Source organism: Jaculus jaculus, chromosome 13 (assembly GCF_020740685.1).
Source record: "Jaculus jaculus isolate mJacJac1 chromosome 13, mJacJac1.mat.Y.cur, whole genome shotgun sequence".
NCBI classification, from domain to species: Eukaryota; Metazoa; Chordata; class Mammalia; order Rodentia; family Dipodidae; genus Jaculus; species Jaculus jaculus.
This window is the reverse complement of record NC_059114.1, coordinates 53,522,510-54,675,942: the sequence shown is the minus strand read 5'-3', so window position 1 is coordinate 54,675,942 and position 1,153,433 is coordinate 53,522,510. Positions and strand designations below refer to the sequence as shown.

Here is a 1,153,433-nt window from a genome sequence, read left to right as displayed (position 1 = left end):
TTCCCCAGAACCCATGGAAGCCAGATGCCCAAGGTAACACATGCATTTGGAGTTCGTTTGCAGTGACTGGAGGTCTGGGCATGCTCATTCTCTCTGTCTTCCTCTCTCTTCCAAATAAATAAAAATAAATAACTTAATGTGCATCATGTATCCTTTCAGATACTTGCCAGAATAGAACCCATCTAAATTTTTGTTCATTGCTCCTTATCTATTTTGGATTCATTGCTTCTTAGAACACCCTTTTGTCTGCAGGTACTAGCTGATTTTTTATTTTGCTGTATGTTCTTCTACTATGTTGCAAACATTTCCTAGATATATCCTTAAAGGACTGGAGAGATGGTTTAGCAGTTAAGCTGCTTACCTGAAAAGCCTAAGGACCTAGAGTCAATTCCACAGTACCCAGATAAGCCAGATGCACAAGGTGCATGCGTCTAGAGTTTCTTTGCACTGGCTATAGGGTCTGGTGTGCCCATTCTCTCTTCCCATCACCACTGTCTTAAGTAAATTAATTAATTAAATAAACCTTGACTTTAAAAAAATACCTTTAAAAATATGTGTTATTATGGGGAGATAGCTCAATGAGTTAAATGCTTGCCTGTAAACAAGAGAACCTGAGTTTGGATCCCCAGCACCCCCTAAAAGCCATACACAGCTCACATCTACTTCTTTCCTCCACATGACACATCCACCCATACACATATACACAAATATATATGTAAAATTAACATAAGCAAAGAAAAATAAACACTGCATGTTTCTTTTTCTTATATGAGATTTCTAACTTGGAACAGCCTGAGTTGCATGTGAGAGGCAGGTGGTCTCAGGAGTATTGACATAGTACTAGATTGAACCTAGGAGAAAATGGAAATAGGGAGAGAGGAGAGCAAAGGATACTTGGCAGGCAAACTAAAGGACAGATAATAGGACATGGAAGAGTCTTAGAAGAAGGAGGAAAGGATGGAGGGGAAGATTTACCCAAATCTGACAACATAAATTAGTACCATGAAATCCTTCTCCTGGATAGCAAACTAAAAAATACAACCCTTAGTAGAAGGAAGGGCAAATGATATTTGCAGAAGAGTCCTGAAGAGGGTGGAGCAAGCCTAATCCTAAAACCACGGGCTCTGGCTTGTAATTCCCAGTGTCAGAACTGGGTAATACCCCATAGTGAGGTCCTATGAGGTCCCCCAAACAATGCAGGCTTCTGCCAAAGTGTAATTACTTGGTTATCCACCAGAAATTAATGGTATAACCCTGCTGCTGAAGGAACTACAAGCTGCGGACACAGGATATTGAAAGATTACACTGGAGCTTAGAAGGAAGCTATATCCCTGATGGCTAGCCCTCATGATGCTGGAAAGTTCTAGTTGAGTTGCTGAAAGATGATGGTCTCCAATAGCGTGAACAAACAGGGGATCATGCTAGGTACAAAGTCAACCAGATAGACAAGATATACATACCTGTGCAATAGTGGCACATAACCTATGTGGGTAATCAATGGCTCTTCAGATAAGGGGCTTGCTCAGGGGAAAAGAACTCATACCTGCTACTGGAAACTAGGTTATTGTCCTATGGATATGTTGATCATAGATTCCAGAAAGAAGCTTCCACTAGTCTCTGGCCATACAGGGTTGCACACCCTTCAAAATTTCTCTCAGTTAACTATGCATATCTCCTTTAAGCCATACTATTCTCATTCTCCAGTGGAAAATCTTCTTTGTTTTGTTTTCTTTTGCTTTGTTTTGTTTTGTTTTGTTTTAGACAGCAGCGAAAACTGAGAAGAACAAAAACTGGTCAATATTACAGGAAAAGATAGTGGACTGTCTACCAATGATGTGAGCCACCTCCAGCACATCTTCCAGGGCCCAGGTTATACCACAGACGAAGCGATTAGTTAAACATGAGTGCTGCTCTCAATGCTCTCCTGACAGCCTGCTCCAGAGAGATGGCAATAGACCCTGAAATCTAGAGGTTGAAGAGACCTCAACTCTAAAGTAAACTTAATAGGCTCAGTGAATATTGATGAGGAGGAGGCAGAAAGAGTGTGAGAGCTACAGAGTGGGAAGGAGTATCCAGAAGCACTAAGTGCCCTGCCTCCCCCAAACACAAACTGCTGCCTTCATAACTCTACGGTAAATATGAGTAGTCCACTTGAGGAGGGCCCTCAATGGAATGGGGTGTGGAGGAGGGATATAAGAGGATATCATGAGGGAAATGGGACCGACACATGATTTGTCCATTTGTCCTAATTGATAAAATTTAAAAACAAATAAATATACAATAAAAATTTGTTGTGTTATATAATACTCTACCAATAGGAAATGATGTTTCTGGAACGCATGCTTGATACTGAAAACCTACTCAAAAGCCTATGGCTTGGGTGATCACACGCCCTAGGGGAGTAACAATTACTGTTGTCTGGCTAAGTGGGCACATTATGCCTACCAAACTGCCCTCTACACACTTAGGTTTATGCCCATATATTATTGCTACACTCACTTTTGGTTAAAGAAGTGTCATTTTTCAGATGGCAGTGATCACTAGGGTGACTCAAAACTCACCACAGTACCATGAAGAAGTGACAGTGGAGTGTTTAGCACTAAGTGAGACATCTCTATCACACCCTCCAAGGCTCAGAGTCCATTGCCGAAGACATGGGGGGAAAATGTAAGAGTGAAAGGAAGGTTAGTACTGCTAACAATGCTGTCTTCCGGATCCAAAATGGCCTTGATATCCAGGGTTTTACAGTGCCTGACACTAGCTACACAGCAATTTCATCATAGGATGAAAACAAAGTGATGGCATCAAAATAGAAGAGAAACCGACTAGAAAGAAGAAGGCATTCAATGGACAGTGGACTCGAGAGGGGAAAAACGGAGGTAGTGAGGGAATTAACATGATTTATGGTCTATACTTATGGAAGTTGTCAATAAAGGAGTTTAAAAAGAAGAAAATTATGTTTATGGTTGAATTACATTGAGTGATGTTTCTTTTTAAACACAAAAGATAAGAGATGGTGGTTTTCTAGAACCAATCACACCCTGGTGGGTTGCTAGATAATTCTGAATTTCAATAATCTAAGTGTCAGGCTGGAGAGATGGCTTAGAGGTTAAGCGCTTGCCTGTGAAGCCTAAGGACCCCGGTTCAAGGCTCGGTTCCCCAGGTCCCACGTTAGCCAGATGCACAAGGGGGCGCACGCGTCTGGAGTTCGTTTGCAGTGGCTGGAAGCCCTGGCGGGCCCATTCTCTCTCTCTCCCTCTATCTTTCTTTCTCTCTGTGTCTTTCGCTCTCAAATAAATAAATAAATAAAACATTAATAATCTAAGTGTCTTTGGTTTAAATATCTCACATTTCAAAAATGACATAAAACCAACACTTTTTGTGATCAGCTTACTTGATCTTGTGGCTGTCACTACTAGGATTTCCTTAAAGCTAGCACTGTTGAAACATAAGTCTTGACTTCTCTTCCCTTCTGCCACCAGTGATTCTTGTCCAATCGCAGAACTTACCATCAACATTTGATTTATTAATAAAATCAAAGCTCTATTTGATTCATCATTTCCCTACTCTAGAAACAATCTATCACTAAGATCTGTCGCATATCCTGAAACTGCCCATCGCTATGCATCATCACTGCCATCATGCTTGACAAGCCCTGTGCTTTCTGTACTCTGTAACTTCCTCATATCTTCCTACCTCCATCTTGGCCCCTTTCAGGATGTATAACCATCAAAGAACAAAACACATTACATTCCACTTATTTCCCAATGCTTCCTATTGGTCATAAATGAAATGAAGTGTTCTTATCATAGCCTGCAAGCCACTCTTCCCTATCTCCTCCTGAACTCATGTTACATCACGTCACATCTTCTTCACTGTCTAACTTCAGACTCTGTAATTTTTGCTCAAATATGCTAATTTCCTTAAAATATCTGTTCTGTTTCTTCAGTCTAGAAGGTTCTACCCAGTGTTTCCTGTCATTCATACATGTAATCATCAGGTCTCTGCTCAGCTCTCACCTTCTGAGAGGTTTTCCTGATCAGCTTCAAAATAGACAACTGCACATTTCTTTTTTTTTTTTAATTTTTTTTTTGTTCATTTTTTATTTATTTATTTGAGGGCGACAGACATAGGGAGAAAGACAGATAGAGGGAGAGAGAGAGAATGGGCATGCCAGGGCCTCCAGCCACTGCAAACGAACTCTAGACGCGTGCGCCCCCTTGTGCATCTGGCTAACGTGGGACCTGGGGAACCGAGCCTCTAACCGGGGTCCTTAGGCTTCACAGGCAAGCGCTTAACCGCTAAGCCATCTCTCCAGCCCCAACTGCACATTTCTTCCCAGGCACTCATTAAGATTAACCCATTTAATTTCATTTTCTTGATGAAGGTGGCAACAGAGAAAAAGAAGTTAGGAAAACAGAGAGGCATTTAAAAATTTTTTATTTATTTTTATTTACTTTTTAGAGACAGAGAGAGGGGTGGGAAAGAGAAAGAATGAGAATGCAGGCCCCACCATGTGCATCTGGCTTACGTGGGACCTGGAGAATCAAACTTGGGTCCTTAGGCTTTTCAGGCATGCATCTTAACCTCTAAGCCATCTCTGCAGGTTAGAGAGGCTTTTTTTTTCTGAGGTAGGGTCTCACTCTAGCTCAGGCTGACCTGGAATTCACTATGTGGTCTCAGGGTAGCCTCGAACTCATGGTGATCCTCCTACCCCTGCATCCCAAGTGCTGGGATTAAAGGCGTGCACCAGTGTACCACCATACCTGGCTAGAGAGGCATTGAAATTTTTATGGACCATGTACTATTACTCATTAGAATTTTATATTCATTGTTTTATCTTGACTTGTTTTTACCAGACTCACTCCATATTTTATGCTCAATAGATATGTATTGAATATACAAATGATATAAATAAAAGTAATATGAATATATAGGATATTAATATACAGTAAATATATAAATATATTTACATGGTTTATTATGTAACATTGAAAAATGCATCAATGTGTAAATATATACATATTGTATAATATATGAAGATTTTATATATATATATATATATATATATATATATATATATATATATATGATTTTACTACTTAGGGCAAGCACAGTAATACCACTCATTGAAGAAATTTTTAATACAAAGAAAGTGTGGATTAAAGGTAAAACAAAGTTCTCACCAATTATCAGGCAAATGTACATCAAAACTACAATGAGAAAGTCACTTCACACCTGCTAGAATGGCTATTAAAAATGAAGAGCTAATAACTGTTGGTGAGGATGGAGGACCCCTTTCATACTCTTGGTGAGAACGTGAACTTTTGAAGTTATTATGGGAAATAGTATGGTAAAAATATTAAAAGTAAAACTACTATAGCATTCAGCAATCCCATTTCTTGGTTTATATACAATGAAAATGAAATTGGCATCCCAAGGTGATACCTGCTGTTCAGTGTTTTCTGTAGTATTATTCACCATAGCTAAGATGGTAAATCAAAGAGTCTATTGATAGAACAATAAAGAAAATGCAAAATACATGCAAAGCACATGCACATGCACAAAGTAGAATATATTTTTGGCCTTTTATTTATTCTCCTCCTTCTCCTTTTTAAAATGTATTAATTTAATTGGGAGAGAGAGAGATTATGGGCATGTCTGTGCCTCCTGCCATTGAAAACATACTCCAGACAGGTGTGCCACTTTGTACATCTGGTACTATGTGGGTACTGGGGAACTGAACACACTCCATCAGGTTTTGCAACCAAGTGCCTTTAACTGCTGACCCATCTTTCCAGCCCTTCTTCTTTTGAGGCTAGAGTCTCACTCTAGCCCAACCTGACCTAGAACATACTTTGTAATTCAGGCTAGTGATCCTCCTACCCCTGCTTCACTAGTGCTGTGATTAAAGAAAGGCATGGGCCACCATGCCTAGCTTATTTCCTCTTTTCAGTGAAGAAAATTCTATCATTGGCAACAACGCAGATGAACCTGTACATTTATACTGTGTGAAATGAGTCAGACATGACAGGACTGAATAATCTCAAGAACTCACATCTGGAAAAGAGAAATCACACAGAAACGGAAAGTAGAATAGTGGCTGCCAGATTTGCTAAAAGGGGGGCTAAAAAGATGTTGGCCAAATGGTACAAAAATTTAGGTATACAGGATGAAAACTTCTGGAGATCATGAGTGGTTTGGTAACTCTAATTGATAATATTGTCTTAGAGCTGGAGAGATTGCTTAGTGGTGAAGCACTTGCCTGCAAAGCTTAAGGACCTGGGTTTGACTCCCCCAAACCTATGTACTCCAGACGCTCAAGGTGACTCATGCACACAGCTGCCTCTTGCACATAAGGGGGTGCATGCATCTAGCATTTGTTTGTAGTAGCCAAGGACCCAGCATGCCAATTACCTCTCTCTCTCTCATTAAAAAATTTAAAAATCATATTGAATTATAATTAAAATCTGAGAATAAGATCTAAGTAATCTTCTCATCCCATGGGAAATGATAAATATGGTGGAGAGTGATGGACATGCTAATTAGTTTGGTTAGTCATTCAATCACACATACACACACACAGGGGCGCGCGCGTGCACGCTTCACATGGCACACTTTATTGTTTATTTATTTATTTGAGAGCAGCAGACAGAGAGAGAAAGAGGCAAACAGACAGAGAGAGAGAGAGAGAGAATGGGAGCGCCAGGGCCTCCAGCCACTGCAAACGAACTCCAGACACGTGCGCCCCCTTGTGCATCTGGCTAACGTGGGTCCTGGGGAGTTGAGCCTCGAACCAGGGTCCTTAGGCTTCACAGGCAAGCGTTTAACTGCTAAGCCATGTCTCCAGCCCCACATGGCACACTTTAAATGTTTACAGTTTCTGCTTGTCAATTATGTCTCAACATAGATTTGAAAATGTGTTTCCTTGAATAGTACAAGGTATCATTTTCTTTGCTGTTTCCTTTAATATAGGGACAAACTATTTTTAACAAATCTATTTTCTCATGTATTGAGCATCTATGCATGTTATAACCTACAAAAGTATTTAATTCAATAAGGCTTCTTTTATTCCTAACATTAGGGTGAATATGAAATGTTTTTTGAATTCAGTGAAGACAGCTGAATATGACTATGAATAAATGAGGAGAATGGAGACAGATTTGGGGGTTATGGAAAAGCTGTTCTGTGTGGATCTATCTGACTCTGGCAGGAAGAAAAGGAATGGAACCCCTGACTATGATCTCATTAACACTGAGCTCCAACAACCAATTTAAATGCTATCTGGGTCAGAAAGAGAAAAATAAATGTAAGCGCAAATTCAGCATTGTAAATTTAAAACTCACTAAATCATAAATTAGGATTTTTCACATAATTACAGCACTCTGTTGTGAGTATTTTTAATAAGCTGATCAGCATCTCTGAAGTTTCTCATCTATACACCCTTTACTTCATTCTATTTTACTTTCTTTAGTGAGAGAAACCACCAGTACTTAATTTTCATATCCAGGCAATGTTCACACCTCAGAAGTGTAGAGTGAATTCAAGTTCACACCTCTTCTGTTGCTATTAGGTGAAGAACATTTAATTAAAGCAGTGAGCTTTAATAATTTCCCATACTCCTCTTATCTGTGATCTGAACACACCTCAGGCCTAAAGATAAATATAAGTCTTGTGCTACCAGAAGAAATTAGAAAAAACATTCCTTCTTTCCCTCACTTTAGTACTTCTAAGTGGGCAACAGGAAGCAGGGACATATCAGTCTCCAGAGGTACACAGAAAAGAAAGACACGCCACACAATTGTCCTACAACCAATACAATCCTAAGATTTAGGGTAGTAATTCATTTTTCCTTGCATGCCTACTCATTTGGTGTCGCCATCCTGTAACCCTCATTTGAGAAGGGTTTACAAAGCCTGACTAGCCTTCAAAAGAAAGGACATTATCATCAGATAAGGAATTGTAACAACTTTCTTACACAATTTAACCTAATGAAATCAAGGTTCATTGTATGCTAACAATAAGCCAGATATGGCTGTAGTTAATAAAGATTGATCAATTAAAAAAAAATCAGCTAGAGAGATGACTTAACTTAGCAGTTAAGGCACTTGCTTGCAAAGTCTATGGACCCATGTTCAACTTTCCAGGTCCTACGTAATGCAGACACACAAAGGGACACAAACATGTAAGGTTGTACATGTGCACAAGATGATACATGTGCCTGGAGTTTGATTTCAATGGCTGAAGGCCCTCGCACATCAATTTTCTCTCTAACTTTCTTTCTCTTTCTCTCTCATTCTCTTATAAAAAAAACGGGGGGGGGCAATCTGCTGGGCTTGCCTCAAAACAAAAGAAAAAACAAAAATCTTGCCCTCCTGAATATTATATTCTAATTTTCAAAATAAAAAATCTTAATCATTAAATGACTGTCTTTATGTGCCACACTGTTCTAGATGAACTTTACATGTTTAAGTTCATTTAGTACTTACAGGAACCCCTAGAGCATGGATGTTATTGGTTTCTTAGGTCAGGCTAAGTTCGCCAGTTGTTCAGCTCTAGAAGCTGCATATTAGCCACTACTCTCCCTCTTCTACATTGTGATACTTCCGAGTGCTGGATTACAATGGAGCCAGGAGATATTGTTGCTCTCCATTAATCCACATGCTGGAGTAGTAAGACAGACAAAAGAACAATGATGCAATAATTTCAAATTTTAACTAGATCTACAGATAACAATGCAGTGCCATGGCCAGAGAGATGATTCAGTGAGTCCATCCCTTGTTGCACAAGCATGAAGACCTGAGTTTGATCCTGAGCATCCACGTAAAAAGCTAGGCATGGTCGCACATGCTTGTAATCCTAGCTCTGAGATGAGTGGACACAGAAGAACGGCCCTACTCTGCCAATCTATCAGAAAAATGTGGAAATCTAGGTTCATTGAGGGACTCTGTCCAAGGAAAATAAAACAGAAGAGCCCCAGTGGCCACTCACTGTTTTCCTCTTGTCTCTGCACACACATGTGTACACACCAAACTCACACCACACTTATTAAGCTCAATATACACAACCAAGAAAAAGGAGATCATCTGCAAGAAGGTGGACATAATGTTGGACCACCAAGAGCAGCTCATAGGAGTTAAGAAATGAACCATAGAAGAGGGATATTGGAACAGTGGGAACAGCAGGTGCAAAAGCTCATGAAACAAGGGACCTGTTCAGCACACCTAAGGGAAGTCAGTGTTGCCAGATGCATAGTGAGAACAGGTAAAAGCCACATGAGGTCAGACCAGAGATGACAGTGCCCTGTTTTCTGACCTGCTCTGTGGCCATATGTAGGTCATTACAACAGGTGAGGATTTTATTTCCAGAGCAATGGGAAGTCACTAAAGGGTTTTAAAAATCAATGAAGACATAATTTAAGCTTGTAACAGATTCCTGGTGAACAAAATCCAGAGAAAATGGAAATCCCTAACTCAGGATACTTGGCACTTGCCTTAATTTGCTCATTAATTAATTTTCATTTTCTCATGTTTGTATCTTCTAAAATAAGCTCAGAAGTGGGTGGGTGGTTATCATTATACCCACACATTTCCGGCATATGCTCATTAGCAGAAATGCTCCACCATGGAACTTTAGAGAAATTGCCATAAACCTTACAAAGAATTATAAACACAATCAATTCCAACAGTGGAGGAGGGAAGATGAGGAAGGACAGACTACATTACATTCAATAATGAAACTGTCCTTAAGGATGCATAGGATCTGAAGGTCATTGCTTTCACACTGAGGGCTTTCTCCTTTCTATTTCAATTCCTATTATTTTCCTCAAGTCTTGGGTCAACAGATGAAATTTTACTAGCTTTATGTCAAGGCAATATTCTATAAATTTAGAACGTAGGCACAAGGCACTGCCAACTAGAATAGATACCACAGTGCTGAAGCAAGGACCAGGCAGGCATCCTCTGCTCTCCTGGGAACCCCTGAGGTGCTGTATCAGGAAGAGCTTCAGGGATCCAAGGAAGGGTCCACAGTGGCCAAAAAATGTTGGTTCAGAAGACCACTCAGGATGTAGGAAATTTATCAACTGTTATAGAATTAATCTGGTATTTAAACAACTCTTCTCACCATAGTCATATTTTATTGTCTGCATTGGTTTCTCTACCAAACCCTCCATTATTTAGCAAATGGCATTCTGAATTAACTGGGCATGTCCAACAGAAGCAGGCAAGAGCTGACTTCACATAAAGTTATATCAGTTCTCCTGTTCTAATACTTGGATTGTTGACATAAGAACAATCAAATGTCTTGGCTGGAGCATTCCTCCCACTGTGAAAGAACAAGCTGATTCTCATAATATATTTTGGGCAGGCCAGCTCTGTTAGGAAACACCACCCACCTCAGTCTGATCAACCATGAACCAGACTGTTGTCCTCATGCAGACACAAAATTATAGTACAATAGAAGAGAGATTGCCAGTAGATGTCAGTTGGTTGGCCAACAATGTAGTAATAGGGGCATTGTATTCCATATACTCGTGGTTATTACTCTTGAACAGAGAGCAGCACAGCATCTATCTTGGAAATCATATAAGAACCACATGTCTTATTTGCTCAAGGAGAAATGATAAATACCATACACCATCTGAGATAATTAGTAACAAAATTTCTAATAAACTCAATAAAATCTCTAGATTTTTGGAATCCTTAAGCAATATTAATTTTCAAGTGGCCTTAAGTAATTACTTTATAACTGTTACAAATAAATATGTCAGAATACAATGAAACATTTAAATCTATGAAATGAAAAATAAAATATATCATTTAAATATTCTTATGATTATTTAAACACATTTTTGCTAGAAATACCCCATACATCATTGTAATATCTAGCTTCATGATTTCTTGGTCTCTTTTGGCTCCCCCAGGAATAGTAGTATTATTTTACTTACAGGAAATAACTGATAAAAATATTTAGATTAGGTTAATTTTAAAAAGCATTTTAAATTTCTTAGCTATATAACACTTATATTAAAACTATTTTTCTCCTTTCTATATATCTGCCTCTATCTCTAATACATAAATAAAAATTAAAAACCTTTAAAATGGGCTGGACAGATTTAAGGTGCTTGTCTGCAAAGCCAAAGGCCCCAAGTTCAATTGTCCAGGACTCACATATGCCAGATACACAGGGTAACACTTGCATCTGGAGTTTGTTCACAGTGGATGAAGTCCCTGACATGCCCATTCTCAATATCTCTCTCTCTCCCTCTTTCACTCTCTTCCAAATAAATAAGTAAAAACAAAGACTATTTTTTCTCTTTCAAGACATAATACAATAAAAAATTGTTTGTACTAGAGCCCTTCTGGTTAGCCCTCATGGAGCTCAAAAGCACTATGGAAGCTGCTAGAAGAAAATGGTCACCAACAGCATGAATAAGTAGAGGACTGCAGATTATGAAATCAACCAGCCAGATAAGAAGCACACATTCATGAAGTACACATTTATGGCACACAGCCTCTGTGGGTAACCAACTGTTCTCTGATTGGACATGAGGCCCATTGAATGAAAGATAACTCATATCTGGTGCGACAAACCAAGTCAGATTTCCATAGTCAGGAAACTCATATTTCAGAGAGAAGCTCTCACTGCTGTCTGCAGAAGAAGAGAGGGCTTGCACACCAAAACATCTCTCATACTTTGCATATCCCCTTTAACCTAAGCGGTTCTCACTCTTGGTTAAAGAATTGGGTTCATTTTACAGATGACAAAGAAAACAGAGGAGCATCAAGATCCATTGATAAGATAAGAAGAGAACTGGCTTCCTACCACAAGATTACCACATCTACCAGGTCCCAGAAGAACTTGCAGTGGAAGCCATACCATGAACACTGCTCTTACTACTAGTCTGACAACCAGCTATAGGATGATGGTGGCAAACCTGGAGAGGAAGTACAACCTACGAAAGCAGAAAACTAGAGGATACAAAAAACTCAACACTAAATCAGACTGTCAAAAGGCTTGCCATGGTCAAGGAACATTGTGGAAGAGGGGCTGGAATAATTTTAAGAGCCACAGGGTGGGTAGGAATACATTGAGGCATGCACCCCCCCCCCGCTATCCCACTGGGGCTGACCAAGGCCTTCATGAACCCGCAGTGAATTGCATACCCCACTGAAACAGGGATGGGGAGAGAGTATAAAAGTGTATATTCTGTCAAAAAATGAATGATGAATAATTTCTTTTAGAAGTGTATAAACAACTTGGCACTATATACACTACTTGGGGTTATATTACATCTTATACAATCATAGTTACTATTAAAATTTAGAAATTAAGAAGCCTGTAGTCACTAAAGGATATATACATGTATGTATGTGTGTGTGTGTGTATAAAATTTTGCTTTATTTCAATCATAAGTATTCCTTTTTAGATGTTGTGGTGGTTTGATTCAGGTGTCCCCCATAAATATAAGTATTCTGAATCTAGTCTCCCCAACTGATGGCACTGGACATTTTCCTGGAGGTAGAGTACTGTTGGGGGTGGGATTATGGGTGTTATAGCCAGTTTCCCCATGCCAGTGTTTGAAACACTCTTCTGTTCCTGTTGTCCAATTTATGTTGGCTAGGGTGTCATGTCCACCCTCTGCTCATGTCATCATTTTCTCTGCCATCTTGGAGCATTCCCTCAAGTCCGTAAGCCAAAATAAACCCTTTTATCCCAAAAGCTTCACTTGGCCAGGTGATTTCTGCTAGCAATGCAAACCTGACTGCGACAGTAATATTGATATTGAGGAATGGGATTGCTGGTAGACACCTGAGTGTGTGGCTTTGGCTATTTGGAGCTGATTTTCAAGAGGAAGGGGGAAGGATTTGAAACCTTGGCCTAAGAGACACCTCACAGTGCTGTAAGTACAGCTTGATGGACTATTTTGATCAGAATTGAAAGACCTGAATGCAGTAAGAACTATGGTCTGTTAGGTTTGGCTTATGAGGGTGAGAAAGAGCTTTGCCTGGACTGGGTTAGAAGCACTTTGTGTGAGAGGCTTGCTGTTATGCCTGTGTCCTGAGAATTTGTTCAAGGTTGTAGTGCATAGGAACAGACTGGTATGTGCAGAGGGATATGGCACAGAAAGAAATCTTTGGGCCAAACTGCTGCCTGTTCATCTGTAATTGTATGAGAGATTTTACCCTTTGAGATTGGGGCAATAGGAAGAATGTAGACTCTTTTGAAGTGGCCTAAGTGCTCAAGGAGTGTTTTGCTCTTCAAAGTCTGCTTACTTCCCCTTAGATTAACAAACTGGCACCCTAGCTGGTATTATGGAGTATAAGAAATCCAGGAAAGAGAGGGTCATTGAGTTTGCAACACAGTCTTGGGTTTTGGAAACAGCCATGAGCAGTGTGTAGCAGGTTTGCTGTAGGGAGATCAAATAGAGTCGTGATAATGAATTGTGGGTTGCAGTAGAGACCCAGTGGAGATGGCTGGGACCATGAGATGGCTGCTAAGGAAAGCTCCCGGCCCTGGATGAAGATTTCCTGGGCTTTGAGTAGTCTAGCTGGAGGGGTAGAATTAAAATTCTAAAGACTTGTTGCTAGTTAGAATTACTAGATTTTGAGTTTTGTCACCAAATAGTTATTGGACTTGGAGCTACATAGTTTGATGTTTACTGTGTTTAAAGTTTGCATTGGTTGAATATTTCTTTTCCCAATGCTATCTTTTGTAGTGTGCGTCTTTATTCTGTGCCATTATGTGGTTTTTGGAGATTTTTTTTTTTTTTTTTGTATTATGGCTCAGTTAAAAGTCTTTGGATAATGGGGATGTTTGAACATCATTAGAATTGATAAAATCTATGGGGACTCTTAAAGTCATACTGAATGTATTGCATTTTATATCATGTATGGATATCAGTTTACAGGTGCCAGGGGCATAATGTGGTGGTTTCATTCAGGTGTCCCCCATAAACTTAGGTATTCTGAATTCTAGTCTCCCCAGCTGATGGCAATTGGAAATTAAAGCCTCCTGGAGGCAACATATTGTTGTGGAGTATTTATGAGTGTTATAGCCAGTGTCCCCATGCCAGTGTTTGGCACACTCTCCTGTTCCTGTTGTCCTTCTTATGTTGGCCAGAGGTGATATCCACCCTCTGCTCCTGCCATCATTTTCCTGGCCATCATGGAGTGTCCCCTTGAGTCTGTAAGCCAAAAGAAACCTTTTTTTCCCCCAAAAGCTACTCTTAGTTGGGTGATTTCTGCCAGCAATGCGAACCTCACTGCCACAGATGTCAAGCCAGGTCTGAAGTTAATTTAAATGTTTGTCTCTTATTGTTTTAACACTATAACAAAAAATTTAACTAAAAACACGTTAAAGAATCAAAGCTAGTTTTTATGTCTAAGCCACTTAAATTGATTTTGAACATTTTAATCCATCATATTGAAATGAAAGAACAATTAACAAACTTCAGTTGCATTTTAGATAAGAAGCATTCATAGAGGCTCATATAAATTAGCTTTTTAATTCTTTGGCTAGCTTGAATACAGACTTGAAATGAAAAATAACAAAGGAGGCCAGACCCTCAGTCACAGTCTCATCCATACAAACAGAAAGTAATCTCTCACTTAGACACCTGAAAGTTTCCAGAATATATCTGGCGTAGCTCAAGGTACCTCGTCTCCTATTACTCTCTCTAAGTGAAATACTCTGCTTCCATTCTAAACAGCATTTTTCTTATAATTAGCTCAACACAGAATCATGCCAAAAGTATTTTAGGCAACTTTCCAAGATACATTGGCCCTCCATAGATTTTTAGTATTTGTCTTGCCAATAGCCAGCTTCCTGTTTTCAAGCAGCAGCCCCCCAGACTCTACTTGGTCTTCCACCCCTCCTTCAGTTTTAACCTCCAAACTGACTTTAACCAATCAGCCTAAAAATTAAATCACCATTAGTGGTGATGGAGATAGGTTCCAGGATAGCGTATGAGCAAAACTGCTGAACAGGTGAAATGTAGGTTGGTTGTGGGAACTCTCTGGTAGAGTGGACTTCTTCATTCATCCAGAGATGATGAAGAGACAGGAGTCTGTGTAGTGTTTTTGCTTCTACTAGGATAGAGAAAGGAGGCAGAAGGGAAGAGGCAGCCAGGGGCAATGTAAAGAAACCATTGATCTTCCTAAGCTCTAGATCCCATCATTTCTCCTTGTTTACACTGGCTTGAGTTGGTTCTATCCCTCCCATTACAGAAAGATGTCCTACTGATACACATCTCTTACAGCCATTTCAACTTCTGACTCAAGCATAGTGATACATCCATGAAGTCACAGCATTCAGGAGTCGGAGGAAAGAGGATAGCAAGTTTGAGTCCAGCCTGGACTACATAGATAATAAATGTATATACATAAATACATTCATTGTAATTTCTGAGTACTGAAATGGTTAGCTCTTAAATTCAACAACATTCACAAATTATGTGAATTTTAAGTGGCTTTTAAAATCTAAAGCAGAAGGCCTTAGGATCACAGTCACCATGTCACATCTGGGTATTTTTTATCCCATTATGCCCTTCCAGTTAACACAATTGTCATTTCCCAACTGTAAAGTGTCAAGAGTAGTACTGAATGCAGCTAGTGGGCTTCCACACAAAGATGTCTGCTTCATAAGCTGAAGGCTTTTCCTCTTACCTAGGCTCACTATATTTTTGTGATTTTTTTTTTAAACAAACCTTATTTTTCCTCTAACCATTTTTTTTAAAATTTTTTTAAATTATTTATTTATTTGAGAGCAACAGACACAGAGAGAAAGACAGATAGAGGGAGAGAGAGAGAATGGGCGTGCCAGGGCTTCCAGCCTCTGCAAACGAACTCCAGATGCGTGCGCCCCCTTGTGCATCTGGCTAACGTGGGACCTGGGGAACCGAGCCTCAAACCGGGGTCCTTAGGCTTCACAGGCAAGCGCTTAACCGCTAAGCCATCTCTCCAGCCCTCCTCTAACTTTTTGACTAAAAATGACAGTGACCGTTTTAAATATTCTTTAGCTCTCTTCAGGCCCACACTAAGATTACAACCTTTATCATCATTCAATTCTATGTGAACTTTGTCAGTTTCCTTCCTCTATTTCCCATCAGCTATAAACCCTCAAACTTTTGATAGCCACACATATCTCTGTATAGAGTGTATCTGTGTCTCTCTGTGTTTGTGTGACTAGAGTTATGTTGCATATATAAATTTATATCTGTATGTCTGGAACCAATTTTATTTTCTTCAAAATATTGTATATTCTAGCTGGGCATGGTGGCACACACCATTAATCCCAGCACTTGGGAGGCAGAGGTAGGAGGATCGCTGTGAGTTTGAGGCCACCCTGAGACTACATGGTGAAATCCAAGTCAGCCTGAGCTAGTGAGACCTTACCTTGAAAAAGTGATATATATATATTGGGGTGTGTGTGTGTGTGTGTGTAGTATATTCTGCACCCTCATTGGGGTGACCTGGATGCCAGATTTTATGGTAATCATAATAATAACAATGTTGATTTTTATTCATTGAGTGTTTAGTATGTGCCAGGCACTATCCTAATTGTTTCATGTTTATTAACTAATTTAATCCTTTTAACAGCCTAGGAAGTAAATACTATTATCCTCACTTTAGGGATAAGGAAACAGAGGCACAAAGTGTGAAAGTCATCCTGAGTAGGTGGTAGAGCTGAATTTCAAGCCAAATCAGACTGAGTCAGAACCTCAGAACCTCTGCTCATAACAATGCCACAAACATCTGTTAAGCTAAGGCTTCATGAAGACATTGTCCAGAAATACAACATTACAGTGTACAAGTGGCTTTTATATTAAAATGCCCTATTAAACTAATGGTTAGCTTACTATTATTTCTATTTTACAAAGGCAGAAAAATTCAAAGATTAATGGGCTTATTTACCCAAGGTCATTAAACTAATGAATGGTGAATCCACATCTCCATCCATGCAAAGGAAATTTAGATCAGAAAATTGCTTTCCCGTGGGCTTTTTCTATAGAGACAAATGTTTGAAATTTTGATAAAAAAAAAATAGCTGGTCAAACTCATTCTCTGTAACTTTATAGCATTAAATGTCAGCCTCTGGGCTATGTAGGGGACAGCAGCATTAATGAACAATTGCTTTTATAGTTTGTTTTATTTTCATTCTTCAAATTAATGCCATAGTTTTACTGAAATTGTTTTCTTCCTTCTTAAATGTTCTTTGACTTTCAATATCATTGTTTTGAGTGTGCCTCCACCCTCACCTGAGTGAGACTAACAGGAGATTATAACTCAACTAAATGTCAGGATAGACAGTGGAAGAAACCTGTGTGGCATGCCATTTATATTTCTTTCAAGTAACAGGTAACAGAGATGTAAAGCAAGTCTTGGCTGCTTTGTATCCAGAAAGCAAAAGATTGGCTTTACATGACTTGGTTACATGAAGATATAGCCACAAACAAACAGAATTTCATACTTCTGTGTTGGGGGTTGTCTTACATCAATCTAAAAGATCCCTAGAAGTCCTGACCACCAGCGTCTCAGAATATGACTTTACCTAGAAATAAGGGGGGTGTAGATGAAGCTAGTTAGGTTTAGATAGCTAGTGAGAATGAGTCATACTGAGAAGTGGGGGCCTTATACTAATATAACTGATGTGTCCCCAAGAAGGAGAGACACAAGAAGAAAGTCGACCATGTGGAAACAGAAGCAGAGGTTGGAGTTAGGTTGCCATGAACCAAGGAATGTCCAGGGCAATGAAAATCTACTGTAAGAAGGACCTTCTCCTGGCAGCTCTGAGGAGAGTAGCTCAACTGATACCTTTACCTCAGACTTCAAGGCTCCAGAAGCGCAAAAGATGACATCACTATAGTGTAAAGTCATTGCGGTACTTCATGACAGAAACCCTAGGAAACTAATACACTCCTCTTTTCTTCTCTCTCCTTGTCTACTTTCAACAGCCAAAGCAAGATCCTTCAATCTAGATGCATATGTAGTAAACATGTACATTATATATAAATACAGCATTTATGATATAACAAAATATCAATGAGAAGCTTTAGGATTAGTCAGGGAAAATGAAATTTAATTGATGTGGTTATCATTCAACTTTTGGAAAAATTAATAGAAGTATCAATCTCCATTTGAATTCACACAACTATCTTCACATTTATATAACTGATAGACTCCCAAGGTGGGATCCCACAACAGTGATCAAGAAAAGGTACTTGATAACTCACTATTTTAGCAGACTCCATTCTTACCCCACTCCAAAATTATCTCCAATCTGGTTGTAGTGTTTAGTGATTTCCATGTCAAGTTGAAGATCAAATTCCTTTAGTAATAGCCAAATGGACACTCCTTGTTTTCTGGGATTACATTCTCTGATCCCTTAGACATGCCTGTTAAACTCAAAGCAGCAAGCTGATTTTTAGCACTATATTATCTCTGTCTCCCTTTGATGATACCACCAACAGCCTAATTTTCTCCTCTTGGTCCTCTTTTTGCTCCTTGTGTCTCTCCACCTAGTGAGGACATTACTTACATTAGACTAAGATCTACCCTACTCCATCTTACCCTTCCAGATGGTATGTGCAAACACCCTACATGCTGCTCTGCCCATTTTCCTTCAGTTTATAAAACAAACACTCCAAACCTAATATGATCACTACACTGTGAATGTAGGAGTGGAGATGATGGACACTGGCAAGCACTTGTCAAATTTAAACTAGTCTCCACAAGTGTTGCATCCTAACGCCACTTTAAAAAATCCCTCAGCCATACACTATGGTAGAGCTATTCAATTAACAAACTATACTCTTGCCTGTTATGCAAACAGAATCCCAAACATCCTTCTTACATTGACTAAACAGTTGAATTTTCTCTGACAATAAAGCTAATAAATGTCTTAAGCATTGGACTCATCAGTTCATAAATTCAAAAGCACTCACTTGATCTCATTTCCACCAAAATTGATACCATCTGGGAACATCCTCTAACATTTAAATGGACATTTAAAAATAATACTATTCAATAGATTTAGGAATGTTGTACTTATTTTCCAGCTAACTCTTCTTGGCAGACATATCAATGCGCAGTTCTACTTCCATAGGTACCATGGACAGTTTTCTAGCTAGTTCAAAGCCCGTATGTTCTGTAGCTGTGACAGCTACTCAAGTAGGATAGTTTGATGCATACCCGCAATCCTATCTTCACCACTGTAGCTTCCCCTTGATTATGGGAATGAGGTAGTTTCCTGCTGCATGAGAATGTAGTGAAGGCTCACATTTAGAACAATCTCCCCTCACTCTTCTCTGTGTGGTTTGGGTTCAGAACTGCCTGCTGAAATTGACAGAGACCCAGCGCTAACAGCCTGCTTAAAGCATCTGGAATTTGAGAGAGACTGTTCAGGGAATGAAAAGCACTTCCTCCTGGATTATTTCCAACTCTATCCCCATATTAAGTGAGATCTTCAGCAAGTGGAATACTTACACTCTTATTATTTGTACCCCTTTGCTGACTTATGGTTTAATATTAGGTTCTCAGCCTTCAAAAAAAAAAAAAAAATAATGCAGGAGGGTCAGGCTGAACAGTCTTTTTATGCAGCAAAGGTAAACTAAAGATTCTGATTATCAAAAGTCCTTGGGGCAAGAATTCCCATTAAAAAAATTATCTTCAAATTTACATTCTAAAATTAGTGTTTTTCTCCACATACTAATGCTTGTGCTTACTTTTGGGTTAGACAATGAAGGTTATGTAATGAATGTATTTCCTTTTGCTTTAGAAGCCAGAATTCTCAAGTCCACTTATTTTAGCAACCAAGTACAGAATTTATTTATCTCCCATACCCAGTGATGTAATCCTGATCCTTTTGATATTTGTTTCATGTGGCTGTTTATATTTGTCTCCTCATAGGCTATGACTTGATTTTATAAGAGACTTCAAACATTCTGGACATAAGATGGTAATTACTCCTAAAAGCTAAAATGCTTCACTATCTTTTTTTTTTTTAAGGGAGTATAAAATATCCTTCAAGAGACACAAGTAATCGTCTTCCTTTGAAGTACAATGACAGTAGAGAAATAAAAAAATATCACACTGTGGTATTATATAAGCAAACATAACAATGATTACATACAGAATTAAATCTTTATTTTTTAAACTTAGTTTTTTTGTTTTGGAAATTCTCAGTTATATACAAAATTCAAAAAGAAACTGAAGATAAATGCATGTGTTTTACTCCCATCCATAGTATTAATAGCTTATAGAATTGAAATTGTTTTATTAACTTGATTAGATTGAAAGAAAAATCCAAGAACCTTATGAATAATTCTGATTTCTGTCAGATCTTAGAAAGCCTTATGGAAAGTGCTGTTATACCTCAAAAATGCCCTCACAGTAGACCATACATTTAATTTTCAATAACACTGATTTATGGTTTTATAAAGAAAAATAATAAATATAATGAATTACCTCCATATTTCCTGATCTCAGTCACTATAAAATAACTGCTGTAGTTTTACATTTCTAGTGTGAAATATTAAATGCATAAATCAAAACAAAATTATTTTTCATCTAAAGAGAGAGAATGGTTCCTGAGACTGACAAATTCGTTTTATTTGAAAATTAATGTTTTAAGGAGGGTAAAAAAAAAAAAATTACTCCATTGAATCCCTACCAGTTTAGAAAGACAAAACTGGCTTGTATCTGACCATTTTGCCTGTGATGTTTCTAAACAGGTATCACATGTACACAGTTATTAAGATCTGTACAACTCTAACCATATCAGGAGCCAAATTGTACTTGCTTACATGAATCATTTTCCTTTCCCACTTCCTCTCTCATGGTGTTTCATTTTTCCAGAATTGTTCTACTTTAAGTCACCACCCCAAAGTAAGCTCTGCCTACAGTCTGTGCCATCAGTGCCTGCAGACAGGCGTGCTTGTCATTCCAGTATTCTTTTGCTGCTACAAGTCAGCAACTATGTAATGAGAAGACTGCTGTCAAATAATAACAACTCACAAGAGTCACATGTTGGGTCATGATTTCCAGAGACATTTAGCATACCAATAACTGGGGACTAACCACACAGTGCACAACCCATTTACATCAACAAGGAGGTTCTAATGGGAGGGGGTAGATCATTGATGAGCCTAAACAATGGTACCAAACTGCCTGTATTTGACGAAAAGAAAACTAATAAATCAAATTAAAAAAAAAAAGAAATACGCATTTTTAAAGGGCTAGGAGCAGATTCATATAATCTTATATCTCTTCATTTTCCTTGTTGAAATTTCATTGAGAATTACAAATGATATCTCTAGAATAATTTCTAGAACAGATATTTTGCATCTCTATTTTTTGAGTAAATTTGAGTAATTAGAAGAATACATTTTTACATCTAAACACCTCTCAACTTTTGTGGCCATTTGACATTGAACCACAGGAAACTTTCTAAGGTGTGAAAAAGTCTTACTACTAAGCAGTGTTAGACCCCCCCCCAACACATGGGAAGAGGAAACTCATCTCATGACCCCTTGATTACAGGCTGGAAACAGCCATGACTCAGTGCTATATCCAAGGCTTAGTTACATGCTTAAAAAGATAATTTTAAATCAGTTCTCTTTTATCTTAGGACTCACATGATTCTTAAAATATTTTATATTTTTTGATTAATTATGAATACATTTACTCTTTGATTTCAAAACTAAATAGCTTATATGTAAATGTGATTTAAAAAGTAGTCACATATTTAATATATGCTAACTTGCTCTAGAAAATAACAGACAAGGAATCTTCTGTTGCAGTCAGGTTCATAGATCAGCTTTTGGGAAAAGGGGGTTATTTTGGTTTACAGACTCAAAGGGACACTCCATGATGGCAGGGGAAAATGGTGGCATGAGCAGAGGGTGAACATCACCCCCTGGCCAACATAAGGTGGGCAATAGCAACAGGAGTGTGTGCCAAACAATGGCAAGGGGACACTGGCTATAATACCCAAAAGCCCACCCACAACAATACACAGCCTCCAGGAGGCATTGATTCCCAAATCTCTATCAGCTGAGAACCTAAGAATACCTAAGTATATGGGGGTGACATGAATTAAACCACTACACCTTCATTTTAATCTTGACAATAATCCAGCATAGTTGTGAGGTGTTGTGCCTTCAGGAGGAATTACATAAAATAGAGAGAACCTCTGGAGTCCTGAAGTACCCGTCTGGCGAAGATCTGAACAGGCCTCCCTAAAAATAACAATAGGCTGTAGACTTCATAAACATTTTTAGAAATTAAATATAGCGGCTAACTTGTTCCATATTGAAGCAAATTCACAGAATCCAGAATGTTGTTTCCTGAAATCATCACAACATATCTACAGAGGAAGAGGCCAATCCATTCAATCATTCACGAGATGCCAGAAAAAACAGAGGATCCCAAAACCTACCCCCCCCTCTCTCTCTCTCTCTGTCACACACACACACACACACGCACGCACGCACGCACGCACGCACGCACGCATGCACACACACATACACCAATGACAGTTTAGCTCTAAAATTCCAGGGCAGGAAGTATGTGGTTAGTCACTAAAGGACCTCAAATAGTAATACTCATTAAATAGTTTGATTAACAAAATTACTAAAATTTTAGGCAATATTTATAGATGCAAAACTATGGATGCATTTGAATTTTTTATTTGGTCTCAAAGAATAATATCTCTTCAATCTACTTTCATAATACAAGTAACACATGCAGAACAATAGGGCTTGTTAAATGGCCAGAAAAGCAAAATGATTGGTTTTATGCCTACATAGCTTTGCTCAGCTATTCAAAATGGCACATTTGTCCTATTACTCAGAATTCCAAGCAGTCCCAGGTATCCCTCCGAAGCTCACTTAGGTTTTCGTATTCTCCTTATATAATAAATGAGAAAAGCAAACCTGCAGTCTCCCATCTGTTTGTTTAGCAATCGTTCGGCCTCAGCTCATCCATACTGAGGTTTATTCATCCCAACATTATGTTAATAAAGTTGGAGAAATTGGTTTCCTTTGGTAGAAAAAAAAAAGCACACTTAAACTTCAAAGTATGTTCCCTGTATCCGTACCCTTGATTTTCCCTTTTATGATCTTTACATCTGCTGTTGCATGGATTAAAAACCCCAAGATCTCTATCTGCCCGCCAACAATTCCAAACACATGGTTAGTATTTAACAACCAGAAACTTCATCTTCATTGTTTAATGCTGATCATTTTGAATGAAACTGTCACAGTAAATAAAATTTAAAGAAGAGATAATATCAAATACATCCTCAAGACCAAATTTATTCTGGGTTTTATAATTTAAATCAAATTGATTTTTCTGAATAAAAGCAAGGTTAAATTTCTGGGGGCTGTTGCCATAGTGAAAAGTAATAGGAAAATCTATAGGCGAGAAGTGTAGGAAGTCTGCTACAGCCGATTGCATTCACACTGGGGAGACGCAGCGGGGCCGTTATATTATTACCTATGTGATCGCTACAGCATGTTTGTTCTCAGATACCAGCAGAAACATAGCAAATGCAGGTTAGGAGAAGGGATAGGATAATATGGATATCTTTGTTTAAAAGATTCAAATTTGCCAGACTTGAAAATTGCCATGAGTTAATTCTCAAGTCGTTATTTCAATAACTTAAGAATTTTAAATTAGTCCATTTTAATCTGATGACATGAAAATCAAATGGTTAGTATTTGTCTAGAGAATGTAGAGTTCAAACAATTTTTCACTGTTTATTTCTCAATTTCAAGACCATTTTGTAAATTGCTGGGATAGGTGGTGGTCATTTGTAAGCATGGACATTTGTAGACTGGTAGTTGAAATAAATGGTCATTTGCAGAAGACACATTTCAGTCTAAGAGTTTTATTTAACCATCAGCTACTGATACCTTAAATTTCATCATTAAAGATTGGTTTTGCATAAGAGACCATTGAAAAAAGACACTCATTGAAATTGAAGGACGTGATACAGAATATATACAAATTCTCCTCGGTGTTTTTTTTTTTTTTTTTCATTTAGTGTCATGTAAATGTATAAGCACATATCAACAGAATGCCTTGATTTGCTTCCCACCTCAAAAAAAGAGCATGCATTGGAATGAAACAAGCTTGCCTCTCTATGCATCTGGCTTACATGGGATCTGAAGAGTCAAGCATGAGTCCTTAGGCTTCACAGGCAAGTGCCTTAACCGCTAATCCATCTCTCTAGCCTTTTCTTGCTGTTTTGTTTTCACTGTAAGTGAAGCAAGAAGAAAGTTCTCCTCGGAAGCCAATCAGATACTGATGCTGTGTCTTTGGACTTCTCACCCTCTAGAAATATTCACCAAATCATTCCTGTCTTTTATAAGTTAGTCAGCCTTTGGCATTCTCACACGGCAATTTAATAACTGAGCTAGGCATGATGCTGCTTCCCTGACCCCCATAGTCCTGGTGCTCAGTAAACCATGGCAGAAGGATCATAAGTTTGATGTCAGCTTGGGCTTCATAGTGAATATGACTTTATCTCCAATTTTTAATTGAATTAAGATGTATTTTCTTAAAAATTTTATATGGCCTGCAGAAGTTCTAGTTGAAATGTAAATGAAATATAAGTACTTCTAAGAAAAAAGAAGAATATTTTTGCACGAATTAGCTGATAGCCAGCTGTGAATGTGAGGGACCCTTGACCCAAAATGATCTTTATCTGTGAATTCTGCCCTCCTTGCAAAGCTTGCCTGTCCAATCTAATTCATCACATTAACTTTGACCATCCTTACTAGCTCAGCTGTCAAATGTAGCTCAAGTTCGAATGTTAAACAAGAAGGGATTGGTAATGGCAAAAGGGAAGAAGAAGAGGTCATTGTAAGGAGAACTAGAAAGAAACCACCTGATTTACTACACTATGCAAGGCAAGCACAACCTCTGTCTGCCTCGTACATGTAGATATTTTGTACACACACACGCATGCACATACACACACACTCCACCACATATACAATACAATAGAGTCCAATTGAGAACCAAGAATCACTACTCCTAGGCAGAACTATATGGTCAATGAGTTTTCATGAGTGATACTAGCTATCACAGCAATCCAACCCTAAATCCCACAATGGTTTAACAAATCAAGGTTTATGTAGTGTTCTCATTGTAATCATGCAAGGTTTGATGTCTTCCTTGAATAGCTCTCCTCCAAGTAATGACTCAGGAGTAAAAGTTGCTTCCATCTTTGGCATACCATCTTCCACAAATGGCTTCCACTTTCATCAAAGAAAGGACAGAGAAGGCATAGGCTAAGGTAACGAGAGCGATGAGCTGCAGGCATAATTTTTCATACATATTGCATGGCCTTTTGATGACTGTAAAGTGTGCTACAAATGCATTTTTTTCTACAACTGGATGGATGAACACATCATAAGTTTTGTGCACAATTCTCCCTCCTTGGTCATCAAATACCAACTTGTGCCTTCTTTGTATTGTCTTTCTTGGACACTTCATCATACAGCTAAAGAATAGTAACAGGGAAACTGGGCAGAAGAAGAAGCCAAGTCACACAATAGGCAGTGGTCTGTCGAAGTTCTACAGTCCTGCTAGAAAGATAGGGACAGTTCCCATATTTGCACTGTTTCCCTTGTGCCATATTTTGCTCTCTGGAAGACTCTCCGTATCCATGGTCCCTGACCCCACCACCTGAGTGGCTTTCTTGTCCATTATCATCTTTAGTCACATCTGATGGCAGCACCTTAGAGTGTGAGCTGCTAGGAGACTTTAAGCCATTTTAAGCTTTTGGAAAGTGGACACCTGTCTTAATATGCACATCCTGAAAAATCAAATGCCTAGACAAGGATTAAAGAAAGCTCTTTGTCATGGAGGTAATACCAAGCTAAACTGTGTAAGGACTGTATCTTTTGTAAGGTCCAGTGGTTATTTAACACTCCAATAGGCAAAGATGTCTTCAGTCTGGACTCATTGTTTCTTTGGCAATAAAATTCCCTCTGTGACTTAACAGGCTTCCAATAGATTTGCCATGATCTTGCAAGTGCTTCCAACTTTATTTCTGAGATATGCTCTTAAGTGAACTTTGTTTTTACACTTTCTTATCCTCATGCCTCTCTTGCCAATTTAACTTTGAGGATGAGGTAATCTTCCTTATCAGTAAATAGCCAGCGAGAATAAGTTGATAACCATCTAAGTGAATGTTATACCTTTAATCTAATCTCCCTGAGTTACTTCATTCAACTAACAGTTTTTAACTCACTCAACGTTTCTTGTTTCCCACTTTAAAACAGCTTGCTAACCAAACACTTGTAGACACCATCTATTTCTTTTCATTTCTGCTTGTGAATCGAGTCAGCCACTTCTTGCCTTTAGCAATGCCTGAAAAATACAGCCTGTACCAACAAGCTCACATGAGCTCTCAGATTCATTTCAACCATCTCAGGCTGAGTAGGGACTTGTCTTGAGCTCCAGCTTATTGCAAGGTCATTTTCAGTATTTTGTCATTTGATTGCATAAGATAGCCATCTTTTTGGTCTACAAAATCAGTTTTCTGACTACTTGCCATGAGCCTTAAGTTTTATTTTTTTTATATTTGACATTTTCATACATACACATAATGTATTTTGATATTTCCCTCCCCCTAATTGTCCTCTGTTATCTCCCTCTTCCCCTTGCTAAAACTCTTCTTCCCAATTCGTCCTCATCTTACTTTCTTGCCTTGTAGTTTTCTTCTCTTCCCTGCTGAAGTAAATTAGGGTTTCTTACACACTCATGAGTGGGTGGAAGAACGTCAACTCTAATATAAATGTCTCAGTAGCCACTACAACAAACAACATCAAAAAGCATGTTTCTGATTCAGACCCATTCTGATAGAAGCAGGCAGCTCTTTTAGGTGGATGCACTCCCTCCCGAGATGCAAAGGCTCAGGTTACTTCTGTTGTGTTGCAGTTCCATCGTCAGGATAATTCTCCCAGTCACTGTGTTTGTCCTGTTGGTTTCTATGATACAGTAACTGAGAAAATCAACTTAGGAAAAAGGTTTACAGTTCACACAGCTCTAAATCTATCAATGTACTCGTCCATTGAAGAACTAGAGTGTCTGGTCGTTTGAATCAGATGTCCCCCATACACTCATGTTTCAAATACTAGGTCCTCACCTGGTGGCAGTTTGGGAGATGGAGCCAGCTCCATATTGCCAGAGTTTGACTCACTCTCATGCTACTGTTTACTATATGCTGTGGCAGAGGTGACATCCACCCTCTTCTTTGCCATATTTTTCCTACCATCATAATGCTTCCCCTCTGGATTATAAACCAAAATAAATCCTTTTCTTCCATAAGATGCTTATGGTCAAGCATTTTGTCCCAGCAACATGAAGGTAAATGCAACACAGAGCCTCATGGTCACCTCTGAGCACTGCTGCAGAACCAAGCCTCCACCTGAGTCTTCAGGGGACATTTCACACCCAAGTCACAAGAGTACCCAAAGCAAGAAAACAGTTCAGACGCTCAAGCAGGTGTTTTGAAGTCCAAGCCTGGAAATGATAGGCAGCCTTTCCACTGACATTTCTTTAATCTCACCTGAACTGCAAAGGAAGTTGAAAATGTCATTTTACATGTACACAGAAAGAAGAAATGAGTTCACCTAACCTGACTGTAACACCATGACTGACAATCCTAATGTGTTAGAACTCTGGAGGAAAACTAACCTTGAAACAAAGAAATTAATCTCTAGAAATAACAGCCTGTATTTATTTTAAATCAGATCTAAAGAGCCAGAGGTTCCCTGATCTCCTGTAAATCATACACCAGTCACTTGACTTCTCATTCAAAATGTAAGTGTTCCTCTATTAACTATTTATATTCCTATTAGAGAGTAAGCAAGCAAAAAATGCGATAGCATTACATTTTATTTATTTATTATTTTTCTATTCTACTTATTTTTTCTTGAAAACATGATTCCAAATGTTATATAGACAAAACTATTTCTATTATACATTATAAGTGACAAAAGATCATTTTGATGATACACTTAAAGTGCTTGCTTTTGATTCTAAGACCCAGGTAAGAGTCACAGAAATCTCATGTCTGTACATGACCTATCATTCAGTTCAGCCTCCCCACATTCTGACATTATTTCTTCCTTGGTGGTTAATCTTTTTGTCATGATCTCTGATTTGTTTACAAACATCATTTTGTCAAAAACCCATATTATTCGATAGCCTGAATTCGACTTTCTGAAATTAAAAATATGTACACGCCAGCAAAGATTTGAACTTCCTGATATGGTTTCCAAGACAGTCGTTTCCTTTGGAATCATAAGAGCTCATCTGAAGCACATATCTTGATGTGTACATCAGACACAAGCTGACAGATACTCATTGAGACTAGCTTGGGACATGACTTGTAGCAAGAGAAGAGAAGCAGCTTCTTTGTGTCTGGATAGTTTTCCCCAGACACTTAGCTCCCATGTGTTTTGCTTTCTGCCATACCTTCGTATGTACTTTATTACAAGCCTTCCTTTGGTAGAAGCAGCCCTTGTTTCTAAAAGAATGCACCTCTGCAAAGAGTCTCAGCTCTAATTCCAGCTTCACCTAGAAGAAGGAAGAGCATGCTCCATTTTTTGGTCAAGAAATATAATAAGGAAAACAACAAAAGATACCTTTATTTTATTTATTTATTTATTTATTTTTTGAGAGCTTACTAAGTACCAGCTACATGCTGAGCTCTTTGTAAATTTACTCATTATCAAAATAATGCTATGAGGTAAATTCTATTATTTCCTCCATTTTATGAATGAAAACGTGAAAATAAAGCTAATACTTCTGCCAAGGGCATGCCACGTGTACTAATGAAGATGTGACTTTTACTCACGCATTTCTATCTCCACAGCCTTCTTCCCTTTACAAACTAGTTGTTTTATGTCAGGAGACAATGGCTTATTTTACCCTTCCTTTCAAGATTCATACTTTGAGGACTTTTAGAACTGAGTAATTCCTGGAATACTATCACATTGATTAACTGAAGATGATCACTTAGTCCAGCATTATTATCTCAAAAATTACTTACAGCTATTTACTCTGGCAGAAAATCAGTAGGAGTTGTCATTATTTAAATCTGGTTGCTAGAGCACTACACTCATGGAGCTATTCCCTGAGTGGGTGCTCAATGAGAAAAGACAGATATTCAATCACCCAGACCCCAGAAAACAGAAGTGAAAAATGCAAAGCTGTATAAGAAGGGATCAGGATGGATTTGCAATTAGCTTTGAACATCTATACTTTGAAGTGGGTTCTGTCTATTTAGTGCCAGAAAAAAATCCATTAATTTGCCTGTTCAAATAAGTTAAAATTTATGCAAGGTATAAAATTATAAATGAGTGATTTACCTAATAGTGCATAGCTACTATATGCATACAGGTGTTTCTGAAAATATGATGGGGTTAACTTCCAAGAATCCCATTTTAAGTTGAAAATATGATGTCAGAAAATGTATTTAGGAGCTCAAAAATGTCTTGGCAGTTAAGGCACTTGCCTGCAAAGCTAAATGACCTAGGTTTGATTCCCCAGGGCTGATATAAACCATATGCACAAGGTGGTGCATGTGTCTGGAGTTCGTTTGCAGAGACTGAAGACCCTGGCACACCCATTCTCTCTCTCTCTTTCTCTCTATCTCAAATAAACACTTTAAAAACTGTACTTAGTGGACCTCATTTATCAAAAATCGCAGTTTAGCCAACATAACATGCTATAAAATAACAGTTGTTTCCCCTGGTGATGATGTGGTTGAGTGGAAGGAATGGCTGCCTTCCACTGTACAGAATTACAGGAAAGGATGGTACTGAATGTTGTCGCTAGGTTAGGAAAAGATCACAATTCAAAATTTGACCATTCAGTCGGGTGTGGTGGCACACGCCTTTAATCCCAGCACTTGAGAGGCAGAGACAGGACGATTGCTGTGAGTTTGAGGACAACTTGACACTACAGAATGAATTCCAGGTCAGCCTGGGCTAGAGCAAGACCCAACCTTGGAAAACCAAAAATAAAAAAAATGGAAACAAAATTTAACCTCTCATTTCTACTGAATGTCCATTACGTTCATATTATCATAAGGTTGAACAATTATAAGTCAAACCAAGATAAGCAGGGGCTGTTTATCTGTATCTGCAATCAACAAAATTTGTTTGAGTGTGTGAGAAAGTAGAGAAACCTAGAATGTCATTGCAACAGAGGACCTCACACATCATTGCTACATTCTTATGTTCTTTCATTCACATTATTTGATGACAGAAGAAATCACCTAACAGAAGAATATTGTGTTTTTCAATGTCCAGTTACAGAGAATGTAAAAAGGCACACATGTACAGAGACTGTGATCTGCATTAAATTCCTACTTAAATTGCCTATTAGTCTATCTAGGAGGTATTTATGAGAACATACTATATTTAGGTTTCTGGGTGTTTGTGCTTATATCCTGCTCTTGGAACAGAACTCCCAACAATGGGGTTGAGAAACAGGAAGTAGTAAGCAGTTGGCTATGCAATATGACAAGCATATTTGCCGCAACTTCATGCTGTTTTTTTTTTTCAAGCTATACCTGAAAACGGAGCTCTATGAAAGACAAATAAATGTATTGAATTGAGATGTACTTGTAAGGTAGTGCATCTTAACTCAGTAATGGTCATTTATATAGTGACCCATTATTTGCCTGCCAGAGCAGACAACTCATTATAGGAGAGTTCATGGATCTGGGGAATATACGCGTCGTGTCCATTGTGAGAGAGACAGTGAGGAGAAAAGAGCAAGTGACTAGACCTATCTAAATATGCAATGCTGAACATGGAAACTTCTAAGACATTAGAAATCCAGAAGACAGTTTCAAAATTAGCCAGTAGAAGGGTGCTAGGTAACTCAGTTAATGTGCAGAGACAGCTATGGCTCCAATTTGCCAGGTAATTAAGAAGGGGGAAAAACATGAGGGGGTACACAATTTATGAAAATTGGCAACTTCTAATGGTGAATACATTGGAAGATAATGATTGAGAATTCCTTCCTTATATTCAAATTATCCACATCTTCACATATTAGTTTTCTAAGACTGTGATAACAATTTACCACAAATTGGATGGCATAAAACAAGAGATTTATTCTCTCACTCTTCTGGTGGCTAAGAACCCCAAGTCAAGCTGTCAGAGGGTAATTCTGTCTCAGAGGCTCTAGAGGAGAATTTGGTCCATGCTTTTACTTATTTTTTTTTTTTTTTTCTGATGGTGCTATTAGTGGACCTGGTTTTTCTTGATTTATAGAACAATTGACCCAATCTCCCCTCTGCTCTCATGTGAGATTCTCCATGTCTCTGTGTCTTTCTTCTTATGAAGACTTGAATTAGGGATTAATATAATCAAGTCTGACATCATCTTATCTTGACATAATTTCATAGATCCAATTTACATAAAGGTCACATCTATAGGTGCTAAGGACATGGAAGTCAACACGTCATTTTGGAAGTCAAAACTTGACCATAGTGGTGTTTTTCCAAACAGCAATATTACTTCAGTATTAGTGATAATTATTGCCAGGGCCATCCCACAATTCAGGCAGGACCACTGATTAGAGAAGCTGGCTATCCAGCTGAAGCATGGCTGTGATCATGAGTTCTTCGATATTTAAGGCCATATTCTCATTATGCTCTTCCACATGGAGTTTGACCAGCATCAACATTTCCATAAAGTTTTCAGAGTTTCACCCTTGGCAATAATCCAGCCTATGAGCACAGCAGCACAGCATTGCAGAGACACAAAGGACCACTGTTAGGATGAGGAGGAGCCGCACAGAAGCAAGGAAGAGAGAAGAGTTCATCTCAGACAGGAGAGAAATTGCACAGCAATTTGAAAGGGGCCTTAAAAGACAGGTTCACAGATTTCTTTTTTGAAGAGTTCTGAACATAATCACAACCTAGAATGGCAACTAGATGTATTAAATATGCAAATATGGTTTTGATTTCATAACTTTTCTGGGTTGTTTTAACTACCTACATGCTCAAATTCCCAGTAATACAAAGAAACTAATTAACAGATCAGTCACTGAATAAATGAAACTCAAGTTATCTATGGCAGCCTCTGAAAATGAGCCAATGTTAATATACCTACACATCTATGCCAGACACAGTGAGCTAGGGTAAATCACTCTACTGTCCATCAACATTTAGGCTGTTAGCTATTAGAGAGAATTTTTCAGAATGATCCTAAAGTAAAATGGAGACACTGTTAAAATGAGAATTGATCATTAACAATGCAATTCCATAACACACAAATTAGAAAGCTGAAAAATCTTTAGAGCTAGAAAGAGGTAAAGTTATCTCAAATTTTTTTAATCAGATTTTTAAAATGACTTAGGAGCTATCATATATGAAATCACATGTTAAATGATAATGCTGTGCTAACACAGGTTAACCAACATTCAACAAGACTGACCCTTACGTTGCTTATTAACAGACGTGTCTAAGGGTAAGGCCAATGGGAATTCAGCCTTGAGCTGCTTTGTCTATATTCGTCATCAAAACAGATAGCAGAAGATGCTGAGCACCTACTACATGCCACATGCTGTTCTGAAAGCTGATGATTCATCAAAAATGAGGATAAATCCACTGTCCACGGAAACACCATGCTAGAGGCTTACCTCAGTTTAGAAACAGGTATTCTACTGGGTAGAAGAGTTAGGGAGGTGGCTTCTTTCCTACAATATAAGTGTTTTAATATATATTAACAAGTAACTAGAAGTTCCTTCTAGAATTTAATTGCATTTTATAGACACCAGAGAAATAAATGCAATGTTGTTACCATGTTTTTAGTAAATAATGTTGGAAAGTCTGAAAAAGTCAATTGGTACAAGATCAAAACTTTGAGACACATTTTCATTACTGACTACTTAAAACTATGTAGGCATTAAGCCATAAGGTAAGGGATAGAGTGAGGGAAGGAATAAAACAGAACTTGAGTTAGTCCTAGACTCTCCTAGATCCTCCTAAGTTCCCTCAGTGGGGCTTTTCTCTCACACTCTATGATATTGAAGGGTGTGCCAATCATTTTAAAACGCTTGCTTAAGTACTATTCAAATCTTTCAGAGATTATCTGGGTTTCTGAAACATTAAGTTACAAATTCATTTCCAAACAATTTAAGAAATTTAAAACAGAATAAGGTGGGGCTGGACAGATTGGTCAGTAGTAAATAGCACTTGCCGGTGCAAATATTAATGCAAGTACTACGAAGTGAGGAGGACTGAGTGATTACTTGAGTTTGATCCCCAGGACCCACATGAACAGCTGGACATGGCCACACACACACACACATCTGTAATCCCAGTAGTTCCATAGGGGTACACAGGCTATGAGGCTCATGAACAAAAGAAAAAAAAAAAAAGGAACAAATGCCATGATCAGTAAGCAACTCCAGTTCAGAGCAATGGAGCAGGACATGCACCCTTCTCTTCCAGCCATCCAGATGAACACATGTGTCAGGTGAACGCACAGACACATGCATGCACCATACACCCCTCCTTACATTCACCATGGTACACTCATACATGTAAAAAAAAAAAAAGATAAAGTAAGAACACAATCAAATAGTGTCTTGTATAAAAATTGGAAACAAAAGCCAGGCATGGTGATGCATGCCTTTAATCTCAGCACTCAGGAGGCAGAGACTACACAGTTTTCAATATTTTTTCTTTGGTGTGTGTGTTTGGAAGTTTGATTATAATATGGAGAGGAGAGGTTCTTTCCAGGTTTTGTGTGGCTGGGGTTCTAAAGGCTTCCTGTATCTGCATTGGCACCTCTTTCCCAATTTGGGGGAAATTTTCTTCTATGATTTTGCTGAAGATGCCTACTATGCCTTTGGAGTGGATTTCTTCTCCTTCTACTATGCCCTGAATTCTTATATTGGATCTTTTCATAGTGTCCCGAATATCTTGAAATTCCCACTCATACTTTTCTATAAGCTTGTCTTTCTCTTTGTTGGACTGTATTAGATCTGCCACCTGGTCTTCTAGCTTAGATATTCTGTCCTCTCCCTCATCCATCCTACTGGTGAGATTTTCTACCGAGTTTTTTATTTCATTAACTGTGTTCTTCATTGCTAGTAATTCTGACTTGTTTTTCTTTATTATTTCTATTTCCTTATTTATGTCTTGTATTGCCTTCTTTATTTCATTAAATTGGTGTCCTGCATCTTCTTTGATTCCTTTGATTTCCTCTTTGATTTCTTCTTTGTTTCTTTTGATTTGTTCTTTGACCTCTTTGAACATATTTATAATCATTCTTTTGAACTCTTTCTCAGGCATTTCCTCTAACTCGTTCTCACTGGAGGACATTTCTGATGCATTAATACTTTTAGGTGGATTTATATCGTCTTGCTTGTTTCTTGTGTTATAATGTATATATTTTTGCATCTTGGATTAAGTTAATGCTTGGATTTTCTAGCCAGCTGTGTATTCTTAGCTGTATCAATTGATTTGATGTAATATATTTTCAGGGTAGGAGCTTAAGGTGTTAGATGTGGCTCTTAAGACTCTCAGAGTATCTACAAATATGTTCTTAGGGGTTGAGTTTCCCTGCTATAGGAGTATTCAAGCAGGCTGAGTGGCATAAAAAACAGGTAGATTCTAAAGTTTAAGTAAACATTGTACACATTCAATCAAAAACAGCCCCAAGTATGTATGCAAGAGTAGTTATTATACCGGCCAGATCCTCTATCAACAAAGAGGTTAAGATTTCTGGTCTGTTAAGGGATCCAAGTCAGCTTGTGACCAAATGAGACCCTTCCCTGGTGCAATCCCAGTTACCTTGGATGATTTTGGTCTCAGTCAAGTTGCTGCCTGGGTCGTCAGGCTGCTGTTCTGATTTCTGGAGCTGGGCACTGGCTTTTCCTGTGGGGCAAACCGAGCCTGGCAAGTGTGGCCCTGCAGATCAGCACCCCCGCTGCTGGAACTGCTGCTCAAGCTGCCGCTGCTGGGTCTGTAGCCGCTGCTGCTGTAGCTGCCACTGCTGGACCCACCGCTGCTGCTGCCTCTGCTGCTACTGTAGCTGCCACTGCTGGAGCCACACTGCTGCTGAAGCTGCTGCTGCTGTGTCCACTGCCGCTGCTCCCACAGAAGCTGCTGCTGCTGGGTCTGCTGCTGCTGGGTCTGCCACAGCTGCTGCGACTGGAGCTGCTACTGCTGGGGCTGCTGTTACCAGTGCCGGAGCCACTGATGTTGCTGCCAAACTCTGCTCCTGCTTGGGTCCCGCTGTCAGCCCAAGTTGGCGTGGCCGGGTCCCGGGACCGCTGCTCTGTTCGCTGGAGCTGGGCTCAGGTGGTGGGGGAGGGGAGGGAGCCGCAGCTGCTCTGGTTCTCTCGCTGCTCCACGTGCTCTTCTACCTCGCAGTCTGCTCCTCCGCTGTTCACTGCCGCTGTCCCTTCATGTTTCCCGAGTTGCGGAGAGCGCGGTGTGAGCGGAAGCTCCCACACCTGGCTTTTCCTGCGGCTGGAGCCGAGTCTGGCGGCTTTCTGGTGCGCCGCTGCCGCCGCGGTTGGCCGAGCTGACGGAGCCGCTTTTGCCAGCCTGTGCGGGCTCTGGATGCTCTGGATCTCTTCTACTTCTCCGCTGCCGCTTCAATTTCCTGTACACCTCACTTTTTAGTAAAAGTGTATATTTTGCTGATATTTTTGGTCTTTTTTCCCTCCTAGGCTGCTTTGGCGTAGTACCTACGCCACCATCTTAACCGGAAGACCAGAGACTACACAGTTAATTTCAGGTCAGCCTGAGCCAGAGTGAAACCCTACTTTGAAAAGCCAAAAAAAAAAAAAAAAAAAAAAAAAACAAAAAGGAAACAATCCATCCATTTAATGTAGGCATATAATTTCCATCTTCCTCTTGATCTTTAAGCATATATTTGAGCATCTTAAAATTGGATTATAGATAAGAAAGGTTATAAACTAGGACCTAGTCTTTCAATAAAATGGTTCCTAGCAGGGCAGAGTGGTACAAATCTGAAATACCAGCACTCAAGAGGCAGAAACAGGAAAGTTGTTGCAAGTTCAAAGCCAAGCATGGTCTACATTGTAAGTTCTAGGCTAGCAAGAATCATATAGCAAAACCTTGTCTCAATAAAAGATAATGATAACAATCCTAAAATAAAATAAAGTTGTTCCTAAATACATAAACATTATGAGCAATGATTTGAAGAAGGATACACTGTAGCTCAAGCATTCTCTGCTCTGTAAAAGGCAACTAAGATTCAGCCAACACACTTGGTATAGATCCTACCCAGCATACCAGTCAGCTATAACAAGTAACAAGTAAGCCTAGCACATATCACATGAAGAGCATCAATATAAAATGTAATAATAAAGATATAAATTTTCAAGGAAAAGTTAACTGCTGCTCCATTTTGAAGTTTGTAGGTCACTTTATTTAAAGAAAATCTTGAGATTTCCTGATCTATTGAAATCATACACCACTTGCACATATTTATTGGTATAAAACAGGATTTTATTTCATTATCATGCAAATAATGTATAGCAGTTACTTCCTTGTTGCTGGGACAAAACACTCAACTTGAAGCAGCATATAGAAGGAAAGGGTTTATTTCAGCTGACAATTTTGAAGGGAAGCTGCATCATGGCGGGAATAGACAGCCAGACAACACATTTTCACCTCAGCAGGAAGGAGCAAGGCTGAGCTTAGGGAGCAGAAGAGATGGCTCAGCAGTTAAAAGCACTTGCCTGCAAAGCCTAACAATTGGGGTTCTATTTCCTAGTACCCACATAATGCCAGATGCACAAAGTGGCTCATGCATCTGGAGCTCATTTTCAGTGGCAGGAAGCCCTTGTGTGACCATTCTTTCTCTCTCTCTCTCTCTCTCTCTCTCTCTCTCTCTCTCTCTCTCTCTCTGTCTCTCTGTCTCTCTCTCCCTCTCTCAAATAAATAATATTTTTAAAAAATAAGTGAGCTCAGTGTGCCCTCTCAGGCTGGGCTATAACTCTCCAAGGCCCACTCCCAGTGGTATACTTCTTCCAATAAGACTTTACCTCCCAAAGGCTCCACAACATACCTAAACAGCATCACCAACTAAAGATGAAGTATTCATACACATGAGTCTGTGGGGACATTTTACATTTAATCCACCTCACAATGCAAAAATAAAATTGAATATTGAGTCTGCATCTATAATCTAAAGCCCAGAGGTTATAGTTTTGTGTTCATTGAAACTGCATTTCCCCATTAATTTGTGTTTATATAGTAAGCAAGCATTATAACTCTTCAAAGTAACATTTCAATAACACTATCCTTAGAGGGCGTGATGGTGCATACCTTTAATCCCAGCACTTGGGAGGCAGAGGTAGGAGGATCATCATAAGTTCGAGGCCACCCTGAGACTAAGTAGTGAATTCCAGGTCAGCCTAAGCCAGAGTGAGACCCTACATTGAAAAACCAAAATAAATAAATATAAATAAAAAACAATAACAGGGGCTGGAGAGATGGCTTAGCGGTTAAGCGCTTGCCTGTGAAGCCTAAGGACCCCGGTTTGAGGCTCGGTTCCTCAGGTCCCACGTTAGCCAGATGCACAAGGGGGCGCACGCGTCTGGAGTTCGTTTGCAGAGGCTGGAAGCCCTGGCGCGCCCATTCTCTCTCTCTCCCTCTATCTGTCTTTCTCTCTGTGTCTGTCACTCTCAAATAAATAAATAAAAATTAAAAAAAAAAACAATAACAGTACCCTTACCTCTTTTATATAAACATTTTATATGATATTGATTTTAAAAGAAACTGCTTTTTTTAAAAAAAAATATTAATTTGGGCTGGAGAGATGGCTTAGCGGTTAAGCGCTTGCCTGTGAAGCCTAAGGACCCCGGTTCAAGGCTCGGTTCCCCAGGTCCCATGTTAGCCAGATGCAAAAGGGGGCACACGCATCTGGAGTTCGTTTGCAGAGGCTGGAAGCCCTGGCATGCCCATTCTCTCTCTTTCCCTCTATCTGTCTTTCTCTCTGTGTCTGTCACTCCCAAATAAATAATTTAAAAAAGTATTCATTCTAGTCAAGACTCATTTCATGATACAGAAAGTCACTGTGAATAATCACAGTTTTTAAACTGTTGATACTGACTACAAGCAATTCCAAGTTATTTGCACAAAAAGTCACTTGCATGGCCTTCAAGGCCTTACACTATCTCTTGCCCACACCTGTCTCTGATCTCAAATCCTACCACACTTCCTGGCTTATGGCATAGCAGTCTCACACCTTGCTTATCTCCTATATAAGCCTGCTTCCTTCCTTGGCATCTTCCTCTGTATCTATTTGGAACTCTTCCTCCAACTGTCACAGTAAGTCTACTTCACCTCTACCATCAATTGTCTGAAATCACCTTAGCAATGCAAACCTTGTTCAATCAGTCAAAGCACCTTCACTCTTATGAACATTTTCCTCAAGTCACCTCTGGTTCTCTCTTTCACCTACTCTCTCTATACACACACACACACACACACACACACACACACACACACACAACACATGTGTAGAAAAAACATTTTTTATATAGTCCTCTATATTCTTTCATTTGTACTGTTCTTCCTCACTCTCTCCCTTCTTTCCATTTTATTTTACTTTTTATTTTTGGAGACAGAGTCTCACTATGTAATCTAAGTTCCAGATCATATTGCCTCCCACATGCTGGGACAGGTTGTACCAACCACCACACTTGGCTCATGGCTCCTGTTTTTTGTTTTGTTTTTTTAAATAACAATTTCTTCTTCTAAATTACAAGTTTCATGGCAAAAATAGGAACTTTTTCTTGTTTACCATTTTATCAGCAGCACCTTTAATACAACACAGTGTAATAGTAGGATTATTTTTGAATGAATCAACAAGTGATTGAATGACTGAATAAGTAAGCAGTACACTCCAAGTGACTGAAGGAGTAAAAATGGGAATGAGGAAACTTGGATTCTCCACTATTAGTCTCTGTCTCTCACCCTCCATTTTGCATTATCAATTTAATTCTTCTGTTCCATTCTCTAGATGTGTGTTCTTATGCTTGCTAGTCAATGGGCACACACCTGAAAACTACCACCAAATTGAGCATGAACTGCTGTTCTGTTGATCGTCAGCCTCTGCTAAGTCTGTCTTTTGGTGCAAATCGTGGAGGGTAACTTATCATCTGTTAGGTCACCAAAAGAGGTGGCACGGGCTCCCTATCACACACAACCACATGGGCTTCTAAGCCCACCGCTTCACTGAGTACTGTCAGAGATACTGTCTGAATGTTTGGGGGGCTTCTGCTAGACACCAGTGGGGTGTGCTGATGTAAAAATGCCCGAGCAAATTGTTTCCCATAGTCTCATCCAGCACCTTGATAACATGATAGGGAAGTTAAGTATGTTTGGGTTTCTTGTTTGCGTCTTTTTATACATTGCCTTTAATATTCTTTTAATTGCAAGTTACTACAATTTCAAATTTGCTTTAAAGTTATTGAATTCTACTGACTCACATGACTGAAGAGGTCAGGGGTGTTCTGGATTCAAGTGAGGATTGATCCACAATCTGTGTTTGTTTTTGTTTTCATCATTTCTTGATTTGGATTATGGTTTCATGGCTGCTAAGTGACTGTTGGAAGCTACTATGTCTACATTCATATGAATCAAAGTCATATACAAAAAATGCTAATGAATGGTTTTATCTCACATTTGAGTCAATCACGTCTACTAAAGGAATGGGGCATGTTTACTGGCTTAGGCTTTAGCCACGTCTTCTGAACTTACAACTGTCCCGGGTCCCTGTGAGCTGAGACAGTGTGAGAAGAGGTTTTCCTGATGTGAAATCTGAATACTAAGTATCAAAACAACAAATTTTTCATTATCTCTTACATCATACTCAAGCAGTGATGACTTGAATTGATTCCATACATGGCTGTGATCCATCCCGATCTTTTAATTTTGCTCTGCTGACCTTACATGACTAGATATTGACTCGCAAAACAAACCACTTTTTAAATTATCTGTAGATAAAGTATTATACACTTCATAGCTATGCTATACCCTTTACTTTGGGCTGAATTAACTAATCTGACAATCAATCCTCAGTAAAGTATCACAAAATCCTACTCAGACATGTACATTAGCAAGAGCAGTGAACCCTAATCAATTAATATTTGCCAGCTAATGCTGTGACATTTACAAAGCCTGGGACACATCTGCATGGCACTCTAAAATAAAATTCAGAAAGTCATCAAGAAGACTTGATGAAAAGAAACCAATGAGATCCAAGAAACAGATGTATTTTGTAAATACTGTATGACTGTTGCTGTCATTCCCTGTCGCTACATTTTGTGAAAACTCTCAGATAATTCCATCTACCACTAATGGAACAAAGAGCTCCATTCCAGGGATTCAAGAATACATGATTGTGGAAATATTTCAGTGCTCAACACATAGCCTGGACATTTTGTGGAAGCATGCTGAAACAGATTGAGATTCAAACTCTATCTAATTTTTGTGTTATGACTATTTTGTTAAATTAAAATCTCTTTTCAAAGAGCAGTTAGCCATTACTGTATGTAGGAAAATATGACACAGATGCATAGAACCTCTGGTTGCTCTGGTGTTAGTGATACTACCTAGATTCAAATTCTGAATTTGTACTTATTCCTTGGTACCTCAATTTTATCTCATAAAGATACCAATGGAAGCTATCTTGTAGGGTTGCTGGAAAGATTAAATGAGCTACTCTATATGACGCTTTTAAAGGGTTGGAAAATAGAGCCCCAAAAGTGTTAGCTCTAAATGGTATTCCTCATGTTGACTTCCCCCACCCCCTCTCGCTTTCTCTCTCTCTCTCTCTTGTCTTACAGTTTTTCCTTCACATGAAGAAATGCTATTAAATTTTTTTATGGGCAACCCTATTTCTCTGTAATGCACATTACAAACTGGCCCAGCCATGGCTGAGATATAATCACCAAAGAGGTGCTTTGACAGAGATGGAGTAGCGGAGAAGTTGCTAAATACAATATTAAATTGTTTGTTATTGTTGAGAAGTGGGAAGCTTCTCTTTTAAAACACTCCCAAGTTTAAAGCCAACATGATTAATATTCAGAGCAGACAGGCTAGTTTATATAGCCAGAAACACTGAGGTCAGCCTGGATAATGGAAGACCATGCTCATTTCTGAGCATGTGGTGACGTACTCTTCTATCCCCAGAGTCTGGGCACCTCAGGCTTGTCAGAAAGAGGTGTGTCCAAAAGCTGTAAAGATCTGAACCTGTCAAATGAGCATCATGTAGTCATACGCATCCCAATGAGTCACAGCCTATTTTATGGGTATAGCTCATCTTCAAAGAAAGATTGAACTGACCATAAACATCAGATCATGGAACATAAGCTTTTCCAAAGACTCCTCATAAAAAAAAATCACTGTAAAAATAGATACAGCTATTGCTGAAAATTCGACATTTCACAGGGATTTATTGTGAATGAGATGCATCACTTTGCATCTTCAGGTTTTGGACAATATGTAATCCAGAGAACTAAATATGTTTCTAAAATGCTGGTAAGCTACGTGTGTGAACATATGTGTACAAGATAACCTCAATATAGCAAGGAACATAAGAGGATTTTAAAACATCTATTTTTGTTTTGTTTTGTTTTGTTATTTTCATGTGACTGCCAGAGTCTTATTGATTCCTAGTAAGGTGTACTTGATGTACATTTTGACATGGCATTCTAATGATTCATGTTTGGAAAGGTCAAAAGGTCAAATGATTTCAAGAACAAAACAAAAATATCCACAATTCAACATACATACTGCTGCATTCCAGACTCATTTTAAATAGTGTGCGTGTTTGTATGTTTGTTTGGTACTAGGGATTAAACCTAGGGCCTCATGCATGCTACCACTGAGGTCTATCTGCAGCCCATATTTGTTACTTTATTTTTGCATGTAATGTATATGTGTTCACATGTATGTGGGCACATTTAGGCATAAGTATATATATATGTGTGTATGTGCTTACATGTGGAGGCCAGACATAAACATCAGATGTTTTCCTCCATCACTCTCCACTTTATTTACTGAGAAGAGGCCTCTCTCACTTGAACCAGGAGGTCATGTATTTGTCCACTCTAGCTACTCACCTTGCCCAGGGATCTCCTGTCTCTGTCAGCCACTTGCTAGGATTATAATCAAGTGGCAATGCCCAACTGGTACACATGGATACTGAGGATACAAACTGTGGTCCTCACAGTTTTGTGGCAAACACTTAATCCACTCAGCAATCTCCTTAGCACCCCCTTTGAATTTTAAAACATTGCCCCACAAAGTTGCCCATGCTGGCCTTGAACTCACTTTGTAGTCCAGGCAAGTCTTTTAATTTACAATTCAAAGGTTAGGGTCTCCTAACTGGCTAGGATCACAAGTCTGCAGTACCAGGCTAGGTCTATTCTAGACATTTTTTAAACTTTTTATTGACAACTTCCATAAACATAGACATTATACCATAATCATAATCCTTTCCCATCATCCCCATTTCCTCCTCCCAAATCCCTCCTTCACTGAATCTCTTCTTCTTTCCAATTAGTTTGTTTTCTATTATGATATTATCATCTTTCCTCCTATTATGCAGGTCTTTTTGTTTGTTTGTCTGTTTGTTGTTTTGTTTTTTGAGATAGGGTCTTGCTCTAGTCCAGGCTGACCTGGAATTCACTATGTAGTCTCAAGGTGGCCTCGCACTCTTGATTGACAATCCTCCTACCTCTGCCTCCCAAGTGTTGTACCCTCCCTTCCCCTTCCTTCCTCTCTTTTCATCTAGTTTTCTTTCTTTTCTTTTCTGTCAGGATTACACTTTCTTACACAGGCTGGTCTCAAACTCTTGATCCTCATGCATAAACATCCTGAGAGCTGGGATTACAAGTATGTACCAATGTATTCAACATGAAAATAATTTTCATGAAAAATGTGAATGATGCCCTTGCTAGATCTCAGTAAAATATGAAATTAATTAAGATACAACTATAAATTGTCTCATTTCTCTCCCTAGTACCATAGGTTCTATTGGAAATTAAGAATAAACTCAAGGTTGGGCTGGAGAGATGGCGTAGCGATTAAGCACTTGCCTGTGAAGCCTAAGGACCCCGGTTCAAGGCTCGGTTCCCCAGGTCCCACGTTAGCCAGATGCACAAGGGGGCGCACGCGTCTGGAGTTCGTTTGCAGAGGCTGGAAGCCCTGGCGCGCCCATTCTCTCTCTCTCCCTCTACCTGTCTTTCTCTCTGTGTCTGTCGCTCTCAAATAAAATAAAAATAAAAATAAAAATAAATTAAAAAAAAAAGAATAAACTCAAGGTAATCTCTCTACCCTAAGAGCTTACATTTCAAAGAGATTACAGTGTCCAAACAACATCAAACATCACAAATCAGCTAATAATTTGGTTGACTTTTTGTTCTAAATCACCTATTTATCCAGGTTCACAGAAGGAAAAGAGCAATGGCAATGCTTTAAAAACATTTTTTCACCAAAATTATATGAAAAAGTTTTGAACTGAACTCTAGTAGACTCAAATAATTCAGAAAAAAGTGAAAAATGAATGAATTCTCTGGGTGTGGGATGCCAGTGGGTTATGTGACACTGTGATAAACGACAACAATAATAATAATAATTACATCATCAAAAGATGAATAAAGAACAAGTGAAGCCTTAGAAAAATACCCAGGTTTTCTTGATAAAAGTAAAAGTCAGAGGTAATGCTGTCATTTCAAACTTAGGCAACCTGGAGAAGATCCTTATCAAAGACAGAGAAAATAGAAAACAAAGCTCAAATTAAGAAAAAAAAATTGCTTCACTGGGCATGTCCGGACTCAGGAGGTTGACACAGACTTTATAGTGAGTAAGAGGCTTGCCAAGGCTACATAATGAAACTTTTTCTTAAGGGAAAGAAAATTTTACATAAACGATACTACAAGTTTGTGTGTGTGTGTGTGTGTGTGTGTGTAAGAGAGAAAGAGAGAGAGAGAGAGGGAAAGGTCATTAGTGTCTAGTACACAAGGGAAGATATATAATATTGAAGTGCCAGAAACATGGGAGTAAGATTTGGAAGTCATAACATGACAGCTGCAATATCACTTAATTTCTCCTTCAGAAGCTTGCTCCATCATGCTCAATATCTTCTCTCCATTACTCCTGATGACCAAAAGCAGTGTGCCATTTTTCAGGAGCTGTACCCTACTCCTCTAAGCCCACTATTCATTTTCCTATATCAACAAGTTTTCAATATTCATCAGGTAATGATAAATTGAGTTATCTATATACCAGATATGCTGGATCTTACTTTTTCTGTAATATCAGGCATATCACAATAGATCAACGTAGCATGAGTTTGAAACATTAATATTTCACATATTTCCATGTGGATGTTTTGAAGCATAAGAGAATTACAATGTTGTAGTTTTTTTTTTTTTTTAATTCCCATTCTCTGAGTTTTAGCAGCTGTCCTGGAGCCATTTTTAATGCCTCTACTATTTAAAGCTGGAATGTAAACAAAAACAAAAGCAGAGATTCATTCAAAACTGTATTTTTCAATTTTGACCAAATTATTTGAACCTGTATTAGCTATCCATAATAATAAAAGGTGGACTCCCAAGTGAATAAAAGCAAGGGTAAAAGACTGAATAGATGAGTTGCAGGGAGAGGAAGTATATCATACAGATAATATGATAAAGCATTTCACAGGCTTTATCAGTGACTCAGACCTCTGGATTGAAGGATAACAGTGATCATTTTCATCCTTCCTTTCACTCTTCTTTTTTTTCTTCTTCTTCTTTTTCCCCATTTTATGGAACAGGGTCTCATTTATCCTTGTCTGGCCTAAAACTCACTATGTTTCTGAGAGTGACCTTGAACTTCTGATCCTCCTGCCTCAGCCTCCTGAGGGCTAGGACTATATAGACTACTGACATGTAGCACCATGCCTCACTTATGAAATGCTGGAGATCAAACCCAGGGCTTTTCACATGCTAATCAAGAAATCTACCAACTGAGCTCCATCTCTAGCCTTTTAGAGATAATTTCTTAGGAAGGATTGCAGCTAGGGAAGGTACAGAGCACTTGGTGCAATGACATTCTTGCCTTATTCTGCTCCTACTTGAGGTAGATATTCAAACCTTACAATTGAGAAATTTTAAAGACAACCTTCAACAATTAACAGAGCTTTGTTATGAAGAGTGTCCATTCTTTTCCCTAAAAAATTTATAAAGGTTATTAAAATTAAAAGGCTACAGAGGTGTCAATTGAATCCTAAAATCTCTTTTACTTTTTAAAACTGATTTGCCAGTGTGGACAGAGAAGGAGGGAGACAAAGACAGAGAGAGAGAGAGAGAATGCCATGCCAGGGCCTCCAGCCACTGCAAACGAACTCCAGACACTTGACCCCCCACCGTGTGTCTGGCTAACATGGGTCCTGGGGAATCGAACCTGGGTCCTTTAGCATTGCAGGCGAATGCCTTTATCACTAAGCCATCCCTCCAGCCCTGATTAAATATTAAACAAGCACTTTGTAAGGCAGCTGTTCTAAGCATATGAAATTACCAACCCAGGGCTGGAGGGATGGCTTAGCCGTTAAACGCTTGCCTGTGAAGCCTAAGGACCCCGGTTCGAGGCTTGGTTCCCCAGGTCCCACGTTAGCCAGATGCACAAGGGGGCGCACGCATCTGGAGTTCGTTTGCAGAGGCTGGAAGCCCTGGCACGCCCATTCTCTCTCTCTCCCTCTATCTGTCTTTCTCTCTGTGTCTGTCGCTCTCAAATAAATTAAAAAGAAAAAAAAGAAAAAAAAGAAAGAAATTACCAACCCATAAATAATATTTAACATCCCATAAAATTGCCAAACAGTAATCTTGGCTAGAAACAGAATTAGGCATCTCCCATTGTGAACTTTTTTGATAGGCTTCATGGAATACTTTGAGAGAGAATTGTGTAGAATTATAGAACACTGGGGTTGGACATGAATTTAAGGGCACAGATATCAACAGAAGGGAAGACAAGGCTAGCCCTGGTACGCAGGCTGGTCATTAACACCTTTACCCATTCGTAATGATAAATTTCAAGTATATTAAATTTCATCTTAGTTTAGTCAATTTGCTTTAATACCCATGATCAGATTACTAGTTAGATTTCCAAGCTATTTACATTTAGGAAAATAATAAATGGGGAATATATATATATATATAATATTCAATTTCTAAAAAATAATTTAAGTGCTACAAACATTTTATTTGTAATATTTATATGTGTATATAATGTAATTTGATCACCATCATCTCACATTGTCATCTATTGAACCTTCTCTTAGTCTCCCTTTTGCTGAACTCCAACTTCATCCCATCTACTCCCTCTTCTACTTTCATATCTCTCCTTTTCTTTCTTGTGTCCATGGGTGTGACCCTCTGAGTTTAATTAGGATTGTCTGCATGGGCATGACTGGGGGATTATTTACCACAGTTCATGGGTCCTAATAGTGGCAATATCACTGCATCAAATGTCTCCCACTTTTGCCTCCTGCCTATTTATATAATGATGGGAAACTACATAAATTGTGATTGGTAATAATTCCTAGATGTATTTGGGTGTTGTTTTTTGTTTTTTGGGTTTTTTTTTTTTTTTTTTTTTTTTTTGGTCTTACTACCTGGAAAGCTATATGGCAAACTAAACTATTGAAATCTATCTTTTTTGCATTATATCCAATAAGCAATAAGCACTTGAACATGGCCTGTATTTCCGGGTATCGTCCCTGACGGCAAAGGCCCCCATCCTGAGCTTTGATCATTTTCTCCTGTCTGCAGAACCTGCTGGGTGGCAGCTCAGCCTGTGAATGTGGCAGTGAGTAAGAGGAGTTAAGGGAAGCAGCCGCTGAAGCCCTGTCTCCACTGGTAACCAGACAAACAGGGCTGGAAAGGCATTCTGCGGCACCCTGAGGGGTGCTGCTGCTGTCAGGAGCGGTCAGTTTCACATGCTTGTGCTCTGAACCTCAGTACATGCTGCACCCAGGTTAGAGTTTCTCCCTTGTTCCTCCAGATGTCTCCAGTATGTCTTCACCACGACAGATAGAAAGGCTATGAACACACTTTGCACATGTTTTCTTTTTTTTGTTTTACAACTAGCTTCTTCTCACATAAAGGAGTCTTTCCAATACTAAGACCTTCTCATCTATCCACATTCAAGTTAGGGTGGAGTGGCTTTAAATGATGAGCTCTGCTCCAACAACATTTCATACTGAGTAAGAACCAGGAAAGCAGAAAGCACACTGGGGCTGGAGACCCATATCTGACAAGGACAAGCTTGCTTCAGCTGAGCCTGTGTGATGATAAACTTGGGCTTCAACATTTCAGTTTCTTGAATCTGGAAAACAACTCAGCAAAAATTTATATACACAGTGTAATGCAAGGCTTGGCTGAAAGCAAAGCTGCCCTTGGAAAAAGATAGACGGTTTTAAACAAGGCTAATTTAAAAACCTGAATCACAGATAAATCAACTCTCTGAACTTAGAGGTGCAGTCTCCAAAGCAGAGGTCCACGCAGCCCACCCAGGGGAGGAGTCTCCCTTCCTTCCGGCCAGGAACAGAGGCCTGGGCAGCTGGGAAGACTCCTCCATGAGATTTCTCTGGATGGGGAAAAGGCATGAGCCCTTGAAAAAAGGCATTAATCACATTTGGTTCCTTGTACCTGAGAAAAAATAGCTATCTATGAGATCTGACTTTTTTGTGTGTGTTTCAAACTGGAGAAAGCTTTTATGATGTCTCTTGATGAAATATAACCACCCTCTCATTCTAAGCCGCCTCTAAATTCTCAAATGTGTGTAAATGGAAAACATGCTGTGGGTCTTTATTCCACTGAGCAGCAAGGAATAAATCAGAACTCCCCCTTCCTCGCCACCCCTACTCTGTCTCTCCCCTGATACCTCACAGATGTGCAGCGTTAGAGGGAAGAGCAAAAATGCTTTACGAAATTAATATGTGGAAACTGCTTATTTACCATAAATGCCTAGCCCCGGGCATTCTCTTCAGTGGCCTGTCGAGATACTAAGCTGAGTTCTTGCCTTCTGTCTACCAAAAAGTCCTCCTTCATTTCTGTCAGTCAGGAGGGTCTTCATTCCTCACATAGGCGAGGCAGCTGGCGGAGTGGCCCGATATTTGCATCAGTAGTAAGGGGGCTACAACTTAGTGGTAAACAAAACATTTCATCCATGATGTACAAAATGTGTAAATCACTTTGGGATCCTGCTGGGTTCAAAGTCCTAAATAAATACCGTTCATTAGTATAATTGATATTAAACTGGATGCTGGAGACCCCATAGATAAATACAAACGTTAGAACTTGCCTTGGAGTTCATTCATATCTAAAAATATGTAGAAGATATACCACAGAGCTCATGAAAGGCTTTTAACTGATTGTAATAGCAGTCATTACATTAGAGAATGAGACTTCCCCTTGTAACAGAGAGGAACTGGAAGAAACAAAGGAGGAGAGGTAACCAGTGCAGCGCCCCAGCGCCCTGCCGGAATGACTGCGCATCCTTCTTGCTTTCAGCAGCTAGCCGGCTGCGTTTGTCAAAGACTACCACCATCTAATGAAACAATTAGGGCTTGACAGTTTAAATATGCTATTTTGTTCTTTCCAAGCATAAGTGCCAGCCACGAAGACAAACTATACCCAACACCTTCCTACCAGCACAGCCATTGTTATCCCAGATAGAATGCCCTAAAAATAAAATTCATTTTGTATGTGAAACTTCATCAAGTCAGGTCATGCCTGCTCCTCAGGGCAGACTGCAGTGTACTAATTTCATTATGCTATTTTTAAATGTGGCCTCCTTGGATCTTTAAGTGTGTCCTAGATAGCTCAACAGGGCCCCAAGTTAATGATCGGGGCTTTCTTGCTAATCACCTCGGCCCACCCTGCCCTCATGCTGAACCTCAGTCACCTCTCCAGGCTTGGGTGGTTAGAAGAAATAGGTGAACTAATGATAGATGTGTTCAGTTAAGTGAACATCACCTACTGGGCAATGCCAAACACATGAGCTGTCAGAACATCAAATTAGTATCCTTGACTTCATAATAAAGTGATTCCAGATTTTAAAACAAAAATCCCCAAAAGATTTACTTCCTAAGATATTATCTTAAGCTATGTTTGTTCTGTGTCCATTTCTGTTTTATCTCTTGTATAAGGCATATTTTCTCCATTGTAAAGTGAACAAAGTCCCAAAGATGCATGAAAAGTCAGGAGTAACATATCATTACAAATTATTCTTCTAGTCATGACTAGCAGAAACCCGACTCAAACTTGCTACAGAATGTGGATGTGCAGTCCTTCTCCCTTTCTCTGAATGTTCACTTTCCATACAGTTTCAGTTACTATAAAATGTCTAATGACAAATTACTGATCTTTGAGGAATTATGTCTCCCTTCTTCTCAGTCCATGTGGTTTTTAGGGCTGATGTAAGCATTGAAAGAAATAGACACAGGGTAAGGGAAAAAAGACAGATACTCTTGACAAATACCTATGTCTTTACAAAGTGAGACAATGGTCTTTATAACTTATTTAGAAACTGAGCCATGCATAGCCCTAGACGAGATGTAAAGACTAAGACTTTTATTTGAAACATTTGATAAATTTGTACCAATTGGAACAGTTAAATATTTTCTCCTCTAAGACTTAGAACCTGTCAAGAAACACCAGTCTGAGAGGAATGATGAGGAAATCATAGCAAATCAGGAGAAGAAAACAAACATATGGCATCAGGTCACTGGGGGAAAGTGCCCATAAATTCCAATCCCTGCTGCATATTCACATTTTGAATGTGCCATCCTGCCACCTTCTTACCTTTGTTGCATGTTGTTTTAATTTTCTTTTTTTTTTTTTTTCGAGGTAGGGTCTCACCCTGGTCCAGGCTGACCTGGAATTAACTATGTAGTCTCAGGGTGGCCTCGAACTCATGGTGATCCTCCTACCTCTGCCTCCCGAGTGCTGGGATTAAAGACGTGTGCCACCACGCCCGGCTCTTCAACATTTTGGTTATGATGTGTCAGTGTGCCAATTTCTTTGCATTTATCCTCCTTAGAATTGGTTGAATTGTTTGGGTACGTAGATGAATAATCAAACAAAAAATTATAGCCATTATTCCTTCATTTCTCTCACATTCTCTCTCTTCTTCTTTGGGTGCTACTATTAATCCTATTTTACAGGGTCAATGGTGTCTACATTTCTCTGAGACACTTTTGTTTGAGTTTTCATTCACTTTTCTTTTTCAGGTAGCACTCTTTATTGACTTAATTTCATTTATTGATTCGTTCTTTTCCCAGGATGTTTGAGCCTCTCTTATGAATTTTTCATTTTGGTATCGTACTCATTTTTTAGACAAAGAGAAAGAATTGGCACACCAGGGCCTCAGCCACTGAAATTGAACTCCAGATGCTTATGGCACCTAGTGGGCATGTGCAACCTTGTGCTTACCTCACCTTTGTGCATCTGGCTTACATGGGATCTGGAGAGTCAAACATGGGTCGTTAGGCTTAGTAGGCAAGTGCCTTAACCACTAAGCCATCTGTCCAACCCACTTATAGTACTTTTTAACTTCAAGATTTCCATTTAGTTACTTTTGTTTAGAATTTCTACTTCTTTTTTAATTTTTCATTTATTTATTTGAGAGTGACAGACACAGAGAGAAAGACAGATAGAGGGAGAGAGAGAGAATGGGCGCGCCAGGGCTTCCAGCCTCTGCAAACGAACTCCAGATGCGTGCGCCCCCTTTGCATCTGGCTAACATGGGACCTGGGGAACCGAGCCTCGAATCGGGGTCCTTAGGCTTCACAGGCAAGCGCTTAACCGCTAAGCCATCTCTCCAGCCCTAGAATTTCTACTTCTTTATTAATATTCCCTATTTGAGAAAATATTGTCATCATGCTTTCCTTTAATTCATTAGGTACTGTAAAGCCAGTGCACATCCATCTCAACATTGTAGTTCCTCAAGGGAGTTTCTCTTTGTTCTAATTTTAATTTTTTAACAAAAAGCTTTTACTCTTAGACACCCCCCCCCTTAACCCTGCTCCAATACTACTGAGGGTCTTCTTTGGTGGGGTTATTTGTATTCATTCAGGGGACCAAGAGGCCTCAGAAAGTCTTAAGATTTATAGTGCCTCAGGATATTTCCACCAACTCTGAGACTCTTACCATCGGTCCACCACCTTCTGAGCCTTGTCAGATCACATAGGGATCTGATTTAGTGTTGCTTTCTCTGTAGGTTCTGTATCTCTGTTTTGATGAGTTTTCAGTGACCACAGTATCTGCTGCCATCTCCTTGGAACTGGTTCTCAGCTTCACTGTGAGAGCAGTATTTGTGTCAGCACTTCCTCTGTAGTGACCTCTGGGTCCAGGCAGATGAGGCAGAGGTGACTTGTCTCATGGCAGGCAGCTGGCTCTCTCTTCTTGATGTACTGATGTATATTGGTTCTCTCCAATATTCTCCTCCATCCATAAGATAGAACAGATTCTCCAACCAAAGTTGAGAGCAGTTTGAATTTAAGTGGATAAGACTAGTTATTAGACAGACTTACTGATGTGTGTATCCACTCTTCTTAGCTTAAGAGCAGTGGAGGATCTCTGTGGAGCCCATTGGTTTCCTGTCCTGGGAGATCTGGCTTAGTTCCCAGAGCCAGATATGAGTTCTCCCCACTGAGCAGGTCTCGTGTCCAATTCATGAGCAGTTGGTTACCTGCATCTGCTATGTGCCACCATTGCACAGGTGTGTACTTTGTGCTTGGCTGATTTTGTAAATGGCAGGATCTCTTGCTTATTCATTTTGTTGGCAACCATTATTCTCCAGCTGCTATCATAGCACTTTCCAGTACCATGAGGGCTACTAGCCAGGGGGACACTGAATTCTGTCTCAGTTTCAGCATGGTCATATGTTGTCTAGTGGCTGCAGGCTGTGGTGTCTTCAGCAATAGGGACTTGCCTTTTAGCTCTTGCAGGTAAGCAAGTGTTTTGGCAATGGCCTGTCTCATTTTAGGGACCTTGTGTCTCCCTGACTAGCAGGTTACTACGGAGGGGAACCAAATTTTGGCTCTGGGAATGACTAGCCAGAGCCATAGTTTTAGGGTTATGTTTTCTCCATGCTTTATGGGGCTCTTCTTTTTCTCAAATATTTAATTTTATTTATTTATTTGAGAGAGGAAAAGAGGCAGAGAGAAAGAGAGAGAGAAGAATGGGCCTTCCAGGACTTCCAGCCACTGCAAACAAACTCCAGACGCATATGCCACCTTATGTATCTGGCTTATGTGGGTCTTGGGGAATTGAACCCAGGTCCTTTAGCTTTGCAGGCAAGCACCGTAACCACTAAACCATCTCTCTCCAGCCCTATGGGGCTCTTCTGTTCTGGTTTGCCATCCCTTATTGAGGGTAATGACTTGTAGAATGGCATCCAGGGATAAGGTTTATATGGAATTGATTCATATTGCCATTAGTTTTGTGTATTCCCCCATCTCCTCTTCCTCTACCCCCAAGGCATTTTCATTTCTTTTCTCTCTTTCTTTCTTTCTTTTTGCTGACCATCAACCTGTTGTCGAGTGGCCCTTCCTAGCTCCATTCTAGTACCATGCCAATACTGTTGATACTTATAATGGCTTACAATCTACTGATGATGATCCAGGTTAGGAACTGCATATGAAAGTTGCTGTGGTTGTCTTTCTGAACCTATGCAACCTCCCTTAGCATGACTTTTTTTCCAAGTCCCTCCATTTTCCTGAGTTTTTGGTTATTTCATTTTTCCTTATTGCTGAGTAGAATTCCATTGTGTATATGTACCACATCTTCATTAACCATTCATTTGTTGATGGGCATCTGGGCTAAATTTCAGTTCCTGGCTACTGTGAATAGAACAGCAACAAAAATGGTTGAGCACAGATCTCTGTGGTACATAGTAGAGACGTTAGGGTATATGCCCCAAGGAGGTATAGCTGCGTCTAATGGTAGTTCTATTTTTAGCATTTGAGGAGTACTGATTTCCATAGTGGCTGTACAAGTTTCAACTCCCACCAGCAGTGGATGAGGGTTCTTCTTTCCCCACATTCCCACCAGCATATGCTGTCATTTTATTTACTTATTTATTTATTTGGTTTTGGTTTTTTGAGGCAGGGTCTCACTCTAGCCCAGGCTGACCTGGAATTCACTATGTAGTCTTAGGGTGGCCTCGAATTCATGGCGATCCTCCTACCTCTGCCTCCCGAGTGCTGGAATTAAAGGCATGCGCCATCACGCCCGGCTTTCATTTGATTTTTTGATGGTTGCCATTCTGACTGGGGTGAGATGGAATCTCAAAGTCATTTTAATTTGCATTTCCATGATAAGTTAAGATGCTGACCATATCTTTAACTGTTTACTGGCCATTTGTGTTTCTTCTTTGGAGAACTGTCTGTTCAATTCCTGTGCCTCATTTTTTGAGTGAGGTGCTTGTTTCTTCTTTTTTTTTTTTATAATGATATTGTGTATTCTTTTTTTAATATCATTTATTTATTTATTTGAGAGCGACAGACACAGAGAGAAAGACAGATAGAGGGAGAGAGAGAGAGTGGGCGGGCCAGGGCTTCCAGCCTCTGCAAATGAACTCCAGACGCATGTGCCCCCTTGTGCATCTGGCTAATGTGGGACCTGGGGAACTGAGCCTCGAACCGGGGTCCTTAGGCTTCACAGGCAAGCACTTAACCGCTAAGCCATCTCTCCAGCCCATGTTTGTTTTTCTTTTAATTGCTTGGATTTTTGAGTTCTTTGTAGATTCTAGACATTAAACCTCAGTTTCTATTGTTTGATTCTGTGCATGTCTTATGATATATTTTTAATTGAAAATTCGACAATTTAGATCATACATTCAAGCAGCTTTGAATATTCCCATGTCTCAGGGAGTTAATTAGGCTACTGCTTACTATATCATTTTCCTTATTTATTTAGTGCCTTTGGGTGAACTCTTTGAGGCCTATTTCACCTGTAGGATGCAGCTTCTAGAGCTCCTTCTCAAATTAAGTCCTTCTATTTTTACTTTTGAGTCTAGAAAGTTAGTGTTCAGCTTCTGCATGTGTTCTGTTAAGTTTTCTGTCCTTTAACTCTTTAGGACAAGAGGCCGGAGAACTGCTATTACAATTCCAGCAGGAAGTTAATGTTTTTACCGCAATCAGGCAGGACTGAGTAGCTGTTAAGTTCCTTCTCTGAGTGGTCCTGAGAAGGCATCATCTGGGGCCTCGCAAGGTTCTCCGAACTGAAACAAGCACCGGGCCGGCATTCCTGAGTGCAGAACCCCAAGCGGCTTACCTTTCAGCCAATGTCCAGTGCTTGTGCCAATGAAGCTTGTGCCAAGCATGGACAGACCTATGCGCTGTTTGAATGACTGCGGGTGTTCCCCAGTCTCCTTCTTACTGCCTCTGTGTGGGTGCCCAGCACAGGGGCACACAGCCTTTCTCATCCATAGAGTTGACTATGAGCCCAAGAGGGCTATTCTTGGCTCACCCTTTCCATAGTTCTTTCCGTTGAACTTTTGGCTGTTCTGCGATCTTACTTGTTGCTACTAGTATCATGGCACTACCAGCCTGTTCTTAATTGATCTCCACCAAGATCTCCGTCGTTTTCAAAACCCTTAGACCTGGAATTCCCTAAGCTATGTTCCAAATAAAGGAAGTCCCCTCGTGCAGAGTTGTTTCTTTAGTCTGCCTTTGCCTCTCAGCACAACTTGGATGCCACTGCCCAGGAGCTGGATCAAGGACAGTGTGTGACAGCCTCTCTTGAAGGGACATGCAGGCTCCACAGAGTGAGCTGATCCCTGAAGTAGAAAGTGTCGGCCCCTCTACGACGTGTCCCTCCCAGCACGAAACCGCCACACCACACCATTGAGACAGGCCCGACTAGGGTCCAAATATTCTCAGACTGCCATACCTGGAAGGGATTTCTGTCCAAAGGGCAAGTCAAGAGTGAGGGCCTTCGTCCTCCCAGCCACACCCACCCTGAATGGAACTTTTGCTTTGTGGCTGGGAAATGAAAAGAACTGTAGCCAGTCTCAGGGTAAAATCCTGGGAGCTTGACGGGAAGGGAAGCTCTCTCCTCTTTACTCTTATTCCTTTATTCCTCCCCACCTTCTTCTTCTTGGAACCACTTTCCCAGAGTTGACTACCCAGAGAACAGCTTCCAAACACAGAGCTAAGGGAGGGGGCGGTGATGGTCATGACTCAAATGCCCCATCTATTCGATTGATCAACAGATTTGTTTGGATGGCTATTTGCTTCTTCCCTCTATAACCTTATGACAATTTCCAGAGGTTTTAAATGGCTTTTGAAAAATAATTGTCATCAGTAAATGGATGCTTTACTGAGCGTTTTGCTTACTCCCCATTCTGGAAGCCCCTTCACACTCACGTTTAACCTTCATTGCTGTTAGTTACAAATCTGTGAGTCACAAGCCATTCAAGAGCTTAAGGAGTTATCTAGTCTATTCCTTCTGCCTTTAGGCAGGATAATACCTTAGCCAGCCCAGATAGATGAAAATCTATACCGGTTTTGAAAACCTCCAGAGCAGAGAGGGCGGGGGAACGAACCTTTTTACAGCGTTCCTTAGTAACCTAAATCAGTGCTTAACAGCTCTCGGTGCCAGGACTTTTTCCCTTGCACATAACCCAAAGCCCATGTGCTACAGTTTAAAGGCCCTTTCTCATCATCTCCTGGAGGAGACAGAGAACAGCTGGCCACCATTCAGCACACTTCCTTTCTAGGAGGAACCAGCTCTCTAAATTCTTTTCAAAGAGAGAGAGAGAGGGAGAGAGAGAGAAAGACTTCTCCTCTGCTCCTTTGGTATTATCATTGGATTAATGAATCTTAATCTTTCCTCATACTGATTTTCAATCTTTGAAACCTTTCTGCTGTCTTCTGAAAGTTTTACACTCTTGCCTGTTTCCTCTTGGATCTCCAATTGAGATCCCAGCACTGAGCACACCTGATTTTCTTGAAGCATGACTTAAATCTTGTGCTCTGGTTATAGACTTAGAAATTCATGATCATGGTTGTAGAACAGGATGTCATGGTGCTTAAAAAATTCCTCTCGTGATTCTGACGCCACACTATTTGAGATACTCAAGGCTAGACCTTAGCCTCTTCTCTGTGGATCATAGATTGTAACTCCTTGCTTGCTTTTTAAGGATTCTGATGCCAAGGCTGCACCCCAGTATAGAGTTGCCAGAGTGATTCTAGCAAGAGACATCATTTTAAAAATTTCTCCAGTTGGATTTCAAGTGTAGCCAAGAAAATCAGTCAGCTTTCCAAGCAAGGTTGCTATTAGCATTTGATTGAATAAGATAACTGATTAACAGCACAAAGACTAACAGGGAATGTTAGCTCTCATTGTTAAGTGCTAAGTGAGATTTAGTTCTTATTTCAGATCCATGTCCAGCTGAGGTCCATATTCCTTTATCCATGTCATAGGAAATGCAATTATAAAGATGAAATGACTTTCCCCACGGTGAAGATAAATCTTTCTGTTACTGTTTGTTTTAGAAGGTAGTTGACTTTGAGAAGGGAGAGGCAAATGTATGATAGCTTCCTTATGAAGATTTCTGATAGGCATTATTAGGGCTGAAAAAATTATGTGAAGAGTGTTAAAATTTTTACATAGAATGACATCAAGGACTGCTTCATGACTACTTCAAACATTTCACCTATTATCATTTTTGCCCCATCCTCCCATTTCAGGACAACTTGAGAGTTCTGCTGGCACCACCCAACAGATAACCTTACGCCCACTAAATGCATCACTCTGTCCCTGTGAGGCTTGTCTGGTCACAACCATGAAGAACAAGCAGACCGGCACAGTGCTCACAGAAGGCAACCCCAAAGCATGGGGAAGTTAGTACTTTAGGGAGCAAGTCCACAGCCCATAACAGATAAGATCAGTAGATAAACTTGTCATTATTATTATTGCCACAGCTTTCTGACCCCTACCACATAATGTCTGGGAACCCAGACTACTCTCTTCTAGGAGCATGAGTCCGAGTCAGCAGTCAGTTGGTCAACTCTGTACTGCTTCCTTGCTGCCTTGCTCTCTCCCTCACTTGCTCACTCACCTTCCTACCTCATTGCCACATCTCTCAGTCATAATCCCACAAATCACACACCCATGTGGCCTATAAGGCTGCCAAGCACTTTGCCTCAGACTGTGATGTCTGGACCAACCCAAGCTAAGAAGATACACAATATATGTCACTCGTTTCCCTATTTTTGTGATCACAGTGCTTGGCAGCAATGACCTACCAAAAATAGAGATGGACTTTTACTGAGGGAGAACACCAGGCAGAGGAAGGGCTGCACCAAAACTGTCCATGAGGAAGAGACTGTTTCATGAGAGAAGAGCCAAAAGATGAAGACTTAGTGTTCTTATTTATTAACTGCCAGAACAGGTAGTTTATTCTCTTTGGGTTTTAAGGTATTTCCACATGTTAGTAATTAGTACATTATAGAAAAAAAAATGGACTAAGCATGAGAGAACAAGATAACTGTAACCAGAACTGTGGTTACCTAAGATGAATATCTATATCTATCTGATATCTATATGTTTTAGTAAGATAAAAAATAAATGTGCGACAAAATATACTAGGACATACAAGATTTTTTTCTTCTTCTTTTGTTGAGTTGTCATCTTAAAATGTTAGGTATCGAGTAAGTCCTCTAGTAAAACAGGAACCTGAATTACTAGTAGTGGATCTACAGTCACACAAACAGAGAGCTGCTTCCAATAGGCACTGACTACATGTCTGGTGGGCAAGTAAATAAAATATGTTTAGTAGCTGGGCGTGGTGGTGCACGCCTTTAATCCCAGCACTTGGGAGGCAGAGGTAGGAGGATCACTGTGAGTTCGAGGCCACCCTGAGACTACATAGTGAATTCCAGGTCAGCCTGAACTAGAGTGAGACCCTACCTTGAAAAACTAAAAAACCAAACAACAACAAAAAAATTATTTAAATATGTTTAGTAATTTCACTATGATTTTTGTTCACTCTTCCAAATATAATTCACAATCAGGACATTCCATTAAGTACCCACGGCTAGGGATGGAAGCAGTGCAGGGAAAAAGTGGGCAGAGGGCAGAAAGTGATGCTAGAAACATCTACTCACTGCTTTCAAATGATTACAGATGACTCTCAAGAGTAGATACACTTGAAAGTGAACCATTTTGAATTATACAAAGATGTCTACTTCAATCTCAAACTCAAACATGGTTAAAATGTCTTTCCTAAGCACATGCATTTTTCTCTCTCTTCTTTTCTTTTTTGTCTTTCTTCCTCTCTTGTCTGTCTCCCTCATTCCCCTTTTTTCATCTCTTTCCTCAAAGAGCAAGATTAGAGTTCAGAACATTATAATTTACTAAAATTTGCTTTTTTTCACTATATTTACTTTTATAGTTATTTCAAGGCAAATACAGACACTGATCCTCTTATATTAAGGATACAATTTTTCTTTGAAAAATTATGGTTAGTCTATTTTTATGGGAACTTAAGGAAAAACATAAGTAAATATTATAGATAGTAGATCGGTCTTAAAATTAAAAATGTGGAATTCTAGGACTGAAACTTGAGACTCATTATTTGGGCATCTGCTGAGCACATGACATTTGTCATTCTACACCCTGAAATAAATTTAATAATAAATGCACCCTTTCTTGTTTTGCATGGTTTCTGAAATTTTTGATATAATAATAGTGAAATAAAATCTTAGATCTTTGGTATTTACTAAAAGTGTGGTATTTTCTCCTCAATTGGTTATACAAGGCTTTCAACTCTCTTCATATTAAGAAAAAGCTCCTGAGCTATAAACAGACAGAAATATCCAAAACAGAGCTTAGCTGACACTTTAGGCTTAAGAAGGCCCTAAGTCATATGGTTTTACTTGTAACACAGAAATCATAATATATACATAGAAGTTCACATTATCTTTATTTTCTCTGCAGTGTATGTGTTAGTTGAACTATGACAGTTGTAGAGGTGCAGAGAGACTAATACAAACACATCATCAAGAGGTTTTTGTTGGGCTGGTAAGATGGCTCAGCATTTAAGGCACTTGCCTGCAAAACCAAAGGACCCAAGTTTGATCCCCCAGTGTCCACATAAAGAGGCATGTGCATCAGAAGTTCATTTGTAGTGGCTGGAGTCCCTGTTTCACCCATTCTCTTTGTCTCTCTTCTCTCTCTCTCCCTCTCTCTACTTGAAAATAAGGAAATAAACCTTTAAAAAAAAGTCTTTTTCTTGCTGCAAAACTGGTGGCAGAATCTGTATCAGAGACACAAGGTTATATATATTCCAATCAATAATGAGAGACTTATGTGCAGGACACACATATAAAACAATTTGTTTATAAACTAAACCATTTATGCATTTTTGTCATTTTTATTTTATACAATTTTGTTCCTCTTATGACTTGCAATATATATTAATCACTTCTCTATCATTTATTCTTTGTGTGCTCAGATGCCAGATGTCTTTAAATAAGCCATAATGCATAGGCTATAAAGCTATTTTAGGTATCAAATAATTGCACAGATTTGAGCAGGCTATGGTGGCTCACACCTATAATTTCCAGCACTCTGTAGGCTTAGATAGGAGGCTCACAACCAGTTCAAGGCCAGCCTGGAGCTACAGACTGAGTTCCAGGTCAGTCTGGGTTAGAGTAAGACCTTTCTTTAAAAAGACAAAAAAAAAAAAAAAGCACAGATTCTTTTAAAGTACAGAAATTCTCCAAACCAAATTATGGCTATGGTGGTTTGAATCAGATGTCCCCCATAAAGTCATGTGTATTGAAGACTTGGTTCCCAGATGATGCCATTTTGGGAGGAAGAGCCTTGCTGGAAGAGGTGTGTTACTGGGAGAGAACTTTGAGGGTTTTTAGATCCTGGCTTGCCAGTGTTACTAGGCTCACCCTGCAGCTGCTGTTGTCCACCTGATATGAGCAAAATTATGTCCAGACTCTGCACTATCATCTTTTCTATACCTTCATGATGAAACTTCCTCCTCAAGACTGTAAGCCAAAATAAAAAGTAAATTAAAAAAATTCCCCTCATCAGCTGCTCTTTGTGGGGTGCTTTATCCCAGCAATAAGAAGGTGACTGCAACATTTGCTTAATCAATAAATCATCCAGACAATTCTTAGAATTAAGTGAGTTTGTCAATGGTACTAAGCTCACCTCAAAGATGGCAAAATTGAAACATAGGCTGATTATGTGGAAAATGAAAATGCACAATGGAAGCATTTATCTACCATTGTAATTATTTTTGCCTGATTACTGATCAATTGTTCCCATTGATCAAATTTGTGGAGTAAGTGTTGATATCACTTCTCAGACGTAGATATAATCATAGGTTCTCAATGAAATATAAGCAGATATAAATGCACATCGAACCAGGATTGGCTTGGGTGTTATTACCAGTAATTTTTCACAGCTATTGCAGGATTACCATTTTGAGTTAAAATATTCCAGTTTAGGGCTGGAGAGATGGCTTAGCGGTTAAGCGCTTGCCTGTGAAGCCTAAGGACCCCGGTTCGAGGCTCATTTCCCCAGGTCCCACGTTAGCCCTGGAGTTCATTTGCAGAGGCTGGAAGCCCTGGCACGCCCATTCTCTCTCTCTCCCTCTATCTGTCTTTCTCTCTGTGTCTGTCACTCTCAAATAAATAAATAAATAAAATTTTTTAAAAAAATATTCCAGTTTATATCCCACAAGGCATGTATCTGATTTTATGGGATTGTGCTAAGGAGAGACTCTATAAGTAGTTCTTTCATCAGGCCAAACCACACTTCCACTAGCCTAGAGCATTAGACAGGTGCCCTGGTGCAACCTGGAAACAGCATTTAGCACTTTTGGTTCATGCAGCTCCAGCGAGGCAGGCAGGGTGTAGACTAGACCTCTGTCCCCATTTAGTACCTCCCATAGCCAGACACGTATGTGTATGGAACAGAATCAAGGATTTCAGAGGCATGGTGAATGAGGTGATTTTTGCACTATTTGAATGTTCTACAACTAATATTGTCAGGACTGTTTTTAATGGCTAACTAAATATTTTGACAAATTGGGTCACTTGTATCTATATACTAATAATTCTTATTATTTTTTTCAGAAAAAAAGTAATAAGTGTGTGTGTGCGTGTGTATGTATGTGTGTGTGGAAAGAGATGAACTATGATAACAATGATCATTGAAATTTTCCTCAAGGAAAACATTGATTTAGGACTCTCAATGATTTCATCAATGACCCACTAGGCCTGGGAATACAATGCCAGCAATAAAATTTAAGCTTATATGGCAATTCAATTTCTGTCAGGTAGAATTATGCTATAAATTAGAAAGATGATAATGGTTATATCCATAGAATTAACATCTTGACAATAAGTAAAATAAATAAAACCACCTTATAATACAATTTATTCTGCTAACTCAGGATTCAGATGTGATGGCTTGTAAACCTACAGTATGATTTAAATATTTTTTGGAATCAAATTATTTTTTCAAGGTAGGGTTTTGCTCTAGACCAGGTTGACCTGGAATTCACTATGTAGTCTCAGGGTTGCCTTGAACTCACAGTGATCCTCCTATCTTTGCCTCCCAAATGTTAGGATTAAAGGTGTATATGCCTCCATGCCCAGCTAGAATTAAATTCTTAATTACCTGAATACAGAAATGGAAAATGCATTCAAAATATTTTAAGTTGTTTTAGATGACATAAGGTATATGAGGTATATCTCTCTTTGCTCCAGATCATTAGGAAATCTCACAAACTTCTTTTCTTACTTACTCAATGGGAAAAAAAAAAAAAAAAAACAGTGTAGGAAGTGACCTTTAGTTTAATAAGGCTAGAATTACCACATCATGTGGTGTATTAAGCTTACAAAATGGCTCTCCTACAAAATCTGGCTTCCTTTTAGGAATTGAGTAAATTATAAATTTGACATTATTTGTATAAATATATTAAAACAAAAATGTAAGCTGAATTGTTATTAAATTTCTACAAAGGCAGTCACTAAATTATAATAGTAAAGCATTACTATGCAAATTGGAGTTAATTTTACAATATTCCTATCTAATTGTTTACAGTGCAGTGGAATTATGGCACTGTTAAATAGGACAGGATGTTGTGTGAAACAGTGTGTTTTTAATTTGAGCCATTTTTACTTCCTGCAATTTTTTTTAGATATAGTAAGCACGGAGAAGGGATTTAGCCTGGAGAAAACAAGGGCAGATGTCGCCTTCATTGTGTACTCAAGGCCTTAGCTAATTAATATTTTCCATGTGCTTCAAACACAGAGATGGAGATGCGCTCTCTTCAGAGGTGCACAAAGCTTCCTTGTCTTTAGTCTTTATGAGATGTCAGGCAGAATAGTCTACAAAGATTCACTCCAAGGAATATTTTTAAGAGATTTGTTTTGAGATGAAGGGCTACTTGAGTGTGAGGCATCCTAAGTGGTCCTAAGCCTCCAGCTGTGAGTATCTGCAGAAGGGTTAGAAAAGGCTGCTTGCCATGTGACAGAACGGAATTACCTTTGAAACAGTACTTAAGGAATGGTTTGGAGAAGAAGACAAGACCACTTTCCATCCAGTGGAAAAATCACACTGAACAAACAGGTTTAGCAAGAGGTCACTGAATGCTGCTTCAAAGGAGAGACCTTCATTTTCTTAGATGAGGAGAAAATCGGAGCACTGCCTGGGGTTCATTTACGGAGGGCATTCTGCTTCCGATCACACCTACGATCCTTATTTCATCCTTCCTGTTACTCAACAATTTCATATAAGCTAAACTGTCAGCATATGAGCTGATTTTTTTTTCTCCAAAAAGCCTTGCCAAGTTTATGAGCCAAGAAATAGCTGAATTATAATGACTGGAACTTCAAAGAGAAAGAAGAGTGAAAAGTATTCAAATATTTTTGTAAAATATCTCTGACTTAAAATCAGCAGGGGCTGATCGATATGAGAATAACATAGTAAAATTCAGGGTGTGACAGGGAAGGCCTAAATATATGGTGATAATAAGATGCTCCCAGGAGGAACCTTCTTGACTAGCTTTTCTTTATCCCTTGGTAGTGAAATGTGACTATAAAATTTAAGGGAGAAATGTCAGATGAATGGGACCTCATTGTTCTTCTCTTAATTTAACACAGATTGCTCTTGCTGCAATCTACTTTGTTTGGGGGGTAGGGAATATCTTCTGAAATTCTCATTGCAAAGTCCATTTTTCACAAGTTATATTAAAATGAGTCAAATTTTCATTTCCTTTAAACTGTTTATTGGGCATACCCCAATAGTCCCTATAACTACCCTTTTTTTTTGTACTCTGAAGCTGTCTGTTATTACTTTTGCTTTCTCTTGCAAAACGTGTACAGAAATGACCGTAAACCCAGTAATATGTTACATTTTCTCTCAGCAGGTTTTGCATTTCAGTGGAAGTCAAAGATTTAGAAAGATATAGAGAGCAGTATGGTATGGCTCATACTATTAGCATTTGTATGCATTAGTAACAGAGCCAAGAAATAGCAATGGGTTGAAACTATGGGTTCCTTTCATGTTGGTTGTGTTCATATTAAAATAGTCTGGTGATGGGCAGTCCGGAGTTTGCGGAGCTCCAACCTGGCCATGGCGACTCTGCCTCTTCTTTAAAGCACAGTTTCCAACTAAATTTTGCCTCTAGGTTTAAGAGGGCTGTCATTATGCGATGACTGGTAAGAAAAGGATACAATCCTTCCTGCTTTATAATATTTCTCTAGAACTTCTTCAGACAACTTTTATTTACATTTGACCATGTTACTTTTTGTGTATGGGAATTATCTCCTCATTAATAAAATTTAGGGTACTTGGTATGAAGAAAAAAAGATAGAGGGCTCGGAATGTAGCCCAATGAGAAAGCACTTTTCTAACATGTTCAGATCTCTCTAGTCAATTCTCAGAACCACACAACAGAAGTGGGGGACATAGAGGTCAATAATTACCAGGTAATTAAATAGGCATTTCTTCTGTATGTTTTAAAATGCAAAATTACTGACAGTTATTTCATATTTCATTTCCACATCCCCTAGTCTTCTTCGTTAGTCGTACTCTATCACTTCAAACATAAATGTATTGTCATTCGAAGGGCCTCAGTTTAGATAGTATATGGAATGGAACTTGCAATGTCATAATTAAGATTGCTATTCTTTATTCTCTTTTGCTTATATTGAAAATGGCTAACTAGTCATATATATTATTGCTTATTCATTGTTCATTATTAAACAATCATTACTTTTTGTGGTATGAATGGGATGCTAGACTGCAATGGAAAACAACATACAGATAAAGCTGGTAGAAACCCACATTAGACAGAAGGTTTTAGAGAGTAGAAAGTAAAAAATTCCTGTTTAAATTATTAGTTGAATTTCACACATGGCAGAAATAAATGAAGAAACCAAGTACTTTTCTAAATAATTTAAAATTCTTTGATTGTAGACAAACCCACACACAGGAGAAAATTATAGTTCGTTAAGTGAAAAAGACAGATGGAATTCTTTTGTCACCTAAAGGAAGTTGTCAAGAAAAGTGTCTTAATATTTTAGTGTGTTGGTGTGAATTATACAGCTTTTAGAGATAAACAACCATGGTGATATCATTTATATTTCTGTCTTTCGCATTCCCCTGTGAGCCCTAATGAAAAGCAAAATGGTAAAGTCAAGTAAAGCCAAAGTTTAGGTTCCCCAAAAGCATGGAACAAGGGATGAAATATCTGAATTAACTAAGTATGTCTGCAGCAATTAGGGCTGAGACATAGCTTTGTGGTAGGCATAGCATGTGCCAGACACTGGATTCAATCACCAGCTCTGAAAAAAGAAAAAAATCATGAAATTGTAATACCATGGCCTCTTCCTATAGTTCAGTTAAAACCTGATCTTTGAAAAGATCAGTCATGGCTTTTGCTTAACCAAGGTTGTACCACCAGGGCCTCTTTAGTAATGACCAGCATTTTACTCATAGCTGACTCTATGTCACTGCCTTGGAGTTGAGAAAGGAAGAGGTGTTGGCAACTTGAACTAGAATTCTAGGTGCTTAGTTTTTTCACCTCTAGGATATGTTACAAAGATTTAGCAGATGCCATTAGGGACAGACTCGTATGCAGTAGTGGCTTAAATATAGGTTTAAACATAAGTACTAGGAACAAAAGAAATTTTTAGACAATGTTCTTGATTTGGAAGGGTAGCCAATTATGCATGTGCAATGCTAGATATGGGCTTGTATGCTTTATATATTATAAATGTATCATCAACATAAATTATTAGTTTTAAAATAAAAAATGTAAAGTGTGTTCACTACAACAACTATAATGTACATCATTTTTTTTTTATTTCCTTCAGTGGTCCATAGAACACTGCACTATCATGTAATCAAGATTATAGAATTTCAGTGAATTGTTAAAGAAAATATTGGTTAACAAAATGTTCTGGTTAATAAGATACCCAGGAAAAGAGGTTATCTGTTATTCAACATCATCAACCTACACATCCCTTGCAAGTGTCACTGTTTTTGAGATCAAGAGCATAAAGATCAAGATCATTATGCTGCAAGGTCTTTTCTTCGTGTAACAGAAAATGTTATTTCAAGCTGACACAATCTTCAAAAAATCTGATCTATTCAATAACAAACATTTCTAATTGTCATATCTTCACACATTTTGGTTAGCTAGGATATTAAATATGTGAGAAATGTCACCATTTTTGGATTTATCTGGAAAGACACAAAGTGATGACTGATTGTGTGTGTGTATGTGTGTGTATTTTAAATAAACAAAAAGAGACCTAAACATCCAAAATAACCATCATTATAAGAAGTAACTTTAGAAAGCAAATTACTTACAAAATATTGTATTTTCTCAAAATACTTCAGGGATTTTCCTGGAAAATGTATGCAATCAAAAAGTAATAGTATTTATGTTTTGCCAATTATATCTCACCTTTGATTACAAGCAGTGCTACCCAGAAAGATCAGCCACTCTTCTGATCAGTTTTGCATTTAAGAATTTTGCTCTATCAAAATAAAATAAACCTTCATAACATGAAAATGCACTTTAATGAGGGTGTGGAAAAGATTCTAAAAGAAGCCATTCCCACGATATAACGGATAGCACTGTGGACTTTGAGAAGGTCCTGTATAGCAATTACAAAGGGGAGTACTTTTCAAAAAGATCTTTAAATAAATGTGCAATGTTGTATGATGACTATGGTCTCTCTTAGAGGACTGTTCTGAGTCAAGAGACTCACTTCAAGTATGATGCCGTTCCCTCCTTGTTGCTGGGGTAAAGCAGCTGATGGAAGGAAAGGGTTTATTTTGGCTTGTAGACCATAGGAGAAGCTCCATGAGGGCGGGGGAAAGATGGCATGAGCAGGGGCTGGTCAGCACCTCTTAGCCAACATCAAGTGGAAAACAGCAGCAGGAAAGTGTGCCAAACACTGGCAAGAGGAAGCTGGCTGTAACACCCATAAGTCCACCCCCAACAACACACCTCTAGCAAGGCTCCAACTCCCAAATTGTCATCAGCTGGGGACCTAGCATTCAGAACATGTGAATTTATGGGGGACAGGTAATTCAAACCACCACAAGTATAAACTCTGATGTGCTTCTTTCTTACTTTTTTTTTTGCATGTATGTGTGCTATTCATGCACATATGTGTGTGCATATATGTGGGGCCATGTGTGTGAGTGAGTGTATGTGGAGGCCAAAAGACAACCTTGGGTGTTATTCTTAGGTCTGTTGTCTACCTCTTTCTGAGAGAGGGTTGTCATTGGCCTTGAGCTCACCAAATAGGCAAGGCTGGGGATGTTCCTGTCTCTGCCTCCCCAGGAGTGAGGCTGCAGACACATGGCTCCATATCTGGCCTTTACAGGTGCTTGGGGCTCAGGTCTCGTGTCCTCAGGCTCAGGCTCCACTCACTGGCCTGTCTTCCCAGGCCTTTGATCAGGCCGTCCTCATAGGTATACCATCTGCGGAACCTTCCTGATCCTATCGACAAGGACCATTTTCATTATGTCCTCCATTTCAAGGAAATATGTGAAACCACACAGACCAGGATGGAAGTTTGGGTAGTATGGAGAAGCTAACTACTTGTATAACAGATTAAAGACAAAGAAAAAGAGAGAAGCCAAAACAGAAGATAAGATAAAAGGCAAAATAGGATGAAGCAGTTATATATTTATAATTAATTCAAAAGTTCTCATTATTGACAGTTATTAAACATTTGCCATCACGATGCTTGTTATTGAAGTATGATGCCTTACGTAACCTTTACTAATAAGTGCATTTAAGGGAGATATCTTTTCTGGTTCCTTACAGAAGGACAGGTGAGGAATTTTTTTTCCTGTCAGTAAATGGCCTGGAAAAAGTTCAAGTTCTTGTTTCTGTGAGTCCAAAGCCAATAATCTTCCAGCCCATGCCAAGAAGCTGATAGAAACCAGCACTTCACTTGAGATTTCCAGGAAGTCAGAAAGTTACAACACAACTAGGGCACTTTCTCAGAGGATTTGGACAATCTGTCCCTACCATCTGATTTCTGTTGATTCTATCCAATAATATTATCATCTCAGACTAACTCTTGAGATCTTAAAATACACACCTGGGAGCAAGGGATACACTAACTCAATTAGGCTGGAAGAGAGCCAATATGGACCCAAGGTGCTGTTTATTTGATTAACTTCCCTTTTAATACCATACAAAGTATAAGTTTTTGGATCATGACTATATTTTCTAGGATCTTATAACTTCCTGTGTCATGATACATGTCTCCACTAGGAATTAATTGCATACTTAGCTAATGGGACTAGTTGACAGAGACTTGCACTGTTATTTCTCTGCAATCATGCTTTTTAAATTAAACTTTTAGGTTATCATACAAAGTAATGGGTTTCATTAGGCATTTTCCTACATACAACAGACCATGACTGTCTTAGATTTTCTGTTCTTTCTTTTCTCCTCTCATTCACATGCCTCTTTTCATTCTCCCTTTGTAATGAAATGAAAAGAACAAGAAACCTGCAGTCTTTTTTCCACCTGATTTCTGACCGCACATAACTACTTGAATGCCTACTTTAATTAGCTTCCTCCAGTCTCTGTCACAAATAACTGTAGTTTAGATACCAAATCCTTAGAAATAGAATTCATGCCTAGCTAACCATGACACACAGGTCTTGACACAATGCAAGAACTTCCAACTGGCCAAGCATAACCATGAGCTACTAGTCAAAATCAAAATTCAGACCCTTGTTCCTGCTTCTTATCAGAATATATGCTGTTTTTCTTTCCATTCTGTTAACTAACACTCTGTATATATAACACATTTATTATCGGGACTCCTAAAAATAGTGAGGTTAGAATTTATCTGTATGGATCTCACCTGTTGGGCTGATTAAACCGTTTTGTATGATAAACACTAGAAGACTACTTATGTCCTGTAAAAGACTATTTTTAGGTTGTAGAGGTTATTTTTTCTTCTTTGTGGGTGGTGTGGGCAAGGACTTTCCTTCCAAAGCTTCTTTTTAGTCCCCTTTCCAGCATGAATTCCTCTTCCTTCCTCTCTTTGGCTTCCATCCCTTCTAGCTTTCCACCATCCTGCTGTGTTTCAAATTCCCAGGGAAGGTAATCCAGGGTCTATCCTATGGTAACCCAGTTTCCAATTACTCATTTTGCTCCATGAGAAAAACCATTACTGGTTCCTCAGATTTTAAGACCTAGTCAGACGTAAGTGCTCCATTAGTGGAGAAATGCCGCAGGATGTGGTGTGCTGCGTGCCAAGACTAATCTACTCCGTAGATGCCGGTACCCAGTCTTGGTTGAATGGACAATTCCCATGTAGCTTTTGCTTAATGTCTGAGTAATTGGAAGGAGGAGGACTTTGTTCTGTCTTCCTGTTTTTGTGACTTCCTCTTTTTGCACTTATTTGAGATTATGACTGAGTGTGATTTCAGATGAGAAACACTTAGCAGTGAGCCGGGCAGATGAAATTTCACTGTGCCGCAGAACACAGGAAGAGAAAATGTGTGAAGAATCACGTTGATGGGGTTGTCTTGGTAGCTAGTAAAGCAGAGAAAGGGAATTCCCGCACAGCAGGCTTTAATAAAGTTGGCAGGCAGGGACAGGGGCTGTGAGAGAATACTGGCAAGGAATACAGAGATTGAGATTGAGAAGAGGAATCATAGGCCATTCTTATCTCAGACATTATTTCCCTACACCTAATTTATTTTCCAAATGAGTTTCCAGATGAGAATTGTTTTCTTGTGAATCCGAAACAATAAATTGGCATGGTGGCAACATTTCCTAACACAAGAAGTAAACCAAATATTCACACATTATAATGGTTTGGTAATAAAGATTTCTAATGCCAAACAATGTTTATAAAGAAGAGGGCCAAGGCTGAAGAGATGGCTTAGCAGTTAGGCACTTGCCTGTGAAGCCTAAGGACCCGGGTTCAAGGCTCAGTTCTCCAGGACCCACGTTAGCCAGATGCACAAGGGGGCACATGCATCTGGAGTTCGTTTGCAGTGGCTGGAGGCCCTGGTGCACCCATTCTCTCTCTCTCCCTCTCTCTGTGCCTCTTTCTCTGTCTGTCACTTTCAAATAAATAAATAAACACAAAACAATTTTTTTTTTTTTAAAAGAAGAGGGCCAAGCCAGGTGTGGTGGTACATGCCTTTAATCCCAGCACTTGGGAGGCAGAGGTAGGAGGATCGCTGTGAGTTCGAGACTATATAATTAATTCCAGGTCAGCCTGGATGGGAGTGAGACCCTACCTCGAAAAACCAAAAAAAAAAAAAAAAAAAAGAAGAAGAAGAAGAAAAGAAGAGAGCCAGAGAAATGGCTTAGTGGTTAAAGCACGTGCCTGCAAAGCCTAAGGACTCAGATTCAATTCCCCAGAACCCACATAAGCCATATGCACAAGGTAATGCATAATGCATGCATGGAGTTCATTTTCAGTGGCTAGAGGTGCTGGCAAGCCCATGCTTGCTCTCTCTCTCTCAATAAATAATGAATAAAATATGTTTTTGAAAAGAAGAGGCATTTATATGTGTAGGTACTAAACAATGTATGGGAATTGGGATTTCCAGAAGAGATGAAGTACGACACATCATCATCTCATGAAGGGTTTCATCATCACTCCTCACTTAGATATACTTTAAGAGCTTTGTAAATATTGTTAAATTTCCATGCAATTTCTCTGATTTTTTTTTTTTTGCCATGCCCAGCCTCTGATTATTTTCTTTTTAATTTGCCAGATAAAGTAATCCCCATGGGGGCTGGAGAGATGGCTAGCGGTTAAGGCATTTGCCTACAAAACCAAAGGATTTTGGTTCGATTCTCCTGGACCCACGCAAGCCAGATGCATATGGGGTGCATGCGTCTGGAATTTGTTTGCAATGGCTGGAATCCCTGGCGTGCCCATTCTCTCTCTCTCTCTCCATTCTCTCTCTCTCCCTTTTTCTCTCTCAAATAAATAAATAAAATATATTTTTAAAAAAGTAATCCCCATGGAATTCCTATTTCTGGGTTCCTCACTTTACCAATGATCTACTGTTTCCTTGTTGGCTTGGTTGTTTATATATTGTCTCTGTCAATCAGCTTGCAAGATTCTTGAGAATGACACTGTAGATTCAGTGGTCAAGCACCTGCCTGATATTACCATGGCCTTGAGTTTGATCTCCAGCACCACAAAAAAACAGGAAACCAAAAGCATGTGGAGGTGGGGAGAAACAGTGTATTATGACTGCTCGCAATCCTCTGTGACACATAGTGAGGACTTAGTAAATATTTACCAAGCAAATGAACAACCTTGAAAGGCTGGCAAAAGTTTGTCACTCATGAGTAAACACCCCATGTTAAAGATGGCAGCATGCCAAGAATTCCCTCGCTTACAACCACCTTGACAGTGACTCTTCTTTCAGGAACTCTCAGGGTTTGGGTGCAAGAAGGTAGCACGCTTCCAGGGCAGTCTGCTGAAGACCAGAGACATCACTGCTAAGTGCCAGCAAGTGGCAGGATCATGTTGGAAATCACATTAAACATTGGTGGGGATAGCAGCTGTCATCTTTACCTCTTAGAAACTGGTGATAAAGTCCCGCCTCAAACAGAGGTTGGTGGCCTGGGAAAGAGTCAGCAGCTTCCAGAGACAGGGCCCCCAGTTAGGGTTGTTTTGAGTGGCTGGCTCAGAGGGGCACAGCAGTGAGTCCTGCCAGAGGCCCAGGCTATAAATGCAGTTGGTTGTTAGGAGAAGGCCTCTTTACAGCAGTGTATTGTCTGTCACACAAGGGAGACCATGAGCTGAGGCACAAAGTATGGATAATATGCCTATTTTATCTCAAGATATCTATTAAGACAGGGACAGAAAATAGCCCAAACCCTGTGCCCTGACTTGCACTTGGTTGTGGAGAAGGAGGGGAGGCTCCTGCTGTTCTCAGTGGGGTCCCTCCTGGAGCAGTTCTTGTATTAACCACTTCACTGTTTTGTCCCCATCTCGTTATCTGTTCTTGTTAAAAATCTTTATTATTCATGGATGCGGTGGGGGGGGGGATCTCATCATTAACCCATCATAAATATTCATAACACTTTGCAATTGTATGCATTTCATTTAGCCACTTGGCAAAAACTTCTCTGAAGTACTAGAGTTTTAAGGAAATCTGGCTAATGAGACCAGAGCTCAGGAAATGCAGGGTGGCTTTTCTAGTTTACAGTTATTTTAACCTGAAAACAAATGCAAAATATAAATAATAATTAAAAGAGATAATCGGGGGAGGTGAACACTTGAGGTGAAGAGCCACACATTTCTTGGCTTTGTCTTGATTGTGCTTTTGTGTCTTGCAGAAGATAAGGGGAAACACTGTACTACAAGAGAGGGACTTGTGAGGCCGCATTACCAATGCATTTATCCAGGAGCCTACAAAGGCCAGATAAACCCCCTGCTTTGGATAACAGGAACCTCTCTTAGGCTCTGCATAATTACTGATGTCAGGTTGAAGTTCAGATAAGCCTGGCCCTTCTCATAGACTTATTAAAGCAGGCAGCCATCTCAGTTTTGGTGTCTAAGAAAGTATTATATCCATCTCTCTCTTCTTCTTCTAATCCAGTTTATCTAAACTGCACACTCTTCTGTCAGTAGAAGAGCTTTTCACAGGAGTGAAAGGAAACCCAGCAAACTTCCAGTGCAGCCAAGTGCAGTTGGAATAATGTATTTCCCCACTGCCACCCTTCATCCACAGTGCATAGACTTAAACCATTGGGGGCATCTTTTGTACCATGAATTCATATTTTGAAATGTTTCTTTACTGCCTTTCAGCTCAAGGATTCTCAGCACTGAAAAGAAATTTTTCAATAGTATGAGCTTGTAGAAAAAAATATGCATATGAGTAGACATTGTTGCCTCTGCCTGCACGTACTCTTCCATGTCACTATAGACAGCATTTATGCTCCATAATGAGTTTGTTTTTCCAGCATAACAGCTAACAGGTGCTGGGAAATACTGGTAACATTCAAAACTGCTCGGCAAGTTTTGCTTTCCCTTAGGGTTTATGCCAAGCAGAAACAAGTTACCAGCAATCTAAGTATTAGATTGCCTGGTAGTGTAAATCACTTTGTTAGGAAATGTCACATGTTAATAGGGAGCACACCAGGTTCCCAAGCAGAGGACCAATTAAGAAAAGTTCTCTGTGGTCCAGTCTTGTGGAATTAGACTGAGTTCTTTTTTTTTTCCCACTATTGATTCTTGAGCTCATTTGTGGTAGTGTTTGGCATTTGTTTCATTGTTTGTTGGGCCATCTCAAAGACTCTAATTAGAGTCTTACTTTTGTAACTCGCCCGTCTGCCAACTGATACAGAATATTGGTAAGGATAAGGGGAACTTGCCACTATTTATTTTATACCAAATCCCATGAAAAAATATCTGTATCTTCAAGAAAATTAAGTGTGTCATTTTATATAATTCATTGTGTCAATTTAGATGTGACCTTTGAAATATGGCAAATTTCTTCAGTATGAAATATAGTAAAATTCAAAATCAGATTCTTAAATTCTAGTAGTATTAATTACTCCCACTGTGCCTCCATGGCACTTTCTTCACAACCTTCTTAGCCCATCATATTTGTTTAATAGACCACTTTGCTTGCAAGGAACTATGATTCACTCAGTGTCACTCAGATAATGAGGGCTTATTTTAAGGATGCCTATGCTGCTAATAGAGTCAGAATTTCATAAAATTCTCAAAGCAGAAGTCAGACAGTAAACAGGAAATACTGTGGCTAGAACTAGACAGCAGTTCTGGGGTTAAGGAATCAACTGTATGGAACTGAGTAATTGAAGTTGAGCTTTGATAGAAGAAATGTACTGAAGGGATGGAGATGGCTTAGCAGTTAAGGTGTTTGCCTGAGAAGACTAAGGACCCAGGTTGGGCTCCCCAGAACCCATGTAAACCAGATGTACAAGGTGACGTATGTGCACAAGGTCATGCATGTGCACAAGGTGTCCCAAATGTCTGGAGTTTAGTTGCAGTGGGTAGAAGCCCTGGCATGCCAATTCTCTCTTTCCCTCCCTCCCTTCCTCCCTCTCCCCTCTCTCTTTCTCTCTCTCATAAATGATACAAATAAATAAAGATAAGATAAATTTACACATCAGCTCTGCTTTCACACACAAACACACATATATATTTTTTCTTTCTATTTATTCTATTTACATTTACATCTCAAGAGGGACACACCAGTTCTTCTGGGTAGTAACTAAATAATAAGTAAAGAGAGAAATATGTCTCTCCTTGCCAGAGCACAATCTAGGATGCTGACTAGCTTGTATATTGGCTGTCTCTAGGTCAGGAGCCCATGCCCTGCCTAATGAGCTATGCCTATAAATGAGATTACTGGTATATTATATGGCTTCCAACATCCTGATTAGAAGCTTTTCTTGGGCAGAGTCAGTCTACTATTAAAATATCCACAGTGAATTCCAGGTATGCCTGGGTGAAAGGGAAACCCTACCTCAAAAAACAAATTACATAGTGTAGGTTCTTTCTCCATAAATTATGGCTAAAATACATAAGCTAATACTCATGCTCTTCTGTAACCAATTATTGGTAAAGTTAATTAAAGTTTATATATTATTGGATACCACTTACTTGTCAATAGTGGGAAGTTACTGAGGATCCCAGGATCTAAGACATGGTAGGGTTCACCTCACTTCTGCCCTTTTCAGATTTTTTTTCCAGTAAGGAGCAAAACAAAACACGAAGCTACTATTGTGATAATCAGCAATTCAATATGATATGATAGAAAGTCCAAGCCTATTTTAAGATGACCTCATGCGGCTAATGTCAGTAATGTTTTGGAGTTACTCTTCGTGAGTAGGTGGAATACCCCATCCCAACACACATAATAGCCTCCATAGGAAAAAGGTGTTTGGAAGAGGATGAAGCTGGTTTCAAGAGGGGTTGTTTCATAGGGAAAGCTGGAGACCCTCCTTCAAGCTCCCTCCACTAAACTGTGCACTTCTCAAGGCCCTGAACAGACATCATAGATGTTGGGGGATGGGCATGGACAGCATCTCTTGCCCCCCCCCCCCCAGGAATTACAGGTATATATGGTATATATGGCTGTGCTTTAGTGCTTCAGGTAGGACTGGCAATGGCATTGTCTCCAAATGACAATTCACTCTGATTCTGTGACCACAAACATTCTGGGAACACAAAATGTTGCATCAAGTTCAAGTTTGTACTGAACAAAGAGCGGATCTGCCCCATCCTGTGCCGCCCCTCCTCACAGGAGTGTCACCTTCACTGGGTCCTGTCTTTCCATGTATTCAGTTAGGGTGCAAAGTAATCTTAGAAGCAGAGGCAATACTCCAGTGATAAAAAAAACAAAAAACAAAAAACACCTAATCTTTGCTTTCATAAGTCTCTCATCAAAAACAATGCTTGGGCTGAAGAGATGGCTTAGCAGTGAAGGCGCTTTGCCTGTGAAACCTAAGGACCCAGGCTCAATTCCCCAGAAACCACTTAAGCCAGATGTGCTTAGTAGCACATGCATCTGGAGTTCGTTTGCAGTGGCTAGAGGCTCTGCCATGCCCATTCTCTCTCTCTCATAAATAAGTAAATAAAATATTGAAAAGAAAAAATGCTTGTCAATTCTTTTGATGCGAGTTCTTGTTTTCCTTTTTTTTTTTTTTTCTTTTTCTTGTTTTTCCTTATTTTGTTGTAAGACAAAGCGATTGTGCTAGGTCTGCTGCATCTGGACGGATGCCGATGCCAGATGTCTTGATGCCAGTCGCTTTTACTTTCTTTTATCTTCCCTCTTCTCCCTTCTGTTTCTTCACAGCATTCTGGGACATGTTAGTCAATAACTTGGGAATCTATGTTTCTCCTTCCTGTCTACAGAGCTGTCGGCATGGGCCCAGAGAAGTATGGTGTGTGTGTGCAAGAACAGCTTAGCAAAGGTGGCAGTTGTCCTCAGTAGACAGAATAAATAATAAGTCTTGTGGGCAGGATCGATGATAAAAGGAAGGGGGGAAAACTGAACTAAGATGAGGACAGCCAAACAGGTTCCTGCTACAACTGATTCAGCTTGCTAATGAATCCACTTGCTAGTACCGAATTCTTGATACTCTCTTCGCCTCTTGAATCAAGTTAAAAAATTGATTCCATGCCAGTTACAAGGGGCAGCATTGTCACTTCCCAGGGAGATTAACTTGCTTTGTTGAATGCTGACAGGAATCAGGGATGGACAATGCTCACACAATATGCAGGACACCCTAATTCATGGTCACTTCAAAACCTGAACCAGGAGTAAATCAATGGTCTGTAATTTATGCCAGCTTCTAGGCACTGATATAAGCCTAGAGAGGAAATTTACAGAATTTCCAAACCAATGTGAATTGTGAACATCGCTATGGATCCTTGTATCCAAATTAGTTGGCTTTCTTTGAAGGTATCTTCAACTCAGAGCCTACACAGGCTCACATGAAGCCAGCTTTCCCAGTCAGAAAAAAAAAAAGAGTGGTTAGAGTAATGTCTGTGCCTAGCCTTGGAATATTGGGTTACTCTCTGGGTCGGGAAGTAAGCAGAATCAAGGAAAAGACACCAAAGATCCCAAATGCCAAATGATATTCCTGCCAGCACGGATGGTTTCCTCATGCAGCTGGGGCTCGGGGAAATCTCCACAGCGTGGTCTGATATGTGAACACTGCAGTGCTTGGCTGGCCATCCCCCGGCATGGCTTCTTTTAACCACCACATTTCTGCCCCATGGCTTTAGATGTTATCAGACTGATGTTCAAATGTGTCTAACATGATCCTCTGTGTCCTTTCAAATACCACATTGCTTAGGACAGACAATGCCTAGGAAAAAATAAAAAAGCTTCTATGAATACATAAACTTAGAGGATGCAAAATACTCTGACTGCACTTATGTGAGGCTGGGTGAGACTCCTGAAAGAAGTAACAATACAAATTACAATTTCCTCAGGTATTCAGTCATCCACTGTTTGCAAATATTCGGAAGAAAATGTGCCTGAGCTGAACATGCAGACTTTCCTTGTCATTATTCCCTGAGTAGCACAACACCTAGTTACACAGCATTAACCTTTGTGCTAGGCACTGCATGCAATCTGGAGATGATTTAAAGCATACGGGATGTGTGTAGGTTACCTGAAAATGGCACATCATTTTCGATAATGGACTTGAGCACCCACAGATTTTTGAAATATGTAGGGGTCTTGAGACCAATTTGGTTTGAATACCTAGGATGAATACATTCTTTAAAAAAATTTCAGATCAGTTTAAAGATGTATAGAAAACAAGAAGAAAAATTGAGAAATTAGACTTACGTTGAAAAGGCTACTTTTGTGATAAAACCATTGACTCACAAATAAGAAAAAAATTGGAAAGTTTCCCAGTGTCTTTCTCCCAATTACACTGCTTTAGAAACTTCCTATAAAGGGGGATCAACACAGCTCTTGTTTTTCCTTGTGCCAGGGCTCTTACTTTCTTAGGAATGAAGAGTTGCATCCTACAGCTCCTGTCTGAATCCTGGGTCAACTTGACTCATTCCCTCCCTGGGCTGCCTGGGGCGCGCAGCTTCCTCATCCAGGGAGGAATGACAACACTCCCACTTTCCAGTTACTTCTTCCCAGGCATGTTGGAAAGAGCCATCAGTTTATGTTTTATTCTCCATGCCTGTGAGATCTTGGGATGATATACTCTATAAACCAGAATGCCTATTACTATTTTAAGTACCTGCATCTTCCAGGAGAAGGAACACGCTGGCTCCCTGCAGGAGAAATAAATGGAGTCAGCTTTCAGGCTGGCACAGTGTCTCTAGTGAAATATAAAGAAAGACACGGACTGTCCTGTTCTACTGTAGAAAACAAGTCCAGACCTAGTAAAGCAGAGCACATATTTCAGAGGAGTTACTTATCACACTATGTTACACAAATTATGTGGTTCCTTTAGTTCTTTTTTTCTTTTCCTTCTTTCTTTTTTTTTCTTTTGGAGCAGGGAGGAAAGAACAGGTCCAAAAATATAAAGTGTATTTTCTAGGCTGTGTGTGACAAGAAACTTATTCTTTCTCTTGTTTTAGGGTCTTGTTTCAAGGCTCTGATGGAAAGAAAATAATTTGGCTAACCACATTTTAAATCACATGTGCCATTTGAGGGAGCACCTGGCACTTGGGAACAAAACAGCAGGCAAAAATATTTTGTTCTATTTTCCCATTGTCATCTCTCTTTGAGATTTTTTTTCCTCATCCCTCCCTTTGTGTTCTTGTCAAGATTGACAAGCATCCATGTGTTACCAAGTGACATGAAGTTCTTGCTTGAATAATCACGAGGAAAATCCAGGATATTTCAAAGCACATTATTGACTCAGAGAGCCACCCACTAGATTGAATTCCTCTGAATTAACGTTGACTGACAGCAGCCGCGAGGTAGTGCTTTTAACTCAAATGACCAGGTCCATCCATGTCCCTGCGTTAGCTCTGGTGCAGGCGTGTTCATCCCACAACCGTGATGATATGGGTTGTACCGCTGGAAAGGTTGTTCTCAGTCATGGTACAGGAAACTCAAAGTTTAGGAAATGTATTGTGAATCAGAAGAGCAAATGACACGAAGGGGAGTTGAAAAGAATTCCTCTTTCCTTTCCTGCTCCACCGTACTTCCACATGGACATCAACAATACCATCAGTAGCAAAAGTGTGGCAGAATTTGAGGCACTTAGAATGGAACAGGGAATTATTTTTCCTAATAAGCAGTAAATTCTAGCTTCATTCTCTATGCTTTCTTGAGAAGAGCCTGGGGGTTTTGGAGAGAAATTATGGAAGGTCATGGTGTTGGAATAGGTAGAACATGATGCCTCTAGTCCTTTTTCTTCTCCTCAGTCCTAAGGGATGAATCCAGAAATCTTACACAAAGAGGCTCAGCAACTATTCTGTACAGAATACAGGAGAGACACCAAAAAACTTACATCATTTGCACAGCAAGCCTAATGCTTAAAATTAGGTTTTACTGCCGAGCGTGGTGGCACACACCTATAATCCCAGCACTTGGGAGGCAGCAGTAGGAGGATCACCATGAGTTCGAGGCCATGCTGAGAATACAGAATGAATTCCAGATCAGCCTATACTAGAGTGAGACTCTCCCTTGAAAAACCAAAAAAAAAAAAAAAAAAAAAGTGTTACATTTTTAAAGTCAGGCTTGGCAAATCATCTCTTTCCAAAACCAAATAAACCCTTGGTGATGCCCTTGACTGGTTTCCTAGGCAATGCAATTCCCTGTTCCACTTAAATTCGTGCATGTACTTATCACCTATACCTTAAAAAGGCATCAGAATCAATGCACCTTTACCACTCACAGGTTCCAGGAGTAACAATCCATCTTAAGAACAAACACACATGTGTATTTACCCACTGAACCACTAATAATATGGAATGTGCCATACTAAAAGTTGACAGAGAATTTTGGCCTATAGAGTTACTTATAATGATTTTCAGGAGTATTTGTTTTCTAAGGGGAAAAATCACAGTTCTTTCTACAGCATATTTGCCAGTGTTGACCTGAAGTATGGTGATATTATGAGCAGAATATGAAACTAAGCTTTACAAAAAAATTCTTTAGAAAACAAGTCCTGAGAAATTATTAGTGGTTTGTCTTTCATTCCTCATTTTCATGGCCACCTTTGTAGCTTGTGTGAAAATGTACTCCATGCATTTCATCACTCTCTCAAAGTCTATAATGGCTTTTAACTTGCCAAATTTTCCATCTTGTGACCTCATTTTTAAGTATTGTTACAGATGATTTCCTTTAATTCAAGTTTCCTAATCTTAAGATCCCAAACTTTCCTTCCTCCTTTGTGTTAAAATAGATCTACCCTATTATTAATGCATCGTATAAAGGCATGAATTTTATACCACTCTCAATAAATCATTACTGTTATACTCACACGTAATGTCTCCCTCATGTTATAAACAGTGAAAGTATGAGTTGTAAAGAACCTTATGTACAGCACTGACTGAGCACAGTGCCATGACCACTTAAATGCTTTTTGATGATGATGATGAAGATGGTAATGATAATGTAATGCTGTTCTGGTTAGAAAATGTCACATATGTAGTCCAGTACATCTTTTTAAAAAATGTGATTTGTTTCTACTGTAAAGATGTCATTGTTCAGCAAAAAAAGAAAAAGGTATGGTAAGATATAATTAGTGTTTAGTATTCTGTCAAATAATTAATTACAATAAAAAACTTTGGGTGATTAAAGTCAAGGCTTGAAATGTATTAGGTGTCTAAGTTACATATTTGCTATTTTTCACTCTATAGATGAAATTCTGTGACTGTGCTTACAGCAATGTCATCATCATCAAAGACAAAGACACACATCACGTGGATGCAAAATGGGTTTTGCAATGCCCAACAAGGGCAGAAAGTCAAAAAAACAGCAGCAAAATGTGTCACTTCAACACCTCTGTCATTGACTCTGAGTAGAGTCTGAGAGTCCTCAAGACAGTTTGCGACTTGCCCAGTCACACCACCATGTAAATTCATTCTTCTTGATAGTGGGGAGCAAGTTTTGGGGTTATACTGAAGTCATTATCATTACTAGTACTTTTTCTGAAGTATAAGATGTTTGCTAGGAAAATACTTATTTGGCCTTTTTTTCCCATAGGATAAAAATATATAGATATATGTAAAGTAAAACTATAGTCTGTGTATAGCTCCCATTGTGTTAAAGTACCTTAGGGTGCAAGGCTCGTCAAGTGGCCTATTTTAAGGCTTAAATAAAAGGATAAGGCTGAAATCTCACCATTTTCTCATTAGAATAATGGGATGGACCTATATACTTGGCTATTTTTTTTTTAGCATGATTTCTTTGAGCTACCCAGACCTTCTCTTGGGTATGCTGTATTAATTATCATTTTCTGCCACAAAGATTTCTTTAAAAAAAATATATATATATATATATGGATCAGCAGAGTATAAGTAGTCCCTGTAATAAAAAGCATCATTTAAGGAACAAAGTAGAAGGAGGGATCCAATTAAAATGATGAAAATCTTTAATTTTTATTTAAGTATACTTGTACGGACATGTGTATATACAAATACAGATCGTATGGGTTGGTTTGTGTGTGTTTAAATTTTTTTTTTTTTTACATTTTCTTTTACGTTTATATAATGTCAGCATTTCAAAACAGCACTCGATGAGGAAGTGCAAAGGAGCTGCGAAGCAGGGCAGTACAAGCACAGGGCCACACAGAGCTGGACGTCACACCCAGACGCACACACAATGGGAGCTTCAATGGAGTGTCAGGAGAAAGCATGGAAAGCAGATTTTGACTCATGGGTAACCTCCAGCATGCCAGCATCTATTAATCCATATAGACAATGGGAGCAAGCCCATTGTAGGGAGATTTGTCTCACATCCGAGCAGCTCTGGGCAAATGCATGGGAAAAACTCAGTGATGCCAGACCAGAGACAGACCTGCCCATTCACGGCTCTGAGGGAAAATAGAATGTTGAAGGCAAAAAAAGGGGAGGTAGGCAAATGGGGGGGGGGATGTTGGTGGAGGTGGTTTTCAAAAGAAAAGCTAATGGCCACAATTCAGAGCAATGAATGACAGGGCAGAATTTTAAACTTTGTATAATTTTTTTTTTTGGAAACTAATAAAAATGGCTGGAGCCGTTGCTAAGGCACCGGAGAAAAGCAGAGTCCCCAAAAACTCACAGGTACTGTGTGACTCTTCCTTTCACAACAACACGGAGGGAAACAGCCCTTCTAGGACATCCTAAAACGATTGGTCTGCTACCCTTCCTGAATGGGCGCCCCATTTGATACTGACAAGACTTCCTTGGGGACAATGACAGTCCTGGAAACAATCACAAACAGAAACCAAACCAAAGGACAGAACCGTTTCTAAGTTCTCTAAAACTTTTCAAACCACATGCTTGGGGTGGGCTTGGGAGAGGGAGGACCACAGGGCTCCAACATCAGACCTTGAAAACACTGAGGACAAAATATTGCTCAAAGGCATCCTGTTGCTTAAGGTTCCAAGATGATGGAGTTGTAAGACTGGGTGGACAATGACCACATGAGCCCAGTATGAGGCATTGACTCAACCATTTGTGACTTTTCTCAGCCATGTACACATTGGATGTTTCAAAGCCTTGATGCATGTTTTATATCCTGAAAGTCTATTGGTCTCACTTACAAAAGACATAAGAATCAAATTAATACTTTATTATCAAACACTATATACAACAGAGGTTGCTAATAATACAGAATTAAAGAACGCGTATTTTTTTTTAATGTTTTAACTTTTCTTTCCTCTGCCACCCAAGAAAGTACAGTACAAAACAATAGTCTAAACTAACACAAACTGTTACCTGGCCTATGAAAGGATACACAGTATCCACTAAACAGACAGATGCTCATTCCCTGCTTCATGTTGCAAGCCCTTGGCAACCAGGGGCAAAGGTCGCTGGGGTTTGACTAACTGGGGCTGGAGGGCACCATGGCTACCCTTCAGGCTTTTGAGTTGTTTGTTAAATTAAATCTACTAAAAGTTGCATCGACATTCGCCAAAGCCCCCAGAGGTTTGTACCACCACCACCACAAAAGGCCACCAGCGCCTTTTGGACACGATAAAAACTGTCTGACACCAATCATCTTGAAAACTCCATGGCAAGTGCATTAGCTACGATTATATCACTTCTAGGTAGAGAAGCATATCATCTACTGGTGTGGATAGTCTTGCTATTTTTTTTTTTAACTCAATTTGTGGTGGCAAGACAGTGAAGTAAAAGGGTCTAATCTCACGGTGATAAATGAAAGACAATGGCAGAGATGCTCATGAGTAATTATTTCATCATTTGTTAGAGACAAATGCTAGAAAAACCACAGAAGTCACCATTTCTAAAATGAAATTAGCACTGCTAATGTCGTTATGACTAACTGGAATCATTATAGGATCACTTGATTTCCTTGACTGTAGTACATGCAGTATTATTTTGGTTCTGACTACTGACCATTTTAGAAGGTATCTTTCCCCCCACTATTCATATCCCTCTGACCCACAAGCTTGTAACTAGTAATAAAAAAGAATAGTATATCTGAATATCACTGAGAGTAGTGAGCATATAGATAGTTAACGGAGAAAGGAATCAAATGTCGTGAACTTGTCTTTCAGTGAAATGGTGGGTGCCTTCTGTGACAAGACTTTGCCACCCCAGAGAGGTTTCTGATGCTGGGGAAGAGGATTGATTTTATCTGTGAGGCCGCTAGCCCCAGTCACATGCTTCCAAGTGAGAGTGCACTCAGCAATCATATCCACTCTAAAGGGACCAGGTAGACCCAGCTTACACTTCAACACGTGTATAGCTCGCTAGGGTGCAGTATGTGTACAGCTGCCTTTCATTCACATATTTTTCTAATATGAAGCTACTCACCATTCTAAGCAAATTTCCATTCATGAAGTCTGTCCATAATATGAACCCCTCTTTTTTTTTTTACATATACATCTTAAAAATGAATATATAAAAATCCTTATTTTGCTGGAATGCTTTCAGTTTTTCATGTTACATAATCATCGCATTTATTGACTTACTTTTTATTGAAAGGCATGGTTTTTATCAACGTCGTGCAATAGCAAAAAGGCTAGATCACTTCCATTGGTCTGACACTTTTCCCTGTTGAGGCTTTGGGGTTTAAAGTTCATGACACCCCACCAGTAGGAACCCCAAGGCTTGCATTTCCTAGTAGTGAGCTGGGAACGTCCCCGTTGGCCATGCTACGATTCTTTAACAGGGTCATCCTGTGTTTATTCTCCTACTGCCCCACCCCCTACAATGAAACAAGATAGCCCCCATATTTCTAAATGTATCAAGGGATACCACTTTTTCTCACAAGTTTAAATAGGACAAGCATATATACTCACTCTCAGCATAAAGTATATCTAAATAATGTATTTTCTATTCTAGTGGATTTTTAAAAAAATATTTTGTTAAAGTCTTTGGGACTCCATCTTGTTTATCCCCACAGATAAACACATGTTCCCCCTACGTTTCAGGCTGTGTCAGAAAGGGAAAGAATATAAAATCAACACTTGAATTTTTATTCCAAACTTTGGATTTTTTTTTCCAATTTCCCTTTAGCCCTCCCAAGTAGTGCTGATATTGACCCTCCTAGTGACAGGGGTTTATGTGAGAGACCCCTGTGGTAATGGAGTGTGGAGAAAACGTGGGGGATGGGGTGGGAGTCGGGGAAAGGCCACAGCACACTGGAGCTCCAGCAAGGCCAAGTCACATCTCCTCTGGCCACGGACTTCCTTTCCTTGTACACATCGTCCCCCAGAGGAGCAGCCACAGCTACTGCACTCTGTACTAATCAACCCTGGCTTGTCAGCCTTGGGGAAGGTCACTTTATTCATAAAAATGCCTCTTTGAGTTCCTAAAAAAAAGTTGTAGCACCATGGTGATCTGTATTCAAAGGAAAAAAAAATCTGGTGTACATTGTCCAGTTACTAAAAAAATTCGAGGCACTCACACCCCCACCCAACATACAGCTTTCTGTATTTTTTCACACCTGTTCTGTCTTAGCATTCTTGTGTCCATCCTGCCTCCTGGGGAGAAAAAAAAAAGGCTTCTTTTACAGAGCACAAATTTTGCTGTCAAGGATGCTTTAAGACAGTCATATTAAAAAAAAAAGTGTCTCAACCTTTTAGAAGCCTGTTCATTTATATACTCCTAGAGGAAATAGCGTAATGTTATATCTATTCTTAATACCTCCCCTCTGGACCTGACATGGTGACATGATGCCCTGTATGATCGTCTTACAGTCCTGAATGAGAAGGCATAAATATTGTATAGGAGAGGGAAACCCTCCTGGGCCTGGCCGTCATTGAACGCATCTGCCACTTTCTTCCTTGTCCATGTACCGACGACACCGTGTGCTCACGGAGGTGCTGAGAGGAGAATGCACAGGAGCTGAAGAACCACTGGTGTCACTACCTCAATTTGGCATTTTCATCTGGAGTCCACTTAATTTGGAAGGGGTGAGAGAAGTTGAGGGCAAGGACTGGGGATGGAACGCAGGGAGGCGGTAACTAGTTTAGCCCCCACTCCCATCCCCCAGTTGTTACTTAGAATTCAGGCTGAAGGAAAGAAAACAAAAATCTGACATCTGCCAAAACCCAATAACAAGTCCCTTCTTAGGATGAGCAGTTAGGTGGATCTCTGGTGTTCCAAGACCCTGATGTTTTCTTTGACAGGTGACGGGAGGAGACTGTGCTATAATGTCAAAAGCATCGCCAGGAGGAACAGTAGGATTGCCAAAAGGCGGCTGGGTATCCTTGGTGTCTGTGCCGCGTTCTCGCCGCGGGATGGCTCGGCTGACTCATGTACGGTGTCATCTGTTCAAATAGAAAGCACACATTCCAATGAGATTTCACATCCTTAATAACACTCTTGCAGCAGCCTGCTGTTAACAGACCTCGCCACCCTCTGCAAAGTAGGGTAATGAACCTTGTGCCACCATTGACTTTCATGTCTGCATAATCACTCATTATTTACAGCAAACAAAGGAGAGGCAGAGAAAATTGGACTTCTTCCAGAGTATTAATACTTTCTCTTAAAATTGAGGAGGAAAACTGTGCACACACTAGAAACTTTGCCATCTAAGCTACTTGGATTTGCAAACAGTCAAACATATCTTATACCAAGTTAAATATCAAATGTACATTTTAAACCCAAGATGCCACTGGGTATAAAGTAATACACTGGATAGGACAGGGGAAAGAGGAAGCTACGTTTGCATATTAGTGGTTAACCAGAATGGGAAGCTCATTTTAGCCATTTCACAGGATTAGTGTTAAAGGTTTGATTGTTGGATGCCTACGTGAATTTTCAAATGTGAACAAATAAATGGCAAAAGAAGATCATTGTAAATAAACTATAAACAACACCCTATAAACTTCATAAAGCCTATACCCACTAGGCTGCCTACAATTAGCAATCAATTACAATTAGCTATTTCCATTACAGGCCCTGCATCTCCAGGATTAAATTACTTGAACTTGACTAGTCTTATTTTTATCAGTCTGAAGCTTGGCACATAAATTATCAATGTGGATGCAAATTTTCCTCTAAATAAAATGGATTAAGTGAGTTAAGCTTCTTTTATTTAGCTATAAAGTGTTCTACGAGGCTGCCTCTGACTTTGGATCGCCTCCCTGATCTGCATGATTAACAGGCTTAACTTCGAAATGGGAACTTTGCAGTAATTAGTGCCCAAAGATAGATTGGAGGCTTGCCCATGAGACATGCTACCCTCTAATGTGGCCTATCTCCTTCCTTCCACCTGCCCTAACTTATGCTTTTAGCACAGATGACCCCCGGACAACACATTCCTGGGCCCAACAGCAGGCCTCTGCAAATTTCATTTCAGCATGGGAACCCAGCAACTGCCATCCAGGATCCACTGATACATCAGAGAGTCCAGGAGCAAGCCAGACTCTAATGGCTGTTCTCAATTATGCAGACCTCACAGGATAATCCCTAAGCATCTGTATCAATGGCCCACCTTGAGCCTCTTAATGGATTGATTGTCCATTATTTTACATTCATTTATATTTTCCTACCATATGCCATAGTAAGTATGCCTTTACTTACTAGGTAAAATTCACATTAACTAAAGGAAACTCCTTTCAGGGGACAGGCGAGCACTTGCTTCTGGTCCATTGTCTGGGATATTACTGTCCACTCCAACCATCCCCCTTGTGAACTAAGAGATGCTTCTTCTCAATGCTAAGACTTCTTCCCCACAGCTCTCAGCATCTTCGTAGGTGCTCGAGCAGGAGCTGCTGCATTCCTTTGTCTAAGCAGTGCCCCTTTCCTGGACTTCGGTAAACCTGGACGGGATGGTCTTAGCTTAGGAGACTAGGAAAGTTAGGAAGCAAGCGTAGTAAGGCAAAATGATGCAGAGGAAAATAGGTAAAGTCCTGCACAGGGCATCCAGGTACTTGTGGGCTCTCATCTTTTCTTTGCTCCATTTCAGCCCTGCTAATGTATTAATTAAGTCTGTAGTTAACAGGGCGTAGATTTAAAGGCCTTTAATAGCCCTGAAATTAAAATCCAAATCACATTCTTAAGAGCACCAATATGGTGTCAATCATAACGATCGAGCACTTCAGGCTTAATTATGAAAGAACTAAAAACCCCGAGGATTCCAGAATTCATTTTGAAACATCACTTATACTTATACCCCTGAAATGACATCACCTACTGGGTTATTCTCTACCTTTTGCTCAATGATATATTAACCAAGCTTTCTCCTTCTGTAGTGTCAAAGTATACTGCTAAGGTGTAACAAAGCATCACGCAGGTACTCAGGGAGAATGTGAGTGGGACTGCTTCTTCAAAGGATCCTGTCCCTTCCAATACTCCAGGGTCAGCTCACTCAGCACAAAAGCCAGTGAAAGAAACTTGCAGAATAACTGAAAGGAAGGCTTTGGTTTGTCATCTACCTGAAGTACAAGGCTAAATGTACCTGTCATAATCTTTGCCAATGCATCCTTTCTGTAAATACTTGTCTTGACCCCAAATGGGAAAACCCATCACATGTTCTTGCAACATGATGTTCTCAAGTCAGGATGCTGTAAGGCACACTTTGTTTACAACAGGGCCTCCATAATGGGAAAGTCTCCCACCCTCAACCTGAAATGAGACACTGGGTATCCCGTGTGTAAATCTAAGTAATTTCAGAGTTCTACATTAAAACTCATAAGCAAAAATCTATTCCAGTGGAATTTACACCTAAACATGAGAGTTCACTAAGAATTATAAAATAAATGTGGCTTGGAAGAAGCAAATGTTCCTCTGTGGAAGCCAAGTCTTTTATCCCGGCCACAGGATTCTACCACACGGGGGTTGCAATGGTTAACTGAGAATACTAGCAATATTTTGGAACATGTAACATGGCATATGTCTGCCCTGAGATCATCTGCATCCCTGATGGTAGGAAACTGGCAGGCAGAGTGTGCAAGGAAACAACAAACAAACAAAAAAAGACAAATGCATTCCACAGACAAGTGAATTAGTACATATTGCTGAGAACATGCAGTGGAATCCTTTCAGGCTCACTGGATTCCTAAAGCCTATGTGGACAACCAGTGCCAGCTTAAGAACACACGTATTAATTCAAGCAGTCAATGCAGTGCTAAGGAGCTTCAAATCTGAATTTTCTAGAAAATGAGATGATGCACTAGATCTGATAACACACACTGCCAGGTAGGGGGGCTCAACCTTATATCCTTGTTTTAGTTACAAGGCTCACCAGAAAGCCCATCCACTGAGACATGACTCAGGAGTCTTTTCTGCCTGTAGTCTTAGACATCACACCGTAGACAATTACATTTTTTTATTATTTTAAATTTTTTATCTTCTGAGGTAGGGTTTCACTCTAGCTCAGGATGACCTGGAATTCACTATGTAGTCTCAGGGTGGCTTTGAACTCGTGGTGATCTGTCTACCTCTGCCTCCCGAGTGCTGGGATTAAAGGTGTGTGCCACCATTCCCAGCACAAAATTCTTTTTAATGTTTGCAAACTCCATGAAGCATAGCTTGTTTTGGGCTGGAGAGATGGCTTAGTGGTTAAGGCACTTGTCTGCAAAGCCCTAGGACCCATGTTCGACTCTTCAGAACCCATGTAAGCCAGATGCACCAGGTAACACGAGTGTGCAAGGTTGTACATGTGTACAACACGGTACACACATCCATTACAGTGGTGGGAGACCCTGGCATGCCAATTCTCTCCTCTCCCTCTCTCTCTCTCTCATAAAAAAAGAGTCCAGTCTGCTAGGTTTGCCTCTGGGGGGGTGGGGAGAATAGTATATTCCTTAGAAGACACAGAAATTTGCTTATGTATGAAGCACCTAAACATCTGGCAGTTTATCATCAGGTGACTTCAAAGGTAATTTTCTTAATAACAGAATAGTAATCAGTGTGCCTCTGCATTAACAGAGGAAAGCATGCAATGTTTCTAGACAGGCGCCTGCTCTATAAGTAGGCAATAGACTTTACCTGGATAAAAAAGAGATTGTAGGACATGCATATCAAAAACCATGTACCCGAGTGACTTTTGTTTGTAACATTTCCAACTTGGTTGGTCATTCTACTCATAACTTGTTAGCAAAGCCAAGAATGTGAAGTCTTTTTCTGTACATTTTATATCCAAAAGTAGAAAGAAAATGTTACTTTTATTCTAGCATTGAAATAGGAGCCAGAATATCTGAAAATTAAGACTGGCTATAGCCCGACCAGTGGCTCAAGCAAGTCTCAAGTCAAGGAAGTGTAGATTCTGTGGTTTTTAAAAGAGATCCTATTTAAATGGCTGCCTATGATGGCTATATCCTGTAGCCTGGGAAGCCTGGTATGTTGAAAAGTCACAGTAGTGCTTCCAGCTTTCTAGGACACAATTAAAATGTCTCTGTGTCAGCACTCATTCCTTGCAACTTTCCAAAGTGGCTAACTGATCCCAAGGGAGCCACTAAGGCCTCCTAAAGCTCATTGTACACACCTCTCATTTGTGCACTGGGTTGAGATGTCTGTCTCAAAAAAAAAAAAAAAAAAAAAAAAAAAAAAAAGCTTGGGAAAAACCCTAACTCTTCCTGTCAGCCTCAATGTGAAAGCTATTGTATGTCCTGAGGCACTGCACACACTCAGGGTAAGTTTCCCTAAGGCTCTTTGACTGTTATCCCTTTAACAATACTCAGAGGCTAAAGCAGACTTCAATACACTTTAATTTCTAGGACCATAAGAAAGAGAAGTCCTATCACAAAAGACAACCCCCCCCCAAAAAAAAACATATCTCCATTTATATAAGGATGTTCAAATCTTTCTGTGAAGAGGAAATAATTTTATTTCCCTTTAGCTCTTATAAGTCCATGGGAGATGGGTTCAAAAAAAATAAAAAGGTATAAAATTTCCAGCAAGTGGATGGATGAGAAAGATACCACTCAGAAAGGGAAGAGGCACAAGGGGCTTCCACACAGTAACTAGTTACGACCCACCATAATCAATCTAGCGACATTCAAATGGCAGTATGCTGCACTCCAAATGCTTAAATGAATATTTATGTGGGCTTTATTTTCCTTCACAGTGTAGGGATAGTTTGGGTATGTGAAAGTCAGTAGTAGAAAAAAATTATTTATCCTTAAAACTTATTTTGGCTGGGCATGGAGGCACATGCCTTTAATCTTAGCACTCAGGAGGCAGAGATAGGAGGATTGCTGTGAGTTTGAGGCCACCCTGAGACTCCATAGTGAATTCCAGGTCAGCCCAGGCCACAGTGAGACTCTACCTCAAACAAACAAACAAACAAACAAAACTATTTTGCCTCAGTACCCAGGGATCACATTTGGCTCTATGAGCTGGCAAGTACATTTGTGGGAGTAATGGGTATGTGAATCTGTAGTGGCCACATGATTATATGTCTCCCGATCAACTGCTGTTAACAAATGATATTGAAATGTACTGTAGCTTTTCAAATTATTTCCATTATGTATATGAATTTCTACAGAAGTTCTGAAGAGATTTCTTAGCAGTTAAGACCTTTGCCTGCAAAGCCAAAGGATCCTGGTTCAATTTTCTAGGACCCACGTAAGCCAGATGCACAAGGGGGCACATGCATCTGGAGTTTGTTTGCAGTGCCTGGAGGCCCTGGCATGCCCATTCATTCTCTCCCCCTCTCTCTCCCTCTCTCTCTCCCTTTCTCTCTCAAATAAATAAATAAATAAAATATATTAAAAAGAGAATTTCTGCAGAGAACTAAATATGTTGACTAAATATATTTGCTGTTTTGTGGAAAAGTCTTACTAAGTTTGTCCATGGATTTGGATAGAATAAAAAAAGTAGGCTTTACAAACATACACAATAGGAATATTTTCTGTCTTATATGAATGCTGCTCCTTTATAGTCATAGCTGTCCACCAGCATGCTCTGCAGATATGGTAAAGGCAGTAAGATTTTAGCATTAAGATGGGGCTTCTATATTAGAATACTGCATTAAATGAAACCCATGTCAAAAACAAAAACAAAAACAAAAGTTGAGTTCTATCTAACATGCAGTACACAAAGATACAGGAGGAATGAGGTAGGCTATAAGTAATATTAGCAAACTGCTAGCAATGAGCGAAAGCAGAGACAACTATTACATGCAAACATGCAGAGAGGAAGAAAGGAAAAAAGTACGGAAGCACCAGAGAGATAGATGCATTTGTTAAAAGAGATTCTCTAAGCATACTAACCTGCTGGTTCTAATGAATTTTCTACTTTGTCGTTAACATCGAAAACACGATCATGAACACCTATAGTTTTCATACAGCTATCTATAACAAAAATAGAGATAACAGCCAAATATGTTAGTGAAGACACCCTTCAACTCCCATTTCTTTTTTTCTTTCTCTCTATTTTTTTCAATGTGGAGATTGTTTGACAATCAATGGCATGTATCCAAATGCCAATATTGTTCCCATCTGCTGTGCACGTACAACAGTCTAAGAAACAACAAGTTAGCAACTGCTGTGTACTTATAAATAAAATCAAAGCATCATGAAGAATGATGAGAAAAATATGATAAAATGAAAATATGGATGTTGATATACAAAAGATAACACACAAGATTTAACAATTAAAAAAAAAAACACAAATTTTACTGCTGTGAATCAGACCACAGGATCAAGCATGCTCAATGAAGGGATACTCTAAAAGTCTAATGAACTTACTTGTTGGTCTCACAAAGACTTTGAGCTTTAGGCAGGATCTTCTTCCATTGTCTGGGATAGCAGAGGCTGTAGATAAGACAGAAAGAGCAAGAGAGAGGAGGAACAACACATTATTTAATATTTTTCACATGCAAATGGTTCACAACACCCTCAAGAATATACTCTAATTCTTGTCAGATTTAGAAATAAATAACACTTTTTGTATAGCCTTTACTATAGCAAAGGCTGCTTTCATATCTCTATCTACACATTTCAATACAATAATCATGCAAGAATGTGGGTAACCTATGGAAAAATACTCAAGACTTCAATTTCAAAGGTCATTCTATTTAACTTGATCTGTTATCAATTTTCTCTTAATCAAATGGATAATGCTTGAACCCTCTTGCTTTATGAACCACTTCTCAATTGCAGGAAAAATGGCCCAGCAGAGATCCATAGTGAGAGTGCTGGCAAAAGCCAGTAACAGTTACAAGGCAGACTTCAACATGACCTACTTCTGTTGGGGAAAGCAAAGCTTTGTCTGTCCTGAAAGCTTGTCTGTCAGTGCTCTGCAGGTAATTCAATTAGAGGTTTTACTCAGAATTTGGCTGCACTTTCTATATGACTAACCAAGCCCAGCAATTCCCATCATGCCACTGTAAGCACAATATGCTATTGAGAAAGTGCTATGTTGCAAAGGCACGTTTATTTCCTTTTCATTTGCCACAGAGACGGATGGAATTAATAAAGTGGGTTTACCAAAATATGACAATATGCTTCAAGTAAGAACTCATTTGAGGAAGAAACTTTCTTCTCTTCTTCAAGATGACACTGATCACAAACTTTTCCTAATTTAAAGATTATCTCCCCTCAGGACTCACAACATAATGTCAAAAGGAGTTTGAAGGGTGGCAAGACCATCAACAACCACATGTGTTTACTAATGCATTCTAGAAATGACAAAAATCACAGACATGAGAACGCATACTTTCCTCCCAGTGTATTCACTTCAAGTGGTTTCTTTGTTCCCCAAAGCAGATGATATCAATCAAAATGCACATGGCTTAAAATGAGTTTGGTAATACCCAAACTGACAAGGAGGCAGCCAACAGTTCACATGCCTTCTTTCTCTTTCATCTCTATATTGTTCTTCATGGGGAACTCCGAAAACAAAAATGCTTACTTTGCAACAAGAAAACTCAAAATGCAAACTTGAGTTACTTTTGTACACCCTTCCTCATGGAGCTACATATCCACACACATTTCCTGGAGCAGAACGTGAGAAATTTGCCAGCCGCAAAACGTCAGGCAGTAAAGGACCGCCAGTGTCAGCCATACAACACCTGTTGAAACTCTTTTAATTTTAAGACAAAAATATAGAGAAAAGATGTTTTTGGCTCTCGGCATCTCTCCTGGCCCCTCTGACAAGCGGTTAAGAAGTGCAAACAGCTGGCTTTGCTGTAGGCTTTCATTAAATCAAAGTCACAAAATCTCCCTCTACTGACATTTACAGTAACTAGTGTGTTATTTAGGGCACAATGTTTGCACTCCGTGGTTTGATCCAGGAAATGGTGTCCTTCCTGTGGACCCCAAATACAAATGTGCTTGTTTCAAATGTAGTACACATAGGTGACTCCAGTTCATTAGAAAAACCACGGGTTCTTGAAAGAGTGTGACTTAATTCATGAGAGGTGGTGTGAAAAAATAGAAAAAGTGAGACGTGCACTCCTGTCCAGTAGATTTCTGAGCCGAGATGAACTCATTTCAAGCCTTGTGAACTTGAATTGCCACATGCAAATAATTGATTTTACACATGATCCTGCAAGATAAACAGGCTAGAAGCAGGATCAAATGTTTAATTGTTTCTATAGGGAGCTTCTTGGATTTAATAAAGGCCTATCAGATTTCTATTAAGGAAAAATAAATCCCGGGCATTAAATTATTGTAGGGTATATTGGAATAATTGACCAGCAGCAAATGATGACCTAAAGTCTAGAGAGTTCTCTCCCTCACTTACAAGAAGGGACATGAACTTTAATTACTGTATAAACAATGGTCCTCTAAGAATCAAAGATATCAGATATATTTATATAAAACATAATGTAAAAAGATTTCTTCCCAATCAATCTTCCTCATCAGTCATGTATCACTAACTAGAGAAGCTGAAACAATGATTATATGATTTATGCCTTGTAATACTGTAAGCAATTACACTGTAATCCTTGGAAGTTTGTGAACAAAGAATATTGACATAAAACATGATATGCGAGTCTATGAATAAACTACAGTTTGTGTTTGATTAAATTAATCCTGGTCTGAGCCCATGCAATTGAACCTTATTCCTAAAAGACAACCTGAAAAGTGGTCTTTGCTAGGTCTTAGCTACTTATGTACTGTATGGAAAACTAAACCAACAAAAAATTGTAAAGAGTATATATGTTAGCAAGATTCCATGTCTTACAGAAGGTTTTACAAAGTGAGAAAACAGTGTTACCCCCATGTTAAGGTCAAGGTTTCTTCACCTGAGACCCCTTTGCTGACAGATGTAGGACTCCTTTATTCCACTTTACATATAGATTAATCATCATTAATATTGGAAGATATAAGGTAATAAAAACTGTTTTCCTAGTTACAAGCAACCAGAGGCAGAATATTGAAAATACAAAGCACAAAATAACAGAGCAATTGAAATATATAACATTCTCAAAAGTAAATTTAGAAAGAAAATCCACTCAGGATTATGTTGAAGCAAAAGTTAGAGCTAAGGATGGAAGAAAGGGAAAGCTGTTGAGAGGCAATGTTAGTGCATTTGACTCTAAGCAACATCATTTTCTTTGCTTTCTGAAGCAGATTCTCACTGTAGCTGGCCTCCAGCTTATGTCAATCCTTTACCTCAGTATTCTGAGTTCTGAGATTAGAAACATCATTTTAAAATGACTACCATTAACTGTACTGTACCTGAATTAAAATAAAATGTATCATTATATCATGATAAATAATTACTGTAGATATATGTGCACCTCTAATGTGCTGTGCTACCTTCCTTAGAAAACAGTCAACATTGAAAGCTGAGCGTGAATAATTATCGAAGTGCATTTTATAACACTTCGGGTTCACATGCCATTTCAAATACTTCTAAAATTTCTGCTTCACACCAGCTTCTGTGGGTGCTAAGAAATGGAACACACAGTTGGCTCCTTGTGTTGCACATGTGGTAGCTGGGACATACCTATGAACGATAGCACAGGGCACTGGAATGAGTGGGTGATAACTGAGGCACACACGTAGACCCAGCCCTGTTCTGCTTTGTCTGGGAGTGTGAGGCTCTCCCTGACATGCCTATTAGTAGGTTATTTGTCAGAGGTTTCACAGGTCCTCCAGAAGACAACCACTAGCAAGGAGAATGAAAGAATTAAAATGTTGATCCCTAAATTTCTAAATCAGAGCTTTAGCAACCAATAAGTGCTATTAACCTGCAACAGGCAAGAAAAAAAAAAAAAAACTCGAATTCTTCCTACAGCTACAAAAATTTTCTAAAAGGAGCTTTCAAAAGCAAAATGGAAAATGTCTTTAAACAGTTGCCATATAGTACAAATTCACATTCCTTTACCCACTACGCTGCTGAAAATGTGTATTTGGAGAGGGATATGGGAACCATTAAAACCAGCAAAACCTCCAATTCTATGATTTTAATACCAACTCACCTTATGACACACTAATGAAACAGAAACTGGGAACACCCTTGTTCTCTGAGTTGAGAGAACCACACTAATAAGGCCATGAGAACCACCTCCTCCCCACAATTTTTCTGCTGTTCTGTGATCTCAGAGGCCCTAGTTTCAACTATTCCTAAAATACCATTACCTTGGTCTCCTGGGCCTCAGGCAATCTTGGCTTAGCACATACTCAAGGTGGCGCCTAACAGGGGCCAAATTCATGGGCACTAAATTAGTACTTATAAAATCTACACTTAGCATGGCATGTATACATGATATTCACACCCATATTACTATAAGTCTGTTGTTCAGACATAGCAAGAATATATTAGCAGCATGCTTGATACAGGCAATTTCTGCCACAGCTTCCAGTGATATCCCACTATCCTTCTACACATTCCTCCATCCCCTCTCTCCAATCCCCTCCCCTTGAGGCAGGGCAGAATTGATTACCTTGCTTCTAATGAACAGAACACAACAAAAGTCATAGGTGTCATCCTCTGATCATGCTGCAAAAGTCTGTGACTTCCAATGCTAATACTCTTTAGTGTGAGAAGCAATGTTCCTTATTATGAGCTTTTCAATGGAGAGGCCCTGGCAGCATGGACCTAAGGGAGACTTTCAGCTCAGAGCATGCAAGGAATTGATGGCGCCTTAGAAAACAACGCACAATGAACTGAATCTTGCTAACAACCGCAACTCTTCCTCAGCTGAGCCTAGTGGTGTCAGTTGTCTTGTGAGGGATCAGAAAAACCCAGCTAAGCTGAACCTGTATATATGACTCTGAACTAATTAGGTTGTTTTGGTTTGGACCAATCTGTTAATCAAGCCCTAACTGATATAATGTGTTGTACAAACAATCCCGTGTGAACCCCAGTTTCTCAAGGCTGGCTTGAGTAAAACATCTGTGATATCACCTCACGTGGACAACCAGGCATTTGTCTCACAGGACTGTTCGTTCCTCATTCACCCAGTTATGCCCGAAGAACTGGATCACTTACTAGTTAACACTTCAAGCTACCGTTACAAGTCCACTTAAAATATGCCTTGAAGAGAGGTAATTATAAACTGCTGTTGAAGAAATGCTACAAGTCACATCTATTTGCTCTCACTAGCATTTAAAAACTGTTTTTCATTTTCCTTCTCATGCAACTTAGTTTGTTTTTCCTAATGTAGTCAACCTGTGCTGTTCCTTGCAATTACCATGATGTCTCACTTTAACTGCAAATTGCTGGGTAAACCTAAATGAGTTTCCAGACAAAATGTGAACTTAATCATAACAGAGAATGCCTTTCATCAAACTTGGAAAAAAGAATCTAAAGGTGAGCTTTAAAAACACCTCAAGTAAAAGGATTTTATAAATAAGTTAAAAGTTTCCCATCTAAAGCTCCCATTAATTATCTTTTAAACGGATCATCAAGTTTAATATAAACATTATGAAAGTTCAAGCAACCCCAAGGTTCCTTGGTAATCAACTTACCAAACAGTCTTCACAAAGAACCAGAATTTTGGCAGGATAGGGGTAAGACTCTTGGATCATGTTCCTTTCTTGTTTTCAGGCCCAATATTATACTCGTCAATCAGCTTTAGCATTCTGTCTAACCTTATTCACTCTCAAATCTAAATTCCAAAGGCCACAGCTTTTCTTCTTCCCTATGTCCCATGTCGATATGGACACTTCAGGAAATTTTGCTTGTAAGAATAGTCAGCAACCTTTTTTCTATTTTTTTTTTTAAACAATGAGCATGTGTGTGGGCATTAAAAATGCAGTTTTCCATTATGTTTGCCACAGGCAATATTTCTCAATTTGAGCAAGTCAAAAGGAAAGATAGGTTATTAGTTGTTAGCAGGGTAGTTTTCCCCTGCAGGTTTCTCATTCAGTCTAGCAATACAACACAAATATATGCAAATGAGGCAGGTAAAAGTGGAATTAAGCATTAATATTCCTTCCACAATAAATGCTGGAATAGTAAAGCCCATTAAGTACAGAGCAGTACTGGAAATATCTTCCAGAATTTAATGAATCAATAAAATCCATTTTGTACATGTGGGTGAAGGGCGGGGAATAAAAGTTGTAGGAATGGGACAGAGACTAACCAAAGCCACATGGACTTCTCAGAAAATGGTTACCAGGAGGATGGAAAATTCTAAAAGCCAAAGTTAGGCCTACTCTGAGGGAGGAATACAACCGAAACAATTTTCAACTAGCTATCTACCTTTAAAAAAAGATCCACATTTCATTTGCATATTAACAAAATCAACAGTTGATTTTAGTTAACAGATTACATCTTTACCATTGTAGCGACTGAGACTTAAACTTCATATATGTATAAAGACATATGTATGTATATGTATTTGTATGCATGGTCTGGGGATTTAACCCAAGACCCTGTGTGTACTAGGCAAGTGCTCTGCCACTGAGCTATACCCCCTAACTTAAAAGCCATCATTATAGTCACTGGATTATGCCTTTGTCTGTAAAGCTCTTAACCTAAGAGCAACTGTAGGAGCTGCCTAGTTTGCCAACACATGTCACTTCTGGAAGCCACAGTGTCTCAAGACATAAATCACTGGCAAGTTAAGGTCAAGGTCTCAGATGTAAAAATTGAAGAGGTTGTTACTGAGTACAGAAGCCTTGAAGAAATTAAAAATGACATGTACATATTAGATTCTTTAATACAGCTCTGGAAATATTTCTTTTATAAAAACTAGAAAGTAGAAAGGGATATATTTCTGAAACATAACAAGAAAAGTGGAAAAACACTCTCCCAAGTTAAAACTTGGTTTCAACACCAGGAAAAATAGACAAAATCAAGTGAAGTACAATAAATTCCAGCTGGACTATTGCAGACAAAACAGAAATGGAAGGTACCACCTTTCTCATCCACTGTTCTACCTCCTTAAGCAAAGTTCTCACTGCAAATGCTAACTTAATAATATAATTCTACCAGCTAAGTCTCAGGAGATCAACACTTTTTCTTCACAAAAATAATGATGAGGTCAAGTTTTTACTAATTTCAGAGAATTAATACATAGGACAAAATCATGCTTATATGCATATTTATTTGAAATACAAGTAAACTTTGACTGACTGTTCAAAAGTACAGTAACAAAAAAACCTGCTTCTTCCAAAGAAGGGTGAGGAGTTGACAAGATGGCTCAGCAGTTAAAGGCACTTGCATGCAAAGTCTGATCACCAGGGTTCAATAACCCAGCACCCACCACATCAGGTACACAAAGTGCTGCACGTGTCTGGAATTTGTTCACAATGGCAACAGGCCCTGGTGTGCCTATCTCACAACGCACCCCCCCCCACTGCATCTCTCTCATGTAAATATCTAATTAGAAAAAAAAAGAAAGGTGTAAATTGTGTATTCCCTACATTTCCATATCTATTGAATTTTGAGCACTAAATAACCTGAATTTTGGAGAATTATTTCTAAATGTTCCCTACACAAAGCACTTCCAATTCTAAGAAAAAATTTAATCTACAACTGTTTAAATGAATCTCAGCACGTGAATCTCCACATTACCTGAAGGAGGTAATCTAGTGTGCTTGTATAGATAGCTACAGGGTACGTGAGTAGGAGGGCAGATAACATTTGGATAATTATTAAAAAACTAAAAGCCTAAACATGATAAAAGTGTGAATTTTATTGTAAGGTATTTTACCTTTTTTTAAACCCATTGAACCTCTTTGAACTTTTAGATTCCTCTTATCACCTAATGCCCCAACCCAACTCAGAAACTGCCCTTGCCTGAGGCTAGGCTATTTACATGACTCTGGAAGACATTAAAGGTCAAAAGGTAAGGTTTTCTCCCTCTTGTTTGTGGTGATTTGGAGAACCTGCAATCCCAGGTAGATATTATCTAACAAAAACAAATAAGCAAAAAAAAAAAAAAGAAAAAGCCAGCAGATCCATCCATCTAGGAGAATTGTTCTGCTACAAGCACATATTAAAGATAATAAAAAGAAAAAAAAATCAAAACATGAATAAAAGGCACAATAACTAGGATCTCACAAGGGGTGATGTATAATCTCCATGGGGTCCTCATGCTACCGTCTAGCTATCTGTAATTAGGGTGATGATTCTCAGGAGATTATCAATGAGAGCACACATCTCTCTTTAACTCATTTTCATTTGTACAGAAACCATGTTGTCAACACATGCCATTAATGCAGCATGACCATAAATTACTAATAACTCATTAAGTCAGTGAAACTCAAAGAAGTTCTCAAAAAAAAAAAAAAAGCCAATGTTTCTTTGAGCCTTTTATAATCACTTTTATCCTATCCCCTTAGTGAAGGTCCTTGGAAGAAACATGGCCTAATGGTTTGATTGGGAGCATAATGAAGCCCTGAACTTTGCCCTAGTTCATCCACTCTGACCTTTTCTGTGGCTTTGTGCCAGTGGCTGTTTCCTTCTGAACCCTTCCTTATCCAAATAAATTTTATGTATGACTCACTTCAGAGGAGCTGTAGAATTTTATAGCGTATTTGGAACGTCAGACGGTAGATGCCTACAGATTTCACTATCTATTGATATCACCAACCTTACTTATTCCTTTCCTCGGCATGAGTTATGAGTTTCCAAAGAACACAATGGGGCTTCCAAGGTCTTGAGTTCTGAATACAAGTATTTAACAGAGGGAGGGAAGAGGAAAGGATGGTGAGGATACTTTTTTTTTTTTTTTTTTTTTAGTTTTTCAAGGTAGGATTTCACTCTTGTCCAGCCTTACCTAGAATTTACTATGTAGTCTCTGGGTGGTCTTGAACTCATTGTGATCCTGCAACCTTTGTCTCCCAAGTGCTGGGACTAAAGGCATGTGCCATCGTTCTTGGCCTTAAAATGTTATTTTTAAATTAAGAAAATGATGAGGACAAGTGGGACTCTTTATAGCCTAAATTATCTGCTTTCTTATTTGTTTGAGACAGGGTCTCACTATGTTGCCCAGTGGGGCCACAACTTTTGGATTTAGCTGATCTTTGTAGTTGGGATACTGGTGTCTGCTACTATATCCATCTCTGTAGCCCGAATTTCAAAACTGGATTCTACCACAGTTCTATATATTAATTTCTGACTGTGTGTGCTAGCGTTGACGGGGTGCATGTCCTGCCATTCCCTAAAGCTAGCATGTTTAGAGAATTAGAAATGGTATTGGAACACCCTCGTGCTTTTGACAGTCATGTAACGATGGAGGATGATTTTTCCCCCCACAAAATCCACTTTTAGATTTTGACCCTGGATAAAATATACATCCTACAGAGAAGCAAGCAGGCCAAGTGTTCAGGCTGTTTTAATACCTGCAAAGATGGAACAACAACAACAAAAATAAACAATCAAACAGAAAAAAACCAAACAGCTAAGGGTGGATGTAGGCCCCACAGCATGCCAGAACCAGTCTTAAGTGCTGTGCTGCTTCTAGAAATGTTTTTTTTTTTTTTTTTATCAGACTCTTATATTTGATTTGGCAAAACATTTGGGTAACTATCTATTTGTGCAGATGAGTGATTTCTTTGCTTATTTTTCTTAACCCATAGGCATGTACTCCTCCATGTCTACTGTTTCTTATAGGACAAAATCCACTGGTTAGAACTATATGTTGCTGAAGAGACTCTGCTACGTACTTGAGCCAATCAGTGTTCTTTCTCCCAGTCAGTGTTCTTTCTCTGGAAGGCTAAATTTTTACCGAGGAGAAAGTTGTTTAGATATCAAGATTGCACACTTTATTGCACAACAAAACAGGCTTCCTGGATGAGGATTTAATGTTGACAGACTGGGAAAAATAAAAGCCAATCTAACAGACTAAATTCTGGTTTACTCTGATTGTCTCAGGGTGAGACAATTTCCAGTAAAGTTGATGGTGGTCTGTTCTCAACAATTCCCCTTGAGCACACCAGACAAGGTCTTTCATAATCTGGCCTCAACCTTGATCTTCTTTATCTCTCCCACTCTTTTTCCTTTCCTTCAATACACGCTAATGGCTTGTCCCAACAATATTAGCTCCTAGGAAGCCTGCTTTTTCAATTCACACAACCTTTCCCTTGCCTCTCAAAGATATGTTCCCTTTCTCCAATGCAATAACCCCTTCTGGGTTCTTACGGCACCTGCTTCTGTCTCCTTCAAGGTAAGGACCCCATTCTGTGTTACAACAGATCAGGATGTTACATTTTCTCTCTCACTGCAGTTGAGCTGCACTCCTACAGAAGCAGGGGCCATGGCAGGGGTTTGGATGTGGGAGTATTATGAACTGCTTGCTTTGTTCATAACAGGTATTCAAGAAAGATCTGAAGGAGGATAGAGGTAAAAAAAAAAAAAAAAGAAGAAGAAGAAAAGAAAAAAAGAAAGGAAAAAAAGAGAAAAAAATCTGTCCAAAGAAAAGTGATTTGTTGACTGTGAACTGAAACACAGGATTAAAACCAAACAAAAAAAAAAAAAAAAAGGAAAGAAAAATGAAGAAATGGGTTATGGTAATTGCTAAATAGATTAGGAAAGAACACATTCTTTTCTTCTGGAGATCCCCTCTCCTTTTGCAACAGGTTCTTTGTTATGGGAGATTCTTGAAAAGAATATGATATAATAGCAAAAACTACAGAAATATGCCGAACTCAAGTAAATAGTATTTAAATCTCTGTAAGCATGTGGTCCCAAGAAATAGAAGTAAAGACTACTAAAACTATATGGAAGGATATAACTATCCTTCAACGGAAATAGCAGAATTTAAAAACCAAGCATAGAAGTTGGGGAGACAGCTCAGTCATTATAGGTGCTTGCTTACAAAACCTGCCAGCCTGGGTTCAACCCCAGTACCCATGTAAATCCAGATGCAGAGTGGCACATGTGCCAGGGGTTCATTTGCAGTGGCAAAAGGTCCTGGTATACCCATTCTCTCTCTCTTCTTCTTCTTCTTCTTCTTCTTCTTCTTCTTTTTTTTTTTTTTTTTTTTTTTTTTTTTTTTTTTTTTAAGGTAGGGCCTCATTCTAGTCCAGGCTGACCAGGAATAAACTACAGAGTCTCAGAGTGGCCTCGAACCCATGGCGATCCTGCCTCCTGAGTATTGGGATTAAAGGTGTACACCATCATGCCCGGCTATTCTCTCTTTTTATCCTCTCCCCTGCCTAGTTACCTCCTGGTCTCTGCTTGCAAATATATACATACTTTTTTTTTTTTTTAACTAAGCATAGGTATTTTTAAGACAACCAAAATCCCAGAACTAGTATTTCTTATATAAGAGAAATATTAGTGAATGTGAAACACTGAAAAGTGTGGGACAACTTTGGCTAATTTAAGTAACGAGTCACACAGGCAATTCCAATTTAATACACATAATGGGATGACTGAGTGGGATGGCTCATGCTTATAATCTCAGCATTTAGTAGGTCAAGGCAGGAGGATCAAGTGTTCAAGGTCACTCTCAAGTATATAGTGAGTCTGAGGTCAGGCTGGGCTACATAAGACTTCGTCTCAAAAAAAATACAAAAATTGATTTAAACTTGTCAAAAAATAAAACTTTTACTTTATATACAGGTAAAGAACAATAAAGCCGGACAACTGAAGTATTTTTAAAGGATAGAGAATATATTTTCAAAAGAGAGAAATAGCATAGACTTATTTAAGTACACTGTAAAATTTTTAAAAATATTTTACTTGGAACTAAATGATTGCTTGCACTAATTTTTGTGTATAGAGTAAGATATATAAAGTAATTTGAATATACTGGATTTGAACTTTTTAGCAAGAATTATTTTTTCAAAATTTGTTAACTTTAATAAGTCAAACATTGAAATCTAAATCCTAAGTAATAATCTAAATACTTTTCTACAGAGAGAAGCACACTCCATGTGAAGGCATAGGGCTATAATCCCAGCCCTTGGGAGGCTGAAGCAGGAGGCTGAAGCAGGAGTTCAGACAGCCAGTTGTTCATCGTGAGCTCCTTGTCTACATAGCAAGACCCTGTGACACAAAACAAAAGGCGAGAGGGAGATGTCACAGTAAAAGCACTCACTGTAGAAGTATGAAGACCTGAGTTCACATCCTTAGCACCCACATAAATGTCAGGCGTGATTGTGCATGCCAGCACTCAAGGGGATTGCAGGGGGCAAGCTGGCTTGCTACATGAGTTGAGCTAGTGAGTTCTGGGTTCAGGGAAGAACTCCGTCTCAGTAAGTAAGGTGCCAAGTGATAGAGAGACATTGACCTCTGGCTTCCACATGCATATGGGCATGGACATGCCACATGCATGCAAACACACGACCTACACGTGGACCACATGCACACACACATGAAAGAAAGAAAGAAAGAAAGAAAGAAAGAAAGAAAGAAAGAAAGGAAGGAAGGAAGGAAGGAAGGAAGGAAGGAAGGAAGGAAGGAAGGAAGGAAGGAAGGGAAATGCCAAGCACCATTTCTATGCACCTAAAGTTCATATTGATTCTTCCTTTTAGAAGGTGCCAATGCTACCTTTCAAGAAGCCTTTCATGATTAGCCAATTGAAAACTGTCTCAATTTTCTTTTTTTTGTCAACACATCCACCTCTCTTTAGATAATTTTAAATATTTTTTGAAGATATAAAAAAAGAAGTATTCCATCTATTAGTCATGAGGTGCTATTAAGCTTTAGGCCAACGGTTCAATACCAATACGTTATTTACCTTTTCTATTTTTTGAGGTAGGGTCTCACTCTAGGCCAGGCTGATCTAGAATTCACTTCATAGTGTCAGTCTGTCCTCAAACTCACAGGGATCCTCCTACCTCAGCCTCCCAAGTGCTGGGATTGAAAGCATGTGCCACGCCCAGCTCCTAATGTGCTATTTATATTTTCACTTTCAATGTTAATTTTACATGTTATGTAAATAAGATTTATTGCATGCCTTTGCATTTTGGGGGGAAACTCATTCTACTTTTCTTCTGTTTTGTAGAAGAAAACTCTTGGGTCACTTATCTTTTAACCTAAGAGGTCTTAGATGAAATTGGCTTTGAAGTTTGCTAATTACAAAACTCAACAGGGGTTTTCTCCTTATTTGGTATAATTCATATTTCTATTCATTAACCCTACTTTTAGAAGAGATTAAAAAGTCTGAGTAGAAGCAACTGAAAAGTCTAAAGAACAGCCTCTCTCTCCCTAGTGACACCTTTAGACATTTCAGGTGCCCATTCTCCCCACACTATCTAATTACACATGTGTGGCTGTGGGGAGGGGAGGTCAAATGTGTGTATTCTGAACTTCCCAAGTACACAGATGCAGCAGGGAGGTGAGAAATCCGTAAGTTTTTCCACTCTATGATTTGGGAAAATTTATGTCAACCTGAGTTACAAGGAAATCGGGATTCTGAAGGGCAACCCTGCTAGGTGCTTTTTGCAGGGCCACGCCACCGGGTTCAGATGCTTTCATTCTGGTGAAAAGATCATTACCAGGCGGCTCCAGGGAAGTTGGCCCTCCTGTAAGTGTGTTCCTTTGTTATGAATATGGAACAGATGGAGCCAAATCTATCTGCTCCATAGGAACAAAAACACTTACAAGCCAGCTCTCTCTATTAAAGACTCTACTTAGCTCCTTTATACCATCGGCTTTCTGTGCACTGCTGTGAGGTTTTGACTTTATAGAAAAAGGCACTTCATAAAAGCAACAGTTCTTACTCTTAAACCAAAGTGGCCTAAGAACTAAGGAAGATGAATACACGGTTTCACCCACAGGACTCCTTAGAGATATGCAGATATTCAATTAGATGTGCATGCGTGCACACACAAGACAGCACGTGTCTGTGTGTGTGCGTGTATTTGTGTATCCAATTCTGGTAAATGCCTGCATTGAAACAACTTGAAAATATAGAAGAGAGTGATGAAGATGTCATGTTTCTCATTATGAGGATGGCATCTAATTGCTCTAGCATAATAAAATGTCAGTATTTAATTTTGTATGTATGTCTGTAAGGCTAGCAAGGGCTGTCTTGAGCAGAAAATATGACTATGCACCACAGAAATCATGCGGGTAAACATAATTAGTAATTAGGACCATACCACAAGACAGAGGCAATATGACACATCTTCACTGTGAAAAATAGTCACAATTACTTTCAGCATCATGCCAATTTGCCTTAGTAGCCTGAAAGATATAAGCACTGCAGGTAGAAACAGCACAGGTACTTTTTTATCATGCTGATGAGCCAAAGGACATCCAAAGACCTCCCTACAGCATACTGCTGCCCATACACGGGTCACAGGCTTCTGGGTACAGACTCACAACTGTATGTGCACCTCCCATTGACAGCAACAGGAGAAGAGGAGTGTCTGTCTCATTTCATTACATTTATTATACTGATACATTAAAAGTCTGGCTGTCTCTTCGGAGATAATTGAAAAAAGAAATTCTGTGGCAGGATGCTTTGATTCTGACTAAATCAAGTCTTCGGGCAAATTTCCTCCTGCCAGTGGAAGCACAGCTTGCCTAAAGTCGTAACCTTTGTGGGAGGAAAAGAGCTGGCCTTGAAGCAGATCATGAAGCAGATGTTTTATGCCAAATCAGAGTCAGGGGATACGTAGGCTACTGCAAATAAAACTCTTCTTCTGTCTGTTCAATCATTTCAATTCCCTGCAGTGTGAAATATGAACTTGCCAACAAATGGCCAGCGTGCTGTGCCTCACAGTGGGGGGGGGGGGTGCCACAGCTGTGCCAGAGACTGGAGAACTCCAGGCGTGCATGACATGTTCATTAGTCCCCTGGATGGTCAGGACCTGAACCAGGCCAGTCTCCAGAGCCATCCACCCAGAAGCAGAAGTAGTTACCACCTACAAAAGAATTAAACATGATTTCCACTTGTAGTCATCTCTTTGATGACCCTTGGAAGCTAGTCTTTAAAACAAGAAACCAAGGGTATGTGTTTGTGGAAAACTGCCTGGTTCACCTGTTGCCAGCAAATGAATCTTTAGTTCCTTCTAGTATACTGGCCTTCTAGTTCATTCTGAGTCAGAGTTTCATGATGACGAGGCAGTGAATGTTATCTAAATCAAAGTAAAATTATACCAACAAGTTTCGATTTGAGGTCCTTTATAGCCTAGAGAACATACATATTCACAAATATTCTTAGAGCTACAATCATAGATTATAAATATCCCACATTTATTTCCATTGTGAGATTTCTCAAAGGTTATTTGCATGCCTTCTAGTGCCACATTCTTTCAAGTTTTAATCACCAGCTCCCTAAATGAAGTCATTTGCATCTGTAAACATTTCTCGATGTAGTATTTAGCAGTATATTCTCTTTGTGCAGCTATTTTAAACAAGAAAAAAAACAAACCCTAATACAAAACAATAATCAAGCATGATCATAGAAAGGTAAATTAGGGGAACTATGTAACCTCTTTATGGAATTTCTGACAAATATTTGAAGTTTCTTAATTTTAAAATATCTCAGAATTATAGTTTATTTTGGATGATGGATTACAGGAATGCTACTCATTATCTAAATCATGAGGACATTTTCAAAAAATGAAATGAATTTGAAATAATTTATTAGTCTTTAATGAGTCCAAATAACTACACATGGCTCAAGCTTGAAATGACAGGTCATTATCACAACTAATTGTGACTTCTCATGATTTCAGCCTTTTTGAATGACTGTTGTATTCACTAAATCTGCTGCCTAGTGGTTACAAATGATTGTTTTAAGGAATTTATAACAAGACATATTTTTCTTTTAGTATAGTATTCTTTTGGCACCAATTACTCCAGAATATTACCTTTTCATAGTATTTGCTTTCTTTCTATTTAACTGGATCACATACAAATTAGAAACATGAAGTTATTTCTCAATTGACATGGAACTTGGTGGGAGGGAACCACACTGCGGAACACACAATGCCAATAATATTTGTACAATAGCTATCATATCTACTAGTTCCATGCACCAGGCACTGTGCCAAGTTTATTAAATTTAATCCTCAGTACAGTTCTTTCAAGCAGGTATTAGTCTTATTGTAGAGACAAGGAAATCAAGGCTTAGAATAAGTAGCTAGTCAGTGTCATATATAGCTAGTGAATGGTAGGATAGATATTCAATCCCAATTCTCTTTCATGCCAAAAGCTATACAACCTCAGTTTTCAGTGTAAATCATACTTTTCTTCAGGATTGCCCTACTTCAAATATTTGTTTCATAATTTCCCAGAAGATCCTAGAAGTCCTTCCAAAAAAAACTAGGGTAAGGTTGAAGCTTGGTAGAACTTGTCTGTTACCTTAAGTATTTGTAGTAAGTTACAGTTGGAAAATCAAATGGAGGTTTACCTGCAGAGACATGCCCCGTGAATATTTCCTAATCAGGTAGGTATCAGGAAAGAACCTTAAAGCACTGCAGTTCCCTCGCTGATCCACTTCCAAGTATCCACATGCACCATGGCATGAGCAACCAGGAGCTAGTGAACAGGAATCCAATGGTCCCAAAAGGAAACAGGGCAAAATGGCAGTGCTATTATTGTATTACTTTTCTCCCCATAGAAAGAGAGATTCCCTAGGCTGGCTTTGCTGTCTCTGACCACAGGGCACAGTCCCATCCCTGAGCCTTAGCCCTGGCCAGGAGGAGAAACAAACTTGCTAACAGCATTGTGGCCTAAGAACCAAAATAGCACGTTGAGCAGAAATTCCACTTACCCTAACTCAATTCTGTGGGTTCTATATAGGTGAAGGATCTGTTGAACACAAACCCAGCTGCCTAAGTACATACAGACAGAATCATGAGTCTCTTCTGATGTCTCAGAAAAATAGCAAAAGTAGACTTACTAACTTTAAATTAATTCATTTACATTCAATTAATCTGTGCTTTTTGATTAGTTGGATGAGAACTTTGTATCTTTGCAGTTTGATTTCCTGCAATGAAAATATTTAATCAATGACTGTCCTACTTGGTGAAATATATAACTCTTTTGTACACCAACTATGTCCTCAAAGAAAAGAACAGAAAGAAAGGTAGAAAGGGAGGGAGGGAGAGAGGGAGGGAGGGAGGGAGGGAGGGAGGGAGGGAGGGAAGAAAGGAAGGAAGGAGGAAGGATCTAGCCTACTCTGGATAAGTAGACAAAAACTTCAGTGATCCCACCAGAATGAAAGTCCAGTTATGGCACTGCTCTGTTCTCACTTCCATGGGCTCTTGTCTGAGTAGGGTAAAGTTCTAGGTCCTGGCTGTGGTTGAGAGTGAGCCACTGCACTGCACACGAGTACACACTGATGCTCTACAGAGTCACAGCCATCTCCCCTGTGTAATCTGGCTCCCGGCGTGGAAGCTTCTGCCCTATTCCTAGAGCACTCTCTGTAGGCATGCATCTGTCTCCTCAGGCCCTTGTGCTCTTCTATGGACATTTCCTAGAACACTCTGTTGTCAGACAGACACAAGAACTGCTGCCTCAGTTCTTCTAGGCTCCACTCTTGAATATACTGTCCTTTCTGAGCCATCTTTTTTGTATTAGATATTTTGTTTATTAATTTATTTGCCTAAGAGAAAGAGGCAGATAGAGAGAGACTGGGAATGCCAGGGCCTCTAGCAACTGCAAATGAACTCCAGACACATGTGTCACTTGTGCATCTAGCTTTACATGGGTACTGGGGAATCAAACCTGAGTCCTTTGGTTTTGTTGGTCAGAGCCTCAACCACTAAGCCATCTCTCCAGCCCCTGTGAGCCATCGTATACAAAGTATTATACATATGAAGTATCAATTTCTTAGGCCGGAGAGATGACTCAGAGGTGAAAGGCACTTGCTGTCAAGGCCTGCTGGCTTCAATTCTCCAACACCCACATGAAGCTGGGCCGATGACAACGGGCGGTGGCAGCAGGAGAATCCAAAGGTTGCAGGCCATTTACTCAACAACTGTTTGTAGCTTGGAAGTTCATCTGCAGTGGCAAGACACACTGTCTCAAAGCAGGTGGGGCACAGACACTTCAAAGTTGTCCTTAAACCTACACACACACACACGTGTGCGCACGTGCACACGCACACACACACACATTCACGATTAAATAAAGACACTAGTTTCTCCATCAAATTCCTTACTCCTCTTGTGCTGGTTTGTTTCTTCATCATAGTACTTGTCACCTACATGACCTATTTCATATTTGCTTGTTGGCTTTTTATGCCTTTCTTACTTACTATCTTGGGGGTCAGGAAGGGATGTCCTCCTAGGTTCCACTAAAACAGGGGTTTTGCCTATGTTTTACTCTGTTATACTCATAAAGTCTGAAATGTTACCTGGCCAGCAGTATGCACTCAATGAGTGCTTGTTGAAAGAAAAAATAATAATAAATGAGTGAAAGGCATGATCACCACAAGGAAAAAAAAAATGATTGTTTGGTTACTGTTCTACTACAAATGTCTATAAATTAATGTTGGAGTAGAGAAAGTAAAACTAAAAACATCTAATCACTGAGTAGGCATATGAGTTTCATGCAATGTAATTAAGTTCTTCAGTCTGCGATAAATATGAATAAGTGGCTTATTTGTCAAGACAGAGTGGGGGGTTCCCCCACATTCAATTAAGATGTACTAAAACATATTTGTATAAAGTACCTTTGAAGAAACTACTAACAACCTGGCAATTACTTAAGGTATTCCCGTGAAGGGAGAAAGCAGATGATGGCAAAGAACAGCCAGGCCTAAGGAAGGGCTTAAGTTCCTCTCAGCGGCCTTTGTCTGGGGCAATGCTGAGCATCTGCAGCTGCTGTAATTAGTCTGAAAATGCATCACAGAACGAAGTGGACCTGGAGGAAATTTTCATCATCACCATCATCATTTAAACACTGAGCACTTTTGAATCCTTGGACAAACAGAGCTTAGGTCACTGCATAATAAAAATCATAGTCTGTAAACCCACCCAGCCCAGCTTCCTCATTTTATTTGATTAAGAAACAGAATGCCGGTCTCTTGAAGAGGTCAGGTAGTGCACCAAAGCTCACCCTCCTCAGAAGAAAGATTCAGAACAGCAGAAACACTCATCAAAAGACAAAAGAGTTAATGCCAACACCCTGGGATAGAAATGGAGCCAAGTGACCATCCCCAAAGCTCCTCTTCAATATTAACAACCAAATTATTAGGGAATAAATGTTTAATGAATTTATGTTATAGCCAATTCTGCTGAAATTTATGAAATAGTTTAGCTGAACTCTTTATTTGCTGAACATATTCCTCAGAGCATGTAAAATCAATGTGTATAATACATTTATGTCCCCACTTATAGAAAGGAATATAATTTTACTATTTTAAATAACTGTAGGAAGTTATGGATGCTGCATCTATGCCTCTGACATGGGGTTGGTTGTGGTAATGATTTATTTTTCTCAAATATATGGTCAGAGACACAGCCTCAATTAAGATATTAGTCCCGAAGGAAAATGGGAGGCACGTTACAACTCTCTGCTTTATGAGTCTATTTCTAGAAAGTACAGGGGTGAAAAGTGGGAGCTGTCTACAATACTAATTTGAAAAACTAATGACGTTATAGAACTTTTATTTCTCATAAGTAACTATCAGCCCCTACTGTCTACACAGTATAATACTGTATCTATACAGGCATGATTTCAGCCAAGGCCTGAGCGGCCATCAGAAAATAACATATGCATATTATTACAGTATCACACCACTCTGTCATAAAACACACACACACCACACCACCACAAAACAACATACACATTACCACCAGACCACGACCACACACATACATTACTACCAGCACAAAACAACATAGACATTGCTACATTACCACAAAATAACACATACACACAGATAGTCACCACCATGCCACATCACCACAAAACAACACACACATTACCACCAGCACCAATAACATATGACTTACCAAAACACAAAATAACACACAAATTGCCACCAAAGTCATCAAACAATATACACCTTATTGCCACTACACTACCACAAGACAAATAATGCCAGTACCATCATCACAACCTCACAAACCAAACCAAATAACAAACACACATACTACTTCAAAACAATGTACACATCATCACCACCACTAGCAAAAGACATACCACTGAACAACTACACAACCACCGCCACAAAAGAACACATGTACAAAATAACACAGATACAAAATTACCCACCAACAACTTATTAAGGAAGAAGTTTATATTATTTTTTATCTTAGTTCTTGGATATCAGCTTACTGAAAGAAATGTTCTTTCCACTTACCTGCAACTATTTTTTTTGAATCCTACTTCCTTGGTTCTTTATAACCAATCTGATCCTGAAGTTTATATAAATTAGAATTTTAGAAATCTGATCATTTTTTGAAATGCTCTAGGGCTACTGAAAAATTCCATTTTTGTAAATGGACTTATCATTTTGAATTTTCCCTTTTGGGAAAGTCTAAGTTTCCTATGCCATACTTGTTTCAGACAATAAAGGCTTGCACATATTTCCTCAAGGGGATAAAACCAACATTAAACTTTTCCACTACAATTCAGTCGCAACCTTCCTCCAACATAAAAAACAGAATTTTTTAAAACAATTAGCAAACACCTGAGTCTTTCTGTTCTCTTTGTGTCCACACAGATCAACATTTCTGAAAGGGAAGAAACCTCTTGCCAACTTCAGTGGGCTCTAATCCATGCAGAAATGCTAAGTGAGAGAAGAGAGCCTTGAACCCTCTAGATTCTCACAGGGTCAAATGATCTCACCTTTTCTCCTTTCTTTCCTTACGCCACTGCATTCACAGTGAAAGAAGAGATGCACAGACCTTGCCCAGAGGACCTTACATGTTAAAGAGTAAGGTACTGAATTGTTTGAAACTGTCACCAATACTCTTTAAACCAAAGGACCCAGTGAAAAGTGCTAGCTCCCTGCGGGATGCTGCCGTGGGGTGTGTATAGTTAGGGTCTTATGGTAATTAGGATGCACTTGCTAAAGTCAGGAGAATACCAGCCACAAAAGACAGACCAAAGAAGATTTACTAAATACACCACATCCAGTCTCAGAACTAAATTCATAAGATGAGCTCATGTTCCATTGTTCTTTTCTGAATTCCCAGTACTTAGAGGAGCTTCAGAAAAATGTCAACGTGGGGCTGGAGAGATGGTTTAGTGGTTAAGCACTTGCCTGTGGAGGCTAAGGACCCTGGTTCGAGGTCCTGATTCCCCAGGACCCACATTAGTCAGATGCACCAGGGGGCGCATGCGTCTGGAGTTTGTTTGCAGTGGCTGGAGGCCCTGGTGCGCCCATTCTCTCTCTCTTTCTCTCTTTGTCTGTCATTCTCAAATAAATAAATAAACAAAAAATGTCAAGGTGGGCCAGGCATGGTGGTACATGCCTTTAATCCCAGCACTTGGGAGGCAGAGGTAGGAGGATCACCGTGAGTTCGAGGCCACCCTGAGACTACATAGTGAATTCCAGGTCAGCCTGGGCTAGAGTGAAATACTACCTCGAAAAACAAAACAAAAACAAACAAACACAACAAGACAAAAAAGTCAAGGTTTGGGGTGAAACTTTTAGACCTAGCAGTCAGGCCTTAAGCACTTAACTACTGCATTTCCTATATTTCACTGGCACCAATGAAATAAAGTTGGAAATTAAGAAGTAGGTTTAAAAAAAAAAAAAGAGGGGCTGGAAAAATGACTTAGTTCTTGGATATCACCTTACTGTGGTTAAGGTACTTGTCTGCAAAGGTAAGGGATCCAAGTTCAATTCTCTAGAACCCATGTACTCCAGATGCACAAAATGGTATATTCACCTGGAGCTTGTTTGCAGTGGTGGCTGGAAACTCTGGCATACCCATTCTCTATCTATCTGCCTCTCTCCTCTCCCCGTCTATCAAATAAATAAAAATAAAATAAAAAAGAAATAGTATGTTTTCCACATTATCACTATCAAAGAAAAGAAAAGCAATCAAGCTGGAAAAAAATCTTAACTGAAAACATGAGCTATCTTCCTTATATTTGTTGACCATAATTAAGCATGCAAAAGTATTGAACAAATACAAAAGTCCTTAGCAGAGAATGTGCCAGTCTAGCCTAACTGGTGAACTCCAGGCTAATGAGAAACCCTGTCTCAAACAGAGATGGACAGGGCTGGAGTGATGGCTTAGTGGTTCAGGTACTTGCCTGAAAAGCCAAGGATCCAGATTTGATTCCCCAGGGCCCTCGTAAGCCAGATACACAAGGTGGCATATGTATTTGGAGTTTGTCACACATTCAGCAATTACTTCAGAACATGCTCACTAAGTAAAAATTAATATTAAAATAATTTAGGTGTGATGAACAAAAATAAGAAAATGGAGGTGTAAGTTATCAAAGTATATTATAGACTCATGAAAATGTCTGTCACAGTGAAACTCATTTGTATAGTCAATATACACGAATAAAAACACCATGAGAAACCAACTGGACTGTGGAACAACACACATACATATACACACGCACACACACACACACATATCCTTAAATAATGATTTTATATATAGGCATTTACTCACTTTACCAACAAAAGAAAGCTTGCCAAAGTTTAAACAATAGGGGTTGGATGATACCAACCTTTGGGAGGCTTATTGATTAGCCAATTCCTGATGACAGTAAAAAAGAATTATTCTATCATGTGTCTCCACTGTATAACTTTATCTGTGAAGTGACAAACTGTGCTTTTCAGTGATACCATGAACTGAAGTGGAATGTACAGTAATATATGGATTTCCTCAAATGAGTTGCCAAAACCATTAATCTTTATCTAAGGATCCATAATAACAGTTTGTTCTCAGTAGCAGGTGGGGGAGGAAGAGAAAATGTCTTCCAGAAAGCACTTTGGCAGTCAGTCTAGTTGATAATAAAACCTGACGAAACATCTGTGATTAATATTAATTCTAATTCTCTCTTTAATGGATAATTGTGAAAAAGATAATTTATCCCATTTCATTTAGACTACAGCTGAGTTTTTCAATTTAGGAAAAGAATATTTTTCCATGTTGCTCAGGTATGAGGCTGTATGGGGGAAAATAGGTGCACAAAACTTGCCAACAGTGAAGCAATTTTCTAGTTAGCCCTTGAAAATATTTTGTTCGCATTCATCTGACCACTCCAGTTTTGGATGTGACCCAAAGAAAGGTTCACTAAGTGACTAGAATGGTATTTGTACATCTTTACCACTGTAGAAAAATAAATGAACCCAGTGAACTGAATTAATGCCTTTTGAACTGAATGAATACATTTTGGTCACATTTGATTCTATAAAAATTGTGAGAAAAATGCTCTTGTGAGTAAATGACAGTGAGCTATTTCTGACCACCACTGTATTTCAAACTGGTTGATGATAGGAACTATTTTTGACACATGCAAATGTATAATTTAAAATACTCATAAAATTTGTCATGGAAGTGACCATTAATTTTGATAGAACTAAGAAAGTAACTAATTGCCTTTCCGATATCAATATTAAGAATACCATTTGTTACACTAGCACGTCCACTCATTTCCAACATGGCCCACTTGAGGGCTAGGTTAAAGTATCATGCCAAACTGAGCAGCTAACGAGGCGGTGGAGGAGGTCAAGATCCACATCTCTTTACCCTCAGCAACTCTTCTTCTAAACATCAAGTACGTTTTTAAAAGAAATCTATGAGATAATGGACTTAGTTTCTAGGAACCCGGGGCATATTGTATAGTTCTAAAAATGACTGCTGTCTAACCCAAGTATGAGAGGCACACAGTGATTAACTACACATCACTGTTGACCTTTAATCATAACCACATCATTGCTCCATTTAGATGCACTCCTTTTTCATCAGGCTCTAACTGACATCAGGGAGAGGAAAACAAACTGTCAAGCACAAAAGGTCACAGACAATAGGCACTGACTTCTTCAATGCGCTTCCCCAAACCTTGGCTTGTATGTATAAAAGGGTATCACAGGATTAGTCTCTCCTTTCTTTTCTCTCAGGTACATGCTTACTTCCAAACTGTTAGCCATAAATGACTACTTCTCCTCACTTGGTATCGTAAACCTGCTTTTCATTTTTGATGTGGCTTTCTGGTTTTTACCCTTACTTATGACTTTATAAAAAAAATTTATTTTTATAATAAAACATTTAAAAATTGCACAAGAAATATAAAAACCCCACAGACGACGTGGGTCTTGTTTGAATCAGCCAAGCCAAACTAGACCTCACTTATTGATGAAGTAATTGAGGCCATTTGCATGGTAGGGCAGAAGGAAAGATTTGTTACCAGCCTTGTGAACCGGATGGCTCATAGAAGCTCAGTTTACCACTGTATTTATCTTAGATAGTCTTTGTTTCTGTGTGACCACAGCATCCTGGATTATGGCAACATTCACATAAGAGTTTCTGACTTTTCTGAAGGTTGACATCTAGTTGACACAAACTTCTCATTTGCTCAAATCTTCTAAGCACCCATTTCTTCCATGTCTTGAATTCTTCAGACTCATCCACTTTCACCTGAAGTTAATGCTCCCCAAATGTGCTCTAATCACGTCCGGAGAAACAGCTGGGGAGCTAGGGGAAGATGGAGTCTTACACTTCTACCCCATAAAACTGAATGAATTACAACTGCCTGGGAGTGAGTTCCCAGAGTACAATTTTATACCCCTAAGCCCCACAGATAGGATAAGCTCTCCAGCCAAGTCTGACCTGAAATTCACTCTGTAGTACAGGCTGGCCTTGAACTCATGTTAATCTTTTTTCCTTTAGCTTCCTGAGTACTGAGATTATAGGTATGAGCCACTACACCTGGCTCCAATCTCCTCTCTTTTATGAATAGTTGCTAATCTTATAACACATTGTGTTTCCAATCCTGCAATTCTTTTCATGGATATATTTCTCACATTGGATTGTGAAGTCCTGGAGAAAAAGGGTGACATCAAGTAATGTCACTATATGCTGTATGCTACACAGGACCACAGAGTAAACACAGCTCAGTAGGCACCAATGAACTGCTTGACTGAAAGGACAGTAATATGTTATAGTGACGTGTATACTATTTACAAATATGATGAACAGTAACAGATAGGCCTGAATTTAATAAATGGATTTATAGCATTTTGAATATAAATATTTCTGCAATAAGTCTTCTAAGATGGACTTTAATAATAAAAACATCATACCGAAAGGTCTGAAATTCTGTGATTTGATTAAACTAATAATCCAGCAAATGTTATTGATTTAGCAATTCCATTTAATATAAACATCATAAAAGCCTACACACAAAAAAATAAAACTGTACAGCTATGGCAATACAGCTAAAGGCAATATTGAAACAATATAAATTCAAGAAATGGGTATTATTAACATCTCTGATATTAGAATAATTTGTTCCTCAGTACCAGTACTGTTTATGGAGCAAGTTTTTAAACCTTACTTGCCATTCATGCATAAGTGCTTAAAGAATGAACTTTGGAGTCAAAATGCCTTTTGCTCAAATCTAGATGCCCCCACACATGAATTGCACAATTTTGGACAACAGTTTGGCCTGTGCGTACTCACTTTCCTCATCTGTAAATTGGAACAATCGTTGTGGTAAAATATGGATGAGATTTGATATGTAAATGCATGGACAAGTAATCAAATGGTAGCAATTACTGCATTGACAGCAATCACCCACCCCTACCAGCAAATTTTAATGTATTTACATGATAAAGAAGTTTCTTCTCCAGAAACATATTTCTCTCTTGTCAGAAAAATAACAAACTTTGAGACCAGAATTTTGTTCAGAATAACCTGGCCCAATCTATTTGACTTCATTTCCCAAATGCTTTTCAATGCAGTAGACCTATCTTCCATTTATTTCTGCATTTGCTGCTCTAATTTCCTTATCAGGAGAGGGAGGCAGGTGAGAGGAAAGCCAGTGTGTGAAGCTTTCCTTCTGTGGAGTGTTGGGAGGTCTTCCCAACTGTGAGTGCCGGTTTTCATGAACCAGTGCCAGGGTTGTGTCAAATCAGAGAGAAGCACATGGTTACCACAACTCCCAGACTTCATTTCAAAGGATTTCATCTTATGAGCCTCTAATGTGGGCCTGTTACAGCATCTCTACTCTTCTTTCTTGAGCAAAGCAATGTGACTCTGAGTGTATGAGTAAGTGGTGGTCTTAGCGTGAGCAACAGCAATTACAACAGGAATGACTGCAACAATAACCTGCCGGTCCTGTACTGCTCAGGGGCTAGGTAAAACCGTCCCTGGCAGGTCCTAATAGCAGGCTGCAATGTTGAGAAAACTGGTCACAAGGCTTTGAAATATATCCACCCATGTCCACACTGGGGTATTGATTCTGTTAATGAAATTTAACCTCTGAAAAATGACTCAGGGCATTGAGGAGACAGACATTTTCAATAATGTTGCTAATCATTAAATGTCTTCATCACAATTGAAGGAGGATAGTTGAATGACACATCTAATTATGCCATCATATTCTGGCCCCACAAATCATTTAATAGTGCTCTCATATGTTTTATGAAGTCACGTGCCTTCCAGTGTGTGTCTCTCAGAAATAAGGTAACATGAAAATTTCCTAAATATTTCACTTCAGCTATTTTTTAGAAGGGAAACTGCCTTAAATTCCAGAGTAGAAAAAGGGTGTATATAATAGCTTGCTAGTGTTGTTTGAAATCTGTTTGACTTTGATTTCCTCAAAACTATTTATCATCAGGTATGGAGGATACACATCAATGTTAGAGTGCATATGTGAAGCCTGGGGTTCAATACCCAGCAGCAAACAGTATTGTTCCTTATTATTCCATCAATGAATGAGGGGTTTAGAGTTGGAGGCAAAGCGCAAGCATTTGCATCTTGACACCATTGCTAATTATGTGATCTAAAGCAAGTTATCTAATGACTCTGAGCCCCAGCCTCCTGATCTATACAGTAGGGATAATAATAGCATCTAACTTACTGATGAAGGTTTAGCACACTGAAACCTATACAGGGCTTGGTACCCAGCACATGCTATAAATGCTAAATCACCACAATTGTAATTAGGGGAACAATTATTAGTCATGGCATGAGTAAGCCTTGAGTAAAAGGCTGAGTGAAGCTGCACTTAAATCACTGCCGGATCCACCCCACTGTCTCACAACTGCTGCACTGAATCACCATGTGCATACAGCAAGACCATACAGCAATCTACTGAAAACATTTTTTTGGTGCCCAGTTTACCCTTCTTTATAGTTAGTCTTTAAAATTCTACTTGAAACAGCAAGAATTTCCAAATGGAAGGATTAGGGCCCACCAAAACTGTCAAAGCAAGGCACAGCATTCTGAAATTCATTAATACACATTTTAGTTATGGAGCCTGTAACTATTTACTTTAGGGGGAAAAAAATGAACTTTTAGCAATGTCTGAAGAATAAAAAAATAGGTGAAGCCAAGTCTTAGCTCTGGAAGTAATAAAAGTAGGAGAAGTTTTAAAACATTTAAAAGTGTGTTTATTTTTAATGATTCAGAGCATGTTATTTGATTTTAAGGATTTGCATACGAAGAGTACTAGCTAAAAAGTAAAGCAGCTTACAGTAATGTAGACAAAGTTAGCTGGAGATATTGTACATCTTTGAAAAGAATAAAATGAAAAGATACCGTCAGGGTAACTTCTAACAACAATAAACTGTCAGGCTGTTCACCAATTCATGCTATTTTACTTTTGTGGCTTAAAATAAATTAATATTTTGCAAAGGTTTAAAATTTAAAACTAAACATAGGTGCAGCATATATATTAAAGTTTTGTTTCTAATATGAATTTTAGACAATCTGCCTAAAAATATTTGATGGAAAAACAGCCTGATGCCAAAGTCCACATATTTCCCCTATTAAATAGAGGCAAGCTATATCCCCAGAAACCATATTTTAAGCCCACAGGATACTCATGAACTAAAATAATGAATGATAATGCCTTGTTCTCTGCATTAATATTAAAGCAAAGAGAAAATAGTAAACTTTATAGCCACTATCAGCTCTCTGAACCATAAATCTCAAGTTTTGAGAATTGCTTCCCACAAGGGTGGGGGGTGGGGGTGAGTTGAGAAGGAGCTTCAGAGCCCTAGAGATATTTTTCAGCGAGCCAGCAAAGCAGTGACACAGATTTCTACATATCTCTGGCTGTGAAAAGTCTCATTTGTGGTGATTTATATTTCCTCATAAAGAACTCTGTAGATAATATAAGCCTGCTGTGAGGCTGTATGACAACTATCAAACCAAGACTTACAGGATCGTTCTGTTAAAATAGAGCAAGAACAGATGAGTGGGAAAATCTGTGGAAATACTATCTTTTTCTTATGAAAGACCACAACACTGTTCTTCCTTGCTTGTACCATTTTCACCACCACCTTTTGCTTTGTGTGTCTGTCTCATGGAAAAGATTTGGGTTTTCTGTATTAGGAAATGTTGTTGTTATTATTATTATTATTTTCCTGAAGATTGACTGTGTGTTGGGTATGTGCATGCTTGTGTAATTTACAACAAGTGACACTGAGACATCATCACGCTGAAGTTCAGTTGCCTTAATAAGTTACTAAGGGAAACCCGGAGAATAGCATGCTGACAACCCAAAGTCAATGAAGTATAAACACTGTTATTCCAAGTGTCACTGGCATGTTATTTCCATTTCTCCTGGCATCTGCTCTATCCAACACCACATACACACAAAATACAGCAGCTCATCAAACTGTTTTCAGTTAACTCTGAACCGAAATTAGTATATTACATGTTTGTAAGGCTGAGTGTTACTGATTTTCTGTGAAATGACACAATTAAACAGGTATGTTATTTCGTGAGGACATACGGCCACTTTTTTGACATTTAAGGATTGGAAAGAACAATTCTTTAATTTATTTCCCTTTCAGCATTTATTCTCAGTGTGGTGAAAGGAAGTAAAAAGGGACATAATTCCTTCTTATCCCCCAGGAGGTCAAAATTCTACATGCTTCCTCAGTCTCATGGTCGCATTTTGAATTCTCAAAAGGAGTACAAATCAAAATGATTTTGTTTTTGAACTTCTTATCTGAATGTCACAGCCTTTGAAAGTATTCAGACAATGGGAAGGCTGCTTGGGAGACTTGTTCCTTGTGGCGGGTGCCATGCATTCCCACCAAGTCCCAGTTATGCAATAGCTGTGTAGGCTTCCTCTGAAAACTTCCAGAATGCTCCCAATGTCAACATCTATTGAACAGTCATGTTCACTCCAGTCTCCTCTTTTTACAAAGCTGGCATTAATTTCTCTAATTCTTTTAATAGTAGTTAAGCTATCTTCATTCTTTCATCCAGCCAGTGGACAAGACATGCAATCTCTTTTTAAAATTCTCAATGCTTGACCAACTAAATTACCCAAAGGTTAAGAATGAATGAAGTACTTAAACATATCCTGGGGTCTTATCAGTTGTGTGCCCGTCTTTGCCTTCAGCCAGATCACCTGCATGGTGCCCAGGGAAGCAGCTCCCTGTGACTCTGCTTCAGCAGCACCTGTGCCAGGCAGGGCTGGGCAATCTCACTCACAAGGGTGACAGAGTACCTGGTGATAAACAATTGTTTTCCTAAGATAAAACTACAATTAAGACAATATCCTGAGGTCCCTAAACACCCTCTTTCAGGTTCTTTATTTAACCTTTATCTAAGGGCCCTTGAAATTCATTCAAGCTTCCCTAAAAGATGGCTAGGGACAACTTGAAACAGATACAGTTCTCTAAACTCATTCTTTAAATGAAAAGGTATAATCTTATAGGTTTCTGAAACGACTTGTGGAAATATACAAAGGGAATAAAATAACTATTTTCAGATAGTTTCAGATAGAGGGTTAATACAATCCTCAAAACATGTCTAGTGTCAAGGCAGGGGGGAAAAAGGTTACATTCCAGTTTCACAACAAAGCAAAACCTTAAAAAATGTAAATAGTTTTTATTATTTTTACTTTAAAAAAAAAGCTGTCCATTTCCTAATAGCGCCTCTCCATTTCTTTCTGTCTTCACATAAATATGGCTTGAAATACCTATCTCTGAGACACCTACTAAAAAAGAAATAGAGTTATTAAGTATGATTTGATTACAGCCCTACTGGAAATTTTAGCCATAAACCCCTTGTATTGCCGAAGCAAATAATGATAAACAATGGCTTCAGTAATAAAAATAAATATTTGTCAATAACAAAGCTACAATGGCACACAGTGGAACACATGCTGAGTTGGTCACTTTAAGTAAATAGGAATTACAAGTTACGATTCCTGTAAGAGTGAAATATTATGAATTGTAAAAGCTATATACTTTGGTAATTGTGTCATTTTCAAACTCTCTTCTATTTCAGTAAGAAAAAAGTATATATCGGTATAAACTATCAAGGACAAAATAAAGATATTTTTTTGTGATGGGACTGTGTGTATGTGTTCATATATGTGGGTGTAGGTGCATGTTGGCCACCATGCATGTCTGGAGGTCAGAGGCCAATCTTGGCTATTGTTTCCCACCTTCTACCACCTTTGAGGCAGAATCTCTTCCTTGTTTGCCTCTGTTTTCACCAGGCTAGTTGGCCTGCAAGTTTTCAGAGGGTTCTCTTATCTCAGCCTCCTTCCTATAGGCAGGGTGGGATTACAAATGTTGGCCACAGCATTTGGTTTTATGTGGGTTCTGGGGATGCAAACTCAGGCATTCACATATGCATGGCAAGTGTTTCGTCCACTGAGCTATTTGCCCAGTTCACAAGATAGTTCTGAATGTAGATTACCAATGGAAGTCTCGGAAAAACTAGACACCAAGAGGAATGAACATATCCTTTGGAGTATATAATCTTTTTTCTCTTTTTCCTTTTAGTGTATGCGTGTGTGCCCTGTACATCTATGCAAATACACACACCTGTACACCTGAAAGCAGATGGAGGAGGACACTGGATATCTCCTGTTCCCTTGAGGTTAGCTCTCTCACTGAACTTGGTGCTTGCTGTATTTTTGGATAGACTGGCTGATAACGGAGCCCCAGCACTCTTCTTGTCTCTGACCCCCTCAACACTGGGATTATAGATATATACATCTATTTAATGCTCCTTAAGAATATAAGAACTGGTTTCAAATTTAGTGTTTACACAGTTATGAAGTTTTTATTTGAGATTGAGTACATTCAGAGTGGTATGGCTGTAGACATCCTTAACTTTTCAAAAGGACACAAAGTATTTTAGGATGTCGATCTTTGAAAATACCTGGCTTTTTAAAAAAATCATTGTCTTGAAAACTAGGAAGATTGTTATAAAGACCAGTTATTATTAGTCAACCCATTTTACAGATGAAGACAGTGAAATTTGTGAGGTCAAGTAATTTTCCAGGCCATTGAAGCATTCAGTACAGTGTTAAGCTCCAAAATGCAACATTTCTGGCTTTTGAAATTATTGTAGATATCAATGTGAGTGTTGTTTCTGAATTTTTTTGGTTTTTATTTTCTTAATAAAAAATACAGTGCTGAAAGGTACTATGCAGGATGCTAGGGAATAAAAGTAATCAGTGGCCTTACCCAGCAATGGATGTTGCGGGCTATAATACTGACTTGCTAGGAAAGATGTGTCCACTGGTATCATTGTCACATGACTGCTGTTTGGTTGGATTTGAAGCCCACTGTACAAGAGGGAATTCATACATGATATTATAACCAGCTCAAAATCCCATGGCTTGGGAGATCACCAATATTGTCTTGCTAAACAAATGTGTGTTAACCTGACTTCAAAATACTTATGTTTATATCCTAAGATTACTGCTGGTCTCAATCCTATGTAGGACAGCGTGCTGTTTGCAGTGGGCTATGGTTAATGCAGAGTCTCATAAGTGGTCAAAGTGAAGGAATAAGCTCAGCACTCAATGAGGCATCCTTTCACCCTCCCCCAAAGACTTAGGGAACATCATGGAGGTAGGTATGGAAAGAAGGTGAGAGCTAGAGGGCAAGGAGCAAGGCTTTAGAACTCTGTCATCTGAACACAATGCGGCCATTACATTAATGGACTCACAGCAGCTATGGTTACCTTCACCAGACCTTCATACAGTAGGGCCAGTCAACATTCCATCATGAATGGAAGAGGGGCTAGGGAGGCGCCATGCCTCCACGAGGAGCTAATGGCAGTTAATGGTTGCTGAATGTTGCATCTTCAAAGTGGGGGAATAAGAGAGGGTTCAGTGGGTGGGATTGAGAGAGGTCAATGGAGGGTCTACATTTTCAAAATAAAATGTGTGTATATGTTTGTATAAACCTTTTAAACTACAATTTAACAAAATGAAAAAAAAATACAGTGTGGTTTTTGAAGGGTATGAAACTGAGAACTTTCTACTTCTTTTAAAAAATATTTTATTTGAGAGAGAAGAGAAACATAGAAAAAGAGAGAATGAGCACACCAGGGCCTCTAGCCACTGAGAATGAACTCCAGCTGCATGCACCACCTTGTATATCTAGTGTTACGTGGGTAATGGGGAGGTGAACTTGGGTCCTTGGGCTTTGCAGGCAAGTGCTTTAACTACTAAGCAATCTTTCCAGCCTGACTTTCTACTTCAAGCCAATTACATTCGTAATTTCTTCTCTTATCAGTCACTTCATATCTCGGTAAACTTAAATGACTTAACCTCATAAGTGGGAGAAAAAGAAAACTATTTCCAGGTGCTATTTTGAGGATGGCAAGATGCTTAGGATGGCCCTGGAACACAGTGCAATGTCAGTAATAGTTATGCTACTTAGTGAACAAGCACTATACACTAAGCAGCATAACCCATGCTGCAGGGCAGATGCAGCCACGAACAAGTAACCACTAACATTTGCTGTCAGGAGTGACAGGTGAGTAAGGGAGCACACAGGACGGTGAGAGTACAGAAAATGACAAGGTGCTATTTTGATACAGGGAGTTCAGAACAGCCTCTCTGACGAAGAGCCATCTGAGCAAGGGACACGAATGCCAGGCAGAGAGCATGGCAGTGCCAAGGTCACTGTAAAGAACTTGCCAGACGGTTTGAAGAAGAGGAAAGAATGGGTGGAGCAAAGAAAATATGACAGAATGGTAGGGAAAGAAATCAAAGAGACTGGGGGTGGGGAAGAGCAGACAGCCCCGGGGAGTCTTGCTGACCTGGCCAGAAGCTACACTTTTGCCAGGGTAAGGCAGAAAGTGAGTGTGGGGCTGCTCCAGTGCATGTCCAGAGCAGGGGATCACCCAGGAGCCTGTGGCCCCAAGGGAGACATGATGGGTGGTAGGGGGAGCACAATTCCAACATACCTCTCCACTGCATTTTCCCAAACATTGCGCTTTTGTCAGTATTTATGGACACCTAATAACTAAGGCACTAGGCTGGGCCATTGCACAGATGTTATCTTTTACCCTGAAGCTGCAGAGCTCAGATAAAAATTAATAACATGAGTTTATTGGAGCTACAGTCACTCATTACAGCCACATTATTTTATAGATTTGGCGCTCAGAGACACTGAATGCTTTACCCCCAGATTGTGCAGCGAGTTAGGGCAACAAACTTCTGGGGCTCAAGCCAAGCGTGGTGGCACACGCCTTTAATCCCACATTCAGGAGAGAGAGGTAGGAGGATGGTCGTGAGTTCGAGGCCACCCTGAGAATACAGAGTTAATTCCAGGTGAGCCAGAGCTAGAGTAAAACCCTACCTTGAAATTCCCCCCCCCCCCAAGGAAAGGAAGTCTGGGACTCAGTTGTTGTTGCTTAATGAAAGGGTGCTTTCGAAATCAGTGTTTCTATGGACTTATAAAGATAATGTAGTGTCCTTATTTTAATGATTTGTCTTTTTCCCTTTTTACGTAGAAATAAGAGCTGAAAAAGTTCTTCTAAACACATTAATATTTAGGAAAACCACTCTAAAATGAATAGTTTTGAAGTTTCTAAAATTCCTCTTTTCTTGAGCAAGTATAATAAATGACTATTACCTAAATAGATTGACACCCACTACTGATAGAAATGGCACTGACATTTTTGTGTAACTAACATGTCTCTTCCCAAACTAATGCCTATAGATTAAAAATAGTATTAGCCAGATTTGGGAATAGCCCCAGTTAGCCTCAACAATGACCAGTGATTATATTCCTTAACATGCTGTCTGATTCCAAGGGAAGGAGAACATAGCATAGGGAGAGCCTTCTGGATTAACAAACAACCTAGGGCAGTGAAAGATGCTTTTCTTTTAAGACAAAATGGAAGTTCGTGAGATGTTTCAACCGCTGCATATTATTCATTTTACTTAACTCAAAGAATTAAAAAGGAAATAAGCCTTTGAAAATAAAGCATAGCTTGATTTTATCAGTATTTCTGTACCTTTTTCTGAGTTTAGGTGTTCCTTCCCTACCTGCCAAATCTGTTTTCTCCCTGAATTCTTCCAACCAAGCCTAAGGTAGCACCAAGCACGCTTAAGCAGCACTGACCATAGGGAATGGTTGAATCCTCTTCCTTGCTTTAGAGAAATCAGCAGAGACATTAAGGCAGTGAGGAGCTAAACTGTACCCCTGTTTTAGCAAGAACATACTGTAAAATTGTCCACTGGGTGGTTAAGCTTGTTCCTAAGGTGGGCAAGAGCTTCTTGAATGTAGTAAGTAGGAAAAGATAAAGCCTTTCCCCAATCACCCTGATCATCTCACACATATTAGGAGAGAGGAAATTCAACTGAGGGCCAATTCTCCCATAAGAATCTTTTAGTTTAATTATGAGCACAGCACATTAAACGTACTAAGACATCCATGGTAGCTCTGCCACTTCTGCTCTCAGCAGAGGTAGGTAAGAGAGCCTTTCACCCTTGAGCAGACAGTATGCTTTTGTGGGTTGAAAACATGGTTGAAAATTCAATTTAACTGAACACCAGGCCACTGTGCTTCTTGTAAATGAACATCACTGTGCTGCTAATTCTGTGCTATTTTACCTTTCATTTAAAAAAGTAATTTAAGTTAAACTCAGCTGAACAGCAAAAAGCTCTTGATATTTTGAAGCATTTTGGAACAATTACTTTGACGGGAGCCCTTGACAGTTAAATGACTCTGTTAAATGAATGTTATAGAAGACACATAATGATTTTTAGTGAAATATTGAATTTAACCACAAATGAGGAAAACCTAGTCATAAGCACTACAGTATATTTGAATAACATCTTGCTTATGAACCTCAATGGATTCTATAATTTCTATTAATCATGCCATCAACTTGTTAACTGGTGGGTGTGTCTCTCATCTTGGTACTTTCTTTTCATTTTTGGGTGTGTGTGTGTGTGTTTAACTTGAGAAACCAACAAGGAAACTTCAGTACTAGAAATAATTTCCTTTATATTAATATTGTGTGGTACAATTAGGCAATTAATGAGATGTCATCCTATGGTTCAGACTTCTTTCACTTTCTTCAGTTATGGAGCAGGGTGCTTTCACAAAGTAAAAACTCAGAGAAAGGCTTACAAAAGCATGCTGCCTGTGAATGCGAGAATTCACCAAATGCCAGTGTTTCCTGCATCTGGGGTACTCAATCTTCCTTTCCTTACTTTAGAGAATGAATGCGAGATAGTATCAAGACTTTTACATGTTTTCTCATGACTAACAACTGAAATATGTACTGAAATAATAAAACTGGTGCTGTTCAATTTCCTTTTTAAATTCAATTCCAATATAAGTGAGAGAGCCCGTGTGCTGATGAAATCTGACTTACTAGAGAATTCTGTTTTGGGAAGATGAAGAGAAGCTAGAAACCTCAGTAGACATAAACCATGCGGGTGAAGAAATCTGGGCTAAAGAAATGAGTCAGAAGAAACAGGAATGTGCTTTATCTTGTTTGTCTGGCAAGCTGGGGTGCAAAGTGAACGCTAGTTATATGTGGACTTCCACACACTGGGAACATTTACACCCCAACGCCTCCAAGCAGGCGAGCCTCTACTTTCCCCAAATTCCCAATGTTCCCTGAATTTGTCTGCAGTCAGATAGTGTCTACTATACTCTAACTTCCAACTTACAAGTCTGCCCCCTAAAAATCAGAAATGACTTTCTATCTTGCACACCCCAGCATTTCTGAGACAATAAAAGCTGTTCAATAAATGTACTACAAACAAATTTGCATATGTGTGTGTGTGTGTGTGTGTGTGTGTGTGTGTGTGTGTGTGTGTCAATAGTGACCTATACAGGAAGGGCTGGAAAGCTTAAGTATCTAATACTAGAGGAAAGTCCAGACACATACCATGAGAACTAAAGTGAGCATTTCGTAGAACTACTCGGTGTAAGAACCACAGGCCCGTCACAGCAGCAGCAGCATCACCTGGGAACTTTGTGTGTACAGAATCGTGGGTCCCACCCCAGGCCCCAAATCAGACTCTGCATAACAACCCGACCCCCAGATGTCTCTTACGCACAGTGAAGTTTAAGAAGCATTTCCAAGGAGCCTGCAACAGTACAATGCCCGAAGAAGTAATGTTGCATGTAATGGGAAAGAAACCAGGTCGTGGCATTGAGATTAAAGCAAAGGTCTGTTGAGAACATTTTAGAGTTCTCTCAGGACAGTCACTCACTGCTCAAAGGTGAGTAACGTTTCCTATCAGTTCCCTGGGAGCTCTTTCTTGATACTTCTTCACACTTTCCTGTCTAAAGACACAGCTGCTCCTAATAATTGTCTTTTCTCCTTGGTGCAAAGCAAGAATTTATCGTCAGCATGCTGACATTTGCAGGAGGTTTGGCTTTCTACACTAAAAAATGTGGATGATTGAAAGGATATTGCTGACACCTGAATAAGAAATCCAATGACTCCAACTTATGTAAATTTAATTATTTCCTTTATTTTTTTTCAGCAATCTTTTTTTCCCCACTTTTCCACAGCTTTAGAAAAGTCCTGGCAATTTTCATTTAAAAGATATACAAGTCAGCAGTGGTTCACTGAGTAGGCTGACATGCAATTTCATAGGGGGAGAGGAGCTGTGTCTTTAATCTAATTTGTGCTCTCAATTCCCAGCTAATGTATCTAGGGATGGTGATGTATGCATTTATAAGAAGACATCTGTAATGCAGAGTCCAGCTCTGCATTTCTTTGAAACATGGGTAAAAATGAATCTGGATTCTTGCAGCTGCCCTACAACATAATAAACCTCTATGTACTCACAGATGTAGAAATATTCTCGGCCTGGCCTGAATTCAAATCCTAGAGAAAAGGGAGTGAAGAGCTGGAATTTTTCAGAGAACTTCAGTGGTCCATTTGGAGAGTGAGGCCGGTTACATTCCCATCTCTTGAACCCTTTGGAAGTGTGGTCGCAGGCACTGTAGCCATCAAAGTTCACCATGTAGAGGACATAGCGCTCAGTCTTATCTTCTGGGACAGAGTCCTCATAGTGAGGGCAGAAAACATCCAGGTAGTCATTGATACAGACGTCAATATGGTAGTCGCCCCTCTGGAATCTATTGAAAGAAGAAAATGATTAAGTCATTTATAGAGGAAAGGATTTGTGCTTGGAATCACTGGTTAAACCTTTCAATAATTCTGGAGATAAAACATTATGATCAGTTCTTACTATTATTACTTGAATCATTGTTTGAATGTGATATATGCATGTAACAATAAATCATTTGACATAGGAATTCTATTAATTAAAAAAAAAGGCAGGTGTGATGGGACTAGGGATGCTGAGGTAGGAACATCTCTTTGAGGTCAGCCTGAACTACAGAGTGGGTTCTATATTAGTCTGAGCTACAGTAAGACACTACTTCAAAAAAGGAAAATAGCAAACAAAACAAAATGAAACAATGCCCTAAGGATGAAGTCTATCACCTTCATATGACATTAGATGTCACTCTCAAGGTGAAAATCTTCATGATTTGCTGTATAATTTTCATCCTTAAAATGACAGTTTCTGGGCTGGAGAGATGGCTTAGTGGTTAAGCACTTGACTGTGAAGCCTAAGGATCCTGGTTCGAGGCTCAATTCCCCAGGACCCACATTAGCCTGATGCACAGGGGGGCGCATGCGTCTGGAGTTTGCAGTGGCTGGAAGCCCTGGCGCACCGATTCTCTCTATCTCTCTGCCTCTTTCTCTCTGCCTGTTGCTCTCAAATAAATAAATAAAATAAACAATTTTTTTTATTAAAATGGCAGTTTCCATATTTCCCAGACTGCCTCTGTTAACAAATATTGTTCAATAAATGGCTAAGCCAATTAAAGAATGATAAGTTACTGAATGCCTTTTCTGTTATAATTAAGTCCAATTTCCTGTGTGAACATCAAGAAATAGAGCTGTAATATTGGGAGAACTAGACCCATAATACTTAAAAAAAGAGAATCTTTAGAACATCTTCATTTTGGATGAAAATAAAAATGAAAGGCATAAAGAAGCAGAGAACACTTCAACAAGCTCAGGAATAGAATCTAGATCCTTGCTCTGCGTTCTCCTCAGCACTCAGTTGACAACTTGTCCTCTTCCATGTTAAAAATTGAAACCAAGCCAGGCGTGGTGGAGCACGCCTTTAATCCCGGCCCTCGGGAGGCAGAGGTAGGAGGATCACCTTGAGTTCGAGGCCAGCCTGAGACTCCATAGTGAATTCCAGGCCAGCCTGGGCTAGAGTGAGACCCTACCTAGAAAAACCAAAAAAAAACAAAAAACAAAACAAAAAAAAAAAACTTTGAAACCACTAGGCTGGAGAGATGGCATAGCAGTTAAGGCACTAAAACCCTAAGGACCCAGGTTCAATTCCCCAGAACCCATGTAAGCCATATGCATATGGTGGCACATGTGTCTGCAGTTCATTTGCAGTGGCTAGAGGCCCTAGAGAGCCCATTTTTACTTTCTCTCTCTGTAATACATAAAACAAAATATTTAAAGGAAATTGAAACTATCTAAACTCAATGATGGTTACCCTATTTCTTTTAATTTCATAGGTTAAGTTCTAATGCTGGAATGGTGAGCAGTGAAAGAAGCCAGATGGCATGAATAAAATTGACGCAAACTCGGAAACACTTAAAATACACACGTGAGTACATGCACATGCCTGTGCTCACACTGATGGCAAATACCATAAGCTTTGCTTCAATCTCAATTTTACAAAAGTTTTGCTTATCAGTTTTAACAAATTTTTCCATATCAGTTGAAAAGTACTCCACAGGACCCAGTGATATGGAAAACAAGAATTGTTATGGATACAACTTTCTCAGCCTTAAAATCATTGCGGGGAAGCCTATAAAATCCCCTTTGTTTTTAGCTAGCGAAAAAATTCTTCCCTGAGCTCTCAGAAAGGTCCATCATAAAACTGTGTTACTGCTGAAATACAATGTTCATAATCTTCAAGTCTGACAGTCTCACATGAATACTTCCCAGTGAAGAGAAGCTGGTCAATTCCATTTTTGGACATCTCTAACTGTTTGAAGCTTTCTTCCTCTATGGAGCATAAATCTCTTCTCTGTAATTTCTGCACATGGACCCTACGCCTACGACCTGGAGCTACAGAGAGCAAACCTAATTCCTCTTCCACAAGGTAGTTCATAAAACATTTGGAGACGTCAGCTGTGTCTTCCTGTGTCCTCTGTCTACACACACACATCTTGGTTCTTCTGTTTATCTCTGGGATGGTTCCCAGGCTCCTGAACATTCAGTGACCTTCCTCATGCCCTCTAGTTTCCCAGTAAATTATCTTTGAAATATTGGACCAAAGTAAAACTCTGGAAGCTTGGGACCAATATAGAAGTATACCACCTCTGCTCTTGGTCCTAAATATTCATTTGCAAATTTGAGATACACTTCTGAAAAACACTGTAATAAATGAGTGGTGGCACCAGTCATTTTTGTGTGGGTAGACCTGGATTTAAGGATTGGATCTGCTAATGGGAAGAGCCCTACATCACCTGCAGCCTCAGTTTCCTTTCAAATGAGAACCTGTCCTGTGGGCCTTGCCATAACTCAAGTCTTAGATGAGGCAGCAATAGAGGTATCCTAGAGACATACGTATGTGCCAACTTACACAAGAGAAACGAGAAAAGATCACCAGAATGTTCCTGTTTCAATTAGAAGACCTCAAACTAAAGAAACGTTTCCTAAAAATGAAAGGCACAAGTATTTATTCCTTCATGTTGATAATGATCTCAGATTTACCTTTCCTTCATTACTGGGAGAAAATGATTTGTCAAGATGCAAGGAAAGACTGTTGCCTTAAAAAGATTTCTGAACATCAAGGTAATATCACTGCCAAAGTACAAAGAAAAGATACCGCACTGCTCAGATAAAAGGGTGCGGGGCTATGAGTCATAGGCACTCAGGGTAGCATGACAGCTTTGGCTGAGAGCCAGACAGGAGCTGCAGCAGAAGGCAGTGCCCAGATGCACTTTATACTATTATATTATTATTATAGATTTTAAAGACATTCAAGGGGGAAGTTTTTCTTTCCCTAAGTGTCACTCATGCTAGTTTCTACTAGCATTTGGCACTGTTCAAAACTGGAAATTAAAATTAAAATTGCCATTACCTGGACCCATTCTGTTATTCCTTTATTCTATAATTCTTTTATTCTACAATTAAAAGACATTGTCACAGGTTCTTTTTTTTTTGACACCTCAAAATTAGTTCTTTTTTTCCCCATCTCTCTTTTATTTTTGAGGCAAGCCCAACATACTGGCCAGTTTAAGAAAGAGAAAATGAGAGAGAGAACTGGTGGACCAAGGCCTCCAGCCACTGCAATCAAACACCAGATGCATGCACCCCCTTGTACCTATGTGTGGCCTTGTGCACTTGCATCAGTTTGTGCATCTGGCTTATGTGGGACCTGGAGAGTCAACTATGAGCCCTTAGGCTTCACAGACAACTGCCTTAACTGCTAAGCCATCTTTCCAGCCTTTTCCCATCTTTTATACCCATTAATATTCCTAAAATTTTATTCAGGTACACTGTGGGATTCAAGACGCATTCTATGCTGGGTTGGCCAGCAAATCATTTGGTTAGTATTGAAGTTTGTGTAGTAACTGGAATGCTGTGGTGCCTATTGTAAACACGTGATTTCTTCAGTTGATCAACTGCTGAAGAAAAGATGATAATTTGTCATCCTGTTGCAGATATGTTTTTGTTAACTGTCTATGTTTTGAAAAGACATCTCAATAATTTATATTCCACATTGGATCACTAAAAAAGAAAGAAAGAAAAAAAGAACACTTAATCCTGGAGTATTTAAAGTCTTTTATTAGAGGAAGCTCTTACTCGTTTCCTGCCCTTTGGGAGCTCTTCACCTACTAAACCTCCTACCTGTACCTCCTGAGTGGTGAAATTAGAGGCAGTTGCTCTGTTTTGGGTTCTTTCTATAAACTTTCTTGAGAACTTCATTTTGTAAACATATTACATACTGGTCATATTCCCATCTAGTTATTCTCTTGTGTTCCTTTTCCCTTGCCCTCATTCCACTGACAGCCTTCCTTAGTGGGATTATTGGTATCCACCAATCATTCTCTGTTGGCGGTGGGGATAATGCCTCAGAATAAACCTTCCCCAGCAGCTCTTGCATTCTTTCTGCCCCCTCTTCTGCAAATATTCCTTAAGCTTTGGAGGGTGTTGTCATTAAGTCTCCTTTAGTGTTGAGCCCTCAGCAGCTTCTGATTTTCTGCTTTGATGAGCCTACACAGATTTGTTTACTAATGTACATGTCAAAGGACAGACAATAAGCATATAAACAATGACATGAGCATAAGATAATAAATCAAAATCATGCATGGTTTTTATATGACATAATCAAGAATCATCCAAAGAAAAGTTTACAATTAGATATTCTAATTCTATACCGAATCATGTTCATTGCACACAAAGTGACAGTGAACAGTTCCTTTCTGGTTTTACCGTGAAGAAAGGAACAAACACTACTACTGAGTGCCTACCTACATCTGTTACATCCACTATTTCAAGTTAATCTTTATCACAGTCCCATAGGCTACACAATACTAATGTATCCACCTAAGAACAAGAAATCTGAGGTAAAGAAATTGAGAATGTGCCCCTTATTACGCAACCAGTGAACACAGAGGCAAGGCAGGCTGACCCCAGAACTAGACCTCCTTGTATTCCACTCTGAACGAGATTCAATTGCTACTATGAAGTCCACAGGTCTGTCCTCTCTTCCCTCAGAGGGACAATTTCCACTCTCAGTGGGGTTTAGTTCTCACGTCCACTTACTATAACAAGCATCTGCTGCACTTGTGAACTATAGCTGTTTTACACAGACAAAATATATAGATATGAAATGTTCAAAGCAATGGCACTGGGTAGTTATAATTTGTGCCATTTTACAAACCAGGAAACAGCATTCACAGAGGATGTCATCCTCTTAATTCAGTTATTCACAGGAAGTAGGTAGCAGAGTTAAAATCAGAACCCAAGTCTTCAGTGGCTCTGAAGCATAGTCTGTCATTCTAACCGTGGTGGCTGCAAAGCTTTGCCATCTACATAGCAAGGCCCCTCATATGATGGCACCCTCTTAAGTATATGGGTGCCATTTGGTTATTGTAAGGTTAGACCAGTGTTCTAGCAGAGCCTTACAGCAAGTTATCAATCAGCATGTAAAGCAGCTTCAGATGGCAGGGTGAGCTCCTGACTCATACACGTTATTTTAGTCTTTCACAGAATAAAGTGGTGTTAGGCTCAGCAACCATTCACATAAAGGGATCTTTTTTTTTTTTTTTTTTCAATCAGGAAACAGCTTTCATGAGCTTCAGCTCATCTGAAAGATGAAATTCACATCCAGAAAGAATGATTTCTGCATGCCAATATTTACAAATGCCACGGGTAATAAAATGACTGCTTTAACCGATTTGTAAATTTCTTAGAAATTTTCTTCCAAATGTCTTCCCTTTCTTGCTGTTTCTTAATTTGACATATTGTAGCTGTGGATTTCACCTTCCTGAGATCACTGCATCTTTTTAACTAAAATAGCTGGTGGTACCCCAGTAAGGCAACAATAATTACAACACAATCTTTACTAAATTATCCCAGTAGTTCACAATGTAAAAGCATGCACAGTCACCACACTTAGTAAAGTGATTGTATTTGCATAAAACAATTACCTCCCTGACTGATCTCACAATATAAAAATGTCTTTGGAGCCAGAAATACTTCACACGCTTAGAAAGGTGGTTCTGTCCCTCACTGGGCAGCATGGCTACTATGGTCAACGCACTACATAGCATACAACTCTCTATATATCTCATAACAAGAACACATTTTGTATTTATTTGAGAGAGAGACAGAATGGGTGTGCCAAGGCCTCTTGCCACTGCAAATAACCCCCAGATATATACGCCTGGCTTTACGTGGGTAGTGGGGAATTGAACCTAGGCCTCCAGGCCTTGCAAGCAAGTACCTTTAACCACTGAGCCATCTCTCCAGCGCAATTTATCAAGATTTGGCAATGGTTGAGAATAAGTCATCTACAATACAGAAGTGTCATTTTAACTAGTCAAGAATAAAATTATAAATACCAAAAGTGAATTATGAACTGTATGGGTAGTATTAGATGATACAAAGACCATCTAAAATTATATGGAAAGTACATACTAGGGATACTAATAATGGCCCAAGTAATCAAGAAAGCACAGATTAGAACTAGGAAGTATGCAGGAAAGTTGGCCTATCTCCATGTGTTTGCCTGATGACTTTTGATCATATGGCTAAATATAATTCTGATTTAATTTCAATTTAAAGCCGCTGTTAATATTTCTCCCCTCAGTTAACCTGTAAGGTGGAAATAAATCATGACTCAAATCTCAAAATTAAAATGAAATAAAACAGCTGAGATGTCAATGAGCCTTTCACGTAGATATAAACAGTGTGCCCCCAACTTCTCACTGAGAACAAAGCAAAGCATCACCAGATCCTAGTTAGCCTGCACCTTAAAATCTGTCTTCCTAACTCAGTAATTTATTTTCCACATTGGATCACTAAAAAAATAGAACATTTAACCCTGGAGTATTCAAGGTCTTTTATTAGAGGAAGCTCTTACTCATTTCCTGTCCTTTGGGAGCTCTTGGTTAAGGCAAGTTAGACACCACCTCACTATCTTTCTCAATGAATGGTTCGTCGTGGCTCTGACCTTACCTCTCCCTCTGCCATATGCTCCTGTGTTGTGAACATTAGCAGCTGGGGAGGCCAAATGGAAAGGACACACAGCAGTGTCCTGGTTTCTGTCTGCAGAAAAGCAGGAACATAATTCTCCTCTGAGTTTTTCCTCACCCCTCTGTCTTGTAGCAATCCCCCCCTACACCATCCTCATTTGCTGAAGCCAAAATGCATTTCATTTTTGTAACTGGAAAAGGAAGGGTATGGTGCATATCTGAAACATTCTAAATTGGCCTTTAGCATATGTTGCTGGCACAGCACAGCCTGCTTCCAGGGAAATATGCAGTGAGGTATTTTATCAAGCAGCTCCGGAGAGAAGTTGCTCCACTCCGTAAGTAGAGAAGAGTATCACTACAAAGGAGACAGGGCTATTAGAAGTTAGGAAGCTGTGACACATTTTTATCCTTCTTCTTGTAATGTCTTAAAAGATTCAATAATGAAAATGTTACTCTCCACCAACTGGATAGTTGCTTATTACATTTTAAATGTATTTTAATCTGTCAAGAGGTGATTGTTTTAACATTCCTGTTTGAATAGAATTCCACTGTCACTTTTTTAATTACAAGGCAACCTAATGCATTACAATCTAAAACTGAGATGCAAAAGGATATGATTTCTGATCAAAGATTAAGTGAATTTATCACCTCAAGTTTCTTCCCAAATTTTCAACTAAATCTAGTGTGAATCTATCATAGCAGCACTGTCTTTTAATTCTACTATTATTGATTTAAAGGCTAATTACAGAATAAGATGTCTTTTTAACTAGAGAAATTTCTTGTTTGTCCCCAAAAGGCCTAATGGACCATGTAGGAAACATAGGACTTGGTTTCTAAATATGTTTTTCTGAGATGGGCAGGACAGCAGTCTCTGTTGCATAACATGCTTCTTCTCATCTCCTTCTGCTCTCCTTTTAGCACAGAATGCAAGCCTTATGGCTCTCCTATACTAAGTCTGAAGATACACTTTTGTGTTTTCTTACAGAGGTTCGAGCATGCAATGTAAACAGCAAGTGAGTAGCACCAGTGAGGTTGAATGCATATTTGTTCTTCCAGTTTTAAACTTTTCTTCTTCGAGATGTGTGGGTAACTGGCTTTTCAATTTCATCTCTGACAGAGTTAGAGGGATGGTTGGTTTCGAGGTGACCAGACCAGGTGTGGCTGAAACCAGTGATGACCACACCACCAGGCAATCCAATCCAACTCTCCCAGGGCCCTGAGCAGATCACTCACACCTAATTATCCAAGAAAAGTGAAGAGCACCTACAACATTAAAGAACTTGAGAAGAACTTCAGAGATGTGTCCAATTTATTCTCCTGCAGATAAAATGTAATATAATAATGTACTATTTACTGTTTTTCATCCAAAGAAGGGTAAGATACTGATAAAACATTTCCTACACAGATCTGGGTGCTTTGTTGATCCCTTAATAAATTTCCAATAAAGGTAACACATGTGTGTTTTGTGAATTATAAATTCTATAGCAGAATTCATTAACTATTGGCAATAGTCATAAGACACACTTTTCCTGGCCAGATTAGAATTCATTAGTAGCCTAGTATACTAACCCATCACTTTTTTTGGGGGGGGGGATGGTCTCTATGTGTTAAGTATGTGCACTTTACAAATTTGCTTTTGAGCCAGGTGTGATGACACATGCCTTTAATTCCAGCACTTGGGAGGCTGAGGTAGGAGGATTACCATGAGCTCAAGGCCACCCTGAGTTTTATGTAGTGAATTACAGATCAGCCAGGACTACAGTGAAACCCTGCCTCAAAAATGAAAAATAAATAAAATAAAATAAAACTTGCTTTTGGAGGATATAGAAACCCCACAATTAATACTAATTACCCATATCAAATGGATGGACAAGCATCTCAAGTAGCTTTTGTGTGCTGCTTTTAAGTACCAGCCACATCAGTATGAACGAATTTAAATTTTTTTTATCTCTTGTGAGTAGCACCTGTTTCAAACACAAGACACACAAAATGTTCTCCTCTCTACTGCTTTAACTCATCTGGTGTCTGTTTTATTAGCTTGACAGAAGAGTTCCAGAGGAAACAGCATTAAATTGGCAGAGCCTAAACAAGGCTTTTCTTCAGGATGGGACCAGGAGGATTGGGTGACAGTCTAATTGCCTCTAAGCTCCCAACGAGGCCTGGGGCATGGAGTAAGAGTGTGTTAATGTCAACAGGCCAAAGAATTACCCAGGCCGAGATCTAACAGGTCCAGCACTTCACAGATCATGTCAAATAGCTTTCAAAAGGGGATTTGAAACAAAAATAAAGAATTAACATCTGGCAATCAGCATAGTCCTACCAGGGGTCACTTCTACAATGCAAAACAGGCACTTTTTCTAGTTCTACTGGCCAAGAGCTATTGATAAAGCTGGAGAGTGTAGCCTAAGTTATCTAGAGGTTTGGCGTCTCAAGTACATAGAACAGAGCACCAGTCATATAGCCACAGACCCACCAAAAGTAGATACAGAAAATAAAGTAGTTTAAGCAGCCACTGTCCTAAGAAATAGGAGTAAAATGATTGTGTTTGCTGTGTGTGGGAGAAAAAAAAAATCAAACAAATAAGTCACCTGTCACCATTCCTTTTTTATTTCAGTAAGATGGGGTTATCCAGCAAATTCCAGGTTATTCCTAGTTTTAGTAGTAGTAATAATATAAACAACCACAGTAAAAGAATGTTTCCACTTTATTCACTTACTCAAGAAGGGGATTTTGAAAAATAAATATTTAATACTTCTTAAATCCCTGACATGTAAACAGTGAAATAATTGTTTATATGAAGAGGATGATAATTTGTTGAAATCATTATCTTCTAAGTCTCAGATTTGGCCCTGACTTTTCAATAATTGAGTTGTCCAAGACCTACATGGAATTAATCTCTATTAATTTATTGTTATACAAATAAAACATAACATGCTGGAATAGTTTTCTTTCTTTCCTTTTATTTATTTATTGACTTATTTATCTATTTTCAAGCAGAGAGAGACAGAGAGTAGGTGTGCCAGGGCCTCTAGCCACTGCAAAGACACTCCAGATGGATACAACACTTTGTGCATCTGGCTTTACATGGGTACTGGGGAATTGAGCCTGAGTTGTTAGGCTTTGCAGACAAGTGTCTTAACTGCTAAACCATCTCTCCAGCCCTATCTTTTCTTTGACCTTTATTGGACAAGGGAAAGCACTTATTTTTTTATTCCAAAAGATAATAATCATGTTTTCCATGAAGTTTTAGGATATAAACAGAAATTGTTATTGTTTCTATTTAAGTTGGCATATAAAATTTAGCTACCTCAATGGGTCCATTAGGACATATCTGAGCAGCTGGATTAAAAAAAAATTCTAGGACTGAGAATGAAATTATGAAGTAAAGGAAGAAGATATATGAGTAGCATGAAAATTTGATGATGGTTATTTAAAGAAAAGTACTGAAGCCAGGCATGGTGGCACACACCTTTAATCCCAGCACTTGGGAGGCAGAGGTAGGAAGATGGCATGAATTCAAAGGCCACCCTGATAAATAGTGAATTTCAGGTCAGCCTGGGCTAGAATCAGAAGAAAAAAAAGTGCTGAATTCAAGCATAGAATATGTGTAGATTTAGAGAAAACTGGGAGTGGCATGTAGGTCTGCTGTACATATAGTTCTCCTTTAAGATCATACTGGAATCTTCTTGTCTTAGTACATTCAATATTTAGCACAATATCTTCACACAGCAGCAACAAGACACAATTCAAAGAAGGGAAACTACACCAGAAGGATATTCTAAATACAACAACTGGGTAAAATGTCCAACGGCCTTCTGTACCACTAGCCCCAGCATCACATTTTGAGAAGAGTTAAATGATATGATAAACAAAGGTCAAGACCAAGAAATGAAGTAATAGCAGGCTGCAGAAAGAAAAATGATAATCACAGCTGTTAGTCAAGCAATGCTAGAAAATTATGCCTAGCCAAGTAGACAACTTAAGCACCTAAGGCAGAATGAAAGTTTCTCTCTTGTCATTAAGTCCTCTATTCAATTACCATTTATCGGGGTAATTAAACACTGGAAAGTGATGCCAGGCTAATTGTTAGATTATGATAATTACATGTCTTTGCTATGCTACAGCTGATCAAAATAAGATGTGGTCCCGTGCACTTAGCTAAAGCTGCTCTGTAATAGTCAGACTTTCCGTAGCACGCTAGGCTATTTATTACTAATTCATTACAAATCAGGCGGAGAAGCTTATTATTTGTAATGCTGTTTTTTTTTTCTTTTTCTTTTTTTTTTTCTTTTTTTTTCACCACACACACAGTCTCCTGCAACAAGACTCCCAAAAGGTTAAGCACAAAACTGCTTCCTCTCATTGGCCCATTTCCATCCCAATTACACAGCTGAGCAGCATTTGGTGCCTCTGTTTAAGAGGGTTCATCAGACTGCTGCACAAAATCCTACAGCCGCCTATCATATTGGCAAAACACCCAAGACTCCCTTTCAGCCTCTGCCAGCCACTGTTCTGCTCTGAGTTGTGTCCCGGCAACCAGGAGTTAGAAATCCAGAGGATCTTTGGGTTTGGAGGTTCCCTTCTGCTCAGGTCAGGCCTAGAGCAGGCTGGGGTATGTCCGGGGGTTTGCTGCATTTAAAAGATGATGTGAAGAATACAAAAATGGGTTCCTCCTATCAGACTTCCAGTCCCCGTTCCTCAGACCAGGATGAGGAGAGGAAATCAAGTTTCTCAGGAATCAGTCACCATCACATAGTGACTCAAGTCTTCGTGGACAAAGACCAGAATTAATCAATCGCCCTTAACTTCTTCTAGTCCATTACAATCTTTTCCTTCCATCTCTCTACCAGCCATGCAGGCCTGTGTTAGAAGGTAAGCGGAATCTGGGACTGTTCTTTGGCCTTATCTTGGGACTTCTTAAGCACCATTATTAACAAGCATAGAGCATCAGGTTAAAAGTTTACTAACTTATTACAAAGTTTATACTATGGTATGTCCCCTAAGGATTTTATTTTTCTATTACACAGTGCTCTGGACAATGTTTTATTCCTCCCCCCACCTTCTCTGCCCTTAATTCATATGCTTAAGTCCTAATCCCCTATACGAGACCATTTAGAGACCATATCTTTATGGAGGAAATCAGGGTTAAAAGGGGCATAAGGGCAGAACTCTGACCCAACAGGATTAGTGTCCTTATAAGAAGCAAGGCCCGAGCGTCCTTCTCTGTCTGCAATACAGACACAGCGAGAAGGCAGCCGGGCAGAGACCCCTCACCAGCCTCTGCTTGATCGTCCTGAGCTTGTATTCTAGCCTCAAGAACTGTGAGAAAATACATTTCTATTTCTTAAGCCTCCTAGTCTACAGCAGCCTGAGCAGACAAATACTAGGTTTATTAAAAATTAAATTAAAGGTAGAGTAGAAAGTAGGGTGTTTTCTGAAATTACATTACTTCCAGTGACTGTGGAGATATAAGAACAATCAATGAAAAATAGAGAAGTACCAATGGCCAGGAAGGAGGCTAGTGAGGGGGAGAGGAAGAGAGCAGTGACAGGCGCTGCTGGCGCTCCCCACAGGCCCCTGCACATGGGGCTCCTCAATATCCACTACTGTTCTGAGCAAGTGGCTGGTTTGAAAGGAGAGAACACATTATTTCCCTAAGTAGACACAGTTTCACCTCTGAAATTAACTCATGGCACTACAAAAATGACTGTATTATCACTCGGCAACTGTGTTATCTCAAGGTTTCAGCAAGGCTCTTGTGCAGAGATAGAATGAAGGGTGTTACAGAAAGTCACAAACTCCATTTTACCCTTCTTTGACCCTGAAAATTAAAACAGACTATGCCAGCACCCTTCAAAACCCATAGTATGTCTTAGGAACAAAACAAACCACAAGGTATTTCTATTAGCACGAGAACATATAAAACTGCCATTTTATGAACACACTTGCTGGTGGCCTGTGGCTGAGGACCAGGGAGCTGAGCACTGCAGGTCATCACATAAAAATGGTTTTGCACCACTTAGTATTATTATTTCCTCCCCACAATCATTAAAAGGATATTCATTTATACAGCTGGATCCTCTATTTACTTTTATAGCCTGGACCACAGAAAGATATATGCAAGAATAATGCAAACATAAAAAATAAGAAGCTAATTGCTCTATCCCAAGCAAATATAAGGGGGAGAAACATATAAACAATCCATCATTTACTTCTTAGAAAGAAACCTAAGCACTTCAGGGGATTCACAAGGACAACAACATCTCTACCTCCTTGAATGCTTGTCTATCTTAATGGCACAGAATATAGCTGATGATTTCTCCTTTCCTCTTTCATTTTAATAAACTCTACTTTCAAAATATCCACCTTGGAAAGGAGCCATAGCAAAGCAATGTACATGACCTTCCTCTTGAACTTCCAGTGTTTGGTACAGCTACAAGGACTAAGTGAGCCACATGTGTGGACTGAGTTTCAGGGGAATGGATAATGCCAAGATACAAGGATGACGAAACAAGAGGGTGATAATGGGCACTCCATGCTGGGTGACAAGTCAGCACAGTGAGCTTGAGAAGACAAGGTCACAGCTGGCTTTCTTCAACACTCAGCAGTACAATCCTAGATCCCAAAGTTTCACCATGAGCACATTAACATTTTATTGCTATTTAAACTGTCCTTTCTCTTCAGAGGAAAATCATAGCATGCATTATTGCTGGTCACAAACTCAGTATTGATGAGCTAGATCAAAAACAACAAAGGGGTTTATGAAACCGATGGGAGATTTTAAATCAGCCTGCAACTTAGAATCTCTGTCCAACTTGAGGATAGATACGACTAGATTTCATTGCTCAATTTATTTACAGAAAAGGGGAATTTCATTTGTTGAAGTTTTAATTCAACATCTGGGTACCTACCTTGTGCATGCCAAATATTTAATTAAAATCATAACCCATTTTGTACAATAAAAAAACTTGTATTTTTTCCCATCTTACAAATCAAATATACAATACACCTTGCAACCTACCTCTGGAAAGTAAGGTGTAAGCAAACAGGGAGTGCATGTTGATACACTCAGATTTCAGGCTCAGATTATCCTGTATCTGAGAAAAAGACAACAGCCAAAACCCAGGAACCACCAATGAAAGGCATAAGTCATGGTCCCTAAAAGTACTGGTTATTGTGGTTTTATAAACACTCTACAGAAGATAACATGTGATATGCACTGGCTACATAAGCAGCTCTAAGACTAATAAATAACAACATCAAATGTTGGTGCTATCAAACCTGGCCAGCAACATGCATGCACTGATACACAAGACTGGAGGAAAGGAAAATGGTCCTAGCTGCAAAAATACCTTTTCCTATGGCCTGTGAAGGCAGGAGAGCTGTGCTAGAGTAGTTTATCATCATATAATCAGGATGTGATCTGAAGTTTTCATTATACCTCACCTTAGGGCTCTGAATTCTAGAATATTATAAGCTATTCCAACATACTAGATGAACTGAAAACAAACAAATAAACAATAACATACAAGGCAATTCAAAGAGTTTTTATGTGTTTTGTTTTAGTATAAATACGAATTTTTGGCATAAAACCTGAAATCATACACACACACACACACACACACACACACGCACGCATATATATATAACTTCCTGGTGGATTTTTTTTATTTAGGATGGTGGCTTCTGGATATAATTAATATCTATAAAGATTCCAGAGAGTTTGGGAAATTAATGGAAATAAGAAATATTGCAATTGGGTTATTTAAAAATTCATACCACACATGAGAAAACTGTTGATTATAAGGTACAGAAAATTTATAGGACAACTCAAAGTTAGAAGCAGCGCTTCAGTTTTTCTTAATGGCGAATTGCAATACAGTATCTCCAAACAGAGACTGAATGAAAATAGAATTTCAGTACTATATTTATAGATAAGTATTTATGGTATTTACATATGCTTGGAAATCTATGAACTCCTATTACATACAACTTCTGATTCTCAGTTTTGATTTAAAAATAGTCACAATCAAGTTACTCCAGTTAAAAGCAACAAAATTCTAACTAAACACAAAATGCCAGGTTATTTGCCTTCGTATCCATAGATACTAGACATGTTAACTAGCCTTAGCCTAATGTAATTATAAATACACACAACATACATGGGGTAAGCTTGTGGAGAGGTGGCCTGCTCATTTTCCCTTCATACATGATGCTTAACAATAATTACATTAGTGCCTTACTTGTGCATCAGAACTACTGAGAAATATACCAGAAGAAGATACTTCAAGGCACCATGTCATCCAGCTGTTTGCTCTGGGACTCTTGATTTTCTAGTATCTTTTTCGAAACTCTCCAGGGAGAATTTCAGTTTTAAATAGTCGCTCTTCCCAGGATTTTAGATAGCACTGAGAGCCAATTCATAAAGAACTTTCACTTTCAAGGGCAGGCCAGCTTCCAGGGTACTTCAGAGCGTTCCCCTCACCCCTACCCTCAGAAGATTTGAGAGCAAAGTAGAGGAAATTTAGCTCATGTTTTCCTGGGAAAGTCAACCTGATTGTATTATCGACTGCCTACTGCATTAGCAATTTCCAACTGAATTACAAACTGTTTCCCTGCATTTTAGTGCTATTGTTCAATACCATTTTCATTGCCCTAAGGAAACAAAGCTACACAATATGACCAAAAGTACTGATTACAGGTAACCTGTAATGGATGACAGCTAATGAAAGACCTATCTTTAAAATATGCAAAGTAAAAAGATGAGAAATACTGCTTGGCAAATAGGATTTTTTTTTTTCAAAATTCTTTTTGATTTTTGGAATAGGACCAAAGCAAAGCTGGCAAATTAATTCTTTTTCTTACAACAATACAGATGGTATTTCCCCTAAGATAGAATTTCTAAATTTCCCAGAATGAAAGTTTGGGAATAAATGAACAACAAACAAAAACAAAACAAACAAAGAGCCTTGAATTTAACTCATGTCTTTAAAAGTCTACAAGTCAGAGTATCTAGCTAGTATCATGAAAAAGGATGTCTAAAAGCTCCCTGAGATACGTTTTTCTCTCTATCTACAGGAAAAGTTTTTGAAGAAGTGTCATCATGGGACTCTCTGTGCACTGCCCATTGCTCTATATTCTATCAGCCAGCAACACAACCAAACCAGGTTGGTATACTGGGCTGGAAGCTGCCAAGTGAGATGGCAAACCCAAAGATGACTTCTGACTTTTCTCAAAGTCAATGAAGACAAGTTGGAACCCAGCTCCTCTCTCGAAGGTAGGCACAGCAAACGCAGCATTTGAAGAATGCGCACAAGTGGCAGAGAACATCACTGATGTCCCTCCCTAGTTATATAATGGCTAAAAACTGTAGTGTCGGCCCTTGAAACATCATTGGTAGGGCCACTGTAACCCTAAAGAACAGAGCAGCACTGGAATAGGAAGACCAGAGCACATTGCTACCACTCCCTAAGGATTTCTCGAGTTGAGCTGGTGTTAGTGCAGTGCAAGATGATCTATGATGGCCCTGGTTCTAAAAACACTGACCTTCAACATCTGAAAAACCTCTCTTTTATTTCCTCAGTGGGTGTGCTGTATGTGAAGAGCACACTGGAAATGCCTAAATGTCAAAATGGGAGTCTCGTTTCTTCAAGACAAACGCTGGTCATGGAACAAGCCCTCTGGAGGTCTTGTGAGTCCTCCTATTTCTTTAAGGAGCACTGACAACAGCATCTTCCATGTGGACACAACATGCAAAGTGCTGCACACTGCATCTAATACATTGATCTCATGCCAGCACTCAGAGCACTCTCTTCAATGCTTAATTAACTGCAGTTTTCCCATTTCTGTACCCATTGACAAAATCTAAAAATAAATCATGGTGCTAACTGTTAGACTTTTTTTCAATAATGTACATGACTTGAAAGATGAAAGAGAACATGCATTTGTCATTTCTTATTGGAGTGATAATTTATGCAAGTTCACTTGACTTTTGTGTCTATTGATTTGATTCTTGTTGTCTCATCTTCTGTACTCCATTAGAATCCTCTCTGACTTAACAATAATGCAAAGCCAGACAAAATTTGGACAGATTTTTATGCACTTTTGAGTTCAAAGCCTATTTAAAAGTTTGCATAAGCAAGAGACAGTGTATGCAGAAGTTATGAGAGACTTAAAAATATATTTCATTTCATCACATTGGAAAGAAAATCTGAGAAGATGAAAATACTTAGTGGCTGGAGTTCTCTTTTCAATTTTATAATCTCTTGATTATATGTAATTATTGAGACCATTTAAGAGAGAGAGAGAGAAAGAGAAAGCAAATATATCGTGTAGACACATCTGGACCTCTTGCCATTGCAAAATGAACTCCAGACACATCTGGTTTTATGTGAGTACTAGGGAATAAAACCCGGGCCATCAGGCTTTGCAGGCAAGCACTTTTAATGCTGAGCCCTCTTTCCAATCTTAAATAGCCATGTCTGAACACTGTGTTTTAGGCTAACATTAAAATAGGAGCACATTTGGATATTGCATATTACGAAAGTAAGCACAGCTGCTATATGCAATACAGGAATGACCCTCCTTCTTCAAATTCATATAAGATGTTGAAAATTTGATGTAAAATTTCCTTTACTGTGAAAAAAGGGGTGGAATGAGAGCTTAATCCCTACCTAATGATTGTCAGCCATAATTTGTTATCTTCTTTGCTTCTAGTCTCCAATAATTCTTGATTTATTGCTTCATGGGGAGATACAAGTATGCACCCTGATATATTTTTCAATATTAATTAGCTTAAGTTTTCGGATTATAGGTTCAAGAAAATAAAGCTAACTTTAGCCTTAGAAATAATGATAACATAACTTTCTTAAATATAAAGTCGTCTAAAAGCACAGGAACTAAGATCACGTAAGTTGTCATCATGAGAAGTGAAAAAAAACCACATAAACCTATTAAACCACATAGCCTATTTTAATGTATTTTGTAGTAAGCACACATGTAGTCTATTTTGTGTTTTCCTTTCACCAATTTATCCACATCCACAAAGGGGAAAAGATCAGTACGTGCCCACTGTTTCTTCTCTGAGTGTCGTGGAAGCAGGCATTCCACAACGGAGAAATCACAGTGTGCTCCTGAGTCCATGGAAGGGAGTCTTCTCAGCTTATTGAGCATTCTAGAACTGCCTGGCCAGACATGTCTGACATGGGCAGAGGGACACCTGGCAGGTGTGGAGGTCAGCCGCCCAGACTTCTCTAAGGATGGCTGGGAAAAGCACAAGATGTCCAGGAACACTAACAGGTGTCTTCCAAACCACTTGGGAGGTGTCAAATAATAAAAAGTGGAAAGCGGTGTGGAAGGGAAATTTCATCTTTAATCTTTCACATGGCACCTGGATTTTTCAGCACATATGGTATGGAAAGTTTACTAATGTCTGGAGGTTATAAAGCAAACCAGACTTGATTAAAGATATTTCAACTTTATAGGTATCGACCTGATACCTGTGAAGAAACAACTACCTTATTGGTTATGGCAGACAGCATTGGGAAAAAGGTCAAGAAAGAGACTGACAGCCATCTGCCCACCTTCAAATCAGTACAACCTTGACACAGAACACTGTCTTTCCATGCCTTAGCATCCTCTTCTGTAACACTGGAATAATAATGATGCCTCACCCATAGAACATTTGTTATAGATAAACAAACAAGCAGATGAAAACTAAAAGTACTGAGTGCAGGACTTAACAGAGAGTAAGTGCTCAATAAATGTTAACATAAGGTGAACAAAAGAGGCGTCATTGGATTATATAACTCAGAAACTATCTTTGAAAACAAAACATAACTTTTAGGTTTTTAAAAAAATCTCGATGGCACACAGTCCAAACTTTGGAGGCTGAGGCAGAAGGTTCTTGAATTTGGGCTATATAGCAGGGCAGGAAAGGGAAATGGTAGCATAGACTCCGACAGGACAAAAAAAAGAAAAAGAAAAAAAAAAGAAAAGAAAAGAATAGGATAGGACATGGAAAAGAGAAAACAGAAGTGAAGAGGAAAAGAAAGCATCTTAGAATTTCAAAGATGCTTATAAATAAATGTTCAATGGTAACTGCCATGTATCTTGAGATTAAAATACAATCTGAATGAAATTTTTCTTATGAAAACTGACTTTCTTTTCTTTTTCTTCTTCTTTCTTAGATAGGTTCTCTCTGAATAGCTCAGATTGATTCCAAACTTGCTGTGGAGCTCATGTTGACTTCCAACTTGCAAAACTTCTGGCATTGGTTTCCCTAGTGCTGGGATTAGAAGTATGCATCCATACACACCCAGTCAAAAAGATGACTTTTTGTTTGGTTTTAGAATGAAGAAATTCAGATACTTTTGTGAGGTCATTTATGCATTCACAAAGACAAGTCCATCATCTGTGGAAGTGTGTTGAAGGAAGAGAGAACCACTACCTATGAGAGTTCCAGGACTCAAAGGCCATCTTTAAACAAAAACACTTCCCCAGAGAAACATCCGTTCTTAAACATGTGTTTTGTGCTTGGAAGGGAAATCAGGCTTTCTAGCTAACGTATTTTCATTTCTCTCACCCACTAATACCTGTCATAGAGTGGAATTAAAAGCCCCAAGAGAATATTGAAAACAGCAAGTGAACTGTAATGAGAAGAGGGCTCAAGGAAAGAGGCTCCAGACAGAATGATGGAAATGCAGGGTGTGATAATGAAGGAACACTCACTCCGTTCTACTAGGTGGGCTCCACAGCATCTTCTCATTACACTAGAATGCAAGCTGTCTCTCTACACAAAGACCTGCTTGAAGTTAAACTTGAAATTACTCTTCACTAGAACAATGTATTTGATTGAACACCCATCTTTTTTTTTCCAATTTGATTGACTTTTCACATATTTGTCTTATCTCTTTGTTCATTAATTCATTCATGCTAGACAAGTGTATCTATTGCCTTCTGTGACTCAGGCATTGTATCTGAAGGTGAAAAAAATAAAAATGAAACAGGTATAGGAGTGAACAATCTTTGGCGTGGAGACAGCCATACAAATGAAGCACCAGAACACCAAATAATAATAATAATAGAAATTTGTATCATGTGGGAAATAAACAATAGTAACAGACTTTGACACAGAAGAAAGCACAAGAAAAACTTACTTTTAGAGTAAGGATACAATGACTGCAAAAGAAGATGGGCTTCCTAGGCAAGGTGACATATACAAAGCCAAACAGGTTTGAAGTAATGTGGTTGTTAATATTAAATGGGGGTACTAAGGAAAGTTAAAACTTTATCTTGAGAAAAAGAGTTTTCTAGACAATGAAGAGTCAGTGAGATTTTTTTTTAAAGTGCAGAATTAGACAGATAATAATAGATGATAGATAGATAGATAGATAGATAGATAGATAGATAGATAGATAGACAGATAGAATTAATGTGTTAAAGTGATCATTCTTTTAGTCCTAGAGGAAGTAGCCTAGGCTGCAAAGAAAGCCTTGCAGAAGGAGATCCCTCAGGAGTCTGTTGTACTAGGTTACACCTCACAGGCTCAAACTAGGATTCTTTATTCTTGAGCACCTGACTATGAACTATTCACATATGCATCTACTGGTGGCTATTTATAGAGACCCTGGGCACTGTTGAAAGCTACAAATTAGGTAACACAGGAACTCTTCAGCTTCTAGTGATTGCCTAGACATGAAGATGCTTAAGTAGGGCATTTGTCAGATTAAAGAAAAAGAAGTGAACAAGAGAAAGGTTACTCAGAGGCAGAAACATCAGAGGAAGGTTAGAGATAATCCCCAACATTTGTTCATTATTTTAGAGCTCTTACATATCAGCAAGTGTTAAAGAGTAACATAATGAAAGACTAGTGAATGTGAAATTTAAAGACCTGGGTTTAAATACTGTCTGCCTCTTATAAATTGCAAATTTGGGCAAATCACTTAATCTCTGCATTTCTCACTTTTTAAATAAATAAATGAACAGTAGGAGTACCGTTCGTTCTATGATACCATTTCAGCTTACACAGGAAACATACATAAGTCAGTCAGTGTATAATTATTGACTAAATTATTTCAACAACTCAATGATAATATCGATTTGGAAACTGAGATGTTCAAATGAGTCCTCAGTTCCATTCCTGCACTGAATTTCCTCCACCCCTCTCCGCTGAGTGAGGGAGAGATATAACCACACTCAACGGTGGCACAGAGGGGACACCAGCCACGGTTTCCTAGTGGCTTGTATGGAATGGTTGAAGGCAAAAAGCATACAAAGTATTACACTCATTCTGTACAGAAACTACCAGGACTAGGGACAATTTAGATGAAGACAACTGACAAAGATGTCACCGCTTAAAAGAAGCTACAGGAGAATCTATAGTAATAGTTTATCACACTATCATCCGTCCCATACACACACACAACACAACCGAGAGCCAAGGCCAGCCCAACAGGAAGCACATATGGTGAAGATAAAAAGAAGTGAAGTTGCCACTTATTAAATTCCCTCAAGTATCTTCTCACTTGTTTCATAGACTCTCATGATATCCAAGGTCCCTGAAATGCTTTCCAGGTTCGAATATCCCTGAGAAATGGGTATAAACACATAACATGAACTTAATAAAAAATGATTTTACATCTGTTCCCTCTTAGCAAATGTGACAAGAGGAACACCATCTGTATCACTCTGTCTGGACAAGTAAAACATCTTTTCCGAGATCTTTCCAAAGGTAATTAGATGCCTTAAGTGGAAGAGAAACTTAAGGTTTTGTCCATCTTCAAACCTGTTGGGAGTGTTAAGCAGATGCGCAGTACAAACTTTTATTTCTCCAACTTTGCCTTTGGCTCTAAAGGCCATGCTGACACAAGTGTTTTGTAGGTAGGTGTGGTAGGAAGACCTGCAGGTCCCAAAGGTGAGGCGAGTCTTGTCTTTCAAGGAACCTGTGATTACTGCCAATAAATGAGGACTGACAGTGGTGAAAAGCCTTGAATAGATCATATAGGCCTCAACTTCCACATTAGGAGGAAGGTGAAGAGGTATGAAAGAAGGCATGACGAATGCCAGACAATATTTTTGGTCAATATGTTCAATGAAACAATATGCTATTTGAGCTTCATGGGATCTCCGTATGTGAGCTTAGGATACCTGATGAGAAGTTATTCACTTGGCTAGATGGCAACAAACCGTCAAGTCTTAAAGCGTCAAATCAGCCCAACAGTAACTTGATTTAAATAAAGTCCTACCACTGGATTGGGAAATGCCTTCTACACCTCTCCATGTTTTGTCTTTCTAAACCAGTTGGGATGAGTGAATATAGTCTCCTCTTGATGTTTTTAAGTATGCTTCAATCTACATAAAACATTTGTGGGGGGTGGAGAGATGGCTCAGCAGTTAAGGCACTTGCCTGCAAAGCCTAATGACCTGGGTTCAATTCCCAAGTACCCATCCCAAGTAAAGCCAGATGCACAAGGAGTTCATTTGCAGTGGCTAGAGACACTGACACACCCATTATCTCTATATATGCTGTCTCTCCCTCTCTCTCTCTCTCTCTCTCTCTCCATCTGTCTCTATCTGAATGCAAATAAATCCATATATATATATATATATATATATATATATATATATGTATTGATTTCTTAAGGTAGGGTCTCACTCTAGTCCAGGCTGACCTGGAATTCACTCTGTAGTCTCAGGGTGGCCTCAAACTCACGGTGATCCTCCTACCTCTGCCTCCTGAGTGCTGGGATTAAAGGCATTTGCCACCACAGCTGGTTCATAATTTTTTTTTTAATTTAAAAAACTGTGAAAGCCTAATGCCTAAAAGTGTTACTCAGTAAATCAAATATTCTTTTCTACTTTTACTCTCAAAATTGTGCTTGTAATTAATCAACTTGTGAAATACTGAGCAATAAGAGCATGAAGGATGCAATTAAGGCACCTGATATACGTGGTTCATCTACTAACTGCTTTAACAAGATACTCCTTATTTCCTACCAACTGAACTCTGTGAGAGGCATGGAGTGTTTGAAATTCCATATATATATACATAAACTGTTGAGGTCAAAGCCCACTCAAACCAGTAAGGACACAAGATTTATGCTTATATGTAGTAATTCAGAAGTCATTTTAAAAATCATAATGTTTTATCAGTTTGTCCCATTTATTAAAAGGGGAAATGATTATGGAAGCTTTTCACTTTCTTTTCTTTTTAGGTAACTGCCCAAAACAGAGCTACTTGGCTTTGGCACGTGATCCCTGAAAGTTAATCCCTTGGGAGGTCAGAGTGCTTTCTTCACCATGCATAGAAGGCCACACTCTTTGACAGCATAAATATGGCTTACTAGACTACTAAAAGTCTATGACATCATTTTGTTATTCATTGGTATTCATCAATAAATACCCATTGATAATTATAGGAATCTTAATGTAGCCTCTTGTATAGTACTACCTACGTGATAAAGCTTCAAAGATCCATTTACTTCACAGGCATAATTTTCCCACTTACTCCTGCTGAGATAATACTCCCAGTTTAAATGCCCACAGAGCAACAGGATAAATCAGATATGTTGGTTTGCATTCGCTGCCTTTGCCAAGGTGTAAAGTGAGAACACAAACAAGATTAAGATCGTCCAAGTTATAAACTACAAAGATTAGCTATGTTTTCTAGGAACCACAAGGTAACCCAACAGGTAGATCTAGGGTCTGCAAAAAGGAAAGATAAATTTTAAAGGCACTCATGTGGAGATCTCTGCTACCTCACTATGTTCAAGATGGAGATTAAGTTATCTTAATCTACATTGATAAAGGCATATTTATTCGTATAAAAATAACGAGCTGAATAGTGGTGAATGAATGAATGGAAATTTATATTAAAAAAAAAACATAAAGTACTCTAACCTGCACACATGAAATTTTAGACTTATAGTTGACATTCACATGTAGAAAGTCAGGCCTGTGTCTACTTGATGACAGGCATTATGATGAAAGTAAAATCTCTACATATAAATTATTATTTCTATTTGTTTATTTTTATTTATTTATTTGAGAGTGACAGAGAAAGAGATAGAGAGAGAATGGGTGTGCCAGGGCCTCCAGCCACTGCAAACAAACTCCAGATACATATGCCACCTTGTGTTTCTGGCTTACTTGGATCCTGGGGAATTGAGCCTCGAACCAGGGTCCTTAGGCTTCACAGGCAAGCACCTAACTGCTAAGCCATCTCTCCAGCCCTAAATTATTATTCCTTATGTGTTAGATCTTTAAAGATTCATTTTCTAATTGAACTTCCTGTGAGTAGCCAAATAAGAATTATATTACATACACCTGAGAAATCTAATGAATACAAAGGCAGACATACACAAGGGCCTAACTCAATTTGCTATACAATAGAGGGTGACCTGAAGCTTCTGATCCTCCTGCCTCCACACCCCTACTACTGATTATGTAGTGTGGGGAATGAAATCAGAGCTGTGTGCATGCTTTACAAGTACTCTACTACCAACTGAGCTACACCTCCAACCCCAAGATACTTTACTTCCAATTAATAATATATCATTAAATTGGATGTTGAAATATATGACATATATTTACATATAATCTTGGAGATTGGCCACATCCTAGACTGAGTTCTAAATGTGGCAGTATGCTCACAAAGAAGTTGTAAAGACTGCTTGGGCAAATTAGATCTGGAAAGGCTTGGTAAAAGTCATTTTTTCTTTGTTCCAACACTTCCAATATCTCGCAAAATTAGACAACAACCTGACCTGACAAATATGAACACATCATGACCAACTGGATCTTAAGTTATTCTGATTTAAATATAGCTTAAAACATGTTGAGCCTATTATACATGGGACTCTTTCTTCCTTACCATGTGCATGTCATTTTTCATGGAAACTGAAGTCTAGAAAGTGAGTTCCTTAAGATTTTAAGTACAAAAACAAATAAAAACCTACTTATAGGTAATTGATTTCATGACGTTCAGAGTTATTGACTAGGTGATTTTAAAATGTCACTAGCAACATGGTCTGCCAAGTTTCTCCTTTTGAAAATTTCAATACTTTGTGGTCTCAATTTAAAATAAGCCAGAACTCACAAACTCCAGCAATTCCAGAGATGAAAGACAGATCCTATTGGCATGAGCCAGAGCAGAGTAGGTATTATTGACATACTTGTTGATATTATTCAAGAGTGCTCAAGGCCACCGGACACTCAGAGCCACATGTGAGATCAGCAGAGGGCGAACCTAACTAATTGTCTCCCCTGATTGTGACGGGTTTGATTAGAAGAATAATCAGCTCTCAGCAGCCTGCAGGCAAAGATGATGAGAGGGAATAAGAATGACTGCTGCCAGGTAACCATTAGCCCATTCTTAATGCATTAAGATAGTTCCATTATGAACAAAAATACATTATTACCCTTATAATTAGCGTGGATATTTTTCTTCTGTCACTTTTCAATTGCATTCAAATAAAGTAAAGCATATGCTGATAGTCAGGCTTTCTAAAAGTCAAAATATAGTCATAATTTGTCACTGAAAACTAAAGTCATAAAACTACAACACACTTCTGATCACTTAAAGTACTTTGTACTAAGAACTAAGCATAAGAAAGTATTTTAAGCCAGGCGTGGTGGCGCACGCCTTTAATCCCAGCACTTGGGAGGCAGAAGTGGGAGGATCATCCAGAGTTCAAGGCCACCCTGAGACTAATAGTTAATTCCAGGTCAGCCTGGACCAGAGTGAGACCCTACCTCAAAAACAACAACAACAACAAAAAAAGTACTTTAAGATAAATAAAACATTTCCTTAAGTGTTCTTATTTTCATCAAAATAATACAGAAAGTATTTAAAACTATACCTTTAATTTTAAATAAGTTTAATAATAAACATTTAATCATCAGAAGTGTTAAATTAAAATAAGTTCAGCTCAACATCTCAGGCACAATTTGTAATTTTTTAAACCTTCAAATTAAAATGACTTAGTGTCTCAGGGATTTTGTGCAGTATTTTACTTTTAAAAATGGAGGTTTACTTTAACAACTAGTGAGAATGTTTAACCCTCAATATAGCTATTACATTTCAGAAATTAAGTTCTTAAAGGTGAAAATTTGGGAACAATTTCCAATATGCAATTATTAACATCTTTAGTCCTCATAACAACATTAGTCATTTTGTTAGTGTGAGAAGGTAAAAAGTATTAGGTATACTTTATTTGCTTACATATTTGTCAGGCTTAGTTTATTTCGATATGGGCAGGTTAGAATAAGAAATAATCTTGGGTAGGGAATAATTTTATAAATGTTTAACACATTTTATTTTTGCTTCTCAAACTTTCTCCTAACTGTGGCTATAAAAATTAGAGCGAATAGAACAAAACAGCAATGGAGTGTAAGTAGAATATCAGTATTAAAAAGCTAATGCTGGGTTATTTTAAACTCAGGTCCATGAATGGAAGTGGTTTTTATCTGCAGCAAGTGTTTAAAGCATTCGATAACATTAAATGTAGATTTTCATCCACCTGGCAGACTGAACAAAATCTCCAACCCTCCACTGGTGCCTCCAAATGTAACTGTCACAGCTGATGTCAAAACCTAATGTCTTTTCCATGGCCTCACACATCTGGTCCCTGTCAGTGTCAACAGGGCTTGTTGGATGTGGTGTCATGGCCAGCAAGATGATTTATATGCACAGACCAGAGATCTCCAGGCTCATTCAGAGGACGTGTTTCATCTGGTGTAGCTGACATCTACAAATGATTGACTGAAATTAAACAACACTATACATCCTGAAATCTGAGCATCCTCTGCATGTCCCCTCCCTCCGATCAGGAATATGCTTAGTTAGTCAGGGAGTTCACAAAAGACCAATGTCAGCAGTCTATTAGTGAGACAGAAAAGGAGGGGGGCACATGAAACACCTCCATGCTTTGGCCTCTGACCTCCTTAAACTGGCACATATTTAACATTCTTTGTGGAGTAAGGAATTTCTTGCCCCACCATGAACTCAAATATGCTTAACATTTTCTTTGAAAATCTTTAATTGAGGGGAGATCCTATATACTATATGTTTACAAATGGACACTGCTTTTAGCAAATAAATTATCTAAATATTGCATTGAATTAGAATAGAAAATTCTTCAATCTGTCTTTAACCTCTCTGACTCCATCACCCTAAGAAAACTTAAAGACATGTCATATAAAGGACCTGAATGCTTCTTTCTTAGGTGTTAAAGCTCCTTTTTTCATTCTCTCCTCTTTAATCAGTGTGAATTATTCTTTTTTCACAAGCTTAATAATGATCTGTACAACTAACACTGGTCCAGTTAGCATTAGCATTATGTTTAGAACAATTTTAGTGCTCAGATGTCCTGACTGGGTACAGCTACACCTTGGATCTTGAAGCTTCCTGTAGGATAATGTCATCCTCGGCCTGAAATGCTTCATATTCATGTATGATCATTGTCCTTGTTCCCTCAACTGACATAATAGCGTTAAAGATATTAACTAGTGCTGGAGTGATGGCTTAGCGGTTAAGGCACTTGTTTACATAGCCTAAGAACACAGGCTCGATTCCCTAGTACCTATATAAGCCAGATGCACAAGATGATACATGCATCTAGAGTTCACTTGCAGTGGCTAAAAGCCCTGGTACACCCATTCTTTCTCTCTCTCATAAATAAAAATAAAATACATAAGATATATATTAACTACCCCTTTGACTTAGAACCTTTACAGAAAATGAGTTAAGAACTTAGTAGGTAGTTAAAGGTCAATTTCTATAGACGGCTAATGAAGAGCTCAGGGGTGGTAGGATGATGGCTTAGCTCCAAAAAAGAAGATGCCCATATATATCAAGCCAAGCTAATTTAACCTAAACTATACAATGATGTGCTATATATTTTTATTCCAGAGCTTGAAGCTAGTTCCCACATCTATGTCTTCTAACATGCTAAAACTTGCTTATGCAGTAAAAGGAAACAAAAAATAAAAAGCAAGTAAGAACTGATTGTTTGGGCTATGCCAGGGCAGTGCAAATCAGCTCCTGAAAAAGCCAGCTGTCCATGGACTGTCATCTCTCCAAGCAGGCTTGCTCTAACATGCAAAACGGTGGGATATAATGCTTTCATTCTAGGTAAAGGTGGAAAGAGTGGCATGTGTAGCAGTCAGCACACAGAAACAAAATCTTTTCAGGTCTTCTTGCTAAGCCTCTAGAGAACTGAAAATATTCCATTTTTAAGAAAAGAGATTTTGAAGAAACCTAAAAAAAAAAAAAAATCATTTGTCAAGTTGTTTGAGGTTTGTAAATCCATTTTCCTATAAGGATAAATGATGCTCACGTACTCGGAAGGCCTCCGAGAACCCGCCCAGTTCTGAATGTTCATTTTGACTCCGTGCAGTGGCCCAGCTCTGGTATGCAGCAGGCATCATGCCTCCAGGCAGGAAGTCCCCCACGGCGCCAACTCTATGCGCTTCTTTCTTCTTTTACACACGGTCATCTGGGCCGCCACGGTAAGTCTATCAGCATTGGTGGCCTACTCGACTTTTGAAAACCCCCTTCTGGCATTTTCAACAGGCTGAAAATATGAGGACTTGATATGACATATGCTGCTTAAAAGAACATAACTTTCATGTTCTTTTTCCTGTTTAAACTCTCATCACTGACCTGTGAGTCTTCTTTAATAGAACAATCATTTGTCAATTAATATTGTACTCCATAGAGAAGGTAAGAAATGGCGACATAGTCCCACAAATTGTTATTGGATTCTAATAGCTATGTACTTATTATGTAATTTTTTTAAAAGTTATGTAGCTAACTTTAGTGACCGTCTGAATGACCTCAGTCCCAAGCAGCAACTCACGAGTGCCTGGTTCTGCACAGGTACTGACCCCTGGTTCTGCACAGGTCCTGACCCATTTACCACACAAGACGAACTTATGCCACGAGTGCTGCTCCCACTTTGCAGATGAAGGAACAGAAGAAGAGATTTTGAAATTTGGTCAAGTCCAGAATTCAAACCTTTTATCTTTCTCCCTATGTCACATGCTACTCTAGAAAACCACACTGATTTGGTTACATTTATTATTGGAAATGGTTGCCAGGAAGCTCAGAGTTGAACTTCCTTATCAATGAGAATAAAATTTCTTTTAAATATATTTGTTTCCCCCGGTCTTTTTCATCCTTATAATAAAAATATTGTTTCAATGATCCCCTGTGATTTGCCTCCAATTAGTTATTCCAGAAGCCTTCAGTGAGGTCCATGTGAAGGCATGATGTTGAAGAACAGGATATTGTGATACGTAAGATATGATACCTGCACTCACAGAGTTCAGCCCAGCCACGGGACAGACCCATCAACTTTTAATTACATTCTAAGATTTAAAAAGGGGAACATCAACTATAGCCCTAAAGATAAGACAAGGCTAACAAGAGTCAAATTTTTCCCAAGAGCAACTAAAATTGGCAGAGGCATTCCAGATGGCATAGATAGCAGGAGGAAACAAAAAGGCACGGGTAAGAAGCAAGATGCTAATGACATGGACTACCACTGACGTGGTATCAACAATAAATCACAGTTCTAAGGAAACACGCTGTGTAGAAATTTGGGGGTTCAGAAAGAAGTACTGGGAAATCTTAATGCAAATCAGTATTAAGAACTATTTGCTGAAATCATAAGAGACACAAAGTCTTGAGTTCTCTTCTGCTTCAGGAACCAACTTAAAATACTGCTTGAAGTGATCAAGTCTCTCTATGGAAGAGTGAACATCTTAGGAAGTATCTTTTATATCGCATGTGATTAAAATTTTAATCACACTATGATGATATATTTTGGGGAGAGATCCCAGAATAATTTAGTCTTTCATTGAAAACTTTGGAATATTGCTGATATTTTAATAAATGCATTTACTATCTTTCTCTTTTTATATTTGTTTCTCTACAAATGCTAAGTATAATTTTTGAATTTTTTATGTTGACAACAAAATATGCTTTTTATAAATGTATATCTGACAATTCTTAGTTGTTTGAAGTAAGAAACACTTTTTCACATTTACTTTGAATTTAACTTTGAAAATAACAAATTTATTTTAGGATGTCAGTTGGAGCATAACTTTTTACTGTTTAGGACTCAGAAAAATGAAGTGCTCCAGGAAAGTAGAAGCAATGGGAACAATGAATGTTGAGACCTACAGATAAATCAAAGGCTAAAGTGAAGGGGGTATGAAGATCACTCATCCCACAAACTTATTGGACAGTTGAATAACTGTCACCCAACAGAGCTGGAGTCACTTGCCTAAGTTCACCCAGTTTAATCATGTACTCCTGACAGTGTTGCAAAATTTATTCCTGGGATTCTGTAGGTATGGGAAATATAAAGATAAAACATGATTAAATTCACAAAATTTAAAATAAAGAGAGTTGAAGTCCCTGGGCAACTGTTTTCTTCCTCTGTAAAATCCCCAATGCAGAAGACTGGAGGGAGAGTGGTCAGAATGGGGCTTTTAAACAATGGCACCAACTGACACCTGGCAGAGGAAGCTCTGGGCTCCAAGTGTTAAGGGTCACTAGACACTGTCTCCTCAGTAAGGCCAGCCACCTGCAGGCCCACCTGATAAGGCATCAGCTGAAAGCAGAGGCCTTCCTGGAGCAGGCTTAGTGGCCATAACGAGCTGCCCAAAAAACACCAGAGTCTGCTTGCCGGGGCTGGTAACTGTTGACCATTGCCATTTCATATTCTTTCTTCTACTCCATTTGCTCAATCAACTCAAACACGCTCAGGGACTGAAGAACTGCTGGAAAGGTAAGGAACATAGGAACACCATCCTTTGAGTCAAAAAGCCTGCTGCACTACTGTTCTACATGGGGGCTGGAGAGATGGCTTAGCAGTTAAACACTTGCCTGTGAAGCCTAAGGACCCCATTTCAAGACTAATTCCCCAATACCCACGTTAGCCAGATGCCAAAGGTGGCGCATGCATCTGTCGTTCACTTGTAGTGGCTGGAGGCCCCAGTGCACCCATTCTTTCTCCCTCTCTCTCTTTCTCTCTCTGTCACTCTCAAATAAATATAAAAACTAAAAGAAAAAAATGCAAAAATAATATAAATAGTAAAAATAGTAAAAAAAAATATAAAAATTTTAAAAAGAATTCTACATGGGACCAGCCCACCCTACAAATTGCAAGGAACTTTTTGACACTTTAATTTCATTTAAGAGTCTGTATGAGAATAAACACTGTATAAAGGATTATGTTTGTGCTCATGCCATCCTCATATTGATGAGATTGGAATTAAAAGAAAAAAAGACTACACTAAAAATGAATTTAAAAAATGGATCAAGTACCATGAAGCAAAGGATTATGGGCCCCATCCATTTCTGCTCCATGTCTTCTATTATTGCCTGCTGACTATTTTTGCTCATAAGGGACCGTGAACTATCCATGAGTGCAAAATGGATACAGCACAAATTGATTCAGTAACATCACACAGACATGTATGAATAATGAGGTTCAGTTGCAGTCTGTCACACAGCGAGCATATCAGTGTAACTGATTTATTGAAAACTTGACTGAGTGGAGCCTCATTCTTAAGAGAAGATATCAGCTGTTTACTTTTTTTGTAAAATGACAAACTTGAACAAACTAAGACCTTTTATAATTTGAAATGTGACTAAAAAACCTGAAATTGGCACACAGTTGACCTACTTCTGATATCTCAGCCAAAAAAAGGAGGAGGAGGAGGGAGAGGATAAACATACCAACATTATCATAAAGCTTTAAGGCTCATCAAAGATGCTAATCAATTTCAAATCCCCTAAGGAAAGCTGTATCTTCATGTGGGTGTCTATGACAGTTAGAGGAATACACTTGTTAAAATGATGGAAAAATGAGCCTGCTACCCTTTCCCTCTTTAGAACAGTATCCTAGGGTATGCAGTGAGAAAAACAAAAGGATATTTCACATTCATTCCATATCTGTCATGCAAATATGGCAAGAGCAGCTGTTAAAACCAATGGGAACTGTAACACTTTCAGGCATAATAGTCCAGTATCTCTGGAATTGCTCCCTATGTCTTTGTGTTTGTACAAGAAAAAAAAAAGAAAAAAAAAATCAAAGTTTGACCATCTGCACATTTAAATAAAAAGAGGTAGAAATTATTGTAGTTGATGACCACCTAGTTCTTTTCCAGGACTCAGGATTCAGGAGACCTTATAGTTTAAAAGTGTGTGTGTGTGTGTGTGTGTGTGTGTGTGTGTGTGTGTGTATGAGGGGGCGGGGAGGAAGAAGGACTGCAATAAAAGAAAAACGCCTGGGTTAAAACGTCCATAATTATATGCTATTATAATAGGCGGGATTCAGATGAAGCAATGACTAAGGGGACATGTGTGAGCTCAAACTTGCCTGAGAACAGAGAATGATGCTATTTTGCAGGGTTCTTTCAGAATTTCAAGGTACCACTTAGTAAGTCACTGAGTTCAATACCCAAATAGCATCTTTGGGAATACAGTCAATACACCCCTGAGGAGATGCTTCTCTTTTCTGATATTAAACACATAGCAAAAGACTCTACAGGTTGTAATCTAGGCAAGAGAGAACAGAGAGGAACCATCATTCGGCTAACTAGAGCAGAAAGTGCTTATAGGGGCAGTATTGCTTCTGTATGTCAAAAGGTGTTTCACTTCATGCAGGATAACAAAGTATCCTGTTATTACCCCTTTAAATAAAGCATTATTTTTAAAGTGTAGAATATTAAGCAAATGTAGCAATAACTTGATTAACCTATATAGTCTCTGGTTCATAAAGAATTAATTGTTTAATATAAGCATTAAATAATATGTTTTTTAAAAGGGGCTGTAATTTATTCACTGGCCCTAGGGATATCTTTGGAATCAAAGACAGCTTAACAGAGTTCTGAAGATCTCGCCAAACACTTGTGCATATTTTCAAAGGGCCTTTAAAGCAGTTGGGCACTTTCTGCTTCAGGCAACACATTAACTAAATTCCAATGTGCCCTGCACAGAGCAACCTCTTGATCAATTATTTCCTTCAACTCTTCAGAATGTTCTTTCTGAGGGTGTGTGATTAGACCCTGAGATCACTGCAGAAATCCTGAAAATGCCAGAACAGGACAGGGAGACACACACACACACACAAACACTGCCTGGCCATAAAGCTATATAATAAAGTTATTGTCCTTCGAGCAAGGAGAGATTTCAGAAGAGGTATGGGGTCTATGGAAAAGGAAGTTTGCAAAAATAATCAGCATTAGAGAGACAGAAAGGGGGAAGAGATATGCAAAGGGAGGTGCCATTTGTTTATGTGAAGTTTCTTGATTGAAACTTTTATTTTATGTGGAGAAATCAGGTGAATGCATGGGACCAACGCTGCCTTGCAGCTGAACTGATACAGCCGACCTAGATAGAACTGGTCTCCCATAAGGAGCATCCTCAAAGCAGAAAGCATCCAGTCTGGTCCTTGAGCTAGAAGCATTGTACACAACATGGCCTTCGAGAAGCTACTGTGTTGAGTTAGTTGAATAGAAATGCATAACCACCCATTTCCCAGAGACTGCAATGATGAAAGCATGAGTCAAAAACTCCTGGCAAAGTGCACTGCTATGTGCTCCCATGAGGGACAGGATTACTTGAAATTCCTGTTTGCCAGGACTGAGAGGTAACACACATCTCTAATAAGCAACTCATTGGTCACCCCTAAACTAAGATCCATCTTGCCGATACTTGCAGGCCCATTATGTAGATATATGTGGCAAATAGAAGAGTTGAACTTTGTGTGTGTGTGTGTGTGTGTGTTAAGATTCAAAAGGCTCATGAGCCTCAAGTTCATGCATGGGAATAGAATAATAACTGCATAGAGATCTGAACTAGAGAGAAAACCCAGACCAAAGTTCTATTTCCTTCCTGTCACCAACTTGCAGTGTGACGCAAATCTGCCATACACTCTCTTTATAATCTACACTTCTACAGAAGTCTGGTCTGTCATCATGGAGTCATGGGTAGCTGTCACTGTCAGTATATACTCGTGAACTTTAAAGCAATTTTTAAAAACATTGCTTCAAAACCATCCTCAAAATTTTTTTTGAGATAATTCAAACTAAGATAATTGGTCATATCTCCAGTGAAATAAATGTCATACATATATAACTAAATAGAAAGCATGTTATAAAAATATATAATTTATTATATTCATGCACATCTCAAACCACACATGCTTTATATTCATATACACATACTTTCAAAATACCAGCATTATATTATTTTTATTAGTGAATTTTAAAATATATATTTAATTTACTTCATATACAATGTATTTTACATTTCTACATTGAAATTATATTACAATTCAAAAGTAATTAGTTTTAGAAATTTCTTCTAATATTTTCCTAACAAAAAATTTATGATACTATGCGTGAGTATGTGTAATTCACAGAATACTCTGACTTGGTGAGAGGAATTGGGTACTTAGTAAAACCAACTGACTTAAACATCTTGGAAAGCAAGTAAAAATTAAAACTTTTAGGGGCATTATTAGAAGAATTCTGATAATGGAGTGATAAACTTGGGAGTTAAAAAATAAAATAATTGATTAGATTAATTTAAGGAAACGACACATATAAGAATTTTTTAGCCAGGCATGGTGGTGCACGCCTTTAATCCCAGCACTTGAGAGGCAGGGGTAGGAGGATCATGGTGAGTTCAAGGCCTCCCTGAGACTACATAGTAAATTTTAGGTCAGCCTGAGCTACAGTGAGACCTTACTTCATCCTCCCCCAAAAAATGGGGAAAAAAAAAGAATTTTCTTAAAATCAATTTAAAATTCTTCTAGTGGAGTGTTTTGTTTTGGTTTTTTTTTTTTGTTTTTTTTTTTGTTTTTTGAGAGAGAGAATTGGAACACCAGGGCCTGAGCCAGTAACAGAACTCCAGATGCTTGGGCCACCTAGTGTGCATGTGCAATCTTGCACTTGAGTCACCTTACATGGGATCCAGAAAGAGATTGAACCTGGGTCCTTAAGCTTTGTAGGCAAGCGCCTTAACCCCTAAGCCATCTCTCCAGCCGGGGTTTTTAATATTCTTTCCCCTACTTCAATATCCTCTCTTTTTAGCCAATGCTAAGTGTAGTGGTTTCTTGTGAGGATAATTTGAAGTCACTAACACTGACATTAAAGGTATAAAATTACATGGAGCAAGTTGTATCTGGGTATCTAATTGTGAAAATGTCCATGTACTATCAAATACCTCATATCTGATCCGGGTATATTTTGAGAACAGCATGAGAAGTGGGTAAAAAGCATTAAGAAAACAATTTCAGAGCTCAGAAGCACTTTTAGGAATTTTAATATTAATCTTTAAACCAGAAGCAATGACAACAGAGAGGGGATCATGGGAACACTATATAGGATTTAAAAGGCAGCAAGAATAAAATTTAAACTACACTCATCCCTTAAGCTGGTCTCTGGGGCCCTTGCTGGCCTGAAGTCAGCCCCGCGATCAGCACATACCAATTTGCAAGCTATGAAGCAGGTTTGGTCATTTGCACCGTCCTGCAGGGTGTGTGCCTCAGAATATGCTCTTCATCACCTATACCAACTGGGGGTCTTGGGACACGGTGCTAAGGAGACACTGCTGCCCTAACTCAGGATAAACTGGAAAGAACAGGAACATATTTTTGCACAGGCAGGACAAGCCCTGGCAGGGTACTGCTTCAAAACTATTGCCTGTTCTTCCTCGGGGGACAAATTCCGCTGTTAATTTTCCAGAGAAACTAAGCATCACAGAGGTTTCTGAGTCCAGTCATTCAGCTTCCCTGCTGTAATCCTTTTCAGAGGTGGTGAACAGTTTCATTTCCTGCCCCAGCTTTCTACACTGAACTCCAATAACTCAGCTCTCGGCTGTCCTGACAGTTTAGTTAAACCCACAGAGCAAACTGTTACAAATAGAATCCCAGGCAAGAGGGGAGTTGCCCATAGGCTCAAATTAACTACCAGTCCCAAAGTAGCTAACCCTCACTTATCAACACAGAAAGAACTCTGAAGGAAAACCAAATCCACGAGCCAAATCCATCATGCCAAGAAAGAGGAGAGGGAAAATAAACACCGTGGCTCCACAGCTACCGTTTCTGCTCTCCCCACTGACTCCGGAGCCTGATAGAGACTCTGTTCATAGACTTGCCTCTGCCTGGAGAGGGATATCTGTTTTCAATGCAAAGCTTTTCACTTTTTCTCTCTTTGTCCTTGAAGCCAGTACTGAGATCACTGAGGAAGTGCAGCCTATGGGTTTACACCTGTGACCCATTCTGTGTGAGAATTTCTTTTCTTTCTTTCTTTTCCCTGAAGAAAAACAATCCAGGGGAAGTTTCTGAACCACTGCTTTTCCTTAGGCCAATGGCTACCAACAGTGACGGCAAAGCCTTGCAGTTTCAAGTGTGACCTAAATTATGACTTATGTTCTCCTAGATTTCACCTTCACTTCTTTCTGAGACTCTCTCCCGACTATTTTGCCTTGCATATCAGTGAGAAAGTGAGTATCAACATTTAAGCTTCTGAAGACAACAATGGAAAGTTACCTAAGCCAATGTCATTTCCTCTGGCTTCTCACATCTTAGTCTGTCACAACTTACGTAGAACACTAGCAAAATTGATACGGACAAGGTAACTGTGGGCAGTTCCTAACACGGCAGACCACTGAGGTTCTCTTGCATTGCTCTGAAGATGCTATATAGCTATCTGGGTGCCAGGATGATAATCATGACATTCTGGCAATTTGCTTATAAGAACTTAAATCCAAAATAATTAAATGTCAAATAAATAGGTAGCTAAACCATTGCAAAGATTTTGCTCCCAAGCAGAACTATTATAGCAAGAAGAGAATGTGCTGAGCAGTAATTGGGATGCTATACTTCAGCTCTGGCTATCCCAGGTTGCTTACAGAAATTTTATTTTTTAGATTTTTAAAATTTGTTTATTGACAACTTTCATAATTGTAACAATATCCCCTGGTTATTCCCTCCCCTTACCTTCCCCTTCATCTTATCCCCTCCCCCTCTCAATCAGTCCCTCTTTTATTTTGATGTCATGATCTTTTCTTCCTATTATGATGGTCTTGTATAGGTAGTGTCAGACACTGTGAGGTCATTTTGTGTCTGGAGGAGTATGTTGTAAGGAGTCCTGCCCTTCCTTTGGCTCTTACATTCTTTCTGCCACCTCTTCCACAATGAACTGTGAGCTTTAGAAGGTGTGATAGAGATATTTCAGGGCTGAGCACTCCTCTGTCACTTCTTTCATTTTAAATGTATTGTTGTGGTGTATATGACAGAAAAGGGTCCAGAATGGGGTACATGTCTGTAATCCCAGCTCTTGGCAGGCAGAACCAAGAGGATTTTCAGTTGGAAGCCAGCCTGGGTTACATCATGAGACTCTATCAAAATGAGTAGAATGAGGCACTAACAAAGATCTACACAATCCAAACAAGAAAAGCATGAGGGCTGGAGAGATGGCTTAGCGGTTAAGCGCTTGCCTGTGAAGCCTAAAGACCCCGGTTCGAGGCTCGGTTCCCCAGGTCCCACGTTGGCCAGATGCACAGGGGGGCGCACGCGTCTGGAGTTCGTTTGCAGAGGTTGGAAGCCCTGGCGCGCCCATTCTCTCTCTCTCCCTCTATCTGTCTTTCTCTCTGTGTCTGTCGCTCTCAAATAAATAAATAAAAAATTTAAAAAAAAAAGAAAAGAAAAGCATGAGCAGAACACACTTAAAGCTTCATGAGTGCTGGTGTCACACAACATCCTGGGTACTCTGCAACTACTCACCCTTTCCTAGGACACCCACCATCCCAGTAGAGAAGGAATCCTACCTTCCCTTCATCGTCTTTAATTCACACAAGCAATTATAAAGCACTGGGAGACAGAGGAACTCGGATCAACTAGCCCCAAAGCTCAGAACTAAGATTCAACACCCTGGATTTTTCATGGCACCCTGATTCCAGAGATGGCGCTTCAGTCATTTAGCAGTGTGTCCTTTTGCCACAATCATGTGTCCTCTGCTGCTGAAGCTTCTGCCGTGGGACACGCGGAAACATGGTGCACTTGGAAAGAACGGACAGCTCATGAACTGTGTTAAGCTATAAGCTGTGTCAAAGGTGCAGTTATTAAGCGCTGAGTCACTGCCATGCTTTACAGAGATAATATCCCTGTCCACACAGTCCAGCCAGGCATCCAAGCTTGGAGAAAGACAGCTAATGAGAGCTGGGGATCAGAGCTAAAAATGATAGAGAAGGTTTCTCTCCTTCAAATTTCATTTTCTGCCTGTGTCTATGGTTCACATGTACTGGAACTAAGCAGGTATCACTGAGCCAAACTGGGTGCATGAAATGCTACCTTCCCAGCTGGGTTGCATAGGGGATATGTTCATGTGAAATGGGCTTACAGAAACTTACTTGTGGCCCTTGTGTTTCCCTTTTCCTGTCACAGCCTATGAAATTTGGTCTCTTGTTCATACAGCATTCACCTGGACTTCCTGAGAAAGACAAGTTAAGTTTTACATAGAGCCACTGTGTAAGTTAATATAGTGAGTTTAGTAAGCAAGGTGTAGAAAGGCTTCAACATGTGGGATGAGCCTAGAAGTGTTGGCATTTGTGACCCCACTGTTGTAGAAATCTGGATAGAGAGAGAGGAAGGGACAGAAGAGAAGCTATCTTAGGCTAAAAGAAATCCCTGGGTAGTGACTAGATCTCTAAGTTAATTGGGAAGAGTGTTGTATTTGACTTGAGCATTTCTTTGAATCCTCCTACAGCCTGGATCTCTAGTCTGTGTCCTCTGGTAAAACCTTAGTCTCAATAACAAGGAAAGCCAATCTTTAGAAGACTACTAAAAGGTTACGAAGCAATTTACATTTAAATAGGTAATTACTGAGCAAAATCGAAATATAAATCTAAAGGAATGATTATCAGGGTGGAATTTGAGACAGTATAACAAGTGGAGAGGCCTTCTCAGCACCTGTCAAACCTCATCCCTAAAGGCAATAGGTGCAGGGAACTGCCTGGCCTATGCCTTCAGCAGTGTGAGAACTTCAGGCTGGGATGTAGCCACGACATTGACGATCACATAATGAGTCTATGGTCTTATGGGTCCTCTTTCAAGTCTTCTCAGCATGGTGCTAACAGGTCTCCAACACCTCACTAACACCAGCTAGACTCTCTTTTTAACACGCTCACAGAAAACAGACATCAAGATCAGAGCCTTACAGGTTTGCTTTTGACAAGAATTATTTCATCATGGCCAAAGAACATTTAGGGGGAGACTAAAATGTCTTCATGAAAGGAAGAATAGGTGAAAAAGATAGGGTCTATGTGAAACATACTAAGTAAAGTTTGGCATGTGTTATGTTCACGTAGGGAAAATTCTGAAGGTAACACATGGACACCTGCAGTTGGAGAAACACTCTCTCAGAGCCTTAGCATTTACAGCTTTATGTGTGTTATCAGTGACCCAGGAGTCAAATGTAAGACTCAGATATAAGGTTGAAGATGGCAGCAGAGCCAGAGGCAGGGCCCGAAAATGCTACACACAGTCTTTCTCTGGAGTGATGTACTATCCAAAGTCATGGTAGATCAAAAATAACCAGAAAAGGTAATACAAACATGCATTCGTCCAGTTAGGCTTTGCATTTTCACAGTGGGTTCATCATCCCAATATAGACATAGGAATAAAGTACTACAGCCCCAACGTTCAAGATGCACAGCATTCTTCTTTCACAATCTATTTATGCTTCATCTAACACTCAACACACTGACATCTTTATGGAACCGACAGTACACAAAACCCACGTAACATTCTTTTTCTTTTCATTAAAAAAAAAACAGCAATGTGATATAAAATGTGCTTTAAAGTGCAAAATCACAATTAAAGAAATCATGATAGTCCTTTGTTTTGTCACAAAGAAAGTCTATCACCCAATAAAAATGAAATTGTACTTGAAGCTTTAAATAGGCAAGACACACATTGTCAAAATGCACATATTTTCTTGAAAATAGTCACCCTTAGGCAGGAAAAAGAAAATTGCTTTTAATGACAGAACTTTTCAGATTATACTTGGAAGGGAAGGGTGTTTATGAGAAATAAAGCTAATGAGTCACAAAGCAAAATAAAATGAATGGTGTAGTTTCTTCTTGTCAGTGCATAACTTGATAAGAAACCAAGCCTGGCTATAAGCACCCACTAAAGGTCCAACCAGAGCTGCAATGGTGCCAGGTGATCTTCCAGAAAAGCAGGCTACTCCCTATCCTGGAAGTGTTTTTGAAATCTCCCAGGTCTAAATAATCACACCCTAAGAAATTAAGAAACACATCTCAGGCTGGACAAGAGTACAAACCTTAGGCACGTTGGGTGGTCTACCAGCATGGTCAGCTCGTTTGTTTGGAACCATATATTAAAACTTAGGAAACTAAACTCATGGATCCATCCTTCCATAGTTTAAACAAGGATCTCTAGTCTATATTTGATATAGAAACCAGTTGAATGCTAATAAAAAAAAAAGTAGGTCAAACAGGTAAGTTATTTGGCATTCTTAGCATCGAGGGAATGCATCTGCTTAGGTAAATGACCTTTTAAACAAGGAACAAGCCTGAAATGTTGTCAAAGGAGTCTGTGTTGATAAGAGTATAGAATTTAATTACATATGGGTGGTTGAGGAGAACCTGGCTGTGAGCATGCTTGCTGAAATTTAAACCACATTCTTTTACAGCCATCAGGCATGTTCAGCAAGACTTAACCGGAACACTAAGGAAGAGATTAGCTTAGAATGTGAAGAACCAGTGAAAAATGAGAGGAGGCACCCCCTTGTTAAAAAGCTGTAAGGAATTTCAATACAACAGCAACCCGGCATATACAAGCACTAGACTCCTGAGCACTCAGCCGTTGTAACAGCACTGGTTAAGCATGAGCACGGCAGGGTACCGTGCTCCCAGTGGCAGTTATCCATTCTGCCCTTGAGGAAGTTCCTGCCAAACTAGTGTCATAAAGATGGGCCCCCTGTTAAAATTAAAAGTCTTCAGGTGCCCCAAATAATATTGCCCTTAACAGATTGAAAGAGTGGTGTAATTCTGATATTTCCTTTCTCCCATTATTATTAATAGTTATTAATACTATTATTCTTGCAAGCCTGAATTACAAGTATAGAATTTGTTTCCTGTTGCAGAGTAAGGCCAGGGCACAGTTTTCTGTGTGCTGCAAAGGAAGATGGTAACACCGTCTGAAAGTCGAGGCCTCCATGTATGTAGCCCACCACAGCTTGGCTGACCTTTCCAGCAGTGTCTTTCTTTTCCCATTAACCTATCTTTCAACACTTAAAAATGATGTCAGCTATGAGGGAAAGTCACTGCCCTTTTCCTACCATGAGCCCCAGAGCCCCATACCACACCACAGGAATCCCCTTTACTTTCTAGTCAAGGACCACGTGTTGTGGCTTAACCTCAAAATGAAATGCTTGTACAATAACTTAAGAAAATACACACACAGAGACTGAAGAGCTATCCCATAAGTTCTTCCTCTGAAACCTAGCGTTATTTCTCATTTCTTTATTTGTAAGCCTTGAATTATTCTGAGTTTAACAATCTGGCAATGAAATATTAAGAGGTGATGATTTCATCCAAATTAGGAGGACACTAACAATTAAGTGTTAATAGGAACACCATTAACAGTAATGCAATTATAACTGTATTCCACAAAGGGCAATAGGAAATAATTACTCTGATCCTCAAGTGAGAGTTACAAGCGAATGAGATTCTCCGTTTACGATTCATTAGGAGGGTTCTGAACTTCAGACACACACCTTCAGCTCCAGGAACTGCTCTTTCTGTTATGAGGAGTGCCCTGTCAGTGTTTCAAAGCAGGTAGCTGGCACACAGTCTGTTGTGATTCCTAAAAATGGCTGTGTAGTGAGGGTCCTGGCATCACTAACTCATTGTTCCTGGGCTTGATGTACAGTACACCTGAAAGAGCTTATCTGAACAGCCAGAGATCCCATTTTGAGTCTCCAAGCTGGACCAAAAGCAGCTGACACCCAACCATCATTGCACAGCTTTGGAGGATGATGAAGTGTATCCAAGGAAATGACTAATCTCCAATTACCATATGCATGTCAGCATTGAGACTTGACCAGAAATAGTGATATAATAGTAAATGAGCCATTAATGCCTATCTCGGTTTATTTGATTAAAATTGGAGGACCAAACAGTGAAGTTGATAGAATCTGTCAATTGCTAATGTTTTCTCCTAATGGTGCATAAATGGAAGTTGAAAATGTGCCTTAAATTCTGTATTGAACCTCAATTTCAGCCGTCTTTCAACAACACATGAATTCTTTTCCCTTTCACTTGTCAAGTATTTAACACTGCTAATAATGAATAAAATATACTTTAAAAATAATTTCAATTTCTATACTCTTTGGTGAACCTGATTACAAGAAAAAACCAAAATGAAATTAGAAGAAAATGTCTTTTTTTTTTCCTTTCTTGCAACAAAGCCAATGTGTGAGGAAATTCTGATGTTTCTTTCTTGGATATCCTTGTCACATCTGAAACTGTTCTGTAACCATGGGACAGATTGTCACCTATGTGTGTTAGCTTCCTCTCCCCAAAGCTGGTCTCCCATGTTCTCTGTTTTTCCTCCTAATCCATCAAGCTTTCAAAGCTATGAATTCAAGTGTTTCCCTACTCTGTGAGGCCAATTCTGATTTCTGTTTAGCTCTTTGTGTCCTCAAGATTTGGGAAACAGAATGCAGGACTCTCTACCCCGGTCTTCTCATGTGCGGTGTGCCCTTTCCACGGTGGAATTCCAATGATTTCTGTTTTGCTTCCTACTCCCCTGATTTGTTCCCTGAACCCTTTTTAATGGTTAAGTTCCTTTGGAAAGCTTTTTTTTTTTAATGTTTTTTGTTCATTTTTATTTATTTGAGAGTAGCACACAGAGAGAGAAAGAGGCAGAGAGAGATAGAAAGAGAGAGACAGGGAGAGAATGGGCACGCCAGGACCTCCAGCCACTGCAAACGAACTCCAGACGCGTGCGCCCCCTTGTGCATCTGGCTAATGTGGGTCCTGGGGGATCGAGCCTCAAACCTGGGTCCTTAGGCTTCACAGGCAAGCACTTAACCATTAAGCCATCTCTCCAGCCCATCTGGAAAGCTTTTAACATCTTCCAAGGCTACCAAGAATTCTACAACCTGAGATCACCTAAGTAGGACCTAGGGTATTCTTGCACTCACAGTACGCAATTATAAACACAATCTTTTCAAAATATGGGGTACAGGGTGCAATAACATTATATATTCTTCAGAGTTACTAAGGACCGTATTTTCATCTTTTCTTTATACTTCATTTTTGGGGAGCATATTCTACAAATTCATGACAATTAATTGAGGAAAGACATATTTCTTTGACTGGGAAACACACACTGGACAGCTTGTAATAAACTACTTCTACTAACTGTTTAGCACCCTTGCAAGTGGTGGGTAAGGTAAGGCCATATTGCTCAGTGATGCTTTGCCATGGGCACTGCTGATTCGCAACAGTACACCTTCTAAGGGAAAGCACTTTAAGGATGTGTTTGCTCATCATTTCATATGCAAATGGTAACCAATAAGTTTTCCCATATCTAGGCAACATGGTGGCACATGCCTTTCATCCCAGTACTTTGGAGGCAGAGTAAGGAGGATCACTGCGAGTATGAGACCAGCCTGGAGCTCGAGAGTGAGTGTCAGGTCAGCCTAGGCTAGAGTGTGACCCTGCCTCGGGAAAACCAAAAATTAAAAAAAAAATTCCTTTATCTAGATTTTCATAGATATTAGAACAGTATCAAAGGAAGAAAATATCACAGTTTGCTAACAAATGGGCTTATGTCGAAAGAATGAGACAAAAAGCCATCTTTCGCATGATTTCATTTTATCATTCTTCTTGTGAACAGACATGTCTGCCAGATAACATAAAAATTAATTTCAAAAATTAAAGAAGTCAGTACTTGCTCTCACTGCTTGATTTTATATCTGCAGGGAACAATGCAGCCGTTGGTGTTGTCGTACAATAGTTCCTGTATGTAACTGCAGATTTCAGGATTGTTTCTTTCTACATTTAGTGAGTGACAGCTAGAGTAGCACATTTCAGAAGTATCCACTACAAGACATCGTTTCAGTGAAAAAAACAGATAGCCTCAAATCTGGATAAATATGCAAAGTTCTGTCAATTACAGAGAAAGGTACAGGAAATTCACACGTGTGCAAAACCATATACACATGATTAAAATATTAGTTTTTCTTCCACAAAAATGAAAATACATGTGGAATTTTTTTATTTTGTTTTTGGTTGGGAGTCTCTTGTAGCCTTGGCTGGCCTTGCATTCCTGATCCTCCTGCCCCAACCTCCTGAGTGCAACTGGGATTGCAGGTGTGGACTACCTCAACTGCCTTAAATGTGGATTTTGAGGGAAACAAAATCTCAGCCTTTGCAGTATTTGTGGACTAGTTTCATACATAGTAATTGGATTGCTTACAGATCTGACAACCAATCAATCAAGCACTTCCAAACACACATTTTATTATGTTTCATCAACACACAGAACATTCGTTAAATATTATTGTTATTTTAAGAGTCTATGTTTGCAATGGGTTAAGAACATTGGTTGTTCAGCCAAGATGGTAATAGTAATTATGCTATAATATTGCAACATTTTAGATGTCAAGAAACACTAGAAGTTACTAGTGAAGTTTTCTTGAAATTCTCAGAATTTCAAGGTGAACTTGAGATAATTCTTACCTTCCTGACTGTCTACTAGCAACCATCACTCCACAGCTTTTATATTAAAAGGGTGAGCACTTGAAGACTTTAGTCTTTAATAAACTTTGCCCAGGGCAAGTAGCATGCATCAGGTGACAAGACACTGCTGCTCTGGACAGTGGGACTTGTCAGAGTATGCAACAAGATCCCATGGACCTGTCTCAATCAAGTTAATTAGAGACATCTGCAGCACAAGGATCAAGCCAAGCTAGCTAGGGCAGCTTATTTGCACCAAAAAGGTACAACTCATGTGGGAGGTAAGAGAGCTAGAATGACAAACAGATAGTCATCAGTAACATGAGCTGGCTCAGTCATCTGAGCACACTGAAGGCTGAAATAAAGCTGGCTGGGCCCAGGGACACAAATGTCGAGCTGATGAAAAGGCTGAAGGATACTTGAACAAACCTTTGATATTCTTAGCCCCTGCAGGAATCTCAACACTGTAAATGGAGCCCCTGTCCCCTCCCCAAGCACCTGCGTGAACTCTTCAGTCACCTACATGCTGTCTCCTGGGGATGCTCCTACTTATTCCAAGGACCCCAATCAATGTTTTTCTGCAAACAACTCTGCCCTCTTCCAAGAGGTTGTTATTGATGGAGATCTAGTGTTGGGCTTCTATGTCCCCTTTGCACAGCTGACACTGTTTGAAAGGTTGCCTCGGGAACTTATACTCCATACACCTCAAATCTTGGCTCTTGAAAGCCAGAACATTCTCAGTCACTGATGTTTTTTTAAGTCTGGCTTGACTGATGTTAGTAGAGTTTGGCTCTTTATATTTTCATTCATCTTCCATGTTTCCTCATTGATATCATTGTGAGGTTTTCTAAAAATGAAAGCAACCAGCTTATGAAGTCCACTGGTTACACACACACACACACACACACACACACACACACACACACACGAAGACCTAGGTGACTTCACTGATGATACAACCAGGATGTTTTCTTTTTTAAAAAAATTTATTTGAAAGTAACAGACAGAGGGAGAAAGAGGTAGAGAGATGGGGAGAATGGGTATGCCAGGGTCTCCAGCCACTGCAAACAAACTCCAGATGCGTGCGCCCCCTTGTGCATCTGGCTAATGTGGGTCCTGGGGAATCAAGCCTCAAACTGGAGTCCTTAGGCTTCACAAGCAAGTACTTAACTGCTAAGCCATCTCTCCAGCCCAGGATGTTTTCTCTAGACTGTAACTAGGGGTCCTGATTTATCTTAAAATTTACTATAGTTCACTGGGAGGACTCAGAGAATCATATCCAAATTTATAAGTTGTGGCTATGATAGACCCAATTCTCATAGAGAAATTAATCTGAAAATATGGTAGCTCTAACACTCCACAATTAGAAGTGAAATGAATACATCAAACTAAGACATATTCTTCCAAGTTCCAGATCATGTTCTGAATCAATGTTCCCATTCATTAACAATTAGATTTCAGGCTGGAGATATGGCTTAGTGGTTAAGGCACTTGTCTGAAAAGCCAAAGGACCAGGTTCGATCCCCCAGGACCCATGTAGGCCAGATGCACAGGGAGGTGAATGCATCGGCAGTTTGTTTGCACTGGCTGGAAGCCCTGTCACACCCATTCTTTCTCCTCTCCCCCTTCCTCTTAAATAAGTAAATAAAAATAAAATATTAAAAAAGACGAAAAACAATTCGATTTTCATCTTTTAGCATCTCCATGGTTAACAGACCAGTATGGTCTAGATACAGAGTAGATACTGTCAGCTGAGGGCTTAGGAGCCAACTTTGGGTCTCTTACATTTTTCTCACCACAATGTTTCAGAGTCATCTGAACAAATATTTTGACATCCCACACATTTCATATAAAGTAGAAATTTCCATCTTGTCTTGAAAATTCATTAGAAGATGGGGCAACACTGGTGCCACCTTCCTTGCAGATGGAAGCATTCTGCCAGGATGGATGAGTGCGATCCCTTTCCAGCAGTCTCCACTCACCCAGCCTGTACACCAGGCTTGATCCTCGCACTTAAATATTTGTCTGGCTGCATTAGCTATGTGAGTTTGCATGCTTTGACAAAGAACTTCTGTCTTTGCCACTTCTCAGAGCCTGCCATGAAATCAATAATATTTTAATAGATTGTCTTTTGCTTAAAAAAAAAAAAAAAACACCCATCAACACAGAACAGCCAGAATAGAATTTTCAAGTCTGAATTCCAATTTTATATGTAAAAATTTCCCAATGAATTGGAAATCTTTGCTCAGCTTTCCTCCAAGCATGACTAATACAATGCAGGGAGGTGCTGCCATGTAGCCATGCATCTCTGCGCTGGCAATGAGACATGATTCAATCACATTTCTCCCATCTGCAGCATCCTAGATGGTTTTAGCTTGGGGAAGAGCAGCTCTCTAGGCCACCAACTTTGTTAAAAGATGTCATTCCTGTCCCAGTACAGTATTGACTAATGTAGGGAACCCCACCTTAATATAAATCTGCATTGGAATGAAAAATACTGATATCAGGCCACCATGCTCTTCAATGATATTGGCTGACCTTCTACAAAGAGCAGCCATGAGGACCAAAAGCATGACCAGTCAAAGTTATTTTTAATGAAAATACAAACTGTAGTGTCTTGTAACTGTCAACCATTCAAGTGCTATTAAACTTACCTAAAAACCAGTACCTAAAAGCTCAGTTTGTGTCTCAGTACTAAGACAGTACTGGTAAAATCCAAGATTACTTCCTCATTCAATACATTATAGGACTGTAACTTACTAAATAAACCCCTGGACTAAGATATTGACTTGACTTGGAAATGACTACCCAAGCTGTTAAATGATACAGCCTCAAGTTACTACCTGTGGCATTTGTAACACTCTCCCTGTTGAACCAAGGTGTCACGGTAGCACAGTGAATAAACAATTCCATTGTCCCCTTGTAAGTTATACAGCACTGAACGTTAATAATTAATTTGTCTTTGTGGATTAGCACTCATGAGCTTTTCAAACTGGTACTGGCGCAACCTCACCCCACCCTTATGAGGTGGCTAATCATTTCACAGTCTTCACACTTCCCTGCTATCAGTCTCCCTGACTTCAGCGCTAAGCGCGAAACAGCAGATGGTTCATGGTAGTCAGTAATGCCCTGTGATAATTCACCATAAATGAAAACATATTAGGGCTTGGGGGAGGAATGGAGAACCATGCCAACTTTCCAAGAAACTCAAGAGCAACAAAGTCCTCTGCTGTCCACATCCAAAGATTCGGTGAGGAACCTGCAAAGAAAATGCCAAAGGAATTCTAGACTTCCAATAAGCACAATATTTCCAAAGTGCTTCAGAGGGTATTTTAATCTGGTACATTTCTAAAAGGGAAGCAGAGCCTGGAAAGCCAATACAATTGTAAGGGCTACTCAAGGAGTATGTTAGCAACTCTATAACCTTGCATAAGACTTATTTACCTTAAGACAGATTTGTATAGGGTATCCATATACTGAGTTAATATTTCTCTGGACAGCAGCCTCTTTCATACCACCCCAAAGTGAGAAACTACTAAATTGTTCTTGAGATTACACTAGTGAAGGGTCACAATCTACATGGCAAAATGTTTGGTAGAGCAATGAGATACTGATAATCGATATCAATGATTCCCAGATCCTTAAGAATGTATAATGTCAAAATATTTTACAAAACTGAGTTTCAAACTAGTTCATGTTTTTCACAGCACAGCACCTGTTTGAAATGGTAGTTTGAAAATCAATAAAACATGAGATGGAAGATACCAGGTTAGCTTAAGAGTTTTTAAAGAATGACACTTGAGAGTAAAACAGAGTACATAATACTTAGGATGAAAATATGTAAACCTTTACAAGTCTGTATTTCTGGAACTCCCTCAAGAAGTAGGGACTCAGTACTGTTTCGCTGATAAAACCATTAACTGGCTTCTTAACAGTCTCAAAACAGACCATTCTATTCCTGCTGTTTCTCCCCTCTGGTTTAATTAACTATAAGGTAAATGAAAATGACCAGTCCAACCAGCACAGCAAAGTCAGATTTGAGAGAAAGCTCTTCATTACCTTTCTAACAGGTCCAATTTCCAGAATTTTAGGGACCAGGGATCCCAGCTTCTAACTCCCTCTAGAAATGCTCTATGTTTAGTCTACTTACCTGCCTCTAAGATGTTTATTTTTAGACACACACACATGAACATTCAAACTATACTGTCTTATTGTATAACAGAAAGAGATTCTTTGCACGTTTATTATATCCCGACTCACAGCTGGCTTGAGGATTCTGGAGGGATCTCTGAATGGGCGAAGTACTTGTAGCGCAAAGTATAAGAGCCAGTGTTTACGTCCCCATCTCACATGTAAAATGCTCAGGGATGAGGGCACACCTGTAACCCCAGCGCTGCCCTGGGGAGGTGGAGACTGAATCACTTGAGCTCATTGGCTAGCTACTCTAGCTGAATCTGTGAGCTCTGTGTTGAGTGAGAGACTCTGTTTGAAAGAATAAGGCGGGCAGAGACACAGGCAGACACTTGGCATCATCCTCTGGCCACGACACACAGGGGCACACATATGAAAATAGTAAAAGCAAAATGACTTGATACAGTTTGCAAATATGATTCAGACAATGAAATTACAAAAACTTCCACGGCCTAGGGACACAGGTATGGTGGCACATACCTTTAATGCCAGCACTCAGGAGGCAGCGTTAGGAGGGTCGCTGTCAAGGTCGGCCTGAGACGACATAGGGAATTCCAGGTCTGCCTGGGCTAGAGAGAAACACTACCTCAAAAGAAAAAAAAAAAAAACAAAACCCACAAATATAAAAACATTAGAAAATTGATTATAATGAAAAACTACTTCTTCTTATATTTAAATACTGTCTATTCATTGTGGGAGTATTACTATGTTCTAAGTGCTGCTTGGCCTGTAGCAATGAGACCAGAGGGTACTCTGTATAGCAACTGAGCTTGCTATCTAGAGGAGTAGCCTAGTGTCTAACACAAAAAGGAAACACAATGTATCACAGAGTTGCAAAGGAGAAGCTTACCAAGAGAAAGTTGTTCTTGGTTAAGAAATCTAGGAACAAATTTAGTGAATAGGCCATGGTGCGCAGATGAACATAGCAGACTGTGAGGATATTTTAAGGCTTCCTTTTGTCCTAACATAAATGACTTCCTTTGTCTGTCTGGACTGTTTACGGGTACAAATATCTAGACCTAAGGTATCATGTGGAACTATGAAAGGGCAAAAAGCACACAATGGTTAAGGGCTTTCCCTCTGTCAGGAACTACAGCTCTGCAGGGTGACTTCATAGTGCGCTGTAATTGTAAAAGAATCTTCGATAATTATATTAATTCCATTTCAGTTATTCTCTTGGTTTCCAACTACCTTTTTGTGATGTAATTTACAAATCTTACATTTCTTTTTGTCATCCCAGTTTCTTAGAGACCTGATAACAATAGCCCAGCCATTGGTGAAAGGTGACTACAGACAGGCAGTCATATTCTCTTGACTAATTCCTACTTGTACCAATTCTTACGCATGCAGTGGTTCTTATGTGACTGAGCTAGCCTATAATATATAAAGGATAGTTTTTAAATTAGGCAAAAGTATGTCTATACTTTTTCCTATATAATCATTTATTTGTGAAATTATGTAAATCAGCACACCCTAAATCAAACACATACCTCCTCTAAAGAGACCCCCTCGTTTGAAAATTTGCTTCAATAAGCTATTAATCAGAGGCTGATATTTAGAGGTAGCATGACTGATTAGTGGCAGTGGGATTAGTGGAGCCATTTTTAGTGATAACCACTGAAATGCAGAGCTGGTTCTCAAGCCCTAGGAAAGAAAAATTCTGACAAAACCCCCTGACAGATACATAATGCTGGGATAGAAATACCACTCACTCTGTCACACCTAATCATCCACATGTGCCTCGTTACACAGCTGTTCATGTTACACCCTACTTCTCCTCCTGATCCAGCAATTAATATGCACATTCAGAACAGTGGGCAGACATCTATGGAGAAGAGGCAGGCAAGAGATACACAGGCAGAAAGACCCAGGCAAGAGCAGCTCTCAGCATTATTCAGAAATGTTTAGTAGCTTGCTCAAATTCATCACTAACAAAGGGCCTATTTCCCAAAGGTTCACACTGTGTAATTAGCAGCAACAAACACTGCCCCTGCTCAGGTCAACCTGTGGGATTAGTTACAAAGGTTTTGTAAATTTCAGAAGATATCTACACAGATGTCAGGAAAACACAAGCACACAAACACACAGTACAGCATAATGGATGCAGCCACAGACATTAAGTAGTTTAGGATTTGTGAGAGCCAGACAACCAATACATTTTATGAGGGAAGGCATAAAAGTCAGATAGGAAAGAATATATAGCATGAAAGTTGCAAACTCTTAGACAGCATGTAAAAAATGCAGAGAAGTGGCAGGGACAACGTCAGAAACGTACCAAGTGGAGCTTATCATTCTTGACAAATAAGACAGGGTCACCTGAGTTTGCCTCTGGGACCAACAGAAGTCCCTTAGTATCTAATTATTTTGTAAAAGGATTGGATTTCTTCATACTCGCACTTACTGTTGTCATTAGATTGGTTCATACTTCATTAGTTTGCATTCTAACATGAAACTTTCATTTTATTTGTCGAAGTTTTTGTACTTCTCTTAGGCTGCTCCAAAAACATATAATTAAGTGATGCTAACCTTTCCATCAGAAAGTATACTAGACCCAAAGAGATGCAAATGCGTGCTGATAATTCAAATTGATTGAGAGGCCCAAAGTCAAGAAAGTAATTTTAATTTGAATTAAAAAAATCACAAGCTAATGACTTGTTCTTAACAATGAATTACTCTAGTTTGCTGCCAATTTGCTCATACTTGGTAAATATCATTGTTCATTTCTTATGATGGTTATTAGTATTGAAGCAGGTTGGCAATATTCAATATAGAAGTCAAAATAGTGCGTTAGTTGTCAACCTAAAATAATTAACAAAACCCTTCTAACCTGATGGTAAATATGTAAGCAAGTGAATGCTAACAGAAAATAAAAGTGGTCCTTCCTTCTACGTCTGCTGCTAATTAAAATATGATCAAAGTAATAATTGAGCAGTGTCCAGGCTACCCATAATTTTTCTGGTGAGGTCTCAATTGTTTGACACAAAAGCACTGACCTCAATAAATGAAAACACATTAAAAAACCTAAATTGCACCTATCTTTATCCAGGTCAACAAGTGATTCACTGTCACTGTGGGTTTAGGAGAGTCACAAAGTTTTTTAGCAAGTTACTGCTAATTCTGTAATAAAGAAATCAAAGAGACTTATATTGAGTACAAATACAAAATTAAATACTGCACACATCCCAAATAAAATAAAAGATTAACATATTACCTACTTGAGTTTTAGATGACTGTATGCCAGCCATTCTACTAAGAACATTACAGGTAATTATTAATAGTCCCATTTTACAGAATGAGTTTGGGTCTCACACTTTGACTCCTGAGCTCTTAGTCTTAATTTACCAGAATAAAGTAATGAAAAGTAGCTAATATACTTTATTTTTAAAAGGTAATAGAATTTCCAAGTTAAAATGTTTGTACTCTTTGAAGTGACTTTCACAAAAACAAATAAGAATCCAAGCAAAAGGCCAAGGTTCAGTTGGAAGAGTACAGTCTTAAGCCTATGCTGTGGCAGCTCAATACTAACATCTATGTCCTGTGTGTTCTGTAGATAGTCTTCTTATACATGAAGTTCTATCCAAGATTGGAGGCTCAACACATTACTACTTTGACATAACTACTTATTACACTACTGCTTGAGGAACTGTTTTCTATTAATTAATCAATGCATTATTAGAACAATCCATATTTTATATTCACTCAACTATTGAAAATCAGGTTTAATGCCATTTTGTGTCACTACTTTTATCCCATGAAGTGATACCAATATGTATGAGAGATACCTTTTTAGAGATGCTTTTTTAAATTCATTTTATTTTTTATTAATTAGTTTTGTACTCAGCGAATACAGTCAATTTGATACCATTGTTAGGCTCATCCATGTCCTACCCCCTCCCTCTGGCCCCTCCTTGTTGAGGTATATGGGTCATGCATTCTGGAGTTAGCCCACAGTTATTGACTCTAAGAAATTTATGATAGAGACACTATCACCTACAACACACTAATTATAATAATACTATGAACTGTAGCATATATTAGAATAATACATAGTTCCACTCTGTTAAGTTGTAACTTTAAGCTTTTGTCAAATGTTCTCTGAGGCACTATAGAAACCATGACTTAAAAAGGATTCTAGTGGGGAAGGAAGATCTCCAGATACCAGTCATGACACCACCTGATTACCTTTGAAAAGCACAGTGCAGGCAAATGAGGCATTAAAGATGAGCTTCAGAGAAGCTTTTGAGGAAGGAATCACTATCTAAGCAAAACATGAGCTGAGAAAACGGAAAGATTGGACTTGGTGTGCGGGGGTGCAAGACACTGGCCCTCAAGAACCATCTTGACTTTGTAATCATAATAATCAGCACATGGTTTCCAATACATTTGGAGCTGTGACAAGAAAATTTTAGTAGCAGAACAAGGCCGGCAGAAGTCAATTACAACTCTTGGCATAAATCACTCAGAAAGACTACAGAGAGCTTGTTCGAAGGCATGGGAGTGAAAGTTCGACAGAGGGAGCGTGGAGGTGTGGACCACAGGACAGATGACTGCTCAAAGATGAGCAGGCAAGCTGCAGAAATAGATGGCTCAATGCTTAAGGTGCTTTGCCTACAAAGCCTAGCAACTGGGGTTTGATTCCCCAATACCCGCGTAAGGTCAGTACACCAGGTGGTACATGCAATTGAAGTTCTACAGGCTCTGGCACGCCCATACTCGCTCACTCTCTCCCTCTCTCTCTCTCTCTTCCTGTATCTCTCTGCTTGCAAATAAATAAAATATTTTAAAAAGTGAACAGGAAGAAGTTGGAAGTGCTAGAAATCTGAACAAAAGTAAGAAGGAACGGCCTTAAAAGACAGAACCAATTAGGAGAGGTGGGTTTAGAGCACAAGAGAAATAGGTGTGGTAACCGACTTGTGGGGTTTGAGAAACTTTCAGGAGATAAGCTGTGCATTATTCACTCCACACCTACTTACTGAGCTTCTCTATGGCAGGCACTGTTCTGGGATTGGGTCATTCAAAAATGATCAAATCAGACATGAAAGGCAAGCAGCAGACAACAGAAATTTAAGATCTCCCAAGAGGAAAATGCCAGAGTTATGGACTGAGAAATGTGCAACTGCAAGTGAGGAAACTCCATGCTCTGTCTTCAGAGGGTTCGGAAAGGGACGACTGGTTACGGACAGATGCTGGGGTGGGCTATGCAGTGACTGGATGGGAACTGAGATCAAGGGATTTAAGAATGTACATGTTTTCTGGTGCTGCATAGACAGGCTTCTGCATGGACTGGACCAGGATCCAGCAAGTGAGAGAATATAGCAAGTGTGCCCTTAAGAAGTTAGATGGTTAAATAAAAAGAAAGAGAATGGTAATTGATACACTGTTTTCTGAGAATAAAAGAATGAAGGAAAGCTGGATGCAGTGGCACATGCCTTTAATCTCAGTATTCCACTTGGAGGTAGGGTAGGAGGATTACCATGCGTTCAAGGCCACTCTGAGATTACATAGTGAATTCCAGGTCAGCCTGGGCTCAAGGAAGACTTTACCTCAAAAACAAAAACAAAAACAAAAAAACAAACAAACAAAAAAAAAAAACAAGGAAAGGAGAGAAGAAAAAAGAATTACTCTAAACTGGAAAATCTGGGAATACTTATGGTAGAGGTGAGGGTGTCCCCTGCTCCTGCTTCTGCAAAATATGCATAAGGAAGGAAATAAACAAAAAAAGAGACTACACTATCCAGATTACAGTATGGTGTCATTCTTTGAATCTGACGGTTTTCCACAGGCTCACATTTTAGATATTTGTTCCCCACTGTGGGTGCTGCTTGATGATTCTTGAAAGTTTGGGAATTAGGAGCCTAGCTGGAGGAAATAGTTCACTAGGGCTGAGTCCTTCAGAGTCTGTTATCCCTGACCCTCTCTCGTCTCTCTTTGCTTGCTGGTCTGCCACCCCATCAGCTCTGCTTTTACTTCCATGATGTTCTGCTCAAGTTCAGGGGGCCAATCCACTATGGAAAATCTTCTGAAACTGAGTCAAATTAATAAAATAAATAAAAAAAAAAAAAAGATCCTTCCTTGAGTTGTGTTTGCCACATATTTGGGCACAACTATGCAAAATTAACCAATACATATGATCACATTATGACAGAGGTCTAAGCCCTACAGAAATCAATTGCATGTAATTAATAGATATAGATCAGTTAAAGATAATATGTACTTCCACCAAAAATTCTTACTATTCTAGTGTGAAGTAGGCAAATATACTTATAGCTGTCTGTTATTTGTGAAATGGAAATTTACACTTGACTGATGTCTTTCCTAGAAAAAAAAAAATCAATTTTTGAACAAGAATGGGAAATAACTCTCTTGTTGAACTAGGGATAAAAGGTCAAGCATGGTATGTTCACATAGGTCCACCCTCACTCCTAGACTACTTTGAGAAAAAACCTAGACCCTGGGAAAATCCAGCTATATCTATTGAATGGAGCCTAGCTGAGTTGGTAGTTGCCAATGGTCTGAGCAGCAGTAGGAAGTCCCCTGGACCTTGTCATGACATCACTTGCCCAATGTAGTGTGTGCTAGCAAAGAAAAGAAGCTGATATTTACACAGTGTATTAGAGGAGAACCCTCCATACCATATGTAAGAAGACACAATGTCAGTAACAATCATCTGAAGGACTTTGGTTACCCTCTGTAACTACCTTCTTCTTGCCCCCCCCCTATATATATATACATATATATATATTATACACACACACACACACGCACACACACACCCAACACTAACAGAAAAATAAATTGAAAAGAGCACTGAGGCAGAGTGTATTTCACGCACTAGTGCCAATGTTTCATATCTCATGAACCCCGGGAAAACAATTCGGAGAACTAATTAGTTTACAGTGTTTAAGCAGCTTGTTCTCGTCTTTAATCTTCTTTATGTAATACTGTGAACAAAGCCATATTATCTTCTGATTTTTTTATACAGTTTAACAAATATAATCTCTCTTTTCTTTCTGGAGATTACTTCATTTAGACATCAAACTAAGTTACTGTTGTCCCTTTCGTCCCCCAAGAGAAAGGGTATAAATAAATTGACATCTATTCCTATAGGACCTAGTGGCTACCATATCTACCCAGGCCCTAATCCTCTCTGTTGTCATGGAATCCACCTGGCTTAATTATATTTACAGGGTTTCAACTATCCCATATAGTCAGCAGGTTTTCGCTCAAGTCTTCATCTCTTCCTGAATCCCAGCTATAAGTCACACCCTCACTTCTGTCTCTTTCTTCGATTCTGGATGACAACGGGGCACTCCTACCTAACACATAGCCCTAGGTTCTTAAAGGATATGGCTCTGGTAAATCTCCCCCAGGTACAAAAACAGGATTTAAGGGAAATCACAACCAAATCCAAGTGGACAGAAATATATATATACACACACACCAATTTGTTAGCGGAAAAGGTAAGGAAAAACAGAAAATAAATTAGGAAAGTTTTATCTTACAATATGACTCTCACATGGGACTTTTAAGACATAAAGAACCTTTATTTTGCTTCCTATTCTAGGTAGGTGATAATTGCCAAGCTCCTATAATGCTATCATACACACTTTGGTATAGTAAAAATTCCAGCAACTGCAATCCAAGAATCGTTAAGACTAGTGTTGGAATAATTATCTTCACCTGGTGGGTGATATACACACACATAACTACTCACACTACCAAGAATTTTAAGCAGTTAGTCCCAAGAGAGACCTTTGTCAGGTGGCAAGAAGCCTACCTCAGACTTTTATTTATACATCTGAATCCACACTATTAAAGAAATTTTATAGTCTTGGTAAAACATAGTACTTGATGCAAATTTTCATTTTGCTTGCTTGAAAACTGTTGGCAGTCCCAAGGTAGCGATCTACCTTAAAGTTCACACTGTCCTTAATTGTCAAACAGATTCATGGTAACTCCTAATTAGTGCAAAACAGGTAACACAGCTGTGACTCTGCAACTGCTGAACACCTTCAGCATCTATATCAAACTGTGGAGCCCTCTCTGCTCTCTCCCAAGGTTAATGGTTGCTAGTCTTCTGAGAATTATGGAGTGGGTGCCCACAGTGAGGGAGGACGCCTGGCTCTCCAAACCACTGCTCCAGCTATTAATGGGAGCCCGCATAAGAAGTTGCCAGGCTCCATCCATGATTGCACGAGAGAAATTTCTCATTGCCTAGCCTCCAAATCATGTTGAGCATTTGATACAGAATTCATGCCGAAGATTTAAATGGATCTATTGCAATAAATAAACATTGCACATATAGTTACTGGAGTTAGAGGAAAGGCAGGGAGCATTAGACAGTCTCTAGAGAATTCTTCTGAGTTTAAGATGTATGAGTCAGTGACAACTGACTAGATAATTGCCCCATCTGAGAGCACTGGGAGCAACTACTCAGAAACCCAGCTCTGCCACTTTTCAGCTGTATGAAGTGGGCAAATTAATTACTCAGGGTAACAGGGAAGAGTTAAAAGAGATGCTGTAACTGAGGCCCAGGGCAACCTACTGGGGCACAAGGGAGATGCATGATTATTGTTCATTTATGTGACAATTCTTTAATATCTTATTTTTTATTTTCACCGAGGAAGGGGAGAGAAAGAGGCAGAAAGAGAATGGTTGTGCATCAGGGCCATCAGGCGCTGCAAACGAACTCCAGATGCATGAGCCACCTTGTGCATCTGGCTTACGAAGGTGTTCAGCCTGGGTCCTTTGGCTTTGCAGACAAATGCCTTAACCATTAAGCCATCTCTCCAGCCCTTATATGACAATTCTAAAAGGTGAGAGTTGTTTGTAATCAACTGCAGTAATGCCCAAATGGAAAGGTGTACACAAAAGGAAATATATTTGTAAAATAAAATTGTCAAGGAGATTCATGAAGTAGAAGCATGTAAAGTCAGAATGGGAAGAAAATTAGAGATTTTTCAAGAAAAAAGAATACTAAGACTTAAAAAAAAAAAGGTAAAGTGCAGAAAATATATATCTAAGAGGAAGGTTTGGGTTTCTAATACTTTTTTTTTCCCCTGAGTCAAATCCTTTTCTGGATCTCAACCACGCCTGCACTATATGACCCAATTTTAGCCCAGCTTCCACTTGGAGCAATCCCAAGGTAGAAATAACTAACAAATGGAGAAAGTTCTTTCTTAGCTATCAAGAATGAAAAAACATTACAATGCAAATTCATTGTAAAATAAGAAAGGAAGATTATATACACACTTCACAGTAGTGAATTCTCAGGCAAAAGAGGAAATCAGCAAGGAACCCCCTGAGGTGTACTAGCATAATATAAGTGTTTCAAGTTTTGCTGGATGACAGATAAACAGTGAGCCCTGTTATGAATGAATCTTTCTTTTCTTTTTTTTTCAGGGCAGAAAATGTTTGTGGTAAAATTGGTCCTGGAGAAAGAGTGGATTGATCTGTTAGCTTTTTGTGTTAGGCCAGAAATAATTATTGCCATACCTACTTCCCATGGATTATGTTCAAAAGCTACAGATGCTCACTTGTTCTCTCTTTGTACTATGGGGAACTAATCGGAACCAGGGTTTGCTTCACTGATTCACACTTATTTTTAAAAAAGTCACGCTTAGTAGGGAAGAAAAAGTCAAAGAGAACTACCAAAAAAAAGATGAAATGTTCAGTCTGGGTAAGCAAACACAGTTTTAGATAAAGTGCTCTGTGGGTCTTGACCTCACCTTCTACTGAATATGAATTCACTCTGTAGTATTTCTTTTTAAAACTACACCTTCCTGTGCTTATTGTCAACAGGGGATGGCAACTGATTTGTTTTCTGCTGAATCTCACCAACTGGATACAGAAGCAAGGATGGCATACTTGGATACCCTTAAACTTTCAGATTCACCTTTAAAAAGTGCCAAGGCAATGTCACATTCAGAATAAATGTTGTGCAATTTTTAGCAGACCACTACAAGAATGGGGTCTCACAAGCAAAAACAACAATAAAGGCTTTACAATAAAATATACTTCAACCCCTATCGGTTCATTTTAGCTCATGTCAGAATCCAATCATCTGATGGATGTGAAACCACAAGGAAGAGAAAAATAAGTCACACAGCTCCTCAGTATTCATGTAAAAGAGCACCAAGGCCACCTCCCCCATGTGTGTTTCACAACCACTTTTCATTCTTATTTGGTGTACCAGCTTCTTCTTGAGTACTGGGTCTGGTGGGAACTGTTACAACATGTAGAAGACACAACCATATCCACATCCTTGAGATACAGTCACACTATGGTGTCTCAAAGAACAAGACCCACACATAAGAAAGAGACAAAAACTCCGAGGAAATGCACAGTGAGGTGTTGTTTGGCTACTATACAGAAATCCTGAAAACACATAAGGAAATGGGATATTCGATTACTAATTGGTAGGGACTTCTAGAACTGATGCATATTCATGTTCTTTAGGCATATGAGGGAATTATGTCTCCCCACTATCTTGTAATGTGGCAGAGTTGTGGCACAATGGATATGTATTACTCCTGGAATTGCGTGGAGGTGACAAAACCATAAGACGAAAAATACCTGCCATCACTGAGTCATTTGTAAACAGTAATTGTCTGTGACAATGAACATTTCCAAGGCCCTGCGATCCTTGGGTTCAGGATAAAACCTATCTGGTCCTGACTAAAATACATATGTATCTAAGAAAGGGGAACGTAGATGAAATATCCCTGAACACGGTCCCATGTTCGGGATCTCCTCAATATTTTAAATTTAGTCTCTTTCCCCATTTGCTGGGAATATTCCAACTTTCCACCCTGTCTGAGCTGTCCACACTCCATCACATGGCTCTTTGAGTGTTGCATTGGTCACAACTCTACTTAAAGTGGCAGACAGATGCCACAAGAGGTAAAGAGCAAACTCCTTAGCACAGGACTCAAGACATATGGTTATCTCTTTGCTGTACTATTTTTGCCCACTAGCTCCCATTTCTGTGACCATACTTTCTTCCCTCATCTCCTCATTGAATGCTACCCCAGTGCTTCTGTCTGTAATGTTCCCCACTCCCTTTCTCCCAGGTGAGCACCCAATCAAGTTCTGGCAAGATTCTCTCCATCTGTGAGCCTTCTCTCTTGATGCTTTTCCACACTGTTACAATATACCCTTCTGGAAAAATCCGTGTTTCTTGTGTATTTCTGTTTACTGGTTGGGAGTTGTTCAAGGCAGGGAGCCACTTTTTTATCCCCGTAAGTATCTTTTTTTGCCCCATAAGTATCAAAGTATCTGTTGTTAGTTGCATTGACAATGAATAAGGAAAAGAAAGGATATGTGAATGGATATGTTCCTAATAGCATCAAGCAAAGGACAGGGGTAGAGGTTGATTGGATAGTGTAAAATATCAATTTTAATAGGTACAGTGGCATCACATTATAAACATAGGGCGTTCTTTGTTGAATATTCTTTTTTATGTATTTGAGAAGAGTATGCACATGCACACATGGGCTTGTCAGGCCTCATGCCAACTGCACATGAACTCTGGATGCATTTAATCCAAAAGGTGACAGGAAGTCATTACAACTTCTTGAACAGGGAAATGATAGGAATTTTGTTCAACCTCAGAGCATTTTGTGCCCTGAATGACAGCTATATTTGTGCCAATCTTATTCCCCCTTTGACTGTAAACTGCTTGAAAACAGGAGTTGTGTCTTAATCATATTTGTTGCTCCTACAGCAAGAAGCACAGGGTTTGTGTAACAGGTGCAGACAAATATTTGATGAATTCCGTTTTATAAAGACAGCTCCCTGTGCTGCAAAGCTAGGCAGACAGGCTAAGCAGGCTTGCTTTACACACAATACGGGAAGGGAAATGGATTTAAAAGGGGTAGTGCCTGTGGAAATTCAGAACTAGAAAGCAAAGAACATGAAACAGCCCAATTAGTAGCTGTCAGAATCTGTAATATAAAGTTTTCACACAAGGGTGTTGGAAAAACAATACTAGTATGTTTAAACACAAATCATGTGAGGAAAATTGTTTTTTTTTTTTCATGGTGTAGAAGAGTTCTATGCTGGCCAAACAGCTGCAAAAGTGGAAGTGGGTCAAACAGAAAAAGCACTACAAGTGACAAAAAAAATGGTTTCCATTAGCAGGTTTTATTCCAACTTTTGCTTTGCTAATTTTTTTGTTCATTGACATTTATTCACTTGCATATTTTATATTTATAAACTACCTTCAATATATGAGGCAATGTTGTTTCCAAAGTTTATTCGATAATCTACTTGAATTTATTACCTATTTCACATTGACCTTCGTGACGTAACCTCCAAATCAAAGATGTCCAAAGAGGGAAGGGAATGACGTGTTTGTCTACTGATCTTGGTTTTCCAGATGGCTCTCATTACTTATGATCAGATAAAGTTTGTCAGAGCCCCATCTTGTACAACAATGTTTTTTCCTTCAAGGTAGGGTCCCGCTCTAGCTCAGGCTGACCTGGAATTCACTATGTAGCCTCAGGGTGGCCTCGAACTCATAGCAGTCCTGCTACCTCTACCTTCTGAGTGCTGGGATTAACAGTGTGTGCCAACATATGCCAGGTGTAAAACAACTTCTTAAAATCACGATTGTTAGCATGGAATCCTACAGGCATCTAAGACTTTATTTTTTTTAATGATTCTTATGTCTAAAGTGAAATTCCATTCAGAAGCTATACTGGTTTTATCCCCTTGAGAAGAGACATATATATGCTGAGCTAAGGAAATTATACTCATGACAGAAAGATCAAGAATCAAAAACAATCTCTTTCAAGAGAATGTCCAAAGCGTGAACATGAGGGATTCCGTCTCCAATCTCTCAAAGTAAAGTTTTTATTTGAAATAGAACAAACTTACACATAATGTTATCCATATCTTAACCATTACCCATATCAATGACATAGTCAGTATTTCATCTAATCTATAGCAAACTCACATATGACACTATGAAATTTAAATAAAACCTTGCAGATTTAAATTTTATTTTATATTAAGAGAGTCCTGAACAGTATTATTCCAAGGTAAACTTAGAAGGTATTCACTAACTCTCTTCCATAGACCATTAACTTTTCTAGGCAGCATATAGTTAACCTCACCCACCTGCCCACCCACAAGATCTAATGTCAGAGCTTTCTGCTGAAACTGAAAGCAATCAGTTTTTCATATCATTCATGTATAACAAAAAAGAGAGAACTATGTAGAGGATAGCTCTCTTGGTGGCCCAGAATGACCCATTTCTGCACCTACCCCTGACCCAACTCCATATTTCTTACTTGTAGTTCTCAACAATATCTATAAGTAGAAGGTGCTTGAATTATAACATCTGGAGACAAGGGAAGACCTTGACAAGAACATCCCAAACTGAGTGGCAGTCTGTCTTTCAATGGGATGTCATTCAGTGTTTGAATGAATAGATATCCTACAGGAAAATATATATAGAGAGAAAAAACTAGGATATATATCCCAGGGTCCTCAGCCATGATACATGCACAAAATTCCAACCTCCACGGGCAACTTTCTTGAGCTTTTGCAGGGAGGTGGTTAGCAGTGACTGCTAGACTTCTATTGTCCCTCAGTACCCATCCACTGTGTAGGTGAGTGCTCTGTCTCACTGCACTCTGACAAGGTGCTGACTAGTGAATGGCCAACACGTGTCACCCTACGCTTTCTCAGTATGTTGCCCTTTAACACATCTAGTCACATTTTCTGACTAAATACCCTGTATTGATGAACTGCAGTACACTTCAAAAAAGCATCACCCAGTCGTTTCTAAAAGTTAAGCATTTCTCTCTCCCTCTCTCTCTCTCTCTCTCTCTCTCTCTCTCTCTCTCTCTCTCTGTGTGTGTGTGTGTGTGCATGCACGTGTGTGTGTGTGTGTGCATGCACGTGTGTATGCATCTATGTGTGGAGAGTTTTGTTGTTTTGCTTCAGTGACTGTCAGATTAGTTGTCCTGTGAGCTTCAGGATTCATCGAATGTGCCTCCCACTGCCATAGGCACTTGGGAATTAGAGGTGAGTGCCCTGCTTGCACCTGGGTGTATGTGGGTTCTGGGGTCTGAACTCTAGTCCTCAGGCTTGTGCAGCAGTGCTTTTGACTACAGAGCCATCTCCCTAGGCCTGAAAGTCAAGCATGCCCTGTACCCTCCCCCTATAGCACTTTGATACAGCCTTGCTAGACAGAGGCTGAAATGTTCCCTTCACCTTCTAGGGCAGGAAGGTCATAAAAGGCTATATTCTGAAGTCCATTAGTCATGGGAGCTCCCTTCAGAGGCTGGACTGGAGTACAACCATTGATCTGCATCTGTCACTACATAGCGGAAGAGTGCTGATACAGGTTAAAAAAAATTATCTAGAAGTGTAGTCTCAATGAAGGTGCTACAGCACCTGATCAGAGTCAGCTTTTCTTGATGGGCAACCCTTCATAAGGGGGACAGAAAAGCAGTGTTAATGCTAGTAACATAGATTTCAGCCCCAGAACGTCTCAGCCATTCTTGCAAATATTGTCCCATGAAGAGATGCTACTCATCACACATTTGAAAATAGGATGCAATTTCATTAACTCTTTTACTTGAAACCCAGCTTACAGCTCTGTACCTGCTTAAGGCTTATAGCACATTTTACATTTATTCTCATTCAAGCCACAACTCGACATGAAGTGATTTATGACATGTTATCTGGATTCAGCTATAACATGTTACAGACTTTTTTTTGGCTTTGTCATTCCTGGGGATAGGATACACACTGGCTTTTACATGGACTAGACAAATAGCCTCTAGGGTGAAGGATAGAAGGTAAGTGTCCATCTCTGGCCATATCGACAAAGATGACATGTCTTATGCTCTAGGTAACAGAGCACTTCTCATTTAGCATTTTCTTAATGGAAATACCTAGAGCATCCACTATTTTTCTTCTTTTTCATTGACTCTTAAAGGGAAGACTGCCATTTTTTATGGCTTTTCTATACATAAATAACAACAAAACCTATAAACAGTCACCCTCTTATGAGAAGAACAGAATATTTGAACAATGGGAGACCTTGGAGAAAGGAAGGGAGGAGGATACTTAATAGGTTGATATTGTATATATGTAATTACAATGATTGTAATGGGGAGGTAATATGATGGAGAATGGAATTTCAAACGGGAAAGTGTGGGGGTGGGGAGGGAGGGAATTACCATGGGATATATTTTATAATCATGGAAAATGTTAATAAAAATTTAAAAAATAGGGCTGGAGAGATGGCTTAGTGGTTAAGCGCTTGCCTGTGAAGCCTAAGGACCCCGGTTCGAGGCTCGGTTCCCCAGGTCCCACGTTAGCCAGATGCACAAGGGGGCGCATGCGTCTGGAGTTCGTTTGCAGAGGCTGGAAGCCCTGGCGCGCCCATTCTCTCTCTCCCTCTATCTGTCTTTCTCTCTATGTCTGTCGCTCTCAAATAAATAAATAAAAAATTTTAAAAAAAATAAAAAAAGAAAGAAAAGGCAAAATTGCTATCAATGAAAAAAAAATGGGAGACTTGTCACTACATAGTCTTTAATAACTTGAAATTTGCACATGTGTTATACACATAAATAGTAAAAACACTTTGATTTCTAAGGATCAATGAAAGTCAAAAAACTATTCATGGCTGATTTTGTACAAATGCTTCAAAGACCTACATCTAAAATACTGAACAGCACACTGTCAGGAAAGAGTCATATGTCACTTTTTATAATGATTACTATTCAACAGAAGGATCATTACCGACTTCAACATTATCAATGTTAGAGATTTTTAAAAATAACATGTTCTCAAAGAGAAACGTTTCATTTTTGCCTAAAGTATTTTTGAAGAATATTCAGCACTTCAAGTCAACACATATTATTTCATTTATCTATTGTGATCATCTTATTCTCCTCAAGACATCTAAGAAGCATCCACAGTGTTTTATCATCACTCAACTAGACTCCCAATCACAGGACACTCTGGTTTATAGTCTTCCCAGAACAAAATTAGACTAAGAACATATCAGGCTCTCAATTTCATTCTGAAAGAAAATTAGCCTAAAGGTTTACTCTTGTGAGTAAACCACATATATATGTAGATAGATAGATAGATAGATAGATAGATAGATAGATAGATAGATAGATAGATAGATACATAGATACATAGATACATAGATACATAGATACATAGATACATAGATACATAGATACATAGATACATAGATAGATAGATAATTTCTTTTTTAAACAGGATAGCCAAACAGTTGCAAAATATCCAGATTTGAAGCCACCAACTGGGGAAAGTAAATATACCCTATTTGTTACCTAATGCTTCCTTGCGATAATTACTTTTATTTCTTCATTTTCTAGACTCTACATAATAGTTTTGTCTTTATCTTTTACAACCAAATACTTTTCAGTAAACAAGAGATAAAAGACCAATCAAACCTTTGTTCTCCCTCCCAGATGCTAACCAACCCCTGAGGCCTATTTTATCTCTAGAGTTGTTATCTGAAGTGAATTACTGATAAGAAAAATTAAAGACCCAGACTGAATGTGTGAGGTAATTGCAGAGGATTGCCCATGCCTTGTTTCTGTTTGTGGGCTTACCAAGAGTCATTGCATTCCTACCAACCAGCTTGTACAGGAAATGAAAGAAAGTCACCTAAATAGCTAGAGGCCTAAATTCCTTTCCCAAGAAGAAAAATGAAGTAAATAACAAGACTCTGGAAAACCAAGGCATGCATTTGCATTGTACTTATTTGAATTTCCAAGCTGCTAAATGGTAGGAGAATATTAACTTGTACTTTGACGAAACCTTCACTGTGTCAACCGACTAGCTTCAATAATTACCTACACAACCATTTTGAAGAGCTCTAGGCCCCTTTGCCTCACTCCTCTGGCCACTGCCAGTAGGGTGAACCTTTCGTGAACACAGGTATAGCCCTTAAGGCTTTACATGTACCTTTCACATTCCCCACTGCCCTTAGGGTCCCCAGAATTACTCAAATGGTGCACTGCTTCTTAGTGTTTCCCAGATATTCTGAGTCCAGTGTCTACATTCTAATTACTACTTTACAATGAGGACAACACTCTGACAATAACAAACCATCTCTCCAGTTACCACAATAATGGACATTGTGTGTCACTGATTCAGGTGGCAAGCAACTATGGATTTCTAATCTAGTAATATTACTTATTCTTAACAAATTATCTATCAGCTCCCCAGATTATGGTAAACCTTAGGTCAGACTAATCTGACTAGAACACAAAGAGGTCTGACACACAGTACATGCTCCTTGACCTTTCCTCCCCCAAAATGGCATAAAAACATTTAGGAACATATTTCCAGGGCTGGAGAGATGGCTTAGTGGTTCAGATGCTTGTCTGCAAAGCCAAAGGACCTACGTTCAATTCCCCAGTATTTACATTAAAACCAGATACACAAGGTAACACATGTGTCTGGAGTTTCTTTTCAGCAGCTAGAGGCTCTGATGTGCCCATTCTCTCCCTCCCCACTCTATCTGCCTCTCTCTTAAATAAAATTTTAAAAAGATTTAAAAAATAAATAAAAACATATTGCCAATAATCTCTAGAAGTCAAATATCTAACACCCATGGCCTCTGGAACCCAGTGACCCTAGTAGGTCTGGTGTTGGTTAAACTGCTGAGCCAGGTTAACCCAGAAGTAAATACCAGCAGTGTTGGACAGTGAGCAGACTGCCTCTGGGTCAAAGGCATAAAGAAACCCTTGGAAACTTCCATCTGACATGAGATCTGGAAGCTGACCCCCTGACTGCTGCACATATAGATGTGTTTTCTCTCTTCCCAATTCTCCCGAAATTAATAATGATAATAATAAAAAGAAGAATAAGAAGAAAGAAAGAAAGAAAGAAAAAATGAAAAAAAGAAAGAAAACTGTACCTAGCAGCTTTTTGTCCCAGACAATACCAGAGGGTTCCAAGAGGTCAAAATCTGGGTACTCCACCTCAGGCTTCTTAGGCTGCTTCAACACAGGGTGAAATGCTCTCCTGGAGGGAGGCCAAGCACCTTCCTTACACAGCGCTGCCTGCGCGTCGGGTCGGCTCTAACTTCTTCCCCTCATATGCTCACAAAAACAGAAATAGAAGCATCTTTTCCACGAAAATGCTGCTGACTTCTGCTCAAGGGGACAAGTGCAGCTGCCAGCGCTTGCTATGAGACGAACTTGAAATACACTCTATGAGCGTACTTGAAGAATAGCCTTACGTTCTTAAAGTGCAGGACCCACAATTTGGGAGAAACGTGCTAAAGAAGAAAGCTGGACCAACCTGCTGTCAGGCTGTGGGCTCAAGATGGAGGTGTAGAGACAAAGAGTTTCTTGAGTTCAAAACTTAACTGTAATGGGTTGGGGAGTAGAGAGGAAGACAGGAAGAGGGAGAAGGGGGATGGGAGAGAGGAAGAGAAGGAAAGAGTGCCAGAGGGAGGCAGCACACACCAGAGCTAGCAGAAGAGGGCCCAGGCCAGCAAGAGTAGGCCAGAGAGAGGGTTTTAGAGGCGATGGAATAGGAAGAGAAACTGACGGAGGGGCGGGGTCTGGGGTAATGTGCTGAGGTAGCATTTCCTTCTTCTCACCCCAAAGGTGTCTTCAATTACTATAACAGGAGATGGTTCCAGGATCCTAAACCTCATCTAGGCATGGCCAGGTAGGAAGAGGGAGAGGGCTCTGTGACTCTTTCACCTACACCACAGAGCAGGCCTTTTGGTTTCTCCTCATTTCTTGTGGTTGGTTTCTGGGAGCAAGTCATTTTCCTATTAGAGCTTGGCTTTTGCTTAATTCCAGGAAACAAAGTCCTTTGAGGCTCCTTTAACAAAGCTTACTCTGCCTGCTCTCCTGACCAGCTCTGTCACTGGTCTGCTGTATATACGTATAGTTTCAGAACCAGCCCCCGAGGTTGCTTTCATTTACTGCCACAGTCTGGATGTAAGCTACTATGTTTTCCTATATCATGTCGTAAGCAAAGCGCTCACCTGAGTAGTGTTCCTATCCTTTCATGTTGACTTCCATGAGGGGTAAATAAATCAACACACTCACATCTTCCCACTCACAAGAATAAGTTCATATTGCTCTAAAAGCAGAAGGCCAGGAGAGTATTAAAGGCCGCACCCCAGGGTATTTGAGGTTACTATGCTGGTACAAAATTCCTCCTTTTGTTAATCATGTCCAGAGTATAAAACAACTCTCACACATTATTAGAGAAAATAAAAGTCCAAAAATGATACTTTGCCTAGACATAAAGGATTTGAAAGGTTCATTGGACCATAGAAGCTTTGAAATGCAGTGGAAACTGAATTCCAAAAGATTAAATGGAAACTTATCTAGGGTGCCAAGGCTGCAAGGAAGGCACACATGTTAGGTGCTGGTGTCTGCATCTCATGGCTGCTCAAGGAAGCATCAGGAAATGGCAGGAAACTGCAATCTGTCCCAGTTGAATGGGCCTCAACAGCACCCCATTACATGAGGGTTAGGGCACAGCATAAAATGAGAATGTAACTCCTTTTCAGACTTGGGGGAGAAAGTGTCTTCAATGACAGTAAAATGCAGAGCTCTTTTCTTTCTTCACTGTATCTCAATTTGTCATGTTAGTTATTTTAGATGTTCCTTGGAACGATACTAAATATTTAATTATTAGCATGATTTTCACCTGTCATCTTTACATGGCACAATGACGATTTGAATACAAATGAGAGCATTTAAATTTTATGTAAAGTTGGCAAAGATAAAGCCTTTACTTCTTGGCTTGTACATGCACATTTTTTCACTGGTACTGGGACAGTAAAAACACTGTATAGAACTAACTCGGTTGAATTTCATTTCTCTTGCAAGTTGTAGCTCCTGATCAATGCATACCCTACCAATGCTCTATAGGAACAGGTAACTTCTAAAGCATGTTAATGTTGTTCGTGCTGACTTCCCATGCACCATAGTCCATGAGTAGCCTTGCATTTGTGAGGCATCTCAAATAGGTACTACAGTGAGTAATATATCATCCATATGATATAATTCATATATCATTTCCATTCACATAATGATTCACCTATAAAACCCTACTTACTTCAAACACAGAATTAAGAATTTTGAGATAGTGAGAACAGAGCTTCAGACCATACAGGGATGGGACCTTCTAAGCGAAAGGCCCTGTGTGACTGCCTAGGCCCCACACCATAAAGCTGGCTCTATTCATCACACCCTTGGCCATTATCACAAGAAGCCTTATGCCTGAATATCAGTAACAAGATCTTCCAAGTACACAGGTTCCATGCCAATGAAATGGGTTACGTAAGTCTGCAGTAGGCACACTACATATGGTAATTACCCTACAAACAACCTGTCCATGTAGTTTTCAGGATTGTATGAGTAGTTCTGTAACTAAAGGATGCCCTCTTTAAGATTTCTAGTATGGCCTAGCTGCTAACCCTGGACAGAATCCAGGTACATATATACAGCAGCTGAAGGAAATACCTGCTTCGATCTCTTTGTTTTCAATATGTCACATTTAAACAGTAAACACAAAAATTGTCATTCTAAATCAAAATGTACACACATACATCATATATACAGACAGACAGACATTATAGTCAGTAGAAAACAATAAAACTACCCTGGCATGGGCACTGCCAGGGATAGATTTCTCTCCTTTGGGGTCCGAATAATAGTGAGTACCAACTAGTTTGAAGTAAGGAGCCTGCATCAGCAGCCAACAGCTGGAATTCAGCAACTGTTGTTAATATACCTTAATTGCTTATTATTCTATCAATTCTTGTTTTGTGCTTTTGTTATTCAAAGTAATTTTCCCCACACACACACTATGGAGCATGGTTTCTGTAAGCTGGGGCCAAGGAATTCTTGTATTTCTATCCTAAGGCTGTAATTGTTTCATTTGGGCACAAAAAGCACACTAGCACTGGATTTAAAAACAAAAGCAAAAGAGCAGATTTTCAGTGATGCTCATGGATAGACTGGTGCTGGCCTATAGGTATGCAATACTGCCCACAGATAGACTGGTGCCAGCCTACAGGTACACAAAGATGAGGGTTATAAGCCACTGTCTAAATAAGAGCAAGGCTTCTTTTGATGTTTTAATTAGAGCCACAGTTAGCATGGCTGCTATTTTTCCCTAAACAATTCTTCCCTTTGCTTTAGGGAGGGATTTTCACTCCACCACTTTATTGCACTAGTGAATAAATGAGATCTCAGGGTTCCAGGGAGAAAAAAAAATTACTAATATAAATGCATCAGGTGCAAATTACTAAGGTAAATAGGCCCACGGAGACCATAAAGCTGGCAATACCAAGTGGAATATTAGAGTGGGGCTAGCAAGAGAGATCCCATGGGTTATGGTCCTGGTTCGGCAGTCGGCTGTGTGATTCAGACCAGATAATTTATTTGCCCTGTGGCCTGCAGGAAGGAATCTACAGCACAAGGCATTTGTGACTTGGCATTGACAATATTCCAAGGCTTCAGTTATAGCTTTTCTCTTCCCCTCTTTTTAATTATCCCAGATGTCACTCTTGGGTATTTTCTCTCAAAGCCAATCCTTCATCCTGGGAGACCCATTGCAATAGAATCTCCATCTATAAGTTGATCACTAGTAATTGTTTTCTGGGACTTTGTTTATAATCTGCAATAAGGCAAAACTAACACAAATGTATCAACAATAACTGTGATCAGTAGGGCATGAAGGCTGATCTTTATGTCTTCCCAACAACTTGAGCATTTATCCCCTAAAGACTGAATCTGCAGCTTTGTACTTCCCCTTATAGTAGCTCTTTATTGCTAAGTCCTTCTTGTCCTCTAGTAATTTTGTTCACGTAAGCTAAATCCCTTTGTATGCCTCATACCTCGTGGAAACCATCCTATCTCTCCCGCAGTGCCACACTATTTACTGCCTTCAGTTCATTGTCATTTCAAGTGAGGGGACATAAGACTTTCTGTTAACATGATCATCTTTCCACCTGGTATTTTGTTCATGGTATAGCTGTCTCAGCTCTTACCTTAGTCTAACTCTATCCTGAATGCACACCTGCTGGTCTTACGTAGTTCCTTATTTGTGTTGTTGAAGCATAAGTCCCTGAAAAATTAGTCTACTCCACCCTACCTGGAACATGCGATCACAGGCAGTGGAGCATATTTGCAAGCACGATATAAAGGCTTTATTACAACAAAAGTCTTCCAGGGTCATGTCCCTTGCTGTAAATCACCTTGACTTTGTTTCTTCAAATAGTAAGAGCCTGAAAAAAAAAAAAATCACTTCTTTGTTTCCTGTGAATGTTTCATCCAGAAACATTTATCTTGGAGCCTGTGGGAAGGGGTTTATGAACCAGAAGATTTCACAGTGGACTTAGCTCCAGTCCCCAATTCCCTGTTTATTTAAACCTGGCATCATCTTGGTTTTATGATTCAGTTTTAGAGAACACACCAGGCCAGGTAGAAGCTATTGTGTGCATAATATAAACTAACCCGAGGACAACTTCCATAAGACTTCTGTGGCACGTTTGTCAAGTGCCATTACCCACTGACCACAAACATTTAATAAAATCATTTGTGTAGGCTAAGCTTGGGTATAGAGTAACTCAGCTATATGACTTGTAAAATGTCCTTTTGAAAGCATTCCATTTCTGCTTCAGAACACTTACTACCTGTCCAAAATCAAGTATATAATCAGTAAAGTATAGCTTTTATGAGTACATTAAGCTTCGTATTCTATTTGTGTAGCAATGGCTATGTGGCATGGTGATGATCTGCTTTTATATACTATTCAATGAGAGATGACATGAAGGTACAAATATCATACTTACAAAATCAGCCTCTTGTTCATCATTCGGTGACACTGAATCAAACTGCCCTGATTAGCCAAGTAGTTCCCAGAAACTATTTCTCTCTTTCATATTAGTATTTTTTTAAGTTCTTTTGAAAATTTCATTCATATCATTCAGAATAAAGGCTATAGCTGAGTGTGGTGGCATGGCCCATGCTGGTAATTTTAGCTGTAAGGAGGCTGAAGCAGGAGGATTCCAAGTTTGAGGCCAGCCTTGTCATAAAGTGAGGAGCAAGCTAGACTGAGCAACACAATGAGATCCTGTCTTAAAAAGCAAAATAAAATAAAACAAGCGCTGAGTATGTAGTTCAGTGGTAGAACCCTTGCTTAACTTGTTCAAGGCCTTGATTCCATCCCCTTAAAACAGAGCACTAAAAACAGAGAGGGGGGGGTCATAAAATCAAAATAATAGGTTGTAGGATCTAGAATCCTATTAGGTTTAATCAATCTTAAACTCATTGTTGCCTTAAATAAAAATGTTACAACTTCGACTTAATTCTGAAGTCTTTGCTACCCTCCCTGATAAAGCTGATCTTGACAGGAATGTCCCATAGGTGGAGTCCTAATATGGGCCCTGGTTATTACATGCTTGTTAGCACAGGAGTGTTTCTTCTCAACCAAGACAGGTTGGAAAAAAATCCTCTCACTTACTGATCAATTTCTTGTCTTCAAGCACCTTAGCAACCTATTGACTCCTCTTCCTTTCCCTTCCCTTCCCTTTCCATTTCTTCAGGAAACAAGACGAGGCTAATTTATGTTCATTTCACCCCCCCCCACCACCACAACAGGAAGCTGCTGCCTGGGTTTTGTTTGGACCGTCTTGTCTCAGCCAGGAGTTGACAATGCCGTCATCATTTAGAGGGAAACCTCGGCACGCCATAGTCAGCACCAAAACTGCTGCCCAACATTGCAGCCTATCTCCCCCAACTGTTTCAAATAAACCACCAGTTCATTTGAGCAGAGGAAGAAGTGCTTTAAAGAACTGTGATGCTGACACTGTGGAGGTGGTTTGAGCAGTGCATCACCAAGCACAGCTGTATCCTGTTTTTCATCTGTGGGGCTTTTGACAGCACAGGACTATAGCTGCTTAAAATCATGTACACCAAGTTGATATATACACACAGACATAGATACTCTGGTGTGCAGAGGAGAGCATCGCATGTCCTGAGTGTATCAAACTTTGACTTCTAAATTCCTTTCCATCAAATGCCAGGAGAAGCGCTTGATAAATGGCCCCTAGGAGAGCACTTCTCATTGCCTCAGGATGGAATGACTCACAGGCGTACGACACTCCATCAATATGGAGAGCTGGCAGATTGAAAGGCAGGAAGGACTATCCCCAGTGTGGGGCATCTGCTTACTAACAGCAGCCCGGCTTCAGCCTCGCCCATTCATCGGCTACAGAATCCACTCCTCGGAGAGGCACGCCAGTCAACAGATGGTCTCTGGCTAAGGTGTAATCAGGAGCAGCTTGCTAAATTTACTCAAAACAAATAGAATTACAGGCTTTTGCCCAAGTCTGAAATTGAATTGAGAACTTGGGTGGTGGATAATGGAAGCTACAATGGAAGAGCTCAGAATGTATCACTGCACGTCAGGAAAGAGCCGGCATGGGGCGAAGGTCTCTGCTGCGAACTTCACCATACTGGGTCATCTATTCCCACTAATCTGTGTACCATGCAGGATCACTTCCTGTGAGCTATCAAAGTTTCTAGAATTGGTAAAATCATCACCAGGTAATGAAATCATCTGCCTTTATCAAGTGCACCGTGAATAAAATGCCACTCAATATTTTGAAAATGTGTTGCTGAGTTATAACACCTTCATTTCATGTTTGCTATAAAATGCCAACAGTTTTAACCAACCTACTTTTATAGGAATAGTCTTGAAGTCCACTAAGAATCTGTCATTCAAAAAATCTTGTAAGCCCAGTGTTCTAATGCACATCCTCAGAATTTCTTGCTGCTCTAAATTATACCTTGCTTAGAATAATGGCAACATAAAGGCTTAGAAACTGCCTGAAAAAAAAAAGCCAGCATAAAATTAAGAGTAAATCATTTAACCTATGTCTTGGTTTCACTACCTACAGAGTAAGAACTATACCACACATGCAAATCACTATATAAGGAAACCATAAAAGTAAATGAGGCAAAATGTGCAAAGCACTTATGTTTTAAAGAGGTAAGGACTGCCATCCTGATTTCCATGGTGACTGGACTCATTCCCATCCCATTAGAGTACAGAAGTGTTCCCCTTCTTCCACATCCTCATCAGTAAGTAAACAAGCCACGAAGATACTGGCACATCCATATTTATTATAACACGGTTTACAAAAGCCAAATTATGGAGTCGGTCTATGTATCTGTGAATAGACAAACTGATAGAGAAAATGTGGCATATATACACATGGAGTTTTATTTAGCCATAAAAAAGAATGAAGTCACGTCATTTGCTGAAAATGGATGCAACTAGAGATCATCAAATTAAGCAAAATAAAACTAGGCACAGAAAGATAATTCACTTTTTCCCCTTATTTTTGGTTCCTAGAATTTATGTTGATACATATGACCACATACTACATATCATATATATAAACATATTATATAATATGCATATATTACATAACAGCTACTGTGTGTGTGTGTGTGTGTGTGTGTGTGTGTGTGTGTGTGTGTGTGTGTGTGAAAGCAGAAGGGAGACTGAGGAGAGGAAGAACATTAATGGGAGGGTAAAGTAGGGCTAAGGAGAGGGAAAAATGGCAGGTAAATATGGTCACAGTACATTATATATTAGAAAGATATTGTCATTATGAAACCCAATACTATCTATAATGAATATGACTACTAATAAAAAGTGTTAAAGTTTATAGGACAAGGCCATTTGTAACCCAGACTAATAGTAGTCACTTTTAACTCATAATCATTAATATTACTTATCAGTATAAAAATTCTCTGCCCATTAGAAAACCATTTGAAAGGAACAAAAAAATTTTCAAAAGTTGGGTGTGGTGGCACACACCTTTAATCCCAGAGGCAGAGGTATGAAATGTGAAATGGAGGCCACCCTGAGGCTGCATATTGAATTCCAGGTCAGCCTGGAATAAAGCAACACCCTACCTCAAACTACCCCCCAAAATAAAATTCTACTAATATTTTGATTTTAAATCATGGAGAATGATGTATGTTTTGTACATGTTGTTCATTCAGTATTGCCATGCAGAACTTATAAAATGTGACAGTTTGTGCCTAATTAGCTGGCTTTAATAATGAAACAGACTTCTTTCTTTGTGATTCAGTCATATTGTGGGAAATTTTGTTTTAAAATAACTGTTGCCTGAGAAATGTTTGAAGAGCTTTCTGGTTTCTTCTACTATATTGTTTGATAGAACTCTCTGCAATGCAGAAAACAAAAATACTACAGCAAGTACTTTCTTGTCGTTGAATGAAATAATAGATGGAGGAAATATTTTTAAATTATTTGAAAAAAAAGTTTCTTTAATTACACACTGACTGACAAATATGAACTATAACATAATTATTTTCTGTATTGTCGGGTTTAAGTGGGAACTAATATTTTTTGTTAAATGGTTACTATCAAATGAATAACAGTGTCCCTACTTGGCATTGTGGCGCATGATATAAAAATCAACTTGACACGCTGACTTTACTCAAACATGTGACCTCTCCATGGGAACTTTATCTGCTGTGTTCTTTTATCTTCTTGCATAGAAATAGAAGATGAGTTAAGAAAGAACAGATATACATACAGGAAGAAGTGTTTTGAGAAGTAGAATGATGACAGGAACAGATATAGGTAGGTATCTGACTAGGACATTATGCTGGGCAAACCTGGTAACTGCTCCTCCACCCACTAAAATCAGTGAATGAACCATCCCTGTTTCCAAGACATCTCATAGGTGAAAGAGTGTTAATAAAACCTACTTAGGCACCAAGCCTCAAAGTTCTAGTAGATATTTGTGGAAGTACAATTATAATGATTTTCATTACTATTTTAGTGCATGCTGAATTTTAATTTTTTAGGAATAACCCTATTTTAAAGTGCTTCAAAAATATAGCTATAACAGAGAATCCTACCATGTAACTAATAGTAAAATTATAGCACTATAATATTGTCATGTTTATTATTCCATTATTGCTTCAATAAGCCACAATATATAGAAAGGAGTAGCCTTTGTTTTTCTGTATCTTTAATGCCGTTTGTTCTGGAAAACTACTGTGACATTAATAATAAAGGACAAGCTCTCTAAAGAGAAAGTGCCTCACAAGGTCTTGGCAATAATCTCAGTTTAAGACAAAAATGCTATGAATTTTAAGATGAAGGACCTGTTTTATGTTAAGTAAATATTCATACTTTATAATTTGGGAAGGCACAGGCATTGAATAAATGTGAGAAAAAAATGCTGTTCATTATCCAAAAAGCAATTTAAAATAATGCCCAATGATTTAAGTTAAAGGAGGTAGGAGCGCTCCATGCAATCCCCACATTATTAATTTCATACGGATTGCATTAGAGACTGAGTCCCACACAAAATGCGAAAATACAAGGTGTACTATGTACTCATGTTCCATGCAACAATTCTGCAAACACTGCCTAGGGCATGAGTATTGAGAATGTGGGCAGCTGGAAATCACAGCAGACAAGGAGTTTCAGGTCATTGATCACAGAATTGGAAAATTTACCCAAGTGACCCCAAATAAATCAAGCACACATTACACACATGCACGCACACACACACACACACACACACACACACACACACACCTATGCAACTCTCAGAGAAGAAGTATAGCACTGACAAATACCATTAGAAAATGTATACTCCTATAACAGAAGAGAGTAATAGGTAACGAGATGGTTGGTAGAGATCTTTAATACTCAGGAGATATTAAATGACCACCTCCCTTTACAAGGAAAGCAACAGAACTTTGGAAGATGACAGCAAAAGACAGACATAAAACTAACCAACGATTACTAAGCAACTGCTATAAATTCTTGTCTTATTTAGAAATCCCCCTTTTGCTTCTCTCTCACTCCCAGATGTGAAGAGTTGTAATACAATCATGACTATAATCTTCAAAATCATTCTAATTCCATTTGAGAAAACTGAAGGAAAAAAAAAAGCTTTCCCAAGCTGACAGAGCTAATTAGTGACAGAAGTAAAATTCAAACCTAGTTCAGTGGGAGGGAATTCATGACCAATAGTGAGAACTGAGTCAAAACCTTCGGCTTGGAAGATCATAAGAGGAACAATTCCACTGTTATTTGGATGAGTGGAGATGTTAGGCCTATGAAAAGGTCTTCTAACTATATATATTTAAGTTCTTTGACTAATGTTCTCATTTGTAATTACAGAACCTTGTTTTTACAAATGGTGTAAAATACTAGGGAGACCCAAGGCACATTAAAATGACAAGAGAAAGCCCGGGACTTAGCACTGGAGAAGTCATCTCTGTGGCACTTGCCAGGGCCCAGGAATATTACAGACATAGTTGTGGAAAGAATATAAATTGGGCTGTCACTGCTAGCCAGAGAACTTTCTCTATGGAGATGGCAGTAGACATTGAGAAGACTCAAATCTCATCAAAGTAGACAATAAGCAGCTGTTGAGATCTCAGTACTAAAGCTGAGGGAACATTGTGGAATAGGTGGAGAAAGGAATGTTAAGAGCCACAAGGGTGTGTGAGTGGGTGTTTAGGCATACTCTGGGAAACTCTTCCAGACATGAGTTGACTGGTGCATTCAGGACCCTTCAGGGGTTACTGATATATTTACAAGACCAGCATGGTACTATATCTATCAACATGCTGATATGAAAGACAGAGAAGGACTAAAAAATGTGATAACAAAACAGAGGAAAAGGCCAGGCGTGGTGGTGCACGCCTTTAATCCCAGCACTCGGGAGGCAGACGTAGGAGGATTGCTGTGAGTTCGAGGTCACCCTGAGACTCCATAGTGAATTCCAGGTCAGCCTGGGCTAGAGTGAGACCCTACCTCGAAAAACCAAAACCAAAACAAAACAAAACAACAACAAAAGAAAACAAAAAATAGAGGGAAAGACTACTTTCAATGAGGGTCCGCAGTGTATGGGAGGGGGGCAGCTGAGAGGGATTAACAGACAGGAACATGACCAAATTTCTGTATGTTCATATATTAAGTTTCTTAGATAAAAATATTGTGTATTTAGTTCCTACACTCTTTTGACCTACAGTAGTACCACAAGAGGCACAGGAGAGACTCTAAGCTCTTGCGTATGTACTACTATTAAGTGACTTCCAGCTTAGGTCTTATACTTCCAGATCCACAAGGTGGTACATGTACCTAGCATTCGTTTATAATGGCCAAAAGCCCTGGTGTGCCTTACCTCTCTCTCTCTCCCTCCCTCCCTCCCTCCCTCTCTCTCTCTCTCTCTCTCTCTCTCTCTCTCTCTCTCATAAATAAAATTGCATCTATGGCTCCCATATTTCAGTGCTCCCATGGAGTATAGATAAGGAGATGAATAGTCACCCCCCATGGGCCAGGACATCACTATGAATTCAAGGAAAAGGAGAGAAAATGGAATCTAGGTATTATAGACACAGGCATCTGAAGAGAAAAAGAGACTATTCTTCAGGGCTTATCTCAAAGGAAAAAAATGTGGGGAGTTACCCATGAGAAAGGGATCTCTCTGGTCATCTTTGGAAGTTCACAGTATAATGCTTTAGGCTGTCATGTCTCTTCTCCCACTAAACTAAAATTGCATTTTATCATTCTATTTGTTCTTATAGAACAGTGAGCAAAGTGAAACGCAGATGGATGGCTTCTTAGAATAGAAATGAAGGCATGCCAGTCCTTATGTGAGAATACCAACCACCTCCAGTGACCACATCAGTCATGTGAACATCGCAGTTCTTATGGTGAGGTCACCATATCCCAGACGCCACACTCAATCTCTCTGCATAACTATATACCTATCACAATGCATGAATGCATATGTACACATGATGACATCATAGGTTTCTTGGTTCGATACACTATTTTCACACATCTTCTGTTGCAAATTTTAATATCTCATAACTATAAATATGGACCTGATCTACGTTACACCAACCTTGAATGTAATAATTGTAGGCAAACATTCAGAGTGGCCTTGTAGTTTTCAAGCCAGTGATAGTTGAAATGTGGGCCAATTTGACCTTATTCTAACCATCTTTAACCATTTGAAATAGAGTAGTAGCCTTAATAAGATAGATTCTGCCTAAAACTGAATAAATAATTCTAACTAAAATCAACACTATTTCCAATTGTACTAAAAATAAACAGCTAATAACATACGCGCATTAAGTAAATCCTATTTTTACAATAATGAAAAAAAATTCTACAAGTTAATTCCACATAAAATATTTCAGTATTTATCATCATTTTTAAAAAATATCCAGTATTATTCAAAAGTTAGGCTCTCCTAACTACCCTTCACACTTCAGCCAAGCCGCAGCTGAAACCACAAAGGAATGGGGAGATGAGCATGAATGCTGCTTCCATGCTGAACCTGATAATCAGTGCCAAGGTGTGGGAGCCAGACCCTGAGGATACTACTTAACATCTACCAAAGGAAAGATCCAAAGGCTCCTAAGAGCTCATCACGAAGGTAGACTTACAACTCACCACAGCTCAGGAAATTTTGTGGAAGAGGGGGTGGAAAGATTGTAAGAAACACCGGTTGAGACATCATGCCCAGAGGCATTCCCTCCCCCCCCCCAGAATAACTGACTACTGCTCTCCCAATGCATAAACCACAACCCATGGGGAATACCTGCAACCCCACTATGGGGTGTCCCCAACAGAATGGTGGCAGGGACGAGGGAAAAGAGGGTACCAACACATGATGTATCCACATGAAACATCTAATTAATAATAATAAACACTTAAAAATAGTTTCCAAATCCAGGCCGCATTGATATTAACAGTCTCAGTACTGTCCAATAGATCTCTCGAGGTTATTTCTCCGACATAAGTAAAAGTTTACAACATTTCGTTAGTATTTCCCATCTCCAAGCCCAGATAGCCATCATTTTACTCTCTGCTTCTATGAGTTCAAACATTTTAGATTCCACCTGTCTGTCAGATCCTGTGGTGTTTTTCTTTCTGTGCCTGTCTTATTCTTTTAATATAATGTTCTCCATGTTTCTCTATGCTGTCCATATTGTAGAATCTTCTTTTCCCAGGTCAATTGCCTCTATATTTTCTTTAAGCATTCATCTACTGATGGACACTTGGTTTGATTTCATAACTTACTATGGTGAATAAAGCTGTAATAATGTGGGGAAAAAAAGAATTAGGTTTATCTATTACTCCAAATATTTCATTCAATTGTATATTCATGTATTTATTGAATGCAATGATTGCTCTGATATCTATAGCCACAGTAAAATAGATATATTTTGATGTTTTGAGGTAGGGTTTCACTCTAGCCCACGCTGACCTGGAATTCACTATGTAGTCTCAGGCTGGCCTCAAACTCACAGCAATCCTCCTACTTCTTTCTGCCTCCCAAACGCTGAGATTAAAGGTTTGTGCCACCACTCCCAGCCTAAAATGAATATTTTAAGTGTTCTGATTTTAACACTTAAAGAGAAATCCCAGGTTTTAACTGTAATTTGACAAAATATTATTCTTGTAAGTTCACTTATAGAATAGTTTTTCTTTTGTACTAAACAGCTGTGTCACTTATGATGACATGTTAGCTTTCAATAATATTTTGAATGAATTTTTCTTATAGTCCTTTAAAATATAAGAGCAGATGTCAAGAAACTTCAGATTAAGACAACTATTTGTTCCTTTCATTAAGAATACTAAAGAACAAAGATGTCTACTCTTTCTACATCTTTTAAGGAAACACTCTTATTTATACAAATTCCTGAGAAATAATAGGATAGGATATGGATTTCATAAGAACAGAACATTTTGCCCATTGCGTAGTGATTATTATAGCCTGAGAATACAGAAGGGTCCGTGATGCATAGTAGCTGCTCAATGATCGTGTTGAATGAACTGAATGACACATTACAGACACTCGGAACATAAATGACTAATGACTGCATAATTCATGTTAACAGCAAGGCCACTAGTTACTAACAATATGTTACATGATCACCATGTCCCTGCTGCCAGAATTCTTTACATGTTAATGGGAGTAGGCACTTCATAGGTTTTCTTGAACAAATGAATGAAGAAAGAAATTGCAAAGAGCTGGTCAATGTTCAGAAAACTAGTCATGAAATGCAAATGACCAGAATGGTCCAACCTTTTTGTTTGTTTGTTTGATTTTGTTTTTTGAGGAAGGGTTTCACTCTAGCCCAGGCTGACCTGGGATTCACTATGGAATCTCAGGATGGCCTCAAACTCATGGCAATCCTCCTACCTCTGCCTCCCAAGTGCTGGGATTAAAGGTGTGCGCCACCATGCATGGTCAACCTTTTTTTCATAAACCATTTGAACGCAAATCTGCAACACACAATGCTGTAGAATAAACCCAGGGCTTTGGCCTTGGTAGGCTGAGCTAAATACCCAACCCCTTGATTGCAAATTTTAACATTGCTTCAAATAAGTTGTGATCAGTCACTCCAAAGTTACACACTCAGACCAGGACAACAATCAATCACCCATTAAGGTTTTGTAAAGACTAGAATTCTTCCCCTGATTTCTAATCCTGTCAGGAAAAAGGAATTTTAAACCCCATAGTTAATTCAACATTGTGGGCTGGGTGGGTTCATCATGGTGAATATGTAATTTTTTATACATATTTGCATGCCTGGAATCATCTTTTCAGGAAGTCTGAAATAAATGGTCACATGACTAAAAAACTCCAAATACAGGCTTTTAAAAGTAAATGATAACTTGAGAAATGCATGGGCTGCATCCCAGCCTAAGACTCACAAAAGTACAAATTTCTCCCTTTTTTTTCCACTATAAATTGAGCGTCCTAAACAGTATAACAGTACAGCACAACATATTACCACCATAATAAAAATAAGAAATCAAATTGTGTAGATTTCTTTTAAAAAAAAAACTAAAATGACTACAAATGGGACATCATGAACCATGCCATGCATGGACAAGGTCTGTTCAAAGAGCAAAGGAACAATTATAGACAGACCCACTCACAATGCATTCCATTTTTTATGAGCTTATATTATACTGAGACTTCCACAAAATTTTCATTTGAAAAGATCTACTTTCGTTAAGATCTTGCTCACAAAACCTCCCAAAGGTGCATTCTGGGAAAACCAAGGAAATGCCATGATGCTATCTATGGCTGCCGCAACACTTGCTCTGCCGCCTTTTGTAAGAAGTAGAAAGTCAAAGGAGATTTCAAATGGTGGGCAGATGTAAATGGCATTTGGCTGAAAAGACATAAAGCAGCATTCAACAGGGAAGTCCCACCCCACTGAGTCTCTATAAGCCTCACTCCATCTCTGTTGTCGTGGAAGAAGGAGGCTGTCCATCAATCCTCGCTCAGTAGTTAAAGAGGCCCAAGTAGGCTCCTCAGTAGGGTGTAAATCGCTCCAATAGCGTCAGTAGAAGCAACTGATTTGCCAGCTGAAGAGGGAAAGTCATGGGTCTCCCCTTCACACACCCTGAAGTCAATACCCCTGCCTGTTTTCTATCTCTCTTGAAGCCTGCAGTTCTTGTGGGAAACACCCATTCAGGGTGTCACATCACAGAAGGCCACAGGCTGGATCATCTCACTTAGAGAGATTCTGAGCACCCTACGTAGGTTTTCAGTGATTACTGACAAAAGGGTGAGAGTTTCATAGAAATGAGAAATAGTTTTACTGGAGCAGTGGTGTGCTTACCAAAGTGAACATTAGATCATACCTCTGAGGTGAGAGCTCCATCATGCAGTCAGCAAAAAGAATGCTGTTCTGAGTTCAAGTGCACCTTGTCAACCACGGTTTGTGAGCTCTGTTACACCTCATGTTGTTCATACAGCACTGCCTCAATGTGGGCTTTCTTACCAAGAAAAAGTAATAAGGACTGGCGAGATGGCTTAGGGATGAAGGCACTTGCTTATGAAGCCAAGGACCCAGTTTTGATTCTCTAGGTCCCAGGTAAGCCAGATGTACAAGGTGATGTATGCATCTAGAGTTCATTTGCTGTGGCTTGAGGCCCTGGAATGCACATTCTCTTTCTCCCTCTCTCTGTCTCAAATAAAATTTTTTTGAAAACCTTAAGAAAAGGTAATAATAATTATGGATTTCTTTACAAACATGGCTTTGAGAAAATCAACTGCAAATATAAGTCTAAGCTTGGTGAAGAAGTCTTCACATGAGCTAATTTTGATGGCTTCCCTCTACCTTTATTTATTTGTTTACGTATGTACATATTTAATTTGCACCTGTGTGGTGTACATGCATGCTGGTGTGCGGACATGCACATGAAGGTCAGAGGACAGCTTCGGTTTTTATCCACAGGGACGTCATGCACCTCTTTTGAGTCCCTTTCTCAGTGGCCTTGAGCTTACCAGTTAGGCTGATTAAACTGGCTGGTCAGTGAGCCCCGGGGATCCTCCTTATCTCTGTCTCCCAGCAGTAAGATTACAAGCACACTATCACTGTGCCCAGTATTTTTCATGGGTTGTTGGGACTGAACTCAGGCCCTCATGTTTGTGACAAAAGTACTTTACCAACTGAGCTCTCTCCATTCCCTGGATTAGGTCTTTTTTCGATGCTCTGGGCTATTTTATTGCTAGAAAACAGCTCTTTGCCCTTTCCTGAGTAGTGCTCATATATTCAACTACGAGTACCCAAAGGGAGCAGAGGAATAAGAGACAGGCCTCGTTCCTCACCCACCTGGGGTGAGGGACAATGTATTCTCCCAGCCTTGGCATCACACCTCTGCAGCAACATGTGTGAGAATGACATGCTCCAGTTCTGGCCACTGTGGTCAAGGATGCTGGGACTGGATAGGAAAAGTTTTCTTCCGTGTCGTGTCTTAGAAAGAGAGTAAAAGTCAATCACATAAAACGCCTGTCGAGATTTACAAGGAAAACACTCACTTGGGAGCTCTATTAATAATAAACTGTTATGAGCATGTTGATTCTACGTGTTTTTTTTCCAATATGCTTTCATAAATTTGCTACCCGATCTTCCTTTGGAACACACCAGAAACAGGTACTGTCCCATTGCAAAGATGAAGAAATTAGTCAAAAATAACTCCCTTGTCTGACAAGTGGAAGCCAGATGTCAGAAGCCGTATGCCAGGCAGACGTTAAAGATTTAAACTGAGAACTACCTGAGTGGCCCTGGATGAGAACACAACACTCTATAAATAGAACAGACACCCTACTGAAATCAACTGTGCATTTATGTATTCCACACGATGAGTGCCGTGGGGCATCAGCTTCTTGTAAAATTGCACTCATGGATTCATAAGATGCTTCTAAACAGAAAGAAGCCTGTGGTACTTGTCCATTAAAACAGGATCACCACTATAAAGATACTGGGCTCCTTATTGGTTTCAATTATAATCCCAAGAACACAGGGAGGGACAAGAAAATGCTCAGTAGATAGGAATGGATGGATGGGCTGAGGGGAGAGGCAATAAACGGTGCATGTAAGCTGATCTGCAGGATACAGTACAAAAGGAGGATGTTGCAAGGTAGGTCTGGGTCAGCAGCACACAGGTGCTGGCGTTGGAATTTGTTTCCTGAACATCTGTGAGGAACGTAACAACAGCCAAGGCTGTGTGGGGAGAAATAGCCGGTCTCATATTTCCTTAACAAAAACAACAAAATAAAGCATACCCCCATTTTTGGCGTATCTGTCACGCTAAATGACATCCCTGTCCTCAGGTTTACTATGTATTTTGCCACCTCATAAAACCCCAATCAATCTTCCCTCCTCTTTTGGCACCAATTTATAAAGCACCCCCAATCTCCTGATCTCCCAGACCCAAAGCAAACAGGCAGGAGACCAGGCCTCCCCTCAGGTGCAGACTTTCTTTTCTGTCAGAATTTGAGACTAAATACAGATTGTATGCCCCACTTGGGAATTAAACAGAGCTCCGTCTTAAGAAACAATCCATCCAAATACACAAGCAGAAAGAAAGCATCAATGTGCTTTTTTTTTGCTCCTAGGAGAATGGAGAAAGAAAAGGTTACTGTTCCACAGGAAGTGACTGCTCCCTTCTCTGTGGTAGGCAGAGTACACGCCATGCCACCTGGAACGCGAGTCATTTGTGAAATGCTTGTTGTTAATTCAGCCAGCTCTATGACACAAGGGGTGTGTGAGACCCCACGAAGTTGACGTACAAGTACAGATTTATTTTTCCATGAGAAGGAAGCCATCAATGCAATGGCCAATATAAACTTGACAACTACAAATATCATATCCTAATACTGTTTTATTATCAAGGAAAACACTAGAAAGTCCATTCTTCTTCACAAGGAGGAAACAAATGCTCAGAACCTCCAGAGGCTTTCTGCTCTACTCAAAATAAAAGTCCAGGTCTGAGAATTGCTTCCTGGAGGCTTCTTCTCTTACATCTCTTGGCCTCTTGCTTCTCTTAGACTGTTTTACCCCAACTCTGGGAACACACCCCGACCTCCGAGCACTTAAACTTACAATTCCCTGTGCCTGAAATGGCTTTGCCCTAGCTATTGGTTTCTTCTCATCCACCACCTCAGGTGTGAAAATTTCATGACCATTCAATTCAGAAAGCTCTCCCATGTCCCTTCCTTTTTCCTTGCTTTGTTTTGTATCACTTTCACAAGCTCCTCCCATATCCCCAGCATCAGGACAGTGAGGGCTTAAACTGTGTTCACTAGTTATTTCTGATGGAAATGTACTCTTATTGAAGAGAGAACTTTCCACGTAACAGGCAATGTAAAACATGATTCAGCTATCCTCAGGAGAGCAAGCTATGGCTTTCAACGTGCTTTTTGTTACAGACTCAAGACCAGGACTCCATAAATCAAATCAGAGAATTGAAATAAGAACTCTGGGCACTTCTAATCTCATCACGTCTTCCTGCTTATACTCATGTCCCAGGGATACCTGTCTACCTATGAGATAGACTGCACACAGGAAAGTCCATGACGAGTAACTGAAAATCACTGCAAAGTACTTTCAAAGTAAACAAAGGTGGTTTTGCTCCCCTGCTTGCTATATCTTCTGCATGTTGTGTTACTCTTCATATTATTCATCCTTATAATTCCAATGACCCACAGTTCTCCCACACTGGAGAGTTTGGTTTTCTTTAGCAGCTCAGATATATAGGTATTAAGAGAAGTTACTTCTCAGAAGTAAAACACTACATGAAAGGGAATGATTTGGCCAGCTTATACATAATGCCACAAACAACCTATTGGTCTGCTAATCTGTACATCAAACAACTGTTTTAACCATATGATGAGAAATAATCACTTAACTTTATTTTTTACAGGGATCCAACAGCCCTTTCTCCTCCCAAACTGCCTATTTGCCATATTCCATACAGAGCTGTAAAATGACAGGATGCTTTAAATAGCAGGAAGCCCACATTGAAGTGCTTCATTAAATATCTGGGAAGCTCACTGTGATGGAATGATGCTGTTAGCCGTAATGGTAAACTCTTCAGGGCTTCAGCAGAGCTAGGTAAACATAAGGCTGGTGTGACAGCCACAGACCACAGCATCTACTTAGTAAGCCAGGACTCCCTCACTCCCCTAGAGTCAGGTTTAAAAGACATTTGAAAGATGTCTGAAAATAAAGAAACTTTACAACATATAAGTCCAATATCTAGAACTTCAATAACATGATTTTGCTGAAAGAAGTCAGAAACAACATAGAATAGTTTGATTCAATTAATATGAAACATTCAAAGAAAGTTAAATATATAGAGACAGAAACTGGGTTTTGGGTTATTTAGGGTTGGAGGTGGAGAAGGTGAATGAGTGAAAACAGACACATGTTCATTTTGTTGGTTGGAATGTTATAAAAGTAGAATGTGCTAATGATTTGATAGCTCTGTAAATACACTAGAATTCACTGAGTTGTATATTTTAATTAATGAATTTTATTGTATGTAAATTACATCTTTGTACAACTGTTGAAGAGGGAAAAATGTACAGTGTCTACAATAGCTTCTAGTTTATTGGGTGTAGGGAGGAGAGACTAGAAGAAAATGATATTTTATGGCACTTATAATGTGAATTATTATGTCTATTTTTTAATCTCCATCTCATACATTCAGGAGGAGCTGAGAAATGTTACAAGTACACCAGGCATAGCACTATGGTAAACACACTGACTCCTAGACAGACTGCCTGGATCCAATCAATAAGACCACTTGCTGGCTCTGTAACCTCAGGGAAGTCACTAGAAAACACTTACAGTGCTCTAGGTTCCTCATCTGTAAACAGAAATAGTAACAGTACTTAGGGCATTGGGTTGTTGGGAATATTAAATTCATTCATTGAAAAACATTTAACAATGTTTTCTGTGATTCTTATCCCTTTAGGCTCTTCCAGTGTACCCAAAGAACAGAAATTTATGTGTGGCAAGATTTTAAAAAAGTTGAGACACACTGTCTCACATAAGAATGAAACTGATTATGTCTGTATCACAGTCTACAATGAGCCATATTATAAGTGGTAGTATTATGTTATTTAATGAACATGGTAACATGTGAAAACATTCAGTAGGCTATATAAGATTGTTTTTTTTTCAAAACAAGGCGGTTGACATTCACCTAAAAAACACATTCCTAATGATCTACCAAACTCATATTTTCGTTATAGTATGGTAAGTATGAGCGCTCTGAAAGTACTTTGTCTACTCAATTGTCAGGGTCAAAGTAGAATTGGGTTGGGTTGATTGGTGTGTCTTTTAGAAAATACTGTATTTTTCTCATGCAATGAAGTGTACCCAGCAGGGATCCAAACTATATATGCAGTCACAAAACACGATTAAAAGCTTTTTGATGAAGGCACTGTAAACAGCGTTTTCCTTCTGCTTTGGAATATTGCAAATACAAAATTAGCAAGCCCCAGAGACTGGGATTTCTGCTACAGGGAGAGATGAAAGGTTAACTGTCTAAAAGGAAAGAATATGTTTGACATATTCTATTTAAAAAATAAAAGGGTTTCCTAATAAAAGCAGAGCCCCACTTGATGCGTCTAATGCTCCTTCAGTGTTTGCATACACAACCGCGTAATTAGAAAGCCCCACTCAGGAAAAAAAGAAGAAGAAGAAGAAGAAAGAAAGAAAGAAAAAGCCATTGCAAACATCAGTCCCTTGTTTACCAGGCTTGCTAGAGGCCCCTGGAGGTCACTTTGATTGACAGGATTTTGGTGTTGGTAGGAGAGTTGATAATGCCCACACATCTCTTGAGAGAAGAGCTCCCAGAGTCTTAACCATGCTTAATAGAAGGGCAGCCACTATAGAGAACAATGTAACAAGCAAAGCCAGGGGGACTGGTGGGTGGAAGGATGTTCAAAGATTGCAAATGACATTCCCAGTCAATTAGTACCCATTGGGGAGGCGAGGTACGCCATGCCAAGTGAAAAAGAAAGAGAGCTCAAAATTCCCAGCACAAAGATCTTCTTTTGCCCAAGACAAGGCACCCCTGTAGCAATCTCCATTAGGGACACTCCAGTAACTCCAGCTCCCAAGAGCATCTTTACAAGCTGCTGAAGGTCAAGTCATTTTGGAAAGGCAACCCTGGTTTCTATAATGTATGGCATTGTTATTTTCATTAGGCATATCTGACAGGCAAACAAGCCACAGCTTTGAATGACAAAGCCATCTTGATTTTAATCTCTTTGTTGAACTTGAATTCCTAGAAACTCAGTGAATAGTGCCTTCTATATTTCCAGTGATTGACTGGGACCATGCTAATTATTCCCAAGGTTCCTACCCTTGACAATCCCTGTGACTCACATTTAACAAGAGTATCCAGCCTATTTCATTGCACATAATGATGTTTGGGATATGCGGTTATGGAGAATAAATCTATTTTAATCATACACCATTAAATTGCTTTAATGAATACAACTTCAGCCAAAGAAGATGTAGCCATTCCAGGTACACAATGGTAGCCAGCAGAACCTGTCACCATGCTTTAGTTTTGCTTATTAATTAGGTCAGCTTCTGCCTGTGCAAAATTTTACCCATGAATAAACAATACTCACTCTAAAAGTCATAACCTAGTGAGGAGAACTATGGTGCAACTGCCAATTCTACTTCAGACAGCATCAATTGAGACTGCAGATGTGTATAGGCCAAAGAACAGATTTTATGAGATGGGATAGCTACATTTTCATGACTACTTTATCTAAATATACAAGGTCATCTTGCCTTGACATAGTCATACCAGGTTTTCCTAGTGTAATCCTTTCAGAAAACTAATTGTTACTTAATCCATTTCATCTTGTAGAAGATTTGTTCAGAATTTCTATACAATACTGAAACAATAAACAGACATGGATGTCAAAGTTCTAAGGAAAAACTATACAGAGGTCCTTAAAGAACATTTTCTCTATTAAATAATACAGTGAAGTAACAAGTGTTGTTTCTCTGGGGCCCTGGATGAGGTGGTCACCCCCACAGAGAAAGGGTTACTACAGAGAGAGAGGGACCTAGACATCTATACAGATGTCATCTTTTAGCCACAAAGCAGGATTTCTGAAGTAAATTCAAGGTGGAAAAACAATGAAACTTGCTTAAGCCTTGGGTATTTGGGCTTTAAAAATTATTTTAGGAAAAGAGAGCATTGTTCATGCCTTTTCACTCTGAGATCCTCAAAACTGAAACTAAGTCGCAGAAGGAAGGCTTCGTTTCCTCCCTGAGCGGCAAGCCCTGCTCTGGCCCTGTGAGGTATGACAAAGTGGACGCCATCGTGACAACACACACTCACTTACTTTCCCTCTGTCCTGATTTCTCATTCATAGCTTTGTTTCCTTTCTTTAAAAGGGTGAAATGACCCTCCATTCTTTTACCACACGGCCCACAAAACCATTTCAGGGCTTACAGGGACAGTGTGTCACCAGGGCAACTGAATTAAACACAGGAAAGACAGATGCGAAGGCCAGAATTCTTCAAAGGCAAAAGGGTTTGACACTTCATAAATCACTGTGTCACTCTGGCCTAACAAAAACCTGGTCTCCTGTACTGTACCCGAGGCTTTAGCTGGCCAGACTTACTGGTGGGGTCTGTTTGCACACCACATCTGGTTTGTCACTTTTAGCTTTATAAATGCAATGAATCAACAGGAGTGAGATGAAGGCAAGGCCTCCAATCTCAATAGGCTAAAGTCTTTTGATAAGGAATTCAAGGAGCAAGTTACAAAAAAAAAAAAAATCAAAATGACTCAGGTATGAAATAAACATAGTTTAGCAGATTATGCACGCATGGCAGATTTTACGACCTTAGTCATCTGGCTACTTTTGGTATATTCTACTAAGCCTCAAGGTGAGCAGTTGAAGATATAAAGCATCTATTGACTGTATCTGTATCAACTATTCTAGCTTTTCCTTGGTAGGGAGGTTTAGAGTTCTATTTCATTACGAATGTAAATATTGGCAGACTGGGCTGAGTAAGGCTTCTCTCTTAAAACACTCCTCTAAACAAGCCATATAGTACCAGAAGAGGTGGACTTCAAACAATAAATGCCAAGATTTCAAGAATGGCATGTTTCTGTCTGCTTCTGTCCTGATCTGCCTAAAGCAGAGGGAATTGATTATGTGATGATTATGAATCGATGTGTTGGCTGTTTCTTTTAATAAGGAAACTTTCTAGTGATAGCTCAGAGTAGGTGCAGTCAGTCACTCATGCGCTGGTCACAGTCATGTGCAGCAGTTAATTGTACCACTCCGAAGCAAAGATGGAAGCTTTTATATTGGGGGAGGGGCGGGGGGAGCACAAGCTACCAGAACTGACTCTCAAGAGCAGAGCACAGTCAACTTGGAATTACAGATAGTAGGTTCTATCAGTTGGGGGATGATGAGGAAGGGGAAAGTAAAAAAGGGTTTCTTTAGGGGAGATCTAAGATAGCCAGGGTGTGACTCCAGACCAGTAACTAGGTGACCTGGGAGATAAGAGGGGAGGAAACCTAGACCAGGGGCCATTGTTAGGCAAAGAAGGGATAATGGCTGGGTGGTTCCCTGAAGAATGTCGATGATCCACTCCCTGGCATCTGTGCCATCCTGCATTTTGGGGAAGGCCATCTTGACCTGAGGGCTGGAGAGATGGCTAAGTGGTTAAAGGTATTCAGTTGCAAAGCCTGATGGCTTGGTTTTGATTGCCCAGTACCTATTGATACAGATTTAGCATCACTAATTTGAAAATCTAAGATCTGAAATGCTCTGAAATCTGATCATATCAGATTGTAGGTCCGTTTGCAATTTAACTCAGATTTTTTACATTAGTGACAATCAACCAATACTGTCTATACAAATACTCTTCACAATGCATGCACACTTATGTACACACAGAGACATATACATACCACAAAACCAGCTAACAACAGTAAAAATTTAAAAAAAAAAACCCTCATATCAGAAACACTTCTGTTCTTAAGTATTTTTGGACAATAATACTCAAACTGTGTGGATTCTATATCACACAAAGAAAAAGTAGGTTAATTTTCCAGGTTAATATTATTAAACTCCATTACTTATATCTAAAAAAGATAACCAATAAGGGCTGAAAAACATTGCCCTCTATCTTCTTGATTTTATTATTATTATTATTTTGGCCTTACTTTTTCTATTAAAAGATTCCTGTATAAGCCAGACACTTCTGGAAGAGCAGATATTATACAGAATTATATAACATGATACAGAATTTGGAAACAAGCTCATTAACAGTTATGGGTTTGTTTATGCTTAAAACAGTCTTAAATTTGCTTAAGGCTTCTGCTGTCTCACTGTTTTACAGTATACACATCACTCTCAATGTGCTGAGACCTTTCTGCAAACCCCCAAAAGGCTCTCTCAGATTAGATTCAGAAGTTCACAAGGGGCAAGCAGGTGGAGAACAAAAAGAATCAGCCTGGAATCTTCAGCTGGCTAAAAACTCAACACCACAGGGTAGGAAGGCCATTATGGGTCCAAGTACAACTTCAGGCTGTCCACGCAGCTCTACCACTAACAGAGAATACAGAGATTATGTTCAGTAACTGAATTCAACAAGTTCACTGTAATGCTCAAAATATTTAAGGGCACTTATCTGTCATCCTTTCACTTTGTTGAAATAAATCCCTTTGTAATAACAAATGAGTTTCCGGCTTTTCCTTATGCAGATGAGCAATGCATGGGTGCTTTTACATCCCCTTGGTGCGGAAGAATGACAACAGGTAGCAGAAGCAGACTGTGGAATTACCATTTGCAATTAATAAGAGCAGATATATCTCTCTTCTTACCTTCTTGTTCCTTTTACTTTGTAATGGAAAATAATTAAATTTCACAGCAATTTAAAGTACCGGGTTGGGTTCTGAATATCTTTAAGCAGGTGTAAAATAAGAGTTAACCTTTTTTCTGGGTATTTTTAATGCCAGCGGTTTGAATCTTGAAAATCGATCTGTTGGATTCTTCTGTTTTGTAATTCATGTAGTTAATCACCCAAAATAATACCATTTAGCCTCTTTCCACTCATGTCAATCTTCACTGTAGAGGACGTCATGGAACCATGCACATTCTAACTTGAAATTTCCATGAGTGACTCTTTAACTTGAAGTTGCTCACCTAAATGTTCCTAGCAAAATAGATTTGGGAACAACAACAAAAAATTCGTTGCAGCCAGGTGTGGTGGCGCATGCCTTTAATCCCAGCACTTGGGAGGCAGAGGTAGGAGGATGGCCGAGAGTTCAAGGCCACCCTGAGACTACATAGTGAATTCCAGGTCAGCCTGAGCTAGAGTGAGACCCTACAAAAAAAAAAAAAAAAAAAAAAAAAAATTCGTTGGAGTAAAGTAAAGGATATTTTTAGCATCAACTATTCCAGTAGGAACAACTCAACATGTAGGAAGGGATATTAATAATGGAAAATATTGCTGTTTTCCTAATCACATACGAAGGTCCAGAATATAAGTTTTATGAGGCACACAAAACAAGAAAGAGCATCGAAAGAGGCAAGTGCCTAAACATGTCAAGAATTGAATAACATCTAGGTGTGGAGATGCACTCATTACCCCAGCACTTAAGAGGGTGAGACAGGAGAATCATGAGTTTGATGGGTTAGACAGTGAAACTTTATCTCAGATATAAAAAGTGAAATAAAAAAAAACTGAAAAACAGCTCTATGTATGTCAACACAAAAGGGAGTGCTATACTATTTACACATCGCCTACTATCCATTTCACACTTATTACCATAGGCAAATGGGGAATAAGAATCGTAACTAAGTGCAGACTAAATGATGGTAGTCAACAAAGGAAAATGTTCCAAATATTTGTTTCACTAAATGCCAAACTAGGTTTTTATACTTTAGATATAGTCAAACCTCATAATTAAGTCTAAGAAGTAACTTTTTTTAGTATCTGTTCTAGTCCATGGGAAATCCATGAGAGCAGCAGAAGGGTCCTGCTTTGCTGTATCAATCCCTTTTTGTTTAAAATATCCCAAATAACTTGAAAAACAGCAACTACCTGCTTACAAGTGCCACTGTAAAATATTCTATGGCATTAGGAAATTGTATTTCTAACAATTCATACAATATAAGGTCTTAGTTCTTTAAAAAGTATGTTGCTAACATGGGTTAGGGTTATATACATATACATATACATATATACATATATATATATACACATACATACACATACACATACATATAAATATAGAGAGAGTATATATATACATATATATAATTTGTGTGGTACACAAATTAAATTTCTGAATTAGAGTTATTAATCTTAGAGTACATGGAAAATATGGGTAAGTTTAAAGTCTGAGACACCCTATAGTCAGATATGTTTATATCCATCATTACATGGGAGACTGTAGACAAAATTCAACCTAAGTCCGGTTTCTTGTATAAAAAGGATGAATATGATACCATAATTGATGGGTTATGTAATTAATTAGGTTCTATGGTTAATGAGATAATGTATTAAAGAATGCACAGCTCTTGGCACACAGCGTCAGAGTGGACAGCCAATGGAACCCCATGTCTACAAAGTATATATAGCATATACTCAATATATGCTGCTTTCCTACTGCTTTCCCTTATTCACATTCTTGTGAATATTCTAATTTTAGTTTAGTTTTTTTTTTTTTTTTAGGAATAAGCATCTTACTAAAATCTGAAGCAAAAGGACTCTCATTTTCTTAATATTTACTTCTGAACTGTCTTTCAAAGTTTGTATTCAGCTTTCAATCAAGTTTATATTGTCTGATAAAAAAATGTTTATGGCAGACATGCAAAATGATCATAAACTGATTCCTAAAATCAAGCAAAAGAAGGCACAATACATTTTGCGTAGCCTCATTCATTCAGGCTTTAAAGAAAACAACAGAAATGTATGTACTGTTTACATAGGAAGTTCCCAAAGCAATCATGCACTGGGTTACCATAGGCTCTGTATCATTCTAAAGTCTAGGTTTTAGATTTGAGACGAGGCCACTACTTCTTCCAATGACAGCAGAGCTCACTGAGAAACTCTAAGACTTCACTGCAAAGAGGAGCCTGGTCCTAGTTTTAGCACCATCGTCATAGCCAGAGTTGTGCTTTACAGGTATTCTTCATTCCAACATTAGATTTATATGGACACATTCTTCCTAGACCAAAGGCAGGGCCTTCCATGCAATTTCTGCTCATATAGGAGAAAGCAAAGAGCCCCGACTTGCCGAGGTCTGAACATAGCCATGCTGTATTACTCTGGCATATTCCAAAAAGCAAAAGGTACAGATTTGTCTTGCTGGAATTATCTTCATATTCACACTTGAATAAGTATATAGAATAGGAGGAGATTTGTTTCTGAATGTGAGCATATTCTACTCGAAAAACTATGGGAAATTCTAGTTTCTTCATAGACTAATAACTTATAATGTCAAGAAAATATTAGAGAAGCTTGAGTTATGACAAGATGTTTAAAAAGAAAAGGCCTTTAACCATAGCTGTATTTGAACATAATCACCATAGGTATTGTGTACCTAACATTTCTTTATTCCGAATAAGCAGCCATGTTAACCACAAAATACCAGATTTTTGCTTTCTGTTCTCCTGAGTAAATCATGACGAAACTCCTTTGTGTTGGAAAAAAATATATATTGTGCCTTTTGATTCCTAAACTTCTGGCCATAATTCTGACTTTATATCTTACATAAGAGTCAGAAAACCCAAACTACCCTATATTCTTATTTTGTATACATATGAAATCTGAACTTCAAATGGCAAAATGTAGTCAATTTAAGAATATAATCATTTAGATAACCTTTATTCTCTTTTTAAAACAACCATTTAAGATTCATCTGGATTGGAATGAGTGTGTGTACATGTATGTGTGTGCTTGTGCGTGCACATGTGAACACATAAGCAGAGAGTGGGAGAACACATATACTAATCCTCTCATTATTCATTATTTTCCACTTATTATTTTATATTAATGCAATGGATTTGTCTTTTCAGCAATATCATGTACATTGCTTTCTCTTAGATGCATAACCTTCATATGTAGTAAAGAGTGAAGTTTCATAATAACTTCACTTAACAAATGAGGAAAGTAAGATGGAAAAAGCGTTTTGATGAAGATCAAACAATGAGTGGCAATGACAATACCAAGCAGCCATTTCCTTAGGACACAAAAAGAACTGTACATTTATGCTCCTGAAACACAAGCTATTCAGAAAACTAATTCTAATTTTATTTTATTTTATTTTATATTCTAATTTTAGAAACCAAGAATCACATGGTTTTTTCAGAAAATGAAGGCTGGCAGTCAGATGGACCAGAGGAAACAGTGTCCTATCATTGTGAGCACAACATCACATCACTGAATGGTCACAGAGCTACTAATTTGGGGAAAAAGATGAAATTCCTCTCCATCTCAGCCATCTGTGAAATGGTAACAATTGTGCCCTCCTCAAGGGGCTGGATGACAATTGGGTGTGACAATTTATTTTGATATCAACTTGACAGAACCCAAAATCACCTGAGAGGGATTACTTTCATTATGTTAATTACGGTAGGAAGAACCAACTTAAATGTGGTGTCACCATTCCAGAGCTTGGGATCCTGAACTATGTACAAAGGAGAGAGCTGCCTGAGCAACAGCACTCGCTGCTCTTCAACTTCCTGCTGATGTGAGGATGTGGAACTAACTTCCTGTTCCTCCTCATTAAGAATAACTCTACCTCTGCAACTGTAGGCTGAAATAAGTCCTTTCTCCTCTAAACCGATTATTGCTGTGCATTCTGTCCCATCAAGAACAAGCTTCACTGAGATCCCCACCCGGCCCTCTACACACGGCTACTGTTACTACGGACTAGGATCCAAGCCGGCCCTCCTCGCGGAGCTGTCATAACTGCTAACTAGGGTAGCAAGAAGCATCTTTCTTCACCTGTGGAGCTCGATATCAAAATACCTCAGACATATCAGGCCTTCTGATTCGCAACTGAGTGGGCACTATTTATTATGAGACCAATAACAATACTTTTCGCTAAGCTACAGGCACAAAGCTTATTCATGATCATGAGACAAGTTTTATGGTTTCCTTTTCATTTGCCATCCAAGTCAATATCAATTAAGTTTACACAGATTTTCTCCTAAATGAACCTATTTTAACTTTGTGTTTTAAAAAATGTAAAACTCAAGCTTTAATAGCAATAGGATGACATGTGTTTGATTAGTCAGTTAAACTATGTCAATCTTATGTGCCTGTGGAGTCTACAAGTGATGATCTCTAAAAGAAGAGACTCCCTTGCGCTAAAGAGATGGCTTAGCAGTTAAGGTGCTTGCCTGTGAAGCCTGAGAACACATGCTTGAATCTCCAGGTCCCACACAGCCAGATGCAATGATGCAAGTGTGGAATGTTGCACATGCACACAACATAGTGCACACTTCTGGAGTTTGTCCACAGCAGCTGAAAAGGCCCTGGTGCTTGCTTGCTCTCTCGCTCATGCTCTCTCGCTCTCGCTCTCTCGCTCTCTCTCTCTCTGAAAAGTAATAAAAAAGAGAGATTCCCTAGCTAACTTCCCCAACTTCTATTCCTGATTCTTATAAGAGTCCATGAATCATTCTTTCTTCATGTTCTCACAGCTAAATTTTTCTTCCAAATTATGAGAAAAGAGATCAAAAATTGAATCTTTAACCTTTCTCTCAGTTATGCCATTATAGTCAAAATATTGCAAATGAACTTCAGTATTTCAATTATATCATACACAAAGATAAAATGGAAGGGTTATATTAAAATACGCAACAAATTGTGACAGTAAAATAAAATGACAGAGACAGATATATTCTAGACTTTTAACACTGTGGATCATGAAGTCACAGGGCTTTTAGAATATAGTATTTTTAAATATGTATTCAAATGTAATATAAATTTACCTTTTAAAATATGAAACTGAATAAATACATCTGTTACATAAGAGAAATATTCTTTCATGAAAATTTTCTTCTCAGTTATGAATGTGTTTGAGAAAATTTTCTTCTCAGGTATGTATGCATGTGTGTGTTATATATGTATGCTTGATAGTTTATAAGACTAATTTCTTCCTATGGATCATTAGAAAAAAATTGGTGTCTAAGAAATAGTACCTAAGGCTACAAATTTCATGGCTATTTCTTCTGAGATTGTTAAGGCCTAGCAGAGTATGATGGTTTACATCTGGAATTTCAGGTCCTTGAGACAGTGAGGCAGAAAAATCCCTGAAATCCAGGAATTTGATGCTAGCTTGGGCAACATAGTGAGATCCTACTAAGAACAACAGGTGCTTCCATTGAAGTTATTTCAGTTTCCTTAAAAACCATAGATCTACTTACTCCAGTATTTCTAGGCAGACAGTGCAATTGAAAAAATGGGTATGAAACACTAGGAAGTTAAGACCCTTCAACTCATTTAGTTCAATGTTCTCTATTCACTGGGGATAGAAGTCCTGAGTGGTGTGAAGGGTCTCAGACCTAACGCTTACTAAATCGTATCCTAGACTCTGCATTCACTGGGCCAGGTAAGGTGGCTATGACCACCTCTCTCTACACTACGGCTCAATGTACCTGTGTGGCGCAGAGAACCCACTGTGCCTGCAGCTGTCAAGACTGTGGATTCAAAGACTCCAGCTTCTAGAAGCTGCCTGGGAGCACACACTGGAGCTGTATGGGGTTTTGCACAGACAGAGACAGGAAAACACTAGGAGCTTACTCCTTGTCTCTGAAACAAGGCAGACTGGTTCTGAAACAGCTTCTGTAGTATTATTCTGCACTGCCAAGTGACCACTATTGTTTCGTGCTAAACCTATGGCCAGCTACCTAACATACCACTTTGGATTGCTCCCCTCCTTTGCTTCTCTCAATGCATTTTTCTCCCCACTCTTGCTTCCCTACAACTGGGTACCAAATTACCCCTCTCTTCCCAATGAAGCAGTAACATATAAAGCTATTAATTCAGGATTAGCTTTGCACAGAGTCCATCTCTGGACCATGTTCTATCTGCAAACACAGATTCCACTTTGCAGCAGCAACAAACATAATGAGAAAATCAAGGCTTAGACATTGCTTATTCATGACAGTGTTTTACTTATTCTACCCCTCTTCCCCCCAAGGTAAGGTCTTGCTCTAGCCCAGGCTGAACTGCAATTCATTGTACAGTCTCAGAGTGGCCTTGAACTCACAGTGATCCTTCTACATCTGACTCCTGAGTGCTGGGATTAAAGGTGTGTGTGCCACCACACACAGCTGGCTCATTCTGGTCTTAGGAACACTGTTTAGGTGAGTGCAAACCTTTTATCTTTTGGCCTTACATAGGTTTAGGTTTCATTCTAGATATATGTTTGATGTTCTAACTACTTGTAATAGTCTGTGTTGCAGTCAGGTTCACATTGCTGGCAGAAATCATCCAACCAAGGGAAGCTTATGGGAAAAAGAGGTTTATTTTGGCTATAGGATCAAGGGGGAAGCTCCACAATGGCAGAAGAAAATGATGGTATGAGCAGAGGGTGGACATCACCCCCTGGGCAACATAAGGTGGACAATAGCAACAGGAGAGTGTGCCAAACACTGGCAAGGCAAAACTGGTTATAACAGCCACAAGCCCACCCCCAACAATAAACTCCCTCCAGGAGGTGTTAATTCTCAACTCTCCATCAGCTGGGGATCTAGCATTCAGAATACCTAAGTTTATGGGGGACACCTGAATCAAACCACCACAGTCAGGATATGTTAGGTTATGAAGTAATAACAACCAACCCTTAAATTTCAGTGGCCTAAATACAATAAAATTTGTGTCTTGCTCCCTAAATGTCTGCTATAGAAGTCAGAAGGGGCACTGATCACTCTTATCACATAGTGACTAAGTTGATAATCAGCTACTGTCTGGATGGATGTTAATGGTCATGCCAAAAGTCAAAGGCATACTACTTCACAAATCTCTGCCTAGGGGCTTATGTAAATTATTGGAGTGTTTAAAAACATCATAAAAGCCAAACAAACATACAAAATTTAACACAGGCACTAAAAAGGAGTAAAAAGAGGGACACAGGAGAAGTCCTGGGCTCAAATCATGGTTATGCCACATGCTGATGTGATGGTTTCCACAACAATTCAAAGAAGAACAATACTCACCCTGCAGATTTTATTTTCATTTTTAATTAAAAATATTTTTATTTATTTATGTGTGTGTGGCAGAGAAAGACAGAAATAGAAATGAGAGAGAGAGAAAGAGTGAGAAAATGTGCCCAGTCCTCCTGCCACTCCATGTGAAATCCAGACACATGAGCGACTTTGTGCATCTAGCTTTATGTGGATAGTTGGGAATTAAACCCAGGCCACTAGGTTTTGGAAGCAAATGCTTTTAACCACTGAGTCATCTCTCTAACCCCTCAACCTTGCAGGTTTTATTGTAAGGATGAGAAATCCAGTCTTCAGTGATACTGGTTTGATAATGTGTTGACATTTAGAATGACACGCAATGGGTACTGATAAGAGGCATCTGGTACTGCCACACATTTACCTGTACACTCCCTCTGCTATAAGGAGGCACCCAGGTGTGTCATTATTTCCTCTTACATATTTGTACACTTTCCCAGCATATATACCTTACTTTAATATGGAAAATAATTAAAATTAATTTTCCAATGATTCAAAGTTTTGATGATGATGGATTTAGAATTCGACAAAATATTCTTCAACAATGACATTTCTTAAAGTCCTGGACTCCGCTTCAAAAAAGGCAACTATGCAAAAGCCAAAATGGGGCTGAGTCTCTGACTTAACTAATGTTCATGTGACTCAGTCTGAGGGACTCTGCTTAATAGCTAGTTCACGATCAATCATTGAAACATGGCTACCACATCTTCCTCACGTCTTAAGGATAGCCCCAGTCACTTTGATACAAACCTGGATCCCAGATCACGGACTTCTGTATAGAAGCACCACTCTCTACTACTGCAGTAGAGAATGTTTCTTCTCAACATCTACTGACAAATGAAGAGGGCAGACAGTGGTGGGCCACTGCAGAAAATGTAAATCTGAGTAATGGAGATGTTGAGGCTGGAAAAGAGGTTGTTTCGGGGAAAAAGAAAAAGAAAAGAGATACCTATCATCCAGCACATGAAAGGCTGTCATACAGAACAGATCTTCACGTTGTTCTAGAAAACAGGAAGATGGGGCTGGAGAGATGGCTTAGTGTTTAAGGCATTTGCCTGCAAAGCCTGATAACGCATGTTCGACTCTCCAGATCCCACGTAAGCCAGAAGCACAGTGACAGCAGCACACAAGGTCCCACAGGTGCACAAGGTGGTGCATGTGTCTGGAGTTCGATTACACTGGCTAGAGGCCCTAGCACATCAATCCCCTCCTTCTCCCTTCCTCTCACTTTCTCTCTCTACCCTCTCTCTCCCAAGTGGTCAGTCTGTTGGGCTTACTCAAAAAGTAAAACATAGGGCTGGAGAGATGGCTTAGCGGTTAAGTGCTTGCCTGTGAAGCCTAAGGACCCCGGTTCGAGGCTCAGTTCCCCAGGTCCCACGTTAGCCAGATGCACAAGGGGGCGCACACATCTGGAGTTCGTTTGCAGAGGCTGGAAGCCCTGGCGCGCCCATTCTCTCTGTCTCCCTCTATCTGTCTTTCTCTCTGTGTCGGTCGCTCTCAAATAAATAAATAAATAAATAATTAAAAAAAAAAAAAGTAAAACATAAAGAGGAAAAAAGAAAAAGAAAACAAGAGGAGGGGGAAACCGGAGAATAACCCCTTGACAGCCTGGCCATTGAGGATACGGCAAGAGGTTCCACATGGGCAGAAACAAGAGCTCAGGATCACTAATGTGCTATTTCTAACCCTATACATTTATGAGCCTTTGGACATGCTGTACTGTTCTAAATAGGCATTCTCTTCTTTCCTTTTTAATAAAGACATTATAAAAAATAATAATGTAATGTGCAGAATTCATTTACACTGCTTATGCTACAGAAATCTTGATTTAGTAGATATCCCTTCAGGTTACGATTTCTGCTGCTGGCTGCAATATAATAAAGATGCTGACAGTTGTGAATTACTTTACTGAGTTCTACAAGTTATCAACTTCAATGGTAAATAGGAGAGAAATGAAAGGTAAAGTAGGTTGCTAGGTCAACAGGGGTGATGCCTGCCTCTCTGCATAATTTAAGACCTCCTGAAATGGTGGCAACAAATACCTCCTTGCTGAGGAAGAGCAGAATGTATATATGGCTCTAAGTTTCTGGACATAGAGGTTAATGGAAAATGGGAACGGCTCTGTTTTATGGGCCCCACTGAAGATGGATGGCAGGGACGATTGGCAGGAGGAATTATTTCTTATCTAGAAGACGCTGAGGTTAAGAGATGAGGCAATGGCGTGTGAACGCTGCATGGGGCAATTATTAGTGGAGAGCTCTGACTAAAGGTGAATGGACCACAGGGAGATGGGAGGCATCCGATAGGTACAGTCAGTCTGGCCCTGGGGCCAAGACCTCATTAATAGTTAAACAACAGCACTGAAAATTAATGACCCACACCTGACAGCCCCGTGAAACTGCACTGCTCTTCACAACTGTCCGGAAATCCACACATGCATGTTGTAGCAGGGAGTCACTGTGAGTGGATACAGCAATCCTTATGGAAATTCGCCAGGTTAGATGAGCAGGCTTAAGACAGATAATGAAAGAGACTCCATCAGACCTCCATGACACAACATGAGACAGAAGTCGAGGTTGGCCCTCTTGAAGGTATTTAGGGTGGAAAGACATGAAGAGTCCTCTGACAGAACTGGATGTGTGAACCAAACAGCCCTAATCTAAGGAAGGCTAGGCACCAAGTGACCTCCACCCCATATACCATATGGCTGTCTGACAAAAACCATTCGTCACGTTTCCTTGCCGCCAAATATGCTGCCCTGAAATCACCAGGTGGAGGAGAGAGCATTTTTAAGACAATGATTTAAACTACCTCATAATTTTTAAACTGAAGACTTTTCTCTTTGATACACATAAAAACCCAAGGTGTTCACATCATCATTAAGGTTTGAGTAAACAAAGACCACACCCCACGCCTCACCTTGCCCTCTCCCTGGTCTCCAGGTTGTCTTTCTGCTTTGTGCACAGAATTTTGAAAATAGAGTACAATAAATTCCATGCACGACAGCTTACTGCAGCTAAAGACGGAGCCCCTGAGATGTGCCTTTTTATTTATTGGGGTTGGGGAAGGGAGGTGGTAATGTTTCCTGTATCGGATGCCTATACTTTGCAGACCTTTGGGGACTCATCTCCACTGAATTCTTTAACAGCTGAGATGACAGGGATGTCCATTACCCAAATGGACAGCACTCTCTATTGATCAGAGCTCCACTTAGCCATCTCATTTGTCATCCTATTGTCTCTCATCTTCACTGCTCTCGATATGAAGGGGGAATCTTTGTTCAGGTGTTGGAATGTTAATCTACATTCCAGGCACAACTGAGCAATTAAAACACGTAATGAGCAGAACACTTTAGTGCTTCACCTACATAGAAGTCTGAATTGGGTTTCTCTCTATCTCCCCAGTACAGGCCATAGGAAGTTAAAGAGCTAATCCACTCCTGGAAAAGCCCAGAAGAATAACTATAATATTCTTCAGACCTGAGCTGTGTCAAGTGCTTGCTTTGCCTCCATTTCTGCTTTCAGAAACTCATTTTAGAAGATAAAAAGGAATATTACAGGAAGAAAGCCCAAATCCCAACAAAACAAAGGAAGGTCTACCTAATCTTACTGGTAAATCATTTGGGGAAAGTCTTGCTCTGCATCTAATTAGATCCGTGCAGTTAAACATCCATCAAGAATTCTCCTATAAAGGGTATGTTTTATGTAGTTCTCATATACGGATTAAACTGGGCATGTGGAAAGTGATGTCGATCCTTTTAATGGACTCCCCCAAAATATACATCAGCATCCATGTCACGGAGCTAGATGGCTCCTTCATCCTTTCACCAAAATGCAATAACAGAAATAATTAAACATCTCTCAGACCTGAACTGCATAGTCATTAGCCAACAGTCAATGACTGGAACTACCACTAGAGCCTGAACTGCACTTTACCTCAGCTTTCCTAGCCATTTCTATTTGGAAAGCTTTCCATATCCGGATTTCCCTTGAGAACTATTTTATGATGCTATAAAGATTGTCAACCAGAGACAGGAGCTCCCAGGCACCTGAGCCACACACAACTAGCAAATAACATTTAATTGCTGGATGACACTGTGTGTCTGGGCTTGAATTCTGGTCTCCAAATATTATCCATGCAACTGTCTGCAGAGATAAGGTTGTTATGATAATAACAGATAAAACCAATTAAACCTGGGAGCAGCAAACACTTCAAGATCTTGACTTTCAGTGTAAGCAGAGTTGGAGGATATATAAACTCGAAGAGGCCTGATGCTATCTCCTTTATGGAAGGAGCATTACTTTGGGGCCTCTTTTCTTTTGGGTATGTGGGTAAGTGTTTTCATGTAAACACATGAGCTAAAAGAGAGGAACACACGCAAACAGCATGAGCTATTAATTACTCTTTTATCTAGCGTTGGAGAGCAAACAGTGACAGAGGATATAAATGGAGCTGATTTTTAAATACTAGTTGTGGTTTCAGTAATAGCCCCAAACATGCCATCATAAATACACTCAGCACAATTTTCTCCTTTTCCCATTTAGAAGGCTTTGCTGCTTTTTAGCTGACAAGATTCTACTAGTGTTTGTAGCTGTTTGTACACATATTATGTCTGCTTTGTGATATGTTTGCTACTCATTGCCAAAACACCAGGCAGAAGTGCCAAACCTTACCCCCAAGTTACTTCTGGAAGACCACAGATAAGGAAACCAGCCCTGCATTGGGGTGAGGTGAACAGTGTGTGAGAGCTCCCCAGAAAGCTTATCAAAATCTGACAGCTAAACAGAATACGAAGAAATTTATCAACCAAATGATGAGGCAAAGGAAAGCAACATTGACAGAGAGGAAAATGGTATAGCTTCAAAGGGAGCTGATTCTATAAAGCATAAATTTCTTGCATGAAAATAAATAAATAAAAGCATAATGGAAGTTTGTCACTAAGGAAAATATTTCATTTTCTTTTAAAAAATGATTTTCTATGCTTTTTGTGGGGGAAAAAATGTTATTCCTTCCTTCACATATGCCCTTCTGAGGAAAAGGGGGAAAAGTATTAGGAGCTATTTCATTTAGCCATCTTTCACACCTGGGGTATAAATAGAGGATAATAGCCCCTATTGTCCAAAAGAGGTGAGTAATGGCAGAGTGATATTCAACAGTGGTGAGTAGTAGGTAGGTGGATAAAAGACTGTAGACTTAGAAGAGAAAATAAATGTCACAGATACCAGGTGAACAATGACTATTTGTAGATTCAGGAGAAAAGAAACTGGAGGACTAATGACCCCAGCTAACAAACAACCCAGTGTGCAGTTTAAAAAGAAAATAATTTACCAGTAATATCACACGATAAATAATGTTGAAGAACTTCAAAGGATTCTTTCTACAAGACTGGGGCCTGATGGCACCCTCACTAAGACTTGAATGAATCCAAGGAAGGAAAAAAAAAAATCACAGTAAGAATAAAATGAAACATTATAGAGACTGAAAAATATGACTGGCAGATTAAAGCAATTATTATATAGACTTAAAAAGAAAATATATCTATCTTCATCACATTAAAAAGACTATAGAAAACAAAACTAGGCATTGAATTTAAGACATCATAAAGGGTCTTCTCATAGTACAGGTAATTTTTTTTTTTTTTTTTTTTTTTGCTTTTTACTTATTTATTTGAGAGCAACAGGCAGAAAGAGAAAGAGGCCAATAGGTAGATAGAAAATGGGCACACCAGGGCCTTTAGCCACTGCAAAGGACCTCCAGACACATGCACCCCTTGTGCATCTGGCTAATGTGGGTCCTGGGGAATCGAGCCTTGAACCGGGGTCCTTAGGCTTGACAGGCAAGTGCTTAACTGCTAAGCCATCTCTCCAGCCCCAGATAATTTTATGAGTTACATGGTGAATTTCCCAATTTTGAAAAAAGTCACATGCAAAGAATATGTCTGCTTTATGTTCTGAATGACACTTGTCACCTGAGGTCCTTATGGACAAAACTGCCAGCATTATTTTCAGTCATGAAGGTCACCACTCCCTTCACTCTCAGTGTTGATGGGACAGCGGCTACATATAGGGCTAAGAGGAAATACTAGTATGGTTGTATATATAGCCAACTTCTCCAAATGTAGACTATATTAGTCTGTGTGGGAACTGCCTATTTCATCCTTTCCTTCCTATGATTCCATGGTACCAGGAGGACGTCATGAAACCAAATCTTGTCAGTGACAGAAGCCTTTGCTTAAGTAGGCTTGAACATTTAGACAATGCACCTGACCTATATGGAAGGGGTCCCAAGCTTCACTACACTGCATGTTATTCCTGTGCAACAACCCCCTGCATATGGAATTCTTCAAATAATCTGCTTATCTTACTGACAGCAACAAAGATGAAATTCTATCACAACTGGGTCCAAACCCAGACATCTGAATTCTTTTGATTTTCCTTGAGGGGGGTCAACCAATATGATTCTATGAGGTAATAAGTGTAGAAACCTATTGACACAAAGAATAATAATGGCTTCTTTCAAATTTTTCCCTTCATTTCCTACTATAGGCCACTTCAACAGTATCTTTATACTGCTTGTGGCCATGTAAACTTTTATAATTTTTTTTTCGTTTTTTGTGTTGCAAATTCCATGCCTAGCCCCTAGTATGCTATTTATAGTCATATTTTTAATGAAAACTTAAGTTATTATCCTTAAAATGCAAATAAACATAGCAAGACCAAATCCCTTTTTGTTTGTTTTTGAGACAAGGGTCTCATTATGCAGCTAAAATTAGCCTTTACCTTATGATCCTACTGCCCCAGCCTCTCAAATGCTGAGATTATAGGCACATACCACCATGCTAGGGTATTCTTTTCTTTTTGGGGGAAAGGGGTCAAGGTAGGGTCTTGCTCTTGGCTAAGCAGGTCTGGAATTTACTATGTAGTCTCAGGCTGGCCCTTGAACTCAGAATGATCTTCGTACCTCTGCCAGTGCTGGGATTAAAAGTGTGAACCACCATGCTCAGCTATACTAGGTTTCAGTATATCCACATTCTTAAATCAAAATGTATTTTATTATAGCAACTCTAGGTTTAGTGAGAAGAACTGTCTCAAGGAAATATGCAAGTGAGTAACAAAAGAATGCCTGATGTTCTCTTCCAGTGTACACACATACACATATCGTACACGCACACCGCATACCACACCAATACATACATACATACATGCATGCATAAATACACATGCACACAAGCACATGCCCCCCCCCCCAAAAAAAACATTAAAAGCATGTAAAACAAAAGCTGGGTGTGGCAGCTCAACTATGTAATATCAGCACTAAAGAGTCTGAGACAGGAAGATTGCCATAAATTCAAGGCCAGTCTTAGCTATGACATAAAGCCCATTTCAGGCTAACCTGTACTGCAGATTAGATCTCATAACACCAAAATAAATAAAAATTGAGAAAAATACATGAAACAGAAGCTCAGAAGTCCACTTGTTTTAATATGTGTCTTTTTACTACTAACCATGCCTGTCAGGCATAATTCTCCACTTGAAGATCTAGAGAGACCCACTCTACACAAGGGACTTACACACAATAGGAGTAGGGAGAGGTTGTTTTCCCTCTGATGTGCTGACAACTGAACTCATGGCTTTACACATGTTAGGCCAGTGCTGTGTCAATGAGCTATAGCCATGAGTCAGGTACTTTTCACTTCTTTTTAACTTTTTTGATATGGGGTCTCATGTAGCCCTGACCAGCTTCAAACTCATTAGGACTTACTGTGTAGCCAACGCTAGCCCTGGACGCCATATACTCCTGCCTCTACCTCCGAGTGCTGGGATTACAGGAGTACACGCAGCTATGAACATTCTTTAAAAGCTAATCAATAAGTAATAATTTATTCCATTTCTATATTGGTCTACAGTTTATCCATGATAATTCTATGAAAGACAGTGAATATCCTACCAGTGATAAAACTCTGGCTGAGAGAGGTGAGGTGATTTATTCATGGGAGTTACTAGGTAATGGCCATACAAACCAAATTTCTGAACACTTTCCCCCAAATCCAGAGACAAACATCACACTAATTACTGTGCAGTATGCAAAGGGATTAAACTATGGTCCTGAGACCTCAGAGGAGGATGTGAGATAGTTCTGAAAGAAAGCCAGATACACACAAATAATTAACATATAATACATTGTAGGATCTGCAAATATTAAGTGATAGAAGAGAGTCAGCTGTCTTCTAGGATTGCAAACAAGGGGCAAATTGAGATTAGAAGAATTGAGAAGGCTTGTGGTAGGGTGGACCTTTGTGTCTTAAAAGACGTGTAAAGCTAGATAAGTAAGAAGGGAGAGAAGGACTGTACAGTTATGATTTGTAGGTTGCATTAAAAATACTTCTATTAAAAGCTGAGTGTGGTGGCACAAGCCTTTAATCCCAACACTCAGGAGGCAGAGATAAAAGGATCACCATGAGTTCGAGGCCACCCTGAGACTACATAGTAAATTCTAGGTCAGCCTGGACTAGAGTGAGCTCCTACCTCCAAACACAAAAAGAAAATAAATAAATAAATGAATGAATAAAAGTACTTCTACAAAGGAGGCATTTCCAATTTGTATTTAGTATATAGTTTGAGGCCAAAAAGGACTCACCACCAAGTATAGTATACACAGGGAATCACCGAGATTCTTTTAGATGTTGCCTTTCAAATTTTAAAGAACAATAATGAATTATCTATGCAAGCATTTGCTAAACCTCTCCTAGGGGCAAAGCATTGTGCTTCCTACCCTACCAAGTGAAGGCAATGTGAATACTAAGTAACTAGACGAGTGCAATCACATCGAGCACAGACACATACATTTGGTTCTCACTCTTAATATTACAGAACTAAGGACCACAAGGATGGTCTGTTTGGCAGATGCAGTGAACATACAAAGCAGAGGAGCAGTTTGAAGAACTAGAGCTTGGAGGGGTAGACCACACTGGCTGGCAGCAGGAGCAACGGCAGATAAAGATGGGGTGAGTAAAATGTGTTCAGCAAACTCATCCGACAGTTTACGTAGTGTCTACCTTAGAATCGTGCAAGACACAGTAGGGATGAATTTCAGCACGAAGGTAAAAGGTTCACAAGGTAATGGCAACTCTACATTATGTTCATGATGTATGTCATCAGTGAAGTCTGGATCCCACTGCAGTGACATTATAGGAACATCTGGATCTTAGGGACAGAAACATGGAAGAATGTATATCTTTCCATGTATTGGGATACTTTCCTCTTTTACTAAGGCCTTGCTTTGATATGGTTTCTGTACTTCAGTCTTATATAATTAACAGCTGCACATGTAAGAACAAGAAACAGTGTCACAACACTCACAGCTTGTGAGGTGTAACTCACAAAATAAACACCATTATAGTTAATATAAGAGTAAATTTTAAAATCCCATTCTTGCCCCAGAAAGTTCATACCATGTGACCACATTCTCAGGAGCAGCCTGGGACACATTGGTTTCTTTGAATATGGTATTTGTGATTTTCAGGTAAATAAGCCATGCCTTACATGTGTGTACCTTTTATGGGCACATGTAATAATTGAATTTATGATGCTAAGAGATATAGCATTTGTGAAGAGAATGGGATATGAAAGGGTACTCCTGTGTTGGTAACTGGAAGGAATCCCCTTTTTCTTTCAATGTGGGGAAGAAAGGACAATGGGAAATGCAGTGTGGTTGTGGTTAAGTACTTAATCTGTGACACTGCCAGCATAAAGACCATTCTTGGAAGGAAAGTGAATTTAAGGGGAGAAGGAATATCACCTGGCTTTAAAAAATCATAAAGAATTCCAGCCAGTCACCATGTCTTCTCAGGAAAACTCAGTGGTGAAAGAACTTGGGGGAGGGGAGGAATCATCAAAAAGAGCACAGGTGTCAGAGCTGGAGGTGAGAATGTGCTATTGAAATCGCCTTACCAAATGGCTTCCTGCCTCAGACTATATACAGGGATGCATAAGATGGCCAGTCTGACTTTCTTACAGAAATGCTCATCAGCTTTTCTTTAGCCATGGACTATTTACTCTGAATGATTCTGAGAGTAAGGGCATGTTAACTTCTCAGACAGATGACCTAACAGATGGGATCAAGAGAGGCAGGGATCTATTCTGCAGTGGAGGAAGGAGGTGGTCAGAGTCAAAAAGCAGCCGGGGAAAACATGGGAGTGCATGTAACTCTCAGGCTTTAAGACCTTACAGAGGCATGTCCATAAGTAAACTACATAGTCAAAACAGAAGGAGGACAAAATAGTAATTCTAATGTATAGTCTAAAACCAGACTGAGATCACAAAGCTTGTTTATATAAGTAATCTGTAAAAAGAATATAAAATAACAGAACTCTATTATGCTTTTACATATTTACAAGGAAGAATCATTTAAGTGAAGATATCATTGATTATTCATTAACTTTTTGTAATAATTTCATGAAAATAATATCATAAAGAATATGAGATTAAAAACATGTGGTTTAATAATATACACAAAATGTTCCCCCAATCAATGAGATATAGAAAGATGCTCATTTGCTCCACAAATAATTAAAGCTGGTGCAAAGACAATGTAATATTCTCAGATGTTTTAGCAGTTAAATTTGTAAGAGCTTTACAAAAGCACTGTTCAATAGGCATTTAAATTTTTCAAGTACCTTCATAGACCTAAAGAAAACTTTAATTCTAAGCCTCTTATGAAAATTATCAGCATACAAAGATTTATTTTTAAACATCTTAGTAAAAATTAACTTCTTAAAGATTTCAGTGACATATAAAAACAATTGAGATATTAAGTGAGAAAACTATTACAGAACGATATGGATGGTATGAGGGTAGCTAAATAGAATAAACAGCAAGTAAAAGCTTTCATATGTACTATGAAAAACACTGAAGTTAATGCATGAAAATTCTAGTAGCAACTACCAATAAGTCCTTATTAGAATTTTATTAAAAAATGCTAAAAATGATCATTGGAAAAATTTAACCAATATCTGTAACTCTAGAAGCAGCCATTGAAAATAATGGTGCTTGTCCATAACTTATGGAGAATACAAATAAGTCAGACCACAGCTAGTGTGATCATTTATTTTTTCCTTGCAGAAAGCTCACTTTGGTTATATACTACATTGCGAGGTGGTTTAGTTTGCCAGGTAGGATTTCTGAATGTTCACACACAAATCCCAGAATGAAGCAAATGCACGTGAAGCCCATCTAACTTTGGTGAGAAAAACTGTCCTATGAAGCCAGAAGCTAGACTTACGTGTTTTAAAATATTTTTTTAATTTTATTTATTTATTTATTTGAGAGTGACAGACACAGAGAGAAAGACAGATAAGAGGGAGAGAGAGAATGGGCGCGCCAGGGCTTCCAGCCTCTGCAAACGAACTCCAGACGCGTGCGCCCCCTTGTGCATCTGGCTAACGTGGGACCTGGGGAACCGAGCCTTGAACCGGGGTCCTTAGGCTTCACAGGCAAGCGCTTAACCGCTAAGCCATCTCTCCAGCCCGACTTACGTGTTTTATACTTGAAAACAGAGTAGGAAAAAGATAAGAGTTATACTTTAAAAACTCACTGAGTTCCACTTGAGAAATTACCATGACTGACTAGGGGAAATCAGCCATCCACTATTGTGGTTATTTTTGTTGTTGTGCAGGTATTGCCAGGCACCTAAATTATTACTTTTTTATTGAGTAAATTACTTTTGATGTTGTGTTTGGTAATTATATTTTCACTTTTTATATCTGAGTTGAAGAGTAAAAGTAAACATCTTTCAGAGCCACAAGTTCTTAAGCAAATGGTAAATAATTTTGTTTAAAAAAAAAGATAACATGAAACATTCTTCAAGAAAAATTAACTTTCCCAAAAACTACTGGCATTTTGTTAGGATCTATTAAATCTAGCCCTTCTATTTCACTGGGAGGAAACATGATACAATAGGAGCAGAGTTTAAGAGGGGGAAACACTTGTGTCATGGTGGCTTTTACTAAATCTTGTCTAATTTAAAAGTGCTCACTATCACAAGACTATCTACAAAAGAAAGTATCAAGGAATAAGAAATGAGAGACTTCTGTCTGTACACCATAATGAAAGGGAATTGTCAGAAAGAACACAAAGTCAATTCTGTCAAGAGCTCTGTTTTCTTAGGTTCTGTGGACACAGTGAGAATTTCCTATGGAAAGGACAAGTACAGCTGTTATTAAATTAGCAAAATACTAAAATAATGGGATGTAATCATTTAAGGTCTGTCCTCTGAAAACAGTAAACTTGAATTTCCAGGTAGTATAAGAAGAGATGATGGCTTGCATAGAGCCTTCTCATAAACTCTGCACTTGACCTTTGATATCTGTGATGTAGCATAAGGGCAGAGCAGGGGTAAGGGTGGAGGGTACAGAGGCTCCTACCGTCTCCACAGGCAAATATGACCTGTGTGTGTCCTGGAAGGGAAAAGCCATTCATCTGAGTCAGCCAGCCTGACTCAGGTCTGGCATTGCAGAACACCAAGTACCCGGAACCACGGCTAGTATTTACAGAAATGTCTATCAGGTTTCACAATGTCTGGCTATGAAAGTGCATCTAATCTCAGTTGTAATGAATATTATTTCAATTGATGGAAGTATTTTAATCACCTCGGTGGAAGTAAACAAGTCTCACCTTAATAGGCAGCCCACAGACTTGATATTCCTAGGCTCAAATACTAGACTTGATATTCCTAGGCTCAAATACTAGACTTGATATTCCTAGGCTCAACTACTCTAAGGCAGATGGACAGTCACAAGCTAAAATGTAAGTCACAGCCTTACAATAGGTTTACTTACGTACTCATACTATTTCCACGGTCTGGTAGCACATCCCTGAGCTCCCCCAAAATGAAAAGGTCACTGTGGAGCTGCCCAGCAGGGGTGCACACCCTTAGACATGTGTGGTCCATTCCAAGAGCCTTGACTCTGATAGGAACTAAACTCACCTCATACTCAAAGAACAAAGCAGAAAGGAACAGTAGTTGGAGGCTTCAGGTTAAAAAACAACAAAGATATTTTCAAAGCAACGCCTTGAAAGGCCCCTTTGTATTTATTTTAAAAAGATATTTAAATTTAAGTGACACTGTCAATCACTTCTGTTCTCAAATTTGACAGTGCCTTTCTACCTCTACCTTTTTTTCTCATTGTTTCATAGAAATAATGGGGTGATTTTCTTCACCCCTCCCATCAAAAAAATAATTACAGAAAGAGCATCTTGACAAGAGCAAGTAATCTAAATGGTTTATTTGTAATGCTCCTTTTCATTCAGCTGTTTTATATTTACTTATTGGTGTCCTAGAAGTGCTTTGATTAAATGAATTAATAAAGAATATATAAGTTTCCTTAAGAATATCAATTGGGAAGGAGAACCCAAGATTTCAGACAGCAAAATGAAGTGGTGAATATTCCAGAGTATGCTTTCCCACCTTTCAGAAGCCATTTAGTCAAAATATAAAATACAGTTATTCCTTTGATATCCTAAATCCTGGTGAGACCACACTGTATCTACTTTAATGTTTTAAAATGGGACTGAAGATGCCTAACATACATCACACACACACACACACACACACACACACACACACACACACTCTAAACAAAGTTTGAAAATTCAATCAAAACTCTAAAGATGGGGCTGGAGTGATGGCTTAGCAGCTAAGATACTTGCCTGAAAAGTCTAACCCGAGTTTGATTCCCCAGTACCCACATAAAGCCACATGAACAAGGTGATGCAAGCATCTGGAGCTTGTTTGCAGCAGCTGGAAGCCCTGGGGCTCCCATTGTCTCTGTCTGTCTGTCTCTCTCTCTCCCCTTTCAAAGAAACAAATAAAAATATTTCTAAGCACCTGAAGATAAAGAGAAGCAGCCCTTCTGGGGCTGTGAACTAGGGAGTCATCCCACAGGGTGGTCTTTTGGGCGGGATAGGTATTTTTAAAATGGAAGCGACTTGTCAGGTGAGCCTTGGAGGGGAGCCCATTATATCTGTGGGTGTCCTGATATTTGGGATAATCTAAACCTTATTATTGTGTGACTCACCCCTAGTGGGAGGGAGATTTAGAATGGATTCCTCCTTACCTAAGCAATTAAGATCATTTAGGAAACAGAGAAAATAGGCAATAAGGATCTCCCTCCTAGAGAGAACTTGCTGGTGCTCAATCAGATAGTTTTGAGGACAGACAGCTGTGGATATGTGGCATCTGCTCAGCCCCACAGAGCTGTCATCTTGCATACATGGTGTCCCTAAACATCTGAGAATAAAGCGGAGCAAACTCTTGTGCTTGTGGGAGTGACGTATGGAGTACAAAACACAGTACTCCTTATAGATCAAAACTAATGAGATTCTCGGACAGGTACTATGCTCCATGAATAAAAATAAGACCCTGAAGTTCAACTTACATGCAGTCCTTGGGGAAAGCCAGTAATTAACCCTTGCATGCTCTGAAAATGATCTTCAGCACCTCCTGACATATGAGGAGACAGGAATAGTTCAGGGCTGGTCCAGAGAAGTACTAACTACTCATCCTCAGTGATACTGGATTGGCCATGTTATAGCACTCACCAAGTCATATGCAATTGTTCCTTTACTGGCACCATCGCTGATGCAAGGCCTTCCCAGCAGACAATCTAGTTGGTTTTTTTTTTCTGTACTAGGTATTGAACCTAGGGCCTTACACATTCTAGACAGCATTCTAACACTGAGTCATACTGTCAGTCCTTTTTCCCCCCACTTTTTGTTAATATTGTCTCACTAAGTTACCCAGACTGGCCTTGAACTCCCTCTCTATAAGGCCAGGCAGGCATTGATTTTGTGATCTTCCTGTATCAGCCTCTTGAGTAGTTGGGATTATAGACCTGCCGTGAGACTCGGAGCTATCTTACTCAAATCTTAACCCCCAGAATGCAGCATGATGCTAGGAACATTTGAATGACCACACAAACATATCCTGAAAGCACACTAGAAAATAGTCTCAGAAATGTGAAAAAAACAAAAAATCCACAAATGAGGACCGTTGTCTCCAGTGGTTCTTCATTTCATAAAGTACCTACATTGCCATTGTAGTTATCACTGTTCCTGTCTCCATAGTTGATGCTATCTTTGAAGCCATGTGACTCACCTTTAAAAAGTCACTGATAGCACACAGAATAAACAACTTCTAAAAGATAAATGACATGCAAACATGTGATCGAAAGTCCTGCTTAGACCCCAGCTAACCGAGAAAATAGAAGTCACATAGTAAGTCTTCCCTTGCCTTAAACACATGAGTACATACATGTCTTTCACAATGTCAAGGCTGCGCCTAAAGCCTTTTGTCAGTTCAGTGCTATTAGCTGTAAACCAGATGTGACCAGAACTAAAGATCACATTGACAAAAACACATGCAGTACTTCTGATGACCTTATGTCAAACATACAGAGTACAAAATTGTCTTTCTCCCAACTTGACTGATCAGAAATCACCTGGAGGAGCTGGGGAGATGGCTCAGCAATTAAAATAAAGGTGCTTGCTTGCAAACCCTGCTGACCCAGGGTCAATTCCCTAGTACCCATACAAAGTCAGATGCACAAAGTGGTACCTGCATCTGGAGTTCCTTTGCAGAGGCAAAAGGGCATGGTGTACCCATCCACAACCCCCTCAAATAAATTAATTTGAAAAGAAAGAAAATTTCTGGTGGAACTATTCATGGCAGGACTACAGAAGCAAGACAGGCTACAAAATCAAGTGGGGAGCTGGAGAGATGGCTTAGCAGGTAAGCGCTTGCCTGTGAAGCCTAAGAACCCCAGTTCGAGGCCCGGTTCCCCAGGACTCACATTAGACAAATGCACAAGGGGGCGCATGCATCTGCAATTCATCTGCAGTGGCTGGAAGCCCTGGCTCGCCCATTCTCTCTCAATCTCCCTCTCTCTCTCTCTCTCTCTCTCTCTCTCTCTCTCTCTCTCTCTCTCTCTCTTTCTCTGTCTGTCATTCTCAAATAAATAAATAAAAATAAACCAAAAAAATTTTTAAAAAATCAAGTGGGAACCTTCAGCCTTCCCTGAGTTTCAGCAGGTCAGACCCATCCCTGCTTCCAGAAACAAGCTGGCTCTACTTCCACACCAATATCCATTCATTGAGGATGAGATCTGATTCTTTCTCCTGGTGCCCTTAGAGAACTACGTGGTTCCTACATGGTTAATTACTTCAGGCCAGGGTCAAGGACCTACAGTTGGAAAGCCACACGGAGCCCCTGGGCAGCTTGAGTTTAGCTCTTCAATCTCCTGGCATCAGACAGCAATTTTCAACAGAGCACAAGTGCAAAGGAGTTTTGTTGGCAAGAAGGGCCTTTGATAGCTCTGCAATCAACTGGGCTTCAACAGGCCTTTTGCACAGACTGAAAGCAAGTCAAACTCTTAGAAAGCCATTAGTTTTCTCCCGGTAAAACACTGTCTCTTGCCTCCTCGTGTTGTCTTGGTGGAAATTATTTCTATGGGCTAAGAGAAAATTTTGTCTGCAGCAGTGTGACAACAGAGCAAATGGCACTGCTGCGATCTTGACATTAGTGCTTTGCTTTTAATTGAAATCCAACATCAAATAAACTTGTAATCAGAGGAGAGAAAGAGAAAGAGAGAGGAGAGAGAACATTCGAAAAAATGGGTTTTTAGTAGATCTCACTGGCCAGAGAGATTGGGTGTTTCTATTTCCATTCAGCTATACCAAAAGTAGACACACTTGTTTTCAAATACTGAAGTGAAAAGTAGAAGGGGGGGGGGGGGAGCCCAGCCTTCCTTCTCTCCAGCAGTATAGAAAAGAGTCAGTAACCGACAGCCCCAGAAGACGATACAATTTGTGGGGGCCGCCCTCCCAGCACTGCGTGGCTGCTCTGCTCATCCTGGCGGATCAATCTGGTCGTCTCCAGCACATCTGCTCAGGCGCTGACAAATGATGAATCCCATCTCAGACTCCATAAGCAGAAAGAAGCCGACTGATAAACAGCTATGAGCGGAAATGTATGCACCTTTCATAAGCAAAACAAATCACTCATTCTCACCAAACGCTTCCAACAGGAACACTAATTTTGTATTTATTTGCACAGCATATGTACTGCGTCCGAAGCAGTGCATTAAAAAAGATCTTAGGCAGTCAATTGCTTTGATTACATTTATCCATCGTTGTATTACAAGGGCTCAGTGGCAGGGCACTGAAATAGGAAACTAGTGAAGATGGAAACACCTCATCAAATGGCTTCTCGAGATGGAAGGTTTTTTTTTTTTTGATGCAGAAGTCACCCCCCCCCACATACACCACTGCTCTGAAGTGGGTTTTTTCCTATTTTTTTTTCACCAAAGAACTGTGTCTATGCATCTTAAATCTACCATATGCCTTTCCTGTCAACCAGCGGTTATTTTTATTAATAACTCCAAGAACATATTGTGGAATTCTTTTTGTTTTGAGATCCGGTCATGTGATTCCTTCAACACCAGGGAACACTGGGTAAATTGTAATGTTCTGACATGCCAATGAATGGTCCCTTGTAGGGCTAAGTTGGTGATGAATTGATATTTGCTAAGGCCTAAGCAAGCACAGGGCACTATATATATTCCTTCTTCTGTGTTCTCCGCAATGATGGATGGAAGTGAGGAGCGGAAAAGAAGTCACAGAGAAAAGCCCAAACTGACAACCAAGCAGCTACAAGTAGATTGTTTTAATCAGGCCACAGGAGAAGTAGTTTTTTGTGTTACTTACTATAGCTTCTTTCTCCTACACAGACCTTGCACATGCTGCATCACTGGCCTGGTTGAACACTGGAATGCAGTAGAAACAGCAAAGGAGCTACAACTTCCTTCAGACCCCCACAGGAAGGTCTTTTAAGCAAGGCAAGTTTTCTCACAGAGCACAGAACTGCAAACTCGATTCCTTCTTTGTGAGAAATCTAGCTTTCTAAGAAAAGCTCAAGATGGGTTTCCTGTTTTCTTTTGCCACTCATCCCCCCACAGCAGGAATCTCTGGAACTACAAAGTGAGTGTTCTTAAAGCTCTCCTGGCCAAATGTTCCTGGTGTAAGCTCAAAATGTTAAGGCAAGACACTCACGTTGTCCAAAGACATAGAAGTCCACCTCATGAAGCTAGTGCATGCTGTGAAAACAAATGCTGAACTAATGCTTACACTGGGCAAGATATTTTTGGTTGAGTTGGCTACAAAGCATTAAAATAAACATTAAGTAGCGTACATATTTCTAAGTCTCTTGCAACAATTAACCACCAAAAAGAAAATTTTACCTTTGTCAAAACTTATTTAATTGCGAATGACTATAAGGGGACACTTGTGAAACTGTGAAATCATGTTTCTTTTTGTTACAGAAATTTCAAGGCAGTAAACCTTTAGAGCCAAGTATTGTGGCACATCCCAGCACCCATGAAGCAGAAGTAGGAGATTTGCTGTAATATCAAGCCTGTTCTACCTAGAGAGTTCCAGGCCAGCGAAGAGTTTACAGAGAAATCTTGACTCAAAACAAACCAAAAAAAAAAAAAAAAAAAAAAAAAAAATCCTAACAGAAAAGTTGGTAAAATTACTTCACTAAGAATCTCCTATTAAAATCAGTGTTCTGCATTTAAATGGAATCCCTGGTTCTTGAACAAAAATCATACTCTAAAACAGCACTCAGTTTAAAAAACAATAGTTTGTTTTTCATAAGGTAGTCTCCAAGTTCTCTATCTACATTAAAGGTAATTGTGAAGTGTTTAGAACAGAATCTGGAAGAAGCCACAAACACCATGCCATTGAAGCCTTCACTTCCCAATGTGGAAAGAGGCCCACGGAGGCGACCTGCTACCCCGTAAAACATGCCCAGCACCACTGAAATTAAATTAAAAGTTAGGAATGCCACTCATTATTTTAAGGTTATGGGAAAACTGGATCTCACACATAATGATACTGTTACACTTTGTCTCATAGATGATGATTATCATTTTCTTAAAGGCAACAACTAAAACTAAAGGAATATTACACACATGCTTTCAGATCTTTTTTTTTTTTTTTTCCAAGAGGATCAACTACTAAAGCTTGAAATTTGGGGAATACTTGATGGGATTCCTGTTATATGATGGGTTGAAATGCAGAGAGGACTGGAGCTGTGAGGAAGTATCCAGCAGAGGAAAAGATACTGGTGCTAAATGTCTGTTGAATCAGTCCTTTGTTTTTAGCCCAGATGTACAAAACGTGAAACCTGCCTGTTTTCTCATCTGTAGGAAGCCAGCTGCCAGGTGTGTGCTGGCACTGTGGGTTATGGTGGTAGGACTGACGCTCTACCAAGCTCAGCAGTGCTAAGTAGAACTTGGCACACTGAGTCAAGCAACTGTCTCTTTAAGAATCTGCTTTAAAATGTATTTCAAAGCAGAAATCCTAGAAGTTGGTGAGAGTTCAACACTAAAGCAGACTTATTACACATCCTCCAAGGCTCAGAGAACATCATGGAAGAGGTGGCTGAAAGACTGCATGAGCCACAATGTGGGAAAGAGTATGCAGAGACATGGCCTGCCCCCGGCACCCCATGACTGACTGCTGCTCTCACTACTCAGGACCGCATGGTGAACACTGAATACTAGTACACCACGGAGGAAGGCCCTCAGTGGAATGGGGACAGGAAGGGGGAGGATGGGACCAACATGATTTGTCCATACAACAAAATCTCTAATTAATAAAAACATTTTTAAAAGAGAGAATCTGCTTTAGACATAATTAATTAAGATCCCTTCTATGTCTGAATGAAGTAAATGACAGACTTCACTCACTGAGGGATCCAACATTTATACTGACATGTATATTTTATTGTTACTGTTGAACACATACCATATATATTTTTTAAGTAAGGTATCACTCTAGCCCAAACTGATGTAGAATTCATTAGGTGGTCTCAGGGTTGCCTTGAACTCATGGCACTCCTCTCCTCCTATCTCTGACTCCCAAGTGCTGGGATTAAAGGCGTGTGCCACCATGCCCGGCTCCATAACATATTTTTGCAAGTTGGATTTTTGTAGTACAATAAAGCTAAAAGGAATTAAAGCAACTCAAAGTATTCCAATAACCTTGTTTGCTTCAATACTGTTCCTGACACATTTTAGAGTATTCCTACTCCTAGTAGTAGTAATAGCAACATGCCCAAAATTTAATTTTATTGCATGATAGTAACAGGGGTTCCTTTCTTTTTAATTAGTAATTAACAGCAACTACCAATACCATGATTCTCAAACATGTAGATGCCTTATCAATCTTAATCTGTTAGGTAATTAATCAAAAGTGGATTATATACTGTAATCTCTTTACTTACATGGAACCAATATTTCATTCAATCCCCACAAAAATAAAGACAAGAATCACCTTCAGTTTACACTTAAGGAAATTAATGTTTGTAGTTTGCCAAAACACAACCACTTTCAGGTCTCCTTAAACAATGAAGCTAAGTGTTCCAGTCCCAGAGAGGTTTTGTGACCCAGTGGAACGAGACAATCATATCCTGGGCTCATCTGAATTGAGATTCCCCCATCATTTAGAATCTCCTGGATATAAATTTAATGTTTGAGACTTCATTTGAAATAGGATGGGTCTTAGGTTTCCCCTTGGTGCAGAACATAACCCCTCTGTGAGTTAGTTGCAGAGGCCTGAGCCGTAAGTGGGCTCAACCTATGGCTGCCCAGACCCCGGTTCTCTCCAGTCCTGAGAGAAGCAGCCCTGCTATCTTCCTAGGCCTTCCATACTGGCTTCCCAAAGCACTGCCCAATGCAGACAAAAGTAAGAAGGGGTTTATTAATATTGTTTAATTTATTTATTTGCAAGGAGAGCAAAAGAGAGATGGGGGAGAGAGCAAATGAGAATGAGTAATCGTGGGCCTCTTGCTGATGTAAACGAACTACAGATACATATACCACTTTGCAATGTCTGGCTTTATATGGGTAGTAGGGAATTCATCCTGGACCAACAGGCTTTGCAAGTAAGTACCTTTAACCACTGTGATGGTTCAGGTGTTCCCCCACAAGCTTAGGTGTTCTGAATGCTTAGGTTCTCAGGTGATGGAGATTTGGGAATTAACGCCTCCAGGAGACAGTGTATTGTTAGGGCAGGCTTATGGGTGTTATAGCCAGATCCCCCTTGCTAGTGTTTGGCACACTCTCCTGTTGCTATTATCCACCTTATGATGGCCAGGGGGTGATGTCCACCCTGTGCTCATGCCATCATTTTCCCTGTCATCATGAAGCTTCCCCTCAAGCCTGTAAGCCAAAATAAACCTCTTTTTTTCCCACAAGCTGCTCTTGGTTGGGTGATTTCTACCAACAATGCAAACCTGACTGCAACAACCACTGACCAATCTCACCAGACCCACACTTGGATTTTTATCAAATGTAAGTTTTAGAATGTCAATTTGTTCTCAAGGATGCAACAGCTCATTATCAGACCTTCTTCAAACACACACTGCAACAGAAAATGTTCTGAAACAGCTCTTACTGTGTGCTCAGTGCTCTCACAGGAACCACTAAACACAAAGATGCTCTAACGTCACCCCAACTTCTGATGGGCCCCACAAAACTGCTGATCCTTAAACGACAGTAACTACTGCGTCAGCATAACTCTGAGATGAATATCAATTTACTATGGAAACAATCACTCAATGATATTAATTTTAATATGAATCAAGTTATACAAATAACACATTGCCATTCACATAATGTAGCAGAATTTCCTCATGCTTCTGTTACAAGAGGCAGTGCAGGGCTAGGACATATGAAACCTGGACTTGCTGCTTTTTGTCACAAGTGCAGAGGAGAATGATGATGTGCTTTCTATCTGGATGTTAGGAGCATTATCTAATCTTTCTTAGCTTTGTTTCCCCCATTTCTCAATTGGAGGGGGGACCACATATCTTTAGTATTGGCATAGGGTTAAATAATAAAATGCTTATAATATGCATTAATTTTAATGCACTTATCATTTTGTTCCACTTGCTATATCAAAATACAGCCGATATCACAAATTTTGTTGTTTTCTTTCATTTGGGTCCCTATCATAAAGGAAAGGCTTAGCCTCAGCAAAAGCTATCTCAAATGCCATTACTCACAATATACAGTGTGATTTCCACAGAACACATCTAGGCCATACGACAGTCTAGTATTCTAGGCAATATCCCTTCAAGGTGCAATGGAATATACACAGCTTCCATAATTATCAGGTTAATAGGTTTAATTAAGTAATTAGTTGGTATTAGGGTTTGAACACAGAGCTTCATTTATGCTAAGTATATCCTATGTTACTAAGCTATATACTCAACCCTAAACAATAATTTATGAATCTTGAGGGCTGGAGAGATGGCTAGTGGTTAAGGTGCTTGCCTGTGAAGGCTAAGGATTGAGGTTCAATTCCCCAGGTCCACCATAAGCCACATGCACAAGTTGGTGCATGCATCTGGAGTTCATTTGCAGTGGCTAGGGACCCTGGCATGCCCATTCTGTCTCATGCGTGCTCTAATAAATAAATAAAATATTTTTTGAAAAAGAATCTTTAGTAGTCAACTATCAGCTGCTATAGGACCAGAACCTCCAGAATCGTCAGTAAATCTGGTGGTGCAGTGCCCTCCGTTAGATAGGGGTGTGTGTGGATCCACATGTACGTGTCCTTGCCCGTGGTTGGGTACCCTCGCCTGCAGGGGCTACAGTTGAATGTGAGGTATACAGCTCCATCATTCTTCTACCTGTTCTCATTTGAGCAGAAGTCTCGTACTAGATCCTGGACATTGCCTCACCTTTGCTCCCCACACCCTGATTTCCAGCTATTCTTGGGTCTCTGCTCCTCGACAGGACTGGAGCTACTGGGGTTACAGATGCACATGGCTCTTCCCAGCTGTTTGTTTGCATCTTGTTGATTAAATTCAAAGAGTCACTCAGGCCTCCTCAGTCTCTCACACTTGCACAAGAAATGCTCTTAACCACTAGGTCACCTCTTCGGCCCCACTTGTAATATCTTTTAATTACAGTTTGTTAGGAGGTTCCAGACAATGTCTTAGAGATTGTCACAGTATAACTGTCTATACTAAACTCATTTCACACTATTGGTCACCCTAAGGCACTGGCACCATCGTCTTTTCATGGATAGCTAAGGAGAATGATAAAAAGAGAGGTTAACCAGCCCAAGGTCTCACAGCAACAGGTGTGGAGCTAAGATTTAAGGCTAGGTCAACTGCCAGCACTAATAAGTCAGTCCCTACTCAACACCACTGGTCGGTCAACCTTTGTTTTTTGAAGGTGAATCATCATCCACCTTTGATTTTTTTTTTTTTTTTTTTTTGAGATAGAGTCTCTAGACCAGCCTGACCTAGAATTCACTATCTAGTCTCAGGCTAACCTCAAAACACAGATATTTCAAGTTTTATGGGCCAAATGGCCTCTGAAATAAACAATGTACAATGCGTAGCTAGCTAACTCCTGCTTGAATCCATTATAATCTGCCTCTGAAATGTTATATGTTGTCAGAGAAATTTTACACGTAACTCATTTCTCATACTATTTTATCACGTCAACATGTTTTATTATCATCCTTTTGTCAGGAAGAAAATGGAAGCACCTTGGGCGTGCCACTTACACAGATGCCTGCAGAAACTAGAAGGGACCCCTCTGTGCACAGACTGAACACAAGGATTCAGGCTAGGATTCTTTGACCCATTCTAGTAACTGTCTCCTCATCACAACATTGCTTCTTTAATACAGCAGTTATTTAAAAAAAATAAATAAACTCATTCCCTTCCTCCGTGAGGTGTTGGTTCCTCCCATCCCTCTCCCACCCATGCAGAGCTCACGCTTCTTCACACCCACCTTAACTTCTCTACATAGTCTCCTTGCGCCTGATGATTCCTTGAAGTCTGGGAAGGAACCACAAGCAAAACGTGCAAGCTTTTAAAAATGAAAAGGCTGCTGGATCTTACAGAGCTGAAGTGTCTCTGGTACTTAACCCTAATGATCAACTCTTGTCACCGAAAGTGTACATTTATGACAATCACTCTTTCAATTCTTTTTTTTTTTTTTTTTTTGCAGGGACTCAATTTTTTTTTAATGTGGCCACATAGGTTACAAAAATGACCTCCCCACACTTAAAACTCTCATTTCAGCAGAGTTATGCAACCCTGGCCCCTCACTCTACCCACTTTAGGGCACAACATGACAGTGTTCTCGTTATCTCTGGTAAAAGCAGGGAAGTACATGTGCGTCTTTCACATGCTCACTTTATGGGAAATGAGAGTACCAAAGATGAGGGAAAAGCATTACCATGCAAATATTAATACTAAGAATGATCAGAATAACAGATGTCAACAGTAACTGAGAAACGAGCCTAAGCCCAGCGCAGTTCTCTGCGTGTACTAACTCATCTAATCCTTAAGCATTCTTGAATGAAGTACTGTTGTCCTCACCCCTTAACAGGTGAGGAAACAAGTGCAGAAAGGGCAGGTGATGTGTAAGAAGGAAGAAAGCTGGGAGAAAAAGATTTAGCTTGCGGCCACAGGTTACAAATCTATGTTAACCATTCTCACCAACTCAACAATAAAGATTATCTGGTATCTGATTAGGGCAGAATACCACTAAAAATATGTTAGGGACTGGAGAGATGGCTTAAGGATTAAGGCCCTTGCCTTCAAAGCCTAAGGACCCAGGTTCAACTCCCCAGTACCCAGATGCACGTGGGGCAGGGGGTGATGCATCTGGAGTTCATTTGCAGTGGCTGGAGGTCCTGGCATGCCCATTCTCATTCGTTCTCCCTCTCCCTCCCTCCCTCCCTCCCTCCCTCCCTCCCTCCCTCCCTCTCTCTCTCTCTCTCTTTCTCTCTCTCTCTCTCTCTCTCATGTTTGCTCACTCTTTCTCTGGCCCGCTCACAAGAATAAATAAATAAAAATAATAAAAATATTTTTAAATGTAACTTACATTGATACACAATAAAACTAGTCATTCAAACAGCATCAGCAAAAGCCATTTACATGAACAGCCTGCATCTCATCACAGAATTCTATTTATAAAGCCAAAGCATTAGAGACTATTTTTTAATCCAGTAAAGAATATTTTGAATTTTTTCACATATACAATATATTGCTGGCAGCTATGTGCAGCACCATGAGGTAGAGAAGACTGGCCTAAGTCCTAGACAAGGATTCCTACATCCAGTTCCTCCTAGTTTTGCCACTTTGGACATTTTCTATAAGCTGTAACATGCAGACAACAACAATTTACCTGTGAGTGTTCATTTGGGGAATGAGAGAATGTGTATGAAGGCACTTTGTAAACCACAAAAGGATAAATAAATACAACCTGCTATTTTATTATTACAGTGCTTCTCTATGGAATTATATTGTGACATAAATTTTCTTCCAGAGGTTAAATCCTTAACCACAAGGCAGTATAAACACGGAGAAAAAGTGATGGGGAGAGTCAATAAGTATAACTGATCCAATTCAACTGAACACCCCAGAACTTAAGGTATTTACTTGGGTTTCCCCAGGGACATTATTAAATCACAGGCGGTCAGTAGCCACACTAACAATGAGACAAATACCAAATGCCTGCTTGGATTTGATCGCCAGTGACCTTGTGTGGGCTGGGCTGTGGCATGTTAGATAAGAAGAGGCATGGCACAGGGAGAGGAATGATCTCAACCTGTTTCACTATGCCCCACTGTTTCTCTTTTAAAATCTTGGTACAGGGCTGGAGAGATGGCTTAGTGGTTAAGCGCTTGCCTGTGAAGCCTAAGGACCCCATTTCGAGGCTCGATTCCCCAGGACCCACGTTAGCCAGATGCTCAGATGCACGCGTCTGGAGTTTGTTTGCAGTGGCTGGAAGCCCTGGCGAGCCCATTCTCTCTCTGTCTATCTATCCTTCTCTCTCTCTGTGTCACTCTCAAATAAATAAATAAAAATGAACAGAAAATATTTTTTAAAAAGGCTTGGTACAGTATTCTACTCCAGAAGGTCAAACCATAGTAACCTCAGGGAGAGCAAACCTACCCATAGATTTTTATACATTTCAGATGGAGAAACCATCTTCATGTCACCTCTGCAGAAGTATAGACCTTAATCTTGGACAGAAGCTGTGGTTAGTTTAACACACCAAACAAGGTCTACCCTCTCTTGGTGATACAGCATTTATCTGGCACAGCACTACATCTTATAACCACTGACAAGGACATTAATGAACCTTCTTCCATATGCACTGGGAATTTTACAGAACTCATGGAACAGGTAAAAGATGATACTCATCTGTAATGTGACGTTAGTGTTTTTAGTTGAAACTTAATATCAAACACCATGCTTGTGATTAGAAGAGAAAATAAACTATTGGCAAAAAGAAAAAAATGGGGCTGGAGGTATGGCATAGTGGTTAAGGTGTTTGCTTGCAAAGCCAAAGGGCCCAGGTTCGATTCCCCAGGACTCACATTAGCCAGATGCACAAGGGGCGCATGCATCTGGTGTTTGTTTGCTGTGGCTAGAAGCCCTGCCGCGCCCATTCTCTCTCTCTCTCTCTCTTTCTATCTCTCTCTCTCTCTCTTTGTCAAATAAAAAAAAATGGGTTTTCAGTAGATTCTGCCAGCCAGAGAGACTTGTGGTAGAGCAAGTTTCCATACCTATTGAGATATATCAGAAAGTGGTAATTTTTTAAAGAAGTATTCTATATTATTTATTTATTTATTAGAGAGAGAGAGAATGGGCACACCAAGGCCTCTAGCTGCTGCAAATGAACTTTGGATGCATGCGCCATCATGTGCATCTGTCTTACATGGGACCTGGAGAATCAAACCTGGATCCTTAGGCTTCGCAGGCAAGCACCTTAATTGCCAAGCCATCTTCCAGCCCAGAAAGTGATCATTTTTTGAAAGACATAAGTGGAGCAAAGAAAAAGTTAATCTCCTTTATGGTTTCCTTCTACCACTGAAATATATTGAATATTGAAATTTTGTCTAAATGAATTATAATAACATTAAGGGACTAATTTTTCATAAAGTCAGCGTGGGGGAGGGGATTCCACACCTACTAAGTTCTTTCATGCTTCTCCATATTTTCTGTCTATAAACTTTATTACTATTTAATCTGGCATGGGAATGAATCTACATTGTTATTCTTCATAAAACAAAATTAACACAGAGTTCTAAACTAAGTCCGTTAAAAAGTGGAATACTGTTTTGGTAACTATTGTGTGCAGAAATTATTTACATAAAAGTGTTTCTTTGAAGATGAAGCAAGCTGCAACTGGTGGTGAGAAAGCTGGCTGATCACCATATAATGTGTCTGTACTCTTTAAAATGGTAGTGATAACAACTGTTCATTTACTGGTGCATTGTTTCTCATAAAATATTTCAAGGCTAACAAATTATAAAAAGGAAAACGTATAAACAGACATACATTAAAAGCATACAACTCATTTGTATTAGAAAGAAAAATAATTAAGCCTTGTGCACTTTTAAATAGCCATCCATGACCTGGGCGTGGTGGTGCACGCCTTTAATCCCAGCACTCGGGAGGCAGAGGTAGGAGGATCGCTGTGAGTTCAAGGCCACCCTGAGACATAGTGAATTCCAGGCCAGCCTGGGCTAGAGTGAGACCCTCCCTCAAAATAACAAAATAAATAAATAGCCATCCATAACAATGCTCCAGTTAAATCTTGTACCCATAACAAAGGAAGTATTACTGGTGGAGATTTTCCTATGTCATATGTCAAACAGGAACAATTAATATATGCATAATAAATCCAAGATCCTAATAAAATGAAAACATACTAATAATAATTGTTAAGTTTCTTTATCCTCATAAAAACATTAAGTCAGGGCTGAAGAGATGGCTTAGTAGTTAAGGAATTTTCCTGCAAAGCCAAAGGACCCAGCTTCAATTCCCCAGGACCCACGTAAACCAGATGCACAAGAGCACACATGTGTCTGGAGTTGGTTTGCAGTGGCTGGAGGCCCTGGCATGCCCATTTTCTCTCTCTCTCTCTCTCTCTCTCAAATCAATAAATACAAATAAAAAATAAAATATTTAAAAAGACATTAGGTCAAAGAGAAGGACAATTATAATCATTTCATGGGGGAAAAGGAAATAGAAAGAAACTCCTTTACAGGCAGAGTGAAGTATGAGTGAGGTATGTAATGTCTTCTGCTTATTTAATCCTTTGATTATACCTCCCAGTTGCTATGTGCCAAATACTGTGAGGTCAACTTTAATTCCATCAAATATTCTTTGAGTTAAGTACTATAATTACATTTTACATATAGGAAAACTGAGTCTCAGTAAGGCTATGTATCTTGGCCAAGGTCAAAGTGCTATAAGATGCCAGAGCTAGCATTCAAATGCCTACACTCTGCCTGCCTTTGGAAGGACAGATGCTCTTAGATTCTGCAACATCCAGGAGGTCAAGGGGTCACCAACCATGCTGTCATCTTGGCAGCTGTGCATTTCCCTAGCTGAGCTCTGAACAACTGAGAAATGCTTGGCTCAGTGTGGAACTATGTCTTAACAAGCCCCCGTAACCTGGGCCCTCTCATGGCTTCCCTGCTTCTTGGTTTATGAGGAGCACTTTGCTTAACATATCCTGCAGAGACAGATGTGGAGAGAGAGCAGTTTTAAAAATAGCGACTTCTGGCAAACTCCTGGCTTATTAGCCCACACACCAGTTCACAGATGACTGGAATTCTCAAATCAGATTACCTGACAGGCAATTTCATTATCTTGCTCTGGTACACCTTCAGAACCTTGAGACAGCCAGATATACATCACCCATTAATCTGTTTGGTCAGCCAATGTGCAGCTTTGTAATCCTGTTTGTGCAGCTATCCATGTTCAACATTTTCTTAGAACTCTCATGTCCATTTTTTAAGTGCTGTTTTGTGTGATACAGAAGAATGGTAATTTTATTTTTAACATATTTGAGATTATCACTGTTTTGCTATGCAACAATTAAGTCAAAAAAGTGACATACAGAGTTTTCTAACCCTTTCTTGTTCACTAATCACCTTAAACTGAATATTAAATACTATGCCATTGTAAAGAAAATGCTGGCCACAACATAGGTTTAATTACCACTAAGGCAGAAAAAAGGAATGTGAAGAATGGATACTAGCATCAGGTTAGATGTAAGATAAACACATTCTTCTATAAGAGTCTGTACAGCTAATCTCATTGTATCAAGCTTAAAAAAAAGTAGAAAAGAACATCTTTGTAAAAAAAAAATGTCTTCATATAAAGCTCCATTTCAAAACGAGTAAAACAGGTTGTTGTTGTTGTTGATATTTTGCCTCTCCTATATTTCTCTCATCCCCCATCCAGGTGGCTGAGCAAAGAAGGGAGGCTTCCATCAGGGTGCAACACAAAACCTTCCAGTCCCTTGGACACTATCGAGTCAGGGCTCCTGGTGACCAAGGTGTAGATCAGGCACCTGCAGACACTGCAGGGAAGATGGACTGTCTGTGCAGAATAAGTCTGTTTCGCTTCTCCATACTGCCTTCCTTTACCATATTCCTCCTAAGCCCTTACAGCCCTTCCTGCCTATTTGGGCTAGTCAAACCCTCTCTGTGACTCGCGTCCATCCTTCACTACCTTTGTGGATAAACATCAAGGCTGCTCAGCCCTGCCATGCACAGGTACCTCATCTACTCAGTGCTCTTTTACTCAGCTAGGAATCAAGAGAAGTACACTAAGTCAGCACTTACTATGTGCCAAGCACCGGGTGATGTACTCTCAATTTTCACAAGAGTACAATTAGACTTTAAGGGAAAAAAAAAAAAAAAAGTTATTTGGAAACACCTTTTAAAGTAAAATTCACACTTTCTGCCCTTCAGTCTGAATCTCCATTCTCCACCCCCCAAAAGTAGTCTTCTTAAATATTTTTTTTAATTTTATTTATTTATTTGAGAGTGTGAAAGAGGCAGATAGACAGACAGAGAGAGAGAGAGAACGTACATGCCAGAGCCTCTAGCCACTGCAAACAAACTCCAGACACATGTGCCCCCTTGTGCATTTGGCTAACGTTGGTCCTAGGGAATTGAACCGGGGTCCTTTGGCTTTGCAGGTAAATGTCTTAATTGCTAAGTGATCCTCCAGCCCTTAAGTAGATTTCTTAAATCCAATGATCTTCAACAAGAAGAAGCTACTTTCGCCAATGTTCTTATAATGCCAATTCATCACTTCATTTCCAATTCTTCTACAGAAAAGCTACATGAATATATTTTTTATTAAAACTTAGATCACTTTTTGCAGATACCTCTGGCAAAATTTTCCTTTTACAAAACAGCTTCGTGTAGCTGAGGCCGGCCTCAAACTCACTACCAAGCTGAGAATGGCCTTGAAATACTGATCCTCATGCCTCAGTCTCCCAAGTGCTGGGATTACAAGGGTAGGCCACCATACCTGGATCCTTCCAGCTCATTTCATTGGCTCCCAAATTATTCCATATGTGAGAGACTAGTCAAAAGGTTAGAATTCTTCAGAAGAAATTAAGTTACTGGTGAGCCCCAAACCTCCAAGTTCCTGTTCCAAGTCTCTGTCCTATAAACCCTCATCTCATTTATTACTTTTGTGCAATCATTTCCTTATGAGCAACATCTCCTACTGAGCTGTGAGCTACTTTGAGGCAGTAGCTATGTCTATTGGGAGTTACCCCTTGGTCCTGGCCTCCAGCACAGTGCCTGGCATGTGGTAGTTGCTCTCCGTGAATATTTGTTACTTAAACATAAAGAAAAGGGTAGAGGTCAGGCATCCCAAGGATGAATCACTCCCACACATTGCCTCAAGAATCAGGCAGCCTGGTGAACCATGCTGGGGTTGACAAAGATCCATGGGCTGTGGTATCTGAGGAAGTATAACAAAAGCATTTTTTTTTCCTGTTGGTTTTTGTTAGTGTTTATTAATTATAAAATAATGGGTTTCATTGTGACACTTTCATTCATGCATATAACATACTTTAATTATATACGCCCTTCAATATCCTCTCTTCCTTCCTTCCCCTCCTCTCCCAGTCCCCTCTCTCTTCTCAAATAATCCCCCTTTTACTTTCATGTCATCTCTCTTTCTCCCCAGGATTTCCTATATGAGAGGAAAATATGTTATTCTTGCCTATAAACATGATGCTTGCTTGGTCATGTCTAAATAATTAAATTTGCCAAGTGAATGTGGCATCTCCTGGACTTCTCCTTGCATGCTATGGTTATTCTGTGCAAGGGAGATTTTAGGAGATTTTAAGAGATTTCCACTGGTAATATATGAGATGTCCTGCTCAACTAGGAGCTAAACAGTTAAAATGATAAATTACCTTTTTTGCAGAGCTCCTTTAAAGGTAAAATAGTTTGTATACACAAAGTTTTCTCATTTTTGTATACATTTAAAAATGTATGCACCTGTAACCCACATATTTAACTGCTTATAACAATTATATAAATAACATGCAGTCAAATATAATGATTAATAGTATAGATTAAAATGATATGTTCAATTAATTTCTCTAAATTGTTAAACAAGGTAAAGCAAAGAATTTTCAATAATATAATATACCATAATAGCACCTTACCCTAAGGTTGTGGTAGGAAGGATTAAATGAGTAAATTTAAAGGGTCCTAGAATAGGGCTGGCACTTGGTAGATATGTATCCTTGTTGTTATTATTATTCTGTAATTAAAAAATAATCTGAGCCTCAAATACGTTATGTGACTTGCATGCAGCCTTCCACAAAAAAAGATTCCATGATGCGGCTAAAACCCAACTCTCAATCTTCTTTCCCAATTTCACTACACCATGCCACATAAATTATACTGTTTTTCATAAAATCTAACTGCCTTTTCCCCCTTATTCTTTTGTACATTACACTGAACAATAATTTCCTGGATTTCAAGAAATAGTCATTTTTTAAGTGCTTTGTGACCTGATTATATTCATTAAAGATTTCCAAAACAGTCCCTAGTCTAGCAAAGTAGAAATCATACTCTGGTTATATTATTACGGTGCTGAAGGAAGAGAATACATTTCTCTCCAAAAACTTCTTGAGAGTCAATATAATTCCCATTATACTTCCTCTGCTATTTTATTATCCCTTTCTTTATTAGAGGTTTAGATTTGAAGCAGGTCTAAGAAAAAGGATAGGAATGAAAGAAACTTAAATTGCTCTTTGTCCATATTAAGGTCAAAGCTTTAACAGATAAGGGCAAAAGGGAAGGTTAAGTCACAATGGTCAAATTCTGTGACCTAATTATATCTTGACTTACTTTCTCATTCTTTTATTAATGAGAAACGTCCAATTTAGATTCAGTTATTATGTGACAAGAAAGTCCATATATGGTTAAACATATAGCTTTCCCTCAGCATAATCACTTTCTAAAAGGCAAATATTTATATAGCAAATGAATTCCAATCCGGTTCTGAAGAGAACAAAAGAAAGTTGCTTTATATGAGATTTTCATTGTGCTTTTCTTTTCTTATAAGTTGTCTGGCATTTTTAGGTTTAAGTTAAAAAATAGAGACATAAATGAAGTAACTTCTGTGACTGAAAAGAGCACCTGGATGACGGGATGGCAAGGAGGGATGTGAGATTACACTTCAGACTGAAAGACTTGACACTAAAAACAGGTTCTGTAAATCACTGGAGTTTCAAACAGGCAGGACAGGAAGCAGATGTCCTGATTTTCACACAATACCTCTTCTTCCCCTTGGCTGCAGTCTCATTTTCTCTACTACGCTCATCACCTTCCAGCCCCACTCAGTCCCATTTCCTTCATAAGCACTCTTCATTATGGGATTTTATTTTCTGATCCTTCATTGTGACTCTTCTTTACATCACCATTTAACGTTGTCAAATGTCTTGCCAAAAAGAAACAAAGAAAGTGCACATTTCTTGAGGCTATCATTTATTTGCAAGCCTCTTGATATACTTAAATAGTAGGACCATATGACAAGATGAGGGAAGGAATGAATTTTTCTCACAGTAATAAATAATAATGTACATAGACAACTCCCTATGGGTGCCTCATATTTTTTTTCCTATAGGGTAAAACATAGTGAGTGCAGTTATATATTATCAAAAATATGATCACATCTATTTAAGTTCATGTCACCTCATTAAGTAAGATTTTAAGTAAGATGTGCAACCCAAGGAATAGCTTTTACTCTGAATATAGTTTCAGAGCTATTTTAAAATTATTAATTACACACATGGAGGGTGTCCATCCATAGCCAGCCTGAAGTTAGGTGAGTAGTGACTGAAAGAAAATGGAAACATACTTCACTGCAAAGGCAGATATTGAAATACATGTATGTCAGTGCTTCCAGAAGACCAATTATCCCCTGAGGACCTTATTTCCTTAAGAGGTACTTCTTTGTGAATGACTTTCTTCCTGAAATCTGACAGAGAACACGAATATACTTTGAAACAAACATTGAACATATATACGGCTGTACCTGATATGTATTGTGAAGTTGACTAAAGAAGCGAGCTAGCTGTGAGGATAAAAATTCTTATTGGATCCTATCTCAAACTTGTTACTGTAAAACACTTTGGTATTCTAGGAGTATTAGGGTAATTTTATGTAAAACAATATTTACTCTGTTTTCTCAAAGGCTGTAACACTGAAGATTCATGCTTCTTATACTAAGAGTTTATTTTTCTAATGACCGTTTGCATACTAACAAAAAAACTGAAAGAAAATATGAAGTGACTTCAACTTCAAATCTTTTCTGTTTTGGTTTTTCAAGGGAGGATGTCACTCTAGTTCAGGCTGATCTAGAATTCACTATGCAGTCTCGGGGTGGACTTAAACTCACAGTGATCCTCCTACCTCTGCCTCCCAAGTACTGGGATTCAAGGTGTGCACCACCACGCCCAACTCAGCTTTAAATCTTACATAGTATTTATTAGCCAGCACATGAAGAGTTTCCATTTTTTCTTAAAATACCGGCTGTATTATTTAAACAAAACAATGACCCCATAAGGGCTTTTCAAATCACAGAAAATGGAGAAGGAGCAGGAAAACAAAGTAGCTACCGATTCCTTGAACAAAGCAGCCGACTCGTTGGCTGATGAGATCCTGCTGCTGCTTAGGGGTTGTACTGGTTACTCTCCTCGTGGCTGACAACAAACCTGATGAGAGCAACTTGAGAAAGGAGGGGTTCATTGTTGCTCAGGGAAAGATGCAGCGGAGACAGTAGATCTAGTTGTGACAACAGGAGAGCAAGACCTCAGTCACATTGTATCCAGAGTGAGGAAGTGAGGAAGGCCAGTTCTCAGCTGGTTTCCTTGTCGACTTCCTTTTTGTCCAGTCCTGGACTCTAGCCACATTCAGATGTGTCTTCTCTTGTCAGTTACACCCCTCTGGAAACACCCTCACATGCAAGCTCTGCAAGCTCGGGGGTGTGAGAACGGTCACAGGCACTGGGTGTATTGCCCTACTCATAAACAGTGGGTGAATCTGGCTCGTCATGTACAAATGTAAGTGAAGACATCCTGCTTGTATGCTTTGACTAAGTAAAATATTCTCCCTTAAGATCATCTCCTTGTCCTCCTTTCGCTGAACTCCTGGAGCCATCTCCTATCTGCTACACTGGAGTAAGCTCAACGTTTGGCTGGCCACAAATGTAAGTCAAGCCAATTACTTCTTACATGTTCTAGTTTCAGACATGACACTACTGAACCAGATGACACAGACAAATGGCTTAATGTTCCTGAATATCATATTATTCATCTGTCAAAAAAAAACAGTTAAAACGGATTATGCTTATTATGCTTATCCCACCCATGCTGGCTACATCCTTAGTGCCTGGAGGGAGGCTCCATGCTATCAAACCTCAAAGTCTAGGCAGAGACAGGAGTCCCTGGGTGGGGCCACCTCCAGGATACTGGCCATATCCTACTATCCCTGGCAGCTGTGGCCACCCTAGTAGTGGTGACAGGTTTCCCACATCAAAAAAACCTCCATGTGACTGAATTACATTAACCACACCAGCAATTCAAAACCAACCATATACATCTAGGAGTTTTCTTTCCAATCAGCAGTGCTGTTTTGTTTTGTTTTTTTTTTGATCCCTTGACAAAATTAATGATGTAGCAATTCATTACTGACAGGGCAAAAAAAAATTGCCACAATGTTTACAAGCTCTAATAAATTATGGATAATTTACCAAATTAATTCTAGTGAAATGAAGCCTGCCTTTTTAAATTTTCTTTTATCATTCTACCTAGCTCTTCACCACCTCCCCCACCTCCCAATGCTGCCATTTTTGGAAATTCTGTTTTTCTAATTCAACTTTCTGTGAAATAGTTTGGAAGTTACTCTTTGCTCATTTGTACACTCACACATACACACGGACAATATTTCTGTAACAAATTTTGAATTGTCATACATTGGAACATAGTGTTGTTAGTGTGTTCTATTCAGATCTTGTGGCTCATAAAAATCTGGAATTAGATCAAAAGTCATGAAGAATTCAATGGAAGTAGATGAAGACCAATATTATCTTTGAACACTGTCTTCCAAATCTGGGTTGAACTCAGTTGACCTTATAGTAACACCTTTGTGGAATACCAGCAAGGTTGGAGACCGATTCCTCCATCAAGAGAATTTAATTCTGTAGCAAGACTCAAAAGTGGAAGGAGGGGCTGGAGAGATGGTGTAGCGGTTAAGCACTTGCCTGTGAAGCGTAAGGACCCCAGTTCGAGGCTTGGTTCCCCAGTTCCCACGTTAGCCAGATGCACAAGGGGGCGCACGCATCTGGAGTTCGTTTGCAGAGGCTGGAAGCCCTGGCGCGCCCATTCTCTCTCTCTCCCTCTCTCTGTCTTTCTCTCTGTGTCTGTCACTCTCAAATAAATAAATAAAAATTTTTTAAAAAGTGGAAGGAGGGCTGGAGAGATGACTTAGTGAAGCCTAAGGACCTTTGTTAGACTATCCAGGTTCCATGTTAGCCAAACACACAAAGTTGAGGTAAGCACAAGGTTCAACGTTCCCACTAGGCAGCACAAGCATCTGGCATTCATCTGCAGTGGCTGAGGACCTGGTGCACCCATTCTCTCTCTCCTTTTCTCTAAAGAAATGTATAGATTTTAAAAAGTGGAAGGTGGGCTGGAGAGATGGCTTAGCAGCTAAGGTTAAATTCTCTAGGACCCACGTTAAGCCAGATGCACAAGGTGGCACATAACTCTGGAGTTTGTAGTAGCTGGAGGCCCTGGCACACCCATTCTCTTCTCTCTCAAATACAATAAAATTAATTTAATTTAAATATGGAAAGAGAGCCTGCTTTTATACTTCTTATGTTTGGGTTTGGACAAAAACATACTGGTAGATGACCTTATAAAGCCAAATTATTCTTAGCATCCAGATAATTTCTTGTGGTAATAATAGGAAATTATACTCATAATGTGAAATTTATATTGGAAGAACCAGCATTAAATTATGGGGCTGACTAGATTATAAAATATGAGGGGAAGGGCCTGGTTTTCAGAGGAGTCACAAACCAACATGAAAGGCATGGGTAATAAGATATTTTTCTGCTGGTTCTTCAACCCTTCCGGTAACGTCATGAGACAGATGCAAATGTTTCCTTGAAATTACACACAACTCTGAGAAAACAGATTTAAAACTCCTTTTGAAAGAGCAAGGCTCAATTAAGAGTTCATTCTCGCTATTGATCAGACCTTTAAGAAGAGATAACTCGTACTTTCTATTTTCAAGATAATTCACACTAACCCCTCATCTCTAGCTCCATACCCAAAATCAAATTTCTATCCTACTTACCAGTCCTTATCCTTATAAAGTAACTACTGCCCTCTGATGCTTTCATATCCCTTTCCATGACCCATGGTCACATGCTTTTTCTCCAAAGCATGGGACATTCTCTTTTCTTTCTCTGGTGTCAACTTGTTCACAATCACACCCTCTCACTTCCACTCTTGCAACAGCATTTGTACATGTGGTGGTGGTGTTTTCTTTTTTTCCCTCTCTCTCCCTCTCTCTTTCACAACAGTCTCTCTCTTACCTTTCTAAAGCACAGTTCTCAATTCATCACCATCTTGCTCAACTGTGACACCCCCACACACACCTCTACCTTCCTGGTTCAGACTTATGGTTTGAGGACTTCCACTGTTTACACGCACTAGACTCCAGTCAGGGGATGTGAAAAACTGTGCTCCAAAAGGGCCTACACGTGTGGACAAATATTTATTTCCTGAACATGAGGAGTCCAGTGGGGCTAGAACGGAGTCCCTGGGGAGAGGAAGAGGGATACTTTGGGGCCTACTGCTCCCCAGCCTTGACCAGCTGGTTGTGTTTACCCAAGTGTCCAACATAAATCACTTTCTGGATGATGTTGCAGGCAAAGTGGCTTGACAAATTACAGCTAGAGGCTGAACTTCTGTGTCTGCCTCGTCTCCTGATCTTCCCTCCACTCTACATTTTCAAACTCCTAAAATTCTAATCCCAATTGACTTAGAACCCTTTCCTGATGCTGCCTCATCAAGTGTGGTTTCCTTACCCCTTAAATGTCAACAGCATCAGGCCTCTGTTTGGTGAGATACTTGTAGATAGGAAGATTGCCTACTTGCCCTGTTTTTCATAGAAGGATGTAAGCTGCACAGCACTTCCCAAAGCAACAAACTCCCACTACCCAGTAGTGGCCAGTAAGTGTTTGCCAAATGTCAACATTTTGAAGATGATAGAAACCTTAGTGAGGACACTTTTATTCTGGCTTGCGTTGTTTTGTTTTGTTTTTAATTTGATACTCTACACTAGACAATGATCCTATATATATCTCCTACAGTCTGAGCAGGTCCCCTCACACTAGTGTTTAGCTACTTTCTCTAGGTTTGTCTCAGATTTAGAATTATTAATGTGCTAAGGATACACATGGCAATAAATGTCCAACACCAATTTACTATCACTATCTGATCTCAGAAGTCTGTAAATAGCTGGAAGAGTTTCATACATCCACACTCCAAAGACTGAACACGAACAGCTCAAAGTTCCCACTCAAGTATTCTACCAAGAAACCATATACCTACCTCTTTAGCATGGGTGCTAAGTTATTAGGTAAGCTGTATATGACCTTAACAGAGATTTGGTGCTAGAAGACAGAAAGCTGGAAGGTTTCTGATACATATAAAGACCAATAAAATTATATGATTCCAACAGAAAGCCACAAAGAAAGTCCAGACTGGAATTAATGGGCACCAACCAAGAAGTGTGATATTATACCCTCCTTTCCATTGAAAATTTTCTGCGGCATCAGAATGAGGATGATGAGAATGAAGAAAAATAAACACATTATGAAACTTAAACTGCATCAAGAACCAAAAAAATGACCATAAAAACCACAGAATAGTATTTTTATCGGTAACTTTCAATTTCATCAAGATAGAGTCAGGAAAAGAGCATGCATAGATATGCTATGTGACTTAAAAGCCAAGTTTTCATTATGTTTCATGTCAGAATTAGGGCTTCTCTTATTTCATCTGTTTATATTTATATAAATTATATCAAATCCAGATTTGGAGCATCTCAGTATAAATACTGAAGTAATTCCTATTTAATATTTTTACTGGCATTCAACTTTTGATTTTTAATGTTTCTCTGGGAAATAATGCCTAAGTTTATAAATTTAATTCAACCACATTTGTATATTGCTGAATTATGTTTCTATAATTTGCATAAGAAAATTTGCTGTATCTATTATATATCTTATATCCATTTACAAATATGTATTTTTCCCAGTTATAAGAGCCAAAGGATATTAAGTGTATTAAGTACAAAAAGGAAACTACAAAACAACTTTTTTCATATCACACTTGTATCTAGATATTTAAATGGGTATACAATTTTTTTTGATCTTTTATAGCTTTATTTTAACCAAAGAGTCAATGATTAAATGGGTATACAATTTTTTTTAACAAGTGGCTAAATGGTGAAAAGTTTCTAAAATCAAAATCCTGGCAGATGAAACAAACAAACAAAAAGAGCTGAGTCAATCAACTTTCACTCCAAGAAAGAAGAAGGTGGAGAAGAGGTTAATATTACATGATGCTGCATAATTTTAATTTAACTGTTGTTTCATTTAGTGTCTTAGGACGCTGTTTTGGAATACTCTTTTGTCACATGTACAGAAGGGCTTTGCTCTTCTCCCAGGGGAAGGCAGGCAGCTGGCTCTGCACTTTGACCTCCAACCCTGTCTCAGTAAGGGGTTCATTGATATTCCCAGAAGCTTCTCTCAAAGGAAGAAGACCATTTAAAAGAGAAAGACCCCCTCCTCATGAGCTGGTGGTCCCTCCACTCCCACCCCTTGCTCTGCCCCCCTGTAAGTGGTGGCATGCAGGTCTGGTCAAGCCCAACAATCCCAGGGCCTTAATAAACCCTCCATTTTTCATGTATATTTGATGGGTTCTTTCCCTGCTATTCAAAGCAGCTTTCACAGTCATGTTCGTGGGTGAGAGCTTTCTATTCTGGTCTTATATTTGATTAATTTGTAGCATTCATGTGTCTAATTCTCTCCACACAAAGGGAATGAACTAGCTGACTCTATCGATAGAGCATTTCTGCCAGGAAAGTTCAAACGTAAAGCAAATGGCTGTGGCTGTGGAGATGGTTTCCAGCAGGCTAAAAGCTTAGAATAAAGCGCAATATAGAGTCTAGCTTAGAGTAAAACAAAATGCTGCTATCACTTCCAATGTTTTTGTTAATAATACTTTAAAACACGTAAGCAAATACCCAAATGGTGCATTCCTCATCACACACACGTAGATCTTCACAGTGCCTGAAATGACTACAGCTTTACAGACATTACACGCATACAGACAAAGACTCCTGGCTTCCTTTCAAATCCCATCAGTCAACTTTTATCAACCATAGGGGAAGCAGAAGACAATAAACATTGTCTGCTAGATCGCTTGGGTTTTTAGCCTTGGGTCTCTTCCAGTTATGTTTGCAAAAGTGTGAAAGGATCAAGGAGCAGAGAGCGCTGTGCTTTATTCTTATTACATAATAAATATTTTCAAATATGCTCCTAAAAGCAGTTCTTCATCATTGTCAATTAATCTTGAATAATCTTCAAAGAATGGTAGCAAAATTTTAGTGTCTGCAATAACCTTCTTACTACAGTTTTCCCTTTTAAGTTCTCATTTAAAATTAATAAGCCAATATTTATTTTTAAAACTCCACAAAATTTTTAACTCAGGGGTCTTTCAACTTTTACAAAATGGTTCAAAGAATTTAAGATTATGCACAAATTATTTGCAGTAGGCAAGATGAGAAAGATTTGTCGTATGTATCACACAACATTCCATGTGTCCTTTAATAATAATATATTTTAAAAAATAAGATTCTGGTTATTCCATGATGTCACTGGTATTCTGTATTTTTTTTAAAGTCCCCAAAGACCAAATTCCACTTCCTTTTTGTAGAGCCATTGATAAAATAAATCTTCACAATGCTGAGGGGAAAAAAAAAAGAAATATATATACATATTTTTTTTTTTCATTCTTCCAGAATATATGCTGGAGCCTGCAAGAAATAAGGTGAAGAATCAACAGCCCAGTTTCCAGTTTTGTTGATTTACTTCAATGACCTTGAGCTCACCTTCCTGCTAGAAGGAATAAGGGAGGGAGAGAGAGAAGGAAAAAGTAAAAGAAAGGGAAAGAGAAAGAAGAGATTTCCACAGGTCTGTGGTGTGATCAAGTCACCTCTCTGCCCAGAAAAGGTAAGAAATCATCATGTCAGGTTAATGAGACTTTAAGAGACAGCATGCACCCTCTCCTGCTCTAGGCTGTGATGTCTGATTCCAAGCCACCCAAGACTCCCAAGAGAGATAGGACCATGCAGACAATCTCACATGGGGCTCTCGCAGCCTTCTCAATGCCATCACAGGAGCAATAAAGGGCATTAGCCTTAAAATGTCCATACCCTAGTAAAGAAAGGGAAAATGCAAAGTAGAAGTTTGTGTGGCAATGTAAATAAAAGTTTGGATTTGAGTATCATGGTGAAATCAGATACTTCAGAAGTGTTTAAAATGTGATCATGTAGGGCTAAGGTCATAGGTAAGTGGTAGAGCATTTATACTGCAAGCTGGGTTCAATTTCTAGCACTGCAAAAAGGAAGGTAACAATACATCTTTAAAATAATAACAATTCAACTTTGTAACATTAGTATAAGTACTCCCTATTTTGACAAATCCATGTGAGTTTCTAGATTTTTTTTTTTTTTTAAGGAATATATCTGTGATGGGAACTGGTTCTGAAGGTCTTCAGGAACATTCAGAAGAGCAAAGGTACGAGTTATCACATCCCTCCTCCTAGCACAATTCCTTTCTGTCTCATGACCTTGTACTTTCCCTGATCTTAAACCCACGCACATGTATACACAAAGCTTATATGAGTGCTTCATAACAGCACAGGTGACTGTACATATGTACAGTTAAATCTATACTAACTACATCAACCCCAAGGTGGGCATAGATACTCAGAACACTACTCATAAATGTCAGAGCCTGCTAACAGAAACCAAGTCTAGTGCACACAGCAGAAATGACACATCTTGTAAGAAAAACTAAGCCTCTCGCAGAATCTACTACGAGATAGGAAGGAAATGTCTTGAGCCTAAGAGTGGTGCCATTGGTCCTGGTCCAGCTCAGAACCTGCAGAGTTGCTGGACTTCTGGCTTAGATGATCAGAAATGAGGTTCCTTCCAAGGGAATCTCTCTGCCCTTCTCTCTAGGCTGGACAGAGACATGAGACTTGTCACCTTGGGGCCACAGGCCTGTACCCCAGCCACTGGAGAGAGCAGGCACATCCACTGGCTTTGAAGATTCCTATTCTATAGGGAGAACTCTCTTCCTCCCTCAGGCCTCTCAGGGTGGCTTTCCCAGCCCCCTAGGAGGGGGATCCTCCAAAAACAGCAGAAACACCACAGAAGCGACAGCTGTACTCTGAACACTTACACACTGTGATGCAATTATAGGCTACTGTTTTTTCAAGTAGAAAGTGTGATATTAAATGTATTTATAGAAAAGATTGCAGATTATCTTTTCAAAAGAACTTAATACCAGAGGAAACAGTCTTCTAGAGGAGGACAGTGAGCTAACTTTTCAATTCTACCCAGCCAAGTGCATGACAATTTTTATTTCAAGTTCAATTACTGGGGGGGCAGGGCGGGGGGCCAAAACTATATGGATTATTTCCATAACTCTAGAAATTCGACAAAGCAGGTCCAAGAACCACTTACGAGCTGGTTCAGGGAGAAGAGCTACTTCCGAATGGTGAAAGGAACTGTGTCTACATTTTGAGAAGAAAGACTCATAAAGGAAGGGCCTGTAATTTCTAGTAATTACCCTGGTACCTTAAAGTCCATAATTACTGAAAGAACCGTGCCCTGAACTGGCCTTCAGTTTGCTCCAAACTCAGTGCATGTAATTAGCTTTGATTAATATCCCACATTTCACATCAACAGAAGCAGTGAATCCAAATGATCCCGTGTTCTGCTGCCTCAGGAAGCCTTGCTGTTCGAATTCTGTGCCTCTATCAAGGGGACATGCTGAGCAAATGGGATCAAATGAAGCCTTGGCACCCACCTTGGCCTTACTATTCAGAGGCAAGCAGCAATGCCTTTCATGTAATCATCTTAATCCCTTGTATCAACTAATTAATACACAGAGAAAGCTTTTGCTTGCATGTGAGCAATTATAGCAAGTTCCTGGTCGGTGTCCAAATGGATTCACAATATCATTCATGAACAATGAGGCATTGGGAAGGAAAGCATCTGAAGATGACTTTTAAAATAAAATAAAAAAATTAAAGAGTTGGAGGGTCTGTTAATAATAGGAAGAAAGGAAAGAAAATAAATGTTTCTAAAAAAATTCAATTTTGGAACCCTATTTTGTGGGAGGAAAATTGAACCAATAGATACCAGAGAGCTGTGACTATATCCTTAGAGAGCTGAGAAGCCAGAGTTAACTTTGTCAGTACAAAAACAAAGACACCTAATGTCCTTGAATAACTGGCTCCTGCTACAAACAAACTCAAATAAACTCATTCCACACAGGCTCTGAAAACCATCTCAGATTTTTTAGCTAGTTGATTTCACATTCCTCCCTGGGGGTGGAAGGGCAGGTGGTACCTGTTGTACCAGTTTTTTTTTTTTTTTTTTTTTTTTTTTTTTTTTTTTAATAAACAAGACATGGCAGTTCAGTATTTGCAGCTGGGTGAGAATAAGCTAGAACTGGGAGCCTGGAAGACCCGGGCTGAGAGGTCAGGAGTGGGGAGGAGGGCCAGGCGGGGCAGCCCACCTGCTGCGGGGCTTTCGGCGGCAGCTAGCCCCCGGGCCGGGGCGGGCATCGCTCCAGAGTCGGGGAACCTTGTAATCCAGCAAGGGCAGAGGGCATAGGATCCTCGCGGCTCGGGCATTCAAGAAAAGGCGCTCGGTAATAAAGCAGCACATTGTGGTAACAAGCCCCGGGTGTGTGCCGTGAACTTTCTCCTGCGCAGATGGCTCGCTGTCTGGGGAAAGCATTACCCAGCGAAGTCCAGTCAACAAGTTCACTGCATCCAAGTTTAAAGAAACAAAATGCTTCCTCCCGTCGCCACCATCCCCGCCCCCCCCCCAAGCCCCCGCAAGCCCTCTCCAGCCAGACTGCGGTGAGGAGGAGGAACATGGAATTGACAAGGGTCTGTTTCTCTGGCTCTGCCCCCCCCCCCCCGTGTGTCAGTATATATGCTAATCTCATAGGCAGGCGCAGTCTGAACTCCTGCACGGAGCCACCCCGGGAGGCAGACGCGCTCCTCCCGGCTGGCAGCTCTCGGATGGAACGTTCGTGACGTCCCCACCTGGCCCGAGCATCCCCACGGGCTCGACCCGCGGGGCCTGTCACCCAGACGAGAGCAAACAAAGCTCGGGGCTGCCGTTACGAAACAGGTTTTTTCCTCTTCCCCGTCGCCCGCCCTCCCCTCGCCCGAGAGACATTCCTTTATGGCGAGGTCATGTAAAACAGCGACAGGCTCGGGGCGCACGCTGGGTCCGGTTCCCGGCAGGTGCCGGCGCCCTTCGGCTCGACCTCCGGTGCACGGAGGGGAGGAGAACCGCGCTCGGGAGCAGGCGAGCAGATGGCGTCCACTGCTCCGCAACAAAGGGAAGCTGAAAACAGCGGCGCGGGCAGCACCCCCGTACAGGTGTGGGCTGGGACCTGAGGGCACAAAAGCCGACGTTTTCTGGGGTGGAATCTCCAGCCAAATTGATTAAAAAGGACGGAGTGTTCGGACGGCGTGACGCGAGGAGCTCTGACTCCGAGAAACCCGCTCTCGTCCGGCAAGGGCGCCCCCTGCTGTCCGCCTCGCTGAACGCCGCCTCCTGGTTCCACTCCCGACAGCAAGACCGCGGGGGAAAGTGGGGCGGGGCGGGGGGGGGTAGAGAGTTCTGTGGTGGGCGAGTCCCCTGCAAAGCTCACACGGTGAGCGCAAAAGGTGCCCTCGAAGCACAGCCTCCACCCAAAGCCACAGTCTTTGTCCAGTCACGGTTCTCTGCAGTCAGATAAATCACAAGCCTGCTGAAAATGAAGGAAAACCCTGATTGCGGCTTTGCAGGTGAGAAGTTGAAAGTTGAAGGCAGCCCCACAAAAGGGACCTTGCGACAGAAAAGGTTCCTAAATTGCGCGCACACACACACACACACGCACGCACGCACGCACGCAAGGTGCCTGAACAATAGGAAAAAATATATTGATTATCCTTTAAAAGGCTAGGGCTTATTGTGACATCCTTAATAGTAATTGAGTCTTTAGCACATGACACGGTACCACAGGATTAAAATACATTCAAGCACAAGGGCAGAATTTATTGCCAACAATACATCCGTCTGAAATCAACCTTTCATGCTCATCTTTCCCTATTTTGACCTACTACATACACACACACACACACACATACACACACATACGTTCTCAAGTTCTTCCCTGGGATTTCCCCTTCCTTTCACCTAATTCGCTGCCACTCTTGCTGTTGAGCTCTTGCAAAATCATGCTGCTGTTTTGTAATACCGTCCCACTGTCTTCTGTGATGATTTCCCTCAGAACTGCAGCATTCAATGTCTCCAGCAGAAATTCTGTCTCACAAGGACTTGTGTGGGAGCTCACAGACCCTGTACTCCATTGGAAACTGCCAAGGCACTGGTGCCATCCACTAAGACAACCAAAAGGAAACCTGTTTGTAAAGGCACAGTAACTCATTCCTCCCACTGGCAGAAATGTCATACTTGAGTATCTTTAGCTCATGTTATTTGCCCTTAGTCTCAGAGAGTTCACCGGTTCAGAGCGAACTTGGCTTCTCCCTGAGACCTCAATCTCTTGTCTGTTCCCAGCTCTCAACTTCAAACACAGGGGACAGACAGAGAAGCAAGGCATCTAGGCGTGAGCAGAGAAATATAATGGACAAAACAAACAAGCTTCATCTCCTTTGGGTCATTGGGTCTGGTTTTCATTTTCTGGTTTACATATGAAACCAGGGGGATAGGAAGAAGCGCCAGAGGAATATCGGCCCCAAGGAAAAAGTCTCTCTTTTCAGAATTCTAAAAAACTTTACAAAAGTTGGCAAACTCTGTTCTTTATTTAATCTTATTTGCTGAAATTTTTAGGATTTTTTCTATGTGTTCCTTATGCAACCAAAAGACTGTCCAGATAAAATAAGAACATGTAGTCATCTCTAGATTTGTTTGTTCAATGAATATTTATGGAATGTAATGAGACTTTTTTGTTTTTGTTTTTTGTTTTTGCCAAAAAAGCCTATATGGACAATAGCTTACATAAGAGGGGTTTCTAATCACTACTTCTTTTAACTTGTATCATAGACAACTATCCCTGGGAATAACATGATTATTTTTTTAAAATTTTTGTTGTTGTTGTTTTTCATTCTTATTTGAGTGATAGAGAGACAGAAAGAGGCAGAGAGAGACAGAGAAAGTGAGAGAATGGGCGTGCCAGGGCTTCCAGCCACTGCAAACAAACTCCAGACGCGTGCATCTGGAGTTGTACATCTGGCTAACATAGGCCCAGGGGAACCAAGCCTCGAACCGGGGTCCTTAGGCTTCACAGGCAAGCATTTAACCGCTAAGCCATCTCTCCAGCCCTAACATGATTATTTAAGTCTCCATGCTGTGTCTTACAGAGTGAAACCTTTACCTATCAAAATGAGAATGTAGGTCTATTTTTATTTATAAGCAAGGGTAAGCACAGCAGTTACAGAATGAGTAAAACCAATCTGTACCAGTTTGGGGAATAAGTTTGTTTTGAATAGAGCTGTCAAGTCCCTGGCAATCTGCTCGGCCCTGTCTGTGTCTATTGGAGGCTAAAGGTTTCATAATAATAAACAGCAAGAGATTTTTATTTGTTACCACTCAGACAGTCAATGACTCAGAAGAGTGAGGATGACTTGACTTCAGCTATTCTACATATCCTAAGGCCCAAACTACACATCCATGTTTATACTCATATGCACACCTTTTCTGTTAGAAAAACAGAATTGTCCTCCCTTTATTTCAAGTCTGGGTTAAGTATAATGGCTATCAACTGGCATTCTTTTGCTTTAAAGAAGCTGCTTCGATAAAATCAGACAGGAAAGGTTGGTGGGAGGAACTCTGAAGAATTTTTCCTCATAGCTTCAAACGTCACTAACGTGAGCACTGTGTGAGCACAAGGGAAAGTCCTTTATGCACCAAAACCTCTGTTTAGACACACGGGGCCTTTTTCTCATATTGTAACAATACTCAGAGACCTCTCTGGCAAAGAGAAAAAAATCAATAAATAAGCTTTGCCTGATACCCCTCAGATTAAACTCAATATGCCATTAATATGAAAAGAATTTGACAGTTTACATAAGGGATGTGACCTGGTGCCAACAACCTCTGGCTCTTCCATTCTCCAGATGGTAGCAGATTAGTAGGCAGCCTTTATTCTTATAAGAAGATTTTTCCCCCCATGGAAAAACTATAAAGACCAATTCTGTTCCAAACTTCAAGTCTCCTTCACAAATGTCTACTCAATTCGAGGCCTTAACTAATGCCTATTAAAAGAAGCCCCTGGGCTTGAAGCTATGGAAGGGGGGAAAAAGACTAAGGCAAACTTAACTCTAATGCCTGCCTTTAAAAGATCTATTGACAGAAGCAGTGGGGAGAGTTTGAACTAATGTTAACTTAAAGAAAAAGGCCTGTGAGATTCAATTGTGGATGTGAATGCTTGCTTGAGTTTGATCTTGACGGGGGCTTAAGATAAGGGAGATAAAAACCTAAGCCTACTTACACATTAAAAAATGCAGTCGCACTAGATTCACCGCACACCACTGTTCACAATTTGTTTTATGCCCGTCATCACTGAAGACGTCGGAGGACACCCCTGTCTCGAATGGTAAAAAAGCCAACACAGAGGGCACTAACACTGTTGTGCTAATACAAATGTGAAAAACCATTTCCTGACATCACACAATGTTCTTTCATGTGAAGTCTTCAAATGTAATGCAGAATTTAGAAATTGAAATTTTCTTTATTCCTCTTCAGAAGGTATAAATATAACCAGTGGTCAAAGAGATCCAGGAGATGAAAACTAGCTCTTAACATTCAACCAGTTCTTCCATAACAGTTGGGATGTGATCTTAGAATAATTAGGGAAAACATCATATTTTAGAAACAGACTGACCCACATAAAAGGCTTAAGAACTCAAGTTGCACTTTAAACCTCGATAGCTAAGCCAGTATCTTCACAAAATGTTTGGCTTCTCTTTATCAGGCACACAACTTCCATTCCAAAGGAAGAACGTTACATCCTCTTAAGGGAAATATTTCCCTGAAAATCTTTTGGATACATAAGGACTACCTTAAAAAATATATTTATTTGCAAACAGAGAAAGACAGAGAAAAGAGAGACAGAGAGAATGGGCACACCAGGGCATCCCGCTGCTGCAAATGGAACTCCAGATGCATATACTACACTGTGCATCTGGCTTTACGTGAGTACTAGGGAAATGAACCTGGGTCATTTGACTTTGCAGGCAAGCATCTTAATTGCCGAGCAATCTCTCCAGCCCAGGACTGCCTTTTAATACCCATTCGCTCATAGAATATGGAAAACATATACTTCTTAAACAACTTTTAAAATATTCCTATCTAAAATTTCACACACAGGTGAAAATTTGAAATGATGCCTGGGTTTTCTCTCTTTGCAGCCATGTTAGTCTTGATGGCTGAGATCCTGAGAAATACAAAACAGTTATTTGCAGAAATACACACAATGTAAACAAGTTGTACACCACAATTTACAAGGAATTTACATCTTATTGACAAAATTGCACCAAAGACATGAAAACTTTAGGTAAAGATCCAAGATATTGGAAAGGGAGAGATTAAAAGCAATCTATCTATTTAGCATGACCTATTCCTACCAGTTTCCAAAAGCATTTAGTTAAGAGAACATCAGCATTTGCCAACAGCAAATATACTTTTAAGTCACCAGAAACATATTTATTTATTTTGACGGATACCTCAAAGGCAACATAAGGAAAGGCAAGATTTATTTAATTTCTTTTCTTCATACTGCCTCATTTCCTTAAGGAGGGAATGCTGACAAACAGTAATTTAAATAGTCATATTAAACACTCCCCCAAGGATGCAATTAATGGAAACAACCCAGAATCTGTCTAGGTAAAACATCTAGTTCTCTAAATGTCTCATCACAATACAAAAATGAGTCATTTTGAATGGATGTGTTCTCATTTTCTACGTTTACCACTGTGTTCTCACAGAAATGTCCAGTTCCAAACTCATTTGAAGTAAGAAAACATACAACCAGTAAAAGAACTATCCAGTCCTATAACTGAGACCATCATGGCAACCAGACAACAAGTTTCGGAAAGGGCTGAAGGAAATGAGCTAATAGCATGACTACACACAAGCAGATTACCTCTGATTACTTACTACAAAGAATGCTATTAGGGGGCACCATGTTTCTAAGTGATCATTTTTCTACCCTGTTACAGAAAGGTTAATCTGTAGCCCAATTCATAAAATCAAGTTTGAAACATGCTAAATGCAGAACAATTGGATTTTAAAAAACTCCATCACCAGGAACTATGTTGACATTTCTCTCAATTGTTAGAAAAGACTAATTCAGATATTTTTCAAACCATAAATTGACCTATGAGAACACAGGCTGTATGCATGACTTTATCCATTCACACCTGTTTATGGAGCACATTTAGAACAGAAAACGCGTTCTTCATTTCAGAAGGGTGTGTGAGTATGTCCAAAGAACTCCCCAAATACCAAGCCTCTGACGGTCAGGATCTCAGGAAAACAGCTACTAAAGTTGTACAGTAAGTAGTAAAGTATGATGAAATCCTTGGTCTAATCTACACTCTGATAGCTCCACTCTTGTACCCCCACGCCCACGCCCCATGAGAGTTAACATTCCAGGGTTATCTCCAGGCCAAAACACGATTTGTTCTAACCTGCCTACCTATTTCAGCCTTAGTCAGAGAATTGTGCTTGAACAGTAAGTATCTATATTTCACTCTTCATTTGGAAAGATCTAGTGGCCAATTGCACCTGATTTTCACCCTTGGCTGGCAGCAGATCAGATCGTGAAATGTAAATCAGAATACCTTTCACCTGCAAAATGACTAACATAAACGCCAATACAAATTTCCTCCAGCCCTGAGGGGCTTTGCAGAAACACTCTGGCCACCTGGTCACTCAGAAACAAGTCGATTGTGAACATAAAACTCAAACCTGGCTTGAGAAAGTAGCCTGGGAAAAAGGGAAATTGACCATTCCCTGATGAAGTCAGTGTCTCCACTGGGTGGTTGTGATTATGAACATTGCATAGTTTCTATGAAATCTAAATGTCAAGATATTCCTGCAGACCGGAAAAAAAAAAAAAAAAAACCAGGAGCAATGTGTACTTCGACAATCCTAAAAACTCGGGGGAAGTCTAGCAACAGGGTTAAATCTTAAAGGAACATGAAATGGGGAAACTTAACGATGCCCCCACCCTCCACTTCAGCTGGATTACATCTAAGACTCACTTATGTGAGAGAGAATTTGAGCAAGTGTCAAGAGGAAAGAATGGACAGGCTTTACCCCTTCGTGTTTCAGGAAGAGCTGGTCTTAGTGTTTTGATGACATTCTAAGTATAAAGGAGGTTGATTGCACACTCTGGACCCCTAGAAGGCCTGCTCCTAGGGAACTTGAATGGAGAGATTAGTTAGGGGAGCCAAAGCATTGGATTCCAGCCTTCAATCATGTTAGACACAGGGCTTTAGCTACTTTTTTGCTTAAAGTCATGCATGTGGTCAAAAGTTTAATTATATCACTGGCTGCATCAGCAAACATATTGTCTGCCATCCACAGGAGGGACAAAACCCCATCACTGTGGAGGATTTCTCCAAATCTCAGGTTATGCCTGACAGTTGATATTTTTTCCCCCATATCTGATCAAAGAACACAGTCCGGACCCTGATAGGATTCCTAAAGGTTTCTCTCATGTTCTAAACATTCAATGAAGCTCCTACTCTCTCTGCACACAGTTGAGTGTCCAGCAGGGCTGAGGCTCAACACATCCATACCAGCCTTCCTGACATAACTAAGTGGTTCTCAGCCAGCCAGTCATTCCGTCATTCAGTTAAAGGCGTTTAGTAAGTGCTTAGGTGTTGAGAAGCTGCTAAACAGAGGTGTGCGCTCTCTGCCAGGCAGAACACCAGCTAATTAAACTAGTTCTGAGTCAATCAAACGAGTTGTGCATGTAGGCCCAAATCCATGACGTCTGAGGTAACCATGAGTTTCACTCTCAAAGTTGAGAAATGTTGATTGTAATCAGTTTGGAATTGTGGATTTAAAGGGTACCAGGCAAAGAGAAGCTACCAGGAATCCAGAGAAGCCTAAGAAGGAGCCAAAACCAACTGCCAGTTCTATCTAAGCAGGAGAAAAAATGTAACAGGTGAGAAACAATTCCATACTTTTAAATAAAGATCAGCATAAGTTTGAGGTCCAAGAGATGTACATATGTCAAAACACCATGAAAATAATTATAAAAATCAACCACTCCAAGGTGGTGTGGGTCACCCTTATAAATATCCACTGTTAAGAACATTGGTTCCACCAGTACCAAGGTGGGAGGTTTTTTGTCACACACACACACACACACACACAAGCACATCAGCTGAGCAAAGTTCTTACTTTACTAGAAATAATATAACAGTACTTGATTCACAAAAGGAAAAGACCTCTGAATCTAACTATGAGCCTGTGATGATTCTAGCTCACTTATATGCTAGGCACAGAAACTGCAGTACCAGCAACCTACACTTTGTTTTATTTAATCTCTTATGATAACAAAATAACCAGCTTTGATTTTTTTTTTTTTTCTCCTAGCCCAGGCCGACCTATGTAGTTGCAGAGTGGCCTCAAATTCAATGGTGATCTTCCTACCTTTGCCTCCATAATGCTGAGATTAAAGGCATGCACCACCATACCCAGCTGTGTGTTTTTTCTTTTTGCCAATACTGTAATACATCAGAAATTTTGAAATTTTTTAGTGAGGGAAAAGGTCCACAAAGACAAAAGTCCAAGAAATCTATGAAAATCATACTGTGGGGCTGGAGACAGGGCACAGAGGTTAAGGAGCTTATCTGCAAAGCCTAAGGACCCAGGTTCAATTCTCCAGGTGCCATGTAAGCCAGATGTACAAGGTGGCACATGCGTCTGGAGTTGTTTGCAGAGGCTAGAGGCCCCATAATGCCCACTCTGCCCCCCACATTTCTAATAAATAAAAATATAAACTCTAAAAAGAAACCATACTATGACCTTGAGTAGTATGCCATATGCCTACTGGGTGTGATGGAATTCAACACCCTCTCTGTTCTTCCCAACAACTCTGGCATTAAGCATTAATACTCTCCTCCATTTTATATACATGGACTCTGTAGTATAAAAGGCTTATGCAAACAGAATTCAGAAGGCAGAGTATAGTCTTTAGATACAATCACAGCTGAACTGGTATTCTGGCTCCCCCATTAGCCAACTATGCAATACTGAGCAAGGTACAACATTCAAGGGTTAAGAGAATTAAGTAAGATATATACAAAAGCTGGCATATAACAGAAAATAATGGCTATTACTTTAATCACTCCTGTTGTTTAAGGTTAAAGAACTGAAGCTAATCCAGCATTCCAGCTCAGGTTTGCTACCTGGATCCTTTTCTCCTATGCCACAGTGTTTTTTTTCTTTAGACCTGGATGACATATAAGAGGCTTCAAGAATCCTACAGCTGTGTGACCTTATCTTTCAAACGAAAGAATAAATGGAAAAAAGAGACCATCTTTGCATAAAATTATTCTACACAGAATAGGAAAAAAAAATATTTAAAAGCTACCGTGAATAGTGCCATAGCCCTTTTTTCTTTCTTGTTCTTTCTCAATAACAGAAATCAGCAGTGTGATTCAGTCATTCCAGTTTAAAAAAAAAAAAATACACATGGGGTGAATTCATCATGTAGCGAAAATGCTCTCGTCCACCAAAGAGGCTGCACTCTTGATTCTCTTCCAGCAGAAAGAACTTCTGTACACCCCACCTTAGCAGCATGGGCTGTTCTCCTGACCCTTGGGGCATTCACATCTCACTTATTAGTCAATCAAACTCCCCCAGATGTTTACAATATTTCAGCCATATAAGGAAGAAGAAGAATGTTCACAAGTACAACTCAGAAGATTTACACTGTAATTCTTTATCTGTAAATCTCTCAAGAGCTCATCTCATCCACAGCATTTCCTGGACTTTCAAAGCTGATTTTATACATCTGTTGGTGAAGATTTTAACAATAGTTCAGTCCTTTGCAAAGGTATACTAGTGGACTGTGTAATCACACTTTTAAAATAACTGACAAATCTATAGAGTAGCATATAAATTATAGTTTAAAGAGACTTGTCAGCAACTTTCATTGTAATTGAAGATACTTAATACTGAAGCTTCAACCTCTGACAAGGCTTTGCGAGCACTATGGAGAACGTTCCATTTAGAGACAGTTATGATAACATACCGATCTCCATACACAAATCTTTTTTTTTTAAATATTTTATTTTATTTGAGAGAGAGACAGAGGGGGCACCAGGACCTCCAGACACAGGCATGTGCCCCCTGTGCATCTGGCTTACATGGGTCCTGGAGAATCAAACTGGGATCCTTTGGCTTCACAGGCAAGTGCCTTAACCACTAAGCCATCTCTCCAGCCCTCTATACACAAATTCTAAAAGTAGGGACATATGCATTATTGTATTGCATATATTTTACTAAGTCATTTTCTCCTGTTTTATATTACCACTTGTAGATGTCTTCTCTGAAATGATGGTAAATTAGAGACAAAAACTTCAATGCCAAAAAAGAGATAGTATTCATACCTTTTCACAGAGGAAAAAAAAAGGAAGAAGAAAACAAGTAATTACAACAAAATGTGTGCATGTGTGCGTGCACACACATGTGAGCCTACAGCACACACATTGAGTCCACACGCCATGCAGCAGCTTGGCTATCTCGTTAAGTATGTTATTCTCCAAATTGTAGAACTCTCTGAACTTGAAGTTAGTGTGTTCCAAAAACTGAGCTTTGGGAATTTCCTGATCTTGGCATTGAGCTAAGACATCTACGATAATTTTTACTATAAATTTGTGATTTGGATAATACTGGAAAATGACTTAGAAAAAATGCTTAAGATATATGTGTGTTTGTAGAAGATATACAGATGTAGCAACATCTCATGAAGTTGAGCAATCTGGGCTGTAAACAACATTGCCAGCCAGCCAGTATAATTCAGACCCAGTTCCCGCCTCCCCAGCGTGTACAGCTGGCAAAGCTGCATTAATAACTCCAGAAACATCACATTTTTCAACTTGTAACAAACTCACACAGGTTAGACTGTGTCCTACATACAGTACTGAGAGGGACATTAGATAGAACTAGTTTAGACCACCTCTTTCTCCACGTGTGAGGTTTTATCCCCCTGTGATATGATCCTGAGAGATTATCCATTATCATGGTCCTTTACCCATGAGGCACATATGAAGAATAACAAAGAGCAACAGAGACCTGCTGTGCCTTTGGGGATGTTAACAGCCCAAACCAGTGAAAAAATTCCACCAGTCCAAGAGCACCTCAAATACCTGACTAAGCTACAGACCACAGTTACCCTACAGTTCCAGTGAGAAGCATGTATAATCAGTTCTGAAGCCGTCTACACTGGTGACCAAGTGCTGCTGAGCCTCCAGTGCCAAGCCCAAGGCCAGGATTGAATTTCCCCAGACAGTTCGCTACTGCAGACAATAACAGTTGCCACATTCAAGTTTCATATGTTGTATCACCCTGTGATTTAGACTAGAGTTCCACTTGTGCAGCTGCCTGCTTCGGTGTGAAAATGAGAACGGAGTAGGATCTAAGCTCCCCAGGATAGAGAAAGCAGCTCCTTGCATAGCCTAAGAGACAACCTCACTGTTCTGTGACCGCTTGAGAGCCCAAAATCCTTTATCACTTTGGCAGCCAAAACATCTGTGTTTAATATTCTGAAGAGGAGTATAGTTATATTATAGGTTCTCCCCAGACCATGGATATCTAAGAGAATAATGGACAGAAATGACCTCAAACCCTATGTCAACAATGAACAGGAAAGGAAAAAAAAAAAATCAGTGTGTGCCTAGATAGCAAATCACAATAAGATGGCTAAAAGTCAAATTCTAAATTCTTGAGTAAAGAGTAATCACATACAAGTGAAAGACAAAAATAAAAGAGGAATGGTTAATGACTTTTAATTTAATTTTATTTTATTTTATTTATTTATTTCAGAGAGAAAGACAAAAGAGGCAGATAGAGAGAAGATGGGTGTACCAGGGCCTTCAGCCACTGCAAACGAACTCTGGACACAAGTGCCATCTTGGGCATCTGGCTTATGTGGGTCCTGGGAAGTCGAACCTGGGTCTTTTGGCTTTGTAGGCAAGTGCCTTAGTCACTAAGCCATCTCTCCAGCCTGCTTGCTGATGACTTTTCAAAAGATAATTAGTAGTGCTATGTCAGTGATGTATTTGCAAGTTCCTATTCACTTTTTAATTAGTTTAGGGCTAATTATTTGTGACATGCCAGATAAATCACCAACTTTCCAGCCTAAGTTATAGGGGGTATACCATAAATACAGATAGCACTAATATATTTTTAAAATACAGGTTGAGTATCCTCTATCTTAAATCCTTGGGAGCAGAACTATTTAAGAATGTGGACTTTTTGATTTTGAAAACAAATTACACATACTTCATGCACATGGCCCAAATCTAACAAGTAATTCATTTATGATTCATGTGTACCATAAGCACACACACTGAAAATAAATTTATGAGTATTTAATTTTTTAATTAATTAACTTTCTTTGACATAGGGTCTCACTCTAGCCTCGGCTGACCTGGAATTCACTATGTAGTCTCAGGCTGGCCTGGAACTCAAAATGATCCCCCCTACTTGTTGTTTGGTTTCTGTGCTTTTTTTTTTTTTTTTTTTGAGTTAGGGTCTCATTCTACTCTAGGCTGATCTGCAATTCACCATGTAATCTCAGGCTGACATCAACTCATAGTGATGCTTGTACCTCTGCCTCCCAAGTGCTGAGATTCACCACCATACCTGGAGAATATTTTTTTAATAATTTGTGCATGAAACAGAGTTGTATCCACCCAACTTTCAAAAAGCAAAGAAGTCACTCTTGTAGCTACCCATGCATATAACCTGCTGTTTATACAGTATCACTAGTAATCCTTAACTGAATTTACATGCTAAAAGAAAGCAATGGTTTTCTCAAAATGTGAGTTAATATGGTGAAAATGTAGTGTGGTGCATGTTGATGCTCAAAAAACTTTTTTTTTTTTTTTGAGGCATTTTAGGTTTGGGATATTTTCAAGTAGGGATTCTCAACTTTTTCTTGTATTCAAGAGTCATTCAACATATTGGTGAAGAAATTTAGGTTCACCTGGGACTGTGATACATTCATTATTTTAGCAACTACAAAGCAGCATACAACAAATGGTAAGTGATTCAATGAATGTGTAAAGAACAGAATAGGGGCTTTCTAACGATATTAAAGACCTGTAAATCACATGTCTATGATCCATTCAGGAAGCTAAGCAATACATGTTTTGTAATTGCTCTATGTAGGCAACTAGTAACAGTCTTACACTGAGTTCTGATATAGGAACTAAAGTATAAAATTCTGGGTGTGAAAGTGACGCCTCCATTACTTTCCAAATGATGGGTTATGTTGGCCATGTTTCAAGTGTTTTCAACCAGCCTCAAAAAAAAGTAACTGATTTAGAATGACAGTAAAGGTAGTTCCTAAGGAATATCTGAATAACCTGTATAATAATAATAAAGATAAATGTGAACGAAAACATTCTCTTTCTGCTTCTCTCCCTTCTACTCACTTGTCAGATTGATGTCCATAATTCCACATTCCATCCCAAACAGCAAATAGAAGATTAGCTTTCAAGGAAACAGCTGTAAATAACTATAATCTAGTTAGAAGGATTCCTTTATGGCTTGAAAGGTTATGACAACAGGAGTTCTAAATTTCCTTGATCAAAAACTTTAATTCCCTCCTACAGGGAAACACTAGGACATCCTCTAAAGATCAAAACAAGGTCATATGTGGAACACTTACACATATGACCTAAAATAAAGAACCAGGATAAAGAACTTTAATCCCATGAAATTTGGTTACACAAAGATGCAAGGGATTCATAACTAAATGTTTTCTAAGGAATCAGTGAGAAGAAAGGTTTTTAACATCGATAGATTATGCCATTTAGGTGACCCTCTCTAAAAATTACAGCCTCCAAAAATATGCCTAAATAAAGTAGCCTATATTTAAAGCAATTCAAACTGAAGTGAGAACAATATATTCAGCCAATAATTCTAGTCCAGATTTAAGTAGTTTTAAAAGGAAAACAAATGTGAGCATATCAAGTAATAATACAGCACTAATAATTTAGATATGAAAATAATAAGTGTGCACTACTTTGAACCAGGAATTGAGAAGACAATAGAAATAATGGGTATAACTTCACCACTCTTGAATGTGAATTATATTATTTTCTGACATGTTTCTGGTGAATGACAGTTTTGATGGAACTGCTTCATGCTAGTAATAGCAGAAGAGGCACTCTGAAGAACTGGACCCGTCATATAGGGTGACCTGCTTGGTCACACCATGAGTGCAGAACAAAGATAGAGAGGTCATGGGAAGAAAAGAGGCCTATAAAAACAGATGTTATCAATGCCATGGAAGGTAAGATTGTGTCCCACAAGATGGCCACGGAAACTGGTCATTCTAAAATGTATTTTATTTGAAAGAAGACAGCTTTTATCCAATGAAAGTGGAGGATGTCTGTTATTTGAACATCTAGTGAGGCCCAGATAAGTTCAGTGCTTTCTTCCTCCCCTCTGCTGACTCTGGAAAATACTCCTAGCAAATGGGAAATGATAGATGTAGAGTAACTTAGAGTTGATTTTCTGATGCCCACTGATATGCACTCTTGGTTTGTACTTCAGAGCAAAGATGCATGCCCAATCCTAGTTATGGTTCCAGAAACACTGTTGTCTATGGAGAGTTACATATCTCTAGGGGAAGCCCACAATGCAAACACACCCACAGGTTCAGTTAGCTCCAGGGGAGTACTAACAAGCTCCAGGCTGCTCTGACAGTACCAAGATTTCCCCCAAAGGTCCAATCAGAATTCCTTCAGGAAATCCACAAAAACAGAACTTTGTCCTTAACAGAAAAAAAAAAAGGGGGGGGATTGGCAATAAGCCAAGAATACTTTGAATGATCCTCTATAGCAGCCTCAAACCCTTACAGTGACTAGAATACAGTAGTGACCATATTTACTTAAAGCAATTGCCTCTAAAATCAGGAAATTAGGCTCTCCAATGACTGCCCACATCTTGATGTCCTCATAATAAACATAGCAATCAAAATTGGCTAATCTGGGGCTGGAGAGATGGCTTAGCAGCTAAGGAGTTGCTTGCAAAGCCTAAGGACCTAGGTTTGATTCCCCAGTGCTCGCATAAGCCAGCTGTACAGGGTGGCACATGCATCTGGAATTTATTTGTAGTGGTTAGAGGCCCTGGCATGCCCATTCTCCCCGCCCCCCCTCATATAAATAAATAAATAAAATATTTTTTAAAGCCAATCCTCTCAGAAGAAGTATAGCCAAGGCACTATTCAGGTGGATGGATGTGTGCATTTTCTTAATTTCTATGTTCTTTAAATTTGTTATTTAACATAAGTAACATTTAAATGTGGTGCCTGAATGTTTCCATTTCAAATATTATGAGTGTCTGCGGCCATACAACCCTGAATGTGCCCAATCTCGTCAAATATTATGAGTATTTTATCACCATCTGATTACCAGTCTCTCTTCTTTTGCATACAACCCAACCATTAAAGAAACTTCATAAACATCATTAATGCTTCTGATCAGTTTACCTGAACCAGTGAACCATCTCCCCAGGCCCTGTTGCTGATTTGCTTTCTTTCCCAAGTGGCAACATTTACTAACAATTCCTGCTGATAAGCAACCTGCTGACATTTTTCATAGTCACTAGCTATGACTTTGTGTCAACGAGTGTCAGCAACTTGAGCTGCTGATACAATACTAGGAGGCTCCACGTAAGATTGCCACACTCCTCTCATGGCACACACATAGATGCCATCATGATGGAGAATGAAATCAGATGAGTCATTGTAGCCGGGGGACTTCTGGTTATTCAAATATTGAGGTGGAAAAAGAGAGCACAGCTGAGAGCAAGCAGGTATTCTCTAGTCAGGAAGAAACCTCATTTGATCCGCGCAAAAGCAGACTGGAAGCACACCCACCCAGGCTCAGGGAATTCTGCAGAAGAGGAGTTGGAAAGAATGTAAGAGCCACAAGGTGGGAGGGAATATCCAGAGGCATTGGCCCTCCCCGACAATGACTGACTGCTGTCGTCACAGCTCATAGCTCACAACCCCATGGTGATACCAGCAATCCCACTAAGGAGGGCCCTCAGTGGAGTGGGGGCAGGAAGGAGGGAAATATAATGAGTCCATACAAAGCTTCTACTTAATAATAATAATTCTAAAAACTCATTTGCTGATAGGACAGTCTCAAAGAGTATCATAATTGCACATGGGCACTTCCCATGAACCACAAATGGTGTGAGAATCTACACTGGGGATAAATGCCATCCAGTCCTCCAAGGAACATGGATAAAAGTAAGATGGGAGTGAAGAAAATGATTCCATGTGATACTCATGGCAATTGAGAGCAGATACAGTTTTCTGCTTCTCATCCACAATCAGAGATACTGAAATTCCTAGTTAAATTCTGTGGGTTTTTTGGTTTTGTTTTGTTTTGTTTTCCCAAGGTAGGGTCTCCCTGTAGCTCAGGCTAACCTGGAATTCACTATGTAGTCTCAGGGTGGCCTCAAACTCCTGATGACCATCCTACCTCTGTCTCCTGAGTGTTGGGATTAAAGGTGTATACCATCACATTTGGCTAATTCTGGATGTCTGAGTGCCAAGGATCTTCTCACAGGAACCCTCAGAAGTGACTCATTCCTGGTACATCACATCAATGGGAAGAGGGGATTTTCCTCAAATTCTGAATTTCTATGTGTTTACATTAGCAGGAGCAGGAGCTCAAGACAAGCCAGCAAACAGTTGGGGAATTTGGTGAGGTAAATTCTTCTGATGAAAGTGATAGCTGAGTGAGGGTACAGGTAAATACTAAATAGTATTAAGTCATGTATAGTAATAGAAAATCTTGCAAAGAGTTTTATTTCTGACAGTAAAAGTGCAAAGAAAGAACTGTTTTCATAATAAGCCATGGATAAATCAATGAGTTCTAATCCTATTTCCAGGGTCCAAGACAGGTGAAAGTAAACATTTAAAAAAGAAAGAGGAGAGAATTATACTGAATTAGTGAACTGTTTAAAAATCAAGTCAATCCCCAAATATGGAAAAGATCTTTTTTTTTTTTTTCCATGAGAGAAACTGAGATGATGCCATAGCAGAAATGAGCCCTAAGTGTTTCGGAACTGTGGTTACAAGTTAAGTTGCATAAGAACATCTGGATAGTGATAAATCAGTGGAAGATATTATATGGTATAAAATGAAATTACATTTTGGGGACAGTTTAGTTCATTGGTATGTTTAATGCTTTGGATAGCACAGTGAGTAAAACTGCTGAAATGAAGACTGCTATGCAAAGCAGATCACTCAAAGAGAAAAAATCAGACTGACATCAAAATCCCCATCAAACTAAGGAGAGAGTGGGAGCATTTCATTAAACATGACTTCTCATGCCACTGGCCAAACAACAACAACAACAACAAAAAATACTGTTGATGTTTTCCTTTTTTTCTGAATTCTTTGGTTGATTCATGGGATTGCTCAAACACAGGTATTTTTGTTGTGTTCAATCATGGTCAATTAAGAATAGAGCCTGCCTAAATAAAACTCACTACATAAAGATCTGCAATTATGGGAATAATTGCTCACAGTAATTTTTTTCACAGTAATGGTTTTTAAAGGGACCTCATACCTAGAAACTAGGAGAAATAAGCTGGCCTTTCCCACAGAGAAAAAGACAAAAGATGATAAACACATCTCTAGCTCTAATTAGGACTACTGAGCAGAACAACAAAATGGCCGACCTCATAACTCTGCTAAAAGAATGAGACTGAGAGAAGACGCAGTGCCACAGACAGTGAGCACCTGGGACAGGACACTGTTCCCATGTGCCTGGCTCCGGGGCCGGAACCTGCATTGCTCTATTCCCAGCATCCCCAGAGTGCCCTTATTGGATGATTATTTTCATTCCCCTTCTACCTAGACAATTATCCATTGATGTGCACATTTAAAATTCAATAAGTGGGGAGCTGGAGAGAGGGCTCAGCAGTTAAGGCCCTTGCCTGCTAACCCTAACAACCAGAGTTCAATTCCCCAGTGCCCATGAAAAAGTCAGATGCACAAAGTGATATATGCACCTGGAGTTATTTGCAATGGCTAGAAGCCCTGGTATTCCCATTCTCTCTGTCCATCTCTCTTCCATCACTCTGTGTTTGTAAATAAATAAGTAACAATAAAATTCAGGAGGTGGTTTAAGTGTAGTTTAAAATGTTATTATGATACAAGTAAATAGGAAAATATCTCCAACGGCCTTGGCCTTGCATTTATAGACACGCACTAACCTTTAAATGAAGTTTTTTTTTTTTTCTGTTTAGAAGGAAACCAAGAAGAATGAAGATTACACATTAGAGATATTTTTGTCTTTAATAACTATTACCTTTCAAGCATACTGATCCTTACTAAAGAAAACTACAAAGTCTCTACTTCCAGAAATATCAATGGGAGATATCAAAGCCACTCAGACTTGACTAGGGGCAATGTTACATGGACACAGAAGGATCAGCCAGGTTATTTCTCATGGGAACTTCCTATGCCTGTGTAGACTGCATGGACATACAAAATCTGTAAAAGATCACATTGATTTTTACCTATATCTCAGCCAAATGAAGAAAACAAGGGAAGATAAGGAACATGGGTTAATTTTCTAAGGTAAATCATTGTGTCATCCCAAATCCAATTTGACAACACACATGAAGTAGCAAGGCTGGTACCATGCATTCATCTGTCTTCCCTCCTCCCTCTCCTGTCCCAACCGTCTTCTCTTTTGATGGAAAATTGTGGAAGTCGTAAAAGTGGAAGCCTCTTGGCCTCCAAAGAAACCTGGAAATTATTTCAGGACTCTCAGAAGACTTCTTGGCCTACTTACATGCCGGGGAAAAAAAGAGAAGGGAACGTGGCATAAATTGCACGCAGAGCTTGTAAGGTTATAAAACTCAAGCACCTAGAGTAACCACGCTCAAAGGTAGTGTTGTGGCTCTTCCTCTTGTCTTTGTCACCCAGAGTTTTAAGACACAGTGGCTGTTCTCTCTTCTGGAGTTGTGACTCCACTTCACTGTGAAAGTGATTTAGGCCACAGCAGGAGATGCCAAGAGAAGACGTGCAGCTGATGACGACAGCAGGCCCTGTGATGCCCGGCACCGCCCTGCAAAGCAACACGCACAAGAGAAAGGAATCGAAGCCAGGGACGCAGCGGGAGGGCTGCAGCGCTTAAAGTGCAAGGATGAAGGGGAGAGCTCACAATGGCCCTCTGTCTTCACTCCTCCACCGACTCACTTCAAAGTAAGGATTGGCACAAACACATGCAAACCGCTGTCAGGGGAATGTTCAAATTCTACTTGCAGAGTTCATATTTGAATCGGTCGTTAAAATAAGCACTTTGTATTTTGTGGGGTGGGGGGGAATGCATAGATGTAGCGAACAGGCATGGGGATCTGTAACTGGGAGGCCCGTGCAAGTCACCTCACTGGATCCTGGGAGAGGATCTTCTGATTTTTCTTTTCTTCAAGTGATGTTCATCACCTATTTATCCTGGTCTCAGCACTGACACTAATCTGCCTTGAAATTGGCTGATTCCGCTCGAACCATGTTTACAGGGAAGTGAGTTTCATCAGGCCATCCTGTTCATCGCCCGGTTTATACTCCATAACAGAAAGATTATTAAAAACTATATATTACGTGCATATACTTTAAAATGGCTCACCTTGGGAAAGATTACTGTATCATATCTGCATTTCATTGCCTGGGTTGTAGAATGGGGCCAGGTAGCATTATAATCTTGAATGGAATTTTTTCCTAAATATATTATCCTCCATAAGAAGCACTTAGCAACTCTTAGTGCCCAGGAGACAAAGGCTAAGGGGGGAAATGTGTGTGATAGAATGTGAAGGAAGATGGGAAGAGAGTGGAAGAAGGAGCTTTTAAATTATCAAGCTGAGCATTATCCACAAAAGGAGAAAAACAAATGTTCTATGTTTTGCACAAACATCAATTACAACCAGTAATTTAGCTGATTCCGCTCACTGAACAGGTGTTCTGGCTGCCGTGCAAAGTGAAATGTGTGTACACCACTCTGACTCCTATAAAAGCTACCACAGGGCCGCAACTTACTCTGAAAGAATCTTCCAGCACATCGTGGCACTTACATTACAGTTTGAGTGCCTACAAGGTAATGTGGCAGTGTAAGAGTGAAACCCGGCCTAGACACTTGACTATTTGGGGCACAGAAAGTATGCAAATAGGCATGGATTTAGTTATGTAAAGCCAAATGAATTAAGCTTGACAAGGGAAAGCAGGATGGTTGAATTAAGAGAACCACAAAGTCTGAATACAAGCAATAGATTTAACATACTCACAGACCAAGCCCACAACTCCATAAGGAACTGGAATCAGTTCACTTTAATTCCTAAATCCCTTTCTATTTGGATCGTAAAAACAAAACAGCATGAAGACCTGAAAAAAGTACAGAACACAAGAGCCTTGCTAATAAACACAAGAGATAAGTAGCCTCCAAAAATCTGAAACTTGCCCATGCACATAAAGCCATACAGAGACACCAGTCGAGAAAATACTCAGCTTTTAAAAACATGGAATGCAGCTCTCTTCTCCATTATTCCCACAATGAGACATGGGAGAGGTCATCTGCCTCTTTCTTTCTTTCTTTCTTTCTTTCTTTCTTTTTTTTTTTTTTTTTTTTTTTTGGTTTTTTGAGGTAGTGTCTCACTCTGGCCCAGGCTGACCAGAAATTCACTATGTAGTCTCAGGGTGGCCTTGAACTCACAGTGATCCTCCTACCTCTGTCTCCCAAATGCTGGGATTAAAGGCATGTGCCACCACACCCAGCCAATTTATTTATCATTAAAAAAAGAAAAAGAATCCAAGGTCTGGGGGATGACACAGTGGTAAAGACACTTGCTTGCAAAGCCTGCCAGCCTGGGTTCAATTCCCTAATACCTATGTTAAGCCAGATGTACAAAGTGGCTCATACATCTGGAATTCATTCACAGTAGCAAGAGGTCCTGAAGTGCCCATACTTTCTCTGTTTCTGCTCAAAAATAAATAAATAAATGAGCATTAAAAAAAAAATAAGTCCAGGGGTAAAAAAAAAAGCTTCCTTTAGCATTCTTTGTTTTTATCTTGATTACTGATGTGGTCTGAGAAAAAGAAAGAGGTTTTCAACATAAGCAATCATTTTAGTTCCTACAGTATCTGTGTGCTACAGACTTGCTCCTTGCTAAGTAAACTTAAATAACTCATCTTGCTTCTTTTGCTGATAGTTCTAAATTCCAAATTTCTTGAAAGCCTGCCAGGCAAAGAATTCCCTCAGTGTTCCCTGCCTTTTTTTTTTTTTTTTTTTTGACAATGAACAGCTATATTTCCTTGTCTTATGGAAATATATACCACAAAGTATTTATGTAGAACCAGAGACTATAACCATTTACTGTCCACCAGTCTAACTGGAGAGTGATTTGGACAGAAAAGTCATGTGTATACCCTGATTTCCTCACCTGTTCAAGAAGAGTCATAACAGACCTATGCCTCGTATCAAAACAGCTAAGAGTATAATCATAAGTGGAAAAAGGCATTCAAAAACCTTCATTCAAATGCATCCCCTCTCTGCAGTGGTAAATCCTTCCTATAGTCTAAAATGCTGCTGCTCTCAGAACAGTAACTTTAGAGAGAATGACATTCTTGAAATGCTTCCAAATGAGAGTTAATAGTTTTATGTCAAACAGCAGTAGTCTGGGACCTCAAGTCAGGAGCACGACTTTTGTCTTAAAGGTAAATGACAATTCACATATGCCAGAATCACACGTTTTCTACAACCATAAGGCTGGACCAGACCCATAGCAACCACAACTGGTTTTAGAAATTGTTCTGAGAAGCAATGTGACCAGAACCTGTTTAGTCATTTGAATGGTTTATGTGCCCATATTTATGGGCATTTTCCACACCAATAATCATAGGTGCTTGTAACCAGTTTGGTTCTTAATGCAAAAAATTTAACAGTTGTGTGGGTGGGTCAAGAAGGAATTGTATGTGTGAAATGGAGCTATCATTGTACATATTTTACTACCATCTGTTGTTTCAATAATTTTTAATCACTTACCATCAGCGTCTCAGAGCTGAGAATATATTTTAAAGCAAAGCTTGAAAGTAAGCTACCCTGATCAAATGGTTTCCATGTGTTTGAGATGGAGTGATGTGGGAAGTAGGAACAGAACCACAGGGATCCAAGAACTAAAATGTCTTCAGTTTACATACATATTTTTCAAGGCTAGTAAAGATTTTTTTTTTTTCGCTTTCTTTTCTACCTTCTTTCTTTTCTTACTTTCTGGTTCTTTTTAGTTGAGCCAATATCTAAGTCAGTGTGCAGCTGACCTAAAAATTTAAATGACTAGCTTGTCATAAAAATATGGTCACACCTGACAGCGCTGTTATTCATATTCATGTTCAGTAAAAGGGCTATCCTGCAGGCACCCCTTGAAGTGGGACCTACCCTCCTCTCTCTATTCTTCACACAGCATCCTCTCTTCTTTACTTATGAGATCTGTTTGAACTACACTGGCATTTGTGAGACTGTGAAATATATGTATATGGATTGAGGAATTTGACACAAGGGGGATGCTTAATAAAGATTTGTTGAATGAATGAAAGAATCAACTATCAATGAGTCAAATATTAAATACAAATATATCAGGGTAGGAAAGCCCCAAAAGTACTCCAATCAACTTCTCAAAGCAATTACTCTTTGTGCTGCCAATTTCACAAAAATATTAAAATACATTTTCAAATGGATTTATAACATTAAAAATAATTCCTGTAGAATAAACTTTGGTTATACCAAAACTGCTCATTTTCTGCTAAACTATAGCATCTATTTAATGCACAAATTTGACCAACAATGAAACAAACTTCCTTCATGAGTGAAGCTAAGCTGAACATTGCCTGATTACTTGAAATATCTTTTTAAAAATGTATTTATTTCCTTATGCATAGAGACAGAGAAGAGTGAGACAAAGAAAGAGAATGAGAGAGAGATAATGGGCACACCAGACTCTTGCCACTGCAAATGAACTCCAGAAGCATGTGCCACTTTGTGCATCTGGTTTTATGTGAGCACTGGGGAATTGAGCCCAGGTCTTTAGGCTTTGTAGGTAAGTGCCTTAACTAGGGAAACATCTCCCCAGCCCATTTTTTGTTTATTTATTTATTTGAAAGAAAGTGGCAGAAAGGAGAGACAGATGAAGAGAATGGGCATGCCAGGGCCTCCAGCCAATACTGCAAACAAACTCCAGATGCATCTGCCACAACTTGTGCACCTGGCTTACATGGGTCCTGGGGAAATCAATCCTGGGTCCTTTGGTTTTGCAGGCAGATACTTTCACCACTAAGCCATCTCTCCAGCCCAGCCCATCTTTTTTGAATCTTTAAAATTAACCTTGCCCTAGATGCTTTCAAAACTAGTCTTGGGCTGGAGAGATGGCTTAGCAGTTAAGCGCTTGCCTGTGAAGCCTAAGGACCCCGGTTCGAGGCTCAGTTCCCCAGGTCCCACGTTAGCCAGATGCACAAGGGGGCGCACGTGTCTGGAGTTCGTTTGCAGAGGCTGGAAGCCCTGGCGCACCCATTCTCTCTCTCTCCCTCTATCTGTCTTTCTCTCTGTGTCTGTCACTCTCAAATAAATAAATAAAAAATTTAAAAAAAAAAACTAGTCTTAACATGCAGGAAATGAGAGAGAGCCACAATATGATTTCTTTAGTGAACCTTAAATTTACTCCATGCAAATTAAAGGACCACCAAGGGCCTGCCAGAAATACTATTCCCAAAGAGCTGCAGAGACAGAGCGACTCTAACAAGGGGAGGACACAGAACTGGGCTGGGGTCTTTTCAGTATGAAGGGATGGGTGGCTGTGAGCAGAACTTACAGTGGGGAGCTGTTACATGATCTAGAGGCACAGTGAACTATAAACTAGTGAGAACAAACTATCACACGTCCTAATATCGCCACCCAGACAACAAACCAGGAAGCCCGCTGCCCCCTCCATGTAGTTCAGTCATAAGCCATAATAAAGGTATGAAAAAAAAATCCACAATATCCTTTGACTAATTATTCTGAGTGGCCATGAAGAAACATTGATGAAACAAGAATCTGTCAAACACTACCTACACAAGACCATCGTAAGAGGAGGAAAAGATCATGACATCAAAATAAGAGAGACTGATTGAGATAGGGAGGGGATATAATGGAGAATAGAGTTTCAAAGGGGAAAGTGGAGAGAGGGAGGGTATATTTTTTATAATCATGGAAAATGTTAATAAAAATTTGAAAAGAAAAGAATCTGTCAAAGTTAATGTTTCACCAAAGCAGCAGTGGAGAACATGAAAAGAAACGTGAATAACTCACTTCCAGAAGGGAACATAGCTCGTGATCCCCACCCATGTCCTAGTTAGCAGTGTCTGTGTCATTCATTGCTGTTGTGGATATACATTAGCACCTGTTTTGGGATGGCTTTGAGAGCAGCTGAGTGAGCCCATGGTTGGGAGAAAATACCCATCAGACACAGATACTCAGCCATTATGAGCATTCCTCGCTGTCAATCATCAGTCCAGACTGTCAAAACAAGGCCAGACGTCTCCAAGAGGCAGTGCCTTCCTTGGACTGGGCTTCAGCAGGGAAGCACTCCACAGCTGTGCACCAGAACTAATCTGTTCCCTTTCTGTCATTTTTGAAAATCATGTGTATATGAGAGAGAGGTGGGGCATATGTGCCTTGATGTGGATGGAAATCAGAGGATAACCTCCACCTTGTTTTAGGCAAAGTTGCCAGTCGTTCACTGCTCTAAAAGCCAGACTAGCTGGTCCTCATGATTCCAGGGCTTTGACTTTCTCCCATCTCACCACAGGAATATGGGGACTGCAGATACGTGTTCTGTTGTCAAGCTTTACAAAGATTCTGAGGATCCAAACAGACTGTTAAGCTTGTGTGACAGGCATTTAACCCACTGAGCCATTGCCACTTTTCCAAGTGTGTTCTTTCTGGAAAGGAAACAGATTTCCAGTCAATTTTGTGATTTATTAAATATTGTCAATAAAGTCCAGACTACTGTGGGGAGCTGCACTGCTTGTAAAGTAGATAAAATCTAACTCAGAGTTTCTAAGGCAGGCCTTGTTTAGTCAGACAGAACCTCTGGAGCTGAGGCACTCACCTCTGGCTACATGTTAGAATCTCCCATGGAGCTTTTAAAGCCACCAACACTCCGCCCTCACCTGACTCAAATTAAATTTGACTCTAGAAGAGGGTCCTAGGATCATCCTCACACAAGATGATTCTAAATATGCAGCTGCCATTGAACCACAAGGATAGAAGGAGCAAAGTGAGACAGAAGACATGGCCTCAGAGGAAATTTTAACTTGAAAGAGAAAAAGACAAACTTGTTTCTGTAATAGGACCCCATCCCCACCACCACCAAATCATTGCAAATTTCCCAGGATAGCTCAAATCTAATTTCTTTCATGAGTCTGCTGTTGTCCCTTCCCCTCTAAAAACTCTTAATTTATATTCCCTATCCCAGCCACCATACTAGAACTACATTTTATCTTCAGAGTAGTTGCTTCTCATAATGGTGATTTGTTTAGTAAAAGAAAGTAAGACAAAATAAGGCATGTACTTGTGCTCTCATTCTTTCCCATCACTGGATCTTCAGATACCTAAATTTGACAGGAAAAATGGCATCTTATTCCAAATAATATTCTAAGCCTGGGTATATTTGCCTTACCAACACTACTTGTTTTATCTATATTGAAAATGCCAACCTCCATGATAATGGTGAAAACCATGAGGCTATTTATCAAAGAACAATCTGGAAGGTAAGATGGATAATGAAAGATGATATATAAAGACACTCATACACAATCACCTTCTAGGTAAGTTTGTAGGTAATGAGGTGCCAAAAGCAGGCTGCCTGGTCCTAGCACTGAAAGGCCTGGGGTGCAGGGGAAGAAGACAGAAGAGCAGGTGGCCAGCATTCAAAGTAGATGGGGTAAAAGGAGGGAAGGAGAGGAAAAACTGAGCCAGGTCACTGCAGGGTGTGACTGTAAGGGGTTTGGATAACTATGCCAGCTGCTATAATCACCACCATCCTCAAGCCAAACCGTTACACATAAGCTCAGAGATTTGATGTTTTTCAAAAGTTAATTTTTTTAAGGCAAAACCCAAGTTAATAAAATGTTCCAGTAATCCCCTATCATCAAATTTTACTCAATTTGTGGTATGGAACTTCATTTCTTCATATTTTTAGCTTCGAAGTCAGGGCCTGTTTTCTTCCAAACATTTTCTCATCCTTGCCCCTCATAGAGCATTCCACAGACATGCCCTAGGGGCCTGGGGAAATGGGAGCCTCTCTCTCATGCTAGGTACACTGAGGTGCTCCATTGAAGTTAGGAGAGCCACAAAATAGTGAAACACAAATCACTAACCTCAAATGCCAGCGACTTGAGATTTTCCATTGCTCCATTGTTCATTTTTGGTGACCTGGATACTGCTACGGACTTCAGGCCAAGACAGTGGCTAAGTGGGTGTGCCACTCCTTTTATTACTGTATCTCATATCAGATAGTTTGATTTTGTACAATTTGTGGCATATGGCTGAATTACAAAAAGACACAACATAGAATCAAAGAAAATGTGGAAGAAGGAGGAACTGGAGTTATTGGTCCCCCTCTTTAGTAGCCAAAAAATACACCATAAAAAAAAAAACAAGATTAAACCTTTGGTTTAAATTAAAAAAAAAACACACTTTGATTACACAGTTGAGTTGGTTTGTGAATATGGTAATAAGTATAACCTTTAGAATGGAAGGCGGGATGAGCAGATGGAACCTAATTAATAGTGAAATATTATTAATCTGTCTTCCTATGAGAAGGAAAAAAAGCAGTCAAACTTTGCAAAGGGATTTCTCTGTACAATTTAATAAAGGCAGAAGTCCTCATAGGACTGGGGGCTCATTGTGAAACAGATATGTTTAATACAAGCCTGTACCAAGCCCCAAGAGTTAAAATCACTTTATCCTATCAAAAAGAGCTTAAATATGCCATTAACATGAAATAAGTTATCATATATCATCATGTACTCGCTTAAATTCATTATTTAATAAATATCCTTTATAGGGAAAAAAAGAGCCATAACTCATTTGGGGGAAGCTGAGAATGGAAAGATAAAATTAATTTACAATGAACTCATCTTTATAATTTCTCTGAAATCATAAATCTTATTTAGAGAGGGGATCCTATCTGAGTATCTTCCCCATGATGCCAGGAGTTATAGGCACCACCCTCAAGACCCACTGGCAACCAGGAAATAAAAAGTACAAGAGTTGAAATCAGTTTTCATCCTCAACATCATTTTGCCTTTTCTAGCTGCATGTATGAAAAAGTCAAAATTTCCAATCCTCAACACCCTAATCTCTTTTGCAATGTTTTTTTTTTTAATTTTTATTTTGAGGGAGAGGAAGAAAGAGAGAGAGAGAGAGACAGAGGGAGAGAGAGAGAACAAAAAAATGAGCAAGCCACTGCCAATGGACTCCAGATGCATGCACTGCCTTGTGGGTCCTGAGGAATTGAATCTGTGTCTTTAGGCTTTGCAGGCAAGTGCCTTAATCGCTCAGCCATCTCTCCAGCCCAATATCCTATTTCCTAAAATAGATATCTGTTCTTAATGTATCTGACACATAATGATAAACACTTGCCTACTGAAAGAAAATAATATATAAACATAAGAAATAAAAGTGAGGGCTGGAGAGATGGCTGAGCGATTAAGCACTTGCCTGTGAAGCCTAAGGACCCTGGTTTGAGGCTCGATTCCCCAGGACCCACGTTAGCCAGATGCACAAAGGGGTGCACGTGTCTGGAGTTTGTTTGCAGTGGCTGGAAGCCCTGGTGCGCCCATTCTCTCTCTCTCCCTCTATCTGTCTTTCTCTCTGTGTCTGTCGCTCTCAAATAAATAAATAAAAAATATTTAAAAAAAGAAATAAAAGTGAAAAATGCAGGGATACTCATGGACAGTTATAAACAAAAGACATTCTGAAGAGGTGATCATTCAAACACTGCAGATATTTTTATTGTCTTGGAAAACAATGTTTCCGTTTTGCTTGTCAAAACACAATTGAAAAATGAAATTTAACAGGAGGCAATAAAACTAAAATTTTACTTAAAACTATTTTCTCAGAAGAAAACAATAGTTTTTATTGTATCAAAAATTAACTCCCTACTCATGGTTCAGTGGATCTCTATAAATGCTACATCTTGTAAAACCAAAACTCCATACCCCCTGAACAATAGCTCCCTGCTCCCATGCCCTGGCAGCTACCATGATCAAGCCAGACTTAGATGCTTCATGGAAGTGGAGTCAGTGTTTATCTTCTGTGACTAGGTTATTTCATTAAGCATAATGTCCACAAGGTTCATTCAAATTGCACTATACAACAGAATGTCCTTCTTTGTAAAGCTAGGTAACATTCCACGTATATTTTCTTTATCCATTGCCCGTGGGTAGACACTTCTCAACTGCATCTACCTCCTGAGTGTTATGATCCATGTGGCAATGAACAAGGGAGTGCTAATTTACTTACTAGACAGTGATAGCAGTGCCTTCCATCTTTCTCCAGTAATTTATCAATAATAATTACAATAATTTGGGGGTGAAAGCCCTAATCTATCTTTGGCCTCAGAATATTTGAAAATAATTCAGCTTATAACATGAAATTTTCTTGTTTCCCAGCAATAAGAGACATGGTTTTAACAACAGTCCTTAACCTTTCTCTGTCCAGGAAGAAAAGGAAAAACAGTAAGATTCTGTATTCTGAGGAAAAACATTTAAAAAGTAACCATCATAAATTGAAATTTCACTGGTACTTCACCACATAAACAGAAATTCACTAAGACACTGAATTGTCTATATATATATATATATATATATATATATATATATATATATATATATATATATATATATCAGGACCCCTAGACCTCAAGACCTAACGTGTCACTTTGGCACACAATTACTGTGTGGTTATAGCTAGGTAGTTAACCTCTCTGAGTTTATTTCATCACTTATACATACCCTTACTTCTTTCAGGACTGGTGCTATAATTAAATGAGATAGCAGTTAAATAGACAAGCACGAAAAGAAAAAAAAAAACATTTTCGGAAATAGCACTTTATTTTAAAACTGCTTTTAAAAAAGTCTGCTTAAAAGATCGACCAAAAAAGAATTCAGTAAAGAAAATGAAATGTGCATTTAATCCTTTTAAGGGATGAACTAAAATTAACTACCAAAATGAAATTATGTCCTATATGCATACATACCATTAGGTCGACATGAGTAGGCAAAGGCAGATGACACACACAGCCTTCTCTTGGTCAAATTTGGTTTCTATCAAACAACTTAACAAATTCCAATGTAAGCTTTGACTCAGCCAACATTACTTGGAAATGGATTCATCTTCCTCAAAATTATTTCCTTCCACTGGCACTGACCCATCACCACAAACATCAGCTCGTTTTTTCAGAGCCCTGAATTAGTAGCTGGATGCAAAAGCTGGGGAACATCTTGAAAACCAGCCATCTTGTATCACACAGAATATAGTTTGGAAAAATAGTACTTTTCACAAACAAAAAAATTGGCTGGGCAAAGGGGGAAGAGAAGATTAAAACGAAATATATCCAAGTAAGAGTGTAGAAAAGGAATTGAAACAAAAACATGGATCCAGTGTACTGAAGCCTTGTGTATTGTTGCTACTTCTAGGAGATGCACTTTGAATATAACAAGATGAATTTCAACAGACCATGAGCCAGAGATTTTCAACACGATAAAGGGGAAGCGATATATATTCAATTTTTACAAACACAGAGTGAGCAGAAAACTGAAAATTCTGTGGCTGCTGATAATGTGCTGATAGACATGCATCCTTCGACAGAATTCCTAATGAACTGCTGGAAAAATGGAGAAGTATTAAATACACCAGAGATAAAATAATTACATGTAAGCACAGTAACACAGACCTCTAACTACTCTGACAGCTATTTTTCTATTTCTGAATGAGATGATCAATAAAAAACATTTGATTGCTTTAGCCATTTATACCCTAACACTTAAAGGTCCTCAAAGACAAAAGAAACTCAAAGTCATGTGTGTTGGAGATAACATAAAGGATTATCTATTTAATAAGGACCAACCACAGATACCATGGTCCAGCTCTTCACATCCCTCAAAACTGGCATACCTCCAGAATACATAGAAGATACAGTATTACGACCCTCATTTAACAAATGAGGAATTCAGGGCCCTACTGACATTCTGCCCTGGGCTCAATACTGTTTTCAGTATCTTATTTGTAATAATTTGCTCTTATACCAAATGGGAATGGAAACACAAGAAGAGGGTAGTTAATAAATTAAAAACAACATATAGAGTAAATTTTTGAAAAAAAAATCTTGTTCTATTGTAATATAGACAACCCAAGGTCACCAGGTACCATAGCCCAATGCCTGTAACCCCAGCACTTGACAGGTAAGTGAAGGAAGACCAGAGTTCAAGACTGTTCTCAGCTACATAGTGAGTTTGAGGCCAACGTGGACTACATGAGAACCCCAGTCTAGGGTGGATGAGTAGAAACAAAAGGAAAAGAAAGAGGGAAGTAAATAAAAGAAAAAAAAATCAAGATCTATAGTGGGGCAGACATTGTACAAAGCCAGATTGTGATGAAAACAAAGGAAAGACTGATAAATTAAAAAAAAATTATTCCCTTGAAATTTGTAATAATAAGGCATGAAAGTAAAAGCAAGACTATCTAGGGAAATGAATAGAAATTAACAGGAGGGGAGGCGGGAAATGGAGGAGAGTTGCCTAAGATCAAAATACATGGCATACTTATATATAAAATGTCTTTATACAATGAATATACACCCATAAATTTTTCAAGTTTGTAATCTTTAAATTTTTTTTTTATTATTTATTTATTTGAGAGCGACAGACACAGAGAGAAAGACAGATAGAGGGAGAGAGAGAGAATGGGTGCGCCAGGGCTTCCAGCCTCTGCAAACGAACTCCAGACACGTGCGCCCCCTTGTGCATCTGGCTAACTTGGGACCTGGGGAACCGAGCCTCGAACCGGGGTCCTTAGGCGTCACAGGCAAGTGCTTAACCGCTAAGCCATCTCTCCAGCCCATCAAGTTTGTAATCTTTTGATTGAGGGGCACAAATACACACAGTTCAACAAACAGATGATCCTTACAGGATCAGAATTCCCAATGAGAACTGTGCACCCTGGCCAGTCATCTACGACAAATTCGTCATTCATCTAAGCACATGTAAATTCACTACTTTCAAATATCAATATGCCATTTTTCATGCTTTTTCTCTAAAACAACCAATAATCTAATTGAAATTGTAATATTTCACTGGCAAAACTCCACAAAGTTTAACTCTTTTCCTCTGACAGTGGAATATTTCTGCATTATAGTTACTCTCTTATAGCTCAGTTCACTTAAAGATGCCCAACAAGGAGGTCAAAATTAAAATGCAAAGAAAAGATAAGAACCCTAGATTGGGGCATCCTATAGCTCAAGGCATTGCTTCCTTTGTCATGAAGTCCTAAGATATGATAGCATGCACACTCAGTTTTGCTGTGGTCTAAGGAGGCTCTAAGAAAATGGCCAAGGAAACAGAAGATAAACAGCAGAAGTCATGAAGTTGAAATGATATATGTACTAGGTAATTCCCTATACACCATTTATTTATCAAAATGCTAAAAAGAAAACACCCCAAGGTGAATGACACTGTGAAAATTAATGAAAAAGTTCTCCAAATACAGATAAAATAAAACCTCTCAAAGGTTGGAGGGATGGCTTAGTGGTTAAGGCATTTGCCTGCAAAGCCAAAGGACCCAGGTTCAATTCCCCAGGACCCACGTTAGCCAGATGCACAGGCTGCATATGTCTGGAGTTTGTTTGCAGTGGTTGGAAAACTTGGTGTGTATATCATATTTTCTCTCTCTTTCTCTGTGAAATAAATAAATAAACATAAAATATTTTAAAACCTCTCCAATGTGCAAAACAAGGTACCAAACAGAATATATAATATGCTCTGAGTATGATAGCCTCTGAGTAAAAATGTAGAGGTGATAAAACTATTTATTTATCTATGCTTTCACAAAACAGAATACTAAAATACCTAATACAAGTGGTTCCCATTATGGGAGCTGGAGGATAAGAGTGATAGAAGCAGGGATGGAATAATAAAAAAAAAAAGGCTTCTCAAAATATGTCTTTTATATCAAACTAATTCTTGAACCTTCTAAATATATTAATATTAAAAGTAAAATGAAATCAATCTGTAGGCAGCTAGAAATTGGTAGAATAGTTTTGATACTATGTAGCAATCATAAATATCACTTCAGTCTAGAAAAAAATTATTAAATGTTTTATGAGCAGAAGCTACCTATGAAACATGTGACAAAACATCAGAGATTTGATGGTGGCAGGAAGAGTAATTGCTAAAGTATGTTTCTGGGAAAAATCTTATTGTAATGACATTGCTATAGAGACCCCAGTGAGAGGTCTCATTTTCAGAAATGCACCTTGGAGACACTCAGTGGAAGCTGGCTCTAGGAAGGCACATGGCAAAACTTCAAAGAATCTTCTGCAGTTCAACGTGTCAGCTTCCCTTAAGGATGTTCTCCAATCTCATAGTATCTTCAAGTGAACAGGAATAAAGAAGACAGATTCAAGATGTGATCATTACCACCCAGAATGACAGCAGAACTTGGATGCTGAAGTTCCTCTGATGTCATCCTAATGTGGAATATGAATGATCAGTGCCAGTCACTTCCCAGAGGAAGTGAACCTGAGCCAAGCAAGGCTCCTCGAAGGTGACAAAAGGGAAAGGAATGCCAAGTTGACAAGAGATGAATTACAGTAAGATTTTGCAGGGCTATGCGAACAGACAGGACGGTGGCATAGGAGCTGATGTGTGGGCAACTATAATGGCATACATTTAAGGGAAATGAATATAAATTACATTTGGAAGGTGATCAATGGGCTTCAAAATGACAGTTAGAACCCCAGAAGAGGAACTGCTGGCCACCAATGACTGTTCACTAAAGATTACAACCATGTATTGCAGGAGCTGAAATGCCAACAATAAATTGAAGGTAATCAGCAAAGATATTAAAATGTTTCCCTTTTAACACACAAACACAAAGTATGTTACAAACTGATATCCTATCTTGAATCTGAACCCTACCCTATGATAATGTGAGTCGAGAAAGTATGATGATCAAGATAGGGACAAGCCTGGAGATTAGAATCCCTTCGCCTATAAAATGTGAAGCTGAGAAAAAGAGAAATCTGTCAATGCCCACAACCATGCAAATGCATGACATTAAAGTCTGTAGGCTTAGCATGAGACAAACTGATAGGGTTCCACTTCCAGAAAGACACAGGCTGAACCCAAAAGTTACTTCTAACGAGGTTCAGATTGTTTCATAGGAAGTACTTTCATATAATATTAGTAATAATAAAAGTAGGGCCATTTGTAATCTCTTTTTCAGAAGCAGATTCTTGGCTGGATTCTTTCCCCGTAGACCAGCAGATTATGATGTCTTCCTTCCTCCTTACCTCTCACACCTGCTGCAGTAGTGACTGAAGATTTTGTGTTAACCAGGAAGCACAGCCTTGGGAAGGACAAGTCTTGATCCACCATTGCTGTGGGATGCACCAACATCTCAGGACTATAGAAACAAATGCTTTTAAGAAAGCCAGCACAAATAAATCAATATTTACAAAATGAAACAAGATGAAGAAATGTTTAATTTCAAGAGGACAGAAGAAAATGTAAAAAAAAATTTTTCAGCTTGTTAGGTGACGAAGATAAAGACCACATTTAAAAAGAAGAAGAGTCCAGGGCTGGAGAGATGGCTTAACGGTTAAGCGCTTGCCTGTGAAGCCTAAGGACCCCGGTCCGAGGCTCAGTTCCCCAGGTCCCACGTTAGCCAGATGCACAAGGGGGCGCACGCATCTGGAGTTTGTTTGCAGAGGCTGGAAGCCCTGGCGTCCCCATTCTCTCTCTCTCCCTCTATCTGTCTTTCTCTCTGTGTCTGATGCTCTCAAATAAATAAATAAATAAATAAATAAATAAATAAAATTTAAAAATAAAAAAGAAGAAGAGTCCAAAGCCTTGGGCTGGAGAGATGCCTTAGCAGTTAAGGCATTTGCCTGCAAAGCCAAAAGACCCAGGTTCAATTCTCCAGGACCCATGTTATCCAAATGCACCACGGGGTGCATGCATCTGGAGTTCATTTGCAATGGCTGGAAGCCCTGGTGTGCCCATTCTCTCACTCTCTCTCCTCTTTCTCTGTCAAATAAATAAATAAAAATAAAAGTTTTTTTTTTAAAAAAAAAAAAAAAAAGAGTCCAAAGCCTCTTTAGCATAGAAAATTTGATATACAACTCTCATCCCAGAACTTAAGAGATTCAAGCAGAAGGACCACAGGTTTCAGGCCAGCAAGATCCTGTCCCTAAGACAAACAAAAGATCCCCCACCCACAGTAAAATAAAATAAAATAGAAACAGAACTGCCTGCAACTGACATTAAAACACTTCCTAAGGGAAAGCATATTAACTGAGCTCTTACTAGTAACAAGGCATTGTGATGGGTGTTCTACAAGCTTTGAAAGACACCTTCATAGAAACAAAGTAAAGCATAGTGAAATAATCTTTTTTTTTTCTTTTTTTATGTTTTTTTAATTTTTTTTTTTTTTTGAGGAAACCATGGAATCCTGTGAGCTTCAGTGAATGAGGACAACGCACTAAAACAGTATACTGTGTGTGTTCAAGATGTCTTCTCAAACCCTGTGCTTTTGGATTAGAGCAGGAATCAATCCCGTTCCCCTTTGTAGCCTTCATGTGCATGCTTAAATTATTCTTAAGTTACTGAATACCAACGATGAGCATTACTCAAAATTTAACCCTCTGATTAATCCTGGGAAAGAGATTTGAGCTTACAGAGAAGGCAAAGGGGGAATGGGAAGGAATTTATGATCACTCATAAAGTGTTCACATTATTTATTAATAGGACACGAAGTAAAAGCATGTTCAATGAATAGCCTTTCAATCTCCTTTTAATGAAAGAGTTAAATCTAGAAAATTTACTTTGCTTTATGATCTAAAACTCAGCTACTTATAAAGTGTTTATAATTCTGAATATTATTTAAAGGTTGCAGACAAGTCTTGGACCTATACTGCCTCTAAGTAGGTATATTGATAGATGTGGATGTATACTGCCAACAAATAGCTGTGACAAAAAAGTCACATGGACCATGAATCAAAATTGGAAATCAAAGCCTATTATTTACATTTACAAGAGGAGGTAGAATTGCTAGTCATTTTCTGGTGACCACTCAGGAAACCCAAAACACCAGGAACAAAATAAAGAAATGCTTTAGCAAAATGAAAACAGCAGTTATGAAGCTCTGGCACTTTTCTTGACAGGATCCCAGGGGAGTCAGGTGAACCCTCTTCCCAGCAAACACTGTGCCTAGACAGGCTAGAGATTCAGTAAGTATTACCTTGTAATTTAGTTAGACTGCAAACCTAGATCCTGTCTGATCTCAGGCTAGTTATAGGTTATTCTAGGTTACCTCTGGAGAAAGGGAGGAAAAGCTGATTCTGGATTATGCAAGTCCAGAGCAGGCTCCCAGTGGTCCAGAGTGGCAGAGAACAGACATGGTCACAAGGGAGCAAAAAGAGAATAAAAACATACTAATTAGAAGAGCGTAGTGACTAGAAGCTGTGGGCTTTGGGAGAAAAAAGCCCTAGGTATTGGCATGAAGCAGGAGAACCAGGCATCTGGGAAAAATCATACAAAATTCAGCTGAACTTACAGACCTCACAGGCTCCCTACTGCATTCCAGCTTGGCCAAAGGGCTGCATCGCTGGTGTTCTTAATGAGGGTCCTGGTTCACTGAGAAACCTCCCCATCTTCTACCAGACCTGGTCTTGTAATGACTGGTATTTCAAAACCATTTGCAATGAATGCAGTTATAACTGTTTCATTGTTTAAAGGATTAAGCAAACTTAAACAGAATTACTTCTTCCTGGACACTCTAGAAGAATTAGTTACTGTAAGGAAGGTTGTAGCTTAAGGAACATTTTACCTTAGAATGGATAGAATACACAGAATTAATTATAGTTCTTCAAGAATATATCATGACGATTTTTATTTCTTTCACACAAATTTAGAGGCATTTCTAAGTGACACAATGAATCACTACCTCTGATACAGGAAGATTTACACTTAGCAGAGATTAATAGATCAGACCTCAGGAGAACAGACCTTTCATTCTAAATGATGCACAGTAGCTAAAGCAAAGGTTCCATCTTATTCATTCAATCCCATAAAATAGGAGTTTGTTTCAATTACTACACTGGCTCACCTACTATCACCCTCCAAAATATCAAAACTATTGTCACAAGTATTTTCATACATGTTTCCCATGGTTGGTAAACTGCATTTACTCAGGGCGGAGAAATGTCAGAATGGAAGCACTGGAGACACACTGTTCTCATCCATCCTGCAGCTCTCTCCGTGAGGAGCTGTGACTGTTAGCAAGTGAAAACTGGTAGGCATGAAATTTCTTTTACAAGAGCAAGCCAAAACGATAGCAGAAATTTACTTCATGTGTATAGCTTTACAGAGCTGCAGCTTGGTTCCTGCTCATAGAACAAAGTGAGCTAATCTACTTTGTAAGAGACATTGACCTTTTAAATCGGGCTGTGGTAGGCTTATTCCTTACTTTACAAAACGAGTATCCATTCTCTAGCAGAATCATCAGAAGAAGGTGATTTTATAAGGTTTAATTCAGTTATTCCTTTTTCAAGGTTAATAGCAGACATTTCTTAAATTTTAGAGGAGTGAACCAATGGCATTACATATATATGTGTATCATCATATATATATATATGATGATATATATATATATCATGCAGATACCCAATAAACTGTAAGTGATAAATTATTTGAGAGCTAAGTACCTATAAAAGAATGGCTGTTCTTTGTCACTGATTCTAATCCTGATTTTGTTTAAACTGGACCAATCTCATTTTTAAGTCACAAGAAAAAAATGTTGCCTGTGTGAATTTCATGTCTTCTCAGTGGCAATAAGAAAGAAACCACTGGAAAGGAGAAAAAGCACTCCAGTTTCTGCAAAGAAAATAACATCACTCAGTATTTCTGTCTGCCGTAAAAGCATCTCCTTTTGGCCTCACTGGATTAAAAACTAAATAAAACAGGACAGTAACAGTAACATGACTAACACATAACAGGAAACATAATTAGAACTTAAAAATGAATATAATAGTGCAAGTTGCAACTCACTTGTGCTGGAGACATGTCGGGACACAGATTTGTGCTATCTACGTTTTCCACTCCCAAGATTATTAAAATAGAGCTCTAAGGAATGTGAGTGGAAAGTGCTGGGCATGTGTTTGAAAACTGTGACCTCTTAAGATAGTAGGACATGCCCCGCTAAGTAAAACCATCCAGCCATTCAAATCACAGCGGCTCGCGGGCTCACTGGTTGGCCACCTTCATCGAGTGCTTGATTGGGGAATACTTTAATAGGTCCGGTAGCACTTAAAGAGGTTTGGATGTTGTTCTAAGTCCCTCCAGGGCCATGAGTGGCTATCTCCTTCCTGTTCACACCCTCCTACAAACCAGTAGCCTAATGACAGTGACCCTAAACTAGTCAAGCTAGTTAATTCCTCCAACTGTTTGTTTTACATCACGTAGGGCAGCAAGGAAAGGGATGGTGACTCCGCTGGGATAAAAACCATGTGGGACAAATTAGGTGCCCCTGTAAGGTTTCAAACTAGGGGGGAAATAGAGCTAACCAGAGGCAGCTGCTAGGATGTGGTTTCTGTGTTTATATTCTTCTCCTTCCCCCTAAAGCCTCTTATGAGTGCTGCGAAGGGAAGCGTACGCATGACCCAGCAGATCAAGCTCTTGTGAATGTACGCGAGGCCAGGGACCATAACTCAGCATGCTGGAGACAAAGTTACCTGCCGGGAGAATGAGGTAAGCGGCTGTAAACCTTTATTTGATAATTTTCCTAAAACATTCTTTCATCTAAATACACTAATACAGCAGAAAATTGCACTGTTAGCAGATAGCCATCATGATAAGTCATGAGAAAAACCTACAGCGGTAGTAAAACCGAGCGAGCTGGAGATTTAAGACTGACCGACCATCCTACAAATGGTACATCCTGTGGCAGTTGGGACCTCTGCTCCCCAACCCCCAGCAATTCCACCTTCAAACTCTCCCCCCAAGGCCTCGGTGTGGCTCCCTGCCAGCACCTTCATCCTTCCTTGGGTACAAAATAGTTCTGCTGATCCATACATATTTCAGGAGACTGGGATTTGAGTTTTAACGGAGAATTAAAGTCACATACTATTTTAAATAATACAAAGAATGTATTGTTCTAACAAGAGTCTCCCTTTTCCCTGCCTGCCCTGACCTCTCTTCCCTTCAATATTGTCCTCAATAACGGGCTTTCTTCCCTCCTTGTAAAGCCAGTATGGGGCACTAAGAGGAAGCAGGGGGAAGGGAAGTATTTCTATTGCTCTTGGCACTGAATAAAATGGTTTTCTCTAAGGGATGGAATAGCACTCCCATTTTAATAAAACTCTTGCTTCCTATATAATATCACTGAGGTCACTTCAAGGTGAGAAGGTGATCAGAAACAGAGATGCAAGCAAGAGACTACACTTGTGGACAGTACTCAGGGCATGGCTGCAAATCAAGGAGGCATGACCAGAAAGCCCTCCACCGCCCTTCAGCTACTCAAGGATGGAAAATCAAATAATCCCATGTGCTCAAAGGGCTGTTTCAAATACCTAATACAACTAAGCCAATTTTAGTGAAAATTTGAAGGTCTTTTTTCAGACTTTGGTATAATCAACTATAACAAGGAACATCAATATCAAAACTGATTTTCTCTGACTCATGATTCACTCATATCTGAAGCTTTAGTTATTTGTGCTTGTTCTTTTTCTCACCAAACCTTGGACATCTGTGTAGCTTAGGATGATCTTGAACCGAATCCTCCTCCCTCAGCATCCTGACCACTGGGGTTAAAGGTGTCTGATTTATATGGTGCCAGAGATAAACCCAGGGCTTCTTGAATTCTAGACTAGCACTCTACCAACTGAGCTGTATTACCCAGCCCATATCTGAAGTTTGAATGTGGAATGAAAAGAAGATTTCAACTTTAAGATAGCTCTTGTCTTTCAACTGGATGAGATGAACCCACTTAATTCATGAGGGGAAATGATTGCTGGCATCTAGCCACATACCTGTTATTTTTTGTTTTATTATTATTATTATTGTTATTGTTTTTTATTAGAAAGAGACATTTAGAGAAAGAGAATGGGCATGCCAGGACCTTCAGTCACTGGGAATGAAGTCCAGACATGTGCACCCCTTGTGGCACACTGTGAGACTGTGCATGCTTGCCTCACTGTGTGTCTGGCTACACAGGACCTGGAGATTCGAACATGAGTTCTTAGGCTTCACAGGCAAGCGCCTTAACCACTAAGCCATCTCTCCTGCCCCTGCTGTGTTTTTAATTACTGTGATGCTTCGGCTCCTGCTACTCTACCAGCATCATAAATGGATGTGGTAAATGTGTGCACATGCACATGCATGCACACACACACAAATTATGTGATCGAATCTGCACTTGGAATCACATAGTCAATATATGCCCTTGTGAAGTTACGTAACAGCCCCAAATGCTCAATTTCCTCCTCATAAAGTCAAGATGATAATTCTTGTTTATTAAAGCTACCAAATAATAAACAGCCAAACACACCCTATAAACAGTGGTTTCCATCTTTACCCCTCCCCAGGCACAGTATACTGTAATCTTCTTTAAATATACATATGATGAACAGGAGAGGAATTCTTGTGAAGTTTCCTGGTGCAATAAATAATATTGACATTTTCTTTCTATTGTCAGTTTCTTAAATATGTCCTACCCCTTCTTTCATAAATCTATTGTTATATCTTAAACACATGAGTATTTTCTTTTTTATCTGCCCAAACTTTCTCAAAGGTGAAAAGGTCTAATGTAAGCATTAAGCATGCATATCCAATTGAAATGTAATCATAAATCAGGTCATCTTGTCATGAACCTTGTTTTAAATTTCCCAATGCAATAAAAGCCAATATGAAGTTTATATCCTAAAGTACAAAGGAAAATATTTCCAGACCACATTCCTGTGACTAATAACATATTTCAACATATCAGGATAAAAGATGGAGAGGTTTGTGATCCTTCTTCCACTCCCAGCAAGGTGACCAACCAGCACACACACAAGCAGAGCAGTGTGGCAGCCAGTCCTCTGCTTCCGGAGGGGGCTGTGGTGTGCGCTTCTTCCCCAAGCATGTGCAGCAGAGTCGGAGCCCATTTAATCTCTTAAAAACACTATTTAAGACAATGCTCTTTTCCTTTCTGACAATTTATTGCACAGACTTTTAAAACTAATGATTTTTTTCCAAGATTTTCTGACTTACTAACCTATATGACAGACAATAAAAAATAATCTGTTACTACATTTTAAGTAAATATTCATCATAACATCTTAGCGGTCAAGGTGGCTTACTGGCAAAGCTAGGTTTGATTACCCAGTACCCCTGTAAAGCCAGATACACAAGGCGGCACATGCATTTGGAGTTTCTTTGTAGTGCTCGGGGCCCTGGTGCACCCATTCTCTCTTTCTCTATCTGCCTATCTCTTTCATAAATAAATAAATTTAAAAAAATATTCACCATGGCCAGGCAAGGTGGCACATGCCTTTAATCCCAGCACTCGAGAGGCAGAGGTAGGTGGACTTGTGAGTTCAAGGACACCCGGAGACTACATAGTGAATTCCAGGTCAGCCTGGACTAGAGATTGAGACCCTACCTTGAAAACACACACACACACACACACACACACACACACACACACACACACACACACACACACACGGGCTGGAGAGATGGCTTAGCGGTTAAGCGCTTGCCTGTGAAGCCTAAGGACCCTGGTTTGAGGCTCGGTTCCCCAGGTCCCACATTAGCCAGATGCACAAGGGGGCGCACGCGTCTGGACTTCGTTTGCAGAGGCTGGAAGCCCTGGCGCGCCCATTCTATCTCTCTCCCTTTATCTGTCTTTCTCTCTGTGTCTGTCGCTCTCAAATAAATAAACAAATAATTTAAAAGAAAAAGAAAACACACACACACACAAAGTCCATCATGATACATACTGTGTCTCACAACTGAATTGTCATCTTTTCAAGCAAACATTCAGTTTGTCTTCTACCTCAACCCTCAAAAACTACATTTAATATGAATGTGAAGAAGTAAGGCAGGAGGAATTTGACCGCAGGAGAAAATTACACATACATACACATATATAATGTCTTCAGTGTCAAAAGGGCCTCACTTTGCCTACTGCTTGTAGCCAGTATCTATAAAAAGACCTAAGCCAAACAACCATATTTTATCCCTCAACCTCTCCTCCTCTCCCTAGCCCTCCTTCCTCAAAGCCTCCCAAGGCAACAACCCCCACAATGTAATGCAGATAAGCTGTCAGAGCCTGGTAGTCCAAGCAGTCTACTCTCCATCTGCTCAAAGATTTCAGGGTGTTGTTCTTAAATTCTTCACTAAAGAAGGAAAATGATGCTCAGCAATGTCAAGAAGAACACAGGCCGAGGGCTGGTAATACTGCACCACTGCTGCTGAAGTTACTTCTGAAGCATGAGTATTACTTACAATACAGAAATTATGACACAGCTTCCCTGAAGCAAGGGCCTCAGAAACTGGACGATCAATGCAGCCTCTGGCAGCCCTTGTTTGCCACTCGTAGTTCCTGTTTCTCTGTCCGCAAAAGAGTTCTGCATTTTGAGAACCATTCAGCAATTCATATCATATCCTCTCTTGAGCGCCTATACTAAGAGAGTCCATCAGGCCCAGACGCAACAAAATGAAGGTTGAGTCTGCTCGGGTAGCCCACAGCCTCACCCACAACCTAAACTGTTAAGTCTAACCATATGTTGCTCAAACCCTAGCTTCCCCCTCATTTATGCGGGCTTTACTTTCCAGCGTTCTCATCCATGCAGGTAGCTCTTTCTGCCTACCTACCTCAGCCGAAAGTGCTTTCTGGAGAATACTCTCTTTGTTCCCTTCAAGCCATGCTAAGAGGAGGCCATGGTCAGAGAGATCACAGCTGCCTGAGCCAGCGGCCCCTTGGAACAGGAGATGGGGCTGCAAAGGGACAACTGCCCAGGCTGCTGTGACTCCAGCTGGACAAGACAAGAACGACTCCATGGCAGGGCTTACATTCCACAGAGTGGCAGCAGAGCCCTGCATGCCTAAGGTCTTTAACTGTGATGCCATGGCATTAATGATGCCCCAGTCCCAAGGCTCAGCTTATTCGGCTCACTCAAAGTGATTAGTGTATATGACTTTCCAAACTCCCAACCAGCAGAACACTTTTCTTTAAGGAAGATGGTTCTTAAGTTATACATTGTAGGCTGAATAGTGCTTTCTAGCTGCAGTATGTTTTCTAAATGGGGCACTACAAAACACCGTGGTCTTTCTTTTCACATGCTAAAATCTGGGTCACATTTTTTTCCCTGTGAAACATGGATTTTATGTGTTGTCTATCTATGTGCAGCAACAATAATTGATAAAAGAAAAAAATCTTAAATAATCAAGTTTCTGTTAAATTAAGTAAGAAAGAAATTGGAAGGCAACCAACTGAAATTACACAATCTAATTAAAAGGGGGCCCTTCCTAAATGTCTAATAAAATGATTTGGCTATTATCCTGTATGACTGGACATGGATTTTACACCAGCAATCAATCTCAAACAAAGAAACTAAAACAATGAAAATTTACTATCAATAATTTCCATTCATGTAAGCAAGAACCTAAATCTATAGTTACTAAAATTTCCTATTAAACTAGTAGTTAAAACTAACCATCTGCCATGCCAGCCCCTGTTACCCTCCCTCCTGCCTCCCCAGAAGTTGGTCTTCTTTGATCATTTTCCTCTGGTTATTAACATTAGAGGCAAGAGTAGCAGATCCACATCAAAATGAGAAAAATAATTCCAAAGCAGAAAGGGGCTTATAATGCAGTGAGTGCCCCTAGTACTGATCCCTGTAAAAAGAGGAAGGAAAACAAGTCCAGAACCCATTTGGAAGTAGGGGAAAGGCCGTTATCTAATCCACCACTCCACCAATAGCATGGAAGAGAGAGGTCACTGTTGGAACTATTTCTCCCCAACTTTACCTATGATGTACTTGACCGCTTCCCAAGGCCACAGGTATCCACAAACGTAGTCCTTCTGCCTTCTACTTTAGAACTCCAGCCACCCCTTCATTGTCCCTGCCTGCCACCAACTAAAATAAGATGACCAAACAGTGTCTCTTGAAAGGTTGTGATAATAAATCCAATTTATGATTCTCAAAGGGACAAAACCAAAAGGTGGGAGAATTGAGTAAGTGAAAAATTGTATTATTATTTAATTTTATTCATCAACAAGATCATTTCTCATTTAAGAAGCTAAGCTAGATAGCAGTGTTCAATAGAATGGGAAAGGGGAAATTACAGGGCAGGTGATGTGGAAGGGACTCCCACCTGCCCTTCAAAGTATAACCCTGAGTTAAATTCTCTTCTATTATTTCTGTCCTTAAAATAGTCAAAGAGCAAGATGTTCAAAGGAACACAAAGCAGGATCGTAGAGCTGCCTTCTTTCAAAGGGCCAGGGCAGCGAGTGGAAGAGTTATTCAGGTCACAGAGAAATTACACTTCTTTATGCGTCTATAAAGAATTCAGAGTTTTCCATTTTTATTAGCATTATTATAATAGTGAAGGTTTTCAGGCATATCATGAGAGGTGCATTTACAGAGAAGCGCTGGGCAGACCAGCATCCCGCTGCACCCGCCCCTCTTTATGAGGCTGGCAGACATTTTGAAAAACCTAATGAATACATAGCACTTCCGTTAGTCTATATACATATATGGCCAATACTTCTAGTCAAAAAGCACAACTATTAAAACTCAACATGACATCCCTATCTTTATGGAAGCAGACTCCTTGGGGCCATTCTATTTCTTTCATAGAATTTGTGATACTGTCATTGAATTGTCTCAGCAAATATCTCACTTTAAAAATCTTTGCTTAAATTTTATAATTTAAAAAAAGTAGAATTACTTTTGGATTATTTTAGTGCTTCAGGTATCAAAGTGCCAAGTTTCTGATGCAATTCCCTAAACATTAGCAGAATTGAATCACCAACTATTCCCTTTATTCACTTCGTTCCTGGCTTCTTCACGAAGCCTTTCATAGTGATACAGAGATGCACACACATATTCAAAACTGGAAGACAAAACAGGTCATATAGCAAGCAGAGAGGTTTTTCTCAACAAGGCAGGTTTCGATCTTTGCTGTTTCAGTGTTATTCCCGCTGAGCCTCGCGTGCCAAGAATACCGCTGGCACTGTTCAGAGATGCTCATGATGGCTCAATGGAGAATCGGGAGACCTGGGCACTTAACTATGAGCCTATTCCCAATGATATTCTGTCTCAAATCATTTCCATCCTCATAGAAACATGAAAGTGGGGCAATGACAGATATGAAGCCCAGCATGAGCTGCCTGGAAGAACTCTGCCTAGCAACACAGCTTTATTACTCCACCAAGCATAGGAGGCCAGAGTCTACTGGCAAAAAATGATGACATAAAAACCCTGCTGAAAATACTGTAGTTTAAGAAAATCTACCAAAATAAAAGTACCACAGAAGTGAACACTTAAAATAATTTTACTTTACTAGGTAAGTACAAACAAAACATTAGTAGATATTTTAAATCACAGTGAAGCAAATACTGTGCCCTTGTATGCTTTTGATGTAAAGTAATGCATCACCCATGAAGAACCAAATTTATAAAAAGTACATACAAGAGAAAACAAAATAATTTGCTTATCTTGATTTAGTTTGGCCCTTCATACATGAAAAGGAAAATGAAAATATTTGAGTGATCACCAAATTTTGTTTACTTTCCTATTTCATTAAACCACTTGACTAGGTTATTTCTTCTTTCAGCTTTTTCCCCCCTTTAAGGATTCAAGGTTCTAATAGCACATCTGTTACTATGAGAAGACATAGTCTGAGTTTATAATCTCTTTTGTTTTCCAGAGAAGTGATGGGTTTGAGCTCCAATAGCCACATGGATCTTTCCACTGGGCCCAAAGATAAACACCAGTGAGGGAACAGGCATTTTCAGCATGGGAATGGAATGAAAGGAGCTTATAGACTATAGCCCAAAACCAAGTCCTTGAGTTGATTAGTAGCAAAAAGCAAATTGGTGACAATAAATGAATGAATGAACAAAGAGCACTTATTTCAAATCAATTTTTCTACTGAATTTTATATTAAGAGCTAAAATAAGTAACTGCCATGGAACAAATGTGATATCATGTTAACATTAATATATGGCAGTAATTAGAAGTTACTGATGGTTAATAAACACCCTCCAAATATAACTGCTTTCCTCAAAAGTTAAGGACTTTAACATAAATATTATATTTTAAAAATCATTTGGTAGCAACCTTCTCCCTATTTTTTTTTCCTGTGGCTATATTATATATAAGCATCTGTATGAAAATGATTTGCGGTTATTATATTAGTACTATGTTTATTTCTTACTCCTTTTTATGTTTCTTGGGAAGTAACTCCTTTTACAGATGAATATATACTCTTTTATAATGAGTCACTATAATAATATAATAAAGTTCTGCTGAATTGCGAATATAAGTGCATCATTCCAGCAAATCTGACAAGGCTCGAACTGAGTATTCTAAACTCTTACAACCAGGCAGGTGACAACTATTTGCTACTAGCACATGCAATCAATAGTCTATAGACTCAGAAAAATGACTAAATAAAATCACCTTTAAAAATAAATTTAATATGATGGAGAATGGAATTTCAAAGGGAAAAGTGGGGGGAGGGAGAGTATTACCATGGGATATTTTTTGTAATCATGGAAAATGTTTTAAAAAATTGAGAAAAAAATAAAATAAAACTACAAAAAAATAAAGTGCTGAAGAGAAGGAAAAAATAAAAATAAAAATAAAAATAAAAATAAATTTAAGGGCTGGGGAAATGGCTTAGCAGTTAAGATGTTTGCCTGCAAAGCCTAAGGACCCTGCTTCAATTCCCCAGGACCCATGTAAGCCAGATGCACAAGTGGGTGCATGCGTCTGGAGTTCCTCTGCAGTGGCTGGAGGCCCTGACATGCCCCTTCTCTCTTTCTCTCTGCCTCTCCTTCTCTCTCTCTCTCAAATAAATAAATTAATGAAATATTTTTTAAAAGGAAAGAACTTAAAAAAATAAAATAAATTTAGGGCTGGAGAGATGGCTTAGCGGTTAAGCACTTGCCTGTGAAGCCTAAGGACCCCGGTTCGAGGCTTGGTTCCCCAGGTCCCACGTTAGCCAGATGCACAAGGGGGCACACACATCTGGAGTTCGTTTGCAGAGGCTGGAAGCCCTGGCGTGCCCATTCTCTCTCTCTCCCTCTATCTGTCTTTCTCTCTGTGTCTGTCGCTCTCAAATAAATAAATAAATAAATAATTTTAAAAAAATAAATAAATAAATAAATAAATTTAAAGAGAATTTGAAGAAATAAAAGTACATCTAAAATACCTACCTTGTTTAGACCCTAAGACTAAGTGGTAAGTCAAGGTCATTTACAGTTAATCCTAAACAGTTATCAAGGAGAGAGTGCTCTTTGAGCAAGATGTAGATGCCAAAAGAAGCACAGCACTGCACTGCACAGAGAAGTAGAATGAAGCAGTGAGCAGCTCTCTCTCACGAAGGCTGGCCTGTGATATTCCCGTCCTTCACTGTATTAGTACAGGGAAGCCTACTTAATGAACTGCTGAGAATAGAACAGAGTCAGTATAAGAATACATTTTGTGTTTACCAGACTGTAAAATCTGCAATGAGATCCTCGAATCCTCTTACATGAATAACAGTTAAAGAAAATAACCTTCCAGACATACAAACTCAGTAGCAAAATAAGAAATAAAACAAATGTTTCCAAAAAAGATTTCCAAAAGACTCATTACTTTGGCAAAAGCCACAAAATTTGTTTCATCATCTACAAAGTGATAAAGTAACACAAACAACAAAATAATTTCCTAAAAGACTTGAAACTCTGTGACTTTAACAATTTTCTTTTGCAATAAAAAAAATAACAAGGATGATGAAGAAAAATCTTGGGAAAGGTTGTGATTTTATTCATTTTATTAACCAAGCAGTAAAAATTTGAATTATGTCACTAAGTTTATTTGCTAGTTACTCATTTCTAAGTGTCTAACACTAATAAAAATAAAATCTCTAGTGTTTTATAAAAGTAATGGACCTAAAAAAATTGCTGAGAATATATTTAATATAATGCAACTTTTTTGTAAGTTTTCATGCCTTTGAGAATGAAAAAAATAATGCACAAGATATTAACTATAATGTGACCAATGTAATTACTACCACCAAATTAAAACAAGCATAATCTTAAGGATGTTATAAACATCCTACAAATGATCAATATCCTAAAAATCTATTAAAAATCCATGATCAGAAGACACAGCTGGGCCCTTACTGGATGAACTTCTGTTCTCTACCCATTTTTTTTTTCGAACAGGTCATGTGTCTAGAAGGAAACAAATTAAAAACAATTTTCAATCGACTGATAAGCTTCTTAAACAGTGCACACCTTGAAGATCATTTACATAAAGTATTTCAAGAGTTACACTGCTAAGTTAAAAATCAAAGTAATGACCCCAATAAGAGATTCCTGAATCACTAAGTAATTTCAAATAAATGAAAAGAGAATAAAAGGCATTTTTCTCACTGAATGATAGACGCCTGATTAAATCTTCTTCTGACACTAAAGCCTTGCAGTCCTAACAGCTCTTCATTTCCACTGAGGTCATCAAGAAAGAATGATTATCAAATAAACCCAATCAGAAAAGATTCAGAAATTTTCAGGACCTGCAATTCCATAAGATTTCTAGGCATCCTGATTGACAACCTTGTAAAACATAAGGATAATTAAACTGACATGAAAATCACTACCCTGTATAAATCTTAAAAGCAGTTTATCTAACCTTTTGATCCTCAGGGAACTCCTCATTGTCCTAGCACCTGTTACTAACTCACCATCCAATGAGCTTCATAAATAGATGACCACCTAACTATCACATCCTGTATAGTTCACACACGGAATCCACCGCCCTCCCCCACAATATCATGTGTGCTAAGTGTACAGATGCTGCTCCTTGCTGGACCTAGCTCACAACAGCATCCATCCTTTCCCTGGGTGTGAGAGAGATCTGAATATGTCTTCCAGAAGAAAGCTTGGTGATGGTGAGATCAAAGTAAAATGTTACTTTCAAACCATAGAGCACTGAGAGAATTTAAATCAAGTGGTTTCATAAAATCAGCTAATATTTTAAAGAATTTCAAAGCATACATGAAGTAGCATTACCTATAGGAAAACATGTAGTTTTAAAATTAATAATAAAATACACTGATAAGTAAGTTCTGCACATGAGGAAATGTCTGCATTCCACAGGATTTCTCCCAAGTGGAGGTGTTCAGATATTTATCATGTGTCCACTTAAATTCTTCCTGTTTTGAAAGCCACACACAAAATCTCTGAGCTGCCTCTAGATAAGATTCTTCTCTAAGATCAATGGTTATTTTAGCTAACACAGATACATTCACATAAATTTACTTCTAAGACTCATGGTTGTGTAAACATTTTTTTTTTCTCTCAAAACGCCAAGTACAACTTTTGAGTATTTATGGAATGTTAAAGCAAGGTAAAAATCCAAGAAATATAATAAGCAAATTCTATTAGGAAATTACAGCAACAGTACACATAAATGCTCAAATGCCTTAATCTTTTTAAAGTATTTATTATATATTTGCAAGCAGGGAGAGGGAGAGAAGGAGAGAGAGAGATAATGAGAATGGGTGATCCAGAGCATCTTGCCACTGCAAATGAACTCCAGATGCATGTGCCATGTTGTGTATCTGGCGCTACATGGGTACTGGGGAATCAAACCCAGACTGTCAAGCGTTACAAGCAAGTACCTTTAACTGCCAAGTCATTTCTCCAGCCCTTTAGTAACTTCCTTGAAAAGTGATAGCAAATACTATAAGCAGCTCAGCTTCTTTTGTGTGGTATGTATGTGTGTGTGGTGTGCATGTTGGGGGCATACATGTGTGCGGGCACACTTTCATGTATGTATATGCACAGGTTTGTGCAGAAGCCAGAGGTTGACATTAGGTGTCTTTCTTAATTGTTCCCTGCCTTATATTTTGAAACAGGGTCTTTCACTGAACCAGGAGCTCACCAGTTCAAGTAGACTAGTTAGCCATATCGCCCTAAGCATTCTCTTGTCTTCACCACCCTACTCCTGGGATTACAGACACACACAGCTGCACCAGTTTTTATGTGGGTGCTGAGGCTCTGAACTTGGACCTTCATGCTTGAATAGCAAGCATGTTACGCACTGAGCCAGCTCCCTGGTCCTCAGCTCAGATTTCACTGTTGCTTTCTTTTTCAACATGGGATTTTACTTCATCTTATTCTATTTTAAATAAACAACTTACTGAGGAGCCACAATGCTTTGCTATTAAGGAAACACATATGTGAACTTCCAAAAGAAAAAATCAAGTATATACAACATTTTTATGCAAAAACTATCAAAAGAAATGGCCATATCCTGCTTCAAAGAATATTACCACTACCCTCCTATTTCTTCCATTCTTTTTGTTCAAAATCTTTAAAATGACAAGGTAATCTTAAATTGGAGTTTTAAGGGGCACCTGACTGGCTTGTCAGACTAAAGTAGCATATTAACTACACTCATTGTGGCACCATGGGAGCCCCAGTTTTTATCATTTTGATATGCCCTCCAGGGTTTCAATCTTCTCTCTTGGAGCTCAATCATGCTCTGTGATGCTCTGTTCCTACATGAGGATGTGAGAGAATTTCTATTTAAAAATACATGGAGGGGGGGTGTCAGGCACTCCTGATTGAGAAGGCATTCCGTGATGATCCCTATTTTCAGTTAAAATGCGCACTTACAGTTTTGGATTTAACACCCTGCCTTTGCAGTCAGACAGTCATTTAGCTGGAGTCAATCAAGCGTATGATTAGAAATAATAACTCACAAGCAATGAATTCAAAAAGATTAGATCTCTGCCGAAATGCACAAGTACGGCGTCCCATTATGCATCCTTTCCTCTCGGGTTTCTAGAGAGCAGACCAAAAAAAAAAAAAAAACAAAATAATCCATTCTATACACTGTCTTCACTTAAAATCTGACTAATCACTGTTTTAGCTATGATCAGAAACCTCAGCCCATTGGAGATATCATTAGAGAAATAATCAGCACGGAGGGATGCCTCTTCCCTCTTTTCTTCCCTTCAATTATGGCAAAGATGATGCTTTACACGGAATAAGTGGGTCAAAAGCTGGACATGCTTACTTTATTGACATAGAATAAAAAGATAGAGCATGATTAAAGCCCAACGACGGTTAATATCCAAACAGCAAAGAATGACTCTCTGCTTATTAATTCTCCACATTGTACTTCACTCCATGAGTTAGTATTTTATTTAAGCTTGGGTTTAGCAGTAATTAGAGAAACTATGTTTGGATTTTATGAGCATTACACTGAAACTAGTAAGCCAACTTCAATCAAACCTTTCAATGCAGCACCTTTGATCAAGTCAAAAGGATTTAATTTCACGAAGAAAGTTTGTAGGATGAGGATGAATTCTAAGATGTTGTATGATGTGCTGCATTATCTTAATCAGAGCACAGACACTATAGTTTACTTAGCCATGATACTAACGAGTAAGATGATTCCAAAGGGAAGAAGACAGACAAAAGTGATACATAGTTTGCTTCGGAATTTAATGTAGAGGGATGGGAAGGATTACCTTTCCAAGTATGCCTGGGTTAGGCACTGCAGCAAAACACACTGATGACACCAACATAATTCACACAAACGAGGTGGCACAGAGAAGCCTGGGAACTGCAATTTTTCTGCAGATAAATCCCAACACTGAGGAAGCTGCATGTGGGAACCTGGAAACTGTTGCAGTGTAGGAAATGCATATAAATAAAGTCTACATACAGTCTCTTAAGATATAGATACATTTTTAAGTGTTCCAGAGAATACATGATTCATTTTTAAATGAGAAGGGATTCACATTTCTGCTGATAATGAAAAGTATCTTGCCAATTTAAGAATTCTGCTGAGGGCTGGAGGAATGGCTCAGTGGTTAAGGTGTGATCCTGCAAAGCAAAAGGACGCAGGTTCAATTCCCCAGGACCCACATAAGTCAGATGTACAAGGTGACACATGCATCTGGAGTTGGTCTGCAGTGGCTAGAGGCCCTGGCACACCCATATTTATTCATATTCCCTCTCTCTCTCTCTCATAAATGAATAAAAATAAATAACTTTTTTAAAAAGCACCTAAATTGTAGTCATGCAGTCAACAATCAGTTATATCAGTAAAGGCTCCAACTATATTCACTGCAAGTTGTATGCTAAGAAAATGGCACTGCAATTGTTTAGGTGCCAACCCTTTGTATTCAACAACAACAAAAAAATCACATTTTTTAAAGATCCAAGTATTAACTAGGATATGTTTAGACACTTCTGACCGCAGTAGCCAGACCAAACATTTTCATTTTCACCCAGGAGCCAACCCAACTGGAAGGTCATTTCCTACGTCCTCTTGTCCGGTCTCACTGCGTAAGTACAAAGAGTACACCAGCAGTCCTGTGGCAGAGACCCTGACCCACCTCTAATGTGCTTCCAGAGGATTGTTGAAAGGGCCTTGTGCATTTGTCTGTCCCACTTTAATGCAGACAACGTTAACTCCAATTTAGCTGATGCATCTAGTCCAACCCTATCTTCCCCTGAATTTCAGTCCATATAAAGGAAACATGTGCATGCACACACTCACTCAATAGTAAGTCTAAAAACTTTTATTAAGGACTAACACTGCACTAGAAACCGGAAGACATTATAAAATTGCTACGATAGGTTTCCAGTTGCTAATTTACTTTGTAGCCCAAGAAGCAGGCAAAGTTACTTCCATCAGCACCTCCCAGTGCTTACATCACAACACTCTCTACAGTTGTCTGCATCCTGAGACTTGCCAAAGGGGGTGGGGAATGACTTTAAAAGAACAAAAATGTACACTGAAGGTTCTTGGAACTAAAGACTCTAAGTTTTTACATGTGTTTATTCAAAAGAAAAGACCAAGAATTAAAAGCTTTTAATCAGTACTACTTTTTTCCACCTTCTACTGACAGGACTGAGGTATGCTATGCTGAGGTGATGGTGACATTCAAACAGAAATGAAAGCAAAATACGGTTTAATTTTATTTATCTTTTTGTGCTTCACAATAAAAGCATCCATTTAAAGTTGGTAAAGTCATGAACTATTTAGATTAATATCTATGTGTTTCAAGGAAAGAAAATATGATATCCTCAGCATATATCTCTAAATTTTACTCTCTGATTAAACAAAGACTTGTGGAGCTCCTACTAGGTGACAAGCCTGTTCTAGCCATGGTGTCTTTATGGGCATGATATGTATGCCACCCAGAGATTTCATATTCAGTCCTGATCTGCAATTCTCCTCTGCTTCCTTTGAACAAGCAAAACCACGGAAAGAAAATTCAAGGTTTTCGGTGCTAATTCAATAATAAATTCCTGAGGTATTCCATTTATTTCAGATTGGTAAGAAACTGTGTGTGCATGAAATTCCTTTTAAACACAGTTCATTAAGTGAACTTGTGACACTCTTGTGTGTTGGTTCTTTTCCTCCATTCCCAAACATTGATTGGCAGCACTTGCAAACAATGATTGAGTTTCTGCAAGTCTTCTGATTCCCAGGGTCGGCAGCTACATTCCCCAGGCCAGGAGACTGACAAATCACAAGATAAGAGGTACCTCTCAGCTTGAATCAGCTGAAATGTGTCAGAAAGTGCATTTGGCATAATCTTCAGAAATGTCGGGTATGGTGACAACAGGAGAGGCATGGTTTGTCTGACAGTTTTAGCACACCAAAGTTCCAGAGTCACAGTTAGGATGAGATGGAGGGTGGAAGACACATTTGTCTGGAATTTTTGGAGGAAATGACTACACACGACAAGAGGAAACATACGTGTGATGAGTCCCTTGAGTCTCTGATAAAGATGTTCTGAAATGCCTGACTGCCTCATGGGTGAAACACAATTAAAGAAAGGTCCTACAAGACCATGGGGCTTAGGGCATATTTTAGTGTTTCTGCTCATTAAAAGCACCCTACCTGCTCTGTGAGGAATGCACTTAGCCTCATTCCTTTCATATCCCTTACATGCGTTACACCAGTGGGGTATTTTTGTATGCGTGCCAAATGAGCAAATGCATGAACAGCATCTTACAACACTGTTGAGACATCAAAGCACAGATGAATATATGGCATGGTGTCCCTATGCTGGGCCTTGCATGTCAGCTATTAGCCTTGGCAAACAGTAAAAAACAGGAAGTAAAATTGTAATTGATATGAGCTTCTCCCTGAATTCCACCCAGGCTGCAATTCCCTCCATCTTTATTTCTTACCACCATCTTTCCCTCCTAATATACTCATGCAGCCCTATCTTACAAGCATGGGATACACAGGAGAAACAGCTTAATCAGTTCTCCAAGAAGCATTATGCAGAACCAAGACCTATGATTCTACCTCTGGCTACAAAACTCTGACTCCTCCATTTATAAACAGATCTCCAAAAAAATTCAGCCTGAGGGCACCAAATGGCAGAGGGTCTGTGCCGCAGCACTGCAAACTGACAATCACCAGCCCCAGGAGCTCATCAGAGAAGCCAGGCAGTGAGCCTTCTCCAGACACATGCCCCCCAAGTCCTCTCGCTGTCAACCTTCATCTGATTTTCATTTATAAGTGAAGCTGCACAAATCTGTAACAATGAAGAGTACTGGTAAAATCTTTGTTAACACTTGGCATCTCTCGTTTTCCAAAACACAAAAGCAAGATCTTTGTCCAGGCAACTCCTAACTGTGCTGGTCACATCTCATTGACTTTCACCACCAATTCAGTAGCAATTTGTCAATATCTATGCCATAAATTGCTAAATACTCCAAAGCACTTATCTCAAATTAATCATGCATTTGCATATTTATGAATGTTACATGGTAAAAGTTAAAAATAGTTTCTTTATTGCCTATGTCTATACATTTGGTCTCCTGAAGGAAAAAAAGTACTAAATCAATTAAAAGAGTTTTAAAAATACATTGTAGTTACTTAACACCACTTCTTTATTTTCAGCATGGCTTCACAATCTTTTTCTTTTTCAGAGGATAAGCCAATTTTTTCCCACTATATTTGGCAAATGCAGAATAATGTAATATAAGACAACCTTACAAAAGACTCATTCCAAGAGTTAATCATTCCCGGATATGTGCTCTTCAGTGCATATTTACTGAGCATGAACTTGTGCCCCTACCGTGCTTGGTTAAGGAAATAGAGTGGGGGAAACAGTGCAGGAATGTCCCTAATAGTAACTTACAGACTAAAGGAGACAGAGAAAGGCAAATAATTACAATTTCAAATACTTAGTTCAATAATAGAGTTTCGTGTGTGAAACTTCCAGCGTGTGGAAGAAGGAATGAGCACCATGGCCGAGGATGGAAGACGCTAAGAGCATTCCGTACTTGGTTACTTGTGTGAAAGAAGATGAGAAAGAATAGACCCCGGGCTGGAAAGATGGTTCAGCGGTGAAGGCACTTCCCTGCAATGCCTGAAGTCTCGGATTATGAAGATAAAACGATGATGATAAATAAGAGACAAAAACTCGAAAGGTGAAGACATCCCACATACTTCTGTGGTAGATACTGGTTGATGTTAATATGGGAAAAGGAGCAACTTCATGTCAATTTGGCATTTAGATGAGCTGCTTGGGGAAGAAGAGAAGGAGTAAACAGGAAGAAAAGGAGATAAAAGACTTCATTTTACAGCCTAGCACCTCTTACAACTAAATCATTAAGTATTGACCAAGATGACATAAGCAGAGGCCAGTATTTGGACCTAGTCATGCGAGTAACATACTTCCCTTCATGCTTTCTCCTGTCTTGCTGTCCGGAGGGTAAAAGTCTAATGACAGAAGCCTCAGGAGCCAACGTGAGCCATGAGTACAAAGCCACGCCCTTGGGAATGTTAGCACAGCAGACACTTCAACCACTTGGAAGCTCTTCATAACTATCTTGATATCACTGTTGGATGGGAGCCTACACACAAATATTTGGGTGTTGGTACTGAAGCTTCCCAGGGGAATAAAATGTGGAGTTAAAGAACCCACTGACTTAAGCACATGACTATCATGCTACTATATTATTATCCTTATCCTTTTTTGGTTTTGAGATAGGGTCTTGCCACATCGTGTAAACTGGCTTTGAACTTGTGGTCTTCCTGCCTTAACTTCCTAAGTGCCCCAGGTTAACACAGACTCACAAGTTCTGAACTAGCCTGAACTGTGCTGGGACAGAGCATCTCAAAAAAGAAGTGATAAAAATAAACTCTTCCTTATTATCTTGTTCTATCAACAATTCTGTTCAAAATGATATAACTAAGAAGGACCAATAATCTTGCCTACCACATACTGAATATTTCCATTTGCCATTATGGTAGGTAAGCTTCTTGCAAGTCAATTAGTTACTACCACTAATTCAATAATTAAAACACTTCATTGTTGGTATTGTTACTTTATATTATTGCTTTTTCTTAAGTCCTGGAAAGCTTGAGTGTTCTCAGTGGCAGTAATGGATCTTGAGTGTCCCATGTCAACTTTTAAACCCAGAATTATCTAAATATAAGGCAGTTCTCACTACTGCACAGTGTTGACTCTCCAGCTGTCTTTTACTTCCTTCACTGCACCTAGAGATGGTCTGTTGAAAGCATGAGTGAGCAGGGAGATGGTGGGGCAGGAAAGAGAAGGAAGAGGATACCTAAGTTTAAAGGCTCTGAGTAGTCTTTTAATTTCAGGGGGCCCTATGATTAGTTTGCTTACGATGGAGCTAGGAGAAACTCATGTTCCCTTAACATTGCTACAGAGCTACTCTGAAATTTGCATAGGTCATTAGGCAAACTCTTCCCTAATCTAAATCCATCAAGGAACCAACAAGTTCAGATTCAAACCCAAAACACACACAGAGCACCTAAAGCCTCACCTATTTTCAACTTCCCAGTTTAGAAGTTGAAGAAATTATATGAAATGCATAGAAAAACTCATCTCTTTCTGACCTAATGTTTAATAATAATTTATAGCCCTCGAACATTTGTGAATTTAACAGCCCATCAAAGTGTCTGAGAGCACACCAGTTCTAAGGACTCATTAAGTGACATTAAACATAACTCTCCATGAAGTGCTATACAGCAGGGGCAGGCATGCAGACTGATGAACAGCCACTACTACAGAATTTGTCATTAGTAATTTTGTCATATTAGGTCCAAAAATACTTTTAAAGGGAGAGACAGTTATAAAAAAATTACAAAAAAATACACAAATACTTCGCAAAAAGGCAAAAACCTATTTTATAATTCTAATGATATACTAATTTTTTTTCTTTGTGAAAACACCTTATAGGATATTTAAAAAAAATCATTTCTTTGAATAAAGTTACATTGTTTCCAACTCACCTCTTCCCCAAATTCCAATGGTCTCAAGGAAAATAAAACCAAAAATATGTGAATTTTCTTTTCCCCAATACACAAGTGGGAGAGTTTCCTACTTTAGCCAATTCACACCCTTACAATGGGATTTCTTTTGCTCCAAAAATATGTGAAGGGCTGAAGTCAGAAGCAGGACTTTGTTCAGTACAACTAGATTTTATAATCCCTTTAACACTAACCCTACTTTTGTCAAGGTATTAATTCTACCTTAAGAAGTAAGATGAGAACACTGATAAATGCTGCAATTAAAAAGGAAATGCTTGTGTTACCATAAAGTCACCACACAAAGTTATAAAGACAAGTTAGTGGTCAAAGTTTCTTCTACTTCAATATGCAGCAGCTTTCACATACTTTCTCTAAAGCAACCACATCAGGTGGCCAGAAACATCAAGCAACATTCCTGGTTTCCATTCTTTCACTGTAACTGCAGGCTTAATAGAAGTTCAATGTTCTAACTATCAGTGCCTAAGCATAATAATTATGCTGACAGCGTAACTCTTACCATACAGCAGATCACTAGTTTGGCTGAGGCACTGCTTTAAAGATTGATTTTTTTTCCCTCCCCTTCTGGGCCTTTAGTCCAGCGCAGGTGTCTATATACCTTTGCCAAGTTCCATACTTCTTTTTTACTAGCTTTGTTGACTAAAAATATTCTCTCCATAAACTTCAACAACTTGGTAGGGAAGGTCTGAAGCAGAAATGCTTTTCCTGAATAAAAGTAAAGCCATGGGATTAAGAACACATCAAAAGAGAAGCCATGTTGAAAATGAACTGGGAAAATCCTAACTCCCTACCTTTTCTGACACATCAATAACATGTGCAGTAGCCTCATACAAAGTTAGTGTCTAATATCTACAAGGTGCTGTTGACCTTCAAACTTTCTCTGTGAATATTACTCGATGGAAAAATATGATTTTTTTCAAATATTGTATTTTATGAATGAGCATTCAGTTTGCCAACTACTTATACTTAATACAACAGATCAAAAGTAATTTCACTTGTTTTGCTGGATTAATTTACTTGTGCCCATAAATTTGTATGCTTCTTGCCTGCCATGCTCAACACTAGCCCTGAATACAGCTAAAACATGCCCACACTGGGCTGGAGAGATGACTTATCAGTTAAGGTACTTGCCTGCGGAGCCAAAGGACTCAGGTTCAATTCCCCAATACCCCATATAAGCCAGATACATAAAGTGGTGCATGCATTTGGAGTTTGTTTGCAGTTGCTAAAGATCCTGGTGTCTCAAATAAAAAAATTAATAATTAAATAATTGTTTAAATATAAACACCTATATATGGCTGAGAAATTTACCAATCAAAGAAGGAAATTCACCAAAATAATTCCTAAGCTTATGCCATAGCAATTAGTATTTAAAAATCTGATTCAACAAAGAATCAAAGTAACATTCTTGTTATTATTACTGGGCACACTGTTGTTGTGAATTTAGTTTAGGTAGTTGGCTGATGTGCACTTCATGACAATGAAGACAAATTTTCTAAAAGGAACTTCCTCTGTATTTAGCAGACACCAAAAAGTTGACAAGATTATTAAATTTTCAATTAATCCCTTTCTTCCAACATATGTACAATGCAGAAGCAAGACAAATGAAAGAAAACCATTATGAGGCGGCATGCCTTTTTGATTTTGCCTATCACTAATACCAATTTATATACACTTCATAACATGTTATAATGTGAAGTAATCTATTCACTTTAAAATTATAATTCTAATTCCTTATTAATTGGTGTTAAGTAAGAATTAGCAGATTATTATTCTAAAGCTCATATCCTATAATGGCAAGCAGAGGCAGGTTGAACAGTCATCTAAAATTAGCTTATTCACTGTAAAATAAAGATTGAATGTTAAGGTATAAAATTATTCTAAATCCCCAAACACAGCAGAACCAATTGTGAAATTAAATGTGACACTTTCCATAATTCAAACTACAGTACTTGATTTTTTTTGTCTTTCTCCTCAGCTATCCCTAAATTAAATTAATCTTATTGATTATAACTCTGAAATCCCTGTCTTATTACCAAGAATTTTAAATTTTAATAAAATGCACAACTCAGTTGCACATAGTTAAGCTGGTTTTTTAAAGTTATATTGGAGAAGGTGAGGTAGAGTCTCAATGGACAGCTCAATAACCCAGCTTCAGACACAGTACTAAATACTCCTGCTTCAGACACAGTACTAAATACCCCACTTCAGACACGGTGCTAAATACCCCCACTTCAGACATGGTGCTAAATACCCCCGCTTCAGACATGGTACTAAATACCCCCACTTCAGACATGGTACTGAAATGCCCCAGCTTCAGACAGAGTAGTAAATATCAAAGCTAGTACTAGATACCACAGCTTGAGACACAACACTAAAAGCCAATTTCTTTGCTATTTTATGATGACTGATAAATATACACATCCCAAACCATTTTCAGGCCAACCATGATAGATGAACCCTCACTGAGGCAGGATCTGATAAACTGGTTAGCAGCATTATTAAACCCATAAAGGTTTTGGAATGAAATAAAAGTCCTAGTCCAGCTAAAAAGTGTTCCTGTATATAAACAGAGACAAACATCCAGTGTGGGTAAAAGCTAAGCTCCCACATTAAGACTCAAAAGTCCTTATCCTGGAAATCAGAAGGGCACAGTGTACTTGTTTCACATCTGATAATGAGATATACATACATGCTGTGACGGCATATGCACTGAACTGAGCCCGTGTTGTCTGCTTTATCCTAACAAAACTTCCCTCTGGTGTCCCTTCCATAATATCCACTTCAAAGAACACATTTAGTAAACCCTGCCTGTTTCAGCAATACTTTCAATGCAGTCAGATTTGGACTCCATTTTGAAATTTCAGTTTAGGAGAATCCCACTTAGTATTTTTCTTGACAACCACAGTTGGCTGAGCCCTGTCCAGGGATGGAGAACAGAACCCAAGACAAATACCTGAGCAGTCTCTCTGTTTCCCTGCCTCCTCACTTTAAAGCTGTAGAACTAATTTCCTAAGCTAACCTTAGCTGTGACCAGTGCTGACATGGCCTATGTGAGATCAGTTGCTAGATTTGACATAGCATCATCAAATGCACTGCAATGTCCTGTTCCTTCAATTAACTGTTGTGCTTTTATTACTTAAGAAAAAGGTAAAAGTACACCATTTCCAGTCCTCTTATCATAGCATCACTTGAGTGATTTGTTTTTGTATTTCATTTTGTTCTGTTAGCTTGGTGAAATTAATATGAAACTATTATGAAAGAGGAATACCGGAGTCCCCTGGGTGATTTGATTTGAGCTCTCCACTCTCCTCTTTACAACAAACAGGGGTGAAGCTTTCATTTTCTTCAAAGAGAGATAATAATAAATGTTATGAGCTATTTTGTCACCTGAGGAATTGTCACTGAGGGAGCATTTAGCATGCAGATGCCTTTATCAGAGTTTTTCTTTTTCAACAAAATGCAAGTGAAAGTTTCATTAAATAGTGCCTGGTCACTTACAATACAGGCCAAAAATAACTGAATGCAATTTAGGATGTGAATACATTAGCAGTTAGAGTATTAAGCCACAGTTTCTGTGTCATAGGGCACCAATCCTCAGCTGTAAATACACTTATTTATATTTAAGTGTAATGTTTCATTTATTGAATCATGTACTTTATATTATGATGAATTTCAATTTCAATTGCTACAATAGTGTTTAAACAAGCCACAAACATTTGTTTATACTAGAGGAGAATAAGCCCTATTCATTAGCAAAGCTCACTGTCAATTATGAAATACATTAACTTTCACCATCAGAGATAAACAATATTTAGTTTTAAAATATATGCCATTACTGGAGGAGAATGAATTAAAGCACTGATATTAACTGGACTGTATCTACAGTAATCCATCATTCAATAATAAAAATTAATGTGCATTAATACCCTACTGCATGCAAAGAACCAAGCAGTGTGTGCATACTGAGTCAGTCATCTGTGATACGGCACGGGGAAAAGCAAAGTTAACATCCCTATTTTGTAGATACAAGGATGCAAAAATTAAAAGAATGTGCCTAAAACTATACAGTAAGTGCCTGGCAGGCAACTGATTCTAGAGTTTATTCTCTAAAATAAGCCAGTTACATCATGATACTTCCTAAAAAATCTTCTATGAATCAAACATTGCTTATCACCAGCACCTAGACAGCTTTAATTTTAAAAGTAAATAAGAAACTTGCCTACAAAGCCTAAGGACCCAGGTTCAATTCCGCAGGACACACATAAGCCAGCTGCACAAGATGGCATATGCATCTGGAGTTCAACAGCAGTGGCTAGAGGCCCTGGCACACCCATTCTCTCCCTCTCCCTCCCTCCCCCTCCTTTCTCTCTCTCCCCACCCCAGCCCCTTTGTCTCTCTCCTTAATAAATAAAATTATTTAAAATAAATAAATAAAAATGCATTAACATATAAATTGATACTCAAAACACAAGGCACTAAGAATGAATGTTCTGCATTAAGTAAGTACCTCTTGTTCCATTTTCCCCAATCCATTTGTTAAGAAAATTTGTCACTGAGCATATGGAATATCTAAGTATTTCTTTTTGTTTCTTACTTAGACCTTCAAGCTATTCGTAGTCTGGAAAAACAACTGATCTATGCATTATTGAAAATGCCACACCATACTGTACCCAAAGAACCTTTGATAAATACTAAATATTACATTGACAATGAGTAATGGCACTGAACACAAAATTACAATGTAACTCAAAGATGAAATATGAAGCCAAAATAAAATGGACGTGAGTCCCATTCAAGCTGTCCCCTCACTCAGTCTTTTGAGCCCTGTGGAAAGAAAAAGTCCTGTTTAGGACAAAAGAAAGCAGTACTTTTTTAAGAGAAGGGAAAGACAATTACATCACTTCTTATTAGTATTAAGTGCCAAAACCAAATCACAAAGGAAGGGCATGCAGAACAGGATAGACAAACTTCCTGCTATATTTACACTGGAGTCTGCATGTACATAAAATGAATGGAACATAGTCAGCAGATTATCTGAAACTATAGTTTCTAAGCATCCTAAATGATTTCATATAATCTTTATAATCATATAATCTCTCTCATTTGTATCTAGTGGAAGGAGAAAGGGTAGGAAGAAAGAACCTGTGTACAAAAGTAAGCTACTTTCTATTATCTGAAAAATGCTATATGTACACACTAATATTTTAACAAAATTAAAATTTTGTGTCTATTGACATTCAGCAAAATTTTCAGCATTTAGTATTCTTCTTAATATTAATTGGCTTTAAATATTAATAAGTGATTGGTAAGTAACCAAATACTCAGAATCTAAAGTAATAAACCAAGGAGAAAAATACTATATTCTGTAAATGCTTGTCCTATCAATAAACAATTATGTGTCACTTAGCAGGAATACATTCTGGGAAATTAATCATTAGATGATTTCATCATTGTGTAAACATCAGAGTGTATTTACATGAAATAGATGAAAATGACTCACCCAATGATATAATTTGATAGGACCAGTAGTATATATCTGCCTTTGACTTAAATATCATGTGGTATATCAACTGTGTATGTGCACACATACAAATACACACACACACACATACGCATATATAGAGTTATGATACTTACCATTTTAGGACAGTGAAATTAATATATGTGATACATGTGAATATATGTCATGACAAATTTTTCTAAATCTGTAGAATGGATAGCACTAAGAATGAACCCTAATATAAATTACAGATTTTCAATGATAATGATGGATCAATGTTGAGTTTTAATTTGTTTAAAAAAGTACATTGGGGGGCTGGAGAGATGGGTTAGCAGTTAAGCACTCGCCTGTGAAGCCTAAGGACCCCGGTTCGAGGCTTGATTCCCCGGGACCCACATTAGCCAGATGCACAAGGGGGCACACGCGTCTGGAGTTCGTTTGCAGTGGCTGGAAGCCCTGGCATGCCCATTCTCTCTCTCTCTCTCTCTCTCTCTCTCTCTCTCTGTCGCTCTCAAATAAATAAAAATAAAGATAAAATTTTAAAAAGTGCATTGGGGCTGGAGAGATGGCTTAGTGGCTAAGGTCTTGCTTACTTAGCCAAAGGACCCAGGTTTGATTCCCCAGGACCCACATAAGCCAGATGCACTAGTTGTCACATGAGTCTGGAGTTTAGTTTGTAGTGGCTGACGACTCTGGCATGGCCATCCTCCCTCCCTCCCTCCCCCTCCCTCCCCCCCCCTCTCTCTCCCCCCCCTCTCCCCCTCTCCCTCTGCCTCTCCTTCTCCCTCTCCCTCTCTCCTTCCCTCCCTCTTTCTCTCTTTATCTCTCCCAAATAAATAAAATAAAATTTTAAAAAATGCATCATACAAGTGGGGGATGTTAACAGTGGGAAAGACTGCATGTATGGAGCAGGAACCACTTGAGAAATCTCCAAAATGTGTGTTCTACTTTTTCAACTTAATAAAACTAAAACTGTTCTGAAAAATGAGGCTTACTGAGTGTACCCATACCCTGCCTCTTTCACATAGATATGTGCATACAGAATATATAATAAATATATGTATGCACAAGCAGATGTATGTATGTATGTATGTGTGTGTATGTGCATATATATATATATGCATATACACATGTATCCTTTACATATGCATATAAACTTTACATGGGAAAACTAAGAGTTTATACTTATGGATGCCCACTTGGCAAACACAGTTTTTCTAGATACCAAAAAAAAAAAAAGAAAAAGAAAAACACTGTTTCATATGGAAATACAAAGAAATTCCTCCCTTAGAAATAAGCAATTGCTATCTAAACATTGATTGTGTGCCTACTTTTTTTACATAAAGTAGAATGTGGAAATGTATACATGTGTAACTTCCTAGTAAAACAAAAAAGGTATATAGGTGATCTACTTGAAACTATCTCAATAAGCCAAAACATTTTGACCATACCAAAAAAATTTTTGTGACATTATTAATTTTCCCTAACAAAAAAATGGAGGAGGGAAATAAGTTATCATAAGTTTATCAAGGGTTGGAGAGATTGTTCAGCATTTAAGGCACTTGCTAGCAAAGCTTAAGGACCAGGGTTCAATTCCAAAGTATCATGTAAAGCCAGGTGCACAAGGTGGCACAAGCGTCTGGAGTTCCTTTGCAGTGGCTGGAGGCCACGCAGCCTTCCAGACACCAGGAAACGGCTCTAGCTCATGACCAAGAAGTCAACCATAGACTCCTCGTCGAGCAGATTCTCACTTTTCCCCTTTTCCCCCTCCTATCTTTTCTTCACTTTTCTTTCCCTATTTCAATAGCCATATCTTTCATCTCATCTCACTTCCCTCTTCTGGTTTTACTGTCTTCTTATTGAGTACTATCTACTACTCCCTTCTCCAGTCTCTTGCTTTTTGTTTTGTTTCGTTTTGTTCCTTTTCTAACAGATTTCAGGTATTTATATACAGAGCATTCTTCTATATCAAACCTTGACATAAACACACACACACACACACACACACACACACACACACACACACACACACACACACTGTGGCAAGTCTCCAGTAGGACAGCCTGGTAAATACTGGTCATCACAAAACCTCCAGCTCCCAGACTGTCAACCCTCTCCTTTTTAGCACTCTCTCCTCCTTCTTTCCTGTTTAATCTCCACTCCAGAAACCTTTTGCCCTCATTGTGCTTCTCACCATCATTATAACTCAAGTTCAAGAACATGGTTTTGTAATAACCAAATTTTCCACAAGCTTTCCCTTCAAACACACACATACACACACAAAAAGAAAAAAAAAAAAAAAAACCTCACCCAATTTTATGCAGAGAACATTTCCTTTTCTTCTGTCCTATTCTCTTTTCAAAGCAAGCCTGCACTAGGAACTGAGAGGGTGTTTTCTAAATAAATACTCTCCTAGGATGGAAGTAATAACATTTTAACCATCACAGATGTCTGTTACAGTTGTTGAAGCTATTCTTTGGAAAATATCTTCCTAATCTACTCATGTACCCAGAATATTTTATTTAAATTAAGTTAAAAATTATTCCCTTATAAAAACTTGGCCAAGATTACATTTTAGAAATAGCCTCATAATTCAGTAATTTTTCTTTCTATGCATGTATCCCCTCTACACTCATTCTCAAGATGAGTACACGCACATATCTTTTTTCTCCATGTCTTGGTTTCCAATTAATAGCCCAGAGAGGGATTCACAAGAAGAAAAGTCCTGTGAAAATCTACATAGTGTTCATTTTTTCAAGTATACTCTGCTTTTTAAATTTTTCTTCTTGCTTTCATCATCATCATCATCATCATTGTGGTCCTTTTCTGAAGTGAACTGTACCACCAACACTAGAAAGCACACGTATAACAGCCAGTTCTGCTCAGGGGCGTGGATCAGACAGCTAACTTAGATGCAAAATTCTAACACTTTCCTCTTTTCCTGTCCCTTTTTTCATGGACAAAGCAAGCCACGGGAAATAATGTACTGACAACCCCCCAATAGGCTATGGTCCTCTCGACCAAGGCAGCCTCAGCACGGCCAGTAGCAGTCTGGGTCCTGGGCAGTGCCTCTGGGTGGAACTTCCACAGCCTCACTGCACTGCTACGTCACATTACTTCCGCTTTTCTAACTTTTCCACTTCTGAGCACCATCAATTATGCACTAGAATAACAGAGGCCTGGCCGGGGAGTGGAACATAAAGGCCGATTATGACGATGAATAATTTAAACACCTGCGTGCCATGTTCCTTTTACCAGTGATAGGAGGCCAGGGGAATGTGATGGGCCTGGTTTGGGGAGGGCAAAAAGTACATTTACCCTGAATCTCCTCCCCCGTGGCTCCAGCTGTGGAAAGAGGTCAAAAGAAATTATCGCTTACCATTATATTTATAAAAATCAGAGATCAGAGAGACACCAAGTTCAAACACCATTCGTTCTTCAAGTCTGGTGGTAGATTCAATGCAAGAACGTAGCAGTGAGTGCCACTTTACATGTTCCAGTCAAAAGCAAACAATTCACACAGGAAGATTTTCTTTGTGAGGCTGTTTCCATGTGAGATTATCCGAGTTTTAACAAAATGCAAAGTCGAGGGGTCTCCACCAGTGTGTACATTTGTTCATTGATAAATATAAGTGGAAGCTGGAAAAGGCTAACAGATAGAGGGCATAGGTCTGACCCTATTTTAATAAAGGCCTCGCCCTCTCTCAAATGTAATTTGGAAAGCCTTTGGGTCTCTTTAGTGTCCTAATTTTGAAATCATGATTTGAAAACGCAAAATGGAGAAGCAGCATTCCTAGGTTCATGCTGCAAAGAAAACAAGTATCCTCCATGAAGTCATCCTGGAAGTAAAAACGTAAGGAATGCTGGAATGCCTGAGCACGCTGCTCCTCACTGAAGGGAAAGTGAACTTTAAATTAGCCATAAGCAACCTGCATCCTAACTAGAAAAAAAAGAGTCCTAGATAGAAAAAAATAATAATAAATAACCCAATCAGATAATTCATGAGTCCCGTGACCTCTGTTAATGGAAGAATTCCCAGGCATAAAATGCAATATTTCTAATACTTAGAAAAATGTAGAACAATCCCAATATACAGGAGAGAAAAAGTAGAGACGGCGATAAATCAAACTTGGAACCTCAAAATATACGAAATCCAGAAGAACAGCACTTAATTCATGTCAAATGATACTTGACTTCGCCTTTGGTGTGAGGCTTCCATTATCTAGAAATATTCCAAAATTAATCCTTAGTCTGCATGAGAGCTAATATTACATCTCTAAATGCAAATTGATGAAAACTCTAGGGGGAAAAACCATTTTGAACTGTGGTTTCCAGAAGGCTTCAGGTTTAGTCATGTCAAATTAAAGGGGAGAAAAGCTTCTTAAAATAACATTCTTCTTAAATCACATCCATATGATTTAGCAAATTGATATAGCCAAAGTCAATAAATCATGATGCAGGGTTTTGATTTTAATGTATGACTGCTTTTATTTTACTCTTTTGCTTTGAGCCAACTCCTTATAATTTTTAGCCCAAAGTTAGATGTATATTCTTGTCTAGGTAAAACAAGCTACTTCTCATGTAATGGGTTCCTGCTTTTCAGTACCAACCTACCCCCAGGAAAGAAATCACCCCCAAAGTTCAGTGGGACACAGAGCTGGCTGCCTCTGTGGTTGTGCCAACACGCAACCCATTAACTGCCTTTCAGTCGGCAGTACTTGAATCTGGAGGTTTTTCACCACTCGTCAGAGTATAAGTGCTTCTTTTTTCTTAACCCCAGGGATTTCATTTTGTGCTGACACATACCCAAGAAGCAATCTCCATGAAACTATCCTTTTAAGGCAAGCGTTTTGTGCACTCCTTAATGATGGGTGTTTAAGAGAAATGGTAATTATGATAGATTTTGAGCCTTAGGTAACAGACAGTCTCACAGTGAGAGGGTTCACTACATTTAAGACCAAACTCCTCATTAAGAAATGGAGATGTATCAATTCACCTCTGTGCAGATACACTGACAGCAAAGTCCAGGTTAGTAAAAGCATTCATCCTTACGACGGATGGTCTCAGGAGTGAGCCAACACTCAGCAAGGTCAGGAGAGCCCATGCAGACTGTGAGCAAATGGAACTTCTTGGGGACAGTTAAGCCTGAGGGACGTTGGTTAGAAATATTAAAAGCATCGAATGTCTAAAATACTATTGTCTTCTTTCGTATTCATTTATACCTTTTTTTTATTTAAATGAGTCAGTTAAGCTACCCGATTAAGATATTCTGATATTCTGCATGCTACAACTGATGCTGAATCACACGTTAAGACAAAAGCCATCTAAATTCTTAACTAATGCTGGCAATAAAATTACCATGAAAACATTTAATGTATGCATGTGTGTGAAAGCACGCATGTACATATATGTACATTCTACATATGTGTGACTCAAATGTCTCCTTCAAGGTATTACAGACAAACAGTATTGTTAACTGAGAAAAAAATTCAGTAAATCATAGCGCTGATGTATGACGCCTCTTTCCTCCCTAAGTATGTGTGTGAAAAAGTTTTCTTGCCCAGCTGGCCTATAAGGAGAGCAAAGGGAAGTTAATATTTTATGGATTCCAAAAGCAAAAAGTATGTTCTAATTCAATACAAGAAAATGCTTCATTTCCTCCTTTATAGATTAATAGTACAAAACAATGAGAAACTTCAGAAAACCATGTCAAGTTTTAACCAAATGGCATGTCAGTTCTCTTCTGGACACCCTCTAGCTATAAATAAAACAGAGAATCACATTAAAATAAAGGATTGATAGATTAATCTGCTTACTTTCAAACAGTTGTTTCCACAAGGGTTGACATATCCCATTACATTATTTACTGCATCTAAAATAACTTGGAATATATTATTCAATTGTTTTCCCAAGATCACATCATGCACATAAATACAGACGGTAAAGCTCTGAATCCTCCACAATGGCACTTCTCTACCAAGCTATATCTCATGAAGACTGCGACAGGGAAAGAGGAAAACACCAGAAACCTGGCCTCATACCAGCCAGCTATGAAGGTCGGAGGTCCTGGCAGAGTGGTCTGATCATACGGAGCAGTAATCTGTAAGCCATCAGAAAAGGGCATGAAAAGGATTTAGCGTTCTATAAATATTTGAGAGCAAAGCAAGCAATTCTGGTTTAAATCAAACAGATTTTAAACTTTTTGGTTTTATAAGAACATCCTACTATAAATCTTTCTAAAATTTGCCTGCTTTTTGTTTATTTTACTTTACCCCTGCCAGTAATGACCACGACAATTGTCTCAATGCTGAAATAAGCAAACATTCTAACCCCTAAATTTTATGTGGGAGGCTTAAATTTCTTCTGTAAAGCCAATGGAAGCATATGAGTTCATTGTTGGTCACTTTCTATTTGATAAACTATAACCAAAATGCAAAATCTTTATAGAATTAAATGGAGAATAAAAAAGCCCAAGGAAAAAATAATATTATGGCCATATCATCTCCAATCTTTAATTTACACCTCCCCCCAAAAGATATTTGGTTAAAATAAGGCCTTCAATCTATAAAATCTGCAATGACAGGAAGTCCTGTGACTCTAGTCTGCTGCCAGAATCTGTCAAGAAAATCACAGCCCCAACTCCCAGTTCACGGGAGAGCGCTAACAGGAGGTGAATAATGCTTCAGATGGAGAAAGTGTATTGGCAGAAAAGTTCAAGACCAAACATCAGAGTGCTATGAGGCAGCTTCCTTTTTTTTGATTCAAATATACACGAACTAAAAACATACATGTAGGTGAAAGAACAGTTATTTTTAGTTAAAAATCTTCAAAAATCAAGGTAAGTTTCATTCTTATATAATTATTCATAAATTATGTTATACACACATTTTTATGCATATAAAGTCAGTTCAAATGGGAAATTTCAAATTTTTAAAACATAGTTTACTCTTTAGATCATATATACATTTGAACACTTTTTAAACATAAAAGCACTTGTAATAGTTTCTGCTTTCCAGTCCATATGAGATCTTATCACAACACCGTGTGCTGTCATCTATATGTAGAATATAAAACATGATTCAGGAATAGCATAATGGGGAATGGAAGGTATTGGTCCAAGGACACTAAATTTCAAGTACGGGGAATAAATGCAAGATGTTAACGACAGGTAATAGTAAAATATGGCATACTCGAAAACTGCTCGTGGATTTTAAGTGTTATAAGTACAAGAATAAGTATGTGAAGTCATATACATATTAGATAGCCTGATTTAGTCATTTTTCAATGTACATTGATTTCAACATTGTCTTGTATGCTATAAATATGTTCAATGTTACATGTAAACTTAAAATGTATGTTGACTAAGATGAGTAAGTTGGGAGAGATACTTCCACATGGTAAATTGTAAACAAGCAGAGTCCATGACAAATAATAAATTCATCATCAGTTGTAACAGAAAACATTGTTAAAACAGAAAAGATTACTTTGAGCTGTTGCCACTCTCACAAATTTTTCTATCCCATGCCCTTACATACATAAAAATAATCTAATTTGGAATCTAAAACATTGCTATAATTCATATTTTTCTAAATACTGCTATTTTAAAGATGACAGGGAAAGTGAAAAAACAGCATTCACTTTGTAAATTTAATAATATAATACTTAATAATTTACTTCCTCTAATAGTATTGGTAGCAGAGGCAACACAGCAAAATGGCTAAGGGTATGGGCCCTAGGGTCAAATGCTAGGGTTTTTAATTCTAATTCTGACACTTAATAAGGTGTAACAAAATACATAAGTTCTTTATGCCTTGTTCTTCATCAATAAAATGAAGATACCATTAACAGTATCTACCAGACTAGGGTCATTATGCAAACAATGAAAACATATTCATAGTGCTTAAAAATAGACTGGCACGTAGTAAGAAGTATGTCATTTTGTCTCATCCTAAACTCCATGCACACCAGTAGTGAAGTTCCATACAGGACCCACTCAGCAGCACAGAAACCAGTGAAAGTAATTTAAGTTACTTATGTGTGACTTATGTTATGATAATCTGCTTAACTATCTGGCAATAACGAAGAGTAAATCAGTATGTTAAAATAGGGGGGTTAGGATATGCTACATATAACTAGATTTCTCCATTCAGGTCTGTCATATACAAGACCTAAACAAGCCCCAAAATACCATCATTTAATTCAGTTCCCAAACATAGTGGCTAACAGAAACTTTCCGGTGGCTGGTGGTAGTCCCACTGCTCTTCAGTGCCACCTAACCAAATGGAGAAGTACAGGACAGGAAGGGAACAGTTAACCTTCTATATATGTGGTCATTGAGAAGGATAATACCATACACTATGCTTCCAGGAATACGAGAAAAATATGAAAAAGGCTAGGCTCAATCAGGTAATTAACCATCAAGCATACAAGAGAAGCTTAAAGGGATATATCCCAACATGAGCTGAAGAATTACGTGTACATGTTTCTGAAATGTAATCCTACTTACACAGCAAAAACAAGTTTATGGTAATAAGAAGAGCAATGTGGGTTAGTGGCATCAAGCCCCATCTTTAGTCTTCATGATTTGGAAGTACAGTTTATGTGGCAGTTACTTTAATAAGGCCCGAGGGGAGAATCCTTACTAAAAGTCACCTGTAACAGGAAAGTTAAAAACAAACAGCGCAATCCCTCGGCTTCACCAGAGGAATATGTGGCAACAGCCAGTCCTGTCAATTTGAAAAAGGCTAATGAAACATTATCTGCAGGTGAGCGTACTGTCTCACAGCATTACAACTCTAAGCTGTGAAGGATTTCCTAACCACAGAGGTAACCACTACACAGCTAGCTTCAAAGACAAATGAGAATTCTGCTACAAACCAAGTCAGTGGCAAACGTCCTATGACCCAGGGGTTACCCTGGTCACTTCTCTTACATGCTTGAATTTAAACAGCCTGGTGAACATGTTGATATAAAGTTAAAACTCATATATGCTTTGAAAACTGAGATCTACATCATATTGGAGAAAATGAATAAACATCAAGTTAAGGTTGGAGGTAAGTAAGCACTATGTATGCATGGTAGGCGTGAACACAATCAATCATGGGTATGAACTTCTTTAACACATCATCTCCACAAGTTCATGAGGAGAGGGTTTTTATTTGATGCAATACATTCTATTTAAGGATTTCCCTTTTCTTTTTATGACCTAATGATGCATTTAATTTTTAATTAAATTTCATTTTTAAGTATAAAGACTATGTAGAAAAGCCAAAGCAAGTGTGCAGCATCTGTTCAATGCATCTGCACTCACTACCACAAAAATTAACCTTAATCTAAAGAGGCACAAATGGGTTTTTATGCCATCAGGAGGCCCAAGTATTTAAAAATCAATGACTGTCCACCCAAACAAAGAACAGCTGTTTCCTAATATTCCAGCTCTACTTAGAGTCCATGTTGGGCCCAATGGCAAGCCTAACATGGCCTCTCTCTCATCTCCCAAGTAAAAAACTGACACAGGCGGACATTATGTAAAGTCCATGAGCTGGCTCAAGCAGAGGCAAGGCAGAGCAGAGCTAGTCCAAACAGGCTGCATTTTGAGAGGCACCTTCAATTACTATCACTCTCAAATTTTAGTAAAATCATAATCTAATGTCCTGTGTCCAGAAATTTACCAAATGAGGTAACTGACACTTGTGTGTTAAAAAGGCCAAGAAGGATATGGGGATATTGGGAAAATGCTGGTTAAAGAATATAAAATTCCAGATAGATCAGAATATGCTCCAGATATATATTGAACATCACTGTGACTACAGTTAATAATAAAGCTATATTGTATATTCAAAGACTTCTCAGTGAAAAGCTTAAGTTTCTTACCACCCCCTTACATATATGCATGCATACACAGAGAGAGACAGAGAGAGAGAGAATATAAAAATAGCATGCATATTATAATTTGGTTTTACCACCACACAATAATTAAAATATGTTGATTTAACTACCTCACCAAAACATAATACATGTATGCATCATAACATGCCCCTTTTTTACTTGTAAAAATAGGAAGCATTGAAAGTGGACCATTGCCCTATAAAGCCAAGGTTCCCACCACGAAACCCATCTGATGTTTTAAAGAAATATGTGTGTGTTGACTTCCCTGAAGAATATAAAGCCACAGATGCCATAAAGAAAGCAGGTTTGTAGAATGAAAAGGACAAAAACAGACAAGGATGGCTATGGTTTTCAAAGGAAGTTCCTTGTCATGCAAGGTTTCCTAGGACGCCTTTCAGGGACCACTTCAAGCCAAGAATTTCATGAGGGAGACACCTGTGTTTTCTGTGACCCTAAAATGTCCTTTCGTCCGTTTTCTTCATCTACAAAAAAGAAAAGAAGTACTTAGTGTAAATGAGTTTAAAGGCCCTAGCCCCAGGTGACACCATCTTTATGTAGTTTCTTGGACTCACTCTCAGAACTAAATTTTAAAAGCCACCCACTGAGAAAGATTACTAGGTAATATTATAAAACTAAGAGATCCTCAAAGTAATGAGGAGGCAATGCCACATTTCCTTCTAACTGATACACCCACAGTAGGTGGCATCCAATAGGCTTACATCTTCTATGATACTCAGTAGCTCTAACAAATGAGGCCAGCATTTTGCAATAGAGGGGTCCCCATTGTAGGGATGTCCTCATCACAGGGGTTCTGATAGGCACCTTGTCATGTGACTTTAAAGACAGGGATTTTGACTGGTCATAGACAGAAATCCAGCTCTTTAAAGAGAAGGTATCAAGTGTGCCAAGAAATAATGGATAGCATTGTCTACACACTGCATAGAAATCCATCTCTCTTTTTCTGCTTCCTGGTTTATCTTTGGAGCCCTTGAACTCCCTGCGTCAGTGATCTGCCATCCAGAGTATATCCTGCGGTGCTGTGTGGACCCAACCATAGGCCCCTAAAGAGACCATGGCTCCAGCCTGAATGTGATTTGTCTCCAGAAGCGCCTTTGCAGTGTTTCAAGCATCAGTGTTTATTAAAACCCCAAAGGGGAGTAATCCCTGAATGCCACTAAAAGATCTCCAGCTGCTACCATTTATGAAGAAGGCTTGGCGCTAGAGGGGAGTGCAGAGGGGGAGCAGGAAGGACAGAAGAATTTGGGCAGGGGTAAGTTATCCAAACAGAGCCCCATCAACACAGTCATGTCTTATCAGCTTAAGCTTTCCCACCTCCTTTCCAAAAGTATTTCTCCCTTCAACTCCCATTAATTCTTTTTTATAGCTGTCTACTTTTCTTCCCAAAAAAAAAAAAAAAATCATGAAGGCAACACAAAACCTAAGGAAGTCTGTGTGTGGAAATTAGAAAGACTAGCCAGATGAATTACCTGGAAACAACCAAAAGTCTTCCTGAAAACTCAGAGAAGAAAATGTTTTCTTTTGTTTCTTCATGGAAAAGAATTAGAGAAGCTCAGTATCTGTCTCCCCCTTCTCCATCCTTTTGAAAAGGTCTTTTCATCTCATTACGTTAAGCTGATTAATAAAAATGCAGCCGTCTGCCCATGGATCCTTTAGAAGTGGTGATACAAGCTGAAAGAGGCAGGCGGAAGGGTTTTGTACTGGAAACAATAAGGGGGGGTGGTGACTTCTTAAATCCATCCTTGTCATCCTCCATTAGAGATAGTCACCTTGGCTCAGATTTCTCAGACACTAAACTGCTGCTTGTTATCTTCTAACAACCTTCATAAAAGTGCTAATATTTATTTAGTAATAAAGGGGGGAGAAATATAAACATTATTTTGAAAAGATATACAGTGAGAAAATTTTACTTCATTTTAAAATCATTTGTGGAAATTTAATAACAAAACATAGTGAAATAAAAGATCCACTAAGGAGAAAGGATAATTCTATCCAAAGAAATCTCACATATTAATAGAACCTTATACTTTTTGCTACTTGTTAACAAAACAAGCAGATAACCCAGTCTCTTTCATCCAAAAATACTGTTGTTAATTACCTAGTTAATACCTGGTACATAGTACATGCTCAAGCAAAAGTTAATAATTTCTTCCACAAATTTAAAATGATATGGTCTTCTTTGGAAGATAAAAAATGTAAATATAAAATGGTGTGACTTGAAGCCCTTTTCCACTGTTCAAACATAAGTTAAATTCATTCAGATTCAAATAAAATATACAGTATGAAAAAAAAAATTGAACAAGGGAATGTAAACACAAGTACCTCTGCCTTGTAGGAGTTGAATATTTTCCTAACCACCTTTAAACTTGCACAAGACACTAAACAATTGATTGAAATTTTATCGAAAGTATTTTTCCCAGATGTCTGAATTAAATTTATACTGCATCATGATGTCTTGTTTAAAGTATCCCTAAGCAACAGTCACCACTGCTAGGCTAATAACCTTACCAAATTTATTTCTATCAAATCTTTATTCATGGGCAACAGTATTTTTAATGCCATTTCAATTGGTATACTCTATTTATTCAAGTTTTATAAGCGATCTGATCCTACCATTTAACGTCTCCAAAGATGACAGACTAGGATATAATTATCTAAATTTTACTTCAGAGGTGTTTTTGGAGGGAAACTAAAGTATTTCCCTTTATTTTTATGGAGATAACATCTACTTAACATTATCAAAAGTTTACAAAGTATTGCCTACCTGTTTAAAAATTAGTCAAATTTAAAGATGTAATTCTTGACTTGAAGACTGCTTAAAAAAAATAAAGCCTGGTATGATAAAAGTCTTACGCTAGGGCTGGAGAGATGGCTTAGCGGTTAAGCGCTTGCCTGTGAAGCCTAAGGACCCCGGTTCAAGGCTCGGTTCCCCAGGTCCCACGTTAGCCAGATGCACAAGGGGGCGCACGCGTCTGGAGTTCGTTTGCAGAGGCTGGAAGCCCTGGCGCGCCCATTCTCTCTCTCCCTCTTATCTGTCTTTCTCTCTGTGTCTGTCACTCTCAGATAAATAAATAAATTAAATTAAAAAAATATTTAAAAAAAAAAAAAAAAACTGCTTGCTGCTTACGCCTGCCAATCGGCCCACGTAAGGCCAGACACGAGAAGCACACGTGTCTGTAAAAAAAAAAAAAAAAAAAAAAAAAAAAAAAAAAAAAAAAAGTCTTACGCTAGGGCTGGAGAGATGGCTTAGTGGTTAAGCACTTGCCTGGTTGGAGGCTGGATTCTCCAGGACCCATGTTAGCCAGAAGCACAAGGGGGCGCATGAGTCTGGAGGTCGTTTGCAGTGGCTGGAGGCCCTGGCACGCCCATTCTCTCCCTCTCTCTCCCTCTCTCTCTCTCTCTCTCTCTCTCTCTCTCTCTCTCTCTCTCTCTCTATCTGCCTCTTTCCATTTCTGTCACTCTCAAATAAATAAATTTTTTTAAATGAAGAAAAAAAATTTTTTAAGTCTTATGCTAAATCCTCACCAAATTATTTAGTTACTACTCTTCTCTTTTCTCCAGATAGATATGGAGGATTTGACAGCATGAGAAAACCAAACTCTTTGATCACACATCCCCAGAGGCCTGAAACCTATCCCCTGTTTTGCCATCATCAATCCATCCTTACAAATATCTAAAAACCTGAGCCCAAACAATACAGTGAAGAAAAACAAGGAAAAGGATCTATTTAAACTTCTGGGAAGACTAACCCTAGTTTGCTGTGCCTTCCTATTAGCAAATTGAAAAAAAGTGGGTTAACTAATATGCAGCTCCTTTTCTAGGATGGTAGGTTAAAGGAGAATATAAATAGATTGTGCATGGTTAGTATTTCCAATTAAGGTGTAAGTCAAAGGGTAAAGGTTGTAGTTATGCAACATGAGCAAGTCTGAAGGTGTAATAAATGTATAGCAAGAGGACCACAGCTAAGAACACTTCATATTGAAATGTACAAGCTGCATAAACTGGATCTACTACTTTGCTTGAATATTTTTATCATCTCACTATGCCTATATTTATCAAAACATCATGCAGTACACTTTAACATATATAACAAAACAAATTTTTAAATAAACTTTATAACTTACTATAGGTTTGAAGGCATTATCAGTCTCATGTTTCAAGTCTTCTGCAAAGTGCCCATTGTACATCTAGCCCTGTGCTAAGTAGCATAAACACAGAGTAGCAAGTCATGAGCCTGAGTAAATGATAGGCATCTGATGTGAGCATCTTCCCTGAGAGTTGCTATTATAGATTCAACATGTTAGCCATGTTTCCCCCTTTAGCTAGAATTAAGAGATTCATGGATCTCCCAGATGGATCAACAAGACGGAAGCAGCCACACTCATTCATGCACCCTGTACATATCATAGGGAAAGAGGTAGTTGTTGAAAGAATGCCAAACTGCTTCCAAAATAAGTACTTAAATGGGGAGAGGTGCTGACATGTACCAGCAGTGGGCACTAGTAACATCACTGACATGAGGTTTAAGATGCCATTTTTTCTAGAAAAAAAAAAAATGGAAATGCTTTGTTATGTAGGACATTTTTGTGTAATGCATAGGTTCTCGGAATCAGTTCAGCAAGTTCCTCCAGAAATAATATTGTGTTATGTAAATCCCACCAGAACCTGGATTTTTGGATGGCTACTACATTGAAAGCAACTAGTAGACAAGTTTAAATAAAATAGAAGAGACTGTTATGATGATCATAAAGCTCTTGTAATACCAATTATTTGCCTTACTTTGAAAGGTAGCATTTTTGTGATATTTTCACTGTGACAACAATAAGATGAACACAAAAAAAAATGACCTACAGTAGTAAGATGGTGTAAAATGCTGTGTGTTTATTCAAATAAAATGTTTTATTTTGCATCTTGTCTAAAATCATCACATTTTTATCTTATTCAGTTCTGTGATTTTAGAAACTAGGCACATTTTTTTGATGTAACTATTCACCCATTAAACACTTTCATCAGTATCTCCCAGTAACATCATGGGCACAACTATCTATAACAGATCAATAGTAATTCAATATTTATAAAAGAAACAGCTTAAAATCAGCCCCATTATTGGCATTGTTATTATAAGCTCTTATTTTTAAAATGTATTTCGATAAAAATAACCATATTGGTAACTGAGACTAAAATATTAGTGAAATCAGCTAATTTTAATACTCATTCTAAAACCAAAACAAAAACCACAAAATTACAAGTTAATGAGGAAAAAGATGATTCTACAAAAGTTAAATTTAATAAATTCAATAAGGTTCCTTTTATTTGTATAGTGGGGAAATGAAAACATTAAGGTAATAGACAACAAACTGCAAAAACATGGGCAAGAATACATCCCACTGTCAGTAATGGCTACTGCTCACAAATCAATCTACTCAGATAAGAACAAAACCTGAACTCAACGAGGACACATCTTCCTAATCTGTGACTGTGATTAGTCCACACTGTCACAGGAAATAGGGTGAATCTAGTCCAATCTAACCATGAAATGGATCAGGAGTAATTTGACTAGAAGTTGCTAAGAAAATAGACCTTGAAGTGGGCCAGGAGACTCCAAATGAATGAGCTCTAGAAGCAAGAAAGGCCAGTGCAAGGAAAGAATGGGACAGATGACCAGATGATACTTTGTCATCATTGCTTCTATACCTATCTTGACACCTATCATCATCTTGATGCAAACACTTTTAAGAATGTACTTTAAAACTCAATTTTTTTTTGGTTGAACTCAGTCTTCCATATAGAATTAACGTCTTTGAATTTATTTTCAAGATTCAGCATGTCTTACCTACAGGTTTTCATACATTTCCTCAGACAGTTTTGGAAATATCCATTTCATATAATAGACTTTGCCTTATTATTGATATATTTTGCTGATCATATTTGAAAAATGCATGTGAATACCTACAGAACCTATATAAGAGATTTGTGGAATCACATTTATATAACTAAAACAAAGACTTCAGCTGAGTTCCAGTACATACATATTCACCCAGGCTTTTAGAAGACTTCCTTGTCCTAGTTCTTAACTCTTCCCAAAAACAAAGGGAAAACAAGTGAAAATCAAACAGTTTCAGTAAATCAACTTATGGCACATCTTATAAAATGGTGAAGATGACACTTTATTCTCAGTTCTTATTTTATTTTCTTTTGAAACACATAGAAACAACTATCTGGGGCTTAAGAAATGGCTTAGTGGTTAAGGCACTTGCCTGTGAAGTTCAAGGACCCATGTTTGATTACCCAGTACTGGCGTAAGCCAGATGTACAAGATGACACACGCATCCAGAGTTTCTATGCAGCATCTAGAAGCCCTGAAGTACCCATTTTCTCCTTGTCTCCCTCCCTCCCTCTCCTTCTCCCTCTCTCTCTCTCCCCCCCCTCTCTCTCTCTCCCTCTCCCTCTTCTTCTCTCTCCCCCCTCTCTCTCCCTCTCCCTCTTCCTCTCTCTCTCTACCCCTCTCTGTCTGTCACTCTCTAATAAATAAATAAATAAATAAATAAAGATTTTTAAAAATTATCCTTAACTTTTAGAACCTAAATTGAGAATTTAATTAGACAGAATTCAGTTGAGCTTTTCCTCATTCAAATTTTATGATTTTATTCAGCTTGGATAAGAGTGGCTAGTTACTTTGGATAGTCTGAGTACATGTCACATATTATCTTCATTAATTTTTTTAAGTGTAATTTAGTTTTTTGTTTTCCAGATACAAATATTTAAGAAACAACGTTTGCAAATGCAAAGAAAAATATCTCTTAGAAACTCTTTCAGACTTTATGAAATTACAGAAAAATATCTGTGTGTTCACTATAAAAGTTTACATTTGATAAAATATATATGAATTTATTCCCCACCCTATACTAATAAAACAAAACTGGGGAAGAAAAGTAAATTATATGTTTTAACCAAGAAAGTTTAAAAGCCTAATAGATTCACAAAGTCAACAGTGACCTCACAGAGGACAACAATCCTCAGCTCACAGATGAGGAAGCTCAGCTTGACCAGGGTTAAGTGACTTGCCCAGTGTCAGGGCCCTGCCACATTTCAAATCTCCTGAGTGAAGCGCTGTCACCTAAGAGACCAACTAATTCAGTCACCTTGCAAAAACTGAAAGAGTTCCTGGATATTTGGTGATTTGCTTAAGGTCAAACATCAAGTTGGTAGAAAAGAAAAAGTGGAGCCCACATCACCTGATCATCATATGACTTGGTGCTTTTTGAAAAGACACTGCTTCATCTTTCAAAATGTCAAAATCAGGAAAGGGTAATTTTCATACAATTGGCACATGATTTCAGTTAGGGACTCAGAGGAGGACAAGAAACAGCCAAGAAAATGAAATCAATGTGCAGACGCTGGACCAAATAGGTTAAAATGCAAATGATCATGTCTCCAAATTAATGAATAAAAATAATAATCCCCCCCAGGGTTCACTGAGGGAATTTTATATGCATTGACTGCACTTTTTTTTTTTTTTTTTGCTGAATCATCATGATTGCGTAAAAACCCGTGCTCTCTAGCATGTATAAGTAAAAACTAAATGTTGAAAAAAAGCAGCAGTACTTGAACCCAAGTCATCCCTACTAAAATAACTTTTAGACCATGATCTCTGGCTGACACATCAATGTATCATCATAAGATGGTTTTCGGACATAAAGATAATAAAAAATATAAAAATTCCAAGTATTTATTAGTAGATAACACTTATTGCCGATATATTATGTCAAAGAACTGTTATGACACATAATTTAATTGTTAGAATAATTCTATTGGGTGCCTAGATGAGTAATTAATTTGCAGATGAGGAAACTGAACCATGTAAAGATTAATTTTTGTGGGACCTGAACAAGCAGCCAATGAAGAAGCAAAAAAAAAAAAAAAAAAAATCCAAAACCCACTTTAAACTCAAACACCATGGGTAAGCCCTAAGGGCAGTGTTTCTGCACAAAAACTACAACCTCTGATCTCAAGAATCTCATAATCTAGAACAAAATGCACAAAAAAAGATGCCAAAAGAGCTTGGGGACATAACTCCATTGGTAAAGTGCTTACTGAGCAATCTTAAGGACCTGAGTTTGAATCCTCAGCACCCAGTAAAATGTCAGATGTGGTGGTGCTTGCCCATAACCCCAGCACTAGGGAGGTAGGGACAAGGAATCCCTGGGCCTCACTGGCTAGCTTACTAGCCAAATCAAATGAGCGAGAGGCCCTGTCTCACAATGGAAGAGGACACCTAATGTTGACCTCTGTCCTCCACATATGTACAAACAACTGCACATACACATGAACTAACACACACAAACATGCATGCCCACAGAAACCACATACACATACACACAAAGATGCCAAAATTGTACACTTACATTAAAAATTATATGTCATAAATATCTTAATATTATTCCTAGGAACAACTATGCTAGAAAAGCAAGTGACCACTGCCCCCGCAGGGTTCCAAGGGCTGTACCCAAGGGATGAATCTCCTTCCATCTCCAGGCTAAATTCAGCTCACAGAACTGCGTTCACCTGGGAAAGCAGGCTTCCAGAAAGGATAAAGTCAACACCAAATGCTTTCTTCCCCTTCTATGATGTCCTTCTGGAGATGAGAAGAGAACCAGGGCTGCTCACAGCCCCTTGTCTATAAAACTAAGCAGGAATAATTTACCAGCTATGAGACTACCAGGTGGAAAGACAGAAGGAAGGAAACAACAGGAAGAGTAAAAAGACATGGTTGAAAGTATTTAGGCCACAAACAAACATAAAATCGATTTGAGCATACTTAGGCTACTTCCTACCACTAAAAAAAGTTATTATTTTACGCTTCAGTTGTGTTTGTCGTAAAGTAGGCCATGTCTACATTAGAATTCTAAGTAAATCTAAAGTGTAGGAATTTAGATTAAATATTGAGGAACTTTTCCTGACTATATGTTAAATTCTAAAGCTCTTATTTAAGCAATATCCAGAATTTATTCCTAAAGTCTTGTAAATAGCTATATACTTTCACCAGCCCTCAGGAAGCAAGCTGAGTGAGTGAGTATATTAGTCAGGGTTCTCTAGAGGAAGAGAACTGCTAGAATGAATTATATTAAAAAGGGAATTTATTGGATTAGCTTAAGGTAGTCCAATAGCAGTTGTAGGAAGCAAGGAACCCGGTAGCTGCTCAGTCCACGAGGCCAGATGCCTCAGCAGTCCTAATCTGGCACTGAAGGCCTGGAGGCCTCCTGAGGAGCCGCTGGTTTTCGAACCATGCAGGTCTTCAATCGACGCTGGAAGGCAGCAAGCAGTTCCAGCAGCCAAGTGGAAAGAAGGGGATATTGTCACCCACAGCTTCCTTATATGAAGTCCCCCTCTGGAAGAAGCCAACCGCTGTAGGGGAAGGGCTCACTCTGGGGGAAGGACTTCCTCCTTTAGTTGATCCTTCTTGGAAGCAACCTCAGAGACCCACCCAAAAGGGATTTCTGTGAATTACTAAACAGATCAAGTGGACAACACCTTAACCATTACAAATTCATCCCTTGTCAATCTGACACTAAACCATATCTCCTTACATCATACTTAATTTCCAAATGAAAACAGTAACAAGCTCATAATTCTACCTAACATGGTATAACTACCCCATGTACAACCAGAAACAGATAATCTTCCCCCAGCACAAAGCAAGGTTCCTCAAGGAATGCTTAGTCTCTAACATAATAGGTCTAATCTAAATTCAACAGTTACTTAGTGATATAACCTTAATATTGGTGTAGATACATACAAACACTCCATACCAAGGTAGGCCAGAAACAATGCAATTACAGTCCTCATTTTTGTAACTGGTCACATGGCCTTAGCTGGTATTTGTAACTACCTTCCACTACCCATTCTTTATTTCCTCCACCTTCAGCAAACACGTCAGCAGGTCTTGGCTCTTTGCCTGTAGGAGTGGCCCATTCCTCCATTCCTCCATTCCTAAAGGATCTGGGCCATTTATCATACTACCTCTATTGGGTTGTTGTAGTCGTCCATTGACTTTGATAACAGGGCATGTTAACACTAAGACACACCCTAAAGGATCTCCTGCACTCCAGACATACTCTTCCTTACCTTCATTGTGGAGCAGCAGTCTAATTTCCCCATGGTAGCCTGGATCAATCACACCTGCTAGCACTGTAACTCCTTTCTCAGTTGTTGACTGGAGGGCATCTGGAGCTCAAAGTGGTCAGGGGGAAGTCTTAGCTTCCAATTCAATGGAATGGTCTTTGTGTACCGTGGCAAAAAGCACGCCCCACTTTCAGTACCAACATTACTGTTGCAGACAGCAACAGTAGATATGGTAAATATGTGATCAGGCCTGAGCAAGCCCTAAAAGCACAAGTAAGTTACCTGAGGAAGTTTCCCAAATGTTTATGGTTTCTACTCCTGTAACAATGCCTTCTGTCCCCAAGCATGCACCTATGGCATCATGGGGTGTGCTCTATGATCAACTGACTGAGGAGGAGAGGACTAGGGTATGGTTTACAGATGGTTCAGCACGTTATGCGGGCACCTCCCAGAAGTGGACAGCTGCAGCATTACAGCCCTTTTCTGGGACAATGCTGACAGTCTGTGATGAAGGGAAGTCTTCACAAAGGGCAGAACTTCAGGCAGTGCACATGGTTGTGCATTTTGCTTGGAAAGAAAAATGACTAGATGTGCGGTTATGCACTGATTCATGGGCTGTGGCCAATGGTTTGGCCAGATGGTCCAGGACTTAGAAGGAGCACAACTGGAAAATTGGTGAGAAGGACATTTGGGGAAGGTGTATGTAGATAGAACACTCTGAATGGGCAAGGGATATAAAGATATTTGTGTCCCATGTTAATGCCCATCAGAAGGTGACTTCATTGGAGGATGACTTTAATAATCAAGTAGATAAGCTGACCCATTCTGTGGATAGTGGTCAACCTCTTTCCTCAGCATCCCTATCATTGCCCAATGGGCCCATGAACAAAGTGGCCATGGTGGCAGAGATGCAGGCTATGCATGGGCCCAACAACATGGACTTCCAGTAACTAAAGCTGACCTGACTATGGCTGCTTCTGAGTGCTAAATTTTCCAGCAGGAGAGACCAACTCTGAGCCCTCAATATGGGAGTAGTCCTCTGAGTAACCAGCCAGCAACCTGGTGGCAGGTTGACTACATTGGACCTCTTCCATCATGGAAAGGGCAGTGTTTTGTTCTTACAGGAATAGACACTTATTGTGGGTATGCATTTGCCTTTCCTGCACATAGTGCTTTTGCCAAAACTACCATCCGTGGGCTTACAGAATGCCTTATCCACTGGCATGGCATTCCACACAGCATTGATTCGGACCAAGGAACTCATTGCACAGCCAGGGAAGTACGGCAGTGGGCTCATGATCATGGAATTCACTGGTCTTACCAGGTGCCCCTCCACCCTGAAGCAGCTGGCTTGAGAACAGTGGAATGGCCTCTTAAAGAAACAGCTACACTGTCAACTAGGTGGCAATAGCTTAGAGGGCTGGGGGAGTGTCCTCCAGCAGGCCGTATATGCTCTGAATCAGCATCCTATACATGATACTGTTTCTTCTATAGCCCCAATTCACAGGTCTAGGAATCAAGGGGTGGAAATGGGAATGGTCCCACTTTCCATCACCCCAAATGACCCAGTGGAGATGCTGGGACCATGAGATGGTTGTTAAGGAAAGCTGCCAGCCCCAGATCAAGTTTTACAGGACTGAAAGTAGCCTAGCTGAAGGAGCAGAATTAGAACTCCAGAGACCTAGTGCTGGTTAGTATTATTAATGGACTTAGAGACTTGTCACTGGCTAGAGTTGTCGGTTGTTAGGTGATTTCTACCAGCAATGCAAACCTGACTGCAACAGTGAGTATGTGTGTGTGTGTGTGTGTGTGTGTGTGTGTGTGTGTGTGTGTTTCTATTTGTGTGTATGGTGGAGTATCAGCTGATGTGTGAATTCCTTTGCAGTATATACAAGAGACTTTATATACATCATAGCCTTACAGCTCCAGAGAACAAGTCCACAAACATTTAACCTGTCTGTACTAATTATCTGCTGTGGGTGCAACAGTTGTGGCTTGCTACCTCAGTCCATTAAACACTCAATAAGCAGGAATAAGAGGGTGCATTTTTAACACTCCTTTCAGATTAGCATATATTCCCTATTATTTGCCACTGTGCATCCTCAGAAATTCTGCCCCAAGGTCATGCTTCAACATTTCACTGAGCTCTGTTAAACTAAGTATGTCATTCCACACAGCCCAGATGAGTGGTTAAGGGCCACTTACAGCTAAGTGGCCTTCAGCTAGTTTAAAATATGCAAAACTCAGTTTTCTCATCTGTAAAATAAGAATTATTACAATGCCACTCTCACAAGAGCTCTTGTTGGGATTAAATAAATGGCAACTGTATAGTCTTAAAGCACTACATGTGGTATACAGTAAGTGCTCAATAGATAGAAGTTGCTAATGCCAAGTCTTAGAGAGAAACAGAACCATTTTTGTGGCCTATGCAAAGTAAATCTCCACATCCCATTTGCCCATAAGAAATGTCAAGCTTTTTGCTGTAATAAGAATGGTTTCAAAGAACCACAGGGGCTCTTCACAGCTCAGTAGCCTGGAAATAAAGGCGTGCAGGGCTCACACCCATATCTCTGAAATATAGCCTGATGTCTGTTTGGTGATGGTTGGTTTGCTTTTCCATTTTAAACATTAACTAATGATGGTTTTGGAGAACCATCTTCATTTAACTTGATTTTTTTTGTTGGGATTTTTTTTTTTAATTTATTTACTTATTTGAGAGCGACAGACACAGAGAGAAAGACAGATAGAGGGAGAGAGAGGGAATGGGCGCGCCAGGGCTTCCAGCCTGTGCAAACGAACTCCAGACGCGTGCGCCCCCTTGTGCATCTGGCTAACGTGGGACCTGGGTAACTGAGCCTCGAACCGGGGTCCTTAGGCTTCACAGGCCAGCGCTTAACCGCTAAGCCATCTCTCCAGCCCGGGATTTTTTTTTTTTTTTGCTTGAAAAAAATCAGTATATAAACAACTGCTTAATCTATAAGTCAGAAAAACAATTCACATAGAATATGCTACCCAAAAATGATTAATGGAAGCACTAAAATTGCCCTGAGTTCTATCATCCCACAACCTAACCACTTATCAATCAAATCTAATTGGAAGATCTTCAACATTCACCAGTATTTACAAAGCAATTACACTGTGGCTAAGACACATAGCAGGGCAGCACAATGACAAAACATTCAGGCCCCCATGGATCCATCTCCACTAAAGAAATACATCACAGTAATCACCCTGATATTCCAAAATATGCTCATGGCAGAGAAGTAAGGGGAAGCATAGTACCACCATATCATTCTTTCAGTTCTTCTGTGTACCTAAAAACCACACTTTAAAAAAAAGGAGGGGTCTTAAAAAAGAAAACATCACAGCCATGCATCGATACTTTACAACATGGGCAAATCACCTCTCCCTCCCACATCTCAGGCATTTTTTCCAGATTCCCCTCAAATATTCTGTAAACCTTCCGTGTCCACCTACAAGATTACAGCCTGGAAACCTTTGCTCCTGTTGCTAAGGGTCCCTGGAATACACTTCTATTTCTGTCTTCACTATGAAAATCATACCCATTATTCAGGGCCTAGACTAAATTATTTCTCTTCCAGGAAGTGCTTCCTGACACCCCTGAACAGATGTGCTATCTCTCTGTGTCCCCCAACATTCCAGGCTTTATTGTGACATTATTTGTTCTAACATGCTAGTGCAGCAGAACAGTTTGGTGATTGTCTCGGCAATTAATGAATATTCTAATCATCCTGGAATTTGCCTGCATGTGGTCTTTAGCATTGATATGTTCACATCAAACATCACGAAGGCCTACGCTTCAAAAGTGATGCTTTCAATAACACTGGAAATGAAAAATCCAAATACGCCATGTATTTATTAAAAATTACTTTGCAGTCAAGACACATGAGGATTTCCTTTTAAAGATGTTTACTTTTCCAGTTAGTAAATGTACCAGGATGGTTTTTACTAAAACATAAGTCAGCCAGCTGTTTGTTTGGGTTATTGAGCAAAATGATTTTAAAAAGAAGAAACAGGCAGCTTTTACTCACAGCTCTCCACTTTAAACAAGGGAATCTGTTCTGTATTTAAATGTTTTAATTTTCTTTTTTAAGAAAAAGTTTGAACTTCTCATATAATAGCATCTCTCAAGAAGTTCAGAACTTTCATTTCAGGTGGCATATGGTTCTTTCTCACCCATCTGATACCCACGGGATGCCAAAGCACTTAGGAGACCCAGGAGAGTGAATACTCCAACATGACAGTCAGCGGAGGGAAGGCTGGCAGAGCCTCAGCAGACACCAGGGAGGGAGAACTAGTATTCTGGAATCTAGGTTTATCTTGTCATTCTTGTTCAAGTTCACCGAAATGTTACATTTCATGTGCCCTGGAGAAGACAGTATCACTGCCATGAAGGTTTCGCTCAGAGCCTAGCTGAACCCACCCAGACAGGCAGCTCCATGTACCTTAAACTTCTCTCAAACACACAGGACTGCAGGATTTTTGCAACTCAGGCTCCTAAATTCTCTGGAACCCAGCATAAGCGCCTGCTGGCTTTGTAGTCGGCTTCCCTTTCCTCTGTGTGGCGCATTTACGAGTTCAGCTGTGGGCGCTGCTAATTTCCCTCCACAGCCTTTCTCCTCCTCCTAACACATGCATACTCGAGCGTGCTGGAGTGCTGACTCAGGAGGAACAATAGCAGGCTTTGAGCAAGACTCAGCCCAGACCCAGTCAATATTTACTTCAGTGGGAAGCCACTGTTTTAAAGCTCCTTCCAAGCAGAACTCAACAGTGGGGAGTCCCCAGAGGTTTCTAGATTCTACAGGGAAGAGAGGTGTAGAGATGAGTAAATAGATTACTGTCCAAAGCACTTTCTGTGAGAAAATAAGGGAAGCTCTTCTACAAAACAAGTTGGACTTTCAATACTAATTAGCAATTTATAACAAGAAAAACCAATCGTCTCCCAACACTGATTACTGCAGTCTTAGAACTCCAAAGCTGGCTGCAGTGCAAATCCACTTAGTGTGAGCCCTGTATATGTTGTCCACAGAGCCCTGATCCTATCAGCCACCAGGAGCCGGCCACTGTTTGTCTTCTCTGTCCAGAATGGCACTGCAAAGGCCCTGGCTACTGCTAACCCAACCTCCGTAATTCACTTTCCAACCACATCTTCTGCATCTCGCCAAATCAACTGTGTCCTACAATAAAGTTGTGATTGTCCGATTCCATGAATTTAGAATGTGCTATGATAAATGCTCCTAAATGGGCTCGCTGTCTTTGGCAATAGATAGGGCAGGTTAATCGATGATGCTGAAGAGACTAGCTGGAAAATGTGACCCTCTCTTCCCACCATTAGAAGTGCCTTAAGATGGAACGGAAAGTGGAAGCACAGGTGGAGGCAGTACTGTCAGTGTGAATGTTGTTGAGATGGTGTGGAGATATTCTGTCCATTCAAAATAAAAAAAAAAAGAAAGACTGCCTAACTATGAGTGTTTTTAATGGCCCAGCTGATTTAAAGCGTTTTTGTTTTTAATTCTAAACAAAGCCAAGTCTCATAGCATTAAAACAAAATGCCAGTTTACTAAAATATCAGGCTACATGAGCAGTACAGATGGGCTATACACCTGAGGGAAGACGCTCATAGCTGTCCGCAGTCACCAACTGTAATGCTTAGTATTTCCATTCAAATCAATAAATGAACTGCGCTATTTCTACAGCCTAATCACACAATTCCATTCATATTGTTACAAAACTTCTATGAGGAAAGAGACAAAGAATGGAAGGAAGGAAGGGAGGAAGGGAAGAAGGGAGGGAGGAAAGAAGGGAGGGAGGGAAGTAAGTCAATGAGAAATAGACCAGGATTTTCAACTGTCTAAAATTAAAAACTAATTTATGACAACTTTGAATTAATGCACAGGTCATCAGCTTCTAAATTCTAAACAGGCTAAACACAAAAGCATAATTTAACTTTTACAAAGAGAACCAAACAGAACTCTTATCATCCTTCCCTGTAAAAATATGAATAGGTAGTGGAGTAGAATTGCCCTGTTCTGTTACATTTCTCTAACTTCATGAAAGGTCCTGAACCATGTTCAGCTACAATATTTGCTATATTGTTTATTTACCATGTTAAGAAAAAATAATTAAAATGCAACTCAATCCAGCCATGTCAACATCTTTAAAAATTACTGGATCACTATGTACTCAATTTAATCAACATGCTCTCATGTAAAGAAAATACTATGCAAGGCCAGATGAAGTGAAGTTTGATGTGTGTGTGTGTGTGTGTGTGTGTGTGTGTGTGTGTGTGTATACAGGATGCAGGTGAGTCTGCACATATGACCTAGTACATGAGGAGGCCAGAGGACCTGACCTATTTTTTACATGGGTAACCCTCTGGGGAATACTTGTAAACTGATATACAAGAGTATAAAGATTTAATTTGGGGGGGGGAATGGAGAGATGGCTTAGTGGTTTAAGCATCTGTGTGCAAAGCCAAAGGATCCAGGTCCAATTCCCCAGGACCCATAACACAGGGTGATGCATGCATCTGGAGTTCCTTTGCAGTAGCTGAAGGCCCTGGTACACCCATTCTCTCTCTCTCTACCTGCCTTTCCCCCCATCAGATATATAAATAAAAATAAAGGTTTAATTTGTTAATATAATACAATAAGTCAACAAAATTGAAACTTTGTGAGTATTCTTTTGTGAATTAAAAAAAAAAAAGCCCAGAATCAAACTCAAGAAAGTAACACAAAATAACACAGTTTTAAAGTTAAAAATTAAAAAAAAGAAAATCTGATACAAGCTGCCTGCCTTGATAAACTAGAACTTCCAATTTAGCTGGACGAAAAAAAAAAAAAATACCTGTTTTGTATGCAATGATAGCAGAGCAACAAACACAAGGCCAGTGCTCCAACAAGCTTGGTAATCTAAATATTAAAACATTTTTAACTCCGAGTCCAGTGTTCCTACAAGTATAGTAATTCTAAATATTGAAATACTCTAATTTCCAGGGAAATCTTTTTGGCACAGTTAGCAGGTGCTCATGCAAATAACCGTGATATAGCTAATGATAAACCCAATATTTTTATGGCTATAGGCTAAGTTTTGCCATCAGATATTCCTCAACTTTTGGGTATTGCACAAGACAATCATGAACAATTTTCCCTGTGAATTACATTTCTTCCTTTTTAAGAGAGGTTTCTAACTTTAAGAGTAAAAGGACATTATGAAATAATTATGTAAGTACATGATTGCAATCCTAAAACAAATAATGTACACATATGCTATTCACCTAAGTAACTATAAGCCTAGGAAGTCAAATCTGCTTTGGACGACCGCCAGACGATTCTCCAAGGCAGTGGTCCTTCAACAGCAGTGTGCTACTCAGGTTTCCCTGGACTACAGCACTACCTTTGGCAAATTCGGTTTCCTTTCTCAGCTAGATGTGATGCTCCTAACCTTAATATGTGCATAATTAGTATGTAGCAACTTTAAAGTTGTCAATAGCAAGGACTCTTGAGCAGAGAGGCATAAAGAGGCTAAGACCTGCTCCTCTGGCAGTAAGATTCAGAAAAATCCAAGATCTCAGGGCCAGTCTGACTGCCTGCAAACAGCAGCCCTAGACAGGAATTGATTTGTTTCAACAAGCTCCTCATTGGAAATACAAGCACTCTCCGGGCTGGTGTCAGTGCTCATTACTTCCTCCTTTGAGGGCAGAGATAGCTCACCTACGAAGCCTAAAGTAGAGAAAACCATATAGGTGACACAGACCGAGAGAGGACACTAAAAACAAACTTGACCAATCTTAGAAATAAAATCCAAAGTCAATTCTAGGAAGAAAGTCTTACAGACTTGCCATCAAGTTTCACTCCTTATAAGTTATTACTTTTGTAGATATCAGAGGATAAAACCCAAAATATGAACGCTTTTGAAAGATAATTCAATGTAAATGCATAAATTTTAACTTTAAGGAACAACATACAGTGCAACATAGTGCAGTCTGCCTTTTCAAAAGACAATTTTCCCAGATGCATTAAAACTAAATTTTTTGTGGGAACAAATATTTTCTTTTTATGTTGCTTAGCAGTGTTGCTATATTTTGTGTTGAGACAGAGAGTTACTATCCAGAATACATTGGATTTGAACTCAGTAATCCTTCTGCCTCAGTCTCCTAAGTACTGACATTACAGGTATATGCCACCATGCCCAGTGATAGGAACATATTTTCTATGCAACTCAGAAGAATATGTTGAATTATAAAGTAAAATTCAACTGCATGAAATAAAAAGAACACGCCTCCCAAATGAATCCTTTTGTCCCTAGCCTTATTGAAGTGTGACAGATATATGTATGCATGCATGCATGCACGCGCACATACCCCATACACACATACCACTTTCCTTTACATTTTCATGGAATTAAAAGGTTATTTTTATTAAACATATTTATTTATTAGTGTAAAGAAACTGAGATTCAAATGGACCACTAAAAATAGAATACTTGTGATTCTACCATGATACTCTTTAACTACATAAAAATATAACAAGGAACGTTAAGAAATGACTGACAAATCTAACTTCATATAAATTTTCTAGTATCTTATTATTTAAACCTTTGCCCATAAAGTCCTCAAAAACAACTGGGGTTTTTGCCCACCCACTGTGACAAAACTCAGATCAGAAAAGAACATGAAGTTAATAGTTTTTCCTTAATGTACCTAAAACAATTTACATATGCACCCATATCAGGGTACCTAAGAACTCAGCTATGGCCTAGTAATCTTATCACAAAATAATAATAATTTTGAGGTAAACCTTTGAAGAAACATGGTATTTTTGTTTTTAAAAACTAGAGGGGAGAAGAAATGGCTTAACGGTTAAGGAGCTTGCCTGCAAAGCCAAAGGACCTAGGTTTGATTGCCCTGGACTCACATAAGCCAGATGCACAAGGGAACACATGCATCTGGAGTCGGAGTGTGTTTGCAATGGCTGGAGGCCCTGGCCACCCATTCTGCCTCTCTCTCTCTCCTTCTTTCTCACTCAAATAATTAAATAATTAAAAATATTTATTAAAGAAAACTCAGAGGGGCAAAATACTTCAACTCTTGAGAGTCTTCTTCTTTAAACCTGCTAATGACCCTAGATCTTAGGTTCATGAATTCTCTTTGGAATGAAGCCATTCCTTAAAGATACATAAATCACTTCATTTTAATCAATCAAGCCACCCTATTCCTAAATTTAAATATTGTAAGTGGATAACGTACTTCTCTTGTAAGAGCGATTTGAGTTCACATGTATCTACAGAAGTTTCTTAAGTTATTGGATCTAGGAGAAATGTGAACCCAAAAATCCTATGAGGGTGTCCTCTCAAAGGTTCTAGCTAAGAGAACGACCCTTATTTACACCATAATATAAACAGAAACTTACAAAGGAATAAACAACAGTCAGGTGCTGAATTACTTACTATTCATGGTTCTTACAAAATGCTATCAGCTTTATAAGTAACTTCATTTTATCGAAAATTCAACAAGGTGATGTGCTTCTGCTAACTATAAAAAGGACTGGTGAACACTATTATAAAAATAAAAGCATACCAACTGGAATGTTCACCATCCTCTTCTTCTTGGTTTTTAACATAACCCACTTGATTTAGAGTAAAGTTTCATCTTCTTTTCATAATTACTCCATTGCAAACACTGAGTCGGCTCACTGATGCTTTCAAAGACTTTAAAGTTCACTTTCATTAGTATTCTTATACAGTAAATGAGAGAAAACAAAATACAAATAGGCAGAACACTCGGAATTTAACTAGTTCCACTGCTTATGTTAATAAAAGCACCACCTACTCTTGGCAGTGCTGAAGCAAATGATATATTTGCTCTGGTGGATGTGGAAGCAGATTTACAAACTCTACAGGAACAAGAATCTTCACCAAGGACGGTAGACTCCTAGAATCTTCAAGCAGGAAGATATTATTTTCCAAATCTTTTATAACTTCACTGGACATATAAACTCTGGGAAACATACCCACAAGAAACCTAGCCAGTGGAAACAGAAAAATTGTCAATCATCTTTTATGCAGAATGTAAAATGAATATTTGGGGTTCACATAACCATATGGATATTAATTAAAAAGTGTTAAAAACCTGTTTTTGAGGTGTCATTCTGGAATCACCATATAAAATACCTCTGCAAAGAGATTACACATAAATACAATTACACACATATGGCAGGATTCTCTTTAAACTTTCTGGTCCAAGAAAGCATTCTCAATGAAGTAGAATTTGTCTAAAGATAGTAAGACTTGATAACAAATCCCTACCCTCCACCTTGTTGGTGGCATGTTCTTAATGAAGCATAAACCTCAATGTACAATTTTATTTTACTTGTCTGAAATTTATTGGAAAATGACTAGGAATAAGGACTACTAGAGCTCTCAGGTTATTTAAATGACAAATAACTTCATCACATAAATACTGAGCTACTTTGGAAACCCCGGAGATAGCTATACAGAACATTCAGGGCAGACACCACCAAAAGTCATTAGTAACAAGCCAGAAGTAATCTCTTCCCCACTGAATTTTATCTATAACCTCCATGTGCAAACTGTGGTTCACAGGCCAGGGGCACAATATCACCTTAGGTGGTAATATCACCTAGGAGCTTGTTGGAAATGCAAAATATCAGGACTCTGCTCAGATCTACTGAATTAAAATGTGCACCTCAGGAAGATTCCCCCAGGAGGTCTGACTGCACCTCAGGAATGAGACACAATGATCTGGAAACCACTAAGTGAATGAATGCTTTCTGACTACAGATATGCTGTCTACACTGTCTATGTGCTATCTCCAGCTCTGAGAACAGACCTTCCCCAAAGTAGACACTTCAAAAGCATCTGTCAGACAAATTGATGTGTGAGGATTTCTTATGACATTTTCTACTATTATAGCATATTGTACTATGATTACATTGACAATATGATATATATATATTGGGTTTTCAAGGTAGAGGTTCATTCTAGCCCAGGCTGACTTGGAATTCACTCTGTATCCTCACGTTGGCCTCAAACTAATGGCAACCCTCCTACCTCCACCTCCCAAGTGCTGGGATTAACGGTATGTGCCACCATGCCCGGCCATCAACAATAAAAATTCTTAAATTCTTTATGGATAAAGATATAGTCTTACCTCTGAATCTTCTTTATGTTTCTCAATATTTTGCCATAAATATATGATTGATTATAACTATTAGTTGTTTAGCACATGAATATATTATAACTAAAAGAATTAACTATACTATGCTTTTAATGTGAAAACTTGGAAAAAATCAATTTGAATCAACATACAAATCCTGAATTCTTCCACTTGGCTCTTGCATTAGATATAAGATATATATTCTCTTCATGTAGGATGGATTTGCCAATGGAATAAAAGTATTAATATATAACATTTATGTAAAGACAAGTCACACTCAATGTGCTATCAAAAAATAAGCATGGTGTGAATTGACTAAAATTCAAAATTGATTCTAAAACTTCATGTTATTTAAAAGCCTCAAAGGCTTGTAACAAGTATTATGTCAAAGCTACTATGAGTTTAAAAAAACACCCTTTTTAAAAGTTTGATTTTCTTTCTTAAATTCATCTGCCAGTGGAAAGACCAGAGGCAATGAAATTGCCAATACCATCAAAAAGAAAGCAAAAAAATTCTACCTAATGAATTAAGTGATTAGTTCTAAAATACAAAAATCTAAAGCAAAATACAAAAATAATTGCAAGAGATAATTATAAGATATAAACAGGTAATTAAGAGCATACATGTATACTATTAACAAGATCATCCTAAAATGATATTCAATGAGATTATCAGAAATATTATATGACTCAATATGTACTTTATATTATAAGATATAGTCTATATTATAAATCACTATATAAGACCTCAGTCTATATTATAAAGACAGGATTCTAAAGGAAGGTGTGCTTCCCCCATCAAACTGCTTATTTTTAAATTCCATTAACTAAATTATATAGCTCTTATATATTTCTGTTTGGCTTGGTTCAGAAAGCTTAGAACTTAAAATTGAACCAATATGTATGTCTAGCCCTCTGTGTATCTATGCATACATATGTAGCATCACATACGTACATACATAAACACACACTCACACACATCATATTGTCTTCCCAGAAGGATAGTTGACAATGGTGAAGGCAGAGTGCGTAATTAGTTTTCATTGTTCCCCTGACAGCTATAGTTCCACACAAGAGCTTTTTCTTTTTATGTTGTAAATGCAATGGAAAAAAATACACTAACAACAGGCATTTAATTATTGGTATAGCCACCAGAGAAGAAACCTTACCAGAAAACAGTAGAGTTTATAAATACATATATATTTTTAAGGAAGGGGAGTTTTGTTCTACAATTGTAATAGTATTCAAATTATTGATGACTGGCATCAAATAAAAAAAAATAAAAAATTTCTCCAAGTTTCTGTTGACAATAAAGTATATATACAATTCTACCCCAAGAATAAAACCAAGAATAGAATCATGCATTTACTAAAATATGAATAAGGATAAAGTCATTAATTATTAATAAGAGAAATATTCTTTGGAATAACTATGTTTTCATACTGCCAGTGAAATATAAAGATGCAGTTTTAAAGTCTGGTTTTTGCCTTGGTTTATTTTAAATACAGTATTTAAAATAAGGCATCCCCAAGTTGCTGCCATCATGGACATGAGATCTGCCACTGAGGTCCTTTCTCGCCTGATTAATTAGTAATTGGAAGACACATCTTGGCAGCTTTTATTTCCCTATTATTTTGTCTAGTTTGACATAAACCCTGTCAGAAGCACCACTATTTGAACTGTACCCCTCTTAGTGCTGGGTCACTAAATTTTAATAAATGAAGCTCCTGCCAGAAAACTACAGAAATAGACAAAAAAGTTTATTGAAGCAGTAACAGTAAACAAATATATGAAGAAAACACTGAATGCCACAGTATCTAAAACATTAATGGGTCTGTCTGAACCCAGGGGTTATTGGTGAGATTGCAGTGCCAGGACTGAAAGAAAAGTCCTTTAACAAAGCACCACCTCCATCTATCTCTAAAAAGAAAAAAAAAGTTGAAAAGAAAAGTATTAGCTAAATAAACAGGCAAACAGTTTGCTGCAGGAAAAGGAACATGTGGCCTCCCTAAGCTGTCTCCATTATTCCAATCTGAACACTAACATGACTGGGACGCAGAGATTTATGGTGAACACATAGATAGAGAACCTATCCTGAAGTCATCCACACTCTGAGCTAAAGACATATTTTCATTACACGTAGGTGGGGACTTCAAATTGCAAGTGGAAACAGGGACACTCTGAAAAGCTGAGAGAGCCACAGAATCCGTGTCAGGATCTCCTCTCCAAGTGTCAGTCACTCCCAAAGCAGTGCCTGCCACGACGCTGGCGCGGGGACACTTGTGTGCCAGGGCAGTGGCCATGCTGTGCAAGTCAGAGGTCACGGCTTCCACATTCCGACATCTGTCTAAATTTTCTTGCCCTGAAACAATAGAAGGGGACCTACGCTCATTTGCTCCCACTTTGTTTAACCTAATTGTTAAGTACAAAAGATAATTTCCCCATATTTAGAGTGATTTTACCTGTTCCTCCAATTCTCACTTGTCTCTGTTTAAACACTATACAAACTTACCCAGGAGGATAAGTCCCCTATACATTATTAGGTTCATTCAATTCAGCAAAATCTTATTATATCCCCCTGATATCTGAGGAACACCAAGTATTATGTCCTCTCTCCATTATCAGATCTGGGTAAGGATTTACACTATAATTATCTACCAAAATAAGCCATAACTTCATTTTATTCAAGCCACAAGACTACATTTTTAATACAAACATGCTTTCATCATATGTATTTTCATAGTCAAAAGCAAGAGCTAATTGTTAATTATAGCTTTACCTATATAAATAAGTCACTAATAAAACTTAAAATGGAAACTCTGACAGCTTGGAAACATTTTTAAAAAAATAAAGGTATGTGTTAGTTCATGTAAAACTAAAAGGTCACATTGAAAACTTCACGATTTTCTTCTTTTCCACCGACCATTCAGAGGAGAGCAAAGGGCGGATATTAGGGATAAGGTTTTTGGTGAAAAAATTGTCAACTCAAACCTGGACTTTAGTCATAGGCATAGATCTATTCTTAAAGCATGTGTTTTATTTACCCACTTCACTGTGGATCTGTACCCCCCACACACCCACACACCAAGTCAATTTTTACCAATGAAGCAATCAGAAACAATGCAGAATATTCACTTGTGCCTCATTTAAATGAGACAGACTGAAGCAGGTGACTTTTGAAATTAATGTTAAGTAAGCTCTGCTTTTGCTGAACATGTTAATAAGGTTCCCAGACATCATGAAACAGAGGCAGTAGCTAAAAGTATAGTATAATTTTTTTGTAAAGTGTACAAAGCTACATGTTTTCTCCAAATATATCCAGAAACACAAAACATGGTGGAAATATAGTGGAATCAGTTGATGCAATCTCACAAGTTTTAGTAACAAATGTGAGTTTGCCTCTGAAATCATTTTCTATCAGAATACACAAGAAGAGTGGGTTAATAAAAACCTGAGAGGCTATTCAGGGACAAAAAGGCTCTGACATCACACAAACCTTCTCAAAGCACCAAAATGCTTCAAGTGGGAAGGTATCTATATTTTTACCAGTATCTCTAACTGGTAAAGATTCCTGGCACTGCTGATGAATTTAGGGGGACAAAATGTCAGACAATAGGAAGAACTCCTCAGCAGGGTCATTAAAGGGAAAACAGAATGTAGGTGACAGTAGGGATTATTTATGTATCGCTAACAATAGATTACTAGGTTGAATAAAAAGATGTGTATGGAAACATGGTACAGTCTAACATTGATCATTAGAATACAAGATGTTTGGCTTTAAGTACATTATCACTAGTTAAAATGCGCTTTTGCCAAGTAAATAAATAAGATAATATTTCAGTAACTTTGAAAATAAGAGCATTAAGTTTAGAGTCATACCAAAATAATTATAAAGTGGTTCCAATTTTTTCTATTGTCTATATTCATTTCTGTACCATTTTCATGAAAGAAATAAAATCGGTCATAAAACAAGATGGCTGCTTCAGGGGTGGGGGGGACAAAAAGCAAAGCGCTGAAAGCCAAAAACAATTTTTTCTAAATAGGGAAATATGAACTTAATACTTTTTTCTAATTTCCATGTATCCATATGTTTTCGCATAAATACCCTTAGATTATACTATGTAGTTATAATTATTAATAGCAGTGCTCTTTTTTGTTCAAAATGGTCCAATCTTTGTGTGCTAATAGCATGATTGCCCAGTGGCTACATGTATGTGATGATACACGATCGTCCAATGCAAGTGGGTCCATTTTCACTTCCACTGCACACCAAATCATAATTGGTCATGGAAATCTGGTAACTGGATAAGCAGTTACTAGAATAATCCCAAATTGTGTATTTTTTAAGAATTAAATACAAAAATACCCATAATATCCTATAGGATGAATCCAACCATATTTGACATTAAAACCATAGGAAATTAACTGAGAATCTCTCCTGAAATATACTTTGGTGACCTCCTTAAAGCAAGTGGCAGATTAACTCTATGATTTACGTATAAAATTAAAAAACATTTTCCTCCATTTTGGAATGACTTTTAAATAGATTTTTTTTAAAAAAAATCATTCAAACCTATTTTTATTCCTCACTTGAGTGGAAAATAAGACCTGACAGTAACATTTTCCTCAACCTGTCAACTGTCAATTGTATGAAGGATGTTTTTAAAGATGACAAAGGTTTATTTTTCCTTATTGAAAATGATAGAATTCTACCTGAATGAAAGCTCAGAGTACCATCACTACAGTGTACTGTGGTCTCAGCAATCACAGCTAACTTCAGCAGGAGCTTTCAACATTGTAAAATAATGATGTTATTGAAACATATGGCTCATGTTTGAAAACTATACTCAGATATCTCAAAAATTAAAACTCTGTATCCATGTAAATTTTCTATGAGAAAATGGTGCCAATGTTAGTAGTTTTTAAATAATGACTAAAAGAATCGAGCAAGGAGTAGAAACCATCAATAATACTTAGATGTATTGAACTTCTTTTGCCAAAAATTATGCGTAATAATTATAGTACAGAAAACTTGTATTATTAGTTTATAATTGTAAAGTAAGTCATTGCACTAACTTGCTCATAACTGGCTAAACTTTGAAAACATAAACTACCGACAAATTGAGGAAAACACAGATCTCTTACTAGTGAGTAATATCCTCTTCAGGAACACTGAAAGTTCACATTAATCATGAGTAACTTTTCTACAAAACAGTTCAGGACATAGCTTGAAAAGCTGACTAACATATAAATCTAATAATATAAATCAAGCCTTTAAAAGAGACAGTTATTTATTGATGTTTGGCTAAGGCCACCATAAGACAAATTATTAGAAGTGAATATTAATATCTCATTTCTCATATTCCTTTTTGAGGTTTTTATACCAGATATGAAGGTATTATTTGTCACCGATGATCAAAAGACAGTTTTTTCTCAACTCAAAACTGATCTCAGTGAGTTGTCCTAGGTAGAACAAGGAATGCTGTCCTCACTGCACTTAGACACACAAATGCAGGCTTCTTTCCAATGTGGATATTACAGTCAGACTGTTTTGTTAATACCTTGTAATAGGCTGAATCAACATGGAGCAGTTCATTATCAACATGAAACATCATAGGTCTTAAACCCATATTGCTATGGAGGTTATCTGAAATAATCATCAAAAAAGGAGGTAGAGTGGTGTCTTTCTTTAAAACTTAAGCAAATAATTTGTATTGGAAACAAAAACCAAAAACTAAGCAATGTGTCAAATGTTACCATTCACATAAAATTCTGTTTCAAACATATCCTTACATTTCATTTATTTTATATTTTAATGCTTTCTCTTTCTCTCAAAGGTAAATTCTTTGGCATCTACTTTTCCTGAGCTAGCAAAGGCCAAGACTCCTGAAGGACTAATTGTATTCATTCATTTTCTTGGCCCAGCATGAAGCTGGTAGCTTGCTTGGTTCATAGCAACAGGAGAGAAACGGAGGTGCCCATCTTTATCTGTCTCTACCCAACAGGAAACCAGGACAGTGGGCAGAATGCAGTAAGATGCCTGTTCAAAAGGCATTCTTGCAAGATTAAATGGTAGAAAATTCAGGGAGTAAATTTGCCCCCAAATAAGTAAGTACTGTTTCTAAACCTGGTCTTCAGTGTTCAAAAGTAGAGAGCTCAAGCTACCGTTTGTCACCAGAACATACATGGCAACTAGGTATAACTTCTGTGAGCCAACTGTCTAATTAATACCACTGAAATCACCTAACAGGAAATAAAGAACCACTAAAGACTGAAACTTTTAATCATACTGGAAATGCCACATGAAGCTGTTCAGCCAAATTTACCTGCAACAACCCTGCTGCTTTCCTCTTTCTGGTTGTTGAATATGGATACATAAAATAATGCATACAGTGGCTAAAACATAGTAGCTCAGCAGCTAAATTTGCTTTTCAAAACTCTATGGAAAACCAAACAATAAGCAAGGAGCATACTCTCTTTTACAAGTTTTTTACATACTCTCTTTTAGAAGTTTAAAGAGGGTGGGGAGATATACTGATGTCTCTGTAAATAGATAAGCATAAAGAATTGGAATGTCAGTCTAAGATGTACTGTTTAATTTTTATCCTGGTGTTCATATAAATTCTGATACAAATATCAAGATGATAAAATTAACCCAATACATCTAATAGAGTGATATATTCCATTTTGGATCAGAGTTGAAGTTAAGATTTTTACCTGAGGTCCTACTTGAAGAGTTATTTCTAACATATAAAGACTACTTTAAAAATTAAAAATGTCAAAAATAAAGGAAATACTTCAAGTTTAATCCTAAAATTTATTGAAAACCAAGATAAACTTTCCACTTTCTTTTCTTAAAATTCCTAGATTTAAACCATGATTATTTCATTTATTTCTCAGAGAAAGGGCACAGGGCCAATGTTCTGACATACATACATATATACATACATATATCAAAATAATGATGGCACAGATTTGTTTTGAGAGAAGAAAAATACTCAAGGGAATATTCTTAGGAGAAAAAAAAAATCACATATTACCACTTCTGTCTACTTAGCCACATACATAAGACTTCACTGTCCGAGGACTTAGGAGTACTAACCTAGACAGAATTATCATTACTTTCAAACTCCAAGATTCCTTGCTAACAAAAGCAAGTGGTGTAAATTTATCTGCTCATTTTACATGAAATGCTTGATTTATAAGTTATTAAATAAAAACAATTGAGTTTAGTAATTCTTAATGAGTTAACAAAGATATTTCTCAGATTAAGAGAACCACCTTTAAATGGATAATACTCAAACCTTGACAAGAGCAAACCCAGAGTGAGGAGAATTAGTATTACTAAAAGTGCCTCAGCTATATTTGCAACTGTATTCTTTTACTACTGCTTCCATAATGCAAATCAGAGGACACATTTAATGACCCTAGCATCATTTTGGCAAATAGTCCAAAGAATGTAAGAACTTTTCAATGTACACAGTGTTTAAGAGAATGTGCTTATTGGAGGATATTTTATAGCTCTGGGTTAAGAGGTATGGTCTTAATATGAAGTTATATCTACCTTAGTAAGTATAGCTATTAAAGAAGAATGTAAATAAAGTTTTATTACTGAAAGCGTTTTCTTTAAAAAGTTTCTTAAAAGCTTTCTACAATCTTAAGAGCAAACAGTTAAATTCTCTTCCAGTTGGATGTTCATTAGTCAGAATTACTTAGCAACATTTCAGTTCAGAATGCAACCTAAGAGATCATTCTACTATTCACACTTCCATGTAACTTTTCAATTTTTAAAAACGTGAAGGACATGTATAGGCTAACACTATCATATAGCATTTCTATTGAGACTGAAAGTTCTCAGTTTCTCTTTCACAGGTTCGTGCCAATTCAATACATAAAATCAGTTTGGTTCACTGCCCAATAAATACTGGCAACTAAAAAGTTATCAGCATTTGAAAACTTAAACTCCACTTCCCAAAAGTAACTAGCAGGAAGATGGATTCTAACTATGTTGACAGCAAGAGTAATCCTTTCTGTGATACTAGCTATCCATGCTCATGGCATCCATGGATAGGCAGTGATGATACTCAATGAAGAAAACTGACTCCTGTCTATCACGTAAGTTACCTGCAGCATATGTCACTCAATCAAATTCTCAATTCCAGTGATCAAAGATAAATGAAATTCTATTTTAACTTAAGTGAACTTAATTTTAAATGGAATCAACTGGTGCAAGTTAAAATATACTTATTTTATTTACACAAACTACATATTCATATCAATTTAATACATCCACTGAGCTGTTCTTCTAAGAGAAAGGAAGGTTAAAAACCTATTTAATTGCAACTAACATTGTCAACTTATATTCAAAAGACTGAAGTCTTTTGATTACTAGTTTAGCAAAATCTTGACACTTTCTATATAAGACCAAAAGACAGGGCTAACTTACTTTAGAAAACTATAACATACCTGAAAAGAAAATGTACAATACTGAATTTTTCTTTAGTAAGCCCATGCAAACTTTAAGAAATATTTCCCATCTTTTATAATAAATCATCAGATCTTAGTTTGAAATTTACTTATTTTGCATTTGGCCTTTTTAAGTTATATCATTTTGACTTTTCTTAATACATAAAAGTATCATTTCATCCAGTAACTCAATATTAAAGCTGCTTGCTGCTATTTTTTTAATGTTTTTAAAAGTTTTACTGTAATAAGAAGGATATGTTCCATAAACCTCTGAGACTCCTAAATGCTGAAGCTAAATTTCTTGGGGGTAAGAGGGCCACAGCATTCTTTCTTTGGGATGCTATCAAATTAATAATGATAAAATAGAAACAGCCTTCAAATTAATTTAAAGATTTAAAAATCCTCCTGGCATTTCAAAATTCTCCGGATTAACTTTGTGCGGGTTCAAAGCCACCAGGCCCCCTGCACCAAAGTTTTCTTTAATCAGGGCAGATCTATTAAAAAACATGACCTGTGACAAAAATCAATGTGCTAATCTCAAACCAAACAACAGTATCAAAAGCATAGAACAGAGATAACCCAACATAAAATATCCTCAAACTAACTCAGACTAGTTTGACAGGGGTAAGAAGTGGGATTAGATTAAGGCTGTTGCTGGCTCTTCCTGTTTCTAACCCAAGGGAAGACTGGAACACCCAAGTATCCCAATAAATGAATACCAGGACGAAAAGATCATACTGTGAATTTCGGGGGCGACAGCCAAGAGCATAATGTCCCAAATTCAAATAATAGACCCACGGCTACTTTATTGAATAAAGCACTGAAGTTAAGAAATATAAATTCCCACTCCATATATGCTGTGTAATAAAGTCCAAAGGGGAATAAAACCAAGGAAAATAATTAGACTTGCTTTTAACACCATCACAACAGGAAAGCTTGCTCTTATTTGTCTTGTCAGCTTTAATAAAAGGCATATTCTCTGGCAGGGTGGCGTCTCTTTCTCCTTTCCTAATAGTGGTAAGTGGTATGTTAAAGAGGAAATAGCTTCCCATTCCAACACCCACCTCCGTGACACCCTTTTCAGTAAGAAAGGAAAAAAGAAACTTTCAGGGATATCTACTTCTGCTGGGGGTGGGGGGTAGCGCTGCTTTTAGGACTCTGGCTACCTGACTGTGGCTGCTGGATTAGCTTGGGGTGGATTGGGGAGCGAATTTCCTCTCAAATCTCCAACCAGTGGACCAACCGCTCATGGGGAAATCTGCCCATGTTCATCTGAGCTGACAAGAGGGAAATCTTCAAGAATTCATAGGCAGAGAAGTCTGGAGGCTGCTGGAAAGAGCCAGTGGGAAATAGGACTGGAGGCGCCCGCCAGCCCCTCTCTCAGTGCCATAGGGGCGCAGCAAGCACAGGCTCACTCCTTGGCCTGTTTCCTCCCCAACTTCCAGACCAGCCAAAACCTGCTCCAGAGAAACCTGGGATTTAGGTACAATGGATACTATTTCCCTCCCAAGCGGGCACCAACCCCAGCCCACAGCTGGAAGCTGGATTGTGTCCCAGAAAAACCGAGAGATACGGGCCCAGTGGGACTGACTGCTGGGCACACACACTAGGTGGAAAGTCAGGTTTGGAACGGCTCGTGGCCGGTAAGGATCCGCCAGGCACTCTGGATGACCCCCCTCTCCTTGCCAGGGTCCCAGAGTGCTGGATGTCTGCAGCTGGCTGCGGCCCAGCACGTGCGCTGGGGCAGTCCCAGACGTCCACCTCTAGCCTCCCGCGTACCGGGCAGGCTTCAGGAACGTCAGGAAAAAGGGGGGGGAAAAAAACGGTTCCAGGTAACCGCGAGCTTTCCTCCGGCTGCGCATCTTCAGGCCCCGGGCGAAGGGCTCCCACCTTCCGGCTCACCAACTCCAGCAGCTCGCTCCACACACATGACGTAACCCGGCCTTAGATCAAACTTTATGGCACCTTAAACCCACTGGGGAGAGGAGAGTACGCGAGGTGGGAGAATCCTCCACTGCCAGGAACGCCGAGCCCATGCTGACTGGGGCGGGGAGGGGGCAACGATTTTCTTGCAGTAACGGAGGAAAATCAAAATCCAAAGCTTCCGCTTCCCAGCCCCCCTCACTTCCCCTAGCCAGTGCGCTCTCTCGGAGCGCACCAGGAAAAGAGGAGAAATTTTTTTTAAGGGGGGAAAAAAAACTTTTGGCGGGTCCTCTCGCAGCCCCTGCGCTCCCTCGCTCCAGGCAAGAGCCCCACCCCACCCCCCGGCGCTACACAAGGGGACTGACTCTCGGCACCCAAGCCTTGAGCCGGGATGGCACGTCCATCAGCCGGCCCTGGCAGGAAAGCGAAGTCCCAAGTGCCTGGCTCCCGCCCTTTTCCCCCGTTTTCCCTGCACCCGTTCGAGGCCAAGGGTCTGCGCAACTCGGGGCGACGGGGACTCCCCGGAGCACCCTGCTTTTCCGTGATGGCTCAACAAAGAGGGGCGCGCAGCTAGCGCTTCCCGCCGGCGCCTCGGAGCCAGCGGCGTCTGGGCGACGCAGCCTCGCAGTGCGCGCCCGTCCCCGCGGCAGCCGCCGCTTGGTCCTCCAAGCCCCGAGGCCCCGGGTAAGCCTCGGCTATCCACTCCCCCTTGCCACCTTACCTGGGGTTGCTGCTGTTCCAGTAGACAGCGTAGCGGTCGGCGACGACTTTGGAGCCCGGGTCCTGGCTAAACACACACATCCAGAGCACCAGAAACAGCAGCGTCAACATCTCCACGTGCAACATCACGCCTGGCCAGCGGCGGAGCCCCCGACGCGCCACTCCGGGGAGAAAGCGGGGATCCGGAGAGAGGGAGGGAGGGGAAGGGGCAGAGAGAAGAAGAGAGCGGGCGCCAAATAAATATGAATAAATAAAATGAAGGGGGCCGAGGAAGGAAAGAGGAACACACCAAGCTCGGGAGGGGTGGGAGAGCGAGGAGGAGGTGGTGGTGGATTGGAAAGATGGGGACAGACTTGCACTCCCAGTGAAGGGTTCGGAAGGGAAAAAGAATCACAAGATGGAGTGAGCCGTGCGTGTGTGCGGTGGCCTCGGCAAGGACCGGGGAAAGGGGTGCAAAGCAGTGTCTCAGGCGGCGGCTGCTGGCCGGTCACCCCGGGAGAGGGAGGTGCGTGCGGGGCCGGGCGGCGGCAGCGCAGGTCGGGGCAGGCGGCGGCGCGCGCTGCACAGTCACCGGGAGCTGCGCGCCGTGGCCGCGGGGAGACATACACTGGCCCGCCGGCCCGGCTCAGCGTCGGCGCCGCGGTCTGCTCAGGGTTCCGCCGCTGCCTGGGGCCCTCGCGGTGAGCCTCGCTTCACTCCAAGTTACTTTGGCGGCCGGTGGGAAACTGCAGGAGGAGGGCGCCTGGCAGACGGGCGGTGGGGAAGTGGACTGGGGTGGGGGGGTGTCTCCACTCTCGTGACCTCGGAAGTCTGCAAGGTTTCTTCGGTCTCCCACAGTGCCTTCGTCGGGAGGTCTCGGAGGAGTCCTTGGTACTGCGGTACGCGGAGGTGCGCAGAGAAGGGTGGGGATCCGGAGCCGCAAACCCAGCCCTGCCGCCGGCGTCCTGGAACTGGCGAAGCGGCAGCTACGCTGACGAGGAGAGATGGAGAGCGGTATTGGCTCGAAAACCTCAAAGAAAAGTTTCGCTCTTCGGGTCTTCCAGCAGGTCCCCAGTGGAGTCCGACAGCAGCGGCAGCGAGGGATGGCACCCCGGGCGCCTGCGGAGTCTAGGGGGTTTCTCGTGCGTGCTTATCTTGGCCGGGTGTGGGTGCACCCGTGTGAATGGAGAACAGAGGTTGTGAACCGGCCAGCAAGCCAGCCAGGCGGAGCTGGGATGCCCAAACCTGAAGGACGACGCCAACCCAAGTGTTCTGCTTAGAGAGCAGGAGGGGAGACCATCACTTTTCAAAGGGATCCTCCAACTCCTAGATGGACTGATGTGTCAGTCTCCAATCGCCTTCCGGGAGCGAAGCTGAGTCCCCCCACACGCCGTGCCAAGAAAGCCCTTTGCGTGAGCTCTCAGAAGTGTCCCTGTGACTCCAACGGGTCCGGCCCCAAGCCTGGCAACTTGTAGAGATGCATCAATCAGTTTGAAACAGGGAGACAGAAAGGAAGAAAAAAAAAAAAAGGAAGAAGGAGAAGAGAGCGCGCACGAGCGAGTGGCACCTCCCCAATGACTACATTAGAAATCCTACCCGGTCCTCCCGCAGCTGCTCCTCTTTCCCTCCTAAGGCACCGCAGCAACAAGAGATGGAGAAAAGAAAAAACACCCAACGAATCCTAAAACCCCTACCCAGGCGGGAAAATAAACTTGAGCACAGCAGCAGCCCAGGCAGCCCTTGGAGAGATGGAAACGACTGGCGAGAAGTGGAAAGGAGTAAAAGTCAGTTTTGCAAAAGAGGAGGCAAAAAAAAAAAAAAAAGGTGGGGGGAGAAAAAATGCTTTATGGGAAAAAAAAAAAATCTCTTCGGGCACGCCCCCTCGTTAATGACCTGCGTGTAAAAGCCAACAGCGGCGGCGACCCAAGCGGCACAGACTCAGCACGGCGCGAGGCCGCGCGCGTGAACGTGGCCGTGGGCGGGGGCTCCGCCCGGGCGGGGCGCGGGGCGCGGGCTTGGCGGGCGCGGGTGTGAGCTCCGGACCGACGAGCCGGGGAGGCGCGGCCAGCCCGAGCCCAGCCTGCGCTGCCGCCGCCGCCGCCGCGGCCCGGGTCATGTGGGCTGCCTTTTTTTTTTTTTTTCTTGCTTTTTTTTTTTTTTTTTGCCAAGCAGTTTACTTGGGAAGGTGGGGAGGGGGGGTTGATTGGAGCAACCAGTCAGGGAACGGCCTGCTGTTTGCTTACAGATCGGGCTTTTTTTTTTCTTTTTTTTTTCTCCCCCTCTCTCTACTCCAACCGGATTGGTTTGCTCCACGAGAAAGAGGCGTTTTCCTAATCCCCTCCCCCCCCCCACCTTCCTGAAACCTGACTAATTGAATTACTGGGAGTGCCGAGGCGCCCTCTCCACCACCGGAGCCCGGCAGCCACGTGTAACCCTTTGCATGCTGAACCGCGTCTGCTCTGAAAAATGATTTGGCATTTTTTTTTCTCTCTCTCTCTCTCTCTCTCTCTCTCTCTCTCTTTTTTTTTTTTTTTTTTTAACTTGGGGGTGATGTCTTGATTTTAAAGAAACTGGTTCCCACTCGAAGGAGAGCTGGAATGTGTCTCCGGGACCGTTCAGGTGACGCGTAGTCTCCGCGGAAAACAGACTGGGCGCTCTCGTCCATCTGCGCTCGGCGCCCCTCCTTGCCCAGCGCTGGGGTCTCTCTGGAAATCACAGCGTCTCGCCTGTGCCTTTGAACCTCTCCTGCTACCCGGGATTTAAAGGTTTTTCTGAGCAGGAAACAATCCTGTTCTTTAAAGTGGTGTTCTGAAAGCACGTTAAAAAAAAAAAAATACTGGAGGGGATGGGGCAAGAAATCTGTTTTAAAATGATTACAATTCAGTGCGAACCTTCAACGAGGAGGAAATGAATGCAGCCCTGGAGCCCGTCAGAAATGCCTTACACCTTTTCCATTTCCATCCTGGGGTTGATTACACCACCATCATCACCCCAGCACACACACACACACACACACACACATTGAACTAACTCGTGCAAATAAAGGAAGGGTGGCGGAGGGAGGGACCAGGCGCCTTCACCGCTGGAAAGGCCTCGCGTCCCTGCACTCGCAGGACAGGTTGCCTCGCCCGGGCCTCTGTCGCCAGTGGAGCCGGGTCTCCCGGGAGCCAGGCCGTCCCTCGGGACGCGTCCTCTGCGGGGCTCACCGGTCCTCCCCGGGGCCCTGCGGGCTCCCGAGCCCTCCTAGTTTTTTTCTCTTGCTCTCGAGTGAGTATGCTGCCTTGGTGGAAGGGCTGATCCTAAGGGACAAGGCTGATTAGTTTTTCTCCTAATACTACCTCTTCTCTTTTTTCACTTATTAGAAGCGTAAAATCAAGTATCCCAGCCTTCCCTCCTGCGCTTTCGCGTCTTCGAGTCCCGGATTTCCAGGCGCTTCGGAGCGGTTAGGAAGCGTCCAGACGCCCTCCAGTGGTGGGTCTGCAGTCCGCACCCAGCAGGGGTATTTATTGCCAACAGCCTGGTCCACATAGAGTTTGGGGGAAAATCTAGGGTCTTGGATCATGAAGATAAGGGAAAACAAGCACTTCCTATAGGCCAGGCGTCACCTGGATAGGATTGGTTCTCGCCTAAAAAACTGAGTACAGGAATTTTTTTTTCCTACCTGAAATTATTCTAGGAATGCAACTTCTGTGACCAGATATACATTACGACCATATCACCACGGGCGCCACAACTCACCCTGAGAAACCAACCGCCCTCCTAATGTAAAATTGAAGCTCAGATTAGCACAAATTATCTGTCCTCTATCTGTTTGTTTCACAGAACTTCAGCAGCGAGAAGGAAGTGGGAAAAGTCAAATCATAGCATAAGATTTTATTTTTAAAAGCGATTTTTCATTTAAAATGTTATTTTCCCTCTAGTCTTCTGTAATATTTCTGATGTTCCAGCATATGGCCTACTTTTTAGGGTGCTTTTTTTCTGTGACGGAAGGATAGATTAGTTCTCTCAGCCTGTTTGGTAATAGTACGATTAGGTGCTCAGATATCAGTGTTTTTCAGGAAATGTTCTGATCCCTTCTAAAGGATGTGAATATCTTTGGGAAGAAGAGAATTCAAGACTCCTGGCTTGGGGAAAATACTGACCCTGGTGAAGTCTTAGAGAGCCATCAAGTATCCGAGAGCTTGCAAACTGGCTTCTCGTGGCATCGAAGTGAAAAGGGGTGAGGGGAAAAAGAAATGACATCCACTTATTTCCTCTTTGAAACACATACTGTAACCAAATGTGAAAAGTCAGAACAACAAAAAAAGAACGTATTTTAATAGCTCAAACGTCTCTCGTTCATTTAAAGTACAACTAGCCTCCATTTCAATCAGGAAAAAGATAATATGTTGTGGTCTTAAAATGATTTAAGAGGTTGGGATAAGATAGTGGAGTGTGCAACTGTTCAGAACATAACTCAGATGTCTATGTGAAATAATTCATACACTAAATTAAATGGCTCCTCTGGGATCATATACCTCCTTATTGACATTGGTGTTACTAAGCAATATATGTACATACTTAGCAGACACAATTTAGAGGGGGCATGTATTAACTGAACACTTACTGCTAAGTAATGTGACTTTGTGTCTGCAAGAAAATACATAATTGAAAACTAAAAATTAGCATTATATAAACTAATTATATTATGTGTAGTCCAGTGTTACAGAGGTAGTGGCTTTTGACCTTGCCTTTACAAAATAAGTGGCTTTGCCTGCTGTGGCCGGAGGTTCATGCCTGACGCAAGGAGAATAAAGCAAGAATAAAAGCAGAGGAATAATGCTGGGAATTATGGAATGCTTTGAGTTCTACAAGACTGGCACACACAGAGCCAATACCTGAAAAGCAAGTTGGTAACAGTCTGTAAAAGGGACTTAACTACCATCTGAAGATATTTGATTTAAAATGACAAGCAACCAAGTACACTGGTGGCTTTAAAACGAGGGACATTAAGGCAATAAAATTTTCCTCAAATTAAAACATGAACAGAGATGTATTTATTTAACGCTAAATCCTGAATCAATGTTCTATCTTTCAGCTTTTTATTAAAATCACAGAGAGAGCGATTTGGAAAAAGACAATGCCAGGGACCACTTCTTATTTTACTTGTTGAAGGGCGGGGCCTGGTTCTGTAATTTTTAATACCTCTCTGGAGAATTCTAATGAGCAGAGAGGATTGGGAACCACTGATCCAGGTAATTTATTTTTGCCTTAATTACTTCATTCTTTTAGGAAGATGAGTTCCATTCTCATTTATCTGGGCAAGTATCCCAGCTTCTTAGCAAGGCAGGAATGTTGATAGTGTGGAGAACCGGCTTTCATGATGATCTCTATTAAACTGAAGAGCTACTTTTTAAATAATTTTCCACAGCACATAGTCATTTATGAGTGTCATCTCCATGAGATGGTTTCAGGGGCAAAGCTTACCTCTAAATATGGGTTAATCTTTCTTTTTGGACTATTTGGATTAGTGGTACAAGATAGAAATTCAGTTCTATTGTGTCAGGTGACTGGATAAAGAAATTAAATATGCCAGTGAATCAAATCCCACAGTTCCCGAACCAAACAACTCTTTAGTGTAGCAAAAAATAAATTTAACTATATGTTCCAAAGTTAGAGCTCATATCCAACAAAAGTAAAGAAAATTAACTCTAGAGCAAAGATTAAAGAAAGCATAAGTCCAAAACCTTCTAATATACGATTAGCCACAGCAATGAAGCCAGCCCTACTATTTTCCAAAGCATTTCTTTCATTCTAAAGCCTCAAGAGGCTGAGTCCCCATCACTAAATGGTCACTCAACTGTCCTGCCTGAAGTTACTAACGAAGCTCTCTTTGTGTCAGAAGTTTCTCAGAGCATTTAGCCATGATAAACATTGGCTTTTCTCTCCTTCCAGACTTTGGGAAACACTCCTTTTCTGTTTCTGACCTAGTTCTCATTTGTGTATCACATGAGAGAGGGGAAGAGAAAGCTGCCAAGCACAGCACTACATCTGCACCTTCCACCTGTGATCTTGAACTTCCCCCATGAGTCTCCCACTTCTCAGGCTTGCTGCAATCAGTGATCACCGTCCTCCGAGGAAGTCCTACACTTTACTTCCCAGCATCCTTTCTAAAAAAAAACAAAAAAAAAACCTTAGTTTTATTTTTACTTATTTATTTGAGGGAGAGAAAGAGGCAGAGAGACAATGGGCGTGCTAAGGTCTCCAGCCACTGCAAACGAACACTCCAGATGCATGCAGCGCCTTGTGCATCTGGTTTCCATGGCTCTTGGGGAATCAAACCAAGGTCCTTTGGCTTTTCAGGCAAGTGCCTTAACTGCTGCTAAGCCATCTCTCCAGCCCCCAGCATCCTTTCTTTTACAGTCTACAAATACAAGCACAGCTTTACAAATTGCTGCATTATTTTGAAAGAGGCATTCAAAAGTGCTGCATTGGGCTGGAGAAATGGCTTAGCGGTTAAGCATTTGCCTGTGAAGCCTAAGGACCCCGGTTCGAGGCTCGATTCCCCAGGACCCACATTAGCCAGATGCACAAGGGGGCACACATGTCTGGAGTTCGTTTGCAATGGCTGGAGGCCCTGGCGCACCCATTCTCTCACTCTCTCCCCACCTCTTTCTCGCTCTGCCTCTTTCTCTCCCTATCGTTCTCAAATAAATAAATAAAAATGAACAAAGAAATTGCACCTTATCATAAATTTTAATTTAAAAAGTGCTGCATTTATGAACGGGCAGTCTATGGGACATTTTGCCCATTTGAAAACTTTTTTTTTTTTTTTTTTTTTTTACTTAGTTCATCTGTGACTGTTGAACTGAGATCTTAGTTTCTTAGCAGTTGTTAGTGTAAGCTCCTTACAGGGTGGGACTTTCCAATATAGAAACCTGCATGACCCAGGCCAACAAAAAAGAAATCCTACCAGCAAGATGACCGTCATAGTCTTTGCTAACCTAATTATGGAACTGACAACTCTTCCAAAAACCATATTTTAAATAAGATCAATTAAGCAAATTCTTAAAAAGTACATAAATTTTAACAGTCATTTTGATAAATGCCTAAACAATATAATTAGGCAAATATGTAAATATGTTTCTTTATGCTAAAAATGTGAATGCACTCATTGGTAATTCTGAAAGCAAACAAGAAGTGGCTGACTCCACCAACCTCCATGCTGCTTTGTATTATCTAGATTCAATATCCATGCAACGGTTATAGGAGCAGCTACCACTACATTGTCATAAATCTATTCCCACAGCAATTTCCTGTTGTTGTTTTGTTTTACTGTTTGAACATGTGCAAAGATTTTTTTCTTTTGTATTTCCTTATTCAATTTTTGAATTAAAAAAAAACACAGAATAAAAATTTTCTGTGTTTTACAAATTTATTCAATTAGCATAAAATCTAAGATCTTTTTATAAAACCTAAGATCTTTTGTATGAATTATTTAATAGCACACTAGATTCTTTGCTTAAAAATACAGATTACCACAAATGTATATTACCAATAAAAGCCATTACAGCAATAAAGTTAATTTGTGCTTTCTTTTCTACATTCTAACTACTAATTACAATATTTTCTGAGGCCAGTTCCATCTATCATCGCCTAAAATGCATATAAGCTAGCAGGGTTTTTTGTTGTTGTTAGTTTTGTTTTTGTTGTTTTTCTTTTACTTGCGATGAGGCTCCAAAAAAGCAAGTGTATCTTAAAAAAAAAATCCACTACTACCAATACACACACACACACACACACACACACACACACACACACAAGCACATTTATACATGTATGTGTCATCCATATGAGAATACATACAGAAGCACAGAGGAAGCGAGAACTTATTTCTCAATCAATTTTCACCATAGATTTTCATCAACTTCTGCCAGAATTCTATTTAAAGATGAGCAGAGGATATAACCCTTAGTCAATAAGCATGATTATATGAAATGGGAAATAGTCTTTCCAAGCCCCTTTTTAGCTTTGGCTTGACTTTTTTCCTCTCAGATCTAAACTGGCAAAGCTTAGTAAAAATGTTGAATTATGGCAAACTAAGATAGTCTTTCTTCAAATTATGTGCATTTGGAGGGGGGATTGGGTCTTAGTATATTTCAAGTCTGAACTTTCTTTACTTGTCTAAATAATTTCTGTTCTCTTTCTTCTTTTTTCTCACCTTCCCTTGCTCACTCTCTCTCCCTCTCTCCATCTTATCTGACCATGTTAGAAATCACCTTTTTAAATACATTATTAATTTCTGAGAGAAATTGACCGATTGTGACAGATTCAAAAATTCAATCTAAGACTTGCAAATTCCATATTCCAACATTGTAACTTTTATTGTGATGTTGTGAGAATATAGTGAAGATGTAATTTTTAAAGCATTTTGCTAGTTTTGGATAGCAGTTATAAAGCTGGTCTTGATAGAAACTACTATAACTTATGGTCTTAGAATGGACAGTAATAAGGCAGAGGATTATTGCCCAAAACTTTTTGAAATATGAGAACTACTTTACTGAATTGAGTCTTTCTAAACTCGAGTCTGTGGAGGAAAGCGTGCTCTTAAAATGACTCCCCTCTAATCAGAGATTATCACTCTCCATTTCCGTTACTCTCTCTTTTGGGCATGTGATGTATGCTAAATTAAATAGGATTTATTGGTTCAGCTAGATTCTGAATTACCCACTTTCCTGTGGATTAGGAGAGTGCATTTCTTAGCCTTTTCCTTAAAATCCATCAGGATCTTTTATGTGGACTATCAGGTATTCTGCACACTTCCCATGCTTAATACATATTACACTATAATATTAGCATAATAATAAAACCATTTTAAAGTACTACATGGGCTACTAAGTGAGGTCCTTTTCAGTTTGAGCTAAGACATCAAAACGTTTTATTTTCTCCACACACATACAAAATCATTTAAAAAGTTCTTCCCCATGAAATGTCCTTGAATCCATGCAGTCTATATGCAATGAAGTGAGGCAAAAAGTACATTTTCCAGTTAAGTATTTTGGTTGTTTAATATATTCTGAGGCCTGAATTAACATTAACATTAAATGTATTCAATGTTGCACAAAAAATAACATCACATGTCAAGTAAATATTATCTCGTCAATGGCAATGTTGAGATTTTTTTCCCAAAATACCAGACCAGTAACAAGGTATTATTCTTTTAGGTTTTACTTTTTGGCATTAAGAAGTTCTGCTTTTGTCTGTGATTGGTTATGTCACATAGACCCTGACTAACAGCTACTGAAAACATGAGGATTTTCCTTACTGTTACAGAAATAAGATAAGTAGAAAAAGATTTCATTAATACAATCCTGTACATTCTAATTGGCTGCTTTAAGAGGGATCCTGGTTGCAAACTGCTATAAGGGAAAGAATGAATATATTTTTGCCTCCCAAAAGGACTGTTTAGGGCTGGTGATATGGCTCAGAGTAGAGTACCAGCTAGCCCGTGAGAAGTTCATCCCCAATACCATAAGAGAGAATGGAGAGGGATGGAAAAGGAAGACTAGTCCATAAATAGTTGACATTCTAAGGCTGGTGGTATAGCTTGGCATAAATAAGGCTGGGCATTCAATTCCTAGCACCACAAGGAAGAAAGGGAAAGGAAAGGGAACAGGATGGAATTGAGTGGGGCAGAATGGGTGTTTTCTCTACCTGGCTGTGAACTAAACAGGATAAAAGTAAGGCATCCTTTGTGGTATAACCAAATGGCTTCCTTACACTGTGTCTGTGCCATCAGCCCCTCTCATCAACAGATACAGCCTGTTTTCCTAGTTACTGACTCTGGGTTGAACTGGACTGAAAATATGGCAAAAGCAATGCTGTGCCAATTATGAACCATGCCTCAACAAATATTATGGGTTCAACTACTTTCCCCCAAACCTGTCCCAGTTACTATGTGGACAAGCCCAAGCTAGCCTTCTGGCTGATGAGAGGCCTGCTGTGCAAGTTACCCCATCATCCCAGCTATCCCAGCTACCTCCTAGAAGGAGAACTACCTAGCTGATTGTCAGCTACTGGCACCCGCTTGCAGGTGCATGAGGATGTCTAATTGAGAAAACACTGTATGACTAGCCCAGCCTCAAGTGTGAGCCCATGGGATCCTGAGCTGAATAAATGCTTGTTGTTTTAAGCTGTTGCAGTTGCAGGTGCCTTGTTATACAGCAATGGGTATCAGATATGTCTTCACAAATTACTGAAAATAAAATTTGAATATTACTTAGCTCAAATGTCATACTTTCACAACTTTGATGTTTATTACTGAGTTGCTTGGTATTAAATCTATAATTTGCAATCACAACTTTCTGAATATCTCTAGCAGAAATGATTACATTTTGTAGTGAGTCTTTTGCTTCAACAGAAGCCTTACATGGCATCCTAAATGAATGTAATTAATATTCAGGCCTTTCTAATCCTGTGGATAATGTCACTTAGTTAGTAGAGCAAACCTGAGTAGATGATTTATCCAGAGCTGATTCTTCTTCTAAAGTGGGGTCCTGCAGAAAAATGAAATGGTAAAATCAAAGAAAGCTGTGTTTAGCTTCCTCTCAAGCCTCCTCCTCACTCACTACTATTGATTTAACATCATGGCACCTCCATATTTCAGCAAGGGAATCTGCCAGGAGTTAGAAAGTGTAGTCCCCCTACAAGGGTCATCTTGCTGTCAACTTCAAATTACAATGTCTCTACTCTTGGCTGACAGCCGTGGCAAGCCCATGCTAGGGCAGCTCTTTTCATAGATGGGATAGATGTGTGACAAAGAAATGAGATAAGAAGTGAGATTTCACATAGCAAGTCCCATCTCCCCATAAGTTAAAATACTTAAATGGGAGGAGACCTTTACATTTGTTTACTAGACCACTTGCTATCTGAGTTTCTACTGTGTACCATCTTGTGTTGAGTCTCATCCATTGAGTCAAACTTGTTTTCACAGTATTCATTGCCCTTCCTTCCTCTGAAGCAACTGAAAGATCACACACCTTCCTTCTTCCTTTGGCATTTATGGAGTTCTCTTCTTTTATCTCCTACTACTTTCTTCTACCATCTCCCAGCTCAATGTGAAGTGTATGGTTAACACTAAGTACATATTTGTGGAATGAAGAGACATATTACAACCCTCCCTTAAATATACACATTTTTCTTTAGACCTGCACAGACATGTGCACCCCCATACACATGACCTTGTCTACACAAATGTATACGACACACACACAATCCCCCACACACTAGTAATGCAGTTACTATTCTGGTCATCTTTCATGTCCTTGCAGAAGCCATACCCCTCCCAGTCCCTGGTTCTTTTCTTATGCTATCCCTACTACTTGACACATTTAGTCCCTCCCTGGCTAGTCTGTATTGGTACTTCACATCTCAACTAAATATTTTCTCAATCAATCTCTGGCCTGTTAGGATGGATCAGGACCTCCCATCTCTGTCTTCATGTTCCCCTGAGACAAGCCTACCACTATAATTCCTCTTCTTCTAGCAAGTCATAGATACCCAAGCCTTTTCCTCAAAGCCAGCCACAGCAACTAGAATAATAGCTCTAACATTCCCACACTTTCCTAATGTGTTGTCATGAAAATATTAAGATCCCCATTCTAGATGAACCCTGCCTGGCTCCTAAGAGGAGGAGATGCTGTGACCAAGGCCTCACACAGAGCCTGTGCACAAGCCATGCCCAGTGTCACTACCTTGAGAAAAAAAAAAAAAAGATATATATATTTTTTTAAGATAGACCTTTGACTTCAAGTTGAGGAAGAAGGTCTCAGAGGTGAGGCCAAGGCTTAGACTGAGCAGGATCCCTCTGGGGAGGTCTTCTGAGAGTCTAGGGCAGTGTGGGAGCAGACCATGGGCTAAGATTAAAGACAGGCTCTCGGGCATGTCATTATAATGCTAGGTAAATTCCACGAGTGAGCATTGCTTGATGTGTGTACTGTCCTGGTTTTAACTCATTAATTTTTCTTGCCTTGTTATTATTTGATTGTGAAGCCCCACAATATGCAGTTTGGGACTGCAGAAACGGTACTGAAGACACTTTAATACTAATGTCCTTTCCCTAGGATATTGAAAGAGGAAGGTAGATGTGATACATCCTTGTTCCTTAATATGCTAAGGAAAAATCTCCCTCTGTAGCCAGAGAAGAGCCTACTGCCTATGTAGGTGAATTATGGCTTAAGGAATAACAAAATGTTTGAATTACTAAATGACTTACATTGAAAGAAACAAGGGGGAGGAAATAGGCTTAGGGAAAAGATTTTATAATGTATCCGAGTCAACTGAATGATAAATGTACATAATTAATCACAGACACCATTTTGGCAAACAGTAGTTTTAAGTGATAGAGGCAATTATCAGTACAATTATGTAGCCACAGGAATGCATTATTATCTGACTTTCAATAGACAGACTACCTCTGTGAAGAGGGTGTAAAGAAGAGAAGTACCAAAATTAGCACCATGCCTGGTAACCTCACTCTAACAAGGACCTTCTTATGTCTCTAAGAGACTTACAAGAGAAATGTAATAACAGCAATTTCTCAGTTGTACTACTATTATCTTTGGGAAATCATTTAATTACTTCTCTTCACTTTAAACAATGTAATGTAGGTTATGTACTGTATATTTTTTCCTCTCCTTAAAGGACTATAAAATAATTTTCAAAGTACTTTTTCAAAAACATTCCAGAAACAAACTAAACACTTTGTGGAAACAGAAGGAATACTTGCTCTCGCTGAATAACATCAAAGCAAGAAAAAGATTCAGCAACTACAGTAAGCAATGCCCTTTATCTAACTTGGTGGAATGAACTCTATTTTTTGTAATCATTTATTTATTTATTTGAGATTGAAGAAGACACAGGGAGAGAGACAGAGAATGGGTGTGCCAGTGCCTCCAGCCACTGCAAACTAACTCCAGGCACATGTGCCATCTTGTGCATCTGGCTTACATAGGTCCTGGGGAATCGAACTGAGATCCGTTGGCTTTGCCAGAAAACTCCTTAACTGCTAAGCCATCTCTCCAGCCCCTCTGCTATTTGTTTAGCATTGTGGTCTTTCCCTTGCAAAGGCAATATGGTGGGGTGAAGAGTTCAGTCTGGTATCAGAAAAAGGCAGTTCAAATGTTGCTCTGCAAATAACTATTATGCTAACCTAAAGCACGTTATTAAATATCACTAAGGGTCAATTTCTGCATCAAGGAGAAGCTAATCATGTCAGTTTGCTGGGAGTCATACATAAAATAATGTCTATCAACTACCTTGTCCAATGTCAGGCATATAGCATATGTTCAATACTGTGTATATTCCTAATGCTACATCTTCCATGTCTCTGAAGTTTATTAATCTTCTGCTTCCAAAGCAAATCATGCCATTTTATCATCCATTCCTACCAAGGTCAACTGAATGTTGTGCATATACACATGCTACTATGTAAATAAGTTATTTTATTTTACATATTAATTTACTCATTAATAATTTTATTAGTATATATTCATTGTAAAGAGTAAGGGGTTTCATAATGACATTTTCATTCAAGTATATTATGTTGTGAAATCATTTAAACCACACATACCTATCCCATTCACAAATTCCCCTCCTTTCCACTTAATACTCATAGATTATTCAAAAGGAATAGCTTGGAGTAATTTTAGTCTATAATGCAGATGTTCTAATACTGTGCTATCCAGCACCATAGCTATATTAGTTACTTCTCTCTGTATGAAAAAAAAAATCATACATGACAGAAACAACTTAAGGTAGGAGAGGTTTAGTTTGATTTATAGTCTCAAAGGATATAGTCCATTATGGTGACTAGAGCAGCTCCATCTATAGTACCTTGAGACACAATGTATTCACATCTTGGTGGATCAGGAAACAGAGCTGCAAATGGGAAACAATATCTCCTTCAAGGTATGGCACCAGAGACCCACTTCTGCTATCAACGCCACAGTCAAGAGTTCTACAACCCTCCAGAACAGTGCCACCACTAAGGATTCAGTATTGAAATACCAGAGCTTATAGGGATGTTTCACATTCAAATCATCACATTAGCCATTGGTAACTACTGAGAATCTAAAACATAGCAATTTTAAATGGCAGTTTTCCTGAGAAAGGAAAGGAAAGGAGAGAAAAAGAAAGATGAAAGAGGGTAGGAAAAAAGGAAGAGTGGGAAAAAAATCTTCACGACCTAGGAGATGTAAGCCTTAAGGTCTAAGAGTGCAATAATCTAATCTTTCCTCCATATGCCACCAATGGAAGACAAATCTAAGAGGCTGAGATACTATAGTTATAACACAATGCCAGGTATTTTGTAAATGCTCAGTTAATGCCAGCATTGTTTGTTGTCTGTCTCATGATAACTTCTCAGACTTAATCTAGTGAATGCTAGAATTACAATGAAGAATAAAGAATTCAGTCTGTCCAAGGGCTCCCAATCTAAAAAGCAACTTAAACAAGTTATAATTTTGCAAACATATTTTGTATGTTATTTTTCTTTTATGGAGCTAAAAATGTTACATTTTAATTTTCTCCCTAAGAATTTGCACATACTTCCACATCTGACTCTTACTGGAAGAATAGTTTTTGTTTTGTTATAAAGCATAAAGAAACAGTTATAGTTTGGCCAAAATTTCACTGACTAATTATGACAAAGGTATCCAATAATGAAAGTCAAACATCCAAGCACTCATCTGGTAGTTATTTCTGCATCACGCATAGCATTCTTACAAAAAGCATTCCTGAATCCTTCCACAATATTTCATGACTGACACCCAGCGTGTGGTTCCCTGTGTAATTATGCATATATATGTGTTTGAGAGAGAGAGCAAATGTGTTAATTGCTAAGCAGCTATAACATTCCTCCCTTCCCTTTTACCTTCAGGCTACTGAGAAGCAGCCTCTTTAGATAAGAATATGAGCCGGGCAGCAGATTTACATCTTAAAGGAAACAGAATCCGGGCTCTAGAGGAGGAGAATGAAGGAAAGCCTTACTGGAGCCAGGGTTAAGTGTCAGAGTTTGGAGGAGTGGTAAGAGAGATAGGAAATAGTGAACAGTTACCAAGGCCAGCTAGGAGACTCATTGAGATTTGAGATGAAACAGATTTTGATAAGGATTGACAGAGTATTGAGATTTGGAGAGAGGTGAGAGAAGAATGCAGAGTGAGCAGTGGAATCAAGATCCCAAGAAGCCTTGCTAAGGGTTCTATCACTCCTTGGTTGACTTCCTGAGAGGCTGTGATGCAAATTTAAAATGCTTTTCGTTAACTTACCCTATCTGCTGGCTGCATACACTTAAGTTCTTAGAAATAATCCACGTTTGTAGTAAGCATTCAAGACTGACTTTGCAGGTTCACAGCCAAATTATGTTGGGCTATTTTATCTCCTTTAATAGCAGTTTACTGCCTACCTCTGAGTGTGACCTAACATCTTCGTAAATGTTGGGTATTTTGTGACTATATAAGTAGATACCTAGTTTCTACCAACTCAAAAGCTAAGACTGTCATTAGATGGCACATGAGGCCCATGGAAGGTACTTTCCTGCTTTGCAGGAACCCATCTTCCTGATCTTTCTACTAACATATTTGAAACATATTTTGATTTATGACTTCTTTATCTTCTGTTATTGCAAAACTTCATGAAACTGAGCACGTTTGAACACTCAAATTTAACTACAGAATAAACTATCTCTTATTCCTTTTGAGGTGGGGACTACATAAAAGAGAGAGAGAGTTTATAGCTGTATAGTTATTGAGCAGTGGTAAGAAAAGCTTAGAGTGCTCAGTGGTCAGTTCTAGTGATTACTTCTCGGCTCCAGTTAATCTTGGAAGTGGAGACTGCGCAAGGTTCTGTGATCCAGCAGCACTCTGGGTTCTCCCTTACATCCTTGCCCTAGCAATCCATAAACACCGATTGAATTAAACATTAAAAAAAAAAATCTATTTTCCTCAACAGGAATTACATTTTTCCAGCTTATACATATTCTCATTTTACTGTAGCCTCTACCTCTTCTTGTCCCAAAATTGTGGGAGCAAATTACCTAGGTTTCAAGCTAACCCAAGAAAGGGGAAGGAGGTGCCCTAGAGGCCCGCTCAAGAGAAGCTCATGTTCTGGTAGGTTGCACATTACAATTACCACACAGGTTTTTTTTGTCTTGTTTTGTTTTGTTTGAGTATCTTGTTTAGCTGCAGCCCAGAATAATTCCAGTTGGAATTCTAGCATCTGTAAGTTTCAAAGTCCCTGGGCAGTCCCTATGTTTAGATGAGAAGCACTTACCTAACCCTAAACAATCTGTGTGCTCACTTTCAGCCTCACAGCACAATTGATTATAACCCAGGCCTCCAGGCCTATCATTTAGTGGGTAGCCGAAGGCTGTGGATCTGAAGGAGAGTTCTTTGCTTTGACACCACCTAGGGAGACCTTATGCTCTGGTTTGACCTGGTCACTCTCAGGTCACAATGTCTTAGAAAAATTATTATTAGCTCCTACTTTCACTCTTAGAAGAATTCTTATTTGGCTAGTAAATTAGATGCCCCACATCAAATTATAAAATAAAGCCTTGGTTAACTTCTGGAATTCCTTCCCATGACAATTTAAAACATTCCCCCTCCTTTTCTTTCTCAAGTTCTTTCTTGTTTGTATTCACCAGATATGATAGAAAGGCCTTTCGATTAGTCCATTCCCTCACACCCTTCACCATTCCCTAGAAGTTTTTCATTACACGGAGGCCGAAACTTTAAGATTTTTCTCATGTCTGTCCTGTTTTGGGGAAGGAAGAAGGCAACATGTCCTAGAGCTCTGTGAAGGCTGGACTCTCCTGGGCTTTTCTGAGGCCTTGGATGATTAAAGAAATAATTCATCAAATACAGTATCTACAGGAAATATGTTAAACCCATGATACTTATGAGGGGGGTAGAGTTAGGGTGACTGGACCCCTGAAGATAAAAAGAGCAGGAAAGTTTTTCTTACCTCTTGCTTAGTTCCAAAGAACTTGTTTTCCCACAGTCAGGACCCCTCCTGGGAGGGAGGTCTTTCATTGGATTTAAACATCCTGGTTGGTCAAGTTCAGCCCCTCCCCCCCAACTTGGTGCCAAAGCTAACCTCTCCATGAGACACCCCCTAACCCTAACCAACCAGCTGGTCCTCTGGTTCATGGGGGCCAAAAGGTAGCCCACCATCCTAAGGTTATAAATACCTTCGCAAGGGGATGGCAGTCTTGGTCTCTCTGATCACTTGGGAACTTACAGCTGTGGGTGAGTTTTTCCCACTGCTGACTCCGCCCAGGCACAGGCCCAGGCCCAGGCCCAGCCTGCAGGAGCCCTAGCCCTCACTCTCCCCGCATGGGTTCTTTATTGCCCTCCAGCTTCCCATATGGCAGCTACTTGAACTTTCTTTCCTGTTTCCTTTACACGCTTTTTCCCCCTGATCCATATGTGGTCACATGGACTCCTAAGCTACACATGGGCTTTTGGGCTCCACATGGTGTACTTCTCCCCACTTTATCTCCCCTTACCTCCCAGCCTTCCCCTCCCACCCCCCATTCCTTTGGAAAATCTGAATAAAATGTGGTATTTTTAAAGTCATTCTCAGCCAGGTGTGGTGGCGCAGACCTTTAATCCCAGCACTTGGGAGGCAAAGGTAGGAGGAAGGCCACCCTGAGACTACATTGTGAACTCCAGATCAGCCTGGGCTAGAGTAAAACCCTACCTCAAAAAGGAAAAAAAAAGAAAAGAAAAAAGAAAACATCATTCTCTTGCTGGGTGTGGTGGTGCATGCCTTTAATCTCAGCACTAAGGAGGAAGAGGAAAGAGGATAGCTGTGAATCTTAGGCCATCCTGAGACAACATAATGAATTCCAAGTCAACCTGAGAGCTAGAGACCCTACCTCGAAAATACAAAAAAAAAAAAAAAAAAAAAAAAAAAAAAAAAAAAAAATCTCTTGAAGCTGGAATTGCCAATTCTTTGGTTAGTTCGCACATATGAACTTATGAACTCCAGGCTTAGGGTTTCAGGAAGCACCCCAGGACCTCTATTTCCTCGTTACAGTTAGGCACCGTTGGCTGGATCCACCTATACCAACCAATACAGAAACCTCACATTAGATCACAACCAACAGAGGAACACGTTGGTCCCTGTGTCTTCTACATACTTTTAGTGTCTTATGGAATTGTTTGCTAATTTGGTGAATGTATGCACTGCGCACATGACGTGATACCCATATGGAGGTCTGCTGGTGAGTCCTCACCTTCTACCTGATTTTGAGGCAGCATTTTTGTTGTTTACCACTTTCCTAGCAAGCCTGGAAATTCCCCCATCTCCACCTCTTTTCTGGCCGTAGTAGGATTGTGGCATTTAGGTGTGGTCTGGGGATCCTAACTCATGTACTCAAAGCAAGGGCTTTAGCCACGAAGCCATCTTCCCAGCCCATCTGCTAAGCAGTAAGGAGAGTTGCAGGCTTCTGACAAAGGAATGTATGGGCCAGAAACTGTCATCCCTCTTCTCTCTGTCCTTCATCTTTCCAAGCCGGATCTTTCTTCTTTTTCTAATATTTATCTCTTGTTTGCAAACAAGAGACAAGAAAGAAAGAGACAGAGACAAACAAGAAAGAGACAGAGAGGGAGAGAATGGGCACACCAGGGCCTCTTGCCACTGCAAATGAACTCCAGATGCGTGTGCCACTTTGTGCACCTGGCTGTATGTGGATATTGGAGAGTTGAACCTGGGTCATTAGGCATTTCAGGCAAGCACCTTAACTGCCACGCCATCTCTCCAGCCCTATCTTTCTATAGCTCTGAATCCTTAGTTTTGGTGCTCCAGCTCTAGGAAGCCGCCACCCAAGGAAAAGATGACACGCAAGCCAAGTTAGTAGCAGAAAGCCTGTGGCACGGTCGTAAATGTAGCTTGCTTCATTTTCTTTTTGTGGTCTGTGCCCTCTTCTCAGGAAAGCTTGGGTTTCTCTGCAAGGATAGGAGCAGGAAACAACCTCAGCCTCTGCATCAGTTTTCACTTCCCACTGTGGTCCTTCTCCTAAGCCCTTGGCTTCCAACCAGCCACAGCTCAGGCCTTTCACTTTCAGTAGACTTTTCAACCATCCTCCTAGCTAGCCTACATGAGTTGCTTTGCTTGTGAACCAAATATTGCGTAATATTAAGTACCAAACATTCATGTTTTTGAAAATTCAGATGACTAGAGCTGACAGACTGATATTCTGAATGAGAACTGAGGTAAGGTGGCATTCATTCACCTGTTTAAGCGGCCAGCTATAGACCACTACCAAGGAGTAATGCCAGCCCCTACCACTCGATCTTCCCATTTTTCAGAAAAGAGGAACCAAGATTCTTATGAACAAGCTACCAAATTGAGGGTGGGGGGGGAGAACTAGTAGCTAATTTTAAAAGATTTAAATTCTATCCTGACTAAAAACAACTTGTTCGTGGGCAGGATCTTGTTTCCCATTTGTACAGTGTATTTGCAGATAAGCTTTTATGCTATGTGACTTTCAGGTTGAAAATTCATCTGCGGCAATCCAATATGAAGTCAAGTAGTGTAAAATTCTAATGAACACACTAGAAATCCACAGTTGTTGGTATTGATGCATGAGAACAACAGTGGCAACAATAGGAATCCCTATTAAATGGCAAATGGCCACTTAAGAAAATCTTTTAATGAAAGGATATTTTAAACATCTTATAAGAGGTCCACTGTGCATTCTTTTGTGTGTGGACACTTCATTTTTCATACGCAAAAATGCCTCTAATTGTCTTCCATTTTAAAATATCTTTGTCAGCAAGGATATTGAGGAGGCTGTAAAAGTTGTCAGGGAAAATCAGTTATCTTTTCCCTTATGACAGTTTACATTTTAAATGACAACTAAGGTTATCTATTTACAAATTTTGTAACTTTATGCATAAAAAGGCAATTAAAAAAAACATTGTTTCTACCATTTCTGGGCATTAACTTGAAATCAAAAGGATAAAAATGCAGTACTTTAGATGACAGTATTTCAACAAGGGTAGTAAAAGTGACCAAGGGACTAAAACTCTAGGGCAGGCATTTTCAGACTCAGTGTTACTGACATTTTCAGTCAGGGGATCTTTGAGAGTGGAGGGCTGTCCTATGTCCTGTGGACTATTTAGCAGCACTCCTGACTTGTACCCACAAGATGCCAGTGGAACCCTCCCTAGCCCACCTGTAACACCCAAATACCATCTCCAGAAATGGCCAAATGTCTTCTTAGATTTAAATTAGTCCTCACTGAAAAGCGCAGTTCCAAGGGAATTATTGCACATGAAAACTTGGATTTTGAGTCACAAATCAAAATGGTTGTTCACATGAGAAGGAAAATGTTGAGAAAACATTGCCACTGTTTTTCTCTAGGTCATGAGAGGACTGTGGAGGTTCGAAAGGAAGACAAGAGCATGAAAGTCACTATGGGCTGGCAGGGTTAAGGGAAGTATCCTCTTCTCCTTGACAGTAAAACCTCCGGAAAGAGGCCAGGCAATGGCAGTTTTTGGTAGGTTCCAAACTTTATAGAGGAACTCTGGTCTTTTACCTTGAGCTAATTCAAAGGTAAATTTCAACATCCTGAGAGACAGAATGGCCACAAAACAGACGTTTAATAGGCATCCTCTTTTTCTCTTCATTTTGGAACAAAAGTATTTTTCCAGAAAAATTGGAAAGGTCATAATAGTGGTTTGAAATCAGTAACTCTCAATTTTTTCTTTGTGGTTATGGAAGAAATCCTCAATTCCATTTCTCAATAGAACCTCATAAACACAATAGTCCAAATGCCCAAACAGAAATGAAATGGCTGTGTGATCCTCAAGGGACATACTTTAACTATGAAGTATTCACACAAGCCTTGAGAATGGAACACAGAAGAGAATGTACCAGGGTGTGTGTTGTTCACATTTGCTGTTTTGACAGCATTGTTTATCAAAATAACTATCATTTTCAAGGAAAACACTATTTAATGTTTACTATATTGCTTTTCTGTCTAGAAGGAGCTATAAAGAATATGTTCACTAAGTTTCTGGCCGAGTTTTAGTTTGTATAACTTGCTTCAGAACAGTTAAGTGTTTCAAAATGGCATCTCCTAGGCTCTTTATATGATATATGATGAACTTGAAAATCTGTTTCAATGATGTTGAAATGGTAGATGCATGTCATTATACACTTGTCAAAACACTGAGTGTGCAACACAACAGTGAACTTAAAGATTCACCATGTTCAGCTAACAAGAATGGACCAATAGTGTTTTGTCATTTATGGCAAATATGCTGATGCAAGGTATTAGTAGCAGGGAAAACTGAGTTGAGGTGAGGGCTTATGAGCAGAATCCTCTGTACCTCACGTTTACCTCTTATGTAAACTTAAACATGCTCTAAAAACCTGAAGTTGAAGGCTGAAGATATGTCTCAGCGGTCAAGGTGCTTGATGGTTTGATTCCCCAGTTACCATGTGAAGCTAAATGCACAAAGTGGCCCATGTATCTGGAGTTCATTAGTAGTGGCAAGAGGCCCTGGTATACTCATTCTCTCTCTCCTTCCCCCTCTGTCTTTCCTTGCAAATAAATAAATATTTAAAAACATGTTTTAGGGAGGATCACTGTGAGTTCGAGCCCAGCCTGAAACTTCATAGTGAATTCCATGTCAGCCTGAGCTAGAGTGAGACTGTACCTTGAAAAAACAAATTAATTAATTAATTAATTAATTAAAATGCACACACACACACACACACATACCGATTCACCAGGCATGATGTTATATACCTTTAATCCCAGTATTTGGGAGGCTGAATTAGGAGAATCACTGTGAGCTTGAAGCCAGCATTGGCTACAGAGTGAGTTCTAATTCAGCCTGGGCTAGAGTGACACCCTACTTCAAAATGTAAAAAAATAAATAAATAATAAAAAGTTTATTCATTAAAATGTATTCTTTATATTTCATAGTAAAGGTTCAAGTATTAAAATTCCACAAATATTTTTAGAATTTACAATTTTTATCATTAGTGTGTGTGTGTATTGTCATGTTTGTGCACGTGTGTGCCTGTATTTGTGCAGATGTGTTGCCCACGCCCATGCATACAGAAGCCTTAAGAAGACATCCAGTGTCCTCCCCTATTGCTCTTCTATCTTATTTCCTTCAAACAAGGTCTCACACTAAACATGGAGATCCCGTTTTTATGTTACACTAGCTGACCAGCAAGGCCCAGAAATCGTCCTGTCATCAGTGCTGGGGTTGCACACACCACAGCCACGCCTGGCTTTTTACATGGGACCTGGGGATTCAAACTTAGGGTCTCATGGTTGAGAGGCAATAAGCACTTTTTACCCACTGCTTATTCCACTTCACCACGAAGAAGAGAGGACTTCAACCTGTACATATGTTGCATTTTCTTCTTTTCAACCACTTCTGAAGCTTTTGTGTTTTCTCAGAATCACTTTGGAAGTCAAATTCACACATAATTGTTTATAATGACTAGAACATGATAGGTGGAGTTTGTTTCTAATTTATAGCATCTAACATTAGCTAGACAAGGAGAAACATGATAAATCAGAGAGCCTTTTCTTGGACTTTTTGCAATAGGAAACAAGTTGTGAAGCTGACATATAGTAAATTTGTTTTCTCAGTGACATTCTACTCACCCTGTCATACTAACTATAGATCCCAGTTTTAATCTCTGTCACAATGGGAGATTTTTCAACACAGAAGTTTCTTGGCTGGTTGTCAGAGAGGAGTCTCCAGGCTCATTAGACTCTCATCAGTCAGCGGAGGACTCACAGCATACATAGTAGATACACTGACTAGCCTATGGCGATATAAAGAAAGTTTTAAATGATCCTGCATTCAGAACAGATACAGTTGTGGGCTGGAAAGATGGTTTATTGGTTAAGGCACTTACCTGTGAAGCCTAGGAGCCTAGGATCAATTCCCCAATCCCATGTGAGACAGATGCACAACGTGGCACATGCATCTGGAGTTCATCTGTAGTGGCTGGAGGCCCTGGTGCGACCATTCTCTCTCCCCCCGCCCCCCGCCCAGCTCTCTTTTTTTCTTTAAAAAAAAAAAAAAGGACAGATACAGTTTAGATAGAAGCCTAGAGTCTACAATGGCAGCAGAGGGTGTAATGTACTAAAAGCAGCAGCTAATAACAAAGACAACTGAATGGAAAGCAAACCTAGAGGAGCTTAGTGCCAACCACAGAGCTAGGAGGCACGGAGTCAAGTTGCAAAGGCATAGACTCTAAGGTCCAAAGAAACTCAGGTTCTACTGCAGGCTGTGTAACCCCTGGGCCTTTAATCCCATGTTAGCGGATGTCAAGGTTCCTTGTAAGCCTCTCAGGGAGTTTCTGGTTATTGTCCAGAATAGCAGTTGTGACGACAATAGTTACAACTGTAAAAGATTCATGGTTCTACCAAGAAGGGACATGGCTCAATGGAAAGTAAGAAGATAAGACTTTGAGGGAAAGTTTGCATTTCCAATCCACTAAGAGTCACATTTTTTATTTGATTTTTATTTATTTATTTGAGAGAGAGAGTCAGATAGAGAAGAATAGATGCACCAGGGCCTCTAGACACTATAAGCAAACTCCAGACATATGTGCCACCATGTGTATCTGGCTTATAAGGGTACAGGGGAATGGAGCCTGTGTCCTTAGACTTCGCAGGCAAGTGCCTTAACTGCTAAGCCTTCTCTCCAGCCCAAGCATCATATTTTTTATTCATTTATTTATTTATTTACTTGAGAGCAACAGACACAGAGAGAAAGGCAGAGAGAGAGAGAGAGAGAGAGAGAATGGGTGCACCAGGGCCTCCAGCCACTGCAAATGAACTCCAGATGTGTGTGCCCCCTTGTGCTTCTGGTTAACATAGCTCCTGGGGAATCAAGCCTCAAACCAGTGTCCTTAGGCTTCACAGGCAAGCACTTAACCACTAAGCCATCTCTCCAGCCCAAGAATCACATTTTGAAGTAAGACTAGAAGTTATGTTTTTGGAGAAGGAAAAAGAGAAAGGACATCAGAAAGCTTCAATACTATGTTTATTTGCATTTTTTAATTTGCATTTTAAACCGAGCATGGTGGCACATGCCTTTAATCCCAGCACTCGGGAGGCAAAGGTAGGAGGAACACTGTGAGTTCAAGGCCACCCTGAGACTACATAGCGAGTTCTAGGTCAGCCTGAGCTACAGTGAGACTCTACCTGGAAAAAACAAAAAAAAAAGCATTTTTAAACAATAAATGTCTGTATTTTAAAACTCTGTTTGACATATAGTAAATGTTTGTGATATTACTGCTCATATTTTCATGTAAGTATGCAGTATTTTAAAATAAAGGACTGACATTGAGATTTGAGATGAAACAGAATGAGAAAATGTTATCACCCTAATAATTTAAATATCTGTGTATCATTGTTTGGAGAATACATAAAAATTTTGCTTCAAGTTTTCTCAATGATTTTTTGTCTGTTTTTGTTCTCTAATTCCCAAATTGTTGAATATAAATCCCATAAAAAAGAAAATGCTGGTCTCACAAAAGCCTTTTTAGCTTATAAAAAGTTTCATTGCATGGCTTCACTTCATTTTTCATGATTAATTACTAGATAGATAAGGAAATTAAAGTTGGAATCCAGGAGCCACTACCAACAGAATATATAGTATACTTACAGGATAGTAAAATTTAATTTACTAAAATATATCTTGCAATACTTTTCAAACCTGCAAGTGCTCTGTAAAATGAGATACACCAGTAAATTCCAAAGTGTAACTCAGGCTCTTGGACTAGACACCCCTTTGATCTTGTCACAAATTGGCTCCTGGAAACCAGAAAGGCCTTCTGGACTGGGTCTCCAGGGACCTTACCCCTGAAGCATCTCACAACAAATAAAGTGGCTGAGACAGACTCTGGACCCAGACAGAATGGCAACCATTTCACAAAATTAACCCCAAACGATGTGAACAGACAATTCTCCACATGTCATTATGTCTTTTTTTATCTTTCTCTCATGAAAGCATTCTATTGCTTTGGCTTAAATGCAATAGATAGAGGTATTCAGCCCAGGCTGGCAATATTTCCGATCCATATTTCAATAGATTATCCTGAATTGGCCTCCTGGAAGCGTTTATGCTGACCAGTTTTGCAAACCTCTTTGTCAGCCCTCGCCCTTACCTGCTCACACTCGGCGCTAATAGATGAAAGCAGGCGTGATGATAATCAGTCTGTCTGCCCGGCCCTGGGTGTGCTGCCTGCGTCTGCACACCAGCCTGTCTGGAGGAAAAAGAGAGGAATAAGAGCGTAATTCAATGAATACTTGGGAACCAAGCTCGAGGCTTTCTCTCTCCTTTTAAAGGAGTAGTGATATCAGAAGCAGGATTATGAAAAGAGTTAGTAAAAATAGGATCTTTGTGAATTAGAATAGTGAGGGCATTTCAAATTGAATTACACAGGATCATGGCAATTAGAATTGGAAAAGATCTTTCAGTCTTTCTCTGTCAGAGCATGATTACTCCCAGTGGTATATACTTCCGAGCTCAGTCCTGTCCAATTTTAAATGATTCAAGTGATCGAGCCTCCTCGCCTCTCTTGGGATATCACTTCACAGTCAAATAGAGCTAACTGCGAGGGCATTCCCCAAATTATTTCTTTGCTTTATTTCCACTATTCTGTTTCCTATTTCTCCAACCCACCTTAAAATTATTAGAATTTAATTTTAAACAAGTATAATCTACATTTAAGTGATTCAACCCAGCTGAGTCTGGGTCTTTATAGCTAGGTTATAGTCTCTCGTAAACTTCTACCATATACACTTGCTCACATGCATGTGTACGTAATAAACACGCACAAGTATTTGCATACATCCGCAACAAGAAACTATTGTACTGCCCCAATTCACTTGTGAGATTAATAAAAGCAACTAATTTTTAGAACATTCATCTATTCCTTTAAGCTAAAACACGGGCAATAAAAATAAACCTCAGTGTTATTTTGGTCTATGAATATATTTCTTACACATGAATGAAATAACATATTCTTTTAATACAATGTTTGCTATAGTGTATTTGGTATGAATAACAGAAATGCAGCATTATATTAATAAAATTATAAATTAATTTATAGAAAATACTTCACTCAAATCATTTTTGCATCCATTGAAATAACAGATTCATATGTTCTAACATACTCTTATTTATTTGTGAACAGAAAAACAGAGAGATTCTGAAAGAAGAGAATGAGTGTGCCAGGCCCTCTTACCACTGCAAATGAATCCAGATGTATGCACCACTTTGTGCATCTGGCCTTAAGTGGGTACTGGAAAATCAAACCTGGGGTGGCTTTCTTTGCAAACAAGTACCTTTAACCACTATGCAATCTTCCCAGCTCTCATATTTTCTTGTTGTAATTTTTTTTTTTTTTTGGGGGGGTGTTTCAAGGTAGGGTCTTGCTCCAACCTAGGCTGAGCTGGAATTCACTATGGAGTCTCAGGGTGGCCTCGAACTCATGGAAATCCTCCTACCTCTGCCCCCCACCGAGTGCTGGGATTAAAGGTGTGTGCTACCACATCCGGATCTCTCATATTTTCTTGATAGATAGACTTATTCTTACATTGAATGTGTGTTAGCATTTGAAGAAGAATGAAGCTTGGGAGATCAGCTGGGGTTATTCACAGTTAATGGAAATTGCTTGAAGGTATTTAAATGTGATCAAATAATTTATATAGCTTTCCATATCCTTTCCAGAGAGCTGCCCCCCCCCCAATTTTTTTTTTTTTTTTTTTTTTGAGGTATGGCCTCACTCGGGTCCAGGCTGACCTGGAATTAACTATGTAGTCTCAGGGTGGCCTTGAACTCATGGCGCTCTTCCTACCTCTGCCTCCCAAATGCTGGGATTAAAGGTGTGTGCCATCACATCAGGCTATTGATTGGATTTTTTTAACCAGCCAATATCCACTCAGTGAGGAAGATGAGTATCCCAGATAACAAGAGTAAACAATGTAAATGGTTGGATTTTTTTAAAGAGACAGAATTCACCATTTTTATATATGCAATTCATAATATTTTCTTAGAGATAATCTAACTCAGTGATTACACAGCCATGGTCTGAGAGAATCATAAAAAGAGCCTTCTGTGTATGTATTTAAACCTTTAAATTTGTCTGCTGCTTCAGTTTTAGTTAAATATGGATGTTGAATACGTTTTTTCATCAAATTTCTTTAGAAACACTGCAGCCCTATCAGTGCTGGAATTGAACTCAGTTTTGTGCATGCTGGACAAGTGCTCTATCACTGAGATATATCATCTGAATCATCCTTTATAAATCTTGCAAAATAGGACTGGAGAGGTAGCTTAGTGGTTAAGTGCTTGTCTGTGAAGCCTAAGGACTCCGATTCAAGGCTCGATTCCCCATGACCCACGTTAGCCAGATGCACAAGGGGGTATATGCATCTGGAGTTCGTTTGCAGTGGCTGGTGGCCCTGGCATGCCCATTCTCTCTTTCTCTCTCTCTCTGCCTCTTTCTCTCTGTCCGTTGCTCTCAAATAAATAAATAAAAATAAACAAAAAAAATTTTAAAAATCTTGCAAAATAAAATTACAACAAAGACATGTTTTAAAGAGGAAGAAGAAAAGAAAGGAAAATGGGAGATAGCAGCTAATGACATGTTTGTGACATTTAAAAAATTTTTTATTACAGACATACTTTGTACGTATGTGTTGGTACCATATTTTCCTCCCTGCCCCTATTCCGCTGGGTGTCTTCCCTCCTCAGTTGGGATGCTGGTATTCCCCATGGGGCTGTAGGAGCAGCAGTCAGTCATTGGGGGGAGGCAGTGCCTCTGGGCATGACGTCCCAACCTGTGGCTCTTACACTCATTTTGCCCCCTCTTCTGCAAAATTCCCTAAGCCTTGGTTGGTGTGTTTTAAGTCTACTTCAGTGATTAGCTTTTAGGAGCCTCTAGAACTGTGCTTTGGTAGGTGTCGAGTATCCACAGCGTCTGTCTCCTTCAGCCTGGTGCTGATGATCAGGTTCCGCATGGAAGCTGCACTGTCTCCTCTCTCTGATTCCTCTGTGGTGTCAGGTGGGCCTTGACTGAAGTGGAAAGGGTGGTTTGCTGCAGGTCCGGCTACCACTCTGGGAGCTGAAGTGTGGTCAGGAGGTTGCCATCTTGGCCAGAAGTCCCTGAAGATTTTAAAAAATATTTTTATTTTTTTATAGAGACAGAGAGAAGAGAAAAAGGCAGAGAGAATGGGCACTTCAGGGTCTCTAACCCTGCAGATGATCTCCAGATGAATGCGCCACTTTGTGCATTTGGCTCTACATGGGCACTGGGGAATCGAATCCTGGTGGTTTGGCTTCACAGGCAAGTGTCAAGCACTGAGCAAGCTCTCCAGCCCCAAGTATTTTGAAGATGAAGTCAAATTGGAATGGAATGAAGAAGTTCAAGAGAAAAAGTCAGTAATAGATGTCAAATTCTGAGCACTCACTCACTCTACACTAAGCACTAGTATGAAAAGTTGACATAATTTAACATAGCCAATCTCTAACTGTAAGGTAAGGTGCCTTATGTCTATTCAATAGCTACAAATCAGGGGCACAGTGGGTTAGTATGAAAGCTGTTTCAAGCCCAGAGACCACTCCATCTCTGTTGAGGGAAGCATTAATGACAAGAAAGGAAAACTGCCCTTCTACATTTAGGAAAGACTCTGCCATCGCAGTACAAAGAAATAGAATGATTGGTAGAAAGACTGTACAGAAAACACTTAAAACTCCCTTTTACCATGCTGGGTGGGTCCGAGGATTGGAAAATGCTTCAGGGCATAAGTCTTCTTGGAAAAAGAGAAATAAACTTTAACTGACATTGTGGCTTCTCATAAAAACAACCAACTGGCCACCTGGTATCTACACAGGAGTGCCTTACTCTCTACAAGTCCCTTCTGTGTATAGAAATATTCTGTGACTTCTTTTTTGTTTTGTTGATTATGTTCACTCTTCATATTAGGGTCTTTTTCCCTTGGTGGTTTTGTGTGTGTGAGAGAGATTATTTTTTGTTGAATGCTGGACAGTGTGTACAAAAGACTAATGGAGACTTAGGAAAATCTCATTTGAATGTTCAAGTTAAAAGAAGTGAAATTTGACTTATCTCAAACCATATATAAAATTAAAGATACATCAGTGAGGCTTTTTGATGAATATTTTGTCCTTGAACATCCTGAATTTATCCAACTCAAAACATTGCATATTATCATTTCAAAATCACCTCTGCTATTCTGTCTTCTTACATAAATCATGTGTGTTGTAGGAAATTTGGATAACAAAGTAAGAATGTATATATACATACATATATATATATATATATACATATATATATATATATATATACACACACACACATACCAATCAATCGTGAGTCTTCTGCAGAGACCGATACCATTGGTATTCAGTTTAAAATTCTTTGGTAGCCTTTCTTTCTCACCATATGTGTGTGTGTGTGTGTGTGTGTGTATGTGTGTGTATATATATATATATATATATATATATATATATATATATATATATATGTAACTGTATATATACATATATATATGTAACTGTATATATACATATATATATAGTAACTGTATATATACATATATATATATATGTAACTGTATATATACATATATATATATTTTTTTGTTGTTGTTATTGTTTTGTTTTGTTTTTGTTTTTGTTTTTGTTTTTGTTTTTGTTTTTGTTTTTGTTTTTGGAGGTAAGGTTTCACGCTGGCCCAGGCTGACCTGGAATTAACTATGTAGTCTCAGGGTGGCCTCGAACTCATGTTGGTCCTCCTTCCTCTGCCTCCCAAGTGCTGGGATTAAAGGCCATCTCACCCGGCACCATATGTATATTTTAAAGGACAAAAATAAGATGATGCATATATGTTAAGTAAGTGTTTTCTTCACTCAGTAATGGTTTGGATATGAAATGCCTGCCAAAGCTCAAATGCTAAAGCTTTCATCCCATAGCCATATGGTCATATTCAGAAGTGACTGGGGCTTGCTTTATCCAACAGTCCTATTCAGAAGTGACTGGTTCATGAGAGCTCTAACTCTATCAATGGATTGATCATAGCTAATTGACTATGAGGAGTTGTGGCCTAGCAAAAAGAAAGAAGTCACTGGAAGTATGTCCTTGAAGGATATGTCTTTTCCATCTTTTCCCTGCTTCTTCTATCTCCCTCTCTGCTTTCTGTCTTCATGAGGTAAGCAACTATCCTATGCCATACTCTTCTTCCACGATGCCACGTGACCACAGACCTAAAAGCAATGGAACCAACAGACCACAGAATGAAATAATGAGCCAAAATAATTCCTTTTTCTCTTACTCCGCTTATGTCAGATATTTTGTCACACTAATAAAAAGATGACTAACATAGTAATGTACTGAGGATATCTAATGTAACCAGTATAGATTTAAAAATTAATTTCAGAATATTACATATATATATATTATATTTGACCACACAGTTTATACATATATATGTGTGTATGTGTGCAAATGTGTTATTATTAGATGTTAAATTTGTTTCATCTTTAAAGTTGTTATAAATGATAAAATATGACTGCAATTTGAAACATTTGCATAGATTAAGATACATGATTCTTATTTCAAAATTTGCTTCAGAAATGTTATGAGAATTTACCTTCATGCCAGGAGCTATGTGAAATGCTGATTTCACTGATCCCTAGTCAAATCTAGAAATCATCATTTTTATTAATGCCTCAATAACAAAAGAACAAAAAAGACCCTTGCTAGTTTTTCACTTTGAATTTCTTTATATTTGTATTGCTCTTTTCTATGGTTTATATCTAAAATGTTCATCAAACACTCATGTATTAAAGACTTGGACCTCAATTGTTGGCAGTAATGCAACGTGGTTGGATAATGAGGGTGGTGATTTCATCAACAGGTCAATTCATTGATTAGTTTATAACGAATTAGCTATTATGTCCTGGGATCAAGGCGGAGGAAGTAGGTGGTAGGGCATGAGGCTTTGAAGGTATATCCTGTCCCTGGCTCATTCTTGTCTTTTGTAAATCATGAGCTAAGGGCTGGGGAGATGGCTAAGTAGTTACAGGCTCCTGCTTGCAAAACCTGACAGCCCATGTTCAATTCCCCAGTACCCATGAAAAGCAGATGCACAAAGTGACACATGCTTCTGGAATTCATTTACAGAGGCAAAAGGCCTTGGTGTGACCATTCCCTCAACACGCCCCTTTCTGTCTGAAATAATTAAATAAAACATTTAATTTACAAAAACATGAGCTATAGTCCATTTTTCCTTTTTGTTTTTCCCTGGGTTTTTGTCACAGCAACAGGAATGGCCATTTTCATCCTTTATCTGCTCCTTTTATGAATGTATATCACTATTTTTCCAGTTTACATTGTAATTTTCTTCTTTGTCTTATTAGTGTGTAAGAACTTTGAGAAGTTAAGGCTATGAAAGCAACTTATATTTCATTTCTTTTTTTAAATTTTTTTAATTTATTTTTTATTTATTTATTTGAGAGTGACAGACACAGAGAGAAAGACAGGTAGAGGGAGAGAGAGAGAATGGGCGTGCCAGGGCTTCCAGCCTCTGCAAACGAACTCCAGACACGTGCACCCCCTTGTGCATCTGGCTAACGTGGGACCTGGGGAACCGAGCCTCGAACCGGGGTCCTTAGGCTTCACAGGCAAGCGCTTAACCGCTAAGCCATCTCTCCAGCCCTATTTCATTTCTTTTTGTGTGACAAATTAAGCCTGTTTACAAGAAGGAACATTTACGAAAGGAAGAACAAGGCTAAATGGGCTTGAGAGGAAGTATATCCTACCCTAAGCATGGCTATGTTTGAGACAGTTGAATATGGCATTTTTAAATCCAGAAGGGGGAAAAACTTGGAAGAAAATTGTTCACCTTGTTAAGATGTATTTTGGGGAGTCGCCTATATATTTATATGATGTAATCAGGCATTAGCAAAATAAAGGCTCTCATAAAAATGTAGAAGTCAATTCTTGGAATAACAATAGAGGCCTTTCTTTTTAAGAATGAACATGTCTTTTGGCTAAACATGAATAAAAGCTTTTGCTCAATATGGCATAATAACGCCAGCAGGCTCACAGCAGTAAAACTAAGCCAGCCTCAAAGTATCTTATTACAATAAAATCAAATTTAACCTCTTAAACCCAAGACATAAATCACTCACTTCTCTTTCAAACAACTTGTGAGTATATTACCATAAATACTGCCTGTCACAAGACTGACAGCTGTCAGTAGCTTAAAAATATGAATAAAAGTGAAAATGCACTTGAAGAAGGAAACCACATAGCATTTTTCTAGAGAGGTGCTGATAATAAAAGATTATGACAGACAGGAAAAAGAATCTGGAAATAGTGAAATAAAAGCACACTTACTTTAAATTAAATAAAGACCCATATCATTCTCATCAGAGTTGTATTTCCACCAAATATAACAGTCAATAAAATGCTTATTGGCCCTTGGTAGTGCATAGCAGTGGTCAGTTGCATTTACTTTGTGAATATTTATATTGAAGGCATGTATTAAGTTGCATGCAGGACATAATTTCAAAACTGCAATCTGAGTTTACATCTTGCAAATGATATCTCAAACCTTCATTAATATTTCTCCAACAATATAAAAAACAAATCTCTTCTGAGTTTTAAAATATACTTTTAATCATTAACTATAATGAATAAATCTCAAATGCTTTTTTCAAGACCCAAGTCAACATATTTTAGATTTTTAAAAAAATATTTTATCTTTATTTATTTCTTACAGTGAAAGAGAGAGAGAGAGAATGGGAGCACCAGGGCTTCTAGCCACTGCAAATGAACTCCAGACACCTGTTCCACTATGAGCATCTGGCTGATGTGGGACCTGGAAAATCAAACCTGGGTCCTTAGGCTTCACAGGCCTGTGCCTTAATTGCTCAGCCATCTCTCCAGCCCATATTTTAGATTTTTTAAAAGGTTTCTTTGAAATTTTAAAACTCAATTTGTATCTTTTCTGCATTTTCTGGCGTAAAGAATGTGGTATGCTACACAACTTGGCTAGATCTCAAGGGCATTATACTACATGCAAAAAGCCAACCTCAAAAGGCTATATATATTACTATTCCTTTTATATCACATCCTAGAAATGACAGACTATGGAGCTGGATATCATATCCATCCACCAGTGGCAGTAAGGGGTGGGGCAGAGGTGGCTGTCACTCATAAATGGGTAGCATGAGGGAGGTTTCTTTGTGCTACTCTTAGGTCTATGCCTTGAGTATGGGAGTATTTAAATTATGGCCACACAGAAACCTATACACTAGCTAAAATTACACAGTACAATAAGTACACATGAGTGCATGTAAAAACTGCCGGGCGTGGTGGTGCACACCTTTAATCCTAGCACTAGGGAGGCAGAAGTAGAAGGATTGCCTTGAGTTCAAGGCCACCCTGAGACTACTTAGTGAATTCCAGGTCAGCCTGGGCTAGAGTGAGATCCTACCTTGAAAAACCAAAACCAAAACAACAAAAAACCCTGATTAAAAACTTAAAGTCTTGCCAGGAGTGGTGGCACACACCTTTAATCCCAGCACCGTGAGTTCGAGGCCACCTTGAGACTACAGAGTGAATTCCAGGTCACCTGGGCCAGAGTGAGACCCTAACTCGAAAAACCAAAAAAAACAAAAAAACTTAAAGTCTACAGTTTACTGAACATTTCTGTACCAACATTCGTTTTGATCTTATACTTCAGACCAAATGGTGATACTGTACCACTGGAGAAAACTAGCTGAGGATTCCCCAGGAGTCCAGTACATTAATTTTATATTTTTAATGCATCTATAATTAGTTTTTTAAGAAATGCTATTTACTGATTCACATTTTCAATCTTATATAGACAATTATCAGAATGGATGCAACCAAATTATACATCACAAAATTCATGCACAAAATGTATTTGATTTGGACTGGAGAGATGGCTTAGCGGTTAAGCGCTTGCCTTTTGAAGCCTGAGGACCCCGGTTGGAGGCTCGGTTCCCCAGGTCCCACGTTAGCCAGATGCACAAGGGGGCGCACGCGTCTGGAGTTTGTTTACAGAGGCTGGAAGCCCTGGCACGCCCATTCTCTCTCTCTCCCTCTATCTGTCTTTCTGTCTGTGTCTGTTGTTCTCAAATAAATAAATAAATTTTTTAAAAAAATGTATTTGATTTATTGGAAAATTCCTCCACTCTCATTCATTGCCTGCTTGTTCTTCAAGCCATTTGTAGCATTCTTGATAATCTGATGTCCACAACTACAGATATATCCATTCATTCAAACAGGTATTTCGTCATTCCTATCTCAGAAACTCAGGTATCCCAGAAGAAGGGGACGATTATAAACGGAGTAGGAGAAGGGTTGAAAATGACTGAGACTAAATCAGGCAAAGCTTTACATGTGAGAGCTTTTGAACATTACCCATAAGACAACGGGGCATTAACAGGGTTTGAATTAAGGAGTGATAACAAGGTTAAGTGATCGAGTTTACATTTTCCTTTCTCAAGACTATGTAGGTTTCAGAGTGCAAGACTAGAGGTCAGAGGACTAGTGGTGAACACATGTACCTGGTTTCCTGCACAAGACTGATCCTATCAACATTCCACCATGGATGGGGTAAGGGCTCACAAGATCCCACTTCTCTCAGAGGAGCTATTAGCTACTACCTCCAATCTGTGTTACTGCAAACAGCCTTGATTGAACATTTATGAGACACACACACACACACACACACACACACACACACACACACACACGCAGGAAGGGGATTAGTTCAAAAGAAGGGTCTTAGTGGGAGGGGTAGAGGGAGAGCAATGGGGGCAGTGAATAAGATGAGTAAGACAAAAATACATTATATAAAGTTGTCAAAAATGAAAATAAAATAAAGAAAAAAGCTGTTAAAATAATTCTGCAATAGCTGAATGCTGTCTGTGGAGCTGGAGAGAAGTAGAAAGACTTTCCTTAGAAGGATTAATTGACAGGGCTCTTGGTCCTCATAATAAGACGGAGGTTGCCAAAAATGACTCTAAAGTAATTGGCTTCAGGGAAGAGCTTGGAGATAGAAAGTTTACTAAAAAAAAATGGCACATTTAAATTATATCCAAGGGCAAAATTTAGCAGAAATTGTATTTGACATGAGCTGAAATTCATGAAAAAATGATCTGGACAAGAGATATTTTATTGTGGGTGTCTTAAGTCTATGGATCAGTGTTTGCCAAGTGTGTCTACACATTAGAACCATGTGAGAAGCTTGAAAACTACTCATGTCCATGCCACACATGAAGCTAAAAAAATCAAAAGTCTTGGGAATGAGAGACAAATGCATTGATTTTTAAAAGGCACACAACTGTCCTTAGGGATTTTAACATACAGCCAGGGTTGAGGACTAATGCGATAAATAGACATGGAACATACTTGGATAGCTGAGGTTGCCCAAAGAGACTCAAAGACTAAGGATATAGTCTGGCTTTATGGGAGCATCACCTGAGGAAATACTGTCTGGTTCCTTTGTGATTTAATTGGCTCAAGGTACGAATCTGAGATTGTAATAATCAGGAGAGAGAGAGACCAATAGACCAAGGTCAGAACTCTGGAGATACTGACTCAAATTCATTACAAAAGAACACACACTTACTTAATCTTAGAAATAATAGGAAGTTGGGTAGAAGATCATATGATAGAAGCCAGAGGCAGCATGTGCTCATTGAAAATGAGAGCTGGAGAGATGGCCCAGGAATTCAGGCACTTGTCTATGAAACCCAATGACCTGGGTTTGATTCCTCAGTACCCACATAAAGCCTGTTGCACAAAGTGGTGCATGTATCTGGAGTTGGTTTGCAGTGGCTATAGGCCCTGGCATGCCCATTTTCTCTCTCTTTCTCTCTCTCTCTCTGTGCTTACAAATAAATAAATTAAAAGAATTAAAAATGAGCAACAATATCAGGGGCCACTGAGAAGCACACTGACGGGCAGTGGTAGGGGTTGTCATTGCCTGCAGCGCTCACCATGTTCAGGGAGTGTGCACACCGTGACAAAGCGCCGTCACATTCATTTTCTACAGCAAGCGCATGAAATGGACCGTGTTGCTTCACGCCTTTCATCGGACGTTGGGGTGAAAAAGGAAATGTGATTTTAAGATGATGGCACATATGGTGAAGGACATCACTGGAATCAGAGCTTACAACATGGAAAGTGCTGGAGTTTACTCAGAGTTAGCTTTTGCTCCTATGGTACTTAAAGGATCTGCTTCCACTGAAACAATCCCCCCTTACTTGCTTAACCTTCCTCTTTATTTCCACCCATAATATTCATGCCATAATTAATTGGGTTTTCTCCTAGTTTATCCTAGAAACTCATGGAAACTTGTCAGATATCCCTGAGACTCTGGAAGACAGCATGACATAGTACTCTGGCCGAGTACTACTAGATCTTCTGAGAACTATGTTCAGGGTTGGCTGATACTGTTGTTTAAAATCTATTTACAACTTCAAACCTGTGAAGACTTCCTGGATTTTACTTTTTTTTGGGGGGGGGCAGATCCTTCCTCCAGGTGAATTAATACTCCTTTTCAGAGGGTATATGTTGATTACTTTTTGTTTCCATGGCATTTTTAAATTTTGCATGTGTGTGTGTGTGTTGGTGTGTGTGCATGTGTGTGTGAATATGGGTGTGGAGGGCAGAGGTCAATCTCAGTGTGTGCTTCATAGCTCTCCACTGTGTGTGTATACTTATGAGTGTGTATGTGTGTGTGTGTGTGTGTGTGTGGTGTGTAAAATGTGTGTGCCAGTGTATGTAGGTACACATATGTGTGCATGTGTATAGAAGCCAGAGGTTGACTTTGGGTATATTATTTTATTGCTTTTGTAGTTACCTTCACATTTCTGGGACAAAACACACAACCAGTAGCAGATGATGAGAGGAAACAGTTTAATTTGCCTTACAGCCTCAAGGGGATGCTTCATAATGGCTGGAGGTGGGGCGGGGGCTGGAGATGGTACACCAGAGGCTGGATATCACTTCCTAACATGAAATGTGGAAGATAGCAAGAGAGTGAGCCAAGTTCTGTCAAAGGAGAACCCCACTTCCAGTAACACCCCTCTACCAGCAAAGTTCCAACTCTAAGCTGACAACCAAGCATTCACAACACATGGGTTTATGGCGGTCATCTGATTCAAACCACCACAGCTCTCCACCTCATTTTTTATGTTTTATTTATTTGAGAAGGGGGTAAAGACACAGAAGGGAGAGAGAGAGAGAGAGAGAGAGAGAGAGAGAGAGAGAGAGAGATCATACCAGGGCCTCTAACCATTGCAAATAAACTACAGATGCATGTGCCACCTTATACATCTGGCTTTATGGGATACTGCAGATATGAACCTGGGTCCTTTGGCTTTTTCAGCAAGCATTTTCACTGCTAAGCTATCTCTCCAGCCCAACCTTTATTATTATTATTATTATTATTATTATTATTATTAGAGACAGGTTCTCTCACAGAACCCAAAGCTCACTATAACTTGGCTAGACTAGCTAGGTAGCATGCCCCAGGATTATCCTGTCTCTGCCTACCCAGTGCAGAGATTTCAGGCCTGTGCTCTCATACTCAGCATTTTACGTAGGTATTGGGGTTCCACACTCAATTCCTCATACTTACACTGAAAAAAAGCTTATCCATTGAGTCATCTTCCTAGCTATTTCCATGGTTTTTATATGTCAGTAGACATCTTTCTTAATTTCCTACCATTTCTGATTTGGGTGTCTTGCCCATACTCATGTCTGTGTTGGAATTGTGTGAATTCATTTGCCTAGTTCTTTTTTTTCTTCTATTAATATTTTTTCCTATGATACTATTAGTTTCCTCTGTTCTTTTTTTTGGGGGGGGGACAGTGAGATTAAAAACTCTACTACCAGGGGTAGAGAGAGGGCTTAGCGGTTAAGCACTTGCCTGTGAAGCCTAAGGACCCTGGTCAAGGCTCGATTCCCCAGGACCCACAGGAGCCAGATGCACAAGGGGGCGCACACATCTGGAGTTCATTTGCAGTGGCTGGAGACCCTGGTGTGCCCATTCTCTCTCTGCCTCTTTATCTCTCTGTCGCTCTCAAACAAATATATAAAAATGAACCAAAAACAACCCCTCTACGACCATACTTACTAAAATCAAAAATAGTAAATAAAGTATAACCTAAATTGTAAGAGTCAGGGTGGGAAGGAGTATCTTCAGACACTGACCTGATGAATTCATTACACAACAGTGAATAGCAATAACTCCATGGAGGAGAGCCTTTAGTGGAGTGAGGCAGGAGGAGAAGATAGGAGAAGAAGATATAACCAACCTGCAATGTCTATAAAGTTCATAATTAATAAAAAATGAATAAGCATCACCTATAATTTAGCTCACTCACTTCTACATATATACTCAAGAAAAATGCATACATAGGTCTCTAAAATGCGTTTAACAGGATGTCCACATCATATAATAGCTCCTATCTTCAGACAACACAAATATCATTTGATCAATAGATAAATAAACCTCGCTATATTTATATAATAGGATTCTATATGTCAATGAAGATGAAAGTTCTAGGAATAAAAATGAAAATTACAACTACACAAGATAATATAGATATGTCTTATATCAGTTACTTTCTTACTGCTGTGAGAAAATACCTGACCTGAAGTAACTTAAGAAAGGAGAGGGTTTAACTAGGTTTGTAGTTTCCAAAGGTGGTTTCATGGTGGAGAAGGCATGGTGGCAGGAGCAAGAAACTAGCCTGTCACATTGGCAGGCCAAAAGCAGAGAATAAACTTGAAGTGGGGTTGGGCTATAAACTCTCATGGTCTGACCCCAGTGACTCATCTAGTAAGATTCCACCTCCTAAAAGTTCCACAATCTTGGGCTGGAGAGATGGCTTAGCCGTTAAGCGCTTGCCTGTGAAGCCTAAGGACCCCGGTTCCAGGCTCGGTTCCCCAGGTCCCACGTTAGCCAGATGCACAAGGGGGCGCACGCGTCTGGAGTTCGTTTGCAGAGGCTGGAAGCCCTGGCGCGCCCATTCTCTCTCTCTCTCTCTCTCTTTCTCTCTGTGTCTGTCGCTCTCAAATAAATTAATTAAAAAAAAAAAGTTCCACAATCTTCTTAAGCAGCTCCACCAGCTGGAAACCAAATGTCCAATGACAGGAGCCTATAGGAAACATAATTCACTCCAGTTACAGCTTGTCTCACAAATGAAACACTGACAACAGCAACCTAAACAGAAGCCTAAATAGAGTAAACTTTGATTATTACAAGTCCAAATATCAAGAGCTAAAATTATACTGACTTTTGTTAGTGTGGGGGGATGGGAGGGGGCTAGCATAGGAATAGAAGATACAGAGGGTCTCTGTAGTCTTTATATGGGAGCTGTTGAAACTGGTAGTTTGCTCTGTGGAAATTCATTCAGCTGCACATCTTTGATCTGTGTACCTTTTCCTATATACTTTGAGTTGTGGTTAAAACTTGGCATAAAATATTCACATAGGGGCTGGAGAGATGGCTTAGCGGTTAAGCGCTTGCCTGTGAAGCCTAAGGACCCCGGTTCAAGGCTCGGTTCCCCAGGTCCCACGTTAGCCAGATGCACAAGGGGGCACACGCGTCAGGAGTTCGTTTGCAGAGGCTGGAAGCCCTGGCGCGCCCATTCTCTCTCTCCCTCTATCTGTCTTTCTCTCTGTGCCTATCACTCTCAAATAAATAAATAAATAAATAAAAATTTTTAAAAAAAATCACAGTAAAATATGCACATAGTAGGAAAATGTACTTAAATATCAAATAATTGCTATGTTAATGAAGCAAATCCACTAACTGTATATCTAATGGGAAGGAAAAAATACATAAATACATTTAAAAATATATTTTTGGGAGAATTTTTTAATTTTTTTATTATTATTGTTATTATTAAGGCCTTTCATATGGATACATCATGTCATGGTACTCTCTTTTTCCTCATCCCTGCCCCCATTCCATTGGGCTCCATGGTTGGGTTGCAGGTATTCCCCATGGGGTTGTAGTTTATGTATTGTGGGAGCAGTAGTCAGTTATTTTGGGGTGGGGGAGGGAATGCCTCTGGGCATGATGTCTCAACCAGTGGCTCTTACAATCTTTCTGTCTTCTCTCCTGCAAAATTCCCTGAGCCATGGTGGGTGAATTTTAAGTCTTCTTCAGTGTCGAGTTCTTAGGAGCCTCTGGATCTCTGCTTTGGTAGGTGTGGAGTATCCTCAGTGCCTGTCTCCCACACCCTGGTGCTGAGTATCAGGTTCAGCATGGAAGCTGCCTTCTTGCTCATCTTCTCAATTCCTCTGTGGACTCAGCTGTAGCTTGGCTGAAGTGCTAGAGGTAGTTCATCTCCTCGGGTCTCACTACCTTTTGAAAAAAGAACAGATTCTCCAATGGAGTAAAGTTAGCACAGTTTAAATGGGATAAGAATTATTAATTTAGGGAGAAGTTGATGTATGTATGTTTTAACTAAAGACTAATGAGAGCTTGACACTGGAGAACATAATCGTTGTCTCCATAGGATTCTGGTCTGGTTCCCAATTCCAGATATGGGCCCCTTTCCACTAAGTGGATCTCTTAGCCAATCAGAAAGCTACTGGTTAACCACTGAGGCCGTGTGCCACTATTTCACTGGCATGTACATCCTGTCAAGTGTTTGCTTCTGAGTAGCTTAGACCTCTGGTTGCTCAGAGGGCTCTTGGCTATTTTCCCCAGTAGCTCATGTAGTGCTTTGTAGCACTAGACAGGCTCACTGTCTGGGACTGGCTTTCTTCTGAATTCCAGCCAGGTCTCTCCATGCTCTGTGTCAGCAGTATATGGGGTCTTCAGCAATAGAGTCTTAGTTTTTGCCTTAGGCAGGTAATCAAGTGCTTTGATAGAAAGTTGTCTTGATTTGGGGACCTCATAAGCCTCTCCAATCAACAGATCAATGTGGGTATCAAGCAATCTCTGGTACTGGGAGTTACAGGTCAGAGACAGAAAAAAAAAAAAAAATTCTTTTAAGCTTAGGTTTCATACCACCATCAGCAGAGCCCTATTTTTCAGGTGCTCCCCCTTTCTCCTTTTGAGGGTTATATCTTTTAAGGCCATCTCCAAGGATAAAGGCTTCTATGATATCATTTTGGATATAATTTTTTGTTTGTTTCTCCATCCTTCCCCTGTCCCCAAATCCTTCCATCCCTATTGTGTGGGCCTTGAAATGCCTATCAGGTATGACACCATCTCAAGCAGGACCAGGTTAAGAACCATAGTAAGGGATACCATGCTGTGTCATTTGTCTTTCTTTGATTGCATGAGTTTGCTGAGTATGATCTGTTCCAAGTCTGTCCATTTTTCTACAACTTTCATTGCATCATTTTTTCTTACTGCTGAGTAGAATTCCATTGTATAAATGCACCACAACTTCACTATCCATTCATCCAATGATGGGCATCTGGGTTGATCCCAGTTCTTAGTTATAATGAATTGAGCAGCTATAAACATGATTGAGCAAGTGTCTCTATATTGATGCACGGAGCATTTAGGATAAATGCCCAATAAAGGAATTACTGGGTCTATTGGTAGCTCAACCTTTTTAGGAATCTCCAAATTGATTTCCCTAGTGGTTGTACAAGTTTACATTTTCACAAACTGTGGATGAGGGTTCCTCTTTCCCCACATCCTTGCCAACATTTGTTGTTGCTAGGTTTTGTTGTTGTTTTTTTTTTAATGATTGCCATCCTTACTAGAATCTCATGGTTATTTTAATTTGCATATCCCTAATGGTTAGGGACGTTGAACATTTTCTTAAGTGTGTGTTAGCCATTTGTATTTCTTCCTCTGAGAACTTTCTATTCACTTCTCTGCCCCATTTTTGGAGTGGGTTGTTTGATTTAAAAATAAATTTTCAAATGTAAAAATTTCAAAAACAAATATTCCCTATCAGAATGATAAGTTTCTACAAGAGTAGTATACCTACAAATGAAGCAAGAGATGGGATTTATGATTATCAATCACCACATTCATTGACCAGGCTAGTAAAACACACATGATTTCTTTTTTTTTTCTTTTTTTAGTTTTTAGAGGTTGGGTCTCACTCTAGCCCAGGCTGACCTGAAATTCACTATGGAGTCTCAGGGTGGCCTAGATCTCATGGCAATCCTCCTATCTCTGCCTCCCAAGTGCTGGGATTAAAGGCGTGCGCCACCACGCCCGGCTTAACACACATGATTTTGTATTAGGCAGTGCTGGAAAAAGTCTGGAGGCTCAGTGTGGATGTATTTGAGACTTCAAATCTGCAATAGAGTTTAAAACCTCTATACAGAAGGTCTCATACTTCTGTGGGCTTCATTTCCTGAACCTTTATATGGAAGGAAAAATTCTCTGGCTTTTTTATAAGCATGGGAGAGGGAAGTTAATCATACTAAAGCTTTCTATTCTTAACAAAGCCTGACATCAGGATCAAGTCTCTCACCAGACTAGTGGAATATTCTGGAATATTAGGATAGGTTAACCCACCTGTGAGAAAGAAATAATCAAGCTCTGCCTCTCTCTTGCCAATCTGTTCCAGCTAAGGAAAGCAAAACCTGGGATACACTGGTAAGGTTTATACTCTGAGTCACAGACACACCCCAAATTGAAATCTGACTTCAAGGCCATAGAGTGCTTCCTGTCCTTACACTACTCTGTTGGTAATGACCTGTTTCCTGCAGTTCCTCTTACCCTCCACATAGCAACAAGTTACAAAGCACATACAAATGCCTAAGTGCTAGAGTTAGAAATAACAAGAATGTCAGAATTATCGAACCATGATTGGAAAAGGATATGATGAGTGTAGTCAAGGCTTTAATGGGAAAAGGAACTTGCAAGAAGAGAAGGATTACGTCAACAGGGAGGGAAAAGTCAAGATGAAATGCTCATCATCGCAACATTGCAAGAAGCTGGGGAGATTGCTCAGTGGTTAAAGGTGTTTGCTTGCAAAGCTTGCTACCCCAAATTTGATTCCTCAGTACCCATGCAAAGCCAAACTCACAAAGTGGTGTCTGTTTATGGAGTTAATTTGCAGTGGCAAGAGGACCTGGTATGCCTATACTTTCTCTTTCTCTCTTTTTCTCTCTCTCTCTCTCACACACACTCATAAATAAAAAATAAAAATTGCAAAATAAACAAGTAGCAGCTTTGAGGGGTTCACTAGCAGAGAAGGCACCACAGAGCAAAGACTCAAAGTATGAGAATTTAACAACAGAAACTTGAAAACTGAAAAGAAAAGACAACAAAGCTTGTAAAAAGCAGAATAAAAGTCCAGGTAACTATGTAGCATGAATATGAGAAGAAGAAAGGAAGTAGAGAAAGAAGAAAGAGTGGAAAGAATCAACAGTTGAAGCACTAGTGACTGATTAATCTCACCAGATTAACATCAAACACCAAATCACAGGTCCAGAAGCTCAAAGAACACTAAGCACTTATTTATTAAAAAAAAACAAAAACAAAAACAAAAAAACAAAATGGCACCTAGGCAAGTGATAGATAGTTCAGTAGGTAAAGTCATTTCTTCACAAGCAAGAGTCCCTAAATTTGATCCCTGGTCCTTCATGTATAAATGACAGGCATGGTGGTGTGCACCTATAATCCAAGAAACAGAGGCAGAGACAGGAGGATCCCAGCGACTCACTGGCCAGCTAGTCCAGCCTAATTGGTAAGAGACCCTGTCTCCAAGGAAATGGACAATGTTCCTGAAGAAGACAGCTGAGGTTGTCTTCTGGCCTCCATACTCACATGAATACATATGCATGTTCACCCACATGCACACGTGCACCACACACACACACACACACACACACACACACAATAAAAATAAAAGATAATAAAAGTATCTTGGATAAAAACTAGAGGTGGAGAAAAATCTTCTTACTAGGAGGATGGAGAACATAGTTCAGTGAGGCCCTAGGTTCAATTCCAAGCTCAAGAAAGAATATCCATAATGCAGTAAAAGATGAGAACTATGTTAAATGACAAAACAACTATCAACCATCAGCCTAGAATTCAGCTCTTTGTAAACATATCATCCACAAGGGAAGGAGAAATAAAGACATTCTCAGACTAACATTGAGAGATTTGTTACCAGAAGACCTGCCTTGTTAGAAACAGCAAAGGAGTTCCTGACAGAGAAGGAAAGTGATACAAATCAGAAACACAAATCTATAAAATGAGATCATCAGAGGAAGTACAAGTGAAGTAGAACTGTTTTTTTTTTTTTCTTAAAATATTTATTTGTTTCTTTGCAAGCAGAGACGGATAGAAGAGAGACAGGCAGAAAGAATGGGCATGCCAAGATTTACAGCAGCTGCAAATGCACTCCAAGTATATGTGCCACCTTGTGCATCTGGCTCTATGTGGGCACAGGGGAATCAAACACAGGAAGTTAGGCTCTCAGGCAAGTACCTAAGCCACTGTGCCTTCTTTCCAGCCCTCATTGTTCTTGTACGTGATCTATCAGGAAAAAAAAATGTATGTATGTTTATATTCAATAAACCCAGTTCAAATCTAAAGATAAAGATAAATGGGAATTACAGAATAGAACCAGGCATGATGGTGCATGCCTTTTATCCCAGCACTCAGGAGGCAGAGGTAGGAGGAGCGCTGTAAATTAGAGGTCAGACTGGGACTACAGAGTGAATTCCAGGATAGCCTGGGCTAGAGTGAGACCCTACCTCAGAAAAACAAAGAAAGTAAAAGCGATTATATTAATTTCAGGCACAGCAGACGTCAAACAAATGAATGTTATTGGTAATAAATAGCATACTAAGTAATGATAAAAGGGCTCATATTCAAAGAAGACCTGGCACTCTTTATCACATATGAATCTAATTGCGTACTATCAAGCTGTGGAGCAAAGTTAAACTGTAAAGAGAAATGGATGGATGCAGTATTGCAGTTAGACACTTTGGCATCTCTGTCAGAACTAGACAGAGTCAGCAGGCAAGAAATCATGAAGCACTCACTAAGTGAACACTACCACCAACTAGCTCATTATAATCGACATTCACCAACTGCTTCGGTGAAGACAGAATGTATACTCTCCCCAAGCGCACACAGAGCATTCACTAACAGAGGCCACATTTGTCACATAAACACGCCTTAATAATTTTTCAAAAGTAGAAATCACAAAGTGTGTAGACTTTGTAGATGATAAAGATTAAACTTGAAATCAACAACAGGGAGATAACTGAAAAAATAAAATGAAATTAAAGCACATACTTTAAGATGACCCATAAGTTAAAGAAAGAATAACAAGAGAAATTTTTAGATATTTTGAACTAAATGAATATGAAAACACAGCTTATCCAAGTTTGGGGAATGTGATTTAAAAAACAGTGATTAGCTGGGCGTGGTGGTGCACACCTTTAATCCCAGCACTCGGGAGGTTGAGGTAGGAGGATCGCCATGAGTTCGAGGCCACCCTGAGACTACAGATTGAATTCCAGGTCAGCCTGGGCTACAGTGAGACCCTACCTTGAAAAACAAAACAAAACAAAACAACCAACCAAACAAAAAAAACCCTGTGATTAAAGGGAAACAACACATGTGTAAAATTAGAATAGACTTTTCCACTCTTATAAATGAACAAAAGAAAAATAAATAAAATCCAAAGTAAATGGGAATCAATGAAATTAAAAACAGAAAATAAACAGAAAAAAAGCTGATGCTTTGAAAAGATATTTGATAGCTCTCTACAAAGGCTAAGAAAGAAAGTTATATATAAGAAATATATATATGTGTGTGTGTGTGTGTGTATATATATATATATATATGGTACATATAAATAAAAGAAAGACATGATTACGTTTTCCATAAGCAGTCAATGAATAGCCAAAGACTACTATAAACTATTCTTTATCCACAAATTTAATAATATTACATGATATGGAACATTCAATCTTTCACACCTCCCACAAGAAGAAATAGGTAACCTAAATAGGCTTATACCTATTAAGCATATTGAATAAATAATTAATAATGTTCCCAAACAGCAGCAAGTACAAAGGGGCTCACAGGTGAGTTTTACTAAATATTTAAGGAAGAAATTATATTGATTCTCTAAAGTCTCCTTCAGAGAGGAGAAGGAAAAGATATGTTTCCTAACACATTCAGTGAGGTAAGTATTACCTGAATACCAAAACTAGACAAAGATATTTCAAGAACTGGGCATGGTGGTGCATGCCTTTAATCCCAGCATTGGGAGGCTGAGGTAGGAGGATCACTGTGAGTTCAAGGCCAACCTGACACTAATTCCAGGTTAGCCTTGGATAGAGTAAGACCCTACCTCAAAAAAAAAAAAAAAAAAAAAGATAATTCAAAAAAAATCTTCAGATCAATATTTCTCATGATGATTAAGGTAAACATCATCACCAATATACTAGCAGTTTGAATTCTACAACAGATATAAGAATTGTACACAAAACTAAACGGAATCCATACCAAGCATGCAATTCTGGTTAACATTCACAATATCAACAAAGGTAATTCATCACATAGAGAAGCTTCAAAAGAAAAAAAAAAAAATCACTTGCTTACGCAGAGAAAGCAATTGGCATACTTCAGGTTTCATAGGCCAGTTCTATGGGAGAGAATACATGCCTGGTACTGAAAAGCTAATGAAAAGCCTATGGCAGGGGAAGTCATGAGCCTTAGGGGTATAAAACCTGTTCTTATCTGGCTAAATGCATATATTATTCTCACCAAGATGCCCTGAAAGCACTGCACTTAATGTTCATAGTCATATATTAATGCTCTTACCTTTGTTTAGAGAAGCTTCTCTTCTCAGATAGTGGTGAGCATTGGAATGACCCAAAAAGCAACAGTGCTGAGAAGTGACAGAGGAGTGTCCAGCACTGAAACATCTCTATCACATCCTCCAAGGCTCAGGGTCCATTGTGGAAGAGGAGACAGAAAGAATGTAAGAGCCAAAGGAAGGGTACCACTCCTTACATACAACTGTCCAGACAGAAATTGGCCTTGATATCCATGACCTCACAGTGCCTAGCAATACTTCCACAAGACACTCATAATAGGAGAAAAAGATGATGACATCTAAATAGAAAAGAGACTAATGGCGAGAGGGAAGGAATGTGATAGAGAGAGGAGTTGTGAGGGGGAAATTGGGGGAGGGGAGGAAATTATCATGGTTTATTGTTTATAAGTATAGAAGTCAATAAAATTTTTGGAGAAAAAACAAACTCCTTGTAAGCTAGGATAAAAGTGGGACTTCCTCAACTGGATAAAGACCTTCAACAAAACAGTCCACAGCTCCATAACCAATGGTAAATGGCAAGGAGCTTTCTGCTAAGATGAGGAACAAGGCCAGAATTTCTCTTAATGAGACTCCTTTTCACCATTGTACCCAAAGTCCCTACTTAAGGCAACAAGACAAGAAAAGGAAACAAACAACACATAGATCGAGAAGGAAAAAATAAAACTGTCTTTGTTCTTGGATAAAATGTATAGCTAGAAAATCCAAAATACTTGAAAGAAAATATCCAGAACCAATAAGGATGACAGAATTACAGGATTATGTGAAGTTCAGATGCCAAAGCCCCTGAAATTTCAAGTAGCATTCAAAGTTAAAACCATGTTACAACGTGCATTAACATTCCCCACAGTAAATATTCAGAGGTAAATGTAACAAACACGGGAAAGTTCTACATGAAGAAAACCACAAAACTGATCAAATACGTCCAAAAAGAACTAAGTGAACAGTCTATGTTCATGGATGTGTCAAGTTGCCAATTCATTTTAAACTAATGTAGAATCCTAATCAAATCTCAAGTACTTATTTGGTGTGGATCAACAAACTGCTTCTAAAGTTTATGTGGAGATGCAAAATATCCAATACAACCATTTTAGTATTGAAGGAGCAAGGCTGTAGATTTGGCACTATTCTTGGTTTCTTAATTCTAAATCGACAATCTAATCTAGATCTACCTAACCTATATCTGTGACCTTTAACAAAGGAGCAAAGGCAATATATGTAATAAAGATTGTCCTAAGCCAGGCGTGGTGGTGCACACCTTTAATCCCAGCACTCCAGAGGCAGAGGTAGGAGGATGGCTGTGAGTTCAAGGGTATCCTGAGAATACAGAGTGAATTCCAGGTCAGCCTGGGCTAGAGTGAGACCCTACCTTGAAAAACCAAAAGTAAATAAATAAATAAAGATGGTCCTTCAACAAATAAAGGTAGAACTAGATATCTACATACAATATGACAAATTTGGACAAAGACCTGCCACACGTCACAAAAACTAACTCTAAACGGATTACAGGCCTAAATGTAAAATGCAAAGCATAATGCTCCCAGAAGACAGCACGGGAGTAAATGTAAAGACCTTGTATGCGATGATGACTTATCGAAGGCCTGACTCATGAAGTAAATAAGTGATGAGCTGAGCTTCATTAAAATTAAAAACTCACTGAAAGAGGATGTCACGATAATGAAAAGCCAAGTCTGAGAAAATATTTGCAAATGATGCATTTGATAAGAGGCTGTTACACTAGGTATACCAAGGACTTGGATGCAGCCATCAGAGTTGGGGGTGTTGTTCAGTGGAAGAAGAGCGGCACTTGCCTGGCATGTTGGGGACCCTTAGTTCATGATCTAAACAAACAAGGACACCTCAACAATAGTAAAAGAAACAACTCAGTAATGCAAATTCTGATCAGACATTCGACAGAAGCACATGTACAGATAAAACATATGGAAATGTTCAATATCCTGTGCTTCGAGGGAATCGCAAAGAACAACAATGAGACCCCACTGTATACATATTAGAACAGCACCAAATACTGGGGAGGATGTGGAGCAAAATAAATCTTACTCATTGCTGGTGGGAATCCAATTTGCAGAAACACTTTGGAAGACATCTGGCAGTTTCTTTAGAAAAAAAAAAAAATTAACCATACTCTAACCATATGATTCAGCAATTGTGCTCCTAGGTGTTTACCCAAATGCACTGAAAATGTATGTCCATCCAAAAATCTGTACATGAATGCTTATAGCAATATTATTCATAATGGCCAAAATATGGAAGCAATCAGTGTCCTTCAGTGGATGAGTTGATAAACTGTGGTAAATCTAGACTATGGGGTATTATTCAATGCTAAAAGAGAAAGGTGGGTGGGGGAAGATCCATCAAGTCATGAAAAGACATTGAGGAAATATACATGTGTATTGCTAAGAAATAAGCTGCTCTCTGATAAGTCTACATACCATGATTCCAGCTTTATCACACTGTGGAAAAGGCAAAACAATGGAGACAACAGAAAGATCAGTGGTTGTCAAGGATTAGGAAGAGGGAGAGATGAGCAGGTAAGGCCCAGGGGAGTTTTAGGTTGGCATATTGTGTTGCTTTCTGATGTTATTACAAAATGGGTATGATATTAAAAAAAAGGATTTGTTTAGGTTGCAGTTTGGGAGGTTGGTGAAGATCCCCTTGGCTGAGTCATCACAGAAAAAGATGGCAGGAAAGCTTGTGATAGGGAAAGATTTCATAACCACCCTGCTGTTTCATAGCAGCCCTCTTGCATAAACCAACTAGGGTCTCATGAGAACAGCATTATTTCCTTCCAAAGGCAGCTGCCCATGACCTGAAACCTTTGTACTGGTGGCCCTACTTGGCTCATCCATCACTTGCCCCACTGCCATGCTAAAGGCCAAGGTTCCTACATAGGAGCTTCTTCCAAGCCAGGGCAGGCAGTAGGACTGTTCATGACGATAGTATGATGAAACTCATAGAACATGTTACACCAAGAGTGAGCTCCAATGGATTTCAATGATAATAATGCATTCATATAGGTTCATGGATTGCAACAAATGAATCTGGAAGTGTTTATAATTTTTTTTTAAATGTTTTATTTATTTGCAAGGAGAATGAACCAAAGAGAATGGATGCAGCAGGACCTCTTATTGCTGTAAGTTCCAGATTCATGCACTACTTTGTGCATCTGCGTTTACTTGAGTGCTGAGGATTTGAACCTGGGCTGAACTGAGGCTGGCAGCCTTTGTATGCAAGTTCTTTTAATTGCTGAGCTATTTCCCCAGCCCTATTTATTAATTTTTTTTATTTTTTATTTTTTTTGTTCATTTATTTATTTATTTATTTATTTGAGAGCGACAGACATAGAAAGACAGATAGAGGGAGAGAGAATGGGCGCACCAGGGCTTCTAGCCACTGCAAACGAACTCCAGACGCGTGCGCCCTCTTGTGCATCTGGCTAACGTGGGACCTGGGGAACTGAGCCTCGAACCGGGGTCCTTAGGCTTCACAGGCAAGTGCTTAACCGCTAAGCCATCTCTCCAGCCCCCTATTTATTAATTTTTAAAGGAGGTTCAGAAAACATAAGCTAACTTCCACATCCTTATCAACACTCTGCCCTATCCCACTGAAGAGTCTGTGAATGAGAGAAATAGCATTTTCTGAGATAGGGTTTTTCTGTGTAGTTCAGACTGGCCTGGAATTTATTATGTAGCTCAAGATAGTCTTGAACTCACTACAATTCTCCTGTCTTAGCCACACCCCAAATAATTTTACTCAGTTGCTATCAGAACCATCAATACCACTTAGAATTATATTTTCATTATCATTTGACTCTATAAATTTTTTGATTTCCTTTTTGATTTCTTCATTGACCCATTCATCATTTAGTATTGTATTGTTTAGTTTTCATGATTTTGTGTATGCTCTATAGCCTTTCTTGCTACTGATTTGTAGTTTAATTCCATTGTGGTCAGATAGAATGCAAGGAATTATTTCAATTTTCCTGAATTTGTTAAGATTTGCTTTGTGTCCTAATATATGGTCTATTTTAGAGAATGTTCCATGTGCTGCTGAAAAGAATGTATATTCTGTAGCCTTTGGATGAAGTGTCCTGTATATATCTGTTAAGTCCATTCCTTCTATGACCTCATTTAGTCCAGATGCCTCTCTGTTTATTTTTTCCCAGGATGACCTGTCAATTGATGAGAGTGGGGTGTTAAAGTCACCCACCACCACTGTGTTTGGTGTTATCTGTGACCTTAGTTCTAATAGTGTTTGTTTGACGAATTTGGGAGCCCCCATGTTAGGTGCATATATGTTTAGGATTGTAATGTCCTCCTGTTGGAGTGTGCCCTTAATCAATATAAAGTGACCTTCCTTATCTTTCTTGACTAATGCTGGACTAAAGTCTACCCTGTCCGATATTAGGATAGCAACCCCTGCTTGTTTTCTAGGCCCATTTGCTTGAAACACCGTCTTCCAACCTTTCACCCTAAGGTAATGTCTATCCTCTGTAGAAAGGTGAGTTTCTTGGAGACAACAAATTGTAGAATCCTGCTTTTTAACCCAGTCTGCGAATCTATGTCTTTTCGTTGGGGCATTGAGGCCGTTGATATTAAGAGATATTATTGAAAGGTGTGTATTTATGTTTGCCTTTTTTTTGTTGTTGTTTTTTGTGGTTCTGGTTCTACCTGTGCTCTCTTCTGTTAACTAGTATTTGAGTATTGCTTGTTTTTTCTAGGTTACTTATATATGTGCTTTTCCTTTTGTTCAGCATGGAGGATTCTATCAAGTATTTTCTGTAGAGCTGGTTTTGTCTTCAAATACTCCTTTAACCTGCTTTTGTCATGGAATGTCCTTATTTCTCCATCTATTTGAATGGATAGCTTTGCAGGATAAAGTAACCTTGGTTGACAGTTGTTATCTTTCAGAACTTGGAATATATCACCCCAAACCCTTCTGGCTTTAAAAGTTTGTGTTGAATAATCTGCTGTAATCCTGATGGGCTTACTTTGTAGGTAACTTGATTTTTCTCTCTAACTGCTTTCAATATTTTTTCTTTGGTTTGTGTGTTTGGAAGTTTGATTATAATATGGCGAGGAGTGGTTCTTTCCAGGTTTTGTCTGGCTGGGGTTCTAAAGGCTTCCTGTATCTGTATTGGCACCTCTTTCCCAATTTGGGGGAAATTTTCTTCTATGATTTTGTTGAAGACACCTACTATGCCTTTGGAGTGGAATTCTTCTCCTTCTACTATGCCCTGAATTCTAATATTTGATCTTTTCATAGTGTCCCGAATATCTTGAAATTCCCACTCATACTTTTCTATAAGTTTGTCTTTCTCTTTGTTGGCCTGTATTAGATCTGCCACCTGGTCTTCTAGCTTAGATATTCTGTCCTCTCCTTCATCCATTCTACTGGTGAGATTTTCTACAGTTTTTTATTTCATTAACTGCATTCTTCATTGCTAGTAATTCTGACTGGTTTTTCTTTATTATTTCTATTTCCTTATTTATGTCTTGTATTACCTTCTTTATTTCATGAAATGGGTGTCCTGCATCTTCTTTGATTCCTTTGATTTCCTCTTTAAGTTCCTCTTTGACTCCTTTGATTTGTTCTCTGACTTCTTTGAACATATTTACAATCATTCTTTTGAAATCTTTTTCAGGCATTTCCTCTAACTCGTTCTCACTGGAGGTCATTTCTGATGCATTAATATTTTTAGGTGGATTTATATCGTCTTGCTTTTTAGTGTTTCTTGTGTTATAATGTATATATTTTTGCATCTTGGATTAAGTTAATGCTTGGATTTTCTAGCTAGCTGGGTATTCTTAGCTGTATCAATTGATTTGATGTTATATATTTTCAGGGTAGGAGCTTAAGGTGTTAGATGTGGCTCTTAAGACTCTGAGAGTATCTATAAAGGTGCTCTTAGGGGTTGAGTTTCCCTGCTATGGAAGTATTCAAGTAGGCTGAGTGGAATAAAACACCGGTAGATTCTAAAAGTTAACTAAACACTGTACTCATTCAGTCAAAAACAGCCCCAAGTATGTATGCCAGAGTAGTTATTATAACAACCAGATCCTCTATCAAACAGAGGTTAAGATTTCTGGTCTGTTGAGGGATCCCAGTCAGCTTGTGACCAAGTGAGATCCTTCCCTGGTGCAAACCCAGTTACCTTGGATGATTTTGGTCTCAGTCAAGTTGCTGCCTGGGTTGTCAGGCTGCTGTTCTGATTTCTGGAGCTGGGCACTGGCTTTTCCTGCGGGGCAAACCAAGCCTGGCAAGTGTGGCCCTGCAGATCAGCACCCCTGCTGCTGGAACTGCTGATGCTTCTGGGTCTGCTGTTGTTGCCGCTCCTGGGTCTCCCGCTGCTGCTGCTCCTGGGTCTGCTGCTGCTGGGGCCACTGGTACCAGTTCTGGAGCTGCTGATGTTGCTCCCAAACTCTGCTCCTGCTTGGGTCCCGCTGTCGGCTCAAGTTGGCGTGGCCAGGTCCCAGACCGCTGCTCTGTTCGCTGGAACTGGGCTCAGGCAGTGGGGGAGGGGAGGGAGCCGCGGCTGCTCTGGTTGTCTCGCTGCTCCACGTGTTCTTCTACCTCGCGGTCTGCTCCTCCGCTGCTCACTGCCGCTCTCCCCTCACATTTCCCGAGTTGTGGAGAGCGCGGTGTGAGGGGAAGCTCCCGCACCTGGCTTTTCCTGCGGCTCGAGCCGAGCCTGGCGGCTTTCTGGTGCGCCCACCACCGCCGCGGTTGGCAGAGCTGCGGGGGCTACTTTTGCCAGCGTGTGCGGGCTCTGGATGCTCTGGATCTCTCCTACTTCTCCGCTGCCGCTTCAGTTTCCTATACACCTCAATTTTTAGTAAAAGCGTGTATTTTGCTGAGGTTTTTTATCTTTCCCCCCCCCCCCCAGGCTGCTTTGGCGTGGTACCTACGCCGCCATCTTAACCGGAAGTCTCTAGAATTATATTTTGAAACTTCCGCCAATGCTTTCCTTCATAGCAGAAAAAAAAAAAAAAAACATTTGACAGTTACACCATATTCAATTTTTCATTAGAACATAGAAAATTTCAATTTCATAGTTTTAAGTTATAATATCTGATATTTAAAGAAAATCATATTTTATTCCTCATCTTAAACTATAGCTTCTAGGAATATCTATTGAAGTTCTGAAAAGAATATAGGCTAATGGCTATTTTATCATTCTTTTTTATTTAGGCTAGCATGAAAGTAAAAGTATATGTAAGTATACTTTAGTGCTAATACAAATGATACATTATGTTTAGATAGATCATATAATGAGAAAAGCTTTTTCCATGTGCCTTCAGAAGAAATAATTCATGTACCAGAAGAGAAACAGAGCATAACATATGCTATCAGCTATGTTTTTCTGATGGTCTTCAGGTGGTAATGCTTATAAAAAAAACTAGGCATTTCTTTTTAATGCTCATCCCTGAGCACATCTTCTGGTGTCACAGTCGTCTATGCCCCCTTCCAACCGCACCTGCTCAACTCAGAGATCATGTTGCAAATAATGACATAATTATCTGCTTTGGGAGATTATTGGTATGTTATGAGTAAAAGATAATGGATCAGTCACTTTGAATGATTGTAGTTTGTAACAATATTACCAAACAATATTTGGAAAACAAGCTCCATAAAGAATGAGTAGAAATTAATTGTCAGTCTTGCAGAGTCACGGGAATCCACAGAGATAGGAATGCATTTTAAAGGTCTTCCCCGTGTCTCAAAGGCAGAAAGAGTCTAAGTCCTGAGATTTTTACATAATCTTTAAAAAGTAACTCCTAACATAGTGATGGAAATGACCATCTGATCTTTCGAGCCTCTCTCTCTACCAGAGAGTACTTCCTTCATACCAAACTCACTGACCTTACCAATTATTTCCAACCTCATCCGTCTCTGGTTTGCTTGTCTATCCTCCAAAGAATTTCTGTAAATGGCCCTAATAACTGTCTTTTAGTATCTCCCATGATTTCCAACCACTTATCTGTGCATCACTCTTTCTTCTCACTTTGTGTGGATAATGAGCTCCCCGCTTTGACTCACGTGCTCAGGTCTCTGGAGGGATGTCTGAATGTCACCATAGTGATAGGGCACCACAATAAGGCCCTTTAGGGAATGGAGTAGCTCAAGGGATGAAGCACACTTCTTGCAAAATGAGTTTCAGTCCTCTCCATTAGAACAGAGTGGGAGATAAATAGAGGTACAAACACTACAATCTGATATTTTGGTGCTGTCATGAATTGAAACCAAACTTAACTCACCATTTCCAGGATATAAATCTTAGCTTTGTAGTTCATCTCTCTTTTCAAATGAAATGTTCACCAACATTGCTTGTTTCGCCTCTATGTTAATGAGCCTGGAGGAGTGTGTGAGTGAGTATGAAGTGTAATGATGCTCTCAAGTAAGCTAGTATCTAGGTCTTGTGTTATAGAGGTAGTTCGAGAGTAATTAGCGTGGGAAGACAGTGACAGAATTCATCACTAGTAGCTTCATTATATCAGAGTCCCCTAACAGGACAAATAATACGGTTATTTCTTCACAGCCTGACTTTAGAACAATATTGTTAAGGGATGTCCCCACAGATGCCAAAAGTCTACAGAAACCTGCTGCACTAAGTCCATAGCTAATGATTTGGTAACTATTTTACAACTGTGGGCTGGGACAGAGATAAAAGCTATCTGAAATTCCTCAGTATGGCTGTAAACCTGAGTATTTTTATTCTAAGCTTCTAGGAAACAAATTCTAAACAATATATTCTAATAACATATTCAAATGGCCACATTCTGGGAAAGAATCATTCAGTGATCAAGCCCAAGAATATAAGAAAATTACTCACTCAAAAGACTAAGGTTGAGGAAATGAGGTCACAAAGGGAATTTGAGGCTTGAAACTGTAAGGAGGAACAGACCATATAGGGTGTACACTGTAGTTCTTACTTCAAGGACTTAAGAACTAAGATTGCGCTCTTCTATGTAGGAGAAAGATTTGTTTCTCAGCAACCTACCTACTTTCCTCTCATTAATTGGTTCCACATGCATTGCTCTACAACTAGCCCTCAATCTCTTTTGTCCAGGATGGAGAAAACCTTTTTTTTTTTTTTCGAGGTAAGGTCTCACTTTAGCTCAAGCTGACCTGGAAGAAAACATTTCTTATGTGTAGAGCAGGTCCTCTGCAAATGCTCAGGGACCAGGGAAGTTTAAGGATAATGAGAGCATGAGAATGCACTTGCCTTGTGGGCTAAGACAGTAGTTCTTAAACTGCAGTGTGTAAGGAATCACCTGGAAGACAGAATTTCCGAGAGAGCAGAACTGAGTAGGATCTGAGAGATTCCTAGGAGATCCCAGTAACGGCTCATCTGGGGAAAACACACTGAGAGCTTGCACTGTTCAGTTTAAAATTCCTGACCTCCAAGGCCCAGAGTTATCACACCATAATCTATGGTGATCATGACTGGCCTACTGTCTAGCTAACTGGGTTACTTGAGGTATAATTATATTATTATAAAAGGTACAATTTTAAGTTACACAAATTGGAAAATTTTATTAACTCATCGAATTTTTCAACTGTCATTACAATTATTCAAGAACATTTTCATCACCACCTAGGGCCCTTTCAACAAAACTCTCCTACATGGCTCTGATCCATGGAGAGTGATCAATGGAGGACGCAATGGGACACAAGAGGACTAAGATGCTGAGGAGTTTGTAAACATTCGTGGAGACGGTTTTAAAGTTGCTGTTTCGTAAAAAGTACTGGTCCCATGTGTCAGTGTTGGCCTTTTGTTGATTAAGGTAAACAGCATCCGAGTCCTAACTCCTACAATTGCTGTTTACCTGATTTGGGGCAAAATTTTCCAAGCTCTGTGTGTCCCTTCCTCCCAGAAACATACTTACCATGAAGGAAAATGACATCTGAGCGCATTCACTTCAGCAAAGTGGACCCATTGGAAAAACCGGTGGCATTTATGTCAAATGACTGGGTCATCCTTGGCTCTGGCCCTTGATGCAGTTAAAAGCTGGGCAAAGGAGTGAGCCTTTATGAACTGCAGAAACCAAGAATAACTGACTCACCTACTTTACATATGCGTATGAAGATCAAATGTAATAATCACATTAAAATGTTTTATATACTATGACACCATATAAGTGATTATGCACTAACATCACTACACAGATAGATTATGAATGCATAGAAAGAATACATAATTTATAAATTAAGTGGATTTCTTTTGATGTACTGACAGTTTGAATCTCAGGACATCAGAAGCAAAAGGATACTTTCTCTTAGGGATCATTTAAAAGCAGAGGTTGCCTAAAATCTAGATATTGAAGCCTCATTTAGAAGTCAGAGAGATAAGGAGATTCTAGCCTGATATGCTTTACAGTGGTCACCTTTCTTTCACCCTCCCTGACCTCTCTCTGGGTTTATTTTTGTGTTTTTGTTTGCCTGTTTATCTTGCTTTTATTGATGTTGCTTGTTTTTGTTTTGCTTTGTATTGTTTTTTGGTGCATGCCTGTAAAAAATTAGAACATTCTTCGTGACACTTAATTAGTGCATGCATAGCTCTTCCTTTTAGTGTCCTCTTTCACTCCCAGAACTGATCCGATTCTGCATTCTCTCACGGGCCTCCATTCTTACGTTTTCAACCTGAATACTTCCCCATCTTCCATCTGTGCAATTGCTTACATGTGTATGTCCCTCTATTAATTATTGCCAGATATGTATGTGGGTTTTATTTTGAAATTTACATAATCCAATTTTATGTTTGATTTCACCTAGCAATATGTTTCTAGGGGCTAGCCATGCTACTATATAAAAATGTAAGTCTCCTTTTTTAAATTTTTTTAAAATTTTGTTTGTTTATTTATTTATGTATTTATTTATTTATTTGAGAGTGACAGACAGAGGGAAGAAGAGGCCAAGAGAGAGACAGAGAGAGAATGGGTGCTCCAGGGCCTCCAGCCACTGCAAATGAACTTTAGACGTGTGTGCCCCCTTGTGTATCTGGGGAATCACGCCTCAAACCGGGATCCTTAGGCTTCACAAGCAAGCGCTTAATGGCTAAGCCATCTCTCCAGCCCTAAATCTCTTTTTTTGACCACTTCATATTATTCCATCCTGGATACACACTTGATGACACTTAACCATTCTCTTAGGGTCAAACCATCCAAGTCATAATACCAGAAGCCAGTGGGAGCTCTCACCTTTCCTGTGAGTATTTATCTAGTTATTAATAAAATTAAACATCTCTTCAGGGGCTGGAGAGATGGCTTAGCAGTTAAGGTGTTTGCCTGAAAAGCCTAAGGACACAAGTATTGATTCCCCAGCACGCACATAAGCCAGAGGCACATGGTGGCAGATATGTATGGAATTCATTTGCAGTGGCTGGAGTCTCTGGCATGCCAATTCTCTCTCTCTCTCCTTTCTCTCCTTCAAAAAAATAAATAAAAAAAAATTTAAATCTCTTCAGGTCAGGGGTGGTGGTGCACGCCTTTAATCCCAGCACTCAGGAGGCAGAGGTGGGAGGAAAGCCATGAGTTCAAGGCCACCCTGGGACTCCATAGTGAATTCCAGGTCAGCCTGAGCTAGAATGAGACCCTACCTCGAAAAACCACTAAATAAATAAATAAAATTAAAAAAAAAAGAAAAAAAAATCTCTTCAAATATTTTTCACCATTAGGGTTTCTGTAAATTGTCTATGGATACCTTTTGCCCATTTTTCTGCTGGGCATCTCTCTTTGTAAACTTTTTAGTTCCTTAGACATTCTAAAATGAGTATTTTGACTGTTATAGCTACGAAGATCTTCCAGTGAAAAAAATTACTTGTTACTATTGTTTATAGTGTTTCTTGTTCAATAGGAAATGAATTATTTTTAAAAAACATTTTTATTTATTTATTTGCAAGAAGAGAGAGATAAAGAGAAGAGAGATAGAGAGAATGGGTGTACCAAGGCCTCCAGCCACTGCAAATGAACCCCAGGTGCATGCGCCACTTTGTGCATCTGCGTACTGGGGAATCAAGCTCAGGTTGTTGGACTTTGCAGGCAAGAGCCTTAACAACTGAGCCATCTCTCCAGCCTCAAACCGAATAATTTTAATTTAGTCAAATTAAATCCTTCAATTTAGTCAAATTCATGGATTGTGGATGGGGTAGAGTTGTGTACTATTTTACTTAATTGTTTTCAGCTCACAAGCAAAGTAATGGGTTTCATTATGGCCTTCTCCTGCATATATGTTATTATGCCTGCTCTTCATTTCACTTTCCTGTTTTCCACTCCCATCTCCCTTGGCCCACTCTTGACACCTAATAGTCCTTTCTTCTGCTTTCATGTCACATGTATTCCATTAACCTCCTTTTATCCCATCCCCATCCCATTAAAATCTTTTCCTCCTCTTTTAAAGTCCCAATTCTAGTTTTATGACTCACACACACACGATATATATGTATATACTTTGTGTGTGTATAAATTTAAAACTAGAGAAAATGTAGTTTTTATCTTTCTGAATCTGGTTTATTTTGCTTAACATAATGATCTTTAGCTCCATCCATTTTCCTGCATAGGTGATGATTTCATTTTTATTATGGCTAGAAAATTTTCACTGGTATCTTTGAAGTCAGTAGTTGAGAAGTTACAACTTTTAGGAGTCATATTGCCTGAGTTTTTCATTTTGTGTGTGTGTTTCTATTTTGCAATTTTTGAATTTGTAAAACTATCAGACTTGGGATACTTTGTCCAGCTTTATTTGGAGAACTTCTTATTAAGTAGCTATGGTAGTTTGAATGGATGGCCCCAATATATGCAGGATTTCATTAAAGTGTGTAATTTAGACCTGCAGCCACCTGTCTAGGAGTGTCATTGGGCAGATCCTAGGGTTCAGCCCTGAGGTGTGATGGTGGATTTGGAATTCCAGTCCAAAGATATGCAAAGTGCTTGAGCTTAGCCTGGAGTTTCAGAAGTGTGCCTACATGTACTAGTATTGGTGGCTTATGGTTTTTATCTATCTGTTTGGACCTATGAAAGGAGGCCAACTTCTTCTGTTATTTTGGAACTTCTCCTGAGTCTGCAAGCTTCAATAAATATCCCTTGCTCAATAACTGTGCTTGGTTTTGAAGCTCAGACCAGTGACCTGAGGCTATCTACTACAGAATTGATACCAGGAGTGAGGTGAGATGAATCTGTGTGGACTTTAGTCTTTTGGAACTTATGTGCTGAAGAAATGGGAAACTTTGTGCTTGCAAGTGAAGATGCCATCCAGAATTATAAGTCAAGTATCATGAACCATTCTGATGAGAGTTTGAAAATGTTAAGTGCAGAGATAAATGAACTTGAAGGCTTGGCTTATGAATTTTCAAAGGGGAAGGGAAGACTGCAAAAACCTTGTTGGAACTGGGTAACTGGCATAAGAGCTAACTGTGTTCTTCTGCCCCGGCCCAGGGAGTTTGATCAAGGTGAAATTTGTAGTGGGGTGATATGCTTGGCTAAAGGTATGGGGCTGAGTTAAGATTTTAAGTTGGAGAAATTCAAGCAAATTTAAAATTTATTGACACAGAGACTGGTTTTAGGTTGTCTACTGAAGCTGCTATTATCATGTCCATTAGCAACCTTAAGGAAGATGGCCCAACTACTTGACAGTGAAACAGTGAGAGGAATGCCTGAGGAAAGGCTATTACAGAAATGCAAACTCTTCTGGAAAAGAGTTGACTGGAGAAGGGACCTGCTTTTCAAAGTTACAATTTATTTTGTCCCTAAATTAAGAACATGGCTGTGTCCTGCACACCTGTTATTGATTTTGGAAGCATAAAAATGCATGGAATGGTTATGAAATGTACATGGTCCCAGGAGCCACTGCAGAGATGTAGCATGAGGTACAGCATGATGACCATGATAGGCTGGCATAGCAATTGCAAGATGGACTGTGATTTGCATAGAGACCTGAAGACGTTTTGGATATACCAGGACTATGCAAGGGCTACCATGGTGGCTGTTGGCTAAGACTGGAAGTTTTCCTGGCTATTAAGCCAGGCTGGAGTGGTGGAATTGGAAAATCCAGAGACTATCACTGGTTATGATATTGGACTTGAATTGCAGAAGTTTGATGTTTGATTGATGGTTATTGAGTTTGCGACTAGAATAATAGTCTCTCCTTGCTATCCCTTATAGCAGTTGAAAACGTTTATTCTATGCCTTTATTTGTTCAAAGTATATAATTTGTTTTGATTTTATAGGACTCACAACTAAGAGACAATCTTACATCTCAAATGAGACATAGGGATATGGAACTATCTTTAGATGGCAACGACTGTGGAGACCTTTGAATTTGACAATATACAATGTGAGATGGTTATAAATCTACTGGAGGCCAGGGGTGGAACATGGTAGTTTGAAAGAATGGCCCCAGTATATTCAGGATTTACTGGTGTTGGTGGCTTATGTTTGTTTGTCGTCCCCCCCCCCCCACACACACACCCCAGGATCTGCAGACTTCAATAAATATCCCTTCCTCCATGATTGCGCCTGGTTTGGAAATTCATCCCAGTAAAGTAGCCTATTCTTTAGAGAAGAGAAAATAAACAGTTGTAATAGCATCCAAACAAATGGCACAAGATATATGTGGTAGTTTGAATGTATGTCTCCTCATTGACTCGGGTGCTAAAATTGGACTTGTAATTTGGATTTCCAGACAGCTGACTGGAGGAGGTGTCACTGGGAGCAGATCCTATAGTAAAGCCCTAAGATGTCACTAGAGGCAGATCTGAGTTCCAGCCCAAAGGTATACAGAGAAGTTTCAGCTCTGCAGGGCCTTTGCTGCTTGCTACATCCCTGTTTCCATATGCTTGAAATAAATCCCTGCCTCAGGCTAGAGAGATGGCTTAGTGGTTAAGCACTTGCCTGTGAAGCCTAAGGACCCTGGTTCAAGGCTCAACTCCTCAGGACCCACATAAGCATGATGCACACGGTAGCGCATGCATCTGGAGTTCATTTGCGGTGGCTTGAAGCCTTGGTACGCCAATTCTCTATCTATCTGCCTCCTTCTCTCTCTGTCTGTCTGTTGCTCTCAAATAAATAAAAATAAACAACAACAAAAAATTCCTTCCTCCCTAAACTGTGCCTAGTTTGATGTTCATTCCAGCAACATGGAGCTGTCTAGCACAATACAGAAATGCACTTAGAGTTGATGAACACCCACTAAATATACCACCAATGACCATAGCATAGAAAAATGACAAAAAAATAATGCAGAATGTGCTGTAAAGTTAAAATTACTTAGGACAAATTCAAAAATCTTAAATGAATTAGATAAAGGAAGGAGGCAAGAGGAAGTGGAAAATAAAGAGTAAAGTTAGCCGGGCGTGGTGGCGCACGCCTTTAATCCCAGCACTTGGGAGGCAGAGGTAGGAGGATCACCATGAGTTCAAGGCCACCCTGAGACTACAGACTTAATTCCAGGTCAGCCTGGACCAGAGTGAGACCCTACCTCGAAAAACCAAAAAAAAAAAAAAAAGAGTAAAGTTAATTTAATGAAAGAAAAAAGGAAGAAGAGTGAAATATATTATTATGGCATAGAAGAATAAAATCCAACTATTAGAAAAAGTTTTTTAAAAGAAAAAAAAAATTTCTGATAAAGAGAAAAGTCAAAAGAAAAACTAGACAAAACATAAGGTTAAATAAGATCTTCTCTGATATTATTTAAAGTACAGCAAAGAAAAATTAAAATGGGAAAACACTGGGGGTGAGTGAGAAAAGTCTTTGCCATAATAAAAAAAATCAAAAACTAAATAATATAAATTGGAAAAAAAAAAGTTTTTTTAATATGAGAAAGGGGACAGAGTTAAGTGCATTCTCGACAAAGCATAAGGGCCTGAAGGGGCCTGAAATTTCCAGCATTCAAATCTTCAGATCCCATGTAAATAGCTGGGACAGCCAGCTATAGGCATTATCTTAGTCCTGAAGGGGACCAAAGACCTTGTAATCACTGAGGCCCCATAAGGCTCTGGAATCAGTTAAAAGACTTGGGCTCAAAATAAAGACACCCAACATTCTGCTCCGACCACCACAGATGAGTGCCCTTGCCACACACAAGGACAAAAGAAGATGAAATGTTGGAATAGCTTCTTCTCAGAGTCTCAGAAATTGGAGACTGCCACTTACATGCATGGGATGAAACAATAAATTGAATATGTGGATACTTTCCTATGGTTTATGCTGGTATAGAGCCTGTATTGGATGAGTATCAAAAGTCCATCACAGTGGTCATCATTTTAGTAATTTCCATTCTTTGTATCTAGGGGCCTGTATTCTCCAAACTTGACTTTGTAGTCAGTCTTTAGACTGACCCTCCTAAATGCCTGAGATGGTATAGCCTAGAATGCTTAGTATTGTACCTGGAAATGTCTCCCAAATGCATTGGACGTGTGAGCAGGAAACAGCACATGTTGATCTGTACAGGCAGAGGACCTGTTCTTAAACTTTTCGGATCTCCTAAATATTATACAACCTGTTTAAGGGGTAGACTTCAGCGTTCCCTGGCTCTGGCAGTGAATGACAAATACATGACCCCACAGCTGGACCTATGCACTGACCTCAGGCTCTGGGTTCTTAAACTCAGGTGTTACTCTCAGATGATGGATGAGATATACTCCTGGTACTGAAGATGGGGTTACCTTTCTTTAACACTTCACTCCATGAGCCAAGCCTCCTACAGCGTATATTTTGTCAGCTTGTCAACATCAAACCCTTCTCCTTTGCACAGCTGCTTCACAGGGCTTTATTACAGTTACCTTCACATTGCTGAGAAAAAAGCACCTAACTGGAAGCAGCTCATGTGAGTAGAGTATATTTCAGCTTACAGTGTGGAGGGAAGGTTTTATCAAGGCAGGGGAAGCTTGGAAGAGCAGAGGCTGGGCATCACATCTTGTCGTACCCGTCCGGAGTAGCAGCAAGAGTGAGCTAGCCAGTGAACAGCCCAGAGGGTTGGTCTAATGAACCTCATGGTCCTGCCCCCCATGACACACCTCCTCTAACAAGGATCCACCTTCCAAAGCTTCTGCTGGCTGGGAGTCAGTATGAAGCTTAATCACAAACACTTAATAATACGGGGGACACTTTACCTTCATGTACTGCAAAATGTCTGTCTCTTGCATGATGGTTAAGTTCCGGCTTCCTGACCTGTGATTGTTCTCTATTCTCAGGTGCCCAGGATAACTCAGTTTTAAACAAGAGGGCACCTAGTCCCTGCCGTCTGATTCATATACAGTGACAAAATGGGAGTCTTGTCCACTGAAGACCAGTCACCAAAGGAATCACAATGTCTCACCAAATCCACAATTAGATTTGAGGTTTTGGAGTATTGTGGACTTGTCCTGTAAGTAGAATTGTCTTTTTTTTTTTTTCACCAAGGCTACTTGGTTTAGCTTGTGGACAGGGAATCTTTCTGCTGCCCTTTCTGGGAGATACATGGCTAGAGAGGTGTTCAGATTGACTTTCTTTTCCACACACACTCATCTTTCTCTTGGAATTTTCCAACTGTTCTATCACTGCTTTTGTGAATTACTAGAACTCTTACTCCTTTTCTTTGGAACATGCCTCTTCTTATACTGAGTCTTTAACCAGTTCATAGGCAGCTTTTAACCAGTAATTTTACCTAAAAGTCCACTGTGCTCTATTTTAAGACTTCCTCTATCCTGAAGTTGCAGAATTCTCCTCTGACCCGAAATTCCTCAATGAAATTGTTTTAAGCATTTTTCTTTTTCACATATTTCTTCTTCATATTTATAGTATTTCTTTTCTTTTATTTTTTTATATTTATATTATTTCTTAAAGTCTACCAGGATAGTTTGATTCCTTTTTGCTTCTTTTCAAAACCTGTTAGCACTTCATAGACCTTTGCTGTTCCGTGTGAATCTTAGAATCAGTTGATCCATTTCCCTGAAATTACTCTGCTATGATGTTGATTGAATTTGTGGAACATTTTGCAGAAATCTTTATCTTTTGATTGTAAAATCATCATATATAACCATGGTACAACTTGCATTTTTTCTGTTTTTAGATTTAGTTATTTGCAATCAGAGAGAAAGGGAAAGAAAGCGAGATAAGAGAGAAATACAGAGAGAATGGGTGCTCCAGGGCTCTAGCTACTGCAAATGAACTCCAGAAGCATGTGCCACTTTGTGCATCTGACTTATGTGGGTACTGGGGAATCAAATCTAGGTCCTTGGGCTTTGTAGGCAAGTGCCTTAACTGCTAAGTCATCTCTACAGCCTTTTTTTTCTTTTTTATATTTATTTATTTATTTGCAATCAGATAGATAGATAGAGAGAGAGAGAGAGAGAGAGGAGAGAAAGAGGCATTTTTTATTTATCTTTTGACAGAATCTTAAATTGGCATCTGTTATGATCTTCTTTAAGTCAATTCATAAATAGTGTATTGCACAATGCTATTGTAAATGGCATTTTATTTTATTGAATTTTTACTTGATTATCACTACTACAAAATATTTTCCTTGGTTGTTGGTATTGTACTTATTTTTATTTATTTTGTTTATTTTTATTTATTTGAGAGTGACAGAGAGAGAGTAAATGGGCGCATCAAGGCTTCCAGCCACTGCAAACAAACTCCAGACACATGTGCCCCCTTGTGCATACTATTACGTCAAGAATATGGCAGTTTACTCTACAAGACAGTATCTACCTGTGGTGGGGAAATGACATGGGCCAAGTAACTGGGGCTAAAAGGAAATACTTGAAAGGTCTTTGCTAACCCCAATCCAGGGGCTTGTATTAAAAAACCAGATAATTGTTATAAATGTACATTTTTGAGTTAATACTTGAGTGGCTGTGGCAACCAGATTAAATGTTTCCCCTTTTCTTTTCTCTCTTGTTCTTTTAAATCTTAAAAGCACCGTGAAGCCCCCCTGTCTTTAAATACCCACAAGCTTTTACTTGGCATGTGCGCAAAGGCTTTCCTGTCCCCTCTTCTATTACATCCTCCCTTTCTACTCAATCCTTTACTATACAGCATAATTTAACTTTCCTCCCAGAGGAAAAATAAGCCTACCTCGTTGGGAAGGGAAAATACAATATTCACATAGCAGGTGGGAGCAGAAAGAGGGCTGTGACTATTCCCACTGGTAATTTTATCATTTCTGCTTACATGGTTTGGCAGGTTGGAGGATACCATTAGATGTTATGTAGAGACATATGAAAACCTCACTTCCTTTGGCTCTTTCCTCCCTAGCAGCCTCAACCCCTGATTTGTTCAATATGACATCTGCCTACATCACTTCTCTGCCCTGTTTATGTAATGTAATGTGGCTCTATTTATTTATTTATTTAGGCAGCTGTAAGACATTGCTGATCCATTTTGAAATTATATTTAACTAAATTCCCAGTATTACCCAGTTATTTGTATAATCAGTTTTGGATCCAATTCAAAGATTTTTACCTTAGTTCTTTTTAAGATTCTATTCAAATGCTCTAGCCTATGAAGAATCTTAGAAATGAGCTTCTTTATCGAACAGACTATTCAGTGCTCCAATCATCTTGCCATCTGTAGAATTTGATATGGATGCCATCAGTGAGCTCATCTGCACCTTTGATAAATATGTCAAAAAGGACAGGGCCAGGGAAGAACCCTGAGGCACACCACTATAAAATTTTCCTCAGGTTGACATGGAATTAGCATTCTTGGACATGAGTCTTCAATTATTGATGAAGTCACCTGACTCTGCTTGCATCCACTCCGCATCTCTCTGCATGTTATGCACAAGTATTCCATGAACAGCTCTGTCAGGGGCTTTGTGGAAATACACAGTATGTATGCAGCATTTCTTGGCAAACATGTGTGCTGTTCAGTTCTACTTCTGTTTCAAATGAATTTCAATTTAGACTATAGTAAGCAGAGGACAAAATTGGTAATTTCACCCAACTGTGTGCTCTGGGCGTCAGAGCACTAGTTAGCCCCACTTCACAGCTCTCCCACCCTCTTTGTGGACTCCATTTTTATGTAGCAGTCTCTCCACACATTGAGTCAAGATGGCTACCAGCAGCAAGACAGCTGTTTTCCCCCTAATTTCTTTACTAGAATCTGATGTCATTATCTCTCATTAGCTCATGAGTGCACCACTAAGCCAAAGCCAAGGCTATTTGAGATGAAATGACCACTGGGTCACATGCCCAGTCTTGACCTCAAGGATGGACTCTATTCCATCCATTTTACATGAATCAAAGCCTCCATGCTTATATGGTGCAACTAAAAGGAATGAGGAGATATTTTCTATGTCCAAGAAGAATATTTTAGCTCTCAGTGGAAGCTCCAAAGTATCTTCTAAGTATAGTGTCACCCTCAACTGAAGGAATTCACATCAAGTATGTGACCAGTTATTTATTTAGGTATGTGCCCTCTAGTTAGTATGCAGTTGAAAACATGACATGCTTAACTTTCTGTATGGATTACCAGTGAGTATTCTCCATTCTGTAGCTGGCCAGTTGACATCAAACCAATTTACCAAAGAACAATGGCCATGAGAGGCTGTTTATACATATAAGAGATGGGGTCATGTCTATATTCTGTGGTCCTGCTATGAAGAGATACTTTCCTGGTCTTGATCCATTTGGATGGCAATAGTAATAAACATTGCAGTATATAGCAGCCAGAGCAACAGTAAATGCCAGGCACAAAAGATGTAAGAACAAGAGCTATACCTGGATTTAGGAATCTTACGAATTTGGGGATGAAATTTACTTTTTTGAAATGGACTCATTCTTCTAATGCATTTAATGGTATGATTGATTTGTCATCAATGTACTTCCACAAACAGTTGTGTGTTCCAGTCACATGTGAGTCCATGGAAAAAGTCTTACTCACCATATGAGAATTGGTAAAGAAAAATACATGGGTGAAAGTGCTTTTCTAGAACTGTGAGAGGAAGCACTGAAGGAGAAATTCTGGAAAACCACTATTTTACAATTGATTTGGAATTATTTATAACTAAAGTTAATGGCTATGTGAGGATGTTTCCTATGACTGACTGATGAGATTTGCTTTCTTGTTTCTGTGCTGTCAGACATCCCAGAAGAAAAGGTACCATAAATAATGACAAGACTCCACTCCATACTTTGTCTCAAGTAACATAATGTGGCCTTGCCCTGAATTATATACTTCTAATGAACTATATACCTCCTTTTCGGTAGTATTTCCTTTTCTGCTTTTATTTTAGAGTTGTCTGCCTCTTTTTATACATTTGTAAAACTAAATCAGAAGCACAATATATCTGGGTAAAAACAAAATGACTCAATCTTACACTGAAAAGTACATAGGCAGGCAATAGAAAAAGCATAAGAGAATTGCCAATTGTCAGGAAAACATTGTTTTCCCTGAACATAGTAGATGTAAAAATGAAAGCAAATATCTGTCAAGATTCTTGCTAATATACCATATATACTGGCGCATGACATGTAACCCACAGAGAACGAAGGAGGGAGTAGATATTTTAGGAAACTACTGGAAAAGACTAATGAATCACTGTTTTGTGTTTTGTTTTATTTTGTTTTTTTACTAAATGAAGCCAAGCCACATAAGCATGGGAGTGTTAGGACATGGTAGCATTTTCTATCCTGGTCAATAACATTAGGTGCTGCAGTTCCATCTAACAAAATGAAACTAGCAAGAGCATATCAATGAACACAAAGTACCTCTTCATTATCACTTCTACCATGTAAAGAACAACAAAATTATAATTTATCTGAGGGTTCCACCATCAGAAAATAGGGCACAGTCTTAATTCCCTTCCCCACTTTCACAGTAAGAGAGTCCCTCTATTGCTACAGGCACTCTTACATTAAATATTGATATGGAGTCACTGTATAGTGGGTTTTCCTTCTAAGAAATTAATAAATTCTTAATGAAGAGTAAGGAGACACAGCCCAATATGAATTGATAATTCATTCAAGCACAGTTAACTTTTGTTTATAAAGTTGTTCATGTTCTATATTATATAATGAATGATTTTTTCCTTTGGATTTAATTTTTCTGACAGTAAAACATATACCTAATAAATATTTCTAGGTTTAAATGAATACTTTTGGAAATCTATCACTTGGCACAAATAAAAACAAACAAAACCTAGAAGGGAGTTACCTTAAAAATATGTATTTCGGGCTGGAGAGATGGCTTAGCAGTTAAGGCACTTGCCTACAAAGCCTAAGAACACATGTTCGAATCTCCAGGTCCCATGTAGCCAGATGCACAGTGACTAAAGCATGCATTGTTGCACTTGTGCCACAAGGGGGTGCACACGTCTGGAGTGTGTTCACAGTGGCTGGAAGGTCCTGGCGCACCCATTCTCTCTCTCTCATTCTCTCCCTTCCTCTTTCTCTCTCTCTGTCTCTTACTCAAAAAAAAGAAAAAAATGTATTTCATGAAAAGCCAAAAAATCAATAGTGCCCAGTTAATAAAGTTTGAAATAGAAAATACAGAAGACATGATTTCAGTCCTTAAGATGGGTATCATCTGGGATATATTGAAAACATGCACAACTGAGTTGAATAATCAGGATCAATGTATAAAGATAATATTTATCCAACTATATGCAGAAATATTAAATAAGTGAGGCCAATCATGGAAGACAGACAATTGATAACTTGTGGGCAATCCAATCTGGTTAGCAGACACATTAGTACAATAAGATATTAAATCCTTGATAGCAAAAATAAATAAATAAAGGTAAGCTGGAGAGTAAAACATACTGGAAAATTGGAAAATCCCCTCAAAATGAAAACATACTGTATTTAGAGGAAAGTGAGTATCTTGAGAAATTGCAAAGGTCACTTTGAATGAATTACAACTGTAGTGTTGAGGTTTAATGAAACTGATTGAACTAAATTAAGACAAGTTGCTAGGTAAAATTACATTTACTAAGAGTTACAAACAATCCTATTGATCAGTGACAGACCTCCCAGGTGTATCTGAATCCAACATTCAGTCCGTGTTTTATAGGAAGTGAGTGAAGCATCTTGGATTTGTTTGATGAGTCGTTTCAATTTAATGAATGCCTTTGTCTTCGAGCATTTTATTTCCTCTTATGTTTTTCCCTGCCTGATAGAAATAATATGGAGTTGAGGTTAGTCACGTTCATCTGTAGAATTTTCTGGATTATCCTTTACATTTACAGACTCAACACTCCACATTTGCTTATTGGCATCAGGCTACAGAGGTTTTTTGTTTGTTTGTTTGTTTTAATATTTTGTTGATTTGTTTGAGAGGAAGAAGAAGAAAAGAGAGAGAGAATGGGCATGCTGGGGCCTCTAGCCACTGCAAACAAACTCTAGATGCATTGCCACCTAGTGCATCTGGCTTTACATAGGTACTAGGGAATCAAATTCAGGTCTTTAGGCTCTGCAGGCAAGTGCCTGACTACTGAGCCATCTCTCCAACCCTCAGGCTGCAGTTTTCAAATCACTGCTCCATCATTTACCACTTATGTTGGCTTATACAACGTATGTAAAGACTCTGTGGTTCCTTGTCTACAAAATGGAGTTGATGCTGAGTCATGCCCTGTATAGTAAGCATTATAATGTAAGAAAAGCTAAGTGCAATGCTTGCCCCACAGTGGGCACTCAAAGCATTTGCTATGTGTTATCACTGCAATAAAAGTAATTATATTAACTTTAATTAACAGTTAAAAAAAAACTGACATTATTTTGCTAGTTCTTGGCATTATCACCAAATTTGCCCCTGACCAGTTGCCTTGTTATGGCCAATTAATTCCAGATGTGCTTCCACATTGTTCCAGATCTTTTTTTGGTGTTTTAGATAAGCAGCAAGTGAAATCCTGACCTGACTTCTAAGAGCCTATCCCAGGTTGACAACTTTTTGCATTTTTGTCATAACAAGAACTAGCCCAGATCTAGAGGCCAGAGGCTAACTTTTACCAAATATTCGCTACATGCTCTGTTTTGTTGGTGATGCTGATGTTGAGCCCAGGGCCTCACATATGGTGAACACATGCGTACCACTAAATTATAGCCCCACCCATAAAGGTTCCTCTTTTTCTCATATAGGATTTCCAAAGTTAAAACTTTTTTCATATTTGTGATACTGATGTTTCTGTCCCCAGATCATAATTCCCAGAAATGGAAGGATCTTTGTTTTATTTGTGGAGGTATCTCATTTACCTGGAAGTGTTTCTTGCACATAGTAGGAATTCAAGATACATATTGTTTGAATAAATTGGCCAGTGAAATGCAGTAAGATGTTGTTCTTTTTGTTCATGCAACCAGCACCACTTAGGGCTTCAGGGCTAGTCAGCACTCAGCTGCTTCTTGCAGAGAATATCATCCTGTCACACTGAGAAATGCAAAAGCTCTCTGGCGAGCAGCTACTATACATACCTTACTTATGGCTATCATAAAATAGAGTACTGATACATGTGTATGAAAATGTCATGATGAAATTAATAAATAATAATAAAATTGTGCTGACAACTGAAGTTCTTATTGACTAGTTTGAGAACCAGGAAAATTATTGGAAAATGGATAACTGAAATGTAAGACTGCATATAACCTGGCCTTCAAGATTGACAGTGAGAGGAACCAGAGTGCTGCCACTAGAGCTAGCACTCATTTGGGGGAGAATGTAAAAGAAAATTTAAAGGCAAAACTGCATTGACATCCTGAAGATATTAAGGAGATCTTTATGTTCATAGCAGAGGCTATGGTCACATAGGACATGTAAATGAAGTTAATGCTGAAAATGCAAATGTTCCTCATAGACTGTCTCTTCCAAATGTTGATTGAACAATAGATAAAGTCTCTGTCCTCTCATGACTTATTTCATTGTGGGTGACAAAAATTAATTCAGGGGCTGGAGAGATGGCTTAGTGGTTAAGGCGTTTGCCTGCAAAGCCAAAGGATCCTGGTCCGATTCTCCAGGACCCACTTAAGCAAGATGTACAAGTGGGCACATGTGTCTGGAGTTCATTTGCAGTGGTTGGAGGCCCTGGCGCACCCATTCTCTTTCTCTCTCTCCAAAATAAATAAATAAATTTTTTTTTTAATTAATTCAGGACTAGAGAGATTTCTTAGTGGTGAAGGACTAAGGATTAAGGACTCAGGTTTGATTCTCCAGAACCCATGTAAACCAGATGCATATGGTGTCACATTCTCTCAAATAAATCAATAAATAAATTTAAAAAATAATTCAATAACTAAATGTAAAACTACTACTCATTAAAAACACATAACACAGGTAACACATGATGTTAAAAAAAATATATACAGGGGGATTTGACTAAGATGTAAAGGCTTGCTAAAGAAGAGAGGAGAGGAAGGAAGTTGCCTTTTTCTTCTTATTACTTGAGGGCAGAAGTATCCTTTTACATGAAAGATACAGGCTATCTTAGCTCACTTTTACTGCTATTACAAAATACTACAGGGTGACTAACTTCTAGCAATTAGATATTGCTAACATTTGTAGAACCAGGAAATCCAAGATCCAGGCACCAGCATTTAGTGTCTGGTGAAGGACTTTGGGGACTATTCTCACATGGCCCAAAGCAGAACTGAAACAGCTGAACACTGCAAGAACCTTAATCCCATTCAGGAGCCAAGAAGCCCTCCTAATCATCTCTTTAAAAACAACACTACTCAATATGATCAAATTGGTAGCTCCTGAATTTTAGAAGGGATCCATTCAAAACATAGCACAAAGTATCTTTTTCTGAATCAGAATCCCTATCAATAAATTTCTCAAGTGTTTTTTTCTTCCACATATAGATGATAAATTTCAGGTTTTTCTTATATACAGTAATGCTTTTCAATGACAACCTTTTTTATTTTCATTATTATCATTATTAGTTATTTTTACCTTCAAGAAGGTGGGGAAGAAAAGCGTTATTGGGAAACCAATGAGAAGCTAATGGCCATAATCTAGATATAAGGTGAAAAGATCTGGGACACTAAAGATGACAGTGGACAAGAGAAGATATTAGAGGAATATAAACAAGACTTTACAAGGAGGACAGAGTGATTATGTCAAAGAAAAGTGAGCTCTAGAGCCTGAGAAGAAGCAGACCTGGAGGAATGGGAATGGGAATGGGAAACATGCCACCGTGTTAGCGCGACAATCACTGTTCTCCAGCATCTCAGGGGATGAGAAAGCCATGAGGCTGGAACACTGAAGAAGATTTACTAAAACTACATGATACTTGAAAACGTGAAGCTGATTGATAGCTCTGAAGAGGAAAAAAAGACAAGGTCAGACCTTGGAATGTAAGAGGAGTATTTGGGCAAAGGAAGCTAAAATATGGATCTCAGGGAGGAAGAACATCCCCGGGAGCCCTGGCACTGAAGCCTCAAGGCCACATGGAGCCAGTTAGTAGGAAGCTTCAAGGAGGAAACCAGAACACCAGCTTGCCAAAATTAAGTTAGGAAGCAAAGCAGGGCATGGTGGTGCCCTCCTTTAATCCCAGCACTCTGGAGGCAGAGGTAGGAGGATCTTTGTGAGTTTGAGGCCTCCCTGAGACTACATAGTGAATTCTAGGTCAGCCTGGGCTAGAGTGAGACCCAACCTCAAAAAAAAAAAAAAAAAAAAGAAAGAAAGAAAGAAAGAAAGAAAGAAATACTCCAAGGCTATTGGAGTCACCTAATAGAATCTTTCTGAGATTATACAGTATTAGTCAGGGTTCTCTAGAGGAACAGAACTGCTAGAATGAATTATATTAAAAAGGGAATTTAGGGCTGGAGAGAGATGGCTTAGCAGTTAAGCGCTTGCCTGTGAAGCCTAAGGACCCCGGTTCGAGGCTCGGTTCCCCAGGTCCCACGTTAGCCAGATGCACAAGGGGGCGCACGCGTCTGGAGTTCGTTTGCAGAGGCTGGAAGCCCTGGCGCGCCCATTCTCTCTCTCTCCCTCCATCTGTCTTTCTCTCTGTGTCTGTTGCTCTCAAATAAATAAATAAAAAATTTTTTAAAAAAAAAAAAAGGGAATTTATTGGATTAGTTTAAGGTAGTCCAATAGCAGTTCCAGGTCCCAGAATCAAGAAACCCAGTAGCTGCTCAGTCCGTGTGACCAGATGCCTCAGCAGTCCTAATCCAGCACTGAAAGCCTGGAAGGTTCCTAAGGAGCTGCTGGTTTTGGGTCTTCAGTTGACACAGGTCTTCAATCAAGGCTGGAAGCTAGGAAGCAGCTGGGGCAGACAATACTTTCTTATATAAATTCCCCCTCTGAGAAGGGCCCGCCCACTCTGGGATAGGGCTCACTCTGGGGAAAGACTTCCTCCTTCAGTTAATCCTTCCTGGAAGTAACCTCAGAGACCCACTCCAAAGGGATTTCTGTGAATTACTAAACAGATCAAGTGGACAACACCTTAACCATCACACATACTTATTCATTTCGTGAGAAAGATCCAGAATTTCTGAAGAAACTGGGTGATGAAAAATGAAGCAAGGCTTAGCAACCTTTCGTTTTTTTAAGAGATATGGTAGTGAAAAGATGATAAGAACTATACGGATAACTAAAAAGTGTCCAATAAAACAAAGAATTGTTCTCCCTGCTCCTGTAACGTGAAAAGAGTATGGATAGGTATTAGGATCAAGGTAACTTTCTTTTACATACAGTCTCTTTGTGATATTGGCCCAAAGAACATCGATGCTAACACGCCCTGGGAAGACCATAATGGAACTCCACTGTAATTTAAGATGGTGATCAGACAGCTTCCTGGTTCTGCTTAACTTCACACAGGCTCTTCTTCCCACCCCCATTGTTGGGCAGGGCTCTCCTCCCTGGCAATCAAGGGCCCCAATAGGTATTTGGACTTGGCAATGAGGCTCATCCCAACTGGACAACTCATTTATATCTCTAAGGTTATAACAGACCTGCTCCAAGTCGCCATGCAGATTTTCCTGCTTGGGACCCCTTCCCAGCTGCTCTGCTTAGCTTGGGAGTTTTTCTGCTTTGCTTCTACTGTCTCTAAAAATAAATCATATATAGTTTACCCTTCTCTGTGTCTATCCTTACTAATTCTTTGTTAATCATTATATTTGATTTTACTTGGGAGCCATTGGCTTGTGGAAAGCGAAGCCCAGCCAGAGCCCAAGGGGTTTCTTCATTCTCAACTCAGAGGGACAGAAATACCAATGGGTTTTAGGGAGGTGGCACTAATATAGTCACCAAAGATAAAGAAAGCACTTGTGGGCTGGGGAAATGGCTCAGCAGTTAACGGCACTGGCTTGCCAAAGTCTCTCAGCCCTTGTTCAATTCCCCAGGATCCTCATACAGCCAGATGCACAAAGTGGCACATGTTTCTGCAATTTGTTTACAGCGACAACAGGCCTTCATGCATCTACCCCTCTCTCTTTCTCTATCTCCTCTTGCAAATAAATAAAAACAATTTTTTTTTCCTAGAATTACTTGTCCACAAATGTGAGACCTTGGATTCCCAGCACCCACATTAATGCCAGGTGGGTATGGCCACCCTCCTAGAGAGAGTGGATCCCCAAGGCAAGTTGGCTAGCTAGACTAGCCAAATCAGTCAATTCTAGGTTCAACCGAGAGATCGTACCTCAGTAAAGTGTAGAGCAACTGAGGAAAACACCTCACATTAACTTCTGGTGTCTACACACACACACAGTATGCATACACAACACATGCATGCCTACCACACATTCATGCAAAAAAGGAACTAACAGATTGATACACTTAAAGGAAATAGTAGATTTCTGTAACATTAAGCCATTTATTTATAGGTAGGTATGGTAGAAGTCGTTCATTGAGATTTTTGTTTCCAGCTCAGCATGACTCAACAAATGATTAAATAGACATGTTTTGTGGCTTTATGAAAGAGTCATTCACAACCACGATACAGTCAAGCAATGACAACAGATTATTTTTCTGTTGCCTTCAGACCACTAAATCTGGCCACTTCTGTCTAGTGGCTGTAAGTTTTGCTACTGAGAACCCAAGAGAAAAAGAGGAGTAGGAAAAGAAATGTATACTCCAGCCCCACACAGAGATCTGAAGGGTTAGATAGAGATGTGTGCTTTTTTCAGAATCTGCATTAGAAATAAGCAGATATGGAATCTTGGAGAACAGTGCCTCTGGCATTGTGACTCACTATTTGAGCATTTCATTAGAAGGAAACACACACACACACACACACACACACACACACAGTCACATCCTTCAGTCATTCATCAGGAAATCACAAGGGCCTGCTTCTTCCACTAAATCTTGCAGAATTTAGCTGGAGAAGGGAAGAGTCTGGGGGTGGAAACTTCCTCACTATTATGCCTTCCAATCTTTTCTATTTCAAGTTATGAAAACACGTATTTTTAAATCGATTGATAGACATGCATACAGAGTGTATATATTATCTTTCCATAAACATTTATCTGTAAGGTTCTGTAACTTAGGGTGGTGTTAAATAAAATCTCAACTGAATTAACCTAAAATAAAACATTTTCTATACGAGTTCCCAAAAGAAGACAAACTCTAAACATGACCACTTATATTCATTCCAGAGAAAATAGGGAATAAATGAGAATACCAGGTAGAGCTAGGGGTTGTTTTGATGAACTGATTTCTGCCTAATATGAAGGAAGATTAGAGCTCATAGGGTTCTGTGTTTTAAAATAAATCACTGCATGGAAGCAGAGGAAATAGAACTAAGACTTTTATTCTTGTGTCTGGTTAACACTTTCGTCTCTTGATAGAATTCAGAATTTCAGAAGGAAAGCACAAGTCATAAAACACAAAGGCACCGAGGTTCTTGGATGAGCCAGGAGGTGCAATGCTAGACTCACAGGACATGGTGGTAAGCAAAAGATCTTACTTTCATGGGCTGGGAGCTGACTGGGCTGGGAAGAAGAGTAAAAGAATAAGGTACCCATGAATGTGTAATCACAAACCGAGGTAAGTACCTTACGGAAAAGAATGGAGATCTATAAAAAGCAATAACAAAGAACTCCAGGTGGGTGAGATGTAGACAGGAAGGCATCCCTGGGAATGAGCTATTTGATTTAGATCTAAAAACAAAGTTGAGTAAAAAGCTACCCAACACAGCCTGTGTGGGGGAGAGCATTCCACAGCCAGAGAAGAGCCTGCAAGTGGGCCCCACCCCCTCCGTCAGCCGCCGCGGGGGCCAAGCCAGAGCAGCTCCTCATTAAAGATTTGGTCTTTATTCCAGGAACAGTGGGAAGCTATTCAAAGGTTTTAAGCAGGTTGGTGACATGATCAGATTTGTGTTTTGAAAAGAGCACTCTGGCTGCAAAAGTTGAAAACAAATTGGAGAGACATTGTCTAAAAGCCAATTGTCTCACGAAGTAAATGTGAAGGGTTGCAGCTGTCACAATCACTATCCTTTGGCCACCTGACCCTGCTAATATTTTTCTGCACCCCTGAGGACATTTGGAAGCTATTTTAGGTAGATGATTAAGAATTTCTTGACTCTTGATTACTATATGTCAATGTCCATGCTTAGAGACACAAGGGTTTTCTGTCTGCTCAAGATTTTGATTGTCACAGTTGGTCACAGTTCTAGTCTGATGGTACAAGTGAACCCCAACTAACTTCTGCATTTTAGCGTTGAGGACAACTAATATGTATTACTCTTCTTGCCTTTTCACATCTACGTTGTTTGTGCTCATTATCTTTTTAGTTTCCAAAATGTGAACTCTTTATGTTTCTTCCTTGTCTTATAACGCCACCAGACCCAATCAAGGATTTCAACATTGCTGAAGGGCGGGCTGGAAGCCGCAAAGAGAGGAACCGGCACTGTGGCTCAGGGGTAGAGCACTCGCCTAGCGGGAACAAGGCCCTCGATTGAATCCCGGGCACAACACACCCAAAATCAAACAAGAGAGAAAAGTCTGATTCAAAAGGCCAATTTACCAATTTGCAAATAACCAGGAGTAAAATCATGGTCCCCAGGGTATGTTAGGAGGAGTCATGGATCCCAGGGCGGGTTGCAGTGCAGCGTGGGGTTGGCAGTGTTAGTTGACATATATAAAGGGAATACAAGGACAGGAAGCCAGGCAGGCCCTGTTGGCCCTGACTTGGGGAACCCCCGCTTTCAGCATAACTGCCTCCAGGCTGCAAAATGCGCTGTAACTTGATGTGGTCTTAGATGTTACTCAGTTCTACTCCCCACACTCATTGTCAACCTTTACTCATCAGCCCAGGCAAGTGACCATCACCAGATGCCACTGCTTTATTGTTCTGTCTTCTTATACTTACTGAGCCCTAGCAAACTCCTCCCCTGACTTCCATTAACCTAAGCTAATTGTGGGGTCTATAGCCACCCAGAAGGCTAATCCTTTGTTGACAGGAAGGTCCTTAGTGATTTAAGTCTATCATTATGTTTTCAAATCTTCTCCAGGCTAAATATAGGAGTACTTCTCTGGTGAGGTTTCCAGTGCCCTATTTTCCTAGTGGTACTTCTTTGGGCCTTGAAAAATACCACTTTAGGGACATATATGATTAACTCATTAAAGAGCCTGGGTTTAAACAACCTCATTATTTTATACATCCCTTTCAGTTCTTTTTATCATTTACATATCAAATTAAGAAGAAGAAAAAAAAAGACTACCAGCTTTTCTAGTATGGGAAACAGGGATATGACTTTTGGCATTGAAATCTGTTGACTCTATCACTCCAGTCCAGGTTACTCAAAATTCCAAATGCATGTCCAACTTAGAATTTATGTCCTCCTCTCAGAGCTGACCTGAGAGTCCTGGAGCTGAGGACAGTGTATGGTCAAGCGCTTATCATTCCATAGCTCTTCCCCTTTTCTCAGCAGCTGCTCTTTCCAGTTGCTTTGGGATTAAAATTTAGGGAGAAGAGATGAGGAGGAAAAGAGGTGGGCAGACCCATTGATGCATTCTGTTATTTTGGATGTGCAAAGTACGTTATAAGTCATTCTTGTATGCTCCTCTTGGATGTCCCACCAGTGACATCTAAACCAGTTCTTGTTAATGTGTAGTCTAAAAGCTACAAAATTGGGCTGGAGAAATGGCTTAGAGGTTAAGCGCTTGCCTGTGAAACCTAAGGACCCCGGTTCAAGGCTCGACTCTCCAGGACCCACATTAGCTAGATGCACAAGGGGGCACACATGTCTGGAGTTCGTTTGCAGTGGCTGGAAGCCCTGGCACACCCATTCTCTCTCTCTCTCTCTCTCTCTCTCTCTCTCTCTCTGATTGTTGCTCTCAAATAAATAAAAAATGAATTAAAAAAAAGTAAAATGAGTGATTTGGCATATTTTTTAAAAAAAGCTACAAAATAATTCTCATCCAGAGGCTTGTTAGAAATCACATTTTTAAATATTTTATTTGTTTATTTTTTATTTATTTATTTGAGGGCAAGAGAGAATGGGCATGCCAGGGCCTCTAGCCACTGTGAATGAACTCCAGACCCATGTGCCACCTTAGCTTACATGGGTACTGGGGAATCAAACCTGGATCCTTTGGCTTTGCTGGCAAGCACCTCAACCACTAAACCATCTTTCCAGCCCATAATACACATTTTTTTTTCAAGGTAGGGTTTCACTATAGCTTAGGCTGACCTGGAATTCACTATGTAGTCTCAGGGTAGCCTCGAATTTATGGCGATCCTTCTACATCTGCCTCCTGCGTGCTGAGATTAAAGGCATGCGCCACCACACCCAGACTGAAATACAGTTTTTACTGTGGAGGTGAAGACAGGCAGATCCCTAGGGCTTCTGGCCAGCCACTCTAACCTAATTGGTGAGCTCTAGGCCAACCTTAGGGACCCTGTCTCAAAGGAAGTACATGGTGTTCCTGAGAATGCCACCTAAGATGATCCTCTGGCCTCCATGCGTACATATGCACATATACACACATGCATTAAAGAAAAAACAAGCTGGGCATGGTGGCACATGTCCTTAATCACAGCACTTAGGAGGCAGAGGTAGGAGGATAGTCATGAGTTCAAGGCCACCCTGAGACTACATAGTGAATTCCAGGTCAGCCCGGACCAGAGTGAGACCCTACCCCGAAAAACTAAAAAGAAACAACAACAAAAATTCAGTTTTAAACCCTACTTCAGGCTTAAAGAATAAGTCTAAAAGGCATTGTCCTGAAATCTATGTGTTAGAAAATTCTCCAAGTAATTCTAATACAGGCTAAGGTGTCACTAATCCAAACAGTGGCATATTCTCCAGCTACTCAGTTGGAGCTCTGGCCGGGCCCTGGGATTCTGGACAAGACACCTCTTGGGCTATGTTCTCTCACTGAGCTGAGCCAACCAGCAAGTCCCAAGATACAACTTGTTCCCTACGGGCAAAAGTCATCTCTTGGCCCTCAGTTAGGCAGCAAGCTCCTTTCTTTGTGTTCACTTCTATTATGCATTTCTGCTCACTTTCTTCTATTCTCCCTATAACTTCCTATTCAGAGTGGTTTATGACCTCATAGTCATCAAATCCAAGAACTCTTTCTTAATTTTCATCATCTTGGAATAAGTTTTCATGTTAAATTTTATATTTCTCATTCTCCATTGGATACATGTTAAGTCCTCAATATACCTAAGTCGCAGTGATCACAACTGCATCCATGTTAAAACCGATCTCTCAGCTGCTAACCTCCCCATCCACTGTATACAGTATGAACAGAATTATGTGCCCAAGAAAATTCAACTTTTGCTTACACATCTTCAACGATCTAGCCCCAGTATTCATTTCTAGCTTCACTTCTAATTTTTTTAACACATTAGTCACATAGAACATATTTTCTCTAAGATGCTTTCATTTCTGGAAGCCTTTGATAATATGTTTCTTTTCCCCCATTTGAAACTTCTCTTGGGCTAGAGAGAGGGCTTAGTGGTTAAGGTGCTTGCCTGTGAAACCTAAAGACTCACATTCTATTCCCCAGAACCCATGAAGGCCAGATGCACACGGTGGTGCATGCATCTAGAGTTTGCAGTGGCTGGAGGCCATGGTGAAGCCATATGTTTTCTCTCTCTTCCTCCTTCTCTCTTCCCTCCCTCTCTCCTTCTCTCTCTGTAATAAGTAAAAGATTTAAACATCTATGTTGACAGTCTAAGCAACCAGAGGTCTAAGCTACTCAGAAGCAAACACCCTGACATGATATACACACCAGTGCAATAGTGGCACACAGCATCAGTGGGTAACCAATAGCTTTCTGATTGGCTAAGAGATCTGCTCAGTGTAAAGGAACCCATATCTGGAATTGGGAACCAGATCAGAATCCTATGGAGACAAAGATTATGTTCTCCAGGGTCAAACTCTCACTAATCTTTGCCTAAAAGAGAGGTTACCTACATCAGGTTCTCTCTGAATCAATACTTTACACCATTTAAACTATGATGACATCACTCTTCATAGGAAAAATCTGTTCTTTTTCAGATGGTAGTAAGACCAGAGTAGATAAACTGCCCCTCGCACTTCAGCCAAGCCACAGCTGAATCCACAGAGGAATGGGGAGATGAGCAAGAGCGCTGCTTCCATGCTGCTCCTGATAATCAGTGCTAGGGTATAGGAGACGGACCCTAAGGATACAGCACCTACCAAAGTAGAGATCCAGAGGCTCCTAAGAGCTCATCACTGAAGTAGACTTAAAACTCACCCATCACAGCTAAGGGAATTTTGTGGAAGAGAAAGCAGAAAGATTGTCAGAGCCACAGGTCGACATCATGCCTAGAGACATTCCCTCCCCACACCCACCCAAAATAACTGACTACTGCTCCCACAATGCAGAAACTACAACCCCATGGGAAATATCTGCAACCCTACTGAGAATTGTCCCAACAGAATGGGGGCAGGAACAGGGGGAAAGAGGGTACCAACACATGATATATCCATACAAAACACCTTGTTAATAATAATAATAAACTTTAAAAAAAAAAAAGAAAAAAGCTGTGATTTGCTTTTAAAATAAATGAATAAAACTTTCTTCCTTCTATCTTCTTGGTCATACTACTTATCCTTGGGGATCCAATACATGCTACCTCTTCTGTAAAGCTCTGCTTGATTATCATAAAGGATATGATTTCTCTTTTTTCTGAATTTCTATAGATTTTGGTAAATGGTATGTTGCATATTCAAATTCACAAATGTGAATAATTGTTAGATTTAGTAAGGCATCTTTCCAAAATAACTATATCTTTCCAGCACATGGAAAATGTATAGAGTAGAAAATATATCTACTCCACCTCTTGTCTTTAGACAAAAGACCATATGAGCACTGGGACAGCCATAATTTTCTTTAATGTTTTGCCTGTAATTTGTAGAACAACAGAAAATATTCCTATGCACATGCTTAAAATTTTTCCCAGATGCCATAATTTCAATGCTATACGGCAGTGTCTTCATGACACACTGGATATCCAGGTGTTGAAAGGGTCAGGAGGACAGGAACTAAAATGATCAGCAATTTTGGAAATAGACCTTTCATGAGAGAAATTTATGTGTGAAGAACAAGGAGGAGGGAGAGGAAGGAAGAGGAGGAAGAAAGATCTGGAGCTAGAATTATCTGACTTAGACAAAACAGGGACAGAAAATGTTGGCAACTGGGTTCCGAGTGTCTAAAAAAACCCATTGTATGAGTGACAGTGAACAGCTGTTTCATGTTCCCACTCAAAGAAGGACAGATGCTTTGGGGCTGTTGCGAGAGATCCCAAAGAGACATCAGGAAGAAAAATCAAAAACGTTCTAGGCTCTAAATACAATTATGGAGTAGGATAAGATGTTGACAGCAAAAAGGCAGAGAGACCCATCTATACTGGGTCTCAGGGGCGTATCCTATCTGGAATAATGTGTGCTGGAAGAAAAGGGTGTTAAAAATAAGCTTGCTCCATGTTTCCATCTGTTCCAATGGGGTCAGTCATGTGGAAAAGTTGATCTATCCATAGCATCTGAGAAAGTTCTTTTAGAATATGAGTGAGGAATCTAATCTACACCCATACAAGAAAGGAAGATTTCAGAGCATGGCACTGTGGGGAGATGAACAGTGCCTGAAACCAAGCAATCTGACTGCTTCTCTAGGATCACCACTCCCTTACTGTGTGACCCTGGGCAGGTCACTAACCTTCTCTGAGCCTCAGTTTTCTCACATGTGTTGTTGGGAAGAATACTTGGACTTTCTTCACAGAAATGTTGTGAGTAGTGAATGGGTTGATATGTAGTAAATGCCAGCTTCTATTATTTTGTTCAATATCAAACACCTTCTAGGTGCCATGTTCGGCATTTTCTCAATCATTATCTCCTTCACACGGCAATCATCCAAGCCCGATAGAAAGTAAGATGAAGTGATGACTTTTCACCAGAGTTGTGTTCTTTAATTAAAAATGAAAGCCCTAGGTATCAAAGACCAGCCTGCTGAGTTCCCTTACCTTTCCCAACCACGAGACATTTCCCTGATGTCTGCAGCATGTCTTTGACGTCTGGGACAGAAGACCAATTTGCCTCCACCCCCACGTGGCTCCACCTGTCACCATTATTATGTGATCTTTATAAAATTAAACCAAGAATTGTATTAACTTTTTTTTCATTATGATTTCAACAAAACCATAAAGCTCACTGCTATTGTATCTATTTAATAAAATCAATAGCCATCAGGGAAGAAAATCCTTGCATATGATTTCACATTATCAAAATACTATTTATAACAACTAATGCCCAGTTTGAACTCTGCCCTATTTCTCACATCTGATGAACCTGTGGTGGAGAGTGTGTTTGCAGCCAGTGGTGAGAGCACAATGTGATTTTCCTCTGGATTGCTGATGCTTTCTTCTACAATTTACCTTCATCGAAAGTCATCTCCTCCAGGCTCTCGGGGTGTGAAGCCTTCAGCTATTATATTTACATCATCATCTTTCTGACTCTGGCAGCAGTTCTTGTGCATCAATACAGACACCTAGGAAGGTTTCAATTCCTCATTTGATAGTCACTGAAAAAGCAGAGAATGCTGAAGGTATTCATGCAGAGTATTAGTGTGTAGTGTATGTGTCCTCTGTGTGTGTGTGTGTGTGTGTGTGTGTGTTAAGGAAAGTGTAGGTTCCCAGGAGCAAGAATAATGAAGCATGTTCCATTCCTAGTGAAACAAAAGAGTTAAATACAAAGCGTTATACATAGCTTAATGAAAAATATATTGGTAACTTGCTCTATGCTAATAGGAAAATTTAAAAATCCAACCAGTAGGGTTGAATTTCTTTGGCTGAGTCAGAGTCATCATAATTGGAATTTCAACAACATGTTGAGATGATAGAAATCAGTGGAGCATGACAATCTTTAGTTTGAGTTATACATAAAGACAGCTTAGGACTTGAATAAGACATGCATGATGTATAAAAGATTCCTTAGACACTACAAAAATAGTTTACTACTGTGAAGAGAAAGGGAGAAGGTTAAATTACTTTGGCTATAAAATCCCATGTGATAGAAAAACCAACGGAACCACTTTTATTTTCCAGATGTCTTCAGAAGCACACAATTGTAGAATGTTGAAGAATATATGAAGACAATTTCAGAGTGTGCTTGATACTTTGCTAAAGAAACAGCACCAGTCATGATCAAGGTTTTAAATGATCCAGGAATGGACAAGGAAAGTACTATTGTATTTGATTCAGAAAAACATTCTTGGTTTGGAGTGATGGCTTAGCAGTTAAGGCACTTGCCTGCAAAGCCTAAGGACCCAGGTTTAACTCCCCAGGACCCACGTAAGCCAGATGCACAAGGTAGCGCATGTGTCTGGATTTCATTTGTAGCAGCTGGAGGCCCTGGAGCACTCTCTCTCTCTCTCTCTCTCTCTCATCTTTCTTAAAATAGATAAATCATGTTTTAAAAAAGAAAAACAGGGCTGGAGAGATGGCTTAGCGGTTAAGCGCTTGCCTGTGAAGCCTAAGGACCCCGGTTCGAGGCTCTGTTCCCCAGGTCCCACGTTAGCCAGATGCACAAGGGGGCGCACGTGTCTGGAGTTCGTTTGCAGAGACTGGAAGCCCTGGCGCACCCATTCTCTCTCTCCCTCTATCTGTCTTTCTCTCTGTGTCTGTCGCTCTCAAATAAATAAATAAATAAAAATTAAAAAAAAAAGTTTAAAGAAAAACATTCTTTTAAAGAAGATACTTAGAATAACAGCCTCAGAGTAAGGAGGATGGAGGATGAGTCTGGCACTACCACTTCCTCTGTGTTGGACCATCTATATCTATTTTATTCTTTTTGTTAAAGACAGCTCCTCAGAGGAAATAATTATGATGAAATAAGAAAGTTTTCTTATTATAGTGAAGTATTTTTTTTTTTTTTTTTTTTGGTTTTTCTCAGGATGACCTGGAATTCACTATGCAGTCTCAGGGTGGCCTCAAACTCATGGCGATCTTCCTACCTCTACCTCCTGAGTGCTGGGATTAAAGGCGTGTGCCACCACACCTGGCTTCATTACATTATTTCAGTTTAGCTTTGTAGAAAAATATGCATCATAAAATTAAAATGGAATTGTATATTTTTGTCAAAAAGAAATAATCTAAATCTTTATATGTTTAAAGAGAGCAGTGTCTCGCTCTTCCTATTAACAGAAACAGTAGAGGTAGGATGGGATATTTTTATCTCTACTGTTTTTATTTAAGTTAACAAGCAGAAATTAAGAAAACTTGAATGTGCAACATGGTCTTTCACAAAGAAAAACAAGGGGGGGGGATGCTAGAGAGATGTCTCAGCACTTAAGGCGCCTGCCTGCAAAGTCAAAGGACCCCAGTTCAAGTACCCACATAAATCCAGATGCAATGATGGCACATGTGTCTGGTGTTCATTTGCAGGGGCTAGAGGCCCTGGCATGCCCATTTTCTCGCTCACTCTGCCTCTCTCACACACATAAAATAAATAAATAATTTAAAAAAGAAAAGAAAATCAAAATTTGAGGACTTACACTGTGACTTCAGTATTCTATGAAGCCATAGTACCTGTGACAGTACAGACTGATGATTAACAGAACAACAGAACAGAAGAGAGAGAGAGAGAGAGAGAGAGAGAGAGAGAGAGAGAGAGAGAGCACAGTTACAGACCCAAGCGTATGTGGCCATTTTATTTGTGACAAATGTGCAAGAGCAGTCCAGTAGAAGAAGGAACACAATAAGTAAAAAAGTAAATATCACTGAATTTGAGATCCATATATAAAAGAAGAGTTAGCCTTGACCTTTATATCATGCACATAGATCAATTGAGATTCATAATAATCCTAAACATAAAATCTGAAAGCAATAGACTTTTAAAGAAAAACACAAAAGAATGTCATTATGATTTGGAGATAAGCTAAGATCTTATAAAGCCAATTCAGTAATAACAAAGTCAAGTGACTTGTCCAGCAGCACAAGATCCTAACCGCCAAGCCATCTCTCCAGCCCTACATTCATTCTTTTACTTAATACTTAGAAGGTGCTGCATATGTGTCAGGCCCTGCAATATATATATATATAAATATGGACATATTTAGCCACACTCCCTGCCTTCTAGGAGTTCACAATTTAGGTGTGCTGTTGGAAATAAAATACAAAAGAGGCGAAAAAAATAATACTAAGCCAGATGAATGTTAGGGAAGGCTTCTCAATATAGAACATGAAACGTCCCCTATAGATTCATGTGTTCAAATACTTGGTTCCCAGCTGGTGACACTCCTTGAGGAGGTTGTGCAATTTGAGGGGCATGGTGCCCAGCTGGTGGCCATAGTCCAGCAGGCACATTCCTTTCAAGTCCAGCTCTTTGGTCCCTACCTGTCGGGATGTGAGCTGATATCTCCTGCTCCCACAAATCAAGCCACTCTAGCCACCATGCCTTCTCCATCATGATAGACTGAAACCCTCTAAAACCATGAATCCTGCATCCTTTATGTTGCTTCATTTAAATATTTTATCACAGCCATTAAAAAGTAAATTGTACACAGAGTCTACAAGTCTCTAATTCTTCATATAATAAGCAGTAGTAGCAGCATCCGAGTGAATAAATTTAGCACATAGAAGACACACACACCCTAGCATCCTAGAATCAGCCTTGAGGTTCAATATCCATGTGAGTGAAAGACATCACAGGTCACACACTTTTGGAAAATAAAGCATAAGAGCAAGAAATAGCAACTGTCAATGGTAGGAAGAAAACAAATCCTTAAAATAAGATGTAATATGGGAAATAAAAATTGACCTAGATATAACAATTATTGACATCAAATTATTAAATGCATGTATTGAGTTTAGATGGAATGAGGTAAATCAACAAAAAGGTATGCAAAATATGGGTTTTGTGGAACTTTTATGAAAATTTCATATTATAGCTCACAAGTTGGACTATGTTCCTAAAAAATAAATTTCACAGAGGATATGATATAAAGTCAGAAATTTAAAAGATACAGTTTCAATAAAAGAAACTTGAAGTAAAACAAAAGTTTCTCCTATAATCATTTTTCATGCAACATTGATGGGAAATAAAATCTTCCAGGAAGTCATTACGTAGCACTTAAGACACGTAAGTATTTCAAATCTCCAAAGCCAGATGGTATTCATTGTGAGGCCCCATGAGGCCTCACATATGAATGGTCATAGCATGGGTCAGGACATAAAATACAGACTCGATGCTTCGTTTTTTAACCTAAGCATCATGTTCCACTGGGAGACTTTCCTTGAATAAAGACTTGAGAACCTTGTCCTATCATCTATGAGTCCAGAGGAATTGTTTGGGGAAATTAGAAAGTTGTGCTATTCTCAGCACAAGAAATTAAAAAAACTGAAAGTTTTGAATTCTCAAACACTTGCTTCAAATACTAATTGAATCAATATGCAGTTACAATCTTGATATATCCTGAGGTTAAAAAAATAGAATCAATGTTCTATTTAAATTGTTTCTGGGAAAGGACAACAAACTGGGTAGAAAATAACTAATCTAATATTACTTTCTAAAACTGATTTGTATTTTTTAATCAACATTTCCTATAAATAATATGTCCGTAACTGGGAAGTATAGTAGAAACAAAACATTATTAAAGCCAATATTAAAATATTTACTAAAATATTTGTCTTAAGGAGTATAATTAATTGTGGTGATTTTACTCAAAAAGATTTAAAATAGCCAAGCATAATAAGAGTTAAGACACCCACTCTGGCCCAGGACTCCAAACACAGAATGTAAGATGAATGGCCCAATAAATGGTTTTGAAATTGAACAGCTAGCATTATTTTATTCTGCAATGGAGAGAAATTATTAAAGGCTTTATTGAGCTATGCAAACTCTCAGTGAAATCTGAGAAACTTCATATTTTAACCTGTTGTGCTCAGGAAAAAAAAGGGATACTATATAAAATTAATGACTAGAAAAATTAGCTAAAAAATGATTATGTGCTCTCTGTAGAGCAAAAGTAGAGGTTGTTATGTCAAAGAATATAGTAGGAAATCCTAGGGATATATATTTATAGCCATTAATTATACTATTTCTCTACATATAAAAATAATTATATTAATCTCTCATAAGTAATCTCAAGTTATCAAAAAAAAAAAAAAGCTAGGACATTAGTTGATGACCTATGAAAATGGTATTTATTTCCCTTGCCCAGTATCACTACCTGGAACCCACTCCAACAGGCAAATTAGGATTATCATGTATTGGTTACTAATGAAAGAAGACTGCTCTTAAGACGGACCAAAAATTTGACCACTGAGAGATTTTCTTTAGTAGAAGCTTCTAGTCTTTGGTCAAAAAGGCCATCATGTTTTCTCTGGCACTAGAAGCTGTGTGCGGTACAGCCTCTGCTGTGTGTTCTGCAGAGCATGGTCTCCAAGTCAGAGATGGTATTCTGTGTCAGAACACCAGTTCCTTTTGGTTTTCACTGGGCAGACCCTTGGCTTCAGCTCACTGCTGTCTGTCCAGCCATGTGCTCTGAAATAATCCATGGCCCAGTGTTAGTCTAGAGGACAGAAGCTCTTCCAATGTAACCAGTGTGTGTCACTCTTAGGGGACAGGTCACATGGTCCTTAAGAGCTTAGTACATTGACAACTTCCAACAACTAACCTTTTGAGGTACAGTAACATAATTCATGCCTTTCACAGAGTCAAGAACTACCATTTTATTGTGCCCATGCCTTAGTTAATTCAGATATTTTCTATTAATTTGCTGATAATATACGAACTTCAGACTCAGTATACATATTTAAAATTTGTAGACGTTGATGCTATAAAAAAACATCCTATGACAGCTTTAATAAAACCGAAATGCCTGAAGAGCCCAGCCCATAAAACTCTTCCTTTGCATATCTGACTTCTGAAAAACACACATTCCCTTTGTAGTTCTCAAGCAAGTTGCCTTGAGCTTGAAGCAAGAGTGAAGGTCAAATGAAAGAGGGAATCTTAAATAAATCAGATACGTTTCATTTGCACCAAGAATTTTCAATCACACTTGCTTCTATCAAAAACCAGCCTATCTTTACAGTTTACTTTTTACCTGGAGTAAAAATTACAGTTTGCAAATTGTAAATATAGAGGAGAAAGATAATTTAGAACACTGTTTTATCACTGTCAAGCCAGTGGTTTTCATAACTGAATCCCACATATTTTGAGAATGTCATTATTGCCTTGCAGTGTTTATAGAGCAGAGTGGAGCAAGCCCACCTCCACCAAAGGGCAGAAAAGAAACTGAATGACCCAGGGAAGGACAGACTGTGACCTGTTTATGATTAAACCCTGAAAAAGATAAATTGAGTTAAGCTAGTAGCCAGAGTGGGAGGGAAGGAAGGTGCATACACACAGCTCAGTCTCATTTCCTGAGCCATTTCATTCCCCCGCCTACCCTGATGACAGCAAAGGCTGATGAGGGCTCTTTTAGATCAGGGCACGGATGTTTTCTTCAATGTGATCATTAAAGCAGAAAGAAGGCGAGAATCTTGCTTAGTGATGGCAAGATGCACTTCTGTTTATGTCTTTGTGCATAGGGACAGAAAAAGGCAAGAGGAGTTTACTCAGGGTTCAACATCTGTCAATATCTAGGCAGAAATTTCAGCAGCTGAAGTCAATCAGTTTCTGCAAAGTGCAAAGCAACCATACGAAGTGCTCCCAACTAGCATTACCTCTGAATGTGCATGACCAGGCATATTTCAATCTGCGCTGCCAGGCGGTGTTAGTAATGCGAGCAATATGCAGCTCACTTTACTTGCTGACTGGCTTAAAAAAGAGAAAATTAAATACATTTCTCATAAGGATATTTTGTGGAATTTTTCCACATCATTAAATAAAATGTAGCCCTGGTTTAAAGGCATTTCCTGAGAGAAAACATTTCTTAACCTAAACTAACTGAACGATGTGAAACAGTTTGCCTGTATACACCACAATATTTTTTCCTGATTACACGTAATGGGTCTCCTATCATCCTGCAGGCTTACCCATATCATTGAATTGTTTCACAGTCATCCGAAAGAATTCACTGCAAAGTTTTTAAAGCAGTTCTCTGGAAATGCGTAGTTACTCAATTTTCTCCTCATAGTTACAAAAGAGTGGATGGTATCAGAGATGATGACATTTCTGAAGTAATTAAGAAAAATAATGACAAGCTTTCTTTAGCTAGGTACATACTTCCTTCACAACTTCAGCATAATAACCTATCACAGTGTTTCCTTATTGCTTGAGTAAGTTCAAATGACAGACAGAAAATAGTGAATGCTGTAAAGAGGTCCATAATCAAGTTGAAATCTTTTTTTCTTTCTTTCTTTTCTCTCTCCTTCACTTCTTTCTTTCCTCCCTCCCTACTTTCTTTTCCTTCCTTTCCTCTTGTTTTCCTTTCCTTCCCCTCCCCACCCTTCCTTTTCCTTCACTTCCTTTCCTTCCTCCCCCCTCCCCTCCCCTCCCCTCCCCTCCCCTTCCCTTCCCTTCCCTTCCCTTCCCTTCCCTTCCCTTCCCTTCCCTTCCCTTCCCTTCCTTCCTTCTTTCTTTCTTTTGCTTGGTGGTAGTGCAATGAAACCCACGCCTTGTGCACTGGGAGAGCACCGTTACTGAGCTATATATAGCCTAGCCCATGAGCACTTTCTTGTGTATCATCTCAATGCATTTTCCACCTTCTTCCCAAGGAAGCCAACATACATCCCCAGTGCCAGCTTTAATTTATTCCATGTCAAGTTTTGCAACACTTGTTTAATTACTTTACACTCCCCAGTGAGCTGGGTTACCACCCCGAACTTGGTAAGTTCCTAGTTCCTGCCTAGGGAGTGGGGTGCTACTCAAGATTTATGTTTCTTTTTCATTTTCCATTGGAATAACCACATGAGATGTTCTGATCTTCAACAAATTCTGTTGGCTTCTATGTCTAAGTTAGAAATTTTCTATTAAAAAGAAAGGAAAAATTATCCTTATAGAAAGATAGCACACATTTGCTATTTAATCCCAGGAGCCCTCTAGCCAATTTGAAAGTCAACATCAGACAGAGAGGTAATGCTTTTCGTTTTGTTTTGTTTCAATCTGAACTCTCACAGTTGTTAAAATTGAATGAAGAAGCAAGACTTTCAGACTAAGTGGCAAACTAAACTAAAACAGGGAGATGTCGTTTAACAAGGTTGTGTGGGAGATCTACTGAGTACACCCTCAGAGAAAAATAAAGACAAGGTAATTTTTCCCACCAGAGCTTATGGCTACACAAGAATCCACAAAGCAATGTGTAGGAAGAGAATGTATATACCTCCCACAGCATAATCCATGCTGTTGTAATATGGCTTGGTGAAATATTTCAGCACTGAGTGAGATGCCCTTAGAAATGAAAACAAAATCAGGTTCCAAGCATCTCAGTAATTCTTGCCCCTGCACATGACTCGTGTACATGTGATCACCTGTTCCACGGGGACAAGGGTGCTGTGTCTAACAAGAAACACAGAACAATCTTCTCTTAGGGGTGTTGGATCAAATTCCCAGACTCCTAACTAGGTTAGGACTTTGTCCCTGCTTTGGGCATTGCCTTGTGGCGGAGAATAACCTCTTGCTCCATTCCGATTCCCTGTAAAAATAAAACCTTCATGAAGAAAGAATGTCCTATTGTTGGAGCAGAATTATTCCTCCAGCTTCTCAAAGAGAAGGTATTTTCAGCATCTGGGAAGAGATTATGTCCAGAGGGGCTTCTTAGTTTTACAGCTGGGTCCACTCAAACCAGTCCAACAAGCCAGCATTACATAGAGGAGCCCAGCCAAACACAGGCACTTCAATCATGCTCAATTCACTTGGGTTCTGGTAAATGAAATAAAACCCCAAAGCTTGGCTTTATATTTTTCTTAGGGCAAAGTCCATTTTGAATTGATATAATCGCTTGCTATAGTTACATATCCCACATTTATTTTTAAATAGCTCCACATCCCAAGGGCTCATGATCTCCATCCACAGAGCAGGTAAGAAGACTAAAGAAAAATCATTTTCAACACAGTCTACATTTTATCACACACACACACTAAGAGCACACCTGAAGATGCATACTCAGGTTGGTAAGGAGCTGCGAAAATTTGGCAACTGCCCTTTGTGTTCTGGGAATTAAAACTATTGCTGGTTTGCCGGCTTCAGGTTATGACTATTATAGAGGAAATGTCTTGACCCTATTGAGTGTAAACATGTAATCTACTTGCACCCTTTGGAGTGTGGAGCTGGGCCATCACAGTCACCTGATTGACCAGTGTTGGCCCACATTGGCAGTCTGCCACAGGCTCACTGTCTCCAAAAGAGGGGGTGTTAGAGAATGTTTCTCTGTTGGCAAGGGCTTGATCCAACGCCAGACTTTTCAGGGGCCTAAGTTGCCAAGAAACATTGGGATAAGGTACGAGCTTTCAACTCTGTTCAGCTGCCTCCCTGCTAAATGGTCTTTGTGTCCTCTAAAGCAGCTTACCACATTTTGCCTAACCTTACCCAAGCTTGGTGCCTTGCTTTTTCTCCCTTATTAGTCCCTTGCAGTCAGGTACCAGGTCTTACTTATGGTTGAGTGCCCAGTGGAGTCCGGGTGAGTCTTGCTACTTAATATTTTCTTTAATTGAGAGATTGCAAACTGCATCCTGTAGAACAGGCTGGCTGGTAGATCATTAGGTCTAAACAAAGGTCAACAAATTGTGAATTAGATTCCCTGCTTTACCCTCATCCTTGTGTTTACAAATGGAGACATTCCATGGTTAAATATGCACTTCTAGCCCCTTTGGAAGAACTGGAAATATAACCCAGACTTTCATTTGTCCTCCGGCAGTAATCAGCCATAGGGGAGCAACTGCTGCCCCTTATGACCTGGTGTGTTGTTAGGTCTTAAAGTCACTACTATGCCCTATTCCTTCTTGTGAATTAGCTGGCCTCACTTCTCCAGGTACATAGTTTAATTGAATAGGAGTCCATTGGAGTAACTGATAATTATCTGTCCTATGTGATTAGCGAATCCAATGCTGCAACACGGTGTGTCGATGTTTCTTCCCCCTTAGCCTCCAGGGTGGATGGCATTCGCATGTGACCCATACTCCCCACAGTGCCCTCACCGTTATTCCAGCACTAACAAGACAGAGGTGGTGGTTACAGCCAAGAAAGCTCTCTTCATAGAAAAAGAAAAGCAAATACTTTGCAAGCCGCAGAGAAAGGCACTATTACTGATAACAAATTTCTTGTGACACCTCACAACTGATCATGACATGCGTGGGCTGAGTGCAGTGGAGAAAGGCTCTTGTAGCTGAAAAGAGGGAAAGCATAAATAAGTTCAGAGAATTGTGTTTATAAGGAATGACAGAAAAGGGGCATCAACATGAGCTCCAAGTAAATAATTTTGGGTCAGGGTAAATACCAGGTTTACTAACTTCAATTCAATTTTCTGCACACATACTCCTGGGCAGAGGCAGCCACCGATGGAAAAGAAAGTGGCAGCCACCTTCTTCTTATGAGTCATCTGATTTAGGTGAAGAGCATCATTTCCAGGTGACTCTTTTTTTTTTAATTATCAAATTATCTTAATCTTTATTAGCTTTACAGAAGAACAGAATGAAAACATGCAGAACAAAGGAAGACACTTTGGTCCTAATGAACCTAAGTGTTGGCACTCCAATATGAAGAGTGTTCTTTCCATGTGCTAGAAGCAAAGCCTATGAATACACATGATCAACCAAGAATGGACTCAGGTGACTCTTGAAGACAGAGGAACAGTAGTGCCTCGTAAACTTCCACCTAGAACTTGAATTACCATTAGTGTTTAAGATGAGCAGTGTGCACCAAGAGAGTTGCAAAAATCTGGAATGTGTGTCAAGGGATGTAAGACAGCAATGCTGAGTGAAAAACAGTAAGTCTGGAGCAGAGAGAAATAGAACCAGATAAAGGATGGACTTCCAGAGAGCCCTGGGCTGCTAGCGCTGGCTTAGGAGGAAGACCAGGAGATGAGCTTTACAGAAACAAGAATGGAGGAGGGGAGAACTCCATGGGGATGGATAACTTAACTTCTCCCCAAAGTTGGCTGTGTGAGCAATTTGGAAGTTTATTGGCATTGTCATAGAATATTCAAAGCATGAGTGGATTTCATCGAAGCTAGTCTTCACCTATGGGGCATGTGGAATGTCAGATGCTCATCCCAAAGGTAAAACATGGATTCTGTCTTCATCGCCAGTCTAATTTTCAGGATCTTTAATACGGTGACTGGTATTTTGCTCAAGACCAATAGATTCTTAGGGGAAAATGTCAAGTCTTATGTATTGGGACTAGGGAGCTGGCTGAGGACCTGAGTTTAGATTCCCAGAACCCACGTTAAGCCTCACACTGTGTAATGTGAGCAAGTATCACCCCAACTGTCCCAGTCAGAAAGAAAGCAGAGGGGAGAACGGGAGAACTAACTCACAGGCTGACCAACATGGTGGTAAACAATGACAGGCTCTGACTCAAAACAAAATGAAAGGCAGGGGTTGACATTCAAGGTTGTCCTCTGACCTCCACATGTACACACACACACACACACACACACACACACACACACACACAAACACGTGTCTGATGATATGTCTAGGAATTCAACTATTACTAGAAAGAGTAAATGACTCATTTTTCTTGGTAGGCTGGGCTATTTAGTTGGCCTGACCAGAATACGAATTAAGAATTAAATATTCATTAGTTTGCCCACATTATGGTTGATTCTCATTCACCGTAGAAGAGGCTTCTAAAAATATGGTATAGGCTAATGGCTTTAGTCGTAGCCCTTTAACACATTTTCACCACCCCTCAGGGGGACTTAAATTTCAGCTGTCTGGGGCTGACTAATTATTGAGGTAGAGTTAAAAGTTGTTCTGTGATCAGACAGGACAGGGGGTATAAAGGCAGTGAACCACAAAACTGTGTCAAGAAAGTTTACTTTTCATGGTCATTGAATTAATGAAGGAACAAGTCAGCCCTGGTCCATTTCTGTCTGTCTTCATGCCACCCTGGGTCTCCTTGCCACAAAGGGAAGGATACTTGTCAGACCAAGACCCCTGTTCTACCACATGGACAGCAGCAAAGCAGAATGCTCCAGAATTAGAATAAAAGCTAGGAAAACTCGAATTCTTACTTTCTACTCACTTTCTCAAAGCATGACCATTGTGTTTAAGGGTGTGGAGAGCACAATGCCTTTGCTGGCCCTGTGAAGGCGTGCAGAATGGCTTGCAGGTGATCCCCATCTATAGCTGAAAGGAATGCAATGATTTTAGAAAGGAGCTTACCTCCTCCCACCCCACTTGCATGGGGGAAGGAAAGAATAAGAGAAAAGCGCTAATCGTTGCTGCTAGAAAATGTGCCTGGGAGAATGGCCTTTATCATGGGCTTTTGAAGTAGGGCTTGAGAGAAAGATGAAGCCAGAGAGAGAAGCTAGAAGCTGATCATCACACAGAGCACTGTGGACACAGGACACAAGTCACACCTGAGGGGGAAATTTCTGTAAAGTCCTTTCAAACTGGCTCAGTGACTTGGTGAAAATAATTTACATGGTCTTCTAACTGTTGTATTACTGTTTTCTCTGCAGACAAGAATTAGATGTGTATAATGATCCCACCCTCTGTTTAAGAATGTCTAAGTACATTCAGATAATTAGGTTAACTTTGATCCAATGCAGTGCTTATTCTTGGCAATATAAAAAAATAGTGAAAGGATCCAAAACACACTTCCCTATGAGATCTTCCTCCATTACGATCAAACTAAAATATTACAATGGATGCTGTTAGAGTGTGTTGTTTAGTTTTAAAAAATGGATGTCTACTTACCATATTAGTAAATAATATTTAATATCTATTAAAATTATTCAAAGTGAAAAGCTTTTTTATGTAATGTATTTTCCAAGAAAACAAAACATTAATGTATTCCATATAACAAAACTTGCTCTTGTGCTGGGCACGGTTGCACACGCCTTTAACCCCATCACTCGGGAGGCAGAAGTAGGAGGATCACAGTGAGTTCGAGGCCACCATGAAATTACATAGTGAATTCCATGTCAGCGTGAGCTACAGTAAGACCCTGCCTCAGAAAAAAAAGAAAGAAAGAAAGAAAAGAAAAGATAAAAACACTTGCACTTTAACAAGGCTTACCTGTAAAGTGCTTTCAGTTCCTAGTTTTATACCAGAATTACCTAATCATGTAACACAAGTAATAAAAAAAAGGAGACAGCTGGGCTGGTTGGTGCACGCCTTTAATCCCAGCACTCCAGAGGCAGAGGTAGGAGGATCACCATGAGTTCAAGGCCACTCTGAGACTACAGAGTTATTTCCAGGTCAGCCTGGACCAGAGTGAGAGCCTACCTCAAAAAAAAAAGAAAGAAAGAAAGAAAGAAAGAAAGAAAGAAAGAAAGAAAGAAAGAAAGAAAAGGAAGGAGACAATGTTCATCTTTTATATCATGAAGAGTTACATTTTTTTTTCTCGTGTTAGTAAGCTATATTCTCCAAACACCAGAAATGAAAGAGTAAAGAATTAGCAGATAGATGGAAATTATCACAGGTTTATAAATATCAAATATGCAACTTCCCATTTTTGTTTCTCAATTGTGCTGTCTGTGAAATGGGCAGTTCTCATATCTGACCAGGAAATATAAAAGAAAAAGTAAGATTCCTTTTAATATAAAGAAATAATAATTTGACATTAGCATTGAATTTCATCAATATAGAGCAGAGTCTCATTATAATAGTGGATACCTTAAGAAAGATTTTGAAACATTGTTTTAATTTGTATAATTGCCAGATAGAAATTTTATAACAAAACCATAAAACTGCATTATAAATATAATTAAAAGTGTAATGGCACCCACTATCTTAATTTTAAAATACATTTAAAAGAGGAAATTTTCATCTCAACATCTAGAGAGTAACACAACTAACATTGTGACTTATCCCTTTTCAAACTTATAATATGCACATAAAGTATCACTTTTTATGAATTAGAATACTGCTATATACATAATTTTGTTCCCTGTTTTCTTTCCATCCTTCCTTACCTTGCTTTCCTCCTTTCTTCCTTTTTGAGGAAGGGTTTTATGTCTCACAGGCTGCCTTACAACTAACTTTATAGCTAAGGATATTCTTGAACTTCTGATCTTTCTGCCTCTACCTCTTGAGTGCTGGGATTATATGTGTGCACCGTTACACCCGGTACATTCTAGGCTGGGGACGGAATTTAGATTATATGCATGCTAGACAAGCACTCTACCAACTGAGCTACATTCTCAATGTAACTTTCATTTTTCCTTAATTGAAAGTTGGCAGAAAGTGTTCTTATAGTCAAGGGAGCTCAAGTAGTCGGTGACATTGGCCTATAACAAAAAGATGGTAACATCCATGAGAAACATAAGCTACTGTCAGGTTTGATGTAAAATGTGGCATCCTGCACTTCCTCCTAGACAAGCTCTTGTGCTCCTGAAGGTCACAAGTGCAGGTGCCACTTGACCATGAGATGAAAGTTAAACAATGCACGGGGAATTGTGAGAACCATGGTGTCCAGGAAGGAACGTTTAATGAGTGGGGATTTGCTACCTGGGATACTTTCCATCTAACTGCTAACTCTTCACTCTTTCACTTCTGGTTTTTAAGAGACTATAGATTCATAAACATCACAACACAGGCTGTATAACCTTTGATTGTCTCAAGAAAGATAAATAAAGGAGTTAAGGTATCCTATTAATTTTCCCAACTTCTAAAAATTAGCAATTTATTTAAAAATATTTAACCACTTTGGACCAAAAGCTTTGCCAACAGGTTGCCTTAGAATTCAGAGTGTCCATCCTTTTGACTTTTCTGGGCCACACTGGAAAAGACAAATTGTCTTGTGCAAAACATTTAGACAGTGAAAACATCATGAAGTACAATCCAGAGGTGCCCAACCAGTGACCCTCAGGCTATAAAAGCATATGTACATTTATTATGCATGGCATTGCAGCACAACATTGTTATGTACAATGTTTGTGCTCAAGGAGCACATAAGAGAGTTTCCCCCCAAATTACAATTTTTGTTGTTGTTTGTTTGTTATGATTTTTTTTGTTGTTGTTTGTTTGTTTGTTTGAGGTATGGTCTCAATCTAGACCATGGTAACCTGGAACTCATTCTGTAGTTCCAGGCTGGCCTCAAACTCATAGCAATCCTCCTAACTGTGCCTCCTAGTACTGGGATTAAAAGTATGTGCCAGGGCTGAAGAGATGGATTAGCAGTTAAATGCTTGCCTGTGAAGCCTAAGGACCCCAGTTCGAGGCTCAATTCCCCAGGACCCATGTTAGCCAGAAGCACAAGGGGGCGCATGCGTCTGGAGTTCGTTTGCAGTGGCTGGAAGCCCTGGCACGCCCATTTTCTCCCTCTCTCTCTCCCTCCCTCTCTCTCTCTCTCTCACTTTGCCTCTTTCTCTGTCGCTCTCAAATAAATAAAAACAAACAAACAAAAATATGTGCCACTATAGCCAGCTCTCATAATGTTTTAAGCAAGTTATGATTTCTTAGGATTTTGTGTTGGGCTGCATTCATAGCTGTCCTGAGCTGAAGGCCACCTGTAGACCACAGGTAGGACAGCCCTGCTGGATCATGATCTCACTTTTCTCCCCAAACTTCCATGGCCCACAACCACCTCAACTTTACCTGCCAGCCTATGTGGTAGTTTGAACATAAAATGTGTTTGAATATTTAAGCCTTGGTCAGATGGTGCTGTTTAGAAAGGTTGTAGAACCTGTAGAAAGAGGAGCCTTGCTAGAAGTATGTCACTAGAGGTGTTCCTCAGGATGATATAGCTCAGCCTGGTGACGTGACACACATTTCCTGTCTCGTGCTTTGTCACCATGACAGACTTACCCTCAAAACTGTAGGTGAAAAATAAGCCCTGTCCCACCCTAAGTTGTTCTTGGTTTGGTGTCTTGTCCCAGCAACTAGAAGATGATTGCTACTCTGCATTATTCAGCTCTAGGATGTGCCTGCTTCTCCCTGGGCAGTCTGACACAGATGCTGACATCACAGCACAAGTGTAAGCATACCCAGGGGCACATGAGCAGGGTCTCGGGACAGGGTTAAGAGGACAATCCCACTCTTGCCATAGACAGAACCTCCTAGTTGTATTGCTATGACAATGCGATTCCCCCACCCTACACCCTGAAGAGTCTGAGAGATACATTGCGGCCCTTTGTCCCTAGCCCCTTCCAGGGAACTTCCCTAAGGGAGTGCGCATTCATGTGGCAGGGCAGCACTCAGAACAGCAGGTATGGCTAAGGGATCCGAACATGATATAATTACCTGCTCTTGAAAACTCTGCTTAATGCAGTCTAAAACGTTTCCCCCATTCTGAAATATAGCCCAACTCCCTTTATTTATGTTACCAAATTTGCCCTTGAGTGCCCCTGAGAGAGTTTACTTTGTCTCCTAAAAGGCAAAAAGAGAGCAAATTCAATTTTCCATAAGTAGTGAAAGGAAAGTACCATCAAGAAGCTTCAGGGCAGCAATTGTAGATGTTTTCTACAAGGGGAACTTGAGAATCTGCTATGTAAAAATGATAAAAGGTTACTTGCTAGAGTCAACAAACCATTTTGGAAGCTGATGTCCCATAAAAATGATGGCCACTTATCATGATAAGGGTGCCATTAAAGGACACAAGAACCAAGAAGGGACCTCGGGTCCTATGTTTATGACGTCAGCTTACTCAGAATGGCTTACAATTCATGCTGTTGTTACACTACCTAAAGGTGAGCCTTGTTATTTGAATTTTGAAGTATGGAATCAAACAAACCCATCAATCTATTTCTCTTTGTTATTTGCCTTTCAAATCAGTGAGATCATTTTAAATATTCATGCTTTTCAGCTTGGTAATACAGCCCTTGTAAGAATTTGTTCCAAGGAAACAATTCTAAACAGCAAAAAAGGAAAACAAGTTAACTATTCAGTAGTAGTGGAATGGTTAAGTAAAGCACTGTTCATGAATTCAATAAAATGTTATACAACCACTGCAATGATTACAAAGATTATGCAATAGCATAGAAGATACTTATGTTAGGAGGTCAAAAAAACAAGAAAGACACAAAATTCTAAATAAGCATGATTCTATATTACTTATACCAGCCAGCCAGCAAAAATATCTTTGTACAGGAAATATAAGATTGGGTGAAAAATTCACCGGAATGTCTGAGAGCTACTAGTTCCCCCACCCTTTCACTTAATTTTTCTGCATTTTCTCAAATAAGCATATATTCCTTTATACATAATGAAAAAAAGGCATAAATTTTTAAAGTGAGACTTAAACATAAGGCTTTGGAAAATGACAGTTGACACTCAAAATGAAGCCATCTCTTCAACAACATGGCTTTCAGGTTGTCATGAATAAGATTTTCTAAAGCAAAAAGGTTCTTCAGTTCCAGCATGACCTGAAAGCAGTGCTCCTAAGGAGGAAAAATAAATCCAACTCTTCCCTCAACTAACTTTGCCAACATTCTGCACAAAATCAACTTAATCATTCCAGGGATGGTTTACAACCCAGAGATGAAATTTTATTATTTTTATCAGAATCTCAGTGAAATCTGGTAGAAGTGGTACCATCAGTCAGAAAATTAACCTTATTAAGATCCATCTCCACAGTATTAAATCAGGGATTTCCGTGGAGGCAGATTTGAAAGGTTGAGTGAATGTAATGTGAAGTGGAATTTCCTTTCATTTTCCATTCCCTCCCTTCATAAATCTTGGCCCTTCAATTTCATCAAGTGATCCTTTGTACTAGCATTCTGGGCAGGAAATATCAAGAGAACTGATCTGCTATTCTAACACCTCTCATGATTTTTGAATATGCACATGTTTGAATACATCAAACACATCTGCTTTAAGATAGCCCATGCTAAATGGTCTCACATGTGTAATCCATACAAAACACACCAGCTCCCTTCCTCCCTTCCCCTCTATATAATAGACATATGCGCACACACAAACACACACACACACACACTTTGTTTTTCCCAGCCTGGTTTAAAAAATAAAGGAAAACAAACCTGCGGCAAGAATGTGCAAAGTGATATGCAGCTGCGATTAAATAACCATCAAAAGTGAGTTAAATCAAACTGAGCAGGTGAGAGGAGAAATGCGAAAGGAACAGGCTTAGGGAAAGGAGAGAAATTCAGGGCTGGGCCTCCACTGTGTGACTTTCCAAAGCCTTTCCTGACTAGTTTTTTCTCCTTTGTCACCTTACAAATAGCCTGACTGAGGCTCATTAAGAAGCGAATGCAAACATTGCTTCTTTGTGGTTCTGCTACCTTCTTCTAGACTACAATGCGGAAACTTTCGAGAAAAAGAAGCGATTTTGTTATTTGCATCTAGTCTTTGCTTAGATTTCATTGGAGTGTCAAAGAGATGCAAAGTGAATCTGTCAAAAGTATTACTGTGGAGGCCACATTGCCTTACATTTTCACCTGTTTTTCTTGCTGTCTGTCACTCTCATTGCCAGAAAAATAGGTGCAGATTGGGTTACAGTTACTCTCAAGACCCTTATACAGGCATTCATATAAATTAAGCTTATATATGGTTGGAGATATTGCTTAGTGGTTAAGCATTTACCTGTAAAGCCTAAGGACCCCAGTTTGACGCTTGATTCCCCAGCACCAATGTAAGCCAGATGCACAAGGTGGTACATGCATCTGGACTTTGTTTGCCGTGGCTGGAGGCTCTGATGTGCCCATTCTCCCTTTCTCTCTCTGTCAGTCGCTCTCAAATAAATAAATAAAAATTAAATTAAGCTTATATATACATGAATTAAATTTCAATCAGAAATTTCATATATTATCTTTTCCTTATCATTATCATCTTTCCTTTCTTTGTCCAAATTCAATAGTATATGTGTTCCTCTAGTCTCTTTTTCAAGTTGCTAAGTTACCTCAGAAACATCTTCAACTTTGCCATGGCTTATACCCTGGAAGGAACACATCCACTGAGAACACCAACAGCGAGGCTCCACATTGGTTTTCTAGAAACAATCTGGTAGAACAATTTTCATTTTCTTTTAGATATTCAAGGCAGAGTCTCACTATGTAGTTCAGGCTGTACTGAAACTTGCTATGCAACCCATCAGAAGGGATTGATTTCTGTCTTCACTTACTCTTTGTTTTACTTGAGGATGCTTTAAAAACAAGTCTAATCACATAGAGCATAACTAAATAGAACTAAGAAGTTAAAGATTATTTATGGAAACTCAGATTCAGTTCACACACCTATATCAGCAGCAATAAACAAGGGAAGGGATGAATACACTAGTAGATGTCCACCCCCAAACTTCCCCATGTTCCCCTTTTCTAACCAGTCTTCAGTTCACGGAGAACTGATCTTTACCTCATATTATATACTTCCATTAAGAATCGGAAAAGGGGCTGGAAAGATGGCTCCACCATTAAGGCGTTTGCCTGCAAAGCCTAATAACCCACGTTCAATTTCCCAGTACCTACGTAATGCCAGACGCACAGGTGGTGCATCATCTGGAGTTGTTTGCAGTGGCTAGAGGCCCTGTCATGCCCATACTCTCTCTGTCTTTGTCTCTCTCTGTATCTCTCTGCTTGCAAATAAATAAATTATTTTAAATGTCAAAAATTATAAAGGATTTATTGGATTGTCATATAAAACGCTGTCATTCCTTAGATGGTGACTCTTGCCACCTGTGTCTCTCTTCATCACTGGAACGGAACCTCACTGTAGTTACCGAAATCAGAGTGGAATATGCTCTTCACTTCCCCCAGGCTCCTGTGCTCAGACCAGAAACTGTGAGATAGGAGTGACATGAAAACTTGAATGAATAATTCCACAATGTCCAGGTGCCCACTTAAACTTGGGATCATCAGGAGACACAAGGCAATGACCTGTAGGAGATTGTTCAGTGGAGATGTCTGCCGGTATAGCTCAGTTTTGTAGTGTGGACTTAACATGTGCAAGACCCTGCATGGGGGTAGAATTGGTAGATAAGTATAGTAGTCTTGAAATTCACTCAGTGTAAGTGCTCCTCAATGAGTACTTTATTTTTTCAATTTAAAAACACAGGATAAAACATAGGGTTCTAGGGGGCTGGAGAGATGGCTTAGTGGTTAAGCACTTGCCTGTGAAGCCTAAGGACTCTGGTTCGAGGCTCGGTTCCCCAGGACCCACGTTAGCCAGATGCACAAGGGGGCGCACGCGTCTGGAGTTCATTTGCAGTGGCTGGAAGCCCTGGCGCGCCCATTCTCTCTCTCTCCCTCTGTCTTTCTCTCAGTGTCTGTCACTCTCAAATAAATAAATAAATAATAGACAAAAAAAATTAAAAAAACAAAACAAAACATAGGGTTCTAGGGCTGGAGAGATGACTTAGCAGTTAGGGCATTTGCCTGCAAAGCCAAAGGACCTTGGTTCAATTCCCCAGGACCTATGTAAGCCAGATGCACAAGGGAGCACATGTGACTGGAGTTTGGTTGCAGTGGCTAGAGGGCCTGGTGTGCCATTCTCTCTCTCCCTCTCTTTGCCTCTTTCTTTCTCTCAAATAAATACACAATATATATATATATATATATCATATATATATATATACATATATATATACACACACAAAATAATGGGTTTCATTGAGACATTTTTTAATAAAACATAGGGTTCTATAGCTACATGTGTTGCTAAGAATAGAACATATTGGGCTGAGGAGATTGTTCAGTGGTTAAAGACACATGCTTGCAAAGCCTGCTGGCCCAGTTAAATTCCCCAGTATGCATGTAAGCCAGATGCACAAAGTGGCCCATGAGTCTAGAGTTTGTTTGCAATGGCAAGAGCCCTGGCATGCTTATTTCTCTCTCTCTCTCTCTTTGACTCAATAAATAGATAAATAAATAAGTAAATACATTTTTTTAAAAGAATCATGCATATTGTATATTTCAATCTGAAAGATTCTCTGACCTCTGTGAACCTCAGTTTTCTTCCCAGGCCTCTGCTGTACTGGAGGGAGATATGTACCTCACCCTAGATTTTGACTGGCTTCAGCTTTGAAGGGATTCCATTGACTTCGTCCTCGAAACCTATGACAATTCTTTTTTTAAAAAAGTTTTTTGTTTATTATTTATTTATTTGAGAGTGACAGACAGAGAAAGAGGGAGAGAGAAAGAGAATGGGCTCACCAGGGTTTCCAGCCACTTCAAACGAATTCCAGATGCATGTGCCCCCTTGCGCATCTGGCTAACGTGGGTCCTGGGGAACTGAGCCTGGAACCGGGGTCCTTAGGCTTCACAGGCAAGCACTTAACCGCTAAGCCATCTCTCCAGCCCGACAATTCTTTTTATAATGACACCAGTCAGACCAATTCATTGTGATGTCCCAACTAAAATGGAATCCAGCTAGAGCATATACATTAGTTTGCACGCTCACTTGCACACCCCCACCCCCATATAAATCTTCACTTGCTTCCAAACCGAAGTATACTCTTTCCTTTGATTTTTCAGAGTGCCTCTTTGAGAGCAAAAAGCTACATTGTTTTAAGCAAGTCCTAGTGACTGGGTCATTTCCCCACATTATGAACATACTCACGATAACAATTAATGAGAGGAAGAGTTTCTACAGTAGTGCCTAGCATCCAGTTTTCAGCTCTTAAATTTTCCCTATATGTGCATGGATCCCATTACCTCTGGGAGAGCTCTTATTAATCTCGGTGTCGGAGCTGTTTCAACAAATCTACTGTAATAATGAAAAGTCATCTTATCACACTTCGCTCTCAGTAAATTTACCATTCTTTGATAAGGTTGCAAACAACGGGGAAGTAATTGATCTGTAATTAGTGTGGCAAGTGCTGAAGAGAGCCTGTGCTGGGGTTTCATCATTTATCTGCCCAGCACAGCACATCCTGCTTCAGAACACTAAATTATTTAGCATTCTTTTCAAATACAAATGGTCTCAATGGGTCCTCCATTATTTTAGGAACTTTCCAAAGAAGAGGCTAACATTTAAATTTCTGATTATCTGTCACCAGCGCAGTACTTAAAGGAGCTGGGAGTGGAAGGAGAACATTTTTCACACATGACTTGCCTGCTGAAGCCAGCCGGAGCTATGAATGGAGAAGGACAGGGGTTCTTTGATCTGAACCAAACTTGCACAATTTATCTTTTAAATGCACTAAAGCTTTTGATAAATGTCAATTTGACAATTAAATTCTTCAAGGGCCACAATATATCACCATCACGGTGCCTATTTTTGAGGGCCGGTCAGCCATGACATCTTTCAGCAGACTGCAGCAAGCACAAGTCAGAAGGGAAATGACAGGACTGGCTGTTCTGCACATGGTATTTTTGTCTCTTGCTAAGTAAAATAGCCGTGATCTTTTCCTTCAACACAGAGCACAATTCCAGTGCCTGAGTTCCTGGCTGGCCTCACAACCCAAAGGGATTGGGTTCTCTGTCATTTGTCTGATGCTTTAGGGGAGAAAGGGGCTGGTAGGAGCCCTTTTTAAACCTATTATCATGTTGAGATATATATAGATAGATAAATAGATAAATAGATAGATAGATAGATAGATAGATAGATAGATAGATAGATAGATAGATATAGATGATATAGATATAGATGATATAGATATAGATATAGTGTTTCTCCTTTCTAAGGTGTTTTCTTTAACTTGCATTTTGCAAGAAAAAAAAGAGCTAAGGCAAATCTGTCACTCTCTGATGACTCAGTGCCAAGAAGAGAAGCAGAAATAGAAACACTGAGTTGGGATATTGGATTTCTGGAAGACCCAGGTTATCTATTGATTGCAAAGATCACTGATTAAGTCAGAATGGGCAGGTTCTATTTACAGGTTGGAGAAAATTGAGAAAATAAATAGTAGGCATGTGAATCTGGGTGAAATTTCAACTTTGAGTCCATTCTACATTTTCATTCTCTGTGAACTTCAAAGTTATCTCATGCCCACAATTAATCTTTGTGCGTCAAGAATGAAAAGTGTCGTGAGATATGAGGAAGGTTGTGTTCCTGCCTTCTTGGGGCTTGCATTCAAAAACCCTTCCCCTCTTTGTTTGTTTCACCTGTTAAAATTCAAGCTTAGCTGGAAGAACAACACTTGACATGAGACATCCTGAAATGCTTGATGAAAGATGACTTGGAACTCCATGGTTACGAAGGGATTTGTTTCTAAGGGCTGGCAAAGGAGGGAACAATAGGAAGAGCCTGTGACCACCTCCTAAGCTCTCTCATCAGCAGAGATAGTGTTTCCATGACCCATGTGGCCCCACCAAACAGGTATTTGGCATGGATATGATACTATCCTTCAACAAAACTGACATTTCAGCATGATTATGAAGAAGATCCAAGCTACCGGATCAGATAGCTGACCTGCTAAAAATATAGACATGAGGTGCTGCTCTGATATCTGCATGGTTTCTTTTCTCAAGGACAGGAGAATAGGTATAATCCTTAAAATCTCCAAGAAATGTGAAAAAGAGCCACCTGACTGAGTGTCTCGAGGGTGTCTTGCTGTTTCCAACACAGATTAATTTTTTGGATGGGCTATCATGCAGTATTGCCAATCAAACACTCCTAGAATTGTAATGTGACATCAGCCCTTGGTACAGATGAAGTCAAGAGCGCTGCAAGTTTTTTTTTTTTTTTTCTTTCTATAAAAGAGATGGAGGTTACTTCAATGACCTTTATAAAGTCTGCAATCTCTAACTTTTTGTGAAGAATTAAAAATGGCAATTATTTTCTAGATGGGGCTAACAGAGGATGTTTGTCATATGCCTAAGATTTCCATAAGGTTAATGTGGGTGTAATGCCTCAAGAAGAAAAAGCCGTTTTGGCCAATGCCATTTCAGTGTAGAGCTCTAAATAACCCCAACAACTCCACATGAAATTTGTTCAGTAATCATTAAGGCTTCCTGCGGCAACCGTATACTAGAATACTTGGGTCTTTGCAGTGCCATGGTTATTAATTTAAAGTATGTACTTATACTGCAACTAGGCTCCTCTTTTATGATTTTCTCATTTCATCTAACTGTATTTTATTGTATGCATTTAAGAAACTAGTTCCTGGAGAGACTCTACCTAACAGCAGATAAACAATTGTCTCATTTAAATAGATATCCAGCCAGCACATATCATATTCAATAGTTTAATGTATATTTTTGTGAACTTCTTTGGAATGGCTATTTCTAATGTAATAAATTTCTGGTCTCCCTCTCTTTGTAAATTGTCTTTTGAAATGTCGCTAAATGAATCATGAAGATTAAACATATGAAAATGAGATTGAAAATTTCATCCAAAGTCGAGAGTTTTATCATTTATCCCAAAATAGCACTACCATTCTCCATGCATCATTGGATGAACTGTTTCAGGAAGTGGCCCGAATGCTGTCCCTTTCCTTCTTTTGATGCATTATATACTGTAAGACAGGGTCCATCTCTGACATTCATTAGGTCCAAAGTGGGAGAACAAATGTAGGCCAATATATCATGGGTCTAAATCTTTAAAAATTATACATTATATCTAAAATTATACAAGTCGTACATTGAAACTAGCACTTAATAAAAAAGGTTTTCTTAACAACAACAACAAAAAAAGGTTTTCTTTTTTTACCTAGATCAATATATACACATAAGAGCAATATTGAACAATAAATGCAAAGGCATTGTTTTTAGATGAGAGCATTTCATTGCTATCTGATCACTGTCTGGATTGCACATGTCTGAAACTTTGGTTGATGTGCTGATATTGGGATGAATAATAAAATAAGACATATATGCTTTACAAAGCATTATATATTTTCTATGCTTTGAATACAAAAATGTCCTCCACATGTTCATGTGATAGGCATTTGTTTCCCAGCCACTGGCCCCATTGTGGAAGTTGGGAGAAACTTTAGAAGGCAAAGCTAAAGAAACCAGAGACAGTCAGTCACTGGTGCTATCACTTTGAAAGCTATACCTCTGCCCCAGTCCTCTCCTCGCTCTCTCCTTCCTGACTACCAACAAGTGAACAGTCTCATCCACATACTCCTGCCACCACGAGGGTCTGCTCACCATGGGCCCAAAATCAAAATTCAGGTCTATAGATAGAAATCTCTGGAACTGGGAATCAAAATAAACCTTTCCTCCTATATTGTTTGTGTCTGGCATTCTGTCATAACAATGAGGAAGTTAACAAAAACAAAAGCTTGGTACTAGACAAGTGGAGTCATTGCTCTAATTAAACCTGACAATGACTATGTGTTTCTTTCATCTTTTTGGGGGGGGGGAAGGGGGACGGTTGAGGTAGGATTTCACTCTAACTCAGACTGACCTGGAATTCAGTATGTAGTTTCAGGGTGACCTTGAACTCTTGGTAATCCTCCTGCCTCTGCCTCTCAAGTACTAGGATGACCATGTGTTTGTTGGAAGTGTTTGTGGAAGGGATTTGGGATAGTTTAGAGATGTGAGCTAGAGAGGCTCTGAATGCTATTATAAAAGCTTAATGGGTGGTCGTAGTGGTAGCTTAGAAGATCCAAGCACTGATAAGAAAGCAGACAGTGAAGTCCAGGCTCCTAAGGTCTAAGGTGGAAATAAGATTTCGTTGGGTCTGGGATCACAGGCTAGTCCCATTACATTCTGACAAAGAATTTGTTTACATTTCCTCTGTGTCCTAAAACTTTTAGCAGGACTGCATTTAAAAGTAATGAACTAATAGATTTGGTGGAGGAAATTTCAGTGCAGCATAGCATTTCAGCTCTGGCATGATTGTTACTGGCCACATTTTTAGCCAGGTTACAGTAAGAATTGGAAGCACAAAGGCTTGAAAGATGTGTAGTTGGACAAGAAGAGGAGAATATTTAAAATGACAAGGAGGAAATAGTTGCTGAATAGATTCACACAATTAAGAAGACATCAAACAGGATTTGGTGGCTTATGCCTGTTACCCCAGCACTCAGGAGGCTGAGGTGTGGGAGGGGTTAGGGTTCAAGGCCAGCCTAGGTGATACCTTGTCTCAAAACAAAACAAAGAATTAAATACTTACTGCTTTGTACCAGGATAAGGATAGCTGCCTCAAGGGCATTTTAGGAATTGGCCCATCACATGATGAAAGATGTAAAGATTTTCCCTCATTTGAAAGGTCTTGTTTTATGGAGAGCTCCAGGGCAACCTACATGCACAAGTTCCCCTGTGAAAATGTGTTCCTCGCTTAGCTGCACATGCGTGCAGGCAGAGAGCACTGCAGCCTAGCAGCAGATCTTGGTGCTTGGTGGCATCCATGTAATGCTGGTTTGGTGGCCATGCAGAAATCAAGGGTTCGAAGGTTATAGAGTCTTCTACCCAGATTTCAAAGGAATACCTTGGAGACCAAGAAATATGTCAGAATCCTTAAAGGCAGCCCCTGGGGGGCAATGTTGTGGAGCTGGGAGCAAGAAACCTAAGCTGCTGGGGAGCCCCAAGGATACTGTAAATGTCAAGAATGTGTAATTTCTGCTGACCAAAAAACAAACAAACAAACAAACCTGCAGGTAATGCATAAAGACAGCCCAAGAAAGAGGTCATGTGGACTAGAGGGATGGCTTCATAGTTAAAGTGCTTGCCTGAAAAGCCAAAGGACCCAGGTTCAATTCCCCAAGACCCACATAAGCCAGATGGACAAGGTGGTATATTCGTCTAGAGTTCGTTTGCAGAGGCTGGTGGCCCTGACATACCCATTCTCTCTCTCGCTCTCTGTCTGTCTCATTCTCTCAAATAAGTAAATAAATAAAAATTTAAAAATAATTTTTTTGAAAAGAAAGAGGTCACGTGAGGGCTAGAACTGTTATTGGGAGCCAAGGTCATGCCCTGGATACCAAAAATCTGGGTTGAGCTGGGCGTGGTGGCCCACGCCTTTAATCCCAGCTCTCGGGAGGCAGAGGTAGGAGGATTGCCATGAGTTCAAGGCCACCCTGAGATGACAGAGTTAATCCAGGTCAGCCTGGACCAGAGTGAGACCCTACCTCGAAAAAAAAAAAAAAACCTCTGGGTTGAAAATTTGTCCCTGCAGGTTTTAGTGGTGCTTTGGTCTCACCTCTCCCTTCCATGCCTCCACTTCCACTTCCTTTCACAACAGCAACATCCACTCTGTGGCATCAGATCCTGGAGTACTCAACCTTCTTTGTGTTTACCAAGACCTCATGGCTAATGATTTTCCTTAAGTCTCAGAGGATTCCTGAACTTGATGTTTTGAACACTGTTGGAATTGTTAAGACCTATGAGGGCGCATCCAAATGGACTAAATGCTTTCTGCATTATGAGATGGATATGAACCTATGGGAGCCAAGTTTGAATATAAACCTTCCCCTTTGGGTTCATGTGTTGAACATTTGACCTCCTCCCCCCCAGGTGGTGGCTGGGATAGTTAATCTTGTCAACTTGATGGAATTTAGAATTGCCATGGAAACAGATGTCTCGGAGGGAGTTTTCGATTAGGTTACTGAGGTGGGAAGACCCACCTTAACAGCGATTGGCACCATTCCTTAGGCTGCTGGGGCACTAGCCTGAATAAAAAGCAGAATGGAGCTGTCCACTGGCACTCATCTCTGCCTTCATGGTTATGGACTGAATGTGACCAGCTGCTTCACGTGTCTGCTTGCCATGCCTTCACCCCCTTGCCCGACAACATCTCCTCCAACTGTAAGCTAAAATGCACACTTCCTCCTTAAGTTAGCAGAAAGGTAACTGATACAGAGGCACTATTTTAGGGGATTGTTTCAGTGACTTTGTAATTGCTGGGACAAAATGCCTGATAAAAGCAGCGTATGGGAGGAAAGGGCTTGTTTTCACCTTATGGGCCCGCGGGGGAGTTTCATGGCAGCAGCAAACGCTCAAACACGCGAGCTCACAGGGGACATTTTACACTCACGCCACAAGAGAGACTGGAAACTTTAGGAGGTGGAGCCTTGTCAGAGGAGTTGGTCCCTGGCAGCGAGCTCTCGGAGGTTACTCCTCACCTGGTTCAGTCCTGCCCTCGTCTCCTGTCTGCCAAGAGATGACAGCTTCCTCCTCCCACTCGCCACCGCCACGACGTTCTTCCTCACCGCAGCCCAAGTCAGCAGAGCCAAGGACCATGGACTAAAACATCTCTTGAACTGTGAGCCACAAAGTTTTCTTCACATCGTTCATGTCACGTAGTTTGTCCAAGTGATTCAAAAGTATCTAATGTAATATTTTTCCCTTAAGTTTTTTTCTTGCCATCCCTCAGCAATATTATTTGGGTACATGTATTTTCAATTTTTTTTTCCCTTTAGGTTAAGTTCACCTAACATCAAGATATCAATTCAACCAAAGGGGGGTGGGGGGACTAAACCAAGCATTGTGGCAAACGCCTTTAACCCCAGTACTTGGCAGGCAGAGATAGGAGGTTTGCCATGAGTTCAAGGCCACCCTGAGACTATGTAGTAAATTCCAGGTCAGCCTGGGCTAGAGTGAGACCCTACCTTGAAAAAACAAAGAGAGAGAAACATTAATTTGATGGAAGTTAGTATGTTCACGATGGTATACAATCACCTGCCTATTTAAAAAACATTTTAAAATAGTTTCTTTATTTCTTTCTATTGGTTTTCTTGAGGTAGGGTCTCACTGTAGCTCAGACTGACCTGGAATTTACTTTGTAGTCTCGGGATGGCCTTGAACTCATGGCAATCCTCCTACCTCTGCCTCCCATGTGCTAGGATTAAAGGCATGCACCACCATGCCCAACTCTTAAAATATTTTCCTTTATTTTATCTTATTTGACTTATTTATTAGAGAGAGAGAAAGAAGGATAGGGAGAGAGAGAAAACGGGCATCACAGGGCCTCTAACTTCTGTAAACAAGCTCTAAACACATGCACTGTCTTGTGCATCTGGCTTATGTGGGTACTGGGGAATTGAACCTGGGTCCTTAGGCTTTTCAAGCAAATGCTTTAACTGCTGACCCATCTCTCCAGCCCTATAAAACATCTTCATGACTCCAAAAGAAAACATTTCTATCAAGCATTTAGACACCAATCTACTTTGTTCTCAGTCCCATGGGAACTATCAGAAAAATTATACTATATATATTTTTTAATATTTTATTCACTTATTTGAGAGAGAGAGGCAGATAGAGAGAGAAACAGAGAAAGAGAGAACAGGCATCCTAGGGCTTCTAGCCACTGCAACTAAACTCTAGACACATACACCCCCTTGTGTGTCTGGCTTACATAGGTACCGGGGAATTGAACATGGGTCCTTAAATTTCTAAGCCCAAAATTATGTGTGCGTGTGTGTGTTTATTTTACTTTTTTTTTTTTTTTTGAGATAGGGTTTCACTCTAGCCCAGGCTAACCTGAAATTTACTCTAATTCCCTATTAGTCTCAGGGTGGCCTTGAACTCATGACGATTCTCCTACCTATGCCTTCCAAGGGCTGAGATTAAAGGCATGTGCCACCATGCCCAGCTTCAAAATTATATTTTAATAATTAAGTTTTCACAAAATTTTTATTCTATTTCTAAACATCATAGTAGGCCAAGGCACCTGACCAAAGCAGCCTATGGGAAGAAGAAAGTTGTTAGGGGACTGGAGAGAAGGCTTAGCTGCTAATGTGCTTGTCTACAAAGCCTAACCACCCAGGCTTGATTCCTCGGTGCCCATGTGAAGCCAGATGCACAAAGTGGTGCATTGTTTGCAATGGCTCAAAGCCCTGGCATGCCCAGTCTCTCTGTTTCTATTCTATTTCTCTCTGCTTGCAAATAAATGTTTTTTTGGTTTTTTTTAATCCCAGCACTAGGAGGCTGAGCTAGGTAGATTTCTGTGGGTTTATAGCCAGCCTGGGCTATACAGTGAGTTCTAGTTCAACCTGGACTTCCTTCAAAAAGAAATTTAAATCAAATATGAAAAAAGTAATACTAGTTTCCATATATTTTCAAGTTTTTTTTCTAAAATGTCAAAAGTTATGTATTAAAGTTAAAAGGCAAAATATAATAAATTACAATTACTGGGGCTGGTGAGTTCAGATCCCCAGCACCCATGTAAAAGCTGGGTGTAGTAGTGTATATTTGTAACCCCGGTGCTGGGGAGGCAGAGGCAGAAGGACCCCTGGGGCTAGTCTAGCTGAACTCACGATATCCAGGTGCTGAGTAATTGAGAAAGAAACCTGATGTTGACCTCCGGTCTCTACATGCAGGCACAGACAGGTGCACATGCATCCCACATCTGTCTACATACATACTAAACATGCAAAGTTACTATTACTGTATATCAGCATTTTAAGTAAACTTTCAAAAGTGAAGATGATTTTAAAACATATTTTAAAAAATGTTTTACTAGAAAACCTTTATTAGCTACTATTATAGAAAAAAGTATGTATAATATATATTATATATATATATATAATATATAACAATGTACATATACATACACACACACACACACACACACACACACAAAATGAGGCAGCTTAGGTTAGGCCACCAAAACTAAGAGCAGAGAATGTCGTCTAGCATGTCCTTGCAGTCTTTGCTTTGCTAGAAGTCATAGAAGGATGAGGTATCTCATAATCTCTTCCCTGAAGGAGTTTCCTAGATCTGTTTTGCCATAAACAAACTGATTCCCTTCCTAGAAAGCAGTTCCCCTTTCCTACAGCTGAGATTCCTGGAAGGATTGAGCCAGGCATTGTGGCTAGTTAGTTCAGCCCCCATTCAGAACCTATAAATGACCCCAATTCGGGGCTCTATGTGGGCTTTACCCCCTCCTGCCTTCTCCGAGGCTGGAACTCTTCATAATCACTCCATTTTCCTTCCCTTAGTCTAATAACATCTCTCTAAACTTTACTCTTGGGTCTTTGGATTTCAAATCTTTGGATTAATAAAACAATCATCCAGGGACACCCCAAAATCCTCATACCACATTGGTGCATTGGCATATATTGATTGGTACATTGTTGAGGAATGCCAAATTTGTGGTTTCAATAACTTTAGCACTCAATGCAATAGAAAGAAAGGATGTTCTTCCTACAAGTAAATAGGAATTGTTCTTGCCAACTGATGTAGGACTTTGAGTTTAGGAGGGGTCTCCAAGTTTATGAACCCTAATTTTAGTTCCTGTTCTATTTTTAACAAAGCATTGATAAAAATAAACTCAAGAAGGATAAATTATGAATTATTAAGTTGATTTAGGGAGCAATCACAAATTGTGCCGTGCCCAGATGTGATGGTGCATGCCTTTAATCCCAGCACTCAGGAGGCAGAGGCAGGAGGACCACTGTGAGCTCGAGGCCACACTGAGACTTCATAGTGAATTGCAGGTCAGCCTGGACTAGAGTGAGACCCTACCTTGAAAATCCAAACAAATAAAAAATAAAAAATTGTGGGGCTTATTTAAGGAAAATTTGGATCTAGGAAGAAAGCTACAGCAGAGCCATAAGCACATGGAAAGTAGAAAACACGCATTTGTGCAGAAAACACTGCACTGTTCATAATGCTTATTTAAGGGAAAGTGAGGTTTGTAAGGAAAGACTGGAGTAGAGCCACAAGTGTGTGGAAGATAGAATTTAGGTGTGTGACTGGGGAAATTTAGAAGCATCCACCTGTGCTTCCTTGTGTAACAAAGTTAGAAGGGCCACCAATGGGAGCTTAAGAATAGCAGAGAGTAGAGTATCAAAGTAGAGACCAGGAAATTCAGATGAATCATGAGTAGAAAAGGGGTCTGTGTCATGGCTACCCCAAGTTTACAGAAGTTACACAGGTACCAGGCCTAGGGTTAGTGAAAGCATCCACATAGTAGGTCTGGAGTGTAAGGGAAATATACACACGATAGACTTAAAGACCAGTAGAAAATCATACATGTAATTAAAGTGAGAAGTTACCTCAAACTATAAGGCAGAGGCAAGCAGAAGAGTTTCCCAGACCAAGAAACAATATTCTACTCTGCTTTCCACCCAGCCAAACTAGGTGGGGGGAGCAGGGAGGGCGAGGCCAGATTCATGTGTATCCCTGTGGCCAGAATGAGGAGAGAGAGAAAGAAAGAGAGAGGTAGAGAGAGAATACAGAGAGAGAAAAGGAGGAGCTGGAAGAGCCTTTATAGTTGATCAAGTGTAAGGGGGAGACCTGACTTGTTTGTAGATTTGGTGGACCCCAGAGTCAGCCGCCGACACAGCAGCTGGGCTATGGGCAACAGAGGGCACTCAGGCAGGTTATAGAGGAGTTTTGCAGATGAGTCTTGATCAGGCATGAATGAGTTCCATTCCTGCTCAGAGTTCTGTTTATGTCACGGAGGACTGGCACGTGGGGTGGCATCTCCTGGTTCTCTCTGGGCCTCAAATGCTAAGTGAAACTACCTAAAAGAAGCTAGCTTTTTCCTATTTTTTCCCTCACTACCTAACAACCGTCAGTCTTAGACTTGCACTGAAGTAGGCTCTTCCCATTCGCTCAGCCTTCGGAATAGCAAAACACCATCAGCTTTCTTGAGTCTCTGGTTCTGGGGCTCAGACTTTTTAGCCGACAAAATTGTCTGGGCCAAGTCGTTATGAAGCCAATCTCTTTCTTTATCTTGGAAATCACTGGTGTTTATTTGTCGAATAGCTTTCTTAGAGTGATTCTCTTTTTATTTTTGGTATAAAATAACCTTTATTTACATAATTTTTAATCCATGGAACACAACTGCTTTCTTTAGAACAAGAAAATAATATGGTGGGCTGAAGAGATGGATTAGTGGTTAAGGCACTTGCCTGCAAAGCCTAAGGACCCAGTTTTTCCATTTCTCAGTACTCACATAAGCCAGATGCACAACGTGGCATGTGCATCTGGAGTTCGTTTGCAGTGGCTAGAAGCCCTGGTGTGCCCATTCTCTCTCTTTGTCTCTGTTTCTCTCTGTCTCTCTCTGAAATAAATAAAAATACTTTAAGCAATAAAATAATATGGTAGTAAGTGGTGGATGGATATATTTTTATCTGTATCTAAATTCTTTATCAATTACTAGACTTTTTAAAATCATCATATTAGCCACGTGCTAAGATATAAGTGTTCAGGAGGCAAAGATAAAGATCTTCAATCACATCCCTTTAAATTTTACACAAGAATGTTTTTTACGTAAATTAGACTCAACACAGATCTTTCCACTTGTAAGTACACTGATTAAGTTTCAAAATTTGACTGAAGAATATAATAGTAAGACTATTTCTTAACTGAGTTGATTCTCTACATAAGGATCCCCTGCTTCTCCCTTCTAAATGCTGGGATCGTAGGTGTGCCCCACCACAACCAGTTTATACCGAGCTGGGTATAGACACAGGGGTCTCGCATGCGAGGCAAGGAATGTGCCAACGCATCACCAGCCCAGACCGTTGCTTTCTTGGTTGAAGGTGCTGATGGCTGTATGTATGAGTTATTTGTCACTGAAATTGTGTCTAAAATTTAAGAGCTGTGTTGAATTCATTATGAAATGTTTAGTAATTCAATTGAAAGTGTATTTTCAAGTCTAGATAATTTAGATCTTTTATATTGAAAAACTGATGGTCTGTTGTTATGTTCCTAAGCAGAAGAGGATCGCTTCACCAGGTATTGCAGTGATACTAATTCACTGAAACCTGCTGTTAGAGCATTTCTCATTCTTTGGCTTACAGTGAAATTTATGTTTTTTTAGGGAGGATCATGAGTGGGGATCATGAATGAGGATCTGCAAATTAGATGGAAATTTATATCAATTTACATGAGATACATCTATTTCACATTATTATTGCTATACAAATCAGGTTGGTAAAGCACATTGCTGCTTTAATGCTGTTTTTGTAATTTAAAAAATTATGTTCTGAAATGATTTTTTCTTAATGCTAGTTGGGGTGTCAGATTGCCATGACCTAGCTATTATTTATACCTGTATAATATTTGTTTTTGTAAATCTCTGTCACTTGTCAATAATAAACCAATTTTATGGGGGTAATTCTTTTTTACTTATTAAATATTATTATTACATTGTTTGGAACAGGCTGGCCTGGAGCTTGTGATCCTCGTGGGAGCTGGAATTGTAGCTATGCCTCACCTAACTCTTGAGATAGCTCTTAGAGTCAGCCTGCCTTCTTTGTTACTGCTACGCTCATAGTCTCTACTTGGTCTGCTGCCTGAGTCAATGTCTCCCACTCTTTACTAGGGTTCTCTCTGTGGGGGTGGGCAGAGGTACACACCTTCCACATTTGATAAATTTACAACTCTGCCTTAGCCTTCACTTCCTGCGTGTGCAGCATTTTACTGTCACCCAAAGTGGAGAGGTTAGGTCCCTTTCAGGTTTTTCCCGGTCATACACACAGCCCTGCATGCACATTGCCAACCAATTTCCTGGGAATATATCAAAACTTTTCAAACCTCCATAATGACTCTCATTATGCCTACAATCCTTTTAATTATCTTGATCAGCATCTCATTTCTCCCAGCTTGTATCACTGTCTGAGGCAGGTATAATATTGGACAATTGTCACTAATTATTTCCAATAAATACTCAGCGGATTCTGCTTCTGCTGTTTTCATTGAATCTGAGGCAGGGCACATAAAGAAAAGTTTTCTAAATGAGGCTTTTTAAGGGACCTGACAAATAATACAGTGGCAATTCTCTCAGTACAGATCTTTCTGAAGAGTTCTTCACTAGTGCCTCTGGGTGCTGCTAGACCACAGTTTCCACGCTGTATTCCTAAGTCTGCTTGTTTACAAGGCTACCTGATAAATAGGTGGGGATAGAAAGGTAGGAACAGAGAACATGAAAACAAATATTCCTCTGATTGTTGCAAGCCTTTGATTAATTTCCAGAGTGTAAAAAAAGTTGGTTGTTAACCACTTTTGCCAGGTTTTTCTGTTGCTTTTATACATACCAGATTTTTGGACGTCCTTACCCTGCCAATTTAGAAACGCTTCTCTTATTTCCTGAGTTTTACATGTTCAAAACTTTTGTCTGTCGTCTTTACACTTACTGGAAATAAAAGTTTGGCTGAATATAAAATCATTGGCTTACACTGTTCTTTCGTAAGTATCTTAAATTGTTGAGGATTTGGAAACAACTTTGGAGAATCTGAAGCCAGCCCAGTTTTTTTCCCTTGGCTTGACACCTTTGCCTCGTACTTCCCAGATTGGCAGTACCTCACGTGTATTGTTGCACAGCCATGCCATGCCGGGAAGGCGATGTACCCCACGGAGAATGGAAGCTTTGTCTGGAACCCACCCAGACTCTGCCGTCTGTGTCGCTCGCCTCCTTCGGTTGATATTCCACATTCTTTCCCTATAATTAACCATGCCATGGGAATAAGAGTTGTCAGTGATCTCAATGAGGACTTTTATTATTATTATTATTATTGTTTTGTTTTGTTTTGAGGTAGGGTCACACTCTGGCCCAGGCTGACCAGGAACTCACTGTGTAGTCTCAGGGTAGCCTTGAACTCACAGCGATCCTCCTACTTCTGCCTCCCACGTGCTGAGATTAAAGGCGTGCGCCACCACACCCAATGAGGACTTTCAGCAAGGTATCAAACTTCCAGTAAATTATTTTTGGGATTCCTCAAATAGAAGTTGGGGTGGTTGCCCGGTGTGGTGGCACATGAATATATATATATATAGCATATATATATATATGACAAATACCTTTTCCCTATGTGTGTGATTTGCCTGTTTTAAAGTATCATTTGATAAGCAAAGGTTTAAACTCTAAAGAGTCCAAGACACTTTTTTTTTTGTCATCATTGCTTTCTGTGTCCTGCCTAAGAAATCTTTCCTTGCCCTTGTATCACAGTGATAGTCTCACATGTTATCTTTAGAAGCTTTGTGCCCTTATATGTACTTTAGAATTTGTCCAGTATACCTGTCTCCCATCTCTTCACTGAAAATGTTTTCAGACACTTTCTTCACTGATCTTGCTGCTGCTCTTGTATGGAGGGAAGGGGAAAATGGCTGACATTTCTGTTGATATTCCTGCTCCCTGTTTGTACCAGGAGTCTATGGTGATATAATTTAATTGTAGCAAACCAATTTCAAAGCAGATCAACTCTGTATATTTGGAATCTCAGTGATCCCTTTTTTATAATTGTTTTTGTTTATTTTCATTTATTTATTTGAGAGCAACAGAGAAAGAGGGAAAGAGAGAGAGATAGAGAGAGAGAGAGAGAGAATGGGCACACCAGGGCTTCCAGCCACTGCAAACTACTCAGACCCGTGCGCATCCTTGTGCATCTGGCTAACATGGGTCCTGGGGAATTGAGCCTCAAACTGGGGTCCTTAGGCTTCACAGCAAGCACTTAACCACTAAGCCATCTCTCTCTTTTGTGGCTCATTTGAAAGTAATTTTTCAAAGGAAATTATAGTTTTATCCCCTGATAGGGATATGATATTAAAAGAAAAAGAAAAACTCTATTCTGCTGAGGAGAGTCAAGGGACAGAGAGAGAGAGAAAAAGAGGGAGAGAGAGAGAGAGAGAGGGAGAGAGAGAGAGAAGGACAAATAGCCCATCTCCAAATATTTACAGATGTTGGGTTACTTTTCTCATTGCTGTGGCCAAATAACTGACAACAATCAACTTGGTGGAAGAAGAGTTGATTTTCCTCGTAGTTTAGAAGGAATACAGCTATTGCAGTGGGAAAGGCATAGAGGCAGAGACAGAAGGAAGGTGGTTTCTCTGCACTGCAGCCAGAAAGCCGAGAACAGGCTGGAGGCGGCGTGGTAAAATCTCAAGGCCTGCCCACGTCCTCCAACAAGGCTTTCCCTTCTAAAGGTCCCACAGCCTTCCCAAACAGCACCAGCTGGGAATCAATGGTTCAAACACATGAGTCTATGGGAGGACATTTCACATTTAACCTACAACAGATGGCATCTGAGTAAGGATGTGCAATGCAAAATAAAAACACAGCCATAACAAGGGCCATGATAAGGTTTTCAATCTAGGCACTTCCTTTTCCTTGAGAAAAAATATTAGGGAACCCACAATTTCTCATTTCTATCATAAACGCAAAACTATTCTAGTATGATCTAGCTGGAAGAAGAGCCAAATGTAGTTCACATAGGAAAGAAATATCTGCTAAACATAATCTAGAAAAAAGATCAGTAAATTGAAATCATAAATGCAAAAATGCTGTAGTCTAACCCAACTAACTTATCACTAAGAACCATGCAGATGGACTCAAATGCTACTCTTTGTTTGTTTGTTTGTTTCGAGGTAGGGTTTCACTCTAGCCCAGGCTGACCTGGAATTCATTAATAGTCTCAGGGTGGCCTGGAACTCAAGGCAGTCCTTGTACCTCTGCTGGGATTAAAGCAGTGCGCCACCAAGGAGCTTTTGCATCCCTTTTGTAAGGCAGAGAGCATTTAACTTAGACTGTTTATAAGATCTCCTTCAACTTTTAACAAGACAGTCTGGAAGATGATCAAATATGATAAAGACTAGAGTTTGTCCCTTTACTGGCACTGAAGATATTTAATATGGCTTCTTTGCATTTAGAAATGCAAAATTAAATTTTGTCATTGGCTATAGCAATTTTCTTTCAGATTACTGCTGATATCACTATGCTCAAAAAGAGGATATTCAACTGATTCTTTAAGTGTCATTTGATAAGCAAAAAAAGCACAAACTAACGTGAGTCCAGGAGGAAAACAAATGCAGAGACCATTTTAGAAAATAGAAAATGTTCATCTGCTTTTCTGTTTCCACAGACTCATGACTATCAATGCACTGACTTGTGTAAAATATCAATTTCATCTGAGGATTTCACTATTTCAGAAAGACAGTTATAGATTAAATGTCTTTAGATTTATATTCCAAATGAAAGTTTAACACTGCAATACTCTTGACATGTAATGAAATAGAAATAATATTCAGTTTTATCTTACCCATTCGCATCATTTATCATTTCTTTCTGACTACAGAACTCTGTAACTCTTCACCGGATGAGTTCTAACCCTCATGTTTTTGAGACTGCACTTGTATCATGACTAGTAAATTCGTTTCTTGCCTCAGCTCAGTGGCCACCTGTAATCTTTCTTTGACATATTTTTGCTTCGTTCCCTAATTCCTATAAAAAGACTCTGTAGACGTAATAAACAAATAAGAGTATTTTAACCACATTCACTCGTTCCTTACTAAAGCCACGGACTCGCTTGCATTTCTGCTAGAAACGTATGTGCTGCAACTACCCGGCTTCTAAGTTTCCTTTTGCAATTGAAAAGCCCTGCAGCAGCCTTTCCAAAGTGGGGTCCTGCAGTACAGGGAGGTCCGCAAGCAGAACAAAGACAGAGGCAGGGTTGAATAGGCAAGTGCTTTGGGGAAATGCCCGTTGAAGCAAGGTCTTCACTCTTTACCGCAGAAGCGTCAGGTCTTTTGATATGCTAATGTGCTTTGTGACTTTCTCAAAAGGCCACGAACTCCAACTTTTCCCAAACATTTGAGACCTTGAAATCATTTAGAAATACAATTTTCAAAAAAAAGAAATGAAAACAGGTCTTATCAGGTTCATGGCCAAGTTTCTTTTCTGCTAAGGTATTGAAATTAACCTTTTTTTTTTTGTTCTTTTTTGGAATTAATCTTAAACACATCAATTAGGGAATAACAAAATAAATTACACCAAAGCCACATGGAATATTGCACAGCTATCAAACATAATTCATTAAAAAATTTTAATGGTATGGGGGATATGCTAATAATATTGAGTAAAAATAATGTAACTATGGAGAAGTTGGTAATATGTACATAAAAAATTGCTGAAAGGAATACACAGAGGAAAAGACTGTGATGATTTGCTATCAGGTGAGGAGCCATGGCTCTATTTTTTTTAGTTTTCTCTCAGTTTTACTTTTTAACAACTAATGTGCATTAATTTTATAGTATGGAAAAAGTTAAAACTTTTCATTCATTTTATCTACCGTGATCAGCATGCCAATACTTCTCATATGAGCCATTTTATTGAATCTCTTTCTTTTTACTTCTCATAAGCCTTTTCTTTCTTTTTTTTTCCTTTGGTTTGTTTGTTTGTTTTTCGAAGTAGGGTTTCACTCTAGCTCAGGCTCTCCTGGAATTCACTATGTAGTCTCAGGGTGGCCTCGAATTCAAGGCAATCCTCCTACTTCTGCCTCCTGAGTACTGGGATTAAAGGTATGTGCTACCACACCCGGCTTTCTTTTTTTAATTAATATTTTTTATTAGTTATCGTTGTTTATTTTTATTTATTTATTTATTTATTTGAGAGCAACACACAGGCAAAAAGGGAGAGAGAGAAAAAATGGGCGTGCCAGGGCCTCCAGCCACTGCAAACGAACTCCAGATGCATGTGCCACCTTGTGCATTTGGCTTACGTGGGTCCTGGGAAATTGAGCCTCGAACTGGGGTCCTTAGGCTTCATAGGCAAGCACCTAACCGCTAAGCCATCTCTCCTGCCCTTATAAGCCCTTTCTTAAGGCTCAGAGAAAGATGGCTCACAGGTTCTATGGGCAGATACCTGGTTTTGTAAATAAGGTTTTGGAACATGAACATGTGCACAGGTGTACTTCACTCTACAATGGCTGAGTTGAGAAGCTTAGATGTGGCAGAGACCACACAAACTACAAAAAGATAAAATATTGATTATGACATGTGGCTGGGGCTGGAGAAGAAAGTGACTCTACCAGGGTACAAAATCGGAGGAGGCTCTTACCCTCAGGGCCAAAGGTCAATCAAGTGCAGCACTGAACTGTGGAGTAGAAGCTGGTGACCAGGTCTCAGAGGAACAGATGTAATAAAAGGATCTGCTGTGTCGGAGATGTGTTCAGGGAGCTGTCTGTGAAGAATAAAGGGGAGAGGAGAAGGGAAGGGAGTGCCACAGGAGGGGCATGAGCCTAACACGCCCTAGCCTGCTGTCCATGCGCTCATAGAGTAGGTTTGCATTACACACAACACCATGACATCCTTTGACTGCCCAGTTGCAGCTCCAGTGGGCCCCAATCTAGCTTGGTAGGCACCCAGAAGAGGCACAGGGCTTGGTCGTCCTGGTGCCGTGGGGTCCCAACCCTACTCGGTAAAGCCTGTAGGAAGAGGACCATCACTTCATTGGATACAGAAATTAAGAGAGCTGCCAAAGTGGGCCTAGTAGACAGAGCATTGAGCCAGAGAGATCATCCTTGAAATTTGCCCTATTGAGTTTCAGACCTGTTTGGGATCTGTCACTCCATTTTTTCTTCTCTACTATTTCTCCCTGCTGTAGTGGAAATGCAGACCCTGTGCCTCTCCCTGCTGTGTTTTGAAAAATAGGTTTGATCCCACAGGTTCACAGCTGGAGAGTAATTTGCCTGGGAATGAATTGCCTTTGAGTCTTATCTAACTATGATCTACATGACAATCTGATGAGCCTTTTGGACTTTAACTTTTTTTTCTATTTCATAATTAAATAAGAAGACTTTGGGTTATTTGTATGGAATTTTGCATTTAAGAAGCACATTAGGAAGGCAAGATTAGAATGTTATACATTGAACATATGTATCTCTTTCCTAATACAAATACTGAAATCCTAACAACCAAGGTATTGACAAGTTGACATATGAGACAGAGCTTTGGAGAGACAATTAGGGAACAAAGGTGGAGCCCTCGTGAATGGGATCACACCAGCTCCCTTCTGAATGAAGCTGCAGAGGTGGCCCTCATTTCATTCACCCTGTGCAAATACAGCAAGAAGACGCTGTCCAGGAATCTCGTGAAAGAGAAAGCCAAGCCTCATTAGATACTACCTCTATGGACAACTTGCTCTTGAACTTCCCAGTCTATAGAACAATGAGAAATACATTTCTACTATTTATCAGCCACCCAGTCAATGGTCTTTTGTTATGATAGCCCAATCGGTTAAAACCTACATTTTCCACATGTGTGGCTCCACTATGCATGAACAGACCAGGACTTGGGAAGGGCAACAGAAAGAAAGGGCCTACCTCTCAGCTGTCTTACACAGTCAGCCTTGGCATGAAGTTCACACTTACAGAAAGAACTACAAAAACAGAAACAGGGCTCCTGTCATGCCGTCCCCCTATGATCACAGAAAGGTCAGGAATCTGACCCTAAGCAAATGAAGGGAAGAAAAATTTTTAGACTTTCCAAGATGAAGCAGCAGCAAAATGGAAAATTAACTAAAGAGGTTCAGTTGTATTAGCTCAGATCTATTTGGTAGCAAGTTACAAAAAAAAAAAAAAATACCATAGCTCAAAGTGACTTACACAATAAAATGTATCATCTCTTATAACTGGAAACACAAGAAAAGATTCTAAAAACTTCATCAGCTCCTGAATATTGCCAAGAACTCAGGTTCTGTTCTTCTCCCTATTCTTCCATTAGCATTGGCTTCAGCCCATAGCGAAGATCACCGCCCTTGACCATGGAAGCTACATCCAAAATAAGAGAGAGCACAGAGTCCAAGTCTTTCTCTGGAGTTAGATGGGTCACACTGGACTAACAACACATGAAGTCAATGCATGTGTGTTGGGACAGTGGGGATGAAATTTGGGAATAGCTAATATGTATATATGAGTGCATGTGGACAGACATGCGTGCGTGTGCACACGCACACATGCATGCACAAACACACACAGCTATATACCTACTGCCTTATTTCTTCAGATTTAGAATAAATCTAGTCTTAAGTACTGCTTTAATCATGCCAATTATATAAACTAATAATTGCTAAGTGTTTACCATATGCCAAGCACTCTTCTAAGTATCTTTACATACACCATCTCATTAAATCTTCACAACTGCAATAGCTCTTTGAGGCTATTTTTATCATCTCTACTTTGCAGAGAAAACAATTGTTTTATCATCCTTGCTTGATGAAGGAAGCAACTGAAGACAGAGCAATGTTAAATAATTTGGAGAGAGTCACACAGCTAGTTAAGTGTCAGCCAGTATTTGGCTTCAGGAAATCAGAGCCCATGTCTTTAACTCAAACAGTCCTGCCTGGGATGTTTGGCTCTGTTCTTCTCATCTGTCCAGCCCTGGCAATTCACTTCACATCTCTTAACTTCAAATTCCAGGTATGACAGAATCCTGATATACATCGTAGATTATACTCATCGTTGTTCTGGATTTCCCCCAAGACCACCTTCTGGTTTATGATTCATGGAAAGGACTCACAGAACAGACAAATGCTGATTGAGCCAGGGCATTACTAGTCTATTGCAGTGAAGGGATACACATTACACTCAGTAAAGAGAAAAAGCAAGCAGTCCAAGTGAAACCAGGTGCTTAGTTGTCATTTCCCCGTGGAAACAATGGGTTATTGCCCTCAGCAACAACGTGTGACAATATGGATCAACAACCAAGGAACCTCACCTGAGCCTTGATATCCAGGGCTTTTGGGTGGGTGTGGGGGGGTGTCGGTCACATAGTTGTAGAGGACCCACACACTGACTACAGTTACTCAATCCCCAATCATTCCCAAGGCTAAACTTATATGACCTGGCCAAAGCTCCAAGTATACAGAGACATTTGTATCAGGAAGGATATTTCACGGACTTAGCAGTTATCTTGTGAGAGCCAATCCAGGGCCAGTCCTTTCTTTAGAATATGAAGAGTCTGTGTGACTCAGATATACTGGTTACCCTTCATTGTACAGTCACTTTACATGAATTTGGTGCCATCTCTTGAGTCAATCACATGGGCCCGTTTCATAGCATGCACTCAATTCTCTCTTTCACTCCTGTTCTAATAGCCAGGAAGTATAGATATCATTTCAGGACTCAAGAGGATCCAACTGGCTTCAACACATCTATCACTTTTATCCAGAGCTTGATATTCACTGACTCTGGTTCCAAGTTCAGTAAATATTACAAACTCTTTACCTATATTTTGGAATTAAAAAGTAATATTCTTCAAAAGTCACAAAATTAATCACAGCAAGAAGTGATGATAATGGTTGGGTTTATAATCTATAGTAATTATATCAGACTTAGACTATTTCCTTTAAAATCAGATTATCACCTTTTAAATTCAAGACTATGTAGGTAAGTGAAGATTTATGATTCTGTTTTGACTTCAAATGATTTCAAAGCCTTTGTAATTTCACATCCTATTTCTAAACTTTTTTTTTTTGAGGCAAATTCTCACTCTATCCAAGGTTGACCAGGAAGTCAGTCTGAATTCCAGGTTGGCCTCAAACAGAATGTCTCTCCCACCCCAGCCTCCTTAGTGCTAGGATTATAGGCGTGAACCATCACACTCAGCTTTTAGGATTATTTCGACTCAACCTCTCCAATATATTTCTTAACTTATAAAATATGTGCACGTGTACTGGTATACTAATAGAATATATGTAAAAATATAATTCTAATACTATCTCATGTAATAGTGGATCATCTTGTGAGTCCTTAGGGGACACACTTCCAGGATGCCATTATTCTCTACATGGTAACCGCACTCATTTCATCAGTGTCACCATATGCTGGATAACATGGAACCCATTGCACTTCCCCTGAGGTTTTCACTATTATAACATTCCTGTATCTGCTTTGAGTTCTAGAGAGCATGCTTCAATGAAGCAGGAGGAAAATCAACAATGAGTGTGAAATAACTCAAAGCAGTGACATACTAAGCTATGTAGAAGACTAGCGATTCAAGGATATCTCCAGATATTGGATTTACTGCATGAGGGTTGATGGGGTGTCCATAAAAGAGTGAGGAATGTGACTGGCCTTTAAGATGGAGAGAAGTGGTTTGGGAGGTAGAAATGTAAGGTGAACAGAGGTCTGGAGGGAGGCATAAATGTGACCAAAATCAGAGGGAGGATGAAACCAGCCCAACAGAAAAGCCCAATCCAGGTCAATCATGAGGTGCTTGACCTTCTTCCCCAGGTGGCCACTAACGTAATTCAAACTGGCTCCTCTCCAAACTCCCAGGAGCGGCAGAGGCTGGAAGCTGTCCTCGCGAGCCTCATCTGTCAAGGTACCAAACGAATGTCCACAGTTCTTAGATGACAGCTCCTTGCAAACTGCCTTCTCTAGATTTTTGCCCCCTGGCTGGCTTCCAGGCCCTTCCTATGTAGTCATCAATCCCAGGCTTTCTGTAGGCCAGCCTGGGTTGAGTAAATGATGGCAGGGGAGACTTAGGGTTAGAGTCTCTTTGCTACAGTAAGCAACTCATGTTCTCAAGCTCAAGGGTCTGCTCATAAACTATGCATAGTCTTGCACTGTGTTCAATTTTCACTTAAAAAATATGTAGTGGACTGAGGGTAAAGTAAGGTTGCACTGCCATACCAACTTCCTCACAAAGTTCACTTGGATCCTGCCTTGAGAATATTCTCTCTGATGAGGCAGGTCTGAAGGAAGATCACTAGGAAGGGAGCAAGGATGGTGGGTGGTATGGCAGGAAGTAAGCTCTGATGGAGTTAAAAATTAATTGGCATGTGTGTGGTAAGAGGAAAAATGAAGGAGCAGATGTTGAGGCGAGGCCACTTGCCAGAGCACAGGGATAGATTGTCTGTCTTTCTGCCAGGACTCAATCCAAACTCCTGCGAGAAATGGTTTTGCTACCTCAAGGTCTTAACGGAACATTAGTCAGGACTGTGGAGACTGAGATTTTGCCAAGGAGACGTCATTCTAGAGCAGATCTCAGGGAGGCAGGGGAAGTACAGGGCTGTGTCCCGAGTGCAGTGTTTCACACTGGCCAACTCCAGGTGGGTGCACTCTTGCAACCTTCACAAAGGCAAAACACAAGGAGATCCTTGTTTTCTTTCTTTTTCTTAAAAAATGTATTTGGTCAGGTCTGGGGAGATTGCTCAGGGGTTAAAGGTACTTGCAAAGCCTGATTTGCAAAGCCTGCCTGCCAGCCAGGGTTCCATTCCCTGACACCCACCTAAAGCCAGATGCACAGAATGGCAAATGCACCTGAAGTTTGTCTGCAGTTGCAAGAGGCCCTGGCACACCCATTCCCCCCCCCCCCCATAAATAAGTAAATGATAAATGTTGAAAAACAGAAGTTTTTAAACATTTTCATACATGTGTATTACAGTTTGATCATATGTGCCACATGTTGTCCCCCGTCATCCTCCCAGTCTCCCTGTACTTTATCTATCCCTTACTAGTAGCTATGAAAGAGAAATGACCCTCCTTCTCCGACAGCCATTAACTATCATGAGCTCATTCTGGAGAGAAAGGGATTCTTGTTTTCTATAGCACATAATGGTAATGTGATTCCCCAGGACAAACAAATAGTTGATCTCCAACTAAAGTTCAGCCACAAGGTCTTGGGTACAGCATTGTTCATCACAGAATCAGGACAGGTAGACCATGAGGCTTCCAGGAATACTTCCATAAGCGCATTTATCCTCCATGAAAGTGAATTGAATTTTCCCACTGTATCTTGTTCAAGTACTAGTCTATATGCTAGATACAGATTAGTGGCCAAAACAGACAAGTATGTCCATCCTCATACAGCTAGCATTCCAGTGTATGTGTGGGAATCAATAAACAATGACTATAACAAATCAATAAGATATTTTGTTCAAAGGGATTGTGTTCTGGATGGCAAGAAAGAAAAAGTATTGCAAAGGACTGTTCCATGGGAGAAAGTGAAATAACAATTTTACATGAAGACTGGTCTGGGCTTCACCATCAAAGGGAGTAGAGAATGTGGATTTCTGGGAAAAGAGTATTTGCCAGTGGGGATCCCCAGAGTAAAAGCACAAAGCTCGGAGGGTCATTGGTCAGAGTAAGCAAAGGAGGAGGCAGCAGAAAATGCAGTCACTGACTAGACCAGAGCAGAAAAGACATTGAAAAGCCTTTGTAAGGGTCTTATCTCCGGCCCTGAGTGAAATGGGAGCTGCAACAGATTAAAGACCAGGGGAAAGACAGCGCAGAGAGGGAACCATGGGGTGGGGTGAATCACAGATATAGGGAGATGGCCTGAGTGGTGGGGTGGTATAGTATTCCAAGCAGCTTGGACCAGGGAGTTAGCAGTGAAAGCAGGGAGGAAAAGACGAGAGGTATTCTTTCCAGAGTGTCTCCCTCCTTCCTTATAGTTGAGTTTTTTTTAAGTAGAAGCTTACACATCCCCTTCATTGTGTATTCAGTACTCATTCTATTCTTTTTCTTTTTTTTTTCTTCACATAACACATTACAACGAGCCTTGAAAAAATGTGGTTTCATTGTCTGGGTCTTAAGGCAAAATTAGTAACTGCCATTCATAGGCCATATCTAGCACACAATGTGTGTGTGTGTGTGTGTGTGTGTGTGTGTGTGTTTGCGTGCATGTGTATGCACTCTAATTGAGCTACCATTATAAGAACAAAAGATTCACATGAGCTTTATTTATAATATTGGGGCATCTAGGAGTATCTTTTTTCATAGAAATCTTCCATTGTGCTATAAAATTCCTCACAACCCATGCTTGGTTACCTTCACATGTTGACATACCTTCCCTGAACCATACAGGAATTAGCATGTGCAAAACTGCCCTAGGGTCTATGGGTTTAGAGTGGAAAGAGTGAGACTGATCAAGGCCACAGTTGTGGCTAGGATAGGAGCTCCAAGTGTCACTGGGACACTTAAGGTGTATAGCTTATCTGTGTATACAAATACACTCAAGATTTTCTCAGTAGGTGCCTTTGCCCCTCACCCCCAACCTCAGTCCCTCTGTTACCTCTTCCACAGTTGGTATGAAAAGTGGAGCCACATTTCTGCCAACTAGTGAGCAAATCTGCTTCTCTCCCATTTCCCTTGTCCAGAGCCCAGTGATCCAACATAGGGCCCAGATCCCAAGACACATGGGGTGGTAGAAGCCACATGCCCAAGACTTTGGGAAGATTATCCTCCAATGCTATTGTGTCTGTCATTTCCTACCTTCTGATTCTCAGGACCTTCAGAGCCAACACATGTCTGGAACTCTAAGTGTGAGATTTGATGCATAGATCTTGAGCCCAAAGAACAGAAGTCTCTTGTGATCAACTCTCTGGGGCCAGGAGTTCCATAGAGACATCTCAAGCAAAATTGCTTTAGTAAAAAAAAAAAAAAAAAAAAATGTACATTTGCTTAGAATGACTGGGGCACCTACCCATCTCTACCAACTTAAGAGACTTGTCTTCCTCAAATAAAGAGTGCTTAATCACTGAGAACTCATAAGGCTTTATAACTGTACTCATTAGAAAAGACAAGGAAAGACCCTCAGTGTCCACCTTAGCCACATACAGAGTATAGCCTTCACATACTGTCTCTTCTATCACCTTTACAAAAAAAAAAAAAAATAGTATCCTTATGCTTGATGAGGCTTGCAAATCCAGTGTCTTGATTCCATACTTAGAAATGAGACTTACAGTGCAAACAAGAGAAGCACACATGCCCAGAGCACTGGTCCTCTTAAAGCATGCCTAGAGACAAGACACAGACTCCTCGCGAATTTACTGACTGTCTCTCCGCACACAATGAGGATCAGGCAATACCCTGGCAGTCCAGGCTGGACACAGTGGAGGAAACATTCACAAAAGTCTCATAAAACAGCCTCATCATTCCCTAATTCCCCATCCCCTCATCACCATGGCAACCCACATTTTATAAAGGCAGAAGACAAGATGTGTGAATCTTAGGACGGCTCCTTGACCTTCAGGCCACTTTACTATTTTTTCATTCTGTGCTTTTAGGAGCATATGCTACACACCTTCTATACTGCAGAAGATTCCAATGGAGGGATGTGGGAAGTAGTAGAGAACTTTTAAGTGGTTAGCTAGATATAGAAGCAAAAACATCATGCTTTTGGTTAAACATTCAAGGCTCTTACACCAAGGGAAAATATCAGGCTCCCAACTGGAAATGAATGAGGATAATACTGAAATGTTTATGATACATTGACTTTCACTAAATTGGCTATCCAGAAAAGTTAGTAGAAAATACTAATGAACACATTTATGTAGCTTGCTTCTGGATGTCTGAATCAAATCTGACTTTAGAGTTCATTAAGGAAGTGCTTTGCATGCACACACACACACACACACACACACACACACACACACACAAATCTTCCCTACACAGCTTGGTGATGGGACTTTAAATTCTAAAGGATGTCTTGATTCTGGATGAATTGGTACACTGTCCCTGGTCTCTGCATAAAAGCATCCCCAGAACCTGGTGAGTCTGGTCAATGCAGCTCTCAAGTGCCCTCGAACAGGCTCTAATCCGAACCAGGTCCTCAGCCACGATCCACTCACTGTCCCTGACCTAGCCTGAACTGCGGCTTCAATGTCATGTTCAGTTGTGTAATCGAGAAGAAGAAATTGTCTATGCAATATTGGTCATCAACAGCCCTGCAGAGTTCTTGCTCCAGCGAGTCTACAGGGTTCTCCTCACTTCTGCGCTGAGCCAGCTCTTTGTTCCCACGACTCCTTGGGAAGCCTGAGAGGCAGGGGGCTTGGACCCTCCAGTGAGCTCAAAACCAGGAAGCCCAAACTGATTCAGAAAAACAAGACCCACCACTCCAGAAGTCAGAAGGTGATTGAGGGGGGGAATGAGAAAGGCTCAGACAGCAAACGTATGGAAGTGTTCTCATGTATGGAGGAAGGAAACCTAATGCAGGGGCGATTATTCTCAATTTTATTCAGTGTTCAGTCTTCAGAGGTGCCCCAGAAATACTTTTTGCTAATTCTCTCTCTCTCTCTTTCTCTATTAAAAAAAAGCTATAAAAAAACTTCAAATAAGAGACAAATAAATGTGGCTTTCAACTGTGATTTTTTTTCCCCCTCAAACTAAATTACACTTTTAAGTTCAAGATTTGACCAACACAAAGCCCTTAAAAGAGTTGACTGTTTCACTAGAATCAAAACGTATTTTGCTGTATGGAAATTAGGAAGTTAACTACTTAGCATGAGAGCATTTGATACAATACTAGGTTTATTCACTTCTGAACACCCTGAAAACAGACGATACCTTCTAAGAAGAGCATTCTGGGTTCTTATTAATTTTTACAGTGCATGTTGAGTTATTTCCCCCCCTTTTTTCCAGTAGCATTCTCTGTAGAAAAGTAATTTAGCTGTGAAAAATGAACAGACCAGAATCCAAAGCAAGTCTTTTATTTTTATAAGCCTTATATGGGTTCTGCCCAATATTTCAATAAATGTAATCTAAAATTTTCACAGGGATAATCATCTTTCTAAAAATTATTATTTAAGTGTGTGTGTGTGCGTGCACGCGCGCGCACGCGCGCATGCGCATTTGGGCACACCTGGATCTCTTGTCACTGCAAATGAATACCACACATTTGTGCCATTTTGGACTCTGGCTTTACATGGGTGGTGGAGAATTAAACCCAGGCCATCAGGATTTGCAAACAAGTGTTATTAACTGTTGGGCCCAGTATAAATATCTTTGTTTGTTTGTTTGTTTGTTTTTTCAAGGCAGGGTCTCACTTTAGTCCAGGCTGACCTGCAACATTCACCATGTAGTCTCAGGGGGACCTCAAACTCACAACTATCCTCCTACTTCTGCCTCCCAAGTGCTGGGATTAAAGACGTGCTCCACCATGCCAAACTCCAAATACTTTTTTGTTGTTGTTTGTTTTTAAAACAAGCTTCTGGGAAGTTTTATGAAAGAAAATTTTTACGTAGTTTACTTTTCACCAGTCTGCACTGGCATGCTTCTAATAATGTCAGAATCACCTGGATCAATGATATCAGTGTGCATACTCTGTAATATTTACTACGTACTGTGCCCAATTCAATATGACTGCCACTACAGTGATGAACACCAGTTTGGCAGTTGTTGGCGAGGATGACCAACTTCACTTTGCCCTGTCTGATCATCTGCAGCGTCTGCTTGTGCCCCAGCACGAACTTTCCACTCTTCATAATGAGCGGGAGCCTGGAGTTGATGGACTCCAGGGACGTTTTCGTCTTTGCGGCCACCATCTTCCTGCCTGTGCGGGACGGGCCCCAGCCAAGAGCAGCTGCCAAGATGGCCAGGGAGTGAGAACAGCATTCTGAATATTTTTATGTGACATTTTAAACACAAATTTTCACAATCCACTTCAAAAACTGTATTCACAAATATCAATGTAAAATATATTATGAAGTAACTCCAATCATTTAAAATGCATAGAGTATTTTTCTTTGATTTCAAGGAAAATCCAAAGTAATGATATGAGTGTGTGAGCATGGCATGAACATCTGGTGAAGGGAGGGTATGTTTTAGAAGAAACTTTAATGCTCACAAAATGTTAGTTTAAAAACAAAGTCCAACTAAAGGTAATGATTTGAATCACTTTATGTTAGCAAAAGCTCTAACTTTAATTTTGGTAATGTTCTCGACTTTCAATACATAGTGTAGATTGCTAAAAATTTTTCCTAATGAAGCCTACTTAACATTTATGCCATTAAAATTAAATGTGCCTATCCCTTGTATATCTGCTAGCATCACAGAAGCCATTATACGATGTGCTAAAATCAAGAAATACATCGTCACAAGTTGTGAGGAGAATTGACCTACTCAGTCTCTTAGCTTGGAAATCTGTGATACGTTCCCAAATTCTTGTGTTGTCAGTCCCTCTAGGACCCAGTAAAACAAAGCCTATGGAATGATTTTAAAAGGTGAGCATGGGGCTATATATGCCTAACTGGAAATACTCGGCTGTAAAGGATGCATTCCAGTACTTTAGAGGAGAGTGGTACATTATTTCCCTAGTATTTCTTACATCGTTCCTGTCTTACTCACTGACCTCACCTTCTTGACACCTGGATACATTTGAGTTGGCTCCAGTCTTAAACCATCCATTACTCAAACCATTAATATAGGAAGGAACAGTTGAAATAGCTTAAACCACTATGTGATGACAGAAAGCACCTTGGTGCCCTTCAGCTGGCAGACCTGACTTCAGAGTCTATACTGCCTCGGAGCTTTCCCTGCTCCTTTAAAGTCACCTCAAGTCCGTGCTTCCAGAAGACCTCGTACATGTCTCGGTCATTGTGCTTTCCATTCTGCAATACAATGGTCTCTGTGTATTTGCTACAAAGGTTTGTATAAAGCTCTTCCTTTATGCTGGGTCCTACAAGGATATTAGAATAAGTACATTTCCCAAAGACATTAAAAGATTAGAGGCAAAAATATAAAAAGACCCATATTCAAGTTCAACTAAGGAGTTAAAGGAGGGCTTTTTAGGGCTGCTGATATAACTCAGTCAATAAAATTCTTGCCTTTCATGTATGAGGACCTGTGTTCAATCATTAGATCAGCATTTCCCCTCCCCCCCAAAAAAATGAAGGGAAAGAAAAGTTGAGCATAGCATAAATGAAAGGCTATAATCTCAGCACTGGGGATGTGAGACAGGTAGATCTCTAGGGATTATTGTCCAGCCAGTCTAGTCTACTTGGCCAGTTCCAGGCCAGTGAAAGACATCATCTCACAAAAACAACAGTAGATAGTACCCGAGGAAAACATTCAAGGCTGCCCTCTGACCTCCATACACCTCCACACAAAGAACACACCTGCATACATGTACACACGCACACACACACACATAAATAATGGCTTCTCAGAGCAGATGACATTTGAAATAGTTTATAACGGTTTTCATAGGAAATATAAGGAATTAGATGCCTCCCAGGAGGAGGAAGAGACAGGCACAGAAAAGCATTTGAGGGTCAACAAGTGTATAAGGCATATCTGAAGAACAGGAAAGGACCATCAATTCAGGACTGAAGAGGAGACCTTTGGTTGAACAAATAATGAGGGGCCTTTGGAGGTGTCTGTGCTTCAGAGTGACAGGGTGCATGCTGGGTGATGGTGGCCCAAGCAGGAGGAATTGAGGGGGAGAGCCCACTTGTGAAAAAGAGCAATCATCTGTGGAGTACGCCAAGCCGGTGGTGTCTTCATTTTACATACGATCTTGTTTTATCCCCAGAGCTCTATGAGGATATTTCTAGGATTCCCATTTTAATGACAGAGGAGAAAGCTCACACATGGCTGGTTAAGTGAATTGCCGAGCCCTGCATCTCAGCATCCTTAACATCTTTCCCAGTGAGTGTTTGCTGTGTGGTATCAACAAAGATGAGCAAAGAAATGAACAAACAATGGGGTGGAAGAGGCCGGTACTGAATCTTCTCTGCCTGACCCAATGTTCTTTGTCTTCTGCCGGATGGAAATGGTTCAGTAGGGTTCAGTATGCTGATAAAGGTCTGAACTGAGGCTCTGACATGGAGCGTGGTTGAAGGGCCAGCAGAAGAGAAGCCAGGGAGGCAGGATCACATAGCACCGAGTTGAGGTGAACAAGCAGCTGATTTTCCGGGGATTAAGGGGTTTCTGGAAACACGCGACTCTAGTAAAGCCTGGACTGTTAGTCCATCAGGAGCAAGGTGGGGAAGGGGAAGGGACAGGTGGTTTGGGATAATAAGCCATGTGATAAGTAGACAGGAGCAGTCCTACAGTTGTAGCGGACGTCAGAACCCTTCAATAGACTTAAACAGTGTGCTGGGCCACACTTCCAAGTGCTTCTGGCTCCTGGTAAGAAAGCAAATAACTTGCATCTGGAACAGGTTCTGCCCTTCCTGCTGCCCGCCCAGTCACTTGCAGAGCATGAAGATTTTCTCAGACCAGGAAAGAAATAGAAATGATGTCACTGCCTTGAGATCTAGGCTCAGGGATTTTATCTGTACCTGTCAAGACTGAGGGTAAAATTTGCCCAGAAAGACTTATACTCCTCCAATGTTTTTATGCACACTAAATGCAACCCCAGTGTTCCAAAGTTTATGAAGTCCCTTCTCGACCTGCCTGTAAAAGGCCTGTCTCTCCCTACCACATGCCACACAGCTCACCCTCACCTTGTGATCCTGAGCAAATAGCTTCTACCTCCCAGCAGTATTTTTCTACAAGCTTCCCTGTTCTGGTGTTTACAGAAAACCCTGCCTATACAAAGGGAGCTATTTGCTTGAAATTAACAAATTCCTGCATATAGTCCAGGTCTTTCCCTGACAGTCTCTGGACTAAGTCAGAGGTTGTTCACATTAGCCTGTAGGCTTCTCAGTGCCACATGAGTTCAGATAACCAACCAAATTGGAGGGGAAATAGTTCTATTTATACTAGACTGTTTACCAGTACTTGCATAGGCCATGTCTCATGTTCTTGCTGTTTTTTCATGATTTGTAGATGAAGATAAAATGTTGTATTTTAGGGTTGCAAAGCAACAGACTTGGTCCCATTGTTTGCTGATTATAAAGGCAGAAAGTCACACTGGATGCATTCTTTTATACTACATCACAAACCACATTTAGTTCTTCCATATGAATGTCAATCCTATGATTATGCAGGTCTAAACCAGCTTCTCAAATTCACACTCATAGTGAATACCGACTTTTTAGTAGGTTTTTATTTTTGATGGTGTGGGGAGGTTTCCAGATTTTTTAAAAAACATTTTATTTATGTTTATTTATTTGACAGAGAAAGAGAGAGAATGGGCGTGCCAGGGCCCCTAGCCACTGCAGATGAACTCAAGACGCATGCGCCTTCCTGTGCATTGGGCTAATGTGGGTCGTGGGGAATCAAACCTGGGTCCTTTGGCTTTGCAGGCAAACACCTTAACCTCTAAGCCATCCCTTCAGCCCCAGAATTTTTTTTAAAGCAAGGTCTCACCATGTAGCCCAGGCTGGCCTCTAACTCACCACACTCTTCCTGCTTCACTCTGGGGGCTGGGATTACAGATATGCACCATCACACCTGGATCTTCATCTTAAACACTTTGTATCACCAATGTCATATGCACCTGTCTATGTTCTCCAATTAGGTGGGAGAAGTCCTGTCATTCTCCCCGAGGCCCTAGCCCAGGGCACATGCATGGTCTGGAGCTCAGAGAGCGTGTGTGCTGCGGTGACTATTAAACAAGTAGTTTGCCTTCATGGCACATTTATAAATGCCAGAGAGGGTAAGCTATGGCTTTGTTTCCTGTTGTTGCTAGAACAAATGGCAGCAACCCTAGTGGCTCACAGCAGCTCACATCGGCACTCCCATAGTTCTAGAGGTCAGAGGTCTGAAATAGGCTTCGTAGAACTAAGGGAAGGGCGTTGGAAGGGCTGGGCTTTCTTCTTTCTGGGCTCCAGGGACCAACATATTTCCATGCTTTGCCCACTTCCAGAGCCAGTCTACACCCTTTGCCTCATAATCCTTTTTCTCCATCTTCAAAGTCAGCCACTGTGAAGCTCTCTGACCCTGTCTTCTATCTCCTCTTCCTGCTTTTAACGATCTTGTGGTTAGGTTGGTCCTTCCTAAATAACCCACAGCAAGTCACCTGATTAGCAATTTTAATTTCATCTGTAACCCAAATCCCCTTGTGCCATGGTAAATATAACTATCCACAGATTTCAGGGATGGGTTCGTGGACATGTTAGGGAGGGCTTTGCTCTGCAGAATGAGCTGAGGCTGAGAAAAACGGACAGAAGCATAACCGACCACGGCACCTGCGACCGTTTCCTACGTCTGAGCGCTTATGAAGTGTCAGACTCTGAGCCCAGGGCCTTATATGCATTTTGTGTATGCCTTAAGTCCTCTAACTAGGCCCATTTATATTAGCCCTCTTTTTAGATTAGGTAAAAACAAAGACATTATGTAACTTGTTTGCCATCCTTAAAAGTGCTAGGCTGCAAAACCAACATGGTGCTGTCTGCCCCACGTGGCCCACCTCATGCAGCCCATCGCAGCGCCTATCTGCCGAGGGTTCACTGCTGTGCATTTCTGTCACTTCCAGCCCAGACAGACACGCTTAACTCTACCATGAGAGGTAGGGTAAGGTAAGACCTGGCAGAACCCTCCAGAAGGAACTCTTAGGGGATTTGTTTTTCCTCTTATTCTTGTTGTTCAAGGAGACAGATGATAATTAAAATGTCAGAGCCCTTCATGCTTCCCTGATCAAGATAACTACTTTACCACAGGTGATAGAAAGAAAAGGCGGAAAATGTCTGCTGTGGGGGGAGGCAGGTAATGACTCTGAACCGGCAAAGCTGGGAAAGCCCAGCCCCCTGGGCTCAAGGGAGAGCTGACTGCAACTTCAGCTGAACCAGGACAAGTGCTCACCCATGGGGTCTCCAGGACCTTTCCACCCACTCCTCCTCCCCAGACTCCCATTCCTACAAGTGCCACAGGAGCCTGTTCCCAGAGGATCTGTCCAACAGCTTGCTAATTCCATCCAATCTCTTCAATTCAGTTAATTCCCAGTTTCAGTAACAGAAGCAGCAGCTGTCAAGATCAGCAGCTGTGTTCTTTGTCTTTGTAGCTCGGCCTCTCCCCAACCCCTCTCCAAGTTAACCAAGTGGATCTCGTACAACTTTCTAGAGGGGAAATAGGATAAACGTCCTGGATACCAATGAGAAAAAAAGGAAAAGAAAATGAATTTGTAGGGTTATGAAAGGATTAGGTCTACTTACTGAAGTCAGTAAGAGAATTCTTCATAAACCTCTACGTCCTACATGTACATTTTGAACAACCTCAAGACGCACGTGTCTGTTTTAAGTTAGTCCTTCCTAAGTTCACTTTAATAAGGATTTTTTTTTGAGGGGGGGACAATCTACGTGGACAAGCTCAGAGTTCTATTGTATTGGCTTGTGGGCAAGGTTATATGTTTGATTGACTCAGCTCCGAGTCTAGTGATACCTGGCCATTTTCACCACCACTCCATGAGGAGACATCGATGTTGGGGTGACAGCAAGTTGGCTGTCAAGGTTTCTACACACTTCCAACTCCTCTCTTTATCACAACTGCTAAGTCAAACTGTCCTAAGGTTTCCATTGAACACTTGTGAATGCCACAAGGTTAAAATTAAGATAACCTTAAGAATTTGTGGAGGAGGAGCATTTCAGACATGGAAATAGAGGAAATGCGAGGATTAGGGTGACTCTGGCAGATAGAGGGTCTGTCAGGTAAGGGAAGGTGATAGATTGTGTTGGGCCCTTTAGGTATTGAATATGTGTGTGTGTGTGTGTGTGTGTGTGTATACTTTGTGGGTTTTTTGTTTTTTTTTTTGCTATTTTGAAGGTAGGGTCTTGGTTTAGCCCAGGCTGACCTGGAATTTACTATGTAGCCTCAAAGTGACCTCAAACTCAAACTCCTTCCTCTACCTCCAAAGTGCTGGGACTAAAGGCATGCACCACTGCACCTGGCTACTATTGAATATTTTGACTTTGGGTGAGATGTGGGACACAGAGATTTTAAGCAGAGGAGTGTTATAAACCAACTTCAGTGCTATGAGGTATGGATAGAGACAGGGAGATCCCCTAGTTACTGTAATAATTCGGGCAACAGATATTGGAGGCTAAGATGAGCAGTTCCAATGAGGCCTACTCAGTGGGAGAGAGCTCACTATTTGGTACTGGGAACCAAGTCAGTGCCCCACAGACAGGAAACTCACAACGCCAAGAGCAGCCACTATTTTCACTATTTTCTCTGGACAAGTTGACTGGGAATTCTTAACAAAATGTCTCTCGAGAGCCGGTCATGGTGGCGCATGCCTTTAATCCCAGTATTCCAGAGGCAAAGGTAGGAGGATCTTCATGAGACTCCACCCTGAGACTCCATAGTGAATTCCAGGTCAGCATGAGCCAGTGTGAGACCCTACCTCAGGAAAAAAAAAAAAAAAAGTCTCTCAAAATTATATACATATCCCCATTAATCAAAGCTGCTCTCAGCCTTGGCTGGAGAAATCTGTCTTATTTTACATATGGCAGAGAATATGAGGGATCCAAGATCCACCAATTCAACAAGAAAAAATAGGCAACTTCTCAACATTAGATGTGCCATCTCAACCACACTTACCAGGGTCCAGGAAAACCTGCAGAGGGAGCAGCCACAGGAGTGTTGCTCACCATGGGAGCCTCCGGGGAAATAGCAACAAGCGCCAGGTGTGCTGAAACACACTGGAACAGACATACAGAGGCTAGAGTGACCTCAACACTAAGAACAAAGTGCTAACATACCCAAGACTCAGGGATTGTTGGAAAGAGGGGGCAGAAAGACTGTAAGAGCCACAGTGTGGGTAGAAATACCCTGAGGTACATCACCTCCCTCCCCCGAAACTACCAGAGGCCCAAACTATCCCCGCAGGGAACTCAAAGGTTCGTGCTTAAAAGGGCCCTCAGGAAAATGGAGATGGATATAAGACTATAACCTATGTAAAAAAATTATATAGATAAATAAAAAAGTAAACAAAGCAAAAAAAATAATAAAGTAAAACCACAAGATCTAAGGAAAAGTCAAGGAGAATGAAAAATTTAAAAAAACAAAAAGGTTGAGGCAGTCCAATATAGAAAGGCTGGCAAAAGGGCCAAAGTTAGATGCATTTTGAGATAGAGGATCCAAGGGTTCAAGAGAAAGAGTTGGAGATGGAATCATGGTGTCATGTCATGGTTTGGGGCCTGAGGGGTGGAATTTCCATGACTGAGTTGGGGGCCCAGCATATGAGGTTGGTTTTCAACATGATGAGACTGAAGTCTCCATTAGACCACCACATAGGCATGAGAACAATTGTATATTTGGGATCCAGAGTATTGGAGAGATGTCTGGGCTGGAAATATGATGGGAGTATTTGTCAGTACTCACAGCTGTGGGAGTTGATGAGATCAGCTAGGGTGTAAATTTAGAGAGTAAAACTCCGAAAGGAAGAGAGGAAGAAAAGGAGAGTCAGGTGGAGCCCAGGGACACATGTTCAAGGAAGGACTGGGGCAGGCTGCCGCACCTCGCTTGCTGCATCTGCTAAATGAGAATATTAATGTTTATGTGAGGTTACTATGAGGATTATGGATGAGTTAATCCAGTTAATAAATATGTACTAAGGGTAGTCACTGTACTCAGTACTTGATTGGAGTAACATAGAGTTCCCTAGCTCAAGTAGGAAATTACATTTTTGTAAAACACCTAACCCAGTGCTTGACCCCAGAAGGTGCTCAATAGATAGCTCTTTGCCCAGCATAGTAATTGCCTCTGCATGGCCTACATGGATTTATACTCTCCTTGGCTTCTTGAGACCAATTAAAATTACTTAGTGCTCATTAGTCAGAATGGGTAAGCAAGGGAATCTTTTCTTTCCCCACCATCCAACAATTTGTCTATGCTCTAATACTCCATAGAACAAGTGGATCTTGGTAAAGGAATAAGAAGAAGGGTCCACTTTGGAACTTAGTAACAAATCTTACCTGGGCTGACCTGAGAGACATCAGGCCTGCAGTCCCGGGCCCCTGTATACACAGCTCAGACTGGAGGTGTAATGAAGCAATTTTATTTTTCAAAAAGCATGAATGGGAGATGGAGAAATGGCTCAGCAGTTGAAAGCACTTGCTTGCAAAGTCTGATGGCCTGGGTTTAAATTCCTAGTATCCACATAAAGCAAGATGTACAGGGCGGCACATGCATCTGGAGTTTGTTTGCAGTGACAGGATGCCCTGGTGCTCTTATTCTCCCCTCCTCTCTCTGCTTGCAAATAAATAAATGTAAAAAAACTGTTTAAAGTGTGAATGGCAGCCAGACACACAAAGCCTGGATGGAAGCCAGGCCTGCTGCTTAACTTGGGCTCTATGGAAAGGATACAGGATGCTCTTTGCAACATGGATTTACGTAGGTAAGTAAGGTTTACAATTCTATTTTCCCACAAGCTAAGCAGCCATCTCTTCATTTGACTCTAAGCCCAGCCCCTGAAGAGATGCCTTCTCTTCCCTCCACTCTCCTAATAGTGTCTACAGGCTCCATCTCACACCAGGGCCAAGAAACCAAAGTAACTTAAAGCCTCCCAGCCCAGGTGGGCTCCCAAAGGACAGCAGAAGGGGCCACAGGCTCCAAGCATTCAAGGTGGAATCACTCCCTCAGCAGTGTTCTCTCTCTCTTGACATTGCCCTTCCCATCTGGGCTGTTGCTGAGGGAGGCTCCTTGGAGCCTGCTGTTTTCTTTATGACTATGGGTGACATTGCACAGGCGTTCCAGATTCTCTTACACCGCCTTTGTTTTGATCTACAAAGGTCTGCTGACTTTCTTTTGGGCCTTGTCATGTTAACAAAAACAAATGTAATAATATGCACTTGAAAAGGCTCACATGTCTTGATATTTTAATAAGCTTTTGATTCTACAGGGACCTCTGAGGCTTTTAAAAGTTTAAAGTTAATAAAGAGAGTAAAAGAAAAAATATGAATTGTTTTTAATTATTATTATACAGGATTAACCAAGCCAGTTGTGTATAATTAGACAGTAGCTACCTTGCATAGTAGAGGCAGTAAATAGGCCCACAGGGGGGCTGCCAGAAGGCTGAGGTGTTTACAAGGCACTGGAGATGTCTTCACGAAGCACATAATCCCTGTTGCAGTTACTATTGCTTTTATAATGGATGTGTTCATTACAACCAGAGACTAATATACGTATCCATCATCTTTCTAGCACAAATGACTCCAAAGTGGGGGATGGCAAGGGTGTGTGTGTGGGGGGGGGGGTTGTGGGTATGTTATATTTTGGTGGTGAAATTATAAAGAAAGTCCATTAGTATGCAGGTTTATGGTGGTTTTATTTTTGTTGCCATTGCTGAGAGGAATTTTAAGAAGTTAAATAAACAATTGCCAAAGGAGTGATGATGGAGATATTGCTAAGGAAGTTGTTGTTTTGTTCTGTTGCTTTTGTTTTTTAAAATTACCTTCAACAATACAAGCAACATCAATGGGACTGGAGTTCTAAGGCTTTATTACTAACTACCCTATGACTTTGGAGTCGTTAATTCATCAGTTATTGGGAACACACATATGCCAGGCATTGTCTTAGGGGCTAAAGACAAGAAATGACCAAGAAGCACTAGACCCTTCTTCCCAGGGCTTCCCAAACCAGGACATTCTCTAGATCCCCAAGGAATCATCAAAAGTGTACCCACTGGGTACCCAGCCTGGACTTAATGGAAATAGAAAGCATCTCTGATACACGACTTGGGCAGCTATTCTGATGGTTTCTAATTAAGATGGGAAAGAAATAACTAAAACTACAAAATACAGAAAGTGAGCTGGGTGTGGTGGTGCACGCCCTTAATCCTAGCACTGGAGAGACAGAGGTAGAAGGATTGCCTTGAATTCAAGGCCAGCCTGGGATCCAGCCCAGCCTACCTTGAAAAAACAAACAAGCAGACAAAAAAATAGAGTAAGTGCTAAGAAATGGAAAAGTTTGACTGCTCAGAGCTTCCATTCCTGTACTTTCGTCGTGGAGCTAAGAATGACTGTTCGGGGTTGTACCTTAGGTTCAATTTCCCAAGAAGCACTCTGAGGAGGGCAATGCAGAAAGTTTATTGAATTATCTGAGGGTACCTCAGTTTGGGGGTGAAATCAACCAGTCATGGGCTATGTCCAGAAGGAGATGTGGTTACAGGGAAGCAGCTTGTCTAGTCCTAGAGCAAGGGACTCAGAAGAAAACTAGCTTCTTTCAGGCAGTTTCAGTTAGGGACAGAAGCCCAAAGGGAGAACAAGAAGGTGCCACTTCTCATGCCCACTTGCAGCTACAACATCTTAAGTGCCCCCTTGCTGCCCACAGTACCCAGGTGGGCTGGCTCTGGAGACTGCCCTTTAAATTTACAAACCAATCAGGTCTTCCCTTACATACCTAAATCTGATGTAAGAATACATATTCAATACACCATAAAGGCTTGCCCATCTTCTATTTTGCTCTCTATGTCTCTTCCTGCTCTGTGATCTCTGAATACAATGAGTCTGGCTCCCCTGCCCCGAGCCAGGCTGGGTTGGGGGAGAGCAGATTACTATTTCTTGGTCTGGGTAATTTTTCTGTTTGCCTATGATTTATACTTTGGGGTAACTTCTCACTTTAATTACATGTATGATTTTCCTCTGGTCTCTGAGTCTGCCACATGTGTATTTCTCTTGTACTCTAGATCCAGCACTGGGCACTTTCCTAAACTCTGGGCCTGCTGCCTTTGTAATTTCTTTAAACTCAGGGTAACCATGGGTATAGCTCTCTTGACTAATCATTTCTCATCTGAATCTTAGTGCCTGTTTTGATATTTTCCCATGCTAGTCTTCCTTGAGCTCCAACTATTTCTCTTAAATGAATCTTGAAGGGACCAAACTGATGCCATGACAGGCTTCAGTAAGGTGCTACTTTAACTAGACCTAAGTTTCAGTTTCCCAGAGAGGCAGGAAGCACTTCTGGAAAGGACCTGCCGTGACATGTGGCCAGGAAGATAGCTGAATCTGTTCCTGGACATGCCCAGACATGGCCTTTTCAGGCCTTGGCCCCAACCAATCAGAGATGCACAAGTGTAACTGCTGCTTGCCTAGCCAATCATCATTTTAAAGATTACCTAACCCACCTGGAATCCTCCTAGACCTAGCCTGCCAAAACCTTAGGACCAATCAAAAAAATACAAGTGCAGTTACTGTTCAAATTAGCCAATCATGTTAGAAAAGACTAAGCCTGCCAAAATTCCTCTAGCTGTGCTTAAAAGGAGTCTATGAGCTCCTCTCAGGGTTGCCATTTTATATGAATGGTTGATCACTGCATGCTGGCTGATTCTACAGAATAAACGCTCTTTGCTTTTACAAACTATTTGAATTTGGGTTCTTTCTTCAGCAATTCTCGGACCCTTACCAATCTCATGGACTATGTCTTACCTTCCACATGCTTGTGACTCTGCTCTAACCTTCTTCCTAGGTCCCAATTTCCCTTAAATAAACCCTACAAGATGTGATTTCTCTCTAAATAAATTCAATCATTTATAATTTATCCTTCTTGAATCTGTTTTTATTAATTCTTTCTTAAAAATAGGACAGGACCAAAAATCGGGATTCAAAAACTTTGTGGATCCCTCTTAAACACCAAATCCCACCTTACTAGCCCGATTTCTGGTGAATGACTGACTGTTGTCTGTCCTGCCCTCCACCCCCTATGCCTAGGAGCTAGGAAATGAGGGCCTCCCTCCTAAAAAGTGATGGTGATGGCACGCCACTGCACCCATCACTGTATCCTACACACATAGATTTCAAAGAGAGTTTTGCAATACACTAAAATGTTAGTGTTCTTGTCCTAATCCATAAATAAATGTGCTCTTGACAAGCACTTGAATTTTATTCATTTCTGATGTGAGAATGATTTGTCTACACTATCTGTCACCTCGTAATTTTCAGTGTTGATTGGGCTAAGCTGGGCGGCTAGGTCATAATTCTTCCTGATCTTTCCCTAAAGCTCCTTGTTTGTCCCCTCCTAAATTTCCACACTTGGCCAGAGACATCGTGTTCTCGGGAAGAGAATAACTTTTTTTTTTCCCCTTAAAAACAAATATATAAAAGAATGGACAAGTTGGCAGTTTCCACTTGTTATCAATGTCAACTACTAAGACAGTGATAATTCTTTCATTTGCATGTGTTAAATACGTCTCCGTGCCCTCCTACTTAATAGTGAGGTGTGTTATTCATTCAAACTGAGACACCATGTATCTCTGTTCCTGTACCCAGAATCTAAGAGGTGTATGTATAAGTTCCTTTTCTTGTTCCTGAGGGGAAAAAGTAACCTCATAAAAGCACTTGAGAAAGAAGGATTTATTCTGGCTAACAGTTCAAGAGCACTAACTCATCACGGCAGGGAAAGCAAGATGGCTGATGGCATTGTGTCCACACTCAGGAAGAAGAGAGAAGGGAAGGCTGGGGCTCTGCTTGCTTGCTCTTTCTTACTCAGCCTGAGACTTCAGCCCAGGGAAGGGTGTTGCCCACATTTAGGGTGAGTCATCTCACCTCAGTTAACCAAGTTGAGAAACTCCCTCCTAGACATACTCAGAGATTGGTCTCATAAGTGATTCTAGATCCCGTCAAACTGACAATCAATGTTAACCATCACAAGAGTACCCCTTTTCAACTTGACACCAAAAACATATCACTTTCAAGCCATAACCTTCAACCTCTTGTTCACATAGCCTTGTGGCCTGTTCATGATATAAAATGTATTCAGTCCATCCCTAAAAGCCCTCAGTAGTCTTTAGTTGTCCCAACACAACTCAAAAGTATACATGCAAAGTCTTTTCTGAGATTCAAAGTACCTCTTAACTGTGAGCTCTGATAAAATAATAAATTACATGTTTACAATATACTATGGCACAAAGTAAATATTCCCATTCAAAATGGGAAGAATGTGGGTAAAACAAGGAAAGATGCAAGACCCAACAAGGCAGACACTAAATGCTACAGTTGCATGTCCCACATCTGTGGCTCATTATGGAATCATATGGCCTCCAAAAGGGTTGTGTAGCCTCATTCCTTCAGCTCTGCTGCCTGTAGTATACAAAGGCTCTTTCTTGAGCCAACTACACTCCACGCATCCAGCTATACAACTATACTCCACACATGCATCTATACAGCTATACAACTATACTTCACACATCCATCTATACAGCTATACAACTATACTTCACACATCCATCTATACAGCTATACAACTATATTTCACACATCCATCTATACAGCTATACAACTATACTCCACACATGCATCTATACAGCTATACAACTATACTCCACACATGCATCTATACAGCTATACAACTATACTTCACACATCCATCTATACAGCTATACAGCTATACTTCACACATGCATCTATACAGCTATACAACTATACTCCACACATGCATCTATACAGCTATACAACTATACTTCACACATCCATCTATACAGCTATACAACTATATTTCACACATCCATCTATACAGCTATACAACTATACTCCACACATGCATCTATACAGCTATACAACTATACTCCACACATGCATCTATACAGCTATACAACTATACTTCACACATCCATCTATACAGCTATACAACTATACTTCACACATGCATCTATACAGCTATACAACTATACTTCACACATGCATCTATACAGCTATACAACTATACTTCACACATGCATCTATACAGCTATACAACTATACTCCACACATGCATCTATACAGCTATACAACTATACTTCACACATGCATCTATACAGCTATACAACTATACTTCACACATGCATCTATACAGCTATACAACTATACTCCACACATGCATCTATACAGCTATACAACTATACTCCACACATGCATCTATACAGCTATACAACTATACTCCACACATGCATCTATACAGCTATACAACTATACTCCACACATGCATCTATACAGCTATACAACTATACTCCACACATGCATCTATACAGCTATACAACTATACTTCACACATCCATCTATACAGCTATACAACTATACTTCACACATGCATCTATACAGCTATACAACTATACTTCACACATGCATCTATACAGCTATACAACTATACTCCACACATCCATCTATACAGCTATACAGCTATACTTCACACATGCATCTATACAGCTATACAACTATACTCCACACATGCATCTATACAGCTATACAACTATACTCCACACATGCATCTATACAGCTATACAACTATACTCCACACATGCATCTATACAGCTATACAACTATACTCCACACATGCATCTATACAGCTATACAACTATACTTCACACATCCATCTATACAGCTATACAACTATATTTCACACATCCATCTATACAGCTATACAACTATACTCCACACATGCATCTATACAGCTATACAACTATACTTCACACATCCATCTATACAGCTATACAACTATACTTCACACATCCATCTATACAGCTATACAACTATACTCCACACATGCATCTATACAGCTATACAACTATACTCCACACATCCATCTATACAGCTATACAACTATACTCCACACATCCATCTATACAGCTATACAACTATACTCCACACATCCATCTATACAGCTATACAACTATACTCCACACATGCATCTATACAGCTATACAACTATACTTCACACATCCATCTATACAGCTATACAACTATACTTCACACATGCATCTATACAGCTATACAACTATACTTCACACATGCATCTATACAGCTATACAACTATACTCCACACATGCATCTATACAGCTATACAACTATACTCCACACATCCATCTATACAGCTATACAACTATACTCCACACATGCATCTATACAGCTATACAACTATACTTCACACATCCATCTATACAGCTATACAACTATACTTCACACATCCATCTATACAGCTATACAACTATACTTCACACATGCATCTATACAGCTATACAACTATACTTCACACATGCATCTATACAGCTATACAACTATACTTCACACATGCATCTATACAGCTATACAACTATACTTCACACATGCATCTATACAGCTATACAACTATACTTCACACATGCATCTATACAGCTATACAACTATACTCCACACATCCATCTATACAGCTATACAACTATACTCCACACATGCATCTATACAGCTATACAACTATACTTCACACATCCATCTATACAGCTATACAACTATACTTCACACATCCATCTATACAGCTATACAACTATATTTCACACATCCATCTATACAGCTATACAACTATACTTCACACATGCATCTTTTCTTAGAAGACATCCAATGGTCTGGGCATCTCCAAAATCCTCAGCTCTCCGTTACAACTTAGGCTTCATTTTCACAACTTCACACAATGGTTTCTCAGCGCCTTCTTGCCATTCTGATCTTGTCACACATTGCTTGGCTACAGCAGCAATGCTCAAGTATCCACAGATGCAGCATACTCTGTATCTTTCATGCCAGTAACATGTGGGTGATGCAGCCAAGTTCTACTACAAGGCTGAGATGTATCTTGCTACCCTTGGACCACAGTTGCATCAGCCTCTGTGTACTGAGCCTGGGGAAATAATACCCCAGGTAATTGTTTTCAATTAGGGAATTCTAGCAGTACTCTCCATTTAGGCTCTTTTTAAAAATGACTGCATTTGCATGCACTAGGTTTCTCTTCAATGGTGCTGATCTCTTCAACAATTGGAACCATATCCTCAGCAATGGCCTAGCCTGCAACTTCAAATTCCATTCTTTTCCCAACAAACTTCACATTTTTTCATATCTCTCTGCTTTGTTTTACTGTGCTATCTCATTGTAGACCTGGATACGTTCACTAAGCAGTGATTATGACATAACCTGAAATCTATCTTGTCTTGAGATTTCCTCTGCCAAGCAAATTAGTCTATTCCATTACTACTGAATTCAGCCTCACTCTTCTCAGGATACAGTCAGAATGCTGCCAGGTATTTTGTTTATTTGTTTTGCCAGGATATAACATAAATGCTCTATATTGCCCCCAAATTATTGTTCCCCTCTGAAATCTCATGAACCAGGCTTCCACTATCCACATTTCCATTGGCATCCTGGTCTTCCAAACACCTACCAGAAAGGTCCATTAATATGTTTTTCTTTTCTTTTTTGGTCTATTAATTTCTGATTACCTCACTTGGTGGTTTTTCTAGCCCAAAGTTCTCCCATTCTTTTTCCAAACTGGTTCCAAATATTTAAGAACCACATGGATAGTTTTATGAGAGCAACTGGCTCACTTCTCAGTACCAATTTTCTTTTTTTTTTTGGCTGGAGAAGCTTCTTTATTCATATAGCGGTGACCACTGAGGTGACTCAGAACTTAATATAGTGCTGAGAAGTGACAATGGGTGTTCAGTGCTAAGACATCTCTATCACACCCTCCAAGGCCCAGGGTCCATTGCAGAAGAGGTGGTGGAAAGAATATAAGAGCCAAAGAAAGGGTAAGACTGCTTACAGCGATGTCTTAAGAGATATAAAATGGCCTGTATATCCATGACCTCACAGTGTCTAACATTACCTACACAAGACCTTCATAATAGGATGAGAAAAAATGATGAACTCAAAACAGAAGAGGGACCAAGAATGGATTTAATGGAAGGTAGATTTGGGAGGGAGAAAATGGGAGTGGTGGGAGAGAATTATCATGGTTTATTATCTATATTTAAGTTCTCAATAAAAAGTTTAAAAAGGATTTGTTTTATACACATTAATTTTATTAAAATATTTTATTTACTTATTTATTTGAAAGACAGAAAGAGAAAGAGGCAGATTGAGAAAGAGAATGGGCACTCCAGGGTCTCTAGCCACTGCAAATGAACTCCAAACACATGTGCCACTTTGTCCATCTGGCTTATGTAGATACTGGGGAATTGAACCTGGGTCCTTTGAACTGCTAAGCCATCTCTCCAGCCTCTCGGTGTTCTTTTGAAGTTGTAACATCTTCTTCCATTCTGTCATTTATCTTTCACTTTTTGTAAACATTTATTTGTAAGGAGAGGGTCAGAGAGTGAGTATGGGTATGCCAGAGCCTTCTGCCAGTGCAAGCAAACTCCAGATGCATGTGACACTTTGTGCATCTGGCTTTATGTGGGTACTGGGGAAATGAACCCAACATGTTAGGGTTTGAAGTCAAGCACCTTTCAGTACCAATTTTCTGTCAGTTTTCTGTTTCTATGACAAAATACCTGTCCAAAACAAACAAGCAAACAAAAGCTGGTCAAGAGTGAAAGGGTCTATTTTGGCTGAGAATTCAAGGGGATATAATTCTATCCCTCCTTAGGCCACCAAGACCAAGCTCTGTGTAGCAGAATCCATCCTGTAAGGAGGCCCTGAGAGACTGCTGAGTAAAGCTGTGAGACTCCAAGGTTTGGGGGATGCCAGGACCAGAGGCCGCCACTGAAGAAAGGTGTATATGGAATAGAGCTGGCCCAAGAGAGAGGCTGTGTGGACTGGAGGTAGGAGATCTGGAGGAATCTGGTTACACAGACCTTAGAGTCCATAAAATTTCATCAGGAGCCCAAAATGCTGGGCATGGGCCCTCCAGGAATTGAAGCTTGCCCTGCTGGGTTTTGGTCTTGCTTTGATAGAATTTTTACTTTCTATGGCCCCATCTCTCCTTTTTAGAATGGACATGTTTACTCCATTTAATTGTGCATTGAAAGCATCTAATGCTTTTTTTAAGTGTTTAAAGATAACTTATTATTTGATTTATTCATATACAACATATTTCATGAGGAACACATTACAAGCTACGCACTGTTTGACATCACGTCTTGAGTGATCTCCAGTTGATCTGTGCATTTAAACATTCTACTTTGATAAACATTAAACATTTAAAGAACCAGATTTTATTGCAGTTCTAATATTTCTAATTATTTTGACTTTTCTCTGCTTTATCCTTTGAGGCTAGCTATTTTATAGCTATTAGTTATAAAAAAACTTAGATTTTTTAAAAGATTTATTTATTTATGTAAGAGGTAGAGAAAGAAGCAGGTCAGAGAGAGAGAGGCGGATAAAGAAAGAATGGGCACACCAGGGCCTACAGCCCCAGCAAATGAGCTCCAGATACATGCATCACCTTCTACTTCTGGCTTATGTAGGTCCTGGGGAACTGAACCTGGGCCCTTTGGCTTTGCAGGCAAGTGCCTTAACCACTAAGCAATCTCTCCAGCCTGACAAACAGTTTTGAAAGTGATTTAGAATGTTGAAAAAAAATTAAATTGATTTGATTTTTTTTTTTTTTTTTGAGGTAGGGTCTTGCTTTAGCCCAGGCTGACCTACAATTCACTATGTAGTCTCAGGCTGTCCTCAATCTCACAGTGATCCTCCTACCTCTACTTCTGTGTGATCTGGGATTAAAAGCATGCCCCACCATGCCTGGGTAGATTGACTGTTTTATAAAAAGGTTGTACTCTTATAGCCCCTTTACCCCACCCCAATTCCATGGTGTTTTTTTTTGTTTTGTTTTTTGTTGTTTTTTTTTTTTTTTGTGGGAACCAAGAGTTATCAGTCAGTCTCTGTGCAGGTGGGGAACAAGGTGCTTGGGGCTATTCCCATCCACCCTAAGGCTCTCACAATCTTTTCCAGCCCCTCTTTCACTATGCTTCCTGAACTTTGGTGGGCAGGATACAGAATTGATTTAGTTTTGAATTCTCTGTAATCTCTGGACCTCTGTCTTGAGGGGGTTTGAAGGACCATAGTTTTGTTTTTGTGGTTTTTTTTTTTTTTTTTTTTTTTTTGGTTTTGTGTGGTACGGTCTCACTCTAGCCCAGGCTGACCTGGAATTCACTATGCAGTCTCAGGGTGGCCTCGAACTCATGGTAATCCTCCTACCTCTGCCTCCCGAGTGCTGGGATTAAAGGCGTGCACCACCATGCCCGGCTGGACCACAGTTTTTGTGGCCATCTCCCTGAAACTGGTTTTCAGGTCAGCAGTGAGAACAGTACTCATGTCACAGCTTCCTCTGTGATGATTTCCGGGTCCAGGCAGATGAGGTGGAGATGACTTGTCTCCGGGTCAGATAGTTGGCTCTCTGTTTTTGAAAGGGTGATGTGTTCTGCCTCTCCCCAGTACTCACCATCATCTGCCTCCTCGAGCACATTCCCTTGATTAGGCACCTCCTTGTCCACACTGCAAGCAGTAATAAATTTCTTTTTTGTTTATTTTATTTTCAAGCAGAGAGAGAGGATTGGGGTGGTGGGCGGGCAGGGACAGAGAGAGAGAGAGAGAGAGAGAATGTGAATGCCAGGGACTCTAGCAGCTGCAAACAAACTCCAGACACATGTGCTCCCTTGTGCATCTGGCCTACATGGGTACTGGGTAATCGAACCTGGATCCTTTGGATTTCAGGGAAGAGCTTTCACCACTAAGCCATCTCTCCAGCCCATTTCTTTTCCTTTTAAAAAATAGTTTATGGGGCTGGAGAGATGGCTTAGCGGTTAAGCGCTTGCCTGTGAAGCCTAAGGACCCTGGTTCGAGGCTTGGTTCCCCAGGTCCCACGTTAGCCAGATGCACAAGGGGGCGCACGCGTCTGGAGTTCGTTTGCAGAGGCTGGAAGCCCTGGCGCGCCCATTCTCTCTCTCCCCCTCTATCTGTCTTTCTCTCTGTGTCTGTCGCTCTCAAATAAATAAATAAATAAATAATTTAAAAAAAAATAGTTTATGTATTTATTTGAGAGAGAGAGGCAGAGAGAGACAGAATGGACATGCTAGAGCCTCTAGCCATGGCACATGAACTCCAGACACATGCTGCCACCTTGTGCACCTGACTTATGTGGGTCCTGGGAAATCAAAGCTTGGTCCTTAGGCTTTGTAGGCAAGTGCCTTAACTGATAAGCCATCTCTCCAGCACTAATGCATTTCTTGATGTTATCAAGGCTCATAGCTAAGAGATTGCTTTGAGTCTCTATATGTACACTTTCTTTATTCAGGCAAGCCCAACAGACTCACCTTTCTATTTTTATGCAAAAGAGTGAGAGACACACAGAAAGAATTGGAGCATCAGGGCCTCCAGCCACTGCATTCAAGCTCCAGACGCGTGCATCCCCTTGTGCACATGCGTAACCTTCTGTGTTTATGTCACTGTGTGTCTGGCCTATATGGGGCATGGAAAGTTAAACATAAGTCCTTAGGTTTCACAGACAAGCGCCTTAACCACTAAGCCATCTTTCCAGCCCTGAAGGTCCATTTTTTGAACAATGTTGGGATTGCTAAAGACTACTGGGAACTTTAAGAGATGAAGTGAATGCATTATGAGAGGGACATGAGGCTATGGGAAAACAGGGTGGAAGGCAACGTCTTAAACACAGTATATTTGGGTGTCAGGTTGACAAGGAATGGACTTGTAATTAGTATTGTCAATTTGACAGGTTTTAGAATCACCTAGAAAACAGAACTCTGAGCATGTCTGTGAGGAAGTTTCTAGATTTTGTTAATTGAAGTAGGAAGACCTACCCTAAACATGAGCAACACCATTCCATGGGCCAGGGTCTGAGACTGAATGGAAAGGAGGAAGCCAGTTGCACACCAGAAGTCATTGATCTCTGTTTGCTGGCTGTGGGTGGGGTATGGCCAGCTGCCTCACGTTCCAGCTGTCATGACTACCCAGTTGTAAAGGACTGCACCTCAAACTGCGGGCCAAAATAATACTTTTTTTCCTGAATTACGTTTCTCAGGTATTTTGTCAAGCAATGGACACAGTAGCTAATATAGATGTCAACTCATAGAACAGTGCCACCCGCAGTTAGAGTTGATCTTCCTACCTTCTTTAACCCCATCTAGAAAGTCTCTCATTAACATGTGCAGAGGTTCATCTCCTAAGTGATTTTTATTTATTTATTTAATTTATTTATTTGCAAGCAGAGAGAGAGAGAATGGGTGTGCCAGGGCCTCTAGACGCTGCAAACAAACTCCAGATGCATGCATCTCTCTGAGGATCTGGATTTACACAGGTACTGGGGAATTGAACCTGGGCTGTTAGTCATTGCAGGCTAGTATCTTAACCATTAAGCCATCTCTCCAGCCCTCTAAGTGATTTTGTATATTGTCATGTTGACCATAATAAGGGGTTTATCTAAAAGGTTTTTAGGGTTCTTCTGGCTCTATCTTCTATGCTCCCTCAAGGCTGCTGTTTTGGGTGAGAAAATCGGATTTCTTTCCAGACAAGAGTAATCAATGCAGGAGATACTCAACTAAAAAGCTACTGACTATGATGGCAATGCTATGGAACTATACCAATATATTACACTGTAGGAAGAGTTTTGTTTCCTTCATCGTGTCCATCTATCTTTGTCATAACTCCGTGGAGCAGAGAGGTCAGTCAAGGGTCATCTGCTATGCAGAAGGGGTACCAGTGGAAGGATATAACCAACAGGGAGAAAAGATGGTTGCAGGTTGGTTGGCACATTTGGGGTCCTCCTCTATTGTCTGGGTTAACTACATAGAATACTTCATCCTCAAAACATGTTTATTCATGTTCCTGTTTTAGTTACTCTGGATAAGAGCTAACAATTATGCTTCTCATTTTACATTTATTTAAAGAACCATCTCTCATCAAGCCACTCTATCTCTTTCTCTAGGCATGTTCAAGATTGTTTAAACCACAAGAAATATTCCATGCAGCCTAGAACTAACTTTCTGTTCTGGGAACTGGAACTGCAGTGAGTTTGCTGAAGGATAGACAGCTGCAACACAGACAGACATAGCTAGGTAAACAAGTGGAACTCTGGGATGCTGGCAGTGAGCTGTATGGCAAGTTGGAAAGGAATTTCTAATATGCCTTCAGAAAATATGGTTGTGAGGCTTTGGGGTTTCCACAAAGAGCTCTGGGATGGACAGATGCACAAACAGGTATTTGTCTATGTAGACATATGCACAACATTTCTATAATATTACCCTTCCCCCTTCTTTGCTCTGGAATTGGAGATGGGACTATCAGGAAAATCTTCCAGGCCTGGGCACATGACTTCTGTTGGGACCTCAAAGGAGGTTTAGAAAATATGGCAGCTACTAGGAGATGGGGCCTTGAACAAATAAATAATGGAATAACAGTTTAAGAAAGGATGGAAGTATTGCTCGAGAGCAGAATTGGCTAAGAGGGATGTTAATGGCCTGTCTTTAGTGTGCAGAAAGAGCTATGTGGAGCGCTCATCCCTGTGGTATGAATGCGAGGCGTAAGAGGAAGAATTTAAAGAGTAAAACTTGAGACAGGCATTGGGGAAGAAACAGAACTTCCACTTTCCCGGGGGAAGGTGAGCACATTCAAAGCATTTAAAAATTGAGGTTGAATTAAACTCTAGGAAATACTTCCTATTGTAGGCAACAATTCTATGCTGGCCCTCCGGGACAGAGTACATCTTCTAACAAGACATTTTCATTTCTAATTTCTTTAACTTCATGGAAAAATCCTTCCTGATTTTCCACACAAATCTCTGTGGTGTTTACTAAGTGAAATAAGTTAGTGCCCTCCGCAGCCTTCACTAACTTACTATCCACTCGCTTCTCAAAATCAATAATAAACACATTAGATACTATTGGTCCCCAAACAGACCCCAAATGCACCACGCTATTAACCTCTCTCCACTGCAGGAGACCAACAGACACTGTTCCCTGCTGCCTAGCTGGTTTTGTGAAACACTGAAGCCTCTGATTGCTCCAGCCCAGCTTGGTAATTCCATTTCCACTCTGGTTCCTTCCTTCTTAATGCTGTCTGGCCATCAGGTTGGGGCCTGGGTCTGTCACTGGGACTGGGACATCTCCAGTCCATGTGATGGAAGCCTTAAGAAATTAAGTAAGGATGGAAAAGAAGAGATAAGAAAACTTTATTGTTCTTGTGGAAAACCCAATTGCAGGGCCATTTTTCAATTCATTGAGAAATGTCAATGTTCTCTCCAGTCTGGCGGAGGCAGATTTGACCAGGTGTTTCCACACAGAGTGGGTTCTCACAGTTTGGCTGCATGTGTGTCATCAAGCTAAATAAGGAGCCAGTTCAGTCCGCCACCACCCCCCTTCGTTTTTGCCGGCCAGACACACTTCCCCATATGACAGTCTTATAAATAGCTGCTAAGCAGCTGGTCCTCCTCTCACCTCCTGACTCTGTCAGATTCCCCCACCAGAAGACCCTGACAGTCATGCAGCTGGGAGCTCCCCTTTCCCTTTTTCTTGCCTCTCCATCCTCTACCTCTGACATGTGGCCACCACCTCTGCAATGTCCACTGTAACCATTCAGGGACTGGCTTCCAAAGGAAAGGAGCAAGCAGGTTGGGAACTGGATCTGACCACTAAAGCAAGCTGTCACCCAACTAAACAAGGGGATGGAAGGTTGGGAGACATGGAGACACTCTACAGTGAGACACCAGACAGGCTGTAGTACAAGGGCCAGATGGCTGACCCAGCAAAAATCCCAGAATCATTCTGGAGTGAGTCGAATATTATAAATATCCATGGCACTCTGCTATACTTCTCTCTATATATATATGTGCATATTTGAGCATAGTTTGAGGGTAAATAAGCATAGTGTAAAAAGCATTATGATTAACTTTTACACTGTATCATGAATATGTTCAGAGTTAGAAAAAATGAGCAGGACTTAAGTTCAGGACAATATATGAAAGAAGTATAGATTTGAAAGCCAATCATTAAAATAGAAGTAGTGTCTTCTTGAGTATTGCTGGATTCTGTGAAAAGAAGAGGCTTTTGCTAATGGCACCAGCTTTGGAAATAGTCAAAGTCCAGGCTTTGTTACAGGAATTTATTGAGTGCTCCTTGTGTGCAGGGCACAAGGAATGCAGGGTTATCCTCTGGCCTTGATCAGCTCCCATGCTGGTAAGACAGCCAGACAAATAAAAGGCTGTCAGTGTTGTAGAAGATGGACTAGTCAATTTGCTTTTGGGAAAGAGAGTTGAGGAAATACAAAGGACACAGGACAACTAAGGACAGGAAGAAGAAGTTTGAATTCCAGCAGGCCCAGGGCACAGTGAATGGATCCAAGGAACCATAGAATAAGAGCTGGAACTGGTATAGGAGTGACTGGACTGAAGAAAGCTGCCTTGGGAGAAGGATTATAAAAATTAGAAAATGAAGCCATTGGATAAATTATATGGGAATCATGCATTGCTGAAATTACAGATTTTGATCATTACCAGAAGAATCCATCTACTATCTGGTTCATCTCATGCAGGCTAATCTGCATATTTAAACTTGTCACTGTTTCAATATCCTGTCAAAGGTCATCCTTGAACAATGGCACCCTCAAGTTCATTTCCCAACATACCTACATATTTCATGGAGGTACCTAGCTATGGGTATACCAAAAGATCCTTCACAAAATGTGCAAAACTTCTGGCCTGGCTCTATAGTACAGGACCCCCTCCTACGTTAGCATGCACCTGCAGACCACCATTTGAATTTTTCATGGGTAGAGGATACAGATCACTGGTGATGACCCATGGCTCTGTGTGTGTGTGTGTGTGTGTGTGTGTGTGTGTGTGTGTGTGTGTGTGTATGTGTATGTGTGGTTTTTCAAGGGAGGATCTCACACTAGCCCAGGATGACTTGGAATTTGCTATGGAGTCTCAGGGTGGCCTCAAACTCACGGTGATCCTCCTACTTCTGCCTCCCTAATGCTGGGATTAAAGGTATGCACCACCACGCCCAGCTTTTGACCCATGGCTTTTTATGAGCAAATATTCTGCAGTGGAGATGGAGCCTTGGTCCTAGAAGACTTTGTGGGCCTCAGCAAGGAACCAAGTAGATAAGGCTGGATAGAAATATGTGATACTTCATTTTCTGATGTCAGTCAAGTCATCTGGTCTCTGGGCAACCTTCCCTGGCCCTTTGCCTAATGGACTTCTTGTACAATGTACCTTTGCTTCACAACACTATGACTTTTTATTGGTATTTTGTTCTCTTCTTAGAGGACAATCTTTATTCCCCGTTGAATCCTCTATTTCTACTATCCTGCCCCAAATGTCTGAGACACTTGAGAAATAATTGTTTCCTGGGGGATTATAAGTATTATGCTTTTCTTTTGTGAGGTAGGGTCTTTCTGTATCCAAAGCTGACCTGGAATTCACTTTGTAGTCAAAGGCTGGCCTCAAACTTGCAGCGATCCTCCTACCTCTGCCTCCTGAGTGCTGGGATTAAAGGCGTGTGCCACTACATTGGCAGAGAGAGAGAGTGAGAGATATAGAGAGAATGGGTGCTCCAGGCTCCAGTTCCTCCAGCTGCTGCACATGAACTCCAGACCCATGTGCTACTTTGTGCATTTAGCTTTATGTGGGTACTAGGGAATTGAACTTGGGTTGTTCGGCTTTGCAGGCAAGTGCCTTAACCACTGAGCCATCTCTCCAGCCCCAGTACTATGTCTTTTGAAAGTCTATGCTATACATCTTAGTCTCCAACAACACACATTGAAATAGTATTAACCGATCCCATCTTATGATGAGTAAGGAGAGAATCAAAGTAGCCAAATGCTACTGTATGCCAAAGCCTGGAGTTGCACTCTAGTGGTCCGACACTACAGCCTGAGCTTCCCCAGCTTGCCTGGATGTATCACTGAGGACAGGCTCAGCTGGTGGAATAAAGAAGCAAACTGGCCTAGAGCAGGGGGAACATCACAAATGGCATATATGGAAACGGGGGCGTGGGGAGATCCTTTCTTTCTCCTACTTAGGCTTAAGGGATCCAGATTGTTGGCTTCCCTACTAGATCGCCTCCACCTCAGCTGTTCTGGTGGAATTTTAGCCTGTGAACAAGGCTGGTCCCCCTTACCACATGCAGCCTGCTTATTTGTGCTGGGCTTCCCAGACATTCCCTGCTGCGTTCAAGCTGGCAAATGTGTCCTCTGGCATCCCCAGTGTCAGGTCCCTCCAGTATCCTCACACCTTCCCACTGCATGCGCTCTGATATTGGGAGCTATCCCACACACAGGAGAGAGGTTTGTTGCCTGGGAGTTCAAAGGCCACACAGTTCCCAAGGGACAAGAAGACTGTTGCTCTGTGTGTACATCAGAGTAGTCCTGTGATTTTGTCCTTGTCAAAGTCATTTTTATTTATACATAGTTTTTGGTCTGTGAAATATGGTCTGGCTGTAGGTCAGGCTAACCTGGAATTCACCATGCAGTCTCAGGGTGGTCTCAAACTCAGGTGATCCTCCTACTTCACCACACCTGGCTTTAAAGCCATTTTATTGCCTCTAAATCTTTACTCTGTGCCAAATGGACGGATGCAGCAAGATGACTTTCTTGGTGTGGTTCTCCAGAAATGAATCAAACCAGGACACAAGTTCAGTTGATCTGCGCATCTTCTCCCTGTATCCAGTGAACAGATGGAAATCAGGGGTCACAGGCCGAGACACTTGCTTTATGTTACCTGGGTATGGATGGTGGATGTAGGGTCAAAATCTAGATCTTTCTGACTGAAGTTGGCAACTAGAGTAGGCTTAGTATATAGACACTGTGGCTCACAGGATTCCTTAGATCCAACTTTGTCATTTTGGAACTTTAAAAACAAGTTTTTTGTTTTTGATCGTCACATCTATAGCCTGAGAGATGAATGTAAAGATTTCTTTTTTAATTGTAAACTGGTATTAACATTGTTATGGTTGTTGCTGGAAAAGTATGAGCACACAAATTCCATCTTGATCTTCAGCCCAAATCCTGGCAGGCTTCATCTTGATGTTCCTAGAACAAGGGTAGGTACTGAGAGTAACATTGCAGAGCTTCATTTAGGGATTTTGTGTGTTGGGGGAGGAGGGTTCTGCTCATACTGGAACAACAGCTTTTGTCAAAAAAATTAAATGTGACAAGAAATTAATCCACAGTGTGATCTAATTATTTTTAGAATCACGAGAAAAATGTAAGGTGTCTCAACTATTTAATTTTGAAATGTGTCTGCAGAAATTAGTTTTCATTATGTTTTTTAATGATTTTAGTTTTCCAGCCTTCTTTAGATGGCACCTTCAACAGTTGCTAATGCAATGACTTTTGTGAGAGGTTTCCAGCATGTCAGGTAGGGGTTTATTGTAATGTCTTATTTTAAAGAACAAGAACATGTTACATGTGATTATCTAGGCTAGTCTGATGTGTAAATTATCAAATTCATGAATTAAAATGCAGGGCTTTATCAAAAATCTCCCCCCCCCAACCTCTTGGTTAGGGCCTTGTACACTCCAGGCTGGTTTTATACTCATCTAATTGAGGCTGGTCAATTATCAGATTATAGGTATGTACCACCACTTAGCTTAAACATTTTCTGAATACTAGTCTCACTGTTAAAACTTAACCTGAAATGAGATCAAAAGTAATTGGAATAAAGATTGGTTAATGGGAATGGAATTAGCTAACTGGATGAAAAAAATTCATATTTGAAAAAAATGAACTGACAATTTTACAATGAATGTTTTGGAAATCCTAATGTCTATTTATGTGCTTCAAAATATGTCCACTGTTAAAGTGCCTCTATTGAAATTGGTCTTCTAGGAGAAGTTGTTAGACTCCGAAAGGATCAGTGGACTGGGAGAACATAACCAAGGAGGAAACCTGCTTAAGTTTTCCACTCACAGGGAAGAATTATTCATTATGCCTCTTAGGAGAAAACAAGTCACAGTCGGGGTAGAAACTTTGCACCAGAAGTTACAGGCATTCACCAGTAGAGTGTGAAAGAAAAGTGGAGACAGGAGGTAAACACTTGACCTTGGCAAGAGGGGGGGGGCGCACCATGATAAGTCGTTGAAACCTCTGTAAGGCTAGAAGGAAAAGAATAAATTCTATAGACAGAGAAGGACAAAAACCAAAAAATGCTTCTTTCTAGGATAAGTAAGTATGTACACACATGTGTATGTCCTGGTGTATGCAGATGTATGTGCAGATGTGCCCATGTGGCCCACGCACCCACCAGAGAACACTGGATGTCTTCTTCTGTTCTTCCACTTTATTTCCTGGAGCTGGCATTTGTTAGTCAGATAGGCTGATGGGGGGCCTAAGTATGTCTGGGCACCCTTCAGTGGTGGGGTTACAGGCATGCGTGTCCTCCCCTGGTTGTTTACATGGATGCTGGAGACTGTACTCAGCCTCATGCTTGCCCAGCAAGCCCTTTTTCCTGCTGAACCATCGACCCAGGTCCCCCAAAGCTACTTTTTATTTGCCGACAATTTCTATAGCCCCTTCTAACATTTTAGATCCTGCAGTCAATACCACCATGCGACTCTCTGCAATCTTAAATTTCTACCTCTGGAATAACATCTTCATGGCCCTATGGAAACACCTGTCACAGCTCTTGTCCTAGGTATTAAAAACAATTTTTTAAAAATAATGATCACATCCAAACTGTGGCATTGTCATTTTCTACTGTGGAAGGCAGTTGATTTGAGCTTCACCTTAGAATTTAGGGAGAATTTTATCAGCAGAAGCACTGAGGGAGAGAAAGAAGAAATAATTAACTTGTCAAATTGCTTCTCACAAAGCATGAATGTAATGGATATCAAAGCACATCAAAACGCCATCTCCCAGTGGTGCCCAGTGTCCACTTGCGGGCTGCTTTTCTTGCTCCAGTTGGGAATTCTGAAAGCACTCCTGTTAGTACGGCAGTCACAACAGTGATGCATGGCTGCTACTGGGAACGACTCCCATTTGCATAGTCACACAGGGCTGTGTGGAACAGGAGCAAACCGGGGAGCTGTTCTTTACATGATATTTAGCACCACAGTTGGAAACTGTATTTGCAATAAACATTTGCTTACAAGATAAACAAATATCTAGCCTTTATTTAAAAAGCTTTTCTTCAAATTTTTGATATCTTAAAGTACAATTTTTTAAATGATTTATTTTTATTTTTATGTGAGAGTGACGGATAGAGAGGAGGCAGAGAGAAAATGGGCACACCAGGGTTTCCAGCCACTGCAAATGAACTCCAGATACGTGCACCCCCTTGTGCATCTGGCTAATGTGGGTCCTGGGGAATTGAGTCTCGAACTGGGGTCCTTCAGCTTCATAGGCAAGCACTTAACCACTAAGCCATCTCTCCAGCCCTTAAAGTACATTTTGTTTTTTCGAGGTAGGGTCTCTCCCTAGCCCAGGCTGACCTGGAATTCACTATGGAGCCTCAGGGTGGCCTCGAACTCACGGCAATCCTCCTACCTCTGCCTCCCGAGTGCTGGGATTAAATAAAGTACAATTTTTATTTTGCCTTTTAAAGTATCTTCCTAAATATTATGAATGCAAATATTTTTACTATGGTAGAAATGCCACAAATTTGCCATCTTAATAAATCTGTATGTGGGCAGTATAGTAGTGTATTGTGGGAAACTTTTCCCTTGGGGAAGACACAGACAGGTCTGTACCCAAAATAGGGATCAGATGGCAGGCCAAAGTGCAATTACACCAATACCAGTTCAGTGAACCAGTGAGTGTATTGGGGGGGGGTCGCTTACAGAGCATGGAGAGGGCCTATTTATAGGAACGTGGGGCCCCTGTGTTGGGAGATTCCTGGGTCCAATTTACTCTTTGGATGTTCCTCCCTCAGCCTCGGGATGAGGGCTTACTTCCAGAGCATCTGTACCCTAGAGCAGCCACACCACGCAAAGCCTCATTCCAGCCTGAAGGACAACCTCCCTGCGGCCACTTCTGGACACTCCTTGTCCCTGTCCGGGGCTGTGAGACCACAGAGCAGCACTTCAGCGGGACTCACTGTATCAGGGTTTCCCCCAGGGATGCTCCTCCCTCAGCCTGGGGCTGGGGTGAGGCCTTACAGAGCATGAGATCCCCCCAAGGCAGCACTGCAGTGGGGTATTCCCTGGATGCTCTTTTCTTAATCTTGGGGTAAGGGCTTACTTGCAGAGCATGGAGACTGTAGAGAAACCACCTCAATGGAGCCCTTCGTTCCCAGATCTTTTTCTCTATGTATACTCTATCTCCCCGCCCCCACAGGTCACGAGATCTTGTGTGTTATCGTAGACAGCTGGCTGGGGGGCTGACACCTTAATCTCAGGTGGGGGTTCAGTCTGATGACCCTCCCCACAACATCTCTTTTGAGTTGGCCCAGCTGCTTTTGATAAAGCTGGCAATAGTTGTTTACACCTTACAATGCGGAGGAATTTGCCATACAGTGGTGTTAAGTAAATAAGCATAGAACTTTTTGATCTTGTGAAACTCAAAACTCTATATTCCTTCAGGAATAATTTGTCCTCCTCCTCTCAGCCCTTAGAAACTACCATCCCTTGTTCTGCTGAAAGAAATCTGATTTTGAAAATTTTAGACTTTTTTTTTAAAACTGCAATTTATAATTTATAATTTTTGAAAATAAGTTCAGAATTTGCCAATATTTAAATATAATTGCATCTTAATATTTTAATTCTTGAGACATCAATCTCAGTAAAATATGCATTATAAGAAAAATGCTTGATATAATATCTGTGATTTTATTGGAATGAAGCAAAAAATAAATTTTAGGGAGTCAATGATAGTTTATGAATTATGGATGTCTTTATTATTCATTCAAAACATCTCTAGCATTGCATTGGGACACCCAGACATATGCAATAACAATTAATTCAGTCATGTTTGACATTTTGCCAACCTAAAGTCATAGAAAGGCCATGATTTTACTCATAGTTTTCAATTTTTGTCTCTATGAAATATGATTGTCAAGGAAGGAAAAGAGGCCATATTGTGTTTGACAGTTTATTATCTTTAAACATTTAGGCATATGGCATGTGGGCCTCTATTTGTGCTCTTTGCAGGGCCCCCAAGAATAAGTAAGCATGGCTGACTGCATTTGCTTGTGCCTTCGTGAGACTAATAGAAAATTTTCAGGGGCAGTTATATGTTTTGTTTACCATTGTGTCTCCAGTGTTTGGTATAATCCTACTGTGTAAGCAACCTTCAGAGGGATGTGTTAAATATCATTGAAGTCGCCTTCATTGATGACAGTGAACTCAACTATGATGTGTGGGGTCATGGTTCTGGGACTGAGAGGGGCAAAGACAGGGGAGACACAACTGTCTATAAGGAACTTGCCAATTAGTTGGGGAAGCACATCAGGGTTATAAAAGCGACTTTTTCTCTTTCTTTCTTCCTTCCTTCCCTCCTTCCTTTCTTTTTTATGAAGGGCCTTCAAAGTTCATATAGGTGGGGCTAGAAAGATGGCTTAGTGGTTAAGGCATTTGTCTATGAAGCCTAAGGACCTGGGTTTGATTCCCCGGTACCCACGTATGCCAGATACACAAGGTAAAGCATGCATCTGGTGTTTGTTGGCAATGGCTAAAGGCCCTAGTATGCCATTCTCTCCCTCTATCTGCCTCTCTAATAAATAAATAACATAAAACATTAAAAAGAATGCTTTAAGCCAGGCGTGGTGGCGCACACCTTTAATCCCAGCACTTGGGAGTCAGAGGTAGGAGGATTGCCGTGAGTTTGGGGCCACCCTGAGACTCCATAGTGAATTCCAGGCCAGCCTGGGCTAGAGTGAGACCCTCCCTCGAAAAAAAAAAAAAAAAAAACCACAATGCTTTGAAAAGTTCATATAGATACATACTAAATGGCTCAAATCATAGGTTTTTCTAAATTCTAGTCTCCCTCTGTAATGTGGAGATAATAACGGGACCTACCTTGCATAGTTGTTGTCAAGACTAAAAATGTTAATTTACGAGATTTGTCACGGGCCTGGGGCAGACTGCTTACCCAGTGAACGGCAGATGACGCAGCACTGTGGCGTAGCCCGCTAGTCGTCGTGGAAGCATTGCAGCCGCGGGGGTGGCGGTAGTCATAACCGCAGTAATGGGGGCTGCTGTGGAAGTTCAGTGCCAAACAATGTCTATGGGCTCCGATAGTCATGAAAGGCATCATAAAGAAAAACATACAGGTATTAGAGAGTCGAGGGTACTTGAAAGAATGTACTTTTGAAAAGATGTGTCAAGGAGTCTACGCTGGATAAGAAAACAATTGAAGAAAGGTGACGTGGAGGACCCCACAGGTCAGCAGAGAGAGCAGTTGGAAATAGGACAGGGTGTTATAGGTGAAAGGTTTCATTCACACTGGAACTGACTTGTAAAGGAGGAAAGTGGGGCTCTTATAATCAAGGAGTAGCAGCAGGAAGCAAAGAGGGGTCTGACCCCTCCTGCCAGCCATGAGGCATATTGGATGACGGAGAATAAACAGTCAGACTTGAAAGAGCTGCAGGAGATGGAGAGTCATTGGGGGAAGACTCAGCTGTCAATTAAAGAGAAGAGCTGAAAAGAGCGCTCTGGGAAACGAGTTGCAGACCTGGCATGCTGGAACATGGCACCTCCAGGCAGCCAGAGAGAAGCTTTGATGGTACTGAGTTGAGTGAAGATCAGGAAGTTGGGTCAGGAACAAGGAAGAAAACAGCCTCACTGGGAAAATGGGGCTGCGAAAAAGGATGTGAAGGTCTGAGTTTCTTTGGGATCCATGTGCTGGAGGGCTTACGCTTCTGCACACTGAAGACAACTGAGAGGACAGGTACTGAGAATCCATTTACACCCAATTCTTTAAAAAGGATAATGTACCACCTCATTCCTGCATGTGAACTTAGATGAGAAACTGAACCTTCTGTGTCCCTTTCTTCATTTGAAGTATCAATGCAATAATGCTGGCCTTGTGTGCCAAGTAGAATCAAGAGTTGGAGACTTAGAAAGATACAAAATGCTTTGCAAATGTAAGGTCTGATCATGGTACTTGTATATCAAGTCATGATGGGTTCTCAGTTCAGAGATTCCAAGTGAGCCAATGTTGTAAGCCTGTAGAGTTGTGCGGGTGCCCGCTTCAAATGTTTGCTGGAAGTTCGTAATACACAAGTGTCTCAGAAGACTGGACCTTCGGAAGATCCTTGTTAGCATGTGGCAAGTCAAGCTGGCTGAGGACGAACATGGAGAAAGATGAGAATGGGACAGGAGGACACCAGCAGGTCAGAAATCTCACATCTGGAAGGTTCTGTGTAGTCACAGAAAGCGTGTGGCCTACAGCGTTCCACTCACAGGTCTCCCCTTCCCTGAGCCGTCATTTGATCACGTGACACCCAGCACAGTGGTCTTGAGTGGAGAATCAAAGAAAAAAGAAAATACAAACTACATTAGTAGCATGGAAGAATTTGAGTCATTTTTGGGTAGAAGAGTGATATTCTTTCTCTGGCTCTAGTGATATTTCCCCCCAAGCTTGGCTGCATGTAACTTCAGTTATGTATCTCCCGAAAGTTGTAATTCACTGTAGCTTCTCACATGTTAATGTGTCACACTGAGTGTTGACAGGCTGGGCATTTAATTAACTGAGCACTTCTACCCTCTCTTTGCTTCTTGAACAATGAACTGGGTTCTCCACCACAGTGTGAGGCGCTTACACGGCTTCTCTGAGACTCCCGGGGACACCTCCTTGAGCCCCACAGGGATTCAGTTGTTCACACGTAACCCAAGAGGGTACGTGAAGCAACTCTCTGGAGAGTTCAGGAAAACTACTGACTCCTCTTAATTATCTAGTTTACCTACAATCCCATTTCAACACACTTTAAGAAACTTTCCTAATTATTGTGAGTCTTGAGTGCTATTTGAAAGAAGGGAACCATCATTTAGATGTCTGTTGTATAGGTTGTTATAATAATGATGCTTAGTATACACAGATTTAGCCTGCCTGATTACCTAAAAATGGCTTTAAATTGAAACTCAATTTTTTAAGAATATATAATCCACCTTGAGTAGAGATAAGCAGAAAGTGTCCCTGTTAATGATATATTAACCATGAACTCTGCCACTGCCAAATTATGATTTCTGTTCAAAGTTCCCAATGCAACTCCAGAAGCCAATAACATTGTATATGTGGCCATTAAGACAATTGCATACAACTCTCAGAAGCCCGTGCCCCTGTCTTTCTGGGTACCCTTTGTCTTAATACCTCTGCTTTAATCCATAGTCAAACTCTTAATAAACTCCAACTGTGCTTCAAAAAACAAACTAAGGTCCTTATAAAACAATACGTTCTGAGTTTGCTTGCCTGAAAGCAGTGGTGGGTTTGGGCTGTGACCCTAGTAGGTTTTACATTCCAGAGCGTTTTGTAAGATCAGCTTGTGCCAGGTGACAGTGACAGAGTGCACGCCTTCTGCCTTTTCTTAGCCTGACCCTTCCTGGGGTGGGAGCTGCTTTATCTGCCAAGGGCACCGCTCTCGGAGACTGGACCTTACTTTAGCCATGTTAGACACTAGCATAGGAGGACACGAGGGTTTGCAGCTTTATATTTTTACGCCATTACCAAGGCTTTCATGATTACAAGGCCACAAGTGGTTAAGCCTCATTAAGAAGCAGAAGAACAACACGTTGAAATAGTACCCAAAGGCCTCCGTGGTGCCTCACCCGCAGGGACGCTGAGCATTTACCGAGGTGCCTAGGGTCTACTCCATCCTCAAGCAGAGCTGCGACATAGCTTTCTAAGAGCCATTACTTCACACAGAATTATAGTTTAACCCAGCTTTCCTTTTCTACTTCTAACTCTGTTTTAAACTAGCACTTACCACCAGTATCCTGAGGTCCCATTGGCAGCTAAAGACTGGTATGGTAGGCAGCCAGGTGCTAAAATGGCTTTCACAGATCCTGCCTCATGGAATGCATGCTCATTAGTAAACCTTTTTGTCTTGAGCAGGCTGAACCTAGTGGCTCGAAGAGACAGAGTATGCTAAAAGTTACTGGTTGCTAACTATGAGGTTAGATTCCTAACAGTTCAGCCTTCTGTCTTGTTTTCTCAGTTTGGTCTTCTCATCCTCTTTATAGTTCTCTTTTTTCTTTCTGCTCCGCCCCTCTCTTATCTCATCTTTCTAGAGAAAGCCAGCTGCCATGTTGTGAAAGCTCTAGGAAGAGGACCATGTGTTACAATCACAGAGGGAGTTTCAATTCTGGGCAACAACCAGTAGGGACCTGGGCTCTGACAGCAGCCATGTGTCTGAACTTGGATGAGGCCTTCCATCTACCACGTGAGTTGGTTTCTGAGGTATTCTCCCTGACAAAGCCTTGAGGTGACTTTGTCCCTGGCTGAATCCTTGATTCAGCCTGTGGAGACCTGGATTCTCAGAAACATGCAACTAATGGTGCATGGTTCCTGATCTAAAATTTCAAGTGGCCAATTTCAGGGGCAATTTGTTATGCAAAACACATTAGCAACACACCCCAGCCTGTGTTTGCCTCAGTGTTATACCAGCCTTGCTTCTGTATTATACTTTAAATTTTTTAAATTAAATTTATTTATTTACAAGCAGACAGGGATAGAGAAGAGAGACAGAGAGAGAATGGGCATGCCAGGGCCTCTAGCCACTACAAACGAACTCCAGACGCATATGCCCCTTGTGTATGTAGGCTACATGGGTCCTAGAGAATTGAACCTGGGTCCTTTGGCTTCACAGGCAAATGCCTTAACCACTAAGCCATCTCTCCAGCCCCTATATTATATTTTTAACCCACCAAAAGTCCAATCATACTCATCTTAAATTTGAAAATGTTGTATGGTCTTTTATTGCTCTAAAACAAAAATTCTTAAATAAAGCACATGACCTTCTAGGTCCTTGGTAATGGTATCTATCAAGATTTGCAATTTTTTTTCTTTTTTAAAATTAATTTCTTTATTTTTCTTTAAAGACAGGGACTCATATATCTCAGGCTGGCCTCTAAGTAGCAGAGGATGACCTTGAACCTTAGCTCCCTTTGCCTCTGCTTTGCAAGTTTGGGGATCGATTATAGGCATGCTGTGGTGACCATACCTGGTTTACCCAGTGCTGAAGATCTAACCCAGGCATATTATTTTTATCATCACTCCCACTTCTACTTGTCTCTGCTTCATATACCAAACATTCTGCAGTTTCTAAGCCCACCACACAACCTTATGTACCTTCAATTTGTCCTGATGTTCCCTCTGTCAGGAATATGCACTCAGCTCACTGTCACCATCCTGGAGAGCTGATACCCATCCTCCTTCAAGACCCAGGCCTCAGCTTCCTCTCTGTTAAGCCTTCTTTGCTACAGGCAAAGCAGGACTTCTTCCCCGCTGTGTCCCTTTAAGGTCGGGTTCCTTTTACAACATTCTGTCTCAAGCTAGACTGTGAGCTTCTCCTAGGCAGAAGTGGTTCCAGAGCTGAACTGTTGGAAGCAAATGAGGGAGAGCCAACCTGTCTGGGCTCAAAACCCTGACTCCACCTTTATTCAGTGGAATCCTTGCACATGTTATTTAACCAGTGAAATCTCAACTCCAAATCCATAAAATGAAAACAACATGAACCTATTTGTTGTGGGAAGTTTAATAGTTAAATGAAAAAACTGTGTGAAAAGTGCTCAGCATCGTTCCTGCAGGTACTAAGAGTTCAACCCGTTTTACTTATTACTAATTATGTCTATCACTATAAAGACTAGCACATATTATATTTCAATTAATGTTTCATGACTCTATCACAATTATTTGCATTTCTACTGGAGACAAAAGTATGTGAAGCAGTAAAAGTTACAGTAGTAGAATTTCAGATATTATGAGCACCTGTTTTGCCTCCTGCCAAGGTTAGCCCTGGGTATTAATATTAAAATGACTAATAAATTAGCAGGTAGGTAAGAGAAGGGAGTTCATTTATTCATTGGACTATTTGTAAAGAGTATGAAAATGAGAAGATTTTCTCCAAGTGAATGATAAACATTCATGTGATAAAATGATTGTAGTCTTGAGGGTAAAACAATATCCATGTCTTGAAAGAAAAAGTTTGGGGGTTTGCAGTCTTTATCAAGTTCTTCTCAGCAGCAGGATGTAGTGAAAGGGGCACAGGCTGAGGAGTCTGATGATCTGGACTCTGAATCTAACTTTACACAAACTACATTGAGACTTGGGGCAGGACACACTCATGCCATCTGTTGGTAGGGGCGTGGTAATGCCCGTTCTCCCTGATCCCCAGCAATGTGGGAGGGAGCAACTGGGATCATGTATGTGAAGACAATATTTGAAAGTAGAGGAAAACAGAAGTGCACGATGTGTATATTTTTGTGGCTTCTTATTTAAATAAGAAGTAGCCAAGCATGTGTAAGAACAGCAATGGAAGTTATAATTGATTCTGCTTATGTAAATGTCGTTTTTCTTATAAGCTTTCCAAAAAACTCTAAAGGAAGTCATAAGACTAAAAGTCATTTTAAGGAACTTTTTTTCTTTTTGGAGTAAAAATGATTCTTCTTTTTTGGAACTAGCAGAATACAATTAAAAAAAAAAAAACAGAGCGATTCGATATTTAAAATGAAATAACTAAGTATTATAGGCCAATGACTAGCTTCCTCCTCAGACCTTGAGTGTTTGCAGACGTCATTAGGCCAAGTAAATCAACTCCTAAAAATTAATAAATGTCTGTATTTCCCAGGAACCTATTTAAAATCTTCCCATAGTTGTATTTAACAACTTGTCTCGGGAAGGGCAATCCATCTGATTTTTGTCCTCTTGAAAAAAAAAAATCAAATGCAGAACATAGCTGTAGGTAAACACCATGATCCTTCAAAGGAACTCCATTCCAATAGAGAGAAAAAATGAAAGAAAAGATGGTCTACATGGGAAACAAGGCCTTCCAGTACAAGAGGTTTCTTCTTTGATTATCTTTCAGAGATCAAACTCACTCTTCACAATCTGAAACAAAAGACCATGGATGTTTGCAATGCTAAGGACCCTGTGGAAATAAGGTGAAATAAGATAAGGCCTTGAGACCTGCAAGAAAAATCAATCTGATGGAAAATTGACAAACTTGTTTAACAGGAGGCTCTAGAGCCAAGGGCTGACCCCAGAGACCTCCACCAAGACACCCGGTGAAGTTCCTGTCCGTTTCTTTAATCTGTTCAATTACACGGCATTTTAGCAAAGGGAACCTTTTTTAAAAACCAAACATCACTTTAAATTAACGTTTTTGCCATTGTGCTATAAGCTCCCATTTCTTTCTCTTCAGTCTTTCTTCTATCCTAAATTATTAAAATCACCAACTGCTCAACAATTAAAAATATTTCAGAAAGTAGTGATGCCAAATTTGGATCAACTAAAGTGAAATCAGACAGAAGGGAAGGAAGATATTTTGAACATTTCCACGCTTGATGCATTGTTTAAGGATAAGGCAACAAGTAATTAAAACTGACTGCTTGCCTTTTCCACGTGAAACCAGTACTCAATGCAGTGTTTAGCCTGATTAGAGCCTAAGTCAGATCTGGAGGCACCTGAGTGAAATGAAACACGTGAATATACTTACAAATACATTAGTTGATTTTTTTTATGTGTAACTTCCCTTTACAAAAATGCTTGAGTCATGATATCATAATAAAATAAGTAAAATAAGGTTTGATTTGGGAACTCAGAATGAAGACCAGCTAGAGAAAGGAAGTGTTTTTTTTAACTTTTAGAAATTTTAAGAACTGGTTTTAAATGTCACATGAATAGACTTGCATATGTAGCTGTCTACATTTGACCTACATATTTCCTTCATCTTTCTACACTTTTGCATAAGTTAAAGTGTGCCTGCAGCCTCACAGGGGTAGCGAATTACAGTGTGCCCCTACATACAGACATACCTTGACCACAGGTCTTGTCTTTGGGTGACAGGCCCTGGGAAGGTCCTTTCTAGGCCACAACATTCTACTCATGCCTGACATCTTCTGCCCCCAGTTCCTTTTATTATTCTGCATTTGTTTCAATTCCATTAATTAAAAAATTAGGATCAAACAAACTTACTCAATGTTTATTGTGCTTGGTACTAGAAAGGAAACAACACTGTTGTAAATACAGAACATTTCAGATGTGAATATTTATGATATATATCACTAATTTTCAGAATATAGGAAGTATTTTTATTTTTTTTCTTATTTTATTTTATTTTATTTTTTTAATTTTTATTAACATTTTCCATGATTATAAAATATATCCCATGGTAATTCCCTCCCTCCCCAACCCCACACTTTTCCATTTGAAATTCCATTCTCCATCATATTACCTCCCCATTACAATCATTGTAATTACATATATACAATATCAACCTATTACGTATCCTCCTCCCTTAGGAAGTATTTTTAAATATTACATTGTGTGGTCTTATGAGATCAGAGGCCTTAGGGAAGTATGTACGTCTACAGAAACCAGGCGTGGTGAGCTAAAGCAACTTCCTAGGGATACTTATGTTGAGAAGTCCCAGTCCCTGAATATTTCCAGGGTAATATGGGCAATTGTACTGAAACACTGACTTTCATTTAAAATCAGAAATAAAATGCTCACCTAAAGCTTTCCTATGTTCTTAGCCTATTTGATTTCTGTTCTTGTGACCTTTGAAGAGTAAATGTATATTGGAAAAGCATGAATTTATATGAAGTAGCTTTGTTCGCAGTAAGTTGCTAGTTAAACACACTTTCCAGGATCAGCCAGTTCTTGACTTGAGTGACCCTTTCTAAGAGATTTCTCTTTCAATTGTCAGGTCTGGACACCAACCTACTGGTTAATTTGAAAAAGAGAAAGGAGATTCTTGCCAAGATACAAAGAAAAGTTTATAAAGACTGGTCCTGTTTGGTTTGCACATGTGTCATCTGAGGACTTTTTGTTTGTTAGTTTGTTGGTTTAGATTAAGGAACAGGATTTCGGGCCACTTATTAAGACATTAGTTAGACAAGGTTTATATATTTTGCCAAGCACTTAAAGCAAAAGGTTAAGAGATGCTCAAGACAATTAGACTAAAGTAGAGTTTCTTTCTTCCCTAAGGGATCAAATGAGTCTCTAGGAGCCAAAAGTGATACAACATGAGAGGCACTTACAAAAACAATTTTAAAATTGAAATGCCTAGATTTCAATCCAGTGCTGAAGACAAGAGCCAAAGGCATTTATATCCCCAGTTGCTAGGCTGGGTGTCAAGCAAATTCACTGTGACTGGATGTAGAAACGCAGCATCTATTGCCAGGCTCACAATGCATCCTCTGTATGAAGACTTCCCCTTGCCCCTCTTCCTAACTTCATGTCACCTACACTACATAAACAGTTTATTACTGTACCAAGCAAAGGTGACATACTACTTTTACTTTGCAGTAGAATATCACACTTTCCCACATGTTACCAAGCTGCAAGCTTTTGTTACCTCTCCTGGGAAATTTGTGATGGTGTGAAGTGAACTCCTGTCACCACTCAATGGGTTGCAAAAAAACAAAAAATAGTATAGATCTTGCTAAAGACCTGGGTCATATCTTGAAAGATTGTACTGATGAAGTCAATATCTTCAACAAGACTGGGCATAGTCAATGTTTCAATGCGTGAAATGGAAATAATGTGTGTTTAAGTGTGTAGAGTGGGCTGTCTTCTTCTTTTGTGTTCCTTCTAGCTAACCTTTGGCAGGGATATCTGTAAGTGTATAGAAAGAAAACAGCATGGCTGAGGGTGACAAATACAATATTGAAGCCATAGCTGAACATGGACTGGCTGACATATTCTATGGTCAGCCCAGTTTGTCTGGGTTCTGGCTACACTTGAGCATTCTGTCTGCCTGGACAGGACCCCAGCTGTTCTTGGATCAGCTTATGGCAGAAGATGTTCCTTTCTACTTCCCATTCCCCCTTCCAGGCTCAGCAGACAGCACTCTGGAAGATGGATGTCATTTATTTTAGTTTCTGTTAGTATCCAAAGACAGATCATTTCTAGCAAATACCAAACCTTAAAATTCCAGAAATGAAAGGATGGAGCCAGTAACATCCTGTCTATCACAGGTAGATAGTTTCCCTATTGTTACCTTCATTTTCTAATTTGGTTTTGAAAATGAATTAAAATTCTCCTGTTTGTTTAAAATGAGAACAACAGGGCTGGAGAGATGGCTTAGTGGTTAAGGCATTTGCCTGTGAAGCCTAAGAACTCTTGTTCAAATCTCCAGTTCCCACATAGCCAGACACATAGTGACGCAAGCATGCAATGTCGCACATGCACACAAGGGGGCGCATGCGTCTGGAGTTCGTTTGCAGCAGGCTGAAGGTCCTGCCTCACCCATTCTCTCTCTCTCTCTCTCAAAAATAACAATAAACCTATAAAATGAAAACAACATGGGGAAAGTGTATCCAAATACCAATATTGTTACTCTGTGCACTCTGAACTGACCAAAATTAAGTGTTGTTATGCAAAAGAAAAGGACGTTCTAGAGACCTACTCATTTAGATTCAAGGACAAACTGTGTTGCTGAACAGGCATGCAGCCTTGGGCAAGCTGCCTCATCCTTCTGAGCCTTGGTTTCCTTCCACACAAATGGATGCAAGAATGTACCAGGCATGTAGCAGGCGCCTCCTGTCTGCTAACTTTCTTTCTTTTCTTCCCTCTAGTCACCATTCTCTCTCTTATTTATTTATTATTGTTGTTGTTTTGTTTTGTTTTTTGAGGTAGGGTCTTGCTTTAACCGAGGCTGACCTGGAATTCACTATGTAATCTCAGCATGGCATTGAACTCACAGCAATCCTCCTACCTCTACCTCCTGAGTGCTAGAATTAAAAGCGTGCACCACCACGCCTGCTTCATAATGAATCCACATTTATTCTCCATACACTTCCCTTCTCTAGTGATTCTGCATATGTCTTGGAGTTTGTAAGTCCCTGTGGATTTTTGGACACTGGATATTGACCTCAGTATCAATATTTCCTGTCACTACCTTTAAGAATTTCAAAACAACTTCCAATTGATATAATTAATAAAAACATTTCCTTTGCAGCAGGATTTTTGCCCCCAATATGTAAGAGGGACTTGCCATTTAAAAGGAAAAGTCTAGGGCTTAAGGGTCTGAGGATACCTAAAAGACCACTTGAATGCAATCCCCAGGACCCACATATATAGACACCTGGGTATGGCCATCTGTGTCTGTAACCCCAGTGGCATAGAGGAACAGAGAGCAGAGAATGACTGGCGCTCCCCTCCTCCAACAAAAGGGCAAGCTGTGGGATTAGTAAGAGACTACAACTGAAAAATAAAAATGGGAGAAAGAGTGAGTGAGGACACTGGACATTCTGCTCTAACTACCTCAGTCTACCACATCTCCTGCAGGTGAGCACTTAGGCTGCCACATAGGTACATACGAGTGCATAAACCACACAACACACACACACACACACACACACACACACACACACACACCATAAATAAGTAAATAAATAAATAGGTAACTCTAAATGAATGACAACGTGCTGAAAAATAAGCATATAAAATATTGTTTTTTACAAATTTGCTCACATATCAAACAAAATATTTGACTTCTAAATGTGAAAAAAAATTTAAGAGAAAACAAAGGCTGCGATAGAAAAGTCTTACTGAGGGCCATGTTTAATTTTTGTATAAATTCTGCTCGCAGGATATACCAAGAAGAACAAGAGTATCTGAGAACAAGATCAGTATAGGAGAATCCTGAATTGATGCCATGTTGTTAACAAGGCCTTACTGGACGTCTTCAGTTCTCTGCTTAAGCTGGAACATTAGAGCACAACAGTTCAGAGACAGCAATTTGTCTAAAACCAGCCGCATTTGAAACTAGTGCCAAAACTCAAAGGTCTTGCCAGGGTTCTTCATTCTTAAAGATTTTATTTTTATTTATTTATTATAGACAGAGAGAGGGAGAAAGTGAGTGAGAATGGGCACACCAGGGCCTCTAGCCACTGCAAATGAACTCCAGATGTGTGCACCACCAGATGTGCATCTGGCTTATGTGGGACATTGAGAATCAAACCTAGGACCTTAGGCTTCACAGACATGTGCCTTAACTGCTAACCCACCTCTCCAGCCCCAGGGTTCTTCATTCTAATGTGCTAAGCCTCACCAAGTGAGGAAGCACCTGGAGCTTGTTAGAGGCCCTTCAAGGTGAGATTCATGCTTATTTAGCTACTTATCATTATGATAGGATAACACTTATTTTTGAAATACTAATACAATTTATTTCATTCACTTCAAATGGTTCTTCATTGAAAGAATGGCACACAGGGTGAAAGGCAGAGCTGAGTTATTAGCTTTTGTTCCTCCCAAGCTGGCACTGTCACCAACAAAGGGAAAAAAAAAAGAAAATGTGGTGTGTATGTGTTACATGCATTAAGGGATATTATTCAATCAGAAAAAGAATAAAAAGTTTGAGATCTTGTTATTTTCAGCAAAATGTATGGAACTGGAAAATGATATGGTCAGCAAAATATGAAAGACAAATACAGCACGTTCTTTCACATATGTGGAAGGTTACCAATTTGATCTGAATGTAGAGGGGCAAGAGGAAGGGAAGGTAGAGGGAGGCTAGATAATGGTGACCACAACACGGTTACACAGAGAGAACACATTCTAGTGTTTTTTACAGTACAGTGGATATGTTGGGAGAGGGGCATGGTAACTTATAATTGCCCATTATCTGTTTTATAAAAATAACTAGAAAAGAGGAGATAAAAGAGTCTAAACTCAAAATAATGAAAATGATAAAACTGGTGATTGATCTGATTTGACCAGTACACATAGCGTATGTGTGTGTATTTCCTATATCTGCAATTATATATGTATATATACCCCATTATACCACCCAAATGTGTACATTTATTATATATCAACCCAAAAAAGCTTTCAAGTATTCCATCAGATAAAACTGTTAACCTTTATGTATGTATCTAATTAACACACTGTATCCCATAAATACATACAACTATAATTATAAACAACAGAACTCCAAAATGTGGGATCTTCAGAGTCCTCAGAAAAGGAGATGACAAAAAAAAGTGTCATAGCCAAGGATTTTAGCAGAGAGACACAGAAGCGGATTGCTCTCTGTTGCTAACTCACTGCACTGGGAAATCCTTCCTGGGCAGAGGCAAGATGGAAGAGAGTTGAGGAGGAATCTGTGAGAGGGTGGGCCATGTCTGAAGAGAGCAGTGCTTGGCTCTGCCTACCAGGTGGTCCCTGTGAAAGCAGGTGAACCCAAGGTGCTTTCCAAATTCTGATCCCAGAGAACACCTGTGCCCTGGTCCCTAAGGAGGAGGTTACCTGAGCAGTCAGGACTGGCCCAGAGTCTTGTAGACATTCCCTGGGCTCCACCATGACACGGGGAATCACAGGAGCAAACGGCCTGTCATCAAGCTTGCCAACAAGAAGCAAAGAGAGATGTTGACTTCCAGGGTCCCAGTGACTACGAGCAAAGGATCAAGGCGGAGGCAGAAGGGCTGATAGGCTACTGTGCAGCCACCTGAGTGACAGATGCTCCAAAGGACCAAAAGCATGGCCTCACACCCTCTTTTCATCCTGTCACTCTATGTCTCTGTCAGTCCCAGTACTGCAGATATCAGCCCCGGAAGAAAGTGAAATGGATAGCGCATATCCTCCATCACTTCAGAATATGGGTTCAGTATTGAAGTAACCGCACTTAAAGAAAAGTTAATTTCTGTTATTTCCTATCTGATTGGTGATGTGCAGTCTTATTCAGACCTAGTGAAGAGTCCGGAGATAAAAGCAGGTAGCTCGCCTGAGAGAGAATAAGGATGGGGCAAGAACCATTCCTGTGTTCAGAATTGCGTGGCCCACTTTCCCATCCCAAGTCTCATTTACAGTTCTGTTTAAGTGTTAGAGCTGAGAGAAAAAGAAGCGATGTCAGAGGGAACAGGCCCTTTAATAGGGCGCGCTGCAGTAAGTTCTTGAAGCCGAGTCACTCGGCCACAGCGTTTAAAAATGAAGCGCAGCTCCCCACGCTCGTGCCTCACGTTCAGGAACTTCAGTAGCGAATTCCTTTCACATTGGTTCCAAAGACTCCTCTTCCACCTGAGGGGGAAGCTCGGGGTTTTTCAAGTGTTCAGTGCAGTGTGTTTGGAGGCGGCACAAAGTTTCCCTTCCAAAGCGGCAGCAGTGAGAATGCAGCCTGGAGCACATCAAGGCTTTTCTTGCCAGGTCCGGAGTAATGTCGGGTCCCCCAGAAGGTGGCCTCAGAAGAGCCGGGGACTCAGACTCTCCCAGTGAAGCCAAAAAGAACCTGACTCTAAAGGGAAGTCTGTCTGCCCTTTAAAACACCGAACAGCTGAGCCAAAAAGATTCCATGTCACTAAATCAGAATACTGTGGACTTAATTTTATAATATGATATGGGTGTTGGCCCATTAATACAGGAGAGGCTGACAGATGAACCATCTATTCCCCAAGTAAGAAGTAGAACTGGCTGGATTTTAAGCAAAAACGTTGTGATGACAAAAACAAATATGTTAAGGGCTGGCCAAGGGCAAGTCAGTAAATAAAAAGGGAAAAACAGACCGCCTGGTGTGGTTGCCAGAGGTTAGGATTGATGGCTTTGCATGTGGTAGGAGAGAAGTTGCATGTAATGCACCTCATATTTTTGCTTCTAATCACCCCCATTCTGGCATGTAAACAGGGGTGTGCTCCGTTCTGGGATGCTCACTGCCAAGCCTTGGCAGACAACGGAAATGTATTCTTTCTGGACCTCCTCCTATTCATTTGTGGTCACAGTGAAATCACTTGTCTTGGCATTCTTCTCTGAGTGTAGAAGAGGAGAGAGAGAGCATCTCCTGGGGTCTGAAGGGTCTTCATAAACCTGAAATATGGGACTTAGGATGTGTAGGTCTACCTAGTAATATTTCAGGGACACCCAGAGGCTCCTTTCTCTGTTGCTTTCAATTGCTCCCAGGTGCTCTAACGTCTTTTAAATAAATGCACTTCCCCCACTGTCAGGTAGAAAGATTCTTACATTAAGGTGTAAATGACTGATAGCAGATTCTTTCCAGTGAAATGGGGTGGGCATGGAGTTATTCTTGATAGCTGAAGTAAGCCCTTTAGGGAAAGGAAGGGAAGGGAAGGGAAGGGGAGGAGAGGGGAGGGGAGGGAAGGGTTGGGGAAGGGAGGGGAGGGGAGAGGAGGGGAGGGGAGAGGAGGGGAGAGGAGGGGAAGGGAAGGGAAGGGAAGGGAAGGGAAGGGAAGGGAAGGGAAGGGAAGGGAAGGGAAGGGAAGGGGAGGGGAGGGGAGGGGAGGGAATGCCATGCTGGGGTGAGAGTGATGGAAAATGAGAAGAGTGAAGTTGCCAAAATTGCTCACTTCATAATTTTTGCATAGGGAAGGTCTTCTAAAAGTCATGAAATGGCTTTGCTGAGCTATGTAGAAGCCCCAATCAAACTAACCTACTGGTTGAGAACATTTTTAACATGGTTTACATTATTAACCACAATGTTAGCAAAATTCCCACCAAAACACTAAAACCAGTGGACTGTTTCCAGCTCTGTCTTTCTGGGTTGTTTAGCCTTCAGGGAAAACATATCCCTAACACCTACCCAACAGAACTCACTGCTGAGCCTAGAGGGTGGTGGTCAGAAACCGCGGGAATCAGCCTGGACCTTTGACAAATGAAAGGTTCCAGCATGTTCTTAGCCAAGAACATAAATATGTCATTTCTCCCTAAACTAAGTTATGAATTCAACATGATCCCCATAAAAGTACCAGCAATCCTAATGTGGGTTTAAACAAGTTGACTTTAAAATTCATACAGAAAATTAAGTAAAATAACCTAGAAAGTTCTAATGTTCTAAACTGGCAAGGGAAAAGGTGTTAAGGACTCTCCTTAGTAGATACTAGGAGATAATAAAAAGTCTCAAGATTTAAACTGTGTGGTGCTGCTGCCACATAAACAGACACTGGAACAGAACAACAGTTATAGAAGAATCTACACAGAATCTACACAGGGAATTCAGTATGTGATAAAAACGGACTTTTTGGACAGGATATTGAGACAACTGAGCATCATGTGGTGTGGGATTAAATTGGAGCCATACATATCCTTATACAACAAAATCAGTATTTTAAATGCAAAAACAAGTACAAAGAAAACACATGGACAAATCTTTTATATCTTGGCTTATGGATGGCCTTTCTATCTATGCATAAAAACTCAGAATCCATAAAAGAAATTGATAAATTTGACTACATTAAAAAAATGTGCACCCTTCTCCATGTAAACGTGGCAGAAAGAAAGTCACAAGAGAAAAAAAAAAATGATTGTAGCTTGCATATTGGCACAGTGCTAATTTCTCTAAATAAAGAACTCCTAGAACAGAGAAAAAGGCTAACAACCCAAATATAAAAATGAACAAATGACATGAGGAAATGCTTTGTAGAAAAAAAATAATGAACACCAAGCATATATCAATGTCACTCATCACTAGATAACAGCAAGTAAAACCCACCAGAGAGGACACATCTCCCTGAGAGACATAGAATTCCAAGAATGGATGAGTGCTACTGGTGAGAAGGGAAAAAGATCTCTCTCATTCTCTGATGGTCAGGATGTAAACTACTAACTGCCCATGATTGGTACTCAATAGTGACCTTGAAAAGAACAAAGCATTGACCAACTCTTTCTATTTTCAGCCAAAATGGAGTAAAATAAATTAAATATACTATCTCATCTTAACTAACCAATGCATTTTAAAAGGTAAAATACTGAAATGAAAATCTCCAGATATTAGTCAATAGACAGCACTGGACAGATGGATAGTTTCATATGTCAACTTGACTGGGCCACCAGGAAGGCATCTGGTCAAACCATGCTCTGGGTATGTCCTTCCAGGTGTTTCTGAAGTCCACATTTGAAGTGGCAGACTGAGTACAACAGACTTCCTCTCCAATGCAGTGGGCTACATTTCATCAGCTGAAGACCTGAGTAGAAGAATAAAGACAGGTGAGGGAAAATTTCTCTCCACATCTCTCTCTTCTTCCACCCTTCCTCCCATTTTCTTTCTTTCTCTCCCTTCAACCTCTCATACTATCTTCAGGCTGAGACATATATTTTTCTTGCTTTTGGACTTTAGCTGGAAATCTATTTTACCTGGGTCTAGAGAGTCTCAAGTTTATACATGTAATTTTTTGCTTATTTATTTGAGAGAGACAGAAAGGAGCAGATAGAGAGAAAATAGGCATGCCAGGGCCTCCAGTCACTGCAAATGAACTCCAAACTCATGCATAAAAACTCATGCAAACCTTGTGCATCTGGCTTTATGTGGGTCCTGGGGAATCGAACCTGGATCCTTTGGCTTTGTAGGCAAGCACCTTAAGTTAGCCATCTCCCCAACCTCACTCTCAAGTTTTAGACTAGAACAACACAAGCAGATTTCTTGAGCTTGTAGCTTATTAAGTGTACACCTCAACAACTAATCAATACCCCATTCATATACAAACAAGTTCCCTTACTTTTTTTTTAGATAAACACACACACACACACACACACATAGTTGTTGTTTTTTAAATTCCTCCAGAGAACCCTAGTATGACCCATAAATGCTGACAGCAGAGAAGTGAACCAGGTAAGCCTAGAGCTCTTTCAGCCTGCTGCCTAAAAAGAGTTTCCAGGGACTGGGGAGATGGCTCTCTGGATAAAGTGTTTAACACACATGTATGAGGACCTGAGTTCAGATCCCAAGAAATCATGTAAAGCCATATACAGTATCGCAAGCATCTGCAGTCCCAGTGCTCCTTTGGAGAGATGGGAGGCAGACACAGGGGAAATCCCAGAAGCTTGCCAGGCCAGCTGGCCTAGCAAACCCAGTGACAAACAGATCCTGCCTCAAAACAAGATGGAAGGCAAGAATCCACACCCAAGGTTGTGTTTTTATCTTCACAGTGTGCCTTAGAATGCAAGTGCCAACACTCACACACCACAAATGCGTGTACATACAGACCTTCCAGAGTACAGACCAAGAGAGGTGGGAACAATGACACAGAAGCTTCACTAAGATAAGAAAAGAAGGTCAAGAGTCCGAGAATCCAGGAAGGCTACAATTCCTGGGGCAAAGAGCTAGTGAGGTCAGAGCCTCAGAGAAAGCTTGGGAGGTCAGAGTCTCCACAAGCCTTCACCTAAGGACTCTCTCCATTTCGTGAGTTGGCTTCAGTGCTGGATGCCTCTCATGGTTGATTGCCTTTACAGACTACAATTCTTCAGTTTATTTTCCATATGATAGGACCTTATGTGCTCCATCTATTGCTTCATTTCAGTACAGAGCTCGAATTGTTCACCTACTTCAGCTCTGAAGACATACATGCTTGGCTGTGTTGGGTCATGATGGCACACGTGTGCTCAAACCCAGCCTGGTGACTTCACGGGAGCTTTGCAGGGGTTAGTTTGACCGTCTGATATTTTTCACCTTGTATAGATTTCAATCAAATGAAATGTCAGAGGTGCTCGATTCTGAGGGATAGCCCCTGTCCCAATCTTTCTGGGTTTGCTCTCATCTTTATAAAATGAATTTGCTCCACTCTATGGTCACTAAAACCCCTTCACTTCTAGAATTCTATGAAAGTTCCTGATAATAATATATCACAATTGCAAGAACTTGCAATGCTCTATGATAAGATGTAATTGCATTAATTAAAAAATATATAGCAATGCTACTTAATTTTACAATGGGATTTAATTAACTCTCCTTTCCAGTATTGGAAGCCCCCGATGGAATTTGTGAGACATGCTGAGCCTTGGTGCCTTGCTTGGGCACTCTATATCCCAATTTGTTCTCATAGCAGTGGAAAAGATATTAGAAATCAGCAATGCTTTATTCACTGGAAAGAAGGGCAGGGCACTTGGCATTGGAAACCTGCCTCTATTCTCACTCCACAGACTCACAATCCCTCCCTGATGAGCTATGGCACCAGGAGCCGGCTAAACACCATGGGAAGGATTTAGCCCACTGGATAAATTTTGTTCCTCCGGCTGTCTCAAACAGGTGGGACCATCTGAAGCAAATGTTACAAATTGGACCTTTTCGTATAGCCTGTTGAAATACTCAATTCCCCTAGGCCCCCATAGCCAACCGGGAGCTGTCTGACTTAACCACACTTTTACTCATCTTTCAGCTGAAGCAGACCTTCAAACATAAACCCAACTCTTCAAGGCCACTGAGCGGATTTGTGAACTTCCCTCGAGCCTGCTGGCTCCTAATTCTGGGAATGTGCTATATGAAAAAGTAAGTGCTTTTTTGCCATCTGTGAATGAAAAACATTCTTCATATGTTTAACTGTCTCAAATTGCCATATGCCACACACACACACACACACACACACACACACACACACACACACTTGATTGGACCTGGGATGGAACTGGTAATATAGACTTTGGGCTACTCCTCTATAAGTCTGCTCTTTTCTTTCAAGGGGGCTGTAGGTGAAAAGCTTCCAGGTTTGTACCCACCCAGAAATAGAGCAATTTTCATGTTACTGCGCTGTTGAAGCTGCTTAGCTAGGGCACTTTTCTGGAATTTCCACCATCTGCTGCAATTCTCCTCTCCCGTCCTAGTCATTCACCTAAAGTGCCCTAATACAGCCACGAAATCACAAACATCTGACGACCAAAATGATGGCAAAATTGGGCACAAGCACTTTATTTACATTGCTTTGTTTTATATAATGGCTGAAGAGAAAGGTGAGGAGAAAGAAACCAAAGGAATCTTCTAACTTCTATTGTCCCTCATTAATTCTGAATGAAAGAAGTGATGGAATTCTTTCAAATCTTTCATTTCGTAAACTCACAGACCATAGCTTTTCTTATTTTACACAGTTCATCATCCATCCCTCAAATCTGTTTGAGGATAAAGGCAAAATCCTTAATAATACCCATCACAGGATCTGTTTGACCTGATCCTACAGTGGTGATTAGGGAACTGTCAGTAAGGTGCAAACCCAGGCTAGCCATTATTTCTAAATCTAATGGAAATCCTTTAGAAGGAAATAAATTTAGTGGACACATAGTTATTGTCAAATAAGTCCTTTCATAACAGGAAGTGGCTACTGGTGATGTCACCATGGAACACTAAGAAAACACAATGGAGCAATGTGATATCATGGTTGGGCATAGTTACGTATCAGAATCTCATGTTATGTTACAGTGGGACATTGTAAAAGTGACCCTAGGGCATTGTGGTGCTGTAGTCAGCCATTTTAATGTCACAATAGGCCATCATGATATCACAGTTTGGCATTGTGATATGACTGTGGGGCTTTATGATGTCGTATCATTGATATCACAGTGGAGCATTGTGATGTCACAGTGGGACATTGTGATAGCACCGAACCCTTGACCTTACCTGCATGAAGACCTGAGTTTCATCCCCAAAGCCCACATTGGAAAAAAAAAAGCTGTAGTTGGTGCACACTTGTAATCCCAGACTTGGGGGTTAGGGAAGCCAAGACAGGCAGATCTCTGGGACATGCTGGCCAGTTCAATCTAGCCTACTTAGTGACCATAAGCCAATGAGAAATCCTTTGTCAATAAAGATGAGCAACATTCCTGAGGAGAACCATCCATGATTGTCCTCTGGCTTGAACGCACCACACACACACACACACACACACACACACACATACACACACTCACTCACAAATAGGTATAAGAAAATAGGCAAAAAGAAACAGACTCTTTTCCTATCCAAAATCCTATCTGAAGCTACTCTTGCTATTTGTATTCATGAGGTAACAGACTGCACACTGGTTGAAGTCAGAGGAGGATATTCACATATAAGAATGTAAGGAGATAAAGTCCTCTATAACATCATTGGACCATAGAATTAAACCTGAAAAAGTTTGTCACTAGTCTTTGGAGTTTTCCAATTGAGATAATGACCAACTAATTTTTATGCCACAATGTTAACTATTTTGTTACAGTGACAAATCATTAAGAAAAATAGTTTAGAGGAGGAAAGTTTATTTTGGCTCACAGTTTCAGAGGTTTCAGTCCAAAGTAGCTCCATTATCTTTGGCCCAAGGTGAGGCAGAGTACTGTGGTGACAGAAGCATGTGGTACAGGAAGTGCCTACCTCAGGGCACTTAGGAAGCACAGAACATGAGAGAAAGAGGCCAGGGACAAGGTGTATATCCTTTAAAGGGATGGCCACAGTGACTTACATCCTCCAAGCACTCTCTATATCCTAATAGTCCATTTACCTATGAAGTCATCAATCTAGTTAAGACAGGATTAGCACCCTCATTATCCACTCACTGTGAATGAGCTTTTGGGAAATACCTTAGACTCAAATCATAGCAACCACTGGTAGAAAGATTTTCTCTTATTTGTCAGCCCCAACGCATACCAATGGGCACTCTCAAAAAGGCACCATCTGCTTCTTCTCTGATCTCTGTTTCTCTCATTGTCTCCTTCTACCCATCCTTCTATGTGACAAAACACAGCCCTTACTTTCTAGCCTATGCCATCTACCAGAAAGAAAACAAAACAAACGTCCTGGGTTTTAATAAAATCAACATAAGGTTCCTGGAAATCTGGCTCCACCGACTCTCCCCAGTGTTCACTTTTGACATTCATTGCTGACCAGGAAGGTACCTGAGGACTTTCTGGGGTATAAGTCCTCCTTTTCTAGTACTTAAAAAAGTTATGTTCCTCAACAAATGTGTTTTTTTATATGTAGGCTGTTTCCAGGCACTGCAGTGACCATAGGGAGAAACACATAATAATTGTCATCATGTAAGAGACAGAGTGCTTTGGCAAAGAATCAAAACAGACAGATCACCAGGTACCATGGGCTCTTGGCCATTGTGATCTATAAATACCCTGTAGATAATAGTCATCTTCACATCTGAACACACCCTGCACACAGAGCCTATGACCTATGAGGTCTAGAAGGATGCCTCAAGGTGGGTTTGATGGGTTTCTTAGATGCTTCTCTGTCACATGGTAGAGACTCACCAGGGACTGATGCAGAAGAATCCTTTCCTTGCAAGAATACTTTGATGGTACCTATCACAGGGATTGGAAGGCAAACCTTAACCCCTTTCTTTGTCTTGTTCTGGGGCCAATGATCATGTCAAAGCCAGTTTTTCTTAAAGTAGAAGCTCAGATCAATGTGTTTTTAAGAGATGTTGTAAAGAATAATGCCTATGAATGAGGGCAGAGAGAGCAAGATCAGGCCCAGCAAGAAGTGGAGAATCATCATGGACTGACCAAGCTAAACACACCTAGGGAGTTTTATGGGATGACTACTGCCCATTGGAAGATACTGTGTTAGGGTGAAAACACCACTCTGCCTCCCTCAGTCACCAAGAGACAGCTGTCCTTGGAAGAATATAGCACTAACTGGGGTAGGCCTCGGTAGCCAGGACTGACAGTAGCAAATCTGACACTGGAAACATTCATCCCATGTGTGCTTCGTGACTGAATTGCAAATCCTTCCCTGGATGGGAATCTGAGAGTCATGTCTCAGTGTGCACCATTGCTCACTATTTGGGATACTTGGATATATTTCTCCATATACATCCAAGGAGCATCTCTTCGAAGATTTCAATTTATGTTATTTTTTATTATTAACAACTTCCACGATTGTAAACAATATCCCATGGTAGTGCCCTACATCACCCCACTTTCCCCTTTGAAACTCCCTTCTCCATCATATCCCCTTCCCCTCTCAATTTTGATGTCATGATCTTTTCCTCCTATTATGATGGTCTTATTTAGGTAGTGTCAGGCACTGTGAGGTCATGGATAGCCAGGCCATTTTGTGTCTGGGGGGAGCACCTTGTAAGGAGTCCTGCCCTTCCTTTGGCTCTTACGTTCTTTCTGTCACCTCTTTCTCACCTGGAAGGTGTGATAGAGATATTGCAGTGCTGAGCACTCCTGTCACTTCTTTCTAGCATCATTATGCCTTCTGAGTCACCAAAAGTGAAAGCAGCATTAATATATGGGTATGGACATTAAGAGAAGTGCTTACTGGGCAATTTGATAAGCATAGTATATAGATTTAGCCAGACAGAAACAGATGTTATAGCCCTAGGGCTCATGACTACCCCTGTTTTAAGTTTTCAGTATCAGGGACATCTTCCTTCCCATGGAGTGGGCCTCCAGCCCAATTAGAGTGCAGCTGGTTTCCACCATGACAGATGTGCCGCTATTGTACCTGCTGGCTATTTGGCCTGGCTGGCAAAATTTAAGACTTGCAGAGTCCACTGTTGAATATCTTCACTGGTGATTTATCTCTCTACCATCGAACTACATGCAGAATGGCTTCTTCCAGCTTTCTGTCAGCTGGTCTACATGGAGGAGGTTATCAGCTCAGTTCCAGCAGGATTTCTCAGTGGCCTTGCAGCCCAAGTATGTGGAGTCTTCAGCAATAGGGTCTTACCATCTATTCCTGGTGGGAAACCAAGGGCCTCGGCAATGGCCTATAATGTTTTGTGGGCGTCAGGGGCCTCCCTGGCCAACAATGCATGGAAGTTTTCCCATCCCTGGCACTGAAAATTTACTAGCAACAATCTATGGCTCCTGAGTGTTCCATTGTCCAAAAAAGTAGGATTCCATATGATTTATTTATATCCTCTTAGATTTTGATTAGCCCTCCCTCCACCTTTCCTTTACTGAATCTCTTCCCCTGACCTCACTTAGGCCTTTTCACCCCCATTAATCTATTCTTCTACAAATTATATATATATATATATATATATATATATATATATACACACACACACACATACGCACATACACACAATACCATCCTATTAAGTAGCCCCCTCCCTTCCTTTCTCTTCCCTTTATATCTCTTTGCTAGCTTACTGGTGTTGGATTAGTTAGTTTCCATAGCTGAGACTGATGCTGAAATCCTGGCTCCTTCAGTGAACTAGAAGCTGGATGCCAACTGCACTTGCCTTATATCTGACCCCAGAGTTCTTCCCAGCAGAAAGATCTGCACTTAGTACTTATGTCTCCTATGTACCTGTTGTCAGACAGCTCAGGGACCTAAGGAAATTGTGACAGCATCACCTGGGCATTGAAGTGAGCACACAGCCCAGACCACTCTGATTCCTGGGCCATTGGTTCTACAGACTGAGCCCTGTGTTTTCTCATTGTAAGGGATTGGCAGAGAGGACTCAAAGAATGACAGTGTGAATCTGGAGAAAAGTAAAAAATGTACTACACCAAAGTAAGAGAAGAACCACTGAGAGCTGGACCTCTGCCCCACATGCTTTCCTTCATTGTTTTCCAGATCAAGTTCCAGAATCCAAGTATCTTGGTAAGAATTTCCCTAAATCTTCCTGGAAAAGAACCAGACATATCCATATGGATCTTCTTCCTAGATTGTTGTGAAATGGTTGATCAAATGAATATTTCTCTTCCCTGTTTTTGGAAGTTCAAACAGGAGTAATCTTTTATCTTGTTGCATATATGCCATCCCTGAGAACCATACATTGGGCCTGTTTTCTCTTCTCTCTCCCAACCACATTAGGTCCACCACATGGTATCCACCTTATAGGGAGTTTGTGAGGTATATCATCCCTTTGATGTGACCAGCCACACAAACTCAGCAATACCACTTTTTCCAGGCCTACAACATTGCATGTGTAAGAGTTAAGAGCACTTAAAGAGCAAGTATTACTCTGAAAATATTCCCTAATTAATAAATGTTCTACATTTTTATGTGGAAATGTTTAATATTTAATTTTTCAATAATTTTATCATTTATAATTTATTAAATTTATTTTGTGGCTTGTATTTATTAAAAATTGATATACTTCCTATTTCTTTTACTCCAATGTTAGGTTATTTTTATGCAAAATGAATGAAATCTGGTGCTTTTAAGTCACAGGACTTTTTTCTTCAGGCCTTGGTTGGAGCCTATTAAGACTTCAGTATCCAAGGTCTCCTTAATGGTATGTCTCCCAACGTTTTCTCAGTAGTGAAGAGATCAGCAACCCTTCATTACCCGGTTAAACTGGTCTACTTTCTTCCCAATGAGTAGGGACCGGAGCTTATTGTAATGCTAAATTCCACGTTGCAGGAATGGCCTGAACTGAGAGAATTCATGGTCCACACGCCACTGGCAATTCCAACCCTGAACTACCATGTGTTGAGTAGGAGGATTCCTAACCCTGAGAGATTGACAACTCATATGTCTCTTGTTTACAATCTGATAATATCAAAGAAGGGAGGGTCTAGTAGAAAATGTTAGAAGTGGGATTAGTAGTAATTGCCTCTACTTTTCAAAACCAAGTGCTATCACACTTTTCTGATATCTGTCATCTGGACTGTGGGCATCTGAAAAGGAAAGCCCAAGACTTTAAAATGCAATTGAACCATAGAGCTATTTGCCCTCTTAGATGGAGGCAATGCTATTTAGCCTTCATTCCATAGCAAGGGTTAGAGGTAGGTCAACTTGGGATAAAGGTCACAGGGATCCCATGCATGTTAAATGGAGAGTCAGACCAGCAGCAAATTCAGCCAGCATACCAAAGGTCCTGCTCATTTTGTATGGAAATGTTTGTTGAGCACTTACTATGAGAGGTGCTCACGAGGTCGTCTAAAGAGAGCGCACGAGGGCTGAGAAGGGCATGTCAGTGGAGTTGGCAGCAGGCACAACAAAGGGGCAGGATGACCTTTGCAACTTCTATACTCCAGCAATAAAAAGCCCATCAAATAGGGCTGTGAAGTGCGGTGAGATGCTGCGTCAAAATATGATACAAAATCATTAATGTCAAAACGGACCACTCGTCATCTTTGACATTATTTTATGGCTGCTCGTGAACATGGCTTCTCACCTCTACTAGAAATAAGGTCAGGGCTCACGTCTAATTTTTCTTTATTCCTTTATCTTGCACAGTGTCTTGCTCATGGTAGCTCCCACAAAGATGGCCGAATTAATTGGCATTCAATTGGCCCAACCCATCTCTAGCTTGGAAGCCACAATAAGGTAGGCTAGATGTATTTCTCTTCAATGTGTCTCCCAAGGAACTGAGTATAATGATTTATGCTCAAAGTGCCAGACAAAGGCTGATTTTATTAAAGAGAAACCTTTGATATTCAACCTTCTTCTGATCTAGGCTCCCCTACTGCCCGTCTCCCAGCTTGGTAAAGCTTAGTTGGGCCTCCCTCAGTGCCAAATGGAGCTCTTTCCTGTATTCTAACTGCTGGGACTCTGTAGCATTTTGATGATATAATACATTAAAACATTTCCTTAGCCAAGTGTTTTACACAACATAAAATATTTTTCTATGCTAATGTTTCTTTTATTGAGTTTTTTTTTTTACAAAAATTATCACACATTCTACAGATATTCAACAACACATTCTCAACTGAAACACAAAATAAAATTACAGAAACACCAAATACAGACATTCTCTCAAATTAACCAGAAAGAATTCATTGTTAGAGAGGAGCAAACTTTATGACATTTCAGTAGCACAACCTTGCCTGGGTCTCTGTCTGCATACATCACATGGGCATGGCTCTTCACAGATATATCTATCAGTGCACTGTCCCTTTTCTTACTAGTCCCAGGGATCAGGGCAGGGGACACTGATCATTCCAAGCTTCAGTTTATTGAAGAGGCCTTATATGGTAGCATCAGGTGTCAAAAATAGTTCAAAATCAACAGGAGCAAAAAGGTATGAGTCTCCTACACAAACCAGGCAAGAACAACAGACTTGAGAGGGCTGGTGTCTGCCAGAGTAAACTGGAGGTGTCTCTCACCCTTAGGAAGGACCACAGAATGAGGAAAAGATGAAGGGAGTGGCTATTAGGGTCTGGGTTGTGGGAGAGAATGTGTGAAGAAGGAGCTATGAGGAAGGGTGCCTAGGTGGGATTCCAGTGGGGGAAGGACCATGCGGGGCAGCTCCTATCTGGGAGCTGAAGTGATGATTGTGCCTGCTGCTCAGGAGAGACGGATGAAGTAAGTAAGCAAAGCTCAACGATTTATCCTCCCCTTCACAAAGCTAATTCACATCAACTTGGTCCCTCTGTGAATTAAATGCAAGTGATCAGGGTCGGACAGGGCTGCTAACATAACATGTGTACATGTACGTGCATACACATATCACGTTGATTCTCCACCAATCTCACCCATGAATTAGTCATTAGTGCTTTCATTCCTAGTTGATGGACTAGAAGGTCAAGTATTAGAAAGCTTCTGTCCTTTGTACGATGAGAGAGAGAGAGAGAGAGAAAATGGAGAAAGAAAGATAAGCCGAGGCTGGCATAATTCAGGTCTTCAGTACCCATTAGTTTTCTCTCTTATTTTCTTTCTATCACTGTTCAGTTTCACCCTACTGGTGAAGGTTTCTGTGACCATTGTTTATAGGAGTGTCCCTCACCCCATGCCATGTCCCTCTGGTCCTCTCCTTACCCTAGCACATCATCACCAGGAATTCTAAGTCCAGTTTGCTTTCTTATTGATTATTCTTCCTTCTCCACTACAATGCAAGTGCACTGTAAGCAGGATCTGTCTGCTGTATTTATTGCTATACCCCCTAAACTAGAGCTGTGTCTGGCATTTTACCATTACTTTATTTGAAATGTATGGACTAGTACTTATCTGGGGATATTGTCCTGATGCAGAATGTGATGTGACATGATGCTGATGTCACTGGTCCGCCCCCTAGCAGTCATGTTAACATTTTATCTTCTAGCTTTGGAGGTGGGTGAAAACGGTTGTAGAGGAGGGCAAGGCAGAACTAGAATGGAGGGGGTAACTCACATGTGTTGGCGCTTTCTTTCCTCAGCAATTCCTCTTTGTCACAGGCACACCGTGTTTGTGAATATTTCCAAATCCTACTTGGGAAGCAGACATCTTCTTGTTTCTATCCCACAGAACTTTGACAATCCATCAAGCTCCAAACCTACTAGGTCTCCCCTATGAGCACATTAGGACCTGCTCGATACCTGAAAACCTGTTTGAATTCTTAAGCAAGACTTCTAAACAGAAAAGCCTCAAAGGCTGCAGCTAAAAGAACTAACTTTCACAAATAGGGATTTTCTTGAGGGTCTGTTTGGTGAAAACACATGCTTCTTACTTTGAGGCAGACCATGTCAGCAGTTTAATTTAAGACATCAAATGAGAAACAATCTGTCTGGTGTAACCTTTTGCCGGTGAAATGAACAGCCTCTGAGCCAGCTCCCAGAGAACACGCTCATTATCCTGGTCTCCGTGACATGGGACATATTGTCTCTTTCCTTGACTTGACCTTAACACATCACTGATGCAAAACATATTTCCAGTTTGAAAAATAGTCATCGAGAAAATAAAACCATTTCCCTGTCTCAACTCACAGCTCTGATCCCAAGCATTGGTAAAAATGTGTTTTACTATGCCCATGACTATTTCCAAGCTCTTAAAAATTAGGGAGGTATTTGTGAACAAAGAGGAACCCTAATATTTTATTCTTTCCATTTCCCATTCATCTTAGCAAACAGACTAAGTTCTGTGAGGTCTCTTTTACTTTGGTTGCAAAATGATCCTGGAAAATAAAAGATAAAGAGAGCTTTGTTTGCAAATAAAGATTAAAGGTCACATTAAAAAAATTGCTTACAAGTATAAAAACTCCATATCCAAAGTGTTAGCTACATAAGGGAGAGGTTGACTAGAAAAGGGGGAGAAAATGAAGGATTACTTAACCTAATTTGACATTTTCACAGATGAGAAAAATCACAGCAACAAAGAGAGGGCTTGTCCAAGTATGTGAAGGGGTATTTGGAAGAGGCAAGACTGGCATTCAGGTCTCCTCATTTGCAAGCTAATGAGATTTCCATTTCATCTACTTTCCCCCCTGATAATGAAAGGGGAATTTTGGGGGGTCCTCACCAATACACCAATATCCACCAACATACCAATAATGTTACAGAACCCTTGATTCTTGTCTTATGAATTTAAAGAATTAAAATCCACAGTCCAGCAGGTAAAGTTTATTAGAGACCCAGGGACATTCTTTTTACTTTCTGGTGCCCAGCCACCCTAAATTGCCTCAATAAGAGTCCTTTTTGTAGGATATACTTCTATTAATTGGTGCATTGTTTGCTTACTTAAGGGCCTCCTTTTATTTACATCAAAATTAGCAATAGTGATTTACCTCATTTATTTAGAAGAAACTTAGTACCAGGCACATCTCATAGAAATAAGTAAAACCCTTCCACCTTTCAACTTCCTGCTTATTCTGTACGTGTGTGTATGCATGTACATGTGTGAATATACATTCCACAACACGCATGTGAGGCCAGAGGAGACAACCTCAGAGCCTCAGTCCTTACCATCCACCTTGTTTGAGACAGAGTCTCTCTTGCTGTTTGCTGCTCTGAACAGCAGGCTAGCTGGCCCATGAGCTCTGGGGTTCTACTGGCTCTGCCTCCTATAGCTGTAGGGATACTGGACTTACAGACATGTACATGAAGCTGGGAAACTGAAATCTGGTCGTAAGGTTTGTGCAGCAAGTACTTACAACTACTGAGCTCCCCAACCCTATAATCCATCTTTCTATCATTGTTTTGATCCAAGGTTATGAGCAAAGAATGATGTAGAAGTTCCAGCAATTTATGTCCATGCAACATGATGAAGGATGGGAAGAAAATGGAAAATAATCATTCTTCTAAAATGTAGTTCTCTTTGAGGAAGACTGCCATAAACTTTTTTCTAACAATTTCTCTTTTCACTAACTGGCCACACTTATATCTCCTCATAAGGGAGACTGGTATGCACAGTGCTGCTGTATCAAACCATGTTTCTGTTATTGAAGAAGAAAGGAGGTCATGAGGTATTATCCTAACACTGTCTATGGTGTATGTGTAATAATGAAAATACTGGGGTACCTGAATTTGAACTGTTTGCCTTAGGAGTATGGTTCTGGTAGTGAGAGAGCAGCTTGCATTAGACTTAGCCTCTCTCAGATAACCAGTAATCTCTTGGGGGGTGGGGGGAGGTTAGTGTGGAGCCTTTTGTGAATAATCAAAGGTAGGAAGTCATTAAAGGGGATTGAACCAGTTAAAGAAAGAAGCTACATTCACTGGGCGAACACTTTTCTGTTTTATTTTCCACAGGATGGCAAGCCTCAGGCTACACAGCACAAAGGGGGTTAGAATCTGAGCAGAGATCTGCTGTCACACAGACTGGAAGATAAGGGAGTGGAGTTCAAGGCCATGCAAGACACTGGAAAGTGAAAGGGCAATTCTGGAAAGGAAAAAAAAAACCCATCAGATTCTGTGCATGTCAACTCTGCAAATTCTTTGCTAAATTCTGTTCTGCTCATGTGGGGTAAAGAGGATAAAGTGCCTAGTGAAAGCAAGAATTGGAAGTCTGAGACAATTAGAAAGATACCTCAGCCCAGCTGATGCTGACAAGAGAGTTGGAAACTGAAATCCTTCCAAGTTACAGGTGCTTGGCTGCTAAATCCCAAAGAGTTTTCTTTTATATTCTTTGCATTTCTTTCTCAGTATTCTACCTGTACATATAATAGATGACTTGACATGGTACCACAGGCTACTGAACCTTTATTCATTCCCCCTCTCCCAGCTTTTTTCCTCTCTAATCTTCAGATTGGATAATTTCTATCACTTGTATATTCATATTCTCTGCCACTTTCTTCTGCCAACTTGAATTGTTCTTAAGCCCATATTCAATGAATTTTCTATTTCAGATATTGTACTTTTCAGTTCTAGAATTTCTATTTTTACTTAGTTTCAATTCTCTACTGAGCTTTTCCATCTGTTCACTCATTATGACCATTTTTCTCTCAAAGAATAAAGATTTACAATTGTAATATCAACATCTAAATCATATCTATTTCAATTGGTTGATTCTGTTTCTTAAATATGAGAATTTCCTTTTCCTTCAGGTACCTCATAGTTGTTATACACAAGACTTCATAGAACATATACTATGGGGATTCTGAGTTTTAGTATATTCCTCTGTAGATTGTTAACTTTTTTACATCATGAGGTTATTGACTGATAGCTTTGAATTTGTAGAGATTTGGTTTTCTGCTTTGTTAGAGAGGAAATACACATGACCAATATCAGGCTAGCAAAAGTAGAGCCTACAAGCAGTAAAAAGATAATAAGGAGTAATGAGTAATTATGACAACAATTTGTGTAACTAAAAGGCAAAAAAAAACCATCTCCCAAAACTGACCCAAGGTAAAAATAAAACAACCTTTTCTCCCATAGAAACTCCAAGCTCATGAGGCTTGACAGTGGAATTACTTCAAATGTTTAGAATAGAAATCATTAATTGTAGTCTTACATAAACTCCTGAAGCCACACCATAACAAAAAATATCAGTGACAGAATTTCTATTATCACATTGATTCATTCCAGAAATATTTAAAAAAAAGTTTTCAGTATAACAAGAATATTGTAAGAAATATACATTTTAAGTAATGCCAAGTCCTAGAAATTACAAACATCAGTGTTGATAGTAAAGGATTAGACTCCTATTTGAAAAATATCCCTGCCTCTAACATTATGTTCACTTGTGAAATATTGAATGCTTTTCCCCTAAAATCAGAGACAAGAACATCTGTCATAATACCTATTTACTATTGTATTGAATACCACAGCCAATGCAACAAAGCAAGTAATACAAAGAAACACAAAGCATAAAGACTGGAAAGAAAGAAGTACAGGGCTGGAGAGATGGCTTAGTGGTTAAGTGCTTGCCTGTGAAACCTAAGGACCCTGGTTCAAGGCTTGACTCCCCAGGACCCACGTTAGCCAGATACACAAGGGGGCGCATGTGTCTGGAGTTCATTTGCAGTGGCTGGAGGCCCTGGTGCACCTATTCTCTCTCTCTCTCTCTCTGCCTCTTTCTCTCTCTGTCTGTTGCTCTTAAACAAATAAATAAAAATAAACAAAAAAAATTTTTAAAAAGAAAGAAGTGCAGTATTTTCATATGCATGATTTCTAAGATAAAAAAACCACAGGAATCTGAAAAATAATAACAAATAATCAATAAGTGAGTTTAACATGATCACTGGCTATAAATCCAGTCCACAAGGTAAGTTGCACTTCCATGTACTAGCAGCAAACAAAAATTAAAAAAATCTTGAATATTTCATATCAGAATCAAATTTATCAAACACATAGGAATAATTTAAAAACTCAGTACAAAACTTTTACTCTGAAAGCAATGCAACATTGCTGAGAAGAAAGATGACTTTGATGCATTTGATATACTTACTAGACAAACATATTTGGACCAGAAGATTTAATATTATTAAGATGCCAATTATCTCCAAATTAATCTGAATAGTGATAACATCTCAGCCAAGTTTAAGGAACTTTTTAAAGAAGTTTGCTATGTGATTGTAAATTTTATTTAAAAAATAAGATCATTTAGATAAATAAAAATATGAAAATTAAATTGGAAGATAGTCTATTGATTTTTGATTTACAATAAAGGTATAGCAATCAAGGCATGGAGTACTATAGTATTGTCTTATACCACTGCCATAAAGTAGACAGATAAATTACTCGAACCTAGTAGAATGTCCAGACATATGTCTACACACATGTTGTCAATTAACTAACAGCAAAAACGTTAACAAATTCAATGAGGAAACATATGATGCTAAAACAAATACAACTTCAAGATAGAATAAAGACATACACATACACTTCACAGAAGAATACATAAACAGGAGTTAAACACACACTAAAAGGTGTATAATAGCTTTAGTCACCTTGGATTAAAATCACAATGTCCAACCATAAATATCTTTGAAATGACTAAATGTGGAGGACTTGGAACATCAATTTTCAGTGAGAATGTGAGTAATTGGAATTCTCACTCACTGATACTAGTGGAGTGGTAAATAGATGACAGATTATATAAAAAGTTGTTAGTTTCTTACACAGATCTATATTCATACACATATTCTATGACTCAGAAATTCTACCCCTACCTAGGTATTTTTCTTGTGAGATAGGGGAATGTATGATCTGAAAAGAGTCATTTATAATAGTAAAACCTGTGTAAAATCTCAAATATCTATTAATTAATGTGAAGAGGTAAATTATGCTATAATCTTACACTGTTACACTAATCAGCAACAACAAATATAAACAACAACATATATGAGTCTCAAAGCTTATCATGTGAGAAAAATAGCTTTTATACCAAGAATACATATTGTATGATTACATTCATAATATGTGCCATAATGGGCAAAAGAAATTCGTGGTTGAATTTAGAACAGTGATTGCCTATGTCACAGGGTATTATGCAGATTGCTGGGGTGGTATGTGTATACACACATGTATTATATACATATATTATATATATTATATGAAATATACCCATATGTATGATATATATATATGTATATATGTATGTATGTATATAATATGGCATGTCTTTTTGGGGGGTATGTGGTACAAATGTTTATCAAAATCCAGAGGGCTCTGTGTCTGTGTTTTAATGTTGGTAGATTATATCTCAATTGAAAAATAGGATTTTTTTTAAACTTTAAAATATATATATATACATATATATATATATATATATGTAATTTATTTATTTGAGAGAGAGAAAGAGAGAGAGAGTGAGAATGGGCATGCCAGGGCCTCCAACCACTGCAAATGAACTCAAGATGTATGTGCCCCCTTGTGCATCTGGCTTACGTGGGTCCTGTAGAGTCAAACCAGGATCCTTTGGCTCGTCAGTCAAACACCTTAACCACTAAGCCATCTCTCCAGACCTTTAAAACTTTAAAAAAATGATTAATCAATTCCATAATTATGCACAATAAACCATGATAATTCCCTCCCCCCACTTTTCCCTTTATAAATCCACTCTCCATCATATCCCCCCTCCCTCTCAATCAGTCTCTTTTAATTTGGATCTTTTCCTCCTATTCTGAGGGTCCTGTGTAGGTAGTGCCAGGCATTGTGAGATCATGGATATCCAGGCCCTTTTGTGTCTGGAAGAGTACATTGTAAGGAGTCCTACCCTTCCTTTGGGTCTCACATTCTTTCCATTACCTCTTCTGCAATGGACTCTGAGCCTTGGAAGGTCTGATAGAGATGTTTCAGTGCTGAAACATCTGTCACTTCTTCACAGCAGTGTGGTGCCTTTTGAGTTATCCCAGTGGTCAATGCCATCTAAAAAGAGAAGCTTCTCTAGCTCAAAAGTGACAGTAGCATTAATATGTGAGTATGAGTTAAAAGGAATGCTTACTGGGCAATTTGGTGAGCATAATATGTACATTTAGCCAGACACCAGCAGGTTTTACAACCCTAGGACTCATGACCTCCCCCATCATAGTTTTCAGTACCAGGCATGTATTCCCTCCCATGCAGTGGGCTTCCAGTCCAAATATTGAATGCTTTGTTTCTCCTATAACAGACATGCCACTAATGCACCTGTTGGCTCATTGGGCCTGGCTGGCCAAACTTAAGGCTTACAGTATTCACTGTTCTTTATCTCCACTGATGACTTCTCTCTCTCCTGTAGGGCTGCATTCAGCAAAGCTTTTCCCAGCTTTATGTCAGCTGGTCTACAGGGAGGAGATTTTTAGCTAAGCTCCAGCTTGATTTCTCAGTGACCTGGCAGCCCAAGCATCTGGTCTTCAGTAATAGGGTCTTACCATCTATTTCTGGCAGAAAATCAAGAGCCTTGTTAGTGGGTTGTAATGTTTTTTGAGCATGAGGGACCTCCCTGGTCAACAACTAACTTACTGGAAGTTATCTCATCCCTGGCAGTGAAATTTTTTAGTAACAATCTATGGCTTCTGGATGCACCATTGTCTAAAAAAGTAGGTTTCCATGCAGCTTATTCATACACCTTACATTTTGATTAACCTGCCGCCACCCTTCCCTTACTCATTCTCTTTCCCTGACTTCACTTAGGCCATTCCACACCCCTCTAATTTCTTCATCTATTTACATATATACAATACTATCCTCTTAAGTCTACCCCTCCCTCCCTCTCTTATAGACCCTTTCTAGCTTACTGGCCTCTGCTACTGATTTTTACCCCAACTCACATAAAAGTCTAAACATTTGTAGCTAGGATTTACATATGAGAGAGAGAGAAAACGTGCAGCATTTGACTTTCTGGGTCTAGGTTATCTCATATAGTATAATTCTTTCCATAGCCATCCATTTCTCTACAAATTTCATAATTTAATTGTTCTTTACCACTGAATAGAACTCCATTGTATAAATGTACCACATCTTCATTATCCATTCATCAGATGAAGGACATCTAGGCTGGTTCCATTTCCTAGCTATTGGGAATAAAGTGACAATAAACATGCATGTGCAAGTGTCTCTAAGGTAGTAAGATGGGTCCTTAGGATATATGCCTCAAAGCGGTACAGCTGGCTCATATGGTAAATCTACTTTTAGCTGTTTCAGGAACCTCCAAACTGACTTGCACAATGGCTGTACCAGTTTACATTCCCACCAAAAGTGTAGCAGGGTTCCTCTTTTTCTACATCCTTGCCAGAACTTATTGTCATTTGTTTTCTTGATGGTAGCTATTCTGACAGGAGTGAGAGGGAAAGAAGAAAAAAAAAAAAAAAAAAAAAAAAAAAAAAAAAACCAACTCAAAGTAGTTTAAATATGTGTTTCCTTGATGGCTAAGGATGTAGAGCATTTTTTAAATAGATGTTTACATGCTATCTGTATTTCTTCCTTTGAGAACTCTCTATTTAGTTTCATAGCCCACTTTTTGGTTCATTTGTTTGATTTTTATTTTTTTTTTTTTTTTGAGGTAGGGTCTCACTCTAGCCCAGGCTGACCTGGGATTTACTATGGAGTCTCAGGGTGGCCTCAAACTCACAGCAATCCTTCTACCTCTGCCTCCCTCCCGAGTGCTGGGATTAAAGGCATGTGCCACCGCACCTGGCTTGATTTCTTATTATTTAGGTTCTTGAGTTCTTTGTATATCCTGGATATTAATTCCCTGACAGATGCATAGCTGGCAAAGATTTTCTCCCATTCTGTAGGTTGTCTCTTAGCTCTATTCACAGTGTCCTTTGCTGTATACAAGCTTTTTAATTTTATGAGGTCCTAGTGGTTGATTAGTGGTTTTATCTCCTGAGCAACTGGGGCTGCAGAAGGTCATTGCCTATGTCAATATGCTGAAGGGTTTCCCCTACTTTCTTCTCAGCAGTTTCAGAGTTTCGGGTCTGATATTAAGGTCTTTGATTCACTTGGATTTAATTCTTGTGCATGGCATCCTTGTACATATAGATATCCAGTTTTCCCAGCACCATTTGTTGAAGAGGCTGTCTTTTCTCCCATACATATTTTTGGCATTTTTGTCAAACATCAAATGGCTGTAGCTTCTGAGGATTCCCAAATGGTGATTTTCCACCAACTGGGCCCGTTGTTTTGGTGGAATTTGATTCAGTGAAAACCCTCTTATCAACATGGCAGGACAGTTGGTTAGTTATTTATTGAAAAAGTTGATTGAAGCATTAAAAAGGTATATATCTAGATATATTTTTAATATTTTACTTTTCAATTAGACCATGTGAGTGCATACAAATGCGTATTCACACATGTATGTACACAGGAACATTTACCACTACTCTTTTGTTGTATTAATGTGTGGCCCAGGCCTGTCAATCTTTGTTTTTTAGTTATGTACATAGTATGTACACAGCCAGGATGGTACCATCATTAGCCTTCTCCCTGTCATCCTCCCATGAGGATTGTGGGTGTTGCATTGTAGGGGTGCCAGGCCTGTCATTCTTATATAAACTATCTGTACAACATATTACCTATGATTCCTAGACCCAATTTCTTTAAAGCTAAAATTAACACATTTTGAAGCAATATGAATGCAAAATAATTCTGATTTTTTTTTTTTTTTTTTGAGGTAGGGTCTCACTCTAGCCCATGCTGACCTGGAATTCACTCCGTAGTCTCAGGGTGGCCTCGAACTTACGGCGATCCTCCTACCTCTGCCTCCCAAGGGATTAAAGGCGTGCGCCACCACGCCCAGCTAATAATTCTGATTTTATATTGTTTTTTTTTCCCATATTCTACATCCTGTGTGCTTTACAACTAATTTAACTGACTTTTTTGTACCTTGTCTTTGACCTAAATGTCAAAAGCATTCCTATTTGTTATGAATGACAATTCTCTCTTTATCAGTCTTATTTCACTGGGTTATGTGAAATTTAATTAAACTGCATCACCAAAACAGCTATGCATACTTGCATGGAGACATCACTCAGATTCTAGTATCTTCTCATTTGAACCCTGGGTAGTGGCCTTCTTCCATACATCAAGATGAAATAAAGTCAACAGTAGGTAAAATGTGAAAAATGCTTTAATTTTATAATCTATGATCCTCTTAGAAGGTCTTTCCCCTTTTCTTCTTTGCATAGTTTTTGCCCCAACAACTGTAGTCCACTGCAAAGCAGTGGCCATCACTTTACCTTTCCCTGCTTATTCTTTCTTTCCTCTGAAACTCCAATGCAAGTATGGACCTAATGAGCTTTTAAAAAATCTTTTAATTAATTTCATTTATTTATTTATTACAGCAGGGAGAATATGGGTGTGCAGGGCCTCTAGCCACTGCAAGTGAACTCCAGATGCGTGAACTACCTTGCGCATCTGGCTTTACATGTGTACTGGAGAATCAAACCTGGGTGAATTGGCTTTGCCAGCAAATGCCTTAAGTGCTTTACATCCTTACAAACTTTCTTTACCAAATGGTCTACATATTAGACAGTACCCAGCTTTTCATCATCATCATTTTCTTCTTCCTCCTCTTCTCCTCCTCCTCCTTCTTCTTCTTCCTCTTCTTCTTCTTCTTCCTCCTCCTCCTCTTCTTCTTCTCTTTCTTCTTCTTTTCTTCTTCTTCTCCTCCTCCTCCTTCTTCTCCTCCTTCTCCTTCTTCTCCTTTGAGAGAGAGAGAGAGAGAGAGAGAGAGAGAGAGAGAGAGAGAGAGAGAATTGGTGCACCAGGACCTCGGCCACTGAAATCAAATTCCAGACACTAGCACTAAGCCCCCAGATTTTTAATATTCTGAAAAATACAGACTGAAATGATGATAAATACCACTCCTGGTTGGTCAGAAGGCAACAATTATCACAAGGAGCTCCATAACTTTTCAGTGCAAATTTGAATTGGTTTGATTTTCTTGGAAAATGGTATAGCACCCCATTTCAGTTAAATACATGAAAATAGCAATCCCTCCTTTACATATAAGACCTGGAAGTACATGCACTTGGGTGCATGAAAATATGTGTATTATAATGCCCTTGACAATATTGTCTGTAATTATCTCATTGGGGATAAAGGTCTTTCAGTAATAAAATGGTTTAGTGGCATATCCACACAATGGAACATCATTGCTATGGCACTGATATTTTCATTATTCCCTTAAACATATGAATTAAATATATTGAAATTCTAACTCCCAAGGGCATGATGTCAGGAGTGTTCCTTTCAGAAGAAATGGCAGAGCCTTCCCAGATGACAACAGTGTTCTTATGAAGAGCCTCCAGATAGCCACCTTGCTTTTCCAGCATGTGGAAACACAGCAAGTCACACTGTCAGTGAGTCAGAAAACCCTTACCAGGCATGTGGAATGACTGGGATCTTGATCTCTGTCCAGCTTCACAATTAGCAATATACTTTTGCTACTTTGGTATTTTCATAGCAATCTGAATGGAGTAAGACAATTACCTGTCAATGGTACTGTATTGATAGGACAGCACACAACAAGTGGGTGATCCTATAAACACCATCAAGCAAAGAAAATCATCAATACACAGAATATAGTTCTTGTATTAAAAAGTTCAAAACCAGGCAAAGCTGGACTACCTTTCGATGGGTGCACACTAAATAGTTTTTATTTATACAGAGGGAAGTCACATTTGGAGGGAGGGAGGCACCTGTCTCCTAATGGGGGTATGATACATGGTGTAGACTTTCTGGTCCTGGTTGTCATTTCTTGACCTAAGCCATGCTTTGCACCGTGCTTGCTTCTGACCATGCTACATATTCCATGACCAAGTATTTCAAAACACTGTTGTTTCATATAACTTATTTCATTCTCCCTCCCACCTCTGTCTCTCGCCTGTGGGAGATCACTCTAGGTGGCATGAAGATTCTAATCACTCATTAAGTAATTATTAATTTTAAGAGAGAAGGAGGAGAAAGTGGGGACAGTAACATTTAATAGTAAGGAAAGATAATCTAAGTGAACTAAACATAAACATACATTAGTATAAATTTATTCTCAGATAAATTTTTGTCCCAGTTTATGGTCTGCTTTAGAGCAAATTCAGTCACCTGAATTATGCAGTAATAAGGGGTGCTAGTACCTTAATTTTCACATTAAGCTCAATTATTTGAGTTATCTACAAGTGTGCTGCCAAGTATTTGCCTTTCTACATCCATGAATCCTGTATCGTAATCCAATTTTTATTTGGAATTGAAGAAGCACTTTAATAAAAGCTTCATTTAAGTGTAATTATCAAGATGTCTTTTTCCTCTGCACTTAGCAAATGACGCAATTGCAAGATGTTGCTTGAAAAACAGACTAGAGACATTTCTGTCAACAAATCAAGATGGCTAGGTGCTCTTCATTCATTTGGCTTTATTATTAGTAGTATTTTTTTTAAATCACCATTGTCAGAAGCCATCTAGTTCCATCAAGATAGCATCTATTCATAAGACGGTTTTGTTTAAAAAGCCTTTATTTAGTGGCTAACTGTTTTATTTTGCATTATGTCAATCACAGAAAGCCAAATAGACTGCATTCTGTAGGCATCATTGATAGCCAACTGGTGTTTATGTGTATGCATACGCATGCACTTGCATGCACATACCTTTGCGCTCACACACAGGTGTGCACACACACACACCCTACCACCATCACCACATCAGATATCAGGTTAGAGGAACAAGTTCAGTAGTACTATTAGCCTGCTCTAGCAAGTGTCCTCAAGCTACTTGACATTGATATGTCTACCTCCAGACTTTTCAAGTGGTGCTAACTGTGGAAAACTTCTAGAAACACATCACTGTCTCTTTCCCCATCTTGTACTGAACAGAACAGTTGAATCAAACAATGCCAGCTTTTTAGAAAGTTTCTTTTTTTGAGATTCTGCCATCCTTAAGTGGTTTTTACTAGCCAAGGAAGATCACTGGAATGGGGATATATATTAGTTACTGAATTGGTTGCTAAGAGGATCTCTTAGAGATGCTTTTAATTTTGGGAAATTGTTTCCTGGAGATGGTTACATTTTGGTGACTGACAAGTCCTGTCTAGCTGCATTTGTGTTGACTAAACATCTTAGAAAACTAGGATTTTAATGTGCAGAATGCCCAGACAGGAACAATTTAATGTCCTCAGATGGTTGTACAGATAAACTGTGATTTACTCATATGATGAAATGGATAGACTTGATGCTACCTGAATTTCCATTTCAACTATAAATTATCACATTGTCAGCTGAGGGTTGTTTTTTCTTTATTACTTTGAGGTCTTGATACTACACTTATCATGTAGTAAGTGACTCCTTTGGTAATGACATGACACATATGATACATGAATTCTTACAGCATCACATGGACAGGTGTCCACTTCGGAGTCAAGTGGGGGATACACAGACAGGAGGTTAGGCAGCCCTGTGTTCTCGGCACAGGACAAGGAGGATGGTCCATTGCATTCTCCCATGTCAGCCACCTGCTTGGACATAGCCTAGTGTAAGCTCTGCTTTACACAGCTAACTTCCACTATCATGTGGGAGGGAAATTTTAACTTTAGTGCTTGTAATTCTTGAGTTTAGGTTTGACAATTCTTTTTTTAATAAAACAACCTCACTACATTTATTGTCATATGGCAATAAATAAGGGCCACCAAGACAATATGAACAAAATGTTTCAGAATTATACTCCCAACAGAAGACACCCTAAAAAATCTTGTGTTCTCATCTTCTCACTTCCTTGATCACTTCTAGTTGGAAACATTTTGTAGCAAGGTAATATTATCTCTTTTCAGCATGATCTGGTCCAGTTGTTTTCTTGACATTGTTTTAGAATGAATTTCCTCTGTATCACCTAAAACGAGGTTCATGTACTCATCAAAACCAATAACACAACACTCTATCCAAGTTCTATTCTGCAAGTATCTGAAGATCAGGTTGATGGGCTGCACCATCACCTTCTGTATATTTTGGCCATGGTGAGATCTGTTACTAGGTTTAACAATTCTTTATTTTAAATTTTCTTGTTTATTTTTATTTATTTATTTGAGAGTGACAGAGAGAGAGAAGGTGGGAGGGGGAAGAGAGAGAGACATAGAGAGAGAGTGAGAGAATGGGTGCACCAGGGTTTCCAGCCACTGCAAACGAACTCCAGACGCATGTGCTGCCTTTTGCATCGGGCTAACATGGGTCCTGGGGAATTGAGCCTTGAACCGGGGTCCTTAGGCTTCACAGGCAAGCGCTTAACTGCTAAGCCATGTCTCCAGCTCTAGGTTTAACAATTCTTGATATTCAGTTAATCAGTTTAAACCAAACATAAAGCTTTTTATCTTTTCATTTAAAATGCTAGCATTTCAGGGCCGGAAAAACAGTTCCATGTATAAAGTATTTGCCTTGCAAAGATGAAGACTGGAATTTGGAACCACAGAGCCCACAGAAATGCCAGAAGGGTGTGACAACCCTCCTGTAATATCAGTGCTTGGCAAGTGGGCATAGGAGATCCCTGAGGCAAGCTGGCTAGCTAATTAGCTGAATTGGGAGAGCCCCAGGTTTCAAGTAAGACCCTGCCTCAGTAGCAAGTGATCAAGAAACTGTGGCCTCCACATGTGCACTTGCATCCACACATGTTTCCACACATATGTGAACTTGCATATACCACACAAACATGCATAAACACACCAAAAGAAAATGAAATACTTCATGTAAAATCATTCGTCACATACACATGTTATATCCATATTCAATCTTATATTATGCTTGTGTTACTACAAAAACATGTTACAAAACCACAGTTCTATCCTAACTGAAAAACAGACTATGAAAGCCACCTTCTTTCAGCTTATGAATAGAACCTGCAGTCCCGCACACCCACTACTGTCTGCCCTCCCAAAGGAAGCAGGCACTCTGAGATTTCCCTTTTCTACACTCTTTCTCCCTCTTTCTCTCTATCCATGTGTGTCCTTAAACAATAGATTATTTAATTTGGCTTGTTTTTGATTATCATAAAATGGCATGTAGCTCAAAGCATTCTCTTTTGACTTGGTTTCAATTCAAGGATCTCTAAGTTGCAGTCATATTACAATATGGAGTTAATATCCATTCATTGTTACAAGTCTTATTTCTTTGAATAAAATATTTTTAAAATGCTGATTTTGCTCTTATGAGCAATGCTTCTATGCACCCCTCTGTTGTTTTCTGGCTCACATATGTATGAGTGTCTCTGGGACACACCTGGGAGGGAATGCATGCTTGTGTTCACCTTTATATGGTGATGTCAAAATTTTCCAAGTTCCACAGACAGTATTCTCATTGTTTGATACCACCTCTGACAAACTTGGCCATGCCAGTCTTACTTTTTGTAAACTATATGAAAATGAACTTTGTCTTTTCAGATTTGCATGTATCTGAACCAACATAAATTTGATGAGTTTTTCTTATGAGTTTTGGTCACCTGTGTTTCCTTTTTGCCAATATCCACTGATATGTTTTGTCCATTTTCTATTGGATTTTCTTGATACTAAATTGAACACTGATGATCTGTTCCACACACTGATTCTTTTTTATCTGCTTTGTGATTCAGAGATTTCTGACTAACTTATGATTTGCCTCTTTCTTCATGTCAAGGCAAATTGAAAGTTTTTCATTTTAATACAAACAAGTATTCATTCTTTGTCTTTGTAAGGAATACATTTAACCTCTAATCCTTACCCTAATGTCACAATGTTAAGTTATATAATAGCAGAAAGATAGTTTATCTTTCCTAGCATGATCCTTGATTTTTGCCTTTTAGGTTTTTGATTATTTTTTTTTTTTACATCTGTGATTAACTTTTTTTGTATGCTGAAGTATAGAAATCTAAGTTCTACCTTTTCCCAATAGAAATAACTAAGTTAACTGGTCTTCTTTTTAGAGTACTCAGTCTTTCCCGTTTGCTCACACAGTTAACTCTGTAATACAGTTTAGATATTTTCAAGGTTTTCTAATTGCTCTGTTGCTTTGTCTATCCTGAAGCCCTTGTCACACTGAATTAGTTACTATGGCTAATTAGTATAGCTTTTATAATGTCTCGAAATATGTAGCATAAATTCTGCCATCTTACTCCTTAAAATGTGGCAGGATTTTTCTTAATATTCTGTTCTTCCATATGAATTTAAGAGGAAGACTAAGTTTGAGGGGAAAAAAACCATATTAGAATGTTGCTTAGGATAACAGCATAGCAGTAGATCAGTTAGGGGAGAATCAGCATACTCAGAACCAGGAATGGTGCAAGTTACTCTTCTCACAAGCTGACAAGCTAGCTTAAGAGTCTCGGGGAAGCTGGTTACTGACACAAGACTGCAGCCTGGGACTTAGAACAATGATAGAAGTCAGATCATCAGTGTTCATCTGTGCAGGTCCTGCACAATAAATTCTATAAAGAAAGAAATGTGACAAGGAGTGGGCTGGCTGTGCAATTGTGCTACAGAAGAATAACACTTGGCATTAAAAACATGAATATTTTCTACTGGGAAGTACCCATGTCTGCTCTTTTTTTTCTGGAGGGTGACTTGGTATTTTTGAAGCTTGCTCAACACAGAACACCCTTGAAAAAAGATGATCCAGAGGAGAGGCAAAGAGCAATGCCTCTGATTGCAAGAAGTTCAGAAATGCAAGAGGCCCATGAAGACTAGTATTTTCAAAAAACACCTTTAGGCTCCATGTTTTGAATCCATGAATAGTTCTAGTCTATACACATTTCTTCTTTCCATATAGTGTCATGGGTTATGCAGCGAGGGCTTGGTCAGTTGCTTCCTTGCATTGCTTTTGTGAAGACCTGAATTTTATCCCCAACAACTAGGATGGGTGGGGCATGTTGCTTTATGTATTTGTTGTTATAAAAAGTAGTTTATGAAACAACATCTTTCAACTTCTCCACTGTTATATGTAGGTGTAAATGAACATATCTTGACACCATATTCAACTAACGTTTAAATTCTCATTAATTTTTTTTTTTAAGGTGGGATCACACTCTATCTCAGACTGACCTGGCATTCACTATGTAGTCTCAGGCTGGCCTCAAACTCACATTGATCCTCCTACCTCAGACTCCAAGTGCTGAGATTAAAGGTGTGCACCGCCATGACAGGTATTAGTTTTGTTTTAATTTTGAATCTTCTCTTTAATGAGTAATGAGTGATGATCAAGGGTGGTGGCTTCAGAAGGCTCGTGACTGTGACCTATGTATATACCATTTATCTCCCTCTCCTTCCAAATGAATGCTTGTATCCAAGCACATAGTCAGCATACTCACTTGGATATGGAATGGACATCTTATATTTAACTCATCTAGAACTAAACTTGTGATAGTTCTTTCACAATTATGCCCATGGTAACTCCACTCCTACTTCTGCTTTCCTGGCTTTCTCCTTGTTTGGCTGTGGGCAACTTAAAGGTGGCAGAGTTTCATTTCTCTTTAACCCTCTTTTCCTGGCACATGTGTGCTGTTCAGTAAAGGTTTTATTTACTTATGAGAAACTGAAACCTATAGGCGTCCATAGTGAAGCACACAAGGACGCATCACACCAAACCAGCTATGAGGAACTCGTGTGTTGTTTCTAAAGCAAAACAAAAGACACAGGATTTGTTTCTCTTTTATTGCAACCCATTGTAAGGTCAAAAGTTCCACAGAAATATAGAAACTACAAACCGGGTGAATTTGCTTTATCCACTCAAAAAGACATTAGAGACAAAGGACCAGAATTTTCCACTACAGCAATATATTTCACAGGCTTTATTCTGAAAATACTGTTGACATTTTGGAGAGGATAAAAAGCCCTGCATTAAACGTGTTCACATGTATTTATGACATTCTAAGCAGAAAAGGAACTATATTGCCCAGCAAAAGTGTCTGAAGCCTCATTTCAAAGCATCTAATGAGAACACATTCAACAGCCGGCACAGGAACACTTGAGGTGATGCTTTTTCTTGGCTGTTTTTCTTTGAGATTAATGCTTTGAGGCTGGATATGGTATTTCTACAGGTTTCTACAAATGTACCAAAGCAGTTTTCCAGGTTCTGTTGCATCAGGCTTTCTGGTTTAGTCAGCATCTTAGAAAGTAAGTGCAGTCCCCCCCCCCAAGCTAAAGCGTGTCACAGTGCTGGACTTTAGATTCACACAATGTAACATTTAGAGAAAATCAATTGTATATTCTGAAACCATTTGATAACCAAACTAAAATACTCCAAGGATTATTATCATTTTGAACTGAAACTGTACCATCTGTAACATAAGATGGTTCTCCCTTCTTTTGTCTTTTTGTAACTATTTAAAATATAGTGTGACATATATAAAAATTAAACTTTTGTTTATTCGTTCAAGCTACTATTACTATACATCCTATTTTATAAATTAGTTTTGGGTTAAAAATCAGTTAAAATATTGTGAAATAAGGTTTTTTTAGTAGTGGAGAAATGGATATGAATATGAAAAAGCTCAACATGTAAGAATAAATACAGTTTACTAATAGTAAACAACTTTTTCTTAGATTTTATTCCCTTCAAATTAACCAATTTAGTTATGGAAAAATATTCTTAGTATTCCCTAACTAGATCTTTTAACTGATTGGGATTAAAACAAATCAAAACAAAATAAAACAAAAAAGCCACATCAGAAATATGTTAACATAATCAAATGAAACAGTTGTCTATTAAAAAGCAGTCATTATAAATATGTGAAAGACATTCAAATGTAAGGCTATATTTTGCTTCTTACAGCTAGTGTCATTTTATCAGTACTGGAATTCATAAAGAAATACACTCAATCCTCACTATATTTGTTAAAGACCAAAGACCACATCGGGGGGGAATAAATAGCAGGTTCACAAGTCAGGGTTTTGCTTCTATTACTATGAAAGAATCACTCTTTATCTTAAAAAGGCTCTCTGCTGTCTTGATTATAAATCTAGACACAGAAAAGTTATTTGAGCCTGAGTCCCTACAATGAATTACTCATAAAGATGTGTGAAATTAAAACATATATTCATTTACTGAAAGGTATTGTCGACTGAAAGCTGGGAATCTTCAATTAAACAAAATACTTATTTATGGCAAGTGTAAACAGAATCTGAATGAATAAAATTTCTAATTTTTCATCTTAACTCATACTTTAGCTAAAAATAGATCTTTGCAATAGCATAAGAACTATTAAAAATGGTAACATGCATATATCCAAACAACCTGTTCTAAAATCCAAAGCAGAAGAAAAAAATCAATAAAAAGATTGTCTACTTACATCTCACTTATTAATTTTCTATATTTTCATAATTACCAAAATTATTAAAATAATGAAATGATCTGTAGATTTTTTAAAATAATTGCACACCATTAATTATACTGGTGGCCTCAGTGTGGGTAATGCTAAGATTAACCCCAAGTATCACTAAAATACACATCCTGACCAGTTGCTATCCATGAGCTAAAAGCAAACACAATGTTAAAACAAAACCAACTAAAATATTGAGTACTCAACAGAATACATTTGTAGAATAATGAATAATTAACTTTTGTGAGCTGGACAGGGAGTTCAGATTGTTGTTTCTGTATAAAAATTTACAAAAGCTTTATTCCTCCTAGTTCTTAAGTCACCTGCCAGACAGCAAGTTGGCCACTACCATAGTGGACAGCATGCTTTGTCTGTGGCCTTAAGGGAGATGTCTCTGTCAGGAAATGATTTAAGAGAAATGGACCTGGCATGTGTCCACCCACACACGTGCATGAGTATGCAAGTGTCCATATAATGATATATGTATGTGTGCTTGGAATTTTGAGGAGTACCAGTCTCCAGGCTTCCAATTAGTGCAATAGAACTTCTGTTCTGGTCTTACCAGAAGTACATGTGTATCCCATCACAAAAGAAAGCCTTTCTGAGTATCTCTAAAAGTGACAGAACTTAGATCAAAATAATACTTCCAATTTTTAACTTTTTATCTCACAAAGTGTTTTTAGAGAAATGAAACTTTAAACTTAAATACTAGCACATCTGGGGTTTTCATAATTTTCAGTTTTTAAAAAGGAAAACAAGCCAGCTCACCTGGGAACAAATAACAAGTGCGCTTATGCTATGTTGTATGCAAACAAGACACAAATATACACACTCAGGTACACATACAGATGAGTGACAGTTAAAACCTTTCAAAGAGAATCCCTGCTCCAGGACTGTACTTCTCCGCCCTGCTGAGCAATGCCAATAGATACAGATGCAGGCAGGAGTGTTAGGAGGTGGCAGTAGACATATTGGGGGTCCAGCCCATTTGGTAGGCTCTCTCCAAGGTCCTCTTGCAATCCTGCAGGACAGTGCTGAAGGTGATGTGAGGGTACTGCTGTACTAGCTGTTCGACTGTTACCTCATTGACCTGAAACCAAAGAAGAAGCATCATACACAGGAACCAGCAACACCATGTAGCTGTCCGCACTCACTGGTGAGCTGCAGGGGCCAATGATACAATAAGGAGCGCTCGTCTCTTTTCTCTTTAGCAACACAAGGAAGATTTTAGTCAGCACATATGTTTTCCTTTAGTCTCACTTCTCTGATTTCTAAGCTCTTAGGGATTTGTTTTCATAAGGACATGTCAAGAAATTAAATGTATTTTCTAGAAGTATACATGGCTATGATTTGTCAAGATCTCAATAACGATCATTTAAAAATTTGGCGCTTGAGAGTAAGGGACTACTAAGATAGTGATCTAATGCACATTTGATTTCTTTTTCAACACAAAAGCCTTTTTTGGACAAACACTGTCAGTGATGGAGAAGAGACACAGTATTCTATATAGAAGTAAAGGGAAAATGTTTATTTTTCTCCCCTTTAAATGTTAAGGCATTTCAAACCTCAAGTCTCTCTGTGAAAAGAACTGAACTGTGAGGAATCAATAATTAAAACATACATGGCTGGCAGGTCAGAGTTGGCCCCAACAGACCTTAACCATCAAAGAGACCACCTTGATTCTTGATTAGACAAGGCAATCAGACAGGCCTAATTAAAGCTAACACCTTTACAATTGCTGTGCTGTGAAGGGATTAATTTGTCAATTATTTTTAAGCTGATTGCAGTTCATATCACAGAAGTAGACAGCTTCCTTCATCCTTTAGATAAATAAATGATTAACCTAAGAACCACAACTTATAGGTAGCTTTATTTAAAATCTTTATGGAACACGTGGGCATTTTCAGACACATCAATATTTCATTTTTACTGAGTAAGCTATACCAAGCTAAGTCCACCAGAACGTACTTGTGATAAACAGTTTTGAGCATTCCTCTTGATGTTCATTATTGAACAAGATCAGGATCATCAGACAAAGGAAAAGAACAGACCAAAATAAACATCAAGCCCTTGCTGTCTGCTTTGAAAGCTTAGTAGTGTGACAATCACTTGGTTGTCTGCACTTCTCTGGAATAAGATGGTGCCTATTAGGTGATTTGAAAGCTATGACAGGCTATCATTTTGGCTTAATACTAAGAATTGATATGGTTATACCATGCTGATGATATTTAATCTTTCTCATATTCTTTCTGAGACAAGGTTCTCCTATGTAACCCAGGCTTGTCTTGAAGTCACAATCTGTTAACCTCAAAAATCCCAAGAACTAGGGCTATAGGTTTTGAACACCATGCCTGACTGTCAAGATTTACTTATATAATCCTACTTGCACTTCATTTAGAATTAGACTCCCCAACATAAAAAGCTAAAAGTACTTATATCAAAGGATCTGTTATAATGATTAAATGTAATAATATACCTGGCTTCCTAAAAGCTCTCTACTATTACAGCAGGCTGTCAATACAGGGTTATTGAATGCAAAAGTTAACTATTGATGTTACATAAGCCGATTCTCTACAGTACGAATCAATGTTATTTCACCTCTAAAATATCTCAGAAACAAACCTTTATAACATTGGTTGCAATCTTCAAACTGCAATAATCACAGGGAAAGAAGTGCTTCTTGGGTGGGACAAATATATTACAAAAATTATTTAAAAAATTGGCAGCAGTAAATGGTTTCTGAAAGTGCAAGGATCAAAAACAATTCAAAATCAACACATAATGCACCTGGGGCATTTCTGGCACCACGTGCCTGTGTTCCAGGGCCTGACTTCACTGCAGCCTTGGTTCTGAACACATTCTGTGCACTTTGCACCGTGCATACGGTCATGCTGTGCACCACCAAAGATCACTGCCTGCTGGGACACTTCAGCTCAGATTAGACTATTCTAATTTGTGAACTACCTGTTCTTATTATACATACAGTTTTAGGCTCCTATAGAAACATTATTGTTTGGTTGTAGGAAACAATGCTTTTTAAATTTTTCTACCATCATACCTTGGCATATAGGTATTAAATTAGTATATATTTGGATTATACTATGTTAGAATGTTTGCTTTTTAATTTTTCCGTTTGTGTTGCTGACTTAAGTTTCATTAAACAAATGTTAAATGAACTTTAGATTGGAAATGAAACAAAATTTTCAAAATTTTCTGAAATAATATACTTCTTAGATATACTTCTGCCATTTTGAACTACATATTAATTCAAAGCTGCATTCTCAGCATTGGTGATTATAAAAAGTTGATCAACTCTGGAAAACTTAAATGAAGCTCTATATCCTATAGTAGCAAATATTCAGGTTTCATCCTTTACATAAAAATAGCCAGATGTGGTGGCACACGCTTTTAATTCCAGCATTCAGGAGACAGAGGGAGGAGGATCACTGTGAGTTCAAGGCCACCCTGAAACTACATTGCAAATTCTAGAGCAAGATACTACCTCAAAAGCAAACAAGATTCCCCCCAAATAAACAATCCCCATCTCATTACTATGCAAAATTGCTTTAGTCTTTAATAAATGGCAGGGGTGTATGTATGTATATCTAACAATTTTTTAAAAAAATAAACTTATTAAGAATTACCAATAAATATTTGTATACTGACAAGTAGACACCTATATACCAGGGTTCATGTTGAAACTTCTCTGGCCAAAAGGGATTGTGAGTGCAATAGAGTCCTGCTCTATGAGAGTCACTAGAACTTTTCTTACTACATACCTATAGTCAGGTAATTTTTCCTTTCTTTTAACTACTGTTTTCTACACTGCAGCTATATCACCTTTCCCCTCTGCCATGAGCATGCCATGCAGGCTTCTTTAAGAGAACTAAAGTCACTGAGTCAGAGAGAACACCTTTGCCAACGAGGCACCTGAAGTCCAGGCCACTTAGCACTGAAGGATCTACGAACTCAGACTCAACAGAAAAGGATTTAGAAGACAAACATTTAAGCCTAACATTAAAACAGGACTATTCTACAGAATATCTTTTCTAATCTATATATGGTCAGTACACAGTTTTATACATAGTGTTGGCAGGCAATTTGTTTCAGAAAGCAAATTTTTAAAAACAGAAAATAGCTCTCTGTGATAAGTTTTCCAGAAAAGAGGTACATAATTCACTCTAATAAAATATGATGCATGAAAATATGGCCTTATGAAGTATCTAATTTAGGCAATAACCTTTCACTTTAGCAAATATTTTCATGATAGGGTTAGTTTATTTTGTTAGGTCCCTTAATGTATATCCTCTGATTTACTAAAATTCTATTTATTTATTTCTATTGCATAAAGCAAGGCACACCAGTACTTGAGAATAGAGAGGAGGTGCTATGTTAACTCACTGGTTTTCACAGCTTATGGGTAATAGATAACACATTGGCTCTGTATAGCCATATCCAAAATGGCTACAGTGGTCTTCTGTGGATATAATGTGTCTTCTAAGCAACCCTTTTGTTAATTGTGCCCTGTAAATCATAGAAGACAAAGCAGATGGAAACAAATGTTCCCTTTTAGAGTTTTGTAGGAAAGAAGTTATTCAGGGGAAATGCGTATGTTCACAATAGGGAAGGTTTTATTTTATATTTTATACTGTGATATAACATGACAAATTTTACATTAAAGTTATATTCATTTGCTCTTCAGAAGTACAAATTATGCTCACCTCTTCTTTGTATAAACTCTAAGTGCTTTGTTGCTATAGAGGAGCTTAGTGTAAGGCACCAGGAGGGTCCAAATCATTCTAAGCCTTGGGCCTCCATACACATTTCTGCAGACATTTTGTCATGTGCAACTCCACTTGCTAGGATGAAAGGAATATTGTCTGTCCAAATTATCAAATACATCTAATATTAAAAGGGAGAAAAAGATATCTTTTAATTTCTCTATGATTCCTGGTTTTCTGTATTCATTTCTTTTTTCTTCTGCTGGAAACTATCAATGGCAAGTTTTCTAGTACACATGAAATTTGACAAATGAAGTGTATCTTACTAAAGAAATATGCAGAGGTGTTATTTGAAGAAATTACTGTGATTAAAGAAAGAAAAGCATGTGCCACAGGTTTTTTTTTTTAAGTACATATAAGATTGGATTTTATAGTTCTCTCTAAAGACTATATAACCATAATTTACATTTTCAAAATTATTATAACTCTTTTTAAGGTAGTAGCAATTTGTCTCGTATTTTAATCTATTTTGAGTTAACATCTATTAGCACTTTTTGGAAATGTAAGGAAAATTGCTATGCTAATTAAGGTAAATCATACCACAGTTTTGTTATATTGCTGTTGGTGGTGCTGTGAAGGGGTGAAGAGAACCTTCAGCATTCCAGATTTTCGGTTTCAAACAGCCAATCTAGAGTATCTCACATTCCTCACCTCCTCATCAGTATGTACCACAATTTCCAGATAAGTGTGAACCTAGTCCAGAATCACCTTTTCATTGATAATTCCTAATAAAAAAATATAAGTACTGATGAAAATTGCTGAAGAAACCATTTATGTTAAGTGTTTCTCATTTTCTCATTAGCTCACATTATCAAACAGGTCATGGTTCTTATTGACAGTAGAACCAAGAAACCTAGTATTGGAATATATTCAGTCATATGTAGGAATAAAGCACTAAAATGATTTGTTCTTTAATGGAAAAGGTTCTAGCCTGGTTTAAAATATCAATGTTAAAATGTATTGTATTATTTCCAGACTGGTTATTGACAACTCTTTTTTTTTTCAGTCCTACATACTAGGATATATTCTCACACTACTAGAATATGGCCTTCATGGGCCAGTTTCTTAATTTTGTTCACTTCCAGAATACCATGTGGAGCATACCTAGCACATAGCATATACATGATAATTATTTGTTGGCTATATAATTACAGGCATTGTTTAGTGAAATTATTTTGAGCAAATGAAATGGTGACATTGCATCAGAAACTGTGGAGGTTAAGTACACCTTAATCCCAGATGATTCCATTTACAAGGTAGCAGTTTCTTTTTTAAAATATTTATTTATTTGACAGAGAAAGAGGGAGGGAAGAAGGAAAAGAGAGAGAGAGAAAAAGAGAGAGAGAGAGAGGGAGGGAGAGAATGGGCATACTAGGGCTTCTAGCCACTGTAAACAAACTCCAGACACATGTTCCCTCTTGTGCATCTGGCTAACGTGGGTCCTGGGGAATCTAACCTGGGTCCTTTGGTTTTGCAGGCAAATGCCTTAACCACTAAGCTATCCCTCTAGCCCCCAGGTTCATGTTTACTGTGACTCTTTGGGTTACTACTTTTTTCTGTTTGTCATAACTAGATACCTCTTTACAGATACACTTTCCTTGGAGTTCCCAATAATCTTCCATATAAGAACAAATCAGCTTATAATGGTGGTGTAAGAATTTTTACTGGGTCACATGGCTGTCAGGCAGCTGTCATGAAGTGACTGAGCTCTAATTTTGATTAAAGATGGTAACCCTCCTCATTGTATATCAGTAACTTACTATACTGGATGTGTAAATGGGGAGACATGTCAATAGTTTCAGATGTTAAGTAGGATTCTCAAGCTTTGAAAAATCTCCACAGTTTGCAGGATTGGGATTTTATCTGGTAGGGAATAATCAAGCTCTTTTGTCAATTCAGCATGAGAAAATACTTGAAAATTTTTGTTAGTTTTCACTCTGATGAGCAATAAGGCAATAATAAAATTATATCTCTATTCTAGTAAGGATGAAGGAAGATGATTTGTTAGTTTTCACTCTGATGAGCAATAAGGCAATAATAAAATTATATCTCTATTCTAGTAAGGATGAAGGAAGATGAGTAGGGAACACCATTCAATGAGTATCTACTATTTTCCAGGCATCTAGACACTAATATCCCACAAAAGAGATGAACTATGGCTCAGACAGACTTGGTAGTTCTCACAGGATCAGACAGTGAGTAATAGCAGCTAGAGCTTGAATTCAGGATCCCAATACATGATGCTGTCCACACTAAACCACACTTCACTGGGTAACACTGTATGATGGAAGAAGTGTCAGATTGGTTCTTAGCTACCCATCTGTCCAGGAAAATGCTTACTGATATTCTTTTACTAACATTAAAAACAAAGATTCCACTTGGCTTGTTAATAGTTTCAAAGACCTTGACAATGTTTAATAAATGGTTATTGTATGAGAATGTAAATGATAATGAATCTCATTGGCCTGCAATGATTCTGTTATAGAGCTGTGATTGAACTGTAGTTACTTGAGGCTTCTATGGAGTGTTATGGAGACAGGATGAACAAGAGCCTTTTGACAGGGACAAATATGACTATGCCAGAATCTACAATGTTTTCACCCAGCAAAATATTTCCCCATGTTTCAGAAATTTCGGAGCAAGATGGATATGAGATGTGGTCCCTGCCCTCTTGGGGCTTATGTCCCAATAGAAAAAGCAATTACAACAGCAACAGCACAAATTGAGAAATGCTTTCTGGGCAGATGCACATTGCCATAAAAAGAAAACACTTAACAGGTACCTAGTGTTCCCTAGGAGTGTAGGAAAGGGCTTTCCAGAAGAGAGTATATTTGAGTGGACTTCCAGGCACAAGGGATCAGTCTGTGTATTCCATGCATTGAGTGTGTGTGTGTGTGTGTGTGTGTACACATATACATACATGTTATATGGAGAAGAAAGGAAATAAGGATCAAGAACAGAACTGATCAATCTTTTAACTCTGTCAACTATGGTGTGCCTCTTTTTTCATCCAACAAACTCGAGTGTGTACCTAAAGTAAGACTTGTTTCAAACAGCTCTCTGCTTTGAGGAGGTGAGAGAAAAAGAAAAAGGTACTTCTCTGCGCAGGTGGGAAAAGTAAGATGCCCACAGTACATCTGTGAATGTGTTACAAATAGCATACTCAGCTCTTGCCTCCTAATTCAGGATTCTCATCCTCATGCTGGTCTGTCACTTTCTGCAGATTCCCTGGGTAATGTCACTCAATGCTAACAGCCCCAGGGGCTATCTCCAGGCTGCCTGAAAGCAGTGTTGTCTCTGGGACAGTAGGCCAGGGACTCTGTTTTTGTTTCCTGGCTCTTGGGAAATTATCTTGGATATTCCTGAAACCTAGTATTCACCAGGTGCTAGCAAAAACCTGTGGACAATGCATACTCAGATTAACCCACCCCACTGAATTTTCACCTAATGGCCACAGGCTCCAAGATGGGTGCCTATTAAAGAAGATAATTTACTTGAGGTTAAGTACTACCCCAAATTTGCATGTCATCAGAGTGTAGTTTAACATCCTTCAAGTAAGACACCAAGATTTTTTTTTTAACCTTGATGCTGGGGATTAAACTCAGGGTTTCATGCACATTGATAAATAATCTACCACAGAACTACATCCTCAGCTCTAGGAGGGTAAAGCAGCAGTTACCCCCCACTCCAACCCACTGGCCATTCTTCCAGGATCCTCCACAGCCAACAACAGCACTGGATCTCTGTGGGCCTGCATTGTCTTTTATGAATGCGTTACCCTCCTTTTGCAGAGGGATTCTCCATGCCGTGCTTGGATGGCAGGCTATGTTTACCTAAGGTTTCCCTTAGGATAGAGTGGAAAATTAGCAATCTCACACTACTTGAACAACTCTTACCTTTATCTTCAGTACTGAGGCCAAACTCTCTAGCTCAGAGTCTTGATCTCCTTCTCTCTCCTCAACTTCACATTCCTTTCCTACCCTCTCTTTCTCATTCTAAAGGCCCCTGCCAGAAATCCCACAGTGACCTGTACATAACCAATGAATGATATACAGCTCATGATGTGGGATGGATTAAATTGTGTCTGTCACAAGGAACATGACAAGAATACAGTGACTGTATTAAAATTACTTGAAAAGCTCTTTAAAACCCCAGTGCCCAGGCCATCTCCCAGGGAATTAAGACAGTCTTGGTGCAGGGATCCACATTTGGAAGCTCCAAGGAGATTCACATATATAGCTCAGGTTAGGACCTACTGTTCTAAGGCTGAGGGAAATGCTCTCAGAGGACACAGGCAATTCGGCCCTTGGAAACTGAAGGCAAGCTTTAAAGGGGATAAGCACCATTCCCCTTCTCATGAACCTGTCTACATCAAACTCGCTCAGGAGGGCTTGAGGAGAGAAACTGTTGTGCCTATAGCTTATTAGTCTGTCTATTTCAAATATCCATCATTGCCTGAAACAAAGACTTACTCTGTGCACCAGTACAGAAATACTGGCAGGCAGCCTTAGATCTCTAGTTGGGCACAATTAAAGAAGGCCACCATCTGGCCTTCCCAATAACTAATGGAAAGCAAAGAAAAAAAATCCTCGAAATTTAGTTTTCATAGGAACCTAGCGCTTCTTCAGGGGAACATGCATGATGTGGGAGAAGGCCCTGAAGACTATTTAATACAGTGCTTCCTTTTTAAAATTCGTGTGTGTGTGTGTGTGTGTGTGTGTGTGTGTGTGTGCACATGTGTGCAGATCAGAGGACAACCCTGGGGGTTCTCTCATTTCTCATGAATGCCGTCCACCTCTTTTTGAGATAATGCCTCATTGTCATGAATCACCAATTAGGCTAGACTGGCTGGCCCACAAGCCCCAGGAATGCTTCTGTCTCTGCCCCTCTGGAATGGTATTTTAAGAGCACGACACCACATCTGACATTTTTATATGAATTTTGGGAACTGAACTCAGGTCCCCATGCTTGCAAGTCAAGCAGTTTCCTGACTGAGTTATCTTTCCACTCCCGTTTAATACATTTTTTTTTAAGTTAAATATCCCATTGGAGCTTGATAGCCACCTGCCCAACATAGGAGTCAGCTGATTATAGCACAGCCATGTTGTGCTATGCCTCACATGCAAATCTCTTATATAGTCTGGAGTCTTCAAGCACAGGGGGAAAAAAAAGAAGGGGAAGAGAGGGAGAGAGAATATGAATTACTTACTTTTGGGTGGCCAAAATAAAAATAAAACCCCACAAAAAGCCCTCATCTAAAAATCCCAAGGCTTAGAGATACAGAGAATGCACTGAACCTGACAGAGGCAGGCCCATAAATTCAGTCAATTCTGTTGAATGCGGTCATTCCATCTCAGCCTCTGTGATGACTGGAAGTTTTATGCTCTGTCAATAGCACAACAGGCTTGGCTTCACGCTGTGTCTTTCTCATGGAATGTATGTTGCCTGTTAACACTAGCACTGCTTCTATTCACTTGAATTAGCACAGCAGCAAAGAGCCTGGGAGATGGGGATCACAGAACCATCCTGCAGTGTTAAGTGAGAACTGGGGTTCACTAACCTGAAGAGATTAGTGTGACAGGAAGTCCAGAAACAAGACTGTCAGAGAAAAAAAATTAGTGATATGTTTATACCCTGTATTACCAAGCAATCCTCCACCTAGAAGATGTTTCGAGCTGAGCACAAGCTCCAGGTAGAGTACTTCCTTAGTGTTGCTGAGGCACACACCACTGCCTGTAGACTTGATCTACTGCTCAGAGCACAAGAAAACCAAAATGGGAGTGGGATGCCAGGATGGAGAAAACCACTAAGGGGTGTCACACGTGCTATTTCAAATGGTTCAGCCAAAGTTAGCTATTTGAAAAAACCCTGGACCCTAATAAGATAATTAACATAGTCTCAGAATGATAAATTCAGTATATTTATGGAGCACATCTGGGTATTTCTAAAGTAAACTCCTGAAGTTGAAAACATACTGAGGAGGAAAACTCTCTGAACTAAAAAAAAAAAAAAAAAGTTTACTTTCATGTCCAATGGCTTTCTTTTTTTTTTTTTAATTTTTATTTATTTTATTTGAGAGCGACAGACACAGAGAGAGAGAGAGACAGATAGAGGGAGAGAGAGAGAATGGGTGCGCCAGGGCTTCCAGCCTCTGCAAACGAACTCCAGACGCGTGCGCCCCCTTGTGCATCTGGCTAACGTGGGACCTGGGGAACCGAGCCTCGAACCGGCGTCCTTAGGCTTCACAGGCAAGCGCTTAACCGCTAAGCCATCTCTCCAGCCCCCCAATGGCTTTCTTGATTTCAGTTTTTATTCCTTCTCTTTTCCTTCCTTCCTTCCTTCCTTCCTTCCTTCCTTCCTTCCTTCCTTCCTTCCTTCCTTCCTTCCTTCTTTCCTCCCTTCCTCCCTCCCTTCTTCCCTTTCTTTTCTTTCTTCCTTTTTTTTTTTCCAGGTAGGGTCTTGCTCTAGCCTAGGCTGACTTGAAATTCACTATGTAGTCTCAGGCTGGCCTCAAACTCATAGTGACCTTCCCACCTCTGCTTCTGAAGTGCTGAGAGTAAAGGCATATGCCACCACTCCCAGGTCAGTTTTTATTCTCTTACATAAGAACCAAGGCAGTGGTAATCACCAAGTTGCCATCTGATTAAAAAAAACTTTTTCTAGAACTGTAGCCTCCATCAGGTATAATGTATGGATTTGACCTGTTTTCTAAAATGAATTTATCTTCACAAACATATTCTGCAGCATCAATACAATCAGTATATTTACGTATTAGAAATCTGAAAATATGTGATATTTTGTGGTTGTAGGAAGTAGATTTCAAATAAACTGAACAATAAAGAGCTGTTCTGATTGAAGAGAATGCAAGTGACAAATACTATGATAATCTAGGGCTGGAGGGATGGCTTAGTGGTTAAGCATTTGCCTACAAAGCCAAAGGACCCAGTTTTGGTTCCCTAGGACCCACGTTAGCCAGATGCACAAGGGGGCACATGAGTCTGGAGTTCGTTTGCAGTGGCTGTAGGCCCTGGAGTGCCCATTCTCTCTCTCTCTCTCTTTCTCTGCCAAATAAATAAAAATAAAATATTTTAAAAAGTATTATGGTAATCTAATATAGGTATATAGATACATAAATAAAGATATCTAATATATAGGTAGTCTAATCTATCCATCCATCTATCCACTCACTCAGCATCTTACTATATAGTTATCTACCAACTGGTGTATGCCTGAAAATGTCCAAACCCTGATAAAATAACACAGAACTTGTATTCTAATGAGGAGAAGGAGCATGACAAAGATAAGGAAAAAAAATTACAATATGATAAGAACTACCTACCATAACAAATAAGAGCTAATGTCCAATGCTTACATCATATGGGGAAGTTTATACAAATAACTCACCTTCCCTCTTTCTATCCTAGCAGATAAGATGCTGTTGTGATTTCTACTTTACAGGAGGAAACAAGTGCAGAGAGAGGCAGGAGACATAGGTGGAGAAGAGTTAGCAGGGTGATGCTACGGAACATGCATGAATAAAAGCACTCGACGATGGAGGGGGTGACTACATATATACAGCCTCCAAAAGATAGAGAAAAAAGGAGACAGGGAGGTGACCACTACAGTTGGGGACACTGGGGACCCTGAAGAGAGCAGCACCAGGGCCACAGTGCAGATTAAAACCTATTATGAGTGGTGAGAAAGTCAGGGAAACTTCCTGAACAGTCACTATCACAAATGCAACAGCAGACTGGTAGAAGAAAGGACTATGGAGGGACATGGCTAGGTGCTGAGGGAAAATCAGTGGGAAGGTTCTTGCTCAGGAGAAACATATTTTTGTACATCCATTAACAAAACAAAACAAAACAAAACAATGGCCACCTCACAACATTTTAGTTGCTTTTCTGTTTTTTTCAAGAGGCCGTAGGTTCCATGTCACCTACCACAGTGACTGAAGTATAATAATCTATACAATGGACACTGCTGAATGCTGAGGTTGAGTCTCTTCCTTTCCAACCTGCAGGAGTCCCTGAGTCCCACAGGCCAGTGTGGCCATCCGTATTTGTACTCAATCAAGTGCTGGGGAACTGCCATTACCTTTGTATTTTGAAATTTAAAAAAGTGATCCCATCACCTCATTCTTTTATAATGAGTAAAGGCAAATTAAAGTGTCCAGGTGATTCCTGACTCCAGGCAATGATGCTGGGCAAATTCTACTCTCTCTATAGTGTTTGAGGAACAGTAGGCTCACTCCTTCCCACCCTGTGGAAAATAAGCTAGCAATGTCAAAATATATAAACCCCATAACAGTAGTGAGTAAAACACAAGCCGCTCCTTACAGCATATCTCACAAGTTCTACCAGATGCCGATTTTCCTGAAGGAAAAAACAAAACACACACACACACACACACACACACACACGGTTGGTCTGGATGCATGCTGACAGGCTGTTTGATTTTGAGTAGCAGGTCTTTATTCAAAACAAAACAAATATGGAAATAAGCAATCCCTGAGACCTATTGGTTTCTAGGTTTCTTCTTCATCTGTAAATTTTACTGTGATTTCTTGCAATCTAATGACAGAAGAAAAACCTTTTATTACGTTTAAGAATTACTGCTCAGATCTTGGGAGGCTGCCTTTCCTTTGAAAGAACTTAGCATGTGAATTTATATTCATGGCTAGAATATTATAACCCTATGCAGGCATGTAAGTACACATAAATAATAACAAAGTGATAATGAAGTAAATAGTTATTGAGCATTTACCCTGTGCCTAAATTTAGGCTATGTGGTTTATTCCAATAGTTCAATTAATCTTGTCATGACCCTCTGTGCAATAAATATTACTATTATGTTCATTTTCAGTTGAATCTTACTTGATTCTGAGGTGTTTAGAAATTAAGTTGCCTCAAGTCCACAGATGGTTAAGCTGGCAGAGGTAGAAACCTAGAAGTGTGGTGCTGGGCTTACCAGTTCAGCCTATTCCATCAAGACCCATGCTAGTGCCTGTGGCTTGACTTAAAAAAGGAAAGGTGTTTCCAGTTATCCTTAGCAGTGCAGGTGACTAGGGGCTGGAAGAAAAGGAGATGGCAGCACCTGACTACAATGGAGCTGAGAGGTAACCTCTGAATTTCAGCTGATAGGCTTTTCCCTATTTCAATTACCAGGAATAATCAGGAGAGGGTTGTAAAAATGTGTTTTAAAGTGCTCCTGTGTGAAAATCACCTGCAGAAACTGTTTTATCAGCAAAAGGAACAAGATGCTGATGCTTCAAGTAAAGGACTTCAGTTCAGATTTTAGAGGCCCGGACGCCTTCCAGCACTTTTTATCACCCCTTCTCTTGGCACACAGGCCCAGCATGGTGGCTGTGTGGTGATCCTTGCATCGCTCTGCGCCGACATTACACAGTCTGGTCTAGTCAGACCACTCCTGCTTCACTAGGACAGAATGTCGAGGTTTTCTCCAGCTTATTTTCTCTGACATGGCACTAATTTTAAAGCTGAAGCTTTGGTTAAGGGCAATCTGAAAACAGCTGTGCATATGTGGCAGGTAAGGGGGGAACCCCTGCAGGAATACACTTTGTTTCATGGCTGAATTGCTACCAAAACAGTCCTGGACACAGTACCCCACAAATTACTTTTCTCTTGAACTGATTTTCCCAGTTAGTTCTGTATATTAGTTACAGAGTCCTGTATTATTTTCCCCATAGGGCTTTCCTGCTCACAATTCCTAAACAAGCTGATAAAAACTCCATTTTCTTCACAGAAATATTTTGGTTGTTGAGGCTTTCTCTTACCATAATTACTTCCTGAGAAATGCAGCTCAGTGGTCACATTTTCCTGAATATTTTTACATTAAGTTGAGCACATACAACTTGGCCCTTGATATAAGGTTGTAAACCAGGGCTGACTGGTTTCCATTACTCGCTTTCCATATTAGCTTCCCATTGATTTGATCAAATAAAATCTCTCTGCCATTTAAATAAGGAACTCTGTGTGAAAACTAGGATTTCTTATGTCCCAGAGAATATAACAAACAATACTGATGAAAAGAAATCACCTATTTCACTCTTCAACTAAGAATTTCAAGCATTGGGCAGATGAGGAAGAAGGTCTTGGAAGATTTGATGAGAAATGAATTAATTTTATTATTTTCATGGTGTGGCTCAATAGTCATCAGGTCTCCACAGAGGCCCTGGCCTGAAGGAAGCTAGATCATCAATGGGGTCACACAGAGGCAGCTCTCCTCTCTGATCTTTGCTGGATGGACTCTTTACGCCCGTGCAATTCTAATTTATGTCAACTAGAAATCAAAGAAATTCCAAGAGGCTTTGGTCATAGCACATTGGGTGGATCTTTCACATCCTATGTGCAAGCATATTCCCTGAGTATCAGGCCCTCACAGCCTTCCAGACACCTCCACTAGCCCAGGAGACATTCCCAGCACAAGGGCAGCAAGCTGCTGAAGGCCAAGGGGAGCAGCCTTGGGTATGAATCCAGGTACGCGTTCTCCTTCTTTGCAGGAACATAAGAAGTAAGCACTTTAAGCAAAAGCTTTGCCAAGACTGGCTCCCTCAATAACGCTCTTTAATGATACCCCAGACGCTGGCATTTTCAAATCAAATGAACAGTGTGTAAAATTAGTTCTGCATGAAGTTAAAAAAATAGAAAGTGAAAGGGAGCTTTTAAAAGCTCCAGCATTTCTCCATCCAACTGCTTTTCACAAGGGTTTGGCATTTGAGAATTGCTACGTTTATGATGTTATTCACTGCTCATAATTCAGGCCTGTGTCTCCAAACTTCGGTATTAACACACACTGCAGAGATTTCCCAAACCAGCCAGGCTGCCCCTGGCGAGGTCTGGTTTCTCAGCCAATGCCATGCCACTGCGCTCCCTGTCTTCTCATCAACCTTGTTCCCCCAAACATTTTTCATTAACCTTGAACATTTCATTTCCATTTGCCCTATAGCTTTCTCATGAAAATGTTTTGTTCTTTTTAGTTTTATTCTTCATCCAAGCTGCCTTGTAAGAAATGAAGGAAACATCATAAGAAACAGAACTATAGAGAGCCTGGAATTCGCTGAAGCTGTGAAAACAATTCCTATGACCAAAGCTACTACCGGCTGTGGAAGCCAGCGTAAACATATCACTTTTATTAGAATCCCATTGATTACACAAGCATTTTTAAGCAAATCACCAAATAAATGTGAGTCAAATTGATAGGTGATTTCAGGTCAGACCTAATTCACAGGGTCAAGTAAGCCTTTGAACAGTCTTTAAGAATATAAGCTCACCCCAACTCATCAAAGCAGTCTCACACAGCGCTTTCTTCTTTTGGTTCTTACAATGTACTAAAGTTTAGGAGATTACGTGGCCCTGGCTTCAAAACCTTTTAACATGCTTATCCATCCAGAATCGGAAAAGCTACTCAAACTGGGACTTCTTAATGCACTTCCTAACTTTACAACTGCATGGGGAAGGTCACATTTGTTGACAGCCTGAGGATCCCTCCTTAGGAATTAGCAATGGTACAGCCAAACAATTAGTGCATTTAGCTTAGACATTATTTGATAATGCAAGTACACCCTCCTTTAGCTGTGAAGAAAATATTTAATGTTTCTCATGTGCTCTCTGCTTGACCAAGGGGGCGAAGGAAAAATAAGAGGTAGAGAAGGAGAAGAAAAGGAGGGGGGAAGGGAGTACGAGATTGATTTTTCTACAACAAATAAAAGCTATCTTATTATTCCTGCAACTCCTCACAAGCTGCAGTGAGAAAAAAAAAATCACGAGTTTAATGAAATATAGCCTTCAAACCTTAGTGACCCCAAATAAAATTTACTCCATGTAAAGAAAATGCAACTAGACTTCACTATTTCTCAGAATGACAGGATCCCAGAGCATCAGTGGAGAGACCTCACAAACCAATATGTCCCCAGCTTATCTGGCTTAGGGATCCCATGGAAACCATTTTTGACCAGGAGATTGTGTGGATGGTAGGATCTCATGCCTCTCAGTTGACTCCAGTTGAGGGGAAGAAAGGTGTGGGAACCTCAATCTAATGAATTTTATTAGAGGTTATCAGATTTGATTGAGGTATAGAGGCAAGAATGATAGGTCCTGACACTTAGTAAAGCATGTGGCCACTCGTGATCACAGACTGAGGTAAGGTACACAGTGACTCTTCTCTACACCTTAATCCTAGTTTTCCTATTTATTACTTCTATTCTTCTTTTTTGTTATGATTTTATTTTCCCCTGCACATGTCAACAGTCATATTCAACTCTTTCCTCATCTCTGTGCCTGAAAGAGATAGATTAGTAAGGGCTGGAGAGATGGCTTAGCGGTTAAGCGCTTGCCTGTGAAGCCTAAGGACCCCGGTTCGAGGCTCGGTTCCCCAGGTCCCACGTTAGCCAGATGCACAAGGGGGCGCACGAGTCTGGAGTTCGTTTGCAGAGGCTGGAAGCCCTGGCGTGCCCATTCTCTCTCTCCCTCTATCTGTCTTTCTCTCTGTGTCTGTCGTTCTCAAATAAATAAATAAAAAATTTAAAAAAAAAGAGATAGATTAGTAACTTTATTAAAAATGAATACTGTTCTATGGAGGCATTTGTTTTCTTCAAAGTGTGCATGAACTTCAGTTACTGAGAACTTTGCATAGAAAATATTAATTTAAAATGGAGGTGATGAAAAACCATAAAGGTACCTTCTACAGTCTGAGCTTATTTTTCCCCCTAATTTCAATATTCTTCCAAAATGGAACAAGAGGCACATATGCATATTTTTCTCTCATTTGACAGCTCATGTAGAACAGTACAGGTTAATATAATGACATTAGTGATAATAATAGTAATACAGGGCATTTTGTAGATAATGGACATTATTCTAAGCATTTTACATATGTGAACTCATTTAAATGACTGCAATTCTATAAGCTAGGCACTAGTATATTCCTAATTTTACAAAGGAGGCAACAATCTTTGTCCAAGCTTATACAACTAATAAGTGTGTAAGTCCATGTAAATTCAAAACTGAACCCAAACTCTTGACTCCAAAAGACATGTCCTCATTACTAACTTTTTCTCTACTCAAATCTGTCTTTGGATACCATTATAATTTGGAAAGGTGGCTTAGCAGTTAAGGTGCTTGACTGTGAAGCTTAAAGACCCAGGTTCTATTCCCCAGAACCCAGACAAGCCAGATGCACATGGTAGCACATGTGTCTAGGGTTCATTTGCAATGGCTAGAGGCCTTGACACACTGTCTCTCTCTCTCTCTCTCTCTCCCTCAAATAAATAAAAATAAAATAAAATAGCCAGGCTTGGTTGTGCACGCTGTTCATCCCAGCATTAGGGAGGCAGAGGTAGGAGGATCACTGAGAGTTCAAGGCCACACTGAGACTACACAGTGAATTCCTGGTCAGCCTGAGCTAGAGTGTGATCCTACCTCAAAAAACCAAAAATAAAAAAAAATATATAGGCGAATGGCATCAAAACAAAACAAAAGTTGAATAGCTAGTTTAGTCTGGGTTTCTGTCCAATAGCACCCATGAGCAGGTCTTTCTGTGCTTTGCTCATACTTTGTGTGTCACTTGGAAGTGTCCTCAGTCCTCATGGAACCTGTTTGGTTTGGAGCTAACTTGAATCTCAGACAGCCAGACAGTAAGGCTGAGTGAGACTCTTGGGCTGGGCTGAACCACAGCAGGCTATGGCCAGATGGCACTGTATTAAAACCAGTAGGCACTCAGAAAAGTTCTTGTTGAACAGGCTACAGTCCTTAGGGATACTGCTGAGTAGAGTCCTCTTCATCTCCTTTCCCAATAATTTGCACTTAGGTAAAAAAAAGGACTCAAATTCCTTAACTCAAAATCAGCAACTACTGGTCAACAAGTATGTCTAGAACAATCTTCTGTACTAACAAGAACATAAAATGGTAAAAATCATCTCTGAGGGTGGAGCTGACCCCAACTCTAAGGAGGATGAGCTAGAATTATATTGATTCAGAGAATGACTGCTGACATAAATGTCAGAACGCATAAATTTTGGTGTCCTTGGTTAGACAGTACTCAGACAGCATTTCTTCCTACTAGTGGAAGCTGACAAGGTCTGCTGTTATTGTTTTATGTTTGTAGAGCATTTTGCTTACTGTAAACCATTTAACTTATTTTAACAGATGTCATTTTAAAGTGTCAGGGCTAGTAGCAGTGTTGGGTCAGCTAACAGTAAGTTCTGAGGGGGACTTGCAGCCTCTGGGTCTCAGTGTTGTTGCTAAGCTACAAAGTAAGTAGCTTTCTAGGCTGCTCTTAGAATATATAGTATAACCTCTAGAACATAACGAACTGGCAAAGGTCTAGGATAAGTTGGAACTTTAAAACAGTTTGAAAAACAAGACTATTATAAAAAAAAATGTCAAAACAGTCCATGAAAGAGGCTATTCTTCTTCCCCCAAACTACTTCCACTTAGAAAACGCATGCCCTTTGAGAGCTATTTGGTTGGGTATTTAGTTTCACACTTTTCCTAGATTTGTTCCTAATCACCACTTTAGAAGTAGCATGGATGTACAAATTGGAATAAGATGCCAGCACTTACTTAGCAAGTATTGTGAGACAGACCTTTTCAAAGCAAGCAGCCCCATGGCTGACGGCTGCCCCCAGCACTGTGCAAGGAATGCTGGAAATATTTTAAATGCCTAGGATGAATAGTCTTTAGCCAATACCTGGTATTTCTTAGTCTCCATTTTCTCACAATGCCAATGACTAATTAATACAGTTATCATGGGGAAAACATGGGAAGCACAAAGAGGAAAAGTCCCACATAGTGCCTAGTGTTCTATATAGATTCTTAACGTTTTTTTCCCTAGTCTGCTAAAGGCTCCAAGCACAGTAAAGCACCATTCTCAAACTCATGTTCACATCCTGGCTGGCTCCATGGGCCTTTGGCTTTGCCTCTGGAACCATGTCACATAATGTGATAGGAGAGGCATCTGATATGAGGGGAGATATAAATTTCTACATACCTCTTCAATGGCCTTTTCTTACTCCCAATGGCCAGAATACATACATGGTAAACATTAAATTACATGCTTATGAAAAAACAGTTTGGCATTGGTCTTTCCCCATTACAGTTCCAGGAAATTTGGAACTGAGAATAGAATTTTAAAGTTAAACCTTGCAAAGTGCAGTTCGCTATGCAACCTTTTAAATTATGATCCATGGACTTATGAATAGTATGCCAAAATCTAAAATGATCCCATGTGATTGCTATTTCATTCTTCTTAAGCACAAAATTCATTATTAAACAGAGATATGCAAAAATAATCTACAATTAGTTTAGCAAACCATGCCAAGAATGCAAAGCTATAACAGCGTGTGTACATATGTGTATACTGTTATGTATGCAGGGACACAGAAGGAAAAGGAATGCAATATCGAGTTATTTACTATATTGTTATGTAGAAAACATAGAAAACTCTTACTTTATCACATCTCATCAGCCCCAGATATCTCAGGGATTTGCTGCTTTGTGCAATCAGGGTGGCTCCTTGGTCTGTGATTTCTTTACACCATCCAACATCGACAGTCTCTATAGTCATGCTGTATCGCCCAATGGCTATCAGTGCTGAAAGAAAGGGAAGAGAGAAAGCATTAGTGTTAACAGTGTAAGGGATCTCTATCTGATTATGACTATTGCTCTCATTTCCTCACTAAATTTGTTCCTGAAATGCTCTGTGTAAATGAATGTTTTATAAACTAAATTAAATTTGAAATGCTTTAGGAAAGCTTGTCCTATGACAAACCCTTTTGTAAAGTGAATAATGTTTCCATAATTTCCCTTTCATGGATACAATCTTTTATTAGTTTTACCCATTGCAAGGTTACCAACACTTTCAAACATTCATACTTGCAGAAAAAATATGTTAAAATGAATGATATAGATATAGCACTGCAAAATCCCCAAGTACTAACTAAATTTTATTCAAGGTAATTTTAATTACTTTTAAAGGAAAAAAAACCCCACATAAACACCATTTTGAGGTATGTTATATTGCATGTGAATTCCTTTATGAATCAGCATAATTTTTTCCATCTGTCCTTGACCTGTAAAATGTAAAAGCATATAGTATTTTTCACATTAGTCCTTCCTGGGACTGTTGGGAATTAAGAGTATATTAAACATATAGTTGAATTTAATTGGTGCCATGCTAGAGTGCAGGAAAAGGAATGCCATTGGCTATGGTAAATTTCCTCATCATATCAGAAATCTTCCTTCTATTAACATATAAAATGGAGCCCATCATCTGAAAATTATGTCAGTATCTCCACTGTTCTTGATTATTTAGCACTGTACCACTACTAAAATGCAGACACTTGTCCCGTGATCTTCAATGTGCACTACGTTTCCTTGCACAGCTCCTTAACCTGTCATCCTGTTGGAGTAACCAATCAGTGAATGCAGACATGTGCTAGGGACTTCATTGAATAGGGGTGAACTTCTCTACATTTATGAAGCACAGAAACAGGCTTCAATACCTCTGGCTAGAATAAATCTGTGGTACATTGGTTTGTGAATAAAAACCCTGACAACAATGCCACAAGTACTAAAAAGGAAAACAGCATTGCCTGCTAGTTATTTCCTTCCTAAAACAGCATGGTTCCATTTCCATAACATTAAAGGTGTATGGTATTTCTAAAATATGCCCAAGATACTGATGAGAGCAGAGTGAATTCCTCCTGCTAATCAATGTAGCTCAGCAAAGATCACTTGGTAAAATCTCTTTGCTAATTCATTGGTATTTTTTTTTCCTGGAATGCTCTTGCCCATCCGTTGCAGTACCAAGACACTCCTAAGAAGCCAGACATTTAAGCTCATAAAACAATCATGATTATAGTGTTTTCCAGGATCAAGACCATGGAAAGAATTATCTTAAGTTCTTATTGCCATCAGTTTGTTAATGCTTTCATTTTTATACATGGCTAAGGTTTCTCACATGTGCATGCATGCGTGTGTATGTAGTAGGAGCAGTATCCCAGGTTAATCCCCTTGTTGTCTCTGACATGAGAAAATCATTGTTATCTCTGGTACGGTTATAACATTCATTGGTTATGATATCCTGAAGAACTCCTGTGATCACTGAGTTAAGAGATACATAAAAAAAAAATCCCTTTAGTACAAAGCACTCAAACTGTGATTTTAGAAGATGACAAAGCACAGGTTTCAGGAAGGCCCGAGACCAGCAGACTGTGGCAGAGCTATTTTATGAAGGGCTAAGGTTAGAACATGAAAGCAAGGAACAAGGTAAATCACATGAAATGTGACACGTTTACAGGTCACTTTATAAATAGTCAATAGCCACAGATTGACTCATTGTTCGAATCGCTCATGTATGGACCTTTCCTTTGCTTTTTTATATCTTGCCTACATTAAAATATACGATAAAATGACACCTAATGAGGAATCAAAGCATTTAGTTTGTGTTTTGACTTAATTCTATCTGCTAAAGTTAGAATTAAACTTTATCATTCCTTAACTCATTCATTTATTCAATCAAAACCTCATTTGTGCTAAAGCATTATTTCCCTGCTGAGCTCTTACATAAAAATGTGTGGCACATTATGTGATTTAACCCTCCCATGTAATCTTATGAAGTCTTTTTGCTATTTCCCCTATAAAGATCAGGAAACTGAGTCACACAGATTTTGAATAACTTTCCTAATGTTACAAGATAAATAGGTAAGAATAATTTTTCAGCTCTCATCCCCTTCTACATGTCAGATATACTAAAATAGAACCATGGGGCCAGGCTTATTCTACTGACTGCATTCCCATGGTAGAACTGCTGTGAGACATGGTGAGCACGGAAATGGTGATACATTTAGCTCAGAAGCTGGTGGAGTGGAGGTGAAGTTGGGTGGGGTTGAATGGAAAAGCCAAATAGCCAGTAAACAATTATGAGATAATGCCCGTCCTCCATCTCTTCTATTCCTAAGTCCATCTCACCTTCAAGATCTCAATTCAAAGATCAGATAGATGCTCAGAATTGATCAACTGGACATTTACTGCAACAGGGAATGCCACTTATTTGCTTACGTTTTTATGGCCCACCTGTCACATGAGGGCAAGCTCCCATTCACTGTTATAAGCTTGGTACCCAGTACAGACTAGGTTTTTAAAAATATTAGTTGAATATGTCAATGACTGTTGCTTCTCCATCATAGTGATGTCCTCAGAGAAGAGCTAAGCCAGGTCTTGAAGGAAGAGCCAGGATTCTCCAGTAAAACAAAGAGCAGTGGCAAATTTGATGGGTGAAGTATTAACACACGTGAAAGTTGAAAGATGAGAAAGGGCAGGAGAACTGTGGATCATTCCACATGGGTAAAGTAACAAGCTCAAAGAGGTGGCAGATTCCTTCCAGATGTGTTCAGTGAATGATGCATGACAATGGGGCAGACATAAAGCACACAGCAGAAAAACAGTAACGAAAAATCCAGCAGCATACTTAGCACCATGAAACTATAGTGTAGAGGACACACTTTGCAACAAACCAGCATGAAAGTGGTAAGCACTCTTCATGGAAATGGACTGGTCACTACACTGCAAGAATGCTATTTAGATGTGAGTGTGGGTAGGGAGGACCTAGAAGTATATCCCTAAAGAAAATTTTCTTTATCTTCAATAGCCTGCAGAAAAATTAACCATTTTAGGGCAAAGAAAACTATAGTTAAGTAACTCATAGTGAGTAAGAATTGTTTCTAAAATATTTCCACTTCGAGGCTTGGGAGATGGTTCAGTGGTAATGAGGACCTGCTGCACAAGTATGGGGGCCTGAGACCACCTGGGCTTCATTCCCTAGAACTGAACGGCTGGGCTTGTCTACATACACTGTAGCCTTAGTCCAGGGTTAAGGTGGGAGCAGAGACGAAAGGAGCATATGGGCTTGCTGACAGAAAAAAAAAAAAAAAAAAAGGTGAAAACAGCAGGTCTGGGAGACTCTGTGTCAAGGAAACAGGCGGATAAGTGAAAAGAGGACAAGTTGCCTTTTCCTCTGGCCCCTGCACACATGCACACAACTTACTGCACATACTCTACACACATCAAAAATACAAGTAAAAACAAGCAAGGAAGTCTCTACTGATTCTAGGAAGACTACCACCTCAGACTACTCCCAGAGATGAGGAGTTAAGCATGAGGTAACTAAGGGAAACTATAGTTACATCTTGGTAGCTGTAACTGCTGACGGTCAGACAGTCCCTTTGTGACCAGACATCCTTGAAACCAGTTAGGCTGTTCCCACTATATCAGGCAATCAGACACCTGCACATTTGCCCAGACATATACTAACCAAAGGTCTATATCCTTGAAAAAGACCTAATGTTCTTATAGTATCACTCACAGTTTAGTTTTGACCCATCTCCCCCTTTATGAAGATCACAGGAGATGATGCTGAAAGGAGGATTTGGGTCACCCTGAGTTGAGGCGGAAAAAGGGTCACCTTATCTCATGACTCTGCCACCACTTTATGAATATTCACAAAGACACCTTTAAAATCCACTATGCAGCAGCCACAACACTGTTCCCCACTGCCCTCCGCTGTGGGGCAGCCCACGCCAATCTCTCCAGTACCTGCTTTCCTTAGCTTTGCTTCTGCTACTTTGCTAAATAAACTTCTATTCAAACTGTCTATATCTCTTGACTGGATTCATTCCTTCAAGAAGACAAGAATAGAGGAACTCCTACAATGTTTACAACACTAAGGGGTGTTTGCGGAATGCAGCTGCCTTTTGAGTCACCTAAGTAACCCCGATAAACTCACTCGTTCAGTAAGCTGATTTGGGTAGAACTGGTTTTTTTGGTCAGTCACTGGTACCCTATCTAAGGTGAATAGTTATTTGTTCATATCACCCCAAGAAAAGTTATGCAGCATGTGAACAAATCTAAAAGATACCAACTTAACCAATGATCAAGGCTAACTTCATTAGAGGTAACACATTAAAATATAATCTATCTATCAGAGTATTCCTGAAAAAATGAGTAACTTTTATCTCATTATTAAAAAAAAAATTTCCTTAAACACAAATGAGAAACTGTACAAATTAATTTACCAGTAACATGGTCAGAGTAGTTGAATTAAAAGCAACAACAATAGCAACAAAAGCAAACAAGCAAAAATGAGCATCTGGCTACCAATTGGAGGCTAAAGTCAACATCTCAACTAAATACAATGAGGGATTCTAGACTAAATCTTGGAGCAAGTAAAGAATATATCACCTGATTAGGTGAAAACCAATGAGGCTTACAGAGATTTGTAAGTAATACTATTACTTCAGTAATAATAATTAATTATAATTAATAATATATTAATTAATAACAATTAATAATAAATTAATTGTCCCAGTTTTACTAATTGTATTATATTTATATAAGTTGTTAACAATTAGGGGTAGGTAATTCACATTGTATGTGAATTCTACTATTTATTTATTTATTTTTATTTCTTAGAGAGAAAGGGAGGGAGGGGGGAAAGAGAGAGAGAATGAATATGGGTGTCCATGGCCTTCAGTTGCTGCAAACGAACTCCAGATGCATGTGCCATCTTATACATCTGGCTTATGTGGGTCCTGGGGAATTGAACCTGGGTCCTTTGGCTTTATAGGCAAATGCCTTAATTGCTAAGCCATCTCTCCAGTCCAAATATTACTGTGTTTTTTTTACAACTTTCTGTAAGGTTATTGTTTACTTCAAAATAATAAGGAAAGTATGAGTAAACTAATGATATGTAACAAGGAAATGAGTTAAAACAAGAACTAAAATTTTCTAAGTGAAATAGATATTATTTTCACAGTGAAAGCTTTGATATATAAATGTCGGGACTAGAAATACATTTTACTCATAGGAAGATTAGTCATACAAGTGCATTAACAAGTGACCTGCATGTGCTATTTTGTCCTTTCTAGTTCTTTCTCCTGTTACGGATCCAGGTACCTCTAATAAAATCAGAAGAAATTCCCTAGTGCTTGAAAGAATTAGGGTTAAAATTTAACAGTAGGATTAACATCTTTCATGTAATACTTGGATAAAAGCCATTTGCAAAGAAATTTCTTGGCACAGTTACAAAGAGATAAATATGAAAAAGTGCTTTTTAAAATTTTTTGTAGAAGTCACAGAGGCTCCAAAAACAAAGAGATGACACTTTCAGAGGTACTTGTTGTTGTGTTGATGGGCTCTGTGAAGCCGCCCTCCACCCCACAGGGAGGACAGTCCTCCCTGGCTCTTTAGGAGAATTACAGGCTCCCAGTCACAGTAGAGAGATAGAAGTCCCACCCTAGAGATCCGATTCAGAAGAAGCTTCTGGGATCCTGAAGTGCAGCCGAGGTCTGAGAACCACTGGGACAGAACAACCTATAATTTGGGCAAAGTCAGTCACTAAAAGTGAAAGAGTTCTCTTAATGGTATAAATAACATGCATGATGTGATACATTACAGCAATTTGTCCTCTCAAATGCTAGCAGTGGTTAGCTGTTTACAATCTAATGCTTTAACATCTCCTCTTGTGGTGATTTGATTCAGGTGTCCCCCATAAACTTGGTGTTCTGAATATTGGGTTCCCAGCTGATGGAGATTTGGGAATTAATGCCTCTTGGGGCAGTATATTGTTGGGGGTGGGCTTATGGGTATTATAGCCAGTTTATCCTTGCCAGTGTTTGGCACACTCTCCTGTTCCTGTTGTCCATCTGATGTTGGCCACAGGGTAATGTCTACCCTCTGTACATGCCAAAACTTTCCCCTGCAATCATGGAGCTTCCCCTTGATTCTGTAAGCCAGAATACCCCCCCCCCCCACACACACCATCTTTTTTTTTTCCCACAAGCTGCTCTTGGTTTGGTGATTTCTGCCAGCAATGTGAACCTGACTGCAACAGTAATTTTGGTATGGTGGAGTGGTGTTATTTGCTGCTAGACACCTGACTCTGTGGCTTTGGCTTTTTGGAGTTGATTTTCAAGAGGAATGTGGAAGGATTTGAATTGTTGGCCAAAGAGAAGTCTTGCAGTGCTGTAAGTAAAACTTGATGGACTATTCTGGTCAGAGTTGAAAGATCTGAATGCAGTTAGAACTATGGATTGTGAGGTTTGACTTGTGAGGATGAGAAAGAGCTTTTCCTGGACTGGGCTAGAAGCCCAGTTTATGTGAGAGGCTTGCTGTTATGCCCATGTCCTGAGATCTTGTGCAGGGTTGCTTTGCATAGAAACAGACTGATGTGAGCAGAGGGATATGGCACAGAAAAAAATGAAATCTTTGGGCCAAAATTGCTGCCTGTTCAGCTGCAATTGTATGAGAGATTATAACCACTGAGATTGGGCCAGGTGACCTGCATTGGGACAACAGAAAGAATGCAGTGTTTTCACCATATGCAGTTGACACGTAAAATGGAATGGCATGGCTGGAAGCTAGAAGAGAGTTAGTCCCCAGACAGTCAGTGCATTTAGTGCCACAAGGTGCTACATGGGCAACTGGGGGAAAATGACCAATATCTGTCCAAGCAACTCATGGTCTAACCTCCTTAGCAGCAAGTAACCTGTTGTGATACCCACATAAGTGCAATAGTGGCACACAGCCATGGTGGGGAATCAACTGCTCTTGATTTGGCTAACTGGTCCCCTCAGTGGTGTGGGACCCATAGCTGGAGCTGGGAAACAAGTCAGAACCATATCCAAACATAAGCCCACTCTCCAATATCAAGCTACTATCAATCATGGGCTACAAGAGGGCCTATACGTATTAAATTCTCTATAAAAAAGTAAGGGTTATCTCATTTGTTCAGGTGCTAAGTTACTCTCCATTGGAGAATCTGCTTCTCTTTTTCAGATAGATGCAGATCCAAGGAGAGAGCCAGCCCATCATACCTCAAAAGGGCCCCAGCTGAAACTAAGAAAAATTGGTGAAACAAGCCAGGGTGTTGTTTTCCTGATGAACCAGATACCAGCACAAGGGGGAAGGAGACCAACACAGAGAAAAATCAACTCCTACCAAATCAGAGAGCCAGAGCCTCAGAGGCCCCCAACACCTCATCACTGAAGCAGACCAAAAAGGAACCCCACATGGCTCAGGGAAATTTTGCATAAGAGGGGACAGAAAGAATCTCAGAGCCACATGTTGGGTCATGATATGCAGAGACATTTATCTTACCCGTAACTGTGGGCTAACTCCACAATGCATGACCCATATACCTCAACAAGGAGGGGGCCAATGGGGAGGGGTAGGTCACAGATGAGCTTAATAATGGTACCAAACTGACTGTATTTGCTGAATACAAAACTAATTAATAAAAAAATAAAAAAAGAATACAGTCTTTTGAAGGAGCCTGAATGCTAAAGGAGTTTCCTATTCTTCAAAGTCTGCTTTATTCCAGCCCCCTCCTCCCCCGATTAACAAACTGGCACTCCACCTGGTATTTAAGGAGTATATAAATGCAGGAAAGAGATGGTCACTGAATTTGCAACATAGTCTTGTGTTTTGGAAATGTCCATGGGCAGTGAGAAGCAGGTTTGCTGGATGCCTGCCTGGAGACCCAATGGATCCATGAAGATAAGACTGTGGGTTGCAGTGAAGACCCAGTGGAGATGCCAGTATCACAAGATGGATGCTAAAGCAAGCTTCCAGCCCCGATGAAATTGTCCAGGACTGTGAATAGCCTATCTGGGGGCGGGGGGAGGAATTGGAACTACAGAGTTTGATGTTTGCCCAGTTTAAATCTTGTATTGGTTGACTATTTCTTTGTTATGCCCAATGCCATCTTTTGCAGTGTGAATGTTTATTCTGTGCCATTATGGTTTTTTGGGGGGGATATTTTGGTATTATGGCTCAGTTAAAAGACCTTGGATTATGGGAATGTTTGAACATTATTAGGATTGATAAAAACCATGGACTTTTAAAGTTGGGTTGAATGCATTGTATTTTATATCATAGATGGTAATCAGTTTATGTGGGCCAGGGGTGGAAATGTGGTGGTTTGATTCAGGTGTCCCCATAAACTTAGATGTTCTGAATGCTGGGTTCCCAGCTGAAGGAGATTTGAGAACTAATGCCTCCTGGAGGGAGTGTATTGTTGGGGTCGAGCTTATGGGTGTTATATCCAGTGTCCCCTTGTCAGTGTTTGCCACACTCTCCTGTTGTTATTGTCAACCTTAGTTTGGCCAGGGGCTGATGTTCACCCTCTGCTCATGCCATCGTTTTCCCCTGCCATCATGGAGCTTCTCCTTGAGTCTATAAGCCAAAACAAAACCTTTTTTCCCCAAAGCTGCTCTTGGTCAGGTCATATCTGCCAGCAATAAGAATCTGACTGCAACACCTCTTATTTATGCCTCTTCCATTTTATGCGTTATCATGTTCCTATTACACTAGACAATGACCATGCTCTAAGACAGTTTGATAAATACTGCATCATTTTCAATTTCCAATGCAGCTCTTATCAGGCTTTGTTTCATCTTAGGGTTGTGTATCAACGTCTGTCTTCCTTAACAGACTGCAAGCATCTTGGAATGGCAAATGTAGACAGCCTTTATCTAGGCCCTCTGATTCTCTGAAAATAAATGTTAACCTTTCTTTTAGTTTAAATTAAAATTTCAGAAGCACAACATAAGTTTAGAAAATTACATTTGTCCTAAGGATACAACTTGATGAATTTTAAATGAAATTAATTCAGCTGTATGACAGAATCTCCATGGAGAGAGTATGGATAACATTTGGAAGTCTCCACTTAAGTCACTCTTATCCTTCAGTAAGGAGACCTGTCATCCTGACTTACAAGTATGTGCACTGAACTTCTTTTTATTTATTTATTTTTTTAGCATTTATCTAAGTAGTGTTGAACACCAAACCATCTGGGTATTTAGCCTTTTTTTTTTTTTTTTTTTTGCAAGATACATCTGTGCTGTGTGTATGGGTAAGGTGATGTTCTGTATGGTATCCCATTTTACTGATAGTGCCTGGGTAGTTTCCACTTTTGGGACATTATGGATAATGTTGCCGTCAACATTAGCAATATATCGTTATGTGCTATGTTCTATGTGTTTTCATTTCACTTTGATGAATACATATTAGTGAAAGCCTTAGTTAAAGCAAGTGTGCTCAACTGATTTCTGAAGTTGTCTTACTATTTTTTACATTCCCACCAGTATGAATGAAGGTTCTAGTTTCTCAACATTGTTCAGACTCCTTGATAATGTGTATGTCTGACAATAGCCATTCTAGTGAAAATGATTTTAATTTTCATTTCTCTTGGGAGTGATGATATTGTGCATCTTTTCATGGTGTCATATTGTTTCATTTCTAAATCCTAGCATTGTCTATCTTTGCAAGTGCATAGTAGTAATCAGTTAAGTGAAATTAATGCCAAAGGGAAGGAACATAGATACTTTTTAAAAATTATTAGATTATAGGAAATAATAGTATTCTATTATTTCCATGTAATTCAAAGGAAAAATACCAAAAATGTCTACTTTCAGACATATGAATCTGAAAGTGTGAAAATAAATATGGGTATAGGAAACTCTTCAAATGCTCACTTATTTCTGAAATTCCAAAGACTGAAATACATGTTAGTTAGGAACACGGAATCTTTGAAACTACAGTGGAAAAGCCAGAAGCTAGGAGTAACTGCCCAACAATGACAGTATGAGAGTGGGAACACTGACTAGTGCCAGCATTTTCAAGATGCTGTATACAGGGCCATGCATTTTACCTAACTCTGCATCCTGAGTTAGGACCAGTAGCACTCAAGCATTGTCTGCCTCACAAAGGTAGCAAGCTGGCTATGGCCTTTGACCTTTCTGGGAAGACTATCTCCTGCTCTATACATCCTGAAATGGAAGAGTACACATTATTTATAAGCTCTATCTATTTTCCTTTCTGGAAGATAAACAACTTAAGGGAAAAGAAAGTTCAAGTAAGAAAAAATTCTCAAGAAAAGGCCTTTTAGTGCATCAGAGCAAGGATAACTATTTCCCCTTTTAGCCTTTCTTATTTATTTTCCAAGCAGAAACACACAAATCTGATTGGGTATGGAGAAACTCTTTTCACATATACGTGACTTTGCAAACATAAAAAATAAAGCAAGGGTGTATTTTGAGTGAGGCTTCAGAATTCTGGAGCACAAGCTGGGTTTCAGTGGTGCTATGCTTGGTAGTAAGCAGTCCAGTGAGTAGAGTGCCCCTTCTGCTGACAATCCTTGTATTAAACTTTACAGTTCAAGGTGAGAAAGCAAAAAAAGCTTTTTCACTCTAACATCAGCAGAGAACCTAATGTCCCCGGTTCAATGATTCCTTTTTATGCCTGCCTATATGAATATACATCAAAGAACTATGTACCCTTTTCAAAATGTTGACATTAGATTAGATTAACTTATTTTATGAGAAGTGAATTCTAGGTTTAAAATATATTAGTTCATACATAGGGGAAGTACATTAATGTCCGTCATATACCTGACCATTCTGAATGGAATTTTCCGGGCTACTGTAAAAGCTGAACATCAGTGTCAAGCAGGTGTAGATCTAAACATTTGTGTGACCCCACATGCAGCTGAGGAGATGATTTCAATGACTACCATTTGGGAGATTCCATGTGGGTGCAGACACACATGCTGTCAAGGGACCTGTAAACACGGTACAGGCAGAAGGTAAATAGAGTGATACATTCTCTTTTATGCATAAGGTAATGTTTAAGGAGCCATGTACCAAGAGATCAAATCCTTGTATTCATATAACATATATTATGGATACAAGTAAATTAAGTAGAATATGTAATGTCAAATAATGCTTGGATGTCACATAAAGTAAGGATGGTGGCTGGGGAGTATTGATTGCAAAGCCTCTCACACAAAAAAGTGACATTTGACCCTAAAGGATGAAGTGAGCAAGATATGCAAAGAGAAGAAGAGGAGAAAGGCATTCCACAATGTCCACAGGTCCATAATGAGAAGGCTGCTATTTGTTCTAAAATGATGCAGAGTAGTAAGAACAGGCAGTTTAAAAAGGTAGAAAAATCATCTTGCAAGCCACCTTACCAGTATTGACATTGGCTCTAAAGAAAAATAGGAGTCACTGGAAAATCTAGGGTAGAGAAGAGATACAACAACTTAAATTAACAAAGGACTGTTCTGGTTTCTAGGTTAGAATATAGACGCTAAGAGACAAGAACAGAAACAGGGAGACCACTAAGGAGCCACTGTGATTACTCAGGCAAGAGGTGATAATGGTCTGTTTCAGGGCTGTATGGTAGTGCTAGAGTGAAAGAAAAGTTTGAATTCTGAATAGAGCTTAAGTGCAGGACTAATAGCATTTACTGATGGATTAGATGGGGAGTGAGAAAGAGAGAGGTGTTGAGAATATCATGAGTCAGATGTGGTGGCATACACCTGTACTTCTAGCTGTTCCAGAAGCAAAGGCAAGAGGCTTGTGAGACTGAGGCCAGCCTGGGCTACACAGGGCATGTGGGACTGACCTGCTTGCCTTAGAAGAAAATAAAAGCAAAGGGCTGGGGTGTAGGTCATCACTATGGTGCTTGCTTAGCATGCACAAGGCTTTGGGTTTAATCTCCAGTGTTGCCAAAATACTAAATAAATAAATGACAGAAAAAAAATCTTAGCACTGATATTTAAATAAATTTCTTACATGGGATTTTATATTGCTGGCTTTTGTGTCCTTATGTGTTTAAGTGTCCTTGTGTAGCTAGGAATATATTGGTTTCTAGCCCCACTGAGCAGTGCTAAGATCACCTTGTTCATCACTGTACCATCACTGCAAAGTACAAGGCCTTTATTTGTTAGCATTCAAGATAATAAGTTTTTAAAAATATGCGTATCTTAGACATCACAATTATATATAAACATGTATTGGAATAAAAGCTAGAAAACTGTTTGGTTTATTCTCTAGAATTCATGGTCATTATTTTATTATAAAATACCTAATAGGTGGCTTTAGTTTGCCAGTCACCATGATGACTGTAGGTATATTTGAAGGGATTTTAAGTAATACACATATTTTTTTCCACACTGGGCATCTGCTGAGCAGATCACTTAGTTTTTCTAGGGTATAACTAAGACTGTGACATTCCCTGCAGTGGGTTTTCTGTCTAGCCTAGTGTTCCTCAAAACAAACATATTTGCAGGTGCCAATCCAATACATCCAATCATGGGAGATGATGTAAAAAATGCATATTTACAAACTAAAACTAAACATAAAAGTATAGCTCAACTATATAACTACAGCAGCAATAACTTGAGGGGTTCTTGTATAATGTGGATTAGCTTAGTAAGTTTTTGCTTATGGGCATTTCTGCAGCAAGAAGGGCAAAGAAAACAACATGAAATTCATGGCATTTCAAATTGAGATTTTTGTGGTTTAATGGAGAACTGGATTAAAATGCAGAGATACTAAATTGTCTGTATTCTCTTTGTTTTTCATTTTTCTTGATTATTTTGTCAACAGCCCCATCCACTGTCAGTTCACATCTTAACATAGCTGTCTGTCTCTCAGAAAGTCACCAATTATTTTAAACTGGACATCCAACAGTGAGGCTTACGTTTTACATTAGTGAAGCCCAGACATATTTTTTTTTTTAAAAGATGGGAGTAGGCTATCAGGAGAAAAGGGGAAAGAAAAAAAAAAAAGTTATGTGTTATAGCTTATATAGGACGTGTCCCTCAAACCTCAAACATGTCAGCAGACTGAAGGACTGGTCCCCAACTGGTGGTGTGGCACCAGTTTGGGTGGCTCTGAAAACTATGAGAGGCAGGGCCTGCCTGGGAGAACTGGGTCACGGGGGTGTGTATTGGGAGCTATATTTCCTGGGTGTCTTCTGTGACACTATGCTTCTGGGCCACCATGAGGTGAGCCCACCATCATGCTCTGTCTCACTACAGGCCAGAAACAAGTCAATTAACCATGGAAGAAAACGGTGAGCTAATAAATCTTGTCTCCTTTCAAGTTGCTTATGCCAGGTATTTTGTCATGGTGATGACAAGTCTAATACAGGAAGGAAAAAAAAAAATGTGGTGTGTAGAACAAGCAGTCCAGATGTCACCTAACAGAGCCCTGTTCTGCACCGGCACATCTGGGAACTCACAGCATGCACACTGGTGTGTGTGTTCACACATGTGCACAAACATGCACAGGCACAAACACACACTATCCCTAAGTCCTTCCTGACTTATGTACTGATGTCAGTGGAAGTGGATCTTCAGTGCTTGTCACTGAGGTGGATGTTTTACATGAGAAGGCTTAGGTCCTAGAGGTACATTCAGATGGTTTTTGTAAAATGTATATAATCAAGATATTTTTATATTCCATTTCTAAGAGAGATCCAAACTCTTATAAATCTCAGGCTCTGAAACACCTTCTATCAGTTCATGACTAAAACCCAGACTATTCTGATAAAATGTTTTGAGAATGGTTGTTCTGACTTTTTTTTTCTTTTAATGTCACCAAGTGGTTCTGATACACAGTCAAGTTTGGAAATCACCGACGAAGACCTACAGACTGATTTATTTAATGAGTCCCTGACATCCAGGTAGTATTTTCTTTCTGGAACTTTGCCATCATCGATTGGGACATAATCCACACAACACTATGCAGTTTGGAAAAATTTGAAAATTGGCAGCATTCACTTCCATGCTGCAGTGATGAATCATATAGACCTGAGTGCTGAGTACTTACCCCTTCATTTGTATGTACTGGCTGTAGTGACATCTTTCCTTCCAACTGGGAAGGAAGAATTTGGACATAATATTAACAGTTGTTAATACCAGGCAAATAGAGTAAATTGGATTTATTAAAAAGAGTATATGTCTGGATTTTTACCCTAGGAGTTGATATAATTTGTCTAGCTTTCTAATTATAGCCGGGATGGGAAATGGCTGAACCCACAGACCTCTCACGGTATCTAATAAACTTTTACTTACAGGGAGAACATTTCTTCGGTTGGAGAATGACAAATAATTTACTAAGCTTTTTCTGAAAGATAGCTAAAGGTGTTTCACCTATATCTAGCTGATGAATTAGCGTTAGCTAATAATCAGTGTCATGAGACAGGGAACCAGTAGCCTGTAATTACTTTGAAAGGAATGAAGAAAGAGATCTGATAGGGAAACTAAATCAGCAAATTCCTCTCTCAACATACTGAGTGAGAGAATAGCTGAGAGATACTGACAGATTTTAACCTGTCTGGCACCCATTCCCACTTCCTGGTAAACTCTCAATTGTTCTTTTCTCAGGACACAGTTTGAGGACTGCAGCATAGCTTCTCGGCATGCTCTGGGCTGGGGGATAGCATGTGCCTCATGGAATGGAGGCTAAAGCAAGGCTGCAGCCCATCTGTCCTGGAGGAAGTTCTCTAAAGGCACTCTTACTGATTCTGTCTACCTGGAGACCCCATGTTTCTGACCTTTCCAAGGCTGTCGATAGTTAATTTTTGTTCTGATTCTGGGAGTTAGCTCATTTTCTTCCAACAGAGTTATCTGTTTCTGCTCTTTGTTGTGTTTTTACTTTAAATAGCCACCTTTGGTTTCTGTGACAACCAAAGAATCTTCACTGATAGAGAAAACTCTGTACATAACAATTCATTATTTTGTATAATAACAAAAACCCAAGAATGATTCTCAATACTGCCCAGCATTTTTCTAGCGCCTTCTGCATAAAAACACATCAAAAGATAAAAATAATCTCACTCAGGGCTAGAAAGATTGCTTAGTGGTTAAGGCACTTGCCTCTGAAGCCTAAGAACCCATGTTTGACTCTCCAAGTCCCACATAAGCCAGATGCTCAAGGTGATGCAAGCACACAAGGTCACACATGCACACAAGGTGTCACATGCATCTGGAGTTCAGCTGAAGTGGCTAGAGGCCTTAGCATGCCAATTCTGTCTGTCTGTCAGTCGATCTCATAAAAAATCATCTCACTCATATATAGTTATATATACTTTTTTTTTTTTGGTTTTTCGAGGTAGGGTCTCACTCTGGTCCAGGCTGACCTGGAATTAACTCTGTCATCTCAGGGTGGCCTTGAACTCACGGCGATCCTCCTACCTCTGCCTCCTGAGTGCTGGGATTAAAGGCGTGCGCCACAACGCCCGGCTTAGTTATATATACTTTTAAACGTATTGAACTGGTTTTTACTTTCAATTTAACCAAAACAAAGAAATTGAATTGCAAACTAAAAGAAATGTAGATTTTCAGTACATGTTTCTTTACTGGAAGGTAATTCTTTAAAAAAAACGCACAGTGAGGCTGGGCATGTGGTGAGTACCTGTAATCTCATCACTGGGGAGGCTGAGGAAAGAGAATCTTTAGTTCTAGGTCAGTCCAGTTTACATGGTAAAGCTGTCTCTGTCTCTCTCTCACACACACATACAAGGTTCATGTAAACTGAGAAAATACTTAAGGAAAACTTCAAAAATTTGAAGTCACTTAAAAATTCTTACTTCAACTTCAGATAGAATCTATGGACTCTCCTATAGGAAGATGAGAAAGCTGGATGGCTTTTCTACCCTTTCCCTCCTCTGCTCACATTTCTTAGTATGTTATTAATTTTAGATTGTTGGGTTTTGATGTTTCTATTGGCTTTTGTAGCTACAATTCTCATGGCTGTTTTTCTCTGGTTCTATTTAAGCAGGTTAAATACCATAAGCTTGCCCATGATATATTTTTTTATTCCAGAGATCTTTATTTTGATTAATCTCTTGGGTAGCTAGATAAGATCTTCTAAAGATTTGTTTTTAAAGAAAGATTAATCATATATTCCCCAAGTTCTTGTAAGTATGATAAAGACTTTACCCTTATGCTTAAGCAACAACATGGCTAAATATTACATTTGGGAGTCATCCTTATTTTTATCTTCAGAGCTCTATAAACAGGTACCCCAGTGTTGCTGTGGAGAAGCATATGTCTGACCTGATTTCTTCCCCTTCCATATGTATCTTGCTTTTAATGTCTGGAAACCATATGTTTTTTTTTTTTTCTTTGTCTCTCAGGATCAATACCTTTATCAAGAAATGTCTTCATTATTCTGTAGTGATTTATTTTCCTGGAACTTGCAAGCTCTTTTGAATTTTATGGACTTGAAACTCTTGAGGTAAAAGATCCATGAGCTTCACTCTTGGTCTACTGGCCTCACTGTCCTCTTCACCCTCACACCTCTATAAATGAAGACTTCAAATAGGTGCTAGGTCACAGACACTATAAACGATTCTATGTTTGTTCCTTTCAGTTTCTTTCTTCTTTGATTGACTGGAACTGGTGACTGGTGGGACATATGGGGAGGAAGGAGATGGATGACCTAGAGCTGACTGCAGCAACTACTTGGGAATCATTTCTACGATCTGCAGAACAGATCTATTATTTTCTTTATTCTAACACACTTATGCTCTCAGGTTGCTATGTTCAAGAAGTTACATGGTATTTAACAACAGAACTGTCTGTATCCTTTAAAAATAATTTATTTTTACTTATTTATTTGAAAGAGAAAAAGCAGGAAGGAGGGAAGGAAGGAGAGAGACAGGGAGAAAAGAGGAGGGGGGAGGAGGAGAGAGAGAAACAGAGAGAGAGAATGGGTATGCCAAGTCCTCTAGCCACTGCAAAAGAACTCCAGATACACCACCTTGTGCATAAGGCTTGTGTGGGTCCTGAGGAATCGAACCTGGGTCCTTTGGTTTTTCAGGCAAGTGCCTTAACCACTAAGCAATCTCTCCAGCCTTGTCTGTGTCCTTTTGTGTTGAATTCTAGCATTTTCTCTTCTTTTTCTCCTTTATCCACATCACTTTTGGCAGTCTCCATTTGAAGGCAAGTTGGCTGATGATACAGACGGCTCATCAACATGGTTTGCCCTTTAGAGACCTTTCCCCTGGCATTTTCAGTATGTAAAACTGGGATACAACATGGATATTGCTATGCCTTCAGGGACTAGTTTGTTTCTAGAGATTTATGGCTCTAATTGAAGAATTTCTTGATGTGCTTTTATAGGATGAAGGCACCCATTTTTTTTTTAGATTAATCAGAAGTATTCTCAAGATCTTTTTGCTCAAGAAATATAAAGCTAAACAGAGTAGATTATATACAGAAATAACAAATTATGTGGCAAATTCTAGAATTTTAAGCTAACTTTAATATTTATTGCACGACTATTACATTAGCAATAACAAGGAGTAGAGAGATGAGTAAAAGAAAGCCCTTGTTCTTACTTTAAGTGTGGCAGGAAAATAAGTAAAATAGAATATTACAAAACCTCATTTATCAATTTTTAATTATATTTTTAAAAATTTTATTTATTTGAGAAAGGAGAGAGGGAGGGAAAGACAGGGAGTGTGTGCCTGGGCCTCTAGCCACTGCAAATGAACTCCAGAAGCATGCACCACCTTGTGCATCTGGCTTTATGTGGGTACTGGGGAATCAAACCTAGGTCCTTGGGTTTTGTAGGCAAGTGCTTTAACTGCTAAGCCATCTCTCCAACCCTAGCCCCATTTCTCAATTTTTATTTTGATTTAATATTTACCTTATATCTTTATTTCTTGTTAAATTTTCCTACGGATAGTTCACGTCTCTATCAACATTGTTCCAAACACACTAGTTCCATTACCAACCACACTATCCTCTCTCTACACCTTTCCTTCTGAAGTTCTCTATTACTGGCCACATTGAAGGCTACCAGCACTAAGTGAACAGAAATTCTGAAGTTTCCATTTCTAGCTCTGTTATAGAATATACATATTACCTAATTTTGGTTTATTTACTTTCCTGATGAAATGAATATTCTAAATTGTCATTGGGAGATAAAATTTTAGTTCTTACACCAAAGTTCTGAAGATATTTTGTTCTCACACTGAAGAAGTGGGACAATGGGTGGAATTTCAGTTTGCAAGCCATTCCTCCTCAATTTGAGTGGCACTGTTTCTTGGCCTCCTAGCTTTCCATTTTGTGGGTTTTAAGAGAGTAACTATGCTTGTATTTAGTCTGTAACACAGGTCATGATTCTTTCTCAGGTAGCTTTTAGAATTTGCATTTCTTCCTTGACATGCTAAAATGATATAATGATGTCCCTTCCCATGGATCTTTTTTCTGCAGAAGCTCGGGCATGTTAGGGTCTAGGCATTCTAAAACGCGTTTGTTCTTTTTATTAAGGATGTGATTTTGTTTTATCTCTGAAAATAATATTTTTAATAGTCTTTGACTTTTTTTTTCCATCTGCTTTGCTACTGCTTACTCTTGGCTTTATTTCTGTTTGATTTCTCCTTTGTGTGGAGGTTTTTCCTGAAGTGTCACCTAAAATATGCTTTCCACATCACCCATGGTTTCTTCGTTAAGGTCTTTTAAAATGTTTTCGTTTATTTATTTGCAAAGAGAGAAATAAATGAGAAAGAGGAGGAATGGGCATTGCAAACAGACTCCAGATGCATGTGCCACTTTATGCATCTGGCTTTACGTGGGTATCTTTAACAATTGAGCCATCTCTCCAGCTCTCTCTCTCTCTCTCTTTTTTTTTTTTTTTTGTCTTTTAAAGCATTCTCTTTCTGACATTTTTGGCAAGATTTAGAGAGACAGATAATCCCAGCCTTTTTAATTGGAGAGAAAGTATGAAAAACCTATGGTCTTTACTGTTTGTTCCTAGTTTTAGGAATTTATTGAGAGTTTCTTCCATTGGGTTGAATAACTAAAGATGTGTAGAATGTGGTGCATACTGTATTTGCTAAAAGCAAAAGGGAGGGCTGGAAAAATGGCCCAGAAGTTAAGGAACTTGTCTGCAAAGCATAAGGACAGGAATTCCATTCACCAGTATCCACATAAAGCCAGATGGACCAAATGGCACATACATTTGGAGTTCATTTGGTGTCTAGAGGCCTTGGCACATCCATTCTTTCTCTCCATCTGCCTATTTATCTTTCAAACAAATAAACAAGTAAATAAAATATTATTTTTACTTTATTTTAGAAAGAAGTTTATTCAGCTCATAGTTATGGTAGTTCATAAGGACTGGTGCCAGAATGCTGGTAAGAGCCCTCTTAGCTGTATCACATGTAGATGGCATCGTGGTTTGAGCTCATGCAAGGAGAGATTACTCAGGAACACTTCCAACAAGAGATGGTCTTCTTAATGACTTATACTTGAGACAACAATTCCGCTCAGCAAGACCAGGATTAATTCTTTCCAAGGATGGTGTCCTACAATGGACAAAATACCTCCCCGTTGGCCTCACTTTTTAGAGTTCTCAGCCTCTCAACATTGCAACATTAGGGACCAATCTTTCTGCACATGTGTCTCTGAGGAAAACCCATACATAAACCATATTACTAGCATGGGTTAGAATAGTGCTCAATACCTTGGAGTGGAAGGAAGTGATCAGGGTTGAGCTTTCTTTCCCATTCATGCTCTCTTCATAAATGATGGGAAGGTAGAGGAAAGAAGAGTGTGCTGGTTCATGTTTATTGTCAAAATGGCATAATTTAGAATCACCTAGGAGACAAGCCTCAGAGCATATTGATGAGGGGTTTTCTAAGTTATGTTCATTGAGCTGGGAAGACCCACCCTGTAGGCAGAATCATCCCAAGGGCTGAGGTTCCTACTGAGTAAAATGGAGAAAGCAGGCTGGGCACTAGCAATCATCACTCTCTGCTTCCGGACCACAGATGCAATGTGACCAGCTGCCTCACACTCCTGTTGCCATGGCTGCCCCACCATGATTGACAGTATTCCTTCCCAAACTATGTGCCAAAATAAGCCCTTCCTTCCTTAAGTTGTTTTTGTCAGTTATCAGATCACATCAATAAGAAAAGTAATTGGCACAGGGAAGGAATAGACAAGACCTTCTATGACTACTCCAAGGTTAGTCAGTACTGATCATAACTGTTCATTTGTCTTTGGACTTGAAGATAATGAGCTGAGCTCTCATAGGAACTTATGATGGAGGCCCCACTTTACTCCCACCCAACAGGCAGAGCCTCACCTCCTGAACATGACTTTGAAGACCCTGGCCCTTGGCAGTCTGACTCAAACTTCTCTCTAACCCAAGCACCTCTGTTTCGCTTAGATCACTCCATGCTTAATCTCCATGGAACCTCTGTCACCTTGCAAACATGGATGTTCATTCCTGTTCAAAACTTCTCCAGGGCTGGATAGATTGCTCAGTGGTTAAGGCACTTGCCTGCAAAGCCTAGCGACCTGAGTTCAGTTCTCCAGTACCCACATCAAGCTAGATGCCCAAAGTGGCACATGCATCTGGGGTTTGCAGTGGCTCAAGGCTCTGGTGTGCCTAAACTCCCTTTCTCACTGTCAGGTGTGATGGCTCACATCCTTAATCCCAGCACTCAGGAAGCCGTGGTTGGAGGATTGCTGTGAGTTTGAGGTCATCCTGAGAGTGAATCCCAGGTCAGCCGGGGCTAGAGCAAGACACCACCATGAGAAACCAAAAGAAAAAATATTTTTCATTTGTTTCCTTACCCCAAGCTAGGTGACCCTGCCCCTCTTTGCTCTCTCACTTGTTACTCATCCTGGTGTCATCTTGAGATGCCTCAGTCATCAGGCAGGTGGATGGCAGGGGTATACCTGGTTCAACCAGGTTCCTGGAACTCTGAAACAAATGACTATGTAGCTACAAGATAATTTTTTTTTTAAAAAAAAAAGCAAAAAGGAAAGGAAAAAGGAGGAAAGTTTAGCATTAAGGATGAGCAGTGTATCTTAGAAAATGTAAGTCAACCTAATAATAACATAACCACACCATTTTAGTAATTTTGTTTATTTGTAGTATTACTTACTCTGTCTATGGTCCTTAACTTTAATCTATGAATGAATGGGCAATTTTTAAATGTAAGGTTTATGCACCTAGAAGCACTTAAACTATTTTATCAACTGGTGTATTAGATCTCATAGAATAAAATATTTGGAAATGAATTCTAGGTACTGGAAAATCCCCATATATCCTTAACTATTCTCAACAGTGTCTGTCATTGAAATCACTCATTTATATCATGTTGGAAACAGCTTTTCTGGTTTAACTAACACCTGCATACATTACATACTTTTATCTAAAATATTTGGAAACAAACTAGTAAACACCTGGTATTTTAGGAAGAAAGATATTCTTGGTAGACTATTTCTATAAAAATAAATGTCTTAACTGACCTAATTCAGTTAGCATTTTATTAGGAGAATTCAATTTGGTTTAAATGTAGCAAATCTTGATGAAGCACTATTGTGTTTACACTCACTTTTTTCCCATCAAAATACATGTAATAGTTATTAAATTCAACCAACTATTTTTCAGGTTCAGGGAGAGATTTCTTCAAGAAAACATACTGCAATTGACAGTTCCCCCAATTCAGTAATATCATAAATATTTATATATATAGTTATTAACACATTCACTTGAGAAATATGATTTTTCCTTGGTGATAATAACACTAAGAGTTAAAAAAGCAGAATATAAATATTTTAGTTTTCTGAAATTTATGCTTTCAACAAAAACAAACATTCAAAGTAAAGAATATCAAATAACTTTGTTCTCTACTGGTTACTTAATTTCATTTTTGTGTGTGTATATGTGTTTGTAGTATTGTGTATTCAGACATGTGTGAGTACACATGGGTGTGTTGTGAGTATATATGAGCATGCACATGGAGGCCACAGGATGATGTCAGTTGTCCTTTTCATATTTGTTTTTGAGACAGAGTTTCTCAGTGAATCTTGAGCTCACCAACTTGGCTAGATCAGGTAGCCAGTGAGTCTGGGGATCCGCCTGTCTTTACTTCCCCAGTGCTGGGATAACAGGCACTCACTGACATAATTGGCTTTCATATGGATGCTGGAGATATGCACTCAGGTTTTTACGTTTGCACAGCAAGCACTTTATCCACTAGCCCATTTTCCTAGCCCCTTCATTTTATTTTTTTTTTAAGATGTACATATAACAGAATAACTAAATGTGCTAAAAATAACTTATATGCATTACACATATTATATCTCAAACATTAAGAAACAAAAGGTTTCAAGCTAAAATTCTAGCCCTCAAATCAGCTATTTAAGTTCAATGGATTTATCAAAGCTTCTTTTTTAACAATTAATAATGCATGTTATGTAACTCAGTGTATCAAAATACTGTTTTGACATGTAATCAAGATAAATTACTTATGCTATTTTACCTTCTTTTATATATTTAAAGTCTTTTGTATCCAGCATGTGTTTGACACTTACAGAGCATCTAAGTTGGACTAGCCACATTACACATGCTCAATAGCTCTGGGTAGCTATGGTCGTATTGGACAGTGTAGGTCTACTGTGTGTCAAATCTTCTGCCATATGGAACACTTTAAATATCATTGAAAAATATATAAAGGGGGCTGGGGGTGTGGCTCAGTTGGCAGAATGCTTTCCGAGGATGCACAAAGCTCTGGGTTTAGTTCCTAGCACCACACAAATTGGGTGTGGTGGTGGCACAGACCTGTATTCCAGTACTATGAAGTGGAAGCAGGAAGATCATAAGTTCAAAGTTACACTCACTTTGGTATGAGGCCAGCCTGGGCTATGTAAGCCCTGTATAAAATATGTGTTGTTTTTCAGTGACTTCTCATGTAAATTTCCAAATCATATTTAGCTCATCTTATCCTAACCCTAAAGTTAGTTCTACTGTTACTTCCTCTTTTCCAAATAGTAGATGATGTTATAACACATTTTAGACACTTTGTATGCTTAGTTTATAGCAGATGTTCAATAAATACTAACAAATATGATTTTACAAAGTTTTTTTTTTTTTTTACAACAGCCTTTAAAGATTTTTAAAAATGCTTTAGGTTAGCACGCAAAGTGATGGATTTTATCATGGATGAAGCCTCTAAGTCTAAAATTTCAGGTGAGCTCTCTTGTTAAACTGAATCCCATGAAATCAGCAAGCTGTACCCATAGCAGAGAACTAACATAGTGCTGTGATATAATTTCAAGAATGTGTTTTATTACATGACAAGTACAGTAAGCCTCTCAAGAGAGAACACTCCATCTCAGGGGATTACAAGGCTTATGAAGCCACTATCTGTTCATAATAAGGGCTTATCAACTGCAAAATATGTTCAATTATTTCACTTAGAGTATATTATCACATCCATGAATATAAGACACATTTCAACTGAAATGAAGCATGGTATTGTGTTATAATTGCATGTATGAGATTTACATAATATTTTCCACTATTCCTCAGCAAATTATGAATTTTATTAAACTGGAGAAAGCATGACCATACTTATTTGGCATTTTGGGAAAGATAGAGCTGCACAGAAGTAAAATAAACAGGTACATTAGAGCAGGTTAGTTCAAGGAAAATCAACAGTTTTAAGTATTATAAATTTCTTATTTCTCAGTTTATATATGAAAAATTTCTTAACTATTTGAGTAGAAAAACTTCCCAAAAGTTGTATAACCTTCTTTATCTTTTAAAGAAGATTTATTTCCTAGTCAAATGTTTTCCTGATTATGGTTGACTATAGTGTAATAAGAAGCTGTGCTAAGAATTATAAAAGGGAGTTTGAGTAAATCCAAATGTCTAAAAGGCCATGTAGTAAAGAAAATGAGTGAAGATGTTTTGTTACATTACTTTTACACAGGCACACTTTGTATACCACACACAGAATATTCTTTTTCTCCATAAAACTACACATTCTCCCATTCACTGCACAGAACTCAGCCTTCTAAGCACATTTTCTTATTGCTCACCTTTAAATAATTTTTCAAGATATAATGTGTGTGTGTGTGTGTGTGTGTGTGTGTGTGTGTGTGTGTGTGCATTCATGTATGTGCATGTGGAGGCTAGTAGACAACCTTAGGGGTCTTTTTTCAGGAGCACTGTCCACCTTTTCTGAGAAAAAGTATCCAACTGCCCTGGAGCTCAACAGTTATGCTACACTGGCTGTCCAGTGAGTCCAGGGATCCTCTGTCTAACACTCCAGTACAAGGATTACAAGTGTGCGTCACCACGTATGACATTTTTATGTGGGTTCTGGGGACTGGAGGAATGAGCTCTCTCCCTGGCCCACTTGTGTTGCACACTTTTTATAGAAACACAGATACTAAAAATATTTGTTCAATTCCTACTTATCCAGAATATTTAAAAAACTTAACAAAGACAAAATAGCAAGCACTATGGGGTCTCAGTTTTGGAAAGACAACAGGAAGGGTAGGGATTGTAAATACTAAAATTTTGTTCCTAATACTGTAAGTAGATGGTGTGTCAAATTAGCAATTAATACACACACACACACACACACACACACACACACACACACACACACACCACATATGCTGAAATAATTCTTAACTCTCAAGAAAAATGCTTTTTGGAAATGCAGATGGTGTTCTCGGAGCTTCAATTCTGCAAGAGGAACCTGGAATAACTTTTTATCAATGCAAACCACCAGCCAAATGTAGTGGTACATGCCTAGCATCTCAAGATTAGGAAGGCTGAGGCAGGGGGATCTCAATTTCAAGGCCAGCCAAACTGAGGCAACAAAGTGAGACACTGTCAACAAAAATATGCCTAAGTATTAGCAATCAAAATGAAATAAAAATATAGACCTAAAAAACCCCACTGAGTAAATTAACACTGTGGAGCTAAATAAAACATGTTTGTGAGCTAAATATGGCCCATGGACTTTGGAATCTCTGCTACAATAGCTCCGATGCTATGTTGTATTTTTGGGGTTTTCTATGGATTTATCTCTTTTCTTGCTTTCACATCTCCATTCAGTGGCACCTGTTTGTTAGACAGCTTGAAAACTCAGATCTTATCACTTCACACAACAATATAAAAAGTTGTGATGGATAAAGTCTGTGGGAGTAAAGGGTAAGAGATTTATTTGAAAGTATATTAAATTACTAATTGTAATATGGATAAGTGTGCATTTTAAAGAAATAATATTTAGATACTACTGATGCAATTAGCAATATCAGAGGGAAAAGAGCAATTGCCACACATAATTATTCTACCAAAGTCCCTTTTTTAGGGTAGGTGTGGTGGTCAAGTTTGTTGATAATTATAGTTGATGTGGCTCAGCAGTCAAAGGCCCTTGCTTGCAAGCCTGCTGGCTGGCCTGAGTTCTGTACTCTAGTCCCTAGGTAAGTAGCACATGTGCTTATGACAATGGGAAGATGAGCTGGGAAGATCTGGAAGTTTCAGAGCCAGAGAGACTAATGCAAACACAGCAGCCATACAATATATGAGTGTTTCAGAAAGGGCAGAGTTAGAGAACAAACTTCCCAAGGTTGTCTTGTGAATACACTCTGTGGTGCACACGAACACACCCATACCCATCATACACATTCACACATATACCCACAACATATTAATGATAATGATGATGTTAATAAAAGTTGTTAATGCTGTATGACTTCAATAAGTTAGAATTATCTCTCATAGCCTAAGTAAAAACATGGGAATCTCAGAGGCTGTCATTTCCTCTAGCAAGCAGAGCAGAGATCTAAAGGTGAGAAAATTGGAGAACACCTAACAATATCTTTTAGTGCCTTATTCCGACGTGCCACTGTTAGTTTCCAAGTGAGGCCTTACAGTGGAAATTTAAGACCAAAATTAGAAGAAAGATTTATTCATAAACTGTGTGGTATCTATTTTAATTACACAGTGCCTTCTTTAATAACTTGAAGGCTTTTGTTTTGTTTTTTAGTTGAAGTTGGTTTATAATTGATCTTTAGACAATTAAAATTTAACAGCAGTTATATAATAAAAATATCATTCGTTATACAGACTGGATAAAAGGAGTTTTTTTTGGTCTCAGGTAGTAATTTGTCAGGCTGAAGGATTTCCTTGTGTATTCAGTTGACTTCTACATGATCAAAATGCAATCATTTTGATTTTATCTTTGTAATTGTATCTTGATTTGTAATTTAGGCTTTGACAAAAAGACTTAGGCCACATGCTATTGGAATATATTTCATATTTCATTGACAGTGGGATTTTTGTTTTATATTTTCAATTTATGGAGTATTAGTTCCTTCATATTTATGCCTTTAAACTATATTATTATGAAGAGTTCACTGAGGTACACTTATGATGATCATAGTAGTCGATCATATCATAGTATTTGACAAACAGCACACCATGTTTGCAAAATATTAGGTTGAACTCTAAAAAGTTGTTTTTTGGACTTAATTTCAAAAATCTTATTATCCAACTTAATAATAATATTATACAGGCTCTATGTTTGAAAGCACAGATGACTTGGGATACAGAATCAAAACATTCATCCAGAGCCATGAAGCTAGTTAGAGCAGAGACAGGACTCCTACCTAGACATACCTGGTCACCAAGGTCCATTCTTATTCTAAGAACTGTGGTGGGGCAGTTGAAACAGAACAGAGTGGAAAACAGTCTCTTAAATAAAAGAGGTTTATGGATAATATTATTAATAATAATAAAGATATCAAAATCAGCTATTGAATGGACACTATCATGACAGAAACACAAAATGATGGGACATTAGCTTTCACTCCCTGATTTGTAGCTTACTCTGATAGCCTCAGAAACAGATCCCCTGTGCCCTTTGATCCCTCTGAGGCAACAGAGCATGACTTCACACAGAGACAGGAGAGAAAGTAGCCTTGGCCTCATGATCTGTATATGAAAAGGGCAGCTTTCTCTAATACAATATGATAACCTATTTGAAAGAATAGCGTTTTGACTATATATATAAAACAAATATTGATGATTCAGGTCAGATGTATTTCCAGAGCCCCATACTGCATTTGCACCTCTAGGTCTTCACCTGAGTAAAGAGTCATACCAATAAAAACTTAGTCCCCAAAACAAGGTGGCCATTTTGATTTCAGACCTATTTTTTGAAAATAATTTTTAATTTTTGTTTAGTTATTTGAAAGAGAGAGAGAGAGAGAGAGAGAGAGAGAGAGAGAGAGAGAGAGAGAATGGGCACACCAAGGCCTCTAGACATTGCAAACATAATGCAGACAATGTACACCTTGTGCATCTGGCTTACATGGGTACTAAGATTTCAAACCTATGTCCTTAGACTTCTCAGGCAAGTGCCTTAACTATTAAGCCATCTCTCCAGCCTCTCAGATATATTTTTTCTGCTATTTCATATCTGGTGATAGCAACAGGCAGTTGAGCAGATCTGGTCTGGAGAGCCATGCTTGGCTCCTCTTTGTTTTCAGGACTATCCAGGAAAGTTCCATGTACAGTTCATCTGATTCTGTCTTCGAAGTAGCTTTTCAGACACTCCCTATTCCTTTATCTCCACTGCCTCTGCTCCAACATGAATCCTAACCCTCTCTGCTGACCAGTGACCCAGTCCAATGGGCTCCTTGCCTCTATTCTTGCCACACTCTAATTCAGCCTTACTAGAAGAAAAGTTTTCTGTCATATTTTCTGCTCAGTTTCTGGTCATATCACATATAGTTAAAAGATAGAAATCAACTTCCTCTCTTTATATATCCTTGTTGGTGGCTTGAATGCAATGGAGACTATTATAAACATGACACAACTCAAGCAACATCCACTGACAAACAGGTGAGGCCTCTGCACTGGATCCTTAATAGAATATTCACTCATGCTGATAAAATATAATAAAACCCCGAAGTACATTTTTTATGTGTAGAAAGTTGCTAAATACTCAAAGGTTTAGTAAACCAACAATTTCAATGCTTATATACTATCACTCTGAATACATACTATGCATTTTATATTGATTTTAGATTCTTCACTGTATTAATGACATTCCTGAGCAATGATGAAGAACCTCTAGTTCTGTTCAAGTACATTTGGCCCCACCAATTCCAGCAGGGGCACAGAGGAGGAAGAAAGTTGAGGAAAGCAGGAGAGAAAGGAAAGTAGAAGGACATCCTAAGCAAATGAGATTCCTAGTTTCCTGCTCCCAACACAAAAAGGGCAGCCTGACTTCCTTCTCCACTCCATTCCTCCCTTCCTCACTTTCTCCCTTTCTTCTCTCTCCTTCTTCTACATGCAGAGTTCCTTCAGAAGAGTAACAAAAGCGTAATAATACTTAAACAGTTATTTAAAATTATTTTTAGTTTGTCTATAAAATATGGGGTGAATGAATAGTATTCAATTCAGCACATAAGCAACTAATTGAGTATGTTAAAAACAGCTTTTACTCAAATACTCTTTATTAAAAAACAAATCCTTTGTCAACACATATAAAACTATCTACTCTGAGCTATCTTAAAAAGACATTTCATTTAAACCAAGTGTGTTGATTCATATCTGTGTCCTAGTACCTGAGATGATGAGGCAGGAGAACAAGAAGTTTGAATTCTGCATGGGCTACACAGTGAGAACTTAACTAAAAAACAAAAATGAAAAGAGTTACTTTACAAAAATCTGGTATTTCCAAATTGGGCTTATCCCTAATAATATTTTCTTGTATACTATCCTGCAATGTTTTTGCTTTAATTTCTCTTATAATCTATTGCTGTTTACTAAGTAAGAGTAATGTAAAATAAAATGTGTAGCATCACCTGTGTGATGTCCATGTTAATATGCTAATATTTGCTTGCTATTTCTAGAATAACATATATTTAGTGCATTCTTTGAAAATGAGACTTTACATTGAAACCATATACTCTCAGACATTTCTCTTCATAGCAGGTAGCAGGTAAGTGTGAGTACATGATCAGAGCTGTAATGTAGTTACATTATGTATTCATGTATTTATGCGTCTCTTTTCTGGATATATGGAGGAAGCTGGAACTCACCCACATTAAAAGATCATTTCCAGGCATTTATCCATCTGGAATGACTTTTATTAGTAGAATTTCATATCATGTTTTGGGGTGGAGATTTTCCTTTTAACGAATTCTGTATGTTTCATATTTTCTTTGGGCCTCACCTGCCATAGGCAGCTGCAGCCTCCTGTGGTAATTTGTGTGTCTATCTTTGTGCATATATGCCTCTGGGCAACATTTCTTGAGAATGAAGTATGGGACTGCAGTCAAACTCAGCAGGAATATAAGGGCATGACCATGTTGGGAACCAATCTAATATTATGCCCAGAGGAACTGGAAAGGAAGAGAGGCAGACTGCTTGCCTACAGTGAAACTTTCATTTTTCTCAAGGATTTTAGCAAATCTGGTTAAATTCCTTGGATCTGAATATATATTTTGACCTTTTCTCGGAAACTAGATGACAGGATATTCTAGTAACCAGAATAATTTCTACTAATACATGTTTTTTGAAAACATGTGCTTTAAACATGTTAGGTATTCAGGAAATGCTATATTTACAAGTACCTGCTAAGTGTAAACAAAATATATGTAGTATTTATTATTTTAAGCATCACATTCAGAGTCACAATGGGCACAATTATTTGAAATGAATCAACTAAGAGTTCAAACAGCACAGCATCCACTATTATGAATAAACACAACAAAAGGAAGGTTGTTAGTAATATTTTTGATGTGGTGACATCATGTTGAGTGCTTTTTTGTACATTTAGACAACTAATCCTCATCCCATTATTGTGTTATAGATGCTATTTGTATCATCAATGAGGAGATGATGGTGAACACTAGAGGCCTAGAGTTAATAAGAAGAAGGACTAGAATTGAAGTACAGGTCTATCTGACAGTACCTGACTCAGGCATCTCCTCTCCTATCAGCTGGAAATAAAATAAAACTCACAGAGAAAAGAAACTTCAGAAGATGTTCATAGGAAGAAGATGTCTAGGATCAAATGTGAATTTTTACAAATAGTAAACTAGGGCTGGAGAAATGGCTTAGCGGTTAAGTGCTCGCCTGTAATGCCTAAGGACGCTGGTTCAAGGCTTAATTCCTCAGGACCCATGTTAGCCAGATGCTAAAGAACTCTGAAGTATAACAACAGTATAATGAATAGATGCAATTGCAAAAGATGACTGCTTTGAAGGTACTAAATAGGGCAGCACTAGTATGTTGGTCAAACCTTAGGCACATTATTTTATAGACCTCCTTTGTGTATTATAAATGAAATTATGCAGTAGCTACAAATGTATTCACCACAGCTTAGTACTCACCTGTGGTTTCTCTGTGCTTAGGACAACTATAGACTGTATCCCTTTAGAACATGATCAAGCAAACAAAAACAGCATGTACCATGTATCAATATGCTAAGAACAAATTCTCATGTGCTTATTTAGTCATAGATTATTTATTATTTCACCAATATTCACATTATGTATCTAGGATGCAGAAAAAATCCATTTTTAAAAAATTTAACAAATGATTACAATGTCTACTAGATCCCAGACTCAATACTTTCATACTGGAATATGTAAGAATAGGTTGAGTGGGCCATAAAATGAATTATTTTTGAAGCTAAAACTGTCCATATATTCAAATTTTAGGAGTGCTAAAACTGAGATATGTGACCAAAATGTGTGAACACAATCTCTCTGAAGACTTATGGATCCAAAGGCAGAGAAAAGCTTGTACTTACTGGAGAGCCAGAAAAGACCTTGGAGCCGTGATCTGTGAACTGAGCTATGAAGATAAAGACTGAGAAGTGAGGGGAGAACATTCTGGACAAAGGCCAGGAAAGCAAAGGCCAGGGGGTAGAAATGCATAGCACAGAACAGAGTTCAACAGGTAGGCTACAGTGCACTAGCCCTGTGTGGAGAGTCAGCACGAGGACGAGAAGTAGTCTGGGGTCTTCTGAAGATGGAGCTAAATGCCATTTTGTGAAGTTATTGTAGGTAAAGCTAGGCAACAACCTCCCCCTTAGGGATGCACTGAGCTGTCTCTTTCTGAAATGAGACGGACCAGTGGACAGCATCAGGAGACATTCTACCCCAGTATTAATTATGATAAACAACTTGAGATGGCTTTACTTACAGTCTTAAATTAACATACATGGATGTTGAGAGTGATCTACACTGAGAATCTAGGGGGAAATGAGCAAAATTCTACAGAATTTTATACTGTTAATAAGGACTGAATAAAAACACAAAGGAGGGAGTGCTTCCAGTGAGAGTATTTTGAAGACTCATTATTAACTCCTCTAGGTGGATCCTGAGTAATTCAGAAGGAACAATTGAGCCAAGTTTCCACAATTTGTGCACCATGTTTCACGAATGTCAAATTAGCCTCAAATAATGATGTCTACTGTATGTATGTGGGGAGTGTTTGTTGCTCAGTGGCCACATATAACTTGCATAGTCTTTAGACTAACCGAGCTTTAAAGCATAATTAGCTACCTTAACCAATGAGCACAAGAACTTTTGGAAGGCGGCTGACTGAAATTGTCTTCAAAATCTTTAAGCAACAATGAAAGTGCTGAAAGGCAAGGAGCAGCTATTCGTTCCAAAGGCTTCTGAAACGGCTTTACCGGCGCTGAACCATTTCTCCAGCAAACTTTACATCATAAGCTTAAGTAGCAGAATCTTACTTTCCTCACTAATTAAGGGCTTTCTGCTTCAGGGTTCTTTTGCGAACACAATACAAATAGTAGTATTTCCCTCACATTCTCACCCAATGAATTCCGAAGCTCTAAATAGAATTAAAGCTCAAATGCAGACACAAGGCAGGTGAGTGGAAGGGCTGAGCACAGAGATGGGGAGGCTGTAAAATTAGAAAGTTTGGAGCTAATTTCCCCAGAGAATCCCATTCAGAATTTTGTAGCCCTGATGCTGGAGCACCAAGTCAGAGCTGCCTCAGCTTCGAAGGAGTGGCAACTGTCTCAGGGATAAAAGTTAAACCTGAGGAATGTAAACAGGTATGTTGCTATTAATGTCTGACAATTGTGGCTGCTGAATGGCTGAACATAGACAACATATACTGATTTGGCTTCAGAATTTGGTTTCTCTAGAAAAGCAAAGGTACCAAGTTATTCCTGGAGAGGTACACAGTACACTGACCTGTAGTGACCTCACTATAGGCTGCTGGAATAGATGCAGCTCAGGCTCTCCAGTGTTATTTTCTTGAAATGTGAGGTGGGGCTGTGGGGAATGAGGTTATCCAGAGCAAGTGAAGGCCTGGTCATGGGGGATTAAGTGCCAAACTATTCAAGGAATGCAAGAAAAGAACCTGTTAAAGGAAGAAAGAAATAATACAATTGGCCCTGAATCTTTTGACAACTAAGAAAGATACCAATGAAGTAAGTTAGAAAGCCTGTGGTCTTAAAACATCAATGAAAAAAAAAAAAAATACCAGGACTTTGGTATTATAGATACAGAAGTTTGACACAGACTCTTAAAAACAAGCCAGAGATGACTCCAGAATCCCAGTATCCAGCTGACTCAAAATTCTAGATAATCTCAATAAAGCAAGAACAAGAAAACTGAGACATAAATCTGGAGGGTGAAGAAGTAATCAGGATTTTCAAAGAATATGATCTCTTACTTTAAAAAAAAAAACAGGAATACTAACAAACTACTCAAAATACTGAGTTTAGTATGTTTGCCAATTTCAACAGCCACAAAACCAAGTGTACTACAAAATATGCACAATAGCCAATTAACATTAGTAAGAGAAAAAGAACCCACTGATAATAGCAACAAAAATATAGTCAAATAGGAACTAACTTAACAAAATATAAAAAGAGCTTTGTGGAGAAAATTATAAAAATACTAACAAGACATAAAATTTGAAATGAAGAATTATATTCAATTTTCAGATAGAAAAGCTTAATGTTACAAATATGACATTTACTTTTGGAAAAAAAAATCAATGCAATCAATGTAATCTCCCCCAAACACTGAGAGTTTTTAAATGAAATATAAGAAATTAATTATTCTAGTATGGAAGTATAATATGTAAGATAAGTCAGATCATACTGAAAAACTGAGGGGTAAGATGATGAATTTCCTAGATTGTCAAAACATACAGTTAATGCAGGCGTGGTGGCACACCTTTAATCCTAGCATTTAGGAGGCAGAGGTAGGAGGATTGCTGTGAGTCCAAGGCCGCCCTGAGACTCCATAGTGGAATTCCAGGTTAGCCTGGGCTAGAGCAAGACCCTACCTCAAAAAAATAATTAAAAAAACCCAACCAAAAATATACAGTAAAAGTATCAGTGTGGTGTACCAAAATAGATAGGAAGACAGATGAAATCCCAAAAACGGGACTATGAAGACATGAAAGTTGTATCTATGTTGTCTTTATTAGTGAATGATATATCAAATCAGAGGAGAGAGAGACTATATTAAAATATGATGTAGAGGTGATCATGATCCTATTTTAAAATATAAAAATCTCAGCTTCACATATACAAAACAATTTAAGATGGATTAAAGACTCAAATACAACTAAACTAATAATTATGATAGCACAAAAGAGTATCTTTTTGACTATGGAGTACAGAGGCCTTACTTAATAATGAAAAGTATTCACATGGTATTCACTCTGTGCCAAGTACTTTATCTGCACCTGTACCTTACAGCAAATTAGGAAGCAGGTACTGTTACTCTTATTTTATAGCTGAGGAAATAAAGGCACTGAGAGGTGATATAAGATCTCAGTCAGTAAGTGGCTGAGATGGCATTCAAATATCACTGTCAAGGTATACAGCACATAAAGAAACAGCTTGATAAATGTGGTCTCAAAAACCTACATTCTTCTTAATGACAAAGGTATTGGTAGCCACAGTAAATTTAAGTGTTAGACAGAGAGAAAGTATTTGTAGCACACAGCAAAATAGTGTCAAGAATATATATTTGACTAAAGCCTACAAAAATAGCAAAAAGGCAATGTTCATAAATAATTTAGAGAAGAAATAAAACTAGCCAATAAATACAGAAAAATAATCAGCTTCACTAGTAATCAGGGAGATGCAAATTAAGTTACCTAGAAAACATTTCTTATTGGGCAGAGTAGCAAATAAAAAGTTTTGCAAATACAAGGTATTGGCAAGAATTACAAAAACAGACACTTTCCCATTCTGCTGAAAAAAGCATAAATCCATGTGGCCACTCTAGAGAGCAATTTAGGAGTACCAATTAAACTGAAACCAGGCACAGCTCAGGACCTAGACATTTACTATATGAATATCTCATTCTATATGAAGCAACTGCTATATGTCAAGTCCTTCACTCAATGGCTTACATGTATTGATTCATCCAAGTCTCATTACAATTCTATGATGATGAGAATGAAATTTACATTGTTTACATAACTTGTCTAAGTTTCTGCAGCTAGTAAGTTGAGAACTGAGATTAAATCAGCAAAATATACTGCTTTACTACACACAAGGAAGTTAGTGAGAAATGAAAAAGCAGTATTTGTAAGTAGAACTATATATACTTGAGACATGGTAAGTATGTGTTTCATGGGAAATGAATGTGTTGTGTTTTAGTCACAACTTGGTTCAAAAGAAACAAGATATACATGTATGATGTAGATGAATCTCAGATGAATATTGTTGAATGAATGAAGGTATGTTATTGAAAGACGTATATACCATGGCTTCATATACATAAAGCAAATCAAAATCATATTTTTGATAGGTACATAGAACACACATAAAACTATCTAAAAGAGTAATCACTTTATCTATTTTCTATTAGGAAAGGGGAAAGAGAACTGGGAGAGAAACTTGGAGCTATTAACACTGTTGTATGCTTTAAAAAAATAGTTGTTTATTTGCAAGCAGAGAGAAATAGAAGAGAGACAGACAGAGAAAGTGGGTGTTCCAGGGCCTCTAGCCACAGCAAACACACTCCATCAAATGCATCACTTTACGCTTGTGGCTTTATGTGGGTACAGGGAAATCAAACCTGGTTTGTTAGTTTTACAGGTAAGTGCCTTAGCTGCTTGCTGATCCATCTCTCCAGCCCTATATGTGTTTTTTTAAAAACACGAAGTAGTTATGTATTATCAGTTAATCAAAGTAAAATAATACAGCAATAATATAGGAAGTACAGAATTGGAAGCCCAAAAGCTTGGGTTCAAATTTCTAGTTATGCCATTAATCTCTGTAATAGGTCAATGAATCCACTTATTTGAAGAGCCTAGAACAGAGGTAGATATTGGGGATCTTTGAGAGGGAGTCTCAGTGGTTTGAGATGACTATAATGGGAAACAGCCAACATAAAATTATAATTACATTAAAAGAAGAGATCATATTTTTTAAAGTATTTTTATTTTTATTTATTTATTTGGGGGGGGTAGAGAGAGAATTGACACACGAGGGTCTCCAGCCCTTGCAAACTAACTCCAGACGCATGTACCACCTTATGTATCTGGTTTATGTGAGTCCTGGGGAATCAAACCTAGGTTCTTTGGCTTTTCATGCAGGTGCCTAAACTGCTAAGCCATCTTTCAAGCCCAAGATCATATTTCATTTATATTGTATCTTAACATTGATGAGCTTTTCATCTAATAATTTTGCAATACACACAGAGATTTCAGAAGAATGTTTGTCAGAGGAGGGTAGAAGCAGTTGAGGAAAATAGATGCAACAGACTATATTATTTACATCCAGGAAAACAGTCATGAAAGGTAGAGATAATGTGGCATTTTTATTGCACTGACAGATGGAAAAGAGGTTGGTTTAGTTGCCATAGCTAACATTCTGCATATGGAATGGTATGCTGAGACATAAGCGCAGGGCAGGGAAAACAAAGACAAAGGAGTCCATGTGCAGGCAGTTGGGTTAAGAAAAGTGAAGAGATAATGTTGATGGTGATGATCATGAAAATGACATCTTTAGGCTCCTTTGAGGTTCAGGGAACACTATTTATGAACACTTTTGCCGTTCCTGATAACTTTTAAACCTTCAGTGAAGCCAACTTCTGACAACACTGCATCCTGGAGGCAAAAGATGTGGGATGGGGGATGAAAGGACACACTCTACTCTTTGGAGTCTTCCTGCTTTATGTCTCAAGGCAGCATTCAGGGTGGAGTTTCATATCCAACATGGAAGGGATCGTGTTTGTTATGGGCAACAATATCAGCTGTGGGTAAAAATTCAAATCCAAGGAGAAGACAAGGCAATTTTAGGACTATTACAAACAGCATATGTGCCAGATATGATTATATGTAGAAAAGCAGAAAAAAAAAAAACCCAGTGGGTTAAGATTTTCAATTTCACTTTGTGTTTTTGTTTGCGTTTGCCACAGAGGCACTTCTCAAAACATCATAAACACAACTTAGAACCATATGTGTCATATGAAAACAATCCTACAAAATACTTCATTAAAAATTTAGTGGAAAATCTAAGTAAGTGATAAACTTTTTCCTGTCAAATGTAGCATTTACCTAAACTCCATAAGACATAAGTAGTTCACTTAAACCAGAATAGTGTTTCATATCAGACGGTATAGTCAATTTAAGTGGATTGATGGTATTCAGGAGTTATTTGGGGAAAAAAAAAACAACTACTCTTACGTTGGCTAATTAGTCCTTTACTAACTGAACTTTCTTTTCTACCTGGAGATATCTAAATGATGGGACTGGAGGAGTTCATTCTGTTGAAAGGTAAAGGAGGTGATGGCCAAGATAAACTTCCCTCACCTGACTTTATGTAAGTACTTGTGACTTTTAGATATAGAGATACAAGGAGCTTTTATAGTTGCCCCTAATTGTTAGCCAGACTCCACTTTCCCTTGTCCAAACAAAGCATTCAGATTTTCCTTTTAAGAATCAAACCACTGCCACATTTTTATCTGCACACGTGCGATTGCAGCCAATCTCAACACTGAGGTTAGGCCTTGACTGACCTAAGAAGTGTTATGCAGTCCGTCCACCTTTCCAATGTTAAGAGGGCACTTGACAGAATCCTGCCTCACTGAGACTTCGGCAGTAGCAGCGATTCTTCTCCTCCCTGAGGATATTGCAGATGGGGCATTAGATCTAGAAGTGCTCTAGCCCTTCTCACCACCAGTAGAAAAGCCTACCTAAGGAAAACATATACCAAGTAACACAACACAAAGGCGGCACAGGAACCTGACAAGTGCAGATGGTGGTCAAAACCTCATGTGTAACCAGGACTACCGCTTGAGGACTATGAACCGATGCCATTCCCCCTCCATTCTTTACTTTTTAAAATAGATGAGTTGGAGTTCATATTCGTCACAACCAAAATATTCCTAGCTGATAAAACTCCATTTATCTGACTAATGGTTTTAAAAATAAATATGGATTTAATACTGAGCAATATTTTAGTATTTGATAGAGAGGATAATAAAATATCTTCTGTATAGAGAAAAACTAGTTTATTACCATAATTAAAATTTTAACATATATTATTTGCTTAGACCCAAGCATCCCTTCATTATTTTTGGCACTCCCTAAAATTTATTCCATATGGATACTGGAGGGGATGTTTGAATTCTAAATGAAGAGACTCAACCATTACAAGCTGCATAAAACATAAGTAAAACATTTTTGCCAATTTTTTATTTGTATACCCTATTTTAGATCTGGGAATATGACACTAAAAATGGTCTCAGATTTAATGTTGATTTGTATTCAATGCCAACAATAAAGAAAAAAAAAAGCCTCAGAGCCTTTGGTGTTTTTAGTTTAAAGGGTTGCTGTTTCCTAAGAACATTTTCCCAGACTGGTTAGCCAGGGTAGGGTAATAGCTTATTCCTTATATGTGAGGAAAAAATTCCACCAGAAGTCTGAAAAAATACACAATAGTCTTCTTTTCTGCAAAAACTTATAGAAGTAATAAGATTTTCCTCCTTAGCTTCTACCAAATTTACAATGCCACATTGTCCCACGTACTCTGGTACTGGGATGTATGTTCAGAACCTGGGTGTGTATCTCTTCGTATGGAGAAATAAAAGTAATTTTGATACTTATATCAATAGGTAAACAGGAAGGTTGTGTTTACTGTGGCCTTGCCTGTGGTCTCACTTAGCCACCAGGACAAGACAGACACCTTGTCCAAACTTCCACCCATTTCATCACTGTGGTTATCCAGACTGTGTTCAGTCAAGCTGACATGTATCAGTTCAAAGAACTTTACACACATTTTACAGGAGACAAAGAAAGGACACTTGGTGCCGTATCTTTACCCTCACCTCGTTTACCTCTAGACTTCTCACTTCAACTGCCTGCAGATTTTATATCTCACTATTTAAAGGCCGATTTAATGCTTTTCTTGCTTCACAGAATAGATTTTTCTTCTTCTGATGGGCAGTCTAATAAGAGCTGAGGCTGCTTGCTCAAAGAGCTGTATGCTGCAGCCGTCCCCTAAGCCACTGCTGGGTAGTGAGCATAGTCTGCATCCCAGGAGTTATGTCCATATTTATTTAATAAAGACTGGGTGGTTTGGGACTATAATAATCAATCCTTTGTTTTTTCAGGGTTTTATGAACTATAAGGCAACCTAAACATGTTTTAAGGTCATGCTTTTAAAGCGTAAGACAAAATTTACAACAGAGTTTAAGAAAGGCTCCTAGTTAAGACGAAAATCTCTGCAGGCGGTCAACCGCATCCTCAGTGTGTGTGAGCACGGTAGGGCAGGCCAGGAGGTGCTTGGGTTACCCTACTTACTCCAGTCTCTCTTCTGACACTCATCTCCTCTAAAAGGCACTGCCTCCTGCTTACCTTTTACATGTAGCTTCATGAGATAAAAATGACACCAAATAAAGTGATTTGGGAATAGACAATTTTCCACAAGGCTGTTTTTCCTTCCATGAAACTCAACCAAAAAAACAGGCACTAGGTTTAAACACTGTAAATGAAGTCAAGTCTAAACTGTGCTTTTGTTATTCCAGAGTGCATACTATAGAAACATCATTCTCTCTTCTTTATACATAAGAAAATAAGCTTCTTAAATAAGCTATTCCATTTATTGAAGCTCTGGGCATAAAATGTACTATTTAGCTAAAGAGCATTTTACCTCTTCCCTTTATGCTATTTGATCTTCCACAAATAATATACATAACTTCACCTTCAGAGAAGACTGAAGGAGAAAGTGTCTAAACTATACATAGTTAAAGACATTTGTTTCCTGAGTTAAAAATACTCAGAATGTAAGACTATTTTCTTAGTAACATGCTATAATTTTAGTCTTTTGTGTATGATCAAAAGTGTGTGACTAAGACACAATTAGCAACTTTGGGGGTAAGGATCCTCTTCAGGATTTCCTACTGGACAGCCTGTCAGCCTGAGGACACTTCTAAGACACCAGGAAACTTCATAAACCTTGAATATCTTCCAGCCTGTGAAGTTGTAACTATTAACAAGTGACTCCTGCTACCGTTGCTCACACAGGCACGGCTCTACGAGTGGTTGCAGACACCAACTGGCAGCTCACTAACAGGGCACGAGCATGGAGTGGCAGGGGGCGTCCCCACCCACATCTTCTAGTCTATAAAATTCCTGAGGGTTTAAAACGATGTCATGAGGATACTGGTAAAATGACAGCTGAAAATCCAGAGAATGAACATTCTATAAAACCTAAGAAGGAAATAATATCAAAGCTTTCCGAAGCTGTGGAGTTTTTTTTTTTTCCCCTTAAGAAAGGTGAAAGATGAAAGGAAAACCTGCACAAATAGCATACCAAGAAACAGATGGTCCTTTTACAAAATGAACTTGTGCCTTCCACAAGTAGGCTTCTTAATTGTAGCAGACTGAGCACTTCTGTGCAAATAGTTTCAATTGCTGAGCATATAGTCGAATAAACAGGGTTATCTCATTGACATTAAATGACACACTATATTTGGAGCTCATCTACTATTTAGTCTGGAAACACCTGATATGTAAAATCACATGAAGAAACTAGTGCCAAGATGGTTTAAGATTAACCAATGTTCAGTGAAGACTTAAAAGCTTGGCTTTCATTTTGCTAAAGATGTTCCCTTTCATATTTAATCAATGAACTTCAGTGCCGTTTTTAGTGCCTGACTTAGAATTTATGATTTTGTTTCTTTTTGGCTTATTCCAAAATGAATTAAAGGAAGTTTAGAATTAGGACAGGGTGGAGGGACAACTCAAGAACTTTTAGAAGTTAAGCAGCAACATCAACTCACGAGAACATTTCAGAAACAAGTAGATCATTGAGTTATTTTACACTGGACAAACAGAGAAATAATGGTTTAAATATCTACCTATATTTAGCACAGGCTCATAAGAACATCAGTAACAATGTTCTGTTTTTTAAAATAGTTTTATTTATTTATTTACAAGCACAGAAAGACAGAAGAGAGACAAACAGAGAGAATGGGCGTGCAAAAGCCTCATGCCCCTGCAAACGGACCTCAGATGCATGCACCACTTTGTGGCTCTGGCTTTACCTGGGTATTGGGGAACTGAACTCAGATCACTTGGCTTGGTGGTTAAAGTGCTTGTCTGTAAAGCCATCTCTCCAGCCCACAAATCTCTTTTAACATCTCCCTCTACCAGGTGGAGATAGAGACCTGTAGGTGGCAAAGGTACCAAGAAAAAGAAACTAGTTCTCTCTCCTAAACATGGCATCTAAACTACCATACAAGGCCCAGAGAACTTTATGGAAGAAGCAGCAGGGGGATGGGAAGTAAAGCTTTGGAATGCTGCCTTTTGGATAGTCAAGTTAGTTACACTAATTGACTCAGAAGATATGTTTTCCTGCTCATGGTTAAGCCTGTTAATATCTCATCATAGAAGTGGGAGGGGCTACACAATACCCTGCACCTCCCAGAGTAAAGAGTGGAAACTGAGGATTGCTGAGTGTTACAGTCAGGTTCACATTGCTGGTAGAAATCACCCAACCAAGAGCAGCTTGTGGGAAAAAGAAGCTTATTTTGGCTTACAGGCTCGAGGGGAAGCTCCCTGATGGCCGGGGGAAAAGATGGCATGAGCAGAGGGTGGACATCACCCACTGGCCCACATCAGGTGAACAACAGGAACAGGAGAGTGTGCCAAAAACTGGCAAGGGGGAGCTGGGTATAATACCCATAAGCCCACCCCGGACAATACACTGCCTCCAAGAGGCGGTAATTCCCAAATCTCCATCAGCTGGGAACCTAGCATTCAGAACACCTAAGTTTATGGGGGACACCTGAACCCAACCACCACACTGGGAGAAGGAAAGTCATGTCCTGTAGTGGTGTGGCCACTGGAGGATTTACAGTAAATAATACCCTCTCTATAATTAAGAAAGTGATTAAATCAGTGGGCCAAAAACCCAAACCAAAACAAAACTAACCCAAACAACAACAACAACAATAAAAACAAAACAATAAAAGCTAAGGCATGAAAATAACATGTGGATTTAAGAAAAAGAAGGGTTTAGTAGTAAGGGAGCGGAAGATAGAAGAAGTAAGGTGGAGGCCTGGGATTGAAATGCACTGAGTGCACATGAAAGTGTAGAATGAAAGAATGACTCTCCTCACTTCTGAAATTCTAGTTTGGCATGCCTCCTCCTTCCTACAGGAGCAATGAGGGCATTTTCTGCAAGACGCTTCATCTCCCAGGGAGGTGGGAGTGGGACCCTTATGGGACTAAGGCAGAAGTGATTTAGAGTTGACACACAGGAGTTCCCAAACTTCTCTGGACAGCTGGCATCCAGCATATTTAAGAGCTTGCTGGAGACTCCTGGCATATCTAGGAGAGTTGTAAAGATTTTATTGCTCAGGAAAAAGCTTTTTTAAGGAATCTCGATTAGTATCTTATTGCTAATTTGGATACTAATTTTTCACATTGAACTCTGTGAAAAATGTCTAAATGACACAGATAAAATCCTAGTGGCCCACTGGGGTATGGCAGGCAGAGCACCTTCATGAAACAAGAAATGCATCACATGTCTGGAGTTTCAGTAAGCGCCTTGTTGAGTAACTACGCCACAGACCTTCACTCTGGATTTTATCTCCAATTTCAAGGAAGCTATACATACGCTCTTGTTTTGTTTCTACTTATATTTCAGACTTCACTGGCCCTGTCTGCACTGCCTATGGACCTTAGGGGATGAGTCATGTTACAGAACCTGGGCATTTGGTAACTTAATTCCAAGTAATTTTTGGTAACATAAAGTAGTATCTATATAGCTTATGTTATAATATAATAAAACCTTGTTGACTCTGCAACAAATATTACATATATCGTATTATTCTTAGGATTTTCTCTAAGTCAAAAAGACAAAAAAATTCATGAGATACTATCAAATGGAGAGCTGGGTGTGGTGGCGCATGCCTTTAATCCCAGCAGAGGTGGGAGGATCACTGTGAGTTTGAGGCCTCCCTGAGACGACTACATAGTGAATTCCAGGTCAGCCTGGACTAGAGTGAAACCCTACCTCGAAAAACCAAAAAAAAAAAAAAAAAGATACTATCAAATGGAGATTGGATCCTTGTTTCGGTTTCCTAACAAATAACTGGAACTATATCATCCTCTCTATTCTTTCCCTCTCACAGCCACATTTGCTCCATTAGCAAGTGCTTCCAGCAATCCGGAATCCACTGGCTTCTCTCCACCTCTTTGGCTCCCACAGGAGTCCCAGCCTGGATTACTGATGACTGCAATGGCCTTCTAACTGGTCCTTTGTAGAATCTACTCTCATGAATAGCTAAAATAATTCCTTTATAGTCTCTTTTCTAGTCACAAGCCATTTACGAATTCTTTCTTCCTTCAGAGTCACGCCATAAAGGCATAGCACGCTTTGGTCTCCTTTACTTCCAGATTTCAGTCCACTTGGACCACTCTCATCTGCATTCCAACAGTAACTTCGCTACATTGCTGCCTCTCTCTATTCTTTATGACCTCTTCTGTATCTTTCTTTTAGAATCTGCTTCTCAATGAAACCTTCCCTGACTACGATTATGCAAATAACATTTGCCTCTGTGCTTCCTTAGTTTCTGAGTTCTGCTTTCATTTTCATCCTGTATCACTTATCAACTGATCTGATTTATTTAATTACACTAGAATGTCAATGGCTCCAGGAAAGGAATTTTGCCTGTTTTCTTGAATACTTTATCTCCAGTATCCAGAGAATGCTTGGGGTACCGTACTCAATAAATATGGAATAAATGAGCAGAATATTGGCTGGAGAGTGCAGCCATGCAATCTCTTAATATTTATCTTTATGCTACAGCTCCAAATACATACTTGAACTTACACATTTTTAGCAGTCATCTAATATGTTGGTTCTTCCTTCACAATTAGATATTTCAAGTGCAATATTGGTTCTTTTTTTGAAAAACAAAAATTGAAAATTGAGAACTGAAGTGATAGGACCCGCCATATTCACAGGTAAATTACAGATGTGAATTTTCACATATGATTCATAAGTCTCGGGGGCACTGAATTTGTCAACATCTAATCACCTAATCATCAACACTGGTGAGCAAAAAGAAGCCCTATGATTTCTAGGTGATCATGACACCAGAAGGGACCTTAATGACTAAGCTCAGTATGAATTTGAAGTTTCTTCTCTGGTCAACTTGTGAATATCTATCACACAAATGGATTTGCACTCCAAAGCCTGATTTCAAATTTTGAGAAAACTGAATGACTTTTGTATACCACCTTTTATAAATCTATCATTAGACAAATTTTCATCAATGCCAAAGATAGAGTGGTTCTTTTTCTGGGATGTACCCTCCAATAAACCTACTGAAAGGACATGTTTAATTCACCAAGGCTAAGTGTTTAAGAGGTATCTATGGTATAATCTGTCACTACTACAAGTATTTGCATTGCTTTATAATCTGTAAACACTACTCCACAGAAGCCAGGCATGGTGGTGCACACCTTCAATTGCAGCACATGGGAGGCTTAGGTAGGATGATCAGTAGCTTGAGTGTGAGGTCAGCCTGTACTATATAAATAACTACATAGCAAGTTCCAGGTCTATAGAGAGTGAGACCCTGCTTCAAACAAACCAACCAACCAAAAACTCTACTTAATCCCACCAGGAAGTATGATGTTTTTCTCAAACCCAAGATACAATTTACAGTGTTGTTCCTCACCTTTTGCCTCATATAAAACTAGTTATTTATTTACTTATTTATTTGCAAGCACAGGAAAATGGGGGGGGGGGTTGAAAATGGGCGTGCCAAGACCTTTAGTTGCTGCAAATGAACTCCAGATGCATATACCATTTTGTGCATCTGGCTTTACGTGGGTATTAGGAAATTGAACTCAAGTCATTGTATTTTTCCAGCCCCATTTTTTTTCAAGGTGGGGTCTCATTGAAGCCCAGGCTGACCTGGCACTCACTCTAGTCCCAGGCTGGCCTGGAACTCAAGCTGATCCTCCTACCTATGCTTCCTGAGTGTTGGGATTAAAGGCGTGTTCTACCATACCCAGCACCCTCTGACTCATTTTAAGAAAAGGCGTCTCATTTCATTGTTTGTTCATTGCTCTGCTAACCAGGTTAGCTGGTCTGTGGGCTTATAGGGAATTCTCTTCTCTCTGGCTCCCTTCTCCCTGCAGGCCTGCTGGGATTACAGAAAGCTGCCATAGCTTCTGGTTTGTACCTGGGTTCCAGATATCTAACTCAGGTACTCATGCTTGCATGGTAAGTGCTCTGCCCACTGAGCAGGCTCCCTAGCCCTTAAAAACTACAGTTTTATTTTTTAAAACTTCCTTGATTGTGGCTTACTAAAAATATGTTATTGCATTTATATTACAAAGATATAGTTACATGAAAATTCATAGGGAAAACTATTTAAAAATTAATACTGCTTGACCAAACTTAATAAAGCAGCATATTATTTACCCCATTGAATTGGAGGGTTCAAATCTACATGTTACTGGAGGAGGTAGTCATTACATTTTTATCTCTAACCCAGTAGAAAAATTAATTTATTCATACACTGGTAACATGTTGACTATATTATAGGTCATAGGTTTCTCAGAAATTATTAAAAACGTGATCACCCCACCTCTATTTTGTTTGCCAAATACACAGGCAATTGCTAGGTGTACGTATATCCACAAAATTTCACTAAGGTGTCAGCAACATAAAATGTGACACTATATAGTTCTTTTAATAGATTTTTCATAGTGGATGCCAGTGAAATAGAGAGGCAGGAAGTAGTATGGCAAAGGGCAGTACTTGGCTGGAAGCTTAGCTTAGCTTAACAGAAGGGGCTGCTCAAAGAAAGGAATGTGGAAAATTGAGGTAGCAAGTCAAGGTTTTCTTACATTATACAAAACACAACTCCATATACAACTTAAGGAATTAAATCCAAGCCAGCTGTCCTCATGCTTGTGGGAAACTAGAAAGGGGCAACAATAGATGCCCATGATGAACAGCTTTAGCCTGGGCCGCTCTTCTTTCTATCCTGCAGGCTTCTCTTCCCTCCACCAAAGAAGCCAGAGAAGAGCTCAAACATTGTTTGGCCCAGCTTTATTGAATACTGATTTAACTCCAACATCTTTGGGGCATATTCTAAATACAAAGTTCATGTTTCCTCTGTTCACCAGTAAGGGCAGTGTTGCAGATTGAAACATGAACCCTAAAGCTAGGGGCAGAGACCAGGGCATCACAGCAGATCATGAACAATAATGTTTGCAGCTAGCTTCCTTCCACAGGTACCAAGGGATGGTGGGAAAGGCAGAAAAGGCTGATAATACTGGCTTTTCTTTTCCATTTAGTGCATGAAACATATTTCTAAAATGGACTGAGGTCAGATAGAAATACCACAAGGCACATTGGATCTCTGAATGTGAATGGTTTGCAATGTGTGCTGTAGGCACTATCGTCACTAATATGTATGAAAGTACAGGGGACCATTTCTCCATGTAATACATTATAACATCTGAAAAATCAATGTCCCAGGGCACAGCAAGACGAATACAGAGCTTTTCAATTACTTTTTTTCTTTCTTTCTATAAATACGGCTCCCTTCAAACAGATTCTGAAGGCAATATGAGTAGCTTTCATTTTGGTTAAGAAGATACTGATACCATGCAGGGGTCTCAACTGGCCTCACTGCTGGGTAATGGCCCAGCGGGCAGAAGACTGCCTAGACCTTGAAAATACTGAAGTTGCCTCCAATACATTCCCCAAGGGCCCACAAGTGAGGGCATCTTCAGCCTTCATCTGATTAAAAGACTAGCTAAACCAATTTCTTTAAGATTGACATAGTCTTAAAAAAAAATTCTGTCAATCCATGGCTCACAGTTTGTTTTAATATAAAATTTCCTGTCACACTCTCATCTTGGGAAATATAACAGAACGAATCCTAAAAGCCCAGTTTCTTCACATTCAGTCAAATAAAAAACCAGAGTGAGTTTAATGTAGCAGGCAGAACTGAACTTTCCATCTCAATTACCCAAAAGGCACAGGATCATCTGCCACCTTTGAAGAAAGAGGCCTTCACAGAAATGAAGTGACATAGAGTAAACATGAAACTTCCCGACTTCTTGGTGAGCCAAAAAAAAAAAAAGCACACTGTGGTGGGACTCGAAGCATAATGTTGTCTTTCATTCAGTGTTTCAAAACAGGTGTTTCTGCCTGGTGCCTAATGCACTTCCCACCAATGTTTAAATAAGGTGTGGAGGGAAAGCTTGTGAAGATTGTTACAGTGGCAGACCTTCTTCCCAACCGAATTTTCCAAGACAGAATGGTAATACGTAAGAAAGCAGAACGACTGTGCAGCAGTGGGTCTGCAAGGAACTGGAGGAGGAAGGAGCAAGGGCAGAGCGCGAGCAGCACTAGCTCACAGCAGAAAGGTGCGTGATGAGTATCTGTTGAGACAGGCGGCGTGCCATGTCAAGAGCACAGGTGGGACTGCTCTGGAGTTCTGCCGCTGCTTGCTGTCGACACTCTCAGCCTGCCTGTTCTCTACTGACCTGTTCTGGCAACTGGTTAGTGTTGAGGGTTCAGATAACAGGTGCTTCTAACATTTGACTGGCTGGGGCATTTGGGCCATAAAAAAGTTAGGATTCACTGAACTTGTGATGAATACTACTGTTTGCTGATTCCTGAAGTCTAAACACTCAGATCCCTTTGCAAATGGATTTACCTGGTTTCCTGGCATGCTGGCCAAAAGCATCTTTTCCTGGCTGCCAGCTCAACCTTTACTCCTTTGTCAGAAAATCCATGGTCAGCAGCTCAACATTCTACTACTGAAATGCTCTCTTCTATAGATTTTTATATATTGCCATAGTGAAATAAAATGAAATTTTTTTTAACTAGAAAGAGTAAAGATTCTCCCCTAAAATACTGTCGTGCTTGATCTGCTACATTTGTTTTTCAAGGATACAGGATTCTTATTATCCATCCTTTCACTGATTCATTCAACAAAAATTTATTGAGTGCCTACTCTGTGGGAAGCACTGTCCTTGACACTGGAATATAGAAGGGAAGGAGAGAGCTGACTCAATTCCTGCAAAGTGGTAACTTCTAGTAGGAGGAGCCAGAAGAGCACATGGACAGATAAAGGAAAACAACTCAGAGAGTGTTGAAGCAAACTAAGCAGGGTGAAGGGAGAGATGTAGGCAGGCCCAGGAGTTGGAAGGCGGTGCCCTTCGAGCTCAGTGAGAAGTGACTTTTCAGAGCATGTTCCTGAGCCCTCAGTTTGTAGTCATCATTCGGAAATACCAGAAACATGAAGGAAACACATAAAAGGTTCTTTTATCTGGTGCATTTGTGCAGTTTAGATTTCCCCAAACAGCTTCATGGCAGAAAGCCATATACATTTCTAATTGGGTACAAAGAGTCAAATGAGAGGAATATTTTGTAGAATGCTCCAGATGGTGTATCTAGCTAGGCATTTGTATAGAACATCATATCAAATTAATAATCATTAATTAAAGTTTGGGTTATTCAGAATAAGTTGATTTTAAAAAGACAGGTATTCAGGTCAGTACTAATCCTCTGTAATACCTTTACGCACACAAACTTTGGCTAGAAGATTGCTCTTTTCTTCAAAATCTTTTTATAAAAAAATCATATTTACCATAATGTACACAGAGTCCTGACACTACACAGTTGTGGACCAGGTTATTGCAAAGATCTGGCCTAAGAAGCATCTGAGAAAACTTCACTTTAACCTGAAAGCAATTTCACTAGATGATCTGTTTTAAACTGAGTAAACCATCCATCACAAAATTCTCAAGATCAGCTTAAGAATTCAACAACATTTCTTGTGTCTAGTAACACCCTTGCTCAGCTGCAAAGTCAAGCTAAGAAGATAATATGTGAATTCAGGCTATTCTGAAAACTTTGTGTTTTCTGATTTGTGCTATGGTATAATACAGTGAGAGAGCTGTTTCTAATTCTGCCAAGCGGAAACTCAAGGACAGATTTTATAGTTTTGTTTTCCCTGAAAAATTGACACAAAGGTTCAATATGCTTGGGAGAACCCAAGTGCTTCAGAAACTAAGACCCAACACTTACTTTTCATATAGACATGATATAATTAAATTTTAATTTAACAAAAGAGCTGATCCAAAAAACGGGTGAACATTCTGACATGTTTCTCAGGGACAATTACCTATCATGCTCTTAGATAGAAAACTTTTCAAGTGCATTTCCTTTTCATAACTTGGGTATCATTTCCACATTAATGTTCCTATTCTACTCTCAAAAAGAATTATAAACTCAGCCAGGCATGGTGGTGCACACCTTTAATCCCAGCACTTGGGAGGCAGAGGTAGGAGGATTGCCGACAGTTTGATGCCACCCTGAGACTACATAATAAATTTCAGGTCAGTCTGAGCCAGAATGAGACCCTACCTAAGAAAACAAAACAAAACAACAACATCAACAAAAAAACTGGCTATAACACCCATAAGCCTGCTCCCAACAAGACACTCCATCTGAGAGGCGTTAATTCCCATACCTTTATCAGCTGGGAACCTAGCATTCAGAACACCTATGTTTATGGAGGACATCCGAATCAAACCACCACACTGGGATAACCTCCTAAATATGTATATGTATTCAAATCTTTGCTTCAGAAACTACTTGGATAAAATGGAGTTTAAAGTATTCTATACTTTAAATATGCAGGATAATTGTATGGCACTGATCAAGCATCTCATATTAATAAGCACATCCACTGTACCATGTATCATGGCAGATTTTATCGCATTGACTCTTCTAATGGACTTACGACACAGGAACTACTGAAGGCATAGACATAGTCCAGGGATCAACTTCACTTCATAGAGAAAGCCCTACACATATCAGATACTCACTGACTATAATTGAATAAGTCCTATTTTACAGGCAATGCAATAATGGCGCAGGGAGGTTAGATAAATTGCTGCTGAATTTGCAGCTGACTCTAGAGTCCAATCTCTTAACCTTACTATGCTAGTAACAATACAGAAGAGGAAGAGGAGGAAGCAGTGTAGCTGGTGTGCATAACTTGGCTTGCAGAGAGATAAATCACAGTTAGGTAAATGTTTGCAAGGTTGCTAACATATTTCTGTACCTTAGAAAAATGGGGATTATTTGTATCGCCATGTGTTAATTTAATTACACTGGCTACAACCTTTACCTTTTTCTCTACCTTCATCCTTTCCTTCTTTTTTCCCTTACATCTTCTGACTAGGTCAATCCATGTGCCTCATCTTGTGCTTGATGAGGAAATTTTAATGTCTAATTTGATGACCAATGTGTGCCATGGTCTCTGGAAAATCTATTCAGCCAACAACTTGTTCTGTAGTCAAAGTTAGGGTAAATTAAGCAGCTTCCCTGTGATAACTAAGGCAAATGCTTCTCCTTTTCCATTAAAAAAGATAACTTAGGGCTGAGGAAATGGCTTAGCGGTTAACTCATTTGCCTGTGAAGCCTCAGGACCACGGTTCGATTCCCCAGGACTCATATAAGCAAGATGCACAAGGGGGCACATGTGTCTGGAGTTCATTTGCAGAGCTGGAGGCCCTGGTGTGCCCATTCTCTCTTTCTCTCTATATGCCTCTTCCTCTCTCTCTCTCTCTCCCCCTCAAATAAATAAATTATTAAAAAAAAAAAAGATAACTCAGATGAAGAAAGGTAGGAGAATTAAGGAATATATTTATTTCCCATGTCAAAATGAATACTTAATATTTTATAACAATATTTTTCCAGCCAGTTATCACATTTTGAACTATCTATATCTGATTACTCCTATAAATTAATGAGTTTGCTAACCCATTAATTGAAAACTTATTTATTTTTTTCTGAAATATTGAGCTGAAATTTTGTTTAAAACTGAACACAATAAAATTACTGATAAAATGTGCAAATAAAACAAAGTAATAAAGGATGCATCTAAACACCATGGTTAAAAATTGCACAGGTGAATGAACAATTAAAAAAGCAATATACTAAACTCACGTCATCTATAGACTGAGACTCAGTGGTTATTAAAATGATGCCCCCAAAGCCCTGTGACTTTTAATAAAAAAACCAAATATAGAATAAATGCTAATTCAATTTCTCCTAAATATTTAAACTGCTAAAGGTTAATCTATTTTGGTGAACTAGCAATGACAAAGTGTGACATGTTGTAAATAATAAATGGCCTCCAATAATAAGAACAGTAACTATATATTACATAATAGCGATGTTTAAATCATGGTTTAGAGACCCATTGCATGCAATGCAGACAATTAACTATGTGAGGAAAAAATGCAATGGCTAACCAAACACTACAGTTATTTTCCTCAGGAAGGAGACTCTGTGGAGGAACAGGCAAGTCCTTAAAATGCTTTGAAAGGCTTTAGAGTCTTGGATTCTTGAGTAAGCCTTGGTGCCAATAACTACCAACAATCATTGTCTTTCACATAAGGTTTATTACCCAAATGTAAAACCCAAAATAAAGAAAATAATTTTGACAGTTAGTAAACTCTCATAAAACTTTAATTATAAACACATAATGATTCTCTAGTAAATTAAGCTAAAATAAGTTATCTATCATAAGATTATATATTTCACTGACAGTAATTTTCTTCAGAGAAGATTCTTAAACTTCAAAGCTGTATTCTTAGTAGTGAGAAAACAATCTCTTATTTGTTATTATTTATGATAATAAACTGACATTCAACATAAGCAGTCCTTTCTTTTCCCCTGTCATATACTGATTGGAATTCTACTGGCGTTTCAAGTTATAAAGTACACAAATGAAGAGGGATGTGAACATGACTGACCTCATTTGGCACTTGTATACTAAATACCTAAATATTTTAAGGATAACATGGGATATTAAAAATGATTAATTCTTTGCTATCTACAGAGTTTTAGAAAATATTATGGCTACTGTGAAAAGATGTTCTTGTAAGTCTCAATCATAACAAGATAAATTCTAAATAACAAGTATGGAAAAACATAGTTAGTTGCTTTTTCAACATGGCTGTAACAAATGTGAATGTATCTTGAAACTTAGTAAAGAAAAGCACTATGTAAAAACTTACAAAGAGAACATATGACTCCTTTGGGGCCTGCTCAAGCTCTAAGATTAAAGAGGCAGAGAGTAGAATGTCTTTGACTAGGTTTGTACAGAAATACACATATAGTAGCAATCCATCATACCATTAGTTGTGAAATATTTGTTTTTTTAAACTTTTATTTACTTAAGAAAGTTTGACTCCAATTCATTCCAAGAGACAAAAATCTACTTTGGTTTTTTTTAAGTCAACAAAAATGAACTCCCTCATTCTCACTAGATATTCCTTTTGAAGATGGTGTACTGCATTTAAAATATTACCTTTAGCTGGGCGTGGTGGCACATGCCTTTAATCCCAGCACTTGGGAGGCAGAGGTAGGAGGATCACCATGAATTTGAGGCCACTTTGAGACTACACAGTGAATTCCAGATCAGCCTGGACCAGAGTAAGACCCTATCTTGAAAATTGAAAAGACCAAATAAATAAATAAAGATATTACATCTAAATGATCTAACATGCTCAGATATGTGAAAGCTAATAGTTAGCACATTTTACCTCATTCATGGATTGCTTCTGAATATTATTAATTTTTTTAAGCAAGAACAGAGTTTGAAGAGGTAAGGGTTTTAATATGATTGACACCTGCCACTTTATTACTATAAGCAGAGCTAAATTTACATCTAAAGTCATCGAGGTGAAAGTGTTTTATCCATTCCTTAGCCTACCTACAATTATACAGTCATCCATTTGTAGAAAAGGTACTTTTAAAACAGAAGTTATGTTTATCTTAATTACCTCTCTAGAAGAATAATTCCCTGTAAAAGATGATTCTTATTTTTCAAAAATAAAGAGTGACACTGGAAGGCAGAAAACAATCTTGTGCAGAGTGAATAGTCCAAGGCCCTCCTCTCCTGGGTTGCCATTTTACCATTTACCTTTCTTTACATAGTTCAGTAGAGGGGAAATAACAGGAGGCAATGAAAGGTGAAATCGCTCTGTACCTCAAAGGAACTTGCCATATTGGTAGTGAAAAGAAACTCACTGTCAATATTGAAAACTGTGAAGATGAAACAAAACACAATAGGCACAGTCCTCAGAGAAGAATTCATTCTTAAATGGCTTGTCCTTTTATTTCCTTGTGGAGGGGAAGAGGGAGGTGTAGTGGAGGCCTTCCAGCCAGTGCTTTTGAAAGCCAAAATCTAATTATTCTGCATTTTCTGATTTTTCCTGATGCTTCTTTTCCTATTCTAGCCTTACTACGTAAAATGAGCCACATTTGTTTGGCATTATTAAGTCTGATAAATTAACCTAAATGCCCTGAAATTTCCTTTAATACTACTTAGTGGAAAAGATATTAAATAATTATAAAAAATAATGCCTAACTATGACAGGGAATATATAGCATGCAATAAACAGTGCAAATAAAAATATTTTAAATATATACAACATATCCTGATATTTTGAGTTTTTAAAAGCTTTTTTAGATTCTACTTGCAATATACAATATAACAGTGTTGATCTGTTGAAAATATGTACTTGGAATGAAAGGCAAAAAAAAAAAAAAAGAAAGAAGAAAGAATTGGAATCAGATACCTATGAAATATAAGAGTTCCAAGAAATACTTGCTGCTATAATGGTAGGATCCATAATGCTCATAGACATTTGTGGGTGGAATTAAAAAGAGAAGACTTGTAGGAGACCTGTGAACAGAGCCAAAATAGTGCTGGAATGACTGTCCCAAAGAGGACAAAGCCTGGAGTGGAAGGGATGGGAGCCAGCATCTCCCCTCTTCCTGCCTGACATGCCTACACCTGAGAACTCTGCATGTACATGTTATTGAAAATGAAGTCCTCATACTCCAAGTAAGCTTCAGAAGGAAGTCTCAGTCAGCAGAACACTCTGATTACTCTGCATCAATGACAGAGCTTTCCTTATTCTCTTCTGTTCACCTCCAAGGCCACCATCTCCTGGGACCATAACAAAACTCCCCAAATGATAATTTTCCCACAATCCTTGTTTCTATACTTAACAACCAAAGCAAACTTTAAAATAATATTTCTGAGCAAACTTCACTGCATAATACTGTTTGACAGCATCCCATGGTGTTAAGAAGAAAAACCATTCATACTACCATAGTCTCTAAGATGCAGGGCCCCATTCAAAGATCCAATTTATATCACTTGGTTTATGTTGGTCTTCTGTCAGTTCCTTCCACTCATCAAATGCTTGCCCTCGACCAGGTCTTTTGGTCCTTTTGCCCTCAATTTCTTTACCCAGCTTTTTTCATGGGTGGTCTCCTTCTCTCTCAAGTTTGGGCATAGAGCTTCCTTTAAGGGAAAGCCTTCTATGTAATTCTATGTAAAGTTAGACCCCTGTTCTGTTCTTTTCTGCCACAAAATCTTGTGGTATTCCCTAACCACTATCTTTTTACATGATTTGTTCATTTTTTTAGGGACTGTTTTCAAAGTCAGATATACACCTTAAGTGGCAGAAAGGTTCATGTACTTATTCTGTTTAGCGACCTTGGTATTTTGGTCCTGTCACATAATGAACATTTCTTAGCTGATAGAAACGAGAGACATAGGGGATGTAGTAGTGTCCTAAAATTCTTTTACACCTCACACTGCTGTGTTAGCTATATATAATTATGACCTACTCTAAGACTGTAACAATATGTATATTTATGACGATGACTGGTTTATAAGGACTACTTTATTAATAAATATTACAAAGCTGTAGTCAACTTTAAAAGAAAAAGTTTGATTTATACTAGAACATTGGTATTTTCTGCCTTGACATTTTCTATTGATTATGGAATTTAGCTTTATTTACCTTTTGTAGTGCTGTGTATGAAAAGCAAACAAAAGCATTTTTCCATAGGGTTAGGTTTTCAGCCTGTGTGACCAATATGAATTATTGCTTCTGGTTAAACTGAGTAGAACTGGTGAATCGAGAAGAATGGTGAGACACATCTGTACATAGGAACTTCCTAGGTAAGATGCTGGCCACACCTGACGATGATGCCTTGTAGGAAAATCAGAAGCCAGTGTGTCTTTAGTATTGTTACTGCTGTTCATGTTACATTTTAATTCAGTAATTTTTTTTTTGTCCATTATTTATTTATTTATTTATTTAAGAGTGACAGACACAGAGCGAAAGACAGATAGAGGGAGAGAGAGAGAGGATGGGCACGCCAGGGCTTCCGGCCACTGCAAGCGAACTCCAGACGCGTGCGCCCCCTTGTGCATCTGGCTAACGTGGGACCTGGGGAATCGAGCCTCGAACTGGGGTCCTTAGGCTTCACAGGCAAGTGCTTAATTGCTAAGCCATCTCTCCAGCCCTAATTCAGTAATTTTTGAGTGTCTCTCTAGCCTATTGCACAGCAGATTTCTTCCTAATGTTTGCAAATGACTTCATTTGACATTTCTAGTTCAAAACAGAGTAACTAGAATAACATATTTAATTTCTGTTAAAAGCACATATTCATGTACTCATTTAGTGTAGGCTATAGATATGGCCACATAGTCTCATTTTTTACATTACCTGAAACAGAAGTTGACATTATTTACCTATCTTGATTATAACAGAATGACAGTAATTCCATATTGTCATTTGGGTTTTTATGCCTATCTTCTTGAGGGACAAATGTCTTTCTAATTAATGAGCCTCAGAATCACTGATTATTTATTAAAAATAAAAATTTCTGGATCCTACCTGTAGATTATGATTAACTCAGTAGGTCTGGGATGGAGTCCAGGAGCAAATACTGCAGATGATGTGGATGCTGGTGGAAAGATTATGTGCATATGTGTGTGTGTGTGTGTGTGTGTGTGTGTATTTTTTTTTTCTGAAAGACACAGTTCTAAATGTTCTTCCTTGCTGAGCAGAAGGATTTTATCCTGGTCTTTTAAATATCTCCTTCACTTGCCAGATGTGGTGGCGCACGCCTTTAATCCCAGCACTTAGGAGGCAGAGTTACAAGGATTGTCATGAGTTTGAGGCCACCCTGAGACTACATAGTGAATTACAGGTCAGCCTGGGCTAGAGTGAGACCCTACCTTGAAAAACCAAAAACAAACAAACAAACAATAAATAAATATTTCCTTCACTGCTTTGCATGTTATGTGACATTTCATACGCATCAACAGACTTTCATTAAATGAACTGTTCATGTTTTTTAAAAAATAATCTTGTGAGACACCTAAAAGAATGGTCTCATTTGTACATATTTTGCAGTACTATCAGTTGCTACTTTTGTTTAAAAGGACTACATTAAGAAATATGCTTGTGTTTCAAAATTTCTGGGTATAGCAGTCATCTACATGAATCTGGTAGCAGGTAGAATTATTGTGAAGAAGAGAAAAGTACTCTTCCTGTTCAGTCTATCAGATTCAATTCTATTAACTGGTTTGAAATAAAGTGGAAATCACTGTCTACTGAGTTTGAGCTCTCAAACCAAAAATATACTTTGAAAATCAAATTTAATTTATTTAAAAGATATAATTCTATCTTAAATCATTGAGATGGACAGGTGTTTCTTTCCTTCCTTTAGCATATAGTGAAAAAAAATTTTAAATAATCAAATCTTGGGCTGGAGATATGGCCTAGTGGTTAAAGCACTTGTCTGCCAAGCCTAAGGACCCAGGTTCAATATTCCAGGACTCATGTAAGCCAAGTGCACAATGTGGCACATGCATATGGAGTTTGTTTGCAGTGGCTAAAGGTTGTGGCATGCCTATTCTCTATCTTTATCTGTTTCTCTCTCTCTCCATTCTCAAATAAATAAATAAAAATATTAGAAAAGAATCAAATCTTTAAAAAAAAAACTAGATTTGAACACTTCTTTTCAAATTGAAAGTTAGGTCTTTATAAATTTAAAATGAACATGGAAAAAAAGGAAACCAGAAACAACAACAGAAAAGGAAGACTAGCTATCCTTAAAATTGATTTTAGAATCCAAATTGCCCCAAAGCCTGAAAAACTTATCATTGTTATAAAGCAATGAGCTTGCTAAGGAATAGATAAGATATCTAGTTCAATGTTAATGACAGATATAAACTAGGAAATATATCAACTAGATAAAAGCAGATGGTTATGTAAGAGAAAATGTGGAAGAATTAGAGTTTAAAGAGGGAAGACAGAATGATAGGTGTCTGAAGACAGGAAGAGGCAGCAGTAGAAAAAGTGTAATGTTTAGAATCAAAAGGTACAAGATTAAAGTCTACCAATGTGACTTTGACCAAGCTGCTTATTCCAATCTCTTTTTACTGAGTATGGAGGTACCAAAGTCACAGGCTTATTCTGAAGACTTAGCTTAATCTGTGTCATGGTGCCTTCTATCAGTCTGATGTTGGGTTGTAATTAATGATGTTGGACATGGGTCTAATAGTAAAGATGGAGATACTGATGTCAGACTTTCTGTTTTTTTCCTGTCTGCTCACAGTTCGCCTCCTGTGCTGTCATTCCATGTACACTTTCTGGAAATGTACAGCATAGTACCTAACATTTACTTATCTTTCCTTTCTTCCAATAGACCAATTTTATTATATTATGTGAAAATACAACCAACACAAATTTACTTTAAGATAATATAACTTAATAGCTTTCACAAGTATTTTTTTACATCAAGTTAATAGAAAGGCAAAGAGATTGGATATAAATTCTTATTTTCCTTATTATTTCAAATATGCAAGGAATTTTTGAATAGTATATAAACTTTAAGCAATACATTGCCCCATGAATAAGTTCAAAACGTTACTAAAATAGTTCTATTTCCTTACTTTTTATCAATTTGCGTTTGATCCTCCTCGTGGATTGTTGTGTGGATCGTACCCTTGCAGAGGGTGAGGTGGTGTTTAAAGTTAAAAATTCTGTTCTTGGGCTGGAGAGACGGCTTAGCGGTTAAGCGCTTGCCTGTGAAGCCTAAGGATCCCGGTTCGAGGCTCAGTTCCCCAGGTCCCATGTTACCCAGATGCACAAGGGGGCGCACGCGTCTGGAGTTCGTTTGCAGTGGCTGGAGGCCCTGGTGCGCCCATTCTCTCTCTCTCTCTCTCTCTCTCTGCCACTCTCAAATAAATAATAAAATAAAATGTTTAAAAAAAAATTCTGTTCTTTAGGGTTCATTTTTTTTTCCAGTCAATCTCAAAAGAAAAACAACATAGAGACTGGGAGAGTTTTGGAAAGGATAAGAACTCATTCTCTGAATGACCAGCTTCATACATGAGTTATGTGAAGGAAGCCATCCACATTCCTTCCTCTTGGATGGTACCACAGGATACGGGCATAGCAAGTCTTAGTGGTCCCAGTCTTTTTGCATCACGAGTGCCACACTGGAAGATCGGAAAACCTCTTGTGCAGTATTTTTGTAATTGGCTCAGAGTTGCTTTGCCTTTTTAAACTTTCCACGATAAGTCTGGGACTTAGAAGCGAAGTATTTTCATTATGGAATAATAGTAATCTGAATGTGAAGTTTGAGCAAAGTTGCTATCTCAAAAAATGTCAATTGGCTGCAGAATTTAAACAAAATAATTAAAGTATGATTGTCACTCACTAGATGACATGAACACTTTATGTAAATTAAGTGGGTCGTTTTCTTGATTTCCAAATAGTCAAGATAGAATAAGTAGACATGCTATGATTACAGTAAAAATACTTTAAAATTATTGCCCCCAAATAAAATTATTGAAAAGTTCATTTAAGCCTTGAACTAGTTTTGAAACCATTATAGCTTAACCATGGGCAATTTTTTTCCCAAAGGTAATGTTTGATTTTTATTTAGTGTATTTTTATTTTATGTATTTGCTTATTTACATATGCATATATCATTGTTGGGGGTGTATCAGGGCCTCTTGCCACTGCAAACAGACACTTGTGCTCCTTTTGTGTCTGGCTTATTGTGGGTGGCTTTGGAATTGAACCTTGGCTGGAAGGTTTTGTAAGCAAGTGCCTTTAACTGCTGAGCCATTTTCTCAGCAGCTATTTTTTTTTGAAAATTGAAGCATACTTCCAACCTTGAAGGTTGCTTTTAAATTTTCTTTCCTATTTTAATTTTACTTACCTTTAATTCTTTCATTAGGCAATCAATTTTATAAACTAGCTCTCATTATAAGATCTGAAAAGTATCTTGTGTAGCTTTGGGAAAAGTGGAGGGGCAATCTCATCCATTGCTAAGATTGCATTTCATATAAGCCTCTGGCTTTATGAGGTCTCTAGAGCTGGAATCCTTGGCTGTGTATTGTATTTTCTATAATAGCATGGTAATACATTCTGAGTTACTTATCTACTTGCTTAAACTTTATCATATGTATTAATGTTCTTTGTTAAGAACATAAGGTTATACTAAAAACACAGATGTCAAATGGTGGCTTAAAGAAATATTCTCATAGTTGACATCAAAGTAGTGTTCAGAATATGTGGATTTGAAATCAGGTGGTCTGTGCAATGAGTTGTTCCTAAGGAGGTTCTAATACTACCATTTGTCCACAGAAACGTCAGGGGTCTAACATGGTAATATGTTTGCCTTCGTTTATATACAAAAGGTTCCATTTCAATTGAAAACGAATGGTATTTTTATATAATAAGTGTCTTTCTTTGATGAAGATATGAAGAAGTTTGCCTATGTTAGACTCATAGATTGTTATGTGTGAATAACAGTAGTCTTTGGGAAATGATAATTCTTAGGAATTGTTTTGAACTTGACTGCTATCTGTTTTACATTAGCAGGATAATACAGCAGTTATGTAAACACCTAAGGCTTGCCATAGTTTTTATAGGGTGGGTGGGTGGGGGAACAAAAAACAAAAAGAGAACTTTGTGCTTCATCTCAAAATATCATGCTTACATCTTTTTACAAAAGTGTTGTCATTAGGAATGGAACACTTGAACACTTTTACAGTAACAGGAATCTGGGCTTTCAGGGTTTACCTTAAGAACATTTAACACTTTGGTACTTTGGAAGTAACACTGTCAAGCAACGCAGCAAATAGGATTGCTTCACTTTTTTTCTCTGAGCCTGTTGCAAGACGTGGAACATGTGAGCTGGCAAAGGAGGCATATATTCAACTTTCTAAGCTGAGCAGAAATGTTAGGTCACAGATGAGACCAAAAATGCCAGCACCAGTTTATCCAATAGATTCATAAGGTCTCATTCTACAGTTCAGACTCAACAGGGAAGTGGTGGAGAAGCAGCCAAACCCTATCCCCATAGCAGCCCAAGAGGATCTGGGGAAGGCATGGAACCATATGCCACCTGCAGTTCAATTAGCAGAATGGTTTGTAAACTTAATAAATGGCTGGAGAATCAGAGTGGAGTTCTAAGGTCCAGACACACACACAAATTGGGAATTCTCTTTATAACTTAAAATTGTTACACTATCATACTGTCAACACTCATCTAGGAGTGCAACTGTGGTTCACACTAGCCGCTTTGCTACGTGCTGCTATCTGCTTAAAAGAAATCTCATTTATGCTGTAACTGTGAGTACGGCAGCCATTGTTTAAAAAGTTGCAGCAATAGTTTATTTTTCATTTGTGTTCAGATGGCAATAGTGGATGAGTTTGGAAATGAACTTGAGTTTTCAAATAATGTATTTTGTGATCTCTCACTAAGGCATCATATAGCCTCAATGTTGATATGTTAAAAATTCTGAGTAGAAGTCAGATGTGGTGGTGCATGCTTTTAATTCCAGCACTCGGGAGGCAGAGGTAGGAGGATCGCCATGAGTTCAAGGCTACCCTGTGACTACTGAGTTAATTCCATGTTAGCCTGGATGAGAGTGAGACCCTATTTTGAAAAACAAAACAAAAAAAACCCAGGGCTGGAGAGATGGCTTAGCGGTTAAGCACTTGCCTGTGAAGCCTAAGGACCCTGGCTCGAGGCTTGGTTCCCCAGGTCCCACGTTAGCCAGATGCACAAGGGGGCACACTCGTCTGGAGTTCGTTTGCAGAGGCTGGAAGCCCTGGTGCGCCCATTCTCTCTCTCTCCCTCTATCTGTCTTTCTCGCTGTGTCTGTCGCTCTCAAATAAATAAATAAATAATGGACAAAAAATTAAAAAAAAAAGAAAAACAAAACAACAAAAAACAAAAATCTGAATAGTTCAAAAAGACAAAAGTATCAATTCTTGGAGTTATTTTCCATGTTGTGAGATTATTTAACTTTTTGAATGAGCTCAAAGCAGCTTGCAATTCACTTATTTTGTATCTATTTCTTCTAAGGTTCTTCCCAGAGGCTGAAAATCTCTTAAACTTGCTGCTTTTCTTTTGCCTCAGGATATCTCTCCCTCCTCCTCTTGTGTCATCTTCTCTTTGACAGATCTAAAACATATTTTTGTCCTACATTTCTTGGATTTGGAAGTACTGACAATGCTACTTAAAAGAATGGCGTGTTACAGAGCTCATACAGGTGAGGGCTGGGGATTTGCTAAGTGGCTCATTATTTTCATAGGCAGTGCTTACTTGTGGAATTTCCTGAAACCATTTCCAGGGGACAAGACAGTTCAGCCCCCATTTCTGCTTTGTAAGGCCTTCTGACCTAACATTGTATCAGTAAATCCCATGTGTAAATATGAGACTGGGTGGCAAGATTACTTGGCTAAATATTTACAATGGTAAACTCTTGAGGGTATAAACTAAGACAGGAAGAAGCCAGTCAGCTTTACCCACCGTGAAAATGTCCCCACACTTGCTTCTGTATTATCTTAAGTAGCCTAACAGAAGTTTAGCTGGTAGTAGTAAGAAACCAAATTAAGAGAAAAAAAATAGAATAAACAAATCACAACTGAAAGCAGCCATGGATTAAAAAAAAAGAAGAACGAGTAAAACAGCATGTGCAATGTTACCATGGGGTGAAAATGTTTGTTAAAGTAATAAAAAGCCAACATGAAACTTGGATGACAAGTCTTATTATTTAGCAAAAATTCCATATTCTCAAGTATAAACAGATGTGGGTATGGATTAACTTGCTGACAAAAAAATATTACAGAGTGTATGTGAGCCGTCCAATAGTCATTTGCGCATAAACACAGGCTAAGGTGCTCAGGCACCAAATGGTGGCTCAAGGATGCAAATCATCTCATTCAATCCATTGTGAGCAGTGATTCTCTGAGGGTGGAATAAAGGACTCTGTAGCCAGTGCTAGACTGTGATTTCTGTCCTCTGGGAAACTCTGTTTAACAGCTCTGAATATCATTAATAGGCTGTGAGACTCTCATTCAAAGGCTGTTGCTTAGGCTGACTGGGGGAAAGGGGGTAGGTGGTGCACTTTGAAAATCACACACAGAAAGACAGGCAACAATCACAAGACCCTTTTGCAGAATATAACCAGTGGCCATATGCTGACATGTTTACTCCAATTTCCCAGGTACTTACTGTCTGTCCTTCAAATCTTGACATGGACTTAATGTAAACTCCTTGAAGGTAGAAACTGTACCTTCTTTCTATCTTCTGGCATCTTAAAGTTTTTGTGCATATGGCAGGTGTGAAATGAAAACATGTTGAACTTGAATTATAGCACGAGATCACGTACTCACCCCCATCAGTAGAACCTCACACACCTCTCACCAGCAATATTGAGATTACAGGGGTCACCGGCAGCACTCTGCCTAATGGTGTGCTGACTGACAGAGTAGAAAATCAAATCAAGAAGGCCAGCATGACCTTTGAGTGGGCAGGCAGGGTGTGCACTCACTGTAGCAGCAAGGTCAAGATCAAAGTGACGAATGTCCAACCTTCTAGTACATGGCTAGAGACCTGAACTGACCACATATGATTATCTGCACAATTTCATCAGCATCAAATGTGAGTAATACTTTGGGTAATAGTAAACAATAAGAGAGGCATAAAGGCAGCACAATGCAATGCATTTTCCCACCTGAACAAGTAAGTTCATTTGACAACAAGCTTCCTGTGGATTATGCAAGCCTGCAGATTAGACATGAAAACAACTGCTTTATGGTGACCTGAAATGGGATTAATTTAAGCCGGATGAGTATTAGAAATGCTTTAAAGAACCAAGTAAGTACCCGTCGAAGTGATACAGAAAAGCTGCTAAAATTAAAATAAAATAAAATATAAATTGTTGGAACACAGAGTAGCTGAGATAAACCTGCTTATAAGTAATCAAGAGACAGGGCAGCTCATATTGAGAAAAGCTATGAGTGAAAACATAATTTGAGGCATCAAAGTCACAGTCTATAAACACAGGGTGAAAGGGTTTTTAGTCACTTATATGTCTGTTAGCTCAGTTGTAAACACTGGTAGTCAGAATCAGTGGCCTGATCTTTAATACTAAGGATAACATGAACTATGTAAATATATGTCTAAGTGATTTTTTACCTTTAAAGATTACTTCACTTTCAACTATTGAAAATCTGTTAATTGCTGGGAAACAGTCAGTAGGTGACTAAGGCATTGCAATTTACATCTGCTTAGTGGTGATATATTAGTCTATCTCCAAAGGGCTTCCAGGATTTTCCTCCATATGCTATGCCTATGTCATATTACCATAAACATATTTTCTAGAAAACAGACATATGCTTCCCTTTTATACCTTAATAATACTAGCCTTTACCCTTTGGGCATTATCTCTTCTGTTGATTTTTAAATATTTATAGAAATTAAATATGAAAATCATCTATTTTAAATGAGATGAATGTAAGCAAAGTTATATATAGTATTGAATTTCTAGGAACTACAAACTTCTTTTATATACTAAAACTCTCAAGTTCAAGTGCCAGGATAGTACCATTATATACATTCAGATCAAGTAGAATTTAACATGAATTTCTGGTGCATCACTCAAACAATGTTCTTAAATATGCTCTAGAAATAGATGTTCTCCTACTAATGAATGAGTCATGGAAAATGAGCATCAGTAATCATCACTATCCTATGATATCAACAGGTCTGTAGTTATTGAGTGCATGTGCTACAGGACAAACTATATTACGTTTTTTTCCCTTTTTTCTACTTTTGGTAGGGCAGGAAATGAAACCCAGGCCTCATATATGCTAGGCAAGTAGGCAAGTGTTCTACCAATGAGCTACCCCTGGCCCACCATTTTTCATTTTACTTACCAGTAACATGTGGATAAAAAGATAGTGATAATGCCTACAGCCAGTTTGCATGTTAAAGTCTACATAATTTTTCGGTCATCACAAGTGATTTTGGACACTGGGACCTAATGATTTGACAGCTTCCAGTATACAAACTAAGAAGGTCAACAAGCGATCTGGCTCTGCCTGCTGGCTCCTTTGTTCCTCTTCCATTCCCTGTGATTAGTAGAGCCTCTGTAGGCTCAACCCAGGATACCAGCTACACCAACCAGTTCTATCTGGTTTCAACAAATGCTTCTCCATTGAGAGCTTCAAGCCATCAAGTCACAGAGTATATCCATTTCTTAACTTCAGTAGATTCTCAACATTTCTTGATATGTTTTGGGGATAACCATGTTTTAGACATCACTATTTCCAGCATTTTGTATTTCTAGTTTTGAAATCATAAAGAATGGTTGTGTTCACAAACAACATTCACTTTTTCACTCTCTCATTATTGCACAACTTGTCGATGCCTGAATCCTTTGCCTTTCAGTCTACTCTGATTTCCATGTAAACTTTGAAAATGACCAATAAAGTCCTGGAAGAGAGGACTAGGGAACTCAACTAGGGTGGGTGTACACAGGGAAGTAGCATAAACTTGTCAGGAAGAGTAGTGGAGCCATGCTGGAAGGTCCTTAAATGTCTTTCTGAGGAGTTAGTCTGTTTTCTATAGAAGAAGGGCTTTAAAGAGGGGTGACCTTAGTTGCATATTAGAACCACCAGGAAACTTTAAAAAGAAATATGGGAACCTGACCTCATCCCTAGAGAATCTAATTCAATTAATCTGAGGGAGGAAGGGCCTGGGTATCACTACATTTACAAGTCCCCTAGGGTATTCAAATATGCATCTGAGCATCATAGCTTCTAGTACCTAATTTGTGGAAGAATAGAATCTATTAAAAAAGCCACACAAACTACAAATCAGATTTCACTCAAGACACAATTCTAAACAGTGTCAAACAAGACTATTGCTAACTGAAGAGAAATTCAAAAAAATATTTTTGTCTGTGATTTTATGCCAAAGGTTAAAAATTTTCTGGCAGATATGAGGCAGAATATCAGAGATTTGTATAACCAGAGGATAAAACAATTGGGAAAACCTGGCATTTAGCTGGGTAACAAAATCCACCACTAATCTTCAATCCTCTTTTCCTACAACACCACAAACTCTTATTGATGCATCTTAGTAGACAGAGCTTAAGAATCTTCACATTGTTCTATGGAATCTTGGCTAGACTGTGCCCCCGACAACTGTGGATCGTGTTTGCTGAAGTACATAGTGGAGATGTCTGCAGGAGAGAAAGTTATCCCAGCTCTTGGGCAGAACAGTGATGCTCCAGTTTCTCTCTATGTGAAACCACTGTGGACTTGGCTATGAGCACACATTTTTATAGACATCTAAGCTAATGTGAAAGTCGTAGTGCAAACTTGAGTAGTTGGGGACATTGAATAGGCTTGGGGTGTTTCCCAGAGTGTTTTAGTTCCATTAATAAAAGGTTTGGTGGCTGAGGATGGATATAATCCTGATCCCATGTTAAGAGATACAGAAAGAGAAACCCTGTCTTTAAGTTAGCACTCACATTTCAAAAGATAGAAAAACCTCTTAGCATTGAGGGGCCTAAAGAATTTAAGTCAATGTTACGTCAGCATTTCACATGTCCTACTCCTCCAGTAGAGTTCATGTGATAAGACTGCTAAATTATTTCAGCTGTTGGGAGAGAAGACAGAATTTGTGGGCTTCACTCAGTGGCTGTCATGACTAACCATTCTGTTGCTCTCCTAATATACTGGACCTTGGTCTGAGGCTATGACTGATGGCTCTCAAGTGGCTAATGGCTGAGCTACATATAACAATGTCTGCAGCCAAACAGAGTACCATGATGGAAACTGCCAAGGAATGCCAGGGCACAGATGTTATCATGTGGAGCTTTACTTCTTGGCACAGAGCTGAGGGCTTATACAAATCTGGATAGATGCAATCGCACACATCTCCTGAGCCCTGAGGACAATCCTCAAGTGCTTAACTTTCCCCTACATTGATTTCCCCATCACCTCAGCCCCTCAAACCAAACCCTTCCTTTCTAAAGGAAAAACAGAAAACAAAGGAAATAAACAACACAAACTTTACCCTAAAAGAGTTCGGAACAGAGAGGAATCCTGGTGCTTACGACCTCCCAGAAGCTTCCCTCACCATCTTCCATGTGGCTCAGCTGTTTCTGCAATCTTCTCTGCAAGCAAAAGGGCCTTCTCTGGAGTCACAAACTTGACCTGTGAATCCCTATCTGTGACCTACTGATGACAACCAAGGTGACACTAACTGGACAATCACACATGGTTCAATTATAGCATGAAGACCTGCCCATTACATTAGCTTTCAGGGAGCTCCAAAGGGCAGAACCAGCACTTAAGAGTTAGAACACGTTTTCACCTGCCTCAATCCCTCTCTTCATCTTTCCTTTATCTGCACTCAACTCCTCTACCTGTAGTCCGAACTTCACCTATGATGACTCCAGGATTTTGTCTCATTAACAATACCTTTCCCTAGTATTTATCTCATTCCCTTCAGCTCAAATTCCCTGTAAACAAACATGTATAATTTTCTTTGCTATTAAAACAATGAAAACAGAACCATTCAGCTATACTTCATCTAAACTAACTCTCTCCTCTCCTTCATTTCTTTACCTTCCACTTCTCCATGAAGCATGCTTCCTTGGATCACTTCAACTGACAAGTTGTTGGTTTTCCTTTACAAATACAACAGACATGCCAAACTTTCAGTTCTTTAACCCACTCCTTCTGGAAGTGACAATGATACTTGGTTCTCTGCCTCTCTGGGTGTTCACTCTCTCCTGCTGGCTTTTCTTTGCCTTATATCACTTAAATGTAGAAGGGCTCTTGGCTGTCTTGGGTTGTCTATGATCACAAATTTTAGGATTGCTAGGCTGCTTCTGACCAAAAATATAATCCTCATCCACTGCGTCCATGAGTAAAACTACTTTGATAGCTGCATTTATTGACGTCAATCTAGACAGAGCACTTCTAAACACACTAAACAAGTACCTTGCTGGCTGTGGCAGCGCACACCATTTATCCCAGCACATGGGAGGCAGAGGTAGGAGAATTGCCCTGAGTTTCAGGCCAGCCTAAGACTACGTAGTAAATTCCATGTTGGCCTGGGCTAGGGTGGGACCCTACCTCGAAAAAACAAAACAAAACATAAAAAATAAACCCAGAACCTGATGTTGACTTTGTCTTTTTTTACTTTTGCTTGTGCTGGTGTGCTTTGTGTACCATGCCCTTCATCCAGTGAATTTCCAAACACCTCCCCAGGCTCAGATCAAATGGTACCACCGAGTGGTCTTTGATGCCTCTCAAAGTCAGATCCTTCCTAAATTCCCTATTTCAAAATACTTTCTACACTTGTATTTTGCATGTTTCACTCCACGTTTCATTCTTTATCTATTTACACATCTGGTTGCTTTGTGAAGTTATGATGACCCAGCTTAAATATGCCAAGATTTTACTTTCAAATGAAAGCACAATAGAGGTGTCATGTATGCCCTTATGAATATTAAGGCCATTGTTATTTCAAGGTGGTTTGGGAAATTTCCTTACGTTCCTGCATTCAAGATCACCTTATATTCCTGAAAGAAATGCAACCTTAACAGTTAATAGTTACATCTTATCTTAACTTAAAGTGCAGAGTCATTCTCTAATTTCATTTGCAAGCATATTCTAATGGAGTTTCAATATTTTCCAAAAATTAAATCTATCCTTAACTAAAAAAGGTTGCTAGTAAAATTAGGGGTAAAATAATGTATAGTGGGCTTTGAATACATTTTTTAAAGGAGACCTTAATATATTTTGAGCAACTGTAGCCATATTGAATTACATATCCATTTTTGTGAGGCTACTAACTTTGAAGGGACTGCTGCATGAGTCAGAATGAATAATTCAATTAAATGTTGCTGGGCAAAAAACAGGCCATTCAATAAACAGATATATTTGAAAAAATACAGCTGAAGCTGGGAGTGGTGGCACACACCTTTAATCTCAGCACTCAGGAGGCAGAGGTAGGAGGATCACCATGAGTTTGAGGCTACCATGAGAGTATATAGTGAATTCCAGGTCAGCCTGGGCTACAGTGAAACACTACCTTGAAAAACAAAGAAAAAAAAAAAAACCAAAAAAGCAAAAGCCAAAAAACAAAAAACAAACAAACAAACAAAAAAAACCCAGCTAAATATAAGTAAACAAAAGAGCTACATTAAAAAAAAACTCAGACTTTTAAGGAAAATGATCTTTGTAAATTTTGCATAAAGAAGGTTCAAAAAAGGCAAAATTGAAATAACCAGAGAAAAAGATAATTTAAATTACATTAAAGCAAAAATACTGTCCATATGTATAGCATGAACAAAGTCAAATCTTAGACTCACAGATGATACTCACAAATCAGACAACTTATAAAAAATAGGATCTTGATGATCTAAGAATGGCTACAAATCAATACAAAAAAGCAACTTTAAGTAAAAAAAAATATAAGTTTGTAGTGAGAACCAAGGACAACCATAATCTACAAGCAAACAAGATAAGTGAAAGGAGAAGAACCACCCCTCAAACAGCAGCCACGGCCCAGGTGAACCCACAGAGGAGCCAGTGAAATGAGCAAGTGTGCTCCTGCCACGGCAAGCCTGCTAACCTGGGCCAGGGTGATGGAGACAGACACTGAGGATACTCAGAACCAACCAAGGCCAAAATCTCGAAGCTGCTGAGAACTCAACACTAAAGTAGATTTAAAGCACACCCACAAAGGCTCAGGGAAGTTTTTGGAAGAGGGGCCAGAAAGAATGTGAAAGCCACCAGTTAGGAAAGAATATCTAGAGACCTGGCCCTCCCCACAATGACTGACTGCTGCTCTCACAACTCATAACCCACAACTCCATGGTGAATACCAGCAGTCCCACAAAGGAGGGCCCTTAGTGGAGTAGGGGCAGAGAGGAAGGAAATGGTGGTGCCAACACATGATGTGTCCATACAAAGTTTCTACTTAATAAGAATGAATCAAATAAATAAATTTTAAAAAACCCCAAAAATATGAGCAGGCAATTTAAAATAGGGTGAAATTTTGAGGTCTAATAAAATGTCCACTCGTTCTCTACCTCATTAGAACCAAATTGATATAAATTAAAACAAAGTGATACCACTGTATCACCAGATGGGCAACATTAAAGAATGAGGTAATATCAACCACTGGCAAGAATACTAAACAACAAGAACTCATATATCTGATGAGGGCATAAATGAACATAAACTTACTTTGGAGGCAAAATTGGTCATATTTAGTAAAGCTTTAAGATGTACTCCTATCTTTGTTCTTGGCAAAGTACATACAAAGACAGTTACTAAAGTACTGTTAGTAACATGGAAATAAAAAGTGCTATAGACAAGAGGCTGTTGAGTGCTTGGTCTTATGTGGAACATCTATGTCATCCTCCCATAGGCTCAGGGAACATGGAGGGAGTAGATTTAACTATAAAGAACTTAAAAGCTAGAGAGTAGGGAGGAAGGCTATGGAACTCTCTCATGGGGGTATGATGTGGCCAATGCACTCATGAGCTCACAGCACAAAAGAGTGCCAGTCACCCTTCTGTCATGGAAGGGGAGGGGCTTTTGAGTCTCTATCTCTCTCTGGGGAGCTATTGGTAGTTGATGATTGCTGGGGAAAGCATGATCATTTTCTTCATTGAAGGATCTACTAGTATTTTGGGGGGAAAAGGCGTTCAGCAGGAGTGGAAGAACATGAACGGCAATGGGGGTGGAATCTACATGATCAAATCATAATGAATACGTAGGAAATTGCCAAAGAACAAATATAAAAGAAAAAATTAGCAAAATGCTAAAGGTTCATTAATGGGAGAATGGAAACTTAGAGCTGTTATATGCAGTGATATATAGGAATGGATATGAATAAATCATGAGTACATGTATCAGTGTGGAAGGATACACCTCCAGAGCAGAATGCTGAATGACAAAAGCAGGGCAAGGAGGAACAGACATAGTAACATACCACTCATAAACAATTTATACATCTGTAAAGACATGACATATATTGTTCAGATGTATATACAGATAAAGCCTGAGAATAAAGATGGGCCAGAAATAATAACTAGCAAAATCAGGAAGGTGTGTGGAGGAGAGAGACAGGAACACAATGAGGGAATTCAATTCTTTGTAAAAATTTATTATTTAAGGTAAGGTGCATGGTGTATATATACTACATTTTTGAGCCATTTAGTGTCTGAAAAATTCTCTATTTAAAAAGTGAAACACTAAGCCGGGCGTGGTGGCGCACGCCTTTAATCCCAGCACTCAGGAGGCAGAGGGAGGAGGATCGCTGGGAGTTTGAGGCCACCCTGAGACTATGTAGTTAAATCCAGGTCAGCCTGAGACAGAGTGAGACCCTACCTCGAAAAAACAAAAACAAAAACAAACAAACAACAACAAAAAAGCGAAACACTGGGAAAACAATTATTTTTGGAGGAAACTGTCCAATGTGTACCTCTATAATGACAATGTGATAGCCAGATTTACTCCAGTCTGAAGACAGATTTTTAACTACTCCAAATGCTATCAAGTTTTGCATTTGAATTCGCCTTGATGTTTGGTCACTCTATCTTTCTGTCATCTGCAAATAAGGAAACAGAAGATTAACCTCCACCCCTTAGATGTGTCAGATGGGCTAGGGACAGAGTAACGATCTCATCTCCTATAACTACAGATAAAAGAGCACAGTCAGATAAAGGTTTTCTAAGCAGTGTTCAAAATTCAAGTATAATTACTTTAAATCAATTCTCAATCTTGACTCATAAGCACATACTTGGAAACTTTTGTAAGAGAGAGAAACTCTACCATTCATTTTGGACTTGACATATCTATATATTGAAGAAGTCCCTATTTAATGGAGTCTCACTTAATGAAGACAGTAAAGTGCAAAACAGCAGATATAATATAGTTGCCTTTGATTAAAAAAAAGAGACATCAAGAATACTGTTTTTGTTGGTCTTGCATAGGCAGAAGACCATCCATGAGAGGATATAGAAAGAGGCTTTTCTCTCTACACCTTTTTCTATTTTTATAGTTTGAATCATGTACGTGTATAATTCAAGTTAGTGGAGGACTTAAGAAAGTCTGTATAAGAGGGAGGGAATTACCATGGGATTTTTTTTTATAATCACGGAAAATGTTAATAAAAATTTAAAAATTTTTAAAAAAGAAAGTCGGTATGAGATGTACTGATCTAGTTATTAAAGGTACACTATTTTCTTACATTCATCAAACCTTATTCTATCTTACATTTAAACATATTAAACATACTCTTAGCAGAAAAGATGCATTTAAACATCTGATTTAATATCATAGGAAAGTATCAGTAAAGACTATACAGGAACAAAGAAGAACTGCTGCTTGCTAGCTACTTACCTCATAGGAAAAGGAAATTTCTTCTAGAGGGAAAACAAAAGCTCTTGAGGTGCTGGTCACAACAAACAAATATGACATACTTTTTAGCCTTTATCTATATAATCTCCCTTAAATAAGGTGTTAAAGAAGTTTATGAAGGTAGCCTCTTTTTTAAAAAATACTTTAGCATATATCATCCATACATTAAGAATCCATTTCTGAGCACCTATCCATCACAACCATGCAAGTAATCAATTAACTATTTGTATTTTATTAACAAACTTATACTCAGGCTAGAAGCAGTGTAGTGACTTGGATTCTTCTCTTTTCTGGATCACACATATCTAATAACCAGATATCAAGATTCAAGCTCTAGAATAAACCCTAAACCAAGTACCTCTGCTATTCCAGATGGCACAATTATTTCTGTGTCTAATCTCTTTGAAAAGCTTCTGGTGGTTTCCCTGTCTTCATGCCATCCCTTCTCCAGTCTTCCCTCCACAGAGCAGCCACAAGCATCTTCTTAAACCCATAAATCTGGTGAGATTCTCCATGTTGTATCAGTAACTTCTAAGTCAAATTCATAGTGCTTCCTGGCTATTCAGGCATTCAGGATTTAATTCCTAATCTCCTTTTCTATCACTCTGTTGCTATGTGAGCTTATATAGGTTATATAATTTCCATGCTATAAAGTCCAGAACCTGCCTATAAACTACTTACTAGTTTTTTGAAATGCTAGCTTAGTGTTACATATAAAGTGGTAAGACCTTATTGAGTAGTAAAGAGCGAAGTCAACACTCATTTCAGTGCTTTTGCACTGTACTAAGCTAGCATTTCAAAAAACTAGTAAAGACCTTTAGAATTATCTCCCAACATATATCCTTTCACTCCTATGTTAACAAGGGGATTATAAAATTTAATTATAAAAAGTCTTTATCTTAGGATAAACACCCATACTATAAAAAGAGCTTGGGGCATTTTTTACAAGGTATGAAAAGACTTAAGTACTTAGGTGAGCTGTAAGCATCTAAAAGCACAGTGATCTCCACATAGTATTCCTGACAATACACCCAGATCTCCTCCTACCCCCCAAAACAGAAAAACTACAAAACCTAAACAATAAAAACAGAAATCCCTTAGAACATGAAATACACACACATATTCACACACACACAGACGCACATATTCACACACATACACATATGTGTGTATGTATGTGTGTATATATATATGTATATATATATGTGTGTATGTATGTGTGTATATGTATATGTGTGTGTGTGTGTGTGTGTATATATATATACATATACACACACACACACATATACACATACACACACACACACACACACACATATATGGCAAGTTACACTGGCCAGTCAATATTTAGCTTTATTCTTAGGTCCGTACTTTAATAGGCAATATAGAGCAAGTAGGAAAGTATAGTGCTAGAAGCAATGTTACACAACTGAAAGAACTGGGTTAACTAATATTCAAAAGAACAGACCTAAGATGGTTAAAATATTTCAAATATTTGAAAAGACTTTTCATATGGCACACATTATATATGTTCTAATGAGAAGGGCCTAATACAAACTATAAAAGTCACAAGGAAGAAGACTTGAATTCTCAGTCACAACTATTAAAAATGGATGAAAAATATTTGGAATGGTAACAAATGTCTCTTCAAAGGAAAAAGTTTTAAGTACAGGCTGAATGAACAGCTTGCAAGCACTGTGGGGAGAGAGATGCTTTTGGATTAGAGGACAAACTAGATGGTCATATCAATACCAGCTAACATCTATGAAACTCTTAATGATGTGCTAAGAGTGCTACAAAATCACTCATTTAATCCTTTTAACAACTCCATGAAGTAGAAACTGCGATTTTACTGCTGAAAAACTTAATGCAAGTTATGTTCCTTGTTCACAGTCCAATAAGAAGTTACTTGTCTCCAAGCCCTGATTTCTTACCTGGCTAATTTTTGAATGCTCCCCACCTCCAATTTTTACTTTGTCATGTCTCACAATATTTTCACTGTTTCCTGGCATCCTCGTAGCTATAACATCTGAATATTACAATATGTTAGAAAGGGTTTTCTGCACTATGAGAGTATACAGTAATCCCTAGAGATGCATGCCAGGGGAGATGGCTGTGGAAGCAGTGGAGTGTTAGTATATGCTCTTCTGCCATGACAAAAGGGCAGTTGCTATACCCAGATAGTACTAAAGAACACCAGATAGTACTAAAGAACACCATCATTACTCACGCTCATTCAGAAAAAGAATTTGTGGGATCATGCCAGATGGTTATTTCACATGCACAGTAACAAGAGAAAATTCAAGAGAAAGAAAAGTGTAGCAAACTTTACAAATATATTTCTGACATTAGATTTTTAAAGTTTAAGCTTGATAACATTTTAAAAATAGAATAGTTGGTCCACAATATTCTACATACAGTATGGAAATTAGAAGGTTTTAGAATAATTTGAGGTCCAGATAGAATGGGGTGAATAAATGAGTTAAAGTCAAGTCAGAATGCACAAATATTTTGATTTAAAATAAACAAACTTCTGGGAGTATTACTGTGCTCTGATACCTCATGTGGTTGTCATCTGCAGTTTCTCAGTGGTAGTAAAAAATACAACTTGCTCAGTTAGAGAACCTTTTAGAATGGGGTGAAAAATAATTTCACTAAACTAAATATTTGGGAAACTTTTACAACCACAAGTCTACTATGTACCTCAAAACAGGTAATCACAAGTTTGTATCTAAATTCATTTGTCATAATTGAGCAAATTAAGAGTCACATGATGGCTGTGATTAATGTGTGACAGCTATCATGAGCATAGACTGATAACAACATGAGAGAGAGAATCCAAACATGATGTAGCCATGAAGGCAAAACTAATTTTCAAATTATAATAGCAATGTCCAGGAAAGGTAATGTTTTCTTCGTGTGATCGTCACAGCTGGGCATCTGAAGGGTAGCTGGCCATTAGTGTCCTAGTAAATGGCAGGCACATACTGGAAAAGGCTGTCGTCCAGTGATACTGAGCACAGTGCTGCTACTGCCTCTGTCATAATGCACTGGCTGCGCAGCAGGTCACAGGTTGCTGGGAAAAGACTTATTATGGGCTCACACTGAGGCTGGATGTGCCTGTGAACAGTGACCCACACAGCAAAAACACATTTTGATGCATTTGGGTAATATTCCTGCTTTATTCTGGTCTTAGGAAATATTCCTTCCCCATTCTTCTGCTGAAAGGATACCATAAGACTTGAGAAGTGCTTAGTGAAGTCACAGTATGACAGACACTTCATATATATGTAGCGCATGCTTTCAGTAACCCTCATGTTGGCATAAAAACAGATGCAGGTTCTGGTGGAACAGGTGTTAGGCTGGCATCACTGGATATCTGAGGGAAGCATCTACTCTGGCAGGTACCTGCAGACCTGGTTCTTCCAATTCAGCCATGTGAGGAAAGGCCATGCCTGACCATGCCAGAGTGAGTGCGAGGACTGGGAGAAAGCTCGCTCCATCTTTCCGTCCCCACATTGACTCTGGGCATGGTGCCCTGAACATGGCCAGGAAATCAAGGGGAGTATTTGAGAGCCAAACAAATGCACTTGGGATCCTGGCTCTGCTATTCAGGTCTATGTGATCCAAACAACTTACTTTAGTTCTTTCTGCAAAAATTAAAAATAGTGATTGTGAGATGAATAATATATTAAAGCACTGAGGACATAGTTGTGCTAAAAAACAGCAGTAACATCAAACATAGTTAAGATCTGAAAGTTATGTAGATTAAGGAGAAGGAAAAGTAAAAGCTGGTAATTTTTTTTTTCATTGATAAACTGTAGCAGTGAAAGTGTTCTGCCTGGCAAGCAAGATAGGTGCAAACAACCTCTATTTGAACAAAATTTGTTTTAAAACAAGACAAATACAATTGGCATTGCAACACTCACAATTATAAAAAAAAATAACAAAATAATTAAAACCATACAAACATGAGGATGGCCATTATTTTACAATTTTATGCATATAAATGTAGCGAGGAAAAAGCATGTTTTCATATAATTATTGATGATTAAAGGGTTACATTTGAAGGAAAGTATTGTGAAGTCCTTGGTGAGGTCTCTGAACTACAAGTTTTCTGATTTATGTTGAATTTGGAGCTCACAAATGAGATTATATTATTTTTAATATAGCATAAAAAATCCTAGTTCATCAAGAGATATCTTTGGTGGTTTTCTTTTCAATGTTGATGTGTTTCTAAAAATAGACCTACTATAGATAATCAGAAATGCAAAATTATTTGAACTATTTAAATAACATAAACAGTAATATTAACACAGTCACATATTCTGGCTAAACTACATTGTCTATGTGAATGTGATTTGGCTTAAAGAAGTCCACCATTTCTTAGGAGAGACAAAAAGTTAATTTGGGGGATGGAGATAAGGCTCAGTTGGAAGAGTGCTTTGCTAATATGCACAAAGCCCTGGGTTCAATCTCCAGGTCCACCTAAACTGGGTATGGTGGCACATGCCTATAACCCCAATACTTGAGAGATGGAGGCAGGAGAAGTTCAAGATTATCTTTGGCTACATAGTGAGATCAAGGCCAGGCTGGGATCCCCTGTCTCTGGAAAAACTAAAAATACAACAGAAAGAAAAGGAAAACAAGGAATTAATTTGGCTTTCCTGGTATATAATATATAAATATTTACTACAAACAGTGCCATGAAATCCATACATTCATACACACATACATACATACACATATGCCTGTAGTTTGGGACTGCATTCTCCTAAGAAATCCTGTTCCAGTACCATGGCATGATGCTTGTATCCAGAAAGAGACTCAACAGATGTCAGGAAATGGATACATGCCTGATGGCTCTACCAGTCATTCTCACTTGCTCTGATGTGCCTCTTATAGCACCTGACATGCTGGTCACCTCTTCTTGAAATCGGTACGAGCCACACAACACATCCCATTTGATTCATCTTCTTCCCATTGGAAGCTGTAGAGTTCCAGGAGGCTCAGTCCTCCTTCCTTTCTCCCACTAGATACTTCTTCCCTCCCAGATGTCAGACGTACTTGCATGGATTCAGATATGGCTTATGAATGGAAAACTCTGGAAATATTCTTCATAGAATGCTAAAGGAATTTTAAGTCTCTCTCTTCTCTCTCATTGTTGCTGTTTTGGGGATTGAACATAGGGCATTATGAATGATAGGCATGTGCTTTGACATCAAAGTTACATTTCTAGCCCCTTGTGTACTTAAGAAAATGGAAGCTGAAGCTGGAAGCCATGAAGCTGCTTGATTCAATTTACCCACCTAGTTGCATTGGGAAGAGAACAAAAGTCTCCCATTGTTTGTTCTGTTAAAAAAATGTTTTATTATTTCTTTATTTGACAGAGATAGAGATACAGGAAGAGGAAGACAGAGAGAGAGAATGAGTAGGCATGTTAGACCCCACTGCCACAGCAAATGAACTCCAGATGCTTGCAGCACTTTGTGCATTGGCTTTATGTGTGTAATGATGACTCAAACTTAAGCCATCAGGCTATGTAAGCAAGGGCCGTCAACAGCTAAGCCTTTTCTATGGCTCCATTTGTTCTTTTTAATTCAATTTTGCTTCCATCTCTGGCTCTCACTCATGTGTCTTTTGGTCTCCAGCACCCCTACCTTTTCATTGTTCACCACTTTTCTTTTTTTGTTTTTTAAATTTTTTTTTCTTATTTTTATTTATTTGAGAGCAACAGAGAAAGGAAGAGGCAGAGAGAGCAAGAGAGAAAAGGAAGGGGAATGGGCACACCAGGGCCTCCAGCCACTGCAAATGACCTCCAGACACATGTGCCCTTTGTGCATCTGGCTTATGTGGGTCCTGGGGAATCGAGCCTCGAACTGGGGTCCTTAGGCTTCACAGGTAAACGCTTAACCACTAAGCCATCTCTCCAGCCCCTATTCATCACTTTTCAAAGATCCAAAACTAGATCTTCATGTTGTCTCTCAAGACAGCTCCTATGAGTTTTTCCAATAATAACTTTTACTCTCCAGGATTTCCTTGCATGAAACATAAAAATAATCATCGACTCCTTATTTGCCATCTAAATAAAATCAATAGGTGGTCCATAGTGTGTTGAATATAATGAAATTTCACCCACCTTTCAAAGACAATTCAAATGCTAGCTCTTCAATGAAACCTTCTAAAATAATATTCATGATGAAGTTTCTTTCATTTGAAATAATAACACAGTGACTGAGTAATCAATTATTTGAAACTTAATTATATATATTATCACTAATGACAAGGCTATAATTTGTTTTGTATTTTCCATAAGACCTAGAAAGCACACATACACACAATTTAAATCATCATTGTGTTTACTATTTCAATGTGACCTGTTATTGGTTGGCTAATCCCCAAAACATGAATAAGATGGTTATTTTCAAATTACAAACACTTAAACAAAAAATTCAGTCCTGAATAAGCTTTCCTTTTAGAATACCATTCTATTTAATATAATATTTCCAGGTAAAAATAAAAGTAATAGGGACAAACATAAAATAGCTATCAAATAGTATATGTTTTTTGAACTGGTCCATTTAAATACTTATTGTAGCATGGATTTGATTACACTAAAGCAATTTAAAAGAGCAGTGGCTACAAGGGGCCAGTGCTGCCATATTGGGAAACATCAATTCAGAAACGAAGCTGCATCACAAATGAATCATAGGCACGTAGATATAAGACCTAGAGAAAGCCCTGGTACAGAGTGAAGGTCACAGGAAAAAAGAAAACATTATTTCAATTCCCCACATCCAATCTGAGGCATCACTACAGGCAAAGACAGCTGATTTTAATTGTTTATACTCATAAGCAGAGAGAATGACAGTCTCCAAAGCGAAGAATTCTTTCTTTTTCCTCCTAATTAGTTAAAGAAAGTTGACATACCATGGCATATTCATGAGCCTACAGAAGAGGAAACAGATTTTAGAAGGAGAGATGAATGAAATGAAAGCAGATGGAGAAGAAAATGGTTTGATCACAGATGACTTGGAGTGAAGGAAAGTTAAGACAAACTAGTATTAGAAAGCTGAAAGGGTTAGGAAAGAGCTAATAAACATGAAAAGCAGAAGAGAACCAGAAGAAGGTTAATTAACAGAAAAACTGAATTTCTAATAGTCTTATCATACATAAATTTAGGCTTAAGAACTATAGACAGCACAATTTATACTCTGAGACAAAAATAACACTTTAAAGCCAGATTCACTTTCACTGTTACACAGAAAATTCACTCACCAATTCACTGACACCCCTTAAATAGGTTAAGTATGGAATATATAAAAAATCTTAAAAACTGACTCTTAAGTTTTACTAATGTAAAGAAAACCAGTATAGAGGATCTCATCTTTTGTTATACTCCCAGACATTCAAGCATCATTTGCAACAAACATTGATTTATATGTATATAATTGAATAGGAAGAAACCTGGGGCAAAAGAATCGTAATTTCAATATACTACAAAACATTCTCCTTGCTACCCAAATAGATTGTAGTGTTAAGAAGAAAAAAAAAAGTTATAGGACGAATAACATCAGCAGCACAATTCTGCAAAATCAACAAATAACTAAGAATGATTACAAAAATATTTCACTTTTCAAAAACTATTATTAAGAAAGATCACATGGATGCTTTATTTTACCATAAACTGATTCTGAACCTTCCTTTAGTTTGCTTTTGCAACCACAGGTGAGGCAGCTTTGAGCTACTGCGGCGTGTCCTGACAAGAGGGTACAAAGGAGATGAATGAGATCCTCCTATTGATAAGGTCGCAATCGATCTGAGGCAGACCTTTTAAAATTAGCAAAATGTTGTAGTATTTTAGCAATTGTTACCAATAGCCCTTCCCCATGAAAAATGTTCCAGATTATGAAAAGTCTCATTTCATAAATTAACCTTTTTTATCATTAAAAAGAATCACTATGCCTACCTTTTCCCAATTCATTATTATTTCTAAGACAACAGTTCCCAAAGTAGCCTACTTTTATAACTGGTTTCTGACTAGCAACCCCTTCAGGAAGTTATATCTTCTAACTAAAGTCAACATCTAGGGCTAAAAGAGTCAAAAGAAATATTCCTTGGCCGGGTGTGGTGGCGCACGCCTTTAATCCCAGCACTAGGGAGGCAGAGGTAGGAGGACTGCTGTGAATTTGAGGCCACCCTGAGACTACATGTGAATTCTCGGTTGGCCTGAGCTAGAGTGAAACCCTACCTTGAAAAAACAAAAAAGAAATGTGCCTAAAAACACTAACAGATATTGATCTTAAGCATTTTTTGATCCCATTAAAGCAAAAATGACTTGAGCAATACTTGGAATAACTTCACTACAAACAAAAGAATTATCAATGACCTCCCAGACTAATCTTAAGAAAACACAAATCAGCCCTCCAGTGTTCTTGGGACGAAGAAAGTGCACAAAGAGGGAATCTTAGATGGAAATTGAATTGGCATAAAGCTATCACAATCATAACCATAAAGTGATAAGAGAGGTCAATTTTTTTCTTTATCAAGAAATGGCTACTATAGAACTCTTCCAGATCAACACATGATAAAAGTAGATAGATAGATTGAAGACACAGAATTTTATGTAAACCTTCAGAAAGCAACTCTAAGTACAGATACCCTCAGAATTACCTAAGTTACTCATTAAAAATTCAGGCTCCTAGAAGTACTGCAGGTACGGAAAAAAAACTGGAATTTTATTATGCTCCCTAACTGATTACTGACACAGTAAAGTTTGAGAGTGCCTGCCATTGAAGGATTTGGCTGCCTCCTTCCCAAGTGCATATGGTGCTATACACATGGAAACATCCAGCATCCTTTCCATACACGGGCACAGGTCACAGGCCAGAGACCCAAAAGCACCAACTCTGGTTCTGCTCTTGGCAATCCACTGTGGACAAATTACTTGACTTCAGATTTGGTTTTCTCATGTGAAAATAAAGGTTTCATTACCTTACAGAAATACTTTAGGGATTAAAGGAAATTTTATGTTAGAGCCTGACACATAGGATGCCCTGAAAGATAGATACTATTATAATTAGTTCAATCCCCACAGTGACAATTAACATGTTCTGCACCTGGTTCACAGAATGGACCCCAAATAGAGCAATAAAAGGAACCAACTGTTTTGGAATCTTGTGCTCCCAGCTCCTCAAGACAAGGTGATTTGACGAAAGCCTGAAAGCTTTTACTAATACCTCACAAAATTAATGTTGTAGCAATTAGTAGAAGCCAATTTAAGACAAAGTTCAGAAAAACACTGAAAAGGTAATATTTGTGTTTATTTCAACTCCAGTTACTGACAGTGTTGACAAGGCATAGAGTGGATTTTCACGGAATTCATCAATAAAATTAGGAAACCATTAGCGACCTTCAGGAGAATGAGAGATTCTTTGGATTTTAGATCATATATGCTCTCTTTTTGCCTACCTAGTCACTCCTAGATTCCTTCCTTTGTGCTTTCATAAACTACCAGTGTCACTGATTAAGACTCCTTATGCCGTAAGTGTGTAACCAAGGGGACAAAGAGATGTGTCAGGTGGGGTATTAGGAAGAGAGACCCAGGGAAGAGTGGGTATAAACAACATCTGGGTCTACAAGCTGTTCCCAAGCTTAGCCAATTAGTGTGATCAGGAAGTAACATGCTAATAAACAGCTCCAACATTGGAGTGGAGAGAAAGGAAACATATTTTTTTTTCTTCCTGCTTAGAAAAAGCTGGCTTCAGGCCAATATATAAAAATCTAACTAGGAAAAGAAGAAGCCTTAATTCTTATTTAGATTTAATATTTACAAACATAGTACCTAAAAAAACATACTATATTCAAAACTGGTGTTAGTGAGGAGAAATAGTTGCATACCATCATCAATGTTTAAGTCCCAAGTAATAAACATTTCCTAAATGAGGCACATGGCAATTTTCTTTCCCATGTCAACGCAGGTCCACACTAAGCTGCTTTCTATGGCCAAACACCATATAACCACAAAATAAAGGGTGTGTGTGTGTACATAAATACAGATGTACATATACATATATAAAAGTAAGCATTTTCAATTGTACTTTGGCTGCACAAAACAGTATGTGTGTGTATTTAAAATATAATGGTGATAGAAACTTTCTAATCAATCACTTGGATTGAGAAGAACACAGAAAAAAATTAAAATTGAACCTTCAACACCCATATTCATGGAGGAGTATAAGATGATTTGGTCAATCCTATCTGTGTGGAGAGAGGAGTAGACAGACATCAACATGTGGAATGTACCCTGGAGGGAGGAGACCATTTTGTGACCCAACTATCCTGTGCAGGTAGTGATGCTGTGTGTCCATCAAATAAATTTTAATTGTTGATGTGGCAAAGAAAAGGCCCATGCTGAAACAGTTCAAAAGTCATGTGGAGGGTATAATTTTCTCCTTTAAGATTGTGTCAACTGTGGGCCACAGGATAGGGTGCCTGGTAAAAATGTGAATCGTAGCAAAAATAGGAGGAAAGATAGCCTAGACTCTGTTTCTCTATTGCTTGTTCTCAGCACACATAGACACAGTTTGGTGTTTTCATAGGTTTAATAGGTCCTTTCCCTTCATGGCTGCCCTGGTTTTCTGTCTTTAGCTCTAAGACTCTTATGCATGAATGCAAAGTCTTTACTCTCACAACTGAAGATGAACTGTACGGACCTCAGCTTGACCTGCATTGCAGCTGGCTACAGAATTCAAGAATCAGTATCATACATAAATTTTCTTCACCTTTGTATGAAGAAAAGCCTGAATTATATTTTCTTCTGTAATTATGTCATCCAGAAGTTACCTTTACAAAGTGCCATAAGACAAATGATTTAGCGGTTTAATCTATAGACAGCTTTTATATGCTCTGTCCTGTGGACTCACTTCTTCAAAGTACAGAGCAAGGGCTCTAAAATGAACACTTACAAGGTGGGGAGATGGCTCAGAGGTTAGAGGTGCTCATTTGCAAAGCCTGCTGGGCTGGGTTCAGTTCCCTAGTACCTACGTAAAAGCCAGATGCACAAAGTGGTACATGCATCTGGAGTTATTGGACAGGGGCAAGAGGCCCTGGTACACGCATACCCTCTCTTCTCTGTCTCTCTTTCTCTCCTTCTGGATAAATACAAGTCTTTAAAAAAAGCACAGGTGCTCCTGGAATTCCCCCTAAACATCAGTTTCTTCTTCTTCCAGCCCTCATCTTTTCCACAAATAATGGAGCTGTAAGCTAATCTATGACCCGTTTTTCTTATATTATGCAGCCTTGTGCTTTCTTATAGACAGCTGCATTAAAATAATAACAGGAGAAGTTAAATGGAGAATAATCCTGCCATAATGGCAAATGAGTAAGAAAAAAAAAAAAACACAAGGGAAGCTGCATCATGTTCTAAATTACATAGGTTATTGGGCAGTTTTCAAAATTTCATACCATTAGTTTATGAATGATAGGTAGATCATTCTTTGTATTAACATAAATTGTGACATACTAAAGTATAAATGTCAAATATGGTCAAGGTTCCATGGAAATTAGTAGAGACATGAACATCAGGTGCTTTAACATCAGGAAGTGACTTGAATCATGTGGTCTCCATGGTAGCAGCCTTGGTGCTTACATCAAAGAGCCACCTCTTACACATACACAATACACCATGGTATTTCTGATGAGTGCTTGGGCCATCAAATTGTTCTCTTTCTATGAGGAGGTCCCCTCTATGTCCAGGCTAGTCAGTACCTTTCATTTAGGGATGCTGATAGGTGAAATGATCAATCACAAATTCCTGTGCTGTGTCTGTTAGAATACAGAGTGTATTCTCCATAGGAGGGATATTCAAGAATAATTTAGAAACATCTCATATATTCTCCACTTACTTTTCAGTGAGCCACACAGAAATGTAGTGTTTGGAGACATGAAAGGCTTCCATATACAACAACAGATACACACTGCACATATTTAGTGATATGTCACACCAATGTTTTTTTAATCAACCTCCTGTCCCCTTTCACTCATTTATCAAATCCACTAGTTTATTTAGTCTACTTCAATAGCTAGCCTGTGAGAAGCATGCTGATGATCCTACCTTGTTTTATATTTCAATATAAAGCTTTTATTACACAAGAAGTTTATATCTCTAAGGTACAAAGTATTATGATAGTTCCTAGAACATGAGAAAAAGTCTGCCTTTTGTTGTCCCCAACATTACGTTTTCAGCTCCCTTCCAATCTGAGTACCCTGCATGCTTTACATTTTGCTTCCACATTTTTGGAACAAAGATGTTTTCACAAAGTCATAAGACATTCTGGGAACTTTTCCTCAACAGTTTGTAATAAAATCCATATTCACTTCAGGAAATGTTTCAGATCTGTTCTCTAAAACTAAAGTTCATCTCTGAACCTTTCTCATGATCTCATGTACAAGTCTCTGGGCCTTATTCAGTTGTGGACACTGATATTTAGATTAACCAAGAAAAGGAATGACAGCATATGGAGAACTCTGTGGTTCCTACTGGTTCTCAATTCAGTTTATACACTGTGCTTTTCTGGTGTTACAGAAGTCATTCATTCAGCCATAGTTCTGAGATACAACTTGACCTCATTAAGTCCCTTGGCATATAAAGTTGATCATTCACTTAATCTTTTATGACTAGCACCAGAAGTCTTCCGAATAAGTGAAAACTATCAATCTGTCCACAGATGTCAATTGGGTCTGACAGATTGACTCTAACCAGAAAAATCTAAGCACAGAACATCTATTGAATAATTATTTAGCAACTGTCTCCTTTTCTTTGTCAGATATTGTGTTAGGAAATAGAGACATGGGTATTTATAAATCATAACCAAGTTTTAAGGAGTTCCAAATCCAAAAGGAAATGATAAGTAAGTATTCCCGAGTAGGGTGTGCTATGGCTATGCGAGGGTCTACATTGGAGGCTGTGGGGAACAGAGGAGAGGTGTCAGAGGGGCTGTCCTTAAGAAAGGGAAGTCTAGTACAAGTACCGGGCACGAGAAGCGCTGGTATGAAATGGATCAAGGCATTTTCCTGGGGTCACAAGGCTGGCAGGTGAAGTAATTGTTCAAGGGATACACAAGTACTAACTTTAAGCCTTCACACGCAAGGCTGTCCACAGGAAAGAAAAGAACTACACCCTCTCGTGATGTCTTCCAACTCTAAGATCCCATGAAGCTCCCTCCACAACCCCCCCCCAATCGCCCACCCCGGCCGGGACGGTCTCAGTTGTGGCTCCCAGTTGTAACAAGGACAATGTCAGAGCAGGCTGCAAGAAATGTGGCTACCCTGGTCATCTTACTTTCTAATGCCGCAACTTTCTCCGAGTCGACCCCAAAAGGGACATTGTTTTGGATGTGAGCAGTATGAGCAGTGAAGACAGTGATGAAGAGAATGAAGAACTCAACAAGCTGCAGGCGTTGCAGGAGAAAAGAATAAATGAAGAAAAGGAGAAGAAAAAAGAGAAAGGCAAAGAGAAAATCAAATTGAAAAAGAAGAGGAAAAGGTCTTTGTCCAGTTCCACCGAGGAGGACTCTTCAAAGCAAAAGAAACAAAAGTATCAGAAGAAAGAAAAGAAGAAAGAAAAAAAGAGCAAATCTAAAAAAGGCAAACACCACAAAAAAGAAAAAAAGAAGAGGAAAAAGGATAAGCATTCTTCCCTTCATCGTTCAGACTCCACCAGAAAGTAAATTGAGTCCTTGGCCTATGTCATGAAATTTAAGAACTTAGTTTTTGAAATTGCCTGCTTTTCCTTGGAATTTGCTCTGTAACTGTGCTTCATAACAGACCCCAGTCTTTTCCATTCAGACATTTCACATATGAGACCATTACTGCCCCCCCAACCCCAGCCACTGAATTAAATCAGTCATGGTACTTGACAGCTCTGCCTCAAGAATAGCTATTTGTACATACCAAACACATCCTTTTTGGTGTTTGTATTTCTGTGTTTGGGTAGCATTCTTACTTCATAGGTTGACTGTAAAATGGGTTGGCTACAGTCAACACAAGTCACGTACCTAGTAGCTAATGAGTATAGCTGAGTCAAGTGTCCACCTTTGAGTTAGGAGCCAGGTAAGGAGAAGTGACTTGCTCTTGATACTGCAAAACGTAACAGCTTTATGTACTGTGGTGTCGTGTGCAGAGAGGGATTCCTTATGGTTGTTTGCAACTGTCCTCTTACTGTCAGAGAAGATAAGGCTGTTTTACTGGCCCTGAGCAGTATCTGCAGGAAGATAATAGCAAATGTATTTATCACACAGTCTCATTGTTTTATGAAGTATAGGGTTTCTAGTAACTGGCTCTTGTGTTTTTATAACAATTTAAATATAAATTAGTTCTGGTGGCTCATGCCCATATTCTCAGCCCTCGGGAGGCTGAGATAAGAGGATCTAGATGGTTCAAGGCTAGCCTGGGTAAGAGTAAGACCCTGCCACAGAAAACAAACAAACAGAAACAAAACAGAATAATTCTTCCCTTTGAAAGGAGACTAGTGTAGCTTATTAGAAAGTCTGCTAAGATGAGTGAGTGTTGGTGAAGATTTAGGATAGACTCCTGGACTGTTATCCCAGTGTGCCATGTTGGCATGTCTTACAGTGATACCTCAAAGGCAGAAACTTCACTTTCGAAGAAAGAAAATCCAATTAGAACTGATTTTTTATTGTATTTGGTATTAAATTTTATGAAGATTGTGTCAATGAGCAATGTGGAACTTTTTTATAAATTTTAACTTGTATGTTCCTTATGTCTGAAGTGATTTACAGTTTCAAAACAAGTTTCACACTGAAAAAAAAAAGAAAGGGAAGTCTACCGATGATAGAGTATAAGTAAGGGCAGGTTTGGCCACAAAAAAGTAAGGGTCCTACTTAAAGACAATACATATAGGAAAAACAAATATGAGAACACCAAGTTAGCCTGTGATAAACCAAAGTAATGGAGCTACATGTAGTATGCACCAAGACAGGGAAGAACATAACACGTAATCATCACCGATACAGACTCACAGTTAAAACAAATGAGACAAAATATGGTATGATGTAGATGGAAGAGAACTAGTGTAAAGTGTTTTTTTTTTGTGATAAATATTTTATGTTTTGAAAGATATGCAATTTGAATAAGGAATACATCTCTAGTTATAGGTATAGGCAAGATCTTTTTTGAACAGGATTCCAGTAGCACAGAAAATAGTCTCAGGAATCAACAACATGAAATTTAAAAAGAGGATTTGCACAGCAAAGAAAACTATCAGCAGAGTGAATAAAAAGTCTACAAATGTCCAGAGAAAATCTTTGCCAGCTATACTTCAGACAGGGGGGTGATAGCAAGAATTTAAAAACAACCGCTAAAATTAAATACCCTGCCAATCAATAAATAGGTCAATGAAATGAGAAGGCAGTTCTCAAAAGAAGAAACAAAGTAATTTTTTTAAATGTTTAATACTGGGCTGGAGAGATAGCTTAGTGGTTAAGGTACTTACCCATGAAGCCAAAGGATCCAGGTTTGATTCTCCAGGTCCCAAGTAAGCCAGATGCACAAGGTGGCACATGCATCTGGAGTTTGTTTGCAGGGGCTAGAGGCCCTGGCATGCCCATTCTCTCCCTCCCTCCCTCTCTCTTCAATAAGTAAATAAATAAATAATAAATGTTAAGAATGTTTAATACCATTAGCCACCAAAGATATGCAAATTAAAATCACTTGGAGATTCTATGCCATCCAAGCCAGCACAGCTATCATCATGAAAATTAATGCATTAATGACACTGGTGAAGTTGTTATTAATTGCTGGTGGAAGTGTTCTCAAATTTAAAACTGAACCATCATATGAACCTGCTATACCACTCTTGGTAAACACCCAAATGACTCTGTATCCTACCACAGAGACACTTGCATATCCTTGCCTATTGCCACTGTATTCAAATAGCTGGGGAACGGAATAAGCTGAGAGATCCAAAATTAATGGATAATGAAATGGTACATACACAAAGTGGAATTTTATTCAACTATAAATAAAAATGAAATTATGAAATTTTCAAGAAAGTGAATGGAACTGGAAAAATAAGATGGAGCTAAGTAGTTAACCTAAGCCCAGAACAACAACCGCAAAATCAGACCCTAATGTCTAATGTTTGTTTATATGCACATAAAGCGATACAAGAATAAGTATTACCTATGAAATTAGATTAAAGGCCATGAGAGGGGAAGAAAAGGTGCTTCGCTAGGGGTGGAGGGCAAAAAGATGCATGTGACAGGAAAAGGGACCGGAATGCATGGTGGGGGAAGGGAATAAGGGAGGAGGGAAGGGTAGAAGTGACAAAATAAATTTTGTTTGAAATATACCATATTTTTTTGAATGCTAAATACATAAATTATATTAAATAAATAAGATATTTGGTTTGAAAAATGCTTGTTTTGATGTGAGAAAGCCATTTTATAGATGCACAGCAATATTAACTGAGCATTTTCATTTCAGATAATTGCAGGTTGATGTACACGTGTATGTGCATAGGAAGGATAGAGCAAAGGGTAAGAGATGGGATGTTGGAGCTCAGGGAAGGAAAGGGCAACATCTTTATAATGGCAGGTTTATTTATTAATAAAATAAGAAATGTGACTCATATGGCTGAACTACCATCAGAATTATAAATGTGAGCACAATATTATATCCACTATAAATATTTTAAATATGTTGTTGTTAATTCTTTGAAAATGATAACCATTCTAAATTAAAAATAAAATACAGTTTCTATTTTGAGTGCTTAAAATATTGTAGATATAGTGGTGATATTTGCACGATGTAAATATGTTTAACACCACAAAATTGTGCATTTAAAATAGTCATAGTGGTAACTTTTATGTTACACACATTTTATCAAGGTAATAAAATAAAACCTCATAGCTATAACTTATAGTACATAACTGTTTATGTAGAGTATAACAGTATTTATAGCACTGAGCAGCCCTTGTCTCCCTGTGACCACCAGGTAACATTCCACTGTGTGAACTGCTACCATGTTCTTTTTCATTTTATTTTTTCCTGGTATTTCAAGGTAGGGTTTCACTCTAGCCCAGGCTGACCTGGAATTCACTATGCAGTCTCAGGGTAGCCTCAAACTCATGGCGGTCCTCCTACCTCTGCCTCCCGAGTGCTGGGATTAAAGGCGTGCGCCACTACGGCACGCCTGCTACAATTTTCTGATCATCTGTTATTCTGTGTTGGGCCAGACATACAACAGATACCCTTGGACACTGCGAATATCCTTAAAGAGAAGAATACATACTAAGATGAGGAAAATATGATATATTCAAATTTATTTATCTACCTGCATGCCAAATGATTTTATTGTTGTTTTTTATTATTAAGTGCATTAAAACATATTCATGTGCTAGTTTCCATAGAACTTTAAAACAGTGTAAATGTTAAATTGTTTTTAAGAACAACTTTTTTTTGAAGAAAATTAGTCATATGTGAATCTTGTTTTCATAATTCAGAATATATTTAATAATTTTCATAAACATATTAGAAATAAATGGCTATCAATAAATTTGCATAGCCTCATAATTTTTTAAATAACTTGTTATTTCAAGATCTACATAGGAATTCTTGTAAATGGGCCCAAATTTGGCAAAAATATAATATTCATAGCTGTTGTTAGTTTACTTTTATGGGGTTGTGATCCAGCACAGGGCCTTATGTAAGATGAGGAGCATCTCCACAGAGCCACACGCTGGCCACATCATCATGATCTTAAACAACGCAAGTTAGTTCTTTTTCTAGTCATTTTTCTTTCTACAATTTTTCATTTTTGAGCAGGGTCTTGTTCTGTAGCCCACATTGGCCTATAACTCACTATATATTCCAGGCTGGTCTTAAAGTCATAGGAAATGCTTTAGCCGCCTTCTTGGGATTATAGGCATGAGCCACCTGCTGGGCTTATCTGAATCATTTCATGGTTAAAAAGAATCTACACTTTTGGGCTGGAGAGATGGCTTAGCGGTTAAGCGCTTGCCTGTGAAGCCTAAGGACCCCGGTTGGAGGCTCGGTTCCCAAGGTCCCACGTTAGCCAGATCCACAAGGGGGCGCACGCATCTGGAGTTCGTTTGCAGAGGCTGGAAGCCCTGGTGCGCCCATTCTCTCTCTCCCTCTATCTGTCTTTCTCTCTGTGTCTCTCGCTCTCAAATAAATAAATAAAAATTAAAAAAGAAAAGAATCTACACTTTTGTTGGGCATGGTGGCACACGCCTTGAATCCCAGCACTCGGGAGGCAGAGCTAGGAGGACTGCTATGAGTTCGAGGCTACCCTGAGACTCTATAGTGAATTCCAGGTCAGCCTGGGCTAGAGTGAGACCCTACCTTGAAAAACAAAAGGACAAAACAAGCAAACAACAACAACAAAAAAGAATCCAACCCATCTTGTATAAGGCCCTGTGTTGGATCACAACCCCATAAAAGTAAACTAAGAACATCTATAAATATTATATTTTTGCCAAATTTGTTAGGGAAAGTTTTTATTTGAACCTGGAAGTTACATCTTTATAGTGAGGAAACAAAGCAAAATGAAACAAACAAAACAAAATATTTGGAAGAGGAAAGTAGATTTGATAGTAATAAAGGTTAAAATGTTTTATTATTTCTAGCATACTTCTTGGAATCCATGTCTGTTACTAAAATAGACATTTCTTTTATTAATTTAAGAATTCTTCAAGAATACTTAATTGGTTACTAGGAGTCAAAAGCCTTCGTTGCTCTGGTGCAGACACACCCTCCCCCCTGCACTGGGAGCACAGGTGGGCAACACAGACAAGTCCTGGCCCCCAGGGGAAAAAGTCCAGTGAGAACTGTGTGTGTATATGTCTGCATGTGTGTATACACATGCATATATATGTCCGCATATGTATGTGTATGTGCATATATACACCCACGCATGTTCTTGTGACTCATACACATGCGATTCCCAGCGGATATGTACAAGGTGCTAAGAGTAAACATAAGGGGAGGTATTGATTTAAATGGGCCGAGAGCTAAAGCGTTAAGCTACAATTAAGAGGTACATGTTTAACAGTTATGCTACTCACACTCTGTAAGTTTTAGTTTTCTTACCTATGGAGAGAGGATTGTATTTTCTTGAGGGTTATCACTAAGTCAGACATAAAGAATGTAAAATACCTATAGGACAAATTGCATGGAAATACTTGCTCTTTACAATAAAATATTAAAACCTAGTATGGGATCAAGAAAAATCATGCTACTTCTTTACTACAGTCCAGGTCATATTCAAATTTAGAAGAAAACATGAGCTATTTTATTATTTGGAAATTCATTTTGGATTTATATAGCAAAGTAAATTGTAGAAGGGAAGATTCTTTTGTAATTAATAATATAAATTTTCAGGTAATTCAGGACATCAAAAATCTTGTTTTTCCTCCTTTACCAATACAAAAGAGACCTACCCCATTTATCATCCAGGCAAATATCCAAATGAAGTTTGAGGCATATGAATAAAATTGTAAATAAATTTTATGTTAGTAAAAGCTTTATATGATTTATTGTGGTTCTAATCTAATATAGACAGCTGAACTCACTGCACCGCTGCCAACTTTTTATTTCACTTTGAGTAGGAAAGACCTGGCATTGTGGAAAGGTTCCCCTTTACTTTATCCAAATGGATAATTTTGCCCAAAGAGCTTGCTCTGCCATATATGAACTTTCATGTGGTGAGCTGGCAGAATTTTGGCTGCCTTATATGAGGAAATAGCAACATTGAAAAAAGGCACAAAGGATATAGGTATAGGCAAAACACAATTAAAACCATGAATTATTGTCTGGCATAAATATTATTACTTAGAGAATAAACACCACAAAATCACTGTCCCTTTGAAAAAGTTAGTATAAGCGAAGAGTTAAAATAGAGCACACACATCAAATGTAATCCAACATCTAACTGCATCCTTACAGTATGAGATGGTCATTCTGGACAAAAATCTGCACCCACTCAACTCTCATATTTTGAATTAAGAATCTTGATAAAAATGAGCTTTCATGTAATGTCTCATTATCAGTAGTACACAGTTAATACTTTATATAAAATGGATGGCTTTATTTTCAAAGCTATTTGCAGGCTGCTAATAACTGAGACCCCAAAGACCTCGATTTACATAAAAAGAAGGCAAGGCTACATTCACTCAGGTATACAAATCGCAACCACATAGACAAAAGCTCTAAGAACTCATAATCTCTTCTTTTTGGATTTCGTCAGGGATGGCTGGCTAATTGGAGGAACTCATGAAAGTACCTTACAATCCAATTAGCACTTCAGTGCAATTAAGTGCTAGAGACTTCCCTATTCTACAGAGACTGGCTTTGATCTTACAGTGAAAAGTGTCCTTCCTTAAAGCTGCAGTTTTGATTTTTTTTCCTCAGTAATTAGTGCTAATTGTAAACCCAAGCTTGACCTGCTATAAACAGAGTGTTTTACCGCATTTGACACAAGGACCTTAAATCAGTGTTCTCTTTTGTCTATATTGTACTTGCTTATTAGAAGCCTGGCTACTTTGCTCATCATTTGGTGCACAATGGATAAGTACATACTAAAGTCAGCTGAAACAAATGCCTTGATCTTAAGAGCTTGTGTGGGTATTTTCACTGATGTCTTCTAAGCCCAGTTACCACAAATGTAGTTGATTGGATTTCATTTAAGAAATATACTGTAGTTTTTCTGCACAAAGAATGACTATTCAAAAGCTGTTTCTAAGAAGGTTTAGTAACCCTCACATGTTGGGAAAATAAAAACAAAAGATGAAAATGGTCTTTTCATGGGAACAAAGAAATGAACAAATCAGCTGCAGAAGGCTGCTGAAAAAATAATGCCTCATAACAATATCTGTGAAACCAACTCATTGTTTGGACCCATAAAAACGAATTAAAATACAGGCTGATGAGTGTGGAGGCCAATAAGATATCTCTATATGGAAATAAGATACGGCAAAATACAAAATCCTAGACCTTCTCTAAGGCATAGATAAGATCCTTTGAAATTAGCAGGCAGTTTCTATGCAAATACAAAGCAGCTGGATGTTGGATGGGAAATTTCTCCCTCAAATGTTTTTTTAAATATACCCCATCCCACTATTTAGTAAATTCTTTCTTCAGTGAAAAAAATTATAAACAGAATTAGGCCCAGTCCAGCCTTATCATCAGATACTTTAAATAAAGACCAACTAAGTGGTCTTGAAGTACACACAGTCTAATGTGCTCACACATGTAATTAATCGAGGAAAAATATGTGTGTGTATTTATATTTTTCTGTATGCATATATTACACATAAAATGTAAAGATACCAATTAACACTCCTTAGAAGTAGCATTTTTCCTTTATGGAAAAAAATCAAGAGCCTAGAAACAATATTTTTTATAAAGGATAATATGATTAAGTAAGGCTAAAACAAAAAGCAGAATAGGCTCTTAGAAAATTTCTCTGATTTTGTGCCTTTCTAGATTTTAAAAAAAAGTGTTACATGTGTATACTTTAAAAAAATCAAACAATAAAAAGTGGTCAATTGAAAATACTGGCATATTTGTCCCATATCCACCTGACCCAGGGAAAATTTTCATTGTTTTAACTCTTTTGTTTCCCTCCCTCCCCTTCCTCTTTCTCCTTCTCTCTTTCTTTCTTGCTCTGCATGTCTTTCTTCTCCTCTTCTTTTTGGTTCTTTACCTCCACACCAGGCTTCTCTGGTGAACTAGCTCCGAGGGACAAGCCCTGCCTCCTTGTATGATGGAGCTCATCAGGGAAAGGCCACCTGTATTTAGGAGCAGACAGTCACTGTGCTGCTCAGTTTGCTTCCTCCCTCACCATTCTCAGGCTCTCTAGTCTCCAAGATGCTGATTCAATCTTTCATGAATGTTATCTGCAGCTGACATGAAGGTGGTGAGGTCCCTGGATCATGGACAGTGGGGGGTTACAAGGCAACCCAGATAGAGAAGTGTAGCTGCAATTGGTAAACATCTTTCAGCAGTCTTTGCCTTCATTCATGCGTTCACTTTCTATTACTACTTGTCTTCCAATTTCTTACATTGTCCAGGCAGACACTTGGTTTGCTTCTCCTTGTCACTCTTACTTGAAAGCATTTTGCTCGACTTCACTCCTTTCTACTAAATCACTTATTCCTTTGAAATTGTTTTCTTTTTTCCTTATTTGGGGCGACTTTCAAGAGAAACACCAACATTTCTTCATTTTATCATCATAAAACCAAAGTTCCACCCTCCTAACGAAGAAATCACTCTTGCTGAGAATGGCTAAGTTACTTGCTCTTGGTACCAAAGTGACTTAGTAGCATGACAATACCCAATCTGTCTAGGACATATTCACTAGCTATACTACTTATATCTTTACTGGGGGTGGGTTGACTTTTGTCCCCCACTTCCTGAACTACCTCCCACTTTCCCTCCCTCCGTCTCTCTTTCCTTCCTGTGCACAATTTAAAATTACCTTTTAATTAAGAAATTAATGATGTTATGTAGATATTATTAGAATAGCAACCTTTGGGCTACTGCTAATTAGAAAGCAAGATCTTTCTAAAACCGCACGCCAACAGTAACTAGATAACTGAAGAATAGTAGCACTTCTTGGATGTACAGGTCTGGAAGGACTTTTTGAGCAATGTTGACAGCTAAGCGTATATCCCCTTTCGTAGAGGTGGTAGACAGTTTAGGACTTGTTTAACACAACACCACTAATATCTTGCCTAACATGCACCCAAACTTTAAGGTAAATAATATCTAGGTATCTAATAGTATAACAGTAAGAATATAAATAATGTTTTCTGTAACTGCACATCATTTTCTCTGTCATATATCCTAACTGCTAATAGTCCATGTGTCATTGTGGCCATCAACTCTAAGGCAGGAAGAATTATTTTATCAAATCTCAGGTATTACATATCTTCATGATGAACTGGGAAGGAAAGAGTCTCTGCAGGTTGGGATAACATGAATCTCATGCTCATGTTTTATGTTTTCGTTTCTGAAGTTATAATTTCCCCAAGTTCTATTGAGTAATCCTTGAAAATTAAATATTGAATATATTTGTGGGGATGTTTTGATTGCAAATTAAGTTTCAAATATATAACTGATTTGAATGTCAAAAGGAAAGGGGAAGGAAAAGAGGAGGAATAATGAAGGCAACAGTATCAAAGAAAGAAGAAAAATCCTTTCAGGTAGATGGCCTTGTGTTTTTTGTTGCACAGAGGAAAAGGGTAAGGCCCAAAGGATTATGAAACCTGTTTCATATCACATAGTTACAGGAGACAAGATAGTACTTGAACCCAGATCTGGCTCTCTCAGCAGCTAAGCTATGTTTATAAAGAATTCCTGAAAAGTTAAAAACAAAGTTTACTTTGATGAACAAAGTAAACCTAGGAGTAAGCATAAAATATGAGAGTACTCTGCTCATGGCGAGGGCAGGGCAATTTCTTCTCATCTTAAAAGGCAATTTAGTCTCTTCTCTTAGAGTAGACACATCTGTTACTCTTGATAAACTACTCATAAATATGGAAAACACCGGACGAGTCACACTATACCATGCCCATGAAAAAGCAGTTGAAAAATTTGTACTTGATTTTAAATGAATGTGATGAATCATTACAAAAACTCATTGAACCACAGCAAAATTCTTTTAAGATAAAACTTTTTTAAAATGCCCACAATTTGGTCAATAACTCAGAAATAAGTAAAAATTACCCATGAACAAACATTTAGAAGGAATGCCACAGTAAATGCACTGAATACTTTTCCCTCCAGAAACCCTCTGTATGATTGTCTCATTTGGGAGTCCAGCAACTTTTTTTCCAGACACAATTCTGATTGTTATTTCCCTTGTAGTGTGAAGGACATCAAAGCCAGTAAACATACAGAGGTGAGAGAATGCTAAAAGTGGGAGCAGAAGAATACCATGGCCTTGATGACCCTCTTAAAATAACTCAGTGAAGAGGGTGGCACATGGGAATTCCTGATAGTGGACATCCTGTGGGTGAAATTCAATCACTGCCCTGGTTGAAGATGAAACATTACTGAAAACCAGCCACGCCATCCACTCACATGTGCCCCACAGCTACATCCCCGTGCAATGGCAGAGTGAATAGAGGCAGTGGAGATCAGTGCCTTCCAAAACTAAAAGTACTTACAATCTGACCCTTTGTGGGAAAAGTCTAGGCCTTGAACACATGGGTAACGAACATTTCGTAAGTCACTGTTTCTGGGGGTATGTTTGGCCTACCTGAGCCACATCCAAAGGCTGTTGGCATATGTGAGGGGGCTTAATTATATATCATTTCATAAAGCACTGATAACTATAAAGCATTTTAAAAATCATTCTAGGAAAATTATTATTTTTACCTGAGACAAAGCAAACATCTCAGTTAAGCAAAACACCAAAAAAAAAAAAAAAAAAAAAAAGGTGCCAGGCAAGGTGGCACACACCTTTAATCCCAGCACTCGGGAGGCAGAAGTAGGAGGATCACTGCTTGAGGCCATCCTGAGACTACCTAGTGAATTCTAGGTCAGCCTGAGCTACAGCAAGACCCTCCCTCATAAAACCAAAAAAATAAAATACAAAAATGACATTCTCTCTAGTATTTCCAAAAAAAAATTCAAAAGTTAAAATCTTAAAGTTATTCATTGGCACAAGCAGGTGATTAAAATTAAATCATTTCAGATGCCCTTGCTAAAATATTTTTTCCCTTAAGATCAAAGTTTGTGCTCTAATTTCCTTCAGGTGATCCAGTCTCAGGGCTATAGAAGGTTCCTGTTCCCTAAACGAAGCACACTGAAAACGCTGATACCAGGCACATGAACTCGCATTTTTGAAGAACTACTGCTGTAATTTAAACTACCCCTTGATCTTCCCCAAAGCATGCTAGAGAACCTAATTTCCATAAAACTTTCTAACCCAATTTGAACAGTATAATGTGGACAGTGGGGAATAAATGGGTTTGATCAATTATGAATTTGTTATATGTTAGTAAGCTATTCAGACATAGTCTTACAATTCAGTATTTTGAACACTAATGCTATGCTACATGATTTTAAAATGGAGCATTTCAGAAAAATCTCACTAAGGCATATTTGCATATTTTGAAATCTAATTAACCCAAGCATAACTTAAGGCTTTCAAGAAAGAACACACAATAACGTTTTTGTCAGCTGATTGTTTGCTTGAGGCCATGTAAGGATTTTATCATCTGGTGTAATTTAACCCTTCAGCTCTCTATTTCTTTGTAGAATGCTGTTTAATATGGGAGTTGAGTAGATGGAACTTTCCCCTCCTTCTTGGCCATCCTAAGAACTAATTTCAAAGCCAGGCAACCTTAGCACTTGGGAGGTGCTGGGAGGATGACAGGGAGTTTGAGGTCAGTAGGCTACATGGTAAACCCTAACTGAAACCAAACAAAACAAAACAGTCTTGAGGAGCTAGTGATAACTCTGTAGGAAGCCTCACTCCACGATTTTCTTCTCTCCTACCTTAAACAACATGCTTGAATCACATTTTAAAGATGTTTTGCACATAAAGGAGAAAACATCCTTTAAATAAGTACATATATAATATATACATGCACTCAAATATGTAGTTGTGTGTGTGTGTTTAAAAGAATGACAGGTGCCCAGAGGGGACATTGCTTGATCTGACTTCTCAAGCTGATACATTGAGCTTTTTTTTTTCAACTTATGACTATGGCCCAAAAAAGAGAGAACAGAAAAATAAAAAAAAAAAGGCAGTTGTTTGGACCCCCTGGCTCCCCACTGAAAGACAATGCTTTGGTCCTTACATGCATGAGGCTGGTGGGAGAAGCTAATCCATGGTCACACTCATACTCTCCCAGGGTTTTTCCTTTGCATCTCAGGTCACTTATCTTGCCAGAGTGAAAAGAAAAGAAAACAAAATAGCTATACTTGTTACTGCCTCCCTAAGGATTGTTGCACATATCAGAGGTTCTAGCTGTAAAATAAAAATAAAAATAAAACATAAATTACTTACATAGGAATAGCAATCTCTTGTTTGATCAAATTCCATGCAGATGCTCTTAATGGTGAAGCCCAGTGGAAAATTCTGCTGGGAGGGGGGAATGAATTTCTTATATGGAGATTAGTTAGGCAAAAAATGGGCTTCATGAAGAATTCTGGTATGTCCAATAGGAAACAGTATATTAGCAATTTCGGGAGACAAACTAAAGAAAATAAAAGAGGACTACAGATACAGCTCAATGGGTAGCATGCTTGCATTGCATGCCTAAAGCACTAGGTTGAATATTAGTACTGAGAAAAAGAAAATTATGAAATTAATGTATAAAAATGTGCAGTATATTGAAGTATTAGTCCTGTTTGGAAATCACAAATACACTGCAAAAGGATTAAAGGTAATGAATATACGTGGAGGAATACTAAGGAGGAATTTGAGCATGATCCAAATGTTATGTTTGCATATACTGATTTTTTTGTGAAAAATGCTAGATGAACACAGAAAACTGGATCCCACTGAATCAAACTTGAAAGAAATCCACAAAGCCCATGCAAGCACTGTTACCAGTTACCTCATTTTGCCATGTGTACTATGACTCACTTATGAGTCATATGCATAAACTGATAGTCCATCTTTCTGTTGGATATCAGATAGCCATAACTTTTTGATCCTAACTTTCATGAACAAATATTTAATGTACTATGAATACAGTACAATAGTGTTATTATATATTAAGCATTTAACATTTGGCAACCTGTGCTACTTCTTTTTAAGTCCCTATCTTTTAAAAATCTTTGCCTCTAACTCCCCTTTTCCATAATGACAATTTGTGTAATTTAATTTTTTTAAATGTGCATGTCATTTTAAAACAGAATCCAGCATGAATAACATTATGTTGCTATATTACAGATTAAAGAGATGTCAGTACAGTATCAGTAGTATTTTAGTTGATAAATAAGATCAATACTTCTATATTTACTGCTAGAATGCATCTTGAAGAGAAATAATCACTTTATATTACTATTGGCACATTAGGCTTGCTTTTCCCCTTTAGCCCAATTCAGCTCTGCCATCATCCAACAAGTCTCTTGATACCTCTGAATGAATGTATTAATATGCAATATTCAACTGCTTAGACCTTTGGTATCATTTGCTAGACTGTGAGCAGTTTATAACTTGCTCTGTACATGAACATAGATTCTCAATGCATAGCACAGTGATTAGATCAGAAGATGTGCCCAGAAAGGTAGGCGAAGGCACAACAAAGCAATGTCCCTTTCCACTCTGTATCACTCACAACACAGCACAGTGCATTACAAAGCAGGTACTTTACAGATACTTGATGGGTAAAGAAAACCAACAAATGAAAACTCTGCTTTTTAGAGGCAGTGTTATCTCTTGAAATCATTACAGAAAGCCCCAATATAAATAATGGGAATATGTACCTTCAGAGATGTGTGAGATAGGAAGATGACTGTGATATTTTATATCATGCCTAGAACTGTTAAGACTCCTCAAGTGGTTGCCTGGTTCAGCATTACCACCAAGCAGACCAACTTACAACTAAGCCTTCCAGCCATGTATATTCATTGCCTTTCAAACATCTTCAAAAATTATGTCTTGGGTTAGCTTTAGAAAATGCTCAATAACATTTTATAATCAAGGAATCCTTTCTAAGGTAAAAGCAAGTTTTCCCTTACTACTTTAATTTTCTTTTTTCTTCTTCAATGAGGATGGGGCAGTGGTCAGCATTCTTATGATAAGCCTCTGCGTATGACAATTATTGTTATCCTATAGCTTTATATTTTTCTTGGCTAAGCAAAAAACTTCTTTTAATCTTTCCCTATATGACCTATTTTATATCCTACAAGTATTTCTGTTGTGCTTTTACAGACCATTCCCAATTTCCACACATCATTTTAAAATGTGGAAACTGAAAGTCAAACCAATGGTTTAAAAAAAACCTTATACAATGCCAAACATACGAAAGCATTATTTCCTAATTCCCTAAGTCCCACTATAATATGAGTTTTATATCACACGTTACTAAAACCCATCAAATAGCTACCACCTTTCTGTGCCTATTAGTTTTCATACCCTCCCCGGACACACAGTGTCTGAAGAAGGCCTATAATGCCTCAAAGTGCATAAGCTCATGCAACACTCACGGTCTGTTCTCACCAGCTTAAGGCACTGGGCTTCTGGTTTGGAGCCTGAAGAGTGTGTACCCTGTATTAATGTTCTATCGATTTCACCCAAAGTAATTCAGTGCACCGTTTGTGAAGCAAAGCTAAGTTGGTAGTCTTGTTTTCCAGCAGGTACCACTCTGTGGCGTACCTGGAGTTCACAGTCCTCTTTGGGTCATGTCTGTGTTCACGGTACAGCACAGTTTGCTTTCTCTCTAAGGATATAACCTTGAGTATATTCCTGATTTTCAAATGTGATTTTTATAATTTATTAAGATCATTTTGAATTCTAGTTCTAGCTTTCCAACTGTTTGTAACCTCTGTTAGCTTAATGTTATCTCCAAACTTCATCAGTATGTCTTTAATTCTGACACTTACAGAATGATGAAAATGCAGAACAGAAATTTAACATGAGGGTTCTGACTAAATCCTGAAGGTCATCAATTTACAGGCTCCTGTGGCTTAAGATAAGGACTTTGGGTTAGGAGGAATCACATCTACATAATGACCATGGGATCTAGTTAGACAAAATCTTACTTATTGATAAAGGGTTGAAATTTATGGGGCTCAATTAAAGGTGATACTAAATTGATAATGATTCTATTGCTGTGCTTTAGCCACTGTGGGTTAAAAATTCATCAAAGAATGAAATTCTACCACTTTTATATTTTCAAAACATAAAAATAAAATTATAACCTATGTTTTACAAAAGTGATATTTACTATCCTGGCTATCACCATTGTGGAACTTTTTTGTTTTTCTTCCAAATGCTGGGGATCAAATCCAGCGCTCTGTGCATAATAGGCAAGTGTTACCACCAACATACATCCCAAGTTCTCTGGAGATTTAATCTTCAACAACAAGGTTTAAACATTTAAAAATAAGTTCTGTGAAAAATATGAAGTATAAAAACAGTTTTAGGCTAATACAAGAAGTTAAAGATAGAGACTGAAACCGTAGACTGTGATAGTGTTTTTGTCATCAGATTAAAGTACGGAATAATACTAAATGCACAGAGGCAAAGTTACTGGGTGACTGTTGAAAAGTAACTTTAGGACTGGCAGTGTCACTCACGGGTGGAGTGCATGCTTAATATGAGGCCTCAGTCCAATCCCCAGAGCCAGAAAACCAAAGTCATAATAATAATAAAATAAAGAAAAAAATTAAAGAAACTTTAAGGTGAGATGGATACAGCTAAGAAGATTCCCTTATCTTCTAGACTTCAAACTACATGTTGTAATACAGTTAAAAATACAAGATTATATTAATGTAACTACAAATATTAATTGAAGTTTTTTAATGGAACTTTTGGTAAATTTAATTTTCATTCAAAAACATGATTCAAAAACAGTTTCCATTAGAATTTCTGCCACTACTGTAGCTATTCTAAATGACAAACATAGATTACCTAGAAAAAACTGAAAGCAATGCCCTCAAAGTTGTTCCACTAATTAGGAATATTTGTTAACTAAAAGTTCAATTGCTTAATTGATAATTTTTACTTTTAGTTGCAGTTTGTTAGTCCAGACAGACTCTGAAACTGCTTGTTACATATTTACAAAACTACACAGAAGTGACTCAAGAGAAAATTATGAAAACAAATCTCAATAGACTCAGATGCATAGAATGTTTGATAGTTGGGTATTTGCTAACAGAAAAAGGAACCTATATCAAAGGAAGAAAAAATCTGAGCTGTGATGTTCAGCAGAGTTAGTGAGTTGACCTTGGAGCTGTATAAACATACAATTCGTTCCAATTTAGTTTTCTGCTGGCACAGACACTTCTGTCTACACATAATGTTAATGCATCATTTATTTATATCAAAGCCTGCCCTAGACAAGAGTCCTAAAAATATAGTAAGATGTCAGTCTTTGTTCTGAGTAAGAGAACATGAGAAAGTTATCCTTAAAATATACTATTCTATAAAATTAATTGTCCGATTTTCACTTCCCAGTCACTGAGCTATGAATGAATATGCTCAAATACCTACCTCTTCCATGCATGGCTTTGACTGCTCAATAGCACCTCTAGGACAAGGCAGACTGACAAAAATCTAATGATAGAGACTTGCCAAACATTTTGGGAAATTCACTTTCCTACAAGAATTTATTTTAATTGTTGAAATAAGTTTCATTATCAGGATTAAATCCCTAGCCAAGTAAACAGATTATGTAGAGAAATGTTATATCTTTTTTCAGTTCTAAGACACCATCATTTTATTATCTTTCAAGTGAGTACCATCTGATGCATACTTTTTATTCTACATAAGAATCAAGACAAGGTGCTGGAGATATGGCTTAGTGGTTCCCTTGCCTGTGAAGCCTATGGGCCCAGGTTCGATTCCCCACAACCCATGTAGGCCAGATGCATATGGTGGCATATGCATCTGGAGTTCATTTGTAGTGGCTAGGGGCTCTGACATGGCAATTCTCTTTTTTTCTATCTGCCTCTCTTTCTCTCAAATAAGAAAGAAAGAAAGAAAGAAAGAAAGAAAGAAAGAAAGAAAGAAAGAAAGAAAGAAAGAAAGAAAGAAAGAAAGAAAGAGAGAGAGAAAGAGAGAGAGAGAGAGAGAGAGAGAGGGAGGGAGGGAGGGAGAGAGAAAGACAGACAGCAGGCAGGCAGATAGACAAAAATGTAAGAAAGCTTTCAATATCTACATGTGCTTATTTATTTTGGCATCATCTCTTATATAAAGAAAATTTAACATAAATATGTCTTTGCCTGGTATTTGGATTTTTTTTTTATTATAGGACAGTTTTTGTTGCAAGTGCTTTAGGATTAGTGAAATATGACCTAAAACTGAAATAAGTAAGATGAAGTTACTGTCTTTACTTAGCCACAAAGAATTCTAGAAATCAAAAGGAACATGGATTCATGAAATCTGTGCTAACCTAGATGTAATTTTGACAGATTGCTTTTATTATGATAATCAAATTTTGAAATAACAAGCTTATAGATAATATCAAAGATTTCATTTGCAAGGACCCATGAGGACTCCTGCACTTTTCTTTGATTCTCCTACTTTAGTTAAAGCTGATTTTTTAAAAGAAACTTAAATATGGTTGAGCTAATATAGTAATATAAAGTTTTATGAGGAAATAAATGCTTAATATTCCAACATGAATGTAAGTTTTACTATAGATAGTATATGCAATATAAAGAGAGTATATACAATAGAAGGCATATTGCAAAATGGCTGCATATATATTATCAAAACATATATAAATATTAGTTTACTCAAACTTTTTGCTTTATAACACATTGAACAAAGGGACATAAAGTCAGGCATTTCAACAAAAGGTCAGAATATGACTGAATGCTAGTAGTGATAACTTTTATTATATAATTTCTTATTCTTTAACCATCAGGCTATAAATAGATATCATTTTATAGGCAGATAACAATTATTAATAGAAAATATTAAAAGGCAAATATAATTCTGAGAAGACTGGAAGATTTCTGTTGATATTCTCCAAATGAACATAAGTCTCCAGATGTCACAAATGATGTATTCTGACTTGTCTCAGGACCAACATACGGTTGCTTGGAAGAATCATGACTCTATTTTAAAAGTCTAATTTACCTCTACTGGTTTTATGAAGTATAAATATTATTTTACATACTAAGAAAGCAGAAGTTCTAGGATTCTCTGTCTGTAACTTTTCTTCTCATTGCTTGACTTCTTCCAAAGTGCTTACTTGAAACTAATATTCATTTGACTGAGTTATTGGGTGACTTTGTTAACTTCATGTGATATTACATACTAGAAAACAATGAGGACAGAAAAGATCTAGCAGCTCTGTCTCAGAGATCAAGATAATACTCTACTGATGATACTGATGGCAGACATCTGAAGACTAGTGTCTGTTTATGGTTTCACTGATGATTTACTATTGGCTTTCAGTTCAATTATTTGGAAATGTTTGTTTCAGACAACAGTGAAGAAACACTCATGAGAAAAATATTTGAGCAGCAAAAAACATGATTTATTAAAAAAATTTTTTGATATCTATGCTATGCTAACCAAGTGGATAAAAAAGGGGGATAAGATAGAAGATATGAGGAAACCAACTTCAACACATGTTTAAACTGGGGTCTTAAGTCTTTCCCCCTAGGAAGAGCATAAGGATTTAGTCTCAATGATAGCAAGGCAATGAGACATTTTAATTCCTATTCACCCTCACTCTCTTTCCTTTCCCCTACCTCATATATGATTGGGATGGCTCCAGAATTCACTGGAGAAGAGATTTGGACACTTAAGGGTGTCTGCTATGTAAGTACCAAATCAAAACAAAAATTGCTTATCCCTTACCACTATGAAAGGACAAAGATTATCAAGTTGAGTGTAGGAAGACAGGCAGTATGTCTTATTCATATATTATACTAACTCATTCATAGGGGATAATTTTTTCTGAGAGGGTTCACAAAGAACTGTTTGGTGAAAGCAGGGTCTACTAAATCTCTTTCTCTCTCACACACACTCTCACACTCTGTGGTTAGCTCATATTTGTTTTCAAAAGTGCGAGGCAACTATACTTAACTTTGAGCAATATATTTTATTTGTGAGTTACCATTCATTTACTTTGTAATTTTCTGTATTATCCAGATGACAAGAAATATATACACACATACATACATGTAATAGAGCCCTGACATAATGCTAGAAGCTTTACACTTTTTAATGCTAAATTTCCAACAATCTATAATAGGAGGGAAGTATTAAAAACCCTCATTTAGGGCTGAAGAGATGGCTTAGCAATTAAGGTATTTGCCTGCAAAGCCAAAAGACCTTGGTTCAATCCCCCAGGATCCATGTAAGCCAGATGCACAAGGTGGTATATGCATCTGGAGTTCATTTGCAATGGCTGGTGGCCCTGGCACAACCATTCTCTCTCTATGTCTGCCTCTTTCCCTCTCTCACTTTCTCAAATAAATAAATTAAATTAAAAAAATCCTCATTTAAGATGAGAGTGTAACACTGAGGTTCAAAAACTGGCCTTGCTTAAGTTCACACATAGATAGATGCCTGTCAGAAGCCAGACTGTTTGCAAAAAGAAATGTTAATGAACAGAGATTATTACTGCTGTGATGGGAATTTACAAATCTTTGCTAGAATCCTGCCATTCTTTGCAGCCACCATCTTATAGCTAGCCCTTACCTGGAATTATGGCCAACTGACAGTCTGGCTCCTGGCAAATGCATGAACACGTTCTACGAGGACACACTCAAGTGCACTTCTCAGGGCAGGAGGCTCCCCACTTTTGCCAGATAACAAGTAGATAAAGTGCTTTACTGAAGAGATAATCCTAGCACATAGTGTGTTCTCTTAATAAAGTTAAATAACATTTTCTGAATAATTAGGTTAATTAAATACAGGAAGATAATTCGAGGAAGGGCTTCTGGGGGCTCTGATAGGGGTGAAAGATAGCAGCTGTTTACACAGATATAGGCTGGGAAAGCTGACTGGGAATCTTGGCTTGAGAAGGGAAAAATAGGTGCTTAAACCTCAAAACTTGAATGTTATCAGAATCTTCTGAGGGGCTAGTGAAAACAAATTGCTGGGCTCCATTCTTCATTCTTAGGGTTGTTGTCTAATTTGGCTTATGGAGTGGCACAGGAATTTGTATTTCTCAATTTTTAGGTCATGTTAAGGCAGCTGGAATCAAGCACAAGGTTGAACACAGATTACGGGACCAATAGGTTTTGCTAAATAATGTGGAATTACTAACAGATTAGCCTTATTATCCCCAGTTTTCTATTCATAAAATGGGGGTAATTATGTCATGTGAACATTAAATCACACAGTATGTAAAGTGCTTACTTTGACACACCCTAAGAATATTATAAACTTTAGACATGAATCAACAAACTCAATAGCTTAGGATGCATTATACATCAAATATACACAGGACTCCTTGGATTAAGTAGAATTATGTGTAACTGAAACAATTCCCATAGGATAAGATAAAACCAAAGCAAGTTAGATATAATGTAGTAAATGGCTGAGTCAAGCTAATCAATATCATTATTATTTCCTTAAATTCTCAATCATAGTCGGCCTGTCAATTTTAAGGGAATCCATGGTAACCACACAAAGTAAACATCTACCTAACACATTAGTGCCTGCAACTATTTGGCATTTGTTCCGTTAGTTAAACTGTGTAATGGTGTGTGAGAAACCACTTTCTGCTTCCTTGACCCTTTGGAAAGCTGGCTGGCAGCTCTGACTTCAGGCACCAGTTCTCTCACAAGCCCCTTCTGGAAACGAGGCAGTGTGTGTAAGTGTAACAATCTACCATAGGGGCTACATTGTTGATAATAACCACTTCTATTTTGAAGCCAACATCTAAGTAGGTCTTTTATTGTTTACTTTGACAGGCATTCATCACGAACACTGAGCTATCCTTCAGAAAACACCAACTTTAGGTGAACAAGGAATAACATGAAGAGCAAGAGGATTTTTATGTAACTGGCTTTTTATTTCAAGAGACATATCCTGTTTACTATATTTAAGAACATCACAGAAAAGAAAGAATATTTTGAAAATAAAAATCTTTAACAAGAATATTATTAAATATAGTATGTCTTGTCTTCTCTGAAAAATCCTTAAATGTAATTTTTTTTTCTGGGTGTCCAGAGGGAATAGTCATTTGAAGTAAATTAAAAAGCATCAATCAATTGACCCCAGGTCCGTTACGAACTACTTGTAGGATTTATTTATCGAATGGATTAAACACTCTTAAGCTGCATTACTAGATATTTAAAAGGAGGTGGGGGTTGTACCAGTTTTATGCTGCAAACAAAACAGGAGAATGTTAAGGACCCCAGAATAGGGAAAGCCTTGTTCTGAACAAGATGGTTATACAAAGATGTTTCCTAGGGGCAAGCGTGTTCTCTCTCCACAGGGAAGACACTTGAGTAGGGTGTAACCTCTGGCAAGAACAGAACCTAAGGTGTGGCATGGGGAAGGAAGCAAGGAATGGGGCAGGAAGAAGGGTAACAGTCATCACCCACCCCTCCACTCAGCTCCCAAGTGCCTAGTGGCATAACTGAACACATCTGAACTCTGTTCAAAAGAAAGTACATCTCTTTAAGAACTCTCAGCAGAGAGTGGTAACTTCTGTCTTGAAGCCTAACAAACTATGGCACAAAGAACATTATATGAGAAAAACATACTAGATGTTCTTGCCAGCATGTAAAGGGCAGAAAACCCAATGAATAAATATAGAATAAACAATCACCTGTGGCCATAGCCACCTGATTATTTCACTTCTATTACTCCTCTTCATTGCAGATGAAAACAACGCCTCCACATGGAAAAAAACTATGTTTGGATTTCACTTTATTACATAAAAAGTACAAAAAGATCTGAAATAAGAGCGATTGTGTAAAATCTTATACATGACTATTGGTTCACTGTGCAACAGTTCTAATACAACAGAGTAATAGATACCTAACTACAATTACAACTTAGTGAGGAGAGTTTCACATAGCATTCTTTGTTAATAAAATAAATAAAAGGCAAAGATGAACTTTGAGCACAAAGATAAAATGTATTTGAATACATACTCCTCTACATTTAAACTCAGAAACAGTCACATCTTTCATTGGTATGTAGACAATACATGAATGAATTTTCTTTCATTTGCAAACTGAAAGTTAAGAGTGTTCTTTAAGGTGTGTCAGGGCAGACTTTACAGGATTTTAGTATGGGGGCATTGATACTGACCTTATCTGTACAAAAGACTTTTTATATTATGATGTCAAGGAAATGTACCAGCTGCATAAAAACACAAGTTTTCCAACATTCAATAACACAACTGTGAAGTGAGTGTTACACTTTGTAATCTTTTCATTTGGTGCTTTGATAAGTAGAAGACATGGCAATGAACTTGCTATAAAAATATGGAGCGCTTAAAATCAAACTTTCCTCTAACTGAGAACTAGAGAAAAAAAGCATCTATTTGCTACAAGTGCATACTTCATTTATGCAGATTTTAGGTTAATTGATAGGACACATGGACAAGGGCTCTATAAACCATTCCACTGAGCATATATCCTGATTATAATGTCATGTTAAGAAATGGAATGCAATCTGTCTTCATGTCATATTTAATAGATTTCTAGTAAATAGCCCACAAGTGCTCTTTCTAACAGGTGATGAATTATATTAATGTCCTGTTGTACTTTCATAATTAAGGGTCTGGCAGCTTTTCCATTATAATCATGGCCCCAGGGTAGGAACAAAGGGAACGATTTGCTTGTTTCTGGCACTCGCAGCAGAGCTCTTCTCATGCCCACTGCCATTTTGACCCGTAAAGCTTTTCTCAAATATAGCAGCAGCAACAACAACAAAACAACAACAAAAATCCTACCAAACTCACATAAAACCCTTGGAAGTTGGCTAAGTTTTCATTGGTAACCCATTTTTATAGTTGACCCCCTCTTTCTTTTCCTTACTTTTTTGCTCCTTCAACCAGCATCTGTTCTTCCCTCTCAATCTTCATTTTAGTCCTATTTCTTTCACCTAGGAGGAGGACCTGAAGACTTCTCTTTGATGCTATTTTTTTACCCAGCTGTGAGATCTGATGATTACTCTAGGTAAAGTATGCCTGCCTTGTGTCTCATCTGCATGCTATCAATGTTCTATGCCATTCAAAAGACAGTCAATAAGCTTCCTAATAAAACCAACATTACAACAGCAAAGAGACAGAAGGATATGAGTGATAGTGAAGAACAGTACACCATCAAGAAAGACGAGAAACCATAACTTCTAGAATCCATCCCATAGGAACATGTTTAAGAATGTTGTAATGTCTATCAAAAAAGTAAGTGTTATCTCAATTTTCTGGGTGCTAACTTACTCTCCGTTGGAGAATCTGCTTCTCTTTTCCAGATAGATGCAGATCCTAAGAAGAGAGCTGCCCCAACATACCTCAGAAGGGGCCCAACTGAAACTAAGGACAACTGGCGAAATAAGCAAGGGTGATGTTTTCCTGTGAACTGGATACTAGCACAAAGGGGAAGGAGATCAATGCAGAGAAAAATCAACTCCTACCAAATCAGAGAGCCAGAGCCTCAGAGGCCCCCAACACCTCAGCACTGAAGCAGACCAAAAATGAACCCAACATGGCTCAGGGAAATCTTGCGGAAGAGGGGGCAGAAAGAATGTCAGAGTTACATGTTGGGTCATGATTTTCAGAGACATTTATCATACTAATAACTGGGGGCTAACTCCACAATGCATGACCCATTTTCAATAACAAAGAGGGCCTAATGGGAGGGGGTAGATCACAGATGAGCCTAAATTATGGTACCAAACTGCCTGTATTTACTGAAAAGAAAACTAATAAATTAAATTAAAAATAAATAAATAAATAAATAAATAAAAATAAAAATTAAAAAAAAAATAAAAAAAAAGAATGTTGTAATGTTTAGCTGACAAGAAGGACAGAGCCTAGGTGGGACTAGAACCTGCTCACTGCTGTATACTTACTTCAAGTCATTTTAATTGGATGCACCATCCTACTATTGCATCATCACACACCAGATGTGAAATTAGAGGAGAAGGAGTATGACAGGAAATAACAAAAACAGAAGGAGAGGCAGGAAGTAAAAAAGGATACAATGAAAAAGAAGGTGGGATGGGCAAATGCCTTGGGTTGGCTTAACTTGATTTAAAATGAAAAAAAAAATAAAGTTGGTCACAAATTGAAGAAATAAGACTCAACACTGATCCTCCAATATAAGTGATTTTGTAAGACTGGTTGTTTCTATTGGAGGCACACTGCAGTGAACCAGCACAGCCTCAGAGCTTTGTATAGGGAAGGTTCTGAAATCTCATCTTTCCCCTTCTCAGTTGCATGCATCAAAGTACACACATTACCTGTGGACAATGATGCTATAACGGCATGCTTAGATATTTAAAACACTTTCAAAGGCCATAGTTCAGTTTCTATATCACTAAATTTCAAACTATTGAACTTGGTAAATTTATGACATAAATTGCATTTAATTTTTAGTTTACAATACTCATCCACGGTGTATAATTATTAGCAAATATGCACATATTGTTTAAGTGACAATATTTCAATGACAAAGAAAATGCTGATGAGGTCCCAAATGTTAGGTTGGATCCAGTTACAGGGTATGGGAAACCACCAGATGACTTCCATCCTCAGATGCCTGTACATTCCTGGCCTTCAATTGCTGTATCATATACTATATCCTTTATTTGATCAAATGTCCTTTGCTTTATTTCCTCAAGTGCGAGAATAGCTTTGTGTCTTGCAATCAAAATCACCTAAAATAGTTGAGTCAAAGTAAAAAAAAAAATTTTTAAGTTATCATGCCATCTAAGTTCTTACCTCCTGTGCAATGGAGTTATAGGACTGTTGAAGTCAGGTTTGCAATGCTGGCAGAAATCACCTGACCAAGAGCAGCTTTTGGAAAAAAGTATTTATTTTGGCTTATAGGCTTAAGGGAAGCTCCATCATGGCAGGGGAAAATGATGGCATGAGCAGAGGGTAGGTATTAGCCCCTGGCCAACATAAGATGGACAATAGCAATACGAGAGTGTGCCAAACACTGGCAAGGGGAAACTAGCTATAACACCCATAAGCCTGCCCCCAACACTACACTGCTGCCAGGAAGTGTTAATTCCCAAATTTCTATCAGCTGGGCACCTAGCATTCAGAACACCTAAGTTTATGGGGGATACCCGAATCAAACCATCACATTCCACCTCATGCCCCAATAAATTATTATCCATACATGATATAAAATGCAATGCATTTAGTCTACCTTTTAAGGTCCCAATTTTTTTTAAAAATCAATCCTAATGATATTCAAACATTACCATAGTCCAAGGTATTTTTTTTTGTTAGTCCAAGGTCTTTTAACTGAGCTGTAATACCAAAAAAATCCCCCCAAGCCCCTAATGGCACAGAACAAACACTCACACAGCAAAACATAGCATTTGGCATAGCAAAGAAATATTTAACCAATACAAGATTTAAACAGGGCAAACATTTAACTCTGTAGCTCCAAGACTAACAACTCTAAGTCAGTAACAAGTCTCCATGTTCGATAATTCTAACCAGCAGTAAGTCTCTGGAGCTGAATTCAGCCCCTCCAGCTAGGCTACTCACAGCTAGGCTACTTCATCTGGGACTGGCAACTTTCCTTAGCAGCCATCTCCTTGTCCAGCATCTCCACTGGGTCTCCACTGCAACCCATAGTACATCCGCACAGCTCCATTAGGTCTCCATGCAGGCATCCAGCAAACATGCTACAAACTACCCATGACCGTTTCCAAAACACAAGACTGTTGTAAATTCAATGAACCTCTTTTTCCTGCATTTCTTATACTCCATAATACCAGGTTGGGTGCCAGTTTGTCAATCCGGGGTGGGGGGAGGAGAAGGAGACTCTGAAGAACAGGACACTCCTTGAGCACTCAGGCCCCTTCAAAAGAGTCTACATTCTTCCTGTTCCCCAATGCAGGTCAGCTGGCCTAATCTCAAAGGTTATAATCTCTCATATAATTGCACCTAAATGGGCAGAAATTTCAGCCCAAATATTTAATTTTTTCCATGCCATATCTCTGCTCATATCAGTCTATTTCTATACAAAGCAACCCTGTACAAGTTCACAGGACATGGGCATAACAGCAAGTCTCTCTCAAACTGCTACTAGCCCAGTTTAGGCAAAGCTGTTTCTCACCCTTACAAGCCAAATCTCATAGTCCATAGATGTTACTGTATTCAGATCTTTCAACTCTGACCAGGTGTACTTACAGCACTGCAAAGCATCTCTTAGGCCAAGGTTTAAATCCTTCCATATTCTTCTTGAAAAATCAGCTTCAAAAGGCCAAAGCCACACTGTCAGGTGCCTAGCAGCAACACCATTCTTGGTTACCAACATAGTGTTGCAGTCAGGTTCACATTGCTGGTAGAAATCACCTGACCAAGAGTAGTTTGGGGGAATAAAAAGTGTTTATTTTGGTTTATAGGCTTGAGGGGAAGCTCCATGATGGCAGGGGAAAACAATGGCATGAACAGAGGGTAGATATCACCCCCTGGCCAACAAAAGGTGAACAATAACAACAGGAAAGTGCCAAACACTGGCAAGGAGACAATGGATATAATACCCATAAGCCTGCCTGCAACAATACACTGCCTCCAGGAGGCATTAACTCCCAAATCTCCATCAGTTGGGAACCTAGCATTCAGAACACCCCAGTTTATGGGAGACACATGAATCAAACTAGTATAAGGACCAATGAATAAAAAAGAAATAATTTGTGATAGTCTTAAGAGAAGAAATATTTAAATATTGAGAGACAGTACTTAGAAAACTATGATTCTCTTCAGCACATAATATAGGAATTGTGCATACAATTCTCCAATGTACTTTTTTACAGAAAGGGAGACTGTCATCTTGCCAGAAGTTTGACCAATTCCTTTTCATGGAAGTTTGAAAATGTCAGGTTCATTTTTAAACCCATGGCTAGTTTCATCTACTTTAAACCCAAAGTGACAAAGGAGGAATTGACTGGGGAGAAATTCTCCAATCTACTGTTCTAATGTTTGATAATCCATGTGCAGCAGGTATACCACAAACTGCTATGATAGAACAAAGATGACAGGTAAACTCCTGTGACCAAATTAATTGGAAATAGATGCTTCAGTCTTGTGATCCTGTTTCAGATTTTCAAAGAATTATATGCACCTTCAGAGCATGCCAGGTCTAAGGATGATTAGTCCTTGTACTGCCGGCATCAGGCTGATATGGCATGTTGCCAAGGGTCTCAAGAGAAAGTTAAAAGTTCAGTGGAGGTAGTATAGAATGTGAGGTATTTTAGAATTATCTGGGAGAACATTCTGGCTTTTCTGTCAGTTTGATATCTAGTCAAGATGTGCCTGTGATATGTTTCCTCAGACTGTTCTAAGTGAACCTTCTCGTGTTTTCTTCATTTCCGTTATACAGTTGAGAAACATAAAATAACCAAAGGTATTTTATCAGTTCATTTATATTTTTACATATTTTCCACCTTTATTGTCATTTATACACATCAGAACAGTGAGTTATGTTGACTAATCTTCATCTGAAAACAGTAACATCAAGCAAGAGGCAAATGGAAACCATTAAGAAATCTAGAACTAGCCAAAAGGAAAAAAAAGTCAAAGGTTAGAAATCCAAAAGTATTAACTAAAAGACTAATCAAAGTTGCTAACTTGAAACAATTAAGATTTTTTTAAAGATTGCTTTAAAACACTGCATTACATGTGAAGGGAATGGAGGAGAATACAGGTAAAAGTGCCTGCTGATCACTGATGTAGCTAGACAATGTGGAAAAGGGCCTTTCAAACTTCTCATAGAAACTGTAAAACATAAAACCTAATAATTTTAGAAAGTTATTATATCTAATGTGTTTAAGTAACTTGACATTTATGGTCAGAAATATAACCTATGAGTCATTATTAATTAACCTATGCAATAACCACAATAAGTTTGTAAGATAAGATTTATGTGTAGCCAGGGTAAAGATTTCATACATATTTGTATGGCTAAATATATATCTTGCATTTTCAAACAATAGAAAAGATGATATAAGAATACATGAAATAAAAAATAATTGTAATAGGAGATTTCTTCTGTTGGAATGTGTGGTTTCTAGTAAGTGATGCCAATACTACCAAATTAACAGTGAAACTTAAGATTAAACAAAAGCAAAAAAAAAGCAAGTCCAATTTATTTTAATGTTATAATAAAATCGAACACTGCTACAGACATTTGTCATTTTATTTGTGATCGGAATCAGATTGCATGTATTTTTATTTAAATTAAATTCATATATTATATCTTGTTGGTTTTCTTTTATTATTAAAGCATAGTATTTGACATGAAAACTATAGTAAGATTATGGATTTACAACTTCTCATACCTCCAATTGATTAATTAAAAATTCATTATATGTATATATATATTTTTTGAGGTAGAGTCTCTCTCTAGCCCAGGTTAACTTGAAATTCACCATGTAGTCTTGGGGTGGCCTTGAACTGACAGCAATCCTCTCACCTCTGCCTCCCAAGTGCTAGAATTAAAGGCACATGCTATCACACACTCCTAATTTTTAAACTTACATTCATCTTTTTAAAAGAATTTAGATTCATAGCCAGGCAGGTATATGAATCATTTCCCCTCTAAAAGACAAAATAAATTTAAAAATTAAGATTTTTATTTTATTTTAAAATAAGATATTTTATTTATCATTTGTAGGAAGCATTCTAAATCTGGGTACTTGGATAAATTCCCTCATAAACCCCTAACTAGATCTTTCTTTTTCATGTAAGGATGGATCAGATATCTGAAAACACACATTTAAATAAAGATTTTTTAAACATTTTAATTTATGAGAGAGAGAGAGAGAGAGGAGGGAGGGAACAATAGTATAACCTGTTCTCTGCCCATTTTCCTTACACACTGCATATCCAGAAAGTGTAAGCTATTTTCATTGAGCACCTTATCTACTGTTCTAAACACTGCTTACAATAAATATACTTAAAGTCAAGAAATATAACGTGGTTTAGCACATCTTTGATAGATATTCTGCAACCATGGGTGAGCATGAAGAAATCAGAAAATAGCTTTTGAATGTCATTATGAAAAACACTGGTGAGGCCAGGCAGTGCATCAATCTACCCCTGTCTTAATCAAAGGTAGTACTTTCCAAATGCTTAATTCATCATAGGAAGTATTAGGTGAGGCTGAATTCATACTGATCACTGAGAGGATTACTTGTTAAGTAAGTAGATACTTCAAATATTGGTTAAAAGAGGAAACTATTGAGTTTATTTTATTTTATATATCTTAGATGTCTAAAAACAAGCGCATAAAACTACATCAATCATCAATAAAACCAGGAATGCCATGAGGGCATCCTTCCACAGAGCCAATTTATATGTATCTCAGTTTTTAAAGAAAAATAATCTTAAGGATCAACATTAATCAGACTGGCCTTTAAACCTAGCGCTAGGGAGCTGAGGCAAGAGGATTATAAGTACAAGGCTAGCCTGTACTATCTAGCAAGACAAGACCCAGACATAAACAGAAAAGAAATTTTTATTACTAATAGATACTCTTTGGTCCTCCAATCATAGTCTGTAAAAATGTCTATATAATGTTTTTTCATACTTCCTGGTTTATGAAGAATCCACATCATTTAAACTTATGTGAATCAAATTTGTGTGATTTTCACATAAGAAATAAGAGTGAAAAGGAAGAATATTCAGAAGTCTTCTTCTTAATATATCCTATAGGTAGGACAATGAGTGTTCCGAACTCTGTTAAGAATACGAACCCAAGAAACCTTATAACAGGAGTCTGCCAAGATACCACCTTTCAATAATTACCACAATTTTTTTAAATTTCTGAAATGATTTATTTAGAAACTTACTGGTCACAATTTTCCTCTCATGACTGCAATTTTAACTTTTTTCCAATAATTTTCTCTTGAAAATGTCATACAGGGTATTATGCTTTTAAGCACAATCAACACCTTTAGAGCATTGAAAAACTGATATGGTTGAATGTATAGGCTACTACAAATAGCCCTTTGTTAAATGGCTGTTTTAGGGGCTTATTTCTCTCTCCCCCCTCCCTCTTTCTCTGTCAAATAGATTAAAAAAAAAAAAAACAGATGGCAGCAAAAATCAGGGAGAACACAAAATCCATCAATACGACAAGTAAAGATAGCTAACTTCCTAGCATGAGCTGACTCACCTCTAGCACACTGACAGTACATTTTGAAAATTCAATTTTTTAATAATATTTATGGAATACGATGACCTGTTTTGATGTATTTTAACAATGTGGAATATTAAATCAGGCTAATTAAATCCTCACCTCACAGGCTAGAGAGATTGCTTAGTGGTTAAGGTGCATGCCTGTAAAGCCAAAGGACCCAATTTCAATTTCCCAGAACCCATGTAAGCCAGATGCACAAGTTGGTGCTTGTGTCTGCAATTCATTTCCAGTGACTAGAAGCCATAGCACACACCCTCTCTGCCCTCTTTCTGTCCCTCCTGCCCAAATAAATCAATAAAAAATCCCCACCTCACATATTGACATTAAGTTTTTATAAAGCATGCATAGGTATTTCTAACAATCTGAGCTGAATACCACAGGTTGTAGTTTAATACATCCCTGGTGAATAGTTTATTATAAAACTGTGTGGTATCTGAACTTCATAGTGGTGAATACACACCACTGTCATTACCAGTAGAAACACCCTGTGTAATGTATTGCTCTGGGGAAACCACAAGCAAATACCAATGATTTGATAACATCAAATTATAGATAATATTTTCAAAAAGGTTCATACAGGGGCTGGGAGGATGGCTTAACATTTAAGGCACTTGCCTGCAAAGCCAAAAGATCCAGGTTTGATTCCCTAGGACCCATGTAAGCCAGATGCACAAAGTGGTACATGCATTTAAGTTCATTTGCAGAAGCTGGAGGCCCTGGAACACCCATTCTCTCCCCCTCTCCCTCTCTTTCTCTCTCTCTCTCAAACAAAAAAAAAAGTTTCATGCCAAATACCAAGGGGCAAATGTGCAATATAAACTTCATTCTCACAAGAAGTTATATGTCTGTGGATATGCATGTCCAAGTGGTGTTAAGGGGCTTCCATTGATGTGAATGGAAATCTCTCACTGTGACCCACAATAGTTATGTGAGGTGCAGAAAGTAGGGGGACAGCACAGCTTGGCTACACCTCCGGTTGAACCTTCTGGAGGAACGGGTCAAACCGACTTCTCTGAACCCAGGTAGGTGAGAAGATGCCCCGTTAGCTCCTCTAGATAAAACGCTTATATTTTCCACTTCCCACATTCTGGTAATGTTAAAGCATACCTCAATCGAGTCACCTGTGCTGGAAGAGAATGAAAAGAGCACACCAAAGAGTAACAGAAGCTAGTATTAGAAGAACTGAGCTAGAGACACATGCAGTGGCTCTGAGCTGACAGTGAAGTGTGGCAACACCAAGAGGAAGGCAGAAGCCTGTAACGGTGAATGAAATGTCCCAATGAGACCCCTGTGGTAACCTCCAGAAACATGTAGGGAAGTAGGAAGTCCTGAACTGACAACTAGGGGCTGAAGAGATGGCAACTTTAGAACACAAGCTACCTTAGGTTGAGGGGCTTTGAGTGGTGACGGGGGAACTTAAGCAGTCACTGACGGCACAGCCACACTCAGGGGAAGACACCCACGGAAAGCCAGCACTGTGTCAGCTTCCCAGTGCTCTTCAGGATCACATCCTGCTGACGAGTCTCCCCACAGATAAATCTCAGGGTCTCCATGTGAGAAGAGTCTTATGATTTAAATCCCTAAGTGTTCATACTATGCTCCTGGATAGGGTTTCTCTGTTTTATTCATTTATTTATTTTTACTCAGTTTCCTTTCATAACTGACAAAGTTTTCAATCTAATACATAGACAACTTAGTGTGGTTCTGCAGTTTCAGGAAGGATAACTGAGTTGGTCTTGCAATTTATTATGTTCTTGTCTGGGCAGTGCTATAACACAGAGAAGACAGGCATTATGGGATAGACTGGTTATATTTACCTCTCCCTTTCCCCAGATATAATTTGCTTTTTCAGATCAGTTCCTTTTAATGTTTTATATTTTTCTGTCTGTGGCAGTTAGATACTGCTTATGCTAGGAGAAAAATAATCTGTGCACTATTTATCCATTATTTGTAATACTTATTACTCAGCTTAGAAAATTAGTTTATATAACTTATTTTTAAGGCTACCATATATAAAGCATACTTTCAACACATGTAAGTATATCATTCCATTGCATAGGGCTGGGAGATTTAATCTAATACTTAATGAAACAGAATCTGCTAGACTCAAAATATTAGAATTTATTTAAAATAAAGTGAAAGGGAGATGAAATATAAGTTTGGCCTGTTTACATCTAAAATACTGAAATGAAATGTCCTTAGCTACATAGTGGGTTTGAGGCAAGCTTGTACTACATGAGACCTGTCTCAAAAACAAACAACACAAGCAAATAAATAAATATAAAAATTATAAATGCACCCATATAAACATATATAATACATTATGATACTTTCAACCTATTCCCTGCACTTTACCTGTTTGTTTTTTGAGTGTGTGTGTGTGTGGCAGGGTCTCACTGTAGTCTAGGGTGGCCTTGAATTCACTCAGTAGCCCAGGAGGCTTTAAACTCCCAGTGATCCTACTACATCAGCTTTCCCAGTGCTGGGATTATAGGCATGAGTTACCACCCCAGTTATGCCTCCCATTTTAATAGAAATAATATTAGGACAGATATATGACATCTACTGTTTCTAGGTAGAAATCTTTTTTCTTAAACTGTTAAATGATCATTACATTTATAAGACTAGGGTTGAAGAAACTTTCTGTTTTGAAAGTACTTCATTCTCACTTTGCACAAACAGAAAGGATGGTGTTAAATACAGAGCAAACTGACATTTTCTAATTTTCTAAAATGCCTTATTAGGCCAACTATTCTTTCGTCTCCTTGAGTTGTGAATTAGAAAACTGTCACCATTGAGAAAAGCATATAAACATGGCTGTGATTCTTCCAATTTTGATCATTATTTAACTTTTAAAAATATTTTGAGGGGGGAAAGAGGCAAATAGAGCAGAGAGAATTGGTGCATCAGTACCTCTAGACATTGCCAAGGAACTCCAGATGAATATGCAGCCTTGAGCAGCTGGCTTATGTACTGGGGTACTGGGAAACTGAACCAGAGCTCTTCGGCTTCTCAGGCAAGAGCCTTAACCACTAAGCCCTCTCTCCAGCCCTTTTAAAAATATTTTGAAATTATGCCATTACTAAGCAGATTTTCTTCTTTGACCTTCTGTTTGATGAAAAGATAATCAATGCTACTTGTGGCACTGAAGCAGGGAGAATTATTTATGTCAGTTCAGAGTGTACTTTGGCTAATAAAATTTTAAAACGAATAAAATTTCAAATACATGCAAAGTAAAGAAAATAGCATGGTAACTTCTATGTGTCTGTCATTTAGCTTCAGTTATTAACCTATAGCCAAACATACTGTACACACCTCACCCTGCTCTTCCACTTTAAAGAACACAGAAGATGGTTTTAAATCAACTAAAACACAGCATGTCTTATCATTGTGGCCAACATTTTATCAAGCTACTACCCTGTAACATATATAATTTTTTTCTTTTTCAAGTGATAGTTCTCAGGGGCTGGAGAGATGGCTCAGTGGCTATGGTGTTTGCCTTCAAAGCCTAGTGACCCCAGTAAAGCAGAGCAGCATTATGAAAAGGCCCTGGGGCCCGTTCTCTCTATCTTGCTCTACTTGCAAAATAACTAACTAAATAAATCTAGCTCACTAAGCAATAATCTGGGCAGATAACCTTTGATATGTCTCAAAGCCAAGGCCAATATAAATAGAATGTTTCTTATATTTTCTCAAAAATACTTAATCTAAAATATATTTTATTGTGTTTTCCATGTAATAAAAATATAGCATGGTAAAGAAACAAACATAAGTTTTATTATTCTCAAGGAATTTTCCTGTCAAATTATGATTTATTGGTATCTTGCATAAATTATAACAACTCTAAATCAAAATGTTGTGGTAAGCCAAAATTTGTATTTGACAATGCCATATGGATAAATTTTAACGAAGAATTTGTCCTGTTAGATCAAGCTCCTTTGAGACTAGCATCCTCTCCTTACAGATATATGTGCTCCTCACCATTTTAGTGAGGGTTATGGTATATAAGTTAAAGAGTAAGAATACACTAGTAGAAAATGTCAAAATTATATGAAAATTATACTGAAGACATGATTAATTATGCATATTTTATAATAAATTTTACAGGTTAAATGTGTACCACTAACCACAGAGGCTTGGAAACACAGTGATATTAGCCAGACGATTTCCTCTGAGTATTATAGGAATTATTTTCATTAAAGGTAAGTAACATTGAATTATAAACATTTCATTTAAAAAGAAAATCTTCAGGCTTGAGAGATGGCTTAGTGGTTAAGACATTTTCCAGAAAAGCCAAAGGACCCAGGTCGAATTCTCCAGTGCCCATGTAAGGCCAGATGCACAAGGTAGAGCATGTATCTGGAGTTCATTTGCAATAGCTAGAGCCACTGAGTGGCTCTCTCTATCTGCCTCTTTATCTCTCTCACAAACAAACAAACAAATAAACAAACAAAAAACCCAAAATATTTCAAAAAGAAAACCTTCCATTTTGATGTGAAATAACTCTTTATTAAAACTTCAATGAAACCTTTGTTCTCTTACTAGTACATTGCTTTAAATCAGAAGCATTTCTGGAAAGGCTAAATCTTCTTTGAAGTGTGTACATATTTATATCAGCCTTCTCTTTCTTTGAGACTGCAGGTAATTTAACTAGTGAATGGTTTATCTTCAGATTGAAAATATTACTAAAATCACATACTTTGATCTAAGTAGTGCTGAAGATTGAACCTATAGCCTTGGGAATGCAGGCAAGTGTTCTACCACTGGTTTAACCCCTAGTACTGAAGTATTTTTAAAAATTAAACATGAAGGTAATAATCATATCATAAAACCAATATGACATTTCTGTAATGTCAAAAATGTTTAAAGAAGAAAACAAGGAAAGAAGGCAAAATTAACTTATGCTGATATAAGAAATAATATTGGCTACCACTGGACTAATGTAATGAAGGGAGAGGTCACAGGAAGATGTTGGTGAACGGAAATGTTTCTTGATCTGAGTGCTGGATCCACATATGTTTAGTTTGCAACATGTGTGTTTAGGATCAGTGGTTATTTTTTTATTCTGTAAAATACTCATTAATAATTTTCAATTAAAAAATAATTAAAATGGTATTAGAACATTACATATGTCACCCAAAATATTATGCTGTAGCAGTTTTTACATACTGATAAAGTCATATTCATAAATGTATGCTAAATATAAAAGTGTCTCTTCTAATTATGATGAAGTTCAGGTATTTATTTCATAATTCCAACACCACTTATTTAAATAAATGCTCCTGTAAAGGAACTGCAAATAAGACTGCATTCAATTTAACCTTCACTAAGATTCAGGTAACAATGAACTTTTTCCTATAGGGTGATTAACTAGATCAGGAAAACCAAAAGAACCAAATCAAAGGTATATTCCTCATCAATTCTAACAGGACTTATTTGACTGAAGACAAAGTTTCCCTTTCTGAAAAATCAAATGTTCCTGGAGGATTTATGTATGTGTATCATTGTAACCAAAAACTTACTAAAATTTCTGAAGGCTCTTATAAATTATTCAAGACCTTTAAAATACTTATTTTTGAAAAATAATATAAGATATATACTAATAAGTTCAAGTGATCTGGTCTCATTTAAAGTTTAATTTAATAATATTATCAAATAAAATAAATGCTATTAAATAAATTAAATAAATAGTATTAAATAAGTGAACATTTAAATTAGTTCTATAAAACCTAATAAAAAGGAATAAGACAAAGTAAAAGTCTGGGACATGGAAAAATGGAAAAAGTCAGACATGGAAAGGGTCAAAAAAGTAGAATCTATGGCTGATGAAATACAGTGTTAGGTAGCTGTTTTTGTTAGAAATAGCCCATAATAAAAGTATTTTTTTTTTAAGCTATACCTAGATGTTCAGAGGAAGCTACTTATTGTATGGCTATTTTATGACCAAATACTCAACAATTTAGATAATATATGGTTGCTCATAGATCATAACAAATGACAAATTCTCATATGTGCCACATTGGACTCATCTTTCTTCACAGAATACGAGTCTGCATTATGGAGTTGTTCCATCCAAATCCATCTTGAAATCTTATTGCCTCTGAAATCTTACCAAATCATATTTCAGCTCTAATGTATCTTCTCCTTGGAATTCCAATGCCACTGACAGCATAACTCTTATGTGAGAAAAGTATTATAGTTTTCACTCTTCAGTGATGAGAAAAGGAAAGAAAAAACATACCTTCTGCTTTTCCTCAATAAATTAAACAGATGGAGAAAATAAGATTTGGAGAGACTAATTTGCTTGTCTTTAGACAGATGCAGAACCAGGTTCCTAAACTTAAGCCTGCTTCATTCTAATGGAGTCAGAGCCTCTACTTTCAAGCGGACAGTGATTTTACATACATGCATGTGCGCACACAGACACACTTCTCCAAATTGGCATACAGAGATTTATGTGTCATTCATTCTGGCATTTCATTTTGGTTCTCCTCCCCCTTTGAGTTCCCTCTCTCCTTCTTTGCCACAATTTCCCTCCCCTTTTTATCACGTTTTATTTTGCCATTCCCTCCCCCATCTTCTAGAACATCTCTCTGTATTCACTTTTGCTTACAGTCCTATGCATATATTTCAATCCCATTTAACCCCACGTATATGTGTGTGTGTGTGTGTATACACACACATACATATGATCTCTACCTACCCACCTCTCCTCCAATACATTGAGATATTACATGCTAAGGCTAGCACATCAGAGTATGTGGTTTTGATCTGAATTTGAGTCACTTCACTTAATATGATTCTTTCAATATCCATGTATTTTCCTGCAAATTTCAATTTTATGCACTGCCACAATTGATTTCTAATGTGTATATGAACCACATTTTCTGTATCCACTCAGTTGTCAATGGATCATCTTAGCTGACTCCAATTTTTAACTATTGTAAATAGTGCTGCAATAAACATGTATGGGTAGGTATCTCTGTAGTAGTGTGGAATCCTTAGGATATATGCCCATAGTGGCATAGCTGGGTCATATGGGAGACCTATTTCTAATTTAAAAAGAATTTTTTTTTGGTTTTTTGAGGTAGGCTGACCTGGAATTCAATATGTAGTCTCAGTGTGGCCTCGAACTCACGGCAATCCTCCTACCTCTGCCTCCCGAGTGCTGGGATTAAAGTTGTGTGCCACCACGCCTGGCTTTATTTCTAATTATTTTTTAAATTTTAGTTATTTATTTGCAAGCAGAGAGAGATAAAAGAGAAACAGAATGGGCATGTCAGGGCCTCTAGCTAATACAAAGGAACTCCAGACACATGTTCCCCTTGTGCATTGGCTTACATGAGTGCTGGGGAGTCAAACATCGGTCCTTTGGCTTTGCAGGCAAATGCCTCAACCACTAATCCATCTCTCCAGCCCTATTTCTAACTTTTTGAGATAGTGATTTCCATACTGATTTCAACAATGGCTGTATTAGTTTCCACTCCCACTGACAGTGGATGAGGGTACCTTTTTCCTTGCACACTTTTTCTTGATGATAGCCATTCTGAGTGGAGTAACATGGTATCTCAGAGTTGCATGGCTAGGGATATTGAACTTTTTTTTTTAAAAAAAGTACTTGTTGGACAAGTGGGTTTCTTCTTTTGTGAACTGTCTGTTCATTCCCTCCGCATACTTGGTGACATATTTTTTTATGTTTAATTTTTATAGTTCTTTGTAAACTCTGGTAATTACCCCCTATAGGAATTATAGAGGGAGAGGGATCTGACAAGACATAGGTTATTACCTCAACTTTTTTGTACTTGATGTGTGTACTCTGGACAGTTTGTTACTTATTTTGGAGGAGGTCCTATAAGCTGCTACAAAGGATATATATTCGTTTTGTGGTGGGTAAATGACTCTATACAAGCCTGTTAGATCCAGTTCATCAATGAGGTGGTTTAGCTCTGAAGATACTTTGTTCATTTTTAGTTTGCATGACCTAAGTGTGAGAGTGGTACACTGAATTCTCCTACTATTTTTATTTTATGGACCTGTGTATTTTTTTTTTTTACATCCATTAGTGGTTATTTTATGAAGTTAGTGGGCCCCAATATTTGGTGAAATGATGTTTATGACTGTATTATCTTCTTGATGAAATTTACCTTTTTGTCTTTTCTGACTACTTTTGATGTTTATTTTGTCTGAAATAAGGATAGGCAATTCTGCTTGTTTGCAGCTTCCATTTGCTTGGTAGTTTGTTTTCCATGCATAATATTTAGTTTATGAACATCTTTGTTGGAAGATGAGTTTCTAAGAGGCAAGAAATAGTTGGAACTTGTTTTTAATACCATCATTTAGTCTGTATCTTTTAATTACTGCATTAAGTCCATTTATATTTAGGGGTGTCAGAGAGATGCATTTTTTTTTTATTACTGGGTGATGTTCTAGCTGCTTGGATAATTAGCATTTCTTCTCTTTTTCACCAAGACCATGCTGATTTGTTGTGTTAGACATAAATGATTCTTTCCACTTCTTTCATGGCTGCTTCTGAGAAGACCGACATTATTCCCATGTTCCTGCCTTTGTATGTGAGCTGGCATTTTTCCCTTGGAGCTTTTAGCATGGTTTCTTTTCTTTGGATTTCTGACATGGTGACTATGAAGTGTAATGCAGTGGATATTTTCTGTTCAAGTCGATTTGAAACTCTATATGACTCTTATGTTGGACATAAGCTTCTTTCTTTAGAATTGGAAACTTTTCCCTTTATAATTTCAAACCAATCCCTTTGCATTTAGCTCAGCTTTTTTTTTTTTTTTTAACTACTTATATCTGAAGCTTGGTCTCCCAAATTTATACCAAAGTTCTTAGAAATGTATGTCATGACCTATGAATTTTGTCATTATGAGTCTGTGTGGTGCTATCTTTCTTGACTTTGTCCTCTTATCTGTGAGGTTTCTTCTGCTGCACAATATCTGTTAGCATTACTTTCTGATGTGGTTGTTATTTGGTCATTGCTTTCATTTCTATAATTCCAGTTTAATTCTTTTCAGCATTTCAATTTCCTTGTTGAATTATCTTTTTCACAGTTATGAATTTTTCCCTCCAATTTGTTCAATGTTCCATTCACTTTTGGGACTGTCTTTCCAAGATCTTGAAAAATATTTTTTAGTTTCCATTTGCCTATTTAAAATTTATTTATTTGAGAGTGACAGACAGAGAGAGAAAGAAGCAGAGAGAGAGGGAGAGGGAGAGTGAGAGAGAGAGAGACAGAGAGAGGGAGGGAGAGGGAGAGACAGGGAGAAAGGGTACACCAGGGCCTCTAGCCACTGCAAACGAACTCCAGATGCATGCACTACCTTGTGCATATGGCTTATATGGGTCCTGGGGAATCGAACCATGTACCAGAATCCTTATGCTTCACAGGCAAGTGCTTAAACTCTAAGCCATCTCTCCAGCCACTATTTGACTATTTAGTAAGTACTCTTACATGCTGAGCTATCTCTCCAGCCCTGGCTGGTATACACTTTTTTTCTCTGATTTGCTTTTTCCAGGTAGGGTCTCACTGTAGCCCAGGTTGCCCTGGAATTCACTAAGTAGCCTAGCGGCATATATGTTTTATCTTGAAGCAACAGAAGCAAATACACTGTATATATTTCTTTCCCAGCATAACAGAGATATTAGAGAGAGGTCTGCAACACAGGCCTCATTAGAAGAGGGTAAGGAGTTCCTTTCTGTTTATGTTTGATCTGTTCATCTTTCCTCTAAGATATCAGACAAAGAGTGCTTTTTAAAAATAAAATGATAAAATCATTGAGAACAAAAAATAAGATTATAAAAAAAACCCTCTTAGGAGTGTGATGTAGGTAGTAAACTTAAAATCTTTGACTAAATGAATGAACCCAGTCACCATCAAAATGAAGCAGATGAAATTCCTATTCAGTGACTAGTAGCATATCTGCTCCAAAAGAAGAAGAAAAAAGGTTCAAATTGCCATTTTCTCATTTCCTTCATTTTGGAATAAAACATGAAATGGAGTTTTGCACAAAAGATATTTAATCTAGAGCTACCCTGCCCAGGACAAGAGCCACAAGTCATAAATTATTCCTGAGCACCCAAAACTTAGGCAGTCCAAGTTGAGAAGTGCTATAATGTCAATATGGGCCACACTTCAAAAAGAGTACATAAAATGTAAAACATTCCATTTAAAATATTTGAAATGATTACTTGCTAAAATGATAGTATCATTAGATTATATTAAATATATTATTAAAATGAATGTTACCAGTTTTTCTGCATTATTTTCAATGTGACTAGTATATGAAAATTTAAATTACTTAAGTAGCTCTCATTAGTAACTCATAAGATACTTCTGTTGGACACAGCTAGCCCATAAGATGTGGTGATACTGCACAGAGATGACAACACATAACAACTATGCTCTTCAATTTAAACAGCAAGGTCTAGATTTCATTAAAAATTCTCTTTGCAAACTGCAATTTAGTACCAGATGTTTATGTGGTATTAATCAGTATAAACTTAGCATGTTGCAGAGTGATGTTAAACATTTTGAAACTTTAAGATCAGGAACTATAGATCAATATAAGTTCTAAGTACAACTATGATAGTAACAAGGTGTAGACAGACTACAAGAGCACTGCAAATATATATTGTGTGTATATATACCTATATATGTATCTGTATATAAATATACATATATGTATATTTTTGAAGTAAAATGACAAAAGCAAAAACCTAAGACACCTGAGATTTGTCATTTCTGTCCTAAACAAACCGAATATTAATATTGGTTTCATCACTGATCTTTTTTCAGTGAAATGCATCTCTTATATCATAGAGTTTTGTCTTTGGAAGATAAGATAGACTTGTCATTTTTAACTTAAATCCTCTCCAGTAACTCCTAACACTTGTAGCAGAAAGTCTAATGTTTTGGGAAAGCTTGTCAACATCTCATTCCAAATTTTTTATCCACTCAGTTCTGGTAACTCTCCATCATATACCCTACAAATTGTAGGTGAATGCTTTGCCCTCGCAAGCAGACCCACTTAGGTATCACTGCTTGCTTCCATGTAGCCAGTGATCTTTCTTTGTCTTCTGTGATGCCCCTAGGTGACTTTCAAAGGCCTTTTTTATATTTTCCAGATATCCAAAAGGTGGACAGACAGACAGAAAGTCAGTCAGACAGATATATTCACATATCACACTCGTAATGCCATGTTTTACAGGTCTAACATGCACCCAAGATCAGTTTGAGAAGGAGCAGAGTGAAAACGCTATCAGTGTTGGTATTGTTTGTTTTATTTTTGTATCTTTTGGTCTGGTATTATAATAATAGGCAAATATTACGTCTTCAAGAACTCTTGTGTATTTTTCTCCATCCATATCTTAGTCATTATACATTCAACAGTCACATCTCCAAACACTTTCTATTATAGCCTCCATTGCCATTATAGCTACGGATGCTTTAAATATAATTTATTTATTTATGTTTTTATTAAGGTATCTATACAATTATCTATTTATTTACTTATTGTGATGATGGTTATAGAATCCAGGTTCTGGGTTCATGCTTTAAAACTGTTCTATCACTGAACCACATCTCCATCCCTGTTTTTATTTTTATCAGAACGACACAGACACATTTTTGAAGTCAAACTATATAATTGATAGTCTCATGCTACGTATCTCCTTATTCCCACATCCTAGTCCCCTAAATCAACTCAATTCATTGAGTCTTTGTTTTGTCCTCCATTCTCATATGTCTAAATACACACACACACACACACACACACACACACACACACACACCCTCTGACATACAAGAAGGATATAATGATAAGGAGGCATGTCTATTTCTATCTTCATATAAAATATTTTTGCAGAGGACTTTATTCATAATAGTCAATAAACACTCTTTAGTTTATTGAATGAATGGTTAAGGAATATGCACACTCTTTGTATCCTGAACATGAACTGTTTCAGTCAAGACAAAGAACCAGGATGGCATGCCAGTGAGAAACAAGTGGGAAGGAGGTGATCAAAGAGGAGGCAAGGTGAGCAGAAACCAGGAAATTTTCACAAAGGAAGAAGGTTAGTACAAATGAAGGCCTTTGTTTCAGTGAGCAGTGTTCCATAATAACCTGATCTATGTACTATTTTAGTTATCAGGGAAAGATTTGGAAAGTTATGCAAAGGTCAAATTTTAATTCAGAAAGTGTAAGGTTTTGTTCGCTCTTTATTCAGTATAGGAATTTTTAAGTCCACTTCAGTTTTGACCTTAAATGTTAAAGTGGTTCCGTTTTATTAGAAGGCAAACATTTAGCTGTTATTCACATCATAACTTTTGCTTCCCCCCTTTAAGAAGCTGATATTATACACCTAAAAGTGAAAGAGTGGAGACAGGTATGAAAGGATGAAATTGCTGAAGATTGAACCCTCCTCTATTCCAACCCCTGATCCAAGCTGGACTAATTGGTCCTGGCTACTGATTCCTTAGAGGAACAAGCCTCCTTAGACCGCTCTACAATAAATGAGGAAGTAGGGGGAGGGGCCAAATAATATCAGGCAATTAAATCACTAAAAGTAGTACTGGCACTTATTTTATCATTCTGACCCCCCACTGATTCAAAAATAATACAAGAAACTGGAAAAGGACTGGGAGGGAGAAGAGATGGAGCGAAGAAGGGAGGGAAGAGAAAGGAGATGGGGAAAGAGAAAGATTGAAAATTTACCATTGTGTAGCAATTGGCTTTGCTACTATTGAAAAAAAAAAGACAATGTTTTAAGAGAAAAACTGTCAGTCTTACAAATATTTTTCAAAGAAAGTATATGTGTTATCTAATTTCTTAGGGCTAAAAATGAAGAATTAGGATTAAGAAACCTAATATAGATCATAGGATAATTTTGCAGGAATGCCATAAAATGTGTTACACATCTCATCAAGAAGTATTTTTGGCTAGCTTGGTGGCTAGATATGAGACAGAGGAGGACAGAAGCTCTGTTGACATCAGATAGGACTGAGCTAAAGTATTTTAAGGTTTTAGGAGCTCTTAGGAAATGCTGAAACCCTAATTTTTAGGTAAGAGGAAAATGACACATAGATTTCCCTACACTGTCCTTTTCTCCAGGCTGTGGAAAAACATTTTCCCACTAATATTGGCATTAGCTAGGAAGCTCCTGATCTACCTTACTTATCCTTATTCCTTATCTTTGCCATGATCAGATTAAATAATGTAATACTTGTTAAACAAAAATATTTGCAACACTTTATTGCAAGAGCACTCCTCTATGCTTGGCTAGTTAGGCGATAGTACATATAAGCATGGCAGTCCAAAGCAAGAAAGAGGTAATAGAGAATGCAGTTATGTGCCTAACATGGTTATCAGTGGATCTGGCTATATTTAACATACATTTTGTGGATAGACTCACCCTGCCTTGTTGATGGATATGATGAAAGAAATGAAGGAAAGTGAGGCATAAAGGACAGCCAAGTTCTGACTGAGTAACCGTGTGAATAGTGACTTATTTACGAAGAAGACAAGAGAAAGTTATGAGGAAGTGGAAAAAAAAAAACAATCTTTTACTCTGCATTTAGATTAACCTGCTGAAAAGGAAACATTTATGTAAGCCAGTGCAGGGAGAGGATGCTTTGGAAATGGTGGTAATATGGATCCCGCTTTATCATCAGTATTACACCCCTAATTCCTCTTATGGGAAGCAGGGATGGATAAGAAGCAGCAGGAAAGACAAGCCACAGCCTTAGTGCACAGCACATCATGTGTTAAATTGAAACAACCCCAAAGTTCAACTTCTTCACTGTTCAAGGAGAAAATCCTTTACTGTGTACTTCAGGATAAAGGATTTGCAGTTATATGGTGCTTGAGAAATATGCTATTGCTGTAATTTAACTCACTGCATGTGGGCTTCAAGATGCACAGTGGCATTCCAAACCAACTTTTAAAGAAAATTGCATGGAATTTTCAAGACATCAGGAGCATTCTTAAAAGTTATGCAGAGAAAACGGATTTTTGATAGTTATGAATTACATTTAGTGCTGACAGGTTGTAGAGAATGCTCTTTTTGCCTCAGTATGGTTAGAATTACTGTTGACAAAGTTTTAATTTAAATTTTTAAGAACTTAAATGGAAGAATATAGGTCACTGAATTTTCATTCACTGTGTATTACTATGGGCAGAAAGCAAGCTTTGTCAGTGAGGGACCAATTCTGGCCCTGAAGTCCATCTTCTCTGTAGTAGCTGGAACTGAGTATGTGTTAGTGAGAATAATTTGGTTCTCAGTCAGTCAATCAGTGGACTGAACGTGCACAGTCAGGAGCCCGCCTGGCACAAAGCAGAAGCTCAGTTCAGAAAATAAAAAATGCATCTGTGAGACAGACTCAAGTCCACACAAATCATACATTATAATCACAAGCTGGAAGAGATCTTCTTTCCTAGCAGGCTGTAGATTTAGATAGATTTGTAATAGCCTCAAAATATACTACAGGGCTCCAAAGTCTAATTCTGCAATTGTCAATTGGTTTCCTATTGTTGAAAAAATAGAAGTAAATAGAAGTAAATATTTGTAGCACCCACTTCATGTGGAATGTGATCTAAAGTGCCTTGCTGCCTAGCAGGAAGCCTTAAGAAAGTATAGCACAGTTCTAGTTTAAATGATGTATCATAAAACATCCTTTTAAAAAGTCACAGCATGATCAAAACCTCCTGCTTCGATAGCTAATTAAGAGATATAATGCTCTTAATAAGAGAGAGGGTGGGGGAAAGTATGAGCAGAAGCACCCTGCAGGTGTGGAGAAAGCTTTACCCTAAAATCATAGGCTGTTGCTGGATCCAAGCACTAGAATTGGGTTATCTTCCACCATAATCAGGGAGCCAATGAGGCTCTCTAAAATAATGCAGGCCATGGCCAAAGCACTTGGTTACCTACCAGACCTAAATGGTAAGACCCTTGCTGAAAACACCACAGGCTAGAAAGACACTGAAAGATCATGCTGGAACTGAGATTGGAGCAAGCTTGTAGCTGACAGCCTTCATAGTGTTGGAAAGTGCTATTTGAGCTGCTGGGGGATAAAGGTCACCAACTGTGTGAACGAGCAGTAGATCCTACAAAGTACAAAATCAATCAGCCAGGAAGAGGTCCACACTGGTGGAATAGTGACAAACAGATCATGGGAGTCATCTCAGTGGATATGAGGCTCACTCAGTAGGAGGAAACTCATATCTGGTACTGAGAACAAAGTCAGAAGTCAATGTGTGGGAAAGCCATAGACCCTAGAGGGATGTTTACACTGTTCTCTGGCTAAAAGGAGAGGATATGCCTGTCAAAAAGTCCATGTTTACCCTCTTTACTCCATGTTGCTCTCATTCTTGGCTATAAAACATGCTTTTTACAGATGGTAGGGAATACCAGGGAGACCCAAGACATTACAACAAAACAAGAAAGCTGTCTGCTTAGCATGAGATGAATCATCTCTATCATGTTTGCTAGGGCCCAGAAAACATGACAGAGGAAGTGGCAGACTAAATGTGTGTGCTGCTCTCACTGCCAGCCCTAGAACTTCCTCCAAGGAGATGGTGGTAGACACTGAGGAGACTCAAAACTCATCAAAGCTGAAAATCAGAGGCTACTGAGAGCTTACTAGGGTTAAGCAAATTCTGATGCAATTGGTAAGTTTTACTAATGACCATTCATAAGCAGATAGATATGTACATGTATATATATATATGGAAAATAATATATACCAAGTGAAAAATGTATATAATATGCAGGATATTAAAAATAAATGCTTTAATGAATAGAAACTCTTTTTAAGAAGCCTGTAAGAGAATATATTCTAAATCAATAGTCTATGCAGCAAAAAAAAGATGAAGTGTGAAGTTTGAGAGAAAAACAGAATAATTATGGAAGGCTATAATGTCATAAAATTTACACTTGTATGGGGAAGCAATTTTCTTCACTTGAATGCCATGCGTTGCACTATTTGTTCTGAAAGGTCCCCAGTACTACAATGGTGTAAATCCACAGACTGAAAATAGATGGGCAATACTAACAATGAAACATGTATTTGTGACACATTTCCAGAATTTTCTTCCACTCCCAAATATTATGACAATAGAAGAAGGTGATAGAGGCCTGGGGAAAGCCTGCATATGGGTGGTAGGAGACAAGCTTCTTAATGGTTCAGTTCACAAGTATGCAAACAAACAATAACTATGTACACTAAGAAGTGCCATGTGCCCAACGCTGTAACAAGAGAGAAAGCCATACATTATGTGCAGTTCATCAAGTTGCATAAGCTCAGCTCTCAGAAAGAAAACAGATATCATTGAATCTAGACTAATTTATAATATTTTAGAAAGTAAACCATTTGCAACCTTGATTACAAGGTGTGTTGGAAAGGCAAAGTTGAAAACAAATGCTTTAGGGAATCGTGCTCAATTTCTTGTGTAAACCAGAGCATACGGCACGATCCTCAAAAAAGCCAAGTACATTTGCTTCAACATAACATAGGAATGGTTGAATTTCAAACTCATTTATTTTATAGAGCTAAAAGTCTAAGTTTCTTATTGCTGTTCAAGACTGGCAGCTTAAATCTTTGTTATAGATGATAGATAGATAGATAGATAGATAGATAGATAGATAGATAGATAGATAGATAGATAGATGATAGATGGATGGATGGATGGATGATAGATAGATAGATGCATGCATAATGTATGCATTCTACTATGCTATTATATTACAGTCTCTTTGTGTACATGCATGTATACTTGAGACTGAACTCAGGGTTTCACACATGATGAGCAAGTGCTTTACCACTAAAAAATACCCCAGGCCCAATTATTCTTATTCATTTATAAAGCAATTCATTACTTAAAATTTTAATATATCCTCCACAATCATGCTCAGAAAGCCCTTGTAGATGACTCTGCTTATCCACAAACAGCTCCCTGCTAGAGTGCCTAGTCTTCAGAACACCAGAGTGCAATTCTGGTATGCCGACTTCTCAAATCAAATATTCAGGGCTGACTTCTGAAGAATTTCTAAACATACTGAGGGTGGGGAAGGGACTGGATCCCATTAGGGGGCTATTGTGATTTTTAAAATCCAATAGAACATTAGAATATTTGTGAGAAGAAATAAAGTATCTTTAAAGCAAAACTGTTTTGCTTAGAAAAGTTCCTAAAGCCACATGTGAGGAATGAGAAGACAGGAGAAAGACTGTGTGTTGGGAATAGGGTGGGTGGGAGGTAGATAAAAAATATGCCATTATCAATCCCCAAACAATGTATAGCTGATTTTCTATAAAACTTTTTCACCTGATTCTAAAACTATTTACCACATGAATATATTTTAGCCAGTAATGTTTAAAATATGTCAGTGAATGTAACTTATCTTAAAAGGACAAATGCATCTCTCAAATATATATGCATACATCTCACATAGGAAAGTACCATAAATTCTTAAAGATAGTGAATTTTCTTTTGTTTATCACTTTTGTTGAATTTTCAAAATCTCCTTTGCTCTGCACATACTCCATCACATTTGGTGACAGCAAAGTCACTTTCAGGTATGACACCTGGCACGCACGCACAGAGTCTGGATCAGCCATGCCAACTCAACAGAATTGTTGGAAAAGTTGAAAAGTTCAAACTATTTATTTAATGTCATGCAGATAAACCCTAAAAAGGAAACACATTTGGCAGATAATTTCTTGGAGACTGAGTCTTAAACCCAAAGGAATCTTTTAGAATAAGGGCTAAAATTAACAGTCCAATGCTTAAGTTTTAAAAAAGTTTGATTTACTTAATTAGGAAATTAAATTAACAGAAAACCTTTTTGCCTCAAGAGAAAACTCCACTTAACATCTATACTATAGTGAACTCATGAGGAGAATCTGGTTTTCTGGTAGACATGGGATGAAAGGTCTATTAACACTTGATTTTTATAGATTGTAACATCAAAATGTGTGATGAGCTTGACAAGGATGATGCCTCTTATTTTTAAGATACACAATACATACTTAGTGTGAAAGGAAGCTACCTGTTTTATGCCTGAGAAGTGACAGATCTCACATGTATCTTTTAAGGTTGCTTTTTAAATTGTGGCCTGCTTTTATAACTGATAAATTTATCTAGGCAGAGTCCAACACTTTTAATGTGAAATGTATTTGTCACTGTAGGGCAAACAAGTTTGAAAGCCCTTGGATGACAGTGTATAAGACTATGTAATTTGAACACCTATCTACTTATTTTCAATTGCATAGGCCCAAGAGGTGTAAACAAAACCAATTATCATCCCCAGAAAATTGATGAAGTAGCAAAAGTGTAAAAATGCCTTTCTTTCCCAAGACCCTCCCATCCCCAACTTTTCTAAGAGCAGGAAATATGTTTATGGATAAGGAGAGTGTTGGATATAAAAAACTGGAAGTATCTAGTATCCTGAGTATCCTTGACTGAAGATGCTTTAAAAGTGACAGCTGAGGGCTGGAGAGATGGCTTAGCGGTTAAACGCTTGCCTGTGAAGCCTAAGGACCCCGGTTCAAGGCTCAATTCCCCAGGTCCCACCTTAGCCAGATGCACAAGGGGGCGCACGCGTTTGGAGTTCGTTTGCAGAGGCTGGAAGCCCTGGCGCACCCATTCTCTCTCTCTCCCTCTATCTGTCCTTCTCTCTGTGTCTGTCACTCTCAAATAAATAAATAAATTAAAAAAAAAAGTGACAGCTGAGATAGCACAGCCAGTTTGGATATTGAATGAGGAACACAATAGTTCTTAAGCATAAAACCTGGTAACAGAAGATTAAAAGTGTAGCACAGACTATGAAACTGGAAAGAAAAATTTTAGAAAAAATTGGAGATCCAACATCTGTACCATGAAGTAACCTCAGGAAATATCCATTACCAAATATAGGACAAACTGAGTATTATTAGGATAAGCTAATTGCTACATTTAAACCAGTAATTAACAACTAGTTCGTATTGGCCACCTTTGGAAGAGCAAGTGGGAGAAAGAGAGAGAGAAAGAATGGGCACACCAGAGCCTCCAGTCACTGCAAACAAACTCCAGATGTGTGTGCCCCCTTGTGCATCTGGCTAATGTGGGTCCTGGGGACCGAGACTGGGTCCTCTGGCTTTGCAAGCAAATGCCTTAACCACTAAGCCATCCCTCCAGCCCCCCTACTCAGTATTTTTAAAACTAGTAAATACAAAGAAAAGATTAGGATCATTCTTCATAAACTGAAATATTGGAAACTAAAAAGTTGTTCAAGTTGCTCTTTCTGCCAGCCCAGCTCATAAATGAGAAGGAGAGAGGTGCACCCCAGCATGTAGTGGATGGAAGGATACAAATCACATCGGTGAGAGGAACAGAGCAAGCTGTCATGTAATGTTTACGTTATATTACAGCTGCAGTGCTACTATCACTTTCTATTGGAAAACACGGCAGATAATCGCTTGCTTTCATATTTCTTTCTTCAAAATAAACCAGATGTTAAATATCTTTAGTAAATGAATTAACCTGTGACAGGGAAGGTGATAGCAATCATTATGTGGGGAGACAAAATTATCATATTTAGTCAGAAACAGGGAAGAGTAAAAGATAAGGATTATGTGCTAGAAGGAATGACTGCAGCTTTGGGTGTTTCTCTTTATTGTCTCCTAGTTGTCTTTTGATCTCAGGAAGAAAAGAAGTGAAGTAAAAAAGCCATAGTATAGGATGTTTATAGTATGTTTATAGAGAGGCTTTTGGAGGAGAAAAGAAAAATTGTGGTCAAATGAGACAAAAGATGACATTGAGGTCTGAGAGCTTGTGAGTTCCTGTTTGAAGAATATAAAAAGGGAAAAATTACTCATGTTTTTAGCATGATACAATTATGTTATATCTAAACAAATATGCACATCAAAAATGCTATGAAACTATCCTACTTAATACCATCTGGAATTGGCTTAAAATAATAATTTAAGTGAAAAATAATTTCTATATGAAAAGTAGAGAAATTTGAAAAGTCATTGGCAATGGGAGGCTTTTGTTTTTAGCTTATAGTAAACTAATTAACTTCTATCTATCTAGTTTTAACCTGCTTATCTACTGAAAAATATTTCATAAGAATGTTGTAACACTTTCAAACGGGAATTTAAGAAATGCCTAAAGAATTACATCAACTTTTGAAATTATATAACAACATTTGATGTATCAAAAATACAGGTTTTCAGATACTAAGCATCCCTAAACACACTGCTGACCTTCAATTATGCAAAGTGACTATATTAATCCTGAATCCATATGGTACTGTAATTCATAAACTATGTGAAGTTGAGCCTTGCTAGGATCAGTTTCCACGTCTGTAAGCTCAGGTACTAACAGTGCTGATAAAAATGGAGTGCAAAGGAAGTACACAATTCCTATAGAAGAAGTCAAACAAATTGTAGTTATTCTATCATAATTATTATGAAAGCTTGTTTTTGATTTTTGTCTCAGTGGAACTGGATATATTTGATTAGTGGTTAAAACCCAGTGTAATGTTTCTTTTTAAATATGTAAAGTGAAGTTGTTGCCATGGGAATGGTGAATAAGACAGGAAAAATTACAACAAAAATTGGAACTTACCCTGAATTTTCAACTAGAATATTTTCTTAAGGTTTCTTCAAAATTTACCCATGTGTGCATGTCATCATTTTGGATGGTTTCTGCTCTTTCTTTAGATTATCCACTACACACAAACTCATCCATTCAGACACCTGTTCCTGCTCTGTGTTTTCCCTGTAGCTGCACTACCTTAAATGAACCTCTTCCTATCTCTGTCCTCTCATGTCGTCTCTTCCAGAAATTATCCCCACATATAGCAGCCCATGAGGATTTCTCTTTCCACCGAGCCCTGACCTCTCATGGAGCTGCTCTTACTTTTAACTGACACCATTGTATTGCTCAGTATTTAGAGGAAATCTTTCTGTCACTATGTCTTCTTTTCTCTATGTATGAGTATGCCCTTCATATTTATTTCTCTATTTCTGGATTTTCCCATTTTTCACCACCAGCAGTGTGCATACACTGAATAACTTTTGCTGAATAAAAACAGTACATAATAAAGCCCAGGATTTGAAAAGAAGTTAAAGATCACACAGGATAATTGCCTACCCAATGACCTTAACCTTCCACATCTTCCCCAGAGAGTAACTCTTTGACTAACTTTTTATATAGAACTCACTACTACCCTATGGTGATATGAAGTAGGTGTTCCCTATAAACTCTTCTGAATGGTAAGTTCCCTATCTGTTGGCAATTTGAAAATTGGAACCTCCTGGAGAAGGTGTGTTGTTGGGGATGGGCTATGGGTATTTTAGCCAGATTCTCTTTGTCAGTGTTTGGCATACTCTCCTGCTGCTGGTGTCCACCAGATGTTGACCAGGAGATGATGTCTAGCCTCTGCTCATGCCCTGTTTTACCCTGCCAGCATGGAGTTTTTCCTTTTAGTCCATAAGCCAAAATAAACCTTCTCCTCCCACAAGCTGCATTTGGTCGGGTGTTTGTCCAACAACATAGAGCTAATTGCAACATGCCCCCAAAACACATTTTCAGGAAACTTTAAATACAAGGACCTCATGTCTTCTGTAAAATATAGGAAAACCAGTAGTTTTTCAATTATTTTGGAATTCAAGCTAAAGTTGATATACTCCCATTCAGTAGTACTCATTACTGACCCAATGTTAAAATTCAATCATTATTCTATTTGAACTAGTGCACAGTATGTAGAAAATAAACCTTTAGTTTATATACCTAAAAGAAAACCTAAAAATGGAACTGCTGCCAAAAATGATTTTTCAATGATCTAAGTTTTTTAAACCAATGAAAGGAGATGATTCACAAGAGTGATGTTCAAAACATCCAGCTAAAATTAAACATTGTACTTCACAAATACTAAAAGTAAGTGAGGAAAGGGATGTTGGAAGGTCAATATTTTAGATAACAGCTAAATTATTCAGTTATAAAAAGTCAATTTAGAACAGTTGCATGAGTGTACTTAGATGTGTAATATCATAAACATGTATGCAGGTTCACTAATTTAAAACATAGACTAGGATTTCTTTTTTAACTAAAGCCAACTGCTTGTTTGATTGGATCTGAGGCTTGCGCCACGGGAGGGAATTCATGCTTGGTACTGAAAACCTAGTCAAAAGTTATGTCTAAGGAGGTTATACTACTACTGTTTGGCTAAATCAACATATTATGACTACCAAATTTCCCAATAAATATTTATGTTTATGCACATATATTAATGGTTTTCTCCCTTTTGGTTACAGAAACTTCTCTTTCAGAGAGTGGTAATTACTGGGGAGACTTAAAATTCATTAAAATGTGGAGAAGATGGAACAGTTCAATGTTCCACACTAAATTAGACATTTCTATCACACCTTCTGAGGTTCAAGGACCATTGAGGAAGAGGTATCAGAAAAAAATATGAGAACCAAAGAATGGAAAAGAGTGCTTTAGGACCTGTTTTCCAGACACAAAGTGGTCATTGCATTCATGAGTTCACAGTGGATGTTGTTACCTGCAAAAGACTTGTATAATAGTAGGTGCATCAACATATCATCAAGGATGTTGGAGGATGGCAAACATAAAGACATCAAAATAGAAGAGAGTCTAGTTAAAAGAAGGGATTCCATGAAAAGGGAATGTGGTGGGGGGAGAAAGTAACAGGAGGGGATTATGATCACGATCAAAATAAATTATGTATATGTATGAAAATAGTCAATAAATAGTTTAAAACTCTATAAAGAAAGTAGATTTAATCTTTGAATTAGTTATGGTTATATTTTTGAAGAAACGTTTTTAAAATCTTTAGTAAATCTTAGGTTTGTGGTATATTGTGGCAACACAGTTATAAGCACAGTCACTGTTCTGTGCTTATTTCAGGGTTACATAGATGCAGTCTTTGGCTGACCTGATTAATAGGATGAAAGTAACAAACTTCTGGTGAAAGTCAGGTCCATTATTTAGAAGAAAAAGATCATGATATCTGCTAAATACAACTATATGAAGAATAAAATAAAATTCAGAAATAGAGAAAAGTAACTTTGAAGATAGACATATACACCAGGGAGATTTTAACAGAAGATTTAGCAATGTAGTATTATTTTTTAAGAAACAATAAAAACTATTTACATTTATATAATAGAATTTAGAATAAGTAAGAAAAACCAACAGTAAATGGTAAGACATTCTTTTTGACTTGCAAATACATGTTCTTTTCTTTTCCACTTTGTAGCTATTAGAGTTATTCCTGCTGACAAAGAGTTCTGTCTTACCCAGCAATCTTGAAGCAGTTTAAAATACAATTTAAAATTGAAACAAAACATTAAAATGCTAGGAATTCATTTTAATGGAGCATTGTTATATGCAATACATACTTAATAACATGAAAAATAAGATGGCATAATAAAAGCAAATTCATTTTTGACATATGATTTTTTTACTTGAAATTACAGCATTGGTTTGGCAAGAGAAGCATTTGTGCTATGGGTCTGCAGAATATTTTTTGGATATTTGTGTTTCTTGAATGTGCCCAAGAAATGGTTGGAAAGATACAGCCTATTAATATCTCAATGGTACGGGAAGGTCAGCGAGGCCAACATGGACCATGGGTTACATTAGAGCTAAAACTAATCTCAGTAGGCTGCAATGCTACTCTTCTTGTCTGTAGGAAGAAGATGTGCCTCTTGGCCCCTTCCTCGGCTAACGAAGCTAGCCCTATCCTCTCAGAATGTAAACACAGAGACTAGGTACCTCCTGTACTTGCAACAAAGTCTAGCATATGGTGAGTGCTGACTGACTATTTCTCAAAGAGTGAACATACAGCATGCCTATAATTGGTAGTTCAATTGAAATGACAGCTCCAGTAATAATAACAGACACTCCTTGACTCAGGAGATAATTAGTCCAGAGAAATCCAAAAGTATACTGTGACCAATAGCAACACTGAAAAGGTAAAGACAGGCCTAGGACAGCAATGGGAGTGACAGAAGAGCATATAGGTTGGTACAGACTGAGACCTTGTGACTTGGAATATCATTCAGAGTTGGAGACAAAGCCCTGGGTTGGATCCCCAGCACTGCCAACAAAACAAAGCAAACAAGTAAATGTTTGGGTTGGTTAGTGACCGTGTAGGATCCAAACAACAATATCAATAGTTGAGTGCTAACCATCTCTTTAATTACAGGGTATTTGAGAAGCTATGAAGGAAAACAAAAAGATAGCTCTAGCATATTTTTCTATGTATAGCCAGGAGTGCTAAAGTAAAAAGAAATGTGGTAACAACTCACAAGTTAGCCTAGGTTCTTTTGACAACTGCTCCCTACCTGACACGAGGTCACTCTGGAAACATTTAAAAGGAGGCACTAATGGATATTAGTGCTTTCCTCTTTGGTCTTCTCCTTATGTTATATGAAGTGTTACACAGTTCACACAGTGATCATGTCTGAACTCCATAAACTCAAGTGAAACAGATTGATTGCTATTCTCTGTCTGCCTATTACAAGGACACACTATTTTGAACAAGGAAACTTTTCAGAAATGTTGAAAAGAGAATAAGTATAGTAGTTTCAAAAAATATTAGATGAAAAAAAATTCCAGAAACATAGAAAAGCATAAGACTTAAGAAAGGAAAGCAGAGAACAGGTAGGCAGCAGCCCAAGATACAGATGTGATTTATTTATAATTGCTATCCTTTTCTATAAAGATCTATGTTCATTTTGGAGAGTTAGATGCCTATTAGTATGATAGTTTTCTTTACTTCAATTCTATTATGTATCAATTAAAATGAACATAATTATGTAACAGTCAGACCAGGTGTTTCTCAACTCTATAATACCACATTCAACACCTGTGAGAATCTTGACAAAAACACCAATGACATGAGTAGGCAAGCAGCTGCTTCTGCTTCTTCAACGCATCCTGCAAAATTATCAAAAACCTCAGAATATCATGCTACAGGAATGCACAGACCTGGTTACATGGATGAAGGAAACAAGAAAGAAACTGAGCAATGTGAACATCATTAAAGCAATGAAAAGCAGAAGTATGGAGCAGTCACTAGAAGAACGACATTTTCCAGGTAAAGGTGCACATCAAAATGTACAATTTCAAAGTTGCCTTGATAATCAAAAAACTCTGTAAATCATTTTTCTCTTTAGCCAGTTAGAGAAGACAGAAGGCAGAAGGCATCTCCCCTCAGAAGCTATAATTAACACAGGGTGGGGGGCACAGGCAGCCTCATCTGACAAGCTATCTACAATAACATGCTGCTATGGGGAGTAATCCTGCTACTGTCTTTTTGAGAAAAAGTACTCATAATTTATTAGCACTACACTAGGGGAAAGAGGTTAGCTGAGCTGAAGTTTCAGTAGCTTGCTTTCACTTTATAATCAAGTATCAATTATTTCTTCAATTGTTCTCCAACATTTTGAAAACAAAGTCAATACATACATGACCACTTCACTATGCACACTCAGAATACTTCAACTCTACAAAAAGAAGGTGAGGAAGATTGAAATCAGGATGGATTAATGTTTCTGGTCACTAGAGGGGAGGAGCATCCCCAAAATGTTTACTCTGATTTCTCTCAAACAGATTAGATGAGTTGTTCTCAATTTGAGCTTATCATCATCAATTTATGTAGGTTTTTGCAAAATCCCCGGCCCACGAACCTCAAAATTTTTTATTGTGAAAATGGAACCCATTCATGTGCTTTAAAAGCCCTCCAGGTGCTCTACTGTGCAGACAGAGCTGAGAAGCATGACCTAAATGATTCAGAAACACATTAATGTAGCTGCATCAACAAAGTAAAAACATGTCTACCACACCTGGAGAAAAAGGGTACAAAAATTTTTGAGTACTGGAACAAGAGGATATCACAAAACTAGCAACTGTAACACCTAAAAACCTTCCCAGACCCAAGGGGGAATGTAGATGCAGTTTTGAGTGAGTCTTGTAGGAAAGCAGCATGTTCTAGCAGTGATGGTCATGAAACTGGGCAGCAGTCACACAAAGCAGCATTAATTTCTATTTAGCAAATTAGGAAACAGCTTCAGATATATGAAGGTACTTCTCCAAGACCGGACACTATACAGAGAACAAAGACAAAACTTAACCCTCAATTTTTCCTAAATCCAAAGCATTTCTGGTTCTCTGTACTGATGGCAGCATTTTCTATACTTGCTACCATAATAAATATACGCAGAACACTACCTTTGTTATGAAGCAAAATATGTCTATGCCTCTAAAATAAAGTGTAATTTTATCTGCATTTTTCAAAAAAAGAACCTGAAAAGAGTTCATGAAAATAAAAAGGGATTTAATACAAAGCTCTTGGCTGTTAGCAATGGGAGGACTGGCAGCAAATAGGTAGAGGGAACAGATACTCATTAAGACTGGAGGAACTGAAGAAAAGTGCCAGTTCACTACCAAATTAAAGTGAGCCTATATATTCTCAATATGTCATGTGTTGGGCAAGGATAAGACTTCAGGGCCAAGACTACAGAGAAATATTGGAGGATTTAGGAAATTACCATATCTGGGGGAAGTAGTATGGAGAAGAGGGTGGAGAAGGGGAAAATAACAAAGCATTTGTTTCAAAATGGTATAATGAAACCTAATTCTTTGTATGACAATAAAAAAGAATACTGCAGTACCTAATGACAACTTAATATTCAAACTAGACAAGAAACCACAAAGAAAGAAAAAATATATCAATATATTTCTTCACAAAGTACAATTAAGAAAAAAAATAGCAATGGGGAAACATGGATAAATTTACAACAGATATATCATTCTCAAAACATGAAATAAAAATCAATTAATGATATTTTAAATTTAAAATTCTAAATTTTCTTTGTGTGGCATCAGAGATTAAATCCAGGGTCTCACATATTTTATACAGGAACTGTACTGAGATGCATCTCTACTTATTTTTATTATTGTTTTGGAAGTATTTTTGAATGGCAAGATTCTTCCTGTGTATGTTGTGTGTATGTATCTGTATGCATGTTTGATGTGTGTAGGCACAGGCATGTGTGAGTGTGGTGCATGTGTGTGTAGAGGCCAAAGGTTGACATGTACCTTTCTCTATTGTCCCCTACCTTAGTCCTTAGGACAGAGCTTCTTGCTGAACCTAGAGCTCCTGGAGTCAGGCCCAGAAATCTGTGCCCTCCATCACCACAGCATTTGGACAGCAGGTGTACACTGCCACAGCAAGAATTTGTATGAGTTTTGTAGAGTGAAAACCAGACTGTCATGACAGCAAAGTCAGCATTTTACCCACTCAGCCATCTCCCTAGCCCTCAAATAGTAAACTTAATACCTGATAAGACACAAATCTCCTATTCAGGGCAGATGGTCAGCATGGCATCCTAGAAAGAGTCCTAACAGGTATCAATAGCAGCACCGCCAACAACAAAAGAACATTAAAGTCTCTCAAGGTAGAAAGAGTATTCTCAAATTTAAATAAAACAATTCAGAAAAAAGAAAAAAACTACATATAGGTCTAGCATATAATGATAAGAAAAAAATATAAAACTGAACAAAAAAAGGGCAGGTGATTTTTCATTATTATTCAAACAAGATGATTTCATTTATTCATGAGACTTGTTTTTTCTCTACTTAAAAATGATGAAACTAATTTAAAGTTCTCCATACATATGTATATACATACATACATACATATATATATCCTATGCATATAAGCAATGCATTACAATGCTCTAAGGATTTTATAGGATTATGATAGCTATTATAATGTCAGAAATACATTTAACATGACATGAAAGTAAGTAAATAAAATTTCCTTAGGTATGCTTGAGATATCAACCATTTAATCATCCTCAAAATCATTTTCATTTTATTGCTCTTTCAGCCATGCCTGTTAATCCTGTATGTACACATGTGTATGCATGACTGCATGTGACCAGCAATGGTAGTACACAACTGGTTTCCTGTGATTTTCAGATCATAATTTCTTCTACTTTCTTTTATTTTTATTTTATCAGAGGTAGGATAAATGAAGACAAACCATCTCTAAAATTCTTATTTTTTTAAAAAAACTTTTTAAATGATTTTAAGACTTTTATTTCCCCAAAAGGTTAAGACAATGGCTTATTACATACCATAATCTGTGATTTTACAGGACACCAAATACAACTCTTTCAGGTTTTGTCCTTCTTTTGCAATGACCTCAACACACCTGAAACATACGAAAAAAGTGGTAAGTTATATTAATGCTTTTCCAGTTAAACTAGCAAGAATCTAGCCACAAACCAAAAGGTCAACATTTGATGAATGCCTTAGGTCTTCTTTTAACACAAACCTCTTTCAAGGTGTCTCAGAAGTATTATATTCCTTGTAAAACTTAAGTGCCCTGATTCCTAAATGGCTTTAATAAAGTATGCATAAAACCAGTGCATCCTTTAAAACCAAAGAGGCGAAGAGGAGAACTTCCTCTAAGATTATTGCTACATTTGGCTATAAAAGATGGATGTAATATGCATAATTCAATTATCAGCTTTGAAGTTTAATTATATGCACATTTAAAAAAATTTGTTCAACATAAAAACAAAGTTTTAACAATCTGTAACATACAGTTGCAACATCTGTATATATAAGTACTTTAAAATGTGTGTCTCAAAAATGTTTTATTTTTAATACTGTCAATGAATTATTGCATAGGTTTCAGTCACTTTCATTATATAATCACAGTTGTGTAAAACATTAAATTTTTTGTTGTTTTTTATTTAAGGTAAAATATTTTTGAATGGTATACTGTGCCCTAATGGTGTTAGCTGTATGTGTGACAGAAGGCTCAATGAAGTTTACAAACAATGATGATGAGCATTCTCCACTGGTAGCAGCATTCCTTGTAATATCAGAAACCCAGCACAGTCAGACTGACACAGGCATGAGCAGCCTTCAGTACAGGCCCCTGTTTTAATCTTTATAGATAGCAGTTACGTAAAGGGTAAAAGCAAAAAGTCATTAACCTTTTCTAGGAAGTAAGGATCAAGTAATTTGATACATGTGTGTATAATCCATCACACTCACTTGATATCCATCCCTGTCTCGTAGATGTTTCATTTGCTGCCTGGCTTATTTGAAGTTATCTTCATAAAATGTCAGGAAATTTTATGTAATTTTACTTCACATAATTCATTATTGAAGGTTAAATTAGTTAAAAAGACATTTTTCTTTTAAAATATTTTATAAGAATTTATTTTAATGGTGATAAACATTTCAAGTATCTACAGAATAACCAAATAAACATTATTTTTGGTTCTTTTAAAAATATTTATGATAAAAATGGATATGTTTTACTACTATGACAGAAAACTTAAAACTGTAATACAATGCAATCATGCTCAACATAGACTACTGCAAAAGAATAATTTAAAACCTAATTGCATATCACTTGGCTTTAATGCAGCATTTTTATAAGTTCATAAAAAAGAAAAACTAAAACTAGAAACAAAACACTACACATTTTACACATAAGTACATTTTATATGTGACTTTAAAAAACTAATTTTCACATTCTAAGAGTAAAGTGAAAGGTCCTCTATTACTGCAAAATTATAAATAATTTTCGAGTACCTGGGCTTCCTACAATAGCAAAGATACAATGCTTATTATCTAAATTCAAATAATATTCCAAATTCAAGTACTTTCTGGGGTACATCAGCAATCAGTAATAGTTTGTTCTAATGCTTTCTTCAGAAAGCTCAAAATTCCTGATTTTTTTTTTTTTTTTTTTTTTTTTTTTTGAGGTAGGGTTTCATTCTTGCCCAGACTGACCAGGAATTCATTATGTCGTCTCAGGGTGGCCTTGAGCTCTCAGTGATCCTCCTACCTCTGCCTCTCGAGTGCTGGGATTAAAGGCATGCATCACCATGCTTGGCTTCAAAATTCCTAATTTTATATTTTATTGTGGGGAAAAAAACCTATAAACAAATTCCTTCCTCTTGATTGTGCATTGGATATGCTACAAGCACATATGAACATTAAAATATGCAGAGAAAACTATAAGCAACAAACAGCAGAAATCTATTTCTTATCCATGCTTAATCAAATGCTGCTTCACAGGCACCAAGTAGTATTCATATAAATGAGATAATCAATCACCAGATAAAGATTGTATCCAAAATAGCTGAATGGCGCTAAGCATGAGGTTTCTTCCCAACTTGACAGAAAAATTCAGAAGTTAGGATGATTATAAATTAGTATTACAAATTTCTACAACTTGCTCCAGAGCTAATATAATACTGAAAAAATAATACACGATTTGAAGTATGTATTAAGTTGCTTTTATACTGTGCAGTAAAGGAGAAAGATAGCAGAACATTTTACTTTTATAAGGGTTGATTAGAATTTTTGCACTGTGATTAAAAGTTCAGTTTACAAGGCTGGAGAGATGGCATAGCAGTTAAAACATTTGCCTGCAAAGCCTAAGGATCCAGGTCTGATTCCCCAGGACCCACATAAGCCAGTTGCAAGAAGTGGCACATGCATCTGGAGTTCATTTGCAGTGCTGGAGGCCCTGACGTACCCATTTCCTCTATCTGCCTCTTTCTCCTCAAATAAATAAATAAATAAAGAAAGAAAGAAAGAAAGAAAGAAAGAAAGAAAGAAAGAAAGAAAGAAAGAAAGAAAGAAAGAAAGAAATAAAGAAAGAAAGAGGCTGGAGAGATGGCTCAGTGGTTAAAGCACTTGCCTGCAAAGCCAAAGGATCCTGGTTTCACTCTCCAGGACCCATGTAAACCAGATGCACAAGGGGGTGCATGCATCTGGAGTTCATTTGCAGTGGCTGGAGGCCCTGGCGCACCCAATCTCTTTCTCTCTCTCTGCCTCTCACAAAAAGGTAAAATATTATTTATGTTTTTTGAGGTAGGGTCTCACTCTGGCCCAGGCTGACCTGGAATTAACTATGTAGTCTCAGGGTGGCCTCGAACTTACAGTAATCCTCCTACCTCTGCCTCCCAAGTGCTGGAATTAAAGGTGTGTGCCACTATGCCCAGCCAATGTAAAATATTTTTAAATTTTTTATTGAAAAGTTTAGTTTCCAAATATTTTAAATGCTCCTCTTATCACTCCCAGTGTGTTCAAAAGATATACATCAAGAAAGCTATTCTTACAATAAGAATTCCTTAGGGGAAAAATATTTCTTAAAAACTCAGAAAAATTTAATTTTTATTTAATTTTATTATGTATTTATTTATTTATTTGAGAGACAGGGAGGGGGAGGGGGAGGGAGATGAAGAGGCAGAGGGAGAATGAGCACACCAGAGGCTTCAGCCACTGCAAAGCATGCATGCACCACCTTGTGCATTTGGCTTATGTGGGTACTGCGGTATTGAACCCGGGTCCATAAACTTCATAGACAAGTGCCTTAACTGCCAAGCTATCTCTCCAGCACCAGCAAAATGTAATTTTAAATCATTAATAGACATGATAGTTGAGGAGAAAACTCCCATGTTCTATGACTCTGCACTGAAACTCAATAGAATATTAAGACAAAATTGTATGTCTGAAATAAATATTTAAAATAACTATTGTTTTGAGAGTTGAAAATGGATTTGGTTTGTATTCCAATGCTACAGCAAACTGCTGGAAGCAGAGCATTGCTGGAGACCCTGACGGGTTTTTAAACTGGATAATCCCACTCGGTGTAGTTTCTCAGGCAGTGTGGGGTGACTGTAGGTCATGAGGGACCATGGTGGTGACTGTCCTTTTCTCCTGAAACCTTCAGAGTCCATCTCAGAACATATTAACAGGAAGTACTCTAGTATAATGTATATTCCTGAAACATATTTATTATTTTTCAGTGTTATCGTTTTATAGTGCATTAGCCTAACAGTGATCACCAAATTTTGCATAGTATGAATTTGGAAAACAAGTAAATGGTAAACTATTTCAATTGTTTGACAACAGATCCTTATAAAAACTTTAATGGGGTATTTAAAAATGAAAATAAGAAAAGGAGAAAAATGAGCTAGGCATGGTAGTGCACATCTTTAATCCCAGCACTTGGGAGGCTGATGTAGGAAGATCATCATGAGTTCATGCCCACCTTGAGATTACATAGTGAAGTCCAAGTCAGCATGGGCTAGAGAGATCCTGCCTCAACAAACAAACAAACAATAAATAGAGGGAGAGATAAAATGTTTGTAAAGCCATAAGGTTCAAGTGAGGAGACTGGAGAGAAACACAGATCACTGAAAACTTTTCCTTCTCTATCTTCTTTTCTCTTCATATACATCACATAGGAGAATATGTTACGTCTTTTGAGAATCATTTGTCCCTAGAAATGGACCAAGAACTGCCAAACTCACAATTGAGAGATCCAATTCTTTCCATTCCTCCTCCATTCCCCACACCACCCCCCACAGACAAACCTCAAATTATCACACATGATCAATATTCTATAGCGACCATTCAAGAATTTTCACAATAACAAGTGACTTAAACATTCAGGGAAAGGACCATGTGCCTAGAAAAGCTAATGATCTTTAAGAATATTAAGGAAAAATTCAAAGAATGGGAAATAACATTACAGGAAAATGTCAAAGAATATCAAGTACTGTTAGAGGGGATTGTGTGCACAAAGTCCAGATAAGTCTAGTAAGTCTTCCACCTGGGTACTGAGAACTCAGAACATGAGGAGACATTTCTTTAACAAAAGGAAATAAATGATGAGAAGTCATAGATTCCAGTATAAGCTACGTGGAATCACACCACAACCACATGTCTCTTTTGGAGATCCTATGTCATTATTCTCTCAAGTGAGGGTACACAGACAATTTATCCTCTAAATCAAATGATGTAAATTCATTTAGATAAACTTTAGTTTATTCTGAATTGCCACCGTACAATTATTTTCTAGCTTTTACATTTTGGCAGGAGTCTGAAAAGAATATTTAAAAGGTGCTACTATTATATATGCTTAAGTAACAGCTGTTGAATATATATCATTTAGAAAAGAGAGAAGCTCAGGAAATCTGTTCCAAAATATTCAAAGCCTCCAGAATTATTTTTGGTAATGGAATTATATGATTATTTGCTTTTGATAATGCTCTAAAATACACGAGAAACATCTGATAAGATATGAAAAGCAACAAAAAGGTTATTCTGTGAGCTATATAGATGTTTCTTCAAAGAAGAGAAGGCATGACTTAGCTTCAATGGAGTGAAAATCTGTCTCCTTAGCAATAGGCTCCTAATCACCTGATTTATGTGAAGGGTAAAGGTTAATGAATTAAGCTGTGCAAGCTGCAAAACTATCAAAGGAATTCAAAAGAACCTTGAATTATGGAAAACAATGGCCCATTCTACATACATACCAAATTTTAATGTTTTTTGTCTCCTACTCAAAAACTAGAACATGGCATTAGTGACAATTGAAAAGAACTAATGAGGAAATATGACTACATTGCTTGCAAAAGGAGTGTCCTCAGAGACCTTGTTACTGTTTGTGATGTGCTTCAAACCAAAAAGAAGCTAATTGGAACTGCCAGACACTGGTTTGCAAATCTCACTTTAAAGGACAGGCTCAATCACCTTAGAGGTGTGAAAAGAAATGTCCCCATTAGAGATGCATTAGTATGTGGCTAGGTGAATTTCTAAATAAGCTTTAGGATGTTCTTTCCTAAGTCACTTTCATATTTGAATAGCAGACTTATCTTTAAGGACAGGACAAACTGTAACAAGACAAAAACAGCCCCACCATTCTGAAATAAAATATAACAAAAAATCTGTGGAGAGTGCTGTAAAGTCGTCAGTGAATAAGGACAGCAAAGGTTGGCATGCATACATGCACTCACACACACATCAGGAAAAGTAATGAGGGGTTTACCAAATTTAAACAGAGTAACCTAGGAACAAACTCAGTCTCTGTGTGCTGCCAAAGTACATCCTGTCTAACTCATACACGGGCTATCTAGCTGATAGCAGATGTCATCAAAACACAATTTGGCATCTGACAAAAAGCATAATCATATCTGATTGATTCTTTTAAAGTCTGAAATCGAGTTTTGCAAAAGAATAATCCAATCTCAGCACAGTACATGAAATACATGATCTACAGGTATATCCTGCTTTCAGAAAATGCATTACATAAAAGATTTCTATGTCTAAAGAATGTTAAATTCACAGGAAAATGTTTATTATTTATAAGTCAATTGAAAATACTATTATTAGGCTATGTCCCTTTACTGTATTTGAAGATAATTTCCTTTATTAACATTATTTTTATAGGTACTTTTTCTAGTAATAGAATAGCCTAACCTTGTAGAAGTAGCATGAAATGGGTACTTTGGTATTTATGTTAAAACACACGGACAAATGCATGATTACATCAGAAATGTGACTGAGGTGCACTGTGATATACTAAGGGTACTTTGTATATTGCGATATATTTTCTGATAAACCTTCTTTCCTATAATGCCAGTAACAGCAAAGAGAAGATACATACCTCAAGTCTAATTTCATATCAACTTCCACAGATGATCTCATAGAACAGATATAAGATGGATTCTAAAAGGTTGCTTTTCAATTATAATGCTAATATGTTTGCTCAATGCATATTCTTAACATACTATGGGAGCAAAAACTAGGAGTGACATACAAAATGTCACTAACAAACAATTATCTTGGGACATTCATTAAGTTCTCTCTTACCAATTATCTTTCTCTATAAAGTCAGTATCTGATTAGTGAATCTGAGATCTACTTAGGCATTTGATACTTAAACACTTCACACTGGTACCCATTCTGTCACATACAAACATGGTGAAGGTTATAAAACGACAATAGTAGAAATGGGTTCTTGCTTTTGTAACTGAGATGTACCTCAAGAGGTAACCTATCCACAGATGCCACTGACACTTAAACTCCGTGGGTTGGTATCTTTGCCAAAAGGGGTTTTATACTACCAGATGCAAGGAGGAGCAACAGATTTTATAACTGGTTTATTCTTTCTGGACCACAAATTCCCTGAGTGCCTGTAATATTATGTTCAGTTTCCTCTTAGGGGTAACAGGTTTCAGCAATGAAAGAGTAAATGCAACAACATAATAATATTTCCCAATATGTTTATAAATAATCAGCATGAATAACTTATTGTAGGAATATCTGTCTTCAATTATACACCAAGACACATTCTAATTTGATTTGACTGTTAGACTATTAAAAACAACATTCTTCAGATTGAATAAATACCACACATTAAAGTACATTCTTCCACAAATTTCCTTTAAGCTACTAAAAAACCAGATATTTAAATGTTTTTATTTTCCAAGGTATAGATATTTATAATCAACTTATCTCAGATTTGACTGTTTTGGGGATATTTGCTCAAAAGCATTATTTTTAATTTAGCCATTGCTTTCTTCTTTTCCACAAATACATCAATAATCTTCGCTATATATCCTGGAAGGACTCTTCAGAATATGAGATGAAGAAAAAATGTGACAAGCTTCTATTTATTTAAAGCAACATTTTATTATCAAACTTAAACTATGCATTAGAAATACTATAAGAAATAAACAATTACAGTATTACAAAATGATGAACATTATAATTTTGGTGATTAAAACCATCTTGTTATTAATATTAATATTTATAACAGAATAGAAAAACTGTATATGTAGAATTACTAAAATTAAGTAAAGTATTTCAGCAAATGAAAACAAAGGCAAGACTTCTTTATTTACCAATTTATGAATTTTTGCAATGGGAAAGAATATAGTTACTTGAGAATAGCAAATGTTCTAGAACATTCTTTTAAGTTTTCTTTGAGAAGGGGTGGTTCTGTCAATTCATGACCAATCACTCAAGGAAATCAAGACACTGCAAAATCTGACAAAGTTACCACTACTGCCATCTTTTTGGCATTATACAGGAGAGATAAGATTTAATCACTCTACATGTAACAGAACACACTGTGGAAATAAAAGCCCAGGTCCTTAAAAGAAACAGAAATAGCAAAAACTATGGTCTATTTTAATGAATTGTAAATTATCATAAGGCATTCCTCCCCTATGTCAGTCAAGTAAAATCTTGGCAAGCTCCAAATGAATATAACCAATAATAACTAAAAGTAATAATACTAATATTAGCAATATTTTTAGGATCACACTGTAGCGCAGGCTGATCTATAATTCTCTATGTAGTCTCAGGCTGGTTTTAAACTCACAGTGATCCTCCTACCTCTGCAAAGACTTGTTAAGCTTCCTAGTGGCTAAATAGTGTGAATTTAAGTGGAATACAAAACATTTAATAATAATTTCCCTGCTATTCTCTACTCTTTATACAAACTATAATAAGTATTCATATAAGTCTCAATATTTTGTATCAAATACAGAAATTTATTTTTAATTTGTACTTAATTGAGAATGGTTGGCCAAAATGTTTTAGTGGGTGATTAGAGCATTATGAAGGGGAAAGACTTCAGACATCAACCATGAAAGAGTTAAATGGGCAGCCACAACTCTGCTTTGTAGTGACTAATTGCCTTCTTAACCCCTGTGCTCTGGGACCTGGCCCTGTGCTTCAATACGAGTTTTGTGATACAGCCAAAGACTGATGTTCGACATGGACCTCCCATGACCTGAGTAGTCAAGGAGGCAACTCAGACAAGATGCTGACAAAAGGTTTCCTTCTCATTTGGGAAGGCACAGAATCTCTTATAGGATAAGCCAAGCTCTCAGAACACCATAGAAACAGGAGGTAGAGACTAAATTTATAAAAGTTAAAGGAATCATTTCTCATTTTAGCTACAATGATTCTAAATATCCTAAAGTACTACTCAAAATAGTTTTAGTGATATGGAAAGAAATTTAGTAGATTTAAAATACAATGAAGAGAGCACTGAACTGATGTCTTTGAAAGCTTATAATTAGATCGCTATAATCAAATATAAGGATGCACGACAATGTCTCCATTAGAAATGCTTTACCCACTCATCCTCAGGAAGCTTTGACACTAATTTTTAAACATAAGTAATCTTCTTCCTTGACCAAAAACTAATAAAAGATTTTTTATAAGTGAGTTTAAGTAGAAATTACATAAACCAATTAATCCTGCAATTAAGGGAACATAAAAGTCAAGTCCTCTTATGAGTTTTTCAAAAGGAAGAAATGAGGAAGAGCATCTAGATCAGTCATGTTACACATATGCATTCAGAATGCAGAAGGAATAAGATCCCATGCGCTTCATGATGCAGCGACACTACCTGGGTTTGACCTTATTGGTGTGCAGCTAAATCGTACTCTGAACCCGCTGAAGCTTAATGACCATTGCCACTGAATATACAAACCTGCTTCCATAGCTCCAAGATTACAGCCCTGCTCTGCTCCCATTTCCCCCATATTGTTACATATTAATGTTGCTGTCAGAGGTGAATCATCTTTGTTCTAACATGTATAGAAAGGAGAGACATCAGGTCAACTTTAGTTGCTTTCTTTATTATATTTACAGACAGAAAACTATGTATATAGAAAACTATATTATGAATAACAATTACACCTTAAAATTCTTGTCCATGCATTTCTACAAGTGACAACAGAGAACTCAACTGGGAATCCTCTAATGATAACTATGTAGTTTATACTTTTTAAATCCCAAAGGAAGGAAGATAGCTAATTTCATTTAATGTTTACCCACTACAGGACAGAGAAACAAAGCCCTTCACATTTTCTTCTTGAGGTTCAATAAAGCATGAAAGGACGAGATTTAGAACTCTCAGACACAGATTTGGATCTCAGCTTCTTGGGTTATCACAATAGTTCACAAGAATACCTGATATGAAAATCTTCATTGGCTTATAAAACAAACTTAAGATTTTCTTGTAACCTTGTAATTTACCCAACAGTGCAATGATTACGTTATAATTCAGAATATATAAATGTATATTGTACATGCATGCATGTAAATTTATAATGTTTAACTTAATGTTTTGATTACCAAACAAAGCAATAGGTTTCCTTATAGCGTTTTTTATCTTTTTATTTTATCAGGTAGGGTCTCACTCTGGCCCAGGCTTACCTGGATTTAACTATGTAGTCTCAGGATGGCCTCAAACTCACAGCAATCCTCCTACCTCTGCCTCCTGAGTGCTGGGATTAAAGGCATGCACCACCACGCCTGGATCTGGCATTTTTATATATACTTAGTTTAGGATGATTCTTCCCCTCCCTTCCCCGATCTGTGTATTCCTTCCTACACACTTGCACCATTGGCATCCACTATTCCCCTTTCCACTTTCATGCCACACATGTTCCATTACCCTCCCCCTACTTAATTTAAAGCTTCTTTTTCCCCTTAGTAGCTGTATGTCCTCTCCCCAGACTCACTTCCACATAAATGCACATATATAAAAATTTAAAGTTGGGATATACATATGAAAAAGAGCATGTAATATATGTCTGAGTATAGGTTATCTCATTTAATATATTTTCCAGTTCCATTTTTCCTGCAAATTCATAATATTACTTTATGTTTTAATATGATGCTATTGTTTTAGCTGAATCATATTTTCATTATTTTTCTGCTGATTCCATTTCCTTCTTTTTGTTGAAGAGAATAGCAATAAATATGAATGCACATGTATCTCTGTAGGATTTTATAGTCTTTTGGGTGTATATTCAGGAGTGGAGTAACTAAGTAATATAGCAGTTTTAGTTTTACTTTTAATATATTTTATTTATTTACTTATTTTGGGTGTGAGAGAGAAGCACAGAGAGAGAGGCAGATAGAGAATGAACATGCCAGGGCATCAGCCACTTCAAATGAACTCCAGACACATGTGCCAAACCATGTGCATCTGGCTTACGTGGGTCCTGGGGAATTAAACGTAGGTGCTTTAGCTTTGAAGGCAAGTGCCTTAACCACTAAGCCATTTCTCCAGCCCTTTAGTTAGCTTTTTAGTTTTAGTTTTTTGAGAAACTTCCACACTGATTTCCATAGTGGGTATACTAGGCTACACTTATCAATAATCCTAAACAAATGCATGTATTCCTTAACTAATACTGTCACTAAATCAACAAATTCGTAATTGTGGAATGCCGTAAACAAAGGAAGTTAGCAATCTAGCATCTGTTATACTATAATCACTAACACTGAGGTTGCTTTTGCTGGACCAGTCATCATTCTATTTCTTATAAAGGGAAAACACAGCTCTGAGTTCACAGGGAAAGTGATAGAAAGCTAATGAAACCAGTGAGTAAAACTGATAGAAATGATAGAGGGAGAAACATTGCCCATTTTCTTACAAAAGTAAGACAGTGAGTAACTATGAATAAGGGAGAAGACACGTTACACTGTTTTCTACAGTGTCACCATTGCAAGAAACATTGTGTCTGACAGCATGAACAACAGCTTGCTACTTGGGTTTTTGCTGCTTTAAAAGATAATTCATGTTGACAAATACAACACTCTACAAGGTTTGGAATGCTCTACTATATCAATGTGAAATATGCTATCATTGCATTACTGTGGTGACTGTTCGGTCTGTGTAGTCAAACCAGGTAGCCAAATGGAATAATTATCAAAATTTCTGCTCTTCATAGAAAACACATCAAAGGCATTCTGAGCAATTTAGGAGGTTCCAGCGAAATCTTTCCAAAGTGATTACTTGAATAAAAAAGCAAAAGAAAAACCACTGAAGAGGAATGTTACACATGCATGGAAGCAAATGGTCAGTTTTATGCCTGAGAGTATCATGAACTTATGGAAATACACAGGAAAAATTATTTATTTAAATGAAAGACAAGCAGAGCTCAGATACACCAAAACACTTAAGACATTAGGAAAAATTTGCTGAGACTTTGGAAAAAATAATGGTAATTCAATACAATGGCATCCGAAAATGAGGACAGATGGTATAACAGGTATAAAAGTATAACAGAATAAAAGTGCATGTGATATCAACTCAGGCAAGAATTGGCCAAAAACTGGTTTGATCTAAACTTGTGAAGAGAATATGTGAAGAAAAAGAAAACAACCATAATTATTCACAGACTGCATAATTACTAAAGGCTTAAATTTATTTTATCTGTTTACTATATCCATTCATATCTATTAAAATGCACATAGAACTATATGAGAAATAGCTGAGAGAGTCCAAGAAATATATGGATAAAAATAACGGTCTCAGATATATTTTCCCTGGATGGATTTATGTAAGACACACCTGAAAAGCTTCCACAAGTGGGACAAGACATTGGAATAAGCTCTTAAGAAACCAGAGTAAAGATTCACAATGGTAGAAGAAAGAAGAAGGAAAAGGAGAAAGGAGGAGGAGGAAGAGGAGAAGGAGAAGAATCTGATGTTCACAAGAAGCTACAAAAAGAGTAGGTATGTTTAGGGCATTTTTGTGTAAAAGCTAAAGCTTCAAGAAGGCATCAAAATATTCATTTAGAAAATCATCTAGAAAAAAGTATTATTTAGGAGATTTCCTTATTGTAATTTCTTTTTTTGTTAATTTTGTTTAATTTTATTTATTTATTTGAGAGTGACAGACAGAGAGAGAAAGAGGCAGATAGAGACAGAGAATGGGCGTGCCAGGGCCTCCAGCCACTGCAAATGAACTCCAGACGCATGTGCTCCCTTGTGATTCTGGCTAACATGGGTCATGGGGAATCGAGCTTTGAACTGGGGTCCTTAGGCTTCACAGGAAAGTGGTTAACCGCTAAGCCATTTCTCCAGCCCTGTAATTTCTTCTTAATACAACTGTGCTTATTCCATGAGAAACAGGCTTCAAGACAAGTTAAAACTGAAAGGTATTACTGTTCATGGTTAGTGACAATACACTAATAAGATAGACATGATAAGTGAACTGCATCAGAATCTTATACAACTCACTTTTTAGTAGAAGAGTTTATTTTGCTGGTTTTTTTTTTTGGCTTTTTCTCCCCTAGTCTGCTTTGGGGTGGTTCCTACACTGCTATCTTAACCAGAAGTCTCCAAAATCTTATACATTGTAAGATTTTGTGCAGAAAATCATATAACATAATAATGGATGATGTTTTGACAGACTATTAAAACTATTGTTTGTGTGTGTGCATGCATGCCTATACGTGCATGTATAGGACACAGTTCAAAACTGAAGATGTAATTCAATTTTTGTAGGCCTCTGCTCTAAAGAAGAAAGCCCAGTTTTAAACTCCAAGGATTTTAAGATTGTTACATTTCATGTTTGCAAAAGTGCTTGTACTCATCTAATAAGCATGTACTAACACCTACAATCCCATTAACTATGTGGATGGATAAGAGTAGACTCTTCTCAAAGAGAATTCATAATAATCTTGTCAAATTTAACATCCTCCATACAAATAAAGTAGTGTTATTTAGACAGAGAAATATTTCTGAAAGCACACTTTTCAGAACACTAGCACTCTAAGGAAAGAAAGGTGAGGTATCATAAAATCTACATTAAATCACATCAATATTTTACCTTAGTAACAAGTAAAGTATACAGGGTAACACTTGGTACACAATCTGCTGTCATGCAGTACATTTAGATCATAGCACCACGGAATCTGGCACTCTGCTGTGAGTTCATGTGTTCTAGCATGTGCATGTGCACCCACCCTCCCCCATAAAATCCTGCAGAAGCCTGAACGATAGCTTCCAAAGATGCCAGGTTAAAATTCAGGGAGCTTATCAATATTATTTCATAAGGGATTTTATTCATGTGTACCTTACTGAAGACTTAAAAACAGGTACTATTACCACGGAGGCAGAGACGGCAATGATGTGACCATACCATAAAGCAGGCCAACAGCCACCAGAAGCTAGAAAGAAAAGGATCTGATTTTCCCCAGGAACCTTTATAGCTAACTTCATTACTTTATTTCAGCCTAGTGAATCTGATCTTTGCACATCTACCTTCCAAAATGGTGGTTTTGTCTTAATAACAGATTAGAAGTACTTCATTATAAGAACTACAGGAATATGATTAACGACTGGAGAACACGATTTACACCAAATAATTAATAAATATAACAAGATAATTACAAATAAGATGACATAATGTAATTTAATGTTTCTGGAACAGACAAGAAAGAAAAATCCAGTATCTTCAAGCTGAATTAGAATTAAATCCAAAAACTAGATTTTCCAAATTCCTTAGAGTTACAAACCCTCATTTCTACCAATACTTTTAATGGAGAATTTCAAAAGTTCAAAGAATTGTGCAGCAAAAATTCATAAGCCACCACTTAATTCTCTAAGAAACATTTTGTTCCTTTTGCATCACATAATGTGTACCATTTCTTTGTCCATCCCTACACCTGACCATAATTTATCCTATCCTTATGTATCATAATGTAAGTGAAGACTAATGCATTTTCTTGATAAATGCTTTGCCGTATGTCATTAACTAGAGCTCAATGTTTGCTACAGGGTCTTCTTTTTGTTTTAACAAGATTTACCTACTATGAAATGAATGAACTTTAAATACTACCAGTTTTGACAAATGCCTTATGACTGACTAGCTTGAATTGCTACCAAAGCATAGAATACTATTAAGTTCCAAGTTCTTCAAATTATTTTCAGGTCAAAGATTATTTCTATTCCATTTCCACAGACAACTACTTTGTAGATGTTTGTGCTGTTTTGTCTGTTCTAAATTTCATAAAAGTAGTGTACCATCAGATTTGTGTACTCTTTGATGAAAGCTTTCTTTTGTACTTTTCCAATTTATATATATTTTAAAAGGTTTCTTATTTTTATTTTTAAAAATATTTTTATTTAGTTATTTGACAGAGAAAGAGGGAGAGGGAGAGGATGGGTGCACCAGGGCCTCCAGCCACTGCAAACGAACTCCAGATGCATGTGCCACCTTGTGCATCTGGCTTATGTGGGTCCTGGGGAATCAAATCAAGGTCCTTTGTCTTTGCAGACAAGCACCTTTATCACTAAGCCATCTCTCCAGCCCCCACCCCTTATTTTTTTGAGGAATGGTCACACTCTAGTGTCCTGGGTAGCCTTGAACTTGCAATACTCCTTCAGCATTAAGCTCCCATTTGCTGGGATCACAGAAATACACCAACATACCCATAACTGACATTTCTTGTAACTCATCAATGATATTTCATGTTTCAGTCTTTCTTTGGCTATATATTTCAACTGCAAAGACATATCCCATTGTATGAATGGATGACTGTTTACTCATTATTCCTTTCTGGAACAGGTGCATTATTTGCAGTCATGGGTGCTTACAGATAAAATTGCTATCAATAGATTTAGAAAACACATTGTCATTCTTTTTTAAGGAGTAAGAACTCAGAGGTGGAACTGCAGAGCCACAAGAGCATGAGCAATGCACCTGTGGTAGAAGGATGACCAGCTTCCTCAGAAGCAACCCAGGGTTCTGAAAGTGAGAATACCACTAAAGTCCCAACAGCATTTACAAGAATTCCTTGACAATCAACAATCACAGCATCATCAGCTCATTTAATCCTGCCTACTTTAACACTTATAGAGACTAACAACATTAAGAATGTAAAAATTATTCATGATAATATTCTATTTTTTCCTCTCTTAAAATATACAATGACAAAAGATAACTGAAAATTGGAGAATATTTTTATTTTTTATTATTTTTTTTTTTAGGAAAGGACAAGACATTTTATTAACAATGCCAAAGGAAAGGTTAGATGTTTTCTTCATCATTTACATTTTTAAAGCAGGAATAAACACTGGAATTCCTGTGTGCAGAATCTCCTTAAATATTTTGAAGCCTTATTATGTATTACATAGTTTAGGTAGAAATATAAAATTGTACCAAATGCTACATTTTACCTTGATATGGATGTAACACCCAGCTGACCTTAGATTATAATTATGACTTTCCAGAACACATTCAACATGTCTCCAAGGCTTATGTTAAGGTATAAAGGAACAGTTAGGGCCAGCATTTCCTGCACTAGCTATTGTAATATCCCATAGAAATGTGATCAGGACTGTAGGATTAAATATGAAGATCATACAGTTTTTAACTTAGCATTAAGAGTATTTAAGCAGTATTTCCTTTCCTGGAAGAGGACTAAAGATAAGTGGCCAGTAGGCTAAAATGCAGATGGTTTTCATGGAGTGGAACAATGGCATGGACATTGAATGCCACTAGCTCAAATCAAGAGAATAAGATGTATGTTTTTCCTAGTTAGTGAGGAAATATAACTGAATAATAGAATTTGAGGGTGTTTGAATGGACAGCGTGTAACTAACTGTACATATGAGAACCATAACTAAACCTTGGAGGAGACTGCAGGCCACTACACCATGGGAAAAAAAAAGGAGAATATTTTTAAATCAATTTATATTTCCCAATTTGTTTTTAAAATGCATATGACATAAAATTTATTTCAATGAATAATTCATATTATAATTCATTGTTATAATTTATTCTTTTTACTATGTTTATTGCAGTTGAATAACAAAAGCAGTTTGGCCTATGTAACAATGTTCCACACACTACTTCCTTGGGATATTGTCATGGCTATTCTATTTCTATTGTCACCTTTACTTCAGCTACTTAATAATAGTCATATTACTTCAGGAAGGAGATCTTGTCATTTCATAATACCTTTAATATTATATATTTACATAATACTCTACATTTTTCTGTCAAGAGTTGTGCTAGAAGATGGAAAACCAATTTAAAATCATGATCCCCTCTGTTAGCATTAGGCTTTTTATATAAGATTTCTAACCAAACTAAACATTTGGTAGAAAGCATTATATACTTTTGTGACTTAGAAGAATATTGCTTATTCTATCACCAAGATCATTTTCCTATGAAGTGTTGAATTACTGACAAGTATTATAAGTTGAAAACCACAGACCTCTCAGTAGTTTTCTTCAGTTAATTTAAGAAAAAGAATAGACCTTGAGTTGATGAAAACTTTCAAATGAACATAATGTAGCTTAGTGTTGTTAGAGACAGCCTTTATGATTTTGTCTAAACACAAGTAAAATCAGAACAGCCAATTTAATTTAATGGTTTATCACTTTTATTCCATTGTTATACAATATTTTTGTTTCATATAAAATGACTCATTTATGGACTACGTAATTTATGTTAAACAACTAAACACCAGATAAAGAACTCTTTGTAAATATGGCTTCCAAGAAAAAAAATTTTTTTTTAAGTATTCAACTATGTTTATAGACATAGATGATCCCAAAGAAAGCAAACCAAGCTAGCCAAGTATGTTGCTAGTTTTTGTCACTGAGAATTTTTCCTACATCTGAAAGACCTTCTCAGTACATATTATATAACATAAAGTAATGAGGATATTACTATAAACTTATGACCAAATTCTAGCACCCATATGCAATGACAGAATAAAAAGACACTATACCTTAATTTCAAAAATATGTAAAACTTCTCCATGAGCTGCTGTGTTATTTTTCCACAAGATTAATATTTAAAATTGGAAGCCACTGGGAAATAATTACAAAATTATTAACTGTATGACAGCATATAAATGTCATTTTATACCTTTGTATTATTAAATTAAGCCATATAATTTTCAAACCATGAAAGCTAATTCTTCATAAAAACACTTAGCATGAATCTCAAGGTATTCACTATTAACGTGAACATAATTTCATCTCTCCTATTGCACTTTGCAATGTTTGACATTTCTAAGCAGTAAAATAGCTATTTATAGGATCTCTTTCCCCCACAACATTGCCTAACTCATTTTTTTTCTGCCAAAGATCTAATACAGAGGTATGCAGTGATCCAAACTACTTTTCCTCTTCCAAGTGTGGAAATAAAAAACCGATGTTTCTGTGGATCCTCATGTTCACACCTTCTTCTAGAAGCAATGATTAGCATCAAAGTCAAAAGAGACAGAGATCAAGTTCATGATTATTGCAAAAAATAATAAACTTTAAATGTATGAGTGCACTCTCTGCCTCTTCTCTCTCTCTCAAAATTAAAAAAAACACTGGGTTGGAGAGATGGCTTAGTGGTTGAGGCACTTGCCTGCAAAGCTTAAGAACTCATGATCAAATCTATGGGTCCCAGGTAGCCAGATGCAATGACATAAGCATGCAATGTCAGATACACACCACAAAGGGGTACACACATCTGGAGCTTGTCCACAGCAGCTGAAGGCCCTGGTGTGCCCATTCTCTCTCTTTCCACATTAAAAAATAAAGTAAAAATATGAGTGTGAAAATCTCCCATAATTGTAAATGTAACCAATCTTCACTGGGGAGGTGGCTAAGTGGTTAAAGGTGCTTCCTTGCAAAGCCTGATGACCCCAAGTTCGGTCCTCAGTACATAAGTAAAGCCAATAGCACAAAGTTGTATAAGCATCTGTAGATCATTTGCAGTAGCAGAAGGCCATGGCACATTCTCTCTCCCATAAATTATTACTATTATTTAAAATGACCAATGTAGAACACTGCAGACAATTTGGCATTCACAATTATTTTTGATGGGTAGGAGACTACACATTCATATAACAGGATGTGGCCACATTCATTACTGAATCTGGCTTCAGATGGCCCAATCACAGTGTTATCAGGGTTTCAGCCAAACACTTAAATTTCCAGCTTGAAATCTGACATTTTCCTATATAATCCAGGTGACGAAGGAGTATAGAAGTAATATAGTCTTGGGGAAAAATGATTCCCCTCTACTCTATAACAAAAATTATCAATAACAAAAGATCATCAAATTGTACAAATAATGAAATAAAGTCACTTTTCTTCAGATAGTTCTTTCTACTCTTGTTATATGGAAACACAAATGTGTCTGTTATAAGTTTCTAGTGTCCCAGTAATCTATGTAAGCAAATTTGCCGTGGTCAGTTTCTGCTATTCTCTAGTGTGTATTTGATACACTTTATACTAATTTACATTTGATGTGTGGTCCTTATAGTCATATAATTAGCATCTCTTGCAAACACCATATATATGTGTACATATATATTTTTTGCATGAGGGTGTTAAAAAATTCATGAAGACTCAACAACTCCTATCTTTTCAGAGTGACTGCTGCCTCTGTCTGTTGTACCAAGGTAGCAGTCCACCATCACACTTAACCTGACTTCCACTTCTGGTCTGGATGGTAAGGAGAGTTCTTTACTCATCCTTGATGATGCACTCAAGAGAGGTATGTTGAATAACTGGGTAAAAATAGTATGTACTCCAGGATCTGCCACTCTTTATAATTGGAATTCTGAACAACAACAAAAAACCCAAATATGCCACATTTACTGAGAATATTTCAACCAAGTAAGTCATCAATTTTAGATATGATGGCTAAATGATTTATAGAAATTAATAGAGAAACACCAATGTTAAGCCTATCTAATAAGAGATGAAAAGCATGTAGTAATAAAAGGTGGAGAAATTTAGAAAGAAAGAAAAATTCACATATATGGATCTCAAGGATTAAGCATATAAATAGAATAATGGGATTAAGAATTAAGAATGTGTAATGATTGAACCTTCACCAGGGACTTAGAGGGAACGCCTGAATCACAAGGCCCAGGAGAAGGTACAATGAAGACAGACCTTAATCTTCTCTTTCTTTCTGTTCTTTCTCTTCTCTTCTCTTCTCTTCTCTTTCCTTCTTTCTTTCTTTCTTTCTTTCTTTCTTTCTTTCTTTCTTTCTTTCTTTCTCTCTCTCTCTCTCTCTCTCTCTCTCTCTCTCTCTCTCTCTCTCTCTTTCTTTCTTTCTCTCTCTCTCTCTCTCTCTCTCTCTTTCTCTCTCTCTCTCTCCCTCTCTCTCTCTTTCTCTCTCTCTCTCTCCCTCTCTCTCTCTTTCTCGCCCTCTTCTCTATTTCATTTATATTACTTATCTTTTTATTCCTTATCTTCTTGGGCACTGACCTGTAACTCCCAGTACCAGCATGTGGCTATCATACACAATGAGCTCTTGGTCAGACAGACCTACAAGGTTTCCCAAAAGAGACAGGTTAGTGGTAAGACCCTACTGCTAAAGACACCATCTGCTATTGGTATGGAACATGGAGTGACATGGCTGGAAGAGTCAGGCCCCAAACAGTTAGCTCCTAGTGCCAGAAGGTGTTATGTGAGCAATGGGGGTGGGGCCAGGGGTGGGGGGGATTGACCAATACCTGTCCAAGCAACTGTGGTCTAAACTACTCAGCAGCAAATAACCTGATGTGATGCTCATAGGAGTGCCATAGTGGTGCACAGCCATGGTGGGAAACCAACTGCTCTTGATTTGGCTAACTGAACTGCTCAGTGGAATGGTTCCCAAAACTGGATCTGGTAATCAAGTCAGAACCATATCCTAAAAAAGCCCGCTCTCCATTACCAAGCTCCCACCAATTGTGGACTACAAGAGGACCTACACCTATTATATTAAATTCTCTCTAAAAAGCAAAGGTTACCCCATTTATCTAGCACTAGCTTCAATCTCTGTTGGAGAATTTGCTTCTCTTTTTCAGATAGATGCAGATTCTAAGGACAGAACCAGCTCACCACACCTCAAAAGGGGCCCACCTGAAACTAAGAGTAATTGGGGAAATGAGCCACACGTTGGGTCATGGTATACAGAGAAATTGCCTCCTACCCATAACTGATGGCTAACCCCTCAATACATGACCCAAATTCCCCAATGAGTAGGGTACCTGCTGAGGGGGGAGGACAGGGAGGAGGCTAATGATGGTTCCAAATTGACTGTATTCACTGAGTATAAAAATAAAAAAAATATTAAAAATATGACATATTTCAAAAGGACAGTTTGTTTTGAATTTTATTTCATAACCTGTAAAGCATATTTAATCTTGAGATTGTTTAGTAAATGTCTTTTTCCTTTGGACTTCTATGTTGTAATTTCTGACCAAATCCACAAGATAACCAGCAACCATGACAAATCAAAGTAATATAAAATAAACCATGCACTAAAATAAAAATTACTAATTAAAAAAGAATGTGTAATGGTGGACTGGAGGGATGGTGCAGTCCATAAAGACCTTTGCTTGCAAAGCCTAATAGGCTGGAGTCAATTCTTGAGCACCCATGTAAAGCCAGATTTACAATGTGGCACATGCATCTGGAGTTTGTTTATAGTGGCAAGAAGCCCTGGCACACTCATACTCTCTCTCACTTTCTCTCCTTCTACTTCTAAATTTTTGTCAAGTAAATAAATATTTTTAAAAGAATATGGAATGGTAATAAACTGAGTTTTGCTGAATTTCTCTCAGTAAACATATTTCCCACTCCGGGTCAGTGAATCTGAATAAAAGATACTATAATGACTTGAGGGATGATTCAATCATTAAGGCACTTGCCTACAAAGCCTAACAACCCAGGTTTGATTCCCCAGTACCCATTTACAGACAGATGCACAAAGTGATACATGCATCTGGATTTTGTTTGCAACAGCTAAAGGCCTTAGTATACATACCTGTTCTCATTTTCTCTCTCTCCCTTCCCTCTTTCTCTTTTGGCAAACAAATAAATTTTATTTTTAAACAGATAATGTAGCCAGACACAGTGGTTCAGGCCTATAATGCTAGTGCTCATGAGAATGAAGGAGAAGGACTGCCAAGTGTTTGAGGCTAGCCTGAGATACAGAGTGTGTTTCAGGTTGGACTGAGCTACAATGAGACCTTGCCTTGAAACAAACAGACAAAGACTCTTATTAACACTCATTCCATTGTAAGCAAGAGACAGAAGACACAACAAAAGCTATAATGGATTTCTTGAAAATATAACTACAAAAAAATTGTCATTGAATTCAAGAAACTTATTTTATAATTCTTTTAAAAAATATTTTATTTTTATTTATTTGACAGAGAAAGAGGGAGAGAGAGAAAGAGAGAGCGAACAGGTGGACCAGGGCCTCCAGCCACTGCAAACAAACTCCAGACATGTTTGCCCCCTTATGCATCTGGCTAACATGGGTCTTGGGGAATCAAACAAGGGTCCTTTGGCTTTGCAGGCAAATGGCTTGACTGCTAAAACGTCCCTCCAGCCCCTTATTTTATAATTCTTTATCTGCAAAAGAGCTACTTATCTAAAGCTAATAAATTTCTATGAAAAAGCTCTATTAGAAGAGAAAAAAATCAGAATTTATCAGTGATATGTTAAGGATTACAGAAGAAAACACAGGCTTTATAAAGTATTATGTTCAAAGAAAGCAGATGGGATAAATAATATATAGTTCCAAAGTACTTTAATTCATAGGATAAGAAAGTTATTTCCTATGTCTCATTTTCCTTTTCATATACCTACATCTAAGGGTGTTTGTAAAGATTAAAAGAAATAACATGTTATAGATGATAAAAGTAATGCCTTGTATATACTGATACTGGTTTGGCTGTTAAACTAAATTTTCTACTATGTTAACATAAAAAGACAATTGGCTCAATATAGGATGTAAGAAAATTGCATAAAGATGGGAGCGGTAATATTAATCATAAAAGAGAGGTTAGATCAGCCAATGGATCCCTATTCAAATAAAGATGAAAAAGGCAAAAAAAAGAAAAAGAAAAAGGCATCTACACACATGTGTCCGTGTGTGTGTATGTGTGTGTCTGATGAGGGAAATTAAACATAGGCTCCATATTAAGTGATAAAATTTAAAAAACGTTATATGTGTTTAATGTAATAATAGTACTGCAACATGCATAAGAAACTCTATCTATTAAAGGTAATGTAACTAGTTATAGAAGGTAATTTTATGAGATTAAGTTAAAATTTCCAAGAAATAAAGCTGAACGGATAATAGCTGATGCTATGGCAGAATGTTAGTAATTGCTTGTGCTTGACACAAGAGTTCATTATGCATCTCTCTATTTAGAATGTTTGAATTTTCCACAGTTAAGTGGTCAGCTTTAAGAACTCACTACCTGTGGGTATATCACTTGCATTTACCCCACAGTTTAGTACTGTCACTTATGTATTTTATTTTACTTATGCCAAATAATTTAAGATTATGGGAAATCCTGAGATATGAAAATGAAAGTCAAAAGAGATCACTACTTCTGAAAAAGAAAACTACTTAAACATTTTGCACCTATTTGAAAAAGTAAACTCATTGGTTAATGGTTTAGGTATAAGGTGGATGGTAAGTCTTAAGGTATGTAAGTCTGTATAAGGATTTTGCACTTACGCTGCCTAACAAGCATCTTTGTTCTTATTCTACTAATGGACTAAAAAAGTTCACTTTCTGAGGAAACATTCAGGGTATGGTTTACAATAGAAAGATAGCATTGAAAGCCCATCAGCAGACTCATATAGAAATAAAAGAACTTTGGGGCTGGAGAGATGGCTTAGCGGTTAAGCGCTTGCCTGTGAAGCCTAAGGACCCCGGTTCAAGGCTCAGTTCCCCAGGTCCCACGTTAGCCAGATGCACAAGGGGGCGCACGCGTCTGGAGTTCGTTTGCAGAGGCTAGAAGCCCTGGCGTGCCCATTCTCTCTCTCCCTCTATCTGTCTTTCTCTCTGTGTCTGTCGCTCTCAAATAAATAAATAAAAAATTTAAAAAAAAAGAAATAAAAGAACTTTGGCCTACTTAGCTGAAGACTTACAAACAGTGGAAACAGTGGAGTATTTTATTTCAAATAATACAAATTCCTTAGATAAGTTATTTTATAATCGCCCCTCTGCTTTAATTCTTTAAATAGATAAATACTAAAATGGGACTTATCTGTTTTATAAGTTTGTTCTTTTGGGACCCCTTGCTGAATTGTTAGAATGCAAGGATTATTTCTGTTTTAAAATCCTGCTCAAATATTATTTAAACTACTTAATTAACTATTTCATAATATGCAATTAGAGAGCATAAATTGAGATTATATGCTTTACAGTTTTAATAATAAAAATCATGTGAGCACAAATACATTGATAATAAATATAATGTGGAAGCTAGAGATGTTCCCAAGCTACAAGCTACATAAAGCTATACTTTGCATTTACTCAACAACAAAATATATAATAAAACATGTATCAATTACACATAATAAATATTATAACTATGACAACTTTCTTCTTTACATTCTTATTAGCTAAGAAAATAACTGACATGAGCTTAAAATGAAAATAAATCTTTTTTAAACAAAATTCAATTTTCTTTACATTGAAATAAACTATACAAATTGATTTTCTTCACCAAAAATAACAGCAATACTTGCTGCATTATTTTTAGATAAACGATAAATATTTGTTTCTGAAGGCTTTGTTTATAAATCAAGACAAAGAAGTAGATATCATCATGGAAAAAGACTTTATTTACGTATAAGGAAAGGAGGGCTGGAGAGATGACTCAGATGGTTACAAGGGCTTGCTTACAAAGCCTGGGTTTGATTTCTCGGCTCCCAGGTAAAGCCACACGTATGACAGAGCACAGGTGACTAGAGTTTATTTGCAGTGGCAGGAAACTCTGGAACACCCATACTCTCTTTGTCTGTCTGTCTGTCTGTCTGTCTGTTTGTCTGTCTCTCTCTCTCTCTCTCTCTCTCAAAGAAGTAAATAAAAATTAAAAGTAAATATTTATAAAGAAAATGAAATATCTTTTAACTTCATTCTAAGAGCAATAGCAATAATAAGCATCTCCCCCAAACCAAAGGTATATCACTTACCCAGTCACCATTACAAAATATTAGAATTTAAATATATCATCCTGTTATTTGTCTCTATACTGTAGAGGTAAATACCAATAATAGTATGGCTCTCAGTTTTATTCACATATTTTACAAAAAATAGTGTAATCATATAAAGCTACTAAAATACTGGTCTATATATGCTAATAACCTGAAGCAAAAAAATTCTATTTTTATCTCAGCAAAATATATTTTGTTATAGATTTGATTTAAACATCGCTACTATCTCAAAGTTGCTAAAAATCATAACAAAACAGCAAATCAGCATAAAATGAATACATCGTCAGTACCTAAAGCTTTCTCCTAGAATTCCTTATTATCTTAAATTTATAAATGACACTGTTTGGTTGTTCATTTAAAAGGAGCAAAAATAAGTTGGGCATTGCAGTATACACCTTTAATCCCAGCACTCAAGAGGCTGAGGTAGAAGTCTTGCTGTGTGTTCCTAACCAGCCGGGGCTAGAATGAGACCACATTAAAAACAAATAAATAAATAAAAGCATATACCTACACTCAAAAAAAGTAGTAAAAAGAAGAAGGACCAAAGAGATGTGGCTGCAAAGCCAAATACCCCTGGTTTGATTCTCCAGTAGCCACATAAAGTCAGATGAACAAGGTGACACATGCATCTGCAGTCTGAAGTTCTATGCCCTGGTACAACTCCCTCCCTCCCTCCCTCCCTCCCTTTCTTCTTCCCTTCCTCCTTCCCCTCCCTCCATCCCTTCCTCCCTTCCTTCTTCTTTCTTTCCTCACCTCATGGGTGTGGTCGCACACACCTTTAAGCCCAGCACTGGGAAGGCAGAGGTAGGAGGATTGTTGTGAGTTCCAGGCCAGCCTGAGACTACATAAGTGAACTCCAGTTCAGCCAGGGCTAGAGCAAGACCCTACCTCAAAACAAACAAATAGTTTTTAAAAAGACAATGAAGAATATTGACTTAGTAACTTTAGAAAACTTTATATTACTTTCATTTTTACCACACTTTCTAAATTTTAAGCATAAAGAGCATGAATATAATAATAAAATCTTGGATTACTATGAGCATTAGAAATCAGAGTGCTTCTTCAAAAGTGCAATAGACTATCCCAAGTACATTTGGGATCAACACCTACACACAGTAAGGAATTTTCTGGAAGCAACTCCTATATATGAGACATGGCAGACTTACCATCTTTCATGGGAATTTTCTTAAAATATGTTATCATGAAAATTTAGAAGTTTTCAGAAAACTTCAAAGAATTCACAGTAAATAACTTCATGTCTACTACTAGAGTACTGCTAATCTTCTATACATTCTCTATATGCATTTTGTAATATAGACTTTGTACCTTCAGGTAAGTTTGAATTTATATGGAGTTGGATCAAATGATATAGTGAGCTTTCATGTATCTATTACTTGGTTTCTACCATCCTGTGAAACTAGTTGAATATTATGACTAGGACACTGCAGCAGTTACAATACAGTACATTTCTATCCTCACAAAGAAACTTCAGTGATACTCTTATACTTCCATTCACTTCCCTCTAACACATATACTGTCCTTAACCCTCGGTAATCACTAACTGATGTCCATTTCTATACTATTGCCATTTCAAACATGCTACATGGCATCATACAGTACATAACGTTTTAAAGATCGATTCTCTTTTCACTCAGCATAAATCTGTGGTAATTCTTTAAGGATGAAGCCCATGTTGAAAGTCTTCATTTTTGTTGCTAAACAATATTCCATAGTATGTATGTCTCAGATTTTGCTGGACCATTAAACTATTTTATTATAGGACACCTTAGCCTTAGCTGTTTACAAGTTTTAGCTATTTTGAATAAAGCTGCTAGAAAGAGAATTTGTCTTAATCTATCTGGAATAAAGAACCAGAGTAAATTGTTGGGTCATATACTAGTTGTATGTTAAGATTTCAAAGAATTTGCCTACCTATTTCCAGAGTGACTCTACAATGTAATATTTTAACTAGTAATGTACACATAGTCCAGTTTCTTCACCTCTTTAACATTTTGTTTCTTGAGGTATTTCATCCATTCTAAAAAAACATGTGCTAAAATCTCATTTCTCTGAAGGCTAATGGCACTCAACATGTTCAAACACTTTCATCTGTTTTCTATCTCTTCAGTGAAATTCAGCTTTGTGTCATTTTGTGAAAAACATTGTTTTGTTTATTAGCAAGAGAGAAAGAGGTAGACAGACATTGAAAGAGAGAGAATGTGCGCATGCCAGGGCCTTCAGCCAACATAAACGAACTCTAGATGTATGTACCACTTTGTGCATCTGGCTTACATGGGTCCTGGGGAATTGATCATGGGTCCTTTGGCTTCACAGGCAAACACCTTAACCACTAAGTCATCTCTGCAGCCCCGCCTTGTGTCACTTAACACCTTTCTATTGGATTGTTTTTGCTGCTTTATATTTTAAGAATATTTATTATTTCACATGATAGTCCTCTGTCAGAGATTTGGCTTACAAATATTGTATATGACCCAGAAGCTTATACTTCCATTCTCTTAAGAAGTCTTAAATGGGGCTCAGCAATAATAGTGTTTGCCTAACATGAATGAGGCCTCAAGTTCAAACCCATTAATAAAATAATACTAAACAAACAAAAGTTTATAACTTTGATGAATTCAAATTGATCAGTCTTCCTTTTACAAGCTATGCTTTTGGTTGCATGCGTAACACTAAATCTTTAGCTCTAGATTAGAGTTGTGTAATATGCATGTCTATCTATGATAACTCATTTTTTAAAAAAATGTTTATTTTTATTTATTTATTTGAGAAAGACAGAGAGAGAAAGAGGTGGGGGGGGATGGGTGGACCAGGACTCCAGATGCATGCACAACTTTGTACTGGGTACTGGTGAAATCGAGCCTCAAACCAGGGTCCTTAGGCTCCACAGACAAGTGCTTAACTGCTAAGCCATCCCTCCAACAAAATAATTCATTTTTACTTTATTGGTATAGATGATGTGTGTTGGAGGCTCATTTTTGGTATTTTTTGCCATTGATTCTCATTTTCTCTGTCATCATTTGCTGAAAAGGCTATCATTTCTTCCACTGAACTGCTTTTTTAAAATAACTTTTGTTTAAGATCAGTTTGAGGTTGGAGATGTAGTTCAGTGGTACAGCACCTGTATGATATACCTTAAGCCTAAGTTTGATTCCTAAAAGTACAGGAGAACACAAAAGTCTTGTAAATCTTAAGACAAAAGGCCTTGCATGAGTCCATTCCTGGATTTCCTTCTTTATCACTCCCCTAACGCCCCACAATCACATCTGCTTTAGTCACATAAGTCTTAAAGGTAAGGTGCGATCTCTCCCATTTTATTGCATTCTTTTTCAAAGTTGTTTTAGCTATTCTAGTTCTTTTCACTTTCCATGCATGCTTTAGAATAGTCCTGCCCGTGTCACACACACACAAAAGAACTATTTGGGATTTGGCATAGGAGTTGTTTTAAACTATGTTGTATCAGTTTTGGAATTTGTTCAACTTTACTACATTTACTTCCACTACATCAACAGGGCATATCTTCCCATTTACTTAGACTTTTGTTGTCAGTGCAGGGCTTGTGATCACACCCAAGGCCTCATGCATGCCAGGCAAGTCTTCCATCACTGAACTATAACCCAGCCCAGATCTTTGAATTTTAAGGGTTGTGAATGTTTTTGGCTTATAACCGTAGACAGGTTTTGTTAGCTTTACACTTAAAAGGATTTCTTCCTTTTTATTCTTACCAGTAAATGTAAATGACACTGTGATTTTAATTTTGGTACCCATATGCTCACTGCTAGTATAAAGAAATAAATCTATCTGATTTCTGTAGAATGTGTTCTGAAGCCTTGATTATTAGGAATATGCTATACACTTCTTCAGATATTCTACATATATAATCAGATCATCTGTAAGTAGATGTCATTTTATTTCTGCCTTTTTAATTTGTATGCCTTGGGGTCAGCCCTGTCTGAACTCATTGTTTTAAGACTGTCAACTTTTATTGCTTGAAGTATGAGATATGAAAGATAAAAAGAAAACCAGAGAAGCTACCACTATGTTTTGCTCAGGTGCTGAGGGCTCCAGCCAGTCTGTCCCTGCTCTCCTGCCTTTGCATTCATTTTGTGCAAGTTTAATATATAAGGTCAGACATTTTAGGTGTGCTTAAGAAAAGGAATAGGAAAAATTATGCCTATTCTATACATCTTGAAGTGAAAGTCTGTGATATAGTTTTAAAGACTTTAATCATTTTTATTCACAGACCTTTTTAAGGATTGCTATTGCCAATTACAGGTAAATGATTTAGTGTCACCTAAATAATGTAAATAACCTCTTTAATTGATATTCCATATGTTATATTCATAATGATGTTGCCAGATGTCTAAATGACATATTTTTATTTTAAAAAAATCTAAAATTGGGCTGGAAATATGTCTTAGCAGTTAAGTGCTTCCCTGTGAATCCAAAGACCCTGGTTCAAGGCTCGATTCCCCAGTACCCATATAAGCCAGATGCACAAGGTGGCACATGCATCTGGAGTTCATTTGCAGTGACTGGAGGCCCTGATGTGCCCATTCTCTCTCTCTCCCTGCCTCTTTCTCTCTCAGTCTGTCTGTTACTCTCAAATAAATAAATGAAAGTAAACAAAACAAAACAAAAAAAACCTAAAATTGTGCTAGCTTCAGTAGCACATAAACTAAACTAGAGAGATGGCTTAGCAGTTAGGGCACTTTCTTACAAAGCCAAAATACCCAGGTTCAATTCCCCAGGACCCACATAAACTAGATGCACAAGGTGGCACAATGCATCTTAAGTTCATCTGAGTGGCTGGAGGTACTGGAACACCACCCCCATCTGCCTCCTTTTCTCACTCAAATAAATAAATAAAACAAAAATTGGTTTATGATATATATATATATATATATATATATATATATATATATATATATATATATATATAGGACTGATGGGCTGTAATAGAAAATGCATTTTTTTTAACTTTTTTTTTTTAATTTTATTTATTTATTTATTTGAGAGTGACAGACACAGAGAGAAAGACAGATAGAGGGAGAGAGAGAGAATGGGCGCGCCAGGGCTTCCAGCCTCTGCAAACGAACTCCAGACGCGTGCGCCCCCTTGTGCATCTGGCTAACGTGGGACCTGGAGAACCGAGCCTCGAACCGGGGTCCTTAGGCTTCACAGGCAAGCGCTTAACCGCTAAGCCATCTCTCCAGCCCAGAAAATGCATTTTTAATATTGAGGTCTGGAGCTGGAGAGATGGCTTAGTGGTTAAGATACTTGCCTGTCCGAGCTAAGGACCAAGGTTTGATTACCCAGTACCCATGTAAGCCAGATGCACAAGGTGATACATGCGTCTGGAGTTCATTTGAAGTGGCTAGAAACCCTGACATGCCTATCTCCTGCCCTCCCACCACTCTCTCTCTCTCTCTCAAGTAAGTAAGTAGGGAACATAAAAATTAATTTATATCTGGGGCTGGAGCTGTAGCCAATGTTCAGGCACTTCCCTACTATTCCCATAGACAAAAGTAAAAGTAAGTGAAAATAAAAATTGAGACATATATATTAGGCTTTAAGTTGTGTTTAAATTATATTTTTTTTCTTGGTGAAATAAATCTTTTTAACTCTCTCTTATTTTGTTAAAATATTTTCAAATGTAAGAATACCCTAACATTTTTGGGAAAAGGTAGGGGTAGGGCACGCTGGCTTAACTTAGAAAGTGACCTGAGCAAGTTTTTCAAAGTTACATGTGTTTATCACAGGATCTCTTCAACATGAATGATTTTCCAAGATAGTTGTCTACTCAATCAAAAAATTCCTAAGAGTTTAGGGATACAGCTCAGTGACAGAGTACCTACATAGCATGTGGGAACTCATGGCCACTCCCTAGTCGTAGTCTTACAACACCCTACATCCCCTGGGCAAAGGCCATGATAGCTTTAGCCCCAGTGTCTAAGTTGTCCTAAACATGTTTGTATTCACTCTTTTCCTTGAAACTGTGCATCAACAAGGGGCCAGAGCCCTTGACCACACACTTACCTTGCAAGTACTATAGATGTTTCCAGAACAGCCCTGAACTGAAGACTTCAGGTTTCTTACTACAGGCCTTGCGAAGTGTTTTTTGTTTAAATTAGTTTTCCTAGTTTTCATCACTTCCTTTTTGTGGTTGGTTATATCCAAATACCAAATTCTAACATGATCCTAGATATGACTGATACTTATTAATCATATATACAATACATAAAATAAGTCTGACATGTTGATGCAGATAAGAAATGACAATTTTCACCAAGATGTAGGCAGTATGGTGCTGAGATGGGGTTGTGCTTAGAGAGGGAATTTATTATCAACCCTCATTTACTCTAAAATGACCTTCTAGAAAAGTAAGAAGCATTTTCCACTATCATTCAGGACCTGAAAGTAGACAACCGATCTATGGTCTTTCAAATGTCACTAATGTAAGCACATCTAGGATGAGACAGTGGCCCAAATGTTTAAAACAGTTTTTTTTTTTAAAAGTCTTTTTTCGGCCTACACAATGAAGTACATGAAATCATAGTATGACCATCTAACTATTCCCGCTTGTTAACTGAACTATAAATTGACAGCTGAAAAAGTCAGGACTTTATCAATGTACCTCAGCGGCTGGTATTTGTCCAATAAGGAAATAGAGAATTAACAAAAAGGCAGGTAATCTGTATACATTCCAGTATAACTCTAAAAATGCCTTAAAAACCAGTAGTCTATTCAAAGAGGTCAAATGTATAAATGAAAAACTTACGCAAAGGTGTTTGGCATTGTATAGCAAAATCAGAATATAGAAGAAAAATCAGAAATATAGAAGAAAGTTTCAAAAAATAGGTTGGTGATATTTCCTTTTAATAAAAAGAAAAAGGCCTATATCTTAGTATTTTGGGGACCAACTTAAAAAATTTCATGTAAGAAATTATGTGAATTTTTGTCAATATCAATAGCATTTAAATTATGAAATTAATAGTTTTAATGATGACACATTTTAAAAGTGAGAGAAAAACAATATAACTCTGCAAGAATATAAATTTTCACAGCATTCTAAAATCTTGCTTTATGTTTCTTACAACCATGTTTTTCATCTTTTCCATTTAAGGATCCTAAAATTCTATAAATTTTTAACTCGATCTCCCCAAGCTCTGTGAATTCTTTCTCGAGCTTTTCTAGTACATGGATTTGATCTGTACATAATTCAGAAAAAGATTTTAGGACACAATTTTCAAAAACTCTAAATATTTCACAGTTGTGCAGCTCATGATGAAAGAACTTGTATACAGGAGTTTAAAAGTATATAAACCTCCTAGTGTGAGACAGAAAGCAGGAGAGATGCAGTAGGTCTTCTTACCTAAGAGATTTTGTTAAAAACAGTATGTTCAGCCGGGTGTGGTGGCGCACGCCTTTAATCCCAGCACTTGGGAGGCAGTGGTAGGAGGATCACCATGAGTTCAAGGCCACCCTGAGATTACCTAGTGAATTCCAGGTCAGCCTGGGCTAGAGTGAGACCCTACCTTGAAAAACAAAAAAAACAAAACAAAACAAAAAAAACAACAGTATGTTCTTTCAGCAATCTTATTACAACAGATATATCCTGGAAAACTAGACATTCCAATGTAATACTAATGTTCTAAGTTTACTACTAATAAAAATAAGTGTGATTAAGTGGTATCATTCTTTCAATCTTTCAAAATTAATAACACATCTGATATATCAGTTTATCCTTAAAAACTCCCTTTGAGGTAGTTTTATCTTCCTTGGATAAATGAAGGAACTGAAAAGGTAAACAGAAATGTAGTCCTGGGGTGAATAATACTACATGCTATACAATGAGCTAGAATGAAATAAACCCAGCTTACTCAGCTCCAAGATGCTAGAAAATGAAATTAAAAAAAAAAAAAAAAGCTAGCTAAACACTGTGAAGCACACCCAAACTGGTAACTTTCCAAGTATTTATTTACATAATTTATTTACATTATACCATCTCTGTGCCATCATAGAAACAGAAACCCAATCAGTGGACTGACATGTATCTAGTAAATGGCAGACTTTGGTATTCCACAAAGTCCATGCTCTTTTCCTGAATGAAACAACTCAAAACCAGAAATCATTCAAAAGCTAACTGAGGGATGGAGAGATGGCTTAGCAATTAAAACACTTGTCTGTAAAGCCAAAGGACTCAAGTTCAGTTCCTTTCCAACACCGAACTTAACTATAGTGCAAGGTCTCAGGGCCCTTCTATAGAAGCTGTTTCTTGAGGCTAAAATAAACTAAAAGGTCAGTTATACCAAGACTATATTCATTATATTTTATGACTGCTTATCTTACTATGGTGTACAAAAACATCATTTTCAAGAACAGAGGACCTTTGCCTGCAAACTAAGTGGGAAGGACTTCATCCAAACCATTTGGAAAACTGCTATTCTAGATCCTTCAGATAGATATCAATATTCTATGGAAACATTTATTGTTTTAGACATGGACCTGAATACCATCTGAGTATGCACCACACTATGATTTTCCTACACAGTAATGACCACATAATGGAAGCAGTGAATTATTCTCAGAGTGTAAGCTTGTATTATGCAATTCATAGGTAAAGAGCAGGAATAGTCCTGGGGCAGATGGGACTAAATTACACAAGCTCTGACTATTCAAGCCGGCAGAGTCCTTAAGGGTCTTATTAGTGCTTTCCATTTATATCTGTAGACACCAAAGCTTAGTGGAATCAAGAACCTGTTCTGAGGTCACCGAGTCTAGGAAAATGGCAAGCTGGTGACTGATTTCCTATGATCACCACACTTGACCTTGGTGCCTACACAGATGGCAGCTCAGAAAAGCCCATTTTGAAGAACGTGGCATTCTTTGCTGGTTGAGTCCAGAGCACCAGGGAGAAGACTAAGCAAACACACGCATCAACACTAAACACTGTCTCGGGATTCTGCCCTCTTGCTTTGCTGTTTTGGCTTTCCAAAGGGAATGATCTAAAAAACCATGGCTGACACTTTAAGGATGAAATGTTTGTAATGGGAATACTACACAGGCACTTGACATCCTCAAATGTTTATGTTTCTAAGCTAACATATTCACAATTTTTCCCAACTATTGTACTCACAATCACAAACTCCTGAAATATTCCTAAAATTAGTAAGAACAATTTGCAGGGAAAAAGTAAATATTTTCCATCATCTCTACACAGAGTGATTGTAAAGTGTATATCTGTGTAAATAATGGAATTTAGTAGGAAGTTTTGAATTTTCTAGATATGTAGTAATATTATAGTACATACCTATCTCTATAGTCATGAGTATAGATAGATATCACAGTAAATTATTGATTAGTATTAGTGAATTCTGCTTTTGTAATTTTTCAGTTAACTGGGAATGAAAGCTTTAGTTAGAACTGACAATTGTATTAACACATGATCTTAGATTATACTTTGTAAACAAGTACAGTAGGTCTGGGGAATTAGCTCAGTGGCTGAAGGCAATTACTTGCAAAGCCTACCAGCTCAGGTTCAATTCCCTAAAGCCCAGGTAAAGCCAGATGCACAAAGTGGCACACGTGTCTGGAGTTCATTTGCAGGAACAATAAGCCCTGGTGTGCTCAAACACACATACACACACACATACATGTAAATAAATGAATGCATAAAATATTTAAATAATAAGAAAGTTCAGTGAGCTTACATGCATGTCCCAAGCTTATGCGTATGTCTCTCCACTGTTATATCATTTGAGACCCTTTATTCTCAGCCAGATATTGTTACATTATACACATTATACAGCACAGTACTTTTCAGTATATTTTTTTCACCAGTCAGGAAGTGTCACATCCCAGAGCTCAGCAATCCTTTGCTAGAATACCATCTAGCCGCTAGGCTACTACTGTATAGGTACAAATCTGAAAATCCTTTCCAGAATGCTATTTCCCGAAGTCCACTCATGACAGGATGCAACAACCTATACCCTACTTTCAATCTCTCAATTCTCCCATCATGCACTCAGACATAGCATTCCTTTATACTACAGTTCCTCACACCCCTTGTCCACAACCCCATACTTCCACTTTCAATGCAAGTCAAGCTTACCAGAATCCTTTCATACTCATTTCCGCACACATGCACTAAATAACATGCACATCACCACAAAAAGCAGATACAAAATGAAGACCTTAGAGTCCTGATTCCTTTGATGTTATGCAGCCTTAGAGTCTTTGCCACTGACAGTGAAAGCAGGTTGGAAACCACCTACATACATCCATACATTTTCAGAATAGGGTCTTTCATTACATAAAACTCCTCTTGTTTTTCACTAATCTCATATGCTTTTACAACTAATTATCCATATTTGATTAAACACCATTGGGTTGATTTATGCCTTGGCAGAAAGAAGAAAGTAAAGGAGGGGAAAGCCTCATCTCTATAACCAGCGGCTCCTGCTGTCCTGCCTATGTCCCACTTACACTTATCCTTTCTTGGGCCATCTAACTGCAGTCACAACACACTCAAAAGTTGCATCTTGAAGCATGTTTTTGGAATTGCCAGTTGAGTTACTTTTTAGTTTTCCCATTTAGACACAGTAAATGTAGTCAGATTCACAGAATTAGTGCAGAATTCCCTTTTTTTTTTCAATGTTACCACTTCCCTAACTGAACTATGATAAGAATGTGGTGGCACCACTCTTTTTTTCCCCTCTGTAGAATTTTCTTACCCTTGAAGCAGAGCTTATAAATTGATATCCAGGTCAAGGAATCCTGAGTATTTTCACAGATATATATTTAATTAAAATCATGACTTTTGTTGGTGCAGGTGTGGGCTTCCTTTAGTCATCTAAGCTCTCAAGGCTTCATTTCCACACTTTAAAAAAGCCATGGGAAATGCTACTTATGCATAAAACACTTTGAGCTCCCCAGATGAAAGCCTGCATATGTAAGTGTGATGTGTATTTATTGCCTCTTTGCTGATGAAAAGTGGCAGCCTTCTGCTTGAAATGGGATTAGAAATTCTGACTACAACAGAGAGGAGAGAAGCACAAATGAGTAACAAGCAGTCAGAATAAATAAAATTGAAAAGATGGAGAGCACTCCTTTTATAAAGGGAACATCAGTTGTGAAACTTGTGGTTTAATTTGGTATGCTTTCCACTTTTAAAGTATTGGGCTCAACTGCATATATAATGAGCTACAAGCAGAAGGTACATTCAGTAGTACATGAATAAAAAATGACCTTTTCATTTGCTCTTCCGTAGCTTGGCATTCCTATATTATTAAAACATAATGTATTAAAGATTAAGTAAGCATATTAGCATACAGACATCATGCCTCTGTAGCCATGGATATGATGGGTAGCCAACATGAAGCTAGATATCCATCAATATAAAATTCATATTTTAATAGGATAAGTATCAATTAAAAAGAACAGAAACCCTGCTAACAATTAAAGTCAATTATTGCATCAGGGATAGAAAAAGAAGGCAAGGAGGAGAGACTCCCTAAAGGGAACCGCATATAATAATCACAAACTATTCAGTTGACGAGAGAAACTGGATTTCATGTTCCAGAAAACTATTAAAGTGATAAACTTCCTGGCCTAATGAAATGTAACATTCTCACTCTAGAAATTAAAAGACTAAAGCAATTTTCCCACAAATATTTTTGGGACTCAGCCATTTATTATTTATATTTTCTCATATTTACTTCTTTCTATGACTTATTTTCCTTTCTGTCACTTTATTTTTAACATGTAATACTTAAATATATAGGATATTAAAAAAGTATGCAAGGAATTGGAAAACATAAACAAGATAAAAGTATCATTCCAAAGGACAAGTTTTCCTTTACCTTATTATATATTAGCAATGCAGGTTTTTAAAATAAAATGTACAATTTAGAAAAATATAGACAAAAAAGAGTAAGACTCTATGATGCTAATATAGTCACTAACTACTTCTCATGTATTTTCTTCTACTATTTTCCAATACATATCTATTTTATTTTGTGTTTGCCTTTCTTCCTTAGACCTCATTCACTGTTATACTAAAGACACAATGTTACATCATGCTCTTGTTACATGTAAAGAAGTACTATACCAGGTGTTTGCATATTTTTTTTCCACTTAATTTTCTTTTCTCTTCCAAGAGATGCTTTGACTTACAATGGAGAGCAGATGTTCCCAAATGTAAAAAAAATACAAAAAAAAAAAAAACAAAACAGGCTTTTGAACCCAGAACCTTCCCAAGGTGTTCTCTGGATTGCTCACCAGGAACTGGGCCAATGACAATGAGAATCTTTTGGTAGCTTCTCTAAAAGAAGACAGACATACTGTAGCTGCTTATTACATGACCTTAGAAAAGGACCTGGGCTTCTTTTTATAAAACTAATTAATTAATTAATTTTTAGTTGTTTACTAAAATGAATAAAAGTGCTGCTTATGTTTAAAAAAAGGTAGGCCTTCTTGGAAATTAGACAAAAAAGGTATTACCAAATTAAAATGAAGGGAGCAAATAGTTTCTTTTCAAAAGATATAATTAGAAAACAGATACTTATAATAGGCATATCTTTATTATTTTCTCTATTGTTCCCTTGGATGAAAAACAAAAGAGACTTAAAACAGTTTGCTACGAATAAAAGTTATCATCATCTACTAATGCATTGTTTCTCAATTTCTTTTCATATAATTTCTTAGAGATAAATGGAAGTAACAAAGACACATTAAAATGACACTAAAACAACTTTTATAGTTTTAATTATTTTTTCACTTTTGGTAATAAAAATGATGGGGTATGTTTGCATGTGTTATATATAGAGAAGCCATAATACTGTTTAAATATTCATAATTGTAGAAATAGCTTTCAATTGGTATTTTGAAAATGAAATGGATTGCTTCTGGCCCCTTATTAATATGGCCCCTTTATTAATATATATTGCAGGAACACCTATATTTATGCCAATCAATCACTTACTGTGCTTTTTAATCTATTCTGAATTGTGCTGCATGAAGATAATTTTCTTTTATGAGCCCATAAAGTTTTACTTTCTGAGAAATAAGTACTCAATTTGTAATGTAGATAATGAGTACTCATTTTTCCACTTCTCCAGGAACTGGGGTTTTCCTGAAGTTGGCATGTTATTCAACACCCGACCAGGCTCTCCCTGCCTTAGAGAAACTTCAGCCTCTGCAGCAGAAACCAAGTAAATGAAAGCCTAGCCAGAAAGCAGAGCTGTTATGGAGGTGCCAGACACCGGCTAGGCCTGGACTCCTGAGAGCCCAGTCACAGGTGTCAGATGAGAGGGTTCCCCTTCTTACTCTGGAAATGATTTTATTCTTTCAGAGAAGCTGAGAAAATTTATGAAAACCAGCTTCCATTTATTACTAATTTACTAATTTAAGGTAAGACATTACTGTAATGTAAGCTGGATTGCTGGCCTCACATTAGTGTCTTGGACATTCAGTAATTTATAGTACACCTAGCACCTTAAGCTCCTACCATGAAGATTGATCAATACATATAAGAATACTGCAGATAATTAGAAAACCAGAACATCAAATTAATCCAAGATGCAAAAATCTCTACAACATACTACAAGAACCAAAAGAATCAAGACAACTATACCAAAAATTATAAATCCATCAGATCTGAGCTCCAGTGACACTGATTTAGAGAAAACACCTGAGATAGATTTCAAAAGAATGATTATAGCTATGCTCAAAGAAATCAAAGAGGAAATCAAAGGAATCAATAACACAGGAAAACAATTCAATGAAATAAGGAGGTCAATATAAGACAGAATATGGAAATAGAAATAAAAAAGAAAAACCAGTCAGAAATTCTAGCAATGAAAAACACAGTAAGTCAAATAAAAAACCCTGTAGAAAAATCTCACCAGTAGAATGGATGAAGGAGGGAACCGAATATCTAAACTAGAAGACCAGGTGGCAGATCTAACACAATCCAACAATGTTATAAAGATTAGCTAACAGGAAGGCATGAATGAGAATTTCAAAATATTCAGGATACTATGGGAAAGATCAAACATACAAATTCAGGGAAGAGTAGAAGAATTTCAAATCAAATGCACAGTAGGCATTTTAAACAAATTCATAGGAGAAAAATTCCCCCAAATTGGGAAAAATATGCTAATGCCGATACAAGAAGCCTTTAGAACAACAAACAGATAAAACCTGGGAAAAACCTCTCCTCACCATATTGTAATTAAACTATCAAACATACAAACCAAATAAAATACATTGAAAGCTGTTAGAAGCAGCAAGTCCCCTAGAAGGCAAGCCGATCAGGATCACAGCAGATAACTCAGTGCAAATGTTAAAAGCCAGAAGGACTTGGAATGATGTATTCCAAATTCTGAAAGAAAACAACTGTCAACCAAGAATACTTTACCCAGGAAAGCTATCAATCCAAATTGATGCAGAAATTAATGACATTCCACAACAAAAATAGGCTAAGGAAATATATGACAACTAAGCCAGCTCTATAGAAAATGCTAAAAGGAAACCTTCACCCTGAAGAGAAAAGAAAGCACACACATGAGGAAACAGGGAAAAATAAATCATACTCAAAAATACTTAACACATGAGAATAAAGGGGAAAAAGGAAGCACTACAAAGAAGAATGGCAAGTACAAATACATACCTTTCAATAATAAATCTTAATATCAACTTCATGTGTTGACATTTTATATTTCTCATATCTTCAGGTGGCCTAAGGTACTTGAAAATAACAAACTGTTGATAACACTTTTTAAAATCTTTGCATTCCTTTCACCATCTTAAAATAATGCAAAGTTGTTGATATTTGTTTATATGATCTTACATATTTTCTTTAAAATGTGCATGAGTTAAAATATTCACAAATGTTTGATTTTCAGTTAAATATTTTGACATAATCATTTTAGTAAAATGTCAAAAATCAGTTATCATGAAACACTTTGGGTCAAAGGCATTTTTTTGTTAAAGCTACCCCAAAAAGTCCATTTTACACTAATAAAATATAAATACTCCTAATTGCAACCAGACTTTTTCTGACAAGTGTTAGCCCCAAATGAATGTCTCATGCCTATGTTGAGAAATGAATGAATGCCTGGAAAACAGCATTCATAGTGGGAACACTGACACAGGGCAAAACAACAATAAAGAGAAAGAAAAGGACCAAATTTGCACAGCGGTGCTAACTAAAGGGCAATTAAGAATATACTTGACATTGGAATACTTTAAGAACATCTGATGCCATGCCAGATGAGACCCTAAGATAATTCTGTTAGAACAAGCACCTGCAGTTCTATATTAATTTCACACACAGAAACATCCACCACACAGTCTTCAGAGAGAAATATTTTTTGTTATTTTCAAAAGAGAGGCAAAAACAAGCACAGAGGTTTTAATTAACAATTTAATTACTTATACTTGAGCTATATCACTTCTTTTCCCCTTTTGGGTTATGTGGCATCTACATTTAAAAAGTGACTTTGTGTATTAAGATATGTGTATTAGGAGCTGGGAAGGTAGCTTAGTGGCAGAGTGCTTATTGAGCATGGAGGAAACCTGGGGTTCAATCCCAATATTACTAAAGTTTTTTAAAAACGTTATAAGATTCAAGGGACCAGGACTTAATTAGACAACAGTACATATAGCCAATTGACTCTTGAATACATAGTTTATTCTTAAAATAGGAGTATGAAGTATGTATCTATCTTAAAACCAAAGTGATGTCAAATGAGTGCTGTCTTTGGGAGGAAATCATCCTGAAGAATAATTTTATATTACTTCTGTTTTTGTTTTAATGTAGGTGCATCATGCCATAGAAGGCATGAGGAGAAAATACAAACTCATAGGTAAAAGAAGGAAAATATCTTCACTAAAAAACAAGATTCTATAATCTGTACCCTAGGAACTAAGAGAAATTAATTTTATACAGATACATCTTTCTGCAGAACCAGGGAAGAAAGGAAGACTTTTTCTTCTCCCTGAAGTGATTTTAGTTAGAAAAGTAAGCCACTTTCTTCCCCCCTCAGTTTCAAGGAAGTCATGCCCCACACAGCTGGAAGAGGCAAAGAAAGCTCACAATTCCTGGCATTTATCTTTCTCATTTCAAAACCTCTTCATACAGATGCCTAAAACCAACTTCTAGTACTGAGATTTTTTTTAAAACATCATATTCCTAACTAGTAACTATCCTAGTTAAGAGCACCTTGGTCAAGTAACATAACTGATCTGCAGGCTTACAAAGAAAATTACTCATTCTTTTCCTGTTACTGCCCTAAGATATATCTTTGGATTCTTGGCAATATATTTCAAATTAAAATACTATGTATTAAAAGACTAGGCTAAGGGCTGGAGAGATTGCTTAGTGGTTAAGGTGCTTAACTGCAAAGCCAAAGGTCCCAGGTTTGATTCTGTAGGACCCTTGCAAGGCAGATGCATAGTAGCACATGTGTCTGGAGTTCGTTTGCAGTACCTAGAGGCTCCGGCACACCCATTCACACTCTCTCTCTAAAATACATAAAAACTAAATATACAAAAATATTTTTTTAAAAAGAGTAGATGAAGTAGAAGTATTAAGAAGTTAGCTGATGTGCAAAGGAAATCAGTCAAAATCTCTTCAAAGGGCTGGGACTACAGTACAGTGTTAAAGTGTGTCCCTTGCATGCAAGAGGCTCAGGAAACATTCTTCAGTAACAGAAAGGACGGAAGGCAAAAATGCACCAGAAATTATTATGTTGTCACTATACCATTCCAATTCCTTTAGGACTATGCTCATCTTTTTAAAACCTCCACTGCAAGGTAGAGACATCAACTCTTGGAAATACTGTTAACAGCTCTACTCTGTTACTAAAAATTTTATCTTCCATGCTGGGAAATGCAAAGACTTTTTCATGACTGCATGAAGAAAAAAACTGCCATAAAATGAAACCTGAAAAATTGGACTGTCTTCAAGTCACCAACAGCGTTTACTTAATAAGGATATACTTTGTCACTATGATTGCTTGGACCTCAGTTCAAAGATGTATCTGCTTATCCTGCCACCATTTCTAGTGAATAAATCACAACAGTACTCATTAGTGTAAACCCATTAAACCTCAATTGCTAGGATCTCAGCACTTCTGAAAACATAGATATAACGATATCCAAGTTAATGTCACTTAATTAAAAACTGATACTTTGCTTTGGACAGTTCTTTCTAACCCTGGTCCTTATTATCTAGACTAGGAAAATTAAGATAATTTAAATCTTCAGAGTGCAACAGAGCAGAAAGCCTTCTAAAACTGAGCCAGACTTACATGTCCATGACCAGGTAACCACTACTGAGAACAATTTAATTAGAGCATGATTTTAAGGAAACTCTTTCATGTAAATAAAAATATACCCTTAAAATAAAACTAAAAAAGACAAAAAAATGAGTTTAATTCTGTGATTCTTTGAAATATAGTAATTTTTCAGGTAAAACCAATAAGGAATTGCCAGTTGCCAATATTCTTTTATTTTAAGCAGAATTAATATAGCGGCCTGAGGGCTGGAGAGATGGCTTAGCGGTTGAGCACTTGCCTGTGACGCCTAAGGACCCCGGTTCAAGGCTTGGTTCCCCAGGTCCCACGTTAGCCAGATGCAAAAGGGGGCGCATGCATCTGAGTTCATTTGCAGTGGCTGGAAGCCCTGGCGTGCCCATCCTCCCTCTCTCCCTCTATCTGCCTTTCTCCCTGTGTCTGTCACTCTCAAATAAATAAATAAATAATGAACAAAAAATATTTAAAATATAGCAGCCTGAGGGTGAATAAACTATCGGAGCTAATTAGAATGTAAAGCACCTTAAGGCAAAATTTCTCACAGGAAGTTTGTGACAATATTTCCGAAACTTCCAAAGTATTAGCACTTGGTTTGACTGCAAAGCATGTGACTTGCTAGCATGTTTCCACAGTAGGAATGCAGGCATAAAATGTTCTACAACCTTTGACATTCACCTATCCATACACTGTCATATATAAAGCAACAAGGCAACATCTGTAACGGGAACTAACCACTTCAGGACTCAAAAACAATTAAAAATCAAGTCTCTATTTGTTTGTGTACTTCATGAGCAGGCTTCGAATTTAGCAGGAAATATGGTTACATGAATTGAAGTCTCTCCATATGTGAGGTGGACTTTGCTGAAGTGCATACACTGCTCTCTGAAACAATCCCAATGCAGATTCAAAATGATACCAACTTAATTCCCTCATTCCCTCTTTCAATTCTGTTTCCCTTCTCCTTAGTTCCTCCTACTTTTCATTTCCTTCTTCCTTCCCTGCTCTTTCTCCCTCACCTCTTTCCCTACTTTCAGCCTCTCTTTTTCTCTACACTCGCCTCCAACATTTCTAAAAGAAACTTCCTTTATTTTATTTTCACCTGAAGTCATCACCCTGTTTGCCCTTCTCTTTGTAAGTATGTGCTGCCATCAGTCCAGCTTGTTCTCCTTTAATTTTTTTAAACTATTTTATTTTTGAGACAGACAAACAGAGCAAGAGAAAGAGGCAAAGAGAAAAGAGACAGAGAGAATGGGTGTATCAGGGCCTTTCAGCCACTGTGAATGAACTCCAGATGCATGCATCCCCTTGTGTGAATGTGCAACACTGCACACTTGCATCACTTTGCCTACCTATGTGGGACCTGGAGATTCGAACATGCATTCTTAGGCCTCATAGGCAAGCGCCTTAACCACTAAAGCATTTCTCCAGCCCCCTTTAATTTTTTTAATATATTCACTGGTACATTAAAAGATAAATTTTACCTTCATGTTTTAGAAGACAACTCCACTACAGCTACCCAAATAAGCAAATTACTTAAAGGCATGGCTTGGTGTGGTAGGTGGAATGTCCCTCAATAGGCACAGGTGGCTTTCTTTTTAACTAAAAAACTTGGACTTCCAACTGCCTGGCTGAAAGAGGAGGTACTGGTCACAGATTCCAGCCCTAAGTTGTTAATGGTGGTGGATCTGATTTCCAGACTCATGTATGCAGAGTGCTTGAGCTCTGCCTGGCTGCCAGTTTTGCTCTTGCTAATGGTTTGGTTGTGTCTCTCTGCTTGGATCTATGAAAGGCAGCCAGGTTCTTATACCATCAATGAAACCTCTGGATCTGTAAGCTTCAAATAAATCCTTTCCTCCCATAAACTCTATTTGATTTGGAAGTAGTGTGGATCTGATTACAATACTTGGCCTTTCTGAATCTGCCAAATTTCTTCTTGAAGTAACTATAATGTCTTCCGCCAGCCCCACACTGGCTCTTTCTGAATTTCCTCTTGCATCTTAGCTTCCCAACATGGTGTTAGTTCATCATTTGGGCTAAGTGACACTTAAATGCATCTTGGGCACTGGTCTTTTTTCTTAGTCTTTCTGCTCTATGCATTTCAATTTTCATTTGGAATTTTACATACATAAAAGCCAGCAACATGTTCATCAAGTCACTCAGGAATGCAGCTTTATCCAGCTTAAACTACAGAGAGTTCATTTGATAAAATATAAAACTTCTTAATAGCACTCGAAAATCCTTATTGTGTATTGCTTGAAAGAAAAAACTATTAGAAACCCAAATATGAGCAGCAGTAAGATGAGTCTCAGGTTAGAAACTGCAGGACCTTTCCTAGAGAGTACAGTAAAGATATCCTCAACTACACCTTGACTTTAGCCATTAACAACACTTCTAAGCTCATTTCTCATCAAATATTTTGCATTTAAAATGTCTTAGAAGTTTAAAGAAAAACTGATGTATATTCATTCTCTTGAAACATGAAATATCCTGCATTTACTGTAAAGAGAGCTACACAAATAAAAATAGTGCACCTTGGTTGAGAAACATAAAGGTAAATAGAACCATCGCCAATGAAAATATTGAAATTCTCATGTTTTTAATTGTCTTTTAAACATACACACACAGAAACACACATTTATATACACATATACATTATATGCATGCATGCATATATATATGTATATTCATATATAGATATACATATATATATACATATATATATATATATATATATATATACACACACATATATATACACACATGTGCCTCAAGAAGAAAACTCTTAATCCAATACCAAGTTACTTAAGTTAGAAATGCCAATAAAGATATATTTTAATAACACTTCATAGCAACAGTTGGAAAATGGCAGAGTAAAGAAAAATGAAAATTTTCTTTTGTGGCTATGCTTCTAAACTGAGTAAAATGAAATTGAGGGGGCATACAAGTCTTGCTGGATAAAGATAAACTATACTGCTTTTGAAATTCAGAGCTGATCTGGGGAACAAAAGGTGAAGAGAACAAGTATTTTAAATACATTTCTGAAAACAAATGTCTATGAAGATTTAAGATACAAGTAAATTGAAAGAATATGTTACTAATTTAATTAGTAACAATTTTTTTGTTTGTTTTTGTTTTTTGAGGTAGGGTCTCACTCTAGCTCAAGCTGACCTGGAATTCACTATGTAGTCTCAGGGTGGCTTCAAATTCACGGTGATCCTCCTACCTCTGCCTCCTAAGTGCTGGGATTAAAGGCATGCACCACCATTCCCGGCTTTTATTAGTAACAATTTTAAGGTACCACTTCCGTAAGCAGCCAAGTTAAAGGCAAAAATTTACCACGAAAAATATTACACAAGATGCCACCCCCCAAAAAAGTAAAGTACCAGTCAAGCCTTGTAATGCAGGCCTGTAATCCCAGATATACATAAGGCTGAGGCAGGAGGACTGCAAGGTTATGGCCCATGCGGGCTACAAATAAGTTCATGAATGTCTGGCAAGTTAATGAGGTACTATCTTAAAAGAAAAAAAAAAAGGCCTAGAGATTTATTACAGAACTTACCTAGCACAAGTGAAGTTCTAGATTCAATGCCTAACACCACAAAAAAGATAAATGAGGGCTAGAGAGATGGCTTAACAGTTAAGTGCTTGCCTGTGAAGCCTAAGGACCTTGGTTTGAGGCTCGATTCCCCAGGACCCATGTTAGCTAGATGTATACAGGGTGCACATATTTGGAGTTGATTTGCAATGGCTGGAGGCCCTGGCATGTCCATTCTCTCTCTCTCTCTCTCTATCTGCCTCTTTCTCTGTCACTCTCAAATAAATGAATTAAAATAAACAAAATAATGAATGAACAAACAGAAGTCCAAATAAAAGAATAGATATTAACCAATTCTAGTTGGAAAGATGATAATTATAACAAAGGTTTACTGTATAAAAAAGTTACCTTAAATTCCAACATGTTTAAGTCCTTCTTATGGAAAACATTCAGTCTATCTTAGTACATAAACACAGAATAATCCCTATCCTGAAAATAACATAGTTAATAATTCTTAAAGATGACTAGGTCAATTTCATGAAATTGGGATCCAGGAGTTCACTATATTTAGATTAAATGTAGAATTATACTCTTATTAAAGTTTCATAATACTAGAAATATTATTGAAAAATGTGATTAATAGAAAAATATTTACAACTTCTATTTGTGTCCAATGATGAGCCATTATAAGACTGGAATACACAAATTGAGTACATTTAAATCTTTTTTATTAGCAACAGGGTAGAGCATTCAAATCTGTATGGCTGATTATTCATTCACTAATTTTAATCTGCTCCATTTAAAAAAAATTTTCATTTAAAAAATTTTGTTTAGGGCTGGAGAGATGGCTTAGTAGTTAAGTGCTTACCTGTGCAGCCTAAGAACCCCAGTTCAAGGCTCTGTTCCCCAGGACCCACATAAGCCAGATGCACAAGTGGGCGCATGCAACTGGAGTTCATTTGCAGTGGTTGGAGGCCCTGGCGTGCCCATTCTCATTCATTCTCTCTCTCTCTTTCTCTCTCCCTTTTTCTCTGTCTGTTGCTCTCAAATAAATAAAAAAATAAAAATTTGTTTAAACATGAGTGAATTTATGCTTTATATTAAAAACTTAGTTAAAGGTCTATTACTTAGAAACCTACTACTGTTGTTTGTCTGAGTATGTTGTACTCATCAAATTGCCCTCTAAATATCTATGTTTATGCTCATAGATTTGTGCTACTCTCACTTCTGGTCAGAGTTTATTTTTGTAGGTAATAGTAATGACCAGGTATCTGCAGACTTACTAAGTGCTGAGAATTGACAGTTAAGTGCTCAGCACTGAATCACACAGAAATTCTCTATCCTGAGCCACCAAGGTTCAGGAAACATGTAAAGAATGTGAGAGGCAAAGGGTAGTGAGGAGTGCTTTGGCATACTATCTTCTGGATGCACAGGGGCTATTGCTTTCATAACATCACAGCAGCTGTCATTTCCATCAAAATGTCATCATGGGTGATGTATGAGGCAAAATGTAACAAAAAGACAGCAAAATAGAAGAGGGACTAGGGGCTAGTTGGAAATAAATTGGGGTCAGTGGAAGGAGTAGGAGGAAGGAAGAACAAAAGAAAGTAATGGGAGAAGATTTTGATCACAATACATTTTATACATGTTTGAAAAGTGGCAATAAAAAGTTAAAAAAGTTATAAGAATAAATTGTTCTTTTACTACACACACACACACACACACACACACACGTTGAGCATATGCACCCTCCATTCCTTTCCCTTATTCCTGGCCACTCATTCTGAACCCCTTTTACTTTCCATCACACTTAGCAGCGGTCTACACCACTGGAAAGAATGACTCACTGTGCCCAGCAACCATCATCTCCTCAGGGAGAGGTGAGACCTCATGAACCCTACTATTACCTACTAAACTGCCAGACTCTCTACCAAGTACTAGGGAAGAGAGAATCACTCCTTAAAAAGACAAATAAACAACCAATGGGTAAATGGGGATTGAATCAGTGGGTAAATGGGGATTACAGAGGTTTGTGGAAGTGCTACATACACTTCAGGGGAGAAGTAACTAATTCAATGTCTCTGTTAAATGTGAAAGAAATCCACATTAAGCTAATCCTGCATAAAATGCTAGTGAAATTGATTCCACAAGAAGGGAGAGCATATTCCAAAACAAATCAAGGGTCTGAAGCCTAACTTTCCTACTGCATCTTTCCACTGCTCTCTGCAAACTGGCTTCTCAGAATCCTTTCTCCACTCTTAGAACCATGGTTGATGACGATCTGGGTCCACAGGGTACCACTTTTCACTATACTGGCTAGCTTAAGCTATATTTACCCTTCAGAATAATCACTAAACAAGCCCTCTTAGGAATCCTACCCTATAGGTTTGAAGTTCAATACATCGAATGTCTGAGATGATGATGCAATGTAGACAGAAAAGTTCTTGTGGTCAGACCTGGTTCAGCAGGAACTGAATTTTTTATGCATGCTTACTAGAAAGCTGGGTGTTTCCTAATGAGACCAGTGGGAACTTTTATCAGTACTTTGACCATGTTGCTGAAAAATAATTCATATAATGATAAGGTAAAGTGATCTAAAAGTCTTTCCACAAGAGTCCTTTTTAGAATTTGATACATTCCTGAAATATTTAAGTCTGAAGATATAATTGCTGACTCCCAGTTAAAAATAAAAATAGAATAATATATTTGATGTTATTTGATATGATGAAAGCCCCTTTGAATACTATTAAGTTTTAACACTATTTTTCTAAATTTAAAGATGAAAGATGAACAGGTGCAATACTATTAAAGATGAAACATACTTTACCTATGTTTTATATAATTTTAGTATTACACAAGGAACAGAGAAAGTTATCAGAGAAAAATAAAATACCCTCAAAATAAAAAATTCTATTATTACTAACCTCTATTTGAAAAAGTTAAATATGTAATTATAGTTTCACTTGGAAAAAACATGACCAACATGATTACAAAAAGTTGTATGGTTATTTGTAGGTTCCAGCAATGAGGATTTAAGGATTATTTTACAGGGGGTTAGAAGTAGCAAATCTGTGAAGTGTTTTAGATTACATAAAGCCCCTTGTCTGTTGTTTACTACCCAGTAATTGCAATGGGCCTAATTTATACAACAATTACTTAGAAGTAACTCCTTTGAAATACATTGTGAGATTAATTGACTTGGCTCCAGTAATGTAATTTTGTTTCCACCTTGCTGTTCACTTCAACCTAATGCCCTCTAGAGCACAGATCCAATTAAGAAGCAAGGCAGGGAGGCAGATATTAAGTATGGTATTTCTGTATCATGTAGTACCTTTGCATAGACACCACCTATTGTCTGTAGTCACCTGTTTTATTCAGTACATCTCTATAACACTGTGGCATGGCTGATGGAAATAAATGAATAGGAGTGAAAGCAAATATCTTAGAGGAAACACTAAAAATAAATATTTAACTAAATTTATCAGACTTAAAAAAAAAGGCATAAACCAGGCGTGGTGGCACATGCCTTTAATCCCAGCACTCAGGAAGCTGAGATAAGCGGATCACCCTGAGTTCGAGGCCACCCTGAGACTACACAGTGAATTACAGGTCAACCTGATTTAGAGTGAGACCCTACCTCGAAAAACAAAAACAAAACAAAAAAAATGCATAAACATAACCTAAGAATGATTTTCTGAGAAAAATACCAAACACAGTAATCTGATCTATGGATTACGCTTAACTGGCTTGGTTTATTTTGGGACTGTACAAGGCAACATATGGTGTGAACACACAGGAAAGGAAGCTACTGACCTTATGGGAGCTATAAAACAAAGGAGAAGGAGGAAGAGGAGAGACCAGGGCCCAAATATCCCTTTTGAACATGCCCCAGTTACTTCCTTTCACTAAGCCCCATCCATGTTAAAGGTTCTAATGAAGCCGTTAGGGTTACTTCTTCAGAGTGGGGATAAGATAAAAGTTGGGTAGGCAGTAGTTAAAGGTCAAATGAAGAGTTTTATTTTTGTTTTGTTTTTTTCTCTTGGCTAATATAGGAAATGGCCTTGAGCTTTAAGGAGGTATGTGGTTTCTTCCTTATCTCTTCTTACCTAACAGTCCTCTTTCCCTAGAAACCTGATATGAGATTACTTCTTCCCTATACATCTGATCTAAAGATATGAACACGGTTACAAGGTGCCTAGACACATGACTTCGGATCTGGCTTTTCCTTATCTCTTTTATCCTGCAGGAGTTACCCACTTCCAGAACCCTAACAGAGAGATATGGATAGACAGCAAGGTGCCTAATCACCTGGCATGGGAATTGGATTACCCACCTTAAGCCTATCCAGTAAATTCCTTTTAAAGAAGACCCCAATCAGAGTGACCAGCACGTTTGCCCATTGCTGCCACCCCTCCTGCTTTACAGGAGCTCTGCCTTCCTTCCTTCTTTTAAGTTCTGTAATATAATCTTTCTAAATGTCACCCTCTATGGTCTGTGGATTTTCATTCTTCAAATTCAAAAGACAAGAACCTGGAGACCACTGACTCAGGTGAAGTTTTGTGAGACTGTGACCATCCAGCACCCTAACTCCTGGGCTAAAGCTTAAGCAAGAGTCAAGGAAGGCTCCACTTATTTAAAGACATCCCAAATTTCCAAATCACCAATACCTAAAAATAATTCCATGGGCTAAAAGCCAAGTCTTCAGGATACAGGCCTTTGGAGATATTTTTCCAAACTACAGTACTTTGTCTAACCCCTGGTGTATAACATAGGGACCCAAATACCATTACTGAGGACTCCTCATATGCTTTGAGGAACACAGAAAGGTGACGCTGACTCCTCATGAGGGTCTCTGTCTTCTTGACAGAGCTTCAAGCATTACAAGTTTTTCTAAGATTAGACTCTGCTCTATTTGCATCCCCCTTCCCCATCTTCTTCGGACTTTATACCAAGCTTGTTTGGCCTTTGAAAGACCATATGATGTTTTGGGATTTGTATCGCCTGATGGGTCATTAGCAAGAACTGAAGTTTTAAAGGTAACTAAAAGCAGCTGTGGTGACAGTTTATTATTACAGGGGCTATAAATTCTGACTTTCAGGAATTCACAGCAATTTGGGTATTTAACTTGAACACTCCAGTAGGCTAGCTTGGTTAAGGGGATATCAAAGTCAAAGCCACAACTTGAAAGATGGGAATGGTTCAAGGATGTAAGGACTATTTAAGAAATCCTCCGGGCTGGAGAGATGGCTTAGTGGTTAAGCACTTGCCTGTGAAGCCTAAGGACCCCAGTTCGAGGCTTGATTCTCCAGGACCCATGTTAGCCAGATGCACAAGGGGTGCACGCGTCTGGAGTTCGTTTGCAGTGGCTGGAAGCCCTGGTGAGCCCATTCTCAATCTCTCTCTGTCACTCTCAAATAAATAAATAAAAATGAATAAAACTATTTATAAAAAAAAATCCTCCAACAAAAGATTAGAATGCTGAGAGACGATAAGCTGCACATGGAACAGGGAAGCATCTACTAGCTTCATGGAAATGAACACGCAATCAGGTGCACTGTGAAAGTCTGATCTGACCCAATTCTATGTCATTTCCCCTTGGGCTTTGCTCTAAGAGACCCAAGACTAAATATACAGATAGGATCTTTGATGTCTAATGCACTAAGGCCTATGCCTTCTACTACGCCTGACTTTTATGTAGACATGTATTCATTTTCTTTTTCCTTCTGTGATATTAATAGTTTTCTTACTTGTTAACAATAAAGGTATTCTAAATCAGTGCCTATCTTTGCTTGCACCTCATGAAAATTATCACTAATCACTAAAGAGAAATGAATCAAGTGAAGGGGATAAAAGCTTATGGATGAACTTCCTATAATAGTTGTATTTTACAAAATCTGACAAATATAATTTTAAAAATCTTTCTGAACTTGAAAATAAAAATTGTGATACACAATATTCACTGAACACTTGGTTCATATATAAGTAAGTTAAAATACTGAAACATTAATCACAAAATGTTAAGTTTGTGTACTCGGGTAACTTTGTTTTCCATGGCATACAGAAGCTACATGTAATTTGATTTTAAAAAAATATTTATTTATTGGAGACAGAGACAGAAAGAGAGAGAGAGAGAGGAAGAGGCAGAGAAAAGAGAGAATGGGGTGTGCCAGGGCCACCAGCCACTGCAAACAAACTCCAGACGCATGTGCCCCTTCCGCATCTGCTTACGTGGGTCCTGGGAAATTGAATTGGGGTCCTTAGGCTTCACAGGAAAATGCCTAACCACTAAGCCATCTCTCCAGCCTGTAACTGGATTTTTTTAAACAAACATGAAAAGTAAAAGAAGTAGATGGTTTGTAAAAACTATGCATAATAATGAGTTTACTTTGTTTGCTCGTTTTCAATAATGGTACAATGAATCAAAAATACAAATTACAATATGGTAGTAATTAAAACTAGAAATAATATGGGAAACAATTCCATATGCAAGGAAAATAATACATGTTCTGATAAGTGAAACTATGAAGTATGGACAAAACGGATTTGTCAATGGAAAAAAAGAATTTTTTTTTTTCCCTACAATAGTATGATTGGTTGTTCTACAAAGAAAAAGAAGGGGGCTGGAGAGATGGCTTAATAGTCAAGGCACTTGCCTGCAAAGCCAAATGACCCTGGTTTGATTCCTCAGGACACAGGTAAGCCAGGTGCACATAGTGGTGTATGTGTCTGGAGTTGTTTGCAGGGGCTAGAGGCCCTGATGCTCCCATTCTCTCTACTTGCCCTTCTCTATCTCTCTCTCTCAAATAAGTAAAAAAAAAAAAAAAAGAAAAAAGGAAAGAAAAAGAAAAAAAAAGAAAGGATAGAACTCTATTAGTTTATTTTTTGTAACTATGAAAAATATATAACTTAGTAAGGAAAAGAAGTTCATTTAGCTCACAATTCTGTGGTTCCCAGGGCATAGTTGCAGTTGCTTGGCTATGATAGTAGCCTCATGCTGGACGCCATCACAGAGTCGAGTCTAAGTTAGGAGCACAAGATCGTATTAAATAGCATAACTGAGAGTAACTACAGACTAATCAGGGTGTCATGATAACGACCCAGGATCACATACACAGTGCCAGAAGAAGCTCACACTTGGACCTGCATCTTGAAAGTCTCACCATGTAGACACTGTAACACCTAAGACAAAAATCCCCACACATGAACGTACAAATCCTTATGAGCTATACCAACCAAGCAGCTATTCTAATTATCTGTTTAGAAATACACGGTTAGGGCTTAGTGGCTAAGCCAGTTGCCTATAAAGCCAAAGGACCCAGGTCCTTTGATTCCCTGTGACCATGTAAGACAGGTGGACAAGGTGGCACATGAGTCTGGAGCTTGTTTGCAGTGGCTAAAAGCTCTGGTGTGCCCATTTTCTCACTCTATGTACCTCTTTCTCACAGATAAATAAAAATAAAAAATTAAATACATAAATGCAAGGTTATACAATAATATTGCAGACATTTTATGGAATCAAGCTATTATTTTGTTCTTGTCCAAAATAACGGGAAAAGGCATGAGGAAAACATGAAAAACATAATCTACCAAATAACCAATTTGTTAAATTTTGCAAAAGACATGAAAAATATTAATGTAGAAAGTATCCACCAAATATGAGGAAAATAAAGTATATATGCTAGATGCTTGTTCATGGCTATCCCCTCACCTTCATCTCAGAAACAAAAATACACATTACAACAGTGATGTATTTATCACACATAGGAATAAGAATTCTCTATTCATTCCCCAGCTTCATGTGATCACAGAAACCTGCCCTCTAGGATTTTCTAAATTGTGAAAATAGAGTCTCAAAGTTAAAGAAAGTACTAAGCTACAAATAACTATTTAAAGTTTGCTGAATATATAAATTCTTTCCAAAATATAATCAAATGTGAGTGCAGATAGGTATAGCACAATAAAAGGCCACACAGCTATAAAAAGGACCTGGGCTGGGAGTCCTTACCAAGACTCCACCAGTGCTTTCTTAGTGTGATCAACAAGAAAGATCTGACTGGCACCTAAGAAAGGAGGGAGAAAAAAGCAACTTTGGAAATGTAATAGCTTCAAAACATTTTCATAAGAAAGGTGGAAAAGTCACTGTGTTTAATCGTTTCTACTTAGCAAAGAATTCATCTTTCATATTCTTATAAAGTGGCTTTCTTCTGTATTATCAATAAAAACTAACACTGACCTTCCTTCTGGAAGGTTAAACTGCTAGCTTCTGTTTGAAACGCTGGAGTGCCTTTTCTCAGAAGAAATGCTACATATATGTGCCGCAAGCAATGAAAAAGAATATGCCATCATTGCGACCCTTCATTAGTCAGAGGATCTTGGCAACAGCAATGCTGCTTGTGTACGGTCTCTGCATGAAAAACTCTTTTCAAAGGTAACCTTGCCAAGGGCTATGTTCTGTCTTGGCAAAAGGAAGCAAACTTTACTTTTCTACCAATCGGTTTGCTCTGCATGGGAAACAGGTGCTAAGGTATGAAATGGGGCTTGGAGCAGTAGCAAAATAAAACTTACCAAAATAAGGTTCGTATGGAAAACACACACACACACACACACACACACACACACACACACACACACCTCTACCTCAGAGATAATAAGCCTGCAGGGCCAACATGTTTTTGCAAAATGCAAATCACGAAAACTGGCTAAGGGATTAAATGCTCTTTTGCAAAAATGACCATGGAGATTATAATCATTAATTAAAATCATGTAAATAATTTTCTGAAAGAACTCTCCCTTTTTATCTCATAGGTTTCAAACAGCCTAATGTTAAAAAGGTTTAGTCTCAGAAGAGAGTCTCTAATTAAAACTAGAAATCTGGTATAATTAATAAGTGTCAGTCTGCAACCTTAACCATTTAGTAAAGGCAGGGAAATCAAGTGCTGGTAGTTTATAAAAATGAAATACAATATAGTCTCCCAAGAAAATGACAATTTCATAAGGTCTATTTCCCATCAATATGATAGGTATACAGACAAGACTTGTTATAGTGGATAATTATCTTAACACTTACAACTCCTATAAGCCAATTTTGTTCATTATTCCTCTCTCCTTAGAGTTAAAACTTGACCTAAAAGTCAGATTTAGTGATTTAATTTGAGACTACATCTTTTAAAAGTATCTAATCATTTTGATTCCTTATTTTTTTCCCTCATTATTATCTTCATCTGAAGGTGAGCCAGAGCAAGTGACAAGACGATAGTCAAACATATCAATTTCAAAATTATTATTATACAGTTTAGTATAGCTCCTACATTCTCTGTCCTTATACAGGATTCCAACTGACAGCTTTACAGGTAATGCAACTCAAAGGACAAGGTAAACAAATTACTGAGACAATACCAAAGCCATAGCATTTATCATACACTCTTATTTCATGGTTTATGGAGGAGAGCTATTTCCCCCATTGCATAGCCCCTGGCTTCCACTTGTATAGTCCCATGGGCATCTAGTAGATGTTGATTCCATCCTAGACCCAGGAATAGAGTTGAAAATAGACTAAGCCAATTAGTCTCTTCTTCACCAATCAGTTTGCCACACCATAAACCTCCTGAGTCAACAAAGATTTTGTCTCAAGACTGAGCACTGTGCATAATGCTCACAGATGCTGTGACTCCTTCAGAGCAGGGGATATGGGAACAGAGGGCCGCCAACACCTTGCTAACACTAGGGAAATCCACTTGTTCACTAAAGAGGACTGAGACACACACACACACACAACACCCAGAAAATAGAGCTGGAGTTGCAGGATTAAGAAAATGAAGCCCAGCCAGGCGTGGTGACGCATGCCTTTAATTCTAGCACTTGGGAGGAAGAGGTGGGAGAATCACCATGAGTTCGAGGCCACCCTGAGACTACATAGTGAGTTCTACGTCAGCCTGGGCTAGAGTGAGACCCTACCTCAAATAAACAAACAAAAAAAAGAAAGAAAGAAAATGAAGCCCATGGAACCTAATGTACACAAGACAATTCCTAACTGTATGAGTTGTTGTTTGGAACATAAATAATCAGAGTCAATGTAAATATAGAGAAGGTCCTCAACACCGTACTTTGTAATGGTACAACATACTCAGAAATTCCTGTCAAAAAGGAATTTTATTGCTCTGTCCGGATCAGTCCTATCTGCAGAAGCCATCTCACCCAAGCAGCAGCCTGTAGCAGTCACTACACCAGGAAGGGCTATAAGCACATATATTTCAGGTACAAGTACACTATAATAGGCAAAAGTGGCTCTAAATTCTCCCACTGGATTGGTCAAGTATGTTAGTGACTTTTTTTTTTTTTTCCTGTGAAAAACATACCTTATGCAAATCAACTTAAGGGAGAACAATGAGGGTTAGTCTATCAATTGTCAAGTGTGTTCCTTTAAGGCCAGGTGAAAGGGTATGGAGGAGCTGCTCACTTCAAGCCAGCCAGGAAGCAGAAAGAATGACAGGAAGGGGCCAAGTACAGACATACCAATCAACACGTCCTGGTAACTGACTTCTCCCAAGTAGGTGCTACCAGTTCAGTATGAATTCACCAAAGTATTTACTAATGATGACATTTTTACTCTTAGGTTCTAGCTGGGGACCAAGATTCAACATCTGAGCCTTTTGGAGTGTACTTCTCTCTCATCAAAAACATGATAAGGCACCTTTGTGCCTGCACCACTTTGAATTTTATCTTCATCTGATCTTTCTTACTTCACATTTAATTCCATACAAGCCAATCCCTAATAAATATACTCCAATCCCTCTTTGCATGACCATGTCCAAGTAACCCAACTTTGACAAATGTAGTCTCTTTCCACTTAAATCAATTAAACACAGATGAGAAACCACAGGAGAGAATTCCTCACCAAATACCTCTCCACAAAATGCGTAACACTGACTTTCTTCTGCCTTCCCTCGGCCCCTTCAACTTTCCTTTGATAATATCTCACAGAGGAAGGCACTGTTTATATAATGATATTTCACTGGGTATATATTTGAAATTCCTCTAATAAAAAGAATTATAAATGTTGTAATAACAATCCTTTCTTATTGTTGCCTTTTTTTAATTAAAGGAGTTGGATATAGTCTAGATAAAATTTATGTTTGTGGTGATTCAGAAGAGAAGTTTTCAATCAAAATTTGGTGTGAACAAAATGTTCTTTGACGTGAATCTTTTGTAAATTTGGTAATTGATTGAACAATAAAATATTCACACATGGGAAAGTAGATTTTCATTATATTGGTTAAAGGCATAAAAAACTATGATAAACCAGTAATTTAAGGTCTCTAATCTCATTACCTCATCAGAACATTCCCTGCTCTAGTAACCAAAAATATTCATATCACAAAACCCACAGACACTCATCAATCGCCTTTTATTGACCACTGCAAAATATTATTATTCCCTTGTCACTTTCTTTAACTTTTACCACTCAACACTTTTCTACTTTTATTCTCAATTTTCAGCCTCTTCTCAACATACTTTCCAGGCTTATTTTCTTCTACTTAGTCCTTAAAGGATCTCCTATACCTTGGCTCCAGGCCTTTTCCCCTTCTTACTGAGTAAGGCATTTCTGTGTTTACAGTCCTCTTCTGGCTCTGAAGTAGCATGTCTCTGAAGACCCCATGCACACAGAGGTCCTACTACACAGCTGAGTGAGATTTACTTATACGCAGACTTTTCTCACACCCTTTCACAAGGTGCAGCAGATACCTCCAATCTCACTTGCCAGAGTGAACTGATCAAAGTCCCCTCTCAAGTTCTTTATCTCTGGTGGGTGGTCTTGCTTCCCACCTGCAACAAAACCAAGTAGCCTGAGATGATATTCCTCTCCTTCACTATCTGCCCCAATCACAATCTATTAAGTCCTGTTGGTTCTGCCTTCAAAGTATTTCTTGAATTCATCTACTTTCCCATGTCTCTAGTGTTATCCATAGTATAAAATTTTCTCTCTCTCTTAGACTGCAGTAGCCTCCTCGCTAGCCAGTCCCTACCTATGATTTATTCCCAAACCTCATATTCAAAACAGTTCAGAAAAACGGCTGCTCTTGAAATGAAAACAAGAAGTCTTAATACATTTATAGGACCTTGAGTTTTCTGGCCTTTGCTTCAGTCTCAACCTGCACTGTGCTCTTTCTTATACCTTGTACATGATCAGAGGAAAGACCCTCATTCTCACTCCTAAAAGCGCTTCTTTCTACCGTTACTGTTGCTCACCATACTCTTGCATCATGCCTAGGGATTCTTCCCTGAAGCTCTGCCTAAACTGTACTGACTCAGGAAAGATTCCTACAGCCCTCAGACATTGCAATTACTACATTATATGCCTAGCTCAACTGAATATTGTCCTAGTCTAACTCTGCATTTGTTTGTGAATGTCTGAGAAACACACTAATACTCCATATACCACAGGACCTACAAGAGAGGGGACTGGCAGTTTTCTTTCCATTATTTAGTTCTGGCTTTACTTCCTATCACACCTGCAGTCCCTCACCCAGTGCCTCAGACATACTAGGCAATGATGTACCCTAAAGATGTTTCGTATTCATCAGGTTGACTATGGTACACCAAATGGGAACCATTCATCCCCAATCTTCACTGTATTCCTTTCGTTGGATGGACTTTCCTAAATACACCCAAAATAGCATGGATCAGGGCGAATTCTTCCATGATGCCATCTCTGGCTTGTGTTCCCCTCTTTTTTAAGCAAAGAATTTCATCGACAGAGGTGGGCAAATGTTTTTCTCTATAAGATCTGATAGTAAACAAGTTAGGTTTTGCAGGTTCTGCAGTCTTTGTCAGTGTGAACTCTGCTACTGTTAAAGAAACATGAAAACATCCACAGGCAGTGAGCACTGAACAAGCATAGCTATGTTCTAATAAATACCAAGCAGATAATACATGCAATTTCATGTCACAAAAATCCCTCTTTAAAAGATATTTTAACTTTTGAAAATGTAAAACTCAGTTTTAGCTCATTGGCCACAAAAGAACAGGAGTTGACCAGTTCTGGCTAGCAAGTGCAGTCTGGTGAGCCCTGTCCATCATACACACCAGGGTTTCCCAAATACAAACCTTGTAAGATTTTATTACATGAGGATATTTCAGGAGTTTTCAAATATCTGACTGTATTTTCTAAGTTGCTAAATATTAATGACACACACACACACTTTTATTTGTACACTAAAACAGTCAATGAATTAACTTGTACTACCAATATTTTTTCCTAATATGGAAGAGCAATTAAAAGAAAACCTTGATGTCTTTCTTTCATTCAGTAAAAATTGTAACAATGTAACAGTAGAAAAGAAAGCTGTTAAAATCAAGTAAACAAAACCTTATGATCAACAACTACCTATCTATGGAAAGAATGGTTTTTCCCTACAGTGTATACCTGACCAAACTATAAATAAAAATAACTCTAAAAGCAAATGATGATTTTTCATAACTGCTACCCAAAGCACTGCTCCAGAATGAGTAACTAATAACAACGTGATTAGCATTTACTGAACCCTCACCATACATCACTCAACTTGCTACTGATTTAAATGGCCTCTTTCTTCAAAAACTTCTCAAGTCCGTGCGTTTGAACCTGAATGACAAAACTAGAGCTATAAACAAAGCACATTCCTCACTTTTCTATAGTGCTTTTCATGCAATTTGATTTAAAAGGTGAGGTTGGCTTGGATTTTATTTTCTTTAATTCACCACCCACTTGGATATTTTATTGCATGCTTCTCATTATTTGCGTCTCTGCTATTTGTTTCACGCAAAGCTTACTTCTCTAACATACACTTCCCGAGGACAGGGATCAGGGCGTGTGCTTTTCCCTGCCCCATAGACATAAAACATAAAACTTCATATACCCCATGGGAGTGGGGCTCAGCACAGCAGGCCCCAGGGAACGGTCTGCAGTTGAGAAAGGTCAAATTTTCAGTTAACAATTAAATTTTTGATGTGCATTTTTATTAGATGCATTTCTGTGAAACTGTAGTATATGGAAAAATTCTTGGCTATGGGAAGAAATAGCTCAGTTAGTAAAGAGCTTGCCTTATGAGCACAAGGACCTGAGTTCCATTCCTACTATGCTAAATGCTTCAGGCAATAGTGCACACCTGTTATCCCAGAGCTGGGGAAGTAGAAACTGGAGTATCACTGGGACTTGCTGGCAGACAATATACACTAACTGATTAACTGCAAGCCAGCAAGAGAGAACCTGTATCAAAAAAGATGTAGGAGCCGGGCGTGGTGGGGCATGCCTTTAATCCCAGCACTTGGGAGGCAGAGGTAGGAGGATTACTGTGAGTTCGGGCCACCATGAGAATACAGTTAATTCCAGGTTGGCCAGAGCTACAGTGAGACCCTACCTTGAGAAACCACAAACAAAAGATGTAGGACTCTGACTCGAGATATAATGTGAAGCGGGACCAAGAGAAGATGGCATCCACCTAACCCTTGCACCTCCCAGGAAAGGAAAGGCATGACGTTTAGGGTTCATCGCATCTTCAAGGGGTGAGCAGAGGCTAATAGACCTCCAGTCGGAGGGTGTCGAGGAGCAAAGTAGGGAGTCCACTGATTCCCACGCTCTTGGGTAGCCCACCAGTCCCCCAGTCTCCCCAAGCAGCAGTCCTAGCCATAGTCCCAGCCACATGTTCCTCCTGTACTAACCTCAGGCAAGGGGGCCCAGGCCAGCAGGTTAACATAGCAGCTCGAGAACGCCATCCCACTCGCGGCTGACCCAGAACCCTGTGCACAGACCCAGGCCAGAGGCTAGTGTTCCCCCAGGGGACCTCCACATGTGAAGGCCATCTCACTCACCTCTGCCACCCCCACACCTGTGGGCAGACCCAGGCCAGCAGGCTAACGTTCCACCAGGGAACCTCCACTTGCAAAGGCCATCCCACTCACCGCAACCCCCTACCACCTCCATACATGGACCCAGGTCAGCAGGCTAGCACCCCCACCCCCGGCTGCCACTATGGACCTCCACACGCCACTTCCCCTCCTGCATGGACCCAGGCAGCAGGCTAGGGTTCACTCCTACCTATGCTCTCCCACCAAGGACCCTGACGCGTCCTCTCCCCCACCCCCCCACCGCCTGCACATCACCTGACCAGCAGTCCCATATCCCCTCCTTGCCCTGTCACAGGACACAGCAGTTCCATCCACCCCCTGCTACAGGGTCCCAAGGGACCTGCTGTCCCATCTCTTTACCCTTCGGCATCTTGGAACCACCACACATTCCCATCCCCCCCACACAGCCCAGTCATACCACAAGCCTCCTTTGTCCCATTCCCCCCCTACACTCTGACCCCTTGGGCCACCTGACCATGCAGTCCCATACCCCAAATCACAGAACAACAAGCCCCTTCATCAGGTCCCTGGGCCCCCACCACAGCCTCATGGGTCCTTTCCCTCTGAGTAGGCAGACCCCATTGCCATCAGAAGCCTAGTGGAAGCAAACATAAAAGGGAATAATCAATGAAGACACTTCAAGGGTAGACTAGAGCTTCCTCCTAAATTAAACAAGACTCCTACACTGCGATGGGCAGACCACAGCACAGAAGGAATAACATGAAAAAATCAAATGCAAGTTCATCCAACAAAGTTGCCCAACCCACAATGGAAGTCTCTAATCAAAATATAGAAGAGACAATAGGATCAGAATCCCAAAATGAAGACACAAGCTGTACAACCCTAACCAAGGAAATTCCAGAACTTGTAGAAAAGCAACAAAGGGCTGATAATCTTATGAATGTTGTCCTCACTAGATGAGACCTAGCAGGAAAAAATAAAAATAAAAAACAAAAATCAGAAAGGGTTCCAAAGACAGTTAAATAACCCGAAGGACAGTGGAAAAAAAGAGAACCTCAATCAATGAGTTGGCTAAACTCAATAAAGACATAAAGAAATGCAAGGATGAATTTCCAAGGAGTATTAGGAAAATCAGAAAATGACATGTAAAGGGAACTCAACAGAGGGATGGAAACTATATAAAAAAGCAGTAGAAAATACAAACCAAATTAAACAAGCCCCAAACTCTATAGAAGCTCTCAAGAATAGCGTCAGCCATGTGGAGGATAGCAACTCAGAACTGGAAGACAAAACAGAAGAAACAGTTTGTGAGTCCAAAAGTTTCAATAAGTTGAAAAATTTTTGTGAACAGAATCAACCCAGATGTCCATCATTAGATGAATGGATAGCCAAGATGTGGTATATCTACATGAAGGAAGTCTACACATCAGTAAGGAAAAATGACACAAGGAAATTTGAAGAAAAATGGTCAAACCTGGAGCTGAGCGTGGTGGTGCACACCTTTAATCCCAGCACTCAGGAGGCAGAGGTAGGAGGATAACCATGAATTCGAGGCCATCCTGAGACTACATAGTGAAATCCAGGTCAGCCTTGCCTAGATTGAGAGCCTACCTTGGAAAAAAAAAAAGTCAAACCTGGAACAGATCATTCTCAGCAAACTCACCTAATCACAGAACAATACTAACCTGAATCTGCCCAAGATGCTGACATACCTAATAAGCATCTCAAGGACCAGACAACAGGGAGGGTGGGGCAGGAGAGGGACACAAAACTAGACCCAAATGGCATTGGTACCATAAAACTCTGCATCCTAAAAGACATATTAAATGGTTGAACCTTGATCAGGTCATTAGCGGAAACACCTGAATCACAGGGCCCTGGAGAGGGTATGATGAAGACTAACCTTAATCTCCTGTTTCTCTCTCTCTTCTCTCTATCTCTTAAATATTACCTGTCTTTTCTTCCTTCTTTTCCTTGGTGCTGGTCTATAACTCCCAGTACCAGCATGCAGTTAACATTCACAATGAGCTGCTGATCAGAGAGACTTACAAGGTTTCCCAAAAGAAGGCAGATTTCTGTCAGAGTACTTGATGACCCACCAAAGGATAGTGGTAAGACCTTACTGCTGAAGACACCATATGCTGTTGGTACAGACTTTGGTTCCTAGAATCTGTGCCCCATGCTACTGTGATGCAGGGATAGCAGAAGGGAGTTGCTGGCTATTTGGGAAGCTGAAAATGGAGTTGGTATCATTTGAAGACATAACTGTGGACTTCACCTGGCAAGAACGGCAGTACTTGGTGTGGTTCAGTGAACCCTGTACAGGGATGTGATGCTGGAGAATTACAACCATGTTGTGCTCTTGGGACAGTGTATTTATTATGAAACCAGAGTTGATCTTCAAATTGGAGCATGGATTAGCACCATGGAGTGTGACAGAAGGTTCAATTCAGAGGCTCTCAGCACTTGGGAAGATGACCCAGGATGTTTGCTAGGATGCCAAGGCCCATCTATGCTATAATGTAAGATGCTATCTTAAAATAAAGAGGAGGAAAGAGGTGTAGTTAAGAAAGAGAGAAATTGAGAGATTTCTGCTGAGAGCGTGATTTCTATATCAAAGGACTAGAACTCCCCAAAGGAATGAGGAAGGCCTGTAAATTTGAAGATGAAGGAATCATGCCAAAAGTGTGAGATGATGTAAAATGAAGAACCATAGAGACACATCAACTTCTGATCTACTAATACATGTAAATTGCTACAAAGACGAAATACAGGCAATACAGTATGATGATATGGAGAAAATGAACTATAGGCTCAATTGCTCTGTAAAATAAGGCACCTTTGTAAAACAAAGCCTAATGATCAAGCAAATAACTTATGAAACAAAGATAACTGTGTGCTTAAAAGAAAGACATGGGGGCTGAAGAGATGGCATAGCAGTTAAGCGCTTGCCTGTGAAGCCTAAGGACCCCAGTTGGAGGCTGGATTCCCCAGGACCCACATTAGCCAGATGCACAAGGGGGCACACGTGTCTTGAGTTTGTTTGCAGTGGCTGGAAGCCCTAGTGCACCCATTCTCTCTCTCTCTCACTCTCTATCTACCTCTTTCTCTCTCTGTCACTCTCAAATAAATAAATAAAAATCTTAAAAAAAAAAAAAAAGCAGACATGGGCTGAAGAGATGGCTTAACGGGCAAGGCACTTGCATGCAAAGCCTAAGTACCCAGGTTTGATTCCCCAATACCCACATATGTACAAGGAGGCACATGTGTCTGGAATGTGATTGCAATGGCTGAAGGTCCTAGTAAGCCCATTTTCTATCTGCCTCTCTCTCTAGTAAATAAATACCACATTAAAAAAGAAAGACATGGGCTGGAGAGATGGCTTAGCATGTAAGTGCTTGCCTGGGAAGCCTAAGGCTCAAGGCTGGATTCTTCAGGACCCACGTTAGGCAGGTGCACCAGGGGGCACACATCTGGAGTTTATTTGCAGTGGCTGGAAGCCCTGGTGCACCCATTCTCTCTCTCTCTCTCTCTCTCTCTCTCTTTCTCTCTGCCTCTTTCCTTCTCTCTCAAATAAATAAATAAAAATGAACAAAAAATTAAAAAAGAAAGACATAACAATCTATTCAGAACAATATCATGTGCTTAAAATATTGAAAAATAAGAGCCAGGCATGGTTGGGGAAATGCCTTTAATCCCAGCACTCAGGAGACAGAGGTAGGAAGATCACCATGAGTTTGAGGCCACCCTGAGACTACATAGTGAATTCCAGGTCAGCCTGGGCCAGAGTGAGACCGTACCTTGAAAAACAAAATAAAACAAATAAAAATAATTCAAAAATATACAGAGTGGAGCCATGGCACACCTATAATCTTAGGATGGGAGATAAAAAAGAAAGTTTGCAATTTTACCACAAGCCTATGCTACATAACGAGTCTCTGTCTCTAATATACAGAAAAAGGCATAAAAGAATAAACAACAGACAATGTGAAGTGTAGGACACTTTAGCTCATCATAATGAAGATTTAAGTAATTTGAAGGAATACTCAATGTCTTAACACATATCTGGTTCCTATGTCTGTCAGATTTCGTTTAAATTTACTGAGTGGCATGAATTTAGTTATTTTCACAGTTTTCTTCCTCTTACATGCTTTTACAAAAAGAATGCTCAACATGGCTAGGGCACCTTGCAGTTTCATTACAGGGCACTTGTAGAACTAGCTTCAATGAAAAACAAATTGAGTAGCTGTTGAGTTGAGCAAATGATAGTAATTAGGAATCATCAGTTAGATTGAAAACCCACAACACTGCAGCAAAATGATTCATGTAAATTTAAGATGTCATTTACAAGTACTTCAACAATAAAAATTTTTCAATGCAAAAAAAATCACAAAAAAACCTAAATGATAAAAAAACCAACAACCCACTCAAAAAATGGGGTAGAGAACTGAGTAAGGAGTTCTTAGAGGAAGAATTATAAATGGATAACACACTTAAGTAATGTTCAACAACCTTAACCATCAGGGAAATTCAAATTAAAACAGCTATGAGATTCCATCTTATTCCTATAAGAATGGTAATCTTAAAAAAATCAAATGATGTAGACATGGTGGCACATGCTTTTAATCCTAGCACTCAGGAAGCAGAGGTAGGAGGATCACCACGAATTTAAGGCCACCCTAAGACTACATAGTGAATTCACATCAGCCTGGACTAGACTAGGGTGAAACCCTACTTCAGAAAAACTGGAAAAAAAAAAAAAAAGCCAGAAATGGTGGTGCACACCTTTAATCCCAGCACTTGGGAGGCAGAAGTAGGAGGATTGCTGTGAGTTCAAGGCCACCTTGAGACTACATAGTTAATTCCAGGTCAGCCTGAGCCAGAATGAGACTCTAAATCAAAAAACAAATAAACAAATAAACAAAAAAAATCAAATGACAACAAATGTTGGCAAGGATGTGTATGTGGAGAGAGAGGAACCCTCATTCACTGTTGGTGAGAATACAAACTTATACATCCATCATGGAGATTCCTGAAAAAGATGAATATAAAACTACCACCAGATCCAGTTTTTCCTTTACTGGGCATTTACCCTGAATGCTCCATGCTTCACGACAGAGATATTTCCTCAACCATGTTTATAGGTGCTCAATTCATAATAACTAAGAACTGGAATCAACTCAGATGCCCATCACTGCTTGAATGGATATCCACAATGCAATTCTACTCAGCAATAAGATAAAATGATACAATGAAATTTGTAGGAAAATAGATGGATTTAGAACATTTTATACTCAGTAAACACACACAACCACAAAAAGACAAATGTCGCATGTTCTCACTCATCTGTAGTTCTTAATCTGGATCAACCTGAGTTGCTGGCATACTGGATAGGCAACTTGAGGCCCAGACACTAGGAATGGACAGGTCTGAGGGGGAGAGGAAGAAGGAGAAGGGAAGGGAAAGGTGACAGGAAATAAACACAAAACTAAACCCAAAATAAACTGGTACCATAAGAACTTTTCTCTTTCAACATAGATTAAAAGATATACCCCTCAACAGGAATATAGGGGGAGCACCCAAAAAGAAGAACCCTGGGGAGGGGAATGAAGCCTATGCTTAAAAACCTTTGGCTCTGACCAGTAATTCGCAATACCAGAAATAGGTGCTACCCACATTGAGCTGTTGATCAGAGACACCTATGAGGTCCCAAAAGAAGACGGGCTTCTGTCAAAGCACTTGTTTACGTGCCCAAGGTAAAAGGTAAGACCCTATTGCTGAAGACACCATAGGCTGCCAACACAGACCATGGAGAGACCAGGCCGGAATGCGGAAGAGTGTCAAGCCCCAGTTAGCTGGCCTGTCTAGTGCTGCAAAGTGCTACATGAGCTATTGGGGAAAGTGGCCAACAACTGTATAAGTAAGCAGGGGTCTAAGCTACTCAAAAGCAACCAGCCTGACAATAAGCACATACCAGTGCAATGGTGGCACACAGCCTTAGTGGGTTACCAATGGCTTTCTGAGTAGTTAAGAGATCCACTCAGTGGAAAGGAACCCATATATGGAACTGGAAACCAAGTCTGAGACCTATGAAAACAATTATTATACTTTCCAATGTTAAGATCCCACTACTCTCTGGCTAAAAGAGGCTACATCCATAAAACTATCCTTAAATTATTAATGCTTATACAATTTTACCTGTGCTGACTTCAATCTCTGTTGCAGAACCTGTTTTTCTTTACAAAAGGTACTGAGACACTAAGGAGATAAACTACACCTCACATCTCCATCAAGTCCCAGGTGAAACCACAGAGGAAGACGAGCAAGAATGCTGATTCCATGACAAGCCTGATAAGCAGTGCCAGGGTGAAGGAGACAGACACTGAGGATACTCAACCCATATGAAAGAAGAATCCAGAGGTTCCTGAGAGCTTGTCACTGAAGTAGATTTAGAGCACACCTAATAGGGTTCAGGGAATTTTGCAGAAGAGAGGGACAGAAAGATTGTAAGAGCCACAGGTTGGGATGTCATGGCCAGAGGCATTGCTTCCACCCAATAACTGACTGCTGCTCCCACAACACACAACACACAACACACAACCCCATGGGGAATACCAGGAACCCCACAGAGAAGTGTCCCCTGTGGAATGGGGGCAGAGAGGAGGGAAAAGATGGTACCAACACATTATATTTCCATACAAAATGTTGCTAATAATAATAATAATCTAAAAACAAGGTGTAGAGTGTTCTTGAGGATGACACCTAGGATGGGACTCTGGCCTCCATATGTGCATACACACACATGCATGCACACACATACTGCATATACCTCCATTAAAAATTAACCACTGTGATCTTTGAAATCCTATTCACATATATTGTAGGTATGAATACATAGGTAACAAAATAAAATGTTTACTTTAGGGCTGGAGGGATGGCTTAGCAGATAAGGTGCTTGCTTGCAAAGCCAAAGGACCCAGGTCCGATTCCCCAGGGCCCATGTAAGCCAGATGCACAAGGTGGCACATGCATCTAGAATTCATTTGCAGTGGCTAGGAACCCTGGTGCGCCCATCCTCCCTCTCTGTACTTCTCTATCTCTCTCTCTCTCTCAAATAAATGAATAATTTTAAAAATGTTTAGTAAAAATAATCGACAACAGCATTATTTCTTTAGTCAATCTTAAATGTCTAGAACATGCAACATCTCTCTGCTGTTTACACTGTACCATTGGCTTTGGCGCTGTCCAACTATCTGCAAGGCTGGAAAAAACTTTCTTGAATACTCATTTTTGGTGAAAAATATCCTTCTTGTGATTAAAGATTTGAAAAATTCTACTAAGACTTTTCCTGCTACCCTTGGATAAGCTTACATCTGGATTTTTTTCCAATGACTCTAGAATGGACCAAAAAGGCAGATGCAAGGATAGTAGGTAATATTTAGCCTCCAAGATAGTTGAAGCTGAATGGATATATATTTACCTAGTGTAAAATTTCCCCTTAAAATTTTTTTACTGCCAAATCATGTGCAGGTCTCATTAACTGCTTTCCCCAAAGAAAGAAAAGAAAAAAAATTAACAGAACAGGCTTGGCAGCTCATGCCTGCAATCCTGGTGCTGAGGAGGGTGAAGGAGGAGGACACCTGTGCATTTGAGGTAAGCCTGGGCTACAGAATGAGCTCCAGGTCAGCCTGCCTTATAGAGTGAACCCTTACCTCAAGTGTACATGTACTTGATGTATAAGTATTTCCCCAGCACACTGAAAGTAAGCAGTACCCACTGGACATGTGTAATCATCAGAATTTATGACAGAATACTTTAGAGTTTGATTTTTATTATTTTGCTCTCAAATAAGGGGTCTGAATTAAGACACTAAATAGTTGTATATTTTCTGTAATTTCCAAATTCTATAAAGATATAAGCAATTATGAGATTACTCAGACAATCAGTTAACAAAAGGTCATCATAAATAAATTACTTAGACAGCTATTAATAATTATGGTTTAGGGCTGGAGAAATAGCTTAGTGGTTAAGCGTTTGCCTGTGAAGCCTAAGGACCCTGGTTTGAGGCTCAATTCTCCAGGACCCACATTATCCAGAAGCACAAGGAGGCACATGTGCCTAGGGTTCCTTTGCAGTGGCTGGAGGCTTTGGCACTCCTATTCTCATTCTTTCTCTCTCTTGCTCTCAAATAAATAAATAAAGAAAGAATGAATAAAATATTATTAAAAAAAGAATTATGGTTTAGAGCTGGAGAGATTGCTCAGTGGTTAAGCATTTGCTTGTAAAACCTGGCAGCCTGGGTTCAATTCACCAGTACCCTCATAAAGCTAGATGCACAAAGTGGCACATGATGAATTCCTTCACTGAGGCAAGAGGCCCTGACACACCCATTATCTCTCTCTCCTTTCTCTCTCTCCTTGTAAGTAAACAGAAATATTTAAAAAGAATTATGTTTTAACTTTGCTCACATACATACCTATACTTACTTCGTGACAGCGCACATATATGCATCACATATAACCTACCTACTCTTACATAGAGAGTAAAGGAAAATTTTTTTTTTTATTCTTCTTTTTTTTTTGGTTTTTCGAGGTAGGGTCTCACTCTAGCCCAGGCTGACCTGGAATTCACTATGGAGTCTCAGGGTGGCCTCGAACTCATGGCGATCCTCCTACCTCTGCCTCCCAAGTGCTGGGATTAAAGGCATGCGCCACCACGCCCGGCTAAAATTTAATTATAATTTATCAAAACTGGTAAATATTTCACATTTCAGTATTTTATTCTATTTATTTATTTATTTATTTAATTTATTTATTTGAGAGAGACAGACACAGAGAGAAAGACAGACAGAGGGAGAGAGAGAGAATGGGCGCACAAGGGCTTCCAGCCTCTGCAAACGAACTCCAGACGCGTGTACCCCCTTGTGCATCTGGCTAACGTGGGACCTGGGGAACCGAGCCTCGAACCAGGGTCCTTAGGCTTCACAAGCAAGCACTTAACCGCTAAGCCATTTCTCCAGCCCCACATTTCAGTATTTTAAACACCATAAACAACACTTATGACAATGTTCCAATTAAAAATCTTAACCTATATTAAAATAAATTAGTCAATTAGTGCAAATAGCTATTTTCCACTGGAACTACTGTCCTCTTGAGTTGTACCAGAAAACGTACTACCCCCTCCCCAAATGGCTTTTGTCAGTAATTTACTAAAGAAAAGCAAAACTTTATGAGGAAGCAAAGCTAAATCCACTGATGTGGAGCATTAAAGTGAGTATAAAAGATGATTTACATTGAATTTCTAATAAGTAAATCATCCTGAAGAGCTGAAAAGGCAGTTTACCCTGTGCAAATTCCTCAGGGTAACTAGTGAAAAAAATACTAGATCATATACTGTTTACCATCTTAGAAACAATTCCCTTCCTACACACTCAGGTTTACAGTCCTGTACTGACAGTTTCTTACATCTTTCAATTTGTTCATTTTACTTCATTTATATTTGAAAAGATTATATTCAGATCTCTGATTTAAGAGAATGGATCTGTTTCAAGAGTAAGTACAAAGCAGTCAGATTTAGACTCTAACTCAAAGGGGGTGTCTGTTTTATTCTAATGCTTAACGTTATTTCAAGATATAATGTAAATATATGATAATGCATGAGGGACAGGGGCAAGATACAGTTAGTCAGCCAGGGATAGAGACTCAAAGGAGATGCCACCTTGCCTGCTCTGGCAGAACCAGAACCTGTGTCTCATCCAGATGCATTCAAGATGGCTGCAAGCAACACTCCCCAGCAGCAGCTTCCTGCCTCTTTTAGCTAAGCATGCCCAGGAGGGCTGGCCCCTCCTGAATTAGCCCATCAAGTCCACCAACCAATCAGGTCTTTTCTTTACGTGCCAGAGTCTGAAAAAGAGAATCATCCTAATTGGGTGTTTAATCCACAAACAGGCCTAGCATATGTGTGTAACTGCTATAGTCAGGTTCACATTGCTGGTACAAATCACTCAACCAAGAGCAACTTGTGGGAAAAAGGATTATTTTGGCTTAAAGAATCGAGGGGAAGCTCCACGATGGCAGGGGAAAACAATGGCATGAGCAGAGGGTGGACATCACCCCTTGGCCAACATCAGGTGGACAATAGCAACAGGAGAGTGGGCCAAACACTGGCTATAACACCCATAAACCTGTCCCCAATAATACATTACCTCCAAGAGGCGTTAATTCCCAAATCTCCATCAGCTGGGAACCTAGCATTCAGAACACCTAAGTTTATGGGGGACACCTGAGTTCAACCACCACAGTAAATCTCTCGCACACCTCACCTCCACACTCTCTTTCTCTTCATTCTCCTGGTCTTTGCTTCCTGGATCCTGCTGGTAAGCTCTCTGCTGGGAAAAAGAGGGTTTATTTTTGCCTGAACATTTTCTTGCTTTGCTTTCCTCATGTACTTTATTCTGAGCATACCTTTTATGGAGGCTTGCTCCCCAAAGGTGTTAAGGAGATTTTCTCCATAAGATTTTTGGTTGGGACTCCTGCTATACTTCCCTCTGAATCTTAACTCTCCCTAAAATAGACCTCACAATTCATAGTTTACCCTTCTTGACATCTGTTTGTTTCTTTTTCAACCCTTTGCTAACTAGAATAAGGATCCAAGAGTTGGCTCCACAGGCCTGGTATGTCTTGCACCTTTATGAAATTGAATCCATCCTTGGACCCCAAATCCTACATAAATAATGTGGAAAGCAACAAAGCATGGTTTATAAGACTTAAAGCCACCAAATATTATGAGATTAACATATTTAGGATCTTGGAGCTAGAATAAATCTGTGTATGCAGTAGTACTTAATATCAGATGCACACATTCCCTTTTGTAGTTCTTGGGTAACTTGCTGTTCCAAAACATCAGTGTGAAGTCTGTGGCTTCAAACCACTTTCCTTGCTCATAAAATGTTCCCTGAAGGCCACATAGTGAAAAGCCTGGGATCTTAATCTCTGAATGGGTTACTAATGGGCAGGCACAAAACACAATCTGTGGCACTTAGAAATATTTTTTTCCAGTTATAGTCTTGTGCAAATCAAGCTTAAACCTTATTCTACACAAACAACTTACAAAATCATCTTTCTGATTAAAAGCATAGTAGGTACCCAGAAATATCCAAACCCCAGTTAACATTAATTACATAATGGAGGGGCAGATACAATATGATCAGCCTTCAAAGAAAGTACATTAGCACTATGTAACCACAGTAGCACTATTTTGTACATAAAAGCTCTATTTGGTACATGTTCTATGGAACCAGTGAGCACTATTTGGAAGTGGGAATAAAGGGAACAAATGCCCCAGGAAATTTCAGCCTATCACTCATTTCCAGTCTTCCATATCTTTAATAGATTCTGAAGATATTTCTAAAAGTCTGTGTGTGTGTGTGTGTGTGTGTGCGCGCGCGTGTGTGTGTGTGTGTTGTTTATTGGCATGCCACTGTCTGTAAATCAATGCTGTAAATCAATGTCCATTTGGCTTTACCTGGGTGGCTGGGGAACTGAACTCAAGTTGGTAGGCTTTTCAAGCAAGCTAGTGCCTTGAACCTCTGAGCCACCTCCACAGCCCCACTATCTTTAAATTACATTCTGCTTATTTACAAGGAAAATATTAAGAAATTCCTTATTTATGTATCAAAATGGGCTTATAGGTGTTGGAAAGGTGGGTCAATAGTTAAGGCTTTTGCTTGCAAAGCTTAAGGACCAGGGTCCGATTCCCCAGTCCCCATGTAAAGCCAGATGCGCAAGGTAGTGTATGCATCTAGAGTTCATTTGCAGTGGTTGGAGGCCCTGGCGCACCCATTCTCTTTCTCTCTCATAAATAAGTAAGTAAAATGTTTTTTTACATGGGTGTGCAGTCCCATAACACAAAGCTACAAATGGGCTACTGCTCACTATTTTATTGAATGAAAGACTTTTAAAATCTACAAAAGGCATTCAGACTCTGCTTGGAAAATGTTTCTCTCCTAGCCATTCATGCCCAGGGGCTAATTGTTACATAACTAGCTAAGATTGAGAAACTTATGTGGATTGAAGCAAAAATGAAGATAAATTAAAAAGCACAGATTTTTTTTAAACATTTCATTTATTTATTTGAGAAAGAGGCAGAGAAAGAAAAAGAAACCTGTTGGCTTTGCAAGAAAGTACCTTAACACAAAAGCCATCTCTCCAACCCCAAAATTTTAAGTTTTATATAAAAAAAATTTAAAGAAGCATGGATGGAAAGGTAACTTAGTGACACATTTTAAAAAATTCAACCTCATGTTAATCTTGGCATGCCAGCTTCTTATGAATTTTATCAAAACATTTAAAATTGGTAGGGAAGCTGTGCTACCAATCATCACTGAAAAAAAATAAATTAAAAAAAAATAAGAAATTGTTTCTTTGGCTAACTGTGATAAGTACCATATTTAGCTTTTCTATTTTATATATAAGTGAGTCCTACTAACAAATAAATGTTAGCCTATGTTGTAATCCCAATACTTGACAGTTAGAGGCATGAGGATCACAAATTAAAGACTAGTCTGGCATACACAGTGAGTCCTATCTCAAAAGAAAACAAACAAAAGTAAATGCTATTTATAGCAATCATTTAAATATTATAAAATGAGCTGAGTTTGATAGCTTATAACTATAACTTCAATACTTGGGAAGCTGAAAAACTAGGAATGTTGCAGTTTCAGCCTGAGCTATACAGTAAGACCCTGTTAAAAGAAATAATAAAAATAACAAAAATAAGTCAAACAAAAAATCGTTAACATGTTGCATGTTTACACTGAGTATGAAAGGTATCTGTGATCCTACTGACAATGTTTTCCAGAATCTTACTTTGCCAATCTGTAACAAACTTTTATAAATAAGAGAAGAAGGCAAAATTGCTTATCTACAATATAAAAAGAACTAAGAACAGAAATCAGAGAGAACTTCAGAAGCTATCTGTCCTAATAAGTGACATTTATTTAACCTTTTCCACAACAATAGGAAGAAAGAGAAAAAATGGTATTTATGTCCATTATTTGGGTATGTTCAAGCCACAAAGAATTTAAATTTATTTCAGGAAACTATTCACAAAGAACCTGGAGATTAAAGGCTTCCTACCACTCTAACTAACCCTATATCTCATCACGGTAAAATGAATAAATTTACAAAATGTTACCTAGCACCTGTCTTATAATAATAATGACTTATAATAATGTCTTGGTCATTGAAATAATTCATCTGTTTTTTCAATAAATCTTGATCATATCTGTTGTGTTATGAACTTATTCTGTACAGTTTAGCACTGTTATTATTAGGCCAGAGCTAATAAATGGCAAATCCCATTACATTTTATCCGCAGTAGAGCTGATGTGATGATAAATGGCATGATTCGTGGAGCTTTCACCTTCTAAGTCAGATGCCAAAGCAAAAATGACATGAATTCAATTGTTTGAAAAGAGTCAAGGGATTTTATGAAGAGAACTGTCTTTTTAGAAATAAGAAAAACTGATAAATCAATTTCCTAGACAGGTAAAATCAATGCCAGACATGGACATAGTCTCTATGCCAAAACATAATTTCTAAAGATATAGACAAAACTGTTTTTTAAAAGTTTAAAATTCTAAGGAGCTCAGACTGCTCTAAATCTACTTTAACGGCTTGATCACCATGTCAATCTAGTTATCTTTCCAGTTATAGACTCGGGTTTAAAAACTGCTGTGCTTGTTTGCAATTCCTTAAAGTTAAAGAGTCCTGAAACAGGAAAGAAAAAGAAAAAGGAAAAACAAATTACTGAAAACTGAAATTCAAAATATTTCATTTGATTTTGTTCATAAATGTTGGTTATCTTTTGCATATGTACCATAACAACAGTTAATTTAGGCATGAAGGATCCACACAAAGGTGAGAAACATTTTTCAGCTCAGTAAGAGAACATAATTGTTATCAATTATACCAATACTGTGTAAATAGGAAATACAATGTTCCCCCCCCCCCCAAATCTGCAGCAATAGCCATTAGTTTAGCCAGTCATCTACATAAGACAATCTTACTGTTGTTAAAACACCCATTTTCTCCCAAATATGTTTTGTGTTTGTGTCTGAAAATGATCACTGGGCAACAGCTTCACAGTATCTTGGAGTCAAATAAGATGATACAGCAAGGTACTGTATAAGCCACATCCAGGATGTCCAAACATGGATATCAGAACATCCTGGGAGAACCCCAGAAGAATAAGAATTTGCCTCAGAACATAAACGGTAACAAGATAAACTATAAAGGGTAGGGAGTACAGCTAACAAATGAGCCTAGATAGCTCATCAATATGGAAGGAAAAGAATCAAGCAGCACAGAGCTGTCTGAGCAACCAGAGGATAGTATGAAGTCCTGGGCTGGAGAAGGCACAGCCCGTAACAGTGGCAAAAAGGCCAAATGATGTTTGCCCAACACCAGCACCATGATTCAAATTTTGCATTAGAAGCTGGAGTTCATGGTAGAAGAGAAAGCCAGCCAGCTTAGAGGGTGTTGAAGATGTGGAGAAATCGATGGATTAAAAGGTGTCCCACTTAGGGAGCACTCACAAGTACCCACTTGATATTCTTCTTGCCTCCCACACCCAAATCAGCAGCCTCATTAGAATAAAGCCTTCCTACTGGGACTCCACCAAGAAAAGCCTACTTCTAACCTCAGCAACACATGAACTATTAAAAATAAAGCAAAAACAGGCTGCAGAGATAGCTTAGTGTTTAAGGTGCTTGCCTGTGAAGCCTAAGGACTCATGTTCAGCTCTCCAGGTCCCACATAAGCCAGATGCACAATAATGCAAGTGTGCAAGGTCGCACATGCACACAAGAGGGCACAGTGGCTGGAAGCCCCCGTGTGCCAATTCATTCTATCTCTCTCTCTCATAAACAAAGAAGCAAAACCAAAAACATACTAACCCCCTCAAGCTTATATAGTAGCAGTATTTGCCAAATTAATGCTAAACAAAATCAAAGCATAAACTAGCTAGCTAGGTAATATTATTAAATATTATCATATTTATGTTATTTTTACCTACGGGATATTATAGAAGAGGCTAAATTATCCCTAAATTTTCTTAAGAGTAATTTTTGGAACAGGCCTGAAAATTGAGTTAATATAGAGATCAAGAGGAGAAAATCATACAAGTTTGAGGTATCCTATGCTTTATGTGCCACAAAAGCTTTTGTGAAGAGATGAAGGCCCAAAGATGCAACTAAAGTTGACCACATGCATAATGGGTTATAGACAAAAATCAGACTAAATTCCGTGAAAGAATAGTAAACTGTGATAATGTAATAAGACAGAGGTTACTCTGGGGTGATTGAAAGAATGGAAGAAATGGTGAGGGAAATTAGAGTTAGTCTGACTTCTGAATAGATTTTCTTATCCCTTAATTCCCATGATAGATGACAGTATTTTTCTTCTGGAAAAAAGGCATCTTTTACATGTGAGTTTTACCTCTTATTTTCCTAAAAGAGAACTTATACTTCTAGTCTTTCAAATTCTTTTATTCAAATTAACTACAATTTTAAGATCATAAATTTTTATATATTTTTTTAAAATTCTTTGCAAGGAAAGAATGTATGAGAGAGAATAGGTACACCAAAGCTTCTTGCTACTGAAGACAAACTCCAAATGCATGCATCACTTTGTGCATCTGGCTTTGTGTGGGTAAAGGGGAATCAAACCCAAGCCATTTGGCTTTGCAAGCAAGTACCTTTAAGTGCTGAGCAATCTTCCTAGCCAAAGATCATATAACAAAGTTTTCTCATGTTTGTATTTAACTATTTGTACCCTGCAAGGACTCTTGTATTCTAACACAAATATGTTTTAGAAGGATACATAAGAGGCTCTGCTTAGTAATTACAATATCAACAAGAAGAAGTTTCTATTACTCAAATATGCCTCAATTCTTTGGCTACATTCTGACAGGCTCCTAACTCTGAAATGTATGTCTTGTTTTTAAGAATGAAATTACAAGAGACAAATTATAAAGCCATAGCTTTAATCAGTCTTGTGAGCCTAATTTTCCCTCCTTTCTTTGCATTTAAAGATGAGAAGCTCATAAGATGATCAATTCATTCTTGGAATTGAAATGTACTGAGACAAATTTAGACATTTCACTACAAATACAGATGGAGCTGTAAACATAAAAAATCAGAACATCAGAAGTTCCACAGCAAAATCTGTGATTACCACAGTTTTCAGAAGGAAGACATTTTGAGGAGAAAAACACAGTGATGCCACTCTCTAGCTTAAAGAGTTTGTACTTCAAGTCTTTGATGTGAATTTCGGAGGGCTACCAAACAAAAGTGTAGGGCTGTGCTATTTTTTACATCAGCTACTTATTTCTTGGGCATACTCAGAGGAGAGGCATTCAAGAGCCTCTTTAGAACTTTGCTTTGAAAGTCTACTTATGAATGGAACACCACAGCAGGAAGACAGAGAAATCCAATGTGTGTACATAGACCTCTGTCAATGAGCCAAGATTTTATGTCCAAAGGGATGCAAGGCCTTCTTTTTAGACAATGCCATGGTTTACTCAGCATACTGACTCAGGGCTTGTGCCAGGGCATCTAAGCCTTTCCATGCTGCACTGGTCATTGCTTCCTGATGCTTGCAAGGGAGCAGACTGAGCCCATTCAGTACAAAGTTAGTGCTGGGCCCAATCAAAGGAGGTCAAGGAAAACATGAACCAGTGTTTTGTATGCAGAATCCAGCTGCTGGCAGTGGCTATTAATGTAACAGCTCCCAGCTAATTCCTCTCATTTAGAAAGTGGCTTTTGAAACAAACTGAGTTACCTAGCTCCCTATATTTCAACATTAACTGATAAAAGAGGAGAAAATGTTTATGACTACTGATTTAAAGATATAGTCTGAAATAGTAATTTTCTAAGCAATTGTCTACCAAGTTTCTCAATGGTGCATCGACTGGGGAAAAAATATTAGAAAAAAAAAAAACAACTTTAATTACTACCTATACAAATCTATGACTTTTATTTTAACCAACAAATCTCTTCAAAACTACTGAAAACACAGAATTGAATTGAGAGAATTGAATATAGAATTTAACCACATGAACTGGGAAAAACACTAAGGATACACTTTGTGCAAAAATTTCAAAATAGACATTGTAAAAGCACACCACCATTGAGAATGAGGAACATTTCACAGAGATGTGAATGGGCTTGTGAGTTCCAGTTCCCAGGGCAGTTGCACTCCAAGGGCTGCAACAGTCTGTGGTACAAAAATGCAAGTAGCTGGAGCTCAAGGGAGATGAGCTGAATGTTTCAATAGCTTGTACTCTGCCTTGAGGAAGCAGGATTGAATATAACAGCATTACTTGTTATTTTTCTTTGAGGGATGGCCATTACAAATGCTTCTATGGAGGGAGATCCAGAGATTCAGAGAATCAGAACACAGAGAGACACAGCATCACACACCTCAGTCCTAGCACAAGCAAAGAGAAGTAGTGTGTATGCTTTCTAAATACTAAAATTGTCTTTCAGTCTCACATTAGGAAAGTAAGTTATTACAACTTTTAATTTCATTACATTAAACATAGCTCTATTTCTCCTATTCTTAGAATTGAGGAAACAAAATTAAGAATGTGTTGAGTAAAGAAATAACTTTCCAATCAGACAGACCCAGAATCTTAGTCTCGATTTCTCCACTCATAGGGACCTTTTGGAAAGTTATTTTAATCTTTCTGAGCCACAGACTCCATATCTTAAAAAGAGAATAATGCCTACATTGTTGCTTTGAATTTAAAGTGTGTATGGTGGAGGGTGGTATATCTTCCCATTTCGCCTCAATCCACTCTGTTAGTTGGAAAGGCTCCAGGCCACAGCAACAGAGGAAGTTCTGGCCTGTGTTTCCTTCTGCTCCTATTTAAGTTCACCATTGCACAGTACCCTACCAACAATTAAAAAAAAAAAAAAAAAAAGATTAAAATGCTTGTAAACAAAACACTGGGGAATATTTTTTTTCTGTGTGTCACTAATGCTAAACAGCCTAACAAATTCCTGGAAGAAGAAATATGTAAACATCACCTTTTATAAGATAAAAATTCTTATGACAATTTTTTTGCTAATGACATTTACTATTCTAAACATTGGTAAGCAGAATTGAGAGATTAAATAAAAGACATTAACACTGACTAATAGGAAAAGGTAAAGTATGTTATAAACACCGCAATGAAGTGAATCAGAGGGGGAAAAGAAATTTGCTTTCAGAATTACTGAGTACCTTGAAAATGTGTATAACATCTTGTGAAATACTATAATTACTTCATTTTTCTGTCTCTAATGGATTTATTTTATGTGAGCCAGTTAATCTGTCCTTGCTCTGCTTAAAACCATCAGCCGTGAATTCACTAGGGTAGAATTTGGAAAGCAATCAGAGCAAGAGACCCATTTCATCAGCTTCATACAATTATACAAAAGATAACCTGAATTTAGTACTGCACTTTCAAAACTTCAGACAACTTCCCAGTTTATAGTTTTCAGCTTGAACCACTTTCTAGTAGCAAAGAACATCAAAATCCACACAGCACTCTTTGAAGATGCACTAGGCTGAACGACCGCTGCTGTGGCAGGAAGGGAACATTTGTTGCTGGTTAAATGTTCTTTCATAAGTGAACCCCTTATAATCATATACCTTCAATATGAATCTCCATTGTAAAACACTATTAATATAGATTAAATAAAACAAAATAGAGCTTTACTTGGAAGGCTAGCAAGATCCAAAGTTAATCAAATTTGGTGAGAAAATTAATTGTTACCTTTATGTCATGCCACATAGTCTATCAGACAATCTTAGACTTTTGCCACCAAAATTTTGTATTAACTGTTTCCAGACCAAAAAAAAAAATACACTTTCCTTTCATTTACCACAAAGCTTATCTTTCTTGTTCTTTGATGGAAGAGGTATTTTGGAAGCAAGTATGGCTTTTATTATAGTTAAAAGGGTAACAGGATTCTTCTGCGGATTGTGTATTGACTACATGTATTTTACTTCTTAAAAACTTTCCCTACATTCAACCTTTCTCTCAGTCTCCAACCAAGTCACTTTTATGTGTTTTGATTTTTTTCTTGTTATTCCCTTTAGCTGACACCCTTTTACTTCTTTTTACAAAGCAAAGTGTGTTAAACATTATGCTTTGTGATGGAACTTTTCAAATTTCCTTCATTAATTTGATTCTGTTCCACACTCCAAATATTAATTTACATATAATTGTATTTCTCAATGTCACTTTCATTACAAAGATGACCCGTCTTTAAAATCAAGAAATTAATCAATCCACTAAGACTTCTGAATTTATGGGGCATCAATCTAAGCTAAGGCTCAAAAATGTCCAATTAAATGTACAATGCTTAGTGAGTGTCTCTTACATAACCAGCTTTGTGCAGCCTTGATAGGGAAGGAAAAGGATTTAGAGCTTAAGATACAGTCTCTGCCTTCCAAGAAGCTTATTTTTGTTAGAAGAGAAAACCACACACATCAGAACTTTAAAGGAAAGCGAAAAGGCAGGCATAGACAGTAAAGGACTCATTCAATGAGGGCAGTGTGTCATGGCCCATCGTTTGGTGACAAAGCATACGCACAGCACACACAGCATGTTCTTTTTGTGTCAATAAGACATTTGCACATACAATACAGATGGCTGGAAGGACATAGAGCAGGATCTTCTGGAGTGCAAAGCACTACCTTATCTACACAGTTCTGATACAGCTGCTTTAAAAAAGGCATGGGTTGCTTTTTGTATTAAAAAATAGCAAATAAAAATGATTCTCATGAACAGAGAGAAATCTTCTTACACAAAGCAGACCAAATGGACCTTGACAACTAAGCAGAGAGAAACTGACCAGCTAGCAACACATAAAGGGCAAAACAGGTGGAAGGATAGTTGGTGGCATTTTTGAAATTGTAATTGTGTCAGTTTGGCTTCAGAAGGTGACTTAGGCAACGTTGTACTGGGACAGTCTGGCTGTTGTGAACTGGAAATGGCTTTGACATTATGTTGTTATTGTGTCATTAGACCAGGCATATGTTTTCAGAGTTGCCTGAACTACAAAGACGAGAAAGGAGAAAACATTGTTTTCCTTAGCCGCATACTCAAGCTGCAAGTATAAATAGAAGAAATGTGGGAAAAGACTTTAAATGCTAGAAATGAAAGAGCTATGTTCAAATCTTAATTATCTCTCTGTGTGTAGATTTCCTCCTTCATGTCTTATCCTAGACATAAAATCCTTTCAAAGAGGACTAGGAGAAAATATAGCTTAGCTTTCAACTCTTCTGCTGACAGAACTGCTTCTAACATTAACAGTTACAAAGAAACTTAAAGCTTTGTAAGACTATATGCTATCAGTAAATGACAATTAAAGCAAAATCAGTTGGTATTATTTCTTAAGTAATGCCCGTAAGTACAAAGAATGTACACAGAAGAGGAAAAAAAGTCTGATGCTCTAACATTTTTTTTTTTTTTTTTTCCGAGGTAGGGTCTCACTCTGGTCCAGGCTGACCTGGAATTAACTCTGTAGTCTCAGGGTGGCCTTGAGCTCATGGCAATCCTCCTACCTCTGCCTCCTGAGTGCTGGGATTAAAGGCGTGCGCCACCACGCCCGGCTCTAACATATTTTGCATATCAGTTTACTGGATCATCCATGACTAGAAAGGTGAGGGATTGGTGATGTTATTTTAAATTATGTCTTACTAAACTGATTGATTTCCTCATTGAAGCAGTAGTAATAAGCTGGCACTCAAAGCCAGCTCTAAATGTAGGGCTCTTTCTCTTTATTTCTTCACCAACAAGTCTATTATAGCATGTAGCAGAGAAAATCTGAGGGTGTAGGACCAACCTGGACCAGGGTCAGCCTTAACCCAGCCACGTGTCATTTGCCACTATACTAAAACAACCCATCCATTCTCTTCCCTGTGGGGCAATAGAGTGCCAAACCCATCACCAAAAGGAGATATGTACTGGGACAATCCACAACTTAATGAGAATCACTTTAATTCTCAATTCTTTGTCCTTTTCCTTTACTATGTCTGGCATATGGGTCTTCCTTTAAGTAGACCTTTCTTCTACTAAAGTGACATGTGGCTGTCAATCATTCACTGCTGTCCTACTTAGAAAAAGCCAAATGGAGTAACAAGGAAGGAAGAGTTTTGAAGAAATTAATTGAAGACCTTGTGGACTTTCAAAAAGAGAACCTCAATGAATTTTCCAATAATTTTCTAAAAATATTTTATTTCAATTTATTTATTTCAGAGGGAACAAGGCAGAGAGAGAAAGAGAGAGAGAGAGAAATTGAGATGGGTATCAGCTTCTCCAGCCATTGCAAACGAACTCCAGACACATGTGCCACCTTGTACATCTGGCTTATGTGGGTCCTGGGGAATTGAACATGGGTCCTTTGGCTTTGCAGGAAAGGACCTTAAATGTGAAGCCATCTCTCTAGCCCTTTATAGTAAAATAGTAAGTTCTCTTTACAATCAAAATTTTGATGTCTAGAACATTGCCTCTTCTCCTAAATACAGAAGAAACTTATTTTTCTGAATATGAAAAATTGGGGGTGAAAAGCTATTGACCAAGAGTTATGTACTATTTTAATGATCTAATCCAGGTTCTGAAAAAGAACAAGCTTTGGGAAAAGATTTATCACTTCATATAGAACTCAATGGTGGTGTACAGTTCTGTAGGGCTGGTCTACATGCCAGAAAAGGTAGTCCATGAAACTCCTTTTTTAGGTCCTACATCTGCTTGATCAATACATGCTGTTGACTCCTTTACTTCTTTATCTATCTATCTATCTGTCTGTCTGTCTGTCTGTCTATCTATCTATCTATCTATCTATCTATCTATCTATCTATTGATTGATCTTGCTTGATCTACCTACTTACCTACCTACCTACCTATTGCCAATTTTCACATTCTCCACTCCTATCAACCAAATCTTCACCAATACATGACCTTACTCTACATTAACACCTCCCAACTAATATTTCTCCGAACTGATATTTCTGCCTCCGTTCTTTCCACAACAGCTAGATAATCACTACATACTAATCTGTATAATTCCTTTAAACAATCCATTAGATCATGTTTTACTCCCTTCAGAAACCTCTAACAGTGTTGCATCACACCTGAAATAAAATCAACACTTTGCCATATGATCTATACATACTAACATAATCGACTTGCAGGCCAGTAACCACCAGTCTTATTTGCTACCCCTCCTTTCCTCACCAACATTGCTCTGGTTCTCCTGCCTTCCTTCCTGTTTGTCAAACATGCTAGTGTGCTCTGATTTCAAGAACTTTATTCTTCTCCTTTATTCTTTTCCTAATTTCTAATTTGACTCATTCTTTGCCTTAACACAGTGCCAGCTCTTCCATGAAAGACAGACTCACCCTCTTAGCCATATACCCACTCCTCACCTCCACTTAATCCATCACCCCTTTGTACCACTATCTGGTATAAGGAGTAGTTTCCCTTTTTCACTGCATCCACCCCCACCCACCAGAACGTGACTCCATTAAAGGCAGGATCTCTGTTTTGTCATTGCTGAATTCCAGTGACAAGAATATAGGGTTAATAAAACCTTTTGTGGAAAAAATGATAAGCATTCAGGTGGACTTCAGAGAAAATAATTAATAAACTATGAAGTTCTTTGGACAGGAGTCATTTTTATGCCCTCAGGGCTGAGCATTTAGAAGTATCTAAAGGGTGGTAGAAGAATTCATGAAAGAAGGAAGGAAATTACTACAGCTCAGGATAGATCAATACATTTAGATAAAGACACCAGCGTATGTTACCAAACATCTTTAAAGACTCCTCTGCCTTTTAATTGGAAAACAAAAATCTGAAACTTTTCCATTTTTGTTCATTACTAAGTAGAACAACTCCTTAGAAATCCTGGGTCTATGTCTTTACTTAAAGCAAGTCAGATGAAAGCCAGGTGAGTGCCTCCTATCTGGTTTTCCTGGAAGCATAAAGATATGACTTTGGGGTACTAAAAGAAAGACAGGATATTATTAATGTGGTTGAGTTTTTCATATTTTACCCACCCTGCTCTTCTTTGAAGCATGTCATAAAACCTAGAGAGAATTTTTCTGTCTCTGAGGTAATTTGTAAGACTCACAAATAAAAAAAGTGTCCTCCTATGCCCAGAGAAAAGGAGCATACTCGTCTCTGCAAACACAGACATCATGAAGAATCTGAACAAACAGGCCTGGTCAAGATCCCCGGCTTTAATACCACTGATCACCCTTCGTCCATAGTCCTCTCCAACCTTCCCCTTCAACAATCTAGCACAAAAACATATAAGCTTGCCTTCTGTGTTGGGTGTTCATTTGTTATAAAGGGTCCTGTGCCCCATAAAATTTCTACTTAAATATATCGGCATGTTTTTGTCTTGTTAATCTATCCGTTGTCATAGGAGATCTTTGGTTACATAGAGGTCCCAACCATAAACCAAGCAAAAGACAAGAAAAGACCCTTCTTTTCTTTCTTTCTTTTTTTTTGGAGGTAGGGTATTGCTGTAGTTCAGGCTGACCTAGAATTTACTAAGTACTCTCAGGCTGGCCTTGAACTCACAGCACTCCTCCTACCTCTGCCTCCCAGGTGCTGGAATTAAATTAAAGGCATGCTCTGCCACCATGCCCAGCTAGGCCTTTCTTTTCCCTACGGAGTGGAATATTGACTAGTGACTAACTCCATGAAATCTCCATGTAAGCAGTAGTATGATCTTTAATTATAGTTTTTTTTGTATATGCTTAATAGAAACAACACATATTAATATAAGAAAAATGTATAGTTAAAATGTTTGCACATCTTTTATAATACTGCTTCTATTTGAACCACTTTTCTAACATCTAGTCACTGAGCCCTTAGAAGGTGAGGGTGGTAGAGTTGAGAAAAGAAGCTACCCACTCTGTTAACAACAGAGGAAAAAATAAGTTGTCTTTGTAGCAAAGATTTTCCCAAAAGTCTTACATGTGACAGGATTAAATGTCTTTTATTTATTTTTCTTATCCTTTAGTTTACAATAAAGCACTATAGCAAGCAACTATGATGAAGGTGTGCCTGACGTTCACCACCCAGCTCCTTGATGTGAATGCCCAACTCACAATGGCTCCCTGACCAGGCAGACATTGTTCTTGTTGCTCTAGTTCACTGTGACTCACTTACTTGTAAGAAAAGATTCCATTCAAGTACACCAAGGCAGAAACTGAAGCACACCTTCTGAATTATTGTCTTCTAAGAGCCTTTCCTTGAATTACATTTGAAATAAATTTTTCAATAATAGTTGACAGTATACATTAATAGAAACAATTTCTTTACATTAATAATTGAAATTAGACTAAAATAGAATATTTCCAAATATAGAACTTCTAAAATTTCTCAAGTATTAATGAAAATAATTATAGCTCATTAGATCTGTGTTATTAAAAAAGAAACATATGAATTAATACATGTATTTATAATCACTTAATAGAGAGAATTAGATTTTAATTAATGGGTCATTTATCAAGTTTGTAAATAGTTTACTGCTTGAAAGTGGTTTCCCATTTAAAATGCTCATTTCTACACAAGAAAAGAAAGCACCAGATGAAATAATTTCTATTTTCAAATGCTGAATAATATAGGGTATTCTCAAAATTTCTTCATTTTGTTGTTCAAGAGTTTATTTTTAATGAGTCACTTGCCAATTTCTTTCAGTTTTCTATCCTCCTTGTACAGTACACTACTATACTAAAAGTAACATACTTTAGCCTAAAAATTTCATACTACCACTGCTTATTATACTTAATCACTTAAAAGAAAATAAAAACATACACTTTAATCAGGATGGAAGTGAATGTGTTTCCTTTTATCTGAGTGGTTAAAGTAAAAGGACCCAGTACTTGTCTGCCTTTAAACCCAGACCTCTCCCCCTTCCTTCAATACACTGAAGAGTCCACATACACCAGCACTAGGCCCCTCTCTTAGACAAGGGCAACAAGAAATCTTCAACAAGTACTGTCCTGACCCTTTTTCTTTTGCTTCAGATCAAGCTGAGCAGGAAAAACTGCTTGAAATTCAGCAGTCACATTTCTCACTGTCCCAGAATGACCTATTTCGCACTAGGATGAACCAGTGAATTCATACATACAAATAACTATCTGCAGACGCTGCTTTTCAAAATATGAACAGGAATAAGGAAAGAAGAAAAATGGAAAAGAAAGAAAGGCGAGGGAAGACATTTTTTGAAAGTTTCATTAAATTGGTACTTTTCAACTCTTTGATATGACAATTATAAATAAAATAGGACTGTATCATAGAATAGAGATCAAAGTTACATTTAAAGTCTTTGGCAATATTTAATAATATTCACAATAATATAGTAAAAATAGACTTACTTTTAAAATGTATACCAGCCTATTCTTCCTGTGTATTTATATGTTATTTAGAACTGAGTAGAAGAATCAGTTCACATTCCTGAGCTGAAAATGCCTACACATTGCCAACCATATTTGAAACTGCATACAAAACCCACTTAGATGCTACATTCTAAGTCATAAAAAGTCTTTTGGTCTCTCAAGTGTCTTTGTCATTTTTATAATCTCTCAGGGAATACAGCTATGCATACTAGCTGTCTCCACTAGGCCACAGAAACAGGCTTTATTCAGCATTACTTTCAATGACTAACAAAATCCTAGCACACAATGCTTTCAAAGAATCTTTGTCACATGGATTGAGCATGTAAGCATGACCCTTGTGGTTAGAAAAGTCCAGACAGTGTTGGGTAAGAACCCACTATGTGGCTCACATTCATGTTGTGAATGTGGGATGAACAGGGAGAGCCTTAAACTGTGTAAGAAACTTACTGTTGGGGAAAGTTTCCAAATATACAAAAAGATGGAGAGCTCAGAACCCACCAATCTTAGTTCAGAAGATAAAGAGTTTAGACCTCCAAGATGCCAGGGAGGCTAGAATCCAATGACAGAGCATGAAGAAGGGAGAGATGCACAAAGAGAAGGGAGCAATCACTGAAAATATGTACAGTGGTCAACAGGTTGTGAATGCTGGTCTGGTCATGGGAAGTCAGAGACCAAAGAAATAACCATAGTTACAGTATAAAATAAACAATATGTGGAACACACAAAGGTCTGGGAATGCAGGATACTTCTATGAACAAGATATGACCTTGTAATTCACACGGTATGGACATAAGGACTTAGAAAGATAATGGTTCAATGAATATGGCCAAATTAGCTCTTCCCTAAAAGATGCCCCAAACCCACCAAACAAAACTGTAAAGTTCAAGTAACCAAAATTCTTTTCAGAACAAAGCTTTAAAATGTTAAAAGTGTATTTAAAATATCTAGTACCCAAGATATCATATTCACAATGTTTGGCATCAAAAATTACCAGACATGGAAATAAACATGCTGTAACCATGAGAAAAACAATATAAAGAAACTGAACTGAGGCATAAGCATAGATAACAGAACTGGTAAATAAGTAAGCAGGTATTATTAATATGCCATGGCTCAAGGAGAGAGGAGGCAAAAACACAAGAAAAAAAAATAAGAGATGTGAAAAGACCCTCTAGAGACAAACTGTATACTCGTATGCTTGAAGATCACAACCTTCTAAACCTACAAGTATTTTTATTTTCATGAAACTGTAATGTATTATTTTGATATCTTTTAACATTATAACTCTTTTGAAGTGGAGGTAGATATTATAGGACACCTCACAAATGTTTTCTGACATCAACATACATATTTTTAATCTTTCTAAAATTCTTCTGTATTCAACTCAATTTATAGACAGAAAATTACAGCCTCAAAATTTTGTAACTATATATAGTGATCATTAATGGGGCAATCCATTACATAACCCTCTCTATCTCCTACTTCTTAGTAGTACCAATTCCTCTGTCACCCATGGTAATCAGAAGATATGTGCCCTCATGTAGAACATGCCCTATTTGAAGACCACAAAAGACCTGAGGAACCTGGCTGCCTCTGTATCTTTTACATCCTTTAAAGGATGGGATATGACCAACAATTGTGTGTGTATGTTCAAATATTTGTGGGTACACATGCATATGTGCACATGTGAAGGCCAAATATGGAAGTTGGGTATCTTACTCCATCATCCTCCACTTACGGAGAAATCCCAGGTGTCTCATGTCCCATTCAAGCAGCAGCACCACAGTCTTGGCTTCAGCAAGGGTGACATCAAGCAAAAATAGTCCTTTATATTGAGTATTTTTGTTATTGAAAGACAATTAGGTACTCACACTAAATGACTGATTGAAACAACCTGGGCCAGAAAATAATGTTATAGCCAATAAATGAGAATTAAAGTTGCACTGCACTAGCCCCACGCTGTTTGAAATAATGTTGGATGTGAAATGACTTTGATATTTTTATCTGTGGATATTTGCCTTTCAAACCTCTCAGAAAGGTATTCAAAGAGGTAAATTCACCCTGTGAAGGAGTGGAACACACAAATAGTTGACACATTAAAAAATATTTCAGGCTTGGTTAGCTTTTTAATGCCTGAGAAAGGAATTAAAAAATAGGCTGCTGAATGCTAATCATACTGCTTCATCTACTCACCACATTTAAATTCTTAGGGTAAATGTATTTATCACTGTCTTTGATACTACATCATTTTTTAATATTGCTCTCAAGCTTCTGGATGGAATTTCATGTCCTGATTCCAGGGAACCATGGTAAATGACAAACATGTTGCAGATTTCTTTTCTTATCTGGAATATTAAAAGAGTATCTTTAATCCTATGCAGAAATGTAGTAGGGAAAAAATATAGCCATTTTAATATGGTGTATGTGCTTTTAAATGTAAACAAGATCATAATCCCTAAGCAATTTTTTTAAATGACTGCATCAATCACCTAATAATTGGAAAAAGTCAAGATGCATTACAGAGCTGAGGAATCATAGGGATACTTGAAGGTGTCTATATATCCAGGTATAATACTCTGATAGATAGATAGCAGGTACTCAAGTTATGCCAAAAAGAAATGTTTGCCCCTTCTAGTACAAATAGTAAAACTAGAAAATCTGTCCAATAAGAGGAAAATAAAACCAGGAGAAACATGGGCACTACTCATATTATTTTAAACCTAAATTTATTTATAAATTGTGACAGTTTAATACACATACATATGTTGAGTTTGATATTCAAAATTTACTTAGGGTAACTTATTTTTAGTTATTTCTTTGAGATGCTTATTCTATCCTATGCATAAGCATAACTCAAGTTCCAGGACTGGTCACATTTTTAAATTCATTGTTCCTATGCACAAACCACAGAATTCATTACACATATGTGGTGTCAACTAGGACTGATGAAAAACCACAGACCCATCCCTTCAGAGGTGGTAGGTAGCTTGAGCTGTTACAAAGATGCAGTTTATTTTTATTTCCTTATCTCTCTTTCTGTAGTTAAAGATAAAAGAAGAAAATCACAGATGTAAACTTTGGGAAACTAATATAGTTATAATATTATTTCTGAGTCATTCTACAAAATGACCCATGTATATGGATGATGTCAGCAGAGAGCAACAAAGAAAGACGAAATGAAGAATTAGAGCAAGAAGAGACAAAAAATGTCATGTAAGATCATACTGAAATTAAAAGAGAATGACAAGTTGACTACCTTCCATGATCCATGACTGTTTTTGTTTGTTTTTAAGCTAAATGACCATTGGCTTGAAAATTTACCCAATAAGCCATGGCTTACAAGAAGAAAAGATAGTAGTGAAATCCTCATGAAACTTCAAGGAACAAAATCTGCTTACAAGGAATGTAGTACCAAAAGGGGTAGGGGCTCTGTAAATGGTTTAGGGGTCAAAGGCAATTGCCAGCTCTGGTTCAATTCCCAAGACACTGACATAAGCCAAACACAAAAAGAGATGCAAGCATCTGGTATATGTATGTAGCAGCAAAAGGCCTTGGCACAACCATAGACAGACATATACACACACACACTTTTCATAAACATATTTAAAAATGAAGAAAGAAAGGAAGGGAGGGAGGGAGAAAGGGAAAATAAAAGCAAACAGGAGAAAGTGTAAAATCAAGAAATAATACAATGAATGTCATAATGAAGGACCTCTCACCCATCTCAGTACAAAACTGAGGTCCAGTAGAGAGACTGGAAAACAATATTCAAAGTGAATGGAGAACCAAATGAAGAAATGACTCAATCCTTGGACAGGTAACTAACTCTAAATTCAAACTAGACAATCAAAAATAGGTTAAAAAAGTTAAGGTAAAGAATAATGAAATGAGGGATGCATAATAGTTTTCAAGAAAGAGTTACAACACAAGAACTATCATTATACTGAGAAACAACTCAGGTAAATCTACTGTGAAAGGAAATCCCAGGTGTCTCACACCCCATTCAAGCAGCAGCACCACAGTCTTGGTTTCACTGAGGGTGAAATAACAGCCCTGCATTTCCTTAGCAAGTATCTCCATAAACTCCAAGAGGGAAGAAAATTACAAACAATTAAAAGGTGCATCAAAATAACATTTTCAAACTTTTTTTTAGAGCTAGAGATATTTTATTTGATAATGTGTTTGAAATGGTTAAGAAAATTTGACATATTGTGCATTTTTATACTTAAGGTTCATGGATATTTTTTATTAAAAATATTTCAGAATGGTTTGACCAAGTTTCTAGACAGTGAACAATGACTGATAGATAGGTTAGTTTTTAAGTCTGTAAGTAGTAATTGGGGGAAATTCCTGTTAATTTACAAGGCTCCTGAGATTAAAAGTATTTGGGAAATTAAGCCATTTGTTGATTGCGGTTTGAAATATCTAAAGGAATTTAGCATGCAATTTAAAAAAAAGTATGAAATATTTACAGGAAGTTAGCCTATTCAATGTATGAGCTAATTCCTTCACTAATAAAAAAGCAAAAATATTTTAAACATAAGTCCAAATTGCTATATCTATCAATAAAATGTTAAGACTTATAAACTGAACTTAAATATTTATAAACATTCAGTCTTATGATTTAAAACTATTCAAAAGAGGCTTAAATACTAGAACAATGACTATCTATTTCACCAAATAAAGATCCTAATAGATTAAAAGTCCAAATGTCTCTGAAGATAATATTCATGTTTACAATCAAGAGGTGAGTATCTTTGAAAAGAGATAAGCATCTTTGAAAGATGAGCATCTTTAAAAATTAAGTCATTAATATGTATTCCATGAAGATGTGCATATAATCTGGAAGAAAAAAAAAAAGCTTACTAATACAGGCTCTCTTAGAAATCCCAGTGTAAATTATTAAAGGTCTGAAGAAGTCTTCTAATAAAGAAATGTCTCACTTGCCTGTTTTTGAGTATGGAACTTAATTTAATGCTTATCATCTTGCTGAACAGACGGTGCTTCAATGAAAACAATTTGGAAAATCTTGCATTAGATGCCTAGGGAAAATTCTTCATTGATCCTTTATAAAGTGCTGGCACCATGTGTAATAACAAAGGTGTTATATAAGACAGAGGTTTCCATTACTTGGTGGAAGCACATTACAGTTGAGAGGTAGGCTGCCTTAATGAAATAGGGTGTTCTACCTCACACTATTTTTTTTTTCTTTTTCTTTTTCGAGGTAGGGTCTCAGTCTAGCCCAGGCTGACCTGGAATTCACTATGGTGTCTCAGGGGGGGCTTGAACTCACAGCGATCCTCCTACCTCTGCCTCTCAAATGCTGGGATTAAAGGCGTGCGCCACCACGCCCGGCCCCTCACAAGATTTTTAGGGTCAAAAGCTACTTTTTGCTTTCCTGAATGTTATACCTGAGCCTCTTCTTAAAACTCCAGGCATATGCATGATCTGCATTAGGATTCACCAAGAACCCTGAAGGTTTCTAATCTTTATTTCCAGTTCTGATTGCTTTGCTGAGTACTACTTCCTGGTCAACCTGCTTTAACTTCAAATTCAACATATCCAAAACAGAGTTCATTCTTTTCCATTAATTTTTTATTTATTTCTGAGAGAGAGAGAGAGAGAGAGAGAGGTAGAGAGAGAAAATTGTTAGAGAGAAAGCATGGCTGCGCAAGGGCATCTAACCACTGCAAATGAATTCTAGATGCATGTGCCACTTTGTTCATCTGGTTTTACATAGGTACTGGTCATTAGGTTTTTACAGGAAAGTACCTTAACTGCTAAGCCATCTCTCCAGCCCTTCTTTTCCATTCAAAAGCATGTTTGTTCTCCAACTTTATGCAGTATTGTAACAGCATTCAATTTTCTTAGGTACTTTAGCCAAACACTAAATTCTCTTAGCAGGTTGTCTTACCATTTTTGTTTTAAGTTTTAATTTTGTTTATTCTGCACATGTACGCACACATACATACACGAGTATGTGTGCAAGTGTACATGTGTATTGAGCGTATGGGTGTATATGTGCCACAGTATACACGTGGAAGTCACAGAACAAGCCTGAGGTATCAGTGCTCCAACTTCTGAGGGTCTTTTGCTGCCAAAAGCATGAACTTCAGATTGCTCTAGTTTCAAACTGAATCTAATACAAATCATTCAATGCTTTCAGTTTAGGAATTCCTAAAATCTTAGTAAACTAGCCAAAGTCCCTTAAGTTCTGGCCCCTACTTTTATCTCTAGGGCCCTCTCTGATAACCTCCACACACGAGCTGCAATCCACACAGTGTCCTTCTTGCACTTTCCATTGTATGCAGTGATCTTTCAACTCAGTGTTTACAGCTCTTACCTTTGTAGGACCAGTTTTCCCTGTTTGGAATACCTTAGTACTCTGTCTTCCAAAAACCTTCTCACCACTTCCTCTGGAGAACCCCCATCTGCATACTTCCTCTCTTTATTATTTCATTACACTTTATTCACAGACATTTCAAGTTGCTACAATTACTTTGAAAATCTGCTTTGCCCACTAACACTGAACCTAAAACTGCTACTTTTTCAGTTAGACTGTGAGCCCCAACAATTCTGCTATCTGCACTTCACTCATAGCTAGAGTTACAGGTAAGTCTGGTGATACCCAGCATTTTATATGAGTTTCTCATATTTATGCAGCCTATGTTCTTACCTGCTGACAATTTCCCCAGCCCCATTGAATAGATAGTGTTTAAATGCTTAAATATATGTAGCACAATTTCTATTTGAGTCAATGCTTCCTAAAATAATTTTTTTAAAACTGCATTTTAATCATCCCTTCCTTATTCAATTAACTTACAAATCTAGCAACAATGGCTAATACATATACTTATCTATCTTATGAACTTTTTTTTTCTTTTTTTCCTTCTTTCTCATTCCTCCTTCCTCTCTCCCTTTCTTTCATTTCCCAATAGTAATACAGGACCCCATTCAATCTTGTCCTATTCACTTCTACAAACACACCAACATGTAGAGCAAAGTTCTAAATATCTTAGTATTGAGATGTCTCTTCTTTCTGTGTCACAAACCTACATGCTGGAAAAATCTGAGAACATGAAGGGCTTGATCGGATTCTTCTGACAGTGGTGAGGACCTTAGTTTTTCTTACAGAGAAAATTGACTCAGTTCAACAAATACTTACCATGAAACCACCAGCCAGAAGTCAGCCCCGGCTAAGAAGACACCAGTCTTACCTACTTGGCAGAAACAACTCCTGCCAATAAACTTGAGACCTTATTTAAACATTCTAACATTCACTGAGTATAATTTGCTACCTGCAGAGGATGTTTTCTAATCACCCTTTCTGTGTGGTTTATCCTTTGTATTCCAATAAATCTTAGGTCAGACCACAGCACATATGATTTTATTAATTAACTTGTTTCCTTCTACTTGATTTTCAACTTATCTATGATGTATCCAGAGTTTTCTAGGCTTACAGGAAAGGACCATTGTTTCCTGTTTTATTTCTGTACTATGAATAGACTCTGCATATATTATAAGTTCAAAAACCACATGTGCTCTAAAAGAAAATGTTCAACAACAGATTTTCCTGATTTGTGTATTAATATCTTTAATATAAAAATGCTGAGATAACAGATTTTTTGTAATCAAATAAAATCAAAATAAGAGTAGTATATATAAAGTCAAGAGAATATGACATTCTAGCCTTCTCTTATCACCCTTGTTAAGTGCCCTGGGTGAGGGCTGCATAGGGTCAAATGGGAAGATCCTGCCTGACCCTGGTGTGGATAATCATGTCCTGAGGTTGTACGAAGGGGATACTACTAGTCCCAAATCAACAAGCTCATTCTATTCAAGCCTGGAATAAATTAGGCACTTCAGGGGATGGAAACTGCTATTCTCCCCAGGAGGAACCAGGGCTATATGAGCAGGTCAGAGTACCTGCCTTGGGCATGTCAGGTGCCCAGCCAGCTGTGAAGTTCCTCCTAGCCTTTCTCAGTTGGAAGCAGCATAATAGGGCCCATTGTTAACACTGAGAAAGTCAGGACCCTCAACTTTAGCAAGTTTTTATTTCCCCCTGCCAAAGATCAAATGAAGAAAGTTCTGGAATATAGACTGGGATTAATGAAATTGCACTACTCACATTTTTCTCAGAAAATTAAATAAGAACATGTAATACTATGATGAAGAAGAGTTGTCTGAATAGTTGATTGCATCTTGAATTAGACACCATCAAGAAGACTCTATGTAAGAGGAATACAGACCAGTATGGTCTATTTATTTTTAAATCAATTAAATTGCATGTATTATAACAATAAAAGAAATTCCTGACCATTTTCACTGTTTTCAAGTCATTCTATAGAACAGTTTTGAATACAAACTAACTTATGACTAGTTTTTATGGTATAAATATCCTGAAAATAACAAGGGTGGCTACAAGCAGTAATTTCTAATGAGTCTCCCACTGGCTTCAGAGCATAGTGTACTCAGGCTCTGGCGTTTCTCTTGCTTCAAACTGCATACTCATCAAGTCTTGGTATTGTTAACATATGCTACACTGTGCGATTAGTGTTGTCTTTACAATTAACATTCACCTACCCTTCATCTCATTCCAAAAGCTATGTGGTAGATGACGGGAAAGTAACTCAAGAATAGCACTTGAATGTCACATACTTCCTAGGGGTAGGGAAGGGCAAACAATTTCCTATTACAGCTCCTTAGTCTTTTGGATCACAGAGGTTGACCCACAGTTTGTGGCAGCCTATTGGAGCAAAAGCAGACTCACAGAACCTTGTGCATTTCAAAGAAAGCAACACTAGAGATCTTTACAGCTTCATGAATTCATGTTTTCTCACAGAAAGCCTTATCACAGATTTGGCAATGCTAGTTAATCTACCAAGATAAAATAATAATGTTTAACTTTGCAAGATATACTCAATAATTTGTTATTTGGGGGTCAGTTTTTTCCACAATGTTTGGATTATACGGCAAAAAAACACACCCAACATTGATTCACAGTCCAAATAAACCAGCTTAAATCAGGTAGTAAAACACTACTAATTTTCCAAAGGTGGTTGGTATCAACATGGAACACTATATGTATCCTCCTCCTAAGAGTAGGGATTATAGCAATGCATTACACCGTGCTCAGTTCTTCATCTTATTTTCAGAGATGTTAAAAGTGATACTTTGTTACCCTCTAGCTCTACATCTACTGTAACCTCAAACTCTTACATTTATTTAAATAACAATTATTCAAATAACTAATTCTATACACTGGAAGAAGGATGGAATCAAATCAGTAAGTACTGAAAACACTATAGAAAGGCTATAAAATATCACTCTCTAAATTGCAAAATCATACATTGACAAACTCTTTTAGAATAAAAATATCAACAACAGCAAAAGCAAACTCTTAGAAGGGCTTATTACATACCAAGCACCAAATGTCATTAAACATGTAGTTTTAATATAATTTACCTAATTTATAAAAATATAATTAAGAAAATATGTGTACATATGTATATATACATATATCATTGATGTTCACAGAAAGTCCATGAAATACATACTACCATTTTCCCATTTTAAATACAAGAAAGCTGAGGCACACCAAAGTTAAATAACTTGCAAACAAATCACATGGCTGATTTTAACAGAACCAGGATTCAAATATAGACAGTCTGGCTCCAAGTTCACACTCTTAATAACTATATCATGTTTCACAGAGAAATGGACTTTAATTTTGTGTGCAAATATCATAAATTAGATAAATTATTACAAAAATGTAAAGGTAAGCCATTATTTTTAATCCACTTAGGAATTTTCCTAAAAATATTTGCCTAAAATATTACCACAAACAGGATGTACATAAACATAGAGGAACGAGATTAAAAAACACTTATTAATTTCTAATCATGGAAAGCCAACATTTAAAACTCGTGTCAACTGTGTACTCACACCACAGCAAAACCTTTGAGTAATATATATTGAAAGTCATTGAAGTAAGTGCAAATAAGATTTAACAAAGTCTACTGTGTTATTTATCTGTAAAGGGCTTTACAAACAATTTGCACAAAGAGCTACCCAGAAAACATCACCTCTGCTTTTGCTTTAAGGCATACTGTCATTACCAGACATCGCAGAAAGCACTGCAAGAAAGTATGTTCCTCGTACTCACCTCTGGCTACTGACTGGGATATCACACTCATTAGCCTGCCATTTAGTTCATCACAGCATCTGCTTCTCATGCTCCCAACACCTGACCTTAATTTGTGGTCAGAGGTTGGGCTGAGTGATACAAGCATTACCATGCCTACCTTCTGGTCAGATTTTCCCCCACATTTCTTTAACTGCATATAAAATTTCCTTTTTCCGTTTTCTTTGTTGTGGTGATTGGGTCAATACCAGTTGTGTGTAGGTGCTTGGGTCAGATAGATTGCACTTTTTCTAACTGCTACCAGTTTACTCAAATGCACCTATTTCAAACATTTTCTTATGGGAGACGGCATTAATTAGCCTCATGATTTCCCTCTCCTTACCCTTTCCATTCCCTCGTTGCACACACAAGGACACAGAGTAACACCAAGCCCCTCTTAGAATAACTGAGGAAGACCACCTTGAGCTCAGCACTCCCCCAACCATCTCCAGGTCAACGTGAATGCAGCACAGAAATGCCTTCAGATGCTATGTTTATATTCCCACCCGATGACTGTAAAGTCAACAAATTACTTCCTAATATTTCCATGTTATTTAATTTTTATAGAATATGTAACTGAGTCTTTCCTTCCTTTCTATAACTTTCTAACATGGAAGAAAGACAGAAAAAAAAAAAAAAACCAGAAGCGGTTTGAGTGAAAGCAAACCCAAGATCTTCCAATTTCAGCACATCTCAAACTCACTGTCACCTTTCATTAACTGATGCTTCCTGTCTCTCTTATTCTTCTATCTACCAATGGATAACAACAAACATTCACCACAAAATACGGGATATCTTAGATTCTGCTCTTGTGTAAAGGGAAAGAAAAATAAGACTATTTTCCTAAATGACCAAAGTTGTACAAAACATACCATGTCATTATTAAGAGAAGACACTCCCAGAATTAAAAATGGAAAGGAAGTCCTCACATAACCTTAGGCTGTGTGTTTTTCTCCCCAGTCTGGACTCAGAGCACTTGCCAATCTGCTTCCTTTTGAAGCCACATTAAAGACTGCACCAAGTCAGAGTCGGTGGCTGGCAATTTCCCTGGAGTACAGAATCAGTCCACATCCCTATGTTAACATTACTAATCTGCCTTAAAAAAAAAGCCAGACAATTAGCATATTTGCTTATGATTGCTTTTGTCTCTGGTTTTAAGTTTTAGCCAACTTTAAGACAAATTTGTAGACTTACTGCATAAACACTTAAGTTTCAAGTCAACAGTAAGTGTAAGCTGATAAGAAAATTCTATATGAATGCATGTTAAAAAATAGTCATTTTATAAGTCTTGTGATGTATCAGAAAAGTAGCAAAAGAGCAGGAAATTTCCTTTCCATATATGTAAATTGCTAGTTCTTTGATGCTGGCATATTCTTCATTTCCTATGAGCCTCAGTGTCTTCTATGGAAAATAAGAAAGATGGACTGAAGAACACCTCAAGTCTATAGTTGGTTACAATTTTCAAATTCCAAGTTTAAGTAAACCCATACTGTTTAAAGACCACATGTAACTGCAGGCATGTAAGCTGCAAGGACTAGGATATCCAATGATGGCCATGGGTGATGGTATTGAGAAATGCTTTGCTTTGGCTCAAAATGCTCTGCCTTAATAAGAATGCTACCCAGATAGTAAGCAAATACCTGTACAGTGAAAATATTTTTACAGCAAGCATAAACAGTTTGACAGTAATTTGTATCATTCTCACGGGAAAATAACTTCTCCGATCTCATCTTTCTAGTCTATGTAACAGTGCCAATTTATAGGCATATAAAATTCGAAATCTCTTCTGTGCATCAATTATAACGTACGCAGCTCCCTGAGCAGCGTTTAAAAAGCAAAGAAGTGCAAACAATATTCTGCTTGCTGATATAGTAAAAAATTTAGCTAACATAGCTTTAGAACTTCACAATTTAACTGCAATCAACTATCTCCTTTGCAAGAAAAGAAAACAACCAGGGCAAAATCCTAAGTGGAATTTTTTTTAAAATTCCATATCCAACTAAACCATACCTAAAATTATCTAATTAGTTACCCATGGAAAAGGGCAATCGGATGGGAAACTGGCTAATAATATTTTTCTATATATATATATATATATATCCATATATATATCCATGTGTGTGTGTGTGTGTGCAAATTTAAAAGAAAATAAAATGTATTGCAAGACACATAAGTGATGTTAACTATTAGGGCTTTTCTTGCTTGAACTAGATAGAACAATGAGCTAAGTATACATAAAAATAACTCAAAAATTGGTAAATTGTCCAAAAGAATCCATCAAAGTAGGTCACAGAGAAAACTGAGAAAATGAATAGTACATACTAGTTAGAATCACACTTAGAAATAAAAACTTTCCAGATGAGCTATTTAGAACTTAAGAGTACCTCCCAGAGCCATTGCTAGGGATAGAGAATAGACCATAAAAAATCCTTATTAGACCTTTCAAAAATGGCAGATGGTTACAATGGAAGATGGGTAGCTCTGGGCTCCACCAGCAGATACATTGATTGATATTTGCACATAGCATTCATCCCCGTGACCATAACAATGATACATTCTATATGCAGGAGAAGAGAATGCCTTTTAAAAAATAATATTTTATTTTTACTTATTTGAGGGAGAGAGAGAGAGACACACAGACACACAGACAGAAATAGGCAAGTAGAGAGACACAGAGAGAATGGGCACACCAGGGCTTCCAGCCACTGGAAATGGAAGCCCAGATGCGTGTGCCCCTTGTGCATCTGGCTTATGTGGGTCTTAGGGAGTCGAATCTGGGTCCTTTGGCTTTGCAGGCAAGTACCTTAACCACTAAGCAATCTCTCCAGCCCAAGAAGATGCTGATTAAACTAGATGATTAACGGTATTAAGTTATCATTCAAAGAAGATCTGAAGCCCAAAAACTAGAAATTGTTCCCTTTGTCCACATATACTCTTCTATTTTCCTGAGATATGTAACCAAGTAAAACAACACATCTGTGTATTCTCATAGTCCAAAGGTTCTAAAAAGTGAACAATTCTGAAAAAAACACAAGTACAAAAATCCCATTTCTTGACTCCCTAATTTTAGATTGCTCTGATGGATGGGGCTTTAAGCGTCTCCCCAGAGCAATCATTCGTACTCCTGAGAGATGCAGAGGCAAGCAGCTTCTGGTCAGCTGTAGGCCAGAGATAGTCCTAGGATGGTCTGCTAACAGAACGTGGCTTAGCTGCAATACAGAGCATAATTTAGCCTCTAACTTCATCAGTTGAAAAATTGGGTGAAAAAAATTGGGCCCTAGGCCAGAACCTGGCATATGAGATATCAGCCCAAGGGCACATTTTCTTAGAAACTATTTTGGAGGTTTCTTAGGTGAAACCAGATAAGGTTAACTTGCTTCTCTCTCTTTCCACTTAAGATTCAGTTTCCTTTGTTATGCCACTAAGTACTTTTAAAAATTTATCTACTAAAGTAATAAACTTGAAATTTTCATCCAATTTAAATCAGACTATTTTTACTTCAGATTAAACCTGATTTCATTAACCTTCCAGATGGCTAAGACTTACAAGAAACTTCCAGTTTGTATTTTTACCATCAGTGACAGCTTATTATATATATGTTTGTGTGCACATCCTTAATTTTTAAATGTATAGCAAGAGGCAACCACAGGCCTACTTCCTGCATGTCAGAGGAAGCACTCTCATTCCATTCAATGCCAGTCAAGGCACAGCACCCTTCTTGACCATGTTCTCTCTGGCCTGCATTTCATCAAAAGACTCAGCACAGAGCCAGGAGTGGTGGCAAACGCCTTGAATCCTAGCACTCGGGAGGCAGAGGCAGGAGGATCACTGTGAGTTCAAGGTCACCCTGAGACTCTATAGTGAATTCCAGATCAGCCTGGGCTAGAGTGAGACCCTACCTCGGAAAAAAAAAAAAAAAAAAGACAGCACAGGGCTGGAGGGATGGCTTAGTGGCTAAGGCACTTGCTGGCAAAGCCAAAGGACCCAGGTTCAAGTTCCCAATACCCACATAAGCCAGATGTACAAGGTGGAGCACGCATCAAGAGTTTGTCTGCAGTGGCTAGAGGCCCTGGCACACTCATCCTCTCTCTCTCTCTCTCTCTCTCTCTCTCTCTCTCTCTCTCTCTCTCTCTGCTTCTGTCTCTCACAAATAAATAAATAAAATATTTAAAAAAATTTTTAAAGACTCAGCAAAGAAAAATGGTGATGATATAGTGATCATAGTGATTCAAGATAAAATACTGCAGAATTCACTTAACAGCCTACTATAGACTTGATTAAACTTAAATTCAAAAGAAGCCTTTAAGTGCCTCAAATCTTTCAAACAATGCAATTTCAGTCTTACGTTCTGTATTACACTTAATATTTTTGTTACACAAGTGTGTTTTGTTTGCTTGCTTGCTAATACCAGTGGATAGGGAGAATGATACAAAATCACAATTTAAGAAGTCAGTTTTGTCTAAGAAAGTAATTATAAATGAAGAAAATGTAGGTATTTCTTCCCAGAAACAGCTTTCAAGGGCTTGAGAGATTGCTCAGTGGTTAAGGCAGTTGCTTGCAAAGACTAATGACCCTGGTTCAAATCCCATGTACCCACACATAAAGCCAGATGTACAGAGTGGTGCATGCATCTGGAGTTCACTAAGTGGCTAGAGGTCTTGACACACCCATTCATTCTTATTCTCCTTCCCCTTCCTTGAATGGAAATAAATAAATTACAAAGTAGTGGCTTTCAAACTGCAAATCCAGATAGTAAAAGCCAAAGTTGCCATGAGGCTACAGTGATAGCTTCTGAAACTCTAGCTCTACAACGTTAACCATACTGCCATCATCATCTGCTTTAAAATATAGTAAAGCAGAAGAAAAAAGCTGTGTATTGCCTTGGTTTCCCTTTCAGAAATACCCTCAATGATTACCCTTAGGTGAAGGAAACACAGTCACATAGATATGCATAACAGAACTTCAGATTTCAAAGGTTACTAGAACCAAATGTAACTGTTACCAACAAAGAAGTGAAAACTCTGTAGCAGGTGATAGAAAGTATTATAGAAAAATCTAACAGTAGCATTGTTTAACAGATATTAAAAATTCTATTAAAAAGCACTATAGGTAATATATGGATGATAAAGCTTTTTTTTTTTTAAAGTAGAGTCTTGCTGTAACCCAGGCTGACCTTGAATTCACTAATGTAGTCTCAGGCTAGCCTCAAATTCACAGCTATCCTCCAACCTCTGCTTCGTAAGAGCTGAGATTAAAAGTGTGCTAATTCATGCCTGGCTAAAGCATGATTTTAAACACAAAAACTTCCTTAATATCAATTTATTTTAAAGAATAAACAAATATGAATTAAAAATTATTTTAAAAGCAAAGTTACAATTTTCACAAAGAAATTGTTTTTGCTTTCTCTAATTATCAATTATTAACACTTTATTAATCAGAGAACACTATCAATATTAAGTTGAAAATCTCTGTTTCCACAATGTTTCCAGCAGGGATGTCCAGTAATATTTATACTCTTCATTGCAGAGAGTGTATTCCCTAATATTAACAAGCCACTTGTACTGGGAATTTTTAGTCAACTAGCCTGACTCAGCTTCACAGCTGGAAAAATACTTCAATAAAAAGAAGGGTATGAAATAGATAAAAAGCAGAAGGGTTAATCTATTGACAATAATATGTCCCCTTATTATAACTTGCCCTGTAGACAAAATAGAAACAACAGGTAAAAGAACTTCCCTTAGCACTTCTGAGAACTGGCCATGATATAGGTTAAAACACTAAAAGTCAGGAAGTCTACAAAACACAGTTAAAAATTGTATCAAAATCTATGGCACAATTTTATTTCAGGCAGTTTAGAATTTTAATGAGCTATAGATCGCTTGACATTAGCTAAAGAAAGCAACAGTAAAACACATGGGGCTACGTACAGCAACCAATGTATATTTCTGCATGCCCACTATAAGGAAAACAGACTTCCACAATTATATACAACTTCAACAAAAGATCTGGGTATTAAAATATCTGCAAAATTATAACAAACTCAACCTAACTCAATTATTACATTTAAGTTCTTAGGGAATTATTTCTCTATGTAACTGCATGAATGGAATTTTCTGGTTGGTATGATATTTAAGTAGATGTGATACATTTTAACTGAGGCTGAGAGAATTGCATTCCCAGAGAATTGCATCAAGAAGATTAACTTAAAAAAACTCACCTGACAATCTTGATTATTGTTAGGAGAAAATCTGAATTTAAGTATTTTCTTTCAACAGTAAGCAATCAATCTACTTATATTGCATCCCGATGGAGCACATGAGTGAAGAAAGAAAAAAACTAAAAGAAAGGCTCTTTCAGCACCAGTTTTTCACGAACCAGGATTTCACCAATTTGTTCTGGGCTTGTATAGGCTGTCGGGTATTAAGAAATCAATGCAATGTATTCACTAGTTGTCAGTCACAGGATGATAGCATTGTAAATCACAGGAACACACTTTTAAGCAGGCTTACATACACACATTTCTAAGAAATCTACTTGCAGCCAAGTTAGGCTCCTAAAATAAGACAACCTACTGCTATCTGTTGAAAAGTCTCCCAGGTATGCAATTTTCTAATTGAGTATCATTTTCCTTATAATCAAAGCAGGCTCCATTTAGCTCAAATCACTTTGCTGCTTTAACCTGGATATTTGCTATACAGTGAAAATAAGTCAAAAGATTTCAGGAATAGTTCTCAATAACATTACTTACTTAAATATGTCTCTACTGAGATGAAAATTATTAAGAAAAATATATCACAATAGGTACACATCTCCCAAGGCTATAGCAAACAGCATTCTTTGAGCAGTAATTCATTACCATGATAGATTGCTGAAATCTGTCACTCCAAAAAAGAATAAAGTAAATCTGAATAATGACTAACTGGTATATTAAAATCATTTAAATTCAAGAAATGATAAATTGCCATTTCAGAATAAAATTTTCAAGACTGTTTTATATCTCTTTGAACTATATTTATTCAATAATCTTAATAAAAATGACTAAGGTAAGAATCAGTAGAAGTTCTGATAAATCCATGTAAAGACAATTTTTCTGAGTATATAATAAAATAATATTATTATAGGAGAAAATTTTGTTTTAAATTTATAAATAGCTTTTCAAAAATTTTTCATGCTCACTAAAAGACTTTGTCATTCATATTTATATAATTATGCACAGAATAATAAATATAATTTATTTTATAATAATTTCATTATGGAAAAGAAAATAAAAAATACTTAAAAGGTTTTGTAGAATTAACATTGAGACATGAATTATGAAAGAAATATAAGAAAAAATGTTTTTTCTCTCTCTCTTATACATATGTGGAATATGCATTCTAACTTAAAAATATCAAGCAATAAAATCAGAAGAAATCCATGTATCTTCATAACCAAGAAGTAAAATATAAAAATCCAGTAGAAGTTCAGTTTCAAAGACTGCTTTTCTGTATGCTTAATATTTCTCAGTAATTCCATTCCATTGCAACCTCGTAGGCACATTTATTAATGTCTAAGTTGATAAGTGTTAAAGAAATTCTACTTTTTTTCTATTCCATTTTTCTTTTAAAATTTCACGTATGCTGTCAACTGTGTTCTAACTACACAGTGAGATTTACAGGCTCAAAGATGGCACAACCACATTAGCCAGGAATACTGATATTAGAGTAACTCTTATAAATGCAATTAATAGCACCATATTGTAATGACCTGACTTAAAAGACTGACTTTGAAGTTCAGTCCTCATTTTAATGTATCTTTCAGCTAGATTTATTTCTGAAAGAAGACAGAATAAGCAATCTCTTTTATTATTCTAGATTGACCAAGTCTTGTGAAACCTTCAAATCTTAGAATAACTGTACAACACAAGAGACATACTACCCACATAAATCACTATGCAATTCTCAACTCTGCTACTGAAATAAATAACATATTTCAAACAGGAATAAGAACCATTTTACTGGTGTAGATCTACTACTGTGTTATGTCTATTCTGACAGGGACTTCTTGGTTCAAGTTATCTCTGACAGCATTAAGTTATTACTTCCTGGTTACATTAATGGGCTCCTTGAGCATCTAATGAATCTTAAATAATAAATGTATTTCCTTGTCTATTCACCAGTGGGAGTTTTGAATTCTATTATAAATAAGTCCATGATGGCTTAGTAGCAATATTTTGATGTGAGAATGATTTGTGAAAGTTCTGCAAGCAGCCTAAGAATTCAGCTCATCACAAATGAAGAAACATAGAGGCTTCGGTTTTCAGGTCACTACAGATGATTTAAAACAGTAATAAGAAGGTTGTTTCTATGGATTCACAACTAGCAAGTTCAGTATTGGTTTTAATAGTGAGAACCCAAACCTTTGATGGAAAATCCCAAATAAAGTATTCCATCAGGAAAAAAGGAGGATTTACTGCTTACCAACTAACCAGCACTGTGAATTTGCTTATATTTTCTAAGAAGCAATGAACCATATTTTTATCAAAATATAAACCTTTACTACATAGGGGATTTAGAGCACTGTTAGGAAAGAAGGAAAGAAGAGAGAGAGGAAGGGAGAGAGGGAGGGAAGAAAGAATGGAGGGAGGAAGGAATTATTACAATATATGTTATATTATGAATGTTAAATCTTGATTTAGTTATTTATTTGAGAGACAGAGAAAGAGAGAGAATGGGCATGCAAGGGCCTCTAGCCTGTGCAAATGAACTCCAGAGACACACATCAACATGTGCATCTAGCTTATGTGGGTTCTGCAGAATCAAACCTTGGTCCTTAGGCTTCGCAGGCAAGTACCTAAGCAGATAAGCCATCTCTCCAGCCCATGAATATTAATTTTTACGAGACTATAATAATTGTGATTCCACTATAACTTTGACTTTTCTCCTATAATTATTAAAAATTATCTCAATAAGTATAAAGGATGAATTGTAAGGAATTTTTATGACATCATTTTAGTTACTTACAAGAGTAACTGTCACATCAAGTTTTACATACAATCATATTCAACCTAGTATTCCACTAAAAGGATAATCACTTATCTTTCCCAAAAGAATTATTTGGAGACTTCCAGTCAAGACAGTGTCCTCCAGCCACACTTCAGCTCCTGGGATACTATCATGCAATATCTGTGGGGTCAGTGTGAGTAGGTCTTAGCAGACTCCAGGGGGAGGGCCCTCACTACTGTGCCCATGGGGGTCATGTGCCTTCCCTCTCTAGGACACTGCTCCCCACTGCATCTGACTATGACCACACACCTTCCCCTCCTGAACCCTGACACTGCATTTGTCTATGGCTCTCTCCTAGAAGCCCCTGCCACTGCACCCACCCATGACCCTCCCACTGTGTGTGTAATCCATGCATACTGCATCTGTCAATGGCCCCAGATTCCCAGTCTCCTGAAGGTCCCAACCCATTCCTTCTGGCTCAAGCCTGGCTCCAACAGGCTGCACGTACTGAACCCACAGGCCACCTGCACTCCTGCCAAACTCCCATCTTGCATGCGTGGCAGGCCGATCTGAAAGCTGTTTCCACTCCCCCTGGTCACAGACCCTCAACACCACTTGTAGGACCTAATGAAGGCAGTCCTAAGGGGGAAATTCATCCACTAAATGCCTTTATTAACAAAAACACAGACATCCCAAATGAATAGCCTAACCATTCACATAAAGGAGTTGGAAAACCAAGAAGTATCCCACCCAAAGAGCTCCAGATGGAAAGAAATAATCAATATCAGAGCAGAAATTAATGACCTGGAAACTAAGAAAACAAGAAAATTTATGAAATGAAGAGCTGGTTCTTTGAAAAAAATAAGTAAGATTGATAAAACCATGGCCAATTTGATGAAGTGAAAAACACAGATGTCTAAAATTAACAAAGTCAGAAATGGAAAAGGAGCGGTCACAACAGACATCAATGAAATTGGAAGAATCATCAGAACTTACTTCCAAAACTTCTACTCCACAGAATTGGATAATCTGAAGAAATGGATGCATTCCTAGACACATACCACCTACCAAACTGAACTCATAGCAGATTAATCTCTTAAACAAACCTATCACACCCATTCAGATTTAAAAGATAATGAAAAACCTCCCCCAAAAGAAAATTCCAGGACCAGATAGCTTCTCAGCCAAATTCTATCAATGCTGAATTGAAGAATTAAAACCAATTCTAATAAAACTGTTTCACATAATCGGAGCACAAGGGATGCTCCCCTACTTTTCCTATAAAGCTAGCATCACCCTAATCTCCAAACCTGACAGAGATATAACAAGAGAAGAAAACTACAGGCCTATACCATTGATGAGCTTAGATACAAAGATCCTGAACAAAATCCTCACAAACCAAGTTCAACAACACATCAAAAGTATTATCCACCTTGGTCAAGTAGGCTTCATTTCAGGGATGGTTCAACATATGGAAATCAGTCAATGTAATACACCACATAAATAAATTTAATAACAAGAAACATATTATCATTTCAACATATGCAGAGAGGCCCTTGACAAAATATAGCATTACTCATAATCAAAACACTGGAGAGAATAGGCATGAACACAGTAAAGGCTATATATAAGGCACTGAAAGCCCAAATAATACTTAATGGGGACTCAAGGAGATCCCACTGAGATGGGAACAAGACAGGGGTGCCCACTTTCACCACTGCTTTTCAACATAGTACTAGAAGTCCAAGCCCATGCAATAAGACAGAAGAAAGAAATAAAAGGGATACAAACTGGCAAGGCAGCAATCAAGTTGGCCCTATTTGCAGATGACATGATCCTAAACATAAGACACCCTAAAGTCTCCATCTCAAAACTTCTAAAGATGATTAATTCCTTCATCAAATTAGCAGGGTACAAAATAAACACACAAAATTAGTAGCCTTTCTATATGCAAAAAACAAATATACAGAGGAAAAAAAAATCAGTGAGGCTATTACATTTTAATAACAACAACAAAAATTAAATACCTTGGAATAAGACTAACCAAGGATATGAAAAACCTATATAATGAAAACATGAAACCATTCAAGAATGAAATTGAGAATGACATGAGAAGATGGAAAGACTCCCCTCCATCTATGCTCCTGGAATAGTTAAAATTTATATTGTAAAAATGGAAATTCTACCCAAAGCAATAAACAGATTTAATGTAATACCAATAAAAATTCCCATATCATTCTTCACAGAGATAGAAAAAAGGAGCTCAAAATTCATGTGGAATGACAGTAGGCCTCAGATATCCACACATGTCCTGAGCAAAAGAAACACCTCTGGAGGTATCACCATACCCCATCTAAAGCTATTATTACAAAGCCATAATAACAAAGACAGCATGATACTGACATCAAAACAGAAAGACAAATGAATGAAACAGAATTGAAGACCCAGACCTGAGGTCAAGTAACTACAGCTACTTGATCTATGATAAAGGTGCCAATAATGCAGACAGGAGAAAAGACAGCATCTTCAACAAATGGTGTTGGACAAATTGGAGGACAATATGTAGAAAAATGAAACTAGGCCCTCTCATCTCTCCATACACAAAAATCAAGTCCAAATGGATTAAAGACCTCAATATAAGACCTGAAACTCTTCTACTTGAAGAAAGAAAAAAAATGAGAGGAACTTCCCATGATATAGGAGTGGGGAACGATTTCCTGAATAAAACCCCAGTACCCCAGGAACTTAAACAATCACTCAATCAATGGCATCTCATGAAGCAAAAGGCTTTTGCACAGACAAGCATACCATAATCAGACCCAATAGATTAGCCACAAAATGGGAAAATTTTTTTTGCCAGCTATACCACTGACAGAGGCCTAAAATGTAGAATCTACAGAGAACTCAAAAACTAAACAACAAAAAAATATCAAATAACCCACTCAAAAATGGGGCAAAGAACTGAATAGGGAGTTCTCAAATGAAAAAACACAAATTGATAACACACACTTAATAAAATCTTCAACATCCCTAACTACCAGAAAAATGTAAATGAGAACAACTATGAGATCCCACCTTACTCCAATAAGGATGGTAAACATTAAAAAAAAAAATCAAACAATGGAGAATCCAGAAAAGGATGAATATAGAGCTGCCAACAGACCTAACTATTCCCTTCCGGGGCATTTACCATAAATGCTCCATGCTACAATACTGAGATATTTGCTCAATTATGTTTATAGCTGCTCAATTCATAATAGCTAAACACTGGATGAATGGATAATGAAGTTATGGTACATTTACACAATGGAATTCTGCTCAGCAGTAAGAAAAAGCAATACAATGAAATTTGTAGAAAAATGGATGGACCTGGAACAGATCATACTCACCGAACTCATAGAATCACAGAAAAAACAAACACCACATGGTCTAACTTATCTGCAGTTCCTAACCTGGACCAGCTCAGTTTTTCATATATCTGATAGGCAACACAAGGCCCAGACAATAGGGATGAAAGCATTTGGTGGGAGGGAAAAGGGAGGGTGGGGGGAAAATACAAAACTAAACCAAAAATGAACTGGTACCATAAAAACCTTTATCCTTGTGATAGACTAAAAAATTGAATCCTCAATAAGAATATGAACTGAGCATCTGAAAAGAAGGGTACTGGAAAGGGTGGGATAAATCCTAACCTTAATTTTTTGGGGGGAAGAATCTCTGACCTGTAACTCCCACTACCATTAAGCAGTTGCTACTCACAATGAACTGCTGATCAGAGAGACCTACAAGGCCCCTAAAACAAGACAGGCCAAAGTACTTGATTACCCACCTGAGATAAAAGGTAAGGCCTTATTGCTGAAGACACCATATGCTGCTTACAAAGAACAAGGAGAGACCTGGCTGGAATCCGGAAGATAGCCAGACCACAGTCATCCCATCTAGTGCTCAATAGCACTACATGAGCTACTGAGGGAAAGTGACCAACAATGGTCTGAACAACTAAGGGGCTAAGCAACTCAGAAGCAAACACCCTGAAAACATGTACACATAAGTGCAATAGTGGCATACTACCATACTTTCTTACTGGCTAGGAGATCAACTCAGTGGAAAGGAACCCATATCTGGTTGTGGGAACCAGGCTAGGATACTATGGAGATAAAGATTATGCTTTCCAATGTCAACCTCCCACTAGTCTTTGGCTAAAAGATGAGCAACATCCATCATATTTCCCCTAAACTATCCCATTTAACCTGTGATGACTTTACTCTCTATTGGAGAATCTGCTTTTCTTTGTAAGAAGGTAATAAGATCTGAGGAAATAAACTACCCCTTGTACTTCAGCTAAGCCCCGGCTGAAACCACAGAAGAATTCTGGAGATGAGCAAGAAGACAGCTTCCACGAAGAGCCTGACAATCAGCGACAGGGTGTAGGAGACAGACGCTGAGGATACTCAACACCTACCAAAGCAGAGACCCAGAGGCTCCTAAGAGCTCATCACTGAAGTAGACTTAAAACTCACCTACCACAGCTCGGGGAATTTTGCAGATTGGGGGGGGGGGGATTGTAAGAGCTACAGGTTGGGACATCTTGTCTAGAGGCATTGCCTACTCCACAACTGACTGCTTCCCCCACAACACATAACCCACAAACCCATGCAGAATACATGCATTCTCACTGGAGGGCCCCCAGCAGAATGGGGGCAGGGACAAGGGAAAAGAAGGTACCAACACATGATGTATCCACCACACTAAGTATGTCCATAATAATAAAAAAGAAAATCCAAATGCAATAAAATGGAAACATCCAAGGTGACATTAACATGCACACACACATACACACAAAGAATTATTTATATTAAACTTGAACAAATATAGTCCCTTGTAAGAAATGCAAAAATATAATTCACATACATCTCTATAAAGCTGAACATCTCTGACAGATAATAATGGCTACAAAAGACTAAAATCTGTGTCTATTAGTGTTAAACAAAAAAGAATCAAGAACCAGGTGTGGTGGTACACTCCTTTAGTCCCATCACTCGGGAGGCAGAAGTAGGAGAATCATTGTGAGGCCAACATGAGACTCCACAGTGAATTTCAGGTCAGCCTGGGCTAGAGTGAAACCCTACCTTGAAAAATCCAAAAACAACAACAACAACAACAAAAAAAAAAAAAACAAACAAAGAAGAAAGCACAGACTGTACTTCTAACTACTCAAAAGGCTGGAGCAAGATCTAAGCTCATGATCAAGCTGATCAACTTAGTGAAACCCTGTCTTAAAATATAAATATAGGGGCTAGAGAGATGGATCAGTGGTTAAAGGCACTTGCTTGCAAAACCTGACAGCTTGGGTTTGATTCTGACATAAATCTAGATGCACAAACTGGCATGTGTGTCTAGAATTCGTTTGTAGTTGCAACAGGCCCTGGTGTGCCAATTCTCTATCTCTATCAACGACCCCCCCCAACAAATTCTGCCTCTTTCAAATAAATAAATAAAAATATTTTTGAAAATATATAAAAATTAAAAGGGCTGGGATTTAACTGAGTAATAGCATAGTGTTTGGCTAGCATGGGCAATGTCCTGTAACCAATCCTCAGTTCAACAAGAACAAAAATCTTTAATTAGCTAATGTATTAATACCATTCCTTGTTAAAAGATATTCTCTAAAATAAACTGTAACCATAAAAATTCTGTGATTTATACATACAGGAATATACTTCATCTTGATTATGGGTTTGGAACAACCATATATGCTGTATATACACACAAGTACTCAAAGACCACATAATATTTTCTTGTACAAAAAAATTTGCAATACCTTTTTCCCCCCCAAGGTACAGTCTCACTCTAGCTCAGGCTGACCTGAAATTCACTGTGGAGTCTCAGGGTGGCCTCGAACTCTCAACAATCCTCCAACCTTTGCTGCCTCCCGAGTGCTGGGACTTAAGGCTTGCACCATCACACCAGGCTTTGTGATACTTTCTAATGGTACAAAAAATGTAACTGGTCCCTCTGTATAGGCTACAATAACATCATTACAACCACTGATTTTCATTTTGACTGTCTTCTCTATTTCCAAGAAAAAAATAGAATCTTTCCATTTGGCTGCTCTGTTGTAAGTTTAGGTCAGTCTATAAACATGGGGCTAAAAGAAAAAATGGTTATGAAGAAGTTGCCAGCATTGAGAACCAATTAGAAACAGTTTTAAGTGCTTTCAAAAACAGAAAAGGAAATGGTTAAGAAATCCCTGCTAAATAGCCTGGTGGTGTAGATGCCCTTAAGTCACCCATGCTCTTCTGAGTCATGACAACAAATGCTTTGATTCATCCAGCTGGATTTGGATGGAAGCCTTGCATTATTGTATATTATTTTCTTTCTCTACTAGGGTAGAGAGAAATAGACAGTAATAAACAGGAAAAGTCTAGAGAAACAAACATATAAAGAGATGGTAACATCCACATCAAGTTCTAAGAAACTAACTTTTAAAATTCTCATTTAATTTTATTTGAGAGAATGATAGAAAGAGGCAGAGGGTGGGAGAGAGACAGAGAATGGGTATGCCAGGGCCTTCAGCCACTGTGAACAAACTCCAGATGCATGCACCACTTTGTGCATCTGGCTTATGTGGGTCCTGGGGAATTGAACCTGAGTTCTTTGGCTTCACAAGTAAACACCTTAGCCTCTAAGCCATCTCTCTAAACACCAAGAAACTAATTTTGATGCTCAGATGTCATCCAATCTAGTAAATGAAGAGTAATAATAATTAAAAACAAGAGTGAGTGTGAGTACTCTGTGTATAGTATTGCAATAGTTGTCTTAACTGGAATTTTCTAAGAAATGAACATAGTGCTAAGACATTATTTATAATATTAATTATGAGCCATGAAAACTCTAGATGTCTGGTATTCGTAAATGAGAATAATCACATTCAAAGTAATCTCTTACAAGCACACTTTGTTTCCTTCTAATTCTGTGAAAATTGGTAAAATGCTTGACTTCATGATTGATATATATATATATATATATATATATATATATATATATTTTTTTTTTTTTTTTTTTTGCATGCAGGTGTTGGCAACCTATGGATGGCAGAGAGAGGAGGTGAGGACCTACCATTACTCTCTTTTGCAAAACTTGGAAGGGGCTTCTCCATGTGCCTGCCTCCATGTGGTTTTGTGTTGCTCCTTATCTCTTGACCATCCACATTCACAAAATCAGACACATGCCCACTGTGAGTTTTCAACAACTGCCATGATTGCCTGCTAGTAACCACACCTGAGAGTAAAGTGGCACACCCCTTGTGAACAAGCTGTCACAGGTGATAACTGCACACTGATGAGACTGTTTAACTAGTCTAAAGTTTATTAATGCCCAACAATTATATGCTTCAGAAAATGCACTCTACTTGCGATTTTTGCATTTCAACTGAAAGTCAAGAAAAGAGTTTGAAAGCCACAATTTCTAGACATGTATTTTAACAGTGTCCTTTGTTCCCACAATAAACCATTCAACATAGCCACTTATATGTGTATTTCATACACTGGCCCTCAGAGAGGGTGAAACTTCAAACATGGAGGAAAGGATCCAGCAAGAATTGGAAGAGATGCTAAGAAACTGCATAGGCCTCAAGTATTGATAAACTGGGCACAATACTTCAAAAATGAAAACTGCAGCTGCTTGTTTATTTTTCCTGGAAATTCTGTGCTTACTTTTTATTTTTGTTTTGCTTTGTTTTTCAATGTAGGGTCTCACTCTGGTCCAAGCTGACCTGGAATTAACTATGTAGTCTCGAACTTGAACTTGTACTCATGGCGATCCTCCTACCTCTGCCTCCTGAGTGCTGGGATTAAAGAAAGGCATGCACCACCACTCCCCACTTTTGTGCTTACTTTTATAACCATACCAAACAGTTGTCAGGATGCTAACATTTATAAATGCAAAAATTAATTCAGAGATCTGAACTCAACAGGACAAGCCTCTTGGCATGTTATTCAATAATTTGTCCAAAGTTATTTTAAAAACAGACCCTAGCTAAGTGGAGGAAGGCATCAAATAAATAAAAGTAAGGTCAGTTCAAGCAAAGAGAATCTCTTTCAAACTGCAAACATCAAGACTAGCAATAGTCATAGAAGACCTTTATTTTCATTTACTACATTTGCCCCCAAATTGGCTGTTTCATTAGCTTTGATATAAATTTAGACTACCCACAAAGCTTAAGGAGCACACACACACACACAAAAAAAAAAATTAAAATATCAATTTGGAACTGGAGAGATGGCTTAGCAGTTAAGATGCGGGGGCTAACTCCACAATGCACGACCCATTTTCATTAACAAGGAGGGTCTAATGGGAGGGGGTAGATCACAGATGAGCCTAAATAATGGTACCAAACTGCCTCTATTTATTGAAAAGAAAACTAATAAATTAAATTTAAAAAAATAAAATAAAATAAACAATAAGTAAGACTAGATCCTTGTCCTCATGGGATTCAACAGTACACAGAAAGTATAGAAAGCACCATAAAATGTTGTGATGACTGCTATATGGGCAAGATATTAGGAGAGCGAGGGGTGGGGAGAGAGACACCACAAGAACAGGATGAATGAAAACATCAAGCTCTCTCAAAGGAAAAAGAGCTCAAACAAGTTTTGTGGAATTGGCCACGGAAAGAACTTTAGATTTACCAGTTCATGGAGAATAAGCTTGCATCTCCCTTCTAGAGACTTCATTCAGCAAGGAGTAGTATTTAATTCTTATATAACCAGGGAGAAATACTTAATAATCTGATAAAATTATATATATATATATATATATATATATGAAACAGGAACATTTCGAAGGATAAGATGACACTGGAAGATTTAACAGTATGCCATATTTAGTGTATGCATGTGTGTTTATGGGTGTTAGGTGAGAAGGAAGAGACATACATGGTGATTGTGTGACTGGGTACCTAAGGGCATTCCTGAAGTAATATTTATATTTATTTGGACATACAGCATTCCTGAAGTAATATTTATATTTATTTGGACATACAGTGTTTGCTAGGTTTAGAAATCATTCTACTCTGTCATCTACAAATTTGAATTTATGGAACTTGATAGCTGTCTTACTCCATCCTGGTTCCCATCCTCTTCACTTTCAGTTTCAATCAAAGTTTTTGGAGTTCCCATCAGGGTTGCTGAGATCTGATGGAGGAAATACAATAATGTGAACTGGTGCCACTAAAGATTTATGGTTTCCAGCTCTCAAAACCAGTCAGCAATTCTACATTCTGCTCCACAGCTCCTTCTGCCACTTCCCAGCGCAGCTCTTCCAAATTTTAGCTTCTGTCACAAGGGCCATGAACAAGTCCTTCCCTGCTTCAGGGTTTTAACTCAGGAGATGATTAGCGTGAAAGCACAATTGGGCACCATCAAATGTGAACTTTCTCAATTCCTTATCCTCTCCCAATTAAAAATGCATCTACCCTCTTTCTCAGAGTAAGATGATACCACCACTCCTTTTTTAAAGTTCATCCTGACATTCCCTTAGTCCTCAAAATACCTCTTAAATTCCTTACTTTCCTAAACTTCTCCTCACATATCTTTCTTCTGTCTTTTTCAGCCCCTCAATATGTTCAAGTCTCTCTCACTTTAAAAAGTAATACAAAGCAAGAAGTCTGATACATTCTGGAATTTATCCCCATCACTTTTCCCTCTACAGTCAGCAAGATCCTCCTCAATGGGATGACAATTCCAAAGTGCCTTCTCAGCCCCAACATGATAACTATCTCCACGACACCTAACACCCTGTCTTGAAATTTTCTCTTCCTTTGGTTTCAAGTAACACAACTCTGCTGATATTTCTGATTCCACTATTTAATTTTTTTCCATCATGTCTACTTCCTCTGCCCATCCCTTATCAACACGGCTCATGGGGTTACATTTGGGTGATGCTGAGAACACAACCATACCACAGCTTCAATGGTCACAGACTGTTGACATTTCCCTATTGATTGCCTCAGATTCCTCTCCTAAGATCTATCTCTACTATTCGGAGGAAAAACAGAAACAAAATCACTGACATATACTCCCCCAATTAAAATGCCTTCTCTTATTCAGTGTATGAAGGTACCCAACTACACACATACAAGAAACCTGACTGCTCCTTTTCTCACATTTTATCTCAAACTTAACTCCTACCTGCAATATTCTTTCTATTCCTACCTGAAAGGTAGGTGTGGTCATCTCTTGGACAATTACCTGGAATCCTAAACTTTTATCATTAATGTCTCCCATTTGTCCAAACACAAAAATAAAACAATGTCACTCCTCTATTCAGCATTTTGTACAGAGTGGCTGCTGTTTAGCTTTCCTGCTTCATCCATATCCTGCAAGCTGGAATAACAATAACTATCTCTGTCTGTTCCAATGGACACACGCACGCATGCAGGCACACATATGGCCCCTATAGTGTAGTTATATTTTCCCTGAATGCCTTATGTACCAAGCAGAACAGAAAATATACTTATAAGAATGTCACTTAGCTTCTAAGCCTCACACCCCGTGTTCTTCCCTTCAGATTGAAACCATCCTTGAATTCCTTCTGTTGACAAGGCCTCAACACAAACAGACCTGAAAGCTTCACACATTCCTTTTCCTTCTGTCAAAATGACTCTATTGGCTATAGACCTGTACACTGTACTATGACTTGCAGAGATGTCTGTTTTCCTGCAAGCATGGCAGATGCAGAGCCACAGACCATAACCAAGTCATTGTAGGAAACAAGTAGTATTTCCTTTAATGGAAAAAAAAAAGTCATCCATCTATTTTCTCTCTAATTACTTTCCCACAAATCTATGGGTTTATATCTAAACCCCAAAATGTTCAAGTTACTTATGTTAATTAATCCAACATGAATGGATAGTCCCTGAGTGAACTTCTAAACCTATCTATAAGAAATCCAAATCACCATCATAGCTGCCTGGTAGTAGCTTGCTTCTCCACAATAACTTTCTACCCTCACCCTCAAATCAGATCCCAGTAAAACCACACACTTTATTATAGTTCTGTGCCTCTAGACGTGCACACATGGACACTGTACCCACTCTGAGTCCACAGAGGAAGGCTTCCTTTGTCCTCAAAACTGTATCTTGGACATCACACCTGAATAAATTGGATTTGACCTATCACTTTTACTCCAGGTCGCACTGACACAACTCCTTCTAGCTTACTTCCAACATATTCTATATGCAACATTACCACTTGTGTTGTAATTATTTCTATAAAAGTTGGTTTCTTCTACTAGAACATTAGCTCTTCAGAGCAGTGCTGTTATAATTATCCTTAAAACTCTGGCACATACAAGTATGTTTCAAGTGGTAGTAGGATGAGCACACAGATAAGCATGTATAAACAGAAAAACACAAATACATTCTTACTCCAATTGGCAATAATTTACCTACACTTAAAATACCTTCTCCCTCTATTCTTACCATTCTCACATTGCCACTTTAGAAAGCATAAACAGCTATACTCATTATAATTATTTTGAATTCAATGTTTGTTTCCCCTGTAATTTTTTTTTTTTCGCAAACAGCAATTTTTCAAAGACTACTTGGGGATTTTTTTTTTCCCAATCTACTTGAAGCAAAAGGAGATTCTTAAAAGGTGTTTAATGAGCTATATCTGCACAGACCAAAAATGACACAGTAAACGGTAAATCAGTTGGGCTTGAATTTCCAGATGCTTTGTATTATTCATCTCCTTAAATCAACTGAGAACAGCACTACTTGGGCATTTACAAGCATACTTTCATCCTAAGAGGGTATCTGTTTATAGGGAAATATCAATTTGTTAAATGCTTTTTCCCTTGAAGCTTATATAAGTGGTAGTAATAAGAGTAATACTAATCATCACATTTAAAACTAATTGAGAACAAGGAAAATCATGATGTTAAGAAGGTGCAGAGGATTTCTTTTAAACCCTAAAAAATACTTTATATGATATATTCCATCACTTACTAAAGAAAACATGACATATATACCCACATGCATAATCACTAAGATTCCAAAGGTGTTCTTTAGTGTTATAGCATAGACTATTGCGCATGCTGGTAAGAGCAGCATCCCTACACAGACAAAGAAAGGACAACTGCAGGGCATTTTCACAGTGGCAATGTATCTCTTGAAGCCAAGCTTCCACAGAAGACATCTATCCTCTTCTATTTTTACCAATCTCTGCACCAAAATTCCCCAACCTGATTTTATGCACATGAATATTTAAGTGCACTTACATTTTGAAGCTCAGACAGTTCCTAAAGTCACAACCAGTGAGCTTTCTGAAGCTAACTCAAGTGACAGTGTCTGCTATTCTTTGTTCCTGTGAACTTTTTTCTTCTATAGCGGTGGTGGTGGGGAATTGATCCAACACTTCTTTCAGAGGCTGAAACTCATCTATGCTATTGCTTTGGCAATACTCTATTAATTTCAATAGCAATTTAGCTCTATGGGAACTGGAGAAGGAAAACTATAGCACATATCCTTTAGTTTAAATCCCAAGAAGCTACAGATTTTGGTGGTGGTGGGGAGGGTGGGGGGAGATACAACAACAACAAAACATTGAGTTAATGGAAATAATTTATGACTGAAAATTATAGTAAGATATTATAATATCTGTTTATCTGATGATTTTATATAGCTCATGTTTCTATGAAAACAATACAACCAAGGAATTGTGGTACCACTGGAGTAATATTTTGTTTCTATACCTAAATTTAAGAAGAATTGCAAGCTAAATAAAAGGTTTTCTACCTGAATAAATTTTCAAATAAAGTAGGAATTGGTTTCCTTCTAGATTATATTCTATTAATTTCAATAGCAACTGCTAATGGGGAAGATGAGCTTTTTTCTTTTTTGGGGGGGTGGTTCTGAGCTAGGGTCTCACTCACCCAGGCTGACCTGGAACTCACTCTGAAGTCCCAGGCTGGCCTTGAACTCAGAGTGATTGTCCTACCGCAGCCTCCTCAGTGCTGGGCTTAAAGGTGCATGTCACCATGGCCAGCTGTGAGCAAGTGTTATAAGATTTTTAATAAACTAATTCTACACTAACTTAAAATGATATGATAAATGGCAAATCACTTGTGATTGAATTTAGATGTGTGTGTGTGTGTGTGTGTGTGTGTGTGTGTATGTGTGTATGTGTATATATACACACACACACACACACACAGAGACAGAGAGAGGGAGGGAGAAAGGGGGGATTATTTCTAACATTAAAAGTACCTTAATCTGGAAGAAGCAATTTCCCAAAGCTAAAAAATCTGATATAGGAATAAAATTATATTAAAATGCCATAATGCATGGATTTGGCAAGTTACCAAGGTAGACAGATATAGACTTCTGCAGATTTCCCTTTCAAAGATATACCAAGCATTCCAACATTTTAAATCATTTTATAGTCAACTGCTATATGCAAAAAACCATACTTAGTAATTCTGTTCTGTCAATGTTTTAAACTATTTCATAAACATTGCTCACATACTATGTCTAATAGATATTGCATATGTTTTTTCATCAGAAACTACTTTAACACATATAATCTACTAAAATTCTCAAACTACATTAAATCATAATTTGAATGAAACTGACAATATCTTTTACTTGGTCTATTTAACTGGAAAAACTGGCAAAAGGGAGCTTGCGACTCTGAATCTTCATAGATATAGAATATAAATAAGATTAATGTACAAGTAATTTTGTTAAGATTTTCAGGCTGATAACTGTGTTAACTTTTGTATATTTAAAATGTTACTATAATAGAAGAGACAGTATATTTAAATGTTGTTTTAGAATTGTACACTTTTAATGCAAACCCACAAAAGTTAGAAATAGCAGTACTAAAAATATAGTTATTTTGTTATTCAGGAATCCATAAGATCCTTATTAAATAATACAATAGGACCCAATTTTCCATATACTTTGATATATTCTAGTTATTCATACCTATGAATGATGGATTCAAGAATATAACCTATGGTTTCCAAAAATATATATGAAGGTAGGCTGAGAGTGTAGCTCAGTGGTAGCATTCATGAAGATCCTAGTCTCAATTAAGAAAGAAAAAGCAAACAAAAGAAATATGGAGGGAGGGGAGAAAGAAAGAGGGAGGGAAGGCAGCTAGGCGTGGTAGTACACATTTTTAACCCCAGCATTAGGGAGGCAGAGGAAGTAAGATAGCCAGGATCTCTGTGAGTTTGAGGCCACCCTGAGACTAGTGAATGCCAGGTCAGCCTGAGCTAGAGTGAAACCCTACCTTGGAAAACCAAAACAAACAAACAAAAAAATTTCAAAAAGAGAGAGGAAGAGAAAAAGAAGGAAAGGGGAGAAAGGAAGGAAAGGGGGAAATGGGAAAAGAAGAAAGGGGGAAGGGAGAAGGGAAGGGAAGCCATTATGAGTCCTCATATTCAGAGTTCTCCTCAACAATCACTCCAGTAGAATATACTAACTGAAAATTTCCCCTACAGGTTCAATTTTTGGGATGCCATATTCTTTCCATATTCTTTCCCCAGTCTAAGTGCCTAGGGAAATCCTACTGCCTGTCTCAGAGAAGCAACCTTAGGTAACAAGCATTCAATTTGTTCTTAAACCAGGCAGGCATGGGGGCACATGCCTTTAATCCCAGCACTTGGGAGGCTGAGGTAGGAGGACTGCAATGAGTTTCAGGCTACCCTGAGACTACCTTGTGAATTCCTCATCAGCCTGGGCTAGAATGAGAACCTACCTCAAAAAATCAAAGAAACAAAAATCTCGCACGCCTTTAATCTCAGCACTCGGGAGGCAGTGTTAGGAGGACTGCCATGAGTTTGAGGCCACCCTGAGACTCCATAGTGAATTCCAGATCAGCCTGAGCTAGGGTGAGACCCTACCTCGATAAAAAAAAACAAAAAACAAAAACAAAACAAAAAGAAACAAAAATCTCTTCTGAGATTCATGAATCCAGACTTCAATGCTGCAATAAACTATTTTTTTAATCATTCAAAAAAATTTAGCATACATAATACTAGGTTTCATAATGACATTTTAAAATAAAATGTCTCCTCTCCTTCTCTTCTTTTCTAGCTACCAGGTTCCCTCTTCTATCCTTCTATAGCTTTCTGTTTATTTTCATGTCACTAATGTTCTCTTGCCCTTATCTTCCCCTCCTTATAACTACATCTTCTTCTTCTTTTTTTAAGCCTCTGGTAGTCTCCTTTCCAATTTTATGGCCTATAACCATACTCACCACTACATATATACATAAATTAAAAATTTTAGAGAGAGAGAACACATGGCTTGTGTCTTTGAGTGTGTTTAAATCATTTAATACAATACTTCCAGATCCATCCATTTTCTTAAAATTTTCATAATTTCATTTTTCCTTACATCTGAATGAATAACATGGTTTTAAAGGTTTGAAGGCAGTAAAGACTGAAATTAAATTAAACAATGTCTATGTCATCATCCAATGACCCCCCCCAAAACTGCTGCAGTCAAGAATACCTCCCAGGCTCAAGACTATCTTCCCATCGGAGGAGGAGAATATTAGAGAAGCTGTGTCCTAAAGGGATCTGGGTTTGAGACAGACCCTCAATCAGGTTGAAGCAGAGAGGCATCTGTGAAACCTGTTCTACAACAAGCCACAAAAGCAATGTTGTCTTCAATTTTCTCATTTTTGTTGTAGCCAAAATGCTATAACAAAATACCTTGAGCTGGGTAATTTACAAAGAATGGAAGTGAATTTGCCCTTGTTCTGGAATCTGGGACATACAACATCAAGTAGTAGTGGGTAACAAAGAGCAATGCTCAGCCCTATGGATGGCTCTGGCATACTGCTCCCCCAACTTCTTGAATACAGGCAATATGCTCATAACCACTTCCTCAAAGGCTCTGTCTCTTGATGCTATCACACAGAAAGATTAAATGCAACATCAACTGGGGATACATGAAGGCAGGGTCAACATTCAGGAAATAGCAAGCAATGAAAATTGAGATTTCCTACATCCTGTATGAAGAGGAAAAGCATCAGTATATGTGGGGACAAGACATCCTACTCTCCTATTACATCCCTGCTCCCTCAACACCATCAACAGAAATAGTGTAGTCACAGGGAAAATTGGCATGAACATAATTTTTTTTTAGAAGGTTATTATTTTTTTTTATTTATTTGAGTGTGACAGAGAAAGACACACACACACACACACACACACACACACACACAGAGAGAGAGAGAGAGAGAGAGAGAGAGAGAGAGAGAGAGAATGGGGCACACCAGGGCCTCCAGCCACTGCAAATGAACTCCAGACGCATGCGCCCCCTTGTGCATCTGGCTAACGTGGGTCCTGGGGAATCGAGCCTCGACCTGGGGTCCTTAGGCTTCACAGGCAAGCGCTTAACCACTAAGCCATCTCTCCAGCCCGTGAACATAACTTTTACCAATATTTACAGAAAAGCAGAAAAAAAACTCAAAGCTTATATCTAAAGGTAAAATGCAAACATTTTTAATACATTGAGTCATATTTTCACTGTATTTTATGGAAATAATTTGTTAGTGTGTATGTGAGTGTGCAGTGTATGCACAGGTGTGCAGATTAGCATGCCCTGTGCGTACATGTGATGCAAGAAAACACTATAAGCAAAATATTGGTAAACATATGGGTTAAATATCAACTGTCCAATAATAATCTTATCAAGAAGGAAAGGAATGGTTAAGTATATAACACAAGGTACTTGACCATTACACTTGATTATGGATGTCTATGGAAATAGGGTGGTAACCTATCAGAGAACAGTCTTATAGAGGAACATTTTAAAAAGATTCTAAACAGAAAAATATTGCCTAATATGTAAGGCTACAAGAGTAAAATCAATTAAAAAAGGCATAATAACTATGTAAAGCAAATCTAATATATAAAATGCCTAATGTATTAGAAGTCTCACCAGTGCAAATATATTAATAATATAACTAAAATTAAACTACCCCAACAAAGAAAAAAAAACATAGCAGAGGGTGGGGCAGAGCTCTTGACTAGCATGCAAAAAACTAGATTTCATCCCAAGCATAGCAGTTTTACACATCTATTCATGCATAAATATACATGCATATGCATATATATATATATATGTACACATACATGTGTACATAAACAAAACTGATTGCTGATAAAACCTTTCTTTTTGACCAACCTTTAGACAGACTCTGCTGAGCCAAGTCTTGACCTTGGGCTTTCTATGTCGATACTGTTCTTCCTGAATGAACACAGTCCAGTCTTATTAATAATCCTGATAAATCAGTTCATTTAGGATCCTCTCACCTTCTATATCTGACCACTTGACACCTGATCTTCACCTTTGATGTGGAAGTCCTTGTCTTTAGCAAAAATCGTCTTGGCTATGTTTACCAAGTGCCCCCACCCCCATCCTTCAAGTATCTGCTCACATTTTTCTACCCAATGAACTCTTCTTCTTGCCCCTTAGCTATGAATTTTCATTTGTCCTTTAGGTACTCATAGTTAGGTCCAACCTATCTTCCCATTGAAAGCTTTAAAAAAAGTCTTTACCATTAAGGAAACATCAGAACATCATTTTTACTGGGATTTTAAAAATCACTAACAGAAATTGGGTCACTATATAATGACAAATATTCCCCTCAACAGAAAAAGGCAGATTCTGAAAGGGCAAGAAACTAAAAACATAGCTTCAAAGCAAAAAATAAAATTTGAAAGTAATTATACAGCAATAGATAATAAATAAAATAGCTCACTTTTACAAATGTTGCAACTCCCTACATAAAGTCCCAAAATCTACACAAACCAATAAACTGATTTATTAAAGCTTATGAACACAAAAATTAATAGTAAAATATCCATTATGTATGCTCATACCAGTCCTACTATTAGAATAACCTTCAGAAAGGATGCCAATTGTAGTAGCAGTAATAAATCTAGGGTAGACCACCATAATATATACTACCACTTTATTATAAACTCTTACTAAAAGACAGAAGGCCTAAATAAATGGAAAAGCTTTTGGAAAATTCAGAAAATTAAAGCTATGATGAATTTCGTTTTCTACCTTACTAGTTTAAGCAATCATTTAAAAAAAAAAAACTAGTTTCACAAGTGTATGTGAGAATATGGAACAAAGGAATTTTCATCAATACAATTATAAGTATGTATTTGTAATACCATTTTGAAAACATAGCATTCTTTGAATGTGCACAAGTGACAAAACAGCTGTCGCATACCTGGGAGATATAGGAAAGTATGCAGTTAAACATTACACTATGAATTTTAGTTAATGACAGATTTCACACATGATGATGAACCTGTAAAATTACAGTGGGCTGAAAAATCCTAATCATGTTATAGCTGTCACAGCAATGTATTACTCACACGTGGTAAAGCTGGGGTAAATACACCTACATACCAATCGTATGAGGTGTAGCACATATAATCAATATGTTTTAAAAATATTTTTATTTATTTACTTGACAGAGAAGGAGGGAGATAATGTAGGTGTCACATGTGAACCAGTGCCTCCTGCTGCTGCAAACAAACTCCAGATGCATGTACTACTTTGTTCATGTAGCTTTATGTGGGTCTTGGGGAATCAAACTCTGCTGGCAAGTTTTGCAAGCAACAGAGTGCCTTTAACCACAGAGACATCTCCCCAACCCATTTTTGTAATCATTACAATGAAGCACATTTTACAAACATAAAGTTCACTGCCAAACCCAACTCAGAGTAAACTGAAGACAAAATTGAAACACAGCCAAACAGAAACTGCCAACAACCCTTATCCAGGGATTTATACTACAGTGACCCAAATAAGGTTTCTCCTCCCTCTGTTTCCAGCCATCACCTAAGGAGTGTTCACTCAGTACCCTTGTATATTTCCAAAGCAGCCATGACCCAAACTGCCTGATCAATTAACCATTCTCTGCTCAAAATACTCATTCAGTTTTTTTACAATACAAACCATCTTATATTTTATCAAGTTAAAGGACGAAATTATGGAGCAATCTATGACGTATAATTTCATCTATATAAAGAAACAAAAATAAAACTTCATTATTTGAATAAGATTACATTCATAGGTGATAAAATCTAAAATAAAATAATAAAATATTCCAGACTAAAAATGATGAAATAGATTCTGAAAACCTGAATAGGGTCTCAGGAAGGTCTCAAGGGGCACTTAGGTCAAGTATTTATTTCCACATTACTTATGTAATTCTTATAGGAGCCACTAGGTGGCAGGTATGGTGTAGATTGTGTATAAGGCAATGCTGAACTGCTTGAAAATAAGTCACAGTAGTATTAATTAATATTCTTATGTTTATGAAATCTCCTAAGTGCTATATTTGAACCTCTACACTCTAAAGAATATTACGACTTTTCATGACGGAGGCAAAGCAAAACTCACTTTGCCAATGATAAAACTAACTCAGTTACCTGATCAAGGTTTAGTTAGACTCCTCTAAGCTACATCTTGACCTTGGGCCTTCTGTGTTGACACTGTCTAAGTATAGGACACATGGCAAAAAAAAAAAAAAAAAAAAAAAAAAAACAGATTACCAATGAAGTGATTTCAAAGTCTGTTCCTTCCAATCAAAGTTTTGTAGTACAGACACAGTGTTTCAAATAGGTTGTTAAGTAGGATACAGATGTCTATAAATCTATGAATTTTCAAAAAATGGGATCTATATCTGATTCACCTTCCTTGTATCCCTCAAAGTAAACATGTAATTCAAAAAAGTTTTATGGTGGGTGTAGCAATGCAAGACTTTAATCCCCACACTTCAGAGGCCTAGGAAGGAGGATCACTTTAAGAGTTCAAGGGCAGCCTGAGACTATAGAATTTTTTTAAGGAATTGAGCCTAGTAAGCATGGCAAACAGCGAGACTCTCCCTAAATATAAATAAATAAATAAATAAATACCTGAGGAAACATGATTTATTTTGCCTTTTCATAAAGGTGATTTCCCATTTTCTAACAAATTATGTATAAGCACATATAGGAGATACACTGAAATAAGAAAATGCAGGGTTGGATGAACCAGGTTCAAATTAAATCTTGTCTTGATAAAAGTGAACCAATCTGCTCATTGAGACAAGTCAATTATCTACATGTGATATAATTTTATAGAAGAGTAAAAATATTTTACTAAATAGATATAGAAAATAGCTGATTTCACATTCAGAGAAATTCTCTCATTTCAAAAAATGTCTTAGCTATAATTCTGAGGAGTATAGGATATCCAGACTCTTCACTTGTCTGAAAGCTTCCTTATGATTAATTCAGATTAAGAATTTTTGGCACGATGCTATAGAAAAAGACTACTTTCTACAGGATTATTTATAGGGTCCATTTTCCCTATTACTGGTAAAAATGTTTGATTATCTCATTAAGATAATATCTGCTGCATTTTTTTTCTTTTTTGGCTTTAGAAAGAAGATTTATTAAAAGTATGTTGTGTGATTATAAAAACTTCAGTTTTTTAAATTAGTTGTTGTTGCAGTCAGGTTTGTATTGCAAGAGCAATTTGTGGGGGGAAAAGAGGTTTATTTTGGCTTACAGGCTGCAGGGGGAAGTTCCATGAGGGCAGGGAACATGATGGCATGAGCAGGGGGTGGACATCACCCCCTGACCAACATAAGGTGGACAACAGGAACAGGAGAGCGTGCCAAACACTGGCAAAGGGGGAGCTGGCTATAACACCCATAAGCCTGCCCCCAACAATACACTGCCTCCAGGAGGCTTTAATTTCCAATTGCCATCAGCTGGGAACCTAGCAGCCAGAACACCTAAGTTTATGGGGACATCTGAATCAAACCACCACAGTTATGGACATACTCAGTATGTAAACAGCACATGTGAGTAACATCCTTTCCCTCATCCCTGCCCCTCCTCCAAAGGGACCCATGTGGATTGTGGATCATGCTGCATTCTTTTTCTATTGAAAAATGTACTCTAAAATCAAGGATCATGGGTCATGCCTGCAATCCCAGCACTCAGGAGCGAGGAAAAAGAGAACTGTGCTTTTGAGGCCGGTCTGTTTTGAAAAGATGTGGAGATGTGTACCTGTAATATAGCACTTATAAGGTAGAAGTAGGAGGATCAGAAACTGAAAGCCAGCCTTGGCTATAAGTTTTGAGGCCATCCTGGATACATAAGACTGTGGATCAACAAAACGTACATGATGCTAGACAGATGATAGGTGGATAGATAGATAAAGATTAGACAGAAAAAAAGACAGATGATAGGAAGAGATAGATGATAGACAATTTTATCTAATAGTTGCTTCATGTCTTTTATAGCAAAAAATTTTAGTATTGTTTGACCTACTTCCTATATAAAAAAGAAAAAATATATCCAAACACAAACAGAACTAAACTGAGCCCATGAAAGCTGAGCTCAGCTGACTCACTAAAAAATAAAATAAAATAAAATAAAATACAACAACCCTTGGCTGGAGCAATGGCTTAGCGGTTAAGGTACATACCTGTGAAGCCTAAGGACCCAGGTTCAGTTCTCCAGGTCCCATGTAAGCCAGATACCCATGGTGACACATGCACCTGGAGTTCATTTGCAGTGGCTAGAGGCTCTGCACTCATTCTCACTCTCTCCACCCTCAGTCTCAAATAAACAAACAAACAAACAAAAAAAAAAAATCTTAAAAAAATCTGTTTGCTTCACAACATTCCAGGAAAAAAAAATATGTTAATCAAACTCTCAGACTGTTTCCTGAAATATCTGCCCCAGACTGTCTGTTACATCTCCAGCTTCTGGATTTGCTGTGGCTCTTACTTCATTAGCTTTAATGAAGGAAACTATATACAAAAGTAAGATAAGGTTTTTACCAAAATCCAAATTTCCAAATTGGAAGTCCACAGGGCAGTGGAGGAAAGAAAAGAGCACCTTTAGAGCCAGAAGAAACTCTGCTAAGGCAGATATAACTGCATCAGAGGAACTTTTTGACTGTGATGTAGGCTCAAATGTTATGTATAAAATCAAAACACATTTTTTATTATTCCAAATGTAAAGGCAATTTATAAGGGAGCCCACATTTCCAGTAACATTTTTTTCCCCTTAGTAAAGGACCTGGCTGGCACTGTGATCTAAGGAAGAGCAATATGAGTCAGACCTTCCAATAAGAAACAAACACCATATGCTCCAATGACAGTTGTTATTATCAAGAAATCCAACAAACATAAAAGGAGTTCAATGTGAGATTGTTCGAAAGTCTGAATGTTCAGGAGAGATTACAGAGAGCAAGGAATTCTGCCATTATTGTGGTTAGTATCAATTATTTAGAAAAAAAGGACCTGGTAAATTCTCTTAAGATTTTGTATTCAGAGTCATCTATGCAGTAATTTATATGCAGTCATCTATGCATAATACTTATTCAGAGTCATCTATGATGCTGAAGACATTGATAATAAGAAATAAAAATATAAGTAGACATAAACCTGGGTAGTAGCACATGCTTTTAATTCCAGCACATAGGAGGCAGAGGTAGGAGGATCATTGTGACTTTGAGGCCAGCTTGAGACTACAGAATGAGTCCCAGGTCAGCCTGGGCTAGAGTGAGATCCCACATTGAAAACAAACAAATAAATAAACTAATTAATTTTAATTTAATTTAATTTAATACTCCATGTACTCCCCCAAAAGATTTAACCACAAGCACACAGTTTAAGCAGGCACCAAAAACTTTATAACCCAAATAAGTAATATTTACCAATACTGTAAGGAATGAGGCAAAACTCCAAGGCAGACAAAATACCATACTTTTAAGTAAATATAGACCAGTGATGTTAGTTTTATGACACTACATTATTATACAGAGAGCTGGAGGCTCCCAAGCTATAAGGCTGTGGAGTCCCCCACTTGCCATTAAGGACTGGCATTGTGTTCAACAGACTGGACAATGTCCATCTTTGTAATCTCACATTATTTATTACAGAGGTTTTGGCAACTCTAAATTTAACAGGAAGTAGGAGGGGATAGGTTGACAGAGGGACACGCTCTTTTGCACTTTGCTTTAAGTTCCAAATTACTTCAGCTGAGCACTATTTTAAGAGCCACTGTTGTAACTACTGGAGCACCAAAGTACTTAAACTAAATAACTGAATGCCTTTCCTCTCAGAGGTTTGTCTCCTAGAAATGAAATCAAACTTCCAAAATGGTAATTAATGTATATACTTGTATAAAATATTAGGAAGGGGGCATGGAAATAATTTAGGAACACTGTACTTAGTGAGGGAAAATAGATGCTGTAAAAAATATAATTCAGAAGTATTTGATGTTTAACTAAACTTCAAGTTGAACCAAAAATTTTATATTAAATTTTATATGTTATATACTTTTTATATTATTTTATTTGGCAATCCTCAAATAGTAACTTACAGACTTCGTTTGCAGAGGCTGGAAGCCCTGGCGCGCCCATTCTCTCTCTCTCCCTCTATCTGTCTTTCTCTCTGTGTCTGTCACTCTCAAATAAATAAATAAATAAAATTATAAAAAAAAAATATTTAAAGTTAGGACTACCTTGTGTTGTTAATTCACAGGAACAATCACTAAGCTGTTGCCAGGACTGAATATAGATGACTACTGTGAAAAACAGCATTAAAAACTTTAAGAACGTCCAAATGCCTCCAACACAGGGACCTATATATGCTGCCTAGCTGTCCATGGCCCAGCCCTTCAGTACAGTTTCCTTCCTACAGCAATGCTGCTGGGGCTGCACAGGAACTCCTCACCCTCCGTGAGTCCTCTCTTCAAAGGTGCTCAATGGGACATCAGTTAAGGGGCAGGAGAATGACAGTGAAAAATAATTTCCACGAAAAATGAACATTTGATTTGGATATTATAAAACAAGATTATTTAACTTGGTAATGACAGAGACAGGACACACAGGGGTAATTCAAGAAAGAAAAAGTGCCTTAACCACTAAGCAACCTCTCCAGCCCCCAATTACACATATTTTTTTTAAATTTCTTTGTTTTTTTCAAGTTAGGGGCTCACTCTAGCACAGTCTTAGGGTGTCCTCATATTCACAGAGATCCTCCTACCTCTGCCTCCCAAAGGCTGGAATGAACGGCATGCACCACCAAGCCCAACTCAATTACATGCATTTTAAACAGGCCTTTTAGTGTAGTTTCTTAGAAACAAAACAAAACAGAGTCTTAAATAAAGGCTGGAGAGATAGCTCAGGGGTTAGAAGTGCTTGCTTACAAAGCTGAATGGCCTGGATTTGATTCCACAGGACCCAAACAAAACCAGATGGACAAAAAGACAATGCATCTGGAGTTCCTTTGCAGTAGCAAAAGATCCTGGCAGGCCCATTTCCCACTGCCTCATTCTCTAAGAAATTAAAAATAATAAAGTTAAAAAATATCTTAAGTAAATAAAGCAGGCTGTCACAGCTATTTATGGTTTCCTATTAGAAGTCAATAAAAATTTTAGTCCTGGTCCCTATAGCTAATCATAAAAATAGGCCTAAATTTGAAAAATGAGAAAAAAAAAAAAAACTTGACTAGAAGACCCTTAATAGTACTAAGTAGAATTTGAGGGTTTTAGTACGCCTACAAGTGTATTCTTCATCTGTAAACTGGTTATTTATAAACAAAAACCAAATAGAACACCAGAGATCAGGTAGTAATTGCTACTAGCATAATGCCTTAAAATAAAAACTTTCAACACTTTACAGCCTGTCAATTTTATTTATCACTCTTTTTCTATATTTTGTTTTTGAATTTAACTAATATTGTAAAAGATTATATAATTCGTAGATACTTCCTATAAGGTTAGAGAACTGTAAATAAAAGAGCAACAGTTTTACAAATAAGTAGATAATGGAGTTAATCAAAATTTAACTATAATTTTAAGGCACAATATACAGTTTTAATTAGATGGGCAAAGCCATCACATCTTGAAACAAGCTGCAGAACTTGGTGTGTACCTAATATGCTATTGCTATTATTACAGATGTTATTTTTACTTCTTATAACTGCTATTATAATAGGCACTGAGTGATACTATGGTTATGCACGTTTAATTCTGTCTTTCCCTTGTTGGGTGAGAATCAGCAAATCAAGACAAGATCACACTATCAGCTTATCTTTCTAAATCCAGCAGCCAGTGTAGTGCCAAAATATATTTGTGTGTGAGTGTGTGTACGCACACATATGCACTTCTGTTTGAGTTCATAAAATAAACTGAGAGTAAAAATGTTCTTTATAAAAGTTATATATACACATATACATATTACACACACACACATAAAACCTAGAAACAAAATGTGACTTTAATATCAGTTCATAATTTCAAGAGAAATGTACAGCAATATGGGTATAGCTAAAAAAAAAAATCGTATTTTTACATTTAGATATATTAAAGCAACAAAAAAGAATAGCTATCTTTTACATAACTTAAGGTTCTAATTTTTTCTGGAATAGACTAAATTCAAAGCTTATTGAGAATTAAAAATTCTAACTGCACTTCTTTTTTAAAAAAATTACTAAAATGTATTATAAGTGTGTTGGTACAAAACACTTAGTATCAACAAGTTTTCACCCATTTTCATAAAATTATGTAAGGTTCATTTTATGATTCTATATGAAATGAGATTTTCTTAAAATATACTTCTAGTATTGCATATCAAATAAAGAACAAAACATGCAGCAATTAAACTCCTGCTCTGATCTGATGTTCAAGAATAATAATGTGTTTCTAATGCAAATATGTAAGCTCTTTTGCATGGCAAACAGACACTGAAAAATTAAAACAAACTAGTAGAAGCCAATAGATTATACAAAGATTAAAACAAAGTCTTTTAAAATTAAATTATATACTTTTATTTTTAATCATTCTTTAAATGATCTAGATTAAATTAGAAAGTAAGAATTTCAACAAAAGAGTGTCATATAATGAATCTAAACACAAGAGTTAGATCTAGCTGTTAGATATGCAAATGCCCTATCTGATACCATGCATCATCTAGCATTCGATTTTTCAGTTCATGCACTCCTATGTGTGGTGAGGACAAACTAGAGTGGAAAAAAGAACAAGCTACAGACAACATACAAATGTGGTGTAATTAGGAAAAGCCTATTCATAAACACGCAAATAAAGGGAGAAGGTTAGTTCTCCCTTTGAGAGAAAAATCTCTTAAGAGATTTTCCAATGCCCCATAGTTCACTTTGTTTGGCTACATCAAGTTATTAAAATAACATTCTGTTGAGAGATGTCCCTAAAATCTAAGTTAACACTAAAGTTTATCTTACATATATCTAGTCTTAAAAATATGCCAAAATACCATTACAAGAAGGTTCCATTCTTTCAAAAGAAAAAGTAAAATATTTTCATTTGAAAAAAATCATGTTTGCTGTACTGTATGAAGAGTTTTAGGATGAAGATGCACGAAGGCATAAATTTGACTTTCATTTTTCTTTAAAAAACTCAAAAATATATAAATGAATTATTAGATTCAGTATATCATATGCACAGTAAGTTCCTTTAAGAATGTTATGGAAGGGCCACTTGAATGTCGGCTACTTAACAAGAAGTAATCTCATGAAAGCAACAATTTATTCTTGAACAGAATAAAAACAAAAATCAGCCTCAGTTTAGCATGTCAAGGTTTAGTAGAATGAATGTAGAGATATTCCTTTATAGGATCTTTCATCCCTTATTACAGAAAGGTAACTTTCCATTAATAATCTTCACTTAATATATATGCTTTGGAAAAGGTAAAAAGAAAGAAAAAAAAAGGAAAAAGTATGCAACAAAATCACAAAATAGTTCTAGGAAATACAGTTATATACATCATAGAAACAAAAAGCAAAATTCCTTTTGAAAAGGGAGCAAAATTATTATTTTCAGATTATGTTAATCTTTACTTTTAATATTTTATTAAAGAGAAAGAGAGAGAATATGGGCGTGCCAGGGTTTCTATTCACTGCAAATGCACTGCAGACGAATGTGCCACCTTGTACATCTGGCTAATGTGGGTCCTGGGGAATTGAACCTGGGTCCTTTGGATTTATAGGCAAATGCCTTAACTGCTAAGTCATCCCTCCAGCCCACTGTTTACTTGTTAATACTAGAAATCATCTACACAATTAAAAATTACCCAAGTTCAGAGAACCAGCCAACAGCAAAATTAACATTCAAGATTATATTTAAAATGTACAGAAAGATTGTCATTGATCAACTATCAGAAACTATTGGAAACTATTCCCAACAGAAATAAAATTATTAGACATAAAACCAAATTCAACATGAAATACACAGAACCTATAATTCAAAAGAACTACAAACTTTATCGAGGATGGCTTTAAGCAAATGGGAATTGCTATATTTTTATATCATTCTAAAATATTCAATTTCCACAAATAAAATACCCACTGCAAAACACTAATGTTCACTTCCAGTAGGGGCATATAAATATAAGCATGTTTGTGAGATGGGGCTGAAGGATAGAGACATGAGCAGAAAAGGCAGTCAAGGTCTACTTCAGTAATGTACACAATTAAAAATCCTAAAATAGGGCTGGAAAGATGGCTTAGCGGTTTTGGCATCTACCTACAAAGGCTAAGGACCCAGGTTCAATTCTCTAGTACCTACATAAGTCAGAGGCTCAAGATGGCACATGCACCTGGAGTTCATTTGCAGTAGCTGGAGGCCCTGGTATGCCCATTCTCTTCCTCCTCTCCATAAGTAAATAAACATTATACTTAAAAATCCTAAAATAATTCAACCCAAAATTGGATTTCTAGAGTCAGGTGGTCACTGACTATGCAGAAAAGCAGAAATGTTTCAGCTCCAGTATGACTTAAAGGACTTCAAGGTAATCAAGTATGAAGTATTCAGATTAGAGAATTAAGATGGCAGCATATGGAAACTAAAGCAAAGAGAAAGAAAATCTTGGGGCTGGAGAGATGGCTCAGTGTTTAAAAGTGCTTGCTTGCAAAGCCTGCTAGTCTGGGTTCATTTTCCTAGTATCCACCTAAGGCCAGATGTACAAAGTAGCATATGCATCTGGAGTTCATATTGCAGTGGCAAGAGGCCCTGGCACACCCATACTCATTTTCTCTCTGTCTCTGTTTCTCACTCTTTCCCCCCTTTCTCCCTCGTTTCTTTCTTTCCTTGTAAATGAATACTTAAAAGAAATATAAAAAGAAAATAAAGTCCTGATGAATCTTTTTTTGTTGTTGTTCATTTTTATTTATATTTGAGAGTGACAGAGAGAGAAAGAGGCAGATAGAAAGAGAGAGAATGGGTGCGTCAGGGCTTCCAGCCACTGCAAACGAACTCCAGACGCATACGCCCCCTTGTGCATCTGGCTAACGTGGGACCTGGGGAACCGAGCCTCGAACCGGACTCCTTAGGCTTCACAGGCAAGCGCTTAACCACTAAGCCATCTCTCCAGCCCCTGATGAATCTTTTCATTTGCATGTTTTCTCTTTCACGTATTAGGTATTTATTGGAGGGGAAAATGTAGCTATGAGGAGCATAATTCTGAAAATGTGCTTTAAGCCTTATTGCAAGAAACAACGGGAACCAGAAACTAGAGAGGTGTGAAGCAAGCGTTCTAGTACATGATACAATCTCTCACGTTAATGACAGTAGCAGAGAGTAAAGATAAGTATGCCTTTGGCCTAATGTCACCAACAGTTATTCTGAACAGAAAAATATACAACTCACTATCAAGTTGAAGGTTTAGTCTCATATTTCTCACAACTGACCCTATCCACCCCCACCACACATTTCCTTGATTCAGGAGACTATGAAATTCACTTTACAGAAACTACTAAAATAAAATGATGATATGGGAAGATAACGTTTCACATTTGTAGAAATACTGAAACACACTTTACATAGAGCATGATATGGCTGAATATCTGTATCTCCCTAGAATTCATATATTTGATATCCCAATTATGAAAGTATTAGGAGATAAGGCTCTGGTAGGTAATATGATCAAAAAGCAAGAGTCCTCATTAGTGAGACCCACAGGCTGTTCTTCCGTCCCTCCACTATGTGAGGCTACAGGAAAAAATACCATCTGTGAATCAAGAAGACAGCCCTCATAAGAATCCAGACTGGCAACCTGATCTTGGACTATCAAGCCTTCAAAACTATGAGAAATTAATTTCTGTTGTTTATAAGATACCCAGCTTAAGATACCTTGTTACAGCTACCCAAACAGACTAAAGCAGCATATATAATGTTTGGTACAAATAAAATCTTGATAAAGAGCAAAATTACCAAAAATATATCATTTTCTATCATAACTTATGCTAGATCAATAATGTCTTTTATGAGCAAAATATCTCTATATGAGGCTGGGCGTGGTGGCGCAGCCTTTAATCCCAGCACTCGGGAGGCAGAGGTAGGAGGATTGCCGTGAGTTCGAGGCCACCCTGAGACTCCATAGTGAATTCCAGGTCAGCCCGGGCTAGAGTGAGACCCTATCTCGAAAAACAAAAACAAAACAAACAAACAAAAAAAAATATCTCTATATGAAACTATAAAAGTGGAATAGCAATGATAAGTGAACTCAAATCCCACGATTAATATCTCCTTACGACAGTAAATGGTTACATTTCCCTTATTACATATAAGAAGAAACATGACTACAATGAGAATTTAAAATAATATAATCCTGTGAGAAAAAAAGCTTAAAAAATTTAAATTCCAACAGGTCCTTTTACTTTGTCACATGGACAAGTAGAAAGACCAACCACTGATTGGGAAAGCTCATTTTCTTTTTTTTAATTTTTAATGTTTAGTGGTGAGGTTTAATAGTACCCAAATCCTAAAATCCATGATGAGTCACAATGAAAGGATGTACAATTAATAAAAAGTTCACTGCAATGATCTCTTCTGTCTAGCACCAATGGCCTTTAATAGGATAAGTATACTATAATACCAAGATTAGATTTATATATCCTAGAAAATGGGTTACACACTGGTGGACAGCATTAAATTGACATAATGGCTCTTAGTGGTTATAAATGTAGCTTTTCCTGCTTTAATTGGCCATGGCTGGACTGACCTTTCCTCCATAATTGTAACTCCAGTACAGTAATTAGACAAACCACTACTTACTTGTGAAGCAGGAGGAACGTGCTCAGTCATCTGCTCTGAGAATGTAAAACTGGACTGGCATTCTATCGGGAGGAAATGAGTTACCTAAAGAAAACCAATTTCCATAAATTATATTCTCTATTTGGTTTAATACTTGAACACAGACCAAAATCCCATAGGAAAGTCCTTTGCATATAGTTAAGAGACACTTCCCATAACTAAGGACAAAAAGCAGAACTGAAACAAGTTTAATTTTTTTTAAAAAATGAATTTAGTTATTTGAGACAGTTCAACAGGAAAAAAAAAAAAAAAAAAAAAAAAAACACCAGGTAAGAGAAGAGTGTTTACTCCCAAAGACCTAAAAATGGTAATTACAAAGTTTCTAGCTGGTGCATACAGGCACACCTACCTCTAATCACAACTCCAAGAGGAGGTAAAAGCCTTGACAAGAGCCTTGAAGAAAATTCAGCTTCCAGTCATGCTGGAGAACACAGACAGTCTGTGCAAGAAGCCCATTGCTTCGCCCTGCTACAGGACCTCAGGAAAGTCAGCCAGCCACACCCCAGAATGGGATTTCCTTTGTAATCACCAAGATGTTCAAAAGCAATGTCATGCTGGAGACACGATGGGAATTCAGTATTACAACATACTGAAAGAAAAACCCATGCAAGCTCAACTTTCAATCAATTTTCATCACAAATTGCTATCAGAGAGGCTACTCTTACCCAGATGTCAGTCACTCAGCCCATCAGCTGCAGAACCTGGCTGGTTCTACTACTGACTAGCAATAAGTAATTCAGGATGGCAGTATTATTTTCTCATTAGGATAAACAAGTTCATTGTTTTCTCTATATAAAAATATGATTACAGTAGGAATTTTAGTTAAATAGTATACTCATGTTCATCACTGAAACTCAGAAAATCCAAGCAAGAGGCAGTGACCATCTTCATCAGCTAGTGCCATGAAATTGTACATATAAGAGGCAGTTTAGAGAAATTATTGTAGAATCTGTAAAAGCTCACATCATACAAAGGAATAATACACAGTAATTAAAAACTATTAACACATGCAAATTGAAGGCCATTATACCAAAATGGCAATAAAAGGTCAGTACAAGTGGTAAAAGTAAAAAGTGGCAAAAGTATTACATAATTATCCAGAAGTTCCTTAACTGTAGAGGAGAAAATATTGCTAAATTATAAACTCTGTATAAGCAGGAACCCAAATGTTCTGTTTGATGCCTATCATAAACATCTGGTCAAAGTCAAGGTCAGTATGCATGTCATAAGAGAATGAACAAATGATATTATATTCAATTATTTATAAATTTTCTTGAACTAGACAGTTAACTAGTGGTCCATTTCTGAATCAGTGAAAATATAATTGAAAACCACAGTACCTGTCATATAAGTCATTAAAAAAAAGAAACACTGGGGACTGAAGAGATGGCTTAGTGGTTAAGGCGCTTGTCGGCAAAGCCAAAGGACCTTGGTTCAATTCCCCAGGACCCATACAAGCCAGATGCACAAGATGGTGCATGCATCTGGAGTTCATTTGCAGTGGCTGGGAGCCCTGGAAGCACCCATTCTCTCTCTCAAATAAAAATATTAAAAAAGAAATGCAAATCAGGAGATGTGGTACATGTCTATAATCCCAGCACTAGAAAGGCTGAGGCAGGAGAATGACAAACTTGAAGTAAGCCAGGGCTACAAAGTAAGGCTCTGCCTAATGAAAGATAGGAAAGAGGAAGGTAGGGAACAAAAAAGAAAAGGAGAGAAATACAAACTGTATAGAATAAAATAATTGTATTGAAATATCATCCACTAGGTCAGAAAAAGTCATCCAGCCCTACTAGGCTTTAGAACATGAATTTCCTACATGACGAATCTAAATGTGATAAGCAATTTCATCTAATATTGGGTAATATCTAATTGAAAGGTGATTTTAGTTGAAGAATTTTAAATGTTTCTTTTTGCCAGAGCCCATCAGCCAGTCTCCATACCTCTATGTCTTCCCTTACTATTTATTCCTAATTCAGAAACTATCATTTTAATCTTTTAAATATACTATTGCACCAGCAACCTACATGTCCAAAACAGAGATACCAATAAAGAAAACATGGCATATTTACAAGACAGAATTTTTCCAGCCATAAAGAACAACAAAGTTATGTCATTTTTAGGAAAATGGAAACAACTGGAAATAACCATATTAGGTGAATGATGTCATTGTCAGAAAGACAAATATATTTTATCTCACATTTAATTTTTAGATTTTTAGATTTAGATGCATAAAATCATGCATTATTGCAGTAAGCATCACATTGCTGGCATAAAGTACCTGACCAAAAGCACTTTGTGGAAGGGGACCTAGAATTCTAAATATGTAAGTTTGTGTGGGACAGCTAAATCAAACCACACATGTATATACATTTGGCATGGAAATGAAACTGCCTAAAGGAAAAAAGAGGATTAGTAGGAAGGATAGGGGCTAAAAGCGAGAGTTAAGAGGACATGAGGGAAAATACTCAATGTGCAAAATAAACTTGAAAATGTCCATATGTAACATAATATCATGTATAATCAATATATACAATGAAAATTTTCAATAATAACAAATCAAGTATATAAGAAGAATTGACTAATGATCAAGTATTAGAACACAGTCTAAATCTAAGACATCGGTAATGCAGATGATTCCATTTTCTCCCTCTTTCCACATTGGGTCACAGCCAAGCTGTCTCCACCAAAAGCTGAAGAGATGAGGCCCATTCTTGAACTTCTAGCCTCCAAAGTACAAACTAAATAAACGTATTGTCTTTGAGCCTCAGCTTCAAACTGCAAGATGAAGAGACAGGATGTCTGTCCTGAGAGATTCCTTACAATTCTAAAGGTCTGTGGTTAAAATTTTCAATAAGAGTAGGCAGAAACATCCCCTGACAGTCAAGAGGATGATTCTATAGTCTATTAGAGAGCACTTTATTCAATCTGTATAGAATGAGACATAGTAAAATCCAGAAAATGGAAACCCAGAAGTATGCCTGGACCTAGTTACTAGAGCCATGGTTAGTCTTCAGACCATGGTAAGATCCCATGTGAGAGAATTCGCTGTCCCACAAAGCATTTCCAAACAGTTGACAATTCCCTTGCAACATTTCATTTCACACAGGATTTAAACATGCATAAGATCTATCTGACATTATGATATTCCTGTTTCAACTGACAAAAATCCAAGGAAAGGGTCAAGGGAGATGCTGATGTTGCAATCCACTGTTACTCAGATATAGTAATAATCAAATCTGGAGAGCTGCCAATAAAAAGAGAATAAACATCATTAGCATTTTAATAAACCTGCAAGCCACAGGCCAGGAAAAAAACAGAACAAGACAGACCAAAGGGAAGCCAGCAGGTGCCAGCATCTCACCTCCAGCCATCTGCCCTCTGGCTGTCCACTGTGCCACTCACTCTGCACACCTGCTCCACAGAGACAGCTCTTTTAAAGCCTTACATAGACCTTCCCAAGTTAACTAACTCAGAAGGATGTGGTACAGTCATTTTGAAAAACTGAAAACAGCCTAATTTTTAAAACAATACAGTGCTTACCTTTTAGTTATAAAGAAGCATTCTGAATATCCAAGTACAATTTAATGATAACTAAATGTACCTGGACTGTATATGAAGAAAAGTGGCAAGATGAAAACCACATCCCCAAACAACCACTAGACACAAGAGATGAAGAGCCAAGAGCTGTGGGTAGAAGGCTGACTAAAGCTATCCTTTGATATTACTTCTAATCAGGTCCTAGGGTTCTTAGAATGTACCTCATTTACATATATGTATATGCATAAATAATCAGAGCTCATTAAAACATGGTTACAAATAAATCTGTATATAACTGAAGTATATTTTAAAATGGTTATTAAAATATATTTGTACAAAATATACAAGCAAAAACATTTCACAAAGGTAAAATAGTTCCATATTAAAGATGTATCAAAGTAAATTTAAAATTAGTAGGGGCTACTTATTAATGACTACTCATGAACCCAAATAAATTTTGCCCATTTAATTTGAAAACAGAGATATTTATGACAACATAACAAATGCATATGCCTTATTTTCCTTGGATGACTAAAAAACTAGGAGTACTTCAGTATTGCCATATGTTAAACTGCTAGTATCTTACCACATTTGATTTAAGGTTTCACTGCCAATCTGCAGACCACCACAAGGCTACAAATGGTGATAAAGATCGATGATGGATGGTACACCCAAGCCACCACTCGAAAAATGAACTAATGATTCATGCTCAAGGTGCTCTCAAAACATGATTAAACCTTCAAACATTTCACAGAGGTTGGCTCCCATCACCCCAATAATAAAAAGAACTCAAAGTTTACCAAGGTTATATAGTAAATGACTCAATTTAAAAAAAAAAAATAACACTTTGGAACAAAGAAACAAAAACACAAAGGACCTTGACTCCCATCTGCCATTGTAAGGGCTGTTCGTTAGTATTCAGAAAAGCCTTTCAGTGTAATTCATTTCCTTGCTCTGCAGATATCTGACCTTCTCTGGTGGCCACTGGCAAGTGTTAGCCAAAATGTCACTGACCAAAAAACTCCCTACAATGCCATGTTTTATAAAATGAATATGTCACAAATCAGATGAAAATGTCATCAGTGATACTGACAACAATAAAAGGAAACACTTTACAGATTTAAGAAAGAGAAGAAGATACAAATTAAAGGGGGGAAAATTACCAGAGAAAATGTCATCAGTGACTATCAACAAAAAAGTCAACAGAATGCAAGCTTTGAAAAAGAGAAGGTACAACTTAAAGGGGAAAACCAGTCAAGAAGAAAAAGGCTCTTTACTGAACAAAAAAGAGAAGAAAGACTTTTCACAAAGACTTGTTTTTGGGAAAGGACTCTTTCAGAGATCAGACTGTTGTTCCTGGGAGAAAGAGGGATGGGAAGAGGGAGGCAACATGTCTAAGCACCTATGAGGTGCTCCTTAGATTCAAATCCCAAACTTAACTCATTTTCTTATTTTCATGTCAAAATGAGTGACATAATTTGTGAATGTCAAAAGTAGTCATATAAAATTAAATAGAATTTGAATTAAAAAAAAAACAACACTCCTTGCTGCCCTTAAAATAGAAAGTTAAAAGTTGTTGATTGTTCCATTCTTCCAGTTAAAAAGTTTCACTTGAACAAATCCTTAAAATCAAACAGTTTATTGGATCAACTTTTTTGAAATTTAGAACAAGGAGAAAAGATGATATCTCAGAGAAATAATTAGTTTTATACTAAGTGTTGGGATCTTTATTTAAAATAGACCAAACTTGCAAATGCTATTTATAACTGAAATAAATGATTGTAGCTCATTGCTGATAAATAAAATGTATTTTTTTTATATTCTTGAATTTTCATTGGGATATAACTGGCACATTTGAAAGAATGGCCTTAATAGTAACTTGAAAATAAGACATATGCAAACTCTTCACTCAGATTAACCATAATCCATGTTTAGTCCTAAATGCCTACAGGCCATCATCCTTCCAACAGCTAGTGCAAGTGAAATCAATACTAATATCAGTATTAATAAAACATGGAGATGTAGTTTAGGATCTTCTGTTCCTTTGCATGATTACTTTGTGCCATCCCTACTACATCCCAAGCTGAGTTCAGTACTTATCGTCACAAAGGCCAGATGTGTGCACTCAAAACCAAATTAGTGAACTGAAATGTGGTTATAGTTAACAATGACAAATCAGTAAAAGCAAGTGAAACCTTCCAAATTAAACATTAGAAAATGCTGTTGGTTGGCTAAGAATTGTAGGTAAATTGTACGTGCATGCAATAAACAATACGAGGGCAGCTCTGGAAAGTGATGGTGACCTTCTCCCTTTTTCAGCAGGAACATTTTTCACAATGGGAGAAGGTGGTATCAAGGAACAGCAATGTCTGTGCTGATGTCTAAATGTCTGGCAGGAATGGTGTGGCAATACTTTATTCTCTCCTCTAACAAGCTTCCCCGTTATGTCCTACACGGAGGTGGACAGCTGCCAACAGCCAACCTCCTATAACGTTCTTGTGCAGCATAATGATGTCTAGGTACTATGAACAAACTTGTGAAAGGGAATTTATAGAAACAAAAAGGTGAGTGTCAGTTTAAAGACAAAACTTACTGTGTATTTCTAATTCTAAAATCACTGTATTCAAAATATTAACTACATAGTAATATATATTTCTTCAAAGATAGTCATCCCACAAGTATCAAAAAATACAAAGAAAGAAATGTTATGGAAAATAAACATTAACATGTTGACAGATTCACACATATCCCATGGCCCTCACACATAAGCCACCATTATATGTCGAAGAATTCAGTGATTGGCTCTTTACAGAATATCTAAAATGCCCGTGTCAAGCTGGAGAGATGGCTTAGCAGTTAAGGCACTTGCCCGTGAAGCCTAAGAACCTAAGTTTGATTCTCCATGACCCATATAAGCTAGATGCATAAGGTAGCACATGCATCTGGAATTCATTTGCAGTGGCTAGAGACCCTGGCATGTCCATATTCTCTCTCTCTGTGTCTCTTCCTCTCTAAAACAAATAAATATATAAATAAAAATATTTTAAAAAATAAAATAAAGTGGCTGTGTCTACAACCTTTAAGTAAACTTTAATATTTTGAATGACTTATTTTAATATGCCATATTTCCTGTCCAACTTCACTAGCTCATTTTTTTCCTCTTATGGTAAACATAAGCTATGTTCACTAGATTTGATTTCCATCCAATCAATCAATCCATCAGTCAGGCAATCCATAACCACTTCCTGAGATTGCAGACATACGCTTTGAAATTTAGAAAAGTCATTCCTGAATATAGCTTAAGTCCAGTGCTGTCATCAATATAAGATTCTATGAAACCTATAATCTGAGTGTAAAACAAAACTAAAAGGAAAAAAGCACTTGTTACCTCTCTCTTTCCCTCAAATGAAAGTAAGATTTTTAAAATATATTTTCCTACACAGCAAAGCATTTGGGTATGTGCATGTATGTAATATAATAAATATTAAAATGCATTGATAACTTATGTATGTTATGACAAACATGTCAGAGTCACCTTCAGACAGTAACTATCTTATTGATGTGTGCTAAAGGTGGCAATTAAAATAGAAAGTAAAAGTACATGCAAAAGTGAAAAGAATTCTACTCCCATCAGGGTTTGGGTAGATATAAGAACTTCTAAGACCCATACAGCACAACAGCACAGAAGTTATGTTTGCAAGGCTTGTTAATAAAAGAAATACATGTAAAGGCAAAAGTGAAATGGTTATTAAGCTTCAGCCACAACATGCTAATGAAAGCCTTCCATTCTTCTCATCATATCCCCCTAACTTGACAAAAAAAGAAGAAAAGGACAGGTATTTAATGCTATGGAGTACCCAAAGTATCTTTACTATATATAAATTCAAGGAATATATTTGTGTATTTTTAAGTTGAATTCACACTTTCTAACTTTTTCCCAGTGTGTCAATACATGAATACTGAAGAACAGTCACACTAGAAACTGCAAATGGATCTTGATATAATACACACTTCATTATAATGATGTTGCAGAGCTATTTACCTACTTACTGCTTAATATAACCAATTATAATTTTAAACTCAGTATAAGTCGTTAGAGGAAGTCTGATAATTAGGGCAGGTGCAGGTGCCTTGAAGCCAGATAGATCTGAAGTACACTGTGACTCGACTAACTGGACATTGTGCCTCACCTTCCCTTACCCAGACAACAGGGCAGAATGACACCTGTGTCACAGTTACTGTGACTATGAATAAAATAGTGAATGAAAACCTCCTAGCTCATTCCATGACTTTATAGAAAATTCTCAACACTGGACCACCAGAAAGTCAGCATCTAAGCCATAAATTGCTACACAGAAAATTACATGAAAACTAAGAAACTTGAAAAACCAATGTTTTGGGGAGTTTTGTTTTGTTTTCAAAGTAGGGTTTCACTCTAGGCCAGGCTGACCTGGAATTCACTATGTAGTCTCAGGGTGGCCTGGAACTCAAGGAGATCCTCCTTACCTCTGCCTCCCAAACGCTGGGATTAAAGGTGTGAACCACCATGCCCAACAAAACAAAAAAAAAAACAACAACAACAACAAAAAAAAAAAACAGTATTTGGGGGCTGGGAAGATGAAGGTATTTGCTTACCAAGCCTAAAGGCCCAAAGGTTCAATTTCCAAGCTATTTGCGAAGCCAGACAAAATGTGTGGCAAAAGGATCTGGTGCTCATTTGCAGTGGCAAGAGGGCCTGTCACACACGTGTACACACACAAGCATGCATACACACAAGTAAGTAAAATTCTTGAAAGTAGAAAAAGATGTATTTACTCACACCTTTGTGGAGCAGAGATTTAAAATGGGATCACCTGAAGTTCTGGCTTCCACATAGGCTATAGGAATGTCCAGACTAAACTGAGACTACAGGATCTCAGTGGGCCTCATCACAACTCTGTTCTTTTATCGTGGCTGTTGGGTAGACATCTATCTTCATGTGGTCTCCCATGTTAAGACAGTCTGAGTTGAGGTTACCATATGTAGATGGCAGGATTCCAAGAGGCAAGCACACAAGTCATAAGAACTCTTGAAGCCACATCATGAAAGTCTCACAATATAATTACCACCATATCCTGTTGATTACAGCAACAGTAGCAAATTACAAAGCAATTTCAGTCACAGAGTGACAGAGGTATAGACTTGGCTTCTTGGTGAGAAAAGATATGATGTCACACTACACAAGCAAAGTGCACACCCAGATGAGGGGAGTTTGGGGATGTATTTTGTCATCTTGTAGAGACTGTAATATTCATGTTGATTTCTATACCACCCATGCTACCTTACAGTTATAAATAATTGCAGAATTCAGATTCTGAAGAGTACTGTGTTGGACTAGAGAGATGGCTTAGTGCTCAAGGTGTGTGCCTGCAAAGCCAAAAGACCCAAGTTTGATTCCCCAGGATGCATGTAAGCCAGATGCACACACATGCATATGGAGTTTGTTTACAGTGGCTAGGGGTCCTGGCATGCCCATTCTCTCTGCACATTCGCTCTCTTTTCCTCCCCCTCTCTCAAATAAATAAACAAATAAGTAAGTATGTTTCTAGAAAAAGTACTAGCTTTCATTTTCCTAGACATGGAATAACACTACTTTAGTAATAGATTTTAAAAGAAGAATGCAATCTAGAACCAAGGCCCCATGGTATCATTTGAGTTGGGTCAATGGTTGTTTCTGTGATCTACAAGTCCTCAACACAGTTATATTTAATCTACTCAGTACCTTGGTTTCCATTTGGATATTTTCACTTTTTTAAATTTTTATTTATTTATTTATTTATTTATTTATTTGAGAGCGACAGACACAGAGAGAAAGACAGATAGAGGTAGAGAGGGAGAATGGGCGCGCCAGGGCTTCCAGCCTCTGCAAACAAACTCCAGACGCGTGCGCCCCCTTGTGCATCTGGCTAACGTGGGACCTGGGGAACCGAGCCTTGAACCAGGGTCCTTAGGCTTCACAGGCAAGCGCTTAACCGCTAAGCCATCTCTCCAGCCCAGATATTTTCACTTTAACAAGCAAAATTCTATTCAATATTCTACAACAAACAGCATTTCCAGGATCTCTAGACTGTGTATGCAGCGTTTCCACAAAGTAAGAAGTTTGTAGAAGAATATATCATCACAAAAAATGCATGTTTTTGTTCTTGTTCACAAAAAACTGTTTTCTACAGAAAATTTTAGTTTTATGACAAAGTTAATTATCTAGACCCAGAAATTCATTCCTATTGAATTAAGAAGAAATCAAATTTATTATAGAAGTTTTATGTCTACCAACAAATTTATATAAAGTAGAATGCCACAATAAAATGGACTTTTCTTTAATTATGTTAAATTAAAGTTTACTGAATACATTTCTAAGTTTCTTGTGATAACCACAGTAAGTCATATAATAGTAACTGCTACCTGGACTTTCTTGAACATGTATGTGTCTAACAGATTCTTCTCTAGAGACACAATCCTCAGTATACTGCAATCTATTTCGTTTGGACAATTTTATAAGGCAGAATATGCCACAAAATACACAACATAGTAAGAATAAGTCCTTAGAGAAGGAGAAAAAAAGGAAATAGTTACTTGCTGTTTTACAATCTGGTGAACAAACAGTTTGGAAGCACTAATTCCTCACTAATGGCATTCCTACAATTTCCAGTGGAGCCGATTCCTGGACGGCTGGTTATTCTCAGCTTAGGGTCTGTCACAGCGCTGCTCCATACAGAAACAGTTGGATGCACACATCATTTTCAATTTTAGACAAATTGGTACTGGCAAAGTTAAAATACCCCATAACAAAGAAAAGCTCAATGATGTACAATATGCTGAACCTGGGTTTAAATTATTATGTTTTGAGAGGTTAGATGATATTTATGTACAGGAAATGAGTTAGCCAAGCCAACTTTTGAGGTTATTTCTTACTACACAAGACAGTTTGGCATGACACAAATAACTGAAATAGATAATTGCAAGTGGTAAGTAGGGATTAAAGATAATCATTAATTCCACACTTCAGAAAGATTTAATCTAGTCCTCAAATAATTTTTAAAGAAATCTCATAAATAAATAACCTTACTTTGTTTAAATATTTCAAAGTCTTATGATTGATACATATAGTATACATTGATACATATACTATACAGGTTTCAAAGTCTTATGATTGATACATATACTATACAGGTTTATATAAATAGTTGCCCCTTTTGAAAAATAGTGACTAGTCCAACATTTCAAAATTAAACTTACATTTAAAATGCTTACTGATCTTAACTGTCAGGATTTCAAAAGACAGCTCCAAAGTGCATCTTGAACAAACAGAAAAGCAATTAGCCTAAATTAATTGCTCTGCTGATGTGATGTGCAGGAGGTATGCTGGGTGGTTCCGAAACCCCTGCCAGTGCTTTCACAACTTGATGTTCTGATGATTTTTTTAGCCTATTTTGCACCAGAGCAATTAACCAGATAATTGTTCTAATGTGAACCCAGCCTTAATCAGTATGTTTAGGTTCATAGTAGCAATTAACCAAATATTAAACATGCATTTAAAGAGCACCACTTCAAAGTACCACAAAAGAAGTAGGGGGAAAACTGTATTTCTTTTCTCCTGACAGTGCCATACTTTTTTCAAAAAGAAGCACAGTAAAAGCTATAAGTATTTCTTTTGCTTCTTTTCAATTACTACTGGATATCATTATAGACAAAAGGCAAACAATGTTTCTGACTCTTCACTTAAAAGTATCCACAAATCCTTTATACAGGGCCAAACCCCAATAAATAAGCATTAAAAATTCAGTTTATATTTCAGAAAAATGAGGGTGTGTCTTTCATACATAATACATAAACTAAGCTCTATCTGACAATGACATGAAATCCTTGCAAGTATTAACTTTGTTTAGAAATAAAAGTCTTGGACCGGAGAGATGGCTTAGTGGTTAAGGCGCGTGCTTGCCTGTGAAGCCTAAGGACCCAGGTTCAACCACCCCAGAATCCATATATGCCAGATGCACATGGTGGCCCACATGTCTGTAGTTTGTTTGCAGTGACTAGAGGCCCTGCCATACCCATTCTCTCTCAAGAAAGGGAGGGAGGGAGGGAAGGGTGATGGAGGGAGAGATGGCAGGAAGGGAGAAGGAAAAGGCTGGAATAAAGAGGGCATATGAATCAATACATGGATTTTTGCAGAAGGTTGAGCCAAATTTAAAAGTAGATTTATTCATCCTACCAATGCAGAGAGGGGAACTGTGGGGAAGGGACAAGGTTTAACATGGGATAGGGTAAGGTTAGCCAAAACTAAGGACTATGAAAAAGCCATATGAAAACCCACTACACTTTGTAAGCTATTTAAAAAGAGAGAGAGAGAGAGAGAGAGAGATTTTGAACAAAGCTTGTATGAGTGGATAAAGCTGTTCCCAGAAGCCATAGGTTATTAATTGAAATTTCCAGAGTGAAGGATAAGATGCCTCCCAACGAGTTTTTGGTCAGGGAGGTAGAAACCCCCAAAGCAACACAGGCTATTACTATTGCTCCTGTTTGCCCACTAAAACATAGAGCAAACCCCTATTACTGAAGGTAACAAATGCTTTCATTACAGGAAATAAATCAGGCTGGAATTGAGCTAGAAGCTTCCTCACTGCTGGCTAGTTTTCATAGTACAGGAAGGTGCTGTGCAGGCTGTTGGGGAGAAGTCACAGTCTTATCTAGCCGCAGAGCCTGTGTGCTCCACAATGAACCTGCTAGGCAAGATGTTCCCTGCAACGCAATAGTGGTTTGACTGTTATGGGCTTAACTAACCACTTTCTGGCTGGATTTGACGTCATTCTATAGGAGGAAATGCATGGTACTGTTAATCTAGTCAAAAGCCAATAGCTAGGGAGGTCATAAGCCACTAGGGGGAAACCTACTGTGATGCTAAGTTCATAGGCTATCAAACTGCCTTAGAAATATTTATGTTTACACCCATATTAGAGCTGCTCTCTGCCTAAATCACAGAAGTTCCTTTTTGCGGTGGGAAGAGGTTAATACAGAGACACCTAGCTGGCACAAGTGGTGGGAATAAGTGACTACTGTGTGCTCAGCCCTAAGCATGACATCTATACCACCCCCTCCAAGAGTCAGGAAACATTGTAAAAGAGGGTGCAGAAGGAATGAGAGAACAGGGAGAAGTGCTGTAGAATGCAGTCATCTGGATACAACATGGGTGTCACACTCATCAACTCAGGCAGTGGTGGTTTCGTGTATAAGACTGACCCTGTCAACTTTCCAACAAGCACAGGAGAGGGGCTCACAAAAACTGACTGACGCTTCTCTGAGGAGCTATTGGCAATTAATAGTTGTGTGTGGGGGGGCGTGGGGTCATGTTCTTCAGTGGTGTTGCCACTGAAGTTACCCATACTGCAGTACACACCTCCCAACCATGCTCACACAGCAGCCCTAAATCTAACTCAGTAGGTCTCTCTCTCTCTCTCTCTCTCTCTCTCTCTCTCTCTCACACACACACACACACACACACACACACACAGGATATGAGAATAGGGAAAAAAAGTAGGTGAGGAGAAAAAGTGGGAGAAGAAAGATGATAAGCAAGGATAATGGGAGTGAATGTGATCAAAATACATTATATAAAAGTGTTAAATTGTTAAAAATGAGTTTATAAAGCAGCATTTGTAACTCTCATCACATGGATTATATGATTTCTCTAAGCACTGGCCAATACAAAGTGCGTGGAGCAATGACAAACACAGTGGACCTCTTTACATGAAGAGATTCATAAACAGAACATCAGGCAGCCACACAGTGAAACAGGCCTGCACGAGCTATGTGCGTGTGTCCTGACAGATGGGAACCTAAAGAAGCACTCCTTACAACCACTACGATTATTTCATCTTGTCTTGAGCACAAAGGGATTCATTTTCTTTTTAAGAGAAATTATTAGTAGCAGCACAACTATAATCGTTAACAAGTGTGCTTTTCTGCACTTCATGAAGTGAAGAGTAATTTTATACTGCCTTAAATTAAACATTGCATCAGTTGAATGATATGCATGAAACCTTTCCATTTACATTGAGGGATAAGGGTTCAAGCTAAAGTGTTCTGTCATTTTCATGTCTTCAAGAAACATCTCCCTTTCTTTTTATCCAAAAGGACTGTCATACAGAAAATAGCCCAGGCACATGTGTGTCAGTTCTGCCATTTTTAATTATTACCAATCAAGTTCTAGCAATTTCTTCTCTGGTTAAACAGGCATGTACCTATCTTCTAAAGTATTTCTTTATGCCACTGTTCATAAAATATTTTAGGCTGAAGTAAAATCCCTTGAACTAAATTAATAACTAATCACAGGAGATATTTATCATCTCAGCCTTTTACAGGGAAATTGTCAGGTTTAATCACCTTTCTCATATTTTCACTATTTACTGGGTTTCATTTATCATACACTTTTAAGTTCTGACAACAGTGAGTTATTTTAATTACCATTTCTGATTTGAATGACTAGGAATAAGACAATTCCTGGGAGAAGTGGGTGTGAGAAAAATGGTAAATTCATCTAACAAGTCAATAAACCATCATTTTCATCAATACATGAAGATTTCCTTCTATGTTAGCAATTTACAAACAGATTTGAGACAAGACACCTCCAAAGCCATGGGCTATGGCACTCCATTTATCACCATTAAAAATGTATCTTGTGCTTTTTCAAAACTGGATCATATATTCTGAATGATAGCATGGAAAAATTATTAATTCTGATAGACTGGGGGTAGTAGAGCTCATAGGTACTCTTCTATTCAGTCCTAGCACACCCTACGCCCCAAACAAAAAGAATAAAGAAAAAAATCATGCAAGCTAAGTACCTATTACACTGACTTGGTAACATCAATATAGCCTGAAAATACAAAAGCAGCAGCAGCATTTGAATAGAACCTCCAGGAATACCTGAAACATGATTCCACTGAACTCCAACTCTAGGGATGGTCTCACAGCAACTGTCAATATATAAATATAAAAAACATGCCTATCTCAAGATAAAATCAATTGCTCAGAAAAACTCTTTCCAGACCCTAGAATCCTTCCATACCTCAGGGAATTCTATTTCTGTCTTCTCTTTGCAAAAATTATGAATATCATACAAGAGCCACAAAACTTGGTGTATTACCAAAACAGGTTAAAAATCAGTTTTACTAATGCTCTAACTCCACATCTCAAAACATCATTAGGAACCCAAAGTGCCTAATACTACTAATACTACTCCACTTTCCAAGGAGGAAATACACCAAGCAAATAACACCATGGAGCTGCATCCATGGGCACTATTCTTACTGTGATCTTAAGAGACAGAGTTGATATCTATGCTACCTTGTTATGGGATTGGTATTCCAGGAGGAATGAGATCTCCATAATGATGCAGGAAACCTCCAGACTCATGAACCCAAAGCCTCTGGTCCTTGACCAAGTTGTCAAACAATTTAAAAACAGAATCAGAAGATAAAGTTACAGAGAATTTATTAAGGTTAGGGAAAAAACCAGAGTGAAGAAAAACCATGAAAGAACCTAAACTAAGAAGAGTTTCCCAAAGGAAAGTGGGAAAATCTCACATGGAGTCTTGGATCAAGTCACTGTATAAATTAGGCATCCAATTCTAGTGAGCCTCATTGCCAACTTCAAATGTATAGGAAGGATCTTGGTTAGTTGTCAGGCCCAGGAAGAGCCTGCCCACAGGTGTTCTCAGGAAAAGTTAAAACAAGAATCAAGAAGCTACTTCTGCCCTTGCTGCTCACAGCCTTCTTACATGAGACTGAATCAGGCTGTAGTGCTAGTCTTGCCAGGACAGAGTGACACCTGTGTTTCTGTGGGTCAGCCCTTAGCTGATTTCCTACCAGACAAAAGCTACTTTGCTCCTAATCCATATCACCCTAAACTGGCCCTAAACTGGGCTTAAGCAACCTTCTTGCCTCAGCCTCCTGAGTAGCTGGCACTACAGGTATAAGCCACCACACTCAGAAATAGCATTATTTTTGCATCTTCCTTATTTCCAAGTTTCCAGGCTCTTATAGGGAAAAATTGCACAAACCCCAAAATACTCACAGATGAAAAGAACTCCTCTCCTCCAACCCCCTTGCCTTGAATAGAAAGCAAAATATATTCAAACTCAAATTCAATGATGCCTGCCGCATTTAATGGATACGTTTGTCCCCCTTGGGCAATCTTTAAACCTCAGTCTCTAGGAGAATTAAGTAATATTAGAGGATTGAAATGAAATAAAATTCTAAGTCCACTGTGACATGACATTCACTAGAAGCTGGTAGATTATCCACCTAGTCTTTGAACGCTTACAAATACAATATATAGCGTATGTTCACAAAACAATTCTTAGAAATAAAGCACAATGGGCACTCAGCAAATATTTTATATCACCAACACCTGCTCAAATCCTCACTGAACTTTATTTCTAAATATCACCGTTTTTTATTGAATCAACGAAAATTTGAAAGAAGAAACAGAATAAACATCCAAAGAAGATCAAGGGAGTTAGACAAATCTTTATAGAAAGCCTCATTGAGTTTTACATGACTAAGGTGCCGCCAGTCTCATGGGAAGCAGTATGGCGTAATATACCACTTTAACCTGAGTGAACGTGAAAGACCAAAAAGGGATTTTTTTTTTTTTTTCCTATAGAAAGAACAGCATTAAGACTTTGTTCGTTTGTTTTTTCAAGGTAGAATCTCACTCTAGCCCAGGATGACCTGGAACTCACTCTGTAGCCCCAGGCTGGCCTCAAACTCAGTGATCCTCCTACCTCTGCCTTCCAAGTGTTGGGACCAAAAGGGTGTAACACCACTTCTGGCTTAGTACTAAGACTTTTCTTAATTCCAAAAACAAAAGAATTATGAATCAAATCCTAAGCATTGCCTATGAATTCACTGTAAAATAAACAACTTTTTAATGTTGAAGTGTATTGCTCAGTGGTAGAGCAAGCACTCAGGAGACCCAACACCAAAGTAATGAATAAACAACCTTAACTCAGAGCTTAACGCGGGAAGGTGGTTTGTAAACTAACTCAACCCTCCTTAGAATTCAAGACATTTCTTATGTTTGCTTTTTTTTTATTGTAAGTCTGTTAATGAAAATAAAAGTTTAACTTATCAGCTGAATTGTGTCTATCTCTGTAATTTCCACTTGTTGGTCAAAATTCTGGTGCCTGAAAATACCAACAAGAAGACTTATTTGGGTAGGCCAGTTAACTATTATCTGTTATTAATATGCTTCATCAGACTCAAATTAAAAGAAAGGATCTGTGTAATTAGGGAAATGGCTCAGTGGTGAAAGATGAGTGTTTGCAAAACTTGCCAGTTCAGCTTTGATTCTCCAGAACCCACAAGAAGCCAGGTGTACAAAATCATGCTTGTGTTTGAAGGTTGACAGTGGCTAGAAGCCTTGGGAATACCTATATTCATTCTCTCTTTCTTTCCTCTCTCACTTGCTCTTATAAAGATAATTTTTTTTTAAAAAAAAAAGCACCTTTTTTTATTTAAAATATAAATTATCTAAAACCATCTACACTCTGTATTTTAATGAAGAATTTAATTTGTAGACTAGGTGAAAGACAGCCAAAAAATAATGGATCATACCTGGTGGAAAAAATAAGAAACTGGGGCTGGAGACATGGCTTAGCGGTTAAGCACTTGCCTGTGAAGCCTAAGGACCCCGGTTCGAGGCTCGGTTCCCCAGGTCCCACGTTAGCCAGATGCACAAGGGAGCGCACACGTCTGGAGTTCGTTTGCAGAGGCTGGAAGCCCTGGCCCATTCTCTCTCTCTTCCTCTATCTGTCTTTCTCTCTGTGTCTGTCTCTCTCAAATAAATAAAATAAAAAATTAAAAAAAAAAAAAAGAATAAGAAACTGGCAAGTAGCCCAAGAAAATGGCCCATTCCTCACTGGGAGGAGAAGGCTAATATTAGAAAAGATAGTGTCTGTGGTGTGTGCTAGATCCCAAACTCTAATAATCTTTATATGAACTCTCCTAATTTTTAGTCTTAATTCTTAATTCAATTTTTTAAAGTACTGATATATCAAAGAACATAACTGTGGGCTGGAGAGATAGCTTAGTGGTTAAGCGCTTGCCTGTGAAGCCTAAGGACCCCTGCTCAAGCCTTGATTCCCCAGGACCCACATTAGCCAGATGCACAAGAGGGCACACGCGTCTGGAGTTCATCTGCAGTGGCTGGAAGCCCTGGTGTGCCCATTCTCTCTCCCTCTCTCTCTCTCTCTCTCTCTCTCTCTCTCTCTCTCTCTCTCTCTCTCTCTCTCTCTCTCTCTCTCAAATAAATACATAAAAATGAACAAAAAAATTATTAAAAAAAAGAACATAACTTTGTGAACTGCACTCAAATGTGGTCCAAAGTTTGCAACTTCAAATGACCTTAGTTAAAATAAATGTATCTATAGTTATTCTAAATTTGAAGACATGTAATGGCGAACAACTACATAGTGTAAACCTAACTGTGTACCTGAAAGAATTTAAACACAGAAGTCTAAGATTTAAAGTTCTCTAAATTTTTGAGTGTAGGTGTGGTGGTTTGATCCAGGTGTCCCCCATAAACTCAGTTGCTCTGGATGCTAGGTTCCCCAGCTGATGGCAATTGGAAATTAAAGCCTCCTGGAAGTAGTATATTGTTGGGGGCAGGCTTATGGGTGTTATAGCCAGTTTCCCCATGCCAGTGTTTTGCACTCTCTCCTGTTCTTGTTGTCCACCTGATGATGGCCAGGAAGTGATATCCATCCTCTGCTCAGGCCATCATTTTCTCTGCCATCCTGGAGCATTCCCTCAAGGCTATGAGCCAAAATGAACACTTTTTTTTTTTTTCCCAAAAGCTGCTCTTGGTCGCGTGATTTCTGCCACAATGTGAACCTGACTGTAACAGTAGGCAGGACAGAACACCTCCCTTTTATAGAAATACAAGTTTCACAAAGGAAATTATAGCAGGAACTATTTTCCTAAGCAAGCACAGTTTTGGTCTAGATATGGCTTGAGGAGGTCCTCCAAAGACTCACATGTTAGCAGCTTGGTTTTTCATGTGCTAATGTTTACTGAATGGAGCCTTTCAGAGGAGAGCCTACTGGGAGGCGGTGAGGCTAAGAGGGACTGTTCTCAGAGGATTATGTTAGTTCTGTTGAAATCAGTTATTTCCTACAAAAGGAACCCTGACTTCTGAATTTCTCTCTGGTTTCTTGTCTGCACATGTGATCTCTTCTGGGGGTGCTGTCATTATTAATGCCATACCTGAGCTATTCCATTTTGAACTTTCAGCCTCCAAAACTGGGAACTAAATAAACATCTTTTCATTTCCTAGTCTTAGGTATTCTGTTATCACAATGGAAGATTTGGTCTTTTGTTATGCTTAGTGATATTAGCTAACGGATGCTAGAAAACATTTCACTTCTCTTGCATAATTGTATACCATTCTCCCAGTTCATTATCAAGTATGATGAACTGCCAATAAATGGATCATTTAATCAGGGGACAATATATCACAGGATTAAACTAACATTTTTTTTCAGGACCAATGTTGAAAACTAAAAATAAAGAAATCACTTCTTTGATAGTAAGATTACAAATTTTAAAAAGCTCTTGCAAAGAATTATTTAAACCAATTACATTTCTCTTTATGTTATTGGTAACAAAAAGAACAAAAGAGCCATTATCTATGTGCATATTGACATGAAGATACTCAGAACCATATACATATCAGCTTTCACATCCAATCACAAGGCTTCTTGGATTCCATGTCAATCATACAAAAACAATAAAGTCAAGGGGCTGGAAAGATGGCTTACCGGTTAAGGCACTTGCCTGCAAAGCCAAAGGACCCAGGTGCAACTCCCCAGTAGCCATGTAAAGCCAGATGCACTAGGTGGCACATGCACCTGAAATTCGTTTGCAGTGGCTAGAGGCCCTGGCATGCCCATTCTCTCAAATAAATAAATATATATATATATATATAAAACACAACAGGCTGTAGAGATGGCTTAGCTGTTAAGTGCTTGTCTGTGAAGCCTAAGGACCCCAGTTCGAGGCTCGATTCCCCAGGACCCACGTTAGCCAGATGCACAAGGGGCACATGCGTCTGGAGTTCGTTTGCAGTGGCTGGAGGCCCTGGCACCATTCTCTCCCTCTCTCTTTTTCTGTAGCTCTCAAATAAATAAAGTAAATAAACCAAAAAATTCTTTAAAAAAACACAAAGATGTCAAAATTGGATGTAGATAATGACGTTTATATTAAATACACAGAAATGTTTCAATAATCTTACAGCTCAGGAGAGTTTAGAGACATAATAATGAAATGTTTGATTTAAATCACTGAAATAGTCAGTGTTCCCTTTTCATAAATCACCTGAGTTTTATTTGTATTTAAAAGCAATGGTAAATGTCAAGTGACTACTAGACCATCCTTCTGAACACAAGAAAATATCATACTGTTCAACTCTTTCAACACAGAATGTGCTTGTAGAATAAACAAAGATAAAAAACAGAATGCATTAAATTTACATATCTATTTCAATGCCACAGAATGCTAACCTGTTAGCATTGGGGTAGTCGCTCAGTAGTAGCACTTTTCTAGTAAATATGAGGCCCTGAATTTCACCTGCCACACCACAAGAACTAAAAACAAAACACCAGATGCCATGAGCCAAACAAGAAAATCTTTCTATTGCCATATATTTTTAAATTCTTACATAGACATGAACTTTTAAAATGTAAAATAAAGAATTGAGAAAGTTTAATTTCAAGACTTCTTAATTACAGCTACCAACATAGGGGCTGGGGAGATGACTCAACAGTTACAGGCACTTGCTTACCAAGTGTGCCGGCCTGTGGTTCACTTGCCCAGCACCCACATTATGCCTGATGCAAAGTGGCTCAAGCACCTGTGATCAATGCATATTTTATGACAGTGATAGGTGGAGCCAGAAGAATCCAAAGTTCACGGACTAGGGTCAGCTAGTGTAATGCTCACTTACAGTCGGCCAGCTTGTTTGCAACAGCTAGAAAGAACCCTGTCCCAACAAAGCTGAAGTGCAAGCACCTGGAAATTGTCCTGTGACCCCTAAATGCATAAATTTAATAAGATTGTATAGGAAAATATATAAAATAATATCTAAATATTCTATAAAAGAAAGAGAAATTCTTGCTAAAAACAAAAATCTAAGAATTTTATGCATAAAGGTGAGTAGTGTGAGTTCTAGTTATAGAATGAGAATTTAACTCATGATCCACTAACATTTTCTTATTTGTCATTACCCAATTTTCACTGCACCAATGAAGAACAAAGAAAATCCAATAAATTCTCCACAAAAGAAGCAAATGATCTAAAGTTAATAGGAGCAGTGTAACATTACCTAGAACAAAAGACTTAAAAAGGAACATATGTGTAAAATGCCTATCAATTACCTGAGTAATGGAGGTTAGAGTCATCCCTTGTATCCTTCCCAAGCTCATCGCTATCATCAAGTCTTATGTCACCTAAAAAGGCTAACCTTCAGAGCAGCAAGGTCTTGGTGTCCCACATTCTCAGACATAGTACCAAGTATTTAGTAGGGGGTTAATAAATGCTTCCTGATTTACTAAAGGATAATAATAATGAACAAATGTAAAACAGAAGCTAAGTGACAGGCTAAATGCATTAGTGCATGCCAGTGCCCTCTATTGAAAGGTTACCAACCAATCTCAGCTAATTGCTGAAATTATAATTAAGTCTGATGGGAAGTCTTAGATTTATACCAATATAATTACAAATATTACTTAGCTTAGTAATACAGTATGGCAAGAACAATGAGATGAGTAATTTAGATGATATTGCAAAGTGGGTTTTAATGTCTGAAAACTTCTATTAGGGTACACAGGATAAGTGCAAGTAGTGTAATTAAAACTAAAAGAGTCTGATCTTTGTAACTCTGCTGTGCAGCTCATTAAAATGCATGTTTTCTCAATTAATCCAAACTTTTCCATTAAAAACATAAAAATACACTTTCATTTCTCGCAAATAAATTTCCATGGTACATATATTTTTAAATCAAACACTAAATAACCATTACAGATAAGTACAAAAAAAAGTAATAGGAAGTTTAAGGTTTGAGGACATGACACCTACAAAGGGAAGTAAAGGCCAAGGGAGGGCTGCCACTTTTCCATTTGTAAGTTAACTACTTATGTCTAGTACGTGTTTAAAGAGCTAAGCTTCTACACCTCTCCAGAGGTCAAGATGAGGTCAGTCTCCCCTATTAGGTCATGGTCATGTAGTAGCAGCATTATCATGGGCTTTGGGATCAGATCTGCATTTGAATTTAGGTCCATCATTGCTAGTTAAACATCTCATTTGTATGTCTTTCTTCCTTCCTTCTCGCCTTTACCTTTCTTCCCTTCCCTTCTTCCCTTCCCTCCCCCCCTCCCGCGCGCGCTCTCTCTTTTTCTCTCTCTCTCTCTCTCTCTCTCTCTTTCTTTTTTTGAGGTAGGAGCTCACTCTAGCCCCAGCTGGCCTGGAACTTACTCTGTAGTCTGAGGCTGGCCGCAAACTCACAGCAGTCCTCCTACCTAAGCCTCCTAAATGCTGGGATTAAAAGGCATGTACTTCCGGGCGTGGTGGCGCACGCCTTTAATCCCAGCACTAGGGAGGCAGAGGTAGGAGGACCGCTGAGAGTTCGTGGCCACCCTGAGACTGAATTCCAGGTCAGCCTGAGCCAGAGTGAGACCCTACCTTGAAAACCCCCCAAAAAAAAAAAAAAAAAAAAAAAAAAAAAAAAGGCATGTACTACCATATCTGATTTGGGGGTATGGAGGGGGGAGAAAGAAGGTTGGAATTTCCTGATCCCTTTTGTCAAATTGAATTAAATCTATACAAAGTGTTTAATTTAGGAGGTAAGCCATATATCATAGTATTCGCCAATTACTAAGTTTTCTACTCAGGACAGAAATGGAAAGTTATTATGAAATAATCATTTTGTTGCAGAGAAACATTTCTGTACATGATTCATTGAATCAACAAGAATTTATCTAAATGTGAAGCTAATGTTAGGAAGATGTAAGCAAAAGATTTTATTTATATGCTTAATTTTATTGCTTGCTATAAAAAGCTTTGAAAGATACCAAGTTGTATAATTAATTGTAAAGAAAAATGTTGATATTGATATGGGGAAAATTTTTAATTTTTAAGGATTATTATTTAACTTTTAGAGATTTTTTTTTTACTTAATTTGTAAAGTGAATATTATAAAACTCAATAGATGTCTTTAAAAAAAATAAATAATGGCTGCCAGGCGTGGTGGCACACAACTTTAATACTAGCACTCAGGAGGCAGAGGTAGGAGGATCACCGTGAGTTCAAGGCCACCTGAGACTGCATAGTTAATTCCAGGTCAGCCTGGACCAGAGTGAGACCCTACCCTGAAAACCAAAAAAAAAAAAAAAAAAAAAAAAGAAAATTATGGAAAAAAGTAAAAATTATGATCACATATCCACCATTACATTTTTCAAAAAAGTCTAAAGAACCTAAAGAACCAGTAAAACTTTCAAGACAAGTTTAATGGATTAAAGATTTGAAAGAACACAAATTATGAAATAAGAAGAAAACCTAAGAGGAATGCTTCATGACATTGAATTAGAAAAAGGTTTTGGACAAGACTTATAAGTAGAAGAAATAAAAACCCAAACAAACAGGATTACATCAAACTAAAAAGACTGTGCACAGCAAAAGAGAAATCATCAAAGTGAAGAGAACCTTACAGAATGGAAGAAAGTATTCACAAAATTTATACCTGTAGGAGGTAAGTAGCCACAATATATGAGGAACTCAAGAACACAGCAGCAGAAATAAAGAGAAAAATTGCCAATTAAATAGTAGGCCTAAAATCTGACATTAAGTAGATTAATGAATCTGGGATTACAGGATGTTCTGTTGTGCTGTCACATACAAAGGTGACTGTAGATAACACTAAAGTACTGAATATTTTAAAAAGGAAGTGTTTCCAATGTTTGTAAGTCATAAATGGATAAATGCTTCAGGAGATACACCTGATTTTAAAACTATATAATTTCAAGAACTGCATTGTATCCCATAAACATGTTCAACTGTGAATATATGTACATATTGGGTAAAATTTTAATGTTAAATGGTATAAAAATACTAGAAAATGTTACCAAGAAAGAGTCAGTGGAAGTCTATCATATAATTTAAAAGTAATTCAGGAGCTGGAGAGATGGTTTAGTGGTTAAGACACATGCCTGTGAAGTCTAAGGACCCAAGTTTGATTCTTCAGATCCCACATAAGCCAGATGCACATGGTAGCGCATGCATCTGGAGTTCGTTTGTAGTGCCTAGAGGCCCTGGCGTGCCCATTCTCACTCACTCTCTCTCTTTCTCCCTCTATCTCTAACAAATAAATCAATAAAAATAAAATCTTTAAAAGTAATTCAGGGTAAACTAAGAAAATATAATTTCCCATAAGTGAAGAAAATAGAGTCTTCTGCAATTTTTAAAGTATAAAAAGCATAAAGAATTTAATAAATTATTACTCTCATTCATAAAATATTCAACTTAAAACAGGTTCTAATTTTAACAGAACCAGTACTTCCTACTTTGAAAGCAAAGTATTTTTAGTGACCCATCTTTTAAGAAAAACTTAGAACTTAATGGACAACAACCCTGACCCATGCCTACTTATACTTACAATCCACTCGGCAAGTGATAAGAAACCATGCAGTGTTGGCATGGTAAGAGTTAATTTTCAAGAATTTCTCTTTACCTTTCTTTTCATACAGTATTTCAAAATGTACTTATTATCTATAAGAAAACTTTCTGTTTTACATATTTTATGCTATGTATTAGACTGCATCATATGATTTCATTTTAAAAACAAACATTTATACAGAAAAGAAAAAAATGATAAGAGGCCTCAGAACCATTTTCCTTGATAAGCAAAAAGAACAAAAACGACCACAGAATTGCAAAACTATTTCAAAAGAGAAACAATACATACTTCCGGGGCAATAAGGAACAAATTCAATGAACTACTATTGTTATAATCATTCAGTTAAATATTGGCATTACAACACATCAAAACCTTGCTGCACTTATAAGCAACAAATGCATTAAAGCCCACATCTAGATATTCAAAACTTGAGCACATCAATTTGAAAAGATCCAGCTCATTCAACTTTACTTAATGTTGATATGCCTTGTTGTAGTGGTAATCAGTATTTGCTACATGTTTTCCTCTGGAAAAATGTTTCTACGATGTGACAATGGTTACCTGTCATTTATGATCCAGTTCAGACAGAGATTCAGAGAGCTAAGATTTTTGCACCTCTTGACAATTTCCATCACAGTTTCATTATCCAGTTCAGTGATATGACGTAGGTCCAAGCTGGAAAGGTTTCTTAGCTAATGAGATGAATGAAACGAAAGGCAGAAAAAGGTAAGTGCAATGTGATTCTCAGGAATTCTAAGGTAGCTTATTATAAGATACAGTATCACTCTACAGTATTGAATATACCTAATGTCTAAAGTCTATTAATTAAACATTGTGTAATATTTTACACACTATTTAAAAATTAGTGTGGAAATGCATGGTGAATATATGAATTACCAAAACATTAAAACAGATTTAAATGAGACATCATTAAGGTCAACTATTAACATGTAGAAAAGGTAGAGAGGTTGTAAATTTTGTTACAAAACGTACCTACAATTTGTTATATTATTCTTACAGTGCCTGACTGCATTTATTTGTCTTTACAATCATAATGCTACCTTTACATGCTGTTACATATTTAAATATAAGTAAATAGTTAATTCAGCTATCTTGATATTTTATCAATTTTATACAGATTGCATTTTCACACACATGCTTCACCATGATACAACATAAAATATTTAAGAAAATATTTTTTCTCTGGGTATCAATTCCCCCATTGCTTCATTTTCTCTCATCCTTTCATGAGTTTTTGCTTCTTCCTGATGATTTATCTCGAAAACAAATTCCTGCCATTTACATAAAGGTAGCTAGACCTTAAATACCCTTTTGGAATACATCTCCAAACAACCTATTTCATGCTAAGTAACAAAAAATTAGTCTTTAAGCATATGATAGGCCAAATATTGTATCATCCTTCTGTCTTTGCCCCAGTGTTACTTGATAAGACAAAAGCAACTTAAGAGATGTGATTAAAGTAATTGATCTTGGTCTGGGGAAATCATCCCAGATTATTCTTACATCCAATTCAATCAATTTGTCCTCTCTAAGTGGAAAATTTCACCCACATAAAGAGAGCTGATGTAATAAAAAGCAGACTTCTGAATTACTAAAGAGATTCAACCTGTCTTTTACAAGTGCTATATATGGAGACAGGGGTCCAGGAGCCAAGGGGCTCAAGAGCCTGTAAGAATAAGGATAAGGACAATGGACCTACAAGTCCACGAAAGAATAGGCAAATCCTCTCCCCTCGATCTTTCATAAAACAACACAATTCAGCCAATGCCTTGACTCTTGCCTGGTGAGATCCGTATCACATAGATCTCTACCTTACACAACAGTGACATTAAATTTGAGATGTTTTAAGCTGCTGGGTGTGTGGAATCCTGTCCTAATAACTGTTGGACTTGGATGCTGCATTTCCAGTAGTAAGAGGGAGCTCTCCTACTGTAAGTCTGTCTTCTCTAGGCCATCAGCAAGTCCTATGCCAAGGCACATTATTTCTGTCTATAGGAAGCAGGGCTATAAAAGGCCTAAGAGCAGAAAAGTCCCATGGAAACCTGTTCAACCTCAGAACGGTGAAGTCCCACTGAAGCCAGTTCAATTTCACTCACAAATGAAAGCAGGGACTGTTCTGGGAGTAACCAAGTGCTCTCGGATTGCATTTGAGGACTGCTCCACAGAAAGAAATAATGTCTGGTATTAAAAACCTAGTCAAAAGACTACTGGTAGAAACTCACAGGCCCTATAGCTAAATAGATATGTTGTGTCCATCAAATGGCCTCTAGATACAGTTATGTTTATGCCCACAGACTAATGCTACTCTCATCTTTGGTCAAAGAAGTTTCTTTTGTAAATGACAGTAACTACTGGGGAATTCAAAATTCATCCAAGTGCTGGGGAGAAGAGATGATTGAGTGCTCAACATTAAAAGAAACATCTCTATTGCATCCTCCAAGGCTCAGAGAACATTTTGGAAGATGGTGGAAAAGTTAGAGCCTAAGGATGGGGAAGAGTGTTTTGGAACACTGTCTCCTGTGCATAAGGTGGCCAGTGCATTCATGACTTCACAGTAGCTACAATTACCTACACAAGACCTATGTAATACTGGGTCTACCAATATATGAATGATGAAGGCGGGCAAAAAAAAAAAAAAAAAAAAACCAGAACAGAGGTTAGTTGGAAAAAAGAAGGGGTTCAGTAGAAGATTAATGGGAGGAAGGATAAAAGAAAGTAATGGGCAGATATTATGATCAAAGTACATTATGCACATGCATCAATAGTTTAAAAGAGAAAGAAAGAAAAAGAGAAGCAGACATTTCAATTCAGGCCTACACAACTAGTGGACACCTAAATGTAGCCAGTGTGAAAAGGAGCCTAAATCTTAAATTACATTTCAGTTCACTTATGTCTATTATTTATTATTTATTTAGTCATTAATTTATGTCACTGAGAGAGAGAGGGACAGAAAAAGAGTGAGAGACAGACAGAATGGGCATGCCAGGCCTCTAGCTATTGGAAACTAACTCCAAATGCATCTGGAGTTACATGGGTATTGGGGAATCAAACCTGGGTCCTTAGGCTTTATAGGCAAGGACTTTAACTGTCTGCAGCTCATGGGTCTTCTAGAGAATGGATAGCCATTTGATGTGTTGGAGGTGAGCCAGCCAGGCAGCACCCAAACCCCCTTTGCACATCAGCATACTGAAAGAAACTACATAGAGTTGAGATAGCCACAGCCCATTGCTCTCTGAAGCATGCAGCATAACTATGGAGACAAAAGGGATAAAAGAGACAAAGTACAAAACAGGTCCACAATGTAGGTAAATTCTTTCTAGTAGAAAGAGTAAGTTTGTGTAATGGTTCTTCTAAGGGCTGAATTCTGAACATTTGTAAAGAGAGAGCTTTAAGTAACACTCTCTCCCATGTTTCTGAGGACAAATGTTCAAGGAAATCATATCCAGTCCAACAGGAGGCCTAGAAAAACCAACATCCCAAAGGAAGACATCGGTTCTGACTTGAATGAGTCACCAGGGGCTAAGAGCTTCACTAACATGACTGATTATTGGAAACTACAGACTGCTGTAAGGGAACAGATTCACTCTTGACAAAAACAAACATTTTAGCTGTTTAAACAGCTCCAGGCAGCTGACCAGTCAGAATATCATCTGACTCCTTCAAGGCCCTCTTCCTCTAGGGTCTCCTAACTCTAGTCCACCCATGCCCACAGCTGAAAGGTAAGCCGTTTGAGCTCTGAGTTTCTAAACCCTTGATCCTTGTTCCTCACCTCTCTCCACAACACACATTAGCTGGCATTTAAAAAAACAAACCAACAATAAAAAGTTTTGCAAGCAGCTAAAGAAACCAAAGAAAAAAACTATACAGGATACAAAATAAACAGCAAGATAAATTTCTATAGTCTATATTCCTCAGTAAAATTCACATATAGAATAAAAGGGCTCTACTCATGTTACTGCAATGTCTACAATGACATGACTCCATGTGGTAAAAGGGTAACTAAAATCACCCTCTGAAGTGGACTTGGAGAAAAGTGGAAGGCAATGGTCAAGCGCCAATGCCTTTTATGAAAAAGAGACATCAGGAGTGCAGGAAATGGCAAAAAGTGGGAAGAAGTAGTAATGCTAAGTAGCACAAGGCTCCACGTCTCCAGGTTTTGTTAAGCACATTTGTTGGCATCATGTTCCAAAAGAGGAAGCAGAAGCAATAGACAACTGAGAGAACCCTGTTCTAATCTGCTAACCCTTAGAAACACACTGTGTAAATAAAGAGTAGTAAGCAGAATTCTAATCACAATGACCCATCCACAGTAAATTCCCTTCCTTTTAAGTTTGGGCAGGAACTGCAAATAGGCTGGGAGTCTCCTATTACAGCAAAGGTGAAAAGATTCTGCAGCTGTGATTACAGTCCCTATCAGCTGACACCAAGTGAATCCAAAGTAGGCAGGTCTGCCTTGTCCAGTTAAGCCTTTACACAGAAACTAGATGTCAGAGAGAACCCCAGTGTGTCTGAAGGAAGTCTTGGGCCATGCTGTCAGGACTATGAGAGTTCCATAGAAACTAAGAATAGCATCTGGCTGATGCAATTTTTATACCACACAGTCCCTCACATAAAAGAAGAAAATTGAGGAGCAAAAAGTTTAAATAACTTATTAAAGATACAGATAATGGAGAAAGAGATGTTAGCAAATCTAAATTATTTTTAGAGACTTGTGAAAATCCAAAGATATCTTAAAGTAATGTACAGTAAGCACTGTCAGTCACTAGCCATATGTAATAAAATTCTAACTTTTGATGACTTTTGAACTTGTAGAGAAAAGGACTAGATGATGACACTGGGCATTTCTGACAGGCCCTGCCCTATCATCGAGAAACATTTCTTACTCTTCTACACAGGGACACATACTTACACAAGCAGGCTTGTTTACCTTGAGATGCACACTCTAGGACTTTACAGGACAGTACTGAACAGTACTTGACTCATTAAAGCTCAGGTTGTCATGAGCTAGCAATCATGGACTATGTTCATATGCTTTCACTGTGACCATTTTGACGAGCACAGGCGAAAATATGACAGTACCCAGGGGCAGTTCAAGTAAGCTAATGCTCAGTGCAACTGCATTAAGTCTATGGAAAATAGCATTTTAATTCAAAACGCCACAAACAGCTCTGTCAAATCCATCACAATTCCCTTGTTAAGGGAATATCATAATAGCGCCCTCCAGTGTTTCATAAAAAGCTGCCTAAAATAATCCTTCATAGTCTACTACATTTAGGATACTGGCATTTTAATTAAATTTAATCTCCTTTTAAGTCACTAGGAGTTTGGGTCATACAAAACACAAAGGATTTGAGCAAGCAAAGCCTTTACATCCAAGATCTCTTGAATGCCTCATTACAATTTTTGAAACATGTAGTAAGATATTTTAAAAGAATTCCAAGTCACAGGCTGTGGAGATGGCTCAGCAGTTAAAGTAAAGCCAGACACTCACAAAGTAGAGAACAGGGCTGGAGTTCACTACAGCACTAAAAGGCCATGGTGTGCCCATACTTAAACTCACTCTCTCCCTCACACACACACCCATTCTCTCCCTCTCTCTCTGTCTCTGTCTCAAATAAATAAAAATTAAATTAAAAATTTTTAAAAGCCAAGTCAGGATGTAGACAATCATCTTTGAGTTTAACAGTGCTTTTGTTCGGGGTGGTGGGGGGGAACGAGGGACTTCTAGCCATTCATGTACAACTAAAATTAGGCAATGATTTATATGACCGTGTCTGTATGCACTAAAATTTTACCTAAAAAAAAATAGATTTGAAGCATTATAAAAATGTCTGAGATGGCTTCAAAATATCTTAAGACCCTAAAAAAGGGAGGGGAGGAGAAAGCAAAAAGGGAAAAAGAAAACAAGCAAGCAAGAATGCAAGCTGAGCTGACATGGTAGCCTACAAACTGAGTGCTCAGTAGTTGGGGACAGGCTGAGCAACATGAGATACTGTCTCAGAAAGAAAAGGAAAAAACAACAGGAAGAGAGAATAAAGACAGAAGGGATGGAGGGAAGAAGGAGAAGAAGGAAACAGAGGGGAAGGAAAGAAAAGGGAAGGGAATAAAGAAGAGAGGAGGACTCTACATTACACAAGTTACATACAGCAGATGAACCATTAGAAAGACTCACAGCATGGTGGCAAAGGCTCCATGGCTTCAGGTTAACAGTGATAACTTTCATAAGAACATTAGGAGTGACAATTTTTTAAAACAATGAAAACTTTTACATGGAAAAGTATGTATAAATGACAATGCCTAGATTATCTCTAGGCAGCTCTGTCAATGTTGGATTAGGAGCAAGCTTCTAAACAATGAGCTGTAATAATCTTCAGGACACAAAGTCAAGGTTAAGACAGGCTGCCTTGCTGATGGCGGAGCTACCGGGGCTGCAGAGCAGACGCCCTGGCGGGGAGCCTGAAGGCTCAGGGAGACAGAGTGCTGAAGAAGGCAGCTGGACAGCACTGGAGAGAACCTTCTACTGAGAACAGGGGACACACACAGAGAAAGGAAGGGTTATCACATTGAATTGTGTAGATTACAGCTAGAGATATGGCTAAGCAGTTAAGGGGGTTGCCTGCACAGCCTAAGGACCCAGGTTCGATTCCCCAGTATCCCCAAATAAGCCAGATGCAAAGGTGGCACATGCATCTGGAGTTCGTTTCCAGTGGCTAGAGGCCCTGGTGTGCCCATTCTCTGTCTGTCATCTGCCTCTTTCTCTCTAAATAAATAAATAAATAAATAAATAAAAATAGCTTTTAAAACAGAACTCTGTAGAGTAAAAACACAAAGACCCTCTAGCAACCACCCATCAGCAGCAGCTTCCTGCTTCTTCAAGCTCTCCTGAGCTTGACACACCTGCGGGGTGGCCCTTCCTGAATTAGCATCTTGAGCCCCAAAACAGTCAGTTCTCTCCCTTACACACCCGAGTCTGGTGATGAGGCTCATCCTAATTATATGTCCGATCCATAAAAATGCACCTAGTACATGTGTTTAAATCTCTTTTTCTCATGGCCCCTTTCCCCCTTGTGAGTTGTTAGCTTCTGGCCCTTTTGGTCAGCTCTTGGCTGTTTCTCTGTGTGGGTGAGGGTACTCCAGGCCTCCTCTCCTGCCAGGCTGGGGAAGGGGAGAAGGAGAGAAGGAAGTCACCCTTTGCCCAGGCACTTTTCTGCCTGTTTGGGGTGCTTTTCTGCAACTCTACATTGTGATTTCTCTTTAAGCTGAGTCGCTCCTCTTTCTTAGTCTTCTCTGGCCCCCTATGTGAGAAGAATCTTTTAGCTTGGGCTCTACAACTTTGCCATGTGAGCATGTGTCTTCCCCAGGGGCTTCCTCTCCCAGAGAGGAGATTTTCTCTATCTATGCTCCCTGCCTTTCTCAGACAGGCTGGGAAGGGAAAGCTGCTTTTGGCTTGGCCTTCCCCGCTCACTTTCCTTCTAGACCCTAACTCTCCCTAAAATAAAATAAATCTTATAATTCATAGTTTACCCTTCTCTATTTTTTGTTTTCTTGGACTAGGATCCTATATTGGGATCCACAGTCCTGGTATCTCCTGCATCTTTATGGAATCTCGTCCCTCCCAAGACTTCAAAAATCTAGCATCACTGCTACTGTTGCTTGGCTAAATGGATATAAAATGCTCAACAAACTGTCCTATAAATATTTATGTTCATACTCATAGATAAGTGCTACTCATAGTTTCGGTCAGAGAAGCTATCTTTGCTGATTCCAGTGACGACTGGGAAGATTCAAAACTCATTTAAAGTGCTAGGACGAAGTGATTCTGTGGTAGATGGTTCATCTCCATCTCACTCTCCAAAGTTCAGGGACCATTGGCAAAAAGGTGGCAGGAAGAATGTAAGACCCTAAGGATGGCGAGTGCTGGGGAATGCTGTCTACCAGACACAAAGTAGCTCTGCATTCATGTCCTCACAGAGGTTGTCCTTATCTGAGCAATACCTGCATAATATTGGCCTAGCAACATGTTCCATGAATGATGGAAGAGGGAAAAATAAGTAAAACTTAAATATTAGAAAACAATGGAGGGGCTGGAGATATGGCTTAGCAGATTAAAAAAAAAAAAAAAGGTACTCGCCTGCGAAGTCTAAGGACCCATGTTTGACTTTCCAGATCCCATGTAAGCCAGATGCACAAAGGTGAGGCAAGCACAAGGTCACACATACCTACTAGGTGGCACAAGCATCTTTAGTTCTACTGCAGTGACTCAGACCCTGGCACACCCATTCTCTAAGCCTCTTCTCTCTCTGTCTCTCTCACTCTCTAAATAAAAAAGAAAAAGAAAGAAAACAAGGGAGACAGAAAAATGGAGGGGGATAGTTGGGACGAATATGACAGGGTGTTCACTAAGGGAGAATGTGGAATGGGTGCCAAGGAGAGAAGTGGGAGGGGATTGTGTAAAATTTTTAAATAAATAAATAACTAAGAATACTTTTTTTTAAGTTTAGAGAAACCATATTCCAACTATAAAAAATGCAGGTTCTGTAGGTCTGAGGCTACCCATTTTTAAAAGTGCTCTATTTGATCAGAGATATCATTAACATGTAAACATTAGATAAAAAGCAACATCCTCATGTCACACAATTAGCAGGCATTTGAGAACAAACAAAATGAGTTCTTTATTTGCAAATTTGTTCTTAAAATGAAGAATATGTTTTTAAAAAGCCTCTGTAAATTGTCAGGGTTTTCATGTATATGGTAAGAATTTTGAGTGCTTCACCAAAATTTTAATCAGTCTTCTGCTGCCAAAAAGTGAGTTTGCTAATTGGGTTTGTGCATCTTATTCATATACGGATTCAGGATGTATGCTCTGCTCCTCCTCCTGTACTCTGGCAGGAAATACTCTCCTAATTGACTCTTTTCTAGGGCTTTTCTTTTCAAAAAGTCCTTTTCAGTTCTCCATATAAGACTTGTAGAGCTTAGGACAAACCACAGACAACACTTCAAGTTAACATCACCATCACTAAGCAACCTTGGCAGTTTTATACACAACGGGAGCCAAGACTCTTTTCCCTTTAATTAAAATATGACAACTGGGGGGGGGGGATGCATGCCTTTAATTCCAACACTCAGGAAGTAGAAGTATGAGGATCACCGTGAGTTCAGGCCACCCTGAGATTACATAGTGAACTCCAGGTCAGCCTGGGTTAGAGTGAGACCCTAACCTTGAAATCCCAAAATAAAATAAAGTGCTCACACTGTTTTGTTAAAAACTAACAAATGGGGCTGAAGAGAGATGACTTAAAAGTTAAAGTGCTTGCCTACAATGCGAAAGGACCAAGGTTCAATTTCCCAGTACCCATGTAAAGCCAGATAGATGCACAAGGTGGACCATATGTCTGGAGTTCATTTTCAGTGGCTAGAGCTATGGCATGCCTATTCTCATTCTCTCTCTTTCTTTCTCATAAATAATATATTTTTTAAAAACAAATAAATAAAAGCATGGGTAAGCTAAGTCTAATGTAAAAAAGGAGAGATTGATTCATCTATGTAAACTTATTTTCTCATGTCAGTTCTAAAGAAAAATAAAAAATATAAAGGAAAAAAAAGTCAGCTCAAGATAAAAGCCAGTCATATCCAAGACAGTGACCTATACATTAGTTCTAAATCTTATACTGTCTATTAAAGCAGAAAAATTCAAATCATGCTTCCTTTTTTTTAAATGTACTCAGCTGAAAAACAAAGCAAAGAAATTTAGTTTCTAAAATATAGTCTGGTGATATAGTTCAATGGTAGAGCGCATGCACACAGTCCTGAGTCCAATCCCCAGCAACACACACACACACACACACACACACACACAGACAAATATAACAACAACAATAATTATTAGATTAAATGCCCTTGACTCTCTCCTGTTTTAGAAGAAGCACTTAGGACTCAGTTCAAATCAAAACTTCTTACCTTACATGCTCACTTATAGGCCTCAGCCTTAAGCCAATGCTCAGAAACAACAGCTGTACCTTACCTTCAGAAAGTAGCCCCGATCCTATGACCAGGAACTCTTTCACAGGGAGTATAAGCTTCCATTCCTTCAACCCAACAGGTGTGTCACATAGAACAATAATAAGCAGTAGAGCCACTTCTCACCAGTAGGTCTTGCACAATGCAAGAAGACTCCCCATTATCTGGAAGCCCCTATTAAGAAATCCTTAGAGCTTCTCTTCCCTTTACTCCACAGATACAGAACATGCTGTTACCAGGAAGACACCAAGTAAGTGAGGCATTCTGCAACAGCCTTCCTTCCTTACCAGTATTATACCATTTTGATGAGAAGAAACATTCCAAAATATATGTACAATTCTTACTGCTGCCACTGTTCAAAGCCCACAAAGAAAACCACAAATCTAATATAAATCACCTAAAACTGGATTATCCTACCACATATGCTGTAAAATGTATCACATTAAAAAAAAAAAAAAACTTAGAAGAGTCAAGACTTTTAAAATGGCATGTAAGGATTTATATCTAAAATCCAAGTGAAAAACTCTCCAAATACTGAATAAAACCTACTTTTTTTTTTAAAAAACTCAGTTTTACCTTAATCTATAAAACAGTTCCAAGAAGAAATTGTGATTGTCTTATGAAGTATTTAAATCTGAAATTAATAAGTTTTCATTCCTGATTCTTCTCAGTAATAAGGTAGAAGTGAAGAAGTTCTGATTTTAACTTAATGACTACTTTTTAGGCTGTAAATAAATCAGTTATCAAAAAGAATGGGCTCCCATTGTGACAGCTAATCCCCAAGCGTCACCACTGCCGTCAGCAGGGATTCTGAAGCTGATCTCATTTTTGCCTTGGGGAGTGAGCAGCACAACGGTGAACAGGGTCCACACAGCAGCAAATACCGGGGAGAAACAAGATCCATCAGTGTGACATAAAAAAAGGTAAGTTGACTGCCTAGCACCAGCACAGTCATCTCTGGCATGTCTGCCAGGGCCCAGGAAACACTACAGAGAAGGTGGTGATTTAAACTTGAGTGCTGCTCTCGCTGCTAGCCTGAGAAGGTGGTAGACACCGAGGAGACTCAAAATTCATCAAAGCAAAAATTCAGAGGAGTCAGAGAGATCAACAATAAAGGAGGCTTATAATGTTCCCTACAAGGCACAAGGAACATTGGCAGAACAGGGAGAGGCAGGATGACTGTAAGAACAACAAAGTGAGGAATATCCTAAGGCATTGCCACCTCCACAAAGACTAACTGGTTCATTCATGACCCCACTGTGACACCAACAAGCCCAATGAGGAGGGCCCTCAGTAGAATTGGGGTGGAAGAGAGGGGATAAAACAGTATAACCTGAAGGGAATATGACAAATATGCAATATGTTCACATTGTAAAGTTCACAATAAAATACAAAGCTAGGACTCAAGTGACTAGTTTACAGCAGTTAGCTTCTCCTTTAGTCAGTATTTTTCTTTTTTTATTTGCAAGCAGAGAGAGAGGAGACAGACAGAATAGGTTTCCAGCTGCTGTAAACAATAGAAGCATACACCATACTGTGCATCTGCCTTTACGTGGGTACAGGGGGATCAATCTTGGGTCATTAGGCTTTGCAAGCGAGTGCCTTAACCACTAAACCTTCTCTCTGGCTCTTAGTTAGGTTCTTTACGATTGACTCTGTGGACTGACATTCTAAGAGCAGTAAGAAACATTTCCAGTTTGTTCTTACGAGGACTATAGGTTAAAACTACTGATCTGTAATTCAGCAACCATTCTATTCTTGGGACTCACCAGAGCCATGTAGCTTCGTTATACTCTACGGTCATGTGACTGGCCTGCCCCTATCTCTCTAGTTATAGCTTGTCTAGATTCAAGACAGTAGTTAGGTAGTGGCAGTCAAGGATAGGGTCAAGTCTAATTTAAATCCTATGCCTCTACTTTAAAATGTTGATCTCAATTGTTACAAGATTCCTTGAAAGAAAAAAAGAGTCATTTCTGTTTACTTAAATGTGTTCTCTTACAAGATACCCAAAATGACACAGAAAGATCAGTTAGGATTTAGCCAAGAAATTACTAAGGATTAAACTATATAAAGGAACTTTTGCTGAGGGAATTTCTGGTAAAAGACAAGTTGAGAAGACAAACTGGATTTTGTAGCACAAGGACCTCAAAATGAACAACGACAGAAAGAATCAGTGTTGCTGGAACACATAGCCACTGTTAGCCAATACAACCTACTGCTACAGGACACTTGTGAGGCTGGAAACAGCAATGCCACCTAAGACTGTAGAAAGTAGAGAGCTGTAGTAGACTCTCCTTCAGCTATCCTGTCTCACACTGAAAGCAGAGTGACTTGTGCAATAGTACACACATGCTCAGGAAGAAGAAATATTCTAAGAATAAAACAGACCTAGGATTAACATAAAGCAAAAGGAAAGATGAGGCATGGGTTTTCAACAATGAAGAGGAGTATAGTTCATATGATGGAAGTGCTTTGTAACAACCCAAAGCAGGAATAATGGCAAGAGTATTCTTGTATCTTGCCTAGAAACCTATGGTGCTGACCAAGACTGTTTTCCTCTTTGAGACACATGAAAGCTGGAAAAGCGATAACTTAAGCAGCTTCCAGAGGCAGAGGGGTACTTGTTTCATTGTTAAAGACCCAAGATTGATAGTCAATTTCATGATGAAAATGTACCCCTGGTCAAACATAATAACCAAGCATCTTTTCAAGTGAATACAAAAGAGAAAGTTCCAGTGGGAAGCTTAACTTTGGGGGAAAAACATGTTGATGGCCAATCATCCCACTGGGCTACAATCCATTGAAGAGAAATCTGCAGTGGGGAAGCAGCAGTGTTCCTAGCAGTTTTGTAAGTACAGTGTGATCAACAGCTACATTGTAAATGCCTGTGGTACCTCAGTACAGCACGGCAAACATGAAGAGCTTAACTGCCTTCAGATTATGTACTCTACTGGGTTCTATTACTAGGTGATCTGAAGACTGGGCAGCACACAGCCAAATAATAATCCAAAAATTAGTGTGCAAAAAATGACAACAATATGAATGTTTAAATTCTAGTTAAGTGTTGAGGCTTCCCAATTAAATTTTGGAACATCCTACCATGTCATAATTTAACTGCTGATAAATTAACTGCTGACTCAGAGAGAGTCACTATGGAAATGTATTCCATTATTTCAGAGACAATAACAAAATAACACACAATTTTTCTTTTCGGTATCCAGAAATCCTATTAAGAGTCTTGTATAGTCTAACTAAGTCACCATTTTACATATCACATAATGTTACGATGGTGAAGAAACAGTGGATTATTCTGATTCTCTATGACTGACAAGCAGCATGCTATGTGGAATCTGCTGGAGATATACACAAATGTGCACATAATAGGAAGGTACTTCACTGCCTATGTGCACTCTGCTGGAGATGTACACAGATATGTACATAATAGGAAGGTACTTCACTGCCTTTGTGTACTCTGCTGGAGATGTACACAGATGTGTGCATAATAGGAAGGTACTTCACTGCCTATCAAGTCTTGCCCAAGTGGAATAACACTAGTTATTAAACTGATTGAATTAAATTACTTATAAATAGAATACCATTAAGTTCAATGAACAAAACTATTAGATGAATATAATTGTGAATGCTCTTATAATAAGCTATGACTTTAATTTACTAGATTCAGTTTAATTCTATCATTAGCATTATGTATTTACTTTGAGAAAGTTAAGATGTGTTTACATTTATCTCAATAGTAGGCTTTCTCACTGAATTAAATTATTAATTTGTTCTTATTGAACCCCAAATGGAACCTCATCTTATTTTCAATATCACTATTTTGCAAACCACAAGAGAAGTGAAATGAAGTCACACTGATCCTCAAAATTTCTATCACAGAACATTATGAATTAATTTTAAAGAAGAAAAAAATGACTGAACATAGTATCTACCAGTATCTTTCTTGATAAAGACTGACCTCATGTGTTTGAGATCAGATGACGTTGAAATCCTTTCTTATAAATAATATTTGCAACAAACCCACAACCCATAAATAAGTGTATGATAAAAATTCAAGCAGTGACTATAGCACAGTAAAATAATATAAAGTATAAAGACAAAATTTAAGCAAGACCCTTTCAAAAACTACTGTCAGGACTCTTCATTTTATATTTATATATTTATAAAAAAGCCTGAGGAAACCATTGTATAAAGCATAAGAAGGATAGGTATCACAAAGAAATCCATTTGTATACTTTATTTGTCAGCATTTTCATAACTGGGTCACTTGAAAGATGAATTTTTTTATGTTGTTAGTGCTATACTGACAAATATATTTTACAACTGGAGTATAAGTAATAGAACTATGAAATATAGAAAGAGTCTCATTGAGCATGTATTACAGAATTAAAGCTGAAAAAATGTGGTAGGTTACTATAGCTATGTGGACATGACATATACTGATTTAGGAAAATAAAACTCAGTCACTAATTTGTGCAATAATAAGAAGACAGAGCAGCATATTCCTCTTCATTCAGTGTATTATTATAATAGGAATTTTTTTAAATTATTGGTAAAAAACTGGGCGTGGTGGCACATACCTTTAATCCCAGCACTTGGGAAGCAGAGGTAGGAGGATCACCATGAGTTTGAGGCCACCCTGAGACTACAGAGTGAATTCCAGGTCAGCCTGGGCTAGAGTGAGACCCTACCTCACAAAAAACAACAACAACAAGAAAATTATTTTTAAAATACTATTTTAGGTGTTCAGCATATTAACTGTAAATCATTAAATAACCATGGGGTGGGGGGCAGCAAGGAAAGGAAAAAAAGAAAATAAAAAGAAAATGCAGTCCTTAATTGTACCATGCAGCAGTGTCACTTGGGCAGTTCGAAAATTTGTTTTTCTAATTTTTTTAATGCTACATGAGTAGCACTTTTTTAATATTTTATTTTTTATCTGTTATAGAAGAGAGGAAGAGACAGATAGAGAAAGAATTAATGGGCCAGGGCATCTAGCTACTGCAAACAACTCCAGATGCATGTGCTACTTTACGCATCTGGCTTACGTGGGTAAGGGGAATCAACCCTGAGTCATTAAGCTTTGCAGGCAAGCACCTTAACTGCTAAGCCATCTCTCCAGCCCAGTTGGAAAGTTTTAAGGTAGGTGTTGAGGCTTCCACTTAAATTTTTGGAACATCTTACCATGTCATAAATTAACTGCTGATAAATTAACTGCTGACTCAGGGAGAGTCACTATGGAAATGTCTTCCATAATTTCAGAGACGATAACAAAAAACACACAATTTTTCTTTTTGGTATTCAGAAGCCCTATTAGAATCTTGTATAGTCTAACTAAGCCACCATTTTAAACATCACATAATGTTAAGATGGTGAAGAAATAGTGGATTATTCTGATTCTCTATGACTGACAAGCAGCATGCTATGTGGACTCTGCTGGAGATGTACACAGATGTGTGCATAATATGAAGGCACTTCATTAGAATGAGGCACTCAAACTGACCAGATGTTTGAAAATTTTAAAAACCAGGACAGTTCATCTTTCATTTCTAGTCTTGCATAAACAAGAAAAGGGAGACAAAAATTGAGTTAGCTGCATGAATGACCATTTTTTCCGTTACTTATGTTATGTTAAATCGACTGAAAAAAAATCTATTTTGTTTTCCTTTAAAAATATTTCAGATTTTCAACCACAAGCACTTTTTAAAATAAGTGCTACTTTTATTTTTAAAGTTCTTTAAATGTGTTTATGTTCCAAGATACTATCATAAGTTTGGGTATTTTAGTTAGCTCTTGGTTATCTTTCTAAGGAATTCTTTAAAAAAAAATTCAATCAACCTACACTTAATTTACCCCAAGGATGTAATTAATGTTTATAAACTAAGTATGTGAAACAACACTGAGGTTTGACACAACACCAGAATACTATTAACTAGTAGCCACTCACAACTTTCAAATGCATTGACAATCAAAACAATAAGTATCAATCTTTAACGTAACAAATATGAAATTTTCATTTACCATGTAATAAAAATGAAACTATAGACAAGAATTCTTCACTAACTTCCTTAATCATTTAAAATAAAGACAATTACTCATTGAAACTATTTGTGACCTACCTGAATTAAACAAATGCTCTGTGTACCTGTGGCATTAAAATTTTGAATGTAGAGGATTTATCAGGTTGTGCTTGAGACACATGCTAATATAAATGGCATTTAGACTCTTCAGGACTATTCAACTGAATCTGAAATTAACACTGGATGTTAAAACTTATTATAATTATTATTGTGTAAAATTAAACCATCTCCTACCCCATGTTTGACTTATTTTAATCCCTTGTAGCCATTTTCCTTTCTGGTCCTCTGGTGTGTGAATTTAAGCCATTGGAGTAGCTTCAACTGGACTCTGGGTCCTCTGACACGTTTCTTCTACACTCTAGACACTAGGGTTAACTAGGTGTTTTTATTTCTTAAATTTGTTTATGAAAGGAAAGAACAAGAGATTTCTATGTATAAACAGGTAAAGCACAGTGAAATATGCACCTATGTTGGAAGAGGGCCAACTGTACCACATTCAAGTTACTAACACTTGCCTATAAAGGGAAGCCTTAAAAGCTCTTACCTGGGGACCTGTGTGCTCGCACTGGGTGAGGTACCCGCTTGCTTGGGCCTGCGTATTCATACTGGGAGAGGTACAGGCATGTTTTGGGCCTGACACTCGGACTAAGTGAGGTGCAGATGTGTTTGGGGCCTGAGCACTCTAACCAGTTTACTTGGGGCCTGTGTGTTTACAGAGAGTAAGGTGGACGCTTATTTGGGGTCTGTGCACGCAGAGTGAGTAAAATGCCAGCTTAATTGGGTCATCTGAATTCAGAACAGGGTAAGACTACCAGAGTGTTTGGAGCCTGGCACTGGGTGGGTGAGGAGTGTTGATCATACATGTGTGTGGTATCTCATACTGGGAGGTTCCAACAACTTTCCCCCACTCCTCCTGCGCTCAGATAGGGGCCCAACCCACTGAGTACACACAGTGCTTCCTCCTCACCACACAGCAGCAATGAACAAGTCCCAACCCTGCGCTGGCCCACAGCACCCTGCCCCCACTGCATACCCCACCAGGTCCCCAACCCCAAGATGCCTGCACATGCCACAACTTACCCCAACCTCCCCAACAACACACACAACACAGGCACCTGGCGGTCCCATACCACATAAAACCATCTGCAGCCCGAGCCACAAGTCTTAGAAGTTGGTTGTGGCTTGAGCCCTTGACTCTGATTCCTGACCATCTCTTCTCACCAAGGCTTCCACACCAGGGCCAGCTTGGTCCATATAAACCAGGGACCTCCACCACTCCCCAGGCCCCTACCCCTGTCCCAATGGCTACTTGGGGCATCACTTCTGACCCAAGCAAGAAGTACAGCAATATCTGGCAACAAACCACTAGGGGGAACCAGTAATTCCTTCACAACCTGGTCAACTGGGTGCCAAAGGGGAGCAGGGAAAAGTACTGCTTCCCCTAAGCAGCACAGGCAAGGCATGGCTCTGACAGAGGCCCAAGAGAATTTAGACCTCCAACTACTGCTTTTGTATCAGCCATCAGCTCAGAGCTGCTGGTACACTTGTAACTCCATAAACTACGTATCCTTGGATATAATGCTATATCGCTCCAATCCAGCTCAAACCCAAAACAGAAAATGCACTGAAGATCCTACAAAGGCAAATACTTGCTCCCCGGTTAATAAAATAAAACTTTTAACCCAAGATGGGTAGGCCCCCAATGCAAAAATAAAATAAAATAAAATGATAAAAAACATAGAGATCTCCACTAAGGTTGCCTCGTTCACAATGGAAGATGGAAGTCTCCAATGAAGACACAGGAGAAAACAGAAATAGAATCCTAAAATGAAAGCAAAATAAGCTATGTGACCATGACCAAGCAAATCACTGAACTAAAGGAACTCATCAAAAACAATCACATAAATGAAATTGGACGGAATCATCTCTTATAGCACACAGCTTTCATCACTAAGCTTAAATGAGGAAAACCAGAGAGACCTCAAAAGAGAGATAAATGAATCGAAGGTGGGTCAACAAATACAGGATCTCAATATCCAGCTGATTATGCTTAATGAAGAGATGATTAAATGCAAGAATGAATTCCAAGAACCATCAAGAAAATCAAACTACACTGGAAATTGTAACTCTACAAAGGCATGGGCAGATACAGAAAACAAAAGCCAAATAGAGCTTATAAAATTCTCTCTAGAAACCCTCACTAACAGAGTTAATCATGTGGAGGACAGAACCTCAGATCTGGAAGACCAGAGAAGAAATTGTTCACGTGTCAAAAAACTTTTAGTAAGTTCAAAAACTCATATGTACAGAATATGTGGGAATTGTGGGATACTCAGAAGAACCAAACACTTGGACCATGGATATAACAGGAGGGGAGAGGAATGGAAAATATGTTCAACAAAATTATTGAAGAAATCTTTCCCACTTTCTCAAAAGAGAAGCATATTCATATACAAGGAGCTCACAGAACTCCAAACAGACTAGACCAAAGAAGAAATTCTCAAAGGCACTTCATTGTTAGCACTCTAAACAACAAAAACAAAGACAGAGTGCTAAGAGCAGCAAGAGAGAAACAATTCATTATGTATAAAGATAATCCCTTCAGAGTTACCACAGGTTTTTCAAAAGAAACCCTGAAAGACAGAAGGGCTTGAAATGGTGCACTTCAAAGTCTAAAAAACAATGGATGACAACCCAAACTATTGTTTCCAGCAAAAGTATCCCTCATAATAGATGGTGAAAAATAAACCTTCCATGATAAAAGTCAGCTGTATAATTATATAAACACAAAGCCAAAACTACACAGAATATTTCAGGGATTTCTCCACACAGAAGAATCAAACAACCAACCTCTTGAGCTTATAAGAGCAAGACCACAATAACCAAACTTAGAGCAGGCACAAAAATATTCAAAGCCCAAGAAAGCACCAAACCCCATAAAGACTCCAACATGGCAAGGATTAAATCAAACCTCACAGTTATAACCTTAAATATTAATGGCCTAAACTCACACATCAAAGGACAAGTTTAGGAAAAAAAAATGGATCCTTCTATTTGCTGCCTTTAAGAAATCCAACTCATCACTAAGGATAGACACCTGCTCAGTGTGAAAGGATGGAAAATGATTTTTTCAAGCAAATGGAAATAAGAAACAAGCAGGAACGGCAATAGTAATATATGACAAAATAGACATCAAACCAAATGCAATCAAAAAAGTACAAAGAAGGCCATTTTTACTCATCAAGGGAATGATCCAAAAAGAGGACATCACACTCATAAATCTATATGTACCAAACACAGGTGTAACACATTGTATAAAACAAAACCTACTTGAAAACATACCAGAAATAAATCCCAATACTATCATAGTTGAGGACTTCAATACCAAACTATCAACAGACAGACAGCAGAAAATCAACATAAAAATAATAGCACTTAACAATACCATACATCAACTAGAACTAACAGACATCTACAGAACATTTCAGCCATTTCTACTTAATACACATTCTTCTCAGCAGCCTATGGGACCTTCTCCAAAATAGATCATATGTTAGGGCACAAAGCATGCCTCCACAAGTTCAGAAAAGTTGATATAACTTCCTGCATTTTATCGGAACACAATGCTTCAAAGCTAGAAGCTAACAACAAGAAAAGCAACAGAAATTACACCAGCTCCTAGATGAACAACACACTATTAAATAATGCATGGATTGTGGAAGAAAATCATAAAATTTCTAGAACTGAAAATAACAAAAACACAACATACCAAAATGAACGGGACACAATGAAGGCAGTTCTAAGCAAAAAATTCACACCACTAAATGCCTTCATAACAAAGACAGACAGATGTTAAAACAATAACCTAACCATCCACCTACAGGCACTGGAACAACAAGAATAACTCAACCCTAAAGTTTACACATGAAAATAAATAATTATAATCAGAGCAGAAATTGATGAATTAGAAACTAAGAAAATAATTAAGAAAATTGAAGAAACAAAGAGCTGTTTTTATAAAACAATAAATAAATAAAATTGATAAACCCCTGGCCAATCTGATCAAATGAAAAAAGTCTCAAATGAAATGAAATAAATTTTTAGAAATGAAAAATGAGGGATCACAATATACATCTATGAAATTTGAAGACTCATCAGCACATTTTTCCAAAACCTCTACTCCTCAAAATTGGATAACCTGAAAGAAATGGATGAATTCCTAGGTACATACCAACTACCAACACTAAATATATATCACAAACAAACCTATTACTTCCATCAAGATTGAAAATGTAATCAAAAACTTCTCCAAAAGAAAAAGTCCTCATGGATTCTCAGACGAATTCTACCAAACCTTCATTGAAGAACTAAAACCCTTTTCTCTCAAGTTTTTTTCATATAATCAGAGAACAGGGAATGCTCCCCAATACCTTCTGTAAAGATAGCATCATCCTAATACCAAAAGAGATTCAACAAGAAAAGAAACCATAAATCTATGTTTTCATGCACTTAGGTACAAAAATGCTAAACAAAATCCTCACAAACCAAACCATCAAAAGTAGTATCCACCACAATCTAACATGCTTCATTCTAGGGCTGCAAGGATGGTTCAACATATGGAAATAGATTAACATAATATATCACATGAATAAAATACAAGAACCACATGATCATTTCAATAGATGCAAAGAAGGCCTTCAACAAAATACATCATTTCATGATCAAAACACTAGAGAAAGTAGGCATGGAGGGTTTAGATATTAACATAATAAAGGCTACATGCAAAGTACCTAAAGCCCAAATCACACTTAATGCCAAAAGACTATAGGAGTTCCCATCCAGTAAGTCTGAGAACAAGACAGGGGAGCCACTCTCACCAGTGCTCCTCACCATAGCACTAGAAGTATGAGCCCAAGCAATAAGACAGGAGAAAGATTTAAAAGGGATACAAACTGGAAAGGAAGAAGTCAAAGTAGCCCTATTTGCAGATGACATGATCCTATATGTAAGTGACCTAAAAGATTCTACCATAAAACTCCTAAAGGTGAAAAATTCCTTCAGCAAAATGGCAGGATACAAAATCAACACACAAAAATCAGTAGCCTTCTTTTATGCAAAAGACAAATATAGAAAAAGAAATCGGTGAGGCTCTCCCATTTCCAATAGCCACAAAAAAATGACTATGGGTCATTGTCTACCATTATGAAAGTTGTCAGTAAAAAAAGAAATTTAATTGCAGGGCATAGTGGCACACACCTTTAATCCCAGCACTCAGGAGGCAGTGGTAGGAGGATCGCCATGAGTTTGAGGCCACCCTGAGATAACCTAGTGAATTCCAGGTCAGCCTGGGCTAGAGTGAGACCTTACCTTGAAAAGCCAAAAAAAAAGAATAAGAATAAATCAAATCCTGAGGGATAACACTAACAAAAGATGTGAAAGACCTACGTAATAAAAACATTCAAGAAAAAAATGATATAATAAATTTTTTAGGAAAGTGGACAGACTTGGAAGAGATCATACTATGCAAACTCACAGAAGAACAGAAAGACAAAGGAGCACGTTCTCCCTCCCCTGTGGTTTGTAACCTAGAACAGCTCAAACTTGAGAGACAGATAATAGGAATGGAAGGATTTGGGAAGAATGGAATGGGTGTATGGCAGGAGATACACACAAAACCAAACCCAAAATAAATTGGTACGACAGAAACCTTCCTTCTGGATAGTTTACTAAAAGATATAATCCTCAATAGGAATATGGGAGGGATTTTCTAATAAGAAGGGCCCTGGACAGGATGGGATGAAGCCTAACCTTAAAACATTGGCTCTGACTTGTAACTCCCAATGCCAGAAATTGTTTATAATTCACACTGAGATATTATCAGAAAGACAAAACAAAAGTCCCCAAAACAAGGCAGGCTTCTGTCAAAGCATTTGATTACCCACCTGAGATAAAAGGTAAGACCCCATTGCTGAAGACACTACATCCTGCTGACACATAACAAACAGATCCCACTGGAATCTGGAAAGTCAGTTGCCAGATGGTTAGCCCATATAGTGCTGGAAGGTGCTGTATGAGCTGCTGGGGAAAATGGCCAAGAAATTTGTGAGCAATCTGGAGACACTGCTATACAGGCAACCAGTCTGACAAGATATACACACCTGTGCTATGGTGGCACCTGACCTTTGTGGGTAACTAATGGCTTTCTGACCAACAGATCCATTCAGTGAAAAGGAACTCACAGCTTTACTGAGAACTGAGTCAGAATCCTATGAGACTGAGATTATGGACTCTAAGGAGAAGCTCCCATTAGCTTTTGGCCAAAAGAGAGGCTGTACCCATCAAAATCTCACTAAATTAGCAATGCTTATCCCTTTAACCTATACTGATCTCACTCTCCATTCGAGAATCCGGTTTTCTTCTTTTACAGAAGGCAGCAAGAATCAAGGACAACCAAAATCAACAAGACAAGAGAAGATAGCTGAGTCCCTGGCAGGAGATGAACCACACCTCACACATCAGCTAAGGCCCAAGTAAAACCACAGAAGTGGCAAGAGGAGCAGGAGCGCTGCTTCCATGGCGAGCCTGACAACCTGCACTAGGGTGATGGTGACAGACACTGAAGACACTCAAAACGAATCAAAGCAGAAATCCAGAAGCTTCTGAAAGCTCAACACTAAAATGGACTTAAAACACACCCATCTACAGCTCACGGAATTTCGTGGAAGATGGGGTAGAAAGACATTAAAAGCCACAGGATGGGAAGGAATATCCATTGCAGCACCGCCGCCCCCGCCCCCACTGACTGACTGCTGCTCTCACACCTCATAACCCACCATCCCATGGTAAATACCAGGAATACCACTGAGGAGGGTCCTCAGTGGAATGGGGGCAGGGATGAGGGAAATGAGAGTAATAATGCATAATATGACTATACAAAGTTTCTACTTAATAAAAAATAATAAAAACTATACATCTTAAATATGAAAAAAGTTCTTACCTTTGGAACTCTGAGTTTCCAAACAATCCATTCATTCAGTCTTGGCTACCGCTGGACTCTGTTTACATAGTCACAGAAGTTTTAGGAGGAAGGCTTTCTACCCTCACAGTGTTTGATATTAGCAGAACCTACTTAATACTAAGCATGTGAAACAGGAAATGTTCTAAAGTAAATGAGTCCTCTTAAGACTGATATTATCAATGTGGAAGCAAACTGAAGGTACCACTGAAGTAATATATATTATTTAATTTTTCCCAGTCTTGTATTCTTTCCTTGGATAATAATCAGAGAAGTCACAGATGTCACCAATCTCCAAATTTCCACTCTAGCTCACTTGGTGACACAGCCCAACGATCCCTAAACTCTCAAATTTTTTAGGGTAGAAGAAACTGTAAATCTATAGACAGCTCATTCCTAGATTGTGCATTTTTTTATCATTTGCCTTTATCTGTAAAATTCCAGAAACGCAGAATGAAGTGTTAAGGAGATTTTCTGAATCATGCAAAAAGTAAACATTTTAGGGTGCTTTTTACTGATACTCTGTATCTTATAGGACCCTACTGATTTAAAATATATATAGTATGAAGACAATACAATAAAAATAAGTTTATGGGTACTTATGTATTACTAAAAATTTTACAAATATATTGAGAGTTGGTAAAACCACTATAAGAAGGCAAGTAGTTTAAGCCAAAAGCTTTAATTTTAGTAAATTTTGAATTCTACCCTTTGTTTTTAATAGAAAAAAAACAATTAAAATAGGTTTGTAATATGCTTAAAATGCCACCTTGCCTTTATGTAAATCCAAGAAAGTAAGCAATAGCATACTATATAGCAAATGTTTTCATCAAAGCAAAGACTGTGAGGAAAAATATATAACTTAGAACTTTGTACACTAATTTTAATATAGGTACAGTAGATTACACCTGCTAGCAGGCCAAACTAATAACTCTTGCTTGTCTTGTCATCTTCCCAGCAAACTCAGCTTCCCAACCCAGACATTTGCTATAGCTGTGACTTTGTCACAAAGAATAATTCTACTGCTGTTTTGTCAGAAAGAATAATTCTATCTTTTAAGAACCAGTATACCATAATTTTTGGCCATCTCTGATTTTCAGGGAAATGCTAACTGATCTAATAAGTCTTGTTCTGTCTTTAATGAGTACAATTTTGAGTGATCATAAAACCACATATGGCTACTGCAACACTTCTTGTGCACAATCTGTTCATCCAGTGGCATTTCTACTCTACCCTGTAAACAGCATGAGATGGGGCTAGAGAAACATTCATCTTCCAAGATGTTCAGGCCAAGGTTATAGGAAATGAGTAACAATGTGTGGTTGCATATGGTCTTGGTTACACTGAGATGTTATGGTAGAGCAATAATTGGGAATAATAGTCCTCTCCTCTAGCTTTAGGCTCTGATCCCAAGAATACAATTAGATCTGATCAGTCATTTCAGACAGCACAAAAACAGGCTCTCTGTTAGATGCACTAACATCGAAAAGTGATTTGATCTTTTTTATTTATTTATTTATTTATTTATTTTAGAGAAAAAGAGAGAAAGGGAGAATAGGCACGCCAGGGCCTCTAGTCACTGCAAACGAACTACAGACATATGCACCCCCTTGTACATCTGGCTTATGTGGGTCCCCAGAATCAAACTGTGGTCATTAGGCTTCACAGGCAAATGCCTTAATCACTAAGCCTTTTCCCCTGCCCAATTTCATCTTTTTAAATCAAAGTTTGCACTGGTTTCCTAGCAATTCAGATCATACAGAATCTATTTTAATTTTCATCTTTTTAAATCAAAGTTTGCACTGGTTTTCTAGCAATTCAGATCATACAGAATCTGTTTTAATAGTAACAGTGAACATTTACTTAGCTCATATTGTGGTCTCAATACTAAGTAAAACACCTGCCATATCTATCCTTATTTAATATACCGAAAAATATTATACCAACTTGTTGGACATAGGCAGGGCCCTGTGTTAAAGCAAACCTAAGCTGTCTGACACAAAGGCCCCAGGCTATGGAAAGGCCACAGCAGCCTGAACCGCCGGACATATCTTGGGGACCAGACTGGCAGGGGACCTTCCCTCCCACAATCTTGGGGGTTGCAGTGAACCAGGATCCTCCCCCCATTCTTGGGGTTGCGGTGAGCCAGGACCCTCAGACAAAGTCTCCGACCCCGAGATCGGCAGAAAGTAATGCCACTCCCTCTCCAAGCATGAGATACCTGGATATTCAGATAAGACTTAGGCTTTTCCCATAACCCTGTGGCCTTTGGCCAGTTGCCTAGGAAACTGCTTACATGGTATCAGCCAGCTGCAAAGCCCATCCCCCTGTAGTACTGTGCTAGAATGATCATCCCCATATGCTAATTAGGTATCAGCAAGCAACCTTGTACATCCAACCCCCTTAGAACCCTCAACAGCTTCTAAATCCATTTCCCTGACAATAAACCAAGAGCTGTTTACCAAAACTGTCTGCTGAGAGTGATTCTCCTGCACTCACCACCACGGTTGCCTGGGATGCCTTCTGGGGAACAGTGTGGGCCCCGGAGGGAGGATCCAGGGACCCACACCTACTTATTTAATAAGAATCAAACTTGAGCTAACAGGGGAGCTCAGGCTCCCATTCACTGCCCACTCCTCCACCACAGCCCTATGTAATTCCTCCTTGGAAGGAGAGAAACATATAACTTCCCACTAAACTGTAAGCCTGAAGAGACCTAAACCAACCAAGCCCAAAGAGAATCTAACCTGTATTTGTTTATTCAGTATTGTGCTGCCAACACAGCAGCTTTTTTATTATCATAAAAACAGGAAAAGGCCTGCGAAGATGACTGGGCAGGCAGAGTACTGCTGCACAAGCATGAGGACCTGAGTTTGGATCCCCAGCATACACATTAAAAAGTTTCCAGCATGGTGACTCATGACTATTAATCCCAATGCTGGAGATGGAGAGACAGGAAGATCTCTGGGCCTTACTGGCCAGATAGTCTAGCTAAATCAGTGAGGTCTAGATTCAGTGAGAGACTACTTCTCAAGCAATTGAGGACACCAACATCTGACCTACACACACAAGTGCGCCATATGTGCCCACACACAACAAATATGCATACATACACACACTTACAGCATATACGTACACACATGTACACCAGACCCACATACTCAAAAAGATGGCCAATTGAATGAAAAGCTAATAAATATAAAAGGCAAAGCTTACACTCACCTTCTAAGTACAACATGATGGCAATAAAAGCTATGAAGTAACAAATTTTACATGGCCCACAGGTAAATTCTATAGTAGCCATGTGGGAGAGGGGAGGGAGTGCATTGTTTATGACATGGATATGACAATTAGTTCTTAAATATCTTACAACTCTGGGAATAAGTCGAGATGAAACATCAGTGAGTGATTACAAAAGGGCTGGTACATTCATTGTTGCTAAAATGAGATATTTTGCATTTGTTGCGTAAGTGAACTCTGAACACTCCTCTCTGTTCACCTTGTATTTTCACCTTAGTCATATGCTTACTTGTTAAACCAAATGCTCATAGGATCTGGTGTTACATGAACAGTTGAAACTCAATATACCATCTAAGTATAATGCATTAAGTTGACAGCTAAATGATGTCTCTCACATATTTAAATTTCTTTCATGCATATATGTTTTTCATAATTATTAGTAATGGGAAATTAAAATATAAGATTCTTTTAAAGTGGAATTTCCACTTCAGAATAGAAAAAAAAACTGATTTTAACTTTATCAAATAGGAGTGAACTTCTAATATTGTCCAACTATTCTCCATTCAAGTACATTTAGCAAACTAGAAAGCTAAGCACAATGATAAATGCCCTTAAACATAGCCACCCCAGAGGATGATGCTGGCATTGAACCTATTCAAATCCAGCCAGGCCACATGCCAATACCTTGTATCAAAACAAAAACTGAACTGGACATGGTGCACTAGCCTTTAATCCTAGCAACTTGGGAAGCTGAGCTCAAGGTTTGGGCTATGAGCTGTATTTCATTCCAGCCTGGGCAACTTAGAACCTGTAACAAAGTTAACTTTTTTAAAGGCTGGGGATACAGCCCAGGGTACATACAGAGCTTGCCTATTATGTGCGAGGTTCAATTCCAAGTATGGAAAATGAACAAAGAAAACCATACTGTGGTTCACCACCTTCATGATACCCAGAGAAGTCAGGAAGATGGAACCACAGTACCTACCTTGGTTAGGTGAATGACTCCTTTAGAAGTGACTGAACAACCCATGAAGCCAACGTACTGAAGTTCAGGACAATGCTCAGCAAATGCTTTCACTGATTGATCTGTCACCTAGGGAAGAGACATGGAGAAGTGACGCATGGCGATACACAGTGAATTAACAATTCAACACCTATCAATTCCTTCTGGATCACCTGGTTTCAGTGTTGTTTTCCTTTTCACTGAGTCATTTGAACAAGCACACAAACATGCTATAAAAGGTATCTCCTATATATTTTTTAATTCCATCCTTGACATCACTTCCCCTTTTACTTATCATCCCATGTTTTTGTACTTCTTTATAGAAAAACCTCAAAGACATTCTGACATTATCTACTTCCACTTCTTGCCCTCTGTCTTGCTCTCTCCTCTCCTCACATTTTTATGACATTTAATTAACATACTATAAAATTTGTCTTCTCAGTGGGTAAAGTCTTATGCCTTTGTAATGTATTAACAATGTCTGTGTGTATCACCAATTACCTAGTTGTAAAAAGTGTTCACCACCATCAGGAGAAACCCTATGCCTGTTAGCAGTCATCGCCTATGCTATTTAGCCCCCAGCCCCTGAAAACATTTTGGTTCTACAGAATTACCATTTCTGGACATTACATAAACAGAACCATACAATCTGTGGCCCTTTGTGTCTGTGTTCTTCACTAAGCATGATGATTTCAAGGCATATCCAAGATGTAGCATATGTAAGTTGCTTCCTTTTGCTAAATAATATTCCACTGTATGGATATACCATATACTTTGGGGATAAACGGTGTCCTCCTAAAATCTGTATTTTGAAGTCCAAACCTCTAGTACCTCACTCAGAATGTTGGTTTTATTTAGAAACAGGTCTATTGCAATAGAAACAGTTAAAAAGATAAAGTGATATAACAGCAGCATGAGCTTCCAATTCAATAGGACAGGAATCATTCTAAAAAGGGAACACTAGAACACAGACACACAGGGAGAATGCCATATCAAGACTGGAGTTAGGATGCCAAAAATAGAGCATAAGCTCAAAGAGAGCCTGGGGCAGACTGTTTCCTCTACCTTCACAAGCATCAAGGCCTCACCAGCCTCCAAGTCTGAGAGTAGTTTCTGTTGGTTAAGCCACATGGTCTGTGCTATGTTGTTATGGTAGCCCTTGACAACTCACACACCCCCTTCTCCATCTCATGCTAGACAAGTTTTTTGTTTTATTTTGTTTTCTTTTGATTTTCTAAGTAGGGTCTCATTCTAGCCCAGACTGGTCTAGTACTCTCAGGATGACCTCAAACTTGCAGTGATCCTCCTACCTCTGCCTTGGTGTGTGCCACCAATCCCTACTACCCTTATCAAGTTTTGTTTCTATTATTTAGCTGTCACTCCCCTTCAAATTAGTCACATTAGAATCTACTTTCAGCTTTTCAGCAGTATCTGACACAACTAAAGATTATTTTTTTAAATTTTTTGAATATCGTATTTATTTATTTGAGAAAGAGAAAATGACGTAAATAGAGAGAGAATGGGTATGCCAGGGCCTCCAGCCACTGCAAATGAACTTCAGGCAAGTGCACTACCTTGTGCATCTGGCTTAGGTGGGTATTGGGGAATCAAACCCAGGTCCTCCAGCTTCGCAGACAAGCACCTCAACTGCTAAATTATCTCTCCAGCCCCATATTCTTGAAACAATTCGCTCACTTGTTTCTGAGATATCACAGTATCCCAAATTACTACCTTTCTTATGATACCTCCCACTCACATTACTGAATCCAATCTACATCTCTTGTCTTCAGCTGGGTTCACTTTTCCAACTTCAACTTCCATCATTCCTCCATTTCTCTCAGTAACTCCAGCCAAAGTCATTTCAGAGTCTTACTCGTGTGTCACCTTTTTCTCTTTCCATTTGATCCCAATCTCTCCATTTGATCCATTTCTGGATTGAAATGAATTCCGCAGTCAGTCACACGACTGACTTCTTCAATCCTGTCTCGGCCCGTCTTGAGATTCTTGCTGAGCACCACAGCTAAAATAATGTCAAATAACGTCCCTAGTCATTCTCTGCCTCTTACCGTCCTTTTGAGTTTTCTCCTAACACCTATCAACACCTGACTGCACCAAACACTTCCTCACTTGTTATTTTCTTATCTGCATTCCCATATCAGAACAATTCATTCTTCCATTCTTCAGAGTAGCAAACCATCCTACCTTTCTTTAAATGTTTTCAGTTTTAGAACTAAAAGTGCCACTATATACAAAACCTCTGAGTCCAGGCAAATTGGAAAGGTTGTCCCAACTAACCACAATGTTCACTCACCCAGGCCAACTCATAGACAATTTGCATCTAGAACAGTCCTGGCATTTAGGAGGAAGAAACAAAACATTTAAATAAGTGTTTTCATTCTTTCTCTAATTAAATCTTATCATTTTTTTTTTTTTGCTTCTATTCTCATTTATTTACTTTTAGGCCAAAGGTATGTTGCATTATTTTTAATAAGTTTTTTTTAAAAAAATAGTATTACTGGGCTGGAGAGATGGATTAGAGGTTAAGGTACTTGCCTGCAAAGCCTAAGGATGAAGGTTCAATTCTCCAGGTTCCACATAAGCCAGATGCACATGTTAGTGCATGCATCTGGAGTCCATTTACAGTGGCTAGAGGCCCTGGTGTGCCCATTCTCTCTCTCCCTCTTTTTCCCTCTGTCTCTAATAAATAAATAGTGAAATAAAAACTTAAAAAAATTAAAAGAATAGTACTACCTTAGTAGTTTTACTTTCTCTGGCACAGTTGGTGTATAATAAACTCTTCCACAAAGATGGAAGGTAGAACATTTTCATATAAATGGCACTTAAAATTAATGTATGTCATAGTGAATTTTATATGTCAATTTCTCGATACCACAGAGCACTCAGATATTTGGCCAAACATTAACTTTGGTGTATCAGTGAGAATGTCTCTGGGAAACATTAACAATTGAGCTGGTAGAGTAAATAAGGTATACTGCCCCCCCCCCACAGGAATGAGCCTTGTCCATATATTGGAAGGCCTTAAGAGAAAAAGAAAAAAAAAAAAAAAAAACCAAGTCAGAGTAAGAGACAGCTTGTGCTCTCTAGCATACTATCTTCCATCTGAGAAACTGGACACTTCCTGCCCTCAGTGCCAGACTTGCACTGGAACTACCTCATTGGGTCTCTTCAGTCTCTAGTCTGCCAAACACAGATCTTGGAGTTTCTCACACTCTGTAATCATGTGTGTCAATTCCCTAGAATAATATATTGATTGGAAAAAAAAACAACAGATTATCTTCTAATGATTTTGTTTCTCTAGAGAATCATAATATAAGGTGTACTATAACTCCGCAAGGAGTTTACTGAAAACTCAGTGCTAAAGCAACCAAAACAAAGGAGCTGTATTTTCAAGAAGCTCTAGGGTAATTTTGGGGCATTTAAAAGCCTGAAGCACCAGAAGCACAAAGTGGCACGTGCATCTGGAGTTCATTTGCAGTGGCAGGGGGCCCTGGTGTGCCCATACTCACTCACACACACTCCCCCCACACACTCTCTCTCTATCTGCCTCTGTTTCTCTCTCTCAAATTAATAAATAAAAATATGTGAAAGCCCAAGGCCCCAGTGCTATGATAAATTTATACTATTTGATTGGGTATTTAAAATTTTATTTTAGGGCTGGAGAGATGGCTTAGCGGTTAAGAGCTTGCCTGTGAAGCCTAAGGACCCTGGTTCGAGGCTCGGTTCCCCAGGTCCCACGTTAGCCAGATGCACAAGGGGGCGCACGCGTCTGGAGTTCGTTTGCAGAGGCTGGAAGCCCTGGCGCGCCCATTCTCTCTTTCTTCCTCTATCTGTCTTTCTCTCTGTGTCTGTCGCTCTCAAAAAAAAAAAAAAAATTAAAATTTTATTTTAGAGAGAAAGACAAAGAGATAATTGGCACACCAAGACATCAGCCACTACCATGAAACTCCAGGTGCTTGTGCCACTTAGTGGGCATATGCAACCTTGCACTTGCCTCACCTTTGTGTATCTAGCTAACATGTGATCTGGAGAGCAGAGCATGGGTCCTCAGGCCTTGCTGGAAAGCACCCCAACCACCATTAAGCCATCTCTCCAGCTCATTGATAGGGTATTTCTAATGAGCCCTGTTTTAAATGAAGGGCAAAATGAAATTTCTTTTTGCCCCAATCATGTCCAATACATTTCCATTATAACAATTACCTTTTTATAACTGTGTAAGAATTTTCCTCATGATTCCCAAATGTGCGGCTTGCAAAGAACATCTAGACACTTTACCATAGGCTTATGTTCAGCTTCACTCTCCTCAGCTAGAATGAAGCCAACAAGTTCGACACGCTCATTCGTTTTCAGATAGCAATGACTTATGTGGCTTTTGTGTAAGTGTTAGTACGGGTGGTTCTTATTCTGTATCTTCTTCATGCTGAACAGATATTGAAAAATAAGTATGTGGACAGCATTAATTCTAAAACAATCACAAGAACGTTTTCCTAAAGTAATGAAACTAGCAGCATCCACAGTAAGTCTGATAAAAGATTAATTCTCCTTCAAAAGTAAAGTGTGCTTCAGCATATTAAAACTCAGAGTGCCATTGATAAATTAAAAATGGGCACTCAGGTTTCCAAAGACATTATGTTAATACACAATACTGAGGACACTAAAATTGCTGGAAGCTTCGATGAAACACAATCTTTTATCAAAACCAAAACCAAAAAACAAGAGGGAAAAAGGGTAAGAGAAGTTAAGTGCATGGTCAGTGGGTTAAATGCCCTACTTTAATTTCAGTCTTTCCTGCATCTATATTCAAGGTGATGTGGGGAGGAAGAGGAACACATAAGGATTAAGAAGACATGGGATCCTTAAAAGCCCATTGGGACTATCACTTTTTGCTCAATCAGAATAAGACACACAGAGGAGCCTCCAACATCAACAGAGCCTGGAAAAGCAAGGCCAGAGTGAAACCACAGACTGGTAAAAGGACCTGGAAAATGTGGGTGGCAACCAGTTATACCCCCAAGGATAGAAGAAGTTAGAATATGGGGCAGATGGTGCGACATAAACACAAGCACAGCATTCAGGAGGCGGGTACTGCTGAGTCCCAGATTCTCTAGGCTCCGGGGTTTGACAGCCCACATGGGCCTCTCCCTGCTGTGCATGGCCGGACAAGTCACTTCCTTTTGCTCTGCACAGCTCACACTCAGTTAAGGTTTTGGGTGCTCATTCCTAATGATTTAAATGGGGAATAGACATAAAAATCTACATTTACTAAGGTTTACTGTGTGCCAAGCTAAGTTTTCCCTGTGCATCATCTGGAATTCTCGTAATAGCCTACAGAGGTACTATTATCCCCGTTTAGTAGTCAACAAATATAAACCCAAGGAGATTGACTTCCTTAAAAAAAAAATCAAACCAAAACAGAGAGCAAGGTGGGTACTTTTCTTTCTCTTTTTGATTTATTTATTTATTTACTTTATTTTGGTAGGGGTGAGGGAGAGGAGGCTAGGAACCAGACCCAGGACTTCACATAAGCAAATCAAGCATCCTACCACTGAGCTATACTCTCAGTCCTACTGAAGGACGTTTTTAAAACTCTAATCTTTTAGATTATTTTGAGACCCCGATTCTTTTTAAATATGAATTAAGATGTGATTCTTTTCCTGGTATTGACCTCACTCAACAATAATAGCAAATTCAAGGCATTCTCTTCCTCCCTCCCCAAGTCCCACTTCACCCAAGTAGTAGCAGGGATCAAGCCATGATGAGCCTATGTTCGAGAGCTTTTTCAGAGATGTGCTACACGCTTTTCAACTCCTGCAGAGAAAACAGATGTTGCAGACTCTAGTATTCTTTCATATTGTAGGTACCACCCCATCCTCTACCTCAAAAGAAGGATGCAGAGTAGAGAGTTGGAGGAATCTAATCCAGAGGTATCAAGAGGCTAGATAAATGGCTGCAAATGATAAAATCCAAAAAGCAGTAACTGGACTCCAAGTAAGGCATTTCTATATAGAAAGGCTTAAAATTAAAGATAGAAAAAAATAGGCTAAGAGAAGGTTTTATATAAATTTCAAGATTCTAAATAAAAAAATACAACTTGCTTGTATTTTAAGACTTGAAGTTTTCTTAGACTCTGGGAGAGGAGAGCTATCTTTGTCAGAATAAGAGTGATTCAATGAGTAAAGTATTATTATCTGTACTGAAAGATTAACCTTTGAAAAGAACTGCATATCCGGAAAAGAAAAGAACTTCCAGTATTAACTCTAAAAGCATAGAGCAACTTGTGGTGGACTAGAGAGATGATTCAGTAGTTAAAGGCACCTACTTCCAAGGCCTGCCAGTCCCGGTTCAATTCCCCAGGTCCCAAGTAAAGCCAGTCACACAAAGTGGCACATGTATCTGGAGTTCATTTGCAATGTCAATAGGCCCTGGTGTGCTCTCACTCTCTAGCGTGCTTCTCTCTCATTCTCTCTCTCTCTCTTAAAGTAAATAAAAATGTTTTATAAAAATAAACGAAAGGTCAGTCTGAGCTAGAGTGAGACCCTACCTCGGAAAAACAAACACACAAAACAAAAAAAAAATGTAAAACAATTTTGGACATTTTTACATTGCTTGAATTATACAGGTTTCTGCATAATAATAGATGAGTATTCCAAACAATGTAACAGCATTTCTTAACCTTGATAAAAAAAATTGCAATGAAAAGAAAACTCAGGAGACTTCACCATGGGCCCACAAATTCAGTCTAAAAGTACATACATGCCTTTTAGTTTTTATGATGATAGTGATGATGGAATCAACTGGGAAACAGTATCAAGAATGAATATAACAAATAGCAAACTGGACAAATACTAAATCTGAAAATGATCTTGAGTGTATGCTGGGATTATCTCTGCTATCTGCAATGCATCCAGCAAGACAGACCATCACTCTGTGGCATCTTCAATTCTCTATGCATCAAACTCCCCTCTACAACTCTTGATCCACAGATCTACTCTTGGCACGTCAAGCCAGTGATCTTCTAACAAAGCATAAAGAGCATCACATCAGTACAGGATTCAGAGTCTTCCAAGGACACCAACACCCCTTAGAATAAATTCCTTCTATACCTTACAAGGCCATGCATACTCCTTCTCTCACCTCATTTCATATTGCTAACCCCCCTCATGCCATTCACTGTCTCAGTGCAAGATCTCCAACCAAACAGGACTTTAGAGAGTAAAATATGAAAAGGTGAAGGAGGTACTGTTTTTATACATGCCAATGACTTGTTGGCTCCATACTTAAAATTGAATTTTTGATACTAAGAAAAAAATGCATTACTGACTTTATTATTTCCAAATGGCACAAAGAAACAGTGGTAAAATTAGATACATATCTTCATAAAGGTAAGGATAGAATTTTCCAAAAACAAGCAATAGTAGTACCTTGGTTTCTCACTGACATACTTGGAATGAAGTGAAGAGGAAGAGGAAGGGTTAACAGGGTGAATACCTCATCTCTTTCAGGGCTTTAAGATCTTCGTGTCCTTCCTTCTGCTCCCCAGGAGAAAAACAGGAACCAGAAACATAGTGAAACTACTTTCTGGGGCAACGTTCCAGACTACTCTGGCTCAACTAATAACTTTTAACTTTCAATTATATTATTGATTGATTCATTTGTTTATTCAGTTATGTATAAGCAGAGACAGACAGAATGAGAATGGGTGTGTCACGATCTCTAGCCACTGCAAACAAACTCCAGATGCAAGTGTCACTTTATTTGGTGTGTGGATATCAAACAAGGGTTGTTAGGCTTTGCAGGCAAGTGCCTTAAACACCAATAAGCCATCTCTCCAGCCCCTCAATTTTTTTTAACCATCATTTGCAGCCCAGGGGGTTAGTTGACCTTTAGTTTGCCTTTGTCCTCTACTTCCAAAATGAACTGAGCATAAAACAATCTTCTTAGTACTAGATTCTGCACTTAGCTTAGACAATTCCATGAGTCCTAATTACACAACTCCCAGAGTAGGTTTCCAAGCAGGAACCAGCAGAAACATTTTAGCTGTCTGAGCATCTACTTTGTAGAAGGTGGGATGGAAAAGGAGCAATGGTGAGCATTTGAGTAGGTTACTGTCCGGGAAAAAGAAAGAGAACTTACCCCAATGCCAAACAGCTAAAACCATCCTACATCAGCAACATCTTAAAATATAAAAGGCAAACTCACAATGTGTTTAAAGACAAGGTTATTTCCCTCAGGGCAGCCTAATTTTTTTTACATCCCTTTAAAAGATCAACAAATATCTGAGTACTGCCATATGTATACCTCATAGTAAGTCCTAAGGCTACATAAGGATGAAGTACAGCCCTCACATTGAAGAACAGAAGTATGTATAAGGATGTGAACATGAACAAACCAAGCTCCCAAAACTATCACGGAAATCCCTGAAGCAACTATCAGACAGATCCTTTAGAGTATTATCAGAGAGATCCCAGAGACTGTTATCAAGAGAGATACCTTAGACTTCCGGTTAAGATGGCGGCATAGGTACCACGCCAAAGCAGCCTAGGGGGGAAAAAAGACCAAAAAAACTCAGCAAAACACACACTTTTACTAAAAAGTGAGGCGTATAGGAAATTGAAGCGGCAGCAGAGTAGAAGAGTTCCAGAGCATCCAGAGCCTGCACAGGCGGGAAAAGCGGCTCCAGCAGGTCGGCCAACCGCCACGGCCGCGGCGCACCAGAAAACCGCCAGACTCGGCTCCAGCCGCAGGAAAAGCCAGGTGCAGGAGCTTTCCCTCACACCGCACACTCCGCAACTCGGGAAACGTGAGGGGAGAGCGGCAGCGAGCAACAGAGGAGCAGACCGCGAGGTAGAAGAACGCTTGGAGCAGCGAGATAACCAGAGCAGCTGTGGCCCCCTCCACTCCCCCAACACCTGAGCCCACCTCCAGCGAACAGAGCAGCAGCCCGGGACCTGGCCATGCCAACAGCGGGACCCAAGCAGGAGCAGAGTTCGGCAGCAACATCAGCGGCTCCAGCACCGGTAACAGCGGCCCCAGCAGCAGCAGACCCAGGAGTGGCAGCAGCAGCAGACTCGGCAGCAGCAGCTTCAGGGGGAGCAGCGGCAGTGGACACAGCAGCAGCAGAGGCAGCAGCAGCCGTGGGTCCAGCAGCAACACCTTCAGCAGCAGTGGCTACAGTCCCAGCAGGGGCAGCTTGAGCAGCAGCAGTTCCAGCAGCAGGGGTGCTGATCTGCAGAGCCACACTTGCCAGGCTCAGTTTGCCCCACAGGAAAAGCAAGTGCCCAGCTCCAGAAAGCAGAACAGCAGCCCAGCGGCCCAGGCAGCAACTTGACTGAGACCAAAATCATCCAAGGTAACTGGGATTGCACCAGGGAAGGGTCTCACTTGGTCGCAAGCTGACTTGGATCCCTCAACAGACCAGAAATCTTAACGTCTTTGTTGATAGAGGATCTGGTCGTTACAATGACTACTCTTGCAGACATACTTGGGATTGTTTTTTGATTGAATGTGTACAGTGTTTAGTTAAATTTTAGAATCTACCTGTATTTTATTCCCCTCATCCTGCTTGAATACTCCTATAGCAGGGAAACGCAACCCCTAAGAACATCTTTGTAGATACTCTGAGAGTCTTAAGAGCCACCACACCTAACACCTTAAGGTCCTACCCTGAAAATATATTACATCAAATCAATTGATACAGCTAAGAATACACAGCTAGCTAGAAAATCCAAGCATTAACTTAATCCAAGATGCAAAAATATATACATTATAACACAAGAAACACTAAAAAGCAAGACGATATAAACCCACCTAAAAGTATTAATGCATCAGAAATGTCCTACAGTGAGAAAGAGTTAGAGGAAATGCCTGAGAAAGAGTTCAAAAGAATGATTGTAAATATGTTCAAAGAAGTCAGAGAACAAATCAAAGGAGTCAAAGAGGAACTTAAAGAGGAAATCAAAGGAATCAAAGAAGATGCAGGACACTAATTTCATGAAATAAAGAAGGCAATACCAGACATAAATAAGGAAATAGAAATAATAAAGAAAAACCAGTCAGAATTACTAGCAATGAAGAACACAGTTAATGAAATAAAAAACTCTGTAGAAAATCTCACCAGTAGGATGGATGAGGGAGAGGACAGAATATCTAAGCTAGAAGACCAGGCAGCAGACCTAATGCAGTCCAACAAAGAGAAAGACAAACTTATAGAAAAGTATGAGTGTGAATTTCAAGATATTCGAGACACTATGAAAAGATCCAATATAAGAATTCAGGGCATAGTAGAAGAAGAAGAACTCCACTCCAGAGGCATAGTAGGCATCTTCAACAAAATCATAGAAGAAAATTTCCCCCAAATTGGGAAAGAGGTGCCAATGCAGATACAAGAAGCCTTTAGAACCCCAGCCAGACAAAACCCAGAAAGAACCTCTCCTCGCCGTATTATAATCAAACTTCCAAACATACACACCAAAGAAAAAATATTGAAAGCAGTTAGAGAGAAAAATCAAGTTACCTACAAAAGCAAGCCCATCAGGATTACAGCAGATTATTCAACACAAACTTTTAAAGCCAGAAGGGCTTGGAGTGATATATTCCAAGTTCTGAAAGATAACAACTGTCAACCAAGGCTACTTTATCCTGCAAAGTTATCTATTCAAATAGACGGAGAAATAAGGACATTCCATGACAAAAGCAGGTTAAAGGAGTATTTGAAGACAAAACCAGCTCTACAGAAAATACTTGATAGAATCCGCCATGCTGAACAAAAGGAAAAGCACACATATAAGGAACCTAGAAAAAACAAGCAATACTCAAATACCAGTTAACAGAAGAGAGCGCAGGTAGAACCAGAAACACACACACACACACACACACACACACACAAAAATGACAAACAAAAATACACACCTGTCAATAATATCTCTTAATATCAACGGCCTCAATGCCCCAACGAAAAGACATAGATTTGCAGACTGGGTTAAAAAGCAGGATCCTACAATTTGTTGTCTCCAAGAAACTCACCTTTCTACAAAGGATAGACATTATCTTAGGGTGAAAGGTTGGAAGATGCTGTTTCAAGTAAATGGGCCTAGAAAACAAGCAGGGGTTGCTATCCTTATATCAGACAGCATAGACTTTAGTCCGACGTTAGTCAAGAAAGATAAGGAAGGTCACTTTATATTGATTAAGGGCACACTCCAACAGGAGGACATTACAATCCTAAACATATATGCACCTAACATGGGGGCTCCCAAATTCGTCAAACAAACACTATTAGAACTAAGGTCACTGATAACACCAAACACAGTGGTGGTGGGTGACTTTAACACCCCACTCTCATCAATTGACAGGTCATCCCAGGAAAGAATAAACAGAGAGGCATCTGGACTAAAGGAGGTCATAGAAGGAATGGACTTAACAAATATATACAGGACATTTCATCCAAAGGCTGCAGAATATACATTCTTTTCAGCAGCACATGGAACATTCTCTAAAATAGACCATATATTAGGACACAAAGCAAATCTTAACAAATTCAGGAAAATTGAAATAATTCCTTGCATTCTATCTGACCGCAATGGAATTAAACTACAAGTCAGTAGCAAGAAAGGCTATAGAGCATACACAAAATCATGGAAACTAAACAATACACTACTAAATGATGAATGGGTCAATGAAGAAATCAAAAAGGAAATCAAAAAATTTATACAGTCAAATGATAATGAGAACACAACATACCAAAATCTCTGGGACACAATGAAGGCAGTTCTAAGAGGTAAATTTATAGCCTTGAGTGCCTACATTAAGAAATTAGAAAGGTCGCAAGTAAATGACCTAATGCTTCGCCTTAAAGCCTTGGAAAAAGAAGAACAAGGCAAACCAAAAATCAGTAGACGGGAAGAAACAATAAAGATTAGGGCAGAAATTAATGAAATAGAAACAAAAAGAACAATCCAAAGAATTAATGAAACAAAGAGTTGGTTCTTTGAAAGGATAAACAAGATTGATAAACCCTTAGCAAATCTGACCAAAAGAAAGAGAGAAGAGACACAAATTAATAAAATCAGAGATGAACAAGGTAACATCACAACAGATTCCAGAGAAATTCAAAAAATCATAGGGACATACTATAATAGCATATACTCCACAAAGTATGAAAATCTGAAAGAAATGGATGATTTCCTTGATCTATATGACCTACCTAAATTAAATCAAAATGAGATTAATCAGTTAAATAGACTTATAACAAACATGGAGATCCGAACAGTTATCAATAATCTCCCAACTAAAAAAAGCCCAGGCCCGGACGGATTCACTGCTGAATTTTACCAGACTTTTAAGGAAGAGCTAACACCATTGCTTCTTAAGCTTTTCCAGGAAATAGAAAAAGAAGGAATTCTACCAAACTCCTTCTATGAGGCCAGCATCACCCTGATACCAAAACCAGGCAAAGATAGAACAAAAAAAGAAATTTACAGACCAATCTCCCTCATGAACATAGATGCAAAAATTCTCAACAAAATATTGGCAAACAGAATACAAGAATATATCAAAAAGATCATTCACCCTGACCAAGTAGGTTTTATCCCAGAGATGCAGGGATGGTTCAACATACGCAAATCTATAAATGTAATACATTACATAAACGGGTTGAAGGACAAAAATCACATGATCATCTCATTAGACGCAGAGAAAGCTTTTGACAAAATCCAACATCCCTTCATGATAAAAGTCCTACAGAGACTGGGAATAGAAGGAACATATCTCAATACAATAAAGGCTATTTATGACAAGCCTACAACCAACATATTACTAAATGGGGAAAAATTGGAAGCTTTTCCACTAAAATCAGGAACAAGACAGGGGTGTCCACTGTCCCCACTTCTATTTAATATAGTTTTGGAAGTCTTAGCCATAGCAATAAGGCAAGAAACACACATAAAAGGGATACAAATTGGAAAGGAAGAAATCAAGTTATCATTATTTGCAGATGACATGATTCTATCCATAAAGGACCCTAAAGACTCTACTAGCAAGCTGTTAGAGCTGATCAAAACCTACAGCAATGTAGCAGGATACAAAATAAATACACAGAAATCAATAGCCTTCATATATGCTAACAACAAACACACAGAGGATGAAATCAGAAAATCACTCCCATTCACAATTGCATCCACAAAAAATAAAGTACCTTGGAATAAACCTAACCAAGGAAGTAAAGAATCTATACAATGAGATCTTTAAAACACTCAAGTGAGAAACTGTAGAAGACACTAGAAAGTGGAGAAACATCCCTTGTTACTGGATTGGAAGAATCAATATCGTGAAAATGGCAATCTTACCTAAAGCAATCTACACATTTAATGCAATCCCTATCAAAATTCCAAAGGCTTTCTTCATGGAAATAGAAAAAACAATCCAAAAATTCATTTGGAATCACAAAAAACCTCGAATATCTAAAATAATACTGAGCAACAAAAATGAGGCTGGTGGTATCACCATACCTGATTTTAACCTATACTACAGAGCCATAGTAACAAAAACAGCATGGTACTGGCACAAAAACAGACATGTAGATCAGTGGAACAGAATAGAGGACCCAGATGTAAGCCCAAGTAGCTATAGCCACCTGATATTCGATGAAAATGCCAAAAATACTCATTGGAGAAGGGACAGCCTCTTCAGCAAATGGTGTTTTGAAAACTGGATATATATCTGCAGAAGGATGAAAATAGATTCTTCTCTCTCGCCATGCACAAGAACTAAGTCCATTTGGATTAAAGACCTTAACATCAGACCGGAAACCCTGAAACTGCTAGAGGAAAAAGTAGGGGAAACCCTTCAACATATTGGTCTTGGCAAAGACTTTCTGAATACAACCCCAATTGCTCAGGCAATAAAACCACAGATTAACCACTGGGACCTAATGAAATTACAAAGATTGTGCACCGCAAAGGACACAGTGAAAAAAGCAAAGAGGCAACCTACAGAATGGGAAAAAATCTTCGCCAGCTATATATCTGATAAAGGATTAATATCTAGGATATACAAAGAACTCAAAAAGTTAAATAATAAGGAATCAAACAAGCCAATCAAAAAATGGGCTATGGAGCTAAATAGAGAGTTCTCAAAGGAAGAAATACGAATGGCATATAAGCATCTAAAAAAATGTTCTACGTCACTAGTCATCAGGGAAATGCAGATTAAAACTACATTGAGATTCCATCTCACTCCTGTCAGATTGGCCACCATCATGAAAACAAATGATCATAAATGTTGGTGGGGATGTGGAAAAAAAGGAACCCTTCTGCACTGCTGGTGGGAATGCAATCTGGTCCAGCCATTGTGGAAAATAGTGTGGAGGTTCCTAAAACAGCTAGAGATTGATCTACCATATGACCCAGCTATAGCACTCCTAGGCATATATCCAAAAGACTCATCTCATTTCCTTAGAAGTACGTGCTCAACCATGTTTATTGCTGCTCAATTCATAATAGCTGGGAAATGGAACCAGCCTAGATGTCCATCAACAGATGAGTGGATAATGAAGATGTGGCACATTTATACAATGGAGTTCTACTCAGCGGTAAAGAAAAATGAAGTTATGAAATTTGCAGAAAAATGGATGGACCTGGAAAGTATTATACTAAGTGAGGTAACCCAGACCCAGAAAGCCAAGCGCCACATGTTCTCTCTCATATGTGGATCCTAGCTACAGATGACTGGGCTTCTGCGTGAGAATGAAAATACTTAGTAGCAGAGGCCAGTAAGTTAAAATAGAGACATAAAGGGTAGAGAAAGGAAGGGGGGAGGATATTTAATAGGCTGATATTGTATATATGTAATTACAATGATTGTAATGGGGAGGTAATATGATGGAGAATGGAATTTCAAATGGGAAAGTGTGGGGGTGGGGAGGGAGGGAATTACCATGGGATATCTTTTATAATCATGGAAAATGTTAATAAAAATTTAAAAAAAATAAATAAATAAATGAAAAAAAAGAGAGAGATACCTTAGACTATTATCAGTGAGATCCCTGGGATTATTACAGTTTGTACATCATATCCCAGGACAGTTCAATTCAGCTTCCAAAGAGCTTCTTACTGTATCTCAAACCAAGTTAGAAGAGGTAACTAGATTATGGAGAACAGAAATCCTGACAGAATGAGTGTGACCTGACAGTGACCTGATACTGAAGAATTCTCTTATTAGTGATATGAGAGGTGTACAGGTTTAATATGCTCTATCGTCCCCTTGAGTGCTAACATTATGTCAGGACATGACTTGATGGAGATTTTACTAAAGGCTCTGATGAAGTCATGATAACCAGAAAATTATACTTCAAGGTAAACACAGGACTGGATGAAGAAATATTTGGGCCATGGGGAGGAGGCTGGCCAGAAAGTTGTGTTCATAGCAAGGGTCATGTTCTCGGAGCACAATATGATAACTATACCATGAACCAGGTTTGTTACAGGGCTAGCCACATGCTAGGCTGGTAAGCACTCATTCCCAACAACGAACAAAAAGCACCTGAAGGACTGTGATAAAATGAATCCCAAGTGGAAGAAATGTGTCTTGCTAGGCAATAAATTACACTTATAAGAACTTAAAAGCAGAGCACAATAAAATGTTTCTGTTTGTATACTTAACTGCTAAAAATCCATTTAAAATTCTCTTTTTCTTTCCTTTTCTTTGTATGCATTATACCTTTCGCAGCATATATACCCTTACTATTAGTGCACTTGAAGATTTATCTGATCCTGCTGTCTTCTCTTGCCTGTGAGCTCTACATTAAATTTGGGTGTGTATGTGTGTGTGGGTGTGTACATGCGTGTGTGTGTGTGAGAGAGAGAGCGAAGGAAAGAAACACACAGAGATGGAAGTAAAAAGGGGATCCCAAGAGGTGAGTGGGGAGGAAAGATAAAAGTCATAGAATGCATATGACATGAAAGCAGAAGGCAGACTATTTGTGGGGAGGCAAGAACAACATGGGGGTCATGTGGTAAGTAAAATCAAAATGGCATATATGTGAACATGCAGTAAAACCCATTACTCTGTATTCACACAGAAGCAGTTTAACTTTAGCCCATGGTTAGATATCAGTATTTACTGAGCACAGCTTATTTGCCAATTAACGTCCTATGTACAGTGATGAAGGCATACAAACTGAACTCCTGAAGCTTATGACCTATTGAGAGGAGTGCAAGCTAAGCAGACATTTACTTCAAGTGTGATCGTACACTAACATAATCATTTCAGATGTCAAAGAATTAGTACTTTTTTCACAGGTGATAATTATGTATTTGAAGTAGAAAAAGTAAAAAGCATGGCTCAGATTATAATCCAAGACTCCCCTTAAATATTTTAGGTCCTATTTGCACAAAAATAACATTTCAAAGAGAGCACTACAATAAAGGTCACTTTTATGTATCATGAGAAAACAATGATTGTTTCACTTACATTTACTAATACAACTTTAAATTGACACTATACACATATTTCCTTAAGCAAATCAAAATCACAAAATGCTAAAATTTACCTTTACAGGTTTTATTATGAAAAATTAAAGATATACAAAGTAGACAAAATTATAAAATGAACCTCCATTTACCAATCTTTTAAAAAATATTTTTTTTTATTTATTTGCAAGCAGAGACAGAAAAAAAATGGGCACATCAGGGACTCTCGTCACTGCAAAGAAACTCCAGATGCATGTACCACTTTGTGCATCTGGCTTTAAGTAGGTACTGGGGAAGCAAGCCCAGGACCTTAGGCCTTGCAGGTGAGTGCTTAACCACTCAAGTCATATCTCTAGCTGCATTTACTAATCTTTTTGTTTCAACAGTTATTAATTCACCTGCCATGATGTTTCCAAAACATATTTATCTGTCAATATTTCCATAGATGTCCCTAAAAATAATGCTCCTCCAAATTTATTTAGCAGAACTGTCAATGTGAGACAATATGAACTATGTATAGTTATATATATATATATACATATATATATATATATGTATATGTATATATATGACAGAGAACAGAGAAAGAGAATTGGCATGCCAGAGCCTCCAGCCACTGCAATCGAACTCCAGATGCGTGTATCAACTTGTACGTATGCATGTCCTTGTGCAAGCTTCACCTTGCGCATATGGCTTATGCGGGATTTGGGGAGTCAAACCTGGATCCCTAGGCTTCACAGGCAAGGGCTTTAACTGCTAAGCCACCTCTCCAGCCCCTATGTATAGTTTTAATGGAAATAATCTTAACACAGCAATTTAAAGGTCTCATTAAAAATTTACCAGGATTTCACAAAAAAAAATGACCTTTTGTCAACAAGGGCATTGAAATTTGTAACTAACCATTTTCTAAAAGGTTTAAATTCCATTAATGTCCAATGAAAATTTGATAATTTGATTGTTTATTTGACCTTCCTTTATTTTTGTTCATTCTATTTTGTGTAATTGTTGGTCTCTGTATGGAAAAGTCAGACTGGCAAAGTTTTAAAAGGTTTGTAAGCTCTGCATTAACATCTTGTGTAAGTAAAAGACATTGGTTGACCAATGGCACAGATATCTGTCCCTGTTTTAAAAAATCTTTAAATTTAGTATGGCTGAACCATTTCCCCCGATGGACTAGGTTTCTTGGGCTGAACTGTTTTAATTTACAAAAATTCAGTGATTGCACAACTGAAATGAGACAAGAGAATCACTCTGTTCTGGCTCTTCTCATACTTTAATTTATAAATGACTGTTCAAAAAGTAGCCTACAAACATAATCACTGTTGGGTGTGTATTGCAGTAGTATTTAAAAAGTGTTCTCTAACAGACACATATATCTGTATATTCTCATAAGATACACAGGCAGGTACAAGTTCCATTGTGCCTTAAGAAACAAAGCTGGCTTAGCAATTAAGGCACTATCCTGTGAAGCCAAACGATTCAGGTGTGATTCTTCAGGACACACATAAACCAGATGTACAAGGTGGTGCATGCGTCTGTAGTTTATATGCAGTGGCTAAAAGTCCTGGCATGCCCATTCTCACTCTCCATCTACCCCACCCCCTCTCTATTGCAAATAAATAGAATATTATTTTTTTTTAAATAAGAAACAGAAAAGGTAAAATAACCAGCCCATAGTTACATGTAGCAATAGTTGTTTGCAAACATATATAATTCTTGGGAAAAGGAAACTGTTTTAATTTTCTAAAAGTGAAGGATCCTTTTTCCAGTCTATCAAACTTTATTTCATTTTTAAATAAAACTTTTAAGGCAATAGATATGATTATTGTGAGAATTAATTTAACAACTATAAAAGAGAAATTCATGTGTATGATTAGATGTTAAATAAAACCCACCATGCAGATCACCCAAAATCTGATTGTGTGCATATATAGTATGTTATGTAAGAAAATTAAAAAAATAGAAACAGGAGATACAACTTAAATTCTGAATCATCCAAGGTTTCATCATACAGACTGAAAAGAACTTCAGTCCCAGACAGTTAATACATCAGGAATAGTGAATGTCTCTGAGCAGCAGCAAGGCATTTCAAAAGGAATGCAGACATTAGTAAGGTGAGAGGAAGCCAGACAAGATAGCAGTGACTTGTAGACTTCCAAACTGCCTTTCCTTGTCAGCGTAACTACATTTCCTGCTCTCTTTCCCTGACCTCTGCCTGGATACCCTTCTCCTTTCTGTACTTTTTAATCCTCTCCCTCTTCCTGCGTCTGTCTTTTTCTTCAATTCTTTTTGTTTTTCATGTTCATCCAAACTCTCTTGTCTATTGCCATATTCTTTCTTAACTGACTGATCGTGAAATGGAAGTATTTTGAACAACATTATATTAGTTTAAAATTAGTACTATTAAACTTTTATCTAAAAAATATTCAAGTGCTGGTGAGATGACTTAGTTAAGACACTTGCCTGCAAAGCCAAAGGACCCAGGTTCCATTCCCCAGAACACGTACACCAGATGTAAAAAGTGACACATGCATCTAGAGTTCACTTATACTGGCTGAAGGCCCTGGCATGCCCAACTCCCTCTCTCTCTCATAAATAAATAAGCTTAAAGTAATTTTTTTAAATTCAAGATTACATGACTTTTAATAAAGTCACTGCAATTAGACTGCCTGATTCATGGTCTAGCTCCACCTCTTATTAATTATGGCACTTTATGGAAGTTATTTAGAATCTTAAAAATATAAAAATGAGATACTCCTAAGAGAGTCATTCTGAGTATGCCATGAGAATACTCATGTACTGGAGACACACTACACAAAGTATTCAATGAAGGTTAACCACCACTCAGTGTACTTCCCCTCTCAACATCCTTGGAGATGACATGTTAAACAATTTTGTACTAAGTTACCTTATTTCTATAAGTATGCTTAAAATAATACAATTCAGCAACTAATGAAAATGTGATATATCAAACCTATTCTCTCCCAATGCAATATAAATAGAAATGACAAGCATACATAAATATTCTGTACTCAGGCTGATTTAATATGAGGCAGTTTTACAGTCAGGTTCACATTGCTGGCAGAAATCACCAGACCAAGAGCAGCTTGTTGGAAAAATAGGTTTATTTTGGCTTATACACTCAAGAGGAAGCTCCACAATAGCAGGGAAAATGATGACATGAGCAGAGGGTAAACATCACCCCCTCACCAACATCAAGTGGACAACAGCAATAGGAAAGTGTGCTACACACTGGCATAGGGGAATTGGCTATAATACCCATAAGCCCACCCCCAACAATACACTGCCTCCAGGAGGCATTAATTCCCAAATCATCATCAGCGGAGAACCTAGCTTCAGAACACGTAAGTTTATCAGGGACACCTGAATCAAACCACCATAGGCGGGAAGAGTATAAGTTAAGGGAAACTTCAAGGAAGTAAATTATCAGTAATAAAATTAATTGTGAATAACAGGTATCTTTGCAAAACATGTAAAATTATAGATAATAAAAGAAATAATCCAAAAACAGCTCTTTTTTAAAAATATACTGATTACATATTCAGTGTTTTCCTATGACAAGTGCTTTTACATAGTACTTCTGGCATAGCATTCTAATGTTTATAAAATCTCTGAAAGCCTAACATAGTAAATAAGCCCCAAAATTAAGTTGTATAACACTCTTAAATATAAGATCTTGGATCATAAAAGAATAGCAAAGTTTCTTATTTGGGGAGGAAATATGCAAGGCAGGAGTACACTAAAGTATTTAATTCACATATATAAGAACATATGATATAAATTTATAATATTTTATATTATAACAAAGACCATATCCATCCCAGGCAAGCTGATGCAAAACGAGCAAAAAGAAAATACACAGAAGGAAGTGCGCAACCTTCAAAAGAGTTGTCTGGGTTTGTGGAAATATTGCAGATTAGACTTTAATATTTTAGCAGGTAAAAAAGGCTGCTGGGGATGAATAAAATCTAACAAAGGTATAAAGCCCTAATAATCTATGTTTTAATCATAAATGAAAGGCAATAATCACTTGTAAAAAATAATACAAACAACCTGATCTATGAATATAGAACATTTCTTACATATTCATATTAACATTCTTTAAACAAGAAAACCTATCATCAAAAACAAAATTTAAAATTAGGTTATACATTTTTCATCATGTCAGACAAATATATTCACAGCTCACTAAATGTTCTTTCTTACATTTTAAACAGCTTATAAAATCCCACCTAGTTTAACTAAGGTTTGCAGGATAATTCAAAGAGAGAAGGCAACGCTGCCCTTTGGCCTGGATCAGTAAACTCAGCATACATGCTCACAATTCACAAAGGAAGTCATGCTAACCAAAAACAAAAAAAAAGAGGGGGGGAGTAATGAAAGTATTTAGTCCATTCTGACACAGAAAAAGTGGTTGTAATGTATCTTTCTTTTAAATCAGCTCAGAATGAAAATAGTTCATGACAAGACTTATTCATGCCTCAAGGTTGAGGGGCAAAGAAGGTTTATAGGCATATTTAGAACACTGGACCCAATCTGAGTAACACCTACCATTAGCACAGAAAACAACAGCAGGTTAGTGGTCAATAAACACTCAGTGACTGCAGGAGAGTCTGGTGTCAGTCATTCCAGGGGCATGTAAAGGAAAACAATGCAAACAGGCCAAACTGACAGATGTTGTCTAGAAGATCTATCCTTCACTTTGAGTGCCCACCTGCAAATACAATGCTAGATGACAATTTTTTTGTATTTAATTATGCTACAGCATAAAAATCTTAAGGAATTTGGGGCTGAAGGGAGGCTAAATGGTTAAGACACTTGCCTGTAAAACCTAACAACCTTAGTTCAATACCCCAGTCCCCACGTTAAGCCAGATATATAAAAGTAGGGAATACATCTGGAGTTCATTTGCAGCAGCTAGAAGTCCATTTTGTCTTTCTTTGCTTGTCTTTCTTTTCTTGGTCTCTCTGCTTGCAAATAAATAAACCCAGGAAGAAGACTTTAGGGGACTTTGGTGAAGCAGGCTAAGAATAAATTAGCACTGTTCAAAGTAATCAAACGTTTTAAACCATTCAAATGTGTTACAACAGGTCAATGGTTGAGTAGTGTTATATACATAACTATAAAATATGTTTACTAGAAATTATTTAATGAAGTAAAAATTACAATGTAACTAAAAAGCAGAATTTAAAATTACTAGAGGGTTTAAAAGTGATTCCACTGATAGGTATATACTCAAAGGGGAAAACATGAGGTAAATGTTATTAAGTATGATTTCAATTTTCATTATGCTTCTATTTTCCAAAGTTCTCCATTAATATTTATTTGTACTGGGGACTGAAACCAAGCATTGAGCATAACAGACAAACGTGCTCTATCACTGAGCCACATCCTCAAACTTTACATTTTGAGACAAGGTGTCATTCTTGTTTAGGCTGGCCTTGAATTCCATCTAGCCCAGGCAAGCATCAAACTTGTGATTCTTCTGCCTCAGCATCTGGATTAGCTATGATTATAAGCTTGCCCTACCAGGTATGGCCTTTACATGCTATTGTCACAGAACTACTAAAAACAGGGGAAAATGCATGGCAGGAAACTCTTTCAACTTTAGTTTTTATTCTCTTGTTTTGCCCTAGTTTTTAGGCAAATCTATAAAATAATATACAAATATTTCTATAAGTTGAAAAGAGATTATACAATATTTCAGCATCTAAAAAGTAAATGTACATCAGTACCATATTACTACTGCCTGGATTCTCCCAAAGAAACTTCTATAAACCACACACTTAGAAAAAGATTATTACTAAACAGTAAATGCCATATCTAAGTATACTTTGTTCCCTTATGTTTGTTATTGGTGGTGTTTTCTCCTTTTGTGGTATATGGGGGGGGGGCTCGTGTGTACATTAAGGACTCTACCACTGAGCTAAATCACCAGCCCCTAAGTATAATTGTTTAGGCTAAAACAACAGTAATTTTTTTTAAAACTCTGTTTATATTTTCACATACATGTAAAAATGCATTCAAAAAAGGAAACAGGAAGAATGCCATACAGTCAATTTTCTAGTTTAGAATAAAAATACAATCAGAAATGTAAAAGAATAAGTTACTTTCCTGACATATATCTGGGATGCAAAACCAGTCATACAGTTAGGATCTATTAAAAGGCTCTTTCTGTGTACATGAAAATGAGATGTTTAGTTGCGGGATGCACTCCAGGAATTTGAAAAACCAACTGCCTCAGCAACGTGGTGATATATGCACATTACACAGCTTCTCACCTGTGCTAAGTCTGAGAACAATACAAATCAAATACTACAAAAATCAGCCCCATTTGTTTTATAATGGCCTACCTAGAGATCTCAGGTTCCCTCAAAGAGTTTGGCTGGTAGAAATCAACATCTCCTGGGTTTTGGGTTTCTCCTCAGTCGCCAGAGATGCCTTGAAGTGCTGCTACCTCAGGCCCACTCAAATGCTGGCTGCCCTCTCAACAAGCAGTGGACTTGCTCTGGCTCCTTCACGTATCAATAATAGACTCACTCAATGGTGTCTTCTTGCCTTCCACTATTCCAGAGTTATTTCCTGCAGATCTCACAACCTCCTCTGGCCCCTGGAGTGCCATAGCACTGCAGCAGTAGATCCACTCTGCATTAGACCACATCACCTGAATCCCAAAGGTTATCTGTTTAGGCACAACACCTCACAAATTTCACTCTCTCTTACACATAATTGATTTACTTTCTAAGCCTTTCCCTCCAACAACAGGCACTTAAATCCAACAGAACTGTCAAACACAGGGCTTAGTGAGGAAGAGATGGCTAACAACTTATACCTCACCTTCCTCCAAAATACACATAGACACTAACAAATACAAAAACTTCCTCCTCCTCCTCCTCCTCCTCCTATGCTTTCAAAATGTATATACTAGAAACTGGCAAACACTACGGATATGGGCATATAGACATTGGGAGAACCAACCCCTAGGGGCCATGCATGTAAAGGCTTAGTTGCCAGTCTAGGGCACCACTAGGACGTGTTAGGCTCTTTAAGAAGTGGGGACTCATGAAAGGAAGTTGTGGGAGGCATGCCCCTGAAAGGTATATTGGGGCCCTGACCTGTTCCTGTCTTCTTTGCCACCCCAGGCCTCTAAGAGGGATGCATCTTCCTCTGAGATGTACCACCACCATCATATATGACATATATGGAAAATTCAAATCATGGGGGTAGAAACATCCAAAATTGTAAGTCAAAGTAAACCCTCCCTCTTTTAATGTATATTATCTATGGCTTTTTTTTTTTAACAAAAAAAATGAATGGCACATGTACAAAAAAGAAATACACAGGTAGGGAGTTTCTACAACTGCAGATGGTTAAGACCTGAATCTGGTGTCACAAAGACTAAATTTGAGTCACTCATCTCCCCACCTACCATCTACATCCTGAAAGTCTCCAACCCCTGATAATCTCAGCCTAAGCAGAACTACTTAGAGATTCCCTCAGTGTGGTGCTGAATTAGAGAATTCATGTAAAGAATTCATATAATCCAAGCTCATTTACTTCAAATCATTAATTCTGCAAACAATGAAAAATACATACATTAATCTGATAAAAAGCCTAATTTTTCAAACTTTCATAAATTAAAAAAAAAAACAAAGAGAAAAATACATTCATTCAGCAAGGTTTCTAAATATTTTGTCTTTTTGTTATTGCTGATTTAATTTACTGTTTGGGTTTATAAAGCTTCTTAAAACCCAAATAAATGAATTTTACAAGTTTTGGAAATATCTCAGCCATTATCCCTTTTTATTGGGAACTTATAATATATGAACATACTGCATACTGGCTGTATTTGCACTGGTTATTCTCTTTTGTCCCTTCTTCAGGATCCACTGTTCATTCACACTGTACATGATTTGTACCCCCAGCAGCTCACATAATGCTTTCTAGTACTACGACTGCTAGCTAGCAGAGACACAGCTCCCATCTCACGTCCAACTTGATTTCTCGATGTCCTGTGATGGCAGCCTGTGGTATCTGCAGTAGTAAGTTATTACATCTAGTTCTTGTGGGTAAGCAAGTGCTTTGGAAATGTCCTGCATTATTTTGGAGCTTCATAGGCCTCCCTGACCAACAGCTCATTGGGTGGGGTGGGGAACTGACTCATTTTTGGCATTTTTACATTTACCAGCAACCAAGTGTGATTTTTAGGGCAAAGTTGTCTTCACACCAGCAGGGTTCTTTCACCCAAGCTATCTATCAATTTTTCTCTAAGAGAGTTGTATTTTCTAATTAGCTAATCAAGAAGAATTCAATAGTATTTATTCATACCTTCTTTAATTTAGTGTAACCTCCTTCCTCTCCTCCCTTTATCCTGTGCCTCCAAGACTGTTCTACCTCATGTACTCTGTCCCTCCAATGCCTATCCACTATTCCATCCTCTAATTTCTTCCTGCTTTTCCTTTTTTCAAAGCCTCATTTTAGCTTCTTAACCACCAGTATTAACACTTACTACAACTTATGACCAAATCAAACTATTCCATTTTAGGATCTGCACTTGAGAACATACATCATTGTTCTTTCTGAAGCTAGGTTACCTTACTTAGTATAATATACCTATAGGACCATCCATTTTTCTGCAAATCTACAAACTGTATCTTTCTTTACTGTTCAATAGAATTCCATTGTGTAAATGTGCCACATCTTCATTGTCTATTCATTAGTTGATGGGCATGTGGGCTCATTCCCTTTCCTAGCTATTGTGAATAGAGCAGCAACACACACATGGCTGAGCAATGGGAACATGTGAAGAGTTTAAGATGTATCTCCAGAAGTGGCATAGCTAGGTCAAATGGTAGGATCTGTTTTTAAATATTTGGAGAAATCTATGTCCATAGAGCCTGTATAAGTTTATAATCCCACCAATAGTGAATAAGGGCTCCTCTATCCGCACACCCTTGCATTTGATGTCATTTGCTTTTTTGAAAATTGACACTGTGACTAGATTAAGATGAAATCTCAAAGTATGCATTTCCCTAATGGCTAAAGATGTTGAACATTTTTTAGATGTTTATTGGCCATTTGTATTTCTTCCTTGGGATTTCCCTGTTCCCTGCCTCGTTTTTTAACTAGATTGGTAGATTTTTTTTTTCTTTTTCTTTTTCAAGGTAGGGTCTCACTCTAGCTGAGGCTGACCTGGAAATCACTCTGTAGTCTCAGGGTGCCCTTGAACTCATGGCAATCCTCCTACCTCTGCTTCCCAAGTGCTGGGATTAAAGGTGCCACCACACCCGGTGGTAATTTTTTTTTTTTTTTTTGCTTAGTTTTTTTTAGTTTTTAGATGTCAAACCTCTGTTGGATATATAGTTGGCAAATATTTTCTTCCATTCTGGAGTCATCTATTATCTCTGCTGATGGTGGGGTTAGCTACACAACAGAAATTTATTTCATGAGTTCACTGATTGTGTGTCTCATTCCCTGGGATACTGAAGTCTTATTCAGAAAGCCTTCCCTTATGCCTGTATCTTAAGAGTGTTCTACCTACTTTTAACTTTGTGTGTTTCACAGTTTAAAGTTTATATTGAGCTCCTTGACCCATTTGGAGTTGATTTCTGTTCAAGATGAGAGAAAAGAATTTAGATTCATTCCTCTGCATGTAGTTTACCCAGTTTTGACAGCACCATTTATAGAAGATGCTGTCTTTTCAGTATGTTTTCTACCTCCTTGTTAATTATTAGGTATCTGTAGTCACTAGAACTTATCCCTGGACCTTATATTCTATTCCATGAACTATGTGTCTGTTTGGGGATCTATACCATGCTGTTTTTTACTATAGTCTTGTAGTATATCTTCAATTCAAGTATGGTGATATCGCCAAAAGTATTCTTTTCTGAGGACATTTTTGGCTTCTTTATTCTTCTACATGAAATTTAAGATTTTGTTCCTGTTTCTGTGAGGAATGGCACTGAATTTTATCGGAATTTCATTCAATCTGTATACTGCTTTTAGTAGAATGACCATTGCTGTGTAGCAGATTCTCCCAAATTGAAGAAAAGGTGGCTGTGATTCAGGAGATCAAGCCTGGGAAACCAGAAGCTTAAGAATTACTCAACTACTCCCTAAGGTATGTTTAGTGGTTTGATTCAGGTGTCCCCCATAAACTTAGGTGTTCTGAAAGCTAAGTTCCCACCTTATGGAGATTTGGGAATTAGCACCTCTTGGAGGGAGTGTATTGTTGGGGGTGAGCTTATTGGCATTAGAGCCAGTTTCCCCTTGCCAGTGTTGGACACACTCTCCTGTTGCTGTTGTCCACCTTATGTTGGCCAGGGGGTAATGTCCACCCTCTGCTCATGCCATCATTTTCCCCTGCTATTGTAGAGCTTTCCCTCGAGTCTGTAAGCCAAAATAAACCTCTTTTTCCAACAAGCTGCTCTTGGTTGGGTGATTTCTTCCAAAAGTGCAAACCAGACTACAACAGTAAAGTGGTACCAAAGAGTGGGATTGCTCCTCGATACCTGATTGTGTGGCTTTAGCCTTTTGGAGCCAATTTTTTGAGAAGAATGTGGAAAGTTTTGAAACCTGGGCAACAGGAAGAATGTAGACTCTTTTGGGGGGCCTGAATGCTCAAGTAGTGTCCTGTTTTTCAAAGTCTGCTTTATTCCCCCCTGAATTAACAAACTGACACCCTACATAGTACTGTGGAGTATAAGAAATGCAGGAAAATGAGGGTCAATGAGTTTGCAATAAGGTCTTGTGTTTTTGAAATGGCCATAGGCAGTGTGAAGCAGGTTTGTTGGATGACTTCATGGAGACCCAACGGATCTATAAGGATGAACCATGGGTTGCAATGGAGACCCAGTGGAGATGCTGGGACCACGAGACGGCTGCTAAGGAAAGCTGCCAGCCCCAATGAAGTTTTCCAGGACTGTGAGTAGCCTAGCTGGAGGGGCAGAACTGGAATGCCAGAGACTTGTTACTGGTTAGTATTGGAGATTTGTCATTAACTAGAGTTGTTGGAGTTCAAGCTACAGAGTTTGATGTTTGTCCTGGTTGTTTTAAATCTTGTATTGGTTCAATATTTCTTTGCTATGCCCAATGCCATCTTTTGCAGTGTGAATGCTTGGGTTTGGGGGGCATTTTTTAATATTATGTCTCAGTTAAATGATCTTGGGCTATGAGGATGTTTGAACATCATTAATATTGATAAAAACTATGGGGACTCAAAGTCGTACTGAATACATTGAATTTTATATCATGTATGAGTATCAGTTTATGGCAGTCAGGGACGGAATGTGGTGGTTTGCTTCAGGTGTCCCGCATAAGCTTAGGTGTTCCGAATGCTAGGCTCCCAGCTGATGGAGATTTGGGAATTAGTGCCTCCTAGAGGGAGTGTATTGTTGGGAGTGGGCTTGTGGGTATTAGAGCCAGCTTCCCCTTGCCAGCGTTTGGCACACTCTCCTGTTGGTATTGTCCATCTGCTGTTGGCCAGGGGGCGATGTCCACCCTCTGCTGGTGCCATTGTTTTCCCCTGCCATTGTGTAGCTTCACTCTTGAGTCTATAAGCCAAAATAACCCTCTTTTTCTCACAAGCTGCTCTTGGTTGGGTGATTTCTACCAGCAATGCAAGCCTGACTGCAACAGTATGTTAACTAAAAAAAGAAGCATTCCTTCCTGGGAGGGCCAGAAAGCTCCAAAGATTCAGATAGTCAACAAGTCTGGGAAAGTGTTGCAATACCTGTCCTAAGGCTGTATGAAGAGTAAACAACTGTTTGGAGAAGATACTCGGGGTTGCCTGCAAATGGTTCACTGTGAGTAAGACTCGCCCACTAAGCTGCTTGCAAGTCATGCAGTGTGCTCAACACTCGGACAGCCAAGCCTCCTGCAGGTGGTGCAGTGGACACAGCTTCTATGAGTCACCTATCCTGGGGTGTCTTTCGGATGCAGCTCCCTTTGAGTGAAAGTAGCTATGGGGAGGTCGTCTTCTAGGATGGGATGAGATTCTCGTAGTGTAGCGTAGCCTTTGAGTCTTCCATTGCTACTATAAGCACCCCAATAAACTCACTGGTTCACCAAAAATGGTTTTTGTGTGATTGTCCTTTGTTCTGTCATTTGTGTCCTATCTGGGATGAAACTGTCTTCACATTGCCCCAGGGAAAAGGTCTCCAGAGACAACTATTTTTTTTTTTAACAGTTTCATCTTTATTGGGGAAAAATATGTTAAAAGACAGACCCATAAAGTGCCTGCAGTACTGAGGCAGTACTGTTAATTCTTCCTGTCCAGGACCATGGGATAGCTTTCCATCTTCTCTTGTTGTCCTTAATTTTTTTCTTGAGTGTTATGTTTGCATTCCTTGATTAAAGATATCCCCACATATTTAATTTTTGGCTATTATAAATGGGACTGTCCCTAATTTCTTTATCAGTGTATTTGTGTGCTAACTTTATATCCTCCCACTTTGCTGAAAATGTTTATCAGCTCTAGGAGTTTGCTGGTAGAGAATTTAGGGGCTTTAAATACTGACTCATGTCTTCAAATAAGCTTATTTTTAACTTCTTCCTTTCCAATTAGTATCCTTTTCATTGCTTTCTTTTGTCTTCTTGCTCTAGCTAAGTCTTTAAATACTATGGCAAATAATAGGAGGAAGAATGTACTCTCCTGTTTTATTCCAGAACTTGGCCTTAAGTCGGCTGTCTTTACTGTACTGAGGTATGATCTGTCCATCCCTAGTCTATCCAGTGCTTTTATCATGAAGGGATGTTGTATCCTGTCATAGACCTTTTCTGCATATATTGAAATGATCAAGTTTTTATGTTTATTTACATGATGTACGATATTGATTGATTTCCATATGCTGAATCATCCCTATAGCCCTGAAAAGAAATATACTTGATTGAACTGGATATTTCTGATGTGTTCTTGGATTTGATTTGTAATTACTGGAAATTTTGGCACCTAAATTCATTAGGTCACTAGTCTATAATTTTCATTTCTTCTGTTTCTCTGCCTGGTTTTTATATTAGTTTGATGCTGGCTTAATATAAGTTGGGAAGCCTCCTTTACAACTGCGTAAACTACCTTGAGAAATAGTGGTTTCAGTTCTTCTATAAGGGTCTAGTAGAATTCAGCAGCAAATCCACATGAGCCCAAACACTTGTTTTAGTTTGGATATTTAATCACTGCTTTAATCTCATTAGATATTATGGCACTATTTAGATTATCTTCTCCAGTTTAACTTTGATACATAAGATGTGTCAATAAGTTCCTCCTTATCTTCCAGATTTTCCAGGTTTATGGAATATAGTTTTTGAAATATGTCCTCATGACTCTCTCAATTTCATTTATATCTGTTGTAGTATTTCTTTTTCATCTCTAATCATGTTTATTAGTATTCTCCTTCTTTGGGTCAATTTGACTAGGAGTCTTTCAATCTTGTTTACCTTTTCAAAGACCAGTTTTGTTTCACCCATCTTAAAAATTATTTTCTTCAATTTAGTTCATAGATTTCTACCCTAATCTAGACTATTTCTTTTCTTCTATTACTTTTGGGTAGGATTGTTCTTGCTTTTCTAAAGCTTTCAGATAGATCATTATTCCAGAACTCTCTTGGAAAGTAGGCACTTAAAGCCATAAACTTCCCCCTTAGGACTGCCTTCATTGTATCCCATAGGTTCTGCTATGTTGTATTTTCAGTAATTTCTAGGAGCCCTTTTTTCCTTCTTTATTTCTTCTATGGCCCATTCATTGATCAATAACATATTAGCCAATTTCCAACAGTTTGTATATCTTCTATTATATCTCCTGTTAATGTCTAGCTTTATTACATTGTGGGAAAATGTAATTCAATGAGTTATGTCATTTTTTCCTAAATTCGTGGAGACTTGCTTTGTGTCCATGTTAAAGTGTGATCTATTTTAGAAAGTTCCATGAACTGCTGAGAAAAATGAGTGTTCTGTAGAATTTGGATAGAATGTAATATAGATGTCTATTACATCCATTTAACCCATAACATCATTTAATGTCACGGTTTATGTATTTTTTGTTTAGATTATCTGTGTAGTCACAAAAGTGTTGTATTGATTTCACCCACTACTATGCTGGGATTTAGGTCTGACTTTATGCATTGTAGATTTTACTTTGTGGTGCACCCCTAATTTGATGCACCTAAGTCAGGTGCAATAAAGACTGGGGATGGCCTTGTCTTCCTTGTTCTAGAAGGACATGGACGTGGATTCTATATGCAGGCACAGAGCAGGCACTGAGAAGCCTATTCCTCCTTGCTCCAGTCAGGTGCGAGAGGTCAGTCTTTGTGTTCACATTGGGTTTAGACACAGGGGAGTGCCAGGTACTAAGGGGTGTAGCCTTGCACCAGGGGAATATGAGAGGGTGGATTGCAGCACACACATTTGAGGGAGCACAGGGAAGAGTTTTTGTTCTTCAAGATATGGTTCCCAATAGCCAAACTGGCCTTAAAGTCCGTGAGTAGCTGAAGATGGTCTTGATCTCCTGATTATTCAACCTCTGTGTCCCAACCGCACCTGGCTTGTGCTGTGCTGGGAATGAAACCCATGACTTCCTTCATGCTAGGAAGGCTCTCTATCAACTAACTACATTTCCAATCTGCTTTTTAAATTTTTTAAGAAGATTCAGTCTTCTAATATCTTAGTCACTTTGTACACTTGCCTACAGTGTGGACTTCACTATATTAAGAGTGGCCACACTCAATCTGTAATCCAAACCCATAGGAAAGCAGAGACGTGGGCATCTCCATAGTCGAGGGGAAAATGACAAGCTCCAAGATCAGTAACTGGCTCAGGCAAGAACAGGCAGAAGAGCAATAGAGTGAGACATCCAAATTTCTGTTCAGCCACAGGTGATAGCACTCTGCCACAGCAAGTTCATGGAGCACTTCAAGTGCACAAACACATACATGCACCAGATACCCACACCTCCACACACCCATGTGTACAAAAAAAAAAAAATTAACTTAGAATGTAACAGAAACAAAAGGGAGCTTTGCTCGCCTGCATTCAGGAAGGTGATTTACTCTGGTATTAGTTCATATTACTAGGGTTCCAAGCAAGATACCATGAATAACAAAGCATTGCTAAGAACAAGTCAAGTCTTTAGAACATGCTATTAGAGGCCTCCTATCCAGAAGTAGACATATCACTATACTACTAGAATATATAAACACAAAGAAAGTAACACTGGACACCACCACATTATAGCAAAGAACTTCATTATTTCATCTAAAAATAAACAACAATAAATAAAGACATCATAAATGTAGTTAGGAGGAGCTAGCTGACAAATTTCCTCCTACATTTAGAAAACGTATTTTTAGCACACAAGCAAAACCTGACCTTATTATTTTTTAAGAACTGTTTCATATCCAGGAGTCCATATAAATCTCTTCAAAGGTTTTTTTTAAAGAGTTTAAAAGCCAGGAAATTTAGATGTTTCAGCACCATTAGTGCTAACCTTGGCACTGCGACTGCTACCAATCAATTTTTCCTTTTAGAAAGAATGCATAATTTTGATGAATGCCATTGCAAATTACACATTGAAAACACAATTTTTCACGTGAATGGGGCAATGTCTCTTGGCATGCTTGTCACCACCACAATGTAACTGCTAATCTTCAAATACAGTTATTAACAACTTCAGAAAATCATTCTAAAGACCAATTCTCCTTTTTAAGGTCAATGATTACCACAGTTTATGACCAATTGGCTTTAACTATAACTGTCCTGACCTTTGCATCGTGTTTTAAACAAACAAGGCAATAAATAACTATTAATAATGACCTATTTTGAAGGCTGCTTATCAGTGGCAGTCTATGCTCACTGAAAATGTAACTGGTTTGTGTTTATATAATCAGTCAATTGCTGTTTTTTTGCTTGCTTCCCTTGTTGCAGCTGGTAGTGTTTTATCATTAAAATGGAAATAAGGGTGGATGTTAAGGAGATAGAAAAGTTGAAATAAAGTCGATTGGCATTAAAAAACAATACCAGCAAAGCATATATTGGATTAGGAAATAAGAGTACTAGCAGGTATAAAAGGAAAAGTAAAAAGCCCTCATTCCTTCATTTTTCCCCCAAAGGCATTCACTATTAAGTGAGTTGTTTTATGATTGCCTACAGAAGAAACTTTTTAACATGGGTGTATGTGGATAGTATATCTCCTTATTTTTTAAATTTTATATGCAAGTTTCATAATGTCCCTATCTTTGGTTTTCACTTACAATATCTAGGAGGTCCTTTCACATTAACATGCAGATCTACCCCATTAATTTAACAGCTCCACAGTTCTCTATCATATGAAAACACAAATTTAATTAATTAATCTCATGCTGACCCACATCTAAGTTACCTCCTGTTTTCATTGTTCATTTTATTTTGATACTGCAAACAATGTTTCAATGAACAGGCAGGGTTAAGTATTGGAGAGGAAAAAAGAAAAGAGAACTCTTCCATTATTTAGGAGAACACAAACTGTAATGAGCACTGTGATGGCAGTTTGGAACTCTTCTTTTCCTAAGTGCCTTTCCAATTAATCCTTGTTCTTAACACTATGTTAAAACCTCTTAACAGATTATAACTGTTTCATACTGACTCATCCTGAAGTTTTTTCTTCAGAGAAGTCAAAAATCTCTGCTTCACCTAAGTGGAGGTCTCTGAAAAACTTCCTCAAGCTCATAGAGGAGATGACGAGGAGCGAGGAGCAGTGGCGCAGGCTCCCAAGGTCCACTGCAGCTGGCAGGACCACCACTGAGATGAATCAATTACACCGGTACTTTTAGAAAAGTTACAAGCTGATAAGATCTTCTGGGGTCAGCCATAAAGTACTCTGATGTTATAAAAAGATTTACTCAGAACCTACATCAGTGATCTAAGAGACTCCAAAGAACTGCAACCATTCAACAGCTCAGCAACTAAAAACAGATCACTTTATCAATAAAGTACTCTCATGGGGGAAAAAATGTATTCAAAAATTTACTCTATGGTCAGGTGTGGTGGCTCACACTTTTAATCCCAGCACTCAGAGTCAGAGGTAGGAGGACAGCCATGAGTTAGAGGCCACCCTAAGACTATATAGTGAATTCCAGGCCATCCTAGGCTAGAGTGAGACCCTACCTCAGAAAAAAGAAAGAAAGAATAGTCTAGGATTAAAGCAACTGTTAAAGACAATTAAGAAAATGAGAAGCTGTCCTATGAAATTTTTCTTTAAAAAATAGTTATATAAAATATAGAGAGGGAGGGCTGGAGAAATACCTTAGCAGTTAAGATGCTTGCCTGCAAAAAAAGCCTAAGGACCCAGGTTTGACTCCCCAGTACCCATGTAAGCCAGATGCATAAGATGGCACATGTGTCGAGTTCATTTGCAGTGGCTAGAGGCTGAGGTATACCCATTCTCTACCCCCCCATCTGCCTCTTTCTCTTAAATAAATAAAATATTTTTTAAAATAGTTAGGGGGCATTTTATTCTAGGAACAAAGAGGAAGTCTTATTTTGCTTTAAATCATTTTGTTCCACAACAGGTTTTTCTGAATGGTAAGTCTGGTATTAGCATAAGTGAAATGGCTCTTTAAAAATTTTCTCTCAGTGATTTGTACCTGCTAAACCTATTACTTTAAAAATATCCACTAATATTTTTACATTTGTTAAAGCATAAAATGCTACCTCTTACTAAATGTCCTTTGAGTTAGAGAAGTACTATTTATCTCTCAACAACTGTTTCAACATCATATGAATTGCCAATATAACTCACAAAATTCTCTTTCTGTTCTCTTTACAAGAAAAAATAAAGTAGTTCAGTTCCTGTCATCAGATCCTTCCTAATTAACCCATGCTCACTAGTTTTAACATTTAACATTAACCATTAGACGCAATTAGAACAAGCAGTAATTTTAAGTAATTGGCTTATATGGCATTACATGATCAAGAATTAAGAATTTGCACATAGCAAGATGGAAGCCAGCTTGAGCTGTCTAAATGAAGATTTGTCCAAAAACAATTGCAATAATGGAGGAGAAATCTAACTTCTTTTAGGCAGTTTCAGTTAGAAACAGGAGTCCAAAAGAGAAAACTAGGAGATACCACCCAACATGCCAACCCACCTTGGCACAAATAGAACTCAGGAATAGAACTTGTGTCAGATCCAGATTCATCTACAACAGCTGCAGTGTCCCCTGCTGTCCACAGTCTAGAGCACTATGGCCTTCACTACCCAGGTGGGCTGGCCCTGAAGCTGCCCCTTCAAGTCTACAAACCCACCAATCAGGTCTTCCCTTTGCATACCGGACTCTGACAAAATAATACATTTTCAGTCAGCCACAAAGGGTGTTCCCATCCTTCCTTCTCTGCATTCCTCCTTGTCTTACTCTGTGCTGCTTGGATACAAGTGATTCTGACTCCCACCCCACAGCTAGGCTGGTTGGGGCGGGGAGCAAAGTACTGTTTCTTAGCTGGGTACCTTTGCTAAATTACATGTGTGATTTTTCTCTTGTCTCTGAATCTACATGTGCATATTTCTTTTACACTACAGATCTGCTACATGGGTGCTTTCTCTAACTCTATGCCTATTACCTATGTAATTTCTTTAAACTCGGGTATATAACTTTGTTATTTATTTCTATCTGAATTTCTTGGTCTCTGCTTTGACATTTTCCCTCTCCTATTCTTCCTTAAGCCAACACCATTTATCCACTTAATTTCCTTCCATGGGGAAGCACAAAGCAGATTCTATGGGTGTTCCTTCTAAATCTCCCAACATAAATACCTAAATTCTATCTCCCACATGCTTGCAGCTCCACTCTCCCCCAACCAAAAAAAAAAAAAAAAAAAATGAGGTAATTTCTCTTGAATGAATCTCACAGACTACGGTGTGTTTTCCACTTGAGTGCATGTTTCCTACTCCCCCTCTTATGACCCTGCTTGAGCCTTCTTCCTAAATCCCAATTTCCCTTAAATAAACCCCACAATTCGTAATTTCTCCCTAAGTAAACTTAATAATTCATAATTTATCCTTCTTGAGTCCATCTTTATCAATTCTTTGTTAAAAGTAGGATGGGGCCCATAATTGGGGTTGATAAATTTGGGCTACCCCTCCTAAACCCCAAACTCCCACATCAAAAATAGATGTGAAGGGGGCTGGAGAGATGGCTTAGCAGTTAAGTCATTTCCCTGCAAACCCTAAGGACCCAGGTTCAATTCTCCAGGACCCATGTAAGCCAGATACACAAAATGGCACATATGTCTGGAGTTTGTTTGTTGTGGCTACAGGCCCTGGCACACCCATTCTTTCTCCCTCTTCTCCCCGTGTCTTAAATAAATACTTAATAATAGATGTTAAATCATTATTTTACATAGTATAGGTATCTTTGTGTAAGTAAACTCATGTTTTGGACTCTTGAATAAGGCATGAACTTACTGAACCTAGAATGTCAATGAATTTCCAAGCTGCATTGCATTAAAGAACCTTACTGGTAAATGAGATGGTTATTATACGTCTGAATAAATGTAAATTGGCTTTCTAGGCAAGAATAAAAACAGCTTTAAATGTCAATCAAAACTTCTCAAACTCTCTGTCTACACATAGCTTCTTCTCTAATTCAGTCCCACCTAAAGAGGAAAAATCCTTCTCCCATCTTTTCCTTCCTACCACTGTTCATCACTAACAAGACTGCTGATCTGACAACACTCGGAAGCAATTATCAAGGGCATCCAGTTAATATATATCATGTATTCCCAAAGTATGAACTGAACACTAACATAAAATGGAAATTTTATGAAAGGCCTTAACTTCCTAACCAACTTTTCTCACTGTGTATATTGAAGATTAGATTCCTATTTAATTGTATTTCAAGGAGAATAAAATATGTTACTTTTTAGAAGTAACAGATAATGATTTAAGATAAGCCATAACTTTGTAAAATATATTTCTCTATAAAGGTAAATAATAATTATTTTAAATGGGAAAGGAATGCTCAATCTGCCGTTTTCTCCAGTAGAGCTGAGCATACTACTACATTATGCTCTTCAAAAAACCACTGTGTGTCAATCTCTAAATTGATCCTCATGTAGATTACTGGGTCACAATTTATTGCAGTATGAAGCTGTGTAACTTATACATTTATTTGTTGCTTTCTATACATACTTACTGTTAAATAATTCAACATGGGCTTTACTTATTGTGTATACAAAGGACTAGCACAAGTGGGTGGAGAGAATATTAAGTATTAGCTTCCTCAAAGAAATTATTCAGCTAACCTTCAAGAAAGTGAATATATATGGATTATAATACAGATGGTTATTCTTTGATATACTAAAATATTGTTTTTCCAAATTCTGAAGAAAACAATTTTTCTAAAACAGAAATTACTACAGTTACTAAAACACAGCACATTTTCATTTGTATACACATTGTAAAGTGGATTTTAACTTTTTCATCCAGTTGTTCCTATGATCTTTTATTTGCTATATTTTATAAAATCCAAAATCTAGAAGCAGATATGATTTGATATTTCTTCATTGGTTCCCTACATGTCTGCAGACTTAAAGATGAATTCAAAGAGAATGAATAGGTTTCAAGTATTTTTCATTCACAAACAGTAAAATGAATGTTTTTTAATTCTTTTACAGTAAGCTTTTCTGACTTGTGCAAATTTTAAAGAACTTTATGAAAAGTAAGCATAATCCTAGAATTCCATTGGGCAGTGTACATGAACAGACTGTGCTGATATGATCTACTTCCACCTGCAAGAAGGTAACACAGTAGGATATCATTTCTAACATGTAAGACGTGTCAGTCCATTTTCACATGCTGCTTGCTTTAAATTTGTTGAAGTAGATGAGGATCTTAAAATTCAAAATAATTCAGATTCTTCTAAGGGTGTTTATTTTTTGCATGTGCAGTACATGTGGTGTGGTGTGATGTGGGGGGAGGGGCATATTTGAATGCACGTGCATTTGCACATGACTATGAGCACTCGCAGACCCATAGGAAAACTGTCAGTGTCTATCCCTCAACTGTACATTACCTGGAGATGGAGTCTCTCTGAACGCAGAGCTGTGGTCACCAGCCCCAGAAATTCAACAGTCTCTGCTCACCACAGGACTAGGGTTACAAACATAATGCTGTTTATTTTGGGTTCTAGGGACTGAACTCGGGCAGTATCTGACACACTTAGGCCCTCATGCTCACAGTGAATGCTCCTACCCACTGAGCCATCTTCCCAGCCCTTTTCCAAGCTTTTTATAAATAATGTCACTTCTGTTCTAAAACCATTTTCTAGCAAGACAACCTCAGACTTAGGAAAACTGAACTTTCAATATATCACTACAGATAGATTCCAAACTATTAATCTAGTTGTTAGGGAGAGGTAGAAATAACACAAAAGGTTTAGGACTAGAAGTGCTTCTGGTTTCATAATGCCTTAGATTTTCATACAGCTTAATAGTTGAGCATACCAAATCCAAACCCACAAAATATGAAATACTCCAAAATTCAACATTTAAAAATTGTAAATATGGATGCATTTTGGATTTTAGATTAGGAGATTAAGGGTATTCAACTTATACCTAAAATACACAGCTCTCATGAGATGAAGTGACAAATTATGAAAAAGTGCTTACCAAAGGAGGTCCTAATAAGCATGCAAGAATGTTAGCAAAAATTTAGAATGTTGGATTCCCTGTTGATTCTGCACACAACCACCATTTTATACTCAAAAAGCACTGTACATTTATAGGCTCATTTTCTCAAATGTAAAATTATACTCCTAAATTCTAACCCTTTAATGTAAAAGAAATTCTGCCTTAAAATAGTAGTTCAGAAAGAAAGAAGAAAAGGCACCTAGCACCTACCTCACGTAAATATTATCTATTCACTCCTGTTCCACAGTAGGAACTAAAAAAAAAAAAGGCTGACAAATGAAGAAATATTTGTTCTGACATAAGAAAAGGAAGGTTAGAATTAAAAATGGAACTACTGGGCTGGAGAAATGGCCTAGCGGTTAAGGTGCTTGCCTGCGAAGCCTAAGAACCCATGCTCAACTCTCCAGATCCCACATAAGCACAAAGGTAAGGCAAGTGCAAGATCGCATATGTCCACTAAGTGGCACAAGCATTTGGAGTCTGATTACAGTGGCTGAGGCCCTGGTGTACAGATTCTCTCTCTTGGCCCCCCTCTCTAAAATAAAAAGTATATATAGTTATTTTTTTTTTAATGGAACTAATGAGGAAGATGTTTTATTACTGTTACTGAATTTCTCTAAGGTGACAAGAGTCTGAGCAGAGCAGGCCATGAAGACAGGATCAAGGTAAGTCTAGTGTTTGTGGAAATGGCTCAGCAGTTAAAGGTGCTTACTTGCAAATCCTACCCATACCATCAGTTCAGTCCTCACAATACCCACCTAAAACCATAAAGCCAGATACAAAGTGTCACACACACCTGTGATCCCAACAAGCCAGAGACAATTTCATCTGTTTGCAGTGCAAGAAACACAAAATAAATTAAAGAAATGTGTGATGAGGTGGCTGAGTGGTTAAGGCGATGGACTGCTAAAATTAAACAAGTAAAAATGTTTAAAAATCGCCAAGACTGCAAACATGAAATCTAGGATGAAGACAACATTGCCAATCATAAGCAAGACCAAGATCACTGGGGGATAAAAACACTGTGCTGTTAACCAAAGGCCCCGAGGCAACACTGAGCGTCAAAAGGGCTCAGGAAAGCCTGCTCTCCCGGCAGGTATTGTATACTAACTTCCATTTAGGTTATTTGCATATATCTCATCTCCTGACAGGATAACAACTTCCTTGGAAGTAAGGATTATTGTCTAATTTACATTTACATCCCCTGCTAATATAATAATATTAGGCAAATTAATTAAATATGATCCCTTCTAAAGAAAATCAATGCTTATCTTGACATTCAAACAAAGCATTAGATTAAGTTAAAGTCAAAATATTTACCATTAAGCAAGTTTATTTTTCTTCACTTTTAGCCTTCATTTTATAAAGATTACATATCCACGTGGCATGAATCATCAAATCACTCCAGAAGGTTTGCTTAAAATAGCAGACTAATCTTTCCTCATGCTCCCCTTCACAGAAGTTAGTTCCTTAATTTGATTACTTTAAAATTCACTTTCAACTTCCAAAGTCACCATGTTTATAACTGCTAGCATTCAATTTCAAGTTTAAGCATTTGACATTTCATAAATGAAGTTAAGAACTGACCTCTATTTTCTCCACCCAAATCCAACCATATACAATCTTTCCTACCTTCTTTACAATTGAGGTTAGATTATTATCTAGTCATTATAAAATATATAAAAAATATTAGACTGAGCCACACAGTGAACTATTACTCTGCCAGCCCAACCTCTGCTTACCTGATGCTAGTAAGTGCTTTGGCATATACTGTTGTTGCTTTGTGTTTTTCCTGCTTGTCTAAGTAAGTAACAGGAAATGAACACCAAAGTCCTCACTAGACAATACTTTAGAAATTTTGTTATTTATTATACTTGTATCCCATTGGCATTTTTAGGAGAAATAAGTACTTAAATTGCTTTTAGAAGCATTTCAGTTACCAACATCTTGTTTTACTAAATAGAAGTTACCTACACCTGAATCACAACCTGCCTGAAGTTTTATACGGTTACAGATATTTTAGGTGTCACAGAACCTTCAACTGATCCGGTATCATTTAAAAATGGTAAGCTAGCCAGTGGAGGTGGCACACAACTGTAATTCCACCACTGCAAAGGTTAAAGTAGAGGAGTAACGGATTTGAGATTCCCTGAGTTACACAACAAGACCATGTCTTTAAAGGATTTTCTTAATGGGATGTAATGAAAGTAGCACAATGTATGGAAGCAGGCAGAACTGAAGGAGCATTCGGATTCCAGTTTCCTTGACCATTCTTTTCTATAAAAAAAGATTATTGAAAAAATAAGTTGATTTCTGATTTCTCTGTCTCCTTGAATAAGAATAGTAAGACCTAGATAAAAAATTTTATGCATATATTTACCAAGATAAGATGGAGAATTAACTGGAGGCTGTAATAGTCTTAAACAACAACCTTAGGGGTTCTACTCAGAGTACCCCAACTCTCTGTAAAAGAAGCAAGTGTAGATTGGAATAGCTATCATTGCACTCACTACATAACATGTGTCGTTTCATGCAATAATGTCAGATGAGAAGCTGAGGTTTTCACATACCAATGATCACAGAAAGTACTCGGAAAAGCCAATTCAAAATCCAGGAATGTTGATGTCAGGACCTGAAAATATCTTACACAAAAAGTCATAAAGGGCTGGAGAGATGACTTGGCATTTAAGGTACATGCCTGTGATGCCCAAGGACCCAGGTTCAATTCCTCAATACCCAAGTAAACCAGATGCACAGGTGGTGCATGCATCTGGAGTTCGTTTGCAATGGTTAGAGGCCCTGGTGTGCCTATTCTCTTTCTCTATCTGCCTCTCCCTCCCACTCTTATAAATAAATAAATAAAATATAAAAAGGTTTATATGTATGAAACAATCCTACATTTTCACATAGACACTGGGCCATAAAATTTTAAAGAAAGGCATATTGAGCACAACCTGGTAGCACGTAGTTATAATCCCAGTATTTGGAAGGAGGCTCAGGCAAGAGGAGTGTTGTGAGTTCAAGCGCAGCCTGGGTTGCTTAGTGAATTCAAGGCCCATTAGGGCTACATAGTGTCCCTGTCTTCATTAAAAAAAAAAAAAGTCCTATTAGTTACTAGAAAGGAAAATTGGAGACAACCATGCCAATCATGTGAGGCTATACTGAGTCAAAGAAGCAGATAAAATGGTTTGCCTCAACCTAAAAATAATCATACTTTGATCTTGAAGTCTAATCGCAGTAAGAGCAAAGAGGAAGGCATGTCAGAACTATAAGGAATGCTATAAAGCAGGGTTATGATACATATGGCATACTATGCTGAATTTTGTCATGTGCCAAAGCCCTAACCCCCAATATACTATATCAAGAGACAGGTCTTTAGGAAGTAATTAGGTTTTAAAAGGGTCATAAATCCCTAACCCACAGGACCATGGATACTTAAGTTCTCACTGCTATGTGAGAACATAGTAAGAAGGCAGCTGTTTGAAAGCCAGGAAGAGCAGAAGCTGAATGCTGTCAGATACTGAGCTTGGACTCCATCGTCCAGAATGCAGGGAAATAAGTCACTGTTGCTTAGCCACCAGTCTATAGTATTTCAGTGGTAGCACATGCAGTTTTTAAAAATCTCAATATGACAAATTAGATTCCAGTAACCAATAAGGGAACAGAAGATAATAAAAATTGTGATGTGGGGCTGGAGAGATAGCTCAGCAGTTAAGGCACTTGCCTGCAAGGCCTAATAAACAGGTTTTGAGTACCCACATAAAGCCAGATGCACAAAGTAGCACATGTGCCTGGACTTCCTTTACAGAGGCTGGAGACCCTGGTGTGGCCATTCTCATTCATTCATTTATTCTCTGTCTTCTGTCTCTCCTGCTAACATATAAATAAATATTTAAAAAGTATGATGTGCTATATCCAGAGTCCATGTATTTCCAAAGCAGTAGTCAGCAATTATACAACTTCTAGTGATTATAATGGGGTAGATTTTTCTCCCAATTCTTTGGCTGCTATCAGCCATTTCCACAGCATAATTTGAATAAGGAAAAAAGAAGGCACAAACGCCACACCAATTTTTCAAGCAGTGTAAGTTAGAAATTTACAAGATTTGATCCAAGAAGTCATATAAATGGCAAGAAAGCACTGATATTAATGGGTGTTGCTCAGCAGTAGAATATGTGCTTATCATGTGCAAGGCCGTGTGTGTGTGTGTGTGTGTGTGTGTGTGTGTGTGTGTGTGTACAAGCACGCATGTGTAAAATGTATGCATGTTGGAGTCCAGACACTGCTGCCTACTTTGAGAAAGGTTATTTTGGAAAAATTGTTTTTCATGCTACTTTTGCTTCTCCTCTGAGGTTCTAAGGACAACCAGAGCATAACATCACACCAGAGAAAGTGGGCAGCTAAGGTCCAATTGTTAGTATCAGCAGGACAACATAGGAATGCTTAAGGAATCCTGTAAAGTGAAGGTGAACCCCTGGGTGGAAAAGAGGCAGGGAGAGAATGTCAGAGATTCAGTGGTGCCTGGAAAGCAATACCACAGGCTGCCCGTCAGCCCTTTCCAATTCACATTTTCATACAGAGTAGCTATGTCATGGGAATCAGAAATGATCTGGAAATCAACTACGAAGAACATCTACTCAAACAAATGCTAAACTCTAAACATATAACACTAGCACCCCCTTCTGGCAAGAGTGAGGAAAGAGAGGAGACAAGTGAAGGAGACAGCAAACAGTGACATGGATACCACCTTTAGAAGAAAAGGAGATAATGGGTTCCTATACACCCGTATTTCTCTCCAAGACAACTTTTGCAGACTCACAAAGCAAGAGGCAACCAAACAATAGTGCACTGCAGCTGCTGCCTTAGAGATCAGCAAAGAAAACTAAACTCGTTGTGGGTATTAAAGTCTGGGGACGTACTGGCCACTAGATGGCGCCAACGCACGGACAGGAGGCAAAATGTGTCAGCTAAACTGCAGAACTCCATTCTAGAGTGCTACACAAGTTGGCTCTAGTCAGTTATCAAGTTACTGCACTTCGTATAATTGGAAACTTTGCATTGTACTTACTGTCTTGTGGAGTTTTATGAACCTGTTGTACATCTTGGAACAGATATGTCAACATGAGTGGCTGGAGATACAAAGTGGATAACAAGCACTTGCCATGCAAGCATGGGTGCCTAAGTCTGAATCTCCAGATCCTAAGGAAGGAAGAACAGTGTAGTGCCTAGCAGACACACTGCCAGTGTGCCTAGGCCGTGAGGGGAGGTGAAAACAGGACAATCCCCTGGAAGCTGATGCCAGCCAGCATAGCAAACTCAGCGAACAACAAACGAGGTGGAAGGTGAGAGCCAGACCAACACCTGCCTGAAGTTGTCCACCTGCAGCTATGGTACATTCACACTCAGATATGCACTCAAAAGAATGAAATAAACATGTAAGCACAAAAAGGATGACAGCAATTTGAAGCATGAATAAGTAATTACTAAAATTTGAAATCCTGTCATAATAGATGTGACCTAAAAGTATAATAAAGGAGGTAGGTAGGATGGATATAGCCAAAAGATAAATTGACTTAGAAAATCAGATTGGGGGCCTTAAAGGACAATCAGTAAGGATCAGGTGTAAGAAAGAAAAGTCAACCTATAGAGATATATGAAAACTGAGACTGTAGGAGAAAAACACAGCAAAGTGTGGACTGTAAGAGTAATGAAACAAATCTTTGAAGGCATAATTAAAATAAATTCTCATAGCTAATAAAAGATAAAAGATACTCCAGCTCATCTATATTGTCACAAAGATGATTTCATTACATTGTAACTACATTACAACATATAACTAGTTCACTGTGTATCAGTGTGTATAAATACATACCCTAGCTACCTAATTACACTTATTGCCCATTCATCCACTGATGAACAGCTAGATTGACTACACAGCTTAGCAAATGTGACTGATAATACACAGAACAAGGAAGTACAGATGTTTCTGTGACATACGGATTTTCTTTCCTTTGGCCATACACACAAGAGCGGGATTGCTGGATCATGTGGTAGTTACTTCTCTTTCTAGGGTCTGGAAAAACTTCCACAGTACTTGTCACTAATATCTGCACTAACTTTCTTTAGTGATGCCTGCATGCTGGCAGTACTCAGATCAAAATTTGAGTACCAAAGTTCAAGAATCTATCTAAGATTTAAAAATAAGCAGGCATGATGGCACATGCCTTTAATCCCAGAACTCAGAAGGCAGGATCTCTGTGAATTTAAGGCCACACTGAGGCTACATTCTGAATTCCAGGTCAGCATGGGCTAGCGCGAAACCCTACATCAAAAAAAAAAAAAAAGATTACAAATAGAACACATTTGCCATCTCACATTGTAGCTATGAGTAAGGACTAACAATTAGCAGGGAGTATATTGCTAACTTAAATTTTAATACTGAGAATTAATTTTAGTAACTCAAATGATTAGGAAGATTCAGATTTACTCTACAGCATTTAAGGTTTGTTGCAAAAAAAATATTACAAAAGCAGTACTAGATATTAGCATAATATTTAAGGACTACCATAATATATTTGACACTTTCCAGTAACTGATACCTGTAGATGTTAGAGTATTATTAAAAATCTAACATTTAAGTAGAGAAAGTAGGGAGGGGGAAAATAGGGAGTAGGAAGGAAGATTAGCTAAACTAAAAATGAACAAAAAGGGCAGATAGAAACTTCCTACTTCATAAACTATATTTTTTTAATATTTTAGTTTTATTTATTTATTGGGGGGGGCAGACAGAGAGAAAGTGGGAGACAGAATAGGTATGCCAGAGCCTCTAGACACTGCAAACAAACTCTAGACACTGCAAACAAACTCTAGACACATGCACCACTTCGTGCATCCAGCTTAAATGGGTCCTGGGGAATCAAGCCTGGGTTCTTTGGTTTTGCAGACAACTACCTTAACTGATAAGCCATCCCTCCAGTCTTATATGTTTTTAAAAAACAGAGTTTGTATGGAGGTACCCTGCATGATTGGACAATGCTATTCCCAAAAGCTCTGAATCAAAAATCATTGCTCTAGGTCACCTAGCAGAACTAGACAGTAAGGCCCTATTACTGAATATACCACATACTTTGTTTGCATGGCACACACACATAGCAAAAAAAAAAAAAAAAATCAAACTAGAAGCTTCCCCCCTTCTGGCTAGAATTCATATGGCTGCAAAATGCTGTGCAGGCTGCTAGAGGAGAAAAGCCATCAACAGTCTTACCCAGCTGTACCCGGGAGAGCTACAATCCTGATTTACCAGCTAAGATGTGCTTGCTGATGTGACAGAAAGTGTTATGGGGGCAACTAACCTCTTTCTGATGCATATTGACACCCACTCCATAGAAGGGAATTCATGCCTAGTACCATAAAATTGGCCAAAAGTCCATGCATGGCTAGGAAAGTCAAAAGGCCCTGGTGGGGGATTCTACTAGTGTTCTTTCACTAAACGGATGTTGCGGTCATGTTCACATTACTGGTAGAAATCACCCAACCGAGAGCTGCTTGTGGGGAAACTGGTTATAACACCCATAAGCCCGCCCCCAACAATACATTGCCTCCAAGAGACACTACTTCCCAAATCTTCATGAGCTGGAAACCTAGCATTCACAACATCTAAGTTTATGGGGGACACCTGAATGAACCACCATATTCCACCCCTTACCTTCATAAACTGATATCCATGCCTGATGTAAAATGCAATGAATTTAGTCCAACTTTAAAAGTCCCCATAGTTTTTGTCAATCCCAGTGATATTCAAACATCCCATAATCTAAGATCTTTAAACTAAGCCATACCAAAAAAAAAGTCCCCCCAAAACGCATAATGGCACAGAATACACATTCACACTGAAAAAGATGGCACTGGGCATAGCAAAGAAATATTCAACCAATACAAAATTTAAATAGAGCAAACATCAAACTTTGCAGCAACAAGAGCAACAACTCTAGCCAGTGTTAAATCTCCAAGCCCAATAATTCTAATGAGCAACACGTCTCTGGAATTCCAATTCCACCCCTTCAGCTAGGCTACTCAAGTCCTGGAAAACTTCATATGGGACCAACAGCTTTCCTTAGCAGTCATCCTGTGGTCCCAGCATCTTCACTGGGTCTCCATTGCAATCCACGGTTCATCCTCATGGCTCCATCGTGTCTCCATGCAGGCATCTAGCAAACCTGCTCCACACTGCCCATGGCCATTTCCAAAACACAAGACTGCAATGCAAAATCAATGACCCTCTTTCCTGCACTTCTTATACTCTACAATACCAAGTAGGGTGCCAATTTGTTAACCAAGGGGGGAATAAAGCAGACTTGGAAGAACAAGACACTCCTTGAGCACTCAGGCCCCTTCAAAAGAGTCTACAGATCAGCTGGCCTAGTCTCAAAGGTTGTAATCTCTCAATTGCAACTGAAATTCACCCAAAGATTTTTTTTTCCTGTGCCATATCCTTCTGCACACACCAGTTCATTTCTACGCAAAGCCACCCTGCACAACTTTTCAGGACACGGGCATAACAACAAGCTTTTCATATAAACTGCTAGGCCAGCCCAAGCAAAGCTCTTCTTCACCCTCATAAACAAAACCTCACAGTCCATAGATAGTTCTTATTGCATTCTGATCCTTCAACTCTTAACAAGAATAGTCCATCAAGATGTACTTACTGCACTGGAGGGCATCTCTTAGGCCAAGGTTTCAAATCCTTCTACATTCCTCTTAAAATCCGCTCCAAAAGGCCAAAACCACACAGTCAGGTGTCTAAAAGCAACCCCACTCCTCAGTACCACTTTTCTGTTGCAATCAGGTTCACATTGTTGGTAGAAATCACCCAACCAAGAGCAGCTTCTGGGAAAAAGAGCTTTATTTTGACTTACAGGCTCAAGGGGAAGTTCCACGGTGGCAGGGGAAAATGATGGCATGAGCAGAGGGTGGACATCACCCCCTGGCCAACATTAGGTAGATAACAGCAACAGAGGAGTGTGCCAAATACTGGCAGGGAGAAACTGGCTATAACACCTGTAAGCCCGCCTCCCAACAACATACTCCCTCCAGGAGGCATTAATTCCCAAATTTCCATCAACCTGGAACCTAGCATTCAGAACACCTAAGTTTATGGGAGACATCCGAATCAAACTACCACAATGGACATGTCCCAAAAAGCCTTCTAAATAGTGTTTATGCACCTGTGAGCTAGTATTGCTCTCTGTCGTGGTCAGAGAAGATCTCTTTGCAGTAGGTGGAAGTTCATGTACACTCACAACTGTTCAAAGTGCTGACAGTCAGTGACTATTGATTGCTGGCCCTAACAGAACATCTACATTACAACCTGCAAGGGTCCAGGAAATACACAGAAGAAGGGGAAGACACAATAGAAAAGCTGGAGGATGGGGAGGAAAAGTTTGAAAAACCGACTTTTAGATTTGACATGAGGTTATAGTTCTTAACTCACAGCAACTGTGCTTACCAGCACAAGCCCTGCAAAAGACTGGGCCCATCAACACTTCACCAAGGATGAGTGAGGGGCTCACGCAGTCCCACCCTTCCCTGAAGAGCTATTGGCAGTTAAGTTGTTGCTGGAATAGGAGTCAGTTTCTTCAGTGGTATTGATGAAACTCCTTCAGCAAATAACCTACTATCCATGTTCATGAAAGCAAACTAATTAAACTCAGTGCATCAACAGAAAAATAAAAAGACATAAAAGTTAGAGAGGTACTAATTGGGAAGGAAGAATAATTTACCAGGAGTGAGGGGACAAGAAAAGTAATGTGTGAATGTGATCAAGAAAAAAACCTAAGCACCTGACTGTGAAGCCTAAGGACCCCAGTTCGAGGCTCAATTCCCCAGTACCCCAGTAAGCCAGATGCACAAGGTGGTGCATGCATTAGGAGTTCATTTGTTTGCAGTGGCTATAGGCCCTGGCGTGCCCATTCTCTCTTTCTGTCTGTCTGTCTGTCTCTCTCCCTGCTGCTCTTAAATAAATAAATAAATAAATAAATATAAAAAAACTTAAAAATAAATAAATGAAAAAACTTATATATATATATATATATATATATATATATATATATATATATGTATGTATGTATAAAACTGCCAAAAAACAATAAATAAAAAACTAGCAAAGAATAAGCTTCCTTAAAGAAATACAAATTTGTAGTGAGAAAAACTAAGGCTTGTATCAATCTTTATAGTACTAATATTATGTTCTATAGTCGGAATAAACATTTAAAAGTGTTCACATCTACATAATCAAAGCAGTTCTAGGAAATCCTGCATAATGTGTACAAATCTCATTTTTCTGGCATAGATGGGCTACAGGCTCATTAAACTACACTTGCAAATGCAAACCTGAAAATAACCTTAAGTTTGAGAATATATTTTCAAGGTTGTTTACCTTACTGTTATGTCAAAGTTTCTAAATTTATACAAGCAAATTTAAATTTCCAATAGAGTATTTATGTACAACAGAAAACCTAACACTTTTGGAACAGCTATCCACCAAATTCTCTGAATATAACAATGGCAATATTTCAAGAGAATGCTTTGAAATACATTTATAAAACAGACCAGATTTTTACTACTAGACTAGAAATCAAAAATCTATAGTGGGGGGGGGGGGCAAGAGAAAGTGAGAGTGAAATTATATATAAGCACAAAATAGCTTGAGTTGAGTTTTTAGAAACTTGGGTGGTTGGAAATTTGTAATTACAAAAATTGTCAATATATATTCAATATATGTATTATAAACCAACTCCTCTGATTGGATTTGAGGTACATTACTCAGGGGAATTCATGTCTGGTACTGAACACAATCAAAAGCATATACAGAGAAAGTCATAGACCCTAGGGGGAAAGCTACCACCTTTGTTTAAATAGGACCTTGTGTCCATCAAATTGCCCTCTACATATTTCTGTTTATGCCCATAGAGTAGTGCTACTCTCACCTTCCTCAGTGAAGCATCCTTTTACAGAGGGCAGTGACTACAAAGGAGACTCAAACCTCATCACAGAGACTGCTGAGTGCTCACTGCTGAGACCTACCTCTCTAATGTGTTCTCCAATGCTCAGGGAACACTGAGGCAGAGGCAGTGGAAAGGATGTACCCAGATGATGGGAGGAGTGCTGGGGAAAGCTGTCTTTCCAGACATGAAATGGTCTTGGCATCAATGGCCTCACAGTTACTGCTACTGCCTGTATAAGACCAAGACAATACTGGACCAATCAACAGTTTATCATGGATGATGGAGAAGGAGGGGGGGGAAGGACTTCAAAAAAGAAGAGGAACTAATTGGAAAGAAGGGATAAAAATGGGCTCAAAAGAAGGTAATTGAGGAGATTATGATCAAAATACATTTTATGGGGGCTGGAGAGATGGCTTAGCGGTTTAGTGCTCACCTGTGAAGCCTAAGGACCCCAGTTCAAGGACCCCAGGACCCACGTTAACCAGATGCACAAGGGGCGCACGCATCTAGAGTTCATTTGCAGTGGCTGGAAGCCCTGGTGTGCCCATTATCTTTCTCTATCTGCCTGTTTCTCTGTCTGTCACTGTCAAATAAATAAAAATAAACAAAAACACTTAAAATACATTATATGTGTGCATAAAATTTATCAATGAAGTTTTTTGAAAAGATATGTACTATAAAATTAATGTTGTCAATTAATCCTGTAACTCCTATGCATTAGTAATATCATCTTTGGTAAAGTTATCTTTCACATATTAATTTCCCATGAGATGGAGTAAATTGCTTCTTTTGCCTTTTATTTATCAAATATAGTTGTGCCTACTCACCTCAGTACTTGTAAACCAAAATACAAGCAACACACAGGTTGACAGACAGCAAATTAAGCACTGTAAAGCCAGATAAACTAGGTTAAGAATAAAAAACAATGACTGTGGCTGCTCTACTGCTATATGAGTTAGGGACAGATTGGGTAAGACTTCTTTTTAGAAGTAACATTCGACTTGAGACTTGTCTCTAGAATGTTAAATATAAATGACCAGGATTAATTTGTTTAAAAAGATTTTAAATATCATTTAAAAATTAACTTTAGTTTGGCCATGATAATGATAAAGAGAGATGGTCTAACTAAATGCCAAACATAATTTCCAACTAACTGTAGTCCTTAGTTTGATAACTGCTGGCAAGGAACAAAGTTGGCTAATTTAAATTATTATTTATTCCAGACATGTCTCACCCTCTGATAGCACTGGTAGGAATAAAGAAAACAAGATTTACCCATATGCAATTCATAAAGAAAACCTGAGAGAGGGAAATATAGATAAGAAAATCTGGATGATGCATACAGCAAATAAACAACCCATGGATAAATCAATAGTAAGTAGGATTTTCATTTTTATTTCACTTCCAAGAAGCCACAATTTTATTTATTTATTTATTTATTTGAGAGCGACAGACACAGAGAGAAAGGCAGATAGAGGGAGAGAGAGAATGGGCGCGCCAGGGCTTCCAGCCTCTGCAAACGAACTCCAGACGCGTGCGCCCCCTTGTGCATCTGGCTAACGTGGGACCTGGGGAACCGAGCCTCGAACCGAGGTCCTTAGGCTTCACAGGCAAGCGCTTAACCGCTACGCCATCTCTCCAGCCCTTTTTTTTTTTTTTTTTTTTGAGACAGGGTCTCACTCTAGCACAGGCTGACCTGTAATTCACTATGTAGTCTCAGGATGGCATTGAACTCATGACAATCCTCCTACCTCTGCCTCCCAAGTGCTGGGATTAAAGGCGTGCGCCATCATGCCCGGCTAAAAGGCAACAATGTTAATGAGGGTGGAAATACACACACAGAAGCCAGCATTTGTGTCATAGCTTTTATACTTAACTTCACCTAGTACTTTGCCATTCTTCCTTTTGAAGCACCTTAGCTCAGAGTGTAAGAATTAAAAGCAAACCTCATGAAATGGCACTGGTTCAACGTTATCAGGAGCAGAACTTTAGGTTCTGTAAGTTGTTGTGTTTTGCTTCAGAGCTGCCTCAGCTACCTGGCACACTGTAAAATGCCTGATTCTTCACTTCTTCCCTGATAAACTGTTCAGTCAGAACTATGGTTAATACACTTTTAATTCTGTTTTTTTTTTTTTTTAAAGCCAGAATTCAAATACTGTAAAAATGGCTAGGGTGAAGGAGAAATGCATTTCTATGGATATGTAAGCACTACTAAAAGAGGATGATATCAGTGATTACATTATATAGGCCTTTAAAAGTCTTTAAAATTTATTGTATGAACTGATTTATCTTAGATTGCATTCTTTAGAAGAGAAAATTTTTAGCATGCCCCTCTTTATAGTTTTTAAGCTAGGCCTGAATTTAAGTTGCTGTAAGGAAGGATCCATGGAAGAAAAACATATAAATTTATTTAAAACAAGTTTCATACAGCACAGGAACCTTCTTAAGGCAATGAAAACCCAAAGATAATTAAACACTGATATAGTGAAGTATGCAGAGTAGTGTTGTGATAGAAGCAAAACTCATGCAGCACACTAACCGCCAATATACAGTAGCACATTTAAGAGATGATGAAGTCATGAAGGCTCTTTCCTTATAAATGAATTAATTTCATTGTTATTAGTGTGTAGCTCACACGGTGGGTCTGCAGCATCCATAGGACATCCACACTAAACAATGTGACACATGGACATGTGGTTCCAAAATGCCTATATCAACGGAATGCACAAGCAGGAGAATCCAGAAGCTCACAGGCCAGTAAGGCTGGAGTACACACAACAGCAAAACACGAGACCCTGTCTCACAAGAGAAGGTGGAAGCAGAGGACAAGTATCCTATGGCTATCCTCTAACATCCAAGTCCACATTGTGGTGTGTGCACCCACATGTATGTCATACACAAACCCTTATAGATTAAAAAAAAAAAATCTAGCAAATAAGACGGGAGATAAGAGTGATCTCTCTGCATCTCTTCTGTAAGTGCCTTTAACTCAAAATAGACAATAAGCAAATGTGGTATGTTCTTAATTTCATTCTTCCCTTTAACTATTATGTTTTCAGCTTTTACTTGAGGCCCATAATCAAAGCAAAATATGAAAACTGTCATCTCTTAAGATTATTTACCACAGATATTACCTCAAAAATTTAATAGGAAAATATATATAATAACAACTCCAGCAAAACACTGCAATACTGGACACAGATAAGGAACTGTGAAAATACTCTCACTCTTTTTAGATAATCATTGGCCCCATATGATCACAAAAGAATTCGCATTTCCCACCTTGACAATTCTTAGATTAGACAATATTAAAATATAGATATGGTATCTCCTCCTCTCCTAAATGTCCCTTCTTCCAACACCCAAACAGACTGTAAGTTCTCCCAAAATTGAGGAGGACTACATATTATTGATCTTAGAATCCCTACATCTAAAATGCTTTCAACAAAACAGATACTCAATATGTTAGTGGAAATCTTTCAGATAAGGGTCTTACCAAGGCCCCTTTTACTAAAACAGTCGCTTATAAAACAATCGCTACACTGAAATGTATTTTTCCCTAATGTTGCTGCAAATATCAGTGAAGAGTGTTGCTATATTCCCCTCAATACAAAGCAGACAAGTTCTGGAAGAATGGAAAAATAAAAGCATTTTCAAGTTAGAAGATCTCCTCAACAACTTTAGTTTCAAAACATACATTTAAAGAAACTAGACAAATAACCCACCATTAAGTTCCTAAAAGACACTTAGAAGTTAAGAAGGCGATGCTAGACATATCACTGCATAAAGAATTACAGTGTAAGAAAACAGCAAAGAGGTTCGTAAAACTTAAAAATGAGTTTTAGGGCTAGAGAGATTGCTTGGTGGTTGAGGCACTTGGTGGCAAAGCCTAAGGACCCAGGTTTGATTCCCCAGTACCCAGTACCCACGTAGGCCACATACACAAGGTGGCGCAGTCATCTAAAGTTTGTTTGCAATGGCTAGAGACCTGGTGTGCCATTCTCATTCATGTTCTTTCTCTCTCTCCCCCCGCTCTCTCTCTCAAATAAATAAATAAAAATATTTTTAAATGAAGTTTAAATTCTAATACATCCTGTCAATACCCTACCAAACTTAGTGATGATCTCCCTACAATCTATTTTAGTGTTGAGAAAAGGTTGCTCCCCTCACACATTTGAAAATGTAACTAGGCTACACAGTTAATAGTCACTGTAATGAAAGAAGTAGAGCCATCGGTTAATTTTGTGTATGTATGAGTGCACCCACACGCATGCATGTGTTCCTGTGTGCTGGAGAGATGGTTCAGCATGTAAGAGTGCTTGCTTTAACTACGAGAGCCTGATTCACATGAGTTCAGTTCCCCAACACCCACACAAATAGCTAGGCATGGCCACACACACCTGTAATTCAGTCCTGTAGGGTTAGGGGTGGAGGCTGGAGAATAACTAAGGACAGTTTGACAAAAGATGGAAGCTCCAGAGTCAGTGAGAGACTGCCTTAAGGAAACATACACAGGCCACCTTCTCCCTCCACTATGCAGTACAAGCATCTGCACATACACATAAACATGTATAAACACCACACTACACATAACACACATGAGCACAAAGAAAGAAGTAAGGCAGTCTCTGGTTGTCAATTTGACAGGATTTAAAACTGCTATGGAAACAAATCTCTGGGAAAATCTATAAGGGAAATTCTAGATGAAATTAACTGAGGTGGGAAAACCTACCTATTATAGGGAAACACCAACTATAGGTAGGTTTTCCCACTTCAGTTAATCTCTGGTTATCAACGTGACAGAAATTAGAATCACCATAAAACAAAATCTCTGGATATGTTTGTTTGGCGTTTTGGAGACAACATTCCATGGACTGAAGGTTCTAAACTATATAAAAAGGGAAAAAGTTAGCTGAGCACAGCATCCATCTCTCTGCTGTGCTTCCTCAGTTTCAGATTGAATGTGACCGGCTCCTGAGACCATGCTTTCTCTGCCATGATGCCACAAATGGTGAGCTGAAGACAAACCCTTTCCCTCCATAAGCTGCATCTAGTTGGGCATTTCTTGTTGAAGCAACAAGGAAGTAAGTAGTACATCACCCTGTGAAAGACACCATTCCATGGACTGGGGATGCTAGACTGAATAAAATGAAGAATTTGCACTTCTCTCTCTATAGCCCCCTTGCAGGTATGACAATGTGGCCCTGCCATGCTTTCTCTACCATCATTAACTACTGCTTGAAGTAGTAGGAAGAAACTAAATCCTTTCCTTTCTTAAGATGCTTCTTGTTATGTATCCTGTCCTAGCAATAAGAAAAGAACTGATCCAGCATCCATCAGTCATTTTTTAAAAAAAAATAAATATCATTTAAAATTTTCTTTCTCAGAATAATATTTTTAAGTTCCATGTCAGTTCTATGCCTAAATTATTTCTTCCAAATTAGACATCTTCACTAGTATAAACAGTACCTCTACAAATAACTATCAACCCAAACATCAGTTTATACATATGCACAAACTACTTAGTGGTCTATGACTGATCATGAATACCAAACAATATACAAGTGAGTAACACGTAAAATAGATGGCAAGGACACTTGCATTACCTAACACAACAGAAAGTTTTGATGTCTAAGTGCCAGTGACAAAAGATTCCAATCACTTGGTCAAATACATAGTTTAGGGGATATTTTTGTTTTGCCATCATTTTGAAGGATCTGATTTAGTATGTTAAGACAAAATACTTACACAAGGACCTGGAGAGATGGATGGATGGTCAAAGGTGCTTGCTTACAAGCCTGATGGCTTGAGTTAAATTCCTTAATACCCACATATGATCAGATGCACAAAGTCTGCAGCTCATTTGCAGTGGCAAGAGGCTTGGTGCACCCATTCTCTCATTCTCATTCTCTCTCTCTTCTTGCAAATAAATAGTTACATTAAGTTATTAAGGTAACTTTTTAATATTTTTATTTATTTACTTGACAAAGAAAGTGAGACAGAGAGAGAGAATGGGCATGCCAGGGCCTCCAGCCACAGGAAACGAACTCCAGATGTGTGTGCCCCCTAGTGCATCTGGCTAGCATGGTTCCTGGGAAATCTATCCTGGGTCCTTTGGCTTTGCAGGCAAATGCCTTAACTGCTAACCCATCCCTCCAGCCCTAAAATAACTTTTAGATGCACAATTCTCACTTTTGAGACAGTCTTGACCTTTTGTAAGCATTCTGAAAGGCCTTAAATATACTCCTTCCAGGATATAACTAACAATTATGACTCCCGTCAGCCTACCACTATCGCTACTAAAAGGAGTTAAAGGGGCTCAATGGATAAAGCACTTGCTGCACAAGCATGAGCAACTAAGTCAGATCTGCAGAACCCACATAAAAAGGTGATGCAATAATCCCAGCATGCCCAGAGAATCTCACAGAAGCTTGTGTGCCAGCTAATCTGACCAAAACAGTGGTAAACAATGGGAGACCCAACCTAAAACAAGATGGAAGGCAAGGATCAACATCCTCTGATCTCCAAACATGCACCATGACATGCACATGTACGCATATGCATATATACACACGAACAAACTTAAAAACAACAAAAAGGCAAATTTTACCCAACAGAATATTATCCTCTGGGTATATTCTTTTGCTAGGCACTGAGTAAATTATTATCTCTAAGAGGTACAACATATCTAATTCTGAGTATGAAATGAACTGTTACATGAATTAACTGGATTTTTTTTCAGGGTTCTCAATTTTTAATCTTTTAAATTTCAGTGCTTCATTCTGCCACAAAGCTTTAGGAAATGACACAGTAAATTAAAATACGTGCTTTGTTATAATCTGAAAACATTACTTCCAGAGAAGCCACCAAATGACCTTGATGATCTACACAACATTCATTACAGACTGGTAAACATTTGTGAAAAGCCTTGCTGTGATGATTGACTGCATTTTTCCTTGCTTCACTTACCTCAAACTAAATTGCCTGTCATTAAAATAATGACTTCTGTCAATGTACTTTCTTAATCCTTCCTCAGTCCTTTCTAGCAATGACAATCTCAGAATAATATATTGCAAGTCTTTATGGATCAATAATGCTTAGTATAAAACACTACAATCTACCACAAGCATTTTACCCCCTATTTATAATGATCCCTGACAAGCTAACTAGCAGTAAAATTTCTCACTTGGGATAAAAAACAATGACATCTAGCAAGTCAAATCAGCACTCTAAACAGCATATGCCAATCCAAACAAGTTAAGAATTTTGAGTGAAGCGCAATGCTAGCAAGATGCTTTTGTCCTAAAGTAGTTAATGGCTGAGGTGTCATTTGCAGACTACTCAAGAAAAACAGTATTACTCAAGCCCTTCCACATTTTCAAAGATCTATGGAAGGTTATTTATGTAAGACTTTTCTACAATGTCAGAAACAGCTTTCACTTACAAACTACATAAGCCAATAGACATACCCTAGGAATTTTTTCCATAGCAATTAGATCTATATTTGGATTGTACCTTAGATATTCATAAGAGAATGAGATTATAATTGCTCTTAAACACTACAATTTAGATATTTTAATTTGACCATTACTTAGAATAAACACCATTATGTGAATAAAATAGGGTCATGATACTCCTTTCCAATTGACTTTGTCTCTGATGTATAATGAACTACATAAACTGTGCCTTCACTAAATCCATATGTGTTCAATCACTTAATTAAATGCAACTAACTTGAAATCTCTGACAGCACTGAAATAGAAGGGCAATGTTTCAAAAACCAGCAGTTCCATATATTTTTCCCCTTAAACTATTTAAACACAGAAAAAAAAATTTACTATTAGCCATTCATGAAAAAAGAAAGATTTGATCAGATTTATAGAATTAACTTCCCACAGACCTCGGTTTAGACTAAACTCTGGTGGGGGGGACTTAACTTCTGTGTACTATTTCTCAAGAAACTACTGAAGGAATTAAAATTGGAGAAAAATAAACACTATACAAAACAGGGAATATGCATAACACAAAAAGGAAACAAAGGTCATCTTAACTGAACCAATAGGGCTAGAAGTCTAGAAGAATATCACCAAGCAAATAAACACACACAAGCACACACAAAGCAAAAACAAAACAACAACAACAAAAAAATCTACTAGTTAGTTTGACCATAATGAAAAGTATATAGTTATACTATAATTAGGAATATGGGGGCATGAGATGGCTCAACAGTTAAGTGTGCTTCCTGGGCAAGCATGAGACCTGAACGGGGCCTGAGGAAATGCAGTTTGAAGCTCCAAAACCCAAGTTAAAAAGCTGCTGTGCCTTGCAAGCCCATAACCCAAGTCCTTCAAGGAAACAGAGATGGAGGAATCACTGGATTGTGGAAGAAAAGGGCTTATTTTGGCTTATAGACTCAAGGGGAAGCTCCATGATGGCAAAGGCAATCAATGGCAAGAGCATAGGGTTGGACATCACCTCCTGGCCAACGTAAGGTGGGCAACAGAAGAGTGTACCAAATACAGGTTAGGGGAAGCTAGCTTTAATACCCATAAGCCTGCCCCAATAATCCACTGCTTCCAGGAGGCTTCAATTCTCAAATTCAAGTCACTAGCTAAGGACCTAGCAATCAGAGCACATGAGTTTACGAGTGACAGCTGAATCAAACCACCACAGTATTCTTCATTGAAATAAAATAAATATATATATCAAAGAAATCCTACAAAAGAAAAAAGCTAGAGGCAATGTTTAATTTGAAAGCATACTACAAAGTACACTAACCAAAACAGTATACTGTCATCTCAGACAATAGCAAAAAAAAAAATCTAAGTCATACGATTTTAAATGCATAAATGATTGTAATAGTTTTCACAGGTGAGGATAGAAAAATTGCCAGGATGCCTAAGGGAAAAGGCTCACCATCACTGACAATCAGGAAAACACAAATCAGATATAGAAAAAGAAACTTCCATACACTGATGCTGGGAGCTTAAAGTAATACAGCCATTATAGAAGACAGTAGGGAGCTCCCTCCACAAAGAAAAAATAGAAAGAAAAAAAAAAAAAAACCTATATGATCCAGCTATTCTGTCTTATAGCAAAAAACATATGTCTGATGTGGTAGACATGTCAGTTATCTTAATTGGGCTGCACTACTGTGTATACTATATACATGTATTGAAATGTCACACTGTACCCATAAGCATGTATAGTTCTTATGTCAAAAGAAATATTTTTTTAAATAAAAAACAATGTAAACTATTCTTAATGACAGAGAGCAAAATGTAGATATAATCCAACAAAAGACCTCTGGTTATCATATGAACTACATACTTCTGGCAACTTCTAGATGCTGTAGGCTCTAAATTTTTTTGTGCATCATAAACCAAGCCAATATTAACATTACTCACTGATTATCAGTATCATGAACTTTTTTCTGATCTTTTAAGGAGAAATGCCTAGCTCCATAAACATATCCCAAAGAAGGCCTTTACCCTTCTTACCAACATCAAATAGCGAATTAAAGAAATCTGAAAAAAAAAGACAATGAAAACTGAAGCTCTCAATCTTCTAGTCTTTTGAAAATTCCTTATGTTCCCATTTATATCTTCCTTCCAAAGCCCACTGAAAGCAAAGCAGGCATATCTTCACTTAGAAACTGGCCAGGAGTAATGAGAATTCACTAAGCCAACCAAGTTAGAAAAAGTGAGAGGGGGCAGTAAGGAGGCAGGAAAGGAGATTGGTGGCCTAAAGTGGGAGAGAGTTTAAACACTTAGTCATGAGCAAGTCTACATTTCCAGAAAATTTCATTGAAGGATGACCTAAGCTACTTTACAGCTGCCGTTTAAACCTTTCTCCTAAATTCACTACAGCTAGCCAATCATAAAAAAATGTTTATTTTTAAATTCAATGGCCAATCTATAAAGGTAAGGTGGCTGTCAGTTTCTTATGTTATTTTCTTAATAACATAATTAATTAATAAATAACATTAAAAAATGAATGTTTCTATATCTCAAAAGCTTCTTTAGGCAGTGGAGGGTTAATAGTTATTTAGTGACATTAATATAACACAAAAGAATAATACCACAATAGTGTTACAGAAATATAAATTGACATAGTTATTGACTATGTCATTTAACAGTTCAAATACAATGGTCTTCAACACTCAGAAAAGGCTTCAAAGTGACATTAAAATATGATACCTGAGCACAAGAAAAATGGCCTTTAAAATGTTTTACATTTGAGTATGTTCTTAAAAGTTAACATAGCATTGTCTATTCCTTTAATGTTATTCTTATCTTTCTTTTAATATTTTATTTATATATTTGCTTATGTGAGAAACAGAGAAAAAAGCAGAAGAGGGAGAGAGAGTATGTGAATAAACGGTGCACCAGGTCCTCTAGCCACTGCAAACAAACCCCAGACACAAGTGCCACTTTGTGCATCTGGCTTACGTGAGTACTAGGGAATCAAACACGGGGCCTTTGCAGGTAAGTGTCTTAACCACTGAGCAATCTCTCCAGCCCCCTTTAAAGGTGTTATTTTAAAGATATTCAAGTTAATAACTAAAAACACTGAGAATTTTATATGGGAAACACATTACATATCTAAAAACATTTAATCTTCCAATTCTATAAAGGAGATTATAATCCGCATTTAACTGGAATCTGAGTAACAGTGTAAAATACTTGAAGACACAAAGTTAGAGAGGTGCAATTTGAACATGAGAAATCCTGCTGTAGAGCCCAAACTCTTTTCTAGAAAATTAAGCAACTACTTGCTTGTCAAGGAGACCTGGGAAGTTTGGAACTCGAAGCCACAGAGTAGATTCTTTCCAAGAGTTCACAGTAACCAGTATTTACATATCTAACAAACCTCTTGGTGATGAAACCTTGTAATAGTATCATCCAATCATTAGTGGAGGACAAACCAGGACAATTAATTCTTAAAGTCACTTGTCATATTTGGCCTGCACGGCAGGCTTCAAAGGGCGAGAAGGGAAAGGTAAAAAGAAAGGTTAGAAAGGTGGACTGGAACTGGACTGTAAGGTGCCAACCTGAGTATTCATTTGTGTGATCAGTAATGGGGCAGTCAAAGAAAAAATTTTAATATGACCATCAAGTGTTTAAGTAGAAAAAGAAATTAAAAACCAAAAGAGCGTCAAATGAAGGTAAGACAGACAGTTCCATTAATCAGGAAGTTGTTTCGAACAGACGTAGAGATGAGGATGGTTGAAACAGGGCAGCAATGAGGAGAGGGAAAAGATAGAGAGTCATTTCAAAAACTTAAAACTTAGATTTTAGAGAAGGAAAAAGAGCAAGATAAGTCTCACATGTCTACCTTAAAATACTAAGAAGTAAAGAGCATTATATAGACAAGAATTCTCTTGAGGATAATCAAAACATGAAGTCAATATTTAAAACAATACATCTGACCCTGGAAGTTTTGATTTTTACATTAAAAAATAGCCTTTTCTTATGAAATATTAAATAGCAATGTAAGTTTCCCATATTTATTTCTTTTGGCTGTAATTACACCATGTTCTTCCTAAGAATATTTCTAATAATAAGCACTGAACATTATGAACTATATACCTAATAGTAAGTGTTGAATAATTAGAAAGTGCTGAAATAAAAAGCTCAACCTCCCTGAGATGCAAGTGCGCTGATTAATGTGCTGCGCAGTGCTGACAGGCGAGGCTACGACGGTGACGCGGCTGCAGCACTCACTCCGATGTCAGCGACGGAAACAAGCGCCAGCACTGCCTTTCAAACCCAGTCCTAAAGAAGATATGCTGTTATTGTCTCTGAGATCACCCAACATAATGGCTGATAGTTTGCATTGTTCTAGAAAATTAATAGTTAATACAATTCTTTATACAAATTAATGTTTATATAAATATGTATCAAAGTCACCATTTAAAATGAATAGCATTTTATTAGTACCAGTTATAAATATTTTAGACAAAGCAACTTTAACAATAAAAATTTTTTAAAGTAAAAAAAAAATTTTTTTAAAGTATCATTATAAGATAGAAATGTTTAAAACAAGGATTAATTGCTGCTCACGAAATCATCATTGTAAGATAGCAATGTTTAAAACAAGGATTAATTGCTGCTCAACAAATCTAATTTTCTTTTTATCTCTGATAATAAAGAAGACAAAGCAAAAAATATTTTCTTAAAAATTATATTAAGCATCAATCAGGTAATGGTTAATAAAACTTTAATTACCTAATTTGTCTCAAGTTGATAATCATATATAACAATCTTGCTTTGTAACTATGTAAAGACTCAAGACCCTTCACCTCCTTCAAAGGAGAATAAAGTAGTTAGGACAGCTTACATAGTAAAAGTAGCAAACATGGATCATTTTATAATTCACAATGATAAAGGCATTCTCATGGATTTTATGAGAAATACAGCTTTTGGACACATATATAGACAGAACCATAGAAAACATGAAATCCAAGTAATTAAGGAATACAATCATTTAATAATTTTGCTGAATCCACAAGTTAAAATACCTCAGGCTCACCAACAGGTGGTGCTCAATCCTCATTTTTAAAGACATAAGATTTGTCAAAGCATTTCCAGCGCAATGAAATTACTGTCAGATCATGTGGCAACTGAAAGATTCACAACACAAACACCACAAAATCCAATATATAAATATCAAATAAATTGTTTCTTTTGTGTGTGGAAAGAAACCTGCCTACCTTCCAAAAGAATTTTAAGCAATATTGATTGTTCATCTATAAAACTTCAAAAATAAACATTCAGTATTACAAGAAATCACGAGCAACTCGGAAATAACTCCGCATGTACCTAGCACCCTGAATGTGCCTGCTCTTGTCTGATCTCAGAAACAGGCTTCATGGAACTGTTCCAGTTTTCAAAATAAATTATGAAAGAATTAATTTGGGGGCCATTGTCTTCCAACTTCATTCATACTTTTGAAATTTTTATGTACTTAACAACATTCCAGTCCTTTGATGGAAGACAACTGCAGAAACATAAAAACTAAGAAACTAGAAATAAGTACCTGGAGAGTTTTGAGATTTAAATCTCTTAGGTATCATGTTTTCTCTATTTGCGCAAACAGTTTAAGACAAGTCAGCCCCTCTCACCAACAGCAGTTCTGTTCTTATCAGTGTCAAGATAAAGCAACTGCACTCCTGAATTAAAACAATTCATAGTGTGTGCCATGAAATTTTATTCTATTTTCCCATCCTTGGACTGAAAGAAATATAAAGAACTACAGGAAAATGAATTTTCCTATGATTACAATATGTGCCAAGCCGGGCGTGGTGGCACACGCCTTTAATCCCAGCACTCCAGAGGCAGAGGTAGGAGGATCGCCGTGAGTTCAAGGCCACCCTAAGACTACATAGTGAATTCCAGGTCAGCCTGGACTGAAGTGAAACCCTACCTCAAAACAAACAAACAAACAAAAAAATGTGCTAGCAATATTTTTTGGTCCAACACACTTGCTCATTAAAGATAAAAAAGTGCACTGTATTTGCTTCTTAAAATCTACAAGATGGAACAGAAGGTACTAAAAAAATACTTTAGGTATAAAATTTGCATATAGAAAAATTGATTTCTACTTCATTAGTCAAAGGGAGGTCAATTAAGCAATATAAACATGAATTTAATCAAAAATCTTTAAAAATATTTAATGTAAAAATCTAAAAACTATTTTCACTGGCTTTAGTTTATCCAGAATCATCTAAGCCTAAGTTTTCCTTTAAAAAATTTAATGCCACTAACTTGCCTAGTGGTGCCAAGAAACCAACTAAAATTCAGTCCAAGAGATGAAAGTGTGTCAGTGCTAAAAAATATAAAATATTTTTCAATACAAAAGTTGTTGAACAACATAAAATACAAATCATCATTTGAAACTGTCTGCTTCATACAGAATACTAAACAAAAGTATAAAAGTTATATAATTTCTAACTCATTCTATTATTTCATTTTAGACTCAGGCTTATTCCTTATTTGTAAGAATCAAAGAAAAACCTGATGCCATTCTCAGATGATTTCAAATGAAAACTAAAATATGTAAAACCTAGCACTTATAATACATATATTTATTATTGCAGATTATAATGTGAGTTTTGTTCTCCTATATCCACACTAAAAATTTGTCATATTCAAAAATTAAAAATTATTTACTTTTATGTAGCATCAATATTTAATTAGAATAAGACAGCATAACATTTTCTCTGATTATAGCACCATATTAATAAACCGCCAATATTAACAATTTTATATTAGTATACATCTAAAAATTTGACTACAAATTTCTATTGTTATTCTAAAAGTCTGATTTCCAAATTTCTTAATTTTTAAAATTGTTAAAATCATTTAGTAAGGACTATTTTAAAAGTCCTTGTTTTTTTTGTTTGTTTTGTTTGTTTGTTTGGAAGTATGGTAGAGTTGCGTTTTATACCTGTATGGCATGCAGGAAGATACCTAATGTGTACCTAACTTAAAATTCCTCAGGCAACTTTCCACCTTGTATTTCCTTATTAAATCTGAAGTTCTCACTATCATTCTTCCCAAGGTATCACTTCTGTATTTTGAACAAATACAAAATGGTTTTCAAACTGCTTCTCATATGTACCCAAAGAGGTTATGATTACAAAAACATGTACTATGAAACAAAGACTCACTGGTGTAGAAAAATGCTTAAGTCACAATATAAGATTCTTAAAAAGAAAAACAAAACCAGTAGATAGGTTCATTTCTGCATAGTCTTTCATTTCAGATAAAGATGGGTATTTCTAGAAAAAATTCTTTGGATTTTTATTTTCCAATAAATGGCTATAACGAGTACCTATACTTTGAAATGTAAAGAAATAATAATAATAATGAAGTTAAATTTTAAAGAAAAATGCAAGGTCAGTCTGCCCCAGTCATGATTGGCTGCTTGTCCAAGAAGGCCTAGACCCCTACGTAAACTCTCCACTCTGCCAGAGCTGACTGAAACAGTGCATGTGCAAGTCAAAAGACTCCAAGAACTAAATGGTGTGCACACAATAACACCATAAAATGACAGTCAAAAATCTGAAAAATAGGGCAGATGTCATGGAAAAATCATTAGATACTTCTTCCCAGAACATGTAAAACAATGGGTAAAAAAATCCAAATGTTCAAATTTAGATCTTAAATATTCAAATTATAGAAAACTAATTTCATGTTTAAAATGAATGTGTCCATTCTTAGAGAGAATTCTCCTGAAAATTTTCAGACAACATAATTTATAACCTTTGATACCTGAAGTAAATAGCCAGATACCATCATCTCACATTAAGTTTTTTAAGATAGTTTAATAAAATCATCACTGTGGTAATGATTAAATGATTTAATATTGGCATCTCTGACTCAGAGTTTAGAAACATAAACACTAAAATAATTTGTAAATATTTTGCTCAGCTACCCCTAAAGAATTCTTTATTTGATTGAAATATACAGGAGCAGGGAAAATACATACTTATCTAAGTCAACGATGTGACTTGGAGGACCGTTTGTACAATGCTTTGTACCCCATATTCAAAGAAGCAAAATACAAAGATAACTACATGTCCAGTTTATGGAATTATACAAAAAAAATACATCTAAAAAGAAAGACAGATTTAATTAAAATTATGGATCCAATTATCTACAGTGTTATCTGGACAGTTTCTAAATTTAAATGACTGTAATAAAAGGTTTCTTTTATATATTACCTATCTTCAACTTCAAATGTAAATTTTTATAGAAAGTTTATCAGTATTCTATATGCAGGAGAAATATATTTACTGTATACTTTTATTTTGCTCTGGCAGCTTTATGAAAACTTGAAGGGCATCTCCTAGGCCTAAAAATTATTCACTAGCATGAAATAACTACAATAAAATCACTGGCACTCACAAACAGGTATTTCTCTTTTTAAATGAAAATACATATGGCTGGGCTTGGTGTTACATGCCTTTAATCCCAACACTCGGGAGATGGAGGTAAGAAGATCACTGTGAGTTTGAGACCATTCTGAGACTACATAGTGAATTCCAGGTCGGCCTGAAGTAAAGCAAGACCCTACCTTGAAAACCTAAATGAATAAATAAAAGTAAATACACATAGAAAAACAAATCAGTGACGTTAAGTAATTTTTTTTCATTTTACTGAAGTATTACATATTTTTAAGCAAAAAGTACATCATTAGCCTGGAATGCAATGCACAATACAGTAATTTATATTCACTTTCTCTTATTTTTGTCATAATAGGGATAGAACCCCTAGGATCCATGTGTGTTGGGCAAGCGCTCTACCACGTAAGCCATATCCATAGTCTTGTATTCATTTTCTAACAGTACCTAACACATAAAGCTTCAAATACTACTAATTTAAGGAAATAATTACAAAGAAATTGTAGAGCTACATTATTAGATTCAAGTTATTTTAAATCAAATTAGTATTAATAGCACTATAGAATATTTCTTAACATGAACTTTCTAAAACTCAGAAATATTATGAGAAACTTTAATACATATAAATCTTTTAGGGCTTGAGAGATGGCTTAGCTATTAAGGCACTGACCTGCAAAGACTAAGGACAGAGTATCAATTTTCCAGTACCCACATAAGCCAGATGCACTAGGTGATACATGTGTTAGGAGTTCATTTGCAATGGCAACAGGTCCTGGAGAACGGTATACCCATTCTCTCTATCTGCCTCACTTTCTTAAATAAATTTTAAAAAATTAAATATATACAGTACTTTTACTAATTAAGGTTTCTAAATTACCAGTTACTGGGATCAAATAATAGACACATGGTAAACCATGATATGTGGACAAAACAGCAAAATGAATAAATTACCACCTTTAAATATTAGCTTGACAACTCCACCTAGAATACGTTTCTAGTTTCAGTTTATGTTCAACCAACCAGATCAATTCCCCCAAAATATACACACATATACATATACATATCCATTATTTTTCCTCATATTTTGGTCATCCAATTCAAAATTAAATGTATAAACAAAGTCAAACTGAAGTCTTATACTGTGAGGAATAATTCTGAAATTTAGATGAATGAGTTTGCTGAACCACTATGAAAAAAAAATAAAATACAACACATGTACTCTCTTAGTGACTTTTTTCCGCCAACTTAAAGTTTCTCCTATTTACAGAGATTTAAAATGGAAGAACTGCAGAAATCTTCCATATTGGGTTCAAGGATTCTCATTGAGGACCTAGCCAGGTTATCTGTGAGGCCAAAATCATCATCATCATCATCATCATCATCATCATCATCATCATACAAACACATTCTGCATCTTTCCTGCTCTCATTCTCTGGGTATGCAGTGGACTCCAACCATATGACATATGAAACCATCACCATTCTCATGACTAAATGACTAATGAATGAATGCTTATATATTCAAATTATTCCACTTTAAAAACTAAATTAAAAAATTGGTACTTAAAATCACAACCTCTTTAAAGATCCAATTTTTTTTGTTGTTATTCTTGTTTTTGTTTTTCGAGGTAGGGTTTCTTTCTCTCTGGTCCAGGCTGACCTGGAATTAACTATGTAGTCTCAGGGTGGCTCAAACTCATGGTGATGCTCCTACTTCCGCCTCCCAAGTGCTGGGATAAAGGCGCCCAACAATTTTTTTTAACTTTTTTTTTTTTTTGGTTTTTTGAGGTAGGGTATCACAGTAGTGCAGGCTAACCTGGAATTCACTATGTAGTCTCAGGGTGGCCTTGAATTCACAGTGAGCCTCGTACCTCTGTGTTCCAAGTGCTGGGATTAAAGGTATGTGCCACCATACCCAGCCTCAAACAATTTTTAAGAGTCTAACTGTGAATAGACCATAGGTTGAGAACCACTGTACAAAAATAAAATTAATTCTTCTCAAATACTGTTTTTTGTTGACGGTAAAAGATGTAATACACCATGTTCCTCCCTTCTTACTAATTTATCTTTTATAGCCCCAAAGCATGTTTCACCATTCATTTTTTTCTTGTTATATTTATAAATCCAAAATGAATGAGCTATTATAGCAGGCAAAATCATAAATGTTTAAAATAAATTTGCAGCCAAAATTTCCATGAAAATTTATATTTAATACATCATATTTATGTAATTCTTTATTTCAGCAATCCATAATATAGTGCCAATCTGAGTTATTGATCCTCACTACTAACTGCATTTCAATAGGGTTATTATCTCAATTTTAATACTCAATAATTCAATATGATAAGTTCATTCAACATTTATGAGCTAACCAAAGATTTGATTATCACAATTATTTTCAGGAGAAATTTTCTGAATTCCAATCAAACTTATAAATAAACTTGTAGTATCAGATAGCTACTTTCTCTACTTAATTTATACTACTTAACTGAATAAGATTACCCAACAAAATAAATGCACATATCTGCTTTAATTTTATTTTCAGCTGCCAAGAACAAAAAGTCAACTCCAACAAACTTCAAAGAAGGAGGAATTCTCTGGGTAGGAGTACCCGGAGGCAAAGTTCCCCACTACCTCATAACAACTGAATGAGGCCTTCATGACTCCACAGTGAACAGTATAACCTCACAGAGGAGGGCCCTAGGGAAGTTGGATCAAGGGCAAAGGAATAAAAGAATATAATCTGTTAATGTGTGTGTGCGTGTGTTTAAATAAATTAGTAAAAATCTATCTAAATAGAAACTTTAATCATAAAAAACAAAAAATGAAAAGCTAGTGACTTGGGAGTCAAAAAATCTTCAAATTAAGATGGGTGTGGTGGCACAAGCCTTTAATCCCAGCACTGGGGAGGCAGAGGTAGAAGGACTGCCGTTAGTTCAAGGCCACCCTGAAACTACATAGTGAGTTCCAGGTCAGTCTGAACTAGAGTGAAACCCTACCTCGAAAAAAAAAAAAAAAGATCTTCAAATTAGTTAAGACATTCCTGGCCACCTGCAATACCAGAAGCAGAAATAATTTTAAGAACTAATTCATGAGATGAACATACTGTCCTTCAGAATAAATGAATAGCTCACCAAAAAAAAAAAAAAATTACATTAGGAACTAGAAAGATCGATTAGCAGTTCAAGGCACTTGACTGCAAAATCTGAAGACATAGGTTCGATTTCCCAGTACCCATGTAAATCCACATGCACAAATACATTGTTTGCAGTAGCAAGAGGTCTTGGCATGCCCATTCCCTGACCCCTTTGCAAATAGATTACTAAAACTATTTTTAAATTAAAAAAAAAAAGAAAAGAAAAAGAAACTCTCATAATACTCAACAGAGGAATAACAAGGCAGAGGCAAAAAGATAGTGCTTACTCTTTCCCTCCCTGTCATATTTCTTTTATTGCCTTCTATCTCAGCCTTATAACCTGGATCAAAAACTACTTCCCCATCCAAGGAAAGAAGACATCACCCCAATTGTTCTCTATAGTAAAATAAAACCTTCCCCTTATGAACCAGTGCTCTATCATATGTTTATAATAAAATTGTTTTATTAGGAAGTGACACAGATTGCTTTTATTTTTTTAATTTCTAAGAGATGACTCTGACTTGATTTTGAGAAAGGTGAACTTTTTAAGTTCAGTTTCCTTATCTGAAAAATGGGAAGCTGGGCCATTTTATGAGCAAGTCATAAAAAGTTAGCCTGATAGAAAAGAGAAAAAAAAGTAACTCTTGAACTGAAAGAACTGAGATCTGAAATACATCTGCACTCAGCTAACAGAGTGGGTCTGTCAGGGCATGGACAGAGTGAAGGCTGCAGAGAAGAGGCCAAGAGAGACACTGGCAGCATGCTAAAGGACTATGGAGTACTGCCTGTATGAGAGGGAAAGAAAACAACAAGCATAAACACAGAAGGGGTTTCCCAAAGAATAAGAACACGGAAGAAAAACGGAGAGAGAAAAGGAAAAAGACAAAATTATAAGTTTCTTCATACTAAGTTTTAGTTTGAACTTGAAAATAAAGGTTTATACAAGACTAAGAAAATTCTTCAACTATCTCAGCAGACAATGAAAACTCGTACGTACAGCATACTGCTGCCGAAATCTGAGCAGACTCTAAAACACAAAGGTTTTACATTTGGACTACCAAGTCTTACTACAGCTACATAGATTGGAGACTACATTAATTTTTTATTTAGGGGAACTTTGTATTTTGAAAGTATATTTGAAAAAAAAAAAAGGTAGGTTGACTGGTTTAGGCATGGAAAACATACTTCACAGTGTCTTAGCTAAGTCTAAAGATTTAATCCATCATGCTGTAAAATTAATGAAGGAACACTAGTAATTTTGCATTTGGTAGAAATTAGAATTGGTCCACACTTACCAAAGGGGATTGGTTCGAGGATCACTAAGGATACCAAAACCCACAAGATAAGTAAGTCCTTTATATAAATGGCACAGTATTGGCCTAGCACCTATACATATCCTCCCACATTATTTCTGGATCATTTATTATATCTAAGACAATGTAAACATTATATAGTTGTCACATTATATTATCGAGGAAGTATACCTACTTGTACATGTTCAGTACAGATGCAATCTGTCCTAATATTTTCAACTGACAATGGACTGCATTTTTAGCCTTAAGATGTGAGCACCAACTGTATGAAGGGATATAAACCTATGAAGGCAATGTTTACTACATTTTATTCTAATATGTTGGATTCAACAATGTGCTAAATAGAACTGACTCAGAGACAGTAGGTAAAAATATGAATATGTATGCCATCCAAACTAGATTCCAACCTTGGCCACAAAATTTACCAGCTCTCTTCTCTCGGTTTCAAGTTTCCCCATCTGGAAAATGAGCTAAACAGTTAACTATCACAAAGGAATAGTGAGACAATAGGACTTACTAATACTGCCAGTTCAAATGTTAACTATTCTATAATTGACCTTGAAACTGGTTACCAAACTAGAGTCTTACTTCTTTTAAATGAAAAGATTCTTTCACAATGAGACATGTCAAGTATTTTTTCATTCTCAGCATAGGGATTAGGGCTGCTATTTTTCTATCAGTGTCCACAGAGAACTGAGGTATATAGATTAAATTTTGTGGAAATTGTAGATATATAAAAAAGAACATGGGCTGGAGAGATGGCTTAGTGGTTAAGCGCTTGCCTGTGAAGCCTAAGGACCCCGGTTCGAGGCTCGGTTCCCCAGGTCCCACGTTAGCCAGATGCACAAGGGGGCGCACGCATCTGGAGTTCGTTTGCAGAGGCTGGAGGCCCTGGCGCGCCCATTCTCTCTCTCTCTCTCCCTCTACCTGTCTTTCTCTCTGTGTCTGTCACTCTCAAATAAATAAATTAAAAATTAAAAAAGAACATAAGTTTTTATACCTTCCCCCTTAATTCACTTACCAGTATATATATTTTAAAAAAAAAATCTGGGACTAGAAAGATGGCTTACAGCTAAGGTGCTTGCCTGCAAAGCCAAAGGACCCAGGTTCAATTCCTCTGGACCCATGTAAGCCAGATGCACAGGTGGCACATGTGTCTGGAGTTCATTTGTGGTAGTTGGAGGCTCCAGCATGCCCATTCTCTCTCTCTTTTTTCTCTCTGTCTCCTTCTTTCTTTCTCTCCCTCAAATAAATAAGTAGAAAATAAAATGTTTTTTAAAAAATCCAAGAATGTCTCTAAATATTGACAGTAATAATTATCATATTATTACCTGCATTACTGCATTGCTCAGTCCCTGCCATGCCCTCACTCTTATCTACTATATATTACTTGCAGTACTTTAATGATGACATGAAAGCTAAAAAACACAAGTTTGGTAACTGTCAAATCAAGCACCACAGCCACACTTCTCACTTGTCTTCAGTGCATCATTGTGTATAGCAGTAGTTTTACTGGTATTTACAGTGAAGAATTTGAGTCACTAAGAAAGGCTAGATTATCTTAATAAAAACCTTTAGCCAGGCATGGTGGCACACGCCTTTAATTCCAGCACTCAGGAGGCAGATGTAGGAGAATCACTGTGAGTTCGAGGCCATCCTGAGACTACATAGTGAACTCCAGGTTAGCCTAAACTACAGTGAGACATTACCTCAAAAAAAAAAAAAACTTTAAATTCAAATGCATTGTCTCTAGTTATATGCTCTAAAATGTTAACTCTTTTGTACTATAATAAAATATCACTTTATTACATTTATTATTGAAGAGAGAAAAAAGGGGGAGGGGAAGACAGAGAAAGAAAAGGGAAAGGAAGAGAAGGGAAAGGAAGAGGAGAGTGGGCTTATCTGGGCCTCCAGCCACCACAAAAGAACTCTGAACACGTGTGCCACCTTCTGCATCTAACTGACATGGGTACTGGGGAATCAAAACTGGGTCCTTAGGCTTCACAGCAAATGCCTTAACTACTAAACCATCTCTCTAGCCCCTAATAGTTTTTATCTTTTCATGCATGCCATATATGCTTGTTTTCATTTGGAGGAAAGCACTTTGTTAATATACTCATAGAAAATTATATCTGAAAAACATAGCCCACATAACAAATTATTTTTCATCTTGATGTATCAGGTGACTTCACTGTAATGAAAATTTGAGCTTTCGAAATATTTTTATAAAGTATTAAGGAATAAATAATATTGTGACCACTAAAGGCTACAGTAGTAGCTCATTTGCTTTAACTCTTGTCTATACATTTATCGCTCTAGAAGACATATAACAGTTTCATGTAAATAGTGGGTATGTGTGTAATGGGAAACAATAAAGTATGATATGTCCAATATGAATGAGAGAATATCGCCTTACAAGTTCAAATTATTGTTTCTACTTGTTCCTATAAATGGAAGGGGAAAAAAATCTCATTCCATATTTTTTTTTTTACCTTAGCTACTAAAGGAAGTTCCCTTATTTCTGTTTCTCACTATCTTGTCTTTTTTAAAACTTTAAGTCAATTAAAATTATGGGATGAAAGAGAATTGTATTGTACTAATAGTAAAATAATAATGGTGATAGTAAAAACAAATACCCTGTGTACTCCAAATTTTCACTTTTTGCAGAAGAGAAGAAAAGAAACTGACATAGCAATAGACATCTGGAACAGAGATGTTTACAATGCTGAAATACTCAAAACAGGCGAACACAAATAAAATGTATTGCATCAGGGGAAGAGGAACGGAGGAAGCACACAGGAAACCATTACCTGGTACCTTCAGTTCCCACTACAAGAAAGTCAACCCAACAAGCCTTTTCCTTCTTTCTACTTAATCACTGCTGTTCTTTAGAGGCGCCTCTCTAAATATGTTCCACTTAGTCTGCAAGTTCTTCCAACTGGACAGTAAGTGACTTGGACTCTGGGTTTTCCTTCCCTAGGATCTTTTTATTCCTTCTCCAAATCTGTATTTGTTTTATGCATAAATTTGTAGAAAGCCTCAAAAGAAGAAAGACATGTTCTCATGTCAATGACATGCTAACATGTTTTGTGTCTTAGCAATTTGAAGAAGGTAATCCTAATCACAATAAGGTATATGGTAACAAAAGGCTAAAAATAATGCTGTAGAAGAAAAATGATAGTCCAGCTCAAGGGACTGATGACTGTGCTATGAGTATGTATCAAAGAAGAGTTCTCCTCTGACCCCTTGTATTTCAAACTAGAAAACCTATTCTCCAGGTCCTGGCTTGCATTTTTTGTGGCCCCTACTATCATATTAACTTACTCTTGGAAGCTGCCATCAGAAGTCAGAAATGTGTTTAAACATCTTAACCTAATATCTTAAAGACATTTTTTCCATGGAACCATACTAAGAAAGGGCATCTGGGCCTGTAATACCAGCAGCACTACAGGACATGGAGAAGGCTACTGCAGACTACAGTGAGGAACCCTCACACAAAACACTCCTAGAAAAAGACTATTCCTGGTCCTGCACAACTCCTACTAGTACAACTCTTGTATGCTTTTCATAGACATTTCATAAGACCTCCAGACATAGATAGTGCAGGTATGACAACAACATTTCCATGTAGAAAAGTAACTTCCCTTCTTCTTTGCAAAATTTATATAACCTGAACAATAGGTTTCCTGAGGGCAGCAGTCTAAGCAACTGCCGGAAGGCACCCTCAATAGTAGGATGAGTTTCACAGAGAACTTCTACTTAAACAGTCATACATGTTGTGGCACTGCCCAAACACGAAGAGTGGGAACAAAAGTATTTCACAGGCCTAAGTTTCACTTAAAAAATCATAACACGTAGTGGAAAATATCCAATATATTACAATTCTGAATTTGTGACTTCAAATTAAGGTAGTCCTACATATTTTGCAAAGTAGTCTTACAATTTAAAGATGTGCCTATCCTTAAAAACTGTACAAAATTTTCACTACTTTAGATAAGACAACAGTATGATTCCTTCTCTACTATTTACCTGCAGGACAACTTAATTCTTCCACACAACATATTCACGAATATTTATTCTTTTTCCAGGCCTACAATTAAAATGCCTGAGCCTGGCAGTTTCTAATACAGTGCAGTCACTTCAGCAGTCAGAACATATGGTTCTCCCATTCCATCGTAACAGGTTCATGGCTTGCAGAGACTTTGACTTGCTACTTGTAGATCAGAAACACCTGGCATAAAAGCTTCAATTCAACCCATTATAAACTCCAGTTGATAATCCCACTCTGTTCTGAAATAAAAAGAAACATTTGATATATTTTTGATACTAGAGATCTGACTGTCCAGGGCCAATGCAACATTACTTCTCCATTCAACTTCTACTTTGGGCTCTTCACCTCTCTACTGAAGAAGGAAGCAACCAAAAATGTGATGAATAGAAGTTGCAAGTTATTGGAAGGATTTCCCTTATGAAACTTTCTACCTGATGAATGACCCTGGCAACAATATTGATTTATGTATTCAGGCCTCCTATTCAGAGAAGTACCTGGGATGACTATGTCTCTGGAAAAAGCCTTTTCTACCACTTATTTTTACATCCAGCCTTCGGCACTTGGACTGGGTAAACATCCTTTGGGAACAGATATTTCAATTTGAAAATGACAGGCCAAGTATTTTCAAAAAACAGAGGCTTAAGGCCATTTAAATTCAACTCTGCCTTCTGAGATTATGTTTGTCAGGTAAGAATTAGACCTAGTTCTGTCATTTATTTACAGAGAGCACTGTAAACTAAACCTTTAATAGCTATATAAAACTATTCTTGTCTTTAGCATTTCAATAAGAGTAGGTAAAAATAAAAATTACAGATGATACAAGATTTAAAGTCTTTGTCTTTCAATTGTTTATTTTTACATATCATTTTATTTTCTATTGTTCCTCTAACCACTCCTAAGAATCATCATCTCACTCATTAGCCTCAGTGACCATGAATTCTGTATGTGTGCAAGTAGGCAAATATTGCCATTTGAAACTATACCGTAATTATCTAGTGTTCTATTCCCAAAACAGTAATATTTGAACAATCAATAAATATGCTATGAAGTAGTACTCATTCTATTTTCCACATAGTAAAAGGTTTATAGCACAGGTAATAGAAATCTAGATTTTAAAATAATCTAGCTAGTCAGGGAGTGGTGTGTCCCTGCAATCCCACATCTTGGGAGGCAGAGGCAGAAGGATTGATTGATACAAGTTCAAGGCTAGCCTGACCTACATAGCGAGTTAAAGGTCAGTCAAGCTATACAGCAATACCTTCTCAAAAACATAAGAATAATATAAACAGCTGGTTACTACCAAGAAAAATGTTTAGGGCTGGGGATATAGTCCAGTTGGCAAAGTACTAGTCTAGCATGCACAAAGCCCTGTATTTGATCCCAGCACAGTATAAACCAAGCATTACCACACACACCTGTACTATCACTGTTTGGAAGGTAGAGACAAAGGTTAGGAGTTCAAGGCTCTCCTTGGCTACATAGTAGGTTTTAACATCATCCTGGAATGTAGGAGTCCCTATCTCAAGAGAGATGGATGGTGCTTTCAAAATCAAAATAGAAGCTCATGAGAAAAATTGTGTTTGGTGGCAAAAATGTTAAAAAAGAAATTAGTATGTGGTGAAAAAGAATAAATATGAATTAACTGTACAATTCTTGAAACAATTTAATTTTGAAATTACTGCAAAGTAAAATAAGACTTAAAGCCCCAGCTAAAACCAAAGAGGAATTGGGGAGACAAGCAAGAGTGCTGTTTCCATGGTGAGCCTGACAATCAACACCATGGTAAAGGAGATGGACCATGAGGACACTCAACACCTACGAAAGCAGAGATCCAGAGGATTCTAAGAGCCCAACACTGAAGTAGACTTAAAACACACCCACAGCCAGGCATGGTGGCACACGCCTTTCATCCCAGCACTTGGGAGGCAGAGGTAGGAGGATTGCCATGAGTTCAAGACCACCCTGAGACTCCATAGTGAATTCCAGGTCTGCCTGAGCTAGAGCGAGACCCTACCTGGGGCGGATGGGGACACCCAGAATGGCTCAGGAAATTTTGTGGAGTGGAAGGATTGTTAGAGCCACAAGTTGGGACATTATGCCCAGAGGCACTACCTCTTCCCAATAACTGACTGCTGCTCAAACAACGCAAAACCCACAACCCCCACGAGGAAAACCTGTGACCCATTGAGGAGAGGCCCCTTCAGAAAGGGGGTAGGGATGAAGCAAAGGATGGTACCAACATGTGATGTATCCATACTAAGTATGTCTGAAATTAATAAAAAACTTCTTTAAAAAATAAAGAACTAAAATACAGGTAGATTATTTAAAACATAATTTTTAATGTCCATAAAATTTAATCAGAAATAAAGCACTGCTAAATGCTAATTTTGCTCTACATTCTTCTGAATATATATGTTTCTATTGAGCATTGAATTAAAACAAAGAAATCAACTAGTTCCAATTACAGCCTTAAAAGTAGTAGGCCTTTATACTGTCTTCCAATACTGAAATAACATAATTAAGAACTTTTAAATCATGTTTATAAATAATAGACTTAAAAGAAAAACTAAGACTTTCTCATAAGTGAGTTTGGGCAAGAAGTACTAGAGGAATTAATTATAATCTAAAGTCAATTCATTCAGAGGTACAATTGTTCCTAAGCCTGTATTGATACTATACACATTAATCCTGAATTTTGTTCTTAGAGTGAATATTTCTGCTTGTACATTGCAAACTAAACTCAAAAAATATATAATGCTTAAATAGCCTGTCTACATTTCCTAAAAATTTGATCAATTAAAAGAAAAATGAACATTCAACATGTGAATCACTTTCAATACTTATAGAGATATATTCATCTCATTATTTTAAATACCTGCAATCCTAAAATCTACTATCTTATTTTACGTAACATTTGAAACATCTACAAAGTACTTTAAGACACATAATCTTGTTTTACCCTCACAAAACACTGAATAACAGGTAAGGCATGTATAACACTAAATCAACAGATCAGTTTTAAACCAATGGTGATTTTATTAATATCCATTGCTGTCTAATTTTCAAATGTATAAAAAGGTTTCTCCATTTTTTAACAGTTTTAGGAAACAGTTTAGGAAACAGACAGACAAATGCTAGGTAATTCATCATTATGTTCCTGTGAGAACATACTCTAGAAATCAATGAAGAATGACAGATTACTCATTTTAAGAAAGCATCAGTCAAAAGGATTCCAAAGCTGTAACTCATTAGGAAGGGGAAAATAAAATGTAGAAAGCATTGTGTTTATAGGCTGCTTTAATGAAGTAAAAATAAAAACACAATAAAAATAACTCTCTTCTACATTTCTAGACTATATCTAGGTTGACAAATAGGGGCAGAGAAGGGAAGAAAATCAGTCTGAATAGTCTAATACTGCCTTTTCTGTTTTGAAGTTTGTTTTTAAAAACAGAAATATCTCAGTGTAATCACAATTTTTTTCATGTATAATTTACTATTTTTGCTTTTGAATGGGGAGAAATGTGAAATTTATGTATGAATTTAGTAATACTTCAATAATTATATTATTATAGTCTAAATTAATATATATCTTTCAAAATAGTTTATGAGAAAAAGCTAAAATAACAGTAAAATTTACACCCCAAGTCTCAAAACTTTAACCACATATGGCAATATTTTTATTTTACTTTTTCTCTTCCAAGTACAGAATAAGATGAATTTTTATTTTCTCTTCAATATGAACATTATACAAATATCTGCTAAGCAATGAAGTATCAACATTATGCTTGCTTAACATCAGTGTCAGTCTCATCAAAATCCAAAGAATGTCTGAGCACAAATGAAAGTGTGCTTGCTAACCAACAACATTTAGTAATTCAATTAGGATATAAATCTAATGTTTCACAGATGCTTAAAATACACAGAATAATTCAAGACCAACTGACATGTTCTTAACCTACAAAATTTCAGAACTGGTAATGTTAGGAATCATCATCTTTGAAACAGAAAAGTTATAAGTAAATATTCCTTTATTCACATCCCAAAATGGACAAAGGACTTAACTAGCCAGGCATCAATGTTGCTCTGAAAACATGAACATTTTGTTGAGGAGTGTCTCTCCTAATATCTACCCAAGGAGTCCCTTCAGTAATGAAAACACTTGGAATGATGTCCACACAGGTTATTTTCAACATAATGAATTATGTTCCATGAAAAAAAATACTAATTATAACCCAATGAAATTTGATCCTTTAATGAAAAACTAAGACTATAAAATTTACCTTTGCTTATCTGACTGTGAAGATTGTAAAGGATGTGAAGGGGGAAAAAATGACATTCTGTTATAAGAATACTATACTAGACAAACATGTTTATAAAAGAAAACCAATAATGGAAGAACTACATTTACAATACAAATCATTTCTAGATGGCAATATCAATTTTAAATTCTAATTTTGCAATAAATGACTACTAGAAAAGCTTATTCTAGATTAGCAATTAGACCTAAGGGACATTTAAACATGACATTTAAACATAAAATCCCAACATTCAGAATTCAGAATTCAAGTGCCAGCCATCATCATACCTGACCTTTTCAACTGCAAGTGCAAAACTGTACACATACCTATACTCACAAACTTACACACATGATAGCTATATTTTAATATGAAGTGTATGTGTCTAACATTAAAAAAAAAAATCAAAAAAATCTGAGGAGCATTCTTAAGTTCTAAAGACAAAATTTATTTCCTGTACAATGGTATCTATTCATTACTGGGCAAGTAAGATTCAAGCAATTTTAGCCTTAACAATCAAGAACTCATTTTAAATAGTAACATAATGTTCTAAAAATAATAAACAACCTATGAATTAGAAAATATGAAAGAACATAAAGATTATATAAGAAATTATACTATTGATTTGTAAGAGATCTCTAGTCATTAAATCATACAAAATTATTAAACTATAAACATTATACAAATATTCTGAAATTATTCTAAATCCAATTAATTTCATAAAATAACGTTTTACCAGTGGGCCAATATAACTTTGCATTCTTTTCTATCACATTTCAAATTATTTATAATAATAATTTCAAAGTATATACAGATGAGTATATACAACAGAATCAATTTCTAGTTCTATTTCTATCAAGCTTGATCAAGTATTAGTTACATAGAATAGGTATGATGCTAAATGGTATGAATTATGTTTTGTATTATAAAGCACTAAGTTCAATCTCCAGCACCATAAAGAAAAACGATTGAAAACAATGGAAAATTAACATATTAGTTCTCCAAAAATGAACTTACTTATAATTTTATGACAATCATGTACCAAAAACTTTGGCCATAACTTATAAAACAATATATAAAGATATACAATAATGAGATTAAGTTTTCTACAAATTAATAATCTACTAAAAGATGATGCTATAAGTAATATGTTAGAAAATGAAGACATGAGTCACTGAAATCTAATCACCTTAAATACAATAATAAAACATCTCCAAATATCTTAGTTTGCTATACTCATGAAAAATTTTACTAAGAGGCACACAGTATTTATAGCCACATTAAAAATATTATCTTAAGACCTACACAGAATTTCTGTTGTTAATCAAATAGAATAGCATAATTTAAAACAAATTCAATTACACCTGGCAAATCTAACAATTGAACTGTGAAAGCCCTGTACACTGCATCTGTAGAGATATTTACAAAGAATAATCACCAGAGATTTAATTGTTTTTATTGGAAGTTAATTTTCCAACATAAGGGATTTAATACACTATTCACTATAATTTCCATGGTTGTGGTCCAAACTAACTTTAATAAAATAGTTAAAAAAAAACATTTCAATGCCTGTACACAATAGTAAGCAGTATACTACTATTTAATATATTAAATATCTATTAAGAATGCAAACATTTTTCTTTCCTAACAGAGAAACACTGGGTTTGCTAACATAGCATGGGATAAAACAATTTAGAAAACAAAACTGCCTTATATGTTTTAATAATTATCCATTAGTTTAATTAAAATTGATAATGTGCTACTCTCAGTAAACTGTATCGTTCTCACTAGTGGAACAATAACATCCTCAGAAACATAATGCCTCCACATTAGGTTTTCAGCCTTGCCACGGTGTTGCTTAAGCCATCACACAAATACTAACTTGAAACTATTTATTAACCTTATGGTATATCCTAAACTATGTTCTGTGTTAATATATGTGTAATTATTTTAGCTTTTTTAAAAACAAATTCCAAATATCCCAACCCTTTTTAAAACAGGTGGACACAGACAAAGCAATAATCAACATACATAAAGGCCCTTAGCTTCTGAAGCACAGTAGAAATTGAAGGCTAATATCTTATAAAATTCAGTGTCTTTCTTATTTGTATATGACATTTTCAAATGGGGGGTATTTTAATTCATCTTCACCAAAATTGTGTTGAAGCTTTCCTGACACTGTATGTGATCAAAAATAGGGAAAAAAATTGTAGGCATTAGAGACTTAGAATATGCATACACAAAATAAAAGGTACAGTATGATGTTCTCAAGCATTTCTATCCAAAGCATTCAAAATTATAATCCAAACAAGCGATGGTTATAAAAATAATTGCCTATACTGCCCTCTATTTACAATAGGGCAATTATACCAAGAATTTTTAAAGCTCCTCTAACTTTACAATTACAAAATCACATGGGAAATAAAATGTTCATTTAAAAATTAAGTCATAAACACATCCCAAAACCAAGGCCAAGCCTAACTATACTTGACTACAGCTCCTTCAATACAGCTGGAACATTCTGCTTTGTCTATTCCCCTAAACAGTGTGCAGTGGGGACAGACTGCTCTGTCTTCCAGTACTTTCATTCTCATACTGTGGTTTCAGACAACAAAAGAAATATTTTCGATCAACCACCTACATTAACCTACGTTCAATATAATAGTGCTAAAATTACATAACCAGTCCAGTTATTAAAACTGGCTATCTAGCAATAAAAGAGGAAAACCAGCAATAGAAAAATAGCCACAAATCATTCCCTTTAAAACAAGATTAAGTATGCACCTTCTTAGAAACACTTCTGAATATGAAAATTATCAGTATGGACTCATACTTACTGTAAAACAAAAGCTTCGTGTCTTATTTTTGGGTGTCTGTAATTTGTTTTGGGAAAGCATCATCCACTAATGCAAGGGTGTACTTAATGTAGTTTTACTATACATCACACTACAAAATGTATTAATAAATGGAACTTTACTAATTTTTTTAACAGAACCTGCCATATAGCATATCAAAAATAAAGAACATATTGTATTCTTCTTTTCAGAGAACAACATTTCCTAAATAGTTTATGGTTAAATAAATGAAAACTGAAAATAATATCCCCCCCTAAAAAATAAGTAAATAAAAGCAGTAATTTAAAAGTAATTACTATGAAAATAGTCAGTTACCTATTAAAATAATACTTTTAAATTGTCAATCATATTTACTTTTAATTGAAAAATATATTTTAAAGCCATTCTATTATAATGGCAAGAATTATGCTAATTAGCTCTGACAACAGACATCTATAAACAGGCAGCAGCAATATTTTTTCTCAAATATGTATACTAGAGATGTGTGCAGCAAAAACATGTTTACACATGTGAAGTGAAATTATTTCCTAAATACCAAAATGGACCTACTGGACTATTAATTCTATACCATAAAAAATTACTCACTTTTGATATTTTTTAAAATAACTATTTTCTTACCTCAAAAAAGCATTTTCTAAAATGGCAATGAGATCCTCCTCTTGAGCATTTAGCACTGCAAACTTGAATCTCTTTCATTACTTTTAAGTGTTCACTGCTCTTTCCTTTCTTTACCTTTAGCTTTGTTCCTTTCCTTACCTTTTCTTTTATGCCCATCTTTGGTTTTGTCTTTTCATATTTCATTCTTTCTTTTAGCAAGAAGCGCAGGACCCAAATGGCCCATGTCACCAGGTTTCAGACAGCTATAAAAAACCACATTCTTACTATTTTTAAGGGGAGAGAAAAAAGCCAGTTATTTATTCTTTGGGAGACGAAGAGGGATTTTAAGCCACCAGACAAGCCTGTCCAATAAAACTGAGACTCAAATCAAGTGATTATAACTTCTCATGCACACACATACAGCTCTTGGAAAGCATCCAATTTTTTTCAGCCTCTTCTGTCTAAGAATGGGAACTAAAAAATAATGTGCTACAAGAATTCAATCTCTACATGTCAATTAAACACAAGAAAAATTTTAATGAAATCTTTCTAAGCCAGGATCTTTGACAATTTTTAATTTCATTTAAGCATTTAAATTTGAGGTGAGGCTAAATATTTTCTACTTCCCACATGTGCTCCAATTAATAGGATATCAGTTACTTAATATATAACTACCAGAATACTAAAAACATCCAAATAATTGCACTAAGCCTTTAAAAACTGAAATTTAAGCATTTTATCACATTTGAGTTAATTATTCTCAGGGTTTTTTTTTAATGGATTAGCTTTGCATCCATTTCAACTACAGAAATAAACTCATACACATTTATTTAAAGACAAAGTCCAAGTTTAACATATATTTGCAAACAAAACCTTATGCCAAATGTCTATAGGTGATCACCAAAGGGTACACTGAGGCGTCATGTGAAGAAAGGACATAGTCCACAGCGTAGTGACAGTCATTTTCATGCTGTTGCAGTTGGTGCTTATAAAAATTCACTCCTACTATTACTACTACTTGCCTTCCGTAAATCATGCACACTTTAACAATTCTATAATAATCTGAATAGTCACATTTAAACTCTGAACATATAATCCTGAAGCAGTAAATGAGAGAAGAATCTAAGATAAAATAGCAATGGCCAAAACTATATTCACACCTTAGAGACATATATTCTGTTGTTTCTTTGAGGACAGAAGAAACACTTCTGGTCAAGTGCTGACCAATCAAGTCCATCATGTCTTTTATTGGTGGGATTTGTAAAAAAAGGCAAGTTGCTTCCCTACATTTTTTACATAAGAAATGAAGCCGAGCATGGTGTCATATGTCTGTTTTACACAGGAAGCTGAGGCAGGAGAAAATGACTCAAAGTCAGCCTGGGTGATGCACAATGAATTTGAGGCCATCATGAGCTCAATAGCAAGAGCCAGATTTAAAAGACAAATGGGAGAAAGAGTTAAAAAAAAAAAGTCCCCTTTCATTTGCAAAAACATACATATGGTGGCTTAAAGCTATTTAGAGTAAGAGTTTATCTGCATACTATTATCCTGAACATGGTCTTGTGACACCACCACACTCTGTGTTGTACAATTTCCATTGCTACTGTTACTACATGAAGATGTTCCTATCTATTCAGATGCTGCTCCTTCTGCCTTGCTAATGTTAACTCTAAATTCAAATGCCAAAACATAAAAAAAAAATCTAGTAACTGTTAATAATTTTTTATGTACAAAAGCAAAAACAAAACAGCCAAAAAGTCCCTGCAAGGTAGAAAGTGCTACAGGCCAAGGCTAAAGATAAGTGACAAAATGAGGATGGGAGAATTACAAACTCTAACATATACAAGGAACTACCATATGTGATATATAAAATCTGTAATGCTGAAGAAAATGATTAGCAACTCAGTAGGAAAAAGATATTAAACAGAAAATGAAATCCAAATGATTTTAAACTTACACTACCCATTCAGATTTATAATAAAGGCAAATTACAACAGAGACACCATATCTGGCCTACAAAAATGAACAATTTAATAGCATACTATTGGCAAAGGTATCGGAAACAGCACTCTGCTTATGGGAATGCAGAATGGTTCATTTCTGAGGAAGAGAATCTGGCACTATCTACCAACGTTACATGTGTTCCTTAACAATCGCATTCTGAGATATACACATATACACCAAAATGTTACAGTAATATATACAACATTTGTAATATTATATATACAACTAAAACAATAGCCTATGTAACTTAAAATATGGCCTAAGTGTCCAACAAACAGCTAGCTAAAAAGGATACAAATTTCAAAGAATAGATTGCTATAATATAATGACAGAAGAGAAGAAAAAGAGAAATACTATGGACCCATACAAAATGTGTTATTAAAAAAAGAACAATCTTTTATACCAACTTACTTTTTGAGTATATGTCATTATCTATTTCAATCTTTTGTAAAAAAGACATAGTTTGTTTGCTCTTGTAGAAACAAATCCTGGGCCAAACGTATTAGGCAAGCAAGCATTCTATTACGATTTTGACAACTTTGTGAACCATAATATATCTCAAAAATAAAAAGATACTGATTTTGCAAGGTGTTAGTGGTAATCTATTAGTTCACCTCTCCTAAGTCACTTATTATACTGCTGACAATTACTTAACAGATGACTTAATGGATGTAGTCAAGTAGAGCAAGGTGCTACCTAGCTCCAGATCAATGCCTGTCCAGGTACTGTAGACATTAACAATCAGATGTATGCTACATTAAGCTCCAAAGTCTACTTAATGACAACAATGCAAGTTTTCAGTTTATAGCTACAAAAGGTACACTACGTACACTGAGTGTGACCAATATTGTTCAATAAAACTCATAAAAGCTGGATGTGGTAGTACACATCTGTGACTCCAGTCCTCAGAGGACAAGTTTGGTGCCAGCCTGGGCTACTTAGAGAGAGCCTGCCTCAAATTTATTTTTCAAAAAAAGATGATTAAAAAAACCCACTGCTGAGGTCACATTAAATGATAAAAGACCAAAAGCTTTTCCTCTAAGATAAGGAATAATACAAGCATAACTACATATGCCACCTATATTTACATAGTACTAAAAAATCCTAACCAGAGCATTTAGGCTATAAAAGTAAGAGGCATCCTAATTGGAAAGAAAAAATATAATGTATGCTTTAGACTTAGAAAAATCTGGTGTGCAGATGTAGCTCAGTGAAAGAGTGCTTGCCTGGGAGATGTGAGGTCCTAGGTTCAATCCTCCATACAGGAGTGGAAGAAGGAAGAGAGTAGATGGGGCTAAGGAACAGAAGAGGAGAGGTACAAAGAGATGGAGGTAGAAGAAAAGGAGGACATCACAGAGGAGGAGGATGACATCACACACTCGGGAAAAACCAAATCTGGTAGCGCACATCTGCAATCCCAGTACTCAGGAGGCTGAGGCAGGATAAATTCCAGGCTAGTCTGGGCTGCCTAGTGAGTTCCAGGCTAGCCTGGACTATAGTATATGTCCTTACAAAGTAGGCCATAGGATGAGAGAAATTATTTATTAAGAATATACCTGGTCCTCAACAAGATGGCCAAATGTCAACTATTAAAAATGGACAAAGGGCCAGGTGTGGTGGTGCACGCCTTTAATCCTAGCACTCAGCAGGCAGAGATAGGAGGATCGCCATCAGTTTAAGGCCACCCTGAGACTACATCGTGAATTCCAGGTCAGCCTGAACCACAGTGAGACCCTACCTCGAAAAACCAAAAAAAAAAAAAAAAAAAAAAAAAAAAAGGACTTGAATAGACATTTCTCCAAAGATATACAAATAGCTCACAAGAACAAAAAAACAAGCTGCCCAATAAGATTGTAGAAGGGGGGGCGGGAAGGAGGGTATTACCATGGGATATTTTTTATAATCATGAAAAATGTTAATAAAAATTGAGAAAATTTTAAAAAAGATTTTATAAGAACATCAAGAATTTTTCAAAGCATCTTTGTTTTGTTTATTTTTACCCCTGCCTCCAGAATTACATCAAAAGTTCCAGTAAGAAATGTGGTCACTCACTAAAACAACAGCAAAAGCAAAGATTCACTAGAAGGGGAGATGAAGAATAGCAGTTACATGCACATTGGTAGGACAAAACACAAGACCAGAGCAACTTATGGGAGGAAGGAACTTATTTCAGGCTTACAGTTTTGAAGGAAATCTTCATCATAATGAAGAAAGCATAGCAACTGAATCACATCACATTATCAGCAACAAAGAGAAAGTAGTTAGCTCTCAACACACAGTAGAGCAGGCTGGACTAACCAACCCCAAGGCCCATCCCCAGCAACAACCTCCTCCAATCAAGGCTCCACCATCCCAAGGCTCCAGCAGCTGTGGACTAAGTAGGAGGCTTAAGCACAAACACCTGAGGGTTTGGGGAATACTTCATATTCAAACCACTACAATAAAAAAAAAAAGACAGGACTCTTATGTTATTAAACTATCACCAAAGTAACATACTAAAGGCCCGCAGAGGATAGATTCTTCCAATAGAAAATCACTGAAATTTATGGTGAATGTTTGTTTATGAGAAAAACATACAAACCTAACATATTCATGATTAATAAAATATTACAGATGATGCTATTTATCATAATTTTTAACAAACAAATCTAATTTTGGTATCTACCTCAAAACATTCATGAAAACAATTGCCAAAGGGACTTGTTAGAAGCATTTGCTTCATTTTTTATTTTTCTGTGATTTTTATGATAATTTTACAACTTTGTATGTGTTTATGTCAGCAAGACTTAGGAGTCTCTTATATTTCTCAATATATCATAAAATTCCTCTCAAATAGATGTATATTTTCAAAATAATGAATGTCTGCAATATTTATCAGCAGCTTTGTTAGTACCTAACTCTGAAGAAAAAACTATGCAGAGCACTTAATATATGACTACTGTATTTACATAAACTACTTGACTTTTTCCTAAACTGATAATTATTTCTTTCTTGGTTTCTAAAATGCCTACATAAACAGGGAAAAGAACCCTATAAATCTTTTATAAAATGAATAGTATTAACAGAATACAGGAAATCTATTGCTTAGCAGTCTAGCTTTCCTTAGCACTAAGTCCACAATGTATTTTACTAAGGTTTTCATAAACAAGAATCTTTTTTTTTTTTTGGTTTTACAAGGTAGGGTCTCACTCTGGTCCAGGCTGACCTAGAATTAACTATGTAGTCTCAGGGTAGCCTCAAACTCACGGCAATCCTCCTACCTCTGCCTCCCAAGTGCTGGGATTAAAGGGGTGTGCCACCACGCCCGGCTAAACAAGAATCTTAATGATAAAATTAACCCAATGGAATAACACAAAAACTTATTTCTATATTTATATGAAGCTACCTTTATTCTTCAAGCAGTTTATTCAATACCCAAGAAGTATTATATGTAATTCAAGATATTAACAAGTATTTACAAAGCATCTTCATATTAAAGATAAGTGTAGCTCCATTAATAGAAAAAAAACAGTGCCACTTATGTTTAAAATCTTATTTGGAAGTGACCAACATAGGAAATAAAAAGTATAAATGCCATTATCTTATTACTCTTAAAATGTAATATTCAGTATATAAGAGTTAAAGTCCAGCCTCTAGCAATGGTTTTGACCAGGGAGCTTTACTGTCTGTTATGTAGCAAATATGCTCCTAACTAAAACATTCCATTCTGAAAAAAAGAAGAGAGGTTCCATAAGAATCAGAAAACTAATGAAATGTATGAGGCTCATGAGAAAAAAAGTCCTCCCCTAAGATTATAATAACAGTAAACAATTCCTCAATGGAGCTGCTACAAGTTGAGCAGGGAGCTCAAAGAATGCAGTTCTCAGAAATCATCACCTATTGGGACAGGAATTTGCCTCTGAGTCATCTATGAGCCTAAAAGTAACCTCACACCAATAAACTCATTTGGCTCACCAGGCTAAAGGGGTTGAATTGTGTCTTTGGTCTGTCATCAGTGCCCTGTCCGGAGTGAACAAACATTTGTTTGTATGTCCCCGGGAAGCTCAGTAAATGATGAATAAATGAATGTATGGATGGATGGTAGCAGATTAGCCTTAGAAAATTAACTTGTTCATATATTAACTAACCATTAAACAGCCAAAATTAATATATTTGAAGGATTATGTAGCCTCTAAGTAAAGCATCATTTTCTTCTAAGCTTTCAATACAGATTTTTATAGAAAACTTTTCTCCATTAAAGTGTAACAATGATTGCAGCTACACTAAGAAAAGGCCAAGAATATCACTGTCTCTCTATGAAACTACTGGGACTCTTAGAAAAGGATGCAAGGGATTCTTGTTTTACAACTGAAGATATGTCTCACAATTAAAGTACTGAATAAAGATTAATGAAAATTCTCAAAGTACATTCCTAACCACTGGGCCAATTGTATTACTTATCAGGCAAGCTCGCCAAGATGCATTTCAGAGATCACAAACAAATCAGTACATTAATAATTATATGGATCTCTTAGAAGCCTTAATAAAGCAAAGTATCATTAACTCATTTAAAAAGTAGAGGATCAAAAATTGTTCCCCCTGCTGGGTGTGGTGGCACATGCCTTTAATCCCAGCACTCTGGAGGCAGAGGTAGGAGGATCACTGTGAGTTCAAGGCCACCCTGAGACTACAGAGTGAATTCCAGGTCAGCCTGGGCTAGAGTGAGACCCTACCTCGAAAAAACCAAAAATAAATAAATAAATAAATAAATTTATTTAAAAAATTGTTCCCCCTTTAAGCTCAAAATATATTAATCTGAATTTCATGTATATGCAAATGTATATTGACATGCATGTGTACACATAAACATAGATATAGATAAGGACACATGGAGCTTTCTATTTAGACTGCTTTTAAATTTTATTCTGTATCCTACATTCTTGTAAGTATAATTGGTAAATTGTACACAAGAAAAAGTATGTTGTAATCCAAATTAAGATTTTACTTGATATTTAACAATATTTTCTCAATTAGCTCTCCTAATATTGACAACCTACTAGCCATTCTGAGAATTATTGGTATTTATATGAAGTATCACATTTCTCAAGAATTAAAACAAGTAGAAAGACAGATAATGAACATTCACATTACAAAAATTATATGTTACAATGGAAGCTGAAGAAAAGTTCATCTGTAGTAAAAAGACATGAAGCCATGTGTTACAAGTTTTGCTAAATGATGGTCATCATACACAACAGTGGTCTCCAGTATTATAACAGAGCTGAAGATTCTTACCACAGAATGACATCACAGACATTCATTACTTAGATGTAATGTGAGTGAATCACATGCAGTGGTAATGTCAGTGTAAAAAACCCTATTGCAGCAGTTGTGTAAGTACACTGTGGGGCTGGGGAGATAGCTCAACAGTTAAAGGTGCTTGCATGGAAAGCCTGATGGACCAGCAGGCTATATAAAGCTGGACGGTGTTCATTTGGCACATAAAAACACCACACACACACACACCTGCAAAAAAAAGTTTTTAAGTATAATACATATAATTATATATAGTAAATAATAAATAATAGGTGGTAATAGTGATATGCTACTGGATCATCTATTTATTATACTTTTATCCACTACTTTAAGATGTATTCAATCTACTTATCAAGATCATTAGAAAATAGGCAGCAGGGCAGGAGAGATGGCTTAGTGGTTAAGGTATTTGCCTGCAAAGCCAAAGGACCCAGGTTCTATTCTCTATGACCCACACAAGCCAGCTGCACAAGGTGGCACATGCGTCTGGAGTTCGTTTGTAGTGGCTGGAGGCCCAGGCATACCTATTCTCTCTCTCTCTACCTTTCTCTCTCTTTCTCTCTCTCTCTCTCTCAAATAAATAAATAAATAATTTTTTTAAAAAAAGAAAGAAAATAGGTAGCAGCCTCATAAACATCATGCCTCCTGACTATACCAAGAGGCCATGTAAATTACTGGTATCTACCATCTAGGTTTATGTAAATACACTGACATTTGCTTTACAATTATCATATAGTATGCTCATGCAAAAGAACTTCACTATGACATCACTGCAATACAGTCTTACTGAACCACTAGAGTATATTGGTCAATTGTTGACCAAACCATCATCCAGTATATGGCTATATTTTGTTTGCTGTCCAATGAAATTAACTAAGATGGAAAAAATACAATTTTTCTAAAGATAAATCAACATACATTAATGGACCCTTTTCTCCCTGAGTAGCTGTCATTAAATCAATAATATTTCTACAAAAAAGGAAATTTCATATATTCATTCTGTCATTATAAAAATGGCACTAGTTATATTTATTCAATCACTGATAAGAGTACAAACTGATAAGTAAAATTTTGTAAAAGTCATTTGATAATCTTTTTTTTTTTTTTTGAGATGGTCTTGCTCTAGCCCAGGCTGACCTGTCTCAGGTTGGTCACGAACTCATGGTGTTACTCCAACCTCTGCCTCCCAAGTACTAGGATTAAAGGTGTGTGCCACCATACCCAGCTCCCTTTTGATAATACTGAATTACCCCATACTAAATTAATACTTCCTTTGACTACTACTCACCTATAAAAAACATAATGGGTACCTCAAGACACAGGACTTGCTACCATTACAAAAAACTAAAACAAAGGCCTCATTATGATATGTATAAACACAATTTATAAAGAGAAGGTGGAAAATGAAAGAAATCAACAAAAAGACACTATATACTGATTATAAACATCAGAAATAAAGTAGAAATACAGTTGAGAACTCTTTAAAAGTTAGATCTGAATAGTCATTAAGCTAAAATTCAAGCACATACTTCCTTTAATTTTCTAACTGACATCCCTCTTAAATAAGTTAAAATATCTACTGAAACAATACTACCAATCACTCATGAGCACCTTAAAATTTTATTCGATTACAAATAAGACAATAAGCCAACTTATTGTTCATATATTTATATATGTAGAACAATGAAAAAGACTGATGAACATAAAATTTTTAACAGTTGTTACTTCTAGTTAGCTCTTATTACCTATAAAGCAGAGACACATGAGGGAAAGAGGAATGTCAATGTACATGAATTCATTAGAAATACTCTACTTAATGATTGAGAGAGAGGATTACTTGAGAAAATATTAAATAGTATAATTTACATGGAACTTTATGGCAAATAGAGTATCTTTAACTCAATGTCAATATGAGAACTTCTAAGCCAAACCACCCTCAAAATGACACCAAAACAAACATACTTAAGAATCATTTACAAACAATGTTAAATTGAATCAAACCCAAAATATCAATATTTATAAATCTTTTTAGTCAGATAATTTCTTTATTGTGGTAGATATAAAGTGCATACAGTAGATTTCCTCATTATAAAATTTTGAGTTACTTCACTAAGTCATTTCCCAAGTATAAAACACTTATTGCTAACAGCTTGTATCCTAAACACCAATTTGATGGAAAAACAGTACAACATAGTATGTATTTTTACATTTTCATTTTATCACATGTTAATGCAAATATATGTTACCTAAACCTATCAAAACCAAACCCAAAATTTCATGTAAAGATGAATACACACCCAAATTACTAGGAAAACCATTGCTTTTACAAATCTGTGGCACTAAGATTCTTTATTCTTCTGACTTAAAAGTAAATAATTTCATACAAAGTTTTATGTTCACAATTTGATAATAAATAATTTAAACACTTATGAGCCTAAAATGCAGCAATATTTAAATACCAAAAGTTGAGTACAGAAAGACGACTTAGTGGTTAAAGGTACTTGCTTGCAAAGTCTATCAGCCAAGGTTCAATTCCCCAGTACTCAAAGTAAAGCCAAATGCACAAAGCGGTACATGCATCTGAAGTTTATTTGCAGCGGCAAAAGGCCCTCTCTTTCTCCCTCCTTTTCTCACCTCTCTCACTGCTTGCAAATAAATAAATAAATAATGTATATATTTTTTTAAGTTGAAGTAGCTGGGAGTGCTGGCACACGCTTTTAATCCCAGCATTTGAGAGGCACAGGTAGGAAGGTCACTGTGAGTTTGAGGCCAGCCCAAGACTACATAGTGAATTTCAGATCAGCCTGGGCTATGAGACCCTACCTCAAAAAATAAAAAATGAAAATTTAAAAATTGAAGTAATACAGTCAAATCTTTGCTTTGTAAAGAAAAACAACATATTGAGACTTTAAGGAATATGCCTTAAAATTCAATTTAGCCACACAGCAAGGTGATGAAATACCATCCTTCTTCCAGATTCTGGGAAAAGTGCCAGGAAGAAGTTGAATCATACATACAAAGCCCCAAAGATATTCTCTCTACAAATTTTTCTGAATTAACTTGGTTAGTTGCTTTAAAATAAAATATATAAGATTAGATGCAAAGAATTTATTCAAATATATCTGAAATGACTTAGTAAAGTAACTCAAAATTTTATTATGAGAAAATCTATTATGTGGCAAACTCAATAGTGTGTACTTTATATCTACCACAACAAAGAACTTGCCTGATTAAAGTTACAATTAGGTGCTTGAGGAAGAATTTGGTGACTTCTTGAAACTTTGTCTATTAGTTCTATGAATACACACACACACACACATATAGTTTTCACAAAGTGAGCATGGGTAATCTTTAATATTTTATTCAAAAGAAAATGACTTCTATAACTGTAGGTAATTGAAGTAAAAAATTTAAACACTCAAATTGCCTAAGAACTAGGAAGTAAAAATTTTCTATACTCCAGTTAAGCTTCCATTCTGACTTCTAATTCACTGTACATCAAAGAAAATCAACTTACCCTGACACATAAGGACTATTCCCTTCAGTGATCAGGCAGGTGTTGAGGCCAGAAAGAGAGCCTATTTTCCACAGCCCTTTACCTTGTTTGATCACTGGTTACTTTTGATCTGACACTGCCCTCTCTCTAGTAATGACTTCCCCCTCATAGACCCTACCTCACATCTGTCAGAAAGAATAAAGGGTATCAAACTGAGACCTGACAACGCCTATGGGCCATGCGATGTGCTGCCAACAGAATGGTCCCAAGCTCCCACAATTTTCAATTCAGTTTCTTTTGTTCTGGTAGGTACAGGGTTAGGGTACCAATGACAGCAGAAAGGATTATGCACCAACTGTGAAACCAAGCCTTCTTGAATGTGTATCTTTTATCTCTGCTTCTTCATCTTAAATGCTCCAAACTGCACGGCGGTTACTATGAAATACATATTCAACAAGTGCAAGAGAAAGTTTGTTTAAATCCTTTTCCAGGAGAAAACAAAGAATACAATGTATTGTAATTCAACTCTAAAGCTTTAAGGAAAAAGTTTCAAACTGTTGTGTGAGCTTAGTAAAGGGCAGCTGTCAAAGAGCATGTTAATAGTAAATGAAGCCACAGTTATAAGGGGACTACTACTTAGTGGATTGCCTAAAAATAGAAAGATCCCCTAAAAATATGCATGTATTCCCGAGCTGCAATCATTTTATTTGGTAAAATACAGATTCTCACGATAATTTGGTGTAAGAGTTAGTGGTGAAAATAAATTCCTCCAGTGTAGTTTAAATGTGTGGTGATAATTAGAATGCCATTTTAAGACATCAGTATCAATCTTTTTAAATGTGAGCAATTAGACATAGCCATTCAAATATCATGTTATTATGACTCTTGAATATAAATGCCACCACAGCCCCCATAAGCACATATACAGGATGGACAGCTCATTATCAGGTGCGCACTAGTGATGTGCAGGAGGCATGTCTACAGGTCTTCCAACATCACATTCAAGATTAAAACATGATCTTTTAAAATAATAAATAAATAGGATTTGCCAGGAATGGTGGCACACACCTTTAATGGTAGCACTCAGGAGGCAGATGTAGGAGGACTGCCATGAGTTCAAGGCCACTCCGAGACTACACAGTGAATTCCAGATCAGCCTGAGCTACTATAAGACCCTACCTTGAAAAACCAGAAAAAAAAGGAAAAAGGACTTTTCTTAACTTTTGAAAATTACAGTCAGAAAAAGTCTATCATCAGCAAGAAAATCATACAAATTTAATGTAAATATAGTACTAAATGCATAGAAATGAATAACTGACCTTATACATGTGCATATATAGAATTTCAGAGTGGAAAGGTAAGCATTAAAGTAGCTACAAGTTGGTTCTACAAAGTAGAACAATTTAGTTTCTACAATTGCTAGAGAAAGATGTATAAAAAGGTGGGAGGTACCATGATCTGAATATTAACCTAAGAAACAAGGCAGACGCACACATCAGACTAAAAATGATTGACTACTTTGGACGACCTGAGGAAAATGTTTATTTTATACTGTTCAATAATCAGGATTATTGCAACCTTAAAAACTGCACATCTTGACAAAATTATAATACAAAGTATGTGATCATTTTCAAATGTATGAGGGAGGTGATTCCACTGTACCTGGACTATCTTTATATTAAAAAAAAGCTACAGGAATATGCACGGAGAAGATGTATCATTTAAAAAATGGAAACAGATGCAGCTCAACTGAAGGAAAAACCTGCAGGTTGGCACAATCAATGTTTGCACTCTAGTCTTCCCATCTTCATCAAACGTTACTTTGGCCTCCAAAAAGAGTGAAGAATGAGATGCATTATGCTACACAAAATATCTATTTGTGAATTTTTGAGAGCACATTCATTTTGCAATTCATGATTCCACAAAACTTCTAAAGTACATTAAAGACAAGAAAAAGATAAGAAAACTAAAAATAATAAAAAGAGCTAGAGAAATGGCTTAGTAGTTAAGGCATTTGCCTGCAAAACCAAAGGAACTAGGTTGAGTTTGCCAGAACCCATATAAGCCAGATACACAAGGTGGTGCATGCATCTAGAGTTTGTTTGCAGTTGCTGGAGGCCCTGGTACACCCATTATTTCTATTTGCCTCTTTCTCAAATAAATAAATAAAACTTTAAAAAAAATTTAAAACTAGTAATTTTATTAAAAATATTTTAAAACCAGTATAAAAATCTACATAATATATTACTGTTCAGTCCTGAACTAAATTTGATAAATATCACCTTTCTGCACGTTGTTGGTACCACACCACAAACATACATATTATGGACTAAATTTTATAAATGTCACCTATATGCATTTTGTTGGTACCAAGCCACAAGCGTACATATTGTGCTATAAGAGCTTGATGCAACATGATGTTGTAACAAGCTCTTATACCACAATCTCAACTCAGAGGCAACTAGTTACTTTTCATCTTTTCAAGAATAAGGTCATTAAAGTATGACTCAGAACTCTGATGAGATTTTAGTTAGGAAAGCAGAAATGACAATCAAATAACCTCAATAGGATGTGAGCCAAAGAATTAAAATATGCAATAAATATTTTGCAAAAAAAAAATACAGCCATAAAATTTGAATAATCATTTTAATCACTTCTTTACTACTTAATTCTTAAAGGGGCTGAACTTATTTAAGACTAAATTTATTTAAATTATCATTTTTAGGTGAAACACTAATCAAGAATAATTTGGGGCTAGGCATATGGCTTAGCAGTTAAGGAACTTGCCTGCAAAGCCCAAGGACCCAGATTGTATTCCCCAGTACCACAAAGTGGCGCAAGCAACTGAAATTTGTTTGCAATGGCTAGAGGCCCTGGTGCAACCATTCTCTGCCTCTCTCATTCTCTTTCTCAAATAAATAAATAAATAAATAAAATGTTTTTTTTAAAGGAATAATTTGAGCCAACTACTAAACTAAGCATTATCTCACCAATTCAAAAGCCAACCAAAACATATTCTTATGTCCCAAAGGTTATACATTTATGTACATATTAAAGCATAGTAATCATATATAATGTTAATGACAAATGACTCACTTAAAATGCAGCCCCAAAATCTGATTTCAAATAACCTCTAGGTTTTTTTCTGTGTTTAAAGAATTTTTTCCATCATGAGCCAAAAAATAAGTACATAATGTTAAATCATTTTTTACATAGTTTATTATTTTATATAGCATAAATCACTTTTTTTGGCCTTTTGGCCTTTTGGCTAAGATCAAGTGTAGAATAAATCACTTTCAATAAATCCTCACATTTATTCAAAATGACTCCAAACACTGAAAAGCCTAACACAATGCTAATAATTTTATAATGTCTATGCATTCACATGATAATAAATGTTATCTTCCATATTCTCAAAGAGATTCCATAAAAGGAAAACTTTACAAGAACTATTACTCAGCTATACTTAAGATTATGATTGGTGGGCTGGAGAGATTGTTCAGTGGTTAAGGCACTGTAAAGCTTAATTACCTGGGTTTGACTCCCCAGTACCCACGTAAATCCAGACACACCAAGTGGCACATGCATCTTGAGATCATCTGTGGCAGCTGGAGGCCCTGGTGTACCTATTCTCTCTCTATTCTCTCTCTCACTCTCTCTTCTTGGTCTCTTTGTGCATGCAAATAAAAATTTATTTTTAAAACATTTAAGATTATGATTTATAACTTTTATTTCAATTTTGCATTCTCAATATATTCATTTACATCTTTTTTTTGAGACAGAGTCTCATGTAGCCCAGGCTGACTTCAAATTTACTATGTAGTTAAAGGATGACCTTCAAATTCTCATACTCCTGGGATGGAGGGATGGCTTAGCAGTTAAGGAATTTTCCTACAAAGCCAAAAGACCCAGGTTCTATTCCTCAGGACCCACGTTAGCCAGATGCACAAGGTGGCGCATGCATCTGGAATTCCTTTGCAGTGACTGGAGGCCGTTGCGTGCCCATTCTCTCTCTCTTTCCCTCTTTCTCTCTGTCAAATAAATAAATAAAAATAAATATTTTTTTAAATTCTCTTACTCCTGCCTCCACCTCCCTAAGTGCTAGGATTACAAGCATGCAACACCATGTCCAATTTTATGCAGTGCTGGGGATTGAACCCAGGCCTATGAGTATGCTCGGCTTGCACTGTATCAACTCCGGTCTCTGTGTCCCTTGCTGTGGACATGCCAGAATTAAAGATATTTGTACTACAGTGTCTTATCTGGCTTTATGCAGGTTCTAGGGATCTAAACTTGGGTTATCTGTTTGTGTGGCAAGCACTTTCTTCACTGAGCTGCATCCCTAGAAGTTTTGTTGACTGATACTTGTAGCTTTTGTTGACTAATACTTATAGTGTCCTCTCACATAAATTATTATTCTAGCAAAAAGAGATCTTCTACTCATACTAATAATTCGCTTCTGAAATGTCTCATAGCACCTGTCCCTAAGATGTGAAAGAAAAATGTCTGTCTGTCAGAAGTTACTGCTAATTTCAGTCCTATGTGGATGATCACCATCTGTGAAGGATCTGTGCAGCCAAAACAAAGGTGTGGGAATCCTAACAGACCTGGGTTAGAATTTACATTATGACACTTAGTTGCTATTACTCAATCTCCCTATGCCTCAATGTCTGTATATGTAAAAAGCAACTACAGTTTTGAGAACTCATTTTATGAAACAGCATAGCATCCACACGTTGTAAGTACTCAACAAAGTAAATATAGTGAAATATTTTAATGGGGTTTAAGTTACCTGATACTACATTACTATTTTCTTTTTTTAATTTATTTTATTTGAGAGAGAGAGAGGGAGGGAGAGAGGCATATAGAGAGAATGGGCATGTCTGGGTTTTCAGCCACTGCAAACAAACTTCAGAAGCATATACTGACTTGTGCATCTGGCTTATGTGGGTCCTGGAGAATCTAACCTAGGTCCTTTGGCTTTGCAGGCAAGGATCTTAACTGCTAAGCCATTCCTCCAACTCCAATATTTTTTTAATTTTTTTGTTTATTTTTATTTGAAAGTGACAGAGAAAGAGGCAGATAGATAGAGAGAATGGGCGCACTGGGGCCACCAGCCACTACAAAGGAACTCCAGACGCATGCACCCCCTCATGCATTTGGCTAACATGGTTCCAGGGGAATCAAGACTCAAACCAGGGTCCTTAGGCTTCACAAGCAAGCACTTAACTGCTAAGCCATCTCTCCAGCCCCCAATATTTTCTTAATAATCAAAATCTATACTAATTCACAGTGCACATCTTCAGAGTAAAAGGTATAAACACTTAAACAAATGTAACATATATACACATATGTGTGTTTATATATATATGTACATATACATATATACATATACATACACACACACACACACACACACACACACACACACACACACACACATATGTCAAATGTGCTGACCCTAAGAGTTAGTACAGAAGTTATTTTTGAACTTACTTTTTGAAAACAAGTACTTTCAAACATCAGACTGAAAAATAACCAAAAAAAATAAATTAAAAAGAAACATCAGACTGTACAACAAATAGCAAGTAATCTATCTGATCCTCAAATTTTATAACTAAATACTTAGCAGTCAAACAGCTTCTCTGCTCAAAACGTGAAACAGCAGGTTCTGTTGCTAGGAGAATTAAGAAACAGAAAGAACATACTTACAAAAGAAGTCAGTAACCGCACAACTGCTACAATTTGAGAATATCCCCCCCCCAGTTTATCTTTTGGAAACATCATCCCCAATGCAACAATATTGGGGGGCAGGGCCTAATAAGAGGTGATAAGGTCATTAGGCTCTGTCCCACTAATGTATTAATGTTAACATGAGAATGGATCAATTTAAAAAAAGTTTACCTCCTTTTGTTTTTCTGCCCCCTCCCCTCTTCTTCCCTCCCACCTTTGGCCATAGAATAACACAGTACTAAGGCCCCCACCAGGTGGTAGTACTAGATTCTTTGACTTCCCGGCCTCCAAACTACTCATAAGCATTCTGTTACAAGAGGAGAAATGGACTAAGACAGCACACTATCTAAGTGTGACTTAAAAATAGTTATGTAACAAGTACTGCACAAAATAATACAAAAGGAATCAGTAGCAAAAGGATAGATGCATGTCATGCTAAACTGTCACGATACTTGAGTTCTTCGTCCATTTCTAGAGCCAACATGAGTTTGACACCAAATGCAAAATGAACCCATGGAGGCACCTTTCGCACTCAGCACTGACTGAAGTGGAAGCTTAACTTTCTCAGTCTAGATCTAACTTTCTTTACTGTAGGTTACATGAGGCTTCAAATGTCACATCATTACTCTCATTTTCTATGTGGTAAACTTCTAATAGACACAGTAATTCTTTCCCTATTCTAAATTTTGTCGTGCCTTAATTAGAGCCACATATAACAATGTTCAAAGATCAGTTTACTTCATATACAATGGCAGGTTTATCATGCAGCATAATACATGAAACTAATACTTCAAATTATTTAAAAAAGAAATCTTACCATTAATAACAAATAAATGACAAAAAATTAAAGCTTTAGTATGACATCAACAGGAAGAGTGTAAGCATTATCCCTTTATATGTATGCCAAGGACACAGAAGCTGTCTGGGAAATATATGCAAAGACAATGCTGCCATCTAAAGGCCAGGATATGATATGAAAAGACGTGCACTCAGTCAAATACTGGCAATGTATAAGAATCAATCACCTATTTAGAGTCAACAAAGTTTATACTTTAAGAAAAATGCACTTAAACCATGCATTAATAAAGAATGATTTTTTTAATTTTTCTTGTTTATTTTTATTTATTTATTTGAGAGCGGCAGGGAGAGAAAGAGACAGAGACAGAGACAGAGACAGAGAGAGAGAGAGAGAGGGAGGGAGAAAGAGAAAAAGAAAGAATGGGCACCAAGGCCTCCAGCCACTACAAATGAACTCCAGATGCATGCGCCCCCTTGTGCATCTGGCTAACGTGGGTCCTGGGGAATCGAGTCTCGAACCAGGGTCCTTAGGCTTCACAGGTAAGCACTTAACCGCTAAGCCATCTCTCCATCCCCTAAAAATCTTTTTTTACTCACAGTGGTAGATCTAATTCTGATGCTATGATTACTTTTACACTGTACAATGAAGCTCAGAAGACTCCGTTTGGTTTCCAAGTTTTTAAATTTATTTGTACATGTGTGTATGCATACACATGCACTCACAGGTATGCCAGGGTCTCTTGCCAAATACAAATGTATGGTTGTCTGGTTTTACATGGGTGACTGGGTAATTGATCCCAGGCCAGCAGGCTTTGTAAACAAGCTCCATTAGCCCTTGAGCAATCTCCCAAGCCCCTAGAAGCATTTACTTTTAATTCATAGTATTTTAGCTTTCAAAAATCTTTTTGCTTTAAGGGTTGGAAAGATGGCATAGCAGTTAAAGCACTTGTAGGCAAAGCCAAGGGACCCAGTTTCAACTCTCCAGGACCAACTTAAGCCAGATGCACAGGGGGGCACATGCGTCTGGAGTTTGTTTGGCAGTGACTGGAGGTCCTGGTGCACCCATATTCATTCTTCCCCTCTCTCTCTCTCTCTCTCTCTCTCTCTCTCTCTCTCTCTCTCTCAGATCAACCAACAAAAATAAAACATTTATTTAAAAATCTTTTTTAATAGCAACATCTTATTAGAAATGCTTGTGCTTCATTAAACTTATCATAATGCAAGTTCATATATGAGATACTTAGCAAATTTTTAAAAACTTTAAAAGGTCACAAAAATATCTTTTTTTTTTTTTTACGATGGAGCCTAAAAGGCAAGTCTTCAACATTACATTATTTTTCAACTCTTAGAACTACTAGTGTCTTCCAAATACAAATTAGTTAATTTGTATGATATTTCTATCAAATCAAAATTAAATGGCTTTGAGTACCATTTATCTATTAAAAAAATAAAGCTCCAATACATGCTATAACATGGATGGACACTGAAAATATCATGTGGAAAAAAAAACAGACAGAAAATACTATATATATGCTGGGAATCCACTTATACAAACTGTCCAGAATAGGCTACTTCATAGAAACAGAAAAATAAATTAGCATTTTTCAGGTGCTAAAAGGGGAAAATGGGAAATGAGTACTAGTGAGCACAGTTTGGGGAAATAATCAGTATGTTATAAAAATTAGATACTAGTGATAAATGCAAAACTTTATGATTATATTAAAATCCAATGAATTACATACTTTATATAGGTAAATCTTATATGAATTACATATCAATAAAAGAAAACTGTCTTTGGGCTGGAGAGATGGCTTAGCAGTTAAGTGCTTGCCTGTGAAGCCTAAGGACCCTGGTTCAAGGCTTGATTCCCCACGATCCACATTAGCCACATGCACAAGGGGGTGCTCACGTCTGGAGTTCATTTGCAGTGGCCGGAGGCCCTGGCACACCCATTCTCCCTCCCTCCCTCTTTCCCCCTCTCCTTCCCTTTCTCCCCCTCTCCCTCCCTCCCTCTCTCTCTCTTTCTCTCTCCCCCTCCCCCCCCGTCTCTCTCCCTCTCTGCCTCTTTCTCGCTCTGTCTGTTGCACTCAAATAAATAAATAAACAAAATTTAAAAGAAAATAAAAGAAAACTGTCTTCAATATATTAAATACACTGCATCTGAGGTACACATGCATGTGCTTAATATATAAAATCTTATGTAATTATCAAGATTATCTGCCCCAAAGTACTGAATCCCATTTATATTTTTCACCATATTAAGTAAAAAAAAACCCTATTTTACAAATGTACAATTTTCTGGGCACTAAAAAATTCTTAACAATCTGGAATTAGTAAAAGTCCTTGTTGGATTACAAGGGATTTCAACAACAGAGATGTTTGGCTAACAAACCTTATATTTTCCAATATACCTGAGTTATTTCACTGCCAGAACTTAGAAGACACTCTAGCACACACTAATGAAGAATAATTAACAAGCATGTACCACACGCAAACGTCTATATGACCAATTTATAAAATCCTTGTTTTGAGAAGATTTTTGCATCATCAAGAAATGCAGAATAGCATGAAAATGAAAACAAAGTACTTACTAATTTATTTTCCTGCATGTATATTCTTTGTAATTTCAGGCAGCCCTTAGCTATGACGATCATACCTTCATCTGAGATCTTGTAACACTGGCCAAAATGAATATCTTTGAGTTCTCTGCATTTTGAGCCCAGCTGTAAACAAAGAGATTTGGCTTAAATTTATAGAAAACCACAAAAGCAAAATATTTCCAGTGGGACTTTTCACTTGGTATTTGAAAGTAACTATACCAGAGTTAAAGAGTTACTGGTTACTTTAAAATAACATAGAATATTAATAATTTATAATTTAAAACAGCATTATATTAAAACCTCCACTTTCTAACCTACTGGACTATTTTGTTCCTGAACAATTCAAATTCAGATCAGTATTTCCCTTGAGCCTTAAAAGTGCATGCAGCTGGGGAAACAAACCAAAGGTGTAAATTATAATATATTCATAAAATTGAGTATTACAGAGCCATTAAGATTTAAATACTTGACAAATACATGAAAAATGTATACACCTTTTAGAGCATAACCTATTTTATAAATATATATTTCAAAACACACAAAGGGCTGGAGATGGTTCAGCAGGTAAGGTGCTTTCCTGAAAAGGAAAAGGACACAGGTTTGATTTCTCAGACCCACATAAGCCAGATGCACAAGATGGCACACACATCTGTAGTTCATTTTCAGTGGCTGGAGACCCTGGCTTGCCCATTCATTCTTTCTCTCTCTCTCCCTTCTCTCTCTCAGATGAATAAATAAAATATTTTTTAAACACACACACAGGCTGGAGAAATGGTTTAGTTAAAACACTTGCCTGCAAAGCCAAAGGACCATGGTTCAATTCCCCAGAACCCATGTAAGCCAGATGTGCAAGGTGGCGCATGCAGCTGGAGGTTATTTGCAGCAGCTGGAGGACCTGGCATGCCCATTCTCTCCCTCTCTCTACCTCTTCTCTCTCTCTTATAAATAAAGTTTTAAAAATTTTAAAAACACACACATGAAAACTAAAATGTATAACAGTGTGCCAACAATGGTTATTTTTTATTAATGAGTGACTAGCTTTATCCCTTCAATCTTACATTTTAAATAAAATTTTAAAATTAAAAAAATCTAAATTACCTATTTCAAGTAAAGTGATGACATTATAAGAACAAGTGCAATTTTCTTCAGGTATGATGATATGTATAGACTGTTATTTAATCCAGACTATATTGCAATCAATTTTATACACCATTAGAACATCAACACTACAAAGACAGAGCTTTGTCTATATTGTTAAATAATTTATCTCTAAGATTGGTGAGATGGCTTAGCAGTTAAGCACTTCCCTGTGAAGCCTAAGAACCCAGTTCGAGGCTCGATTCCCCAGGACCCATGTTACCCAGATGCACAGGGGGGCGCACGCGTCTGGAGTTTGTTTGCAGTGGCTGGAGACCCTGGTGCGCCCATTCTCTCCCCGCCCCCCCCCCTCTGCCTCTTTCTCTCTGTCTGTCGCTCTCAAATAAATAAATAAGTAAAAATAAACAAGAAAAAAGAATGAAAAAGCTTCCTGTGTCCTCCTTAAAAAATAATGATAATGTATCTCTACCCTAGTGTCTTCTACTTACTTGACATTTATGAAGTATCTTTGAATGGATGGAAATACTGATGAAGGTTATACATAGAGTCCTCTTTAAGAATTATTTTTTCAGGCTGTAGACTTAGCTCAGCGATTAGGCACTCACCTGCAAAGCCTAAGGATCCAGGTTCAATTTCCCATTATCTACATAAACCAGATGCACAAAGTGGTACAAGCATCTGGAGTTCTTTTGCGGTGGCTGGAGCCCCTGGTATGTGCATTCATTCTCCCCGCACCCCTTTCTCTATCTCTCTCAAATAAATAATAAAATAAAATAAATAAAACAAAGTATTTCTTTCAAAAGAGAAAAATGTATATCTGGCACATGCCTTAGACCTGAGAAGGCTAATACACAGCTAAGCAAGTATACTACAGTACTATCAATAGGCTCATGTGTGTCTTGAGTGAAATTAGGATTCTTAAAAGTCTGCTCAAGTTCTAATTTAATCCTCAGCTCACCAACTCTCCATTGCTTCTTCATTTTACTTTTACTTAGCATATTAAGTATTAGGTTTCACTGGTCTTTGGTTGATTCTTCTTCCCCTCCTCACCTTTATCCCCTACTCCCCATGTATCCTTTACTCCCTTCCAGTCTCCTTTGTGCCTTCAGGTCACACACGTCCTATTGGCCCTTCCTTCCTCGACACCATTTTTTCCCCTTTCCTGGTTTCCTTTCTAGTTTCATAGCCTATACCCACACTTATACCCATTTATATACATGCAAACATACATTAAAAGCTAGGATACACATGACAGAGAAAATCCAACTTTGGTCTTTCTGAGTCTGGGTCACCTTGCTTAATATGATACTTTCCAGATCAATCCATGCTCCTGAAAATCTCATTGTTCTGTGGAGTTGAATTGTGCACATGTACCACATCTCTCCATTATGTTACATCCTGACCTTACCCTCCCCATACCCTGTCCACAATGGCAAAAGGTTGGCATTCACTAACTGGAATAAGACAAGTTTGGGGAGTAAAAATATTGTCTGGGTTTTGGAGCATATGACTGATAAATGCTAAGGTTGTATGAAGGTTTATAATTGTAAAAATGGAGGAAGTCATAGAAAATAAGCTATATACTGGGGATGGTGGCACACACCTTCAATCCCAGCACTCGGGAGACTGAGGTAGGATGATCGCCATGAATTTGATGCCAGCCTGGGACTGCATAGTAAATTCCCTACCTTAAAAAGGGGGGGGGGGGGCTTAGCAGTTAATGCTTGCCTATAAAGCCTAAGGAGCCCAGTTTGAGGTGCGGTTCCCCAGGACCCACGTTAGTCAGATGCACAAGGGGGCACATGTGTCTGGAGTTCATTTGCAGTGGCTGGAGTCCCTGGCATGCCCATTCGCTCTCTCTATCTGCCTCTTTCTCTCTATGTCTATCATTCTCAAATAAATAAACAAAAAATTTTTAAAAAAAGGACTGGAGAGATGGCTTAGCAGGTAATGTACTTGTGTGCAAAACCTAAAGACCCAAGTCCAATTTTCAAGTACCCATATAAGCCAAATGCATGAAGTGGCTCATGTGTCTGAAGTTTGTTTGCAGTGGCTACAGAGCCTGGCACGACCATTCTGTCTATCTGCCTCTATCTGTCAGTCTCTCTGTCAAATAACTAGATAAATAAATAAATATTTTTTTTAAAAGCTGGGCTGGAGAGATGGCTTAGCAGTTAAGGCATTTGCCTGCAAAACCTAAGGACCATGGTTCAATTCCACAGTAAGCCAGATGTACAAGATAGTGCTTGCATCTGGCATTTGTTTGTAATGGCTGGAAGCCCTAGTGTGCCCATTCTCTCACTATATATATATGCCTCTTCTCTGTCTCTCTCTCCCCACCCTCTCAAATAAATAAAATATTAAAAAAAAGAAAGCAATAATTAAAAATGCACTAAAAATTTTAACAACACTAAAAAAAAGCCACAGTGTACTACCATCAAAATCTGAAGAAAATTATTTCCTAGTTTTCAGGATTTTTATTTATTTATTTATTAGAAATAGAGAGAGAGAATTGCCTCAGCAATTGCAATTGAACTCCAGACATTTGCACCACCTAGTGGACATGTGCATCCTTGTGCTTGCCTCACCTTTGTGCACCGGACTTGATAGAATCTGGATAGTCAAACATGGGTCCTTAGGCTTCACAAGCAAGCTCCTTAACCTCTAAGCCATCTCTCCAGCCCTGCTACCTAGTTTTTTTTTTAAGATTATGATTAAGTGTGAAAGTAAAATTTAAAAGATATTTTCAGATATGCAAGTTTTCAAAAGATTTATTTCCCATGCACTTTGTTGTCGAGGTAGAGTCTCACTCTATCCCAGGCTCATCTGGAACTCACTGTGTAGTTCCAGGGTGGCCTCTAATTCCCAGTAATCCTCCTCCCTCTGCCTCTTGGGCACTGGGATTAAAGGTGTGCTCCACCACTTCTGGCTCCCCATGCACTTTTTATAAAGATGCTAGGAGAATATGTGATCTACAAAGCATGAGACTACAACAAGAAAAAGACATCACAAGCAAGTAATAGAAAATCTAACATTATGCACACTGAAATGTCATCAACAGTTTCATCCAGCTGTGGACCATGTATGCTCTACAAACAACCTATCTGGCAAGATGTGTCCAATGGTACAATAGTAGCCTGTATGTTATGGGTGCAACCAACTACTTTTTGATTCAATTTGAGACCCAATTCACAGGAAGGAACTGATGCCCAGTATGGTAAGCCTGGTTAAAATCTGTGCCTAAGGAGATCATTGACTTGCAGGAACGTTCTACTATTACTAAGATGCTAAATGGACAGGTTGTAAAACTGTCTTCTAAACATTTGTGCTTATATCCAAAGATGAGTGCTGTTAATAGCCTCAACCACAAAACTTTCTTTTTGCAGTGAGCAAGGGTTAAGACAATGATACATAGCTAGAGAATGGGCTGAGAATAAGCGGTGACTGTCCCTAAACAGGACATCTATACCAGTTCTCCAAGGGTTCAGAAGAGGGGGAAGAAAGAAGAATGTTAAAAGTTGGAAGATGGGCTGGGCATGGTGGCGCATGCCTTTAATCCCAGCACTTGGGAGGCAGAGGTAGGAGGATCTCCATGAGTTCAAGGCCACCCTGAGACTCCATAGTGAATTCCAGGTTAGCCTGGACTAGAGTGAAACCTTACCTCAAAAAAACCAAGCAAAAAAAAAAAGAGAGAGAGTTGTTAGATGGGGAGGACTATTATAGAAGGCCAAAAGATCTGGAGGATGGGGAGGGCTGTTGTGGAAGGCTGAAAGCTATCTTTTGGACACAACATGGTCATTATGATCATGATTCATGTCATTTCCTACACAAGACTGAGTCTATCAACATTCAGTCATGGATGCGGGGGGTCACAAGACCCAACTCCTCCAAGAGTAACTATTGCAATTAATGATTGCTAAAGAGAGGCATGCTCTTCAATGGCACAGCCACTGGTAAGCTTCCTATACTTCACTAAGTAAGTCTCCACTCATACGCAATGCTTCAACTCAGTAGGTCACAAAAAAGAAGAAACAGGTGAAATTAGAGGTTTAGTTGGGAGAAGGAATTTAGTGGGAGTAGCGGTAAAAGAGATAAGGGAAGTGTGAAGCACTCAGAAGGCAGAGGGAGGAGGAGTGCTGTGAGTTCCAGGCCACCCTGATAGTACATATGAATTCCAGGTCAGCTTGGACTAGAGTGAGACCTTTTCTTAAAAGAAAAAATATATATATACACTCTATTTCAGCCGGGTGTAGTGGCACACACCTTTAATCCCAGCACTTGGAAGGCAGAGGTAGGAGGACTGCAATGAGCTCAAGGTCACCCTGAGACTATACAGTGAATTCCAGGTCAGCCTGATCCAAAGTGAGATCCTACTTCGAAAAACCAAAAAAAAAAAAAAAAAAAAAAAAAGGGAAATATGATTATGATTATTAGCATGTAAATATGCTAAGATAACAACAAGGAAAATCTGCGAGCTCCACTAACTACAGAAAGTAGAAGACGACACTCACTTCAATGTAAACAAAATGCTGTAGTGAAAAAGTAGGTATGTAACTATGAAGTGTGATACAGAATATTCAGCTAAAAAAAAAAAAACAAAAAAACAGGGACTTACAGTCAAGACAGCAGCCTCCTAACCACGCTTCAGCTCCCAGAGTACTATTAGGCAAGATCTGTGGGACTCCAGTGTGAGTAAGTCTTAGCAGACCTCCAGTGCACGGGCACGAAGGGGTACCACTGAGAATCTGCGATGCCCATGCTCCTAGGTAGCCACCAGACCTTCGGGTCCTCTCAACCACTTACTCCATCCACCGTGCCCCTGACTGTTGGAGCAGGTTCTCTGCGGTGCTACCTGCAGACTCCTGTGCCCGCAGTCCAGTCTCTCCACAATTAATGCTTCTACCCAAAGCCCACATGCTCTTCCATCTCTGGCTGACTTACTACGTCTGTTGTGGGCCACGCGCACTCCCGTCTCTGAGAAGCGCCCCCCCCACTGTGTCTGCCAGTTTCTCATGCACATCATTACCTCCCAGAGGCTGCCCCCTCACACACACACAATGCATCTGTGTTAGCCAGTACACACTTCCCTGTCTCTCTGCCTCCCGGGTCCTCCCATCTGGCCCACGCCAGGTACTCACAGGATTCCCAACTGAGCCTAAGGACCACGTGGGTTCCCAACACCTGCTGCACTCCCCTGTCTTGCCACCTTGGTGGGCTGGCCTGCAGGCTGCTGGCTCCCCCTTCCTGCAGGTACTACAAACCCTGTGCACCCTGTAGGAGACCTTGTGTAACCCTTGGCTAGTGCCCCTGTCTCCCACACAACAGCCAACTCCCTGATCCCACAAGGACTGTGGAAACCAGCACCCACCACCATCTCTTCATTGCCCAGCCCATTCCCAGTGAGTACTTCGGGCATCACCTCAACCTCAGAAGGGGCAGGAAAATCCAGCAATCATCTGCCAGGGGGAACCAGTGAGTCCTCTACAACCTGCCCATCTGGAGTGAGCAGGAGAGAAGGGCAAGTGCTACTGCCCAAGAACCACAGGCAAGACACAGCTGAGACCAGGTAAAAGGGATCACGGACCTCCAATCCAACCTCTGGTATTAAGCACCGGGCCCACAGCAGCTGGTGCACTTACACCCTCCACAACCCGCACATCCTCCAAAATAGAAAGCCAGCATTAGCCTACTCTATTCAAACATAAAACAGAACCCTCAGTGAAGACACTACAAGGAAAAACTCTTGCTTCCTCCTTAATTAAGTAAGATTCCCGCATTGTGACGGGCAGGCCACAATGCAAAAGAAACATGAAACAACAAACTGAGAGATCTCTAAGAAGGTTGCCTACTCCCATAATGGAAGTCTCCAATAAAAACATAGAGGAAACAGGAATAGAACACCAAAATGAAGACACAAGATATGTGACCCCACCAAGCAAACTGCAGAACTTGCAGCAAATCAAAAAAAAAAAAAGAAGAAGAAGAAGAAGAAGAAGAAGAGGAGGAAGAGGAGGAGGAGGAGGAGGAGGAAAAGGTGCGCACCACCGCACCTGGCTTCTAAGGCATTTATTTTTAGTGCTCATAAATGAAGACATAGCTTCTATGGACCATTCCAGTGTTCAGCACATCTGCAAAAAATGCATTTTCTGCAACAACCGGCAATCATATCATGATGAGACCCAGTCTTACTGTGATTCCATGTTTCTTATTATGGTAATGTAGAAACTCTAAATTCAAATTTTCCTATCAGGACATTCTATATAGTTCTTAAGAAACCAGAGTTACTAGGCTTTCCATTATATTTAGTATACAGTGATATGGGATTCATGAATAGTGTATAGCAATATGAGACTTATGAGATTTACAATAAACTTTATACTATTAAAAAAAAATAGGATCAGGGCTGGAGAGATGGCTTACTGGTTAAGCACTTGCCTGTGAAGCCTAAGGACCCCAGTTCGAGGCTCAATTCCCCAGGAGCCACATTAGCCAGATGCACAAAGGGGTACATGTGTCTGGAGTTTGTTTGCAGTGGCTGGAGGCCCTGGTGCCCTCATTCTCTCTCTCTCTATCTGCCTCTTTCTCTCTCTGTCACTTTCAAATTAAAAAAAAAAAAAAAAAAAAAAAACAGAATCATGTCAGGACAAAAGTATAAGAAACAAACAACAACAAAAAAAAAAAAGAGCCAGGAATGGTGGCACGTGCCTTTAATCCTAGTACTCAGCAGGCATAGGTAGGAGAATTGCCATAAGTTCAAGGCCACGCCACCCTGAGACTACAAAGTGAATTCCAGGTCAGCCTGAACCAGAGCGAGACCCTACCTCCAAAAAAAGAAAGAAAAATTTTTTTAATCCAACACATATATATACAAGTGAGCTAAACTTTCATCTTCTGCAGAAAGAAATCAGTTATCTAGGTAAAGTGGGTTAATTATAAAAATGCAGATGAGCCGAGCATGGTGGTACAAGTCTTTAATCCCAGCACTAGCAAGGCAGAGGTAGGAGGCTCGCATTGAGTTCAAGGCCACCCTGAGAATACATAGTGAATTCCAGGTCAGCCTGGAACTAGAGTGAACGAGTAAAATCATACATCAAAAATAAATAAATAAATAAATAAATAAAGACAAGCATGATAGGGGAAAATATTTACTCTTCCTGAAAACAAGTACAATTAGTCTAACTCCTAATGTGTACACTGATCAGCCTATATTTAATAAAGGAAACATGTGCATCTCATCTCTATACTTCTTTACCATAGGAACAAACTGGCTACAAGGAACAAGCAGTCACTACTCAGCTGGTTTTGTCCACAGATGACTTGGATAAGCTGGCTAAACTCCAGAGTCAAGAGTTCATTTAGTTCAGATAGCAAGCAACACTGTCTACTACAGTTGGTGTTTTCCTCTAATGCTACTTCTTTGCCCTATTTCTCAATCTCTTTAGATTCTGGGTGGTAAAGGGCAGGCTCCTCCAAACCTCAACATTGACTGCATCAGGAAGGGTAAGAAGTAAAACAGTGTCTGCAGATAAGGAATGACTGAGGTTTTGATGGAATTTTAGACACCACTGTGTGGAGGCAAGTTGCTGTAACTTCTGACTAAGACATGTAACTCACACTGCAACCAAGAGGGAAAAAGATTTAAATTGGTTACATGGGATGCTAACACTATCAAAGGGTTTCAAAACAAGTTTTCATAGGGGAAGGGTCACGTAGTTAACAGAAAGAAACTGACCATGTAGATGATTTCTGCATCACCAAGTGATATTATCATCATGTGAGTTCCAGTTAGTAATTAGAGAAGAATACCCCCAGAGGCAAGCTATTATGACTCACCACTGAGTACAAATGTCATTTAATGTCATTATTTCAGAAAACATCACTAACAAAATAGGTCAGTCTTAGCTATATCAATTAACATTATCTCATCCATAAACATTGTAAAAGTTAAAGTATCTGGGCACTATAAAGTCAAAACATATACCCAATGCATTTCATAATTTTGCTGATTTTCTTCAAAAGCCTCAATGCCATAAAAAATTGTCCAAAACTCACAGAAAACAATAAATAAAGTGCATCAAACAATAAATAAAGTACATCAAACACACCATATATGATTATCTTCAATAGCATGCTCTGAATCTAACATAATTAGTCCTCTAATATCACAGAAATAGCATACAAGTTTTGCAAGTACAGAATTCTCTACCCAAGAAGAGAACACTAGAAACACTACAACTCTGACTCTACTAAGAAGATAGATCTTGATAAGAATGTTAGCAGCAATAAAAAGTAAAAGACCCCAAAATGAGGAAACGAAAGTATATACCACTGAGTAAAAGAATACAATCTGAAAAGCTGTATATTTTACCATTCCAACTGGAATTAAAGATGGTCTACAAAAGGAAGAAAAATAAAAAGATCACAGGTGGTCAGAGGTTAGAGAAAATTATAGAATGAGTAGGCTAGACAAACAGGATTTTTACAACAGTGAATACTATGTATGCTCCTAAAACGGTAGACGTACAACCTAGGTTTGATTTCCCAGAACCCACATAAATAGGTGCACAAAGTGACACATCCATCTGGAGTTCATTTGCAGTGGCTGGAGACCCTGGCACACCCATTCATATTCTCTCTTTCTCTTTCTCTCTCTCTCTCTCTCAAATAAACAAACACATAATTTAAAAAAAGAAAAGGAAATTTCTTTAAAGGCCCAAAACTAAAAAGCAAAACAAACTAAAAAGGGAAAAAAAAAAACTGCTTAGTCTTAGCAGGCTGGCACTGGTTTGGGTACTCTCTTAACACTCTTCAGTGCCTTTTATAGCTCCGTCTGCCTTTATTTCCTGTTTGTACTGAGCCTAGAGAGCACCCAGAGATAAAAGTTAATGGCCTGTGTTTTCCTGAGCATTTGTCCTGGGATATAAGAATGCTTTTGTTGCCCTAATTTCAAGGAAAGAAAAACCAAAAGGAAAAAAAGTCTCCTGTTGGCTTTTTCTCAACTAGGCTTCAGAAGATCTGCTATATGTTGCATAAAGCAGCTCCAAGTTTTCCATTTGCCTTACAATGTCTTCAATCTACTACTTTTCTATACACACACACACACACACACACACACACACACACACACACGGTGAAACACATGTATGAGCTCCTGCACCAGGCCATTCAAGTAGCTCCCCATTAAGACAGAACACAGAAACAATCATTTGTAAACCTCAGCTCTATTCCCTCTAACACCAGGGACCAGAATCTCACATGGGAATGCAGGATGCTATCTTTATGACTGGCCCCAGGTTGGGAAGAGGCTAGAACAGAGGAAGGTTAAAAAAAAAAAAAAAACTCACAATACTACATTCTTCCTACTTTTTAGTTGCCCTTCTCATAGTTTCTGTAAACCTTTCACCGTTTTCCAATGTTTTGGAAAACTTGGAACAGATAAGTCTGGCTTATTTTTCAATGTTTCTATGGAAGGATACATTTTTAAAGCTGCTTAATCCAATGTTTTGCTGTTTGATTGTTTGTGTTTTTTAGGTTTTTGTGGGTTTTTTGGTAGCACTATTAATCCAGGGCCTTATGCATGGTGAGCAAGCACTCTTTCATTAAGTTATACTCCAAACTAAATAATTTTTAAGACTTGAAACTCATAGTTCAGGGCCTGGAGTCTAGTGTTTTCTAAGATGCAGGAATCAAAAGCCTGGGTTTGATCCCTGGCTCCACATAAAAACTGGACATTGTGGGCTAGAGGGATGGCTTAGCAGTTAAGGCATTTGCCTGCAAAGCCAAAGGACCTACGTTCGATTCCCCAGGACCCAGGTTAGCCAGATGCACAAGGGGGCACACACATCTGGAGTTCGTTTGTAGTGGCTGGGGGCCCTGGTGCACTCATTTTCGCTCTTTCTCTCTCCCTCTTTCTCTGCCAAATAAATAAAAGTAAAATAAAAAATTGGGCATTGTGATGTATGCCTATAATCCCAGCACTAAGGAGATGGAGTCAAGAGAAGCAGTATTTCTTGGCTTTGTATCAAGGCTAACCTAGGTTACATAAGAAACTATCTTAAATGAAAGAAAAACAAAGAAGCATAGTACAGGCATATCAAAATTTACTGATGAACATTTTAATATGGAAAAAACCCTACAATGACTTACTTCATAAACGTCCTCTGAGCTCCATGATTTAGATTGAGTGTTAACAAATAGTCACAGAGAACAACAACAACTTAATGGATACAATTTCTTAGGTTTATTTTAATATGTTGACTACTATAACCATTTACTTGAAGACAAATACTAGATGATAAAATATTAGGAAAATTAAAATAGTCTATTAATATATGGCTTTCCCTCCTAGATAGACAATTAGTTTCATAAGATATATATGATAGAAATATAATCCGCTGATAAAATTGTTCCATTAATTAAAGTATTTGTCATGACTTTCATGAAAAAAAATATATCAGGACTTCAAATGCTGATATTTCACAAAGACGAAAGTGTTCGCTAAAGCAACAACATAACTTTTAAATATGATACATCATAGTCTAAAAACATCATTAAGAAGAATTCAATACTTAAAATTACAGCTCAAAACTGAAATGATTGTTTTTATAAATAAACTAAAAGAACTAAAAAGGTAAGCACATTTGGTAATGGCTAAATCAAAGCTATGGCACTTATGAAAGTTATTTACTAGTCCAAACCATTTTCTCAGCTTTTATTGGCAGAAGAGGGGAAAATGGATCCACAGGACAAACAAATGCTAAACTGCTGGACTCAAAAAAAAAAAAAATCATCAATCATGAATACCTTCATAATAGTCTTTTATAGCTTTAACATCAAAGTTGTTTGTTTACTAAAACCATACTATATAGCAACATTTGTCAAATATCATTGGGTAATAAAATTACTTTAGTGTAGTGTATCAAGAGCAGCACACAGACTAAAATAGATGCCAATGTGCACTTCAAGAATACATACTGCTTCCAAATCCTTGTTTCTGCATTATGTATATATAAATGCCATTCTCTTTCTACCATCCCCATAACACTATTCCAAGAAAAGAAAGAGCCAGATATTACAGCACAACTTTTGCTATATCTTGCTAGAGAACATTCTTAAAGGCAGGAAAACATTACTCTTTGTACTACAGTAAGAATCCTATGTGGTAGTTGAAGAAGAAAATTAGCTAAAGAAAAAAGTTTCAATTGTTTTACAATTTCTATCAGAATACAAAACCTATATGCAAAGATAATTCATAATTCAGAAATCATAAAATCTGAGGCAAACAATTTAAGTAAGTTAACAACTCTAAAATGACTCACTCTAGGGAAAATTTATATAATTAGCTATAAAATGATAAAAATTTTACATTTACCACACTAACTTCTGTTCTTTAAAGAACCTGCTAATTTTCATCTTTTTCAAACCTTGATCTTATTCTTTTTCACAATATTACTGAAAACATCCCCAATAGTCCATTAATCTGTGCCATATTATCTGAGATTTAAATACATAAAATAATCCAGTTCTTAATAAATATACAGACCTTTTGTTATGTTTCACAGTTAACAATAAAATGCTGAAAATTTTCCACCAAAATAAAATCCTGCTATATCCACAAAATGTGTATTTTTCGGGCTGGACAGATGGCTTAGTGGTTACGGCGCTTGCCTGCAAAGCCTAAGGACTCATGTTCAACTCTTCATGTCCCAAATAAGATAGACACACAAGGTGATGAAAGTGTACAAAGTCACACATGCAAACGGGGTACACATATCTGGATTTCAATAGCAGTGGCTGGACACCCTGACACACCAATTCTCTCTCTCTCTCTCTCTCTCTGTCTCTCATTCTCACTCTCACACTTTAAAAAAAAAAAAAGCTATAGCCAGGCGTGGTGGCGCATGCCTTTAATCCCAGCACTCAGGAGGCAGAGATAGGAGGATCACCGGATCACCATGAGTCCAAGGCCACCCTGAGACTCCATAGTGAATTCCAGGTCAGCCTGGGCTAGAGTGAGACCCTACCTCAAAAAAACAAAAAAACAAAACAAAAAAAAAAAAGCTAGTCTATTGGGCTTGCCTCAAAAAAGTGTTTTTCTCATAAAAGATTAATTTAATAGATTTTAACTACTTCAGAAAATGCTTTACCTATCTGCACAAAGCATAAATGGATCAGGTAAAATATTAAAATGAATAGGAGTGTTTCTTCACAATTTGCTTTTACAAAACAGGCTCCCTTATAAATTTGTAACATTCTTAATATGTATACCCAGTTGACACACTCAGTAATCACTTAAGACAGTCTTAAAGTGAACTTTTAACTAACTCCTATGTAGTGCCTAAATTTAGAGATTTTAATTAGTTAGATGAGAAGACCACTGCAGGCCAAGAAACTTTAAATGCTATTTCCAAAGGAAGTATACCAAAAAGAAAGTATATATAGAGCTCTGTAGATGGCTCGTTCAGTAAAGTGTTTGTTATGCAAACAAGGACCTGAGTTCAAATTCCTATGACCTATGCCTATGACCCCAAGCTGGGGAGGCAGAGAAAGGGTATCACTAAGTCTTGCTGGCTAGCTAATTTAGCTGAATTGGTGAGTTTGATGAGACCCAGGTTCAGTGAGAGAACTTGTCTCAAAAAATAAAGTGGAGTTATTGACACTGACCTGTTATCTACACATATGCACACACATACACATGTGCCCATAAACATACAAACATGCATACACACATCACATACGTATACACACAAAAAAGTATTATCTAAACCTGCTATGAATATAATTATTGGGCCAATACAGGTAATAATATTTGATATTTTAAAAGTTTCTAGTTTAATTTATTTATTAGAGACACAGAGACAGAGAGAGAATGGGTGTGCCAGAGTCTCTAGCCACCACAAACAAACTCCACATGCATGTGCCACGCTGTGTATCTAGCTTAGGTGGTGCCTGAAGAATCAAATCTGGGTCCTTAGGATTCATAGGCAAGCATCTTTAACAGTTATGCCAGCCCCACCTTGATTTCTATTTATTTATTTATTTATTGGTCTTTTAAGGAAGGGTTTCACTGTAGTCAAGGCTGGCCTGGAATACACTCTGAATTCTCAGGGTGACCTCAAACTCACAGCAATCCTCCTACCTCCCGAGTACTGGAATTAAAGGCATGCGCCACCACGTCCAGCCACCTTGATATTTTTAAATCATATCAAGTGCTGGAAAGATTACTCAGTGGTTAAGGTTCTTGTCTACAAAGCCTAACAACCCAGGTTCGATTCCCCAGCACCCATGTACAGCCAGATACACAAAGTGACACATGCATCTGGAGTTCATTTGCAGACTTGGGGTCCTGATGTGCCCATTCTTTTTCTCTCACTCTGCCTCTTTCTCTCTCTCTCTCTCTCTCACCCCGACAAATAAATAAGCCAGGTATAGTGGCCCATGCCTTTAATTCTAGCACTCGGGAGGCAGAGGCAGGAGGATCAAAGTGAATTTGAAACCACCCTGAGACTACATGGTGAATTCCAGGTCAGCCTGGGCTTAGAAGGAGACTCTACCTCAAAAAAAAGGGGGGGAGAATAAACAGAATCATGTTACTTACATCATTTTCTAACATAATTAAAAGTTAGTTTTTAAAACTTAAACCTAACCTGAATACTACTCTAACCTAAACTGAATACTGTAACTCAAAACAAACTCTGGTGCAAAGCAAGTAAAAAAAATTAATAAAACTGTTAAGTCACAGAAGTTCAGGCACTTATTATAAAATGCAGCAATGTAAACCTACTGATTATTTTCTAGCTCATTAACCTAAGCAAATATTCACCTTTAAATAAAAAAAGATGGCTGACTTGTTTAGGCTCTGAACATTACTTTTAATTTAAAAGCCCTTCAAAACATTGCTACAGAAAAGTACTTTGAACTGATAGATAAAGTCATTTTGTAAAGTTAGATGTACCTGCTTGAGTCCTTCATCAGTCAGTTTGTCCTGGTTGCCTACATGCACCTTCTGAAGTGAAGGACAGTGGGAGGCCACAGCGATGATGGAGGTGTCAGAAAGCTGCTTACACCTGTAGGCTGTATACCTAAGAAGCCCAGGACACTTAAATGCTAGAACACACACACCGGTGTCAGACATGCTGCGACAATCAGAAATGTTGATTTCAATTATATTCTGACTTCTTGATGCAATTTTTTCCAATAACTCATCAGTAACCTGTGAGAGAAAATGAGATAATGAATTATACTTTTGGCAAAAGCATAAAGCTCTTTTTTGTTAAGTTTTTATTAAGTTTCTGCTGATAAATAATTAAAGCATAAAAATATCCACAGAAATACCTCCTTATAAGGAATGATAAAAATTATAGAAAAATTAAAAACATACTTTTTCTTTGCTCCCAGTTGCTAAGACTGATCTCCTAAAACTCATGGGGTTTGCTGACTGACAAGGTCTTTTGACAGGTCCCCTCAACCATATCTGAATTTATAGTAATAAAGTTAATCAGAGTGGTGTCCCTAGACAGTTTTAAAGTGAGGTCTGGCTACATAAAGACTAAACAGATAATCAGAGGGTATGATTTTAGCCTTAAAACCCACCCATTGAGGGAAATTAGGTTATAAAAACTCTTCAAGAAACAATAAGCAATTAACATGCTGAAGGTTTTCGGAGCGGGATGCCTATAGCCTGCACTATACTTCTTTTCCATTTGGTACCAGAAAATGTAAGTAAACTATTTTCCTGAGTTAAATGGATACTTATAACTATTTATCAAGAGGTGACTGCAGGAACTTCTGAGTTTACAGATGTTTGATTAGAAATATGGGTGACTCCTGAGACTTGCAAATGACATCTGCAGGGGGGGCAGTATTGGTGGACCCTTAATTTGTGGTTTCTGTACTAGACAAAACCTGTTTGTTGAACATCTAATTACTACTAATTGTTGGTGTGGTATAAACTCTACATATGAATACTGAAGTAAAGATTTCATACCAGAAAACCAAGAAAGAATTTAAGTTTTACTTTTTGTTTGAAGTATAAAAATAACTCACTTTAATTAAATCTTCAAGCTCACCAAAAGCCAGACAAAATTGTATTATAATATTTAATATTTAGTTTTCAATTTATAATCCAGCCAATAGCATATATTACAATACAGGGATTAAGTCTGTACACTTGATATCAGTTAATACCACAGCATATAAATTTCAGTTCTTTTACTGCTATCAGAATACTACTTTATGAGCTGGAGCAATGACTTAGCAGTTAAGGTATTTCCCTACAAAGCCAAAGGACTCAAATTTGATTTCCCAAAACCCACATAAGCCAGATACACAAGGTGGTACATGTATCTGAAGTGCATTTGCAGTGGCCAAAGAGCATGGTGCACCCATTCTCTCTCTCTCTCTCTCTCTCTCTCTCTCTCTATCTCTATCTCTATCTCTATCTCTCTCTTTCTTCTCTCTCTACCAATCTATCTACATATATGTTCCTTTCTCTCTCTTTCAAATAAATAAAATGATTTTTTAAAAAGAATACTACTTTATAGCTAAGAAAATATATCATTTTGTATCAAATCTCCAAAGACTATAGAAAGGTCCCTGCCAAGAAACTTTACTCAGAAGATTCAGTGCTAAATGTAAATAATCTCAATTTTTGGCTGGCAAAAAAACTCACATAGGCATCTGAATAAAGAAAATAATAATAAATAAAATATCAGCCTCTGCACATTCCCAGCCCAATAACCATGTTTCAAAGAGGAAAACAAAGCTAATGTTATCATGTCCTTTGGGTAACAGTAAGGTAAAGAGAAAATTCAGGTGAAGTTTAAAATGTAAAAAAGGAAAAGAACTGAAGTGTTCTGAGTATAACAAGTAGTAAGAGCCAACAATGAAACTATTTACTGAAAACAGCATGAATGCAACATAGTTCCCTCAACAGCTAAATCATCAAATATTTTTCCTTTTGATGATTATTTTTCCATCTCCAGAGGAGGAAAGCTATTGTTAATGTAAGCTGGTAGTAAATAGCTTAGACATTCAAGAGTAAGGGAGGCTAATGGATTACTTGCATTTTCCTAACTATGCCCTACTAACCATAACTGATTTACCAATCTCGCTAGTTTCTCTGTACAAAACATGCATAAAGCTAAGACACTAAGAAATTCTATACTTGTTTTAACCGTCCACTGATGAGACTGAAAACAAAGACAACAACTTATGCGCAATGTTCTAGAACTTGCCTGTTTAAAATGTGGGAAATGACTAGGGCATGATGGCATACACCTTTAATCCCAGCACTCAGGAGGCAGAGGTAAGAGGATTGCCATGAGTTTGAGGCCACCTTGAGACTACATAGTGAATTCCAGGGCAGCCTAGAGCAAGACCCTACCTCAAAAAACAAACAAACAAACAAAAATTTAATGTGGGAAATTATGCTGGACATGGAGGCCTTTCAACCCAGCACTAGGAAGACTGATGAAGGAGAATCACTGTGGATTAGAGATCAGCAGGGGGCTACAGAGTTAAGAGTTTCAGGTCAGCCTGGGCTACAGTGAAAGCTCCCTGCCTCAATTAAAAACAAAAAAAAAAAAATCAAACAAATAAAATGTGAGGAATATATACAAACAACTAACGGTGTGTTAGAATGTGCTTGTACCATCTCACAAGAGCCTACTATGTGTACTTCTTTGTGAATTTCAACTCCATGGCAAGATATGCATAGCCATGGTATGATTATTACTATAGTAATAATCCATGTGAGATTACAGCAACTGACAAACATTACAAATTGAACATTTTTTGAAAGCTGGTTATTAACTAGCACAACCTAGTAAATATATAACTACTAGTATATCAAGGAGATGTTTGACTCCAGTAAGATCCTGCTCTTACTGCAAATACACTTCTAATGTCAAACACTGATGCCCAATATTGAAAGAATGAACAACGCTGATATATGATTTGTAATAAACACTATAAATTATACTTTTTTCCAATTTATACTACCATGTAAATATATTAAGCAGCTAAACAATGAGGAAAATTAGAAAGCATGTCAAAAAGGGTGGAGAACCCATGCATAGTAGAGCATTCCTTTAATCTCAGCACTTGGGAAGCAGAGGTAGGAGGATGGCTATAGTTCCAGGGCAGCTTGAGAATACATAGGCAATTCCAGGTCACCCTGGGCTAGAAAAAGACCCAACCTCAAAAAAACAAATCAAGAAAGAGGGGAGCTGGGGAAATAGCTCAGCAGTTAAAAACAGTTGCCTGCAAAGTGTGGTCAGTTCTGCAATACCTACATAATGCCAAAAAACCAAGTGGTGCATGCATCTGGAATTGTTTGCTGTGGCAGGAAGCCCTGGAACAAACAAAACAATCTATCTTTATCACATTTATCTCTATTTCTATCTCACTCTCAAGTAAATAAGTGAAAACATTAAAAAAAATAAAAAAAGAAAGGAAGAAAGAAAATCTGGGCTGGAAAGATGCCTTAATGGTTAAGACACTTGCCTGCGAAGCCTGAGGACTAGGTTCAATTCCACAGTACCCACATAAGCCATATGCACAAGTTAGTATATGCATCTGGAGCTATTTGCAGGGTTAGAGGCCTTGGTGTACCCATTCTCTCTATCTGCCTGTCTCTCAAATAAATAAATTAATTAATTAAATATATATATTTAAAATCTTTCAAAAGGACTATATCTTTTTTAAAAGAATTACTTTAGCCCAATTTGCTCACATTGATTCATCCTTCAAACAGGAAACAATAGTATCTCCTAACAGTGTTGCTAAAGGACTCAAGGAAATCTGTATGTATAAACCCAGAGGACAGTACATGGCACAGAGGTAGTGCTACATTAATGTGTGTCATTGTTTTCTACTATTAAACTAATATTCATGATACAACCATTCCTCCCAAAAAAGAAAAGTAGCAATTTTAAAAAGATAATAATAAAATGACAAAGATGTTACTAAAATAAACATTAAAAATAATATAAAATTACCAATCAACATTAGAAACTATGTTCTTCATGAAACCCTAACTTTCACTTTCTTCTCTCTCTCTCTCCCTCTCCCTCTCTCTCTCTCTCACACACACAGAGAGAGAGAGAGAGACAGACAGACAGACTCAAAAATTAAAAAAGCATAAAATTTTAGATTACAGTTATTTAAACTAACTTGAAAGAACATGCAAGAGATTTTGTTAGGGGAATTAAAGATTGCTCGTGGGCTGGAGAGATGGCTTAGCGGTTAAGCGCATGCCTGTGAAGCCTAAGGACCCCGGTTCGAGGCTCGGTTCCCCAGGTCCCACGTTAGCCAGATGCACAAGGGGGCGCACGCGTCTGGAGTTTGTTTCCAAAGGCTGGAGGCCCTGGCACGCCCATTCTCTCTCTCTCCCTCTATCTGTCTTTCTCTCTGTGTCTGTCGCTCTCAAATAAATAAATAAAAAATTTAAAAAAAAAAAAAAAGATTGTTCGTTAACTTGGCAAGTCAAATCAAGGTTGTCTTCATGTTAGTTAGACTCCATACCTGCTGACGACTGCTAAGATCCAGCTGCTTCCAAAACTGGAAATCTAAACAAAGGTCACGCCAGTACTTGCAAACCAGCGATGCAGAAAGGCAACGTTCATCCAGGGACAAATTGGAAAAAATCTGTAAATAAATAAAGAACCAAAATGTGCTAAATATTTTCAAGGCACAGGGAAAAAAACACAACTATACAAAATATGAACTATTTAAATATAAGTGGGTATTACGGGAAAAAAAGGCACTTTAAAAGACTACCCCTATACAGGAAGTAAGGAAGTGTGGTAGTACAGGAAATAAGATCCCTGATGATGATGTCTTTCAGGAGAGGAGAGGAGAGGACAGGATGACACTGGTATGTGTGTGCTGCAGTCAGGTACGCATTGCTGGTAGAAGTCACCCAACCAAGAGCAGTGTGTGTGAAAAGGTTTATTTTGGCTTACAGGCTCGAGGAGAAGCTCTACAATGGCAGGGGAAAACAATGGCATGAACAGAGGATGGACATCAACCCCTCACCAACATCAGGTGGACAAAGCAACAGAAGAGTGTGACAAACATTGGCAAGGGAAAACTGGCTATAACACCCGCAAGCCTTCCCCCAACAATACACTTCCTCCAAGAGGCATGAATTCCCAAATCTCCATCAGCTGGGAACCTAGCATTCAGAACACCTAAGTTTATGGGGAATATCTGAATCAAACCACCACATTCCACCCCTGCCCGCCATAAACTGATAACCATACGTAATACAAAATGCAATGGATTCATCCAACTTTAAAATTCCCCATAGTTTTCTGTCAATTCCAAAGACGTTCATACATCCCCATAGTCCAAGATCTTTTAATTGGGCCATACTACTGGGAAAAAACAAAACAAAACATAATGGCACAGAATAAACATTCACACTGCAAAAGATGGCATTGGGCATAACAAACAAACATTCAACCAATACAAGATTTAAAACAACCAGAGCAAACATCAAACTCTAGCTTCGAGTCCAACAACTCTAGTCTCCAAGTTCAATAATCCTAAATAGCAACAAGTCTCTGGAGTTCCAATTACACCCCTCCAGCTAGGCTACTCACAGTCCTGGAAAACTTCATAGGGTAGGGAGGGGGCAGCTTTCCTTAACAGCCATCTCCTGGTCCTGGCAGCTCCACTGGGTCTCCACAATTCAAGGTTCAACCTCATGACCCCATGGGGTATCTATGCAGGCATCCAGCAAACCTGCTTCACACGGCCCATGGCCATTTCCAAAACACAAAACTGTGTTGCAAACTCAGTGACACTCCCTTTCCTGTATTTCTTATACTCCACGATACCAGGTAGGATGCCAATTTGTTTATCCAGGGGGAGGAATAAAGCAGACTTTGAAGAACAGGACACTCCTTGAGCACTCAGACCCCTTCAAGAGAGTCTACATTCTTCCTGTTGCCCCAGTGCAGGTCAACTGGCCCAATCCCAAAGGTTGTAATCTCTCAATTGCAGCTGAACAGGCAGCAGTTTCAGCCTAAAGATTTCTTTCTGTGCCATACCCCTCTGCTTACACCAGTTCATTTCTATGCAGAGCAACCCTGCACAACTTCTCAGGATACAGGCATAACAGCAAGCCTCACACAAACTAGTAGCCCAATCCAAGTAAAGCTCTTTCTCACCCTCATAAACCAAACCTCATAGTCCATAGTTCTTACTGCATTCAGGTCTTTCAACTCCGACCAAAAGAGTCCATCAAGCTGTACTTACAGCACTGCAAGGCATCTCTTAGGCCAATTTCAAATCCTTCCACATTCCTCTTGAAAATCAGCTTCAAAAGGCCAAAGCCACACAGTCAGGTGTCTAGCAGCAATCCCACTCCTTGGTACCACTTTACTGTTGCAGTCAGGTTCACATTGCTAGTAGAAATCACCCAACCAAGAGCAGTTTGTGGGGAAAAAAGGGGTTTATTTTGGCTTACAGGTTCGAGGGGAAGCTTCATGATGGCAGAGGAAAAGGATGGCATGAGCAGAGGGTGGACCTCATCCCCTGGACAACATCAGGTAAATAATAGCAACAGGAGAGTGTGCCCAAAACTAGCAAGGGGAAACTGGCTATAACACCCATAAGCCTACCCACAACAATACACTTCCTACAGGAGGCATTCATTCCCAAATCTCCATCAGCTGGGAATCTAGCATTCGGAACACCTAAGTTTATGGGGGACACCTGAATCAAACACCACAGTGTATATGTGTCTTAATGTAAGGATAAGAAAAAAAAGAGAGAGGGAGAGAGAATAGAGTACATGAAGAAAACAAAGATGAGAGGAGATTACTGTTAAATTTCCTAATTTGACCTTGGAACAATATGACCTTTTAGATGTGATTTAAGAGAAAACAGAAAAACAAAAGCAAATCATTACAGAACTACTTTACCCTTTTGGTACCATTTTCTAGAGACTCAAATACATACATACATACATACATACATACATACATACATACATGTATGTATGTATGAATGAATGAATGAATGCTGACCTTTCTACAAAATATCCAACTAAAATGTCTCAAAAAATTTAAACTCATGAAAAAAGTGAGAAAAGACTGAGAAACTATTATACTCCACAGAAGAAAAAGGAGAAAAGACCACTAATATAATCCTGAATTGTCTCCTGGGACAAAGAAAAATCAGAAAAGCATGTTATTCAAAAGAAAAATGACGATGTTAGAAATGCTGTGTTCATCAAATTGCCTTTGAAATATTTATGTTTATGCCCATAGGTTAGTGCTGCTCTCATTTTGATCAAAGAAGCTTCTTTTTGTAGATGTAACTATTCAGGAAACTTGAGACTAATCAGAGTGCTGAGAAGAAGTGACAGTTTAATGTCCTGCACCAAATGAGACATGTTTATCACACTCACCAAGGCTCAGGGAATACTGGGGAAGAGGTGGCAAAAAGAATGTAAGGGGGCTGGAGAGATGGCTGAAAGGTTAAGAAACCTGCCTGCAAAGATCATGATTTCATTCCCCAGGAACCATGTAAAGCCAGCTACACAAGGTGGCACATGCATCTGGAGTTTGTTTGCAGTGGCCAGAGGCCCTGGCGCACACATCCTCTCTCTCTCTCTCTGCTTGCAAATAAGTAAATTTTTTTTGAAATATTTTATTTTTATTTGTTTATTTGAGAAAGAGAAAGAGGCAGATAGAGAATGGGCACAACAGGACCTCCAGCCACTGCAAACCAACTCCAGACACATAGACCGCCTTGCGCATTTGGCTTACATGAGTGCTGTGGAAACTGAACCTGAGTCATTAGGCTTTTCGGGCAAGTGCCTTAACCACTCAGCCATCTCTCCAGTCCATAAATAAATATTTAAAAGAAAAAAGGAAGAACTAGAACCAGAGCATATGGAGGAGTGCTTGTGAATGCAGTCTACTGGACACCAAAGTAGCCAAGGCAATCACGACCTCCCAGGGACTCAGGCTGCCTGTACAAGATTGGGTCTATGAACATGTCATCATGGATGATGAAGGAAGAGGGGAAAAATAAAAAAAGACATCAAACTGGAAAAGAAGTATTTATACAGAAGGGTTATGAAGGAGGGGGGATGAAAGAAAATAATGGGAGGGGATTATAATCAAAATATATTATGTACATGTATGAAAATGCTCAATGAAAAAGACTGGAATTTAGTTAGTGGTTAATGCGCCAATACTAATACCATGGTTTCAGCAAGTGCACTTCAGTAACATAAATTACATAGGGGAGATAAACTGTACTTTGCACTTTTCCTATAAATCTAAAATTACTCCATATCAAAACATCATGCTCTACTCTTAAATATAGTAAAAAAAAAAAATAACATTAATCTAAATTAAAAGGCTATTTTTAAAGATTGTTTTCACTATTTTTTAAATGCATTGACAATTTTATGCATGTATATAATATTTTTTGTCATATTCACCACCATTACCTTCTCTTGTCCCCTTCCACTCCTGCTGAATAGCTTCTTAATTCCCCTTCTAAATTTTAGGCAGTGGCACATGCCTGCAATCCTAGCACTCAAGGCTGAGGCAGGAAGATCACCATGGGTTCAAGGGCAGCCTGCAATAGAGTAAGACCCTACCTCAAGCAAAAAAAAAAAACGGCATATTTTAGATACTTTAGTGCTTATGGCAGAAATGCAATTTTATCTAGAATGTTTTCAGATTCTTTATTGAAAACAAAACAAAAAAATGCTGGTAAAAGAAGAAACAAGAAAAGCAAAATATTGTTGAAACTTGGTGAACCATACCTAAGGTTACATATGAAAATTTCCACAATACTAAATAAAAATTTTAAGGAGGACAGAATGTTAAGAGATCATACTATCTTTAGGTCTGAATCATGGCTGTATCATTAACTATCAATATAAATTTGGGCAAATCAACTTCTCTGTTCTGTAATTTCTTTATCTCTAAAGTGTGAGTAACATAGCATTTACTTTATAGCATTAGACCAAGGATTGAAAAGCACTTCATAACATTATAGTGAGGATTGAAAAGCACAGTTAAAATTTCCACAGTAGTGTCTAGAACTAACTGAGCTCTCTCTCTCTCTTCAGCCTAAGATTAATTTTTTGTAACTTTTATTTTCTTATTGAGAATTCCTACTTGTTGAGTCAGTGTAGTAGTTATATCCTCCTATAATTATTTGAATGTTTCTTTTCATTCTTTTAACATATGCCCAATAGTCATTTGAAGTCCTTATCTGCTAAGTCAAACATCATCCTGATGCACCTAGAGTTAAGTTTCTATTCATTGTTTTCTTTCCCTCAGTATGGCTCACATTTTTCTGGCTATACATATCTCAATTTTTTTTTTAAAGGAGGCATTTCAGGTAACATTGTAACAATAATAGATTTCCATTTATTGTTCTGAGCCTTTTTATATTTAACTAGCCTGGTTTCAAAGTGGAATCTGTATTCCCTACCATGCAAGTATCTCTGTGCTAAGGCGTTGGTTCTTATTGATATTTTTTTAGCCTGGCTTCCTAGGGAAGTCACTGCATGCCTCAATAGTCTAGTTTTATCTAGTTATTTCACAAAAGTCTGTTCAAATATCACCAGCTCTCTCTTCTATCTATGCATGGGTTACAAAAAGAGAATATGCAACATTTGGCCATTTCTGACTTTTGTTTTGCAAGTTAGCCTCAAATTTGTGATCCTGCCTCTGGCTCCCAAGTGCTAGAATTATAGGCATGTGCCACTATACTCAACAAGGCTTAGTCAATTGATAAGATTACCTTAAGCCTTACTTTCTATTAGCCCTCCAAACATGTGTATGGCTTTCCAATGAGCAAGGCTGTATGGAGAGATGATCCTTTTAAGCTTCTCTCTTGATCCCACTCACTCTAGCCCCACAACCTCAGGTCAGCAAATGTGTGGATTTCTCTAGTTTTCTTCCTAAGGTCACCATTTTTACTTTGTAAATACAGGTTTTTACTTTTTGTCCCAAAGTGTGTCAGACCTCTGGCAGCAAAGCTGGTTTTTCAAATTATAATCTGTGTCAAAGGTCAAGGTAGGAAGTCACACTGGGGGCCCATGCAAGAGTGCTGTAGAATTCTACTATTCTTGCCTGAAGCTCTAACAGGTTTCCCTAAGGACAAATGCCTCCTAATATTTTGTCTTTTCATTTATTTCTAGAGCCCAAAGAGTTGAGCAATTTTGCATTATATACTGGGTTTTCTATGGGAAGGTTTCACAAACTTCTTCCTGCAGACATAGCTCCAAGTCCCTCTCCCCTCCAGATTTTATACAAGAGAGAAGACTAGAAGAGACTTAATCATCTATGTAAGTTTAAAGAACTCTGGTTCTAAAGGGCCAATTTATCCTCAACATCCTCACTGGAACCAAGCAGCACCTCGGATGTCTGACTTCTGCTGTTTGTAAGTCTTCTCTCTTGTGATGATAAAATGGTGACTATGATCCATAATCATTGACTAGACCCACATGCATCTCCATTAGCTTTTTCATCTAAGTGGAAAGGAATTTACCATGTGAGTGATAAGCATAAAATGCACTACCTGACCAAAGTTCAGCACCATTGTTAGAATATTATGCTAATGTGCAATCTTTCCACATTTTCTTTCACTTATACTTGCTTCTTTCCCTATTTTTTTAAATACTTATTTCATTTATTTGAGAGAGAAACAGAGCGAATGGGCTCATCAGGGCCTTCAGCCACTGCAAACAAACTCTAGATGCATGTGTCACCTTGTGCATCTGGCTTACATGGGTCCTGGGGAATTGAACCTAGGTCCTTTGGCTTTGTAGGCAGTGTGCCTTACCCACTAAGCCATCTCTCCAGCCCTTAAATGTATTTTCTTTTTGGAGAAGATGGGGTTAAGGTAGGGTCTCATCTTGCTCAGACTGACCTGGAATTCTCTAGGTAATCTCAGGGTAGCCTCAAACTCATGGAGATCCTCCTACCTCTGCCTCCCAAGTGCTGGGATTAAAGGCGTGCGCCACCATACCGGTCTTCTTTCTCTATTTTTTACACAACCTGAAACCCCAAGTTGTCAAAGACTCAAGGTGACCCCTTGGACAGGGGCGACTCATTTCAGGACACCAACATTGATAAAATTATTTAAAAAGAGAGACAGAGAGAAAGCAACATTGCTCACTTTTTGATAGCCTTTTTGATAGTTGACTAAGACCAGTTGGTCTTTCGCAAGGAAATATGGTAAACTTGACTTTCTGAAAACACCGTTACAACACTAAAACCATCTCTAGAACTCCAGACATTCTAAACACAGTCCAGCAACTGAAGCTCTTCCTTGACCACTAAGGCAACCTATTTGTAATTAAACTATCAAATAAAGATTCCACATCTCTGATGTGATGCTCATACAAGTACAATAGTGATGCACAGCCATCGTGGGAAACCAACTGCTCTTGATTTGGCTAACTGATCTGCTCAGTGGAATGGAACCCATAGCTGGAGCTGGGAAACAAAACAGAACCAAATCCAAGAATGAACACACTCTCCATTAAATTCTATCTAAAAAATAGTGGTTATCACATTTACGTGGGGCTAACTGTACTCTCCGCTGGAGACTCTGCTTCTCTTTTTCAGAATGACATAGATCCTAAGGGAAGAACCACCCCATCATACCTCAGAAGGGCCCCAGTTGAAACTAAGAGTTACTGGGGAAACATGCAAGAACACTGTTTTCTTGGTGAACCAGGAACCAGAACAACGGTGACGGAGATAGACACAGAGAACAATCAAGTCCTACCAAACCACATATCCAGAGACACAGAGGCTCCCAAGACCTCATCACTGTAGCAGACCAACATGGCTCAGGGAAATTCACGGAAGAGGGGGGCGGAAAGAATGTCAGAGCCACATGTTGGGTCATGACATGCACAGACATTTCCACCTACCCCAAACTAAAGGCTAACCCCACAATGCATGACTCATATACCCCAACAAGGAGAGTGTCTGTGGAGGGGGGAGGTCAGGGAAGAGGCTAACAATGGTACAATCTTGACTGTATTCACTGACTAAAAAAATAAAAAATAATAATAAATGATAAATAAATAAGTAAATAAAAAAAATGCCATGTCTCCTGACAGACCAAGGTGAAGGCATTGTGGACATGGTTCACTTTGGAAAGAAACGGACTAGCTAAGAGAGCGCGAAATCATCTAAAGCAAACACATCCTCACTATTCAAATGTAGATCTAAAGATACCCAATGACTCAGATGGAAAATAGGCAAGGAAGCATCACTGCACAGTGGTTCCATCATGTAAAAATCTGAGCAACAGGTAGAGTTGCCTGGAGTTATAAAGGCAACAGGCAGCAAAAACTGAGGCTAGTTCTATTTGATCCAAACTAATCTGGTAACCACAGGCCTACTGCAACATGTTTCAATACCTAAGTGCCCCCACTAGAACTGACTGTTCAAGAGCCATCCTCGGCTTCTCAGATGCCTTGTATTTTAACGACTACAACTCAGGTTGTAGAGATGGCTTAGTGGTTAAAGCACTTGACAGCAAAGCAAAAGAACCCAGGTTAGATTCCCAAGTACCCATGTAAAGGCAGATGTGCAAGGTGGTACATGCATCTAGAGCTCATTTGCAGTGGCTGGGCGCCCTGGAGTGCTCATTCTACCTAGCTCTCTTAAACAAATGGACCAATTGCAAAATTAGCCTCAGATTCAGTGGTTTAGAAGTTATCCACAGTTCAGGAATCTATTTCATAAAATCCCTCACAATCAATACCCAGGCCCTCTTAAAATGTTGAGTAGAATCCAGACCTAGTTTCACTAAAATGTAATGGGGGAAGCCACTTCACTTCTCTGTGGCTCTTTTCTGTACACATTAAGAAGGGGAAGAAGTGACTAAATGACCTGAACAATCTCTTCCTGTTCTAGTTACATAGTTATATAACCAGAACCAGGAAGGCTTACTAGTCCCTGGTCCCTTTCTAAAAGGCAAGAAAGAACTCAGTCCTTTTTTTAGAGAGAGCTCTAGCTGTTAGGAAAGCCCTGAAGCAGGTCAAATATATACTCTTTGACGCCAAAATTTTAAAAAATTATGACATATGTGGCACTGTTTCAGCAGAAAAAAAAAAGAAAATAGAGGAAATCAGATGACTGCATAGGGTTGTAGCAAGGCAAACTTTGACTTTGCTGCCAGTAGTCAAATGCTGAAAAGAAAGGAATACTCATCACTTGTACTAAATAAAAAACAAGTGAACCAGCCTTGATACTGGGCCAAAATCAGCCTACAAAACAGTTCAGTATCTTGTGCTATACCTGGGAAAAAAAATTCAGCAAGTATGGTAGCTTTCCCCAAGAAACATCCTTTAATTCACATTTCCTTAGACTTTTTCCCCAACTCTTCCTCTGCCCCCCCCTTTTAAACAGCTATAAAAATTTTATTAATAAAAAAGATATTTTCAATGTGGATGATGGATCAATCTATGCCTCTTCTAATATTAGGAGGAAAAAAAAAACTGTCATAGCTTCCTAAGTCTTGTATTCAAGCCAAGCACTTCTTACCCTTACCAAAAGCAATCAGAACTCTTCTCTACTGTGACTCAAAGACTAACTCAAGCCAAGCAGGACCTTCTCCTAGTAGTGAGGCATATTCACCTGGCTCAGTCATTCACTCATCTCCTGAGTATTCCTACAAGATATGCCAACCACTGCACTTACGCACATGCACAGACTCTGACCAGTCATTCACTTGGGCTGGAAGACACTGGAAAGTCTCTCTTCCTAGTCCAACTCACTTCACATTGGCTGCCACAAGGACATGCAATTTAGACTGAGAATCTTGATTCAAGCGTCAATACAAGGAATATAAATCTACATAACAGGACCAAGTACACCACTGTAATAGAACAAGTCTATGGGTAATTCCTAGACATCCCTTAGACCAGGGTTTCAACAAGTCACAGCAAAGATGTAAAAGAAAAAAAAAAAATGTAGTAGGACACATTAAAGATAACCTTTAAGGTATTTTCTTTATTACAGTCTTTCTCTTTTATTAAATTTAAAATATTTTTGGCGGGCATGGCAGTGTGCATCTGTAGTGACAGCACTAAGGAGTTTGAAGCCAGCCTAGGGTACAGAGGGAGACCCAGATTCAATAACCCAAATAAATAAATATATAAAACTAAAATACCCTTTACTTCATGAAACAACAGTTTAGGTAGAAAGAGGAAAGCACCAAGTTTTTGCTTTGGTTTGTTTCTAAACAGCCTTACTTGCTAAATAGGGGACAGCCATGAAACTTCTACACCAAATATTTTATATTTTATTTAATCGTGTCATCCAGTGATCTAAAGAACTTGCGAAAGTTTCCTCTGTCCTAAAATTAGCCCCTGCACACAAACAGAAAGTAATTCCTCCTCCAACAAATATACCTGCATACTGTTTAGATCATTACACTTTGACACAAGATGTAAGCTTTCCCACTCTTGTACTGTTATTCACAAAAACATTATCACAGTGAAACAGATTCAACCATTCAGAATTATAAAGATGCAAAAAGCCCAATCAAAGAAAATATACTGTTGATAGTAACAATTGTAATTCATGACAACTACTTCAGTAACAATAAAGGTAGCTATGTTCCCATCAAAGTTATTCTTGGCTAAGTTAAATATTATCCACAATGACACAAGAAGTGTCACTTCCCCAGAAAGAGAAGTGTGGAGTTAGAAAAGTAAACGTTAATAACAACACAAACACTCACAGAGTTTGTCAGCAGCATTGACAAAGCACCAAATTTTACTTGGTATGCAAAAGTGAGTTTCCTTAGGACACTTCACCTCTTCTTCACTCACCAACCCGCAACAAAAAAATACATCTGTTCCCACTTCCGATCTGTATACGGTCATGTACAGGTCCAGATGTAGGAAGGAAATATAACAGCATAAATCAAGTTGGCCTAAATTCCCTAGTTCAAAACCCAAATTTGACCTTTAGTAATTGTGACCTTGCACAAGTCACTCAAACACTAGACTATTAACTTCACAACAGCAAAGAACACTTCTGCCTGGCTCTCTACCTTAAGTTTCTGACCGAAAACACTGAAAGATCAGTTTCTTCTGATACGAAACAGGACTGGCAGTCTTTATCTCACAGCATAAACTGGAGGGATGAGAAATGTATGGAAAGGTGTGGTAGTGACAGATCACGGTAAATGCAAATGCTTAGTAAAAGTTGCCACTGACACGAACTGGCAGCCATCGAGCCTGTAAACACTGCTGGAAAACTTTTTATAGAGTACCATGCCAAGCCTTTACACACCGGATAGGAACTGCTCACATGTACATGTATCTATTTCACAGAAGTCTCAGATTCTGTATCTGGAGTGATTAATGTAAAAAAATGAACCCTGATTATGGCTAACAGACATAAGCTACTATAAGACACTCAGTACACTCCAAGATTTTCTATTTCAAGAACAGGCCAGTGGCACAGTCCCCGTTCCCCCACAACCCCCCCGCCGCCCCGTCTTCCCAGTCTCCCCTTCGGGTCCCCCTGCTGTCAGGGAATCCCCCTCCTCTGCGCACAGGGGGAGGAGAGACAGAACCCTGGAGGCGGGGGGCCGGGATCGGGGGAAAAGTGGACGTCCCTGCGCCTCTCGCCCAGACCCACCTTAAGCAGAATGGACGGCGGCAGCTGGTTGATGTCTGGGGTTTCGGGGGGCGGCTCCCTGTGACAGTCGCAAGGGGTTTCGGGGGGCTCCTGACAGTCCGCGTCGCCGCTTCCAGGCTGCTGCGGCTGCTGCTGCTGCTGCTGGGCGGACGAGGGGGCGGTGCCCCCGGCTCGGACAGCATCCCCGCCGGCCTCGATGGGGGCACACTCGGAGGCGGGCGCGGGGCACAGCGGCGGCGGCGGCGGCGGCGGCGGGGGCTGCTCGGGACCCGGGCAGCAGCCGGCGTCGGGGGGCCGTGGCGGCGAGGCGCCTCCCCCCGCAGGCCCCGCTCCTCCTCCTCCCGCGCCGCCGCCGCCGCCAGCGCCGCCGCCGCCGCCACAGCCCCCGCCGCCGCCGCCGCCGGCGCCGCCGCAGCGGGGCTGCTTGCAGGGGGTGCAGGCGGGGACCCCGGCCCCCTTGCGCTTGCACACCATGTCGGGCGGCGTGGGGGGCTCGGCGGTCGGAGGCTGTGCCCGGAAGAGCTGCTGCACGGCGGCGGGCGGCCCCAGGAAGCGCACGGGCCCCACGCTGGCCAGGAAGAGGCTCCGGCCCTGCTGCTCCCAGGCGGCGGCCGCGGCCAGCCCCAGCTCTTTGCAGCACGACGCGGGCGACGAGGCCGAGGCGGCGGCGGCGGCGGCGGCGGCGGCCGAGGAGAGCAGGAAACGGCGGGCGGCGGCGGCGCAGTCCTCGGCGGCCAGGGCCGCGTAGTGCCGCGCCAGGAGCTGCTGCTGCTGCTGCTGCTGCGAGGACGAGGACGGGGACGGGGCGGCGGCGTAGGCCCCGTCCCGCGGCGGCGGCGAGAGCGGCGGCTCCTCCTCTGGGCCGGCGGGGGCGGGCGCGCCGGGGCTGTGCACGATGAAGCACAGCATGCAGGGCCCGCGGAAGAAGCAGTCCCGGCTCCGGGGCGCCGCCGGCTGGGTCGGCGCCGGCTTGGCCGGGGTCCGGCGGGGGAGTCTGAGCAGCGGGCGCCGGCGGCGACACCAGCTGCAGCAGCGAGGTCTCTTCTGGCTCGGGCGGTTACGCGGCTCCTTCGAGAGCAGGTGGCCCATATAGAAGGCCCCGAGGAGGGCGCCGGGGAGCGGGGACGGAGGGCCGCTCTCCCGTGCCGTCCCCTCCCCGCCCCGCGACGCGGGCTCCCGGCAGCTGGGGGGCAGGCCTGCTCGCCGGCCGGGGCCTCGGGGCCCGCGGTGGCGGCGGCGGCGGCGGAGGTGGCGGCGGTGGCGGAGGAGGGGGGTCGCCGTCGCCCTGCGCACACACGGGCACACGCGACGGCGGGGGTGGGGAGGCGGGCGTCAGCTGCGGGGGGCCCGGGTGCCCGACCCGGGGCGGCTACATGCTTTGCCCAGGCCAGCCGGGGGAGGACGAGGAGCGCGAGCCGAGCACACGCGGGGAGGGGGAGCAGGGAGGGGGCGAGGGGGGCCGGCTGGGGGGACCCGGCCAGCCGGTGCGTTCGCTCGGTCGCTCGGTCAGCCAGCCAGCGCCGCGGCCCGGGCCACGCCGGGTCCCGCTCGGACCATTTTAACTGCGGCTCCGCCGGCGGCGCGCGCGAGGGCGCGTCCGCGACGCCGCCGCCCGCCGCAGGGAGAAGGGGCGCGCGCCGCTCCGGGAGGGGGGCGGGGCCGGCCGCGGGGCCGCGCGCGCGCGCGAACGGCCGCTACCCGGGGCGCGCCGCCTGGAGGGAGGAGCGGGGCGGGTCCCCACCACCACCGCACAGCAGGGATGTCGGGGTGCGGGGCGCGCCCCTCGCAATCCCTCCGGGCGCGCAAGCTTTCTCAGAGGCTCCCGAGCAGGCAGGAGACGCTTCCGCGGCAGCTGTGAGGCATCCGTCTCCACGGCCGCGCTGACGTCCGGAGGTGTAAGTTCAAGGGCTGCCATTGGCCGAGCGCCTCCCGGCTCTTCCCCCTCACTTCCCATCACACCTTCAGTCCTGACGCGGAAACTGGGGAACTGAGCCGCGAGTTCCGCCGGAAAGGGGGTGCGGGGCGGGGGCGGGGGTGGGGGTGGTTCCCCACACACACACACACACTCACTCACGGGAAGGTGTGCTGCACCTTGGGTGATGAGCCTCCCCGCCTGGGACGGCCTGTTTGGTTGTGCGCACCTGTTTTTTAATTCCTCACCAGCTACTTTTCATACCTGTTGCACACTACTTTCTTACCTTTCCAGTTTCACCATGAAAGCACGTATCACGTTTTCCATACACGGCAGAATAGGGGAGTTTCTCAACCCACTGAGTAACCCGGTATTCCAGGCTGCAAACTCTAGGGGACTGTTGTTGGCACGCTGGGAATTCGGGTTGTCCACCCATGATGTATTTGTGCAGTTCCAGGTGAGAAAGAGGAAGTTGACAACCGACCTTTTAGATGCTGAAGCTTGAAAGTTTGAACGACAGCAATATTGCACAGATACGGCCATAAGCAGTCCCAGGCTGAGAGATTCGCTTTAGGCAGAAAGTAGGAGAAGCTTGAATACTCATGGTAATAAAGTAGTGTCTTGATTTGTTTTCGGTGTGTGCTGTGTCAACAGGACAGAAGAGACTAGATAGAAGGTCAAGCTCGTTATCAGAAATCTACTCCTGCTCAGTAAATCTACTAAGATTCTACTCGGAAAGTCCCCTTTCTGAGCTTGGACATGATAAATTTGGAATCCATTCATGACGGTGGCTAGCTAATGCAGCTACCACTTCATAAAAGATGATGCATCATGGTATGATGGCAGTTATTGTTTTTGGAGATTTTCAAACAATAGCCAGTCTGAAGGACAGTAATGAAGAGAAAGTTTGAAGTGAGCAGTATGTTAGTCTTCATTGTGGCTGGAGGGAGAAGGAAAGAGTACATAAGGGATGGACACAGTTCGGGGACATTTCTGACAGGAAAGTGAAAGTATTCTTTATAATAGTTTCTATTTTCCGTTAAATGAAGCTTGGTTATCTGCAGAAGGCTGGGAGAGAACTGGATGGTTTTTAAAGCTACTGAGGAAAAGGACTCTGGATGGGGCCCCACCCAAACATTATATAAACCTCTGCTAATCAAAGGATGGGGGGGCACTAAGTCTTCATATTCAAAAAGTTCTCCTTCTGAACTTAACTGTAATAAAATGGAATACCAAAAACCTCAGAGGCAAAGACCTATCAAATGGTTTCACATCCCTGTTATTCACTGTAAAGTGTACTTCCCAAACTTCATTTCCATACAAATGATTGCCAACACTGCTTTCATCCTGTCCCTCTATGTAGGAGGATCTTCCAGGGCAAGAGTATTCCATTGGTGATTGCCAGGGATAAGGCTTGATACAGATTCTATGTTGTTCTTTGAGTGAAAGAATATCTTAAAAGTGCTTATCACTTTATGCCCAAATTAAGGGCCCGTCAATTTCATGTAAGTCAAACATCCATCAACCTATTGACCCATCAATCCCCCATCTAATGTTTATGGTAGGAGAAAAATAAAATTGAATATGCACCAAAAGACATACAGAAATGATCATAGCAACTTGATTTGCAAATACCAAAGACTTCCAACAGTCCAGATGTTCCATCAGTAGAGGAACTTGTAAGATAAAATATTCATCCAATGATATGCTACTTAGAAACAGAAAAGAAAAAAAAAGATGAGCATTTCTCAAAAATGAGGCATGAGGGCTGGAGAGATTGCTTAGCGGTTAAGTACTTGCCTGTGAAGCCTGACCCCAGTTCGAGGCTGGGTTCCCCAGGTCCCACGTTAGCCAGATGCACAAGGGGGCCCACCCGTCTGGAGTTTGTTTGCAGAGGCTGGAAGCCCTGGCGCGCCCATTCTCTCTCTCTCCCTCTATCTGTCTTTCTCTCTGTGTCTGTCGCTCTCAAATAAATAAATTTTAAAAAGAAATTTTAAAAAATGTGGCATGAGTCAGACTGGAATTAGGGCCCTGGAATCTTGTGATTCATGTTTAAAGAGACTGGCACCATGCAGGTACATCAGAGCTATACATCTATCTAACTCTCAATGTCTTGCTTTCAAAGATGAATCAGGCAGATGACTGAGACTTTTGAAGAAGTTTCTGAAACCTACAATACCTGCATATTCCCAATTCCTGAACCTTTCGGTTTTAAGGAGATTGTCTAAGGTCTGTTGCATGCTGTTTCTCTCATTACAAGTGGCATCTGTGTTGATAAGAGATTTTTTTTGTGTGTCTGTTTTCACCACCACTCTTCAATCCCATAGATTTCTTTAGGAAAAGGAGAAATTCCTGGAGGCCTAAAATTATTACTAAACCTTTTTCATTCTTTAACACTGTATTGGTTATCTTTTCATTGCCGAGACAAAACACCTGACAAAGCAGTTTGAGGGGAAAGGTTAATTCAGCTTACAGTTCCTGGTTCTAGCCCATCACAGCAGCAAAGGCATGCAGACAGGAGCTTGAGGCAGATGCTCATGTTCAGCCCACAGTGAGGAAGCAGAGCAGTAAATGCTAGAGCTTAGCCAGCTGTCAGTCTAGGGCCCCAGCCCCTGAAATGGTGCTACCCACAATTAAGGTGGGTCTTCCTACTTCAATTAACCTAACCAAGATAAACCCTCAAATACATATAGAGACTAAATATAGGCAATCCATCAGTAGGTCCTGTCAGTTTGACAATATAAACTGTCAAAACCACAGTATAGACTCTTGAATATTTTATTGGTGATAAAGCTGCTTCTACACTGGGCTGGTGGGCTTGCACCTAGCACCCAGGAGGCAAGGTCAGACTGGGATACAAAGTGGGACCCTAACTCAAAAAAAGAACTAAGCAGCTAATATCTTCCCCAAAACTGCAGAATAAATTTTGGAACTCATTACCCCAAGTAGTAATAGTGATAAATATTCTGGAAAAAAATTATGAGTAAGAGTTATATATTGTAATACCAAGATATTTTAGCTGTTGATTACTAAAGAGAAATAAACAAACTCCACCATGCTGGACAGTCAGAAACTGGTGCTGTATTAGCTAGGTCTAGATGAAACTGGGAGCACCTGGCCTGGCACTGTGAACTAACTTGGTGTTCTCTTGAACATAAATGTGGTTTGAATGTGAAATAGCCCCCATAGGTTCATGTGTTAGAACACTTGGTCCCTTAGCTTGTGACACTGTTTGGGAAAGTTGTGGAACGTTCCCAAAGCAGTGCTTCAGTGGAGGGAGTGGATTGTTGGAGATGGGTCTTAAGGATTCATAACCCAGCTCCACTTCCTGTTTTCTCTGCTTCCTGACTAGATACATTGTGAACAACCACCTCCTGCTCCTATCAGCATGCCTTTCCTACCAAGATGGACTGTATTATCAGGAACTGTAAGCCAAAATAAACCCTACCTTAAGCTGCTTCTTGTCAAGCATGTAGTCACAGCAATGACAAAGGTAACTAACAACAAAAACCAATCACAGTCCATCACGTTCAGGCATAACCACCCTGTGACAACTAATAGAAAAGATGAAAGTGAGAACCCTTCACAATCAGGTCTCACTATATCAAATACAAGAACATCCTACACACTGATAGGGGGCAGGGTAATGGATAAGGTCACTTTTTTATTCTATATGGTGATTACCTGTAACCACTGAGCCATCTCATCTCCCCAGCCCCTGTACTCCATATTGTAAAGGTATGTCTGGGCATCATGTTATTCATGTTGTAGAATATATGCAGTGCACTGTTAGTGATGTGTTCTGAGTTAATCCCTACCCCTTACCCATATGGCCCTGGAGGAATACAAGGTTGATGACTGCAGACACTAACCTGACAGCATTTCAAGAAATTCCTTAGCCCGGATGTCAAGACAGTACGGGAAGAATCCTAGAACCCTAGGGGTGATAACAAGAGAGCATAAATGGCACAAATCTCAGGAAGGTGGCTGACTACCTCACCAGAGAGACAAGACTGAGCTCTAGAATGACCTTCTTTGTATGCTCCCCCACCTTCAACATACAATCTGAGATATGAGGCGGTTGTTGTTTTTTTAATGTTAATCTGCTGTCTTCTCAGATCACTACCTTTCTGACTACATATCTAATTGCTAGTTCTACTCATTGGTCTTTAAGGTGACAGGCACCAGGAACTCTGATATGCTGGTGGCAGAATCACAAACATAGCCTAATGTTTCAGTTACTATAAATGATTACTGTTTCTTGACCATTTGCCAACCTCTGCTTTCTATTCTTCCTACCTTCTATGTAACAAATATCAAAGCATTCATTTATAGAATTGCCTCTGCTTTCTCACAGCATCCAACCCAGAATAAATCTTCAACCATTCCTCAAAACCACCCAGCAGCCTAATTTTGTCATGTCTTTCAAATCCCCTTATTAAGAGTTTGTTATGAAATGCTGGATACCTACTTCCAACAAGGCAGTAAAACCAACTTGGTTTGATCAGATATGTTCCTGCTGGTCTTTTACTGGAGGGCCTTCGTATCTGTTATACCATATCACCAAGATGTCTAAAATGACTCCTTCCTTTACTGTTCACTATTACCTGCTTTTATTCCTTATGCCTTATCATCACATGTCAACTAGGAGTTGTGATGGTTTCTTTTTCTTGGTTTTTGTTGTTGTTGTTTGTGTGTGTTTGTTTTCTGATCCATTCCAGTTAGAATATAAGCTCCACAAGGAAAAGAAATTGGTTCCATTTTCAGGAAGACAATTTGACAACTGTGTAGAAGAGGAACTTGAGTAGGAGCAGGCTGTTAGCAAAAAGATTAGTTAAGGACGTTGAAAGTATGAATGAAAGTATACGTAGTAAGTCCAGGCATTCGGAAGGTGGGGGATGAGAAGCATTCATTTCAGGAGTTAATGAATTGTTTATTAATTGGGATGAAGAGGGAATAATGAGTAGGAAGGAAATGAAACTTCAGATTGGTACTTAGATGTTCATATTGTTTACTTCAATGTGTAACTGATTGTAGCAAAATAAAATAGTTGCATATCTGATTAATATTTCAACCTGAGTGGACTTGTGTTATGACATGATGGCATTTGCACTGCAAGCCAGTATGTAAATTTAAACCAAAAACCAGAGGCTTAAGCTGGGCTTGGTGGGTATATGCCTACACAGGCAGATGCAGGAGGATTCAATATCAGCCTCATCTACATAACAAGTTCCAGATTAGTAAGGGTTATAATACTTGGTTCCTGGGTTCTTGCTCTGGAACCAACCACGGACCCCAAAGATGCCCAGGCAACTGGGGTGGGTGAGCAAAGGACTTTCAGGAGGAGTTTCGGTGAACAGCTCTCTCAGTTTATTGTCAGTGAAATGGGCTTATAGCCATCTGAGGGTGGAGGGGAGGACCTTAAGGGGATTAGATGTACCAAGTTCATTTCTGATATCTAATTAGCACATGGGGACATTCATTTCAGCATGTAGGCAATGGGGGGGTGGGTAGGTGACCTAGGGTCTCAGGGGGATGGGCTGTGTGAAGGCTGATGAGGAGTTTCCTAGACAACTGGCCAAAGGTCACAGGGCAGATTGTAGAGGGAGTGGCCTCCTGTAGCCTGAGGGTCCTTAGCCTTGCCTGGCAGCTCAGGCCCCTCTCCTGAAGGCTCCAGCCTGTGCCTGGCAGTGCCCAACAATACTTACTTTGAAAGTCACATTTGACTGTAAGAAGATACCCAGATACAAGACTTAATGCATGTGTAATGATTGTGATAGATAATTCACATCAGTAATACAAGGAGAGCACATCTCATGTGCTATTAATCCCACTGATTCCAGTAGAGGTGATAGATGGCCTGAAAGACACTCACAAATGGCAAAAGACATTGCCTTATACATCTGAAAATCATAGAACACCCCAGGTGTTCAGCAAATTTAGCAACTCAATGAATCGTATTTTTTGTTGAAATATTTAAAGCCAATGATAGAGCAAACAACTTTTCAGATATTTTTCTTCAGGAAGACAATCTATACTTGAAGAATTTGCTTAAGACACTAGCTTCAATATACACTATTCTTCCTCAATTCTTTGCTGATTTATTCTCATGTTCCAGGTCTCACTCCAAATGTCACCTCCCTTCACAAGACCTCTTCCCAGTTACTCTGTCACACTGCCCTGTAAATTCCTTTCATAGCAGTTAGCCCTAACTGATAGCTAGCAAGATCATAGGCCCACTGTCCTATGGAGTTCTTAATTCTACCAAGGACATGGGCTTGAAAGATAAGAGTTTAGAATGGAACACAGCTCACTGACTCCTGCAGCTCACCTTGTAAGAAATGAGCAGAGAACCTGGCTAGCTAATCCCAACCAGGACTTCTGATATACAGAACTACGAGATAACAAACAGGTTTTTTTTTTAACTTTTTTTGTTTATTTATTTATTTATTTGAAGTGACAGAGAAAGAGGCAGAGAGAGAGAATGGGCGCACCAGGGTCTCCAGCCACTGCAAACGAACTCCAGACGTGTGTGCCCCCTTGTGCATCTGGCTAACATGGGTCCTGGGGAATCGAGCCTCAAACTGGGGTCTTTAGGCTTCACAGGCAAGCGTTTAACCGCTAAGCCATGTCTCCAGCCCCAAACTTAAGTCTCTATGTTTCTGGGAATTTGTTTTTGCAGTAGAAAATGCATTTAAACAGTCCTATAGACTCTTAAGACTTACAGTTTTTTAATACAAGAAAGTAAACATTTATCCAAAACCCTCCAAAGACTAATTTGAGCTTATAAAAGGAAACAACTAACTAGCACTTAATATAGATGATTTGTTCTTCAACTTTTTCATTTATTAATGAGATAATTAAGGCAAAGGTAGAAGCTTATTTTATGTTGTTGCCCAAGACTCCTTTATCTTTTTCTCATTTAAATGAAATTATTAAAACACAAATATCTTCTACTTCTGCTCCCACAATTCTGTGCCCAACTAAATACATAATTTTATTTTCTCATTTTCAACAGATAAAAATACCAGAAAAAAATAAATAACAGAAAAAAATACTTTGTATGGGTATCCCCAGCCAATTTCATGAATTTTTCCCCTGGAATTTCATAACATTTGAGTTTCTCATAGCTTTAAATTGCTAACAATAATTCAAGGTCAGATAAGTAAAACTACTTTTAGTGACTCAGAAATAGCACATAGTCAATGGGGATTGAGAAGAAATCCTAATTAATAACACATGCCTATGCACTCATACCTATTTTACCAATTGTCATTTCTGTTTCAGTTTTGTAAATATGTGAGTCTTAATGCAATCAATATTTCTATTCTGGTGTCTTCAATAGGTACGAAAATTGAACCCTTGGAGAACTGGCTTTTAGTGGGTAGGATCCAGGTTTGATTCCCCAGTACCCACGTAAATCCAGATGCACAAGGTGGCGCATGCATGTGGCATTCATTTGCTGTAGCTAGAGGCCCTGGTGTGCCCATTATCATATTCACATTCTCCCTCCCTCCCTCCCTTTCTCTCTCTCTCTCTCTCTCTCTCTCTCTCTCTCTCTCTGCCTTTTTCTCAAATAAATAAAATATTTTTAATTGAGTCCATAACATTAGTGAACCAGATCCAATTTCATTACTCTGAATGTTTATTACACTACAAATCAAACATGGTTGCTGTTTACTTAATAGGTACCACAGGTAGTGAGTGGTAGGTGCCCTCTACATGTGTTACATATCCAGAGGAACACCATTTCTAAAGTGAATGTATTTGCTTCCTATGTCAGTTCTGAAGGGATAAAAAATAGTTTCCCATGACCAAAACTCTGCACACTCAATTTTAAAAACAAGTGAAAGAAGAAAATTTACTTTAAAGTCTAAAAGCAAACATCAGAATCATCACTGAACAATTTTTGTGAAGAATAATCATTGGACAGTGACAATGTATGAAGACTTTTAATTCTAGGTGAACTAACCCTAAGACCTATTTTAAATTATATTCCATACTGTTGTATCTGCTGTAATTACCAAACAACCTCCTCGCACTACCGAAACCTCATTTCTAACTATGTCTTCCTATTCCTCATCTACCCCAACAATATTAGGATATGCTTCTTAGTATCTTGGTATACATTTAGTTAGGGGAAATAGTGTGTGAAGAATACTAATCATTTTCAGGAACATTAGAGGGAATATTTGCTAAGATCAAGTTGGAGGATAATTGTTCTGAAAAAAAAATCCAATGGACAGTTAATGGGAAAAATAATAGTTCCTGGAATAAAACATGAGCATAGACGTTTTCTATGAAATATAAAGCCTTCATTCATTAAGACTACAAGATGAAAGTACATATCTATGAGCCGGGCGTGGTGGCACTCGGGAGGCAGAGGTAGTAGGATCGCCGTGAGTTCGAGGCCACCCTGAGACTACAGAGTTAATTCCAGGTCAGCCTGGACCAGAGTGAGACCCTACCTCGAAAAACCAAAAAAAAAAAGTACACATCTATGGATCAAAGAGACATGACGAGTGTTGCAGGAAACTTTTTCCCTGGAGAGACACAAAAACACATCTATTCACCCCGGATAGGGCACAGACAACAGACCAAAGCCCTATTGCATCAAAACCAGTTTTAGTGAACCAGTGACTTTTTATTGAGATTATTTATGGAGCAGGGTGAGGGTTTGCTTGCAGGAGCAACAGAGACCCCAAAGCCAGCTGCAACTCCCTTCAAGGAGGGAATATTTCAACTTGGAGGATTCTGCTTGTTGCAGTCAGGTTCTCATCGCTGTCAGAAATCACCTGACCAAGAACATCTTGTGGGAAAAAAAGGTTTATTGTGGCTTAAAGACTCAAGGGGAAACTCCATGGTGGCAGGGGAAAATGATGGCATGAGCAGAAGTGGACATCACACCCTGGCCAACATAAAGTGGACAATACCAACAGGAGAACGTGCCAAACATTGGCACAGGAAACTGGCTGTAACACCCATAAGCTCGCCTTAACAATACACTGTCTCCAGCAGGCTTTAATTTCCAATTGCCATTAGCTGGGGAGACTTGCATGCACATCGGACTCAGGCAGGGCCCCGCGTTAAAGCAAGCCTAAGCTGTCTGACATGACTAAGGGGCCCCAGGCTACGGAGAGGTTGCAGCAGCCTGAACCCCCAGACACATTTTGGGGACCAGATAGGCAGGGGAGCTCCTACCCCCCATTTTCAGGAGTCACAGTGAGCCAGGCTCCTCCTTCCATTTTCAGGGGTCGCAGTAAGCCTGGACTTTGAACAAAATCTCTGGCCCCAAGATCGCCAGGAAGAAGGGCCACTCCCTCTCCAAGCCCGGGATACCTGGATTTTCAGATAAGATTTAGGCTTCACTCACAGCCCTGTGACCTATGTCCAGTTGCCTAGGAAAGTCCTTATATGGTATCAGCCAGCAGCCTTCACACAGCCCAGGCCCTAGGACCCTCTTCCTGCCACTATGTAGATCACCTGAGTCTCCCTATGTGCTGGAATGAAGGAACCTAGGCATCTGCAATCCCCTTAGGACCCTCTTCCTGCTTTTGCTCTACTGCTTATAAAAACTGCTATTCTCTGAAGCTGTCTCCTGGGTGTACTTACCATCACACTTAAATCCGCTCAAGACCCTGCTCTGCAAGTTGCCTGAATGTCTCCAGGGAACCACAGCCCGAGGATCCAGGGACCCACACATTTAGAATACCTAAGTTTATGGGGGACACCTGAATCAAACCATCACACTGCTATATGCAACAGTAAGAGGGAGGGAGGGAGAGAGAATGCTGGGGCTGGAGAAATGGCTCAGCCATTAAAGTGTTTGCCTGTAGGGCCTAACGACCAGGGGTTCTGTTCCCTGGTACCCACCTAAAGCCAGATGCATATAAGTAAATAAATAAGGCTGGGCATGGTGGCACACACCTTTAATCCCAGCTCTGGGAAGGCAGAGGTAGGAAGATCACTACAAGTTCCAGGCCACCTGAGACTACATAGTGAATTCCAGGTCAGCTTGGGCTGCAGTGAAACTGTACCTTGAAAAATGAACAAAAGAGTGGCACATGTGCCTAGAGTTCATTTGCAGCTAGAGGCCCTGGTACACCCATTCTCTCCCTCTCCTTTTCCTCCTCCTCCTGCCCTTCTACCTCCTCTGCCTGGCATGGTGGCACACGCTTTTCATCCCAGCACTTGGAAGTAGAATCAGTCTAAACTCAAGACTAACCTGAGATTACATAATGAATTCCAGGTAAGCATAGGGTAGAGCAAGACCCTACCTTGAAAAACCAGAATAGAAAACAAAATAAATAAATAAAGCTCATGTCTGCTATAATCAATAAGAAATTTCAGAGTATTCTTAACCTAGACTTGTCCTTGTCTTTCCCTTCGTGATGAGACTGCAGTCCACAAAAATAAATAAAAACATAGTATTGTGGAAATTTTGAGAGCCTTCTGTAGAAACTGAAAAGGCAATAGGGTTTGATTTTATTAGCAACATGAGGGAAAGCTTGAAAATAGAAAACTAAAATAATAGGCAAATAACTAATGTTACAAGAGAGTAGGTTCTAATAACATGCATATTAGAAACTATTCCTCTTGCCTCAGAAACATGTAACTCATATCCACTATAAAGCCAATTGAATCCAAATGAAGTACCATTGCACAACTATTAGCATAGCTTTAGTTATGAAGATTGATTTAGCAACCCTTAGCAAGGACTAAAATTCTCTTCTACCAGATGTGGAAATGCTATACAGTGCATTCAACCTGGAAAACAAGTTGTTAGTTTTTTTTGTAAAACGCACTGGGTGTTGTAGCTCAAGCCTATAAACCCAGCACTTGGAAGGCTGAAACAGAAGGATCACTGTAAGTTCAAGGCCACCCTGTGCTACAGAGTGAAACCCTGTTTCAAAGAATTAAAACTTACCATTTGATCCAATTTCAATTCTAGCTGTTTATACAAGCAGGAGGGAGTGAAAAGGCCACTAAGTATGGGAGAGCTGAAATTTAAATGGTCACATGACCACTTCCCAAGGTTACAGGAGCAGTAAACAACTGTTGAGTGGCAGATTCTGACCAGTGTTTTGTAGCAATTTTCTCTGAATTGAAACATTCCTGAAGAAGGGAGAAAGTCAAGAGGTCAAGTGTGGGGGAAAAGTTACAAGACCCCTCTCTACTGTTAGAGAGATTGAACAGCTACTTGAGGGGAGACTGACATGTTGAGCAGTGTGCTCCACAAATGCAGCGCCCTTGAGTGGTCCCCTGTGCTGGGGTGGGCTCCACTGCTCCTGTGAGCACACCCTCACCTGCTCTGTAAGTAACTCCAATAAACTCACTGACTAAACAAAACTGGTTTTGGTGCAGCTGTACTTTGATCTGGTGTCTGAGCCTATCTGTGGTGAATAACATGTTTGCATCTCCCCACGGAAAAAGTTTATTATGACACTTAGCACCCAGTGTGGGGCCTGGCAGAACCAATGATGAGTTTGGGGGGAGCAATTTCATGGTTCTGGCTGTGGATAGCAAGGCGTGCAACTCGGGCTGAAGGTGGAGCATCTGTGTGGGAAATCCAGACGTGGTTGTCCCTCTCCATATGGTGTGAGATTGCGTGCCTTCTTGTGGTGGAGGCAATTGCATCAGTCTTTTTAACCATCAGGAGGTAGAATGTCAATGCGGGGGCGTTTTTTGCAGGGTGTAGTCTTTCTCTAAGTGGTATGAAGAAGCATGCATGCTTCATGAGTAGGGTCCACCACATGAAAGTGACTAAAAGTCTAAAACAAATACTGAAGTGTGGCACATAACAGACAAGACTGTAAGCAAGCTAAGGTGGACGTGGCTTGGCTGTTGTTATGGCTGATAATATGTTCATCTTAGGGTGAGATGGTTGCACAAGCTGGAACCCGCTTGTATAAAAGAGGAGCTAAGCTGGGTGTGGTGGCACATGCCTTATAGCCCAACACTTGGGAGGCACAGGTAGAGGGATTGCCGTGAGTTCGAGGCCACCCTAAGATTACATAGTGAATTCCAGATCAGCCTGAGCTAGAGTGAAACCCTACATGGGGGGGGGGGGGGCGCGGGAAGAGTAACTAAGCCTACAAAAGCATGATTGGCATCCTCTGTGCAAAGGGAGCCTTTGTGTGTGAAAGAGGAACTGCAAAGGGCATGTTAGAAGTATCCTGTGTGTTAGCCTCTAATCTCCAAAAATTTTGATAAAAGAGAAGATGAGGGTCAAGTGATAGAAGATGCCCTTTGGATCCAACCTTTAATGGAGAGGAAAGAAACCTCAATAATAGGAGTATTCTGCTTCTGAGTTGCTTGAGAGGGGAAGAGATTCAGGGCAGCCAAGCTGCTTGTAAGCCCTGCAGTGTGCAAGGGACCCCCCCAACCAGCCCAGCTGCCTGCAGGTCACACAGGGTACTCCAGAGATGGCACGTCCATGAGTCACCACCTATGCAGGAGTGGGCTTTTCAGTGGTGCAGCTGCCTTTGAGTAGTCATCCATTGCTCTTGTTAGCAACTCCTCACCCTGCTCTGTAAATAACCTCAATAAACTCATTGGCTCACCAAGACTAGCTTAGGTGCAATTCTACTCTGGTCTGTCATCTAAGCCCTATCTGGGACGAATAGATGTGTGTTCACATCTCCCCAGGGAAAAATGTTTCCTGGGACATTTGGAGTCCAACATGGGGGCATGACTCTTGGCATCTAAACAGGGATGTGACAAAAGGGGGATGGATGGATCAATGGATGGATAGATAGAGGCAGAATGGGACGATTTTGGAAAATGAGGAATGAATATTCTTCAGTGGTAGAATATTGTTTAGCATGCAGGAAGCCCAGGGATCCATTGTTCACCCTGAAAAAGGAAGGAAGGGAGCAAGTAATTGTGATGTTTATATCACTGAATATATTTGTAGAAAATCAGAAATGTAAACTAAAACATGGATGTTATGTTATGTAAATTATGATCAACCTGTCTAAAAGGAGTGTGAAACAATAATGTACAAATTGTAAACTCTTCAAAATGTCATTTTCATGGGGAAAAGTGGATTATCTGCCATAGACCTAAAATAAAAATATGCAATGTATATAAACCTGAAGTATGTTGTGGCTTGAGATGACTCAACAAAGCAACTAACAGTATTGTGTTTATACAACTGGGGATACTTGACAGCGTACTGAATGTCTGGATATGGACTACTATTACTCCTAATTCTTGAAAAGTAGCAGTGATAGTGAGGTGCAATTTCACATTCCTTTCAGCACTTATCTCAATTTTTCATTGTCTCATTTGGACTTTGATTATAATTAAATAAAATTTACAAGTTAATTTGTAGAAAATAAGCATATTTAATATGAAATTTTAAACATGATATCTTCTACATTAAAGCAAAACTGTATCAAACTATTACATTTTCCAAGATGTTTCTCATTCCTTATTCCCAGTTACTTTATAATGTTTGTGATACTGTGAACTGACTTTTTTTTTCCTATTGAATCTTCTAGTTGGCAATTCTTAGAATGTAAAAATGTAGTGTGTTTTGCTTTTCAAGTTTGGCCCATTTATGTAGTAAATCACTGTAGCAGATTTCTAAATATGAAGTCATGCTTGTATTAGTAGAATAAACTCTATGATTATATTATATTATATTAATATGGCAGTATTATAATAACTATGTTTTATTTAGATTTTGAATGTATATTAGTTGAATTTGCCTTCAGTTTTAAATGGATATCTATTTTAAAATAAGATTTCTGTATACAGGCCAGAGAAATTTATCGTTTTTCAAGTAGTAGTTATTATTTTGTTTCAATGGAAAACAAATATCATAGCCTTCCTATGCAATGCAAAGAAGTATATATTTATACTAAAAAGATTAACAAATTCAATCATATAGAAGCACTATATGTCTTAGCATAGTTAGTGACACAGGAACACATTTAAAAGACAAGACTACCTATAATAAAAGTTAGTATCACTCATTTTTAGAAGTCCTCTAAAAACTAATGAGAAATATCTAGATTCAACCTAATAGCAAAAATATGAAATGTTGGGCTGGAGAGATGGCTTAGCGGTTAAGCACTTGCCTGTGAAGCCTAAGGACCCCGGTTCAAGGCTCGTTTCCCCAGGACCCACGTTAGCCAGATGCACAAGGGGACGCATGCATCTGGAGTACGTTTGCAGTGGCTGGAAGCCCTGGCGCACCCATTCTCTCTCTCTCTCTGTCTCTCTGCCTCTTTCTCCCTCTGTCTGTCACTCTCAAATAAATAAAAATAAACAAACAAACAAACAAATTACTTATTAAAAAAAAGAAAATATGAAATATAGTATTTGAAGTAAACCACACATTAGCAAATACATGATACTATATTAAACATCACTGTTAGCTTATTTATCTGTTTTCCTATTTAAAGAAGGTTTATTTAGCCATAGCTTTTGAGGGTGACAGGGCAATTGGTCTGGCTTCAGGCAGGAGCCCCTTTGGCTTCATCACAGTTTCCAGAGAACTTGAAACATGCACAGCCATATGCACTGGTCAGGCATGTGAGGAGTCAGAGCTTCATAACAACCTTCCCTCACAAGAGCCAACTTGCTTTTCAAGATCAGCATTAATCCTGTCCAGGGTAGTACTACACATCTTGCACCAGGCCCTCCCTGTTAAAGGTTCCATCCACCTCCATACGGGGAAGGAGACAGGATGCTAGGCATGGTGTATATTTGTCTTAGTGCTAATATGCTTCATATCATTAATAGTAGTACCCTCCAACTAACAAGGCAGAAGAAAAAAATTTGAAAGGACTCAGTGGAAATTTCATTGTGCTCTCTATGCTTAAAACATTATGTTACATTGCTAAAAGGCTTTTGGACAACCTGCCTTTCTTTTTTGTGTTAATTCTAATTTTATATATTTATTTATTTAGCAAAGAAAGAGGAGAGGGATAGAGAAAGAGAGAGAGAAGGAATGGGCATGTCAGGGCTTCCAGCCACTGCAAACAAACTCCAGATGTATGTACCCCCTTGTGTTTCTGGCTAACGTGGATCCTGGGGAATTGGACCTGGGTCCTTTGGCTTTACAGGCAAATGCCTTAACCACTAAGCCATCCCTCAAGGCTGGACAACCCAGTTTTCTTTGGTAAGACTCACCAATGGTGAAAAGGAGATTTCTCAAAATTTACTTTCTTTTCTTTTTTGATAAAAATACTTTGCTGGGAGTGGTGGTACACACCTATAATCCCAGTACTCAGGAGGCAGAGGTAGGAGAATCACCATGAGTTTGAGGCCACCCTGAGACTACACAGTGAATTCTAAGGTCAGCCTGGGCTAAAGTGAAACCCTACCTAAAAAAAAAAAAAAATATATATATATATATATATATATATATATTTATCTGAAAGAGAGAGGCAGAGGCAGAGAGAGGAAGGGAGGGAATGGGCACACTAGGACCTCCAGCCCCTGCAAACAAACTCCATACATGCACCACCTTGTGCATCTGGCTTTACATGGGTACTGGGGAATTGAACCTGGGTCCTTTGGCTTTGCAGCCTTAACCACTAAGCCATCTCTCCAGCCCTCAAAGATTACTTTCTATCCTTAGTCTCATATCTATACAATGAGACAAATTCTTTCTAAAATTAAAATTAAATTTCTTAAATGAATAGAAATCTACTTTCAGGTATTCATAATTGTGTTCTTTTACATTTGAAGCAATATCAAGGAACAATTTTAAGAAACAATGTCAGCAGTAACAGCATCATTAGAAAAGTACCTGCATTCCATGGGTAATATAGGCAGTTTTCAGTACAATAACAGAGTAATTAAAAACCTATTTTCAAGTTAGTAGTAATCTTGAGGTGAGCTAGGAGTCTGGAGAATGGAATATATGTTTCTATTTGAGAAATCCGAGACATAGTCACTACAGTTGCTATTTAATCAACAGAGGTTCTTTGGAATACACAGTGTTTTCCCACAGCAGTGTTTTTAAACATTCCGTAAGGCCTTGAGGCCAGGCTAGAAAAAATTTATTCAGCCCAAATGTGACTGAACTGTAGTATTAAAATAGGCTTGTTAAATGTAAATATTTACAGGGAAGGAGGGAGGAGAGGGAGAGAGACAGTGAGTGGATAACTTAGTAGGAAGGATCAGAAATTTACTGGGTTGCTTAAAAAAACAAAAAGGCAAGCTGGTTTTAGTCATAGTCATGGTTGTATTCCCAAAACCCTGATAAATTGTTGAGGCTGGATAAATGTTAAATTCGTGATCCAAGAGATAGCCTCGCCTTCCTTGAGAATGATATTTGATGTTTACAACAAGTAGCACATTTATAATAAAAAGAATAACTTTTTGAAAAAGCTAAAATCTTATACAAAAATAAAAATATGTAAAGACTGTTTTAACCTTCTTTTGTCCCCTTTTGGACCAACCCTCTTCACTTGTACAGGATCAAGAGCTCCAAGCACTTACCAGGGTGATTCATGGGATGGTGACACAAAAGCATGACCGCAATCAGCGTTTGTAACTGTGATCCCATGGGGAAAATCGTGACTGGAGAAGTAAAAAGTTGAAAGGAGTGCTCATCTTTTATTAGGGAAAGTTTACTACCAAGGTTATAGGTAAAATATTCAAATACTATAGGTAAGGAACTTAAAGAGAGCACATTCAGGGGTTGTTTCTAAAAGCAAACCATTAAAGGAAGTTAAATATGAAAGGAAGTATTGAACTTATCCTTTCTAGGGAAAAAGAAAAGTTAGAGTCACTGATTCTGCATGTGGGGCTGGCAGAGTGGTGCCTGTTGATGAGATGGCTGACATGTCAGCTTCAAAAGAAAAGAGAACAGCAGAGAATATGTGGAGACAGCATATGCAAAATTAATGAAATGTATCTACTGCTTGGGATTAGCACCATGCCAGTAAGACAGCTGTGGTATGTGTCCAAAATTCAGCTGTGTTGGGTGTGGCGATACACACCTTTAATCCCAGCACTCGGGAGGCAGAGGTAGGAGGATTGCTGTGAGTTCGAGGCCACCCTGAGACTCCACAGTGAATCCCAGGTCAGCCTGGGCTAGAGTGAGACCCTACCTCGAAAAACCAAAAAAAAACAAAACAAAACAAAGTTCAGCTTTGCCTGGGCACTTGGTGGTCTCCCAGCACTGGGGAGGCTAAGGTAGGAGGATCACTGTGAGTTCAAAACCACCCTGAGACTCCAGAGTGATTTCCAGGTCAGCCTGGGCTAGGGTGAGATTCTACATTGAGAAAAACAACAACAGCAACAACAAAAAATAAAAGTTGGGCTGGAGAGATGGCTTAGCAGTTAAGGCGTTTGCCTGCAAAGCCAAAGGATCCACATTCAATTCTCCAGGACCCACGTAAAACCACATGCACCAGAGGGCACATGGTATCTGGAATTGGTTTGCAGTGGCTGGAGGCCCTAGCATGCCCATTTCTCCCTTTCTCTCTGCCTCTTTCTCTCAAATAAATAAATAAATATTTAAAAAAAAAATTCGGGGCTGGAGAGATGGCTTAGCAGTTAAGCACTTGCCTGTGAAGCCTAAGGACCCTGGTTTGAGCCTCGATTCCCCAGGACCCACATTAGCCAGATGCACAAGGGGGCGCACATGTCTGGAGTTGGTTTGCAGTGGCTGGAGGCCCTGGCATGCCCATTATTTCTTTCTCTCTCTCCCTCTCTCTCTCTCTCTCTCTTTCTCTCTGCCACTCTCAAATAAATAAATAAAAATAAACAAAAAAAGTTTAGCTTTGAATCCCACCATTCACTGAACTCCTTTCCCATTAGACCCTCTTCTATTTTGATCGCTTTTTTTTGCCTCCTCCATCATACATGTCAAATGTTGATGAGCTCAGTCTTCCAAAGGTAGTGGCAGCCACTAGGAAATCATAACCTAACTGTCACATCATGTCCAGAGATAGTGTCCTAAGGAACTCCTCCCCCATACTTTGGCTCTTCTTTCAGACTGCTCTTCAGTGTTGCTGAGCTTTGGGGGGAGGTGGGGTTACAGGTGTCTGAGCACTCAGTATTTTCTTATTTCTCAGCACTGGCATTACACATCAGTAAGGAATCAAGGAGATTCAAAGACAAAACAGAAATAGAGGCAATCAGGAGTATTAAATGAATTTAACATGCAAAATTATTCAAATTCCTCAGGGAAATATTCAATTGCATCTTCATCAGCAAAGATAATTTGCATGACTAGCAGTTTACTACAACTAATAGAGTGGTAAAATAGCTCCAAAGCAATGGAAAGGCACTGATAAAGAGGTGAAGCGGGCTCACAACATCTAGTAGTTTATAGGACACAGTAATAACGTCTTCCTTTCAGTCATTGCAGGTGTTTCACAGTGTTCCTTAAGTCTCCTTTTTCTGTAATATAAAGTTTATACTGCTCTTGATCTCACATATACACCAAATCATTCACAGTGGGGAGGAAAAGCCACCAGTTACAACCCAAAGCCTGTTTCTATGTCTCCTATAAACAAAAAGTAGTTTTGTATATTTTTTAATGATTAAAAAAAGAAGGTAATTAATTTTGTGATGTATGAAATTCAGACTTCAGTCTCTATTTTTAAACATTTATTGGCTCATGATTTTGTGTATCCATATAGTATTGTGGTCACTATCTTACAACAGTGGCAAAATGAAATGGTCATAGAAGCACTAATGCTCACAAAACAAAGCCAGGACTACAGATGTAACTTAAAATCAAAAGAAAACAAAAGGTATGAACAAAATGTCCAAAATAATTCAAGATGGGTAAGTACAGCGTGGTTGATTTTTTTCCCCCTCATTTCTTGATGAGGCTTAGAATAAGCTACCCTAAAATGTGACACCTTGGCATGAAAGAATTGCATGCAGAGAGAAGCAGGGAAGTCACTATGATCCCTCCCAGGTCCCTCTCACTTGAAGCAGGTCACAAGGCTGTATGTGAGAGATGAGCGCTCTGTAATTTCAGGAGGGGAGCATCCTTATCTCCAAAGACACAGAGGTTCCAAGAAAAATTGGAATGGAGGTCTTGCTACGTTTACCATAACTTATTATCATTAGGTTCCTGGCTTTGTCTTATCATATTTCTCCATGACTATCCACTCCTGTCAACAGACTATGGGGGAAAAAAAAAAAAACACTCTTTTTTTTTTTTTATTGCTGAGGAAGAGGTCTTCCTTTCCTTATGAAGCTTCCCTTGTCAAATTAAACTTATATGAAATAAGTCTGTGTGTTTGTGTGTTTTTCTCTTGTCAATCTCTCCTCTGTTCCTGGCATCTCATCCATGAGCCTTAGAAGGATAAGAGGGAAGATATTTTCCCTCTTCTCTAACCCATGGCACATGGTTAGCGTGGCAATACCCCAGTGTTGTAACAGAGCTTAGAATGCTGACCAGGTAGTCCTTGGCAGAAAAGTTGGTGAGCAAGAGTGCTAACAAGCCATATATGGCTGTTTGGATTTGCCATTCAAATGCAAGTACTAAATGCTAAGGCTACAGAATAAACGCAGAGTGGGAGAGTTCAAAGGAATCTTGGACTAGGATCTTAAAAGCTTCTATTCACTATCATGAGGCTAAGAAATCAAGCCTAAAAGCTTCATACCAGATTATTTTCTGCTCTATCTATAAATTTTGGTAATTTTTTCTTTCTGGTCCTCAAAATTGGCACAGTCTCTTGGTTTGCCTTTTATTATCATCTGAGAGCCAGAAACTTTAAACCAGTAATTTTCATGTTGAACTTTTAGTGTATCAGCCACATACGTAAAGCCAACTTTTATTTTCCATAAAAATGACCTGTTTTATGTCATTAAAAGAGTACCATTCTCAAAACACTCTGTGAAAGGTCTTAGCCGCATAATTTGTTGAATTATATCCTGGCATAAAGGCAAATAACTTCTTATTAAACATACATATACCTGTGATTGTCAGGAAAAGAAATGAGACTTATGAAAACTGTAAATTCAGAGGAATCAGTGAAAAATCAAACACCATGTCTATTTCAGCACAAAAACGCAGTCTGCTCAGCTGTGGGTTACAGATTTTTCAAGGAGAAAGAGAAAGGGATTTTTGATGTGTCCAGAAAATAGAACAATAGCACATCAAAAATAACCCAAACAAATCACCACAGTAAAATTTCCTTTATTATTTCAGTCAGTACTCTGTAATTACTTTTTTCCAGTGCTGGAGATCAAGCCCAGAGCTTTGTGCATACTCTCCCACTGAGCTCTTCCCTTCTAGTCCAGGCTGACCAGGAATTTGGAGTGCTTGGGATTAAAGGCGTGCACCCACCACCATGCCTGGCTTCCTCCTCTAAATTGTCCTTCACTGAATCTTGGTTAGCAATCTATTCTTTTTTTTTTTAATTTTATTTATTTATTTATTTATTTGAGAGTGACAGAGAGAGAGAGAGAAGGAGAGAGAGAGAGATGGAGAATGGGCACGCCAGGGCTTCCAGCCACTGCAAACGAGCTCCAGATGCATGCGCCCCCTTGTGCATCTGGCTAACGTGGGACCTGGGGAACCGAGCCTCAAACCGGGGTCCTTAGGCTTCACAGGCAAGCGCTTAACCGCTAAGCCATCTCTCCAGCCCAGCAATCTATTCTTATTAGTCCCAGTTTCTAAACTAAAAATAATTCTGGAAATTCTGACTCATTTCATTGATAAGAGTCTGGAACTTATTTAAGCTATACCAATCCAGAAGACTAAGCAACAGTGTTTTTGTTTTATATACTTTTTAAAAGTCCCAACAGTTTAAAGTACCTGGTGTGTTTCATGAGTCCTGAACTTTCCTTACTTGGGCTGTATTCATAGGAAAGCAACTTGGAATAAAATCAAAATGACTATGGTTCATTAATTACTGCAGCCGTTAATATCAGACTGGAAAAAAAGTAAATTTCTCTTTTAAGGTGAACTATGCTAACTACTTGATGAATCTTGCCAGATTTTGTCTGAGAGCCTGTTATGGATGTTAAGGACACTGGCAAAACTTCAGGGACTTACCATAAGTCTTTACAAATTCTGAGGCATTCTGTCATCACTTGTCTACACAGACCCAAAAGAGGGCTGAATATCTCTCCTAATCTGAAAATTATTTTCCATCCAATTCTTACAAGAAATATTTCCAAAACAAATCATTTCTAGGTTTTCTCTTTTTTTAAGAAATAGTTCACAAATCTCAAAAATACTTTTGGTGGCAAACATTATTCTGAGTTTTATTACCTTTTTTAAAACTTAAAGTTCTAATATTGGGCCACTCAAAAGACTTCTGTGAAAATATATGGGCACAAGATCATGAGTTATTAAAAAAAAAAACAACAAAAGGTAATAACTAATTTAATCAAGTTGATAATAAAAGATATTTTAAGTACTGGTGGGGGAGAGGTTAACCCAAACTAAAGATGTGTTAAAAAAAAAAAAAAACCATATAGAATATTATTCTTTGTTAGCTAATTTAAAAATACAATTAATGGGCTGCAGAGATTTCTCAGTGGTTAAGGTACTTGCCTGCAAAGCCTAAGGACTTGGGTTCAATTCCCTAGTAACCACAAAAAGCAAGATGCACAAAGTGGTGCATGTGTCTAGAGTTTGCTTGCAGTGGCTAGAGGCCCTGACACTTGCTTCCCCTCCCACTCAAATTAAAAATATATATAACAAAAAAGAGATAATGGAAGTTCTTTGAGTGGATAATGTTGTTTCCAGAAGCCACAGGTTATTAAAGGAAAATCACAGTGCTAAGGGGAGGGGCATCTCACAGTGAATTGTTTTGTCAGGTAGTCCCTAGGGGCCCCCAAAACAATACAGACTTTCGCCACTGCTCTTGGTTGCCCACCAAAACTAGATAGTAAGATCCTATTGCTGAAGACACCATTTGCTTTGATTGTAGAACAGTGCAATATGTTGGAACAGAACTAGCAGCTTGTTCTCCCCTGATGACTAGCTTTCATGGTACCAAAAGGTGCTATACAGGTTGCTCAGAAAGAAAAGTTATCAACAGACTTACAACAGTATACACTGAGAGCTATATAACCAACCAGCAAGGCAAGATGGGCAGTAGTGGCTCGACGGTTATGGAAATAACCATCTACTTTGAAATTGGATCCAAGGCCTACTCCATGAGAGGGAATTAATGGCTGGTACTGAAAACCTAGTCAAAAACCAGTGGCTAAATGGCTGAACCTTCACCAGGCCCTTATAGGAAATACCTGAACCACAAGACACTGTAGAGGGTAGGATCAAGTCTAACCTAAATCTTCTACATCTTCTTTTTCTCCCTTTTCCCCTCTCCCCTCACCCTCTCTCTCTCTCTCTCTCTCTCTCTCTCTCTCTCTCTCTCTCTCTCTCTCTCCTCTCTAACTCTTGTATATTAGATATCTTTTTCCTCATTTTCTTAGTGGGCACTGACCAGTACCAGCATGAGGCTATCATCCACAATGAACTTTTGATCAGAGAAACCTACAAGGTTTCCTAAAAGAATGACAGATTTCTGTCAGAGTACTTGATGACCCACCAAAGGTCAGTGGTAAGACCCTATTGCTGAAGAATCCATATGAAACTGACATGTAAAATGGAATGGCATGGCTGGAGGCCAGGAGAGAGTCGGTCCCCAGACAGCGTGTCTAGTGCCAGAAGGTGCTACATGGGCAACTGGGGGAAATGACCAATATTTGTCCAAGCAACTCATGGTCTAACCTACTTAGCAACAAATAACCTGCTGTGATGCCCACACAAGTGCAATAGTGGCACACAGCCATGGTGGGGAACCAACTGCTCTTGATTTGGCTAACTGATCCCCTCAGTGGTGCAGGACCCATAGCTGGAGCTGGGAAACAAGTCAGAACCATATCCAAATATAAGCCCACTCTCCAATATCAAGCTACCATTAATCATGGGGTACAAGAGGGCCTACACCTATTAAACTCTCTACTAAAAAAGTAAGGGTTATCTCATTTGTCCTGATGCTAACTCACTCTCCGTTGGAGATTCTGCTTCTCTTTTTCAGATAGATGCAGATCCTAAGGAGAGAGCCACCCATCATACCTCAAAAAGGCCCTGACTGAAACTAAGGAAAATTGGCAAAACAAGCAAGGGTGCTGTTTTCCTGATGAACCAGATACCAGCACAAGGGGGAAGGAGACCAACACAGAGAAAAATCAACTCCTACCAAATCAGAGAGCCAGAGCCTCAGAGGCCCCCAACACCTCATCACTGAAGTAAACCAAAAATGAACCCAACATAGCTCAGGGAAATTTTGCAGAAGAGGGGGCAGAAAGAATGTCAGAGCCACATGTTGGGTCATGATATGCAGAGACATTTATCATACCAATAACTGTGGGCTAACTCCACAATGCACGACCCATATACATCAACAAGAAGGGGCCAATGGGGAGGGGGTAGGTCACGGATGAGCCTAATAATGGTACCAAACTGCCTGTATTTGCTGAATAGAAAACTAATTTTTAAAAAAATTAAAAAAAAAACAGTGGCTATGCTCTAGGAGGGAAGCTACTACTGTTTGTCTAAATGAATATGTTGTGCCCATCAAACTGCTGGTTTATGTTTATGCCCATAGATTAGTACCACTTCACCTTATTCAGAGGAGCTTCTTTTTTCAGTTGGCAACAATTACTAGGAAGATTCACACTGGCCAAAAGTGCTGAGAATAAGTGACTGTTGAATGCTCAGCACTGAATAGAACATCTGTTTTACCCCCTCCAAGCCTCAGGGAACATTGTGCAAGAAGGGCTTGAAAGAGCTAAAGATCCAGAGGATGAAGAGGAGTGCTGTGGAATACTGTCTTCTGGACAGGGCATTGTCAATTCATTCATGAACTCATGATGGCTATTGTTATCTGTACAAGACTGGACCCATCAACATTCTGTAGTGGATGATGGTGGAGCTCATCAGACCTAACCCCTCTCTGAGGATTTATTGGCCATAAGTGGTTGCTTGGGAAAAGGTGGCATTTTCTTCCATTGGAATAGCCTCTGGTAAGTTGCTCACACTCTGATAAATAACTGCCCATCCATGCTTATGCAAGCAACCCTAATTAAACTCAATGGGTCTCTCTCTCACAACAAAGCAAAAATAAACATAGAATGTGAGGTGAATGTAAAGACTCTCTGATCTTTACAGAAGCAGAAGCACCAGGCTGCTAGACCTGCAGTGAGCTCAAGATCATTGTTGTCCTTTCACACATACCCCAGTAGGTTGCCAGGGATCCAGGAGGACCAAGCCCAAATGAACTTTCTGTACAGATATTACTAGAACAGTCCCAATCCCAGCCCACCCTTTGTCCTCTGCTGTTGCTCCATACTCAGCAAAACAAAGGAAATATCTCCAGATAGGCAAACCCCAACTCAAAATAAGTAACACAAGAAACCAAAGCAAGGGTTCCCAGCCAAATATGCCCAGTATTATAATTGAAACCTCCATTAAAAAAAATCACCTGCTGGAGAGCTGGCTTAGTGGTAAAGGCACTTGTCTGAAAAACCTAAGGAGGCAGGCTCAATTTTCCAATACCCACATAAAATCAGATGCACAATGTGGCACATGTATTTGGAGTTCATTTGCAATGGCTTAAGGCTCTAACATGTCCATTCTCTCTCTATGCGTCTCTCTCTCTCTCTCCTTGCAAATGAATAAATAAAATATTTTTTAAATCGCTTAGAGGAAACTCCAAATAATTGCAAGCCAAAACCATGGTAATTAGATACAACAAGCTTTAAAAGGGTCTGAACAGGCGCTAGAGACATGGCATAATGGCCCTTGCTTGCAAAACCTGCTGACCCAGGTTCAGTTCCCCAGTACACACCTAAAACCAGATGCACAAAATGGAGCATGTGTGTAATTTGCAGAGGCGAGAGGCCCCTGGTATGCCCAGACTCTCCCCTCCCATCTCTGCTCACAAAGAAAAAAGAAAAGAGGACCTGAACAAATGTTTGAATCAAACGCAAGAGAATTAATTGAAAGAACTCAATAGGCAAATGAATTCAAAGATGACACAAATACCTGAATGAATTCCAAGAAAACACAATCAACTGAATACAATAAGAAAATCAAACTAAGAAAAAAAAAAGCAGAGCCCAATAAAGAGATAAAGTTACTGAATAAAAATAAAACAGGGCCTGGAGAGATGGCTTAGTGGTAAAGCGCTTGCTTGTGAAGTCTAAGGATCCTAGTTCGAGGCTCAGTTCCCCAATACCCACATAAGCCAAATGCACAAGGAAACTCACGCATCTGGAGATTGTTTGGAGTAGCTGGAGGCCCTGATGCTCCCATTCTCCCTTTCTCTCTCCCTCTTTCTCTGTCACTCTCAAATAAATAAATTAGTTAATTAAAAAACGGAAATGAAAATTGAGATAACTCAATTAAAATGCTCCCAGGAAAGCCATACCAGTAGAATAGATGAAGTAGAAGAAATAAATTGGAGGCCAAAATCAATGACAAGTTTAAGAAGGAAAAGTATGAAAAAAACAGGAGAGAAAAGTGGGACTCCTTAAAAATGACCAAATGTTTGAATCATGGGCATACAAGGAGAAGCACTTTAATCAAGGGCAGAGAAGAAAAATTTCCAAATCTTACAAAAGAGAGGCCCACTCAGGTGCTAGAGGTATACAGAATGCCAAGTAGACATAAACATAAAAGAAATTCCCCATGACATTTCAGCTAAAACACAACACGTAGAGCTGGGCTTGGTGGCTCATGCCTTTAATACCAACATTTGGGAGGCGCAGGTAGGATTGCTGTGAGTTCAAGGCCACCCTGAGACTACATAATGAATTCAAGGTCAGCCTGAACTAGAGTGAGACCCTGCCTCAAAAAAAAAAAAAAAAAAAAAAAAGCAAAAATACTAAAAGCTGCATGACAGAAACAGCTTGTCACTTATAAAGGTAAGTTCTTCAGTATATTTAGTTTTCCAGTGGAAACTAAAAACCAAAAGAGCTTGGGATGGACTGTTTCAAATAGTGAAACACTGGATGTCAAGCCAAGCTTCTATACCCAGTAAAATTATCCTTCATAACGGGAGAAAGAGAAACTTCCACAATAAAAGGTGAACACACAAGCACTAGGCAAGCTGGATGGAACACTGCACACTGAATAGAAGAATAAACATACTCAGTATAGTACAGAAGGGATAAAATAATAATCTTAACTAGAAAAGCTGGGCTGGAGAGATGGCTTATCAATTATGGCACTTGCCTACAAAGCCAAAGGACCCAAGTTTGATTCCCCAATACCCACATAAGCCAGGTACACAAGTTGGCACATGTCTGTAAATTGTTCTTTCTCTCTTAAATAAATAAACCAGAACAGTTTTTAAAACAAATTATGACCAAGAAAGCACCAAACTCCAGAAAGTCATCAACATGACAAGCATACACTCAAGCCTTTCAATAATACTTCAGATTACCAACAGACTCAAGTCCCCTACCAGAAGACACAGATAGACAGCCTGCAGCAGAAAACAGGTCCATCCTTTCACTATCTTCAAGAAACTCAACATTCCCTCAAAAACAATATACCACCTTAGGGTGAAAGGATGGAAAAAGATATTCCAAGACAATGGAGCAAGGAAACAAACAGGGGTGGCTAGACTAGTATCTGACAAGATAGACTTTAAGTCAAAAGTAATTGCAAGAGATAAAGAAGGTCACTTTATAGTCATCAAGAGAACAATTCACTGTCCTAAGCATATATACACCAAACACGGGTACACTGAATTTTATAAAGCAAAATCTAGTAGATATTAAATCAGATAAAAATCCCAACACTAATAATGGGTGATTCCAATTCCCCTCTAACACCAGTAGACAGAGCTAAATGATATCATACTTTGAATGGATTTAGACATCTGCAGAACATTCCATCCAAAGCCGACATAATACACATTCTTCTCAGAAGCTCATGAAACCTTCTCTAAAACAGAACACATACTAGGACACAAAACAAGTATTTTATCTGACCAAAATTCAGTAAAGGGCTGGAGGGATGGCTTAGCCATTAAGGCACTTGCCTGCAAAGCCAAAAGACACAGGTTCGATTCCCCAGGACCCACATTAGCCAGATGCATAAGGGGCCACATGGGTCTGGAGTCCATCTGCAGTGGCTGGAGGCCCTATCACACCCATTCTCTCTCCCTCTTTCTCTGTCAAATAAATAAATAAAAATAAAAATTTTTAAATGCAATAAAACTAGAAATTAAAGAGAGAGCCAGGAATGGTGGTACATGCCTTTAATTCCAGCACTTAGGAGGCACAGGTGGGAGGATTGCCATAAGTTTGAGGCCACTCTGAGACTACATAGTGAATTCCAGGTCAGCCTGAGCTAGAGGGAGACCCTACCTCAAGAAAAAAATAGAAAGAAGCAACAGAAATACACAAATTTCTAGGGACTAAACAATACAGTATTGAAGAAATCACAAAAGAAATAAGAAAAATTCCTAGAAATTAATGAAAATGAAAACACAACATAATCAAATCTATGGGACAAAATGAAGGCAGTACTAAGAGAGAGGCTTATAGCTCTAAATGCCTACATTATAAAAATAGAAAGATTTCTGATGAATAACTTAATGACCCACCTGAAGCTTTGGCAAAATAAGAACAATCCAATTTCAAATGTTCCAGATGAAAAGAAATAATCAAGATCAAGGCAAAGTCAATGCATTAGAAATGAAGAAAACAGCTGGGCATGGTAATGCACACCTTTAATCCCAGCACTTGGGAGGCATAGGTAGGAGGATCACTGAGTTCAAGGTCACCCTGAATATACAGAGTGAATTCCACATTAGCCTGTGCTAGAGTGCAGCCCTAATTCCAAAAATAAAGAAGACAAAGAAGAAGGAAGGAAGAAAGCAATTTTAAAAATTGTCCAGGGCTGAAGGGATGGCTTAGCAGTTAAGTTGTTTGCCTGAAAAGCCAAAGGACACAGGTTCAATTCCCCAGGACCCATGTTAGCCACATGCACAAGGGGGTGCACACATCTGGCATTCATATGCAGTGGTTGGAGGCCCTGGCATGTCCATTCTCTCTTTCTCTCTCTTTGTCCCTCTTTCTCTCTCTCTCTTTCCCTCCCTCCTTCCCTCTTTCTCTGTCGAATAAATAAATAAATAAAATATTTGAAAAATTGTCTGCCTTAGTGGTGCATACCTTTAAGCACTTGGGAGGCTTAGGTGGGAGGATTACTGTGAGTGTGAGGCCAGCTTGGGCTACAGAGTGAGTTCTAAATCAGCCTAGGCTAGAGTGGGACCTTGCCTCAAAAAGAGAGAGAGAGAGAGAGAGAGAGAGATTACAATAGATATTAGTGAAATTGAGAGTATTATGAGGATGGGTTTCAAAATTCTATATTCCACCAAAGTGGAAAATTTGGGAAAAAAAATGGATGAATTTCTTGACACATGTATGATCTACCAAAATTAAACCTAGAAGAGATATATAATTTAAATAGAGAGATAACAAGTAATGATATTGAAAGCAGTAATTAAAAAGGCTATATACACAAAATAACTACATCCAATATCATACTAAATGGGGAAAAAAAACCTTGAAACATTCCCACTAAGTTCTGAACTAAGACAGGCTCTCAACAGAACCCCATGAAACTAAAAAGCTATTGGCAAAAAAAAAAAAAAAAAAAGCCAGGTGTGGTGGCATGCACCTTTAATCCCAGCACTTGGGAGGCAGAGGTAGGAGGATCACCATGAGTTCCAGGCCATCCTGAGACTACATAGTGAATTCCAGGTTGGCCTGAGCTAGAGTGAGACCCTACCTCAAAAAAACAAAAAAAAAAAAAACTATTGGTACATCTAAACAAACCATCAAATGAGTCAATAGGCAACCCATAGAATGGGAGGCAATCTTCATCAGCTATACATCTGACAGAAGTTTAATATTTAGACTATAGAGGAAACAAAACAGTAATTAAAAACCAGCCAATCAAAAAGTGGGTGAGGGTACCGAATAGAGAGTTTTCAAAGGAAGAAATACAATGGCCAATAAACATCTAAAAAATGTTCAACATCTTTAGCCATCAGGGAAGTGAAAATTAAAATGACTTTGAGATCCCATTTCATTTTGTTTAGAATGGCTGTCACCAAAAAGATCAAATGACAAAAAATGCTTGAGAGGTGTGAGGAAAGATACCCTCAACCACTGTTGGTGGAAGTGCAAACTGTACAGTCACTATGGAAATCAGGAGGTTTCCCAAAAACTGAAAAGTAAATCTACCTTACGACCCAGCACTACCACTCTTGGGCATATGGCCTAAAGTTTCTACACCATACTATAGAGATACTTGCTCAGCCAAATGGAATAGTCCACATGCTCATTAACTGATGCATGGATAATGAGGATGTGGTATATATACACGATGGAATTGTGAAATTGTCAAGAAATGGATGGACCTGGAAAAAATGATACTATGTAATGTAACTCAAGCCAAGAAAGAAAAACCCTGCATGTTTTCTCTCATATGCATCTCCTAACTTGAAAGAGATTTATTTGCATGTTGTAGTATGCATCAGTAGGAGTGATCAGGTAGTGAACAGGTGTGAAGAAAGGAGAAGTGGGGAGGGATTAAGGAAGAGATCGTGGACAGGAAAGTGGTGGGAAGGAGTACAGGAGTGGAAAGTACTAAGAGGGAGGGCAGGGGAGAGGGGAGAAGGGCTGGGGGAGGGGTACCTGAAACTAGACAGTATGAATAAGTACCTTAGAAATCCGTTTCATTATTCAATTTAAAAGACCTTTAAAGGCCCTTGCTTACAAAGCCTGCCTGCCCAGGTTCGATTCTCCAGTATTGAAGTAAAGCCAGATGCACAAAATGGTGCGTGTATCTGGAGTTTGTTTGCTTTGGCAAGAGACCCTGGCATGCCCCTTTTTCCCTCTCTCTCTCTCTCTCTCTCCCTCTTTCTCAAATAAATAAAACTACGTAAAAATTGAATAGTCTCAGATAACATTGAATATAATTATATAGTATGTTATGTAGGGTTAAATTATTTCCTAAATCGGGCTGGAGAGATGGCTTAGTGGTTAAGCGCTTGCCTGTGAAGCCTAAGGACCCCGGTTCGAGGCTCGGTTCCCCAGGTCCCATGTTAGCCAGATGCACAAGGGGGCACACGTGTCTGGAGTTTGTTTGCAGAGGCTGGAAGCCCTGGCGCGCCCATTCTCTCTCTCCCTCTATCTGTCTTTCTCTCTGTGTCTGTCGCTCTCAAATAAATAAATAAATAAATATTTCCTAAATGTTTGAAATGTTTTATAATTATAAAATAAAATTTATAATGAAATTTTTAAAAAAATAAAATAAGGGCTGGAGAGATGGCTTAGCAGTTAAGCGCTTGCCTGTGAAGCCTAAGGACCCCGGTTCGAGGCTCGGTTCCCCAGGTCCCACGTTAGCCAGATGCACAAGGGGGCGCACGCGCCTGGAGTTGGTTTGCAGAGGCTGGAAGCCCTGGCGCGCCCATTCTCTCTCTCTCCCTCTATCTGTCTTTCTCTCTGTGTCTGTCGCTCTCAAATAAATAAATAAAATAATTTTAAAAAAAATAAATAAATAAAATAAAAGACCTTTTGTTTTATAAATAGAGAAAGCAATAGCTTGGGTAGAAGTAAACTGCCAGTGTGGGGAAAGCTTCACTATGAAACCATGGGTTGTTGCAGATGAATCCCAGTGCGGGGTGGGTCACCGTCCCACTGAGTGGGCCTCATATTGAATCAGAGAGCAGTTGATTGCTCCCACAACTTGTATGACACAATTGTACATATAAGTACCTCTTGCATGGCTAGTTGATTCTGTGGCTTGCAGGATCCAGTGGTTTTTCATACTGCTGGTATCTATCTTTTATCCCCCAGCACCTCACAGAGCACCGTCCAGTGTTATGGTAGCTATCCGGCAGTTAAAACTTGATTTCTCAGTGTCCTGTGGCTGCACATGGACACACCAGGGCCTCCAACTACTGCAAAGGAACGCCAGATGCATGAGCCACTTTATGCATCTGGCTTTACATGGGTGCTGGAGAATCAGACTTTACGTGGGAACTGGAGAAGGCTGTTAGGCTTTGTAGGCAAGCACCTTAACTGCGGAACCATCTCTCTAGTCTCCAATCATTTTCTTCTTTAAGTTAGTTTCTCTCAGGTATTTCATCATAGAAACATAAAACTAACATACATCTTAACAATAAACAACCAAACACACAAAGATAATTCCAAAACTATAACAGCTATTTAGGAAGTTTTTGCTCAACTCTAATTTACTTTAATGCACTTTATTTTTTAATTAACACATAAATACATAAGCAAATTATATATATGAGCTGGTGTTGTATCTCAGTGGTAGAGTGCTTGCCTAGTTAGCATGCCTGAGGCTGAGTTTGATCCCCAGCACTTATGAGATGAATAGAGGAGGATCAGTTCAAGGCCAGCCTTGGTACATAACAATTCTGAGGCCAGACTGGGTTACATGAAACCCTGTTTCAAAAGCACAAACAAACTAAAAACATTCAGGAAGTTCCATGCAGGTGTTAATCTGTTGGCCTTTGGAGGCACTTCTGTCTGTAGTCAGCTGTCATCTCTTGACCCCACTGAGCAGAGGATGGAGGCGATTAGACAGACTATTCCTAGTTGTTGTAGTCAGGTTTGCATTGCTGGTAGAATTCACCCAACCAAGAGCAGCTTGTGGGAAACAAAAGAGGTTTATTTTGGCTTGCAGGCTCGAGGAGGAAGCTCCATGATGGCAGGGAAAATGATGGTATAAGCAGAGGGTGGACATCACCCCCTGACCCACATAAGGTGGGCAACAAGAACAGAGTGTGGGGCTGGAGAGATGGCTTAGTGGTTAAGCGCTTGCCTGTGAAGCCTAAGGACCCCAGTTCGAGGCATGATTCTCCAGGACCCACGTTAGCCAGATGCACAAGGGGCACATGTGTCTGAAGTTCATTTGCAGTGGCTGGAGGCCCTGGCATGCTCATTCTCTCTCTCTTTCTCTCTTTGTCACTCTCAAATAAATGAATAAGAAAAATTTTTAAATAAAAAAAAAAAAAGAACAGAGTGTGCCAAACATTGGCATGGGAAAACTGGCTATAACACCCATAAGCCCGCCCCCCAAAAATACACTCCCTCCAGAAGATGTTAATTCCCAAATCTCCATCAGCTTGGAACCTAGCATTCAGAACACCTAAATTTATGGGGGACACCTAAATCAAACCACCACATTCCACCTCTTGCCCCATAAACTGTTAACTATCCATGATGTAAAATGCAATGCATTCATCCAACTTTAAAAGTCCCCATAGTTTTTATCAATCCCAATGATGTTCATACATCCCTATATTCCAAGATCTTTTAAATGAGACATAATACCAAAAAAGTACCCCCCCCCCCGCAAAAAACTATAATGGCACAAAATAAACATTCACACTGCAAAAGATGTCATTGGAAATAGCAAAGAAATATTCAGCCAATATAAGATTTCAAACAACCAGGGAAAACATAAAACTGTCTAGCTTCAAGTCCAACAGCTCTTAGCCAGTGACAAATCTCCAAGTCTGATAATTCTAATCAGCAGCAAGTCTCTGGTGTTCCAATTCCGCCCCTCCAGCTAGGCTACTCAGTCCTGGAAAACTTCATCGGGGCCGGCAGCTTTCCTTATCAGCCACCTCATGGTCCCAGCATTTCCACTGGTCTCCATCGCAATTGACAGTTCATCCTCATGCCTCCATCATGTCTCCATGCAGACAATCCTGCTAGACGCTGCCCATGGCCATTTCCAAAACACACGGCTGTGTTGTAAATTAAATGACCCTCTCTCTTTTGCATTTCCTACACTCCACAATACCATGTAGAGTGCCAATTTGTTAATCCAGTGGGGAATAAAGTAGACTTTGAAGAATAGGACACTCCTTGAGCACTCAGGCCCCTTCAAAAGAGTCTGCAGATCAGCTGGCCCAGTCTCCAAGGTTGTAATCTCTCAATTGCACCTGAATTCACCCAAAGATTTTTTTTTTCCTGTGCCATATCCTTCTGCTCACACCAGTTCATTTCTTTGCAAAGCAGCCCTGCACAACGTCTCAGGACACAGGCTTAACAGCAAGCTTCTCACACAAACTGCTAACCCAGTTCAAGCAAAACTTTCTCACCCTAATAAGCCAAGCCTCACAGTCCACAGTTCTTACTGCATTCAGGCCTTTCAACTCTGACCAGAATAGTGGTGCATCATGCTGTACTTACAGCACTGCAAGGCATCTCTTAGGCCAAGGTTTCAAATCCTTTCATATTCCTCTTGGAAATTAGCTACAAAAGGCCAAAGCCATACAGTCAGGTGTCTAGCAGCAATCCAACTCTCTGTACCATTTCACTGTTGCAGTCAGGTTCACATTGCTAGTAGAAATCATCCAACCAAGAGCAGCTTGTGGGGAAAAGGGGTTTATTTTGGCTTACAGGTTCGAGGAGAAGCTCCATGATGGCAGGGAAAATGATGGCATGAGCACAGGGTGGACATCACCCCCTGACTCACATAAGGTGGGCAACATGAACAGAGTGTGTCAAACACTGGCAAGGGGAAACTGGCTATAACACCCATAAGCTTGTCCCCAACAATACACTCCCTCCAGGAGATGTTAATTACCAAATCTCCATCAGCTGGGAACCTGGTATTTAGAACACCTAAGTTTATGGGGGACACCTGAATCAAACCACCACACTAGTGTTCAGATTACCTAGTTCAGCACTGTGTTCCAGAGCAGAGTCCTGTGCTCACTAACTGTTCTACCCTTAGGGAAGGGAGTCTTTCTTCACACTATGCTGCCCAAGACTGGTGAATGCTGCCACTAAGCCACCAAGGCTGACAGGAAGATGGGTTGCAGACACCTTTACGGGTTGGTCCTGTACTTTGAGAAAGGCTTTCATCCTTCTGAAGACTTGCTTCAAAGCTATTTTTGTAGTGTATTTGTTTCAGCTAAAACTCTTTGGAGAAACTTTCTGGGAATAAGTCACTGAGCCACCCTCATTCATTCTTTTGTTGTTGTTTGTGTCTTGTTTTCACCCCTACCATGTGGATCATGCCAGCTTGCCCATGTGTAAACCTTACCCCTCTTCCAGCTCAGACTACCCCCCCACTACCTTGCCCATCAGACTCCTCCTCTGCACAAGTCTAGTCCATCTTGCCAGTCAAGACTGTGCCCTTCCTAAGTCTCTGCCCCTCTTTCCTCTCTGGCCCTGACCCCTGAGCAAGTTCTGCCCATATTGCCCTCCAGGCACCAGACCCTCCTGGCTAGTCCCCACCCCTCTTTGTAAATCATCTTGTCCCATACTCCCCTCCAGAACCCCTCTCCCACTCAGGGTAAATTCTGTCCTTTATGACAATCAGGCCCCCTTGAGAGACCATGACCACCTTGACCATCAGTCCCTGGTATCTACAAATCCAGCCCTCTTGTGAATCATGCCCTACCTACCCATGTCATGCCCTATCTTGCTTACAGCTCAAACCATGCTCACTAGACTTGGATCACCAGGCCCCTCTCCATGGGCAATGATCACCCCTCTCTGTCCTTTCAGGCCTTGCTCCTCCCTACCTCATTCTTTTAAATGACAGTACAAACTTAGCTAATTATAATACTGAACCAAGGAAGCCCAGAATTCATGTCCAGTAGCATTTCTTCTTGAAAATTTGTTCTATGCCTTGAACTTAAAATGTCCAGAAACATTCTTATAACTTCCATCTTTCCTTTCTAGACACATGATCTGTGACCTTAAGAACTTAGCATGGGGCTGGAGAGATGGCCTAGCAGTTAAGGTACTTGGCTGAGAAGCTTAAGGACCCAGGTTTGATTCCCCAGTACACATGTAAACCAAATGCACAAGGTGGTGCATGCATTTGAAGTTTGTTTGCAATGGCTGGAGGCCCTGGTGTGCCCATTCTCTCAATCTGCATCTCCCCCCGCACCTCCCCAGCCACACGCTCTCTCCAGTAAATAAATAGGTAAAGTTACATACAAAAAAATAACTGAGAATAGTCAGAAATGTACATGCTTAAGCATACTTAAAAATTGCCCACTCCAACATGTGATTTTCTTTATGAATGTAAAATAAAATCCCTATGCCTTTTTTGTCCAGGAAGAGCAACTAACCCCACTGTTCTCCTTACTGATTGCAAGGGCAACTTCTTTCTCTATTCTTTTATCAGTTGGTTGTGCTCACTGACTTTGCATTCACCAAAAGGAAATCCATTCCATTCAGTGACTCCAGGTTGCTGGTCTCTGCCTGGTGATGCACGGTGGTGCATGCCTTTAATCCCAGCACTCGGGAGGCAGAGGTAGGAGGATCGCTGTGAGTTCAAGGCCAACCTTAGACTACATAGTGAATTCCAGGTCAGCCTGGGCTAGAGCAAGACCCTACCTTGAAACCCCAGCCCCCCCCCAAAAGTCTTATCTTTAGTAGAACTAATGAAAGTATGTTAGGCTGAAAGGCTAAAACTTTGATTAGTCTTCATAATTTGTTACTATCAGTTGTTTATTTTATAAACATGATGAAATTGTGTTTTATAGAATTATACTAGTTATGTAATACAATGAAGTATATTTTATGTAATTAGACTCAGTATTATTTATTAGAAGAAGTTTATAGTAAATAAATAAAAGTCTTACCCAATTGGAAAACATATAAGAGTATAACATTTAAGAAACCTATTTTTGTAAACAGGCATACTATGTAACAAAATAAAGGCTTAGTTTTGATTTTTATGTCCCATTCAGATAGAGTTTTAAAAAAATAAACAAAACTAGCTAAAATATCATGATCTTGTTAACTTTGATATTGATATGGGAAACTAAAGCTTACAGAACTGGCACTAGAGATGGAGTGGAGAATCAGTCTACTTTTACATCAGTGTGAGTCCAGGGGAATCTCTTCCAAAGCCTGAGAAAATGGTTAATTAATAGAGAGATATCTGTAGCTGTGTTGTGAAGTTAAGAAGAAACACAGATAATTTTAGTACTGGCCAGAAGCTGTAATACAAACTATGGCCTTGAAGCAGTAGAAAAACTACTGCTTCAGTACAAAAGACTATGTAGTATGTGACATAATTAGCATGAAAGTTTATTACAGTACAAGACATAATGTTGTACCATAGGCCTTTAACTTTTATTTTATCATAATAAGGGGTATAAAATAATAAATAACTTTATCACCTTATTATAGAGAATTGTTTGAACTATGTAAATAAATTAAGGCAAGGGAAATATAGAGAACCAGTTTTTTAGAAGGTAGGCACATCTTATTCTTTAAATATGTAATAGTTACAAGTAGAGGCAGAACAAGTAAAACAGCATATAGTTTTGGCATTTGTATTTGGTAACATTTTTGATTAGTTTAGATACCTGTGTGGGTACCAGTTACCCCACAAACTGGAAGTAGAACAGCAGCACTTAAAATCATTTTTCTAGAGCAGGGAACATGTCCTAAGTATCAATATGTCTATAAGTAATGAACTTAAGAAACAAGAAATGAGACAATTATTTAAGTAAAACCTTGATTGAGACTGAGTATACATAGCTTAAGAATAAAGCTAAACTTGGTCATTGTTGAGCTAAGTTAGTCTGATTTTAACATACATTAGAGACATTATGATAGATATAAAGTGGTTTTTTTTTCATCTATTACCTTTTGTCATTGAACCATTTTTAACTTTAACATAAGGAATTTTTTTTTTATTTTTATTAACATTTTCCATGATTATAAAATATATCCCATGGTAATTCCCTCCCTCCCCACCCCCACACTTTCCCATTTGAAATTCCATTCTCCATCATATTACCTCCCCATTAAGGGAATTATTTATGAATGGCAGAATATATGAAGCCTAGACAAACTATATTAACAATGTTTGTATAGTGCGGGCTTTTCTAGGACAGGAGTAGTTTACTCAGCTTTCCTAAAAACAAAGTTATAATGACTGAATCACCTTTTATAAGACTTAGACAATAATTTCAGTGATAATCACCTAGTAAAACAGCATGAACAAGACAGGAACCATTGTAAGATTACAGTTTTTTGCTGTTGTTTTTTAGATATAATAATCTTATTATAGTAAGAGGCTGACAGAGGAACATAGTAAATTTGGTTGAGAACTTTAAAGCAAATCTTTTACAACCATTGTCATGACCAGATTAATATCAATGAGTTAGTTTTTAAGTTTACCACCTGAATACCATAGCATCTTGTTACCAGCCAAGACTATTCTCTGTTAGTCTGATATAAGCCCTAGGTTAATGGACATCTTTAATATCACAAGGAGTCTGTAGTCTGATCAAGTACTTTAAGATTTAATCAACTTTGTCTTTAACCTTCTGTTTAAGCTTACTCATATCTTTATCTATGTAATTTACTCATAACTTCATGTACATACTTTAGCTTTATAATCTATGTCACAACTTTGTAACAATCTTTTTCATCAAAGATTTACCAACATTTAAAGTTTTATATCCAGTTTGTTTTCCTTAGTCAGTTCATCTCATAACTATCAACAAAAACTTTCTTGCCATAAGACTTTTAAATATTTTATTTTTATTTATTTATTTGAGAGAGAGATATATACAGAAATAGGCAGGTAGAGAGAGAAAGAGAGAAAATGGGCATGTCAGGGCCTCCAGCCACTGCAAATGAACTCCAGATGCATGTGCCCCCTAGTGCATCTGGCTTACATGGGTCCTGGGGAGTCAAACCTGGGTCCTCTTGCTTTGCACGCAACTGCCTTAACCACTAAGCAATCTCGCCAGCCCCATAAGACTTTTAATATGACCATTTCAGTTTTTTTCCCTATTTTCTGCTTGTATGGTATTTTTTTAATTAATGGTTAATTATAAATAGATTGTTTGTATTCTGATTGTCTATCTTTCCATTTCCCTGGGTCAGTAGTACTCCTAGGCTCTCCTCTTTTTTTTTAATATTTAGAAGGTCAGTTATATTAATTTTATATTTTTATGTTACATATAGATAAGTTTTAAATAAACAAATAAACTCATTAAAAATGAATCTTGAGCCGGGCATGGTGGCGCACACCTTTAATCCCAGCACTTGGGAGGCAGAGGTAGGAGGATCACTGTGAGTTCGAGGCCACCCTGAGACTGCATAGTAAATTCCAGGTTAGCCTGAGCTAAAATGAAACCCTACCAGGAAAAAAAAAAAAAAAAAAGAATCTTAATTTTGTTAAGTATTTAGAATTTTTTTCAGTAGTCAGAGTTTTAACAGCAGGAAATGTAGGTATAGCTCAACTCAATTTTGATTTGAAGATTTATTTATTTATTTATTAGAGACAGAAAGACAGTGAGACAGACAGAGAGAGAATGGGCATGCCAGGGCCTCCAGCCACTGTAAATGAACTCCAGATGCATGCATCACCATGTGCATCTGGCTTATTTGGGGGTACTGGAATCAAACCTGGGTCCTTAGGCTTCACAGGCATGCACCTTAACCACTAAGCCATCTCTCCAGCCCTTAACTTTGATTTGAGACATGACAATATAAATAAATTTATCAATTTATTACAAAGAGTAAAGTCTGAACTATATGAACAATTAAGGTGAGAAAAAAAAAGAAGAATGAAAACTTTTAAGTTAACCCATTTTATTATAGGCAACTCAAACCTTTTTCAGTTTCAGTCTCATAACCTTTTCTTATCATGTTATATTCTTTTAATAACATACCTTACAACAGTTTTTTACCTTATAAAGTCTTTTCTGATCCCAAAACACATTTATTTCTGTAGAAGAAAGATTAGAATTTGGTATACAAATATGTCTGTTATTGTAGTAAGCATAACAAGCATGTTGTAAAAAACATAGAGGTTAATTATTTTAAATATATTGTAAGCCTGGTTTAATAATTTAACATCATCTTAAAATATATGAGCATCTGCATATTTAATGACCATAAAGTATTGGAACAATTAATAATAAAAATTTAGTCATACATAAGGCAGGCTATGTGAAACATAGAACACATGACATGACATGGTTGGCCAACATTAGACATAACAACATGAAACGTGGAGAGACATCCTTTCAAGATTTTAGTTATATTTTAAATTGGTGAGGAGTTAATCTTAACAGGGCAACAACCAGTGGTTTGAATTTTAAGTTGACTTTTTGTGTGTGTGTGGCTTGTAATGAAAAGAAGAGGGAAAGTAGAAAGAAAGGAAAACCCTAAAAGCTGTTTAATGATTTTAACTTTTCACAAGAAGAGAAAAATTAAATATCCATATGTAGAAGAAGTTAAAGAGGTCCAGTAAAGACAGGAGTTTCTTTAAGAGGGTAGAATTTGCAGAAGGTATCATAGTGCTGGAAAGAAGTGGCTGGAGTACTGAGTAACATCTTGATCACACCTTCCAAGGCTCAGGGTCTAATGTGGAAGAGGTGGTGGAAAGAATGTAAGAGCCAAAGGAAGAGTAGGACTCCTTAAAATGTGCTCCCTCAAGACATAAAATGGCCTGGATATCCATGACCTCATAGTGCCTGACACTACCTACACAAGACTATCATAAGAGGAGGAAAAGACCATGACATCAAAATAAAAGAGAGACTGATTGAGATGGGGAGGGGATATGATGGAGAATGGAATTTCAAAGGGGAAAGTGTGGTGGTGGGGAGAGAGGGTATTACCATGGGATACTTTTTATAATCATGGAAAATGTTAATAAATTTGAGAAAAAAATGTTTAAATTATAAAAAAAAAATGCACAGGTAAGATTTGTCTGATCTCATGGATTAAAAGCACCCCATAGTTTAAATAAAAGAGAGAATTCAAAACTGAAAAAAAAAAAAAAGGGAAGAAAAGAGGGTAGAGTTTGTATTTGATTTAGTTGAGATGGCTTGAATTTGGAGTGAGAGGGAGAGGCCCTAGAAAGTCATAGCCAGAACAGAGGCAGAACTGCATGTGAGAGGCAGAGTTTCAGAAGGGGCAGGACTTTGGAGGGTTTTTGGTGACAGAGGACAATTTGGTAGAAAGAACAAGAAGTACAAAGGGAAGGGTGGGAACCTCAGACCCCGTGCCATGTCTTCTGAGGAAGTTATCTCGATCAATAAGAATATTAAAATCAAAAATACCAAATTTAGGCCAATGGTGGCCATTATCTAAGGAATACTATGGCCAAATTTGAGTAGAGAATTGGAGTAACATGGTAGGCAGGAGCTCAGAAAGTTTGAGCTCCTTTAAATTAGCCTTGAGATGTGCCAATGGAACATATTTTAGAGCTCATTTTGGAGGCCAAGGTCTAGAGTGGCCAGTCCTGCCACCAGGGATGTCTCACAGGTTTAGGGAGGGCAAATGAAACCCAAGGAGCATCCTCACACTCACAAGGCTTGAGGTGTCCAACTGGAACCACATGTGGTAGGCTCCTAGAGTCTCCAATAGTCCATGGATTGAAAAGTGAGAAAGTCCTGGAGTTTCTAAAATCTGGGTCGGGGCACCTCCGCCACAGACCAAGAACAAATACCTTGTCCTGAAGTTGTAATTTGATACAGCGGATCACATGTTGAGAGGCCTCTAGTCTGGAGTTCAAACGTCTGATGGGAGAGGGTGAAAAGAAGAAGAAAAGGAAGAAGCCCCCAGGTATCAAGCTGGAAAGACTGAAGGTTTCAGGTCACAGATGGCTCTTTAGCCCACAGTAGTGAGCACAGTGAGTTTTTCTATTCCTGAGAGAGTGAAACACTGGCAGAGAGGTAGACAGAAAGAGAGAGAAAGGAGGGTAGGGGACATGGAGCCTGAAAGCCCTGGAGGGGTATCTGAGTCATGGCACCAGAAATGAAAGGAGAGTTTAAGAGAAAAGCAAAAGAGAACACCTGACTTGATCTCTACAGGTAGACTGTTTATTAGAGAAAACAGTGAGGGGCCCCAGCTTTTGCATGGGATGGAGGCTGAAGCACTGAGCCAGGGTAAAGTGTAAGTTTATAAGGAGGATCCTAAGAACAACAGACTGGACCAGGTGCAGTTGATAAGAAAATTGCAGCTGCATGTCCTTATTCAGAATAGGCTTCTTCAGCCAGGAATGTCTAAGGGAGGATACTCAGATGGTCTCTGATCCTTCAAGGCTATCTAGGCGAAGGGGCGTACATCAATCAGGAAAGGGTGCCAAACTTCTTTATTGCCTGCAGTCCTTAGGGATAGCTATTAACTCTTTAGTTCCTTAGTTTTCAGGGAAGGCTATTAACCCTTCAGGGTCACCACAGGTTTGAGGTCAGCCTGAGCTACACAGTGAGTTCCAAGTCAGCCTGGGATAGAGTGAGACCCTGACTCCAAAAAAATCTCCCCCCCCCAAAAAAGAAAAAAGATAACTATCAGACCAATACATTTTATCCATTCAAACATATTTGTATGCCAATGTAAAGATGCTTATTGTCCTAAACGAAATCCTTAACTGAAGGTATTTTTAATTGGAGGCAAAGTGAAGTAAAAATTATTTAAACAGTTTATATGGAATAAATGTGTGATGTTAGGAAAATATTTAAACAACTCAATGATAGCTATTATTGATCTTTAGAAAGACATGAAACTAGCATTTAGAAATTTCTTTTGCTAGAAAGCATTGGATCTTCACTTGGGCTTGCAAGGCAATTAAATGTGTATAAAAGTCTGGCATTCCTGCCTTCCTTTTGTTCCTGCCCCTTTCACTTCTGGGACATCTGTTTACTTCTGCATATAAGCATGTTAATCATTCAAGGAGTGTCTGCCTAACCTATCCCATCCCTCCTCAAGGCTGTAGGCACAGAGGTAAGTCATTGCCCTAAACTTGCAGGTATTTTGGATTACAAGATCAGCAGAACCTCACAGAACAGACAACCAGTAATGTTACCCATGTGTAATTGTCTTTTGTAAACCAGATTGCTCCTCTTTATCAATGACTATGATAAGGATTTTCTGACCACCTTGCCCAACCAAAACTGAAGTGATCAACCAAAGCACATCTTGACCAGGACTGCTTTACTAGGCATGCGTTTCCCTCGCTGCACCAATTCTTCCCGTTTAAACCTAACCATCATGTCAATACTCATAGATGGACTTAGAGTCGCTAGACAACTTAATGTGTTCTCTTCCCAATATGACCACGTTGAACACATCTCTCTTTGGTTTTCATCATTACTTGTCTTCTCAACTATCTATCAGAGTGGTTGACTGAGATTAATTTATTGGGGATTCTAGAACTCAATCAACCTTTTGTTGCAGTTACCTTTTCATTGCTGGGGTAAACACTTCTCTAAGGGTGGGTTTTTCTTGGATTCGGCTGTCTTTCAGTGATCCATGCTTCTATAAGTAGCCACTCACTCTGCTCTGTAAGTAATCCCACTAATTCTTTCACCAAAACTGGCTTTGGTGCAATTATACTTTTGTCTATTGCCTGATCCTTATCTGGGGTGCATAGACATGTGTTCACATCTCCCTATGGAAAAGTTTCACGTGACACATGAGTTCCAAAATGTACATTTTTACTGTTTTACAATCATTTTCCTCTGATAGGAATTATTTACCCACTTTTATTGTGTCAAGAATTCATGAACAAGGACTGGGCATCGGGTGCATGCCTTTAATGTCAGCACTTGGGTTGCAGAGGTAAGAGGCTTGCTATGAGTTCAAGGCCACTCTGAGACTACATATTGAATTCCAAGTCAGTCTGGGCTAGATTGAGACCCTACCTCAAAAAAAAAATCATAAACAACATTATGCACTCCTTCCCCATAATCCTTTCTATAAATATTTTTAACTCATATAAGAAATTAGTTAGGCCTGATGAAAAACAAAAATATTAGTTCTGTAAATCTGGTAGAGCTCTTAAGGTGATACATATAAAAATGTGAATGTATAACTATTCCCTCAGTTTAAAGTAAGCCCAGTGAAAATACGGAGACAATTAGCTCTAAAATGACACAGAACAAACGGCATGGTGAGAAAAGGAGTAAAGACAAGTGCTTTGGAAAATCAGATAAAAATGAGGTACTCCTGCTCAGGAAGATGAAATCTTCAGGAAAGACTTCACAAAAAGGAATATAGGAGAGTGCATGTTTTAAGGTGGTAATGATGACAACAATTAGCCTTTTTAGTTACATGCACTTTAGCTCTGTGTGGGAGTGGTCTTAGGCTGCGGTGAGAGATGATTTGGGAAGGCAATTTAAATCCAGGTTATGTAAACCTTGAATGATGCCTGAATATAATAATATTATACTACCAAAGACCTGACATCTCTTGACTGGCAGAATCCAAGGACAATAGTCACTGCTGTATTTGCCATACAACCTACATTCTTCTCTTCTAAACCTTGTATTTTCATGCTCACAACCTTATAAAAATTCTCTCTTAAGTTGGGCATAGTCACTCTTGCCTAAAATCTTGGCACTTGAGAGCCTGAGGTAAGAAGATCACAGTGAATTCACGGTCAGACTGGGATACAGAATGAGTTCCAGGTCAGCCTGGGCTACAATGAGACCCTGCCTCAAAAGAAAAAATAATAAGTCACCTCTCAACCATATTCTTCAAGTGAGTTTAATTGTCTTTCAGCAATCTGTTTTCACAAGTAACTATCAAAATTATACAATATTCAAGTCTGGAGACATGGCTCTGTGGTAAAAAGCACTTGTTGCACAAGCCTGAAAACTAGAGTTCAGTTCCCCGGAGTCCCCTAAAGTGGGACAAAGCTAGTGTATGTGTCTGTAATCCCAACGTGCCTATGGCCATGAAGGAAGAATCTGAAGCTGTCGGGACAGCTAGTCTGGCATTCACAGCACCAAACAATAAGAACGACCATCTCAAACAAGATGGCAGGTGAAGACCAACACCCCCAGGTTTTCATCTGACCTCTACACGCACATCACGACACACACATGCCCATACAACACCCACGTTGAAGGAAAAATTGGAGGACGCTGTCTTCTTTTAGGCAGTTTCATTTAGAAACTGATACCGCCTCACCCTGGCAGGAATGGAACGCGTGTGTGATCAGGAGGATCATCCACAACAGCTGCAGTGCCCATGACGCTCACAGTCTAGCACACTAGCTGGCAGGCAGCTTCACTACCCTAGGTGGACTGGCCCTAGAGCCTGCCCCTCCAGTTCTACAAACCAATTGGGTCCCTTTGCATACCTGAATCTGATGAAAGAATCCATTTTCAATCGACTGTAAAGACCTGTCTGTGCTGTTTTCCAGTCTCTCTCTGCCTTTGCTTGCTCTGCTCACAGGGGTACAAATAAGTCGGACCCCCACTGGAGTCTGGCTGGGAGGAGGGAAGCAGTATATGACTTCTTGGTCTGGGTGGATTTTTGTTTTGTTTTGTTTTGTTTTGTTTTGTTTTTTTGCTTGCCTCTGCTTTATAGTTTGGGGTAATTTCTCACTTTAATTGCATGTATGATTTTCTTCTAGTCTTTGGATCTACCACATGCATTTTTTATTTTAACTATTTTATTTATTTAGTTGAGAGGTAAAGGGAGAGAGAGAGAGAAAATAGGCTCTAGCCACTGCAAATGGACTCCAAAAGCATGCATCACCTTGTGCATCGGGCTTTCCATGGGTACTGGAGAACCAAACCTTTGCAAGCAAGTGCCTTAACCACTGAGCAATCTCTCCAGCTTCAACATGTGGATTTCCCTTACACTCCAGATCTACCACATGGGTGCTTTCTATAACTCTAGGCCTGCTACCTGTGTATTTTCTCTAAACTTGGGTTTAACCATGAGCGTAACTTTCTTTACTGCTTATTTATCCTCTAAATTTCTTGGTCTCTGCTTTGGTATTTATTCTCTGCTAGTCTTCCTTAAGCCACCATCATTTGTCCTCTTAACTTCCTTCCATGGGGAAGCCCAGGGTAGATGCGGATATGCTATGAGTGTTCCTTCTAAATGTCCCTATATGAACACCTAGATTCTATCTTCTGTGTGTTTATGGCTCTGTGCCAGTCACTTGTCTTAAGTGAATCCCACAGACCATGCTGGGTCTTCCACAGGAGTGCATGGCCCTTACCTTTCACATGCTTGTGACTCTGCTCTAAGCCTTCTTCCTAGTTCCCAATTTCTCTTAAATAAACCCCACAATTTCTGATTTCTCCATGAATAAACTTAATAATTCATAATTTATCCTTCTTAAATCTGACTTATTTAATTCTTTGTTAAAGGGATTATAGGACCCAAAATTGGGGTTCATAAACTTTTGGGAGTGTTCCTAAACCCCCAAGTCCTGCATCAACATGATGCATACACATACCCACACAAAGAAAATATATCACCATCACACTGTTTCCAAAGCCCCTGACTCTGTATCTCTCAGCATAACATATTGAACCAATCCATGAGTCCAGTCACAGATAGTGATGGTGAAACAGTAAAGAAATGTATTCAGAATAAACATATCGGGAAGGGACAGGATCACTAGTGCCCTAGGCCCTATCTTTGAGGTGCTGACAGTAGCTTCAAGATTATCTAGGAGAAAGATAAAAGTAGAGACAAAATTTTGTGCATATTCAAGGAGTCCTGAACAAAGTGTGGTCCCATTGATTATAATCTCAAATGTGGTTCTACAGAGTCTGGCTAACACCTGGAAAATCATTGATGCTGGGCAAGAGGTGGCAATTTGATGCAGGATAATCTCAAATTTAAGACGTGGCTGGGCTAAAGAGTAAGTTTAAGGCCAGCCTGAGTAACTCAGCAAGAACTAGTCTCAAAAAGTGAAAAATAGAGCCTGAGGGAGATATAGTTTAGTAGTAGAGTATTTGCATATGTAAGATCCTTGGTTCAATCCCCTGTAAAACACACACACACACACACACACACACACACACACACACACACACACACGGTCAGGTTCAGGTATCATGATAGAGGAAGGAGACAGACAAGATTTTGTTTTGATGCCAGAAGACACTGATGGGATCCAAAACAAAGGGCAAAGAAGTAAGGGAGGGAGGAGATTTTAAAGGTTTTCAGGAATGGCATAAGGGGAATTGCACTGTGTGGAGGAGGTTTGTATGTATATGTGAGTGGAGGAGTGGGTTGTATATTGAGTACCTATGATTCGAGGTGACTCAAGGCTATTGAACTTTGAACTTTTACGGGGAAGTGGGGCTTTGAATGCTGTCTCCACTCAGGACAACAGGTGGGACAATAGGGTTAAGTCAATTTCAGTAAAAATAGATAGTGATTATCTGTTCCTGGAATAGTTGTTGGTGGTGGAGGACGTTGAATGGAGTGCAGCTTTCTTGAAATCTAACATGGGATAGATGGCACTTTTATTGAAGGAATACAATATACATACATATACATATATAATATATATATATACAATATACATACATATATATATATATAATGTTTCTAGCTTATATTAGTTTACATGGAATATAATCAATGTGTCTATAAAAATGTAAAATGTACCTAGGATTTCCAATGCAGCAATAGATTTTGCACTTCCCTCCTCTAAAACTGCAGCAGGAGAGATTCCTCTGATGGTAGCTAACAAGAATTCTGTGAGCCTAACACCTTTGGACAATATATAACTACCAGATCTCAGGAGACAGCTCCCTGTACCTAATCATATTTGACAGAACCCTGCACTCACAGATGTAAATCTCTCCCTTCTCTAAGTGTGGGAGAATTCAGACACGGGATTGTAAAATGTATGTAAGTCCAGCACAATCTGAGTTCAAGGCCTCCGTTGGTTTGGGCACGAGCCAGCAGAGGTCCGCACATGAATAAAAGCTCTTTCTGAAGTGTATTTTGCCTGATTATTCTCATTGACTCATTCATTCCTATAACACTTTAACATGGTAAACTGGTATCACCTGAGTTTAACTTAAATCATGGTTTTTCTAATCATGGTCATTAGGCTTTGCAAGCAAGCACTTTAGCTGCTAAACCATCCCTCCAGCCCTTAAATCTGTTTTAATTCTTCTCAATACACACACAGTGGCAAGTGCACTCATGGCATGTAATTTTCTTGGATGTTTTTCAGAGCTGGCAGGAGGACGTATGGACAGAGTAACTACCCAGAGCAATGGTAATAACATTAAAATCTTACTTAGAAAATGTCAAGCCTAGGCTTGCAACCATTAAAAACATAGATTCTGATAATAGCAGTCACTTTACTGCTCTTGTTATTAAGGGACTCATGCAGAATCTTGGAATTGAATGGGAATATAACATTCCATGGCACCCTCTTCCCTCTGAAAAGGTTGAATGGATGAATCAGACCCTAAAAACTCATGCAACCAAATGAGTTTTAAAGACTAAGTTGCTGTGCAAAAAGGTTTTCCCTTAGCCCTTTTAAGGATTAGGGCAACTCCCTGGGAAGATATTAGTCTTTCTCCTTGTGAGATGCTGTCTGGGCTTAGATGCTGTGTGGGGTTTCTTTGCACAACCATCAACATACCTATCTTTGAAACCAAAGACCTGTTTCTCAGGCACTGTGTACTTGTCTTCTGTAGAATTTTCTCTCAGGAAAAAGGGCCCCCGACCCAAACCTTGCCACTTGACTTCATAGTCTGCTCCTTTTAGCCAAGAGACCATGTGTTGATAAAATCTTGAAAAGAAGATAAACTAGAATAGCAGAAGACTACTGTCAGGCCTGCAGAGCAAGGCTGGAATCACCACAGCCAGGTAAAGATTTCCCCACAGGGATTTGAGGAACAATGGATGGCACATCTTGGATCATCATGAAGGTAAATAGGAGACAGATAACTTCTTTTATGAAGTTTCAGTTAGAACTAGAGGCCCAGAGAGAATCAGGAGATGCCACCTCACATGCCACCTGGCCCTGGTGCAAGAATGGAATTCTTAGCAGAAATGGAACTCGGGGATGTTGGAGACTTAGCAATTAAGGTGCTTGTCTACAAAGCCTAAGGACATAAGATCAATTCCCCAGGACCAACGTAAGTCAGATGCACAAGGTGGCATATGCATCTGGAATATGTTTGCAGTGGCTGGAGGCCATGGTGCACTCATTCTCTCTCCTCTAGCCCTCATTCTCTCTCTCTCTCTCTCCTTGCAAATGAAAATAAGTAAAATAATTTAAAAAAATAAATAGAACATGTGGGCTGGAGAGATAGTTCAGTGATTAAGGCGCTTGCCTGCACAGCCTAATGACCTGAGTTTGATTTCTCGGTACCCACATAAAGTTAGATGCACAAAGTGCTGCATGTATCTGAAGTCTGTTTGCAGTGGCTGGAAGCCCTGATGGAACCATTCTCTCTGTCTGTTTCTCTCTGCTTGTAAATAAATAAATAATAATTTTAAAAAAAGAAACGGGGGCTGGAAAGATGGCTTAGCGCTTAAGGTGTTTGCCTGCAAAGCCAAAGGACCTTGGTTTGATTCCCCAGGACCCATGTAAGACAGATGCACAAGGTGGCACATGCATCTGAAATTCGTTTGCAGTGGCTAGAGGCCCTGGAACACCCATTCTCTCTCTCTCTCTCTCTCTCTCTCTCTCTCTCTCTCTCTTTCTTTCTGACTCTCTCAAATAAATAAATAAATAAGTTTTAAAAAAAAGAAATGGTATTCATGTCTGAGCAAAACTGATCTATAATGACAGGACCTCTGCCGCCTATAGTCTACTGGATATACACCCAGGTGGGGTGTTCCCGGGGGCTGGCCCTGGGGTCCACTGTTGTAGTCAGGTTTGTATTGCTGGTAGAAATCACCAAACCAAGAGCGGCATGTGGATAAAAGAGGTTTATTTTGGCTTAAAGGCTCGAGGGGAAGCTCCACAATGGCAGGGGAAAATGATGGCATGAACAGAGGGTGGACGTCACCCTCTGGCCCACATAGGTAGACAACAGGAACAAGAGAGTGTGCCAAACACTAGCATGGGGAAACTGTATTATACGCATAACCTGCCCACAACAATACACTCTCTTTAATTCCCAAATCTCCATCAGCTGCGAGTCTAATATTCAGAACACCTAAATTTATGGGGGGACACCGGAATCAAACTACCACATTCTGTGCCTGGCCCCATAAACTGATATCCATACATGATGTAAAATGCAATGCATTCATCCAACTTTAAAAATCTCCATAATTGTTATCAATTCCAATGATGTTCATACATCCCCGTAATCCAAGGTCTTTTAACTGATGCACAATACCAAAAAATCCCCCCAAAACCCATAATGGCATAGAACAAACATTCACACTGCAAAACATGGCACTGGGCACAGCAAAGAAATATTCAACCAATACAATATTTAAAACAACCAGGACAAACATCAAGTTCTGTAGTTTCACGTCCAACAACTCTAGTCAGTAACAAGTCTCCAAGTTTTAATAATTCTAACCAGCAACAAGCCTCTGTAGTTCCAATTCTACCCCTCCAGCTAGGCTACTCACAGTCCTGGAAAACTTCGTCTGGGGCCAGCAGCAATCCTTGGCAGCCATCTTGTGGTCCTGGCATCTCCACTGCAAGCCACAGTTCATCCTGATGGCCCCATGGGATCTCCATGCAGGCATCCAGCAAACATGCTTCACACTGCCCAAGGCCATTTCTAAAACATAAGACTGTGTAGCAAGCTCAATGACCCTCTCCTGAATTTCTTATACTCCACAATACTAGGTAGGGTGCCAATTTGTTATTCCGGGGGAAGGGAGGGAATAAAGCAGACTTTGAAGAACAGGACACTTCTTGAGAAAGAATCTATATTCTTCCTGTTGTCCCAATGCAAGTCATCTGGCAATTACAGCTGAATGGGCAGCAATCGATCCAAAGGTTTCATTTTTTCTGTGCCATATCCCTCTGCTCACACCAGTCAATTTTTATGCAAAGCAATCCTGCACAACTTCTCATGGGTATAACAGCAAGCTTTTCACATAACATGCCTCTAGCCCAGTACAAGAAAAGTTTTTCTCACTCTCATAAGCCAAATCTCACTATCTGTAGTTCTTACTGCATCCAGGCCTTTCAACTCCTACCAGAGTAGTCCATCAAGCTGTACTTACAGCACTGCAAGGCATCTTCTAGGCCAAGGTTTCAAATCCTTCCACATTCCTCTTGAAAATCAGCTCCAAAAGGCCAAAGCCACATAGTCAGGTATCTAGCTGTAACCCCACTCCTGGTACCACTTTACTGTTGTGGTCAGGTTTGCATTGCTGGTAGAAATCGCCCAACCAAGAGAAGCTTGTGGAATAAAGAGGTTCATTTTGGCTTGAAGACTCGAGGGGAAGCTCCATAATGGCAGGAGAAAATGATGGCATGAGCAGAGGGTGGACATCACCCATTGGTCCACATAAGGCAGACAACAGGAACAAGAGAGTGTGCTAAACATTGGCATGGGGAAACTGGTATAACACCTATAAGCCTACCCCCAAGAATACACTCTCTCCAGGAGGCATTAATTCCCAAATCTCCATCATCTTGGAACCTAGCATTTAGAACACCTAAGTTTATGGGGGACATCTGAATCAAACCACTACATCTATCCTCCAAACCTACAAAGCAATCAGGTATTTCCATTCCATATAAAGGCTATAATCTTCTTTCTGTCTTGCCATTTTCCTCTTGGTGGAGCTCTTTCTGGATTCCCTCTCATCTCTGCCTGTATACAAGTGAGTCTGGCTTCCCCCTTGCCCAGCCTGGCTTGGAGTGGTAGAACAGAACACTGTCTTGGTTTGGGGAAACTTCTCTGCTTGTCTCTGCTTTATAGTTTGAGGTAACTTCTCACTTTGATTACATGCATGGTTTTCTTCTGGTCTCTGAATCTCCCATGTGTGTTTTCCCTTACACACTAGATCTATCATGTGGGTGCTCTCACTAACTACAGGCCTGATACCCGTGTGATTTTAAACTTGGGTAACCATGAGTGTGACTCTCTCTTCATTACTAATTTTTCCACTGGATTTTTTGGTATCTGTTTTGATATTTTACTTCTTATTCTTCCTTGAGCCTCACAGTTTGCCCTCTTAACTTCCTTCCATGGGAAAGCACACAGCAGATACCATGTGTATTCCTTCTAATTCTCTCTACGTATATACCTAAGTTGTCTCTTCCACATTCTTGTAGCTCTACTCTTCTCTCTCCTTGAAAGCCTCAGTTTCTCTTAAATGGGCTTTATGAACTCTCCTCCTCATGCTTACAGCTCTATTCTGGTCTTTACTTAAAAAAAAACTCAATTTTTCTTAAAAGGAACTTTATAAACTATACAGTGTTTTCCACATGATAGTATGTTTCCTACTTTTCATGTGTTTTTGACTCTGCTCCAGCCTGCCTTCCTTGATCATAATCTCCCTTAAAAAAAAACCCCACAGGGGCTGGAAAGATGGCTTAGCAATTAAGGTGTTTGCCTGCAAAGCCAAAAGATCCTGGTTCAACTCTCCAGGACCCATGTAAGCTAGATGCACAAATGGGTACATGCATCTGGAGATTTGCAGTGGTTGGAGGCCCTGGCGTGCCTATTGTCTCTCTCTCTCTCTCTCTCTTTCTCTCTGCCTCTTTCTCTCTCTCAAATAAATTAATTAAATATATTAAAAAATAAACCCCACAATTTGTGATTTCTCCCTAAATAAACTTCATAAATCATAATTTACCTCTTTAAGTCTGTCTTTAACAATTGTTTAAGAGTAGGACAGAACCCAAACTTGGGGTTCATAAATTTGGTGGAATTCTCCTGAGCCCCCAAATCCTGCATCATTCAGACACTAAGTTCACCTTGCAATGAGTTTAATCACATTCTTTACTTTGTTACTAATCATTTCACTATTACCACAACCCAGAATGTTTCACCTTTATTAAGTTTGATGCTTGTTAGGTTGTTTCATATGGAGACCTGCAAGAACAGAGGCAGCTACAAAATTATGGAATATATGCATATTGTCCACATCCTAGTCCTTCCTACATCTGCTGTTATGCCACTTATGGCTGTGTTCTCTGTGTAGATGTGTGGTAGACCACTGACTGTAATGGATGGACCTTCCCAAGATTTGAAGACCTTTTCTTAAAAAAAGTATTTATTTTTATTTATTTATTTGAGAGAGAGAGAAGAGGCAGAGAAAGAGAGAATGGGCCCACCAGGACCTCTAGCCACTGCAAATGAACTCCATATGCATGCACCAACTTATGCATCTGGCTTATCTGGGTCCTGGGGAATCGCACCTGGGCCCTTTGGCTTTGCAGGTAAGCAAGTGCCTTAAGTGCTAAGCCATCTCTTCAGCCCAGGATATAAAGATATCAATGATAAAAAAATGTCAAGCAAAATTCAAATTCACGAAGGGCACTCCTGCCCCAAGCTTCCGGGTTTTACAATGTAATCCTCTTCTTCTGGTTGTTGATAACCATTCAGTCATGACGACTGAAATGCCTACAGTGATCACATAATATGGGTTAGGGGCTAACGTACCTGTGGAAGATCCCACCATGTCCTTTAAAATAAAACTAGTCTTATATACCCCAAGTGTTACTCCTAATCCTTTATCCACTCCTTTTAATTCAATGTGGAATCCCAACCCATGGGATGGTGCCACCCAAATTTAGGGTAGGTCTTTGCTTGTCCAGTTAAACCTTTCTGAAAAGACCCTTACAGACACTCCCAGAGATGTGTTTTCATGGTGATTTTAGATCTAGTCAAGGGGGTGGAGAGGTTGCTCAGTGGTTGAAGACATTGTTTTAGTCAAACCAATGTTGCTGGGCCGAAGATCCGCAGTTTATGGAAGGGAGGGGTTTAGTTCATCTTGCAACTCCAGGGGAAACTACAACAATGGCAGAAAAAGCTGACTCCTGTTCACAGATCCAAACAAAAAGAAACTACCAAACAGCTGGGATACAGCAAAAATAAGCACAAACAGACAGTACTCTAACTACCATCTCCACACCTTTGAGCTGGAATTCAGATCTGCCCCAATGAAACACCTTAAGGCTGAACTCCAGAAATCACCCCTCAGTGACATGCCCTCTTTAGCTGGAATCTACTTAAAATATTCAGGGTGCCAAAATGGCATATACTGGCATAACATCTGGAAACACATCATTATAAAGTTTAATTCTCCCAATAAATTCACAAGAGTAGATGTTATTATCTCTATAGCACATGAAAGAAATGAGAGTGGAGACCAAGGAAATCAGTTATAAATATTCAATTAACAGGTGGTTGTGTCAGAAAACTATTTTCTTTCATCTTTACCTCAGTTCCACAAGTACAAGGCAGTGCTGGTTCTGTCAGCACTTCTCATTTCTCGTTTCTAGTCCTCACTAGAGCACACCACTTCAGGTTATAAGGCTTACAGAGAGAATATGGTACTTGAAGTGGAAAGGAAGACTATAGTATCATACAAAATTTCCACAGTAATTAATTCCCTAGTGTCCTTAGGATTGTTAAATCAGATTTCTCAGGAGAAGCCAGTGACTTTTAAATGTCAAAAAGAAAATCTAATATACAGAAAAAAAATTCTGCTTAATAAATTTGCCCTTACTAGGCTTCTAGGGAGAGGATTGTCATTAAAAACTCCATCCAAAAGGAGAGGAAGAAGAAAACCTTCATTACAAGAAGAGAAAATAGACTCAGGGATAACCTCCTAAAGAATTCCCCAGAGTCTCATCTGAAATACTCCCTTCTTTATAGTCAAGCTACCAAGAAAGAAAATAATAAGAAAAAAAGCCAATCAAATTACTTCAAATCCTGTCATTTAGAAACTCTACTAAGGTTTTTAAGACTATTGAATTTGCAAGTAAGCAATAACTTCCTTTTAAAATTCTAAGTAATTTTTCAGAACCACCTATATCTTCACAAACACCTTTTTACAAGATTTAAAGCTAAAATAAAGAAAATGGTAAATCTTATTTAAAAACACAGTTTTGAGTTGTGAAGAGTAGGTACAAATAAAAATTTTGTGGGAAAAAAATACAAAACTCAATGAAAAATCCTAAAACCAAACAAAGAAAAATTACACAGGCAAAAACTGAATGTGTGAAAAAGCCATTGTAGTGAAAAAATTACATTTATGTAAAACTCCCATGAAGCATGCCAGGATATAGAAAATGAAGACCAAAAGAAATAATTAAATTTATTAGTGTATTTGATGAAGAATATAGTCATGCAGATACTAAGAACGTATCAAAGCAGAAATTCAGAAGCTGCTGAGAGCACGACACTAAAAATAGACTTAAAACACACCCACCCACAGCTCAGGGAATTTTGAAGAAGAGGGGGTGGAAAGATTGTAAGAGTCATGGGGTAATATCCAGAGGCATTGCCCACCCCCCCTTATAATATCTCACTTTTTCTCTTACATCTCATAACCAACAACCCCATGGTGTATGCCAGCAATCTCATTGAGCAGGGCCCTCAGTGGGGTGGGGGTAGGAAGGAGGGAAATGATGGTACCAACATATGATGTGTCCATACAAAATTTCAACTTAATAAAATGAAATTAGTTAACACAAAGCTTAAAATTTTAAATTTATTTATTAAAATTGTTAAGAGTGAATGACAACAAAAATAACGTAGCCATAGAGAAATCTGACAGGGCAAAAGGACATGACCTAATGACAATAAGTTAAGAAACCTTAGCAAGGCCTCTTTGTTCTGGTATGTTTTAGTATCTCTGTTGTTGGGCCCTGAAAGGCCTAGGCGTGAGGCCTAGTGGAACTTCCTGAGCCTAGCTAAAGTTTGGCGACCTGTCTCTGGCCAGCTAGGACTCAGCAGGATGCCTAAGGGCTTCTGGCCTGCTACTTCCTCGTGGTAGTTGTAATTACCATTTCAATAGTTAAAGTTTACTATTGGCCCTTACCTCTTCTCCCACCCTAAAATCCCCACCTTCGTCCCCAACATGATATAAGCAACTGCTCAGAGTAATAAAGCAAGTTATTCCTGCATAGCAAAGACTCCCGACTCAGTGTGGTTTTTCTCTGGTGGCCAGGAGAGGTTTCTGAGTCGTCCGACGCTCATCATCCCCTCAACCCCTAGGGAGGAACCAGCAGGCCTGGTCCTTCCCTCGGCACTACCTGTGCAGGAAGGAGCCCCGCATCTGGCGCCTAACATGTGGCTCTGAGACCCTGACAGACTAGTGCACCCAGTGAGAGGCAGTCGTTGAGGAGGTAATCGGTGTGTGCGGGTGAGCGTACCCTCATAAGTTATGAGGTAGTCTTCCTATTTACTGCACTAAACTTTGCTTCTATAACCTGTACTTACTTTTCAACATCTCTTTGTTCCCCTTCTCTTCCCCTTCACCTTCGGTTCACCGGTGGCTTTTGTAATTCTAAAGGCTTGTGCTTCTCTCTCTCTCTGCTTGGGCCTGTGAAGGCAGGCCAGCTTTTTCTGCCATTATGGAACTTCCCCTCGATCTGTAAGCTTCAGTAAATATTCCTTTCTCCACAACTGTACCTGGTCTGGAAGTTTATCTCAGCAAACCTAAAGCTGTCTTATGAGCTGAGATGAACCTGACCATGTGGATGTTAATCTTTTGGAACCTTTGCTTTAAAAAAATAGATATGGACTTGATACTTACAACTAAATGTGTCTTCTGGAATGGTAAGCCAAATTTTATGGACTATTCAGATAAAAATTTAGAAATACTAAGTGCAGACAGCATTAAACTTCAAGGCTTGCCTTATAAGCTTTCTAAGAGGAAAGAAAGACTACAGGGAAATTTGTTGGAACTGGGCTACTGGCATAAGGGCTGGCTACGTCCTGCTGCCCAGACCCAAAAAGAGTTTAATCAAGGTTAAATTTGTAATAGACTGATATGCTTAGCTAGAGATATTGGACTTAAAAAAATAAAGATTTGTTTTTTCTTTGTTTTGGTTTTTCGAGGTAGAATTTCACTCTAGCCCAGGCTGACCTGAAATTCCCTAAGAAGCCTCAGGGTGGCCTAAAACTCATGATAATCATCCTACCTCCACCTCCCGAGTGCTGGGATTAAAAGCGTGTGCCACCACACCCGGCTGAGATTTAAGATTAAGCTAAAACACCTCAAACAAGTTACAGGTACTGAGACTAATTTTAGGTTATGATGGTTCAATTTACATTGTTTTAGTCTTTCCTTACTATACCTAATACCAGTTAAAAAATGTTTACTCTGTGCCTTTATATATTAGAAATGTTTAACTTGTTTAATTTTACAAATCTCAATATCTTAAATTGGTCAAGACTGTGGAGACCTTTAAAATTAAACTGAGTACAATTTATAATATATAATAATTATAAATCTATTGGGAGACAGGGACAAAATTTGGTAATTTAAATAGATGGCCCCCTCCTGGCAGCTTGTGCCTGGCCCTCCCCTACTGGGAATTGGCGGACAATCCACCTCCTGGGAGACTGCCACGTGGCCCCCTTGGACTGACCCAGATGGGGACAGGGAAGACGTCCACCCTCTCGTGGTGACTGGGCTCACCGCTAACTTACTAGGGCAAGACATCCTTGGAGATGCCAAGGCTTTCATCACTACTGACCATAAGGCCTTTTATAATGATTTGTTAAATAAAAAAAAAAAAAAAATCAACAATGGTTTAAGGAAGGGAGGGAATGTCATCCTAATTACTCCAATGAATACCCCCAAATCTAAGGGCTACTGCCCAGCCCCCCCCCATTTAAAATCCAGTGGAGACTGGGGGACCCTATATGGGTTGAGCAGTGGCCTCTCCCTTCTTCTAAGTTACACCAACTCCATATACTTATTGATCAACAGTTGGAGGCTAGACACATCCGTCCCTCCACTAGTCCCTGGAACTCTCCTGTGTTTGTCATAAAAAAGCCTAATGGGTCCTGGAGATTTTTACATGATTTAAGAAAGATCAATGAACACATGATCCCCTTCAGAACCCCCCAGAGGGGACTCCCATGGATCCCAGCTATTCCCAATAGATACCATATTACTATCATTGACATTAAAGATTGCTTCTTCTCTATCCCTCTCCATCCAGGAGACATGGAAAAATTTGCATTCTCTGTACCCGCTATTAACTTTTGTGGCCCAGATAGGAGATTTGAATGGACTGTCTTACCTCAGGGCATGGCTAACAGCCCACCCATTTGTCAATATTACCTGTCATCCATTTTCTCTTCTCTTTTCAATCTCCCCAATACCCTGTTATATATCTACATGGATGATATTATTCTTGGGTGCCTAGATTCCTCCACACTCCAGGACCTTACCCATCAATGTCTAACTATCCTTCATACTCACGGCTTTAAAGTAGCTCCTGAAAAAGTTCAAACTGTGCCTCCCTTTAAGATCTTGGGCTCGACCCTTACCCTAGATACAGTTTCACCTGTTAAACCACAACTTTATATTCAGGATTCTTACACCTTGCCTCAACTCCAGAAGCTCTTGGGAGAAATTAACTGGATGAGGCCTTGGATACCCATAACTACTGAAGAGCTGTCCCCTTTGTTTGACCTCCTAAAGGATCTTAACTTCTCCTCTCAGGTAATTTTGTCCCCTTGTCATCAACAAATTTTTTATAAGGTACAACAGGCTATAAATACTGCGGCCTTAAAGAGGTTCAATCCTAATTTGCCCATCTCCCTCTACATTTTCTCTGGGGAAACATTATGTACTGCACTGTTGGCCCAGGAAGGTGAGCCCATCCAATGGATCCACCTCTCAATTGGTGGGATCCCCAGAGTTTATTCTAAAACCAACGAGGTTGCTGATTGCATTATCAAGGGCAGAGACACTTCTGTCCGGTTGTTTGGCACAGAACCTCACCTTATTGTCACTCCCTTTAAGATAACTGATTTCACCTGGCTTCAGAGAAATAATAACAGAGTTGCTACGGCTCTCGAGGGGTTTCTAGGTAAAATTGATTGCCATTATGGCCCCCACAAATGGATGAGTTCTTTCTCCAGGTTAGAATGGAAGCCCCCCAGGCTTTTTCTGTCTCAACCTAACCCTGACTTTCTTACCGTGTTTACCGATGGAGGGCACCTGGGGGCTTCCCTAGTCATTTACCCTCCTTTAAAACAGAAAAAAGAGCCTATCCCCATAAAGTCACTCTCCCATGAGGTTGAGGGGTCAGCACAATTCAAAGAACTATTTGCTGTCGTTCTAGCTTTAGACACTATTCAGGAGCCATTTAACTTATTTTCTGACAGCCTTTATGTTGTTAATTTATTACCCAACCTGGTTGAGGTCCATATTAGATTGGACTCCAACCCTATGTCTCCTTTGATGATTCAAGCTCGTTCCCTACTCAAACAAAGAATCAATTCCATTTTTCTTCAACATCTCAGGGGTCATCAAAACTTACCGGGATTTCTCTCTCAAGGAAACAATTTGGCTGATAAAATGGCTTCTATGCCTCAATGTAATACTATTACAGAAGCTACATGCTTCCACTTATTGACCCATGTCAACTGGAGAGGTCTCAAGCACAGGTTTCCACAGGTACCAGTCAAGAACCTTAAAAAAATTGTCCGGACTCTTAAGTCCTGTCAGCCTTTCCTCCAAGTAGCCCCCTTCAAAATACAGGAAGCAATCCTTGAGGGCTCCGCCCTAATCATCTTTGGCAAATTGATGTCACACACTATTCTCCATTTGGAAAGCTTAAATATATCTTTCTTTCAGTCGATACCTTCTCCCGTGCCTGCTGGGCATCAGCACATGCCGGGGAAAAATCTAAACATGCCATTAGTCATATGCTTCAATGTTTTGCCACTCTTGGGCTACCTGATCAAATAAAAAACAGATAATGGCCCCTGCTTCATAAGCAAGGCCTTTATAGATTTTCTTCAGACCTGAAAAGTTTCACATTCCACAGGCATCCCATACAACCCCCAGGGCCAAGCTATAGTTAAAAGATATAATCAAACTCTCAAGTCTCAATTACAAAAACAAAAGGGGGAATCCTTACCCCCACATGACCAACTAAAAAAGGCATTATTTACCCTAAAAATTTTAAACTTTTCTAAAGAAAATAAACAATTATCCCCTTTTCAAAAACATTGGTCCTCATCTGTTACCTACAGTTCTATCTGGGTAAGATGGAGAGACCCATTGACTGGGGCCTGGAGAGGGCCTGATCCGCTCCTCACAGCAGGGAGAGGGTTTGGATGTGTCTTCCCTCAAGATGAAAAAAGACCCATTTGGGTACCAGCGAGGGACCTAAAATATTTGTCTGAACAAGGGGACACTGACAATCACTTCTCTAGGGAGTGTCCTGCCCCTGAGGACTGTTCCTAAAATGGTCCTTTACCCTGCTAAATTAAATAACTCCCTCTCTTGTGGAGGATTGCTGGCTTTGCCTCCAATCTGGGCCTCTCTGGCTGCTTGCAGTACAGTTGTCCGTACGACCTTAAAAAACTGCTAAGCCACCTTCCCCAACCCGTTCAGCTTTTCCCAATGTTTCCTCTGGGCATTTGGGCCCCGCCTTCCCCTAACAATTCCAGTATAGATGTGAGATACATTCATCCTTCCTTCTGTAATTTTAACAAAACTGAGCCCAATGCTCACCACTGCCTGCCTTCTGGAATGGCTTATGTTTGCAGAGGCGAGATGGCCTATAAATTTCTGCCCAGCAATTGGATGGGCCTTTGTGCCCCAGCCACCTTAATCCCAGATGTAGATATCATTCCTGGAAGCTAGATTCCTTGGCTAAGGTAGTCCTACAAAACAGGAGAGGACTAGACCTACTAACAGCCGAAAAGAGAGGCATATGTTTGTTTTTACAGGAAAAATGCTGCTTTTATGCCAGTAAATCGGGAATCGTCCAGGACAAGATTAAGAGGCTCCAGGAAGACATGGAGAGGAGGCGACGGGATCCCCAAGACAACCTGCTACAGACGGGCTTACATGACTTCTTACCTTACATCCTCCCTCTACCTGAACCCCTCCCCATCCTCCTCCTTCTTCTTCTCCTTCTTCTCCTTCCCCTTCTTCTCCTTCCCCTCCTCCTTATCCTCACTGTCGGGCCTTGTGTAATTAACAAAATTACACAATTTTTTTTTTAAATTTAATTTATTAGTTTTCTTTTCAGTAAATACAGGCAGATTGGTACCATTATTAAGGCTCATCTGTGATCTACCCCCTCCCATTAGACCCTCCTTGTTATTGAAAATGGGTCGTGCATTGTGGAGTTAGCCCCCAGTTATTAGTATGATAAATGTCTCTGAAAATCATGACCCAACATGTAACTCTGACATTCTTTCCGCCCCCTCTTCCGCAAGATTTCCCTGAGCCATGTTGGGTTCATTTTTGGTCTGCTTCAGTGCTGAGGTGTTGGGGGCCTCTGAGGCTCTGGCTCTCTGATTTGGTAGGAGTTGATTTTTCTCTGCATTGATCTCCTTCCCCTTTGTGCTGGTATCCAGTTCACAGGAAAACATCACCCTTGCTTATTTCGCCAGTTGTCCTTAGTTTCAGTTGGGCCCCTTCTGAGGTATGTTGGGGCAGCTCTCTTCTTAGGATTTGCATCTATCTGGAAAAGAGAAGCAGATTCTCCAACGGAGAGTAAGTTAGCACCCAGAAAACTGAGGTAACACTTTTTTGATAGACAGTTTGATAGGTGTAGGCCCTCTTATACCCCGTGATTGATGGTAGCTTGATATTGTAGAGTGGGCTTGTGTTTGGGTATGGTTCTGACTTGTTTCCCAGCTCCAGCTAAGGGTCTAGTACCACTGAGTGGATCAGTTAGCCAAATCAAGAGCAATTGATTCCTCACCATGGCTGTGTACCACTATTGCACTTGTGTGGGCATCACATCAGGTTATTTGTTGCTAATTAGGTTAAACAATGTGTTGCTTGGACAGATCTTGGTCATTTCCCCCAGTCGCCTATGTAGCGCCTTCTGGCACTAGACACGCTGACTGTCTGGGGACTGACTCTCTCCTGGCTTCCAGCCATGTCATTCCATTTTACGTGTCAGCTGCGTATGGAGTCTTCAGCAATAAAATTACACAATTTATTCACCAGCGGCTAGAGGTAATAAAACCTCATCAAGTCGAGATATCACAGGCTGACAACTCAGAAATTAAGTTCCTCAGATGACCCACTGCCACCTCCCCTGCCCTCCATGTGACCAATGACGGGTAAGATCCCCAGAGGAGGACAACCTAAGACAGGCCGTGGAGTGGCTCAGTGAGCTAAACACCTGGTACTCAATGACAATGATGGGTAAGATCCCCAGAGGGGGACAACCTAAGACAGGGGCCATGGTGACTAATGCTCTTACAAAAACAAAAGGGGGAGATGTTGGACCCTGAAAGGCCTAGGCATGAGGCCTAGTGGAACTTCCTGAGCCTAGCTAAAGTTTGGCGACCTGTCTCTGGCCAGCTAGGACTCAGCAGGATGCCTAAGGGCTACTTCCTCGTGGTAATTGTAATTACCATTTCAATAGTTAAAGTTTACTATTGGCCCTTACCTCTTCTCCCACCCTAAAATCCTCACCTTCGTCCCCAACATGATATAAGCAACTGCTCAGAGTAATAAAGCGAGTTGTTCCTGCATTGCAAAGACTCCCGACTCAATGTGGTTTTTCTCCGGTGGCCAGGAGAGGTTTCTGAGTCATCCGATGCTCATCATCCCCTCAACCCCTATGGAGGAACCAGCAGGCCTGGTCCTTTCCTTGGCTCTACCTGTGCGGGAAGGAGCCCCGCACTCTGTGTCTTTAGAAATAAGGTGTTTGTAAGTATAGAGAGGACACCTCTCACATGTGGGCCTAGTTTTCCTAGGTTTTATGACTCACTTCAGGAAGAAAGTCAGAAAATTCCGTACTTATATTGTGGTATAAAATTCCTTTAGCTAGCTGCCATAGTGCTGGAAAGTGTTATATACGCTGCTGAGGGAAGAAAGTCATCAGCAATCTTAACAAGCAGTAGATACAGCAAGCTACAAAATCAATCAGCCAAGCAATATGTGTCCATGGGTGCAATAGTAGCATGTAAGTTATGAGGTATAGAAGTTACCCTTTTATTGGTGGAAAAATACCCAACCAGAAGTAGCTTATGGAAAGAAAAGATTTCTTTCAGGCTTATAGACTCGAATTGAAGTGCCATTATGACAGAAGAAGTTGGCTCACCAGGAAACGGGAAAAGTGAAGGAAAAAGCCAACACACAAGCACAAACAGCCTGAGCTCAAACTGGCTCTCAACACACCAAGTAAGGCTGAACTCAAAATCCACCCCTGTGGTGGTTTGAATATGAATATATGTCCCCCATACCCAGAGATATTTTTCAAATAATATTTTTACTTATTTATTTGAAAGGAGAGGCAGGGTCAAGAATGGGTGTACCAGGGTTTCCTACCACTGCAAACAAACTACAGATGCACACACCACTTTGTGCATGTGGCTTTACATAAGTACTAAGGATTCAAACCTGGACTGCCAGGTTTTGTAAGCAAGTGCTTTTAACTGCTGAGACATCTTCCAGCCCACTGAGCTATTTTAGATTAAGTTTCAAACTTAAGATACCAGCAGGCTGGAAATTGTAAGCTTGAAATGAATCCTGTCCTCCCATTGGCTGCTTCTGGCGGGATATTTGTCCCAGCAACAAGAAAGTAACTGCAACAACTCCCCCCCCACCCCAGTGACATTCCTCTTCCAGTAGTCTACTGGAAACTTAAGTAGGGAGCTTAGTCTTAATCAAATATACCTTAGGCTATCGGGGACATATATTTATATTCAAACCACCACACTTCATCTTTAGCCCCCACAGACACATGATCATCTCACAGTGCAAATTGTACTTAGTCCAGCTCCAGGGTTCCCATAGTCTTTACCAACTTTAACATTGTTCAAAAGTCCAAAGAGTCGACTGAAATTCAAGTCTGTCTTTTTACTGTGAGCCTTATAAAATCAAAACACATGTTACATACTTCCAATAGATAATGTCACAGAGTAAATATTACAGCTCCAATAAGAAAGCATAACAGAGAGACTGGGCCAAGGTATGATCACTAACTAGCGGGGACATATCAAACACCTCCAGTTCCAAGTCTAACATACATAAACAGCGATGAAGACGTCTCTGGGTTCCAATTCTGCTCCTCTAGCTGGGCTGGGCAGCCCAGAGAAAACTCCATCCTGAGCCACTTGCTGTCTATGGCAGCAATTCCGCAGTCCTGGTATATCTAAAACATTTTTAGGTCTACACTGCAAACCACAGTTTGTCATCATAGCTCCACACAGTGACCTTATTTGGTGTCCATACAGGAATTTCATGTTTCATGGAGGTAACCAATTTCTCGCTTGTTGGATCTGAAGCATGCTTAGTGGGAAGTAATTCATTCCCGGCACTGGGCTTAGAAAGACTCAGGACCTAAAGTATTTTGGCTAAATGAGTATGTTGATGCCATCAAATTGCCTTCTAAATGTATATGTTATGCCCATTGATTGAAGCTGTTCTCACTTTTGGAGAGAAACTATTTTACAGAGGCCAGTGAATCCTGGGGAGACCCAAAACTCATCAAGGTGACAGGAGGAGGAGAAAGCCCAGTGCTTAGTACTGGACATGTCATCTCAAACATACTAGCCAGGGCTTAGGGAATGTTGCAGAGGAGGTGGCAGAAAGAATATTATTGCTACTCTCCCCACTAACCAGAAAACTTCTCTATGCAGTAGACACTGAGGAAACTCAAAACTGAATAAAGCTGAAAATGTGCATCAGCTGAGAGCTCAACACTAAATGATACAATTCTATCATGCCCTCCAAGGTTCAGGAACATTGCAAAAAGGGGAGTGGGGAGAATGCAAGACAGAGTGGGAAGGAGTATTTTGGGACTCTGTCTTCTAGACATGAACTAAGTGGTGCATTCATGAACTCACAGTGATTGTTGTTACCCAAACAATACCTGCACAATTCTGACCCCATCAACATTTTGACCTAGAGAACAGAGGATGACAAAAGCAATGAAACATCAAAACAGAAGAATTACAACTTGGAAAGAGGTGGGTGCTTAGAGGAATAAGGGTGGGAGTGAGACGAAAGAGGGTAATGGGATAGGAATACAACCAAATGACAATATGTTTATGCATGAAAATTCTCAATAAAAAGTTTTTAAAAAGAATTCTTTCAACTTAAAAATGTTCGTTATGCCAAGGTTTGTAAGGTAATATGTTGTGGCCTTCATCACTGACTTTAAAAGCTAAGCTGCTAGAAGAATGAATCAGAGTTGATAGGAGAAGAGAAAAAAGTTTTTAAAAGACATTCCTTTAAATAAGTAAAATGAGAGAGAGAGAGAGAGAGAGAGAGATTGAGCGAGTGAGAAGGGAAGGAACAAGGAAAGAAGGAAGGAGGGAGGAAGGGAAGGAAAGAAGAGATAAAGAGAGAAGGGAGTGAAGGACAGGGGACTTCATGCAAGATTTCCTAAACATGCCCCACTCCCCCCACCCTGCACAAAAGCCAACCCATCCCCCCCCTGTGTGAAAGCTGCCCTGCTCTCCCCACCCCTCACAAAAGCTGCTCTGTTTCCCCACCCCACCCTGCATAAAAGCAGCCCCATTCCCCCTGCCCCATCCCCCCACCCCAACCCTGTGTGAAAGCAGTCCCACACCCCACCCCTTGTGACCACAGTCCCACTCTCCCTGCCCCTACACTGTGATGGGCAGACCACAGCACAAAAGAAACACGAAATTTCAAATGCAAGTAAATCTAGTAAGATCACTCGGTCCTACAATGGAGATCTCTAATCAAAACATAGAAGAAGCCGGGCGTGGTGGCGCACGCCTTTAATCCCAGCAGTCAGGAGGCAGAGGTAGGAGGATCTCCGAGAGTTCGAGGCCACCCTGAGACTACATAGTGAATTCCAGGTCAGCCTGAGCCAGAGTGAGACCCTACCTCGAAAAACCAAAAAAAAAAAAAAAAAAAAAAAAAACCAAAACAAAACATAGAAGAGATATTAGGATCAAAACCCCAAAATGAAGTTGTAAGCAAGGCAACCCTGACCAAGCTAATAGCAAAACTTGCAGAAAAGCAACTAAAGGTCAATAATTGTGTGGATGCTGTCATCACTAGACTAGAACTAATAGATAAGAAAATGGAAGGGTTCCAAAAACAGTTAAAGAATATGAAGGAGAGCAGAAAAAGAGGACCTCAAAAACCAGCTGGCTAAGCTAAATGAATACATAAAGAAACGCAAGGATGAATTCCAAAAAGCATCAAGAAAACCAGAAAATGACTTAAAAAGGGAACTTGACAAAGGGATAGAAACTATACATAGAAAAGTAGTAGAAAAATGCAAACCTAATTGAACAAGCCCAAAACTCTACAGAAGCTCTCAAGAGTAGAGTCAGCCATGTGGAGGATAGAAACTCAGATCTGGAAGATAAAACAGAGGAAACAGCTCAAGAGTTCAAAAGTTTCAGTAAGTTCAAAAATATATGTGAATAAAGCATGAGAAAACTGTGGGATACCCTTAAATGTTCTAACATTTGGATCATGGGAATACCAGAAGGGGAAGAAATTCAGACCCAAGGCATGGAGAGCTTATTTAACAAAATTATCAAAGAAAACTTTCCCACTCTCTCAAAAGAAAGGCACATCAAATTACAAGAAGCTAACAGAACTCCAAACAGACTGGACCAAAGCAGAAACTCTCCAAGATATATTGTCATTAAGACTCTAAACATTGATAACACAGAGAAATTCCTAAAAGCAGCTAGGGAAAAACAACACATCACATTTAAAGGTAACCCCACCAGAATTACTTCAGACTTCTTAATGTAACCCTGAAAGCCAGAAGGGCCTGGAATGGAACAATGCAAAGTCTAAGAACCTATGGCTTACAAACCAAACTACTCTATCCAGCAAAAGTATCCCTCATAATAGATGGTGGAAGAAAAACTTTCCATGACAAAGCTCAGTTTTATAACCATATGAACACAAAGCCAAACCTACAAAGAATATTTCAGGACATTCTCCACACAGAAGAATCAAATAATCAACCTCAAGTGCCTACAAGAAGCAGAGCACAATAACCAAACTCAGAGAAGGCACAAAAACCTTCAAAGCCCATGAAGACACCAAACTACATAAGCCAACACAATATGGCAGGGATCAAATCAAACCTCACAGTCATTATCCTAAATATTAATGGCTTTAATTCACTCATTAAGAGACACAAGCTAACAGGGTGGATCAGAAAATTAGAACCCTCAATCTGTTGTCTTCAAGAAACCAACCTCACCACCCAAGACAGACACCTCCTCAGAGTGAAAGGGTGGAAAATTATATTCCAAGCAAATGGAAACAAGAAGCAAGCATGCATAGCTATACTAATATTGGATAAAATAGACTTTAAACCAAAAGTAATCAAAACAGACAAAGAAGGCCACATCCTACTTATCAAGGGAATGATCCATCAAGAGGATATCACAATCATAAATCTTTATGTACCAAACACAGGGGCACCACAATTCATAAAACAAAACCTACTTGACAGTAAAACAGAAATAAACACTAACACCATCATAGTTGAGGACTTCAATACTCCATTATCAGCAATTGATAGATCATCCAAACACAATATCATCAGGAAGTGATAGAGCTCAATAAAACCATAGAACAATTAGACCTAATGGGCATCTATAGAACATTCCACCCCAAATCCACGGACTACACATATTTCTCAGCAGCCCATGGAACCTTCTCTAAAATAGATCATATACTGGGTCACAAAGCCTGCTCCATATATTTAGGAAGATCAACATGATTTCCTGTATATCAGATCACAATGCTATATTGCTAGAAATTAACAAAAGATCCACCAAGAATACCATTGGCTCCAGGAAATTGAACAGCACACTTTTAAATAACAAATGGGTAGTGAATGAAATAAAAAATGAAATTGCAAAATTTCTAGAAATGAATGACAATGAGAATACATCGTACCAAAACTTATGGAACACAATGAAGGCAGTCCTCAGGGGAAAATTCATAGCACTAAATGCCTTCATAACAAAGACAAAGAGATCACAAATCAATAATCTAACTATCTACCTAAAGTCACTGGCAAATCAAGAAGAATACAACCCAAAAAGCTCCAGATGGAAAAAAATAAATAATATCAGAACAGAAATGAATGAATTGGAAACTAAAAATACAATTAAGAAAATTGATGAAACAAAGAGCTGGTTCTTTGAAAAAATAAACAAGATTGGCAAACCCCTGGTCAATTTGATCAAGTGAAAAAAAGAAGAGGTGCTTCAAATTAACAAAATTAGAAATGAAAAAGGAGACATCACAACAGACATAAGTAAAATTGGGAAAATCATCAGGACTTATTTCAAAAAACCTCTTCTCCACAAAACTGGATAATGTGGAGGAAGTGGATGAGTTCTTGGACATATACCATTTACCAAAGCTAAACTCAGAGCAGATTAATCTCCTAAACAAACCTATCATACCCATTGAGATTAAAAATGAAACAAAAAATCTCCCCAAAAAGAAGAGTCCAGAACTAGATGGCTTCTCAGCTGAATTCTATCAAACCTTCATAAAAGAACTTAAACCAATCTTTCTCAAACTATGCCACACAATCAGAGAACAGGGAAAGCTCCCCAACTCCTTCTATGAGGCTAGCATCATCCTAATACCAAAACCAGGCAGAGATGTCACAAGAAAAGAAAACTACAGGCCTATTTCCATGATGAACTTAGACACAAAGATCCTAAATAAAATCCTTGCAAACTGAATCCAACAACACAGCATAAGCATTATCCACCTTGATCAAGTAGGCTTCATCTCAGGAACACAGGGGTGGTTCAACATACAGAAATCTGTCAATGTAATTTGCCACATAAATAAGGTTAAACTCACACACAAAAATGATCATTTTGATAGATGCAGAAGAGGCCTTTGACAAAATACACACCACTTCATGATCAAAACATTGGAGAGAACTGGCAGGGTTGGTGTATAGCTCAACATAATAAAGGCTAGATACAAAGCTCCCAAAGCCTAAATAACACTCAATGGAGAGAGAGTGGAGGAATTCCCATTGAGACCAGGAACAAGACAGGGGCGTCCACTCTCACCTCTGCTCTTCAACATAGCACTGGAAATCCTAGCTCAAGCAATACAACAGGAGAAATAAATAAAAGGGATACAAATTGGAAAAAAAGTTAAGTTAGCTCTATTCACAGATGACATGATTCTATGTGTAAGAGACCCAACAGCCTCCATCTCAAAACCCTTAAAGGTGATTAACTCCTTCAGCAAAGCAGCAGGATACAAAATCAATGCACAAAAATAAGTAGCCTTTCTACATTCAAATGACAAAGATACAGAGAAAGAAATAAGTGACATTGTCCCATTTTCAATAGCAACAACAATAACAACAACAACAACAAAAAATACCTTGGAATAACATTAACCAAGGAAATGAAAGATCTATATAATGAAAACATAAAACCACTCACAAAATGAAGTTGAGGACTTGAGAAAATAGAAAGACCTCCCATGCTCTTGGATAGGCAGAATTAACATTGTGAAAATGACAGTCCTACCAAATGCAACATACAGATTTAATGCAATACCAATCAAAATCCCAACATTGTTTTTCACAGAGATAGAAAAAATGATCTCAAAATTCATATGGAAAGGCAGAAGGCCTCAGATATCCAAGCACATCCTCAGCAAAAGAAACACCTCTGCAGGCATCACCATACCTGATCTAAAGCTATATTACAAAGCCACAGTAATAAAAACAGCATGGTACTGGCATAAAAACAGGAGTATAGATGAATGGAACAGAATTGAGGACCTGGACTTTGGGTCAAGTACCTATAGCTACTTGATATTTGACAAAGGCCCTAACAATATAGGCTGGAAAAAAAGATAGCATCTCCAACAAATGGTGCTGGACAAACTGGATAACCATATGCAAGAAATTGAAATTTGATCCACACAACTTGCCATACACAACAATCAAGTCCAAATGGATCAAAGACCTCAATATATACTGGAAATTCAGCTACTACTGGAAGAAACTATAGGAGGAACTTTCCATGATATAGGAATGGGAAAAGACTTCCTGACAAAACCCCAGTAGCACAGGATCTTAAACAATCACTCAACCAATGTGATCACATGAAGCTGAAAAGTTTCTTCACAGACAAACATATAACAATAGGCAGAGTAAATAGATTACCCACAGAATGGGAGAAAATATTAGCTAAATATCCAACTGACAGCGGCCTAATTTCTAGAATCTACAAAGAACTCAAAAACCTAAACAATAAAAAATCAAATAATCCACTCACAAAATGGGGCAAAGAATTGGAAAGGCAGTTCTCAGAGGAAGAAATACAAATGGCAAACACACACTTAAGAAAATATTCATCATCCATAATCATCAGGGACATGCAAATTAAAACAACTATGAGATTCCACCTTACCCCAGTAAGGATAGCAAACATTTTAAAAAATATCAAATGAAAACAAATGCTGGTGAGGAGGTGGAGAAATAGGAACCCTCATCTACTGTTGGTGGGAATGTAAGATGGTATAACCACTGTGGAAAGCAATATGGAGACTCCTAAAAAAGTTGATTATAGAGTTATCAACAGACCCAGCTATTCCCTCACTGGGCATCTACCCTAAAAGCTCCTCACCTCAGTTCAGAGAGATTTGCTCAACCACGTTTATAGCTGCTCAATTCATAATAGCTAAGAACTAGAATCAGCCCAGATGTCCATCATTAGACGAATGGATAACTAAGATGTGGTATGTCTAACAATGGAATTCTATACAGCAGTAAGGAAAAATGACAGAATGAAATTTGAAGAAAAATGGTTGAACCTGGAACAGATTATTCTCAGGGAACTCACCCAATCACAAAAAGATAACTACCACATAGTCTCACTCATCTACAGCCCCTAACCTGAATCTACCTGAGATGCCAACATAACTAATAAGCATCTCGAGGAACAGACAATATGATGGGGTGGGGGAGGGAGGATAGAGTAAGGAGTAAGGGTGGGGATGGCGGGACACAAAACTGGGCCCAAACAGCAATGGTACTATAAAATTCTATACCCTAAAAGACAGACTAAACAGTTGAACCTTCACCAGGCATTTAGAGGGAACACCTGAATCACAAGGCCCTGGAGAGGGTACAATGAAGACTGACCTTAATATTCTCATATTTCTCCCTCTCTCTCCTTCTCCCCCCCCCTTTCTCTCTCACCCTCTTTTCTCTATCTCTTTTATATTAATTATCTTTTTCTTCTTTGTCTTCTTGGGCACTGACCTGTAACTCCCAGTACCAGCATGTGGCTATGATCCACAATGAGCTCTTGTACAGAGAGACCTACAAGGTTTTCCCAAAGAAGACAAATTTCTATCAGAGTACCTGATGACCCACCAAAGGTCAGTGGTAAGACCCTACCGCTGAAAACACCATATGTGGTTGACACTTTACTTGGAGTGGCATGACTGGAAGCTGGAAGAGAGTCAGTCCCCAGACATTTAGTGCATCTAGTGCCAGAAGGTGCTACATGAGTGGCCTGGGGAAAACGACCAATGTCTGTCCAAGTAACTCGTGGTCTAAGTAACTCAGCAGCAAACAACTGACCTGGAATTCACTATGTAGTCTCAGGGTGGCCTTAAACTCACAGCAATCCTCCTACCTCTGCCTCCCAAGTGCTGGGATTAAAGGTGTGTGCCACCATGCCTGGCCATCAGATTTTTTTTTAAAGAACAATGTCAAAATTCAAGATATTCTGAATAAGACATATGAAAATCTGCTTTCTTGAATAATGGCACATCCAGAAGCCATAGATTGTTACTAGAAAATTTTCAGTGCCAGGATTGGGATACCTTCCAGTGAGGTGTTGGCCAGGGAGGTTCCTGTTGCCTCCAAAACATTATAGGCTATTGCCAAGACCCTTGGTTTCCCATGAGAAAGGGATGGTAAGACCCTGTTGCTGAAGACTTCATATGGCTGAGTGGCAGAGTCACTAGGAAATCAAGCTGGTGCTGAGCAGAAAACCTTCTTCCTGTAGCTCAGCCAACTGAAAGCTGGAGAAAGCTACACTGTATGCAGCCTTTATGGGAGACAGAAGTCATCAGCAGTGAAAACAGTGATTCCTGGAAGCCTCAAGTTTGGCCAGATAGGCCAAATGACTGAACGAGTACAATAAATAGTGTCATGTCTGCTCTGGGGGAAACCAACTGCTCACTAATTGGACTGAAGGCCTGCTCTATGGGAGGGAATACATACCTGGTACTGCAAACCTAATCAAATGCCTATGGCAGGGGAGGTCATGAAACTTAGGTGTAAAAAGCCTTCTCTTGTCTGCATAAATGCATATATTACTCTTACCAAATTTCCCTGAAAGCACTACACTTAATGTTCATACTCATATGTTAATGCTACTCTCACTTCTGGTTAGAGAAGCTTCTCCTTTCAGATGGTGATGACCCCTGGGATGACCCAAAAGGCAACATAATGCTGAGAAGGAGGGATGGAGGAGTGTCCAGCACTGAAACATCTCACACCCTCCAAGGCTCAGGGTCCATTGTGGAAGAGGTGGCAGAAAGAATGTAAGAGCCAAAGGAAGGGTACCGCTCCTTACATACAACTGTCCCGACAGAATTTGGCCTCGATATCTCAGACCTCACAGTACCTAGCAATACCTACACAAGACCCTCATAACAGGAGAAAAACATGATGACATCAAATTAAAAGAGAGACTAATGGAGAAAAGGAGGGGATATGATGGAGAGCAGAGCTGTGAAGGGGACAGTGGGGAAGGGGAGGGAAATACCATGGTTTGTTGTCTGTAAGTACAGAAGTTGTCAATAAAAAAATATATCTTAAAAATAACAACAATGTCAGCCTTTTTAAGTGTATTATAGTATTGAAACTGAAAATGTTTAGGGATTTTTTTCAAATATTTTATTAATAAGCTAATCTATTATTTAAAAATCCATCCTGGGCCTTATGGATAACTATGTAGAGGGGAAAAAATACTTTCTTTAGTTCAGCTAACTCAACATTTTAGGGAAGTAGCTTTTATTCACATTCTCATATTACACACACACACACACACACACACACACACACACACACACACTCCAAGTCTTATAGAGATTTTGGGTTATCAATCTAGTGACAGTATTTTGAAAAGTCTGTGATTTTTTTCAAGTTCTTCTCATGAGTACACCCAGGGCTAAAAATCATAGAAATAGGACATAGATGAAGAAATATTTAATGGGAGATGGTGCAAGATGGCAGCCCAGCTCCTCAGGTGATGGTCCCTCCAAAGAAGCAGCTACTTGGGCACCACACTACCCTCATAAGAGCTAAGGAAACCAGGTGATAGTCCAGTGTTCGATTCTACTATAAGAAAGCCAAAAGACTTATTGAACACAAGAAGGAATTTCCCTCACCATTTATCACACCCCAGACCCCATCCAAGCCACGGAGAGAGATGCTAGCCACCTGGAGGAAAGAAAGAGAAAATAAAGTTTCAACCTTACAAGGATGAAAGTTACCCTTGAAGCTGAATACTTATGACCAGTCGAGTAAAACCTCACTTTTGGACTGCCCGACCAATACCTGAAGACTGAGCTACTAGAGTTCCAAGCATCTGAGTGCCTCCACCCCTCCTCCTCCAACCTTTTTGGGGAGAGCAAAACTCCACCTGCTGGGCAGTAGGGCATGATCACTAGCAATGGGCTTTGCCACACTTGCTAAGGTGAGATCTAGCCAGCATAAGGTATCCCAGAGGAGGTTTACAGGACAGGAAGAGAAAGTAGCTAAGATATTTTCATATCCCAATGGTCACAGCTAGTTGACAATGTCCTCAGTGGAGCTTATCACCTGTTAGGTGGCCTTCCACACCATTTGTCTCATTTTTGTTATCTATTCCTTCTAGTTACCTCAGACCCAAAGATTATAACTTTCTCTACCATTGCTAGCACTGGAGTAGGGGAATTCCCCTATCATTTTCCCAATCCCTTCTCATATTTTAAAATATCATATGACCCAGATTATAGATGTCATCTGTTTCAAACAAGAACCTGACTAATACAAATACCATTTCCACATTTTAATACTTAGAAACAAAACAAAAACATACGTCTTCCAAACCATATACTATTTGATAGAATCCCAGCATGAATTACATTCCATCATTCAGCTAAAACCTCCTGAAGTTTTTATTTGGAGTTTAATTACATAGGGAAATAAGGGGACACCAGTATCCATTTTGTCATAATGGATTATTACAGAGGGGACATTTCATAAAATCTATTCAGAGAAGCATTAAGACATTAGTTACTTTTCTCAGTGTTGTGACAGATACTTGACAAAAGCAACTTAAGGAAGGAAGGGTATATTTTGTTTCATGATTTATGAAGGAAAATAGTCCACCATGCTGATGAAGGCCCGACAGCAGGAGCATGAGGCTGCTGATCACGCTCTTTCCCTCATCAGGAAGCAGAGAGCAGACAAGCGATCCACCTGCTAGGAGTGGACCCAGAGACAGTGCCGTCTCTGCCTCTCATTCTTTCTCTGTCCAAGAGATAGCAGTCTGTAAAAAGCAATGGCTGTTGTTTCAGTTCTACTTTCTAAATTCCGCCCCCCCCCCTTTTTTTTTTTTATCAAGATAGGGTTTCACTCCAGGCTGACCTGGAATTCACTATGTGGTCTCAGGGTGGCTTCGAACTCACAGTGATTCTGCTACCTCTGCATCCCGAGTGCTACGATGAAAGGCCATCAAGCCTGGCTTCCCTGTACTTCTTGAGTTGACTCTAGCCAGTAAGCCAAGCCTTGGAGGAATTCTTAGGTTTGCATTTCCACTTGTGGGCACTAGATGACAGCAGAGGACACTGGCCAGACTCCAATGTAGCGTTAAACCAGCATAATCACGTCCACATAAAAACTTGTACACAAGCGTTTACAGCCGCATTCGTAATTGCCAAAATATGGAAGAAAACCAAGGTATACTTTGATAGGTCACCATATAAAGCAGTTGTGGTGTCCCTTGAGTACTCTACTTGAGTGGGCCACTGTGCCTTTGGAAGTGTATTCAAACCTTTGCTATTGCTTTGCTATTAATAAATGTCTTTCTGAATAAAAAATAATTGTGAGGGGGGCATGGTGGTGCACTCCTTTAATCCCAGCACCCAGGAGGCAGAGGTAGGAGGATCACCATGAGTTTGTGACCACCCTGAGACCTACAGAGAGAATTCCAGGTCAGCCTGAGCTAAGGTGAAACCCTACCACGAAATAATAATAATAATAATTGTGGTACTGCTGTACAATAGAATCTTATTTATTACACCAAAATAATGCAAAGACATAGAAAATTATTCAGTGATAAGAAAACTTATTAAGCCAATACAAAAAGGATACATACTGTAACATTCTAACTGTATGATGTTCTTAATAAAAGAAGACACTATGGGGACAACAAAATGATCAATGGTTGTCAGAGGCTAGGCATAGAAGCATGAACAGGCTGAGCACAGAAGACTTTTAGGCCATGTAAATACTCCCTGATAGTTAACATAGTATCTAGTGATATTGATGCAGGACTTGGGGTTTCAGAATGAGTCCCCTAAATTTATGAACCCCAAGTTTAGGTTCTGTCTTATCTTTAGCAAAGAATTGATAAATACCAACTCAAGAAGGATAAGTTATGAATTATTAAGTTTATTTAAGGGGAAATCACAAATTGTGGCTTTTATTTAAAGAAGGTTGGGATCAGGAAAAAGGCAAGAGCAGAGTCATAAGCACAGGAGAAGTAGGAAACACATTCTCATGTGGAAAATACTGCATAGTTCATCATTTAAGAAAAATTGAGATTTTTTAGGGAAAGATGGGAATAGAGACACAAGCACGTGGAGGATAGAATTTAGGAGCTTGTGTAGGGAGATTAAGAAGGAACATTCACCCCATCTACCCTGAGTTTCCCCCATGGAAGAAAGTTAAAAAAGCAAATGGTGCTGACTTAAGGAAGAATAACAGAGAGAAAATATCAAATCAGAGACGAAGAAATCCAGATGAGAAATCTTAGGAAGAAAAGAGAGTTGTACCCATAGTTACCCTGAGTTTAGAGACAAAGGGAACAGACCTAGAGTTAGTGAAAACATCCACATGGCAGAGCTGGAATATAAGGGAATTATGCATGGTGTAGATTCTGAGACCAGAGGAAAATCATACACCCCAGGGTATGAAATAAAGGCAAGCAGAGAATTATTTAGAACAACAACAACAATAAAAAAAAAACCAATATTACTCTCCCCACTCAAGCTAGGAGGGATTGGTGGGGGAGGACAGACTCACATGTTTCCAAGCAGCACAGATTAAAGCCAGAAGAATCACGCAGAGAGAGGGGGAAAAGGGAAAACAAGAAGAAGATAGAGCCTTTATACATAAGGGGAAAACCCACTTGATTTGTAGATTTGACGGGCAGACCCCAGGGCCAGCCCACATGGGCTATCTAGGTAGTACACTAGACTGTGGACCACCAGGAGCACTGTAGATCCGTCTTGCCCAGACAGGACTTCCATTTCTGCCGGGAGTTTGATTTTTGGGCCAGGGAAAGGTAATCTGTAGGATGGCATCTCCTTGTTCTCTCTAGGCCTCAATGTGTAACTGAAACCATCTAAGAGAAGCTAGTTTTCTCCTATTCTCCTTCAATATTTTAATGGATATACATATGTGTTAGTTACTTTTGCCCACTTATATAGAAAGTACTATATCAAAAGTGAACCCAGCTGGGCATGGTGGCGCACGCCTTTAATCCCAGCACTTGGGAGGCAGAGGTAGGAGGATCGCGGAGAGTTCGAGGCCACCCTGAGACTACAGAGTGAATTTCAGATCAGCCTGAGCCAGAGTGAGACCCTACCTTGAAAAACCAAAAAAAAAAAAAAAAAAAAAAAAAGTGAACCCAGTGTGGTGGCACATGGCTATAATCATAGCACTTAAGAGACTGAGACTGGTGCAAGACCACGAGTTCCTAAGCAGCAAGTTCCAGACCAGTTAACTATGGAGTATGCACATTATGTCAATATAGTTCACTAATTGTAACAAGTGGACCATTATGATGGGGAACGTTGATAGTAGGGGAGGCTATGCATATGTAAGAATGCTATTGAAGTAGGAAATCACTGAACCTTTTGTCCAATTTTGTTGTAAACAAAAAGGTGCTTTTAAAAAATGTCAGGAATCTGGTATGGTGGCACACACCTTTAATCCTAGCACTTAAAAGGTAGGAGGATCGCTATGAGTTCAAGTCCACCCTGAGACTACATAGTAAATTCCAGGTCAGCCTGGGCTAGAGTGAGAATCTACCTTAAAAACAAAAACACCTTCACCCCTTCAAGCCTCTGTCCAAAGAGATTTGCTCAATCATGTTTATAGTGACTCAATTCGTAATAGCTAAGAGCTGGAATCAACCCGGATGCCCATCACTAGATGAATGGATAACTAAGATATGGTATATCTACACAATGGAATTCTACACAGCAGAAATAAAAAATGATGCAATGAAATTTGAAGAAAAATGGTTGAACCTGGAACAGATCATTCTCAGTGAACTTACCCAATCACAGAAAGATGATCACTGCATAGTCTCTCTCATCTACTGCACCTAATCTGAATCAACCCAAGATGCTGACATACCCAGCAAGGATATCGAGGACCAGACAATAGGGTGGGTGGGGAGGGAGGGGAGGGTAAGGGAAGGGGTGGGGAACACAAATATGGACCCAAATGGCAATAGTACCATAAAATTCTACATGCTAAAAGGCAGACCAAGTGGTCGAACCTTCACCAGGCCCTTAGAGGGAACACCTAAGTCACAAGGCACTGGAGAGGGTATGATGAAGACTAATCTTAATCTTCAACAACTCTCTCTCTCTCTCCCTCTTCTCTCTAACTCTTTTATATTACTTATCTTTTTCTTTGTTCTCTTCGTGGGCACTGGCATGTAACTCCCAGTACCAGCATGTGGCTATCATCCACAATGAGCGCTTGATCAGAGAGACCTACAAGGTTTCCTAAAAGAATGACAGTTTTCTGTCAGAGTACTTGATGACCCACCAAGGGTTAGTGGTGAGACCCTACTGCTGAAGACACCTTATGTGGTTGACACGTAACATGGAGTGACATGGCTGGAAGCTGGAAGAGAGTCAGTCCACAGACAGCGTGTCTAGTGCCAGAAGGTGCTACATGGGTGACTGGGGGAAAATGACCAATATCCCAAGCAACTCATGATCTAACCTACTTAGCAGAAAATAACTGGCTGTGATGCTCACACAAGTGCAATAGTGGCACACAGTCATGGTGGGAAACCAGCTGCTCTTGATTTGGCTAAGTGGACCACTCAGTGGAACCGAACCCATACCTGGAGCTGGGAAATAAGTCAAAACCATATCCCAAACAAGCCCATTCTCCATTATCCAGCTACCACCAATTGTGGGCTACCAGAGGGCCTACACCTATTACATTATCTCTAAAAATAATAATAATAATGATAATGGTTATGCCATTTATCTGGTGCTAATTTTACTCACTGTTAAAGAATCTAGGTCTCTTTTCCACATAGATGCAGATCCTAAGGAGAGAACCACCCCATCATACCTCAAATGGACCCCAGCTGAAACTAAGAATAATTGGCAAAACAAGCAAGGGTGCTGTTCTCTTGGTGAACTGGGTAGCAGCACAAGGGTGAAGGAGATTGACACAGAGAACAATCAACTCCTACTAAATCAGATTTCCAGAGACACAGAGGCTCCCAAGACCTCATCACTGAAGCAAACCTAAAATGACCCCAACATGCTCAGGGAAATTTGCAAAAGAGGGGGTAGGAAGAATGTCAGAGCCACACATTGGGTCATGATACACAGAGACATTTCCTCCTACCCTTAATTGAGGGCTAAATCCACAATGCATGACCCATACACCTCAACAAGGAGGGCCCAGGGGGAGGAGTGAGGACAGGTAGGAGGCTAGCAATGGTACCAACTTGACTATATTCACTGAGTACAAAACTAATTAATTTAAAAAAAATCTCTTGTAAAAAAAAAAACAAAAAACTATACCTCTGAAGAATGAGACAAGTAGGGTGGTATGGAAGGAAAGGTTTTTTTGTTTGTTTGTTTTGTCTTATACTTTCCTGTACTGGTTGCATATTTTACAATTAGTTTATATTGTCTTCATAGTAGAGTATTTTCATAAGCTAAGAAAATAAGTACGTAAAATAAAATAAAGTCTATTGGGCTGGAGAGATGGCTTATTATAAGGTGCTTGCCTGTGAAGCCTAAGGACCCAGGTTTGATTCCCCAGTACCCACATAAGCCAGATGCATGAGGTGGTACATGTATCTGGAGTTCATTTGCAGTGGCTAGAAGCCATAGTGTAACCATTCTATATCTCACGTAATAAATAAAAAATAAAATATTAGAAAGAAAGTTTTACATGTTTTAAAAAATAATGAAGTCTATTTAAAGAAGAATTTCTTGAGAATAGCTTGTTAACCTAGCAAGCTGTAGAAAATCTGCGTGCCAATGAAATCATAAAGGTAAATGAAGTCACTAGGCTTTCCAGTCATCTTCTTCCTTCCTACCAGCTATTTTTCTGTGCTTCTTTTTGCCAGTTTGAATTAAATGGTTCTTCATTTCCACAGTGCCATTACCAATTTTCTAAATGCTTTTGCCATTTTATTTCATTGTCTCTTGTCTGGATGCACTATCTTCTCCAATCACATCTGTGTCCTTGCAGCTGAGCACTGGTGATGAAAGTCACACCACAGAGAAGGATAGTTATTTGTATGTTAAGACAAAGATAAATTCATTTTTAAAAAGGAGATACCCTGGGCTGGAGAAATGGCTTAGCGGTTAAGCGCTTGCCTGTGAAGCCTAAGGACCCCGGTTCGAGGCTCGGTTCCCCAGGTCCCACGTTAGCCAGATGCACAAGGGGCGCACGCATCTGGAGTTCGTTTGCAGCGGCTGGAAGCCCTGGCGCGCCCATTCTCTCTCTCTCCCTCTACCTGTCTTTCTCTCTCTGTCACTGTCAAATAAATAAATAAAAATCTTTAAAAAAAAAAAAAAGGAGATACCCTGAAATGACAGAGTTAATTCCAGGTCAGCCTGGACCAGAGTGAGACCCTACCTTGAAAAACCAAAAAAATAAAAATAAAAAAAGTAAAAAATAGAAAGGAGATAAATGCTGGCCATAGCATGATGTTGAGAAGAAGTTTATTACAGCTACATTAGATTTCCTCTGGGAAGTTGTGGTGGTTTGATTCAGATGTCCCCCCAAAACCTAGGTGTTCTGAATGCTAGGTTCCTAGCTGATCAGCTGGTGGCAATTTGGGAATTAAAGCCTCCTAGAGATGGTGTATTGTTGGAGGTAGGCTTATGGATGTTATATAACCAGCTTCCCCTTGCCAGTGTTTGGCAAACTCTCCTGTTGCTGTTGTACATCTGATGTTGTCCAGGAGGTGATGTCCACCCTCTTCTCATGCCATCATTTTACCCTACCATCATGGATCTTCCCTTCAAGTCTGTAAGCCAAAATCAATGCTTTTCTCCCATAAGCTGCTCTTGGTCATGTGTTATCTGCCAGCAATGCAAACTTGACTGTAACAGAAGTGAATGATCCTTTCAATCTACAGATTCAAGTATGAATACATCTACTCCATGAAATTTTTTTGTTTGTTTGTTTGTTTTTGTTTCATAGTGCCTGTGGTGGTTTGATTCAGGTGTCCCCCATAAACTTAGATGTTGTGAATGCTAGGTTCCCAGCTGACGGAGATTTGGGGATTAATGCCTCCTGGAAGCAGCTGTTGTGCACTTGATGTTGGTGAGGGGGTGATGTCCACCCAATGCTCATGTCATCATTTCCCCTGCCATTGTGGAGCTTCCCTTCCAGTCTGCAAGCCAAAGTAAACCTTCTTTCCCATAAGCTGCTCTTGGTTGGGAGATTTCTACCAGCAATGTAAATCTGACTGTAACAGTAATTTTGGTACTGTGGAGTGGTGTCATTTGCTGCTAGACACCTGACTGTGTGGTTTTGGCCTTTTGGAGCTGATTTTCAAGAAGAATGTGGATGAATTTGAAACCTTGGACTAAGAGATGCCTTGCAATGCTGTAAGTACAGCTTGATGGGCTATTCTGGTCAGCGTTGAAAGACTGGAATGCAATATGAACTATGGACTATGAGGTTTGGCTTATGAGGGTGAAAAGGAACTTCGTCTGGACTGGGCTAGAAGCAGTTTATGTGAGAGGCTTAATGTTATGCCCATGTTCTGAGAACTTGTGCAGGGTTGCAGTGCACAGAAATGGACTGGTGTGTGTAGAGGGATATGGCACAAAAAAGAAATCTTAGGGCAAAAACTTCTGCTTGTTCAGCTGTAGTTATATGAGATTACAAACTTTGAGATTGGTCCCCCTGACCTGCAATGGGGCAACAGGAAGAATGTAGACTCTTTTGAAGGGGCCTGAGTGCTCAAGGAGTGTCCTGTTCTTCAAAGTCTGCTTTATGCTCCCCGCCCCCGGATTAACAAACTGGCATGCTACCTGGTATTGAGGGGTATAAGAAATGCAGGAAAGAGATGGTCATTGAGTTTGCAACACAGTCTTGTGTTTTGGAAATGGACATGGGCTTTGTGAAGCAGGTTTCCTGGATGCCTGTAATGGAGACCCCATGGGGCCATGAGGATGAACTGCAGATTGTAGTGGAGATGCAGGGACCACAGGATGGCGGCTAAGGAAAGCTGCTGGCTCCGTATGAAGTTTTCCAGGACTGTGATTAGCCTAGCTGGAGGGGCAGAATTGAAATACCAGAGAAATGCTGCTGGTTAAATTATTGGATTTGGAGGTTTGTCACTGGCTAGAGTTCTTGGACTTGAAGCTACAGAGTTTGGTGTTTGCTCTGTTTAAATCTTATATTGGTTGAATATTTCTTTGCTATGCCCAGTGCCATCTTTTGCAATATGAGTGTTTATTCTGTGCCATTATGGATTTTGGGGGGATTTTTGGTGATTATGGCTCAGTTAAAATTCCCTGGATTATGGGGATCTTTGAACATCATTAGAATTGATTTTTTCTTAAAACATGGGACCTTTAAAGTTGGACTGAATGCACTGAATTTTACATTGTAGATGGTTATCAGTTCATGGTGGCCAGGGGCGGGTATGGTGGTTTGATTCAGGAGTCCCCCATAAGCTTAAGTGTTCTGAATGATCCAGCTGATGGAGATGTGGGAATTAATGCCTCCTGGGGGCAGTGTATTGTTGGGCGTGGGCTTGAGGGTATTATAGCCAGTGTCCCCTTACCTGCGTTTGGCACACCCTCCTGTGACTGTTGACCCTCTGATGTTGGCCAGGAGGTGATGTCCATCCTCTGCTCATGCCATCATTTCCCCTACCATCACGCAGCTTCCCCTCGAGTCTATTAGCCAAAATAAACCTTTTTATACCCACAAACTGCTCTTGGTTGGGTGATTTCTGCCAGCAATGCGAACCTGACTGCAACAGTGCCTATCTTTCTATTTATACCAACTATTTTTTCTTTGCCTTTCTGCTATCCTTCTGTTTAAATTATCTTTCTTTCTTTATCATTGTTCTGTGCACATGCATATCCTAAACCTGTCTCAATGTCATAAGTTCACTTTTCTCTGAGGTAAATTTGTTCCTAATGAATCTGAGGTTTTATGGTGCTTCTAAGTTTCTCCTAAAATACCTGCACCTGTTTTATTTTTATTTTATTCTCATATCACTTTTTTCCTCTGACATTAGCCCCTCCCTTGGAGCTAACACCTGAGAGATCAAAAGTACACCTTGTAAATATGGAGACACCATGCATGGCTCCAACATGGTTTCTCATCTCCCTGTGAAACAGACAGGATCCAAACAACCCATGCAGCATGGACCTTACAGCCCACCATGCAAGCTACTACCCTTCCCCACCCCCCTTCTCCCCACAACACCTTAAAAACCCTCCTTTCCTCTTCCTAAATGACTCAGGACTCCCTCCTGCTTTCTCTTTTTACTCTGAGTCCTGCCAACATCCTGACTGGCACTAAATAAATACTGTGAGTACAAAAAGAAATTGTCTCCATGGTTTTCTAAATTCTGAACCCCACAGGTACATAGGTAGATACAAAGAAGTATGTGTGTGGTCTAATGTCATGTTCCCTTTTCAGAAAGGAAGTTCCTTTTTCTTTTTCCCCACTTGACTGCAGCCTCTCTCTCCAGCTCCTGGTAGAAAAGCAGGAAGGATCATCAATGGCAAGTGGCAGTTGCAGCAAAGCAACACCAAGAGCCAGCTTCATACTCAGGAGAGAACACTACACCTCCTCCTTGTGCACAGTCAGAGAAACTTCTCTAGTAACACACCACAGACATGATCCCTGAAAGTATAGTCTTGGAAGTTCCCTTTTTATTCCCGGGTCCAAACTGAGTTACATTTACTTGGGTCCCAACTGAGTTATGCTTTACTGATGTGTTGTGCAATTTGTGAACAAGACCAAATACATTCTTTTAGCTCAGTGCCGATATTTTTGCTTACTCACTTTGCTTCCTTTGTTTCTTTGTTTTTCAGACAGAAATCACCTGTAAAACATTCATATTTTCATAAGAATCAAGGTACTTCTTATTATGTAAAATCATATTTTACCTCTCCTAGAAATCAAGAAAAATAAATATAACTGTCTTTTTTTTTTCTTTTTGGTTTTCCAAGGTAGGGCCTTGCTCTAGTCTAGAGTGATCTTAAACTCAGTCATCCTCCTGCCTCTTCCCCCCTGCTGGGATTAAAGGCATGGACTACCACACCTGGCTTATTTCTGTGTTTTTTAAAATTCAAAATATTCTGATTGATTTTCTTTGCCTAACATACTCTTTATCACTCTTGCACCCTTTTCCATGGTCTACCTAAACACAGTTTTGAAAGATTACAAGGTAAAAAAGTAAACACTTAAAAGTTTTCAT

At 38.7% G+C, this 1,153,433-nt stretch overlaps 3 protein-coding genes and 3 pseudogenes across 4 annotated transcripts; 1 reads left to right on the top strand and 5 right to left on the bottom strand.

The window, feature by feature from the left end:
• Nucleotides 1-80,703: 80,703 nt before the first annotated feature.
• Nucleotides 80,704-376,027, bottom strand: Efna5 (ephrin A5). 2 transcript variants are annotated; one of them, XM_004652483.2, is made up of 5 exons: nucleotides 375,510-376,025; nucleotides 128,119-128,411; nucleotides 91,369-91,434; nucleotides 90,892-90,972; nucleotides 80,704-84,999 (listed from the first exon to the last, which is right to left on the bottom strand). In XM_004652483.2, the coding sequence occupies exons 1-5, from the start codon at nucleotides 375,632-375,634 to the stop codon at nucleotides 84,878-84,880; spliced, it is 687 nt and encodes a 228-aa protein (XP_004652540.1). In that variant the 5' UTR covers nucleotides 375,635-376,025; the 3' UTR covers nucleotides 80,704-84,877. The 2 variants fall into 2 exon arrangements, with proteins under 2 accessions (XP_004652540.1, XP_004652541.1); XM_004652484.2 differs by lacking the exon at nucleotides 90,892-90,972 and having other exon boundaries at nucleotides 375,510-376,027.
• A 132,292-nt stretch (nucleotides 376,028-508,319) lies between these two features.
• Nucleotides 508,320-508,618, bottom strand: LOC123454026 (annotated as a pseudogene).
• Nucleotides 508,619-580,646: 72,028 nt separating this feature from the next.
• Nucleotides 580,647-582,390, bottom strand: LOC123454066 (small nuclear ribonucleoprotein E-like). Its single transcript, XM_045132147.1, has 2 exons — nucleotides 582,347-582,390; nucleotides 580,647-580,887 (listed from the first exon to the last, which is right to left on the bottom strand). Exons 1-2 carry the CDS (start codon nucleotides 582,388-582,390, stop codon nucleotides 580,647-580,649), a joined length of 285 nt encoding a protein of 94 aa, XP_044988082.1.
• A 2,119-nt stretch (nucleotides 582,391-584,509) lies between these two features.
• On the bottom strand, nucleotides 584,510-1,069,877 carry Fbxl17 (F-box and leucine rich repeat protein 17). The gene is made up of 9 exons (XM_045132854.1): nucleotides 1,068,717-1,069,877; nucleotides 1,057,582-1,057,704; nucleotides 1,053,011-1,053,268; nucleotides 1,037,950-1,038,081; nucleotides 936,697-936,804; nucleotides 909,885-910,015; nucleotides 750,006-750,082; nucleotides 606,445-606,587; nucleotides 584,510-587,285 (listed from the first exon to the last, which is right to left on the bottom strand). Exons 1-9 carry the CDS (start codon nucleotides 1,069,803-1,069,805, stop codon nucleotides 587,145-587,147), a joined length of 2,202 nt encoding a protein of 733 aa, XP_044988789.1. The 5' UTR covers nucleotides 1,069,806-1,069,877; the 3' UTR covers nucleotides 584,510-587,144.
• LOC105943650 lies at nucleotides 690,735-691,521 on the top strand (annotated as a pseudogene).
• Nucleotides 1,069,878-1,152,677: 82,800 nt separating the features above from the next.
• On the bottom strand, nucleotides 1,152,678-1,152,872 carry LOC123454436 (annotated as a pseudogene).
• Nucleotides 1,152,873-1,153,433: the final 561 nt, after the last annotated feature.

Excerpts from the sequence above, each read along its gene's own strand:
- LOC123454066 (XM_045132147.1), bottom strand. The coding sequence starts at position 582,390 with ATGGACAAAACATATCAGTGGATATTGGCAAAAAGGAAACACAG. Across the intron at positions 580,888-582,346 it reads TTGGCAAAAAGGAAACACAG|TAACAGATCTCACCATGGCC; the intron begins GTGACCAAAACT and ends TGTTAAACCTAG.
- Efna5 (XM_004652483.2), bottom strand. The coding sequence starts at position 375,634 with ATGTTGCACGTGGAGATGTTGACGCTGCTGTTTCTGGTGCTCTGGATG. Across the intron at positions 90,973-91,368 it reads AGTCTTTGTGAGACCAACAA|ATAGCTGTATGAAAACTATA; the intron begins GTAAGTTCATTA and ends TTTTTGTTATAG. Across the intron at positions 85,000-90,891 it reads AAATTCATTAGAACCAGCAG|ATGACACCGTACATGAGTCA; the intron begins GTTAGTATGCTT and ends CTATTTGAACAG.
- Fbxl17 (XM_045132854.1), bottom strand. The coding sequence starts at position 1,069,805 with ATGGGCCACCTGCTCTCGAAGGAGCCGCGTAACCGCCCGAGCCAGAAG. Across the intron at positions 1,057,705-1,068,716 it reads CGCCGTCCATTCTGCTTAAG|ATTTTTTCCAATTTGTCCCT; the intron begins GTGGGTCTGGGC and ends ATTTATTTACAG. Across the intron at positions 910,016-936,696 it reads GAGTCATTCACCTAACCAAG|CTAAGAAACCTTTCCAGCTT; the intron begins GTAGGTACTGTG and ends TCATCTCATTAG.